Source organism: Ambystoma mexicanum, chromosome 8 (assembly GCF_040938575.1).
Source record: "Ambystoma mexicanum isolate Mex_15411 chromosome 8, UKY_AmexF1_1, whole genome shotgun sequence".
Taxonomy (NCBI): Eukaryota; Metazoa; Chordata; class Amphibia; order Caudata; family Ambystomatidae; genus Ambystoma; species Ambystoma mexicanum.
In genome coordinates, this window is record NC_090929.1 from 1,139,934,413 (window position 1) to 1,140,828,630 (window position 894,218).

General features: G+C 47.1%; 1 protein-coding gene across 4 annotated transcripts; it reads right to left on the bottom strand.

The window, feature by feature from the left end:
- Positions 1–120,770: 120,770 nt before the first annotated feature.
- Positions 120,771–684,097, bottom strand: ZNF365 (zinc finger protein 365). Of its 4 annotated transcripts, XM_069611198.1 has the most exons (6): positions 621,084–621,222; positions 590,232–590,378; positions 514,883–515,607; positions 335,569–335,752; positions 165,596–165,633; positions 120,771–123,651 (listed from the first exon to the last, which is right to left on the bottom strand). In XM_069611198.1, the coding sequence occupies exons 3-6, from the start codon at positions 515,587–515,589 to the stop codon at positions 123,429–123,431; spliced, it is 1,152 nt and encodes a 383-aa protein (XP_069467299.1). In that variant the 5' UTR covers positions 515,590–515,607; positions 590,232–590,378; positions 621,084–621,222; the 3' UTR covers positions 120,771–123,428. The 4 variants fall into 4 exon arrangements, with proteins under 4 accessions (XP_069467299.1, XP_069467300.1, XP_069467297.1 ...); XM_069611199.1 differs by lacking the exons at positions 590,232–590,378; positions 621,084–621,222 and adding an exon at positions 683,980–684,097; XM_069611196.1 differs by lacking the exon at positions 590,232–590,378.
- Positions 684,098–894,218: the final 210,121 nt, after the last annotated feature.

An 894,218-nucleotide genomic window follows, 5' to 3' on the forward strand; every position in this document is an offset into this window, starting at 1 on the left:
CCCCCAGAAGTGCAGGAGCAGCCTCCACCAGGCCCCCACTCATGTCCAACTCATGTCTCCCTGCACCCCCAACCCCAGCCACCAGGGGCAGCCTCCACCAGGCCCCCACTCATGTCCAACTCATGTCTCCCTGCACCCCCAACCCCAGCCACCAGGGGCAGCCTCCACCAGGCCACCACTCATGTCTACCACAACCCCCACCCCCCAGCAGTGCAGAGGCAACCTCCACCAGGCCCCCACTCATGTCCAACTCATGTCTCCCTGCAGCCCCACCCCCCAGCCACCAGGAGCAGCCTCCACCAGGCCCCCACTCATGTCTCCCATCATCCCCACCCCCCAGCAGTGCAGGGGCAGCCTCACCAGGCACCCACCCATGTCTACCACCACCCCCACCCCCCAGCAGTGCAGGGGCAGCCTCCACCAGGCCCCCACTCATGTCTGCCTGCACCCCCACCCCCCAGCCACCAGGGGCAGCCTCCACCAGGCCCCCACTCATGTCTCCCTGCACCCCCACCCCCCAGCAGTGCAGGGGCAGCCTCCACCAGGCCCCCACTCATGTCCAACTCACGTCTCCCTGCACCCCCACCCCCCAGCCACCAGGGGCAGCCTCCACCAGGCCCCCACTCATGTCTTCCATCAACCCCACCCCCCAGCCACCAGGGGCAGCCTCCACCAGGCTCCCACACATGTCCCCCTGCACCCCCACCCCCAGCCACCAGTGGCAGCCTCCACCAGGCCCCCACCCATGTCTACCATCACCCCCACCCCCCAGCAGTGCAGGGGCAGCCTCCACCAGGCCCCCACCCATGTCTACCACCACCCCCACCCCCAGCAGTGCAGGGGCAGCCTCCACCAGGCTCCCACACATGTCTCCCTGCACCCCCACCCCCCAGCCACCAGGGGCAGCCTCCACCATGCCCCCACCCATGTCTACCATCACCCCCACCCCCCAGCAGTGCAGGGGCAGCCTTCACCAGGCCCCAACTCATGCCCAACTCATGTCTCCCTGCACCCCCAGCCCCAGCCACCAGGGGCAGCCTCCACCAGGCCCCCACACATGTCTCCCATCACCCCCACCCCCCAGCAGTGCAGGGGCAGCCTCCACCAGGCCCCCACCCATGTCTACCACCACCCACACCCCCCAGCAGTGCAGGGGCAGCCTCCACCAGGCCCCCACCCATGTCTACCACCACCCCCACCCCCCAGCCACCAGGGGCAGCCTCCACCAGGCCCCCACTCATGTCTCCCATCACCCCCACCCCCCAGCAGTGCAGGGGCAGCCTCCACCAGGCCCCCACCCCCCAGCAGTGCAGGGGCAGCCTCCACCAGGCCCCCACTCATGCCCAACTCATGTCTCCCTGCACCCCCAGCCACCAGGGGCAGCCTCCACCAGGCCCCCACTCATGTCTCCCATCACCCCCACCCCCTAGCAGTGCAGGGGCAGCCTCCACCAGGCCCCCACTCATGTCTCCCATCACCCCCACGCCCCAGCAGTGCAGGGGCAGCCTTCACCAGGCTCCCACACATGTCCCCCTGCACCCCCACCCCCAGCCACCAGGGGCAGCCTCCACCAGGCCCCCACCCATGTCTACCATCACCCCCACCCCCCAGCAGTGCAGGGGCAGCCTCCACCAGGCCCCCACTCATGTCTCCCATCACCCCCACCCCCCAGCAGTACAGGGGCAGCCTCCACCAGGCACCCACCTATGTCTACCACCGCCCCCACCCCCCAGCAGTGCAGGGGAAGCCTCCACCAGGCCCCCACTCATGTCTCCCATCACTCCACCCCCCAGCAGTGCAGGGGCAGCCTCCACCAGGCCCCCACTCATGGCCAACTCATGTCTCCCTGCACCCCCACCCCCCAGCCACCAGGGGCAGCCTCCACCAGGCCCCCACCCATGTCTACCACCACCCCCACCCCCCAGCAGTGCAGGGGAAGCCTCCACCAGGCCCCCACTCATGTCTCCCTGCACCCCCACCCCCCAGCAGTGAAGGGGCAGCCTCCACCAGGCCCCCACTAATGTCCAACTCATGTCTCCCTGCACCCCCACCCCCCAGCCACCAGGGGCAGCCTCCACCAGGCCCCCACGCATGTCTCCCATCACCCCACCGCCCCAGCAGTGCAGGCGCAGCCTCCACTAGGCCCCCACCCATGTCTACCACCACCCCCACCCCCCAGCAGTGCAGGGGCAGCCTCCACCAGGCCCCCACTCATGTCTCCCTGCACCCCCACCCCCCAGCCACCAGGGGCAGCCTCCACCAGGCCCCAACTCATGTCTCCCTGCACCCCCACCCCCCAGCAGTGCAGGGGCAGCCTCCACCAGGCCCCTACTCATGTCCAACTCATGTCTCCCTGAACCCCCACCCCCCAGCCACCAGGGGCAGCCTCCACCAGGCCCCCACTCATATCTCCCATCACCCCCACCCCCCAGCAGTGCAGGGGCAGCCTCCACCAGGCTCCCACACATGTCCCCCTGCACCCTCACCCCCCAGCCACCAGGGGCAGCCTCCACCAGGCCCCCACCCATGTCTACCATCACGCCCACTCCCCAGCAGTGCAGGGGCTGCCTCCACCAGGCCCCACCCATGTCTACCACCACCCCCACCCCCCAGCAGTGCAGGGGCAGCCTCCACCAGGCTCCCACACATGTCCCCCTGCACCCCCACCCCCCAGCCACCAGGGGCAGCCTCCACCAGACCCCCACTCATGTCTCCCATCACCCCCACCCCCGGCAGTGCAGGGGCAGCCTCCACCAGGCCCCCACCCATGTCTACCACCACCCCCACCCCCCAGCAGTGCAGGGGCAGCCTCCACCAGGCCCCCACCCATGTCTACCACCACCCCACCCCCCAGCAGTGCAGGGGCAGCCTCCACCAGGCCCCCACTCATGCCCAACTCATGTCTCCCTGCACCCCCAGCCCCAGTCACCAGGGACAGCCTCCACCAGGCCCCCACTCATGTCTCCCATCACGCCCACCCCCCAGCAGTGCAGGGGCAGCCTCCACCAGGCCCCCACTCATGTCTCCCATCACCCCCACGCCCCAGCAGTGCAGGGGCAGCCTTCACCAGGCTCCCACACATGTCCCCCTGCACCCCCACCCCCAGCCACCAGGCGCAGCCTCCACCAGGCCCCCACCCATGTCTACCATCACCCCCACCCCCCAGCAGTGCAGGGGCAGCCTCCACCAGGCCCCCACTCATGCCCAACTCATGTCTCCCTGCACCCCCAGCCCCAGCCACCAGGGGCAGCCTCCACCAGGCCCCCACACATGTCTCCCATCACCCCCACCCCCCAGCAGTGCAGGGGCAGCCTCCACCAGGCCCCCACCCATGTCTACCACCACCCACACCCCCCAGCAGTGCAGGGGCAGCCTCCACCAGGCCCCCACCCATGTCTACCACCACCCCCAGCCACCAGGGGCAGCCTCCACCAGGCCCCCACTCATGTCTCCCATCACCCCCACCCCCCAGCAGTGCAGGGGCAGCCTCCACCAGGCCCCCACACCCAGCAGTGCAGGGGCAGCCTCCACCAGGCCCCCACTCATGCCCAACTCATGTCTCCCTGCACCCCCAGCCACCAGGGGCAGCCTCCACCAGGCCCCCACTCATGTCTCCCATCACCCCCACCCCCTAGCAGTGCAGGGGCAGCCTCCACCAGGCCCCCACTCATGTCTCCCATCACCCCCACGCCCCAGCAGTGCAGGGGCAGCCTTCACCAGGCTCCCACACATGTCCCCCTGCACCCCCACCCCCAGCCACCAGGGGCAGCCTCCACCAGGCCCCCACCCATGTCTACCATCACCCCCACCCCCCAGCAGTGCAGGGGCAGCCTCCACCAGGCCCCCACTCATGTCTCCCATCACCCCCACCCCCCAGCAGTACAGGGGCAGCCTTCACCAGGCACCCACCTATGTCTACCACCGCCCCCACCCCCCAGCAGTGCAGGGGAAGCCTCCACCAGGCCCCCACTCGTGTCTCCCATCACTCCACCCCCCAGCAGTGCAGGGGCAGCCTCCACCAGGCCCCCACTCATGTCCAACTCATGTCTCCCTGCACCCCCACCCCCCAGCCACCAGGGGCAGCCTCCACCAGGCCCCCACCCATGTCTACCACCACCCCCACCCCCCAGCAGTGCAGGGGAAGCCTCCACCAGGCCCCCACTCATGTCTCCCTGCACCCCCACCCCCCAGCAGTGAAGGGGCAGCGTCCACCAGGCCCCCACTAATGTCCAACTCATGTCTCCCTGCACCCCCACCCCCCAGCCACCAGGGGCAGCCTCCACCAGGCCCCCACGCATGTCTCCCATCACCCCACCGCCCCAGCAGTGCAGGCGCAGCCTCTACTAGGCCCCCACCCATGTCTACCACCACCCCCACCCCCCAGCAGTGCAGGGGCAGCCTCCACCAGGCCCCCACTCATGTCTCCCTGCACCCCCACCCCCCAGCCACCAGGGGCAGCCTCCACCAGGCCCCCACTCATGTCTCCCTGCACCCCCACCCCCCAGCAGTGCAGGGGCAGCCTCCACCAGGCCCCTACTCATGTCCAACTCATGTCTCCCTGAACCCCCACCCCCCAGCCACCAGGGGCAGCCTCCACCAGGCCCCCACTCATATATCCCATCACCCCCACCCCCCAGCAGTGCAGGGGCAGCCTCCACCAGGCTCCCACACATGTCCCCCTGCACCCTCACCCCCCAGCCACCAGGGGCAGCCTCCACCAGGCCCCCACCCATGTCTACCATCACCCCCACTCCCCAGCAGTGCAGGGGCTGCCTCCACCAGGCCCCACCCATGTCTACCACCACCCCCACCCCCCAGCAGTACAGGGGCAGCCTCCACCAGGCTCCCACACATGTCCCCCTGCACCCCCACCCCCCAGCCACCAGGGGCAGCCTCCACCAGACCCCCACTCATGCCCAACTCATGTCTCCCTGCACCCCCAGCCCCAGTCACCAGGGACAGCCTCCACCAGGCCCCCACTCATGTCTCCCATCACGCCCACCCCCCAGCAGTGCAGGGGCAGCCTCCACCAGGCCCCCACTCATGTCTCCCATCACCCCCACGCCCCAGCAGTGCAGGGGCAGCCTTCACCAGGCTCCCACACATGTCCCCCTGCACCCCCACCCCCAGCCACCAGGCGCAGCCTCCACCAGGCCCCCACCCATGTCTACCATCACCCCCACCCCCCAGCAGTGCAGGGGCAGCCTCCACCAGGCCCCCACTCATGTCTCCCATCACCCCCACCGCCCAGCAGTGCAGGGGCAGCCTCCACCAGGCCCCCACCTATGTCTACCCTCACCCCCACCCCCCAGCAGTGCAGGGGAAGCCTCCACCAGGCCCCCACTCATGTCTCCCATCACTCCACCCCCCAGCAGTGCAGGGGCAGCCTCCACCAGGCCCCCACTCATGTCCAACTCATGTCACCCTGCACCCCCACCCCCCAGCCACCAGGGGCAGCCTCCACCAGGCCCCCACCCATGTCTACCACCACCCCACCCCCAGCAGTGCAGGGGCAGCCTCCACCAGCCCCCCACTCATGTCTCCCTGCACCCCCACCCCCCAGCAGTGAAGGGGCAGCGTCCACCAGGCCCCCACTCATGTCCAACTCATGTCTCCCTGCACCCCCACCCCCCAGCCACCAGGGGCAGCCTCCATCAGGCCCCCACGCATGTCTCCCATCACCCCACCCCCCAGCAGTGCAGGCGCAGCCTCCACTAGGCCCCCACCCATGTCTACCACCACCCCCACTCCCCAGCAGTGCAGGGGCAGCCTCCACCAGGCCCCCACTCATGTCTCCCTGCACCCCCACCCCCCAGCCACCAGGGGCAGCCTCCACCAGGCCCCCACTCATGTCTCCCTGCACCCCCACCCCCCAGCAGTGCAGGGGCAGCCTCCACCAGGCCCCTACTCATGTCCAACTCATGTCTCCCTGAACCCCCACCCCCCCAGCCACCAGGGGCAGCCTCCACCAGGCCCCCACTCATATCTCCCATCACCCCCACCCCCCAGCAGTGCAGGGGCAGCCTCCACCAGGCTCCCACACATGTCCCCCTGCACCCTCACCGCCCAGCCACCAGGGGCAGCCTCCACCAGGCCCCCACCCATGTCTACCATCACCCCCACTCCCCAGCAGTGCAGGGGCAGCCTCCACCAGGCCCCCACTCATGTCTCCCATCACGCCCACCCCCCAGCAGTGCAGAGGCAGCCTCCACCAGGCCCCCACTCATGTCTCCCATCACTCCACCCCCCAGCAGTGCAGGGGCAGCCTCCACCAGGCCCCCACTCATGTCCAACTCATGTCTCCCTGCACCCCCACCCCCCAGCCACCAGGGGCAGCCTCCACCAGGCCCCCACCCATGTCTACCACCACCCCCACCCCCCAGCAGTGCAGGGGCAGCCTCCACCAGGCCCCCACTCATGTCTCCCTGCACCCCCTCCCCCCAGCAGTGAAGGGGCAGCGTCCACCAGGCCCCCACTCATGTCCAACTCATATCACCCTGCACCCCCACCCCCCAGCCACCAGGGGCAGCCTCCACCAGGCCCCCACGCATGTCTCCCATCACCCCACCCCCCAGCAGTGCAGGCGCAGACTCCACTAGGCCCCCACCCATGTCTACCACCACCCCACCCCCCAGCAGTGCAGGGGCAGCCTCCACCAGGCCCCCACTCATGTCTCCCTGCACCCCCACCCCCCAGCCACCAGGGGCAGCCTCCACCAGGCCCCCACTCATGTCTCCCTGCACCCCCACCCCCCAGCAGTGCAGGGGCAGCCTCCGCCAGGCCCCTACTCATGTCTCCCATCATGCCCACCCCCCAGCAGTGCAGGGGCAGCCTCCACCAGGCCCCCACTCATGTCTCCCATCACCCCCACGCCCCAGCAGTGCAGGGGCAGCCTTCACCAGGCTCCCACACATGTCCCCCTGCACCCCCACCCCCAGCCACCAGGGGCAGCCTCCAGCAGGCCCCTACCCATGTCTACCATCACCCCCACCCCCCAGCAGTGCAGGGGCAGCCTCCACCAGGCCCCCACTCATGTCTCCCATCACCCCCACCCCCCAGCAGTGCAGTGGCAGCCTCCACCAGGCCCCCACCTATGTCTACCACCACCCCCACCCCCCCAGCAGTGCAGGGGCAGCCTCCACCAGGCCCCCACTCATGTCCAACTCATGTCTCCCTGCACCCCCACCCCCCAGCCACCAGGGGCAGCCTCCACCAGGCCCCCACCCATGTCTACCACCACCCCCACCCCCCAGCAGTGAAGGGGCAGCGTCCACCAGGCCCCCACACATGTCCCCCTGCACCCTCACCCCCCAGCCAACAGGGGCAGCCTCCACCAGGCCCCCACACATGTCTACCATCACCCCCACTCCCCAGCAGTGCAGGGGCAGCCTCCACCAGGCCCCCACCCATGTCTACCACCACCCATACCCCCCAGCAGTGCAGGGGCAGCCTCCACCAGGCTCCCACACATGTCCCCCTGAACCCCCACCCCCCAGCCACCAGGGGCAGCCTCCACCAGACCCCCACTCATGTCTCCCATCACCCCCACCCCCGAGCAGTGCAGGGGCAGCCTCCACCAGGCCCCCACCCATGTCTACCACCACCCCCACCCCCCAGCAGTGCAGGGGCAGCCTCCACCAGGCCCCCACCCATGTCTACCACCACCCCACCCCCCAGCAGTGCAGGGGCAGCCTCCACCAGGCCCCCACTCATGCCCAACTCATGTCTCCCTGCACCCCCAGCCCCAGCCACCAGGGGCAGCCTCCACCAGGCCCCCACTCATGTCTCCCATCACCCCCACCCCCCAGCAGTGCAGGGGCAGCCTCCACCAGGCCCCCACCCATGTCTACCACCACCCACACCCCCTAGCAGTGCAGGGGCAGCCTCCACCAGGCCCCCACCCATGTCTACCACCACCCATACCCCCCAGCAGTGCAGGGGCAGCCTAAACCAGGCCCCCACCCATGTCTACCACCACCCCAACCCCCCAGCCACCAGGGGCAGCCTCCGCCAGGCCCCCACTCATGTCTCCCATCACCCCCACCCCCCAGCAGTGCAGGGGCAGCCTCCACCAGGCCTCCACCCATGTCTACCACCACCCCCACCCCCCAGCAGTGCAGGGGCAGCCTCCACCAGGCCCCCACTCATGTCTCCCATCACCCCCACGCCCCAGCAGTGCAGGGGCAGCCTTCACCAGGCTCCCACACATGTCCCCCTGCACCCCCAGCCCCTGCCACCAGGGGCAGCCTCCACCAGGCCCCCATCCATGTCTACCAACACCCCCACCCCCCAGCAGTGCAGGGGCAGCCTCCACCAGGCCCCCACTCATGTCTCCCATCACCCCCACCCCCCAGCAGTGCAGGGGCAGCCTCCACCAGGCCCCCACCCATGTCTACCACCACCCCCACCCCCCAGCAGTGCAGGGGAAGCCTCCACCAGGCCCCCACTCATGTCTCCCATCACCCCCACCCCCAGCAGTGCAGGGGCAGCCTCCACCAGGCCCCCACTCATGTCCAACTCATGTCTCCCTGCACCCCCACCCCCCAGCCACCAGGGGCAGCCTCCACCAGGCCCCCACTCATGTCTACCACCACCCCCACCCCCCAGCAGTGCAGGGACAGCCTCCACCAGGCTCCCACTCATGTCCAACTCATGTCTCCCTGCACCCCCACCCCGCAGCCACCAGGGGCAGCCTCCACCAGGCCCCCACTCATGTCTACCACCAGTCCCACCACCCAGCAGTGCAGGGGCAGCCTCCACCAGGCCCCCACTCATGTCCAACTCATGTCCCCCTGCACCCTCACCCCCCAGCCACCAGGGGCAGCCTCCACCAGGCCCCCACTCATGTCTACCACCACACCCACCCCCCAGCAGTGCAGGGGCAGCCTCCACCAGGCCCCCACTCATGTCTCCCTGCACCCCCAGCCCCCAGCAGTGCAGGGGCAGCCTCCACCAGGCCCCCACTCATGTCCAACTCATGTCTCCCTGCACCCCCACCCCCCAGCCACCAGGGGCAGCCTCCACCAGGCCCCCACTCATGTCTCCCATCACCCCTACCCCCCAGCAGTGCAGGGGCAGCCTCCACCAGGCTCCCACACATGTCCCCTGCACCCCCACCCCCCAGCCACCAGGGGCAGCCTCCACCAGGCCCTCACCCATATCTACCATCACCCCCACCCCCCAGCAGTGCAGGGGCAGCCTCCACCAGGCCCCCACTCATGTCTCCCATCACCCCCACCCCCCAGCAGTGCAGGGGCAGCCTCCACCAGGCCCCCACCCATGTCTACCACCACCCCCACCCCCCAGCAGTGCAGGGGCAGCCTCCACCAGCCCCCCACTCATGTCTACCACCACCCCCAACCCCCAGCAGTGCAGGGGCAGCCTCCACCAGGCCCCCACTCATGTCTCCCTGCACCCCCACCCCCCAGCCACCAGGGGCAGCCTCTACCAGGCCCCCACTCATGTCTACCACCACCCCCACCCCCCAGCAGAGCAGGGGCAGCCTCCACCAGGCTCCCACTCATGTCCAACTCATGTCTCCCTGCACCCCCACCCCCCAGCCACCAGGGGCAGCCTCCACCAGGCCCCCACTCATGTCTACCACCACCCCCACCCCCCAGCAGTGCAGGGGCAGCCTCCACCAGGCTCCCACTCATGTCCAACTCATGTCTCCCTGCACCCCCACCCCGCAGCCACCAGGGGCAGCCTCCACCAGGCCCCCACTCATGTCTACCACCACCCCCACCCCCCAGCAGTGCAGGGGCAGCCTCCACCAGGCCCCCACTCATGTCCAACTCATGTCTCCCTGCACCCTCACCCCCCAGCCACCAGGGGCAGCCTCCACCAGGCCCCCACTCATGTCTACCACCACCCCACCCCCCAGCAGTGCAGGGGCAGCCTCCACCAGGCCCCCACCCATGTCTACCACCACCCCCACCCCCCAGCAGTGCAGGGGCAGCCTCCACCAGGCCCCCACTCATGTCTCCCTGCACCCCCAGCCCCCAGCAGTGCAGGGGCAGCCTCCACCAGGCCCCCACTCATGTCCAACTCATGTCTCCCTGCACCCCCACCCCCCAGCCACCAGGGGCAGCCTCCACCAGGCCCCCACTCATGTCTCCCATCACCCCCACCCCCCAGCAGTGCAGGGGCAGCCTCCACCAGGCTCCCACACATGTCCCCCTGCACCCCCAACCCCCAGCCACCAGGGGCAGCCTCCACCAGGCCCTCACCCATGTCTACCATCACCCCCACCCCCCAGCAGTGCAGGGACAGCCTCCACCAGGCCCCCACTCATGTCTCCCATCACCCCCACCCCCCGGCAGTGCAGGGGCAGCCTCCACCAGGCCCCCACCCATGTCTACCACCACCCCCACCCCCCAGCAGTTCAGGGGCAGCCTCCACCAGGCCCCCACTCATGTCTACCACCACCCCCAACCCCCAGCAGTGCAGGGGCAGCCTCCACCAGGCCCCCACTCATGTCCAACTCATGTCTCCCTGCACCCCCACCCCCCAGCCACCAGGGGCAGCCTCTACCAGGCCCCCACTCATGTCTACCACCACCCCCACCCCCCAGCAGTGCAGGGGGAGCCTCCACCAGGCCCCCACCATGTCCAACTCATGTCTCCCTGCACCCCCACCCCCCAGCCACCAAGGGCAGCCTCCACCAGGCCCCCACTCATGTCTCCCATCACCCCCACCCCCCAGCAGTGCAGGGGCTGCCTCCACCAGGCCCCCACCCATGTCTACCACCACCCCCACCCCCCAGCAGTGCAGGGGCAGCCTCCACCAGGCCCCCACTCATGTCTCCCTGCACCCCCACCCCCCAGGGGCAGTCTCCACTAGGCCCCCACTCATGTCTCCCTGCACCCCCACCCCCCCAGCAGTGCAGGGGCAGCCTCCACCAGGCCCCCACTTATGTCCAACTCATGTCTCCCTGCACCCCCACCCCCCAGCCACCAGGGGAGCCTCCACCAGGCCCCCACTCATGTCTCCCATTACCCCCACCCCCCAGCAGTGCAGGCGCAGCCTCCACCAGGCTCCCACACATGTCCCTGTGCACCCCCATCCCCCATCAGTGCAGGCTGCCACAGGGGCAGCCTCCACCAGGCCCCCACCCATGTCTCCCATCACCCCCACCCCCCAGCAGTGCAGGGGCAGCCTCCACCAGGCCCCCACCCATGTCTACAACCACCCCACCCCCCAGCAGTGCTGGGGCAGCCTCCACCAGGCTCCCACACATGTCCCCCTGCACCCCCACCCCCCAGCCACCAGGGGCAGCCTCCACCAGGCCCCCACCCATGTCTACCATCACCCCCACCCCCCAGCAGTGCAGGGGCAGCTTCCACCAGGCCCCCACCCATGTCTACCACCACCCCCCAGCAGTGCAGGGGCAGCCTCCACCAGACCCCCACTCATGTCTCCCTGCACCCCCACCCCCAGCAGTGCAGGGGAAGCCTCCACCAGGCCCCCACTCATGTCCAACTCATGTCTCCCTGCACCCCCACCCCCCAGCCACCAGGGACAGCCTCCACCAGGCCCCCACTCATGTCTCCCATCACCCACACCCCCAGCAGTGCTGGGGCAGCCTCCACCAGGCCCCCACCCATGTCTACCACCACCCCCACCCGCCAGCAGTGCAGGGGCAGCCTCCACCAGGCCCCCACTCATGTCTCCCTGCACCCGAACCCCCCAGCAGTGCAGGTGCAGCCTCCACCAGGCCCCCACTCATGCCTCCCTGCACCTCCACCCCCCAGCAGTGCAGGGGCAGCCTCCACCAGGCCCCCACTCATGTCCAACTCATGTCTCCCTGCACCCCCACCCCCCAGCCACCAGGGGCAGCCTCCACCAGGCCCCCACTTATGTCTACCACCACCCCCACCCCACAGCAATGCAGGGGCAGCCTCCACCAGACCCCCACTCATGTCCAACTCATGTCTCCATGCACCCCCAGCCCCCAGCCACCAGGGGCAGCCTCCACCAGGCCCCCACTCATGTCTACCACCATCCCCACCCCCCTGCAGTGCAGGGGCAGCCTCCACCAGGCCCCCACCCATGTCTACAACCACCCCCACCCACCAGCAGTGCAGGGGCAGCCTCCACCAGGCCCCCACTCATGTCTCCCTGCACCCCCACCCCCCAGCAGTGCAGGGGCAGCCTCCACCAGGCCCCCACTCATGTCCAACTCGTGTTTCCCTGCACCCCCACCCTCCAGCCACCAGGGGCAGCCTCCACCAGGCCCCCACTCATGTCTCTCATCACCCCCACCCCCCAACAGTGCAGGGGCAGCCTCCACCAGGCCCCCACCCATGTCTACCACCACCCCCACCCCCCAGCAGTGCATGGGCAGCCTCCACCAGGCTCCCACACATGTCCCTGTGCACCCCCATCCCCCATCAGTGCAGGCTGCCACAGGGGCAGCCTCCACCAGGCCCCCACCCATGTCTCCCATCACCCCCACCCCCCAGCAGTGCAGGGGCAGCCTCCACCAGGCCCCCACCCATGTCTACAACCACCCCACCCCCCAGCAGTGCTGGGGCAGCCTCCACCAGGCTCCCACACATGTCCCCCTGCACCCCCACCCCCCAGCCACCAGGGGCAGCCTCCACCAGGCCCCCACCCATGTCTACCATCACCCCCACCCCCCAGCAGTGCAGGGGCAGCTTCCACCAGGCCCCCACCCATGTCTACCACCACCCCCCAGCAGTGCAGGGGCAGCCTCCACCAGACCCCCACTCATGTCTCCCTGCACCCCCACCCCCAGCAGTGCAGGGGAAGCCTCCACCAGGCCCCCACTCATGTCCAACTCATGTCTCCCTGCACCCCCACCCCCCAGCCACCAGGGACAGCCTCCACCAGGCCCCCACTCATGTCTCCCATCACCCACACCCCCAGCAGTGCTGGGGCAGCCTCCACCAGGCCCCCACCCATGTCTACCACCACCCCCACCCGCCAGCAGTGCAGGGGCAGCCTCCACCAGGCCCCCACTCATGTCTCCCTGCACCCGAACCCCCCAGCAGTGCAGGTGCAGCCTCCACCAGGCCCCCACTCATGCCTCCCTGCACCTCCACCCCCCAGCAGTGCAGGGGCAGCCTCCACCAGGCCCCCACTCATGTCCAACTCATGTCTCCCTGCACCCCCACCCCCCAGCCACCAGGGGCAGCCTCCACCAGGCCCCCACTTATGTCTACCACCACCCCCACCCCACAGCAATGCAGGGGCAGCCTCCACCAGACCCCCACTCATGTCCAACTCATGTCTCCATGCACCCCCAGCCCCCAGCCACCAGGGGCAGCCTCCACCAGGCCCCCACTCATGTCTACCACCATCCCCACCCCCCTGCAGTGCAGGGGCAGCCTCCACCAGGCCCCCACCCATGTCTACAACCACCCCCACCCACCAGCAGTGCAGGGGCAGCCTCCACCAGGCCCCCACTCATGTCTCCCTGCACCCCCACCCCCCAGCAGTGCAGGGGCAGCCTCCACCAGGCCCCCACTCATGTCCAACTCGTGTTTCCCTGCACCCCCACCCTCCAGCCACCAGGGGCAGCCTCCACCAGGCCCCCACTCATGTCTCTCATCACCCCCACCCCCCAACAGTGCAGGGGCAGCCTCCACCAGGCCCCCACCCATGTCTACCACCACCCCCACCCCCCAGCAGTGCATGGGCAGCCTCCACCAGGCCCCCACTCATGTCTCCCTGCACCCCCACCCCCCAGCCACCAGGGACAGCCTCCACCAGGCCCGCACTCATGTCTCCCTGCACCCCACCCCCCAGCAGTGCAGGGGCAGCCTCCACCAGGCCCCCACTTATGTCCAACTCATGTCTCCCTGCCTCCCCACCCCCCAGCCACCAGGGGCAGCCTCCACCAGGCCCCCACTCATGTCTCTCATCACCCCCACCCCCCAGCAGTGCAGGTGCAGCCTCCACCAGGCCCCCACTCATGCCTCCCTGCACCTCCACCCCCCAGCAGTGCAGGGGCAGCCTCCACCAGGCCCCCACTCATGTCCAACTCATGTCTCCCTGCACCCCCACCCCCCAGCCACCAGGGGCAGCCTCCACCAGGCCCCCACTTATGTCTACCACCACCCCCACCCCACAGCAATGCAGGGGCAGCCTCCACCAGACCCCCACTCATGTCCAACTCATGTCTCCATGCACCCCCAGCCCCCAGCCACCAGGGGCAGCCTCCACCAGGCCCCCACTCATGTCTACCACCATCCCCACCCCCCTGCAGTGCAGGGGCAGCCTCCACCAGGCCCCCACCCATGTCTACAACCACCCCCACCCACCAGCAGTGCAGGGGCAGCCTCCACCAGGCCCCCACTCATGTCTCCCTGCACCCCCACCCCCCAGCAGTGCAGGGGCAGCCTCCACCAGGCCCCCACTCATGTCCAACTCGTGTTTCCCTGCACCCCCACCCCCCAGCCACCAGGGGCAGCCTCCACCAGGCCCCCACTCATGTCTCTCATCACCCCCACCCCCCAACAGTGCAGGGGCAGCCTCCACCAGGCCCCCACCCATGTCTACCACCACCCCCACCCCCCAGCAGTGCATGGGCAGCCTCCACCAGGCCCCCACTCATGTCTCCCTGCACCCCCACCCCCCAGCCACCAGGGACAGCCTCCACCAGGCCCGCACTCATGTCTCCCTGCACCCCACCCCCCAGCAGTGCAGGGGCAGCCTCCACCAGGCCCCCACTTATGTCCAACTCATGTCTCCCTGCCTCCCCACCCCCCAGCCACCAGGGGCAGCCTCCACCAGGCCCCCACTCATGTCTCTCATCACCCCCACCCCCCAGCAGTGCAGGGGCAGCCTCCACCAGGCTCCCACACATGTCCCCCTGCACCCCCAGCCCCCAGCCACCAGGGGCAGCCTCCACCAGGCCCCCACCCATGTCTACCATCACCCCCACCCCCCAGCAGTGCAGGGGCAGCCTCCACCAGGCCCCCACCCATGTCTACTGTTAGGCGGAAACCTGTGCAGTTCCCTCTGGGACCACTGCAAAAGATTTAGGACTACAGGCGTTGGCGGTGAACCAACTTGGTAGCAGTCTGTACCACATAGATTCACTTGGTAGCTGTGGCTGAGCAGTCAGACTTCTCTCAAGAAAAGTTGAGCAGTATGTGGAGTATACAACATAGGGCAATTCTTCACAGCAAGACAAGCAAACACGCAACGAGGCTTAGTGTAAAGATAGTAAGGTATTTATTTATAACACAACATCTATGGAAAACACTAAAGCAAATCACGGCAAACAAATCAAACACAATTAATCTACGAAGTAGAAAACGATCAATCCCCCTAGCAAAATATCGACAACTCTAGGTTCTACCGGTACCACTTATTTCCAGACAGAGGTGTATACCTCAACCTAGATGACACTCGAATATTAGTTAGGACGGGAGAGAAAAAGATAGGCAGGTTATGAAATCAACACAGTTCAATCCTATGCGGATAAAATGCAAGGCAGGAAGGCAAGAATCACAATAGATCGTAAAGTTCGGAGGCCATGCCCACTCGGAGAGAGGCAAGGCGCGATGTCCCAAAAAGTCTCTAGTGGAGATGCATTCAAGTCTTTATAGCAAATTGTTATCGGCAGATTGAACCAGTTCAGAACAAAGAATGAGCAAAGCTTGGAGGCGACCCAGCGGAACGGAGAGGATTAAGACACCTCACTCGAACCGAACGAAAGGGAAGCCAGGCGGACACGGTACCTTGTTGTGGAGGGCAGCTCCGGCGGGGGCAGTTGTTCCTGGTGGTGGATGCACGTCGGGTCTTGGCCAAGAGTAGAGATGATCTCGTCGTCGAAGGAAAGTGAAGTCCGGTGCACCACCAGGGAAGAGACCAGCCGCGGAGTGCTCCATCACAAGGCACCACCTTTTGGTCACGGTACAGGGGTAGTGGCTATCCGGTTGCCGAGGTGCTCTGCACGGACAATTCGACCACTTCGTCCTGAGGCGAATAAAAAGCGAAGGGGACTGGTTGTTCCCACCAGTCAGGGGAAGAGACTCTCCGGCAGGGAGATCTCCTCTGTCGTCGGGAAGTGGTGAGTCGGCTCAGCAGGGCTCCACCGGAGGTGTCGTCATGCAGGTCGGCTCAGCGTTACCCTCGTCGGATTCTTAGGTTCTGTGGCGACTTCTGAAGATCCAGTCCCAAAAGCCCTGCTTTTATGCAGAAGACCCCCATTCATTCAGCCTAGCTGTCAATCAACACATGCTAAGTGGTGAGCGGGAAGGCTCACCACCTGGGCCAATCACTCCAGAGGGCGACGTGAGTTGGCAAGGCAACTCGGTCCAGGGTGCCTAAACCCCCTCCCACACCCCTGAGGTAACCCAGACAGAATGGCACCACTTTGGAGGGTCTCTGTACAGAGGCCCGCCAAAAGTGGAACAAAGGGCTCAACCTTTGGTTTAGGAGTCACAGAGACGAACACAGATGCCATTTTAAAACCGAGTTCTGGCAGAAAATACCACTCGATAAATTTATTTAAGATAAGTAGATCGGTGGTACGTCAGAGATTAATGAGAAAAAGTATCAATCTCCAACAATGGGACGAATCCCATAGGGTTATGTTCGGGATCGAACATAACAAGTAGTTTCCACTGCCACCAGCCAAAACTCGACGAGGGGGGACGGGACAGTGCCCCCTCGAGTAACAGATCCAGGAGTAATCGAATTACCCCTACTAGTACGTCCACAATAAGATGGTTGGTACTGGTTCTGTTAGTAAATTTAGGTCTAGTAAAGCCAATGGTGACTTTACATGCCCGGGGCGACAGTAGTCAGTCTCCGGGTATGGAGTCTATGGTGGGGGACCCGCTAGGGCGCCCCCGTGTTACGACACGTAGGGTGCGGTGTAACACACATAGAAAAACATATGAGACCCTAAGGAGTAAAAGACCCCATAGCCCATCGAACACATTGGCCCTCATTACGACCCTTGCGGAAAGGGGTTTACGCCGGCGTAATGCATGGCGTACCTTTCCGCCTTACTACGAGTTCCCGTAGCGCCATGGTGCTTTTTTCGCCTGCTTTTTCCGGGCGGAAAAATCCATGGCGCTACGGGACTTGTTGTTAATTACGCCACCGTAATTTACGGTGGCGTAATTAACGCCTTCCCCACTCCCATTATACCCTATGGGGCAAAAATGGGAATGGGGAAGGGTAAATGGGGATTGGGGACTTACCGCCCCGTCAAGGTCGGAATGGGGCGGTAAGTCCGCCAACCCCCATGGCGGAGTTGGCAGCTTTGCGCCATGGACCATGGTGCAAATTGCACCATGGTTCTCCGCCAGGGTCGTAATGAGGGCCATTGACATTTCAAAGGAATTACACACATACATGTCCAAGAGTGGGAGAAAAGAGTCTCACTCTTGGCAGGATGGAAAAAAACCAACTCCAGAAATCCAGCAAAGCTGCTGTGGGTCTCACTAGGTTAGGAAATTCAGCCTAAACAGAGAATTCTCCCTAACATCTACCACCACCCCCTCCCCCCCAGCAGTGCAGGGGCAGCCTCCACCAGGCTCCCACACATGTCCCCCTGCACCCCCACCCCCCAGCCACCAGGGGCAGCCTCCACCAGGCCCCCACTCATGTCTCCCATCACCCCCACCCCCCAGCAGTGCAGGGGCAGCCTCCACCAGGCCCCCACCCATGTCTACCACCACCCCCACCCCCCAGCAGTGCAGGGGCAGCCTCCACCAGGCCCCCACCCATGTCAACCACCACCCCCAGCAGTGCAGGGGCAGCCTCCATCAGGCCCCCACTCATGTCCAACTCATGTCTCCCTGCACCCCCACCCCCCAGACACCAGGGGCAGCCTCCACCAGGCCCCCACTCATGTCTCCCATCACCCCCACCCCCCAGCAGTGCAGGGGCAGCCTCCACCAGGCCCCCACCCATGTCTACCACCACCCACACCCCCCAGCAGTGCAGGGGCAGCCTCCACCAGGCCCCCACCCATGCCTACCACAACCCCCAGCCCCCAGCAGTGCAGGGGCAGCCTCCACCAGGCCCCCACTCATGTCTCCCATCACCCCCACCCCCAGCAGTGCAGGGGCAGCCTCCACCAGGCTCCCACACATGTCCCCCTGCACCCCCACCCCCCAGCCACCAGGGGCAGCCTCCACCAGGCCCCCACCCATGTCTACCATCACCCCCACCCCCCAGCAGTGCAGGGGCGCGGAGTCCGGTGCAGAGTCCAGTCTGCCTCCAGTCTTTGCTGTGTTGTGTACGATATCGAGGAGCTGCACGACGTGTTCAAGTCCTCTTTCTTTTTCCTACTGGGCTGGGCTAACTGCTTAAAAACCTCTCCAGCGCGCGGAGCGCGGCGCGGAGTCCGGCGCAGAGTCCAGTCTGCCTCCAGTCTTTGCTGTGTTGTGTACGATATCGAGGAGCTGCACGTCGTGTTCAAGTCCTCTTTCTTTTTCCTACTGGGCTGGGCTAACTGCTTAAAAACCTCTCCAGCGCGCGGAGCGCGGCGCGGAGTCCGGTGCAGAGTCCAGTCTGCCTCCAGTCTTTGCTGTGTTGTGTACGATATCGAGGAGCTGCACGACGTGTTCAAGTCCTCTTTCTTTTTCCTACTGGGCTGGGCTAACTGCTTAAAAACCTCTCCAGCGCGCGGAGCACGGCGCGGAGTCCGGTGCAGAGTCCAGTCTGCCCCCAGTCCGCTTACATCGCTCACATCGCTGAAGACGCTCTGAGCTGCAATTTTAAGATTGCCAATCCACCGGTAAGAAACACCATGGTAATTGACATCCGTCCGCAGACGCGGCAAGTAACTTTGAATGCACGAAATCGTGGAGAGTTTTTTTATTCAACTGAACCCGTGCTGCCAGCTGTCGGTGCAAATGTGACCGTTCCTTCTCCTTCTTTACCCACCCCGTCCTCTCCCCTCCCCCCACTCCCTTCCATGATAACCTGCGCTTCCCTTCCACTCCCCCCCCTTTCCCCTTACCCAGATCAAGCTGTGGTCGAAAGTCTTCCGCACAGTTTCACAAAATCTTACATTGACAGCTCTAGCGATCGCGCAGCTAATCCTGTAACAAGAACATCTCCTGTCTCTGTCAAGCAAACTGTAGTGTCTGCGGTCGACGTGAAAGTCGTACAGACTTATATAGTCGATTCTCAGTCTACCCTCACGTCTCATGACGAGACCTCAGTTCTTGATAGTGCCACCGCAAAAACGCAGATTGAAAATACTGCGGCACCTGTTGTCGTTTCCGACTTTGAAACTCATCTGCCGCCTGCTACATACGGTGATGAAATGAATAAAATCAAACAAGTCGTGCCGGCTGACAATCCGACACATGCACTTCACTCCAACGAGTTAATGAACGTGTGCCATAACTCCTTGCTACCGCACACAGTTCTGGTCGAATCCGACCTACTCGCGGAATCTAATATGGAAATTGTGCATCATCCTCCTGAGTCAAATGGTATGATTGAAATTGATACTGTTTCCTTGCCTTCGCCGTTCGATGTAACGGATTCCGAATTATTGGCCTTGAAGATCTCAAATGGGCATGAAACTTCAACAGACTTTTCCTTCATTCCGCCCTCAAATAATGATACCTTATGTGACTCAGTAGTCAGTCGAACTTTCACTGCGTCCACGGCTCCTGTACTCACATTGGACCTACAAGGACGCGAAACCACAGTACCTCAACCCCTTTTACCTCCCCTGCTTATGTCTACTCATAAAAAAAGTCACGGAGTGGACTTAGCGGGACGAGAAGCGCGGTTGACGGAGCGCCTGACGGCGGACTATCAAGCCGTCAAAAATAAATTAATCCATAGCGTTTCGATGGCTCCACAAACTAGATCAACATCTAAAGTAAAGCCGCCAAATAACAATGAGAAAGACGCAAAGAGCGCGCAAAAGTCAAATTTCATGCTCAAATCTTTCACAAGTACACCTCAGCAAAAAGATGCACTAAGCAGCCATAACATAGGCATCCCTATGACAAAAAAATCACAACCATGTTCCTTAAAGGACCCGATGGAAAATCTGCGTTTTCACCATAGTTCCAAAGCAGCCTCTCATTCTCCAAGAAATGAACGGAGCTCTAGTAAAAACGATGAACCATCAACTTCTGAATCTGAGTCAATTCCCTGCAATAAAGAAAATCTATCGGTTGCAGCTGGGATCCAGATACATAATAATGTTCTGGCGGCTTCATCTCTAGCCTTGATTCCATTTATCAAACTTTTTGAAACATTAAACGAGTCTGTAAAAGACCAAAACGCCTTATTGCATAACCTACTAGACAAAGTCTCATCATTGGAAGAAAATAACATTCATTTAATGTCCAGAGTGGAACGTGAAGCGGAAATTTCGTTTCAATGGCAAAACCGACTAGGAGATCTCGCTATGAAGGACCACACAGATAAAAATATCCAAATGAATGCGATGCTCGAAATAATGAAGTGGTGTCGGCACTCTCGCCCCCTGAACAACATGGAACCTGAAGGTCCATTAAAAGCGAGACTTCTTCATCCTGTAGAGAGACCAAACACTAACTTAAAAAAGAATGAAAAAAAGAAAAACGAAAAACAAGGCGGTCCAACTAATATTCCTAACTCCAGTACCGCCCTAGTCAAGAGTCCTGGCACTTCACAATATAACAACGCGAATACTGAAATTGTCGTGTCATTGGATTCACAAGTGGCACCTCTCTTGGCTAATCAGCCTGACTGTATTAACTTGAATAAAGTACAATCAAGTACAAATGCATTAATACCAAACTCCAACTTGTCTGTGGATGTTGTGGAAGAAGTTCAAACTATACAAAATCCTCCTGCGCCACCCCCAAAAGGACCTGTAAACACTTTTGACATCTTTACTGGAGCAGCTAAAATCATTGTTCCTTCAATACCACCTAAATTTTGTGTAAATTCCACAAAAACTGCTGCTAATAAACTAACAGTAAATAAGCGGCAAACTAAAACGAGCAATGGGCGAACTAAGACAAAACAGTTTGTGAGAAATCTGTCGACACCACAAAAGTTGGGACTCTTCTCTCGCAACTCTTCAAATGCTCAGCAAGGTGAGCGAGATGGTGTTCTTTCAAGAAATCTTGTGTCGAAAGAAATCTCTAAAATAAATGAAGTTGGATCACTGAATCCAAATAAAAGACGACGATGTGAATCTGACTCTGGTTCAAAGAAGTCTGATCTAAGTGTCACTGATCTATGTGATCTTTCGATCTATTCAGACGAATCTGCCGAATCGATGCAACCAGAACAGGCAGTTGAAATTTCTCGCCCAGCACTAATTTCTTCTCAAGGTTCGAGAAAAATTCCTCAAGCGCCGAAACCTAAAAATGGTGAAATAAGGCAGACCTCTACGCGTGCAATTGCCAACATCTCTGGTGCAGCCTTACAATTTCAAAATCAAGAACACGAAAAGGTTGTTGCACAACATCAAAAACAATTATCTACTACAAAGCTAAATCCCAGGATGACAACTGCACAATGGGAAAAGCAAAAGCAACTTCATCCAATAGTAACTGCATCTATGAAACCTGTACAGGATCAAAATCTCTGGAGACTAAGATTGGAGAATATTTTCTCAGACTCAAATGAGGTCAATTTAAACCGTAGTAATGTGATGCGACTACTACATAATTTTCCATCTTTAAGAACGATAACGTCCAATGATATAACCATTGTGGAATACATCAATGACGACTCGCTGGATATGGTCTACCTACATATCACTTCTCAGGCAGTTGAAAACGCCTTGCTTGCAGCTAAAGACGAGCTACTGTCGTATGGCTTTGATTTGACATTGGAAGCCAACTCACAAAGAAAAAGAAGAGGCAATGATGTGCCTCACGATCAAGAGCAAACTCACGAACAACGCCGTGAAGTTCTACGACAACAATTCAATGTCACACGGAGATCAGTCGGACATCAAAATGTCTCCCTCAATTGTGCCTCACAGAATCATTTGAACAGGACTTAGCTATTGCCGGACATCAAGGACGATGTGAATGTCCTTCTATCATGGAACACCAGAGGCTTTCGGCATTTGTTTGAAAACTTTGAACCATCCTTGGAAAAATGTTTTGCTATATGCCTCCAGGAAACATGGTTGAGGGAGTTGCCGCACAGAGATGGATATTCCATTGTTCTAAACCCAGCTGGGAAAAACCAGTTTGGTCGCCCATTCTCTGGGCTCCTGACCATGATAAATAACGCTTCTGGATGGGAGATCTTGCATTCCTTTTCTCCAAATCTGTTCGTCCAGGGAACAATTCTCCAAAACAGCTGTAGATCAAGCACAACATCTAAGCATCTTTTGCTCATTAACATCTATTGGAATACAGCAATGATCTCCTCACGTCATTTTATTCATACAATAACAAAACTGATTGATGATTCTATGGTATCACTGTCTGATCTACAAGTCCTAATATGTGGTGACCTGAACTTTTCGTGGTTTGATGATGCATTGAAAATGATCAAATTTAAGCAGCAATTGCAAACCTCATGTAGAGGTCATCAATTTCAGTCAGCATTGAATGCTAGGAATTGCTATATGCTTAATGGTCGTACAAAAGGAGACTGTCCCCCAAACATTACATGGCAGCGTGATGGAAATGGAACCATCATTGACTACGTTTGGGCATCAAACACCTTGTCTCATGACATCGTCCAGTTGAAGGTCTTGAAATCACAATCGAGCGATCACTATCCGCTCGAATTAACTCTAAAGGCGTTTTCACCACGCAATGAAAAGTTTTTCACTCAGCAAATTGAGGTAAATCAAAAAGGAAATCGACTAAAAATAAACACCAAGCAATTGAAAAATTTAAATGATATCATGTCTTCTGATGAAACAGCTTTACATGACAAATTAAATTACACTGCCTTGTTGATAGACTATCGAATAAAATCTAATCATTCAAATAGCTGTTCATATTCAAAAAAATATGAATTTAGTCCATTGGTATCTTTAAAAAAAAAACAGCTACAGCGTGATATGAGGAAATTAAAGAAAAACTTAGATCCCAATACTATGGTGCAAATGAAACATCTAAAGGCGAAGTACCGTAACTGGTTGAATGTTTCAAAACAATGAGAGATCAAGAACGAGGAGAACGAATTCTAAAGATCATCACTTGTCATCAGACAAAAGACCTATGGAACATCATAAACCACAAAGCAATATTCCACCAAGCAAAGATGCATCATGGTATTTCCAAGGCTAGTTGGGAAACATATTTTGCCAAGGTCTTCGGATCTGTGGTAAATCAGCCAATAGATGAAATGTGTGACGTGGTCCAGCGCTGGAATGTAATTGAAACAAAAGAAGACATATCATCTGCTATCAGAAGATTGAAAAACTCTCGAGCGGCTGGCCCGGATGGTCTTTCTAATGTCACTCTAAAAGCCAACAATGAGCATTGGACAACCTTTATTTACCATCTATTCCAGGCGATAGCTATTACAAAGCAAATCCCTGAAACTTGGAACTCGGCCATCATAGTTCCTATTTTTAAAAAGGGTTGTCGAGAAGATCCGGCGAACTATCGCCCAATTGCTCTCTTAGACATCTTGGGTAAGATTTTCGCGTCTTTCTTACAACAGAAACTGGCAAAGTGGGCTATCAGCTCAGGACACTCTGACATAAGACAGTCAGGTTTTACAAAAGGCGTGGGAACTGAGGTAAATCTAACCATACTGAACCTATTGAAATTAAAAGCACTTCAAGAAGGTAAAAACCTGTATATTGCATTCATTGACATGAAACAAGCGTTTGATTCTCTTGACCGCACGAAATTGTGGAAAAAACTGATCTCCTGGTCATGTCCGCTTGATTTATTGTACCCCATTATGGCACTCCATAATGAAACCTCAATTCGAGTGCGAATCAACGAGGCTGGTGAACTCACTGAGAGAATAAGTACGAATAAGGGAGTAAAACAGGGGTGCCCCCTAGCTGCCTTATTATTCAAACTATTTATAGCCGATATATCTGAAGCGTTCTCTCAGTTACGATGCTTCCCCCCAAATATCGACAGTAACAGTATCAGTTGGACAATTTACGCCGATGATATTGTCCTAATGGACGCAACCCCAATTGGTCTTCAGAGACTCCTATCAGCCCTAGAACAATACTTGAGTGACAACTCGCTACAAATTAATGTGGAGAAAACCAAGATCATGGCGATTGGAAATTCATCCAAAAGACTAATTAAGAACTTTAGATGGAAACTTGACGCAGTACAACTACAACTCGTACCATCTGTTCGTTATCTGGGCATCCTTTTTAACACCTCAATCAGAGAACATGATTGGATGTCTGATCTCAAACAACGTATGTTGACTTTTGCATTACAAGGGGCCAAGCTCCATGCTGAATATGGGAAATTTACTTTAAAACCAGTACTAACCTTCTATACTCAAAAGGTGATCCCTTCAATCACTTTTGGAGCTGAGGCCAGCTGGAATCTTGACTATCATCTGTGGCCAACTCTGGAAGGTCTATTTTGGAGACGCATTCTTAAGCTTCCAAAAAGTACCTCAATGATTTCCATAAGACATGAACTTGGAATAGAATCAATGTACAACATAGTTGTCTGGAAATCGTTGGCCTTGTTACGGAAAATGACAATGACAGATCAAGCTCCGGCTTATCAAATCTTTGCAAATGTAACCAAACAAAAATCTTGCAGTATTATGGTATCGTGGTACAGTGTTCTAAAAACGATTTTGGACTCTGCGGATATAAAATGGGAAACATTAATAGCAACTCCCCAACTCGCGAAACAGAAACTAAGAAAGTGGAATTGGATCCAAAACTTAGAACATAGAAATCTTATGTCTTCATCGATTGACCTAGGACCATCAACAAACCGTCTAGATCAATTACCCAAATATCTCCAAAAATTCCCTGCAAGAAAACATCGTAATCAATTTATGAGATTACGGTTGAATGTGATTGCAACCAAGGAGATCCTATGGCGCCGAAGAGGTACTACTACTACTACTACTACTAACATCAAGAATAACCTCTGTAGGTTCTGTGGAAAATCAGTTGAATCTGTAAAACATCTGATCATTGAGTGTTCCAATTTATCACAGCAACGAACTCGCTATCTTGGGTCTTTCGCTCCAGCCGATGAAGATATGGATAGATGGTGGTTTTGGATCCTATCTGGATCAAATGTTTCGCTGACATGTGCAGTGTGTGAGTTTGTGGAAAATATTTTGACTGAGGATTCGCTTTAATCGGAAACATGTTGGGAACACGTAGAAGTATTCATTTATTTATTTATTAAGTATTCAATTGTTCATCTACTTTATAGTCCTGCGAATTCATAGAATGTGCTGTTTCGTCTTGGTTGGTTGGTTGCCTGATTCTCTTGTCTTGTTGTATCTTTATGTGAAAATTGGATTCTTATTGTAATTGAAGTTTATTTATAAACTAATTGTTACAATTAAAATTAAAAAAAAAAAAAAAAAAAATATATATCTCCCATCACCCCAGCCCCCAGCAGTGCAGGGGCAGCCTCCACCAGGCCCCCACCCATGTCTACCACCACCCCCACCCCCCAGCAGTGCAGGGGCAGCCTCCACCAGGCCCCCACCCATGTCTACCACCACCCCCACCCCCCAGCAGTGCAGGGGCAGCCTCCACCAGGTCCCCACTCATGTCGAACTCATGTCTCCCTGCACCCCCACCCCCCAGCCACCAGGGGCAGCCTCCACCAGGCCCCCAACCATGTCTACCACCACCCCCATCCCCCAGAAGTGCAGGGGCAGCCTCCACCAGGCCCACACTCATGTCCAACTCATGTCTCCCTGCACCCCAACCCCAGCCACCAGAGGCAGCCTCCACCAGGCCCCCACTCATGTCTACCACCACCCCACCCCCCAGCAGTGCAGGGGCAGCCTCCACCAGGCCCCCACTCATGTCCAACTCATGTCTCCCTGCACCCCCACTCCCCAGCCACCAGGGGCAGCCTCCACCAGGCCCCCACTCATGTCTACCACCACCCCCATCCCCCAGAAGTGCAGGGGCAGCCTCCACCAGGCCCACACTCATGTCCAACTCATGTCTCCCTGCACCCCCAACCCCAGCCACCAGGGGCAGCCTCCACCAGGCCCCCACTCATGTCTCCCATCACCCCCACCCCCCAACAGTGCAGGGGCAGCCTCCACCAGGCCCCCACCCATGTCTACCACCACCCCCACCCCCCAGCAGTGCAGGGGCAGCCTCCACCAGGCCCCCACTCATGTCTCCCTGCACCCCCACCCCCCAGCCACCAGGGGCAGCCTCCACCAGACCCCCACCCATGTCTACCATCACCCCCACCCCCCAGCAGTGCAGGGGCAGCCTCCACCAGGCCCCCACTCATGTCTCCCATCACCCCCACCCCCCAGCAGTGCAGGGGCAGCCTCCACCAGGCTCCCACACATGTCCCCCTGCACCCCCACCCCCCAGCCACCAGGGGCAGCCTCCACCAGGCCCCCACCCATGTCTACCATCACCCCCACCCCCAGCAGTGCAGAGGGAGCCTCCACCAGGCCCCCACCCATGTCTACCACCACCCCTACCCCCCAGCAGTGCAGGGGCAGCCTCCACCAGGCTCCCACACATGTCCCCCTGCACCCCCACCCCCCAGCCACCAGGGGCAGCCTCCACCAGGCCCCCACTCATATCTCCCATCACCCCAGCCCCCAGCAGTGCAGGGGCAGCCTCCACCAGGCCCCCACCCATGTCTACCACCACCCCCACCCCCCAGCAGTGCAGGGGCAGCCTCCACCAGGCCCCCACCCATGTCTACCACCACCCCCACCCCCCAGCAGTGCAGGGGCAGCCTCCACCAGGCCCCCACTCATGTCCAACTCATGTCTCCCTGCACCCCCACCCCTCAGCCACCAGGGGCAGCCTCCACCAGGCCCCCACTCATGTCTCCCATCACCCCCACCCCCCAGCATTGCAGGGGCAGCCTCTACCAGGCCCCCACCCATGTCTACCACCACCCACACCCCCCAGCAGTGCAGGGGCAGCCTCCACCAGGCCCCCACCCATGTCTACCACCACCCCCACCCCCCATCAGTGCAGGGGCAGCCTCCACCAAGCCCCCACTCATGTCTCTCATCACCCCCACCCCCCAGCAGTGCAGGGGCAGCCTCCACCAGGCCCCCACTCATGTCCAACTCATGTCTCCCTGCACCCCCACCCCCCAGCCACCAGGGGCAGCCTCCACCAGGCCCCCACTCATGTCTACCACCACCCCCATCCCCCAGAAGTGCAGGGGCAGCCTCCACCAGGCCCACACTCATGTCCAACTCATGTCTCCCTGCACCCCCAACCCCAGCCACCAGGGGCAGCCTCCACCAGGCCCCCACTCATGTCTACCACCACCCCCACCCCCCAGCAGTGCAGGGGCAGCCTCCATCAGCCCCCACTCATGTCCAACTCATGTCTCCCTGCACCCCCACTCCCCAGCCACCAGGGGCAGCCTCCACCAGGCCCCCACTCATGTCTACCACCACCCCATCCCCCAGAAGTGCAGGGGCAGCCTCCACCAGGCCCACACTCATGTCCAACTCATGTCTCCCTGCACCCCCAACCCCAGCCACCAGGGGCAGCCTCTACCAGGCCCCCACTCATGTCTCCCATCACCCCCACCCCCCAACAGTGCAGGGGCAGCCTCCACCAGGCCCCCACCCATGTCTACCACCACCCCCACCCCCCAGCAGTGCAGGGGCAGCCTCCACCAGGCCCCCACTCATGTCTCCCTGCACCCCCACCCCCCAGCCACCAGGGGCAGCCTCCACCAGGCCCCCACTCATGCCTCCCTGCACCCCCACCCCCCAGCCACCAGGGGCAGCCTCCACCAGACCCCCACTCATGTCACCCTGCACCCCCACCCCCCAGCAGTGCAGGGGCAGCCTCCACCAGGCCCCCACTCATGTCCAACTCATGTCTCCCTGCACCCCACCCCCCAGCCACCAGGGGCAGCCTCCACCAGGCCCCCACTCATGTCTCCCATTACCCCCACCCCCAGCAGTGCAGGGGCAGCCTCCACCAGGCTCCCACCCATGTCTACCACCACCCCCATCCCCCAACAGTGCAGGGGCAGCCTCCACCAGGCTCCCACACATGTCCCCCTGCACTCCCACCCCCAGCCACCAGGGGCAGCCTCCACCAGGCCTCCACCCATGTCTACCACCACCCCCATCCCCCAGCAGTGCAGGGGCAGCATCCACCAGGCTCCCACACATGTCCCCCTGCACCCCCACCCACCAGGGGCAGCCTCCACCAGGCCCCCGCCCATGTCTACCATCACCCCCACCCCCCAGCAGTGCAGGGGCAGCCTCCACCAGGCCCCCACCCATGTCTACCACCACCCCCACCCCCCAGCAGTGCAGGGGCAGCCTCCACCAGGCCCCCACCCATGTCTACCACCACCCCCACCCCCCAGCAGTGCAGGGGCAGCCTCCACCAGGCCCCCACTCATGTCTCCCTGCACCCCCACCCCCCAGCAGTGCAGGGGCAGCCTCCACCAGGCCCCCACTCATGTCCAACTCATGTCTCCCTGCACTCCCACCCCCCAGCCACCAGGGGCAGCCTCCACCAGGCCCCCACTCATGTCTACCACCACTCCCACCCCCCAGCACTGCAGGGGAGCCTCCACCAGGCCCCCACTCATGTCCAACTCATGTCTCCCTGCACCCCCACCCCCCAGTCACCAGGGGCAGCCTCCACCAGGCCCCCACTCATGTCTACCACCACCCCCACCCCCCAGCAGTGCAGGGGCAGCCTCCACCAGGCCCCCACTAATGTACAACTCATGTCTCCCTGCACCCCTACCCCCAGCCACCAGGGGCAGCCTCCACCAGGCATCCACTCATGTCTACCACCACCCCACCCCCCAGCAGTGCAGGTGCAGCCTCCACCAGGCCCCTACCCATGTCTACCACCACCCCCACCCCCCAGCAGTGCAGGGGCAGCCTCCACCAGGCCCCCACCCATGTCTACCACCACCCCCACCCCCCAGCAGTGCAGGGGCAGCCTCCACCAGGCCCCCACCCATGTCTACCACCACCCCCACCCCCCAGCAGTGCAGGGGCAGCCTCCACCAGGCCCCCACTCATGTCTCCCTGCACCCCCACCCCCCAGCAGTGCAGGGGCAGCCTCCACCAGGCCCCCACTCATGTCCAACTCATGTCTCCCTGCACCCCCACCCCCCAGCCACCAGGGGCAGCCTCCACCAGGCCCCCACTCATGTCTACCACCACCCCCACCCCCCAGCACTGCAGGGGCAGCCTCCACCAGGCCCCCACTCATGTCTACCACCACCCCCACCCCCCAGCAGTGCAGGGACAGCCTCCACCAGGCCCCCACTAATGTACAACTCATGTCTCCCTGCACCCCTACCCCCAGCCACCAGGGGCAGCCTCCACCAGGCACCCACTCATGTCTACCACCACCCCACCCCCCAGCAGTGCAGGTGCAGCCTCCACCAGGCCCCCACCCATGTCTACCACCACCCTCACCCCCCAGCAGTGCAGGGGCAGCCTCCACCAGGCCCCCACACGTCTCCCATCACCCCACCCCCCAGCAGTGCAGGCGCAGCCTCCACTAGGCCCCCACCCATGTCTACCACCACCCCCAACCCCCAGCAGTGCAGGGGCAGCCTCCACCAGGCCCCCACTCATGTCTCCCTGCACCCCCACCCCCAGCCACCAGGGGCAGCCTCCACCAGGCCCCCACTCATGTCTCCCTGCACCCCCACCCCCCAGCAGTGCAGGGGCAGCCTCCACCAGGCCCCTACTCATGTCCAACTCATGTCTCCCTGAACCCCCACCCCCCAGCCACCAGGGGCAGCCTCCACCAGGCCCCCACTCATATCTCCCATCACCCCCACCCCCCAGCAGTGCAGGGGCAGCCTCCACCAGGCTCCCACACATGTCCCCCTGCACCCTCACCCCCCAGCCAACAGGGGCAGCCTCCACCAGGCCCCCACCCATGCTACCATCACCCCCACTCCCCAGCAGTGCAGGGGCAGCCTCCACCAGTCCCCCACCCATGTCTACCACCACCCCCACCCCCCAGCAGTGCAGGGGCAGCCTCCACCAGGCCCCCACTCATGTCTCCCATCACCCCCACCCCCCAGCAGTGCAGGGGCAGACTCCACTAGGCCCCCACTCATGTCCAACTCATGTCTCCCTGCACCACCACCCCCCAGCCACCAGGGGCAGTCTCCACCAGGCCCCCACTCATGTCTACCAAAACCCCCACCCCCCAGCAGTGCAGGGGCAGCCTCCACCAGGCCCCCACCCATGTCTACCACCACCCCAACCCCCCAGCAGTGCAGGGGCAGCCTCCACCAGGCCCCCAACCATGTCTACCACCACCCCCACCCCCCAGCAGTGCAGGGGCAGCCTCCACCAGGCCCCCACTCATGTCTCCCATCACCCCCACTACCCAGCAGTGCAGGGGCAGCCTCCACCAGGCTCCCACACATGCCCCCCTGCACCCCCACCCCCCAGCCACCAGGGGCGGCCTCCACCAGGCCCCCACCCATGTCTACCATCACCCCACCCCCCAGCAGTGCAGGGGCAGCCTCCACCAGGCCCCCACCCATGTCTACCACCACCCCCACCCCCCAGCAGTGCATGGGCAGCCTCCACCAGGCTCCCACACATGTCCCCCTGCACCCCCACCCCCCAGCCACCAGGGGCAGCCTCCACCAGGCCCCCACTCATGTCTCCCATCACCCCCACCCCCCAGCAGTGCAGGGGCAGCCTCCACCAGGCCCCCTCCCATGTCTACCACCACCCCCACCCCCCAGCAGTGCAGGGGCAGCCTCCACCAGGCCCCCACTCATGTCCAACTCATGTCTCCCTGCACCCCCACCCCCCAGCCACCAGGGGCAGCCTCCACCAGGCCCACACTCATGTCTCCCATCACCCCCACCCCCCAGCAGTGCAGGGGCAGCCTCACCAGGCACCCACCCATGTCTACCACCACCCCCACCCCCCAGCAGTGCAGGGGCAGCCTCCACCAGGCCCCCACTCATGTCTACCACAACCCCCACCCCCCAGCAGTGCAGAGGCAACCTCCACCAGGCCCCCACTCATTTCCAACTCATGTCTCCCTGCAGCCCCACCCCCCAGCCACCAGGAGCAGCCTCCACCAGGCCCCCACTCATGTCTCCCATCACCCCCACCCCCCAGCAGTGCAGGGGCAGCCTCACCAGGCACCCACCCATGTCTACCACCACCCCCACCCCCCAGCAGTGCAGGGGCAGCCTCCACCAGGCCCCCACTCATGTCTGCCTGCACCCCACCCCCCAGCCACCAGGGGCAGCCTCCACCAGGCCCCCACTCATGTCTCCCTGCACCCCCACCACCCAGCAGTGCAGGGGCAGCCTCCACCAGGCCCCCACTCATGTCCAACTCACGTCTCCCTGCACCCCCACCCCCCAGCCACCAGGGGCAGCCTCCACCAGGCCCCCACTCATGTCTTCCATCACCCCCACCCCCAGCCACCAGGGGCAGCCTCCACCAGGCTCCCACACATGTCCCCCTGCACCCCCACCCCCAGCCACCAGTGGCAGCCTCCACCAGGCCCCCACCCATGTCTACCATCACCCCCACCCCCCAGCAGTGCAGGGGCAGCCTCCACCAGGCCCCCACCCATGTCTACCACCACCCCCACCCCCCAGCAGTGCAGGGGCAGCCTCCACCAGGCTCCCACACATGTCTCCATGCACCCCCACCCCCCAGCCACCAGGGGCAGCCTCCACCATGCCCCCACCCATGTCTACCATCACCCCCACCCCCCAGCAGTGCAGGGGCAGCCTCCACCAGGCCCCCACTCATGCCCAACTCATGTCTCCCTGCACCCCCAGCCCCAGCCACCAGGGGCAGCCTCCACCCGGCCCCCACACATGTCTCCCATCACCCCCACCCCCCAGCAGTGCAGGGGCAGCCTCCACCAGGCCCCCACCCATGTCTACCACCACCCACACCCCCCAGCAGTGCAGGGGCAGCCTCCACCAGGCCCCCACCCATGTCTACCACCACCCCCACCCCCCAGCCACCAGGGGCAGCCTCCACCAGGCCCCCACTCATGTCTCCCATCACCCCCACCCCCCAGCAGTGCAGGGGCAGCCTCCACCAGGCCCCCACCCATGTCTACCACCACCCCCACCCCCCAGCAGTGCAGGGGCAGCCTCCACCAGGCCCCCACTCATGCCCAACTCATGTCCCCCTGCACCCCCAGCCCCAGCCACCAGGGGCAGCCTCCACCAGGCCCCCACCCATGTCTACCACCACCCCCACCCCCCAGCAGTGCAGGGGCAGCCTCCACCAGGCCCCCGCTCATGTCTCCCATCACCCCCACCCCCCAGCAGTGCAGGGGCAGCCTCCACCAGGCTCCCACACATGTCCCCCTGCACCCCCACCCCCCAGCCACCAGGGGCAGCCTCCACCAGGCCCCCAACCATGTCTACCATCACCCCCACCCCCAGCAGTGCAGGGGCAGCCTCCACCAGGCCCCCACTCATGTCTCCCATCACCCCCACCCCCAGCAGTGCAGGGGCAGCCTCCACCAGGCCCCCACCCATGTCTACCAACCCCCCACCCCCCAGCAGTGCAGGAGCAGCCTCCACCAGGCCCCCACTCATGTCCAACTCATGTCTCCCTGCGCCCCCAACCCCAGCCACCAGGGGCAGCCTCCACCAGGCCCCCACTCATGTCCAACTCATGTCTCCCTGCACCCCCAACCCCAGCCACCAGGGGCAGCCTCCACCAGGCCGCCACTCATGTCTACCACAACCCCCACCCCCCAGCAGTGCAGAGGCAACCTCCACCAGGCCCCCACTCATTTCCAACTCATGTCTCCCTGCAGCCCCACCCCCCAGCCACCAGGAGCAGCCTCCACCAGGCCCCCACTCATGTCTCCCATCACCCCCACCCCCCAGCAGTGCAGGGGCAGCCTCACCAGGCACCCACTCATGTCTGCCTGCACCCCACCCCCCAGCCACCAGGGGCAGCCTCCACCAGGCCCCCACTCATGTCTCCCTGCACCCCCACCACCCAGCAGTACAGGGGCAGCCTCCACCAGGCCCCCACTCATGTCCAACTCACGTCTCCCTGCACCCCCACCCCCCAGCCACCAGGGGCAGCCTCCACCAGGCCCCCACTCATGTCTTCCATCACCCCCACCCCCAGCCACCAGGGGCAGCCTCCACCAGGCTCCCACACATGTCCCCCTGCACCGCCACCCCCAGCCACCAGTGGCAGCCTCCACCAGGCCCCCACCCATGTCTACCATCACCCCCACCCCCCAGCAGTGCAGGGGCAGCCTCCACCAGGCCCCCACCCATGTCTACCACCACCCCCACCCCCCAGCAGTGCAGGGGCAGCCTCCACCAGGCTCCCACACATGTCTCCATGCACCCCCACCCCCCAGCCACCAGGGGCAGCCTCCACCATGCCCCCACCCATGTCTACCATCACCCCCACCCCCCAGCAGTGCAGGGGCAGCCTCCACCAGGCCCCCACTCATGCCCAACTCATGTCTCCCTGCACCCCCAGCCCCAGCCACCAGGGGCAGCCTCCACCCGGCCCCCACACATGTCTCCCATCACCCCCACCCCCCAGCAGTGCAGGGGCAGCCTCCACCAGGCCCCCACCCATGTCTACCACCACCCACACCCCCCAGCAGTGCAGGGGCAGCCTCCACCAGGCCCCCACCCATGTCTACCACCACCCCCACCCCCCAGCCACCAGGGGCAGCCTCCACCAGGCCCCCACTCATGTCTCCCATCACCCCCACCCCCCAGCAGTGCAGGGGCAGCCTCCACCAGGCCCCCACCCATGTCTACCACCACCCCCACCCCCCAGCAGTGCAGGGGCAGCCTCCACCAGGCCCCCACTCATGCCCAACTCATGTCCCCCTGCACCCCCAGCCCCAGCCACCAGGGGCAGCCTCCACCAGGCCCCCACTCATGTCTCCCATCACCCCCACCCCCTAGCAGTGCAGGGGCAGCCTCCACCAGGCCCCCACTCATGTCTCCCATCACCCCCACGCCCCAGCAGTGCAGGGGCAGCCTTCACCAGGCTCCCACACATGTCCCCCTGCACCCCCACCCCCAGCCACCAGGGGCAGCCTCCACCAGGCCCCCACCCATGTCTACCATCACCCCCACCCCCCAGCAGTGCAGGGGCAGCCTCCACCAGGCCCCCACTCATGTCTCCCATCACCCCCACCCCCCAGCAGTGCAGGGGCAGCCTCCACCAGGCACCCACCTATGTCTACCACCGCCCCCACCCCCCAGCAGTGCAGGGGAAGCCTCCACCAGGCCCCCACTCATGTCTCCCATCACTCCACCCCCCAGCAGTGCAGGGGCAGCCTCCACCAGGCCCCCACTCATGTCCAACTCATGTCTCCCTGCACCCCTACCCCCCAGCCACCAGGGGCAGCCTCCACCAGGCCCCCACCCATGTCTACCACCACCCCCACCCCCCAGCAGTGCAGGGGCAGCCTCCACCAGGCCCCCACTCATGTCTCCCTGCACCCCCACCCCCCAGCAGTGAAGGGGCAGTGTCCACCAGGCCCCCACTAATGTCCAACTCATGTCTCCCTGCACCCCCACCCCCCAGCCACCAGGGGCAGCCTCCACCAGGCCCCCACGCATGTCTCCCATCACCCCACCCCCCAGCAGTGCAGGGGCAGCCTCCACCAGGCTCCCACACATGTCCCCCTGCACCCTCACCCCCCAGCCACCAGGGGCAGCCTCCACCAGGCCCCCACCCATGTCTACCATCACCCCCACTCCCCAGCAGTGCAGGGGCTGCCTCCACCAGGCCCCCACCCATGTCTACCACCACCCCCACCCCCCAGCAGTGCAGGGGCAGCCTCCACCAGGCTCCCACACATGTCCCCCTGCACCCCCACCCCCCAGCCACCAGGGGCAGCCTCCACCAGACCCCCACTCATGTCTCCCATCACCCCCACCCCCGGCAGTGCAGGGGCAGCCTCCACCAGGCCCCCACCCATGTCTACCACCACCCCCACCCCCCAGCAGTGCAGGGGCAGCCTCCACCAGGCCCCCACCCATGTCTACCACCACCCCACCCCCCAGCAGTGCAGGGGCAGCCTCCACCAGGCCCCCACTCATGCCCAACTCATGTCTCCCTGCACCCCCAGCCCCAGCCACCAGGGGCAGCCTCCACCAGGCCCCCACTCATGTCTCCCATCACGCCCACCCCCCAGCAGTGCAGGGGCAGCCTCCACCAGGCCCCCACTCATGTCTCCCATCACCCCCACGCCCCAGCAGTGCAGGGGCAGCCTTCACCAGGCTCCCACACATGTCCCCCTGCACCCCCACCCCCAGCCACCAGGGGCAGCCTCCACCAGGCCCCCGCCCATGTCTACCATCACCCCCACCCCCCAGCAGTGCAGGGGCAGCCTCCACCAGGCCCCGACTCATGTCTCCCATCACCCCCACCGCCCAGCAGTGCAGGGGCAGCCTCCACCAGGCCCCCACCTATGTCTACCCTCACCCCCCAGCAGTGCAGGGGAAGCCTCCACCAGGCCCCCACTCATGTCTCCCATCACTCCACCCCCCAGCAGTGCAGGGGCAGCCTCCACCAGGCCCCCACTCATGTCCAACTCATGTCTCCCTGCACCCCCACCCCCCAGCCACCAGGGGCAGCCTCCACCAGGCCCCCACCCATGTCTACCACCACCCCACCCCCCAGCAGTGCAGGGGCAGCCTCCACCAGGCCCCCACTCATGTCTCCCTGCACCCCCACCCCCCAGCAGTGAAGGGGCAGCGTCCACCAGGCCCCCACTCATGTCCAACTCATGTCTCCCTGAACCCCCACCCCCCAGCCACCAGGGGCAGCCTCCACCAGGCCCCCACGCATGTCTCCCATCACCCCACCCCCCAGCAGTGCAGGCGCAGCCTCCACTAGGCCCCCACCCATGTCTACCACCACCCCCACCCCCCAGCAGTGCAGGGGCAGCCTCCACCAGGCCCCCAGTCATGTCTCCCTGCACCCCCACCCCCCAGCCACCAGGGGCAGCCTCCACCAGGCCCCCACTCAAGTCTCCCTGCACCCCCACCCCCCAGCAGTGCAGGGGCAGCCTCCACCAGGCCCCTACTCATGTCCAACTCATGTCTCCCTGAACCCCCACCCCCCAGCCACCAGGTGCAGCCTCCACCAGGCCCCCACTCATGTCTCCCTGCACCCCCACCCCCCAGCAGTGAAGGGGCAGCGTCCACCAGGCCCCCACTAATGTCCAACTCATGTCTCCCTGCACCCCCACCCCCCAGCCACCAGGGGCAGCCTCCACCAGGCCCCCACGCATGTCTCCCATCACCCCACCCCCCAGCAGTGCAGGGGCAGCCTCCACCAGGCTCCCACACATGTCCCCCTGCACCCTCACCCCCCAGCCACCAGGGGCAGCCTCCACCAGGCCCCCACCCATGTCTACCATCACCCCCACTCCCCAGCAGTGCAGGGGCTGCCTCCACCAGGCCCCCACCCATGTCTACCACCACCCCCACCCCCCAGCAGTGCAGGGGCAGCCTCCACCAGGCTCCCACACATGTCCCCCTGCACCCCCACCCCCCAGCCACCAGGGGCAGCCTCCACCAGACCCCCACTCATGTCTCCCATCACCCCCACCCCCGGCAGTGCAGGGGCAGCCTCCACCAGGCCCCCACCCATGTCTACCACCACCCCCACCCCCCAGCAGTGCAGGGGCAGCCTCCACCAGGCCCCCACCCATGTCTACCACCACCCCACCCCCCAGCAGTGCAGGGGCAGCCTCCACCAGGCCCCCACTCATGCCCAACTCATGTCTCCCTGCACCCCCAGCCCCAGCCACCAGGGGCAGCCTCCACCAGGCCCCCACTCATGTCTCCCATCACGCCCACCCCCCAGCAGTGCAGGGGCAGCCTCCACCAGGCCCCCACTCATGTCTCCCATCACCCCCACGCCCCAGCAGTGCAGGGGCAGCCTTCACCAGGCTCCCACACATGTCCCCCTGCACCCCCACCCCCAGCCACCAGGGGCAGCCTCCACCAGGCCCCCGCCCATGTCTACCATCACCCCCACCCCCCAGCAGTGCAGGGGCAGCCTCCACCAGGCCCCGACTCATGTCTCCCATCACCCCCACCGCCCAGCAGTGCAGGGGCAGCCTCCACCAGGCCCCCACCTATGTCTACCCTCACCCCCCAGCAGTGCAGGGGAAGCCTCCACCAGGCCCCCACTCATGTCTCCCATCACTCCACCCCCCAGCAGTGCAGGGGCAGCCTCCACCAGGCCCCCACTCATGTCCAACTCATGTCTCCCTGCACCCCCACCCCCCAGCCACCAGGGGCAGCCTCCACCAGGCCCCCACCCATGTCTACCACCACCCCACCCCCCAGCAGTGCAGGGGCAGCCTCCACCAGGCCCCCACTCATGTCTCCCTGCACCCCCACCCCCCAGCAGTGAAGGGGCAGCGTCCACCAGGCCCCCACTCATGTCCAACTCATGTCTCCCTGAACCCCCACCCCCCAGCCACCAGGGGCAGCCTCCACCAGGCCCCCACGCATGTCTCCCATCACCCCACCCCCCAGCAGTGCAGGCGCAGCCTCCACTAGGCCCCCACCCATGTCTACCACCACCCCCACCCCCCAGCAGTGCAGGGGCAGCCTCCACCAGGCCCCCAGTCATGTCTCCCTGCACCCCCACCCCCCAGCCACCAGGGGCAGCCTCCACCAGGCCCCCACTCAAGTCTCCCTGCACCCCCACCCCCCAGCAGTGCAGGGGCAGCCTCCACCAGGCCCCTACTCATGTCCAACTCATGTCTCCCTGAACCCCCACCCCCCAGCCACCAGGTGCAGCCTCCACCAGGCCCCCACTCATATCTCCCATCACCCCCACCCCCCAGCAGTGCAGGGGCAGCCTCCACCAGGCTCCCACACATGTCCCCCTGCACCCTCACCCCCCAGCCACCAGGGGCAGCCTCCACCAGGCCCCCACCCATGTCTACCATCACCCCCACTCCCCAGCAGTGCAGGGGCAGCCTCCACCAGGCCCCCACTCATGTCTCCCATCACGCCCACCCCCCAGCAGTGCAGGGGCAGCCTCCACCAGGCCCCCACCCATGTCTACCACCACCCCCACCACCCAGCAATGTAGGGGCAGCCTCCACCAGGCCCCCACTCATGTCTCCCTGCACCTCCACCCCCCAGCAGTGAAGGGGCAGCGTCCACCAGGCCCCCACTCATGTCCAACTCATGTCTCCCTGCACCCCCACCCCCCAGCCACCAGGGGCAGCCTCCACCAGGCCCCCACGCATGTCTCCCATCACCCCACCCCCCAGCAGTGCAGGCGCAGCCTCCACTAGGCCCCCACCCATGTCTACCACCACCCCCACCCCCCAGCAGTGCAGGGGCAGCCTCCACCAGGCCCCCACTCATGTCTCCCTGCACCCCCACCCCCCAGCCACCAGGGGCAGCCTCCACCAGGCCCCCACTCATGTCTCCCTGCACACCCACCCCCCAGCAGTGCAGGGGCAGCCTCCACCAGGCCCCTACTCATGTCCAACTCATGTCTCCCTGAACCCCCACCCCCCAGCCACCAGGGGCAGCCTCCACCAGGCCCCCACTCATATCTCCCATCACCCCCACCCCCCAGCAGTGCAGGGGCAGCCTCCACCAGGCTCCCACACATGTCCCCCTGCACCCTCACCCCCCAGCCACCAGGGGCAGCCTCCACCAGGCCCCCACCTATGTCTACCATCACCCCCACTCCCCAGCAGTGCAGGGGCTGCCTCCACCAGGCCCCCACCCATGTCTACCACCACCCCCACCCCCCAGCAGTGCAGGGGCAGCCTCCACCAGGCTCCCACACATGTCCCCCTGCACCCCCACCCCCCAGCCACCAGGGGCAGCCTCCACCAGACCCCCACTCATGTCTCCCATCACCCCCACCCCCGGCAGTGCAGGGGCAGCCTCCACCAGGCCCCCACCCATGTCTACCACCACCCCCACCCCCCAGCAGTGCAGGGGCAGCCTCCACCAGGCCCCCACCCATGTCTACCACCACCCCACACCCCAGCAGTGCAGGGGCAGCCTCCACCAGGCCCCCACTCATGTCTCCCATCACCCCCACGCCCCAGCCACCAGGGGCAGCCTCCACCAGGCCCCCACTCATGTCTCCCATCACGCCCACCCCCCAGCAGTGCAGGGGCAGCCTCCACCAGGCCCCCACTCATGTCTCCCATCACCCCCACGCCCCAGCAGTGCAGGGGCAGCCTTCACCAGGCTCCCACACATGTCCCCCTGCACCCCCACCCCCAGCCACCAGGGGCAGCCTCCACCAGGCCCCCACCCATGTCTACCATCACCCCCACCTCCCAGCAGTGCAGGGGCAGCCTCCACCAGGCCCCCACTCATGTCTCCCATCACCCCCACCGCCCAGCAGTGCAGGGGCAGCCTCCACCAGTCCCCCACCTATGTCTACTCTCACCCCCACCCCCCAGCAGTGCAGGGGAAGCCTCCACCAGGCCCCCACTCATGTCTCCCATCACTCCACCCCCCAGCAGTGCAGGGACAGCCTCCACCAGGCCCCCACTCATGTCCAACTCATGTCTCCCTGCACCCCCACCCCCCAGCCACCAGGGGCAGCCTCCACCAGGCCCCCACCCATGTCTACCACCACCCCCACCCCCCAGCAGTGCAGGGGCAGCCTCCACCAGGCCCCCACTCATGTCTCCCTGCACCCCCACCCCCCAGCAGTGAAGGGGCAGCGTCCACCAGGCCCCCACTCATGTCCAACTCATGTCTCCCTGCACCCCCACCCCCCAGCCACCAGGGGCAGCCTCCACCAGGCCCCCACGCATGTCTCCCATTACCCCACCCCCCAGCAGTGCAGGTGCAGCCTCCACTAGGCCCCCACCCATGTCTACCACCACCCCCACCCCCCAGCAGTGCAGGGGCAGCCTCCACCAGGCCCCCACTCATGTCTCCCTGCACCCCCACCCTCCAGCCACCAGGGGCAGCCTCCACCAGGCCCCCACTCATGTCTCCCTGCACCCCCACCCCCCAGCAGTGCAGGGGCAGCCTCCACCAGGCCCCTACTCATGTCCAACTCATGTCTCCCTGAACCCCCACACCCCAGCCACCAGGGGCAGCCTCCACCAGGCCCCCACTCATATCTCCCATCACCCCCACCCCCCAGCAGTGCAGGGGCAGCCTCCACCAGGCCCCTACTCATGTCTCCCATCATGCCCACCCCCCAGCAGTGCAGGGGCAGCCTCCACCAGGCCCCCACTCATGTCTCCCATCACCCCACGCCCCAGCAGTGCAGGGGCAGCCTTCACCAGGCTCCCACACATGTCCCCCTGCACCCCCACCCGCAGCCACCAGGGGCAGCCTCCACCAGGCCCCTACCCATGTCTACCATCACCCCCACCCCCCAGCAGTGCAGGGGCAGCCTCCACCAGGCCCCCACTCATGTCTCCCATCACCCCCACCACCCAGCAGTGCAGTGGCAGCCTCCACCAGGCCCCCACCTATGTCTACCACCACCCCCACCCCCCAGCAGTGCAGGGGCAGCCTCCACCAGGCCCCCACTCATGTCTCCCATCACCCCCACCCCCCAGCAGTGCAGGGGCAGCCTCCACCAGGCCCCCACTCATGTCCAACTCATGTCTCCCTGCACCCCCACCCCCCAGCCACCAGGGGCAGCCTCCACCAGGCCCCCACCCATGTCTACCACCACCCCCACCCCCCAGCAGTGCAGGGGCAGCCTCCACCAGGCCCCCACTCATGTCTCCCTGCACCCCCACCCCCCAGCAGTGAAGGGGCAGCGTCCACCAGGCCCCCACACATGTCCCCCTGCACCCTCACCCCCCAGCCAACAGGGGCAGCCTCCACCAGGCCCCCACCCATGTCTACCATCACCCCCACTCCCCAGCAGTGCAGGGGCAGCCTCCACCAGGCCCCCACCCATGTCTACCACCACCCCCACCCCCCAGCAGTGCAGGGGCAGCCTCCACCAGGCTCCCACACATGTCCCCCTGAACCCCCACCCCCCAGCCACCAGGGGCAGCCTCCACCAGACCCCCACTCATGTCTCCCATCACCCCCACCCCCGAGCAGTGCAGGGGCAGCCTCCACCAGGCCCCCACCCATGTCTACCACCACCCCCACCCCCCAGCAGTGCAGGGGCAGCCTCCACCAGGCCCCCACCCATGTCTACCACCACCCCACCCCCCAGCAGTGCAGGGGCAGCCTCCACCAGGCCCCCACTCATGCCCAACTCATGTCTCCCTGCACCCCCAGCCCCAGCCACCAGGGGCAGCCTCCACCAGGCCCCCACTCATGTCTCCCATCACCCCCACCCCCCAGCAGTGCAGGGGCAGCCTCCACCAGGCCCCCACCCATGTCTACCACCACCCACACCCCCCAGCAGTGCAGGGGCAGCCTCCACCAGGCCCCCACCCATGTCTACCACCACCCACACCCCCCAGCAGTGCAGGGGCAGCCTAAACCAGGCCGCCACCCATGTCTACCACCACCCCAACCCCCCAGCCACCAGGGGCAGCCTCCGCCAGGCCCCCACTCATGTCTCCCATCACCCCCACCCCCCAGCAGTGCAGGGGCAGCCTCCACCAGGCCTCCACCCATTTCTACCACCACCCCCACCCCCCAGCAGTGCAGGGGCAGCCTCCACCAGGCCCCCACTCATGTCTCCCTGCACCTCTACCCCCCAGCAGTGAAGGGGCAGCGTCCACCAGGCCCCCACTCATGTCCAACTCATGTCTCCCTGCACCCCCACCCCCCAGCCACCAGGGGCAGCCTCCACCAGGCCCCCACGCATGTCTCCCATCACCCCACCCCCCAGCAGTGCAGGCGCAGCCTCCACTAGGCCCCCACCCATGTCTACCACCACCCCCACCCCCCAGCAGTGCAGGGGCAGCCTCCACCAGGCCCCCACTCATGTCTCCCTGCACCCCCACCCCCCAGCCACCAGGGGCAGCCTCCACCAGGCCCCCACTCATGTCTCCCTGCACCCCCACCCCCCAGCAGTGCAGGGGCAGCCTCCACCAGGCCCCTACTCATGTCCAACTCATGTCTCCCTGAACCCCCACCCCCCAGCCACCAGGGGCAGCCTCCACCAGGCCCCCACTCATATCTCCCATCACCCCCACCCCCCAGCAGTGCAGGGGCAGCCTCCACCAGGCTCCCACACATGTCCCCCTGCACCCTCACCCCCCAGCCACCAGGGGCAGCCTCCACCAGGCCCCCACCCATGTCTACCATCACCCCGACTCCCCAGCAGTGCAGGGGCTGCCTCCACCAGGCCCCCACCCATGTCTACCACCACCCCCACCCCCCAGCAGTGCAGGGGCAGCCTCCACCAGGCTCCCACACATGTCCCCCTGCACCCCCACCCCCCAGCCACCAGGGGCAGCCTCCACCAGACCCCCACTCATGTCTCCCATCACCCCCACCCCCGGCAGTGCAGGGGCAGCCTCCACCAGGCCCCCACCCATGTCTACCACCACCCCCACCCCCCAGCAGTGCAGGGGCAGCCTCCACCAGGCCCCCACCCATGTCTACCACCACCCCACCCCCCAGCAGTGCAGGGGCAGCCTCCACCAGGCCCCCACTCATGCCCAACTCATGTCTCCCTGCACCCCCAGCCCCAGCCACCAGGGGCAGCCTCCACCAGGCCCCCACTCATGTCTCCCATCACGCCCACCCCCCAGCAGTGCAGGGGCAGCCTCCACCAGGCCCCCACTCATGTCTCCCATCACCCCCACGCCCCAGCAGTGCAGGGGCAGCCTTCACCAGGCTCCCACACATGTCCCCCTGCACCCCCACCCCCAGCCACCAGGGGCAGCCTCCACCAGGCCCCCACCCATGTCTACCATCACCCCCACCTCCCAGCAGTGCAGGGGCAGCCTCCACCAGGCCCCCACTCATGTCTCCCATCACCCCCACCGCCCAGCAGTGCAGGGGCAGCCTCCACCAGTCCCCCACCTATGTCTACTCTCACCCCCACCCCCCAGCAGTGCAGGGGAAGCCTCCACCAGGCCCCCACTCATGTCTCCCATCACTCCACCCCCCAGCAGTGCAGGGACAGCCTCCACCAGGCCCCCACTCATGTCCAACTCATGTCTCCCTGCACCCCCACCCCCCAGCCACCAGGGGCAGCCTCCACCAGGCCCCCACCCATGTCTACCACCACCCCCACCCCCCAGCAGTGCAGGGGCAGCCTCCACCAGGCCCCCACTCATGTCTCCCTGCACCCCCACCCCCCAGCAGTGAAGGGGCAGCGTCCACGAGGCCCCCACTCATGTCCAACTCATGTCTCCCAGCACCCCCACCCCCCAGCCACCAGGGGCAGCCTCCACCAGGCCCCCACGCATGTCTCCCATTACCCCACCCCCCAGCAGTGCCGGTGCAGCCTCCACTAGGCCCCCACCCACGTCTACCACCACCCCCACCCCCCAGCAGTGCAGGGGCAGCCTCCACCAGGCCCCCACTCATGTCTCCCTGCACCCCCACCCCCCAGCCACCAGGGGCAGCCTCCACCAGGCCCCCACTCATGTCTCCCTGCACCCCCACCCCCCAGCAGTGCAGGGGCAGCCTCCACCAGGCCCCTACTCATGTCCAACTCATGTCTCCCTGAACCCCCACACCCCAGCCACCAGGGGCAGCCTCCACCAGGCCCCCACTCATATCTCCCATCACCCCCACCCCCCAGCAGTGCAGGGGCAGCCTCCACCAGGCTCCCACACATGTCCCCCTGCACCCTCACCCCCCAGCCACCAGGGGCAGCCTCCACCAGGCCCCCACCCATGTCTACCATCACCCCCACTCCCCAGCAGTGCAGGGGCAGCCTCCACCAGGCCCCTACTCATGTCTCCCATCATGCCCACCCCCCAGCAGTGCAGGGGCAGCCTCCACCAGGCCCCCACTCATGTCTCCCATCACCCCACGCCCCAGCAGTGCAGGGGCAGCCTTCACCAGGCTCCCACACATGTCCCCCTGCACCCCCACCCGCAGCCACCAGGGGCAGCCTCCACCAGGCCCCTACCCATGTCTACCATCACCCCCACCCCCCAGCAGTGCAGGGGCAGCCTCCACCAGGCCCCCACTCATGTCTCCCATCACCCCCACCCCCAGCAGTGCAGTGGCAGCCTCCACCAGGCCCCCACCTATGTCTACCACCACCCCCACCCCCCAGCAGTGCAGGGGCAGCCTCCACCAGGCCCCCACTCATGTCTCCCATCACCCCCACCCCCCAGCAGTGCAGGGGCAGCCTCCACCAGGCCCCCACTCATGTCCAACTCATGTCTCCCTGCACCCCCACCCCCCAGCCACCAGGGGCAGCCTCCACCAGGCCCCCACCCATGTCTACCACCACCCCCACCCACCAGCAGTGCAGGGGCAGCCTCCACCAGGCCCCCACTCATGTCTCCCTGCACCCCCACCCCCCAGCAGTGAAGGGGCAGCGTCCACCAGGCCCCCACACATGTCCCCCTGCACCCTCACCCCCCAGCCAACAGGGGCAGCCTCCACCAGGCCCCCACCCATGTCTACCATCACCCCCACTCCCCAGCAGTGCAGGGGCAGCCTCCACCAGGCCCCCACCCATGTCTACCACCACCCCCACCCCCCAGCAGTGCAGGGGCAGCCTCCACCAGGCTCCCACACATGTCCCCCTGAACCCCCACCCCCCAGACACCAGGGGCAGCCTCCACCAGACCCCCACTCATGTCTCCCATCACCCCCACCCCCGAGCAGTGCAGGGGCAGCCTCCACCAGGCCCCCACCCATGTCTACCACCACCCCCACCCCCCAGCAGTGCAGGGGCAGCCTCCACCAGGCCCCACCCATGTCTACCACCACCCCACCCCCCAGCAGTGCAGGGGCAGCCTCCACCAGGCCCCCACTCATGCCCAACTCATGTCTCCCTGCACCCCCAGCCCCAGCCACCAGGGGCAGCCTCCACCAGGCCCCCACTCATGTCTCCCATCACCCCCACCCCCCAGCAGTGCAGGGGCAGCCTCCACCAGGCCCCCACCCATGTCTACCACCACCCACACCCCCCAGCAGTGCAGGGGCAGCCTCCACCAGGCCCCCACCCATGTCTACCACCACCCACACCCCCCAGCAGTGCAGGGGCAGCCTAAACCAGGCCGCCACCCATGTCTACCACCACCCTAACCCCCCAGCCACCAGGGGCAGCCTCCGCCAGGCCCCCACTCATGTCTCCCATCACCCCCACCCCCCAGCAGTGCAGGGGCAGCCTCCACCAGGCCTCCACCCATGTCTACCACCACCCCCACCCCCCAGCAGTGCAGGGGCAGCCTCCATCAGGCCCCCACTCATGTCTCCCATCACCCCACGCCCCAGCAGTGCAGGGGCAGCCTTCACCAGGCTCCCACACATGTCCCCCTGCACCCCCACCCCCAGCCACCAGGGGCAGCCTCCACCAGGCCCCCATCCATGTCTACCAACACCCCCACCCCCCAGCAGTGCAGGGGCAGCCTCCACCAGGCCCCCACTCATGTCTCCCATCACCCCCACCCCCAGCAGTGCAGGGGCAGCCTCCACCAGGCCCCCACCCATGTCTACCACCACCCCCCAGCAGTGCAGGGGAAGCCTCCACCAGGCCCCCACTCATGTCTCCCATCACCCCCACCCCCCAGCAGTGCAGGGGCAGCCTCCACCAGGCTCCCACTCATGTCCAACTCATGTCTCCCTGCACCCCCACCCCGCAGCCACCAGGGGCAGCCTCCACCAGGCCCCCACTCATGTCTACCACCACCCCCACCCCCCAGCAGTGCAGGGGCAGCCTCCACCAGGCCCCCACTCATGTCCAACTCATGTCCCCCTGCACCCTCACCCCCCAGCCACCAGGGGCAGCCTCCACCAGGCCCCCACTCATGTCTACCACCACACCCACCCCCCAGCAGTGCAGGGGCAGCCTCCACCAGGCCCCCACTCATGTCTCCCATCACCCCCACGCCCCAGCAGTGCAGGGGCAGCCTTCACCAGGCTCCCACACATGTCCCCCTGCACCCCCACCCCCAGCCACCAGGGGAGCCTCCACCAGGCCCCCATCCATGTCTACCAACACCCCCACCCCCCAGCAGTGCAGGGGCAGCCTCCACCAGGCCCCCACTCATGTCTCCCATCACCCCCACCCCCCAGCAGTGCAGGGGCAGCCTCCACCAGGCCCCCACCCATGTCTAGCACCACCCCGACCCCGCAGCAGTGCAGGGGAAGCCTCCACCAGGCCCCCACTCATGTCTCCCATCACCCCCACCCCCCAGCAGTGCAGGGGCAGCCTCCACCAGGCCCCCACTCATGTCCAACTCATGTCTCCCTGTACCCCCACCCCCCAGCCACCAGGGGCAGCCTCCACCAGGCCCCCACTCATGTCTACCACCACCCCCACCCCCCAGCAGTGCAGGGGCAGCCTCCACCAGGCTCCCACTCATGTCCAACTCATGTCTCCCTGCACCCCCACCCCGCAGCCACCAGGGGCAGCCTCCACCAGGCCCCCACTCATGTCTACCACCACCCCCACCCCCCAGCAGTGCAGGGGCAGCCTCCACCAGGCCCCCACTCATGTCCAACTCATGTCCCCCTGCACCCTCACCCCCCAGCCACCAGGGGCAGCCTCCACCAGGCCCCCACTCATGTCTACCACCACACCCACCCCCCAGCAGTGCAGGGGCAGCCTCCACCAGGCCCCCACTCATGTCTCCCTGCACCCCCAGCCCCCAGCAGTGCAGGAGCAGCCTCCACCAGGCCCCCACTCATGTCCAACTCATGTCTCCCTGCACCCCCACCCCCCAGCCACCAGGGGCAGCCTCCACCAGGCCCCCACTCCCCAGCAGTGCAGGGGCAGCCTCCACCAGGCTCCCACACATGTCCCCTGCACCCCCACCCCCCAGCCACCAGGAGCAGCCTCCACCAGGCCCTCACCCATATCTACCATCACCCCCACCCCCCAGCAGTGCAGGGGCAGCCTCCACCAGGCCCCCACTCATGTCTCCCATCACCCCCACACCCCAGCAGTGCAGGGGCAGCCTCCATCAGGCCCCCACCCATGTCTACCACCACCCCCACCCCCCAGCAGTGCAGGGGCAGCCTCCACCAGCCCCCCACTCATGTCTACCCCCACCCCCAACCCCCAGCAGTGCAGGGGCAGCCTCCACCAGGCCCCCACTCATGTCTCCCTGCACCCCCACCCCCCAGCCACCAGGGGCAGCCTCTACCAGGCCCCCACTCATGTCTACCACCACCCCCACCCCCCAGCAGAGCAGGGGCAGCATCCACCAGGCTCCCACTCATGTCCAACTCATGTCTCCCTGCACCCCCACCCCCCAGCCACCAGGGGCAGCCTCCACCAGGCCCCCACTCATGTCTACCACCACCCCCACCCCCCAGCAGTGCAGGGGCAGCCTCCACCAGGCTCCCACTCATGTCCAACTCATGTCTCCCTGCACCCCCACCCCGCAGCCACCAGGGGCAGCCTCCACCAGGCCCCCACTCATGTCTACCACCACCCCCACCCCCCAGCAGTGCAGGGGCAGCCTCCACCAGGCCCCCACTCATGTCCAACTCATGTCTCCCTGCACCCTCACCCCCCAGCCACCAGGGGCAGCCTCCACCAGGCCCCCACTCATGTCTACCACCACCCCACCCCCCAGCAGTGCAGGGGCAGCCTCCACCAGGCCCCCACCCATGTCTACCACCACCCCCACCCCCCAGCATTGCAGGGGCAGCCTCCACCAGGCCCCCACTCATGTCTCCCTGCACCCCCAGCCCCGAGCAGTGCAGGGGCAGCCTCCACCAGGCCCCCACTCATGTCCAACTCATGTCTCCCTGCACCCCCACCCCCAGGGGCAGCCTCCACCAGGCCCCCACTCATGTCTCCCATCACCCCCACCCCCCAGCAGTGCAGGGGCAGCCTCCACCAGGCTCCCACACATGTCCTCCTGCACCCCCACCCCCCAGCCACCAGGGGCAGCCTCCACCAGGCCCTCACCCATGTCTACCATCACCCCCACCCCCCAGCAGTGCAGGGGCAGCCTCCACCAGGCCCCCACTCATGTCTCCCATCACCCCCACCCCCCAGCAGTGCAGGGGCAGCCTCCACCAGGCCCCCACCCATGTCTACCACCACCCCCACCCCCCAGCAGTTCAGGGGCAGCCTCCACCAGGCCCCCACTCATGTCTACCACCACCCCCAACCCCCAGCAGTGCAGGGGCAGCCTCCACCAGGCCCCCACTCATGTCCAACTTATGTCTCCCTGCACCCCCACCCCCCAGCCACCAGGAGCAGCCTCTACCAGGCCCCCACTCATGTCTACCACCACCCCCACCCCCCAGCAGTGCAGGGGGAGCCTCCACCAGGCCCCCACCATGTCCAACTCATGTCTCCCTGCACCCCCACCCCCCAGCCACCAGGGGCAGCCTCCACCAGGCCCCCACTCATGTCTCCCATCACCCCCACCCCCCAGCAGTGCAGGGGCTGCCTCCACCAGGCCCCCACCCATGTCTACCACCACCCCCACCCCCCAGCAGTGCAGGAGCAGCCTCCACCAGGCCCCAACTCATGTCTCCCTGCACCCCCACCCCCTCAGCCACCAGAGGAGCCTCCACCAGGCCCCCACTCATGTCTCCCATTACCCCCACCCCCCAGCAGTGCAGGCGCAGCCTCCACCAGGCTCCCACACATGTCCCCGTGCACCCCCATCCCCCATCAGTGCAGGCTGCCACAGGGGCAGCCTCCACCAGGCCCCCACCCATGTCTCCCATCACCCCCACCCCCCAGCAGTGCTGGGGCAGCCTCCACCAGGCTCCCACACATGTCCCCCTGCACCCCCACCCCCCAGCCACCAGGGGCAGCCTCCACCAGGCCCCCACCCATGTCTACCATCACCCCCACCCCCCAGCAGTGCAGGGGCAGCTTCCACCAGGCCCCCACCCATGTCTACCACCACCCCACCCCCCAGCAGTGCAGGGGCAGCCTCCACCAGACCCCCACTCATGTCTCCCTGCACCCCCACCCCCAGCAGTGCAGGGGAAGCCTCCACCAGGCCCCCACTCATGTCCAACTCATGTCTCCCTGCACCCCCACCCCCCAGCCACCAGGGACAGCCTCCACCAGGCCCCCACTCATGTCTCCCATCACCCACACCCCCAGCAGTGCTGGGGCAGCCTCCACCAGGCCCCCACCCATGTCTACCACCACCCGAACCCCCCAGCAGTGCAGGTGCAGCCTCCACCAGGCCCCCACTCATGCCTCCCTGCACCTCCACCCCCCAGCAGTGCAGGGGCAGCCTCCACCAGGCCCCCACTCATGTCCAACTCATGTCTCCCTGCACCCCCACCCCCCAGCCACCAGGGGCAGCCTCCACCAGGCCCCCACCTATGTCTACCACCACCCCCACCCCACAGCAATGCAGGGGCAGCCTCCACCAGACCCCCACTCATGTCCAACTCATGTCTCCATGCACCCCCAGCCCCCAGCCACCAGGGGCAGCCTCCACCAGGCCCCCACTCATGTCTACCACCATCCCCACCCCCCTGCAGTGAAGGGGCAGCCTCCACCAGGCCCCCACCCATGTCTACAACCACCCCCACCCCCCAGCAGTGCAGGGGCAGCCTCCACCAGGCCCCCACTCATGTCCAACTCGTGTTTCCCTGCACCCCCACCCCCCAGCCACCAGGGGCAGCCTCCACCAGGCCCCCACTCATGTCTCCCATCACCCCCACCCCCCAGCAGTGCAGGGGCAGCCTCCACCAGGCCCCCACCCATGTCTACCACCACCCCCACCCCCCAGCAGTGCATGGGCAGCCTCCACCAGGCCCCCATTCATGTCTCCCTGCACCCCCACCCCCCAGCCACCAGGGACAGCCTCCACCAGGCCCGCACTCATGTCTCCCTGCACCCCACCCCCCAGCAGTGCAGGGGCAGCCTCCACCAGGCCCCCACTTATGTCCAACTCATGTCTCCCTGCCTCCCCACCCCCCAGCCACCAGGGGCAGCCTCCACTAGGCCCCCACTCATGTCTCTCATCACCCCCACCCACCAGCAGTGCAGGGGCAGCCTCCACCAGGCTCCCACACATGTCCCCCTGCACCCCCAGCCCCCAGCCACCAGGGGCAGCCTCCACCAGGCCCCCACCCATGTCTACCATCACCCCCACCCCCCAGCAGTGCAGGGGCAGCCTCCACCAGGCCCCCACCCATGTCTACTGTTAGGCGGAAACCTGTGCAGTTCCCTCTGGGACCACTGCAAAAGATTTAGGACTACAGGCGTTGGCGGTGAACTAACTTGGTAGCAGTCTGTACCACATAGATTCACTTGGTAGCTGTGGCTGAGCAGTCAGACTTCTCTCAAGAAAAGTTGAGCAGTATGTGGAGTATACAACATAGGGCAATTCTTCACAGCAAGACAAGCAAACACGCAACGAGGCTTAGTGTAAAGATAGTAAGGTATTTATTTATAACACAACATCTATGGAAAACACTAAAGCAAATCACGGCAAACAAATCAAACACAATTAATCTACGAAGTAGAAAACGATCAATCCCCATAGCAAAATATCGACAACTCTAGGTTCTACCGGTACCACTTATTTCCAGACAGAGGTGTATACCTCAACCTAGATGACACTCGAATATTAGTTAGGACGGGAGAGAAAAAGATAGGCAGGTTATGAAATCAACACAGTTCAATCCTATGCGGATAAAATGCAAGGCAGGAAGGCAAGAATCACAATAGATCGTAAAGTTCGGAGGCCATGCCCACTCGGAGAGAGGCAAGGCGCGATGTCCCAAAAAGTCTCTAGTGGAGATGCATTCAAGTCTTTATAGCAAATTGTTATCGGCAGATTGAACCAGTTCAGAACAAAGAATGAGCAAAGCTTGGAGGCGACCCAGCGGAACGGAGAGGATTAAGACACCTCACTCGAACCGAACGAAAGGGAAGCCAGGCGGACACGGTACCTTGTTGTGGAGGGCAGCTCCGGCGGGGGCAGTTGTTCCTGGTGGTGGATGCACGTCAGGTCTTGGCCAAGAGTAGAGATGATCTCGTCGTTGAAGGAAAGTGAAGTCCGGTGCACCACCAGGGAAGAGACCAGCCGCGGAGTGCTCCATCACAAGGCACCACCTTTTGGTCACGGTACAGGGGTAGTGGCTATCCGGTTGCCGAGGTGCTCTGCACGGACAATTCGACCACTTCGTCCTGAGGCGAATAAAAAGCGAAGGGGACTGGTTGTTCCCACCAGTCAGGGGAAGAGACTCTCCGGCAGGGAGATCTCCTCTGTCGTCGGGAAGTGGTGAGTCGGCTCAGCAGGGCTCCACCGGAGGTGTCGTCGTGCAGGTCGGCTCAGCGTTACCCTCGTCGGATTCTTAGGTTCTGTGGCGACTTCTGAAGATCCAGTCCCAAAAGCCCTGCTTTTATGCAGAAGACCCCCATTCATTCAGCCTAGCTGTCAATCAACACATGCTAAGTGGTGAGCGGGAAGGCTCACCACCTGGGCCAATCACTCCAGAGGGCGACCTGAGTTGGCAAGGCAACTCGGTCCAGGGTGCCTAAACCCCTTCCCACACCCCTGAGGTAACCCAGACAGAATGGCACCACTTTGGAGGGTCTCTGTACAGAGGCCCGCCAAAAGTGGAACAAAGGGCTCAACCTTTGGTTTAGGAGTCACAGAGACGAACACAGATGCCATTTTAAAACCGAGTTCTGGAAGAAAATACCACTCGATAAATTTATTTAAGATAAGTAGATCGGTGGTACATCAGAGATTAATGAGAAAAAGTATCAATCTCCAACAATGGGACGAATCCCATAGGGTTATGTTCGGGATCGAACATAAGTAGTTTCCACTGCCACCAGCCAAAACTCGACAAGGGGGGACGGGACAGTGCCCCCTCGAGTAACAGATCCAGGAGTAATCGAATTACCCCTACTAGTACGTCCACAATAAGATGGCTGGTACTAGTTCTGTTAGTAAATTTAGGTCTAGTAAAGCCAATGGTGACTTTACATGCCCGGGGCGACAGTAGTCAGTCTCCGGGTATGGAGTCTATGGTGGGGGACCCGCTAGGGCGCCCCCGTGTTACGACACATAGGGTGCGGTGTAACACACATAGAAAAACATATGAGACCCTAAGGAGTAAAAGACCCCATAGCCCATCGAACACATTGGCCCTCATTACGACCCTTGCGGAAAGGGGTTTACGCCGGCGTAATGCATGGCGTACCTTTCCGCCTTACTACGAGTTCCCGTAGCGCCATGGTGCTTTTTTCGCCTGCTTTTTCCGGGCGGAAAAATCCATGGCGCTACGGGACTTGTTGTTAATTACGCCACCGTAATTTACGGTGGCGTAATTAACGCCTTCCCCACTCCCATTATACCCTATGGGGCAAAAATTGGAATGGGGAAGGGTAAATGGGGATTGGGGACTTACCGCCCCTCCAAGGTCGGAATGGGGCGGTAAGACCGCCAACCCGCATGGCGGAGTTGACAGCTTTGCGCGATGGACCGTGGTGCAAATTGCACCATGGTACTCCGCCAGGGTCGAAATGAGGGCAATTGACGTTTCAAAGGAATTACACACATACATGTCCAAGAGTGGGAGAAAAGAGTCTCACTCTTGGCAGGATGGAAAAAAACCAACTCCAGAAATCCAGCAAAGCTGCTGTGGGACTCACTAGGTTAGGAAATTCAGCCTAAACAGAGAATTCTCCCTAACATCTACCACCACCCCCACCCCCCCAGCAGTGCAGGGGCAGCCTCCACCAGGCTCCCACACATGTCCCCCTGCACCCCCATCCCCCAGCCATCAGGGGCAGCCTCCACCAGGCCCCCACTCATGTCTCCCATCACCCCCACCCCCCAGCAGTGCAGGGGCAGCCTCCACCAGGCCCCCACCCATGTCTACCACCACCCCCACCCCCCAGCAGTGCAGGGGCAGCCTCCACCAGGCCCCCACCCATGTCAACCACCACCCCCAGCAGTGCAGGGGCAGCCTCCACCAGGCCCCCACTCATGTCCAACTCATGTCTCCCTGCACCCCCACCCCCCAGACACCAGGGGCAGCCTCCACCAGGCCCCCACTCATGTCTCCCATCACCCCCACCCCCCAGCAGTGCAGGGGCAGCCTCCACCAGGCCCCCACCCATGTCTACCACCACCCACACCCCCCAGCAGTGCAGGGGCAGCCTCCACCAGGCCCCCACCCATGCCTACCACAACCCCCAGCCCCCAGCAGTGCAGGGGCAGCCTCCACCAGGCCCCCACTCATGTCTCCCATCACCCCCACCCCCAGCAGTGCAGGGGCAGCCTCCACCAGGCTCCCACACATGTCCCCTGCACCCCCACCCCCCAACCACCAGGGGCAGCCTCCACCAGGCCCCCACCCATGTCTACCATCACCCCCACCCCCCAGCAGTGCAGGGGCAGCCTCCACCAGGCCCCCACTCATGTCTCCCATCACCCCCACCCCCCAGCAGTGCAGGGGCAGCCTCAACCAGGCTCCCACACATGTCACCCTGCACCCCCACCCCCCAGCCACCAGGGGCAGCCTCCACCAGGCCCCCACCCATGTCTACCATCACCCCCACCCCCAGCAGTGCAGAGGGAGCCTCCACCAGGCCCCCACCCATGTCTACCACCACCCCCACCCCCCAGCAGTGCAGGGGCAGCCTCCACCAGGCTCCCACACATGTCCCCCTGCGCCCCCACCCCCCAGCCACCAGGGGCAGCCTCCACCAGGCCCCCACTCATATCTCCCATCACCCCAGCCCCCAGCAGTGCAGGGGCAGCCTCCACCAGGCCCCCACCCATGTCTACCACCACCCCCACCCCCCAGCAGTGCAGGGGCAGCCTCCACCAGGCCCCCACCCATGTCTACCACCACCCCCACCCCCCAGCAGTGCAGGGGCAGCCTCCACCAGGCCCCCACTCATGTCCAACTCATGTCTCCCTGCAACCCCACCCCTCAGCCACCAGGGGCAGCCTCCACCAGGCCCCCACTCATGTCTCCCATCACCCCCACCCCCCAGCATTGCAGGGGCAGCCTCTACCAGGCCCCCACCCATGTCTACCACCACCCACACCCCCCAGCAGTGCAGGGGCAGCCTCCACCAGGCCCCCACCCATGTCTACCACCACCCCCACCCCCCAGCAGTGCAGGGGCAGCCTCCACCAGGCCCCCACTCATGTCCAACTCATGTCTCCCTGCACCCCCACCCCCCAGCCACCAGGGGCAGCCTCCACCAGGCCCCCAACCATGTCTACCACCACCCCCATCCCCCAGAAGTGCAGGGGCAGCCTCCACCAGGCCCACACTCATGTCCAACTCATGTCTCCCTGCACCCCCAACCCCAGCCACCAGGGGCAGCCTCCACCAGGCCCCCACTCATGTCTACCACCACCCCACCCCCCAGCAGTGCAGGGGCAGCCTCCACCAGGCCCCCACTCATGTCCAACTCATGTCTCCCTGCACCCCACTCCCCAGCCACCAGGGGCAGCCTCCACCAGGCCCCCACTCATGTCTACCACCACCCCATCCCCCAGAAGTGCAGGGGCAGCCTCCACCAGGCCCACACTCATGTCCAACTCATGTCTCCCTGCACCCCCAACCCCAGCCACCAGGGGCAGCCTCCACCAGGCCCCCACTCATGTCTCCCATCACCCCCACCCCCCAACAGTGCAGGGGCAGCCTCCACCAGGCCCCCACCCATGTCTACCACCACTCCCACCCCCCAGCAGTGCAGGGGCAGCCTCCACCAGGCCCCCACTCATGTCTCCCTGCACCCCCACCCCCCAGCCACCAGGGGCAGCCTCCACCAGACCCCCACCCATGTCTACCATCACCCCCACCCCCCAGCAGTGCAGGGGCAGCCTCCACCAGGCCCCCACTCATGTCTCCCATCACCCCCACCCCCCAGCAGTGCAGGGGCAGCCTCCACCAGGCTCCCACACATGTCCCCCAGCACCCCCACCCCCCAGCCACCAGGGGCAGCCTCCACCAGGCCCCCACCCATGTCTACCATCACCCCCACCCCCAGCAGTGCAGAGGGAGCCTCCACCAGGCCCCCACCCATGTCTACCACCACCCCTACCCCCCAGCAGTGCAGGGGCAGCCTCCACCAGGCTCCCACACATGTCCCCCTGCACCCCCACCCCCCAGCCACCAGGGGCAGCCTCCACCAGGCCCCCACTCATATCTCCCATCACCCCAGCCCCCAGCAGTGCAGGGGCAGCCTCCACCAGGCCCCCACCCATGTCTACCACCACCCCCACCCCCCAGCAGTGCAGGGGCAGCCTCCACCAGGCCCCCACCCATGTCTACCACCACCCCCACCCCCCAGCAGTGCAGGGGCAGCCTCCACCAGGCCCCCACTCATGTCCAACTCATGTCTCCCTGCACCCCCACCCCTCAGCCACCAGGGGCAGCCTCCACCAGGCCCCCACTCATGTCTCCCATCACCCCCACCCCCCAGCATTGCAGGGGCAGCCTCTACCAGGCCCCCACCCATGTCTACCACCACCCACACCCCCCAGCAGTGCAGGGGCAGCCTCCACCAGGCCCCCACCCATGTCTACCACCACCCCCACCCCCCAGCAGTGCAGGGGCAGTCTCCACCAGGCCCCCACTCATGTCTCTCATCACCCCCCACCCCCCAGCGGTGCAGGGGCAGCCTCCACCAGGCCCCCACTCATGTCCAACTCATGTCTCCCTGCACCCCCACCCCCCAGCCACCAGGGGTAGCCTCCGCCAGGCCCCCACTCATGTCTACCACCACCCCCATCCCCCAGAAGTGCAGGGGCAGCCTCCACCAGGCCCACACTCATGTCCAACTCATGTCTCCCTGCACCCCCACCCCCCAGCCACCAGGGGCAGCCTCCACCAGACCCCCACCCATGTCTACCATCACCCCCACCCCCCAGCAGTGCAGGGGCAGCCTCCACCAGGCCCCCACTCATGTCTCCCATCACCCCCACCCCCCAGCAGTGCAGGGGCAGCCTCCACCAGGTTCCCACACATGTCCCCCTGCACCCCCACCCCCCAGCCACCAGGGGCAGCCTCCACCAGGCCCCCACCCATGTCTACCATCACCCCCACCCCAGCAGTGCAGAGGGAGCCTCCACCAGGCCCCCACCCATGTCTACCACCACCCCTACCCCCCAGCAGTGCAGGGGCAGCCTCCACCAGGCTCCCACACATGTCCCCCTGCACCCCCACCCCCCAGCCACCAGGGGCAGCCTCCACCAGGCCCCCACTCATATCTCCCATCACCCCAACCCCCAGCAGTGCAGGGGCAGCCTCCACCAGGCCCCCACCCATGTCTACCACCACCCCCACCCCCCAGCAGTGCAGGGGCAGCCTCCACCAGGCCCCCACCCATGTCTACCACCACCCCCACCCCCCAGCAGTGCAGGGGCAGCCTCCACCAGGCCCCCACTCATTTCCAACTCATGTCTCCCTGCACCCCCACACCTCAGCCACCAGGGGCAGCCTCCACCAGGCCCCCACTCATGTCTCCCATCACCCCCACCCCCCAGCATTGCAGGGGCAGCCACTACCAGGCCCCCACCCATGTCTACCACCACCCACACCCCCCAGCAGTGCAGGGGCAGCCTCCACCAGGCCCCCACCCATGTCTACCACCACCCCCACCCCCCAGCAGTGCAGGGGCAGCCTCCACCAGGCCCCCACCCATGTCTACCACCAGCCCCACCCCCCAGCAGTGCAGGGGCAGCCTCCGCCAGGCCCCCACTCATGTCTACCACCACCCCCATCCCCCAGAAGTGCAGGGGCAGCCTCCACCAGGCCCACACTCATGTCCAACTCATGTCTCCCTGCACCCCCAACCCCAGCTCCCAGGGGCAGCCTCCACCAGGCCCCCACTCATGTCTACCACCACCCCCACCCCCCAGCAGTGCAGGGGCAGCCTCCACCAGGCCCCCACTCATGTCCAACTCATGTCTCCCTGCACCCCCACTCCCCAGCCACCAGGGGCAGCCTCCACCAGGCCCCCACTCATGTCTACCACCACCCCCATCCCCCAGAAGTGCAGGGGCAGCCTCCACCAGGCCCACACTCATGTCCAACTCATGTCTCCCTGCACCCCCAACCCCAGCCACCAGGGGCAGCCTCCACCAGGCCCCCACTCATGTCTCCCATCACCCCCACCCCCCAACAGTGCAGGGGCAGCCTCCACCAGGCCCCCACCCATGTCTACCACCACCCCCACCCCTCAGCAGTGCAGGGGCAGCCTCCACCAGGCCCCCACTCATGTCTCCCTGCACCCCCACCCCCCAGCCACCAGGGGCAGCCTCCACCAGACCCCCACTCATGTCTCCCTGCACCCCCACCCCCCAGCAGTGCAGGGGCAGCTTCCACCAGGCCCCCACTCATGTCCAACTCATGTCTCCCTGCACCCCACCCCCCAGCCACCAGGGGCAGCCTCCACCAGGCCCCCACCCATGTCTACCACCACCCCCACCCCTCAGCAGTGCAGGGGCAGCCTCCACCAGGCCCCCACTCATGTCTCCCTGCACCCCCACCCCCCAGCCACCAGGGGCAGCCTCCACCAGACCCCCACTCATGTCTCCCATTACCCCCACCCCCAGCAGTGCAGGGGCAGCCTCCACCAGGCTCCCACCCATGTCTACCACCACCCCCATCCCCCAGCAGTGCAGGGGCAGCCTCCACCAGGCTCCCACACATGTCCCCCTGCACTCCCACCCCCCAGCCACCAGGGGCAGCCTCCACCAGGCCCCCAACCATGTCTACCACCACCCCCATCCCCCAGCAGTGCAGGGGCAGCCTCCACCGGGCTCCCACACATGTCCCCCTGCACCCCCACCCCCAGCCACCAGGGGCAGCCTCCACCAGGCCCCCACCCATGTCTACCATCACCCCCACCCCCCAGCAGTGCAGGGGCAGCCTCCACCAGGCCCCCACCCATGTCTACCACCACCCCCACCCCCCAGCAGTGCAGGGGCAGCCTCCACCAGTCCCCCACCCATGTCTACCACCACCCCCACCCCCCAGCAGTGCAGGGGCAGCCTCCACCAGGCCCCCACTCATGTCTCCCTGCACCCCCACCCCCCAGCAGTGCAGGGGCAGCCTCCACCAGGCCCCCACTCATGTCCAACTCATGTCTCCCTGCACCCCCACCCCCCAGCCACCAGGGGCAGCCTCCACCAGGCCCCCACTCATGTCTACCACCACCCCACCCCCCAGCAGTGCAGGGGCAGCCTCCACCAGGCCCCCACTCATGTCCAACTCATGTCTCCCTGCACCCCCACCCCCCAGCCACCAGGGGCAGCCTCCACCAGGCCCCCACTCATGTCTACCACCACCCCCACCCCCCAGCAGTGCAGGGACAGCCTCCACCAGGCCCCCACTAATGTACAACTCATGTCTCCCTGCACCCCTACCCCCAGCCACCAGGGGCAGCCTCCACCAGGCACCCACTCATGTCTACCACCACCCCACCCCCCAGCAGTGCAGGTGCAGCCTCCACCAGGCCCCCACCCATGTCTACCACCACCCCCACCCCCCAGCAGTGCAGGGGCAGCCTCCACCAGGCCCCCACTCATGTCTCCCTGCACCCCCACCCCCACCCCCCAGCAGTGCAGGGGCAGCCTCCACCAGGCCCCCACTCATGTCCAACTCATGTCTCCCTGCACCCCCACCCTCCAGCCACCAGGGGCAGCCTCCACCAGGCCCCCACTCATGTCTCCCATCACCCCACCCCCCAGCAGTGCAGGGGCAGCCTCCACCAGGCCCCCACCCATGTCTACCACCACCCCCACCCCCCAGAAGTGCAGGGGCAGCCTCCACCAGGCCCCCACTCATGTCTCCCTGCACCCCACCCCCCAGCCACAAGGGGCAGCCTCCACCAGGCCCCCACTCATATCTCCCATCACCCCCACCCCCCAGCAGTGCAGGGGCAGTCTCCACCAGGCTCCCAGACATGTCCCCCTGCACCCCCACCCCCCAGCCACCAGGGGCAGCCTCCACCAGGCCCCCACCCATGTCTACCATCACCCCCACTCCCCAGCAGTGCAGGGGCAGCCTCCACCAGGCCCCCACCCATGTCTACCGCCACCCCCACCCCCCAGCAGTGCAGGGGCAGCCTCCACCAGGTTCCCACACATGTCCCCCTGCACCCCCACCCCCCAGCCACCAGGGGCAGCCTCCACCAGGCCCCCACTCAGGTCTCAAATCACCCCCACCCCCCAGCAGTGCAGGGGCAGCCTCCACCAGGCCCCCACCCATGTCTACCACCACCCCCACCCCCAGCAGTGCAGGGGCAGCCTCCACCAAGCCCCCACCCATGTCTACCACCACCCCCACCCCACCCCCACCCCCCAGCAGTGCACGGGCAGCCTCCACCAGGCCCCCACTCATGTCCAACTCATGTCTCCCTGCACCCCCACCCCCCAGCAACCAGGGCCAGCCTCCACCAGGCCCCCACTCATGTCTACCACAACCCCCACCCCCCAGCAGTGCAGGGGCAGCCTCCACAAGGCCCCCACTCATGTCTCCCATCACCCCCACCCCCCAGCAGTGCAGGGGCAGCCCCCACCAGGCTCCCACACATGTCCCCCTACACCCCCACCCCCCAGCCACCAGGGGCAGCATCCACCAGGCCCCCACCCATGTCTATCATCACCCCCACCCCCCAGCAGTGCAGGGGAAGCCTCCACCAGGCCCCCACTCATGTCTCCCATCACCCCCACCGCCCAGCAGTGCAGGGGCAGCCTCCACCAGGCCCCCACACATGTCTACCACCACCTCCACCCCCCAGCAGTGCAGGGGCATCCTCCACCAGGCCCCCACTCATGTCTCCCATCACCTCCACCCCGCAGCAGTGCAGGGGGAGCCTCTACCAGGCCCCCACTCATGTCCAACTCATGTCTCCCTGCACCCCCAACCCCCAGGCACCAGGGGCAGCCTCCACCGGGCCCCCACTCATGTCTACCACCACCCCCACCCCCCAGAGGTGCAGGGGCAGCCTCCTCCAGGCCCCCACCCATGTCTACCACCACCCCCACCCCCCATCAGTGCAGGGGCATCCTCCACCAGGTCCCCACTCATGTCTCCCTGCACCCCCACCCCCCAGCAGTGCAGGGGCAGCCTCCACCAGGCCCCCACCCATGTCTCCCTGCACCCCCACCCCCCAGCCACCAGGGGCAGCCTCCACCATGCCCCCACTCATATCCCCCATCACCCCCACCCCCAGCAGTGCAGGGGCAGCCTCCACCAGGCTCCCAGACATGTCCCCCTGCACCCCCACCCCCCAGCCACCAGGGGCAGCCTCCACCAGGCCCTCACTCATGTCTCCCATCACCCCACCCCCCAGCAGTGCAGGGGCAGCCTCCACAAGGCCCCCACCCATGTCTACCACCACCCCCACCCCCAGCAGTGCAGGGGCAGCCTCCACCAGGCTCCCAGACATGTCCCCCTGCACCCCCACCCCCCAGCCACCAGGGGCAGCCTCCACCAGGCCCCCACCCATGTCTACCATCACCCCCACTCCCCAGCAGTGCAGGGACAGCCTCCACCAGGCCCCCACCCATGTCTACCACCACCCCCACCCCCAGCAGTGCAGGGGAAGTCTCCATCAGGTTCCCACACATGTCCCCCTGCACCCCCACCCCCCAGCCACCAGGGGCAGCCTCCACCAGGCCCCCACTCAGGTCTCAAATCACCCCCACCCCCAGCAGTGCAGGGGCAGCCTCCACCAGGCCCCCACCCATGTCTACCACCACCCCCACCCCCCAGCAGTGCAGGGGCAGCCTCCACCAGGCCCCCACCCATGTCTACCACCACCCCCACCCCCCAGCAGTGCAGGGGCAGCCTCCACCAGGCCCCCACTCATGTCCAACTCATGTCTCCCTGCACCCCCGCCCCCCAGCCACCAGGGGCAGCCTCCACCAGTCCCCCACTCATGTCTCCCATCACCCCCACCCCCCAGCAGTGCAGGGGCAGCCTCCACCAGGCCCCCACCCATGTCTACCACCACCTACACCCCCCAGCAGTGCGGGGCAGCCTCCACCAGGCCCCCACCCATGTCTACCACCACCCCCACCCCCCAGCAGTGCAGGGGCAGCCTCCACCAGGCCCCCACTCATTTCTCCCATCACCCCCACCCCCCAGCAGTGCAGGGGCAGCCTCCATCAGGCTCCCACACATGTATCCCTACACCCCCACCCCCCAGCCACCAGGGCAGCCTCCACCAGGCCCCCACTCATGTCTCCCATCACCCCCACCCCCCAGCAGTGCAGGGGCAGCCTCCACCAGGCCCCCACACATGTCTACCACCACCTCCACCCCCCAGCAGTGCAGGGGCAGCCTCCACCAGGCCCCCACACATGTCTACCACCACCTCCACCCCCCAGCAGTGCAGGGGCAGCCTCCACTAGGCCCCCACTTATGTCGCCCATCACCCCCACCCCCAGCAGTGCAGGGGCAGCCTCCACCAGGCTCCCACACATGTCCCCCTGCACCCTCACCCCCCAGCCACAAGGGGCAGCCTCCACCAGGCCCCCACCCATGTCTACCATCACCCCCACCGCCCAGCAGTGCAGGGGCAGCCTCCACCAGGCCCCCACTCATGTCTACCACCACCCCACCCCCCAGCAGTGCAGGGGCAGCCTCCACCAGGCCCCCACTCATGTCCCCCATCACCCCCAAACCCCAGCAGTGCAGGGGCAGCCTCCACCAGGCCCCCACTCATGTCCAACTCATGTCTCCCTGCACCCCCACCCCCCAGCCACCAGGGGCAGCCTCCACCAGGCCCCCACTCATGTCTACCACCACCCCCACCCCCCAGCAGTGCAGGGGCAGCCTCCACCAGGCTCCCACTCATGTCCAAATCATGTCTCCCTGCACCCCCACCCCCCAGCCACCAGGGGCAGCCTCCACCAGGCCCCCACTCATGTCTACCACCACCCCCACCCCCCAGCAGTGCAGGGGCAACCTCCACCAGGCCCCCACTCATGTCTACCACCACCGCCACCCCCCAGCAGTGCAGGGGCAACCTCCACCAGGCCCCCACCCATGTCTACCACCACCCCCACCCCCCAGCAGTGCAGGGGCAGCCTCCAACAGGCCCCCACTCATGTCTCCCTGCACCCCCACCCCCAGCAGTGCAGGGGCAGCCTCCACCAGGCCCCCACTCATGTCCAACTCATGTCTCCCTGCACCCCCACCCCCCAGCCACCAGGGGCAGCCTCCACCAGGCCCACACTCATGTCTCCCATCACCCCCACCCCCCAGCAGTGCAGGGGCAGCCTCCACCAGGCCCCCACTCATGTCTACCACCACCCCCATCCCCCAGCAGTGCAGGGGCAGCCTCCACCAGGCCCCCACTCATGTCTCCCTGCACCCCCACCCCCCAGCCACCAGGGGCAGTCTCCACCAGGCCCCCACTCATGTCTCCCTGCACCCCCACCCCCAGCAGTGCAGGGGCAGCCTCCACCAGGCCCCCACTCATGTCCAACTCATGTCTCCCTGCACCCCCACCCCCCAGCCACCAGGAGCAGCCTCCACCAGGCCCCACTCATGTCTCCCATCACCCCCACCCCCCAGCAGTGCAGGGGCAGCCTCCACCAGGCTCCCACACATGTCCCCCTGAACCCCCAGCCCCCAGCCACCAGGGGCAGCCTCCACCAGGCCCCGCCCATGTCTACCATCACCCCCACCCCCCAGCAGTGCAGGGGCAGCCTCCACCAGGTCCCAACCCATGTCTACAACCACCCCCACCCCCCAGCAGTGCAGGGGCAGCCTCCACCAGGCTCCCACACATCTCTACCACCACCCCCACCCCCCAGCAGTGCAGGGGCAGCCTCCACCAGGCCCCCACCCATGTCTACCACCACCCCCAACCCCCAGCAGTGCAGGGGCAGCCTCCACCAGGCCCCCACTCATGTCTCCCTGCACCCCCAGCCACCAGGGGCAGCCTCCACCAGGCCCCCACTCATGTCTCCCTGCACCCCCACCCCCCAGCAGTGCTGGGGCAGCCTCCACCAGGCTCCCACTCATGTCCAACTCATGTCTCCCTGCACCCCCACCCCCCCAGCCACCAGGGGCAGCCTCCACCAGGCCCCCACTCATGTCTACCACCACCCCCACCCCCCAGCAGTGCAGGGGCAGCCTCCACCAGGCCCCCACTCATGTCCAACTCATGTCTCCCTGCACCCCCACCCCCCAGCCACCAGGGGCAGCCTCCACCAGGCCCCCACCCATGTCTACCACCACCCCTACCCCCCAGCAGTGCAGAGGCAGCCTCCACCAGGCCCCCACTCATGTCCAACTCATGTCTCCCTGCACCCCCACCCCCCAGCCACCAGGGGCAGCCTCCACCAGGCCCCCGCTCATGTCTACCACCACCCCCATCCCCCAGCAGTGCAGGGGCAGCCTCCATCAGGCCCCCACCCATGTCTACCACCACCCCCACCCCCCAGCAGTGCAGGGGCAGCCTCCAACAGGCCCCCACTCATGTCTCCCTGCACCCCCAACCCCCAACAGTGCAGGGGCAGCCTCCACCAGGCCCCCACTCATGTCCAACTCATGTCTCCCTGCACCCCCACCCCCAGCCACCAGGGGCAGCCTCCACCAGGCCCCCACCCATGTCTCCCTGCACCCCCAACCCCCAACAGTGCAGGGGCAGCCTCCACCAGGCCCCCACTCATGTCCAACTCATGTCTCCCTGCACCCCCACCCCCAGCCACCAGGGGCAGCCTCCACCAGGTACCCCACTCATGTGTTCCATCACACCCACCCCCTAGCAGTGCAGGGGCAGCCTCCACCAGGCCCCCACCCATGTCTACCACCACCCCCACCCCCCAGCAGTGCATGGGCAGCCTCCACCAGGCCCCCACTCATGTCTCCCTGCACCCCCACCCCCCAGGGGCAGCCTCCACCAGGCCCCCACTCATGTCTCCCTGCACCCCCACCCCCCAGCAGTGCTGGGGCAGCCTCCACCAGGCCCCCACTCATGTCCAACTCATGTCTCCCTGCACCCCCACCCCCCAGCCACCAGGGGCAGCCTCCACCAGGCTCCCACTCATGTCTCCCACCAACCCCACCCCCCAGCAGTGCAGGGGCAGCCTCCACCAGGCTCCCACACATGTCCCCCTAAACCCCCACCCCCCAGCCACCAGGGGCAGCCTCCACCAGGCCCCCACCCATGTCTACCATCACCCCAACCCCCCAGCAGTGCAGGGGCAGCCTCCACCAGGCCCCCACCCATGTCTACCACCACCCCCACCCCCCAGAAGTGCAGGGGCAGCCTCCACCAGGCTCCCACACATGTCCCCCTGCACCCCACCCCCCAGCCACCAGGGGCAGCCTCCACCAGGCCCCCACTCATGTCTCCCATCACCCCCACCCTCCAGCAGTGCAGGGGCAGCCTCCACCCGGCCCCCACCCATGTCTACCACCCTCCCACCCCCCAGCAGTGCAGGGGCAGCCTCCACCAGGCCCCCACTCATGTCCAACTCATGTCCCCCTGCACCCCCACACCCAGCCACCAGGGGCAGCCTTCACCAGGCCCCCACTCATGTCTCCCATCACCCCCACCCCCCAGCAGTGCAGGGGCAGTCTCCACCAGGCCCCCACCCATGTCTACCACCACCCACACCCCCCAGCAGTGCAGGGGCAGCCTCCACCAGGCCCCCACCCATGTCTACCACCACCCCCACCCCCCAGCAGTGCAGGGGCAGCCTCCACCAGGCCTCCACTCATGTCTCCCATCACCCCCACCCCCCAGCAGTGCAGGGGCAGCCTCCACCAGGCTCCCACACATGTCCCCCTGCATCCCCACCCCCCAACCACCAGGGGCAGCCTCCACCAGGCCCCCACCCATGTCTACCATCACCCCCACCCCCCAGCAGTGCAGTGGCAGCCTCCACCAGGCCCCCACTCATGTCTCCCATCACCCCCACCCCCCAGCAGTGCAGGGGCAGCCTCCACCAGGGGGCCCCCACCCATGTCTACCACCACCCCACCACCCAGAAGTGCAGGGGCAGCCTCCACCAGGCCCCAACTCATGTCTCCCATCACCTCACCCCCAGCAGTGCAGGGGCAGCCTCCACCAGGCCCCCACTCATGTCCAACTCATGTCTCCCTGCACCCCCACCCCCCAGCCACCAGGCGCAGCCTCCACCAGGCCCCCACCCATGTCTACCATCACCCCCACCCCCCAGCAGTGCAGGGGCAGCCTCCACCAGGCCCCCACCCATGTCTACCACCACCCCACCCCCCCCCGCAGTGCAGGGGCAGCCTCCACCAGGCTCCCACACATGTCCCCCTGCACCCCCACCCCCCAGCCACTAGGGGCAGCCTCCACCAGGCCCCCACTCATGTCCATCTCATGTCTCCCTGGACCCCCACCCCCCAGCCACCAGGGGCAGCCTCCACCAGGCCCCCACTCATGTCTACCACCACCCCTCAGCAGTGCAGGGGCAGCCTCCACCAGGCCCCCACTCATGTCCAACTCATGTCTCCCTGCACCCCAAGCCACCAGGGGCAGCCTCCACCAGGCCCCCACTCATGTCTACCACCACCCCCACCCCCCAGCAGTGCAGGGGCAGCCTCCACCAGGCCCCCACCCATGTCTACCACCCCCCCACCCCCCAGCAGTGCAGGGACAGCCTCCACCAGGCCCCCACTCATGTCTCCCTGCACCTCCACCCCCCAGCAGTGCAGGGGCAGCCTCCACAAGGCCCCCACTCATGTCCAACTCATGTCTCCCTGCACCCCCACCCCCCAGCCACCAGGGGCAGCCTCCACCAGGCCCCCACTCATGTCTCCCATCACCCCACCCCCCAGCAGTGCAGGGGCAGCCTCCACCAGGCCATCAACACATGTCTACCACCACCCCCACCCCCCAGCAGTACAGGGGCAGCCTCCACCAGGCCCCCACTCATGTCTCCCTGCACCCCCACCCCCCAGCCACCAGGGGCAGCCTCCACCAGGCCCCCACTCATGTCTCCCTGCACCCCACCCCCCAGCAGTGCAGGGGCAGCCTCCACCAGGCCCCCACTCATGTCCAACTCATGTCTCCCTGCACCCCCAGCCCCCAGCCACCAGGGGCAGCCTCCACCAGGCCCCCACTCATGTCTCCCATCACCCCACCCCCCAGCAGTGCAGGGGCAGCCTCCACCAGGCTCCCACACATGACCCCCTGCACCCCCACCCCCCAGCCACCAGGGGCAGCCTCCACCAGGCCCCCACCCATGTCTACCATCACCCCCACCCCCCAGCAGTGCAGGGGCAGCCTCCACCAGGCCCCCACCCATGTCTACCACCACCCGCACCCCCCAGCAGTGCAGGGGCAGCCTCCACTAGGCTCCCACACATGTCCCCCTGCACCCCCACCCCCCCCAGCCACCAGGGGCAGCCTCCACCAGGCCCCCACCCATGCCTACCATCACCCCCACCCCCCAGCAGTGCAGGGGCAGCCTCCACCAGGCCCCCACCCATGCCTACCACCACCCCCACCCCCCAGCAGTGCAGGGGCAGCCTCCACCAGGCCCCCACTCATGTCTCCCTGCACCCCACCCCCCAGCAGTGCAGGGGCAGCCTCCACCAGGCCCCCACTCATGTCCAACTCATGTCTCCCTGCACCCCCACCCCCCAGCCACCAGGGGCAGCCTCCACCAGGCCCCCACTCATGTCTCCCATCACCCCCACCCCCCAGCAGTGCAGGGGCAGTCTCCACCAGGCCCCCACCCATGTCTACCACCACCCCCACCCCCCAGCAGTGCAGGGGCAGCCTCCACCAGGCCCCCACTCATGTCTCCCTGCACCCCCACGCCCCCAGCCACCAGGGGCAGCCTCCACCAGGTCCCCACTCATGTCTCCCTGCACCCCCACCCCCAGCAGTGCTGGGGCAGCCTCCACCAGGTTCGCACACATGTCCCCCTGCACCCCCACATCCCAGCCACTAGGGGCAGCCTCCTCCAGGCCCCCACCCATGTCTACCATCACCCCCACCCCCCAGCTGTGCGGGGGCAGCCTCCACCAGGCCCCCACCCATGTCTACCACCACCCCCACCCCCCAGCAGTGCAGGGGCAGCCTCCACCAGGCTCCCACACATGTCCCCCTGCACCCCCACCCCCCAGCCACCAGGGGCAGCCTCCACCAGGCCCCCACTCATGTCTCCCACCACCCCCACCCCCCAGCAGTGCAGGGGCAGCCTCCACTAGGCTCCCACACATGTCCCCCTGCACCCCCACCCCTCAGCCACCAGGGGCAGCCTCCACCAGGCCCCCACCCATGTCTACCATCACCCCCAGCCATCAGCAGTGCAGGGGCAGCCTCCACCAGGCCCCCACCCATGTCTAACACCACCCCCACCCCCCAGCAGTGCAGGGGCAGCCTCCACTAGGCCTCCACCCATGTCTACCACCACCCCCACCCACCAGCAGTGCAGGGGCAGCCTCCACCAGGCCCCCACTCATGTCTCCCTGCACCCCACCCCCCAGCAATGCAGGGGCAGCCTCCACCAGGCCCCCACTCATGTCCAACTCATGTCTCCCTGCACCCCCACCCCCCAGCCACGAGGGGCAGCCTCCACCAGGCCCCCACTCATGTCTCCCATCACCCCCACCCCCCAGCAGATCAGGGGCAGTCTCCACAAGGCCCCCACCCATGTCTATCACCACCCCCACCCCCCAGCAGTGCAGGGGCAGCCTCCACCAGGCCCCCACTCATGTCTCCCTGCACCCCCACCCCCAGCCACCAGGGGCAACCTCCACCAGGCCCCCACTCATGTCTCCCTGCACCCCCACCCCCCAGCAGTGCAGGGGCAGCCTCCACCAGGCTCCCACTCATGTCCAACTCATGTCTCCCTGCACCCCCACCCCCCAGCCACCAGGGGCAGCCTCCACCAGGCCCCCACTCATGTCTCCCTGCACCCCACCCCCCAGCAGTGCAGGGGCAGCCTCCACCAGGCCCCCACTCATGTCCAACTCATGTCTCCCTGCACCCCCACCCCCCAGCCACCAGGGGCAGCCTCCACCAGGCCCCCACTCATGTCTCCCATCGCCCCCACCCCCCAGCAGTGCAGGGGCAGGCTCCACCAGGCTCCCACTCATGTCTACCACCACCCCCACCCCCCAGCTGTGCAGGGGCAGCCTCCACCAGGCCCCCACCCATGTCTACCACCACCCCACCCCCCAGCAGTGCAGGGGCAGCCTCCACCAGGCCCCCACTCATGTCTCTCTGCACCCCACCCCCCAGCAGTGCAGGGGCAGCCTCCACCAGGCCCCCACTCATGTCTCTCTGCACCCCGGCCCCCAGCAGTGCAGGGGCAGCCTCCACCAGGCCCCCACTCATGTCCAACTCATGTCTCCCTGCACCCCCACCCCCCAGTGTTAGGGAGAATTCTCTGTTTAGGCTGAATTTCCTAACCTAGTGAGTCCCCCCCCAGCAGCTTTGCTGGATTTCTGGAGTTGGTTTTTTTCCATCCTGCCAAGAGTGAGACTCTTTTCTCCCACTCTTGGACATGTATGTGTGTAATTCCTTTGAAATGTCAATGTGTTCGATGGGCTATGGGGTCTTTTACTCCATAGGGTCTCATATGTTTTTCTATGTGTGTTACACCGCACCCTATGTGTCGTAACACGGGGGCGCCCTAGCGGGTCCCCACCATACACTCCATACCCAGGGACTGACTACTGTCTCCCCGGGCATGTAAAGTCACCACTGGCTTTACTAGACCTAAATTTACTAACAGAACTAGTACCAACCATCTTATTGTGGACGTCCTAGTAGGGGTAATTCGATTACTCCTGGATCTGTTACTCGAGGATAAACTGTCCCGTCCCCCCTCGTCGAGTTTTGGCTGGTGGCAGTGGAAACTACTTGTTATGTTCGATCCCGAACATAACCCTATGGGATTCGTCCCATTGTTGGAGATTGATACTTTTTCTCATTAATCTCTGACGTACCACCGATCTACTTATCTTAAATAAGTTTATCGAGTGGTATTTTCTGCCAGAACTCGGTTTTAAAATGGCGTCTGTGTTCGTCTCTGTGACTCCTAAATCAAAGGTTGAGCCCTTTGTTCCACTTTTGGCGGGCCTCCGTACAGAGACCCTCCAAAGTGGTGCCATTCTGTCTGGGTTACCTCAGGGGTGAGGGAGGGGGTTTAGGCACCCTGGACCGAGTTGCCTTGCCAACTCAGGTCGCACTCTGGAGTGATTGGCCCAGGTGGTGAGCCTTCCTGCTCACCACTTAACATGTGTTGATTGACAGCTAGGCTGAATGAATGGGGGTCTTCTGCATAAACGCAGGGCTTTTGGGACTGGATCTTCAGAAGTCGCCACAGGACCTAAGAATCCGACGAGGGTAACGCTGAGCCGACCTGCAACGACGACACCTCCGGTGGAGCCCTGCTGAGGCCACTCACCACTTCCCGACGACAGAGGAGATCTCCCTGCCGGAGAGTCTCTTCCCCTGACTGGTAGGAACAACCAGTCCCCTTCGCTTTTTATTCGCCTCAGGACGCAGTGGTCGAAATGCCCGTGCAGAGCACCTCGGCAACCGGATAGCCACTACCCCTGTACCGCGACCAAAAGGTGGTGCCTTGTGATGGAGCACTCCGCGGCTGGTCTCTTCCCTGGTGGTGCACGGACTTCACTTTCCTTCGACGACGAGATCATCTCTACTCTTGGCCAAGACCCGACGTGCATCCACCACCAGGAACAACTGCCCCCGCCGGAGCTGCCCTCCACAACAAGGTACCGTGTCCGCCTGGCTTCCCTTTCGTTCGGTTCGAGTGAGGTGTCTTAATCCTCTCCGTTCCGCTGGGTCGCCTCCAAGCTCTGCTCATTCTTTTTTCTGAACTGGTTCAATCTGCCGATAACAATTTGCTATAAAGACTTGAATGTATCTCCACTAGAGACTTTTTGGGACATCGCGCCTTGCCTCTCTCCGAGTGGGCCTGGCCTCTGAACTTTACGATCTATTGTGATTCTTGCCTTCCTGTCTTGCATTTTATCCACATAGGATTGAACTGTGTTGATTTCATAACCTGCCTATCTTTTTCTCTACCGTCCTAACTAATATTCGAGTGTCATCTAGGTTGAGGTATACACCTCTGTCTGGAAATAAGTGGTACCGGTAGAACCTAGAGTTGTCGATATTTTGCTAGGGGGATTGATCGTTTTCTACTTCGTAGATTAATTGTGTTTGATTTGTTTGCCGTGATTTGCTTTAGTGTTTTCCATAGATGTTGTGTTATAAATAAATACCTTACTATCTTTACACTAAGCCTCGTTGCGTGTTTGCTTGTCTTACTGTGAAGAATTGCCCTATGTTGTATACTCCACATACTGCTCAACTTTTCTTGAGAGAAGTCTGACTGCTCAGCCACAGCTACCAAGTGAATCTGTGTGGTACAGACTGCTACCAAGTGGGTTCACCGCCAACGCCTGTAGTCCTAAATCTTTTGCAGTGGTCCCAGAGGGAACTGCACAGGTTTCCGCCTAACACCCAGCCACCAGGGGCAGCCTCCACCAGGCCCCCACTCATGTCTCCCATCACCCCCACCTCCCAGCAGTGCAGGGGCAGTCTCCACCAGGCCCCCACCCATGTCTACCACCACCCCCACCCCCCAGCAGTGCAGGGGCAGCCTCCACCAGGCCCCCACTCATGTCTCCCTGCACCCCCACCCCCCAGCCACCAGGGACAGCCTCCACCAGGCCCCCACTCATGTCTCCCTGCACCCCCACCCCCCAGCAGTGCAGGGGCAGCCTCCACCAGGCCCCCACTCATGTCCAACTCATGTCTCTCTGCACCCCCATCCCCCAGCCACCAGGGGCAGCCTCCACCAGGCCCCCGCTCATGTCTCCCATCACCCCCACCCCCCAGCAGTGCAGGGGCAGCCTCCACCAGGCTCCCACACATGTCCCCCTGCACCCCCACCCCCCAGCCACCAGGGGCAGCCTCCACCAGGCCCCCACCCATGTCTACCATCACCCCACCCCCCAGCTGTGCAGGGGCAGCCTCCACCAGGCCCCCACCCATGCCTACCACCACCCCCACCCCCCAGCAGTGCAGGGGCAGCCTCCACCAGGCTCCCACACATGTCCCCCTGCACCCCCACCCCCCAGCCACCAGGGGCAGCCTCCACCAGGCCCCCACCCATGTCTCCCACCACCCCCACCCCCCAGCAGTGCAGGGGCAGCCTCCACTAGGCTCCCACACATGTCCCCCTGCACCCCCACCCCCAGCCACCAGGGGCAGCCTCCACCAGGCCCCCACACATGTCTCCCATCACCCCCACCCCCCAGCAGTGCAGGGGCAGGCTCCACCAGGCTCCCACTCATGTCTACCACCACCCCCACCCCCCAGCAGTGCAGGGGCAGCCTCCACCAGGCCCCCACCCATGTCTACCACCACCCACACCCCCCAGCAGTGCAGGGGCAGCCTCCACCAGGCCCCCACTCATGTCTCTCTGCACCCCACCCCCCAGCAGTGCAGGGGCAGCCTCCACCAGGCCCCCACTCATGTCTCTCTGCACCCCACCCCCCAGCAGTGCAGGGGCAGCCTCCACCAGGCCCCCACTCATGTCCAACTCATGTCTCCCTGCACCCCCACCCCCCAGTGTTAGGGAGAATTCTCTGTTTAGGCTGAATTTCCTAACCTAGTGAGTCCCCCAGCAGCTTTGCTGGATTTCTGGAGTTGGTTTTTTCCATCCTGCCAAGAGTGAGACTCTTTTCTCCCACTCTTGGACATGTATGTGTGTAATTCCTTTGAAATGTCAATGTGTTCGATGGGCTATGGGGTCTTTTACTCCATAGGGTCTCATATGTTTTTCTATGTGTGTTACACCGCACCCTACGTGTCGTAACACGGGGGCGCCCTAGCGGGTCCCCCACCATACACTACATACCCGGGGACTGACTACTGTCTCCCCGGGCATGTAAAGTCACCATTGGCTTTACTAGACCTAAATTTACTAACAGAACTAGTACCAACCATCTTATTGTGGACGTCCTAGTAGGGGTAATTCGATTACTCCTGGATCTGTTACTCGAGGGGGAACTGTCCCGTCCCCCCTCGTCGAGTTTTGGCTGGTGGCAGTGGAAACTACTTGTTATGTTCGACCCCGAACATAACCCTATGGGATTTGTCCCATTGTTGGAGATTGATACTTTTTCTCATTAATCTCTGATGTACCACCGATCTACTTATCTTAAATAAGTTTATCGAGTGGTATTTTCTGCCAGAACTCGGTTTTAAAATGGCGTCTGTGTTCGTCTCTGTGACTCCTAAACCAAAGGTTGAGCCCTTTGTTCCACTTTTGGCGGGCCTCCGTACAGAGACCCTCCAAAGTGGTGCCATTCTGTCTGGGTTACCTCAGGGGTGTGGGAGGGGGTTTAGGCACCCTGGACCGAGTTGCCTTGCCAACTCAGGTCGCACTCTGGAGTGATTGGCCCAGGTGGTGAGCCTTCCCGCTCACCACTTAGCATGTGTTGATTGACAGCTAGGCTGAATGAATGGGGGTCTTCTGCATAAAAGCAGGGCTTTTGGGACTGGATCTTCAGAAGTCACCACAGTACCTAAGAATCCGACGAGGGTAACGCTGAGCCGACCTGCAACGACGACACCTCCGGTGGAGCCCTGCTGAGCCGACTCACCACTTCCCGACAACAGAGGAGATCTCCCTGCCGGAGAGTCTCTTCCCCTGACTGGTGGGAACAACCAGTCCCCTTCGCTTTTTATTCGCCTCAGGACGCAGTGGTCGAATTGCCCGTGCAGAGCACCTCGGCAACCGGATAGCCACTACCCCTGTACCGCAACCAAAAGGTGGTGCCTTGTGACGGAGCACTCCGCGGCTGGTCTCTTCCCTGGTGGTGCACTGGACTTCACTTTCCTTCGACGACGAGATCATCTCTACTCTTGGCCAAGACCCGACATGCATCCACCACCAGGAACAACTGCCCCCGCCGGAGCTGCCCTCCACAACAAGGTACCGTGTCCGCCTGGCTTCCCTTTCGTTCGGTTCGAGTGAGGTGTCTTAATCCTCTCCGTTCCGCTGGGTCGCCTCCAAGCTCTGCTCATTCTTTTTTCTGAACTGGTTCAATCTGCCAATAACAATTTGCTATAAAGAATTGAATGCATCTCCACTAGAGACTTTTTGGGACATCGCGCCTTGCATCTCTCCGAGTGGGCCTGGCCCCTGAACTTTACGATCTATTGTAATTCTTGCCTTCCTGTCTTGCATTTTATCCGCATAGGATTGAACTGTGTTGATTTCATAACCTGCCTATCTTTTTCTCTCCCGTCCTAACTAATATTCGAGTGTCATCTAGGTTGAGGTATACACCTCTGTCTGGAAATAAGTGCTACCGGTAGGACCTAGAGTTGTCGATATTTTGCTAGGAGGATTGATCGTTTTCTACTTCGTAGATTAATTGTGTTTGATTAGTTAGCCGTGATTTGCTTTAGTGTTTTCCATAGCTGTTGTGTTATAAATAAATACCTTACTATCTTTACACTAAGCCTCGTTGCGTGTTTGCTTGTCTTACTGTGAAGAATTGCCCTATGTTGTATACTCCACATACTGCTCAACTTTTCTTGAGAGAAGTCTGACTGCTCAGCCACAGCTACCAAATGAATCTGTGTGGTACAGACTTCTACCAAGTGGGTTCACCGCCAACGCCTGTAGTCCTAAATCTTTTGCAGTGGTCCCAGAGGGAACTCCACAGGTTTCCACCTAACACTGGTGTACAGCGGTGGGATTTGTATCGAGTATACAGGTTAGAGTGCTTTTCGACCCTGTAGGATAACTAACCAGAAAGCTTAGCACTAAAAAGCAACTTTCACAAACATGTCTACGATGGAAACTTACAGTCAAGAATCCTTGTCAGGTGAAAATACTGAGAGTTTGCGAGCTCTCTGTAGGCAAGAGAATCTTTCTGTAAGAGGCAAGAAGTTAGAACTAATAGAGAGATTGCTGGCGAACCAAAGTCTGGGTACTGGTTCAGAGGAACCACTCTCCCCAGCGAATGTAGACGACAGTAATGGTGTTGATCTGAATCGTAATTCTGATAATAGCGATGAAGAGGCTGACGAGGACAGAGAGGCTAACGAAACTGTCTCCCCCGCTCCTCTACCTGCCTTACCAGCTGTGCCTACGGGGCCCATACCAGGTCCCACAAGTAACCCTGCTTATTTTGAACTTGAAAAAATGAAGCTCGAATTAGAATATAAACGGTTCTTGGCTCAATCTGAACGAAACCAAGAGCTCGAGTTCAGACGGATGAATGCCCAGGCTGAGCAGAAGCAAGCTTAGTTAAGACTCAGAGAAATAGAACTTAATCACGAGTTAGAAATGAAAAAGTTGTCTATGGAAAATGCTTCTCTCTCCTCTGGTTCCTCTAGGAGCTCCAGTCCCAAAAGACCCCGGATGCCGAAGGAATTAGTGGGTATGTATGAACCGAGATTGGATGTGTTAGATTGGTTGAAACTGTTTGAATACAATCATGGGCTCCAGGACATCACCGGGAATGCGTTGCTTCCCTGGTTGTTCTCTAGGCTCCCTCCTGTTGCGACTGATGTGGTAATGGAGTTGGGGGAGGCGGATAAGACGGATTACGAAAGTGTGAAACTAGCTTTGATAGCTAGATTCGGGAAGACCCCTTCCCAGTATCTTAAGAGGTTTAGAACCCTCAAAAAGCATGATGGTACCCCTTGGGCTACCTGGGTGAGTGAAGGGTTGAAAAACTTAGAGGGATGGATTAAGGGTTACAAAGTGAACACTTATGAGGGTATGAGAAATCTTTTTATGTTGGAGTCTATTTATGATGCCTGTTCTCCTGAGTTCAGACAGCACTTGGCTGATTCGAAGGAATTGGATTCCAGGTCACTAGATAAGGCTGCTGACTTGTGGGTTGCCAACAGGGCTACTCATAAGGATTCTGGGGCAACTCAGAAAAAGGATGAGGGAAAACAGCCTAAAAAAGACTCAAAAGAGAATTTGAATAACTCACATTCCAAAGAGGGCCCCAAACAAAACCAGAAGGGTAAGCCACCGGGAAAACCACAGCAGAATAGTGTGTCTTCTGGTGCCAAACCGGAAAGAGGTCAGAACAAGCCACCATTCCAGAAAGCATTCGGTAAATGCTTTGTTTGTGGCTCGACTGACCACGTGAAAGGAGATCCCAGATGTAAGGGTAAACCTTCAGGGGTCCAGCTTGTCTCCTTAGCCTTCGCTCCAGAGGAGGAAGTCCAAATGGCAAGTGGAAACTTTCTACTGCTAGCTGACGAACCCATTGGAGTCTCAGCCAGCGTTTCTTTAGTATCTCTGGGGTTATGGGAGCAACAGAATTTAGATGTCTATAATTCTATCCCCGATAATACTAAAGAGTATTATAAGGACAGTGTCCAGGTGAATGGTCAGAAGACTCCTGCCATTAGGGACACTGGGGCCAGCATAACTGTGGTGGATAAATCGTTTTTTCCGGCTGAGGATGTTGCTAAGGCACCCAAACGCCTCACCAAGTTAGCTGTAGGGCCTGTGCAGATGCTTCCACAATTACCAGTTCTCATCCAAGTTAACGACATGCCTGTGAAGATACCTGTCAGCATACAGAGTGAGGTACCAGGACGCGTACTGTTGGGTAACGATTTGAAAACTCTCGGAGTTGTATCGCATACTCCCAGACCTCCTAGTAAACGGTTACAGGAGCTAACCAGACCCGCACGAGAGAGGACCATGCGCGGTACTCTCCCGGAGATGATGAAGAAAGAAATCACTCCTGCTCCACTGGAATTGTCGGCCGCTGTCTCCAAGAAATCAGAAGCGAAGGGGAAACCTAAGACTTCTATCCCAAAACCAGCCGCCAGCATTCCAGTGCAGCCGACACGGACTTCCCCGCGGTTGTCCAACATCACACCCGTAACTCCACCTCCAGCCGAGGCTGAGAGGGAGGTACAACCCTGCGTGGTAGAATTAGACTCTGAGGAAGAGCTAATGGAAGGCCAGGAACTCATTGGAGATCTGGATCCTGTAGACCATCCTGAGCTGCAGTCTTTACTGGCAGAAGGTGGACCCAGCAGGGCAGACTTCAGTAAGGGACAGAGAGAATGTCCAACTCCGGAAGGTCTTCGCCATCAGGCAGAAGCTCAGGCTGAAGGGCAAGAGCCTGGGAAATACAGGTTGCACTGGGAAGATGGCCTCTTCTACAGTGAACCGACCGAGTCTGCACCTGGAGACTACAAACGCCTTGTAGTACCCCAAGAGAACAGACCACAGTTCTTGCAGTTAGCCCACGAGATTCCTTTGGCTGGTCACTTGAGTTTCAAGAAGACTGAGGAAAGGCTCTCGCTCTACTTCTATTGGCCAAAGATGGGGGCCGAAGTAGAAAAACACTGCAGGAGCTGCCACACCTGCCAGATCTCTGGTAAGGTTGGATCCAAGAACGTGGCACCGTTAGTGCCTCTCCCGGTTGTGGGAGTCCCATTTGAGAGAGTAGGGATTGACATCGTTGGTCCCCTTGATCCTCCAACCTCCTCAGGCAACAGGTTTATACTTGTTGTAGTAGACCATGCTACTAGGTATCCTGAGGCAATTCCTATGAGGACTGTTACAGCTCCGGCTGTGGCTAAGGCCCTCCTTGGTATTTTTACCAGGGTCGGGTTTCCTAAGGAAGTAATCTCTGACAGGGGGTCAAACTTTATGTCCCACTACATGAAAGCCATGTGGAAAACCTGCGGAGTAACTTACAAGTTCTCAACGGCTTACCACCCACAAACCAATGGGTTGGTAGAACGGTTCAACCGAACCATGAAGAGCATGATAGGTGCTCTAGAGGAACCCCTTAAGCGTAAGTGGGACCTTCTATTGCCATGCCTTCTCTTTGCTTATAGAGAAGTCCCTCAGGAGGGAGTAGGTTACTCTCCCTTCAAACTACTCTATGGTCATCCCGTCAGAGGTCCATTGGCCCTGATTAAGGAGGGGTTGGAGAGTGCTCCTTCCCCCAAGCCAGTCAGAGTGACTGACTACGTGATAGGTCTCCGGAGGAGAATGTCGCACATGATGACGGAAGCAAGCGATAACTTGAAAGCTGGACAAGCATTGGTCAAGCACTGGCACGATCAAAAGGCTAACATGGTTGAGTTCGCTCAAGACCATCTCGTTCTCGTTATGATCCCAACAAGGCAGAGGGCCTTGCAAGGTAAGTGGATGGGACCCTACCGAGTAGTGGGTAAACTTGGAGAGGTTAACTATCTGGTGGACTTGGGCAATCCCAAGGAGGCTCCGACAGTCTTTCACACCAACCGACTTAAAGCGTATGTCTCACGACCTGATGTAGGAGCGTTGCTTCTAGCATCATCCGAGGAAGAAGAAGAGAGTGAAGCTCTTCCGGATCTCCTCAGAGGCTTACCTTTAGATGAAAAAATTGAAGGAGTGAATCTCTCCTCCAATCTGACACCCGAGCAACAAGAAGAGTGCAAATCTATGTTGAATCAGTTTGCCTCTCTGTTCTCGCTTTCACCAGGCTTGACCCCTTGGGGCCAGCACGACATACTCACTGGTGACTGTCTGCCGGTCAAAAGCAGAGGATACCGCATGTCAGAAAACGTACGAACCCACATCAAAGGTGAGGTCAGCAAGATGCTTGATCTCGGGGTAATAGAGCCCTCTACTAGTCCATGGTCTAGCCCAGTTGTGTTAGTACCAAAGGCCGGATCTAAAGAACTTAGATTCTGCGTGGATTATCGAGCTCTTAATGCAGTCACCACGACTGATGCCCACCCTTTGCCAAGAACAGATGAGTTGGTGGATAAACTTGGCGCCGCCAAGTTCCTCAGCACATTTGACTTGACGTCAGGCTATTGGCAAATAGCCCTGACCGACCGGGCCAAGGAGAAAACTGCATTTTCTACCCCCGTTGGCTTATACCAGTTTAAGGTAATGCCTTTCGGACTGAAGAATGCACCTGCTACGTTTCAACGGATGGTAAACCAGGTTCTGAATGGGATGGAGGACTTCTGCATGGCATACTTGGATGACATCGCAGTGTTCAGCAATTCCTGGGAACAACATGTAATCCACCTGAGAGATGTTTTGCAGGCTCTTGGACGAGCCAATCTGACCATAAAGGCAAGTAAATGCCAAATTGGACAGAGTAAGGTAGTCTATCTTGGGCATGAGGTAGGCCGTGGAGAAATAAGGGCTTTGCTCAGTAAGATTGAAGCTGTGCAAAATTGGACAACACCGACTACTCAAACCCAGGTGAGCGCCTTCCAAGGCCTCACTGGGTATTACAGGAATTTCATAGAGAACTATGGCACCATAGCATCTCCACTGAATGTCATCTCCTCGCCCAAATTTCCTAAAAAGGTTAAATGGAATGAGGAGTGCAATCAGGCTTTTGAAAACCTGAAACAGGCTCTTTGCCAAGCCCCAGTACTCAGAGCTCCTGATTACCGCCAACACTTCATTGTGCAGACAGACGCTTCCAATGTAGGGAAAGGTGCCGTACTCAGTCAACTGGATGGGAAAGGTAGGGAGCACCCCGTTTGCTTCATCAGCCGCAAGCTGAAGGATCCAGAAACAAGGTGGGCAACAATCGAAAGAGAGTGCTTTGCTATCGTGTGGGCTCTGAAGAAATTTAGGCCGTACTTGTATGGTTCTACTTTTGTTATTCAGACTGACCACCAACCCTTGAGATGGTTAATGCAAATGAAAGGGGAGAACCCAAAACTATTGAGATGGTCGATCTGCCTGCAAGGTTTTGATTTCACCATTGAGCACAGGTCAGGGTGTCACCACCAAAATGCTGATGGTCTCTCTAGGATGTATGTCATCGACTAGAGGTATGAGATTCATCCAGGAGTGGATTAAATCCTCCTGTCCCTTAGTCTGGGGGGGGGGGCGAGTGTTAGGGAGAATTCTCTGTTTAGGCTGAATTTCCTAACCTAGTGAGTCCCCCAGCAGCTTTGCTGGATTTCTGGAGTTGTTTTTTTTCCATCCTGCCAAGAGTGAGACTCTTTTCTCCCACTCTTGGACATGTATGTGTGTAATTCCTTTGAAATGTCAATGTGTTCGATGGGCTATGGGGTCTTTTACTCCATAGGGTCTCATATGTTTTTCTATGTGTGTTACACCGCACCCTACGTGTCGTAACACGGGGGCGCCCTAGCGGGTCCCCCACCATAGACTCCATACCCAGGGACTGACTACTGTCTCCCCGGGCATGTAAAGTTACTGGAGGATAAACTGTCCCGTCCCCCCTCGTCGAGTTTTGGCTGGTGGCAGTGGAAACTACTTGTTATGTTCGATCCCGAACATAACCCTATGGGATTCGTCCCATTGTTGGAGATTGATACTTTTTCTCATTAATCTCTGACGTACCACCGATCTACTTATCTTAAATAAGTTTATCGAGTGGTATTTTCTGCCAGAACTCGGTTTTAAAATGGCGTCTGTGTTCGTCTCTGTGACTCCTAAATCAAAGGTTGAGCCCTTTGTTCCACTTTTGGCGGGCCTCCGTACAGAGACCCTCCAAAGTGGTGCCATTCTGTCTGGGTTACCTCAGCGGTGTGGGAGGGGGTTTAGGCACCCTGGACCGAGTTGCCTTGCCAACTCAGGTCGCACTCTGGAGTGATTGGCCCAGGTGGTGAGCCTTCCTGCTCACCACTTAACATGTGTTGATTGACAGCTAGGCTGAATGAATGGGGGTCTTCTTCATAAAAGCAGGGCTTTTGGGACTGGATCTTCAGAAGTCGCCACAGGACCTAAGAATCCGACGAGGGTAACGCTGAGCCGACCTGCAACGACGACACCTCCGGTGGAGCCCTGCTGAGCCGACTCACCACTTCCCGACGACAGAGGAGATCTCCCTGCCGGAGAGTCTCTTCCCCTGACTGGTAGGAACAACCAGTCCCCTTCGCTTTTTATTCGCCTCAGGACGCAGTGTTCGAAATGCCCGTGCAGAGCACCTCGGCAACCGGATAGCCACTACCCCTGTACCGCGACCAAAAGGTGGTGCCTTGTGATGGAGCACTCCGCGGCTAGTCTCTTCCCTGGTGGTGCACGGACTTCACTTTCCTTCGACGACGAGATCATCTCTACTCTTGGCCAAGACCCGACGTGCATCCACCACCAGGAACAACTGCCCCCGCCGGAGCTGCCCTCCACAACCAGGCACCGTGTCCGCCTGGCTTCCCTTTCGTTCGGTTCGAGTGAGGTGTCTTAATCCTCTCCGTTCTGCTGGGTCGCCTCCAAGCTCTGCTCATTCTTTTTTCTGAACTGGTTCAATCTGCCGATAACAATTTGCTATAAAGACTTGAATGTATCTCCACTAGAGACTTTTTGGGACATCGCGCCTTGCCTCTCTCCGAGTGGGCCTGGCCTCTGAACTTTACGATCTATTGTGATTTTTGCCTTCCTGTCTTGCATTTTAACCACATAGTATTGAACTGTGTTGATTTCATAACCTGCCTATCTTTTTCTCTCCCGTCCTAACTAATATTCGAGTGTCATCTAGGTTGAGGTATACACCTCTGTCTGGAAATAAGTGGTACCGGTAGAACCTAGAGTTGTCGATATTTTGCTAGGGGGATTGATCGTTTTCTACTTCGTAGATTAATTGTGTTTGATTTGTTTGCCGTGATTTGCTTTAGTGTTTTCCATAGATGTTGTGTTATAAATAAATACCTTACTATCTTTACACTAAGCCTTGTTGCGTGTTTGCTTGTCTTACTGTGAAGAATTGCCCTATGTTGTATACTCCACATACTGCTCAACTTTTCTTGAGAGAAGTCTGACTGCTCAGCCACAGCTACCAAGTGAATCTGTGTGGTACAGACTGCTACCAAGTGGGTTCACCGCCAACGCCTGTAGTCCTAAATCTTTTGCAGTGGTCCCAGAGGGAACTGCACAGGTTTCCGCCTAACACCCAGCCACCAGGGGCAGCCTCCACCAGGCCCCCACTCATGTCTCCCATCACCCCCACCTCCCAGCAGTGCAGGGGCAGTCTCCACCAGGCCCCCACCCATGTCTACCACCACCCCCACCCCCCAGCAGTGCAGGGGCAGCCTCCACCAGGCCCCCACTCATGTCTCCCTGCACCGCCACCCCCCAGCCACCAGGGGCAGCCTCCACCAGCCCCCCACTCATGTCTCCCTGCACCCCCACCCCCCGGCAGTGCAGGGGCAGCCTCCACCAGGCCCCCACTCATGTCCAACTCATGTCTCCCTGCACCCCCATCCCCCAGCCACCAGGGGCAGCCTCCACCAGGCCCCCACTCATGTCTCCCATCACCCCCACCCCCCCAGCAGTGCAGGGGCAGCCTCCACCAGGCTCCCACACATGACCCCCTGCACCCCCACCCCCCAGCCACCAGGGGCAGCCTCAACCAGGCCCCTACCCATGTCTACCATCACCCCCACCCCCCAGCTGTGCAGGGGCAGCCTCCACCAGGCCCCAACCCATGCCTACCACCACCCCCACCCCCCAGCAGTGCAGGGGCAGCCTCCACCAGGCTCCCACACATGTCCCCCTGCACCCCCACCCCCCAGCCACCAGGAGCAGCCTTCACCAGGCCCCCACCCATGTCTCCCACCACCCCCACCCCCCAGCAGTGCAGTGGCAGCCTCCACTAGGCTCCCACACATGTCCCCCTGCACCCCCACCCCCCAGCTACCAGGGGCAGCCTCCACCAGGCCCCCACCCATGTCTACCATCACCCCCACCCCCCAGCAGTGCAGGGGCAGCCTCCGCCAGGCCCCCACCCATGTCTACCATCACCCCCACCCCCCAGCAGTGCAGGGGCAGCCTCCACCACCCCCACCCCCCAGCAGTGCAGGGGCAGCCTCCACCAGGCCCCCACTCATGTCTCCCTGCACCCCACCCCCCAGCAGTGCAGGGGCAGCCTCCATTCATGTCCAACTCATGTCTCCTTGCACCCCCACCCCCCAGCCACCAGGGGCAGCCTCCACCAGGCTCCCACTCATGTCTCCCATCACCCCCACCCCCCAGCAGTGCAGGGGCAGTCTCCACCAGGCCCCCACCCATGTCTACCACCCCCGACCCCCCAGCAGTGCAGGGGCAGCCTCCACCAGGCCCCCACTCATGTCTCCCTGCACCCCACCCCCCAGCAGTGCAGGGGCAGCCTCCATTCATGTCCAACTCATGTCTCCTTGCACCCCCACCCCCCAGCCACCAGGGGCAGCCTCCACCAGGCTCCCACTCATGTCTCCCATCACCCCCACCCCCCAGCAGTGCAGGGGCAGCCTCCACCAGGCCCCCACTCATGTCTCCCTGCACCCCCACCCCCCAGCCACCAGGGGCAGCCTCCACCAGGCCCCCACTCATGTCTCCCTGCACCCCCACCCCCAGCAGTGCAGGGGCAGCCTCCACCAGGCCCCCACTCATGTCCAAATCATGTCTCCCTGCACCCCACCCCCCAGCCACCAGGGGCAGCCTCCACCAGGCCCCCACTCATGTCTCCCATCACCCCCACCCCCACCCCCCAGCAGTGCAGGGGCAGCCTCCACCAGGCTCCCACACATGTCCCCCTGCACCCCCAGCCACCAGGGGCAGCCTCCACCAGGCCCCCACCCATGTCTACCATCACCCCCACCCCCCCAGCTGTGCAGGGGCAGCCTCCACCAGGCCCCCACCCATGTCTACCACCACCCCAACCCCCCAGCAGTGCAGGGGCAGCCTCCACCAGGCTCCCACACATGTCCCTCTGCACCCCCACCCCCCAGCCACCAGGGGCAGCCTCCACCAGGCCCCCACTCATGTCTCCCACCATCCCCGCCCCCCATCAGTGCAGGGGCAGCCTCCACCAGGCCCCCACTCATGTCTCCCTGCACCCCCACCCCCCATCCACCAGGGGCAGCCTCCACCAGGCCCCCACTCATGTCTCCCTGCACCCCCACCCCCCAGCAGTGCAGGCGCAGCCTCCACCAGGCCCCCACTTATGTCCAACTCATGTCTCCCTGCGCCCCCACCCCCAGCCACCAGGGGCAGCCTCCACCAGGCCCCCACTCATGTCTCCCATCACTCCCACCCCCCAGCAGTGCAGGGGCAGCCTCCACCAGGCTCCCACACATGTCCCCCTGCACCCCCACCCCCCAGCCACCAGGGGCAGCCTCCACCAGGACCCCACCCATGTCTACCATCACCCCCACCCCCCAGCAGTGCAGGGGCAGCCTCCACCAGGCCCCCACACATGTCTACCACCACCCCCATCCCCCAGCAGTGCAGGGGCAGCCTCCACCAGGCTCCCACACATGTCCCCCTGCACCCCCACCCCCCAGCCACCAGGGGCAGCCTCCACCAGGCCCCCACTCATGTCTCCCATCACCCCCACCCCCCAGCAGTGCGGGGGAAGCCTCCACCAGGCCCCCACTCATGTCTCCCTGCACCCCCACCCCCCATCCACCAGGGGCAGCCTCAACCAGGCCCCCACTCATGTCTCCCTGCACCCCCACCCCCAGCAGTGCAGGCGCAGCCTCCACCAGGCCCCCACTCATGTCCAACTCATGTCTCCCTGCACCCCCACCCCCCAGCAGTGCAGGGGCAGCCTCCACCAGGCTCCCACACATGTCCCCCTGCACCCCCTACCCCCAGCCACCAGGGGCAGCCTCCACCAGGCCCCCACTCATGTCTCCCATCACCCCCACCCCCCAGCAGTGCAGGGGCAGCCTCCACCAGGCTCCCACACATGTCCCCCTGCACCCCAACCCCCCAGCCACCAGGGGCAGCCTCCACCAGGCCCCCACTCATGTCTCCCTGCACCCCCACCCCCAGCAGTGCAGGCGCAGCCTCCACCAAGCCCCCACTCATGTCCAACTCATGTCTCCCTGCACCCCCAAACCCCAGCAGTGCAGGGGCAGCCTCCACCAGGCTCCCACACATGTCCCCCTGCACCCTCACTCCCCAGCAACCAGGGGCAGCCTCCATCAGGCCCCCACTCATGTCTCCCATCACCCCCACCCCCAGCAGTGCGGGGGAAGCCTCCACCAGGCCCCCACTCATGTCTCCCTGCACCCCCACCCCGCATCCACCAGGGGCAGCCTCAACCAGGCCCCCACTCATGTCTCCCTGCACCCCCACCCCCCAGCAGTGCAGGCGCAGCCTCCACCAGGCCCCCACTCATGTCCAACTCATGTCTCCCTGCACCCCCACCCCCCAGAAGTGCAGGGGCAGCCTCCACCAGGCCCCCACCCATGTCTACCACCACCCCCATCCCCCAGCAGTGCAGGGGCAGCCTCCACCAGGCTCCCACACATGTCCCCCTGCACCCCCACCCCCCAGCCACCAGGGGCAGCCTCCACCAGGCCCCCACCCATGTCTCCCATCACCCCCACTCCCCAGCAGTGCAGGGGCAGCCTCCACCAGGCTCCCACACATGTCCCCCTGCATCCCCACCCCCCAGCCACCAGGGGCAGCCTCCACCTGGCCCCCACTCCACCAGGCCCCCACTCATGTCTACCACCACCCCCACCCCCCAGCAGTGCAGGGGCAGCCTCCACCAGGCCCCCACCCATGTCTATCACCACCCCCACCCCCCAGCAGTGCAGGGGCAGCTTCCACCAGGCCCCCACCCATGTCTACCACCACCCACACCCCCCAGCAGTGCAGGGGCAGCCTCCACCAGGCCCCCACCCATGTCTACCACCACCCCCCCCCAGCAGTGCAGGGGCAGCCTCCACCAGGCTCCCACTCATGTCTCCCAGCCAACATTTGACCACAATGTAGATCCCTGGCCCTTATGGTCAGCCTCCAAATGGCAAACACCCACCCGAGTATTGCATCCACCCACTTAGAAATGGCAAAACCATGACAGAAGCCCAATTGCAAGTTTGGAAATGAACACTGTTAGGCGGAAACCTGTGCAGTTCCCTCTGGGACCACTGCAAAAGATTTAGGACTACAGGTGTTTGGCGGTGAACACACTTGGTAGCAGTCTGTACCACACAGATTGACTTGGTAGCTGTGGCTGAGCAGTCAGACTTCCCTCAAGAAGGGTTGAGCAGTATGTGGAGTATACAAGATAGGGCAATTCTTCTCAGCAAGACAAGCAAACACGCAACGAGGCTTAGTGTAAAGATATTAAGGTATTTATTTATAACGAAACATCTATGAAAAACACAATGGTACTTTCACGGCAAACAAATCAAACACAATTACTCTAGGAAGAAGAAACTATCAATCCCCCTAGCAATATCTCGACAAGTCTAGGTTCTACCGGCACCACTTATTTACAGACAGAGGTGTATACCTCAACCTAGATGGCACTCGAATATTAGTTAGGACGGGAGAGAAAAAGATAGGCAGGTTACGAAATCAACACAGTTCAATACTTCGCGGGCACAATGTACGGTAAGAAGGCAAGAACCACAATAGATCATAAAGTTCAGAGGCCAGGCCCACTCGGAGAGAGGCGAGGCGATATGTCCCAAAAAGTCTCTAGTGGAGATGCATTCAAGTCTTTGTAGCAAATTGTTATCGGCAGATTGAACCAGTTCAGAACAATAAATGAGAAAAGCTTGGAGGCGACCCAACGGAAAGGGGAGGATTAAGACACCTCACTCGAACCGATCGAAAGGGAAGCCAGGTGGACACGGTACCTTGTTGTGGAGGGCAGCTCCGGCGGGGGCAGTTGTTCCTGGTGGTGGATGCACGTCGGGTCTTTGACAACAGTAGGGAGGTTCTTGTCGTCGAAGAAAAGTGAAGTCCGGTGCACCACCAGGGAAGAGACCAGCCGCGGAGTGCTCCGTCACAAGGCACCACCTTTTGGTCACGGTACAGGGGTAGTGGCTATCCGGTTGCCGAGGTGCTCTGCACGGGCAATTCAACCACTGCGTCCTGGAGCGAAGAAAAAGCAAAGGGGACTGGTTGTTCCCACCAGTCAGGGGAAGAGACTCTCCGGCAGGGAGATCTCCTCTGTCGTCGGGAAGTGGTGAGTCGGTTCCGCAGGGCTCCACCGGAGGTGTCGTCGTGCAGGTCGGCTCAGCGGGCTCCACCGGAGGTGTCGTCGTGCAGGTCGGCTCAGCGTTACCCTCGTCGGATTCTTTGGTCCTGTGGCGACTTCTGAAGATCCAGTCCCAAAAGCCCTGCTTTTATGCAGAAAACCCCCATTCATTCAGCCTAGCTGTCAATCAACACACGCTAAGTGGTGAGTGGGGAGGCTCACCACTTTGGCCAATCACACCAGAGTGCGACCGGAGTTGGCAAGGCAACTCGGTCCAGGGTGCCTAAACCCCCTCCCACACCCCTGTGGTAACCCAGACAGAATGGCACCACTTTGGAGGGTCTCTGTACAGAGGCCCGCCAAAAGTGGAAGAAAGGGCTCAACCTTTGGTTTAGGAGTCACAGAGACGACCACAGACGCCATTTTAAAAACCGAGTTCTGGCAGAAAATACCATCCGATAAACTTATTTAAGATAAGTAAACTGATGGTATGTTAGAGATTAACGAGGAAAAGTATCAATCTCCAACAATGGGACGAATCCCATAGGGTTATGTTCGGGGTCGAACATAACAAGTAGTTTCCACTGCCACCAGCCAAAACTCGACGAGGGGGGACGGGACAGTGCCCCCTCGAACAACAGACCCAGGAGTAATCGAATTACTCCTACTAGTACGTCCACAATAAGATGGTTGGTACTAGTTCTGTTAGTAAATTTAGGTCTAGTAAAGCCAATGGTGACTTTACATGCCCGGGGAGACAGTAGTCAGTCCCCGGATATGGAGTCTATGATGGGGGTCCGCTAGGACGCCCCAGTGTTACGGCACGTAGGGTGCGGTGTAACACACATAGAAAAACATATGAGACCTTATGGAGTAAAAGACCCCATAGCCCATAGAACACATTGACATTCAAAGGAATTACACACATTCATGTCCAAGAGTGGGAGAAAAAGAGTCTCACTCTTGGCAGGATGGAAAAAAACAAACTCCAGAAATCCAGCAAAGCTGCTGGGGGACTCACTAGGTTAGGAAATTCAGCCTAAACAGAGAATTCTCCCTAACAGAAACCTGTACCTCCCATACACCTGGTCATCAGGCATCCCAAAAAGGCTGGCTCTGGGAGCGAAAATTCGGGCCCTCACTATCCTCCTCCTTTGGTAACCCACGGCCACTGCTGCTAGGAACGGTATATTCATCCTGGCGTATGAGCTTGTTTGTTGTTTGCACGCACTTTTATGCTGCGCGGGTCGACGTACGCCTGCTTCATGCTGGCATACGTGTTTCAGGATTGGACCATTTATTTTTCAGCACGTCGTAGGCGAACGTGTGAATCTTCCCGCCCACCCCAGGAATACACAAAGCACGCTCTCCCAGGCCCAGTCGCGGGTAAATATTCCCGCCCACCCCTGGAATACATGTACCCCACTCTCACAGGCCCAGTCACGTGTGGAACCTCCCGCGCACCCTGTATTACACGTACCCAGGCCAATCGCGTGTGGAACTTCCTATGCACACCGTAGTACACGTACCCAGGCCAATCGCGTGTGGAAGTTCACGCGCACCCCGAAGTACACGTACCCAGGCCAATCGCGTGTGGAACCTCCCGCGCACCCCGTAGTACACGTACCCAGGCCAATCGCGTCTGGAAGTTCACACGTACCCCGAAGTACACGTACCCAGGCCAATCGCGTGTGGAAGTTCACACGCACCCCGAAGTACACGTACCCAGGCAAATCGCACGGCTGGGGCGTGGGGGTGCAGGGGGACATGTGTGGGAGCCTGGTGGAGGCTGCCCCTGCACTGCTGGGGGGTGGGGGTGATGGGAGACATGAGTGGGGGCCTGGTGGAGGCTGCCCTTGCACTGCTGGGGGGTGAGGGTGGTGGTAGACATGGGTGGGGGCCTGGTGGAGGCTGCCCCTGCACTGCTGGGGGGTGGGGGTGATGGGAGACATGAGTGGGGGCCTGGTGGAGGCTGCCCCTGGTGGCTGGGGGGTGGGGGTGCAGGGTGACATGAGTTGGACATGAGTGGGGGCCTGGTGGAGGCTACCCCTGCACTGCTGAGGGGTGGGGGTGATGGGAGACATGAGTGGGGGCCTGGTGGAGGCTGCCCCTGGTGGCTGGGGGGTGGGGGTGGTAGGGGACATGAGTGGGGGCCTGGTGGAGGCTGCCCCTGCTGGCTGGGGGGTGGGGGTGATAGGGGACATGAGTGGGGACCTGGTGGAGGCTGCCCCTGCACTGCTGGGGGTGGGGGTGGTGGTAGACATGGGTGGGGCCTGGTGGAGGCAGCCCCTGCACTGCTGGGGGATGGGGGTGGTGGTAGACATGGGTGGGGGCCTGGTGGAGGCAGCCCCTGCACTGCTGGGGGGTGTGGGTGGTGGTAGACATGGGTGGGGGCCTGGTGGAGGCTGCCCCTGGTGGCTGGGGGATGGGGGTGATGGGAGACATGAGTGGGGGCCTGGTGGAGGCTGCCCCTGGTGGCTGGGGGTTGGGGGCGATGGGAGACATGAGTGGGGGCCTGGTGGAGGCTGCCCCTGCACTGCTGGGGGGTGGGGGTGATGGGAGACATGAGTGGGGGCCTGGTGGAGGCTGCCCCTGCTGGCTGGGGGGTGGGGGTGATAGGGGACATGAGTGGGGGCCTGGTGGAGGCTGCCCCTGGTGGCTGGGGGTGGGGGTGGTGGTAGACATGGGTGGGGGCCTGGTGGAGGCTGCCCCTGGTGGCTGGGGGGTGGGGGTGATGGGAGACATGGGTGGGGGCCTGGTGGAGGCTGCCCTTGGTGGCTGGGGGGTGGGGGTGATGGTAGACATGGGTGGGGGCCTGGTGGAGGCTGCCCCTGGTGGCTGGGGGGTGGGGGTGCAGGGGGACATGTGTGGGAGCCTGGTGGAGGCTGCCCCTGCACTGCTGGGGCGTGGGGGTGATGGGAGACATGAGTGGGGGCCTGGTGGAGGCTGCCCCTGGTGGCTGGGGGGTGGGGGTCATGGGAGACATGAGTGGGGGCCTGGTGGAGGCTGCCCCTGGTGGCTGGGGGTGGGGGTGATAGGGGACATGAGTGGGGGCCTGGTGGAGGCTGTCCCTGCACTGCTGGGGGGTGGGGGTGGTGGTAGACACGTGTGGGGGCATGGTGGAGGCTGCCCCTGCACTGCTGGGGGGGTGGGGGTGGTGGGAGACATGAGTGGGGGCCTGGTGGAGGCTACCCCTGCACTGCTGGGGGGTGGGGGTGATGGGAGACATGAGTGGGGGCCTGGTGGAGGCTGCCCCTGGTGGCTGGGGGGTGGGGGTGATAGGGGATATGAGTGGGGGCCTGGTGGAGGCTGCCCCCGGTGGCTGGGGGGTGGGGGTGGTGGTAGACATGGGTGGGGGCCTGGTGGAGGCTGCCCCTGGTGGCTGGGGGGTGGGGGTGATGGGAGACATGGGTGGGGGCCCGGTGGAGGCTGCCCCTGGTGGCTGGGGTGATGGTAGGCATGGGTGGGGGCCTGGTGGAGGCTGCCCCTCGTGGCTAGGGGGTGGGGGTGCAGGGGGACATGTGTGGGATCCTGGTGGAGGCTGCCCCTGCACTGCTGGGGGGGTGATGGGAGACATGAGTGGGGGCCTGGTGGAGGCTGCCCCTGGTGGCTGGGGGTGGGGGTGATGGGAGACATGAGTGGGGGCCTGGTGGAGGCTGCCCCTGATGGCTGGGGGGTGGGGGTGATAGGGGACATGAGTGGGGGCCTGGTGGAGGCTGCCCCTGCACTGCTGGGGGGTGGGGGTGGTGGTAGACACGGATGGGGGCCTGGTGGAGGCTGTCCCTGCACTGCTGGGGGGTGGGGGTGGTGGTAGATATGGGTGGGGGCCTGGTGGAGGCTGCCCCTGCACTGCTGGGGGGTGGGGGTGGTGGTAGACATGGGTGGGGGCCTGGTGGAGGCTGCACCTGGTGCCTGGGGGGTGGGGGTGGTGGTAGACATGGGTGGGGGCCTGGTGGAGGCTGCCCCTGCACTGCTGGGGGTGGGGGTGGTGGTAGACATGGGTGGGGGGCCTGGTGGAGGCTGCCCCTGGTGGCTGGGGGGTGGGGGTGATGGGAGACATGAGTGGGGGCCTGGTGGAGGCTGCCCCTGGTGGCTGGGGGGGGTGATGGGAGACATGAGTGGGGGCCGGGTGGAGGCTGCCCCTGCACTTCTGGGGTGTGGGGGTGATGGGAGACATGAGTGGGGGCCTGGTGGAGGCTGCCCCTGGTGGCTGGGGGGTGGGGGTGCAGGGGGACATGTGTGGGAGCCTGGTGGAGGCTGCCCCTGCACTGCTGGGGGGAGGGGGTGGTGGGAGACATGGGTGGGGGCCTGGTGGAGGCTGCCCCTGGTGGCTGGGGGGTGTGGGTGGTGGTAGACATGGGTGGGGGCCTGGTGGAGACTGCCCCTGGTGGCTGGGGGGTGGGGGTGAAAGGGGACATGAGTGGGGGCCTGGTGGAGGCTGCCCCTGCACTGCTGGGGGGTGGGGGTGGTGGGAGACTTGAGTGGGGGCCTGGTGGAGGCTGCCCCTGGTGGCTGGGGGGTGGGGGTGATGGGAGACATGTTTTGGTGATCAGTAGTGCAAGGTGACATGTGGGTTGGCTGGTGGGCATGGCCATGGTGGATGGGTTGCCTGTGGGACATGAGCAGGGGTGCAGGGTAGTACCCTGTGGTGTGGGCTGCCTGCAGGGGCCGTGGAGGGTGTAGAGGGAACACCTGAGAAGACCCACATGGCCAAATCACATGTAGCATTCCCCGGCACCACCGAAATACACGTACCCTGCTGAAATTGCGTGTGAATCTTCCCGCGCACCTCGGAATACACGTACCCAGGCCAATCGTGTGTGGAACTTCCCGCGCACCCCGAAGTACACGTACCCAGGCCAATCGCGTGTGGAACTTCCCGCGCACCCCTAAGTACACCTACCCAGGCCAATCGCGTGTGGAACTTCCCGCGCACCCCGTAGTACACGTACCCAGGCTAATCGCGTGTGTAACTTCCCGCGCACCCCGAAGTACACGTACCCAGGCTAATCGCGTGTGGAACTTCCCGCGCACCCCGAAGTACACGTACCCCGGCTAATCGCGTGTGGAACTTCCTGCGCACCCCGAAGTACATGTACCCAGGCCAATCGCGTGTGGAATTTTCAGCGCACATTATTTCCATGAATCGACCCCTCAGTTTCTTGAGAAAGGTCAGTAACCAAAACAGCCAACTGTCTCCAATCAGCCACACAGTTTTCAAACCAGCCATGATATCTACAGTCCTTCTCTGTTCAAAGGAAAATTATTCCTAATTTAAATTTCTAGTAATTTGTACGAGTATTGTATGTATGATGTTTGTGTTTTGGTATTTGTAATTGGTTGTTGATACTGTTGTAATTCTGTGTTTGTCTGTGACAGGTTACACTCAAAATGTGTCTGCCATTTTAGTATTTTGGTTGATAAATATAGACCTATTTTTGTGGTTTTGATTTTGGAAAGTTTAAAAGCTATCATTTTATACAGTTTGTCCTTCTGATTGTAGAATTCTTTATCCACTATGCCAGAGGTCTTCACACTGTGGGGCGTGCTCCCCCCAGGGGGGCGTGGCCGCATTCCAGTGGGGGGCGAAAGAGCCCAGCATGAAATGCTAAAAAAAAAGTTTCTTCTATTTAGATTGGAGGAAATGGGCGGGGGAAGCACCGGCTCATCCATAATGAGTGAGGGGGATGTCTACCCCGTGGCCCCCTCACCCATTAAGGAGGAGCCGAGGAGCCAGCCCAGTGAAACTTTTTTCTAGCTGAGGGAGTGCTCCTGGGCTGGCTGAACTGTCAAAGGGTAACATGGTTTCCCTTTAACAGACCCATGCAAGGTTAAGGGCATTTTGCTTCGCCAGCCTTGCATAGCTCATTAGAAATGCTAGCTGGGGCACTGCATGTATGTATGTGCGATGGGGAGCTTCTGCGCCTCCTCGCAATTACGGACAGAGCAACCTGGAGTGGGGCATTTCAGCACCCATGCAAAGGCCCCTGCAGAAGGTACGTTTATGTTCATTTATTTTTTTATTTAAATATGTTTATGGATGTGTGTATGCTTGTGTTATGAGTGAGTGTATGGTGATGGGTGCTCGTATGAATGATAGGGATTGCTGTGAGAATGTGTGTGTGTGTTTGTTTTGGTCCGTTGAGCAGATTTTGGTGAGTGGTGGTAGAGGGGGAAGGAGGGTTGTACAACAAGGCTTTTTAAAAATGCCTTTGTTGCGCAACCACCCTACCCACCTGCCAAAATCAGCTCTCCTTCAGAGGCGCTATGAAGCCCAGGGGACAGGGATGGTATTTTTTTTTTACTGGATATCTATCATAGATATCCAGTCAAAAATACCATGCTTCCCCTTTCGCCCCCAAGCACCAAATGCAAACAGTTTTGCTTTTCACCCATTTTTTTTAAAGTATGCTCTAAAATGCAATATTTTAACCCAAAAAAAATTCACTTTGGGAAACCCCCCCCAAAATCCCCTTGATTGGTTCGGCTCCCTCGCTGTGCTGTGGGGAGGGAGAGTCCAGGGACTGGGTACGAGTGGAATGAGGGAGCCCAGCGACTGTGATATAAGCAGGTGGGGTAGCCCAGGGACTATACTGGAAGTAGTGTGCGGTGATGGCGTGCAATAGTTCCGAGCCATTTGGACACACTGTCCATTTGGAATTTTTTTGGGGGCCCGGCCTGCTCAATATTTTGCTAAGGGGGGCCGAGGCCAAAAAGGTTTGGAGACCACTGCACTATACTCTCATTGTTTGTGTCCAGCCCATCCTTTACCTATTTTTGAATCTTATCCACCCTTCAGAATCCCAATCTTCTATATCCTAACTACTATGTATACTTTATCCTCATCCACTTTAAATAACTCTATGAGCAGTCATTTATTATTGTTGACACCGTTTAAGTACCATTGTATCACTACTGTCCCTTTTGTCATTTATATTCCATACTCAGATTTAAAAATAATAATAATTCTTATAGCCGCAGCTATACAAAAAGGGGGAGTGATTGGTGTATTGAGTTGACTGTTTTGTTTCCCATGTTCATCAAGTTTACTTAACCTACCACATCCTTTCTTGTTCTGCATGTTTACTTAACCTACCCCTTTCTCTCTTGTTTTCCAAGTTTACTTAACCTACCCATTCACTCTATTGTAATTCCTTAGTATAATGTCCCTTGTTTGTTCTCTCCCAGTTTATAAATGCATGCTCATTGAATATAGTAACAGTTTCTGTTTTATTGTACCTCTATTGTGTTAGTGAATTAGTGATGGCATTGTACATTCTGTTTGGAAAGTGTAATTTCTCAATGGGCTAGTATGGCATCTCCCGGAAGAAGCCAATTGTGGTATAGGCAACACACTACGCTCATAACTGAAACATTACGGGCAGTGAAATTGGAACAGGCGAAATTGACAATGCTGCAGAAGTTGAGGGTTTAATCACTGTCAGTAGCATCCCACTGAAACTGGAGGTTTGCCAACTTTGAAATTGAATATTTGATGATCCATGTCTTAGTGTCTTTTTGCACAAGGTGCATAGGATTTTCTCAATTTTTTTTTTAAACAGCGTTCTTTTATATTGAAATATTGCCAACTATCTGCAGGGGTCTTCTTGGAGGTTGTTTTTTCGTGCGGCAAAAAAGACTGCAAACAAAATGTGAGTACCAGTGTTTCTATCTGTGTGATTGCTTTATATCCCTTCTTCAGAAAGCTTACTCATCCCACCCTATTTTCTCTTGTTCTCCAAGTTTACTTAAACTTTCCCATCATCTGTCCTGCAGCCACCCAGTAGAACGTCCTTTGTTTATTCTCACCCAGTTTAGATATCCCTGTTTGTTTCTTGTAGTGGTAGTTTTTATACCTTTTATTATTAGTGTGTTGTGTGTTTTATTGTAATTGTATTTTATCCACCTATTTTACAGGTCTATGTAGTTTATCCATGTGGCCGCAAGTTTCAATTCCTGTAGCCCTTTTATGTGGTGGGGATGGATTGGGAACCTACACTATTTTGTAATGACTCCTGGCAGTTGGGTCACACATACCATCTCCTACTCTATTATTCCCTATGCATTGTACCCTTATCCTCTTTACCGCTGTGCACTATACTGTTATTCTTTGTGACCAACACGTCCTTTCCCTGTTTTTGAACTTCCTCCACCCTAGTCTAGTTTTGAATGCTGCACCCAGCATTGGCAATTGTCCTGGTGTTCTGAAACAGCCTTTTCCAAACCATCTAGGGTGGCATCCTCCACCTTGATCCAGCTGTGACAGGTTGTACATATTACCAAACAATTTGACAGTTCGGTAACAGGCAGGATGGGATGGGGTTGTGTGTTGGTTGGTGGAAAAATAGTGATAGTATTTGTACACTGTAGTGCTGATGATGAATACTGGTCTGCCGATTTTGTTCCATGCGCTTTGTCGGCGCCGTTAACCCTTAACTCCTGATTCACACTTTAACGCCTGCTTTTTGCAGGCGTTATAGTCCAAGGCGCTAAGCGACCTTGGTGCTAATTACGGCACCGAAATTTACGGTGCCGTAATTAGCGCCTTCCCCATCCCCATTATGCCCTATGGGGCAAAAATGGGAATGGGGAAGGGCAAATGGTGAATGGGGAATTACTGCCCCACTCACCTTGGAATGGGGCGGTAATTCCGCCATCCACCATGCCGGACTCCGGCATGGACCATGGTGCTAATAGCACCATGGTCCAGCGCCGGAGTCGTAATGAGGCCCTATGTTTCATATGAGCCTTCCTATATGATTTTTTCACTTCATTCCAATGTACAAAGACAAGATGTTGAATGAACGTTGAGGTTTCCAAACTGTGTGATGGCTTGTTTGAAGGACCCCTCTGTAAAAAATTTCCATGGAATTTGTACATCACTTTCTCAATCTCCATTTTGTTGTGTTGCTCCTTCACCCGGTAATATTGTTAACGGTCAGCAATTGTTTTTTGGGTTCCTTTTTTTTTTTTTTGAGGGAACGCTGAAGCCACGCACAGCAGCTCAGTCTCCAAGTTTCCTTATCCCACCCTACATTCTCTTGCTGTCTTAAGTTTACTTACCCTACCTCATCCGTTCTATTGCAACTACCTAGTATAATTTCCCCTGTGTATTCATACTGTTTATATATTGCTGTTAATTTATTGTAGTGACCGTTTTAATACTTTTTTTTATATTATTTTTTTAATCCAAGTTGTTTTTGCTTATAATGACCCAATTATTTGTATGTGCAAAGAGAACAACAGTGTTGTATGCACAAATGTTGTATCTTATATACTACATTTGGTGCACTGCGTACAAGATATGAGGGTCAGGAGGCAGCCCCAGTGCCATTCATGGTATTTCCACCCAACAGCCAGTCAGGAGGAAAGGGAACAACAGAGACATATATGGTGTTTCCAACCAGCAGCCATTCAGGAGGAAGGGCCAGAGACAGGGCTTCTGTGGACTTTCGGAAACAAGGTAAAAGGCAATAGAAGCCAAGAGGGGCCATCTTGCCTTCTATCAGGAATCCATTGATTCCTATGGCAGGCCCTGGGAGCCCCAAAAATGGAGGACACTCAGAGCCAGCGCCAAGTCAGCATGTAGCTGCCTCCATCCCATACTCTGCTATGTGGGCAACACACAGATGCTCATAAACACACATAAGGGGTACCCCCACCCATGGGTGCCATAAGGGTATCCCGTGGGTGTTGTTCACCAATCGATAAAATGAAGAGCTGCACTGCCAGGGGTCCAGCTGGACCTCAGTAGCAGAAAACATAAGGAAAAACACATAGAAGTGATAGGATAAGGACAGGAGGCCCTGTCCCCTCCATAAGGCATTTCCAGCATCTCAGATATATATAGAAAAATTGACCACTATCAAGTTTTTACAAATCTTTGGAGAAGTGGGAAACCAAAATCTAGATATGCCGTATAGCATTTTTTGCAAAAGAATAAAGTAGAAGTAATAATTAAAAAAGCTGTTCATATCAAAAGAACATTTTTCATTTTTGTGTTGAATAAACTTAAGAAATGACTTAAGGTGACTACACAATTCCATAGAAATATAGAAACAGTTCATGTAGCTTACACTTGACTGACAACTTTTGTGACGTGTGTAGGGGAGGACTGGCCGCGAGGCCCTCCTCACCTGCAGCCTTCTCCCCAGGTGAGGACCATGACTCGGTGGCCGTCCCCTCATGCCACCCGGGCCCAGGTGCAGGAGGGGTCACCCGCCGACGACATTGCCCACACATATCCGTTCCCTGCATATACCAAAATTCAGTTAGGCCTAGAAGCCATCTTGTTTAGCAAACATGGCGTGAGTTCAGCACACTGTAACGAAGCCCCCACCTTTGGAGGGCCTTTCATGCATCTCCGCCGCCGCAGTAGCCCTGGTAGATCCGCTGCGAGCGCGTTCCCATGAGAAAGACGGGTATGAGCTAACCCGAGATGCTAACACTGTAACATTTTATCGTTCACAATGTAATATTGCACCCCGCATGACCTGGTCCGCGAGGCCGGGGTGACGGGAAAAAAGCTGAAGCATCACTATCTGAAGAAAGTAGAAAATAATTCAAGTATTGGTATTAACGAACTACCTCTGTTTAAACAGATCCTGTAAACTGTGAATAAACCATAAAGATGTAACGCTACATGATACCACCCCAGGTCTGGACTAGTGCTGCTATAACCACAGAGAAAGATGTCGACCCAATGTATAGCCTTTATCTGTATAAGTGTTCTTACAATTTTATGTAGAAACCTGAACTCATATATGTTTTCTTAATCACCTAAAGCAGCGAGCATCAATTTCTGTAGGCCATAACCTAGAACTACCTCGTGTAACGTCTAATGTACATAAAATAATCACACCATGTAGTAAATATAATGTTAGGTAACGAAAAGGTACTCGGACTGACTGTATTAAAGAAATGTGTAACGAAATTGAAATATATATGTGTGTTTAAATAACATCAAAATAAGGCGGAACATTATAAAAGTTCTGCATTCAAAAGTTAGCAACGCACGAGGAAAAAACCTTTGTGAATATATGCAAGGCCATTCTCCCTCCCACCCTACCAAGCCTGCCAGATAAAGAAGCTAAGGCCTGTGCCGCGCTCCCTCACCTCCCCCAACCAAGCTGGAGCCGCTTCAGAGAGTCAGAGGCCCCGGTACCGCACCCAAGGCCACAGCCCGCCACCTGTGTTATTTACAGCACGGTAATAAACCCACGTTTGAATCCACTGATCTACCAGCACCCTCTCGTAAATTCCACAACCCTCCCCCTAGACCACCCCAAGAATCATGACCCCGTGCAAAGACGACCCCCATCACTGGGATAAGACACAGAGACCCATTTATATAATAACTTCTAACGCGGCAGACAGACATGTATCATTCGGCTCAGGCCCCAGAGCCCAGCCCCTCGACCTAAAATACCGGTCAATAGGACACAGGTAAATCTCACCCCAACCGACAACCACCGGACCTCTCACGAGGTGCATTCCTCATGTGTTGCGTTTATTTTATAAGACAAACTGCTGAGCGATTTATTGTTGAACTTAGATGTCGTTTCTTGAATAACTGCAGTGTGCATGGCCTAGGGCAAACGAGTCAGGAAAGGTATTCATCTTTGTCACAGGCTGCCCCAGCATACCAACACCGCTCGGATGACCTCAAGCTGGCCTGCCAGGCCCAACCCAACCCACGAGGCTGACCAGTGACGTCCTCACGCCAAGACCAACCACGCTGCAGCAACACCTATAGTTAGTCGACGCCACCCAATCCCAATTAACTTGTGCCCCCTATAGTGTGTAGGTTCTGATGACGTTTTTTGTATTAGAAATACGCCTGTCTTTGCTATTGTCAGACAGAGCGCTCTCGGAGGTTGCAGAGTTCTTTGCATGCCTTATTCTTTGGATAAACTCCCACTTACGCTCACCCGCACTCTGTCTTGGTCTTATTCCCACTACGGGAGAGTCCCTTATTGTCTCTCATTGCGGGGAGGATCGTGCTGAAATTGGGGGCGCTTCCTTTCAGTGGTGACCCCGATAGCGTGATATCTCCAAATTATTTTTCCTAACTCCTTTTTAACGACCCCCTTGTGGCACGAGAATCTCCGGTCGAGAAGGGATACGCACGGTGAGCCGGCTCCGGGAGGCTGCCCGCCAACGGCGACCGGCACAATAAGAAGTGCGCACTCAATGAGAAAGGGTACGGGATCCCGATTGGAAAAAAATCCCCTTTGAGTGCCGCTCGCCGGAGCCAGGGGCTGACCGTTGAGTTACCGGTGACACTGCCTGGACGGACCCAGTTTCGGAGACTATCGGTTCAAGACGGGCACGTGAGTACTGAGTGCGAGCGATCGTAAAGGGGAAGGGAGGGGAAATTGTGAACAGAAGAACGGGGACAGGTAGAGGAGAAGAATAACGGGGGTCTACTAAAGACGGGTCTTGAAACTTTCTTTATCTTTTCTTTGCATATGGCCATTAGGAGTAAGAAATAAGTGAAGTGGTAGAAGTGACGGAAACCTAGCTCCGAAAGGGGGTGGAAGGCGGCGCCGCATAGTGCTATCTAAACTAGTACTGGGAATATATGAAGAAGTAAGAAATAAGTTATTGGTGTCTGGCAAAAGGAGACACCGGGAATATTTTTTTAGTGATTGCTACTCTCTCTATTTCTTTTTTCCATTCCACGGGGCAGGGGGAGAAAGCGAAAAGGGTATAAGGTAAATATACTTGTAGAAGAACTACAAAATAGGGAACACATTTGTAGGAGTGGGGATTAAGTAGTGGCACGTACAGACGTGAACATAGTAATCGTAGCAGAAAAACAGGGACAGCTGGCCAGGGAGGAAAGGGAGGAAAAAAGACGAGGTGTGAGTGGAAAAGCATTGTGAAGGGTGCGCGCACCGTGTGAGTGTTGGAGACGAACGGTTGACCGCGAGGTGGCGCCAGAGAGTGTTGACCATAACTAGTACTTGATCAGTTGCAAGCGGAATCACATGAGAGTGTATGGGAATGGGAAGGAGATGAGCTATGGCGAGTGAGAAAGGATTTGCGCAGTGAATAAAATTGGGTGATAATCTTTGAGACGTCCGCTCTTGTCTGTGCCATAAAGGTATACATACACATATCTACACCTAACTAAAAGTAAAGGAGGTGGACACGGCTGTGTTAGTGATTTAGAGGATGGGGGCCGAAACTCCCTTGTCCCATATTTGTAAGAGTTTACCGGGATACGCTGAACGAATAAATAAATATCACGATCAATGGGTAACAGAATTGAAAGGGGAGGGTCTGCCCCAGATTTGGCCCGAGGGAGGGTCTTTTGACAAAAGCGTTCTTGATATGGTACGAGCATGCATTAGCCTCAAGTATAAGGGGAAACAATGGCAAAATAGGAAGGAGATATTAGACCTCTGGAGATTGTTTGAGGAAGTACCCCCACCCAAAGCTCCGGCACCAAATATTGATCTACCTTCCACCACAGATAATCCACTGATGATTCCAAGAGAGGAAAAGGAACAGCTACGTACAGAACAACCTGCGGAGGTGATTAGTTTGTACCCGATATTACCTAAACCAGCCCCCGCAGCAGGATATAGCGATCCTACTTATGTGCCCCCCCCCACAACTGGTACACCACAAAGACCAACAGCCCCCCCGCCATACGAAAGCACCAGAGAGCGCGCCCAGGGAGGCACACAGAGGGTGGATATAGAGAAGCTAACGAGTGACTTAGAGTCGAGGCTTACTGTGGCAAGGGATGAACTCTCAAGAATAAAAGACATATGTGAGCGCACGGCGTGCGCCCCTACACAATCAGGGCGCACGTCTAGAGCGTCGAGCGAAAGTAGACAAATTGAGGAAGGATGGAAAAAGGGGGAAATACTGTTCAGAATTGAAGAAGAGCCGACACGAATAATAGAGATAGGAGCAGTAGAAGGGAGCATTGGTGATGTATCACGAGAGAGAGGGATCAGAGAGGACTTGTTATGTGATGTCAGAGGAGGGTTGGATGAGAGTGATAGGTTGAGTATGGCAGTGGGAGGGGAAAGCGAGGAAGTGGACGGTGCATGTTCGCTAGGGACTATAGACGACGAATGGATGGGACGACTAAGAAATAGGGTGGGGAAGATGGCGTCATTGGAGTCAGCAGCGACTAAGGAAAGGGAGGGTGCAACCGCAAAAGGGAAGTTACAACTTCCATTGATACACAGAGGGGGGGGGAGACCAAACTATATACCATGGGCTCAGATGGATAAGGCTAATTTAATGAAATTATTGCCCCAACTGTCAGGAGGGGCGAGCAAGTGGATATATGCATTTGAGAAACATACCGCCGGCATACCGTTGGCAGTAGGCGATGTGAAAAGCCTACTAGTAACCGCAGTAGGAGATCAAGCGGACAGAGTATGGGCTAAGGCTGGTTTCCCGGCCGTGACGTTGGACTGTGATCGCCATGATGGGGCTTCCTTTAATACAGTACGAGCAAGGGTGTGGGACGCACTGCGGGAGACATTCCCAGATACCCCTGATTTACAGTCAGTAATGCAATGTACAATGAATGACGGGGAGGATGCTATGGATTACATTCTCCGGGTGCAGGAGATGTGGAGAGCGGAAACGGGCACGCCCTGGCACCAATCCACATCTCTATTTTATTTTATCATTAAGAGAGGGCTCCCAAAAGAGGTGCAAAAGGCACTCGATAAGATAGCGGGCGTTGAGGCAAAGGGGTGGCCAGAGATCCAAAGTATAATAGTGCACCATTGCAAAAGGATCAAAGAGAGAGAGAGGGAAGTAGCACAGAAAAGGTTGGCAGACGAGGCGAAGTTGGTACAATCAAAACTGGTGAAGGTTGCAGCAGCGGTAGCAGGGCTCCCACTCATGAGGGAGGGAGACGAAGGAGAGGAGGGGCAAATAGCAATACAAGGAAGAATAGCAGCAAATTGGGCAGGACAAGGACAACGACAGTGGACTGAACAGGAGCAGAACGGAGGTCCAACGTGGCAAGAGTGGGCCCCAAGAGGGGGAAGAGGTGGGTACAGGGGCCGAAGAGGAGGACAAGGGTATGGAGGAATGGGAGGAAATGGGTGGCAGGGTCCCAGAGGTCCACAGGGGAGCTGCTGGAATTGTGGGAGATGGGGGCACTACTCAAGAGAGTGCAGGAGCAGACAAAACAACGGGTTCCAGGAGACAGAACAGTACGGTCACCCCCACCCAGGAAGCCCCTACGGCCTCCCCATGGGACAATACCAACAACCAGAAAATGTAGGACAAAGAAGTAACGAACAACTACACGGACATCAGTACAGAACACAAAACCACCCACAGAATAATGGCAATATGCACTACACGCCAGGTAACACTTTCGCCACAGTAGCTAACGGAGCGCCTGCTCCCGCACCTTACAGCGGGGTGTCAGTAGTTTCGGGGAACATTTTTGATCAAGGGGGGGCAATGAGACACCCCGCATAGGACAGCCCACAGAGAGCACTTGCGTGTCCAGTACTATCTACGACCCACAATGCATCAGAGGAACCATTGATAGGAGCGCAGATAGGAGACAAGCAGTTCATATTCATGGTGGATTCGGGAGCGGAGAAATCATGCATTAGAGAGGGCCGGTTCCCGTTATCTAATAGAACGTTAGAGACGCGGGGGTTCTCTGGGGCTGTAATTGAAGTTCCTTACACAGAGGCATTGGATGTGACAGTGGGGGGTAAAACAGTGAAAGCACCCTTACTGTACTATGAACACTCTCCCATTAATTTGCTGGGGAGAGATCTCTTAAGCAAACTAAACATGACAATATCATTCACAGGGAGCGGTATCGTATGTTCGACGCCAGGCATATGCCCCCTCCGCATATTAGCAGTAATACACGGCCACACAATTATGCAAGAGATCAGAGGGTTACCAAGAAACGAGGAGATGTTTGTTGAGGGCATGAGAACATTGGCTCTCATAGTACCAGAACTAAAAAGGATGGATTGGAGGATTCCAGCCGAATTCCTCTTCCGCCCCATAGCAAGCCCCGACACTGCTCCCGGGTCAGTGCTATCGTTGGATTTACACGCAGTACACGTGTCAGCAAACAGAATATGTGTGATTGGCGTTGACATGGAAGGATGTGAGTGGCGGACAGTACTGTGTACAAATGCAAATATCCCACTGAGGGAGCTCTCGGACGAGGAGCTATTTTCTGACACTGAGACAGATGGCGAAATAGTGATGGAACTAGCAATGCCGTGTGACATTGTAGTTACAGCCAGAAAAACTCAAGTTGAATTAATGGCAGTAGTAGGAGCACCACATGCATTTTTTGATGACGACATGAGGTTAGTACCCACTAACATATGGACAAATGGCCCCCATGATGTGGGGTTATTACATGGGGTTCAGCCTGTGGTAATAAAACTGAAACCGGGAGCAATTCTACCCCGAGTAAAACAATATCCATTGTCACGCGAAGCAGAAGAAGGGATCAGAGAGACACTAGATGCACTGCTAGCACAAGGAATAATAGTGCCCTCAAACTCCCCATGCAACACATGCATTTACCCGATTAAAAAGGCGAAGGGAGGTTCATGGAGGATGATACAGGATTTACGCCCACTCAATGATGTGATTCAGAAGGAGTTCCCTTTAGTCCCGAACCCGGCGACAATACTGTGCAACATTCCGAAAACGGCATCCCACTTCACAGTTATTGACTTAAAAAATGCATTTTTCTCGATTCCCTTAGCAGAGGAGAGCAGGTACTTAACAGCGTTTACACTAGGGGGGAGGAGGTTCGAACACTGCAGACTACCACAAGGATATTGCGAGAGCCCAAGCATATTCAACAGGGTACTACATGAAGATCTGGGGAATTTGTCTGTAGAAAGCACAGTGATTCAGTACGTTGATGATTTATTGATTTGTGCACAAACTGAGGAAGAGTGCAGAAAGGACTCAATAACACTCCTGACATTATTGGCCAATAAAGGGTACAAGGTGGACAAGGGGAAGTTACAATACTGTCTGACAGAGGTCCTATACTTGGGACAGCTGATATCAAAGGATGGCAAGCGGATCATACCAGACAGGGCACAGGCGATTAGAGCAGTTGGGGAGCCCAAAACAGTAAAAGAGATGCAGAAATTTCTGGGTATGTGCAACTATTGCCGAGCATGGATATTGGATTATGCACCATACACAAGGCCCTTGTTACAGGCACTAAAAGAGGCACAGCAGGAAAACAAACACATAGAATGGACAGAAGAGATGAACGCAGCATTTAACTCACTAAAAGAGCTGATATTAAGCGCTCCAGTACTGGCAAATCCAGATTATGGGCGCGAATTCTTCTTATTTTCACACTGCAAAGGAACACTGATGACAGCAGTACTGACACAAAAGACATCGTTAGGGCACAAACCACTGGCTTACTATAGTGGCACCCTAGACGCAGTAATGCAAGGTCATTTCGCGTGCGAGCAATCCCTAGCTGCAGCCGCGTTCGCGATTGAGAAAAGTGCCACGATAGTGATGGGCTGTCCTGTGACACTGTTTGTGGAACACTCACTCTTTGCAATATTAGAGCGATCAAAGAGCACATTGACGACACAGCGCGCCACAGCATATGAAATAATACTGTCCAGCGCAAACATCCACATAGTAAGATGTAAAACAGTGAACCCGGCCACATTCATCACAGAGGCGTGCACCGTAGAGGACATGCAAAACCACAACTGCGCTACGTACACAGGTGACGAAGGTCAGGATCAAGTGATTTTTGAGAATGCCCTGAACGAGGGAGAGGTGTATTTCGTGGACGGGTCAGCATCAATAGACATGGAGACAGGAGAGAAACATGTGGGTATGGCAGTTGTACGATTAGAGGAAGATGAATACGAGACACTAGTGCAACACCGCCTCCCATCACACTATTCAGCCCAAGCAGCAGAACTAATAGCGCTAATAGAAGCATTGCATGCCGCCAAGGGGTGCGCAGTGACAATATATACCGACTCAGCATACATGACAACAACAGTACACGGCGGGTTGGCACGGTGGGGGCGGAGAGGGTTTCGACGAGCAGATGGAACACCAGTTCAGCATGCAGAATTATTGAAAGAACTGATTGAGGCTCTGCAAGACCCCACGGCAGTGGCCATCGTAAAATGCCAAGCCCACACCACAAATACAGATTTTATATCTTTGGGGAACGCGGCAGCAGACGCCGCTGCCAAAGAAGCTTCGTATTTACAGAAAGGTGTAGTAGGAGAGTACATGTTGCACCACACAGTAAGCCAAGAGGTTCCCACAGGATACAACATGATGCCCACACAGGAAATAATAGAGCTGCAAGAGGGAGCTAGTGCAGAAGAAAAATTGCTGTGGACTAAAAGGGGATGCAGCAAGTCGCCGACTGATTTATTGTGGCGACAAAAAAGTTCAGGAAAAGCGGTAATGCCAGTTACATTGTTAGAAATAGCATTTCAACAACTACACTTTCCCGCACATAACGCAAAGCAACACATAATGGCAGACATACAAGAAGATTGGTTTGCACCTTGCCTCCATGAACAGGCTGGCTTTAGAATGCACGACATGTCAGATTTACAACTCAGGTATGACATTGCGCACACTGAGAGGAACGATACCAAAACCAAATGGCCCATTCAGAGAGCTCCACATTGATTATGTAGACATGGGAGAAAGATGTAACGGGGCTCGCTACATGATTGTGGTTGTATGTCCATTTTCGAGGTGGGTGGAGGCAGGCCCCTGTGCGCGCCCTGATGCGAAGGGCGCCGCGAAGTTCCTAGTGCGGGAAGTGTTCCCGCGCTGGGGGATTTGCGAAGTTATTCGCTCAGACAACGGCACGCATTTTGTTAATGAACTATTCAAGGAAGTGACTACCCTATTGGAAATAAAGCACAAATTATGTTCGATTTATCATCCTCAAAGTAATGGCGTAGTGGAAAAGATGAACGGTCTGTTAAAAAGCAGATTGTCAAAACTGTGTTTTTCCCTCAAAAAGACCTGGATGTACTGCCTGCCTTTGGCCCTGTTTGAGTTACGAAATCAGCCAAGTAAAGACCACCATTTGTCCCCGCATGAGATCGTCACGGGAAGGAGAATGCACACAGCGCATTCGCCTCTCCGTGAACGTTCTGATGCACACAGAAGTGCAGCGATATTGGGAGAGGAGTTCACAGAGTACTTAAAAAAACTGACACGGGCAGCGCGCGTAATTGCGAAGCAACTAGCCCCCCCCTCTACAAGAGAGGAGGGGAACACAACAGAAGCAGAGACACTGCCTGAAAAACCATTACAACTAATGCCTGGTGACCTCATATATGTCAGAAGTTTTGTGCGAAGGTGGAATGCGCCACGTTTCCATGGCCCTTATGAGGTAGTGTTTTGCACACCCACAGCAGTAAAGGTGAAGGGCCTACGATACTGGGTACATTTGACAGACGTACGCAGAGCCTATAGCGCCGTGGAAGGTGAGGTGCAGGACGAGGCACAGGCAACTGCGGACAATGAAGTTGTGCAGAATGAATGATGGGAATTTTGTGTGCATGAAGTGATGAACCTTGAACGCGACTGGCGCACAACAAGTGTACTGAAATAAATATGTACATATATATATATAATTTTTTACAACTTTTGAAGGTTTTTGTGGTTTTTTTTTTGGTTTTGGAGAAGTTTTTTTTTTTTCCTCTCGACTTTCCTCTTTATATATGAAATAATGTACGGATAGTAATGATTGTAAAATTACCTTGTCTGTGGACACACCCCCTCCCTCACCCACTCCCATACTTTGCCGAAAAAATGTCACAACGTTATAAATGTTTACATGCTTGTACTTAATGCACTTTTATGTTTCAAACAGGATTTACTATGGCATCGAATGGGCAGCCTGCAACTAATAGATTTGTTAGATTTAGAGAAATGTTAGTAGATAGATTGACGTATTCATACGAATGTGGTTTATCAATGTGTGTTATTGCGTTCTTCATCTCAATATTTTGCCTAGTGACACATTGGGTAATAGCGTTCATCTCTACCGAGATGAACGAGGGGGGAGGGGGGAGTAACACCACCCTTGCCCCTGGCACGAATCCAATTACAAATATGAATATTAAAGAAGGTGATTTTTTGGTCTGGGATGGATCACACCTTGTATGGGGTTACTATACCGCACCACCCACTGCTGCCCCGTCCCAATCAAGAGATAAAGATATGAAAAATGACACAATGTCCCTACCTGAAATATATAACAGCGCCACTACCCTTCCCGCCCCGATACAAAACAGCAATTTGTTGTTTATTGAGGAAAATGGAAAAGTAATTACGATGACAAAACACAAGTTCCTATATGAGGAATTGGAAAAGGGGGGAGGGAATGAGAAAGGGGGGCCTATTTTTTCACCTATCGAAACTAAAAGGTATAGGAGGGGGGAGAGAAGTAGGCGAAGAAGAGAGACAAGCAGGAGGGGGTATGATGAGTATTATGGGTTAGGATTAGACAAGATGGAAGACCCACGACACCCCCACCAAGCAAATAAATGGTATGCAGATATGAGTACAACAGCTAAACAGACAACCAATGAAAGCTGCTATGTCTGTTCGCTCATCCCCCATGCATCAGGTACACCCAAAGTGTTGTTGCCAAGAGAATTGCCCATTGTGGATGCCCAATGTCTCCTTCATCTCACACTGTGTAGAATAAAGAACACCTTTCAAGCACACGATGTCTCTTTCAAAATGATACAGGACAACAAAACGTGCTATTCAAAAGCGTCTGGAGTGGTCTGTCTTAAAGAACCTTTCTTTGCAATACAAGGGACGCTGTTTTCCGAAAACAAATGGAAAGATGAAGAAGTACTGTGCAAAGCGGAAGCACTGAGAGGTGTCCAACCAGACAAGCTGCGGTGGATGGAAAAAACGTGCTTACCAATATGGAAAGAACACATCTCTAAACTAACATGGGTAACAGCGATGGAGAAACCCTTCAAGCTACAAAGTGAAATACAAAGCGAACTATGTTTCAAGGGAGAAGGAAAAGTGGCAATGGGTACGAATAAAAACTGTAACAAAACTCTCACCATCCCAGACATGAAAAAAGGAACAGCAGCACTAATGGACACATACTGGGTATGCGGGAATCAGGCTTACTTGCACCTTCCCCAGGCATGGAGTGGCAGCTGCTCAATGGCCACTCTGCATTCGGCCCTAATGGTGATTCCAGAAAGTCACGTCGACGAAAATAAAAGGACGCAAGGAAAAATGAACAAGGATGCGACGTCTCCCACTGCAGAAGCGCACCTCTATGTCCTGTCCTCCGGAGGGAAAGAAGAGGAGCTATCACGGAACAAGCGAGCATCAAACTACATATCACAAGCATCATCCGATTTATTGGCACAGATCCCAGACAGGTATCGCCTGTTCAGCTCCGTGGAAACATTTTTTGCCTCACTAGTTTCAAGTGTCCAAGCAAGAGCAAATGCAAAATGGCTCCAGATCACACGGTGGGAACTGATCCAGCTGGCCAATGACACTGAAGAAGGGTTCAACATAATAAAGGTGGAACTACGAGCTCTGCGACTAATGCCCATGCAGAACAGGTATGTTCTGGACCTGCTAACAGCGATCGATGGAGGTGTTTGCCGAAAAATAGGAAGTGCGTGCTGCACGTTCGTACCTTCTGAAGACGCAGAAAATGGGTCCCTGTCCCACGTCATTGAAGCAGTACATAACCTGGGAGAGAAGATGAAGCTGGAAGGTGGGGCTAAAGATAGCTCATGGTTCGACAATATCTTCTCCTGGGTTCCCTCATGGCTTGGAATGGCGATGAAGTTCTTGATACCAGTTGTGGTGGTCCTCCTCGTGGTGTTCTGCCTGTGCCAGGTAGGCCTCCGATGTTGTGCTAACGCAGTCCCTAACGGTGCAATGATGATGGTGACAATGGGCAACTCTGGTGGTACAATTAAGGCGACACAAGAAGTACATGTACAGACAGGAACAGATAACACTCCCAGATACCAGTTAGTGCCTATGTGCCGTGATAAGTACATAGTAGATAAACTATGGCACACCACTATCAAAGAACCCCGAGATGTGGAACTGGAATGGTATGAGGAGGTTTGGGTAGACTTGGAAGAAACTGGTGACTGTATATATTTAACATGTACCCCAGATGAGTATGCTAGAAGAGGTGAGAGCTTGAGGGGGGTATGCAGAGCCTGGATGCCTAGAAAAGGAACACCTGCATGGGATGACGCAGTGATAGAGGAGCAAGAATGTAGAAGATTAGAAGAGCTAAAGAATTCGTTACTTTAGTAACGAAAGGGGGGAAATGTAGGGGAGGACTGGCCGCGAGGCCCTCCTCACCTGCAGCCTTCTCCCCAGGTGAGGACCATGACTCGGTGGCCGTCCCCTCATGCCACCCGGGCCCAGGTGCAGGAGGGGTCACCCGCCGACGACATTGCCCACACATATCCGTTCCCTGCATATACCAAAATTCAGTTAGGCCTAGAAGCCATCTTGTTTAGCAAACATGGCGTGAGTTCAGCACACTGTAACGAAGCCCCCACCTTTGGAGGGCCTTTCATGCATCTCCGCCGCCGCAGTAGCCCTGGTAGATCCGCTGCGAGCGCGTTCCCATGAGAAAGACGGGTATGAGCTAACCCGAGATGCTAACACTGTAACATTTTATCGTTCACAATGTAATATTGCACCCCGCATGACCTGGTCCGCGAGGCCGGGGTGACGGGAAAAAAGCTGAAGCATCACTATCTGAAGAAAGTAGAAAATAATTCAAGTATTGGTATTAACGAACTACCTCTGTTTAAACAGATCCTGTAAACTGTGAATAAACCATAAAGATGTAACGCTACATGATACCACCCCAGGTCTGGACTAGTGCTGCTATAACCACAGAGAAAGATGTCGACCCAATGTATAGCCTTTATCTGTATAAGTGTTCTTACAATTTTATGTAGAAACCTGAACTCATATATGTTTTCTTAATCACCTAAAGCAGCGAGCATCAATTTCTGTAGGCCATAACCTAGAACTACCTCGTGTAACGTCTAATGTACATAAAATAATCACACCATGTAGTAAATATAATGTTAGGTAACGAAAAGGTACTCGGACTGACTGTATTAAAGAAATGTGTAACGAAATTGAAATATATATGTGTGTTTAAATAACATCAAAATAAGGCGGAACATTATAAAAGTTCTGCATTCAAAAGTTAGCAACGCACGAGGAAAAAACCTTTGTGAATATATGCAAGGCCATTCTCCCTCCCACCCTACCAAGCCTGCCAGATAAAGAAGCTAAGGCCTGTGCCGCGCTCCCTCACCTCCCCCAACCAAGCTGGAGCCGCTTCAGAGAGTCAGAGGCCCCGGTACCGCACCCAAGGCCACAGCCCGCCACCTGTGTTATTTACAGCACGGTAATAAACCCACGTTTGAATCCACTGATCTACCAGCACCCTCTCGTAAATTCCACAACCCTCCCCCTAGACCACCCCAAGAATCATGACCCCGTGCAAAGACGACCCCCATCACTGGGATAAGACACAGAGACCCATTTATATAATAACTTCTAACGCGGCAGACAGACATGTATCATTCGGCTCAGGCCCCAGAGCCCAGCCCCTCGACCTAAAATACCGGTCAATAGGACACAGGTAAATCTCACCCCAACCGACAACCACCGGACCTCTCACGAGGTGCATTCCTCATGTGTTGCGTTTATTTTATAAGACAAACTGCTGAGCGATTTATTGTTGAACTTAGATGTCGTTTCTTGAATAACTGCAGTGTGCATGGCCTAGGGCAAACGAGTCAGGAAAGGTATTCATCTTTGTCACAGGCTGCCCCAGCATACCAACACCGCTCGGATGACCTCAAGCTGGCCTGCCAGGCCCAACCCAACCCACGAGGCTGACCAGTGACGTCCTCACGCCAAGACCAACCACGCTGCAGCAACACCTATAGTTAGTCGACGCCACCCAATCCCAATTAACTTGTGCCCCCTATAGTGTGTAGGTTCTGATGACGTTTTTTGTATTAGAAATACGCCTGTCTTTGCTATTGTCAGACAGAGCGCTCTCGGAGGTTGCAGAGTTCTTTGCATGCCTTATTCTTTGGATAAACTCCCACTTACGCTCACCCGCACTCTGTCTTGGTCTTATTCCCACTACGGGAGAGTCCCTTATTGTCTCTCATTGCGGGGAGGATCGTGCTGAAATTGGGGGCGCTTCCTTTCACGTGTTTGGCCGAGAGTGGAAACACCCCTATCTTACAGAAATATGTTTTAATGAGGAGAGCTACACTCAAGAAAATAATGTGCCCTTGCTATTGATGAGAGTGGGCGTAAGTATGAAGTCCAAAACAGTGTAATTTCTAAAAAAGAAGAAATCCTAAGGTCTGCTAATTGACATTGAAAGTTTGGGTCAGTCTACAATAAAACCTAAAAAGCAAAAGTGAGGTATGGCCGTGCACATTTTTTGTGCAATATTGATACGTTTTCGTACACAAAAATAATAATGTTTACGCAAGTTTTTATTGTCCACCTATTATTTGAAATATTGGTATGTGTACAATTTAAAAAGATTTATACTCAAAATAATGTTATAGTGTTGGCATGTCTTCATAAATGTATTTGTAAAACTGAAGACATAGTTAGGTTATATGTCTTGGATTCCTTGCTAAGGTTGCATAAATTAATCTGCAAATTTGTCAGAATTGTATATTAAATACTGTTTGTACAGTATTGAATCATATCTTCATTGTACTGAAATGCCTTTATAGCTGCACAAACTATTGACATTGTGGGCAATTCTATTTAGAATTTGATGATGCAAAAGCAAGTTCGTAGTTACCTAAATGGTTAGTGTAGTTGAGGTATTCATACAGCATTCATTTTATCTATACTACACTCTAGATACCCCTTCTCTTTGAAAAGGTTAAAATTTGTATTTTACCTCTCATAGATATACTTGTAGAAAGTGTGAAAGTATATTATTTGAATATATATTTATTGTTAAATATTTTATAGAAGTTAATAGATTTTGTTCTCTCCAACAAGAAGTCTATTTCCTCTGTAGCATGATTAATAAATACATGCTTTGTTGGTTGTCCACTAGGAATACATTCAGTATTCACTTAGTACCATTATGGAAAAAAAAAACATCAATATTCTTCTTTTTATTTTATTATGAAATACATTTCATTCTGTTTCAGAATTACTATTATTCAACAAAGAAGATGATACGTTTAAAGGTATTAGGTAAAACATCTCATAAATATAATCTATATATGTACAATGCGTATATGTAAACACACAGTTTTGTATATTGCCATGTATTATTCTATTTAGACGCTGCTACAGCACCAGCCAATGCGATGCGGCTATATGCAAGCATGGCTAAGGTGAGCAATGATATGGCATTTATAACGCGCCTATACACAAGTGTTTACACAGTGTCTTTGCACTGGAGTGATTATATCCATGCGGCCCATCCGGCAACATTATAACCGCGGTTATAAGTAAAAGTTTGGGGGGGAAGTGTATAAAATAAACGACAATATATTTTGTACTATATGTTTGCAGTCTGTGTTCAATTTCATCTATTTTGTTAACTTAATTGTGTGGCGCTTAAAAGAGTCGGTTTGGGGGAAGGAAAGAGGAGGGTGGAACAGGGAAGAAAAACACATAAGGATGAAACATATAACAAAAGGAATTAAAAGAAGTAAGATATATTTTTTGGGGTATTTTGTTTTGTTTAATTTTTATTTTTTTCTCAAAAAAGGGGGAAAATTCCCACTTACAATATAAAACTAAGGATGACAGTTAATCCGGTGTTGAGACATTAACTTCTGCCAATCCTTAGTTGTGGCACCTACCACGGCCACCCATTTGTGGCATATGTTAGGCAGAATCATATGCAGTACTCTTTGGAAACACCACACACAATTAAGACTACAAGTGACAGTACACATTCACCTTTGGTACAAGCCTGTACTACACAGTAAAGTGGTAGCAATGGCTGATCAGCCAGACTTATCTCAAGAGTAAAGTGAGCAGTATCAATAGTTACACAAAGGACAGCAATTACTATGGTTCAAACAAACACTGACTCAATGTTTCTGAGTAAAAGAATATACATTTATTTACACATCAGTTATAAAACATTTCACTATTATCAAGCAGTTGACAAATCACAATCTTAATACACTACTCCACACACAATAGATTCTGGACAAGTTAAGCTCAAAATGAATTGTGAGCAAAATGGCACTGCAGTAATTTAAAAAGGGGCGGAAGGACAAAGTTCGACAAAAGTTGAGCAGCACCAACAAGTAAGTAAGCAGGGCAATCTAGAAAAAAGGAACTACAGTGAGGAAATCAAATCAAGAGGCCTTAGCCAAAGTCAATGGACCAAGTCTATGCAGAGGATCACACAATTCAGAGTAGTTTGCGGTTAAGTCTTTGCCAAGAGTTCAGAACGAAGTTGGACGGACGAAAAGTTACTTTAAAGAGTAGAGAAGGACAAGCCCTCGGATTGGCAAAAACTTTCAAGCACTTTTACCGCGGTCGGACGAAACAGGTGACCGGATTTGAACAGTACCTTAAATGAAGAAGGCTGTAGCTGAGGCAGACATTCCTAGCAGGTTCTGCAGACTCACGGCTGCTGAAGCGACTGTCGGACAGACACGTAGTAGGAAGACAGGAGGGTCCTGCACTGCCCACGGAAGAAACCAGCAGCAGAGCAAAGCAACGAATTAAAGGTACGCTCCTTAAAACCCAAGCAGGGTCCATTCCACCTGGCTATCCGGTTCACTGTAGCTGTGCACAGCAAATTCGACCAGAGGAGGGAAGCCTGGCTTGCAGTTTGGTGAACTGGTTGATCCCACCAGCTCAAGGGGAGAAGATTCCTTGCAGATCTTCCCTGTCGTCGAAGTTGGAAGATTCAGACCCGCAGCACGGCTTCACTGGGAGGTTCAGTCGTGGTAGAGGTCCTCTTCTCTCAGCTTCTCGTTGGTTCTCTCGATCCAGTGGCGACTCTGCCTTCTCAGTCCCAGAGACCTGCTTTTTATGCAGTTTTCCCCCATTCACACAGCCTGGCTGTCAATCACACAGCAGAGTGGCTGTCCCCGCGGGACAGTCACCTCAGCCAATCATACCAGACTGCGACATGGGTCTCCAAGGAGACCCTGTGCAGGGAGTCTCAAACCCCTCCCTCACATCCTGTCCCCCTCAGACATTCAGGTGCCTAAGGAGGGCTTCTGTGCAGAAGCCCACCAAAGGACGGCGAACAAAGGAACCAAACATGGTTTGGGGCGCAGAGCAAAAACACGAGAAAGACCTTTACAAAAGAAATGGCGAATAAACCCAGCCGGAACCATATAAACGTAAATAGCGGGTTTAAGTTCGAGGCTACTAAGATATCCTAAAACAATACCAAGGCTATTTAAAATAACTGCGGTAGAAAATATAGGATAGTTACCACTGCCACCAGCCAAATCTTAATGAAAATGGAACGAAACAATGTTCTATGAGAGACAGACAAAAAGGGATAACTATTAACCCTTTCCGGTACTCCATGTAAGATAGTTTGTACTGGGCCTGTGGTTTAAAAAGACTAATAAAGTCAATGGCAACTTTACATGTTTCTGGGAGACAGTAGTCAGTCCCAGAAACATGGAGTTTCAGTGGAAAGTCTGTAAAAGACAACCCTGTGTCACTGCACTGAAGGTGCTGTGTAACACACAGTAAAAAGATGATGCCTGTGGAGTAGATGAAGCTCCACAGTCTATGAACACATAAAATGTACAACACATAGCCAAAAACACATGTAAGAGTGGGAAGAAAAGCTCACACTCTTACCAGGTGAAAAAATAAATCCTAGAAATACAGCAGAGCTGCTGAGGGACTCAGTAGGTAAGGGAAATTAGCCATTCTGGAGAGTTCTCCCTAACAGCATATTTCACACATGACTCTCATAACTGAGACATTGGGAGCCAGTAAAATTGAAACATGTGAAGTTTACACTGTTGCAGAAGTTGAGGGTTCATTTAGTTTCGGTGCTTTCCCGCTGGTGGATGCAGGTGCTGTAGGTGGTGCTGATTTTAGTGCACATAATTAATGAGCCCCATGCATTTTAAGTTTGTGGTGTCGTGCGAGTTCAGATATGTGTTGTCTGCATCATCCCAATTCATCTCACCAGATGATTGATCATCACAGATGTTCCAAGCTTTGCGACAGCACACTTGATGGTCCAGGTCTAAGAGTGTTACTGCACATCCACTGCCTCCTTTTTAAAGCAGTGTTCTTTGACCTTGAAATATCTTCAACTGTCTGCAGGGGTTTATATTATTGTGGCTTTCTTCCTGGATGGTGATGTATAGGGACCCTGATGACATGGTCATCGCTGCTGCTTCTGTTGTCATGGTTAGACATGTTGAAATGTCAAACTGTGGAGTAAAATGTAAAATCACAAAAAAGAAGACAATGCCCCAAAAATAAAAAGATTTTTTTTTTAAAGAAGAAAAAATAGACAAACTGAACAAATGACAAGACAAGGGAAAGGATTATAAGGTTAAAAGTGAGTAAAAAGAAGGAGCGATTAAAGGGGGAAAGCTCCACAAGATCTTGTAGTTACTTAGTAAACCTTTCAGTAACAAGCACTAGTAGAAATTATCAATATAAACTTATTTTTTGTGGGTGTGGTGATTATTAGCAGCTACGCACTGCTGTGCACCCTGTTTGGTCACTTACGCACGTGCAGATTTCATCACACAGCATGGGCATAGCCGTGTCAATACATTACAATATGTCACTGGACCATTCATTGACACGGATAGGAATCATGTGTAGATGCACAGCCGCAGCGCATGATATGATTGGCTGGTGCATCAGGCACAAAGATGCATAGCCGTGTTGAAGAAGGTTGAAGACCCATTGGGTGATTTCCCACACGCAGAATTCATAACACAGCATGGGTCTAGCAGCTTCAAATTGACATAGGGGGTCCTGGGAGTCCCTCTGCCAGACATTAGTCCTGGTTACGAGGGTTTTACCTAGAGTCTTTAGCTCACTATCTTTCACAGAGAAAAAATATCCCAAACATATCAGTCTTTGTACTGCCCTGGGGCAGTCCAGCACCGAAATGCTAGGCAATTCTCCTCTGAACAAGAGTACCAACAGCATCTCCAGACACGTGTTTCAGTCTGGTTGGACCTCATCAGTAGGGAGGAGCTGTGCCTCTCTAAGACTAGTGATCAAGGGGTCCACGTCTGGATCCCCCTAGTAATTTAGGATGAGACCCAAAGTTACTTAAATATGCAAATTGACACAGGGGGTCCTGGGAGTCCCTCTGCCTGACATTAGTCCTGGTTACAAGGGATTTACCCAGAGTCTTCAATACAAAACGTGTGATTGGTCCGTATGTAGACACGGCCAGGAGTCATGTGCAGGCATGAAACGACAGTGCATTATAAGATTAGCTGGCGCAACAAGTGCAAAGAAAGCTAGCTGCGTTGAAGATGCTCGACATCCCATTGGATCATTTTGCATGAGTGGATTTCATCATACGGCATGGGTGTAGCCGTGTCAATATACCAGTGTGTGGTTGTGGGCCACGGTTAAAGTAACCTGCTCTACTCAGACAGATCCTCTTCATAAAGAAGTCGGTAATTCTGCTCACCTGACGAGGGCTTCACGTACTGGTGTCGGGGTTGACCTGTGCCCCCCTCGTAAAGACATATCCTCCCTCTCTCATTTAGTGAATAAATCACCACAGAATCCAAGAATGGCTCTGCCGGAACCCTCCACTGTACCTGTGCCAGCACGTTTAGCTGGCTATCAGGAGTCGCAGAAGCCTAAAAGGACAGACCTAAGGTCTGTGCGCCTTTGGAAATCTAACATGCCATCTCTGGAGAATGAAGACATTAAGGACCTTGTGTTGGACAATCAGAACTTTATTATTTCTAATGTCCCCAGACCAGCTAAGAACAAACCCAGAGACGCACTCCGTAATAAAGTCCTTGCCTGGCTACGTGCAAGGACGGGGCCTGGTGTAGTGCGTTCCTCTGATTTGAAACTCTTGCGCAGAATTGACTTGGCCAACTGGTGTTCCCAAGGGAATAGTGACTGTATTTTGGTGGGATGTGGAGCTGTTACCCTGCCCATGTATCTGAAACTTTGTAAATATTTGCCTATGGGCTCTACGAATCTGGAGCTTATTGTCTAATCTATTGTTTTTCTACCTCTTAGCAGTAACTTGATGTGCCTTGTTCTAATGTAGTGTGTTATTTTAAATTTCTCCCTAATGCTTCTTAACTTACATATCCCCCTGATGCTCTTTTTGTGGTTTGTTCTTATGTATTTATTCTGTTATTTATTCTTTTTATGTTGTTTGTAAGTTTTTGTGTTTGTGTAGTGCTCTGAGGCGTATGGGTTAGTAGCACTTTATAAGAATAAAATCAAATAAAATCAAATTGGGGCGTTTGTTGATGCAGCGAAGCAGGGGGAGCGCAGCCTGTGATCCGATTGGCTGTGGAAAACAAGCACAATGCTGCATAGCCGTGTGAACAATGCTTTCAAAGTGATTGGGCCATCTCTCGATGCGGCTATGGCCATGTGAAGGCTCATATCCTTGTTCACTCAGGTGATAGGCCAGTTATTTAGGCGCCAACACGTCATTGCGCTTGGTCGTACCCACGCATACGGAAAACACCTTCTTGTTTTTAGATCACGTAACCGTGTTTATACCCCTCTCCCAAGCAGCTCTTTCCTGGTTTCTGTCATTGCTTTCCGTCTCTTGGTGGGTGAACTTCTTTGTAAGCCTTCAGAAACTTTTATAAGCAGTACCTTGATTTATCCATTCCTTTTTTACCTTTCTTCTTCCTATACCACTGTTCTTTGGTTTGTAGTTTGTCATTTATTTCTTATTTCAGCTTGTTATTTTTAAATGTTTTAATTGTTTTGATATCAAATGGCAGAGTCCTTTTTGTGTTGTGTATTTGTACAGTATTTATTTTGCCTACACGGTCCTGCATTTCAAAATGACTATGACCAGCAGTGATGATGAGGTGGTGTCGGTGGCTTCAGCTTTACACCACAGAAAAAGCAATGTGCACAAAAAAAGATTTCTGACAGGTAGCAATATTTGCACATAAAGGACCAACACAGCAAAAAGGAGATTGAGGAGGTCATGTGCTATTTCTGTGGTAAGGTTTTGCAGAGGGGACCTTCACACAAGCTGTCGTAAAGCTTGGGAAAATCCACATTAATTCAAAATCTTGTCCGCGTTCATTGCGATGAAGTTGATAATTCATATAGGAAGGGTCATGTGAAACAAGGTCAGAGCACATGGAGCAAGATCAGCACAGCATTATTTATAATCTGCGCCACAGACTTCCAATAAAATTACTAGCTATTTTCCACCAACACCCAACCTCAGTCCATCCTGCATGCACCTGATCTTTCTAACTTTATTGTGATGTGCAAAACCTGTCACAGCTTGATCGAGGTGGGAGGTGGCATCCTAGATGCTTTGGGCATGGCTCTTTCAGAACATACAGGCAATTGCCAATGCTAGATATATTTTTACGTGTCCATTTTTTTACCCTATTCTTTAGGGAAAAAACACAAACAAATGTACTAAACATAAATACTTTTTGTTATATGTATGAATCCTAATGTTTTTCCTTTTCCAGTTCCTAACTCTTTTTTCCTTATCCACAACAAGGGTCCTTTTCAGGGCCAACTTTTCAGTTATAAAAATAGACAACAAAAACACATACTGCATACATGGATCAAAGACCTTTTATTGATCCTTTCAATATAGTGGGTGTTAAAGAAAACTACATATACTTACTTATGCATGTCATTATAGCTGCGGGTATCCCCTGTGGAGGCTGTGGGTAAACCTCCCCACACCGTGTTGTTGCCACCTTTAGCCACACCTGCATCCTTGGTAGCCACGGCTATAAAACTGTTTTTAAAGAAAGCATATGCACATGTATATGTGGGCAGTAGACAGTAAAGATTTATTTTAGGATACATTGAGCGTAATCTGTACACAGTTACTGTAACACTTTAATGACTTTCTATTCATCAACAGTACATATTAATGTAAATACTTAAAAAAGTTAAGTAAATATGTAAACAGTTTTTTTTAGAACAGGTTTATTTGGAGGAATGTGGTTGCACAATTTCTTTTTATTATACTTCCTACATATGATACATCATTTGTATTAGCCCAGTTGTCTGTATGGAATAACAAAACCCTTGAAATTCAAGGAAAACAACTTTAGTTGCATGGACGTTAAGGTGAGAACTTAACGCAACAAAAAACCTGAAATTCAGCTAAAGCCACCTTAACTTCACACCCCCTGTTGTGCAGCCTATGACCACAATAATGTCATCAATGATCACATCACTAATTACATGTTGTATGAGTACTAACGCAATATATTTTTATATCCCTCCAGAGGTTTTAGAAATTATTTTATTAGATTAGAAATGAATTTATTTTTAACAAATTAAATTATAGGTGCAAGAAATAACACTCCAAGACCATATAGACTATTTTAAAACTCATATTGAAACTTTAAAAAATGTACTTATTGTATGTTTTGTCATATATGCTCAGCGTAACCGATGGTTAATCAAATTCATACATAATGAAACAAGTCTACACACAGAACAGTTTTGGAATAGAATACACAGGGCTCAATAGATTTCAATGTCGGTAGCAGTTTTAGCTTTCAATTTTGTGTAACATTTAAATTAACTACACGTGAATGTCATGATTTGGAATTGTTGCTATTAATTGTATTTTAAATTGTAGTATGTAAATTGTGCTTTAGGTTTGTAACTGTGAACGGCTTTAGTATAAACCAAACCACAATAACAAATTTAAAAAATTTAAAAAAACAAACATTCGAAATATTATAATGGCAATTATTTTAATGATTATTTTAGTTGAATTACTATGATCCTGTGTCAATTCCGATTTGAACCAATAGTTGTCTATTGTTAGAACTTGTATCAAACAGTATGAAGCGCCAGCAAATCGCCTCTGGTATTTTAATTCTCTGTTTAAATTCAGCTGATTTAAAGCGGTTCAAACCATTTATTTTAATGATTCAAACCCTGATTTGAGTTAGCCACTTCGACCCACCCCTAATCAAAACTGCTACGGAGCAATAAAATGTCACTACAACCATTATGTATACTAAGGTTGTTACATATTTAAATGCCATTGTAGACCGCCAGGACACCAAAGAGAATGCTTGGATTGTGGTTGATAACCTATGGAATAGACTGCAATTGAGTATTCTAGCTCTTTACAGCCTCTGGTGCTGCGGCACCATGTCACACTGCTTCTACCCCCTACCTGCACCAATCACCCTTACCAGCCCTTCCACGCTTTCACTTACATCTACCATCATGCCAGCTCTCTACTTGACTCCTCTTAGCCTCCTCTCACATTATGAAGCAGTAGACACTGTTTCATGCCAGCCACCAAGAGGCACTTGCTCAGCAACCAATTTGGATTGGGCTACCATGCTGCTAACAGCCGTCAAGTTATTTTCCCAGCTACCATTTTAGATCGGGTAATTTTTTTTCTTTGGAGCCTCCTTTCTTTTCTTTGAGCCAGGTACCCGAGAAATTAAAATGATGGTTCAAATAGGGGTGCTAGTAGCCTTGAGAACTCAGGGGGGGTGTCATTACTGCTTGGAGTCATGACCCTTCCCTAACCTATAGCCCACAGTCTCACATCAGAAAATAACTTGAAGCTGGATCATTATCCTATGATAGCGGCCCCTCCCGAGGTGTAAAAGATCTAATTAATCAATTCTTAAAAGAAAATAGTAATCAGTGAATTGGACACTATATATATAGCGTATATGTATGTTTTGAATTTTGCATGGATTTCTATGAATAATAAGGACTTAGAATGTTGAAAAATGTGGATCTCTATGAAGATGATGGAATGGAAAAAGCCTAGATTTGCTGAGGAAAGCTCTCTGTTGCTGCATTCCAATGTTTCTCCTCTTTCTTTATCTCCTTTAAATGTAACAATATTGTCACATGGGAGGAATGTTCAAATGGAATTATACAATGAAATCTATTCCAACTTTTCTATTGACTTTTCTTCTGGGACAAGCTGTGCGCATCACACATATAAAGGCTGATACTGACCTCAACAGTATAATATCATATCATACATCTAAATTAAAATAAAATGGATTGGCAGTAAGTTATAATGGCAGGTACAAAGACAATGCAAGATTATACCCATGGTGCACACCTGTGTAGCTCCTCAGTTGCTGACTCCACTTCAGACGGAGAGACAGGGGCACATGAGCAGTACAGGGCATAGGGAAACGATTGTCTAATGACCAATGCTAGGATGACAGATGAGTCCAATAAAAAATAACGAAATAACGATGGGTTTTTTCCCGTGGATATTTCAACGAGAAAACTTGTTTTTTTTAAATTTATTTTTGGGGGTTCACCCTCAAACTTCCACCCCCTTTAATTATTTAACTTTTCGATGAGTTTTCTCGTTCAAATAACAACACAGAAAAACCCATGATGAAAGGACGTTGTACCCAATAAACTGGGTTAAAACAATAGAAACATTTGAGAATCTGGCATGTCCCTTCAAAACTGGAAAATCTATCACTGGACCAATAATTCTTTTGAAAAAAGAGCCATCATTTATGCTAGTAATCAAATTGATTCCTTCGTAGGACTTTATTGACATTTCCAATTTATGCTTATTATCAGATTATTAATTTGGTGCATGAGCAATGAGAAAACCACATCACATTAGAGCATTCCATTATTCTCTATTGCCTTCAAGAATCAATATATGTAGGAAATGTATTTTCAGCCATACAATATTTGCGTTATGATATTTTTAGGTCAATCACATTGTTGAACGTTCTATTTGGGTCTTGAATTTCACACACACAGGGCTTTAATAGCACAGATTTAAATACCTAATTATACATCAACATTCGAAAACTACACCCACTGCGATCCTAAACAGCAGGAAACACATAATTTCTTCCATCAGCTTCCAGGCCACCAACAGGTCATCTTCATACTGCCTTGAAAGTTTCATTAGGCCTTTAACACTCAAGGTGTACACTATTTCCCTTAACTATTTCACTATAATGTACCACCCAGAGACATTTTTTAGGCAGCTGTGCTCCAGCTCATACATGTTGTTCCAGGTACAGGATTTCTCGCTATCTGATGCAGATATATACAACAACCTTTGACTACCACTCCATGATATTAGAGATAATTTGTTCAAAATTACATTTGAGTTATGCGAACACTCTCAGAAGTATTGAGACACTCTAATGCCATTTTCACGTTGATTAGTGATAACTGCTTCTCCAGTTTCTCCTAGAACACTGTATCTAATTGTAGTAATGTTTTATTTTATTTCACCAGCTGTATTCACCAGCTGTAATGCCGACCTATCAATGTATACAGATCAGTCACTCTGACCTCAAGCGCCGATCAATTGTAGGTTCATTGATGTTTAAAACTGATCAGTGTTTATTTTTCATGAAATTCATAAAAGTCAATACAAGTACAGCATTGAATGCATTGCTAAATAATCATATATCAGGTTTCAAATAATATCAGTAACAACAATGGAATTAAAATCTATATACAAAAATATTAACCAGTACTATAGTATATTTATGATTTCAATGACAAATTTAAAAAAGGAAAGCAACATTTGTTCTTCAATTATTTTCTGAACTTCTTAGGTTTACAAATGGCCAGCCTCTTCAGTATTTATTATGAGCAAAGTAATGTGTGTTATATTGTGTCAATAACAATTAAAATAGAAGGCATTGGTATAAAATGTCATGTAGTGTATTCAAGTTATGATTGCCGGAGGTTGCCAGATTACCTTTGCAGATCACAAATGCGGCAAAACAGCCTGGAGAGACAGACAGCAAGATTTACTTTGTGGATCCTCAGACATCCCGACGCAGGCCCTGTTCTAAAGTCCATATACTCCTCTGTACTCAGGAAGAGTCTGTAGCGTTCCTTGAAATAAAAACCCCTTATTTGAATCTTTTTACAGCATATTGTTTTGTGCAGCTCACAGGCGGTACTTTAAAGTAGACTGCATCTGTTGAAGCAATCAACCACAATCGTAGTTCTTTACCCTAACAATAAACCTACAAGAGATATAGTTACACATACTAAAGAATGCCTCTAAAATTTAGTAAACTGCTTAAGAAGGCCTCAGTTTGTATAATGTTGTAGACCATAGGACACTCTTCATATACAATTCCATAACAAACACATTTATGGTAATGCAGAGCACCCACCGAGGAAAGTGTGGGAGTGAAAGTTTATTTTCCATTGATGGAGAGTCATTGCTTAAACTCAGTAGGACGCGTTCCTCATCGAAGTCCCATGTGAGTAAGTATGTAGAAATGAAGATGTGCTTTCCCCAATCTGGCTTTGGCCTGGCAGCCTTTAAAGCAGTTTTGTCTGTAATCAAAGTCTCTGGAGGTCCATTACAACCAAAGGAAAACATACTTTGCAAAATTTTGCAAATTGCACATTAAATATTTGTTAACGTTTACTGCACAGCCTTGTCCATGCACTGTATCAAAAGATATCTAGTTGTGCTGAATTTCAATATCATCACTTGCACAAGACTGTACTTAAGACACAAGAAGGCATGCGCATTATCTGGAAACAGAGCGATTTCTAGTGCTCTCATTGCAATTAGGTAGACGAAGCAAGTTCCCGAGCAGTGCCGCAGGATCACAAAGGAGTTTCAGTGGTGTTGACTTAAATCACCAATTCAAACACAACATTGCTAGCAGTAGTGGCCACACCACTGTTTGTCCTGTTTGTCCTGAGTGCAGGCAAATTATTAATGGAATTTGCCCCAAAGTTGAGTGCACCATCATTTGTTTTGGTTATGCTTTATTTATTGTTTGATATGTTCGGTGTTACAAATCTTGCTTCTATTAAACAGTTTCTCAGTATTTTGAAAAAACATGTTTCCACATTTGCAGCTGCACAATTGTTGTTTGCAAGTGCAGAAGATCCAATTATTTGCCAGTGATGCTGAAAACGAAAGCAACCTTCTAAAATCCTGCACAATGTACAAAATAAATACAGCGTTTTTCTAATCAACCTTAAAAGTAACATTTTAACCAATCAAGGTTTCGCACGTGTCTCCAATGACACCGTTTCGGGAAGTGTTCACAATGGATGCTATTTATGCAGAGCCTTGAGGATGTCCCATTCTTTTACTTTTGTGGGAAGTTTTATGTTTCATCCCTAGAAAAATCCTAGTTTTAAACACTGTATGCGATGACCATGATTTTACAGGCATCAGTTTGCTTTCTTTCCAACTTTGCATTTGTTATTACTCTTCTGTCCAGAAAGGAGAGAATCTCCTTTTTTCTTCAATTTGCACGAGTCGCGTGAACAGTCGGTAGGTTTGTAGTAGAATTTATTTTGAACTGTGCTGTCCTCTAGGCCTTTTTTCATAAGCATTCGTCCATTTTGAATTAAGTGAGGTTTGCCATCGGTAGCAGAGTGGTGTCCGTGACTCCTTCAACAGAAAAAAACGGTGATAAATACACTGAATTCTTCCAATGCACAACACAGTAAACATGGTCCCATTGCAAATCATTTACATTTGTAGTACCGCAAGCTGGCAGCACTATGTCAGTACAAAAGGCTACTTGAACCTGACAAGCCTTCCCGACTCACACCCTCCTCCCAAAATATAATGAAAAGATCAGCACATACATTAAAATGACGCCGTCATATTGGTTTAGAATAGGTCTGTGCACCCTTGGCTCTCCAGATGTTTTGGACTACACTTCCCACCAATCCCATCCTGCACAGTCAAAGATGAGGAATCATGGGAGTTATAGTCCAAAACATCTGGAGATCCACAGGTTGCAGAACCTCGATTTAGAATACCGGGTAATTGGTTTTCTATACTCTACTACTTCATGATGTAATATTCTCACACTGCTATGGAAGCAGCAGTCGGGTGGAAGCTGATAAGATACAATGGGCTCTGTATTTATAGAAGTGATGCAATGCTTCCAAATGCCTCATTTTAACATGTACCACAGTGGACTTGTATGAGTTGGTAGGAAAATAGAATCTATGGTTGTGCACCATGGGGTGGCTAGTTATCGGTAATCGATAGTTACAGCAATGCCATCCATAAAAAGGAATAGTTTAACCTTTTGCAGAAACGTATTATTTATTTAAATAAGAGCACCCTCAAGTAACCTGCACACTGCCAGGCCCGTGAGTACAATTTTGTTTGCAAAACTTTAGCCAAATCTGTCATACGTGTAAAACGTTATTAGCAATTCATTTTTCAGGTTTCCGAAGGAACTCAATACTCACCTTAACTATAATGTGACTAGTCCAGTTGTGAGTGCCACAGGAAATCCGAAAAATAAATTGCTAGTAACTTTTGACTCATATGATGGATTTGGCTGAAAATTGTACTCACAGGGCCCTGCAGGTGGGATATTTTGGGAAAGAGTTTAAAAAAATGATATAGTTATTAACAAAAAAATGCAGTTTCAGCTTAGTCCTCATTAAATTTCCCTGAGAGGAAAAAGCAAAAAACGCTGGACGTAATTGGACCAGGTACTAAACAACTTGGGCATGAAGCATTGACTCAATTTCTGGGGAAGGTCTGGGGTTATTGCATCCAGTAGTTTGTTAAATATTTGACGGAGAAGGAGGCTTCTCCCTTCTCCTAAAATGATAAGGATATCGCTTTGCAGCAGAGAACCTTTTCAGAAATGAAAAAGCTGCCATTGTTTTTTTGTCCGATGCGAGTGATAACTGCAGTTATATGCGTGGCTGCATAAAATGAAAAGGCCATGGCGAGTGGGCTGGAAGTGTTTTAAAATATACATTGGGCATGGGCGAAGGCCGTGGCCATCTAGTGAGATGAAAACAAACATCTGTACAGGGGCCATGGCCAAAGGCCATGGCTAGTGAGCCAGTAGTGTTTTAAAATACAGAATGGGCACGGCTAAAGGCCGTGCTAACTAGCAGGGCCGAAAAGACATGGATAGTGGCCATGGCCGAAGGCTGTGGCCACCTAGTGGTTGTAAATCAAACATATTGGGGGAACATATACAGTGGACATCAGTGCTGGAAATGGAAAACATTTATTGGGGAACCATCACTTCTTAGAAGGGGCAGGGCTTTGGGTGTGGCCCCCGGCCAGATAAAAGAAACAGTATTATGGGAATAACATGAAGTCCACAATTTTAAATGTTAAACATGTCTTATAGTGATTCATTAAGAAAACCTTTAAAGCAAATAATGAACTCTTCTGTTTTGATTGGTGACAATATTCACCCCAATAAAGAGATGTCTGTAAAATGCAGGACAGCTGCAAAACTGTATGTGAGGCTTTGGCAATTTATGTGTGTGTATTCTGAAATCGTGTTCTGAACGCTTGTAACGAGCAGACTGCTTTCAGAAGAAAGCAGTCTGCTTGATGAGGCACAGAATAAGATTGGGTTGTGCAGTGGGAGCAGCCTGTGCTACAAGAGCAGACTGCTTACTTGAGACTCGGCATGAATGCAGAGACTCCTGAATGCGGTCTGCTCCATCATGAGGCAGAGGATCTACGAGAGTCGTGTCTGGGTCCCCCTGGGTCTGGAGGACAGAGCGGGGCTCCGGCAAGATATGTTTTGCTGGAGAGCTGCGCCATCTTGTTCCGGCCCATTTCCTACACTGGTGGACATGGCCAAAGGCCATGGGAAGTGGCCAGGTAGTGTTTTAAAATATAGAATGGGCCGTGTCAGTAGACAGGGCTAAAGGCCCTGGCTAGTGGGCTCAAAATTCATGGATGGTGGCCCTGGCCGAAGGCCATGTAGTAGGTGTAAGGCAAACATATTGGGGGAACATATACAGTGGACATGGCCAAAGTCCATGGGTAGCGGCCTGGTAGTGTTTTAAAATATAGAATTGGTTGTGCCAAAATTCAGTGGATGTTGGAAGTAATGACTGGCTTAACTCAGCATGTACCAGTTGCAAAGCCCATGAGCATATACATATTATAATAGAAGGGATTCACAATAACATACAAAACGGCATTATGGGGGATGAATCACATTATGGGGGACATCAAAGGGAGCAGACCGAGTTAAGCTTGTCATTACTTTGCACTTCTGCTGAATTACAAGGGTTTTGTTGCGATACATCTAGTCAACTAAACTAAACTAGAGTTGTTTCAGTGAATACGGTAGTGGCCGTGTAGTTATGGTTAAGTTGCTGTTTCCATAGGAAGCACACTTTTTGGGTGGTCTATAACTCTGCTCCCCCTGGACAAATCCTCACCAAACTTTGGAAAGAAAGTATATGGGCCACTCTGAATTTTTTTGCAAAGTTTGGTGAGGATTCGTCCAGGGGGGGAAAAGCTATAGAGGGAGGTCCCAAAAATGTATTTTTTTCCCATAGACTGCATGGGGGAAAAGCTTTGCACAGCTACAGGCCAAACCGTTGGATGGATTTTCACCAAATTTGCGGCATGGGCTTGGTCCCGAAAGCATGCTTTTGTAAATTTGGTGACAATCCGTGCAGTACTTTTCTTTAAAACTACCAAAAAGTAGGTCTAAAAAAATTAGTGATATCTATGTCCGCTCCGCGGTCACACTTCCCTGTTCGCTCAGCGGACAAGATACCGATTGGCTAAGGGGCTGCCGTCATGGACGCGGACAAGCGACGCGTCTGCCGATTGGCTGTAGTGAGTCGTGTTCTGTGTCAGATTGTTTGGATGCGCCCGACTGGCAACGCAGCGGGGACCAGCGGGAACATGCTATTTCGAAAACTATTTTGATGTGTCATAGTGCTTGGGAGGTTCACAGACTAAGAGATGGGTGAAAAACTGTATTTGTTTAGGCGGTAGGTGTTAATCATGTATTTTATATGCTCGCCTTGTTCGAAATGTTTGCACCTACAGAAAATGAGGGGTTTAATAATGGTCGTATTTCACACAGTGCTGTGGAAAGGCACGTTGAAACTGTTATAAGGACATGTGTGATGTTAGCGAACATTGAAATTGAGTATATATCGTTATTACATTCTTTTTTCCTATGGGTGTGCTGTGGATTAGTACGCCGCCATGGGTGCAGTCAGTACTGTGCTAAGGCACCTTGAAACTCTTCTAAGGACACGCTTGGTGTTAGCGAACATTATAATTGAGTACATATCGCTATTACAAACACCGCCATGGGTGCAGTCAGTGCTGTGGAAAGGCACCTTGAAACTGTTCTAAGCGAACATTGCAATTGACTACATATCGCTAGTACATTACTTTTCCCAATGGGTGTGCTGTTTATTAGTACCCCACCTTGGGTGTGTTATTGCTTCGGCCTACGGCCTACGGCCATGCATCCAAGACTCTAGGCCCTGGCCTCAACCACTGCATCATGACACACCTAAGGGATACACCTGTTGTATTTTATTGATTAACAATTAGATGTTTATGGGGGGTGTGTACAGTCTGGGGTGCATGGCCAAAGGCCATGCAACCGAGAACAAACTTGTCAACTCTAAAGTTACAAGCCAACATGGATCTCACATAGTGCAGGGTTGTGGCCAGGACGTACAGTTTTGGGTGCATATTGCAGGCTGTAGGCCACACACCAAAGACTGTAGAACCTGCCCACAAGCAGTGCAGGATATCACATTCATACATCACACTCATACATTCTTTCACGTATCTGGTAGGTGTGGGCAGGGCCTTGAGTCCTGGGTACAAAATGAGTACATGCTACAGCTATAATGTTTCAATGTATGGGTGTGTTACTCATGTATAAGCAAGCATGGGTGTAATATGCTTTGGTGGTTGTAGCCAGGGCCTAGAGTCTTGGGTGCATGACCGTAGGCCATAGGCCAAAGGCCATACTTCCAAGACTGTAGGCCCTGGCCACAACCACCGCAGCATGTCACACCCATGGATACATTTGTGTATTGGTAATGGGTTAGATGGTTGTGGAGAGTGTGCACAAATTTGGGTGCATGGCAGAAGGCCATGCACCCAAGAACAAAGTTGTAAGCATGAGAGTAATAAGCTACTGCACACCCATACATTGCAATATCTATGGACATACAGGTAAGTGTCTATACTCTCGCCACATCCACTGCTGCATACACATGTATAGACACACCCGTACTTTTGTACATCACTCAGGTGGTTGTGAGGAGGCCCTGCATTCTTGGGTGCATGGCGAAAGGCCATGCACCCAACAAAACAAGTTATAACCTCTTAACTTATCAGGCAACATGGGTTTTACATACTACGGTGGTTGTGGGCGCATAGACTTTTCGATGTATGGCTCCAGGCTGTATGCCTTACACCCAAGTATGTACACTCTACCCACAACAACTGCAGCATAATATATTCATACATGACACCCATACAATCGACTATGTATGTGGTCGGTGTTAGGGAGAATTCTATGTTTAGGCTGAATTTCCTAACCTAGTGAGTCCCCCAGCAGCTTTGCTGGATTTCTGGAGTTTGTGTTTTTCCATCCTGCCAAGAGTGAGACTCTTTTCTCCCACTCTTGGACATGTATGTGTGTAATTCCTTTGAAATGTCAATGTGTTCGATGGGCTATGGGGTCTTTTACTCCATAGGGTCTCATATGTTTTTCTATGTGTGTTACACTGCACCCTACGTGTCGTAACACGGGGGCGCCCTAGCGGGTCCCCCACCATAGACTCCATACCCGTGGACTGACTACTGTCTCCCCGGGCATGTAAAGTCACCATTGGCTTTACTAGACCTAAATTTACTAACAGAACTAGTACCAACCATCTTATTGTGGACGTACTAGTAGCAGTAATTCGATTACTCCTGGATCTGTTACTCGAGGGGGCACTGTCCCGTCCCCCCTCGTCGAGTTTTGGCTGGTGGCAGTGGAAACTACTTGTTATGTTCGAACCCGAACATAACCCTATGGGATTCGTCCCATTGTTGGAGATTGATACTTTTTCTCATTTATCTCTGACGTGCCACCGATCTACTTATCTTAAATACGTTTATCGAGTGGTATTTTCTGCCAGAACTCGGTTTTAAAATGGTGTCTGTGTTCGTCTCTGTGACTCCTAAACCAAGGGTTGAGCCCTTTGTTCCACTTTTGGCGGGCCTCTGTACAGAGACCCTCCAAAGTGGTGCCATTCTGTCTGGGTTACCTCAGGGGTGTGGGAGGGGGTTTAGGCACACTGGACCGAGTTGCCTTGCCAACTTAGGTCGCACTCTGGAGTGATTGGCCCAGGTGGTGAGCCTTCCCGCTCACCACTTAGCATGTGTTGATTGACAACTAGGCTGAATGAATGGGGGTCTTCTGCATAAAAGCAGGGATTTTGGGACTGGATCTTCAGAAGTCGCCACAGGACCTAAGAATCCGACGAGGGTAACGCTGAGCCGACCTGCACGACGACACCTCCGGTGGAGCCCTGCGGAACCGACTCACCACTTCCCGACGACAGAGGAGATCTCCCTGCCGGAGAGTCTCTTCCCCTGACTGGTGGGAACAACCAGTCCCCTTTGCTTTTTATTCGCCTCAGGACGCAGTGGTCGAATTGCCCGTGCAGAGCACTCGGCAACCGGATAGCCACTACCCCTGTACCGCGACCAAAAGGTGGTGTCTTGTGACGGAGCACTCCGTGGCTGGTCTCTTCCCTGGTGGTGCACCGGACTTCACTTTCCTTCGACGGCGAGATCATCTCTACTCTTGGCCAAGACCCGACGTGCATCCACCACCAGGAACAACTGCCCCCGCCGGAGCTGCCCTCCACAACAAGGTACCGTGTCCGCCTGGCTTCCCTTTCGTTCGGTTCGAGTGAGGTGTCTTAATCCTCCACGTTCCGCTGGGTCGCCTCCAAGCTTTGCTCATTCGTTGTTCTAAACTGGTTCAATCTGCCGATAACAATTTGCTATAAAGACTTGAATGCATCTCCACTAGAGACTTTTTGGGACATCGCACCTTGCCTCTCTCCGAGTGGGCCTGGCCTCTGAACTTTACGATCTATTGTGATTCTTGCCTTCCTGCCGTGCATTTTATCCGCATAGGATTGAACTGTGTTGATTTCATAACCTGCCTATCTTTTTCTCTCCCGTCCTAACTAATATTCGAGTGTCATCTAGGTTGAGGTATACACCTCTCTCTGAAAATAAGTGGTACCGGTAGAACCTAGAGTTGTCGATATTTTGCTAGGGGGATTGATCGTTTTCTACTTCGTAGATTAATTGTGTTTGATTTGTTTGCCGTGATTTGCTTTAGTGTTTTCCATAGATGTTGTGTTATAAATAAATAACTTACTATCTTTACACTAAGCCTCGTTGCGTGTTTGCTTGTCTTGCTGGGAAGAATTGCCCTATGTTGTATACTCCACATACTGCCAACTTTTCTTGAGAGAAGTCTGACTGCTCAGCCACAGCTACCAAGTGAATCTGTGTGGTGCAGACTGCTACCAAGTGGGTTCACCGCCAACGCCTGTAGTCCTAAATCTTTTGCAGTGGTCCCAGAGGGAACTGCACAGGTTTCCGCCTAACACTGGCGTACAGCGGTGGGATCTGTATCGAGTATACAGTTTAGAGTGCTTTTCGACACTGTAGGATAACTACCCACAAAACTTTGCACAAAAAGCAACTTTCACAAACATGTCTACGATGGAAACTTACAGTCAAGAATCCTTGTCAGGTGAAAATACCGAGAGTTTGCGAGCTCTCTGTAGGCAAGAGAATCTTCCTGTAAGAGGCAAGAAGTTAGAACTAATAGAGAGATTGCTGGCGAACCAAAGTCTGGGTACTGGTTCAGAGCAACCAATCTCTCCAGCAAATGTAGATAACAGTGATGGTGTTGATCTGAATCGTAATTCTGATGATAGCGATGAAGGGGCTGACGAGGACGGAGAGGCTAACGAAACTGTCTCCCCCGCTCCTCTACCTGCCTTACCAGCTGTGCCTACGGGGCCCATACCAGGTCCCACAAGTAACCCTGCTTATTTTGAACTTGAAAAAATGAAGCTCGAATTAGAATATAAACATTTCTTGGCTCAATCTGAACGAAACCAAGAGCTCGAGTTCAGACGGATGAATGCCCAGGCTGAGCAGAAGCAAGCTGAGTTAAGACTCAGAGAAATAGAACTTAATCACGAGTTAGAAATGAAAAAGTTGTCTATGGAAAATGCTTCTCTCTCCTCTGGTTCCTCTAGGAGCTCCAGTCCCAAAAGACCCCGGATGCCAAAGGAATTAGTGGGTATGTATGAACCGAGATTAGATGTGTTGGATTGGTTTAAACTGTTTGAATACAATCATGGGCTCCAGGACATCACCGGGAATGCGTTGCTTCCCTGGTTGCTCTCTAGGCTCCCTCCTGTTGCGACTGATGTGGTAATGGAGTTGGGGGAGGCGGATAAGACGGATTACGAAAGTGTGAAACTAGCTTTGATAGCTAAATTCGGGAAGACCCCTTCCCAGTATCTTAAGAGGTTTAGAACCCTCAAAAAGCATGATGGTACCCCTTGGGCTACCCGGGTGAGTGAAGGGTTGAAAAACTTAGAGGGATGGATTAAGGGTTACAAAGTGAACACTTATGAGGGTATGAGAAATCTTTTTATGTTGGAGTCTATTTATGATGCCTGTTCTCCTGAGCTCAGACAGCACTTGGCTGATTCGAAGGAATTGGATTCCAGGGCACTAGCTAAGGCTGCTGACTTGTGGGTTGCCAACAGGGCTACTCATAAGGAATCTGGGGCAACTCAGAAAAAGGATGAGGGAAAACAGCCTAAAAAAGACTCAAAAGAGAATTCGAATAACTCACATTCCAAAGAGGGCCCCAAACAAAACCAGAAGGGTAAGCCACCGGGAAAACCACAGCAGAATAGTGTGTCTTCTGGTGCCAAACCGGAAGGAGGTCAGAACAAGCCACCATTCCAGAAAGCATTCGGTAAATGCTTTGTTTGTGACTCGACTGACCACGTGAAAGGAGATCCCAGATGTAAGGGTAAACCTTCAGGGGTCCAGCTTGTCTCCTTAGCCTTCGCTCCAGAGGAGGAAGTCCAAATGGCAAGTGGAAACTTTCTACTGCCAGCTGACGAACCCATTGGAGTCTCAGCCAGCGTTTCTTTAGTATCTCTGGGGTTGTGGGAACAACAGAATTTAGATGTCTATAATTCTATCCCCGATGATACTAAAGAGTATTATAAGGACAGTGTCCAGGTGAATGGTCAGGAGACTCCTGCCATTAGGGACACTGGGGCCAGCATAACTGTGGTGGATAAATCGTTTTTTCAGGCTGAAAATGGGTTGGTAGAACGGTTCAACCGAACCATGAAGAGCATGATAGGTGCTCTAGAGGAACCCCTTAAGCGTAAGTGGGACCTTCTATTGCCATGCCTTCTCTTTGCTTATAGAGAAGTCCCTCAGGAGGGAGTAGGTTACTCTCCCTTCGAACTACTCTATGGTCATCCCGTCAGAGGTCCATTGGCCCTGATTAAGGAGGGGTTGGAGAGTGCTCCTTCCCCCAAGCCAGTCAGAGTGACTGACTACGTGATAGGTCTCCAGAGGAGAATGTCGCACATGATGACGGAAGCAAGCAATAACTTGAAAGCTGGACAAGCATTGGTCAAGCACTGGCACGATCAAAAGGCTAACATGGTTGAGTTCGCTCAAGACCAGCTCGTTCTTGTTATGATCCCAACAAGGCAGAGGGCCTTGCAAGATAAGTGGATGGGACCCTACCGAGTAGCGGGTAAACTCAGAGAGGTTAACTATCTGGTGGACTTGGGCAATCCCAAGGAGGCTATGACAGTCTTTCACACCAACCGACTTAAAGCGTATGTCTCACGACCTGAGGTAGGAGCGTTGCTTCTAGCATCATCCGAGGAAGAAGAAGAGAGTGAAGCTCTTCCGGATCTCCTCAGAGGCTTACCTTTAGATGAAAAAATTGAAGGAGTGAATCTTTCCTCCAATCTGACACCCGAGCAACAAGAAGAGTGCAAATCTATGTTGATTCAGTTTGCCTCTCTGTTCTCGCTTTCACCAGGCTTGACCCCTTGGGGCCAGCACGACATACTCACTGGTGACTGTCTGCCGGTCAAAAGCAGAGGATACCGCATGTCAGAAAACGTACAAACCCCCATCAATGGTGAGGTCAGCAAGATGGTTGATCTCGGGGTAGTAGAGCCCTCTACTAGTCCATGGTCTAGCCCAGTTGTGTTAGTACCAAAGGCCGGATCTAAAGAACTTCGATTCTGCGTGGATTATCGAGCTCTTAATGCAGTCACCACGACTGATGCCCACCCTTTGCCAAGAACAGATGAGTTGGTGGATAAACTTGGCGCCGCCAAGTTCCTCAGCACATTTGACTTGACGTCAGGCTATTGGCAAATAGCCCTGACAGACCATGCCAAGGAGAAAACTGCATTTTCTACCCCCGTTGGCTTATACGAGTTTAAGGTAATGCCTTTCGGACTGAAGAATGCACCTGCTACGTTTCAACGGATGGTAAACCAGGTTCTGAATGGGATGGAGGACTTCTGCATGGCATACTTGGATGACATCGCAGTGTTCAGCAATTCCTGGGAACAACATGTAATCCACCTGAGAGATGTTTTGCAGGCTCTTGGACGAGCCAATCTGACCATAAAGGCAAGTAAATGCCAAATTGGACAGAGTAAGGTAGTCTACCTTGGGCATGAGGTAGGTGGTGGAGAAATAAGGCCTTTGCTCAGTAAGATTGAAGCTGTGCAAAATTGGACAACACCGACTACTCAAACCCAGGTGAGAGCCTTCCTAGGCCTCACTGGGTATTACAGGAATTTCATAGAGAACTATGGGACCATAGCTTCTCGACTGAATGTCATCTCCTCGCCCAAATTTCCTAAAAAGGTTAAATGGAACGAGGAGTGCAATCAGGCTTTTGAAAACCTGAAACAGGCTCTTTGCCAAGCCCCAGTACTCAGAGCTCCTGATTACCGCCAACACTTCATTGTGCAGACAGACGCTTCCAATGTAGGGATAGGTGGCGTACTCAGTCAACTGGATGGGAAAGGTAGGGAGCACCCCGTTTGCTTCATCAGCCGCAAGCTGAAGGATCCTGAAACAAGGTGGGCAACAACCGAGAGAGAGTGCTTTGCTATCGTGTGGGCTCTGAAGAAGTTTAGGCCGTACTTGTATGGTTCTACTTTTGTTATTCAGACTGACCACCAACCCTTGAGATGGTTAATGCAAATGAAAGGGGAGAACCCAAAACTATTGAGATGGTCGATCTGCCTGCAAGGGTTTGATTTCACCATTGAGCACAGGTCAGGGTGTCACCACCAAAATGCTGATGGTCTCTCTAGGATGTATGTCATCGACTAGAGGTATGAGATTCATCCAGGAGTGGATTAAATCCTCCTGTCCCTTAGTCTGGGGGGGGCGAGTGTTAGGGAGAGTTCTCTGTTTAGGCTGAATTTCCTAACCTAGTGAGTCCCCCAGCAGCTTTGCTGGATTTCTGGAGTTTATGTTTTTCCATCCTGCCAAGAGTGAGACTCTTTTCTCCCACTCTTGGACATGTATGTGTGCAATTCCTTTGAAATGTCAATGTGTTCGATGGGCTATGGGGTCTTTTACTCCATAGGGTCTCATATGTTTTTCTATGTGTGTTACACCGCACCCTACGTGTCGTAACACGGGGGCGCCCTAGCGGGTCCCCCACCATAGACTCCATACCCGGGGACTGACTACTGTCTCCCCGGACATGTAAAGTCACCATTGGCTTTACTAGACCTAAATTTACTAACAGAACTAGTACCAACCATCTTATTGTGGACGTACTAGTAGGGGTAAATCGATTACTCCTGGATCTGTTACTCGAGGGGGCACTGTCCCGTCCCCCCTCGTCGAGTTTTGGCTGGTGGCAGTGGAAACTACTTGTTATGTTCGATCCCGAACATAACCCTATGGGATTCGTCCCATTGTTGGAGATTGATACTTTTTCTCATTTATCTCTGACGTGCCACCGATCTACTTATCTTAAATAAGTTTATCGAGTGGTATTTTCTGCCAGAACTCAGTTTTAAAATGGCGTCTGTGTTCGTCTCTGACTCCTAAACCAAAGGTTGAGCCCTTTGTTCCACTTTTGGCGGGCCTCTGTACAGAGACCCTCCAAAGTGGTGCCATTCTGTCTGGGTTACCTAAGGGGTTTGGGAGGGGGTTTAGGCACCCTGGACCGAGTTGCCTTGCCAACTCAGGTCGCACTCTGGAGTGATTGGCCCAGGTGGTGAGCCTTACCGCTCACCACTTAGCATGTGTTGATTGACAGCTAGGCTGAATGAATGGGGGTCTTCTGCATAAAAGCAGGGCTTTTGGGACTGGATCTTCAGAAGTCGCCACAGGACCTAAGAATCCGACGAGGGTAACGCTGAGCCGACCTGCACGACGACACCTCCGGTGGAGCCCTGTGGAACCGACTCACCACTTCCCGACGACAGAGGAGATCTCCCTGCCGGAGAGTCTCTTCCCCTGACTGGTGGGAACAACCAGTCCCCTTTGCTTTTTATTCGCCTCAGGACGCAGTGGTCGAATTTCCCCTGCAGAGCACCTCGGCAACCGGATAGCCACTACCCCTGTACCGCGACCAAAAGGTGGTGTCTTGTGACGGAGCACTCCGTGGCTGGTCTCTTCCCTGGTGGTGCACCGGACTTCACTTTCCTTCGACGACGAGATCATCTCTACTCTTGGCCAAGACCCGACGTGCATCCACCACCAGGAACAACTGCCCCCGCCGGAGCTCCCCTCCACAACAAGGTACCGTGTCCGCCTGGCTTCCCTTTCATTCGGTTCGAGTGAGGTGTCTCAATCCTCTGCGTTCCGCTGGGTTGCCTCCAAGCTTTGCTCATTCTTTGTTCTGAACTGGTTCAATATGCCGATAACAATTTGCTATAAAGACTTGAATGCATCTCCACTAGAGACTTTTTGGGACATCGCGCCTTGCCTCTCTCCGAGTGGGCCTGGCCTCTGAACTTTACGATCTATTGTGATTCTTGCCTTCCTGCCGTGCATTTTATCCGCATAGGATTGAACTGTGTTGATTTCATAACCTGCCTATCTTTTTCTCTCCCATCCTAACTAATATTCGAGTGTCATCTAGGTTGAGGTATACACCTCTGTCTGAAAATAAGTGGTACCGGTAGAACCTAGAGTTGTCGATATTTTGCTAGGGGGATTGATCGTTTTCTACTTCGTAGATTAATTGTGTTTGATTTGTTTGCCGTGATTTGCTTTAGTGTTTTCCATAGATGTTGTGTTATAAATAAATAACTTACTATCTTTACACTAAGCCTCGTTGCGTGTTTGCTTGTCTTGCTGGGAAGAATTGCCCTATGTTGTATACTCCACATACTGACCAACTTTTCTTGAGAGAAGTCTGACTGCTCAGCCACAGCTACCAAGTGAATCTGTGTGGTGCAGACTGCTACCAAGTGGGTTCACCGCCAACGCCTGTAGTCCTAAATCTTTTGCAGTGGTCCCAGAGGGAACTGCACAGGTTTCCGCCTAACAGTCGGTGTGGGAGGCTGTAGACTTTTGGGTGCATGGCTGTAGGCTGTTGGTCGTAGGCCATGCTTCCAAAGCTTTAGGCCCTGCGCACAACCACTGCAGCATGTCACAGCAATGGGTACACCTGTACTATTCACTATCGCTCATATGGTTGTGGGGAGTGTGTAGAGTCTTGGCTGCATGGCCAAAGGCCATGCTCCCAAGAACAAAGTTGTAAACACTGGAGCTATAAACCACTTCATACCCACACATTGAAATATGTATGGATATACACCTATGACTTTAGGCCCTGGCCACAACCACTGCAGCATATCACAGGTATAAATACATCCGTAGTATTGACCATCAGTCAGGTGGCTGTCGGGAAGGCCTGCAGTCATGGGTGCATGGCCAAAGGCCATGCACCCAACAGCACATTCATATGTAGTGTTGTTACAAGCACTATGGGTATGCTACGGTGTGCTAATTGTGGCCTAGATGTGGAGTCTTTGGTGCACGGCCGAAGGTTATAAGCACTGCACATGTAACCCACTATGGATTTTATATGCTGCATACCCATATATTGAGAAAACTATGGACTTACAGCGAAGTCTGTAACCTCTGGTCAAATCTACTGCAGCATATCACAGGTATAGGTACACTCGTACTATGAAACATTACTCAGGTGGTTGTGGGGAGGGCGTATCGTTTTGGGAGCATGGCCAAAGGCCCTGCTCCCTAAACCAACTTTATACGTACTGAAATTATATGCCACAATGGTTGCGATATGCTTTGGTGGTTCTGGGCAGCACCCAGAGGCTTGGGTGCATGGCCAAAGGGCATGCACCCAACACTGAAGTCATAAGCAGTGAGGTTATAAGTGAACATGGGTGTGGTGTGGTGCGGTGGGTGTGTGCACGTTGTAGTGTCTTGGCTGCATGGCTGCAGAGCATGCACCGAAAAGTACACTTAGAAGTAGTGAAAATAGAAGCAGCATGGCTTTAATATGGATTGATGGTTCTGGGTAGGACCTATAGTCTTGCTTGATTGGCTGTAGGTGGTAGGTTGTTCATCAAAGATGCTAGGCCTGCCTGCAGGCTCTGCACCATATTATTGCCATAGAATAGCCATGTACATTTGCATATGTAAGAAATGACTGTTATTATACTTACTCTTTAATTTGTTCAGAATCCATACATGTTACATGATTGCAGTACTTGTCGAAAGTAGCCTTTTTTAATTTCTGTTATAAAAGAAAAAAGCATGTTAGTATTTGCATTTTATAAAGATTTTTTACAAAGTATAATAGACAGTTCATTTTTTTTTTACCCTCATATTTAGTTCACAAACCAGTGTACTGTGCATTGTGCTCAGTTTCTGTGTTTGTTTTTCTAATCCGTGGGTCTGGGGGAAAAAAATCCTTGTCGGATTAAAAAAACCCTTAATTTACTATGCTACAAACTATTTGTTTGTTTTCTTTGAGTGTTTCCTTGTTCTTTCTGCTTAATGATATGTTTGTTGCCTTGTTGCCAATTTTTAACAACAGCTAGATACCTGTTGGCGTATTCTAACTGTGCATTTATTCTTACGGTTCTGCGGTATTCATTTAACTGTGTCCTTGTTATACAGTGTTGGGCAGTTAGATACCTGATGGCGTATTCTAATTGTTTGTAGTTTTTCACTTCGTTTTTTGGTTATGTAGAAGTACTCATTAGTTATTAAACTTTGGCTTTAAGAAGATTAAATACGTATTTGTAAGATTAGCTGGTAATCTCTGCTTTAGAGTAAGGGTGGTATCATTACATTCCACCCATCCACATTTCTTTTTAATGTATGCAGTGTAGTGACCTGCATTGGCGCATTGGCTGTGGCTCCTGCATGGTAGATTATACCTACTGTTGTAAAGGTTTACTTTCCAAGTGACACTTGACCGTGTGTGAAACCAGTCAGCTTGCAGACGTTTTTTGTACTATCTGATTTATAACGTAGCAGCATAAGTATTATGTACTTGCTATATGTTTGTATTACTAAGGTGGACCGATTGTTTGAATTACACATAGTACATAATCTGCCTTGGTTTGCATTCTGTACAAGATGCTGAAATGGAATGGAATCACAATTAGGTATGGATATATACACATATCGGTCCTGTGGGGTTTGTTCCTGTACCACATTGCTACAGAGTGCATGTATGTTTCCACATGTATGAAATCTGGAAGATTTCATTAATAGGTGCGCTTTTGTTTTCCAGTACTTGTAGTAAGTACATTAGAAATTCTTGTGGATCTTCTTGTTAGTTTATAGTGAATTTCACTATTCCAGCACAGTAGTCCAATTCTTGTCTTATTCCGTGAACACTGTACGTGTTGTCAGGATTATTTGTTGCGTTGACAATTGGTCAACTGTGTAAGTAAATGTTGTTAACAATTGGTGGCAATTGCAATAGAATATTTATTGCTACATTTGCATAGCAACTTACACCACTTTCATTTGCAAATTTGAATGGACCAGCTATTTCTGTATATGAGTGGTTTTTTCGGAGTTTGTCTTCCTTCTTTGAAGAAGTACCGTGTTTACTTTCCCTAATAGGTTCTTCTTTCCTTGTGGTACTTGAGGAACCTTTACCTTCCTTTATTTTCTTTGAAGGATTTGCTGTGAGATTCTGTTGCATTTCTGTTTCAATTAGTTTTCTTTTACCACGTTTTACTTTTTCTGGAACAGGCTATTGTTTGAGATGGGGGCTGTACAGTGAACGTAGTCTATTGTATTCTAAAATGCAAGGAATACCAGCGTTCACTTTACTTGCATCAAAGTTGATTAGAAATAGACCGTCAAGTGTACGCAAGCGTGATAGTGCTACGTAGCTCATGCCTTCTTTAAAGACTGTGTTTCCTATATCTATCAATGCTTTGTCTAGCATAAGACCTTGGGATTTATGAATGGTGACTGCATATGCAAGAGTTAGAGAAACTTTTTCTCTACGTACATACATGTCTTTGAATAGCAGGAATCGAGCAGTTGAGTGCCCTATCCTTTTCACTTCTGAAAGTTTGTCAAAGCGAATATTGACAAACTGAATGTTGGTGTCACGTGGGTATGACTGAAAGCCATCAACTGTACCGAGTGCTCCATTCACTAGCCCTTGCTCTACGTCAAGGTTACGTTTAAGCATTACTCTACAATTTAAGGATCATTTTAATATTTTTTCCAACCCAGCTGTGTTGGAGATTGAATTTTCTAAGCTATTTAGTCTTGTTGTGGCTTGCTGTCATCCGCTGAGCCGAATGGCGGTTGCTTCCGCGTTGGTGGCTCTGACGTAAGCGATTATACCAGTAGTTCCAGTACGTCATTTTCATTACGTGCTGTGACGGTCTAGTGGTCGCCCAAGATGGCGGTCGCTGGAAGGTACTAATTCATTCGTCTCCCAACAATCGCTGCGTTGCAACCCCCAATTTTGGCTTGTGCTATCTTTTTGGGTGAAACGCTAGTTTTCCGCTTTAAGGTTTACACTGGGCCGCTCTGCTTCTGTTCGCACCTCTTGCAATCCACTTCTCTTTCGTTATACTCTGACTACCGCTCATTACCTTACTTTGGCTTTGGCTGCTATTCTGCTCACTCGGCTACTCGGAGGCGAGCCTCTCTCCCTGCTCTCTTCCGTCTTGGGTTTCCTTGCTGCCTCTCGGCACGGTATATGTTATCTCCGTGCCTCAGTCTTCCACTACGAAGAACCTGCTTCAAGACCTCTTTTCTCTTACCCGTGGAATTCCTCCTACCAGCATTGTCGGCGGTTTCCTGACACCTAATCTCCTGGAAATCTCCTGCTTGTCTAAGGTTTTATTTTGCCGTCGAGGCTTTTTCCGTTATCGCCTGATCACGGGAAAGGAGCCTCAGGACTGCTTGTATCTAAGCATTCACTGTGGCTTCCTCTCGTGACAGGAAAACTTCATCTAAGGAAAAGAAGGATTACTACACATGTCGCCAGCTCAGCCCCGAGGATTTGGAGAACTACGAGACAGGTGAGGAGAGTGGGGAGGAAGAAGGGCTAGGAGCCAAGGCTAAACAAGACACTTGCTCACACATGGGTAGTGTCATGCTATGTATGTCTAGATTGTCTGTGGCACAAATTTCCATTATTGGTTGCATTTCTTTATTTAATATTGTTTCATTGAATTTGAAACAGCTTGAAAGGGTTGCCATTATGGCCATACAATTGACATTTTTGTGCGCTAATTGTCCCATTACATCAGTAGCACATGCATTATCGCCATAAAGTGTATGAATGTGCCGGTTTCTCAATATTGCTTGTGCTTCCTGAGATAGCACACCAACTCTAATATTTTTTAGGATGTTACTAGTGGCTGTCCTAGTGGTTTTTGGCTTCCTGTTACAGAAGGTTGACTACTGGCGGAAGAGTCCTTATCTAGCTGGGCCTGAAGTTCTTCTTCGTGTTGCTGTTCATTGTGCAACATTGTTTTGTACTGCGTAAAGTTCACATCGGTGATAGCGCTTTCATTTGCTTTGAAAGCATCTTCATAGCAGTCATAGTTATCTAATATCTCTTCCTCTTTTCTCAATGGTTTAAAAAGTTGTAGCAGAGACATGTAATATAGTTCTTTCTGTTGAAGAGTTTTTAATGTCAATTTAACATGATTTATTAAGCTACATTTGGTAAGTTTAACTAAGCTACCTTCACAATCTTTGACTGTATATCTGCCTTTTTTTTCAGCTGGTTTTATATAATTTTTGTATGCAAAGTTTTGAGCTATGTGGTATAGACACATGTTTTCGAAAGTCCTACTCCTGTTCGCTGTTGGGATAATTTCTGGCAATTGTTTCTATGTCCTCATATGATTTCAGAACTCTTTTTCTACATTTAGCAGGACCAATACGTAGCCATACTATGTTGTCTGATTTTCCATACAAAGCAGTACCTGTTAAACGATCTGCCGCTTCAGCAGTACCTGTTAAACGATCTGCCGCTTCATAGGTGCCACATTCTCTATGAGAGAGCATTTTTATGCCTAGACTGTACAATTTTTGAGATAGTGTTTTGTCTGATGATAGGTCATCCCAGAGGTCTTGAAGCTCTTTTTTTTCTGCTTTTGTTAAGTAGGCTGTAACATATCGTGCAACAGCAGTGGAATTGTCTGCAATGTACTGCACATCTATGTTTGCATTCAATAAGAGGGCAGTGATTGCATTGTAATCATTGATGTATTTTGATTCTTCTTTTCTTTTTATGTAATACATGTTCTTAGGTGATTTACGTTTAACACTATGTCGCACTGAAGACATGAAGTTGTTCACTTCACCTGTTTCTGTAACTGGTCTAGGGAAACCAAAGCGGCATTTGGTGTAGAATTTCCCTTCATTTTTGTATTTGCAACGACAATATTTGCCACATTTGTGTCTTCGAAATTGTAAAATCTGCCCATGCACGTCACTGTGTGTCCGTTGTGAAGGGATTTCGCAAGTGACATATTTTTGGATGAACTGCAAAACAGTGGCATCAGTGTCGTGACCAAATTTAGGTGCACCTTTGATTCATATTAGCATGTGAATATGTGGTGCTCCTCTCGCTTGGTATTCTTTTCTCCAAAAGAAGTGTTCCACTTCTCCGAGGGGAGGAACAGTTTTATTGCAAATAAAGTGTACCATAGCAATGAAACGATGATGGAAATATCTTGGCACATTAACTGGATCTAGAGAACAATGTTCTCCAGGTGTTAATAAATGTATGTCGGTTTTGTTGTTGTTTGATATGCGTAGGAACTCATATAAATCTTCCCATGCATATTCTGCACAATTTAGTGTAACAAACCAAGTTGGTGGTCCAAGGTTTCTGATCATACAACGTACGTCTCTGTGCCGTCGGAACCAGTATTATTTTGTACCACGCATGTTTGCAAACAAATTTGTTATATTTGATTGTAAAACCTCATCTTTTTCTTGTACTTTTTATATTAATTGCGTAGCTGACATATTTTGAAAGTGGGTTCCAGATTTCAACATGTGTGCAGCTCTGTAACATAGGGTTGCTAGTTCACTTTCAAAGAGTAGGTGGAATATGTATTCTACATGTTGTCTAAACCTGGGATATTGTGAATACATTTGTAATGAGCGGTATTCTGATGCTGTAATTTGACTGGATCTATCATTGTATCTTCCACGTGCTTCCATACTTTTTTCCCATATGCTCATCAGTGAACCTTTGGTTTGTCGCATTTGGTGAGTTTCTAGTGCATCATCTATGCTTTCATTGGAATGCAATGGATGAATTGTCTACTGGTCCAAAAGAGTGGATACTGCAGCAGGATCCAGAAGTTTGAATTGTCCAGTTTCTGTTGCCTCTTCAATTATTTCAGTTGTTTCCCTTAAGCTTGCTTAAATATTTATTTACTTGTAGTATTCGTTATTGACTTTTAGATATTGCAAGGCTTCTCTAACTTTATGTAAGTCCACCAGTTGTTGCCAAATTTGTTTGTCTTTTGTTGGTACACCATTAACCAAGACAATTAAAGAATGCTCTATTGAACGTTCCACTCCTAGAGTGTGTACATTTTCTGTTAGATCTAATGGTAAACTACTTTGCCACGATTGCCTTTCACCAATTCAGAGGGAAGTACTTTTGCTGTTTTTGGATGAAGGCGTATAATTGCTTGAAATGGGTGAACTGTTTGAATTATGATGCTATCATACAAATTGAGTTGTTGCAGGGTTTTTGGTAGTGGGAACAATTCCAAATTATTTCTGATAGCACAGGAAGGAGTTTTGGTTGTTGTCTATTTTTGTAGTGCAGTAACTGCAACATATTAGTGGTTCATTTATTTGATATTTGTTTTCGGCTAAAAGGTAGAGAGCTAATTCAAACCATTTGGAATTTTCATTGTCTTCTATTTTGAATGCTAGGTCTATATTTTTTGTGTTCCTTTTGTAAAACTTTCTGCGGCAACACACACACACATGGTTTGGTATTTCAGCTGATGCACTTTTAAATTTTAGTATTTCTTTTTTGGATGTGTGTAATAGAAGGTTGCTATGTGCAGAATTGTTGGTACTCTGTTCTACAACTATTGCATTTTGTAAGTGGGTCTCACTTCCAAAATATTTTCTCTGAATACGGTACATTTCTTCTTGTAGATATTTGGGTGTACCATGCAGAAGATGTATTGCTATCCTTTTGATATCATGGAAGGTGCTTTTGCAAATAGGTCCAGAAATGCAGGCTAATGAATATCCTTGTAATCCTGTGTATTTGCGCACTGGACAGATATCTATATTTTGCATCACTTTAATTTTAATTTTGTCTGTACCTTTCACATACTGATTGAGGAACTGACGTAAAGATTTAAATAATTTGTTAGGAATGGCACACATTGATGTGCACGGCCATTTGTACACCGGACGGTCTGGTTCAGTCGAAGCGAGAGGTAATTCTGAGTTTTCAGGGGAAACTTTTGTAAGCAGTGTTTCTTGTTCCATGATGCTGTGGTTGATTTTTTCATACCCTTGTCCACTGCTATGGATGGCAATTGTGTTTGTTTGATTTTGTTTGTATGCTTCGTCATTAAAATATGGTTCTGTGGTTGTTGTGTGACTCCATTCACCTCCACAAATATGTAAGAAGTTATTTTTGTTCACATTCCGTTTATTGATACGTTTATTTTGCAGTTTGGTACTTAGTTTTGTTAGTGGTTTCATCCTATTTAATACTAATATAAACAGCTTCTTTTTCAGAAGGATTGCACTGTCTGCAAGAGCTTGTAAGATGAATTTTCTACGGTAGATTTTAAGGATTGAGGATGATTTTGGTACTCTTCTTATTAGATTCTGAAGGACTCTATGGCAAAACATTTTGTCTGAAATACTTTTTTTACTATAGTTTCTTGTCACTATATCATGATTAATGGTAGCATTGTTAGGAGTGCTGGTAGCCGATTTTTTGTGAGGAGTTTTGTCTTTCGTGTCACATTTTGTTGGAGGAGGTAAAGTTTTGGTAGTTGAAGCTTCCTTTGTTTTGCTTAATGACTGTGCTAGCTGTATTGTTCCAACGTTCTCTACAAACTCTGTTACAGATGGATGGTTAGGTTGGACACTTTTATTTTTATTGGCTCTATTTCTGCATTCCTTTCTACGGACTTGCTTTTTGGTAGGCATTCTTTGGGGTCTGTAGAAAAAAAGAAGGCATGGTTTGGTGTGTTGTGCAATGTATGTGTGCTGTGTGCATGTGTGCATGAGTTTAATGGGGAAGCTCTTTGTGGTGGTGTGTGAATGTGCATTGGTCTCTTACAATGATTTGGGAGGATATTTTTCAGTTTGTATACTACTAAAATGTGCTTCAGATGAGAATACAAAGAGGCCTAGTGGTGAGGAGATGCATTAATAGTAAACGTAATGGCATTAAATTGAAACAGCTATTTCTTTTCAGGTACTAACATTGTAAGGCATTTGCATGTTTTTTGGGTTCCAACAGACAGGGATTTGTGAGCCATTCTGCCTGTTAATCTGTGTTTAATAAATGGGAATTTGTGGGTAGAATGGTTCAGAAATCACTGTTTGGTTTGGTGCGCAAATTAAATACATAACCCACACACTCTGTTTCAGGAATAGTTAGAATATAAAGGTTGTCCTGTACTTACTTACAGGTTTCTTTGGATATGTCGCTTGCAATGTAGATGCTGTTGATTTTCAGGACGGTAGTCTTTACTGCGATTGTAAAAAGAAGAAGTTAGTAACTTTGTGTGTTTAAAGCAGTGATGTTACTGTACACGTTAATTTTGCATCTGTCGTCGGAGTACTCTCCTTTGATACTTAACACAGTGCATGTGTGCATTTCACTTCACTATGTGCTGCCTTTGTATGTTACTTGCAGTATGTTAGTTGCAAGTGCTTTAGAAATGAGTACAATTTTAAGATTATGAAAATGCCTTGTTTCTTTTAAGCTGTGTTATGTATAGCAGAGAGGTTTGTAAGCGATAGCTCATTATAGTTGCTGGGAAACATTTCGGTAGTTTCTTATTATAAGTCTGATTTCGAAAAATCAGGAGACCCTCAGAGGGCCATGTTACCACAGCAATTGGGAGTGTTTATTTTTCTCATACGATCGTATTGGAAGTAGCATTGATGTAGGCGGTATACAGTAAAAAATGGTGCCATTTTCTAATGGAAAATCGAGTTTCGCACTACATAGGGAAGGTTGTAAAATAGGATAGGTTATGTGGGAGACAGTAAGAAGTAGTGCGGTTTGTTAATGTACAATCAGACATCTTGCACTTAAAGGGGGAGGATTGGTATGTATTGGCTATGCAGAGTTAGTGGCATTAATTTGTTTAAATGAAATCACATGGGTTGTACATGTTCTCTGATTAAAATATGCATACCTGTACTTTATACGCATGCATGTGCGCATCAATGGAGCTGAATGTAGAAATCCGCGACACTTGTACAGTACTTTTCGAAGTAGGTGCTTTGCAATGATATATGACTTGTACTTAGAGTGATCAATAGTACATTTGAAGTGCGAAATTTTGATGACGGAGTTAGATGTACGGATGTTCAATCTGATTGGTGGATGGTTGTGTGACTGCTTAGCTGTGTCCAATGAGGGAATGGATTTGTGAGTGATGTGGAAAGGGGAGAAGGACTAGTTAAGAGTTACATGCTGAACATACACAACGCTTGTGCGCGGGTAGGGCGTGTCACATACGGGTTTCTACAGAAAATCTAGCATGGAAAGGGAACTGTAGCCATCAGCCAATCAGACGTTCCCATTGGTCTTTTGTGTCGAAAGATTGTGCGTATACTGAAGATGGCAGAGGTGCAGAGGGTGAAGGTTTTGGTCGTTGGAGATATTTTTGTGCATGGTTTCCAGCACTATGCAGAAAGTAGGAATGTGGCGCACCATTTAAATGTGAGAGGAGTAGATGTGGTGTGGAGCGCTGAGACTGATCGCAATGTTGCAGCAATTCTACGAGTTTGTACCGAGATGCGTGCGATGACCACTCCTCATGTGGTGATTTTGCACTACGGTGCTTGTCATTTAGGCTATGTCAGTGCATGTACTTTGTTGGACGATTTGGAGCAGTTGGTCCAAGCAGTCATGAACATATTTCCAACTGCGAAATTATTTTTTTCTGGGTAGAGGAAAATGGGACAACAGTTCTGTTTTCTCTCCTGATCAAGGAATTGGGAGCTGTATCATCAATGGCGGCATGCGTGCTTTTATGTCACGCACTGGTATGTTTTTCTGCAGCCACAAGAACAATGTTCCCAGTAATGCAGCTTATTTTGAAGCAGATGGTGTTGCGTTATCTTCTTTGGGAAATGCCATGTTCTTTCGGAATGTGAGGCTTGCTTTGGAGAAGGTTCTGTAATGGTTGTACGAGTATAGTAAGAAGAAAAAATATTTATAAAATACAAAATAACAGATGTCTGTAAGGCATCTGCCCAAAATTTTTTAAAAACCTGCTCTTTGCAGAGCCCACCTTAAAGGGGAAAAGGGGAATAATATTTAAATGTACAGTCCTCATGCTCTCATCCTGTACGTGTCCGCGAACATGACGGCAGTTTGCAAGCGGCGCCGATTGTGGGGCGGAGACGCATGCAAATGAGAATGTGCGATGCTAGGGATTGGTCAGTAAAGTTCAGTGGGTGTGTTTTGTACGGAGATATTTAGTGACAACGTGTTTTCCCTGACAGGAGACCTGACAGCCATGGCTCTGTGTGCTTGAAAACAGATGATCTGGATTTTGGGAGACTCATGGATACATTGGTTGAAGGTGCATGCTAAAAGTTGCGGTCTATGTGCAGATCTTGGATTTCCTAATGTAGAAGTGCACTGGCATGGCGTGTGTGGAATGAGGTGGCTGGACTGGGTACCTCTCTGTGCAACTTTACAGATAGAGCGTCATCCGGACATACTTATTCATTGCGGGGGAAACAGTTTAGGCCATGTGTCTGGAATTTCTTTGCAATTTGCAATGAAGGAAGGACTTGCGAAAGTCATGGACATGTTTACAAATTGCCAAATTGTTTTTTCCCGTATAGCACAAAGACTGCAGCGGGGGGCAATGTGAATAAGGCTGTTTGTGCCTTTCTAAGAGATGTTGGCATGTCCTCATTCCACAATGAAAACATTTTGTTTCGTAGTTCTTTACTTTTTCGTAGAGATGGAGACCATCTCACATATGCTGGCAATCAGATCTTTCTTCGCAATGTACAAAATGCTTTGTGATTTTTTTTGACATCATAGTCACCTATTTCACAATCTGTTTTTTCTAACCTACATTTCTTGAGGGATACACACCACCACCGAAAGGCTCTTTTCAGAGCCACCACTTACTCCCAGCAAAAAGTCCATTGGTTTTGTTATGCTTACCCTGTGTGTCCTACGACTGTCCGCAGACTTTTAAAAAAATGCGCGGGGGCCTACAACGGTCAACTGATAGTTCTATTCTTTAACTGCGAAAGGCGGCTGTGAAAAGAGCCTTTTTATTAATGTTTGTAATTTTCCAGTTTACTATTTTTGATGACACGAGACACTAGGAGAGGAAGGCAAAGGAAGGTAAGGAAGGGACACCAACCATGGGGATAAGAAGGGGCAGATGGAGAAAGATATAGGGTGGCCTTTACCTAGGTAGGGAGCAGTTCTTCTGGTGCTCATTGACCGTAGCCACAAAAGCACTTCGAACACTCTCCCCCCTGCAGAGTACTGCATCCCAATACACACACAATATTGTGACCCTTCAAAAGTAAGTGTCAGCAGCATTGCAAATGGCTTGTGAGGCAGCTGGAGGGATGTGCTCCCCCACAGGAGTGTCTCTTGTAGTGAGAGGATCGGACACAGAGGATGCTGTGGAGTAACTCAATCTACTACGTTCTTCGCATGGCACCACCTTGCGAATGTCTGCACTGTGGAACGAAATTAGGTGGTGCTTCATGGTTGTCGTACCAAAGCTGTACGCACCAGGTCTCCCGTGACTGAGCACCAACTGGCAGCGATTACACTTGACAAAGTTTGCACGTGCTTTCAGTACGTTCCCTAAAACGGAAAACAACCGCCACACCCACGATTCTCGCCGAGTGTTAGTAGTGAGGAGTTCCTCCACCTCATTCTCTTCTTCCTCTTCTTCCTCCATCTCTACATTCTCACCCGTATATCCCTCTGCAGGCCCTTGGAGAGGTGGTGGCGGTGGAGGGTTTGGGGGTGGTGCTGAGGCTAATGACGCAACAGTAGACATGGATGCCATAAGGATTAGTTACCTAATGGTCCCTACAGCAGTAAAGGCAGCACACTTCTAACAGCTATAGCTAGAAGCAATATGAAGATGAGCTGGGGGTGTGGCCATTTATATGGGTGAAGGGGTGTGCCTCATGACCATATTAATCACTCAAAAGTGCTGCAAAAATTCTAAACGACATGTTCTCAGGTACATCTACTGCATGCAACATGTTAAATAGTGCTTTTCTACTGTCAAATATTTTCTTATGTATGTATAACTTCTTTTGCAATGTCGCGGAAGCAGACAAACTGCAGAAATTAATCCACATGCTCAGCGTGGGTGCGGTCACATGACGATGTCCTGAACACATCTGCGCAGGAAATGCCTACCCACTGGACAGCAAATGCAGCTGAACAAACGTGCGCATACGGGCCAGTGTTCTATGGACAGTGTTCGAGTCCTGAAACTAATTAAAAGTGTGACAGAAGTGAGACGGACAGTTAGGGACAGGCGCAATGTTCACAATACTTATGGGTGTACTGTACATGTGCGTACATGATCTGATGACTGTACGGACAGGTCCAGGGTCCTTAGGACACCTCCATTTTGTTTGACTTCGAACATCCCCGCCACCACGCCTGTTCTACGGACGGTTCCATTTTGGCTGCGGACGATACGGATGGTTATAGTGTCCTTAGGACACTACCACTTTGCTCTTTTATAGACATTCCCGCCTCCTACTGTGTTCTAGGAACATGTTTTATCTCGTTTGTGAGTGGTAAGGAGAGGTACAAAGTCTTTAGGACATCCCATTCTGTTCATTTACACATAACTTGCACAGATGGTGCGTTCTAAGATCAGTTTCATCTTGGGTGGAATTGGTACATTTAGCTGTATTGGTGTTAGAACCTCCATATTATATTTCTTACGGCTAGCTCGAGCAGGTGCGCTGTTCGCGAACATTTTAAATTTTTTAAAAAGAAATTCCTCAAACAGTTCAACTACAGTACACATACAAAAACTTTTCTAAAAAGACATACACACTTCAATCAACAGAAATACTGGGGGAAGCAGAAACTGACACGAATATAGGGGAATTAGGGTTCAACGCGGGCTGATTGTCAGGAGATGATTTGTGAGGGGAAGAAGGAATGGATGTTTCATCAAAACGTCTATTTTCTACTTCAAGGTTTGCAGATGGTTCTTTTTAGGAAATAGAGAAGGGGCGCAGGTACAGGAGGGACAGTGATAACGTATTTTCCCTCTCACAAATTCCTCCACAAATTGCCTTAAACTATTAAAATTCTCATTCAGTGTGTCCATTTTCCATTCTATTCTTTTCAGGCTGTCTTCCTCTGTGTCGTTTGTTGGCCTTTCTTCTTTTTTTTCCTGGTCTGTTAAAAAAAATATATATATAGGTTAAATGACCATATAATACTCACCATTAATTTGCATATGCAGAGCAATGTGTACCATTATTATCTCTATCTTCAGACATTTCCCCATGCAGGAAATTCTCCTCGAGCCACTCCACAGTACTACACATTTCTGTGTCAAAATGAAGAAAACAATTTTATTTTTTCTGTCCCTCATAGCAAAAAAAGTACACACAAATATAAGAAGTTCACTTACTATTTTCTTGTAATTTGTGTTGGTTGTAGTGCGTGCGTCTACTGTCGGTCCTGGCTGCAGAGTTTCTGTGAGGTAATTACGTTGGAGGCATAATTTTTCTTTATGGTATAATCCATTTCATTGCACATGGTCATTAAATGCATGTTTTTCGTTTCAGACGTTTCGGTTTCTCTATTTATTTACTAGTATTTATAATGTCTTTGTGTGTCTTTTTATAAGTTGCGCATTTTTTGTGTAAGACATTAGTACAATTTCAGATACCCCCTGGCTGTTTGGGTACTGTTCGTCTTGTCCGCACCTGTCTCTAGACAGGCACTCAGTCCGTGCCTTTCAAATCTGAAGAGCAAGGGGGTTCTGTATGTTCTATGTTACATGTTTATAAAGTAAGCAGATTATACAATATATCTCCCATGATCACATGATGATAGTGTATACTGAGCAAAAAAACTTTATTAACGCAATGTTATGATTAAGTTCCCCTTCAAAAAACCTGTGAAATTCACTAAAAAAAAAAACTTGTTAAGGGGACGTTACGGTTAAGTTGCACTACTAAAAACCTGTGAAATTCCCTTAACAAAACTTTAAAAAATTCACATTATGGTTCCAAGTAAAATCGAAAAACCCCTGAAATTCGCCAGTTATGGTAGCCTAGGCAGGAACTAAAAAGTCACTAAAGTGTAGTACAAAGTACTATGGTGACAGCACAGAAGACTTGTTAAAGGCGCATTATTGGTGCAAGGTAAAATTGAAAAGCCAAAGAAATTTGCCAGTTATGCTAAGCTATGCAACCATAACTCGCGTGACCACCATGCACTGCTAAGACTAACACCCAGGACTTCAAAGATGACAGCACAAATGGCATCATTGACGACATCAATGATGACATCACATCTTAATTTAATTAGAGAAATTCATTCACTCAGCTTGTAAATACCATCTCCAGAATCTTGGCCGGTAGCGAGAAATAGAAATGTGTCAATGCCTAGCATGGGCATCTGCATCCAGTTTGATTTCTTGTAATAACGGTGTTACCCATGTGGTTGTAAGTCCTCTTCCATGGAATGGTTGACAAGACTTACTATAATAAGCAGGAGCTCCGCAATATGGTCCTTGACCACTAAGGTGGAACACAGGTCAGCAGGAAATAAAGTGAGGTGCACAGGTCTTACGGTCACTAATAGTTCATCACAAGTGATTTTTCTGAAGTTGAACACAGGGCCTGACGGAAATTGTTGAAGGTGTAGAACTGGCATTCATGGTCTCAATGTTCAGGAGCTTAGGAATTGTATTGCGTTAGGATGCCTACTTTAATATTTTTACAAATAAAGTGAGTCTTGTTATCAAACGATTCATGGAGAGTTTGTACTTCAACTTGTTCAAGCTTTATAACTAGAGCAACTGTAGCACAGAGGAGCATACCCGGACATTGGGGGCCCAGGGATCAGCATTGTAAGCTGGGTCAAAAATCTCATGGCCAATGCTCTACTATTTTAAGAAAAGAATAAAATGTGTGACCAAAATAGGTCTAGAATTGAAAAACAATGATTGAAATGCAACACAGGGAAGCAATTCCTGTCGTCTTGGGATGCAACATAAGTGCAAAGTGCTTCTGATAGCCATAATATTGGAGCTGTGCTCAAAGTTGGGCAATGCCTCTTGTGTGAGGGAGGCGGGGAGAGGAATTCATGATTAAATGTGCATTTTGCAGACATTTTGACGAGGAACTGATTATGCAAGATGCCTGTTGCCTTCGGTAACTCTGTGGGAATCTGTCTGTACATCAACATCCAGTTGGGCTGTAAATGTGTAAAATAAAGGAAAAGAGCATTCGCTGTCTGGGGGTTGAACATGGCTATTTCAACCAGTGGAAGGACTGCCACCAAAAACCTTTGCCAGTTTCTATACAAGCATGGGCTGCTATGAATAGAACAAACTAGATAAATGAACATGTGTAGCCTAATGCCATTATATTTCCTCTCCCCGTAGACTACTGATGTCCTTCATGTGAAGTTTAAAGTATGTACTGCATAGGGTTTATACATGTAAAAGGACTATTAACATACATCACTTCACTGTAATGGCGTGCTTATATTATAACTTTAAAAGAACACAACTGGAAACAATGTCTATGATTAACATTATTTTAACTCTCACTAGCTTTAGTTAAAAGGTTGAACAAGAAAAAGTTCTATCAACTGTTTTCAGTAATAAAGGCAGGGGTGCAGCTTAAAAACATGAATTCACAACTTCCAGGAGACCCTTTCCTGTCTACTTGGGAAGCAGTGTAAACGCAAAGTATCCTTAAGTATAATTTTGGGAGGAACAGCAGAGCAGCATGTGGACATGCTATTGCAGGGCAGCATTGGAGAGCAGAAGGCCTGATTGTCCATTGTAGGTCCAGGACTAACAGTGTCAGAATGGAAAAAAGAATGGTGCCAAACACTCCCCCAACAATAATTAAGACATACTGAAAAATCAAATGGCTATTTACATTATACAAGCATATTATAAAGAATAAATGTAATGCATCTGAGTATAATCAACAGAAGAACAACACAGCGGATGGGGATCAGACATGCACGTGTATTAGTGGTTTCTTTATTTATTTATGCAAGCAGGTCATCTTTAGAGAAAATACAACTTAACAAGAGGATTGTCTTTAAACGGCTCAGGTCCCTTCCCTGTAAAGACTTTTATGCATTCACAGTCCAGGTGGTTTAGGTGTCCCCAAACTTCTTGACTCTACTTCAGGACCATTGTCTTCCATCAGTACCAGGCTCAGGTGAGGGTTGTGATTTTATTGAGAAACTGGATGATTCTGGTTGTTGTATCTCTGCTGCTGCCAACCCCTAAACCCCACCAATAGACCCATGGATTTACGGACTGAGCCTTTATTAAGGTTCAATGTCATCATGAATCTGCATTCGTTTACAGTGTGAAGATATATCACTTCTTCAAATTTCGGTTTATCTTTGTAGTTGACAGCGCATTTCAGTGTGAATGCATGTGTATGTTCCCTAATGCGCAGTGAACCATGTCTGCTGCAGAAGTGCAGGCACAGGCTGTTCAATGAATCTCAGATGATTTTCTTAACAGTAACAGCATCTTCTTTTCAACTTGGAAGAACTGCATGCTCCTTCCGCAGTGTGGCCCTTATATTGCCTCCTCTATTTGGTTTTCGTATGTGTTGGAGAGTTCTATAAAGCACTAACACGAATCAAGGTGCTATTGCCAGATTTCAAAGAGACGATGGCTACCCGGCAACGATAAGGGTTCACAAGTGGACTCTCCTAGTATGTAGTGGCGCAGCAAAAGGTGAGTGAGATTACAGATTAGATGTTAAAAATAGACATACGCATTTTTATATGGTTTGGAGGTAATGCAACAATGAGTTTATGACAAAATAGATTACCTGGAAGCCATAGTTTGGAGAAGAGCCCTGAATATCCTGAATTCTGTGCTGATTTGCTAAGATATGAATTGGGTCTAATTTCCCTTCGAGCCAGACTACATTGTAAATATCTTTCATTAATGTGGAAGTTCTTTGATCCAATTGTAAATTCTCTACACAAAGATATGGGGTACCTGTTGGAGAAGGAGTCAAGTCGAACTTGACACAATTTATGAATTCTTGTATTAAAATTTTGCAGAAAGTGGGTTATACAGTGAAAGATATTCCCTTGAAATGAATACTGATTAAAAAAGCGTGCATGAGTTAAAGTGGAGTGAAACAATAGAGAATTAGCTTAATTACTCCACAATGGAACACCTGAAATATAAAAATAAAAAGGTTGGCATCCTTCCAAAATATCTAAGCTTATTCCCTAATGAGAAAGGATGTGGTGTGTTTTAAGGTTTTGGCTAAAAATCCTCTTACCAAGGGAAGTCTTGGTTAGAAGGAAAATGTTACCAAAGGAGCTGTTAAAGTGCAGCTTCTGCAATGAAGCTAATAGTGTGAAAACACTAAAACATTGTGTGGTAATTTGTCCAATGCTGCATTTTAAACGACTGCTACATTTTAGACATCGTATTTATAATTCTGATTTTATAGCTAGTGAGGTTTTATGGTCTTATTTATTTTGTGGTCACTCATATAATGGAATCTTTTTCGCTTCTGAATGTTCTATAACGTTATTAAATTAAGTGGGGATGGTCTTTGAATATGAGGGGTCAAGCAGGGCTGCGTCACAGCGCCTCTCATATATAACCTGTATGTACATGATATCCCTGCGACACTTGCTGAGGTAAATAATTGCCCTCCAAAAATAGGCGAGGTCTTATGTGTGGTCTTGGCGTATGCCGACGATTTGGTAGTCCTCGATAACACCATTGGTGGTCTCAGGCGTTCTGCCCATACTCTTTGGGAATACGCTAAGATCAACGGCCTGACCATTAATTTGGAGAAGACCAATGTGATGAGATTCACTAGGAAAAGAGTAACCCGTGTGAATTTAATAGTCCATAAACATTCTATTCTGTACGCCCCGTCCTATCGCTACCTAGGAGTGGAAATGGAGCCCCTAGGTGATTATGCTCTATGCAGACAGGGCCGTGTTACTAGGGCTCTTCAAGTGATCTCACTTATTGCATCTTTTACTAATAAACAAGGGGGTTTTACTTTGTGGGGGACCCGCCACCTTTACATGCACGTTTTTGCACTTATGGTCATATATGGCCTAGAGTCGCTGCTGACGGCAAATCTGGCGTGGCTACAAGTGTTGGAGGGAAAGTTCTGGCGACGCATGCTGGGGCTTCCCCCGGGTGTGCCGATGGCCCTGATAAGATTAGAGTTAGGCCTCCCTTCACTTAGGGCTATGGTTTTGAAAAGAAGATCTGGGTTCTACCTTAAGATGACTAGTGGATCATCCAATCCTCTATTAGTAGTTCTACATCAGGAATTAAGCAAAAAATATACCACCTCGTCTTTTTATAAAGTCATGGGTAAATTCCTTAAAGAAATTGGCTGGACTCACAGAGGGACAAGTGTTACTAAGGAAATGTTAAATGCACTTGGGAAAAAGGTGGACCTGTGGGACTGGCTGGAGAATTTTGCCCATTTAGACACCCTTAAATCATATCACTTTGTGAATTACAGAGTGTATAGGTTCATGAAACCGCAGGCCTACTTTTTTCTCTGTCCCACTAGAAGACTCCGCCGCTTCATCATTTTGTTCCGAATAGAACAATTACCGACCTTATCCATCACAGGAGCACGGGAAAACATTCCTGCAGCAGAACGAACATGCCGGATTTGTAAATCCCCCTTGTGCTCAGAGACAGCCAGGCATCTACTAACTCAATGCCCGGCACTAAAGAAGACAATTGTCCATTTCCTGGGTGAATGTGTGCATGATCCGCTCACTATACATGAATTTTCATTCTGGCAGTATTGTACTAACACTTGCAACATGCACTTATTCATAGCACTTTATAATATCTGGCAACAGATAGAATCAGGATTGGGGCTTTAAGCATGCCCAATTAACATTTCACATGGAAGAGACTAAGGATCCAGCTGGGCTCTCTTAAGTGTACAGGACGAGCGTAGTCACAGGTTTTGCTGTGACCTCTCAGGACTAACAGTAGTAAGATCCATCTAGTCATATTAAGATTGAGAGCTGAACTCAGGCTCGGGGTGGAATTGGATTGTTAAAGCAAACAGAAGTGGCTTGTATTTGGGAATGTTACGGGTCATGGTGGGACTGCAACATACTGTTTAAAGGGTCTCGGAGGATAACATGCAAGTTTGTAAAAGTATCTACAAACAATATTAGGAATGCATCTAATTATTGTTTTTCTCCAGCTTGGATCTCCTTTTTGTTTTTGTGATTTTTAATTTATGTACTATAAGTTATATGGAGTTTTTGATTTACGATTGATGATTTTATGAGTATGATCTTATGTGTATGATTTTATGCTTATGTTTATTAATATATGTGTAAAGTTTGAATTTATTTTCAACCTATAGCATATTAAAGAATTTGAATTTGAATATGTTATGTACAATGAATTTTGGGATGATAGGTATCTGGGTTGGTTCTTGATACACTGTATTTCAAATTATGTTTGCTTTTAGTTTTGAGTCTTTATATATAATATTCTAAAGGTAGGTTTGTACAATAAACAGTTAATTTTAAACAAATAGTTTTTTTCCAGAACAATAGGAGCTTTATTGTTAAGGCATGTGGGAGGTTATTCTAGATGTTGGCAGTCAGAACAGAAAAGGCATAAAATCCTACTTTTGTTTTAGTTAAAGGTGGCATATGAAAGAGGCATGATGACTGACATCTAAGTTGTCTTGCAGGGTGATAGCGTTTAAAACTTTTGGACAGTGGCGTCTTTTTCCACAAACAGATTTATCTGAAGCACATAGATGTAATAAGAACTCATTGTTTAATCGGAAGCCAGTGTACTAATCTCAATCCTGGTGAGATGTAGTCAAACCTGTTTAGTCTCATTACCGGTTTTGCTGCTGCATTCTGAATGAACCCTCTGCAGTGTGTTCAGCAAGCTGAATGGTAAGCCTAAATAAATGCTATTGCTGATCAAATAGGTCTTTGGAAAATTGTTCCTATTGCACTAACTGTTCTGAATCTACTTTGCCCTTCCTATTTATCTGCCTTCATTTCAATAAAATTGGACAACACTTTGCCTTTCCCCTTTTGTATACAGAGGTGTATGAACAGTAGGAGAAGCCTTGATATTGTGCACATTGATAGCCTATCGTGTTGTCTGTTTCAAATTATGTATCTTAGACCTGGGAAATGAAGGCAGTTTGTTAGTGGCATTTAACATGGCTGATTTCCTTTTTCTATCAAACCATCTCGTCTCTTTAGCATCTACAGTATTGGTATTATTTTAATAGTGGATTTGTGTCCTTTTATAAATTCACATATTAGAGGTCTTCTGCTTTTTACGACTTTATATGGATTTTTACCCATTGTGTGTTTATGGTTTTTGCACACTTGCTGTTCATTGTTTAATCTTTTTTTAGAGCTGGATTTGCTCATAGCTAGCTTTTAATTTTCAGCAATGGAAAAGAACGTTAGTTTCAAATGCTGGATTTTAAACTTTACTTCTTTATATAATGTGATGCTTAGATTGCGTTATGTTAATTGTACAGCAGTGTTATGGTCAATTATGCTTAGAAATACCATGCATGATGAAACCAAGGCATCAATGACTATGAATTCGAGAGAATGCAAGAAAGGAAGCAGATTTCAACTTTCTCAACAGAAACAAAAGGATGTATCAACAGATAACCTTGCTCATTTAGTGTCAGTTCTGAATCCAGAATAGTTCCCTCATTTCTTGATGTCATAGCTTCGGGGCAGGTCCAGCAAGTCGCAGACCAGATGGTTATGCCCCAGGGATTACATTTGGCATTTATAGCCAGAACGTCTGTCTTGCTGGAAATGATCTTCAGCCAAATATATAGTTATAAATGGTAACCTCCTATGTCATTGTGTTTCACAGGAGAAGGTGGGCTCATGATAATTCCGTGAGATGACTCTGAAAACAATGAAGCTACAGACCCTCATGGGGTGTACAAGCTTCAATAAGTTTGTGGATTTCCTAAAGGGGTTCTGAGCATGTGGCAAGTCCCTGTCAAACATCCAAGTTATGGTGGAGTGGTCTTCCCCATACACTCTCCTGTTCAACTTATCATAGTGAGGGATGGTACCCTGCCCCCTTTGCCACCCAACCTTCTACTGCTATGGCCAAGCAGGCGACTCTGTCACGTGACGTAGAGAGACAAATTAGTAAAATTAGGTAATTGGTGGGAAGGATTGACCACCAACACATAGGCAATGATACATTCTTGAGTATGCATGAAACCTATTTTTTAGCACAAGATGCCCACATGCACTGTGAACAAAGCAGGCATCTCCAGGAAAAAAAGACAGATGTGTTGGGGCAGAAATGCATACTCACAAGTAGTCATTGTTATTTAAATAATATGGGTGCGTAAAACGCCTCACTTTTTTAAATAAATAAATAAAATAAATAAAAATAAAATAAATAACCTAGTGAGAATTTCGCTTCCTATAAAACTAAGGCTAAAGGCAAGCACTCTAAAAAGGTGTCTGTCCCTCACACGTATACATATAACAAAATATAGGTATTAGATGGCAATTCAGACTGAACAATGATATGATATGATATGATATGGCATTTGTAACACGCCTATACACAACTGTTTCAAGGCGCGATGAGGCGGGGGGAAACAAGGGGAGACAGACAACGATCCTACTAGGCCAGGTGTCATTCAGATCGCGCAAGTGCAAGGGTAGAGGGGAAGGGAAAAGTGCATGGGGGAAAGGGAGAGGGGAAAGTGCAGTACAGGGTTTTTAGCATACATCATACAGGATAAATAACAAGGGCCAGCTGATGGCAAGTGCGAGGTAAGTGCAGACAAGTGCTGGAAGGGGGGCTGTAGGGATACAGACACAGTCCCGCAGTGCAGGGGTTGCTGGGGAGACAGTGCAGCGGAGAGTGGCTGGGCCAAGGACCAAGAACGGTGAGTGGCCCAGTTGCAGATTCAGTGGAGTTTCAGTAGTATTAGCAGGGGAGAGGGGGAGAGAAGGCAGAGGCAAAGAGGAAGGTTTTGAGGTGCTTCCGGAACCGGAGATGGTTCTCCTCAAGTTTCAGGGAGGCAGGAAAGCTGTTCCAGAGGGAGGCCCCTGCAGCAGAGAGAGATCTGCCCCCAACTCGTTGTTTGGAGAAGTGGCTGACCCTGAGGGAGTTGGAAGCGGATGAGCGAAGAGCTCGAGAAGGAAGATATTTAGGAAGAGAGAGTTGAAGGTATTTTGGCCCAAGGCCCCAAACAGCCTTGTGGACAATGCAGAGGGTTTTGAACTTGATCCTCGCAGTCACTGGGAGCCAGTGTAGTGATTTCAGTCCTGGAGAGATACGGTCCCTGGGCTTGAGGCCAAGGACAAGTCTCGCAGTCCTGTTCTGGATGAGTTGCAAAGGGCGGACAGTAGAGGCGGGCAGATTTAGAGTAGTCCAGCTTCGAGAGAACCAGGGCTCTAGAGACAGTGAGATTCTGAGGGAAGGAGAGGAAAGGAAGGATACCTCTGAGGAGGTGTAGCTGGTAGTGTGACTTCTTAGGGACTTCGGATATGTGAGGAGAGAAGGAGAGTGTGGAGTCGAAGATGACCCCAAGGTTTTTTGCATTGCAGGTAGAGGCAGGAAGAGGACCCAGAGAGGCCGGCCAGAGAGCAGCAGGGAAGGAGGGAGTGGGAGTGCCAATGAGTAGAATCTCAGTCTTACTGGCATTAAGGCAGAGGTCGTTGGCGGCACACCATTCCTGGATAGCAGAAAGACAGTCAGAGATGAGGGAAGGAGAAGAGGAGGCCGAGGGTAGCCTGAAAATGAGCTGGGTATCATCCGCATAGCACTGAATGTAGGGGCAGAGAGCGGCGATGCGGTGGGCGAGAAGTGCCAGATACTGGTTGAACAGCCAGGGAGAGAGGTTAGATCCCTGGGGGACACCCCAGGTAGAGAAAAAGATGTCAGAGAGGAAAGACCTCAGTTGGACCTGGGAGGGTCGATTTGAGAGGAAAGAGGTCAGCCACACCAGAGCCTGACCAGTGATACCCAGGTTATCATGGAGACGGTTGAGCAGGATGGTATGGTTCACAGTATCAAAGGCAGAAGAGAGATCAAGCAAAATGAGAACACATGGAATGTTAGAGTCAAGGTTCGAGAGCAGGTCCTCACGGATGTTCAGGAGAGCAGTTTCCGTGCTTCTGGCAGCTCTGAAGCCAGACTGATGGTCATGAAGACTACCAACATATTCAGCATGGAGATTAAGCTGGGAGATGGCCAGTTTCTCCAGGAGCTTGCCCAGGAAGGGAGTGATAGAGATTGGGCGATAGTTAAATGGGCAGGAAGGGTCGGAAGAGGGTTTCTTAAGGAGGGGGTGCACAAGGGAGTGCTTGAGAGGGGATGGGACGACTCCAGAGGCAAAGGAGTGATTGCAGAAGTCAGCAAGGGCAGGAGCCAAGGAGTCGATCTGGTCCTTGATAGTTTTGGAGGAACAGGGGTGGAACTGTTTTGACAAGACTTTCATAGATCGGACTTGTCTTGAAACCTCGTCAGCAGAAAAAAGGGGAAAGGCAGAGAAAGAGGGAGGAGGGGTGGCTACAGAGGGGCCAGAGGAAAAGCAGGGAATAGAGGGAGGGGGTGAGAGGAGGAGAGTGAGGACAGGATGTCCTGAGTTTTAGAGATGAAGTGAGAGGCCAGTGCCGTGCAGATGGCCTGGGAGGGGACAGGAGAGGTAGAGACTGCAGCAGGGTTGGCCAGCTCCTTGCAGATTTTAAAGAGTTCGGCCGAATTGTTAGATGCCGCAGAGATGCGGGCTTGGATAAGGGCTCTCTTCTTGGTGAGAAAGGAGAGCCGGTATTGCCTTTGGAGCAGGCGACAGGCCAGTGTGTCAGAGGATGAACATGAAGCATGCCATTTCCTCTCTGCCACCCTGCACTTGCGTTTAAGGGTGACGAGATCCGAGTCATACCAGGAGTTACATTTGGCTTTGGGCTTCAGGCGGATTCTCATGACAGGGGCAAGGATATCAAGGGTATCAGATATAGCAGAGTGGAGAGGGCTGTGTCAGGGTGGGAGTCAGCCGAAGGGGGAGGAGGGGGCGAGAAGGTGGCAGCGAAAGCCTCAACTGACACGCGCTTCATGGGTCGGATGACCGAGAAGGAAGGTGGCAGTGATGGGGGTGGCTTTGCCTGTGGGGTAGGGAGGGTGACGTGGGAGGAGAGGAGAAAGTGATCACTCCAGGAGAGAGGAGTGGAGAGAGGAACAGAGAGGGGAAGGTCAGAGGAGATCAGTGCATCAAGAGTGTGCCCTGCAGAATGAGTCGGCCCAGACGGGAGAATAGAGAGTGAGAGTCGCAGGGGTCGCAAAAGAGTCCAGAGGGGGGACAGGAGGCATCCAGGTGGATGTTAAAGTCTTTAAGAAAGAGGAGTTGAGTGGTTGAGGACAGGAGTGAGGAGGAGAGGTCCGCCCACTCGGAGAGGAAGGAGGAAATTTGACCAGGTGGCCGATAGATAGTAGCCACGGTAAGGGAATGGCTAGGAGAGAGAGAGAGAGAGTAGGCAGACAAGACATTCAAAAGAGGAGTAGGTCTGTGTGGGAGTAACAGTGGCAGGAATCCACTGAGGGAAGATAAGGGCCACACCCCCCCAGCACGGTTGGGCCTGGGCATGGAGAGGATCTTGTAACCGTCGGGTAGGAGTGTGTCAAAGCTGGTGACAGAGCTGGCTGTGAACCATGTCTCAGTGAGACCGAGTATGTCAAGGTCAAGTTCCTCAAGAAGGCGGCAGATATCAGAGGAATGTTTGACGGCAGAGCGAGAATTGAGAGTGGCAATGTGGAGAAGGTTGCCATCTTTGAAGGACTTCCGGGGAGGGGTACAGATCAGAGGTACGCCCTGCGGAGGTGAAGAAGGAGCACGAGAGGGGCTGGGGAGGGAGGGTAGAGGCAAGATAGTCTAGGACAGAGGAGGGGGCACAGCAGGAGAGGAAAGGAAGTTGATGAGGCGTGGGAAGCGTCTATCGAAGAGGTGAAGGTTGGCCTGAGGGCCTTGGACCAAGACGGTCCCATTAGCGTAGACATTAATGATGGCCTTAGAGGAGTGGAAGAAGGCCAAGAGGACATCCCAAGGGGTGCCACCATTAATGGGAGAAGAGGAGAAAGGAGAGAGCACAGAGACCATATGAAGGGTCCATAGGTCGGGTGAAGGCACAAAAAAGAGGATGTCAGTGAGGGTTTCCTTGGAGGAGGCACTAGTGTAGGTGTCAGCGATAGGGAGCCCTGGGTTGGAGACCAGGATGTCCTTTTTAAACTTTTTCCTACCAGATTTAGTGAGGAGAGCAGGATAGTCAATGGAGAAGCAGTTAGAAAAGATCGGTGAAATAGAGAGCACAATAGAATAGGAGGGAGTGGGGGGGACAGGACAAGCGCAAGCGGACAGGAAGAGAGCGGCAGGCGCTAGTTTACCACAAATTCGGAACACAGTAAGCGTATCAGGTATACAGTGGAGAGGCCACCTAAATTTGAAAATCCTAAATCTGGGGGCCTGCAGTCACCGGATCTGCCTGATGGAAGTGATATAATAATAATGTGCAAACACAACTTTATAACCAAAGTTCCTTGTACCCTGGGTCAGTCTCCCCTTCCTCAGGATTACAGCAGGATTCTTAGATCAAAATTCCAGTCAAGAAAGTTGAGGCCCAGACATTCTATCTCAGTGGGTGAAACGATGCGAAGATCTCTTACTAATCAATAACATCAGCTTGGAAACTCTCCACTCAAATCCTACGGCAGCTAAAGTGATGATGTAGCGCGCCGATTGGATCACTACATGTAGTGAGCGCCATTCTGCAAGCGCTATGAAAGACTCTCCTGCTGAAGCAAGAGGCTACAATGTACTTCAAAAATATCTGATTCGATTTCCAAATTCGAAAGCCAGTAGATTATTCATGTTATTCCGGCTAAATGCAATTAAAACCAAGGAGCGGACCAGCCATTGGGCTTGTAACGTAAGTTCAAATTTCCCTTGTCGCTTGTGCAACAAAGAGCTGGAATCCCTCAAGCATCTTGTGCTTTTCTGTCCGGAACTAAAGGACGTAAGATCAATTCATCTGGCCCAGTGGTATGATGGCCATCAGTCTGTGTGCGCGGATGAATGGTGGCAGAGAATGTGGAACGGATTGGACATTAAACTAATTATGACCCTGACTTCCTTCTTGGCCTTAATTGAAGAGAGATTAAAAAATGCAATTGAACGGCCGCCAGCATAAGATGTCAAGTAAACGTAAGGACGATTCAGTAACGCTAAAGACTTGGTTATGTGAAGTCTTCTGTAATAACTTGACATGGGACGTGAGAAGGGAGGAGGATAGTTGGGGCTAAATATTAATGTGTAACTTATTGTTTTGTCTTGTTTGTGTAACATTTTAAAGGTTTGAATTTAAACTAATACATTTTTTTTTCAAAAAAGTTATTTTCAGTATCCAAATTCTGTATGAAAAATGCCACCTGGATTAAATGCAACACAAAGTATTCTTCGAATGCGACTGTTGAAGGTTTTAACAATTTTCTGCTTCAACAAAAAACCAAAAGACTTTTATCTTCCAACTCTTTGATTGTTCAATATCTTTCTCTTATAAGAATTTGTCAGGATGAGTTCTTATCACAGTTCACATCACCACCTTCTAGTGGCCTTGACACTTTCCACCACAACCTTCAACCACAATGTAGTACTTCAATGTCTTCTTCCTGGTCTGCTAACCTGCCAGGACTAACCACTAAAAAGTGCCTTTCCTGGTATACTCGCTTCCCAGAATAACACTCCTACTACTACAACAACTACTACTACTACTACTACTAATACTGCTACTACTACTACTACTACTACTACTAGTACTCAGTGGTGAAGTTTACTTCAAATTTCATAAAAGGTCTTCAAACTTCAGCAACATTGAGAGCTATAGCTTCTTTCACAATTACATAATACCCATTGAAGTCCTTTGTTCCTCTGACTTCTTTGCCACATGAAATGCAGGTTAATGTCCTCTCCCGCTTGATAATGATTACAAGGAGGGCTGATAATATCTCTGATTTCGTTTTCTTTCTCTGGGAAAACATGTTTCCTTCACATTTATTATTGCATCTATGTGGCTTAGGCATTGCTGGTTCTCTTGTCCAAGTATTGCCCCTGCCTTTACTTTGACAATGGTAGTCATACTCATTTACAGGTCTTGCCCCATTCTTTTAGCTTAGGCAATATTGGTTCTTTTGATCACGTATTGCCTCCTCTTTACTTTGGCAACAATGAATATAGTCTTTCGTTTCCCCACTCCTCTTTAAATAAGAATTATTCCAAAAATACTTGATTTCATTAGTTTGGTATTAAAAGTGTCTGTTTCCAGACAGCGGTCATCCACAGAGCGCCCGGGTTCACCGGGTTTCTTCTGCCCTTCTTTCCGACTCACTGCTGGTTAGGTTTCTGCTTCCCACATTAGTACTCAAACATTTGACCGCTGCGGTCACACCTCTTGTGATCGTTCCTTCTGTGCTGGGAGTTTGCTTCACTCCTTAAGTACTCTGGTGCTGGCCAGCCATCAGGGAACCGCACAGAACTGGGAGAGCTCCTTTCTCCCACGGGATAGTCAGCCTCGACACCTCTTCCCACTGCAGAATCTCTGCACCTTGAGACAACTTCTACGACTTTCTCAGGACCTCAACGCTCGGCAAATGCAACGGCGGTCCTGGTGTATCCTCTATGCTTCTCACACAGCAGATTAATTATTTTGGCCTGCACCTGAGGGGGTCTTAAATAGTCACAAGTACCACTCAGGTGTTGGCCATTAGAGCTATTAGACGGTGCAGCATAGTTCTGCAACTCTGAACTCCTCTTCCTTGTCCCAGTACTGAAAGCAATATGGGACTTGAATTCCCGATTGTTCTTTTGCCTGATTCCACCACATACTAAGATTTTACAATCAGCCATTAAAATTGTGGGATCACTAGAGAAGGTATAGTTTCCTAATTTCCCTGACCCAAGTCCCCCCATATGATCCTGTCGCAGAACACCACCCCAAAGGTCAGGAAGCATCTGCCTTTCCCTGGCCACATTAGAAGGGTCTCTATCCAGTTGTTTTTGTGATGATCACTTCTGATTCATCACATAGATAACGCAGGTTCCCGGCTTATCGGTCACATTCTGGGGATTTTTGGGTTAAAAAAGGTGGCAATGTGTAACAATTTTGAGAGAGAAAATGTGTTAGTTTTGAAACTTATTAACGTCCGGTGAGTTATTCAAATATTACTCTGTTAATAAAAATAAAGCACATTAAAAAAGATATAATTATATACCTTAAATTTCAAATGCTATGCATTGTTTAAAAAAAATCAAAAACAAAGCACAGTTTTATCATGTCATGCGCAAACCATGCAATGTTGACACCGTGGCATAGGTTCCTCTAAAAATAATAAAATAAATAATAATAGTAATTATAGTAATAATGATATTAATGCATGCAAAGCAAAATTTTAATATTGCAGATACCAAAAAGCATTTGAACAAACATGCTTACTGGTGGTTCGGTTTTCTTCTTGTTATGGCATCTGTAGGCTGCAAAAGATAAACAGATATATATATGTGCTCAGTGATAATAACATGGTCACAGTTTAAATGCTTACTATATCTTTATGGAACACGGTGGTAGAAACACCGAGTCAAAAATATTGTAAGGAACCACATATTTTACTTCTCCAGCCAGATTATATCCATTAGTAGCAGTATCTTTGTAAATAACTGCACATCGTAGTTTTTCCTATAGAACCTTACTGGCCTACACATAACAATAGTCAGATTGAGGACATCTCTCTATATACCAGCGGAATATAGCCATACTGTGCTTCAAAGAAATAACTAAAGTTTTATTTTCTAGTTAATCAAAGAAACACTGTTATACAATATATATTAGAGTAATATGATTTAAATAGGGTCAAGTTCAGGAACAAATCCTGCTTTCTTGTACTTCTATTGACAGGGATCCTTAACTTTCCTGCACTTTTTGGGGGAATACTGTTAGACAGCTAAAGGCTATTATTACTTAAAGGGAGTTGTCATGAGGACCTTCCTCCAATGAGCATTACTTGTAAAGTAGCACATGGAAGGAAAAAAATATCATACCACAAGGCCCAGAATAAAAACTCTAGGTCTGCCTCTATAGCATCTGCAATCAAAACGAAACATAGGTTGAGACATCCCACAAGTAGCATACAAGAGCATACACCAGTTTACAGTTTTTCACCAAGTAGGTATGTCCCTGAAAATATCATGTGTGATATTTTACAGCTAGCATGGTTTTGAAATTGATTGTAAGGTGCTAAGTATGGACAGGAAAGTATTTCTGATTTCAGAATATAAGGCCAAGATGCCTGACTTTATCCATAAGATCCGACACCGAACTATTGCATTGCTCCTGATAACAGTTTTGTTGTTGATTTTGTGGTTTTGTAACTATGTGCAGGCAGCACACTACAAAGTGTACTGTATTTAGCTATTTCAATAATATGCGCAAAATGAGGATCCTCCACAGACAAAATAAATATCAAGATGGCTTTTCCTCAAAATAGAGTTGGGACACACTCTCTCGGAGGAACCTCACTTGCTCTAATGTGTCTTACTAGAAGGTATACAACTAGGCCTTCCTGGACTCTAAAGCAAATGATCCAATTCAAACAGTTCAAGAGGGGTTACCCCAACCATTCCAGGTGTTGAAGGATTGAGGGTGCCCTATAGTCTCCTCCTCCTTGGTCTGGCCTAGATGTGAGTTTTCCAGGATCCTGTAACCACGACTCACTATTTTATGAGTTCAGGTCGGCTGGCACATAAGTGGATGTACCTGACAGAGTATTTTTTATAATTTTGATTTTTATTGTTTAAAGCATGAACCTAGCTCGAGAGCAGTGGAGCGCTGTACAGAGTGTGGGTAGCCATCATTTCGGCTGTCATCTTTAACAATAGAGCAATACTGTGAGGTCTGTGTGTCGGTATGAGCATCCATTGGAATGAGTCCTTGGTCAGGTGATGTTGAAAGTCATGCTTTGAGAGATTTGCAAAATAGGAGAATTGTGGGGGTATTACGAGCCGATACCCGGTACAAGTTCGAGAGGGTGTGTGCATGACAAGAGAGGGATTGGTTGCAGGTCCTCTCTTTGCAGACAAGTTATGATTCAAGCAGGTTGGTCAATTTGCTGCGCGAGGAGCGTGTGCCACCAAATTTGTGGATCTTATCTGCCAGGTAAGCTGGTGTGCTACTCGTGATTGCTTTGCAGATGATACATGCAGTCTAGAATAGTATCCTCGCTTGGAGTGGAAGCAAATGTAGTTTGCGTAGGATGGGGGTAATTTAGTCAAATTTCCGTGCTCATGTAATAAGACGTGCTGCAGCATGGTGGATTGCTTTTAGGTGGTGCCAAGTGAGCAGCTGGGAGCCCTTTCAGTAGTGTATTTCCCCTATCGATGTGCAAGACCAGAAGGGCCAGCACTAAAGTATGGAAGTCCTGCGGTGGGATGAAGGGTTTGATTTTTCAAAGAGTATAGATTCGGAGTCAAGCTCGTTGGGCCTTCTTGGCTATGTGTGTCTGGAAGAACAGGCTGCTGTCAATGTTGAATCCTAAGGATTTTACAGAATTTGAGAGTTGTGGATCAAAACATTCTAGGCGCAAATAATTGAGCCATTGTTAGACAAGTTGTTTTTTTAGCAGGGGGACCGATTTAGGCTAGGCAATCACAGAGACAAATGATGTACTGTGTGATCTTTACTCTCATGTACAACTGTGTATTGTCCAAGTATTGGTAGATGGCTATATTGGGATCTTTGAGAAGAGTGCCCAAAGGATCCATGTAAAGGCTAAAGAGGATTGGTGAGAGGATGATGCAGCCTTGAGGGACTCTGCAGGAGACCTGCAGTTGGTTAGAAGGCAACACGTTCATTTGAACAGCCTGGTGTCTGCCTGAGAGGTATATGGTAAACCAATTCAGGACAGTGCCAGAGAATCCCATTGTGTCAGCAAGGAGGGGGCGAAGGATGCAGTGGTTGACGGTGGTTGACCATATCAAATGCAGCCGAGAGGTCAAGGAGGACGAGGAAGCATGAGTCTGCTTTATCTATGTAGTGGAGGGAATCATACACCACCTGGATGGTGGCTGTCTCGTTGCTACACTTGTTCAATTCAGCTGGATAGTTGTGTAGCAACTATATTTTTCAAGATTTTGTCAATAAACAGGACGTTTGTAATGGGCTGGTAGTTGGCTACGTCATCTGGATATAGGGTTGTTTTTTTTCAAAATAGGTCATATGTGACCGGTTTTAATGGTGTCTGGGAATAATCCTTCTGTATGGAGCCATTGATGATGCTGAGGTGTGCATAGAGTGCTGGGTCCGTCAATTGTTTAATGATGGAGGCCGTAATTATATAGCCAGAGCAAAAAGTAGGTTCGAGGGAGGCAATCATTTTTAGGCGATCCTGGGGAAAGAGAGGAGAGAATTCCATCCAGAGGGGCAGTGTGCATGCCAGGGTGCAGGGGATGCTAATGCTTTGAGAGGTTGATTCGATTGTGGTCAGCAGGGGATCTTAGGTTCCTACTGGACTTCCTCTGGTCTCTCTTCATCTGTCTAAACTCACAATAAATCCCCCTTCCACAATCTAGTCTTTCATAAGGTCAACTTGGCCTACCAGAACCTGCCACCTGCTGTCTCTGCCTCAGCCATTCCTTCTCCTCCAGATGTCATTCCATCAATCTCCTGTATACCAGATGTCTTACAACTGGCACCTCCTCCATGTGATGTTGTCTGGCCCTCACTCTGGTCTTACTTGCTCTGTGTCACTACCAATGTTAGGTGTCACTACAATCTCTTTCTCCTTGGTTCTGCCCATCTTTTCTTGCAGCTAGCCTCCTAGCTTTTCCTCTCAACTTCCATTATCTTCTAGTGATGTCATCAACTCCTCCTGGTCTCTTTCCTCCTCCATTGTTATTAACTCTTCCTTGCTTACCATCTCCTCATGTCCAATTTCACTGTCTGATGCTATCATCTCCACCTTCATCTTCTTAACTCCCACCACCTCTTTCTGTTCACTCACTCCCTCTAATATTATCACTTTCCCCTTCACCTTCTTAATTGCATCCACCTCCATCTCTTCTATCTTTCACTTTGATAGTATAATCTCCTCCTTCACTTGCCCAACTCCACCACCTCCTTCCCTTCACTCTCACCCTCTGATTTCACTGCCTCTTCCTTGACCCTCTTAGCTCTCACCACTTCTTCCTGCTCTCCATTGCTGCCACAAGAAGATGTAAACATACTGGGTAACCTTTTGGAGAACTTTTTCATTGAGCATATGGGGAAATAATAACTTTGTAACAACGACAGGAGAGTTTCTTGCTGGTAAATAAAGTCAATGAAGTGTTTCTTCTCCCTCTGAACTCTCAATATTCAGGAAGTAGCAAAATTGCAACATTGTGCCTGCAGTTCCACAGAGTTCATCACAGGTCCTGCAAACTCCCTAAGAAGAGTTTTTTGATATCTGAGAATTAAGGTAACTGTGTAACACAAAACCTGCTACTCTTGGGAAACGCAGAGAAACCTTCGCTCTCAAAGGGAAGGCTTCATTTTCTACTCATGTAAGTTTGGGACTGCTCAGACTGAGCTTCATGCTCACTAAGTTGGAGAGGGAAAAGGTTTGTATTGTTGCATAGGGTCTGACAAAGGGTTTTGGATGAGGACAGGGTTGTAAGGACTGGGCTCTCCTACCTGACTATTGGGGTGGGCTAGGTCTAGAGTTCCTAGTCTGGCCTTAGGTGTAGACCTGGGATTGTCCCCTCCCAGTGGCAGAGTCCAAGGTTCAGTGACTTGGGGCCCCTCCCATGCTGCCCCTATACCCAATATCCACTGGCTAAATGTGACAGCCAACCACCATAATACACACCCTGCCTATCTGCAGAGTGAGTGAGGCAGGAGACTTCATCAGAATGTAGATTGGGTATTTAAGCATGCATATTCTATACCAGAGTGATTAACTGGTGCTCTGAACGTGCTTCTTTTGCCAACTCCACAAAGACCTGGATTATTCTGTGCCACATATTTAAAACCCCTCACCTCATGTGTTACCCTTTATGACATGCACAGTCCTCCGTTGATTGCTAGCTTGGTCCCCTCATATAAATACAGACCCAGCCTTTTGTGTGACAGAACAGAAAAGGGTAGCAAAAGAGGGTAAAAGTGGGCAAATATTAAACTTCCATGTAAGATTTGCATTAGTAAGAAAGGGAATGGCTGGAAGGGATGGAGTTTGTGATTGTTTGTCACCGTTCACCCCTCCTGGAAAGTGTGGCAGGGGTGGTGTGTGCGATGCCATTAGCATTCCATCACGCTCTCTCTAGACGTCTTTCCTGGTCTAGTGTATTTTCCTAGAGGGCAGCGCTCACTTCATTTATTTGTTTCTTGGCATCGCATCCGCGTGTTGCAACCTCTTTTATCTGCTTTGGATAAGACACTTATTTCCTCTGCGTCCCTACGCCTCTCTCTACTCCTTGCCCGCTCCTGCTTCATTCTGGACCGCTTCTACCTCTCCTTTCGAGCGTCGGTCTGCGTGCTTGTTTACGTTGCACATTTTTCTCTGTGCTGTTTATTTATAGAGTTTCAGCTCAGCTTTAACTATCTACGAGAGCCTTGCTTCCTTTCTTTTCTGTCTACTCATGCTTACTGTACTGCTGTCCCACTCTTGAGATTTCCTTCTCCTCATCCTCACATACTGGACAGCCTCGGATACTACTTTGAAAACTCGAGTTCTGTGATTCTATTGATTAGTCTAGTAGGACTTCCTTGCTATGCTTCGACTTTACCATCCGGAATCCACCCTGGTCTGCTCCTTCGATTTCAACCGGACCAAGATATCAACAGGAGGGTTTTTTTTATGTCCAAAAGGCTTTTTCCCTTCTTTTGGTTTTCACAGGCAGGGGGTCTCTTGCCTTGGCAGGAACTCAGTGGGCCTAGTGGCTTCTTCCCATGATAGACCCTATCTCTACAAAGACCGGAAATCTGCAAGAAAGAAAAATACCACATCTCCTCCCACAAAGGCACTAGAGTCAACGTCCAGAGAGGATTCAGGTGAGAAGGAACCCACCGTTGTTGACAGTGTTGGCATGAATGTAAAATGACCAAAGAATATGACTGATCAGAAAAGGGCAAATGTTTTATGCTCCTGGAAACAAGCATATACCCAATGCAGGTAGTTTCTAGTACTTTCAGGGAAGTACATGGTAGTGTGATGGGCTTGAGGTGTGCTCCATCATGCCATTTTCTATTTTGCAGTTGCATTTTTGGATTTTTATCATGCGTACCTGCCTGAAGGACGACACAGGAAACCTGTAGCAGTGTTCAGATGATACTACAAAGAACTCAAAGAAAAATACTTTAAAAGAAAACGTTTTCAATTGTTTTCAAAATGTTATAAGCGAATTGATATGCGGGGTCCAATGAAAGCAAAGTCCACAACTTCAGCCTACAACTGCAAATCGTCTATCACCACGAGAGCGGAATAGAGAATGAGGCACCACAAAAATATTCTTGTACTCAGATCGAAGGGAACGGGTTGGACAGTGTCGGAAAATGTTCTTACATAGATGAGGAGGAGCCAGACCACGCATGCACTTGGACATAAGGCAGAGCAATTTAAATGTAATCCTCTGCTGGACAGGTAGCCAGTGGAAACCTTGGCCAATGTGGGAAGCTTACAAATTAAACACATAGCAATGTTGAGATTCTTAGTGATACCCATAATGAAAATTTAGTTTAGTCAAAGTTGGTCTTTATAAGCGCCCCCACCACTTGAGCATGTAAGACTGCAGGAACAAACTGGAGACTTTCATAGTAGCCGAAACCTATAAAAAAATATACTAACAACTTTGTTGATCTGCACAGTGAGAAACAGATCAGCGTCCCACAAAAACCCCAAGATCCATAACTTCATTGGCATAGGAAATGGGGACATTCAAAAGGATCGGGGGGCACGGAAATCTCTGACGATATTGATTTGCACGCTCAGTGGTATTGAGTACAATGGTCTATTTAATAGGAAGACCTCTCTGAGCAGTCTTTCTAAATCCACCTGTTGTGCCCCTGTGACACACAAGTGCGGGCAGGGGCTGACAGGCGCTGTGGGGACGGCAGGAAGTATACGGAGGTCGGCTGTGAGGTGTGTTTGCGTGACTGTGTGTATGTTGTGTGTTTTTGACAGTGTGCGTGTATCTGGCTGTGAGGGGGTGGGCAAGCATATTTATGGTGGTTAGGGGTGCTGGATAAAAAGGGAGTTCGGGGGGAAACACTGATATTAAACTGGAGATGGGGGGCTGCTATGCTCATTCAATTTGTTGTTCGCCTAAATGTCATCTTTTATTTACAAAAAATATACAATTGTTTCTGTTTTATTGTGATTGGAAAAGTAACCATTGCTTCCATGTCTTAGCTTCTGGGGGAGGGGGGTCATAGTAGGGGATGGCCCGCTATGTAACAGATGCTCAGCAGCTAGCATGACAGTGAGAAGGGCTGGGGAGGGGCCCATGGGAGAGACCCTGTTGCTTGAACATGATGTGCCTGTCTCATTCTTTGTTCCCTGGACTGATCCAAGGTCGCTTTGTGCTTTTCTTCTTGGCTTTTATTTTCAGTGTAGTACTGAGTAAGTTAGAAACAGAAAGAGATTGATACTATTTAGTTTAAGACTTTTCCAGAGCAGGCAATACAGTTCCCTCAGCGTTTACTGTGAGAAGCTTCAGCTCGTGTTGCTACTTTAATTTTCTCTTGGATTTAAATGGCGGAAATCTGTAGGATCTCTGCACCAAAATACCTAATAGAGCCCTCTGCATAGGCAACCCCTGCCAAAGCAAAGGCCACAGACACTGTTACAGACACCTGGGCATTAGAGTTGGGAGAGCCAGGGATCTCTTGGCTAGGGTGGAGTCAGGGGCTCTGGCCTGGCTCTTAGGGCCAACGCGAGCTGTGCCAGGGAAATGGTCATGCGAAACAGGGAGGGGGTGATGGGCTGGGGGTTAGGGAGCATTCTCAAAAATTTGCTAATTCCCTCTACCTTAGAGCCCTCCAGCTCTTTTGCTAGACTTTGGGGTTTTGAACTTTTTAATTCTGTTTGTTTTCTTTGTTTATTTCATTTCATTATGGAGTTTTAGATAACCCCATAGGCATCATCTTTTCATGTGTGGTACACGGCACCCTCAGTGCAGTGACACAGGGAAGCTTTTTAGGCTGTCTTCTCTGCAATAAACTACTGTTTCCCAGAGAATGTAAGGTTAAATTGACTTTACTAGTCTTATTAAATTCCTAGACCCAGCACACACTATTTTACAATAGAGTGCTGGAGGGGTTACCTAGTATCCCCTATGTCTAGGAACTCATTTAGCAGTGAAATGCTACCCTTTCCTATCGAAATGGCTGGTGGCAGTGGTTTTACAATGAACTATCATGATTTTTCCCGACCACGAACACTGGTAGCTAAAAATCGCAGGAGCCATGTTTTTCAAGATGGCGCCTAGGCCCCCTTTGTTTAAACAGGTCCCGGTCTTTTGGAAAGGTCCTTCTAGAGTTTGTCTCTGCGCGCCAATCCAGGTTTCATCCCTTTGTTCCTATCCCTTTGGCGGGCTTCAGGACTGAAGACCGTCTCTGGCGCCTGAGTGTCTGGGGTGGGCAGGAAGTGAGGAAGGTTCCTGAAACTCCCTGTGCTTAGTCTCCTAGGACACCCAAATGTACTCTGGCATGATTGGCTGGCTGACTGTCCGGCAAGGACAGCCACCCTTCTGGGTGAGTGGCAGCTATGCTGGAATGAATGGGAGAAGACTGTTTAAAAGGCAAGTCTCTTGGGCTGAAAGGCAGAGTCGACCACTGGAACGAAAGAACTGAAGACGAGCTGGAAGAAGACGGCTGCTGCAACTACTGGACGGTTGGTTTACCCGGTGGAGCCCTGCTGCAGGCCCGAATCGCCAAGTTCACCTCGACAGAGAAGGCCCTTCAAGGACGACTTCTCCCTTTGAGTTGGTGGGACCAATCAACTCGTAAGCCACCTGGATACCATTCTCAGAGCTGGTTATGATTAACCAGGGGGAAGGACACCAGCTTGAGTGTTTGAAGAACAGCAACCGTAATCAAAGATTTGCCAATTTGCCAGCTTTGCAATTAGTCCCCGTGCAGTGCAAGAGTCCCCCGATGTCCTCCCTCTTGTCCCCACGACTGAGGCTCTGGAACAGCGAGATCTGCAAGAACTGCCAGGAACAGAAGTCTTCAGCTGCTTCCTTTTCTTCAATATAAACTAAGGTACTGTGAAAACCCGAACGAGAGAACTTGCCTCTCACCGCAAAAGTTTGTGGAACTTTGGCAACTTGCAGGCCTAGTCAGCTTGTGACCCGACATACAAATCTTTCTTCCTTGGACTACCTTTAAGTACCGTGGCAAAAACTTTTCCATTTTAAATACCAGAACCGTTTTTACTTATACAAGTCACTAGCCCATTGACTTTGGCATACCTATTGCATTGAATCAACTCCTCTGGTGAACTCAAACTATTTGCGCTGTTTTAAAGTAATTGTAATATTTGTTTTATTTAACATGCCTTTTTGCTCCTACTTAAATGCTATTTGGCTCCTAATTCAAGGAAGCTCAACTGCTTAGTAATCAGTATTGTATTATAACTTGTGAGTGATATTGGTTGCCTCATTTAGTGAATGCTTTATAAATGATAGTGTAATCAATTAAGAAGTGTTTTACCAAGAAACCTTGAGTCTAAGTGTCTATCTGAATACTTGTTATTGTAGACCTTTGTGTAACACCCTTACCAGCTCACATTCCCTCTTGAGATAAGTCTGGCTGCTCAGCTAGCTACCAAACACTGTGTGATACAGATTTATGATTTTGCTTAAACCTGCAGTCATAGTTGTGTGTAGTCGTCCCAGAGGGTTCTGCATGCAAACTTTGCCTAACACTGGGGGGTGTAAAAAAGAGGCTGGTTCGTAGAAAACAGTTTAAAAGGGGCGGGTGTTGGGATGAGAAAAGGGGTGTGAGGGAGCAGGGGGCTGAGCAAAAGGATGTGAGGCGGCTGGTGGCTGAGCAAAGAGGTGTGAGCTGGGCAGGGGGCTGATCAAAGGGGACGCAGGGGGTTTAAGGGCTGAGATAAGAAGTGTGACCCAGCTAGGGGCTGTGGAAAGGGGTGTGATGGGGCTAGAAAAGACAAGGGGTGTGACGGTGCAGAGACAAGGGAGGTAAGGGTGCTAGCGACTGAGAACAGGAACTGGGGGCCAGAGAAAAGGCGTGACATGGGTCTCAGAGGTAGGAAACAGGGCTGGGGGCCCACAGAGTAGGGAACACTGATGATTTTGGAGAAGAAAGGTGGGGGATGGGCACTGGCAGCACTCAAGGCAGGGATCAGAATGTTGGTGCGGGTGAAGGAGGCTGGGGCAGGAAAAGTAGCATGATGTTGGGGGACTGCCCCATTATATTTTGATGGGTGAGGGGAAGGGGTCGGCACTTCCCTTTAAATCCGCTGCTGTGCTGCCACATAACACCAGCACACTCACCCGACTTCCTGTCCCGGCCACCTGACATCCCGTTCAGCCCAAGCCAATCAAATGAGTGGCTGGGGTGGGACAGAAATTCAGGCAGCCTGGTCAGGAAGTCAGACAAGCCTGCTCCTGTTTTGTTGGGGCACTTCAGGTCCGTGTTTTGTTTTTTAAAATGTTTTACAGGGCCGGGAAGCTGGGGGTGCTCATGGCCAGCCCCTGCTTTGGGCAGGCACTGGCCCAAGTTGAAGGTCATGCCAGAGGCCAAGTTTTGACCTGGGCTGGCCTGGACCGCTCTGGGCTAGCAATGCTCTACTGTGCATGCAAGGCCTGGTCGAAAGCCTCATTTAATGGCCGCTCTTGGAGTAGAGGCAGCTTTCATCGGTGGTTCTTCCTCTTTGTGTTGACTCCTACCATCTGGGTGGTCCAGACGTTTCCCCATCCAATTGGATGATTTATGCACATCCACATCATTCATGCAAGTCCATCCTCTATGTCCACTACTCCGATTCAACACACGATAGCCATAACATGGCATAATACCCTAGTATCAATGTGCAAATCAAACAATCCCCCTACACAAACCCTTCTTCAGAGTTTGAGAGAACAATTCATTAACTGTAACGGTTTATTGAGAAGCCACCCTCAACACGGGGTGTCCCTTCCTTCCCCACGCATGTGGTTGTTCAACAAACTGTTTAACAGATTCTTTTTTAGCCCTATCTAAGACACATATCATGCCCCTTGGGTCCCTCGCCCCTGAGCTGACAATGAGCCAAAAACAAGGCCGGTGTACAGGAAATGTAATGGTATTTATTTAAATTAAAAATAATAGAAATTAGCATGAAAATGTCATAGACACCACTTTATCCGTGGCACACACAATCAACTTCTCTCAGCACAAATAAATCACAAAAGTGAGTTAAAAAAACAGACATAATTATTTCTGTAAATTTCACTTCGCAAAATAATTACACTGATCTGTACAGAAGGCTCTTATGGAAGTTTGTGCGATTTTGATTTTCTGCAGGCTTAAAAGGCTAGCAGTAGGATTTAAAGATTGATAAAAATATATATGGCAATTATAATTTCACCCACACTTTTGGTTTAAAATAAACATAGGGTGATTTCTCGCTTTGTTTTTCAGCCCCCTCCACGCTCACCCCTTACTTTGGTCTAGGTTGGGAAGTCAGACAGAAAATGCTTTGGGGAATTTTGGAATTCAGACACCCCTACTTAAAGGCCTGTGTTGGGGAAGATGGATAAAAATAGTTGGACTGATTTAAGAACAAAGACACCCCTCTTCCTTAAAGAAGTCGGGGTCAGCTGGACAACAAGGATTACCTAATTAAATTATAGGCTATAGTTTTTATCGCGCACTTGCAAGTGAGCTTTGTTAATTGCGAATTTTAACAAAAATCACTCCATAGTTTTCTGCCAAATGAGGAATTAATCAAATTAATGTTTTTGGTTACAAAGGCTAAGGATCTAGACCGTTTTGTCCCCCACCCCACACCCACTATAAAGGGAAAGGTTCAAGGCAAGCACACTCCCCCACCTTTTGGTTTTCCAGGGCTTAGTTCTACTTACATAGCAAGCTTCTGCTTAAGGTTCAGGAAAGCCAGCAGCATCTCAGGACACTCTGGAAAGATAAGGCAGGGGTCTGGTCACTCCACTCTCAAAGATGGCCTCCCGCTCGCCACCACAGGACCCAATCAGCCTGGAGGCCTTCCTGGAAATAGACAGCTCCACCCAGATGCACTCTCAGCAATCTCCTCTGGTGTCTTCTTACAGCTGTCAGATGGTAAATTTCAGCAGCCTTCTCTCTGTCCTCCTGTCTTTCTCCTTTTTCGGTCTCCCTGATTTTTCTGTGTGTCCCCTGTCCTAGTGCAGTCCACCTTATATAGCAGAAATTACATCACCAATTTTACAATCTTGGGGAAGAACCCTACAATAATCCCTGCCCCTAGCATTGGACATTTACCCCCTCTCTATCTCCGCCCCCAGTCAGGATTGGGGGTTTGGAGCAACATCTGTCTATTCCCATGTGTCATCATCCTTTGTTCTCCCTTCAACTTTTTTGGCAAAACTAGTTATGTATCACAACTTCATTATTGTACTAGAAACTGCCATACTAAACATATTTTCTGTTTTAGCTGATCATTGAGAATTAGATAAGCCGACCGTCAAATTCGTATGATGTAGCATGGCCATCTGGCACATTTGTGTCATTTCCATAAAAAGAACAATAGTTATGAAGTTGTAAGTTATTAAGAATATCCCTAATTTCATTTTCCACCTTTTCACCAACCCTCACATTTGGAACATGTTCAGATCAAACAGAAACCTAGTCTAACTGGCCATTACAGTTCCCAGAGTCACAGGTAGATGCATTTTATATCCCCAAAACCGCCTGGAAATTACATAAGAAAATTGTATAAAAATGTAATCAATCCACAGTATGGTTGCTGTGAAAAATGCCCAAATTCAAATAGTCTTTTAAATAAATTTTGAGTGTTCCTGTTTAGCAAATGGGAGGTCTGCCTCACCCAGCACAGCCATCTGTTTCCCTGTGCAAGCCTTGGGCCAGCCTGGGACCAGAGGTTTTTTTATGAGTTTCTTTGAAGTTGGTGCCCCAAGTCTTCACACCTTTTAGTCATACTCCAGCCAAGGATGGCTTTCTTTGAAGTCCCTGCTTTCCTACCCAGCAGGTCTGCAGAATACTTTTGACGCCTTTACCAGCACCACATTTTATTGCGGAGTCATTAGATCTGAGATGAGACATCCAGGCTTAAAGTGGGGTTTTCCTTTGTGAAGTTTTTCCCCCAGCCAGAAACAGGTTTTTCCTGAAGACTAAGAGGCCGATTCATGGAATAATTAGCGCGGCGCAAGTGGGCAAAAACGTGCGATTCGCAGTGGAATAGCGAAAATCGCAGTGCAATTGCGAAAATCGCACGAAAAGCAGCGCACGTCGATTCATGGAAGGCCGTGCGCGAGAAAACCAGCGGATGTGCGATAAAAAAGTGCGCGGCGCACGTTGGCGCACAGGCCATCTAACAGCGTGCGCCAGGTCACAGCGAAAATCGCACAGGCCACAGGGAAATTCGCACATAGCGCGGCGCACGCAACAAAAGTAGGCGGAACACGGGCGTAACACTCGGAATGGGGAACAACTTGCCAAAACGTGGGCGTCACGGGGGAAGTACAGGGCACAAGTGCGCGGAACGCCCACACGCTCGCCTACAACACGTATTCATGGAATAGAATAGGGGAAAAAAGCGCACGCTCAAACCAGCGCACAGGCACAAACACGACCGCCACAAGAAAGCAGGCGGTAGCGTCTCTGCGGCTGTAAGAAATGTGCGCCAAAAGGTGCGCCAACAAATCGCACCTATATACTGCCATGATGAATGTCCCATACTGTGGCCCTCCAGGAAAAATGACGTGCAAAGGGGTACCCACAAACACGGACACCCGCTGACAAAAAATACGTGTGCGTGTATACCGGGGTGCGCGGGAAGTCTAACACGCGATTTCAGCAGGGTACGTGCATCACAGGGGTTCGCGTGAAGTTTCACACGCGATCGGGCCTGGGGGAGCGGGCTACGTGTATATCAGGGGTTCGCGTGAAGTTCCTCACGCGATCGGGCCTGGGGGAGCGGGCTACGTGTATTACAGGGGTTTGCGTGATGGGGGAGCGGGCTACGTGTATTACAGGGGTTCGCGTGAAGTTCCTCACCCGATCGGGCCTGGGGGAGCGGGCTACGTGTATTACAGGGGTTCGCGTGAAGTTCCTCACGCGATCGGGCCTGGGGGAGCGGGCTATGTGTATTACAGGGGTGCGCGGGAAGATCCAGGGGTGTGCGGGAAGTTCCACACGCAAATAGCCTGGGGGCGCGTGTATTCCAGGGGTGCGCGTGAAGTTGCACACGCGAATAGCCTGGGCGCGTGTATTACAGGGGTGCGCGGGAAGTTCCACACGCGAATAGCCTGTGCGCGTGTATTTCAGGGGTGCGCGGGAAGTTCCACACGCGAATAGCCTGGGCGCGTGTATTTCAGGGGTGCGCGGGAAGTTCCACACGCGAATAGCCTGTGCGCGTGTATTTCAGGGGTGCGCGGGAAGTTCCACACGCGAATAGCCTGGGCGCGTGTATTTCAGGGGTGCGCGGGAAGTTCCACACGCGAATAGCCTGGGCGCGTGTATTTCAGGGGTGCGCGGGAAGTTCCACACGCGAATAGCCTAGGCGCGTGTATTTCAGGGGTGCGGGGGAAGTTCCACACGCGAATAGGCTGGGGGCGCGTGTATTTCAGGGGTGCGCGGGAAGTTCCACACGCGAATAGCCTGGGCGCGTGTATTTCAGGGGTGCGCGGGAAGTTCCACACGCGAATAGCCTGGGCGCGTGTATTTCAGGGGTGCACGGGAAGTTCCACACGCGAATAGCCTGGGCGCGTGTATTCCAGGGGTGCGCGGGAAGTTCCACACGCGAATAGCCTGGGCGCGTGTATATCAGGGGTGCGCGGGAAGTTCCACATGTGATTTGACAGTGTGGGTCCTCCCAGGTGTACCCTGTACACCCTCCACGGCCCCTGCAGGCAGCCCACACCACAGGGGACTACCCTGCATCCCTGGTCATGTCCCGCAGGCAGCCCACCCACCATGGGCATGCCCCCCAGCAAAGGCACATGTCTCCTTGAACTAATGAACACCAACTCATGTCCCCTTGCACCCCCACCCCCCAGCACTGTGGGGCACCTGCCAGCAGGCCCCCACCCATGTCCAACTCATGTCCCCCACCACCCCCACCCCCCAGCAGTGCAGGGTCACCCTCCACCAGGCCCCCACTCATGTCACCCACCACCCCCACACCCCAGCAGTGCAGGGTCACCCTCCACCAGGCCCCCACTCATGTCTCCCACCACCCCCACCCCCCAGCCACCAGGGGCACCCTCCACCAGGCCCCCACTCATGTCACCCACCACCCCCACACCCCAGCAGTGCAGGGTCACCCTCCACCAGGCCCCCACTCATGTCTACCACCACCCCCAAACCCCAGCCACCAGGGGCACCCTCCACCAGGCCCCCACTCATGTCACCCACCACCCCCACACCCCAGCAGTGCAGGGGCACCCTCCACCAGGCCCCCACTCATGTCACCCACCACCCCCACACCCCAGCAGTGCAGGGTCACCCTCCACCAGGCCCCCACTCATGTCTACCACCACCCCCACCCCCCAGCACTGTGGGGCACCTGCCAGCAGGCCCCCACCCATGTCCAACTCATGTCCCCCACCACCCCCACCCCCCAGCACTGTGGGGCACCTGCCAGCAGGCCCCCACCCATGTCCAACTCATGTCTCCCACCACCCCCACCCCCCAGCCACCAGGGTCAGCCTCCACCAGGCCCCCACTCATGTCTCCCACCACCCCCACCCCCCAGCCACCAGGGGCACCCTCCACCAGGCCCCCACTCATGTCTACCACCACCCCCACCCCCCAGCCACCAGGGTCAGCCTCCACCAGGCCCCCACTCATGTCTCCCACCACCCCCACACCCCAGCAGTGCAGGGTCACCCTCCACCAGGCCCCCACTCATGTCTATCACCACCCCCACCCCCCAGCCACCAGGGTCAGCCTCCACCAGGCCCCCACTCATGTCTCCCACCACCCCCACCCCCCAGCCACCAGGGGCACCCTCCACCAGGCCCCCACTCATGTCTACCACCACCCCCACCCCCCAGCCACCAGGGGCACCCTCCACCAGGCCCCCACTCATGTCACCCACCACCCCCACACCCCAGCAGTGCAGGGTCACCCTCCACCAGGCCCCCACTCATGTCACCCACCACCCCCACACCCCAGCAGTGCAGGGTCACCCTCCACCAGGCCCCCACTCATGTCTACCACCACCCCCACCCCCCAGCCACCAGGGGCACCCTCCACCAGGCCCCCACTCATGTCACCCACCACCCCCACACCCCAGCAGTGCAGGGTCACCCTCCACCAGGCCCCCACTCATGTCACCCACCACCCCCACACCCCAGCAGTGCAGGGGCACCCTCCACCAGGCCCCCACTCATGTCTACCACCACCCCCACCCCCCAGCCACCAGGGTCAGCCTCCACCAGGCCCCCACTCATGTCTCCCACCACCCCCACCCCCCAGCCACCAGGGGCACCCTCCACCAGGCCCCCACTCATGTCTACCACCACCCCCACCCCCCAGCCACCAGGGTCAGCCTCCACCAGGCCCCCACTCATGTCACCCACCACCCCCACACCCCAGCAGTGCAGGGTCATCCTCCACCAGGCCCCCACTCATGTCTACCACCACCCCCACCCCCCAGCCACCAGGGTCAGCCTCCACCAGGCCCCCACTCATGTCTCCCACCACCCCCACCCCCCAGCCACCAGGGGCACCCTCCACCAGGCCCCCACTCATGTCACCCACCACCCCCACACCCCAGCAGTGCAGGGTCACCCTCCACCAGGCCCCCACTCATGTCACCCACCACCCCCACACCCCAGCAGTGCAGGGTCACCCTCCACCAGGCCCCCACTCATGTCACCCACCACCCCCACACCCCAGCAGTGCAGGGTCACCCTCCACCAGGCCCCCACTCATGTCACCCACCACCCCCACACCCCAGCAGTGCAGGGTCATCCTCCACCAGGCCCCCACTCATGTGTACCACCACCCCCACCCCCCCAGCACTGTGGGGCACCTGCCAGCAGGCCCCCACCCATGTCCAATCCATGCCCCCTGCACCTGGGTCCCAACATTCCCCAATCATGTCCGTAATGCCCATCCTCCCCTGCCAAAAGGCCCAACCAACTATCACACCCACCCACATATCAAAGGCAATTACATGTTACACCCCCAATTTAAATAATGCAATTTAACACATGTCTGTCACACACAATGGCTGCAAGTGAATGACAAAACACCCAACATGACATGCCTGAAAGCAATGAGATGATACGACACATTGAAGATTAAAAAAATAATATGTATTTAACAGCAAGTAGAATGGAAATGAAATAAGAAAAAACACAAAGCAAATCAAACAAAACAAGATGAATGTCCAAGAAAATAATCTGAAAAATTAAAATAAGCCAATGAAGAAGATCATCCTGGGTCCATGAGCCCTACCAAATTAAACCTAACTGACTACTAACTAAAAAGTGAACTATATACAAAAAAGTGGTGCATTGTCCAATCACAACCAAAAAAAAATCAAAAAAACAAAGGAAACCTAACCCTAACTATACAACTATATACAAAGGCAGCGGGCTATTCGGACGGCTCACTGGTTGTTGTCATGGGCCAGGGCATCATCGAACTCCTGGTCAATGGCTTGGAGGCGGGCATGTTCCCTGGCCCCGAGGTCCCGCAGGGATAACGCAGTGTCAAGCTCAAACTCCCTGCGAAGACCCTCGAGGCACTCAGCCCGCCTCAGCGCCCTCCGCATGGAGTCCTCCGCCCTGACCATCGTGAGCCGTTCCTCCTCTGCCCGCTGCCGCTCCGCACCTATCCGCTGGCACAACCTCTCCCACACGGAAGCCACTCCCATTCCAGGGTTCTCCTGCCCTCCGGCCGATGCCTGCACCCCTGATGTTGATGGCCCCGAGCCATGATGCCTCCCACGTTGAGCCTGCTGCTGCCTCCGACGCAACTGCCTGTGCCAGCACGACGGCATCCAGGCTGATGGAAACCACCGACGCCGTCGTGCACGTGCCCTGCCCGATGATGCCGTCACATCCTCCATCTGCTGGGGTCCAGTTGCTCTGGTGTCCACCCCTGCTGGATCTCTGACTCCCGACTGTGGCAGGGATGGGATCCCCACCGAGCTGGCTGCATTGGTCGGGGCAGGTCCACAGGGGGCCCTGGTGGCATCTGGGCTGGAAGACGGCAAGGAGAACGACTGGTGGATAGCCTGCACAGAGGAGGAGAGGGCCGCCACATTGGCCAACACATGCAGGAAACCCCCGAACATGGCCGATCCCAATTGGACCACGTCGGCACGGTGCACTTCGTGATGACGTGCGTGCTCCTCCCGGGAAGCACGCACGGCATCACGAATCACAGCCGTGCGCATCGCGACCCCAATCAGGACCTTCTCCACACGGCCAGGGGTTCCCACATCCGCAGGTGGAGGGGAGTCAGGTGACATGGACATCCCCTCTACCTGCGGACAGGCCTGGGACGGGGCATCCCTGCTGGTGCATGGTGGTGCACTCACAGGGTCAGGGACAGCGACATGCACAGGCCCCTCCACGGTGACCTGTGCTGCCTCCTGCCCCTGGCCCTGGACTGCACCACTTGCACCAGCAGGGATGCCCCCACCAGGCCCCATGTGTGCCCCAGTGGCGGCCTCCTCCTCCTCTGTGCAAACCACCAACCTGGATGGCTCCTCACCGTCTCCCACCGTAGCAGGCCCCTGTGGGGGCTCACCCACCCCTTCCGCTGCAGCCGTGGGGGCATCCCCGCCGCCTTGCTCCACAGCGCCGTCTCCGCCCTCTTCTTCACTAGCCGCTGCGTAGAGGGAGACAAAGAACACAAGCATCAGGGCACTGTACAATGGTCCCCTAGACAGGAAGCAATAGCAGATGAGCACCACTGTCAAAGTACACTTCCATCATGTCCCTCCACAACACATGGGTCAGTCCAGGCAAAACACACACAGTAACAGGCATGGTGCATGCCATGGACATTTCCATGCATGTCCAATGGACTCTTGAAACATTCAATGATATGTAACTCACATGCATCATGGCTCATGCCCATCACATGCACACACTTCACCTCAGTCACATCCATCTGGCCCCAAACACACCAAACACAGCGGATACAAGGGTAATTTGGCTGCTTTACTGAATCTCTGCATTGTCACACACATGTGTCATGCATCCATGGCATGCACAAGTCACAGACACGCAGGTCAGGCACACAGACATGGCTACCATATATGTACCTGGCATCAGCACCCATCCCTCACCCCCACCCATGTCCAGATACAGAGACTGGCATGCTCTCATGTTCAAAATCTGATTAGGGCTCCCCATGCGGCATTTCAACACATGCAACAACCATGTGCATCACACATCACTGGTCGCACATGCATTACCATGATGTCCCTGCACACATACATGCATACATGGCCTATGGCACACATACAGGCAAGTATCATAGAACCAGCACACCGCAACATGCCCTGTCTCACACAGTAATGCATGGACACTTAGCGCTCAACTCCAGACGGGCCTCCCTCTCAAGGATCTGGGCGTGGAGCGCTGGGCGTACGCGTTCCAGGACCCTCATCTGGATGGAACTCATGCGGCCCCGGCCCCCCTCCACGAGGCACCGGGCCTTCACAAGGGTCCTGGACCTCAAGTCCTCCCAGCGCTTCTTGATCTTCAGGACGTCGCGGGTTGCCACCCCCTCCGCGTTGATGGCAACCACACAGTCGGCCCAGATCCTCTGCCGTCCTTCCTTGCTGGCGCGGGACGATCCAAAGAGGGCATCATACTGCCCCAGGACATGCTCCACCAGGACACCAACTTCGGTGACAGTGAAGCTGGTGCCCCTCTGCCCCTCTGGCCTGGGGTTGCCACTGGTGCCAGATGTGGAAGTGCCCGACATGGCAACCCCAGAGGCAGGTGTGGGTGGGCAACTGGGTCCTGGGGCTGGGCTGTGGAGCGATGTAATCCCAGTCGGGAGTCTTCAGTTCCAGCAGGGGTGGACACAGCAACTGGACCCCTGCAGATGGCTGATGTGCAGGCACCAAATGGCAGGGCACGGTGGCAGCAGGCAGGCAGGCAGCAGCAGATGGCACGTGGGAGGCTGCTCGGGGCACTGGGGGGCAGTAACTCGGCCTTCTGGGCAGGAGCGTGGGCTTCCGTGTGTTTTCGCGTGGCCAGCTTGATACGGAGTGATTTGGCACGTGAATATCCTGCACGTCAGCGTGAAATCCGAGGAAAGGCCCTTAGCGCGTAAGCGCGTCAGCACGCATACGCGATTCTATTGGACCAGAGTCCCTCAGAGCGTAAGCGCGTCTGTGACGTGACCCGCACGGGTGTTCCCCACTCAGCACGTGATGACGGGGCACACGTGGAGATACTGCACGTCAGAGTGTCATCGCGTGTAATTGGACAAAAGTGCGCGTACACGCGATTGGCCTATGTACGTGTATTTAATGGGTGCGCGGCCACTTACACACGCAAGTACGTCAGCAAACCTGTATCCCGTGGTGCGTGTGAATTTCCACACGCTATTGGACTGGGAACTGGATTCCAGGGGTGCGCGGGTCACACGCTGTATCCCGTGGTGCGTGTGAATTTCCACACGCTATTGGACTGGGAACTGGATTCCAGGGGTGCGCGGGTCGCACGCTCGCCTAGAACACGCGCAAAGCATAAAATTGCGGACTTTAACAATAACAAGCTCAGACGCCAGGATGAACATACCGTTCCTAGCAGCAGTGGCAGTGGGCTACCAAAGGAGGAGGAGGAGGATAGTCAGGGCCAGAATATTCACACCCAGAACCAGCCTTTTCGGGATGCCTGATGACCAGGTGTATGGGAGGTACAGGTTTCCACCACACATCATACTGGACCTGGTGAGTGAGTGGGAGGATGACCTCACATCACCCACCCTGTGCTCCCAAGCACTCAGCCCCCTGGAGAAGGTCCTCAATGTACTGCACTTCTTAGCCACTGGATCATTTCAGCGGACAAGTGCCATAGTGGGTGGGGTGTCACAGGCCACCCAGTCACGCTGCCTACACCAGGTCTTGAACATCATGACTGCACGCCCATCAGTCCGCAGGCACATATACCTGCCCAGAACACCTGCAGAAAGGCATGCTGCCGCCCTGGATTTTTACGCAGTGGCACGATTCCCCAAAGTGCTAGGTGCCATCGACTGCACCCATGTGGCTCTACGTCCCCCCCAGGGCATCTGAGCACATCTATAGGAACCGCAAGCACTGGCATTCCATCAACGTGCAGGTAGCATGTAATGCCAAGGGAATCATCACCTCAGTATATGCCAACTATCCCGGCTCCACCCACGACAGCTTCATTTACCGAATATCCACCCTAAGCCGGGACCTAGAAGCTGGGCGGCATGGCGATACATGGCTGCTTGGTGAGTATGTATGCCACTGCACATGCATGCATGTTGGATACTGAGCAAGGTCACAACCTCACCAATGATACCAATCCCCACCTCCACAGGGGACAGTGCCTACCCTCTCAGCCCCCACATGATGACGCCAATTCGGAACCCCACCACGCCACCCCAGGTAAGATATAACACAGCCCACATTACAACCAGGGGCATAGTGGAGCGCACATTCGGAGTGCTAAAGTCACGCTTTCGCTCCCTTGACCGTTCTGGCGGGCAGCTGTTATACGCTCCCCCAGTAGTGTGCAGGATCATAGTGGCAGCATGTGTCCTGCACAACGTTGCAACACGCCGGGGCCTGGCCGTGGACATGGTGGTGGCCCCACATCCCCAACCACATGCACAGCCGCTGCGCATGGGAGGGGAAAGGGCACGGGGGGAGGCAGCCCGTACACAGCTAGTGGCTAATTACTTCACATAGAAATCACACCCCTGTGGAGTGCACACTGCCCTGGCACATTCCATCTGACAATCAATGATGACTCAACCTGACACTGATCCTGAATGTCTGGAGAATGAACCGGGAATACCATGTCAGCCTGAGATTGTTCACCTGGAAGTGTCACAATGTGTGCATCCCTACCCACACAGACACCACCAATGCAGTTTTGTGAAGTTACACATTGAAGCAGCTAAAATGAATACCCACTTGCAAAATGCAACAAGAGGACAGTGCCATGTCAGCCAACCCAACCCCAGCACTGCCACACGACACACCGTGCCATGTCATGCTAATTGCAGGTAAACAAAGTAATCCCCACAACATGACATCACTCTCACTATGTACAGTGGCACTATTAGAAACCTGCAACACCTGAAATGCTCACAGCAATGCCGGACCAACAACATACTTGAGCACGTAGTACCATTAACATGACATCACAAATGTTACATATTAGTAGTCTCACCACCTGGAAATGCCTGCACTCCCACCACTACCAACTGTGCAGTGTTGGCGCCATGTAGAGTTGTAGGTGCACTGCTGCCAACATGGTCCCCATCTCCAGACTAGAGGTCCTTGTGTGGACTTGAGGAAGGGACCTGCAAATTGGGAGGTAGACACAGAAGAAGAGTTACACATCAATGCAACATGCAGTGTACAACACAACAGCAATATGCACTATGAATGTATACACAGTATTGACTACAGACTGGCCACACAGCTCATGGGAGTCCAACGTCACTGTGTAATTCACTGTCACTTGGGCACACCCTTTGCAAGCCCATGGAAACGGGAAGCAGGAGGGGTGTGTGTGTAACCCAAGCATCTGAACCAAATACATTACAAGCCTGCATGTGCCCAGCCACAATGCAGCGTATGCCCACAGGAACCACGGAAGCCAACAGATCGAAGCCAACAGATCGAAGCCAACAGATCGTCCCAAAAAAATTGGGAATAAAAGAAATCAAAATAAAAATAAAAATAAGAAACAATCAAAAATGGCCATTGATTGGCCCGGGGGGGTTGGGGAGGCCACCCAGGAGGTCCGAGGACAGGATGCACACCAGAACCCACCTGCGTGGATCCTGGGAAGATAAAACACCTCCATGGGCTCATGGCCCACACGGCTACCCTATTGTGGGAGTATCACTGCTGTCGCTATTATCACCCTGTGCAGCTGCATCCGGAGGTGGTTGCACTATGGGAGGCAGCCCACGCAAGGCCCTAGTCTGCTCCTCCATGGCTGCAAGCATGCGGGTGTGGTAGGTCTGATTCTGGAGGATGAGTGTGCGGAGGTCCCCATGCAACAACTCACGGGATGCCCGGACCTCCGCCCTCGTTGCCTGCATCTCAGCTGAGAGCGTACGGGTGAGACGCTCCAGCTGCTGTTCTGTCCTTTGGTGTGTTGAAGCCTCAAGCTCAACAAGAGTCGTCCTGAGGTGTAGGAGCTCCTGCCTCAGGGCTTCCCTGTGGCCCTGGGACTCAATGGAGATGGCCTCCTGCAGAGTCGCCAGTGCCGCCCGCCTGTCCCTGTTGGACCCCAACATGTCCTCCCTGTGTGACTGGCAGATGGAGTCGGTTGCCTGCTCTAGTCGCTCCATCAGCCTTTCTGGGGGGACAATGGAAGTGGCCACCCTATCCATGGCTGAGCCATCATCTCGGATGATGCAGCCTGTTGGGTAGCCATACCGTAAATGGATTGCTCCCATGCGGTATTGCCGGGTGGCGTACGGCCACCACGTCGGCGGGCACCACACCTGTCTGGGGCAAGGCGAACTGCGCCTTGCTGTGCCGGCACTGCCTGAGGCTGCAGGACTGCATTCCCCCTCTGATCTGCTGGCCCAGGAACAGGATCAGATGTCGCGGAGTGTGACCCTGCATCCGTAACCACCGAAGGCGTAGCTGCCAACATGGACATCCCCATGGAGGGTACTGACCCTGGTGCAGGTGGGTGAGACAGAACAGAATCCCTCCCTGGAACACTCACCTGCGACGGCACGTAGGTCTCATCCGAATCAACACCTGAGTACAGCTCGGGGGAGGTGCAGCCAGAGACACCCCTTGAGAGCACGACCTGCAGCACTTGTGGGTTCTCCCCCACCACCACACCACGTCCCTCACTGGTGGTTGGTCGGCCCTGGGACACCTCCTGGGTCTGCGCCATCTCCACAACCCCAGCAGTATCAGGTGCGTCTTCCCCTGCAAAGACATGTAAACAAAGAAATGGAAACAGGCATTAGCACCATGGCACACATTGAGGGCTGAGAAGCAAGAGAACCAGTACTTGATTGACACATGTCCCACATGACTAAAACCCTCCCATGCATGCACCCTCACTGCGTATGAAGTGCAGGCAAATGGCACACACTGATGACACCAAGATGGAAGATGAACACATTTTCTGCATGCTGCCTGGCAGTGGCATCACACATTGGCCTGTGATTGGCAGGTGAAACACACATGCCATCACACAGATGGCATGTACCATTGCTATTGAGTGAAGATGGAGAGGAGGGCAGCACCTATTCATTCAGTCCAGTTCCCGCATGTAATAGCTTTTCTAATTCTAACAGGTCAGATTTTTCACCTGGAGCTGCCAGTCTGAAATGGTCAAATTGCACAGGGACATGTGTGTACAAATGATATCCAGGTAACAAAGTCACTCCACTTTACCATACCCATGTCAGACATGTGACTAGTGGACAGCGACATGCCTAGTGAAAGTGGTGGAATGCAAACAAACTGACTGAATGAACAGTGAAAAAGAAGCAAATATGTTGTGTCAAGGTGACACTTCAAGGGCAACTGGCGTGCAGTTGTGCTAGATGTCTACTGTTGGCAGAAGGGATACTGCTATGGCCAAATGCAGCTGCGCAGGAAGGATTGCATGAAGCACATGGCTGACCCATACGACTCAGGCGCACACACTCTCACCTGGCACCCGAACAGAAGCCCTCACACACACACCATGCACATGGATGACACACACATGCATGTGCACTCACCGGACAATGCCTCGTAATCAGCCAGATCTCCCACGCCTTGGATCTGTTCCTCCGTGACGTAGGTCCCAGCGACTGACTCATGTGGAGTGAGTTCCATGTCTACTACTGGAGACCCACCTCCAGTCACTAGAGTTGCGGCATGACTTGAGGCCAGCTTACTCTTTGCCCTGCGCTTTAGGTCATTCCAGCGCTTATAGCAATCATTGGCTGTGCGCCTCACGATTCCAAGGGCACTTACGATGTCCGCAACGGTCTGCCAGTGTGCCTGGCGTTGTGCAGGTGTGGTCTTGGATCCTGCAACAATGACCATCTCGTTGTCATGTCCGGACACATACTCGACAAGTGCATTCAGTTCGTCATCCGTGAAGCTGGGCTTCCTGGACGGGCCGGACTGTGTAGCCATGTCTGGGGCATCAGCCTGTGCCGGACGAGCACTCTTCCTCTTCCGCTTGGAAGGTGGTGGTGATCCTGAGTGTCCTGCGCCGCTCTGGACACTAGGAGCAGGAGCCCTGGTGGACTCTGTATCAGGAGTGTGGGATTGCACACTCAGCATGGGAGTTGGTGCAGGCATTGGCTCTAGTGTGATGGTGTCAGGGGGAATGTCAGCAGCATGGACTAGGACCGACACTGTCCTGGCTGGGTGTGTGAGGGCTGGGGTGGATGGAGCCACAGCTGCCCCTGCAGCCTCTCCGCCCTGCCTCCTTGGTGCAGCAGATGACCTTGCTGCCCCAGATCCACGTGGCATGATGGCATCAACGTGCACCAGCGCACGTGTCGTAGCCCTGCTGACCTGGAAGTCAGCCATGGAGTCAGCCAGGTCTGGTGCCACAATGGGCTGGTCCAACAAGGGCTGAGCATGGATGGTGTCAGCCACTTCAGCCTCAACGGGAGGGGGGCGGGGGGAGGGGGGGATGATGGGTGCCCTTGACTGGTCCTCCACACATGGGGGGACAGGCTCACCCTGCAAGTTACGACCACGTCCCCTACCGGATCCACCACGGCCACCACTTGTGGCTCTTCCACCTTTGCCACCCTTACGGAATCCTCGCCTCCCAGCCATGGCACTGATATTAATGTGCGTATGGGAGTGGCTGTAGACAATTGTCCTGGGCAATTGGGGGTCAAAGGGGTTGGGTACCAGATGGTAATTGTACCCTAGTTCTCTAGCACGGCTGATTGTAACCCCTGGGGAAAGATGACGGGTCACGCAACGCACAGGAGGCCCAAAAAAGGGAGATGACGTGCACGCAACCCCTCCTAGACCACGTGTGCAGAAAGAAAAACCTGCACTACGCTGTGGCACCCAGTAACACAAGAATGAACGTATGCGTGTCACACGCAGCCTAGAATGACCTCTGAAGGGGTAGGCTACACACGGGGCAAGCACAGAAGTTGGATACGTGCGTGACTCACCGTCTGCCAGGTAAAAGAGCGTGAAAAATGAGCGCGTTTGGCTGGCTAAACCCCCGCCAAAAGAAGATGTGTACGCTGTCTGAGAAGACAGGACAACAGTAGAAGGGGACACTGTTTGAGGGAACAGGCCCAGGTAAACCAGTAAAAGAGAAAAAAGAGAAAAAGCTGTCAGAGGTAACAGGGAATACGAACTGGAAACGCCGTGAAGTAAATCGCGTGTGAAACGACAAGAAGTACAGAATTCACCCACTCGCTCTCCACGAAAAGCACGTACAAGGAAATGGTGTTCTACATGTACCTTATATACTGGCCCACACGTACAGGGTCACTTACGCGGCGTGTACGTTCACCAATCACACGCTTTGTCACTCCTGCGTGTAGATCCATTTTCACCAATCACATGCTTTGTCACTTCTGCGTGTAGATCCATTTTCACCAATCACACGCTTTGTCACTTCTGCGTGTAGATCCATTTTCACCAATCACACGCTTTGTCACTTCTGCGTGTAGATCCATTTTCACCAATCACACGCTTTGACACTGGGACGTGTCACGCAACAATTTCCTGCACGTGCAGGTGACTATAGGCGCGCATATGCTGTTGACGGGTTTACGCGCTAAGGGCCTTTGCTGACGTGTGGGATTTCACTCCCTATCAGGCTGTCCACGCGTTCACACAGGAGAGACCACGCTCCTGGCCAGGAGGCCAAATTACTGCCCCCCAGAGCCCTGAGCACGCTCCCACCTGCTGCTGCCTGACTGCCTGCTGGCCACATGCCCCACAGTGCTGGTGGGTGGGGGTGTTGGGAGACATGGGTGGGGGCCTGGTGGAGGGTGCCCCTGCACTGGTGGGGGTGGTGGGAGACATGGGTGGGGGCCTGGTGGAGGCTGCCCCTGGTGGCGGGGGGGGGTAGGGGGTGGTGGGAGACATGGGTGGGGGCCTGGTGGAGGCTGCCCCTGCACTGCTGGGGGTTGGGGGTGGTGGGAGGCATGGGTGGGGGCCTGGTGGAGGCTGCCCCTGCACTGCTGGGGGTTGGGGGTGGTGGGAGGCATGGGTGGGGGCCTGGTGGAGGCTGCCCCTGGTGGCGGGAGGGTGGGGGTGGTGGGAGACATGGGTGGGGGCCTGGTGGAGGCTGCCCCTGCACTGCTGGGGGTTGGGGGTGGTGGGAGGCATGGGTGGGGGCCTGGTGGAGGCTGCCCCTGGATGGTGGGGGCTGGGGGTGGTGGGAGACATGAGTGGGGGCCTGGTGGAGGCTGCCCCTGGTGGCGGGGGGGTGGGGGTGGTGGGAGACATGGGTGGGGGCCTGGTGGAGGGTGCCCCTGGTGGCGGGGGGGTGGGGGTGGTGGGAGACATGGGTGGGGGCCTGGTGGAGGCTGCCCCTGCACTGCTGGGGGTTGGGGGTGGTGGGAGGCATGGGTGGGGGCCTGGTGGAGGCTGCCCCTGCACTGCTGGGGGTTGGGGGTGGTGGGAGGCATGGGTGGGGGCCTGGTGGAGGCTGCCCCTGCACTGCTGGGGGTTGGGGGTGGTGGGAGGCATGGGTGGGGGCCTGGTGGAGGCTGCCCCTGGTGGCGGGAGGGTGGGGGTGGTGGGAGACATGGGTGGGGGCCTGGTGGAGGCTGCCCCTGCACTGCTGGGGGTTGGGGGTGGTGGGAGGCATGGGTGGGGGCCTGGTGGAGGCTGCCCCTGGATGGTGGGGGCTGGGGGTGGTGGGAGACATGAGTGGGGGCCTGGTGGAGGCTGCCCCTGGTGGCGGGGGGGTGGGGGTGGTGGGAGACATGGGTGGGGGCCTGGTGGAGGGTGCCCCTGGTGGCGGGGGGGTGGGGGTGGTGGGAGACATGGGTGGGGGCCTGGTGGAGGCTGCCCCTGCACTGCTGGGGGTTGGGGGTGGTGGGAGGCATGGGTGGGGGCCTGGTGGAGGCTGCCCCTGCACTGCTGGGGGGTGGGGGTGCAGGGGGACATGAGCAGGTGTGCAGGGTAGTCCCCTGTTTTGTAGGCTGCCTGCAGGGGCCGTGGAGGGTGTACAGGGAACACCTGTGAGGACCCACCCAGCCTAATCGCGTGTGACTTCCCACGCACCCCTGTAATACACGTACCCAGCCAAATCGCGTGTGATGATTCCCACGCACCCCTGTAATACACGTACCCAGCCAAATCGCGTGTGATAATTCCTGCGCACCCCTGTAATACACGTACCTGGCCTAATCGCATCCCTGTAATACACGTACCCAGCCGAATCGCGTGTAAAACTTCCCGTGTACCCCTGTAATACACGTACACAGCCAAATCGCATGTGATGATTCCCGCGTACCCCTGTGATACACGTGCCCTGGCTAATCGCGTGTGAAACTTCCCGCCTACCCCTGTAATACACGTACCCTGGGCAATCTTGTGTTCAACTTCCCGCCTACCCCTGTAATACACGTACCCTGGCTAATCGCATGTAAAACTTCCCGCATACCCCTGTAATACACGTACCCTGGCCAATCGCATGTTAAACTTCCCGCGTACCCCTGTAATACACGTACCCTGGCTAATCGCGTGTTAAACTTCCCGCGTACCCCTGTAATACACGTACCCTGGCTAATCGCATGTTAAACTTCCCGCATACCCCTGTAATACACGTACCCTGGCCAATCGCGTGTTAAACTTCCCGCGTACCCCTGTTATACACGTACCCTGGCTAATCGCGTGTATAACTTCACGCGTACCCCTGATATGCACGTTACCCGCTTTGCGTTCCTTGTTTGCCAGCCCTGTAAACTGGTCCAGGGTTAGCGCAGCCCTTTGCGATGATTTAGCGATTTTGATGGCTTTTCCTTGCGCGAGGGCGTTCTTGGGGGCGTTACTGGCGCTGCTGCAGGGTCGCTGCGATACTCTGCGCCATGGCTGGTTTGGGAGCCTAAAATCCATGAATACGCTGTGCGCGGAAATCGGTTTTAGCGCACGTGCCTGGCGCAGTCAATCGCACGCGGACACTCTGCGCCAGCCGCTTGCGACACTTTTCTGCGAAATTCTATGAATTACCCTGTAAGTGTCTCTTCAAATGTCACTGGAGTTTTGCGGGCGAAACATAATATACACTGCTTTTGTCAACCCACACATGTTTTAGTTTCCTGACATGTTTATGTGAGCAGTGATATTTTTTCCCATTTTGGCTTTTTAAAGCCGTTTTTATTTGCACACACATGTGCAGGCCGTTTTTGCTTTTAATGTTTTAAAATCCTGCTTTCCCTGTCACATGGATCTTTGATTCCTTCTTCTTTTGTAAATGAATAATATTTTAAAATCCTGCTTTCCCTGTCACATGGATCTTTGATTCCTTCTTCTTTTGTAAATGAAACTGCTGCTTGTCCATTGGTAATGACAGGTAGGCCCCTTTCCACATGGCTCTTTAACTTTACGTGAAAAACAAAAGCAAAAGCCATGCTGTTTTTGTTGCAGTGTTTAAATGCCTGCCATTCATGTGACAGGGACTTCTGTTTTTTGGCCTTTAAATGCACCCCACAAAACTGAATTATGAGTACAATCTCTCTTTGCAGAGTACTAAAACAAGACAGCTATTTCACTGCAGAACAGGATTTTTGTTTTTCCAGGATGGAGGAGGAGGTGGTTGTTAGTTTTCGAGCGGTCTATGTCTGAGTGGCAAGATGCAAGGTCTGGGAGGGGTGAAGACGGAGAGTTCAGGATCTTGGTCTTGAAGATGATCTGAGTGTCATTGGCATAGTTCTAACAGGTGACGTTATGGGAGCGGATAGGCGTGGGGAGGGTCGAAAGGTAGAGGCTGAAGAGGAGAGGGGAGAGGGAGGATCCCTGAGGTAGTGCCTGGGGAACTGTGTGGGGCAGAAAAGAACAGAAGAAGGAAAATGATTTGGCAGTGGTCAGAGAGGAAAGAGGAGATCCATTTAAGGGTAGTGTCCCTGATGCCTAGGTCAAAGAGTCTGTTCATAAGAATGGAGAGGTTGATTGTGTCAAAAGCTACAGAGAGATCAAGGAGGATGAGTGCAGTGCTGCCTTCAGAGTCTGTGGCTCTTTTCACTTTGTCCCAGATTGCGACAAGGGAGGATTCTGTTCCATGGAGGGGTCTGAAGCCTGACTGGGAAGGGTCAAGAAGGCCATGGAATTCTGCAAATAGGCTGAGCTGGGAGAAGATTGTGCGATCAAGTAGTTTGGCTACGAAGCAATTGTTAGCGATAAGGTGGTAATTGGAGGTGAGGATGGGGGTCAAAGAGATGGCTTTTTTAGTAGAGATTTGATGTGAGAGGTTTTGGATGCTTCTAGGAAGATCCCAGCTGTCAGTGAGTGATTGATTATAGATCTGGCAAGGCTGATGCGGCAGGTGGAGAGAATGTTTTTTGAGGAGTGCCAAGGGGCAGGGTCTCCAGGGGTCCTGCTGGGCAGCTATTCGAGAGACTCCTTAAGAACTCAGAGGGGGGATTGCAGAGAAGGAGCAGAAGAGGAGACGTGTAGGAGAAAGGGAGAGGGAGGAGGGAAGCCTGGGGCGGCAGGTAAGGGCTTAGTTAAGAATTGATAGTGAGGGTCCCTTACATACCAATGTTGAAGTAGTGGTCAGACCGGGCGTTGCAGTGTTTGGGAGATGGGGAAGGAGAGGTTGAACCGAGTGGGGTCTTGAACTCAGTGATAATCTTGTGGAGTTCTTTGCAGGGGTTGATGGTGTTGGCGATACGGGAGCTGTAGAAGGAATTCTTGGCTTTTCTGATTTCTAATCTGTAGGCTCTTGTGTGTCTAGCAAGTGTGGCTTTGTTTTGGGGGGGAAGGATTGGTCGCCAAAGCCGTTCCAGGCGATGGTTGAGGTTTTTGAGGGATTTGAGGGAAGGGCTGATCCATCTTGGGGAAGGTCCTGTGTGGTGGGAGTGCATCGGAGAACCATTGGTTGAAATGAGCTGGGGAAGGAGTTCCTCCTTGGAGGGGAAGCGTGGGAAAGGAGGAGAGTAGGGATGAGCATAAATCTGGGGAGAAAATTGCCTTGTTCCAGAGCGGGATCCTGGAGGAGTCAGCGGAGGAGGTAGAGGGTTTGGGCATGAGAGAAAGCGGAGAAAAAAATATAGGAGTGATCAGTTCAGATGAGGTGGTGGGTGAGGGGGATGAGATTAGGTTGGAAAGGTGAACACTGTGTGGGGTCTGATATGATTTGGTGCATGTGGAGGGCTTCTAGGTTGTTAATGAGACGATGGGTCATGGGGGCGCAGGGGGCGTCGAACCAGATATTCAGATCACCTAGGAGGGTGAGCATGGGAAGAGAGATCCTGATGGCTGCTACTCAGTCACTCAGAGACTGCGAAAGTTCTGTTATAGCCAGGGTCTCTGTAAAGGAGGAATAAGATGAGGAAGAACGTGGGAGACAGTTGGAATTTGACTAGCAGAGATTCACAGTCGTCACATCAGGATTGTTTCTCGACACGTATGGGCGTGAGGTGATGCTTGTAGAGGATGGCAATATAAAGCCTTACAAGCCCTCATTCTCATTTCCACTCTGAATAGTTTCAGTTTATAGGTGTCGCACACCACACCTAATAACCCAAACTAATAAAAAGGAATACGGTCAGTGTGGATTATTTTTGAGTGAGACGTATCAGATAAAAATGTGCTCAAGACAGGTGGTGCTCAAGACAGGTGATAAGCATGCAAGAAAATACATTATTCTTCCATCAGGGATTTTTGCCAGGTAGAGGTGGGGCAGAGAATGTAACTTAGATTTCTGCCTGCCCCATAGGCTATTCCCGACCAAAAAATGCATTAACTCCTACATGACATTTTCATATCGGATACCCATTGAATCTAAATGGAGGAGGATTCCATTGGAATCCTTGTAAATAACTCCCTCGGTCGTTAATTGCAGAAGGCATTTGCACTTCTTTCCCCAACAAGCCATGGAAAGCAAAGATGTGATGGCGATTTATTCTGTTTTCATGCTTTCTTTTCTCTGTTTCTAAGAGGATCCGCGGTCCCCTCCATGCAATTAGCAATTTAAAGATGACGACCCATGACATGCTTTTGGGTACATCATTTTATCAACTGCCTAGTTCATGGATGCACATTGTACTCATGTTACCAGTGCTTGGTGGAATTATAAAATGTGAAACATGTTTGTCAGCTTTATGGTACATTATCAGAGTGCAACATACATATGACATTTTTAGCGTATACTTGTTTGCTGTCACTTCCCGTCTAATACCATCTGGGCGACCTCATATAACTAAACCACAATAAAGATTAGATGCCGTTTGAACCACAAAGACCAGAATGCAATTGGGTATGTGTTGGTACAAACGACGATGAAAGATTGTGCAACAATAATTTAAATCCATCGGTTTCACATTGGATGCTGGTGGTTCCAGACACCCTAGGTTTGCTTCTTTATTGTTTGATGAAATTGTATTGCATTTCAAATGGCGAATAAAGGCACCTGTCAAAATAAAAGGGCTAGATAAAAAGAATTTTAAATGAATGCATCACTGTAAAGGACAAACTGTTTATATATACCATATACATTCAACTGAAGGTACCCCAAAGCCTCAACTGATACAATAAACTATTAAAACTCCTTTGATGAGTATCCTTTGAAATAACCAAACAAATAGAGGTGACCATGGAACACAAACATAATTTCTTTGACCCTAAGAAAGCAAGCGTAAAGCCGCATTAAACCATAGGAGTATTATGTGCAAGTGCTCAAAGGATGCTTACACACGCGCAATCATATAACCGCCAGTGCAAATACGATTGCGCGTAGTTAAACAGAGTTGTGCCTGATTAAATTAAATGTATCGTAGACGTCCCCTACGAGGCCTGTTAGTATGGTTCTACTTTGCTGACGTGCAACGAGCAGCGCGAACACATTTGATGCTGACCCCTATTAGTGGAGAGGGGGCAAGGTATGAAGGATTTGGGTATGATGGAACAGTTTGATGTGGGAGCTGTAATCAGGTGTGGGAAACTCGAACGTTTCGCTAATTACTCCAGAAAAGCGGAAGAAGGTGAACTTGAACAGTGGTGAGTGTTAGAGCGTGCCACTGTTAGAGCGTGCCTAGTGGCAGATGTTTCAGAGGATGGTGAGGTGCTCAATGAATGAAAGCCAGCAGACAGACGCCTGTGGTATTAGTATGTTTCACGATTAGGACCAGCAAGCATTACCAGCAAATTCTGCATCATCCCAGTTGTGTACGCACCCCATGAACTCGTTTACCTTGGCACATGTTTACGTCTTGGCAAGAATAAACTCTGTGTTGTGTTGTGTTGCGAAGCCTGTCGCCCAGGAGCATGCGCTTCCGTACAGCTGTGCATTTTACCTCTCAATGGTTTCTAGAGTGGATGAAATTTAAAGACTATCTTCCATTTAGAAAACACAGAGCAGTACATTTCCGTTCGCATCATTTAGTCTGTGAGTCACGTCCTTTGAAAAGATGCGGGCTGTCTCATTTATCTAGCGAGGCTTTTAAACCTACATCTAGAATGGAATATACGAAAAATCCAGATCTTTGAGCTGCCCATTTATTCAAGTTTCATTAAAGCATACCAATGTACAATTAAGAAGATGGAGGCAGTTATGTTTAAGAGTGCATTTTCCATGCGGTAAACATACAAAGAAACATAGACTAGTCAGTTTTGCAGTAGACAGTCACAACTAAATTCTTCACGGAGAAAGTTTGCTGGATCACTGTAGATTTATAGAAGCAAGCTCGGACCGTGTAGGGGAAATCTGGCATTGGACTGGTGACATTTTGGTTTTGCAAAAGAATGTGAAAAACTGGTCCGCCTTGCGCTCAAGAGGTATGGGCTGATGCAAGTTGCTACTGTTATTAAATGACTGGCTATGGCTTCCACCCTGTTTGTCCTCCCACCCCAGGCTGACATACTAATTGTGAAAGGGCTGCAAGTGCGGCGACCGCCCAACACTGGCCCTGGCAACCACAACGGATGGCACCATAAAGAAGACACGGGACACTGGGTAGAGGACTGCTACGTCTTCTTTATTCTTTCCAACATAAAACATTAACCCCGGAACTGCCCTCGTCCCTCCGCCCCCTCCGTAGCCCAACGTCACTTCCCCTCAGCCGTGGCCTCAACCGCGGGCCACCCACGTAACGATGTGGTGGGTTTTGGGGTTGCTGCACCTCCAACATGACATATCCCCCTTTTTAGGACGAAAGATCGCTCACGTCTTTCAGTCCATTTCCTTGATCAGTCTCTGGGGCTTCATGCGGCACTGCCAAGGCCTCAGGGTCTGGCGAACCACTGGCGGGGGTGAGTCCTCTCTTTCCTCGCTGTCATCCTCTTCTGACGATTCTCCATCTCCAAGATACGACTCATCGGAGTGTCTCTCGTCAAGACTGTCATATGCACATTCATATCAGAAAGTCGGGGAGGCCCCCACTTTCCTGAAGTGGGACGAGTTTCTTGTCACTGACAATTGTCCATCCCACTCTGTGGTGATCATGGTACCTTTCTTTTGAGTCACCACCAAATGCTCATGGGCAAAAGTGGCATCCTCCTTTCGATCCTTGGGTTGGCGCACCAGCACATGGTCTCCCAGTTCAAACATGCAGTCCTGAGCCCGCCTGCGGGTATCTGCTCTGGACTTCATCTTGCTCTTCCTGATCTTTGTCCTTCACTTGCTGTTCGAGTGACGTCGGTGATTCCTGAGTGGGTCCTTCCGGCAGCCTAGTTTTGATGGGTTTCCGAAACACTAGATCGGTCGGGCACACTCCTGTCGTGCTGTACGGTGTGTGGCGATATTCCCTCAGCAGCTGATAAAGGGCTTGCTCGAACGGTTTGTTGATGATGGAAGCTATCTGCAGAGTCCTCTTGATGCTTGCCATAAACCTTTCGACAATGCTGTTGGCTTGTGGCCATCGTGGGGTTATTTTCCTATGCTGAAACCCCATGTATTTTGCAAAGTTTTGAAAATCTTGGCTAGTGAATGGCAGGCCGTTGTCCACCTTGATGACTCTTGGAATTCCATACGCAGATAGCATGCAATCCAGCGCCGGGATTGTGCATGTGGCCGACGTGCTCTCGATCAGCTGGGCCTCCGGGAAGCGGGAGTGTTCATTTATGAGCACAAGCGAATAGGTGCCATTTCAAAGGGGACCAAAGGAATCCACTGCCAGTTCGTCCCAGACCTTCTCATGGAGTGGAGACATCTGTAATGGCTTTAGGTGTCGTGGTGTGGCTACTTGTGCGAAGGTGGTACATCCACCTACTAGTTCCTCCACCATGGTATCCATCTTAGGAAACCACACCTTTTGCCGAAGAAGGCGCTTTGTTGACACCACCGCCCGGTGGCCTACATGTGCCAGCTCGATCAACTTCACCCGTAGCGCCTCGGGGATGACCACCTTGCAGCTTTTGAGGACAACATGGTCGTCCACGATGGACAACTCCTCCTTCACCAGGTCCAGGCACCTGATGTCATCTCTCACAGCTTCAGCCTCGTTTCTGGCATGGTGTTTCATGAAAGAGGGTTTTTCCGACTTGATGCAGTGGGTGACGATGCTGAGAAATTTGTCATGCTCAGACGCATCCACTAGGGCGGCCCAGTCCACTGGGAGTGGTTGGAGATGGTGCACCACGTAGTTGATGTAGGCATCCGAGATGGAGGGCGACGAGAGAGGTAGTCCGCCGGATTGCCCTCCTTGCCCGGGTGGTGTTGAATTTCAAACAGCAATCCTGCAGGCGCAGGCCCCATCTGGCAATTCTCAGAGGCATTCTGGCTTTGGGATCTCCATAGATTGTCTGGAGGGCTTGATGGTCAGTTATGACTGTGAATGCTTTCACGTACAGGAACAGGTGGAAATATTCACATGCCCACACCACCGCCAGACTCACTTTCTCTGCCTGAGAGTATGCTTGTACAGTTGCAGTGAGGCTCCTGCTGGCATAGGCAACGATGTACATGTTGGAGAGGTCGGCGGGGTCTCTCTGCGTCAAGATTGCACCCAGGCCCACCGGGCTGACATCCACAATTACTTCTGTCTTCCTTTGTGCGTCAAAATATGACATGTCTTCGGCCCGGGCAATGTTGTTGTGAATCGTCTCAAATGCTCTCTGGCAGTCTCTGGACCACTGGAATGGCTGGTCCTTGCGGGTGAGGAGTCGGAGTGGGTTTCTTACCGTGGCATAGTCCTTGAGATATCTGGAGCAAAAGCTTGGCCGTCCCAGAAACAACCATAGTTCAGATGTGTTTTTGGGAGGTTGTGCCGTGTTGAACGATGCAACCTTATCCGGGCCAGGCCGCATACCTTTTTCTGAAAAGATATGTCCAAAGAACCGAAGAAAACCTTTTCCAAATTCACATTTGGACTTGTTGAGGGTGAGGCCAGCAGACTTGAGTGCTGCACACACTCACTGTAGAGCTACATCATGCTCTTCCTTGGATTTTTTTCCGAAAACCAGCATGTCGTCTGAGTAGTTGAGCCAGTTGGGCACATGTCTTATGACCTTATGGATCTCTTCCTGAAATATTTCGGTGCCCAAGGAAATGCCAAAGCGGAGTGTTTTATATTGGAAAAGACCAAGATGTGTTGCAAAAGTCACGATGTGGCGGGATTCGATTTGGTGGTACCCCTTTGTGAGGTCCAGCTTGGAGAAAACCTTTGCCCCGTGGAGTAGACGGATCATATCAGTGATACTTGGTGCCTGATGGCATTCGCGCTCCATTGGCTCTCCGCATGGCCACACACAACCGTATGGATCCATCTGATGACTTCTTGGGCACTGAGGTAATGGGCGACACCCACGGGGTCAGACCAGTGACTGGCTCAATTACCTGCTGTTGTAGTAGTTTGTCTAGTTCCTCCTCCACTTGCCGCTGTATATTCACGGGTATGCCCTGGTAGTGTTGGGCAACCGGCCGGACTTCGGAATTTATGTGTAGGTGTATCTTCTTGTGTTTCAGTTTTCTCAGCCCTTTGAATAACTTCGGGAATGCTGCGTCCACATTTTCTGAGATGGCAAAGTACTTGTGTGCCATTAACTGATATAGAATGTGTACCAGCCCCATGTCAACTGTCGTCCTGAAGTTGAGCATGCAGCCGCTTTGAGCTTCAGATTTTAGAACGTGTAGTGGTATCTTCGCCACGTAGGTCTTGTGGGTGCACGTGGCCATCATCATGCCCTTGCAGAGCAGAGGCGTGGTTGACCCATATGGATAAATGTTAATCATTGGCCGTTTGAGTTTTGGAGGCTGGGCAAGGGCACTGTAGGCCTCTTCACTTTTGATGTTTACGGTCACCCCTGTATCGATGAGGAACTCCAGCGGGGTGTTGTTAATGTGCAACATGAATATGGGGCTGTGATGAGGATCTAATTTCTGTATATCGGATGAACTTTCTCCTGCCAGTGCGCCTCACCCCCTCGGGAGCCCAGCGGTCTTCTCGGGTGTATGTGGACCGTCGTTTGCGCTCCCCTCTCCTCTGGTTCCTGGGTTCACCATCTGGTTGATTGCCTGGGGGGCTCGCTCTGGAGCTTCTCCGTCGTTCTTGTAGTCTCTGTCTGCTGGGTGGGTTGACTGGTGCGTTCTTGCATACAGCCCACAAATCGTCGTCTCCCCCACAGGCGGGACACACCGTTTCCCCAAGACAGGGCATTCGCCTGTTTGGGGTTATTCGTAACCGCACTGGAAGCACGTGGCCTCCTACCTTCTACCTGGTTGACTCAGCGTTGTAGACAGTTTGTTGACTGTGTCTGCTTCCCCGGGTTTGTGTTGAATAGTGATCTTCCCTAGACTGTCCAGTTGCCTACATCCGAGCCATCTGAGCCATTGCTAAGATGTCTTCCAGAGAGCGCTGCTTTTGCAGTAGCTTCTTCCTGTATGCTTTTGACTCGCAGCCTGCGATTACCTGGGACCGCAGGGCCTCCTCGTTGGAATATCGGTGGAATTCGCAATATTTGAGCTTGATCCGTGGCCTCATGACGTAGTTGTTGAGTGACTCCCCCTTTTTCCTGACGAGTGGTGTGAAAGATCCAGAGACAATCATCCAACCGCCCAACAAGAAGGGCCAATTCCAACCTGCTTACAATACCTAGATTTAAATGTTCCAAGGGCTTCATTCCGAGTTGGGTGATAAGGGATACCGGGCACTGTTAAGGAGACCGGTGCCGGTAATCGCTTACCGCCCAATTCCGAGGTCCCTTAGCGGGAACCGTAAAGGACGTGTGGTCTGACCACACGTTCTTTACGGGACCCATTAAGGGACCTTGGACCTAATAACGGGCCCGCAATTAGCGGGCCCGTTATTAGCGCCTTCCCATTGAGCCCTATGGGGGCACAAATGGGAATGGGGAATGGCCTTTGGAATGCGGATTTACCGGGTCCGCCTAGGTCAGATTGTCCCGCTAAGTCCCCATTCCACCAGACCGGACCCGGACCCGGTATGGGAGGCAGCCATGGTGCTAATAGCGCCATGGCTGCCGCCCAACTCGGAATGAGGCCCCAAGACTGGAGGTTGCAGCTTCCCTGTCAAGGCTGCCCAGCTTTGGAACTCTTTACCACCGGCACTAAGAAATGACCAATCTTACCTACATTTCAGACTTAACATCACTAAATGGATCAAAGGAAACGACCAGTAAACCTTCTTCCCCCTTGTACATATTGTAGATTTTGTAGACTGACATTTCTGTTTTGTACCTTGCTTTGAACTTATACATACTTGCACAACACTGTAACCATGCTGAATCTGTATATTCTTGTACATGCTGTAGATCTTGTAACCATGCTGAATCTGTACATTCTTGTACATACTGTAGATCTTTAGTCGACTTCTAATTCATATGAACTCAGATGTTTCTGTACAGCACTGTAAACAAGCTGAAAATCTTTTTGTAGCTTTCTGCGCCCTGATACCTTTGGGTCTGGTGCGCATTATAAATAAATAAACAAACAATGTGCCGTTCATAGTCTACGTTGGTGTGGGGGGCGAAGTATTCCAACAGTTTGCCATGCAGGTCACGGTACGACGCTGTAGCACACCTGCGATGTCAATCACACCGGTCCCACTGCCTTGGCCATAGTGTTCTTTAGCCTGGTGTAGTCTGTGAGACCAATGGCCCCCAGGTAAAATGTGAAGTCCCTCAGCCATGTCGCCCATCGGGGCACCAGGTAACTGGTATCCCTCAGATCAAAAGCATGGGGCAGGTGCAGGACCTGTGCCGCTGCCCCCAGCCAAATTCCCATGCCCAGCCTCGGCCACCCACCACTCCGTCGCTCGATGTGGAGGAGGCTTCTTGATCTAACATGGTGAGCTGTGCAGGGGGTGAGGGGCTATAAGCCTATGCTGCGCAGTGTAGCTGTTCTTATTGGCTTGTATAGGTGCAGTCACGAGTTCTTTCAACCTTCAATCTGCCCAGGGCTTACCTTCTTGCCTGGGCCCTGTGCTGTTGCACCCTGCCTGCAGTCACGCTGCGGGTGTAATCCGCAGGCCAAACATGGCCTTCTACTGCAAATATGTGTCCCCTCTTACCTCTGGGCTGCCGGCCTCCTGGTGTCTGTGCACAGAGGAATGGTGGGTGCCTCACTGCCTTATTTATTTATTTATTTATTTGATTATTTAATTATTTGCATATTAATAGAGCACCAAAGCCCTGGGGCATCATGCTGCATAACAAAAAACATACAAACAATATCCAACAGACCAAAACAATAAACCAAAAAAGAACTGGCACTCGGGAATCAAACTTAGCAATATACAATCACTAGGAACAAGCCGTGAAGCATACAAAAACATACAAGGGCCTCATTCCGAGGCTGGAGGTAAGGGTTAACGGTCACCGTTAATGGCAACGGTGACCGTTAACACTTACCACCATATTCCGAGTTCCTTTTTGCGGGTTGGCATTTAACGCCTGCTTTTAGCAGGCGTTAAAAATCCAACCCGCAAAGGGACCTTGGAGTAAATTACGGCACCGTAATTTACGGTGCCGTAATTTACTCCTTCCCCATTCCCATTGAGCCCTATGGGGGCAGGAATGGGGATGGGGAACCGGTATGGTGAATGGGGACTTACCGGTCCCTCCAACCTTGGAATGGACCGGTAATTACTCCATTCACCATGCCGGATTTCCATGGAGTAAATAGCTCCATGGTTGCTTACCATGGTGCTCTTTACTCCATGGATAGCTCCAGCCTCGGAATGAGGCCCATACAATGCTAAGGAACTTAATTATGAACAATTCTTATTTTTGTGGGTGAGAACATGTCCTGAACATTTCTGAGTCTGTGTATAAACACAGGCAGACTGCTGGATACACATCCAACAATAATGCAATCAGTATTTTTTTTAAATTTATTTATTCATTTGTAAAGCACACATAGATAGCCCAGAGGCAACTAGGCACTGAGTACTACTTAAGGATATGGTTACAGCTTTGAAGTCTTAAGGCATTACATTACCAATTGCACAGTATTTTACAGATAAAGCAAAGACACTTAGAGCATAAAAAAGTTAACCATAAATTTACATTAGGTTCCAAGGCAAAAATCACACAGTTTACATTAGGTTCCAAGGCAGAAATCATACAATTTACATATTTATATATTGTTGCAGATCTCTTCTCTTCGGTACACCAATTGCCAATCTGGAGTCTACGAAAGACTTTCAAATCCTGTGATCTAATACACATTTGGCTCACTTTAGGATGAAGCCATGCTAAGATTTTATTTTTAAGTGACTCCCTTGACTCCTCTTTGCTGGGCTTCTCCACATTTGTTAATATGATATTTATTGAGTCTAGGGCGAAACTACTTACTTTGGTGTCCACAATTCTGGCCATGGATGATTTTCTATGGCGAATGTCATTTAAGCCAGAGCGGGCCGTATTAAGCGCAGGCTTGATACAGGTTGATACGGGAGGTAGAATGTCCCGTATAGAGTCTGTACTTCTTGGGCAAGACGTGAGAGGGATTGATTTTACCTGCAAAGGCGGATCTGTTTATAGTGGCTCACTGGGGTCTGTTTGACAGCCCATATGGGCCCAGTTCTGATAGGCAAATGTTTGGGAGGCCTTGTCCACTCTTATTGGCTCCGCATTTGTGGACTTCTGTGGGGAAAGTAAGTGTGGCAAGGACAGCTTCAAATCAACTGTACCAACCCACGATTGAAAGTCTTCGAAACTGGAGCAAGTCGTGAGGTCCTGCAACATGAGGTCCTTCAAACGCAACCAGTTATCTGGTGCTCTACAGACTTTCAGTCCTCTCTCCACGCTTGTTGCGATGGTTTCTTCAGACTGCTCCTTTATTTCCTTTTGCTGACCAAACAGAGTTTGAAAACTCCTTAATACCGGACTTTCTGATTCGTCAGGGACCTTGTCTTCATGTGACAAACCAGTTAACCTTCCATCAGCATTGTGAGGGTCCGGCACCTTAGCAAAAAGTTTCATAGACCTACTCGGAGGAAAACCAACAGTGCTATCAATGCACGCAGGGTCTTTGTTTCTGGACAAACAAATCTGTGAGCAGGAGATGTTCCTTATGCAAGTTTTGTCTCCTTTGAGTGCTCATGGCCAGAACTTCAGAAAAACGGCTTCCACTCCTACGTGGAGCACGTGGTGGTGACTGTGTGTGGGTGTCGCCCGTACACAAGACGGCAGGCTGGATATCAGCTGCACCCCCTTCCAAACTAGGGGCTGTGAGTGATTCAGAGGGGCAAACTTTATCCCTGCCCCTGTTGGGCATGGTTTGCAATGCTTGCAGCCTCTTAGTTGGCATGAAGGAAAGTAATTGGGTAGAAACCAGGAAAGAAGGCAGCGTTTGGAAAAGGAAATACGCCTGCCCACAAGCCACTGCCACTGACCCGCTAACCACTCAGCTGGACAACCACGCTGGGTGCGTAACCACTTCAAGATGCAGCACAGATCTCCATTGCCGGTACCAACCAAGTAAGCCAAGGTCTACAGCCTCAAAAAACACCAGACACAGTGAGTGACTAAGAAAGCCCAGGAAACAAGGTAATTGGAGCCGTTCCCCAGCCTGTGAAAGATGCAGCCGGGCTCCTCGCCCACGGTGGCCACGACAGCACGGCCATGGCACAAGCCTGGAAGCCGCCAAGAGGGGTAGATAATGGGGGCCGCGGCCGAAACCGTGGACCTTAAGCCATAGGCAGAGTGCTCAAGTGCCATAAATGCCTAAAAACAAATAAAAGGATCACATAGGGGATCTACATGCAGGGGATCTATCTTGTGACAGCCCCCAGAACAGTCCTCTGTCTCACATCGATGGGTTGTCAGCTTTGCTAGCAGCTCCGTGCAATTCTGTGCAGCTCCCAGCAGCTCTGAACCCGCTGTTCCAACCTCACGCAAAACTGAGGAAAGGACCCTACGCTCAATCACACATCGTCAGGCTGCACCGTCTAACATGGCCACCTCTGACACCGACCACTTTGGTCCCCGTGCCACTGGTGCTTCCTTCCCTTTTGTCTATAAGGGGTCTAGTGCTCTTCCACCACAGAGGATTGGTAGGTGCCTCACTGCCCTGGTCCCCGTGCCACTGGTGCTTCCTCCCCTTTTGTCTTTGAGGGGATCTGGTGCGGCCTCCGGAGGTGTCCGGTATGTTCCTTGGAGGAAGGGTACTCCCTTTATCTCCACTTTGTACAGGGGAGCCAGAGGCTTGTGTGTGCAGGCGTGCTGGGAAGGGTGCTCCCCTTGATTCTGCTTTGTGCGTGGGAGCCCAAGGCTTCCTTTGTGTGTGTAGGCCTGCTGGGAAGGCCGCTCATGGGGAGGCAGCCAATGAGCGTGGCTCATGCCCGACGGCATCCTCCCCTGGGCCGTGATCCGTTGCGCGGATTTCTGGCAGGACTTCTGCAGGCCTGCACCAACATCAGTCAGTTTGCGCACCTCCAATACTGCAGTCGTCACCAATGTGAAAGCGCTGCAAGTGTGGGGACTGCCCAACACTGGCCCTGGCAACCACAATGAAGACACGGGACACCGGGTAGCGGACTGCAACATCTTCTTTATTCTTTCCAACATAAAAAATTAACCCCGGAACTGCCGCCCCCCTCCCTAGTCCAACGTCACTTCCCCTCGGCCGTGGCCTCAACCACGGGCTACCCACATAACGATGTGGTGGGGCTTGGTGTTGCCGCACCTGCGACATGACACTAATATTACTGCAATAAGGAGCAAAGACACTGCCACGTTGTATTTGCCCATTATTTCAGTAATATTGTAAATATTGCTACAATAATGAGCAAAGAAAATGTGTCTTAGTCCATTACTCCAGTAATATTAATTCCAGTAAAACTGCTAATATACGTGGAATAATGGGCAAAGACAACATGAGTGTTCTAAAATACCCACCCCCAAGCCCTTGCGGATGACTGATGAGTGAAGAGAATATGTTAACTGTTTAGTCATCATCACACACACAACCACACGGCTCTCCCACACACAAACATACATCTACATACACACATTGCTCGGAAACACACAAGATCACACATGAATACATTCACACACCATTACAACATTCACAAACAACCATTCTCTGGCATGTTGTCTCTATCTTTCACACACACACACACACACACACACTAACGCACACACAGAAATTCAATATTTCACTTAACTTCGGTGCAGCAGCGATGAAACCTTCTCCAGAGGCACGAGCTCAGTAGCAGGTCAGCAGCCTTCACCCCTTCTTCTTCCAGCTGTTTCTCAGTCTGAGGATGGGGTCTGCAGCCCCACCCCATCCCTGGAGTGAGACAGACATGGAGAGGGAGGGGTGAAGAGATTTGTCACTGCAGGGCCTGGATTTTCTGTGCCCATGCAGGGAAATTGCTGTGACGTCACCCTAATGTCTTTCATAGTGCTGCGCATGAGACGGTGCAGGGCGCATCTGTGCTGGCCCATGTCAAGTCCTATGGAAAACAATAGGAAGTGGGGAAAACACCAATATTTGCATTTGCAAACAATCTAAACACTATTCCCAAAATGCAAAACACATTTTTGGGGGTTACATTATGGAATGGGGGAGGTGACACACTGGCCGCTCTACGGGGGTGGGGGGCACCCCTGTTGGAGATAGACATAAGAGGTATTTAACAAAGAGGTGGAAGACTGGAGAAAGGTGGTTAGGGGTAGGTAGAGACGAGGAGAGGGGAAGTGGAAGGCAGAGATGAGGGGCTGGAGAATGGTGGCTGCAGAGCGGTGAAGAGGAAGAGAGGAGGAGACTTGAGTGAGGTAGCTGGACAGAGAAGGAGGTGGAGAGAGGAAGAAGGATAATAATATGCCCGGCAATTACACAAGAAGAGAGGAGAAGGAGCAGAGTAAGAAGTTTGGAGGTAATATGAGCAGAAAGGAGGCAGAGGATATTAAGGAGGTTGGAGGCAGTAGGAGGGGAAAGGAGGGGCATTAAGGAGGTTGGAGATTATATATGGGTAGATAAAAAGGAGCACATTAAGCCGGAGGATAGTAATAATGAGTATGGAGGAGGCAACCATGAGCTAGTTGGAGAAACTGGTACACAAGATATAGGAGGGTAGAGGGGGAAATAAGGAGGGAGTTAAGAATCAGAGATGTGAGGGAGGTGAACATGTAAATCAAGATCCCTGGAAGAATGAGGAGCAGAGGTATGAGCAAGGGGTGAGGCTTCAAGGAGGCACAGGCCAAGGAGGCAAAGAGGCAGAGTGAGGGAACATATAAATTCCCCTGGGCATATTACTATCACAAATCATTGAGGAGGTTGATGAGGGTAGGGGGCTGGGGAGTTCAACACAAGAGTTGACCAAAGGAATCCTGCAATGCCGACCACTGGGGTGTGCCTGCCAGTCACATGGATGTTGTTCTGTAGATTCTTCTCACTACCATTCACCCCAAGACATCCTGCTCTGTTTTCTTTTTCTGTTTTTAGTTTTCTTAACCTTGTAAAAACACTATCCGCCAATGAAAACTGGTACAGTCCAATTATATCTGTTTGGCATCGATCCTTCTTGGCATCATGGCAAACACCACTGCTCAATTTTCTTGCTGAGTCACACGCAGTGAGGGCCATAAAATTCAGACATCTGCTATGCAAGACGACTTTTCATTACATTACATTACAGTACAGTACTGCCGTTGCTTAAATACAGGCTGTTGGATTGCAGTTCTAGTTACAGAAACGTACATGAAAAAGGAATGGATGGAGAAGTGACATATGTCAGGAAAGGAGTTACTGCACATGTACTATGTACACTGATGGTTTTGGAATAGTTGGTTTGACTGCTACACCAAGATTAATATACAGTTAATGAGATGCGACTAGCCAGAAGGGCTTCGATTTCGGGTAGCTCTTACCTTAACGTGACAGGCCTCAGAGAGATTAATCTTGGATTGCCCAGCTAAGTGTCTAAAGTGGACTGTGTACAAAGCAAATGAGGAAGACATTTGTAGGGGAAGAGAAATCAGTTGTGTGAGGGTGGACCTTGGAGTGGCGTACCTTGTGGCCAGATTTTAAGAGACAGGAAAAGTGAGAGGGAAAAGTGGAAAATCAATATATTTACACATATATATATATGTATTCAGTGAAAAAACGTTAGTGGAAGCACTGTTAAGGTCAAACAATCAGATGCAACGAAACCCTTGCAATTCAGTGACAAAACCTTTAGTAGAAGTGACACTAAGGTGCCAAAATTCAGCAAGTGTTGGAAGCTATGCCACGTTGATGCCCCCATTGTGGAGCCTGTGAGGTACATTTATCCGCCCAGCAGAACTCCCCTACATCACCAAACCACATCTCAGCAGTCCCCAGCAGAATGGCTGCGCTGGCTCTGTTGAGCACTATCGCCTTGCATTAAAACTGCGCTTTGCAGACACCAAAATAATGGCTGTGCTGTCTTACCAGCCACACATGGGGCAAGATGAAACACAGAACATCCCGAGAATTGCTGGCAGTATTTTCTTCATTTGCACCAAAGAAAAGAATCCAAAGGCAGCGGTGCTATGCTGCCAGCTCAAAACCTTTCACTTAAAAAGAAAAGATTCTGCCTTTTAAAATGACTGCACCCTGATGCTCTTTTTCATCTGTTCAACAGTACACAGCTCTGATCCCGTGAGACCTAGCTATGTCTATGCATATTCAGTTTGTGCTCCACCAAAAGGGGGCATTTCTCATTGAAGGACAGGCTGTATCAGGCAAGATCTCAGCCGCACGCAAAACGCTTTACTTTTGCAAAAACAAATCACAGATAAACTCTTTATAAAAAGCCCTCTCTCTCTCCTAGCTCATGTCAGTTTCAAAGGACCTTTTATCTGAACAGATGCCTGTGCATTAGAAACATGACTGGGAAAGGTTCAGAAAATGGATGAGAGGAAGGATGCATTGTAAAGTGACAGCCAAGGAAAAGTAACTACGTGTAAAATTGTGTTTCTTTTACAAACAAGAAAATATCTGTTTAAAAGTGAAATGTTGAATTAAGGCCCTGTTCTTGCATGGAAATGTGATGGGTGTTTAGTTTAAAACATATATAGGATATTTAATTCCGACAGGCTTGCTTTCTGGTTCAGGAAAAAAAAAATGATAAATACATTTGCGGTGAGGCCAGCAGAACAGGTTTTTTACAGGCCTGGGCTTCAAAGGACTGACTACAGGATCTACCTCCCCCCAAGTGGACCAGCATCTGGGGCATATGAATAGGCAAGGGTGAAGCATCTCGCACCTTTGTCAGACAATGTGGCAGTGCCTCAGCCTGGGTTAAAGGATTTCCAGGACACATAGGTGGGACTTTCTGGTAGCACCTCCCCTCCACTAAAACTGGAGAGCTTCAAAGGCAACTCCATGGCAACACTAGACTCAGTCTGGCCAGTGCCTGACATGTGGCTGTCGGTTGGGAAGAATGCCCTTATTTGGAAGACAAAGCCGGACCATCTGGGGCAAAAGACTGTTCTTATTGAATAAACTGTAAGGCTTTTATTTTTGCAACCGGACAACGCTGTAATGTGAAAGTTTAACAGTTTAAATGTAATTTTCATGTCATTAAAACAAGACATTGTAGCTTTCCCTAGCATTTAGGGGACTAAAACGGCAGGAAAATGTGATTTATGGGAAAAGTATACTTGGTGCAACTTTGAAATTGAATACAAAAATGCTCTATGATAATATGTATACATATATAAAATTGTACAATTTTATGTGAAATATTTCCCACCAAAAATTGTGAAAGATTGTTAGAACGACTAAAGAACATAGTATAAACTTGGGAATTGGAATGACAGAGTCAGTGTAAAATATAGAATCTGCCTATGTGATTTTCAAAAATGCCACAACTGTAAAAATGTACAATTTATATCATAACTGATTTTGGCAAAAAGAACTGTGGAAGGGCCATGGGATTTTAAGCATACTCCAGAAAATTGATGTCATGTCCCTGAAGTCCAACTGGCTGACAGGAAGGAGGTGACAGTCACCCCTGGCCAATCCAGTTGATAGAGGCATGTCAAGCCAAAGGTCTGCCCCCACAGTAAATGCTGTGATGTCATCTGCCTTATAAAAGGGGGAGGCTCAGAGAGACAAAGGACTGACTGACTATCCTGACGGACTCTCCTGACTTCTCGCTTCAACATATCCAGAGATCCAGACCTTTCATACTCACCCTGCAGAGACCAGACTCCACTGCCAGGAAAGGGATAGCTGATCCAGACCCTCCTATCTGGGAAGAACCACCTTTGAGAATTAAACCCCATAAAAAAATCCCACTAATTTAGGGAGAAAGGGGAAAGGTGGCTGAGTCCTCATTGGGATTATCCTACGCTACCTGCTCACCCTGCTATCCGCTTTATCCAGTGAATGCACCTTGCTATTTATTGAGACCAGATCCCGGTGGCCAGGTGTCCCCTTCTAGGAGAGCCCACCGCTGTGCCATGACCAGATCCTTGTCCCGCTGCCCAGAAACCTGATTGACCATCCTAAATCCCAAATTCAAGTGCTGATTGTAAGTATCACCCAACCTGTTGCAAAACATAGCATATCCCATTCTGATACTTTGCCTTTGTTCCACCCTATCATTAATCCTGAAAATACCCTGGTAACTTCTTAAAATAGTCAGAATCATCTGTGCATCCCGTTTTTGATTTCTAGGTGTTAGCGTCATTTTGCCCATCCTTATAACCCATTGCATAAATCCTTAGTCATATTTTGAATAACTTAATTAATTCTCAGATAGAGCTGAACGTGGCGTGATCAGGTTAACTTTGCAAATTAACCTTTGAGCGTACTGTGTCTTTCTTTAACAGTCGAGTCACTAAAATACAGTTTAAGTGAAACTTGTCATTTCCTTTTCAAACCAATTTTCCTTGTCCTCTGCTTTCATGTTAAAACCAAATTTCCTTTCCTATTAAGAATCTCATCCTGTCAGTCATTTAGAGTTACCTTTTCACTTTTCACTTTCACTTTATCCCTTTGATGTGCATTTGTTCATCATAAAAACCACATTCCGAATGTGTGTTTCACCCGTTTTTAAAGCTGTTTTGACATTTAAACCAGTGAAAATTAGCAAATGTAATTTTTACACGTGTGATTTTGCTGCACTGTGTGTTCCTTCCAAAGTGGATATTTTTGAACCGTATGCCGTACATTGCCTTGTAGTTTACAAGTGTTTAGACTTGCTTGATACAGCCATACTTATTTCTACCTTATTCATTCAACCGCACATGTAAAACAAATATTTGTTAATTCCGAGTGCTATTTTGTGCAATTGCAAAGGTTTTTAAATCCGAATTTTGCCTCCCATTTTAATTCTATTTGCTGCCTAGTATACCTGACTCCTTGCTACTCCTTTCTATCCACCCAAAATTCAGTTAATCAGTGTTTGAGGGAGAGTTGCAGGGGGAAATCTTAACTAGGGTGCTATCTACCCGAAAAGTAAAATTGCTCCCATTCATTTGTGCTTTGTGTCTGTTATATTAGAAGGTCAAACTAAGTGTATTCTATCACTTTTCAGTGTAAATAATCACCACACTGGTGATTGTTGCCCAATATTAAATTTGTGTGATTTTATTTAGATTTTAAGATAAATAAATATTGTATTACCACCCACCGACCTGGTTCATGGTCCATTGTGGCCCGGGGTATTTGTAAAAGGGGGTGTGAGATGGGTTGGGTGCCATCTCAATCTGAATCCTTAGAAAATAAAGTAAAAGTGTTTTAATTGTGCGCTGCAGCCAAGGCCTGTATCAAGAGCCCTGGTCAGGTGTGTGACGCCCCATTAGAATACTTAACACGCCCTATGCACACTTATGACATCACAGATAGCATCAATATTGACATCACTTAGGGCATGTCAGATGCCATCAACCATGACATCATATGAGAAATCAGGTTGCACACCACCTATGACCTCCTCAATAACCTTAATGGTAAGTACCAGTAATTGTGAGACATTATGGACTGCATTTGAAGATATAGCACAGATGAATATACCCCGTCTTTTATGAAGATCCGAAAACATTTGTCAAGCATTGTAAATAATGACTGAGGAACTACAGAAAGTTTGTCTTGCACATAGTAATCTACAATTTCATATGCCATACAGCGGGTGTCTGCAACCTTTGGATCTCCAGAGGTTTTACATTCTAACTTCCACTAGCCCTAGCCAGAATAGGCAATGGTGAGGGATCATGGGGGTCATAGTGCAAAATATCTACTGGAATCCCGGCTCCAAACTCCCCCACTAAAACTATTACAACCTTTCTCAATCCAATACTTTAGCATTAGTCCTGGTAACCATGTGTCCTCACAATATGGACACAATTTTTAACATTGTTGACCCTTGCAGGCCACCTACCCTATCCTTTGCCAATTGACTTGGTCAATCCCTACCTTTTGATTTGTTATACTGACAGCAAGTAGTCTGATATGTAAAGATACAATGATTTCATAAACAGTTTCCTCGCATGTATGTTGTAGTCTTTGGTTGCCTGGTGCAAAGTCATAAGTCTACTACACAAATGTCTTCTTTGCATGTGAGAATGTTTTTAGAACAGAGTGATAAAGATACTAGAGTATCTTATCATGGTAAATACTCATTCAATAGAGATTAACTCTGGTGTGTAAGAATACCATGGTCGTAAACATAGCTCTCAACCTTTTGTGTCGCAAAGGCGGGTGAAAACACCCGATTTTGTTTTTGGCGGGTGAGATGCCCGTTGGATTGAATGGGCGTGCAGGAGGCTTGGCGGGTGAGTCAGCCCTTTACAAGGCGGGTGCCACCCGCCAAAAGCGTGTGAGCTGAGAGCTATGCGTAAATGGACAGTAATTGTTATGCAAAATCCAATGAAGCTTTGCACTCAATCCACACTTATATGCAGAAACATGCTTTTTAAATGTTTCATCTATCTTACTTGCACGTGTGATCTGCTGTACCAGTGATATCATTGATGATGCCTTAAGTGATGTCATATGTGATGTCATCAGGTTGCTTAGGGGCTGTGTAATGGGATGCCCATATTTAAGATGCCATAGCTTCCAACCCCTGATGAATTTCAACTGTGTTATTGCATTAAAATGGAAATATAACGTCACTTCTATTCATGTTTTTTTCATTGAAGCACGGAGCTTTTGTTGCATCAGATTGTTTGCAAAAAAAAAAGGGGGGTCCCGGGAGTCCCTCTGCAGGACATTAGTGCCAGTTACGAGAGCCTTACCCAGATTCTTTAGCTCACTATCCTTCGCAGAGGAGAAATATCCAAAACATATCAGTCTTTGTCCTGCCCCGGGTCAGTCCAGCAATGAAATGCTAGGCAATTCTCCTCTGAACAAGAGTACCAACAGCAACCACCCAGAAATGTGTTTCGGTCTGGTTGGACCTCATCAGTAGGGTGGAGCTGTGCCTCTCTAAGAATAGTGAGCAAGGGGTTCATGTCTGGATTCTCCTAGTAACTTAGGATGAGTCCCAATATTACTTACATTATGCAAAAAAACAAGGAGTTCCTGGGAAATTGTTTGCACTTTAACAGTGTTTTACCTAAAGTTTTTTCACTGAATTTCAAGGATTTTGTTGCACTGAACATTTGTGACACTATACCTCACTCTACCTTACATAACCTGTCATTTTCTGATAACGTAACTGATGTCATATCATGTGTTAACAATATCTGTTCTTCAGCTTTGCAACATCAAATTTATCAAGTACTTCATATTTTTTTGTGTCCACTAGATAAGAAGGGATTACTAATGGTGTACTGTAACGATGAGGAATACTAAATTTGAGTAGTTGGCGACTGTGACAAGGAAGAGTGAGGTGGGATAGTTGGGAACTGTGACGAGGAAGAATGACGTGTGATAGTTTGGGACTGTGAGGAGGAAGAGTCAGGTGGGGTTGTGGAGGACTGTGATAAGGAAGAGGAGTGTGGGGTAATGGTAAGATAACCACTGGGTACCGGGAAGAGGATGAGTGAAGTGGGGTTAAAGGTAAGATTATCATTGGGTACTGAGACGAGGAAGAAGGATGTGGGGGTAAAGGTAGGATTACTAATTAAGTAGTGGGTTGAGAAGGAGAAATGTGGGGGTAATGCTAGTGATTATTATTGGGGTACTGTGACAAAGAAGAGTAAGGTGTGTGGGGGTCTGTGACAAGGAAGAGTGATATGGGGTAGTTGGTAACTGTGATGAGGAAGAGTGATTTGGTGGTAGTGGGGTACTGTAACATGGAAAAGTGACATGATAGTGGGAGACTGAAGAGTGAGATGATGTAGTTGGGGACTGTAAAGAGAAAGAGTGAGGTGTGTGGGATATATTTACCCACTCAGCAGTACTTCCCCACATCACCAAGCTGCATTTCAGCAGAAACAGCAAAATGGCAAAATGGCTGCGCTGGCTCCCTTGAGTACCACAGCAACAAAAAGGAGGGCTGCACTGTTTTGCCAAGCACCATTGGGCAAGAATGAACAGGGAGCACCCCGAGAAAGGTTACTAGGGTGTGTTCTTATTGGTATTAAAGAAATGGAGTGAAAAAGCAGCGCTGTTTTCCTGCAAGCCCAAAGTTCCCATTGAAAAAGGGACTATTTCACCTTTACAATGATGCCGCTCTGATGCTATTTTTCCCTGTTTTCATCAAACTGCTTCTATCAAAAAGACCCTGTCATGCCCAGCCATATTCACATTGTGCTCCATTAGAAAAGAGCCTTATTCCTGAATGACAGGCTGTGTCTGCCAAACCTGAGAAAATCAACAAAAGCTTTCCTTCAGCTACACGGGAAACGATTACATTTTGCTGCAAAATGTTAAAAAATCACTGCTTGAAAAGAAAATCATAGCTTTCTGTGCACATGTCAATTCCATGAAGACTTTTGCCTTGTACAGACTGTTGTGTAAAACAAGCTGACTACAGCTACACAACCATGTGGGAATCCAGATGGAAGAGCAAAACCATATTTGAAAGGAATATGGCAGCTTTCACATGTGTCAGAATGGACTTTTAAAAACTAGAGAAAAAAAATGCCTGTTTTTAAAAAGTACCATGTTGAATTAAAGATTCTCCATGACTAGCAATGTAAAGGGGTTTGTTGCTGGGGAAACATATATGGGCTGTTTTATTCAACAGGCTTGTTTTGATTCAGGACAAAATAAAATTAAAATAAAACTGTTAAACTGCATGGGCTGGCTTTTGCAAGCTCCTAAAGCAGGTTATTCCAGTTGGTCAGAGCTAAGGCTTCCCCAAAAGGGAACCACCATAAACTTCCAAGACACCTGGATGATAATCGCTAGGTTGGAAAGCTTTGATAGACAAAGAAACTTCACATACTAATCAGACTTGGGTCTGGGCTGAGCCATTTTACAATGGAACTTCTAGGACACGGATGTGCGAAATGAAAAATCACACTTCCTCGTGACTTTTACCTGAAGGAAATCTCTGTGACAACCCTGGGTTGAGGGGGTAGCCTTGGAAAGGCATGCCCATATATGGGGAACAATACTGACATTTGCCTCCAAGGACTATTTATTAATAAAAATGTTAAAGACTTTTATCTCTGCAGCAGGACTTTGCAAAAATGTGAAAAGTTAAACGTTTAAATGTGATTTATGGGCTTTAATTTAAGATGTCATAGTCTTCACTGACACATGGGAAATAGAAATGGCAGAGAATTGGGTATTATAAGGGAAGGATCCATGATGCCATTACAAATACTTACATGCCGGACGATAATACAGACACGTGTGTAAAGGTACAGAATTTTAGGCCAAATCTTTCATACTCAAAATGACTAAAAAGTATTAGAAGGGCGAAACAATGTCTTACAGATTGCAGAGTTAGACTGGGATGCTCTGCATAAAATATGTAACCTGCTTATGTGATTTTTTAAAGATACTTCAACTGTATAAATGTAGCATTTGTAGCAAAATTGGATTTTAGCTAAAGTAACTGTGGGAGGTTTTTGAACATTGTAAAACTCACCTCATAAATCTGACATCCTGCCCTTGAAATCCAACCAGCTGAGAGCGAGGCAGGGACTATCACCCCTGACTAATCCAGTGGTTTAGAGGCGTGCTTAGCTAAGCCTGCCCTCCCATATACTTCTATGATGTCACTATGCATTATAAATAAAAGTCCCTGACAGGAGCATAAAATCCGCTTCACTTGCAGAAACAAGCGACAAAGCGCTTTTCAAGCATTTTATTTGAACCTCCATTGGAACACACAAGGTGTTCCTAATTCAACATGGCTGGCGACCTCCTCACTGCCACCACAGCGACCACATGACCTGCACTAGTGCCCCCATTGGCCCATTTTACCTTTAGAAGGCCAATCAGGTGCCGGCAGGCGAACGCCGGCCCTCACCTAAAGGATCCTCACCATAAGGATCTTTCCTGTCTGGAGCCTGTACAGAGCCAGCCGAGGCCAGGGCCAGGGGCCCCGCCCATGCCCAACCGACCCCTGCCTACCAGCCTATATTACGGTAAGGCTGCAGCTCGCTCCCTCCACCCTAAGAAATCGCAAACCAATACGAACTTCCATCACTCGACTACATGCCTCCTATAACCCTGTGCAGCTGTTACACCACCTCTCTGCCTGTAATGTACACGTCTCCGGTATTATAAAATATCTGTTTGCTCCTCAATCATACCATATTACTACAATGGAATCACGCCCAAAATGCCTACATTGCCTTGACACACCCTCGAGTGTCTGTGAATCATTTGTTACTTACTGAGACAGCTATACTCTTGCGCATTGCTAACTGCGAGCGCATGTGATCTGAGCCAGCCTAAACCTATTATGCGTCAGATATTGTAATCATCTTTGGTTTTTCATATATGCCTAGAATCTTTGAATTAAATTGACTGTGCCACCTGTACTCTGTGTCCGCTTATTACTAGGAAAGTAACAGCTAACACTGACATATGCCTCCCAAACAGATATAATTGAGTAAGCCAAATGCATATTAATTGAAAGTCTGCCTGCCCATAGTCCATTTATAAGGCATAATTTAAGACCACGCTTGCTGCTAGCAACCCTGTATTCATGTTGAGGTACTTCTGTCACCATCAGGACATATTACTATTACTTGCCTAGCTATTGATTGTCTCACCTAACCCATGTGTGCCTAGCCATTGATTGTTTCACCTAGCCCATGTGTACCTAGCCATTAATAGTTTCACCTAGCCCATGTGTGCCTAGCCATTGATTGTTTCACCTAACCCATGTGTGCCTAGCCATTGGTTGTTTCACCTAGCCCATGTGTGCCTAGCCATTAATGGTTTCACCTAGGCCATGTGTGCCTAGCCATTGATTGTTTCACCTAACCCATGTGTGCCTAGCCATTGATTGTTTCACCTAGCCCATGTGTGCCTAGCCATTGATTGTTTCACCTAACCCATGTGTGCCTAGACACTGATTGTTTCACCTAGGCAATGTGTGCCTAGCCATTAATGGTTTCACCTAGCCCATGTGTGCCTAGCCATTGATTGTTTCACCTAACCCATGTGTGCCTAGCCATTGATTGTCCCACTGAGCCTATATATGCCTAGCTACCTGATAGTTTTACGTAGCACACATGTGCAGCTGAGCTCTATGCTAATATGGGAAATCACCCACGTTATATGTGACTTACTATGCCCCTGCCCTAAATTGACCCAGTCTGCTGTAATCAGACCAAACAATTAGGGTATACCCACTTTGTACTCACGTTTAGTGTTCTTAAGTACAAGTATATACTTCCAATAGCGATACACCACAAGCTTCATATCATTCTGCCTCTGGTCTATCACCTACCTACTGCTCTTAACCTGCCTACCTTCCGACCTCAGCTTTCACCTCAATATTAAGAATCTCCAACATAACCCACACTGTATAGCTACCTCCATCTGCACCGTCATGGAGCAAGGTAACCCTACTAGTGGACCCTGGTTTGGAACTTCTAGCGAACCCCCAAGCAGACCATGTGGCCCACCCACCAGAAACTACAGACTTAGAGCAAGACTTACGAGACTACATGAGCCATTGACTAGATCCCTCTCTGCCACCAATAACATAACTATTACTCAACAGTTTAGCACTACCAATAGCAATACTAAGACATCTGCACCCACCTCTATCAAAACCAAACCAACCAAAATTCCCACAGCCGCCACTCCGCTTAAAGGCAGATTAATAAATGCCAGATCCCTAATGGCGCATGCCACTGATATTTGTGAAATCATACTGTCCAACAAACTGACTTCCTCGCCCTCACAGAGACCTGGCTACACGAGGCAGCGGGACATTTACTATCTCTAGCAATCCCAAATGACTACACCATCCTGAGACAAGATAGAAATAATATGCAAGGCGGTGGCATTGCCATCATTGCCAAAATGCCTAACCATGATAATTACCCATACCCCAGACTCAAACTCCTGCGAAGTGTGTGCTATCAAACTCCCACTTCACAACTCCCAAACCCTGATCTACCTTATCTATAGGCCCCCAGGCCCAGTGGGTACATTCGAAGAAGTTATTAGCAGTCTACTAACCACTCACCTCAAAACCTCCACACAACTACTCATTCTTGGAGGCTTTAATCTAGGTTTTAATGACCCATCAGACAAACATGCCTCCAACGTGCATAATACCCTCGCTGAATTAGGATCAACCCAAAAAATTGTGGAACCTACCCACAACAGAGGGAGAACTCTCGATTGGTTAGCAGAATACAACTGCTCCGCCTCCATTACCTCCATCTCTCCACAACTATGGACGGACCACTATCTGGAAACCTACAACTTATCCACCAAAAGGCCACTCCTTCCGTAGCCAATATGGCCCCCTCATGCCCTACCAGGAACAAAAAAAGTATTACCAAAGATAAAGTAATTCCTGCTATTCTACCTATCCTAAACCAACTCGATGAGCATCTAGACCCAGAGATACTCATTGAAGAGTACAACAAAATTTTACTAACCACCCTTGACAACAAAGCCCCTCTAAAACTTAGACCTAGCAGACCTAAAGCCCATCTCAATAAATGGTTTACCCGGAACTGAAAGATCTCCGTCAACTCAAAAGAAGTTGTGAATCTGCTTGGAGACTTACCCCATCAGAAGACCATAAAAGAACAAGTTACTTACCAACTAGTAACTTTCTTTCGATTGGATGTTCCTCCAACGTATTCCTCATCTTAGATGTATTCCATCCAGCTTTGCTGCTCTTCGGAAATTTTTTCGGCAGAGGGTGCCGTGCGTCCATGTCGTCGAGTCGATGGTCCCTCGAAGGCCTCCGCCGAGGGTGACGTCATCGGGTATATAAGTAGCACGTGCGGCACCCGTTGGCCTCAGTTCTGTTTTTCCCTTTTCACCTTTGATTTTGTACTTTGTAGATTGTGACGGCAGACAGGTATCAGCCTTGCGTGAGTTGAGTTGGCAATAACCCGGAAAAATCTACAGAGGGGTAGGCTGGGAGGGCGATGAGTAATACGATGGAGGAACATCCAATCGAAAGAACGTTACCAGTTGGTAAGTAACTTGTTCTTCGAGTGGATTGTGTCCTCCAACGTATTCCTCATCTTAGATAGACTCCCAAAGCAGTATGGATAATTTCTCTGGAGGAGGGGTTAGATTTTTCAATGCCCTTAGATGGCTGAATATAGTACTGCTTTACCAAAATTCAGCTCCTTAGACTGGGAAGCATCCAGACTATAGAATTTTGAAAAGGTGTGCAGTGAAGACCAAGTTGCTGCTTTACAAATGGACCTTATTGGAACACCTCTTTGAAGGTCTGTCGAAGAGGCGATGCCTCTGGTGAAATGAGCCCTTAACCCTTCTGGTGGGTCTTTTTGTGCTAATCTGTAGCATTCTGAAATGCAAAGCACAATCCAGCGTGATATGGTCTGTTTTGTCACCGATTGACCCAATTTCCTTCCAGTGTAGCCGATAAACAGTTGGTTGTCCACTCTAAGCTTGGAAAGCCTAGAGATGTAAAAGCTTAAAGCTCTTCCTGGATCCAACCTGTGTAATCTTTCCTCCTCCTTAGTAGGATGATGTGGAGGATAGAATGCGGGTAAAACAATTTTCTGACTTAAATGAAAATCAGATACTACTTTAGGTAAACATGAGGGTTTAACCCTCAACACAACTCTGTCTTTATGGAACACAGTATAGGGTGGCCCAGAAGACAGTGCCTGCAATTCGCTCACTCTTCTTGCAGATGTTAAAGAAACTAGGAAAGCAGTTTTCCATGTCAGTAATCTTAATGGACAAGTTTTCAAAGGCTCAAAAGGAGCACACATTAAGAATTTTAGAACCAGATTGAGATCCCAAATTGGCACTTGGAATGGGTAAGGAGGAAACACATTGGTGAGTCACTTTAAGAATTGCACTACCAAAGGAATTTTGAAATAGGAACATTCTTCCGACGAGCGCTTGAAGATGGAAAGCGCTGCAAGATAACCTTTAATGGTACCAACATTTAGACCTCTATGCCATAGGGACAAGAAGAAGGACAGTACTTCCGGAATAGAACATAGAAAAGGATCGACATTCTTTTCTCTGCACCAGTTGCAAAACTTCCTCCAACGGCAACGGTATAGAGATTTTGTTGCTGGCCTTCTTGCCGAAAGCAACACCTCCATGACGTCATCTGGAAGGCCCCAATCCTTGTATCTCAGCCTTTCAGATACCAAGCGTGAAGGTTGAGAGTTTTGACCTCTGGATGGAGAACCTGACCCTCCATTTGTGAGAGAAGGTCCTCTCTCTGAGGAAGACGTACTGGGGACAGATGGACATGTCTAGAAGGTCCGAGTGCCACATTCTCCTGGCCCAATCTGGGGCAATTAGGATCATGTGGTTCCCGAACCGTCTCAGTCTCCTGATGACCTGAGGAATGACGTGAATCGGAGGGAACGCGTACAATAGTGGGAAATTCCACTCCACCACGAACGCGTCTCCCAGGGCTCCTCTCGGGGGAAATTCCCTTGAGCAATACATTTTGCACTTCCGGTTGATTCCGGTCACAAATAGGTCTACTTGAGGGGTTCCCCAAAGGGCGAAGATCTCTTGAATGACTTCCTGAGCCAGTTCCCATTTGTGGGACACCGTGCTCTGCCTGCTCAGAGCATCTGCCATCATATTCCACTCCCCGGCTAGATGAACTGCCGTTAAAGAGATTCCTTCCTGAATTGCCCAATACCAGAGCTGCATTGCCTCTCTGCACAGAGGTAGTGACCCTACACCTCCTCTTTTGTTTAGATAATGCATGGCCACTGTGTTGTCCATCATTATCAGGACATTTTTTCCCCTGACAGATGGCAGGAAAGCTTTCAGCGCTAGTCTGATTGCTCTCAGCTCTAAAAGGTTGATGTGTAGTTTGGACTCCGATGGAGACCAACGACCGCTGATTGTCAGATCGTTGGCATGAGCTCCCCACCCTATGAGTGAGGCGTCCGTCACTACTGTGATCTCTGGCCATGGTTGCCAAAAAAGTTCTCCTTTTAGGATGTTCTATATACAAGTCCACCATCGAAGATCTTGTAGAACCTTGTTCGGAATCTGGAGAAGATACGTCATTTGACCTGAGAACTGGGACCACTGAGTGTTTAGAGCCCATTGAAGGGATCTCATCATCAAACGTGCCTCTAGCACCAGGAAGATGCAGGATGTCATGAGGCCGAGCAACCTTAAGAAGTCGTAGGCCTGGAGATTTTGGGCATTTTGGAATTTGGAAACCATCTGAAGAATGTCTTGAGCCCTCGACTTGGGAGGCAGGCTCTTTCCGAAGGATGTGTCTAATACAGCTCCTATGTAATGGAGCTGTTGGGAAGGTGTCATTTGAGACTTCTTGAAATTTAGGGAGAAGCCCAGTCTGTGAAGGAAGTGGCAGGAGACTTTCAGATGATCCAGTGCTTGTTCGGCAGAACGTGTCCTGATCAACCAATCATCCAGGTAGGGGTAGAGGTGAATCCCCCCCTTTCCTGAGGTGCGCTGCCACCACTGCCATTAACTTGGTGAAGACCGTCGGGGCAGAGGTTAATCCGAATGGCAGGACTCGAAATTGATAGTGTGAGTCGCCAACTACGAACTTCAGGTATTTTCTGTGCTTGAGATGAATCGGCACATGAAAATAAGCATCCTGGAGGTCCAATGACACCAACCAGCCCTGAAGTTCAAGGGCCTGAAGGATCTGAGAAAGAGTAACCATCTTGAACTTGTCCTTGCTGAGGAACTTGTTCAAGTTTCTTAAGTCCAAGATGGGTCTCAGTCCTCTGTCCTTTTTGGGGATCAAAAAATATGGGGAGTACCATCCCTTGTTCTTCTCCGCTGCAGGTACTGGTTCTATAGCACCTTTCTCCAGCAGGGTTAGAACTGCCTGCTGTAGGAGCGGGTCTGAAAACTTCAAAGGGTGTCTCCCTGGTGGATTGCTTTGAGGTTGCATTAGAAAAGGAAGGCATTAAACATGGGCTATTATTTCTAGAGCCCAAACATCTGAAGTAATGGCTCGCCATTCTTGCAGATGCTGTGACAGCCTGCCTCCTACAGGTGTTTTGTGATGCAAGTCCTCAAAGAGGTTTTGTGGCGGTTGTTGCAGCCGCTGATGGCAAAGAGGCTGAGCTGGAGCTGGCTTTGCACGTTTTGCCCGTCCACCACGAGTGGCCTTTCTCTGGCCCCTTTGACTGGCCATTCCTCTCGCCTTTCCATATGAGGAGTAGTAACGATAGGATCGTCCCCTCCACGACTGTCCTGGCGCACAAAAAGGCTGAGGTTGCCTAATAGCAGCCCCTAAAGATTTGGCAGTTGCGTTTGAGGTCTGCACCCTCTCAAGGCTCTCATCAGCCTTGCTGCCAAAAAGGTGAGATCCTTCAAAGGGCATGTTCAGAAGGCGGTTCAGTATGTCCAGTGCAAAACCCGACTTCCTTAACCACGCAAATCTGAGCATTACTGTGCTAGTGCCCATGGACCTGCTTACACTATCCGCAGTGTCCAATCCAGATTGAAGGGATTCCTGCATGGCTTCCTTTCCATCTCTAACAATGGCTAGGAACCCTTCCCTTTCGTCCCCTTATGGTATGTGCTCCGCCGCCATTGCGATGCACTCCCACAGAGTGTACGAAAACTTTGCCAAGGCACATGTGGAGTTGGCAGATTTTAAAGCCATACTCCCAGCTGAAAATACCTTCTGTGCCCAGCCATCCACATGCTTATCGTCCCTGCCTGGAGGGATAGAAGGGTATGCAAGTTTGTTAGAATCTGTGGCTGCCTGTATGACCAGACTCTCGGGAGTGGGATGTTTGGACAGATAGCCGGGGTTGCTACTGGCAGGTCGCTATTTTGAGGTGAGGGATTTATTTACCGGAGGAATAGAATCTGGAGTTTCCCAATTCTTGCCAACCCTATTTTTCAGGGCTACTTGAAAAGGTAGTACTGGGTCTTCGGTGGGACCATGGTCCAATATATCTGTCAAATCATCCTGGATGAATTGGGCTGATGGTCTAGCCCATCCGAAGTAATCTACTACCTTCATCATTAACTGATGGTATGATGGACTGGCATGCTCTCCTGGTTCTGGTCTGCCAAAGTCATTTTCAGGAGATGTGTCAATGCCACTTGCATTGTGTAATGATTCCACCAAGTCCCTCATTCTGCTTTCTTCTGACATCAGGCATTCTGGGACATTTGGGGTGCCATATTCTAGCCCAAAAGGTACATTCTCCTCATCAGATATTTCCTGTTCCTGAAAAATTGAGGTCAGGGACTTGAAAAACTCCTTCCTAGGGTGAGGCTTGAAAACCTTCTCTGGAAGAAGAGGAGGAAGAGGTGTATTACAGGGCTCTGAGGGTATTACAGGTCTTGTAACCCTGTCTTTCCCTTTTTCTGGCTAGCCTGGCTTGGCTGGAGCCTTTGGCGCCGAGGGCTTCGGGGCCGGCGTCGACAAAGGCGTCAATGAAATAGTGGTCGTCGACGGAGCCTGCTTTGAGGGCGTCGAGGCGCTCTTCGAAGATTTGCCCTTCGAGGTGCGTTGGGTCTCGGACAGCGTCTGTGACCTCAAGCGGTCGACTTGACTCGCGTGGTCCTTTTCGCTCGGCGTCCTGGAAGGTTCTCTATCCTTCCTTTTTCGATCACCCGGGCTCGAGGGCGCGCAAGTCTCGGAGCGATGACGCTCCCGGACGGCTTCCGAAGAAGGCGCGGACCGTGGCTTCGCTTTCTCAAACACCTCCATCATTTTGACCCTGAATGCTTCCCACTCTTCGTGGGGCATTTCATCCTTTTTGGGGACTCGTCTGAGGATGAGGTGGAGGGGGACCTGTGGCGTCATTTCTTCAACTATTTAGTCGAAGACGACGAGTGATGGGAATCGCTTCGGAACCTGGACTGATGCCTTTCGTGTCGAGGAGGTTTCTCTTCACAGGACCTCCACTCGACGCTGGAGGCTTTACGTCGGGTTTGCTACCTATCTGTAGTTTTCCCCTCCTTTCTCGCAAGGCCTTCCCCGTCATCGCCTGACACTTCGTACAGGCCTCCATGTCGTGGCCTTCTACGAGGCACCACAAACACTCTTGGTGCGGGTCTGTGATCGACATTTTTGAACCACACGACTTGCACTTTTTGAAACCCGATCGTGGGGTTGTGGTCGGCGTCGATGACAAGGACACATTCGTTTATTTCCTTATCTTCACAGAACTCGAGGCACGCCGAATGTCCGAAGCAACGTATACTGCGGAAAAACGGAACTGAGGCCAACGGGCACCGCATGTGCTACTTATATACCTGATGACGTCACCCTCGACGGAGGCCTTCGAGGGACCATCGACTTGACGACATCGACGCATGGCACCCTCTGCTGAAAAAATGTCCAAAGAGCAGCAAAGCTGGATGGAATACATCTAAGATGAGGAATACGTTGGAGGACACAATCCACTTGAAACAAACTTACAAAAATCTCCACACAATACAAGAAGGACATTATCCTGGCCAAACGTAACTCGTATAATAAGCTCATCTCTACAGCCAACTCAAGTATGAGGGAGCTGTTCTCCATCCTAAAGGAATTAGAGTCACCTAGTCCCATTCCAGATATATGTACTAAAAGCAAAGCCTGGTGCACAGGGATACAACAAGCACTTGCCAACAAAGTCACTATGCTCCAAAAGAAAATAGCGGCTAAGAAAGCACTACTTACTCAACCGTCAATACCCAACGCCAACCCACCCGCTATGGAACAAAACACAACTAACCGATTCAGTTTTACAAAAAACATCTATCAGAGAGGTCGAGAAAGTCATCCTCTCTCTCAAACCCTCCAATTGCCAAGGAGACCTGTGCCCTGCACAACTTAGAAAAGATGCCACTAGAGAAATGTCCCCTTTCATAACTAAACTTGTAAATGCCTCATCCTCCTCAGGTACCGTGCCATCTAACCTGAAACAATCATGGGTATTGCCATTGCTAAAAAAAAAATCTCTAGACCCCCTCGCCCCTACCAATTACCGCCCCCATCACCACAGTCGCCTTCCTGCTAAAAATCCTGGACAAGATTGCATATACCCAAATACAAAAATTCCTTGAACACCATAAGCTCCTGGGAGCGAGGCAGTCTGGCTTCTGTCCACAGCATGGGACCAAGACCGCTCTCATTGATTTAAAAGTTCAAATTGACGAGCTAAGAGACCAAGGTCAAACAGCTCTCTTGGATCTCTCAGCCGCATTCGACCTTGTAGACCACAAAGACCTCTGTAACCACCTTAGCTCTGCTGCACACTTCTCCAAAGAAGCTGTAGAGGAGGTCCCAGATATGGCCTGCACCCCTGCCCCCCAGTGCGAGTTGCCAGTAAAATACTCGCCAAGGCATGTGACGTATGAGGAGCAACTGAACCAACAGAGAGCCGCATTGGGCCTCTGCCCTGTGTACATTAGAAGATCAGTACCTGTTGAAATGACAATAAGCAGACAGCCCTGGGCAGCATGGTACCCAATCAGACAACCATACCAGCCGCTGATACGAAACAATGAGTATTTACAGACTGTCCATGAGGAGACACAAAGAGCCCTGATGGAAGGTAAATAATGATGAAAAGAGGGCCTAGACAGACCAACGCATGAGAAAAGGCAACACGCAAACGTGTGTATCCACGAAAACAGGTGCAAGAGACACGAAGGACAACACAATGTTAAAACGTAAGAAATGTCATAGCGAAGGAACCAAGATGAAAGAATTGAACCCGTTAAACGAGTGTAAATGGGCTTGAAACACAAGATGCTAAGAAATCGATACTGCTTGCAATGCTTAGTAGAAGAGCAGCAAGCACCAACCATATATCTACCTCAAGAAGGCACAATGTACTCGTGCGACTCCATTTTGTAAAAGCAGAAGTACGCCCAGGCGGCCAAGGCCTAACTGGTCGGGTTTCATACCCAAGCCAGGGGAAAGAGCGGAATCGAAACTCAACAAAGGAGAGCTCAGGCCTGGGAAATCGAGGTCAACCCAAGAGAGGGAGGCGAGCGTCAGCTAAGGAGAATCGAAACTTCAGAGCATACCAGCCTGCCCTGTGAAGGTCAAGATAAGGAGGCCCGAGCAGGTGGTGGAGTTACATGGAGAATTAAATACACGAGAAGCTGGAAACTGAAGCAGATTCACAGTGAACCAACACATGACCAGCCAGGCGCGAAGATGTGCCACTGTCTGATGTCACCCAGATCCAAGGGGTGCCATAACTTTTCCTGATAAGAGATTACAGTTTCCAGGCCTTCCTTAGCCAACTAATTGACACATCGCCCTAAAACCACTGATTGATAGAAGGGAGGCAGGGTGAATCTTGGGACACTAGGCACCAGGGTGTCCAGCCTGCTTGCTGCTAATTAAAGCGGAGATTTATGGATAGGGGTGTAACTTGCCCAATCACAATGGACCATGTAATCTAGGGTCCTATAGACACTGTAACCAATAGGATGTTGTACTTATAGTGACGTCCATCGCGTGTGATGTAAAAGGATGGGCATAGACGCCCACCAGATAAGAGTTAACCAATCTGCATGCTCTACTGTCATATACAGATATAACACCTATACTTAAGTTACCTTTCCCAACCAATTATATTGCGTGATGATTTTTTATAGAATTAGACGCCAATGATGACGAGTTTAGCCTATAAAAAAGGCTGTTGGACTAAAGTTCGAGGAAGTCGGAGCGAGACAGGTGTATGCAATGCTGCCGATATCCATATGCTGATGTATGTATCATTAAATGGACTTCCCTTTGCCAACTTACTGAGGCCTGATTTTTTAGATGTGCTAGAGTATGTGAATCCTGCACCCTGTCCTCACATGGTGCAGCTATCCAGTATTCCAAGTTCTCGGGGGTTGAGTACTGACCAATGGGCCCATCAGTAATTTCCTCTCCTCGTGAACACTTGGTAGCAGAGGATGGTTTTGGCCATCGATTATTGATAATCGCTTAATATAGTTATAAGACACTCTTAGACCGACGGCACGAAGTAACTCCGGGCCTTCGGTTACATCACAAGTACTTTCGCCATTCCGGCTGAGTAGGCGGAGAAGCTCCCCGTGGACAATGATAGAGTAAAGAATGGAAAAAAATCTGCAGTGGGTCTGAAGGAACCCGCCTTTCCAAGCATAACCCTTCTCATTCCCACGGGCAGCGGATCGGACGAAAACGTTAAAAGCGGGAAGAGGAAGAGGCGCTGATCCTGAAGTTCCAGAGAGGAAAAGAGGCGATCGGTGAGTGAAACAACGAAACTCGTTACCTTGGCAAATGTCTTATAGGCATTAGAGTAAGTAGGGGAAAGGTAACAGAGGGTGGCGGAGAAAAATAAAGTAGCTAGAGGTAGAGTAGACGGTATTTAAAGGGTTAATGACTCGAGTATAAAAAGAAAAACATATATAAAGAGGAATACCAGGGGGGCACCTGAGCCAAAACGTAAAAGAATACCAGGGGGGCACCTGAGCTAAAACGTAAGAGAATACCAGGGGGGCACCTGAGCTAAAATGTAAAAGAATACCGGGGGGGGGGACACCCGAGAGAAAAACGAGATTTCGCCTTGTTCCTGCGCTTTAAAGAGTGGTCAGAAGGAATGTGAACCCAGAGCCCACAGAGGGGGGACAATTTAGGCTACGATTACGTTTAAAGACGGAATTAACGGGGTTCGTTCAAATCCCATGGTGGGGTATTAATTAAAAGGCAGGTACATGTATGACCAGCTGGTGTCTGTCTAGTCTGTCAAGTGACCGTCATATGTGTCTTACTGCATGTTAAATGTACAACAATTGTATTGGTGATTGATTGAAATGCATTTTGGCCTTACGCGATTCTGTAACTAAGAAGGAATCGCCAGTGAATTGATGGTTTCTTTTGAGTTAATTGATAATATAAATGTTCGCGGGAAGAAGTGGATTGGAGCTTGCGGTTGTGGTGCTCGCTCATACTAGTGGGAAGATTAAAAGATTGTGTAAATATTGTTGTTGTCGGAGTTAAAAAATGGAAGAGGCTACCCCACTTGCACACTTGTGCAAGCAACTGCCCAAGCATGCAATACAATTGAAGAAATATAGGCAGGAGTGGGTTAAGCATACTGCCAATAAGATGTTTATGCCTTGGCCCCAGAATGGGTCCTTGTCTAAGGCTGTTTTACAGCACATGACAACCTTCCTACATGCCACATATACTGGCAAGAAGCTTGAGAAACGCCTTGCTGTTCTCGAGCTTTGGAAGATGTTTGAGCAAACGAAGGAAGAAGAACCACCTGCAGACTGGATATTAAATGTATGTACGGAGGGGGGTGAGATGCCTACCGCACCACCAGCCCCGCCAGAAACAGTCATTGAGGGAAGCAAATCAGAGGGTCTTTACCCGTTACGAGAACTCAAAGCAGCTACAGGGTACAGTAACCCCGCATATGAGTCACCTACATGTAGTAGTGACGAAACTAAAGAACAGGAGCAGGAAATTGATTTGGCCTCCACAGTCCTGAGGGACAAGGAGAGGCGCACCGATAGTATTAAGGTTCGGGCACAGGCTAGTACACCTCTCGATAAAGAGAGAGAGGGAAAGAAGCGGAAAGGAAGTGATGAGACAGCATTCGCGAAAGACGAATGGATGGGAGGACAGATACTATTAAAGCTAGATGGAAACGGAAGTGATGATGTGCGGACGAGAGGAAGGCACGATGAAGAGCAAAGAAAGGAGAAAGAAGCAAGGGACAAAAGGACGAGAAAGAAGGATAGATTAAGGCGAGAACAAATATATCGCGAAGAGCAAGTAATACCGCTCAGTCGCACACAGTATGCAGCCTATGAAAAATACAGGCTGAACATGTAGAAGTTGGAGGAAGAAAGGAGAGTGCACGATAGGAAGGTGAAAAAGCGGGAAGACGAGGAGAGTAGAAGGGCAAAGGAACGTAGAAATGAACAAATGAGAGAAGTAGATAAGGCTAGAGAAGAAGCGAAAAAGCGAAAGGAGATAGATGAGGAATTGGAACAAAAACGCAGACAAAGGGCACGAGATCTTGAGTATTTGGAGCGGGTAGTCTTAAACCCAATCCTACAGTATAATTCTTTCCTGCAAGCGATGCGGTACCAGGTACAAGCGGGATAAATATTGACGATGACTTCGATCCCAGAAGCATCGGGGAAACGATTGACGAAATATATGATGAGATGGGACTAGAAGTAGCCTACCAAGGGGGAAGGGAAGATGAGTGCTTAGAGAGCACTCAGCTATATGACAATGAGGATATTACTCAAAGTAGTCGGAGTAGGGGACTGTCCCTAGATAGACTAGAAATTGGACAGAACGAAGATGATGCAAGAAGTTGTGTAAACTGGGAATATTCAGAGTCTGACTCCGGTGATACAGAGGACGAGGCACAGGAGGAAGGGAGGCGATGTGAAAAGCCGCTCCCTCGATTCCAAGGGGTACAATGGTCCGACGCCAGTGAATCTGAACCTAGGACATCAAAGCCTACCAAGGCACATGGAAAACATGAGGGAACACCCCGTGATCAGAGGGGGGAGCCAGCATCCACCTATACAGGCAGATTAAAGGCATTGCCGGGTAGACGGCAAGGTGGTAATACTGCCTCGCCAGTAGACGGGAGGAGTGGGGGAAAAGAAAAGGAAGATTGTGCCTTTCAATTCCCACTGGTAGAAAAAGGGGGAGTGAGGCCGCAATACATTCCATGGCCACACATGGACCCAGAAAACCTAAAAAATAAGCTTCCAATGCTGATATCGGGGGCTGGGAAATGGATACACGAGTTACAAAAGATGACCGGGGGAGTCACCTTAGCTATAGGGGACATCAAGGGCCTCCTGATCGCCATACTTGGTGAAAGGGCTGACAATGTGTGGAAACGGGCTGGGTATCCAAGGGTAACGATAACTAACACTACCCATGACGGAGCACCATTTAATAATTGTAGAGCAGCAGTGTGGAAAGCGCTGCGAACGCTGTACCCAGACACATCGGACATGGGAGCTATAATGACTCGGAAAATGAAAGAGTCAGAGGATCCGTTGATTTATATCCAAAATTTTCAAGACGAGTGGGTGCTCGAAACGCATGAGTCTTGGTCAAAGTCTATCCCTGTCTTTTACCACATACTGTGTCAAGGGTTGCCTGAACCGGTGCAAAAACAGCTCAAGAAATTGGTAGGGATCGAAGCCAAACCGTGGGACGAAATTCAACTGACAATTGCACACTACTGCAGATTGTTACAAGAAAAGAACCGAAAAAAGGAAGCAACCCATAAGGGGGAAGAAGCGAAGCTGGTACAAAAGAAGCTCTCGAAGTATACTCTCGAGGGAGCCATGTTGACCAGCCCAGCCGAGCCCAGCACGCAGCAAGCAAATTACCAAGCGAATACGAGATATTACCCGAGAGGTAGAGGATTTAGAGAAAGATGATGGCAAGGTGGCCAGGGAGGTTTCCATGGTAATCAGGGAGGTTTTCAAAATAACCAAGGCGGATTTCAGAATGAACACATGAGCGGTCAAGCCATGCCGGATGGGCAGATGGTCGGACCACCGCCAGTGTGCTGGCTGTGCAGAAACCAAGGCATGTGGCAAAATGGCCAAGGAATGGGAGCAGGTATGGTGAATCAGCCTGCCGCCCCGCAAAGGCAGTGCGCAGGGCCACATGGTGCAGCAGCAGGCAATAAGCTTGCAGCAAGGTGCACAACAAGGGTTTCAACCCTCAAACATGGGGAACTTGCAACAGGGGCAGCCCCAAAAGGCACCACCGCCGTTGCCACACGGAATGAACAATGAAGGAGGAACCAACCCCGGGAATGGGGGTATTCCACAAACTTACAGTGGGCCGAACATATAAATAAAATAGGACAGCTCACGGGAAACTCTGATGTGCTCTATCCTATCGGTGACACCAGACCCTAATAGGCAACCCAGGGTAAATGTCACTATAGGGGGTAAAGAATATTCCTTTTTAGCTGACACAGGTGTGACGTGTTCGTGCATACGAGAAGGCAAGTTTTCCTTGTCTGGCGAGGCTATACATACTCAGAGTTTCACTGGAGCTCATAGCAGAGTTCCCTTTACAGACACACTCCAAGTCTCAGTGGGAGAGCGTGAAATGAATGTGCCCTTATTGTACTCACGTCAGTCCCCAGTAAACATCATGGGTCGAGATTTGATGACAAAGTTGAATATGACAATCTCGTTTACTGAGGATGGTATAGTGTGCTCCACGCCAGGAATGCACTATTCTAACGTGTGCAAAATGATCAGAGTATACTCTGGACGTGCAGCCATGAGAGCTATACCGCTGGAGCCAGAATTTTTTGCATATGGCGTACGAGTGCTTATGGCGGGATTGCCAGACCTCGCGGACAAACCTATGAGAACCCCTGACGAATTTCTATTTAGACCAAGAATACCCATGCATGAGGAAGAGGGACAAATATTTCCCTTGGAAATACAATCTGCTGCAGTAAAGGGGAAGGTGGTCCTGGCAGAAGGATATGATGACAAAGGAAGGCAATGGTGCGCTATTATCGCCATTGAAGAAGGGTATCGAGTGACTGATGTCACAGATGACGATCTGTTCGAAGAACACCCTGACTTAGAAGAGACAAGAGAGGAAGTAAGTCTCATGTTCTGGGTCAAAATGATCAAAAACGAGAAGTGCCAAAGAGAATGATGCTGGCAATGGTACGTCCAGAATACTTTGAGGAGGACATGGTCCAGGTGCCAGTCGCAGTATGGACAACAGGGCCTTATGACGTACGAATCCTGAAGGGGGCGGGAGAAGTGAAAATCAAACTGAGGCCAGGAGCGATCCTACCAAGAGCGCGACAATATCCCATGTCCAGAGAAGCGGATGAGGGGATCGCGAAGACAATTTCCGCCATGATGGAACAGGGCATCCTAGTGATGTCAGAATCACCCTGTAACACGGTGATCTATCCTGTCAAGAAATCGAAGGGCGGGTCTTAGCGTTTAATCCAGGAATTAAGGGCATTAAACGACATTGTCGAAGCCGAGTTCCCTCTAGTCCCTAACCTGTCTACAATTTTGTGTAACATACCCACTGAGGCAAAATATTTCACGGTGATCGATTTGAAAAATGCATTTTTCTCAATTCCGTTGCAACGTGACTCGCAAGACTTGACATCGTTTACGTTTAGGCAAATGCGCCTGAAAAGCACGAGGCTGCCACAGGGGTATTGTGAGTCCCCATCCATTTTTAACAGAGTCCTGCAAATGGACCTAAGCAATATTGCGGTAGTCAGTGTTGTTTTGCAGTATGTAGATGACATTCTGATCTGCAGCACCACTGAGGAACAATGCAGGAGTGACTCTGTCCAGCTACTAACGATACTAGTAGAGAAGGGGTACAAAGTTGATAAAAAAAAGTTGCAATACTGTCAGCGGGAAGTGCTGTACATAGGGCAACTAATCTCTCATGAAGGGAAAAAGATAACCCCAGAAAGGGCTAAAGCCATCATGAACACGGCCAAGCCACGCACGATCAAGCAAATGCAAAGCTTTTAAGGCCTGTGCAATTATGTCCGAGCTTGGGTCTTTGACTACAGCTCGTACACCAAGCCCTTGCTTCAGGCCCTGAAGAAGGCCCAAGTGACCAAGGAAGAAATTGAGTGGACTGAGGCAATGGAAAAGGGTTTTACAGAACTCAAGGGGGCAATTTGTAAGGCCCCAGTTCTCAGGATCCCTAATTATGCAGAAGAATTCTATCTGTTCTCACATACCGATGGCAATTTTATGACGGCAGTACTAGCTCAACGAACATCGCTGGGGTGCAAATCTCTAGTGAATTACAGCGGGAGTCTGGACCCGGTTATGAGGGGCCACTTCCCATGCGAACAAAATCTGGCACCGCCGCGTTTGCCATCGAGAAGGCATCTTCCATTGTGATGGGGTGCTCCATGACATTGTATGTCGAGCACTCACTGTTCGCCATATTGGAGAAGCCAAAAGGCACATTGACATCACAGAGAGCATCCGCCTATGAGGTGATCTATAATCCATCGATCAAAATAGTTCAATGTAAAACGGTGAACCCTGCAACGTTCATAATAGAACCAGTAACCGAGGGTGAACCAGTCCATGACTGTGCAAACTATGAAGAATTCTAAGGATGAAATCCCAAGGGTAAAGGAAAACGCCCTGCCAAGTGGGGAGGTCGTCTTCATTGACGGGTCTTCTAGAATCGACCAAGAAGATGGACAAAGTTATACAGGCGTAGCCGTGGTGAAACACCTGGCGAATGGAGAGTTTCAGTTACTCGTCACTGCGCGAATACCCTCTCACTATTCAGCCCAAGCTGCAGAACTGGTGGCACTGATACTCGCCATCGAAAATCATGCAGATCAGGAAGTGACGATGTACAGTGATTCTGCCTATGTGACTTCCACCGTGCATGCAGGTTTAGCACGATGGAAAATGAGGGGCTACCTCCGAGCAGATGGCACGCCAGTGCAACATGCACCCTTACTGGATAGGCTGATAAAAGCACTACAGCTCCCAGTGTGCATAGCGGTCGTGAAATGTGCCGCTCAGACCAAGGGGACAGATTTCTTGTCACGTGGAAACCATGAAGCGGACACAGAAGCCAAGCGCATGGCATCCAAGAATGAAACAATCATGGACGTGGAGGTGGCACGTACCCATGAATGAATTATGGTACCGCAAGCCACACCAGAAGCCTATAGCAATATGGGACAGACTCAGTTAATGTAGCTCCAAGGGGAGGCACCTCAGGAGGAGAAAAATGTATGGAAGCGTCGAGGGTGTTCTTTAAACCCCTCTGACGGATTGTGGAGGCAAGACAGCACTGGTAAACCAGTAATGCCTGTCACCCTTCTAAAGGTAGCGTTAGAACAACTGCACTACCCCTTACACATGTCAAAAGAAAATCTTGCTGCAACACTCGCAGAAGACTGGTTCACGCCGAATTTAGCGGAGCATGTTGCATTTTTTATGGTCAACTGCATAATTTGTCAGCAATTCACCTCTGGGCACACATTAAAAGTAGTGAGAGGAATCATTCCCAGACCTAATGGACCGTTCCAGCACCTACATATCGATTATGTCGATATGATTCAGGTGTGTAATGGGTACAAGTATTTAATTGTGGTGGTGTGTCCTTTCTCAAGATGGATAGAAGCAGGTCCCTGTACACACCCCTATGCAGCCTGTGCCACAAAGTTTCTGGTGAGGGAAGTGTTCCCTAGGTGGGGGGTGTGTGAGGTAATGAGATCAGATAATGGGTCCCATTTTGTAAATATAGTGTTTGAGCAGATTAGCTTGTTGCTTGGTATAAAGCACAAGGTCTCGTCGGCGTATCACCCAGAGGGAAATGGCACATGTGAGCGGCTCAACGGCCTGTTAAAAGAGAGAATAGCCAAGTTGAAGCTCACAATAAAGAAGGGATGGTTGCACTGTCTACCACTGGCATTGTATGCTCTTCGGAGCCAACCAGGCTCCGACCATCACCTTACGCCACACAAAATTGTTACTGGTAGAAGGATGAGGACCCCTCTTACCCCCCGAGACAGGGCTAGATGTGATGCCCAGCCTGCTAGGGAGGTTCTGGGAGCAGAGATGAAGGATAACCTTGACTGTCTCACATCCAGCGCCACTGTCTTTTCAGACCAGCAGCAGCGACGGCGTAAAGAGAACAGCACAGCACAAGCCGCAACAGACATTGCTGATGCAGGCGCAGCTCACAGCCTTCGTGCGCCCCTTGTCTTCCCTGGCGACAGCGTCCTTGTGTGGAATTTTACAAGGAAAAAATGGGACGAGCCAAGGTTTAATGGCCCTTTCATCGTAGAGGACTGCACCCCGTCCGCTGTCAAACTCGAGGGCAGAAGAGCCTGGATCTTCCTAAACGACATCAAACCGTTTATAGGAGAGAACACTCCTACTGCATCCATCTCCAAGGAATCTACAGACAACAGGGAAGGACCTCAGCACGTGCAGACAAGATCTATGGCGAGGAAGAAGGACGCATGAGCAGAGAAGAAAGGAAAAGAGCCCGTTTGTGTAAATCGTGTCCACACTGAACTTTTCCTTTATGCACAGAAAGAGACAAAACCAACAAACGAACACTCTGTCCAGCCAAATGTGCAGGGTAAAAAGGAGAATCATATATTCCGAATCCACAGTGACACTGGTAACTCGAAAATGTTGAACCACACGAAGCATTGAACATGAACTCTAAGACTCTGATAAGTAGTAAAATAAGACATTTCTGAGAACCAAAAAACGTTATACCAAGACTTTGTGCACAGAACCTATGGTACATCCCGGCAGAAGTCTCAAGTGGGATGTACTCACCTATTTTCAGCTTGTGCTCCTGACATATCCGTCACTCATAGGGAGAGGAACAAGTATCGCAAAATACATTCAAGATCCAGAAAATAAGAAGGTAATCAGGCAACTACTGACTGTCATCACAGAGGTCTTCGCCGAGTTGCCCGAGCACAGTGAACAAGAGACTAATGCTCCCACCCTAAGTGATCATTGATGTAATAACGTATACATTATTCTTCCGAATCATAGAGGAGTACCCAGGACTTGTCAGGAGAACCACAGTTACACTGACTTTCATCAGAGATCCCCGAAACAATGACTATTTGAACCAAGTGTGGTATAAACTGAACCATGTGGTAGCAATCCATGCAGCAGGAAAGTGCAAAAACTGCTCACAACAAAAGAAAGACTTGTGATCGGGACCCAGCAAAACAAAGCAAATGTCCCTGTCCCCTGCAGACTCGCAGCTAGCCAACAATGTCCTGATTAGACTAGTCACAGACTATCCAGAAATGGTGGGAAGGTCTGCTGATGTTGATGTTGTCACTTTCCTCAGAGATCCAGTCAATTTCCTACACATGAAGACTCTTCTCCACAGGATCATGCTCCAAGTGGGACTGTCCAACTTCCAGCGAGAGTTCCTAAGGAGATTCCTGTGAGACTGTTCGCTGAGGGAAGTACAAAGACTGTTCATGGCACAAAAAAGGGCCTGTGATCTAGAGGCCAGAAAGTAAGAGCTAATGTCGTTGACACCAGAAGACAGCAGATACGCATTCCGAGTCTTCTTCCACCTCATTGAGAACTTTCCAGAACTAGTGGGTAGACCCATCACTATCGACGTGCCCACCTTCCTCAGTGACCCAGCAAAGAACGCGCAACTCAACAGGCTCCTGAGAGCTATCATCTCGCAGCTGAGAAGCAATTACGGACATCCATTGCTGAGGAGAGCCTTAGGGGGGGAGATCCACGATAAAACTCTTCATCATCCTTCCGACGAAGACAAAGTAAGAAAACAAGGACAAAGTTCTCCATTCTGCTAACATAGGACAAATTGAGAAGAGCGGAAACAAGGATAACCACATCGTGTTTGTATTTTATTTTTATTTTTATTTCTGTATTTTTCTTCTATTTTTCATAATCTTTCTGCCGTGGCGCAGATGGAGGAGAGAGACACTACTCTTCAACGTGTCAACGAATGACCAATTGGAAGGAACGAACACAAGAATTTCACCATCGGGTTTTCCATTTTCAACATCTTTCTTATTTCTTCCTACCTTCTCATATGTTCACTTTTATTTTTATTTTTATTTTTTCGATGTTTTATTTTTGCGTGATTTGTAGCGAATCCATCTCTTCATGGTGTAATTTTGAACAGATTCCTGCATGTCCTCAGGGCCATGGTGAATTGCAGGGGCGCCCTGGGACTGTGTTTATTATAGAAATGCAAAATGAAAATGATATGATAAAGACGGTAGTCTAACCTTTCTCCATAGTCTTGCTAAACGGTACTGTGCCGCATATCTCGAGACTACTGGTTACACCCATAAAGGGGACATTTCAATAATACTTGTCACTTTAGTATTTTCTGAACCTTTTTGAGCAACGAGATCAAAGTAAGAAAGTAAATAAACTATTGACTATGTACTTAATTGGCATGGGGGCCCAGAACAGTAACCTAGCTTTACCACCCGTGGAGGGGCGCCACCGCTTCCCTGCAAGGAGATGCTGCAAGCTATCGCTTAAAGCCATTATATGCATATGCATAGTGATTATTATTGTGTTTTTGTCTCTCACTATCAGAACTGCATTTTTTATTGGTGCACGGAGTGTCCCATTGTCCGTGCATCCACCAGATAACGAATATCTAGGTCCCACAAAAGCACCCAGACCATATATCGTCATCCCTGTTCCTACAAAAGCTGGTGGCAAAGCAAACAAACAAACTGAATGTAATAAATAGTGACAGCTACACGGTTGAGGTTATGAATGATGAGAAAAGCTGGAGACAGGGTCAGCTCGGAATGAATGATAACATAGCACTGTCCACGGCATGCACCCACACACTGAGTGCACACGAACAAGGGCAAGTGTCAATGGCTACGGGACCTCAGATAAAATCAACAGTAAAAGAAAAACTGCCTAAGGAACGACCGGCTCCAGAAAATAGTGGAAGTAAACAAGAGGAGCCAGGTGAGAACCCAAGTAGAGGGGGCATGACAGAATCCCTCAAATAAGCGGAAGAAGCTATGAAAGAACCTACTGAGAAAACACATGCGTTGGTTGAATATGTGTTCCCGCTCATACTTAGAGCAAAGAAGCTACATGAGGAGCTGAGCAAGAAAACCACAGAAACTGTAATAACGAGCACACCTGCTCCAACGCTAGAAATAAGCATCAGGCCTACAATGCCGCCACACATTGGGAAGATGACAAGCTAATGGTGGTGGGAGGAGGTCTACAAAAGAATGCATGAGGGAAGGAAAAGAAATGCAAAACATCCCCCTGTTACTGTCGGGCAGGAAATGAAACCTGCCCCACCAAGGATAGTACCCGAGAGCCTACCCGAATGGAAGAACAGTACGGATTTATTCAGAGACATAGTGATAGCCAATTACAGAAAAACGTTAAGAAACAAGAGAAGCCCATATGAAGCCGACAACGAACTAAACGATTACTTGGACAGCACAGCCCATCTAGGAAACAACATTTGGTACCAACACATGAAGGAAGTTGGAAGGAGTCAATCAGAAGGGGAATGTTTCGTCTGTGCACTCCTGCCATACAGCATGGGCAAGTCCAAAATCTTTCTGGCGATAGAAGTTGATGCCCCCACTGCACACTGCATGTCACAAGTAGCAAAGTGCAACACCAGAGAGCAGTTTATGGGGAGAGATGCCTCCCTGATATGGGCCAACGAAAAGGATTTCCCTGATGAAGACAGTTTTGTTCAGGACATCAAAACAAGAAACAGGGCTCACACCAAGAATCATGTGATTAGATATGAGAACCCTGACGTCAAAGGATCAGGAATGAGATGGAAAATAAACCCGAGACTGAATGTCCAAGGGAAAACAGCTGAAGAAGCTCAAATCTGGAAGAACCAAGGCCAAATGCAGATCTGGGGGTCAGTAGTGTCCCCAAACGGATGGGAAGAAGGGGTCGTGATATGCCGAGCCTGGATGGTCCTTGGAGCCTGCCAAGAAGCAATAGAAAATTCACAAAGACTATGCAAATCATTGTGGCCAAGAGTGGTAAAGTTGCTAACATGGGTGAAGACAGAGGAGGACCCCTGCAAAGAGTATCACTGGAAAACCCGTAACTGTGCTTCAGAAGTAATGGCACGAGAAAAATGGGAGAGAATTAAAACTGCGGACGAATATATGAAGCCCCAGGGATGTTGCAAGGAACCGCAGACCTGATGGACCATTACTGGGCATGTGGATCCAAGGCATACATAAGGCTACCAAGGAACTGGGGAGGCATATGCACACTGGTGAACGTCCACGTTCCGGCACTGGTGATTCCAAAAAATGAACTGAATTTGGACAGCTTCCCAAAAGCAGATGCTCACCTGAGGAAAAGGAGGTCTGTGAAGTTAATGTCGAGGATGAAGAGAGAAAATTACTTCTCCACCAAATCAGAGGACACATTTCATGCCATTCTGTACGAACACAGGCTCTTTAGCCTTACCTCATCCATATTCACAACAATACTCTTGCCGCATATCCAAGTTAGTGCAAATACTAAATTGTTGCAGATAACCAGATGGGAATTACTGCAGACCATGAATACCACCATAAAAGGATTCAATGCGGTTAAAGAAGAGTTAAGAGCAGTCCGCCTGGTGACTCTCCAGAACAGATATGTGCTTGACATGATTATAGCGATGGATGGAGGTCTTTGTGCAAAAATTGGAGAATCGTGTTGCACATTTTAACCATGGCACGATGAGGAAAATGGAACCCTCACCGAGGCCATAGGCATACTGACAAGCCTAAAGAACCAGATGACCGAGGAAAAAGATGAAGTGGACGATGACAGTTGGTTTGGGAACTTATTCTCCTCGATCCCGCAATGGATGGCTGACATATTCAAGTTTCTGGGAGCCTTACTAGCTATGATGCTGCTAGGATTCTGTGTTATCAGGATAATCGTCACACAGTGCCAGAAAACTGCAAAGAAGGCCATTGGGATGAAAATTATGGTCGAAATCGAGCCAGGTTGGAAGCCCAGAGACCTGACAGACAAAGAGATAAAGGACTTCATGAAGGCCAGTGAATTTGCACCATAGGGAACAAAATTCACTTTTCCCAAGAAACGAAGAAGGTCTGAAGGAAAATGGATTTATTGCAGTCCAAATGGACAATGCCAGCTGATGACCTTGAACAAAGATGAGCATGTGAAAACAGCAGGAAGTTTGAAAGGGGTGATAAAGGTATGGACAACAAAATTGCATACAATCACGCCATCTTGTGTAAACCCGGAAGACGATGAAGAAGACATTGAAGAAACAAAGAAACTAAATCTAAAGGAGGAAGCAGAAGTGGTTGATGAACCGATCAGAGGGGGGAGTGTAGAGGAGGTCCCAGATATGGCCTGCACCCCTGCCCCCCAGAGCGAGTTGCCAGTAAAATACTCGCCAAGGTATGTGACGTATGAGGAGCAACTGAACCAACAGAGAGCCGCATTGGGCCTCTGCCCTGTGTACATTAGAAGATCAGTACCTGTTGAAATGCCAATAAGCAGACAGCCCTGGGCAGCACGGTACCCAATCAGACAACCATACCAGCCGCTGATACGAAACAATGAGTATTTACAGACTGTCCATGAGGAGACACAAAGGGCCCTGATGGAAGGTAAACGATGATGAAAAGAGGGCCTAGACAGACTAACGCATGAGAAAAGGCAACACGCAAACACGTGTATCCACGAAAACAGGTGCAAGAGACACGAAGGACAGCACAATGTTAAAACGTAAGAAACGTCATAGCGAAGGAACCAAGATGAAAGAATCAAACCCGTTAAACGTGTTTAAATAGGCTTGAAACGCTAAGAAATCGATACTGCTTGTCTACCTCAAAAAGGCACAATGTACACTTGCGACTCCATTTTGTAAAAGCAGAAGTACGCCCAGGCGGCCAAGGCCTAACTGGTCGGGTTTCATACCCAAGCCCAAGCCAGGGGAAAGAGCGGAATCGAAACTCAACAAAGGACGGCTCAGGCCTGGGAAATCGAGGTCAACCCAAGAGAGGGAGGCGAGCGTCAGCTAAGGAGAATCGAAACTTCAGAGCATACCAGCCTGCCCTGTGAAGGTCAAGATAAGGAGGCCCGGGCAGGTGGTGGAGCTACATGGAGAATTAAATACACGAAAAGCTGGAAACAGAAGCAGATTCACGGTGAACCAACATGTGACCAACCAGGCACGAAGATGTATCACTGTCTGATGTCACCCAGATCCAAGGGGTGCCATAACTTTTCCTGATAAGAGATTACAGTTTTGAGGCCTTCCTTAGCCAACTAATTGACACATCGCTCTAAAACCACTGATTGATGGAAGGGAGGCAGGGTGAATCTTGGGACACTAGGCACCTGGGTGTCCAGCCTGCTTGCTGCTAATTAAAGTGGAGATTTATGGTTAGGGGTGTAACTTGCCCAATCACAATGGACCATGTAATCTAGAGTCCTATAGACACTGTAACCAATAGGATGTCGTACTTATAGTGACGTCCATCACGTGTGATGTAAAAGATGGTCGTAGACGCCCACCAGATAAGAGTTAACCAATCTGCATGCTCTATTGTCATATACAGATATAACACCTATACTTAAGTTACCTTTCCCAACCAATTATATTGCGTGATGATATTTTATAGAATTAGATGCCAATGATGACGAGATTAACCTATAAAAATGGCTGTTGGACTAAAGTTCGAGGAAGTCGGAGAGAGACAGGTGTATGCAATGCTGCTGATATCCATATGCTGATGTATGTATCATTAAACGGACTTCCCTTTGCCAACTTACTGAGTCCTGATTGTTGAGATGTGCTGGAGTATGTGAATCCTGCACCCTGTCCTCACATGGTGCAGCTATCCAGTATTACATGTTCTCGGGGGTTGAGTACTGACCAATGGGCCTGTTAGTAATTTCCTCTCCTCGTGAACAAAGCCATAACTTGGGTTGAATCCTTCCTCAGCGAAAGGACCATGAGAGTTCTCCCCTTCAGATGCTGCGGACCCAATCCCCATTTCATACAGCATTCCCCAGGGCTCCTGTGAGTCCCTGACACTATACAACATATTTACTAAGCCCCTTTTTGATGATCTGGACCCTCTTGGTATCACCTACACCTACTATGCAGATGATACTCAGATCCTCCTCCCACTTTCAGGGGATTACAATAAGGATTTGGCCTTGGTAAATAGGGTGTATCTCAACATCCAGGCATGGATGGCGACACACAGTCTATGCCTGAATGATGATAAAACAGAGCTAATCATCCTGGGAACACACTCCAACCTCACTAAACTAGGCCAGGACTATTCTGCCTTTGAGATTGATGATAATTCCATTAAGGTAGTCAAGGAAGTGAAGACTCTAGGTTTTCACCTAGATGCCACCCTCTCCCTTAACAAACAGGTAAACTCATTGGCCACAGCTACAGCTTACATCTTAGCGAGAGCCCTCATTTTATCGAGACTCGATTACTGCAATGCATTATATATCGGGGCCAACAAATACATCCTACATAGACTACAAACCTTACAAAATAATGCCTTGAGAGCAGCTCTTGGTATCTCCAGACGATCACATATTTCCAAGTTTAGGCGCAACAACAATTGGCTGTCAACCAAAGACAAAATCCTACTGCAAGTTGCCTCCCTCACACATAAATCCATGAACAATGCGGCTCCTCCCTATCTAATGGACAGATTTGTAGAAAGAAGATCCTCCAGACCCGCAAGAATCCCCAATGATAACACACTTATCATTCCTAGATTAAAATTGACCAATGCCAGAGGCGCAAGTTTCCCCAATCCGTGCGGGCCAAGTATGGAACTCACTGGCCCACACTATACGCGAGGAGAAATCTTACCTCAAATTCAGATCTAAATACATCAAGCACCTGAAGCAATTGAATAACTAGCCAGTGCACCCCCCGACCCCGATGATATCTTACCTGAAACCTGTATAATATCCTGTATATAAATCACTGTATGACTGTATATTTTACAATGTATATTTTATTAGCATTTTGTGTAATCATCTATGTACCCTCCCCACCCCACCATCCCCACCACCTTGATACATTACCTGCAACTTGTACAAAACCTTATATATACCCCACTGTACCATTGACATGACCTGCAGATTTCATTAGCATTATGTGTAATTATGTAACCTTGTATATCTTAATATCATTATATGTATTTATGCAACAATGTATCCTAAGCTTTGCATATCCTGTACTGCTGCGCCCTCTTACCCCCGGGTCTGGTGCCCATTATGAGTGAATAAAACAAAACAAACAAACAAACTCTCAGCTGAATTTCCTGTGGCTATGTTCCCGATCTGCTCCATTCATCTTGCTGATTCCAGATTTCACTAAAAGGTCAAAGCATTGCTAACCCTGTCCCAGCAAGGCCATTGATCCAGAAAACCCACTAAAATCCCATTAAAAAAGGGAAAAGCTGTGGTACCTTTTGCATCCTGAAATCAGACCAGCTTGCTGCCCACTATCTGCATGCACGCTGCATCCCTGCCATCAAGCTGTCCTAACCACCTGGTGACCAGAATTGCCCAGCTGTTTGCTGTAAGGCACGCCCGCCGTGTGGTGACCAGACCCAGTTGGCTGTTCCATTGTTCCAAACCTAAGCGTGGAATGTGAGTATCTCCCCATCACAGAGAAACACAGTCTCCCCATCTTGACCCTTTTGTCTGTATTACACTTTCTAAGCAATCCTATTTATAACTTGGTAACCTGTTAAAACTGTTAGAACTCTCAGTGCACCTTGTACTTGATTTCTAAGTGCTAGCGCCATCTCTCTTTTCATTTCTGTCTGGTGTAAATCCTAAGCCCTTAGTTATATTTTGAGTAATCAAACTGATTTCCAGTTAAAGTTGAGTACTGGGGTGATAAATCTGACCTCGCCAATCAACCTTGGCTTACTGTGTTCCTCTTTGACAATATAGTCTAGATAAGTTAGTTTAAGTAACATTTGCCTTCCTTTCAAAACCGATTTTTTTTCATTTTTAACTGCTCTATTTTCCTAAAATTGAACCCCAATCCACCCCGAAAATCTCATCCAAATCTTCAGCTACCAGCATTCTTTCACTTTGATATTGTCCCTGTGATATACATCTGTCCCCCAGACCAAAAACCGCATTGCAATTTTCAGTATTTCACCCGTTTTTATAAAAACGTTTGGGTCATTTTAAGCAGGAATTGAGAAAATTCAAACTTTCCAACGTGTCATTCGGCTGCCGCTTGTTCTAACTTTCCACTCATTTTCAAATTGTATGCTTCTTGTTGATCCATTGCATTGTGATTGCTAGTGTTTCTGCATTCCTGTTGGGAGAAATCATATTTGCCTCACACATTTAACCTCACATTCATTATTTATTTGTCAATTTCCGAGTGTAATTTCATGCCTTTGCAAAGGTTTTAGGGTCCGTTTTTGACACTCATTCTGTGAGGGAAGGTTGGATTTTGATTTTGTTTTCTGTCCCTTATTTCAGACTACCTTTCTTTCTTTCTTTCAAATTATCGAATGCGTGGGCGGACCTACGCAGGCGCTTCCCCCAATCTTACACACAGCCCTCACATTCTCATAACTCCTCCCAATGCCCCGTCTGCTCCACAAAATCTAGCAGCACACTGTGCTGCTTCTTTCTATCCACTCAGAATCTAATTCATTGGGGCTTGAGGGAACGTTGCAGAGGGAAACCTTACCTTGGGTGCTATCTATCCTAATTCAAAAAGTGTTCCTATTCAATTGTGCTTTGTATATGCTCTAGGAGAAGGTTAACCAAGTGCATTGCTTCTATTTTCATTGTAATTATCACCCCATTGGTGATTGCTGCCCCATATTAAAATTGTATGATTGTCTTTGAATCTTAAAGTAAATAAAATATTGGCTTTTCACCAACCAGCCTGGTTCATGGTCCATTGTGACCCGGGGTATTTTAAAAAGGGGGTGTGAGACGAGTTGTGAACTCAAATTGAATCCACATAAAATAAAGAGAAAGGCATCTCAGTTGTGCGCTACATACTAGGCTGAGACCAAGGTGTGTGTCGCCCGATTGAAATCCTTAAACGGTGGGTGGGGGACTGTGAGTGATAAGGAAGAGTGAGATGGTGTTAACGCAGGATGGTGACAAGGAGGAGCGAGTTGGGGCAATCGGTGGACTGATGAGAAAGAGTGAGGTGGTGATATTGTGGGACTGTGCCTAGGAAGAGTGAGGTTGTGGTAGTGGGGTAGTATGAAGAGGAACAGTGATATGGTGGCAATGGGGGGACAATGACTAGGAAGAGTGAGTTGGTGGTAGTGGGAGCTGTGATGAGGAAGAATAAGGTGGTGGTAGTGGGGGGACTTTGATGAGAAAGAGTGAGGTGGTGGTAGTGGGGTACTATGAGGAAGAATGAGCCAGGGGTGAACACCAGATATTTTTTCTGAGCACCGGCCCTTCTTGTCAGGCAGCCTCAGTTAGTTCAGTTTCAATTTTTATTTCTGTGGGTGTGTCTGTCAACAATAAACCATTTTATTTTCTAAAATAAAGTTGTTCTGCATTGTAAAAGAGAGGATGAAAAGGAAAACGCAAGGAGTAGTTGGTTGTGGACGTGCTGCTGCCATGGCAACATGCGCAGTCCCAACTCATTGCAGTTAGAGTTCTCAGAGGCAGATGAGCCAGCAAAGGAGAACTTCATTTTTAACAGTCCATTGACCTGCACTTATCAGTGGAGTTTGGCAGGTTTCTGCTCCGAGCGGGTGCGGGCAGACATCAGCTCATTGGATTGAGAAACTAAACTGATGCGCCGTGGGGTGGAGTCAGTTTCATAAATGAAGCTTGCAAGTGCCTAGCCGCCCAGAGGTCGGAGGACGATGGTCCCTCTCCATCCATTCATGTTGTGCGGGCAGTTGTTGGGTACTCACTACTGTTGCGTAGTTGCTTGTTTAATAAAGGAGGTCCCGGTCGCCAGTTGCAGCCAGGACCCCGTACCAGCAACACGCGTCCCATGTCTGTCTGTGAGACTGGCTGCGTGTGCTTGTGTGTACGGGGGCCTTGGGGTCACACGCTGCATCCAACATTGGCGACGAGGATACGCCACGGAGGGGAACGCGACATTGCTCCGGCTTATTCAGTAGGAGAAAGTGTTTCTCCCCACGAGGTCACAGACCTACGCAGTTGGCCGGCGGGCATCTTAAGAACACGCGGATCACGGCGGTTGCAGCCCACACGGGTGCTCGTGATCCAACATTCTAAAGTCAATTTTTGGACACTTCAGGGCCCTGAATCATTAGGGGCCATGGCTTCTCAACTTGGGGGAACCCAAAGGCGTCACCTACTGCAGCTGCAGGCCCATTCCATCATCAGCTTGGGGCCATCTGACACTGGGCACCTTTCCCTGTCCAGAGAAGGTTAGTGGGGAACACCCAAAACACCACCATGGGTGAAGAAGGTGGAGAAGAGGGGGCCCCCATGCCAGTCCCACGTAGGATGCACAGCACTTTGGCACCCATGCCTGAGTTTGACACTTCAGGGCCGCCATCTAAACTGGGGCCGAAGTGGCTGCTGTGGGTGAAGAAACTGGAGATGTTCTTCAGGGCCTCGGGTGAGACTGATGATGATGCGAAGGTGGCCGCGATGGTGTACTCGGCTAGCACAGAAGTCCATCGGATTTTCGACTCGCTAAACATTTAGGTGGTCACCTATGATGATGCAGTGAAACAGGCCCTCCAGGATCACTTCCTCCCCATGGCGAATGTCGACTTTGACAGATTTGTGATGTGTGCCGAGAAGCAGCAAGGGGAGGAGTCTTTGGACCAGTTCTGTGCACAGTTGAGGCGCCGCGCGAGCACCTGCAGGTGGGGGAATGAGGAGCAGATGGTGCAAAACCAGCTAATTCAGGGGTGTAGCTCTGGGAAATTGCAGAGACAAGTGCTTAGAGAACCAGGCCTGACACTGGCACAAATCCTGGTCACTGGGCGAGTGTACGAACTGACGGAGTTGTGAGGTGCGAAGATGGACGCGGCGGTGCATCCTGGGAAGAGTGAGGACGCCTTTGCCATTGGGCGCTCTGCCCCAGGGAGGTCGCGCTGGGGTCCTAAGAGAGCGGACAGTCCCTCTATGTCCAGTAATCCGTAGTCCAGCCCACTGTGGGTACGACCTGCCACATGCTGGGGAGTGCCCTGCAAAGACAAGGGTCTGCGGAAGGTGTAGCACACCAGGACACTACGCGATAGTTTGTAGGGCCACGACCCCGGTGGCTGCATCCCAGGGGCCAGCAAGATCAGGAGGGGATAACCCCAGACGCTTCAGAAGCATGTCTATGATCAAGCAAGGGGTGCAGGATTTGGACATTGCAGAGGAGGAGGAAGATGAAGAGGAGATCTTTTTCATCTCTAGCATTGCCACTGGGGCAAAGCAAAGTAGGCAACCAACATGCACTGTGAACACTGGCGATGTGCCCACTCCCGTCTTGATCGACACCGGAGCGTCGGTCTGCGTCCTAGCAGTGGAACACTATTAGGCTCTCCCAGGGCCCCCCAAGCTGGAGGAATCAAAAGCCCGGATATACTCCTTTGGTGGGGACACGCCCCTGCCAATTCAGGGTGTCTTTGTAGCCCCCGTGTCACATGGGCTGAATAAAATCAAGGCCAGGTTCTTTGTGACTCATGTAAGCCTGCACTCCCTGCTGAGCTGTGCTGCCTCCGAAGCCCTAGACATTGTGCATTTCACTCTGGCAGTATACCATACAGACATTGATCGCCTGCTGCACCGGTTTGAAAGCATCTTCCAGGGCGTAGGCAAGTTGAAAGGTGACCCCATCAGACTCCACATTGATGGATCAGTGAGGCCGACGGCCCTCAAGCACTGAAGAATTCCATTTCATTTGAGGGCGCAGGTGGAAAAGGAACTCCATTCGCTCATTGACCTGGACATCATTGAGAGGGCAGAGGGCCCAACTCCGTGGGTCTCCACTATAGTGGTGGCACCGAAGCCCAAGCAACCAAGGGCTGTTTACATCTGTGTGGATATGAGACTTCCGAATGCCGCCATTAAGAGGGAGCGTCACCTCACGCCTACGCTGGATGACATAGTAGGCAAGCTGCAGGGGGCGAAAGTCTTTTCCAAGCTCGATCTGAGGTCTGGGTACTACCAGCTGGAACTCCACCCAGAGTCATGGTACATTACTACGTTTACGACCCACGAAAGGCTATATCAGTTTAAAAGACTCAGCTTTGGTGTCTCGTCAGCGGCGGAAGTGTTCCAGAACGTCATAAGTGGAGCCCTGGCGGGACTAAAAGGCATCATTAACATGTCTGACGATATTCTGGTCTTTGTCCAGTCAGAGTCTGAACACCTGAAGAGGCTCGAACGGGCACTGGAAAGACTTAAAAAGTTTGGGGCTGACACTACACCGAAAGAAATATGAGTTTCTGAAGGACCGGATAGAGTTCTTCGGGTTTGTATTCCATGCAGGAGGCATCTCGCCCGACCCGGAGAAGGTGAGAGACATACAGGAGGTGGCCCCTCCGGCATCACAGGCCGAGATAAGAAGCTTTCTTGGCATGGTGAACTATTGCGGGTGGTTCATTCGCGACTTTGCATCACTGTCGGAGCCCTTGCGGACGCTGACTAGGAACTATGTCGCATGGGCATGGACACCCAAGGAGCAAAGAGCATTTGCAGAGATCAAGAATGCTCTGTCGGGGAAGGAAACCATGGGATATTTCAGCCCGGACAAGGAGTCGGAGATAGTCGTGGATGCCAGCCCGGTCGGGCTAGACGCAGTGCTGATGCAGGCTGACTCACAAGGACTCATGAGCCCGATAGCGTATGCCAGCAAGGCGCTCACAGAAATGGAGAAAAGGTACTGCCAGATTGAGCGGGAGGCCCTAGCAATTCTGTGGGGCTTTAAGCACTTTAGGATATACATCCTAGGAAAGCCTGCTGTGGTAATAACCGACCACAAGCCTCTCATTCTAATCATAGCGGGTGCATCCTCCAAGCCACCTCCACGCATCGAAGGGTGGATGCTGTCGCTAATGGAGTACGGTGTCAAACTGCAGTATAGCCCGGGCACCCATAACCCGGCAGACTATTTGTCTAGACATCCAGGGGCCGGGCGCCCCCGTGACACCGCTGAAGTAGTGGACTGCAGTGAGATGGTGCACAATGTAGTGGAGGTGGCCCTGGCATGCCAGGAAATTGTGGATGCTTCAAAAGAGGATGAAATCTTCCTGGTCATCATGGAAGCGAGGGACAGCGGCGAGTGGAGGGAAGTGCTCGCAAACAACACCAGATGAGAGGCCGCAGCTCAGAAGGACCTTCAGGCGCTGTGGAAGGTGCACAATGAGCTCTCGGTAACCGAGGAGGGCCTTCTGTTGCGAGGCCGCCAGATCGTCATCCTGCAAACCTTGGTGACCAAGGTGCTACATTTGGCGCACAAGGGACATCAAGCGCGGCCAAGACCAAGGCGTGCCTAAGACTGAAGGTGTGGTTCCCTGACCTGGATCAAAGAGTGGACGAATTTGTGTGCACGTGCATTCCGTGCCAGGCGGTCAGTCCTGCGGAGAGTGGTCCACCCATCGGAAGCATGGAAAGGAGTGAGCAGGCGTGGGGCACTGTGCATGCCGACTTTGGCTCCACAGGTCAAGGCATGTACTTTCTGGCTGTTGTGGACCAGTGGTCACGGTATCCAGAAGTCGAGCTGGTAGAGTCTACAGCCAGCGACCACACCATCTTGGCTCTGGAGAAGATGTTTGCCACCCACGGGTTCCCCACTGAGATATGCTCAGACAATGAATGGCCCGCAGTTCCAGGGGCAGCAGTTCACCAGGTACTGTGAGGAGAGAGGAATCAAACATCGGAAAGTCACGGAGGAGAGGAACTGCGTCAGAACCTCTTTGAGTTCCTCCGAGAGTATCGGACAACCCCCCACCAGTCCACCGGGGTTGCGCCGGCCAAAGCACTGTTTAACTGATGCTCCACAGGGCTGCAGCCTGAGGTAGAGGGGCGACAACCCGGGGTGATTGACAACGACTGCGTACGCCAAGAGCGCAGGGTCAGGAACGATAGAGAAAATGCCTGCCGGAACCTGCAGGAAAAGACAATTGAAGTAGGGGACACTGGTTCGAAACAGGTGTCCGGAGGGGAAACTGTCCCTCACATATGAGGCCCAGCCACTAGGAGTGACCCATGTCAAGGGGTCGATGGTCACGGCAACCAAAGAGAGGGGGACGATCACGAGGAACATATCCTACTTCAAGAGGAACGAGGCCAGCCCGCAGGTGGCCCCACCAGGAATGCCGCCAGAGACATTTTCCCCAAGGCCACGACCTGTGGCACCGCCGGTGGACGAAGGGCCTCCAGAGGTCCACGGGACATCAAGACCAACTCGCGAGGACAGCCGAAGGTACCCGAGCTGGGAAGGGAGCCAACGCCCGTTGAGGTTCCAAGACTTCATCATGGACCCGGTCTGCTAGGAGGTCGAGAACGGTTCCCGTGCACCAAGGTTTTGTTTGTTATGGTTATAGTTTAAACATGTTCATTGTTTGGGGAAAAAGGAGGGATGTTGCATAGTACGCGATGCATGTGCGCATGCGCGAGCCTTGTTCCGGCTCGCACATGCGCTTGTTTAATAAAGTAGGTCCTGTTCGCCAGTTGCAGCTGGGACCCCATACCAGCAACACGCGTCCTGTGTCTGTCTGTGAGACTGGCTGCGTGTGCGTGTGTGTACGGGGGCCTGGGGGTCACACGCCACATCCAACAACTACTGGCATCACAGAGTGCATTGGTGAAACTGGTAGGCAATGTGCAAAAAGAGCACTGAGCAGTGCTGATCGCTCTGCTACCGTTCTGCAAGCAACGGGTTCCCAGGATGTAAACGGCCTGGAGCAGTACCACAGTACCCTTTATAATGTTTGTGTGTCATAAGGCTCCAGCATTCTGCACCGCAGCCTGGGTCTCCTAATCGCCTCTGCCTCAGTGCCTCTCGGGACACACATTTCACAACAACACAATAAAAGAGGAGCACGTAGCAGATACACAGCACAATAACGAGGGAAATGACCATTGCCACATCCCTTCTGCCCACCTAGTACATTTATTTGCTGATAGGTGGAATTGGAACATGTTTTTACCACCCTGTAATAATCTGCATGGACATGTAAATTACTGGGGAGAAAATGTTGAGCTACATTAAATCTAGTGGTTTAAAAAAAAAATGCCCACTTTCCTCACCTAACATCAATCCTTCGTCATTCACACTTATTTAAAAAGAAAAATGCACAGCCTGCAAGTGATGTTCTGTGACTACTGGATATTAGCTCACATAATGTTTAATTCCCGTCATGTACTTGCAGTGTTATTTTCCCTTTATACAAATGATGGCCTGCAAGTGCCAGCATGCAAAGTGATATGACTTTAACAACCAAGACTGGCTGAGCTGTTAACACACTGATTTAAGACACCTTTAGCTGCCTGTAAGCCCTGCTACTACTTGGAAGACACACTACACAACAGCCTGCGATAAACACAGACATTCAGTTTGCTGTTATACATGATGAGGTTAAATCTGCAGTTCAAAAGACAACATACGTTTTCCCCACCGACCAAGCAGCCAATATGGAAACAAAGCAGACAGCTCTGGAAAGCATATTCTTTGTATTGAGTTTTTGTTTTCTTCGATGCCATTAAGTATTGAGTAAGCTACCTGAGGGCTCTGAGTGGGGTTTAGGCGTTGAAATACAGATATGCAGATAAATGCATCACAAAACAAGCAGTGACTGAATGCCAACAACTGTAACTTGTATTAGATCTTGCTGTGATGCTCAGCTCCAGAGACTCAACTTTAAATCTGATACTGTTTTTGTTCCTGCTTCACTTAGCTTGCGTGAGAATTACAAAGTGTCCTCCCGAAAAATAGTGGGTGGGGGGCACTAGCAACCTTTTGTACCCTTGACACTTGGCCCTTGGGTATTTAACCCTTACACAGTCATTGCCGAGTCTATAAAGTTCCAAATGAGTGAGAACAGAATGATATAAAAGTGTTAACATTCAAGGTCATTTCAATGGTGCAGTTTTAACCAATAAACTGAAAGTTTTGAAAACCATCACAAACCTCCTGGAACCCAAGTTTCAATTCCCTGCAATTACGGTTCTTAAAACATCCCCATTGCATCCCCTTTAGCAATTACAGTTGGGCTAATCTTCCCCAGGACTCAAGTAAAGGTCGACTTGGTCGTCTAATGTTCACATGCTATCACCCACTCAAAAACATATAAAGGCAGATGGAATAGTTTCTAATATTTTATCAAATGCATTATTACTTTCAGAGCAGCTTTCCGGCCTAGAAGTGTGTTCAAAAGCCCATATTTTGCTTCTTTTTCAGAAAAATATTTAGAGGGAGACCCCTACACCTACCATAACAATTGTTTATTTCAAGTGTAATTAAGTGTAATTAAGAATACCTTCTCAACACATGTCCCTTTGGCCTGTCGATCCATCTACCAGCAGGCGGAAAGGTCAGCTGCAGCCTCAAACATGGTAACATCGTGAACAATAGGAGTGTGCCAAGCTGAATGTGGGTGGGGCTAGAAGTGAGAGGTGACAGTCATGAGTGGGGCTGGAACCATTTTTTGAGCCCCTGCACTTCTTTTTTTTTTTTACAAATTAAGCACTGGTAGCATGGGACTGTGATAAAGTATAGATAGATGTTTTTAGTGGGGACTGAGATGAGGAAGAGTTAGGCGGTGGTAGTGCGGGACCGCAATGAGGAAGAGTGAGATGTTGGTAGTGGGGTAATGTGATGAGGAACAGTGAGTTGGTGGTAATGGGGTACTGTGATGAGGTAGAGTGGTGTGGTGGTATTGGGGAGGTAGCGGGGGCCATGAAGAGGGAGACTGAGTTGGTGGTAGTGAGATACTGTGATAAGGAAGAGTGATGTGGTTGTAGTGAGGGGCTGATGAGAAAGAGTGAGGTGGTGGTAGGTGGTAGTGTAGTACCATGATGAGGAAGCGTGAGTTGCTCATAGTGGTAGACTGAGATCAGGAAGAGTGAGGTGATGGTATTGGGGGACTGCAATGAGGAAGAGTGAGATGGTGGTAGTGGAGAACTGTGATGAGGAGGAATTAGTTGGTGTAGTGGGGTACAGTGATGAGAAAGAGTGGCATGGTAGTAGTGGAGTGGTATGCGGGGCAGTAAAGAGGGAGTTGGTGGTAGTGGGTTGTTGTGACGGGGAAGAGTGATGTGGTTGTAGTGGTCAACTGATGAGAAAGAGTGAGGTGGTGGTGGTTGGTGCTAGTCGAGTAGTTGGTGGTAGTGAGGTACTGTGACGAGGAAGAATGAGCTGTTGGTAGTAGTGTATGGTGACAAGGAAAAGGGATGTGCTGGTAGTGGGGGGCTGTGTCAAGGATGAATTAGGTGGGGCTAGTGGGGGTCTGTGATGTGGAAGAGTGAGGTTGGGTAGTGGGGGATTGAGACGAGGAACAGAGATATGGCGATAACGGTAAACCTACCATTGTATGATGAGACAAGGAACATGGATGTGGGGGTAAAGGTAAGATTACTATTGGGCACTGGGACAAGGAAGATGAATGTGGGGGCAGATAGGTAAAATTGCTATTCAGCACTGGGAGGAAGACGAGAGATGTAGGGGTTCTGGGGGGATTACCAATTAGGTACTGTGATGAACAAGAGGGAGATACAACAATGTAGATATTGTCAGGAGTGAATCGAGAACTACATTGTTAAGTCAAGTAAAAATCGTGTCCAATCACATCAAAGGACACTGTAAAAACGACACAGCTTTCATTGCTTCTCAGTGATGCACTTTCTTTACATTTGTTTCAGCAATTATAAGCTGTTTAAACTAATTTAACACGCCAAACACTAATAGCTCCTTAGTGCCTCCATCCCACACATTTGAAGCTAATTTAGAAAGCAATCACTGAAATTTATTTTATATTTAAAACACAGATTGTTTCTTAAATTAATTCAGAATACTCCTCTTCCCATAACTAGCAATCACACTGAGTGTCACATTGCAATATATTTTAGTTTTGTAGTATTTACACTTTTTCTTGCTGTTCGTGCAGATTCACGATCTCAGAAAAATGGTTAAAAAAACAAAACTATGCTACCCTATGCCCCAAACCTTCACAAATCATCCTTCCTTACCCTGACTACATGCCCTGTGGCCTCAAAACTGCCCTAATTACACCTCTTATATAATTTTAGGACATTTTTCAAAATCAGTTCTAGATGTTGAATATTGAATTGCGTAATGACGGCTTTTCAGAAATGAGAAACCTTGGCAACTGCAATGCATCATGGGAGATCAAACTAACGTTTTGGGTCCAAGGCCATCACGCACCACGCCCAAATAAAAAAAAACCTACTGGACAGATGAATGCCAAAGCAACAAAGGACTTCCCTCGAGCGCTTCATGACCGACTTGTTTCTTATTTGGCACAAATTCATCCTGTGGTTTGGGCTCTGCACTTGAGCAATGAAAAACACACACTTCTTTTGACCCTTTATACCTTTTGAACCATAACACTGATTTGCACAAAACTTTCCAGTTCTGGGGTGCCCGAGCCCCAAATTACAAATGTCAAATGTTGCGCTGATCTGTCCTCTGGCTCAAACGGTATTAGCCATAGAATTTTTGCATTTCCTATGGATGATAGGTGTCACCTTAACTATAAGGCGACTAGTGTTGCTCTATAATATATATTTATGTTTGCCAAATCAGGTCTGTGTATTGGCGACTGGGCATATGCATGGCCCAGACATCCTTACCTGGAGGCCAAACTTCCCCTCTCAGCCCCTCCTCTACTGAAATGTATTTATTTAGATGGGTATTCTAGGCTTTGATTCTGTGCTTTGCTTACTAACACAAGTGTAACACTTTAATATTGCTACAATATAAACTGGGGGTATTCATGAGAAATGAACATTGTAGATTTTTAAAGAGAGCCTGCTCGCAATTGTTAGTATAATTTTAAAAAATCTATTTCAATAGCTTAATTTGCAAAGAATACACTTTTTGGAAACGGACACCCTCAGAGTAAAACGAATGGGTATCCCACCATTCCATTGCAGTAGATTTAGTCGAATCCCATTTCAATTACATTTTAAAAACACATTAAACCCAAAAAATAGATGGGGGCGTTGTGTATGGGTATAAATTAAGGTGAGTGGGATATGGGGGGCTCCCTCCTCATTTATTTTCGGTGAAATGTGCTGAAAAACTAAACAAATTAGAAATGTGATTCAATTAAATATTTTCGATGGAATCACGTAGATCCAAACTAATCTGTTTAATCTGTGAATACTGCAGCAATGTTTATTTTTGTGTGCACAACAATATTTGGTTGGAAATGTTGATGAACAAACACATATTTTACAATGAGTGCATAATATCATAGTCCAGCGTTTGCCGCACTATAGTTGATGGTGCGAAGCTAGTTCCATAGGAAACACGAAAATTAAATTGCTAATAACTTTCGACTTGCATGATGTATCTGGCTGCTACTTTGTACCCCCTTCCCCAAAACTGGAATTTTTGGGAAACATTCGTAACAAACTGAACATTTATTGAGAAAGTAAACAATGCTGTTTTCGGCCTACTCCCAATCATTTTCCCATAGAGAAAAAGTCAACATTTCTGAGCAGCGCACAGCAAAAACGCTGGACGGAATTGTATCAGCTACGAAAAAACTTGGGCACAAATCATTGACTTGATTTCCAGGAGGGTTATGGGGCTATTCTGTCCAGTGGTTAGTAGTAGTTAAAATATTTGACAGGGATGGGTGGGCCCCCTTCTCCCAAAATTATAGCTATACATGTGTCCCACCATGCATCAGAGAGGCTTTTCAGATTCCCACTCAACAAGGGTGGCACCTCCCGTGGGAATCCTGTTGTTAAACGAGGAGCAATGCCATGCACTCGCTCAGGTTCACTGCCGGCCGGATGACATCAGGTTGGATCACAGGTGGTATGGCCGTTGCCCCGCTGGTGGAAGGTGCCTCATTTGTGGCCCCAGGTGTTGCTGAGGAGCTGATGGTGGTGTAGGCGAGAAGGTGGATGCAGCATTGCGGACCCGTCGTACTGCTTGGGGCAACATTTGTTATTCAGTAGCCGTGGAAATACCACGTACGGTCCTCGCATAGCAACGGTTATCTGGTCGGCCAATGGGACCGTGCAAATTATAACCGCAGTTATGGGCTGTGGAAACTGAAAAAAGCACAGAATATTATGGGAACATCTTCTTTTTAACCATTTAAATGAGTTGCCAATGTCTGATTGTGGCGTGGCCTTGGGTTGTTTGTTTGGCAGATGTTATTTCAAAGTTTGTTTCAGATCGGCAGAGTAGCCACGGTTATACCACGCCCAACATAGCCACGGTTATGGGTTAGCCAAAGGACATCATGTATTTTCGGCAGCTTCCATTCCCGCGGCTATAATGCTTCGGATGTAGCTGCGTTTATCTCGCCAGCCAATGGGGCTGTGCCTCTCAGTCGCGTTTATGGGCTGTGGAAATACATTTTTTAAAAAGCAGGTAAAATGGGAAATTCTTCTTTTTAACGATTTAAATGAGTTGGCAATTTTTGATTGTGGTGTGGCCTGGGGTTATTTGTTTGGAAAGTGTTATTTCAAAGTTTGTTTCAGATTGGCAGAGTAACCGCGGTTATATCATGCCCAGCATATCTGCGGTTATTGATATTTGTATTTATCTATAGTATAATACAGCCAACTACAGATTTTCATACATATCAAGCATACATCAACAAAAACAGACGTTAGAAAACTGCCACAACTTAGTATGTATTACAAACTTAATAATGGCCATTGAACATGGAGGAACTTCACGTGTTTAAGATAAAACCACAACAGCCTAGCCTAAACATACCAGTTCATAAATTACAAAGAGTAAAAAATGATTAATCATAAAAAGTCTCTTCTATTGCATTACCACATCTTTCCCCCAGTACAGTAATCTCCACTACTCAGCCTATTAATTGCAGTACTTCTTCGACCCCTCTCCACAGTTTAGTCTAGTCTAGTAGTACATTAGATTGATGTCATAACCATTAAAATAGTTATGTCATATTTCCTCTGGGGCAGTTTGACTAAAAATGCCTCCATGTGACAGGTTAAGGTTGTGTCGAATACTTGCCAATGCCTCACACTCAATTACTAAGTGCATTGTGTTTTCCAAAGACAATGGGGGGTCTTAACGAGATTGCAGGTGAGCGGCCAGTAGTACCAGCCGTTTTCCAGCAACCTCGGCTTACTGTTTCCACTGCCCGATATCCCTTATTACCGGGATATTACGGGCGGTGGCGGAACGTTTCGTTTTCATTACCATGGAGTCCCAAAGGACTCCATGGGATGGGAACCGGTGAAGCACTGGCACCGTTGCAAATGGTGCCGGTGCTTCAGTGAATCATCTGCCGGTAGGAGCCTGAACTACCGGCAGGTCAGGCCTGCTGGTAGTTCACTGCCCCTTCCAGCAGACTGGGAGTATGCCAGCCTGAAAAAGGTGCTGGTACATGTTATTACCGGCACCTTATTTCCGGACCGGCTTACTCCTAATGACCCCCAATGTCCCACAAAGTCTACAGAAGTGCAAAGTGATGTGGACCACCCACTGCTGCTAGTGTTCCAACCAAATTGAATTTTATACGAATATATGGCATGACTATCAGATTATATAGATATGCAACCAGATAACCGGTTTTCCCAGTGCCACTTAACCAATGCGAAACATAATCGCCAGTTAGGGCTTTGGCCGCCAAGTCGATGATTGATTGATCAAAATCAATCCAGTAGATTGCCTTTTTAATGAAAGTAACAATTTTTGGATGACGGTACATTTCAAGGGAATTTCTGAGTCTTTGCATCCAACCGGAAGCTTCAAGATACATCTCATAAACTGTCGTTTTCCTACATCCCAGGATATCTGACCTCACAAGTGGACCGTTACAACAGAGTAGGGAGTCTTGAGCATCTTGGAAATACTTTAAGAAAAATAGTGAGTTTGTTTATCCTCATGGCATTATGTACAGAATTCAATTGGATTTAAGCAACACATTCAACAGACGTCTTAGCAGGTAGTTTAACCTGCAATTCTAAACAGTGCCTTTCAATCAAAGCCAATTTTGCATTAAATGTACAGCCCCAGATGTCTGCCCCATACAATAACATCTTCCTAAATTAAATTTTAAATAATTTAACCAGACAGATCAAAAAGTGGCCAGTGTATCTTTTGGCAAACTCCTTGAGCACTTGTACTACCTGTTTGACCTTGCCTTCCAACCGATCCAGATGGATGTCCCAAGATAATGTTTTATCAAAGGTAAATCCTAAATAATCTTATGAGTTTACTTGTTCGATGTTTAAAGGCCCAAGTTTTAGATTAAGGTTTAACTTCGATCTTGCCTTATTGGGTCTAAATACCCAATAGTTTGTTTTTGTGATTCTAATTATCAACTGAATATCTGAAGAGTATCCATTTCGATGTTCCAGTGCATCCTGTTGTCCCGAAGAAGTTAGATCCAGTAAGATTAGGTCATCAGCGTAGCCGAGCATTGGAAACATTGTCATGCATAACCTGTAGGAACTGCATTACTAGCACTTTAGCCAAACGAAAGGTCGCTTAAGTACAAATTAAACAGCAAAGGTGCTAGGATGCAGCCCTGTTTTAGGACCACAAAGGTCTTGATCAGGTCAGTAGTGGCTCCAGTGCTGGTAAGTCTTACTTTAATCTGTGTATCAGGTAAAAGGCGATTGGCATCCTAAGAAGGCCTAACATGATCCCCCAGTTGGTAAGTTTTCTCCAAAGCTTTTCCCGGCACACAGTGTCAAATGCTGCACTTAGATCAACCAATACAGAATAGATATTTAAGGTTCGCACCTAGTAGGAATATTGCAATAAATTGGTTAGCGTCAGTATTTTTGTGAGTGTGCTGGCTCTCTTTACAAAGTCAGTTTGCAACTAAGTTATTATTTTTCCCTCCAAAGCCCAGCTAGATAGCTCCAACGTCAAGACTCTGCCCAAACTTTTGGCTGGCACATTGAGCATTGCCAGAAGTCTGCAATTCTTTGCCTTGCATCTGGACCCCTGATTATGTTCTCCCGCCATATACCCGGGTGAATGTTAGTAGCGGATGTGGTTCTAAACAGTTGATATAAGAGCCTGACCCACCTCTCAGGATTCAATGTTATCAGCGCATTACTGAGGCCATCTAGCCCAGGTGCACAAGAGTTCTTCAAGAAGGAGATGATCCTGCGTATGCCCTAAGTCATGGTATATTCCCAAACTACATCAGCAAGATACAAGTCAAACTGATCCTTAGTAGATTTACAAATGTTTGCTCCCAAATAGGATACTGTGATGCTGGAAATGCATTGGAGGGACAGGGCCTCTCTGTCCTTGTTCTGTAGTCCTTTTCCATGTGAGTTCTGTATTATTTTCTGCCCAGCAGCCCATGTGGGACTCCTGGCATGCAGCTCTTCATCTTTTTGGTTTCGTGTACAGACCCTTGTAATACCCTTATGGTGATCATGGGTGTGGGTACAACCCTGTACCCCTAGTGTATGTTTTTGGGCACCTGTCTGTGGCCCACAGAGCAGGGTATGGGCTGGTGGCAGCTCCATGCTGAATTTGACAGGTGCTCTGAATATCCTCCATTTTGGGATACCCAGGCCCTGCCATTGGAATCAGTTGATTCCTGATAGGAGACAAGATGGCCCCTGTGTCCTCCTGCTTTCTATTGCCAGACTGGCTGGAGCCTTCCCAGTGACTGTATGTTGTGGGTACACTCTTGGGGTGGGACCTGGGGGAATGGAGTGTGTGACCAATATGCACTTCTTGTTATGGGTGTCTGAATTCTGGTATGTGACACAAAGACTGAGACAGCCATGCCCGAAAGTAGTATGAATGCAGTGTGGAGTGCTGAATGGCCGGGTACCTGTCCCAATACCCATTTCTTGTTGTGAGTGTCTGGAGGAAGGAGAATGGCCTGAATGCACCGTGAGCCTGATTGGCTGCCTGCTTGCATGAATGCCCTTCTGAATAATTGGTTGCCTGAGTGTGACCCAGCAGAGTGAATGAGAGACCAAACAGTATATCTGGGGACCTCTCACTGATGGAAATCGTTCAGATGCTGAAGTTGATAATTGATGCTTATCGTTGAAGCTCACGGGAAGAAGAAGAATTGCTGCTGCTGTCCTTTGCCAATATGAAAGCTGCTGTGCCTTCAAGGAACTGATCCAAGAGAGGACCTGGCTAGGAGACCTCTCCCCGAGCTACAAGGGACCATCGTGCACCAGCTAACCTTCGCCAAAGCACCCTGGAAGTCAGTCCTCGAAAGGCTGGCGACCGGGGACGGGGACCACCGCGGAACCATGAAGCGAAGCGCCCGGACATTGAAGTCCATCACCGCCGCCGACGATCCAGAGCCGCAATTCTCCATTGATTAAGAATATTTTGAACAAAGGACTCCCTTGCTCATCACCAACGAGCGATTTGTCCCGCAGCAGAAATTGAAAGCCGCCGACATGCTGAGGAGAATTCGACAGTGGGTTTCCCGCCACCCGAGGACCACAAAGATGCAGACGACCTGACGCCCTTGCAGGGCCAAAGTTCTTCAGTAACTCTTTGCAGCAACAAACTATCATCGTCGAGTTGCACTGCACACCTCATCTTTGCAGGACGTCCATGACTGATCATCGACGAGTACCGCCAGGACCGAAGCTGTTGCCTTGACGCCTTTGTTCACCATTTCCTAGTGGGATCTCGACGATCCGTGGCTCCTGTCTTAAAGGCAGCTGCTCAAGAAGGATCTGTCGACAGCACAATGTCGAACTCTGCTATTCCAGGTACATTGGGGTGGTAGAACCTTATTAGAGGGAAATAAGACTCATATAAACAATATATGTACTGGGCCTGTATTATATCTTTATTTACAGGTTGCCCAGGTGGGGGGGATCCTCATACAGAACTGTACATAGTGGTAGGGGCCCTGTAGTCTGCCTATTGTTTTAACCAGCCTGCTTTCCTCCTATGTTTATTGTTGGTTCACTTTATTAACTGATTTGTATGACACTTGTACTGAGTACAGTTGATGCATTTTAATGGAATCAAGAGTAATTGTGGTACCACATTGAGACTGTATATATTTACCATTTTAGAAATTTTCAGAGCACAAAGTGTGCTATTGTATGTGTACATAATCAAAGCCTTATTTATATAAAGACTGTTTTCACTAACATAGTGTGTGGACATTCCTTTGTGGGTGCTTGGGGGCTACACTGTATTTAAGAAACAGCCCGCATCACCTCCTGAGAGCGTAAGCCTTGATTGCTCGACTATAGCTACCGAATAGAGAATCATGGCTGGGTTACCCTGTGCTTCGACTCTGCCATATAGAGAGCAGGAGTGCAGATACAGCCCTCCAGTTTTTACAGATACCCAATCTTCTTTGCTGACATTAGCTAAGCAAAGCAGGGATTGGCTCCTATTGCAGACAAATTGATGAATCTGTTTATGATTATTCTCAAGGACAGCAGATGTTAAGGTATTCCATCTATCTAATATCAATTTCTTCTTATTGGCTTTTAGCCACCTAGTATATCCTTTTCTGCGTTACTTAATTAAATTCACTATATTCAAGTTCCCAGAATGTATAGGGATTATTCTGCGTATATCCTTACATAGTGCCCCTTTGGCATCTCTGAGGTTTTTATCAAATGTTCCCCTTAGAGTCACCCTATGGGTGTGCGTGTAGTGCATGTGTACCTTCAGTGGTGCTAATATCTATGTCAAAATAGCCCTATACTCCACCCTAATAACATTACAGAACTCCATGTCTTGGCCCCCCTCTGTTTGATAGTTCGCAACAATGCTTGTTGGTGTATTTTCAGCGGGTTTCGATTCCTGGGGCTATAACGGTTCGGATGAAGCTTTGGCTGTCTCGAAAGCCAATGGGACTGCGCCACTCATAGCTGTGGTTATGGGGCATGAAAACCAAAAAAAAGCATTATGAAATGGTTCATTCTTCTTTTTAGCGACTTAAATGAGTTAGCAATGTTTGATTGTGGTGTGGTGTGGTCTGGGGTTGTTTGTTTGGCAAGTGTTATTTAAAAGTTTGTTTCAGAACGGCATGGTAGCTGCGGTTATACTGCACCCAAAATTGCCACATTTATGGGTTAGCCAATGGATGTCATGTATTTTCGGTGGGCTTCGATTGCCGCAGTTATAACGGTTCAGATGTTTCCGCGGTTATCTCATAGCCGTGGTTATGGGCCATGGAAACAAACAAAAAAAACCAAAAAAGGGAAAATCATCTTTTTAAAGATTTAAATGAGTTGGCAATGTTTGATGGTGGTGTGGCCTGGGGTTGTTTGTTCGGCAAGTGTCATTTTAAAGTGTGTTTCAGATCGGCAGAGTAGCCACTGCTATTCTGTGACTACAATAGCTGCGGTTATGAGTGGGCCAATAGGACGTAATGTATTTTGGCAGGCATCAATTCCTGCATCTATAACGGCTGCACTGGTAGCCGCGGCTATAATGTTATACCTGCATATATTGTCACTGCAATTATGCATGTAAAGTAGAAAAGTTTAGATTAGATTATGAGTTTGATAAGAATGGGTGATTGGTTGACATAAGGTGTATTTTGAAATAAGGTGGTGGTATTCAAAGGTGTTATTTACAGATGTGGAGTTGAAGACTGTGTGCATACTATGAGACCACATGTTTCTTACATTCGATCATCCTGTGGCCTTATCACCAATCAAATAAATTATATTTGCCTTTTTTTCTTTGCCAATAACTGTGCGCTGCTTGCTTCTGCACTAGTTAATTCCAGACTTGACTACTGCAATAGTCTCCAAGCGGGCCCTACACACCTTACCATACAAGCCCTGCGGTTTGCACAGAACAATGCAGTTTGGGCCATTCAGGGCCTGGTCAAATGTGCACACGTCTCAAATGCTAGGACGGCACTTCATTGGCTGCCTATACAACACAGGATCACCCACAAGATCCTGACATTGTCCTTCAAATGTCCCTCAAATACCTGCCCAACATATCTTATTGATCGGGTAAAGCCCCAAGTAGGCGGAAGGAAGCTTTGCTCCTCCGCCTATCCCACACTCATCGAGCCCAGATACAAGCTGGTGTGTTTCGGAGGGACCTACTTTGATTCTCAGGACCCGCTGCAGTGGAACCTACTTCTCGGGCATATACGCCTGGCTGAAAATCTGGTGCTTTTTAAGAAGGTAATAAAAACCTACCTGTTCAACCTCAATCCAGGCTGAACCTAGTCTGTTCTCTCGTCCTCCGTTGCCTGATCTCTGATCCTTTTCCCTGTTCTGTTTTTTGTGCGCCCTGAGGCCCACGAGCATGTGGCGTGTTATAAAAATTTGAATAAATAAATATTGGCAGACGTTTATGAAATAATTTTTAGAGGTGGAAAAATTGAGAATTTCAGAACCAGATTATTTTCTTACAACTCATTCACTGAGTTGACAAGTGATGAATATGGTTGTTAAGAAGATTGTGGAGGAATGTCTAATTTTGAGAATCGAACTAATAGTGATGTGGAGGATATAGGTCAACTTTATGAAAAGCATTGGTTAACTACATTTTTCTGGTTTAACAATATCACTTTAGACAGAGTATTTGAAGAAAGAGGTATGTGTTCAAGCTGTGGACAGATATTTTTAGACTCGGAGCACAGGATATTTTCTTTTTTTTTCTTTTTTTTAAAGTTGTTTTTAGTCTGTACAAAAAATTATTTTTCAAACTTTTACAACACAAATTATATTTTCTTTTTGGGAAAAGAACATTAATTAACGATCTAAGGGAAGAGCACAGACGAATGTTGCTATTTTTTTTAATTCTTTGAAGGAATGCAATAATGGAATTGGAGAAGGAGAGGGTTTCTCAGAACAAGATCCAATTGTTTGGGTAAAACTTTGATACAAAACACAACAGTTCGTTTAAGAGACACCTACAGAAGGTATTTAAATCATATTGAAAATGTAGTGTGAGTTTTGTGGGGTTTTTGAATAGCTGTGGAATAACCGTGGTTATGCAGTAATAGTAATAGTAATAGTACGTTTTCTTTGTACATTTTACGGATTTGGCTGATCTTTGGCAAACAAAACAAGTTTGTCACAGGCCCCTGCATCCCCCCCAAGACTGGACATTTTGAGAAAGATTCTTTAAAAATGAAAAAGTTATTAAGAAAGCCAAAAAATGCTGTTTTCGGCATACTCCCATTCATTTCCCCTTAGAGAAAAAGTCCACATTTCTGTGCAGTGTACAGAAATAACTACTGGATGGAATTGGACCAGGTACGAAACAACTTGGGCACAAAGCTGTGACTCCATTTCTGGTAGGAGTCTGGGGTTTTTCCATCCAGTAGTTTTATTTATATAAATTATAACTATATATGTGTCAGACAATGCATCAGTGAAGCTTTTCAGAAATAAAAAATTAGCCTATTTTTATTTTTTGCTGGATGCCAGAGATAACCGGGGTTATTACAAGAATATGCAGATTGGACAAAAACAAAAAGTGGAAAAAATACCATTTGGAGGAGGAAAGGATGAAATGGCTTCAGGCTAGAGGTGGGAAGGGGGAAAGAGGACACCATGTGAAATTGGGTGTTTGGGAGGCAGGAGGGCTCGGGACCATGTTCAGAGCTTGAATGTTTTCGCATAACTGGGTTATTTTCGCATGACTGAGTTTATATTAGAAAACAGGATTTGGAATAATAGTGCGACACACCAATAACCTGGGTTATTTTACAAATACTGGGGTTATTTGAAGTACATTGCTATTACCAGGGTTATGCTAACAGTGGTTATGGGATTTTTTTTTTTTAAAGAGACAGTTAAAAAATTAAATGAATGCAAAAAAAAGGGGAATGTTGCAGCTACAGTGAGGTGAAGGGTAATGGATGTGGCTGAAGACCATGGCTAGTGGGCCCCAAAGAAACCTATTGGGGCAACATGTCAAGGGACCAGAGAGCAATATGTAGAGTGGGCACGGCCAAAGGCCATGGCCACCTAGTGGGTGCAAAAGAAACATATTAGGGGAACATGTACAGTGGGCAGGGCCAAAGGCCATGGCCGACAGCTAGTGGCCTGTAAGAAAACAATGGCATAACAAGACCACTGAAAATACGTTAGTTAAGGTGCAGATTTAACGCAACAAAACCCTAGAAATTCAGAGGATGTGGGAAGTCATGATCAGCTTAACCCAGCGCATTCCCGTTGCAAAACCCACAAGTACAAACATATTATAAGAGAAGAGATTCACAATGACTTAGAAAATGGTATTATGGGGGACATGGCATTATGAGGGACATCAACGGGAACATGCTGAGTTAAGCTTTTCATGACTTCACACATCTGCTGAATTTCAAGGGTTTTGTTGCGTTACATCTGCACAACTTAACTGCACCTGAAGTAAAGTTTTTTTCAGTGCATTTACATGTGTGCAATAGGTATTCCTTAAAATGATTATTTTTGGGTATATAGATTGTTGTTTTTTTAACAAAGTTGGATTGTTTATTTCATGTTCTCAAGGAAGAGTGCATTTCCATTGACTTTTAGATGTACTCAATCATGTCTATAAAGATGAAACCGGATGTTATTGGATATTGTGAGAAACCTTGAGGTATTCCTCCATGTAGATCCCGAGAATCATCTATTCAGGTGGCCACTGGAGGGCCATTGCTTTTGTATCACAACCCTAGGGGTGGACGGGCGAGGAAGGATCACCTGGGTAGGGGAGTCTGGGGTGGGGCTCATGGGAATACCCCAGGTGAGACGCAGTATTCTAAGAGGATGGAAGGTAAGGAGGAAGAAGGCCAGGAAGCCTTCATAGGATATGCAGGCCCACTGTCCCTACTCCACGAGGGAGGTGGAAATATCATGCCACAAAAAAAAACAGGCAAGGAGGAGGCCAGATGAGACACAAACCTGGCTCTAACCTCAACATATTTTTATCTCCCCCTGTTTCAGACCATAGGGAGTATTATCATAGGGCGTGGCCAGCACGCATGCAGTGAGGACGAACACCCGTGGCGCTCCTGCCCGAGATCCTGAAACGAGTGGAATTACGCAGTAAAAACTTCACGGACAGCATTGGTAATCATACTTGCGGAAAGGGGAACCTCTCCCCCCTGACTCGGCCCCACTCCGAAACGAAATCGGACCTAATAAAGTCTTGAACGGATTGGAGGGAGAGGCGCCCCCCTGACATCCAAGAGGGCAGCGCCCGCGGCGCTCGCTGACGCTGATGAGACTTGGCGCTCGTGAACGGAGAGGTCCCGCCGAGAAGGAAAGGAAATACTCTCACCTACCTCCACCTTCTACATCCGCTGAGCGGTGCAACACTTCTGGGCCTGGGAGGTGTTGAGATCCAGAGGCCCCCTGCAGCGGAGGAAGAGGCGGACCCTCGGACAGAGGGATAGTGGACGGAGACTCTTGAACGCCGCCTGAAGCGGGAAAAACGAGAGGCCCTCGTCGGAGAAGGCGGGCAGCGGGAGGCGACCGAGTGAGGAGAACCGGGGCTCGGTGATACCGCCCAACGTGAACCACGAAGTGGAGGACACCCGACTGCGGAGGGAGAGGGGCTCGGGCCGGGACAAACAGTGAGTCACGGATCTAGAATCTTCTCACACATGCTGTTACTCCGCTAATAGACCTGGGGGCAGGCTGGGCTGATCAAGTGGAGCACAGGAAGGAATAGGACAGTACACTGGACTTAAAGGCAGAGATGCCCCCCCTAAAGCAAAGACAAAACTATCAACGACAATGGACTCCTACACGACGGTCAGGCCCAAGCAGCCGCTGCAACAGGAACCGGATCCCAATTCAGTGTCACCGCAGCTGGAAACAGAACCTAAAGACACCCTAGTCCTCCAAGCTATTGCAGCACTACGCACCTCTATTGAAACTAAAATAGAGGAAATGAGGGCGGACATGCAACTCATGCGCCAGGATGCCCGCAACCTAACGGAAAGAGTAAATACGAATGAAGCTACCCTGCGAGACAACGTCGCTAACACCTCAGACCTGAAGGCAAAGGTAACAGAATTGGAAATGAAAGTAGCGAGGCTGGAGGCGAGATCTGAGGATGCGGAGGGGTGCGATCGGCGGAATAATGTTAGGATCTTGGGGGTCCCGGAGGACATGGAGGGCTCGGACCCTACAGACTTTATAGAGACGTTGCTCTTACAAGAAATAGGAGCGGGAAAACTCTCCCAGGGGTTCTCAGTGGAGCGCACCCACAGATCTCTTCAAAAGCGTCCCCCGCAGGGGTCGCACCCACGCCCAATAATAGCGAAAATCCTCAATTTCCGCGACAGAGAAACAATACTACGACACTCCAGAGAAGGCGAAGAGATCAGAAGACAGAACTCCAGAATAGTCATATACCCTGACTATACCCCCACGGTACAGCAAGCTAGGAATTCTTTCATACCAGTGAACGCCAGGCTACGAACACTTAACATAAAATACATGTTGCTATACCCATCTCGCCTTAAGGTTTTATACAAAGGGAAGGCAATCTTCCTAAAGACCCCAGCGGCAGCAATCATGTGGATGGAGCACAACAATCTAGTGGAGAACGGAGAGGACCCATAGAAAAGCAGATAAAAGAGAAGTGAACGACAACGAAATGAACACCTATGGAAGGTCCCACGCTGGAGATGAGACGCTTAACCAGATATTACAAAGGACCGCACTGTGAATATAGCTATGTCGGGCAGGACCACAAAGAACCATGAGCAAATACACCACTGACACACCCCCTCACGGAAAGTGCAAATGCCTACACACGACCCGCACCGAAAGGTCTGGAGAGGCCCAGAAGGCTCGGGAGCCCCTGAGCGCTGCAAGTTAGAAGCAACTGCTGGGGCAGTTTGCAGTTAAACGTTTTTGGTTATTCATTCGTTTGGATGAAAGTTATAACAGTTGGTAAGCCTCCAGAAAACATCGACACGGAAGGGGGGAAAGGGCTGGGGAGGACGACACTATGCGGGTAACCTCTCTACAGGACAGCGTAACCAGCAACTCACAACCTAAAGTAACATGGCAGGGGAAGTAAAAATAATGACATGGAATGTGAGGGGCCTCGGCACCTACCTTCGAAGGATTAGAATCACGTCATACTTACACAGGTAAAAGGTGGGAATAGCGCTCTTACAAGAAACGCAGTGCACGGCGATATCTATGGGCAAACTTCAGGAACATTGGGGGGGACAGGGGTTTGGAACTGCTTAGTCGAAATATGCTAGAGGGGTATATACATGGATTCACCCCCAACTCCCTTTCCGACTAGCCAAATTTGTTAGCGATCCAGAGGTCAGATATGTGATTGTATGGGGCCACATCGAACAGCAAGAGCCATGCATAGTGAACACTTATCTACCTAACAACAGCATCCCCGCCTACTTGGCCTCGATGTACGACATAACCACTCCACACAGAGACTGCCTCTTCATCTGGGGTGGGGATTTCAATTGCGTGGGAGACCCCACGCTGGACAGGTCGTTACCTCCGCCTACCACCACTATGGCTGCCACGACAGCGCTAAACACGCTGATAGACAGGCTAGACTTGGCTGATATATGGAGGGAGCTTCATCCCCACACACGAAACTACTCGTACTTCTCATCCCCACATAGCCTCCATACGAGGCTGGATTACATCTTTGTTGGTAGGGAACACCTACCTCAGATGGAGGGAGCAGAATACCTAGGAAGGACAATCTCGGACCACTTCCCCCTAATAGTAAATTGGAACCACACTGGCCCCAGGCCCCCCATCCCTATGTGGCGCATGCCAACAATGGCCCTGTTGGACCAAGCATTCAGAGATGAGCTGCAGGACACGATAGACGACTACATAGTACTAAATAAGGGAAGCGTAGACTATGTAAGCACGGTATGGGAGGCTTTAAAGATAGTGACCAGGGGAGAGATCATGGCAAAAGCAGGTGGCATCAGAAGATCGCTACGCGAAGAATTAGAGCAGGGCGAGTCAGAGATTGAGAGGCTTAGTACGGACCTCACAGACCCACAACGACACGAAGACAGACTTAGAGCACTCCGCGAGGAGTGCTCGACCGCTTCGGGCAGGCTTGCTAAGTTTGATTTTGCCACCAGAACAAACAGGGCACACACAGAAGCAGACAGACCTAGTAGGCTCCTGGCCTGACTCTGCAGGAAGGAACATCCCAGACACACCATTACCCTGAACCAAGACGAACAGGGCAACACATACCAGACCCAACAGGAAATAAATGATACCTTTCAGAACCACTACAAGCACTTATACTCTAACGAAATAGAAATATCTGGGGACCAAATAGCGGATACCTTAGAAGAGATAGGGCTACCCAGGCTCTCTCCAACACAGGCCGAAGCACTAGAGGCAGATATTACCACAGAGGACATTGCCGAAGCGATTAAAACACAAGCTATGGCCAAGGCACCCGGGAGCGATGGGTTACCCTCGGAATTTTATAAAACTTATAGTTCCTCCCTGATACCACTCTTACATGAGGTCTTCCAGGAAATATACGAACGAGGCATCTTACCCGATAGCATGAGGGGAAACCCTAGTAATCCCAGTCCTTAAGCCACACAAGCCGGCGGAGCAATGCGACTCATATCGCCCACTGGCTATGCTCAATCATGATGTTAAATTGCTAACCACAATCCTAGCCCAGAGACTGTCCAGACAGATAGGGGATATTGTACACTCGGATCAATGTGGGTTTGTCCCAGGCCGGAACACGACCATGAACTTACGCAGACTTCAACACATCATTGCACAAACAGACGCGAGCACTGAACCCTACGCCCTGTTATCACTAGACGCCATCAAGGCATTTGATTCCATATTTTGGGAGTGGCTATTAGCGGTCCTGAAAGATTTCGAGTTTGGCCCACGATTTATCAGGTGGATCCGAATACTCTACACTGAACCAAGGGCACAGGTAAAAACTGGGAGACACGTGTCAGAAGTTTGAGAGATACGCAGAGGTACCCGGCAAGGCTGCCCGCTATCCCCCATGCTTTATATATTGGGGCTAGAACCCATAGCTATTTATTTTCGTAAACAATTTTTTGATGCCGGAATAAGGCTAGGGGAGATAGACCACATAATTTCACTTTACGCGGACGATGTGCTTCTGTACGTCAGAGACCCGTATCTCAATGTCCCAACTATGCTGGAGGTTCTTGACAAGTTTTCCAAAGTCTCAGGCATAAAATTCAACAAGGCAAAGTCCTGCCTATTCCCACTAGCAGGCCTTAAAGACAGATGCTCGGAGGAGCTCCCAACACTAGAGATACAGTGGCAGACCACCAAGTTCCGCTATTTGGGCATCCAGATTATGCACACTCCCCAACTGATGCACGAGCATAACACAAATGCAGCAATACCCGCACTGCGCAGATCAATGTCCTTCTGGGCAAAACTCCCACTGTCGGCAATGGGGAGAATTTCGATAACCAAAATGATTGTCCTCCCTAGGCTCCTGTATAGGTTCCAAAATGTGCAGTATTACATCAAGAGCCCGTTCTTCCGCCTATTGGGGTCAATAACTCGAGAATTCATTTGGGGGCAGGGCAGGTATAGAATAGCACACTCCACGCTAGTCGTACAATATGCTCAGGGTGGAATCCAACTCCCGCATTTCGAAAAATATTATCTAGCAGCCCAACTCAGCTTTGTGTCCAAATGGCTAGCCGACGAGAACACATCTGAAACTCCTCTGCTACAGTCCCTGATACCTCCACTGCAACTGAAAGAACTTATTTGGGTGCCACAACACCAAATGAGCGACACACCCTTTATAGCCACCCTGGGGAAACAAATTTGGCAAAGAACGAAATCACTAAGAAACCTAACACACCTGTAACTCCCCAGAAATACCAATGATTTGGGACCTGTGCAGGTCAGACACAGACTTGTTACACCTCAGGGTCTGGGAGATGAAGGGAGTTTACACGTGGGGAGATCTATACGAAGAAGGCTCCTTTATAGAGTTCAGCACACTACAGAACATGGACGGGATACCCACTAGTCAATACTTGTGGTATCGGAAGATATGCGAAATAGCAAGACATAAATGGGACACCTGGCCAGAAGAACCCGAACCTGATCCCCTCACAACTCTATTATATAACCTAGGCGAGGGACAGAAACTGGTCTCCAAAATATACGGACATCTCAACGATAACCCCAATCCAAACGGAGAGACCCTGAAAAGTAAATGGGAAACAGACACTGGTAGAGAACTCTCCGAGGGAGAATGGAGCAGGGTGCTAGCGTTTCCCAAGGCCGTATCAAGGAACCACAGATTCCGCTTTATACAACTAAACGTCCTGCACCGGACATACCTCACTCCACACAGGCTTGCGACATTTAACAAGAAGGCAAGCCCCAACTTCCCGTGGTGCAAAGCGGACAGGGCTGATCTCATACATATGTTCTGGGAGTGCAACACAGTGCAATCCCTATGGGCAAAAGTCAAGTTGACGTACGAGAAGGCAGACCCCTCCAATTACAGATGGACTCCCGAAGAATGCCTTTTAGGTACGTACCCCAGACCGGCCAAACTTAAACATCGGGTGAAATTAATGGACCTATTGTGCCTCCTGGCCAAAAGACATATCGCCATGTCCTGGAAAAAGTCAGCGGGGCCCAGACATGACGCCTGGCACAGCGAGCTTATCAGATGGATTAACGCAGAAACTAGGGTGTGGGAAGATAGCGTTGCCAGATCCACTGAAGAGTCCAGCTCCACCCTCGAAGCATGGAGGGAGATAGTTAGAACAATCTACCCCTCAGACGATAAACCCCCATGAGCAAACACTAACTGGACAATGCAGAACTGCAGAAACCTAGAAACCCACGAGGGAGGTCCCTAAACACCTAAGGAAATTGCTGCACCCAAGAATCCCCCCCTTCCCTATAGCACCCCCTACTGCATACTTGGTAAATGGATGATGAAGACTGGATAAGGAGACAGTTTATGTTAATGTTATCAGGTTAATGTTTACTGTTCAGAAGTTCTTTCTTCTCCTATCTCTTACCTCCTCTCTCTCCCCGTTTCCCCCCTTCTTACCTCCCCTTTTTCTTCTTTTCTTCCCCTTCTTTCCTCTTCCTTTCCCTCTTCCTCTTCTTTTTACTCCCCCCTCACCTTTGTTCATTAATATACTATTCCAAAGAGTTTGCATTGTATGGCATGATTGACCTGCCAAGTGTCACTGTTTTTATGATAAATGCCAATAAACAAACTTGAAATAGGGAGTATTATCAAAACCAGTTCTTCCATGGTAGGAGACCTAACAAAAGGGCAATCAACCCTGTTGTATAACACTAGGGCCAGGGGAATCCCTTCTCTCCCCTCTCTCCCCTGCCAATCAACTTATCATAATTCCACCAATAAATGTCCATTCCCGTCTTATCCTGTCTCCCCCTCCTCATTTCCAACATGTACTGGGATGAGGGAGAGGCGACCGTGTCCAGTGAAGATTACCCATTGACATAACAGTGAGAAGCAGAGAGAGGCCTACCACATTACACCACTATGCTATCCCACTAATAGAGTCAGGCAAGGTCAGGCTATTTACCTTAACCATTCACACCTGACTCCACTTGTCCGTCAGTTAGGGTATAAAAGGTTTAGTTGTGCCAGAGAAGATGAGCGAGCTGAGGTTGCTGGTTGGAACATGGAGGCTGCAGCACGAGAAGCCTGGAAGGAGGGCAGGAAGTTGAGACGCTCACCCTGTGTGGCTGGAAGGTTGCAGCGTGGCAAGAGAGCATTGTCTCCATGGAGCCGGAGTGAGGCAAGCTGCTAATTATTGGCTGTGTCCAGGCCAGTGCTCGTTCCCCTGGGACGTGTGCCGGTCCCAGGAGTATCTGAGGGACAGGTGGTTAGACCCTGACCTCAGCCCACAGAACCTGAAGAAGATGCTCACCAACGCTGCACTATCTTGGTGAGTTTCAGGAGAGAGAGAGAAAACCCTGTGCCGTGCTTGTGGCTGGTGCGGGAGCAGAGATTTGAAAGTGGAAAGCTGCATGGGAAAAGGAAATCAAGGAAAACAAGGTGCACGAGTGGTGCAAAGGCGCAAAGACGGCAAAAGACAGAAAAGAGGGTGCAAGCGACCCGAAAGCAGAAGCGAGGGTGTAAGCGACCCGAAAGACAGAAAGAGTGAATTTAAAAGTTGAAGGAAAGCAAAGAGAAGGCGTGAGTGACACAAAGCAGAAGATAGGGTGCAAGCGACCCGAAAAACAGAAAGAGTGCATTTGAAAGAACTGTAAAGTAAAGAGAGGGTGCAAGCGACCCGAAAGTAAGTAAAAGAAGGTGCAAGGGTGCATGTCAAAGTAAAAAGAGTGTGCCAGGGGCAGGACAAAGCAAGAGGAGTGTGCAAGAGGCACAGCAAGGAGAAAGAAGGAGCAGGAGTGCACTGCAAAGTGGAAAGAAAGGGGAAAGTGAAACAAGACAGAAGAATAAATACAAAGTGTGAGGATAAGGGTCAGAGTGGTCATGCAAAGGTGGAGCAAAAGCTCAGCATGTACGAAGGTCTCTGACACTGCCCCATGGAAGGAATTGTGTGAACTTTTGTTTGAGACCAGAGGGGCCTACGCTTGGAGAAGGGAACCCTGAGAGGCCCGCAGAGACATTTTCCCCCTTTGCAGGAGAGGCCTAAACTTGGGGAAGGGAACCCATAGAGGCCTGACCAGAAATGTTTTTCTGTATTTGGAACTGAAAGAAGTAAAGCTTGAGGAAGGGACGCCCAAGCTACCCCGAGACATTGTGAACTGTATTTGCTGTAAAACCCTTATGTGGAAGGTACCAAGGGTATTGAGATGCACACTTGAAGCACATTGAAGTAATTGTAAGCATTTATTACTTCCATCAAATTCTCATCAATTTACATAGTAAGCAGTCCCAACCTGCCATTTCATCAGTCTGCCTTCTTCCTTCAAATCATTACTTCCCACTCCAACAACAGTACTCGAATGTTCCATTCCAGAATGGAACGTGTTATACTGTACACTCCATGGGCTACAAACATTCAAGGTTAAAATGGAAGATTAACATATTTACACATGTTTGTAATGGGAGAACAATGTATTTACATATGTACACATTTACCTGATACAACACACCCCCTTCTCTTCATGGAATGATATGCATATGGCCCTTATAGACTCGGGGAGTAAACCGACTGCAGTACAGTCAGATTTAGTCCCCCTTGATGATCTTAACAAACAAAAAGCGGCCAAATACATATGTCCAGGGAGATCAGGAAATCTATCCTAAGGTACCCGTTTCCATTCGAATTAAAGATACTTAGAAAGTCATCCCATCAGCAGTAATACCGGGTCTTCCTGAAGAGGTTATCATTGGCCGAGACTTCCCCTGATTCTCTCAATGTCTAACAGCTTCAGCCGGTATTATCGGTGTCGTAGTTCAGAAGATATGAAAAACTGCAGGTTGCAGTGTCTTTAAGTTGTGTAACAAAGCGAATACATTTCAGCACACATGCCGGATCATGTCTGTGGCACAGAAGGGTGCAGTGTAAATGGAAGTAGTGTTTTATTTCTCTTCTTTGCCATTTAAATGCTTGCTACTGAGGTCTGACGTAAATGGAATGCCTGGAAGCATTAGTCACGGATTGTCTAGAGTGAATATTAGATTTAGAGTTCTGATATGTCAATAGTGAGTACTTGTTGCCACAGTTTTTGTAATTACACTGTGCGGGTTAAATGAACAATTCACACGTCAGCGTATATGCATGTGCACTATGGGTTAGTTCTCACATTTGTATTCTATAGTGTAAAGTGAGTAAATCGTAGCTGGCATGCTAATGCGATAGCCAGGCTATTTTTTTGCTTACATGGCAAACTGCACTCACAATACAAATGTAACCGTTACAGACATATTGGGAAAGATGTATTTGTAATTCTGAACAGTTGTTTGTATGTACGCATGGTAAGCTATGTTCCTACAGCAAATGAAACCCTGCACAACATGACAACCTGTCAGGGACGGTTTTATTATAATTGTGCACATTCCCTGTCATGCTTGCATGGCAGGGAGCATGTAGAATGGATCACAATGGGGTTGCCTGCTTTATGCTGCTGCATAAAGTAGGTGGATGCCATCTGGGTATCCAGCATTAAATGCAGTATATTGTAAAAAAAAAAACATTGACAAAGCTAATAGTTTTAAAAAAAAATGTATAAAACTAATGTATAACTATTAGAAATGTGCTAGCCATTGCTATTACATGCTCGGGTACTTGGACCATTCTGCAGGTGGTAACATCAATGGTGAAAGGGTGTCGAAGAAGGAAGCTGGCACAAGGGTGGCACGATTATTGCTATACACTTATTTATAGTAAAAAGAAACCCTCACTATCCCTATGTTCTAAGTGGGGTTTCCCTGTCTCAAATTAAAAATAAAAGATCTGTCAGAATGTTGGTCAAAATCAAACTCCACTGTCCTGTGTCACAACCTACACACCACAACAAAAGAATAACCCAACAGAAAGTTCCTTCTTCAGGAGAATGGCTCCCTTCTCCTGGAATTCAGGTGATGTCCCAATAGTGTTCTTTTGTAAAAGAATGCAATGGGGAATGACTCCCTTCCCTGGCTGGTGTTTCCAATACAACCTTTATTAAACTCAACTCTCTGGGCCAGGAGAATGACTCCCTTCTACTGGTGTTGGTCCGTACCTTCCAATATGGTTCACAACAAAGCCAGTAGGAATTATCCCCTACGCTGGAGTCTCCTGAGTATATTCAAAGACTTCAATTTCTTCTCCAGGAGAATGACTGTCTTCTCCTGGTTTTTGAAAGTTATTTTCCATATCTGTTAACTTGATCTGTGTTTTGCCATTCTTTCACAATATTAGCAAAGTCCCAAGTCCCAAATCCTCTTTGGGTTTCACTGGACCCATCTCTTCCACTGTGATGAGGACGATTTCCTCGGAGGTATGTTTCACTGGCGTTGGGGTCCCAGACCGTGGACTTATCCCTGCCACTGCAATGAGGATGTCTCTGATGCGCAATTATTCATTTGGAGACTTAGTGGTCTTGGGGCTACCACTGAAACGAGGAAACTCACCTCTCCTACACATCTTCACTATGAGGTTCTGTGGCCTTAGGCTTACCACTGAGACAAGGAAGCTCCCCTCAGAAGCACAACACTCCACTATGAGTTTCAGTGGCCCTGGGGTTACACCTGAGACAAGGAAGCTCTCCTCGGATGCACAAATCGTCACCATTCACAAAGCTTGTCTTATCACAGGTTGACCAGGGGCTAAGCAGAGACCCTCTTACTACCCCTGTGTCCCTACCGGACTGCCCAAGCCTCCCGTTACCTTCTCTGTGCTCTTGGCAAGTCTACAGTCCTTCCTGGGACTGGGGTCAGCGTCTCGTCTGCTTCATATGACTTTTCTGTGTCCTGGATATTCCACAGTGATTCAGCAGCTCCCATCTTCTTGTTGTCGAGCCCAAGGGTCTACTTCCCAGAGGTCACGCCTTTGCTTCTATCAGCTGTGCTGGGTCTTGAGTCAGCTCCTGCAAAACCCGACAAGGACTCCCTCATCAGCTCGCCAGCGTCCTGCTTCCCCGGTCTCTGTTCTGCTGACAGGATTTGAAACTTCTGCTCTGGAGTGTCTCTGCGCCTGTTACCTCTCCTGGCTGGGCTTCTCAATTTCCTTTGTCCATCACCTATTCTTATACAATGCTGCCAGCCACACCTTGGTGGATTGTCAACATCCTTTGTTGCTTTTGATGTTTTGATGTTCAGGCCTTCTCAGAGACACCTCGTACCAGCACTAACACAGTGAGTGATATTCCTGTTTTCTGTGCTCTTCTTCGTCTTAGTTCTTTCTGTGTCCCAATCACTACAATAATACATGGGTCTGTTTTCAAGGAAGTGGCTTTGAATGGAAGGGGAGGTTAGGGAAGGTTGGGGTGTGACGCTCTTCAATGGGCTGTACCCTAGGTGATCATCCATGTGCCCAGAGGGCGAGTACCACCATATGAGGTCCTTCCACATTAAACCACCCCTAGGGGGACTACTGGGTAGCGGCTGCACCTCCCTAGCCTCATGGGAAAGGGCTCTCCCATGGGGAGAAGGGACGAAACTTGCCGAATCGTCACAATATCCACTTCATATGACTACAGCAGTACCTGACTAATGCATTTTTCATGCATACCTAAAAGCTAAAAGTGTTGGCATTCCTATTTCCCATCCCGAGGCCTTCAAAACATAAGGCAAGGGTCACTCCAAGGGTACACAATAGTAATCGATTGCAAACATCCAATAAAGATATTTTGGACTGTTTTGCTGTACAATTTTCTTTAGCTGCTACAGTGAATGTTAGGGATGTAAGGGAGGCATGGTATCACAAGTATGACACTGACACGAAAGGTACAATTTTAAAAACCTTTATTGAAGTTTCAATGGGGTTGGAGAAACTCCTGCGTTGCCCTAGAGCTAAAATGGGAGTATTCTCGACCATCAAATAATAAACAAAACAGTCCTAGTTGAGTCCGTCAAATCAAAATGGTCTATACTAACAAAACCTAATGCCTGCCATATATCTCGTACAAAAAATGTGAAAAGGAGATTATGTATGTAAAGGAAAGTCAGTGTTCAAATATAAAGAATAAATGTGGCTGAGTCAGCTCTCCTCTCCACGTTGGGTCCCTGTAGGCAAGATGACAAACTCTGGCTCAGGCTCTTAACACAAAGTCAGTTCAATATGTGGATAGAGGCCTGTGTGGCCTTCCACGTTAAAGTCTTTCTTTGCAATTTTCAAACACAGTCCACATCGGTCTCCCTCAATTGGGCTCAGACATTTTCACAGCCAAAAGGTTGTCGGTTTCCCTCTGTAAGGCTCAGACCTTTCACAGCAAACCAAAGCACTTGCTGGGGTTCCCTTCCCCAAGCTTCATTCACTTCCTTTAGGGGTTCCCTGCCCTAACTCATTACACCATCGGTCTCCCTCTGTCGGGCCCGGACCGTTTCCTGATGTCAAAGAATTTTGAATGTGCTTGGCTTTTCTTCAGACGTCTGCAGGACCACTTCAACTTTCCAACTGGTAACTCACACTTCCATATCATTTGCCCCAGCGCTTCCTGGTCTGGGTAGTTGTCAGGATTAGTCCTGCGAATACTAAGGCAGCGAATATGGCAAGGGAAATGTGCACATAGGAACAACGACTCATGTATGCTAGAAGCCAGGAGTGCAAACAGAGTGTGATATTAAACCCAATATGTGAAAAGGGATGTGGGGTAAGCACCTGACCGCGAGGAAAGTCGGCAAGCGCCTTACCCCCAATTGCTGTTACAGGTACTGACAGCGCTAAACCCACGTAGAGGGCAAGCAATGACAGGATCTGTGAACTAACACTTTGATGGTATCAAATAAGGGAACTAAAGAACTGTACTCACAAGGACGAGAATAAACCTCTTGAACGTCAGCTAGCCCATGAATCCTGTTGATGAACTGGGACCCCGAGAGGCTAGAACAGCAATGGGAGAAGTAGGAAGGTCCAGAGGGCACGGGCTGTAGGTTGCCAGGGAGAGGTAGACTGTAGAACAGGGGGCCCAAGAGGACAAGGGCTGAAGGCAGCCGGAGCGAGGCAGGCTGCAGGGCAGGGAGCCCAGAGGACAAGGGCGGAGGCTGGAATGCAGCAGAGCGTGATCCGCTGTTATGTGGGGAGCCCGACAGGGCAAGGGTGAAGGCTGGAAGGCAGCCGAGAGTGATCCGCTGCAGAAAACTAAATACCTAAGTTGAAATAGTGATAACAAATAGTGAGGAAAACATAAGCATTCACACAGGAGTTAGCTAACAACCGCACACCACACCTAAAATCAAATGGGAATATAAATGCAGAAGTGCTAAGGAAAACCTGGAATGGATCCCAAAAGAAGTAAGGATCAGGAGCAGGGAAAAAGCTAAATAACCAATGCAAACTTCTCCCTATCCTTCCAAGGAAAAGACAGGAAGCTAAAGAGGAAGGCTAAGGCATACGGGTTAACAGCAGCAAAGGACAGAGTCAAAGAAATACCAACTGGGCTGCATTTGAAAAGGGAAAGCACTGAGAAATGCTGCCTGTAAACAGAGGAAGGAAAAAAGGGAAACAAGGGAGCAGAAATCAATTAGAGCATGAATCAGAGATTCAGGGCGGAGGGAACAAGAAAACAGGAACCAGGACCTAGGTAAAAGGGCAAGGAACAGTGAACAAGGGACTAGTCAAAAACAGGAACACTGCAAACGATGACCAGCGCTGGACTGAAGTGAGACTGTGGCTTTTAAAGCTGCTAAACGAGCACACGCCTCAGGTGTGCTGACTGCTGCACCTGCAGCCACAGGTGTTGCTTATCCTCCACCCAACCTAGTCCTGCAAGGGTGGAGGTGGAGCAGGGGCCCAGGCATTCTGGGAAACACAGTCATTTGGTTAAAGAAGCATGCTGGCTGCCAAAGACCTGGAATGGATCCGGAAGGGAAGTAGTTTGGAAAATAGGGATTTTGCGCTCCCAATTCATTACAGCACTGTGGCATTAGGTTCGGAGGAAATGTCCAGCAAGGAATAAGCCCCAAAACATGCCCCCAAGTGGCGGGAACGGGAGCGAAGGGAGCGAGTCGTGACAGTATACCCCCTCCTACGGCCCTCTTCGGGTGCCCGCCACCCGCACGAGACTTCTTCTTTCCATGATGGGAGTGCTTTTTCTTTGGAGGTGGCACTGATGGAAATGGTGGCTTGTGGGCAAAGGCAGATGGGCTTCCATGATAGGAGTGCTTTGTCTTTGGAAGTGATACTGCTGGAATCGATGGCTTCTGGTGAGGAAGAGACTCATGGTTTGAAGAAAGGCATGAAGGACTTGCAAGACCTGAAGCAAAGTTGAAAGGTCCAGGAAGCTCAGTCACTGGGAGTGGACCCTTGTAAGTCTTTGAGGAGGGAGGCAGGCTGGTGCAACTTGCCTTAGACAATGGTAGAAGTTCTGTTAGCCTTTCTGCCGAGAGCGCACATGCGGGAGGTAAGGAAGTTGCTGGCTTCAGGAAATGTTCATGTTCAGCCATTAGAGAAGGTGGCGGCTGAGGTAGAGGTTCAGATCTTTTTCTGTCATCCATCTGGGAAAAGGCTTGTGGTTGAAAATGATTAAGGTTTGATTGCACGTTGGATACAACAGCAGGGACGTTTGGCATACTGATAGGAGTGATAGACACAGTACTTGGTATTTCAGGCACACTTGCAGAAGGAGCAATAACAGACACATCTTGAACTGCAGCAGTCATTCCCTTCCTTTGGCTACTAGCACCCAACTGGTGCTTCTTGGCGGAATTCTGTTGCACAAGTTCTGTAGGTAATACGCCGGTCTGCACCACCCCCTGTGCACACCCAGGTGAGTGGTTCTGACTCACCACTTGGTCTAGCTTGATGACTCTGAAGCGGGAGCTGGCAAAAGTCTCAAAATCTGATGCTGCATCTTTTGGAGGCTCTGATGCTAAAGTGAAGCAGTTGGGAGAATCGTCTTGTGGAAAAGGCTGGCATTCTGATGCTCCTCCTGAAGCAAAAGAAAGGCATTCTAAACGTTCATCGACAGTAAATGTTTGGGATTCAGGAGGACTGTCTGGAGCAGTAGAAAATACAGCAGGATCTGATGGTGTAGACAGGTATACCTCTGATGTTGGAAGCGAAGCTAAGCAGGATACCGGTGTATCATGAACTGAAGGCAAACAAGCAATAGACTCTGGAACTGAAGACATGCACATATGATGGACTACCGGAGGCTCTCTGGCTGAAGGATGATCTTCTGGATGAGTCACTGTAGACAGGCAGGCCAGAGGAAACTTTGAAGCGGAAGGCATGCAAGTTGGAGCCATCTCGGTAGCTGAATCCAAACATGTCAGGGTCTTTGGGACTAACCCCGTGCATGGTGGAGGCTCTTGATGAAATGGCAGACATGGCAGTGGTTCATTGGTTGAAGACACTTGTACCAAAGATGACTGCAGGGCTGTGGATTGGATCATAGAAGAGTCAATGGTTGTAGGAGGACACACAGAAGTCTCAGAAGTTGATAGACACATTGGTGTCTCAGGAATGGAGGGCACCTTTAGGGCATTAGACTCCTTGGCTCCAGTAACCAAGGACTGAACTGTACCCTTGCGGTCCTTTTCTTTAGTGGGTGACACAGAGTCTCTTTCTTTGTGGAAGTCAAAATCAACCAGTGGAATCACCATAGTAAAGTCTCTGTTAATCAGGATTTCGTCAATTGTCCATTCCTCTGTCTTAGCTTCTGAAAGAGGCAGATTAACAATCAACAGTTCAGGATTCGCCTGCTGGTCTTTTGGTTCTGTATACTGTGGAATGAGTTCATCAGAACATGCAATCTGTACAGTCTCTGACTGTTTGTATTGATCAGAATTGGCAGAAGGAAGAGTGAACCCAGAGGTAAGATCGTCTTCCACATCAGCTTTAAACTCTACTTCAGTCTCAGCAGCTGTATCAAGAGCAGGACCTAAGCCTAGTGTAGTGACTGAATCTGTGTATGCCACCTTTGTGTATTGTGTTTGGAGATCAGAAGCTTGTATGTGTGCTAGCTCAGAATTATGACAGACTGCTACACAGGAAACTTTAGGTAAAGGAGTGGCTTGTAAATCTTCAGCTAACTGCAATCCCTGATAATCAGCAGAACAATTGTTAGAAACTGTGCCCAGGTTGAGCGCTGTGCTAGAAGAAAGACTTTCACTTCCAATAGATCTAACATATTGGCAATTATCATGATTTACCAAAGTCTCTGCACTCAGGGGCTGAACTGTGTTCACTTCATCAACATCAATGGATAAAGTCTGAGGTGTATTCAGGAATGCGTGCAAGATCTTATTCTCCTCTTGTAAAGAAATGAATTCTTGTGTTAACTCCTCAAGCTTGGCTCTTAGTATGCCCTGCATTAACTGTACATCACTATCAGTAGGCACAGGGGGAGGCATAGTAGCATCAGGGCTGGATCCTGCACTAGCAATCTGGATGTGCACCGATTGTGCACTGTCCTCTACTGCTTTCAGGTTCTGAGATTTATACTTTCTCATACTAACTTGGTCTGTGTTACCCTTAAGCAAACTATTGACCTTAGACCTCTTGACATTAGGGACTACCGTATGTACTTGTGCAAAGAAGTATTTGGACTGAGGGTAGAAAACAGAAGTTATGCAAGGAACCCCTCCATTCTTTATGTTTGTACCATGAAACTGTTCTATCTGAGGTGAAGCACAACTGGAATCATGGGTTTCAACAACCGAGGTACTCTTGTCTAATAAGTCTGACAGTGTGTTGTTTTCTACGGTTAAGGCTTGCGCTGACATAGAATCGGGATCAGAACAAAAGATCGAACTAGGATCAGGCAATGTAGGATGAGCCATCCTATGGGAAAAATACTCTGCTCGTAAATGCCCATTCGTGACAAGGAGTTCATTTAAACCAAGACTAGTGATTTGATTGTCACAGGTAAATGTAGGGGAAGCTTTCTGTACAAACTTGTTAGAGGCCTTGCTGCCTTTCTTTCTTAAACTTGCCATATTCAATGGGAATTTTGGGCTGGTCATTCTGTCAGGATTAGTCCTGCGAATACTAAGGCAGCGAATATGGCAAGGGAAATGTGCACATAGGAACAACGACTCATGTATGCTAGAAGCCAGGAGTGCAAACAGAGTGTGATATTAAACCCAATATGTGAAAAGGGATGTGGGGTAAGCACCTGACCGCGAGGAAAGTCGGCAAGCGCCTTACCCCCAATTGCTGTTACAGGTACTGACAGCGCTAAACCCACGTAGAGGGCAAGCAATGACAGGATCTGTGAACTAACACTCTGATGGTATCAAATAAGGGAACTAAAGAACTGTACTCACAAGGACGAGAATAAACCTCTTGAACGTCAGCTAGCCCATGAATCCTGTTGATGAACTGGGACCCCGAGAGGCTAGAACAGCAATGGGAGAAGTAGGAAGGTCCAGAGGGCACGGGCTGTAGGTTGCCAGGGAGAGGTAGACTGTAGAACAGGGGGCCCAAGAGGACAAGGGCTGAAGGCAGCCGGAGCGAGGCAGGCTGCAGGGCAGGGAGCCCAGAGGACAAGGGCGGAGGCTGGAATGCAGCAGAGCGTGATCCGCTGTTATGTGGGGAGCCCGACAGGGCAAGGGTGAAGGCTGGAAGGCAGCCGAGAGTGATCCGCTGCAGAAAACTAAATACCTAAGTTGAAATAGTGATAACAAATAGTGAGGAAAACATAAGCATTCACACAGGAGTTAGCTAACAACCGCACACCACACCTAAAATCAAATGGGAATATAAATGCAGAAGTGCTAAGGAAAACCTGGAATGGATCCCAAAAGAAGTAAGGATCAGGAGCAGGGAAAAAGCTAAATAACCAATGCAAACTTCTCCCTATCCTTCCAAGGAAAAGACAGGAAGCTAAAGAGGAAGGCTAAGGCATACGGGTTAACAGCAGCAAAGGACAGAGTCAAAGAAATACCAACTGGGCTGCATTTGAAAAGGGAAAGCACTGAGAAATGCTGCCTGTAAACAGAGGAAGGAAAAAAGGGAAACAAGGGAGCAGAAATCAATTAGAGCATGAATCAGAGATTCAGGGCGGAGGGAACAAGAAAACAGGAACCAGGACCTAGGTAAAAGGGCAAGGAACAGTGAACAAGGGACTAGTCAAAAACAGGAACACTGCAAACGATGACCAGCGCTGGACTGAAGTGAGACTGTGGCTTTTAAAGCTGCTAAACGAGCACACGCCTCAGGTGTGCTGACTGCTGCACCTGCAGCCACAGGTGTTGCTTATCCTCCACCCAACCTAGTCCTGCAAGGGTGGAGGTGGAGCAGGGGCCCAGGCATTCTGGGAAACACAGTCATTTGGTTAAAGAAGCATGCTGGCTGCCAAAGACCTGGAATGGATCCGGAAGGGAAGTAGTTTGGAAAATAGGGATTTTGCGCTCCCAATTCATTACAGCACTGTGGCATTAGGTTCGGAGGAAATGTCCAGCAAGGAATAAGCCCCAAAACATGCCCCCAAGTGGCGGGAACGGGAGCGAAGGGAGCGAGTCGTGACAGTAGTTCACTGTATTATGTACCAAAGTTCAACGTTCACCTTTTTACTCTCCCCTTTTCTCTGGGTTAATTTCAATCACTTCACTTTTACATTTAATTCACTTTATCGCTAAAAGATTTTCACCTTTCACAGAGACTTTCAAGTGGGCTACTTCCTTTTGCCGGACCACTCCATTAGTCAGTATCGCAGACTTTTTAGCTATCGTTATTTCAAAGTTCAATCGCAGGTCTACTTTTCTTTGCATCTCATCCACATGCATGCGGCCTTCAATTGTGCAATAATATGTTGCTACTTCAATCTTTCTTCAGCACACATCGGTCTCTCGCATCGCTTGCCAACTCACCGGCTGTGTGCGTTTCTTTTCTGTTCTGTGCTGCTTTGATTCTCGAGTCAAGGCTAGTACCACAGGCTTGACCTCACCTCCCCAACTCTGCCAAGGTTGCTGGCATCCTTGAAACACAATGCACATTTCTTATTTGGTATTTGGCCTTCTCCACCTGTCTTTCGTGGCCTGTTGGAAGCAATAACCTCCTGTTGGTAACTCCTATGGTCCTTTATCCTTCTCTCTTGTCCCTCGGTTGGTTGCTCTGTTCCAGTAGGTTTGCCTTCACCCCAGAATTTCTGCTTGTACTCGTGTTCCACCTTGCTAAGAGAGAGTTTCTACCTTCCGACTTTTATCCGTGTGAGTAGAGCTAATTGGTATCAGGTGTATGCACTTAGGGTTAGGTGCCTGACCCAATTACTGGTACATGTCCAATGCGATGTGTAAGAGTTAGCATTATTACTCTCAATCGCCCTCTTCCTCGGCCCAGTGTTTGTGTGGAAAGGGGCGGGAGATTGGGACATTGGAGAAAGGAGGTACGGGAAAGGGAGGAATACTGCGTCTTGCCACGGGCTGCCTCAACCCCACTCCCTGAAAACCCTAACCCAGGTAATCCTTCTGCAATGGGGTCCAGCCCCAGGAACTGGATCCAAAAGCGATGGCCAGTCCTGGCCACCTGGATGACGAGTCTGCGAGGACTAGCGAGTGAGACACCCTTTGGTTTCTCACAGGGATTATGGGAGCTGTAGGCAACAACATATTGAAAGCTAAAGGGTGCAGGGCCTTTATGCGGTCTGTAAGAATGCTGATCCATTTCAGCAGATATTCTGAATGCAAGTACAGTTTTAGCCATTCTCTCTTTCATACCAAAGGTTGAATCTGAGCTGCCGTGTAAATGGACTGCATTAAAGCATTGGTGAAGGAGACCTTTGATTGGATGTATCAGCACCTACTCACTTTGTTATATATTACTTACAAGACTATATATGGAATGAGAACAGTAAGCACACGATGTGTTTCTAATATAAGATGCATTGAGTGGAAAGACTTACCAGGAAGATGGATTTTGAACGGGTGGGGATCGTGGGTGTGAATGGGTACATTAGTATGGAGCATGAGGGTTTGGGTATATAAACAAACAGTACACCTCAGTTATGTGTCTCTTCCTTAAGAGATCTGCCTCATACCTGTGTTGCAGGAGATTATTTGTGTCCTACAGTTGGCATGAAATAATTACATAATAGCAGAAAGAAAGAAAACTAGGTATCATGCATTAAGTGTACCTTTCTTTCATAACTGTAGTATGTTGTGTTAACCATATCCAACAGCTAGTAGTTCCTAGACTTTGTCCGATTACCAGTACTTAGAATACTTTTACTGTGCAGGTTACAGTTTTTGACTGTATATATTACACCGATTGTACATTGGTCTTGAAGTTTAAGTACTATTTATTTTCTTTTTTCTGCAGTATATATTAAGAATGCCTTCAGAGAAATGGACTTTACGCATTAGAAGAAAGGAAAAATCTTTACAGGGAAGTAAAGTTTCTATATCTGAAAATGTTGAGGCTGACGTTCATTTTCTGTACAAAGATGTAATGAGAGTAATTTGATGATGTATGGCAAAGAGTAAGTATGGGAACATGTACAATTTGAAAGAGAAATCATGTAAACTACTAAACCCTGTGAGACCACTATGATTTGAAGTAAGACTGTAAATAGAACGACTGTAAATAGTGTGTCAACATCGTTACATTGCATGAAGAAATGGGAGATAGTCAAAAAAGGGATAACAAGTACTGCTTTACGTTTAAGAGACAGATTTAAGAATGTGTATAAAACATGTTTAACTGTCGAGTGTTCTGAGATCTTTGGAGAAAAGCAAAATCAGATTCTGTTAATGTGTTTAAGCGTTTCCCGCAGAAAAAGAAATTAAGAGGGAATCCTTACAAAGGCTTTTCACATGAAAAAGAAATTCTTCATTTTAGTAATGAACAATTTTAAAAAGTTGACCAAGGTCACAAAAACTTTTGTGATGTGTTTGGAGGAGAATGGATTAACACAATTCAGATACAGAAGATTTTTCAGTGAAGAGAAGTTCTCGAGTTCCAGAAGTGGCGCGGGCAGGAGCCCCCACCAGCAGCCACCCACGCGCTCCAACTCCTGGAGGCAGCGCAGCGACCGCAACCACGACCGCGACCGCAACGGGCCATCCCTCCCAGGCTCGGAGGTGTAACCACCAGCCCTGCCAGGGCCCCTCCATCTGCCCACACTGCCCCCACATCAAGGACAAGCACCGGTGACCCATCTGGGCACGCACCACACCGCGCCGACATTTCTTCCTGAAACAAAATGTCGGGCGCGATGCAGCATGAAGTCGAGGCTCGGCTTCCCCCGGTCGCCTAGCAACGAGTTCATTTAAACTCGAACTTCCGCCGGCAGGCGGAATAGCCGGCAGCCAGTCGAAGGCCAGTATAAGGCCCTGTTTTGCCCCTGTAGGGGCCACTCGAGTTCCAGAAGTGGCGCGGGCAGGAGCCCCCACCAGCAGCCACTCACGCGCTCCAACTCCTGGAGGCAGCGCAGCGACCGCAACCACGACCGCGACCGCAACGGGCCATCCCTCCCAGGCTCGGAGGTGTAACCACCAGCCCTGCCAGGGCCCCTCCATCTGCCCACACTGCCCCCACATCAAGGACAAGCACCGGTGACCCATCTGGGCACGCACCGCACCGCGCCGACATTTCTTCCTGAAACAAAATGTCGGGCGCGATGCGGCATGAAGTCGAGGCTCGGCTTCCCCCGGTCGCCTAGCAACGAGTTCATTTAAACTCGAACTTCCGCCGGCAGGCGGAATAGCCGGCGGCCAGTCGAAGGCCAGTATAAGGCCCTGTTTTGCCCCTGTAGGGGCACTCGAGTTCCAGAAGTGGCGCGGGCAGGAGCCCCCACAAGCAGCCACCCACGCGCTCCAACTCCTGGAGGTAGCGCAGCGACCGCAACCACGACCGCAACGGGCCATCCCTCCCAGGCTCGGAGGTGTAACCACCAGCCCTGCCAGGGCCCCTCCATCTGCCCACACTGCCCCCACATCAAGGACAAGCACCGGTGACCCATCTGGGCACGCACCGCACCGCGCTGACATTTCTTCCTGAAACAAAATGTCGGGCGCGATGCGGCATGAAGTCGAGGCTCGGCCTCCCCCGGTCGCCTAGCAACGAGTTCATTTAAACTCGAACTTCCACCGGCAGGCGGAGTAGCCGGCGGCCAGTCGAAGGCCAGTATAAGGCCCTGTTTTGCCCCTGTTTTAGCGCATGTGAGCGCAACACCCAATCTACATTCCTGACCAAAACATTCTGCTGTGTTGGAGCCCTCATACCCGGACGCATCTCCGACTGCACCAAGGAGGAGTAGGAGCTCTCCTCACTCACTACAGAAGCAGCAGGCGATAGGATCGTGACCGGGTTCCTTTCCGTATTCAAGGTAGGCCAGCTGACTCTCTCTGCTGCACTTTAGATCTCGGCAACACGTCTGTTCTCCCCACCTAGATAATTGAACCTTAGCATTCTAACCTGACAGCATGCACCGATAAATTTGCGCTCTGGCACACTATTACCGTCTTCACTCATGGCACTTTTAGCTCATCAGCCTCAGGCACGTCTCGGAACCCAACTGCTGCCCTATGGCTTTTTTGGCCTAAGTGTCCTACCCGAACCCAGGCGCTGCCCAACCTAGCCTATGTTCTATTCTGGACTCAGACGCTGCCTCATTGCATCACGTGATGCACCTTGGGTCTACAACATACCACACCTTATCTATGTTGTGCCTTATGGTCTCCAATAGACCACACCTGATTTGCGCTGTGCTGCTGATTTGTGTTGTGCCTTATGGTCGCCAATAGACCACACCTGATTTGCGCTGTGCTGCTGATTTGTGTTGTGCCTTATGGTCGTCAATAGACCACAATTGATTTGCGCTGTGCCTCTGATTTGTGTTGTGCCTTATGGTCGCCAATAGACCACACCTGATTTGCGCTGTGCCTCTGATTTGTGTTGTGCCTTATGGTCGCCAATAGACCACACCTGATTTGCGCTGTGGTGATGATTTGTGCTAGGCCTTACGGTCGTCAATAGGCGAAACCAGCTACCTCATGTATCCCAATGTGTTTTTGGGCTGCACTATGACTCTCGCATTTAGGTGATACACTGCCATAGCTAGATCATCCTTACCTGCCTAGTCTGCCTCTACCTGCACTTGCCTAGTTTGCCATTACCTATACCTGTACTAGCTATGATAACATGCTGCACTCTATGCTGCACTCAACCCGCCTATGATAGCTACATTTAGCCTGCCTACTGAAAGATATACTTATCAACTGTACTGCCGAATGTACTCTAGTCAACTGCCACCGTCCCAAACTTAGACCCCATCTACTATACCTGAGCTATCGGCCTTATCTGCACAGGCCCCAACCCTGATCAGGCCGGATTACATAACCTCACTCTAGTTCTATTTGCCACCCTCCACGGTGAAGTCACAAGATGCAAACCCTACAAGCCACACTAGCCCTTCTCACTCTAACTATACTCCTTGTCCACATACCTACACTCATTCCCACCACTGAACACCCCACCCTCCAACGCTCAGCTCACTCCCCGGCCATGACACAGACTCCACCTCAACCATCATTGAGTCGGAACTGCCTAACCGAAGAACCTCAACCACACAGAACCCTCGAATCTAAACCATGCAACACCATATCTAGAAATGCCAGACTCCGAGCCAGACTTGCAAAACTATACGAACCACGTGCTAGAACACTGACCACATCTAACCGTAGCAAACCCTTACCTAATAAGGGCATAGAAAAACCACACAGCCCACACCCAAAGACACAGAATGCATGTATGCACACTTCTGTCACAACCCATGAAAAGACATGCACTCCCCCATCCACCAGCCCAGCTCTAAAAGGTGCACTAGTTAATGCTAGGTCCTTGATTGCTCATGCCATTGAGATTGCTGATCTTATCCAGACCGAAAATTTTGACTTTCTGGCCATCACGGAATCCTGGCTACATGCCGCCGCAGGACCAGCCATTATGCTAGCAACCCCCAACGGCTACACCATCCTAAGGGCAGACAGAGGTGAAGCCCGCGGAGGGGGCATAGCCCTTATCATTAAATCCAACCTATCCATCAGGCTACTGCCCCCAAATGACACTAATTCATGTGAAAGCCTAACAGCTAAACTAGCCATTAACAACTCCCAAACCCTTACTATTCACCTGATTTATAGACCTCCAGGACCTATTGGAACCTTTCAGGAGGACATCTCTACCATCCTATCGTACAACCTAAAACAATCATCACAAGTCATCCTGCTAGGGGATCTTAACCTAGGCTTCAACGACCAAAATGACCCACAGGCAACTAGAGTAGCCAACCTACTCTCTGAACTAGGCTTCTCACAAAAAGTACTTCACCCTACCCACAACAAGGGTAGAATACTCGATTGGGTGGCAGACCACAACTGCAATGCCTCCATCCTATCGATCTCCCCACTAATTTGGACAGACCACTGCCTTATAACATTTGCTCTAGATACAATCAGACCTACGACCTCCCCAGTCCAGCCAGCACTATCCATCCCAACCAGAAACAAGAAAAACATCACCCCGGACAACCTACTCCCGCTCCTCCTCCCCACACTTAACTCACTACCTGACAATCTGGACCCTGAAACACTAGTGAACATGTACAACAAAGTCATGTCCTCCGCCTTGGACACTAGTGCACCACTCAAAGTGAGACGCTGCAAACCTAAAGCCCATCTCAACTCCTGGTACACCCCCCACCTAAAAACTCTTCGCTCCAAAAAAAGACAAAGCGAGGTCGCATGGAAATCACAACCATCTGAAGAAAATAAAAGCACCCTGAGAGATATATCCACCCTCTACAAACAGGAAATACTGGCGGCCAAACGGGAAACATACAACACTAGAATAGCCCAAGCTAACTCTAGCATGAAAGAACTCTTCATCATCCTAAAGGAAATAGAATCCCCCATCCCAGTGCCTGACAACTGTGTCAAAGATAAAACTTGGTGCACCAACATTCAACAAGCCCTAGCCAACAAAGTAACAACTCTCCAATCGAAAATTGCCACGAAAAAATCCTCGCTCAGTCTCGACACTAAGCCCAAAACAGCTATCACCCCTCCCAAAAATAACACCAACTACCCTCGCTTTAAGTTCTCTAAAGTATCGACTATTGAGACAGAAAAAATCATACTGTCACTCAAACCTTCCAATTGCCAGGGGGATCAATGTCCACCTCAACTGATAAAGGACGCAGCCAGAGATCTGGCTCCCTTTATCTAAAAACTTATTAACGCCTCTTTCTCTACAGGGACCATACCGAGCAACCTAAAAGAATCTTGGGTACTCCCATTGCTTACAAAACAGACACTAGACCCTGCCATACCCACGAACTACCGCCCAATCACCACCGTACCATTCCTCTTAAAAATCATAGATAAAGTGGCGTACTCACAAATACAGAAACACCTTGAAAACAACAATTTACTAGGAGTACGACAGTCTGGCTTCCGTCCCGAACATGGAACCAAAACTGCCCTCTTAGACCTAAAAGCGCAAATTGATGAGCTAAGGGATCAAGGCAAACTAGCCTTACTCCTCCTCCTGGACTTATCAGCCGCATCTGACCTTGTTGACCACAAGGTCCTTTGCAGACACCTAGATATAGCTGCGCACTTTACAGAAGAAGCCACAAATTGGATCCAATCCTTCCTCAATAACAGGACAATGAGAGTCTTCTCTACCACTGCGGCAGCAGACTCCATCCCCATCACATGTGGAGTGCCCCAGGGATCCTGTGTTTCGCCTACACTCTACAACATCTTCACTAAGCCCCTTTTCGATAATCTGGACCTTCTTGGCATCACCTACACTAACTATGCAGATGATACCCAGATTCTCCTATCACTTACAGGTGATTACGACAAGGATTTGGCCTTGGTGAACAGAGTGTATCTCATCATCCAGGCATGGATGGCCACACACGGTCTATGCCTGAATGATGACAAAACTGAAATCATCATCCTGGGCACACCCTCCACCCTCAAAAAACTGGGCCCCAACTACTCCTCCTTTAATATCGACAACAACCAAATCACAACCGCCCACGCGGTTAAAACCCTGGGTTTCTACCTGGATTCCACCCTTTCTTTCAACAAGCAGGTCAATGCGATGGCTTCAGCAACCGCCTACACCTGCAAATTGATAAGAGCAGGCAAACCCTTCCTATCAAACGATAGCTGCATCACACTTGCGAGAGCACTCGTGCTATCAAAACTGGACTACTGCAACTCACTCTACATTGGGGCTAACAAGGAAGTCATCAAAAGAATCCAAATCCTGCAGAACAACGCGCTCAGAGCAGCACTTTGCATTCCTAGGAGAGCCCACATCACTGCACTCAGACGAGCTAACAACTGGCTCTCTACGCAGGAGAAAATCCAACTAAAAGTTGCCTCTTTGGTCCACAAATGCCTTAACAATGCCGCACCGCAGTACCTATCTGCCAGATTCACCAAACTAAAACCAACAAGACTTACTAGATATGCTAACTCCAATAACCTTTCCATGCCTAGAGTCAAACTGACGAAAGTCGGTGGCTGCAGCTTTCAGGTTAAGGCAGCTCAACTCTGGAACGCCCTACCATCCACCTTAAAGTCTGACCAACCCTACCCCACCTTCAGACACAACCTTATAACGTGGATCAAAAACGCAGACACACCTTAGATCTCCTACTGCCTGGACCTACCCAAGCCTAGGAACTCCTGTTTAGGACTGTAAATACATGCTTTTACATTCTTTACATGTTGTATATTTTTGTATATTTTTGCGTATATTTCTGTATATTTTGCATATATTACTGCATTTTGTGTTGTATATTATTCTTGCTGCTCTATTTGACCATGTAATCCTGTAACAAAGTTTTGAGCTGTCTTATAAAATGCGCCCGGTTACCCGTGGGTCTGGTGCGCAATATAAATAATAAAAACAAACAAACAAACAAACAAGAGAGTTACATTCAAAAATGCCATGTGACTCTTGCTATTGCAGAAACTCAGTGAGGATATGAAGTGAAAGGTAATATGATTTCTGAAAGAGAAAAAATCCTAAAATCAAGAGGTAATTAATAAAGTGTATTGAACCCTGCACTAATGTAAGTAAGAAAAGGAAATGTAGTATAGAAATGTATCTATGAAAGTGTTTGCAACCTATTTGCAATCTTAAAAGCGAGCTCACTATTGTTAGCTTTTAAAGTTATAAGGTATCTGTGGCTGCACAGTAATATTGTCACTGGGGTTGCCCAATGATTGGGAAAAGTGAAAAGAGAAAGGTATATTACCCTATTTGCTGCGCCTACAGATTCCAAAAGAGAACATTTTGTTTAGGATTAACAAGCAGAAGCGCAAAGTGAATGAGAATGATGTTTATTGGCTATTGTTGATTCCACCGTAAAAGTCTTTGAAATGACTCAATTGTTTAGGGTCCTTAATATTGCTTCATAGTAAAGTCCTTCTTGCCTAATTGTTTTCTTGATTTTCTCAGGTTACAGTTGGTAGCTGGTTACTTCCCTTATTGTTAGGGGGTCTTTGTTAGTATTAAATTCAGACAGCCAGATGGTTCACTTTCTGTAATTTAACCAATAAATCTCATAGCTCTATTGCAAACACCTTGAGATACACAAATATACTTCACAATAATTCTGTAATGCAAACGAGACTCAGGGTAGCATTTACTCGCCCTTTACTTTCCAAACATGGACACCTACTTCTCTCATGTCAAATCTTCTCAAATTCACACGCTTTCCATTGGTCACATGATCAATCCTGCAGGTACCACATCAATGCAAACATCAACCCAATCTAAAATGGTGATTAGACTATCCACACTACCAATCGACACAACGTAACGGGATCACGATCCATAAATGCCACTTTTATGTTAAACCAGCCCTACATTAACATTTTCTGGCGCTCGTATAACTGTTTATAATTGTCTTCAAAATATTTAAATACCTTTTCATTAAAAAAAAAATTCAAATAAATCCCTTTGTCCATTTAACATAAATGTCCGGAACTCAGCACTATTTCGAGACACGTCACTGTAGAAATACAGTTCCCGCACCGATATATAACCACTTTTCACCAAATGAATCTTTAACCCAACCTAAAATGACGTTTGCTACGTTCTAGGCACCAACCAGCCGTCGCACTTCACATATCTTATGTCATCACGCTATTTAAATCAGCTCAGCGCGAATTAGTCATGGCATCTGCACACAACCTGGAGAAGGACTCAGCTAGCATACCGGCTCTCGTCCACGCTTCTCCTTTTGAAAACACAAGGTAAGCAGGGTTCCCCCAATGATACTCATAGGTATTATCTAAATGTAGAACACTTATTTAAATGAAGTAAAACTTATAATTTCATGTGATATGTCACCTTATAAATAGGTGCCCATAATCACAGTGAAAAGCAAGCGTAGCTGCGGGCAACCAAAACAAAACTTTGATGCGATTGAAGGGTCACCCCGGACGTTTGCCTTAATTAGCATTTAAGGTAAACCTTACCACCCATGTACTTAAAATAATTGAAGCGCAGTAGTATGCAACACCAAAATCGTATTGCCGCACAATTTGTTATTTCCTCATCGGGATGAATCGTTGCAACTAACCAGTGAGCCTTAATATCTAATCTCCACAAATTGATGTATACAAGGAAGCCACTACATAAGCAGTCGTGTGACACTTCTCTTCTTTGTTAAATAAGTCACTCTCCTGAACCTCGTGCTAATGCACCTCTGCAATTTTCAACTTGTCACCTATTTATCTGTATTAGTACCCTAAGCACTATATGAGATACCCAATGATCACTTTCTATTTAGCCAGCCATGAAAACAGTATTGTTCAGCCCTATCTCCCAACAGAGCACACCCACCTGTAATATCAATACAGCACAACAACTGATCACCCCACTATTTTTTCATTTTCCAATCAGCAATCAATTTTTCTGTATCCTATACAGTTGGAACAACAAAGAACATGTCCAACAGAATCAGAGAAATTACCAAACATATTACAAAAAGCATCACAATAATGGATCAAATAACTCTTTACACCCTCCTGAGGAACCAATACAAAGCCATTGGAGAAATACGTGTCAAGGGAATCAGTCACTTAGGACCTTAGTATGAAGCAATATTAAGGATCCTATTCAAGTAACTACAAGTTCTTGCTTTGTGGAAACAAAACTAAGGGAAGTAACCAGCCACTAACTGGACCTTGAACAAATCAAGAAAATCAGGCAATATGGACCTTACTATGGAGCAATATTAAGGACCTTCAAGACATTAATACTAATAAAGACCCCCTAACACTAAGGGAAGTAACCAGCTACCAACTGGACCCTGAGCGAATCAAGAAAACAATTAGGCAAGAAGGACCTTACTATGAAGCAATATTAAGGACCCTAAACAATTGAGTAATTTCAAAGACTTTTACGGTGGAATCAACAATAGCCAATAAACATCAATTCTCATTCACTTTGTGTGTCTGCTTTATATTCCTAAACAACATTTTCTCTTTTGAAATCTGTAGGCGCAACAAATAGGGTAATATAACTTTCTCTTTTTAGTATAGAAATGTACTTCCTTGTGTAATATTGACATGGACACTTGTAGAGTCTTAAAAAAATTCTTACAAATATTACACACAAATGAAAATGTACAACAACAAATTAGGATGCTGCAGAAAATTGATGACTGTGAAGTCCATGAAAACATTGGACTTCTGGGTCAATCTCTGGTTTGTCTTGCGAAAGGGAGATGTGGCAGTCACTTTCACCACATATGCATGCCAGCTGCACATCAAAGCAAAATGCAGTATCTTCTTTTTAAACTGTATGACAGCAAATGATCATGTATGTCATTTGCACTGTTAAATAAGGCGTTAACTACTGGAAGTGTAGTAAGTTTAGTTCTACCCTTGAGATGGTAAAAACCACTCATCTCACATATGATTTCCATGTAGAAATATCACTTGTAGGAAGTGGCCATGATGATGCTATCGTTTCAAAGGATCCATTGTTCATAAGTATGGCCAAGAATTGCGATTTGTGAGTCTTCTTCAAGTGAAAAACCTGAGTATGTTTGTGTGACTTGTTGTAATGCATTACAAAAAATGTAACCTTTGATTTAAATATGGAGTCTAAGTAAAATGCATTCTGTGAACACACATGAACATTTGACCTCAAGCCTAAAGAGAGGCCATTTTCTCTGAGCACACTGTGCACTTGCTAGAGCCATAGAAAGACAGCTTTTTTATGTGTTCAGACGAAGCTTGTTTTGCATTCTTTTAGCAGCCGAGAGCAAAGTCTGTTGGCTTCTCATGAGAATCCAGCGATTATTTACAAATTCAGTGGAGTCCAGAAAATGCAAAGACCGCACAGCTGTGCGATTCTACTGAAGGTAGACATCTCTGAAAAAAGACTGGATTATATTTGGAAGGAACAACATCACACAGACAGGGAAAGAGCAAGTCACTTCACTTCTTGACTTCCTACTTAGAACTCTGGCTGGGCTGACTGAAGAAGACATGTTCTGTTAGCCAGTTCTCGTTGGCGAAGGATTCTCTCTCCCACCCTGGTGATTTCCAGTGAAGGCTTGGCAGTGACGAAGAATGTTAGAGAAACGCTAATGGTTATGTAGTTCTGTTTCATTTATAGCTGTCTTTTACTGTGATAATCTTTGATTGTGATAATAAAGAGACCTGAGACAGGTCTATTTCAAACTTTACATGAAGTGTGAATGAATTCTTTGTGTTACAAGACAAAGCACAGTGCCTTCCAGCCTTTTTTTAAGTGCAGAGGGGAACCCCTTAAGTTTAAAAAGATATCTTTAAATTACTGAGAAAACAGGAAGGCAAAACAATTGGCGTAACATCACGATCTGTAGTTTTTATGCTTTGGAGTGGAAGACTTCATTTCCATGTACATTGAGTTACAATGGTTTAAAAGGTTTGACTTTTTTTTCTCTTGGCTTTGGTTTATAACTGAAAATGTTTGCTCTGTGTGCTGATCCCGGAAGTGAGCAACTGTTTATTTTGACTTTTTAAAGTGACCACAGTGATTTATTTTCTGTACTTGAATTAGTGCGTAGTTTTGTGTTAATATGCATTCCTTATTTAGACAAAGAGATAATACTTGTCCTGCTGACAGGGACTCTTATGAATTACTCATTCCTGGTTGCAATTACTCCCCATGCAATGCTGCAGCTGTAGAACTTGCATGAAGCTTTGGTTTGTCTGAGCAATGGGGAGAATATTTAACTAGTGCACAGCCTGATAATGTGATTGCTTGTTTGCAAAAAAGCCCAAGTGATTAAAGGGAGTGAGTCTGCTGCTGTGAGCAGAAGAGGTTGGATTGTACTTAAAGCTTATCGTAAGGTACATCAGAGGACTGTGCACTTGCAGGAGGAAGTAAAGCACCTAGAAAGAGAATTGGCAACAGAAAGGCATGCTTCTTTAATGCAGCAGTTGCAGTTAAAAATTTGAGTGACAAGGCTTCTAAATTTCAACACATTTTGCCGAAAAATTCTGCAATTAGAGTGGCCCACTTCCGATATAGATAGCACAGAGGTAGAATAAACGCAAAGTAGCAACTGTCATTTCAAATGCTGATATAAACTGGAACTTGAATGTTTGGGATACAAATATAGCATTCCGCTTTGAGTGGTACATCTTCTGACACTGAAATGAAGACAGAACCTACAGTTAAACAAGATGGGAAAAAAGGTGACTGTGAATCCAGTGACTAGGCGCAGAGTCAAGCCTCATCCGCATAATCCAGCGGGGGGCATAGGTGATTTAACCATACTTGAGGATTTCACTCAGCAAGGGTGAAATAATCAATAGATTGAGACAAAGGTCAGATGAGCAGTTATTGGCTTGGATGCTATGGTTATATAATGGGGGTAGGGCAGATTTTTTTGTGGATTCTGCGGAATCGCAGCACTTCCTACTTTTATAAAATTATACTAATGTTCAGGAAGTGTTGTGACCTAGACCAGGGCCTGATGCCAATGGGCAAAGCTCACAGGTGTCTTCATAGCACCTTGCAGCGCAGGGATGTAATAGAAAGTACCCCTATTACCACTTATTGGCTTTCTAAGGAGAAGTGATGTTATACTTTGAAAGGGGCAATTCAAAAGATTAGGGAACATGCAAGGAAGGAGGCAATCCATGTTGATGAGGCAGGATACATGGGTGTAGTGCCACTTTCAGTGTCAAATGGAAATATGGTTATCACAACTGCACCTCCACCATACAAGAATGTCATTATGACTTTGTTAGTAGGGATGCCTGGTAAACCCACTGTTGAAGGGGTGGATGCATACAGCAATTGTCAGATCTGGGAAATGGGAGAAAACTGAAGTCAAGCCTTGTGAGAGGGAGGGGCACAGTGAGAAAAGAACAGCGGGCAGAAGACAAGATAGTAAAGATGCCTGTGTGTCTAGAAAGGACATGCGTTTGGCACTATTGAAAGATGGTGTGCAAAGGAAGAAATAGATGGTATTGAGACCAGGGAAATGTATTGTCCACAAGGCCTTCTGAGGCCTTGGGCCAAAATACCTTCAACTTTCTCTTCCTAAATATCTTCCTTCTCAAGCTCTTCGCTCATCCACCTCCAACTTCCTCAGGGTCAGCCGCTACTCCAAGCAACGAGCTGGGGGTAGATCTCTCTCCGGAGCAGGGGCCTCCCTCTGGAACAGCCTTCCTGCCTCCCTGAAACTTGAGGAGAACCATCTCCGGTTCCGGAAGCACCTCAAAACCTTCCTCTTTGCCTCCACTTTCTCTCCCTCTCTCCCCTGCTAAAATCACTGAACCTGCACTGAATCTGCAACTGGGCCACTCACCGATCTCGGTCCTTGGCCCAGCCACTCTTCCCTGCACTGCCTACCTGCACTACGGGACTGTCTCTGTATCCTACAGCCCCTTCTCCCGGCACTTAACTTGCACTTGCCACCAGCTGGCCCTATTATTTATCTTGTATTCTACTAACCATGTACTGCACTTTCCCCTCTCCCCTTCCCCTTGCACTTTTCCCAGTCCCCCTACCCTTGCGCGATCTGAATGACAACTGGCCTAGTAGGATCGTTGTCTGTCTCCCCTTGTTCCCCCCCGCCTCGTCGCGCCTTGAAACACTTGTGTATAGGCGCATTACAAATGCCATATCATATCATATATCATATCATTAGTTGCACAAGAAGAGAGGGCTTGCTGGGAAAGAGAACTATAAGCAAGTCAATAGACAGATGGTGTCTAAGCAGAAGGGTTATACTTCACCTTCTGCGCTTCTTGAGGAGGAGCAGGATGAACGTTATATGGGAACTCCTTCAAAGTACCAGCCAACATATGCTGAGTTGAGAAAGGCTGTGGGTGCAATGCTGAAGGCTGAGTCTGAGTACACTCACTCAAAGTCTGAATAGGATTATGGCCAAGTCCCGGTAGTGTCAACTCGTATAAGAATTGACAAGCAACCTCATGTAGATCTAAAGACCTTTTGGAAGCCTGGAAAAACATAAGAGGTCAGAGCGTTTATTGACACCAGGGCAGTGGCCTCATTGATTCATGGTAATCCTTCCAAGTGTAAAGGCATACATTTTACAATTACTGGATTGGGTAGAAAAGAAACACCCACATTGCAGATAGGAGTAGAAATGAAAACTGGCAATTTGAAAAACATAAATATGGCATATTGATTGTCCTGATATCTGAATACACCATTGGATAGTACATTTTGGGAGGGTTGATTTCAGGGTTCGAAGGTAAAGCATATCAATTTGGACAAAAAGCATTGATTTGTACACCAGTGATTGTAGGCAAATTGAAAATCCCTCCGGTACACATGCCATTGGCCACAAAGCATGTGTCAATTAAACAATACTGCATTCCCGGGGGGGCACAAGGAAATTTCAGACACCATCAAAGAATATGTGGAGGCAGGTATGTTAAAGCCAGTCTACTGCTTGCAACAACCCCATCTGGCCTCTTAAAAGGGGGGATGGGAGCTGGAGGATGATTGTGGACTATCGAGAGTTAAATAAACACACTCCCCCTTTAATTCCTGCACTGTCAGATGCTTTTCCTTTTTTTTTTTCTTTTATTTGTATTTGGTTTATTCAAACCTTTACAAAACCATCAAGCTAATACTATGTAACTTTCAGAGTATATGATATAGAACACAAAAAGGGAAGATTATTTGCTCTATGTTACAGAGTTAGGCTTTTAATAAATCCAGATAAGGCTAAGCCCTTGTGAATAGTTTGAATACTTAGACATCATTTCCATGCCAGCTCTTCATCATATGTAATGGAATTAACATTGAGGGGCTCCAGGAATTTGAACCTAAGCGAGTGTAATAGGACACAATCCATAATCAAATGCTTTAAAGACTCCTCGTTTGACAAGCAGAACCTACATATGCCTTGATCTGCCGGAATCAACATTCTTGTAACCAGAATGTCTCTGGTGGGCAAGATATTCCATTTAGCCCTCAATACGATGCCTCGATATAGTCTATCTGGAAATTGTAAGATGACCTTGGTGGGCGAGCCTCTGGCTCTATGTTCATGATTCAGATGAGATAAGGAGGGGTAGGAGTGAAATTTGTCAACCGTTTGACAGCAGTTAAGATCGGATAGGGCACGTTTTACAGACATAGGGTTAGAAATCAAGCTTTCTATAGACATTCCAATCTCCTCAAGGATGGCCTCTGACCTATCCCTTAAAGAAATCAGCGTGTACGAGAAATCCAGATTTTTACCCATCAAATGTTACAGTGTATTTGGCACTCCAGTTTTAATTTTGGAGTACAAAGATATACAGGCCCATTGAACCCGTGCCCACATTGAGACAATACCCAATTCGAACCTGATTGCGGAGAAAGGGATCGCATTCGGCACACCCAGCAATCTTCTCCAAATGCGGCCCTCAATACGTTTCAATGTTACACTCACTTTCCCGGGTAGCAATTCCAGGCCATAGATTAATTTAGGCACTATTTTACTCACATAAAAGATCAGAGCAGGTTTCAGGGAAAACCTACGAAACTTTCGGTCAATCCTGACCACCTGTGCTTCAAGCAATTTTGCCTTATATGAAGTTGACTCAAATAATACCCTAGAGCCCGGGTATGCTGAAAAATTGAACCCCAAGTATCGCACTGTCTTAGCCAATTTCAGGGGGGTCTCGCCCAACTTGCCGATATAGCCAGAAGTTTTTACCCTCACTTTCCTGAAGGATAGAATCTGGGTTTTCAACAGATTAATTGTTAACCCATTGGTTTTAGCATATGCTTCAAGACTATTAAGAGACCATTGCAGACCCACCTTGGTGTTATCAAAAATCAATAGGTCATCGGCATATGCAAGCCAAATTATTTTATCCTTGTCGATCTTAGGGGCTATGGGTCCTTCTTTAATTAGTGAAATGGCTACATCGGAAAAGTATTGGTTAAATAGCCAGGGAGCCAATGTGCAACCCTGTCTGACCCCCCTGAATGATCTAATTCTCCTCGACAGATCACCTCCTTGATTCAAACGAACCCTGACCCCACAATTTTCATAAACCCCACTGATTAGCCTCAATAGCCCCAAGGGCAGGACCCAACTGGCTAGTTTTTGCCATAATCCTCCTCGATCAACCCGCTGGAATGCTCCTGTCAGGTCGATCGAGGCCATATACGTGCAACCCCCTGATGTCAACCACGCCGCCTCTTGAACGCACTTAAGGGCAAGCCCGTTAATGTTGGTCAAATGACCCCTTCTAAAACACGTCTGGAATTGATCCAGCGGGTGACACCTGCGTGCCCACTCCTCCAAGTGAGATAGCAGGAAAGATGAAAAGATCTTGCAGTCCGCATCAATTATGGAAATCGGCCGGTAATTCGCCGGATCAATCTTGCTACCACACTTGAAGAGCGGGACAACATGAGCTGTGTTCCAAGATATAGGGCACACACCCAAAGACAGTATATCACTGAACTCCAGGCACAAGAGCTGGGCCCATAGGTTTGGGTTGTCCTTGAAAGTATTATTTGTAAGGCTGTTTGGTCCAGGGGCCCTTGATCGCTTAGATCTTGAGATCAGTTTTAAGATGGTTTCTAGATCGACTTGGAGATTCCACCTGTCATCTCTAGTTAAACCCAAGACCAGTGGAGGGTCTACTGAGGCCTTCCCAAATCTTTCACCCAAGAACTCGATCCAGTCTTTTTCAGATATTGAATTGGACTGACAGGTGGAATAGTTTGGGTCCTGCCCATTCAACAAATACCAAAATTCATTTAGATCAGCTGCTATTAGGGTTCCAAGCATCTTTTCTGCATTGTTCTGAAACATTGCATATTTAACTGATTTGCAGTAGTTTTTATACGATTGCTTGATCTTCCCCACTAGCTGCCTACGGGTAACTTCGTCCTGAACAGTGCTCTGGATCTGTTTCACTGATCTCCGTAAGATCTTTTTTGCAGATGCCACATTGGCGTTGTAACAATGGGCATGTCTGACTTGGCCCAAAATAGTATCTCTCCTCCTTGGGGCGATCGTATCTATCATCTGACCCACAAATGACTGGAACCTAATTGCATTAAAGTTCTGGAGTTTCCAGTCATAGGTCGAGCAGTTCAATGTGTGGTATATGTTAGAATTCAAACAACGGATGTTCGGTTCAGTCCATTTAACAGCATTGAGCCCTACCTTAGCAGTTAGTTGTAATTTTTGCCTACATTTCCTGATGTTCAGAAAACAATTAAATTGTGCCGTAAGAATACAGTGGTCACTCCAATCGTTCTTAAAAATTTGAAATGACAGGCAAGAGTTCATTAGGAAAGTATCTACAAAAATATAGTCAATCAAGGATGAGCTATCCCCTCTGTGCCAAGTATGCCACTCACTGATGTTCTGTGGTACACTAGTTTTCCCCACCAGGGGGAACAGCCCCCTACCGCCAAGACCTATTCTCCACTTCTGTCCAACAAATTGCTTCTCTGAGTTATCCCCGCAAATCTCTTCCAATTCCCACAATTTATTGGAGTGAGCACAATCCGCATTCAAATCACCCATGATGGCCACCCTAGCCTCTGGATTAGTTGCCATCCACTCATCCACCACCGGACAGATCCAATCTACAAAAGGGTCAGCCAGTTCGATATCCCTATGCCAATAAATATTGAGCAATAGGAGATTATTCGATCCATCCTCTGACCTGCATTCAACCCCCAATGCACCGAAAGGCAGGCCTGCAATTGCCTCCCCGCTGAGACCCAGAGAAACATCTACTGCAGTCAGGAGACCACCCAAGGGTCTCCCCTCCCCCGTCCCATCCCTCACAGGCCGAGTAAAAACACTGTATCCATCCAGAGTAGGTGCTGAAATTAGCCATCTCTCCTGCAGGCAAATACAATTGGCCGTTCTCAACATTTTCATACAGATAGTGTTAGAAAAAAGGCATTGCCTCGGGCGTTCCAAGATTTCAGGCAAAATGAAATACTCTTCCAATGGTCACCCAAAGAGATGTCCTTTTTATGGGACCAGTTTTTGCCATAAGGAGGAGATGATAGATGCCCAATCTATGTCATTCAACACTCCACTCTGGGCCAGTTTATCAGGGATAACAGTAGCCTTAGGTAAATTTACACAGGGTTGAACTACCCCATTCTGATGGATTCCCAAAGTCGGTTCATATATCTGAGAGATTACAAAACCCAATTCTGCCAATGCTTCACTTTGGGTAAGAATAAGTTCTCTTACCAGCGGAGAGGATAGAGACATAATACTAGTACTCATATCCTCTCTAACTGGGAAGGAAACCCTCCTAATGTCGGCTGATGACACCAAAGCAAAACTTGGGATAGCCGCAAAAATGGCTAGGGTGTTTGGCCGGTTCATACAGATCTGATAATCTGAGCCCAAGGTACAGTGGATCTCAACATGGTGAATTTTACAACCCCCGCCCTTCTCGGTATGTATCACAACTTTCCCTTTGAGGGCATCAGAATAGGAATTTGTATTCAATTGGGCATTTATTGGGCCTTGCAGAGAATCACCACTCCTAACAGGTGCTTTCGTGAATTCTCTCACACCGGTGCTTCAGGGGTAGTGGAGACGCTGCTTCAGGGGTAGTCGAGACGCTGCAATAGATCCTTCATCCCAGCAGAGACTCTGGAGTAGTTGGATTCATGGGGGAGGTCAGCCATTCTTTAAGGAATGTTGATTTTCCCAATCCAGAGCCTGCCACCACACCGATCGAGGGTCAGAATAGGATTGAAAAACTGTGCTAACGATTGTGTGTTAGAAATGTCCTCTTTAGCCAATATTGGGAGGAGTAAATCATTTATGACTCTAGGGCCCTTGGTAATAGCCTCATTTAATTCAGCCAAAGGGTTTATTGTTGTACAGCTAGGCACACTTTTTCCTGCCACACTATTCCCTAGCGGTTGCATTGAGGTAGTTGCTCCCTCTGATGGGCCCCAAATAGACTGACATTGGTTGGTAAATGGGCCAAATCTATGGGTAGCCCCTCCCTGTTCACCCCACAACCCAGAAGGATAGGGAAAGGAGAAAGGAATAGCGGGGAAGCCTTTCGACTTCAAGCCAAGGCTCATATCGAGGGTCGCACTACCCTCTGAAAATTCCACGTTCTTTACAAATGGCTCAGTAGTTGAAATTGAAGAAATACATGCACCCTCCTGTCTATCAGGTACAATTGGTACATTCTCTGATATTATTGGAGCGTTTAACACAGGTTCTGAAATTGGAATCACTTGTTCCAGAACAGGAGACAATCTAGCGCGAAACAGTTTGCAGTGGGCCATTCTTAGAGATAAAATTCAATTTTTCCTGGCCCCCGCTCTCCACCTCGACACTTTGCCCTTCGGTGCTATTATAGATTTTTTTTTTTATCTGGGAACTGGCTAGCATTTTGGGTGAACCCCCTTCACCTTCCAAGGCCACTTTTACATCATCCCCCACAGTGGGTTGGTCATTAGTGATGTCAATAATACTAGCATCAATACCAGTAAAAACACGGGCTTGGTTAACAATTTGAGGATCAGTTTCATTTTGTTTGGGGCTCCCTATCAAGGGAGTCAGTTGGTCATTTGATCCTAGATCGTCTGAGATTTCAATGACAGACCCCGGGCCATTATCAAGATTTACCCTCAACTGCTGCCCATTCCTAGGTGCCACCTCCTCCCTTATCCCCAGGTTGGCAAATCGGACCTCAAACCCAAGCTCTTCGTCCAAGATGATGTTAGTAGATTTCAACTCCGCAGATGTTATCGTAGAGGGCAATAAAAGAACTTAGCACCATATTTAGGGCTGACAAAGTGGGATGAGACAGGCGAATACGCTCATCTGCCTCCCTCAAAGTATGATGTAACTCAAACCTTCATAAGCTCCTGCGACATCTCCTGTTTGGGAGGATGATTGTCACTCTTCTTGGAAGTGATGGGGAGAGTCTTTGTTTATTATATCAACCAAGGGAGTTGGAGAGTCAAACGTGGGGGCATCACATGGATTTGGAGGCTGAAGTTTAGAACGATCCATGTTTAGCGCCTCCAATTCGCCTTCCGCTTGGTCAACCAATTCAATGATGCTAATATCGGTCAAGTCTTTTAGCCCCCCAAAAGTGGGCTGAGACGCCATCATCGAGTGGTCAAGCATTGCTGTCTCCTTCAGTGCTGGCAGAGATTTAATCTCTGTACTCGTTGTGGCAGATTTGACAAAGTAATGGTCCATAATCCTATGGCCAGAAATTGGCCTTGAGGACAGAGTGAGGTTGGACGCCCTGGGTGCTAATAGATGAATAGATGCCCCCTGGCTCCCCTTCTTGTAAACTTGTGGTGTTTTGTTCAGGATAGAAAGACTTTCCACCCTAACCTCTACCTCCTTCTTCCCATTACAGATTGTCACCGATGGATCAAGGGGAAGGGGTGGGTTTCCTGGCACAAGTTTAATGACCGTTTCTTGTACTTCAAATGAGTTTGCTTCTTCATCAGCAGCAAATGTGAGCCCTGTTTCAGGTAGAAGGGATGCATTCACCAACATAGATGGGCTTCTCATAGTCAATGAAACTGTTGTATGGTCAACCCACTGGGGTCGTCTGACTTTGCTTGGTGCTACCATATGCTCCTGGGCAGGCGTCAGCAGGCCAGCCCCACTGCGTAAGCCTGATCTCATTGAGATTATACAAATACCAACACTCCCAATAGGCTCCGGGTCAAAGGGTGAGGCCAACAGACGCACCCCACAGTCCACCGGACCTAAAAGTGCTCAGTGGGATAGATTCAATAAGAAAAATTCAATCAGTGATTAAAGTTAATACCAATACCACTTTGGTAACAATACGTGAGTACTGGTCCTTCTTGGCCGCAAATACTGCTGCTTGGTTTGCTCTTATAAAATTGCTACAACTTGAGACACCTGTCCACCAAGCAGCACAAACAGTCTTCTCACCCTAAGCACCGTAGGGCTTATTAAAAGTACAATGCACTGTGTGCCACGTGGGCAGAAATGGCGTTTTAGTGCCACTCAAACGCCGAAATCTCTCAGACCAGGGGAACGTCCGACAGGTTAGGGAGCCGCCAGAGTCTGTCTCTCCCCCCCCGTCCTATAAGCGGTGGGAGACAAGGAGACTCCTTATTCAGCCAGGATTACTTGGCTATATCTTTGTATAACCTTACGTCGTAATAAGAGGCTGCAGGGGTACTCAGAGGGAGGTTGCACCGAAGTCAAAGTTCAATGTTCGCACTCGCCCACAAACCCCCACAGTCCGGCCTCAACTCACCTTCATTGGATAGAGTATACAAGAGTATAATGCCACTTACGTCCGTAAAATTACACGTAATACAGGAACACAGGTCACAGCCAAACAGCAAAACAGCGGCTCCAGCCCTTACATCCTCCAGGGTTATACGCCGCAAGGGCCGGCAATTTAATCTTCCTTCTAGAATCACGTGATCCATCACGTGATCGTGTGAAGCTCCGCCCCCTCCTGGGAACGTTACAGGCAGCAAGAGCAGCACTCGCAATGCTGCGTTATAGGTGCTGAGGCAAGGCGAGTTCAAGCAGTACCTATGTCAGCACAACTTCAAAAGATAAGAAACATACTATTACCTTGATTGAGAATATCCGGAAGTTTGAGGGAACCTGGTACGCTGTGCTAGATTTGGCAAATACATTTTTCACAGTGCCAATTGCCGAAGAGTGCCAGGAGCAGTTCTAATTTTCTTGGAGTGGGCGTCAGTGCACGTTCACAAGATTGCCTATGGGGCACTTGCATAGTCCCACTCTCTGTCACCAGCTGGATAGATACCATGTAAGCCTGAATTCCAACTCACACACTACATTGATGACATTTTGATTCAGGGAAAGGATGAGCGCAGTGTGCAAAATCAATTGGTAGCAATCATTGAGGGATTGAAAAAGGAAGGCTGGGAAATTAACCCTAACAAGATTCAAGGGCCAGCTGAGACAGTGATGTTTGGGGAATTTAATGCCATAATGGCCATCGAGAGAAAGTGCCAAATGCCAAGCAAAAGATACTTGAATTTGCTACGCCAATGAACAAGAAGCAAGCTCAGCAGTTCATAGGGCTGTTTGGGTTTTGGAGACAGCACATACCACATTTAGGGCAAATCATGGCCACACTGTACAAAGTGACACAAAAGAAATACGAATTTGAATGGGGAGAAGAGCACCAAAGAGTGTTTGAATTGGCAAAGGACACTATTTGTTTGTTTGTTTATTTATTTGGTAATGAGCACCAAACCCTTGGTTAGCTGGGTGCAACAGAGGTAAGTATACTTGAGGCTTGGTTACAAAATATACAACATACAACATATACAGTAATTACAATAAGGACAAAGACCTTAGTTACCACGTGAAGGTTACAATGATGCAGTGGTGCAATAGGTTACCTAGCACAGTAACATAGTACAATGGGACTTGATGAATTGGTTACAATAGATACAGTAAATACAGTAAAACCATAGGCCAAAGTTACCACATAACAGTTATACTGATACAGTGGTCCTATAGCTTAATTATCACGTTACAATGAGGCGAAGAAAGGGTGTCCATGGTCAGGGAAAGGTCATTTCCAGTATGGAGTCTGGTATCAGTGGTTGTTTATTCGTAGCCAGTTTAACATACTACGTCTGAATTTTAGGTAGGGTTGTTCAGTTCTCAGGGCTGGGGGGAGTGCATTCCGAGATATGGCCGCTTTGACCGGGAAGCTAGAACAGCCTGCTTTGGTTCATTTGAATCTAGGAATATCTAGAAGGTGGGCATTGGCAGATCTAGTTGGTCGTGTCGTGGTTCTCCTGGTTATTCTTTCTATAAAATAGGGGGCATGCTATGTTGTTCAGACATTTGGAGGTAAGTGACACTGTTTTGAGAAGAATCCTGTCGTTTATTTTTAGCCAGTGGTGATCTCTTCTGAGGTTGGAGATATGTTTTCTGTTGGTAATGTTCAGAGCTGCTCTTATCGTGTTATTTTGTAACCCTTTAATTTTATCTAGGAGGTATTTATTGGAATATAGGTACAGGGCGTTACAGTAGTCCGGCTTTGACATTATTAGTGTATTAGCGAGGTTGATGCAACTGGTTTCAGAGATAAATGGTCTACAGGCTGTGATAAGTTTATAGGTAGAGGCAGTCGAGGAAGCTAGGGAGTTGACTTGTTTCGTGAGTGTTAAAGTAGAGTCAAGGTAGAAACCTAATGTTTTTACTTCAGACATCACCTTAATTGTGTTGCCGTCAATGTTGAAAGGTGGTATAACTGGAGCTGAGTTTTTGCAGGTTCGCCTCTGAGCCCAGGATCAGTATCTTGGTTTTATCTTCATTCAGGCAGAGGCCATGTGATGCCATCCATGCCTGAATGAGGAGGTATATCTTGTTTACCAAGGCTGTATCCTCAGCAAAATTGCCCGAAAGGGGAATGAGGATCTGGGTATCATCTGCATAATTAGTGTAGGTGACACCTAGTCTGTCCAATTTGTCAAAGAGGGGCTTGGTATAGATGTTATACATGGTGGGTGAGACACAGGGCCCCAGTGGCACACCACAGGTAGTTTGGATTGAGTCTGCAGAAGCTGAGGGGGAGAAAACTCTCATCGTACAGTTTGCTAGGAAGGACTGGCCCAGGTTATAGCATCACTTGAGAAATGGGTAGCTGACTCGAGGTGTTTGCATAAGACTGCGTGATCCACCAAGTCAAAGGCTGCCGATAGGTCAAGGAGGAGTACCATAGCTGTTTTCCCATTGTCCTTCAACTCATCAATTTGGGTCTTCAGGTAAATTAATGCCGTTTCCGTTCCGTATTGAGGACGGAAGCCGGATTGGCGGGATCCTAGTAATTGGTTTACTTCAAGGTAGTCCTGAATTTGAAGATACGCTACTCTATCAATTATTTTGAGGAGAAAGGGGACTGTGGTGATCGGTCTGTAATTTGTCGGGATGGAGGGGTCCAAGGTCTGTTTTTTCAGCAGTTGGAGAACCCAATATTATTTGAGGTTATTTGGCACAGTGTTAGTCTTGAAGGAGGCGTTAATAAGCTTGCAGATGAATGGTGCCAGATCTCTAGCTGCGTCCTTTATAATTTGTGCCGGGAAATTGTCTCCCTGACAGTTCGAGGCTTCAAGGATAGTATCATTTTCTCAGTCTCTAGAATAGAGATTTTAGGAAATGTAAAAAGTGTGGTGGTTCTGTTGGTCGTGGAACATGTACTTGATTTGTTGCCTTTCTGAAGCCTGGAGAAGTAGAGTTAAATATCAGGAAAATGATGCTAACTGGAGTTTGAGGCAGAAGCAAGACAATAAGTGAGTCCCTTTGGTATTATGGAGTCGCAAATTACCTGAGGCAGGTGATAAGTACACTACATTTAAGAAGTAATTTCTGGCATGTTACTGGGCTCTTATTATACTGAACAATTGACTGTGTGTCATAATGTACTTATTAGACCTGAAATTCCAGTTAAGCAGTGGGTAGTGAGCTCTCCTAAAGGTCACAGACAAGGTCATGCCCAAGAGGCTAGCATAATCAAATGGAAATGGTACATACAAGAAAGAGCCAAACCAGGAAAAGGTTGAGTGCCAAAATTACATGAGCAGGTGGCGAATATACCAACTGTAGATTACATACCACAGGAAGTGACTGAAGTACAGGACTCTCCAGTGTAATGGTGAGTACCTTATGGAGATTTGGCAGTGGAACAGACAAAGCATGCTTGGTTTACTGATGGCTCTGCTCGCTATGTAGGGACTGAGCGCCACTGGAAAGTAGTGTCATATAATCCCAAAACAAAAAAGATCTTGACAACGTCAGGGAAAGGGAAGAGCAGTCAGTTTGCAGAACTTTATGCAGTCTTCAAGCTTTCAAACAAGAGACACCTGGCCATTGTCATTTGTATACAGATTCACAGTCAGTGGCCAATGGGCTAGCTATGTGGCTGTCAACATGGCAAAGGAATTCACAGAAAATACATTCATAAGAATGTGGGGAAAGGAACTGTGGCAGGACATATGAGAAATGCTATCATAAAGTGAAGTAACAGTGTATTATGTGGATGCACACTGTACTACTGACTCATTAGAACATTGGTTTAATTCTGTTGCAGATGAACACACCAAGATTTCATCTGTGGACGCAGAGGCTCAGGAGGAGGATTTGGAGGGTCTGACCAAGTGGGCTCATCAGAAATGTGGCCATTTTGGAGAAAAAGCTACTCGCAGGTGGGCACAAGCTTGAGGAATCAATATCACCTTAGAAGTAGTAGAAACAGTTATTTTGCAATGTCCAGTGTGCCAACATCAGCGGCATATAACCATCCCTGCTACTGTCCAGGTCACTTTGGAAATATGAAAGTTACCAGGTCAAATCTGGCAGATTTGATTATATTGGGCCTATGCCAATCAGTAAAGGATGCCAAAATGCATGTGCTATTGTGGATACTTTTCCAGGATATCAGATAGTGTTGCCATGAAATAAGGCTACACAGTTGAACACCATAAAGTTACTAGAACAGATTATATTGTATTATGGTGTGCCGGTGCAAATTCAGAGTGACAATGGCACACATTTCAAAGGCAAACTAATTCAGGAGTATTGTCAAGAGACACATATTGAATGGCTCTACCATGTCCCTTAAAATACGCAAGGGGCAGTTCATTGAGAGAATGAATGGACTGCTGAAGGAGCATTTATGCAAGTCAGGGAATGGGAGGCTAGTAGGCTGGCTTGAGTGCATTTTTGATGTAGTTAAGATTTTTAATAATCGCCCTGTGGCAGATTGTGAAACTCCTTTAACACGCCTTTTGGGCCCTACTGTAGACATGCAACCTCAGTTAGCTACAGGGACACTGATGTACTGGGAAATGACACCAGGTGCTTTAGCTCCTGATCAAGCTCCAGAATCTGCTGCAGTAGATTTGCATGCTCGGAAAGAAATCAGACTGGTACCCAGAGAGAGAGTAGTCATTTGAACAGGGATTGGAATACAAATTCCCTCAGACCATATGGGATTAATTGCTCCTAGATCTGGATTGGCATTGAAAGGCATTCAAGTGTTGGGAGTAGTGATGGATGCTGACTATCAAGGAGGGATTAAGGTTATTTTGATGAACAATGGAAATCATATTGTGCCTATCCATGTAAGAGATAGGATAGCCCAATCGATTGTCATACCTGTCAAACTGTCTAGGATCAAAAAGGTAGAGCCCTCCAGTTTATACACTATTCAGGGAGACAGTGGTTTTGGTTCACCAGACCACATGGTACTGGGTGCAAAAGTGTGGGTAGAGAAGCCTAGTGGCTGACCTGTACCCGCAGATATAATTGCTGTAGGCAGAGACCAAGGAGTTCTGGTCATGGAACCTGGCCAGAAAAAAATTGAAATATGTTCCTGCTGAAAAGTGTTATTTAAGAGAATAAATAGCAACGCTGATATGCCCGTTTCTGGTTTGTTTTACCGACTCTGCATTGGATGTGCCTGACTGGTGTGATTGCAGGTACCATTGGTCTCCATTTGGAATACTTACAGCAAAAAATTGAAAAAACAATCCAAAATGCCACAGTTGTACAAAAGATCAATGTGCAAGTGAGGAAATGGATAATGCGATTCATAAATCAAGTGATGACAACAACAAAACACCAGTCCCAGCAGGCATGGAGAAACGGATTTGAAAGGAAATAAGAATCACGCAAATGAAATTTACTTAAACACAGAATATTTGGAAATATTTTGCCAAAGAAGTCCTTAATACGTCTTACTTTTGCCTATTGGATGTTCATAGTGGAATGGACCTACTAACGACATGTTTGGTAGCAGTGCCAACTCCTGCTCCAATATTAAAACAAATCTTTCAAGGAATTCACAAATATTCTTCAGTTGAGGAAAAAGATGTTCGTAAAACTTTTTCAGTCTACAGTTACTTTCAATTTTGCCAGGAGACATAATGATAAATGGAAAAACATGACCAAACTCTATACTTACAACATTGCCAATGGAGACATTTGTTTAAACATGACTTGTCAGCCAAAGGAGGTTGGCAAGTGTCAACAATTTATGGTACAGCAAGAAATCAACCATACTGTGTTCGAAGAGAGCCTATGTGTGCGTGCCCCAAGCACATGCACCAGTGTCTACAATAACATGAAATGTAATCCTTCAAATGTAGCGGCCAGTCTTATTAGCTATGTTAAGCTGCCAATACGGTGGCTCTTTTCTTGTGGGAATATTACTTTTACATATATACCTGCTAACATTTCTGGAGGTCCATATGCCATTACACATTTAGCACTAACCATGTTTCCTTTGCAGCCAGCATTACCTAGAATATGTTATGTTATGTTAAAGGTACTTGTATAGCGCACCGTCCCCAGGCGTTCTGGCGGATCTGTAAACAGGAAGGACGGGTAGGGTTAGTCAGGAGGAGGGGAGAAGGAGAGTGGGAGAAGTGGTGTTCTGTTGGTAGCTTCAGCTTGGTATAAACCGAGTGCTGGGCTTTGGTGTTAGTGTCAGATCGGGCGAGGCCTCGAGTGCTGTGGGTGAAGTTTATGTGTTGTTGATGTGGTGTGGTAAAGTTTGTGCGGATTGCTGGGAGAGAGGTGGTTGTGTGGCTTTGTATAGGTTTAAGTATGCAGAGGATTGAGGGTTGGGTTAGTGGGGATCCTGATTCATGTACTTATGGTTCTGTTAGAGTTGTATACCTGCGGCTTAGGTTGTTGCTGGTTCCTCGTGGGCCGACTTGCTTCGGTGGTGCAGCGCTGATCCAGCTGTATCATAGTGAGTATTGTTTGGATTGGTAGGTGCGTCTCGTCCTAATCTTCAGGTGTGGGACTGGGTAGGTAATATATATTCTCAGGCTATCTAGTGTGAGACTGGTTGGTTGAGGCTTTGAACGGCTCAGGGTCGGAGTCGTGTTGGTGTGGTGTCCTAGTGCATCCGTCCTAGTGAGTCTGTGTATTCAATCGTTCGTTTCCTTTTGTTCTGACTGGTTCTTTGGTTTCCATGGGGTGAACATCCTTGGGGCTATTGTTTAGTTGTAGTTTTTTTGTGGTGGGGCATTGTGCTTCCTGCTGTGTGTTGGTGGACAGTGTGTAGTGATGAAACATTCTGTTTCTCACCCACTGGATTGGGGCTCGTGGTGCAGCACTTCCTTTCCCTCTCTATATTTTGTCCTTAGGGCTGTTGGTCATGATCCTCTTGATGATTTGTCCTATATTTTCTGTCTTTGTCTTGCTAGGTTTACAGTCTTAGGTCGTATTGTGGCTGTCTCCCGTTTGGTCGTTTAGTATGTCATGGGATATTTACCTTTGCTTTTCCCATAGATTAATCGGTGTGTATCAGGGTCTCTCTACGTTCATTGATGTTTTAGATGTGTGTGCGCCCCTGTGGCCGGTGTTTCTAGTTATGATGTGAAGAGCCAGGTTTTGAGTAATTTCCTGAATAATAGGTGGTTTCTTGTATTACGTATGTACTTTGGAAGGTTGTTCCAGGTTTTCGGGGCTTGGTGAGAGAAGGCGGATCCTCCAAGTTTTCTTTTGTTTTAGGGCTTCGGTTCCAGGTGGATGTCCCTGCTTGATCTGAGCATTCTTGTTGGTTGATGTAGGTGCAGTTTGTCTCTTAGAAACTCAGCGTCTTCATTGTGTACTGCTCTGTGCGTAATGCACATTGTATTGAATTTTATTTGTTGTTTTATTGGTAGCCAATGTAGTGTTTTCAACGCTGGTGCGGTGTGTTTTCTTCGGGGTAGTTTCAGAAGTAGTCTGGCTACCGCATTTTGAATGCGTTGTATTTTTTTTAAGAGTCGTTCAGGCATACCTAGGTATAGGCTATTGGCTTAGTCTACTTTGGACATGACGAGGGTGAGGATGGTGGTTGTTTTGTTGGTGAACGATAGGAATGGTAAGATCCTCTTGGCCGCTCACAGGAGGAAGAAGCATTTCTTGAGGAGAGCGTTTACTTGTGGCTCTAGCGTGAGATTATTGTCCATCAGACACCGCAGGTTTTTTACAATCGGCGAGGGTCCTGGGGTTGTCCCGAGTTCCCTTGGCGAAGGGATGAATTGGTTTTCTCCTCCATTTTTTGTGTTACGGTCATAATTTCAGTTTTGGCTGGGTTAATTTTGAGGGAGTTGGAGTTCATCCAGAAGAATACATTGGAGAGGCAGTTTTCTAGCGTTGAGTTTATTTCCGGGTTGTCTTGTATTTTGAAGATTATTTGTGTATCGTCAGCGTAGTTGTAGCAGGTGAAGCCATGGCTTTTGATGATTCTGATAAGTAGATACAGGTAGATGTTGAATAGTAGCGGGGAGAAGGATGATCTTTGCGGTACTCCACAGGTGGAATCTCTCAGGCTGGATTTGAATGGTTTCATCCATACGGTTTCCGTTCTGTTCGTTAGGAAAGATTTGATCCATAGTAAGGCGGTTTCTGTTATTCTTAGTCCTTCCAATCTCGTTATGAGGGTGTCATGGTCGACTGTGTCGAATGCTGCCGATAGGTCTATCAATCCGTGTTGATTTTTAGATCATCCCATATTGAGAGTAGAGCCGATTCCGTTCCTCTCATTGGTCTGAAGCTGACTGTGCCTGGTCTAGTAGGCCGTGCTCTTCTATAAACTCTTGGGTTCTTTTGTATATGTACATTTCGAGCAGCGTGGCTGTATACGGGATGTTGGAGATGGGTCTGTAGTTGGAGAGGTCCTCTACGTTTCCCGATGTATCTTTGAGTAGTGCCCTGATGTATGCAGTTTTGAAGGCTTGTGGCACTTTTCCAGTTGCAATGGAATGGTTGAGGAAGTTCCTGTGATATTCCATAGGCGTTCCTTGTTTAAGAATCGATTTGTATATGTCTGGTGGGCAAGGGTCTTCGGGGGACCCTGAGTTATTGCTTTCATTCACCAGTTTGACGAATGTCTCCACTGATATTTCTGGAAAGTTTCTTAGTTTGTTTGGGTGTTCCTCCTGGGTGTAGGTGGGGGTTGTGGTCTGATCAGACGGTCTGCTTTGTATGGTTTGTTGGATATTGGTGATTTTGTTATTGAAGTGGTCTGCAAGGTCGTTGCAAAGTTTCATGGATTGGTGTGTTGTTACATCCCACAGGGTTTTTAATTGAGTTTATGATTTTGAAGAGTTCTTTTTGGGTGTTTGGTGCTGCGAAGATTCGGTTGTCGTAGTGTTACTTCTTTGCTTTTCGTATTTCCTTTTTGTATACCTGGTTGTGTTGTAGGAATTTCAGTTTGTTTGCCGCGTCGTTTTGTTTTCTCCAATCGAGTTCTAATCTTTGGTTTTTCCTTTTCATGGTGCTAAGTAGTGGGGAGAACCATTTTGCCATTGCCCGTTTATCTGAAGAAGTGAAGGGTTTTTCTTTGGCAAAGTTTTCTATAGTAGTTACAATCCAGAGTGCAGCAGGGTTACTTTTTTGTCCAGGTCATCTTCCATGAATGTTGGGTGTGGTTTGCTTAGCTCCAGGAGTTCATTCAGGTTGGAATTTTTGATGGTTCTCCAATTTCTTTTCTTGGTGTTCATTGTTTTGTCCGGTTGACTGTTTGTTGGGGTGGACATTTTGATTATGAAGGGGATGATGAGGTGGTCGCTCCAGGGAATTTGAATTGGGGGTGCTGTGGTAAGGAGCAGTTTTTTCGCAAAGATTGCGTCTAGTGTATGCCCTGCTGAGTGGTTTGCTCCTTTGACTAGTTGTTGTAGGTTCATTACTGCCAGTTGGCTGCTTAGCGATTTTTGTATGATCGTGCTTTCTCCTTCAAACCAGATGTTTAAGTCTCTGAGGACTATCAGGTGATTGTGTTTGATAGCTAGGACGGTGATTGCTTCTGTGAATGCGTCTACGAAGGTTGCATCGCAGGTTGGCGGTCTATATATTAGTATGAATTTTAGGTTTGTTTTGGGGCTTACTGCTAGACGTATGATTAGGGATTTGCATTTATCGAGGTTTAGTGGGTCTTCCACTTTGATATCCAGGTGTTCCTTGTGGATGATTGCCAGTCCTCCCCCTCTTTTGGTTTTTCTGTTTGCTTGGACGCATTTGAAGTATTCAGACAGGCAGTTGCTGAGGGTGATCTTGTAGTTGTAGTCTAGGCAAGTTTCTTTTACAAACAGGATGTCGATCCCTCCGTCGCAGAGCAGATCGTATATATCTCGGTGGCATGTTTGGACATTGACCTTGCATTGATGATGTTGCAGTGGATCTTTTTGGTGTGGTTTTGCATTTTAGTAGTTCCTTGTTTTGGTTTGAGGTTGTTTGGTTGCTGTGCATTGTTATTGTCGTTGAGTGGGGTGGATGAGGATGAGCGAAGACTGCATCTTCATTGGAGGAGGGCGTATGAGGATCAGCGAAAGCTGCATCTTCATTGAAGCGGTCTGCTAGATTGAAAGCTTGGCTGTTCAGTGGTGTTGCTTCTCCATTTGTGCCGGTTAGGTGTAGCTACATGAAGGCTTCCTCTTCGTTGAATTGGTCAGTTAGGTTGATGTTTGAGTTGCTGGTTATAAGAACTTTGTCGTCGTTATGTCCGGTGTGGCGTGGGTGTTGAGGGTGTCCTTCTGTTCTTGTGATGTATGGGGTGATGGGGTTAGACTCTATCCACATTCTACTTGGGTGTTCTCGTCTTTTTCCTGGTTGTCTCGGGCTGTTCTTTGTGTGTCTGTGTCTCTGTAACGTTGGGGTATCCTGGTTCTAGGGTTGTTGCAAGGTATGGTGTGATATATAAGGATTTTTCCCTTTTTAAGTTTGTTCTGGTCGTTTTGGTTTTTGGTGTTGTGTTTCCTCTATTTGCGGCTGTTGCTTCGGCGGTAGGTTGGATTTGTGTGTCTGTGTCCAGTGCGGCTTTGTCTTGTGCCCTTTCTCGGCGTCCCTTCCTGGTCCGGGGCATTTTGATGTTCGGTGCGGAGGTGCCGGTTGGGTGGTTGGGTTCTGTGGCTTGTGATGATAATAGTGCTGATATTTCTTCATGTGTTCGTAGTCTTGGGTGCTTTTTTGTGCTGTCTGTTCTTCGGGTGGATTGGTTTGTGTATCCTCAGAGAGCTGTCCGGTGAGGTTGTGGTGTTAGGCATACAGTTGTCGGGGTGTAGTTTAAAGTTCAGTGCCATCTATGTAGGTCTCTCGGAAAAGTGAGGGTGGTAGAACTATACTATCACGGTCTGGTCCTCACTAGGAGTATATTGAGGTGGTTAAGCTAAGTTTGTGCTAGGGACTAAGTCTAACTATGTTCTAGAGTCTCATATGGTGGAAGGGACTCTAAGGAGTATTGATAGTAATCCTTACAATGCAAATTCGGGATTGGGACCCCTGCTAAATTTGGGGGACCTGTATAGTGGAGAGAGGCCTACCAGTGCAATCTGAGTATCATACAGTGCAATTTGGGATCAGGACCCTTGCTAAATTTGAGTGACCTGTGTAGTGGGAGAGAGGCTTATCAATGCAATCTGAATATCACATAGTGCAATTTGGGGACAGAGCCCCTGCTAAATTTGGGAGATCTGTATAGTCGGAGAGAGGCCTATCAATGCAGTCTGAATATCATACAGTGCAATTTGGGAACAGAACCCTTGATAAATTTGAGAGACCTGTGTAGTGGGAGAGAGGCCTATCAATGCAATCTGAATATCATACAATACAATTCGGGAATAGAATCCCTGCTAAATTTGGGAGACCCATATCGTGGGAGGCCTATCAATGTAGTCTGAATATCATATAATGCAATTTGGGGACAGACCCCCTGCTGAATTTGGGAGACCTGTATAGTGGGAGAGAGGCTTATCAAAGCAATCTGAATATCATGCATTCCAATTTGTGAACAGAACCCCTGCTAAGTTTGTGAGACCTGTATAGTGGGAGAGAGGCCTATCAATGCAGTCTGAATATCATACAGTGCAATTTGGGAACAGAACCCCTGCTAAATTTAAGAGACCAATGTAGTGGGAGAGAGGCCTATCAATGCTATCTAAATATCGCACAATGCAATTTGGGGACAGAACCCCTGCTTAATTTGGGAGACCTGTATAGTGGGAGACCTGTTTAGTGGGAGAGAGGCATTCAATGCAATCTGAATATCATACAATGCAATTTGGGGAAAGAACCCTTTCCAAGTTTAGGAGACCTGTATAGTGGGAGAGAGGCCTATCAATGCTATCTAAATATCATACAATTTCCGGATAGAACCCCTGCTTAATTTGAGAGACCTGTATAGTGGGAGAGAGGCCTATCAGTGCAATCTGAATATCATACGATGCCATTTGGGGACAGAACCCCTGCTAAATTTAGGAGACCTGTATAGTGGGAGAGAGGCCTATCAATGCTATCTAAATATCATACAATTTCCGGATTGAACCCCTGCTAAATATGAGTGACCTTTGTAGTGGGAGAGAGGCTCATCAATGCAATCTGAATATCACACTTGCAATTTGGGGACAGAACCCCTGCTAAATTTGGGAGACCTGTATAGTGGGAGACCTGTATAGTGGGACATAGGCCTATTAATGCAATCTGATTATCATACAGTACAATTTGGGAATAGAACCCCTGCTAGATTTGGGAGACCTGTATAGTGGGAGAGAGGCCTATCAGTGCAATCTGAATATCATACAATGCCATTTGGGGACAGAACCCCTGCTAAATTTAGGAGACCTGTATAGTGGGAGAGAGGCCTATCAATGTAACCTGAGTATCATACAATACAATTTGGGAATAGAACCCATGCTTAATTTGGGAGACCTGTATATTGGGAGAGATGCCTATCAATGCAATCTGAATATCATACAATGCCATTTGAGACTGGTCCACGGTCAGCAGGTCAGATGAGTACCGTATTTCTTCAGGGTGTGGGAGAGTGAGAGGCAATGGGAGCTAATAACACTGTTTTATATCTGTTTGTTAAGTGGCTAGGATTATAGGGTAGAGTGGTTGATCTACTCCTAACCCAGGCCACTCCTACCTTACTGGTCCTTGTAGTTGATAGTTGACAGCTGGTCACTGGCGATTCCTGCTGACACTTCCTGTAGCCGCCTCTGTTGGAGCCACCCTTGGCCTTGGGCCCTTTGCTGCAGGGCTGCACGGGCAGAGGTCTGCCCTGGGAAGTCCAGTGATGGAGGCTGAGAGGACCAATGAGAGTGGCGCGGGGTGGGTCTGGAGGCGGGAAGACAAACCAGGAAGCAGTGCCTGGGGGGAACGAAGGCTCACGGGGCCTGGGCAAGTTTGAAACACTATAGGGCACCAATTGGGTTGAGTACCCTGCTGCCCCTTATCTGCTGGCTCAGTTGAAAAGGAGGCAGGCGGCTGTGCCGAGGTCACTAGACCCGAGCAGCTGGCAGCAATAGCCGATCAGGGGGGTGAGAGGGTCGGTAATGGAGGAGGTTCCGGAGGTGGATGCGGAGAAGGTCTGTAGGGGTAGGGGGAGGCAAGAGGGCTCAGGTGGGGCTAGATTCGGCCCAGATGGAGGCGCAGGGCAGTGTACACAGGGGCACACTCACTTGCTTCGCTGTGACCAAAAGAGGCGAGCAGGAGCAGTGACCAAACGCTAGGCCTTACAGTGCAGCAAAAAGGACCAATCGAATAAACAATCTATTTTTGAATCTATAGGACTACACTCAGATTGCGATTCCAATGTGAAGTTATTATCAGAGTCTGAGGTCCTAGACCTTACTTACTCTTTAGTGGGAGTATGGGTATTAGCTGCTGGGGGATACAAAAGCCTAATCAAATTAGCATGTTTAGTAGTGAAATGATTAAATCATACTTCTATAGCATTAGACACATTGCTTTTAGATAGCAAAGTTATGTGAAAAAGTTTTGCAAAATAGAGCTGCTAATGATTAACTTTTATTAAAGCATAATTTAGGGTGCAAAGCGTTTGAAGGGATGTGTTGTTTCAATTTGACTGATCATTCCCCATCTGTGCAAAATTATATTAACAAATTGAAGGAATTGACTAAGGAGGAGGTTACTGTTTATCATTCAAATAATTGGTGGGATTGGCTATGTGCATGGATCCCAAATATTGGTGAGACCCTAAGTTATGCCCTTGCCTAAATTTTTGTTATTTTGATTATTTTGGTTTTTTTGTGTTGTTGTTTACAATGTGTTTCTAGCTCAGTTATAATTGTGCGTGGATTTCAAAAACGTATTTTAGTGCCATTGAGTTATAGAAGTCAAATGTCCAAGGGTGGATTTCATCCATTAAGAAAATGTAACCTTTGATTCTAAGATGGAGTCTAAGTGAAATGCATTCTGTGAACACACGTGAACACTTGACTTCAAGCTTAAATAGAGGCCCATTTCTCTGATCACACTATGTGTTTGCTAGAGCCATAGAAAGACAGCTTGTTTATGTGTTCAGATGAGGCTTGTTTTGCATTCTTTTAGCAGCTGAGAGCAAAGTATGCCGGCTTCTCATGAGAATCTGGAGATTATTTACAAATTCAATGCATTCCAGTAGCTGCAATGGCCATGCAGCTGTGAGATTCTACTGATGGTAGACATCTCTGGAAAAATACTGGATCATATTCGGAGGGAAAGACAGCAGACAGACAGATAAAGAGGAAGTCACTTCACTTCTTGACTTCTTACTTTGAACTCCGGCTGGGCTGACTGAAGCAGACGTGTTTCCGTTAGCCTGTTCTCGTTGGCGAAGGATTCTCTATCCTACCCGGGTGATTCCCATTGAAGGCTTGGCAGAGATGAAGAATGTTAGAGAAACGCTAATGGTGATGTATTTCTGTTTCTCTTCTATCTATCTTTTACTATGATAATCTTTGATTGTGATTTTAAATAGCCCTCAGACAGATCTATTTCAAACTTTCCATGAAGCGTGAATTTATTCTTTGTGTTCCAATACAAAGCACATTGCCTTCCAGACTTTTTTTGTGCAGAGGGGAACCCCTTAAGTTAAAAAGGATATCTTTAAATTACTGAGAAAACAGGACGGTAAAACACCTGTTGACGCACATTCTACAAAAAACAAGTCCTAAAATTGTACATAGAAGTGAAAGTAAGAGTATCTGTTTGTAGAACAGTAATTCAATACAAGTTATGCACTTTTTGTGAGCAGATACTGTTTCACCATTTTAAAAAGAGGAAAGATTCCTTCAATAAGTATATTAAACATGTATGTGTCTGAAATTCCTGTTGTGCTTCAAAATTTATGCATATGGTTGAGGTGATTAGCATTGCAAACTGTTCATCCATTTCAGATTATTTTTAGAGTACAAAGACATCCAAACTTCCTAAAAAGTCATTAGTGCAAGGCGAAATGGCAAAGTTGTGTATTAACCTCTAAATTTGGAAGAACATGTGAACACTCTGGGGTGAAATGGCACATTAATGATTCTTTGTTTGTTTTGGTGAATGGTGCTGCCACAAAGGATAAACAAGTATGGCAACAGCTTATTGATATCCGAAAGGTAAAGATAGTTTTAGACTTTCTAGTCCATTACAATTAACTGTATACCAGACTTGTCTATACTTGATGTTGGGTTAAAAGAGAAGAATAGTGAAGGCCGGTTTCAGCATCTTACTGTTACTGAATGTAACAGTTTGCATGAGCATTACACTATTCACTCAGGAGAAGTGATGGTTGATAGTCTTGAATTATATAAAATGAAGCAAACAAAAGGTGCGCCTGTCAGTGTCTCGGAATAAATGCTAGAAGCTTGTTGTTTCCTTTTGCTTTTTCCCACTGGAAAGGGTGGCACATTGGATGATCGGAAAGTCCTCATCTCTTCCTTGGAATACCGGTTTACACGTATGAATTCAGAGGATTTCAGATTCCACAAGAATATTGAAGGGGAAATTACTAATATCTTTGCCACTATGAAAGGAACCAAAGAATATTGGTATCGAAGACCTTCTGAGGTTCGATGCATGCTCTGAAACTTTAGTCCTCCAACTTGGTTTGTGACTTTAACTTGTGCTGAGTATGGCTTGGGTGATCTTGCAGACTGGAACTGAGAAAGTAATCCAACCAAAGAAGGTATATTAAACATGACTCCATCAGAATTGTGTGCCATGGACCCTCTTAGTGTGACCTAGGTGTGACCTCTTAGTGTGACCTAGCAGTTCGGGCTGGACTGCCCCTGTTGGGGTGGGGCCAAGCCTGATTTGCATATGGCCTTTCCCCTTCTGTAATGGCTTGGCAGGCGAAGAACGATGGTCTGGAGGGTTGCCCCGAGCAATGCCAGTGGTTAGGATTCAGTCTAAACCTTCCAGCCATCACCTCTTTGTTTTTGCTTTGTCACCCCGAGTGGGACGGGTATGCCCAGACGTGGCTCCCGTGCCTGCTGGGCCTAGAGACCCAAGCTACTCCTCACTGATGAGCCCCAACAAGGGCAAAACATGTTTGGGGATGCTTGTGGTCTCGTGCAGAAGGGATGTGACCTAACAGTTCGGGCTGGACTGCCCCTGTTGGGGTGGGGCCAAGCCTGATTTGCATATGGTCTTTCCCTTTCTGTAATGGCTTGGCAGACGAAGAACGATGGTCTGGAGGGTTGCCCCGAGCAATGCCAGTGGTTAGGATTCAGTCTAAACCTTCCAGCCATCACCTCTTTGTTTTTGCTTTGTCACCCCGAGTGGGACGGGTATGCCCAGACGTGGGTCCCGTGCCTGCTGGGCCTAGAGACCCAAGCTACTCCTCACTGATGAGCCCCAACAAGGGCGAAACATGTTTGGGGATGCTTGTGGTGTCGTGCAGAAGGGATGTGACCTAGCAGTTCGGGCTGGACTGCCCCTGTTGGGGTGGGGCCAAGCCTGATTTGCATATGGTCTTTCCCCTTCTGTAATGGCTTGGCAGGTGAAGAACGATGGTCTGGAGGGTTGCCCCGAGCAATGCCAGTGGTTAGGATTCAGTCTAAACCTTCCAGCCATCATCTCTTTGTTTTTGCTTTGTCACCCCAAGTGGGACGGGTATGCCCAGACGTGGGTCCCGTGCCTGCTGGGCCTAGGGACCCAAGCTACTCCTCACTGATGAGCCCCAACAAGGGCGAAACATGCTTGGGGATGCTTGTGGTCTCGTGCAGAAGGGATGTGACCTAGCAGTTCGGGCTGGACTGCCCCTGTTGGGGTGGGGCCAAGCCTGATTTGCATATGGTCTTTCCCCTTCTGTAACGGCTTGGCAGGCGAAGAACGATGGTCTGGAGGGTTGCCCCGAGCAATGCCAGTGGTTAGGATTCAGTCTAAACCTTCCAGCCATCACCTCTTTGTTTTTGCTTTGTCACTCCGAGTGGGACGGGTATGCCCAGACGTGGGTCCCGTGCCTGCTGGGCCTAGAGACTCAAGCTACTCCTCACTGATGAGCCCCAAAAAGGGCAAAACATGTTTGGGGATGCTTGTGGTCTCGTGCAGAAGGGATGTGACCTAGCAGTTCGGGCTGGACTGCCCCTGTTGGGGTGGGGCCAAGCCTGATTTGCATATGGTCTTTCCCCTTCTGTAACGGCTTGGCAGGCGAAGAACGATGGTCTGGAGGGTCGCCCCGAGCAATGCCAGTGGTTAGGATTCAGTCTAAAGCTTCCAGCCATCACCTCTTTGTTTTTGTTTTTTCCCTCTTAGTGTATCTACATTTTTCCATCAGCATTTTGTTAGCAATGTTACATTTGTATTCAATCAAGAAAATTGTCTGTGGAACATTTGGTGTAAAGAGTACAAAGAAAGTGGATCTCCAGATATACATATGCTTTTGTGGGTTAAAGATGCTCCACAGTTTGGCAAAGACAATGACAGCTGCGTGATGCAATTTATTGAAAAATATGTTACTTGTTCTATCCCTGCTCAGCATGTTAATGCTGATCTACAGAACAAGGTGGAAAGGTTTCAAATGCACATGTGTGCAAAGTACCGTCAAAGAAAATGTAAAGGCAAAGAAAGGTACTATACTAAGGGCAGGTTTGGAATTCCGAGGCCTATTTCCACAGTTGATCAGGCAAATAGTGTTTTTACATCTGTTTGACACCATGTACATGGCAAATTCCCTAAGAATATATATCAACTAAAAAGAGATAAGGAATGCCAATTTGTAAATGAGTTCAATCCTGTCACTGCTCAGCTTTGGAATGCCAATACTGATATACAGTGTATTGCTGATAACAACAGCTGTTGCTCGCTATGTCACGGCATACATGACAAAAGCAATGCAGTCTAGGTGTGGGCTGACATATCAGCAGACAAACGTTTTAAGTCAGAAATTACTAACCTTTGGGATCAAAATGCTCTCACTGGGAAAGTGTGGAAGCTACGAAGCTGCAGATCAGCTGACCAGTGTGCCTTTGTATGGACATAGAATCAACGTACTTTGTCCTGGTCATGCATTTAGCAGAACACAGGTACTAAAGCCGATGACGGAAATTGGACAGTTAGCTGAAAGAGTACCTGATAGTACAGACATTTTAAAAACTAATTTAACTGATGCCTATATCCAAATAGGACTTTACATTACATTTGGAAAACCTGTGCTTGTATGAAGCAGCAAAATGCCACTCAGACTGTAATGTGGAAGATAACAATGATAGAGGAAGTTTTAAAGTACTTGAGTGTACTAGTTGTCTGCTGATACATGAAAAGCTAACTCATCAACCACATAAAACTGTCTTACCAAACTGCAGAGAAAATGGAATTATTTTATTTTTGTCTTTTGAAGTTGTTCTTGCCATGGCATGCAGAGAGTGATCTGCTTGGAAGTTTTGAAACTTTTGAAGAGTAATTTCCTGCAAATAAAGTAAATATCACATATACAAAGTTTGAACAGTACTTAGAACTACTGAAAATATTTCAAAGCCATGAAGATCTTTGGCAGCTGAATTGGCAAAGGATACCCCTGAGGACAGTGAAGAATCTGTTGAAGGGAGCGAAAATGTGTTAGGAGATCCAAGTATTCTATCAGATACTGATCTTACCATTGAAGAAGTGGAGAGTGCAATGCAATAAATACATTCACATTAAAATGTGGAGACGTTAGTAAGCAAGCTATATGAAGAGCAGAAGGACATTCATGAGAAGATAAAATATAGGTTTCTGCATGGTCTTCAACATGACAAACCTGAATGTGCCTGTGTCCACTACAACCCTTTTTTGAGGTATGTTAGTGGATAGGATGGTACAGGAACATTATTTCTCATTCATGCACTGAGAGCAATGATACAACAGGGACTGGTTGCTCTGTGTCATGTATTGTGAGTGCGCCCATAGGTTTAGCAGCATTCAGTGTAGGTGGGGTTACCTTACATCGGTTGTAGGTCAGACAGTGTTTAAAGAATGAATGTCATATGTAGACCTGTTACTTGTGAAAAATAAAGATGGATTGTTTTTATTATGAATGAAAATAATCTGCATTTTACCCATTCATGTGGAGTGTTCACCAGTGGACCTGCTTGGGTTGTTCCATTTTGAATGTGCAGAGAGATCATTCGTATATGTCTAAAGTGTAAGGACAATCAATCGTTTAGACCACATTTCCTAGAATTCCTTTTGTCTGCGTTTGTCTATCTGCTTGTGAAGATTTCTTAAATGTGTAGATGGCTAAAACGCGTTTCTATCCTTACAAATGCTAAACTACAGGACACTGTTGTTACACTGAACAGCAGAGATTGAAGAATAAAGGATATATCTGCTTTACAAAAAAAGGGTAGCTTGCAGTACTTTTTTGCTAATTAACAATGCTAGGTTATTCTTAAAACTGAAATTTCTAAACACAGTTAAATGGGGTTATTCACCATATATCACAGTTAAATAGAGTTTACAAAATCCACGCAGCAACCCTCTCATGCCAGCAGTTCAATATTCAAACAAATAATTACTAGGCCACTTTGTAGAGTCATAAATAGATCTTTTTGCAAATACATTCTCTTTTAAATATAAAAAAAAGAATTCTAACAATGTAATACCCCCTCGCTTAAGCCTATTAAAATGACAACTTAATTTAACAATTTAAGTATGCTATCAACTACTCAGATTTACCCATGTGCATTCTCCCCCACCCCTCAAGTGCAAACTATTTAACAAATGTACTACTGCAATAGCTATTGAAGTAGGATAACCACTCAAGCACTTTGCCCAAAATAATTCCCATTCAATAGAATAAACTTTGTTTATAGACACCATCATTTACAGAGACCTCAATGGCAGTACTCCTGTTTACATCCATAGCGTTATTACTCTGCCATTCCTTATTACGAACTGTGGCATAAAAAAGTGTCATATAGAAACCAATTTGTCTCAATGTTGCCACCTCTTTCAAACCAAGCTCAAACACAACTCTACAATCAAAACTAAGTAACACCACATTTGTTCGCTCAGGATCTGTAATCTCTACCCTTTCTATATCTTTTGTTGATATTGCATGCAAATTAAAAATTTCTAAAAACAGAAGAAAACTAGGTCTATTTAACAAAGGTCGTCAATCATCTTCTCAATAAACCTTTTGATTGAGGGCTGAGAAACGTTGTCCACAAAAGTCGATTTTATATTAAATCCCTTATAAGGTGACTTCCTCGCCTTACACTCCCCCTTTGGCAAATAAGATAGTTCTGAACCACTTGCCCCTTTCAATACAGAAAAAGGATGTGTGGATCTCTTTTCTATATATATTCATCTCTTTTCCCTCGATTCAGCACTCCCTCAGCTGTAAAAAGAAGCTGAGGCAGCACTCAGTTTTTCACTGCGCTGGCACCCTGGCTCCTCCATAATGGGTGAGGGGGCCATTGGGTTGATGTGCCTTTGCCCATTATGCATTTTTTTACTACTTTTCTGACTGGGACCTTGTGCACCCCCTCCCTCCCGGAATGCAGCCACGCCCCACAGTTTGGAACCTCTGCACAGTTTCCCATACATATAGATCACCACATTTACATCTAAAGATGGCATGTTTACAAGGGTAGATTCACCTGACTCCAAATTCATACATGCCACAGTGTCCCATCTGACATTATTAGAAGTGTAAAATGTCTCCAGTGGATGAACATATGAGTCAGTGACCTGAGTGGACCTCGGAGCTCACTTAACTCTGCCCCACTCTAGCCTGTAAATTCCTCAGTTGATCCACATGATACTCTCCCACTGAGTCGCAGTAGACTTCACTTTCTCTGCTGGAAAGGAGAGTGTACCAGTCTGTGCTCTTTGAATGTTCACACCCAAAGGAGCCTATCGGGAAACTGCTTCCTCTCAGACAGGCTCATATTGAGTATGAATAGAATGTACTGTTGGTGGGAGAAGCTAACGAGTCAAGTCCCTGACGATCTGCTTAGCCACGAGACCCTCGCTATAAAGTCAAGATTGGGAGCCCTTTCCCATAACAAGGGCTTGTATTGAGTAGAGGCAGTATTAGTTTTAGGCAGAATACAAACACTGTTCAAAGTACAAAGCCCATATCTAGGCAAGGCTGAAGATCCACTCCTATATACATCTTCATCTTCTTCCGAAAGATTATCTTCCACCACAATCAAGGTTTTGATTCCTTTTCCCTACGTCTCCAGTGCCTTACTCTTCTTGTTATTTGCCAGTGACTCAGGTATTGTCAAATTCTATAGGAACTTGCGAGACAATCGTTTAGAGGTATTTTTCCTTTTCCTATTGTTGGTCTTTTTACTTTGCAGGCCGGTAACAGTTTTTTGTTTCTGGGAAGCCTTTTTACTGGAATATGGCAGCTTGTCTTCTTGGTCAGATCCTCACCGGGCCTAGTGAGGTGTTGTAACGACCCCACCTTTGTCGTACTCACCATATAGATTCAAAGGTACAATACAAACATACATATATGATAGCTAAGATTGTTCAAATCCAGTCAGAGACAACTAAGCACTTCATCCTTCTGAACCAAATTAAATGTGTGCTCTGAAAATAGCAGGCAGGGCGCTATACCAACCGTGCTTTACTGTAAACTTCATTTGCTTGTGGAGAATAAGGGGTTAACTTGTGCTATTAGCTGGTTGCTTTGCAAGCACTGAAATAGACACTTTTATGCCTAATAAATTCAAAAAGCCAGGATCCCCAGACAGCCTGGCTCCAAACTACTAGGGCATTCATGAAAGCAGTAAGGGCATGATTGGCCTTAAGCCTCAGAGATTTGAGTCCAATGTCAGGTTCCCCAGAGCATAGGTAAACCTTCTTATGGTCACTCATTTATATGGAATATTCTTCAACAAAAGTATAAAATGTCTGTTTTTTGATCAAATGCAGATTTATAAAAACGATGTAGAGTGTTTCAGGTATTTTGAGACATAATTAGGGAGAACTCTACTATACAAATGACTCACATATGTACTCTAATTTATAGCAACATGTTTTAACGCATGTTCCAAAACACCACATGAGTGCAGTATATGCTGAATTTAAATCCTGCAAGAACCAACCAGCTGCTCCTGGTGGTAAATGCATAAGAATTATTCATACTTGGTAATATTCGATTTTGTATTTAAAATGTAACTTGAGCTTTCTTCTGGAATAAAGCTATGCATGTATGGAAAAACAGAATATTTGCTCCCAAAATACATCATTTATGGCAAATGTCTGTGCTGGTTCATGTACTGCCACTGATGACCATTTATATTTAATTAATATATATATAGTGAAGGTACCGCAACATTATTATTTCTATGGTTCAAGCATGTGTACTGTAAGGCCCCTTGCTTGCTGAGACACAATAGCAATAATGACAACTAAAAAAGCACTTTGTGCCCCCAGGCCAACAGACCTTAAACCCTTTGCCCACTGCTGAATATGTACAGCAACATACTTCTGTGCTGGCAACCATTTCTCCTGTCGCCAAAACCAACATAAATTATACAGAGGCACTCACCACAAAGCAGCCCATTCTAGCTGGCTTAGAGTCAAACTATCAAGAAACTGGCAGGCAGTGCATTTCTATACAAACGTCTCCAGTATCTGAAGGCCCAGCTACTCCCCTGAACAACTTGTGGGAAGTGAAACTAGCAAGATAAGAACAAGCCGCCACCTATAGTGGGCAGGACTGTAAACCATGTGGCATTTTCAGTAGTTTGCGTATAAGAAAAAGAGTTCATGGGTAAGCAGTTTCACCATGCTATATGCAAGCTTCACACTACAGTCTTTAAAGATTCTTAATATGTTGTGTATATGTTTCAGAAATGTAGTATATACATTTCAGTGAATAGCATACCCATTTTACTAATCAATATATATGTTTTGACATTGAGTGTACAGGAAGTTTCAGGTTACAACTTGTCTGTATTTTTAGGTGTAGATTCATTACAATATAACATGTATGTCTCTTAGTATATAGTATAAGCAATTTCTTATGTCATGTATGCATGTCAGCATGTTGTGTATATCAGTTATTAGAATGTAGCATATACATCTCACTATATAATATACATAGGTTGCTATGCAATGTATGCATTTCAATTTGCACTATATGCATTTTAATATAAAATTGCTGCATCCCAATATACTGTGTATACATCTCAGTATATATTGTGTATACTACAGCATACCGTGTGTACATTTAAATATGTAATATATGTAGCTCAATATAAAGTATTACAGTATATGCATCTCAATGTACAATGAATTTCTCAGTGCAAAGTGTATATGTTTCAATATACAATATATTCATCTCAACATACTATATATATCTCAGTATACAATGTATGCACCGCAGTGTACAGTGCATACATACTTCAATATATCATATATATATTTTCACTATACAGTAAATATCTCTCAGTATACACTGGATGTATTTATGCATGCAGTGTATCTATTTCAAACTATAATGCATGTATCTCAATATACAGTATTAGTGGAAAATCCTGTTTACACTCTGAAAATGTCTTTCTTTACGCACATTAGCCCGTGTAGACTGGCTAATGTGCGTAAACGAAGACATTTTTACAGTGTAAATATATTATGCCGTGAATTTTATCCTACTTTATATTAATAGAAAAAAAAATTTGTATGGGATCTTGCACCTTTCAGGTGGAGGAGTAGTAACCTCAAACAAAATCTCACAGAATCTGTTGATAGTTCAACATAGTCCATACAGCCGATTGTTGTATCTGCTACTCATTGTCTTGGATTCCGCTTATGAGTTTTGGATTCAAGTATATAATGTCGAGGGATGTCGGAGTAATACCATTCACGTGCAGTATGATTAGAAGGAGACATGAGATTATGAACTAAAGTAAATTGAGTCAAATAAAGTTTAAAACATACATGAACAATATTATTGATCTAATAATACATACCAAGAAATATTACATTGAATAATTACATAATACAAAAGTACATTAAAAAAGTTATTTTTTTGTTAGAGAAATTGTGGTTAATCGAATTAATTTCTGTTTAGATGTTTTTTTTTAAATGTATATGTGTATGCAACTTGAAGTATGCCGCTAGAGTGGTATCCCTGTTTTTGGCATTTTCTGAAGCTAATTTCTGTTAACATTGTTGAAATACAGGTGTTATTCACCTGGAAGATGAACTTGAAGTCTTTTTGTTGTATATGTAAGGCAACAGCTCCATCTAGCGGTGATAACAGGTGAAGCGGGCAGGACAGCTTTGGACAAACATACATCTACCCTTTTATTATATAGTATGATGTACCTATCAGTATAGAATGTATGTATCTCAGTCTACAGTGTGTATATTTCAGTATCTAATGTATGCATCTCAATATATGATATATACATCTCAGTATGTAATGTATTAATGTCATGTTCAGTATATACATTCATGAATCTTGAATTATGTCCCAAATGGCTCCCCATATTGAAACACACATTCAGCAAGAACCAATGGTCAGGTCAATTTCTAAAACATCCTAAATTGCACAGATGAGAAGTACCTAAATGAAAACAGGCCCCAAAGAAATACACTACAAAGCAGTGATGGAGTAAGAACATGCACAATCGTAGCGCAAATTGTATAAAGGCTGCCTGCCATTTTTGCATGGCAAGCCATTTTTACAATGCATTTCTATGGAATCTGCCAACTTTTAACAGATGTAAAAAACTAGAATCTAATGCGGTGGAACCTAAGAAGCATGCATGCTATTTTTTCACATGCTGCTTACGCATGCATGTACAGTGGAACGTATGGCGGTGGCAGAAGTGGTAATTCAACTAAGTGCCCCTGCTCCACCATACAACTCAATACAAATATGCTGGAACCTAAGAAGCATGCATTCTATGTTTTCACATGCTGCTTACGCATGCTTTTTATGTTCAGCCATAATGAAAATGACTTCCTCTATCTTTCTGTCCACTTCAGAATATGATGTGTGCTCAGTCGCCCATTAAACCTGCAGAGCAGCAGAGCTTGATCAAAGGCCTGACCTTTCGAATATTTTACAGAAAACGTACCCCGTGGACCATATTTCGGCTTTTTGACCAATATCTTGTCAACAGCCAAAGCTTCCTCTCTGTCCAGGAAGTAACTTCTAAACCGGTCACTATCTTCAAGCCTGCCTTTCAGCCTGCAAATTGATTAGATCATGAATGACTGACCAGGACAAGGTAAACCAGGTTCAATCTCCATGTTATCAACTGCAATTCCTTTTTTGTTGCAGTGTGCAAACAATTATCTTGGTCCCATGCACACAACCTCTCAAATACCTATTGTGCTGTCAAATTCTCACTGGCCCAGTGTTCATTTTAAAGCCCACACGTAAACAACACTAGGAACATATTTAGCCTTTCACAGTACACTAGAAAGTCACTCTTAGCTTCTGTCTGTAACCTCTAGCTAAAATTACTGGACAGCTGTTGGACTGTCTTTTAAATGTTAAATTACTCTGTCATGGGATTGTATTGTATAATGAGTTTCAGACTACAGTGTATCAGAAACCTATTTAGGTAAATCAGTGCACTAGCGAATGGTTACTCAGCGATACAAGGCAAAAACTGTGGCAATTTAATATCACATAACATAGCTTTAGATCACCTGAAAGAATGAATTTGAGGAACACAGTATTAAAACAGGAATCTGTGAATTATGCACAAGGGAAAGGGGACCCAAATCCTTGTATATTCTAGTAATTTCAAGTATGTTTCAATGTTTTATTGAAGAGAATATTATGACGAGACGCCGGGCTTTTTCCCTACCATCCAGCACTATTTGAGAAGTTGTCTGGCCGCCCTTCTTTTACCATGCTAGCCTACATTGATCTGGTAAGCAGGGTGCAGTCAGATGTTTGAAGTCATGTTTCATTGTAGAGTTATCAGTTTGATTTGGTGTATGTCCTCTTTTAACTTTGATAATGAAATATCTAACACAAGACGTTCCTCTTTTCCTTTGGCCATGAGGCAGTATGCAACACTTAAGTAATAATGAGAGTGTGTTTGCTCCTACCATATGTTCCTTGACGTTGTGGTTTCTGCGTAGGATGTTCTTCTGAATTTGGTAATACTCCAATTGCTTCTCTGCCAGATCAACACGCTGGAGCAGATTCTCTATAAACTGGCATAACTTCACTTTCCCTTGAATTTCTTTTTCAGCCGCTGTTTCCAAGAAATTGTTGATGGCAAGAACTTCTCTGCAAAGGACAAAAGCGTGAGGTAAGATTCCAGAGTGAGCCTATTAAAATGGAAATGTGCTGATTCCAAAAGGTTTAAATGTACAGCATTAAATAAATCTGTTACAATATCAAACAATGTAAGCTATGCTTGCATAATGTCCAGTAAAAGTTGAGAATAGATTATTCTGTATAAAAAAACAACTCTGTTCTAGTAAAAGAATAAAAAGATAAAACATATATGCACCTCACAAATGTGACAATCTTGTACAAGATGGCTACATTTGTCACTGGTATATTTGATGCTATGCAGGTGTACAAAGTAGGTACATCATTTGGCAAATTATTATATTCATGTTGAGGTTTTGTTGGTGGGTATTTAATATTGCTAAGTGGCATTACAATTCTTCAAACAGGGTTGCCAAAATGAGAGCAGGTGTGTAGATTGACAAAGACAATCCCTCTTTTCTGATGACAAGATCATGACGTGTTTCACTGGGGATACATTGCAGTCTACCTAACTCTTCAGTGTCCAGAATTCTCAGGAACCAGGTTCTGCATCGATCAACAGCACAGGTTTCGCATCTGCCTTTCCCACTGCCCCACTAATGATGCCCCAGCCATGTTTTTCTAAAACAGCCAAGCGCAGTGAAGCCACCAAAAGCGGCGTAAAGATGCTGCACAGGCCACTTACATTACATTAAATTACAAAAAAACAAGCAATTACTGCCACTTGTGTCATGCAGCCGCATTACATGTTTGATGGGAAAATGACTGAAATACCACCACCTGCACTTGCTTCAAACCCCAAGGAAGTCCGAGGTGACTCTATAATGGGGAGTAAAACCACCTCGGAATCTAGAGGATTTACCTCCAGTTCCAAGGCGGTATTGTGGCAGAAATGGTAACTGATTATGGAGGAATTACCGTTGACAATTCTGCCATACCTGTAATGAGGCCTAATCTGTTGTCGTAGAGTGCTTTCAATAATCAAAAAAACATGGGTTTCCGAGCTCTTAGAGAGCATTGCTACGCTTGGAATTGGGACGCTCAGCTTCAAAGCCTGCTACCAAGTTGCTTATGCTTTATGCTTTCGAACAGCAAACTTCACTATGCTTCCCTCAAGTTTGAGCAAAACCAAGAGAATCAGAGAAATGCCGCAGTCTCCACCTCAAAGCGCAATGCACAAAGATCGCAGCATGTTGGCCGACACACAGTACGCCACGTTTTAGGGAAGTAGACTGGAGACCAGACAGAAGATGGAGCAGGGTCCTATGAGGTGAGTAGGGAGGGCGGGGATAGCAGGGAAAGAGTGGTAGAGGAGAGGGCTCTGGGGTTGCACAGTTTAGGGAGGCATATGGGTGGGACCCGCCAAATTGACAAGGGAAAATGAAGAAGTGAAAGAGAGACCTTGCTGAGGGCTACCTTTAATTGGCGGCCTTCCGCAATGTTGCTATTTGACAAGCATTGTTCAGACACAGATCCCGAAATGCATTATTCCTCTTCTGTGATGTTTTGGTTGTTCACTGCTTTGAGGTCACAGGATTACAGCATTTAGAAAGAAGGTAGGTCTCTACACAAATAGTGAATCAAGGTTGAACATTGGTACCTTGATTATTTCACTTATAGCTGGCTAGATGTGAGTCTTAGGCATTGCCTGGAAACACTCTTTTTTATTTTTTATTTTAACATTTTACACATTTTTTCAACAACAACAAACATCACTTGACAGATCCTATACACTCTTCACATATTGTTACATAGTGGCACACATTTATTGGATCCATGTCCTGCATTTTCATTAATCGATAAGATATGTATACAGTTTGTATCTCCGTTATACACAGGAGTCGATAGCAAGTCATTATTTATCTTAGTTCTCTTCCCATCTTTAACAAATTTTGTGGGCCTTCCCTGGGCAACCTCTTGCCGTATAGACACTATGCTCCGTCGCCATACATGCATCTACATCTGCTACCCATTGATCATATTGTGGCACGATATCCGATCCCCATAGCTGAGCTACATTTCTTTTAGCCAGGTCAGTGGTTGTTGAAAACATCAATTTCTCAAAGCGTGTCATTTCCCCCTCTTCTTCAACCCCCAATAATATCAATTTAGGATCTCTGGGTATGGTGCGGCCAATGACCGTAGAGAGCCTATCACAGCATTGCAGCCAGTACTGTTGGATTCTAGGACATTCCCATAGAATATGAAAGAAGGTGCCCTCTTCCTGATGACAGAGTAAGCAATTGGGATCTGTAGTTTTGCCCCAACGATAGAGTGCTACTCTCGGATAGTACACTCTATGTAACACCTTGAGCTGTATAAGTCGAATTCTGGCTGATATGGCAATTTCCAGGGGGTACATTCATATTATGGTCCAGTCTTCAGGCAATATTGGGCCAACATCTTTTTCCCACTAACATCCTTTTACAACTTAGATTTCAAACTGCAGAGTTCATGTGTGGTAAAGGAAGAGATTGGACTATACATGATTGAGGTGGTCTTGACATCCACACTTTCCAGAACTATGTTTCTTTCTAGAGGTGTACATTCAGGCATATTGGAGAGACTTGTCACATGAGTATGTATAGCATGTTCAACTGCATGTACCCGTAATGTTCAGTTAAACGGAGGTTAAAGCGGGTCGGCAAGTCCTCAAGGGGTATAAGGCTGCCCCCACTTACCACATCACTTATCTTCGATATCCTGGCTGATTCCCAGTTTGGCCATTTCGGGAGCTTGCTCAGCTCAGGAAGATACTTATTCTTCCATAAAGGTTGTATCGGGGTAATTTTCTCCTCCCATCCTATATGTTTATGTGTTTCGGCCACGATTAATGTTGTGTGAGTCATCATGGTGCGAGGGGGTGGGAGACGTATGGGTTGATAGAGGCTCTCCAGTGGGGGTACTCTCTGTCTTGCTATCCTTTCTGATCGAATATGCGGTAAATCTAAGTTTCCATGCAGTATATCATTTATAACTGCCATTTGGTTTACCCAGTAGTACGTTTGTAAGAGTGGAAGGCCGATACCTCCTTCCCATATGGAGCGTTGGAGGGTATGCAGTGCTATTCATGGGTGTCCACCTCCCTCTAGTAATTTTCTGAGCGTTCTATCAATTTGGTGAAACTCGGTTGGTGGAATGTGTAAAGGGGCATTCAGTAGGATATTTAAAAAGCAAGGGAGGGCCAGCATCTTGAATAGAGCTGCTCTTCCATTAGTGGCAGTGAAAGTTTTTTGGTACGTATTCTTCGAGATTGGTTGTGATTTGTATGCCTAAATATCGAAACTGCTTTGTTTCAATTCGATATGGACAGCTCTCCGGAGCTACATTCCCCGCCCCTTTGATTGGGAAAAGGATTGATTTGGCCCAGTTCACCTTTAATCAGCTGAACTTCTCGTATCTTTCCAATATTTGTGAAACTATGGGACAGTATTCAGCTGGATATCATAGATATATTAACAAATCATCAGCGTATAGGGAGACTCTATCCTCACAATCGTGGGTAAACGGAAGCCTGTCCATGACTGTGCATCCTGTAGCATCACCGTCAGGGGCTCAATTATTAATGCAAATAGCATTGTTGACAGGGGGCATCCTTGTCTTGTCCACTTACCTAACTTGATGCGCTCTGTGATGGCCATCCATTTACTCTGACCTCCGCCTCATGAGAGGTATATAGGAGTTGTACCCAGCCTATGAATTGTTCCCCAAAGTCCATACATCTCATTATTACCCATAGTGCTTCCCAATAGACCAAATCAAAGGCCTTTCAAAGTCAATTGCTAGCAGCACATGAGGTCTCCGACGTGTTGGTGCCCTCTCAAGTTCTAAGTGAAGCCTACTAATGTTCATCCATGTGGATCTCTTTGGCATGAAGCCACATTGGTCTGGGTGTATGAAGGGCGTTAACACTCTCTGTAGTGTATTGGCCAGTATCTTCGCTAAGATTTTTGTTTCACTGTTAATCAGAGAGATAGGTCTATAGGAGCTACATTTGTCTGGGTGCTTGCCCTCTGTAGGTATCACTATTATGCTGGCTTTCCGTAGGTCCGCCAGCAGAATTCCCTGCTGTTTAGAGTACAAGTACATGCTGAGTAGATGTGGGGCTATTTCGTTACTTTCTATTTTTTAGCATACCTCCACCGGGAAGCCGTTCGGCCCTGGGGTCTTTCCTGTTTGGAGTTGCGATATGGCTGCAATCAGTTCCTCCTCCGTGATGTCTTTTTCAAGAAGGGTTTTTTGATTGATGTCTAATGAGGGGAGAGTGATCCCCTTCAATACTGTGATATCTATGGGGGCAATATGGGCTTTGTACAACTCCGAATAGTAGGCTGCAAAGCATTCTGCAATATCGTTATCGGTTATCGCCGGGTCTGCTCTGTCTGTCGTGATACATCTGACCTGGTGATGCCTTTCATCCCTGAGTTCCAACCATGCCAACATCTTGCCAGCTTTATCACTTGTCTCATACAACCTTGCTCTCATTGCTCTGTGTGCTCTTTTAGCACAGTCCAGTGCTATATTTAGTAATCGTGTCTGCACTATGGTCAGTGCTCTGCTCGTCTCCGGTGACTTGGTGATCACGTATTGTGCTTCAGTACGCCGTACTTCTAGTTCAGAGTGTTCCACAGCTTTCCAATGTGTTCTTTTATGTGCTGCTGTCCAAGCAAGGGTCTCACCTCTAAGGACAGGTGTATATGCTTCCCAGAGCACGCCAGGGTTATCTACTGATCCCGTGTTCAGTTCAAAGTATGTGGATGTAGCAGTTTGTAATTGATCTACTAGGTGCGGGAACCCCAAGTAAGTTATTGACGTACCAGGATGGGCGCAGGGGGTGGGGTCCCTCCGTCTCAAGGTTCATCAGGAGGGGAGAGTGGTCGGAGATACCTTGGGGAAGCAGTGTTGCATCAATTGCTTTGTGGATGTCTGTTGCGGGTAGGAAGAAGTAGTCTAGTCTAGAGAGCGAGGCGTGCACTCCCGAGGGGTATGAGTATTCCCAAACACTTGGGTGTAGGTCTCGCATACATCTTTAAGTCCTAATGCAGACGTGGATGTGGCTAGTTTGGTATGGTTTTTAGGATTTCTTCCTCTTAGGTGTGTACGGTCTATTTCAACATCCATGACTTCATTGAAGTCTCCCCCTATTATCCATGTATCCGCCGTGTTAGTGGTCAATATGGGTGTGATATCTTCTATCAGGGCCAATATGAGTGTAGGTGGTGAGTAAACCGCCATTTTAGCAAGGGTTTGATTCTGTACCGTGCCTTTAACGTATAAAAATCATCCTCATGTGTCTTGTGTTACATTTGTGATTGTGAAGGGAAGTCTTTTATGTAGTCAAATTAGTACCCCCCTCAAACTCACGGAGAATCCAGTGTCTATTGCTTTGCAGTAATTGGTTCTTTTGAAGAGATTGCATGTTGGGCCAACCAGGGGGTTTCTGTAAGCAATACTATGTCGGTTGCGTGCCTATTTATAAATTGTGTCACCAATCATCTTTTAATACCATTCCCCAGACCATTACCATTCCATGTCAGGAGTTTCAGGTGTGTGGTATTGTCTCTAGATGAGGCCATATTTATCCATGTGGGAGTTGTGGCTCGTGGTGATGTGTCTCATACTTGACTTGCAATATATTGGTTGTGACATGGACCATTATCTTGTGTGATGTGTGCAGTGTGCTCACTAGAATTGAGTATAATAGACCTGAGAAACTTCCCTCTCCCCCCTCCCTATACTCCACCCCAACCTGAAGCATCTGTCGCCCAAACATAAACTGTCGAAGAAAAATCATACAAACACTTCGTAACCTCTCTCAAAACAGCATTTGGCTACCACTAATTAACACTTTCATAACTTTACCACTTTACAGTTCCTTGGGTAACCAAAAGGGGGGGTCTCCATACAGTGGGCCGTCAGCCTTCCATGAAGCAGCATAATGCTGTAGTGCATTGCCGACTTGATGGTTACCGCACAACAGTAACATTTCCCCATGTTGGTTATGGGTCTATGTCGGACGAGCTGTTCAAATCTAGTCGTTGTCTATATGAGGCATCTCATCTAGTTCTTGTTGCGGTATTAATGGTGGCAATCTGTCTGGGTGGGGCCTATTTCTGACATTTTCGTGCCTTCTTTGTGGTCTCCAGTCCCCTTCTAAGTGTTGTTCCGCCCAGTTCCAAGTCTCTTTGGGGTCTGTAAAGTGAACGGTCGTGCCATTATGGTATATCTTAAGCTGTGCACCAAACAGTCGATATTTAACGTTGAGGATCTGGAGGCATTTTTTGAGTGGATCAAAGGGCTGTCTCACCTTCTGTGCTTCCCTGGTAAAGTCTGGGAAAAGGGCTATTTTAGAACCATTGTATATTACAGATCCTTTGGTTCTGGCCATTTGGAGCAAGGCATCTCGATCCTTATAGTTTAAGAGTTTAGCGATCACTGTATGTGGAGGCGCTCCAGGAGTATGTCTGCCAGTCGGGACACGGTGGGCTTGTTCTATCGAGAAGAATTTTGAGAGGGTCTTGGGAGAAAATAAGTCTGCCAATCATTGTTCAAGAAACAGCTCCATGCTCAGACCTTCCGTCTTTACCGGCAGTCCGAGAATCCAGATGTTATTTCGTCTCGATCTCCCCTCTCGTTCCTCCACACGCTCCTCCAATGTTTTGAGGCGTTCCATTACTCCAGTCATTGTGGCTCATGGCATGTAGTCTGTCTTCTGTTTCTGATATACGTGTCTCAGCCTCCCCTGTGTGGGAGGTAAGTTTCTGTAGATCATGACAGAGGAGGGACACCTCCGTGCTTATGCCGTCCATCTTTTTTTCCATGCATGTTCGGTAGCCAGCAATGGTGTTCATCACATCTTTCAGGGAGATGTTGTCCTCTCCGCCTGTTATTTTGCCGGATTGAGCTTTTTCAAACGGGGGGGTTGAGGTAGACGTTGTGAATTGATCCATTGTGCTCTGTGTAGTGCCTTTTTTAACCTTGTCTTTGCCCATACCGGGATCTACAGTAGATGCTCTAGTCATCTTCTGCTCTGTACCCATGATTATTGTTTGCAAGGAACCGCCAGGGTACAGGTCCGTGCTCAGTGAGGCAGGTTCATATGCTTGCTCAGTCAGTATGACTCTTTTGTGTCTTCTGCGAGTGTAGTACTGTTACGTTAGATTGCAGACAAACAACTGGTACAAGACTGTTTATCGTAAGGATCGTCGTCTCAGCTAAATCTTGGCTGGCATATGGTTGGTCCTCCCCGGCTCTGTGTCTAACTTTAAGAGCTGGCTTACGTGACTCGAGCGAGTACTGTGGGTCAGCAAGAGCTGTTCTCGTTCTTATAGGCAGGAGGGTCTTGTCAGGGTAACAGGTTCAGAGACCTCTTCTCCCGTGTGTCTGAATTATTGGACTCGCTCGTGGGAATCTGCACCTTGAGCAATCGGGCGTCTTTCACTGGGTATTCCAATGTGATTTATGGAGGTTCACTTGCATTGCACTGCGAATCCTAGTCAGTTAAATGTCTTAGTTATCACCAATATCTGTTGGCGGTTGACGTCTGTTCATGCAGGCGTCCTTTACTTTGCCTTGGTTAGATCAGGTGCTCCACTTCCCCTGACGAGGCACAGTGCTAGTGCCATCAGTGACTAGTTTATTTGAGGGATATAGTGGGGGATATTGTTCTGGTAGCCTGTCAGCGCACCGCATGCAGTGTTATGGTTCCTCTTGTTGCATGGTATTATCACTGCGCCCTCTCAACCACTCATTGCTCCTCAGTTCCTGCACGGCCTTGCGATTATTACTCTGCTGGGTTGGCACTATCAAATGTACATGCTATGGTGCTGCATCGTGCATTCACTCATGCCCGTTTCTCACCTTTTGGTCTTCGTCGCCCGTTATTGCCTGCTTCTGGGGCGTTTCTGTCCGTTTTGCGTGTTTCTGCACATACGGTTGTGGCCACTTCCCTCTGAAACTCAGGCTGTGCTATCCTGGCTTTCTGGGGTCTCCACCACTCGGGCCGATTGCCCTTGTTGTCAGTGCTCTGTGTACCGGATGTCCCCTGGAATCCACCGACCTGACAAGGTATATTAGGATCTCCTACGACTGTGGGCTACAAGTGCGTGGCTCAGTTTCGCATACAGCGGGGCACGGGATCCTCGGTCCACGGCCGGGTATCGTCCTGCAGTATCTCCTGGCTTAACCTTGTATCCCACTTGTCCGGGTCTATCGCACACTGGTTGGAGCGTAGGGGGAGCAAGCGGGAAAGGATTTACTGTGTTTGATCTACGCTTTGTGACAAAGTTTTGTTTCCCACCTGTCCTGCTCGATCAGTGATATTGGGTAGTTCACTGCGTCGTAACTCCGGTCTTCGTACTTACATCAACAGTCCTTATGTACCCCAGCCACAGGGTGTTGGGATGGTCTCCTGCCATCCGTTTGGATCTAACTGCACAGTATGTTGGTTTATTGCTGTGTCAGAGTTGGCCCTGAATGCCGGGGTTGGTCCCAGATCGTTCGTTCCCCTCAGTCAGACCCAGCAAACGTGAACTCCCAGACCTGTCTCCAACGGCGTCTCGGTGTCGCAGTGTGCAAATCTTCGGGGGAGGGTGGATTCGGATCTTGTTCCCCAGTTTGTAGCTCCTCTGTCCTCAGAGGTCAGTGCTGCAGTTTTTTATCTTTCCTTCCGATTCTCCGACGTTGCCTCAATCGGTCTGCTCGTAGCACTGACCGTTTGAAGCCGTTCGTTCTGATCTGCATCACAGTGGCCCTCATTACGAGTTCAGCGATAACCATGCCGCTATTGGCATCATGACTGCTGCCTAAATCGCGTCGGGGTCCGGGTCCTCAGAATGAGGATTTACCGGGCCATTCCGAGTTCGGAAGGCCCGGTAATTCCTCCCTCCAAGAACCCGGACACGGTCCTTCCCCATTCCCATTTCAGCCCCCATAGGGCTGAATGGGAATGGGAGAGGGAGCAAACAACGGGCCATTACGAGATGGCCCGTAGTTTGCTCCCTCTTCCCCTCGCGGGACCCTGTAAGCACGCCTTTCCCAGGCGTGCTTACCGTGTCCCGCGAGGGGAACTCCTAATGCGGCGGTACGGAGTGAACGACGCCGGCACCTTTTACAGCGCCGTTTACTCCGTACCGCCAGGGTCGTAATGTGTCTTTCCCTGTGCGCCAAGTCCGTTGGCCATTTTAACTAGGCATTCTGCTGCACCATTTCTTTATCGCTGCTTCGGTTTGGTTCCAGCTTTTACTAGGTTGTCCCAGCGTAGTATCTGCATGTCAGCGCCTTTTCCAGATGATTTGATGGCACTTTCCCCAGGATATTAACAGGATCATGCTGACGGCCATGGGAGCTCACAGGATTCACACCCTCATCGTCTGCTCGCTGCCCACGCTCCCTGCCTGAAATCACTCTTGATCGTGAAGTGCAAGTGAAGAGTTAACATTCCTGTTAAGGGCAACTCCTGCTACATCTGGCCCCACTGCCCCAATGCAGATTGAAAGCACTCTACTGGAAGATTCCAGCAAGGACTTCCATCTACTGCTGACTGTTGAGGCTTTTCCTACTGTCCTGCAGTTGGAGAGGTGCATACAGCAGGAAGTGATGGTGAAGGCACCCAGCCAGGGGAGCAAGATTCACATTATCATCATCACCCTGTGCAATGGGTTAAAATGTACATGCTCTGAATGTTTACTGGTATTCTGTGACGTTAGCCCTATTGCACTGACTAGCATCAAGCTAGATGGGACCAGCCTATTTGTTCACACCACTTCAATTTGTTAACATTTACATGCTCTGAATGTTTCTTTCTAGAAAATTGTGACTATAGCCCTTCTGCCACTATTAATACTATGCCAATATGGGACTAGCCTATCCTTCTATACCACCACTTTGCTAATGTGTAACGCAGCTACCTGTTTGAATGCACACTCCCGCCCCAAACAGAATCAGGCCAATCCCAACTTAGCCCACTATATTTAAACATATGTTTGTCATTAGGGTACTTACTACCTGTTGCCAAGAGCCCGTAGCCCCACTGAGATACACCAGACTGCTCCTTTGAAGGACCAGCCCACCGCTACCTACAACATATCTCAACTACCCAAGGTACTATACCACTAAGGTGAGCCAGTACAATAGTTTAGCACCTGCCTCCAGCCCCACCCCTTCCTACGGATTTATACCTACGTAGTCTAACAGAACTATGCACACCACAAAGAGTCAACTGTCTAATATACGACTGACACTCCTCTGTGCCCTTACAATAATGGGCCTCACCAATATCCTACCATGTGCTTCGCAGGAGAGAAACCTGAGACTCCGAGCAAGACTGCCCCGGATCCACAAACCTAAAACCAATAGTATCAGGTCCCCTGACTCCCATCTCAGGCATACTACCCGCGCCACTGCCCATAGTCCTGCCATACTAACCATTGAAACTTCGCAAAAAACGCATCCCACATCTTCGCCCACTTTCATCGTAATCACACCAGAACCAACCACCCTAAACAAAGACTCCCGACAATAATTTCAGGAGCCCTTATCAACACTAGATCCCTTATGGTGCATACTACCGGAATTGCAGACATACTCTCTTGCGACGATTTAGACATTTTTGCTGTTACTGAATCCTGGCTACATGACGCAGCAGGCCCAGCCCTCATGTTAGCTATACCAGACAACTATCACATACTCAGGGTTGACAGGCCCAACTCCAGAGGTGGCGGCTTTGATATCATAGCCAAAACCAAATTGACATTAAGGCTAACCACACACCCTGAAATCAAATCTTGCTAACTGCTCGCAGTTAAACTCCCTATCTCCAATAATAGCACACTAACCATCCTTTTAGTATATAGACTCCCCGGTCCAATAGGAACTTTTGAGGAAGACCTCTCCAGCCTCCTCTCCAACAACATTAAGGACACCTCACAGCTCCTATTGTTAGGAGACTTCAATCTGGGCTTCAATGATCCTGAGGACAAACAGGCCCAATCCAATGATACCATCTTGACGGAACATGGCCTGATCCAAAAAGTGCTTGCTCCTACTCATACAAAAGGGCATATATTACACTGGGTAGCCAATTTGAACTGCCCTACCATTATCACCAAAATAACCCCTCAACACTGGACTGACCACTACCTTATTGGCTTCTCATCCTCAATAGAGCCCCAAAAGCTGAAATACATTGAGATAGCACCACCTCTGCCAACTAGAAGCGAAAACGACATCACAGCTGAAAAATTAATGCCTTTCCTCCTTCACACCCTCTCTTCAATTACCAATAACTCCGACCCAAGCACACTAGTAGAGACCTTTAATAACACCATGACTAAAGCCCTTGACATTATTGTGCCAGTCAAATTACGCAAAAGCAAACAAAACTCACACCTCAACACATGGTTTACACCCCAACTAAAAGAATTATGACTGCAAAAAAAGGAAACTCCAAGCTACTTGGCGACACTCCCCCACGGTCGAAAACAAAACCCTACTAATTGTGTAAACCTGTAGTACAAGAAAGAAATAATCCTGACTAAAACAAATACTTTCAATGAAAGAATCACCAAGGCTAACTCTAACACTAAGGAGCTTTTCGGCATTCTACGTGAAATGGAAAATCCTATTTCATCAACAGATAATATCCCTAAAGATAAACAATGGTGCACAAGCATCCTTAATGCTTTATCTAACAAAATAGCTACTCTGCAGACCAAAATAGCTAATAAAAAAGCATCCTTGTGCTCCACTGAGACGCATCCTACCCCACCCAGTGCAACCCCAAACAGTGATACACCTTTGAGATTTACCAATATCTCCATATTGGAAACTAAAAAGGTTATACTATCCCTGAAGCCCTCTAACTGCCAGGCCCAGCACAAATTATTAAGTATGCAGCTAGAGATTTAGCACCTTTTATCTCTAAGCTAATCAACGCCTCCTTCAATTCGTGCACTGTCCCAATCAACCTCAAACAATCCTGGGTGCTACCACTGCTTAAGAAACAGACCCTAGATCTGGCCATTCCCACTAACTACAGACCCATTACAACGGTCCCATTCCTCCTGAAAATCATTGATAGGGTAGCATACCTCCAAATCGAAAGCTACCTTGAGGCTAACCTACTAGGATCTCGCCAATCCGGCTTCAGACCACAACACGGGACTGAAACGGCCCGAATTGATCTAAAGACACAAATCGACGAGTTCAAGGACAAAGGTAAAACAGCTATGCTACTCTTCCTCGACCTATCGGCAGCTTTTGACCTGGTGGATCATGCAGTGTTATGCGAACACCTAGCGTCAGCTGCACATTTCTCGAGTGATGCTATAGCCTGGCTACAATCCGTCCTAGCTAACTTTACAATGAGAGTGTTTTCCCCTTCAGCCTCAGCAGACCCAATCCAAAATACCTGTGGTGTTCCACAAGGTTCATGCGTCTCACCAACAATGTATAACATATTTACCAAGCCCCTCTTAAACTTGACAAGCTGGGCGTCAAATATACTCATCATGCTGATGACACCCAGATCCTCATACCCTTGTCGGGCAACTTGGTTGAAGACACAGCTCTGGTAAATAGGATATACCTTCTCATTCAGGCATGGATGGCCTCACATGGTCTCTGCCTGAATGACGACAAAACTGAGATCCTGATTCTGGGCTCTGACTCCAACCTAATGAACTTAGCCCCGACTACGTTGCATACAATATTGATGGCAACGTAATCAATGTAGTAACTGAGGTAAAAACCCTAGGCTTTTACCTCGACTCTACACTAACACTCAAAAACATTTTTTGCTCCAAGGCCCCATCTACAGGTTATACCTGTAAATTGATTAGGGCCTGCAGACCCTTTTTATCCAAAGCCAGCTGCATTATGCTTGCCAATGCATTAATAATGCCTAAACCAGACTACTGTAATGCCCTCTACGTAGGCGCTAACAAAATATTCCTAAACAAAATGCAAATATTACAAAATAATGCCGAGAGCAGCTCTGAATGTATCCCGTAGAGAGCACATATCTAACTTCAGAAGAGACCAGCAATGGCTAAACATTAGTGACAGGATACTCCTCAAAACAGTATCCCTCGCTTTCAAATGCCTTAACAATGCTGCACCTCCCTATCTCTCTGCCAGACTGACCAAAAAAATCCCCTCTCACCATACTAGATCATCTGGCCACCTCAGCCTAGAAATTCCTAGTTTTAGACTCGCCAAAGCTGGTGGAGGCAGCTTCCCAGTCATAGCGGCTCTTTCCTGGAATGCACTCCCCACCACCCTTAGAGTAGAACAACCATACCCTAGATTAAGACGTAATTTATTGAACTGGCTTCGCACCAAGGACATCTAGAAATCGCTCATCCTCCCTATTCACTTGCACTCCTGACCCTAGGATACTCCGCGTGATCCCATGTGTAGCACACTTTTGACCCCATTTCTGCATTGTACCTGTACCATTCTTCCTGCATTATGCACACCTTTTGTATGCACTGTAATTTGTTTATGCTAGGTATGTACCATTTATGTTGTAACTAAGCTTCAAATATTCTTGTAACTGCTGTGTCCAGCTACCTAGGGTTTGGTGCGCATTATGAAATAAATAAACAAACAAACAAACCCTCGTTATCAGCAGTATGAGTTTTCACCCAGTACAGATGATATGGTGGTGATTAATTTCTAGCTACTTGGTCATAGACACCACTGGCAACAGTGGATAGGTGAAAGCATCAGAGAGTGTGCCATGCATTCGACCCAGCGTGCAAAGTTAAGGTATCAAAGGGATATGGCAAAAGAGGGCTGTAAAAGTGACGGTGGAAGGGCATGGGCCAGGACACATGCCTTGCAAGGTAAGATTAGCCAAAAACGTCAGGGTACATAAATAGGGATAGTTGGGATAAATAGAGGTTAACTAGGATTAGCCAGTAGGGCCACAGCATTTCGATTAGAGAGTTGGGCTAGGAATGGTTGCAGAGGGAGTTAGTATAGGGATATATGACCTATGTTCAACTTATACTCTGGTCTGTGGTCATTGCTGTGCATATATTCTATTTAGATATGCAATATATTGGTGTGAATCAGGGGAAATGGTATGTGTTGGTATGCGTTGACATTTGTTTTGATGACCTGTCACAAATCCCAGTAGGATCAACATGAGACCCACAGAGGCTGCATCATCGGGTGAGGTTTTATTAGCAGTGGTTACAAGCTTTGGGCTTTAGCAATTAAATGTTGACAAACAAAGTTACAAAACAACAGGATGGCTTCTTCTGTAGTTTTAACAGTTGAGCATTTAGATTGCAAAAACCCTTGTCTGGGTGCCTCGCCCTCATGGGTTGTTCATTGAAGTCATTCACAACCTTGTGGTTTTAATTGTACTTCTTTCTTAACCCTTCACTTTGCAGGTTCTGGCCATCTGCTTCTCATACCTGACACACTGGCAGGCCATTTCTGTTTGACTCCAGGGCCAAAAGGCTCACTGACCAGGGGAGATTGGATTAAGTAAGCATCTGGGAAAACCCAAGCCCACACGCTCCCTCTTCGCCTTTATCTATAGGCTTAGTGTCAGAATGTTCACCAACTCCCTGCATTTGGACGTTAGCTCTGTTCTCACAAACACTGTCCTCTCTTTCCTCCTCATTGATTTTCCCCAATCTCTTGCCTAAGGGTATATCTTCTGCTCAGCATTTTCTCAGTCTCTCCTCCTGTAACTACTTGACACTTTGTCACATGATTGCACCTCAACACTTCCTAAATCTCGATGAGTCAGGCTTTGGCTTTTCTCCTTTCCATATACTCTGTTCTCTCCTGACTTCACCTACGATCTTCTCTCTGCATCTCATTCCTCCTTGATGTTCTTCCCCTCCTCAGACATGTGTTCTTCTTCCCCTATTAACCTCCTTTCTCCTTCATTTTGCATGTTCCTCCCAATCTTCTGCCTGATGTTTTTCCTCGTTACTCTCTCCTCCGCCCACCATCAATCGCTCTCCAGACTTTTTCCCCATTGTTCCTTACTTCCTTCTGATCCTTGTTCCTTCCACACCTTCTCTCCACATGCTACACTATTGACACCTCCTCCACCTTTTCTATCTCCACCACCACTTGCCTCACTCCTTTCCCTTCCTCTTGCTTCACTTCCTCCACCTAATCACCTGCATTCTGCGTTCTCTAAAACTGTGACAAACACCCCGTGTCGAAATGACCATGAACCAGGCCGATGTGTAATCATGAAATATTTATTTATTTTTAAAATTCAAATGCAAAATCAAACAAATCAAATTTAGGGCAGCAATCAACAGTGTGGTGATACTATACAGCAAAATGTTATAATACAATTACTTTCACTTTCTAACATCAGTTACAGAAGTGGAGGTGGAAGTAAGATCACTCTTTGTCATACTTTTAGATTGCACTGAGGTTATGCACTCCCCCTGCAACACTCCCCCAAACACCTACTGACCAGGTTTTGTGTGGGTGGAAAGGAGGAGCAATGAGTCAGAAATAAGAGACAAAAATGTGAATTCCGACCTACCACTCCAGAATGGGAGGCCAGAACAAAATGAAAAACCCTTGAAAAATAAGCAAAATGGCACTCGGAATTCACTGGATAGTTAGAGATCAGTTTACATGTGCGATAGAATGAATAAGACAGGAATTTGCATGGCTGGGCTAAAGAGGCAAGAAAGCTTACCAGCTACAAGGCAAGGTACTAAACAACGTGAATACAGGTGAGGAAATCGACTTTGGGAAGGAAAGCAGTGCTGCAAAAATCACACATGTCAGAATTGCAATTTCTTATTTTTCACGGGTTTAAACAAGCACACAGCTAAGGAATTGGGCTAAACAGTCAAAATCGGAAATCAGTTTTTCGACGGGGTATAAAGGCACATCACAGATAGAATACTGAAGTGTATGGGTTACTCTTATGGGGTGACAGTATGAGTTTCTTTATAGGAAAGGAAAATCGCATTTTAGAATGGAAACAATTTCACGGGAAAACTCGGTTTTGTTAGCAAAATGATTCATTTTACTGAGACTATATTTTAGTGGCTAGATTATTAAAGAAAGACACAGCACGCAAGGAGGTTAATTTGCAATGTTTACCTACTCGTGTCGCGTTCATCCTTATGGGATAATTAATTAATTTAAAAATGGTACTACAGACTTACACAAACGACTCAATGATTTGAAAAGAATTACGCTAACACATGGAGACTAACACAGATTCTTCTAAGAACAGGATACACAAAGGATGCTAACAATATGGGAAGTTACTAGGGTACTTATAGGTTTTGTATAGGGTTTAGACAAAATGCAAGGCAACAGAGCGTGGTATGCAGTTTTTGTTACTGGGGAGGGTGATACTTACAAAATGCACTTGAGTTGGGTAGTTTGGGCGGCTAACTGGGTCTCTAGACAGCGGGACAAGGATCTGGTCACCTGGGCAGTGGAGGGCTCTCCTTTAAGGGAACAGTGGGGCAACAGGAGTCTGGTCACTGTGGACAGCAGGATGCATCAGCTGGGCAAAGACAGATCTGGTCACTGGATTCTCCCAAAGATATCAGCATCCTTTCCTCCTTTCTCCCTGAATTATTGGGATTTTTGTAGGGTTTAGTTCTGGATAGGTGGTTCTGCTTGGATAGGAGGTTCTGGATAGGTGGTTCTGCCTGGATCTGGTTTCTGGAGTCTTGCAGGGTGAATCTCTTGAATGTCTGGATTTTGAATGTCTGGATTTTGAATGTCCTCAATCTACCTATGTCTCCTCATTATATAAGCACGATGACATCAGAGAACTTTTATCTATGTGGGAGGAAGTAACCTGGACATACCTCTAGGATGGGATCGGTCAGGCTGTAGATGTCGCCACCTCCCTGCAAGCAGATTGGTTCCAGGGAAGTGACATCAGTTTTAGTGTGTGTTTTATGATGTGTTTTATTTCACCACAGTTACGTTTGCCAAAATCAGTTATGAAACAAAACTTTATATTTACAATTGTTATCCTCATGAAACTCAGATAGACAGATCCCATATTTTACAAGGAATATGCCATTTCAAACACCAAGTCTGTGCGAGGCTTCTTTGCCCTACAGGCACCATTTTGCAGTTTTTCACAGGAAATATTTTACCTAAAATTCTACAAATGGCTACACATAAGCCTAATCATGTCTGGCATATTCTCTTCAAAGTTTACATCTGTCATATGTACGCTTTCCCCAGAAATACCTCTTTAATGCCATTCGCGTCCACCACATGCCAGGGCGACCCACATAGTCTCATCTTGCTTATACAATAATTACATTAAAAACCGTCATAATTTCACATTACTGCTTATTCACATTACTGCAATAAATGTCTTAATGTAAAAAGTATTTTTATTTAAATGGGCTGGATTTGTTGCTAAATGTGTGTGGTATTTCCAACCCCCCAGCCACATGTCTTCCCTTAGTCAGCTGGCACAGGGGTTGCCATGACTCTCCCTTTTGAAGTCCTCCAGTTTAAATGCAGGGGAACTCACACTTCTGAGGCAAACACATGGGTTTGAATCTTCCTTTGTCCTTGGGGGCATCTCTGCCAGAGTCACGCTCACCTGGGTCTCTGCGGGAGCAATGGAGTCCTCCGGATCCTTCCTCTCGTAACCCCGGGACTGGGAAGCAGACCTGCCAAGAGAATAGGTGTTTAGAGGGGTTTTGTGAATAGGCTTTCTAAACCTCCCTCAGCCCTCCCTGTGTCCCTGTGGTGTGTCTTCCCTTACTGGGGTGTGGCTCACCTTTGGAATTCGAATGGCGCACTCTCCATCCTGCATCTGCAGGGGCACTGGAGTCTAGGATTCAGAGCTAATTGCTCACTAAGTTGAGGCAGGAGTGCGTACGAGGCACCCTTTCCAGAGTTCGCCCAGTTACTGCATTGGGTATGTCTGTGAGTTCAATGAATGAAGAGCCCACTGGTAAGTCCAACTTTGAGTGGCAAGTTCAACCAGTTGCTTCACTGGATTGCATGTGGCTTTTAAAAGTGGGCGGTTCATTGGGAAAAAGCTGAGCGCTGTAATAATGTTTATTGTCTTTTACAGGTTTCAAAGCAGGGTTGCCAGCCGGTTGCGGGCGTAGAGAGAAGAGTTCCGCTAGCCTCGCCTCAAAAGATAAGTTCTGTGGTCACGCGGGAGACTGAGGTTTATTTTGCATGTGTGCGCTTACTTGTTCTGACTAGTTTTCTTTTTTCTTCCGTAGGACTTGTCCAGAGCACGGAAGAACTGCAGAGCGGGTCCGGAACGCTGGAGAACTGAAGACTGGGTCCGGACAGCAGGAGAACTGAAGTACCGGTCTGGAAGCGCGGAAGAGCAGAGATTCACCTGATCACGAAGAAAACAGCTGACAGTGATCCCAGGATATCCGAGCGATGGGAAAGAGGAAACAGGTAGGTTCGCTCCAAGCTGCAGAGCGGCTGAAACAGGCAGGAATCCAGGCGGCGGTGAACATGTGCACAAGGCAACAGAAGGCACACGAAGCATGGACCAATTCTTGGGTGTGGCTTATATAGGCAGCCACACCCAAACACTAGAGCATGCCTTACAGTTTCTCACAGTTCCTGGATGTCCCCAGGCATCCATGTTGGGAGCACAGGAAGTGGCTGGCAAAACAAGGCCTGTAAGAAGGTGTTCATATTAACAGTTTCTCAGTGCATGTTCTGCTTACCAGGCTTTCACCCATTTAGCCCCTACTTGTGTCTCAGACTTTACCCCATGTGTTTGTGTTACCATGCTAGTACCCATGACAGTCCTCCCCCTCAAGGCCCCACCCAAAGGTGTTCTCCCTGGTCCAGATTTGGTGGGGTTATCCCGATGGAAGCTACGCAGTAACCGGGGGAATGAATGTTCTCACTTGGCTCCCATGATTTATCCTGTGGCCCATATCCTTTCCAGTCTATTAGATAGTATAGGGATCCCTTTGTTATCTTAGCGTCCAGAATACTTTTGACTTCATATTCTGGTTCGTCACCTTCTACTACTATTGGAGCTGGAGGTGTTGCTACTCGTGTATCCGGGTGCACAGGTTTTAGTAGTGAAACGTGAAACACCGGATGTATGTGCATGCTGGGTGGTAAGGTTAGTTTCACAGCGACTGGGGAGATTACAGCTTTGATTGGAAACGGGCCCATGAACTTAGGTTGAAATTTCCTAGGGCTTCTTAGCACTATATATTTTGATGCCAGCCACACCGAATCTCCAATCTGAAAGTTTGGGGCCTTTTCTCTGTGTTGGTCTGCATACCTTTTTTGTGTTTCTTTGGCAACTTGTAAATGTGTCACTGCCTCCTTGGCGGCCTGGGTGATATGTTCATGCAAGGTCTTCACCGCAGGCATTTCAATTGCTTCCGGTGGATCATATTTTGAAGTTCGTGGGTTCCGTCTGTATAAAGTATAGAATGGAGTCAGTTGAGTAGAGGCATGTGTTGAGTTGTTATATGCATATTCTTCCATCCATAAGATCTCCAACCAAGCATGGTTTCTTTGGTGCAGCAGACAGCGAAGGTATTGCTCCAGAGTTTGGATTGTGCGTTCTGTCTGCCCGTTGGTCTGTGGGTGGTGACTGGTGGATAGGCGGATTTCTACTCCTGCTACTGCTAACGCACAGCATTTCCTCCAGAATTGTGATATAAACTGACTCCCTCTGTCAGATATTACCACGGATGGAAACCCATGCAATTTCACTATGTGGTCTAGGAAGTTCTGTGCTAAAACTTGAGCCGAAGGTATTCCCTTTAAGGGTATAAAGAGGTCAACTACCACCAGGATGGTGGTGTACCCTGAACAGAAAGGTAGATCCGTCACAGAATCCATCGGCACTGTGTGCCAAGGAGTAGGAGGTATAGTCAGGGGTTGTAGCAGACCGGCTGGTCTTTGCCTTGATGCCTTTTTTTGAGCGCATATCGCGCATGAGTTCACAAAATTCAGTGTGTCGTTCTGCCAGGTCGGCCACCAATACTGTCTCTTTACTTAGGCCAGCGTCTTAGCCCCTCCCGGGTGACCTTCCAGGGGCGAACTGTGGTAACTGGTGAGGATCTCATCTTGAAGAGCACGTGTAGGTAGGTATAGGCGCCCCTGGAAATAGGGGAGTTTGTCCTGTATGGAAAAGTGAGTCCCCTTCTGGTCCCAAGTTCTTAGCTCTCCAGCGGGAATGCTATTCTTCACTTCTTTCTTGAGCGCATCAAGCGGTGAGAGAGTACTATCGCAAATGCCCAGGATCTTTTCACTGTGGATTATTTCCACTGGATCTGGATTGTTGTAGGCCTCTTCTCCTTTGCTGATGCAAGATAACGCGTCTGCCTTGACGTTCTTGGCTCCTGGCCGTTAAGTGATTACAAAGTCATATTCAGTTAGGAACAATGTCCAGTGAAGCTGTCGTGATGATTGGGCCTTAGCTGAGCGTAGGTATTGTAGATTCCGATGATCGGTTATGATTGTGATGGTATGCTTAGCGCCGAGTAAATAGTGCCTCCACTCTTTGAGAGCGTCCTTGATTGCTAAGAGCTCTTTGTCTGTAATGGCATAGTCTAGCTCCGCTGGAGATAATTTCCTTGACCAAAATGCCACAGGATGTAAGCGGACGGTTGCCGCATTCCACTGAGATAGGACGGCCCCCATGGCTACACTGGACACGTCGGTTTCTACGATGTAAGGGAGATCTGGTTGGGGGTGCTGTAACACAGGGGCTGAGGTGAACCTGTCTTTCAATGCACATAAGGCTTCTTCGGAAGCTGGCGTCCGAACCTTCAGTGTTTATGGAGAAGTGAGGTAATCGGATGCACCAGGTGTGAAAAGCCGGGTATGAAGCGTCGAGAGAAATTTGAAAAGCCTAAAAAGCTTTGAACCCCTCTTAGAGATGTGGGTGAAGAGGGGGCGCTGTTGGACGCTGACGGTAATGGCTGCCTAGTTGAGTAGCAACGCTGTTGATGACAAATCCGCACTAATATCCTGTGAATCCAGACAGGCAGAGAGCATTTGCAGTGTCGGACTGGTCAGCTAAACCTCCAGTGCGTCTGCTGACACACTCGTAACAACCCGACACCACCAGCTTGCGGAGAAATACCATGCAGAAGCACCTGCGGGTCCCCCAGAGAAGACCGCAAGGTTGGCACGCTCCCCTCCCCCTAACATGCGAAGCGGCTGCTTCCGTCCCGGAGCAGGGGAGCTGTGTGTGCTCTGTGTGATGGACACCGCGGAGTGAGGGGTGACACCTCCAACCCCCGACCATGACAGCTGAAGGGGAGAGCGAAAGAAGGAATCGCGGAGACGACCGAAACCTCCCGCCTACTTGTGGGCCATTATCCTGAAGCAGACAGCGGGCAGAGCTGCCTCCTCTCCCCGGCGGCCGCTGTATGCGCTGCAAGCGAGCAGCCGGCCAGCTGGGTTGAGGATGAGCCCTCACTCCGCCACTCTTCACACTCGGACGGCCAGGTAGGTGGAGGAACCTGGGGTCAGATAAAATACCCACCATAAACACAATATGAACTGAGATTTAGTGCGGGCACTTTGAACACTCGCTTCAAGGCAGCAGGGTGCCCGTGAGGCAAGAACCACAGAATCACCTACCAGGACCCTGTTGGGGGGTCAATCAATCACCTTGAGGGCCAATAGCAGCAAATTAAGGGGAGCAATATCCTAAGGTGGACGGCAGGCGGACAGGCTTCCCCTTCCCGGGCGGCCGCCGTGTGTGCTGCGTGCGAGCGGCTCGGCCTGCTGGGTAGAGGGAGAGGCCTCCCCCCGCCATTTCCAGCAACTGAACCACCAATTAACCATTTCCCGCAACCATCACCTAACTACTTTGGACATTTGCTCCAGGTCAGTGGGGTGTCCGTGAGGCAAGGACCACTGGATCACCTACTAGGACCCTCTTAAAGGGGTCTGTCAATCACCCTGAGGCCCAACAGCAGCTGCTTAAGGGGAGCACTACCCTAAGGAGGACTGCGGGCAGAACGGGCTTCACCTCCCCGAGGGAGAGTCCTCCCCCTCCGCCATATCCCGCAAATGAACCACCAATTAAAGTGTAATAATCCGAGAACAAGAGCACAGCCCTATATGCCATACAATCCAAGACCACTACACGAGCGACAGAGATCACTGGATCACCTGGGTGGAACCACTCCAAAGGGTTGCAGACCCACTAACGCAGACCCACTAACGCGTGCCCCAGGAGGGGGACTATTAGATACCCGTAACATCTCACCCTATGAATACCACCAAATCAAGTCTGTGACTACAGAGTCCTACACAGACCTGTCCCAGCGCAGCCCAATAAACTATACGGCAAATTCACGCGATGGTGCACCATTACCCACTAGGATTCCGACACCTCTGTTGACGCATAGCTACGGAGTCATGCCCAGAGGCAGTAAGGCAAATAAAAGAGGCCCCATGGATGCATACACGAACGCTGGTATGGAGCGCAGGAGTGAGGAACACCACAACCCGGCCAGTCGACACCCCTGCGTCCGACAAACGACCCGACAGACCCATATATGACAGCCCTCCAGGCAGGCTTCGCGGCAGTAAATTCTAAACTAGACGATATGGGAACTACAATGTCGTCCATACAAGCAGAGCTACACCAGGTGAACACACAAGTGGCTGAAGCAAAGGGCCGCATTAATACGGTGGAAGACGTTATAACAAACCACAGCAAGGACATAGAAACTATGAAAAAGAGCCTAACCCAGGTACAAATGAAGTATGATGACCTTGAGTCGAGATCGCGCCGCAATAATATAAGAGTAGTTGGGTTGGCGGAAAATCAGCTAAATGTTACAATGGAGGTGTACCTTGAAGGAGTGATCCGCGCCATCTTCCCGGAGGCACACACCAATTTTTGTTTGAAAGGGCCCATAGAGCTCTATTGGCTCCTCCGAAACCGGGGGCAGCCCCATACACAATTATTGCTCGCCTACTGAACTATCGCGATAGGGACATGATCCTGCGCCTCTCCAGGGAAAAGGGCACTTTATTATATGACTCCAACAGGATACACGTATACCCTGACTTCTCCAATGATGTGCAGGCTGCGCGCCGCACCTTCGACCAGGTCAAGAAAGTGTTCAGGGCACGCTCCATCCCATACGCAATGCTGTTCCCTGCCAAACTCCGCCTGCAGCACGGTGGGAAGACACAGTTCTTTGAATCCCCGGAAGAAGCCATGGGGTACATAGAACGCAATATCCCACAATCTCAGCAAGATAAGAACCCCCAACTCGGTTCGAACACTTGAAGGCAAGCCGTCTGGATTCATACAATAATGGCACGGTGGCCATCAGGTCAGTATGGTCGGCAGCGATTGTAGTACAGACTAACCAAACAGAGCCACCCAATTGCTTTCACAAATGTTGAAGTTCAAGGAGGGGAATACCCTGTCCAGTTGGGGGGATGGTGAGGGAGGAGGGAGGGGGAGAGGCAGGGCCTGTTGCCCAAAAGTTAAAAGGAACAATCCACTTCATAATGCAAGCAACACAGTGGAATACATGGATAAAGGAGACGAGTTGTACCATCGACAGCATGCAAGCAGTAAAAACGCTATCGGGCAGAGCACACAGAGGAAGATACCACTAACAACAAAACACAAACTATGGCAGACATACTATGCCAGACTTAATGTCACTGAGGGGACAGGGAATTAAGTCACTCACTTGGAACATAAGGGGTCTGGCAAATCCGATTAAGGCAAGAAAGATCATCACAAGGGTGACATTCTTCTCCTACAAGAGACACATGCCACGAAAAAGATCATAAACACATTCGCTCAAAACTGGGATCTTGTGTAAGTAGCCACAAACTACTCCTCAATGGTGAGAGGTGTACTCACACTTGTGCACAAGCGACTCAATTTCCAAATGTCCAAATCCTTAACAGACAAGGAAGGCCGATATGGGATCATATGGGGACAATTGCATCACAAAGATGTTATCCTAGTGAATACATATGGCCCTAACCTGGACAGCCCAGAATTCTACCTACGAATTATGGAACTAATGTCACCCGTAAGCACAGCGTCAGTGATTTGGGGGTGAGACCTTGATCTAATGCTGGACTTGGGCTTGGATCGTTCAACTGGGAGCTGTAGAGAACACACTAAGGCGGCGATGACATTGAGACAAGCAATGTCCACATTACCCCTGGTAGACACCTGGCATGAATTACATCCTCAAAAAAGGGAATACACATTCTACTCTGGGGCACATGTGTCCAGTTCGAGGATCGACTATTGGTTGTGTTCCCCTGATCTGGTCACAGAGGTTGAACAATGTACCATACTACCGCGGACATTGTCAGACCACTCCCCGGTCCTCCTACAGCAGGAATATGCTACACACCACCGAAACTGGCGCGTGCCGCCGGACCTGCTGCGGGACGAATCAGTGATAGAACCACTACGAACCGAAATAGAGGACTTCTTTGCTCAAAATATAGGGTTAGTACAGACCTGTAAGTCGGTATGGGAATCATTTAAAGTCTGGCTGAAAGGCCACCTGATGGGAATATCCTACGGCATCCTTAGGGATATAAGAAAGGATCTGTTCCAGGCTGAATGCGAGGGATCTCGAGACACAACAGCCCAACAGTGACGGGAAGGAACACCTGCGGAAAATACAGACTCAAATGGACAAATTCAAAAGCCTGGCAGATAGAGAATTACACTACATAACCCAACCCACGAGGGCTAGGAGATATAGAGGAGTGAACAAGGCCAGCAAATCAATGGCAACCCTTATCTGAACTGAGCAGGGAGCTAAACAAATTACCAGCATCTGCGACTCTCCGGGATCAATACAAACGTCCCCAGAATCAATCAATGACGTATTTAAACAGTTCTACTCCAAACTTTACACAAACGCAGACACAGTGAACCCTGAGGAACTCAAAGAATATATAGACTCCATCCTACTACCTAGTCTAGGAGAAGAGGAAAGGGCACTATTGGATCTCCCCCTAACGACTGAGGAAATCGAACAAGCCATCGCTGATCTACGAGCAGGCAAGACACCGGGGTCGGACGGCATCCCAGTCGATCTTTACAAGGTGTTCAAGTCTGAGATGGCCCCTAGATTGTTAGAAGTATGGGAGGAAGCACTTGAGAGGGGTGAACTGCCAAACACCATGAGAGAGGCGGTGATAACTGTCCTGCTCAAGCCACACAAACCCCCACAAGATCCCTCATCCTATCGCCCCTTTTCACTAATCAATACGGATGCAAAAATCTACGCCAAAGCCATAGCGAATCGCCTGATTCCTTACATGAACAAGTTAATTCACACAGACCAATGAGGATTTATCCCAACCCGATCAACTGCACTGAATCTACGGAGGTTCTTCGCCATCACATCACAACTGGATCCCAACGCCAAAGCGGCCGCAATCACCCTGGATGCTGAAAAAGCATTTGACTCAGTATCTTGGAATTATATGTTCTTGATCCTGGGGAAAATGGGGTTTGGCCCAACATTCACAGGTTACATCCGAGTGCTATACAAGAAACCAGCCGCAATGTTCAGGAGAAATAATACCATATCATCCTCCTTTACATTGGAGAGGGGCACTCGACAAGGTTGCCCACTATCCCCATTCATATTCGCCCTTACGATAGAGGGGATGGCGGCTAAGGTAAGACACAAACATACCTGGAGGGGAATCTGTATCAGGGGTGCCCCACAACTCCTCTCGCTATATGCGGATGACACAATGATCTATGTTAGACATCCTGAAACACACCTCCCCCCAATCATGAAGGAAATATCCACATTCTCAACCTACTCAGGCTACAAAATTAATCAGACCAAGTCTGAAATCATCCCATTGACGCCAAGCACGGGACAATCACAGGCTACAAGTGGTTTCAAATGGGCCCCAACTCTGCACACTACCTGGGCATACTAATGGCCACCGATAGGCAGACCCTCTACACAAATAATTATGAGCCATACTTGCAAAATCTGGAAAACAAACTCAAAGTATGGGGTTCACTGCCAATATCCCTATATGGGTGATAGCCCTACTCAAAATGGTTGTGGTCCCCAAACTATTGTACCTGTTCTTTGACATCCCTATATGGCAAGGCAGAGAATTCTTCCAGAAACTACAGAAACTATCCAAGGCATTCATCTGGGGCGGGAAATCAGTGAGGCTCAACTGGCAAAGAATGTACGAAAGATATGAAACTGGTGGGCTGGCAGCCCCAGATTACACATTATATTACCACGCAGCACAGGCACACTTCGCCAAATACTGGTCGAATACAGCTGACCCACACGCTCACGTGTGGGCTGAAAAGTTTGCAGTAGCTCCCACAAGCATACAGGAGATGCAATTTGCTAAAATCAGGGGAAACATTAAGGAGGTGGACCCAGTGGCCGCAACAGTATGAGTTTGGGCTAGCCTGTTCGCAAGAGTGGGCTGCGAGAACCCATATTAGCTGTTCGTTTCACTATGGCATTACCCAGATTTAGAACCCACTTATGACACCACGCTACAAAGAAAATGGAACCCTGATAAGGAAATGAGATTGGGGGACCAATACCCAGAGGAAAGGTTTGCCTCACTAGAAATTGTCCAGGGAAAAGTGGGATCTGGTCTCATTACTACTCTACCGGATGAAAGCAGCATGCAAAAGGAAATGTCCTCCGTTCCCCATGGCCCCTGAGACACACCAATTCTTAACGAAAACTATGTCCCATGATGGGTTCATAGGCACAATATCCAGTCTATATGGGGCAGCCCTAGAACATACTCCATCCAGAAACTGCATGAAACTAAAATGGGAACGGGATTTAGGCATCACCATTGATGACTCCAAATTGGCCAAATACTGTCAACATACCAAGTTCATCTCACTCAACTCGAATTTTAGACCAATCCAATTTAAGATCTTAAATAATCTGCATATATCACTGCACAAGGTCTCCAAGTTCGACCCTATCCAAAATGCAACCTGCCCAAAATGCAATGCTAACACGGCAAACTCGATTCATATGTATCGGGACTGCCCCCCTATCAAAGCCTTCGGGAAGTGGTGGCTGGAGCTGTAAGTGATATCACTGGGCTGGCTATCCCAGCTACCCCGCTGAAATACTTGTTGGGAGACATAGGTAAGGTCTCGGTCAAAATCTGTTGTTTTGTCGCTATTGCAGGGGCAGTAGCCAAGAGGAATATTTTACAGGTATGGAAATCTAAATCAGCCCCAAACCACAAAACGTGGGTGCGAGACTTACTATGTGTACAGGAGAATGAGGAACACTGAGAAGTATTGCAGCAGTGTGCAGACCAAAGGACATAAGGGCCCCACTACAGGCATACCTCAACTGTACTCAAGACAGTGATGATGAGAATATAGAATAAAAACTCTGTTATTGCATTGTACAAACTGGACTGAAAGTAAACACAGAAATGCTGTTTGATTGTTTAACCCTACTGCCCACTATGGAGGGGCAATAATGTATTCATGTGAAAAGTCTGTTAAAAGTTAAAATAAAGGTTTTAAAAAAAGAGATGTCGGTGAAGGCCAAGTAAGTATGGCCTCAACCTTTCTGTTGTCCATCCTGATGCCTTGCGGAGACAACACGAACCCCAAGAATTCCACCTCCGTGACATGGAACGAGCATTTTTCAAGCTTGCCGTAAAGACGGTTCTCACGCAGTTTACGGAGTACCGCTCGCACATGCATGATGTGTTCTTGCAGGTTGGACGAATAGATGAGAATATCGTCGATATACACTACAGCACACACGTCACGTAACTCCCGTAAAACATCATTCATGAAATGTTGAAATGTCACTGGAGCATTACATAGCCCGAACGGCATTACTTGGTATTCATATAAGCCGTACCTGGTGTGGAACACGGTCTTCCATTAATCAACTCTTTTAACGTGCACCAGGTGATAGGCTCCTCATAGGTCTAATTTCGTAAAGACTTGAGCTTGTCGTACCTGGTCTAACAGGACTGGTATTAATGGCAGCGGGCACCTATTTTTTACAGTGACTTGATTCAATGCCCTGAAGTCTATACATGTGCAGAGATCACCCTCCTTCTTGGGGATGAAGAATAATGGTGAAGCTGCAGGTGACTTTGACGGACGGATGAATCAGTGTGCTAGATATTGATCCAGATACTTCCTTAGATGGGTGTTCGCTTCTTCGGTCAAGGCATAGATTCGACTGCATGGTACTTGGGTCTCAGGTAGTAAATCAATTTGGCAGTCATACGAACAATGAGGTGGAAGAATATTAGCTTGTTCTTTAGCGAACATGTCTTGGAATTCCTGGTATTCGGGCGGTAGGACTCCAATTATCCCTAGCACCGGCACTGATTTAGGGGACGCGAGTAGCAGGTATTCTGAGGATTGGGATTTTTCATAACATCGTCTGCAGTCCTCTGAGAAGGCTAGTGTTCTTGCTCGCCAGTCTATACGGGGGTTGGGAGCCTCTAACCAAGGCATACCAAGAATCACCTGGAATTGTCGAGCCTTCATTAAATCAAAGGAGATTATTTCTCTGTGACCGTTTTGGCAGAGGAGCATGACAGCTGTAGTGCGATGAGTAACTGGGCCAGTCTCTAGGTCCATGTAATTGCCTGCGGCCCCACTGTCGATGAAGGCCTCGATGGCATGCATCTTGGGCGAGTGTGGTGGATTCAGGATAACTGGAATAGCAAAGTGGGAGGTCTGAGGGGTCTTTACCATGCTCGACAAACCAACCTCTATGACTGTCGGGCGTTGGAGTTTTCCGCCTCCTCTGTGTCTTTGTTTCCATCCATGGCACCTACTGTCTTCGAGGCGGTTTTGCTGGGCAATTGTGGAGGAAATGGCCTGATTGACCACAGCATAGCTGCTCTGGTCGCCTCCTGTCCCGCTCCAACTTAGTGAGAGGGCCCCGTACTACGCCTAATTGCATGGGTTCAGGATGCGCCTCTGCAGAGGCCCAGGCCGACTCCTTAGGTCGTACATAGAATGTTCCACTCTCGGAATGGGCATGGTCCGTTTTCCGGTTTTGTAGCCAATGATCAAACTGGAGAGCTAGATCTATGTATTCAGCGCAACCCTCCGGGGGGGGTTTACCACCTGTGCAAGTACATCTTTCAATTCCCCATGTAAGTCCCTGTAAAACAAGGTAGCTCATTTTTCTTCTGGACAATTTGTCTCGGCAACTAGCCGGTTGAACGTGGCCACATAAGCCAGAAGATCCTGAGTGCCCTGTCGGAGTGATAACAGCTCCTTGTCTAAGGCCTGACCTTGAGTGCGACAGGCAAAGAGCTTCTCCATCTTATGATGAAAACCGGCATAATCTCGTAATAAGGGATCGTCCTCACTTATTAATGGGACAGAACAGTCTGCTGCATGGCCCCCTAGATAAGGTAGCACAAAGGCCACCTTGGACTGGTCATTGGTGAACAACCCGGGTTTGCACAAGAAATGCAAACGGCACTGGTTCATAAAGGTTCAAAATTTCTTTGTGTCTCCCACAAATCTCTCTGGTGGTGCTAATGGGATATTACCCGTAAGTACCACCTGTACAGGGGTTACGGATTGAGTTTGTGGGATTGAGGAAGCAGCATCTCCTCCGGGTAGTGGCGACAGCCCTGCCTGGGTTTGGAACAGTTGCCGGGCTATCTCATCAGTCTTGTCTCTGTTGACTATCAACTCGCGCCTCAGGGTGTTTGTCTAAGCGCGGGCTGCATGCACTTCAGCTCGCAACTCCCCCAGAAGCTGGGACAACTGATCCTCTTCCGAGGTTTCCATTGCTAAGGCAGAGTGGTTTACGGTAGGCTTTGTGTTCTGTCACGCTCACCTGGGTCTCTGCGGGAGCAATGCAGTCCTCCGGATCCTTCCTCTCGTAACCCGGGACTGGGAAGCAGACCTGCCAAAAGAATAGGTGTTTAGAGGGGTTTTGTGAATAGGCTTTCTAAACCTACCTCTGCCCTCCCTGTGTCCCTGTGGTGTGTCTTCCCTTACTGGGGTGTGGCTCACCTTTGGAATTAGAATGGTGCGCTCTCCTTCCTGCATCTGCAGGAGCGCTGAAGTCTGGAATTCAGATCTAAATGCTCACTAAGTTCAGGCAGGGGTGCGTGCGAGGCGCCCTTTCTGGAGTTCGCCAAGTTACTGCACAGGGTATGTCCGTGAGTTCAATGAATGAAGAGCCCACTGGTAAGTCCAACTTTGAGTGGCAAGTTCAACCAGTTGCTTCACTGGATTGCATGTGGCTTTTTAAGGTGGGCGGTTGATTGGGAAAAAGCTGAGCGCTGTAATAATGTTTATTGTCTTTTACAGGTTTCAAAGCAGGTTGCCAACCGGTTGCGGGCGTAGAGAGAAGAGTTCCGCTAGCCTCGCCTCAAAAAGGTAAGTTCTGTGGTCGCACGGTAGACTGAGGTTTATTTTGCATACGCACGCTTACTTGTTCTGACTAGTTTTCTTCTTTCTTCCATAGGACTTGTCCGAAGCACGGAAGAACTCTACTGAAGAACTGCAGAGCTGGTCCGGAGCGCTGGAGAACTGAAGACCGGGTCTGGAGAGCAGGAGAACTGAAGATCGGGTCCGGAAGCGCAGAAGAGCGGAGATTCACCTAATCGCGAAGAAAACAGCTGACTGTGATCCCTAGATATCTGAGCGATGGAAAAGAGGAAACAGGTAGGTTTGTTCCAAGCTGCAGAGCGGCTGAAACAGGCAGGAATCCAGGCGGCGGTGAACGTGTGCAAAAGGCAACAGAAGGCAAATGAAGCATGGACCAATTCTTGGGTGTGGCTTATATAGGCAGCCACACCCAAACACTACAGTGTGCCTTACAGTTTCTCACAGTTCCTGGATGTTCCCAGGCATCCATGTTGGGAGCACAGGAAGTGGCTGGCAAAACAAGGCCTATAAGAAGGTGTTCGTATTAACAGTTTCTCAGTGCATGTTTTGCTTGCCAGGCTTTCACCCATCTAGCCCCTACTTGTGTCTCAGGCTTTACCCCATGTGTTTGTGTTCCCATGCTAGTACCCATGGCAACCAGGCAGTCTGAGGCAACCTGTAATTATCACACTTGTCAGTCCATAGAACAGGGCCCCTGGCCTGGTAGTGTCAGATCATGGGGAGGTGTGACATTGGCCTTTAAACCAAACTGGTCTAACAGGAATGCCTGAGCCTCCTCCAGGCTGTTGAAGTTCTTTTTGTGGGGAAAAGGAAAATACACTGAGTACAATATACCTATGTTTTTGCAGCCCCTCTTCCCAAAATGTACAGTTGTGTTTGTCTGCATTTTACAGTATTATTTCCCATTTAGCTTTCACAGTGTCATTTCGTTGCTTTGCAAAGCAAGTTCACACGGGTTCATTTTTTTTCATGTTCATTTTTACAAAATGAGGTTTTCCTTGCATTTACTTTCTGAGGCTTTCATAGCTCTGGTCAATTTCAATACAAAGAGATATGCTTGGAAAATGTATTCTTTGAAACTGACACCAGGCAAAGGAGAGAGAGAGAGAGCTTCTTTTCAAGTGCTTTGCGTGTGTTAATATGTTTCCAAAGTGAATGCTAGCTGTGTGGACTGAAATGAAGTTCCCTGCTTTTCACAGACTTTATTTGACAAAACAATGTTCAGGGAGGGATGGCCCTCATTTGATGGTGTTGAACCTGAAATAGATTGACATGGCTCTGCTTTACTAGAACCAAACTGTGGGTTGTTTAAAAATGAAAGTAGCACCAGTGCAAGGTCGTTTTAAACACAGGACATTTTCTTGTTCAGTTTTAAGATTTTGAGATGACAGCACAGCAGCGCTGAGCCATTCTGCCTTTGAATTCTTCTCTTTGGATTCACATGGAGAAAATAAAATGCAGCCATTCTCGGGAGGGTCTATGTTCCATCTAGCTCAAAATGTGCTCAGCAGACCAGGTTAGCTTGAAACCAAAAGCTACCAGAGCTGCTTTTGGCTCCTAGGGCCAAATGGTGCCGTCTAAATGTGGAAATGTAACATTACCTTTGAGTATTTGAGAATGTTAATAAAGAAGAATTAGAACACATCTAATTATAAATTTTAAACACAATGGTTCATGCAAATGGACAAAAAGTTAAAAGAGCATCTGTGTTAGCTCCTGGTTCCCCTGCAATAGCTCCTGCCTACAGGGTGATGCTCGACACCCAGGAGTTGCTTTTAGCACCTGCTCAAGAATTTCAAACCCTGCTGTAGTGTGTCGATGTAAGACTGATTGGGAGAACATGTCTTATTGCAAATAGAGGAAAGATGAGTCCCCAGCTGATTTTGTAGATTGTTTAAATTGTGTTTGTATGCATCATCTAGGTACAACTAAGCCAGTTGTATTGCACAAGGAGCAAATAGCAGGTGCATTTGTCTGGGAGCTGTTCCCTCATATTCAGCAATAACTCAAAATATTGTGTTGGATGGCAGACTAAGCCCCTCTCAGAGATAATTGTGACTGTGACTACTTGTGTATTGTGTCAGGAGCAAAGGAAGAAGGCTAATAGGGCTAAATTAATGGCTTTCCAGCCACAGAATTTACAACAGCAGTAATAAATGACAGGGTGGGGTGGGCAGCATTTGTGAATACTGGAGGTGGATGCTAGTACCAGGAAGAGACATCAGCCATTCCAAGGGAAGCGGAAGAGGCTGTGCAGGTGGTACTCCACTCCAAAAAGAAAATTCAGATAGATTTGTGACTTATTACATGGCTTGTCAATATTGTAATCAGGAAGGGCATCAGAAGTATTATGACACAAAATCAGCAACAGGGAGAAGGACTGAGCTACCTTCCGCTCCTCCTTTCCAAAACATAAGACCCAGAGCAATCTTGTGGAGGCAACATTATAATGGTTAGGATTGCCAAGTGGCATCTGACGTCATATTGAAAGCTCATATGTCAATTGTAAAATCAATGGACAAGGAATGCAATGTTGATAGATCATGGGGAAAATCACTCTGCAATACAGGCAAAAGGCTTTAAAGACATCACTATATCCTCTGAAACTGTGCGGGTGGTCAACATTTCTAATAAACCAGTAAATCACCCTCTGACCACAGTTTCCATTGGCTTCATTTTGGTCCAGTACACTTTACTGTTTAGCCCCTGTTCCCAGTAAATTTGATTGGCAGAGACCTACTCTGTGAATTGAAATGTACTATCTACTTTACCCCGGATGTAGGTATTTAGATATTCCCATTGACCATGAAAAGTAATTGCTGCACTGCGGGATAAAACAGAAAAAAATAAAATCATGAATCACATAGGGAAGATGAGGATGTGATTGAACTGATAACTCAAGTGCCCCAAGAGTTGTGGTACCAGCATGGCAATGATATATGATTAATGTGTAATTGTGATCCAGTACAAATCCAAGTATACCCAAGAAAACCCTGTCCCGAAAGTCACACTACCTGATGAAGCCAGAGGAGGAAGCAGGGATATCTAATGAGTTGAAATTCGCTATTGGAACAGGGAATATAGGTACCCACAACCAGCCCTTATATAATCCCAATTTCTCCCATTAAAGAATCAGAATAGGATGTGTAAAGATTTGTTGTGGATTTACGAGTAGAAAATGCTGTAGTGTTGCCATCATTCCCAGTTGTTCTGAAACATGTGACTACATTGTTGTGTTCACCTACTACCACATGATGTACAGGGATTCATCTGTGCTAAGACTTATTTCCATCCTCCTTCACCTCAACAGTCAATATTTGCTTGCATTTTCCCCAAAAAGCTCCACAAATGACACGGACCCACCACCTATGGGGTACACGGGAAACCCAAACCTTCTAAGCAAAGCCCTAAAGAAATATGTAGCCAACATGCAGACAATGCTATATTCCTGGCAGTGTCTATGTTAATGCATTATGATGACAATTGGTTAGTCACAGCTCCCATGTATCACGCAGGTAAGCAAAGCACACTAGTATTTTTAACAGACCTTGCCAAAAAGTGGTATTGAGGCAAAAAATACAAATGTGCAAAATACTTACATTATTTGGGCAATGGCATATCAGAACATTAGTGAGCAGAACATTAGACAACCATGCGAAGAAGCCATAATGACATTCTCCAAACCAGTAACAATAAGCCAATTGAGATCCACCACCTGGTCTATCAGCAGTGGGTAATGGGCTATGCAAATATACCGAAACTTCTACAAGGAATGACACATTTGAACATAACCAAATATCTCAAATGGACAGGGGAAGCTGACAGGTCATTAGTAGAAATAAGTCTCCAACAAGCGCCCCAGCCCTTCGCCAGCCTGTTTATGAACAGCCATATTATTATATTGTCATAAAAAAGAGGTGTGTGCAAAACCGATGCCAACTCATAAACACAGCAACAAACATCACCCAAATGCTTACTATATTACAGCGCTAGATCCAGGAGTGGGTCGGCTCGGTCAGATACAGCAGCTTTGCTGAATGTCCAAAGTTCTGAAAATATAGTGCTGAGGAGGCCCCTCATGCCTGTGGTCACACACTCCATGACCGCCTTATTTATAAAAAGTAAATTGCAACACCTGTCAACATTGCAGTTAACCGAATATGAACTAACATTATTGAATTCCACAAACGTCAACATTGTACATTGCCTCGGGTTAAATCGTGCATCCCTAATGCCCTACCCTGGCTCCAGATGGGGAGGCACATGATTGGCTTGAAACCACAAGTGTTGTCAACAAACCTATAGCAGATTTACAGGAAACCCAATTATAAAACCCAGATAAGGAATTATTGGTGTTGAGTGAGAAATGGAAATGAAAAGAAGGACTAGCCTCCAGAATTTGTATACCTCGTGAGGTAATCGAAAGCATGCAGTTAGAGGGGGTCAATTCTGCATAGATGCCAAAATTGGTTGCATTTCCTCATACATGCGACCTAGTGGCAAGCAAATATATAGTCAACATTTACATGACTCTTGCCATGTCTTTGGAATAGTCCAAACCTACTGCAATTTTCAGAAGGAACATAATTTAACTGTAGCAGGGACTCCCATTAAAAAAAATGAATCACGCAAACGCACTTCAAGGATCGATAAACCTCTCAAAACATTTAGCGGTTGTAAAATGTGCTACACACCAAATCCCAAAGGATGAAGTCAGCAACAGAATGCTCTTGCAGAACAGGCAGAGAGGGGAGGGTGCCCTTTTCCTTAACAACTTCAGAGAAAAAAATGCCTCACCAGCAAGTGCAGACATAAGACATTTGGTTGTTCCCAAAGCATTACAAACAAATTTCACACCAATGCTACCTTGCATAGCACAGGAGTAGTAAACAGAATGAAGAGGGAATGTTTTGCCCCAGATTTTTCACAGATTGCATAACATTTAATTCAGACATGATTGATATGTCAGCATGAGAAAACAGCAACTAATGTACAATAATGGGTGCATACTGGCCCATGGACCCCACTTGCACAATCCTAGTGCTACTTTATTATTATTATTATGATGATGATGGTATTTATTGAGTGCAGACCTAGCTCTGAGAAGCAATGGAGCACTTTAGAGGTATACAACAGTGCAGATGCATAACAGAGTGCTTTTCAGAGGTAACAACAGAACAGATATAGCGCGGGGGGTAGGATACAAAGGGGCACAGAGGAGGAGTACGGGGTGGTGGGTAGGAGAGGGGCAGAGGGTGTCTAGTGAGTCTGGTGGTGCGGAGGTGGGTTGATGTGATGACCTAGGTGTTGAGGACGAGAAACTCCTTGAAGAGGTGGGTCTTGAGTTATTTTCTGAATTGTAGGAGTGTGGGGGCGAGTCTATAGCCAAAAGTGCCAGGCCTAGAATATGTGCTGGTTAGTCGATGTATTCTCTAAATGGGTTGGAGGCGTATTTCCCTCATAAAACAGATACATATGCAGCTCTGAAAGCATTGATTTCACTGCCAGGTTTGAGGTGGCAGTGACAATGACCAGTGATAGAGCACCCCTTTCACAAGAAAAGTAATCCAGGAGCTATGTAAAATACTGAGGATAAACAACAAAAGTTCCACTGACATGCCACCCACAACCAGTGGGGTTAATGGAACACCAAAATGGGAAACTAAAAGGGAAATAGCCAAAATATGTGCTGGGACACACTTCCATTAGCTTTAATGAACATGAGGGCAACTTCCAGTAGAATAACGGGACTAAGTACCTAAGAGATACTGACTGGTAGACTCATGGCAGAAACTCCACCAGTGCCTATGAGTGGGGGCATGGTGCAGTTGTCAGATGGTGCGCTTGTTAGATAGTGCAGGGTTTAGTGAGGACAGGAAGTACAAGAAGCTTACCCAAGAGCTCAACTACTCCCTACGACACATTCCAGCCAGAACAGAGGGTGTTTATAAAGAAGCATAAGAGGAAGAACTGCAGAGACAAGTGCTGAACCATGCCCATTGAGAGTTTACTGATGTGGGAACCATCATCCCCTGCAGGAATTTACCCGCCTGAAACTATCTAGTGCATTGCTGTGCATCAGCACTGCAGGCTATCGCTGCAGACAGGGACACCTTTGCTGTCGTGCCTATCATTTAGTGTTATTATTCATCTCCTGCTTATTTGACACTCTGGGGAGTGTGAGAAAACTGAAGGTGTTTCCCTAGCTAGTCCCCGGGGATCTGTCATTCAGGTGGCCAGGACACAGCCATTGCTATTGGAACCAGTTCCTGAGGGAGGATCACCTGGATGGGGGGGTCCTTAGGGAGTGGGACACTGACGGGTGAGATGTGGTATCCCCTTTCTTTCAACACCTTTTACCCATTCTACCAAGTAAGATACTCCAAAACACTGCACCCCCCTTTTTCTGACACAAACACTTTCGCACAACACAAAAGATAACGGACTAACAGCAGAGCTGTTTACGTGACATGTCCCAATACAAGGGTCAGGTCAAGCAAAGTCAGGCAACTGACCAGAACCACACACACCTGACGGCCCTTTCCTTTCCCCACAGGGATAAAAGGTGGAGCATGAGAGCACAGGACGAGCAAGGCCGATGGCACAACGTGAGAGATAACTCAGCACAGCAGTTCAATAGGAGGAGAAAGACGGCGGATACCGAGGGGATGACAAGGAGAGAAGCGACCTTGCCCTTTCCAAACAAGGCCCGTGAATCCTCCACAGAAGGAATCATAACATCACAAACAATAGCCAGCGTGTGTTGCAGCAGATGTCTACAGTACACAAGACCCTCCTCTGCTGATAACGAAGCCGGGGAGAGACGCTGGTCTCCGTGGTACCAACCTTGAAAGCCAAGCGGTTCATCACAGCCGGTGAGTCAAGGGGAGAGTCAATATGAAACCCAACTGTGTTGAACGAAAAGTAGCAAGCAGCTAATTTGAACCTTGAAAGATTTAAAGGAACTATTGATGAAAGAGGGGGAAAACCAGCACCATGTTGTGCTCACGCAGGAAACTCTGGGTGATTAACCGATGGTAGAGACTACCACAACCAGAAGGCCTTGGGAAGAGGCGAAGAGAGGTCAAAGTGGCCATACAGGGGTCTTGTAAAATTCTCTTTACCGTTGAACGTTTTTGACCGGCATATGATTGTGAAGCTAAGGGAAAGGAATCCCGATTGGTGAATTGAGCACTTCAACTGTGTGTTGCAAAAGTTGGCAAGAGTTAACCCGGTGGAGGGATGCTAACGAGAAGGGGTGACGCATAACGTCCCATAGTGAACTGTTTGGTAAAAATTGGAAAGAGTGAACCCAGCAGAGGGAAGCTGACACAAAGGGGCGAAGCCTGAATAACTGTTTAAAAAGACATTAAGACTTGTGAAACTTAGAAGTATTGGAAGACCAGGGGAAGTGAATTGTCCCCCTTGTAAAGTGAGTCTGAGCCCAGTCGAGGGAGATCCAGGGGTGAAAAGGTCCTCACCCAGAGTCCATTTGGAAAGGAAGTGTTTGTTTGTTTGTTGTTGAATACATCAGGCCCTTAGAGGCAAGAGACTTTTTATTAAAAAGAGACTCAACCATCGAAGAACCTGATAGCTTGAACGGAACTGCCGACTCGTGTTGAGAAAGCTATATCATGTGCTGTGCTCCAAGGTCCCACCTTGTCCCGTGCTGAAAACATGGTGAAGGGAGACCCATGGCAATCACATCATGTCTTATTATTTGTGTACACTTCTTTCTTTATTGAAAACTCTATCCCACACTCCCTCTGTAATTAGTTGTAAGGATTTGGCAATAGATTGTTTTAGTATAGGCCTTTTTACTTTGACAAGATGCCACAAGGAATGTCTTATTTTTCATTTGATGGTCGAAGCTTGCGCACATTTTAGATTTAGGTTAGGCGTTCTTCCTCCCTGCATTTACAGTTTAATAAACACCCTTGAACTGTGATCACTTGTGACTGTCTTTATTGTTGACACCACAAGTTCTTTAAAGGGGGAACAGTATTTTAAGACTCTTGTGTCTAGAAAGTAACCTATAAAGATGGGAATGTGGGCAGTTGCTCAACAATAATTAAACTTGACACAGATTAAGACTTGGCCTTGGTGGGAGTGTAGGAACATCATAACCCGAAAGGTTGGGACTTGTGGGCCTCTTTCCTGGGAGTGTGCCATCAATTATTATATTGGTTTTATTCCGAGTACAAACAATATACTTTTGGACACGTTCCCTCTATATGTACTACCAGAGTGAATCTCTGAGGATTATGAGAGGGAGATATTGGCTAAGACAGAACCACATTTTCAATGGGCAACCGTAAAAACAACCCCAAATGCATTTCAGAAGCCCATAAATAAGCCTATGAAATCAGTGACAAAGATACAAAAAATTTGAGATACCAAGACCAACCAAGAAACCAAATCTAACGTATTATTGTGCTAAATACCTATATTTCCAGCACATATACATGGGCAAGTGCACAGCAGCATCTTGTAACGGATCGATAATGGAACGAACATGATCAGCAGAGAACAGATATGGTTCAATGAGCGATTTATCTGTGCTGTATTTTGATTGGGCATTGACTGAGTAGATACAGCCGTGGTGCCTGAAATGGGTTTGCTTGCTCATGGAAGGTGAACACTGTTTACAAGAAAGACTCAGACTGTCAGCATAGGATGCCTTTTAAGAAAATCCCAATATGTACGGTCGCACAGAAAATATTGTTCTGTGCTTATAAACCAACAGACTATATCAAGGCAACCGTAGAGCACCTGCAAATGCAATGGCATCAAAAGGTGCAAAATAAAACAAATCCGGAAAAGTAGACCCATTTAAATGCCATACATTTCATTTTACTGTTTCTAAAATTCCAAGTGACTTGTCATTTTCCCATTTGCTCAACAGGTTCAGTGATCAGACTAACCAGAGGTAGGAGAGTAAAAGAGACTGGGTCTGCACATTTTAGTAAAGGAGCAACCAGACTTGCTAGTCAAACAACAGCCAACCTGATCTGTGTGGTACATGAAAAGGTTTCAAAGGCTGACATTGTAATCTGCACATAGACATTATTTTTTCAGATTCAGCACGTCAAACACTTTGAAAAAGAGGCATTTTACAGCTCCCTGTGGGCATCCTTAACTAACTCTAGCCAAGGTCAGAGGTGCGGGGGGGGGGGGGGGGGCTGTGTGATTTGTGCCAACATTTTAATCTAAAAAACCTGCTAGTTGGAACCAGGTCCATAGCCTCAAACTGGGTTTAAGACTTATCCTGGAGCCATAGCCCAGTCTACAACCCACAAACTAGGTCCATGGGCTACTGGTGGTCAACAAACCTAACGTGGCCACAGGGGCCGTTGTCATTGACCAAAGCACATAACTTGGAGCAGTTCAAGAGATTGCCAAAGGCCATACCTAGGGCAAAATTGGCATTGCTGCATGCTATTCCCAGTGGCCCCTTCAGGTGGATTAGTGGTGCCTGGTGGTTCTAGGTCAAATATTCGAAAACATTTTTTTAGGGGGGGTTCCCCCCCCAAACCCCCGTTTTCTCTTTTAAAAAAACTTTTTTTACATACAAAACTAAAAAAAATGTATAAATAAATAAATAAAAAAGCATTCGACCCTTTTTTTCCCGATCCTTTTGGATTCGAAAAAAAGGTCATTCAATCCTTTTATTTCGATACTTTGACTGGACACCGTGCCTAGGCATGGCTATGCTCAAAGCACTCATGTGCCTGTGTTCTTACTATAACTGTGGTGGTTAAAATGCATATAACAGCACTAAACACACTGATACACACTAATGAAGCTGGATAGTTGAATACGGGGGTACAATTAGACCCAGGAGGAGTTATGAATGGGACCACAAAGGGTTGAATAACGTTGAATAACAGAAATGTTCACATATAGGGATGGAATATGAAGTGAAAATGAGATATGAAGTAAAATGGGAAATGTGTGCTTCAAAGAGCAAAATGGTGAATGTGAAAACTGGCAGCATTTTACATTAGGTCCGTGGACATACAAGAGCCTTAGATCATGAAGGCAGGTTTAGCTGCCTAACAACCGGAGTCTGCAGGTTTCGTGCCATTAAGTGTGTTTGAAAGCTCCCGAAGAGGGCGGTGAGGGTGATGAGGGTCTGTGGCACGTTGGAGGGCCAAATGGTATTACATCGAGCGTGGATGCTCTTGTAAAGCCATTTCCCCAGGATGTACTGTTAGGAACTCCATTGTTGATGTAACTAATGTGCCATACGGATTTTCTGTGTGAGGTTTATTATGTAAACCTGTATAAAACCCTAGAGGTTTCTGTGCTCAGGCGTCATAATTTGGGCATAGGGACACCATGCTATTTCTTGAACCCGTTTCTGTACAGTTGTATGGAAATAAACCCCTTCCCGCCCTTTGCTGCACGTTTCCTTCTTGGATTATTTGGTGATGAGCTGCCGGTTTCCGCAGACATGGAAAAAGCCTTTGATTGTGTTCATTGTTGGCATTTGTAGGCAGTTATGGGAAAATATTGGATTCTGCTAAATTTCATTTGCTATAAGCGACCTTTATAACAGCCTGCTGTATCAATGGAGATATAACTAAATTATTTAACATTGACAGAGGCACACTACCATGATGGCTATTTTCTCTAGCTCTTGTCACAATCAATTTAGAATCCTATCTACACCCTCTTCAGGGTTCAGCAGTAATTCATCCGTACAGCATTATAGGAGAGAGGTCAAAAATAGGCACCCTTTTCACACACACATCACACTGTTCAATGTTAATCCATCGAATGCTCTTGTGGCTATTGAAAAACTAGATGGGGATTTTAGGAGAAACTCACGACATCCTACCTCATGCTCCCTATACCTTTAGGACAACAGACCTCTGTATAAATAAGGACTATTTTAAATATCTGCACAGTGCCATTTTGTCTCTTATCTGAGCTGCAAAGGAAGCAAGACAGGCTTTCAAAGGGTTTAGAAAAACATGGACACGGAACAAAATGGAATTAATAGAGTTCAAATTCTGCTAAAATGCCTCAATGGGAGGAAACATTTATTTGATCTTGAATGCATTTAACTGTGTCTCCATGCAGTATGAGCAGGGTGTGTAAGGGTGCAGAAGTAGACTCAGGACACAACGGTGGGATGCTTATTGGGACCAACTTCTATTGAACGGAAAATAAGGAAGTACCCTACCTAACTTAGAGAGGTTCTACTTACTCCAACAAAACTAAGGATAATGTCAGAATGTCGATAAAAAGTATAAAGTCCATTGTCCTATGTCCTAAACCTATTCCTTTCCCTTACACTTCAACAGAAAACCTATAACTAAACCAAACCATGCTTAGAACAATATGATTCCCTTCTTCGGGATGCTTCAATCAGTTCAAATGCCAAGATCCAAAACAATATTAGGACGGCGTCTCCCTTCCCCAAGCGTTTCCCAGGCTTTCATTATCAGTAGTCTTATTTATCACAGTTCCATCTTCTGCCAAAAGATATCACTCCCTTCCTCTGGTCTTCTTGTGATTTGTGCCAAAAGGATCTTTATCACCACCTTGCGCTTCTCGTGATTTGTGCCAAAGGTTCTCTTCCCCTGGTCTTTTCGTAACTTATGCCAAAGGTTCTCTTCCCCTGGACTTCTCCTCTCGTTCTCTGGGTCCCTGACCCCTTGTTCAACTCTATAAAGTCTCTTTGCTAGGCCGGTTTTACTAGGTCTCTTTTTCAATCTCTTTGTGGTGCTCTTTTACCCCTTTCGGTTTCAACTAGTCTCTCTCGATGTTTGGGTCCTTGACCCCTCTTTCAGCTGTGAAATGTCTTTTAACTAGGCATGGTTCACTATCCTGCCAGGCCTCTCTTTCAGCCTCTTTGGGGTGTTCTTTCAGCCCTTCAGTTCTCAACTTGTCTCTCTCTTTGGTCCCACTGATACGAGGAAAATGGCTCTGCACCTCCTACCAACCACAGCCTCTGAGGTATCCATGTGCCTTCCTGGTCCCCCGCCATGTACCTTTGTACTTGGTCTGCGAGGGTTCTGGTCCTCTGCAACACCAACAATCTTCTGCGGCTTCCGCAGCGCTCTTGAGGTCTTCCTTCAGTTCTTGGTGGCTCAACCACACCGGTTTCTCTCCACACATCAGTCTCGCTTGCACCACTCGAGTGGCTTGGGTCCTGCCAATGGACACCGGTTTCTCCCACAACCAAGTAAGTCATGGTTCATCCCTGCTTTGTCGTTCTCCACCTCTCTGCTCCAGGTGTTCGGATCTGCCGCAGGACCTCTCCATGGCGGTTCACTCCCCGGTGTGAAGCTGCTCTGGGGCAGGACAGACTCAGAGGAGAGTCCCTTGTCAGTTTGTATGTCCTGGTTTCTTCCTAGCTTCCAATAGCTAGCATGTTTGTATGAGTTCCAAGTAGGGCTATGCATCGCCTTGCTCTTCCTCGTAGCAGTGCATTTGGTGTCATGCATATCCACTCTTCCCTTATTCTTCCTCTGCATAGTCTCATCTCCCCGATATAAATAATTAATATGTATGAGGAAATTAGTATAAGCAAGAGGAGAAAGGGAGGCTGGGTGTATCTGAGTCCTATATGTAGGGCTGGATGGCTCATGTCTGACAGCAAGATGGTGTGTATACAGCGTTCTCCCTCGACAGTCCTCACTTCTCCCATGTGATCCTCCCACTGAGTACCACCTGCTGGGGGACTATCAGGTAGCAGCCACACCTTCTTGGCCCCATGGGAAGGGTCCCCTTCCCAGACGAAGTGACAAAATTGAGGGATTCGTCACAGGGGAAAGGAATGGGCAAGTCCTTATCATTACTTCACTGACATTTGTATTCAGTGCTCCCGCCTGTCCTCCTAGATCCTCTCTGCAATCACAGAAACAGCAAAAGAAATGGACCGTTGTTCTCAGTGTCCTATCTTGAAGTACCTGGTTATATCCATGTTCTTCTTTGTAGCTCTTTTAGCACAGCAACTGCAACTGTTCCAGGATATGCTCTCCTGCAGTTTCTTTGATATGATATGGCATTTATAATGCACCTGTACACAAGTTTTTCTAGGAGTGACCAGACAAGGAGGGGGAAACAGAGGGAGAACAAAACAACTATCTTACTAGGCCTTGTGTCATTCAGATCGCACAAGTGCAGGGAAGGGGAGAAGTGCAAGAAGGGGAGGGGGGTGGAGAAGTGCGGGTAATCAAACGTGGAGCCAGTAGGTGGCTCAGTACAGGTAATCAGAAAGTGCAGCCAACGGGTGGCTCATAAGTGCAAAGAGAGGGGACTGTAGGGTTACAGATTCAGACCACAAGTGCTGGGGGAGCCAAGAGGCAGTGCTAGGTGCAACTGGACAGGCAGGGACCTGGGCCTAGGATCCGAGGGTGGCCCGGTGACTGGTGCATGGAACAGAGGCGTCATCAGCACGGGAGAGGAAGAGAAAAAGAGGAAGCGAAGAGGAAGGCTTTGAGTTGCTTCCAGAACCGAAGATGGTGCTGATCAAGTTTGAGAGAACCAGGGAGGCTGTTCCAGAGGGAGGCACCAGCCAAAGAAAGAGATCTGCCCCCAACTCTCTGCTTGGCAAAGCGGCTGACCCTCAGAGAATTGGAGGTGGATGAGCAGAGAGCTCGAGATGGGAGATATTTAGGAAAAGAGAGTTGGAGGTAGTGCAGTCCCAGGCCCCAGAAAGCATTGTGGACTGCGCGGAAGGTCTTGAACTTGTTCACTGCCGCCACTGGGAGCCAATGAAGAGATTTCACAGCTGCAGAGATACGATCCCTGGGCGTGTGGCCAAGGACAGATCTTGCAGTCCTTTTCTGGATAGGTTGTAGAGGACGAAGAGTAGTGGCAGGAAACTTTAGAAAGAAGCTGTTGCAGTAGTCCAGCCTTGAGAGAACCAGAGTTCTGGAGACAGTGAGCTTCAGCGGGAAGGTGAGGAAAGGAAGAATACCTCTGAGGAGGTGCATCTGATAGCTTGACTTCTTAGAGACATCGGAAATGTGAGGAGAGAATGAGAGGGTGGAGTCGAAGATGACCCCAAGGTTCTTAGCCTCACCGGTAGAAGCAGGTAGAGGACCAATAGTGGGTGACCTGAGAGAGAGAAAGAGAGAGAGAGAGGGGAAAAGAGGGAGCTGGTGTTCTGATGAGGAGAAGCTCTGTCTTACTGGCATTAAGGCAAAGATCATTGGCAGCACACCACTACTGAATTTCAGACAGTCAGGAATAAGAGAAAGAGTAGAGGTGGCCGAGGGGAGCCTGTAATAGAGCTGGGTGTCATCTGCATAACACTGAAAGTTGGAGCAGAGAGCAGCGATGCGTTCAGCAAGAGGTGCCAGGTATTGGTTAAACAGCCAGGGAGAGAGGTTAGACCCCTGGGGAACACCTTAGGTAGAGAGAGAGATAGAAGAGAAGAAGGACCCCAGTTGGACCTGAGAGGGTCGGTCAGTGACAAAGGAGGTCAGCCAGGCTAGGGCCTGATCAGTGATACCCAGGTTATCATGGAGGCGCTTGAGTAGGATGGCATGGTTGACCGTGTCAAAAGCAGAAGTAAGATCAAGGAGAATGAGAACAGAAGAAAGGTTAGAGTCAAGATTGGAGAGCAGGTCTTCACAGATGATCAGGAGAACAGTTTCCATGCTTCTGGACGCTCTGAAGCCAGACTGATGGTCATGTAGACAACCAACAGATTCAGTATGAAGGTCAAGCTGGGAGATGGCCAGCTTTTCCAAGAGTTTTCCCAGGAAAGGAGTGATAGAGATCCAGTGATAGTTAGCAGAGTGTAAGGATCAGCAGAGGTCTTTTTAAGAAGGGAGTGCAGATGGGAGTGCTTCGGGGGGGGGGGGGTTCCTTTACAATGTGTCCTTCAATATAGTCAGTTGTGTCTTCATAACAAGGGTTCCCTCATGGCATGCTTTCCTATCAGACGTACCCTGAAGTGCTTTTCCTATAAAGTGTTTGTTATGTCTTCACAACACAGAGAGTCTGCTCTCCTTCTTGAATTAGTCCAGCATCACCTTGAAGAATTAAGAAGTTCTTAAATTAGAGGTTCTAGGGTTTCTTGATTGTCCCCACAAATGTTCTCATAATGTCTTGATTATAATCACATAGTTATCCTGCTGTTTATTGTACTCAAATATTTTTTTGGTTTTCAACAACTCTCAGTCCTTAGCTCTAAATCATGGGCCCTGCATGATGATGTGCAGTCTTTAGGGATTCTCAGTTCTCAAATTGCCTTCATCAACATTTCTGCTCGCGCCAAGATCCTCATTGACAGTGTGTGGCTTTTATATAAGAGAGCCCCAAAATGGTTCTAGACTTCTCACAAGATTTTAATATTCCTGCTAGTTCTCGTAAGATTTGCAAAATCTCACTGGAGCTCTACGATATTACCAGACGAGTTACACAATCTCTCTGTATCCCATTGATCTTGCAGGCACCGCACTAGGAATCTGGCCGCTAACAATCCTGATCAAAAAGCCTAATCCTAGTTCACATTCTGCATATGCATTTCCCTAAGGCATTTTTGCTGCCACTTATATTCCTGAATACTCTGCCTGTCCAGCTGACTGCCTTTCCTCCATCGTGCCACCCATTAATGACAAGGCGTGTAACCTTACCTTGTCAAAGGTTGAGGGCAGTTTTAATTCCTAAAAGGTGGTGAAAGGAGGGAGGAATCCAGAGCCAGCCCTAGGCCTAAGGGCCGGGTCAATTACAAGATCCACAATTCCTGCATCCCTCCCCCTTTCTGCCTGCATGCTTCTTTGCAGACCCTTATCTCCAGTCTTGCCTAATGGTTCAGATACTGCACAGTGTTTCAGAAACCACCAGCCTGTTGTAGAACACCCACCAACAAAGACCAAGCAAGAGAATCAACATCATGACCCAGCAGAGATCCAACCGTCTCCACTCACTGGCAAGAAAAAGAGAGTGAACAGCTGCAGCCGTGCACAGACACAGTATGAAGAGCCACTCCACAGACCGTCTCCACCTGCCAGAAACTTAGTGCAAGCAGTTACAGTTCTTCGGGAAAGGAACTCACTCCCCAAACTTACCCGGATACCACACAAGAATAGAGCCTTGAACACAAAGGGGGACATTTAACTTTCTATGCTGCAAACTCTAATGTGCGGCAAACTCACGCTGAGAAAGTAGGATGAGCCTAGCCCTCTTTTAATAGATTTTCCACGCACATACATGCCCTGGGTGGGGAAGATAGGGCCAAATTAGCAAGAGAATGTTTTCAATCGACATCTCGGGAGGGTGATTTAAGCAGGGAACAGGAAGCAAAAAGTGTGTTTTTTGGGGGTATGGTCAGAATTGGGGGATGACGAAGAGACTAGCAGGAGGAAGGAGGGAGAGCTGGTTTGTGGAGGAGATTCATGGAGCAGGTGAGGTATTGGCTCAGGAGTGGAAGTGATTCTGTAGAGTGAGAAAGCATGTTTGTTTGGCAAGTGAGTTGAGAGAATGTAAAGTGAATGGTATGAAGTGTAAGGGTGCAGAAGTAAGAAACTTGACACAGGTTTGGTGGAAATGATTATTATAGACTTTCATTTATCTTAGAAAAAAGGAAAAGGGGTTGGGTAAAGGCATAACTGTCCCTTATTTCCATAATGGGTTGCCTTGCGTCAACAAAGGAATACTATGGACGCGGTCAGGATGTCCGTCAAACAAAAAATGTCCACTGTCCTGTGTCTCAAACCTATTTCCGTCCCTTACACTTTCATTCTTAACCAGTGAAAAATGGGTGTCTTCTTAATTCCAGAAGTAGACCTCTCCCGCTCTGGATATTGACACCGAAGTGCAGTTCTTCTACAAAATAATGTATACAGTTCGATGTTCACTGTTCATCCACCTTAAAGATAACCAAGTTCCCCGATCTCCTTGAAGGAACCTCTTCCTGGGTTTCTGGCTCCACTTTTTTTCACAATAACGTTCTTTACCAAATCTTATGGGGAATTCCTCTCCCCCAGTTCGTAGCACAAAAACAATGTTCTTTCAAAGTCTCTTTGTCAGGTCTGGTTGACTAACCTGCCAGACCTTACTGTAGATTTTTCCAACAGTATATCAAGTCTCAACTTCAGAGATCCTAGCGTTTTGGGCTTCAGTCTGCTGGTTATAATTTCATTTAATGTGTTTCAGTATAAACGTTACACATACATTACAATTGAACAACATATACAACAATACCATTCATAACAGTACTATTCCTTAATCATTAAAATCTAATCTATTTCATCATTTAAAACATTGTACTAAAACATTGGTCATTTAAATACCTTTCCTTCATTTCTTTGTTCCCTCGAGATTTTCAAGTGTTTCAATACCACCCACGAGATCCTAAACAGTGCCAAGTCCAGGGCTGTACTACCGGTACTCATACAGCACTGCCAAAAACAAAGACTTTAATTGTGTCTCGTTTAAGGACCTGATCGCCCAAGTGCTGCATATAAACGTCACCTAGAACTTTACATTGAGTATGTGCCTTGCAGACTCCTGCTGAGTAGGCGTCTCACAGATTCTACAGCAGGGGTCAAAATTGAGAGTTTATGAGCAGGAGCTAAAGGGAACTCCTGGGTATTTGACATTGTGCGGTAGGCAGGAGCTACCTTGGTACAAAGGGCACCACAAATCTAACTAAAGTTCTATCTGTGATGTATGTTGCCTTTTACTTTTAATGTCCCTGGGATATATCCCTTTATTCATATCAGCAAACAAACAGGTAATATCACATATGTATGTTTGTATAGTGCCAGTTGGCCTTGGTAGACAAAAGTAGCTCCTAGTAACTGATGGTGTGAAGCTATCCAGACTCTCCTACGGATATAGCAGGAGCTAAATAGCTCCCAGCGCCCAGCAATTTCAAACCCTGCTACAGTACTGTTCTGATTTAGGGATTTGGAGTGCAGACCCTCTTATTGATAATAGAGGTAATTGGTTAACACGAAGTAGAGTTATAAATCTTAGCAAATGGATGGGATTGAAGGACTTACTAACAGGTACGATTGTGGGCGCTTGAAGATGTAAACCATTTTTTTCAGTAAATGTATAACTGTTTAGAGTTGATAGGTGCACGAAATGCTCGCACCAATCCCACTGTTCATTCTTTTTAATAAGAGATCTTTTACTTTTGTGAAATTGTTTTGTGCCAATCGGGGGTCCAATCCATTTCTAAAAATAGCTTATGTACATTTTCCTCATATTTGCTCCTTTACCATTCAACAACTCCTCACCCAATCTCTGCAAAAGCTATCTGGGTCCTTCAAGCTTCTAATGTACATTAGTGCTTGATTCTTTTTTAACATAGTAGTCAAAGTATCAGTCCCAGTTCTAATCGTATAATACACATGGGTACAAACCAAGCATTTTTCGCCAGAAGTTGCCCTCCAGCACCTGTGCATAATTAGAAATGATAAATCCTTCTGAGTCATAAAACACAGCAAGGCACAAACACTGGCAGTACAATCGTCTTTCGCCATTTATAGAAAAGCCCACAGATCTTTTTACGAATTGCCATATCAGTCCTGTCAGTTTTACTGTTTTTATCTTACGTTGCTGTCTGCAGTCTATGTAGGCCATAGCTCTTTCAAATTGCACTCCTAGGTAATTATATTTTTCGACATAATGCACAATTTCATCCTCCAGGATTAACCTATGTCTGCTTATTCTCTTTCATTAAAGAGAATAACAATAGTTTTTTCCTTTTATTTATATATGATTTTCTCTGGCATAGTCCCATAGTCTGAGAACCGCTCTACTCACCCCTGAATACGTATGAACCAGAATCAATAAATCGCTGTGTATGCAAGAATGGTGCACTTATATTTTCCGACTTTTGGTGAGTATCCCTTATCCTCCGCCAAAACCTTGGTCAAGTCAGCCAGATACATATGAAATATAAAAGATGCTAAAGTACATACCTGTTTCACCGCTCTGGTGACAGCAGTAGGGTTTGTAACAGCGCCTCCTCCATTCAATTGGATCCGAACCTGGTTTTCCCTATACAGCATTTTTACAAAGTGGAAACTGAGACAAATGCAGCCTGCAAATCTATTAAAACCGCATATAGCCCAGAAACCTCAGAGCAGGATACTTTACCCAAAAGATGATCCATTAGTCTAAGATTCTGCACCGTGTCTCAGCCCACTCTAAAACCAGATTGAAATCTGTCTAATAGGTCCTTTTGTCTGGCCCATATCTGTAATCTGGTAAGTAGTGAAGCCGCAAAGATCTTAACCAAGGCATCTAACATAGATAGCATTCTGTAATTTCATGGATCTTGTGCATCTCCTTTTTTTTAGACCGGTACAGTGATTGCTGTTCTCCAAGAACGTGGCACCTGTCCCGTACCAATGACCTTGCCAAATTGTACCTCCATAATGCTTGCCCATACCTCAGGATCTGATCTAAGAACCACATTGGATAGACCATTTGGGCCTGGTGCTCAAGAGGATTTTAGGTGTCTTATTCGACTGTGAAACTATGTGTGCTCTCCATAGTAACTCCTCTATTGGATTTACAAGGGAGCTTTTCTTGTTTCCTTTAGCCTCTCGCAAAATGTGCCAGATAGATCTGGAATCCCGGTAACAAAGTGCCCCTACCATTCTTTGCCAACCTGCTTGCTTATCAGCTATCTTCCACCATCAGACCCATTCTGATATTTATTTTGGATGACTCTTATTTGTCCCCTATAATTAACCTTGTTCTGTCGCATGCACTTTAAAGAGCGGATCTGCAGACTCATAGCTCTTTTATTGTCCCTTATCGCCCTATCGTGTGTAGGAACTTTTTTCCCATTAGTGTTGAGAAAATCTTAGAAACAATTCCTCTATCTCCTCTATAATTAGATGTTCAAATTCTGTCACCAAGAGGGGGGACATATTAACCATAAGTGAAATGGGTAGTCTTAATGTTCATACTCAACACCAGAGGGAGAGACTTAAGATTTGTGAATATGTAATATACTGTAGCTTTCTTTTCTCTCAGCCTCCATTACCCGGTGAGTAATTTTTTTATCTGCCATTCAACATTACTAACTCCCAATTGGTTATAAAGTGAATACATTTTTAGCCTTTACAATTGGGCTTCACCTGCAGCATGGTACTTTTCTTAGCAACATTTGCACATTCCATGTGCTTGTCTGAGCATGTGCAATGGCAATTAAAGTCCCCCGCTACAAAAATTGCTTCTTTACTTCCACCAATAGCCCAATTAACCAGAAGCTCACCAAGTGAGTCTAATATATCATCTCCCATATTTTGTCCAGGAGAGTTATTAGACATTCACATAGAGGGCATGCTGCAGTTCCTCTGTGTGTATGGCCATAACTTCTACTGCCAACATAAATTCACGCATATCAGTGCAATCCGCTCTTTTAGAGCGTAGTTCCTTAGCAACCCCTAATATTAATATTAACCCACCATGTGGTCTCCTCCTTTCCCCTTTTTGGCCAACTGTTGGTAAACGGTATATCCATCTACCAGCATCATGGAATCTAGCCATGTTTCTTGGGATTAAAAATATGTAATTCCCTGTTAATACTCTTGATGACTCTTTAAATCCAGAAAAGTGTTGAAAACCATGCGTAGGGCATGATATATCTGCCATGGGTCAGTGTATACTTTTAGTTCCCCCTGTTAGCGAGTCAGCCAACCATTTCAACATTCGCTGGACCTCTTCTATATTTGCTGGCAGGCTTCCCTGTGCAATGTTGGTTATGGAAAATCCCTTCCATGTCCCTTTATTTTCTTTCCCTGCCAATGGAATTTCCGGGTCAGAGTGATTGGGATCTACATCTAAAGTCACTCCCATCAAATATAATATAGTCTGATAACTCCATATTAGAGCTATCGTAGCCTCAATTTTACAGTGTACTTTAGATTTTTTCGGATTTTCACACGTAATGTGAATCTCTTGTAATAGTGCCGAGCGATTTATCCACCTTCGAGTCCTCTTCTGATGTAGTCTATTTATGTTAAAAATCTTTTAATTTACCCCAAAGCCAGAGGGATCTTCCTTGCCTTATCCTCTTCGCTTATTTTCCCTGCAGTTGGTTGTACCAAAGATAATATTTCAAATAGATTTTGCTTTTCCGCAAAATCAGACTTAGCCACTTCTGTGTTTATTATGGAGTCTTCTTCATCCTCCAACAAGCACCTTGTAAGAGTCCCGAACTGTTTAGAAATCCGCTTCCTCGTACGAGCAGCTTTCTTTCTTGCCCTCTTGTCACTTTCACTTTTGGTTGCTGGTTCCTTTGTTTTCACTGTAGTCGTATGTTTCCTTGCTGCTTCTTCAGCCCTAATTTCCTGCCTAGGCTGTCTTTTAGATTGTTGTTGTACTGAGCACAGTGGAACATGAATAGTCTCCAGTCCCACCTCATTTGGGGCAACAGGAACATTATCTCCCCCCGATAAAGATTGCATAAATCCATGCTCAACTGCAAGCTTTTCTACACTTATTTCAGTCAATTGTGGTGTGTATCGTACTTGGGCAGGCACCTGGCCTTTTAGCTGCTCATGTTGGCTTGCACATATTTTTAGAAGTACTCTTAGCGCAAGCTGAGTTGTTGCCATAAACGATTGAAGTTCTGAGGTCAGGCTTTCATTATGGCCCCCTACAATAGTTTTGGATGCAGAGAATACGTTGGGTGTAGTTGATAATCGATTTTTCTTCTTCATTTCTATTGCTGTCATTTCTGTATTCTTTTCAGAGCATGCCGCTACGTTTTCTTTGCTCACTGCTGCTGCTTCTTCTTTCTCTGCAATACTTTGTTGGACCGAGTAGCACAGATCAAAATGCGATTTATTACGTATCTCTCCAAATATGCTGCGTTCATCTTCATTTTGTACCAGATTATTTTCTAAATCCCCCTTATTCGGGGCAGTCCCATAGGGAAAAAGTATGGAGCCTGTCTGTGACTTGGGCTTGCGATGTAACTGTTGAGTAAAACGCAGTGATTGGGATTCCAAGATGGCCACCGTCTAGGGGAGACGCGCTCCTCCGAGCTTCATCCGAGCGGGAAAACGAACTGTGTCAAAAGCGGCCCTAAGAAGCTGAAAGCGAGTCCCTCCACAACTGATATACTCGTAAGGAGTATTATATCCCACTGAGGTCAATCCCGACCGAAATCGGACAAGGAATAGGCAGCGGCATGCCCCGAAAAACAGAGCAAAAGGTGCGGCAGAGGCCCGCTGCTGGAGGAGGAGCCCGGGGGGTCTGGCTGGAGCCTGCTGGAGGTCCCGGGGGCGAGGTGAGATGCCCCCCCTCCTCACTGGCTCTGTGAGAACCATCCTGGCGCAATCGGGCCATGTGCACCCGGTGTCTCGGTCCCGGCGCCTCTGCGCCTGGGCTCGGGCTGGGGGTGCTAGAAGTGGCGGGGCTCTGCAGCGGCCCTGGAGTTCTCTGGAGGTGGCTGGGCCGAGGTGGGGACGGGGAGAGCGAGCCGACATCAGGTGTCCCGAGCTCGATCACAAGCGTTGCAGACCCGTCCTGGCCATCAAGCAGGAAGCTGGAAGGCAGCCCATAAAGAAAGGTGCAAACACCTGTAGGGGAGAGAGGCCCCAAGCACCGCGACGCGGCTGGAACAGAGCGAGACCGGGCTGGAGGTAACGAGAGGAGAAGACCCGGAACAGCAGTAAGTGCGCAGATAAGCAGCCGTGCGTGGGTCCCAGAGGGAGTCGGCCCAATCCGGAAAAGGGGAGCAGAGCTGTGCCCCACAGACACCCCCCCTTCAGCCACACAGAGGGTCGGAGGGGAGAGGTTGGGCTGAAATAGCAGTCAGCATTCAGGAAGCAACCCGGAGGTGACAACTGTGTTAGGAGTTCGAGCAGCAGGGACAGAAGAAGAGTGCAGACTGGGCCCAACAGAAGCCCAATATAATATACACCTAACCCACGTACAGTAAGCAGGAGAGAGGAGGGGTGCGGTGCAGAGGCAGACTACCTCGTGCCCCCTTAGAGATGCCCTGGGGCTCTCAGTCAGCCTCACACTGGAAATCATCAGCAGCACATACGCGATAGAGGGAACCTGACAGCTAAAAAGTGCCTGAGAGCACAGAAGACCAAACAATATAGCATCAATAGCAGGTCGGTAGGAGCCCTTAGGGGGAAATCGCTCAAGCCTGCTGGACAACCCCCTACTTTAGGCGAAACAGATCTAGAGGAAGTAAGCAGAAGACCTCCGGATCCGGCGCTGTCGCCGCTCAGCACAGGAACTCACATAAGAGCACAAGGGAAAGGAACTTGTCCCACAATAGGTGTCTCACCCAAAAGATAGGCACGCGCCACTCGTCACTAACAACTTCAGAGCGGCGAGTGCCCAGCAGGATCTACATAACCATAGCAGCGAACCTAGGGTGCCCATCCAGGGATTAGACAGCTAAGCCTTCTGAGAGGTGATGACACCCTGCACCTATATGCGTAGCAATTAACAAGAACGGAACACACTGCTCCCACCGGAACGGGACACCCACAATACAGGGCCCCCCACAACGCCCGGACCGATATAGTCTAATCGCCAGAACCCTCAATCCCAATAAAGCCTGTGCTGCCAAGGTCCCCCCTTGGGAAAGAAACAGATGCCAAGAACCAAGTCCAAAGATGTCCCGTACAGAGACCAAAATACACAGTTGGAACACTGTTGGAGACGGTATCGGATAAAGGAACCCTAGGGCAAGACACCAACAGGAGAGCACGACCCCCAGCAGTCTGTGGAAACATCTACAAAGATGGCACTGAATAAAGAGGACCTCAAAGAATGCCTCCAGGGAATGGAGAACTGTATGATGGAGTCCCTCCAGGACCAACTAAAGAAAATAAGGGAGGAACTACGCTCTTCAATACAGGAAGTTAAAAGTGACATTACAGACCTAGAGACAGAGTAGACACAGCAGAAGCGGGATTCTCAGAAATTGTAATAGACTCAAAACAGGCCAGCGTACTCCTGGAACAGATTGCTAGAGCTACGCATAACCTGGAACTTCAAGCAGAGGACCTGGAAAACAGATTCCGGAGATCCAACATACAAGTTAAGGGCCTGGCCGAATCAATTGGCAACAAAGATCTGAAAGAGACAATACAGACATGCTTCAGTAGCCTCCTACCGGGCACCCAACCAGAGGACAGCCTTATAGATAGAGTGCACAGAGTTGGTCCCCCCATAAAAAGAGTCGGGAGCCAGACCTAGGGATGTCCTACTGGCAATGACCTCCTACACGCTGAAGGAGGATATCCTCCAGGCAGCAAGAAACCTACAATAGGTTACCATCAATGGGGCCCAGGTCCAGCGGTTCCAGGATCTGGCCCTATCGCCCTTACATAAAAGAAGACTAATGGCGCCGGTCACAAAGGCACTAAGAACCAGGGGGATCACCTACAGATGGGCATATCCTTTTGGCCTGCAGTTCGCCTGGGAAGGCAAACAACAGTGTATTACCACTTGTGAGGTAGGAGTGACACTCCTACGCCTGGAGGAATAGGAACAGCACCCGGACTCAATTCCTACCCACAGCCTCAGAAGCGGAAACCCCAGACAGTGGGAATGGTCATCTACCCCCACCAAGAATTCTGGCGCAGAAGGGAAAGGGAGAAGCCACCAACCGAAATGACCACGGTCACCTGGAGGGACCAAGCCGTAAATAATTGAGAAAAGCGGAGTGCGATTCAGGGACAAATGAAGGACAAATACGTGAAACATGTCAGAAGACAGCACTACCCTCGGACAGAGCGAAGAGACGAACCATTTTGGAACCAATGCAGGACAGACACAGGTCCTGGCGGAGCACAAGATAGAGGAGAGGTGATACCCACCGCCCCAAAAGGGGCGCAGAGAAAGTTTCAAGGAACTTTGATCTGAAGTGTACCAGGAGGAAGGGGGAGGTAATTGGAGGGTGGGGTGTGGGGGGTTACAAAGTTATTCAAGTTTGGGGAACAGCATGGACCAGTATGGACAAGAAGGAAAGGGAGTATCGATGGGAAAAGGCATGCCGGAAGGCAAAAGACCACGGACACAACCTAGATGGCTGAATTGAACCTAGTCTCACTCAATGTGCAAGGCCTAAATTTGCCAGTTAAATGTCGATCTATCCTGACGAGGCTCATAGACTTGCAGGCTTCAATAGCCTTTCTGCAGGAACGCCATCTCCTCCTTGAGGATGAAGGAAGACTGAAACATAGTACGTTGCCCCGCCAGTACTTTGCCTTGGGGGGAGAAAGACCAAAAGGGTTGCCATACTGCTCAGGCCAAACTGATCTTTAGAAAACGGGTGATACACAGGGACCCGGAGGGGAGATACCTAATACTAAAGGGGATGATACAGGAACAACTATACACGCTAATCGCAATCTACGCCCCGAATGAGCGACAGGACTTATTCCTGAGGGATGTACTAAAATCTCTGGGGGGCTGGTGTGAAGGTCAGATAATAGTTGGAGCCGACTTTAATTGTGTCATGGATCCCGCATTGGATAAAACTCTTCCACCGACTGCAGCAGATGCAAGAAACAGGCAAGCGTTAGGCAAACTCTTTAGAGACCTGGGAGTGATAGAGACATGGAGGTTCTTTCACGGTCAACAGAGGGAATTCATCCATTACTCAGTGGTCCATAAGGGGTACTCAAGAATCGACATGGTGCTGGTGTCATCCACCCTGATCCCATGCATTAGTAAAGTGGAAATAGAGGTCCAATACGTGTCGGACCATGCTCCAGTCCTGGTACAAATGGAGATTGCCCGAACCATTCCGTAAAACCCGTAGGCCCTGGAGATTGAACAAGATGATCTTGAAGGACCTGGCCTTTAGAGCGCACATGGAGGAGACGATTCAGAATTACTTTCAGGAAAATGATAACGGGGAGACAAACTGGGGGGTAATTTGGGATACCGGGAAGGCAGTGATCCGGGGCGAATTTTTCTCACAAGCGACAGCGTACATGAGGGAAAGAGGTCTCATTAAAAAGAATCTGGAAACAGCACTAAATGCAGCAGAAACTCAACACAAGGCTAGGCAATCCCAAAAAACACTCAGAGCGGTCCGGAGAGCAAGAGCCCAGCTAGAAGCACACGTAGCTGAACGCACAGCACAAGCACTTATTAACACCAAACAAACATATTATGTCCAGGGTAGCAAAGCAAACAGAACTCCCGCAATTACATAGTTCAATTAAAAGACGAAAAGGGGGAGATATGTGCAACGGAGAAGGGGAAACTTGAGATAATGGAAAGATTCCACCAGGCACTGTTAGAAAGTGAACATCTTAACCACCAGACACAAAAAGAGTATATCTCGGGGATTTCCCTCCCCCAGTTTACAAAGGAGGATAACGACGCTCTGCAAGCCCCCATATCGGCACAAGAAATTAGTGATGCCATAACAGCAATGCCCCTCAACAAAGCCCCGGGCCCGGGTGGACTCGGAAGCAGATACTACAAAACATTCCGCAACCAACTGCTGGGCCCTCTAACAAAATTATTTAATAACATAAGAAACAGTGGCGCAGTCACACCCGATATGGGAGATTCCACTATTATCCTAATACTCAAACCGGGTAAAGACCCCGCAGATTGCACCAGTTATTGGCCGATCTTCCTACTTAATACCGACGCCAAGCTTTATGCTAAAGTCCTCACAACTAGAATTGCTGAGGTGCTGCCTAAAAAAAAATCACTCCGACCAAGTTGGGTTCATAAAAGGGAGACACACCCAAGACAATATTAGGCGGGCAGTGGATATATTAGATCTGGGAAGTAAGACAGGACAAAGGTTCTCCATAGCTGCCCTAGATGACAGAGTATTTGACAGCCTGGACTGGAAGTATCTGGAACTGGTGCTGCAGAAATTTGGATGGGACCCCAGTTTTAGCAGAATGGTCCTGGCAAACTTTCGCCTACCAAGCACGACATTTATGGTTAATGGGAACCCCACAGCAAAGATCAGAATAGGCAGAGGGACAAGACAAGGCTGTCCACTCTCGCCCTTAATTTTTGCCATGGCAATGGAGCCCATAGCTGAAATAATAAGGCAAGATCCCGTCATACAAGGGGTTAAATGTGGTGGGACCATACATAAAATAGCACTGTATGCAGACGATATAATGCTGTTCCTCGGGGATCCTAAGAATACACTACCAAGAGCACTCGATTGCCTACAAGAATTTGCTACGATATCAGGATTCATCATAAACTTTACTAAATCTAAGGCCCTGAACATCACAGAGAGGGAAGAGGTGGCCGAAGCCCTGGGGTATAGATACCCGAAAACATGGGAAAAAGAATCAATAGAATATCTAGGGATCCAACTAACAAAGGGTCATAAAAACCTCTACGGAGCAAACATAACTCCACTGCTGAAACAACTGAGGGAGGACCTACGTAGGTGGGACACCCAGTAACTATCCTGATTTGCACATATTGCGGCAATCAAAATGGCCCTATTACCACATCTGCTATATACGGTAAGCTCTACGGTAAGCTTGCGTCCAATAGAGGTCCCCCCCAAAATAAGCAAAGCGCTACAGGGTGACTCGACTTCCTTCATATGGCACAAAGGGAAAGCCAGAATACAACGAAGAATCCTAACAAGGCCACCATGCCTGGGAGAACTGGGGGTCTCTGATGTGGAGAGATATGCCCTGGCCGCACGAATAGCACCAATTTTGGCCTGGAAGAGAGAGAACATGTCAAAGGGATGGGTGGGAATCGAACAGGGGGTGACCACGATCCCACTGAGGGCTCTACACGGGTTGTGGGTGGACGATAGGGAAGCAGAGGTGCGTCTGCTTGAAGATCTCACTGAAAGGCTGGGACCGAGCACTGAAAAAACGGAACATCAACCCGGGGTTGGGTCCCTATACCCCAATGGCGCACAACCAAAAATTTACAATGGGTAAATGGCCCAGTTTCTGTAAGAACTGGGGACAGGAACAAACACTGTATTTGAATGACTTCTTTCAGGAGGGAAGCCCATTACAGTTCGAAGAGTGCAAAAGGAAATTTGGGGTAGGGGAAACAGACAGATACACCTACATTCAGATCTGGCACTGGATAACGCATAAGGAAATCAAGAAAGCAGCTACTAGGGTACCGGTGGGCCTGGAACTAACGTTACACAAAGGGGACGAGTCAGGAACTGTCTCCAAAATATATATAAGTTGCTGGACAAAGCACAAGAGAGTGACACCTTCCCATATATGGACAACAGGAGTGGACCCAAATCTGGAAAAGAGCACAGAAATCCTCCACATGTACAGCCATTAGGGAAACTGCACACAAGATTTGTTTTAGGTAGTACCTGACCCCCCCCACAGGTTGCACAAAATGAACCCCAATTATCCACCTACGTGCTGGAGAGACTGCGGAGGCAAAGGAGATCTAAACCACATGTGGTGGTCCTGCCCTAAGGCGGCCATGTACTCGAAGGAAGTCCTGGGCCACATAAAGGAAATCACAGGAAAACAACTGCCAGCAGCACCTAAAGTCATACTACTGGGTACAACGGTCGAAGACACATGTGCGGCATCTGGTAACAATACAACACTTATCACCCATCTGTTAATGGCAGCTGAGATGACCCTGGCACAAGCGTGGAAAAATCCAGAAGGCCCAATAACAGCATGTTGGTGGGTGAAAACCTGGAACGTTATAGCCATGGAGAAGGTAGGGGCCCTGAAGGATGGCAAGTATCTGAACTTCGGGGCAACCTGGGACCCCTTCTTCGACTATGTCAGAGACAGAGAAGCATACTTCTTCAGGCCGGTCAGCAGAAGGACTGGTCCATGCCATTGGGGAACCGGGAGGGGGTAGGGGAACGGTTGCAGTTAAAGTTAAGTTATTGCTCAAAGCTACACCTAAAAATTGTAATGCCAAAGGTTAATATGTGGCCTTAACAAATGACATGTGTTACTTTTAAATCTTTGGCCTATACAGTATCTGAATATGACGATGTGTGAATAAAGAAAGTTGGTTAAAAAAAAAAAAAGCAGTGATTTTGCCTTTCGGATTTCGATACACTTGTGCCTGCACCGTTATCTCATTGTTAGCATTTGGTACGTTAAGTGTAGAGTTGAGGACTTCCGTCTCTTTTGCACCATCCTGTCCCTTTCTGAAGTTATAATTGTGCTTGTCTTTCCTTTTTCCAACCATTTTAGTTGTTTATTGTGATGGCGGATACATTCTTTCACAGCAGTGATAGTTACTCAAACAGTTCAAACGTGTAAAGAACTCACTGCCAACTTATCACCCTGTCCCCCGTGGCACCGGGACAGGGGGACAGAAAGATAGCACTCATCCTCAGCACTCACTTCGAGTGTGCACGCGCCAATTGCACATGGCCTGCAGCATTTATATTGTTCCGGTTGCACCAAGGCGGGACTTACTGTTTATCCAACAGAAGAACAAGTTACTCTCTTACCTGGTAACGTTCTTTCGATGGGATGGTCTGACGACGTATTCCATATCTATGACAGTAATCACCACAGCTGTGCTGCTTCGGAAAATTTTCTGCGTCTGCGTCCTGCGTCGATGACGTCGATGCGCCGTCCTCGAGGACCTCCTCCAACGGCCGACGTCACCCGATGTGATAAGTAGGACGCACGACGCCCATAGCCTCAGTTGTAGTTTTTTACCAGAACGTGTGCCACCAGTCTTCTGCCAGTCTGACACATAAAGCCTTGCGGAAACGTAAGCTGCAATCGCATAAGAAATTCTGTAGCGGGGAAGGTAGGGAGGGAGCGATATGGAATACGCCGTCGGACCATCCCATCGAAAGAACGTTACCAGGTAAGAGAGTAACTTGTTCTTCGAGAGGATTGGGGCCTCCGACGTATTCCATATCTATGACAGACTCCTAAAGCAGTACCAATGCAAGGAGGTGGGAAAAGAATTCAGAAAACAGAAATTTAGCATGCCCAATCAAATTGCGGAGTAAAGGACCGCCTTGCCAAAGGCCCGATCCTGCCCCCGGATGGAATCGAGGGAATAGTGACGTACAAAAGTATGTACTAAAGCCCAGGTGGCTGCATCACAGATGTTTCGAATAGGAACACCCCTCTGCAGGGCAGTAGAGGCAGCCATACCCCTGGTAGAATGGGCCCGTAAGCCGACCGGTGGGTACTTACCCGCCAAGCCGTAACACTCAGAGATAGCCAAAATAATCCAGCGAGACAAAGTCTGTTTCGTCACAGCCTGTCCCAAACGCTTTCCAGCGTAACCAATAAAGAGCTGATCATCCACTCTGACCCGGGACATGCGTGAAATATAAAAGCTTAACGCTCTCCTAGGATCAAGCCTATGGAGCCTCTCCTCTTCCTTACCAGGATGTGGAGGAGGATAAAATGCCGGAAGAACAACCTTCTGGCCTAAATGAAATTCCGACACCACCTTCGGAAGAAGAAAAGGACGAACTCTAAGGACAACCCTGTCCTTATGAAACACAGTGATGGGTGGCTAAACTGAAAGTGCCTGTAACTCACTCACTCTGCGAGCGTAAGTGACCGCAACTAAAAATACCGTTTTCAGAGTTAACAGTCTCAAAGGGCATGAATGCAAAGGCTCAAACGGAGCACCCATCAGAAACTTGAGAACAAGGTTCAAATCCCAACCGGGCAGCTGGAAAGGTGACGGAGGGAACACATTAGTGAGCCCTTTCAGAAACTGAGAAATTAAAGGAATTTTAAAATAGGAACACTCTTCAGACAAGCGCTTAAATATGGACAGCTCCGCCAGGTAACCTTTAATGGTACCCACTTGAAGGCCCCTGTGGGCCAAAGAAAGCAAAAAAGGCAGAACCATGGGAATTTCACATGCAAAAGGATCCACATTCTTAACCCTGCACCAGTCGCAGAACTTCCTCCAACGGCAACGGTACAGGGACTTTGTTGCGGGCCTTCTGGCCGAAAGCAACACCTCCATCACGTCTTCAGGGTGGTCCCAATCCTTAAACCTCAACCTTTTAGAAACCAAGCGGGAAGGTTGAGGGACCTGACCTCTGGATGGAGAACCTGACCCCCCTCCCGTGAGAGCAGGTCGTCTCGGTAGGGAAGATGACGTGGAGGGCAGATGGACAAGTCGAGAAGGTCCGGGTACCATGTCCTCTGGGCCCACACCGGAGCAATGAGGATCATCCGGGAACCGAACCTCCGTACTTGCGGGATGACGGGGACTGAAGGAAACGCGTACAGCAGTGGGAATGACCACTCCACCACAAACGTGTCTCCTAAGGCTCCGTTTGGAGGAAATTCCCGCGAGCAGAACCTCTCGCACTTCAGGTTGACACTGGAGGCAAAGAGATCCACTTGAGGGGTCCCCCAAAGGGCAGAGATCTCTAAGAGAATCTCCTGAGCCAACTCCCACTCGGGTGAGATCGCGCTCTGCCTGCTCGGAGCGTCCGCCATCTTGTTTCCGTCTCCTGCCAGATGAACTGCCGAGATTGAAACTTCCTGCTGGATTGCCCAGAACCAGAGCTGCATCACCTCCCTGCACAGAGGAAGTGACCCTGCCCCCCCCCTATTTTTTGAGGTAGTGCATGGCCACCGTGTTGTCTGTCAGGATCAGGACATTCATTCCTCGCACAGTCAGCAGAAAAGCCTTCAGGGCTAGCCTGACGGCCATCAGCTCCAACAGATTGATATGGAGACTGGACTCCGATGGAGACCAACGACCGCTGACTGTCAACTCGTTGGCATGAGCTCCTCATCCCGTGAGGGATGCGTCCGACACGATCGTCACCTCCGGCCAGGGCAGCCAAAATGGAGCCCCCCTCATCAGATTGCCTTCATCGACCCACCACAGAGCGTCCCGGGCGATCGAAGACGGCACCTGAACAAGGTCCGACATCCTGCCGGAGGACTGAGACCACTGGAGCTTGAGTGCCAACTGCAAAGATCTCATCCGCAACCTGGCCTCTGGCACCAGAAGAATGCAGGATGCCATGAGGCCGAGCAGTCTCAAGAACTCGAACGCTGGGAGAGTCTGGGCAAGTTGAAACTTGTGCACCATCTGCTGAATGTGATGAGCCCTCACCTGGGGAGGAAAACACTGCCCCAGGGACGTGTCGAGCACTGCTCTGATGTACTGAAGCCTCTGAGTTGGTATCAAATGGGACTTCTTTAAGTTGAGGGAGAAGCCCAGCTTGTGGAGGGAGTGGCAGGTGACTGACAGATGATCCAGGACTTGCTCGTGAGAGCGCGCCCTGATCAACGAATCATCCAGGTAGCGGTAGACGTGAATCCCCCCTTTCCTGAGGTGTGCTGCCACCACTACCATGAGTTTGGTGAAGACCTTTGGGGCGGAGGTCAATCCGAACAGCAGGACCTGAAACTGAAAGTGCGAGTCGCCAACCACAAACCTCAGGTACTTCTTGTGCTTCAGATGGATCGGCACATGAAAATAAGTGTCCTTGAGGTCGAGAGACACCAACCAGTCCTGAAGTTGAAGGGCCTGGAGGACTTGAGAAAGAGTAACCATCTTGAACTTGTCCTTCCTGAGGAGTTTGTTCAAACCGCGCAAGTCCATGATGGGTCTCAATCCCCCGTCTTTCTTGGAAATAAAAAAATAAGGGGAATACCATCCCTTGTTCCTCTCCGCTACAGGCACCAGTTCTATGGCGCCTTTCTCCAGCAGGGATTGAATTTCCTGCGCAAGGAGCAGATCCAGACTCTTCAAAGAGAGATTCCCCGGTGGATTGTCTTGAGGCCTCTGCCGGAAAGGAAGACAGTAGCCGTGGGTTATGATCTCCAGAACCCACACATCCGAAGTAATGGTGCGCCACTCTGCAAGATGCTGCGCCAGCCTTCCCCCAACCGGCGAACCATGGGACATGGCCTCATGACTGAGCTGAAGCGGCTGCGGCGTTGCCTGAGGGTAAAGAGGCAACAGCCCGAGCGGCCTTGGCACCTCGAGTACATTGTTTTCCACCTTTGGCACTCCTACGGTGGCCCCTTTGACTGGCAGCTCCTCTCGCTTTACCAAAGGATGAGTAATAACGAAAGGATCCTCCCCTCCATTGCGGTCCCCTAGGACGAAAAGGAGGAGGTTGTCCAACTGCAGCACCCAACGACTTTGCTGCAGCTTTGGAGGTCTGCAACCTCTCAAGGCTCTCATCAGCCTTGCTGCCAAAAAGATGTTCCCCATCAAAGGGCATGTTGAGGAGCCGGGCCTGCACATCAGGAGCAAACCCCGACTTCCGCAACCACGCAAACCTGCGTATCATGGTGCTCGCCGCCATGGACCGGCTGACGCAATCTGCCATGTCCAAACCCGAATGAACGGCCTCACACATAGCATCCTTGCCATCCTGAACCATGGCAAGGAAACCATCCCTTTCATCCCCTTCGGTAATATGTTCAGCGACCAAGGAAACACAGTTCCACAGAGTGTGCGTGAAACGAGACAAGGCACAAATGGAGTGGGCCGTCTGAAGCGCCATACCCCCTGCAGAAAACACTTTCTTCGCCTAGCCGTCAAAATGCTTTTCGTCCCTATCAGGAGGGATGGTAGGGTACGACGCCTGCTTTGCTGGGGTCGTAGCCGCCTGCACCACCAAACTCTCTGGAGTAGGGTGCTTGGACAAGTAGCAGGGGTCACTACTGGCTGGGTGGTATTTTCGCGGTAAAGACTTGCTCACTGCCGGGAGACTCTCCAGAGCAGTCCAAGCCGCTGCCACCCTTCTTTGCAGAGCCATATGGAATGGCAGTACCGGGTCAGTTGGACCAATGTCGAGGATATCCATAAGGTCATCCTGAACAAACTCCGCTGGGGGAGCAGACCATCCTAAGTACTCGGTGACCCGTGACATAAGTCGCCGGTATGAAGAATCGGCATGAGTGCCAGGCTCAGGACTACAAAACTCCACCTCCGGAGAGGTGTCCAGCCCACTAGCATCATGCAGGGTCTGCCTCAGGTCCTCAAACTGGCTATGGCCCAAGAGAATCTCGTCAGGCACCGTGTCAGGCACCATGCCATCATCAGAGCCCTCATCCACCATTGAAATGAATTCCAGATGGCAGTAAGAAGGCACACACTGGAACCAAAGTCATGCTTGACCTTGGCCGGAGCCTTTCTAGGTGGGTCCCCCGAGCCACAGGGTACCCCAGTCGACACAGGCCTGAAAGGCATCGAGGGCATCGAGTGAATCGGCGCCGATGTCGAGAGAATCGGCGTCGACGACGAATGAGGCGCCGACAGCATCGACGGCATCGACACAGGCTCGAAGGCGGAGCCCCGAGCGTGGCCCTCGACATCCTGGGCGCCAAAGGCGTCAACGACTTCCTCAGAGGCGGAGCCTTGAGAGAGTCCGTCGATGACCTCGGTACCACAGGCGTCAATGTCTTCCTCGAAGACTTCACAGGTTCACGCGGTCTCGAGCGTGTCGAGGTCCGGGACCTGGACCGGGCATGCCGAGAACGATTCCCCTTGTCCGAGCGGGACCTTTCCCGTGAATCGTGACGACCACCCGAGCCCGAAGGCGTGCGAACGGCGTCTCTCGGCTGATCACGACCGACCCCACTCGGAGGCGCGGACGGACCAGTGCCCTGCGATTCGAGAATTGCCAACATTTTCTTCCCGAAGGAAGCCCATTCCTCCAGTGTCGCATGCTTGGTGGGGTAAGCGACCCGCCAACGGGCGGAGTCCTCGGATGAGGATGGGGAAGGCGACCGATGATGGCGCTTCTGCGAGTGCCTCGAAGAGGCAGAGGAGTGGCGAGACCAACTCCGGGACCGAGACCTACTGGACCGACGACGACACGGAGAGTCGCCCCTCGAGTCGTCCGTCGAAAACCCTGCAGACCTCGACTTCTGGGGCTTGGACACCTTACCTACCGATAACTTCTTCTTGCGCTCCCGCAAGGCTTTGGACGTGAGCGACTGGCAGTTGACACAGTCATCCGTGTCATGGGCCTCCCCGAGGCACCAGAGGCAGGCGTTGTGCGAGTCCGTGACCGACATCTGGGACCCACAGTCCCCGCACTTCTTAAAGCCTGGACACGATGTGGAAGACGAGGTAGACATCTTCACGAAGAATAACTTCACAAACGAACAGGTTCGAAGAACCGAGATGAACAACAGAAACCCCAAAGAGTCGAGTCGTACCGAGATTCCCGAAACGAACACGTTCGCGGAAAAAACGGAACTGAGGCTACGGGCGTTGTGCGTCCTACTTATCACATCGGGTGACGTCGGCCGTCGGAGGAGGTCCTCGAGGACGGCGCATCGACGTCATCGACGCAGGACGCAGACGCCGAAAATTTTCCGAAGCAGCACAGCGGTGGTGATTACTGTCATAGATATGGAATACGTCGGAGGACCGAATCCTCTCGTTAGCCCGCTGCAACGTTAGAAGCGAGATATATCAGCCAGGGAGGATTTCCAGATGGACAGCGAGATAGAACTTGTCCTCAGCCCTCACTCATAGTGCGCGCGCTGGTTATAATGCTTCCTGGTGAAGTGTTTTGCAAAGTGTTCCATTGTGTCCAGTTGTGTCCAGTTGAGCGGAATCCTTGCTGTTGAAAGCCTCGCTGCTGCACTGCTGTGGAAACTCAGGATACTGTCCCTTTAATATTTCAGCCTTAAAAACAATGAGAGAACGCAAAGTGTTCCAGAGCTGTTGGGAGCTGGATTGTGGCACCTGGAGTTTTTCTACTCTCCTATCCAGTAACTGTCTCTTGGTCTCGTCGAAGTCCTCCTGCGGATCTTGGATTCGCACAGCTTGAAAGGTCTGTTAACAGCATTCAGCAGTCTATCGTTGTTTGCTGCAGTGAATTTTAATATAGCAGGCGCTGCCCATGGTTAAGGCCTTCCGGGAATGTGTCTCCGGTCCGGGGGGCCTTGATTCATAGCCAAGTGAACTGCGCTGATGTCTGGTCGTGAATAAATATGTGCTATAGATAGTGTCTTGTGTTACTGGCATAGAGGTTTGTCTTCTCCTGTCCGCTCTCCTTGGGTGCGATTCTACAGCTTGCGCCTCAGTGTTGGAACTTTTGTCTAATCCAGGTGCAGTTGAAATTGGAAAATGAGAGTCAATAAGACCCAGCGAGCTACTCTACATAGTGACACCAGGGCCCCCAAAACAACAAGAGCTCTATGGGCATCGCCCCACTTAATAAAAATATTTCCAGACAAAATTCACCAAACTCTGCCCTGCTCAAACCCAAAATTAAGACCTGTTTTGGATCTACATCAGTCTGTGCTTCCCTGTGTAGCCATCACAACCAAGGCCAAAACACCCACTAAACAGGAGGATGAAGCCACTGACTGTAACATCTCTATGGACAATAAAAGATCTCGGCTGAAGTTGTGTCAGGGCACCAAAAGGAATTCAATGGACCCAGCTGACTTTGCCTACGACAATGTATTACCATCTAATCTCTCTGGTACCCCTGACCTAGACAAATTTATAACTACAGCGGAGTCCTCATCAAGGGAAAGTGAATATGAGGAGGACCCAGCGGTCCCAAACAGTCCATCATTGGCTGGCCCACACAACTTTAGCAGATTGAGGTGCTCTGACCCAGGTTGCTACGACATTCGTCTCTCTGGGGATTCATGGGACACCACCGTCGGGCATGAATTATTAACTCTTGCAAAGTTAATAATCCAGAAGTCAGTTCTAATCTTGAATCTGTTTTGGCAAATAGAACTCTGACTTTGGATCCCCCTGTCATAAGGGCTATGTCCTCTCTGATCTCTGACACACAATGCTATCCGGGAGTGGTGCTATATCTATGTTTCATTGACTATTCAGCTGCCTTTCACATCATAATTAGAACTAAACTTTGGGAAAAGCTGGAACCTTGGAGAATAGATGCATCACTCCTGTATTTCATCAAAGCACTGTACAGTGACACTAAGGTCAGGGTGAGATTGTCACAAGAAGGGCACTTGTCGGGTTTCATTATCACTGAGCGGGGGTAGAAACAGGGGTGCGCCTTGGCCCCCCTGCTTTTTTAATTTGTATACATCCGAGCTCCCGACGGTGCTTTGGGCGGTTGAGAATCATCCTCCACGTTATGGTAATGACATCATTCCATTCCTGTTATAGGCAGAGGATACAGTGATTCTAGACCGTACTCCCTTTTGGTCTACAGAAATTGCTTAATGCCTTTCATCTTTTTGCTGGAAACCATGGTCTTAGCCCAAATCCTCTGAAAACTAAAATGATGGTTAGTGGAAAGGGGCCTATGGTGCTCTGTCCTTTTTGTGGAAGTTAGGTGGTGTGAAGTTAGAACAGGTCACTGGGTTTACACATTTTGGAGTCTACATTAGGCCATCCTTATCTCCTGTAAGCCTGGTTAAGGTGACATGGCATGGTTAAAATGGCTGTCCCTTAAAAGAATTATTGAAGTGCAGGGGAGACGTTTCCATCATCCCGGGTATAGTGTACGCCCTGGAAGTATTCCCGTTAAGGGCAATTGATTGGCTCCCCAGGCTTGAAGCTAAAATCTTGCGGTCCTTGATTGGACTGCCAAGCCGGGTACCAGTGGAGGCAATTAGGTTGGTGCTGGGTCTCCCCCTGCTGCTAACACTATGGAAAATAGCTGTGAGTAAGCTCTGGGCTGAGATACATTACTGTTGCCTGGGGGACGACATGCCATTGAGTCCGGCGGTGGGGCATTCCGAAAGATTTTCCAGGGGTGTGTGGTTTAGGGATTTAGAAAGGATGGTGAAACTCCACTTTGTGGAGATTGGTTTAGAGAGTGTCTAGAAGTCATGGCTGGACTTTAATCTGGAAAGGATTGAAGAGAAGATTATCCGGCATGACGGGGGTGTTGCCATAGACCAACTTACTGGCCTACGTAAATATAAATCATATGCCCACCGGGCTTTCATACTTGATGCCCCCCCCCCCCCAAGTCCTATTTAGTAAAACTCTGTATACCAATGCTGCTGAGATTTATTTTGGTGGTCTGCTTACAAACCTTCCCCAATCTTGAATTTATGGGGGCATGGGAGGGCCTCCCTAGGGCCGAAAAACTCTGTAGATTGTGCTTTAAATAGGTGGAAACTGCACGCCACATTCTGACCCAACGTGGCTCCCTTAGCTTTGAGTATGAAAAGGCTTACAGCAAAGTTAGCTCCTTCACTTCGGAACAATTTCAGAGCGCACTTTTTTGTGCAGAGTCAATGGTGACCGCTGCAGCCGCCTTTCATGTTTGGCAAAGGGTGGCCGGTTGGTAAACTGTCACTGGTATCATACATTTTCTTGTTCTGTTTATTGTATGATTGGGGTAGCCACCTGACAGAATTGTATTTTATGAATAAAGGTGTTTTTAATGTGATATTTTATCTAATGAATTGTTTTATGTTGTAAAAATGTTTTACAATAATGGTTACAGTGTATGTTTTTATATTTTACCTTATTACTATCCAGTGTATATGTCACTAAATGTAACCAAATGCACTTAAAATAAAACAAATTGAGAAAATAATGCTTCACGTATTCAGGTGGTTCCTTCACCCTTATGTATTCCACTAGTGGGCTATTCCCGTTCCCATCTGGGTCCCAGACCCTGTTCCTTTGACTTGGCAGGATCTGTGTCCCTTCGTTACCTAGCGTCCAGTTGGACAAACCTGGTATTCTCCCCTGCCAGCTATTGTCCCGTCTAAGCGTACTCCCAATGTTCATGTCTGTCTGTTTGCCTCTTTTGGTAATTCTGCGTGTCCCTCGGGACGTGTATATTTGCTTCACACTGTTAAAATTATACTGTATAGGCTCTCCCTCACTCACTTGTGCTCTTCGGGATGTTCTTATTGGATTTAGAAAGTTTGTATTATATTGTATACCCCTTGGGCTTTTCAGTATGCTTTCATGAGACCCTTCAGCTCCCTCACTGCCTCTTTGACCGGCATGGCCCTTTGCCTACCTTTGGGTATTCTCTGGGCGGCCTCCGGTCTCTTCTGGGGTTGAACCGCTGCTTTTTCGCTCCCGCCATGCTCAGCATCCTTCTCCTTGCGGCTGTGCAGCTCTAGCGTCTCTCTCTCTCTCTCGCTGGTGGCTTACTGTGTCATTGTTCTTGGCCGGTCTTCGCTTAACTTACTTCCTGTGTCTCTGCCATTGATCAGGTCTGCCTCGTTCAGACCTCTCCGGTGCTTGTGGCAGTCCGTGTCCTAGCCTCCAATCTTTGGGTTTCTAGGAACGGGACTAGCGTCTCCTTCCCTGCTCCTCCAGAGCAGGTTGCTTGACAACCAAGTAAGTCCTTCTTCGCTTTTTATCTTTAGCTTTTCCTTTGGGCAGCTACACCGCATGTGTTGGTCCCCTAGTGGACTTTCGCCTCCTTGCTTCATCATCGTCATCACGGTGATGTTTTCCATCAGACTTGAGTGAATCTCCCTCTTCCTCGTCCAAGTGTTTTTAAGGATGTCATTTACTAAGCCAAAACAAATAGTGGTGTGGGGGGGCAAATGGAATTGAGTGGGGGTTAAGAAAGTTGGGACACCAAAGGGTTGGATGAATATTGCATTCTTCCACGGCCTTTGTTACCAATCCCATGAAGGATTTCCCCTCCCATGAAATCCACCGGCTGACCACCACCCACAGGGGTACTATCAGGTAGCAGCCTCACCACCCCGGCCTCATGGCAAGGTGCCTCCCCCATGGAAGATGTGACAATACCCTGGGATTCTTCACAGAAGGAAAAGAGGGAGGTTGTTTGTGTAGTTGCTGGGAGGAGAGTAGTAGTGGGAGGAGAGTAGTAGTGGGAGGAGGAAGTAGTATTGGTAGGAGTAGAGTAGTAGTAGTAGTGGAAGGAGGAGAGGAATATGAGGAGGAGGCAAGTAGTATTGTGGAGGAGGGGCAGTAGAAGTGTGGAGGAGTAGTAGTGTGGAGTAGAAGTATTAGTAAAGTGGAGTGGGAGAAGTAGCATCAAAGGGTGGGGGTATGAACTAGGTGGAGTTAAACATCAGAGGGACAATATAATGGCAGGAGGAGTAGGGTGGAGGGTAGGCCAGTAAGAGCAGAAGACAAGAAGTGAGATTGGCCATAAGTTAACCAGCCATTAGAACACCAAACCTAGATAGAGTAGGTACAGTTAGGGAGTCCTGCACTTGGGGAACTATCCGTAGTATAAGACAGTTATTGGACATTAGGAGTCAACATTCAGTAGCACTTACTGGGAGTTACGGAGACCTGGTTAGGCAAGAGATTCAATGCAAGATGAGCGAGAGAGGGACAGCCATAGGCCCCACAAAGACAAATAAAATCCTTGAACTGTCTAACACTTCGAAACTAGTTTCCATATTTGACATGTGGGGTTTTATCCAGACCCCAACACAGAGGTTGGCCTGTCCAAGGGAAGACGGATGAGTCATCCAAGGCAGGAGATTCCTGGGCAACTGCTAATATCAAGACATGGGAGAGAGATTGAGGGAGAGAGAGAGAGAGAGAGAGAGAGAGAGAGAGAGAGATTGAGGGAGAGAGAGAGAGAGAGAGAGATTCAGAGAGAGAGAGAGAGAGAGAGAGAGAGAGAGAGAGATCTGGGTAATAGGGGTAGAATTAGAATTCCTGAGCATGGACCCGGTACCCGAAGAGCCAGAGGATCCAGCAAGGAAGACTGAGGCAGATATCTAGCCAGTCGGATCACCCCCAGTGAGGAAAAGACACTCCTCGTGGAGACATCCACTATGACTCTATTGTAACAAATACAACAGGCCAGAGAGAAGATCAGCCAGTGGACAAAAACCCGAGCTAGTGGAAGAGGGCTACAAGATATTCACAGACACAGTACCTTTAGACAGTGACAGGATCCCACTAGCTCACTCTCACTCGCTGACCTTGCACACACACTCACCACTCACCAACCAATACATCACCTTTTCCACAAATCGCCTCCATGCTCCAATCTATTATCCTTCCTACTGCTGGTCACTTAGACTGCCACCTCCTACTCCTCCTCTGACCTCACCTGAACAATCCACAATGTTCTACTTCCTGTTGTTCCTCTCATACTCCCCCCTTCTCCTCCCACTGGATTACTTCCCCCGACCACTCAGGCCCGGTACCCACATAAGGGTTACAATCACAGGAAAATACAAATAGAGGGTTAATTGCCACCCCATTTCACAGTGCAGGGCCGCTGTGCTGTAAGAGTGGCGTTCTGCAATGCAAAGTGGCCGATTTTATGTTAGGGGGCCATGACGCTGTCTCCCCCAATCGCTGCTCCTTTTCTAGTCGCTGGTGGTCTAGGCAGGAAGTAGCAGTTTTGCTGCTATGCATGTCAGTGCTTTGGATCAGATAGCTGTATGCAGTATTCACGGGGCACTGTTGAGGTACTGGCCTGCGGGTGATTTGTCTGTAATATTGCTCCCTCACTAGTGGCTCTAGAAAAGAAAGAACACTTTGTCAACACTTTCTTCAGGATGCGTGGGGTGATGCAAGTTGGTGTTCCCACCCCACGCTGAGGGGGGTTGCTAACCCTCATGACAGGGTCAGTTTTAATCACCTTGTGACACTGAACAACCTCGCCTACCACTATGTGAGAAAATTAAAATCTTGCTGTGGACATCATTTGCCTAGATTGCTATGGAACTGTGATACCCCCAATGTATGACAAAATATATCTTTTTTAACAGTAGTCAATCAGAATAAACTACAAGGGCTCAAAGGCCAAAAGAAAAAAAGAATATCTATAACATTCGGCACACTTTAAAAAGCAAATGAGGCAAAACAGCCAGCTAGTAAACCTTTGCATCGAAAAGCTATCACTATGCTTCCAAAGGTTAGCATAAATGAAGACACCTTGGTGGAATAATTTTCTGAGCTTTGCTTTAAATTAATCCTCAAAGCAAATGAGGATTTTCTCAACGATTCAGATACAGACAAGCATGCACTTGGCATAAATACTTTTCTAGTTGTTACCTTAAATCACTAATAGGCTGGGGACACCGGACAACTATTTCGAAGATGCCTCTTGCAGACTCTTTTTGAGCATGATTTACTTTGGTTTTCCATGCGACCCCGCATACAGTAAATTATTGGACGGAAAATCAAGCACTTTTCCAGATACCCTGAACATGTGTAGTAGCCCCATTTTGTGATATTGGATATTCCAATTCCCGAGAAAATGAGCTAATTTTTCATTGATTGTGGCTGCCGTTAAGCCAAATAAAACGACGTGCAATCTGTAAAAATATGTAACGGGAATGGAAGATGAGGGCTTGTAATGGTGACCCGCATTGCTCATCTCCATCTATGTGTGAGTTGCACTTTGCATGCATGACTGGAGTCACTGCCCACGTGAAGTGAATGGCGGGATCCACACAATAGGCGCTCCTCCATGAATGTTGTGCTGTCTCCTAAATTCACCTCTGCTGAGTAAATAAAAGTGATGGCAATAGTCCAGGTTTACTCTGACTGCTGGCTGCAGTATTGGTCTATTCCCCATGGATATCTTCACCCGATATAATGGGTCTAACACTGGCAAAACTACTTTGGTCCATTGATTATTGCAGGTATTTTCAGGGTTTACAGTCAATTTTGTTTGTAAATGTTTTTATTTTTTGATCAGCCTCTTTGTGCTACCCCAATGATACACCTTGTTTGAGCCAACTGAAGTATTGGGTCTGTTGCTGTTTAGGCACTTGGTAACTCCTGGTGCTGTGTTTTAGCTTCTGTGTAGCTCAGTGAAGACATTTTGGAAGAGAACTGGAGAGTTGGGATTGAGGATAACCTGTCTGAGAGGATTCAGACCATTTATCTTTGGCTGCCTTGCCAACAATCCAAGAACAGCCCTGATTTATCAGTTGCCCTCCTTAAGGTTGTATTTATGTACTGCTCAACCTCTTAAGCCACAAGATTGATCATCCTTTGCTTTAATAGGTTTCAGCTGAGAACAGTAAGGTGTGGCTTGCTTCTTGGGCAGATGGATGAGGAATTAAAAATTGCCAGTTTGTGTGCTTTTTGGTTTAGACTGTGTCTTCAAAGCGCAGCCAATCACTTTGAGAAGAATCCCCATTCTGGTTCTGGAATGTTATTGGCTATATTGGATAATCTACCACTACCGCTGCTTTAAAGGAAAATCAGAAAGATAGTTTTCAAGCTCAGCACAAAAATTAATTACTATAATTAGATAACTCATCAGGTTTTTAGGTCCACTTAAATATTCTTATCTCCCAGTATAGCTTCAGTTACTATTCCTAAACAGTGCGAGCAGGGCACTCTAACAAAGCCTGATATTGTGCACTAAGCAATGCAGAGGTTTTTGAGATGCCCATGCTCTCAAAGGCTTGCTCCACCACATTGACTTTATTCAGCCTTATCACCATTTGGAGAATGTCGCTAAGCCAATCAGGAAGGTGAAATTCCAGGCACTTATCTCTGAAACTATCTAGGAATTCACCCTCCCAGAGCCTGGCCAGTGCCAACAATCACTCTGTTGCTGCTTTCCTGCGACTCACCTTTCTGTCCCTTGCCACTTCCACTTCTCTCTGCTCCTCAAAGCTGATTGTGCCTCTCTTATTACCACGCGGCCACTGTGATTAATTGACTTCTGCCCTGCAGGTATACAAGGATGAGAAGAGTCTAAAGCGCCTACTCAGCCCTCACACTTCTACAAACCAGGATCCAACCCAATCATGAAGGTAAAACAGGCACTGTTAAGAGCTATTCCTCCTTTTTCTTTTGTGGTAACGTGAGAAGGCTGTAGTCTCAAGAGAGGTGTGAATGTGACACAGTAGCAACCCAAACAGTGAAGTATAAAGAAATGTACAATCAAAGTTCTATAATAATATATTCACTTTAATTCAACACACCATATGCAACAATACCTAAATAGAAAACACTTTAAAAAACCACCCCTGCAGAAAGAAAACAGAATATGGAAGATAGCAAGATGCAACAATCTAGGTAATAAGACAGAGGGCGAAAAGGCAATAAAAAACACAATGTCCAAAAAGGATATGGTCTCCTATCCCAGTGGCACGCTAAACTGTAAATATAAGCAACACCTGAGTGAAGGTATGGTGGCTGGCTTCTCTCATAGTCATGCAAGCCACATTAAATTAATATCACTCATGTGTGAGTCCTGTGAGCCTAATTGTACTGTCAAAAGGTTATGTGCAATCCTCCCAGCAAGGCTGTCCTTGCTGCTGCCAGCAAGACTGTACCCCTGCCGATTGCCTTTCTTTGTGTCTTTGGCAACGCCCTCTCCAGAGGGACTGCCACTCCACAGGAAGCTGTCCAGGTAATGGGAATGAAAGGGCACACCCATTTAAAAAAGGTGTAGCCTCACACCAGGGTGCTGCATACCAAAAGGGCTTTGATGATTTTGACAAGGGAAGGGGTCAGAGAAGACAGAGGGAGCTCAGACCAAATGGAGGAAGATTTCACCATCTATGTCTCTCTATCTCTATCTTTCCGTCCTGTCCCCTCCACTTCCTTTAGCACAGAGCACTTTGGGTGTAATGTTAGAAGGCAAAGACCTCTTGCTTCAAGAACAGCGGTTGGATCCTTAAAGCAGATTTGCTGCTGTCCAATCATTTGTGGAATTTTGCCTTTAAAAGAAGGAATGTACCGCTCCTTTGGGACTTGACTTTGGAATAAACAACTAAGAAAGAATTCACTGGAACTCTGTTGGGAGCGTTGACTTTCCAAAGCCTCCTTCCTGAGGTGAAGACTTAGAGTCCAAAGCAGAGGCAAGCTCTTGCCTAACCACCACCAGGTCACATTGGGGGTAACCTGTTGTTGGAACAAGTCCACTCACTGAGTTGAAGGACCCCTACAGGTGTGTGCCAACCTATCCTGTGTTGGGAGCCCAAGAACAGCAACACATCTTATCCTTAAGTCCTTCAATTAGGAGTTAGAGAAACCCGAGAGTCAAGGCAGACAAAATCCCTCTGTTTTTGCAATTGAACTTCTATGAGCTGTAATTCAAGCCGTTTACACCAACAGGACCATCTGGATCGGCCTTTGGCACTTGATGATCTTTGAGCTGCTGTTCTGCACTCTCAAAACCAGTTTCCAGCTGCAAAACCCTACTGAGCGCATTGTTGCCTCAGCTCGAACTTAAAGCTCATTATTGCACCTACAACCTTCAAACCACTTTTTAAACCACCAACATCTACATTGACTATCTTCATTTACAGTCAACCAGACCCTCGGAGACCCATTGAACTGCGATCTTCGAACACCACACCGATGAGGGATGAGTAAGTGCTTTAACCACTACTCATCCTTGTACTCCTGTGGGGTAGAAGTCATTTTGCCACAAACAGTAAGCAGCTTTGGCCTTGTGATCAGAATCCTCTGATTGGCACAGAGAGATTTAAGTTGTGTCAGATCTCTGGGGTTATGATTTTTGTGCCACCGTTTATTTGGGGCTCTGATTTAGTGTTAGCTGGAGGTGAACTCGAGGGTGTACCAAAGGGCAGATGTTATGTTCTTAGTTTGGCTTGTTTTTAGGGCGTATGAGTATCCATCAGTTTTATAGCAAAGTTTTGGAACAACTCTAGAAGGGCTGAGGCATTCCCTGTGGCAGGTAAGTCTGCAAAGTTTTCTTCTAGCTCATTGACCAGGAAGGTTTTGAATGAGCAGTGCGGAGTGAGAGGGCGTTTAGCCTGACATTTGTGGGCCTTGGTTGATTGGGTGATCGACAGTGGGATGGCATCATGGTCAGACCATTTGAGTGGGATAGGGGCTGTGCAGATGACGAGTGGGGGGGATGTAAAGACTAGTTCTAGGGTGATGACTTTGATTTGCATGGGGAGAGCACACTTTGCTTAAGGTCCATGGATTAGGTCAGTGCGAAAAGCGTGCTTTGGGTATGGTTGTCGGTGTGAGACTCAGGGACATTACATTCTACAGGAAAGGCCTTATTAGTATGTGCTAATTTGACAGAGGAGAGTAAGTTGGAGATGTCAACAATGAAAGAGTCACTCCAGTGAGGTGGCCTGTAGATGAGGTGGAAGATGATGGATTCCTTGTGAGATAAATGGAATTGGCAGGCAAGTGCGGGGATGATGGAGCATGGCCAATTGCTCCTGTGGACAGTGTGACGAATTGAGGGTATTCGTCCCTTCTCCCTGAAGGGAAGCCCGCCCACCCCAGTGAGGCCATGGAGGTGAGCCCACTCTGCAAAACACTCCCTAGGGGTCGAGGCAAGAGCGACCTCACCGGAGAGAAACTCCCCCTTTGAAGACAGACATCTGTTCCTGTGAGGAACTCCCTGTTGCCATCCAAGTGATGGCTTATATGGATTTGTGGAATACATCAGAATCTTCTAAATTTCATGAAGATAAACTGATCCTACATTATTAACAACAAGACACTGAAGCTATCCCTTTAAATAAAAGTCTCCAATGGACTGTGCCAAGGATACTGAAAAGGGATGTCATGCCAAAAAACGAGAACGAAAGGATGGAGAGCCGAAAGAGAGCGAGGGGCAGAGAGAACCAGGGCAAGAACCCTGTACATAGCAGAACAGAAGGAGGTAGGGCTATCACAGAACTCGGAGCCCGCACAAACCAGAGCAGCTCAGATGCAGAGTGAGAAACGCAGGAGAACCAACGTTTGAAAGTGGAGGAAATCCAAACACAGTGGGAGAGAGTTTGGTGGTAGTGTGACCACAAAGCAATCGCTGGTGGTGCAGATACCACCAGCGAGAGGAAGGAACTCCCCATCCGAGTCCCAGTGCCAGTCCTATCCAGAAGATAAGAGTGGGATGCTGGGGAGAGAGAAGCAGTGGAAAGTAAGCCGTAGAGCTACAACGAAAGCAAGAGAGTCCAGCGCCTTACAGGTACCAGTGCCATTGCCCCTGAAACAAGAAGGTAATACAGGGAATGGGAATACCGAAAGGTCAAGAGGGACTCATTACAAGTTAAACAAATCTCGTACCAGTATTTATGTAAAAAGAAGCGGAAATAATCTGATAAACCAGAACTGTGTTAATGAGATCAGGGGAAACACGAGAACCACTAAGGGGGAGAGAAACAAAGTTGGAAACTTGTTACCCCGGGAAAGGGAAAGGTTAACCAATATCCTGACGAGAAGAAAGAGCATAATAACAAAAGACATTTGGGGAATAAAGACCTGTGAGCTCAGGAAGATAAACCTCATACATGAAACAGCAACCTTGGAAGAGGTGGATTATAATTGGAAGTTGAGCAACCAAAATATTCGAGAGGAGACAAAATAAAGGGGGTCTGGAGCCCTACCAGAAAAAGAGAAGAAACTTGAATAGAGAGGGGACAATACCAGTCCACTGAAAGAACTGCAGAACTTAATCCAAAGAATATCCAGAGGTAATTTACGAATGGTCTTCTAACTGGAACAACAAAATTAAGAAAAAACTATGAGAAAACACAACCAGGGAGTCATTCTCCTGGCCTTAGTTATCTTAGTGGTAGGATCACATAGGTTAAATTTGGACAGTGGACGGACTTGTTTTGGACATTCACATTGACTGACAAGCACCTTGGTTAATAAAATAGGTAGGGAACACCCCTTAGACATAGGGAAAAACAGGCCTTATTTTACTTTAAATAAACAAGATAGTGAAAATGCCTTTACAGTATCTGTCTCCTTCTTCTGATCCTCCACAGCGGCCAGTATGTTAGATGCAGTAGCCAGGGGTGGATGAGGGGATTGGAGGACCTCAAAAGACACGGGGGAGGGAGATGGGCTTAACCATTGGTCTGTGATAGAAGAACAAGTTACTTAACAAACTGGTAACGTTCTTTCGACTGGATGTTCCTCCAACGTATTCCTCATCTATGACATGTAATGTCCACAGCTGTGTTGCTTCGGAAATTGTTTCAGCAGCGGTCGCCCTTGCGTCAATGGCATCAGGTCGATGTCCCTCAAGGGCCTCCATCGAGGGTGACGTCATTGGATGATACAAGTAGGACGCACAGCGCCCCTAGCTTCAGTTCATGTTTTTTCCCTTCTCACAACGTGTGGCATACATGCAAAGAGTCCTAAGCCGACTGCACTTAGCCTTGCGGGACGTAAGCTGTAATGGCATGGGAAATTCCTGAGAGGGGTAGGCAGGGAGGGCGATGAAGAATACATTGGAGGAACATCCAGTCGAACGAACGTTACCAGTTTGTTAAGTAACTTGTTCTTCAAATGGATTGTGTCCTCCAACGTATTCCTCATCTATGACAGACTCCCAAAGCAGTAAAGATGAGCGGAGGAGGGAAACGTATTTAGACATACCCAATTCAAATGTCAGAGTACAGAACTGCCTTACCAGAGGCAACATCCTGAGGATGGGATGTATCCAGGGAATAATGCTTAACAAACATGTACATAGAAGACCACATTGCAGCCTCCAGATATTCTTAACCGGCACACCCCTCGAGTGCTGTCAAAGTGGAGATGCTCCTGGTGGAGTCAGCATGCAAACCCTCAGGAGGTTCCTTACCAGCCAAACGGTAGCATTCCAAAATAGTGAGGATAATCCACCTAGACAGTGTCTGCTTAGAAACTGCCTGTCCCAAACGGTGTCCACTATATCCCACAAAGAGCTGGTCGTCAACTCTGAGCTTGGCCATTCTGGAGAGATAAAAACTCAAAGCACTCCTAGGATCCAACCTATGGAGCCGGTCCTCATCCTTACTACAATGAGGAGGAGGATAGAAAGCGGGGAGTACCACCTTCTGGCTCAAATTAAATTCTGACACAACCTTAGGAAAAAAGGATGGACGAACTCTCAGTACGACCCTGTCCTTGTGAAATAAAGTAAAGGGTGGCTTAGAAGAAAGTGCCTGCAACTCGCTCACTCTTCTAGCAGAGGTAACTGCAACCAAGAAAATAGTTTTAAATGTCAAAAGCCTCAATGGGCAAGAGTACAAAGGCTCAAATGGAGCACCCATCAGAAATTTCAAAACCAAATTAAGGTCCCAGACTGGCACCTGAAATGGCGACAGAGGGAACACATTCGTGAGCCCTTTCAAAAAGTGAGTGATCAGTGGAATTTTAAAATAAGAGCATTCCTCTGAAGAGCGCTTAAATATAGACAGCGCTGCCAAGTAACCTTTAATTGTGCCCACCTGAAGGAAAAGCAGGAAAGAGAGAATCTCCAGAATCGAGCACTGAAAAGGATCCACATTCCGTCTTCTGCACCAGTCGCAAAACTTACGCCAATGACAACGGTACAGGGATTTCATTGCTGGCCGTCTAGCCGAAAGCACCACCTCCATTACATCATCCGGAAGGTCCCAATCTCTATATCTCAACCTCTCAGAAACCATGCGTGAAGGTTGAGAGCCTTACACCCAACCTTCCTCCCGCAAGAGAAGATCCTCTCTGAAGGGAAGATGTATTGGAGGACAGATGGACATGTCCAGAAGGTCTGGGTACCCCTCTCTCCGGGCCCAATTCGGGGCAATGAGGATCATGCGGGTCACGAATCTTCTCAACCTCCTGAGAACTTGAGGGATGACGGGTATTGGAGGAAACACATACAGTAGCAGAAAGAGCCACTCCACTATGAACGCATCTCCTAGAGTTCCTCTCGGGGGAAATTCCCTGGAGCAGAACCTTTCGCACTTCTGGTTGGCACCGGTTGCAAACAGGTCCCCCTGTGGGTCTCCCCAAAGAGTGAAGATCTCCTGAACGACTTCCTGAGCTAGCTCCCACTCGTGGGAGACTGCGCTCTGCCTGCTCAGAGAGTCCGCCGCCATATTCTCCTTGCCGGCTAGATGAACCGCCGTTAGGGACAGTCCCTCGTTGATCGCCCAGAACCAGAGCTGCATTGCCTTCCTGCACAGAGGCAGTGAGCCTACACCCCCTCTTTTGTTGAGGTAAGGCATGGCCACTGTGTTGTCCGTCATTATCAAGACATTCCTCCCCTGTACAGATGGCAGTTAAGCCATCAGTGCCAGTCTGATGGCTCTCAGATCCAAAAGATTGACGTAAAGTCTGGACTCCGATGGAGACCAGTGACCGCTGATGTACAGATCGCTGGCATGAGCTCCCAACCCTGTACGGGACGCATCCCTCACCACCGTGACCTACGGCCATGGCTGCCAAAAAGGCTCCCCTTTCATGAGATTCACCTCGTCGGCCCACCACAGAAGATCTGGTCTCGGGAGGATAGCTCAGCGGCAACGTGCTCGCCTTGGAAGCAGAACGACACAGAGCAACATGGGTTCGATCCCCGAGTCCGCGCTTAGAAACCTCTGAGTATTAAGCGTGTTATAAATAGCATATCATATTTCATATCATATCCTGCGAGACCGAGGGCGGAACATGAAAGAGATCCAAAATCCTGCCCGAGAACTGGGACCACTGAGTCCTTAGTGCCCACTGAAGGGATCTCATCCTCAAGCGGGCCTCTGGCACCAGATAAATGCAGGATGCCATGAGGCCAAGCAATCTTAAGAATGCGAAAGTCAGAAGACTCTGCGCTTGTTGAAACTGTGTGACCATCTGAAGAATGGTATGAACACTCACCGTGGCGAGCACATCCCCCAAGGACGTGTCCAAAACGGCCCCTATGTACGGGAGCCGTTGGGATGGTGTCATATGCGACTTCTTGAAGTTGAGGGATAAGCCCAGCTTGTGAAGGGAGTGGCAGGTGACACCTAGGTGATCCAATTGTCCAGGTAGGGGTAGACGTGAATCCCCCCTCTCCCGAGATGCGCCACCATGAGCTTGGTGAAAACCCTTGGGGCGGAGGTGAGCCCGAACGGCAGGACCCCAAACTGATAGTGGGATCCACCGACAGCGAACCTGAGGTATTTCCTGTGCTCGAGATGGATCGGCACATGAAAATGAGCATCCTGCAGGTCCAATGACACCAACCAATCCTGAAGTTGGAGGGCCTGAAGGATCTGAGAAAGAGTGACCATCTTGAAACTTGTCCTTCCTGAGGAACTTCAAGTAACGTAAGTTCAAGATGGGTCTCAGTCCTCCGTCCATCTTGGGTGTCAAAAAGTAAGGGGAATACCAAAGCTTGTTCCACTATGCCACAGGCACCGGTTCTATAGCGCCTTTCTCCAGCAGGGCCAAAATCTCCTGCACAAGGAGCGGTTCCAGAACCTTCAAAGAGTGTTTCCCCAGTGGATTGCTGGGAGCCTGTCGGGCAAAAAGGGAGACAAGGGAGGCAGTAACCGTGGGCTATTGTATCCAGAGCCCACGCATCTGAAGTAATGGCTCGCTATTCTTCAAGATGCTGCAACAGCCTGCCCCCCACTGGAGAACGATGAGTCATGGCCTCATAGCTGCTTAGAAGCGGCAGTGGCTGCGCCGGAAGGCAAAGAGGCAGCTGCCTGAGTGGCTTTGGCACCCCTACCTCGTCCACCTTGAGTGCCACTACGAAGGCCCCTTTGACTGGGCATCCCCTCTGCCTTTCCAAATGAGAATTAATAGCGAAAGGAACCACCCCTCCATTGTTGTCCCCTAGGATGAAAAGGCAGAGGATGATGGACAGCCGGGCCCAAAGATTTGGCAGCCGCCTTGGAGGTTGGCAACTTTTCAAGGCTCTCGTCAGCCTTGCTGCCAAAAAGATGCAACCAGTCAAAGGGCATGTTGAGAAGACGGTCCTGCACATCGGGTGCAGAACCTGACTTCCGCAATCACGCAAATCTGCGCATCATGGTGCTCGTAACCATGGACCGCGCAACACAATCCACAGTGGCCAACCCAGACTGAAGGGATTCACGCATGGCATCCTTGCCATCCTGCACAATAGCTAGAAAGCCATCCCTATCTTCCCCTTGTGGGATATGCTCAGCCACAAGTGAAATACAATTCCACAGAGTGTGCGAAAACTTCGACAAGGCACATGTGGAGTTGGCCGATTTCAGGGCCATACTCCCACCAGCAAATACGTTGCATCCCCATCCATCCATGTGTTTATTGTCCCTGTCCGGAGGGATGGAGGGGTACGCTGCTTGCTTTGAGGGGGCCGTATACGCCTGAACTACCAAACTCTCGCGAGTGGGGTAGGTGGATAAGTAGCCGGGGTCGCTACTTGATGGGCGGTAATTCTTCGTCAAAGACTTGTTAACCGCCGGAATAGATTCCAGGGAAGTCCAAGTAGCAGCCACCCTTTTCTGTAGGGCCACATGGAATGGCAACACCAGGTCAGTGGACGGACCCTGATCCAAGATGTCCTTAAGATCATCTTGATCATACTCAACCTGAGGCCTGGACCAAACCAGGTACTCAGCCACTCTCAACATTAGTCTCCTATAGGAGGAACCTGCATGCTCACCCGGATCGGGTTTCCAAAATTCCATCTGAGGGGAGGCATCAAGGCCACTGGCATCATGTAGGGACTGACACAAATAGTCAATCCCCATGCACTTGCGCGTTCTCAATATCACTGGGCCTAGTAAGATCGTTGTTTTGTTCTCCATGGTTCCCCTCCCTTGCCGCTCTCTGAAACACTTGTGTACGAGCGCGATAGAAATAAAATATCAATATCAATACTATCTTTGTCAATGAGACATTCGGTGTCCCATAAGGCAGACCAAAAGGCACCACGTCACCCTCAGACCTCTCCCCAACATCATCCTCCTCATATATGTTCTGGAGAGACTGGAAAAACTCCTTCCTAGGGAGAGGAGTTCACCTTTTATCTGAAACCGGCTTCACAGTCTTAGTAAGAGCCTTTCTAGGAGGTCCAAGTGCCACAGGGGCGTCCGACGGCAACTCCAGCCCAGCAGGCGCCGAAGGCATTGACGGCTCTGACTGTATCGGCGTCAACATCGACAAAGGCGCTGAAGATATCGAAGGCCTCGTAGGTCCGACCCCAGGGAGATACCCGACAGACCCCTCTGATGGGCATGGCGCCAAAGGCGTCGACACCTGCTTCGACCACTTCTCAGGCTTCAACGGTTTCGTGGGTGATGAAGACCGCAACCTGGACCTGGCACGTCTCTGGCGATCTCCCGATGCCTTGTCCGAATGGGACCTCGATGGTTCCGATGTTTATCGCGCCGCTTACCCAAGCCCGAGGGCTTGCGAGTATCAGACCGAGATCGATCCTCGCTGGCTTCAACTGAAGGCACGGACAGGGTTGTGCTGTGATTCTGGAAAATCTGTAACATCTGCTACTGAAAAGCCTCCCATTCCTCACGGGTAGAGGACTTATTGGGGCACAACACCCTTTTTGGGTATCTGTCATCCGACGAGGAGGGGGAAGGCGAATGGTGACGTCGCTTCCAAGACCGCATCGACGAAGCGGACGAGTGGCGCAAACCACTTTGGGACCTAGACCTGCCGGACAGCTTACGATAAGGAGACTCCCTCGACTCGTCGGTCGATCTCCCAACCGATTTGGATTTACAGGTTTTGGCAACACAGCCTACCTTCAACTTCCTCTTATGCTCTAACAAGGCCTTGGCAGTCAACGACTGGCACTTTGAGCAGTCATCCGTGGTCCTCGCCCAGGCCCCACAAGCAGACACGGTGCAGGTCAGCGATGGACATCTTGGACCCGCAGTCCTGACACTTCTTGAAACCAGACCGCGGGATTGTTGGGGTGAAAGAAGAAGACATAGTCGTACAATACGAAGTTGAAGACACAAGGCGCGCCGAGTTCTCGAAGCAAACATATTTGCGGAAAAATCAAACTGAGGCTACACGCGCTGTGCGTCCTAAATGTAACATCCGATGGCATCACACTCGACGTAGGCCCTCGAGGGACATCGACCCAACGCCATCGATGCACAGGCGCCCTCTGCCGAGAAAAATTCTGACGCAGCACAGCTTACATGTCATAGACAAGGAATACGTTGGAGGACCCAATCCATTCGAAATATGGTTTCAAGGTTGTTGTACGAGATGAAGTATGCGATCTCTACAGCATGAGCAACTGCACATGAAGGGGTGTGTGCTAGTGGTGTAAGTGGTTTCAACCCAGCACTCCACCTAAGTCAATGCTTAGCATGAGATGCCCAGCTGGAACCCTTATTTATATATTTTTATGTCAAAAGTATTTTTATTTCTGGACGATGAACCCTTATATAACGCCCCTCTCTTTGAATCCCCCCTGGTCTCACTGAACCAAGAAGTAGGTTTGTTTTGCAAAGTTAAAAGATTTATTTGAAGAATTGCACAATATATATATCACACTTTTATGAATATGAACAATATCTAAATATCACACTACTATGAATATGAACAATGATCAGCAATGGGTGATATTACAATAATCAACAATCTCTTTAATCAATAGGATTATAGGTGAGAAGAATAATGTAGCAGAGAATAAAACTTTGTGTGGGTTCAATGAAATGCAATGATATGAAATTAATGCAGCACAGAAATTAAACTTGATATGATTTCAATCAAAGACCATGTAATCACTCTTTCCGCCTGTTATTACTCAATCCCCCCTAATATGCAGTATGAAGAGATGGAATGAGGGAGCACAGGTTTCAGGAATATACAATCAACAATGCAGTTCAATCCCAATTCCCCCAGCAAGCTTAGAGAACAGGAATGATTTTAAACAGGTCAAATGCTTTTGAATGTAATATGAAGTGATGGGAAAAATGCTAAAATGACTTTAATCCGCTAAATTGATTCAGAACTAGTGAGAGTTGCTTTGGATTGGTTCAGGTAGACACTAGCAATGATTGTTGAATGCTTAGCAGATGGAAAACAAAATTCAGAAGTTGAAAGCAAGAAATAGCTATTTTTATATGGAGTGAAATTGAGTCAATTGCAAATCGCGGCAAACTTTTCAGCGTGCAAACTATGAGTCTTAGTTCCTTTGAAAGCTGAGGATGTTAGCTTCAAATTGACATTTACATTTCGTGCCTAGCACGCACGGTTCAGAAGTTACAGAGATTTTAGTAAAGGTCGATTTTCTCAAAAAGGTTCAAGATTTTACAAATGAGATTGCGCTTTTGAAGATTTACCAACAAAGATTTCTTAACACTAGGGAGTCTATGAACTACATAACAGCACAGCCACCTATCCAGGGGCGCCCCCGGATGGTTGCTATCTGCCGAGATGCTTGCCTTTTTCCAGCAAATATATATTAGCACAAAGATGATTATCACTACAATTATCACAGGATTATATGGATTAGAGAAGGATTCAGGATAGACAACAGAGATTCTACAATGCAGTTCTGGATATGTTGGAATGGGTTGGATAGGATTACTTAAAACTAAGAGATGGCTATGGGCAGTTCTATGCTAAATACTCACACTATAGGTTTGGAATGGAATAGGCCCGTCAAAGATCTGGTCAAAGATTTGGCTGGAATTTGCTCGCCACCGGACAGGTCTCAGGCGCTTGGTTCTGCTCTCAGCAAGGCACTCTGGTCTGCACGGCCCCTTGGACTGGATTGGACGGGTTGGTTCTGGGTACAGCTCTACTCTACTGATCTGGATCTCGGGGTTCTAGCAAGGGTTCTTAGCCAGAAGCAGCCAAAACAGCACAGCCAGGCTGTTGAATTGGTTAGGCCCCGTGGAAGTTTGGGGCTAAATAAAGTTGCAAGATTTCAAAGGCCAGCTGAGAAGGGTTCAGCTTTTTGGATTGGGCCTTTGCTTCTGGGTTCTTGCGTCTGGATAGTTCTGGATTCTTCCTGCAGGGTGCTTCACCAGTGGATCAGTTGATGAGTGAACGTGTGTATCCCTATCTGTCCTCAGCAGTCCCTATTTATGTATTTTCCAAGGGGGCAGGTAGACTGATCATGCTATGCCCAACCCTCTAAGACTCTGATAGGTCAGAGAATTCCCTCTCCCCTGATTTGAGAAGGAAACAGTGTGTCATGATGTGTCATGATGTGTCAGAGTAACACTGTGTTTATGGTCCAGAGAAACCCCTCGCCTTTGTTTTTACCCAGAAAATCTATTTTTCATAAAAAACATATTTCCAATATCCCCAACTTGTTAATAATACATATTTACATTACAGATTAACTAAGGTACGTTTCTGTCAAAGTCTCATCTTCCTACGAGTTTTGGTTCACAAATGACAGTTTTTCGCGCTTTTGGTTGGTTACACATTGTCGGATTTGTCCATTTTTTTTTACATATATGCACATAACATCCGGGCATATTCCTGTAAATGTACATATTCCTAACATTATCACAATTGCTACAATCTTAACATTTTCGTGGTTCAGTCTCTGAACAACGCACAGATTCCAGATTATTTTTAAACTGTGAGCGACCTTTTCATTTGAATAATCTCTAAATTCCATATTTTTACCAGTTCAGCACAATTTGCTATAAGTCTTTTTCTCAAACATACAGTTACTTCAGTTTCAAATCCACATTTTCAGTCTGGCCTGCCTCCAAGGCCTGGCTGAGCCAGAGAGTAACATGAGCTTGTTCCTGCCTGGGCTGGTTTCTGCTGACGCCCCAAATTAGCATTTCCTTTCAGTTCAATAAACCCATTGTCTCTTTACCAGAGCAGCAGAGCAAGTCTCCTCCTCTTCCCATTAGCATCCAAATGAGAGATCCTCTCCTTTTGGTGGGAAGGAAAAGGGTGGTGTGTTCTCAGTGGGGGAAAACCTCTTTGAAGTTTAGCTGAATCAGGTTACCTTACAGTAAATTGTGACATTGTTCCTTGTGAAATTTAAAGTTACAATTTTAAAATAACTAAACATATCTTCTATTCCAGTCTTTTTCAATATGAAAATTAAGTAGTGGCAACCTATATTGCCTTTGATAGGAAGTCTCTTCTTTCCCCACACTTAGATTTTGAGACACAAGTTTAACATGACAGGTTTAGAGATCGCCAGCTTCTGACACACGCGAGTAGCAGAATTGCGCCCATTTTCAACATATTTTCCAAGCAAGCATCTTTAAATGTGGATTTTCTTCTGATAGATATACTTCTGCTGACATTGTGTTTATGTGGATTCTTAAAGTAGAATGATGTTTAACACCCAACAAGGATGCTGGATCTTTTGTGTGGTTTGTGAACCATGATTTTTGCAAATTTGACAGCCAAGGAAAAACTGATTTTTAAACAGCTCTGTGTTTCACTTGCAATGCAGTACTGCTTTTTTTCAAATAGTTTCATTTTCCTCTGTGGGCAGCCAAAGGACAGGTTTTGGCAGTGGTCTCCTGTGTTGCCACTAACATAGGCAAAAGTGAATTGGCGGCCTATTTTTCAGGTTTTCCTGCACACTTTAGGGTGATTTTAGTGTGCATAATGCTTTCCAGGGGCCATTCTGAGGTTTCTGATGCAAGCAGCGCACAGTAATGTTGCAGGGCATGGACTAGTGGGTTAAAACATCCACAAGCCCCCCTCTTGCAATTTGGCATTGATCGTCCATCAATGGGAATTCGCAAGACTGGGATGTCAGTCTCATCTCTTTTGGTTCCAAAAATGGCAAAGTTCATCATCTTTTCCTCCATCAGGGGTGGATCGATCGGTTCTCCTCGCCCAGTCCTGATGTGAGTATTGAGCGATACTCCGGGCCCCTCAGATCTTTCCTCCCGGTCCCCGGGTAGTCCTCCTTGGTCTTAGTTTCCATGGTTTCCAATCCTAGGATGACAAAGCAAACACATATTTGTAGACATTTCCCCACCACTATTAATGTAGTGGGGCGGACCAATACATTTTGATCAATCAGGACACATTTTTTTTTATAAGTTATGGACTATATATGGTATATTTTATAGCTGGAGTTTTATGGAGCTGGAGTGACCCCCTCTGGGGTTCCAGAAGACTCCTCCAGTTGCTGCAGAGTGGTCCTAGGATGGCAACACTTTAGGTGGTTAATATGGACCTACTTATCTTCCCCCTCTGCCAAACTGCCTTTGGGGATGCGGATTTTGTAGGCGACTGGTGAGATTTTGTCTACAATTTCAAAAGGACCCCTCCAGGTAGGCACATTTTGCGCTGTTTGGCCTAGTTCCTTTGGAAATTGTATAAGTAGACCCAGTCTCCTACATTGTATTCTTTTCTAGTAGTCTTTAAGTCATATTGGGTCTTCATGCTGTCTGCAGATCTTTCTAGATTTTGCTGAGCATAGGCAAAAGCATGTTGAAGGTGTTGTCTTAGTTTTTCAACATACTCATGAGTTGTGGAGGCATTTATCAATATCTGCTCTTGGGTTCTGTAGAGCAGATGCTGGGATAGCACCATCCTGCGTCCAGTCATCAGCTCAAACAGTGACATTTTAGCTGCAGATGAAGGGGTAGATCTGATGGCCATTAGGACAAGAGGTAATCGAATATCCCAACTTGGCCCAGAATCTGCCACAAACTTTTTTAATATGCTCACAATTGTTTTGTTGTATCTCTCCACTGCACCACTAGAGGCTAGCCGGTAAGCAATGTGTAGCTTTCTTTTGACCCCAAGTATCTCCCACATCTTTGTCATTACTTCGCTGGTGAAATGGCTACCTCGGTCTGACTCGGCCCTTTGGGGTAGTCCAAAACGCGAAAAGATGTTGATCATCAGGGCAGCTGCAGTTTCTGCCTTGCAGTGTGGGGCCGGGAGACATTCCATCCATTTAGTAAACAAGCATGTCACGGTGAACATGTACTTGTTTCCCCTAGAGGAGCGAATCACGGGCCCAATGAAATTGACTTGTAAATCTGACCTTGGCAGTGTCATCCCCCTCTTTTGAAGAGGTGCACGGTGTGTGAGGGATGTTGGCTGAAATTGTGCACACACAAGACACCCCTTCAAGTATTGGTTGAGGTCCTGCCCCATGTGTGGCCAGTATGCAACCTCTAAGATTTCAAGTGTTGTATGAAACCCCATATGACTGGCTGTGGCCGCATCATGGGCGTGACTTATCAGGCTTCGGAATGAGGTAGGGACCAACCACTGATCATGGCCAGCTAGGGATTTCCTTACCAACAAACCGTCTTGGATTCGGAACATTTTATCAACACTCTGAGGTCCTCTTTCCCAATGTAATCGGTATCCGTCAGGGGAAAGTTCTCAGGGTCCTCAATGTGTTGATAAAACTTACCAATTATTCGATCCCCTTTTTGAGCCGTAATTAAATCAGCATCTTGGGTCTCCTTACTCCATTGTGCAGTTGAGAGTTAATTGTGAGCATTTGTCTGCGACCTAGTGATAGCAGTGACCTGGATTTCTCCCAACAGGGACTCTATCTCTAGTAGATCCTCTTGGATGGCTCTGGTTTTGGCCAGCTGATCAGCTAAGTCATTTCCAGTTTTGTCTGGTCCCTCTACTTTGGAATGACCTTTGATATTTTTCCGGTAGATGGTCATCCCATTCGGGGTGACCAGATCATCAATATTTTGAATTAATTTCCCATGTTTAAAGTGTTTATTATTAGCACATAACATGCCTCTGGTTTTCCAGTTAACCAGGTGCTCCACGAACCCGTCCGTACATAATCCGAATCAGTGATCATGACCAGTTCGTGGAGTTGATGTTGGACAGCAGTGAGGATGGCTTGATGGACAGCCATCAACTCTGCCACTTGACTACTTCGGAGACCAATCTTGTACCCAGCGGAGAGTTCTGGGGTCTCATTCACCCATGCATTCCCTACGCCAGCCACAAGTTATTTTTCCCCGTTGTTGTCAACATGGTAAGAGCATCCATCCACATAGACAGTGGGCATTCCCTCACACTTGTCTTCTTCAAAGACTTTGTGTGGGTAATTGGCATCTATATTGTACAACATTTTCATAGCTATAAATCAAGAGCAAGTGATCCCAAATAGCTGGACTCATGCCATAACTGTGCCCCTATTTAAAAAGGGAGATCGTCCACTGCCGACTAGTTATCGACCCATGTCACTACTTGATGTCCCTGGCAAAATCTATGGAAGACTTTTATTGAAAGAACTAAATAAATGGACCACAGCCCAGCATCTAAATGATCCATTTCAAGCAGTTTTTGTGTCGGGTTGGGCACAGTACCAAATATGTTATGCCTAAACTTGATAAAACAGCAATACGCAGAAAAGGGCCAACCATTATACCTGGCATTTATCGATTTTCAGGCAGCATTTGACTCGATTGACAGAACTATGCTATACAACAAATTGAAAAAACATAAGTGTTCTGTTTCCATATTAACCTTGGTTATGCTACTCCACACAAATACTACAATGCAAGTACGTCTAACATATGGGGGCCACTTATCAGCAATGATAGCTACGAAGAGAGGTCTGAAACAAGGATGTTCTCTTGCATCATTTTTGTTTAATTTTTTTCATCCTGGATATGGGTGACATATTCACTAGTATTATCTGTGACGCACCAAAGTTTGGCAAACAAAAAATAAAATATCTACTCTATGCCGACGATTTGGTAATTATGTCTCAAACCCCTAGTGGGCTGTAAAACATGCTACAAGCTCTAGATGCATACACCTAAAAGAATAACATGATCATAAACATCAATAAATCACAGTTGGTAGTATGCAAGCCGAGACCATCTAAAAAAAAAGAAAACAAGAAGGCCCTTGGAGAATTCAAAATACAAGTTTGACTGTGGTTGATCATTACAAATATCTAGGCATAGTGTTTTCGAATACAATTAACCAAATCCACCACAGATTTGAACTAGAGTTTAAACTACGAGCTTTAACATTACACGCTAAAATATTAGCATACAGGTTTGGGAAATTTTCACTTAAGCATGTTCTGTTATTTTATCAAATGAAAGTAACACCAATTTTAATATACGGCACGGACACATTTTGTTTTATAAAAAAAGAGGAGTGGAATAAACTGGAAGCCAGTTGTTGGACGAAAGTATTGAATTTATCCAACTGCACCCCTCTACCCCTGATCCGATACGAACTGGCGTCACTCTCTCTGTATACACAATTGTTATGGAAAATGTGTTCCTTGTTACGCAAATATATACTGAGCACCCAAATGCACAATGTGCTGAGCATAGCAGCCAAACGTCTACTATCAAACTGCAACACACTATCAAAAACCTGGTGTAAAATAACATACAATGCTATGACAGAAGCATCTATTGATTTGGAATTGTTAATGAACAACCCTGGGCGAGCAAAAATCAAACTCTTCCAATTTGATTGGATTCAGAATGTGGCGACCTGTGCTCAATATAAGGACTTTGATACATCATGTTTGGGACAAAAGGTATAGACAAATGGCTGAATATCTGATTAAATGTCCCTCACCACGCATTCGATGTCAGTACATGCGTTTTAGGCTTAATTTATGGCATACGCGCGATGTATTGGTGCGAAGGAGAATAATTTCTAAAAAGGTAATACATTGCCGGTACTGTTTAAATGAATGTGAACCCGAAACATTGAAACATTTATTGGTGCAATGCCCTGCTTTGATTGCGATTCGCAAACAATTTTTTCAAAGAGTGTTTGATTTTTCAGCATACCTAAATGTACAGGAAACTTGGCAAATGGTTTTCTCATGCCCAAGAGTATCGGTAAAAGTAGCAATTGTCCACTTTTTAGAAATCACAGTATCCGACCACAGTCAAAGTAGGAAGGCAGAATGTGAATAATGATGCTTTAAATTTGAACTTTAAGTGTCAATTTCATTGATAGTTTTATTGTAAATGAAATGATTTGTAATAAATGAATTTTATAATTATATATATTTGAAAAGTTGTTATGCAACTAAATAAATTAAAAAAAAAAAAAAAAAAGGAATTGAGGCATGCCTCCATGTTGTCCTTGATTTTTAGACTCTCGTCCTCTAGACAGTTTTCTCCGGCACAATCATGCAAGTCAGCCAGACCTTGCGCGAGGGGACTCTTCTTGTTTTGGCCATATCTGACCTCCACAGGAAAGCCTTGCATTGACAGAATCCAGGAAGTAATTCGGGAATTACTCTCATTTCCGGCCCAGATTCTGTCACTTTGGAGATATTGCAGAGGCTGGTGTGGAATCTCCACTATGATGTGTGCCCCCTGGATGAACAGGCGGTAATTCTTCAATGCCCACACCGTTGCCAGGAGTGCCTTCTCACAATCGTCGAATTTTTCCTCTAGAGGATAAAGTTTTGCTCGCATAGGAGATTACTTTATTGACCTTGTCATGCTTTTGGTATAATACTGCAGTCAAGCATGTATTAGAGAACCCGGTCTCCAAGAAGAACTCCTTGTTTCTGACAGGGTAAGCTAGGCAAGGCGCTTGTGAGAGGCTTCTTTTGAGTTGTCTTACTGCCTCGGCTTGTTCTGGACCCCATTCCCACTTGACCCCCCCCTTCAAAAGATGAATCAAGGGTCTTGTGATCTCTGCGTAACCCTCAATGAACTTTCTACTGTAATTAGTCAGTCCAAGGAGGCTCCTTAGTTTCCGCAGAGTTGTGGGGTCTTTCAATTTCTGGAGTGCTTCTACTTTATTTTCCTGGGGACAGAGACCCTGAGGAATAATCTCATGCACTAAGAAATTGACACGGGTTCTACACCACTGTGCCTTTTGAAAGGAGAGTTTTGCTCCGGCGGCCCTCAACTGTGTCAGAACTTAACGGATCTCTGCTAAGTGTTCCTCCACAGTTGATCTTCTGATGAGAACATCATCTACATAGGCCAGGTTACCCCTCTCACCCAGGTCGGGCATGGCCTTATGTAGAAAAATGTTGAATTCATTGCCGGAGTTGAGGTATCCGAAGGGAGTCCAGGTCCATGTGTACTGCTGCCCCCCAAAGGTAAAGGCCAGCTTGTATTGGTCCTCCCTACTGACAGGTACAGTCCAGAATCCATTGGTCAGGTCTATTGCAGTGAATACCTGTGACCCCTGGATCTGAGCCAGCCCTTGGTCAATGTAGGGAAGAGGCCATCGGGAAGTATGGACCCGTTTGTTGGGCTCCCAAAGGTCGGCACTGAGTCCCCACTGGCCGTTTGGCTTCAATATCCCCAGCAACGGATTATTGAAGGTGCTGTGGACTGGACGGATTATCTCACGGGACTCAAGGTTCTTAATTATTTCAGTAAGGGACTCCATTGAAGCGATATTGCTTCACAAACACTGGAGTCATGCCAGGGTCCATGGGGATTGTTGTTGTGTGGTTGTCGGTGCGACCACAGTCATATGAGTCCACCGCAAATAGATCTTGAAAATCCGAGAAAACTACTTTCAGCCTTTGCTTCTGCTCCAGAGTCCCACAGGCATCAGCTAGGTTGACTCTCTCTTCAACCATATGCCTGACGCCTGGAAAGACTTCTGGTTTTGCTATCTCAGTGGCCTCCTTCAGCCGGGTGGATAAGTCCCTGGTCGGAGTGCTGATTTGGACTGGTGGCTTCAGGTGGGAAAGGCAGCCCTCATGGACCTAGAAAATCACCTCATCCCTCCTAAAGTCACACATCACATCCTCCTTACCATAAGGGCAAGAAGGGTACCCCAGGAAGTTCCCCCCATGACGGGTAAAGATCCTGTCTGGTGTTGTGTTGTCATCACTATCACTGTCAAAACAGTCCTTGGGGATTGGTCCTAACAGTTAATTTCCCAAATCTATGGAAAAATGTCGGTCATCAACCGTCATTGCAATAACGGTGCCTGCGGCTAGAGGGATACTCTTTAAGTCGCTGTTATCCACCTCTATTGGAATGGTGTCATGTTCTATATTGACTAGTGGTGTTGGGTTTACCCCCAACCCTTGCTGTTGGAGAGAAGCATTCAGATGAATATAGGCATCAGGGTTTTCAATGTCTGTCCTCTTTTAACTTTCACTTCCAGGGAGAATTGTCAGGTCCTTCCTGGGATGGTGACTTCCTCTCCAATCTGAATTTCAACTGCATAAGGCAGCAGTTGAGCTGACCTAAATGCTTCCTCTGGATCATCAAAGCCCATTGGATTATCCGCTAATCGGGACCATGCTTTGAAGTTAATTAGGTCCAAACTAATGGCAAAGCGATTGAGAATGTCACTGCCTAAGTAAAAGGTGGCAGTGACGTCTCGCACGACCCAACAATTATGGACTATGCTCTTGTTAGATTGGAGATTTGAGCATACACCTGCTTGGCAGGAGATGTTTGGAATTGGGTGTTTCCAGATCCATTTCCCATGTGTCTATCAGTCTAAATGTGGGAATGGCTGGACCTTTTCGGAGTTGGCGAAACATGGATTCACTGATGAAGCTCTTACCGTTGTTCACACACACTTGGGTGAGAACAGAGTCCTTCCCTTCATTTAACTGAACAGGGATGAACAACTGCTCTCCAATTTGCTGAATATCAGCCAGGCTCTGAGCTGATTTCTCATCTTTCTGGACTATAGGAGTGGGAGTGTCTGATTATGGATTGGTAAAGAATTTCAGAGTGTTCCCTTCCAGTGTGCAATGCCACCTTAAACTGGAAGGAAGGTTGATTTTCAAAAATAGAGAGGACCCCCCATCACCAGTCTCTTGTCCTACTGCTATTACTGTCACGTCTGGAATTTGGTTGTTCTGGAAGTGAAATTCTACTTGGTCAGATTTTTGTTCAACCATGTGGCAGGTGCCATTTAAACTAACATGGCTGACACTCTGTTTTAGTTTGATTGGTCTGCTAGTCTGGGTCCGGAGGACCTTGTTTATGCAGTCTATTAGGGGTGACAACCTTCGCAGGAGGTCATTCCCCAGTAAACAAGGGGTGCCCTCTGGAGTCATAACTATGACTGGGTGCTTCACCTTGTGTCGCCCAATTTCAATGTCCAAATCCGCAGTCCCCTCGACGGGAATTTCCTTCCCGTCAAAGTTCTGTAGCTGTCCAGGAAGAAGGGTGAGAGGAATTTGGTATTTCTCCCCCCTTCCTGAATTCAGCTGATCAAAGGCCTTCTTGGACAGAAGGGTAGCTTGGGATCCAGTGTCCACCAGTGCCAAAATTGTACCCTGCCCCTGTACTTGAACTGGGGCATAGTATCTTCCCTCCTTCTCCGCAAGAGGGCACAGATAATGTACATTTGTGGACAACTGGTGGGTTAGTTTTCTGGTTTTGGACATTGAGAGAAGGGATTTGGGCAGAATTCTGTGGGGAGTCTTGGGAATCTGAATAGAAAAGTTGGCAACTACAGATGGGAGAAGGTTTAGGTTCCCCTGGTGCTGGTGCTGGGCTGCCCCCCTACACCCCCTTTTTGGAGGCAGTCACCAGGATGGGTTTGAACCAGGGGATTTTCCTGCTGTTGGCTCTGGGATTGGATGATGGGCGGCGCTAGCTCAGTCCCCACATCTGCCCAGTCTGGATTTGAATCCTTTGGGACCCATTTCTCTTTGGGAGGAGTTCTCCCATCTCTGAAGGAGAAGATCCTTTTCCCAGGATCCTCTGAGGATCCCTCTCCTTCAAATTGGAAGACTCGTACCTCCTCCTCAAAATGGGTCTTTTTGGGTTTTTTGTTTCTCCTATCCCCCCTCTGCTCCTTGGGTGGCAGACTTTCAGGGGCAGGAGATTTTGGTTCCGGTTCCTGGGTTTCCAGGGGCTTTTTACAAGTGGGTAAGGAAGCTTTCTCCAAGGCTTTACAACCTGTTCCCCTTGTGCCTCCTCCCTGGGAACCGGTGGGTTTTCGGGGTGCTGCCCCCGTCATTGTTCTGGAGCACCAGGTCCGGAGTTTGAAGTATTCTGTGCCGGCATACTCATCTGAGGGTTCTGCTGAGCCCTCAGCATGCGACCCAGATCCTGTGCCATGTGTTGAACCTTGCGCTCTAGCTGTGATACCCGATCAGGCTGATACAGGGTTCTCATTTCTCCCCTGGGCTGATCGCGGGAAGGGTAGCTATCCCTTCTCTGATAATACCCCAGGTTTGGAAGATTTGGGTACCCCTCTACCCTTGGCCTCCCCTCTCCCGGATTAGGTTGTCTGGGCTCAGGAAAGTGGGGAAAGAAGGATGGATTGTTCTGGGGTTGGACATTTTGTGGATACCTGGGGAAAAAGTTCTGCCCAGGATTTGGGGAATTCCTGCCCTCCTGGGGGAAGTGAGGAGGGAAGTTCCCTGGGTTAGGTGCTGTTTGGTTGGATCCCCCCCTTGGGCTGGAGGAGTCCACACATAACCCATGATGGGTCTGTTCCCCTTGCAGCGGGGGACTTATGTAGTCAGTGGAGTGAGGGATCCCATTTGTGGGACTACCTCCTTGGCTCCCTGTCTGTGACTGGCCCGAGGGCCTTCTGGGCTTGGGATTGCTCTGATTTTGTGCAGGTGGATTTTTAGCCCCCCCCCCCATCTCCAAATCTAAAATCGGGGCAACCTTCACCTCTGCCACCTTAGCAGCAGTAGGGGTGTTGTTTGGTTTGGGGTTTTTAGGATTATTCTTGTTTTCTATGGGCTTTTGCACCTCATAGATTCGTGTGGCCTGTTCAATGACCCAGTCTAGTGATCTTTTCTCATGAAAATCTCTCACTAGCTGGGTCATGATGTACTTTGGTAGAGCATGAAAAAAAGTATTGACAAATTCTTTGCTGTCCGTGCGCACCCTTCTGGTGGTCTGCGCAAAGGCACGCTTTAGTTCCTGCACAAATTCTTGTGGGGCCTGATCACTCCACATTGTAAGTTGTAGGCTACCTTGCGAGCCTCTTGGGGATTTCTGTGAACAGAAAAATGCTTCAAGATGGCCGCCCTATAGGTGGACCATCTGGAATGATTTTGGTCCTCCAGCCCCACAAAGAAACTGGAGTATTCTGGTGAGAAGGTCCATTTCACATAGTGAATGCAGCTACTGCTGTCTTTCAAATGGAAAGTTTCCATCATCTGCTCAAAGAGCTCGAAGTGCTCCCAAACAGAATATTTGGCGTTCTTATGATAAGGCATGATGACGCTCCTTATTGCCTTGATTTGTTTTAAGGGGTCCTTCAGCAAGGCCCTTTTTTGCCTTATAGGCCTTCTTGGTTCGGGTAACCCTGGTCCAATGCTCCTCTGACTCAGAGGCACTGCTCCCAGAGGTGCATGTCTGGTCTACTAGGTTCTCCTGGATTCTGCGAGCCTGGGAATAACTGGCAGAATGTGGGGACCTAGTCTCCTGTGCCCTGGGGTGCTCAGAGGAGTCTTCTGATTCCTCCTTGCTCTCAGGATTTGATGGGTACCCCCCACCCCACTGTCCTAGCTGGGCAGAGGTTTTCAAGATGCCCCTAGTGGGCCTACTCTCATGGGGTTCCCCACTAAATCTTACAGTACTTGGGAACCCATACCCAGATGCCCACCCATCCATTCCTGGGAGGTAATGGTCTATGAGCCCCATACTTCTGATTGGATTGAAATCTGCCATCCCCGTGGCCCTGGGCTCATGTGCGCCAGTGGGCATGCGGGTGGCAGAGTCCAGAGACTGGGAGATATGAAGGCCTCTGGTACTAGGGTTCCTGAGGTTATGCTCAGGTGTTTCCCTTTCCCAGCGAACCTCATCTCTATCAGCCCCTGCTCCCTGTTGCCATGCAAGAACCTGAGCTTTCTGTTCCTCAATCAAGGCCTTACTAGTCTCTATCAGTCTCTCTTGCATGGCTACCTGCCTGTGGAGCCTGTCCTGAGCCTCATTTTCTCTCTGTGCTTCCTGGGTTGTCCTGGAGTACTGGGCCAGTCTTTGCTGCAGGAGGGTTACCTCCTGAATCCTGTCCATACTGGCCTGGTCCTTTCTTGCTAGAGCCTCTTCCACCCTCCTGGTGTGCTCTAACAGTTTTTGATGGTCTTTTTGGAGGTCACCCAGTCCCTGGAGGGCAGTTGATTTTCTTCCAGTTTCTCTTTTAAAAAACAGACTTCCTGGCCTAAGGTGTCCCCTTCCTGAGCAAGAGCCTGCCTCTGTGCCGCCGGGTCGTCCCTCTGTCTTTGAAGCGTGCCAGCTTTCTGACGCTCTTCATCAAACTCTGCCTGGATACCCAGGTCTTTCAGGATTCATTTATTGCTTTCCTCTTTCTATCTGTCTAGTTGGATTTGCAGGGTGTCTACCTGCTCTGTGCATGCCCTATTGAAATTGATCTGTTGCTCCAGCTTTTTCTGGCTCTGCAGTAGGGAGTCCAAACTTTCTTGGTACTTCTCCAAGGCCAGAATTCTGGTATCCTGTTCTGCCTTTTCCTGCTGCAAGATACCCATGTCCTCTTTTATTTGAATTATGTACTGCCTGCTTTCATTTTCTGACTCCTGGCTCCTCTGCAGCCTCTGCTCAGAAGAGTCCAGATCAGTTTGTGCCTTTTCTAACGCCATCAGTTGCCTACTTGCCAGATCTTGGCCTTCAGCATATTTATCCTGTATGGCTCCAATAGATAAATATAGATATGCCGCTACCGTGGCAATCTTATTTTGCTCATCCTTGGCCTTAGGGGCCATATATAGTTCACTCAGGGCCACAAGTAAGGGACCCTAGTCTTTCCATATATCTAATCCTGTTGCAGCGATCTGTTGTGTGATTGCCTGCAACTACACCTTCTGGTCCTGCTCTGTCTGTTCACCTCTCACAAATAACTTATGCAAACGGTGTTCTCCAGCCATATTGATGTCTACCAATGACGCATCTGGAAATATTGATTTCCTTCCTGACTTACATACGTTATTATCTTATTTTTGCAAAACAGACCATTTCCTTAGAGCGTTCCCTTTTGAGGGGTGCTTTTACAGTGTAACACAGCGTGGTAGCCCAACAGGATTTATGTATCCTGTCAGTTAGCACACTGTATTAAGCTGCACAAGTGGTAGTTCTAATCCAGATATCCTGCTACGCGCCCCCAATCTGTAAGTGTTTTCAACCCAGCACTCCACCTAAGTCAATGCTTAGCGTGAGAGGCCCAGCTGGAACCCTTATTTATATATTTTTATGTCAAAAGTTCTTTTATTTCTGGACGATGTACCCTTATTTAACGCCCCTTTCTTTGAATCCCCCCGGTCTCACTGAACCAAGAAGTAGGTTTGTTTTGCAAAGTTAAAAGATTTATTTGAAGAATTGCACAATATATATATCACACTTTTATGAATATGAACAATATCTAAATATCACAATACTATGAATATGAACAATGATCAGCAATGGGTGATATTACAATAATCAACAATCTCTTTAATCAATAGGATTATGGGTGAGAAGAATAATGTAGCAGAGAATAAATATTTGTGTAGGTTCAATGAAATGCAATGATATGAAATTAATGCAGCACAGAAATGAAACTTGATATGAATTCAATCAAAGACAATGTAATCACTCTTTCCCCCTGTTATTACTCAATCCCCCCTAATATGCAGTATGAAGTGATGGAATGAGGGAGCACAGGTTTCAGGAATATACAATCAACAATGCAGTTCAATCCCAATTTCCCCAGCAAGCTTAGAGAACAGGAATGATTTTAAACAAGTCAAATGCTTTTGAATGTAATATGAAGTGATGGGAAAAATGCTAAAATGACTTTAATTCGCTAAATTGATTCACAACTAGTGAGAGTTTCTTTGGATTGGTTCAGGTAGACACTAGCAATGATTGTTGAATGATTAGCAGATGGAAAACGAAATTCAGAAGTTGAAAGCAAGAAATAGCTATTTTCATATGGAGTGAAATTGAGCCAAATGCAAATCACGGAAAACTTTCCAGCGCGCGAGAAATGCGATTACAGAAGAATCATAAGGAGTGCGGGTCTTAGTTCGTTCGAAAGCTGAGGATGTTAGCTTCAAAATGACATTTAAATTTCGTTCCTAGCATGCACGATTCAGAAGTTACAGAGGTTTTAGTAAAGGTCGATTTGCTCAAAAAGGTTCAAGATTTTACAAATGAGATTGCGCTTTTGAAGATATACAAACAAAGATTTCTTTACACTAGGGAGTCTATGGAGCCACAAACTACATGACAGCACAGCCGCCTATCCAAGGGCGCCCCCGGATGGTTTCTGTCTGCCGGGACACTTGCCTTTCTCCAGCAAATATATATTAGTGCAAAGATGATTATCACTACAATTATCACAGGATTATATGGATTAGAGAAGGATTCAGGATAAACAACAGAGATTCTACAATGCAGTTCTGGATATGTTGGAATGGGTTGGATAGGATTACTTAAAACTAAGAGATGGCTATGGGCAGTTCTATGCTAAATACTCACACTATGGGTTTGGAATGGAATAGGCCCGTCAAAGATCTGGTCAAAGGTTTGTCTGGAATTCGCTGGCCACCGGACAGGCCTCAGGCGCTTGGTTCTGCTCTCAGCAAGGCACTCTGGTCTGCACGGCCCCTTGGACTGGATCGGACAGGTTGGTTCTGGGTACAACTCTGCTCTACTGATCTGGATCTCGGCTTCTAGCAAGGGTTCTTAGCCAGAAGCAGCCAAAACAGCACAGCCAGGCTGTTGAATTGGTTAGGCCGTGTGGAAGTTTGGGGTTAAATCAAGTTGCAAGATTTCAAAGGCCAGCTGAGAAGGGTTCAGCTTTTTGGATTGGGCCTTTGCTTCTGGGTTCTGGAGTCTGGATAGTTCTGGAGTCTGGATAGTTCTGGAGCCTGGATAGCTCTGGATTCTTCCTTCAGGGTGCTTCACCAGTGGATAAGTTGATGAGTGAATGTGTGTGTCCTTTCTGTCCTCAGCAGTCCCTATTTATGTATTTTCCAAGGGGGCGGGTAGGCTGATTATACTATGCCCAACCCTCTAAGAATCTGATAGGTCAGAGAATTCCCTCTCCCCTGATTTGAGAAGGAAACAGTGTGTCATGATGTGTCAGAGTGAACTGTGTTTATGGTCCAGAGAAACCCCCTCCCCTTTGTTTTTTTACCCAGAAAATCTATTTTTCATAAACAAAACAGATTTCCAATATCCCCAACTTGTTAATAATACATATTTACATTACAGATTGACTAAGGTACGTTTCTGTCAAAGTCTCATCTTCCTATGAGTTTTGGTTCACAAATGACAGTTTTTCGTGCTTTTGGTTGGTTACACATTGTCGGATTTGTCCATTTTTTTTTACATATATGCACATAACATCCGGGCATATTCCTGTACATTTTCATATTCCTAACATTATCACAATTGCTACAATCTTAACATTTTCGTGGTTCAGTCTCTGAACATCGCACAGATTCCAGATTAGTTTTAAACTGTGAGCGACCTTTTCATTTTAATAACCTCTAAATTCCATATTTTTACCAGTTGAGCACAATTTGCTATAAGTCTTTTTCTCAAACATACAGTTACTTCAGTTTCAAAACCACATTTTCAGACTGGCCCGCCTCCAAGGCCTGGCTGAGCCAGAGAGTAACATGAGCTTGTTCCTGCCTGGGCTGGTTTCTGCTGACGCCCCAAATTAGCATTTCCTTTCAGTTTAAGAAACCCATTGTCTCTTTACCAGTGCAGCAGAGCAAGTCTCCTCCTCTTCTCATTAGCATCCAAATGAGAGATCCTCTCCTTTTGGTGGGAAGGAAAAGGGTGGTGTGTTCTCAGTGGGGGAAAACCTCTTTTAAGTTTAGCTGAATCAGGTTACCTTACAGTAAATTGTGACATTGTTCCTTGTGAAATTTAAAGTTACAATTTTAAAATAAGCAAACATATCTTCAATTCCAATCTTTTTCAATATGAAAATTAAGTAGTGCAACCTATATTGCCTTTGATAGGAAGTCTCTTATTTCCCCACACTTAGATTTTGAGACACAAGTTTAAGGTTTAGAGATCGCCAGCTTCTGACACAGGCGAATAGCGGTATTGCACCCATTTTCAACATAATTTCCAAGCAAGCATCTTTAAATGTGGATTTTCTTCTGATAAATGTACTTCTGCTGACATTGTATTTATGTGGATTCTTGAAGTAGAACGATGTTTAACACCCAACAAGGAGGTTCGATCTTTTGTGTGGTTTGTGAACCATGATGTTTGCAAATTTGACAGCCAAGAAAAACAGATTTTTAAACAGCTCTATGTTTCACTTGCAATGCAGGACTGCTTTTTTTCAAATAGTTTCATTTTCCTCTGTGGGCAGCCAAAGGATAGGTTTTGGCAGTGGTCTCCTGTGTTGCCACTGACATAGGCAAAAGTGGATTGGCGGCCTATTTTTCGGGTTTTCCTGCGCACTTCTGGGTGATTTTAGCGCATAATGCTTTCTAGCGGCCATTCTGAGGTTTCTGATGCAAGCAGCGCACAGTAATGTTGCAGGGCATGGACTAGTGGGTTAAAACATCCCACAGTGGTCTGTGGGTGTTGGATGGGGCAAGGCTGATGTTGATGAGGTTAGCCAGGGTAGCTTGCCAGGGCTGCCCACGGGGCTTAGCTGTTTGAACTTTATCCATGGTAGGGAGGCTGTAGATTGAGGAGCCATGTGGTGATGTCTTTTTGGCAAGTGATTGTGTAACGACTACTCAGTTGGTGAAATGCCGGATAGCGGGTCTGGCCCTTGGCTCTTTCAAGCCCTAATCGGCACAACTATGTGATTTCCTTGTCTTCGTCCATACCTTACAGAGGACAGCAGCGATAATGGCACCTAACAGAGACTGGTGAAATAGGTGTTGGGTGAAACAGCTGAGTGAAAGAGCCTGGTCATGTGATTAACAGCCTCCTCAATACTGACTGCCTGGAGCTGGCTTGGAGTGCTTAAGTAGGCACCTTCAAAGCAGGAAAACGAGTGGTGGGAGGAGCAGCTGAGCGGCAGGGCATGGCCACATGCCCACTTACCTGCCCAATGCTATTTACCTGGAGTTGGCTGGAGTCCTTAAGTAGCCACCTCACAGGCGGGAGAAATGGTGGGGGGGAGCAGCTTATTGGCAGGGCCTGGTTACGTGACCCTTAGCCTCCTTTTATAAACTGTAGGAGACTATAATACCATTTTATCTTGAAAAACGCACAGACACCACACAGTAATTTCTTACCTTTTCATCAAATATTCTAAAGTCACATCAGTTGACTTTTCCCATGCTTGTTTTCCATTTCAATGCAGTCGTTTTGTTTGAGATAGAAAATGTTTTGCTTGGAAAATAATTAAGTATATTTTAGATATGTATTTTGGGAGAAAGTCAAGTAGCCAGACTGGAAATTCAAGAATCCATCATTATTCAGGAGCAGAGCAACATTTGTTTGCTTTTAATATGATTGTTAGAAGACCCAGAGATGGAGCTAGATAGTGATTGGGTGAAACAGACCTCTGTACTGCTACAGCCTCCTTCCTTCCCCATACTTGGCTATGCAGCTACCTCTAAGTGGGATATATACCAAAAAACAGATGATTCATGCGGAAGCGGAGGGAACGTCCCTATTGTAGGCAATTTGGAGGTGGGCGTTGTGCCGGCTTTCCAGTTCTCCTCCACTTGCAGTGCTGCATGGAGAGTGTGGTATCATACGCAGAGCAGGCACATGCCCCAGAACCAGAAGCATGGTTTGCCACAGGGACAAAGGGTGCTCTGTAAAAATACAGGGTACTCCTTAGTTCAGCTGCCCTGGCCTGATGCATGCAGAACAACAGGGCTAAAAAGAGTTGCCCGACTCTACGATCGTGGCAGTGGTGCACACAGAAACCAAATCCCGAATAAAAGTCACCTGTAAAAGGAGCTCACAATATATTCTAAATCAATAAATAATGCCCCAGAGATTACATGGTAGCCTTATGATAATTTACAGATCCATTTGAGAAGGAGGGCTGCTATGTTGGAGTTGCACTCTATGCATCTGTACCCACAATGCCCTAGGGTCTCCCATGCAGGCAGATGTCATTCCCATGAGTGCACGGTGACGAGTAGCTCGAGAGAGCATGGATGACCAATGCTGAGCACTCACCGGCAGCTGCTATCGTGGAAGAATAGATAGCCTGCTTGAGATTTTGGATTTAGACCTGTGCTTGAAATAATTGATCAGACTTTAAGGAACAGGTGCTAGTCACTCAGTGATCTTTACATCACAAAGACCCTTGATCAGCTGCCTTGCCCATGGGCTATCTATAAGCAGAATTATACCAAAAAACCTTTATAAAGGGCATCACCTTGTGCATGCTACTCACTCAATTTCCCCTTCCTCCACGAATCATGGCCAAAAAAGGTGGTAAGGAGGAAATGTCACCTCCATTGAACTCTTTTACAAAATAGGACCTTGGGACTTGCATACAGGGATTTCAGGACACCCACAAATGAGCAAATGCAAGTTTGAAGTTGCCAGTCTCCAAGAGCACTATGGAACTGAAAACTGAAATTGCATCCCTAGGTGAAAGAGTGAACGCTATGGAACAAACAGATGATGAAATCGTGACAAATGTGTTGAAAGTCATAGAATGTCTACCTGTAAATGCCAACACACCATTAAGGAATATGCAGAAAAATATGAGGATTTAGAGAACAAACTTCTGTGGGGAGATATCCACCTGCTGTTCCTCAAGAAATCCAATGAATGTTATGACCTACCAGGAATGCTTTACTCTCTATTTAGAGAACTGCTACCCGAAGAGGCTCCAGATGTGAAGTCAACATGGGGAGCCACCAAGGGACCTTCTCTTCAAATCACACATTTTTCACAGCATTGATTTTGATCTAAAGAGCATGTTTTGCATTTCAAACAGGGCTGCATGTTTGCCAGGCTATCACATGAAGGAGAGGCATCGACAAACAAACTGAACAATCTTTGTCAGACCAAAGGCTATTGAGGACCAAATCAGGAAAATCAGAAGGTAACCCAACATTTTGTGAAATCAAAAGTCACATAAATAACACTGATATGGGGCCAGGCTTCCCTTTATTCCTCAGAATACAGACTGACTATATGGGGAAGAAGTGTACATTTAATAGAGGCATTTCAGTTGTTTCATATCAGGCTTCCGATTGGGAGCAAAGTTGACCGGGATCCTCTTGGGGGTGGCCACTAAGTTGATGACTATCTTTTAATAAGAGGGAAGTCAGATGGCTGAAGTCAAGGGATCCCCTTCATGAAGAAGGTGGTTAGGTGGACCTTTAGAATCAGCCAGGTGTTACGCTCACCTGGACTCCACAGGGGCGTCGAACGAAGCTGGACTGCTGCGGTCTCCACCAGTGTGACTCGTAGCGAAGTGATGATCGACTGCACTTGCCCACTCAGTTTCGTCTGCCTGGCCCACAAGAATAATTTCCTAAAAGCAGTAAAGGGGATTAGTCACCCGTGGTAAAGAAGTTACACTAACACTATTTTCCCTGAAAACTTCGAGTATTCCCCTTCATAAAGTCTCACCTTATTGTTTGGAAGGATGAACTCTCCATCCTGCGTGGAGTTCAGGGGCGCTTAGAAGTTCAGTTACTTCACTGATCCGAAGGTATTTGGCAGAGTTCCAGACAACAATGAGTGTGAGGTAAGTAGTGTGTAAACCGACTGTATAGTTCTTTTAGAGTTCAAATGTCTGTTAATTCACTCTTGCTCCTTTCATACCTTTTCCCTTGCAGCGTGATCCAAGGAGGGAGTTCGCCTCGATGGATGAAGGTAGCGCTTAGGTAAGAGTCAGTTTGTACCAAGCACTATCTAGCAAGTAATATTGTTCCAAATGTAATTAACCAATAGTTCTCTATCTTCTTTGCAGGTGCGGCGCCTTGCCGAAAATGTCTAACGTAGGATGGTGACCAGCGCTGCCTCGAGCGGTAAAATTTTGAGTAAGTATCTTGCGGTAAGTAAAAGAATGTCTTTGGCGGAACCCCGCTCACCTTTTGTTTGTTCTTGTCTTTTCAGATGCTGAAGTTTCGGGCGGCGATTCAACGGGTGTCGCGCCGGGTACTGGAGATGCTCCGAAGACAGGTGAGTATGGCGCAGCACTGCAGCTGGCAATGCGACACGGTTTATTTTAATGTCTTTTCCTTTATCCACAGGTGCGGCTGCTCCTGGAAAAGATGATGACCAAATGGAAATCTCCTTGTTCTAACCTTCTCTTCTTCTTTCCTTTTCTCTAGGATCGGCTCCGGACACAAGACTGGTGTGGCTGTAGACTGGATGCTGGACTGCAGACACGGTGAGTGTTACGCTGCTAAGATGCAGAATAACGCGAAGCGTGTGCTGCTCTTGGGCGTGGTTTAAATAGCATAAAAAAAGTAGTTCCCAGGTAAGAAGTTCCAGTACCACACCCAAGCAGCAAAATAGTTCCTAAAGGAAAGTAGTCCCTTCCTGGCCTCATGATGGCCTGTACATGAGTTCTTTGCAGGATGACCTGCATAGTTTAAAGTTGGCAATATGAGCCTGGCACTTATGGCGCCAGGCCTGAAACCATATAGCCCCTAGGCAGGGTTTTGGGAATTCCTGTGTCTTCTTGGGTGCCTGTTCCCTGGACAGAAGGACCTGTTCCGGATGTCTGGGGGCAGGCATCATGGCAGCACTCCCCCCCCCAAGGCCCCTCCTAAGGTTGTTCTCCTCACTGGTCCCGGTTTGTCTGGGAAATTCTGGTGGAACCTTTTCACCAATCGAGGTGCATGAATATTGTCACTTGGTTCCCATAACCTTTCTTGTGGACCATAACCTTTCCAGTCAACCAGATAAAAAAGTTTTGATTTGACTATTTTTGAGTTCAAAATATTCTTTACTTCAAATTCTGGTTCCCGTCTATTAGGATGGGGTTAGGTGGTTTAGTTAGCCTTGTCCCTGGTTGTACTGGCTTTAGAAGTGAAACATGAAAGACTGGGTGAATTCGCATATTTGACGGTAACTCCAATTTGACGGCCACAGGATTAATAATGGCTTTAACAGTGTAAGGTCCCAAATACTTGGGGTTAAAGGTTCGAGTCCCCTTTAAAGGTATGTGTCTTGAAGCCAGCCAAACTTGGTCTCCTATCTGATATTTCGGAGCTTCGCTTCTATGTTGATCTGCAGTTTTCTTGTATCTCTCTTTAGCCTGTTTCAAATGTTCAGTTGCCTTTTTAAAAGCTTGTGTAATAGTGGCGTGTAGATGGTTCACGGCGTGCATCTCTAAGTGTTGGGGCGAATCGAGTTCAGAGGGTCGAGGATATCGCCCATATATAGTATAAAATGGGCTTTGTCCTGTCCTGAGTGCAATGAGTTGTTGTATGCATATTCGGATATCCACAACATTTCTTTCCAATTACCTTCGGTTTGGTGTAACATGCACCGTAGGCATTGCTCTAGTGTCTGATTGGTCCTCTCAGTTTGACCATCGGTTTGAGGATGGTGGCTGGTTGATAGTCTAACGTCGATTTGGGCCAATTGACAGCATTTCCTCCAAAACCGAGAAATGAACTGACTTCCCCGGTCGGAAACCAATACGGAGGGGAATCCATGTATTCGGACGATACGTTCTAGAAATTCCTTGGCCAAGGTCGAGGCTGAAGGTAGACCCTTTCATGGAATGAAATGAGCCATTTTGGAAAAAAGATACACTATAACTAGGATGGTGTTGTACCCATTACATGGGGGAAGGTCAGTAATAAAGTCAAGAGATAAGGTATGCCAAGGCGTAGGCGGAATGTCCAAAGGTTGTAATAGGCCTGCTGGTTTCCTTTTCTGGGTCTTATTTTGGGGCGCAAATACCGTAAGACAGTACAAATGACTTAATGTCTTTCCGCCAAGTAGGCCACCAGAATTGTCTTTTGATCTTGGCCTCTGTTTTAGCGATCTCAGGATGCCCTTCTATCAAAGACTCATGGTAATTGGAGATAACATGTTCTTGTAATTCTTTATTTGGTAGGTAAAGACGTCCTTGATAGTATGGTAGGTGATCGGTGACTGAATAATCTTTGCCTTTGTTCCACCAGCTTTGTAAGGCTGCAGGGTCGAAAAGCTGTTGGATCTTTTTATGGATGTCGTCCAGAGTCTGTAGAGTGGTTATACCAAGAATTCTTCTCTCCGAAATTATGGGTACTGGTTCTGGATTTGAATATGCTTCTCCCATTCCAATACGAGATAAGGCATCTGCTTTGCCATTTCGACAACCTGGTCGGTAAGTAATCATGAAATCATATTCCGCAAAGAATAAGGCCCATCTAAGTTGCCGTGACGATTGAGCCTTGGCTGTCTTTAAATATTGTAAGTTCCTGTGATCCGTGATTATGGTGATGGTGTGTCGAGCTCCGAGAAGATAATGCCGCCAGGCTTTGAACGCCGACTTGATGGCCAGTAGTTCCTTGTCGGTAACTGCATAGTTTAACCCTGGTGCTGAAAATTTCCGTGACCGGAACGCCACCGGCTGAAGTTGACCAATCTCAGGATCCTTTTGGGAAAGGACAGATCCCATGGCTAAGCTGGATGCATCAGTTTCAACCACGTACGGAAGTTCTGGACGTGGGTGCTTTAAAACAGGAGCTGAGGTCAATTTCTGTTTTAGGTCTTGGAAGGCCTTTTCAGCTTCTTCTGTTCACTAGAAGCGTTTATTTTTCTGCAAAAGAGTCTTGATGGGGTGTACAAGATGTGAAAAATCAGGAATGAATCTGCGGTAAAAGTTTGCAAATCCAAGCATACTCTGTACCCCTTTAATCGAGGTAGGTGAGGGCCACTTGAGGATTGCATCCACCTTTCGTGAATCCATTCGAACTCCATTTGGGGTCAGGATAAATCCAAGGAATTCAACTTCCGAAGTATGAAAAACGCACTTTTCCAATTTCGCATACAATTTATGCTGGCGTAGTTTTTCTAGTACAGCACGTACGTGCTTCACATGGTCTGATTCAGATGAAGAGTATACTAAGATGTCGTCTGTGTATACAACAACACAGACGTCTATGAGTTCGCGAAGGATATCGTTCATAAAATAGTGGAAGGCTGCCGGTGCGTTGCAAAGCCCGAAAGGCATCACCTGGTATTCGAACAATCCGTATTTGGTACCGAAGGCAGTCTTCCATTTGTCACCTTTTTTCACTCGTACCAGATGATACGCCCCTCGGAGGGCGACTTAGTGTAGATACGAGCATCCTTTACTTGGTCCAGTAGTTCTGGGATCAGGGGCAACGGGTATCGGTTTTTTACGGTTATTTGGTTTAATGCACGATAGTCAATACAAGTCCTAAGGTCACCTTCCTTTTAAGGGACGAAGGATAAAGACGATGCTGCCAGAGACTTGGACGGGCGAATGAAGCCATTAGCGGGGTATTGATCCAAATATTGCCGTAAATGAAGATTTTCGGGTTCGGTGAGGGCGTAGATTCTGCTGCATGGAATTTGAGCGCCGGGTAGGAGGTCGATCTGGCAATCATATGATCTGTGGGGTGGTAACGTGTTTGCTTGGTCTTTCTGGAAAACATCCTGAAATTCCTGGTATTCCTGGGGTAACTGAGTTATCGGATCGTGACCGTAGCCAGTCTTTTGATCAAAGTTCTTTCAGGATAACAAGTGTGTGCAAAATCCGAGAAGGTCACTCTCTTTTCTCGCCAGTCAATACAAGGATTATGAGTTTCCAACCATGGCATTCCCAGAATTATTTGCAACTGTGGGTCCTTGATTAAGTCAAACACAATGCTCTCTCGATGCCCACTTGACCCAACAGTGTCATCTCCATAGTTGAATGATTTACTGGACCGGAAGCTATTTCAGTCCCATCGACGGTGGTGATTACATCAGTTGTGGGTTTTGTGTCCTTCTTCATGCTCGGCAAGCGGACCTCTAGGCTTGTCGGGCGTGGTCGTTTCCCGGCTCTGATTCCATATTGATTTTGTCGGCGACTCCTACCACCTTCTTAGGTGGTTTCACTGGGCAATCCCGTAAAAAATGCCCCGAGGTTCCACAATACAAACACAATTGTAACTGCCGCCTCTTGTCCCTTTCTTTTAAAGTCAAAGGTCCTTTAACCCCCCCCAATTTGCATGGGTTCAGATACATGAGTTCCTTTGGGGGTGACGTTATCCTTAGATCTTACCAATACTCGATTCTCGAATCTAGCCCGATCAGCCTTCCGATTCTGAAGTCTGTGATCCAACTGGACAACCAGGTCTATGTATTCAGCACAGTCTTGAGGTGGGTTCACTACTTGTGCCAAAACGTCTTTTAGTTCACCTCATAGCCCATGATGAAATAGCGTAATGCGCTTGACCTCTGGCCATCCGTTTCTACCACCAACCTATTGAAGGTTGCGATGTAGGTCAGCAGATCCTGGTTACCCTGACGCAAGGACAAAAGTTTGTTATCCAAAGCTTGGCCTTGGGCATGTCGGGCAAATAGTCTTTCCATGCTTAGTTGAAAACCCTGAAAATCCCGAAGAAGAGGGTCATCCTGGTTGACTAGTGGAATAGACCAATCGGCTGCACTGCCGCTGAGATACGATAGTACAAAGGCTACCTTTGCTTGATCATTCGGAAAGGCTCCAGGTCTACATAAAAAATGCAGGCGGCACTGGTTCATAAACACAGTGAACCTTTTTGGATCCCCCGCAAAGCGTTCAGGCGGTGCTAAAGGAACTGTCCCTGGTAAAATTACTTGCACTGGATTACTTGATTGAGCTTGGGCAGAAGCTCCCCCAAGTCCAGGTAAAGGTGTGTGCCCAGCTTGAGCTTGAAGTAATTGCCTGGCGAGATCATCCGTACGTTCTTTTGCCACAATCAGTTCTCTCCTGAGAGCATTAGTCTCTTGACGGGCGGAATGCACTTCAGCCCTTAGTTCTCCCAGTAGTTGGGCTAATTGGTCAGTCTCTGAGGTCTCCATAACGCCCGGGTGGAGATTTGTAGTAAGGCTTCGCGTTCTGTTACGCTCACCTGGACTCCACAGGGGCGTCGAACGAAGCTGGACTGCTGCGGTGTCCACCAGTGTGACTCGTAGGAAAGTGATGATCGACTGCACTTGCCCACTCAGTTTCGTCTGCCTGGCCCGCAAGAATATTTTCCTAAAAGCAGTAAAGGGGATTAGTCACCCGTGGTAGAGAGGTTACACTAACACTATTTTCCCTGAAACTTCCAGTATTCCCCTTCATAAAGTCTCACCTTATTGTTTGGAAGGATGAACTCTCCATCCTGCGTCGAGTGCAGGGGCGCGTAGAAGTTCAGTTACTTCACTGATCCGAAGGTATTTGGCAGAGTTCCAGACAACAATGACTCCGAGGTAAGTAGTGTGTAAACCGAATGTATAGTTCTTTTAGAGTTCAAATGTCTGTTAATTCACTCTTGCTCCTTTCATACCTTTTCCCTTGAAGCGTGATCCAAGGAGTGAGTTCACCTCGATGGATGAAGGTAGCGCTTAGGTAAGAGTCAGTTTGTACCAAGCATAATCTAGCAAGTAATATTGTTCCAAATGTAATTAACCAATAGTTCTCTATCTTCTTTGCAGGTGCAGCGCCTTGCCGAAAATGTCTAACGTAGGATGGTGACCAGCGCTGCCTCGAGCAGTAAAATTCCGAGTAAGTATCTTGCGGTAAGTAAAAGAATGTCTTTGGCAGAACCCCGCTCACCTTTTGTTTGTTCTTGTCTTTTCAGATGCTGATGTTTTGGGCGGCGATTCAACGGGTGTTGCGCCGGGTCGTGGCGAAGGTAAGAAGTTCCAGTACCACACCCAAGCAGCAAAATAGTTCCTAAAGGAAAGTAGTCCCTTCATGGCCTCATGATAGCCTGTACATGAGTTCTTTGCAGGATGACCTGCATAGTTTAAAGTAAGCAATATGGGGTTTTGGGAATTCCTGTGTCTTCTTGGGTGCCTGTTCCCTGGACAGATGGACCTGTTCCCGATGTCTGGGGGCAGGCATCGTGACACCAGGCATATGTTCTTTGCAGGTATGACTGTCCAGGCATGGAAATGCTTCAGGTTTAATGTTACAGGAGGTGGTTGGCTGGACTAGGCAGGGGTGATCTTCATGTTTGGCAGTTCAGTTTTGTTTTGATAGGGCATGGGAACATTATTGTTGTCGGTTTCTTGAGGGGTTATTTTGGATGGATTAACAGCCTGGTGGACTGGGGTGGTAGGGATGTGAGGCTTGAGGAGGCTTATTAACTTTGGGAGTATGACCTAACAAGAAATCAGTTGTGGATAACCTCTGTCATAGGGCATCCCCTTTTGTGGTACCTGATACAATGTCAGATACGAAGGGCAGATATATTTCAGACCTGGCTTCTACATATGCCTCATCACAGGTCAAAAGGAATTTCTGCATTCATTTTTTCAGATCCTCATAATTCATCATGAATCAACTGGTCATAGGTTGGTGATACTCAATTAGCAGACGAGTGTCTCACCCATGGTTTAAAAGCCAGAAATACTCCAGCACATATAAGAACACAGAAGGGTGAAGATAGGGAAAAAATACTTTTAAATGGTAGGCATGAACAGTTAGAGAAAATAACAAAAGGAATAGAAGCCATGAGTGAGGCTGGAGCAGCCTAGAGAGGGTTGAAGGAGGCCGTAGAAGGCCTAGGAAAGAAAAGTCTTCAGATGTTATGCCTAATAGGAGGCAAAGTGACAACCAAACTGGGACATGCAAAGAATGAACAATGGTGATTGCAGAGTGATAGCTAAGTAGGAAGAGATCATGAAGGACCAGACAGAGGAATGCTGGAGGAGTGATAGGAAAGTAAGAGGCCGAAGTGATAAGATCTTCTATGGTCAAGTAGGGAGAGGAGAGGTATAGGAATGTAATAATACTAAGAGTGAGCAGTGGCCATGCAAGGTGTAATGGAAAAAGAAAGCAGAGGCCAATATTGAAGGATTATGTGGAACAGAATGGGAGAACAGGGTTGAGAAGCAAGAGAAATGTGAGCAAAGTACAGAGAACTAGTTGTGCAAGAGGGAGGATGTACATAGATTAAACCATCTGTGTATAAGCAGAGGAAGGAAAGGAATGCCAGACAGACAGGTAAAAACATGGAAGGGGAAGGGGCGGTAGGAAGGAGATAAAGGGGAGGGGTATCAGTGCTAAGTGGGAAGTGCAGAAAAGGAAGCTCAGCATAAGGTCTTCCAGGAACTGTGAATGCAGGGGGAAAGGGTGCAAAGTTAACTAAAAGAGGAAAGGCAGGGGAGAGGAAAGTAGTAATGGAAGACGAACAAGGATCACAATGCTGAAGTTGAGTGCAGTGATGAGAGACTAGGAAGTTTAAGACTAGTCAAGGTGAGTGCAGTGAAAAAAGTGAATGGATAGGGAGGCATGAGGAGCAGATAGAGAGGCAAAGAAAGGGAGAGGGTCTTAAGAGTAATGGAATGAGGAACTAGTCGATAAGTGTGGATCACTAGACTAGCATGGCCACAGAGGGGCAAGAGACAGGGTGGACGCTAACTAAAGGGAGTAGTACACTTGGATGAAGCACCAGGAAGTGAGGGGAACAAGAGCGTTGGAATGACAGAAGTGTCAATCAACTACGAGGACTACACATCAACCTAATGTAGTCACATGGAGAGACAGATTGTAAATCCACCAAAGGGTGAGGTATGCCTAGTTAGAATGCCAGGGAATAAAGAAAACAAGGTATGCAGGAGAGGAAGTCACAATGTAGAGATGTTGATGAAGGCTAACACTGGAAACAGAGATGATAAAACCAGTGACATAGATGCTTGGGGCATGAAGTATGAGATGAGGACATAGAAGGACACTTGAGTAGATTCTTTGTTCATGCAACTATAATAGAGTGAAGTAGGATATGCAGATGGCAGAAACAAGAGTGTGGAAATGACGTAAAGAGTTGTGTACAAGAGTTCTACATACAGGTACACTAAGAATGGGGGTGAGATATGAAGAGCTGATTTTGGCAGAAACATGCCGTAGGAGCAGTGCAAATGGGATGCAGTGGAGAATTGGGGAGTATAAATCAGAGCATGCATAAGGATCTGCAGAAGACCAGAAAAAAAGAACAAAGGAACAGGAGGGCAAGGATAGAGGACAGGTGAGTGGTATAGAAAGAGAGGGTGGATTCAGAGGAGAGCAGTAGAAGCAGTGAATGGCCATTGAGATGGGTAGAGGTAAGGGGCACTAAGCAGAATAGCAAAAGACCCATTGGCATGGGGAAAGAGAAAGTTGACCAATGCTGATAGGAGGGGTGGGTAAAAATGGTGAGGCCACACATTAATCACTCGGTTGAAGACTGAGGTAATAGGTTGTGAGAGGAGAAAAGGGGGCAGAGGGACAAGGAAAGACAGCAGAGTGGCAGACCAAGACCAGAAGATGATAGAGCTCTGAGGGTCAGAGACACTATAACGGTAGAAGGAGTCTAAGCACCAAGCAGGCAACAGAGCAGCAAGGCAGGAATGCAGTGTGGCGAGCAGGTGTAAGAAAGCATATAGGTACAACACAAAGGCAGTGTAACAACATGGTTATTCACTTTTTTAGATAATGCACTCGGTTGACCAACAGAATGCCAAAGGGGAAGAGACAAACAAGAGAAGGCTTAGCGGAAGGTTAGAAAAAGGTGGATGGACTCAATTTGGTAACACAACGGTACAGAAACGTGCAACAGACTTGTGAATAATGGATCCTCACATTCTATGAACCTGCAAGAGGATGGACTGCAGAGAGGGTACACGGTCCTATGCACTTTGAGGGGAGGTTGGGGGCAGCAAAGAGACAAAGCAGCATTTCCCTTTGCCAAGCCTTGCTTTGCTGAGCTGTCTGGCCAGTCTGCCCTGGAATGAGGCATGAGCACCTGTGCTGCTGCCTGAATCAAATCCACACAAACTAGGTGAAAGAGGGAATGCAGGCCCCAGTGGGAGGCCAATTTTGAAGAGTGTGCCACAACAGCAGCCATGCGGAAAGAGAGTGCTGCCTCAGCACTCTGTCTGAAGAAGAGGATGCCACACTTGGGAGTTCTCCCCAGAGCTGATTACATCATGTAGGGGCAACAGAATGGGCACAACACGTTAATCTTCTAGACAAAGGTAGGCGTTTGGCTGGACCCACATGACGATGCATGGAGCCAATCAGCACACACCCCAGGTGAAAGGCAGCACAGCGCCCATTCCCAAAAGCACAATGCAGCAGTTGCAATATTGAAATAGGTCACCGCCTTCGCTCACAGTCTGAAGCAGATGATCGCGCACTGGGGAGCTTTCTCCCTGAGCTTGATACACATGAGTGTCAGCTCAATCAGATGTACAAGGGCAGCAGAATGGACACAGGAAAGGGTGGAACCTTTTGAAGAAAATCGAAAATTTGAGTTAATGGAAAAACTGTCCATGGGAATGAACTTGGAAAGGGAATTGAGATAGGGCTTCCTGCGATCCCCACATTATAAATATATAATTGGTTATTTATAATTATAATTGGTTATTTACACCGTGCTGAATACCCAGAGGTTTCTAAATGCAGACCAAGGGATCGTACCGGTGTTGCTCTGCGTCGTCTTGCTTCCAAGGCGAGCGCGTTGCCCGTGAGCTATCCTCTCGAGATTACCATTTGCAATTGTAATGGATCCTTTTGCCAGATTGGTTAGGTCTGATACAGGAATTTGTCGTATTGGGCTTGGAAGAAAATAGCAGAACATCATCTGCAAATAGTTAATTTAGGTTAACACTTCGAAAACATAAACATCCTTAAAAACCTTCTTAGCTAAATTGGTTAAATGTGAGGCACTTTCAGTGCTGAAAGTCCATCACTCAGACTGGAAAAAAAAATATATAATTATTTATCCTCATACATGAAAGACTCACTGGGGAGTCCTCTTTGGATGGGCAAAGATATGGGTTTGCAAGTTAGGGCTAAACATTATTCCAAATGCAAATGGCCTTTACATTGCCCTAAACCTCTTGAAACCCTGCAGAAGTAACTAGCGATCATGAGGAAACTTTCTTTCTCCTGGTTTGGCAGGATACAAGTGATTAAAATGATTGCACTACCTCCCTCGTTATATTTCTTTCAGACTTTGATGATGAACTCCCATGAAGCCACTTTTAATAGTATGCAAAAATGCATACTGCACTTCATATTGGAGACAGGAATCAAGAATTTCCAAGAAAATAATTCTGACCCTATAGCATAAAGGGGGCCTGCAATGCCCTAACCTAGTGAATTATGAAGCCTCCCATCTAAGGATACTCAGCGAATGTTATATTGTTGATTCTCTTAAATAGTGATGGTCCACAGCAGTTAGTGGTGGAAATGTGTGGAGCATTTTATGTCCCCCCAATCACCCCCATTAGCTCCATTTTGACACAGTGGCTGATTTAGTCTTGGAGGTATTGGATTTGGGCGATCAACTTGAAACTTACTACTTTTCCTTCGCCAGTGAACCAACTCAGTGAATCAGGATTTTTCCCCTGCAGGGGACCCTTCTTCGTTCCAGAAATGGTGTGACAACAGAGGCTAGTGTACTTATGTTTTGAAGGGAGAGGAAATGTAAACATTTTAGAGGCGCAAGCAAGTTTTTTAATTTCCCGAATATGAGTGCCTACATTACTGTCAAGTGAGGCACTGGTTGAGGCACCCAACAATCAAGTAGACTACCACTAGGTCCATAGTGCCTTTTGAGAAAATACTTGTCCGTAGATTCTCAGTGAGAGGAATGATATTTAGTATTTACAAGGTTCTGCTCATGTCCCAGTCAAGGGAAATTTGGGACTATGTAGAGAAATAAAAACAAATATGGAGCGGTCTCACTGACCGTTGAAGAAAGAATATATGGGCAAGGAATAAAACATCTTCTTTATGTGTTCAATATTTGGCGATGCGAGTAAATTAATCTATCAATGTTGTATGACACTACTTATCTATCTAATGAAGAAATCTTCACATGGACCAACAGGCCTTTTCCAATTCCTTAATAACTCTTACTCATTACTCTGCAGCACGTACCTGTAACTAATAGCAGTCCCATCCAAAGGATAAACTTTCCCATCCAAAGGAGACACTTAGCCATTACCTGTTCATATAATATGTGGATGCTTTGGCCCTGAAAAATGTTATTTCATCTGTACCTATGATTTATTGTAATATCTGCATTCCAAAAGACACCAGACAACTGGAAATCATGATACTGTTGTAGAAGTGTCACCCACATTTTTTAAAATTATTTATTATAGCTGTCTTAACAACTATTCAAATATTCTAACACATACATACATATACTTCTAATTTTACATCGTTTCTATTCAGTTTCTTTTAAAAAGAGAAAAACAAAAATTCTTTCAATTTATATACATATCACATCACCAATTCACATATAAAAAATACATACAATTCATTGTGACTTCTATAATTTAGCACAATAGGATATTTCAACCATTCTTTGCTTATTACAGCCAGTCTCTTACTCAATTACTCTCGACAATGCTTAATTTCATCTTTTAGGATCCCAGCCCTGGTAGCACAATTTGCAAATATTGTACTATGGCTAACTGGATCCTTGTGCGAGTACTCGAAAACAATAAGTGCCACCTTTCATTATTCTCCATGGCTCTCTGCATCACCATCACATCTTCAAAATATCTAGCCCGTACATTGAAGAGAGCTTCACATTCTACTATTAAGTGTTGCAAGGTCTCTCTTTGTTGCAACACAGCGCAGTATCTACAATAGTTTTGCTCCTTTGTCAACTTTTTCCTTTTATAAAGAACATCTCTAGTGTACCACAGGTTTAGTCTAAATATCAGGTACCCCATTCTCACTTTTGGTGATGGACTTTTTAGTAAATAGCTTGCCATGCATCCATATTTTTTAGCACCAAATAGAAGGATATTAAAATCTTTATATTGAGAGCATCTTGTCATGTTCTCGGACCAATCTGCTAGATATATTTTCATTTTTGCTCTGTCCGGATTTAATAATAATAGCTCCACTGTAACATCTGCTTTGGCCAATTATCAAATACATGGTTTCTCCATTCAGAAACAAAAGTGCTCGTAGATTTCAACATATAATAGGCTATCACCTTCAATATTGTATTACTTTTTCGCTCCAACAGGCACTTGCGAAGGAGTCCGCACTGTTTCCATGTTACCTGGGCATATATAGATCTAAGGCCAAATTCATAGCATAAAATCGCAACTGGGACAATATTAGGTAAATATAATATTCCAAATGGTCCCAGTAGCACTTATTTTTCGGGAGAGTTCCTTCACTACCATATAGCACAATCGGGAGTACCTTCATTTTGTAGAACAGAACTATGTGTTTCATGGAGAATTTCCCATATTTTTTAATTAGCAATCGAGATTGAGAAGTAAATTGTTGTATTTTATTCCTTATTACTTCTTCCTCTGATTGTCTATTTTTTGCATTGTTAATTAGAACCCCTAGATACTTATATTGGGACACATTTTGCACTAGTTCCTCATGGACTCTCCAAGAGTACTTTTTACTCACAGTACACTGCTTCTATTCACATCTTAGTATTTGGGGTTTTTCGATGTTAATTTCTAAATTATTTGCTTGCACATAGGATCCTAGTTTTGTCAAAATTTTCTGTAAGCCTTGGGGCATTTGGGACAATAAAACAAGATCATCCGCATAAAGCAAGAATGGGATCTTTTGGTCACCTAACTTGGGGGGTCTCCCATACACTTGTAAAATTCTTCTCCAAGATCCAAAATAAAGAGGTTAAATAGGAAGGCTGCCAAAGGGCACCCTTGTTTTAACCCTCTCTGCGTCTTAATTAGAGGGGATAGCTTACCATCTAGGGTGATCCTAACTCTCATTGACGTGTTTGAATGAAAAAGAATTATCAGCGAGAGAAGAGTATCAGGGCAGTCATAATTCTTTAACTTCTTGTATAGGATGTTTCTATCTATAGAATCGAACGCGGCTCAGAAATCTATGAAGCCTTAATACAAGGACTGGTTCCGCTCTGCCTGGTGGGCTTGTATCATATTCAGCAAGAAGATATTCGGAATAGTACCCAACCTCTTCATGAATCCCGATTGGAATGGGTCAATCAACCTTTTATTCTTCACCAATATCTGCAGCTGTTTGAGAATTACCTTACAAAATAATTTACCAGGGATATCTAGAAGACAAATGGGTCTATAGCTGGTCAGAGATGCTCTATCACCCTTTTTGTATATTGGTACTATGACTGCTTGGGTCCAGGTCTCTGGTAAGGACTGTGAGATGTTCACCATTGAAAAGATCTTACACAATATTGAGGCCCAAATCTCAGGGTGCTTTTTTAACTGATAATTAGACAACCCATCTGGCCCACTAGCTTTAGAATTGCTTGATAGTCTAATAAGATCCAGTATATCAGTCCATTCAAATTCAAGATGAAAAGCAGGAAGTGGATTCCACTGTTCTAGTAGTGAATCACTCTTTACAGTGGCATAGAGTTGTGTAATATGTATCGGGACAGCTGTTGATTGCATTACTAATTGCGGGGTTGGTACAGATTGGTTTATCGCAGTCCACATTCTAGAGATGATTTTAGCATGTTAGAGCCATCCTCCTGAAACATAATAGCTTGGTGGGACTTCAGCCAATTCCTATAGCGCATTCGAAGAGTGTTTGCTAGTTGATGTTAAAAGGGATTGGGCTCATTGCTTATTTGTCTCAAATCAGCTCTAAGTTGAACTTTTGGTTCCCTAATCGCTGGATCAAAAAGGTGGAGATGAACAAGACTAGCTTTTACTTTATAGCTTTGTTGTGATACACATGTTTCAACTTACCAGACTGAGTGTCCAGATTCGCATACATGAGACACAACTTATTGTCCAGTTGTGCTAGTTCAGGCTCTGACCATCAGAGAAGATTCCCCCCTGCATTCACCACGCTAAAACCTAAGATAGAGTTTAATTTGTTGGATTCAGAAGCACTCTTCATCCACCATTCAGTTGTCAGCATATTATGATCACTCACATTTGATTTTAGTACAGAGAACTTTGTCATCACCGGCATAGCACTCCGTTTACATATATATAGTCGATAATCGACTTACTATCACCCTTATGCCATGTCTCGGCTGGTGGAATATCTGGGGGTAAGGCTCCATTAAGCATAAACAAACCCCTTGCCTTAATTAGAGAATTCCAACTCCAGTATCTAGCCTTATTCCTGATGTCCGGATTCTCAAAGCACCTCAAATTTAGGTCACCTGCTAGAATCAGCGCGCTTATCTTTAGATCTTCCATGACAAGGTCTAGTAAGTAATTTAAATCTTGGAAGAACTTATCTTCTGACATGGCAATCGGGTTCCAGTACACATTTAATACCGCAACCCCCTCCTTTTCAAATATTACTTTTATCAGTAACATGTACTTATTTGGGGCAGCCCAGAATTGCAAGGTCATCCCTCTCTCCATTTTTACTGCTGTTAACAGGCCTGTTAACAGGCCAGAATTTGGGCGCCCACTAATCGGTTTAAGTGCAGCATTTATATGGATTTCGTGGTTCTCCCAAAGGGGAGTTTCTGAGAGCCACGTCTCCTGCAAAAGTACTATGTCCTATTTATTTAACTGGCACATTGTGAAATCCACCCTACCAATGCAGAACTTGCAGTGAAATCACAGTACTTAAGAGACAACTTATGCATGTAACAACACCCCATGCTAGGCACTTTGAAGTCGACCCTCTTGGGAGTTTGCAGCTTACAAAACACCAAATAAATAAATAAAATGATTTAAGTATGAAAGTGAGCCAGTTGAATGATTGCTAGAGGCAATGTGGGACACATGGTTCTCTGTTACATTTATGGTGGTGATGTCTCAAGTTGAGGCCTTTCGAGAAAGAGGTGATCAATAATACAAAACATGCTTTGGGGTGCATTTCTATTGGGATTGGGGGTTGTCTCTCCTGCGGCTCTCAATTAAGTGGATTTACCTGTTGCATTTGATCAGTGGCAACATCATAACCATTATACTTTTAGCAGCTACGTCTCTGTTCGCATTGGAGCAAAGTGGAAGCTCCACATACAAATGTATGGTGGCACAAATATGGTAACTGTTGGTCACAGAAACACTAATGTCTACTGGCATTTAATAACAACAAATTATAGAGAAATGTTGTTTGTAACCCATGTGCAGCTTCCCAAACTGTTTGGTTTTTACAATTGTTAAGTGCACAGAACAAACTGAGTTCCAGTTTGGAGCTAGTTTTGGGGGACAGATTTCGAGCCATGCCATGTGCACTGAAGCATGAATAATGGGCTTTTCTTTTAAACAGTCTTGTATACTGTTTCTAACCTACCTGATACCAGATATGTTAAATATTGTATTTTCTCATATTGTTTCGATGTTGTACTTTCTCCAATTATCATAGGCGATCTAGAGGGTGGTGGGAAGGACGGTACTTGAGACATGAAAACGCTCTAGTACTTCCTGTGTACTATTTTCTACCTCGCATTTCGACTTTACTAAATTAAATGCATCCTGATATTTATTGAAAATGTAATTCCAATCTTTTGAGAAAGAAATACAAAGGCAAAGGAAAATATATGTTTTGTCCCCACATCTGCAGCCCATTAACATGAAACTAATCAATTTAATGTGACATGGAAGGGATATAAAAGCAGGTTAACCCCTATCTCACAGCTGCCTTCAGATGCTTTCATTTGAACATTCTGATTAACAGCACCAATGGAAAAGTGGTGCTGCCAACATCCTGTTGTGACAAGGACGAACAATACAGGTGAAGCCTGAGTGTGAAGAGTGTGAGGTCATGGCCAAAGCACTGTTGCATACAAGCCTGGTGTGTAATCTCAGCCAAGACATAATGTCCCTTTTACTGCAATACATTCAGTTGGATATCACTACCAGCACAATCAATTACTGTGCTGTATTCCACTCTCATCTTCCAAAAACATAAGGAACAACTCATGGAACAGTGGCAGCCATCTTGAAATGGTGGTTTCTGTCACTGTTTTGTACAGCATATGTCAACGTAGCTACTATATCATTCATTACTCCATACCTCTATATGCAATAATAGATATTCTTATATAATGTGCATGTGCTGTTGAAATCATTTTAATTTATTTTTTTATTTTTTGTGGATGATCTAAAACCTCTCTGGGCTAAGTTTTTAAATGGATGTGGAAGTGTGTGGACATTCTGAACATTGTTTCCGGATTATGTATTTAATTTTTTCCTTTAACGATGCACCGATTTAGGATGGTTTTATCATTTTTGGAGTGTATGGTTTTACTGATCTTGTTTTTATTGTGATTAACTGATCTTTTAATCATGATGGATTGCATACTCTGGATTAAATGAACTCACTCCTTACCTGATGTTTAAAAAGCTGGGGAAATTGATGTTCCTTTTTTTTTCCTTTGTTTTGCGTACATGTATGTTTTCATATGTTGTATATACAAAGCCATGTGGCTGATGGTATATTAAATAAATAAATAATACATCTTTGTGATTTAGTTCACTCAAGAACTTTACACAAATGAATCAATTTACATACAATAGAATCAAACAAACAATCACTACTCACAATCTAAACGACATAAAATCTAAGTTGTAAATATATATGGGATACATTACTCACCGTAATCGTATTTCTGATGCTTGTATCTGCTTAGATTCACATGCTGTGCATAGGCCGACATCTAGTAGAAGCTGCAGAGTATTACAGTTTGTTTTTCGAAACTCGAAAATGGGCGTCGACATAGGGCGTGCCAGTAATACTATTCCTAGTGTGACGTCCGCTGTACCCATGATCCCTCACGCGTGTAGGACCCTCAGATTGTATTTTTTCTGACATGAGGTAGCATGAGGAGTAGCGTGAGTACAGAGTATCCAAGCAGATGAGATAGATAAGACTACAAGCATCCATGACTACAAGCATCCATGCGCCTTCTCTCAGAGGGGAGGAAGGGCAGGCGCATGTGAATCTAAGCAGATACAAGCATCAGAAATACGATTGCGGTAAGTAATGTATCCCTTCTGAGGCTTGTGCACTCTGCTTAGATCACATGCTGTGCATAGATTAGCGAGCAGTGTTAGAAGAAGGAGTTGGGATGTGAGAAGGGTCATGAGCAAATAAATGTCTCCATATGAGCTTGTCCCATATGAGTATCTGTCCTGGAATGAGTGTCAATGCAGTAGTGCTGAGTAAAGGTGTGAATCGAGCTCCATGTCGCTGCTTTGCAAATGGTGTCACGGGGTACATTTGCAATGAAAGCCAGAGTGGCCCCAGTGCCTCTTGTAGAGTGGTCCCTTGGCGTAGAAGGCAGAGTTGTATCTGAAAGTGAGTAACACAGCTGGATACATTTCACTATCCATTTGGAGATGGCACCCTTAGAGACGCGATCTCCTTCTCTGCCTTTAGCTACGGAGACAAACAGTTGATCTGTCTTCCTTAGCGGTCTGGTCTTGTCTACGTAGTAGAGGACCGCTCTTCGCACATCTAGTGTGTGTAGTTTCACCTCAGCAGAGCTCTTGGGTTCTTGGAAGAAGGTCGGTAGCTCAATGGACTGGTTAACATGGAATTTAGAAATGAACTTAGGTGAGAACCTTGGGTGAGTTCGTAGAACCAGTTTATCCTTATGAACAGTAAAGAAAGGATCCTGCACTGACAGAGCCTGAATTTCACTGACCCTTTTTCTGGATGTAATGGCTACTAAGAAGGCAGTTTTATAGGTCAGGTGTTTTAGACTAGCTTTATGCATGGGTTCAAAGGGGGGGGCATGAGTTTAGCAGGCAACACATTAAGATCCCATCCTGGTGGTGGGTTCGAAATTGGAGGGTGGAGTCTCTTTACCCCTTCCATAAAGGCTTTAACCAATGGTACTTTCCACCACAATACCTTGTTATGGGAGGTGGTGTAGGCTGACAGCGCTGCCAGGTGTACCTTGAGTGAATTAAATACCAACCCTGCGTCGAGCAGGTGGAGTATGTAGGTGACACTATTGGAAGGAGTGCAATCAACCGGGTTGATTTGTTTATTCTGGCACCAAATAACGAATCTCTTCAATTTATCAAAGTAACAGTGTCTTGTGTTTGGTTTCCTTGATTCTTTTAGGATATCCATACATCTCTGTGGTAGATTGAGATGTCCAAACTCTATGACTTCAGGAGCCATGCTGCCAAGTTCATTGAGCTGGGTTGTGGATGCACTGTTTGTCCTTCGTGCTGGGATAGTAGGCAGCACGGGAGTCTGATGGGTTCGCACACTGCCAGTTTGCGCAGGTGCGGGAACCACGGTTGTCTCGCCCACATGGGAGCAACTAGGATGAGCGTCATCGATTCCCTGTGCATCTTGTTGACCACCTTCCTAAACAGAGGGGTTGGTGGAAAAGCGTAGGCAAACATCCCCGACCAGTTCATACATAGAGCGTCCCCCATGGATTCTGGCTGGGGGAACCTGGATGCGAATCCTGGGCATTGTCTGTTTTTGCTTGTGGTGAATAGGTCTATAGTGGGGAAACCCCACTGTGAGAAGAGGTCTCCTACGACTTCTTCGTGTAGACACCATTTGTGCTCTACAGGGAGGGGGTCTCTGCTCAAAGCGTCTGCTAGTGAATCGAGATACCCTGGGACATGTTGCGATGACAGGTAAATGTTTCATCTGAGTGCCCATTTCCAAATTTTCTGGGCAAGCTTGGACAGATTTGGCGAACGTGTCCCTCCCTGTTTGTTTATGTAAAACATAGCTGTCGTGCTGTCTGTTAAGCTCTGCACTGACAGCTTCAACAGGTGGGGTTCGAACGCTCCAAGCGCTCTGAAGACTGCCAGAAGCTCCAGCAGATTTATGTGATTCTTAGCCACTGTGTGGGACCAGAGACCCTGAGCTGTGTTGTGAAGGAGGTATGCTCCCCACCCCGACAGGGACGTGTCTGTAGTGACTATGGCCTGTATCTCTAGGTCGTAAAAGGGTTTTCCCTTTGACAGGTTCTCTCTTGTCCACCAGTGAAGACTCTGTACTAGTGTTGGCGAAACGACCACTAGATCGTCCCACTGACCACTTGCCTGAGACCACCGTTTCGCCAACCATTAATGCACGGGTCGCGAGCGCAGGTGCGCGTTTTGAACCAGGTAAATACATGACGCCATCATGCCAAGCAAACACATCGCTTTACGCACCCTTATCTGGCGACCGGGCTGATATTGAGGAATTTGCAGTAGTATATTCCAAATTCTTTCCTCTGATGGAAAGGCCAACCCCTCTTGCATTTTTAGGACAGCTCCTAGGAACTGTTTGGAGGTGCTTGGCACCAGACGTTGATCGAGAACCCCAATTCGAAGAAGAAGTCGATCGTTGTTTGGATGTTGGAACTGCAAATTACTGGGGTTTCCCCCGTGATGAGCCAGTCGTCCAGGTAAGGGTACACTGGGATTGCTTCCCTGCGTAGGTGTGCCGCCACCACCACCAGTACCTTGGTGGATTCCTTTGGAGCCGAGGCTATACCGAAGGGCAGCACCTTGAACTGGTAGTGCTGACTGTCCACCTTGAAGCGCAAGAATCTTCTGTGCGCTGGGAACATGGAAATATGAAAATAGGCATCTTTCATGTCCAATGTTGCCATGTAATCTCCCTTTTTTACCTCTTGGAGAGTAGTCATGTGAAATTTTTGGGGCTTGACATACTTGTTTGCAGGGCGTTAGTCTAATACTGGGCGCATTGTCAAATCTTTTTTTGGCACAAGGAAGTAAGTTGAATAAATACCCTTGTTTATCTGGTTGCCCTGGACGAGTTCTATTGCGTCCTTTGCGAGAAGATTGACGATTTCTTCGAGGAGGATCTTTTGGTGGTCCAGGGAGTGTATTTTTTGTCATGGAGGGTGGTTGCGGGTGCGCTTCAGCAGTTAAATGCAGTATCCCGCGGACACTGTGGACAGCACCCATCTGTCCGAGGTGATCCCTTCCCATGCTTGGGTGAAGTTTGAAATGCGCCCACTTACTGGGGATGCATGGGAAGGGACCCTGAGCGGAGCGTCACTGTTTGCTGGGAGGCGTACCGCCTCTGCCTGGGCTGCCTCTACCACGGGCCCTCTTGTTACCGCTACCGTAGCTTTGGGTACCTTGTTGGTTGTTACCCCACGATGCACCCTGCCCCTGTGAGTAATTGAAACTCCTCTGGGAATTTTGTCCACGTGAGTGACGAAAATTATTATTATTCCCTCTTTGGTTCATGGGTTTGTTAGTCAATTGTCCCAGGGACTTTAGGGTATCGTATTCATCCTTGGCAGTTTTGAGTGCCTCCTCTACTGCTTTGCCAAACAAGACATTCGGTTCCACTGGCATGTCGATAATAGTAGCCTGGGTCTCGGGTTTAAACCCTGAGTGTCTGAGCCAAGCGTGTCTCTTGATGACAGTGCTCTCTGTGATGAGCCGGCCCGCATTATCTGCGGCGTCAAAGGTTGCCTTTAGAATGCAGCCGGACACCGATCTACCCTCCGACGCAATCTGGGCTAACTGGCCCTTTAGTGGTTCAGGTGCGGAGGCGATAAGGGCAGCTACCTGCTCCCACTGGGGGCAATTATAGCTTGCCAACAGAGTGGTGGTATTGGCGATTCTTTCCTGGTAAGCGGAAGTGGAGGCCACTTTTCTAGCTAGCCCATATATCCTCTTGCTCTCCTTGTCTGGGGCGGCTTCAGATGATGATAGAGGTGTACCCGCTCTTTTCCTGGTGGTAGTTACTACCAACGAGTCGGGCTTAAGTTGGCCCCTTATATAAAGTGGGTCTGACTGGGCGGCCCTGAACAATTTTTCAATTCTGTGGTTGACAGCCCTAGTGAGATTAGGGGTGAGGAGGGAAGGGTCAATTCTGCGTTGGATGGACTTCAGAATTGGTATGGCTTGGGCAATGGGTTTCATATCCTCCATGATCTCTTCTGCAAAGTCCCTCTCTTCTTGAGCCCCTTGAGTGTCTAGCTAAAACCTCATTCAGTAGAGGCTGATTATCCACAGGTGAGTCAGTGACCGGTGGTTCTTTGTTAACAGGTGAGTCTAGATTATAGACCTTTGCCTCGTCTTCCTCCTCCTGGTCCTCGTCGTCTCTGTAATAATCGACCCCCGCTTGGTCGTGCAGCATTTGTATGTCTGGGTCTTCAGCAAACTGGTGGTAAGGTTGAATAGAGAATGGGTCTGAAAAGAGGCCCTGAGCTGGAGTATCATTACGAGGTCCCTTACTAGGAGGCTGAGGGTCTTTGGATCCTGAAGGAGTAGAGTTGTTAGGGGTACTCTGATAGCTCAGAAAATAATCTGGATTTTTTTCATAGAAATTGGCTAAAGAAGACATTCTTCTCATCACCCTGTCGATGTCGTCAGAGTTCCATTCCCTGGAACTGGGGATGACCACCTCCTGCTGAGGTTCCTCTCAATGTAGAGTGGGAGGGATAACTGTAGGCTTAGAGACAGGTTCAGGGGTCTTAGATTTATCCTTATCTGAGGACCTATGTTTGTCTTTCTGGACCTGAGGTGCAGATGTCGTCTCTGAAGACTTTTTCTGCTGTTTGTCCCCTTTACTATGGGTAGAGGAGTGTTTACCTGATGGTTTCACTCTTTCAGAATCTTTCGACGCCTGGCGCCGAGATTCGGGGTGTGATGGCTAGGTGCCGTGTTTTTAGAGTGTGTGCCTCAAGACTTGGAGGCAGACATGGAAAGTGCTTCCGGAGCTGACTCTAAGTGTGCTGCTTGGGGGTGGAGGTCGGATTCGTCTTCTGACGACCATACCTCCGTGACTTTGGGGAGCGAGGCACCCTTGGCAATCGTGGACAGTTGCCATGTGTCGTGAGGCGATCTAGACCTGGAACGCCCAGAGAACACTGATTCTGTGGATCGCTCTCTGTGTGCCTCTTTCTTCCAGGCGCTCGACACACTTGTCGAGTCTAGGCTGGGGTTAGTGTGCTTAGGTGCAGTAGTGTGGGTAGCGCTCGTGTCGCCGGGTGTGGTCCCCATAACTGCCCCGCCGGACAATCCTCCAAGGACGGGGACTCACGCTTGGGTGTCTATCGATGCCCCTGTGCCCTTGCCGTCCGAAAAAAGGCGGCATTGCTGCCATCACTGAAGGAACCCATCGCCTCCATGGCCTCGAGCTGCCTGGGGTAATGGGCCCAACGTTTAGTTGAGCGGTCCTTTAGTGTTTTAGCCTTAATGAGCTTACACGCTCTGCAGTTAGCTTAGGGGTGATCCCTAGGCAAACAGAGATTACAGGTGTTATGCTTGTCAACCCAAGGAAACTTGCGGTTGCACTTGGGGCAGAATTTAAATGGAGTACTCTCCGTATGTCACCTTATGGTAGCGGTCAAGTGTATGTAGGAAATAAAAGGAGTGTGATTATGTCCACCCCCCACTCTCTCCCTTCTGAGGCCCGGGCCGAGGCCAGAGGCCTTCCGAGGCCCAAAGTCCGTCGTGCAGTCTCGACGGTTGTTCGTTCTTCGGACCGGCGTTGATCTTCGATCTCGCGAAGTGGGATTGGAAGAACAGGGATTTTTTTATGAATTATGACAAAATGGCTGAAAGCCAGGGGACTCTGCAAAAATGCTTCCGACAAGTATGGCGGAAAAAAACAATCTGAGGGTCCTACACGTGTGAGGGATCATGAGTACAGTGGACGTCACACTAGGGATAGTATTACTGGCACGCCCTATGTCGACGCCCATTTTCGAGTTTCGAAAAACAAACTGTAATACTCTGCAGCTTCCACTAGATGTCGGCCTATGCACAGCATGTGATCTAAGCAGATTCCACAAGCCTCAGAAATATATATATATATATATGCAAATTAGCATATGCGTTATTAAATCATATTTCATATTTCATATGTACAAAATAAAAAATAATTACATTTGGATCCAAGCACTAATTTCAATTTATCATCAATATTTGTCAAAGTATGTCGGCGAAGTGCTCGAATGACAGTGGCAATCAATATATTTAAAATACATAAAAAATTCACAATGTTCACATTATTTAGTTCTTTTCAAACTCACAAAAACAGAGCATCAGGTGAACCAAAAGGGCACAACTTTAAATTTCATAGTCATCTATTTGTAACATACCATCCGAGTGGCTACACAGCGGGCTCCTTAGAATTCTCCACACTCTCGTGTCTAACATATCAGTATCCACTCACTCTTTATGTCATACCTTAAATCTCAACCCAGTCATTAACTAGCATCATACTTCCCTTGCAGCTGCCTAACTAGGTGATCCACTGAGTGAGTCTCCTCAATCAACCAGTAGAGTTGGTACATGGCACCAGACACGATAGAGTGCAATTTGCATGGTAGTGTGATCTGCATTTAAGCAGTAATCCCAAAAGGAGACAGTAAGGATCGCCTCGTAACTATGCACCAAGCTCCCCAGGTTAGTCATTTATATGTGTCCTAGCTTGGCACACTGAGTGAGAACGTGCCTGGCAGTTTCCGGCTTATCTGTGGCAGCACAGACAAAGCAATATCTATTCTCAGGCAAAAGACCAGTTTGTGGTCCTGTTATCGATCGTACTGGCAGTTGGTTGGTGCGAAGTTTCAGCATAAATGTCCTTATAGCCTGGTCAGGGCAAAGGAGTAGATAAGGCTGGATTTTTCAATAACGGTGGACCACGCGCGATACTACTTCATATCTTTTAATGTAGCCATGTGGGTGTAATTGCAGCAGCAATCCGACTTATTGAATTTTTTTTCAAAAGCTTACTTTAAGTGGATAAATGGAGTGCCTTTAGCTAAGTTGGGACGCCAACCTATCTCTTCAAAAAGCTGCTCATTGAGTGTTCCAAAATTGGAACCCCTATATACTCTATCCTTTCCGCAGTTCTTGCCCACTGCTGCCAATAGCTCACAAACTTGGTTAGAAAGAGTCTTTAGATATAAACATCCTCTTGCCCGGCTCACCATGTCCCCCGGGAATGTAAGACCAAGTTCGAGGTGCAAATATTCCATTGAACGAGAGGAGCCCAGGCCCAGCATAGCCCGCCAAAACAGTCACTCCAGATTATTCAGCCAGGGGAAATCCTGCATAGCGAGCGCCTCAAGGCCATAGGGCAACGATGGATCAAAGCTTTGCTTATAGAGCAGGATAACCCCTGTAAGGGAGAAACCTGCAAATCCTCCAGCAAACTTGCGCGCGCAGAGTATAAAATGCTTCACTCTTCTGTTTTTGTTGGCATTTTTGAGCTCATAATCAGCACAAGCTTTCTGATGTTGCCAATCGTGGTGTCCATCCTGACCTTATTTACCGTATTTCTGGTGACCAGCATAATGCTGGTCTTTTCAAGATTGATAGTCAAGCCCAGTTTAAGGGCATACTTGGAGAACTCATTAAGCAAGATCTTCATGCCTTTAAAAGTGTGATCAAACAAAACCAGATCGTCCCCGTATAACATAGCCACCAAGGGAAGTTTTCCAATCCTAGGTGGGCAGTTTGCTATCCCAAGCAGACGTGGAAGAAGTTTAGCTATATACTATTTTCTGTTTTAAAGGTAGTTGGGGGTGTGTCCAGCAGAAGCCAATATGACAGCTTAATTTATTCCCCCGGATGACTAGGAGAAACAATAAATTATGGGCCTTTAACTAATCTTTCTTTTTAACTCAATGGATCAATAATTTGAAGACTGGAAGTGAACGACTTACAATAATCTCTGGAGAGTCCCGAGTCGTATATTGGCCTGGCGGTCGATGCCAAGCACTGAAGTGGCACTGGGAGTGTTTTATCATGCTCTGTTGAGCGGTGCTCAGTGGAACACGTGCTCAGTGGAACACTACAGTCAATCCGTTGACACAGTTGTAGAAGAGTAAACCCAAATAAAACAATAATTGCAAGAAGAGAGTGAATGCACGTTGTCAGGAAATAGAGTTTAATTACATGCAAATGGCGGAAAAGGGTTAGTCAGCTGTGTGAAGGTGAAAACTAACAATTCCTTCCCGTGCTCAAAAAAGGTGCAGCTTTTATACACAAAAATAAATAATTGACATACTTGCGCATACTGTAAGTGATTTCAATCCGGCCCTTCACCTAAGTCAACGCCTAGCATGTAATGCACAACTGAAACCCTTATTTATTTGTGTCTAAAAGTTCTTTAATTCTGAATGATGTACCACTTATATCACGCCCCTCCCTTGGAACCCCCCAGTCACACTGAACCAGGAATCAAGCTGGTTTGCAAAGTTAAAATATTTATTTATGTATTCACAATATAATCACACTATTTTTAATGGGTATACAATAATCACCAATGGGGTGATGTAACACTAAGCAATTTCTTTAATCACAAGGAGTAATAGTGAGCAAAACATTCAGCACAGAAATAATACTTTTGTGTGTGTTCAAATCAAATAGCAATGTGGTTACTAGTTTCCCCCTGCACACCCCTCAACCCCCCCAACAGGCAATGTAAAGAGATAGGAGGAGAGAGAACAGGTTTCAGGAATGCAGAATTCAAACAAAATGTCAATCCCAATTTCCCCCAAGCAAACACAAGAGAGAAACAAAATTGATTGGCAAACTGTCAAAAATGGGTTTAAGGTTATCTGGAGAATAGATTGGGTAAAACACTAAATGTGGCTTAAATCACTGAAATTGTTTAAATTCGATTGGGAGCTGCTTTATACGGTTACAGACAAACACTAGCAATGATTTGATAGTAAGAAGCAATTTGAAAACTTAAAACTGAGGTCGGGTGCAATTGAAAGCTGTTTTACACGTGACAGAATTTCACCTAAAACAAAATTTGCGGCAAACTTTTCCGTGCGCGGTCATCGCGATTGCGGGAAAACTATATCGATTTGATTGGTTCTATGGAAAGCTGTGGGTGTGAGCTACAAGCAGAAGTTGAAATATCGTTTTTAGCATGAAAATTGAGAAAGTTATGAACGTTATAGAGGAGGTCGTTTTTCTGAGATAGGCGCAAGAAAGGGAAAACAGGGAACCGCTTTTAAAAGACAAACAGGATTTCTTTATACTAGATTATCACTATAGAAAAAGAGAATGCCACACATGAATCTCCATCAGTCCTGGCCAGGGACCCGTCATGTGGTGGATAATCAATTTACTTATGGGATTCAATTTATTTATTCACAACCCTAATGATTTATGATTTTAGAAAATAATTGAGAGAAACTATGCGCAAGAAAAGCTCTGACAATTCAACAATACTAACACTACCGGTTCTGAATATAAGAGAGAATGGATTTAAGACATGGATTACTATGGACAGTAGAAAAAGCAATTAGAGCTAGAGGGTACTCTTTTTTTAGGGGGCTGTGTGGCTGAGGACCAGGTATAAACATGTATATAGAAAAATGCCACTGAGAACAGCTACCCGCCTACACACGTACCGGGTATGTCTAGTTGCAACAAGTGCTATCAGTCATGTAAGTCAATAGATCAAAACATGAAAAATAGAGATAAACATATTTTAATTTATAAGTATAAAAACACTTAAAATATTTCCAAAAAAAGAGACAAAAATGCATTTTGTTAACACAGAAACAACACAGAAAATGACAATTTGTGAAAGTCGATGTCTTCAACCAACTGAACCAAACAAAATCACTGGATGGGAACAATATTGTGAGGTAAGTAAAAAAGTGAGGTAGAAATGTTGCTATTACATATGTCCTCAATTAATCATTCATGTGTCCTTGACTCTGTCGACACAGAGAAATGTGTTTCTGGGTTCTAGCAGCAGTTTTTGAAAACACTCTATAGCGGACTTAAACTGCTGTGGGATGTGCGCTGGACCCGTCTTCAGGACGTTAGATAGTGGCATCAAAGGTTAGATGACAGAAGGAAGTTCATTGAATGCCCTTTCACATTATAGCAATCTAAAAAACCAAGACAGAAGAAATGTGTTGGTGGGGTAATTAAAAACCAAATGAGAGTGTCATGTCTCCATCGGTGTGCACATGCAACTATTGACACTAACCTTTTTATTGCTTCTTTGGCGTGTGTGGCATCAAATTGGGTCGGCATCTGAACCAAATTCAATTGTTGAAACTGTGTATTCTCTCAGTTTTTGAAACTGAGAGGGAAATATGGCATAAGTCTTAGTTGCTCATATCAAAAGAATTACTTATTTTGTTACTTTTTGGTGCAACTTAACAATTTACATTAGAAAGTTGCTTGTTTTTTGCTTTTCTGCGCAATTTTGTGCGTGTTTCTAATAGCACAAACAAAAACCGGAGCATTTTGTTCAATGTGAGGAAACAGAAGGTGGTCCAACATGGGCTATTACAATATTACAATATTACAATGACAAAAAACCTCAAATCTGTCAATTTAAATGGTCTCATTTGGCATCTAAAAAGCTTCACAAATTGCAACACACCATGGGCAATATATGCCATCACCTGCCCATGTGGGCTCATATATATTGGCAAAACTAAGAGATCCATTAAGCAGTGGATCTGTGAGCATCGCTCCTGCGTAAAAAACTCAGTGCCTGACAAACCACTAGTAGCTCACTTTGTAAAAGCTAAACATACTGTTAAAGATATAGAGTGGTTTATAATACAAACAGTTCCAGCCCACCCCAATGGAGGAGATAGAGACCGTAAACTGAGACAACTTGAGCAAAAATGGATCTACAACCTTAATACTGTTCAAGCTGGCCTAAAATTTGGAATTGAGTGGAGTTTGTTTTTGCACAAATTATCCATTCAATACCCTTTGAATGTCTAATAATTAAAAAAATACTTGTTGTCACTTTTGTGATTATCACACATCACATCCCGAGCAATTTAAGCTATATTCATGCAATATCTTCTGCATATCTGCTCCACTGGCCGAAACTGGTTTCACATTTTTTATCAACCCATGTTACATCTATATGTATTTCAATATGCTCCACATGTCTGTTCTACTGCTTTAAATATTTCTTTTTCGGTAGAAATAGTTTAATCCGTGCTTGTGCTGTGCTCTCCAGTGAAATGCGGGCATCAGCATTACACATGTGTCTCTCGTACGGGGGCCTCAGCTGAAATAATTACATCCAGTTAGGCCCGCACATTGTTTTAAACACAGAATTCATTTGCCTCATCCGCCATTTTCCTCTCCAAGATGGCATACAGATGGGACCGTATTGTTATTTTAACAACGGTCTAGCTGTTAGCTAGCTTGAGCAGTTACACCCGGCAAGTGTACTCAGCCTTTGCGAGCCATCCACAGTGCGGCAGAGAGAGTTGCCGATAGGGACACACCAACGAGGTAAGCGAACAAGTGTTCACGCCGCATTATTAACTTCTAAACATATTTCTGCCGCTTTGAATTACTTATTCCAAGCATTTACACTTGCAGACTGTATCTACGGCTAAAAATCCTCCAGAGTGCTGGATAAAATACATGAAAACTATGGCTATCAAGGCTCCACGCAGCCGTATTGTCCACTGCACTTGAATGTAAAATTTTGCCTTTGTTTATATGCAACTGAATAAACATAACTTGTATAAAAAACCACCCAGTTGGCTAAAAGCGCTTAGGTAGCTTTCTTTGCTACATGGAACTAGAAATTGTAATAGCCCATGTTGGACCACCTTCTGTTTCCTCACATTGAACAAAATGCTCCGGTTTTTGTTTGTGCTATTAGAAACACGCACACAATCGCGCAGAAAAGCAAAAAACAAGCAACTTTCTAATGGAAATTGTTAAGTTGCACCAAAAAGTAACAAAATAAGTAATTCTTTTGATATGAGCAACTAAGACTTATCCCATATTTCTCCTTCAGTTTCAAAAACTGTGAGAATACACAGTTTCAACAATTGAATTTGGTTCAGATGCCGACCCATTTCGATGCCACACACGCCAAAGAAGCAATAAAAAGGTTAGTGTCAATAGTTGCATGTGCACACCGATAGAGACATGACCCTCTCATTTGGTTTTTAATTACCCCACCAACACATTTCTTCTGTCTTGGTTTTTTAGATTGCTATAATGTGAAAGGGCAATCAATGAACTTCCTTCTGTCATCTAATCTTTGACGCCACTATCTAACGTCCTGAAGACGGGTCCAGCGCACATCCCATTGCAGTTTAAGTCAGCTATAGAGTGTTTTCAAAAACTGCTGCTAGAACCCAGAAACACATTTCTCTGTGTCGACAGAGTCAAGGACAAATGAATGATTAATTGAGGTCATATGTAATAGCAACACGTCTACCTCACTTTTTTACTAACCTCACAATATTGTTCCAATCCAGTGATTTTGTTTGGTTCAGTTGGTTGAAGATATCGACTTTCACAAATTGTCATTTTATGTGATGTTTCTGTGTTAAGAAAATGCATTTTTGTCTCTTTTTTAGAAATATTTTGAGTGTTTTTATACTTATAAATTAAAATATGTTTATCTCTATTTTTCATGTTTTGATCTATTGACTTACATGACTGATAGCACTTGTTGCAACTAGACACACCCAGTACGTGTGTAGGCGGGTAGCTGTTCTCAGTGGCATTTTTCTATATACATTACTATGGACAGTACATATGCTAGTGACACAGTCCTATCTATAGATACTCACTATCTGGGTTTCAAACGGAACCTCAGGGATTCTGGTCAGGGATTCTGGTTCTGGGACAGACCGCTGGGCACACCGGATTGGACTGGATCTGCAATGGTTCTCTGGTCACAGCTCGGCACAGGACTGGATCGGGTCTGCAATGGTTCTCTGGTCACAGCACAGCACGACTGGATTGTATCTTTTGGTTCTGTTAATGATTCTACTAGCAGGAAAGCAGTTCAAGTACAGCCCAGCTGTTTCTTTTGTTCCCCTTAGATTTTGGGGGATTATTTCTGGTTCTTGAAATTCAAGGCCCAGTTGAAAATGTTTCAACTAATGGAATGGGCCTTTTTGCTTGCCAAGTTTCTGGAGTCTGGAGCAAGGAATATGGATAGCTCTGCTTCAGGATGCTTCGCCAGGATCAGGATAGTGAGTGAATCTGTGTGTCTTTCTAAGTCCTCAGCTGTCTCTTTTTATGCATGTGATAAAGGTAGTGTGTGCTGGTTTATCCTAAGTGCGCCCCCTGGACAGGCAATTGGCTGGAGCCTCTTCTCTCCCTTGATTGGAGAAGAAAACAGGGTGTCACCATGATGATGAGGGTTTATGAGTCAGAGAATCCTCCCCTTGTTCCTTTGAACATGTAATCTACTTTTAGTATAATACATATTTATATGTGTGCAATCTTTATAACCATAACATATATAAATCACATATTGTGTGTAGCACATATTCCTCCAACCCTCGTCGCTGTTGGATCTTGTGTCTGCTTTTGACAGAATTTTGTCTTTTTGGCCGGAACACAATATCTAGTTTATCCAAAAATGTGTACAAATGTGTGGATTGCATATGGGCATAAGAGTATGAAGTTTCATGCTTTTGGCATAAATACATTTGGTTTAACACCATATTTTCTGCTACTACTTCCCAGAACATCTCACAGGGTTCTGGCATCTCTTAAACCGTGCATCCAGAAATCACATCCACAAATCTGTTGTTGACATATTTTTTACAATTATATACAGTAATTTATCAGTCCTTTTAAAAATGTACTTTTGCCTTTGTTAAACAGCAAATGGTGGTTTGTCCCCGCCTCCTTCTCCTTCTGGCAGCTCAGAAGCAATCTCCGCCCCCTTCCTTCTGCGAGAGGCCTTTTATGACTCTTCACACTCTGCATATCCTTTCAGCCAGAGGAAGTCCATTGTCCTCTTCCCCTGCAGCCCCAGTTCTCCTGTCCTGATCTAATCATCACAGAGGTGTGATTTCCTGGTGCAGTGAGCAGAAGGGAGGTGCCTGGCCTTTGTGGGGGGAAGCAACTGGTTTGATTGTTTTTAGGCAGGCTCGATTTAAATGTCATTCTGTTAAATTTTTTTCTTGGTTTAAAACAAACTTGCAATTTCAAAATAAGCAGCTAGAACACTTATTCCAGCTTCTAAACCATGGGATTTAAATAGTTACAACCTAGGTTACTCTTAATAACAGGTCACTTAGTTTTCAGACATTAGATTTCAATAGTATAAGTTTAAATCCTTATGATGCGATCTACTGACAGCTGTCACACAGGCGGCGCTGGTACTGCGCCTGGATTTTGACAGATTTCACAGGCAGGCACATTTCTGCTGTGAATGTTTTGATGACAAATCCAGCTTTTCTGGACCTTGTATGTTCATAATCATTTCTTGAATGAAGTGACTTGTAACTTGTGTATTTGTGGACGCTGAAGGTGTGCTTTGTGCAGCGAACGTTTTTTAAAGTGAATCCTTCGTTCCCTGAGGCCAGCAGCACTGCGAGCAGGAGCTCTTGCTGCTGCCTGCTTCCTGAAGGAGGCGGGGCTTATCCCGTACACGTGTCAGATCACGTGACCACAGCTGTGTATTAATTGCCGGCCCAACCGCCCGTGTGGCGTGTATTTGTGGACGCTGAAGGTGTGCTTTGTGCAGCGAACGTTTTTTAAAGTGAATCCTTCGTTCTCTGCGGCCAGCAGCACTGCGAGCAGGAGCTCTTGCTGTTCCCTGCTTCCTGGAGGAGGCGGGGCTTATCCCGTACAAGTGTCAGATCACGTGACCACAGCCGTGTATTAATTGCCGGCCCAACCACCCTCACGGCGTAAGCCCTGGTGGCAGAAGGGCTGGTGCTGTTTGGCTGTTTGGCGTGTGCGGCTGCCGGATGCCAGTAAACTCTCTCATCTTTGCGTGACTATTGATACCCTGAGAGGAGAAAAGGGCTGAGACGACTCGCTGTTTCCGCTGTTTGCGCTGATAAGCTGCAACGCTCCACGCTCTCCCTGGACTCGGACAACACGGTTACACATTTCTATATATACGCTGGTAAGTAGAAGCGGGAGCCGGTGTGTGTGACTTTGTCGTGGATGTGGTCTAATTCTCTACTGACAATCTTTAAATTATTCTTGCAACGGCTAACATTCACCTCCAAGGAACATTACGGTGAAAGCTTAAGCGGGCTCGCACAATGCGAGAAACTGGAGCCCAGCGTAAACTAGAATCTATGCCGACCATGGAGCCGGCGCAGTATATAAATGAACAGCAGAAGGTTGCTAGTGCAGCAGGCTTACATACAGAGCGGCTTGCTGAGTCAATAATCACTGTTATTCACCCATCTGACGTACCAGCACAAAACACTATAGTGCCACCGCCTACATTATCTAGAGGATCATTTCCAAGGGAACAAAGAAGTGGGAATTTGCACAGTGCGATGCTGAAACCACCTAATTGCCCTGCTCGAGTCATGGATTGGGAGAATTGTCCACTGACACTGCCCTCTACCGAGATATCAGTGGACGTACAGGAAGAGGAAATACGATTGTCTGAGGAGCGGCATTTAATGAATGATATGAGCGGCAGTGGTGGGGTTACCCTTGTTGGGGATGTAAATGGAGAGGGATTCGACCCTGGGTATTGTGTTGCCGGGGTAGCAGGGCCTACCGCCGTGGAAGTGGTGGGCGGAGGGCCCCGTGTAAGGCTTGTGGAGCAGACGGGATCCCCTGTTGAAGTAAATATGGTGACAACATTAGTTGCCCTGATGGATGATGTTGGCAAACTGCCATGTGAACTGCCATGCGAACACAGTGTACTTGATGGTGGCAAGGCCGAGCATCAGAGATCTATGGATGTAGTGACTTCGTACTTGAATTTGTCTACTAATCAATCGCCCAATTCCACTGGAAATCCGATGTCCCCACGGCCTAGGTTTTACAGTGCTGTAGATACAGCAGCCTTTATTGGCAACACCAACCATGTGGCAGATGATGCCAGCGATGAGGTATTCATGGGTAAGAATGGCTCAGAGTCAAGTGGGGAAGATGTTGTGTTAATGAAGAGTGTGACACCACTGTGAGTGGGAAGGGTGGCTGGCCAAGACCAAAATAATGAGCCACCTATCCAAGATTGCCCTGCCCCCTTTAACGACCTGAGACTTGGATCGGAAAGAAGGAACTCTTTGGAGGTAGCTAACAAACGTTTAAATGCCCTCACACGCCTTAATGCGGAAAGAGCCTCAAAAAATGTAGTGAATTGTGGAGAGTCCATGTCGGAGTGCGAAAATATTGCTCCGTGTGTTGACGAAGCACCAACGTTATCACAGCCTATAATTCAAACACGAGAGGCAAGCTCCCTATTGAAACGTAGGAGGCTAATTGGGAGCATGTCACCTAGCGTTAGTTGTTCACAGAATAAAAAACTGAAAATGTCAACTATTCCACTGGAACTTTCGTCACCGCTTTCAACAACGAACACACTTCGGTTAGAACCCACAAAACTCCTAGCCGCCACTACTGTTTCTTCAACAGATGAAGATTCCACTGATTCATCTATAATGGAACGCCCCTACCCGAAGATTAGAAGACCTGTGAATCGTGATAGGGTACATCCACGTGCTATCAGTAACGTGTTAGAAGAGCGGGGTACTGTTTACCATGTCAAAGATTTACAAGCAACCATAATCTCATCCATGACATTATCAATCGCTCCATTCATCAAAATGTATGAAAATCTTAATGAGAATGTAAAAGAGCTTTCATCAGTGGTTGCTATAATAAACAACAAGTTGCTTAGCATGGAAAACAAAAACTTCCACTGTAAAGAAGTGCTTCATGAAATTCATCGAAAGACCGACTGGGCCTTAGAAACCCTTGTTGACCATGCCAAAAATGCAAATTTGGACAAAAGACTGTTGGCTGAAGTTGCAAAAGAGGCACTGGGGATTTTCAACAACAGAAAAAGAAGCACGACCAACAAATGGATGTGACCCCTTGTCCAGCAACCTGCCTGTTACCTAAAACAGTGAAACCAGCAAATGTGGAACGGTTCACTGAGCAAGATTGTGCCAATGTTACACAGAATGTTCAAAAGCACCCTAGCAGCCCAGCACAATATGCTACTTTAAGCTCACCCTTGCAAATGAAAACTGTACCGAACCTTCAGAGCCCTGTCGGCAATGAGGCGTTTTCATTACAAACACTGAAGAATCCTGGCGGTGTATCACTGCCTGTGGTTGCTGTGAAGAGCACACTTGCAGTTGACTGCCAACCTGTGAACGTTCCTCTAAAAGAACTAAACAAGGTCAGTAGTGCATTCGCCAGCATTATTAAGGAGTCCCAAGTGGCCTCGAATTTGGCTCTTTTAAATCCACAAGTGCCATCGACTTCAACAATACCAGCTAACAGGGAAGTAACAAGCACCCAAACGCCAGCTACGCCCCTCAAGAGAGTGGCTGTTGCAACGCCCGAAATATATAACATCTTTAAAGGCCCATTGGACACCCAAAAGACCACTGCAAGTAGTGTACAGCCAAGGAACGGCTTGATCAAAAAAGTAAAAATCAGCCGCACAGGAAAGCTAAACGCGGTGCTGACTCAAGAAAATTCCTGCGTCATCTTAAAACAGTCAATGTAACGGTTAACGGACCCTTCCATGGAGCGGAAAACGCTGGAAGAAAGGAAGGCTTACATGCAGTACCAGCTGGCCCAATCGTTTTTAGAAGAATCTATAATTAGCAGCAGCGATGGCACTGATCTACTAATAAATCTTTCAACATAATAATGATGAAGAACTTGTAGAGAAGGAGCCAGCAGTGGTCCACCCTATGAGTTTGCCTGAAGCACCTACTATGGTGCAACCTGTAATTGCTCTAGAAGGACTCATTGTGCCGGCGGTCCAGGCAGACATAAAAGTATGTGACACGGTGACACAGGCTGTAACACAGGATCAAACCGCAGCGACGTCCTCGACTTTTCCATCCAGAAAGTGCCAACTAATCCAACCGTTATCCTCGTCACAAAATGTGAAGGATCGTTTGGAACCTATATTTACGACACTAGAGGCCAAACGAAGATTGATTGCTGCCAAGTCGCAAATCAAAGGCCTGTTGTCAAGCCCGCAAGTTGACCAGGAGGTGTTGCTTGATACTGACAACGCGCAAGCTCAAAACAGAGAGCCCTTCTCTGTGAATAATGGTCATCCGATACCACAAAGAAATAGACAAACTTCAATCCTTAACACAGGAATTGACCTAAAGATGCAAACAGTGAGGCAGAGTTACAAAAACGTGCATACTCCAAAAGTCAACAAAAAAGGGAGGAAGTTACAAGCACATTCAACACAAGTGCTACAACGACTCCTCTTGGAACGAATTGAAAACTCTGATGAACTAATTCTAAACCGACATAATGTGTTATGGCTGTGCCATTTAATTCCAAGTTTAAGAGCAATTGAATCTGCGGATCTAAAAATCGTAGAATTCTTCAATGAGAAGAAAAATGATGCTGTGATTTTACATTTACAGTCTAAACTCATTGTGGAAGCCGTGTTGGATGCTGGCCCCGTGCTAATATCACTGGGGTTTGACATAGCAAAAATTGAAGAAGGACGACAATTTGGCTCGTTTGAAGAGAAGACAGACCTGCCAATAGTTGCTGCCACAAGTTATGCTCCGATTGAAGAAATAGAAACAAATCAGGGTGAAATCAAAACTGGCGAGTCGGCGTTGGGTCTGCATCAAGCTTTACTCTCCACCGAGGCACCCCACACAAGGGATCCGATAAGAATAACGATTAATGGAACGACGAACCCTTTGCGCACAGGGGTTGACCCAAAGACTCAAGAATCTTCAGGCAACAGAGATGATGACTGGACATGGTTGGCTGCAACCATAAACAATCAACTGGAGTAGTAATGCCAGGAACCAGAGGGCCCTAAAGGGTGCACCATGGGTTCATGGAATACCCGTGGTTTTTTACACCTCTTTGAATCATCGTGGGCCTGTGGATTGGACATATTATGCTTACAAGAAACTTGGCTTTTGCAAACTCCGTTGTTGGAAGGCTTTGAAGTGGCATTTAATCCAGCCATAAAGCAGGCAAAAGGCAGACCGATGGCTGGCCTGCTTGTGGCTATAAAAAAAAGCGTCCGGCCTTCAGATTTTGAATTCATTCAATCCATCTTCTTTTATCCAGGTTGTCACTATCACTACCCACCAAAATGGGTGTAAGGCACCATGCCCGTATATCATTAATGTATCTTGGAATCACCTGGCCAAGGATGACTCGCTTTTTATTGATCAAATTACAGCATTGATCGATGATCTCTTAACAAAGGAGCTGCCATTGGACCTAATTGTGTGTGGGGATCTAAACATTGTTTGGGCCCAAAATGGAGACAGAACTGGGCTAAAGGATAAGAAGGCTCATAAACACGAAGAAGTAGCAGCTCAGTGGTGCTTAGAAATGGAGCTTTGCGGTCTAACAATGCTCAACGCCTTACTGTTGGGGACATTCCTGCATGTCCTACATGGAGAAGATTTGATCAGGCCTCAGTACTCCACTATATATTTGTTTCTGAAAACATCCAGAAACGGACAAAAAAAATGGAAGTTGTCAGAATGAAGCATAGTGACCACGATATGGTTCAATTTATATTTGAAAATTCTATTCCATGTATTAAGGAAGGTTGGCGCTTTGCTGTGACTACTGGTTCCAATAGGATTCGTCTAAATTTGTTGGACACAGAAGTTTCTGCCATTACACACAATTTCCAATACGGCTCAAAAGCACTTGAATATCGAGACCTTTTGTGCGACTACGAAGAACGAAAACATAACACAAATCATAAGGGGTTTCGAGCAAAACACAAATTTGATATGGCTGTCATGCAACGAAAAAGAGCCATGTGATAAGAATTAAGGGCCCTAAAAAATATAAGCAGCATAACCAGGAAGGAGTGCAAACGAATGATTAAACAAAGATACCGGAACTGGCATAAATCACATGCCGCAATTCTGATGCAAAATGACTCCGAACTTATGTTACAGAAAATGTCTGGTAAAAAATCGGCTGAGTACTGGAGCTTGATAAATAACAGCTTGGCTCCTCAACATGCATTACAAGCTAATGCAGTCTCGGAAGAAAAGTGGGCCGAATTTTACTCGAATCTATATGCTAAAGATCCATCTTCCACAGTCTGGGTATATACGGCGCTAAAGAAATGGGATTTGGTGTTTGAGCGTCTTGATATACTCAATGTAATTAAAAACGTGCACGACTCTAGAGCGCCCGGGCCAGATGGCTTAACCAACTTCACGCTCAAGAAAAATCCAGAATTATGGACAGACTTTTGTGTAACGTTGTTTGAAAGAGTCATTAAGAACTGCTCGACCCCAAAGTCTTGGAAAAGTGCAGTGGTAGTACCAATTTTTAAAAAAGGGGACCGAACTAATCCTCGAAATTATAGACCTATAGCGCTACTTGACGTCTTGGGGAAGATCTATGCCAGCCTCCTACAACAAAAACTCCTAAAATGGGCTACAGCTGCAAACCACGTAGATCCCAGACAAGCGGGTTTTGTAAAAGGAGTAGGATGTGGGTTGAACCTGTTACTGCTAAATCTGCTAAAAATGGATGCACTGAAGTCAAACACAAAGATCTACACGGCACTGATAGACTTGTCAAAGGCGTTTGACAGCATAAATAGGGAGCTGTTGTGGGAAAAACTCACGAGGTGGAACTGTCCCTCGAGTCTAGTGGATGCAATCCGCGAGTTACACACGGACACTTCTATTAAGATTCGTTTGGATGAGAAAGGTACGTTGTCTGCTGATATTGCCACATATAAGGGCGTGAAACAAGGCTGCCGTTGGCAGCAATTGTTTTCAATCTCTTTATCTCAGACATAAAGCAAGCGTTCAATGGTGTAGCTACCTTTCCTCCAAAACTTTATGGAACCTCAATAGAATACTTGGTCTATGCTGATGACCTCATTTTGGTGGACTTGACGCCGATTGGGCTCCAGCGAAAACTCAATTGTCTTGAGCATTACACAACAGAAAACGGCCTCAAAATCAACAAAGAAAAAAGTGAAATTCTGATTTTTGAAAAGTTACAGGGAAATAAAGGCAAAAAAGGAAAGTTTCGCTGGCGAATTGCAAATGAGTGCCTACAAATCGTAAAGAGCTCGACCTACTTGGGCATGAAAATCAGCGCCAGTAGAAGAGATGAGCCGTGGTCTACTGTTGCAAAAAGCAAGTGCCGGCAGCTGGCGTGTCAAGCGCAACTAATCAATAAGAAATTTGGCAAATTTTCGCTAAAACCTGTCATTTTATTTTTTGAGCAAAAAGCGGTACCTACATTAATAAATGGCGGAGAAAATGCATTTGGTTGTGCAGAGGTCTTGTGGAATTCCCTAGAAAACATTTTTTGGTCCCGTGTCTTGCAGCTTCCAAAGGGTACATCAACAACATGTCTACGGTACGAGCTAGGGATCATATCAATTAAAGCAAGAGTCACGTGGAACTTGCTAATTATATATAGAAAAACGATGGTTAAAACTCTGGTGCCGCAATTTGAATTATTACATAAGTCTGATAATGACAGAGTCGCTACTACATTGTTCAACTGGAATGTACTCTGTCAGGCTCTACTAGAGGAGTACGACATCAGTCTCTCACTGCTAATAGAGAACCCAGACATGGCTAAAATGAAAATCTGGAGATCTGATTGGATATCGACCTGTGACTCAAGAGCAAATTCAATTCTAATGTGTGAGGAACCGGGAGAAGCAAAAGCTTATGGTCAGAGACATACATATCTAACCTGCTTACCAGATCAATACTCAAGAGCTCTGTACATGCATTTCAGAATGAATTTGTTTCTAACAAAAGAACGTTTGGCTACATGGACGAAGTGTGATAACATCGATCCAGTGTGCAGATTTTGTAAAATGAGTAATGAATCCATCAAACATTTAGTCATGGTTTGTTTGGCTTTTGAGCAACAAAGAGAAAGACATTTTGGTAAATTGATCAATGAGCATCAATTCATGAATTCAGATGATTGGTGGAAGGCACTGTTTGAGGGGAACAACAGAGTAGTTCTATTTGCTCTAGTAAATTTCCTTCGATTGCTGAAAAGTAATTTAGATATTGAGAATGGGAAACTGGGTTTACGTAATTAAGAAAACTGTTATGGAGTAGGTACATGGGTTGTATGTGTGAAATTAAAATGACGATGTTTCAGATTGATGAAGGAAACTAAGAGTTGGAAGGAGAGACTGGGAGATTGTATTGCTATTTTAAAGGTTTGAATAAACCAAATAAAAATAAAAATAAAAAATGAATGAAGTGACTTGTAACACCCAGCAAGAATATTGGATGTCTGATGGTGTTTTGTACTGGCATTCTGCAGTTTCAGCAACCAAGAAAAAGGATTTACAAACAAGATTCTGGGTTTCTTTCAGCAAATCACTGCTTTTCATGCAGTCTCCATTTTTGCTTGTTGGGCAGCCAAGTGACATGTTTCAGGAGTGCGCTCTCTGTTCCACCACTGACAACATGCATGGCAGATTGGGCAGCCGTCTTTTTGTGTTGCAAAGTGCGATTTCCACAGGTTTTGGCGTGCATAAGGGTTTTGCGGCCATTTTGATAATTCTGGCACCATCAGAAAACAGTGATGCCGCAGTGCAGAGCATAAGTGGGTTAATACATCCCACAATACCAGTTACAAGTCATTCCACAATCCCCATTTGCTAACCCTATACAAAGAAATCTACTCATCCCCTACATTGTCTAATCCCATTGGATACATTTCCAGAATTCTCTTTCTATGTGGTCTCATTCTAATCGGTCATGGCATCCTGAAATATAATTAGTTTATTAACTCAAAACATTTCAACAGTTGACTTGCCCTATTTGTCAGAGGAACTTTAACCCAGTACGTGATGTGCATAGCCTCAATAAGATTTCCTAAATTAGAGTTAGGAGAGAAAACAGTGACTATTCTATTTGATCGCACAATAACCTATTCATCACGCCAGACAAGCTGGCGCCCCAAAACTGTCCCTTCAGCATTCCTTTATGTGATGAATCAGTAATGATGCCCCAGAAAACCTGGCCTAGGACCCTTCTCAGGTGGCCAGGGAAAGGTAGATGCTTTCCGATCCCAACCCTGGGGGTGGTGTTCTGCGGGAGGGTATTCATGTATAAAATTTCCATACATTATCAATAGGGTGGAGCCATAAACCCTGCATATGCTCTTGTTGTTAAATGAATGCTTTCCTTGGACACTTCTTTCAGTCATTTAATGTATGGATAGTCTAATTCATTTATTGTGGTTGATTGTTTGACAAAGTCGAATATTGTTGGGTGTAATTTGTGTGATTACATGTAAATAAATATTATATTTGTGACCCCTGCTTGGTCAGACATTATAAACAGCCTTTGTTTGTTACGAACTGCGGGAGGATAACATGGGGGGGCAGAGGGAGCAAGTGAGGTGGAATGGAAAACCCCCATGTTCAACTTTCTCCAAATCCCTACCCTGCTAATGGCTTATTGCAAAATAGAAGAAGTAAGAAAATCTAACTCTGCCATTAGGGAGTTAAAGTCCCATAATTCCCTAGGTACTGGGATGAAGAAGAGGGCTAAAAGGTACAATGCTGCATGAGTAGTCCGCTTGTTAATTCAGATGACCCACACCTGTGGGAGGCTGAGAGGCTTAAAAGGCCCCCTCAGGTGCAGGCCATTAGCAAGGGCCAGAGAAAAAGCAAGAGCAAGAAGCAGAAGGAGTGCGATGTGTGCAGACAGCCAAAGCAGAAGCTGGGAGAAGACGCTGGGACCACTGTTCAGAAGATATCACCTGTCGGTCCTGAGAGGGTCAGTGCCTCCAGAAGCCCGAAGTGCAGAAGCCACGCAGTGGGAAGCATGCAAGAGGAAAGCTTGCCCTCTGGGGACCTGTTCTGCAGAGGCTATACAAGGGAAGCATTCCTTCCCAGGAGGCTGTCTCCGGTGGCTGGCGTGCACTAGAGGGCCTCTAAAGCAAAAGAAGCTCCTGTTGCAGATGGTGCGGGTGATGGCGGACTAGGAGAAGCAGTTTGCCGGGTCTACTTTTTTAACTCCAGGTCTCTTTTCAATATTCTATCTCATGTTAAAAAAAATCTATAGACCCTATGATTCGTCTCACCTTAGATGTAGAAAAAGCCTTGGATTGCTTTTCTTGGACCTTTATGTTTGAATCTCTTAAGTGGCACGGTTTTAGCCCCACCTTTTCTAGATCTATTAAAATGTTATATTCTTCACCCTATACATGCCTTTGAATTAATGATTCTATTTCACCACCTTTGCCTCTTCAGAGAGGTACTCATCAAGGTTGTCCCATATCCCCTATGCTCATTATTTTAGCCTTTGAATCTCTTTTGCAAAGCATCAGAAGAAATGATATCATCTCAGTAATCATAATAGGGAATAATTCTGTCAAATTATTGGCCTATGCTGATGACATTTTATTATATTTATCTAATCCCTCTCATTCTATTCCCCATTTGATAATGATTAATTAATGATTTCTCTCTAGTCTCTTATTTTATACTGAATTAGGAGAAATCTCAGATTATTCCACTAACCAATGGTTGCTCCCTAGCTAATACACCCCTACATGGAATGACATGGTGTTCATCTTCAATCAAATATCTTTGCATTAGTGTTTCCAAAGATATTGCTACAACTATTATATCTAATGTTTACATAATCCTCGATAATGTTAAACATAGGATGTCAAGATGGACACCTATTTGTTTAACCAGGTCGGGCAGTATAGAATCTCTCAAAATAACTATTAGCACTATAGTTTTATATTTACTATTAATAATTCTAGCTGCTTTTCCCTTTTCCTTCTTTAACAAACTGAATTCACTTCTGTCCAAATTTATGTGGTACAACAAAACATCTATAATTGCATTAAACAAGCTTACATTATCTAAGATAGATGGAGACGGTACATTTCTGGATTTTCAATCCTATCAGAGGGCTTTTATTTTGAGACAAACTGAATGAATTTCTCCCCTTGCCTTGGAATAATTCCTTCAAACCTCATCTTGGCCTAAACTTAAAGTGTTTCCCTTTGTTGCACCTTTTTAAAATTACTTGGAACAAATTAATAAAATCCTCTCATAACTTTTCTGATATTGACAACATAAATATTTGGTACAATAAAGCTATCCCCGTCAAATTTCATGCAGCCCTTAAACATAGATGGTTTAGCAATGGCATTGTTCAAATAAATCACATATTCAAAAATCTAATTGCGATTCCCCTGTGTCACATTTAATCTTACTACTTCTGATCTCAACTACTATGACACTCTTATCTACACCATATCTAAAGCGCTACCCAATATTTTACAAACACTTCCGTCCAAAACTATGAATGCTTTTAATTAACAACTTTTCTTTCAAAGCAAGCCAAATTGTATTCTATTTTAAATAAGTCGAATGACAGAAACCTCATAAATACTAAAATAATTAGGGAGTGGGAAGAAAATTGGAGTTTACATATTTCCTCTGATACTTGGGAAAGAATTTTAAGACAATTTCACGCTACTTCAGTTGCAGCAAATCCTACTCAAACTAACTTTTTTATTTTGTGTTGCACCTATATATCAGCTAGTAGAATTTCTAAAATATCTCTCAACACTCCCAAACTCTATTGATCGCGTAATGCTCCTAATGCTGATTTTCTGCACTGTATTTTTAACTGTAAACTCGTTTTTGCCTTCTGGAATAAAGTGTGGGAATGCTTACAATGTATCTTTAATTTTCATGAACCACTTACACCAGGGAATCTAAGAATGTGTACCCTTGTTAATCCATATATCTCTGCAATTCCCTCTCCCTGTCTACTTAATCTCTCCTTTTATATCGGATTTCACCTTATATCTTCTAATTGGAAATGCTTTGATAATGTGTCCTTCATGCTGTGGTGGAATTACATTTGCTCTATTCATAGAAAAGAAAGGGGTCATGTTTAATAATATGTAAATATTTGTAAATGTACTAAAAAGTGGGAGATTTTCACTATATTCTTAAATAATAGGTAATCAAGTCATTATTACTCATGCTACTGTTCATTTCCTTCTAATTTTGAACCTTACACCTTTTCCCCGCTTGTTTCTCGTATTTGTTTTGTTTGTTCTACCTGTTAATCCTATAATATCTATTTGACTGGAATACTATTTTACCTTAATTAAACATTTATGAATATGAAATTGGTTTTGACTATCATAGTTGTTTAATATTATTGTCAAGTAAAAGGGCCTATACTAAGAGAAACCTATTGCCAATCCTTTACGCTAAATACAAACAAAGAGTGTGGGATAGGGTTGACAGGAAAGAAAGAAGTGTTCACAAATAATAAGTCAGGATGCAGTAGTGGGGGTCTCCCTTCCCCACGTTTTGAGCACAGCACAAGGTTGGACTCCGGAGAACAGCACACGCACAAGTTTTCCCAGCACAAGCTAACAGTTCCGCTCTCAACTATCAGGGCCTTCAGTGTTTAAGTCTCTTTTCTACAAAAAGTCTCTTGCCTCCCAGGGTCTGATGTGTTTCAAAATAATAAACAAAAGTTCCTTTCTGATTGCACATTGGGTGATGTCTTTTCACCCCTGGCTCTCCCTCTTCAGGGCTCAGATCCCTAGAAAGTTCCTAGCAATATTGGGACCTTCTGTGTTTCAATCTCTTGCTTATGAGTGCCTGATATATTCAAAACAACAAAACAAAAGTTATTTTCTACTTGTCTTTAGAGTGATGGTTCTTCAGCCCTGGGTCCCCCGACATTCCCCTCTCGAATGTCAGCCTCCCTCTGTCGGGTTCAATAAGGCTTTCAAGACAATCTCATCTGTGCCATATACGAATCCTAATGTCTTTGTAAACAGTTCACTGTGGACATCCCTCTGTCTGGTTCACTCTTGTCAATACACTGTAAATTAGGACTTTAGACTTTGCTCCCTGTTCATCGGCATCCCTCAGTTGGGTTCACTATTGCCAACTTTTACAATTAACACAGTTCTTTAAACATTTCTTACGATGCAGGATTCACTTCCCTTAGCTTTATTTTCATTTGTCGGTTAAAGACTTTCGACTGTACAGAGGATTTTACTAGTCGCCCGTATGACCACTTTGAGCCTCTTCTAATGCAGTTCCCAAAGCCTTCTGGTAACAGTAGTTTCAACCATTGGGTAATCCCCCAGAGTTCCGCAAGTGAACACCCACGTGGTGTCTGACTCCTCTGTAGCTGGCTCTCTCCTCTCGAATCAAACTAACAGTTCTTTGTACTGTCTTCAATTAGCCGTTTTGCTACTTTTGTTCAAACACAGTTTGGTTTCTTATTGGCTCTCCCCTCGACGCACCGGCTGTGATGAAACGCTTCGTGGTTTCTTGTCTCTGGAGTCAATGCTGGTACCACAGTGGCAAGCGTCTCCCCTCGGCTTGGTTATCAGCGGAGTCTTGTGTCCCCGGTGACATCTGCTGCAACACACGCTGGCTACTCTTCGCGGTCTTAGAATTCCTTCTTTGGAGGCTTCACAGGCCTTGCTCAGAAAGGGCAAAGTCGCTTCTCTCCTTATCACCCTCTCGATGTGCACTGTCTTTCTTCTCCTCTTGAATTACCGTGCTGAGTTAGCTCTCTCGTCAAGCGGTCTGCCTTGCTCGTATTGTGCTCTCATGCTCCACCTTTTATCCCTGTGGGGAAGGGAAAGGGCCTTCAGGTTTGTGTGATTCTGGTCAATTGCCTGACTATTTCTGACCCTGGCACTGGGACATGTCAGGTGAATGGCTTTGGTATTTGTCCGTCGTCTTTCGTGATGTGTGAAAGTGTTTGTGTTGGAAAAGGTGGCTGGGGTGGTCAAGTATTTGAGTATCCTACGGGGTAGGATGGGGAAAAGGTAGAAGAAGGGGGATACTGTGTCTCACTCGTCGGTGTCCCACTTCCACTCCCGAGGACCCCCCATCCAGGTGATCCTCCCTCACTGGTCCACCCCCAGGAACTGGATATAATAGTGATGGCCTTGTCCTGGCCACCTGGATGACAGATCCCCGGGGACTAGTAAGTGAGACACCTTCAGGTTTCTCACACATTGCATAACTGTGGTTCAATGCCTGGTCAATGTCACTATTTTATTCAGGATTTACCTTGCTCTTCTTTTAATTACACGCAGACGTTTCCATGTTCACCGGTTAGTTTACTTTAACAGCGGCAGCACCCGCGGTACACCTCACCATTTGGAGCCGGAGCATTTGCACTGGTACAGGAGATCTGAACACGCTACACTTAAAAGCGGTAAGCATTGCTTAACAATACCTAATGTTAAGCCATACTAATTCAGATTGACTATACCGTATCATAACATTACCTAAAACTACCTTGCTTATCATCAGAGAGTCTCTGCAGTACCCCATATGGCTCGTACGAGTTCCCGCAGGTCAGTCAGACTTATTCACACAGCGCGAGCATGCGGGCCATCGTGTGCACATCATTATGCATGAGAATATATACAGATCCCTTGAGGCTATGTAGAATCGCCAACACATGGGTGTTCACTAGAGATAGACTTATTATTCAATGTCCAAGTGCACTTTTAAGGCTAACCGACACGAATCCATAAAGAACAGTCATGAATCCAGGCTGTGATATAGATGACACACGATCATTAAAGAAGGAGGTAAATGGGACAGCTGTAGCTGAGAGTGAGACACCAGCACATATACTTCTATGTTTAAAAAGCAAGGGAACAACATGATTAAGCTGTGTTCTGAGCACGGTTCTCTTTATGTTTTCAATTCTAGAAGCATGATTAAGAGAATAGAACAATGATGCTTTGATCTAATTTAAGTTTCTTTATGTTTTCCAATTCCTCTATATGTTGTTATTGTTTAGTATGTCTTATGGCCCAACGTTTTCTTTTGTAAATAATTGGTGGATAACATGATTATTTTATGACATACATCATATGGCTTTGATGCACCTGAATGTGATGATTTCTTTCTGGCAATGTATAATATTGTGATGTCGATTTACATGATGCAATTGACTGACATGTATCAGATGAAGATCAAAGACCCCGATTAGTAATTTTTCAGTCCGAAATGCATTAGCATGATTAACATCTGCACAACATTTCTTGGGAAGAATTAAAACTCTAAATAGCACTGTGACAGACCACTCAGACTAGGTAGGTAAGTTGAACAAAATTCAGTCTTTATTGACTATTTTTAAGAGATGAAAAGAAAATATTAATTCAAGTATCAGTTCTCTTTCCAGCCGAGATGACTGATCGGGTTTCTGCAAGTGTAAGGCCGAAATCTCTGTTTAATCTTCGTAAGCCCACTGGTATGGACTTGTGGTCTCCTCGCTTCTAAACCGATTCTGAAAGAAGAAAGAGAACTCCCCCTCAGTCCTTTGTCTCTCTTTGCTATATATAGGGGCCGGCCACTCTTGACCCAATCAGGTCTCTCTTTATGTCCGAGGATATAAAAACCCTCCCAAGCCCCGCCCTCTTGCTTCCGTGCTCCCAGTCGCCATGATGTCTCTCCGCCATGTGCCACGAGGTGAAGATTGTGGTTTATACAGTCAGAGGTCCCTAGCTTTGGTAAGGATAAAGACCTTCTAATATCCTTCTTTTTGGTCTCTTTTCTCTATTTTACGAGTGTGAGGTTATACGGTTCTTTTGCTTCTCTTTGTTCCGTTCCCCGTTTGTGTCGTCTTGGCCCAACAACCTCCCCCCGTTGGTCGTTCGTACTGCGGTACAAGCTGCACACGCCGGCAGACCCTTGCTCGGTCTGGTCGCCTGTGTCGTGGTTTCCGCGTTCCTTGCCCGTAGGATCCACGCCATTTCTCAACCCCGCTACCGGCCGTGCGTTAGGGTTTCCACTATCCGCTTTCAGGCAACACAATTCGCGGATGGCACCCAGGTCTGCCCCTGACCACAAATGACTGCTTCCTTCAGTGTCTTCCTCCTCCTCCTTTCGGCTCGTACGTTCAGGTTTGAGTTTTTCTTCTCCAGTGTCCACCTCAACTGCTTCCCGCGGGCCCCTCCGTTGTTTCCGGGTAATTGGTGTTTGCATGGCGTCCCATGTCCTCTGATGTAGTCTGGCTGTTACACACACCACCCCAGGAATCAAGCCGCTCGGGCCGATCCATTGTCCGGGACAGATAGTCAGGAACCACCTGAAATGATGCCGGTTTATGTACCGTTTTGAAGGAGAATGCCTGCAGCGTGAGAAACCACCTAAGAACTCTTTGATTGGAGTCCTTGTTCATGGCCAACCGCTGTAGGGGACCATGGTCTGTGAAAACTGTAAAAGTTCTTCCAAACAGGTAATATCGCAAGGTCTCAATGGCCCATTTGATAGCCAAACACTCTTTTTCTAATGTAGAGTACCTTTTCTCATGAGGTAGGAGTTTCCTGCTGATAAAGGAGACTGGTGTTAAGTCCTCTTCCGTTCCCTGTGACAATACAGCCCCCAATCCTGTTCCGGAAGCATCAGTCTGCACAAAAAACATTTTCCGAAGTCTGGACATTTCAAGACTGGTCTAGTAGAAAGGATATTTTTAAGAGACTGAAACGCAGCTTTGGCTGCGTCATCTTGTAACACATTTCCCTTATAGGTGGATTTAAGGGCATCCGTCAATGGACCGGCAATGGTTGAGAACATGGGGATGAACCTTCTATAATAGCCTACGAATCCCAGGAACGCTCTTATTTGTTTCCGGTTACTAGGCATGGTCAGCTTTGTAATGGCATCGACTTTGTCCACCTGGGGTTTAATAACCCCTCCTCCCACCAGGTAACCTAAATACTTTGTTTCTCTGGCACCGAGGATGTTTTTTTTAGGATTGATGCGTAGTCCTGCCATTCCTAGGGAGCTTATTACCTTCACCAAATGTTCGAGATGGTCCTTCCATGTTTTGCTAAACACGATAATATCATCAAGATATGCTGAACTGTATGCTGTGTGTGGGGCCAAGACTTTATTCATTAAGGCCTGAAAAGTCGCTGGGGCACTGTGTAAACCAAAGGGTAATACGGTGAACTGATATAGCCCGGATGGAGTAGAGAATGCCGTCTTCAACTTGTCTTCTTTTCGTAGGGGAATCTGCCAATATCCTTTGGTTAAGTCAATCGTACTGATGTAATTAGCTGTACTCAGTTGCTCTATTAACTCATCGATTCTGGGCATGGGGTATGCTTGAAAGGTTGATATGGTGTTTAGTTTCCTGTAATCCATACAGAACCTGATGGTTCTATCGGGTTTGGGAACTAGCACTACTGGAGAGGACCAGTGGCTGGTGGATGGTTCTATTACTCCCAGGCGTAACATTTCTTCTACCTCAGCTTGTACTGCTGCTCTTTTTGATTCAGGCAATCTGTAAGGGCGGATTCTTACTGTTTGGGAGAGGTCAGTGTGAATCTCATGTTCTACAAGGGACGTCTTCCCAGGATAGAAAGAGAACACTTGTTCCAATGATTGCAAATGTCTTTCCAGTTCCTCTTTTGTCTCGTGCTCAAGCTGTGCCCCCCATTTCACTGCCTGGAAAGCTTTTTCCGTGTTCGTCACCTCTAGTTGGTTTACCCTTAGGGGTTCTCTTCCTGGTTCTCTCCAACTTTTTAGGAGATTGATGTGATAGTTCTGGTGTTTTTCCTCCTGTCGGGTTGTTCAACCAGGTAATTCACGGGGCCTAAAACGGCTGTAATCTTATATGGTCCACTGGGCCAGCATTTTATTGGAGGAGTTAGGTAACAATACCAAGACCTTATCCCCCACTTGAAATGTCCTCATCCTGGCATTCTGGTTGTAATAGGTAGCTTGTGACACTTGAGCTCTTCCCAGGTTTTCTTTGGCCAACTCTCTAAGTTTAGTCAGGTGTTCCTTCATATCTATGACATAGTCCGTAAGAGGATTTTCTTCCTCTTGTTCTTCCCATTCTTTCTTGGCTATGTCCAGGATTGTTTTTGGCTTATGTCCGAACAATAGCTCGAATGGTGAGAACCCCGTAGATGACTGTGGAGTGTCTCTAAGAATCATCAAGACCCAAGGCAACACTCTGTCCCAATCTTTTCCAGATGGTGCTGTTACTCTTTTGAGCATGGTCTTAATAGTTCTGTTGTACCTCTCGACTAGTCCATCCGTTTGAGGGTGATATACGGAAGTATGTAGCGGCTTGATACCTAGTTGCTTGCACACTTTTTCCATAACTCCCGACACAAAGTTGCGTCCTTGATCAGTTACTATTTCGTTAGGCAGTCCGACTCGCGAAAAGAATGGAACCAACTGTTGGCATACTTGTTGAGCACTAATACCCCTCATTGGGAAGGCTTCCGGGTATCTGGAGGCATAGTCCACCATGACTAATATGAACTTGTGTCCATGATTGTTAGGTTCCAAGGGACCTATCAGGTCCATTCCTATTCTTGTAAACGGTTCTTTTATAAGAGGCATTGGCTGTAGAGGGGCTTTGTGTGGTTTATGAGGTTGTGTGGTTTATGAGGACTGGTCTTCTGACAAATCGGGCACTCTTCACAGTATTTAGTCACTTCTCTGTATACCCCTGGCCAAAAGAACCTTTTTAACAATTTCTCTTGAGTTTTTTCCCTTCCCAGATGTCCGCCTACCACGTCATCGTGGGCTAGACTTAGCACAATTGACCTAAAACTTTTAGGCACCAGTAATTGTTCCAATTCCCCTCTACTTGAATCGTTAGTTATGCGATATATCAAGCCTTTCTTTGTTTTGAACCAGGGATATCCTGTTCCAATATCCTGGACAGGTACGGCTTGTTCTCTCGCATTCTTCAGAGAAGGATCCGTTAACAGTTCACTTCGAAATGACTTTACGCTGTCCTCTGGTAACCAGTCTATCATTCCAATGTATTTGTTCCCTTCTTCCCATTGCCGTTTAGCTTCTCTAACATTTTTCCGGGTTTTCTTTATATGTTTGGGAACGCCTGGTTCAATCTCGCTCTGTGCATATGGTGCTGACTTTAACCATTCGGCTTCGTTTACACACTCTCCAAAGGTCGGTAAGTCAGTACCCAATAACACCTGGGCTGGCAAGTGAGGCATTATGGCGACTCTCATTCTGGAATTTACCCCATTAACATCTAGGTCTACTTCCTTAGAAGGATACTCTTTAGTGTCCTCATGTACACATCTTATTTGAATTGGTTGTCTTCCCACCCCTTTAACACCACTTACTTCTGGCCTTATGGCTGTTTGTTCACTTCCGGAATCAAGAAGATCTTGTCTTGGAGCGCCATCCACTCGGACTTCCACTAGATAAGGCTCTCTTCTTCTCCGGAATTCTCTGGACTGAGCACATCCAATTTCCATCGGCTCGGGCTTAGGTCTTCTCGGGCAGAACCGGGCTATATGCCCCCATTCACCGCAGTCAAAGCACTGAGGTTGCTTGTTAGGGGGGGGCAGGCTGCCGTACAGGTTTCCGGGCGACTGTTCTTGACTTCCGGGACTGAAGTTCCTCGAGGTGCTGGTTTATGTACATCCAACGGAGCCAACCTGGTGGGGCCGGCCTTTTGGAAAGCCGTAGCAATGTCAATGGCTTCTGACAAAGTGGGCCGGTGGTGTTGACGTACCCACCGTTGCATAGCTGTGGGTAGAACATCCACAAACTGTTCTAGTTTAACTTTGTCCATGATTTCTTGAACAGTGCTAGCAGTAGGTTTTAACCATTTATCACTTAAGTCATGTATTCTATAATACAATTGCCTGGGGGTCTCTCTGTTGCGTAGACAGGTCTCTTAGCCTAGCCCTGTAGGCTTCCCCATCCACTCCCATCCTTTCCAGTATGGTTTTCTTAATCTCTGCATATGTGGCATCGCCTGCAGGATTAGCAGCCTAGTAGGCCCCTTGCATGGATTCAGTCAAGAGGGGAGCAATGAAGTGGCCCCATTTTTCCACTGGCCACTGGGAATTTCTTGCTACTCTTTCAAAATTGGTAAAGAAATACCCTGGGTCTTCTCCTGGCTGGAATATCTGTAGCACGTTGGTAGGGGCTATGGAAGCTCCTCTGGTAGCTGTCATCGTCTCGGCGATCTGCTTAATGACATCTTGATTAGCGGCTTGTATTTGTAGTGCTTGCTGTAGAGCCTGTCTGTCTGCCTGAGCCTGGTGGGTCTGCACCTGTAACGATTGCTGGAGTTGTTGCTGTCCGTCTGTGAGAGCTTTGATGAGGGCCTCCATGGCGTTTACGATCCCACCGCTGCCACCAAATTTTGTGACAGACCACTCAGACTAGGTAGGTAAGTTGAACAAAAGTCAGTCTTTATTGACTATTTTTAAGAGATGAAAAGAAAGTATTAATTCAAGTATCAGTTCTCTTTCCAGCCGAGATGACTGATCGGGTTTCTGCGAGTGTAAGGCCGAAATCTCTGTTTAATCTTCGTAAGCCCACTGGTATGGACTTGTGGTCTCCTCGCTTCCAAACCGATTCTGAAAGAAGAAAGAGAACTCCCCCCCAGTCCTTCGTCTCTCTTTGCTTTATATAGGGGCCGGCCACTCTTGACCCAATCAGGTCTCTCTTTATGTCCGAGGATATAAAAACCCTCCCAAGCCCCGCCCCCTTCCTTCCGTGCTCCCAGTCGCCATTATGTCTATCCGCCATGTGCCACGAGGTGAAGATTGGGGTTTATACAGTCAGAGGTCCCTAGCTTTGGTAAGGATAATGACCTTCTAATATCCTTCTTTTTGGTCTCTTTTCTCTGTTTTACGAGTGTGAGGTTATACGGTTCTTTTGCTTCTCTTTGTTCCGTTCCCCGTTTGTGTCGTCTTGGCCCACTAACCTCCCCTCGTTGGTCGTTCGTACTGCGGTACACGCGGCACACGCCGGCAGAACCTTGCTCCGTCTGGTCACCTGTGTCGTGGTTTCCGCGTTCCTTGCCTGTAGGATCCACGCCATTTCTCAACCCCGCTACCGGCCGTGCGTTAGGGTTTCCACTATCCGCTTTCAGGCAACACAATTCACGGATGGCACCCAGGTCTGCCCCTGACCACAAATGACTGCTTCCTTCAGTGTCTTCCTCCTCCTCCTTTCGGCTCGTACGTTCAGGTTCGAGTTTTGCTTCTCCAGTGTCCACCTCAGTGCTTCCCGCGGGCCCCTCCGTTGTTTCTGGGTAATTGGTGTTCGCGTGGCATCCCATGTCCTCTGATGTAGTCTGGCTGTTACAAGCACAAACTACAGTTTATTCTTATCAACAAAAGGATGATGAACAATTCTTTACTCATAGGAATGACTGAACTAAATACAACAACCACATAGTGGATAACAGGGTGTCCAACTCACACCGAAGGCTATATTGCCTAAGTTTCTCTATCTATTTTCCCTCTTTAAATGCCATCCTCCTCAGTCTATACTTCAAAGCATGTATTTTGGCAAGATATGTGGCACTACAGCACTGCAGTATGTTCCAACATTACAAGTAGCAACATTCCAATAGAGCACCATCACCATTGGTAATAAGATTAATTCCACCCAAACAAAATAACTCCCTTGTTTCTAACCATTAACCTATGATTTGCCCTAAAAACAGCATAGAAGGGGGCGCTGTTGTGCAGCTAGAAATATGGCCACCAGAGCTCTTTTGCATGCATCATATATCCTGTCAGAGGGCTCCTGCTAGAGCAGTGCTTTGGTGCCTTTTCTGAGGGTCTCATGTGCCGCTCAACCTGGGAAGCAGATTGGTTGGCTCTGGTGACCTGCACTCCTGTGGGTGGTGTGTTCTGCCTTCGGACACCAAGGCCTATCAACGTCACCATTGTGTGAGCGCCAGCTGAGACACCAGCACTGTGAGGCAGTGCATCGAGAAGCGGTGCAGACGTGTCACCTGGCCAGTAATAAGGGCTGGGCACACAGCAGCGATCTGATTCCATCAGACTGAGGCTCAGGGCTCATAGCCGCAAGTCAGGACATCGGAGCCCTGAGCCACTACAGGCACTCCGCAAGAAAATCCAGGTTGAGCGGTAGAGTGCAAAGAATCCCGTAATAGCATTACCATCGCAGACCCGGGCACCAGCGGAACCCCGGCAGTAGCCTGCTGCGGGGAAGCTCCCTGGTGAGGAAACAGTAGCGCACAACATTGCCAATCCTGTCTGATTAGCACCGACTGCCATGGGGGCGGGGACACAATTGTGGACTATGCGCCCCCTAGGGGAGGAGATCCTGTGGGGGAACCACACGATAGCACTGAGGAAGCCAAGTGGCCATCTCCCATCGTTTGGGCACCTTAGCGTGGTTAGTCCAATGCTCCGTATTTACGCAATTGTACTGGAAGTGCCCTGGGGACATTTTTGCTGCTATGAGATTAGAGCTGATAGGTGTGCCTAGGGAAACTAAAGAACGACCCAACGAAGTGTGCAATTGGGCTCGGCGGACCACAGCATGCAGTCAAATTGGGCTTTGACACTATGACAGACAATTTGCAAAAGTGTTGGTGACCATGGCAAGGACGTCTAATTTTTCCGAGAAACAGGCCAAACTAGATGGGTGTGCAAAAAAATGATACATGCAACATGCACTGGAGAGCAGAAGATACTTAATGGGGAAGACGATATCAGCAAGTGTGCTCAGGAGGACCCAATTGTGTCAGCTTTACGTAGCCTACAAGAGGGATTTGGAGCCATAGGCGACAAGATAGACACACCTGCTGTGAAAGTTGACACCTCCAATACAAACCTCGAAATGTGATGCACCAGGATGAGGGAGGACAAACAAAGAATCTCTAAGTTGGAAGACTTAATACTGGGACGAGAAGTGCCAGTGAAATCTTTACGCACTGAGCTTAATGCGACAAAAGCCAAAAATGATGATTTAGAAAGCCGATTGCAACGCAATAACATGCATTTTGGGCCTCCCTGAATCGTCAACTATTGGTGGTCCCCTGGAAGTGTTCCTGGAAAGAAATCTGCCTTCAATCCTGCCCGGTTTTCTCCTCTCGCTTCCAGAACGACCAGGCACATAGAACACTGAGCCCCGAGACCATCCACGGATCTCCCACCTTGATCGATAATTGCAATGGTTTTCATTTTATGGGACAGAGACCTGATCGCCAAAGCAGCCAGAGAAATTGGCCCATTGCAATTCCAGTCGGCCAGCCTTCATATCTTCCCGGACTTTAGTCCTACAAAACTGGCAACTAGGAAAACCTTCAATGAAGTGCAAAGGTATTTGCGGGACAGGCAAGTAGCATATACAATGCTTTTCCCTGCTAAACTCAAAATCATTCATGCAAACAAGTCTTGCTTCTTTACCTCTCCAACAGATGCCATGGACCTTTCTGTCACTACAATCAATGCAAACCGCCCACATTGCTGAGATCTTCTGACAGGCTACTCTGTTCTCTGGCCATACAACTTGCGTCACCAGTATGGCAGTGCTCATGAGAACTAAAGCAAAATGCTGGTGATTCGGACCGCCACCCTGTGGCCAAGTGGCGACTTTGGTTGCTATTTATATTTTGCTTCCTTATATGTATTGGTTGATGGTTGGGATGTCTGCTGGCAAGGGAAAGCTAAAATTGCCATTAGCACTCAACACAAGTGCCAGATTGCCTTAGTTTATTTTCTCATGTGTACTCTACTCATGTGGTATCTGTATAACTATTGTTCATCCTCTCTGTCTAACGGGCAGGACGATATTCCAAGTATTGTGATTGGATACGATGCTCTCACTTAGATATATTACTTAGAATGTACAAGGGTTAAATAACCCAATTAAGACCTGCAAGGAACTCTCCTATCTCCATCAGCATGGTGCAGACATTATACTATTGCAAGAAATGCATCTTATGAAACGCACACATATTACAGCTATATGGATTATGGGGAGCGTAGCTTGCATGCCAAATACTCTACTTACTCGAGAGGGGTGCTAACGCTGATGTATTAAAATGTAGACTTTAAACTAGACGAGGTTATAGCAGATACAGAAGGTAGATATGTTATGGTGGTGGGTTGTTTGTATGGGATAGATGCAGTAATATTAAATATCTATGCGCCCAATGTGGATGATTGTAGGAAATCACAGACTACCACCACAGTTCTTGCTTGCAGTTGGGTTATTTATTAGAGACTTAAACAAAAGGTCCCAGTTGTGATTTCATCGCCCTCGTGGGGTTTTATTAGTCTCTTAACGCCTGGTGGATTCCACTTGTCTGGATTCTCCTACTCTCTAACCCCAGGGTAGGCCCATCAGCCTTCTGCCTTCGGTTCTCGCCGTCTGCCTGTCTACAATGGAAACAACCAACAACCTGTCAGTGAGTATGTTCCCCCTTTTAACCTGTTCGGCAGAAGCTCGCCAATCATCCCCCTTCATGCTGGGACGTCCCTCAATTGGACTCATACGCTATGCCCTGCCCCCTGCCTGAGCCGCTGTTAGCATCCTAGCAATCTTGCAGACCCCGGTTGTGTGGGCCCTGGTCCCGACCCCGTTGTTGCAGTAGTGACATCTGGTCTTCTGCCAGAGTGGACCCCCGGATCCCAGACATGGATGTGTCCTTGTTCGTGCCATCTCCCGGCATGACAAAAGGCTCAGTTGGTGACCCGAGGTGTAAGCCCCAGCACAGGTCGTATGGTCAACGAACACCGGTAGCCTAGGAAGACAAGTAGCTGGGTTAGGACCCAGGGCATGTAGAGAGAGGAGTACATACAGGGTAGACGACACTGGCATCTTCCGTCATTACACCAGGGGGCTGCACCTCACAATGACCCAGACTTTTTTCGAGCCGTTTGATAAATGCACACTATATAGCGATCACGAGATAGTGATAGGAGGAGACTACAATGCTACCCTGCATGATCACTTGAACAGATCCTCTCTATTGGGGCAAGGACATCCTTGCACTATACGAGATGCATGTGTTACCCAACAACTGGTGGATATTTGCCTTACAATACATACATCAGTGAGAGGGTACACATTTTACTTTTCGGTCCACAATTCTTATTTCAAAATTGACATGTGGTTGGGGTCCACAGTCATGCTGAAAAGAACAAACTATTGCAAAATACTATCAAAGAATCTGTCTGACCGTGCGCAGATCCTCTTAGAGGCACAAATAAAAAACAAAGGCCCCTTAGGCAGCCACTTGGAGATTCAAAGCTGAAAAGCAATATGAGATTTTGAAATTGGTGTGAAGGGAACTGGCTAGCTGTGAAACACACTTGAGGATGCTTTATGACTCACATGCCACTAGCAATACATGTGAAGGCAACATGAAGTAAGACACAGACAACAGATCCACTTTTCTAAAATAAATCCTTTATTTCTCAAATGTCAGGATGGAGTGAAGTCTAACTTGCCCTATATTAAGGTGGGGTTTCCCTACCTAAAAAAAACTAAGGATAATCTGTGTCATAAAGTTCAACTCAAAGGTCTGTCTGTGTCCATAGCCTATGCTTGCCCTCACAACGAAATCGAGAGAATGTGCAGGGATGTCAGCAACCAAAGAAACTGTGTCCAAAATAAAGTTCTGAACTTCTTCTGGCTCCTGGCTTGATTTCAGCTTCCTCTTCCCAAGTTCACAACAGTTCCACAAAAAGACCTTGAGGTTCCCTTCCCCAAGTACAACACCGTTCCAAACAGCCTTGGGATTCCCTTCCCCCAAGTTCAACACAGTTCCAAACAGCCTTTGGATTCACTTCCACAAGTTCATCACAGTTCACAGTTAATTCAACTTTGTCAACTTCCAAAATGAATTCAAAATCCACTTTTTAACCTTTCAGGCTTTCCAACAATTCACATGGCTTGCTCTTCTCCTTAGTTACTTTAACATCTGTTAGGCACAACAACTTCAACCTCTTTATTTTCCTTGGCTTACTCCAAACAGAGATTACTCGGTCTAGGCGAAGTTGACGGACCACACGGTCCACTCATTACAGGTCACAAAACCGATAACCCTTCGCACTTTATAATATTCACCGATTCTCATTTTACTACTTTGCCACCTTAGGTTTCCTCTCTGCATTCTCCTGTTTCTCCTTAGCAGCCTCTTGACTCTGCCAATACGTATCTTTTTACACAATTTACTTTGTGGTGTTTTATTCCTTGTCACCACCTTGCTTTCACAATATCTAATAGTGCTTATCATTTGCCTCTCACGTTCTTCACAAACTATCATTACTGGTTTTCACTTGGCTTTGTACTTTCACATTGTTCATAAATGCTGTTTCCTTATTTTAATCTCATTTGTAAATACACATCACTTTCTCTCCACTCATGCAGTATTTTCATGTATTGTTCATAGCCCTTCTTTAGTTCGCTATTCATTAACTTATTAAGTACTTAGCAGTTTGTGCAGTATTCAATAATGTCCATTTGGTCTCCAGACCAGTTTATTATATACATTCACTTGTTCAGCAACTTCCTTGCCCATGTTAAGCCCCCGGAGCACAATGGCATGAGTGTTCTATCCCTATCACTCACCGGTGTTCGGGAGCTCCTCTGGGTGGGTGCACATTCCTCTTCTGCTTTTGCTCGCTCCGGTCTCTCTCACATCGAGAGCAACGGCGAGTCGCACTCGGCTATTCTGACCGGTCTTGCTGCCTCCTGCAGCACAGTGGAGATTACTGTGTCCCCCAGCTCCAGCAGGGGACACACGGCTCAGGGCTCTGCAGGGGTCCCGACTCTCTCGCGACTCTCTCCAGCCTCAGCGTCCTTCCTGCTCTCCTGCAGCAGTCAGCGTCCTTTTCACTGGCCCCTCTCCAGCCTCGTCCTGGCTCCCCAGCCGGTTCTCCTCCTCCATGTGGGTCTCTCCTTTTGATATGCACCTGAAGCCTCTCAAGTGGCTACAGGTGCAAGTCTTTTGCCTGACTACAATTAACTCTGTCAATGGGACATGCCTGAACTTTAGAGTTCTGTTCTACAGTCTTCTTCCTCGTCCCAGTACTAGAGTGGTGTGCACAGATGGAAGTGTGCATTACTCCTAGTCACCTCTTCCTCGTCCCAGTCTTAAAGGTACCTGAGTGTGATACAGTGGGAGTGTGTGACAGTGGGGAAGATTGGTAATAAGCTAGGAAGTTCAGGGGAGGGTAAGATGTATTTTGACACGGGAAAGGGGGATACCATGCCTCACCTAAAGACACTTTTCCTTCACTCCCTAAAGGTCCTCCACCCATGTGATCCTCCCTTGCATATCCACCCCCAGGGGTCCAAAAGCGATGGTCCTTCCCTGGCCACCTGAGAGGAAGATCCAAGGGAAGTAGATGAGAGGATGTCCTCAGGTTCCTCACATAAGCCTGATATCCTGCTCGATATTCATACGCGCCTTGCGGAATTCCATCAGCTGGCAGACAGAAAAGTTAAGATATGCAATTGTAGAACGATGGCAAGAAGATATGCAGAATCTCAGACAGGAAGCCTTCTGGCCGGTTTGGTTAAGTGGAAGAAAGGTTGCATGGATATTGCTTCTATTATGGACTCCACAGGCTTTTGCAACCGATGTTTGGGGATTTGAATGTAGAGGGCATTAATAAAATGTTCCTACTATATTGTGTTTTATACTCGTCTAAACTTGATAAGACCAGGACACAATTCGATGCATATCTAGAGGGGGCTGCTTTGATAAGGCTCAGTGATGAACAAAGAGCTGCACTGAATGTTCCAATGAAGGTAGAAGATATTAGGGCATCGATCCTGGCACTGCAGTCCGGCAAGGCACCCGGGCCTGACAGACTAACAGCCAGGTTTTATAGGAGTTTTAAGGACACACTTGCACCAGAGTTATTATCTGTGGATGACTGAGCGCTGGAACAGGGTGAACTTCCCCGTTCAACTAATGAAGACAGGGTAGTGGTGCTCCTGAAGCCCAATAAGGACCCACAGGACTGGAGATCCTATTGGCCTTTGTCGATGTTAAATTTAGATCATAAAATATTTGCCAAAGTGCAAGCACATAGATTCCTTCCTCTATTGCCAAACATGATCATTGATGATCAATCTGGTTTGTACCTGGCCGCCCCACATCACATAATCTTAGAAAACTGTTCAGTACTATGCGCTAATCAAACCTGCAGTCCCGGCTGTTGCGGCCTTCCTAAATTATCCTATTGCAGGAAACGCATCTTATAAAATTGATTCCATTATCATTAAAAAAAAGCCTTGCGAAATCACAGCCCTTACGGTGGTGGTCACTTTGCAATCATGATCATTTAAAAAACAGGCAAACAAGGTACATCACTGACAGAGAGATTTGACTCTAGCTTGCAGAGATGTTCCTTTTTAGCATCCCCTTTTAGTGGATGACGTATGTAATATATTTATTTTGCAGGCAGACAATCTATTTAAAAAACTGCTTTGTACATTTCAATCAAAGGGTGTGTTTACATTTTAGGCAATAATAGTTTATCTTTTTTTAAACAAAAAAATAGCACACAGGTGGTGAGGTGCAACCCAAGCTCACTGTGCTGCTCCCTTTTCCAAGTAAAGTGTTCAAACCACTACACTACCAACGCTCAAGCGTTGGTCTAATAGTGGGACCACATTTTGCCTCACTTAAATGGCTGTAAAGATTATACATAGTTCATGACCCTGTTGAAAGCTCCCACTCAACTTGATGGCATTACATTCGGAGGAGGGGCAGAAAAGCAATGTGTAGGCTAGACAAAGCAGCATCAGGGAGAGCTGTTGGCACAGCAACAAACTGATGCCATGAGTATTCTCCAATGTTCTTGCATAATACAGATTTTCCATACATTCGTTACAGTCATGATTCTATTAAAGACTCAGAGGCGAAAGATTATGCTCTAACTTCTCTTTACTCACTTGAGCAGCAACAATGAAAACAACAATCATGAAAAACAATAACAAAACTACAAATCCCAACAAAACCCAACATATTTGTAGTTCGTTTTTCATAGGTTGTTAAGAACACTTGACTTCATTCTCCAATCACGATCACTTCTCTTCTATAACATGCTGCAATTCTATAGTCCTTCCTCTTTCTTTCGCTCAACTAATCAAACTTGCGCTTCAACTGGTAGACGACTTAACTCTCCCTTATACTCTTCTCAAGGCGCCGTTTTCTGCTCCGACCCTGAAACAAATATAGACTATTACCAATCTCCTTATGAACGGGTGGGCAATCGCATAACAATAACATTATCGTACCAAATACAAGCTTGCATTATTTTACAAATATCACATCATCTACTTGCATAGCAGCGATTGAAATTGGGTGGAATAATCTTTCGCCTCCGAGTCTTTAATAGAATCATGACTTTCTGTAACGAATGTATGGAAAATCTGTATTCTATGTCAAGACTCGGAGGCTCAGATTATGCTTGTTTAAAGTTTACCTCCCACCAACGACGCTACTTGCTCCACTGGTATAAAATAAAAATTCTTGAATGTCTCTTCATTAGACCAGTCTGCTGCTTTTAGAATATCTTCCAGACGGGCTCCTGCCATAAAAGCAGATGATGCCATAGCGCCTCGTGTGGAATGTGCCCCAAACTGACTTACGTCTACGCCTGCTTAAGCCATGCACCACCTGACCCATCTAGACAAAGTGGCTGATGCTACTGCTCTAAAAGGTTTCCTAATAGCTACCAGCAATTGATACTCTCCCACAGGTCTCACCCTATTTTCTCTATCTTCGTACACTTTCAAACATCTAACTGGACACAATTTAGGTTTCCCCGGAAAAACCATGTACTCAACTGACTTAATGTTTGTCTTTGTTCTCTTCTCTATGGAAAATACTACCCCTGAAGGTGAAAAGGATTTCCCATTTACTTCCAAAGCTTTCACATTGGATACTCTCTTACAAGAAATCAGCCACAATAGGGTAGTTAACTTAACCCACAACGCTTTCCTAGACAAGAACTCATTATCCGGCCAAGCCTCAAACATTTTTAACACTATACTCACATCTCATAAACGAGAATATCTAGGTGCAGGTGGTCTCATGCATCTGATGCCTTACAAAAGCCTACATACCAGTGGATGTTCGCCTACCGGCTTATTCTCAATGTACACATGACCTGCCGAAATCACTGATCTATAATTATTAATGGTCCTGTAAGCCTTTGCTTGCGCTGCCAAGAAATTCACCATGTGCACTACGTCTGTACGTACGGGATCAACATGCCTCTCTAGACACCAATCACTCCATCTATTTCATGCCACTCTATAGGCCTTCCCTGTAGCCGGAACCCATGATTCCCTAATACATTCTTGATCTGTGCCTGAAAGTCCTGGCTTAGACCAATTTTCCCTGAAATCGCCCAAGCGATGAGACTCAAGTTCCCTGACCTGACCAATGGATGAACCTCTCCTGCTGGATTTAACAATATATCCTCTCTGTTTGGTAACCGAATTGGAGCTTCGTACGACAACTCCAGAAGATCCGGAAACCAAGCCTGACCTCTCCAGTCTGGTGTTATCAAAATCACTGTGGCTTGTTGTCGCCTGACTTGCGCTACTGTGCGCGCTATCATGGCGAGTGGAGGGAACACATTCTCTTGCTGGTCCCCAGGCCTGGATAAATGCATCTGTCACTGTCACTTCCGGATCCGGTCTCCAACTGCAAAACTTGGAGATCTTCCTGTTCAGCCTGGAGGCGAACAGATCTGTCTGACACTGACCCCTGTGACGCATTAACTCCTGAAATACTGAGTCATCCAGCTGCCAATTGCTGGAGTCCCTCAGATATCTCGAGTTCCAATCTGCTACCAGATTGAGATCTCACGCTTATTCCCTTCTGGAGGCATATCTGCCAAAACTCTTTGGCCATCTCCGTCAGCCTCTTCGATCTCGTTCCGCCCAGTTGATTTATATATCTGACCGGCCAAACGTTGTCTATCTTCAACAGAATGGCAGCTTTCACTCCTTCCCGGGTCCAACATCTGGACTGCAAAGGAGCCCACCAGAAGTTCCAGGCAATTGATGTGGAGACCCAACTCTTCGCCCGACCACCTCCCTCCTGTCGATTGGTCTCCACATCTGGCTCCCCATCCCCATCGGCTGGCGTCGGACTCTATCACCAGGTCCGGGGATGAGCCAAATATTGCCCTGCCATTTCATGCTTCCATGTGGTAGTACCACCATTCCAGTTCCAATCTTGCTTCCCGCGATACCCTCACTTTCTGTTCGTAAGATAGACCTCTCCTGAGATGATCTATCTTCAGCCTCTGCAAAGGCTCTGTAATGCAAAGGCCCTGGGAATATCGCCTGAATTGAAGATGACAGACGGCCTACTAGTCTCGCTATTTCCCTCAATGAAACCTCTTGTTTCGTCATCATACTCTTGATCTTTCTTCACCGAGTTCACTTTGTCCAACGGCAGCTTGAGAACACCCTGTGTCGTCTCTAAGCTGAACCCTAGAAATTCCATTTCCTGCGCTGGGTCTAGTTCCGACTTCTCCCAGTTTATCAGAAATCCCAGCTACTGCAGTAAACCCGTAGCTACCTGAACCTGTTGTACTAGAACTCCCTTGTCCTGACACATTAGACAGATATTTTCTAGGTAAATAATCAGCCTGATCCCCTGCTCTCTCAGGTATGCTACCACTGGTCTCAATAACTTGTTGAAACACCATGACGCTGAAGCCATTCCAAACGGAAGGCATTTGAACTCCCATCTCCGTCCTTTCCATAGAAACTGCAGAAGTTTTGTCTGCTCTGACTGGATTGGAATCGTTAAGTATGCATCTCTGAGATCTATCCTTGCCAACCAGTCTTTCTGCTGGAGAACATCTCTTAAAAGATGAATCCCTTCCATCTTGAAGTGCCTGTACACTAGGAAGTAATTTAAAGCCCTCAGGTTTATCACTGGCCTTACCTTGCTTTTCCTTTTCACTAAAAACAGATTGCTTACGAAACCTCCAGGACCTTCTGAGGCTGGACCTATTGTGTTCTTTACCCTGAGTAACTCTACCTCCTTGTCTAGAAGGTCCTCGTCTTCTCTGCTGAACTTTATCTTCCTCGGCAACACTTCCTGATATGGCTCTTGCCAAAATTCCAACTGAAAACCTTGCATGGTCTGTCTTATCCATGCCTCTGAGGACAACTCCTCCCATTTTCGTACATGCAATTGCACTCTCCCCCCTACTGGTGGAATACTCACATCCAGCCTTTTTATGAATTGCACATCTCTCACCTGAATTATTCTGGTGCTGTTGTCTGCCATTGTTCCTCCAACCTCTACCCCTGCCTCTTCCCCTGGAAGGGAAGAAGGGGTTGGATCTCTGGTCTTCCTGTTTCCAAGAAGCTCTGTCTCTGTAGGGGCCTCTATACTGGCCACGGCTGGACGAGCGGCCCTTTCCTCCTCCAGCCCTGTCGAAAACCTTCCGGCCGAATATTTTCTTCAGAGAATATTGGGCCCTATCCATTGAGACGTATGTACTGGCGAATTTTGCCATGTCCTTAATGAACAGGTCCCCAAACAGCTTGTCCTTTGCTGCCATAGCTTGCTCAGATGTCGCCATCTCCCCTAGCCTGGAATCCAGCTTCATTAGGATGGACCTTCTTCTTTCGGTGGCTAACGCCGTATTTGTGTTACCTAGCAGACAGAGGGTCCTCTGAGCCCAGCCATTAACAATGTCCGGGTCCATGGGCTCTTTCTTGGCCTTAGCCTCTTCCGCCAGCTGCCAGATTTTCATAATTGGCCCCAGCATGTCCAGCAACTTATCCTGGCAGGACCTCCAGGACCCATCGATGCCCCCCTTTACGTCCCTGCCATACCTGCCAAGGAACGTAAGGATTCTATCATCGATTTCGGGGGTCTCTGCCACCCCGTCCGGGACCCTTGGTCGTGGACACTCTGCTTTGAGTTTAGATCTTGCCTGCTTGGTCAGTGGCACCCTCAAGCGTCTTCTGATGTACTCCGCAATCTTTTCCGGAGGGTCCCACTCATTGGACTTTGGATGAACAAGTTTGTCCGGATCAAACTCATCTCTGAGAGGATCCACCTCTTCCCTCCTGCCTTTCTTACTCTTAGGCTGACCTTCATCCTCTTCTGGGGAGGTCTGAGATTCCAATGAGGTGGATCCCTCAGTTCTAGAAGTGGTCTTGCAATAGTCGTCATCCGACTCGCTTGAGCTTGTAGGTCGCCTCTCGCGAGATCTCGCCTTTCTTTTCCCCGCGCTGGACCTGCAGGGTGAACCCGGGGGGAGGGTCTGGACGCTACGGTCCCTGCGGGTTTTGGGTTTGCTTCCCCCTTTCTTCCTGTGTGCCTTGCGACAAAGCAGCCAGGCTTCGCAAATTGCCCCTCTCCCCGCGGGGCCTCTCGGCACTCTCCATTCTCTGGACTGCCTCACTCATACGCAGCCCGCTGATGTGAGGACCTTCAGAATCGTCTGAGTAATCACTCATATTAGTAATGGCTTAGTAGTGCCTTAGCAGTGCCTTATATGTACTTTACTTGGGCTGCCTCTGTCACAATGTATGTATTTTATATTGTAGCTAGGCGAGTCTCTGTATCAAATAGCAGTTTTTCCTGGGACTGAGCCCATCAATAAGATTTCACAATCTTTTAATGCCTCCTCCCCAGCAGGCAGAATAATGAGGGGACTATGTACTGCCAGAACGAAAAGTCCCGTTGCGTCTTTCCCCGCGGATATATTACGCCAATTAAACCCACGCGCTGTGTGCCTAAACGTTCCTGCGCGCGTGCTGCCTAAAGCGTTATTACCAATATAATTACAGTGCATATCATCAGTAAATACATAAAGTAAATATATGTCACTTATCTCGGCTGCTCGAGCAGCAAAGAAAGAGGAAGGACTATAGAATTGCAGCATGTTATAGAGGAGAAGTGATCGTGATTGGAGAATGAAGTCACGTGTTCTTAACAACCTATGAAAAACGAACTACAAATATGTTGGGTTTTGTTGGGATTTGTAGTTTTGTTATTGTTTCTCATGATTGTTGTTTTCATTGTTGCTGCTCGAGTGAGTAAAGAGAAATTAGACCATAATCTGAGCCTCCGCGTCTTGACATAGAATCACAGCCCCTAAGCAGGTGATCATATTGCATTCAAAAAGATAAAAGAACACAAAAGTAAAGCACTGATGGAGAGAGTTAAACCCTGCTCCAATAGCTACTGCCCTTTAGCACTCTCTTGTAATGGAATTCTTCTTTTAAATATTTTGTTTATTTTATAATCAGCCAATCTGTTTGAAAAACAATGCAGTGCATTTCAATGAGACAGTGGTTTTAATTTTAGGCCACCTTAGGTCATATCAGTTTATATATGTTTTTCTTTTTCACTAGAGCACTGGCAAAGAGGTTCAAAACCACCGTACAAGGCTGCTAATTATTTCAAAGGCCCTCTCCAACCCTCCTCACTGCCACTGCCAACCAACATATATAACTTAAACACATCATACTATGTCTCTATGCACCAGGGATGTTATTCAGTGCCTATGCAGCAGGACAGTAGGCAATGCATCACGATGGGTATAGTTAAACCTTGCACATAGGCTGTGCAGTTTGAATTTAGTTCTACAATGTGGAGGAAGTGAAGAAGTACAGTTAGTATACTTGTATGCATACTGACGATGGGGAAAAACAAATATGGCTGTGGGAGGTGGCTTGCTGAGATTCAGAATATTACATTGTGGCAAATTGAATGTGAGCCGAGATTGAAAATCACAGTGACAAGAACTGTATCCATTGAGTATAACGGGACAAACCAAGTGCAGTTTGAGGTGTTAAACCAAATTATGAAAGACATTTTACAGTTAAATCAAAGTGTAGACTCATTACACATCACAAGAATACATTTAAAGAAAATAATAAATGAGTTTCTTACAAAAAGCGATGCCACTTGCCTTCCCTTACCTCAGAGTATAGAAAACAGTGTTTGTAGCTTCAAGGCATTTGCTATTTGTCACAGATTTTGGCAATGTCATTATTGAAAATACACGTACTACTTCAAGATGGCCGCCGTGGAGAGAGGACGTGCCTGAGCGCGCTCCGGCTCTCCCCTCCCGGGCCTACACAGCAGCCAGCCCACTAGCGGATCTCTCGATGAGGTAGTCGGAGGAAACGGTCCCCGGAAATCCGCAGACGAAGCCCCATATATGAGGGCCCATCGGTGCCACACACAACGGCGGACGGCGGTCAACCCCAGCGCGGCCGGAACACATTGGCGGACCCGCGGCTCCCTATCGATCCACACTCCGGGAGCAGCGGATGCGGAGCGGGACCCGACATCGAGCCCGCCCACCAGTGTCACAGAACACGAGACTCGTCCCCCGCGCCCACGGATTGAATCGGCGGGGGAATCTCGGAGGAAGGGACTCCCCCCCCCCCCCCCCCCCCCGGCGCGGGCCTCGGACGGGAAAAATACCCGAGACCGGCCACGGAGGCGACCCCAGCGCGGCTCCGCTTGAAGGGCGAGAGGAAGAAGCAGCCCCAGAGTCGGAGGCGGGGAAGCGACACTAGCGGGCGGACAAAATAATAAGACACACGCCCAAGCAGACCGAGGGAAAGGAGGGAGGCCTCGGCACGAACAACAAAAGGCACGGCGCCTGGAGCCACCACACTGGCCTCGATCTCCCCGCTCTCCGGGCCCCACACACATTGGGAAGAACGCAGCCCGTAGCCTGGCACTGTCTTAAGGTACGCGAGCGAACAGATTGAGGGGAGAGAGCAAAAGGCCCGCAACAAGAGTCATGGACCCCCGAAGCCGGGCACTCTAACCGTAATCTCCCCCGCTCCGAGAGCCCCCTCACACATTGGCAAGGGCACGGCCCTTGGGTGGTCACCGGCCACAGGCAACGTACGGAGAGGAGAAAAAGGGATCCTCCAAAGCGGCAAGATACAGTCATAAAGTGGGGAAGCTCCCCACCTCCACAGGGACCAGCCTCAGGTGGGGAGCGGACTCATACAGTTGTGACTCCCCCCGCTCTTAGGGGTAATAACAGGCGAACCCCGGTCTGAGAACCAGACGGATCGGGGACAGACGACTACGGAAGATCAGCAGAGGCCGCAGACCAAGAAACACGCTGACAGGGCCGGCCCCCATCGAGTAGCTTCCACGTGGAGGCATAAATGTCAAAATCCAGAGGGAAGCACGGATCAACCAACCCCTCAAACCAACCGACCAAGCAAGACCACAACCTGGCTCAATTCTGGGGGGGGACAAAGCAACCACGGACAAGGCGAAAACGCCCAAACGATCAAATAACGACCCGGGAATGAACCCCCCCCATGAAGACATGGCCACAAAAGAGGATCTGAAGATGTGGTTCGGGGAACTCCAAGCACAACTAATGGACTCAATGAATGCGCATCTGGATGCTATGAAGTCCGATTTCAAATCAGCCATGCAGGAATTAAAAACTGAAGTGTCAGGCCTGGGAGAAAGAACAGACACCTTGGAGAAGATTGTGCAGAACATGGAGGAAGAGACACAACAAGTTGCAGAAACACAGGACCACTTAGCCCGCCTAACGCACAACTTGGAAATCCAATGTGAAGACTTGGAAAACAGGTCACGAAGATCGAACATTAGAATAAAGAACGTGCCAGAGACGGTGGAAGAAAAAGATCTTAAGTCAGCGGTCCAGCATGTTTTCTCAGACATCCTAGACCACGACGAGGGAGAAGAAGTCCTGATAGATCGAATACACAGGGTGGGACCAAAAAGATCGACTCCCCAAAATGATCGCCCGAGAGATGTGTTGGTGGCCCTCACCAGTTACACACAAAAAGAGCGAGTGTTAAGAAAGGCCAGAACAATGGACTTCATTCGAATGAACGGGGAGGAAATACAGCTGTATCAGGATCTGGCATTGACAACGCTCCAGAAGAGAAGAGAAATGTCCCAGATAACGAAGGAGCTGACAGCCCGCCAAATTAGATACAAGTGGACATTTCCATTTGGCCTGCTGTTTATGTGGGAGGGCAAACAAAAAAGGATAACTTCACGGGAAGAAGGGCAAAGACTTATGAACCTGCAGGACCAAGACGAAGACCCCCCGCAGGCAAGCGGCTCAGCCCCCCCCGTTAAGACGACACGTATGGGATGGAAAACAATGAACAGGAGAGAGAGACGACCAGGCAGGAGGAAGTAACGCACAGGGGAACGTCTAGAATATCGGAGCAGAAGCAGGACACAGCAGCCATCGGGGACAGGACAGAGACAGTAAGAATCTGAGAGATCAAGACACAGGTGCCGGGAGGGGAGGGGGGGGGAGAGACACGGGAGGCCACTGAAGTCATGACGAAGGGTTTAGGATCCCCTTCAAAGTTATCCCTGAGTACGGTAGAGGGCTTGAGGCACGAGGCAACAAGCCGAGGTGCTAGTAGTAAATCATGCCATCCTCAGGGCAGTTGGGGCAGGGGGGGGAGGGAAACACGCCAGTTGGAGTTTGCGTGACTCAACGGGGGGAGGTAGGGGGAGCCGGGGACAGGGGAAACCCGGGGATAACTCTGAATTTGCAAAAAAGACGAGAGGATTTGTGGCACACTACCTAAAACGGGAAGACACATGGGGATAAAGATCCTGACACAGAATGTAAGGGGCCTAAACTACCCAGTCAAGCGTAAAAAAGTAGCACATTCCATTAAGCAGGGGGCATTTGACATTGTAATGCTCCAGGAGACACATATAAGGGCCCAAGACAAACATAAATTCCGCCTTAGGGGGTTCAACCAAATCTTTCAGGCAAACGCGCCAGAGAAAAGGGCTGGAGTTCTCATAGCGGTCAGAGAGTCCCTGCACGCACAAGTCAAGTTCTCATGGGGAGATAAACAGGGGAGAAGCCTAATAGTAATTATAACGATAGATGGCCGACCCCTGACATTGGCAACGGTATACGCCCCCAACACAGGCCAGGATGGCTTCATAAGAGAGGTCCTAGACAAAATAGATCAACAAGCCGCTGGAGAGGTAATACTGGGGGGGGACTTTAACATGGCGTGGGACTCATCCTTAGACAGATCAGGGCCCAGGAAACATAGTCAAGATGCCCCATCGAAAAACCTAAAGCAAAAAATTACGCACCTTGGTCTGGATGATGCTTGGCGCAATGCCAACCCAGAACGAAAAAGCTATACTTATTACTCGCACGTACATAATACGGCCTCGAGAATAGATTACCTCTGGGTGTCACTGAGCCTCCTAGGTAAGATAAAACAGATAGAGATTGAACCTATCACACTCTCGGACCATGCCCCTTTGTGGATGACCGTCATCTGGCCCACACATTATCCCAGGCTTTGGAGTTGGCGCCTCCCGGAGGACATAATAAGGGACCCAGTGATGGCGCAGAAGCTCAGGGAACATATCACAGATTTCTTGGCGGATAATGACCTCCCAGACACAAACAAAGACACAGTATGGGACGCTCTAAAGGCGGTAATAAGGGGACATCTAATAGCACTTAATGCACAGAGAAAAAAAAATGAACCACCAATGGGAAAAGGAACTAGAAGCACAAATAGGGGCGATCCAGGCAGAACTGATCCAGACTCCCACTAGGAAAATCATGCGTACATTAAGACACGTGCAGGGGCAGCACGAAAAAAGCGGAAAAGGCACTTCTATAAACAAAACAATGGTACTATGTAAAGGCGAATAAAGCTGATAAACTCCTAGCAAAACAATTGAAAAGTACCCTGCAGACGTGTACAATAAAAGCTTTAAAAGATGAGTCAGGCCAACTAAGGACCCAAACCTCTGAGATAGGGCAGGTACTTGAAAGGTTCTACCAAAAACTGTACACTACGGATCTCCCTAACAGAAATCTCCAAAAAGACTTTCTCGCCGGGATTCAACTCCCCGAACTGGGGGAGGAAGAGAGGCAAAACTTAGAAAAAGAAATTACAATAGAAGAGGTCAATGCAGCAATACAGTCCCTCCCCATGAACAAAGCACCGGGCCCGGATGGATATACCGCCCTCTTTTATAAAACATACAAAGACATCCTCGCTCCTGTACTCACGTCCCTATATAATACTTTCGGGGGGAAGGGATCAGTGACCCAAACCATGAACGAGGCAAAAGTACTGGTGTTCCATAAAAAGGGGAAGGAAGAACAATGCCCCACCGCCTACCGCCCCATTGCCCTAATAAATCTAGACGCAAAACTGTATACTAAAATATTAGCTGCTAGATTGGCGCCACTTCTCCCCACACTGATAAACCAGGATCAATCAGGCTTCGTCCCTAATCGGCAGACACACGACAACCTTCGTAGGGTCCTCCATTTGAAAAAATAGGCATTAAACAGACCCCAGCGGCACTGGTAGCTCTGGACGCGGAGAAAGCGTTCGACCGGGTGGAGTGGACATTTCTATTCCGGGTCCTAAAAAAAATGGGAATGGGTGAAAGATATATCGACATGATCCGGGTCAACTACAACTCACCGTCCATAAGAATAGCTGTGAATGGCGGATTGTCGAACAAAGTATACCTAGAAAGAGGGACGAAACAAGGGTGCCCACTTTCCCCCCTTTTATACGCTATCTATTTGGAACCCTTACTGGCGAAAATCAGGGTTATACCGGAGGTAAAGGGCATAGAAATGGCGGAACAGGAACACAAAGCTGTGGCATACGCAGATGACATGCTAGTAGCTATAGGAGACCCGGGGCGGTCCCTACCGCACCTAATGGAAGTTATAGGCAAATTTGGGGAGATCTTGGGATTAAAAATAACCAGGCAAAAATTAGACATACTGATCCTGGCAGGTAACAAAGAAGAAATCCGCGCAAGTGCGACAGATTGCCAATTGAAGGTAGCGACCACGGGTATCAAATATTTGGGAATCACTCTCACCAGGAAAATTGATGAACTTTACGCTCACAATTATCCCTTACTCATGGAAACTATTAAAAAAGATTTATTAAAATGGAACCCATTGGCGATTTCCTGGTGGGGTAGAATCACGGCGGTCAAGATGACCATACTCCCTAAACTATTGTACCTATTTCAGGCCCTCCCGATCAGACCCACCAGGGAGTTCTTTAGAGCTCTTAGGAAGGAGGTGTCCAAATATGTTTGGCAAAACAAAACCCCTCAAATCTCAAATGCGAACCTGACTGCGAATAGAGGGGAAGGTGGGTGCGCTATGCCACATTTTAAGAACTACTATGATGCAGCCCAACTGTGGGTATTAAGGGAATGGATCCCAGAGCGAGGGGAAAAAATCTGGGAGAGGCAGGATAGAGCGGTGGCAAGGACACCCACCAGGCATTTGCTATGGATTAACAATCGATTTAGACACGACAATACGCATTTCAGTGAGATACTGAAGACTACGCTGGGGGTGTGGGATGCAGCTACCCAAAAAGAAACCCATCTAAAGATCCCGCTCCATTTATGCCAATGTTTAGCAACCCAGAGTTCCCACCGGGAATGGAAATAGGCGCCTACAGTAAATGGGTAGAGGCCGGGTGCAAAATGGTGGGGGACGTGCAAGAGGACCAACAGATAAGGTAATTTGCGGACTGCACAACGCTTTTGAATCTAACACCAAAGGATCGATTTAAATATGAACAGCTCTGCCACTGGTTACGTACCCCACAAATAAAAGAAGCAATGTTTAGAGACCTGACCCCTTTTGAAAAGTACATTATGACGCAAACAGGCACCCGCAAATTTGTCTCGAATACATATAAATATATTAATGCACAAACGGAACCAACCACATGGCAATATATGAAAAGGTGGGAGAAAACCCTGGGCTATACCCTCTCCAGGGATAGATGGGAGTATATCTGGCGTCAGATTCCAAAATTGACGAGAGCCATCCAAAATAGAGAAATGTGGGTGAAAATAATGTTACAATGGCACTACACCCCAGAGAGACTACACACAATGTTTGCCAACTCCCAGAACAGGTGCTGGAGGGAATATGGGGGACAAGGGGATTGGCGACACATCTGGTGGGATTGCCCTAAATTGAGCACCTATTGCGGGGAAATTAAGGCCCAAATGCATAAAATGTTCCCGGGGATAGACCACCTGGGGGTCGAGGTATGGCTGGGGGGCCTATGGGACCACAAGGATAAAACTCTCAACACCTCGCAGAAGAGGAACTTTATGGGTCTGCTGATAGAGGCATGGTTGGAGTTGGCACATAACTGGAAAAATAAAAATCCGCCGTCAGCAGTATACTGGACGCGTAGGGTGTGGACACATCTAGCTATGGAACGGCTAACATATAACATCCAAGGAGAACATGGGAAGTTTAGAAAGGATTGGGGACAAGCGATAGAATCCCTCCATGTGGACTACAAGGATCAATGGTGCCCGCACACAATAAGGATACTGGATCTATTCTCGTGAAGAGGAACCACAATTTAGCGAGAATTCTGCATGGACGGAGTTATCCCGGAAGGGGTGGGAGTTGGTTTTCATTATGTTCTGATTGCTACTTCATGTAAAATTAATAAAATATATTGTTTTAAAAAAAAGAAAATACACTTACTGTATTTAAAATGTGGTTTCACTTTTCAAATTCATACAGTATTTCTTGACTTTAGTTTCCTACTTGCCGGAGAAATCCTAATCCTCACATTTTTGCAAGCATTTCACAAAATATCACCTCAGCCCCTCGCAGGGTTCTTTTTCTCCTCATCCTTTCGCCCCCTCCAGTTAGCATCTTTTATCACAACTTTGAAACCTGCACATTTGGAAATATCCCACAGAAAGACTACCCAAACCTCATTGTAACTTCTCCAACTGATCTGGAGCTCTACATCAAGTTCATTAACTGGGAAGAAGCCCTCAGACAAGGTTCTATGTGAAAAGACCTCATTTTAAAAGGTCTCAAGAGAAAAAGACCGATTTATAATGCCCAATTTTCTTCTGATTGTAAAAACAGCACTGTAAATGTCTTTTTCTCTTGAGACCTTCAAAATGTGGGTTTAAAAAAACGAAATATTGGGGGGGGTTCAGCCCGAGCCCCCATTGTTCCTCCAAGCCCCCCACCATCTACCGCTGGATTACAGCCCCCTCCCCGCACCCCACACCTCCCACCCAAATCAAAACACATACATATACACACACACATCAACACACACACACACTTACCTGTTCTCTTCGCCCTCCGCTTCTAGGTCCCGCAGAGCCTGTCAGTCCCTGCGCACACTCGTGTGTGGCAGGGGCGTGACAGTTTGATTTAGAAATACCGCTCTGAGCGAACACAGAGCGGTCTTTCTAAATCGGTCTTTTAGTGAAAAGAACTTTATAAAAAGATCTTTTCACTTAGGACCCTCATACATATCAAAAATGAGATCACTGCACATCTCAGCATCTCTGTCACCTTTAACGCCATTAGGTTCACACACTAATGCATCTATGAAAAAGCACCAAATAGCTCAAAAACAAACTACAATGCTACATTCCTAGTCTGCCCTACAACTATATGACAAAAATATTTGATCCCAAGCAATTGCAGCAGTTTGAAAGGATGCAGGAAAGTCATGCTCTATGGACCTTGACTATGGAATGTGTCTGCTCTGCTCCTCCATTGAACGTCCTTAAAAAGGCAGCTATCTACCCTTCAGAAAACATCTGTACTGATCCAGCTCTTGCAATCAATTCCCCGGCTACAAAGTTCCTTCTTGTTGGTTCGGCTCAAGCCACACATAACAAATGTACTTATGTATTAATTCATACCAGCAGTTGTATATTGAATATCTAAAAGGACTATTGAACTTACTCCTCTTTCTTGAGAAGTTCATGTTCAGACTCGGTGAGACGCTGCTTCAGTCCAGCAATCAATTCAACAGCAACATCGACCTGCCTGTTCAATGCTCTCTCTCTTTGCTGAACTTCTTGTTTTCTCTGGGATAGTTGCAAAAATGCTGACTGAATATCCAGTAGCTCTGCAGTCTTTCTGGAAAGTTCCTTGGCAAGTTTGTCAATCCTCTTCTCTGTCTTTTCTGCAGAGTCAACTATTCCTTTTCCATGAGAATCAGTAGTTCTCGTACCATTAGTTTGAAACTGAGTCATGGAATTTTGACTCGTTAATGAGACTCCAGATTGCCTATGTAACAGGAAATGGGAATGATTTTTAGTTGCTATATCAAGTAATCGCTTATTTTTCAAATTTTCCGATGACTGTTCAAAAAGTTGAACTGATGAATATGTGTTAGCATTGTTGATGTTAGCAATGGTTTGCTGAACCAAAGCTTCTGAGCATGGTACCTTGTCATTTGCTTTAAGGGAGGAAAATAAAGGGACCCTTTCTGAGTGATTTCTATTTTCAAATCTATGATTGTAGTCCAGATGGGCTGATAAGCAAGACAGGTTTCTGAACCGGGCATGATCCCCACATTGTGGGCAACGGAAAGGTTTGTACTCAGCAGAATTTTCAAACATCTCCTGTCGGGCAGCTTTTTTGCCTTCTAATGATTTCTGTTGCATTGTGTAGTTTCCCAAAACCTAACAAAAAAAAGAAAAAGTTCAGAACCAAAGTGAATACAGTTCTTATTTATTAACAGAATATAATGCACTCCATTATGTCTCATAGTAACAATATTAAGCACCTTTTTCTATTATATTTAACTATAGTAACACAGAGAAGGCAGTGGCAAACATAGAGAATAGTATGAGATTCTGGGCTAAGCTCCCTTTGGCCTTGGTAGGGCATTGTTGAAGATGCTGGTATTGCTGAGGTTGTTACACTTTTTCGGGAACATACAGTATACGATACCCAAGAGATTCTTCGTTAAACTTCAAAGCATATGTAGAGGGTTCATGTGGCACAATACCAGGAATAGAATAGCCCTGTGGAAACTGCAGAACATGTATGATAAAGGGGGCATAAATAGCCCAACTTTGAGGTCTATTATTGGGCCAGTCAACTACAATATGTGGCTAGGTGGTTAACGGAAAACTCAACATCGGATTCCATATTGTTGACGTCTGAATGTGCTCTGTTCTTTTTGAAAGAATGGATATGGCTGTCAAAACCAGAACTAAAAGGGTGTACGAGGATGTTAGAACAGGGATGGAAGATGTGGCGTAAGGCTTGCGAGGTCATGGTGAACCCGACCCCATGTTCTATCTATTTGTCTATTTGGTTATTTCTTATGCGCACCAGGCAGAATGAACTGCATTTGGGCGCAGTTGTTAACTACAGATCGGCTTTTAACTGTGAGGCACTGTACTTGCCCTTACTACTTGGATTCACTTAAATACGAAGGTTTTAAGTTCTTTTCTGAAGCCTTCTGGTGAAGTGCATGATCGTATGGCAATTGGTAGCTGGTTCCATAGCTTTGGGCCAAACACAGAGAACCTCCTGTCCCCCTTCAAAGTGCGTTTGGACCGAGGAACGTCCGCCAAAAGTTTATCTCCTGACCAGAGGTCTCTGGTTGGCTGGTAGTGGTGGATTCTGGTGTTCAAATATCTAGGTGCGAGTTTATAAAAGCATTTATACATAAGACACGCAACCTTGAATTTAACTCGATCCTCCACCATAAGCCAATGGAGTACTCTCCGAGATGTTGAGACATGATCCCTTTTCTCCAGGTGTGCAATTAGTCTGACTGCCGCATTCTGAGCCCTCTGGAGTCTCAACATCTGTTTCACTGGAATACCTGTCATCAGACTATTACAGTAGTCGAGGTGGGAATTTACCAGTGCTCCTACGACCACAGAATGATCTTGGGGTGCTATGAAGGGGAGTACGTTCCTAAGCATACGCAAGGAATAGTACACAGCTTTTACTTTGGCCCCTACCTGGGCCTCACTGGCCAGATTCTCTTGCCATGTGCACCCAAGGTTTTTCACTGTCTTCGAGAACGGGATATCTTCACCCAGGATCTGTGGTATTATATTTTGTTCTTCACTTCCCTTTTTTGTCTCTGATCTAAATAGTATTACCTCTGTTTTAGCTGCATTAATCTGCAGCTGGTTACATGCCATCCATTTTTTTATATCTTGCATGCACCGGTCAATCCCTTCAAATGCCTCGGACAAATTGTCTGTCTCCACATAAATCTGCGTGTCATCGGCATATGAATGGAATCGTAAACCGTGTTTTCTCAAAATATCAAACAGTGGTTGGATATACAGGTTAAAGATCAGAGGTGAGAGCACTGAGCCTTGGGGTACTCCACATCTCAGCCGTATTAGCTCTGAGAGGAAGGCTCCTAGCATCACCTGCTGGGTTCTACTGGGTTCTATCCTGCAGGAAGGAGTCAAACCAGTCCACCACTACTTTAGCAGCTCTCCCTAATTTTTCGATCCATTGAAGGACGGTCTTATGGTTGATCGTGTCGAACGCCGCAGACAGGTCAAGCATCAATAATATTTTAGAGCTTCCCCTATCTGCAGCTTCCAGTAGTTCTCGGCAAGTGCCGCTAGTGGCATTGACCGGAGTGTACGAGCAAGTGAGGAAGACAATTCGTAAGCACTGGGAACTGGTAGGCATTGCAACACTGGGAGATGTATGGCAAGATGGGAAGGTAATGGAATTTTACGTACTGGTGGAAGCAACAGGTCTACACACAGGGCAGTATATTACTTACACCAGACTGGTACGGCGGGTGAAAGAGACATGGTCCAAAATAGCACTGGAAGACCAACCCGACACGGCCATAGAAACGATCTATGATATCTCAGAGGGTGGGCACGAGGTCTCTCGGATCTATGAACTGCTGATGTCCAGGGTGGACAAGGAGGTGACCCAGCTGAGACGGGACTGGGAAGAGGAAGCCGGGGAACCCATGAACGACGGGCTGTAGGTGAGGGTTCAGAGATACCACAAAAAAGTGTCCAGGAATGCAAGGCTCCAACAGATCCAGCTATATGTTACACACAGAGCGTACATGACCCCCCAGAGGATCGCTCGATTCAAGAACGCAGGAATACAAACATGTCCCAAATGTGGGGAAGTGAACGTAGGGATGATGCACATGTTCTGGGCATGCCTGCATATTGGAAAATTCTGGGGAGAAGTAGCCCACCACTTAACCGATAAAGCGATCACGCTAGATGTGGAATCTGTGTGGGCATGCATGGTAGGGGGGTTTCTAGACCACGCAAACTGAAACACGTGAGTAAACTCAAGGACTTGGCCTATATACTTGCCAAGCGCAGAATAGCCATGGGTTGGGAAGCAAACAATAGACCAACGGTAGAGGTTTGGTGGCATGATCTCCAGAAATGGGCAGAAGTGGAAACGGCAGTGTGGAATGTGGCGACCAATAGGGGGGGGGTGAGGAAGCGGCATCTCTGATGGCCTGGAGACACTTAGTGACCACACTGTCTGGGTCCTCCCAGGCCTGCCTAAGCGAACATGATTCCTCCAAGAATACAGAGGGGGAGGTACCCCTAAAGGAAACACCGCCGGATGGCAAAGTGGAGTAGGCTCGAGTTGGGGGGAGAGGGGGATTAATGGGGAGGCAGTGGACATTTCACGATGTTTTATATGATGCTTGAAGCTACACGTCATCCACTGTTGGGTTTGTTGTTTGTTGATTGGTTGTTGTAAAAGTTAATACAAAGTGTTTAAAAAAAAATTATATATATATATGTATATATCTGGGATACATTACTCACCGTAATCGTATTTCTGATGCTTGTAACTGCTTAGATTCACATGCTGTGCATAGGCCGACATCTAGTGGAAGCTGCGGAGTATTACAGTTTGTTTTTCGAAACTCGAAAATGGGTAGTAGTGGTGTGGGTAGCGCTCGTGTCGCCGGGTGTGTTCCCCATAATTGCCCTGCCAGACAATCTTCCGAGGTCGGGGACTTGCGCTTGGGCGTCTTTCAACACCTCTGTGCCCATGCCGTCTGAAAGTACGGCGTTGTTGCCATCACTGAAGGCACCCTCCGCTTCCATGGGCTCGGTGGGGCCAACGTTTCGTCGAGCAGCCCTTTAGTGTTTTCGCCTTGAACAGGCTACAGGCTCTGCAGTTCGCCTCAGGGTGATCCCTCGGTAAGCAGAGGTTACATGTGGCGTGTTTGTCAACCCAAGGATACCTGCGGTTGCACTTGGGGCAAAATTTAAATGGAGTGCTCTCCATATGCACCTATGGCAGTGGGCTAGTGTGTGTAGGAAATAATAAGAGTGTAGAGTATGTTTCCACCCCCACTCTCCCTACTTGCAGGGCCGAGGCCAGAGGCCTTCCGAGGCCCAAAGTCTGTCGTGCAGCTCTCGACGGTTGTTTGTTCATCGGACCGGCGTCGATCTTCGATGTCTCGACGTAGGAGTGAAAGAACGGGGAAATTAATATTGATTTTTTGCAAAATGGCTGAAAGCCAGGGAGCTCCGTGCAATGCTTCCGATGAGTATGGCGGAAAAAAAACAATCTGAGGGTCCTACACGCGTGAGGGATCATGGGTGCAGTGGACGTCACACTAGGGATTACTAGAGTATTACTGGCACGCCCTGTGTCGACGCCCATTTTCGAGTTTCGAAAAACAAACAGTAATACTCCACAGCTTCCACTAGATGTCGGTCTACGCACAGCATGTGATGTAAGCAGATTCTACAAGCCTCAGAAATATATATATATTTAATGATCGATTTCTTCTTTATGCATATTTGTACCATTTTGCCTAATTGCATTCTGACATATAGAATAAGTGCTTTTGAAATTGAGAGTAAGTACAGTAACCTACTGCAACATCCGCAGTGGGTATATTGAAACTATGGGCAAATTGATCTGAATCCAGCTTTAAAACAATGTAAACTGATTATATGTCTCTTTTAATCTGATCCACCACAGTAAGTGTGTATTAACACCATAACATGTTGATCCACCACTAATGCAATACGTTTCATCAATATATAAGAAATCAAGGCCTTATTTCAATATTGATACATGGTTCAATTATGTTTGTGCCCGCATCTTTGGAAAAATGCTCCTGATTGGATTATTTGTAAGGTAATGTGGGCTTGTTTGTCAATTTTACTTTATCACAACTTTCCAACACATCACACTTTTGAAACAATACTTGTTGCTGGAAAGCAAAAGTTTGCTTTTTTGCAATTCATTGAGCACCAAAAGCCTCTCCCATATTTCAACATTGAATTATATAGCTATTTAGGTATCATTTGAAGGTACTAGTGGCACTGATTGGCAACCCTTGTGACAGCAAATTAATCTACTGATCTACTAATAATTACTTCAGGGGCTGTTAAATGCAGGCCATATTTGCCAGTTATCAGTCAATGTTCCAGACATGTTGCACCTTTGATTTGTTAATAAACATTGTTTGCAGTGACCAATGACTTGCATAATGACATTCCATGTAATTTCAGGGATGGGAAAAAGGTCAGGAGATTACACTTCCATTCCTGTATCATTTTGAGAGAAATGATGGCATGGTTTAGCCTTGGTCACATATCTCTTATCTTACCTGAATCACTCATTGTATATCTGGCAAAACTTGATGCGGTTGACATCAGCATAACTATGTTTCTTCATAATGCAGCACCGACATGAAGATTAGTAACCCATGAAATGGGTGATGAATTAGACAAATGGCTTCACTATATGTCTGTTGATAGTATCAGATGAAATGGTACATTATTTTGTTTCAGTCATATTATGGGTTCTGTAAGGAACTCATGGGGCAACAGTAAAGATAGACACAAGTGATCCCAGTTCAAGAGTGTTTATTAAACTGTATAAATGGGTGAGAAAAATGCCTAATCTAAAACCTAAATCTAAAATAGGAGCAAGCCACACCCATCAAATAAGAATAAGTCAAATAAAAAGGTCCTATACTAAAGTAAACTATTGCCAATCCTTACCGCTAAATTACAAAATAGTGTGGGATAATGTTCACCAGAAAAGAAAGAAGTGTTCACAAAATTATAAGTCAGGATGGTATAACTGGGTCTCCCTTCCCCACGTTTTTAGCACAGGATACGGTGGGAGTCTTGAGCGCAGCACACTACTGGGCTTCTCCAGCACGAGCTTGCTTCCGTTTCCAAAATATCAGGGCCTTCTGGGGCCAAGTTTCTTTTACGCCAAGTCTCTAGCCTCAGACAGCCTGATGCACTATAAACAACAAACACAAAGTTACTTTCAGTAATCTTCCTGTCAGGTGATTTCCTCTCACACGTGGATTCTCCTCAACCAGGCTCCGATCCATTTTGTAACATTGCCATTTTCACACAGTTCACTTATTCATAATACCTTGCTAGATTCACTTCCCTTAGTTTCTAGCCCCCAGTCAGGCTTTCTCTTAAGCCCCCATTCAGACTTTCCGTATTTACTGTTCGTACGCCATTTCCCTCAGTCGGGCGCACAGAGCTGTTTCACAATATCAAAACATTGGTAATGGGTTAAGGACTTTCGATTGTAGAAGGGATTTTGGCTCAACCCTTGTATGACCACGTTAACTATTTATTCTGGCCTTTCCTACGGCCTCTTGTAACTATAATATTAACAAGAAAGGGGTTCCAGCCAGAGTCTTTCGAATGGACGCCCACATGGCGCTGGACCACTCTGCAGCTGGTCTTTCTCTGGGCTTTAAAAGTTCACTAGCACACACGTTCTTTGTACATAATAAATTGCCGTTTGCAATCTTTGCTCAACAGCGTCCGGTTTACTATTAGTTCTCCCTGCGACTCACCGATCGTGCTGCCCTCCTTGTCGTTTGTCTCTGGAGTCAAGGGCGGTACCAAGGTAGCAAGTGCACCTCCCTGCATTGGTTATCAGTGCAGCAGGGTTCAGTACACCATAGACTTCTGTTACGCCACACATCAGCTGTAGTTCCCGGTCTTATGATTCCTTTTACTGAGGCTTCATGGGTTTTGGTCGAAAAGGGCAAGGACACACCCCTCCTTGTTGCCCTTTCTGGTCTTGCCCTCTTTCTTCTCTATTTGAAATGCCATCCTGGAATAGCTGCTTCCTGGTGAGTTTGTCCTCGCTCAAAGGGTGCTCTCGTGCTCCGCCTTTTATCCTTGTGGGGAAGGGAAAGGGCCATCAAGGTGTGTGTGTAGTTATTGTCATTTGCCTGACTCTGCCTGACCCTTGTATTGGGACGTCAGATAAATGGCTCTGGTATTAGTCTGTTGTCTTTCACAGTTAAAGAAAGTGTTTGTGTTGGAAAAGGGGGTATAACTTCTAAATATCCTATGAGTTAGGATGGGGAAAAGGTGTTATAAGTAAGGGGGTACCGTGTCTCGCCCATCGGTGTCCCACTTCCAATCCCTGAAGACCCCCATCCAGGTGATCCTCCCCCACTGGTTCACCCCCAGGAACTGAATCCAATAGTGATGGCTGTGTCCTGGCCACCTGGATGACAGATCGCCAGGGACTAGCGGGTGAGACATTTCCAGGTTTGTCACAGTTCTGAGACACTTGCAACACTGGGGAGAAAATGTCTAAATGGAGTAGGACAACATCCATCCCTGATAAAAGCACACTTCACAAGACCGAGATGAATCCTGTCCTGGCAATCTTCAATGCTACAAAAGAACTCTACGTCACAAAGATATATTCAGGGTCTTACTCCAGTAATCATTTTTTTAAATAATAAAATTAATTTAAACTGCCCAAGCTGTAAGTCATGAATGGCTTGTCTTAACATACTGGCTTCAGAAGAGTATGTATGTCTACATCTATGGGATTATAAAGCGCAAACTCAGCTGTGAGGCAACAGAATGCTATGTTATATAGAGGGCACACCCATGAGGTTAAAGGTTTGGTGCATGGGAAGCAGAAGTAGCTGGAATTTGGGCTAAAAGCAGGGGGGACTCTGGAAGAGGAATAGTAAGATTGAATGGAGCATTCAATCACTAGTGAGATGTTTTGAAATATAGGGTGTTCTGGACATTCTGAAGTGTAGGATGTAGGGAGCTAGGCGTATGTGCATTTGTAACTAGTTACAGAGCGGGTATATCTTTTTTTGCTCCAGCAGTTCTTTTCTTTCCATTTTGCCGATGTCGTGGTTTCTGGTGGAGAGGTGGCCATTGGAGACTTTCTTAGACCAGCTGGAGAGGTAGAGTCAAAACTTCTAAACTCTATACATTTGTTACCACATATAGCCTGAATCGTCCCCCACAACTGCAAACAACATACTGTCACCATGCAAACATAACATTGCACGTATGACATCACCACAAAGTCAACCCCACAATTTAATCTGACTCGTACTGCTCAGAAATGGTTCACAGTTACAACATTCCATTAACCACCCCACCACTGCTCAGAAGATTCCAGATAACAAGGGATAATAATACAAACACATTTAACATTATGGCATTATGGCATTATTTATTATCTTATCCTTTGCTGAGGTGTCTCTACTGCTCACCATGTATTACACCACTATGAATAAAACCTTAATTAGAACACAGAAGCAGAATATCAAATTCAGATGGGAAATAATAACATTCTTGGTAACAGCATATCTGGTAGCAACAAACTGTTCACAAACCAAGGAAAGGTACTCCATTAATTAATTTAAGGTACCACAAAGTTCCTTTTATCGAGTGTCTTGACAGGAAAGCAATACTTTGTAAGAGAATTTCGTGCACCTCCTAATAGATTGGATGCATGTTTGTTTCCAGCTTGACCCCCCCATTCCGTAAGTAGGAGCCCAGAGTGTTGAGTCTTCATATGAGCTAGGCACCTGTAGGACACCAAGAATAGGGAACCACTTCATTTTTTCAGTTTTAGGGTATGGATGGCAGCAGTAACCTATGACACACACAAAACGATGGGCATGGACGTTCAAAAAGAGAAGGGGATAGTCTGAAGAGAAGTGGCTCATACACATAAGGAACATGTGCAGTTTATCAGATAAACCACCAAAAGCAGCCAATAGCCATAGTAATGATTGTGCGTTGCTCTGCCTTCTACCCTTCCATCCCTGTCCACACCACGCCGATCATTGACTCCTTTCAGCTGGCGGTAGGGAAAATAAAGTGCCACCTTGCATGACCAGATCAGCACTTGCCCATGTAAGACAGAGAAAAATACCTGCATAAGGGCAAGCCCACGCAAGGCCACAAATTACTATGGCCACTTTTCATGCTATCAGCCTGTTCCTGGCTATGTGGCTATGGCTATGTGGACTGTCACCTACATCAACCCTTGCCTCACTGAGTTTGCATATTATGGGAGTCCTTTGCATGCTAGCAAATAACGATCCTACCAGCCTTTTCCTGGCTGTGCTTACCATTGTGCTATTGCCTGGCCCTAGCACTATACACCAGTTATGTACAGCTGTAAATCTGCCAGACACCTACTATGCTGCCGATGGCACACACATCTGAAAGAAGGCTAATAACATGGAAGCTGGCCAAGACCATTCATTGGAGGCTGTTCTTGGCATCAGATGGCAAAACCTGGACATTTGGGGCTATAGCTTACATATGACTATAACAGGCATATTAAATCATTATTGGTGCCTTTGAAACATCACTTGGTATATGATGACAGTACTTCTGAGGGATGATATACCTTACCTTTGATGCCTCTACCAGTCACATGATGCATTATTGGGGCATTTGAGGCTACACTTGGCATATGATTGCAGCAGCTCCACATGTGGTGTTATATCTTAACAAATGGTGCTTGTACCAGGCCTATGATGGCATTGTTCGGCCATCTACCACACTTCCCATATTTTGGGAGCTCCTGGAAATGTGAGACTATAGATGTACTTGGCATATGATAACAGCCCCTGGGCATGCAGTGCTTGATACGATATGATGTGGCATTTATAACGCGCCCGTACACAAGTGTTTCTAGGCTTCACGACTTCACCTTAAATATGGTGACTAATCCGTGTATAGAATGGCATTACTGGGGCATCTGAGCCACTTGGTGTATGGCAAGATGTCACCACCTGCATATGTTATGTTATGTTCTGTTATTTGGCATTTATATAGCACTCTATATATCACTGGTATGATCTCAAAGTGCTGGTAGGTTGAATGCCTTTGGAGACCGCAGTCCAGGTCAGTAGAGAGAGAAAGTGTGGAAGGGTGCGTGGGTGCACCAGTTATGTGCGTACCTGATGTAATTGCCAGATAGTAGCTGCATCCTAGCGTTAGGTGGGGAAGATATCATTTGAATGTGTGCAGTCTGGTGGGTGGATACCAGACTGGGTTCTGGCTGCGTTAGGCCTGTAGGACGCTTATGTGAGCAGCTAGGCCGGAATGTCATGGGATAGCCGCGTTTTATTAGAGTGATGAGGTGTTCATGGGGTAATGTTCATATGTGAACAGCTAGGCTGAATTCATCGGAGGTATAGATGCATTCTAATTGTGTGATGGTGTAGAGTAGAGAGTAAGCGTAATGATATGGGATGGGAGTGTTTGCGTGGGATTATGAGCCAATGCAGCAGGAGCAATTTCTAGGTTGAAGTTACTGATAATATTAGTTCTTCTATCTAAGTGTGGCGCTTGTCGACATTTTACTATCATGTTTAGATGTGATGCAGGCTAATGTTTACAACTCTAGTGTGGCATTTGCTAACATTCACAATTCCATCTGGGTCCGGCGCAGGCTAATGTGCGTAGTTCTAACTAAATGTGGTATTGTTAATATTCGCAAAAATGAAACTAAGGGTAGCAATTGTTAATATTCATGTCGCACCTAGATCCTATCTGGCGCAGGCTAATGTTCACACTTCTAGGTAGGTGTGGCAATTGCTAGAATTCAAATTCCGTCGGGTCTGGCGCAGGCAAATGTTCACAATTTTAATTAGGTGTGGCATTGATAACATTCATAATTCTGTCCGGGTCTGGCGCTGGCTAATGTTCACAATTCTAACCAGGTGTGGCAATTGCTAGCATTCAATATGTAGAGCTTTACCTTACAAATAGTGATAACATGCCTAGGCACTCACACCTTAGCCAAGTAAAGTCTTCCATGTCCCCGTTACTCACACAATTTGTTGTATAGATATGCTGCAGCCTACACAAGTGCTCTGATAGACCGCACACAGCCATGCCTGGCAAACAGTGTTAGGACCTGATCATGCGATGGCAACAGCTGCGAAATATAATGAATACTTGGCCATATGATAGAAGTGCCTGGCAAATGTCAGGCACATGCATATTTACGGCCTATAAATGAGCCAAACTATTAGCTTTACCAATGCTGGCTCTTTTTGCTGATCAGATTTCTGAACTGTTTTGAATGTCTATACTTGTGTTGATGATGTTTAGCTCGCCCTTATGGTCTGGGAAGACTCGCCAGAGATGCAACCTCTCCAACCCGTGATTGGAGAGTAAAGGATGAACAATTCACTTTCTATGATGAAAGCCAACACCAAGGGTTGACTACCGTTCTCTTGTAAAACATACGAGTGCACTTTTTAAATTAATAACAACTCTTGCTTAATGTCTAAACCTAAAAGTGCTAAATCTTCCTAAAATAACAATAAATGTGGAATCACAAATGAACAAAGTTATCTGGTACTTTAGGTTCTACAATTTTTTGTCCAACTATTTGCAAGCGTTTTTCTTAGACTAACAACTCAACATTATTGTTTGTGAAGTAATGGGAAATGGAGAAAAATAAGGGTCGCAAGAGACCCAGCATACCAAACTACAATTTTAGTGTGAGATAACAGTTTTCCCCACAAGGTTTGTAGGGAATGCTAATCCTTTCTGCAGAGATGCCGATCAAGGCGGCATTTTAAAAACAACACATAAACTGCAGTCAGAGCACAGTTGTCACAAAACACATGTGAAATGTTTTGCAGTCACTCAAATAAAAACTAAAACTGACAAACCTGAGATGAACATTTCAACTACCAGAAAATAACCAGCAACTTTTGTTAAAATAGGGAACTGCTTAACCTGAGGAGAAAGAGAACTGCAGTTTCAAGAAAGGAAAAACAAATATAATGCTTCTGTTATTTTGGGGATAATGTAAAATCCGGGGGAACAGGAAAATGTACATGTTAAAAGCTGAAAGAGTAAATGGGACCCCATTAAGAGAAGTCAGAACTGAACTCTTGACATCTGTGTTCTACCCATGCCACCTCCCCGAAAATGAGATGTTAACACAGATAACATGCTTTCTCATGGAGATGAACTGGGGTACAGCCATAAAGATAGCAACTGGATCTGATTGTAAATCCCAAACCAGCATTTATGGGTTGCATCTGTGTTTGGTGGGTTTTAAGATAATGACCTAATGGGGGCTCTGCAGCTTTGTGGTGCCTAATCTGATCTTCCATCTCCAAGGGCCTTATGAAGGAAGAAAAGTAAATATCTTGAAAAGCAAAGGTTGATCTGAAGAATCTACAGACCCGGGAATTGGCGGCGACAAGAATCATAAAGCCCTGAAATTGCCAAACTCTTCAAAAGATGTGAAAGCCCTGAAATTGCCAAACTCTTCAAAAGATGTGCAAAAAAGTAGAGATTGTTCCATAGAAAATTATTACGTTCTGAAGTTGGTGTTGTAAGTGATTGAGCGACAGTGGTAAAATAGGAACAAGAAAAGTTTGCATTTCTGTTCAGTGAGATTTGGTCAAAGAATTTAAACTAAGAGAGGTCTGACATAGCCGTGCCTGTGACCAAGGCTCATGACCTTTCAAAGTTAGTTTTGAAATGGTATTGGACAGCCACAGATATTGATCTTTGGAAGACAGATGTTAGACAGAATTGCCTTAGTGAGAGTGGGCATTTGAGATGCACGTAGCCCTAATTAACTAAATAAATTCTAATATAGCGCAATACTAACCCAAGGGTCTCAGGACGCTCACATAACGAGATCAAACACAGAACAGAAAAGAGAACTTGTACAAACAGCTGTGTGTACTAAGTAAAGCAGTAATTCCAAAGTGTCAGTGGTTATGTTCGTTGTTCAGTTAGGCATCAAAAAGGAACGTTTTGAGCCGTTTCCTAAGCTGCTGAAGTGTAGCACATTGTTTTATTTGCAAGGGAACTGAGTTCCAGAAGTAAGGAGCCCATGCATTTAAGCTCGCCCCTCCCAGCTTCTTCAAAGCCGTGCATGGTTGGGTCAGTAGCATCTGGTCATTTGAGCGTAAAGTCATAGAATGAAAGATATTCAGGTGCATCCCCCCTAAAGCATTTGAATACAAGGACTTTGGCGACTAAGCCCACATACAGCTCGGACTGTGCCGTTTTGATTAACCTGAAGTCTCCTAATGTTACATTTGGGTGTTCCCAAAAGCAGGCTATTGCAATAGTTTAGTTTAGTATTGACTATTGCTGCTGCAATCAAGGCTCTATTAGGTTCTGACAGGTAGGGCCGAATTTGCCACGGAAGGTGTATGAATTATCAACATGATGATTTGAGATAGGATACATGATTTTGGAATGAAAGGTGCGCGTCAAAGAACACTCCCAATATCTTTACAGATGCTGAAACTGAATAGAGTTTCAATTTATGATAAAAGCCTTATATCGTACATCTAGATTCTTCAGCCTGTGAAGAGTACTGGCAATAAGCAGCTCAGTGTTTTTATCATTCAGTGCTTAAGAATTTAGGGCCATCCATTTCTGGATTGCCCCAAATATCTTATTTATATTGGCCAGATCCTCCTCATAGATCCCATTAAAGCAATCCCTTCAGAGGTTATATATGAATTCCACAGTCAAAGAAGATAACTTAAAACTGATCTGCCTCCCTGCAGACTTGCATTTTTACCTCCAATTGGTAGAAGCCAGGTTGGCAGACAGGGGGGCTCAGATTCGACAGTACCAAGAAGTGACGTAGAAAAATTCTGAAGTGCTGCTGAGCGCCAAGCAATTGTGTAGGGACCAAATGCAAGACGATGTAAAACCGGGAGGCTGCCGCTAAACTTGCGAAAATTACCGGCGCCCGCGAATGGGCAATAACTAGGTCATTACGGCTCTGCTGGACCCGGTACTTGCCCATTTGCGGGCGCCAGAATTAAATGCTCCCCATACCCATTTGAGCCCCAGAGGGCTCAATGGGAATGGGGAGTTCGGATGCACTGACACCATTCAGAATGGTGCTAGTGCATCGGAAATGCTCTACTTGCGGGTGCCGTTACGCCCTCCAGGCCTGACCTGGCGGGCAGGAAGGCACCGGCGAGCAGAACTCGTAGTTTGCCGGTCCGGTAACAATGGTACTGGCAAGTTTACCGGTACCGTTGTTACCGGACCGGCAAACTTATAACGAGGCCCAATGTCATGGATCAAATGCAAGCTGAAATTAAGACATCTTGTGATGAACTGCAGAATCACATGACGGCATTTTTGAGTCTCCAGGACACTTATAATCAGTGGATGGAGGCCAAAAATAAGCTACAAAGAAAATATAATTACCAATCTGTACATAGTAATGCCTTGTTAGACAACATTGTGGCACTATAACTCCATTTAGCAGAATTAAAATACGAAAATAATGCATTCATTTTCAAAGAAGTTGAGTCCCAAAACGAATTTGATCAAATTTACCATGATTTAAGTGTCACAAAAAGACAGAGGGCCTCATTATAAATTGGGCGGTGCGGTAAAATGCGTCAGTAATACTGTATATCGCAGCATTACTGCACTGCTCAACTAGGAGTTAAGGAGTATGTTGGAGGATTCAACTCCACCCATGAGCTGCAGGTAAATCTGCCATCTTTCCACCAAATTTCAGCAGAATTACCGCCGGGAGAAATACTGCTTTGGTAATTCTGCCGTAATTCCCCATGGAGTCCAATGGTCTCCAATTAAATGGTGACTAACACTGCCACCACAACTTGTAATCCAGCTGTAATACTGTCGGACCAAATGGCAGTGTGAACTGAACATGGAGAAATGCAGGGGAAAAGGCCCAACGGAGGGGATGTCAGAAATGCAACGCCGCGATATAGAAGGAAGACAATGTGAGACCCTACTCGGTGCAACCCAACAAGAGACAGTAAAACAACGATGTCTGTGGCATCCTGGGTTGTACAACCATGCGGCTGACAGCCGCGAGACCCCTGTAGTCGGGGTCACAGGAGACCCGACTGAAAGTGTCCCAGCCATACCCGCTCCCCTGCTTTCTACATACCCAGGGAATACTTTTTCCAATAAGCGGGACGACAAGACCCAGGATAACTGGGTCGGACACGTTCCCAGGCAACCGTCGGATACCTACCACGCGGTTTGGTTCCCAGTACAGCAGGAACACATAGCAGACAAACACGAAGCAGAAAACCTTCCCCGGGTACTCACCCATTGCTCACCTTCCGTATTGAGCAACAGCGTTCCCAGAACCTCGGCGGTGTCGGATCGCTTTGAAGCCGGGGTTCCCTGTAGTTGCCCGGCCCTGACGGCTGAGGCAATATGTCAGCCTTTGATCCAAGAGGAAGGGGGCGGGGCTTATGGGGATATTTATAGAGAACCAGTACAAGATCTCACTGATTGGTCTACCCAACTCCAGCCCCTATATAAGGGTGAAACAATCGACGGACTGTGTGTGTCTTTTCCAATCTCTTGCAGGACATCCAGAGAGAGAGAGCTGCACCCGAGACGCTCTGGGCATACGTGGATCAGCTGTCATTTTTTGAAGGCTCACCATTACTACAGAAAGAAGAAGAAATCTATCTTGGAACTCTGATATAGATATATTTATTTTTTTTAATCCTGAATAAAGGCTCTTTTGTTCCACACTCCTGGCTGCCTGCTTACTCCTTGACAATTTGGTGGCAGCGGTTGGATCCGGCAGCACGCCATGGAGAGTATTATCAAAACCCTAGCCGAAGCTCAACAGCAAATACAACAAATTATACAGGTCCAGTCTCACCAGGCACAGACAGACCGGCAAACTATCCAACAAGCCCTCCAGCTGCAGGCAGCCAATCAAGATGCGCTGAAAAAAATAACTGAGGCTGTGGTAACCAGTAAAGGCAATCCAATGGCTCCTACGGCAGTGTTACAAAAATTCCAGACTGGTGAGGATCTGTGTTATTTCTTCACTAATTTCGAATTAGTTGCTCGCAACGCCCAATGGCCCGTTGAAAAGTGGGGGCACTTCATAGCCCCCTTACTAACTGGAACCATGCAAGGCGCATACCGAGCTGCCAATCCAGCTGGGGACACCGCCTACGCGGAAATAAAGAGGACAATACTTGCACGTATGGGCATGGATGAAGAAGCATACCGGATGAGACTCAGGGAAACGAAGCTGAAGCCAGGGGAGACACCCTGACAATTGTACTATCAGATTCAAGATCTGACCGAAAAATGGCTAAAACCTTCCAGTAGCAGTATCCAAGATATGGTGGATAAAGTAAAACTGGAGAAGTTCACAGAGGCTCTACCCTCGCCGATGCAAAGGTGGGTGAGGCAACACCACCGACCCACGTTGGCGGAAGCCATCGACATCGCTTCCGCCTTTCAAAAAGCGGGGTCAGTCCGAGTGCCTACGACGGATCTTCCCTTCCCAAGAAGCTCAACCCTGAAAGCCCAGGGAACAGTAGAACAAAGGCCGCTACAAGTGGAATCCAAGCCCATGCCATGGCCAACAATAAGCAGACAGCCTCAATGTTTTGACTGTGGGGACTGGGGCCATATGGCAAGGTTTTGCCCCAAGAAACCTAAACCTGCCGAGCCAATGGAAATCGGATTCGTTCAAGGAAGAGAGTATCAGAGGAGCCGTGAGCCCTACTTCCTAGATGTCCGTGTGGATGGAACACCTCGACAGGCCCTCCTGGACAGCGGAAGTGAACAAACAGCAGTCAGACCAGAAGTAAGTGGGGAAGGGGTTGGGTTGGAAACCCCAATACCTATAAAGTGTGTGCATGGTGACACTAAGTCTTATCCATCTAAAGAAGTTACCACAGAGGTAAAAGGGGTAGAATCCAAAATGAAGGTTGCCATTATGCCTCATTTGCCAACACCGGTTCTTCTGGGGACCGATCTTCCCTCCTTTCAGGATTGTGCAAGGGATACAAAATGGTTGCAAACAGCTCCCTTCTCACGAATGGATCTAAAAACGCCCCTCCCAAGGTCTCCCAAGACAAGTAGAAGCGAAGTAAGAAGGGAGAAGATAAAATGGGCAGAAGGGAAAACATTCACGGGGGTCATAGACTGGTTACCAGATGATAAACAACCTACTTTTCGAAGTGAATTAGGCACAGACCCCACCCTGAGAACCACCTGGGATCAGGCCACTGCCCATCCAGAGAAGGGTAAAAACTATCTATGGTTCAAGTCTTCAAAAGGCCTGCTGTATCGGCTAACCAAAGACAGAGGTAACCTGAAGGTAGAAGAATTGTTGGTACCCCAAAGTTTCAGGTCGACTGTCGTGAAATTAGCCCATGATGAGACAACAGGTGGACATTTGGCAAGGGAAAAAACTCAAGAAAAAGTGTTGAAAAGATTTTATTGGCCAGGAGTCTTCCGGGATGTGACTAAGTACTATGAAGAATGTGTTGTCTGCCAGAAAACTAACCCCCAAATGCCTCCCGAAGCCCCTTTGCAACCTTTGCCCTTGATAAAGGAGCCATTTTCCCAAATTGGGATGGACATAGTGGGACAATTAGAACCTAATAGCCATGGTCACCAATATGTCTTAGTCATTATGGACTAAGCAACGCGATACCCTGAAGCCTTTCCCATGAGAGGAACAAGTGCAACACAGGTCTGTAACCTGTTGGTACCTTTTTATTGTCGAGTGGGACTACCCGCCGAAATAATTACTGACCAAGGAAGAAACTTTGTATCAGGGGTAATGCGGAAGGTGTGTCAACAACTAAACATAAGACAGATCCGCACAACAATCTACCATCCACAGAGAGATGGTCTGGTAGAACGGTATAATAAGACTATTAAGCAAATGTTAAAGAAGGTAACAGAACCCATGGGCACTAATTGGGACAGAGTACTACAATGGGTACTCATGGTATTAAGAGACACCCCACAGTCATCCACCGGGTTCTCCCCGTTTGAGTTGTTGTTCGGGCACAACCCTAAAACAGTGCTGGACATAGCCCGCAGTGACTGGGAAGACCAGGAGGAAGAAACCCAACTTACTATGTTATAAATCTTAGGGACAACCTAACAAAACTAAGAGAACTGGCCAGGGAAAATCTTGGACGATCGCAATTGACTCAAGAAAAGTATTGCAATCGTACTACCAGGGTACGATCTTTCCAGAAAGGGGATAAGGTACTGGTGTTATTACCCACATCGTACAATAATATGTTGGCCCAGTGGAGGTGCCCATTTACAGTGGTAGCAGTACTTGGACCTGTAAATTACTTAATAGAACAACCAGACAGGATGGAAAAAACCAAGAACTATCACGTCAACATCCTGAAAGAATGGAAAGAGCCAAGTACAATTCTGAGAGGAATACATTTGGGGAATCAAGATGTACAGAATAGCGAAACAGAACCCTCCGCACTACAGACTGTTCAATGGGGTCCTGACTTAACGGAAGAAAAAAAGAAAGAATTACTGGAGTTTCTTACCTGTTTAGGTGAAGTTTTTAATTTTTTTCCGGGCAGAACATCACTGGTAGAACATTGAATTGAGACACTACCAAACCAGTTTGTTAGAATAAGACCTTACAGACTTCCTGAAACCAAAAGGGCAGTAGTGCAGGCGGAAGTTGAAGAGATGTTGAAATTGGGAGTAATTGAAAAATCAACAAGTCACTGGTCCTCCCCGATAGTCTTGGTGCCCAAACCGGATGGCACGACTCGGTTTTGTATGGACTATCAAAAACTTAATGAGATTTCCACCTACCAGGCATATCCCATGCCTCGCATAGACGAATTATTGGAACGGCTTGGCGCAGCTCAATATCTGACCACTATAGATCTCACTAAGGGTTACTGGCAGATACCATTAAGGAAAGAAGACAAGATCAAAACTGCTTTCTCCACCCCATCAGGGTTGTACCAATTTACAGTCCTGCCTTTTGGTCTTCACGGCGCTCCAGCCACGTTCCAGGCATTGATGAACCAAGTCATGGCTTCTCATAGTGATTACTCTTCAGCCTACTTATAGTGTTCAGCAATAGTTGGAAAGAACATCTTGAACATCTAGAAAAAGTTCATAAAAGAATTGGACACAGCCGGCTTGAAAATCAATCCAAGAAAAACGACCATTGGAGCCCAACAAACACAGTATCTGGGATATCTAGTGGGAGGTGGGAAGATTCGACCCCAACTAGACAAGGAGGAAGCCATTCTGAAACTACCAATGCCCAGCAACCGGAAACCGATCCGGGCTTTTTTGGGGTTTGTGGGCTATTATAGGAGGTTTATACCTCTGTTTCCTTCAGTTGCAGCACCCTTGACAGAAGCACTGAAAAGTACCTACAAGAAAGACATCCATTCAGACAAGGATGTTCTTAGGGCGTTTAACCATTTAAAAAATTCGATCTCAGTCCTACCAGTCCTGTGTTGTCCAGACTTCAAGAAAGAATTCTACCTACAGACTGACGCCTCTGGTTCCGGATTCGGTGCAATACTCTCACAGGGTGTTGAAGAGGACCTATATCCCAACGCCTTTATTAGTCGAAAACTCCTACCCCATGAGGAATCCTACTCAACAGTGGAAAAGGAGTGTTTAGCCATCAAATGGGCCGTAGAAACTCTAAGATATTATCTATTAGGCCGGACGTTCACTGTATTCACGGACCATGCGCCGCTACAGTGGTTGGCTGTACAAAAAGATTTCAACCAGCAGGTTCTGAGGTGGTTCCTCACTTTACAAGCTTTTTGCTTCAAAACAGTGCATAAGCCCACATCTTTCCAGGTGGTCCCGGATTATCTTTCCAGGAGCATGGATCTACCCGAACGGCTCGAATCTTCGGGGGGGTTTGTGAACTGAACATGGAGGAATGCAGGGGAAAAGTACCCAACGGAGGGGATGTCAGAATTGGAATGCCGCGATATAGAAGGAAGACAATGTGAGAGCCCAGCCGGTGCAACCCAACGAGAGAGAGTAAAACAACGATGTCTGTGTCATCCTGGGTTCTACAACCATGCGGCTGACAGCCGCGAGACCCGTGCAGTTGGGGTCACAGGAGACCAGACTGAAAGTGTCCCGGCCGTATCCGCTCCCCTGCTTTCTACCTACCCTGGGAATACTTTTCCCGACAAGCGAGACGACAAGACCCAGAATAACTGGGTCGGACACGTTCCCAGGCAACCTTCGTATACCTACCAAGCGGTTCGGTTCCCAGTACAGCAGGAATACATAGAAGACAAACACGAAGCAGAAAACCTTCCCCGGGTACTCACCCATTGCTCACCTTCCGTATTGAGCAACAGCGTTCCAAGAACCTCGGCGGTGTCGGCTCGCTTGGAAGCCGGTGTTCCCCATAGTTTCCCGGCCCTGACGGCCGAGGCAATATGGCAGCCTTCGATCAAAGAGGAAGGGGGAGGGTTTATGGGGATATTTATAGAGAACCAGTACAAGACCTCACTGATGGGTCCACCCAACTCCAGCCCCTATTTAAGGGTGAAACAATTGACGTACTGTGTGTGTCTTTTCCAATCTCTTGCAGGACATCGAGAGAGAGAAAGCTGCACCCGAGACGCTCTGGGCATACGAGGACTAGCTGTCATTTTTTGAAGGCTCACCCTTACTACAGAAAGAAGAAGAAATCTATCTTTTTTATCCTAAATAAAGGCTCTTTTAAGTTCCACACTCCTGGCTGCCTGCTTCCTCCTTTACATGCAGTAACAGTATTTCAGTTTGGTGGTATCTCAGCAGATTTACCACTGACATACCACTGAACTCGTAATGAGCCCCAGAGAGATCCGCTTGCACAAGAGCGTGATGCTCTAATTCATGTGAAGCAGCAATTGATACAAAAACTAAACAGGCACATGAAAATGAAGGCATGAGTCAAGGTTCTTCCCAAGAATTAGCCAATGTGAAAGATGAAAATGTGCATCTGCAGGATAAATTGGAACAAATAGAGACTGGCCTGAAACAGGCAGTTCAACTAAAAGAGCACTTTGAACAGGAAATGCTGCACTGGCAAGAAAACAAAACAGGAAAGGTCCAGTGTAATTCAAAATTTCCAGCGCAAGAATTAATGTTTACAGCAAGAATTACAGAATAAGAAGTAGTTGTTAACTTCCAATAGCAAAATGCTGGAAGCTAATGCGATTTAAGAGAGCAATTAGCCCAGTATAAGCAGAAAGTGATTATAGAAATGGAAAAAGAAATGAAATATTATACCAAGAAGTAATGGATTATAAAATGGTCCTACCATTACCCATAAAACAACCATTAGAGGCAAGTACTTTGGACAGAAGAGATCAGTCCCTTTTGCCAAAGCCCTCCTTCTCCCCCACCCACAACTTCCTTTAGGCAGGCTGGGAGATGTCTAACATCCCCTCTCCCAAATATTTCTTATCAGGAAGGAGAGCATTCCTTATCTGACACAGATTACTTCCGGCCTTTATCAGCAAAGAGGCAGGTTGCCCCATTCAGCATGTTCGTGGGGCACAGGAGTGGAAATTAAGTTACATTCATATAATGAAGGATTGGGAGCACTAGAACTGCAGAAAATGATCCTGCAGAGAAATCATTTAGCTCACTTAGCTGACATTGAAAGACAAAGGCTTAAGCCAAGGAAGGGCTTTTTAAAAGTCTCTATAAGGTAGACTGGGAGGATCTGACTAGGCCATCCAGGAAAAGAGATAGTGTTCATTTTCAGCCCTTATGAGGAAGAAACCCAATATTATCCAACCTCTAAAAAGGGATCCAGGGAAAATAAACCTGATAAATCCCATAGAAAAAGAGCAAAGGGAGGAGCCTTTGTCCCATACATCTAGAAGGCTTTCCCAAAATCAGAATAGTAGGGAGGGCCCGGATGACAATAGGGAATGTGGCTCCAGCACAATAGCTCTGACTCGGAGGGAGAGTGGTCTCAGGTTCAGAGACACTGGAAGGGCAGATCCCAAAAGATTTTCATCAAAGACCCTATCAAACAAATCAAAGCAATCAAAAGTTATATAATCTTATCATAAAAATGCTAAATATCCTGTATGGCAACATCTAAATTTGTTTGAGCAAATGATGTCCTCATTTGAAACAAGGAGTGATTTTAACTATGTAGAGTATGCCAAATGGATATTTCTCCACTGAGTTTTCCTGCTTCTTTGTAGGGCTGGAGGACCAAAATCACCATAAATGTTCTTCTTATAAGGCAGCCATTTTAAAACATTTCTCCACACATAGAACCCAACTGAAGGCCCATAAAGCTGCATGCAATATGGTGTGTAGAGAGGAGCAATCTCAGAGAGAAATTGCCCAAGAGTTGAAGCGTACATTCGCACTGACTTATCGGCAGGTAAATACTAACATTAGGGAGTTTATCACAACATTTTGCAATGCACTCCCAAAATACAAAGTTACCCAATTAATGAGGGACTTCGACCATTCACGAAGTCTTGAATGGATGATTTCACAAGCCACTAGGATCTATAAAGTCCAAATGTCTGCAGAAAACAAAAACAACTCAAAAACTCCCAAATCATCTTCAACTCCTACCACCGTGAAACATGCCCCTCCTTTGGATATGGAGTCCAGGGGTTCAAAGAATGCTCCTCCTACCACCAAACAGAATGACTGACAGAGGAGGCCCTCTGTCCAGTCCCAATCAAGCGACACTCAACCAGTGTTTCAAAATACTGACACTTCTGACACTCGTACCTACATTAATCCATGGTACCTGGGCATTAGGCCTATCACAGGTTACAGTTACACTCCCTCACAACAGGGGGAATCCAAATCAAGGGGCTGTTCCCAAGGGAAATCCTACTGAGAATTTCTTGGGGGGAAGAAATCCAGCATCCCCTCCAAGTCAACATTTTCTAAATAATTGTTCTCCTCCTCCTGGATTCTAGGACAATAAAGGCCAGAATCAAGGAGAATGGAGACCCAGAAATGAAGACTACAGTACTAACTTTCAACCATGAGCGAGTTACTTTGCTAGGACGGATAGCTAGAGAGCATCAAAGGCATGACCCAAGACCTCCATATGGTTCTGAAGGAGGAGAAAAGATCTCTTAACTTGAGGGACAGGTCAAGCAATTCACCGAGAACATTGGACAAATGTTGAGAGCCCAACAGAACCATCATACTACCAGTGTTCCCCAAAGTACCCCAACATCTGGGTCAGGTGCACGAGGGACAATTAAAATAGTCAAACAATCCAAGTAATGGTATCCTAGTGGAAGAAGAAAAAGGGGATATGAATGAAAAGATATGCCATGCTATAGAGGAAGCTTCCTTTCTGACCCATACAACGTCCCCTGAATTAAATGAAGAAATACAAAAAATAGTAGTGATAACTTGTTTCTCTGGGAAATAGAACCAAAAGATTAGAGAAAGAGAGTGAAATTACAAGAAAAGAAAAATAGGATAGTTAACATTGAGACAGAGGACTACAGAGAAAACCCAGAAAAGGGTCTTCTCTTTGAGAGATGGAGTGACACCTCCCAAAGAAAAGTTGGTAAAAATAGAAGACCCTGAATCCGAGAATGTAGAAAAGGAGACTGAAAAGGGCAAAGAAACTCCTAGATACAAAAGCCAATCAGATAAAAACAGATATTATAAACCCAGAAAATAAATCCAGCAAGAGTAGAGGTACCCTCCCTCCTAAAGGATTCTGAAGATGGTCCTCTGAAAAGAGACGACAACAAAGAGTCTGTGGACAAGGGGGGGACACCCACTCCATATTGTATCTCCAAATGTGTGTTTATTCCAACAGATTCCCAAGCCAACTCGCATGAACTTGACCACAAGGTTGGAAAAACATACATGATGCTCATACAAGACAAAGTGCAAAATATTAGTGACCTCAAAATAATTCATGCAGAGCAGTATCGTAACTCACACATTCTTTGTAAACTAGAGTCTCAAGAAGGTAGATGCTATTCTCCTGTCCAGATACAAGGTCAGTGTGATTTACCAGCGTTGGTACGCGCAGGGTCACAGCGACCTTGAATTAAATACAAACCTTTGATAAACTCAACCTAGAAAGGGAGGAGAGTCATAGAATTCCTCTCAAACCTATTCTAGGAGAACGCCAAAGTTTTGACGGAAAGGATATTTCTCTCAGTGGGATTGCGGATCTGGATATCAAAATTGGGCAACACTTTCTGAAACATCCGCTGATCGTCGTGGCTCCAGAAGGCACACCTTGTTTACTGGGGAACAATTTTCTTAGCAGGCTGTCCCATCTAATGGATTGCATGAACCCGGTTCTCTGGGCCCAAACAAACCATCCCATCAAGCTGAATAGAAGTACCAATTATGTCAGCTTGAATGGTATTTGTCACTTGATTGAACAACATCCCAATCAAATTGAATTTCACTTTCAAAATAATCTGGTTCCCCAAATCACCATCATCTCAGTAGGAGAACAGAGTAGTAAGGGGGCCTCATCCCAACTCCTAAAAAGGAATCTGCCTCGTAACCACAAATTGATTGTTTTTTCACATTGGAAGGAGATACCTTGAAGTTCTATATTCAGGAAGACCCCAAAGAAATTCAAAGTGCTCCTAAAAACCATTCTGAAAAACATTGTTATAATTTGACCGACATCCAGGAAAAAAGGCAAACACACATTTTACCCCTTTCGGATAAATGGAGGGAAAGATCCTGTGCCTGCCAGATTCTGTCTAACAATGGGAAAAGCTACATAAGCGAAGCACTGTTTCAGTGACTCCAACAAGATCAGATAACTCCTTGCTTTAATTTGACAAATAAATGGGAAGTTGGTCTGGAAACCCAGAATTCAAAGCATGTACTACCTAGCAGGTGCATGTTAATAATTTCAATTGGCAATAAAACTATTGAACATAATTGTTGGATCGTTATAGATGTCACTTGGAAATGTTTTCTTGGTAGTGATATTCTCCATTGATTTGCAATTAATTTAGATTGTATTAATGGCAAAGTTTGGTCAAGACTGAGGGGCAACCCAATGAGCTATGACAATGTTTAGAAAACATTTCAGTCAGCGTAATTGTTCCCTTATGCTGTTGAAGTCCAAACAAAATAAGAGGTTACTATCCCAGGGCAGGTGAGAAAATTTACAGTACCAATCAAAATAAAAAGAGTACAAACCCTGAAAGTTTGGGAAGCGTTCATAAATTTGAGTCATACTCTCCAGCAACAAGGATTGTCCCTACATCCAACACCACTGGTCGATCTAAAAGACAACACCATTTGAATATTGGTGGATAACAGCGACCCTCTAAGTGTCACTTTGGGCACACAACCCACTATTGGAATGGCAGTCAATTACCAATACTATTCAAACAATTTGGAAAATGAAATCATAGGCCCCATTCCAGAACATTCCTACAATAAGACAGACAGTATCCCACCAGAAAAGATCAACACCCGACAGGGGGAGCATTTCCTGCTATATTCTTCATGCGCTTACTGGGTAAAAGATGTTACCTGTGATACCTTGGAAGATGGGGAAGTAATTAAAGTTCATAATAACCATCTCAAACCCATGGAAATCCCTGTCCAGGTAAACATTGAAAGAGCTCTTTCCATCCAACTGGAGGATACTTCATAAATATCAAAACCAGAGGTACTTCCATGTTTCCAGCAGTCGAACAAAGAACATATCAGTCTGGCCGATGCCTGTGAGACCGATGAACAGTGGCAACAACTAAGACAGGTATTTTTGGATTTCCAGAGTATCTTTTCAGTTGACTCCTATGATTGTGAGCACACAATTATCCATTGTACGACAATAACAACAAACACTGAAATGGCTCCCGTGTTTGTAAAACAATACCTGTTGCCTCTCGTGTCCATGGAATCATTCACAGAGATCATCAGAAATCTTGAATCCTGTGGCATAATTGATCCTATCCACTGTACCTTTAATAAACCTGTACTTGGGATCATAAAACCATATGGACAATGGAGACTTTGTGCTGAGCTGAGGGAGTCGAATAAACGGGTTCACATGTGAAGGTGGCCTCTTCCCTATATTGACCAAGGACTGGCACAGATCCAAGGATGAAAAGTGTACTTGTGAGGGGTCGGAAATGCAGGACGGACACAAAAGTATAGTTTTCTCAAAGTTTGCCATTTATTAAATGAAAAAGAAGTGAGATACATGCCTATCTTTCCCTATCCTAACGAGACTGCCCGTATCTAGCAAACTAAACTAAAGAAGGATGACCTAGTGTCCAAAATGTCTGACACAAACAACAAAATAACAAAAAGAATATTTGACTGTCTTCAATTCAACACCACGGTGTAAAAGTTTAAATTTATACATGTCAGAGAGTACTCCTTGTGCCCAGGGTTGTGTTCCCTTCCCCTGGTTCAATGCAGGAACACTAATGGAAATGTTCTGATTCAACAAAGTTTATTCAGCTCAACACAAAAGATATGTTCCTCCTAATATGACCGTCTCTTGGATAAAGTAAATCATCATCATCATATCAGCTTTATTTCGGTAAAATATACCATAAAAGCAAGTACACATAAATACAGATTAAAATCACAGTCTTCAAAAAATGAAAACATACTACACCATTCTATCAATAATACATTTCCTCACATACCAAGCCCTTCTCAGGAATACTAAAAAACATCAGACTGCAAAAACCGAATCCGGCCCGAAGTAACACAATGAGGGCCGGGCAACAATGGGTAATTTGTGCTAGTCTTAACAATGGAATAATTGTCTGTTTCATAATCTCAATGTAACCATGGCAAAATATAACAAAATGTAAAAGATACTCTACTAGAGTTTCATAACATGGACAGGTCAAATTCTTAGCATACCACTGCAAATTCCTTGTGGTATCTTGTAAAATCATTTGGTTAAAACGGACTCTTGTCATAATTCATTGATGAGATGGATTATTATTAAATGCAGGGGCGGACTGGCCTATCTGCCATTCTGCCACTGGCAGAATCAAAATGGACTTTGTATGGCCTGAGGGCCGATTTTATAAGCCACACTGGGGCTGGTTTTATGAGCCACATTAATATCCATGGAGCAGCTGGGCTGGATTTTTGTAACTGAAGTTGTACTTGTTACGATGCCTCACACAGCTTGCCGCCAGCTCACCGCACATCGGCAAATGGATGTATTTATGATTAGAATGCACACAGTGTCAGTCGGAGAACATCAATAGCATGAGTCGTGGGGCTGCCAGTGCCCCAGCCATCCACTGGCTTCGCGCCAGGCAGGTTGATTCACATTCTCTTCAAGAACACCAACAATTCCTGTCGTGGGGGTGGGCTCTACATCAAGTTTGCTTTTGCCTGCCTTGGGAGGGGGGCAGGGTGGGACTGACACAGGGATGACTCTTGAGCCTCGACCTCTCAGGGCAGGGTCAGGGGGCCTGTTGATATGTAGCAGACTGGCAGTGGCAGCCAATCATGCTCAAGACGCGTGGGGCATCATGCGCATTGGTGTGTTTCTGGGTGCCACACCCAGCACAATGCGCAGATATTCGAAAGGAAGTGTTGATGACAGAAGAGGGAGCAGGCCTCAAGCAAACCACACCCGACAAAGATGAGGGGCCTATTCGAGCTGCCTGGCCCAGCCGTAAACTGCAATGGAGAGTCTCTGGAGACAGAATTTGCACGTATGTCGGTTACACAAAGTAAGTAATAAAAACATAAAATTGAATGGGCAAGCAGGGCCTGGGAGTCAGAGAAGAGGCAGTCACTCTGAATGAGAACAGTCAAGTGAAGTGTTTGTAATTAATTGTTACTATCTCTTAGTCGAGAAAGAGCCAGAGCACTGCCACTCAGTCAGTGTGTGTCAGCATGACTAAAAACACATGCAACTCAAACAACAATGGGGATGTTTGAGCACAGACAAAAACAAATATAAAAAAATAAATCACATTTCCAATCAGACTAAATGAGTGTCTTTTGAATGAAGATCAGATTTTCTCAAACACCTGTTGCAGGCAGCAGCATCCCTCCCATCCATGGCATATGGTGGTGGGAGCATGAGAGGACCTTAACTCAAAGCTGTTCCTGGCGCTGTATCCGGAGCTGGTGTGGAAGGGAGCTGTGTCATGGTCTGCGTGGGTCATTGCGTCCAATACCTGGCTCAGTGTGGAGTAGACAGCAGTGGAGGGCCAGCCTTTGTAGTAGTCCTAGTCCTTACAAAAGTGCACCATGTGAGAGGGGAACACTGAATCCTAAAATGTCCTGTTTGTGTGTAGATAAATGTGCGTGTGCAGTATTGCCAATTTGAATGAATGCCAGAACAACATGCTTATAGTAGTGTGGACTCGGTCCACATGGAACAGCTACCCTGGACAGACTGGGTTCAGGGAAAGGTGAAAGGTCCTGTCCTGGTGGCGCATACAGGACCTAGGTATCCTGGTTGATGTGAGTTTTTCAGAAATAGTATCATTGTGCAGTCTTTCATTCTACTAATTGAAGTGACGAACTGCTCCAAATTCCCCTTCCCCTTTTACCTTTATCTTCCTGACTCCACCCTCCATACTCTATCAAGCCTGGCCCCAAGTATTCAATTGAATTCGACTTCTCATAATGTGGGCCCAGAAGGTGTAAGGGACCTGGCTGTCCATGTTGCTCGTCTGTGCATAAGGTGTTTATCGTGCAGCTCAGTTGGTTTGTTGGAGGCAGCCCCACTGAAGCTCACTAGTGGGCCCTGGGTTTCTGGTCGCAAGTCCAAGACAGTCTGAGCTTGTCTATCCATTGTAAGATACCCTGGCCCAGGCCTGGGCCCTCACTTCTTTGGTATTCGACTCAGTGTGAGGGCTCCACAAATGGAGGAGGTCCAACTACAGTTTATGCGAATCAGACAGGACTGGTTCTAAAGTGGTTATCTGCTGCGGCAAAGTCAGGTCAGAGTTACCAAATGTGCAGCCTAACATATAAAACATTAATACTGCTCTGTGATGCTACTCTGCGAAAGAGATGTTTATGCTGCTGTCAAAGGTTCTTCGCTCCTATCAGTGCTGCTTTGTGTTAAAGGCATGTGAATTTGATGGTGCTCTGTGGTGAAAACACTCAGTGCTGCCCAGTGGTAAACGCATTTGATGCTATTCAGTGTTTTAGTGTTAAAAAAGCATGGTGAAGGCGGTTAATTGTAAAGGTTTAAATTGGGTGGGCCTAGGAGGGAGTGGTGACGATACAGTATTTAGGTGTCTCCAGTGTCACATGTTTCGACCTGGGCTGCCCTGGGTCTATGTTATTGTATCTGCTGGCTCCTTCATGCAGTGAGATAGTATGTATGTATGTCACACTTATCAGGTCATGATCGAGCCTCTCTGGAAGCTCTCTAAGACTGAAAACGAACTGCATCCACGCCACGTGTCTCTTTTTAACCCATGAGCGAAAGCTCTTATCTTGTAAACATTTCTGAAATTCGGCATCGACAGACCGCTACAAGCCAGGACAAAGCTTCATAATTTTAGTTTACAGAAATGGATATTTTCCCTAAAACTATAGTAAATATTGCTGCATGTATGTATATTTTGTGCATGCCCATTGAGTAGGAGTGTCCAATGCCCAGTGCTTCTTGTAAGAGCTGATTTCCTAAGTTTCAGTGTATAATTATAGGACACAGACAGTCAATTGTTCTTCTGCATTAGGTATAAAGTGTGGAAAGCAGAAGTGTGCATTATATTTTTGTCATAATGTGGCCCTTTCGCTCTCAGTCCAAACTGTTGGTTTTGGAGCCTAGTGTTTGACCTTGCTTCCAAACTTTGCAGCATACGGCTGTCGCATTCTGTAAGCCCTAGGATTGTATTTCAGAATGTACTATACATCCAGAATATGGGGATTAAGACAATCAGCAAAACTAATTTTATTTAAAAAAAACAATTTCCTAGAATGCCTTGCACAGTGCTTCCTCCTTACCTTTGCAGCTCAAGGGCGTACAATCATTATTCTCTCTTAAAGGCTCAGTTTTGTTTATTCCAACTTTATTCAGGATCTCTGGCATCTACACGCTGGCCCTTATTCCAAACAGCCTGCTTTCATATATATTGGGTGTATGGTTGAATACACAGATCCTACCTTTTATTGTGCCTGTCCACTTGCACAGCTGAACCACAATACGCAAAATATGAAACAAGGTTTTCTCTGTGCTTCCCTGTGCATTGGGAGTTATGTTACAGGCCCATCATTAAGGGACCTCTCAGAGGCTGTGTATGGTTCAGATTCAGTGACTGAATTGAGGACCCTTTCTGAAGTTGCATCAAGGCCTATTTTCTTGGGCCATTTGTGTGCCTGGGAGGGAGCCCCAGGGACATAAGGTTTATTGCACGATGTTTCCTTTGAATACAGGTTTTCTGGTGGAGGGCATGTTTGCTCAAGGTTTTGAACAGAAAACAGGAAGTAGTGGAAAGTGAGAACTTCTCACTTCACTAAAGTCTAAATACAGTAATCTAAAGCCAGGTTTTCGCTAGTGCCAGTTCTGCAGCATGCTGTGTCATACTGGTATGAGCATCACGTGGTGCGCTGAGGACAGGGTTTCCTCATTTTCCAGCCAGCAATCGCACCTCAGAGTTTAGGTGCATTACCCTTATTTAACGAGGGATGGTTCTCACACTGTAGAATTGGGTAGAATTGGGGTGGTGGTAACCGTAGTATGGCATTGCTTTAGATTGGTGATTGTCTGAGCGACATGAGGTGTGCAGTGATACCATGGTTGTGGTGAATTGTGGCATTAAGTGGTAGCTGAAACTGCATGCTTGCGGACATCACCCTTTCCTGGCACCTTACCCGCAGGAGTAGACCGCTCATACAAGCATTATAAATCCTGACCCCTTATCCTGTGAGAGATCTATACCTAGACGGACCCAGATGTGGGGTTCATGGATGCTTAGATTAAATGCTTCTGTCTGAACATGGATTTATCACACTCTCATGCTGTCTCGACTAAGGGCTTGGTGATGCAGCTGCCCTTTGGTATCAGCTGAGATTCAAGAATGGAGCAGAGCCCATCCTTGCACTCGACTCGAGTGCCCCAAGCCTGTTGACCCATGCACAATAATTTACCTTTAACTGCTATTTTCCAATATAACAATGGCGTAGGAATTACTGAGTGTGAGGAAGGGCAGCATTAAGGAGGAATGGTAGAAGAGACAAAAACAAGGAGGGTAGAAGGATGGGGGAAAGTTAAGAGGAAAGATGGTAGGGAGACAGGAAGGAAACAATGTGAGGGAGGAAGGAAAGGAGGAGAGGAAAGATGCCCATGAAGGAAAGGGGAGAGAATGGAAGGGGAAGCAAGAAAAAAGGAAGGGACGAAAGAAAAAAGAAAGAAGAAAATCAAGAGGAAGAAAGGGAGGAAGGAATAAGGGGGTGATGGATGATGGGAGGGAAGAAGGAAGGAACTGCTTGCTCCTTCTAGCTTACTCCAGTAATATAGACTAGCAGGTTGAGCGTTCGCTGGCGCTGCTGCGATCTATGCATGATCTGCAGGTAGCAAGTTCAAACCCTGGCAAGACCATTAATTCATTAATCAGAGTTTGATAAATGAGTACCAACTCCTTTGGTTGGGAATGATTGTATGTAAATATGTGCTATGTACAGTGCTTTGGAAAACGCGCTATTTAAATAACAAATCATTATCAAATGCCGGGGCCATGCAAAAGGAATGTTATCACTCGTTTTCTCAAGTGTTTACACAAAACATGACATGCAACAAACACTATGAACCCTCCATAAGTAGCGTTTTCTGTAAAGTTGTGAATTGACATGATTCACGGACGAGGGTTTGAGGGCCACTTTTTTTAGGTGAGGGCCACTTTTTTTCAGTGTCTGGGCCCATTTCTTGTCCCAGTCCGACCCTGATTAAATGGAATAAGACTGTAAAACTTCACTTTTTTATATATTGGCATGTTTTCTATTAGAGTCCAGCTGCCAACCATTTGATTCCCGCTTAGTCTTAATGGCATTTAATATACACTTTGTATACAACTTCTTCGCCTCCATAGACAAGGTCATGGGGCACTGGAGGTCAACAAAACCAAATTGATTCAAACAATCATATATTGATTTCATCCACAGAGTCCTCCTCCAGAGGGTACAGTGCGATAGATGATTAATCAACACCTGGGTCACAGAGGCTCTCAGGTTCGACCAGATACTCAACCAGTGCATCAGTGGTGCCCCATACCAGTAACCCCCAATGTGGGGAACCCTAATGTCCACATGCACTGCATAATTTGGGGGCGAGCGAGACAGGCCCAAAAGTTTCTTTAACAAATTTACATTCTCTGGAGACTCTAGGAAAGGTACTTTTTCGAACCCCCACAATGAAGCACCATAATTAGTTGCTGCTTTGGTCTGTGCACGATATACTCAAAAGATTATTTTAAGCAGCTGCCCCTGACACATCCCCATAAAACATGTTACACCCCCTAATGCTTGTGTCTTTTTAATATGTTGCTTGTGTATATGTTCAATTCCATTCCAGTTCTCTGAAAATTGAATGCCCAAATAATCAAATTCACTAACATGCAGAATCACAGCACCATTGCTGAAGATACTACGCATCTTCACTTTGTTAGCTCTCCCTGCTGCAGCTACCATCACTGCAGATTTACTTGTGTTTATTTTCAGGTCTAAGTTCGACATAAGGTTTCTGCAAAGCATTAGGTGTACGAGCAAGGATAACTACATCATCCTCATATGCCAGAAGCGGAAATGGTTTATTGCCAATCTGCGGGCAGTCAGCCCCAGACTCAACCAATGCATTATACAGACCATTGATATTTAGTGTAAACAAGACTGGGGCAATACACACCCTTGACGGACACTGATATTACCTTAAAATACGTGGTACATTGTCCCTGTTTCCCAAAGCGCACACATGCACTACTATCCTGATTTAGCCTTGACAAACCCCTTAACAGGTCAACTGGACAATTCATGGACTCAAGCACCTGCCATAATTTACCTCTGTTAACTTTATCAAATGCAGTTCTTAAGTCCATGAATGCCAAGAAAATCGGTTCCCCATTAATAAGTATGGAGTGCGTCCCCACCAAGTAAAGGTTGAGTGCCTGTTCTTGTGTCCCCAAACCTGGCCTAAAGCCATATTGAATATCTGCAAGAATAGCATCATTAGATATCCATTCCTCATCATACTTCAGTATGACACAACCAAAAATGTTAAATGAATGGTCCAGTAAATAAATTGGTCTATATGCCAGAGGGCTCCTATGATCAAGTTCCTTGGGCACAGAATTGCCCTTCTCCAAGATTGAGGAAAAATCTGTGTTCGGAGAAACAAGTTAAAGCTGATAGTCAACACAGTTGCAAATACGTCAACTTCACCCTTATAGAGGTCCCCCGGAACAACATCCGGCCTGGGAGCCCTATTTGATGTCTGTTTGCAAATAGCATCTTAAACCTCTCCTAGCAATAAATACCTCTGTGGTCCGCAACCACCACTTACACATTCTCTTTTCTCTGATACAAGGACAACAAGTGGTCCAACCACACCTTGGCCTCCACCAAAACCTCCCTATCTGTCTGTGTTCTCCTATGTGCCGGGCCCTTTGCCACAAATTCACCAAAACATGTTGTGTTTTTGGTACTAACCGGGATTAAAAGAGCCTCTTAGGCCTGGTTATCTAACAGCTTTTGCCTGGTTTTTACAGCTGTTTTCTAGACATCACTTGCCCTCGTGACATCACCCTTTAGTCTAATGTTTTTTTTTTTTTTTAATACCTTCACTAGGTTTGTTTTTGCGCTCCTGCAGGACTCTCAAACCAACCTACCTGCCCATAACACTGTGGTCTAAAATCATAATGGAGAATATTAGTCAAGGACCCTGTCAGGTCCATAAACATCTGCACAATACATTCTAGCAGTGAGTTAGGCTCAAGAATTGATCGGACAAGATACAGATTTCGTGCCACCACATTTTGTTGCAAGTAAATGTCTCTTTCATAAACACTTGTTCCAAAAAGCAAAACTCTTGTCTTCCACAATATCCTTCGTGGCAAGGCAAATGTCTCTCACAAAACAGTTGTTCAAATTCAAAGCAATTGTTATCTTACAGGATATCCTTCTTGGTAAGGCCAAAGTCTTTCTCACAAAACAAATATTTATAAATCAAGGAAATAGTTCTCTTCAGGCTACACAGCAATTATCAGCATATAACAATTCCTCTTCAAACTGAATACTTTTGTCAGGATAGCATAACAATTTCTTATTGTAAAGCAGTAGTTTGTTAAAATGATAATAGTGGTAACACGTTCTTCCTGCCACACCTTTTGCCACAAACACATTTTCTTTGCTGGTACCAAACTACTATTAATCCCTTTCCTGGTTTACTCACCTGCAAGCATAAAAACTCCTGCAACTTCAATTGTACATAGTGGCAATATTTGGTCCTAGATTCTCCACACCAGTATCCCATGTGAGGAGGGTTGAACAATGGATGCCTCTTTCCATAGTCTATTCACTCTTGGCAATATGGGTTACAGGTTTCCCCCAATTAGTGTCCCACAAAAGAGGAATTGTGCCCTTGTTGCTTTTGTGCTAGTTCTTTACAGCCTCTTGGCTTTAGGCAATGCGGGTTATACGTTTCCCCCAATTGATGTCTCATAAAAGGAGAATTATGCCCTAGTTTCTTCTGTGCTGTGCTGTTGCTGTTGGCAATGTGGGTTATAGATCTCCGCCAAATGATATCTCATAACAGGAGAATTATGCCTTGGTTTCTTCTCTGTTTCTTTACAGCCTTTTGGCTGTTGGCAATGCAGGTTATAGGTTTCCCCCATTTAGTGAAAGGGGAATTATGCCCTGGTTGCCTCTGTATTACTTTCTTTATTCAGTATTCAAAATTGTTATTTGTTATCAAATGGCCTTCTAGGAGCACCCCAGAGTCACCTTTGGGTTTAGGCCATCTCATCGGTCTTGTTTGGTATCTACGGTTCTTTGTTAGCTTATGCGTCGGACCGCCTGTGCCCTACCCAATCTGCTAACAGCGTCCGCATAATTTCAGCAGACTGCTTCTTCCTTCTCTGGAGCTTTTGCAGCTACGTTGAGCCTCTGCTTCTTCTGGCACACTGCAGCATCGTTCACCTGAATGAGAGAACGACTCCCTTTCAGCTGGCCTTCCCTCTCTGATGCCACTTCTCGATGGGCGCACTCTGCACTGTCGCATGGCTTCACTTCTCACATCGGCATCAGCTGGGCTACCTGCTGCTTTCACAGTGACCTCAACACTTCGATCTGCTACAGCTACACCGTCCACACCTCCCTTCAGCTGCAAATCATTTCTGAATTGAAATGCCCCACTCGGGTCTTCCTTCACAACAGCTAGACTGCACATTCTGGTCAATAGCACTATGGATCCTTACTAACTCTGAGCCCCTCTTCCTCATCCCAGTACCACAGGCATTATGGATCTTGAAGTACATAGTGGTTTTGATACTTTGATATTTAGTTAGTTTAGATTGTTTTATAAAGTGAGAGTTGTCAGAGATAGGAAATGTTATACAAAAGGTTTGTGTTCTAACATTGGAGTTAGTGTTTCTCATGCTCCTTAATTACAGCTTCAAAAGCACTTTGAAATTGCTCCCCCCTGCAGAGTGGTGTGTTGCAGTATATTCAGAGTACTGTTGTCCTCGAAAGATATGGATCAACACCTCTTTTATCGCTTGCAAGGTGGCTCGTGGGATTTTGCGACCCACAGAAGTAGGCTGTGTGATTACAGTATTGGTTGAGGAAGGTGCAAAAGCAACTCAAGAAACTGGTGGGGATGGAGGCAAAACCTTGGTCAGAAATACAGCTCACGATAGTACACTAATGTAGGCTATTACAAAAGGAAAAAGTGCAAGGAAAGGAAGCACGAGGAAGCAAAGTTAGTACAGAGGAAACTTTCTAAATACGCCATGGAAGGGGCAGTACTGACGAGCACAGGAGGACAAGGGACACCACAGACGCAGTATGCACCACCGCCCGCGGGGAGAGGATTCATGGGGGAAGATTCATGGGGCAGGGAAATACACAGCATGGATTCTGAGGAAGAGGGGGCCACCTAGAAGGCGCGGGTACAGGCCACAGATACAGCACAATCCAGAGGGACTTACAAGAGGCTCCAGGGATATGGGCAGCAGATGCAGCAGGGCCCAAAGGGATTTTCTGGGGGTTCCAAGGGCAGGTAAGAGAGCCAGCCCAATGCAGTGTGTGTGGACAGATAGGACACATCTCAAGAATGTGCAAGAGCAGGGGAATGCCACAGAATGGGGCCAATGCGGGAATGCAATACCAGCCAGCATACCAAGAGGAACAGGATGAGTATTACACACAGGACCGACACCACAACAAGGACGGGCACCAAACGCATACCCGCAGATACACGAGCCCATGGCACAGGCACCAAAAATGCAAGCGCCTATGCATCAGTATTCGCAGGCATAACAGATGCCACAGATGCAGGGTAACAACCAGAACGCATACACAGCACAGCAGATACTGCAGCTACAGAACAGTGCACAACCAGATGACGGAACAATGGCATGCACTGACTCCATGACAATGACTCCCATTAAGAAACTGGGGGATCACTGTAGTGGGGGACAACCCATTCCTAGGGAACGGGATGTCCTTATACTGTCAAAAGGACAGCTCACAGACTGACTTTATGTGTGCCATCTTATCAATTACATCCAACCCTGTGGAGGAACCACGCATAGGGGTGACGATAGGTGACTAAACTTTCTCCTTTCTTGTAGACATAGGGGCAACTAAATTCTGCATCTGGGATGGGAAATATAGTTTGTCAAGCAAAGCCATGTATGCTGAAGGATTCTATGGGGCGGTGGAAGTGGTTCCTTTTACAGACGGTATTGCACTTTCTATAGGTGAGCATGATCTATCACTGCCCCAACTTTACTCCCAAAAGACACCTGTAAATATACTGGGGAGAGATATTATGAGCAGACTCAACCTGACCATTGCATTCACTGACAAGGGTATAGTGTGCTCTACTCCAGGAATACACCTCAGTGTGAGGGGAAATCATTCAAGCCTATTGTGGACAAAGGGTATGGAGGGGGGGTGCCAATGGATGAGAAGCTGTTCCAATATGGGACTGAGATTGTAATAGCATGGCTTCCAGGGATCCAGGGGAAGAGGTGGCACCTTCCAAATGAGTACTTATTCAGGCCAGAGATACCATTAGACGAAGAGGCAGGGACAATAGTGCCACTATAATTAGAGGTGGCAATCGTGGGTGATGATTGGATAGCGGTACATGGGACAGATGACACAGGGCAACCATGGTGAGCAGTGATTGCCATAGGTGAAGGATGCAGGCTGACCACGGTCACAGACGAAGAATTATCCAAAAACAACAGATCAGATCATGAGATGGTGTTTGAAATGAGCATCACGGATTGGGTGAAGATACATTACAGAGAGGTACCACAAAGAATGGCGATGGCGCTGCAAGCACCGCTGACTTTTCTCAAGGGGGATTTGGCAAAGGTACCCAGCATTTTATGGAATATACAGTCATATATTTGAAGAATGCTTTCTCTTCTATACCATTACACCCAGCCTCACAAGACCTGACTTCATTTCGATACAGAAATAGGAAGTGGAAGCATACAAGACTTCCTCAAGGGTGCTGTGAATCACCTTCCATATTCAATAGGGTCCTTCAGATGGACCTAGGCAACATACAGATGGAGAGCACGGTCATACAGTATGTAGATGACATATTGCTCTGTAGCAAGACAGAAGAACAGTGCATACATGACTCAGTACACACGCTGACAGTGTTAGCAGAAAAAGGATACAAGGTGAATAAGGCCAAACTACAGTATTGCCAGAAAGAATTGTTGTACATTGGACAGATGATCTCCCAAAATTGCCCAACGAGTGACACCAGAGAGGGCAGAGACAATATGTAAGGCAGCAAAACACACAACAGTTAGAGAAATGCAGCAGTTCTTGGGACTATGTAATTACTGCAGGGCATGGGTATTTGACTAAAGCACATACACTAGGCCCTTATTAAGTGCACTGAGGAAGCACAGAAGGGGGATAAAACAATATGATGGACAACGGAAATGACTGAAGCATTCAACGAGCGGAAGGAAGCTCTTTGCATAGATCCAGTATAGGGGTTCCCAGACTATCAAAAGGAATTCCTTCCGTTCTCGAACTCTGATTGAGTAGTGATGACAGCAGTACTGACACAGAAGACTAGCCTAGGGCACAAGCCACTAGCATATTACAGTGGGTAACTAGACCCAGTCATGAGAGGACACAATCCATGCGAACGAGCAATGGCTGCAGCCGCATTCACAGTGGACAAATCAGCGAGTATTATCATGGGATGCAGCACCACTTTACATGGAGCATTCTCTCTTTGCAATACTGGAAAGGCCAAAGAGCACACTGACAACACAGAGAACACAGAGAACATTGAGGTATGAGGTGTTACTATCTAATCCAGCTCTCAAGGTAGTGATATGCAGACTTGCCAACCCAGGCAAAGCACAGCAAACCTAGAAAAATTCAGTGACACTCGCAAAGTACAGGAGGATGCACTTGAGGGGGGAGATGTGCTTTATATTGACAGGTTCTCAACCATTAACCTGACAGATGAGGAAAGACATACTGGAACAGCAGTAGTGAGACAGACGAGACAGGACCAGTGAGGTAATGACAAATGCACGTCTGCCATCACATTAGAATTAGTGGCATTGGAGTGCAGCAGTGGAACGGAAGTGACGACTTATTCAGATTCAGCTTATGTGACATCCACAGTGCATTCTGGGCTGTCACGTTGGATGAGGAGATGTTTCTGACATGCTGATGAAACACCGGTGCAGCACACACTCTTATTGGGCAGATTGGTAGACTTCATATGTATCCCATAGCGACTAGCAATAGTGAAATGCCAAGCACACACAAAAGGGGAAGACCCTATCTTAAGAGGAAACAAAGCAGCAGATGCTGAGGCAAAATGCGCAGCATAATTAAGGGACCTTCTAGAAATGGAGGCTTTGTCACATGCAAGAACAATGATACTCAAGGAGGGGTACAACATATTACCAGCGACACAAGACCTGGAGCTGCAGGCACCTGCACCAAGGGAAGAAAAGGACCTCTGGCTTAGGAGGGGATGTACAGTATCCCCAACAGATGCCCTATGGCGGCAGAACAACACAGCGAAAGTGTTTATGCCACTGGCATTATTACACACAGCACTAACACAACTACATTATCCAACATATACAGGGAAGGAGGTGCTTGCTGCCCATATTGGAGCAACATGGTTCTGTCCTAACTTGGCGGAACACATGGTCAAATTCATGAGTGATTGTTTAATGTGCAAACAGTTTACTGGAAGGCATAGACCGAGGGTGGTGAGTGGAGCCAAAACTTGCCCATTTGGTCCATTCCAATATCTCCACTTCGACTATGTCGACATGATCCCAGTCAGCCAAGGGTACCGCTATATGATAGTGGTTGTGTGTCCATTTTCCCATTGGATCGTTAGAGCAATGAAATTCCTTGGATGGGAAGTATTCCCACGATGGGGGTATGTGAAGTCCTGTGGCCTGACAATGTCCCTCACTTCGTCAATGAGATGTTTTACCATATTACAATGTCGATAAGCATTCAACACACATTTTCCTCTGCTCATCCCCCACAAGAGAACGCGGTGTGTGAACGCCTCAATAGCCTCCTTAAAGAAGCCATAGCCAAAACCAAAAAGAGTCTCAATAAAAACTGGCTGCATTGCCTACCCTTAGCCCTGTTCGCATTGTGCAACATGCCTGGGTCCTACCACCATTTAATGCCACATAAGGTGGTAACAGGATGGCGCATGCCACTTCTCCTGGTTCCTCCGACTAGAGCAGTGAAAGACGCAGAAAATGCTGCCAATGCATTGGGTCAAGAAATGCATGACTGTGACTTCCTTGATTGCTAGTGCCTCTTTTATCTCTCATCAGATACAACCACACCAGGAGGGGCCTGAAGTCGTAGAGGAAAATGACAGCATCAACAGCCCAGAGGACTTACTTAAGAAGCCACCTGTCTACCCAAGAGACCAAGTTCTCCTCTGCAATTTCTCTAGATGTTGGGACGCACCAGGTTCACGGGCCCTATACAGTAAAAATGGTGACTGAGCAGGCAATGAAACTAGTTAGAAAGAGTTTTTGGAACTATCTGGGCGACATCAAGCCCTACAAAGCTGTGGCCTCACCTAGCAACAATATCGACAGGGCCAACGATCCTCAGCATGAAGAGCAAAGAGACAATTTGGAATCAGTCCTGCCGAGCAGAGGACACCCAATGGTTACTTGCTCATGGGCAGCAGAATTAGGGGAAGGACTCCCTAAACATCCAGAGTGAGGGTGCACTGTCTGTTATTTTTCTTTCTGCATGCATTCATTGTGAAAGTGAGATTGTTTTATGGCATTTCTTCCATGCAGCCCACTGATTCAAACCGCGATACCTCCCAAAGCCATTTGTCCAGTTTATCAGAAGGTTCAACAGATTCCGAGCACGTCCTTCTAATGTGTATTATTACATTTTCATCGCATTTTTGACCTAAGCTTACCTACAACTTGAACAAAGAATCCCATCTGTCCTGGCAGTCCTCACAGACCCTAGAATTAGGATGTGTGGGAGCTGCTATTCATGTTTGCCATGACAGATTATATGATGAATGGGTCTTGAACTACTACAATACTAACCCATTAACGCACAGTTTTTGTGCATTTCAGGTAGACAACTGATATCTTCAAGCTGCACAAGGATCCAAGCAGCACAGGTAAATGGAAGGGGTTATTCAAAGCATGCTCATCTTATTTCCAAGTGGTGTTGTTGCATTTCTCTTTTGGCGAATATCTCTTGTATCTAGTGAAACCGCTGTATTCTCTACTAACATTACCCCAACTCCAGCAGGTGCAATAACCATGTCACGTCGACAGAGGAGCACTAAGCACGGTAAGGAGAGGTAAGCGCAGTACTGACACAGATATGGGAGGGGTGGACCTGTATCTCATCGACACTGCTTGAGTGTCTAAAACTATGTGGTACAAACGCATGACCAAAGTAGGTAAAGAAATGTTGAGATGGATGACACTGGGCCTCTGCATGTTGTAATAGGCTTTATTAGCAAGTTCTAAGCATTTAGGACCCCCATCTCAGCCAATGGAGCCACAGGCCAGCCTGCAACTCTCCAACTGACTTACCCTGGAATCCTTACATACATAAACAACATAGAACACCAACAGAACATCAAGCTGCGAAGATACTGTGTGACATCACTGTGTTCCACACAAGCCGTCACTATAACACATCTCCCTCCGTTGTACATATCAGCACAACATATACCACCATCTACCCTGTGGGTCCTCACACAACACCCCTCTTCACCACCGCAACCATGTCTTTGTTCCACACCTGACCCCCCAGCTACACGCACAGCTCCCTTCAACACAGCTACCACACTTATAGGATCCGAATACAATGATTCCCCCTTGCTCTTGACAACTCCTTTCTTAATTCTCACCAAATCCCCACATTCAATTCTCAGCTCCTTTTTGACCCTCCTCAAGTTCTCCCACATCACCCACTCCTCATCCTTTTTCTTCAACATCTTCCTCACCCCGACCTGATCAGATTCTCTGCTCATACTCGGGGGACTCACTGAGGTGTTGGGTTTGCAACCCCTCATCAATTCAAACGGACAAATGCCAGTAGTAGAATGCGGAGACATGTCCAAAGCCCACAATCTCTCCTGAATGATCACCTTCTTATCATACCCGCACTCTTGGGCCATGCGTATGCTCTCCATCACACACCTATTCATCCTTTCCAACATGCCATTGGTCTCTGGATGATATAACGCTAATCTCTTATTCTTTACTCCACACTCCTGCATATACTTAGTGAAACGACCTCAGTGAATTGCGTACTGTTATCCGTAAGAACGCTCTCTGGCACCCTTTCCCTCACAAATACCTCCTGAAGCACACTAAGCATGCTTTCTCCAGAAATATCTCTTACAATCCTGAACTCACACCACCTAGAAAACAAATACATAAGACCAATAAACTTTCCCCTACCATAACCAAGATCCGCAGGGCCCAAGATATCCATGGCCAAATCTCTCCATACTGCCACGGGAACGCCCACTTCCACAAAAGGTTGCTTCCTCGCCTCCAATCCCTTGCCAGACTTGACACACAGCGAACAATTACTCAACCTCCTCTCAATGTCCTTATCGAATCCCGGCCACCAACAGTCGCATCTCAGGACTCCCTTTGTTTTTGTCACACCAATGTGACCACAATGAGCCAAATCAATCACCCTACCGCGAATACCCACAGGAACCACGGTACACTCCCACTTGAATAACACACCATCCACCACACAGAGCTCATTCTTCACCTCCCAAAATGGCCTCTCCCCCTCCAGCAAATCAGCTCTCCTGGGCCATACAGATGATACCACATATCCCATCACTCGTACCATTACCTCATCTCTATTACCCTCCTCTAACCACTTCTCCTTAGACACAATGCCTTCAGTATTGACAAATACCATCTCAATCTCCATGTACTCAGCCTCCGCACTCGTCGATACCTTCAACCTCGACAAACCATCTGTCAAAACATTTTCCCTTCCAGAGATGACTTACATTTTAAACCGATGACATTGAATCCTGGTGACACGTCCGGCTACCCTCCTCAAAACCTTGTCCAACCCTTTTTTCTCAAATATGACCTTAAGTGGCTTATGGTCCATTCGAATATTGAAATCTGTGCCCCACACAATGTTATTAAATCTCTCCACAGCCTAGTAACAGGCCAATGCCTCCTTCTCAAAAACAGAATATCTGGTTTCTGCCCCTCTCAACCCTCGAGAGGCATGGGCAATTATTGAATTACTCCCATCATCACAAACCTGTGACAGTACAGAGCCAATTCCTCCATCACAAGCATAAACCGTAATTACGTTGATTCGTCTTGTGTCAAAGCAACCCAAAGGCTGGGCTAAGTCAATCTCCTCTTTTATCCTCACAAATTCCTCTTCACACTCCTGACTCCATACAAACTCAACACCCTTTTTCAACATTCTCCTCAACCCAATAACCATGGCTGCATAATTTTTAACATATTTTTGATAAAATTCTGACATCCATAGAAAGGACCTCAGCTCCACCTTGTTGGCAGGGGACTTCACCTCCTTAATGGCATCCACCAAACCTTTCTTCGGTTTAACGCCACCTCTAGACACTTCATGCCCTAAATACTTGGTCACCATAAACCTACATTTCTCCTCCCTCAGGGTAATACCCCTCTTCTCAAATATATTCAACACAGTGTCCAAAGCTCTATCATGTTCCTCCACCGATTCACCACAAACAAGGACATCATCCTGAAAACAAAAAACGCCCTTCATACCTTTGAAAAGCCTATCTAAAAGCTTTTGAAACACTAATGATGCCGACGCCAAACCAAATGGCATCCTCTTAAACTGGAACACCCCTTCATGCGTGATTAACGCCATAAACTTGCAACCTCTTTCCTCTTACAATACCGGATGCTATGCCAAAGCATATCAAGTTTCGAAAATACCTTCCCACGCCCCACTCTGACTAACATCTCTCCCATATTCGGGAGCGGGTGCCGATCAACCAAGACACACGTATTGAGTTCACATAGGTCTACACACAGTCGTAACTCACCAGACCCCTTTTTCACGACAACCACAGGCAAAGTCCACCCCCCCTGCTTTCTCAATAATGTCCAGCTGCAGCAATTTATCTAACAATTTCTTAACTCCTTCCCTTAAAGATAACGGAACAGACCTTAATTTGGCAACCATGGGCATGCTTCCCTTCCTTAAAATTATTTGATGTTGGACTCCTTTTATTCTCCCAACACCTTTCTTAAAAACATCCGGGTGGCCCTCGACTGGCGTACATCCCACCTGCAACACCTGATCAACCTCATTTGGATCGAGCCTTATCTTCAGTTTCTTTTGCTCTTTCCCCCCCAACAACGTAAGGCCCTTCTTGGTTACATAAATGTTGCTTTTGCTGGTGCGGCCCTTAAACTGAAACCTACCAATACAGTACCCCAACAACTCAATTTTGTCCTGATTATAACCCCCAGGATTAATTTCAGGACTTAACAATGTCTGCACATCTCCATTCGCATCTCTTTCAAACACCTCCCTGGACATCAGAGAAATGTTAGACCCTGAATAAGCCATCATCAGGACCTCATTACTGTTAACCTTGACACACGCATACGGATGCTCACAAATGTCATCATCCTCTCCATTACACACAACATTTATTGTGTTGACAGTTATGTTTTCTACGGGAAAAGTTTCTTCTTCATCTGTAGACCTTCGTTAATCTTCGTCATTAACGTAGAGCACCATCCTCTGGCTGGACTGAGCAAATTGATAGTTCTTGCAACAGTTTGCAAAATGCCCTTTTCTCTTGCATTTCGCACATGTGGTTTTCCTTCCGGGGCATGCCAATGATGCTGCAAAGTGGGTACTGCTTGCGCACCGGAAGCATAATCATTTGTCTCTTCTTTCTCCCTTTTGTTTGCTCCGTTGCCCGGTTCTGACCTCTACTCCTCCTCGTACACTTTGTTTGTCCTTGCCTTTCTTCTTGCTCTTGATCTCACTCACACTTGACACCTCCGACTTCACTTCCTTCATTTTATTACCCTCTTTCCGTGCTAACTTTGCTACACAGACCAATGAATGTTCCACTCTCCTAGCTATGTCCAATACGTCATCCAGAGTGGGCTCATCCCTTAACCATAATTCCTCACAAATTTGATTCGAACTGCAATGAGTCATAAATTGGTCCCTTATGTGTTAATCAAAGGACCCATGGAATTTGCAGGACAGAGACAGGTGGCGCAAGGCTGTAACGTACTCTTCTACGGATTTGCTTGATTCTTGAACTCGCATGCGGAAATTGAATCGTTCCACAATCGTTTTGGTTTTGGGGTTAAAGTGTAGGTCCAGCCTGAGCAGAGCGTTCTTAAGTTCGATCCCAGTGTCGCCTTCACCATCACCTGACAGCTGAGTTAATGTCGTGAAAATTCTCTGCCCTACATAGCCCAGGAAATGCATCAACAGGGCGACCTTCCTATCGTTGGGATAGGAACCGCCACATGCCGCCTTAAAATAGTGCATGAAGCCTTTCCTCCATTGGGACCACAAGATGTTGGCTGAACCCGGCATGGGCATGAACATGGGTGGGCCCGCTATAACCAGCAGGGCCATCTTACAGCTCCTCATTGTACTTCAATTCTCTCAGCTCCTCCTTGACCTACAATTCTCTTCCTCCGTTTTACGTTCCAGGTTTCCATAGAAATGTCTTCCTCACTTTTAGGATATTCTCTGCTGCTCTTCACCTCTCTGCTCCTCTTCACCCCGCTGCATCCCTTTATCTCTGTTATACCCCTTTTTCACCAAGCTGTAGTTTACAGTACTCTCCTCAATAGTGCACTCCTTCCTTCATTTCTCTTTGATGTGCCCCTCTCCTTCCTTACACCTTGCCTGGATTGGTCACCCTCACTTGCCCTCCACACCAGTTTAATGTCAATGTTCTCCTCTCACACACATGGGAGACGTAATACTGGTTACCGTGGGCTTCTATAACATGCGGGTGGCCCTTTTTGCTTCTTCCAGCGCCTCTTTACCGTGTAATACGGTAGCTTCAGTGGCGCAACTGACAAAGCTGCAGCGAGCACTGCGGAGGGACATATCGGTGAGTCGAATTCCTCTTCCACATTTTTATTGCCGGCTGGGTGTCAGCCCGAACTGGGACGCGGGCTGGGAAGGGGGCTGCCACGGGCATAAGTGCAGCTGCTTTGTTTTGCTGGACGTCGATGGAGCACGTTGCGAGCTGCCTGCTCAGGGCCGACTTGCCCTTCCTAAGTGTTGGCGGCCAGGGTGGGGTAGCGGCTATGGGGACTGGCATTTGCGCATTCAGGGTGTGCTTGGGGTGACGTGGGGTATATGTCTGCAGCAGCACTTACTTGAGTTGCCTTGTCACTTTCACAACAGTATTGGCTTCTTCATGCTGCTGGGGGTCCTGTACTCTGGGTAATCCTCGTTGCCAATGTTGACATGGTTGACATGGTTGACACTGTGCATCTGTACGCTGTAATAGGCTTTATTCACAGGTTCTAAGCATTTAGGACCCCCAGCTCAGCCAGTGCAGCCACAGGTCAGCCTGCAACTCTCCAACTGACTTACCCTGGAATCCTTACAAACATAAACACCAAACATAGAACACCAACAGAACATCAAGCTGGCAACATGCTGTGAGACATCACTGTGTTCCACACAAGCCAACACTATAACAGGAAACCAATGGGGAGAGCTGCAACGTCTGCTCACTAATCCCATGTGCCATGAGTGCCTCCAGAACGTTTAAAGCAACTGAAATACCAGCAGCATGAGCACAATGCCTCATGTACCTATCCATGGTTACAACCCGAGGAAGATTCCAAGGGAAAACAGCAACATTGAGATGGATGTCTCAAACGACATTCCCCTATGAAGACAGTTATAGAAAAGACTCTTGACATGATGAACAGTTATTGGCAGTTAGACCAAGTTATACAATACATAACTGAGGGCCCACAGAAAGGAGAGACAAAAACAATAACACTGAAGAAACTACCATGCCCTAAAAGGGGGGTCAAGGAAATAGGAGGAGAATCAAGATGTTGGGAAAGACCACAGATGGTCATGAATGGCCAAGTTTACACAGCGGAAGGCTGGAGAGAAGGAGTAGTAGGAAGCAAAGCACACACCCTAGTACAAGCACCAGCAAAAACAGTGCAAGGAGAAAATGGCAAATGCCTGAAGGAATGGGATGTGAGCACTAAGTTGCTCACCTAGGTAGACAATGAAGCTGGACCGATGCCAACAATACCACAGAAAAAAAACAGCATTATGTTACCAGAATGAAAGTGCAGTAAAGGTTGGAGATGACAGAGAGTAGGTACACAGAAAAGAATCCAGCAATGAAGGTCAGCACAGCAGTATTAATGGACCACTACTGGGCGTGTGGATCCAAGGCATACGAGAAGCTGCCACCCAACTGGGGAGGAGTTTGCTCGTTGGTACACATCAATATGTCAGCACTGGTAGTGCCACAGAAATATGTGAAGATAGATGACTTTCCTAAAATTGATATTAACTAAAGAAAGAAGAGGTCTGTGGAAGGAGAAGAAAGGGAAAACACAAATGCCCTGTGGAAGTGAGTAAAGTGCAGAGAGACAATAATTTCTCATCAGAATCAGAAGCATCACTAGACAATGTACCACCTGAACATCGGTTATTCAAGAGGACAGAGATGTTTTTCGCGTCAGTTGTTCCAGCTGTCCAGATGTATACAAACGCGAAATGGTTGCAGATAACCAGACGGGAGCTGATGCAAACAATAAACTCTACAGTAAATGGCTTCAATATGATAAAAGAAGAGCTCCTAGCAATAACGTTAATAACGTTAATAGCACTCCAAAACAGATATGTCTTAGACCTTCTCATAGCAATGGAAGAAAGTGTTTGTGCCATGATCGGGAGTTTCTGTTGCACATTTATGTCTGCCAATGATGGAGAGAATGGCACACTGACGGAAACTGTGACAAGATTATCGAAGATGAATGCCAAGATGGAGGAAGAAGCCAAGGGGACAGGAAAAGACCAGAGCTGGTTGGCATACCTATGGTCATGGATGCCGCCATGGCTGGCAGACGGACTGAAGGTATTACTAGGAGCACTAATATTAGTACTAGTGGGACTGTGTGTGGTAAAGATCTGCATTACACAATGCAGCAAAAACTACTGAGAAGACAGGAAGGTGATGGTGGACATGAGTATGGCGAAAGAAAAAGACAAGATAGTGGAAGAACGAGATAACCTGAGGTCAAGAATAAGGGAGTGGCCAATGTTCCCAACTGAGATGATAAAATTCAACAATCCATTTGAAAAAACAACAGGTACTGGGGATGTGAGTATGGTACAACCCAGAAAGAGACTTCAGCTATAAGAGCTGGAGTTTCGATGATCTTGCAAATTACTGTGGACATCTTGGAGGAGGAAAAAAGATATGGCTACTGTAAGGAACTCATGGTGGCAACAATAAAGACAGAAAAATTATCACACTTCAAGGGTGTTTATTTAACTGTAAATGCAGGGTGGAAAAACGCCTAACCTAAATCTAAGATGGGAGCAAGCTTCGACCATCAAATGAAAAATAAGGCAGTCCTTGTTGCCTCTAGTCAAAGTAAAGGCCTATACTAAAAAACAAACTATTGCCAAAACCTTCCAACTAATTACAGAAAGAGTGCGGGATAGGGTTTCAAATAAAGAAAGAATTGATCACAAATAATAAGTCAGGATGTGATTGCCAGGGGTCTCCCTTCCCCAAGCTTTGAGCACAGGACAAAATGGATCTCCTGAGCACAGCACAAACTTCAGCTTTCCGAGCACGAGCCAACAGTTCTGTACCAGCTATCAGGTTCTTCGATGGTTAAGTCTCTTTTCAATAAAAAGTATTTAGCCTTCAAGGGCCTGATGTATTCAACCAAACAAACAACAAGTTCCTTTTCAAATTGGATTTGGGCGATTACTTTTTACTCCTGGGTCTCCCTCGGTCAGGATTGGATCCACATACCAAGGGGGACAATCTACTTCCCCTGGGTTTACAATACTTCTTGCACTCACAAATCAACGTCTTTTTAAACTGCTCCTCAGGCTTTGCCCCTTTTTGTCGGCTTCTCTCTGCCGGGTTCACTCTTGCCAACTTTTACTAAACAGTTCACTGTGGACAACCCTCGGTCGGGTTCACTCTTGTCAACATATTGTATTCTGAGACTTTAGACTTTGCCCCTTCTTGTTAGCATCCCTCTGCTGTGTTCATTCTTGCCTACCTTTGCAACACACTGTTCATGCCCTAGTTTCACCAAGCGGGATTCATTTCCTTTTGCGTACCATATTGAAATATCCTGCCTCTCTCGAATGACACATAGAGCACATTGAAGAATTCTCCTGGGAGAATAGATAAAGCCTGGCCAGTTTGTAATGATACCTATGAAGTACATTAAATTGTATCAACAGAAACCTAGAGTTAAATGACATTTTACAAGATTGTAAACCCATATCCTCCCAGACTTTGTCTGTAATGTCCATATTGAGGTCTCTTGCCCAGGCACTCTGTATCTTGGTCAAAGGCCCACTCCCACGACTCTGAAACATGTCATACAGTCCAGACACTCGGCCATGCGTATCACTTGCATTCATTATGAAGGTCAGTACAGGTTCATTTTGCGGACGTACCGGGAATCCCTCTCATGTTCCTCTGACGGCTCTGCGCAGGCCCTCAAACTGTAGCCAGCGTGAGGTTTGTCTCCATAAGAGACTAGGCACCTCCTGGGAGCGATAACATTTCCCATATTATATACATCTTTCACGGTCTCAAGGCCATCGCGGACCCATTGTCATGCGCATTCCCGGTCAACTTAGGTAGCGAGGGAACACAGTTCCACAAGGGGAGGTCACCATGAAATGGACGGGGGACACTCATCAGCCTCCATACTTTACTCCATGCAAGTGCAGTGACGCTAAGCCAGTCACATATACACGGGTCCATGAACTGTGAGGGTAATACTATTGAGCGAATATCGCGAGGGCCCCACTGCATATCGTCCGATCTCAACATGCAAGCAAACAATGCCCCCGCAAACCAATAAGACGCATATTGCGCCTGAGCCGCGATCCAATATTTCTCAGTTCGGGGCTGCGATTCCTCCCTGTGAGTATGATCTAGATAAGGTACTCTACTTGTGACAGACAGCTCCCGCATGCCACATATAGGCATCAACCTCTGCAACCAACTCTTTGATGTATTTGAAGTATCTTCTACCGAGCCACAACTGTATATTTAAAAAGTAATACAAGAGTTTTGGGAGGATAACCATTTTGAGTAGTGCCACTTTCCCTGCCATCGTAAGCGGCAGCCATACCCAATTTCCATAACTTTTTAGTGAGCTGTATGCAGTATTGTTTTGCTCCATTAATATCCAGGAGCTTCTGGCAACCACCACTCAAGTATTTCAGCTCAATGAATGACTAAGCAAACCCCAACAGGTCCAGAGGCGCAGTCGTAGCATCCATCAACACGACAGGTTCAGATTTAGCCCGGTTAACGCGAAGACCCGACATTTCACTAAAGGACTTCACAGCGTGCAAAATAGGGGACAAGTGTGTTTGGGAATTTTGTACATATATTATTGCAATGTCTGCATATAGTGATATAACCTCTGCTTCTCCCGATACTGTGATCCCTCTATGAATGTGTTTGTGGCGGATCAAGTCCCTATGGCGAATAGCAGGGGCGACAGCGTGCACCCCTGTCTAGTCCCTCTAGCAATAGTGACTAGGGGTGACTAGGGGTGAAAGTACCCTATTAATTCTATTTATTCTAACTCTAGCCAGCGGGGAGGAATATAGTATCTGAACCCATGCCAGAAACCTGGGTCTAAATTTGTATTTACAAAGTACCGCTCACATAAACCGCTATGACACTGAGTCAAAGGCCTTATGGATATCAAGAGCCACTGCTACCGCCTGGGCACTAGGGTCGATCTGAGCAAGGACATTAAAAAGGCACTGCAAATTAAGTGACGCAGATCTCCCGAGAACAAACCCTGATTGGTCCGGATGCATTATATACCCCATGTAGGGTGCTAGTCTGGTGGCGATGACCTTGGCAAGTATTATGACGTCTGAGTTTATCAGCAAGTGGGGCCTGTACGACCCACACTGCTCAGCCGATTTAGTTGGTTTCAGCAATAATATTATCACTGCTTCCCTCAGCCCGGAGGGAGTACCCCTGTAATGTATGCCTCTTCCCACAGCTTGAGGAGTCGGAGTACCAGATATGACTTCAACTGTTTATAAAACTGTTGATAAACCATCTGGCCCAGGGGCCTTCCCCGTAGGAATAACATCTATAGCATGGGAAATCTTGTCCGGCGTTATGGGTCGATCCAGAGCCTCCCTTGCCTCACACGACAATTCAGTTAAAGGGACACATTTAGGAATGTCTCTATGTGCAGAGGGAGGCCAACATAGTCATTTGCATGCAGCTTGGGGTAGAAGGCGAGAAACACCCGATTCACCACATGCGCTGCAGGGACATCAATTAGGGGTCGCAACTACGACCCCTGAGGTCTCCTTTGCAACCCCTAAAGCAAAATATTTTTTTTAAAAGTGTTATATATGTGTATATATATATATATATTATTATTTATTTATTATTTTTAAATGAAAGCTCCTGGGCTGTGGCCAGCTCCATCTGGCTCTTTGTTTCTGGAGTGACTGGCGTTCTTGTTCAGGCCTCTTAAAAAAAAAAAAGAAAAACAGGTGTTCCACAAGTCTAACACTTTCAGCGTCTTTTTCTGGACTTCTATACAATCATTGCTAGACCCATTAAAGGTTTATTTCAGGCACACTTCAGGGGGTGAATCACTGATTTAGTCTGTTCTTAAACATCTCAACTCAGCCTTTCATCCTTCTGATGTCGATACATGTGTACCAACACAGGCTGGGTGATATTGTATGTATATTTTTTCTATACAAAGCTCTTAAGCGTAAGTGCTATATAATAACATAGCATTATCATTTGGCCATGGACATCTGCTTGAATTCACAGTAATTTGGTAATATGGGACTATACACACTGATCTTAACAATACATATGGTGATCCATTCTTGTATGAAATGTATATCACATTATAGTGATATCGTAACCATATTTTTCGTAATGTACTTAGGAACAATGTTATGTGATGCCACTTTTTTGTCAAGGGGTGAAAGGTCGAGTTCCATTGCTTCCCGCAATATCACTTTGGGGTGGGGTCAAATGACATCACTTCCTGTGATGTCATCAGAGGTCAAGGGTCGTGTGATGCCATTTCCGCTACCCCTGGCATTTTGGTGAAGAGTTATCCAGCACGTAAGGTATATGATGACTATGTTCTTCCTGCCGGATAACCCTTGTCAAGAGTCTGCCCGGGCGTCCCCCTTCTCTGCATCTCTGCGCCGCTCTCAGGGTCTCTAACAATTTCAACTCCATATCAGCATGCACCTTAAAGTTCTCTAATTAGACTTTAATTTCGGCCAGGACCGAGGGTTGTAGAGAGGTGGCATACAGTTGTTTCAAATGTTGCAGTGCAGTATCGCTGTCCCTGATATCCCTTCGTATCACTTTAAGAATCCCCAGCTCCGTGGCCATAGAAATACCACAGATGTATGTTTAAAGGCTTTCCACAATACTGTGTAGGAGTTCACTGAGCCAGTATTCTCCTCGAAGTACAGCTGGACGTGCTTCTCTAAGTCAGACCTAAACACTAAATCCAGCAGCGCCTGAGGCTTAAACCTCAATGACGGTCTAGACCCAGAGGCATCACTCAATACAAAAGTCAGCGTAGTTGGGGAATGGTCAGAAAAAGATCTAGGCAATATGTCCATCCCGCGAATCGCCCCCAGCAATGAGTCAGTTATCAGTCACATATCTATCCGAGAGTGGGCGTCGTGTACCGATGAGTAAAAGAATTGTGCATGCAGTTTTGGATTGAATAATCTCCAGGCATCCATGACTTTAATTTCTGCCATACCCTCCTGTGCCCCCGGGCAGCCTTGGTAAATTGCCTAGGTTTGGATCCCGACCTAACAAAGTCTATGGAGGTCATTACGACCCAGGCGGTAAGTATCTGATATTACCGCCATGGCGTAATGAACGTTTACGCCGTGGATCGATGGCGGAAAGAGCATCACATTCCGACCCATCGCGCACGAGCATTACGCCATGGCGGTAATGTAAATTACGCCATGGCGGAAACGGCCCCTACCGGCATCGTACGCCGCGCAAGGTGCACTACGGCCACCCATCTTAGCGGCGACCGTAGTGAGCGGACACCGTAGCTAGCGGTCACCGTAATTAGCGGTCACCGTAATTAGCGGTCACCGTAAATAAGTGGAACCGGAAGTAGCGTCATCGCGGCGGAACAGCACGCCGGCCATCTTGAAAAACACAATCCATTGCCATCCTCCCCAACCATACCAGATCCAACCCTGAGACCTGTCCCAACCCATCACCCACCCAATTACCTACATAAAAATGCCCAAAGTTGTGAAGAAGGCATGTGATCGGCAGCGCCAGGACTGATTTTCTCGGGAGGAACTGACCATGCTCGCTGAGACTCTTCAGGACAATGCTTCCGTAGTATTTTCTACGCAAATGACCAGGCCGGCAATAGCCAAAAAGAAGGCCACATGGCCCCTGGTGGCAGAGCGTGTCAGTGCGGTGGGGACCGTACCCCGCAACCCACAGCAGTGCAGGAAGCGGTGGGATGCCTGAGGCTCCGCTTCAGAAGCATCATCTCTGCTAATCGCAACCTGGGCCTGGCTACTGGGGGAGGATCTGACTCCCCAATCAAACTCCAACCATGGGAGGAAATATGTGCCAGCACAATAGGCATGGAAGGCATGGAAGGCATGGAAGGTGTAGGAGGGATGGAAAGAGGAGCGCCGACATCAGGGGATGAAGGTAGGTGCCTCAAATCAAGACATGCTATAGTCACTGAAGTCCATTCATGTGTAGCACAATGTTGCCCTAGAGTGTAAATGCAACACATCAGCTGGACACTGCCCACAGCCACATGCGACCTCCACCCTGTATACATGTAGCATGCACACCCTAACTGCAGGCACCCACAGACCTCCATCCTTATTCCACACAGAAAGGAGACAACCTGCATGCCCCTGCCTCAAATGTGCCTCATCTAGTGACCAAAATCATGTCAATCATTGCCATTCCAATGTCTGCAGGCCCATCAATAATGCTCTCCCTCCTTTGCTCCACCACAGGTTCAGAATCCAACCCCGAGGATGAGGACACCCCTGCCACAAAAAAAGCCAAGAGGGCCAAGACCACCGTACACAGACCCTCCACCTCAGCTGCAGTGAGCCAGACCCCGCAGCAGGCAAAATCCTCTGCCAGCACACAGGACAGGCCACCGACAGGCACCCCAGAAGGCAGCAGGCCAGCAGCAGCAGCATCACACGTCCCCACATTGTCCAGCAGCACCATAGGGGAAACAGCTGCCATTGCAGCATGCTCTGACTCCGATACAGAGGAGCCCGATGTTGGACGCCCCACTGACCTGCCTCATTCCCCCTGTTTGTCCCATACTGCCCCCATGAGGATCCCACACAGGGGCACCCAGAGGAAGAGGACTGGCCATCCACCGCATGCCCCGCTGAAAGTCCACAGGAGGGGAGCAGCTCCTCCGTGACACCACCTGGAATGGGCATGGCCCAGCAGAGGCAACAGTCCCTTGAGGATGTCATTGCACGTCAGCAACAGCTGTCCACGCTCCTCAATGAGCATGCTGCGGAATGTGGGGGGGCTAGGGCAGCCATAGAACAATCTACAGAGACCCTAAGGTCCGAAATTGAGCGGAGCACGGAGACCCTGAGGGCTGCAATGCAGTCCACCTCAAGGGACATTTGTGGGGAACTTGCCGCTGTGCGCCGTGTGCTCTCGGAGCTGTCCCACACCCTTCAGAACATGTATGCACGTGAGCAGCCAGGGACATCCTCCGCTGCAAGTTCTGCCCAAAGCAGCCCCGTCCGACGATCAGGACGGAACCTGCGCTCCAAAGGCAGGGGTGCCCCGGGGGCCGGGAGAGGGGGCTTGCAATAGCGTGTGCCCACTGTTACAGGCATCTTTAGCCACTCACAGGGTGTGTGTTGGGTTGTTGAGGGGGGAGGGGGTGTGTTGGGTTGTTCAGGGGGGAGGGGGTGTGTTGGGGTGTTCAGGGGGGAGGGGGTGTGTTGGGGTGTTCAGGGGGGAGGGGGGAGGAGGTGTGTTGGGGTGTTCAGGGGGGATGGGTGTGTTGGGGTGTTCAGGGGGAGGGGGTGTGTTGGGGTGTTCAGGGGGGAGGGGGTGTGTCACAAGAATTTACAATTGAAATACACATTTTCCTTTTTCCCAAATCAAATGTGTGGACATTTTCATTGCGTATGTGTGCTTTATTGGTGTACAGTCCACAGTGTGCATGACCCAGAGACACACAGTGCCCCAAGTGCCGTCTCCATGTGATACACACCAGCCGTGTGTGCTAGAAGCATTGGTCGATGATATTTTGACGCATTTCACGCCCCTCCTGTGCATCGCCTCCTCCATGAGGTGCGGTCCCATCTGCACCCTCCTCATCCTCATCGTCAGGTGGTTGCAGTTCTGCGTCAGGGGGCAGGGGCACATTTCGTCTGACGCACATATTGTGTAGCATGACACATTCCATGACCATCTTTGCCACCTTCTCATGGCGGTACAGGAGTGCCCCGCCAGACCTGCTGAGGCAGCGAAACCGTGCCTTCAAGAGGCCGAATGCCTGCTCAATGACCACACGGGTACGTGTATGTGCACGGTTGAAGTCCTCCTCGTGCTGGTTCTGTGGGTTCCGGACTGGTGTAAGGAGCCACCTCTTCAGGGGATAGCCTGCATCACCTGTATATGGGCGAGAATGTATGTGTCAGTCATGACGTCTAATTCAGAACATGATGTGCCACCATGGCTTGCATCCAACTGTTACTTTGGACCACTTCTAAATGCACTAATTGATTCACACTATGCGACCGGTATATGCTCTTGGCTCTCATGGCCTGTTTTGCATGCCATCAACCAATGTATGCAGAGGGGTCGAGTGCCTTGTGAGTGCCCATCCACTGTGTTCGTTCATGCCGTTTGTTTTGGTGGCCTGGCACGTGTCCTGTGATGTCAATGCTCACATCATTGCAACATTGCTGTCGGCCTCATCATGACCCCAGTGAGCAATACTGATGTTGATAGAGACATTTTGGGGGCCCTGCTGTCTGTGTAATGGTGTGTTGATGTTTCTGTCCGTCATGTGCCTCCTTCGTGCGCAGTTATGGGGTACAGGCCTTTCGGTTGATGGTGTTTGGTGACGTGCATGTAGGTGCATTTCGTTGTAGACAATGCGGTCTGAATTGGTACAATGCACTTGCAGATGGTTGTGTCATGGTTGGGACACGACCTCATTCACATGGTAGGGCTGTATACATCATGTATTGGGTTTACTGGTGTTGGGTGAAGTTTGGGTTGCTTTAGGGTATGATCTGGCTCCGTTGTCTCTGCTACTCACAGCCAGGTGGAGTATGCATCATTCCCCCCCCCTTTCAGCCCGGTGGAGTATGCATCATCCCCCCCCCTTTCAGCCAGGTGGAGTATGCATCATCCCCCCCCCCTTTCAGCCCGGTGGAGTATGCATCATCCCCCCCCCTTTCAGCCAGGTGGGGTATGCATCATTCCCCCCCTTTCAGCCAGGTGGGGTATGCATCATTCCCCCCCCCCCCTTTCAGCCAGGTGGGGTATGCATCATTCCCCCCCCCCCTTTCAGCCAGGTGGAGTATGCATCATTCCCCCCCCCTTTCAGCCCGGTGGAGTATGCATCATTCCCCCCCCCCCCCCTTTCAGCCAGGTGGAGTATGCATTGGTACGTCGTTCACCTACCCACTTCACATTTCAATGGTCATGACATTAGACTCACCGAGTAGCCAGGATCTTGGGCCTCCATGTAGCGTTGTATTGTGGAGTTCCTCAGGACCATTGAATCATGGGTTGCTCCGGGGAATCGGGCACAACAATGTGTGATGATCCTGTTGGAGTCACAGACCATTTGCACGTTGATTGAGTGGAATTGTTTCCGGTTGCGGTACGGTACCTCCATGGCATGTGGAACCACCAATTCCACATGGGTGCAGTCAATAGCACCAATGCAACCAGGTATGCCGGCTAGTGCCACTTTGGTGTTTGCAATCTCCTGGGCAGTCCGTGGTAATGAGATGTGGTACGTGAGAATAATGGTTGTGAAATGCCATGGAAGTGCCCCACTGTGTGCTGGTAGGTGCCTGTGGCCAGGAAGTGAAGTACAGACACTACCTTCACTAGGGGTGGGATGGCGGTTGGTGTTTCTATCATGCTGACGATGTCGTTGTGTGTCATGTCTACGATGGTGGTGATGGTGTCCGGGTCCAAACGGTACAGGGTGTGGATCTGCTCAGCAGTGAGGTTGAATGTACTTGCTCTGATGCGTGGGATTGGGGGCTGCCTGCGTGGTGGCACTGGCTGTGCTTGTGGGGCTTGCTGGCCCTGCCTTGCCCTCCTTCTCCTCCTGCGTCTCCTCTGTGCTGGTTGTTGTTGTTGTTGTTGTTGTTGTTGTTGTTGTTGTTGTTGTTGTTGTTGTTGTTGTTGTTGTTGTTGTTGTTGTTGTTGTTGTTGTTGTTGTTGTTGTTGTTGTTGTTGTTGTTGTTGTTGTTGTTGTTGTTGTTGTTGTTGTTGTTGTTGTTGTTGTTGTTGTTGTAGCACTTGCATTGCTATCAGGTCCTCCAGCCCCAACATTGCTAGTCCTATTGGTATCATTGTGGAGTGTGACTGGGTGTGGGAAGAGGTGGGGTGTGCTCTTTTTGTACTTCCTGAGTCTGTATTGCCTCCACCTGTGCTGTTTCTGTGCACCTGTGGCAGCTGGATTCACTTTACATGGCCATTTACGGTTGGTTCGCGATGGCGTAATTAGCACCATGGCGGTAAGGTACTTAACGGGCTGGGTGATGGCGTTAGGTGCATGTCCGCTTGGGTCGGCATTCGCGTACCTTTCCGCTATGCCGGTAATTACGGTGTGGGAGGTCGCGTGCGCGCGTCCTTGGAGCAGTTAGCGGCAGCGTTAACTACGATGCCGCTAATGGCATCGTAGTTAATGGTCAAGGGTCATAATCGGACCTAGCGGAAAACGATGGCGGTAATCATTTACCGCCATCGTTTTTCACTTAGTGCCAGGGTCGTAATGAGGGCCACTGTATTTCCACTGGTTAAAGCCCTATCAATATTTCTTGTTCATTTTGTCTTGGCCTTGCCTCTCCAAGTAACCTACCTTTTGTTCCCTTGCAGTGCCTGGCCTTTCATTTGGTGTTCCCATCTTTCGACTAATTGACTCCTCTGTATTTAACTTAGTGTGTCCAGAGGGGTACACTGGTAGAAAGAACACACAGGAAATGGGAGGTCACTCTGGAACCAAAAGCTGCAGGAAGGATACCACCTGCTCCAAAGGGATGAGTGGTGAACCTGGATATTACCTGGAGAATTTAGCTCTAATCAGGAGGAGTATATTACATGGAGCAAACCTGCTTTCCAAGTGGGAGTTGGTATGACTGGGAGTTATTTGAAAACTCATGTGGGCCTCCTTCTGACTCAGGGCCTCATCACATGGTCGGGGGTAACCCGCTGCTGCTACCGACGGGTTGCTGATGACCTCATAACACTGCTCTGCCACCTGATATCCCGGTACTACCGGGACATGACAAGTCCTGGATGTCTGGGATGTCAGGTGGTGGAAACTGCAAGTAGCCATTCCCGTGGAGTCTCATAGGACTCCACAGGAATGAGGACATGCAAGCTCTGGCACCATTGCTAACAGGGATACTGCTTCTGTGAGGAACATGCTTGCAGGGGGCGGTGCTCCCAGCAGGTCGGCATTCTCATAGTCTAGCAGTCCGAAAAGGGTGCCGGTACGTTGCTACCGGCACCCTAATTTCCGGACCACCAGACTTGTATTGAGACCCTCAGTGCCTTAAAGAACATTTCAATCTGAGTATAAAAATTCCACCAAATACAATTAGAATTGTCCTCTAAAATGATTGCCCTGCTATGTCCCTGGAGTGGGAGGGAACTGGGGTGGTGTTGCAACAAGGGGGTGTTCATTCCAAATAGAATATTTTGTCATTTTTGCATGAAATGCAACAGTACTTTCTCATTATAATGGAAGCCAAAAGGGATTTTTAGAAAACACAGCAATTTTCTGCACACAGAGCGCAGGTGCCTACAAATTGATAAGTGAAAATGACAGTTGGGTATTATAGTTTGCTACTGTGAGTTATATCCAACTTTCACTGTACTAAAGCTGAGGGAGATCACATTCAAATAAGAACCACAAATGTGTTTTTCTTTTCTGTGCGCTGTGTAAAATAGGAAGCACTTCCCAGCACCAATTGAGCAGCATTTTTAAAAGTGTAGCTAATATTAACTGGGTCCTGTGATATTCAGACGTATAGTCTAAAACTTTGAGTTGTGAATCACTGGCCATGCTTCATAGCCTAAATAGAAAATTGTTTGATAATTTGCAACCTGTGAAAGCTATAGGTATGTAAAAGCTGAATGGGTAAATGAAAGGGAGCTTAGCCATCCTAATTCCATTCCCAAAGAAAGTCATACTAATATAAATGACATCCTCTCCTCTTTCTTGATGTTGCACAGTAGGGAAATGGCTTTGCACCGGTGGATCTGATTTGAAAAGTGAAGTGGGAGGGGTACTCATCCTTATATTAGAAAATCACAAAACCACGTTCCTATATTGGGTGGCTGGACCAAGAACATGTGCATTCCAAACCCAAACTTGCGAAATTTGATGAAAATCATTATAGTCTACATTCAAATTACATGCACATGCTAGAAACCGTGATGACTCCCCGGATGTTGTCACTTCTCGCCTAGGGGGAGCCCCTTCCCATGAGGTCAGGGAGGAGAGGCTGCTACCCGATAGTTCCCCTTGGGGCGGTACTGAGTGGGTGAATCTCATGGGGAGGGAAGCCCCCTATGGGATCAGTAATGACCTGGGGAGAACACGGTATCCCTATGGCCCACCTTACCTTAACCCACCTTCCTTACCAGCCCCCTACAACACAATCCCTAGTGTTCCAATCTGTTGCCTTAAACCAGTATGGTAGGAAGTACTGGGAAGAGGAAGAGTATGGACTCCTCAAGGGACCTATATCCCTTATGTACTGAGATAAGGAAGAGACCACCTGACTCACTAGGAGTCCTCAAGAGCAGTACTGGGATGAGGAAGCAGCGTGGAAGCATAGAGAGCACTAATGAAGACCTAAACAAATGGTCTAGTATTTTATGACCTCTGATTGGGCTGCACCCATTTAAAAGAGAGGAGGGAAAAGTTAGCAGAGAGAGAATCTACCTGGGGGAACCAGGAGTTGCAAAGCCAGTGGGCAGAAGCAGAATTAAGCAGTCAAGGACGGGACGCTTGCCATCGGCAGAGACGTCCCTGAGAGATCTGCCATGGTTGGGGCATGCCTAGAAGCAGGAAAAGGAATCACCAGCTAGTCAAGAGAGCTGGAGCGCGTGGTCCATCTGGAACATGCTGCCTGGAAGCAGGGAGCCTCTGCGGAGCCGCTGCAGAGCTTGAATGAAGAAGGAGGTATCCAAGCGGGGGCGAGAGACCCGGAAGCCACCAAGCAAAACTGGTGAGCACCCAGAGGAGGGTTGGGAGACCAGGAGGCTTGCTGGGAACCCCAAGGGATCATACCACTGTGCAATACGGGTCTGGGCACCCACACCCAATAAGGAGTGACATCAAGAGTCATCTTCTTTGTGGCAGTCCCTCACGGACTGAGAGACCAGGGCTGCCTAGACCACGAGGGAGAGTATTAAAGCCAGTTAAGTGTATCACAATCATTTGATAGCTTCCATATATTGAGTCTGCATCATTTTGCTTTTCCCTACCTCTCTAATTTGTTTTCCAATTAAAAGAATTGGCTTGCTCCGCTCATAAAAGAAATAAAGGTTGTTTAAGTATGTGATTCTTACCACAAAAAAATACTTTAAATTTGTTATTGTTAATATGTATTAGTACCTGGCAGGGGTGATTTTGGCCTCCCAGCCAGCGGGGAGGGTCAGAACCGAGGCTTTACCACATGGTAAAACCCCAGCTCTGAGCCTCCTCGGAACTGGAGTCCGCCATCTCCCCCCCCCACTGAATAATCAGGTAAGAGTTCCCCTGCATGCCGCATCTCCATATGCCCAAACCCCACTGTCTACATATTTAGCCCCCGCTTCAACTCTCATCCCACTTACCTTGGGCTGCTGTCCCTTGCCGGCAACGTCAACAATTGTGTTCCTGGGGCGTCACTAACACGCGACAAAATGCCATGGAAAGGGAGAAGGGACTACTCAGTTCCCTTCTCCCCGATCCATGGTGGCCATCTTATTTGGTCTTTTTTTAAAGTTGAAAAAGTGCTCTTCATCTCAAGCACTGTTCCACTATGCCAGCCCCTCTTTAAGATATTTTCAGCCAGCCAGAATGTCACCCGTTTCAATAAGAACTTCACGCAAATCTTTTCTACTGAATCAATTAAATATATCAAGTGAGAGACGTGTTGCCTAGTGACAAACCGTCTTTTTTTAATATATTGGTACAATTATCGCACCTAGCAATGAGCTAGATATTTCTCTACCCCTGGTTATAGAATTTGCAGCCAGTTGGATAACAGAACCCAAAATGTGTGGTTCTAACTAAAATAAATGTATATGGATTATATCTGCACATGCTGCCTTACATGTTTTTTTTTTTTCAAATTGTGTTTATTGATCTTTCGAACATAAACAACCAACAACACAAAACCCAGAGTTCGTGCCCCACGAAAGAAAATATAAGGGGTATCGGCCTTCCATCACAGTCTCAAATCTCAACACATCCTTTCATCACTCAGTAAGGTATCCAAGTTATCACTTCCTCCCCACGGCTCAGCTCTGAAGCCTACTGTTTGTAGGCTTCCATCCTCCAATGAGGCCATCCCCCACCCTATGTAACATACATTCAACATGCAATCCCTATACATCTGGAGGGCATGCATGATGAGGTAGTGTGCGAATATAAACCAGTTCAAAGTCATGACAGTACGCAATATCGTTCAACCACTGCGCCTTGGTCGGCACCAGTCCCTTCCACCAAGCTACGGCTATCCGTCTCTGAGCCAGGATCAGCAGAAGTCCCGCCAATCTCCTAGATGGTCTGGCTAACCCTATTGTCAAATCCAGCAGTGCCAATAAGGGGTCCAACGCCACTGTTTCCTTAAATATCAGAGATAAGGTCTCAAACACCTCCCCCAGATCTGTGCAATTGGCAGACATCTCCATGCAAGTGTACACAATCTGCCTCTGCAGCCTGACAGTACATGCAATCCCCAGACACTTCAGCATAGTATTTGTGCAGCCTGGATTGAGTATGGTAAGTTTAGTGGATGACGTTGAAGTGTATTTACCTATTGTAATGGAGGCATGGTATCAAAAGTATGACACTGACACAAAAGTTACAAGTTTCAAATCCTTTATTAGATTCTCAGGTTTTGGAAAAACTCCTATGTTGCATTATAGCTATGATGAGAGTAGTCTCTACCATCAAATAATAAAGAAAATACAGTCCTGGTCAGTCTATGTCAAATCAAAATAGCCTATACTAGCGAAACCTAATGCCTGCCCTATCTCTTATACAAAAAGTGTGTAAAGGGGAATGTGTATGCAAAGGAAAGTCAGTGTTATAACAAAGTATCAAGGTGGCAAAGTCAGCTCTCCTCCCCACGTTGGGCAGCTTGGCCTTCCACGTTAAAGTAACTTATTCCAGCTTTCCAAAAGTTCTTTCACAGTTAAACAACAGTTCACGTAGGTCTCCCTCTGTCGGGCTCGGACCTCTCAAAGCATCAATAGTTCACGTAGGTCTCCCTCAGTCGGACTCGGACCTTTCAAGTACAAAGTACCTGATTCAACGTAGATCTCCCTCAGCCGGGCTCGTACCTCGTAATCAAAGCACTTGCAGGGATTCCCTTGCCCAAACTTCATTCACATTCATTAGGGGTTTCCTTCCCCTATCTTTTTTCATGTTTCCGGTCTCCCTCAGTCAGGCTCAGACCTTTCACTGATGTTGAAGACTTTCAAATGTGCAAGGCTTTAACAGACCTCCACAGGACCACTTCGACTTTCACTTCAGCTCTCCCTTAATGTTATTTGCCCCCAGTGTCTCTTGGGTTCCATACCACAATCAGAAAAGCTCAAAGAAATTGTCCTCTTAAAGCAATCACCTTTTAACTTCCCATTTCGTCTGGGTTAACCTTGACCATTGCGCATTTCTAAGTTCATTCACTTTGCCGCTTTATAACAAGACATCAAACATTTCGCAGAGACTTTCAAATGGGCTATTTCCTTTAGCCGGACCACTGCACTACTCTGTATCACTGGCTTCAGTTTTCAGTAACTTAAAAATGCATTACTGGTTTGCATTCTTTCGTGCCTCATCAGCATGCGTACAACCTTCAATTGTTAGATACACTGTTGCATCTTCAATCTTTCCTTGGCACAAACCAGCCTTTCGTGTCTTTCGCTAACTCACAGGTTTTGTGCATTCCTTTCTTTTCTCTGCTGCTTTGCTTCACGAGTCAAGGTTGATACCACAGGCTTGGCCTCGCCTCCCCAACTCTGTCGTTCACCCAGGAGGGTCGCTTGCATCCTTGAATCACAATGCAGGCTTCTTCTTGTCTGGGATTTGACTTTCTCTACGTCTTCTTCATGGTTTCCTGGAGGCAACGACTTCCTGCAGGGAACTTCAGAGTTTCCTTACCCTTCACTCTGGTCCCTTATCGGTCATCCCGCTCCAGTGGGTTAGCCTTTGCCCCAGAAGATCTGCTCCTTCTCATGTCTCACCTTGCTCAGAGTGTGCCATTATGTTCCGTCTTTTATCCGTGTGTTGGGGGAGCTAATGGCTATTAGATGTATGTGATTAAGGTCAAGTGCCTGACTTTGCCTGATCTGATTAACGGGACATGTCCAATAAGCTATGTAAGTGTTAGCCTCTTTACTCTCAGTTACCCTCTTCCTCGGCCCAGTGTTTGTGTAGACAGGGGTGGGGGGAGTTGGGACGTCGGAGAATTCTATAAAAGAGGATGGGGTATGCGCACGGGAAAGGGGGGGATACCGCGTGTCACCATTGGTTGCCTCACCCCTACTTCCTGAAGATCCCCCACGCAGTCGATCCTTCTGCATTGGTCCACCCCCAGGGTCTGGATCCAAAGGTAATGGCAGTACCCTGGCCACCTGAGAGAGAGAGAGAGAGAGAGAGAGAGAGAGAGAGAGAGAGAGAGAGAGAGAGAGAGAGAGAGAGAGAGAGAGAGAGAGAGAGAGAGAGAGAGAGAGAGAGAGAGAGAGAGATCCCCAGGAACTAGCAAGTGAGATACCCTTTGGTTTCTCACACTATAACTGGCGTTAAGTAACACTCCTCTAGTCTGTATCATGATATAAGTCCACTCTTCTTCCCCAATCTACTCTCTTAACGTGCTCACCCACCGCTCTTTCTTCTTGACCCCCACATCTGGCATCCCAGCCCTAATCGTCCCGTAAATCTGGGAGACCAACCTCCCCCTCCCTGTGGTTCCATCATCTCATGCAGGAGCAGGAAGACTGGTGCCTGTTGTGGGAATGAGGGGAAGAAAGCCTTAAATTCATTCCAAATCCTAAAATAGAGAAATGCATCAAGGGAGGACCCCATACCCTCCTCCTGAACTCTTCCAGACTCAGGAATGTATTGTTCACATGGAAGTCTCCCATGCGCACAATTGCCACTTTATCCATCAGGGCCGTATACACCAATTCATTAGTAATCCCCAACCCACGGATAAGGTTAACTGGTAGGGCTGGAGAGTACATTTCTACCCCCATTTTCCCTGCCATTTTACTCCATGCCTCACATCTGCCGGTTAATATCCCGGTGCCTGTCTGCCCTGTTTACCACCCCGACCCCCAAGAATCTCTGCGCACAATAGGTATGGTGCAGCTATTTACCTCTCTATTTGCACATGAGGCCTACTGGGTCTCTGCTCATACCAACAGGATAAGAAGTGGGCATGCATCGCCCAGAAGTAGTGTTGAAAGTTTGGAAGCACCAGACCCCCACCCTGATATGGTTGCACAAGAAACTTTCAGTTCACCATTGGGACTCAGCTGCAGTCTCATAAAAAAAACAATGAGGAAGAATGAGCAGCAAATTCTGGAACAGGTAGAGAAATGTAGATAACACCACCATTTCAATAATCGCAAGTCTTTCCAATAAGGAGAGTGGAAGAACCCTCCATCTGTCAATTTGCTCCTGTAGCCTGTGGACCGCCCTACCATAGTTTTCCCTAAACATAACCTCTGGATATCGTGATATCTCTATGCCGAGGTACAGTGTGTGAACCATCTCCCACCGAAACCCATAGTCATCACCAAAGGGCTCTACTCTGGAGGTGAGTGGGAAGATCACTGATTTAGTTAATTTTTAAGCCGGATATCTCCCTAAAATTGATTATTTGCTGCATGACAGGGTTAAGCTTTTCTATGTTTTTTTAATGAATATGGCCATATCGTCTGCATACAGGGAGAGAATAACCCTGTGTGCATAGAACTGAATTCCCCTCTCAGGATGTCGTTCCCTCAGCCCTGCGGTCAAGAATTCCATAGCCAGTGCAAAGAGAAGCGGCAAGAGGGGGCAGCCCTGCCAAGTCCCCCTCGCCATCTATACAGGCGCAGACCGTTCCCCGTTGATAGCTATCCACGCAGAGGGGGGACATATAACAAGGCAACATACTCCAGGAACCTTCATCCCAAGCCCATCTGTCGCAATGTGCAGAACATAAACTCCCACTCTATAGAGTTGAGCGCCTTCTCCGCATCCAGGAGGGCTGCAATTGTTACAACCCATAGGTGGTATTTCTCGCAGGAATAATCCCTGACTGGTCTGCCAGGACTGGACTGTGCATAAGGGTAAGAAGCCGATTTGCCAACAACTTGCCCAGTATTTTATTGTCCAAATTAATTAAGGTTATATGCCTATATGAAGAGAAATTCTTTGCTCACTTCCCCTTCTTGTGCAGGATGGTTATTGTGGCTTCCCTCAATGTGGGTGGTAATATGCCCTTCTGCGCCGCCTCTTGGTACACCTGAAGAAATACGGACCTACTATATGACTGTAGGTCTTATAAAAGGCCACGTCATCTGGACCCCGCAATTTAGCCCCTGGCAGCCCATTGACCACCCCCAGAATTTTGTCTGTCGTGAAGTCCTTATCAAGGTTTTCCCACTGTTCTGGAGAGAACCAATTTAAGCCTACTTCCCCCTAAAATGTTTCTCGATACTTTCCGACGAGTGTGTTCTCTTTGACAAGTACATTGCACTAGAGAACTCCCGGAATGCCTCCCCAATAGCTTCCATCAGATACACATACCCCCCCCGGGAATTCTTAACGTAATCCACTTGGTGTGCCCTGCCTTCTGGCCCTCTCTGTATTGTCAGACCTGGGCTGATCTATGCGTATATCGAACCTCATGTAGCGCATTTGCATGAAACCCATTAAGTTCTTTGCTGAATCCTCAAACACCCCGTCCTCTCCCCTTTCCAAATACAGTCCCTCTAGGTTTTTCAATTTGCTTTTGTTAGCCTCCAATTTGGCCCTTATTTGCCCGAGTATCACTGCCTCTTTCCCCAGACACATGCCTCAGACAAAACACAAAGGCTCCCTAAAGGGCACCAGGGGATTCTACCATTCCCACATTCGTAGCAAAGAAGAATTGTATGTCTGCATGTTGCCTGTCATGGAAAACGGCATCCTTCAGCGCTTTTGACTTGAACCGGCAATTCCCTCCCCCCGCACCGTCACCCCGAAAGGAGGCAATCCAATGTTACTGGCGAGTGATCTGAGTGTGTCCTAGGTAGTATATTGCAAGCCCCCAATTGCATCCCTGATTGTGTGGACGCCACTATCAGGTCTATTTGGGACGCCGTATGATGCACACATGAGTGGAGTGTAAAGTCCTGCTGATTGGCGTGCTGCATGCGCCATACGTCTTTCAGCCCATATAACGTGCAAATGCTCATGATCTTCCGACTCGCTGTGGATTGGTGGTGAGCTCCACACGGGGACATGTCCGAGCCCTCCTCAAACACAGAGTTGAAGTTCCCCCCCAGAAGATCAGGGAGTCTGCCATCGGGGATAGATGGTACGCCACCCAGTCAAGGAAGCCTGGGTCATCCGTGTCGGGAGCATACGTATTTAGAAGAGAAACCCTCTGCCCTTCCACCTATCCGGAAAGCAGTAGTGCCCTGCCCTGAGAGTCTGTAGTTACTTCCGATAGGTGAAACCTAAGGGAACTATGAATCAGTATTATAGCAACCCCTCTTGCATAAGAGGGGTATGACAAAAAATAACTATGGTCCCCACCCCCTTTGCGCTACCCACCCGCTCTCCTTCTGGGCCATCAAGTGAGTCTCCTGAAGAAATGCCACCTTTATGTCATGGCGCCTTATACATAGGAGGACTTTCCTAACCTTATCTGGCACAGTGCTTCCCTGAATATTCCAGGTGGCCATCTTAAAGCTCGTCCCCTTATCTACTATCCCACCCCCAAGCTCAGAGCCATTTAGGGCATTGTAGTATCGGTCTCTGCCTCCAGGGGCAGCCTACCGTACACTGACCCTCCAATCTATGCTGTGATGTCTGACCGAAAGTTTCAAGCGGGCAGGCCCCCCAAAAATAACAAGGCCTGGCTAGGACTGTTGTGTGCACTGCAGCTCGGTTTGCCTAGAGCACTTCCTGACTCATTTCCTGTTCCACTACTGTCAATATCTCTATCTATCTCAGAAGGCATCTTCTCCAAATACCTGGACATAAACAATAACTTTTTCTACTGTCCGGTGCTCACACTTCCACTGCCTACACCTCTATATCACTGTGCTGCAACTCCTGTTTTCCTAAAAAATAATAGTTAAAAATGAGTTTAGGCGTGTGTGTACATCCTGCATTGTTTTTGGTGCTAGTTAAAAAAAAATCGTATTTAGGTGTGTGTACATCCTGCTTTCATGTGAATGCACCGACTGGTTATTCCCTTCCCTCTTTCTGAGCTGGTAATGCCCCCTCACCCTCTGCATTTCCCATTGTTTCTTCCCATTCCTGTTTGTATGTACCAGTGCGCCTGCTCCCTCCTTGTCTATTCCTCCCTTGTACCGCAGCTGCTCTGCCAGGTTAAGTGCACCACAGTCTGTGCCTCTCACCATGGCACTTTCTTTCTCCCCTATGTTCTCTAACTGCGTCTCCATTTCCTATCCTTCACCTCTCACTAAGTCTGGCAGGAAAAAACTCAAGAAGGACATCATGGGCTCCAACCCAGGCCTACCCATCGCTGACAACTACGTCAGTGCTTCCGCCAGAGAGACTCTCACCAACATCCTCTTTGTCGTTCTTTCTCACGACCTATGGACTCTCCATATGGTTGCTCTGCTCTCTCCTTGCTCTTCATCACACATAAATGGTGGGAGGTCCTTCTTAACTTCTTATCCACCTCCACGGTCATCCACGGTCATCATAAATGTCTATCAAAATGGTAACACCCTGGTACAAGGGCCTCAACCCAATCTCTTACTTTTTGGCAGGCTTCTTCCTTGCCTTATCAACTTTCCTCTTTCCTCTTCACGGGCTCCCTTGCCATCTGTTTCTATGGCCGCCCAGGCTCCCTTGCCTCCTACCAACCTCACCGCCACTCTCACAACTGCTCCATTGTCGTGCTCAACTACACAGGCTTCCTTGCCTACTCGCACTGCACCAACAACCTCGTCAGACTCCTCCACTCAGGTGCCCTGGCCACTGCTGCTGCATCTGCCTTGCCCCCTGCGGCCCCTCCCACACTGGCTCCCTTGACACCTACCACTGTCCTGGCACCCTTGCCTGCACTCTCCTCACTGACATCCTTGTCATCCTCGCCTCCTCTGCCTCTCCTACCTGCATCTCTCAGGCACTCTTGCCGCTTACAGGGGGGGGCCTCTGTTACTTGCACCCCCCCATAAGTCCTTCAAAAGCAGAAAACTGCTCCACGTTGCCACACAAAACTCTTGCTCTGTTGTCAAGCACTCCTCAGACATCTGCCACCTCCTTCAACTCCTGGACCTCGATGTTCTTGCTCTTACTGAGACATGGTTTAAGGACAGCTCTGTCACCAGTTTTGACACACTTTTACCTGAAGACTACAAGATCCTCTCTGAGCCCAGGCCCAACAGGCCAGGAGCTGGAGTAGTCCTGATCTTTACTGAGTGGATCCCCCCTTCCATCATTCACACTCAGGTCTACTCTTCCTTTAAATTCTTGGTCTGCAGGCTCTCTCTCTCTCTCTCGCCAGTCTCCACTCTCCCTCTGGCCACCTTCTATCTGCCACCAGGCCAGTCCACCCTCTTCCTCTTGGAATGGGCTGACCTTGCCTCTTCTCTCCCCCCTGCCTCTTCTCTCCCCTCCTCCTCTTCCCAACTCCTCCTGCTGGGGGATCTTGACATCCATCTTGGCTCTCCTGACTCTTCAGGACCTTTCCGCAACATGTGCAACTACCTTTCTCTTTCCATTTTACCCTCTGGTCTGACACACACAGATGACCACACCTTGGATGCGCTCACCTCCACAGACATCCCACTCTCTATTCCCCTCACTACCCCACTCTCCTGGACTGATCATACTCTTCTCTCATCTCACTTGAAGCTCTCTTCGCCTTTAGCACTGGCATACCCTACACCGCCTCCTGCCTTCATGGGCATTCTACCCATGAAAAGTGTGTCAGTGGCTGCCTTTGCCTCCATCTACTATCCTCTTACTCCTGCAGCTGACTCCCACATGACACAGCCCTCTCTAACCTTCACTGCTCCATCTCCAACACCCTTGCCCCTGCCATGAGGGTCCAACTGAAGCCTGCCAAAATGTGCAACTCTTGGTACAACTTCAATCTGGTTTCCCTTAAATGCAAGTGCAGAGCAGCAGAACGGAAATGGGGATCTTCAGGTGCACCCTCTGACAAACTGGCCTGCTGCCTTCTTCAAAGGCAATATAGACTCTGCATCCACACCAAGAAAAGGTCTATATTCAAGCCCACATCTCCGTGGCATCTAACAACACGGTTGAGCTTTTCAAGGTCTGCAAGGAACTGGCCAACCCTACAGCAGCCGCATTCTCTACTTAACCCTCCAGGCCTCTGCTGCACCCCCTCCTGCACCAACATCTCTTGGACCTCCCTCGGCAACCCCGACCCCTCCTCCTCTTCTCTCTTCCATTTCCCCTGTCATGCATGATGAGGTGTCTAGACAAGTCTGGTCTATAAAAACCTCCTCCAAACAGGTGGACCCTGCCCCTCCAAAACCATCAACGACAATATTGACACTTGCTCCAGCCTTGGCTGACCTCTGCAACCTCTCCATCGCCACTGGAGTTTTCCCCACTCTTCTGAAGCACTCTCTTGTGCACCCTGAGCTCAAAAAACCCTCTGCCGACCCGACTATTCCGGCAAACTATCACCCAATCTCGATCACTCCTTTCCTGGGCAAACTCTTGGAGAAGTTGGCTTTCACCCAGTTTACCCTCCACACTGAATCTGTTGGCTGTCTCCATGACCATCAGTCTGGCTTTAGAGCATCCAGAGGCACGGAAACTGCTCTTCTGAACACCTGTGAAGACCTGCCCTCAAATCTTGACTCTAACACTCCTTCTGCCGTCATTCTTCTGGACCTCTCTTCTACTTTCGATATGCTAAACCACAACATCCTGATCTCCCGTCTCTGTTATACCCTGGGCATCACAGATCAGGCCATGGCGTGGCTTGCCTCCTTTCTCTCTGACCATCCTTCCCAGGTGGAACTTCGGTCCTCCCTCTCCTCTATCACTCTCTCTACTTGTGGTGTCCCCCAGGGATCTAACCTATCCCCCTGGTTCTTCGATGTCTGCATGGCCCCATTGGCCAACAGGATCTCTACCTTTACCTCTAACTTTCAGTGTTATGCAGATGACACGCAGCTCTCTTTCAGGCTAGCCTCGGCCTCCTCCTCCCTTCGCTCATCCCTGACTGTACGCAGTTCAGTCTTGGTGTGCTGCTAATGATCTCTGCCTGAATGCAAGTAAAACAGAGATCGTCCTCATTGGGACCCCTGCTCCCACTTTTCCACTTTCACTCTGGCTGGCCTCCCTTGGTCCTGCACCCTCACCTTAAACTCCACTCTCTCGTTCTCTTCTCACATCTCAGCCATCTCTAAAAAAATATCACTATGAGCTGCACCTCCTCAGAGGTATTCTACCCTTTCTCACCTTCCCCCAGAGGCTCAACATCTCCAGAGCACTGGGTCGCTCTAAGCTGGACTACTGCAACAGCCTCTTTATCAATCTTCCTACTTCTACTCTCCGTCCTCTACAACTCATCCAGAACAGAACCACAAGACTTATCCTTGGCCTCAAGCCCAGGGACTGCATCTCTCCAGCGCTGAAATCCCTACACTGGCTCCCTATGGCTTCAAGGATCAAGTTTAAGACCCACTGCATAGTCCACAGGGCCTTCTGCGGTTGGGGCCAGCACTATCTCCAAAGCTCTCTTCCTAAATACTCTCCCTCTAGAGTCCTCCGCTCATCCCCCTCCAACTCTTTGCCGTTGAGCCGTTTTTCTAAACAGAGATTCAGGGGTAGATCCTTATTCTCTGCAGGTACCTCCCTCTGCAACAGCCTCCCTGCATCTCTCTGCCTTGAGCCGGAGCACCTTAAGTTCCAGAAACTCCTCAAGACCTTCCTCTTCGCTTCTTCCTTCTCTCTTCTCTTCTTCCTTCTCTCTCCCCTGGTAACCTCCTTTCTTTTCTCTCCTGCCTCCTTCCTCCTTCTCTCCCTAACTCTGTCAGTCTCTGCTGACTGGTTGCCTGGTTCACCTCCAGAGCCATACAGGTCCATTGCTCCCCTGCCAGTCTTCTGCACTTGCGTCCGGGCCTCTGCACTATATTCAGCATTACTGCACTTTCTGTTTAAGGTCCTTGAGTGGGGCAACCTCACTGCACTTAACCCAGGGCCCTTGTGGAGTGAACGCACTTGTCCCCCCCACACCCTCTCCTCGCACCTCTGTATGTACGCATGCATGACCTGAATGAACTAGAACTAGTGAGCTTGCTTGCCGTTTCCTCCCTCCCTTTTTTGTCTCCCTGCCTTAATATTGTCGCTACTGTAACACTCCATGCACTTTTGCTGGGAGAAATGCTGTTAGGCCTAGTACGCTAGTATTTCTGTTAGATCATTCGGAAACTGCAAGGCCTAAGAATGATTACTGTATTCCTTGTTCCCTTCTGGCCTTACAGCGCTTTGAAGCACTCCACTTGTGTATAAGCGCTATATCAATAAACAATTACAAGAACTTCCCTCCCGGAACTCTTCCCCCCACTCTCCCCTCCTCCAGCCACCCTGCCGAACAACCACCCCAACTCGTTTAGAGCCTCCTCATCCAACACCCGTCCCGCAGTCAACTTGGTGGAGCACACACAGGGGCGTCACGCCTCCACCCAACCATAATACTTATACACAACTGCTCCTGATGTTGACCTACCCTAGTACTTGGGCCTCTGCAAGCACCCCTCCCAAACTAACCCTGTCGTGCCAGGTGTCCCTCAGAATTATCCCCTCGCCAGACCTGACATCGCTCCCCCAGGCGGTATCCATCACCCATCACTCTGGACTACGCCTGTTCCCTTGAGGGGTCCAAGAGGATTGTACCAAACTCCATTCTCACAAATAGTACCCCTGCATGCAACCCAACACCAGGGCACCCCCCCAGTGTACATCATCGCACCGTCCTCACATACAGTCCTCGGCCAGCACCTCCTCCCCACTTAGTCTCCAGTCTGATTTTGGGAGGACATGGCCAGATCTTGATCAGAGTTGTGGGGTGACCAGCCCTCTCTCTGCCTTCTCTTTGTGAATCCATCAAAAAACCTACTGGCCTCCTCCAGGGTTATGAAAAAGTTGGGAAAATCATTGCGTATATGATATCGCAGTCCTGGAGCCTGAACTTCACTCCCACAAAGGTTCTCCTCGCTGCTTGCACTGAAGTTCAGAAATCCGGGAAAATCTTAATGCTGTTTCCATCGAAGGCGAGATCTCCCCATTCTCTAGACAGTCGCAGGATCATGTCCCAGTCCCTGTAATTGAGGAGTTTTGCAATTATGGGACGGGGAGGGGCCCCAGGCACAGGGCACTGTGCTGGGATTCTGTGGGAACACTCCACGATGAACACTGGTGAAAAGATCTTCTTTCCCGTAGAGTGAAACACACACAGCTTTTCCACAAAGTCCTCCATGCGGCCTGTCACCTGCTGCTCTCAGACCCCCACCAGGCTTATGTTTTTACATCTCGCTCGGCTCTCTAGATCCTCATTCTGAGCTGCAATAACCTTAACTGCTGCTTCCAGGGCTGCCAGCCTGGACAGGACTGTTGCTGCTGTGTTCTCAAGGCCTGAAATTCGATTCTATGATTCATAGAGCCTCGCCTCATGCTTATCAAGCCATAGCTGTATCTGCTCCACCTTTGTGTCGAGGGCATCCAGTATGGTGCCCAGTTTTCCTATACCCTACTTAAGGTGCAGTAGGATTTCTCTCATGTCCAGGTCTGCACCCCCCGCTGCCCCATCTACACCTTTGGACCCTCAGTGCGAGCTGGAAGGCTCCTCCAGTGTGTTTGCTTTGTTCCCAGTCTGTTGCCCAACAAAAGCCAGGATGCACTGGTTTTTATCCCCTTCACCATCCTGGTGCCCAGCCGGACAACTACAGCACCCCTTCTAGATGCCTTTGCTTGCCTGAACTGCACTTTTCCAGTGTGATGTATTGCGGTCCTTTGCCTAGGCTCCTCCAGGGTCTATTATGGTCTTTTTTTGTCGCTCAGTCCCAGTCCCTGGGTCCCCGGAGGGTCCTCCCTCCCTTCCTTCCTTCTCCTGCAGGCCCAATTTCCTCACAGTCGCTGCAGCCACTTGCCACCTGGAGCCGTGCTGTGGTCTGTTCCTATTTGTAATGCTCTGAGACAGCCCCTGACAGATACTGTGGGACCCCCCAACTCCCTGGGAATGCTGACCCAATAGGCTGTGCAATATATTGTGGCTGCCCGTAGTGGCCGTTACTTCGAGCTGTGGCCCGCTCGCGCCCAGCTCCTCTTTGCTGTGCAGGCAAACTTGCGCTGACCCAATAGGCTGTCCAATATGTGATGGCCGCTCACAGTGGCCCTAACTCCCAGTTCCTCTCTGCTGACCAAACAGACGTGCTCGCTCTCCTTCCCTGCCTGGTGTCTGGGGTCCGGCAGGGCCTCCTCAGGGGGTCTGCCTTAATACTGCATGGACATCACAGTCTGCACCTGTTGGCTTTACCAGTGTGCCGGTCTCAGCCCGGTAGCCACGAGCACTCCGACCTGCCTCCCACCTGCTTCTCCACACCACACACCGCAAGGCAGATTTCTGTCTCCACACTCCTAGGCTCTGGCAGCGACCGCTGCAAAGACTCCCCCTGGGATCCAGCTGTCACTTCAACAGCCCAGGCTCTATCCTCCTCCACTCTCCTCTGTTGGTGGCCGCACCGTTGGGGGTCAGTATATGCACTTCAGTACCCCCACTCACCGCATCGGGCTGCCCTACCCATATCTACTGGCATGCTGTCAGACCAGGAGGACAGGCGGTACAACCGGCCGCCTCCACCACAGCCGTAGCTCCAGATCTCGGCAACCAAACTGGCCAAAAGTCACCACAGGCGTTCTGTAGATATTACGGAGAGAATGCCCCAAATGTCTAGATTTATGCTCTCAAATGAGCGTCAGGATGTAAGGAGCCCTGTTGGAGCTCACTCAGGAGCCGCCATGCTGCTTGGGCTCTCAAGCGCCCTTGCCCCTTGCCGTACATGGTTTTTGAGCCTTCATGACGGAAAGAACTCTGATAAAGTAAATGGATTGATGCTCTCTTCTGTTCCAGACATAATTTCACTATTATTTTCTTCATAAAATCCTGCAGGTATTCTGTGATGGTCATCTGTATATAAATCTTAAAAAATTAGATATTTTCTCTTATATGACATTCATGGCCAACAGAAGGTGGCCCATATACAGATGCAATAATAGTGATAAAAACATTATTATCCTAAGTCCAATATAATAATCAATTTTGTTCTTTCTGTTAGAATTGTCCAGTAAATATGTTTCGCCATATTAATAATGATATTCTTAATATCACTACAATCATTATCGTACCATGTTTGGTGCTTAGTAATTAACTTTTGAATATAAACCCAACACCAAAACAATATAAGGCTTTTAGTATAGAAGTAACAAAAGGCAACACACTACGGCCAGCAACAATTATTCTCTTGGGCAGCAGAAGCACAACACACTTAGTTACAGACACTGAATGCTCTCTCTTACCTCTGATGAGTCTGAAGATATTTTTCTATGCAGGCAACAAGTATTGTGTGTGGCAAAAAAAAGATGGTGCACTGAGTCACAGATGCTGATTCTGATCTCCTCAAAATAATTATAAGATTGTTTCTATGCAAGCAACACACACATTCCCTGCAACAAAAAAGAGGATGCCTCAGTTAAATCCCCTGAATTCACTCTCCTGTCTGCAAAGAATGATAGGACTATTGGGATGAATTTACTTATTTATTTTTTGTATTTGTAAAGCGCACTACAGCTCACGGGCAGTGAGGCACTGGTAATGATTCCCACCAAAACCTCGACCTGGGAACTTCATGATGTGGTCAGAAGGCAGAGGCTTCCTGATCCCAACCTAGGGGCGGGGGGTGTTCTGCTGGGGTGATCAGATGGGGGAGGGAAGATGTCAGGAGGAAGGGGACACTCCCCTGTTTAGCTTTGCCAAAAACCCTAATCTGTTGATAGCTTGTTGTAAAGTAGAAAGAGTTTGAATAATATACTTTGTTGTCAGGGACTTCAAGTCCCATCCTTCCCACAGCACTGGGACGAGGAAGAGGGATGCAGAGGAACACTACTGTGGAAGTGAACTCCTAAATAGTGTAAATGACCTACACCTGAAGGGGACTGAGAGGCTTAAAAGGCCCCCACAGGTACAGGGATTAGAAAGAGAAGCAGCGTGGACTGAGGTTGAAGCCGAGAGGGAAGTCAGTGGCAAGAAAAGATGCCAGGCCCACGGAAACACCAGAAGCCATGGAGGGTCCTGAGAGAGTCTTTGCGATATGACTCTGTTGAAGAGGTTGCACGGTGGGAAGCAGCAGTAGTGAGGGAAGTGTTCCCTCTTTGGAGGTTTCAGGTGGCAGGGTTGCACATGGCCCTCTCAGGAGCAGAGGAGGCTCCAATCCTTAGTGGCATGATCAGAGGAGGACCAGAGGCAGCTTTCCATCCGACCATGAGGAGCCACAAGTACCGAAGACCTGCGAACACTGAGAGGAGCGTAATCGAGTGACTGACCCAGTAAATTCATAGCTTGCAAGTGACTCCCAGAGAACTCCAACGCTGTGCGTGTGTTTACGGCAGGCTGCTTCACTCGCGACTGAGCAAGTGGTGCTTTTTAAAATGAAATGACTGTATAATAAGCACATGAGAGTGTGGAAAACCCAAGAACCCCATGGGAGAGCTGTAAATGGTCCAAAAGCTTAGACGCAATAGCCAAGCCAAGAGTATATTACCAACCAACAATACCAATGTAACAAACATTACTCAAGGCAAGAAGGGAAGGTCGAGATGCTTAATGATTGTGAGACTTACTGCTCATGTGTTATGAAATACATATCTTCAGGTGATAGAAACCTACATTGCGAATGCAATGATAGAGGAAATGGGCAACTAGATATTGGTCATTATTTGGTTGTTGGTACAGAGAGGAAAGAAAGGTGGCACACAGGAGCCCTCTGGAGAAGGTTATCCATAGGGAAAGATGCATAGTTGCCAATAAGTCTTAAAAGAGCACTAATGTGGTTCCTTTTTTCCCCTGCAAATTGTTTAAAGTTTGATATTAAAGAGGCCTAATGAAGTTGTTGTTTTCTAAGTTGGAAGTTACCACTGAAGCACTTTTCTGTTCTTATTGTTGAAGAAGTAGACGGGTAGGCGTGTATACCTTTCGGGCAAAAATGTGTTGCCTAAAAGAGCGTGGCAAAGGAATGAGCCAGACAGAAGTTGACCAAGTGCTGAACTGTGGTTCTAACATCAACTCATGTTGACTTATAACATTTGAAGAATTGTGAAAGTTTGCTGAAGAACAATTACAATTCTTTTTTAAACCAAAATTGCAGTAAAGCATCCTGACAAAGACATGTGTTGTTACTACAAAGCTGCAACCTGTTCTTACTCTAAGAAGAGGCAGAATAGTTTATTTTATTTATTTCTGAAGCCAAAAGTTGTGACAACTATCCTTACAAAGACAAATGTTGTTGCTTACTTGGAGAAGACAAATGTTAGACAGTTCTTATTCCAGGAGGAGTGGGAACTTGTGATTATTTGAGACACTTTATTGAAGCAACAGAACTTTATGTATCAAAACTTAAGAACTATATTGGAACTTTGTGCTAAACCAGATGTCGTTGTTTCCTTTGAACTGTGGAGAAAACCCCTTGTTCAGATCTGGGTGAAGGGAAACTCATCCAGGTTATGAGAAGAGACATTGATCATATTGTGAATCAGATCTTACGTTATTTTGAATTGAATTCCCATTAATTTCCTTATTGCTTTATTTGTTGTAGAAGTATGAGTGTCAGATATCCTTTTGTTAGAGTGTTTCCTTTAGTTTATTTTAGGCAGGGAAATCCTTGTCAGAGTAAGGATAGTGAGGTTTTAATCCAACCGGTTTATTTTATAAAATGGCTAAAGTTGAAAACTCTTTACAAAGTTTTCCGCCTCGCATTTATGACCCCTCACATTATGGCAAGTATTTGCTATGGCTACAAAAAAACGGTGCTGTAATGTACATCCCTTAAATGTAATCACCTGCCTGCCCTAATCTCTAAATGATTATGCAATATTCTCATCAGTCTGACAAGCAATGGCACATCCATTTATGTAAAGAAAGGTAAGAAGTAGGGACAAATAAGCATTGGCAAAGAGTAGCAGCTTCAGCTTGTGGGAGGCCTGAGATAGGAGTATACACTGGAACAACTATTTGAATAAATGTAATGTGTTTCCGTACATAAGGTGCATTTTAAATGGCTTTATGTAGCTTTATATCACGTGACGTAATGTAAAAACAGCAGGAATAATTTCCTTTTAGAAAATGTAATTAACTAATGCAAAAGAGTTTATGTTTTATGCAGCCATCTTTCAAGAAGAACATGCAGACTTATACACATTATGCTTTAGAATTCTGTGAGGTTAATAGACCGAAAATGCATTATAAGTTATACTGATGGAGTTAAATTTGGTGATAGGCCTACACATTATTAAAATGCCATTACCAGTAACAATTATACAAACATGTTTTCCTTTTTACATGTAACCTCAAAATTGTGAATTTTGTTGAACCCTGGTTAAACCTAAGATGTTTGTATCCAGGGCACAGATTTTAACACAAGGAATACAAATATCAGCCTCCTGTAAAACAGACCTCATCATGAATCAATGACTATGCCATTAAAAGAGGTGAATAGGGACCAACTGTGTGTACTGTGAAGAATCAGGGCTATTCGTCCCTTCTCCCCAGATGAGAGCCACCCCCTTTGAGGCTAGAGATGTGAAGCCGCTAAGTAAGACTGTCCCTAGTGGTCTGGGCAAGTGTGAACTCACTGGGTGTGACTCCTCTCTTGTGGACAAGGACTCCCATCTCTACGAGGAAATCCCAGTCCAGACCGCCTACATGGGAATCAGAAAGACTAGTTAACTCTGGCTTTGACTCACTGAAAAGTGACCTTTGTTCAATCTCTTTAGCTTCAAGTAATGCTGGATCTCGCCTGAATGCCACATCCGTAGAAGGAAGCACCATTTTGTTTTTGATGACATACATCAAAACACAAGGAACTTTGAATCGGGCAAAAACTATTATGCAGGGAGGAGGAAGATACCTATGCAGAGGTGTGAGGGGTCCCAAATGTGAGGCGGACAACTTTGTGAAGGATTTCCAAAAAATGCCATTATATTAAATTAGAAGGTTGGATAAACGCCTCACTATCCCTACCCTGATGAGGATTTCCCTGCCTAAAATACACTAAAGGGAACATTCTAACAAAGGATATCTGTCCCTCAGACCTATACATACTATAAATAAATGAAGTAAAACATGGCCTTTCAAAGGCACCAAAATAGCTATAACTGAGTTTGTAATGGAATTGTCTCTCCTTGTTCTGGTGAATTCCCCTTCTCCAGATTTAAGCCGAATTATCTCCACAGTTCCAAAAAGAAATAACAAATTCCTAATTTGCAACAAAGTTCCAACACAGTTCTTTGCAACTTCAACTTGTCAACAGAACATTCCAATACTCCACTGATTCAACAAAGAAAACAGAAGTTCCTTTCTCTTCTTCTTTTCTCAGTTCATCAATAGCAACAATAATTGTCTTCGTCAGGATGATTTGCCACAACTGAAGAGTTCTAAAGAAATAAGACTCCTTTACAGCAGCTTGAAACAGTTCTTTCTTAAGCACCACAAGCAAAATAAACTGTCTATGTCAGGATCACTTTATAGCACTTCATCAACTTCTACCTGGTTTACTTCCACGCAAGACCTACTACCTCAATTCACACCTTGTTTACTCCCATGCCAGGCCTACGCCTCAAAATGTTTGCCATCCGGGAACACTCCCTTGGCCAAACAGCGTTTCACAACAGCAAATGCTTGTGTGGTTAAGATCAACTGACAAGAGGTTCACAACAGCTTCACAATATTCATCATTTTACAACTTCAAACTTTTAACAACTCTCCTTCTGAATAACCTCTTCCAGAAGGGCAGTCTTTTTGCCACTCTTGTTTCCACACTACACAAGTAACCAAATACTGACAAGGGTATGATCTTTTCCTGCTCCTCCCTTGGCTTTTGCAATGGGGGTTTATACCAGCTTTTGCTATATGTGTTACAAAGTATGGGCAACAGGTTTCACAACTTATGAACCTGTCCCTAGCCCCCTTTGTCCTTTGGCATTATTTGTTGGATTCGATTTGCCTTGATTTTAGTCTCTCTTGGTTTGGGCAATGGTTGCATGTATTAGTTCCTAATTGTACAAACACACACGCTTACAGTTACAGTCTTTTGGTTTTGTCAAATACAGCTTTCGCTGCTTTTGAATAGTTTGCTTTTCAAAATCACTTTTTTTAAAACTCTATTTATTAGCATTTTGCAGCAACAACAACGCCATACAGAAGTACATAAAACAAGAATAGCAAAAGAAAAAACCATGGCCAACACAGTGGCATTAGTGGGCTCTCCCCAATCTCTTTGTATGCTCATGCATCCCAACTCTAACACAACTCTAACACAATAGCTCTTGAGGTTAAGCATTTCGGCCAACTACCTTTTACTAGTAAGGTACACTTTCTCCACCTTTCGGCCTCGGCTTGATATGCTAAATAGAGTTTATATAGGTCCCAGGGGAGAATACCGGGCATACTCATTTCGTATCTGAGAAGAAGCAATGAGCTAATGTACATAAAGACCCCAGTTATCTCTGGGCTTAGCCTGTGGATATGTCACCCTGCCAAATTCCATCTCCATTTCCTTGAATTAAAAAATATCTGCACACCACTGTTCCATTTTCTGGGGTTGGGTCCCGCCCCAAACCATCGCCACCTGCCTCTTGGCCAGAACCAGTAGTAGCCCGACCAGTCTACTTACCCCTTTTGCGATCTGATCTGTATGTCCCAGCAGTGCAGTAAGCAGATTCAAGTCCACTCTGTCCCCCACTATCACACTCAGAGCTGCAAAAACCCTTTCCCAAAACAGCAGAATTGCTCGCCAGCTCCACTCCAGATGGAGAAAGTCAGCCGGGGCTGTGCCACACCTATGTAATGAAGTTGGTGTGTAGTAATATTGATGCAGATATTTAAAATGGATCAGTTTAAATTTGGAATTTAGGGCCACTCCCCTCGTTCCCCTGCAGCAGTAATACCATGTCTCATCTAATATTACACATCCCAGTGAGCTCTCCCATTTGCTCCGGGAGGGAGATGCACCCCCTCGCTTAGCAGCCATGCACATAACATACAAGGTAGATATCACCCTGCCCTTTTGAGCATTTTGTGTAGTATTGGGGCTATTTCCGGTTCTTGGGGGAAAACTTCAGGAAAAATTGTTTCAGTGAGTTTCTCAGCCAGACGTATAAGAACATATCGAGAGGTGTGAGATCCCCCCTACCTCGCATTGCTTCCTATGTTAGGAACTGCCCGTTTGGGAACAGGTCCTGAAAGCAGGTTATATTAGTCCGCTGAATGCATGTTACGTAGTGCCTTTCGTTGGTCAGTAGAATCCTTGAGTAACTGGAAGGTTCGGGGAGTAGATAACCTCCCCTTTGGCTTTTTTCTGTATGCAAACCGACGCTCTGCAGGTAAGCTCTACCATGTTGCACTCCCTCTCTGCGTCTGTACACCAATATAGCACTAGCTGGTTAAGATAGTTGTTCACCTCCTGTTGGGATACCTGTACCTGAGTGGTGTACAATCGACCATAATATATACAGAATTCCTGAACAATATCAACATCCCCAAATCGCTCAACCCCTTGCTCATTTTTAACCGATGTGACCCAACCGCTAGAAGTGTCTATTCTCTCAGCTCACGCCAATAATCTTCCTGGGCGCTGTCCTTCCCCATACTGCTGCACTTCGGCTTTCGCCTTCAGAAATATCACTTCCCTGACTGCTAACTCCCTAAACACTTGCAGCTGTTCCTTAATCTTGGCTTCTTCAGTGAATGTGGGTGTAGGTGCTGTTGACTGCAATTGTCGAATGTGAGCCTCAGACTCCACTAGTTGTCTATGGATTTGCTTTAGAACCACAGCTGCTTTCGAGATACAATCCCCTCTGATAATACATTTAAAGCTCTCCCATAGTATCGCATGGGACTCTACTGATCCCTCATTAAGCTAAATAAAATCCTTGGTCAAGTCATCGTGGAACACCCCATCCGACAGAACTGCACTCTTGAATACCCATGGCGGTCTCCCACCCTCTCGACCAGGAACGTCCAGAGTCAACAGCACCGGGGCATGATCTGACAGTGGGCATGCTAGGATGGACACCTAAGAGACCCTTCCCACAAATGAGTCAGAAACCAAGAAATAGTCCAGCCAGGAGGCTGAGTTATAGACGGATGAGTGAAACGTGTACCCTGCACTCCCAGAATGCCTAATCCTCTAAATGTCATCTACTTCCCATGCCAAGCACATATCCTGCGATTTACATGTCACCTTGGGTGATGAATTATAGGCTCCCGCTGTCCTATCCCAGTCAGGGTCCATGATTGAATTAAAGTCCCCTGCCCAAATTATCTCCCCAGGTACATCTTCCCCAGTTGGTGGCCCATCCACCCCAGGGTCTCTACCGTGTCTTGGTTGGGCCCATAGTAATTTATTATAGTGGCAAGTCGACCCTGTATAGTGCCGTACACCAAGAGGCCTCTCCCTTCCTGTTTGACCAGAGAGTTCAGGCAGAACCCTAATGAGGCGTGCAGAAGAATATATACTCCACTAGACTATGAGGAGTAGAAGTAGCGATGATATCCCCAGTTCTTCCCAAATTTCGATTCAAAAATCACTTTCATAACTACTTTCACTCATATGTGAGTGCTGCTTACTTTATGAACGCCTGCCTTGAACACGCAAGTGGGTAAGGAGCACTCCAGGGCCACTACAAGTCTGTGAACTTACTGGGTAAGACATGTCCATCCGATCCGCATGCTGCTCGCAGGACTTCTGCTTCTGTGGCTTCTTGCAACCCGGCAAACTGCTTCTCCTGGTGCACCGCCATCCATGTCACCTGCAACCGCAGCTTCTTTTGCTCCAGATGCCCTCTGGTGCATGCCAGCCGCCGAAGACAGAGCAGGTCCTCGGAGGACAAGATTCTCTCTGGCACGCTTCCTGCTGCAACCTCTGCACTTCAGTCTTCTATAGACATAGACCCTCTTCTCCCTCTTCCTCCGTCCTCCAGCTTATTTATCTGCTGCCTGCATGAATCAACAGCTTCCTACTCACTCTGCTTCTTTCTCATGGCCTGCACTGGAGGGGGTCCTTTTAAGCCTCTCTGTCTCCATCAGGTGTTGGTTGTTTCTATTACCGATCTGACCACTCCTGCAGCATTGTACCTTTTTAACCTTCTTCTTCGTCCCAGTACTTTTGGAATTATAGTACTTGAAGTGCCTAGTGGCAAAATTTGTTTTTCTTACGTCTTCTATTTTACAATAAGCCATCAGAAGGTTGGGATCTCTGGGAAAGTTCAACAAGGGGATTTCCCATTCCTGCTGACATGCTGCCCCCACGTGATCCTCCCACAGAACACCACTCTCAGGGTCGGTATTAGAAAGCATCTAGAGCGTGCCTGGTCATCCAATGGAAGTCCTCACACCTCCCAGTTAAAAAAGAATGGATTCATATTGCCAGAAATATCCACACAATGGAAAAAATCACGGCAGCCCTCCATGATAAGGCGACGCTACACGAAGAAATACGGTGCGACTTTGTCAATCAGTATATAGGAAATGAATAACAAACGAGCCGAAAAACAACGACCCGCGAAAGCAACATCCCCGAACGAGAACGGAACAACTCCGGACACGCTCCAAGAAACCTAGCCTGCCACGAAAACCTAAGCACAAATGAAGCACAGGAGAACAAAGTCCCACTCTATGTTAAGCATGAACTAAACTCTTGCCGACAAACTGGTAGAATCTGAAACGCCATCAGGGGGAGGGAGGGAATTCAACACCCAAACCCAGAAAGGCTGGGGAGGACAATAATAGTCGAATGTAAGTCAACCACCCAATCGAAGTGCCAAATTGATGCACCAATGTGAATTTAACTTGCATGTAACTGTTTGCACTTCCCATGTGATATAAAACCAATAAAACTTAAATAAAAAAAATTAAAAAAATAAGCATCTGCCTTTCCCTGGCCACATGAGAAGGGTCCCAGGCCAGGTTTTCTGGGGGAATCATTACTGATTCATTACAGAGGCGAGCCTCTGATGAGAAGACGTCCTGGAGGGGCAGAGTCACGCTAGACCGTGGAGCCAGTTGTAGCATGGAGAGCAAGCAATTCGCTAGCCAGGCGCCAGAAGTCTGGTGTCCTGACCAACTGAGAAGCCCAGGTCTTTATGGAAAAGCAAATGCCTCATCTGTTTCTGTGACCACAAGGAAGCCGTGGGTGGCCTGGGGCCCGGTAACCAACATTAAGACCAGAATGCAGAGGAGGGCCTGGATCCCCAAGCTCTGCATGAGAAGTGCATTAGCCGTCAAGACGAGCAGCGGAAGGTAAGGGAACGCCACTGAGAGGTAGGAATGGTGATAACCAAGGATTGGAAAGCTGACAAGGTTACACGATTATCAAGAGACAAATCAATGTGTCATTCATGGCATTGATCCGTCCCCCTCCTCTATACCATAGGAACTAAAGGAACGCTTAATTTATGGTATCTGTCCCCTCTCTGATGCCAAACCACAAGTACGAGAGACGGTATTCACGATCGAGGAAGAGATGAATCTGCAAGCTCTAGCAGACATGGACATGCTGTAACCAAAGATGACGAAAGCAAGTGACATCACTGCCAGAACTGACACACGTTGACGCATTAGACATGAAGAAGACATGCACTCAACACAAAAATACACAAACACTAGGTCGACTGCATTTAGATAAGAAGAATGTTACCTGCATTCTCTAGACACTAGAAAACATATAATTAATGTATACGCTGCAAAGCAGGATGCATAAGAATACACATACAGCGTGCTTAATGCTGAGATGCCACAGTAACAAGTGGCCATTTTGGATAAAATGGATGGTGCAGCCACGTTCTAATGAATGGGAAGCATCGAAGAAGCCTTGAAGCTGCAGGAAGAATAGACTTCCTGAATCAGCTGAAAGCACAGATCCAACCAGACCAGACAGTAGCTCCACAACCCCTCCCAAGTTTACAGTAGAAAAGGGAGGGTTGGACTAGCAAAGATGAGAACAGAAAATAACAATTGCCAAGCATAAGGCACATTTATATTAGAATAAGTAAAGAAACAAACGGCCCTTGAAGTTCAGGTGCTCATTAAGGCTTAATATTGGAAGAAAAGTAGCTCAAACAAGTCTTCAATGGACAGCAAGGGTAAAGGCACCCGCATTAAAACAGGCTAAAATCCTAGTAAGAGACAAGCAGAATAATTCAGAATGTGGTCTCCTCACATGTGACTTAAAGTTGGAGAACAGGGGCTGTTCATTAGGTCCAGACATAGATCGACTAAGGCCTTCACTCTCCTCAAATTCTCAGAACAACGATACAAAGACAAAGCCCAGTTCAAAGTTAAAAGTCCTGGCTCATAGTCTTGGAAATCAGAGATGGTGTGCTATAATTAGGAGAAGTAGCATCTTGATGCCGCTTCCCCTACCATTATTGTTGCTCATGTGCTGATGACATGCCAAGTAGCTAAGGTTGGCAAAGCCAATGCCAACAATCTCTGTCCTCAAACAATGCTGTTTTGCAACTGTTGCATTAACCAATCATGTTGCGAAGAGATGCCATGTATTCACCATGATCAATTTAGAGGTTGTCTCTGGTGGAGCCATTTGATAGCGCATGACCAATGAGAAGACTAACCCATATATATTAAATACACAGATGGTTGCCCTCAACAATTGCACCTTCCTGTAGATTTGTTTGACTAAGATCGTAGTGCAATGTCAGTTGCGACGTAACCTGTGTTTTTAAACTGCTGTCGAGCTCGAAGATGATGACAGCGTGGATATTTTCATGTTCGTTGCTGTCCCTATTTTATATGGTTGTTAATAAAAACAGGTCTTTGTCAATTATCTTGATTCTTCCACTTTTGTGCACAGGATTTCCCGGCCTGTCTGCTCTGCTAAGGGCTGCGACTTCCCCCAGACCATTACACAAGCCTGATAAACTAGAGCGGGCAGATGCCCTATTTAAATCAAGTTGCAACAAGGCTCTCAGAAGGCCAGAGGGCTTCGAAGAGCTATGAAAAACTGAAAGACAGAGAGAAAGTAAGCCTGTCAGAGGGCCAGTGGACTTTGGGAGATTAGAGAACCACAAAGTTTGATAAAGAGCAATATAGAGGAAGAAATCCGGAGGGTTTCCAGCATCTAGTCGAATTTGTGGAAATTATATGAAAAAAACCTTATTTGTCCTGAGGGAGAGGAAACCAAATGGAAGATATTAAAATTTGATAAACAGAACTTGCAGACAGGTTGTGAACTGTGGTATCAAACATTGACAAACGTTTAAATACAAGGAAAAGAGATCCAAGGAATTGGGCCGAAGAATTTCTCCAGCCTCCTTCTTTTTGTTTATTTTTTCCTAAGTGGTAGGGCAAGTTAGCTTACTAGGATTTAGACTTTGGACTATTTGTTTTTAGGAACTCCCCTCATAGCAGTAGGGTTAGTAGGCGTTTTCTTTATTTTGAATAAAACCCTTAACATGGCACATAGTAGTCTGAGTCCTTCCTCTGATTCACCACATATTGTGTCAGTAATCGGATGTCAGCCAGCTGATATAAGCTGGGGACCCCTAATATTTACAAAGTTAACTTTGAAGGCCAAAGCCCCATCTCAATCAACTCCCCAATCCATTGGGTGTGATGTGTATAGTGTACAAAATATTTTCATCCTGCCCCATGAAAGATGATTAACACCAGTATGTCTAAGACTTTCCCTTCCACCGGGAACCTACATCAGACAAGCAACTAAGGCTAGACTCACCTGGTGACATGCATTAGAGGTTGCAGCAGTCGTGGCAGATCCTGATTATCCGTCAGAGGTAAAAGTGATCGTATATAATCATGGACTACAACCGTCTGGTTAAGGAAGGGGGAGACCGTAGCACAAGGGATCGTCAAAAACGCCCTCACACCAGCACCCCGAGCGGTGTACACCTTAGTAGAAACAGAGAGAGGGTTGATGGGATTTGGAGATGCCGACCTTGTTAGAGAGGAGGCAGCTGTAAGGGAGTGTGAGGACGTGACCCCATTCCCCGATCTGGACTTCACCCAAAGGAATGATTCAGGCCTAATGGAGGCCTTTGGGTGGGTAACCTTGGAAGAAGTGCGGCATAGCCGAGCTGGTCATTCTTTTTTCTAAAGAAAGGGCTATTGTATTAAGACGTGGGAAGGATGGACTGCAGGGAACACACCTTGTGACTCCCCGTAGCCATCGATGAATCGTGTAGGAACTGGCCCATTCCCATCTAACGACCACCCATCAGGGGACAGGGAAAACACAGAGGCAGGTGATAGCCCGTTTCTACTGGTCCGGAATGTTCACAGATGTAAAAAATATGTCTCTATTTGAAGATTTGCCAAGGAACTACCCTTACTCCCATTCCCAGACCCTGCTACAACCCCTTCCCATCATCAAAGTCCCTTTTTCCTGTATAGTGATGGACATAGTTGGCCTGCTAGAAACATCGAAGCTGAGGAAAAAGTTCATATGCGTGATTGTTGGTTATGATACTCGATATCCCGAAGCATTTCCCCTCAGAGACAATATGAGCAAACAGATACTTAAACACCTATTTTCCTTCCTGTCACAAGTCGGATTCCCAAAGGAAATCCTTACAGATCAAGGTACAACTTTTTTGTCTAATATTATGCAGGACGTAGATGAAATATTACATATTTAGAACCTACTTACCTCTGTGTATAACCCAAAGACAGATGACCTTGTGGAAAGGTTTAACCAAAGCTTTAAAAGAATACTGCACAAGCTAGTAGAGCGTGATGGTAAAACTTGGGTTGTTATGATTCCCTGGGCTCTGTTAGCAGTTAGGAAAACCCTTCAGACATCTCTAGGGTATTCTCCTTTTGAATTATTATACGGGTAAGAACCTCCAGACGTACTGGTTATGTTAAAAGAGAGCTGGGAAGAGAAAGAGGAGACCATCCTCCCCATTTTCCAAACAGTCAAGAAGCTGAAATTTAATGTGGCTGCTGATATGGAAAACAGCACTTACGTAGTGCCCAACAACATTAAAAGATCCTACATGATAAACAAGCGGTAACCCGATCTTTTACTGTTGGGGAATCTGTCTTCATTCTCCTTCAAACATCTGAGAACAAACTGATCTCTAAATGGTACGGTCCCTATAATATTCTTGAGAGAAAGGGTCCTCTGACTTATGTAGTGGCCCAACCTGATAGACACCAGAAGATGCACATATATCATGTCAACTTGCGGGAAGGGAACTGCCGTCTGCAGCTGTCTCCCCCTCCACCCACCCCAAGCCAGAAACAAGCTTGTGTGCTGTGTAGGGGTGTCACGGTATTCGTTTTATGACGGTACGATAACCTTCTTGCCAAATGACGGTATATCATGGTTATCGCGGTATAGCAGGTGGAGTTAAGTGATCTTAACAAATATTTTCTAAAAGGTCATAAATTGAAAGATGTATCATCACAAACAAAACCAAGCACCCAGGGCCAGAATTGGGCTTTTCAACATACTTTCCACTGAAATGCCTTGCTTCCACCAAACACAAACACACACGTGGAGAGGAGGGGGTGGGGTGGAGGCCTGCTGCAACTGGCAAAGCAAACTGAATAGCTTTTCTTAAGTGGTCATTTAGGCTTTTTGCTTCCCCAGTGGCTACTGGTGAAGATGAACACATCAATGGAGGCTGATGGTAGTATACGCTTGTGCACACACACACACACACTCTTTATGTTACAGCCTTTAGTTTACTTGAGGGCCAAAAGGTTTTCAGTAATCACTGACATGTTACCCTTTGGTATGGCAGCAGGGAATACCCACAGAGATGAGTGAATTTCGCAGTGTGACTTATTATATGTAAATTCAATGTTAGAACCAGGGAAATCCCCCATTGTCATATGTTTAGAGAACATCATCCATTATAAATATATAAACCCCAAAGCCGCCACCCCAAAGTAAACCCTTTTCCTTCTTGGCACTGTATCTATTCTTCCTATTGCTAACATATTGATTTTGTGTAAGGCACGTGTGGTTTATGGAATGGCATTAAAAACTGCTCCAACTGAAACTACTTGGCAGACGGCACATCCAACAGTGCAAAACCAAGACTGCGCAGCAATTGCTTACTGCAGCCTTTCCAAATCAGATTGAAAAGCACACTTAACGGTATGAACGGTATAACGGTATAAACAATGTGACGGTTATTATTGTTCAATTAAGTGGTTCACGGTATCTTTAACGGTATACCGTTATACCGTTACATCCCTAGTGCTGTGTGGCCCCACCCCTGGATCATTGCAACAAGAGGAAGCAGAAGGGCGCTTTGAAACACAATTGCTTGATGCACAACAAATGAATAAATAAATAAAGGGGGGTATTTAATCTCCAGTCACTGACCCTTGTGGGAAAGCCTGCTGTGGGAAAGGGCACTGCTGTCTGTGGCTGTCCGCCCCCCTAATCTTGAAACAATGTGGTGTGCTGGTGCTGGTATGGCCACATGCCCCTGGATCATTGTAGCAAGAGGAAGGGGAGGTATTTAATCTCCAGCCACTGGCCTTGTGGCAAAGCCGTTGGGGGAAAGGGAGCTTTTGTCTGTGAGTGACTGGCTGGCGCAGGCGAGCATAAAGTAAGGGAAAGCAGTGTCTGGAGAGGCTGTCCCATACCTACAGTTATGTGAATGGACTCTTGTGTCCTGTCCATCTTGCCACTGAGTAGGAGTGTTTTCAGTTGAAGCTACTATATATTCTATTGTTTGCTGCATTGTGTGACATTTGATGTGTAAGTTTAATGCCCTTTTAAGTGTGCGGGAGAATTGTCATTTCTTATTGGATTTTCTGTATTTCGTGCCAGCTTCTTCTCCACCTCTCTGCTTTTGTACTGCCAACTGCTCCTCTTCCTGAGCGCAGGATTTGAGGCATAGCAGTTTAACGCTGGACTCATTCCAGACAGAAAGTGACTGCACTGTGACAATTAGGGTTGCACAGGTAAAGTGGCTGAGGTCAGAGGCATGACAGATTAGGGCAGCACCTTAAGCCAGTCGGTTGTGACTCCAGCCCTCCTCAGAGCCATTAAAGTTGTTTGTATTGCTTTGCTGAGAACCACTGTGAGGTTATTCATTATAACGCTGTTTGATTGATTGGGGTATCAGTTTTTTAATTTAGTAAATCATTGCCTAATTGTGATTTGCATTAATGTTTTTCATCACGTTTGTACAATGAGAGTCTTTTAATAGTTTTTAGTCATTGATTTTATTACTTGATCTTTGTAAGCCTTATGTTTAGCTTTTCATGTTTAAATCTGTTTAATCATTTTAATCTTTGTTTTAGCTGGTTCAATTTATATTTGTATGGTATAGCTTAGTTTACAACAGCCGTCATGGTCAAGCACAAGGCTAAAGAGGACCAGTCGGCTGTTCGACCAAAGCCTAACAACAATGCTGGAAAAAAGAAGGGCAGTAGTTCTCTATCCATATTGGACTCCTATTTACAACAGATGGCAAGGAAAACAAAAGAGTGCATCTTAGTCACTGAGAAGCCTATCGTGGCTGCATCACATAGCAGGGCCAATCAGGCAAATCGTGCCCTAGGAGTTCCATCTCTACTACCACAAGTTTTAGATGCAGATTTGTCATCTGCAGGGAATAAATAAAGGGGAATGAAAATTTGGGTAATTTGGGCAGCGAAGACAGTCTAGTCAAGGCTACTCCTCTGGCACAGCTCCCAGTGCCATTGGAGAAGGAGAACATGTCCATTTCCCAGAGCACAATTTCTGAGCATAGTGCTACCTCGGTGAGCAGCGAGGTTAAGTTCTTGGAGTTTTTAGAGGAAATGCTGGATAGAAAGTTTTGCCCATCTTTAGAGTCCATACAATCTTTTAAGCAAACATTTATGAATTCTGTAACTATAATGGACAAGACTGTGATGGATATTACGAAGGAGCTCTCATAGTTAAAACTCCATATATTAGGGCACTCCAATGTTTCTGCACGCATATCTTTGGTACGAAGAGGTAATAATCCCATTTTGGCTGATAAGAAACACCTCAGGGTTGAAGTTGATCTTAATCGTTCTAATAGGGTAGATTCAATAGAGAGGGGTGACCAAACTGCAGAGTTCGAAATTGAGATTGGATGAGCAGGAGCTAAAACGAGCTCCTGTGCGTCAGGCATCACACTGTAGGCAGGGGCTACTGCAGGGTAACCTGTAGCTACCAGAGATGCTCCTTTAACCTTTTGTCCCATCTTGTATAAACCATTGTGTTTGAATGTATATTTGATGTGTTCTAATTCTTCGTTATTATCATTCTCAAATACTCAAAGTTAATGTCACATTTACATGTTTGGAAGGCACAATTTGGCCTTAGGAGCCAAAAGTAGTTCCTGGTAGCTGTTGGTTTCAAGCTAACCAGACTCTAGTATGCTAGAAGAGGAGGTAAATAGCACCCAGCTCCCCTCAATTTCGAACCCTGCAACTGCAAGCAGCTAAAACCCTGAACTGCTGGGAGAGCAAGCTGTAATTGATCTTTCTCCAGCGGCAGCACCACTAGTGGGGGTCATAATTGATATACCAGCATTAAGGAGACAGCAAAGGGAAGCTACTGTGTCGTTGATCAATCAAGTAAGTCACGGATGACTAGGCATCTTCAGGGGCCCAAAATTAAACCGTACTCAATTTTCATGGCTAGAAGAATGAGTTGGGTGGGTCAGACAAACAAAACTGTGAAGGGAGATTGCGTGGTGGTATTGTTTGCCTTACCATCATAGTTACATTATTTATCTAACTTTAACCTTTCGAGAGGCTTTCTTGTAATGGTTAAGTTCACAATACTACGTCTCTGCCTTTGTATCCCCCAAAATAGGATAATGAGATGAGAAGTGCACCTACTGAGGCCCTCTCTTGTTATAAGGGAGAAGAGGCGAGTAAAGCCCTGAGTGAGAATCTTGCGAATAAATCCACTTAGTGGACAACTGCTGTAGGAAATGCTTGCCGAACTAATAAGGTTCCGGCAAGCTTGAATAGGCCTTAGGGGTCTGGGCAAGTGGGACCTCACTGTGAGTGACTCCCCTCTTGGGGACAAGGACTCCCATTCATACAAGGAACTCCCGGTCCAGAAAACATTATCTGTGTACATAGTCATCAGAAAGACTGCAGTTAACTCTGGCTTTGACTCACCGAATAGAGACATTTCTTCAATTTCTTTGGCTTCAGGTAATGCTGGGTCCGGCCTGAATGCCACAGTCAAAGAAGAACACACCCCTTTTGTTTGGATTTACGTGGATAAAACCACAAGAAACATTGAAACAAAGAGAAACTTCTACGCAGGGAAGAGGAATAGGCCTACGCAGAGGCGAGACTCTGACGAGAAGACGTCCTGGAGGGGCAGAGCCAGCTAGACCGTGGAGCCAGTGGTAGCGTGGAGCGTGGGGGAACTGCTAGCCAGATGCTGGAATGCTGACGTCCTGACCGACTGAGATGCCAAGGTCAGGAAAGAGACAGAGGTGGGAAAGCAACTGTAACATCTGGTTGCATGACCACAAGGAAGCCGCTGTGGGCCTGGTGCCTGGTAACTGACACTAAAACCAGAGTTCAGAGGAGAGACCAGATCCCTGAGCTCCGCATGAGAAGTGCATTAACTGTTGAGATGAGCAGCGGAAGGAAGGTGAGCGCTCCGAAGAGATAACACCATTGAGAGGTACGAACTGTGATAAGCAAGGCTGGGAAAGCTGGCAAGCTTACGGGAGCCTGATAACTCCAAGCAGGCAAATGCCCTATTTAAATCAAGTTGCAACAAGACTATCAGAAGGCCAGAGGGCTTCGTAGAGCCCTGAGAAACTGAAAGACTTGAATATTCGAGGCTGCAATAGCCACTAGGGTTCGAGGAGTTGGGAAAACCTGAACAGGCAGAGTCTCCACAGAGACCGAGAGAAAATAAGCCTGTCAGAGGACCAGTGGACTTTGGGAATCCAAGAACCGTGAAGTGTGATAAAGAGAACTATAGAGAAAGAGAACCTGAAGGGTTTCATGCATCTAGTCAAATTTGGGGAAAATAGAAGAAAATAAACTTGTTTTTTCTGAGAAAGAGGAAACCCCATGGAAGATATTAACATTTGACAGACACTACAGAAAGGTTGTGAACTGTGCTATAGAACATTGACAAACTTTTAAATACAAGGAAAAGAGATCTAAGTGATTAGGCCAGGCAGAAGCCGAAAACATTTCTCCGGCCTCCTTTTTGTTAAGTTTTTCCAAAGTGGTAGGGCCAGTTAGCTCACTAGGATTTGGATTCAGGGCTATTTATCATCGGACTTTGACGAGCACCCTTAGTTTTAATAGGCAGGGAATTTCCCTCATAGCAATAGAGCAAGATAGGCATTTTATAAAGACCCTTGACATGGCACATGTCTGAGTCTTTCTTCCGGTCCACAACAGTACCTAGAAAAAAGGCATTATTGGAAAATAAAATAAAAATAAACTATGTTAATTCCAAATTGTGGACTTCCATAGGCCTATTTGTTATGTATTAGAAAAAAAACTTTCCAGCCTTGAATAAAGAAGTGTTCCCTTGGCAACCGCTAGTTTTGGCTGTAAAACAAAGTAAACTAAATGTGCACTTCGAAGTGATTGTGCTAGGTTGTCAGCATGAGTTTATCCCAAAACTGTGTGGCTGCTACACAGATGCAATTTAAGTAAAAAAAGAGGTTTGGAAAAGTTACTCAAATGCGCCAACCTTATTCAAAAAATATGTTCAAAGGTGAGTCAGTTCAATTTTGTTTTTATTTTGCACAATAGATTAAAGAACATTCAAACAAAAATTGTTCCAATTTTGTGTTTCCTTCACAACATTTCAATCCTTAATGAAACTTGATATTAGGTGTTAGCTCCACACCTATAGTTAAGGAGGAAGTGTATTTGCTAAAAGAAAGAAAAAAACAAAATTTCATTTAGAATAATGCTAAATTACACATGTTAAATTTTGCAGTTAATTTTTCCATACACAAAAAAATGCATTTTTTTATTTTTTTATATAATGACTCGCCATTCTTGTGATTTTAGCATATGTCCAGCTAACTTTAACAGGCTCAAAATTGATGAACAAGTAAGCTTGATAGTTATTTATTTTTTCAGGGTTTGCCTCATCCCAATTTTTGGGTAAAGTTCAGTATTATAACTGGAGGGAGGAAGGTGAAAAGAAACAACAAGAAAGTATTTCTTGTTAGTGCACTTGGAGAAAGGGTCACAGTTTAAATACTAATTTTCTGACACTACTTTGTTCTACAGAAATAATACTTTTACCTTGTTTCTTGTTTTGCGATCCTTTGCCATGATAAGCATCCGAGTAAAAGGATGACTTACCTTGGCTAATTCCTGCTATTTATGCCACGATTGTGCCGTGATGACGTCATCACGCCACGTCCACGTGATTTAACGTGACGTGATGATGTCATCACACACGTTTTTAGGTGCTGGCGGCCATTTTAGATAGGTAAAACTACCTCTTAACTCGAACCTTCCTAAGAGTTGATAGTGTTTTAGGAATACTTATTTATTTTTGAATATTATTGTTTGTTGGTCATTCAACTAAGAATTATTCTGGTGTTATTCTGTTTTTAGTTCTACATAGATAGGTTATATATGAGCTCATTTTGTTTTTTTATTTTTTATTTGCTAATTATTTAAATTTTATGGTATGCTCATGCAAACATGATTTGTGGGCTGATTCCGAATTCTCATTTGATCATTGGGTAATACAATTTTTAGATCATGTGTATTAAGCAAATCAATTCTAATTGTAACATACATGTATGGAAAATAAACAGGTAATGAAAACCTTATAAACAAACAAAATATATAAATAGATATTTGAAAGCCAGTTATACATTTCCGTGTCACAATTTAAACCTGTGACACAGGTATCGATGATACAAATCCATTTTCATTCATTTTTTCGTAATACATCTTCCTTATTTCCTCCTCTCAGAGATAGAGTCTCTTTCTCCAGGCCAAAAATTCTCAAATTGAAGATGTCAAAATCTGGGTGATTCGTGATGATATGTACTGAGATGGGGGATCTTAGATCTTTATTTCTGATTGCACTTATATGTTCAAACATTCTTTTTAATTTTCGTATAGTACTCCCTATGTATAGCTTCCTGCAGGTGCATTCTATCCCGTAGATAACAAAAGTAGAGTTACAGTTAATTATTTGATTAATGTGTTTAGTTTTTCCATTCAGCAGTTCAATTTCCTTTTTGCCTTGTTTTATGAACGGACATAATTTGCAATGCCCACATTTGAAAGTTCCTTTATTTGCCATTTGAAAAAAGATTTTCCTCTCATTGGGTAATGGACTCAGAAAGCTTGGGCTGATCACATTCTTAATAGTCGGTGCTCTTCTGAAGCAAATATTTGGATGATTGTCCAGATGTTTTTGCAGACTTGAGTCTGTGAGAAGAATATTCCAGTGATTCTTGAGTATTTGTTTGATCCTACTGGCTTCGGTACTGTATGTGGTGAGGAAAGAAGTTTTTGGACTCATTTTGGTTTGTCTTTCAAAAGAGAGTCCCTTGATAAAAGTTCTGCCTTGATAGTTGCTTTTTTGATGATTTTTGTTCCATAGCCTCTCTGTATGAATTTTTGATGAGTTTGTCGAAGATTATCTTGAAAGGTAGAGACAGTGCTGCAATTTCATTTAATTCTGAGAATCTCCCCATATGGAATACTATGAACATTGTGTTTAGGATGATGAGATGTTGCATAGAGAAGACTATTTCCAGCTGTAGGTTTTGTGAATAACTTTGTTTGGATTTGTGCGTTTTCAACAAAAAGTTCAAGGTCCAAAAATTCTATATTTGTGGCACTGGCTGATTTCGTGAATGACAAATTAAAAGAGTTATTGTTGAGATGAGTTACATAGTTGTCTAGATCTTTTATGTTGCCTTCCCAAATTAATAAAATGTCATCTATGAAACTACCCGAATGTTTGATGTTTTTGTGAAAAAGTGGATGTTTCCAAGCATGTTGCAACTAAAAAAAAAACATAAAAAGGTTTGCGTAGGCAGGGGCAAATTTTGACCCCATTGCAGTTCGTTGGAGTTCTTTAAAGTAGGTATTGTCAAAGATGAATATATTATTGTGCAAACAAAAATGGAGCATTTCAATTATCATTTTGTTTTGCTCAAGAAATGAAACAGATCTTGTTTTGAGAAAAAACGTTGTGCTTTCCAGGCCTTTTTGGTGTTGTATACTTGTATATAGTTGTACTACATCCAATGTGACAAAGTGGTAATTGAGTTCCCATGGTATTAGATTTAACTGCTGAATGATGTGTTTTGAATCTTTGACCAATTAAGCTAAGTTTGCTGCCAACGGTTGTAGATGAGAGTCAATGTATTGTGAAGTTTTCTCTGTTATTGAGCCAATGCCATTTATGATAGATCGAAGTGGTGGAAAATCTTTATAAGTTTTATGAACTTTAGGCAAAACATATATTGTTGCCATGATAGAATTTTTGCAAATCAAACTCTGATATTCCTTATCACCTAATAGGTCTTGTTCATGCCAGGTTTTGATCTTATCATTCCAGAGAATTTCCAAGTCAGGAATAGGATCATTAGTTAGCTTCTCATAACATTCCATTACATTAAGTTGTTTAGATCCTTCTCTGAAATAGTCAATTCTGTTAAATAGGACAATTTTTCCTCCTTTGTCTGTTGCTTTGGTTATTATCGTTTTATCTTTAGACAAATCATTAATTGCCTGTTTTTCTTCTTTTGTTAGGTTATATGTTGTCTTCGTGTGTTTTTTATTTAGATAATTCTTCCGTATGTTATTGCTGACTGCCTTATGAAATACATCAATTACATTTTCTGAAGATAAGATTGGCACAAATGTCGATTTCGTTTTTAGGCTGGTTTCTTCCATTAGATCTGTTAAGATACCTTGTTCTTCTAGGAATCTTCCTTGGTGTAATATTGTTCCTCTTCAATATTCAATAAGTCCACAGTATCATCGACCATCTTTTTTGTGAGTTGTGACGGAGTAATTGTTTGACAGATAGTTTTTTTGAAAGTTGTTTCCTCAAAATGTTTTTTCAACTTTAATTTCCTGCAAAATGTATACAGGTCTAATTGTAGCTGAAAATAATCTCCTTTATACGTTGGACTAAAAGAGAGTCCTTTGCTTAAAGCTGTAGTTAGTGCTGGTGTAACTTCATATTTTGATAAATTTATAATGAGGTTCACCTTCTCTTCCCTTGTCTTTGTGCTCTTGTTTCTACTCCTTGATTTATTTCTCCTTGTTTTGCTTCCTCCTCCACTACCTCTATGGTGTTTTGGTGAGAGGTATTTTGAGATCTTTGTTGTTTTGGCGGTCCGCGATACATTGGGTTGCTTATTCGCGAATTGATCCTGTGTCTTTGTACTTCCTCCAATAAAGGACATATCTTAGTTTTAGGAACTTGATTATTCTCTGTTGTGATGTCAAACAAAATGAAAATTGAAATGCTACATTTTTGTTTGCACAGTAATATATTCATCTTTGACAATACCATCTTTAAACAACTCCAAGGAACTGCAATGAGGTCGAAATTTGCCCCTGCCTACGCAAAACTTTTTATGGGTTTTTTTGAGTTGCAACATGCTTGGATACATCCACTTTTTCACAAAAACATAACATTTTGGGGTCATCTCATAGATGACATTTTATCAATTTGGGAAGGCAACATGAAAGGTCTGGACAACTATGTAACTCATCTCAACAATAACTCTTTTAATTTGTCATTCACAAAATCAGCCAGTGCCACAAATATAGAATTTTTGGACCTTGAACTTTTTGTTGAAAACGCACAATCCAAACAAAGTTATTCACAAAACCTACAGCTGGAAATAGTCTTCTCTATGCAACATCTCATCATCCTAAACACACTGTTCATAGTATTCCATATGGAGAGATTCTCAGAATTAAAAGAAATTGCAGCACGGTCTCTACCTTTCAAGATAATCTTTGACAAACTCATCAAAAATGCATACAGACAGGCTATGGAACAAAAATCATCAAAAAAGCAACTATCAAGGCAGAACTTGTATCAAGGGACTCTCTTTTGAAAGACAAACCAAAATCAGCAAAAATGAGTCCAAAAACTTCTTTCCTCACCACATACAGTACGGAAGCCAGTAGGATCAAACAAATACTCAAGAATCACTGGAATATTCTTCTCACAGACTCAAGTCTGCAAAAACATCTGGACAATCATCCAAATATTTGCTTCAGAAGAGCACCGACTATTAAGAATTTGATCAGCCCAAGCTTTCTGAGTCCATTACCCAATGAGAGGAAAATCTTTTTTCAAATGGCAAATAAAGGAACTTTCAAATGTGGGCATTGCAAATGATGTCCGTTCATAAAACAAGGCAAAAAGGAAATTGAACTACCGAATGGAAAAACGAAACACATTAATCAAATGATTAACTGTAACTCTACTTGTGTTATCTATGGGATGCACCTGCAGGAAGCTATACATAGGGAGTACTATAAAAAAATTAAAAATAAGAATGTTTGAACATATAAGAGCAATCAGAAATAAAGATCTAAGATCCCCCATCTCAGTACATATCATCACGAATCACCCAGATTTTGACATCTCCAATTTGAGAATGTTTGGCCTGGAGAAAGTGACTCTATCTCCGAGAGTAGGAAATAAGGAAGATTTATTACGAAAAAATAAATGCAAATGGATTTGTAACATGGATACCTGTGTCACAGGTTTAAATTGTGACACGGAAATGTATAACTGGCTTTAAATATCTATTTATATTTTTTTGTTTGTTTATAAGGTTGTCATTACCTGTTTATTTTCTATACATGTATGTTACAATTAGAATTGATTTGCTTAATACACATGATCTAAAAATTGTATTACCCAATGATCAAATGAGAATTCGAAATCAGCCCACAAATCATGTTTGCATGAGCATACAATAAAATTTAAATAATTAGCTAATAAAAAATAAAAAACAAAATGAGCTCATATATAACCTATCTATGTAGAACTAAAAACAGAATAACACCAGAATAATTCTTAGTTGAATGACCAACAAACAATAACATTCAAAAATAAATAAGTATTCCTAAAACACGATCAACTCTTAGGAAGGTTCGAGGTAAGAGGTAGTTTTACCAATCTAAAATGGCCGCCGGCACGTAAAAATGTGCGCGATGACGTCATCATGTCACGTTAAATCACGTGGACGTGGCGTGATGACGTCATCACGGCACGATCGCGGCATAAATAGCAGGAATTAGCCAAGGTAAGTCATCCTTTTACTCGGATGCTTATCATGGCAAAGGATCGCAAAACAAGAAACAAGGTAAGAGTAGTATTTCTGTAGAACAAAGTAGTGTCCGAAAATTAGTATTTAAACTGTGACACTTTCTCCAAGTGCACTAACAAGAAATACTTTCTTGTTGTTTCTTTTCACCTTCCTCCCTCCAGTTATAATACTGAACTTTACCCAAAAATTGGGATAAGAGGCAAACTCTGAAAAAATAAATAACTATCAAGCTTACTTGTTCATCAATTTTGAGCCTGTTAAAGTTAGCTGGACATATGCTAAAATCACAAGAATGGTGAGTCATTATATAAAAAAATAAAAAATGCATTTTTTTGTGTATGTAAAAATTAACAGCAAAATTTAACATGTGTCATTTAGCATTATTCTAAATGAATTTTTGTTTTTTTCATCTTTTAGCAAATACACTTCCTCTCCTGATGAACCATTGTTAGCAACAATGGGGAAACACGTGTTGAGAGAGATATAGTTAGGCACAGATAATCAGTTAAACAAAAAGAAATCTTCTTGAAGAAGCTACTTAACTATAGGTGTGGAGCTAACACCTAATATCAAGTTGCATTAAGGATTGAAATGGTGTGAAGGAAACACAAAATTGGAACAATTTTTGTTTGAATGTTCTTTGATCTATTGTGCAAAATAAAAACAAAATTGAACTGACTCACCTTTGAACATATTTTTTGAATCAGGTTGGCGCATTTGAGTAACTTTTCCAAACCTCTATTTTTACTTCTATTTGTTATGTATAGTTGAATGGCCTTACTGTAATGACACTGATGGATGCATCGCATGCTAATAATGGCCATTTGAGAAGGACAGATATCAAGATAAACTCTAAATCTTGATCTGGCAGAGCAACAAGGCCACATACATTATGTGTCTCATTCATGAAAACACCCCAGTGAAATGGTTCCTTTGAATTCCCAAGGTATATATTTCAACAGATGTTTTCATTAATTGTATGACCCCACAAAATATGCAATGCACACCAAAGAAATGCATTTACATTGATAGATAATTAAATACATTATCAGTTATAGCTTTTGAAACCTTTGCTTTAGTCAAAAACTAAGACTATTTTTGAATTCAGCAAAGCAGCCCCAATCACATGCATATGAAAACGATATATATTATAATGTATGACTTATTAATAAATTAACATATTTTAATAACTCCATCATGCCTTCAGCTACAAAAACATGATGGATAGCTATGATTTCAGAATGTTCTTCTGATAACTGAATTTATGGGTCTCATTAATGGTGCAGGTCCATAGAAGACATTATAGAAGAAAGACATATTTCAGTCCAATATGATTATGATTGCTGAGGGGAGGACTAACTCAAGTTAAATAATCCTCTTCTGACATGGTCAAATACAGTGGACCAATTGCAGCGAAGCAGAGATTTCTATTGGGTGTGAGTAAGTGAAGGGAACCTATCACAGGCTAGGTTCAATACATAGTTACCACATCAAACGATTCTGCATGGCTGGATTTTGCTGGGTATTTAATATTAAATACAAAGGAAAAGAAATAGTTTTGGGGAAAGCAGCAGAGAAGGAGACCATATCAGGAGAAGAGCTGATTTGGGGTTGCACTTAGATGTAAATGATGTAAATTCTCCTTAAATGCCCTTTTCAGAGGGTGCTGAATGAAGAAGATTTTCCAAGGACAGAGCGGATATGGAAGAAGGGGGTAGACTGAAATGAAGAGCTGACCTAGCAGAGTTGCATTGAACTGCTGATGTCTCTACCTCTCCTAGACCTTTAATAGACAAACAAAAAGGGAGTACAATAACCGCATAGTATTTAGATAAATGTTACAAATTAAATCCCAGATAGCAATTGAAAGTATTTGGAGGGAATCATGTTTACAAGCTTGGTCTCTAAAAGGACACTAGGTTTATAAATGAAACTTTGTGGAAGTATATTTGAAATAGGTTGCCCTAGAATCCAGAATTGCACAGGGCACGTTCATTGCTGGCAGTAAACAATTAGTAGGGGTGTACCCAATAGTAGATTTGAGTATTCGGCCGAATACCAAATAGTTGGACAAGTATTTGGCCGGAGCTGAATACAAAACAGAATAGTGACCTTTTTCATAAAGTTATGCAGACAAGAAAAACACTTTTGTAAATAAAAAACACGTTTAAATATGTATGTCCATTCTTTATTGCATTTCTTTTCTTTGTTGTCTACAGAAGAATTTTTTTATAAACCCTGAAAGGAATACATTATCAGCAGATAAACTCCCCAATAATGGCACAGTTGGATTTTTGTGAATTCCTAGGTGTCGCCTGTTGGGCAGAGCCCAAGTAAGTAAGTCTAGCCCAAAAGTATATTATGCATGTATGCAATCACGGTGAGGGGAGACTGGCAAGTGTCTACTTTTACTTTCAAATGTTTATTTTGTGTTTGACCATTTTTAGACTTCTGGATCCAGCAAGGCACTGAAACACAAAACGAGTGATTACATAAATAAGTACCATGCTGACTGCTTAGGTGCTACTGAATACAAACATTTGGGAAACTAAAGCCATGCTTTATACCTGTGTTACTAAGTGAGGGTGAGGCATGTGAAAAATGTCTCTTCATTAATAGATAATATTTTTCTTTCTTTTTCAGGTGGGCTATGTTTGTGTTGTTTTGGGGCATGGTAAAAGACACCAGACAAAAATATATCGGGAATGCTGAGTCCTCCATGGTTCTCAGCTGACCCTATAGGGAAGAGGCAATGCTGATTTTCAGATCTTTAATTTGCATGTGCAGGTTTATTTTACTTATTTGTTTCAATGATTCTAACTTGTAAACCTGTATCTCCTTTTCTTTATTACACAAATATCCCTCTTTTTTAATTCTCTAATGTTGGGAGGAGTATTTCTGCTGCCACAGACCGGGGCAAAAAATATAGCCATGTTCTTTAATAACATCTGTCACTTTTACTCCATTCATTTCAACTGGACCTATGGTGGCAACATGAGAACATTGGAGTACAGGAATTGTAACCTATGTTTCAATATAATAAGCACATCTCTGCCACAGACACACTTCCCACTGAGCCATCTTACTTGCTTTTTTAAACTTGACTTGCAGGCTGAATACAGTTCTTTGCTGTAGGCACACTACCTCCTGGGCTATTTTACTGAGGGTTTGGAACTTGCTGAGATCTCTGCCACGGCTATTTTAATCCCCAACATTATATTTTGTGGATTGGAAATTGGTGGGATTGGAAAGTATAACCTTCAGATTTCTCACAGAGGTCATCAGCAAAACAAAAGGCAGCTAACGCAAATACCATTTTCAGTAGCAACCTCATGAACCACTGTTACAACTCAGTGGTTTTTAACTGTAAAATGCAGGAGAAACCAGAGATACATTCAAAATACTTCAGCTGACACTTCCCCAGCAAACCACCAGATGAAAGTCTGTCCAGCACATGAAGGGCAGCGACTTCCTTTGCACTTTCACACCTCTGTCTGAACTCAAACAAAAAAGTGACAGCAGCATTTGTTTAATGATCCTTTTAAAGGATAAACATGACATGTCTAAATGATTCCAGACACGCAGTAAAAGCAGCACTTATGTATTATGTAGGGGAAACTATTCCGCGTCGATGGATAGTTATAAAAATATTTTCTCAATGATGAATAACTCATTTTCAGTCGAAATTCGGCCGAATAATTACTTGAAGCTGAATTTCGGTACACCCCTACCAATTATTAGTTAATTCCCTGTGTTTTCACAGGCGCACAAACATAGCTGTCTTTGTGAGCATTGTCTACAGCATGAGTCACATAATTTCCGGATTGATAGACTTCTTGACCTGTGAAAACTATAGTTTACATAAAAGAAAAATCACGAATGTAGTTTTCTACCGCTCAAAGTGGAATATGAATAAGTCTAGTTTCTTCCCTCGATTACCAAGAAAATAATGTCAGTTTAAATAACCAACATAATTTTTCCAGATACAATTAAACAGAGCAGAAAGGATTGGAAAGGGTGACAGGGGAAAAAAGACAGATTGGACGAGGACTATGAATTTACATTCCACTGAAAAAAAGGTTTCAGAAGAGTTTGGAATATAAATGTATGGGCGTGCTTGCAGCAGACAACCATAATGCTATGGGAACAGAACCTCAATTTCCCATGAAATTTGATACAGTGGATTACCCCATGTAAAAGAAACGGGCCAAACTAAAATGATACAACAGTGTTATCTAGTGTACAGTGGAAAAGATGTATGGTATGTTTAAGACCGGGAACAACATAATGGCCGCTTGGAACCAGTCACAGTGCCAATTTCATATGAAATAGTGTTATTTCAAAACAAAAACAAGCCATTTTCAGATTGTTGATGACTGTCAAGTGAACCCATGACATGTGATACTTTGACGCAGTACAGGCGTGTTTGCAATAGTGATTTGCATGCTGCGAGCAGCTGGATACTTTATTATGAGGACAACTAATCTACAACTTCCAGAATACAAATGGATTTCAAATGAAAAGTAAAGGAATGGCTCAGGAATAGCCAATTTGCAGCTTTGATAGTCACTTGCAGAGTATTTCCTCACAACCAAATTTGGAGGTTTGGTGTTGTGGCAAAATAAGACACACCTACACATTTAGAATTCTGCAAAAACGTGGAAAAGAAACAGCAAAATACATACGTGTGTTACAGTTCCATTAAGCACACCATGTTAAAGTTGACATCTATGTGCATTCAACAATCACACAAACTTAGCCAGAATCTACAGGCACTAATAAAGTATGTGGATGGTGAACATTAGCAAGCAGTGATATACTTAAATTGATGCTGCATATATTTTTTTATAAACTTAAAAACACTATAACCTCAGGAAAATAGGCAGAAATTTTATAGACACATTTAACTTTTGCTAGGGATGTGAAACTTTAAGTTATGTAGAGAGATATGCCGAACAAATGGAACTGGCCGAAGAAAAATAAAATGGTTATGTACTAGGAGGTAATATCCACATGCTTTACACAGTTGCTAATGCATGAACAGTATTATAATGTTAAACATTAGCAAGCAGAGTGTGCATTTAAATTAATAGTAGAGGCTTTTGAAGTTTAAACTATTTGTAGGAAGACTTAAAAATCAAGTGGCTCAAGGCACATCTAGTTAAGACTTTTTATTAGAAAAGTAGCTGATTTAAAGCTGCCGGTAAACCATTACATTTAAGAAGACTGCTGAAATATAACAATGCCAGCCACTTGACAGCACATATTGTGAGGTTATGCATTAGCATGGTGCTGGACAGTAAATGAATGCGTAAAAATAGATGCAGTGCCCACCGTCACACGCATCCTCACAACCCACACACTCCTAGCTATACTCATATGCCAATAGTTTTGGCTTACATGTGGTTCACAAGTGTAACCTTACAAACAAAACTAAAACTGGCCCAGCCTATTTTAATTCAATCCATCTCCCTAAACTAACCCCTATTATTTCTATCCATCCCTCAACAGAAGCCTATTCTCTCAACTGCTCTGAAAACGTTTGCCTTCGCGTCTGACTACTCAAGATTGATTACCGAAATCAAACCACACATGCACCACCGGAAACGCCTGCCCATACCACACACACAACATTTGAGGACATTTTGAAAAACCACGTTTCCGCGAAAAAGCCAATGTTTGGATGATTCAGATAGTGTCCGAATGTGTTCGCCAAGGCTTGATTTTTATCCATGACTAACTTAGCTGAATATTGTATAATAGCACAGTTTCTATAGAAAGAACAATATGACTGCCTGCACATGCGTCACGAATAGAAACAGTCTCTGCTTTTTAGCATGTTATTTATTAGCTTAGAGAACGAATACAGGCCTAGGAGGTGAGTTGTCCACAACGAGCTGCCCCTTGAAATGTCGATGGTTTACCACTTCAGTGCAAATGTTAGCCCTGATCGGAAGGGCATGCATAACATTCTACTTAACAAACCAAAGGAAGTTATAGTAGTGAATGTCAATGATATTTCCTCATCAATAGACAATGGTGGTCTTCAACAAATAACAGACCTCCCCACACCACATAGCCATCAAAAGATATTTCTCGAGTTTATGAATGGCCACGTGAAGTAACATTACACGAACTATATGCAGTTAGTGTGTAGCGTTTGGAGAGCACATCATTTTGCAGTGATTTTAGCCAGGCCCTTACATTACCCATACTTCTAATTGCACATGCATTTTTTTAAACGGTTGCTGTGTCGTTTTGCCAAATGATTTTTTCACACAAGCCAACCTCTAAATGACATCGTACATCTGTTGTGAATACTTTAATAGAAAGAAATCACCTTCAAATTAGTTACATACGATGCGAAATTAAAAGAGGTCATTGGTTTCATATCTCTGGTGCTTCCCTTTGGCCTACTACACACTAGAGTCTGTTGGGGGAATACGATATCTATACAAATGTGTGTGATGCTTGTGGTATCATAGAAGCAGCATGTGACATATTGCACAATATATGTTTATGCTTCCTTGGTGGAATTTCCAACTGCAAACGTCGGCGTGTTTAGGTAAACGAGACACCTTTTTTTCACAGAAATAAATTCTCAGGTTAACATGGATTGAAACAGGCCGCTTAAAAGAAGTGTCCATTTTGTCGCAATGTAAATCTCCTTACCAGTTTATTCCGAGCTGTGCGTGCTCATCTCGATAATGCCCTCACGTGAATCGTACTGTAGAGTCTGTGTTTCCTCAGCCCGTTTCTTGAATTTATCCGTTTACATTTTATGATGCATCGCCCAGAAATTAAACTATGCGTATTGATCCCCTTGTCTGTAATGATGACGAGTCACCGGCTTACCTCACTTGTTGCTGGTGCTCAAGATGCTGGAAGAGCCTCTTTTATCGGAGCCGTAAATCATCTGGTGCCTTTGCAATCCGCCAGGCTGAGCATCGCTTCCGCGTAGGAGCGTTCAAGCACAGTGCCTCGGCACCTTGGCTTGAGATGCAAGCCAGCTCATCATTGGCCGCTGAGCATTACCTACTGATTGGCTGGTTTTATTCTCCGGCAAGTAGTGGTTTGCTTGCTACTACTTAACATAGAAGCAGCTGCAAAAACCGATTAGGTGTCACTGCTAAAAGGATCAGGATTAATGTAATGTTTCAGCTCAGACTGGAATTACTGTAACATATGGTTACATCAATATTATGGGCTTCTTAAATCACACTTGAAAATTCTAGGTGTGCAAAGTAATTGTTTATGCGCTTGTAAGTGCTGAACGAACATGTCTATGTTCATTTTAAATTGTATATATGGTGGTAGGCTGTGATACCGATTCAAAATAGTGTGCCATCACTTAAGTATTTTAGAAATGGCCGTTGTAAAAATAATGCTTTGATGATGCCCTGACCATCCAAACGATGAATCAGCTTCAACTGCTTACAAGCATAAAGTAAAATGTGATTGCATTCTTTGATCACAAACGAAACTTCCGCCCATTAGCACGTTTCATGTCACCTGCAGACACATCCAACATTTTCAACGCATTATCCTCCAGGAACCTTTCTTATTAAAAAGATGATTCAACCTGGGTGCTTTGAATGTGGATTTCAAACCATGTTTTTAGGCGCGCGGTATAAATCACCATAACATTTTCAACAAATATTGATTGAATATTGATATCACTTCTGGACGTGTCATATTCAGAAGTAGAACTGTAACAATAGAAGTAGTGCGACTGTGAGGCTTGCACAAGGGCAGGATTAAGGAGAAATACGTGTTTGGGGTTGGTGGGCAGCACTGATATATTGACAAGAGGGTGGGATGGGAAAAAAGGCACTCCAGTTTTACTATGTTTTATTTCGCTCGCTTTGGGGAAAACGAATTTCAGTTTAGATTATACTGCAATGAGGTTTTTCAAATCTGCCCCTCTTGATCTATACAGATTCCTGTACATGCGGTAGAAAATGACACTGACCTAGAGGGATCATTGGGTGGAGGCAGGTCATCTATAATAGGCAAAAAAAGGCTGTGCCCTGCCTCCAATTGTGGAGGAGCCCCGAAGGGTAAGCCCAGTGAAACCTGCGCACTACCTCAGCTGCACCGAGCATCGAGCAATTAAGACAAGCTCAGACTTACCTGTAGCGCATTTTTCATTTTCTTTAAAAAAAATGGTTTATGGCACAAAACATACCTTTACAATATTAAATATACAGAGTAAAAAAGGAGAAACACATCAACATTTAAAATACATGCAACACATTAAAGGGGTTAACAACCCTAATACCGATCCACTCAAAAAATCCTTATACATAGCATATTCAAAAACCATCCCTACTTAATTTAATAGCATTTACAAAATTCAAAAGAAAAACGATTCCACTATATGAATGACCACATAATAAATAAGACCATAAAACTTTAATGGTCTATAATTTCAGAATTATAAATAAGGTGTCTAAAATATAACAGTCGTTTAAAATGCAGCATTGGACATATTATCACTCAATGTCTTAGTGTTTCCCTACCATTAGCTTCATTGCAGAACCTGCACTTTAACAGATCCTTTAGTAACATGTTCCTTCTAACCAAGACTTCCATTGTTAAGTGCAGAGTTAGCCGGAAACTTAAGAACACAAAAAGTCCTTTACTAGGAAATAAGCTCAGGTATTTGTGAAGGATGCCGATCCTTTTAATCAAATTAATTTCAATGGAATATCTTTCGCTGTATAAAACAGTTTCTGCACAATTTGAATACAAGAATCATAAATTTTCCCAAAGTTCGATTTGACCCATTCTCCAACAGGAATCACATATTTAGTGTAGGGAATTTGCCATTGGATCAAGGAACTTCTGCATTAATCAAAGATATTTCCAATCCAGTCTGGCTCGAAGAGAAATTAGACCCAATTGATATCTTAGACAATGTATCAGCACACAATTCGAGATATTCAGGGCTCTTCTCCAAACAATGGATTTCAGGTAATCCATTTAGTCATACAGCCATTGTTGCATTAGTTCCAAACTTTTTAAAAGCGTTGGTATCACTTTGCCCACATAGAAGAGGACCAGACATTTGACAGAGAATTTCCCAAATTTCCTATTTATCAGACACATCTGTGAGACAAGATGGTCTGCCTTTTTTTTCAAGCAATCCAATATCCTGATCTTCCAGGGTTTACTAATAACCAGGAAACCTAGATGTATAAAATTGTCTGACACCTGTAATTTTTGTTTAAAAACAAGAATAGTTTACCAATGTTTTAAGACCACTAAAATCCAATATCCTAGTTTTCTCTGACTTGATGGCCAAATTTGTTTTTCATAATAGATGGCAAATGTGGCAATTAATTTCTGAAAACCCAGTTGGGTACAACTGAACAACATAACGTTGCCTGCATAAGCCTTCCAAAGAAACCAAATTGGGGCAATTCTCGTTGATGCAAAAGCCGCTGGGGAATTTATTTGTGTTTTGTTATTTGTGTAGCCAACACGCGTGTCAATCCTCAGGGTCTCCCTTGTCTGCACTGCATTCAGTCACTGAATGCAGTGCGCCCGCCAGGAGACTCCAACCAGAGCCCTACAAAGCCCCCAATTAACTCACCTTGTGGATTATCCAATGAACCATTCCACGGAGGCTCGCCACAGAACCCACTTAAGACTTGCATTTGCTAGCACAAGCAACAAATACATTTCCTTAAAAATGACAAGTGAGGGTCGAAAAACATGTCAGATACACAAATAAATACACTTGTTACACTAAAAAAAACAAGTTTCCGACTCATTAATTGAGATATTGTAGTGCCTTCCATTCTTACTACCTGTTAGGCTCACCAAGGACGTTGCCTAGCAGCACGTGGGAGAATCCGTCTGGAGACTAGTCGCTGCTGACTTCTTCCTACAAATGTACTCTTCTACTTGGTATGAAAAACAAGCAGAAGGTTCAATTAGTTGAAAGATGGAACACATGTACCCCCAACACTCTGGCTGCAGGAAAAAACAAAAAAAACACTTAGGACAAGAAACAATAGTCGATAAAACCAACTATAGTAAAGGCAGACTAAACCAACCTCCAGTAGTGGGGAGAAGAACCAAAAAAGGGAGTGCAGGGTAGATGACAGTGCGTGGTCCTGAGAACTCTCTGTTAAGCTGGAGGCTGCAATATGGAGGCAGGGTATGTAATGAATACGTGGAAAACAGAACACTGTTTTGAACATTAAGTGAAAACAAGATGATAGATCTGAGCTTACCAGCAGGAATGAGTCTCGTAGTCCAATAGAAGATATCGAAGTCCGATGTAGCAGTGCTGTCCCGATGGCATGAGGATGCCTAACAATGTCCTCCAATAGTTCCACAGTGACTACCGTGACGGCACGAGGACGCCTATCCAGATACAGTGTAATTGTCTCTAGTCCAGATAAGAGTGTTCCTTAGCGAGACGTAGCAGGTTTCTGAAAGCCTTTTGTTGTGCTTAGCATTGGCGTAGGGAATAGTCAATCCGTTGCTGCGTGGAGTGTGGCGTCAGTAAGAAAGCAGATTTGTAGTAACTGCGGGCAGTATCAGGAATAGCAGCACTCTTTGTGGGTAGTCTGTGTGGCAGTCCGAGTCAATGAGTGTGCGAACGGCAAACAGGGACAAAAGAGCTTTGCATATGCAGTCCATTTGGCAGGTCGATTCAATGAGAATGCAGCCGGTAACCAGGGACAAAATGGCTTTGCATTTGCAGTCCATTTGTCAGACCGATTCAATGAGGATGTGGGCGGTAACCAGGGACAAAAAGGCTTTGCGTGTGTAATCCATAAGACAGGCAGTGTTGATTTAGGGTGCAGGCAATAACTAAGATTGAAAGCGATTTCCAGAAGCAGTCCGTTAAACACTCTGGGTCAAAAAGGGCAAAAATACAGAGGAGCGAGCAAGAGCAAAACCTTTAACAAGACCAATGTCAGGAAAACCAAGAAACAGGACACTGGATCAAAGAACGTGACCGTGGTAACTTCAATAAGAAGCACCAAAACAAGAATGAAGCGTTCTTTTACATGTAATGCGTCCTGAGACATGTGTCACGTGAGCTGTTGTCAAACTCCTCCTTACTACACCGTAGCATGGGAGGCCGGGCTTCCACCATCTCGATGGCAACCGCCAACACGAGAGAAGCGGTGTACAGTGTATCCGCCAGAACAATGTCCGTTTTCTTCTTTTCTCCTGTGAGACCGAAATCAGGGGTGAAAGAGAAGTCCGCTCATGAGTGCCCCGAGGGGCACGGGCATGTGGATTCCTGACAGCATCCTCCCCTAAAGGGAGACTTTCCCCCGAGCGGCATGAAACCGAGACAATAAAACTGGGGCATGAACGTTTTTTACAGGTTTCCAGGTCCGGTCCTCAGTATCAAAACTTGGCCTGTTCTACCATACAATCCCCTCTTAGTCTGGAGCTAATTGCAACCAGACTTTCCTCAAAAGAGCGCAGTCTGCAGGAATATAGTATACCTGACAGACCAGGGGCTTGAGTGAAAAGGCAGGAGCAGCAACAGAGCTACAGGAAAAAGGCAACAACAGCAGTTCAGTACAGTAACCAAGGATACCACCCTTGACAGCCACCACCCTCTGCTTCCTACTTTTACCTGCCCCGGTTGCGGAAATGACCCGAAACCTACTTGGCCTCACAGGATACAGCAAGGTGAAACAAGGTAACAAATCCTCAGAAGAAATCCCGGAATCCCAATAGTAGAGTAGAGATTGCAGCACTGAACGTGGGCATGAACCACAAATATTTCCAAGGCAGTCCTTTAATTTTCTGCACAGCATCCCAGAGTTAAGTGGAGGAGTGACCAGCGAAGTAATCAGGAGAGCGTCCAGAGTGGTCACCCATATGTCCAGGAAAAAAAAGTTCCTCGAAAGTTCAGCAAAGCGTCCCAAAAAATATAATGAAAACGTGAAGGTAGATGGGTCTTTACAAGGGGTAGAAAGAGAAAACAAACGTAGGAATGGAAAGGAAAATAAAAGAAAACTGAAGAGGGGAAACACAGGTAGACCAAAATGGCCCAAACAGGAATCGGAAAGTACTTGACAAATTTCAGGAGTTTACACACCAAGGTACTGGAATCCAAGTATCGACGTAACCAAACACAGAGCATGAAGGCAATCCAGGTAAGCAATGCAGCGTCGGGGAAACCGGGGAATCAATCAGAAGGAGCCGGGCACCAAGAACCAAAGGGTAATCCAAAAGAATAGTCAGTGGAGACAGGCCAATAATTCAAAACAGGAATCAAGACGTAAGTATCAGAATGCAAAGCACTACAAAACTGGCAACAATAACACAGTTAAGGAGCACCCGAGCTGCATTTGAGTTAACAATAAATAGATTACTCGCTTGCGGACGGGGGAAGATGTTCCGTGCTCCTCACGTGATCATAGTGTCTGATTCAAATACTAACACGGAATGCTGGAAGTTGTAGTCTGAACAGGACCGCCGTACTTGCGGCATTGAGCAAGATGCCAGGGCACTTTCCAGGTGACATAAGGGGTGCCCAAACGTTGTCGTTGCCGCATAAGGGGTCGGGGCATGACAGTATCCCCCGCAAAGGGTACCGCCACCCGGAACCTGGCAGGCGCTCACGCCAGAAGGTGCGTAAACGCCGGAGAGCATGCAGATTGGAGGCTGGTTCCCAGGTCCTGTCCTCAGGACCGTATCCTTTCCAATCAATCAAATAGGAACATATCCCATTCCGAACTCGGGTGTCCAGGATAGCGTGTACTTCATATTCATCCTCCCCCTGCACCACCAGTGGAGCCGGAGTAATCGGGAGCCGGGTACCAGAAACAAAAGAGCAGAGCAAAGAAACATGAAATACAGGGTGAACATGCCAATGAGAAGGGCGATAAGTTACCGTGAAGTCAAACATTGTGAAGAAGAGGTGCCAATGTATTTGCTGGGCATTAGTGCATTTAGCTTGAGATAGGGCTTGTAGATTCCTATGATCGGTATACACCGTAACCGGGTGTCGTGCCCCCAGAAGGTGGTGTCTCCATTGTTTAAACGCAGCCCGTATGGCCAAAAACTCTCTGTCCATTATTGTATAATTGCGTTCAGCAGATGATAATTTTCGAGAGTAGAATGCAACTGGGTGCATTTGCTGCATAGAGGGACAGATTTGTGAGAGGACAGCCCCTACTGCAAAGGCGGAGGCATCAGCCTCTACAATAAATGGGAGAAACGGGTTGGGATGTTGCAAAACAGGAGCAGTCGTAAAAGCCTCCTTCAAGGCTTGAAAAGCCAATTGTGCATCAGAGTCCCACAAAAATGGAATATTAGGGCTGGTAAGGCGTTTAAGGGGGGCCACAATCTTCAAAAACGAGACAATAAACCTGCGATAAAAGTTCGCAAAGCCCAGGAAGGATTGCAAGGATTTCACAGAAGTTGGAACAGGCCAATCAAGCACTGCCTGAACTTTGGAAGCACACATATGCACCCCTTTCGCCGATATTTGGAATCCCAAGAATTTAACTGATGATGCATGAAAAACACAATTCTTCAGCTTTGCATATAAGGTGTGTTACCGAAGACGTTGTAAGACAGAGCAGACATGCTGGATGTGTTGGTGCAACGTGTCGGAAAAAAACGGATATCATCAAGATATATCACCACATAACAATCTAAAATGTTTCTGAATATCTCGTTGATGAAATGTTGGTAAGTGGCTGGGGCATTACAAAGCCCAAAGGGCATTACACAGTATTCATATAGACCGAATTTGGTTTTAAAGGTGGTCTTCCACTCGTCCCTGCTTCTCATCCTGACCAGATTGTATATGCCCTCTTAAATCTAGCCTGGTAAAAATGGTGGATGAGGTCAACTTGTCAAGCAGCTCAGATATCAGAGGTAACCGATACTGGTTTTTAACAGTAATTTTATTTAGGGCCCAGAGCCCTGTAGTCCACGCAAGGGCGTAAGTCCCCCTCTTTCTTGGATACAAAAAAGAATGGGGACGCCGCAGGGGACCGAGATGGCCGGATATGCCCCAGACGTAGATCTTTGTCTACGTACTCTCGCAGATGGACCTCTTCTTTTTGTGTTAAGGAGTAAATCTGACCATGTGGGATGACTGCTTCAGGAACCAAATCAATGGAGCAGTCATAACTCCGATGCGGAGGAAGGCTTTCAGAAAGTTTCTTGTCAAAAACATCGATATACTCTTGGTATATCACAGGTAGTTCCGAAGTGGAGTTTTGCAATATGGCACTAACTGAGGAAACATTAGCAACCATCGCTAAGCAAGGCGAGATCTCAAAGGCAACCGGAGAATCAAAACATCGTCCACTGCAAAACACCAAAGAAAAGCGCACAGTTTGCTGGGCCCACTCAATGACAGGATTATGAGTTTGTAACCAAGAGAGGCCGAGTATAAACCCGAACTGAGGAGCCGAAATGAGATCAAACGTAATGTACTCAGAATAACCTTCTGGAGTTGACATCCAAAGATGCCCAGTCTGTTCTGTTACTTGACCTGAAACCAGACGGGAACCATCAACGGCATGTACTTCCTCAGGGATCTCTTTGATGAAAATAGGCAACCCATGATGACTAGCCAATTGTACTCCCATATAATTTCCGCTAGCACCAGAATCAATCATGACAGGGCTAGAAAAGGACACAGAACCAGGGGCAGAACAACACATAGAAAGGAACATATGAGAGGCAAAATAGTTGTCTCCAGAGCCCTCTATCGGTTGACTCATCCTGCAGGCTCGGGTTAAGGACGAGTCTTGGCGTTTCCCACCATCATAGCCAGTCTTTTGGGGCAGACGCAAATGTAATGACCTTCCTGGCCACAATAGAAACAGAGGTTGTTGACCATGCGTCTTTCCCGTTCTGCCTTGGATAAGGGTCCCCTGTTAGCCCCTATATGCATGGGTTACACTTCCCCGGACGAGCTAGAAGTATCTGCATCTGACTTGGCTGAGATGCAGAGATCCTTAACCCGGCGTTCTCCATGTCTCTGCCGATGTCTGGCATCAACCTGTAAGACTAGGTCCACCAATTCCGAAAAAACGGACGGTACTGCTGGTACTACTGACAACGCGTCTTTAGGTTCATCTGAGAGACCCTTGTAGAAAACAGCAGCTTTCTATTGTTCTGGCCACATGGTTTCAACCGCTAATTGATTAAAGCGGGCGAGATAGGTTAAGAGGTCTGGTCTCCCCTGAGTGATGGCAAGAAACCCTAGATCAGAGGCCTGCACCTTATGTCTCATGTCAAATACAGAGTTCATGGCTTGGAACAGGGCCTCAAAATGATACAAAACCGTGTCATCTGCCTCCAACAGAGGATTGGCCCAAGCAGCTGCCATCCCATCCAAATGGGACAGAACAAAAGCAGCCTTAGTTGTGGCATCTGGAAATGCCAGAGGTCGACAAATGAAATGTAGACGTCACTGGTTCACAAAAGTGCGATAGGCTTTAGGATCTCCCGTAAAGCGTTCTGGCGGGGCCAAAGGAAAAGGCCCAGGCAACACAACGGGAGTCGGAGCGGGAGATGAAGCTTGGGGTACTGGAGGGTTTGCAACTGCTGCAGCCTCACCGAACTCCTCATCAGGAGGTAGTGGTTATATAAAGCTCTGTAACACATCCATACATTGATGTAAAGTCGTATGGACGGACGCCATATCAGTGCGCAAGGTTGATAAAGCTTGCATGAGTGCCTGCACTGGATCCAGTCCCAGATCCATTGTCACAGGCGTGTAATTAGGCTCCTTAATCTGTCAAAACCTAGCCAGTTCTACCATACAATCCCCTCGCGGTCTGGAGCTAATTGCAACCAGACTTTCCTCACAAGAGCGCAGTCTGCAGGAATATAGTATACCTGACAGACCAGGGGCTTGAGTGAAAAGGCAGGAGCAGCAGCAACAGAGCTAGAGGAAAAAGGCAACAACAGCAGTTCAGTACAGTAATCAAGGATACCAACCTTGACGGCCAAAACCATCTGCTTCCCACTCTTACCTGCTCCATGGAGGAAAATACCCAAAACCTACTTGGCCTCACAGGATACAGCAAGGTGAAACAAGGTAACAAATCCTCAGAAGAAGTCCCGGAATCCCAATAGTAGAGTAGAGATTGCAGCACTGAACGTGGGCATGAACCACAAATATTTCCAAGGTAGTCCTTTAATTTTCTGCAGAGTTAAGTGGAGGGGTGACCAGCGAAGTAATCAGGAAAGCGTCCAGAGTGGTCATCCGTATCTCCAGGAAAAAAAAGGTCCTCGAAAGTTCAGCAAAGCGTCCCAAAAATATAATGAAAACTTGAAGGTAGGTGGGTCTTTACAAGGGGTAGAAAGAGAAAGCAAGACAAATTTCAGGATTATAAACACCAAGGTACTGGAATCCAAGTATCAACATAACCAAACACGGAGCAAGAAGGCAATCCAGGTAAGCAATGCAGCGTCGGGGAAACCGGGGAATCAATCCGAAGGAGCCAGGCACCAAGAACCAAAGGGTAATCCAAAAGAATAGTACGTGGAGACAGGCCAAGAATTCGAAAACAGGAATCAAGACGTAAGTATCAGAATGCAAAGCACTACAAACTGGCAACAATAATAACACAGTTAAGGAGCACCCGAGCCGCATTTGAGTTAACTATAAATAGACTACTCGCGTGTAGACACGGGAAGACGTTCCGTGCTCCTCACGTGATCATAGTGTCTGATTCAACAACTAACACGGAATGCTGGAAGTTGTAGTCCAAACAGGACCGCCGTACTTGCGGTGTTGACCAAGACGCCAGGGCACTTTCCAGGCGACATAAGGGGTGCACAAATGCTGTCGTCGCCGCATAAGGGGTCTGGGCATGACACTCAGGGCCATCGCCTTTCCAGTCAATCAAATATAGCCTGACCCCATTCCTGATCTTAGTGTCCAACACAGCATTCACCTCGCATTCCTTTGAACCCAAGATGGTAATGGGAGGTGGACGAATAGGTAAGCGAGTGTCCAGACGACATGGCTTCACCAAGGACACATGAAAAACTGGATGGATATGCCACGTAGGGGGTAACTCTAGTTTCACAGGTAGGGGACCGATGAGCTTGGTTATGATATAAGGACCCACGAAATAAGGCCGTAGCACTCGACGACAAGGCAGATGTATGGGTAGACAGCCATACTTTCATTCCCACTTGATAATCTAGAGCCGGGGAACAATGGACATTCGCAAAAGCTTTGGCACTTTCCTGTGCCTCCTGTAAATGCCTCTGAACGTTCCCTGACACAATCGAGGGCAGCAGGATTGTCCTGGGGCAATGATGGATCCAAAGGCAAGGCACGTGTATGTTGGCCGTAAAGCGCATATAACAGTGAAGAGCCCGCAGAAGTGTGAACCGAATTGTTATGAGCAAATTCGACCGCCACCAACACTGACAACCAAGTCTCCTGATGTAGAAGGAGAAGGCAGCAAAGATACTGCTTAAGGGTGGCATTGAGCCTCTCGATCTGGACATCCGTTTTCGGGTGGTATGTGCTAGAATACCTGTCGTCAAAACCAAATGAAGCTGCGAGCGCTTTCAAAAAATGTGAGGCAAATTGCATGCTCCTGTCCGTTTTGATGATTGAGGGGAGGCCAAATAAGCAAAAAAACTTTTTCATGGACAGATCAGCAAGCCCAGGTGCTGTGGGGAGACCCCGACATGGAATAAACATAGCCATTTTGGTAAAATAATCGACCACAACCCATATGTTGTTATAGCCTTTTACGGCTGGCAATTCGACAATGAAGTCCATGGACAACATCGTCCAACGGCATCTTGGGACAGGTAGGGGTTGGAGTAGACCCATGGGTTTGGTAGGGGATGTCTTGCACTGGGCACAGATGGCACAAGAAGCGATGTATTCTGCAACATCCTTTTGCATGGAAGGCCACCAACACCAGAGGCGTAGCAGGTCCAGGGTTTTCCTTCTACCAGGATGCGCTGAAAACATGGAATCATGACTCCATAACATAGCGGTATGATGGGCACCTATGTCTGGCATGTAGATGCAACCTGGGACGTGCGGTAATTAGTTCATTACTTCCAAATTGAGGTCTGTGATCTCGTCTTTTTGACTCAAAACCCATTCCTGGAGTGATTGATGGAGTGACGAGCATGGGGTACAACCAATCACAACCAGGTGTGGCGGAAGAAGGGTGCTCTCTTGTTTGGCATCCGTGGAGGAACCATGCATGCGTGAAAGCACATTGGCTTTGGAGGGCAGGCGCCCTGGTCTATAGGTAATGGTGAAGTCAAACATTGAAAAGAATTCATGCCAGCGAGCATGCCTCGTAGAAGTGCATCTGTGTGGTCGGTAAACACCTGTACTGGGTGTGATGCACCCAACAAGTGATGCCTCCATTCCTTAAAAGCATCCCGTATCACCAGCAGCTCCCTTTCTGTGATGGTATAATTTCACTCATAGGGTGTGAGTTTGCATTAAAAGAAAGCAACCGGATGAACGACATCAGTGTCAATACATGGTTGTGACAAGATAGCCCTGATGGCAATGTCAGAGGTATCTGCCTCTAAATGGAACGACAGAGCTGGGTTGGAGTGTTGTAACAAAGGTGCAGTGGTGAAAGCGGTCTTAAGATTGTCAAAGGCCTCCTGTACTACAGGGGACCATATTAACTGTCGTTTATTACTGGTCAGAGCGGTCAGCAGCGCCACCACCCCCAAAAAGGACTGTACAAAATGCTGGTAAAAGTTTGCAAATCCTAGGAATGCAGGGCTTTCACTGTATTAGGAGTCAGCCAATCTAGGACGGCTCTAACCTTGGCTTGGTTTATCCTGACCACTGTGTTAGTGAGATCGTAACCGAGGAGCTCCACCTCCGTAGCGTGAAAAATACACTTCTCCCCCTTCACATAGAGGTGGTTTTCTCGCAGGCACTGGAGCACCGAAGACACATGCTGTACATGTTGTTTATATGAGGGGGAATAAATCAATATATCATCCAGATGCACCACCACATACCTATCCAGCATATCATGAAAGACATTGTTCATAAAACGTTGAAAAGTGGCCGGGGCATTGCAAAGGCCATAGGGCATGACTCTGTATTCAAACAGGTCATATCGTTTCTTGAAGGCCGTTTTCCATTCATCGCCTTTGAAGATTCTCACTAAGTTGTACGCTCCCCTCAGATCTAGTTTGGTAAACAGAACCGAGGAACCCAATTTGAACCAGTAAAACAGAAATCAATGGTAAAGGATATTGGTTCCTGACCATTACAGCGTTAACATCCCTGTAATCTATGCACAGCCTGAGATCTCCCTCTTTCTTTGGGACGAAGAATAAAGGGGAGGCAGCGGGAAATCGAGAGGGTCATATGAATCCTGTGTGAAGGGCTTTCTTAATGTAGTCCTTTAGAATGACATTTTCTTCCTGCGTAAGGGAGTAGACCCTTCTGTTGGGGATGCATGCTCCAGGTATCAGGTCAATCGGACAGTCGTACGGTCTCTGAGGGGCTAATTGTTCTGCACTGCCCTTATCGAAGAAGTCCATGTATGATTTATATTCATCAGGAATGGCCGTAGCTGTGACCAAACCCACCACCGGGGCATTGTCAAGAAGTAGTTGGCAAGGACTAGCAACAGGAAGCAAGGTTTCCCCCAAACAGCAGTATTTACAGTAGTCTGAGGTAAAGCGAATCCCCTGCTCTCCCCAATCGATTTCGGGATTGTGCAGAGAGAGCCATGGAAGGCCGAGTATCAGCCTAAACTGGGTAGCTGCAATCATGTTGAACGTAATACATTCAGTGTGTCCGTTCTCTGTGGTCATGATGAGGCCTATAGTGCTTTCAGTTACCAACCCAGAAATTAGAGTGGTACCATCCACTGTGTTGACGACCTCTGGTCTTGATTTTGGGATGATGGGTATCCCTGTTTCTCGGCATACTGAAAATCTTTATAATTGCCTGTAACCCCCGGAATCAACGATAGCCAAAACTGCCCAGGACTGACCAGAAGAGGACAGGGTCACCAGGATCATGAAAGGCGATGAACCATGAGATAAAACGGGGTCCTGTAATGAGGTACTCGATAAATGAACCCCATCTATTGCAGAGCCTTGGCGTTTACCGCCTTTTTGGCCGGTTTCTTAGGACATGAGCGGAGATAGTGCTAGGAAGAGCCGCAGTAGAAGCACAGGTTATTCTTTTACCTGTTTTCCCTTTTTGGTAGCAGACACTGGGTCCTGCATAGCCCCTATCTGCATAGGTTCGGCATCATTGCCCCCGATGTCTCCATGCGTGTGGACACCAGGGTCTGGGGTCTTTTCTCGCCTTTCCGTTGGGCCTCTCGTGCCTGTATTTGTAGCACCAAATCCAAGAGGTCGGGGAACACCTTTGGAACCACCGGAACAGTGGCCAGAGTATCTTTCAATGTGTTAAGGTACATATCTCGGGGATGCTGCGTACCTGTTTGTCTGGTCGAAGATCTTGGAATGGCTGCCAGACTGTCTGTTGAAACTCTGATGAAATGGCGACGTGGAGAACCAGCCCGACTCCAGCCCAGAATGGGCACTGGGCTGAAGTTGAACCAGCTCCCGACGTCACGATGCGCTCTCCCCTGATTTATGTGACGTCAGGACAGTGCAAGCACTGGCAGGGGTAAGCATAGTTAAATACAGTTCCAATTGAAGAGTTGGTGATTTCTGATGGCAGCTCCGACTGGAATCGTGGTACAGTAGGTACTTGAGACACAAGTCCGGTGGAATATACTGGCCGGGCTACCATAAGATTCGAAGTCTCTCAGGTAGGGAGATTGGCAGGTGAGATGAGGAGCCAGACAGAGACACGGAGGCAATGAAGCTCTAAGTGAACCCCAGGTAGGATACTAGAACTGGGAAAACCCAAGGCAGCAAGAGGACAGAAGGGGAAGGGAACTGAAGGGACCAACCCCAAAATGCAGGCCGGAAGGGACCCCATGGCAGGAGCACAAGGCAGGACCCACTGGACCAGGACCACAACCTAGGGCACCAGGCAGGGATCCACAGGACAGGAGGCAAGGGAAAAAAGGTCAAGGCAGGCAAAAGGCAAGGGGCGAAGACACGATCAGCAGGCTAACCGCGTTGAGACGCGACAAGATGACGACTCTAGCCCCTTATATAGGACTACCAGCACCTGGGAGGCTTGGAACGCAAGCCATGCCGTTCCCAGGTGCTGGCATCCCCAGAACGAGGTTTTGAGCACAAGCTTCCACAGCCCTCAGTGCCCAACGAACCGCGCATGCACAGAATGAGGAACACGGTCGCCCACGCATGCGCAAGGAAGCACGACCACGGAACCCCGAAGACAACTGGTGCACGGGACCCCAAGCGCGAAAGTGCGGGTAGACCCACCAGGATGAAACAAGTCGGGAGGGAACGGAAAACCCTGGTCTCAAGGTAAGTGGCGTGACACTATGACCCCTCCCAGAAAGACCAAGGGCCCCAGGTTTTCAGGGAAACCAAAGATAAAATTCACGGACAAGACGGGGAGCGTGCACATTACAGCAAGGTTCCCAAGTACGGACGCAAGCTGGGTACCCCTTCCAATCTACCACGAATTGGAGCACACCCCAATGTATGTGTGAATCACAAATCTCCTGAACCTCGAATTCAGGAATCCCTCGCACCTGAATAGAAGCTGGACGGGGGGCAAGTACGTCCAAACCTGTCAGGTACAAAAGGTTTAAGAAGGGAGACATGAAAGACTGGGTGTATTTGCTAGGAATGGGGCAACTGTAGACAGAAAGCCACAGCTGACAAACGTTTAATAATCTTAAATGGTCCAAAATAACGAGGAGCTAGTTTGACAGGGAGATTTCGCACTGGCAAATTCTTTGATGATAATCAAATCAGATCTCCTACCTGGAAATCAGGTTCCGGGGTCCGACCCTTGTCGGCCTGCTTCTTCATGTGCTCCGGTGCCTCTAACAAGGCCTCACGTGCCAACTCATGTTGTTTCTGTATAGAGGTGACCAACTGATCAGCAGACAGAACTGCACTAGGCAACACGGGACGAAAAGGCATCATTTTCGGATGTTGTTCAGAAGAGCAGTAGAACGGACTGACTCCGATGGAGGCATGAATGGTGTTGTTGTATGAAGCTTCTGCCAGATTCAAATGTTTTATCCAGGTGGATTGAGTGGCATTTGCATAACATTGCAGATAGTCCTCTAAGGTCTGATTTATCCTTTCGGTATGGCTGGTAACCAGAACTTAATGCTCTGTGAATGCCTAAATGACCGCATAGTTTGCTCCAAAAAGAGGAAAGGAACTGTGATCCACGATCATAAATGATCTTTTCTGGCAGCCCATGAAGCCGATAAACATTGTGCAAAAAGGGAGAGGCCATCTGGGTAGCGGTGGGTATCTTGATGACAATGCTTAAGACAAAATGCAAAGGTAAATACCAAGGTACGGGTTTCCCAATTGATTGATGAATTATGACACAAAAGCCAGGGTAGACCCAGAGCCACTTTGATATGTTGGAGATTTGATCACATCAAAAGCAATCCATTCCTTGTATTCCGCAACCTGAAGAAACAATCCCACTGTATGCAAATGAATGGGACCCGAAGACAGAGATGTCCCATTGATGACCTCTATGGGTAAAGCTGTTCTTCTGGAAAATAATGATATTTCATTTGGAACAGCAAAAACTTCATCAATGTAGTTTCCTGAGGCCCCGCAATCCAACCGAGCTTGAACTAACAAGGATCTGTCTTGCCATTTCAATTGGATCTTTAAAGTCATCAAGATGGCTGGTTGCATAGGATAGTGTACAGAGCAAGAAATGAAAGGATCGGAAAGCATGGTTGGACCTGTTGTTGCCCTTCCAGTACACGACAGGCCCTCTAGTTTCCCGCCTTCTTTGGAGGACGTAGGGGACAAGTACCCAGATAGTGGCCAGCGGCCCCACAGTATAGACACAACCATAGACTTCTTCTGCGTTTCTTCTCTTCTTCTGACAAAGGACCGCTTAGAGCACCTAACTGCATAGGTTCAGGGCCCGGATCCATGGATCCAAACATACTGACCGGAACACTTGGTATTCTGGGGTTCGATCTGTCTAACCGACGTCTGTCTGCTCTCTGTTCCGCCAATCTCTGATCAATCCACAGTACCTGTTCAATTAGATGTTGAAGAGTATCAGGCTCAGGAATGTGAAGCAACTCATACTTATACTCTTCTCTCAGACCACGACAAAAAAGAGTTTTCTGGGTTATTTCTGGCCATTGTGAATCAGTTGCAAACTGACGGAAAGGACGGATGTAAGTGATTATGTCAGTGTTTCCCCGTTTGATGTCCATTAATTGATTTTGAGCTGCAGAGGCCAAGTTGGGAGTTTGGAAAACTTCCAGAAATGCTTTTTCAAAGGCCACAAAGTCATTTAGAATGGGACTGTTTGTAGCTACCGGAGGTGTAGCCCAGGCTAGGGCATTTCCTGCTAAATTGCCCAGGATATATCCAATCTTGACCTTGTTGTTGTTGAAATAGGTAGATCTGAAAAGAAAGTGAATCCAGCAATGGTTACAGAACTCAGCATACTCGTTGCGGATCCCCATCGAACTTGATCGGAGCAGTATGTAACATTGAGCCTGCTGCTTGTGAAACTACCCCGGCTCCCTGCTTCACTAACTGTCATAGTGCCTGATTTTCCTGGTGTAACGCAGTCATTTCTGCTCTAACAGCCCGTAGCACATTCCAAAGATCTTGCTCTTCATCCATCAAGGAATCTGATGGCAGGCGTCTCAACTGTTAAGGTACGTATCTTGGGGATGCTGCATACCTGTTTGTCTGGTCAAAGATCTTGGATTGGCTGCCAGACTGTCTGTTGAAACTCTGACGAAATGGCGATGCAGAGAACCAGCCCGACTACAGCCCAGAATGGGCACCGGGCTGAAGGTGAACCAGCTCCCGACGCCACGATGCGCTCTCCCCTGATTTACGTGACATCAGGACAGTCCAAGCACTGGCAGGGGTAAGCGTGGTTAAATACAGTTCCAATTGAAGAGTTGGTGATTTCTGATGGCAGCTCCAACTGGAATAGTTCGGTGGAATATACTGGCCGGGGTATCAGAAGATTCAAAGTCTCTCAGGTAGGGAGATTGGCAGGTGAGATGAGGAGCCAGACAGAGACACGGAGGCAATGAAGCCCTAAGTGAACCCAAGGTAGGATACTAGAACTGGGAAAACCCAAGGCAGCAAGAGGACAGAGGGGAAGGGGACTGAAGGGACCAACCCCAAAATGCAGGTAGGAAGGGACCCCAAGGCAAGAGCACAAGGCAGGGCCTACTGGACCAGGACCCCAACCAAGGGCACCAGGCAGGGATCCACAGGACAGGAGGCAAGGGAAAAAGAGGTCAGGTGCAAGATTGAGGCAGGCAAAAGGCAAGGGGCGAAGGCACGATCAGCAGGCTAACCGCGTTGAGGCACGACAACAAGAGGACTCTAGCCCCCTATATAGGACAACCAGCACCTGGGAGGCTTGGAACGCAAGCCATGTCGTTCCGAGGTGCTGGCGTCCCCAGAACGAGGCTTGGAATGAACTAGGAACATGGTCGCCCGTGCAGTCACAAGGAAGCGTGACCACAGAATCCGGATGACAACTGGTGTGCGGAAGCCAAAGCGCAAAAGCGCGGGTAGACCCGCCAGGATGAAACAAGTCGGGAGGGGACGGAAAACCTCGGTCTCCAGGTAAGTGCCGTGACAAAATGTTTCTGAGAGGCCTCTATAAAACATGGATGACTTATTTTCCTCTGGCCATCCTGTTTCGGCCACCAGCTAATTGAACTTTGCCAAATAGGAAAGCAGGGAAGACTCCCCCTGAAGCAAATTTAGGAGTTCCAGGTCTGTGACCTGTGTTTTATAGCGGTTATCAAAAACCCATCCCATGGCATTGATAAGAGCGTCACAGTCGTACAGCATGTAACTGCTCTCTTCAAGGAGTGGGATATGCCCAAGCCGCAGCGTTTCCACTCAAATAAAAGAGTACGAAAGCTGATTTGGTGGTGGAAGTAGGTAATGCTGCCGGGCAACATAAAAAATGAAGTCTCCATTGGTTGATAAAGGTGCAGTATTGCTTTGGGTCACTGTTAAAAAGCTCTGGGGGAGCCAAGGGGAATTGCGTTGACATGATCAATGGTACCGGGTTCAGCTGTGGTGTTGGAAAAGCAGAGCCAGTAGCCCATGCTAGCAGGGCAGAGGCACATGCTCCATCTGATGATGAGGAGGCCTGTAATGCGTCGATACGACGATGTGTTTCCTCATTACCAACCGACATGTCAGCACAGAGTTCGGAGATCAAATAAACCAGCGTGTCTGGAGCATCAGCTGTGTCCATCTTATTTAAATGTGAGGCTTCTAATATTGTTAGGCTCACCAAGGACGTTGCCTAGTAGCACGGTGGGAGAATCCATCTGGAGACTATTCAATGACGAATTCTTCCTAAAAATGTACCCTTGTATTTGGTATGAAAAACAAGCAGACAGATCAATTGGTTGAAAGATGGAACACAGCTACCCCGACACTCTGGCTGCAGGAAAAACAAAAAAAACACTTAGTACAAGGAACAACAGTAGACAATACCGGCTATAGCAAAGACAGACTGAAGCAACCTACAGTAGTTGGGAGAAGAACCAAAAAAGGGAGTGCGCGGTAGATGACAGCACAAGTTCCTGAGCTGGAGGCTGCAATATGGAGGTCGGGTATGTAATGAATACGTGGAAAACAGAAGACTGTTTTGAACATTAAGTGAAAACAAGATAACAGATCTGCGCTTACCAGCAGCAATGAGTCTTGTAGTGCAAGAGAAGATATTGTAGTCCGATGTAGAAGTGCTGTCCCGACAGCACGAGGACGCCTAACAATGTCCTCCAATAGTTCCACAATGACTACCCCGACGGCATGCGGACACCTATCCAGATACGGTGTAATTGTCTCTAGTCCAGATAAGAGCGTTCCTTAGCGGGACGTAGCAGGTTTCTGAAAGCCTTTTGTTGTACTTAGCATTGGTGTAGGGAAGAGTCAATCCGTTGCTGTGGAGAGTGCAGCGTCAGTAAGAAAGCAGATTTGTAGTAGCTGCGGGCAGTATCAGGAATAGCAGCACTCTTTGTGGGTAGTCTGTGTGATAGTCCGAGTCAATGAGGGTGCAGACGGCAAACAGGGACAAAATGGCTTTGCGTACACAGTCCGTTTGGCAGGCTGATTCAATGAGGATGCGGGCGATAACCAGGGACAAATGGACTTTGCGTGTGTAATCCGTAAGACAGGCCTGGTTGATTAAGGGTGCAGGAAATAACCAAGGTTGAAGGCAATTTCCAGAAGCAGTCCGTTAAACACTCCAGGTCAAAAAGGGCAAGAACACAGAGGATCGAGCAAGAGCAAGAACGTTAACAAGACCAAGGTCAGGAAAACCAAGAAACAGGACACTGGATCAAAGAACATGACTGTGGTAACTTCAATAAGAAGCAACGAAACGAGAACAAAGTGTTCTTTTATGTGTAGCACATCCAGGGATACGCGTCACGTGAGGTGTTGTCAAACGCCTCCTTCCTACGCTGTAGCGAGGGAGGCCTGGCTTCCACTGTCTCCATGACAACCGCCAGCACAAGAGAAACGGTGTACAGTGTATCTGCAGGAACAGCGTCCATTTTCTTCTTTTCTTCTGTGAGACCGAAACCAGGGGTGAATGAGAAGTCCGAACATATAGAAGAGAGACTGCACACCCTATGTTCTTAAGCAAAAAAAGCAATTTTGTTAGATTTATGGAATTTAGAGCTATAATGGCTCACAGAACTTATCAATCTTAAAGGGTGCCGGGGAGAAAAAAGATGACTCTGGTATCAAGAAGTCACATGTATCATAGAAGAAAACGAAGTTCCTATTGTCAATAGAAACTCCCGTCCCCTGCACACCATTTGGTATTGGAAATAAAAATTCCAAACAATGTTTTAACAAATTGAGTAGTTCTATCAAAATATGTCTCAGGATGAACAATTTCTATTTTGACAAATATTTCAAAACATTCAAGGATATATTCAATCAAGAATATTTTTAATCTTGTAAATGAAACTGAAAATAAAAAATGGGAGTTCAATTCACTCAATAATATCAATTTATACTAATTATGAGCTCTACGCGTTTCGAGAGTGAACCTCTCTTCTTCAGGAGCAATCAACAATCTTTTAAATAAAGCATTTTCAAGAAAAATTCTCTACACACACATTTCTGCAATTCATCAAGTCAAAGGAATACTTTTTTCAAACTTTGTACAAACACAATAGCTTTTTTTCAAATAAATGGTCTTGTGTGTCTTCAAAAGATCATTCGATTGTGGGATTATGGAAACGTCATCTTGTTGCACAGTTCTCTGAGATTCTGTGGACAATATTAATATGAGATATTAGTGATTTGTAGGTCAATGGAGGTTCTGATATTAGTCAAGTAGAATGTTTAAATACCTCTGTGTTGTTGCAGCATATGGCAAAGGGTTTCAGGTGTCCAGACGCCTGGCCGTTTAAACAATCGTGCCCTATAAAGGTAAGTATATCTGCATTTTAGGTGTGTATATCTCGATTATTTTCTAATTAACAAACAATGTGTGTTTATAGTATGTCTACTTCAACTATTCAATGCACTCACCTAATCCGGAGTGTGCTATATTTGGCACAGCCAACATTCTACTTGTGCCAGCGTTTGTTCTTTCTTTAAATGTTACATCATGCGGTCCGAACTCAGGAGTTAGTTGTCCTTAGGTATACGATTTGCTAAAGAAATGATAATGTATGTCAAAATTTGATAGTTTCTCTGTGTTACGTGATAAATTAACTATGTGGTGTGAACGAGTGTTACCTCTGTTTCTCAGTGCACTGGCCGTCAGTACTTCTTTGTCTTTTCTAATGAGCGAGAAGCAGTTCACTCGCGCGTAGTTCTTTAAGTAGTCATGTGATATTAATCACATGACCACACGGGATTCCGGAAATCGTAGTACCTCTATGTGAATTCAAATAGAGTGTTCGCATTGGTAAACAAACTGTATGTCCGTGTCACAATGTGTATGAATCTCACCTACGCTTCTCAGTGTATTCGTTAGATATGCTTCTTTGCAATTCTATAAGACTCAAACCTGTTCACTAATACATATTATATTGAATTGAATGGTCATGTGATATTAATCGCATGACCGCACGGAATTCTCACTTAAGTTCGCCTATGCTTCTCAGTGAGTTCACCAGGTGTGCTTCTTTGCAATTTTATTAAGTTGGAATCAGTTTACTAATACGTGTTATCTTGATAAGTCGTGTGATGCTAATCACATGACCACACGGAATTCTGGGAATCGTAGTGCCTCTGTGTAAAAGACCATTTAATTATATTTAGATCCTCTTTCCGTTATCCCACAATCATGACAACATGTTTCTGTTTAACATGATTAAAATCTTATTGGTGTCACGATATATGTATCCACATTTTAACAATTTGACATTTTCTAAATATTCGTGTCCTAGCCACCATGTTATAGTCTATACATGTTGTTGTTTACATGTTATCATTTGTTTACAAAAACACATTCAAAGAATACTCTTCACTCATGCCCTGGGTTCCAGGGCATCCAATTTATGTACCCAAAACATCTCTCTGCGAGACAGTATTTGTTGTTAGTTGCTTCCTCTCGCTGGTCGTGTAATGGTTTCGAGGACCACGAATTTCAGTTGTGAAATTGTATGATGGTGATCTCGAAAGTGTCTTGTGACTGCTGATTTTATATTGCCAGTTTTAATATTCGACCTTTGTACCAACCAACCACACAAACCTGTTTCAGGAAGAAGTAAACCTATTCAAATTGATTAGAAAAATTAAACTAAAATTATTCGTTGACTCTATACCACCAATGCAAGAAAGATTAGCTACATTTGAATTTTTAGAAATGAAACCTAAGAGCACTTTTAATCCAAATGTAAAAAATACGACCTTGGATTTGTTCGAAATTAAAATGAAAAAAGACCTAAGATCAATTAAATTTACAGAGACTAAACAACAAAACCTTAGGAAACACCAACACAGAATTTTAAAAGAACTTTCTAATGATAGAACAATTGAGATCAAACCATCAGATAAGGGCGGTGCAATTGTGATAATGGACTCTAATTTATACAAACAAGGATGCTTACTACTATTGGAGGACGAGAACACCTACATGAGTCTTGACAATGATCCCACAAAAGAAACTCAACTAATGGTCCACGAAGTAGTGAACAGAGCGGCAGAAGAAGGGTGGATAACAGAAAACCAAAGAATTCCTTATCAACAAAAATCCGATCCTCCCAGTATTCTATGGACTACCTAAGGTTCATAAAAACCTGACAAATCCCCCATTCAGGCCAATTGTAGCAGCAACAGAAAGTGTCTTTGATCCGTTATCTAGGTACTTGGACAAACTGCTTCAACCAATTATACAAGCCACATCTACCTATTTAAGAGATACCACTCACTTACTGAACATTTTGAATACGGTTGATCAAATTGAAAAAAGTTGGATATTATTTACATTGGATGTACAATCACTATATACATCTATACCACACAAAGACGGAACGAAGAAGGACTGGAAGCCTTAGAATGGTTACTACTTCAACAGGAATACTTCCCATCCAATAAAACCTTTGCCATTGAACTTGCGAAAATGATTCTCTATAATAATTATTTCAGATTTCAAAGAAAATATTATTTACAGATATCCGGAACTTCAATGGGGTCAGCCATGGCCCCAGTATATGCAAACACTTTTATGTTTCATTTTGAGACTCAATACATTTTAGAGAATCCAAGATGGCCAGACCAACTGGTGATGTGGCGACGTTACATAGATGACGTCTTTGCAATATGGAAAGGTACGAAAGAAGAACTGGAAGATTTTCTGAACTATTTGAACACATGTAACAACCGTATCAAATTTACTCTTGACATTGGGACACCAGCAGTACATTTTTTGGACACAAAGATCTACCCAGAAAATGGTAAATTACAAACAACAATCTACAGAAAACCGACGGACGTTAATAACAGCTTATTCTTTACAAGCCATCACCCAGAACACCTGAAAAGAAATCTACCCTTGAGTCAATTACAGAGGATTAAACGCATTGTTTCCAACGAAGAAGGATATAAAGAAGCAGAAAGAGATCAACTCACACGGTATGAAGATAGAGGTTTTCCACAACCGATACTGACAGAATCCAAAGAAAGATGTCGATTAAAGAAAAGGTCTGAACTTCTAGTTCAACAGAACAAACAAGATAAGAACAATCCTCCATTGATTTATCTATTACAGTACTCCACAAGCAGTGCACAGATCAAAAGATCTCTACACAAGAATTGGAAAATCACCAGGTTAGACCCACAACTCAGCACTTTGTTCCCGAAATCACCTCCACTAATGGCTTACAATAGAAGGAGGAACTTACGGGATTCACTAGTCAAAGCGGAGAGAACGACCATGACACAACGGTTATTACTAAAATCTAAGAAAGGGACATTTCCCTGTTCAAACTGCAGTCAGTGCAACAATGTCCAGAAAGGTTCAACAATAAGATATCCTTATACAGGTCAAAAAATTAATTTACAATATTACGCGACTTGTGAAAACAAGTGTGTGATATATGGACTAATTTGGCCATGTGGCAAGTATTATGCTGGCCAGACATTGAGACGAGTGAAAGATCATATATCTGAACATAAGTCGAATATTAGAACTGGCAATATAAAATCACCAGTCACAAGACACTTTCGAAATCACCATCATACAATTTCACAACTGAAATTCGTGGTCCTCGAGACCATTACACGACCAGCGAGAGGAGGCAATTTACAACAAATACTGGTACGACAGAGGTTTCTTAACAGACGATGAGAAAGTTGTCCTGACTAATATCGAACCCACTATGCCGACCTTGTATTTTCTTCCGAAGGTACATAAGAGCTATAGAATTTTACCAGCAGTTAGACCAATTATGAATGGCATAGGGTGGGTCACAGAGGGAATGTCCCAATACTTAGATGAAGCACTGAAACCCCACGTTCTCAAAATGAAGTCCTATATTAGAGACAGTATGCATGTTTTGCAATTCTTTAAAACTTTGAAATGGGAGACAGATTACCTCTTGGCCACTTTGGACGTCTCAGCACTTTACACTAGTATAGACCATGACTTAGCAGTTCATATATTAGACTACACTTTCAGGGATTCATCTGCTTCCTATGCAACATATTTATATGCTTAAGACCTTCCTTAAATTCACTTTAGACAACAATGTATTCATTTTCAATGACAAGTACTATGCACAAGCTAAAGGGGTAGCCATAGATGATGTTCTAATTGTATGGAAAGGGTCGCCTGAATCATTTGAAAGCTTTGTGACACATGCTAATAACAACAGTTTTGGGATACGTTTTACTGGCTCAGCAAGCTCGCAGAGTGTGGATTTCCTTGATTTACATATCTTTGTAAAGAATGGGCAGATAGAAACCAAAACATATAGGAAACCAACGGAGGTCAACTCTGTACTTTATGCACGAAGCAGTCACCAGAGATCCACGATAGACAACATTCCAGCGGGAGAATTTTATCGTGCAAGAAGAAACTGCAGTCTAGATGAGGACTATCTCAGGGAGACCGACCTACTTAAAGATAGATTCATAGAGAGAGGTTATAATCAGAGATGTATAAAGAAAGCGTCAGAAAAGTATAAAGAACGTAGCCAAGTGGAACTCTTATCTGACCATGCCAAAGCAAGAACTGGGAAAGATCATATTTCTATAATAACTAAATTTTCACAGGACTCCTCTTTACTCTATAAAATGGTTTCTAAATATTGGCATATTCTTAGATTAGACAAAGATCTGTCTCCATTCTTGACTGAGAAACCAAAGTTTACTTTTACAAGGACTAATACTATCAAACAAAAATTGAGCCCATCTTTTCTGAATATTAAGGAAAACAACACCAAAGAAACTTGGCTAAAAGGAAAAAAGGGATTTTTCAAATGTGGAAATTGTAATCAGTGTAAATATGCCTACGCTAATTGTGATTCTTTTACTGATGCAAATGGAATGAAAATTGAGATTAAGGAGTTTATTAACTGCAAAACATGCTATGTAATATATGCGATTATTTGTAAATGTGGTAAGCTGTATATTGGTAGCACCATACGGCAACTAAGAATACGAATAAGAGAGCATTTAGCGTGTTTAAGAAATGCTGACCCGAAGTCACCATTGGCCATACACTGGCAACAATAACATCAGCTTGATAATCAAGAAGATTTAAGATTTATTGGACTCATGCAAGTCAAGCTGGGGAAACGAGGTGGCAATTTTAGGCTTAAACTCAGACAACAAGAATGCAAATTAATTTGTTATTTAAGGAGCACCATAGTGGGACTTAATCAGGACCATGAGATGCATATATTCTTATAGAATATTTGCAAACAATACCAATTGGCAAAGCTTTAAACAATCACAACTTGTGACTCCATTCCAGCTCTACCCGCAATGGAGTAAGACACAATATTTTTCTGTCTAATTCCACCCACAAACCTAGAATAAGGTTCAAATACTTGATTAGATTATCTATTTAGTAATGATCATATATTGAGTTATCGAATGGGAGATATATAAATAGACATGGAGATGCACCGGAGTGTAATGCATAATGCATATGGAGATACTTGAAATAAGGACATCAGACACGATATTAGTATATATCAGTAAATCAAAAAAGTCTTTATTCGGGATTCCCGAGTGACAAATAGTGTTCTTTTAACTTATAGCGCTTTGTTTACATTATATGCGCGTGTGGCGTCGCTGCGTTCGCGCCCGTGTGACGTCATCACGTTATATACGGGTGACGTCATTGCGTATGCGTACGCGGGACGTCATCGTGATGCGGTTCTCACTTCTGAATGCCTATGGTGTTTATAAAGACAGCATAGTCTCGTGTGACTCCCCTTTGGAGTACTTATTAAAGAATTTGATCTGGGATTGAGCCCGTGACGAGGTGAGTTCGTATCATTTTTGACTCTCTATGGGACAAAGCTAGCCTATTGTGATTCAATTTACTAACGGGAAACTGAGGAATATAAATTGACATGGGACAATGGAAACTTACATAACAAGATTCAAAGAAAGATGGGGATACTTAGTTAAGGAAAAATTTATTTTCTATTATCTTTAATGGATACAATTTTATATATAACTTTACTAAGATAAAATTATTACTTTATAGTTGGTCCAGGAACTTTGGAGTACTAAAAATAATTTACCGATACAATACTAGAACATAATCATCTGCCCAGGTTAGTGGAAAATCCTTTTTCAACTATACAAGAACCGACCTATGTAATTGTAGATGCTGCTTATAATGTTATATAATATATCATAGTTTTTCTATATAGGCTTGAGAAGAATTGCCAAATGAAATTGTCGGGTATTGATAACCAAAATCGAAAAAGATATAGGGAGAACACTTGGGGTAAGCATAAATCTTATAAAATCCCTAAATTCTGGATTTAACGTATCAATATGTTATTTGAATATATTTCTAGTTTATAATCAGGTACTCACAATGTGGGTCTGCTGGAATGGGTCACATGGAGTGTGGGACAAATTGACAAATAAAAATTGATCATATATAAGGCTTATATAATGCTGTATATCTGAACCTAAATCAAACACTAATTTAAGGTTTTATTTTGTTTTTCTTTGAAAATGGAAATTATTTACTTGAATATGATGTGATTTTCCCATCATCATGCCCTGGCATGTGACACTGTATGGTATGGATTATAATTTTACTTATCATCAATTTTTGTTTTTATATAAAATAACTTACATAAATGTATATACGTGATGAATATGTAACCTGGTACAGCCTTGAAAACGACCTGAGGTCGAAACACGTGTCGGCTGTGTGTTTGCTCGAAGAATAAAATCACTCATTTTGGAGAAATATTAGGCCAGCGGTTTTTTGGATTGATTTGGAAACAATCTATGGATAAAAGGGATGAACTTATAAAAATAATAATTTCTGAAACTAAAGTAAAAAAAACATATGGTCAGAGCGCAGGATATCCGCCCGAACTTTGTATCCTAATTTTACAACAAATACTGTCTCGCAGAGAGATGTTTTGGGTACATAAATTGGATGCCCTGGAACCCAAAGGCATGAATGAAGAGTATTCTTTGAATGTGTTTTTGTAAACAAATAACATGTAAACAACAACATGTATAGACTATAACATGGTGGCCAGGACACAAATATTTAGAAAATGGCAAATTGTTAAAATGTGGATACATATATCGTGACACCAATAAGATTTTAATCATGTTAACCAGAAACATGTTGTCATGATTGTGGGATAATGGAAAGAGGATCTAAATATAATTAAATGGCCTTTTACACAGAGGCACTACGATTCCCAGAATTATGTGTTGTCATGTGATTAGCATCACACGACTTATCAAGATAACACGTATTAGTAAACTGATTCCAACTTAATAAATTTGCAAAGAAGCACGCCTGGTGAACTCACTGAGAAGCATAGGCGAACTTAGGTGAGAATTCCGTGCGGTCATGCGATTAATATCACATGACCATTCAATTCAATATAATATGTATTAGTGAACAGGTTTGAGTCTTATAGAATTGCAAAGAAGCATATCTAACGAATACACTGAGAAGCGTAGGTGAGATTCATACACATTGTGACATGGACATACAGTTTGTTTACCAATGCGAACACTCTATTTGAATTCACATAGAGGTACTACGATTTCCGGAATCCCGTGTGGTCATGTGATTAATATCACATGACTACTTAAAGAACTACGCGCGAGTGAACTGCTTCTCGCTCATTAGAATTGGCAAAGAAGTATTGATGGCCAGTGTACTGAGAAACAGAGGTAAGACCCGTTCACACCACATAGTTAATTTAGCACGTAACACTGAGAAACTATCAAATTTTGACATACATTATCATTTCTTTAGAAAATAGTATACCTAAGGACAACTAACTCCTGAGTTCGGACCGCATGACGTAACATTTAAAGAAAGAACAAATGCTGGCACAAGTAGAACGTTGTCTGTGCCAAATATAGCACATTCCGTATTAGGTGAGTGTATTGAATAGTTGAAGTAGACATACTATAAACACACATTGTTTGTTAATTAGAAAATAATCGAGACATACACACCTAAAATGCAGATATACTTACCTTAATAGGGCACGATTGTTTAAACGGCCAGGCGTCTGGACACCTGAGACCCTTTGCCATATGCTGCAACACCACAGAGGTATTTAAACATTCTACTTGACTAATATCAGAACCTCCATTGACCTACAAATCACTAATATCTCATATTAATATTGTCCACAGAATCTCAGAGAACTGTTCAACAAGATGATGTTTCCATAATCCCACAATCGAATGATGTTTTGCTCAGAGAACTGTGCAACCTGATGACGTTTCCATAATCCCACAATCGAATGATCTTTTGAAGAGGCACAAGAAAATTTAGTTGAAAAAAAGCTATTGTGTTTGTACAAAGTTTGAAAAAAGTATTCATTTGAATTGATGAATTGCAGAATTTTGTGTGTAGAGAATTTCTGTTGAAAATGATTTATTTAAAAGATTGTTGATTGCTCCTGAAGAAGAGAGGTTCACTCTCGAAACGCGTAGAGCTCATAATTAGTATAAATTAATATTATTGAGTGAATTGAACTCCCATTTTTTATTTTCAGTTTCATTTACAAGATTAAAAATATTTTTGATTGAATATATCCTTGAATGTTTTGAAATAATTGTCAAAATAGAAATTGTTCATCCTGAGACATATTTTGATAGAACTACTCAATTTGTTAAAACATTGTTTGGAATTTTTATTTCCAATACCAAATGGTGGGCAGGGGACGGGAGTTTCTATTGACAATAGGAACTTTGTTTTCTTCTGTGAATGAGAAGTCCGCTCATGAGTGCCCCGAGGGGCACAGGCCTGTGGATTCCTGAAACTGCCTAACGTAACTGTGAAGGGTCTCCAAATCTTTGCACATTCTCAGAGCGGCCCCAGTTTATTGGTTGTGAAAGGTTTTTTTCCTTGCTTGTAGGGTCAGGCTCAAGGGTTCTTGATTCACATAGTTATTGTTAGAACAATCTTCCAAGGGGCCTAGACCCTAACTTACGTTCTCTCCCCCCTACCTCACATCTTTTGGGGCAGATACCGGACATCCAATCTGCCCTCTACAAGTTATCTCCTTTACACCATTCACCCTCCCCACTATCCTCAATGAATCCTCAATCATAGCTTTATGTTGTTTGTATTGACTTTGAAGAATCTGAGCCAATTCAGTCTAGAGCTTCTCCCCATAGACTGAATCATACCACCCATCTCCTTCCCCGGGATCCCATCCACTTGCTCCTCTGACATTTGTTCTGCCCTGCCCAGATCTTTAAAAATACTTCCTTATCCACGCCTCTGTTGTCCCTCGGAAGACTCACATTTCTAAGAAATGTTCTAGAGGGGCTATTATTACCCTTCTCCATTTCCAAGTGTTTGGTCTTCATTGGTTGTTTCCCCCCTTTTTAGGAGACCTGTGCTTGAGGTTTACTCAACTCACTGGAGTTCTTTTGAATATCCTCATTAACTATGTTCTCCAGCTGAATCCCAGACTGACTTCCCAGCTCTTTCATTGAGCGTACATGCTCTATAACTTGAGGGCCAGCGCCCCAGGTAATTCCATATTCCTCAATTCCTCACCTACTACCATCGAGCAGTTATACTACAGGGTAATTTATAAGGTGTGTGAGGCTGGGACTTGCTGAGGCCTCACAGAGAGGTACCTCGGAAGACCGAGGAATACCCTGCGCACTGCCTCAGCTGCACCGAGCAGTTAAGACAAGCTCTGGCATTTCCCTAATTTCAGGCCCAATAATGTGGGCCAGGTTTGTGGTCAAAGTGGGCAGTCTTTTGACCAGTGAGGGAGTTATTTACTTTTCTCGCATGCATTCAGTAAATAAGTCTAGGCATTCCCAATGGAACATTCAAAGAAAGGCAATTATGCATCTGAAGCATTGCATGGACCATTGGTATGCTGGATGGAGGAAGAGGAGGGTACACCATGTCCATTTTGCAAAGGGAGTGCACCTGCACAGGCCCACAATTGAGGACTGGCTAGGATGTGTGAAGGCATCAAGAAGCAGACACAGACAACAGAATCAAGTTTGATTTACAAACTTTTATTAACTCAAAATGTAGGATGGAGTAAGGCCTAACTTGCCCTATGCTAAGGTGGAATTTCCCTACCTGAAGAAAAGCTAGGGATAGTCTGTGCCAGGAAGTCCAAAGCAAATGTCTGTCTGTGTCCAAAACCTATACTTGCCCTCACAACTAACTGTTTACAATGTGTAGGGATGTCACCATCAAAATGAGTAGTGTTCAAAATAAAGTTCAGCGCTTCTTCCAGCTCTTGGCTTGTAATCAGCTTCCCTTCCCCAACTTCAAAAGAGTTCATAAAGTACCTGGGTTCCCTTCCCCAAGAGTTCAAATCTTGTAGCTTTTCAAAAGCAACACAATTCCTTGGGATATTTCCCAGCTCTTTTGGTATTGATACTGCTCACTAATTCACAGTTTTCCCACTTCAGAATCACATATGAGTTGTTGCATTTTAAACACAAGCTTCTTAATGTGTGCTTTCAGTGGCTTTTCCATACAGGGTGCACTCAGTCTAGGCGCAGTTGTTGGACCACACAGGAATGTTTTAATGGAAGAAGAGGGAAAGGGCTGGCAATAGGCTATAATGACTTAAGGGATCGATGGTTCATTATGAAAAGGAAATGGGGGATACCATGCCTCACCTAAGGACGTCCTCTCCCCAATCCCCAGGTCTCCTCCACCCAGGTGATCCTCCCTCGCAAATCCATCCCCAGGGTCAGGATCCAAGAGCGATGGCCTTTCCCTGGCCACCCGAAAGGAGGATACAGGGGGAAAAGATGTGAGGTCACCCTAAGGTTCCTCAAATACCCTTCTATGCCAGTTGGACCTAGGTTTTCACAGGGAAACCAGGAAAGGAAGTAGACATTTCTCTGATCTCGACCCTTCTGATGTTCCACTATGAAACAATAGGGGCGAAGGTTCAAGAACCATCGCATAATTCTCAGGTTCGTCTCTTTTCAATGGCTTATCCACTAGAGGAAAATGATCAGTAACTAGTCCGAATTTGAGTCCCAACAGGTAATATTTCAGATGGAGTGTGGCCCACTTGATTGCCAGGGTATCAAGTTCAATAAATTAATAATTATTTCTCTGGGAAATAACTTTCTACTAATGTACAGTATGGGGTGTTTCAGTCTGTCATGATCTTGAGAGAGGACAGTCCTAATCCCATTAAAGAGGCATCCGTTTGCAGGTTTAACTCTTTTGAGAAATCAGCTACTTTAAAATAAGGCTCTGACAAAGGGTGCCTTCAATGTGGTACACCAATTCTGATCTTCTTCATCCCACCTGATCTTTTGTGGCTCAACAGTTGTCCATTTATTTGTGAGTCTTTCTGTTTATTTGAAAAATTAGGAATACATCAGTAACAGTAGCTGATCAATCCTAAAAAGGCTATACAGTCTTTCTTGGCTCTTGGTACAGGGGTATCAAGGACAGCTATAATCTTTTCCTGCTGGGGATGTACGGTACCATACCCAAGAAAAATCCTAAATATTTTCCTGCCGACTGAGCCAATTTAAATTTTTGCTGATTAGCTGTTAAGCCTGCCTTTCTCAAGACTTGCATGATTGTATAAAGGTGATAGACATGCTCTTCCCAAGTTTTACTCTGCATTACAATATTTTCTATACAGTCCCCACAGAAATCAGAGTATGGTTGTAAGATCTTATTCATCAACCATTGGAATTTTGTGGGGGCCTCATGTAGTCTGAATGGGAGGACTTGAAAATGGAACAGACATATCGGGGTGGCAAAGGCAGTCTTTTCCATTTCAGGACCATATAATGGAACCTGCCAATAGTCATTTGTAAGGTTTATGGTAGAGAGATAGACAGCGTTATCCAGCCAGTCAACCAGGTCATCAATGCGTGGCATTGGGTATGGGTAAAAGGCTGATGAGGCATTTACCTTCTTGAAGTCAATTCAAAATCTCCAGCTCCTATCTGGTTTTGCCACCAACATGATGGGGGAGACCAGATGCTAGTAGATGGTTCAATAATTTTAGCCTCTGTACGGTTTTAAATGTACTACTTTGCCTTCCGGAGTGAGGATATGATGCTAGATATCCTTCACTCTCCCTGGTTCCTCTCTGAATACATCAGTAAATTGTAGTATGAAGTCATATAGATCTTGTTTCTGGTTATTACTAAGTTTGGTGGAATCAGAACTTTGTTATCAGAGTCTTCCGGCAACAAACATGATTGAATAGTGGCAGTTGACACTGTAGGATTTTCCATCCATTCCTTTAAATGGTTAATGTGGTATACCTGGGTCTTTAAGCAGTGGTCAGGTTGGGAACTTTGTAGTTACAAGGTCCTGTCTGTTCTAACACCTCATACGTTAAGTCGGTTTGCAGTTTGGGAGAGTGGTGCTTCTTCCCTTTCTTCCCAGCTTTCTCTCAACATATCCAGGATATCTTGAGGTTAGCGTCCACAAAGTAATTCAAACAGGGAGAATCCTGTAGAAGCCTGGGGGCCTTCCTAACAGCAAATAGATCCCAATGTATCATTTGATCCCAGTTTCTGCCATCCTGTTCCACTTTTCCGCAACATAATTTTCAAGGTCCTTCGACAAGGCCATCGGTTTGTGGGTGATATACTGAGGTAGTTAAAGTGGTAATATGCAACAGCTGTTTTACTTCCCACATACGCTAGCTCTTTAATATAGAGCCCTGATCTGTCAAGATTTCTCTGCGAAACCCTACTTGTGAAAAGAAAGGGTATAGGTGTTTCAAGATCTGCTGGGTGGTGTTAGCTCTAAGGGGAAAGGCTTCTGGATATCGGATGGCATAATTTACTATTACCAAGATATACTTGTTCCCTAATATTGATGTTTCCATGGGGCCTACAATGTCCATGCCAATTTGTGAGAATGGAACTTCAATAATTGGAAGTAGCTGGAAGGGGACTGGTGGTGGTATTTGGGTACTGGTCTTTTGTTTGATTGCACAGGACTGAACAAAAGCTTTAATGTTGGCATGAATTCCAGGCCAGTAAAATATATTAAGGATCTGAGCATGAGTGTTTGTCTGTCCTAGATGACCTCCTGTCAAATAGGAATTAGCTTTTTCCAGGACTATTCACTTATGACTTTTAGGGATGACTAGCTGGGTTCTTACTATGCCCTCTGAGGTTGTATCTCGGTGGTACATTAACCAATGAATCAGAAAGAAAAAAGGTCATCCTCTCTGACAGCCCTCTTGTTCATGTACAATTAGCAAGAAGCCTTCAGCCAACAATGGGTTGTTCCTTTGGTCAAAAGCTAAGTCAGGAAGAGTTTCTGTTTCCTCTTCCCTGGCCCTTCTGGGTTCAGGGTTTTGAGGGGTGTCAGGTGTATCATCAGCCTCCCCGAAATCTCAGGTACCTCAATCTGTTAATTCCTTCCGAGCCTTGTGCTTTGCCATAGGGAAAACTGCTCTCTCGAGCACCCCTTGTACAATTGTATCCCCCTGACGGATCTGGAAGGGGTCATTTCCATGATTCTGTAATAAGACTTTGATGCCACCCCTGAAGTCTGGATCTATAACCCCTGCTAGCATATGAAATTCCAACCTCCATGTTAGCCCTGATTTTGGAGCTAATCTGATGCAGGTATTACGGTGTGCAATCAGAATTAGATCAGCGGGTATTAGTCTTCTTTCGCCTGGGGAATGTGCTTTTCCCTACTACTGCAGATATCAAACCCAATAGAGCCATTCGTGGTTACCAAAGGTTCTGATGCTTTGAGACTTATCTTCTCAAACTTTAGGGTTCGACAACTTGTATAGGTTGTGCTGCATCCCACTTCTGATGCCATTTGTGAAGGCATCAAGAAGCAGAAATAGACAACAGAATTAAGTTTGATCTACAATATTTTGTTAACTCACAATTCAGGCTGGAGTAAAGCCTAACTTGCCATATGATAAGGTGGGATTTCCAGAAGAAAAGCCAAGGCTAGTCTGTGTCATAAAGTCGCAAGGAAATGTCTGTGTGTGTCCAAAACCTGAATTTACCCTCACAACTAAATGTATATAATGTGTAGGGATGTTAGCATCAAAATGAGTAGTGTTAAAAATAAAGATCACAGCTTCTTCTGAGGCTTCTAAGCACTATAATTCAAACAAAATAGAACATCTGAGACAGGATTTCAAGATTGCAGGTCAAATTTAATATGTACTATACATACAAATAAAAAACACTTGAGTGGACCTCAGTGCAACCACTATCAATTTTTGACAAGTGCAGAAGTAAAGTGCCTGAGTGGTTCACCAGGATGCTTTTAATACAAACCTGAGCTTGCATCAACATAGGTAATTTGCTATTCCTTTGCAAAAGATAATAACACAAATATGTTTAAACTGCATACACAATAATTCACCTAATCCCAAGAGCCCAGGACAAATTCCATATTCGACAGATGATCTTGCTATGTCAAGAGTCTTTACTTTGCTTTATGGCTCAATCACATACTTTAGCCCCCAGTTCACGGTCAGTGACTTTGTCTGAGGTCCTTAAACACAGAACCCACCTGTCCTTCATTCCAACAATATTCACCCTATGTGCCCAACGGTTTAAAGATACTGCTCGTAATTTCAACAAGAATGGAAGGGCTGAACATTATGATTCAGTGTGTAACTAACCTTTGCTTATTGTGGTCAGTCTTTACACACATTTAGCTGACAGAATGAAACCATATTGAAACAGCTTTTCTCACTTCGTGAATGGGAGGTTGTCATGTACAGGTGAACCGTCCTGAGTCTCCTGCTCACCTTGGTCTTTAGTTGACCTGTCGTGAGTCTTTGACCTCTTCTTCCATCGAGGATTCTTTGGTTCCTTGACCTTGTTTTCCTTCTTATCATGGAGCTAGGGACGTGCTCCACCGGAGGACACCTTGGCCTGAAGAGAAATGCAAGCCAAGGGGAACTCTGAGGAGCAAGCCCCCTATCATATATACTGGGAAAAGGCAGCGGCAAGATGGGTTAGGGCCTGGCAAACTAGACACACCTTGCAGGCATCCACTGCTCCCATTCCAACCTCTCACAATAGGGCTTACTTTACAACTGGCCCCGGCCCCCTTTGATGAGCCTGATTGGTTCAGCCACACTTCCTGTACATCCAACATGGGCCCTGGCAGCCCTTCATTGAACCTTGCCGCACGCTCTAGTCTTTGAGTGTGGTTGACTTTATAAGCCATGCCCAAAGGCATATCCGTGCTTCGTGTTGTATCTGTGGCTTCAAGCAACATGCTCACCGCGATCCTGCTCACTCCAGTCCTCGAGTGAGAAACCTTGAAGAACTTCAGGCATCTCGATCCGCTTTCTGCTTCGGAACAGCCGCACGCATGCATGCTCCTGGAACTATGCACCTAAGAGGAAAGGAAAGACAAAAAGAAAATAACTTTAAGTGCTCACACGTTGATCCTTCTCCTGGCTCGCCCTTGCAAGCACGCTCGCAAGCTGCAGCATAACTTACCCGAACTCCTTGGTGAACCGGAGCAGCACTGTGAGCCTTTGCGTATTTCCCTTCCTCAGCGAACTCTTCTTAGAAATCTGTGGAAAGAGGACAAGGGTTAGTCTTGCATCTGCAATGCATTTCTCTCACGCGCGCTTAGCATACAGAACTCCCCATAACCCAAGGCTACACTGCGGCCGCTCAGCGTTGCTTCAAACACTTACCTTCAGATACTCATGTACCTACTAACTAGGAAACAGCAGCGGATCCAGTGAAGCAACTGGATATCCGAACTTACCAGCAACAGCACGCCTGAAATCCCGCTGGATGAAGAAACTCAGTGAAGTTGAACAACAGTGATACCAGACCCAGGATCAGGACCAGAATTCACAGGTGAACTGGGTTCCCCGGTCCAACACTAGGGTCCTTGGAAGTCCATGTAGCCTAACAATGTCCTTCAAGAAGATGGTTGCCATCTCCGGTGCAAAAGGTGTACCTGTGAGTAGAGAGAAGTGAGCCATCTTTCTGTAGGTATCCACTGTGACCATGATGGCCGTACAACCTTTGGATGGAGGGAGGTCTACAATAAAATCGCTGGACATATGTTCACAGGGTCGGGATGGCAAAGTTTCCTGTGGAAGAAGGCCTATGGGTCTGCACATGGGAGTCTTGTTGAAAGCACAAATTGGGCAAGAGGACACATAGGTCTTAACATCCTTTCATAAAGAGGGCCACCAGAAGTTCCTCGACACAAGGTCAAGGGTACCCTTTTGTCCCTTATGACCAGCTTTTGGAAGGTCATGGCACCATGAGATGGCCTTGATCGGTAAGGCCTTAGAAGGTAGGAATAAAGCCTGTTCGTGGAAATATAGCCTGTTCTTCTGGTTGAGGATATGCATGGAGAGGCTGGGAACCCCCTTGTTATCGGTCTCCTTTAGGACCTTCTGGAGAAAGGTGTTGACCAGGGCAAGGAACTTCTTATCTTGAAGGAGCCTTTCATGTCCTTGGTATGCTCCTATATCTTCTCCTCGACTTCTTGATAAGGCATCACGCCAAGGCATTTTCTGAACCAGGCAGGTAGATATTGATGAAGCTATATTGTGAGAAAAAGTAGGCCCATCGGTCATGGCGGGAGTTCCTGCACTACATTTGCTGTAGAACACATAGATTCCGGTGGTCTGTGTGGACTAAGAACGGGTGAGCTGCCCCCTGGAGTAAGGGCCTCCATTCTTTACATGCTTGTCTGATGGCAAGCAGCTCCTTCTCAAGCACAGAATAGTTCCTTTCACTGGTAGTGAGGGTTATTGAGCAGTAGGCCACTGGGAGTTCTAGGCCTTCTGAGGTCTTTTGCAAGAGAACAGCCCCTAAAGCACCTCCAGAGGCTTCAGCCTCCACAAAGAACTGTTGAGTCTGGTCCGGTTGGATCATTACAGGAGCTGTGGTGAAGCGGGTCTTGAGTTTCTGAAAGGCATCCTTGGCATCCTGGTTCATTTCAAATTTCACCCCCTTCTTAAGCAAAGCAGTTAAGATGAAACGCCTATAAAAATTTGCCACACCCTAAAACCCCTGCACATCTTTAACGTTCTTGGGTTCCTGCCATTGCAGGATCGCCTTCACCTTTCCGGGGTCCATCTGAACTCCCTCCTTGGAAAGAATATACTGCAAATACGATACTGAGGAAGTTTTGAACAGACACTTCGCAGGCTTGGCGAACAACTGGTTTGCTTGTAGGCGTCGAAGCACCTCTCCGACATGTCTGCGGTGTTCCGACAACGTGGAGGAAAAGACGAGAATGTCGCCAAGATAGACAACTACTTAGACATACAGGGGATCAGAAAAAAATGTGTTGATGAAACGCTGGAACACAGCTGGGGCATTCACAAGTCCACATGGCATTACTTGGTATTCATAAAGTCCCAGTGAACTTTATTCCATTTCTCTCCCTTTCTGATTCTCAAAAGGTGATAGGCACCCTGAGATCCAGCTTTGTGAAAACTGTGGACCCCTGCACTGCCTCCAGTACATCCTTTATCACGGGCATCATATAACGGTCATGTACAGTAAGATGGTTGAGACCGCGGTAGTCGATGCAAGGACGAAGTTCATGTGAGTCCTTCTTGGGTATGAAGAAGAGCAAAGCCCCCCCTCCCCGAGAGACTTAGACTCTCTGATAAGTCCATTCTGTAGGTTGGCTTCTAGCTAGTTCTTAAGAGCTCTTCTCTCCAGTAGGGAAAGGGATACATCCGACCAAATGGTACCAGAGCACCTGGAATCAGATCTATAGAGCAATGAGCAATCCTCTGGTCTGTGCTGAGGTAACAGTCTAGGTAGTCTGTCTTCAAACACCTCAGAAAAGTCTTGGTAGTGGACGGGAATTGAGGAGACCGTAGACTTGGGCAGCAAGACTGACCTTCCCTTCTGTGTTCTGGAATCTGACAGACCTAGACAATGCTGATGGCAGCACAGGGAATCAAAACTCAAAGCGTTTGCCGTCTAATCGATTGAGGATTGTGTTGATGCAGCAAAAGAATTACCAATATAACCCGGATGTGGGCTGCCCGGATGACATTGAATACCAGAACCTCCTGATGGACTCCTAGTAGCACCTGTATGGGTCTGGTCTCCAGGACAATGTGTCTGGATGTAAGAGGGACCCTTCTACCCCTTTCAACTGGAATGGGCATTTGCTTCTCTTGAAACGGTATGTTGTTTTCCTTTGCCCACGTAATGTCCACAAAATTGCCAGCTGTGCCGCAGTCCAACATAGCCAGTACCTCGATTAAAGACTCAGGTGTGATTCCATAAGCATACCTGGAAGACCATTAGTCTGTTGTCTTCTCCTCCTTCTAATGCTTGAGTGTGGTTGCAGGGATTGAGCCGCTCCCCCCGAGATCTCCCCTGCATAAGAGCGGGGTGAAGAGTTTCCCTGACGTGTAGGCGGAACTTCAGGACAATTCCTCAATATGTGCTTGGAGGATCCGCAATACATGCAGAGGCCTAGTTCATGATGCCTCTTCCGTTCTTCCGGTGTCAAGGGCCATCGGGTTGTTATGATCTGCATAGGTTCCTCCGAAGGTCCTCTGTCCTTAGGAACAGGCAGAGGATTGCTCAATAAAGGGTAGGGTCTGCTTCTCCTTCTCTTCTTCTCTCCTCCTCCTTCTCTCCTGTCAGCGTTCAACCAGACAATACTCTATTTGCAGGGAAACCAATTCTGTAAAGGTGGCTGGACGGGCAATGCGTGCCAGTGCGTCTTTTATATCTTCATAGAGTCCTCTTCTGAATTTAGTCTGTTGAGCTGAGTCTGGCCATCCAGCATTCACTGCCAACTTCTGGAAGTTTGATACGTAGCACTGTATGTCAAGTGACCCTTGCCAGATGTCTAACATGGCCTCGTATGACGAGTAATGTATCTCAGGTCTGTCAAACCTGGCCTTGAACAGCTGGACAAACAAGGCAAAGTCGTTCAGTGCCAGGTCATTATTGGTAACCAAGGGTACTGCCCAGCCTAAGGCATTGCCAGCCAAGTTGGAGACCAGGAACCCAATCCTGGCTTGGTCAGTTTCGTAGGCACAGGGTCTGAAAGTGTAGTAGACTAGACAAGCATCGAAGAACTCCCTTAACTGCTTAGGGTTTCCATCATACTTTCTGAACGGAAAGGGTAGAGGTGGAAAGTCTACTGTGCCATCCTCATGAGCAGCAACCTGCTGACGTAGTGCGATGTTTTCTGAGCGGAGGCATTGTACTTCAACCGTCAAACCTTGCAAGGCAGCGGCCAACACTTGGTATTGATCCAAGGAGGCCATGGGGTCCGCTTGGCGTTGTATGCTGTCATGCACAGATGAACCCCCCGAGTCTCCTCCACACCTTGCTCTTCAGTTGAGCTGTCGTGAGTCTCTGACCTCTTCTTCCGTCAAGGCTTCTTGGGTTCCTTGCCCTTCTTTTCCTTCTTATCATGGAGGTAGGAACGAGCACCCCCGGAGACCACCTTGGCCTGATGAGAAATCCGAGCCAAGGGGAACTCCGAGGAGAAAGCCCCCTAAAACGGGAAAAAGCCTCCTGGCACAAAAAACTCTGTATAGGATGGTGCACTGGAACTCCCGTTGAGCAGACATTCCGAAGGGAATGTTACTTCAGTGAAAGCGGTCTTCCGGGATTTCAGGAGGTGTTCTAACAAAGTCTGAGTCCTTTGATATGCCCACGCACCACACTGGTGAAAAACACAGAAGAGTCTGAGTTTTTTATATGCCCATGCGGCACCCTGATTGAAAACACAGAAGAGTCTGCTCCTTCTCGGAGGGTGCTTCTTGATGGGGAATCGAAACAGAAAGTGAAGCGAGCTGCCATTTTGGAGGAGTCAGCAGGACTTGAATAAGAATGGTAAGTATGATGCTGAGGAAGGCTGGTCCGGCATGGAATGTTGTAAACAGAGATCTGCAGTCCAGAGAGAAGACTGCTGGAAAAGCAAAGGAAAGAAACCCCCGCAATCACTAATAATAGTAATTTTCATCCCCAATCTTTTAACATTTTCCCAAACCATTGGGACCAGCTCCTCTCCTGTCCGACCTCATAAAGTACTGCTTCTCCTAATATGCGTAACCAATTAATAGCATCGAAGATATCTATGAAGCTATCTGGTATATCTACAGCAAGAGGAGCCCATTATTTTACAGACCCCTCCCCTTGCAGCCGTGAGAATGTCCAACACCAGTCTATTTTGTAGTGCCATCAATCTAATAGCGTTCTGTTCACTTGTTAGATTCACAAATACAACATACTTTCTACCACTCTACTGAGCCTACAAATGCTTCTGGCGTTAAGGGCGACCCATAACAATGTTATCCCTTTCCCAAAATTTGCTACCACCTGGGCATGAGTATCAGTCTCGTCTAGTTCCCTTTTTCCTCTCTGTAATGTCACACGCTGGTACATATTTTCTGTTGAGGCCACATAAATTCCAGGGAATACATTAGCAAGATAACATATACCTGACCAACCCCTCTTTAACCAGTTATATGCTTTACAGTCCTCACAAACATAATAGCAATTTTCATAAGGAAGAATATCATTAGTATAATTGGTGTAGTGTCACGACCCGTGACCCAAAACCCCACTGGCATGTTAACATGCCAGGTATGGTCAGGCCTCAGGGTTCACTTGGGGCCCCAAGGGCTTTGCATTATCATCATGGACTCTCCTGGAGTCAGTCCTGGCGCCTGGCACCTTTGGCCTTTGGCGCCAGGTTCATGTTCAGGTTGGGACATTGTCTTGAAGGGACTACTTTTTCCTTGGAGGCATGCAGTTAACATGGAGGCACCCACACAGTCTGGTTCATAGAACCAGACTGTGCGGTACAGTGTTTTGGGTGTGGCAGCCCAGACTACTTTACCTGAAATACTTTACTAGGGGAGGTTATATAAACCACACCCAAGTTAAGAACGTGCTTCGCGTTATTCTGCAGCCAGCAGCGTGGCGCTCATCGTGTCCAGAGACCAGCACCCGGCGATCCTTGAACAGCGGACCTGCAGAGGAGACAAAAGAACATTATTAGAAGTCTCTGCTTACCTGCAACTTTCCAACCGTCGATTATCTGTCTTCCTGCTGCTCGCGGTCTTCCATCCAGTCGGCAGCATCATCGGGAGACCATGCACGCACCGGAACGAAGCACCTGAAGGGAGAGAGAAAAAAGGATGACGTTAAAACAGGTTACTCACTGCATTTATGGCAGTAATCACGAGAACCTCACCTGGCTGGGCATTTCTTGGCCGGTTCTGCCCCGGAAATCTTAACACGCCCAGAAAGACCATCGCGACCTGAAAAGGAATAAAGAATACAGGTTAGCAAGAGAAGACATTACCGCGCCGCACTTCGCGCTTAACCTACCATCCATCATACGCTCCTGCGTCCATCATCCTGGCAGGAGCCTGATCCAAGCAGCGCATCCACCGAACCTCTGTGCACCTAAGGGGGAATACATAAAGAAAAGACATTAATAGCAAGAAAGGAAAGCAAGGACATTTTAAGACTGCTATAACCAGACTTACCTCCTTAAAGACACTTGGTTAGCACCAGTGAAGTTAACTCGGTCGCTCTAACCCGCAGAAAACTACGCGCCCCTGCACAGAAGGCAGGACAGACAGCACGCCAGACATCACAACAAGGTGAGGAGTGGGCCATCAGATCGAGTCCAGGGGGCTGGTGGGAGGAAACAAAATCTGTTCCTAAATCCAGTCCTCCTGTGTTTTTAGGCCTGACCTCCATAGAAGGCACCGTCCGGAATCGGGAAAGGTCCAGGGTGAATCCGGCAACCAGGGCATAAGGGCGTCCCCGTGGATACCAGGTGAGCGTAACATGTAGTCAACAATTGTATCAAAGAACTGTTTATTATGATATTTTCTTCCTATAATGGGGGCTTTCCTATCCTGTGGGTTACTTTGAATAAAGGATAGGTTAATATTCATGTAAGAAGTGTATGATCGCCATTATACATGCTACTCAAACTTCAAAGGTTGCTATTAAGGGTAACAGTACATATTTCAGGATTTCTAGGGGTGGTGCTAATCACCATCCTTCCAGGCCGGGCACATGCTCCATCCCAATTATGTGTCAAACTTCTATGAGACAGAAAAAGTACAGCAAATAATTTTGATCGATTAACTGAAACTGTATAATAAGGTATTCGTATGACATCTCCACTCTGCGGGACATGTGAACAAAGCCAATAGTTTGCTCTATTAATAGTTTTTTAAACTTTGTCCAAAACCTGTACATATGAATTATTCCAGTAACCATATCGCTGAAATACATCCAAGGGGTGATGGCTATTGGTTACAACATGGGGGGTAAAAGGAAGCTTGGTAGTAGCTTCATCATCACCGGGAAGAAGTGTCTTTAAAAGATGCGCAGAATCATGCTCAAGATACCAAAAGATCACAGAAAGGCCCATCACCACGATTGTACATTATGTCAGTATCACAAATTGGTCCCCTTGTGTCCATAGTTTCTATGTTCAAGAAGGTAGAGTCACTTTATTGGCTTTCATTCGATTTTGATCACTGAATGGGTGCAACTCCATAATGCAAGTTTCTTCAGTCCTTGGATACCCTGTTACCTCCTGGTGTGCACAGGGATCAGGACGCATCGATTACTCGTAGGTGCAGGGCTGACCTCAATAGCAGACCCACACTTATAGGTTTCCAGTGGGCACAGACTGATATCAGTGCCAGATCTGCACTTGTAGATTTTTGATGAGCAGAGAACTGACATCAGTACCAGATCTGCATTTGTAGATTTCAGAAGCCCAATCTTATTCTTTCTTCTTCTTCTCAAATTGTATCTGGTCACTCCCAGAGTAGTATGATCTTCAAACAAGGTGGGGGTCTGTATTGAAGACTTTATATCAGAAAATTGACAGACTCACACGGGTGAAAACATCCTTCATTTCAGACAAAGAGGCGTGATCTCCATCGGAGGATGAGGTCGAAGGAACCATTTTGATATGAGCAGCGTGGATCCAGTGCCTTTTCCCTTCTACTCGAACTGCAGTTTGGGTGGTATGGTCCTAGGCAACGTGGTTCCAGTGCAGTGTAATAGAGTACTGAAAAATATTCTGCAGATGGTGGAATCATAGTCAAAATGTTGGTAATGTCTGGAATTATTGGAAATTGGAGGGACTACAATTTTGTTGACCGGTCTCAAATCAATTACAAGATGGTAAGGCAAATTTGTATCGCCCTTTTTATGAACTAGTAAAATGGGGCAATTACATACTCTCCCATTGATTTCTTCTACAATCCCATGACTTACTAGGTCAGAAACAATTGTTTTAAGTGCTGAATAACCTTCAGAAGATACTTTGTGCTGAGGAATATGCAGAAAAATTGCTCCCTGTCGAATTTGTATTTTTACTGGGGCTATATCCATAAGGCCAACATCATAAATGGGAACCACCCATAATACATCAGGAATATTGTCAAACTCTGGTGGTAGTGGATTTGCTAAAAAATGATCCATTTTTTAAGGGCATACTGTAATATGTACTCTACCAGGTGCACAAAAAATAGCATACAATTTCTTCAATAAATTCAAACCCAATGCATTATCTCTAAACTATGTAGTTAATAAAAATGGTATCTCACTAGCTGCTGGTCCAAAAAGAACTGATACTGCTGCTAACACCTTACTAGATACAGGTGTTCCAGCGAACACTACTGAAATATTGGTATGCCCACTCAAAGGAATGTCTGGAAATTTAGCATGATCTATAGAGCTCTTCTGTGCCTCTGTGTCTACTAGAAATCAATGTTCCTATCTCCCAACTCTCATGTGGACGTAGGGTACTGCTTGATTCACAGGACTAGGTTAAATTCCCCATCGGCCAAAATCTCGAATATATATATATATACACAGTATACCAATTCTAATAGACCAAGTAAGATAATGCTCGAGCAAGCCCCCGGTTCACAAGAGGATAACAATTCTCTTAGTTCTCTGTCCTGCACCTTGAAATTTATGCTGCTAAATATGAGGTCACTTCTCAAACACGCGACAGAAGTTTCACACATATTAAAGAACGCATTTTGGATATTTGCGCTCTAACAGAGGCCTGGAGTGATGAGCAGGGATGTCATTTCACCAAAATGCCAGGGGGAGCGGAAGTGACATCACACGACCCTTGACCCCCCAATGACATCACAGGAAGTGATGTCATTTGACCTCACCCCAAAGTGATATGGCGGGAAGCGATGGAACATGACCTTTCACATGTTGACAAAACAGGAAGTGGCATCGCATAGCATTGTACACTACAGAAAATATGGTTATGATATCACTATAATGTGATGTACATTTCATACCTGAATGGATCGCCATATGTATCGTTAAGATCAGTGTGTATAGGCCCATATTACCAAATTACTGTGATTGCAAGCAGACGTCCATGACCAAATGATAATGATGTGTTATTATATACCACTTAAGCTTAAGCGCTTTACATTGAAGAAATATACACCGAATATCACCCAACCTGTGTTGGGACCCATTTATCGACCTCAGAAGGCTGAAAGGCTGAGTTGAGGCGTTTGAGAACAGATTAAATCAGTGACTCACCCCCTGAAGTGCGCCTGAAATAAACCTTTAATGAGTCTAGCAATTATTGTATAGAATTCCAGAAAGACACATTTTTTGACATTCCTTTTCCTTCTTATTTAGGTTCAGTGTTGAAAGTGTTATACTTGTGGCCCTCATGTTCTTATTTCTCTTGTTTTTTAAGGGGCCTGAACTTAGAAACCTAGCCACATGGTGCTGGCCACAGCCCAGGAGCCTGCATTGCAACAAAAAAACCCTTTTTTTTTTGTTAGAGGTCGCAAGGGAGACCAAAGAGGTCGCAAGAGAGACCTCAGAAGTCGCACTTGCGACCTCTGGCGACCCCCAAATGACGTCCCTGGTCATGAGGCCGCGGGTCCAGCATTGGCAGTTCCCAAAGGGTACTGTATGATAAGGCAGGGTAGAGTGGATGGTGGGGTGGGGGGAGTAGCACTTATTATTAAATGAGAGTTAAAAACCTGGGAATATAAGATCTATGTTATATCAGGAGTTGACCTTTTATTGGTAAAAGTGGGCATTAGCGCCGAAACCACACTTAATATTTTATTACTTTACAGGGCCCGACCCAAGCACCCACCTTCCAGATACAACTCAGTAACTATCTTCTATCCTTCCTTAAACCCAACATCAAATTACTTCTATTGGGAGATTTTAATTTCTGGCCAGGCAGTGACATGGACACCAATGCAGGGGCTATGGAGAATGTGCTAGATTCCTTGGGTTTTGCCCATTTCATCAGAGAGCCTACACATATCAAGGGACACACCCGGGATAGGGTCTCTACCCATAACCTTAACCTTCTAGACACTGAAGTCAAACCCTGCCCATGGATGGATCATTTCTGCATATATTTCCAGACCCGTATCAACTACTTTACTAAAAGATTGACTGAGCCTAGGGTCTCTTTACCAGTCAGAAGCCGCATGAAACTGACTCTAGAGACCCTCAGCTCATGGGCCACAACCTTGAACGCCTAAATTGGCAACACAGGAAGCTTAGAAGAAATTACAAATACCTTTGTAAATTCATGAAGTACAGCCACGGAGAGGCTAGCGCCCGTTAAGTTTTAATACCAATCAAAATGCACAAGTAATGCATGGTTTAACAATAACCTCTCAGAGCTTAAGGCCATAAAAATTACATTGTTTTATGCTTGGCGACAATGTTGAGACCCACTTAGCTTGGCTGCGTACAAAAAAGCTGCTACCATGTACAAACTGGCTATGAATATAGACAAAAAGGAGCCATTGAATGTCAGAATAGTGAATACTAAGTCAGATAGCAAAGAACTCTTTAAAATATTAAAAGAGCAAGAACATCTTCAGGGCCCCGTGCAAGGCCCTATTCTGAAAAATTAACTGTGGTGCACAAACATCCAGGAAGCCATGTTCAATAAATTAGAGCGGATTGAAGATTCTATTGAAGAGAAAAAATGATCGCTCAGCAAAAATGATTTGGAAGTCAATGTCTATATTTTACCCAAGAAGGATACTTGGTTTAGACCCAAGCATGGGATGGAGACAGCCTTGCTTGCAGACGAGGATGATCTACTGGAGGCCGCGGATAGAGGCAAATCCACATTATTGCTGATGTTGGACCTATCCGGCCTTCGACACAGTGGACCATAAGATCATGCTGCAGTAAATTGAGAAGGTCGGGAGGGCATCAAAGTCGGTAGTGGACTGGTTTGGCTCTTTTCTGAAAGGTAGGAGCCAACAGGTCACTCTGGGTGTTTTCCTTTCCGAGATACTTTGGTTGAAGTGTGGAGTCCCCCAAGGCTTGGCTCTTTCACCTCTGATGTTTAACCTCTACATCCGCCCGGTGCTCAATATACTGAAAAAACCTGGGGTGTGGTTTCATTCAATGTCGATGATACCCAGGTCTATGTTGAGGTTGCTAACCTGGAAGAGACACTGGAAAGGATAAACCAATGTATGGAGAAATCCAACAATAGATGGCAGGGAATCAGTTGCAACTGAATGCAACAAAGACGGAGTTGATCCTATTTGGGTCAGAGGGCAGGGTGACCAAAGAAAGACAAAGATCGAAACCTCTTATCCTGGATGAGGAACTACAATATTCAAGGAAAGTGAAAAATCTTGGATGCCTCTGGAAGGAAAACCTAGGTAGCGAGGCCCAGGTGGGGGCCAAAGTGAAGGCAGTACACTACTCCCTACGAATGTTGAGAGATGTGCTGCCATACATTTGTAATGCAGACCAGGCAGTAGTGATAGGAACAATGACCAACTCCCACTTGGACTACTGCAATAGCCTGCTGGCAGGTATTCCTACACGCCAGATCAATAGGCTGCAGAAGGCTCAGAATGCAGCAGTCTGGCTGGTTGGTCACTTAAGGAAAAGGGATCATGTGTCTGACCTATTCAGTTCCTTACATTGGCTTAAAGTGGAAGACCGCATTAAGTTCAAGGTCGCCTGCCTGATGTTGTCATGATCACTGCTTCCAAGGAGCCAGGACCAGCCCAACGTCCTTGGAAGCAGGCCCCTAACCTTAATCCTAGGCACCAGCCGGTCCCCACTGGGACCTTTTGGACCTTGTCCTGGCGCCGGAGGCGCCAGGCTCATCAATGCCATCGGTCCCGGCACTGGAAGCGCCGGGCTCATAATCTATATGAAGATGCTTGGGTGGACTTACCTGCAGCAGACCATGCTGCTTACTTACCAGCTGCATAGGAATCCTCAGTAAGCCGGAACTACTTTCTTACCTGGGTGGGGCAAGCTCCACTCCCTGGATACAACACTGGAACTCTTCTGGAACAGGAACTCTTTTCTTACCTAGGCGGGGCCATGGAGGAAGACGCCTCAGCACTCCAAAGCTATTTAAACCACACCCGATTGATGAAACGTGCTTCGCGTTATTCTGCATCTGCAGCAGAACGCTCACCGAGTCTGTTCCAGCTTTTCTTCTATCCGGCCCCGAACCTGCAAGAACAATACTTACCATTCCTGCATCCAGTCTTCAGCAGAACCTGCAAGAACAATACTCACCATCCCCGCATCCAGTCTTCAGCAGCACCTGCAAAATAAGAAACTACAGGTTAGCACGGCAACCTTCATACGAAGCGCATTACTCACCTGATCCATCGGCAGCGTCCATATCATCACGCTGCATCTCTGCCTGTGAAAACAAAGGCATAGTTATTTCTTACCGGCATTCTGGGTCTCCCACGCTGCAATCCGGCACCTAAAAGACAAAAGGAGAGACATTAGACAGGTATTTACTTACGCCCATCGCGCTCGCCATAATAGGACGCCTGCAAATACTCTGGCGTTTTCCAGCATCTCTTCAGCACGAACCTGCAGCTGTAAGAGAAAAGAAACAGTTAGAGCGCTTGCATTTACTCACACATTTCCAAGCGCTTCATTCCCATTCCAAGGCTCTGGCTCCAGCTTCGGCTCCCTGCACACCTTCTTCTATCTCCAGAGCCCTGCAAAACAAATAGGAGAAAGCATTATACCAAACCCAGATCTACATAAAAGTGCCCTTGCACCTAAAGACTTTAAGGACAAAAGGTGTCCGGAAACTCACCGCTCGTGCAGTTAACGGCGGTAGCGATCCTCTGATGTTAAGAGGCCTACGTTTTACCCAGTGAAGGAACTGGCAACGGCACCCTGCACCAGACGCAGATGGAGAGCCCAGCATTCACCTATCTAAGGTGAGCACGTTGACCTGGGGGATTCTACGGGGAAGTTCGGAATAGAGAGAGAGAGAGAGACACTCAGCTGCCCAGATCATTAACCCCCATATTCTCTCACCTGCAGAAATCTCACCCTTCGAGTTCGACACACAGTGCGAAGAGGCTCAGCCCCAGAAGCCAACCGAGTCCTGCACATCACCTTTCAAGTCACAGACACCTTCCTGCCTAGACCAGCGCCTCCGTGGGAATCAGGTGAGCGTTACAGATGTATAGATGTGTGAATACATCGGCTCCTGAGTATGTCACTGCAAAAGTATGTTGGTATCATCCCAAAAGAGACCTGCGGTCAGGAGGGGAAATGCAGAGGCGTGTACCCCGGACAAGACGAGTCTACAATGGTGATAGGAGGTTTGGGGTATTTTGCCCCATACTATGGAACCAGTTACCAAGGGAGATCCGGCTTTGCCAGAGCAAAGTTAAAAACGTTCTTATTCAGTTAATCTAGATGGACCATAGATCATCCACAACCTGGCGCATTTCAGTTTTATAGTATATTGTAAACATCTGCGCCCGAATACAGTTAAGTCTATCGGCTGCGCACTTGAAATTCTTAAAATCAAAATCAATAATACGGAGCTTAAGACATTTAACTTCTCACCAGTATCAGAAGCTGAACTTGCTAAAATTATTGCCCAATTAAAAATTACTAGCTGTAGGGGAGACCTCGGTTCTGCAATCATGATTAAGGAGTGTTCACCCTTACTGATTCCTGCACTCACGAAATCCGTTAACGCCTCCCTTGGCCAGAATAGTGTTCCAGATAACATAAAAAATGCTTGGATCACTCCTCGTTTGAAAAGATCTAATTTCTACCCTTTGACGTCTTCGAATTATAGACCTATTACAAACACCATGTTTTTGTTGCAAATTCTGGATAGAGTATTGTATAATCAGATCTCGCTTTTCCTAAATAATAACCAGATTCTTCACAACTACCAATCAGGAGTTCGCAAACACCACGGAACAGAGACTGCCCTTCTAGCCTTAAAATCTCATTTGCATCAAGGCATGGACAACGGTCAAACAGCTCTGCTTATGATCCTGGATGTTCTGGCAGCCTTTGACCTGGTGGACCATTCCATCCTGTCCACCAGGTTAAGAGAAATTGCCAATTTTTCACCACAAGATATCCAATGGATCACATCATTCTTGAGCGGCAGGCAGGTGAGAGTGGCGAGTGATCTTGTAGAGGCAAATCCATTTCTGTTGTTCTGTGGGGTCCCGCAAGGAGCTTGCATATCCCTGTGCTTATACAATATTTTTACGATCCCGTTCTTCTTTATGTTAGAACAAGATGGGATTGTTTTTGCGAACTACGCCGATGATACGCAATGCGTCATTCCAATCTCAGGATCACATTGTGATGATGAAATATACATCAATAAAGTATATCAGAAGATCCAAAAGTGGATGGTGACAAATGATTTGGCACTACACAGTGCCAAAACAGAACTTATGATTGTTGGCTCGGACACCAAATTGGAGAAATTGGGTCCGATGTACAATTGTTTCAGCAGAAATAACTGCACCATTGAGGTAAAGACTAAGGTGAAGACGTTAGGTATTATATTGGATAAGAACCTGAACATGAAGGCTCAGATGAACAGTTTGGTTTCTTCCTCCTCTAATTTCATTAAGTTTTTTCACCATCTTCGCCCTTTGATCCCCGGGAAAAACTCAGAGACTCTAGCCAGAGCCATTATTGGCTCCAAATTGTATTATTGTGGCAGTTTTTTAGTCGGCATCACCCAGACAAATTTCTAATGCCTCCAGATTATCCAGAATGGGGCAGTGAGGGTCATTAAAGGACTTCACAGCAGAGACTATGTGTCGGAAGCAAGACGGAGCATCATTGGCTACCTATACAGGCCAGGGTGCATTTTAGATTGCTGCTTATAATGCACAAATGTATTGTGGGTCAGATGCCAAACTATCTAACGGAAGCCATTGTTAGGCAGAATCACCCGCAGTACCCTTTGGAAACACTACAGGCAATTAAGACTACAAGTGTAAGCACAATTTCACCTTTGGTACAAGCCTGTACTACACAGTAAAGTGGTAGTGATGGCTGAGCAGCCAGACTTATCTCAAGAGTTTAAATGAGCAGTAGAACAAGTTGCACAAAGTACCAACAAATACAGTGCTTCAAATATACACTTACTCAAGGTTTCTTGGTAAAATAATATACCTTTATTTAATCAGTCAGTTAGAAAATATTATACTAGCATAAGCAGCTCAATATAACACACTAATAAACCACAAAAATATAACCGGTAAGTAAATGAACAAGTTTAGCTCCAATGAAGTGGGAGCAAAATGGCACTTTAGATACTTATTAAAGGAGTAACAAGACATGGTTATAAGAATAGACAGCCCAAATATATTCATAGGCATGGCAAAGGGTTTCAGTTAACTACAACCATCAATTCTTCTCATAGGCCTGGGCCAAATTCAATGGTTCAGAGTCTTTGTATAGGATAGCACAGTTCTGGTAGATAACGGTTAAGTCTTTGCCACGGAGGTTAGAAGAATTTGGCGAGGTGAAAAGTTTGACGAATGTTTAGGGAAGGACAAACCTTCGTAGTTGAGGAAAGTTTCACGCACTTCCTCGATGGCCGAAAAGATTACCGGACCGCGATTGCACAGTACCTTGTTAATGAAGAAAGCTGTAGCTGAGGCAGTTGTTCCTGGCAGCTCGAGCAGATCTCGCTGTTCCTGATCTTCAGTCATGGGGACAAGAAGGAGGACGTCGGGAGGTTCCTGCACTGCCCAGGGATGAGGCCAAAAGCTGTAGCAATATATCGGCTTAAGGTGTGAGTGCCTTAAAGTCCACAAGCTGGTTTCCTTCCCTCTGGCTGTCCGGTTTTCAACAGCACTCTGATGAAAATTCGACCAGATGGGGACGGTGTCCAGGTGGCGTGCGAGTTGGTTGTTCCCACCAAACTCAAGGGAAGAAGTTAACCTTGAAGGGATTCTCTGTCGATGGAGTTTCAGGCAATTCGGACCTACAGCAGGGCTTCACCGGTCGTCCAGGAGTTGCAGCAGTCCTCTTCTTTCAGCTCGTCTTCGGTTCTGTCGTTCCAGTGGTCGACTCTGCTTTCCAAGTCCCATAGACCTGCTTTTAAACAGTTTTCCCCGATTCATTCCAGCCTGGCTGTCACTCACATAGCAGTGTGGCTGTCCTTACCGGACAGCCAGCTGACCAATCACGCCAGAGTGCATTCAGGTGTCTTAGCAGACTAAGCACAGGGAGTTTCAGCACCTCCCTCATATCCTGTCCACCCCAGACACTCAGGCACCAGGGGAGGGCTTCAGCACTGAAGACCGCCAAGGGCCAACCAGCAAAGGGACCAAACCTGGCACGCAGAGACAAACACAAGAAGGACTTTTCCTAAAAGAAATGGTGAAAAAAGATGACCGCAGTCTGTTTTTACTGACAGGTCTGGGGCGCCATATTGAAAAACATGGCTGACCCGATTTTTAGCTACCGTTGTTAGCGGTCGGGACAAATCACAGTAATTGATCTAAACAACTGCCACCAGCCATTTAAAGTAGGAAAAGGTAACCTTTTACTGTTACATGAGTGTTTTGACTCAGGGGAAGCTAAGCAACCCCTCCAGCACTCTATAGTAAGATAGTGTGTGCTAGGTCAGTAAATTTAAAGAGACTAGTAAAGTCAATTTAACTTTACATGCTCTTGGAGAAATTAGTCAGTCCCAGAGAAGGTATTTAAACCTTGGGAAGTCTGAAAGACATCCCCGTGCCACTGCACTGAAGGTGCTGTGTGACACACAGAAAAAGATGATGCCACTGGAGTTGTTTTAAAACTCCATAATCAAAGAACACAAAAGTAAAACACACACAAAATACATGGAAAAGTGGGAAAAAAGGCTCTCACTCTTCCCAGATAAAAAAATAAAATCCTAGAAATCCAACAAAGTTGCTGGGGGTCTCAAAAGGTAAAGGAAATTAGCACATTTTGAGAATTCTCCCTAACACTCGTCCCCCCCCAAACTAAGGGACAGGAGGATTTAATCCACTCCTGGATGAATCGCCTTACTCCAGTCGGTCAAACATCCTGGAGAGACCATCAGCATTTTGGTTGTGACACACTGACCTGTGTTCAATGGAAAAATCAAACACTTGCAGGCTGATTGATCATCTCAGTAGTTTTGGGTTTTCCCCTTTCATTTGCATCAACCATCTCAAGGGTTGGTGGTGAGTCTGAATCACAAAAGTAGATCCATACAAGTATGGCCGAAACATCTTCAGCGACCACACAATAGCAAAGCACTCACGCTCAATGGTTGCCCACCTTGTTTCTGGTTCCTTCGGCTTCCTGCTGATAAAGCAAATGGGGTGCTGCCTACCTTTCTCATCCTGTTGACTAAGGACTGCACCTATACCTGTATTTGAAGCATCTGTCTGCACAATGAAGGTTTGGTTATAGTCAGGAGCTCTTAGGACTGGAGCTTGACAAAGGGCTTTCTTTAGGCCTTCAAATGCTTGAGTGCACTCCTCATTCCACCTGACCTTTTTAGGGAATTTGGAAGAGGAGACCACATTTAAGGGAGAAGCGATGGTCCCATAGTTCTCTATGAGGTTCCTATAGTAACCAGTGAGGCCTATGAAGGCTCTCACTTGGGTTTGAGTAGTAGGGGTGGCCCAGTTTTGTACAGATTGTACCTTGCTAGGCAATGGCCAATTTCACCCCCACCTACCTCATGTCCAAGGTAGACCACTTTACGCTGACCAAGTTGACATTTACTAGCCTTTATGGTCAGATGGGCCTGCTCAAGAGCCTGCAAAACATATCCTAAGTGATCAACATGTTCTTTCCAAGTAGGATTGAACACTGCAATGTCATCCAAGTATGCCATGCAGAAGTCCTCCATCCCATTCAGAACCTGGATAACCATCCGTTGAAATGTTACAGCTGCATTCTTTAGCCCAATATTCATTACCTTAAACTGGTAGAGGCCTGCTGGGGTTGAGAATGCAGTTTTCTCCTTAGCATGGTCTGTCAGTGCTATTTGCCAATAGCCTGAAGTGAGATCAAAATGTACTGAGGTACTTGGCTGAACCAAGTTTATCCACCAGTACATCTGTACTTGGTAAAGGCTGGGCATCAGTCTTGGTGACTGCATTAAGAGCTCTATAGTCCACACAGAATCTCAACTCCTTGGATCCTGCCTTTGGTACTAGAACAACTGGACTAGACCATGAACTGAAGGCTCTATTACCCCGAGATCAAGTATCTTGTTGACCTTCTCCTTTATGTGGAATCTGACATGATCTGACATCCTTTACCTCTGCTTTTAACAGGTAAACAGTCACCAGTTTGAATATCATGCTGGCCCCAAGGGGTCAAGCTTGGTGATACTGAAAACAGGGAGGCAAACTGATTTAACAGAAACTTGCACTTCTCCTGTTGTTCAGGTGTCAGATTAGAAGAGAGATTAACTCCTTCTATTTTCTCATCTAAAGGCTGGCCTCTGAGTAGGTCAGGTAGAGGTTCACTCTCCTCCTCCTCTTGAACTGAAGCTAGAAGCAAAGCTCCCACTTCTGGTCTTGAGACATAAGCTTTTAGACGGTTGGTGTGAAAGACTTTGGGAGTCTCCTTAGGATTGCCTAAGTCCACCAGATAGTTGACCTCTCCAAGTTTACCCACAACCTTGAAGGGTCCTATCCATTTGTCCTTTAAGGCCCTCTGCCTTGTAGGTACCATAACTAGAACTAGCTGGTCTTGAGAAAACTCATCCATGTTGGCCTTCTGGTCATGCCAATGTTTTACCAGAGCCAGACCTGCTTTCAAGTTGTCTGATGCTTCTGCCATCATGTGTGACATTCTCCTCCGGAGACCTATCACATAGTCAGTGACTCTCGCTGGCTTGGAGGAAGGAACACTCTCCAACCCCTCCTTAATTAGGGCCAAGGGGCCTCTAATTGGATTGCCATAGGGAAGTTCAAACCTAAATCCAACTCCCTCCTGAGGGACTTCTCTATATGTAAAAAGAAGGCATGGCAGTAGAAGGTTCCACTTTCTTCTAAGGGGTTCTTCTAAAGCACCTATCATGCTCTTCATTGTACGGTTGAACCTCTCTACCAATCCATTTCTCTGAGGATGGTAGGCAGTTGAAAACATGTAAATTACTCCACAGTTTTTCCACATGGCCTGCATCTAGTGGGACATAAAATTGGATCCCCTGTCAGAAATAACTTCCTTAGGAAAACCTACCCTGGTAAAAATACCAAGTAGGGGCTTAGCAACAGCCTGAGCTGTAACAATCCTCATAGGTAGAGCTTCATGATACCTAGTGGCATGGTCTACTACAACCAGGATAAACCTGTTTCCTGAAGATGTTGGTGGGCTAAGGGACCAACAATGTTATTCCTACCCTCTCAAAAGGGACCCCCACCACTGGGAGAGGCACCATGAGTGCCACATTCGTGGCTCTACTCTTGCCAGAGGTTTGGCAAGTGTGACAGCTCCTACAATACTTGTCTACTTCAGACCCCAACTTAGGCCAGTAGAAGTATAGAGAGAGCCTTTCCTTGGTCTTCTTAAAACTTAAGTGACCAGCCAAAGGTATCTCATGGGCTAATTGTAGGAACTGGAGTGTGCTGTCAAGAGGCACTACAAGTCTTCCATAGTCCCCTCGGATAGACTCATCAGTCGGTTCACTGTAGAAGAGGCCATATTCCCAGTACAACCTATGCTTCCCTGGCTCTTGCCCGTCCAGCTGGGAAGCTGCCTGTTGGCTAAGACCTTCAAGAGTAGGACACTCTCTCTGACCTCTTCTGAAGTCTGTCCTACAGGGTCCACCTTCTTCCAGTAAAGACTGTAGCCCACGATGGTCTGCAGAATCCAAATCTCCAACAGGAGCAAGGTCCTCTTCCAGCTCTGATTCTTCAGCAGCTGATTCAACCACAGAAGGTTGTTCCACACACTCAGCCTCAGCTGGTGGAGGAGTCACAGGTATGAGTTTGGACAGTCCTCTCGGGAATGTCCTTGTTGGTAGCACAGGAGTGCTGGCTGGTTTCTTCCTAGAGGTTTTAGTTTTCCCTTTTTCCTCTTTCTTCTTAGAAATTGCAGTCAGTAAATCCTGTGGACTGGGAGTTATAGTTTCCTCTACAATCTCCTCTTGAGAGCCCCTTAAGGTAATCTCCCTGGCCTTCCTAGTCCGCTCCTGCATCCTTTTGCTGGGAGGCCTGGGGGTGCTAGATACAACTCTAAGGGTTTTAAGTCATTCCCCAACAGGGCTCTCCCATGTTCTTCACCCTGCACACTTACAGGTACCTTGACAGTCATGTCATTGCACTGGATGAGAGCTGGTAACTGTGGAAACATTTGGACAGGGCCACCAGCAACCTTAGTTAGGAATTTGGGTACCTTAGCAACATCCTCAACCTTGAAAAATGATTCATCAACTACAGTTATGCTGGCCCCAGTGTCTCTGATGGCAGGGGTCTCCTGACCATTAACAAGAACAATGTCTTTGTAATACTCTTTAGTATTATCTGGAATAGAGTTATGCACATCTAAATTCTGTTGATACCACAGACCCAGGGATACTAAAGAAACACTGGCTGAGACTTTCATGGGTTCTTCAGCCCAGTAATTGAAAGTTTCCACTTGCCATTGGTACTTCATCCTCTGGGGAGAAGGCTAAGGAGGCAGTGTGGATCCCTGAAGGTTTACCCTTACATCTGGGATCCCCTTTCACATGGTCAGTTGACCCACAACCATAACATTTACCAAATGTCTGTATGATTGGGGGTTTGGTCTGACCTTCTGGTTTGGCACCAGGAGGTACACTAGCCTGATTGGGTTTCCCTTGTGGCTTACCCTTGTTATGTTTGGGGCCTTCTTTTGGATTGAAAATATTAGAATTCTCTTTGGTATCTTTCTTGGGCTGCTTCCCCTCATCCTTCTTTTGAGTTACCCAAGAATCCTTGTGAGTAGCCCTGTTGTGGCAACCCACAAGTCAGCAGCCCTTGCTAACTTCTTGGGATCGATTTCCAAGTGCTGTCTCAGCTCAGGAGAGCAGTCATCATAAATATATTCCAACATAAACACATTTCTCATACCTTCATGAGTTTTCACTCTGTAACCCTAACCCATCCATGTACGTTTTTCAAACATTCAGTCACCCAGGTAGCCCAAGGGGTACCATCATGCTTTTTGAGGGTTCTAAACCTCTTAAGATACTGAGAAGGGGTCTTCCCAAATCTAGCTATCAACGCTAGATTCACAGTTTCATACTCTTTTCTGTCTATATCCCTGAACTCCATTACCACATCAGTTGCAACAGGGGGGAGCCTATAAAAAAGACAAGGAATCAATTGATGTCTTGAATCCCATGGTTATATTCAAAAGCAGCCAACCAATCCAAAATATCAAGCTTAACCTCATGCATACTTACTGCATCTTTGGGCATGCAAGGCCTCTTAGGACTGGAAGACCTAGAGGACTTTGGGAGAGAACTAGTTTCAAGAGACAACTTTTTCATTTCAAGGGCATGATTCAATTCCATTTCTCTGAGTCTAAGCTCTTGATGTTTGCTTTCAGTTTGAGCTTGGATTCTTTTAAATTCTAACTCAAGTCTCATATTTTCTAAAGAGACAAATTCAGGACATAGGTTTGTACCTGATGGGGTCCCTGTGGTCAGAGATTGAGGCCTATGAGCAGGTAGAGGTAAGACAGGGCCTACATTGTGAGACTCTTCTGCCTCATCTAACTCATCCTTAACATTTGAGTTACTTTCAGAAACATTATCATCCTCATCAACATTTTCCACATTTGCTGCAGGTGTGGGGGTCTCAGACCCACTCCTCAGACTTTGGTATTCTAACAGCTTTTCTATCAATTCAATCTTTTTGCCTTTTAGAGTGAGATTCCTAGATTTACACATATCTCTCAATTGATCAACAGTTAAAGTCACTGGGGTCTCCTGTCTGTAGCTTTCCATATCAGTCATGATAAAACAATTGCTTTACTATTGTTGCTTAGCCTTGGGAGGATTATTTGAACAAAGGTAAAAGTAGCACTCTAAATGTAACATGTATACTTTATCCTCACCGCTGTGCACCTGTGTTAGGCAGAATCACCTTCAGTACCCTTTGGGAACACTACAGGCAATTAAGACTACAAGTGTAAGCACAATTTCACCTTTGGTACAAGCCTATACTACACAGTAAAGTGGTAGCGGTGGCTGAGCAGCCAGACTTATCTCAAGAGTTTAAGTGAGCAGCAGAACAAGTTACACAAAGGAGCAAGGAATACAGTGCTTCAAATATACCCTTACTCAAGGTTTTTTGGTAAAAAAATATACATTTATTTACTCAATCAGTTAGAAAACATTACACTAGCATAAGCAGCTCAATATCACACACTAATAAACCACAAAAATACAATCGGTAAGTAAATGAACAAGTTTAGCTCCAAGAAGTGGGAGCAAAATGGTACTTCAGATACTTATTAAAGGAGTAAAAATACAAGTTTATAAGAATAGACAGCCCAAATACATTAATAGGCAGGACAAAGGGTTTCAGTTAACTACAACCAGCAATTCTTCTCATAGGCCTGGGCCAAAGTCAATGGTTCAGAGTCTTTGTATAGGATAGCACAGTTCTGGTAGATAACGGTTAAGTCTTTGCCACGGAGGTTAGAAGAATTTGGCGAGGTGAAAAGTTTGACGAATGTTTAGGGAAGGACAAACCTTCGTAGTTGAGGAAAGTTTCACGCACTTCCTCGATGGCCGAAAAGATTACCGGACCGCGATTGCACAGTACCTTGTTAATGAAGAAAGCTGTAGCTGAGGCAGTTGTTCCTGGCAGCTCGAGCAGATCTCGCTGTTCCTGATCTTCAGTCATGGGGACAAGAAGGAGGACGTCGGGAGGTTCCTGCACTGCCCAGGGATGAGGCCAAAAGCTGTAGCAAGACATTGGTTTAAAGTGTGAGTGCCTTAAAATCCACAAGCTGGTTTCCTTCCCTCTGGCTATCCGGTTTTCAACAGCACTCTGATGAAAATTCGACCAGATGGGGACGGTGTCCAGGTGGCTTGCGAGTTGGTTGTTCCCACCAAACCCAAGGGAAGAAGTTAACCTTGAAGGGCTTCTCTATCGATGGAGTTTCGGACCTGCAGCAGGGCTTCACCGGTCTTCCAGGAGTTGCAGCAGTCCTCTTCCCTCAGCTCGTCTTCGGTTCTTTCGTTCCAGTGGTCGGCTCTGCTTTCCAAGTCCCAGAGACCTGCTTTTAAAGAGTTTTCCCCAATTACTTCCAGCCTGGCTGTCCCTCACACAGCAGGGTGGCTGTCCTTGCCAGACAGCCAGCTGACCAATCACGCCAGAGTGCATTCAGGTGTCCTAGCAGACTAAGTACAGGTAGTTTCGAGCACCTCCCTCACATCCTGTCCATCCCAGACACTCAGGCGCCAGGGGAGGGCTTCAGCACTAAAGCCCGCCAAAGGCCAACAAACAAAGGGACCAAACCTGGTTTGGCACGAAGGTACAAACACAAGAAGGACTTTTCCTAAAAGAAATGGTGAAAAAAGATGACCGGAGTCTGTTTTTACAGACAGGTCTGGTGCGCCATATTGAAAAACATGGCTGACCCGATTTTTAGCTACCGTTGTTAGCGGTTGGGAAAAATCACAATAGCTGATATAAACCACTGCCACCAGCCATATAAAGTAGGACAAGGTAACATTTTACTGTTACATGAGTGTTTTGACTCGGGGGAAGCTAAGCAACCCCTCCTGCACTCTATAGTAAGATAGTGTGTGCTGGGTCAGTAAATTTAAAAAGACTAGTGAAGTCAATTTAACATTACATGCTCTGGGAGACAGTAGTCAGTCCCAGAGAAGGTATTTAAACCTTGGGAAGTCTGAAATACATCCCTGTGTCATTGCACTTAAGGTGCTGTGTGATACACAGAAAAAGATGATGCCACTGGAGTTGTTTTAAAACTCCATAATTAAAGAACACAAAAGTAAAACACACACAAAATACATGGAAGAGTGGGAAAAAAGGCTCTCACTCTTCCCAGGTAAAATAAATCAAATCCTAGAAATCCAGCAAAGTTGCTGGGGGTCTCAAAAGGTAAGGATAATTAGCACATTTTGAGAATTCTCCCTAACAGCCATTGTGAAAAAACCCAGCATTCGATCTTTGATATTTGATAACACAAATCTGCTAAAAACTAACCAATGTAACACAAACAAAGCACGTAATGGAGCATTCTGCACAGCAGCCCCATTTGCATGGAATGCCTTGACTCCTGCCCTTAGAAATAGTGCCTCTAGGGAAGATTTTAAGAGGAAATTGAAGACCTTTTTTTTCTCCTAGATTCCGGCAACTCAGTCGCCTGTTAGTACTACATAATAGATCCATTAGGCTTTGTGTTTTTGTGTCATGTGTTGTTTCTTGTCTGCACCCTTAGGCCCTTAGGTACCGGGAGCGCGTTACAAATCTATAAACATAAACAATGGGGATTGGTTCCAGTTTCATTTGAGGGCTGTGCTATTCTGAAGAATCCCAAGAAAAATCATCATTGTTGTATTGGTTAGTAAGAAAAGCATCATAAGGATTATCAAACATGTTGGAGCTAACTGGGGATGTAATAGTTGCAGCAGGGCCAGCCGCAGGCCCAGGTGGTACCCATCCGCCCCAACCTCCTACCTGTCCTCCCGTATGTCCTCTTCCACTTGTTTGATGCATTCTATTTCCCCTATTCAACAAGGCTGGGCACTGCGCCCTCCAATGGCCCTCCTGTTTGCGATATGCATTCTGATTGGGCTCTGGCGGTGAAAATGGTACAAATGGACCAACAACTCTTCCTCTTGTGCCAATAAATGGCCCTCCCCAATTTCCCTGTTGTACATTCTGTATTAACACTCTTGTCTTAAGATTCACTCTCTTCTTTTCTGCTTTCTCTTTTTCTTCATTCACTCTGTTTTCATAATAATAAGCCATATGTAAAATATCTGATGGTGTTTTAGTTTGCCAGGCACTTTCTGATTGCATTATAAGAACACTAATTTCTGGTAATAATTGCTGAACAAATGTATCTACAAATAACTGTTTCCCTGTTGTGGTTGTCATTTCCTATCCTGAAAAATCAATGAATACTTGCTCAAACATATTAAAATACTCTGTTACCCCTTCAGTTTTATTTTGGACACATGCGGCATGCTTGTCCAATTAATTTGTTTCTCGGGTACCACCCTTTTAAGTTGTGCAACTATCATAGTGGGAAGGATAAGCACTGTGGGAACAGGCCTTTCACCAGCTATCCTATTAGCGTCAAGCTGGAAAAGTATGTCGCATGTGCTCCCCAAAGTTGCAGGATCAGTGATATATCTGATTGCTGTCCAAATATCTGATGGCAAGATTACTGAAAATAGGGTTTCTAGATCTCTACTAGTGAAGATAGAAGTATTCAAAACGGCCTCTAATTCTTTATAAAACCCAGAAGGGTTTTTCTAATATCAGGGATTGTCTATTTTAATGCATTTCATTCTTGCCTGAAAAAGGGCACATGAACAAATTGGGTGTAATATTTAGCAGGCTGCATAATAAAGATTACCCCTGCTAACTGCGCAGGGAGTATTCATTCTATTAATTTGTAGTTTTACAGTGAAAGTTATATGGACATTTCTTTGTTGTTGATTGATATAGTTTTTTGAAACTGCTGAAGAGTAGTAATTAAAGAAGTTGAAGCATAATGCTCGCCTCCAGTCTTGTCATAGAATTGGTTTCCCTTGATTATCAAGGACAGGATCTCCTTGAGCATCAAGCATAGCATGCTTTGGTATGTAAGCAGGTGGCACCCCCTGCATAGGAAGCTGACAACTAGATGGTTTTTGGAATTTTAAAAGTGCCGTTAAGTGTATGCGTTGCTCTGGGATACTCATTATAGATGCATTATCTATTATCAGTTTCAAGTTTTGCGACTCTGCAGAATTTTCTATCTTGCCTTTCTCATTTTGCTGCATAATTGCATCCAACATTACTTTCATGGCATGCATCTGTATCTGGGGGGCATACTGACAAAAGGTACTGCAAATAACCGAAAGAGGGGTCAAAGTGATGGCCCATCTAAGAGCGGTATGTGTAATTAACTGTAATTCCTCATCCGACACACAAGATTCTTTACATGCTGTGATGATAGCGGGCTGATGGACATATTCAGAAGTATTAGTTGCAGCTCCTAATTCCAATCAAGCTTTCTCTAGTCCTTTCATTTCATCAAATATCTCCCAAAGTCCTTTAACATGTGAAAAGGCATCCTTCTCAATATGACAAGAGAAGGCAGCTAAATTTAAATCTTGCAATTCCCTAGGATCTGCCAAAGGCCATTTTTGCTCCCAGTGGATTTGAATCTCGTCACCCAATTTCTTTCATTGGATAGGCATTAAAACAGCTGGTGCATTCCTAATAAAGTGTTCCAGTTTCCTTGTCTTTACTTTAGTAAATGTGCCATGTATACATTCACTGGGAAGATCTATGCTTGCATCTGATATGTCATCTCCTTCTAGTGTTGTGGAGGATTTTGGGGATTGAGAAGAGTGGGAGGGAGTTTAGGGCCTGTGGCCGCAATACTAATGAGCTCTGTGGTTGACCACATGGAGGAGGAGGTGGAGAGGTAAGAAGATGTTGGCGAGGGTTATTGAGAATCTGTTCTATTACGGCATCTTGGGTAGTAGTAGGACTAACAGGGTCAATTCCGGGTCTTTGTAACTGTCAATCTCTGTCTATCTCTCTATTATTTTGGTGGCTTTTTTGCTGATCATGGATTAAAGCTTTATCAGCCTGTGACATATATCTTCGAGCAACATTCTGTTTGTGTTTGATCTTTTGCATGGCTTCCTTGCGCCAATCGTGGATAACATCAAAGGTGGAGGGCCTGAATTACAGATAGATCAAAAGGGCCATGTTCTGGCCGTCTAAAACTGGGTGTATTTTTAGTCTGTTTGTGCCAAAGACTGTTGAATACTGTAGTCCCTAACCCATATTTGACATACATTTTGTATGCCGGGTTACCTTCTGGTGGTGCTGGCTGACCAAACTCTAAATTGTTTGCTGGGCGAACACATCAAAGTCCGGACCAACAAATTGGAAGCTTACTGGGAACAGGCATCATAAAGCTCTATCCTGGCAAAGAAGATATCTGCTAAATACCTCCAATTTAATGCACCCAATCAAGTTTTACCTGCTAAGACAGCTATACTTACTGACAAAGTTCTGTCTCAGTTGTTCTGGGTGAAATAATGCATGTAGTTCGAAGGGCCCCAGCCAGCAGAGGGTGTCAATGGGGAGAAAACCGTCAGAGAGACCAGTGACAGCAGCAAGAAATGAAATCTTCATAATAGTAGGGATCCCTGAAACCAAACGATCAATTCTCTGATTCCTCTCCTTCACGTCTAGAAGTCGAAATGTACTCGTCCTCAGTGGGGCCCCACGTTTGGCACCATTTGAGACTTCTAAGCACTATAATTCAAACAAAATAGAACATCTGAGACCGGGTTTCAAGATTGTAGGTCAAATTTAATATACAATATACATAAAAATAAAAACACACGAGCGGACGTCAGTTCAAACCACTACCAATTCATGGCGAGTGCAGAAGTGAAGTGCTTTATGGCTCAATCGCATACTTTATCCCCAGTTCAAAGCCAGTGACTTATGTTTGAGGTCCTTAAACACAGAACCCTCCTGCCCTTCGTTCCAATAATAGTCACCATATTTGCACAGCCTTTTAAAGATAGATTTTGTGCTTTCAACAAGAATGGAAGGGCTGAACATTATGATTCAGTGTGTAACTAACCTTTGCTGAATGCGGTCAGTCTTTACATAGCATTTAGCTAAGAGAATGAAACCATATTGAAACAGATTTTCTTACCACGCTGAATGGGAGGTCCTGCTTTTAATCTTATTCCACCTCATTTTATCAGTGAAGGCCAGGTGGCTAAAACATGCCCTCTACATGGACCCAGTCTTCTTCTTTCATAACACATCCTTATAATGACTGACAGAAATCCGATCATTGCATGCAAATCCCGTGGTGGAGCAGGAGCTCACCTCCCTAGTACTTCAGTAGCAGACTAGCACATGGCCCAAACAACGCCCTTCTCCGAGGTAAGCCGGATGGCCCCTCTCCACTTCATATGCCAGTAGAAGTGTGTTTGCGCAAACAATCACAGAATCGCCGTGACTGCCACCCACATCCCAGCACCTAGATTCGATTTTGGTGCCTCAACCCACCAGCACCCATTTTGCTACTGCGGCTGCAGACCTCCATACCCGACAAGGAGGAAACCCCACTCAAAGATGGCCGCCCGTCGAGGATCGTAATCCTCCTCCGGCTTCCTGACTGCCCAACAGCAGCAACGTGGCACCCGATTGGCCGCTGCCCTCCTTTTCTTCACCCAATGAGAGCCGGCAGGCGAGAGCCGGCCCTCAACACGAAGGCCGAATCAAAAAAGGCAAGCTGCCCCTGTCTCGAGCCTGTCTGAGCCTGAAGGAGCCTTGGGCCAGAACTCTGATCCCCACACTGCCAGAAGGTAAGAGTCTACACACCTTAGGTGCGTTACTCTAAAAGGAACTGTATGACTCTCTCCTCCTCTGCACGGACGATCCATTTCATATAAGAACTTTCACGCAAAATGAGATAGTAGCCGCCTCCCAGCATCTTACTTACTGTGCACCCATTTTAGCGTATGTTTATGAACCCATATCACTGTTCACAATCTGTAAGTGTTCCTTCACTGCACCTGTACCCTTTAAGTTCTTAACCTCTCTGAATGATTATCTCACACAGGAATGCATGTTTGCCTAAACTTATATGTAAATGTATATATGCCATATGGGGAACTAGTCCTCCGTGCTTTGTGATAATACTCTGTACTATGTCGGTACCTTAGACTCATCTCCAGGGTTATAACTGTTCTATAGCTACCTAATTAATTCCTGTGAGTTCCTCGCCCTCGTACTGACACTATCTGACTCCAAGGTAGCCTCCCTACACTACCTAGCTCGTAGCAGACTACTCTGCGAGCTGCACCGCCAGGCACCTGCCTCACGCAACCCATATAGCATCCCTGCACCCGCAGTCTTATCTCAATATGTACACCACCCACACACAGCACATCCTCATAGGTTTAGTCTACATCATACTTACTAGTAGTATTGCTTACCTCATGCCCAAAGTGCAACCCAACAGCCACATTATGGAACTAGGGCACACCGCCACACATGCTGCTCCCCCCAAAATGCTCAAGAACAAACTTAGGCAGCATAGACTCAGAACACGCACATTCCTCTTAGCATTCATCTCCACACCCATGCAGGTAACACTTAGGAACTCACGCCTAGGATCTCGCACTCACGCTAAGACCTGCCGCCCTCCCTACACTATTGCCCACAAGCGCCTAAACAGTGCCAATACGCTCTACCTCACAGACATCACATGACCAATAAGCTTACTCATACTACCAAAAAGCTCATTCCAACCAACAACCTCAAGCCACCTCAATCTAAAAAGCTCCAACATCTCAAATGTGCTCTATTAAATGTTTACTCACTCAACGCCCACGCTTTAGAAGTCAATGACATTATTACCAGTCAAGACTTCGATATATTAGCCATAACAGAAACATGGTTGCATTCAGCCTCTGGCCCTACTATCAGCTTAGCTGTACCGTCAGGTTACTCGATCTTAAGACAGGACAGACTAGCTAAAACGGGAGGTGGGGTCGCACTAATTTTTAAAGACACCCTAGCCTTAAGACAGACTCCCACCACCGGGGAAGACACCACTGACATCCTCTCAGCCAAACTAGCCCTCTCCCCTAAAGATACAGTAAACATTCATGTTATATATAGACCCCCAGGTCCAGTCAATAACTTCACAGGCATAGTCAACCATCTCCTTGGAAACAACATAAAAAAAACCTCCAAAACACTGCTCCTAGGAGACCTAAACCTTGGATACAATGACAAACTAGACAAAGCAGCTACTATTCTCGCCAGAATCCTCACAGATCTAAGATTCACACAGATAGTTACTGCCCCGACCCATAATAAAGGTTGTATCTTAGATTGGGTGGCAGATCACAACTGTGGCTCCACCCACAACTCTAACACAGCCCTTCCATGGTCTGATCACAACTGCCTTCAATTCTGAATTCCCATTTCCATATACTCCAAACCGCCAATACCCACACCGGCCAAGCTAGCCAGAAGTGCCAAAAAACGTACAGCAGACAATATACGTCCCTTTCTCAACAATCCCTGCTTAGCACCTCCTTTCTCTTCTGACCCCAAGATTCTAGCAGAGATCTTCAAAGACACCCTCACCCATGCCATCAATGCCGCAGCTCCTCTTGAAAACAAAAAAGAAAAATAATCTTTTCACTCCAACTCATGGTTCTCGGAGAACTTATTAAATCTACGCCAATGCAAGCGCCAAGCCCTCAAAACATGACAGGCCAATCCCTGTGATGCCACCAAAGTAGACTTTCTTTGCATTTCTAAAAAATACAAAAGTGCCATATTTAAGGCTAAATCAGAAACCTACAATAAGCGTATCATAGAAGCCAACTCCCACTCAAAAGAGCTATTCACCATCTTTAAAGAGCTCACCGTTCCCCCAATCTGTACAGATGAGATTGTTAAGGATGAAGCCTGGTGCAATAGCATCCAAACAGCGATGTTAAAGAAAATAGACCTTCTTCAAAACAAAATAGCAGAACACTTCAAGGCTCTTCACCCCCAGCAGACCCACTCCGTAAATACCCCTAAAGATAAGCACTCCTCTAAATTTTTTCTCCAATCACCGAATCAGATGTTCTTCACATCCTCAAACAGCTCAAACCATCTCAATGCAAAGGCGATATATGCCCCCCAACATCATTCATTAAAGAGTGTGCTGCACCCCTCACACTGATCATCACAGCATTCATTAACGCCTCATTTAAGGAAGGCAAAGTCCCAGACAGCTTTAAAGAGGCGTGGGTGCGCCCGCTCTTAAAGAAACCAACTCTGGACCCTGCACAACCTAACAACTAATAGCCCATTACAACGGTTCCATTTCTTCTAAAAATCCTAGATAAAGCTGCACATATGCAGATACAGTGCTACCTGGAAAACAACTCTGTCCTAGGTAAAAGGCAGTCTGGATTCCGCAAAGGTCACGGCACTGAAACCGCTTTACTAGATTTGAAGAACCAAATTACCCAAATTCTAGATAAAGGCAAGCCGGCCCTTCTGCTCCTCCTAGACCTCTCTGCGGCATTTGACTTAGTCGATCATGCCATCCTCACTAACCATCTCACTCAGGCTGCACATTTCTCCAAACAGGCCACAAACTGGATCACCTCCTTCCTCGAAGGAAGAGTGATGAAAGTGTTTTCCAATATAGCAAACGCAGAGCCTATCACCATCAGGTTTGGGGTCCCTCAGGGCTCATGTACGGCTCCTATCCTCTATAATCTTTTTACCAAACCTCTCTTTGATAAACTGGATGCATTTGGGATCACATACACCAACTACGCTGAGGATACCCAAGTGCTCCTCCCGCTCACAGGACTCTACCATCAGGACGCAGCCACCCTCCAGAATATATACGCCACCATCCAAGCATGGATGGCCACGAACTGTCTATGTCTTAACGGAGATAAGACCAAAATTCTCATCCTTGGTCAAAAATCCACTCTCACGAACCTCGACCACCTCTACACCAACTTCTGCATAGACAATTATGTTATCCCAGCTCTACCTTCTGTCAGAACACTAGGAGTCCACATTGACGCCTCACTTTTTATGGACAAGCAAGTCAACTCAATTATTTCTGCCTCCGCCCTGAGCACTAAGCTCATTAATGCCATCAAACCTTTCCTAACCAAAGATAACTGCCTTTCTATTGCCAGAGCCACCATTGGAGTCAAACTAGATTATCGTAATGCGCTATTGGCCGGCACCTCCAACTCCAATCTTAATAAACTCCAAACAACACAGAACAATGCACTAAGAGCAGCTCTCAATATACCAAAAAGGGACCACATCTCGCAAGCCAGAAAGGCAGCACACTGGCTACCTGTCAAAGAGCGTATTACCTTCAAAATACTTACCACCGCACACAAATGTATCAGCCTGTCTGCCCCCTCATACTTATCTGATACGCCAGATCTCAATCCACCAGACTCACTAGACAATGCCACACCAACCAACTAAGGGTCCCACGCATCAAACGAGCTAGAGCAGGTGGAATAAGTTTCCCCTATATTGCCCCTAAGCTATGGAATGCACTACCCAGCACGCTCAGAGCAGAAACCTCTCTCTCTGCCTTCTGAAAAAAACTGAAAACCACTTTGTTTAACTAATTCCTCTTCCCTCGTGTCGTTTACTCTCTTCTCCTCCTCTCCTGTATCTACTACTCTTCTCTTGTAACTAAGTAATGACTTCACTGTATGTACAACAAGTCATTTTCAAATCTGTAACAAGCGCCACGATGCCCTCTGGGCTGCCTGTGCGCTAAACAAATGTGAATAATTAAATAATAAATAAAGAAATAGCTACAAACACATTTCCATTTTGTTTTACTCAGTGAAACTAACAAATGCAACCCCTTTTGAACATTGCTAAAAGAACGGGTTTTGATCGCAAAAAGGGATTAGCTTAGGGCTAAGAAAAATGCATATTATTATTTAATTCTAACACTTCCAGCTCTTGGTTTGTATTCAGCTTCCCTTTCCCAAGTTCAAAATAGTTCATAAAGTACCGGGGTTCACTTCCCAAAGAGTTCAAATATTCCAGCTTTTTAAAAACCAACACAATTCCTTGGGATACTTCCCAGCTCTTCTGGTATTGTTACTGTTCAATAGTTCACATAGGTAGTTCTGTTTCCTCACTTCAGAATCACATATGAGTTGTAGTTTAAACACAAGCTTCTTTATGGGTGCTTTCAGTGGCTTTTCCATACAGGGGTGCACTTGGTCTAGGTGCAGTTGTTGGACCACATGGTCCATCCATTACAGGTCACACAGCCGAAACCTCTTCTCTGCTGCTTTTCCATCACCACTAGGTCACTACTTCAACTTGGCAATGATGGTTGCTTTATTCACTTGTGTCATACTCTTCTGACACCTTACTTTGGCTGGATTTGGCTGGATTGGTCACTAGGTACGTGTTACACTTTCTTGTGTTCTCTTGGCTCTTGCCAATGCGTGTTTTCACATAACAAACAGTTCCTTGTACTCTCTTGGCTTTGGCCAACGATTGTTTTTTCATCTGTGGCAGTTCTTGGAATCAGCCAGATATTCAAGGGTGTGCAAAACGTGCTTTCACTTTCTTTCGGTATTCAAAAATTACTTATATTTGCTTTCACTCAAATTGGAATTCATATCAATGCTTGTTTCTGTTCAATTCAACGTTCATTTTCTGTTTTGCAAAGTCGCCTGCCAGTCCGGTGTTTCCCTTTCCTGGCACACTCACTGGTGGGAACTTACGGCTGTTCTATAAGGTCCTCTGCCGCCACGAGTTCTCTCCTTCCGTGCAATACCTCGCTTCTTCACCCAGCGGCTCTCCGTGGCTCCGCTCACCCAGCAATGCTCCTCCTGCAGCACGGTACTTACACGACTGCTTCTCTCGGTCACGCTGGTCTCCCTCCCGTGGTTTAATACCCTCCTCCAGTGCCTTTCAGCTTTGCTTCCCGCTGCATAAACTATGCATCCAGGAAAGGGTCTCCAGCGGTCCGGTTGCCATACCGCTGCTCCGGAGAGGTCTCCTTGGACCCTGCAGTCCATAGCTCTGCTTCCAAAGCCAACACCCTTTCGATGGGTATGCCAGCTTTTAAAGTTCCTGCCACCATGATTGTTTCAAAAAGGACTAGACTGCTCACTGTTGTAACTGCAGTCCTGTCTTACTCTTGCTGTTCTTCTCTTTGTCTCAGTACCCGGCTGAGGCCTGTATGTGTGTGTTAATAAAATGAGGATGTGTCTCTCGAGTTGGTCTCCTCCTCGTCCCAGTGCCAAATTAGTGTTTCTTGGAGAATGTTTTAAGGGCAGAAGAGGAAAAGGGCTGACAATAGCCAATAAAGGCTTGAGGGATAGAGGGTTCATTAAGAAAAGGAAATGGGGGATACCATGCCTCACCTAAGGACGTCCTCTCTCCACTGCCCATGTCTCCTCCACCCAGGTGATCCTCCCTGGCATATCCACCCATACGGTCAGGTTCCAAGAGTGATGGCCTTTCCCTGGCCACCCGAGAGGAGGATACAGGGGGAAAAGAAGTGAGAACGCCCTTAGGTTCCTCACAGATTCCACAATTCTGCCCCGGTGCATGTGAACGAAGACGGACTCAGGAAGAGGTGTTGACACCTCACTCTGCTTCCTGCCTGAAATTGTTCTACTGAGTGAGCTTATGGTGGTGATGCAGAATGGATTCCTGAGGCAGGATGGAGTAGGTAAGCAAAATAAAAAACAGTGTGTGTGTGTTATAGGGGAGTGTAAGTTTGTTTGTATGTGAGTGTGGATGGTTGTATATGTGCATGTGGATTCGAAGTGTGTGCAATTGAGGGGAGGGAAGCTGGTGCTTGTGTCTTAGAGCAAGCAAAGGGTGGGGAGAGGTGCTTTCCGGTATTGTAAAACAATCCTGCCATGGTTTGGATACTCACTGCAAAATATAGGTTATGGGGCAATGCCTTCAAATATTGACACAGTCAGCATGAAAATGTCTTCTCATACTGCCAATACCCTCATTAATAGGCACAACTACCCCGATTGTGTTCTTAAAATAGCAATACAAATCACTAACATATGTATGTGATCACAAAGTTGCAATGTTGTCATTATTAGGGACAATCAATTCTTAAAGTGGCCATGAATTGGATAAACTAGCACAGACAACACGAGTATGGAATGGCAATATTGGTATACGTATCCACATCCAGCATGAAATTGGCTTCTTACAGTTATAATACTTGCATTATTGGGTGCAAGCCACATGAGTGTGTTTTACATTGGGAATACAAAAATTATTTGGCGCAGCCAACATGAGTGTTGCACATTGGCAATACTGGCATATTTTGGCACAGCCAGCAATACAGTGTTTTCCTACACTATCAAAATATGGTAATGCATTAAGGGCACAAGCATCATAAAGTTTGTTTTACAGTGATAGTGCTAATATTGATGTAAATGAACCCTTCAACATATAAATGTAAACAAATTCTCTATGAGATAACAGTCCCATACCCACCCTTGCTTTGTTGGGGCTACATTGCTGTGCTAACTGAGTTTGGTTGGCAATATCTATGAGCCTCCAGTGACAGAATTCACCAGACACCATTATCGAGCCCTGATGCGCTTAGTTTTCCTATCTGATAAACCTGCATCCCAGCTGTGTTTGCTTTGTATGTGAGGCAGTCGTTTTTGAACAAAATCCTTATCGGGATGGGGAGCATCTGTAATTTGTACAAGGCGGGGGTTATGTGGCCAAAGTTCTTAGAGCCAGTGAACCACTTTGAGAGGAGACAGGTGAGCAGCTAGGAGCCCTGTTAGGTAGAGTAGTTGTGTTTATGAGAATCATAACACACAACTAAGAATTAGCAAAGAATGGAAAGAGGTGACACATTAATACCAAAAACATGACTATACTATAAAATAAGCTACTTGTTTTACCCGTCAAGATTTTGATTCGGCTTTGAATTAGAACAAAAAAGATGCAGAATGAGATGAATATGTGCAAACTACAAGTGTGGGTAAACTGGAATCCCAGTGCGCTAAACCCCAACCAAAGGTCAATCTGTGTAGCAGCTGCGCGTCTAGTATAGTGGTTATACACTTCACCACAGGAGATAAGCTAACACATGTGAATACTAGTAACATGCTCTTGGCAAAAAATGATTAGTCTTGTGTTTCTAGAACAGTCGGTTGGACATTACAGTCTTGAGTAGCCTACACGTGTTTCGACACATTGGGCCTCATTACGAGTCTGGCGGTAGCAGGCTGCCGCCGGACCAGTAATACCATTCCGCCTCCGTGATTGCCGGAATCACTGGGGCATTACAACCCCGGTGACCCGGTAATTCCGGAGACGGAATTCTGTAAATCCCCATTCCCATGGGTCCCATAGGACTCCTTGGGGATAGGGACCATGGAAACACTGGTTCCGTCTATGACAAAGCCGATGTTTCCATGTCCGCCTGCAGGCGAGTGGTGTTAATCCCACCAGGTCAGACCTGGCAGGAGTGACACCTCCTGCCTGCAGGACTCTGAATCAGCAGGTCCGGAAAGCACAGTGGCGGCGGTTTTGACGCCACCGTTCTTTCCGCACTGGCAGGGTCGTAATGAGGCCCATTGTCTTTATCAAGGCTGTCAGTTAATGCAATTTATACCACAAACCAAATGAATAATATAAGCATAAATTGGTCATTTAGTAATAAAGAAATGAAATCACACAAATTAAGTTACATTAAGAAATATATACATGTGCATTTCATCCAGTAAATAAACTGATGGCACATACCAGAGAGAAGATGGGTATGCAGGTGGGTTAACAGATGAAACATGAGAAATAAAATTACATATTATGGTAAATCATGTCCTATTCCCAGTAAAACATTATACAAATGATACAATCATTATCATTAAATTAGTGTGGTCATTGTAATGCATAGCTAGTAAGTAGCTCACTGTTGCTAGAGTGCAAATATGAGATGCCCAAATGCCAGAACATGCAAGGATTTCAATTGACCGTGCTGAATGTTATAGCCCTTAAGATTAAGTTGAACCCCTCCTGGAGTGTTTTGGGGGTAAAATTCCCATAACCTATGATGTTATGCGTGCAAAGAGGAGGAACTAAAATGATCCAAGTACCAGAAAAAACTCACCAGTAGTTGACACTGTATTAATTGGTAATACACGTTCGATCAATTCAAGATTATATTAAATAGATACCATAATTGATCAGAATATCCTATGAGAGCCAAAGACTTCAAATTAGTACCAAAGTATGTTACCACTTGCTGTCAGTGAAACCGATATGCCGCACTCTGATTTGAAATTAGAATGCTGTTGGGACAATTAATATTGGAGTATGTGTTAATACTGTTGGTTGTGTAAATCTAAATAACTTGCTAGTGGTTAAAGTAGCAAACACTTACCTGGCAAAGATATTTATTTATGTATTTATTTAATATACTTATAGCCGAATCGGCTGTGTATATACACAACATAAAAACATTACATTCACAACATCTAAAAGAGTCTAGTCATGAACATTTACACAAGATATGAACACAATTGTCTATTACAAAATACCAGTTACCAAAAACAGTTTAAAATGTCAACAATTCGCAGATAAAATGACACAATAAAAAATATAAGATTACTATCGTCACCTTTCATGAAATTATACCACAGGTTAAAGATGTTACTTGTATCAATCGAGTTGTCATAGGATTTTAAATACTTCGAACGCAATTCCACTAAGCTATCACAACATACCATCAGATGATGTAAGGACTCAATGACCTCACATCCACACAGACAACACATTCTCCAGGTATGACACAGACCCATCCGTGCCCCCTTTGTTTCCAGGGCTTCACTATTGTTAAATGTTATCATGAGATAATATCTAAAAGCCTTTGGGGCAAGGATACGCCATGATGTATTTAGGCCTGGTTTCACATGCCATCCTATATTGACAGTAAGGGCCAGTATTCGTTTTCATGGCCAACAATGTGACGTTCATAACTAGTTGTTGCCAGCATTTTATTTAGCCAACCCTTAAACTGCTGATGCACATTGTACTCTGATGAGTGGAAAAATCCTACAGCCCATTTGTCATGCATAGATTTGATCTTTCCCAGCGTACTCATCGATGAACAGTCATTTGTTCTCAGAAATGCCTGCACATGTGTTATCACAATTGTAGCATTATCTCATTAGATTATCATAATACATGACTGTTCTACTAATGAATGCTGACTCAATATATTTCGTATCAAATTCAAGATATAAGGTTTCGACTGCTATATTCTTCCGTAAACACATGCATTTACGAAATAACAAGGCTTCAGACTTTCTTAGACATGCTAAATATTTATGGCCCCATATTTCGATCACGTACAGAAGCATTGCTCGTATTTTTGTGGTGTATAACATCAGGACTGCGTAGACAGAATGAAGAGGCTAATTCCATTGGCTGACATAAGACATCCCTCTTTTATTGATGTCCATTGCCTATTCTATTGTAACTTATCATCCACTATGAAACCTAGATATTTATAATAATAGACCTGTTCAAGAGTCTCATTATTCATATGCCATACTCAATTTATTTTATTGGGGGGTTTTTTGACTGGAAAGATCATAACTTTACTTTTTCCAATGTTAACAGTGAGCCCATTTAAATTGGAATATACAGCCAATGCGTCCAGCATCTTCTGTAGGCCTGCAGGGGTATAATCTAAGAATAGCAAGTTGTCAGCGTAAGCCAACCACCCCACAGATGAAGTCCCCATCTTAATAGGGAACGCTGCTGAAATCATAAAGACCTGTTGCATGTCTGCCAGATATACATTGAACTGGGTTGCTGCCACTATGCAAGCCTGCTTAACACCACAACTTGTTGGTATCACAGCAGACAATGTACATTTAGCATCCAATCTAATGCATACCGAAGCATCAGTGTATAAAAGAATAAGCATTTTCAGAAGGCCCAAAGGAATATTCCAACTACATCACTTCTGCCATAAACGACTCCTAGGTATCGAGTCGAATATGGTTGAGAAATCAATAAACGCGCAACATACATTCAACTCCCTCCTTTTCCATGAGTAGTCAATGGCAGAGGTTAATACAATCAGATTATGGGTAGTATTGGATCTCTGTCTAAACCCAATCTGATTATCTGGTCGGATTCCACTAATTCAATCCAATAAGCAAGACCCATGCAAATATCTTTTAAGGAATGTCAAGCATAGCTAACATTCTAAAATTCCTAGTATCGTCCTATGCACCCTTTTTGTAAACTGTGAGAATATGGCTCACCCACCGTGACTTTGGTATAACACCTAAGACTCCAATTTCAGTGAAAATTATATGGGGGCGGTAGCCCAAAGTTCTGGGGCTAATTTTAACAGATTATTTCATACATCATCTGGCCGACGGCGCAGGAATCATTGAGATGTTCTATAATGACTGTGATAACCAAAACAGATGCTTTACAAATACAACTTACCTTTGGTAATGGAAATGCCTCGATGTTACATTCAGTGCGGGCCAAAGTGGATGTAATGTGGGCAGTCCATGCTTCTTCTGATATGCAGTTTATGGACAAATCTCTTTTCTTTGTGCTCCAAATAACTTCCCATATTCCAGTTGTATTGCTTGATTGGGAAAGATGGGCAATTTGCTGCCACCTCCTTATTTCACAGTACAGCCTATGTTGTCTTAACCAGCGTCTATAGCCATTCTTAATGGTTTTTATGTTGGCAGAGACAAGCTCAGGAGCAAGCCCGACTTGGGTGTAGGAGATCGCCACAGCAATCTCACTGAGCATGTTTTTTTTGTGCTTGGCTGATGATCTTTTCTTTATATTGTCTTCCAAGCATAGTCTTATTTGATATTTTGAGCGTGGATTTGTAGACCCGTCTCTCTTGGATATGATGACTAATGGCACCCATCATCACGCCAAACTGTGAAATCATCAGATTACTTGTGTTATTATTCCAATATAAACTTGGGTACAGTTCTTTTGACTTCCGTGTTTGCCAAATCCACATTTTTCTTATTCCACTGAATACGATTATGACCCTCGTTGATATGTATTTGACCATTCAGGTCATAATTAGGAAGGGAGTTGCTCTCATTTGGCAGGGCTATGAGAGTAAAAGAGGAAAATGGTCACTCTAGTCTCTGTATACAATGCCCATATCTAGTATTTAACGAAACCCTTTGGCATTCGCAAATACATAGTCAAGAGTGGAGGCATAACGCTCATTAACTCTCATGAACGCCATTTTGGTATCACTTGGAGTACTACCATTTAACTTGGTAAAACTATGCAATAGCAACATTTTAGACCACAATTATCCTTGTTTATTGGTATCCGGGTTGTTTGCAGGTCATGGAGAATGCATATGAGAATACAGACCATCACTTGCTACTACACCAATTTTCGCCTTAAAATCCCCAACTATCCATACTGTATAATATTGCCCATACAATTGAAGGATATTGTGTCAACCACTCTCACATTTTCTCTCGTGGTAGAGATATTGGGAGGATCATAGATGTTTAACAGTAGTATCACTGTCTTTTGGAATGAGAGTTTAGCTCCCAACACATTTGCAGTGGACTCCCTTAGCATAGTTGCGAACCAAGGGGATCTAACAGAAATAATTAGACCCCCCTCTGGTCGCCCTTTTAGTCCCTTTGTAGCTACTTGCTGTATGGTACAATGTCCATCAAATAGGACAATATTAGTGCACCAAGTTTCCTGAAGCGCAACGATTAGGAATGTATCCAAGACGGAGAAAAGGCCTTCTTCGTCAAACAGATGGGCATGTCCTCTAGTATTCCATGTGTATAGCAGATCAACATCATCAATGCTCAGCCATAATATGGGGCATAAAACCAAAGGTAGCCACTGCCAGTACCCATTCATTGATGCCTCCCTGGTGTCGTCACCCAAATCTCTACTCAGATTTGCCAGAGGAATCACATTCCTAACTGCTGAGTTCACCCTTACACCTCCACTCTGTGCACTAGCGAGTAAGCTCTTCCCACCATTGGCGCCTCTTGTCCGGTCCTTGTATTAAGATTCTGGGGGCGTATGGGGGGTGAATGCTGAGAATGCAATTTTATGGTTGGTATAGACACTACCTTACAGGTGTAGCCTAATCTTAGAATATCAACGCCATACTTAATTACATAGTTTAATGTTGTTTCAGAGAAAAAACAAACATTTGTGGTGTACGCCCCTGCCAATTCAGCCTGATCCACAATCTTTATATCTCATGTTGTAATAGTTCTAGGTGGAACTATAGAATGGAGAATACAAAATATAGCAGCTCTGTTTAGCGGTGGCTGGTTGATCTCTTGACAGACTTGATGAAGTTGCAAGGCTTTGACCTGAGATCCATTAACTGACACATCATTACTGTTACATACAGCTATTATTGCAGGATGAATTGTCTTAGTGTGCCAAATGTACTTTGTGTATGAGGGAGGGAATCAGACCTGACCAGATATCCAATGCCTTGACTCAGTGTACTAGGCGGCACAAGTGTACCTTCTACAATAGGCAATGATACAGAGGCCTGTGGAGCTACAATATCGTTGGTGTTAGGACCATTAGGCCTAACGGGAACTGACACAGACTCCACTAAAGGCTGGGCCAGATCTAAGTGAGGAACTTCTTCAGCGATCACTAGCATATTTACTACCTTCTTTGTATTCTTTGCATGTTTACGTAGCTTAATCTTATTGCTATACATGAATGCTTGCTTGACAGGCGTAGGCTTGCATTGCGCTAGGTAGGAGCACCTCCTTTTCTCTACTTTATGTATTTTCGGCTTATTCATTTTTTCACAAGCTTTCACAGAGTCTGTATCTGTATCTATATCTATTGTCACCGGAGCAACAGCTCTAAAGGAAGAGGTAAACATACCACGATTGTAGACTAATTTACCACCAAAATTAAGATTTTTATGTAACAATATAGTTTGGATATCCATTCGTTCACATTTGGCTATTACTGTAGTCAGCAAGTTCTTAAAAGCATTGAACATGTTACTCGATGTCATACTAATGTCATTGACACATTCACGCTAGCAATAGGATCGAATTCAGCCTTAATCTTTGCTTCATCATCATTATTGTCACAATTTTTCCCATGGCCAGAAGTCACCTTTGCGGACCACCTATCACACTGATCCGTGTATTGGTTGGGTTTACAAGCAGATACTGATTTTGAAATATCATCTAAGGAAGGCCCACCTAAATGAGGCAACATTTCAATGTTTACACGTGGAGTAGAATAGACCTCAGTAAATGACTTCCCCATGATATTACCTAGATATTCTACATCTGGTTCATCTATGTCACAGCTGGGAAGATCAAGATTGGCCATTGCAGGCTGGCTAGCACTCTCAGCATCATTGTGTACCATGGCCTGAACACTGTGAGTTTCCTTCAACTGCTGGAAATAACATGACGCTATCAGTGCTTTCTATAGACGTAATAAGACACCCATTTTTCATGGAAGGATCTGTCCTCAGGCCTGCACAAGGAAGACTATCACTGACACCACTTGCACTATCGTTAGTCATTTCACTTGTCATTGCTATAATGCCATTATTCTCTGGATTCCGACTGTGCGTCATTACACCAAACATTACATCATCTAACAACTTGGAACTTAGACAACCTAAATCCTTAGTCAAATCGACCACCAATTCCCTTGCGGCTATATTCTTTGTGCGGTCATTCGGGACTAACTTTTTTGGGAAGTACTCAGTTAATCGTTTGCATTGTAAGCCCAAGGTCTTTGTGGTAGTAATAACGTTGGGGAGGCATATTCGTCTACCAAGCAGTACCTTATGAGGACTTGGTTCACCTTGTAAATCACCCATGCTACAACGCAAAATGGCGGTCTCTTGTTCTATCTTTTATTCTTTCGTCACACTATTTCACTAATTCGGTATAACAGCACATTCATATGATTTCATAAGATTTTCCCAGTAGCACTCTGTCAGCAAAGACGGACAAACAACCACTGGGCAGCAACACACCAGTACACCAGTACACCCGTTCGCACCCATTGGCAACACTAGTGCAGCAACGCCAATTCGCTATTTTAATTTTAAATTACACTAACAACCCACCAAACTCGATTCAGCCCTTTATGACCCGATACACATGGCAGGCGCGATGATGCTCGTAATCGGTAAAAAAAAAAAAAAAGAGAAAAGAGCACTAAAAAAAGCACACGCCAACCAAACACTCACCAGAGGAAGGACACTCCTATTCGCTATATCGAGTGTGGAAGCATTAGCGATGGCTTTTTCTCATTCCACAATTACCGGCTCTGCGATTATGGCTTGTAACTATATAAATTAACATGAAACATGCAAAACAAATTCACGACGTAATAATAAATAAAGCTCGCTCACGCCCCTCCGCCCGAGCCACCGAATAGCCAAATAGCGACTTGAAAAGCGACTTACCCAAAGCGTGCACGCAAAAGCGCACAGTCGCTCTTAATGCATGCTTCCTGGTTAATGGGGCCGGGCTTCAGGTACATTATAGCGACTTGAAAAGCGACTTGCCCAAAGCTGGTAAAGCTACACCCTGCGGTATATTGGCAAATGAGCCTTCCTGAAATTATATTTACGCCGTGTTGGCCGAAACCAATATAAAGGGATGCGAGTAAATCTCCTGAATATAACATGATAAAAACGGTTTATGCATCATTGCGATCTCTCGAACGGATGGATAAGGATGCAACTTAGAAGTGTGAATAGTAATTCACCTACTCTGTGCCAATAGACAGAAGTCCGGTCAGGAATCATCTGATGGCGGATCGCGTTTCTTAACGCGCCTGCGCCGTGCTGCAACAGCATAATTATGTTTCCAGATTAACGGGCCATGTCACTGTCAGTCACTACTGCCAGTGGATTGGCTACCAGAATGATCTAGAAATGAGGGGCAAAAAATCCTGTAACAAAATTGAGAAACGGAAGAGGACAGATTTGTTACAATGTACACCCAAGCCTATTAAGGATACTAACCAGACAGTGAATATTGTTATACAATATTCAAAAGATGCACACAATCTTTATCAGATTGTTCAGAAACTTTGGCACCTCCTATTAATGGATTCAGAACTCAAATTGTGTATATCGGACAAACCCAAATGTATATACAGCAGAGGACGGACTATATAAAATGTGTTCTGCCCCTCATTTCTAGATCATTCGGTAGCCAATCCACTGGCGGTAGTGACTGGTTGCAGACACTTAAAGGGTTCCACAAATGTGGAACCTGCAATATGTGTCAATATGCACACCCGGACCCTGAACAATTCACTTACAAAGAAGGCCTACAATCAAGATTAAACTGTACAACCACACACATGGTTTATGCTATAATTAGTATTTGCAAAAAAAATATATGTTGCTAGCACTATAAGACCTTTAAGGATTCGGATTAGGGAACATCTACATAGCCTAAGAAGTCAAGATCAGAGACCAACCCTCTCACAACATTGGCAGACTTGTCATAAGTTGGATGACAAGAGTGATGTGAGATTCATAGGATTGTATCAGGTTTAACTGAGCAAACGTGGAGGGGATGTTGTACGTCTGTTGAGATGTTTAGAATCCAAATGCATTTGCTTACTATGCAGTACAACTGAAGGCCTTAACTCGGAACACCAAATGCATGTCTTTCTAGGTTGATGTTTGTATTCTCTCTTTTTCTTTTATATATATATTTTGCAACTGTATATCACTGCAACATGTTACATGTTCTGCTTGTTATTTGAGTGTGGTATATTGATCAATTGACTCATCTTTCATTCGGCTCCAATATTGAGAGGTCTGATGTTTCTGTGCATTTCTTGAAAATAGATGGTTAGACAGGGACTATAGGTCATTAGGACCCGTCAAATCAGCATACCTGGAGTTCCCTGAATGCAGGATCAAACATGCAAGGATAATTATGGGTAATGATTTTTAAGTTCTCATTACTCTAATTTATTTTCATTGGTTTACAGCACCTAACAGGTTCCACCAATTAATAACAATCTTTTGACTGATTGTGCTGTTAGAACGCTTCAGATGTGCACACAGGAGCTTCTGTGCACGGTTCTGCTTATCACATTTAACTGTCTAGTTGCCGACGCATGACAACACGCAAAGACGTCATGGCCACGTACATACGGAAACATAATTATACTGTTGCAGGGTTGCGGAAATAGGCTAACAAACACGTATTCCGCATCAGATGATTCCTGACCGGACATCTGTCTATTGGCACACAGTAGGTGAATTACTTTTCACACTTCGAAGTTACATCCTCATCAATCCATTTGAGAGACCGCAATGATGCATATACAGTTTTTATCATGTTATATTCAGGAGATTTACTCGCATCCCTTTATATTGGTGTCGGCCAACATAATGTAATTACAATTTCAGGAAGGCTCATTTACCAATACCGCAGGATATATCTTTACCAGGTAAGCATATGCTACTTTAACCACTGGCTAGTTAGTTACAGTTACACAACCAACATTATTAACACATGCGCGAATATTAATTGTCCCAACAGCATTCTAATTTCAATTCAGAATGTGGCATATCGGACTCTCCCACAGCAAGGGCTAAGATACTTGAATACTAACTTTAAGTCCTCGGCTACCATAGGATATTCTTATCAATTATCATGGTATCTATTTAATATAATCTTCAATTGATTGAACGTGTATTAAAGAATAATACAGTTTTGCCTACTGGTGAGTTTTTTCTGGTGCTGGATCATTTTAGTTCCTCCACTTTGCATGCATAAGATCATCGGTTATGGAAAATGTACCCACAAAACACTCTATGAGGGGGTCGACTTAGTCTTAAGGGCTACAACATTCACCACGGCTGTGATGCTGGAAATGCATCGGAGGGACAGGGCCTCTGTATCCTTGTCCTTTATTGCTTCATCAAGTATGTTCTGTCTTGTTTTTCACGCAGGAGTTCATGTGGGACTCCTGGCAATGCGGCTCTTCCTGTATTTGGCTTTGAGAACAGACCCTTGGGATACCCTTATGGCACACACGGGTGGGAGTACGGCCTTCTACGCCTAGTGCATGTTTTTGGGCACCTGTGTGTGGCCCACAGAGCAGGGTTCAGGCTGGTGGCAGCTCTGTGCTGAACTGACAGGTGCCCTGAGCTTCCTCCATTTTGGGATGCCCAGGCCCTGTCATTGGAATCAGTGGCTTCCTGATAGAAAACAAGATGGCCCCTGTGGCCTCTTGCTTTCTATCGCCTGTTACATTACTTTCCCCGAAGTCCCGGGAAGCCCTGACTCTGTCCCTTCCCCCTGACTGGCTGTTGGGTGGAAGTTCCATACATTGTGTTGTGGGGAAGTCCACGCCAGACTGACTGGAGCCTTCCCAATGACAGTATGTTCTGGGTACACCCCTGGGGTGGGACCTGGGTGAATGGAGTGTGTGACAAATACGTATTTCATGTAATGGGTGTCTAGTATCTGGTGTTTGACACAATGACTGAGACAGCCCTGCCCGAAACTGGTATGCATGCAGTGTGTAGTGCTGAATGGCAGAGTGCTTGTCTGAATCCACATTCTGTGTTGTGAGTTTCTGGATGGAGTGGAATGGCCTGAATGCACTTTGCGTGTGATTGGCTGCCTGACTGCCTGAATGCCCTTCTGTGTGATTGGTTGCCTGAGTGTGACCCGGCAGAGTGAATGGGAGATCAACAGTATATCTGGGGGGCTCTCACTGCTAGAAATCATTCAGAAGCTGAAGTTGAAACTGATGCTTAACTTTGAAGCCCACTGCAAGAAGAAGAACTGCTGCTGCTGTCCTTCGCTAATCTGAAAGCTGCTGTGCCTTCAAGGAACTGATCCAAGAGAGGACCTGGCTAGGAGACCTTTTCTCGAGCTATGAGGGACCATCGTGCACCAGCTAATCTTTTCCAAAGCTCCTTGGTGGACAGACCTACGAAAAGCTGCCGACCGGAGAAGGGGACCGCTGAGGAGAACGAAGAGAAGCACCGGACAGCCGTCCACGTCGCCGACTGCCGTCGCCGACCAGAGCCGAAGTGCTCCCTTTGCCTAAGACATTTGATCCATGGACTCCCTGGCTCATCCTCTTCGACCGCTTTTGTCCTGCTGGAGAAAGTCAAGGCTGCTGACGACCGAGGAGAATCCACCAGTGGGTTTCCCGCCACCCGAAACCTCAGAGACGCTGACGAAGTTACTGAAGCCAGCCGTGGTCCTATCCTGCTCGCCGACGCCATACCCCGATGACCGGACACCCTTGCCGGGCCAAAGATCTTCATTGACTCTTTGCAGCAACAAACAGTCGTCGTCAACATGCACCACACTCCTCAGCTTGTAGGACGTTTTTTTTTTTAGCAATCGGCAATGAGCACCGCAAGAACCGAAGCTGCTGTTGCAATGGCAGTGTTCACCTTTTTTCCTTGTGGGATCTCGACGATCCGTGGCTCCTGCCTTAAAAGGAGCCGCTCAAGAAGGATCCATCGACAACCCGGCATCAAACTCTGCTATTACAGGTACATTTGGGTTGTACAACTATTTAGAAGGAAAGAAGACTCTGTGAACAATATATGGACTGGCCGTGTACGATATATCTTTATTTACAGGTTGCCCAGGTGGGGGGATCCTCACACAGTATTGTGTCTAGGTAACGGGGCCAGTATTCTGCCTATTGTTCTAACCAACTGCTTTCCTCCTATGTCTATTGTTGGTTCAGTTTATTATTACATTTGTGTGACTTTTAAACTGATTCCAGTAGATGCACTTTAATTAAATCTGATAGTAATTGTGGTACCACATAGCAATGTGTATATATTTGCCATTGTAGATTAACTGAACACAAAGTGAGGTATTGTGATTCTGTATATAACCTTGAACCTTAATTATATAAAGACTGTGTTATCACTAACATAGTGTGTGGACATTCCTTTGTGGGTGCTTGGGGACTACACTGTACTTAAGAACCAGCCCACATCACCTCCTGAGAGCTAAGCCTTGATTGCTCGCCACAATACCAATAATAGAGAATCTAGGCTGGGGTCCTCGGTGCCTCTCCTCTGCCATATAGGGAGCAGGAGTGCAGACACCTCCCTCCAGTCTTTACAACGGCCAATCGAAATCCTTGTATGTTTTGACATTTGGGCATCTCATATGTGCACTCTGCAACAGTGACACCTTACTCGCTATGCAGTACAATGACCTCACTCATTTAATGATAATGATTGTATCATTTGTATAATGTTTTACTAGAATTAGGACATGATTTAACATAGTATGGAATTGTGTTTCTCCATATTTCGTCTGTTAACCCACCTTGATACCCATCCTCTCTCTGGTATGGCCATCAATGTATTTACTGGATGAAATGTACATGTATATATTTCTTAATGTAACTTAATTTGTGTGATTTGATTTCCGTATTACTCAATGACCAATTGATGCTTATATTATTAATTTGGTTTGTGGTATAAATTGCATTAACTGGCAGTCTTGATAAAGACGATGTGCTGAAACACGTGTACGCTGCTCAAGACTGATATGTCCAACGGACTGTTCTAGAAACACAAGACTAAAACAATAAAATCATTTTTAGCCAAGCGAATATTACTAGTATTCACATTTGTGAGATGAATATGTGTTTCAAAACTTGAGCAGTATAATTCCAAAACGTGTATCGCTCTTAATCATGTTGTTTTCCTAAACACATTCAAATCGTTTTTGATTCTTTCTGGTATCAGCTTTTCAATATTAAGACAATTTGACATTTACTTACCTTCTCTGCTACTAAATTTCTGCTTCACATATTGGTACTTTCTTGTCTTAACTACTGTTGTTCTTTATATGTTGGGCTTCCTAAATATGCATTATTTCCATTCCAATCTATATTACAATCTGCTTTTAATGTTCTGGTTAATCTTAATTATCCCTCTTCCATCTCTCTGTATATTGCTGAACTGACGGCTGCCTATTTGTTATCAAAACAAATTTCATATGTTATGTATTATTTTAAAATCTATTCATGCTTTAATGCTTTGGCCCCTTGATATCGTTCTGAACGTATTTCATTGCATGCTCCTTTCAGTCAGCCTCATTCTTCTTTGTAATTATTATTGATAGTGCGTCCTCCCGTTTTTATTAATTTCCTTCAATTGCCTCTAAATTAAGGAATGCTTTTCCATTAGGCTGCTGTGCATATTTATCTATTAATAAAACATGTTTAAATGGATATTTGCACCATCCACGTTGCCTTTGCATCTGCATTGTGATATCTCATGGTTACAGTGTCATTCTCATGTCAGCAAGTACATTTTTTTCATTATAAATATAATATTTACCAGGATAATAATCTTTGTATAGTGCGTTGTATAAAAGCACTATAAAAAGACAATAAAGAAATAAGTAAATGCCTCTAAACAGAGAAACGTTCCCTGTCATCCCCCCACACCCAGACATCAGCCAGTACTTAACAAGTTCTTACACATTTCTTTGCTGCCCAGCTGGGGCCCTCCTGAAGTTATCAGAAACACATGTTAACGCCTATATTGTACAATTAATAGGCAGGCTTTAACAATGAAAAGAAAAGTTCGGGAGCAGTAAAGTTGGATCAAAAAAGTAGTGCAACTGTTAACAGTAAATAATAAAAGTAGTGGGACTCTGTTCCGACTAGTCTCGTTCTCGCATCACACTTGCATAATCCCTGTTTTTTCACAAGTCCTCGCAATGATATTTCAAAGCACTGTGTATGTATGTCTCATTGCATAGGTGCATGTTAATCATCCAGTAAGCAAATACTGATTCCTTTGTCTTGTCTGCGATTCCCTTTACTCTGGCATAAATTGTAATTCTAAATTGATCCTGGTTTAACATAACCCTCACTTATTGTAAGAAACAATGATTGCAAAGTAGTTCGAGTCAATAGTACGGAGGGATGCTTTTCATCAAGCATTTCAGTTGACAAAAGTCCCACCCCTTTCCAAGACCCCTGAACTTCTATACATTTGATTGAGCCCCAATAATATGTATATACATTTCATTGGCCCCTTCAATATTGATATAAATTGATATAAAATGGATAAGACCCCCCAATAATTTTAATATAAAATGGATAAGAACGGCAATAGTTTTTATATACATTTCATAAGAACTCCGACATTTTTAATATAAATGTATATACATTTGATTTACATTTTATATGAACGACAATAAGAATTTTAATGGATGGGCTATAAATAGGTACATGCCTTGGGGCGGCTCTAAGCTATGATGCTGCTGGGGGCATGGTTTATAGCTGTGATGAATCAGAAGTGATTCCCCCCAAAGCGTCATGTGGTCAGGGGAAGACAGATGCTGATCCCGACCCTAGGGCTGGTGTTCTGCAGGAGGATCACATAGGGGAGGGAACAGGTCAGGAGGAAGGGGAAACCCCCTTGTTTAATTTCCCCCCAAAACCCAATCTCTTAATGACTTATTGCAAAGTAGAAAAGGTTAGGAAAACTACCTTTGTTGTCCCATAATTCCCTCAGTGCTGGGACAAGGACGAGGGATGCAGAGGACTACTGCTGTAGGAGCAGTCAGCTAATTAGTGTAGATGACCTACACATGAGGGAGACTGAGAGGCTTAAAAAGCCCCCTCAGGTGCAGGCATTATAGCAGCAGTAGGAGAAAGCAGCATGCGCCATGTATACAGCTGAAAGTGAATCTGAAGGCGAGAGAAGTAACTTTAACGCCAAAAGTGGTGGCAGTTCCTGAGAGGGTCTTTGCATGAGTTGTCCCTGTTGCAGAGGTTACGCAGCAGGAAGCGTGAGAAAAGGACGCTTTCCCATTGAAGGCTCGTTGTGCAGAGGTCATGCAGCGGGATGCAGAAGTACCGAGGAACATTTTCCCTCTTTAGAGGTTTCAGGTGCCTGGGTTGCACCTGAGCCTCTCCGGAGCGAGAAGCTACATTTTTGAGTGGTGCGAGCAGCGCTGGGCCAGAGGAGGCTGTTCGGCAGATCGCAAGGAGCCACAATGACAGAAGACCTGTGAACACCAAGCAGAGCATCAGTGAGCTTGCACCAGACTCTGGAGTGCTCCGATGATGCCTATGTGTTCACGGCAGGCAGTTTGTGTGAGTGAAAGAAGCAGTAATTACAATTTTGAAAACGGAACTATTCAAAAACAACTAAAGTTATACTTATTTAGCCAAAGTGACTATGCAAGCAAGCGTGTAAGATTATGGAAGGCCCAAAAACCCTGTGGTGAAGCTCTAGTAAAAATAAAAGCTTACAAGCAAAACCCAAGCCAAGAGTTTCCAAAAACTCAGCAATACCAGGACAACAAACATTGCTCAAGGTGAGAGGTGAATATTAGGAAACTCAAGAGTTGTAATACTTGCTGTTCATGTGTTGTGCAGTACGGCTCATCAGGTGAAATAAACACACATTGCCAAAGCCAAGACAGAAGCAGAGTAAGACCACATCCTGGTCACTACTTGGCTGTTGGTGCAGAAGCGAAAGCAAGGTGGCAAACAGCCTGCTCTTCTGGAGTAGATTATCCAGAGGGTGAGGAGCATAGTTGTAAAAGAGTCCTTAAGAACACTAATGTTTTTCCTTGTTTTCCGGAAAATTGGTTTAAAGTTTGATGCAAAAAGAAACCTTGTGAAGTTGCTGTTATTCTAAGTTGGAGGTTACCGCTAAAGTGCACTTTGTTCTTTTGTCAAGTGTTGAGCGGAAAAGGGAGTATACCCATATGGCAAACTGTTGATGTAGAAGGGCTGGCATGGGAGTAAACCAGGTAATAGTTGATAAAAGTCTTGAACTGTGGTTCTAACAAAGACAACTTATTTATTTATTTATTTATTTATATGTTTATTTATTTATCTATTTATATTTATATAGCACGCAAGCAGCCCAGGGGCATTGAGGCGTTGTTACTTGCAAGAACTTAGTTACACAGGTACAGGCATGGTAGCGGTCATTGACACATTGTGAATACTACAAAACATCATACTGTTGTTACAGATATTGCACATAGTCATTATATTACAACTTGTGCAACGAGTCATATGATAAGTATTCATGCTGATGTGGGGGCCTTATGTGAAGAGGATGGTTTTCAAGGCTTTGCGGAAGGTGGTGAGGGAGGCCTCACCTCGAGTAGTGGAAGGTAGGGCATTGCAGTGATTGGGTGCGAGATAAGGGAAGCTGGATCCACCCGCTCTGGCTCTTTTTACTAATGGCACATAGAGCATGTTGGTATACAGTGATCTGATTGGCCTTGTAGTGGAGACGGGGTGGATCCTTTGTGAGAGGTAGGCAGGAGCAGTGAGGTACATGAGCTTGTGGGTCAGTGTCAGGGCTTTGAAGACGATCCTTTCCTTTATTGGGAGCCAGTGGGCTAATTTTCTGGCCTCAGAGATGTGTTCTCTTTTAGCAATGCCTTGGGCTGCCCGGAGAGCATTGTTCTGTATGACTTGTAGTCTCTCTAGGTTTTTATTGGAGGTTCCTAGAAAGAGTATATTGCAATAGTCTAGCCTAGAGCCAGTGATGGCTCTGGCTATGTTTGTGCAATTCTCTTTGGAGAGAAAGGGTCTGACTGCGTTGATTAGTTTGGCATGATAGGCAGCTGCGGAGGCTATTGCGTTGACTTGTCTATCCATGGATAGGCTGGAATCCAGGTAGACTCCAAGAGATTTAACAGAATCTGAGACGGGAATTTTGATGGTGTCAATGGTGAAGTGACTGAATTGGGAGTCTAGATTTTTTAGTGTGTCGGGGGAACCTACCAGGAGGAGTTCAGTCTTGTCAGAGTTGAGGCATAGTCCATTGTCTGCCATCCAGGCTTGGATGGTGTTGTAGAGGTTGTTGAGGGTCAGGGAGTCAGTGTCATAGTTCCCAGTGAGGGTGAGGAGGATCTGAGTGTCATCGGCGTAGTTGGTGTAGGAGATGCCCATAGCGCCGAGGATGAGGAAGAGGGGTCGTGTGAAGATGTTGTAGAGGGTGGGGGAGAGGCAGGAGCCTTGGGGCACCGCACAGAGTATGATGGTTGGTGAGGCGGAGGCTAGGACAGAGAATACTTGCATGGTTCTGTCTTGTAAGAAGGAGGTGATCCATGCTGTGGCCTCTGGGGAGAATTTGGCAGTAGAGGAGAGGTGGTGGCATTGGACACCATGATCTATGAGGTTGAAGGCCGCGGATAGATCAAAGAGTAGGAGAAGTTCTGGGTTACCCATGTCTCTAGCATCATCCATCTGGTTTTTCAAGTCAAGTAGGGCAGTTTCGGTCCCCCTGTCTGGGACGGAAACCAGATTGGCGGAAGAAGAACTGTGTAGACCTGCTGTGGAGGAGTTACATTTCTTCAGAAACCAAAATTTGTTTCAAATCATCCTGACAAAGAAATTGTAGTTGTTTACTTGAAGAAGACAAATGTAAAAGTTGTTCTTACTCCAGGAGGTGCTGCAACATACTATTTCATTTGGTACATTGTTGATACAAACGTCAAGACATGTGTTGGAATTTTGTTTAAAACCTCAGGAACTATGTTGGCACTTTGTGGCAAACCAGGATTTCCTTATTTCTTTTGAACTGTATAGCAAATCCTTGCTCAGATCTGGGGAAGGGGAAATCACCTAGGTTACGAGAAGAGATGGTGATCATATTGTGAATTCGATTGTATGCTATATATGTCTGTTGAATTGAACTATCGTGCATTTCCTTGTTGCTTTGTTGAATGCACACATGTGAGGGACAGATAGCCTTTTGTTAGAGTGTTTTCTTTAGTTTATTTTGGCAAGGAAATCCTTGTCAGGGTAGGGATAGTGAGGTTTCCATTCAACCTTTTGATTTAACAAAACGGGTAATCTTGAAAACACTTAACAAAGTTGTCAGCCTCACATTTCTGACCCCTCAAATAACACAGATAGGTAGTTGGTATTGTAGGCATGGAAAACATGTGTGTTTTTTTCCGACTTCCCAGTGGTTATCAAGGAAACTGATATTATGAACCGGTACAGTTATGACGAGGGGAAAGCAGCCCCAGCAGCTCCAGTGATTCTAATGATAGTTATGCACTTTATTGTGTTATGGTAGGATGCAACAGTCCTGATGCAATGGAGGACTCTCAGGATTTGATGGCGCACCGGGAAGAACATAGCTAGACTTTCTATGAGTAGTGAGCCGCCGCGTATCACCAATGTTATGGGGTGGTCTGTTGGAGATTTTATTCAAAACATTAAGGAGGAAACACCTAAAGCCATGGCTAATTTGGAAATGGTTACCTGGGGTGACAAATTGGTTCTCGAGCAATCCATAACCATAGAGACCAATGTGATCATATGGAGGCGAATTGGAGTCTGAAGACAGCGGATACAAATCCATGGTCATGAAGAGTAATGCAGTTGTGGTGACTGAGAGTGACTCCGGCCCCTGGAACATTGGGAGATTACAGAATGCCATGGAGCCTGATATTGGGCGGCATGTCAACCGGTGGGTATATTTTTGAAGCATATGTATTCTTTAGGGGTGTGATAACTAGCATTAAAACCATGCATTTCTGTCTACAGACTCTAACTGATAAAAAGGATGGCAATGAAGAGAGCCAAGCTGTAGCAGAGACTGTCAATGTTTATTGTATTTGCTGTTCATACCAAATTGAATGCCCAGGGAATCCTGAAAATAGCCTGTGTATGGAATGTATTTCACAACAGGACGCTGATAGCGTTAACGACAATGCAGACACATCAGTTGTGACCTCGTTTGATACTCTAGCCATTCAGGGCTTCACGGCTACAGTGGTGAAAACGGGTTTAAAACAAAACCTTTACATATGTGCTCAAGGCATACAATTGACGATCTGCAAGAGGATGCTCATGAATGTTTGGAAATAGCCTCTAAAGATAAATCGTTACATAAAATGTGCTACATGCTGAGCCCTAAATGCCTTGTAATAATTATGCATCTTATCCAGCCATCAACCCAGTTAAGGGGTGGAAAAGGAGAGGATAAATGTGTGTATAATACATTGTGGGCCATACAAGTTTTAAATAACCCCCACTTGAAAATGAAGCAGTTTAGGTATTAATGGTAACGAGAAATCCCGAGACAAGGTCACGGAAGATTGTGTAGTGCACCTCATTTTGAGGTAATATTGATGAAGTTGGATTACTGAACCAGGTGTAGAGAAGACGGCCATATTATATTTGAAGTGTATTCATTTGTGTAGTGATTGCTGGCACCAGTCGTAGGTTATAAAATGATTAGGTTTTGTGAAAAGGGAATTCTTTGTATATATTGGTGTATATTGTGGAGGACGCAAAACTGTGGTTTAGACCAAAAGGTGTGGTCCAGAGCGATGGGTGGCGTTTGTGGTGCTTGCCCAGGTAGGTGTTGTGACATAGAAGGTGTGGTGTTGGGGGAAGATGTAGAAGCGTTGGGATTAAAGGGACATATGGGGGGAGAGTGTAAAGTAGGGGTGAATAGGGAGTACATTCAAATTCAAATTCAAATTGAGGCTTGTTAAGTATCGGTAGACTAAATTGTGACATGCCATTATGGATGACACTCCCCTTATCCATTTATGCAAGTCATTACCCTGGTACAAGGAGAACATTACCAGGTACCACACCCTGTTGGTGAAAGGTGCTGCGGGCAAGATGTTTATGCTTTGGTTGCAGGAAGGCACCCTTTCCACATCAGTACTGTGACACATGATAGCATATTTGCATGCTGCATACAATGGGAAGAAGTTAGAAAACGATTTGCCATTCTAGAACTGTGGAAAATGTACAGGGAAGAGACACAAGAGCGACCTGTGAAAAGGTGGATGTTTAATCAGCATGAAGGGGAGTGCACAGCGCTATCAGCTCCTCCTCCTCCACCCCAGATCATAATCTCTCTCCCGAAACAGAGGGACTATGCAGAGGCGTAGACAGAGTAGGGCCTGAGTGGCCATTTACAGATGTTAATGTCACTGTGTTGGACCCAACTACATTGTCTTCAGACCCACCTATTAAACTATCCTGGCTACACCTCTGGGACTATACCCATTACAAGAATTAAAAGCCGCAGCACGATACACTAATCCCGCATATGCACCCCAGCAGCAAAGATGCTATAAATGGAGTAAAAAAAAATAACCAAAATTCATTGTCTGCACGCAATGAATATGGTGGAAGTTGTGAGTTATAGGCAAAACAGACAGAGGCTAAGGAGGATATCCGGAGGCAGAGAGGCATGGAAGGCAATAGGGAAGAGACAGTGGTTGCCCCAAATGAATTGGTTAGAGGACAAATAATTCGTAAATTAGATGGAAAGAGTATGGATGACTTTAAAAAGAGAGAAAGTGAAGTTAGAGAAAGACACAGACAAGGAAGTGGAAGGGAAAAGAGAACAAGACAAAAGAGAACAAGAGAGAAGAGAACAGGAGAAGAGAGAAATAGAATTGGAAAGAAGATATGAAGGAGAGAAGGAAAAGGACAAGAAAGGGGAGGCAGACAGAGAGAAGGAGAGAAAACAAGAAGAGGAAAAGGAAAGAAAAAGGCAAAGAGTTGTGAAAATGGAAACAGAAAGGAAAAGAGAAGAAAAAAGAGGTGGGAGAGACAATTAGAAATGGAAAGGAGCAAGGAAAGGAGATGAAAAGAGATAGACAAGATAATTAGAGGGCGTACGGTCCTAAATAAGGAGAGAGACAAAACGCAGGAATTGAGAGAAAGACAAATAATTTGGGAAAGACTCAGCAAAGAGGTGGATGAGATACTCAAAAAGCATACTTGAAGGCAAAGTCATACGTAGAAGGAGGGGTAATTTGCACAGAAGCAGATGGGATGGGGCAAGTAACATAGCAAAGATGAGAAGAGGGTCTCTACAAGGTGGGGGAAGGAGTGTATTGAAAGAGGTAATGAGCCGGACATATGTAACGAGTCCCATTATGAGACTAGCTTTTGAGGACAGAGAGGACGATGAAGGAGATGAAAGTGATGAGACAATGTTTATAGATGAAGAGGAAGACAAATAGGAAATTGTGCACAAGCCTCCTCTACAAGCCTGAGAACAGGGAAAGAGACAGCGTGGTCACAGTTGGAAGACCCAGAAGGGAGAAAGCCAAAACCTGTAGAATCTTCCAGACGTCCAAAAGTGTGATCAAGCAATTTGGAAGAGAGAACCCCATATGTGAATAGGTTGAGACTTTTACTGGGGTGAAAGAAAAATAGCATGACAGACGCAGCTGCACTTGAACAGGGGGTAGAATTGACAGTGTTGCCATTGTTGGTGCGAAACGTGCTATCCGCACCCTCAACCCAACCACGCAAGCTGCATGTACACAACCCTCCCACCTTGGTTGACAAGAATTGCCTAATATGATTTACAGGCCATCTCAATACAACCAATGGGTGGAAGAGGGTTAGGGAGAGGTTGTGGATAGGTATTGGGGTTAGGATCACCAGAAAGAGGGTTAAGGAAGAGGTTGTGGATAGGTAGACGAAAGTAAGAGTAAATTGGCTTGCACAGATTACCTGATGTCCTACCTGTTCACCAAACATAAACTGTTTTCTGTACTAACACATAAACCTATGACTCACCAAATGGTCCATTATTCCTGCACCCCAAAGTCATGCCTCCTCCTATGTCTCTGTGCACTCTCCATGCACTTTAGCCCCACACATTTCCCCACCAATGGTAGCCTACTTTTCTAAGGCATGTTCACATTACATTAAACATCATGATAGCATTTCCAAACAAAAACCCAACTCCGTAATTGATGGTCTGTGCCATCAACCTTTATTCTTGCACCCAGCCCCAGCACGCTGTTTCACAACTGTTTCTGGCACATTCACAATTGTTTCATGCACAAGCCCTCTGTACATATGACTTGTTCCCACTCCAAATGTCTCTATTAGGCATAGTCCAATAATGTCTCTGTAATGGCCCTCCTTTAACCTTAAGGAGGAGAATTACATAGTCACGTAGTGTCCCTCTGAGTAAAAGACAGTCAAATGATGAGGGACAGTTCCTGTAAACCACAAACCAAAAGATAGCTGACTCAGGGATTCACACTGATCATAGTATTGACATTGAAACACCACCATATAAAATGAGAGTAGAGGCACTTTTCTGTGGCCTCTTAACCAGTGTGCAAGCTCAGAGACAGATGTTAGCGTGCCATTTCCACTCTGCAGCATTTCCACTCTGCAGGTTGCAAAGTGCCTATTAGGAAGCCTGAGAGCAATGCTGTCAGCCACACGTTGCTGCTGCTGCCCGGTGCACTCAGATATCACTGCCGCCACCTGTGGCTCACGATACTTGCTGCCGCCACCCGGGACTCATAGAATAATTGCAGTCACGGTCCGGGCTCAAATGTAGTCACCACTGCCACCCAGGCACTGCTCCAAGTCTCTGCTGCTGCCCAAGACTTTCTCCTCATGTAGTTCTAGTAAGTGTGCATGCCTTGCCAATGACTGTCTCCTCTCTCTCTGCTGTGCGTGCCTTCCAATGTGAACCACAAGCACCTGGGAAGGAACGCCGTCAACATTTATGTGCCACGACTGCCCCACCTTCTCCTTGGAAGTGTAGTCCTCCACCAGCATTTCACTCACCCGGCGTAGGCCACTCCCTTTCTCGGTCCCTCAATCCTCACAGTACCTCCCCTTGCAGTCAAAGGGCCTGGACGTTCTGGGCAACATCAAAGAAATAGTCTCACCTTCAAGGGAGCATATTCATTTGTTGCCGGTTCCCTAGACCGATCCTCTGGGCCATAGCCAAACCATTCAATTAAATACCACAACTTTCCACCTCTTCTTTCTGAATCTAGAATTTGACGCACCTCATATATATCTGGTTCCCCTTGATCACATAACAGAGGCTCTTGTGTGGTGGCCTCTATCACTGCCGGTTTCAACGTTGCTAAAGGAAACACTGAATGTATTTTCATACCTCACGTCAATTGCAAACACAGCACAGTCGGCTTTAATTATTCTATGACCTCGAAAAGCCCCACACTGCAGGTGCAATATACAAGCTCCTTTCAAACTCCGATATTTTGTTGAAAGCCATACTTTATTTCCCAACTTGTAGTCTGGGGAAGCCCTCCTCTTGGCATCTGCATGCCTCTTTTGCACCTCCTTGGCTTCAGTCAGGTTATGGCAAGACATTTGCCACCCCAATTGTATCTCTTCACTTCTGTCTTGTACAGCAGGTACAGTTGTACGGTTGCCTTACAGGCAATTTATCAGGTAACCAACGTGGAGGATATCCATAAACTCAAAGGAATGGTGACATCTGTAAAGATTTGTGGTCTGAATTATTGTGATACCACTCAGTTAACCATAACACTTCCAACCAATTACTTTCATGCAGGGCCACCAAACATCGTAAAGATTGTCCAGTGGATTGATTTACACTTTCCGTTTGCCCATCTGTTTGGGGATGTTAACCCGTAGATAATTTCATTTGGGTTCTCAATTGGCTACAACAAGCTCTCCAGAACCTAGATATAAATTTTGCTCCTCTATCAGAGACCACCGCAGAAGGCAAACCATGATATTTGACCACCTCTTTTCCAAACAACTCAGCCAACTGCCAAGCCATTGGCACTCCTATACAAGGTACAAAGTCGGTCATCTTCGTCAAATAATCCACTACTACCCAAATGGTATCATAACCCTTAGCTCTGGGAAAATCTGTTACAAAATCCATTGACACCTCTTTCAATGGCAAACATGGAGTAGGTCATGGCTACAGTAACCCCCTCTGTTTTTAATGAGACTCCTTGTTACAGACACACACCTTACACTTTTCTAACTATTGCTGTACGGCTCGTAATAGCTGAGGCCAAGAAAAATGCCTTTGTTTCTGCTGACTTGTCTTTCTTGTCCGTGAATGTTTTACTAACAGCCCTTCATCAAACCATTTCACAATTTGCATTTGCAGTTGGTCTGCAGGAACATATATCTGACCTCCTTCTTACAAATATCTCAGACCTCTTGCATGAAGAACTGAAAAGCTCCTGGTGCATTGCTTCACCCAAAGGGCATTACTAGATACTCAAACAAACCAAATATTGCTCTAAACTCTGTTTTCCATTCATCACCCTCTTTTACCCTCACCAAATGGTATGCTCCTCTCAGATATAACTTTGTATATACCTGTGCTGAATGAATATGATCCAAGAGTACTGAAAGTAATGGCAAAGGGAACCAGTTCTTCACTGTTACTTTGTTCTGCACTATAATCGAAATCAGTTTGCAATGTTCCTAAGGAATGAAAAATAAAGGAGATGAAACTGGTGATCAGAAAGGCCTGAGGAATCCAATTTTCAACATTCAATCTAAATACTCTCTGAGATGTACATTCTCTGCCTCTGTCAAAGCATAAATCTGGCTAAAAGGTAGTACTGCATTATTGCATCTAACTCTATTGCACAATCATAGGGCCTATGAGGAGGAGCGTCTCTGCTCTCTTCGTATCAAACACATATGCATACTCCTGACACCACTGAGATAATTCTGTACTAATAATGCACACTTGATAAGCTGAGCTAAAACTAGCCACTAACCCTGCCACTGGTTTCCTCACTTCATCAGAATGCTCCTCACTCTGCTTGTCTAAAAAAGATAGCGTCCACGTCTGCCAATCAATTACAAGGTTATGTTTAAGCAGCCACGGGATACCCAAAATGACCTTAAACTGAGGAGCGGCTATTCAATCAAATACAATATGCTCCTCATGATGAGGGAAACAACCCATGCCTACCTCCTTTGTTTGGGTGATTATAGGCCCTGATGTCAGCATGTCCCATCCACTGTCTTAACTAGTTCAATTATGGTTTCCTCTGCAAAGGAATCTTCAATTCCTGTGCATATTCCACATCCACGACATTTCCTGTGGCCCCTGATTCAATCATGGCTGCCGTAGTGACAGTCTAATCCTCAAAGGTCAATGTAATCAAAATGGAAATATGAGGTTCCACTCTTGCATCCTATGATGGTGTATATGTAGGGGCCTGCAATTTCCCTCCCAATCCCCCTTCTCCACTTCCATTAGTACCCCCTTTTTTCCTAAAGGTGCCCCGTTTTGGAGTATTGGGACAATCTCTCAAGAAATGCTGTGCTCTCCCACAGTGCAAACACTGGTTATTCTTCCTACATTTCTCTTTTTCCTCCACACTTAATGGCCCCCTGTCATAAAGCGCAGGCAAATGGTGGTTGCTGGCATTGTGGGGGCTCTTGCAGTCAGCAGATGCCACCTCTGCCCTTCTTGTAGGTGTGTGAAGTGTGGCAGGCTGGCATCTGCTGGTAAAAATCATGAGAGATCCAAGAAGAACAGAGCCAGGAGGAAAAACTACGTTTCCCAGCAAGCCCGGCTTCCGAACTACAGCCCCAGCAGCCCGGGACCTGCTATTAAACAAATCAGGCACACAGAGCCTGCAAACACAATGGGAGACGCTCAGGCCAACGCCCAAGCTGCCGCGCATGCATGAAGAAGCACACGCGCATGCGCAGGACCAGAGCGCTTGTTCGCGCTCGACTTTTCTGCCAAGCGGACGTGCTGCAGTGAGCTCCCGAGGAAAAGCCCATCATGGGGCCAGCCCTCGCCCGAAGCTGCACCGTCAGGATGCGCATGCCATTAAGATAAGTGCTTATTTTTATTAGCGCAAGGAGCTGCATGTTACTAACTTTCCTGCTTGATTTCACACAGGGAGGCTCTGGTTGCCACAGTGAAAGCCTGCGAGTTGCGTAAAACACATGGGGGAACATGAACACGCAGAGACATACTATAAGGAGTACTAATACTAACTGCATGCGGATGTCATCCCCGCTCATGTGAGAATCAGAACTAACCTAACAGAGTGATAGGACATAAGGGCGCACACTAATTGTCTTCCTTTTCGACAGGTGCATGTGCCGCCCCACGAGCCCAGGTGTCTATGGGCTACGGATCGGCAGCAGGACAACCCGCCAAATGCATATTATTGCACCAGGGAGCAGAATCTCCGAGCGTCAATGTATGTATGTGTTGAGAAGAGAATGCACAGGTGAATACATAGATTGGCTGGGCCTTAGTCAGGGGGCTTGCCAGCATTCCACCTGCAGTACAGGCTTACGGACCAAGAGCCAAAGAGCATGCTTTCCCTGGTGCCGGTGTTTCCATGATCCCCATTCCCATTGAGTCCCATAGGACTCTGTTCTCATAGGACTCAATGGGAATGGGGATTTACACCATTCCGCCTCCGGAATTCCCGGGGCAACGGGGTTGTAATGCACTGGTAATTCCGGGAATCAGAGAGGTGGAATGGTGATACAAGTCCGGCGGTAACCGAGGCAGTAAAACCGCCTGGTTACCGCCGGACTTGTAATGAGGCCCACAGTCTTTTCTCCAGGAAGATTTGGCACAAGTACTGAGCATATTGTGGACCAGTAGTCCATATGATGTTGGTCTATTAAAAGGAGTAGGGGCAGTCAGAATCAAATTGAAGCCAGGAGTTATTTCACCATGGGTGAGACAGCTCCTGATGTTGAAAGAAGCAGATGAATGTATTTATCATGCCATTGCTGCTCTAGTGCAATCAGGGATATTAGTGCCATCAGAATTCTCATGTAACACAGATGTGTACCCAGTAAAAAAGACAACAGGGGGCTGTGGAGATTTATTCAGGATAAATCTACAATATTATTGAAGCAGAGTTTCCATTGGTTCCAAACCCAGTCACCACATTGTGCAATATTCCATCCAAAGCTAAATATTTAACAGTGATTGATTAAAAAAATGCCTTCTTACGATCCCCCTTCATGAAGAGTCCAAAGACGTGACTTTGTTTTCCTATCACAGGTCCAAGTGGAAGCATACTCGTTTACCTCAGGGGTATTGTGATCCCCCTCATTCTTCAACGGAGTACTCCAGATGGACCTAGGAAATGTACACCTTGACAGCACAGTGATACCCAATATAGGTGATATTTTGGTTTTTCAGCGAGATAGAGGAACAGTACAGGAAACATTCAGAACATCTGCTGACAGTCTTGGCAGAGAAAGGGTACAAGGTAGACAAGGAAACATCGCAATATTGTCAGGAAGAAGTCTTGTATATAGGTCCACTAATATCTGAAGAAGGAAGAAAAGTGACCCCTGAGAGAGCAGAAGCGATCATGGAGCCAGATCAAAAACAGTGAGGGAAATGCAGCAATTTTTGGGCCCTTGCAATTACTGCAGGGCATGGGTCTTTGACTACAATACATATGTCAGGCCACTTTTAAAGGAACTCAAGAAAGCACAGAAGGACAGCAGTGACTTTGCATAGACAGGTGAAATGATAGAGGCCTTTGATGGATGAATATGGCAATAAACACAGCACCGGTGATAGGGATCCCCGATTACGGGGCAGAATTCTTTTCATTCTCCCATTTGAATGGAGTAGTAATGACAGCAGTCCTCACGCAAAAGTCTACCATGGGACACAATCCATTAGCATTCTACAGTGGGATCTTAGATCCATTTGAACAAGCATTGGAGGTGGCAACTTTTGCAATTGAAAAATCTGCTAGCATGACAATGGGCTTTGCAGTGACATTATATGTCGAGCATGCCCTGTTTACAATTCTTCAAAAGCCTAAAAGCACATTAACCACACAGAGAGCCTCTGGTTATGAGTTAATTATATCAAACCCAGCATTCAAAATTTTCAGCTGCAGAGTAGTGAATCCAGCAAGATTCATAGCAGACCCAGTAGAAGAAGAAGACAATGTGCATGACTGCACCAAGTACACTAAGGGGTCGATTCATGGAAATAATGTGTGCCGAAAATTCCCGCGCAGAAGTGCCAAAACGTGCAAATCGCAGTAAAAGTGCGAAAATCGCAGTGCAAGTGCGAAAATCGCAGGGAAACCAGCGCACATCGATTCATGGAAGTCCGTGCGCGAGAAAAACATTGGACGTGCGCTAAAAATGTGCGCCGCGCACGCCGGCGCACAGGTCATCCAACAGCGTGTGCCACGGCCACTGCGAAATCGCACAAAGCACGGCGCCCATCACAAAAGTAGGCGGAACACGGGGCGTAACACTCGGAATGGGGAACAACGCGTGAAAATATGGGCGTCACGGGGGAAGTAAAGGAGGCAAGTGCGCGGAACGCCCACACGCTCGCCTACAACCCGTATTCATGGAATCGAATAGGGCAAACCAGCGCACGGTCAAAGACGCGCACAGGGCCAAACAAGTACGCCACAAGAAAGCAGGCGGTAGCGCCCCTGCGACTGAAAAAAATGTGCGCCAAAATGTGCGCTAACAAAAAGCATCCATATACAGCCATGATGAATGGGCCATACAGTGGCCCTCTAGGACAAATGAGGTGCAATTGGGCACTGACAAACACGGACACCCGCTTTGTGAAAAATAGCGTGTGCGCGTGTTCCTGGGTGCGTGGGAAGTTCCACACGCGATTGGCCTGGGTACGTGTTCTTCGGGGTGCGCGGGAAGTTCCATGTGCGATTGGCCTGGGTACGTGTACTTCGGGGTGCGCGGGAAGTTCCACATGCGATTAGCCTGGGTACGTGTACTACGGGGTGCGCGGGAAGTTCCACACGCGATTGGCCTCGGTAGGTGTACTTCGGGCTGCGCGGGAAGTTCCACACGCGATTGGCCTGGGTACGTGTACTTCGGGGTGCGCGGGAAGTTCCACATGCGATTAGCCTGGGTACGTGTACTACGGGGTGCGCGGGAAGTTCCACACGCGAATGGCCTGGGTAGGTGTACTTCGGGGTGCACAGGAAGTTCCACGCGCGATTGGCCTGGGTATGTGTACTTCGGGGTGCGCAGGAAGTTCCACACGCGATTGGCCTGGGTACGTGTATTCCAAGGTGCGCGGGAAGATTCACACGCGATTTCAGCAGGGTACGTGTATTTTGGTGGTGCCGGGGAATGCTACACGTGATTTGGCCATGTGGGTCCTCCCAGGTGTTCCCTCTACACCCTCCACGGCCCCTGCAGGCAGCCCACACCACAGGGTACTACCCTGTACCCCTGCTCATGTCCCACAGGCAACCCATCCACCATGGCCATGCCCACCAGCCAACCCACATGTCACCTTGCACTACTGATCACCAACACATGTCTCCCATCACCCCCACCCACCAGCAGTGCAGAGGCAGCCTCAACCAGGCCCCCACTCATGTCTACCACCACCCCCACCCCCCAGCCACCAGGGGCAGCCTCCACCAGGCCCCCACTCATGTCTCCCATCACCCCCACACCCCAGCAGTGCAGGGGTAGCCTCCACCAGGCCCCCACCCATGTCTACCACCACCCCCAACCCCCAGCCACCAGGGGCAGCCTCCACCAGGCCCTCACCCATGTCTACCACCACCCCCACCCCCCAGCCACCAGGGGCAGCCTCCACCAGGCCCCCACCCATGTCTACCACCACCCCCACCCCCCAGCCACCAGGGGCAGCCTCCACCAGGCCCCCACTCATGTCTCCCATCACCCCCACCCCCCAGCAGTGCAGGGGCAGCCTCCAACAGGCTCCCACACATGTCCCCCTGCACCCCCACCCCCCAGCCACCAGGGGGAGCCTCCACCAGGACCCCACTCATGTCTCCCATCACCCCCACCCCCCAGCAGTGCAGGGGCAGCCTACACCAAGCTCCCACACATTTCCTCCTGCACTCCCACCCCCCAGCCACCAGGGGCAGCCTCCACCAGGCCCCCACTCATGTCTCCCATCATCCCCACGCCCCAGCAGTGCAGGGGCAGCCTCCACCAGGCCCCCACTCATGTCTCCCATCACCCCCATCCCCCAGCCACCAGGGGCAGCCTCCACCAGGCCCCCACCAATGTCTACCACCACCCCCACCCCCCGGCCACCAGGGGCAGCCTCCACCAGGCCCCCACTCATGTCTCCCATCACCCCCACCCCCCAGCAGTGCAGAGGCAGCCTCCACCAGGCTCCCACACATGTCCCCCTGCACCCCCACCCCCCAGCCACCAGGGGCAGCCTCCACCAGGCCCCCACTCATGTCTCCCATCACCCCCACCCCCCAGCAGTGCAGGGGCAGCCTACACCAGGCCCCCACCCATGTCTACCACCACCCCCACCCCCCAGCCACCAGGGGCAGCCTCCACCAGGCCCCCACTCATGTCTCCCATCACCCCCACCCCGCAGCAGTGCAGGGGCAGCCTCCACCAGGCCCCCACCCATGTCTACCACCACCCCCACCCCCCAGCCACCAGGGGCAGCCTCCACCAGGCCCCCACTCATGTCTCCCATCACCCCCACCCCCCAGCAGTGCAGGGGCAGCCTCCACCAGGCTCCCACACATGTCCCCCTGCACCCCCACCCCCCAGCCACCAGGGGGAGCCTCCACCAGGCCCCCACTCATGTCTCCCATCACCCCCACCCTCCAGCAGTGCAGGGGCAGCCTCCACCAGGCTCCCACACATGTCCCCCTGCACTCGCACCCCCCAGCCACCAGGGGCAGCCTCCACCAGGCCCCCACTCATGTCTCCCATCATCCCCACGCCCCAGCAGTGCAGGGGCAGCCTCCACCAGGCCCCCACTCATGTCTCCCATCACCCCCACCCCCCAGCAGTGCAGGGGCAGCCTCCACCAGGCTCCCACCCATGTCTACCACCACCCCCACCCCCAGCCACCAGGGGCAGCCTCCACCAGGCCCCCACCCATGTCTACCACCACCCCCACCCCCCAGCCACCAGGGGCAGCCTCCACCAGGCCCCTACCCATGTCTCCCATCACCCCCACCCCCCAGCCGTGCGATTTGCCTGGGTACGTGTACTTCGGGGTGCGCGGCCGGTTCCACACGCGATTGGCCTGGGTACCTGTACTTCGGGGTGCGCGGGAAGTTCCACACGCAATTGGCCTGGGTACGTGTACTTCGGGGTGCGCGGGAAGTTCCACACGCGATTGGCCTGGGTACGTGTACTACGGGGTGCGCGGGAAGTTCCACACACGATTGGCCTGGGTATGTGTACTTCGGGGTGCGTGGGAAGTTCCACACGCGATTGGCCTGGGTACGTGTACTTCGGGGTGCGCGTGAACTTCCACACGCGACTGGGCCTGTGAGAGTGGGGTACGTGTATTCCAGGGGTGGGCGGGAATATTTACTCGCGACTGGGCCTGGGAGAGCGTGCTACGTGTATTCCTGGGGTGGGTGGGAAGATTCACACATTCGCCTACGACGTGCCGAAAAATAAATGGTCCAATCCTGAAACACAATCCTGACCCGCGCAGCATAAAAGTGCGCGCAAACAACAAACAAGCTCATACGCCAGGATGAATATACCGTTCCTATCAGCAGTGGCCGTGGGTTACAAAAGGAGGAGGAGGAGGATAGTGAGGGCCAGAATTTTCACTCCCAGAACCAGCCTTTTTGGGATGCCTGATGACCAGGTGTATGGGAGGTACAGGTTTCCACCACACATAATACTGGACCTGGTCAGTGAGTGGGAGGATGACCTCACATCACCCACCCTGTGCTCCCAAGCACTCAGCCCCCTGGAGATGTACTGCACTTCTTGGCCACAGGATCATTTCAGCGGACAAGTGCCATAGTGGGTGGGGTGTCACAGGCCACGCAGTCAAGCTGCCTACACCACGTCTTGAACATCATCACTGCACGCCCATCAGTCCGTAGGCACATATACCTGCCCAGGACACCTGCAGAAAGGCAGGCTGCCACCCTCGATTTCTATGGTGTGGCACAATTCCCAAAAGTGCTAGGTGCCATTGACTGCACCCATGTGGCACTACGTCCCCCCAGGGCATCTCAGCACATCTATAGGAACCGCAAGCACTGGCATTCCATCAATGTGCAGGTAGTATGTAATGCTAAGGGAATCATCACCACAGTATATGCCAACTATCCAGGATCCACCCACGACAGCTTCATTTATTGAATGTCTACCCTAAGCCGGGACCTAGAAGCTGGACGGCATGGCGATACATGGCTGCTTGGTGAGTATGAATGCCACTGCACATGCATGCATGTCAGATGCAGAGTTATGTCACTACCCCACTAATGATACCCATCACCTCCTCACCAGGGGACAGTGCCTACCCTCTGAGCACCCACATGATGATGCCAATTCGGAACCCCATCACGCCTCCAGAGGTAAGATACAACACTGCCCATATTGCAACCCGGGGCATAGTGGAGCGCACATTCGGAGTGCTCAAGTCACGCTTTCGCTCCCTTGACCGTTCTGGCGGGCAGCTGTTATATGCGCCCCCAGTAGTGTGCAGGATCATAGTGGCAGCATGTGTCCTGCACAATCTTTGCCCTGCGCTTCAGGTCATTCCAGCGCTTGTAGCATTCATTAGCTGTGCGCCTCACGATTCCAAGGGCACTTATGATGTCCGCAATGGTCTGCCAGTGTGCCTGACGTTGTGCAGGTGTGGTCTTGGATCCTGCAACAATCACCATTTCGCGGTCATGTGCGGACACATACTCTACAAGTGCATTCAGTTCGGCCTCATTGAAGCTGGGCTTCCTTGACAGGCCGGACTGTGTACCCGTGTCTGGGGCATCAGCCTCTACTGGACGAGCACTCTTCCTCTTCCGCTTGGAAGGTGGTGGGGATCCTGAGTGTCCTACGCCACTCTGGACACTAGGGGCAGGAGCGTGGGATTGCACACTCAGCATGGGAGTTGGTGCAGGCATTAGCTCAAGTGTGATGGTGTCAGGGGGAATGTCAGCATGATGGACTTGGACTGACACTGTCCTGGCTAGGTGTGTGAGAGGTGGGGTGGATGGAGCCACAGCTGCCCCTGCAGCCTCCCCAGCCTGCCTACGCGGGGCAGCAGATGCCCTAGCTGCCCCTGATCCACGTGGCCTGATGACACCAACGTTCACCGGCGCACGTGGGCTAGACCTGCTGACCTGGAAGTCAGCCATGGAATCACCCTGTGCCAGGTCTGGTTCCACATTGGGCTGGTCCAACAAGGGCTGAGCATGGATGGTGTCAGCCACGTTAACCTCAACCGGGGGGGGGCATGGGTGTCCCTGACTGCTTTTCCACACATGGGGGGCCAGGGGCACCCTGCAAGTCACGGCCACGTCCCCTACCGGATCCACCACGGCCACCACTTGGGGCTCGGCCACCTTTGCCACCCTTACGGCTTGGTCGCCTCCCAGCCATGGTACTGATGTTATTGTGCGTATGGGAGTCGATGTGAACTATTGTCCTGGGCAATTGGGGGTCAAGGGGGTTGGGTACCAGATGGTAATCGTACCCTAGTGCTCTAGCAAGGCTGTATGTCACCCCTGGGGAAAGATGACGGGTCACGCAACGCACAGGCACCCCAAAAAAGGGAAGTAAGGTGCACGCAACCCCTCCTAGACCACGTGCGTGGAAAAATAAACCTGCACTACGCTGTGGTATCCAGAAACACAAGAATGAACGTATGCGTGTCACACGCAGCCTAGAATGACCTCTGAAGGGGTACGCGACACACGGGGCAAGCACAGATGTTCAATACGTGCACGACTCACCGTCTGCCAGGAACAAAAGCGTGAAAAATATGCACGTGTGCGCGTTGGCAACACCCCCGCCAAAAGAATAACTGTACGCTGTCTGAGGAGACAGGACAACAGTAGAAGGGAACGCTGTTTGAGGAAACAGGCCCAGGAAAAACAGGAAAAGAGAAAAAGCTGTCAGAGGTAACAGGGAGTACGAACTGGAAACGCCGTGAAGTAAATCACGTGTGAACCGACAAGAAGTACAGATTTCACCCACTCGCTCTCCACGAAAAGCTTGTACAAGGAATTGGCGTTCTACACGTACCTTTTATACACACGTCACAGACGTGCATACGCGATGAGGCCATTTCCACCAATTACGCGCTTTGACACTCGGACGTGTATCTCTTTTTTTTTTACATGCGCCATTCTCTACGGCTATGCGCGTGACGTCACAGCTGCGCATGGTGGCCTTTGGGCCAATGAAATCGCATATGCGAGCACACGTGGTAAAACTGCACGTCCGAGTGTCATCGCGTGTAATCGGAGGGAAGTGAGCGTACACGCGATTGGCCTGAGTACGTGTATTTCTGGGGTGCGCAGGAAGTTTCACACGCGATTGGTGGAAATCCACGTGTGCTCTGTCATCACGTGTAATGAGGGAAACCCCCGCGCGCGCCACGTCACAGACGCGCTTACGCGCTAAGGGCCTTTGGTCCAATGAAATCGCATATGCGTGCTGACGTGCATACGCGCTAAGGGCCTCTCCTCGATTTACACGCAGACGTGCAGGATTTTCACATGCCAAATCACTCCGTATCAAGCTGGCCACACGTAAGCACACGGAAGACCACGCTCCTGCCCACAAGGCCGAATTACTGCCCCCCAGAGCCCCGAGCACGCTCCCACCTGCCATCTGCTGCTGCCTGACTGCCTGCTGCCCACGTGCCCTGCCATTTGCTGCCTGCACATCAGCCAGGGGTGCTGTTGCTGTGACCACCCCTGCTGGAACCGAAGACTCCCGACTGGGATTCCATCGCTCCACAGTCCAGCCCCAGGACCCAGTTGCCCAAACACTCCTGCCTCTGGGGTTGTCATGTCGGGCACTGACATCTGGCACCACTGACAACCCCCGGTCAGAGAGGCAGAGGGGCACCAGCTTCAGTGCCAGAGAAGTTGGTGTCCTGGTGGAGCAAGTCCTGGGGCAGTATGATGCCCTCTACGTAAGTGTGCGCGCCGACAAGGAAGGACGGACTCGGATCTGGACGGACATCATGACTGCCATCAATGCGGAGGGGGTGGCAGTCCGCGACTTCCAACATGTCAAGAAGCGCTGGGAGGACTTCAGGTCCAGGACCCTGAACAAGGCCCGGCGCCTCTTGAAGGCAGCGGATGCTAAGGGGCGCCGGGGCCACTTGTCGGAAGATCAGATGAGGGTCCTGGAACGCATATCCCCAGCGCTCCACGTCCAGGTCCTTGAGAGGCAGACCCGTCTGGAGTCGAGCGGTAAGTGTACATGCATCATGATTGTAAGCTGTGCGTGTGGTGATGTGCCAGTAGTGTGCCGGTTGCACATCTGTTTGTATGGGGCCGAGTATGGGTGGGGGTGTACAGGACCGTGAGGCTAACACATGCGAGGGCTGTCATGTGTGAGACATGGATGGTGCTTGTGTGTGTAGGCTAGCATGCCATATGCAGTTGTGTGGGCACACATGTTTGGATGAATGTGTATGTAAGTGGGCATGTTCGTGATGTCACGCATGTATGTTGCTTTCAGCTGCATGTATCAGCACTGTGTACATGTGCATGTGTGTGTATTTGACAAGGGTGCAACAGTGATGCAACATGGATGCATGTTACAGCGGGATGTGGAAGCCTGATTGGCAGATGTGACATGGATGCCCATCGGAACACTGCGACAGTTAGCTGAGGTGTACACATGCATGCAAGTGTGGTGGTGTGCGTGCATGTGTAGTGCACTCCCTGTGTTGCATGTGATGTCTGGCTCACCTTTGCCTGCTCATGCTGTTGTATGTGTATGGATGGTGCTGGCAGTTGCGATATGGCTGTGGTATGGCTCATGTGTGCAAGTTGAAATGACATGTGTGTTGTCGATTGTGATGCCATGTCTGAGGTTTGCCAATGCAACTCATGTGCAACTGTCATGTGTGTATGTGTCCATTGTACAGTGCCCTGATGCCTGTGTTTTATTTCTCCCTGTCTGCAGCGTCAACTGATGAAGAGGGCGGAGAAGGTGCTGTGGAGCACAACGGCGGGGATCGCACCGCCAGCCGGAGACGCAAGGCCCAGCTCCCCTCCCAGGTTGTGATCTCGTCGGGGAGTGAGGAGTCCAGTGCCGCATCCCAGGCCGCAGCTGTCAGGGGGAGGTCCAAGAGGCAGAGGTCGGAGTTGGACTCCTCGGCAGCAGAAGGGGCAGCTGGGACCCCACAGGGCCCAACGGGGGAAGATGGCACAGAGTCATCCAGGTTGGTGGGGGGTTTGGTGGAGGAGGAGGCCGTGCAAGCAACAGAGACGGGGTCTGGAGGTGGGGATTCCACTGGTGCTAGTGGTGCAGTGCAGGACCAGGGACAGGAGGCAGCACAGGTCGCTGCAGAGGTGCCTGTGTGCAATCCTGTCCCTGATCCTGTCACTGCATCATCTTGCACCAGCAGGGATGCCTACGTCCAGACCCGTTTTCAGGCAGGGGATGAGCTCACGACAACTGGCCTTCCTCTGCCTGCGGACGTGGCTATCCGGGTCCGGATTGAGCCTGTCCTGACTGATGTGGCGTTGCGTCAACGGGCCATGCGAGGTGACCTGCAGTCTTTTCATGAGGAGACTGCACGTCATCTCGAATGGCTCGTTGACCGCGTCGGCCTACTGGGACAGGTCACCAAGGTCGGATTCCTCCGTTTGATGGGGCTTGCTACGACCCCCTCTTCAACTGAACCCCCTATGCGCCAGTCGTCCTCCGTGCCATCTTCCCACCCATCAGTCACCTGGGTGCCCTGTGGAGCTGCCTCTGACGGTGCGGCCAGGCTGGTGGAGAAGGCATCCCTGCCACAGTCGGGAGTCGGACGTCCAGCAGGGGTGGCCACATCAACGACTGCACCCCAGCCAGCGGAGGATGTGCAGGCAGCAGGAGGCAGTGCACAGGCAGAGGCGCAGCAGCAGCAACGTGGTGGGAGCCATGATGGCTCGGGGCCTTCCACATCGGAGGGGCAGGCATAGGCCGGAGGGCAGGAGGACCCAGGACGGGAAGTGTCTTCCGAGTGGCAGCGGTTGAGCCATACCATAGATGCGGAGCGGCAGCGGGCGGAAGAGGCACGGCTCACGATGGTCAGGGCGGAGAACTCCATGCGGAGGGCCATGAGGCGTGCCGAGTGCCTCGAGGCAATCCGCAGGGAGTTTGGGGGGAACATGTGGACGGCCCTGCGGACCCTCAGGGCCATGGAGGAGGAGCGCCTCCGGGACATTGAGCAGGAGTTCGATGATGCCCTGGCCCGGAACATCCCGAAGTGAGCCGTCGGACTAGCCCGCTGCCCTTGTAAATAGTTCTATAGTTAGTGTTAGGTTTGCTTTGGTTTAGCATTTTTTTTGGACCTTTTGGACAATGGGCCACATTTTTGTATATAGTTATTTCTTTTTAGGTAGTGTTATTAGATAGGTTTCATTTCTTCGTTTGGGATCATGGACCCTGGATTGTTTATCTGTACATAGTTGACTTTTGGATTTTCAATTTTTATTATGATTTCGCCATGGAGCAATGGTTTTCACTTTTGTGGCCTGTGACTTTGGACACCTTTCCTTTGCATTATGATTTGTGGTTTTGCATTATTTCACGGACCTGCTGTTTTTTTTTTTTTTAATTTCTATTATTGTTTGTTTATTTTTGATTCAATTTATGTTGCTTTTAATAGATATTTTTTATTCAAAGTTCAATGTGTAGTATCATCTCATTGGTTTCATGCATTTCATGATATGGGTTTTGACATTCACTGACACCCATTGGGTGTTTGTGAGGGACATGTGTTCATTTCCAAACTTGCAATTGGGCTTCTATCATGTTTTTGCCATTTCTAAGTGGGTGGATGCAATACTCGGGTGGGTGTTTGGCATTTGGTGGCTGACCATAAGGGCCAGGGATCTACATTGTGGTGACATGTTGGCTGGGGGACATGAGTGGGGGCCTGGTGGAGGCTGCCCCTGGTGGCTGGGGGGTGGGGGTGGTGGGAGATATGAGTGGGGGCCTGGCGGAGGCTGCCCCTGGTGGCTGGGGGGTGGGGGTGCAGGGAGACATGAGTGGGGGCCTGGTGGAGGCTGCCCCTGGTGGCTGGGGGGTGGCGGTGGTGGGAGACATGAGTGGAGGCCTGGTGGAGGCAGCCCCTGCACTGCTGGTGGGTGGGGGTGATGGAAGACATGAGTGGGTGCCTGGTGGAGGCTGCCCCTGGTGGCTGGGGGGTGGGGTGGTGGTAGACATGGGTGGGGGCCTGGTGGAGGCTGCCCCTGGTGGCTGGGGGGTGGGGGTGATGGGAGACATGAGTGGGGGCCTGGTGGAGGCTGCTCCTGGTGGCTGGGGGGTGGGGGTGGTGGTAGACATGGGTGGGGGCCTGGTGGAGGCTGCCCCTGCACTGCTGGGGGGTAGGGGTGATGGGAGACATGAGTGGGGGCCTGGTGGAGGCTGCCCCTGGTGGCTGGGGGGGTGGGGTGGTGGTAGACATGGGTGGGGGCCTGGTGGAGGCTGCCCCTGGTGGCTGGGGGGTGGGGGTGATGGGAGACATGAGTGGGGCCTGGTGGAGGCTGCCCCTGGTGGCTGGGGGGTAGGGGTGGTGGGAGATATGAGTGGGGGCCAGGTGGAGGCTGCCCCTGGTGGCAGGGGGGTGGGGGTGCAGGGAGACATGAGTGGGGGCCTGGTGGAGGCTGCCCCTGGTGGCTGGGGGGTGGGGGTGGTGGGAGACATGAGTGGGGGCCTGGTGGAGGCTGCCCCTGCACTGCTGGGGGGTGGGGGTGGTGGGAGACATGAGTGGGGGCCTGGTGGAGGCTGCCCCTTGTGGCTGGGGGGTGGGGGTGATAGGGGACATGAGTGGGGGCCTGGTGGAGGCTGCCCCTGGTGGCTGGGGGGTGGGGGTGGTGGTAGACATGGGTGGGGGCCTGGTGGAAGCTGCCCCTGGTGGCTGGGGGGTGGGGGTGCAGGGAGACATGAGTGGGGGCCTGGTGGAGGCTGCCACTTGTGGCTGGGGGGTGGGGGTTATAGGGGACATGAGTGGGGGCCTGGTGGAGGCTGCCCCTGGTGGCTGGGGGGAGGGGGTGGTGGGAGACATGAGTGGGGGCCTGGTGGAGGCTGCCCCTGGTGGCTGGGGGGTGGGGGTGGTGGGAGATATGAGTGGGGCCTGGTGGAGGCTGCCCTTGGTGGCTGGGGGGGTGGGGGTGGTGGTAGACATGGGTGGGGGCCTGGTGGAGGCTGCCCCTGGTGGCTGGGGGGTGGGGTGATGGGAGACATGAGTGGGGGCCTGGTGGAGGCTGCCCCTGGTGGCCGGGGGGTGGGGGTGATAGGGGACATGGTTGGGGGCCTGGTGGAGGCTGCCCCTGGTGGCTGGGGGGTGGGGGAGGTGGGAGACATGAGTGGGGGTCTGGTGTAGGCTGCCCCTGCACTGCGGGGGGGTGGGGGTGCAGGGAGACATGAGTGGGGGCCTGGTGGAGGCTGCCCCTGGTGGCTGGGGGGTGGGGGTGATAGGAGACATGGGTGGGGGCCTGGTGGAGGCTGCCCCTGGTGGTTGGGGGCTGGGGGTGCAGGGAGACATGAGTGGGGGCCTGGTGGAGACTGCCCCTGCACTGCTGGGGGGTGGGGGTGGTGGGAGACATGAGTGGGGCCTGGTGGAGGCTGCCCCGGCACTGCTGGGGGGTGGGGGTGGTGATAGACATGGGTGGGGGCCTGGTGGAGGCTGCCCCTGGTGGCTGGGCGGTGGGGGTGATAGGGGACATGAGTGGGGGCCTGGTGGAGGCTGCCCCTGGTGGCTGAGGGTGGGGGTGGTGGGAGACATGAGTGGGGGCCTGGTGGAGGCTGCCCCTGCACTGCTGGGGGTGGGGGTAGTGGTAGACATGGGTGGGGGCCTGGTGGAGGCTGCCCCTGGTGGCTGGGGGGTGGGGGTGCAGGGAGACATGAGTGGGGGCCTGGTGGAGGCTGCCCCTGCACTGCTGGGGGTTGGGGGTGATGGGAGACATGGGTGGGGGCCTGGTGGAGGCTGCCCCTGCTGGCTGGGGGTGCAGGGGGACATGCGTTGGTGGGCAGTAGTGCAAGGTGACATGTGGGTTGGCTGGGGGGCATGGCCATGGTGGATGGGGTGCCTGCAGGACATGTGCAGGGTAGGCCCCTGTGGTGTGGGCCACCTGCAGGGGCCGTGGAGGGTGTAGAGGGAACACCTGGGAGGACCCACACGTGCAATTCATGTGTGGTGCTCCCCGCGCACCCCTGTAATACACGTACCCTGATGGAATTGCGTGTGATACTTCCCGTGCACCCCTGGAATACATGTACCCTGCTGTTTTTGTGTGTGATACTTCCCGCGCACTCCTGGAATACACGTACCCTGATGGAATCGCGTGTGATACTTCCCGCGCACCCCTGAGATACACGTACCCTGCTGCTTTTGCGTGTGATACTTCCTGCGCACACCTGAAATACACGTACTCTGCTGTTTTTGCGTGTGATACTTCCCGCGCACCCCTGTAATACACGTACCCTGATGGAATCGCTTGTGATACTTCCCGCGCACCCCTGAGATACACGTACCCTGCTGCTTTTGCGTGTGATACTTCCCGCGCACCCCTGAAATACACGTACCCTACTGTTTTTGCGTGTGATACTTCTCCCGCACCCCTGGAATACACGTACCCTGATGGAATCGCGTGTGATAATTCCCACGCACCCCTGAGATACAGGTACCCTGCTGCTTTTGCGTGTGATACTTCCCGCGCACCCCTAAAATACACGTACCCTGCTGCTTTTGCGTGTGATATTTCCCGCGCACCCCTGAAATACACGTACCCTGCTGTTTTTGCGTGTGATACTTCCCGCGCACCCCTGTAATACACGTACCCTGATGGAATCGTGTGTGATACTTCCCGCGCACCCCTGAGATACACGTACCCTGCTGCTTTTGCGTGTGATACTTCCCGCGCACACCTGAAATACACGTACCCTGCTGCTTTTGCATGTGTTACTTCCCACGCACCCCTGATGCACACGTACACAGGACAATCGCGTGTGGAACTTCCCGCAGACCACTGAAATACACGTTGCCCGCTTGGCGTTTGCTGTTTGCCAGCCCTGTGAACTGGTCCAGGGTTAGTGCAGCCCTTTGCGATTATTTGGGGATTTTGAAGGCTTTTCCTTGCGCGAGGGCGTTCTTGGGGGCGTAACTGGCGCTGCTGCAGGGTCGCTGCACCACGCTGCGCCATGGCTGGTTTTGGATGCGAAAATCCATGAATACGCTGTGCGCGGAAATTGATTTTAGTGCACGCGGCTGGCGCAGACATTCGCACGGGCACGCTGTGCGCCAGCCGCGTGCGCCACTTTTGTGCGAATTTCTATGAATTACCCTGTAAATATCATGACGAGATACTACACTTTGAAGAAAATGCCCTAGGAGGTGAGACAATCCTCTTCACTGATGGGTCCTCATCAATTGATCAAAGCACGGGTGAAGGGCACATTGTGAGCACATTGGTAAAAGCAAGACTGAATGGTAACTTTGAGACAGTGGCAAGTGTGAGGTACCGACTACATATTTCAGCACAAGCAGCAAAATTGGTAGCACATATTTTTGCACCTGAAATGCATGTAGAGGAGGCGGTAACAGTGTATTCTGACTCCACTTATGGGACATCAACAGTACACGCAGGACTGTCATGATGGAAGAGGTGTGGCTTCTTACGCACAGACGGCATGCCAGTGCAACATGCGCCTCTATTGAACAGGCTCATAAACGCACTTCAACTCCCATTGGCCATCTCCATGGTGAAGTGCGCAGCCCACACTAAAGGTACACATTTAGTTTATCGTGGTAACGCAGCCGCCGATTTAGAAGCAATAAGGGCAGCATAGTTTCCTGAAATATCTGAATTTGGTACTGCAGCAAATAAATACACACATGCACGAAAATCATGGTAATGAAAGAAGGCTTCAATACACTACCCATAGCCCAAATTATGGAATTTTAGGGAAGAGCACCACCAGAAGAACAAGAATTGTGGAAATTAAGGGGGTGCTCATTGTACCCCACAGATGCTATGTGGCTGCAGGACAGCACCAGGAAACCAGTTATGCCCTTGGGATTACTTAAAGTAGCATTAGATCAACTACATCACCCAGCACACAAACCATGAGAGTGTCTTGAAGCATTGATCTTCGAAGACTGGTTTGTACCCAAACTGGCAGATCATGTTGACAAATTTATTGTGAACTGTCCAACTTGCCAGCAGTTTACTGCTGGGCACACACTGTGAACAGTGAGAGGAGCTACACCCTGTCCTACTGATTCCTTCAAGAATTTGCATATAGACTACGTAGAAATGCTCCAAGGTTGGAACGGCTAAAGATATATGCTAGTAGTCATATGCCGCTTTCCCTGATAGATTGAAGCAGGTTCATGCACACATCCTAATGCCACATGTGGTGCAAAGCTCCTCATACATGAGGTCTTCCCAAGATGTGGAGTGTGTGAAGTTCTCCGGTCTGAAAGTGGACCACATTTTATAAAGGAAGTCTTTGAGCACATTACAATTTTGTTGGGTATCAAGCACAAATTCTCTTCTGCTTACCACCCACAAGCAAACATCATTTGTGAGCACCTCAATGGCCTCCTGAAGGAACACATTGCCAAACGAAAAGTGACCCTGAATAAATGATGGCTTCATTGCCTACCATTAGTCCTATTTACATTATATACTCAGCCCGTACCAGACCATCACCTGACTCCTCACGAGCTGGTGACAGGATGCCCAATGTATGTACTTTTTGCTCTTCTCACTTGAGTGCAAACTGATGTCCATAGTGTTTCAATTGTATTGGGAACTGAATTGCATGATTATTTGACTGTCATGACGTTGAGTGTTAGTTTTATGTCTCGACAGCTTCATGCACGACAGGGGAGGTCGGTGTAGACTGATGAAGACAAAAAACAAATTGATGCTACAACAGTTATAAAACCACTGGCTCTGTGCCCAGGAGTTAACATACTCTGCAGGAGCTTTACCCAGCATTGGCATAATCCACGCTTTGAAGGACAGTTTGTTGTGGAAGAAGTGACACCAACAGCTGTAAAGGTGCAAGGAAGACGGGCATGGCTGCACCTCGGTGACATCAAACCCTACAAAGGAGAGACCCCCTCTGCCACAAAACCCTGAATCGGAAGATGAAGAAGAGATGATACGAATACAGATGAGATCAGTAACTAAAGCAAACCAGCAACCAGAACTATAAAGAAACAGTGTTCCTTTTGAATATACACAACAACATAGGAGACATAGTGGACACTTTTTCCAACCATACCTGCCTGAGACAAGGAGTAGCACTTTAACGAAAAGAGAAAATATATATTCTTAATGCTTCCTCTGACAATTATATTTCTTATGACTTTTTCTTACTTAGTGAATATGTATCCTGCTTTAGGAGTGAGAAATATAAGCCTTTCTTTTCTTCTAGTGAACCTCAAGACCTACTTTAATTTTGAAAAGATTTTTCTTGCTGTATTGACACAATTCTTCCTGTGAACACTGACATTTTGAAGAAACAGAAAAGGGCTTGTTGGGAGAGGAAATATTTGACTTTTCAATTTTGTCAGATATTCGCTTTTGGCTCGTAGACACAACAATGCACATGGTTATTTGCAAAGAGTTGATACATTGGCAATAATGCTTTTAGCAATTTTTTTTACATTTTGCAGCCTCTTTTTAACATTCTCATTGCAGTTGGTCCTTTATAATGTATCCAAACCCAGATACAGCAATATAATTCCTATAACCATGGCAGATATATTGGTTATCCAAGAATTTCTTGTAGTCACTAAGCAAATCAAAAGGCTTAAGCAGAGTGTGATGAATGACTTTGAGTACATGAGTTCGTATATGAGCAATTCTACTCAAGCCACTGATAATTTGTGGTACCGGCGCATGACCCAAGTGGAGAGAGAGATGTCTGATGAGAGCTGTTATATGTGCTCTCTTATCCCCCATGCCATGAGCACGGCCAGAGTTTTTATAGTAACAGAAGTACCCACAAACACAGTACATTGCCTAACGCACCTTGCACTTTGTCTGACTAGAGGACAATTCCAGTGTCAGACTGCTTCACTAGTATGGGTAAACAAAGCAAAATCTACATCGGAAGATAATTACATACAATAAATGAAAATTATGTTAAAGACTGAGACATGACACAAGGTGATATGATATATACCATCTAAAACAAATAGAGCAGGGTTTAGAATAGAAGAAAATAAGATGCTCCAGTGCAACAATAAGAATGGGAAGGAAATGCCTTGTATGTTGGGAGAGGGCCAGTCTATACATATAAAACAAAGTTGTGTTTGTTTGTGGGTTTGTGGGTTTGTATGTGGTATTCTTGGGGACGTAACTCCTCATGAACAGTGAGGTCTGGTGTCATGTCTTTTGTATGGCATATTCTTTATTTCATTTCTGGATTAATGCAACTATTTCTGACTCGATAGGGTACCCCGTTCCCAAGATAATTAATCTGTCTGGTTTTTCGGCATTACGTTTTGTGGTGTTACACCGCCATCTACAAGTCATTTGTAGAAAGTGCTCATCATCGCGCATCATAGCTGAAACATAACACCTGATTAATTTCTATCCCAAAATTTTGTAAAGGACAGGCACTTCACCCTCATGACATCAAATCGAATTCTTCTACAATTTGAAGATGACGTAGTTGAATCAGTTGATTTGAATCAAGTTCCATGTTTAACACAAATACTTCTTTCTGAGTTTACTCTCCTTTCATTAATGCTTTATTCCCACAAATATATTTTTACAGAAATTCCACGAGAAAAAAGAGCAGTATTTGATTCCACCCGAATCAAAACGAAACATCCAAAGCTGAAACATGATCAACATTCTCAAGAAGGTATATTTCAAGACCATGAAGCTGATAGAATTCAACATTCTTTCAGACAGAACAATGAATGTGCTCAAGAACCTGAAGCAAGACTTAGTAATCAGAGAATGTGTGCTGCTAACAAACAAAGCAATGAAACTGCTGGAGAAACTGAAACATGACTTGCTGTTAAGAGAATTAGTGCTGCTGAACAACGAAGGAATGAAACTGCTGAAGAACCTCAAGTGAGACTTTCTGATCTGAGAATTTGTGCTGCTAAAAAACAATGCAATGATACTGCTGAAGAAACTGAAGTGAGACTTAGAGATCAGTGATTAAAAAATCGGAAAATTGAAATCCCGGGCAAAGCTGGGTAGTTCAGCTAGTTACAAATAAAGGGAACTGTACTCCCACCTGAGAAGTGGACTGGAAAGCACTATCATCTTGGAGCAATGGGAGGATTTCATGGAAAATGCAGCATGCATCAACCTATGCCACATAATCACAAAGTTACTTACATGGGTCAATAATGAAGGGGGACCAGTACAGATACTACCCCTGAAAAGGCAACCCTATGCTTCTGAATTAATGGTACAATAAATTATGGAAAGAATACCAGATGCCAACACAGTTATGATGTACCATGCATGAAAACAGGAACAGCAGTGCTGATTGGTCACTATTGGGTGTGTGGTTTAAAAGCATACATGCAACTGCCCCCAAATTGGGGAAGACTATGTTCCATAGTACAATGAAGTACACCAGCAATGGTAATAACCCAGAGTGACACACAGATTGCCAATTTTCTTAAAACATACCTAAGAAGGAAAGGGTCCTTGCCCTCAAATGCAGTAAAAGGGAGAATGGCTACTCGAGAAAATAAATAAAAGCCTATAAGAACATACCAGATGAGCACAAATTATTCAGCAAGACAGCAATGATTTCCACATCCATCCTTATGCAGGCAGTTGTGAATGCAAAATGACTGCAAATAAGGTGGGAGTTGTTGCAAACAATTAATGCAACTGTGAAAGGCTTCAATTCCATAAGGGAAGAGCTACGAGCCATCAGACTTATGGCCCTTCAGAACAGGTATGTCCATCATTTAATAACGGCCATGGAGGGTGGCATGTGCACAAAGATCGGGCCGTTCTTGCTGCACATACAAATCTGCCCACAATGGGGAAAGTGGGACCCTCATAGAGGCCATAGCTACTTTAACCAAATTACATACAAACATGGATGAACCCAAAATTGATGACTGGTGGGATTATCTGTTCTCCTGGAAACCCTCCTGGCTGGAATGTTTCTGCCCCAGGCTGCTGGTGGTGTGTCGCCTATCTAGGGTGAGGGGACAGAGAGAGGCTAACCCTATTTCTCAACTACAATAAAAACACCAATGCAACACATAAGATGTGTCCATATGTGAAGTTCAAGCAGGAACCACAATTCCTTTAATGTTCCTGCAAGCAAGTATGGGAATGGCTGAAGAGAATGATCCCAGAAAGGAATCCACCAGAGTGAAATACCACTGTTCTAAGTTGGAACATGAGGGGATTCAATCATTGGCTTAATGAGGGATGTCCCTGTGAAGTGCTTGTCTCAAGTGAAGTCTTCATCCTCCAAGAGACTTGGGTCACATTTGACATTGAGTTTGATGGCTATGCTATATTTCAGAATGTGGCCACTAAGGGTGCGTGTGGTCGACTTGCCGGGGGCCTACTGATTGGTGCTAAGTCTTGCTTTAACCCCAGAATAGTACATCAGGGTAATCCGGGAGGTAATATATTGGCTGTAGAAATATTCCCCCCTGGTGGCTGGGGTGGTTATAAGGATATTTTGATAGTCAACGTTTATGATCCCCCTGGCACCATTCTCACTGAGACTATAAGTGACCAATTGGACTCCATTCTCTCTACATGGCACATAGGGGCAGAGGGTATCCCTGTGATCCTTTGAATGCCAAATGCATGGACCGGGCTGGGTGTGGGTCATATGGAAATGTCCTCGACCATTGTATCATGTCCATGGGTAAATCCAACAGAAAGTGAAGGCTGTGGTTGGACTTCTTGAAAGAATGGAATTTCTCTATAGTAAATGGGCGAACCACAGGTGACCAACCGGGGGGTGTCTTGGGCAGTGGGAGAAAAATTTGCAACATTGGACTACATAGCAGTATCTGAGTGCCTGTTAGATCAAGTTCTCCAACTGCAGGTCTCCCTGAATACCTATAGTGACCACGCCACCCTTACGCTGACGATTAGCTGGGTGTGTGGGTGATGGTCCTAGTGCCTGCAGAGAGGTGATACCTAATCACTCAGGGAACAGGGTCCGATGGACGCATAAAACATAGAAAGAATGATTTCTATCACCTTTCATGCGAACTTCAGGGCAGACCAGGCACTAAAAGGTAAAAACCCTGAGGCAAATGAAGGTTGCATGCAACATCTAACCCAGGCAGTTTTCAAGGGTAGACCTGCCCCCAGTATAAGGTGGAAGACGGAGGGAGGTAATACCTTCGATATCAATATCCGAGACCAAATATGCTCCATGCGACGCGCCATTAGAGCACAAAGGCTATAAAGCAGACATTTCACTCTTGGCTACGACATTACCGGCATTCTCAACAAAGAGCAACTTGGCAGAGGTTTGTAGAGGTAATGTTCAGTAAGAATAGCCGTAAAAATATGGTGCCTATTGTCCCAAGCTGGGGGTGAAAAGATGCTGAGAGTCCTAAACCCCATATCTGAGTAACAATGGGTCAAGCACATAATGGCTAAATTCTATACTGACATGCCTTGTCCGCCTCATTAATTTCAGCTAGAGGCCTGGCCCTTGCCATTGAGCCATAGAATCGTGAAACAAGCTATATTGAAGCTCAAGTCATCTAATGCTCTGGGCCCAAACGGTCTGGCAAACACAGTTCTAAAAAAGGACCCGAACAAGGTGCTGTTAACCCTCTTCTCTCGAGTCTGCAGGACTTGCTCTGTTCCATCAACATGGCAGCAGTTGGTACTTATACCAGTGCATAAAATGGCGGACCAGACCAACATGTCCAATTACTGACTGCTGTCCATGTTGGATGTTACAAGCAAGATATTTATGTCACTTGTACTCTGGGAATTGGAAACGTGGGCCACGACTAACCAAGTCCTTTGCTTTGCTCAGACAGGCTTTAGGCCCGGTTTGGGCACTATACACAACATCAGAGTGTTAGACCAGTCGATTAACACCACGCTCAGTAGAAAGGAGGCCACTCTATACATTGCCTTTATCGATTTCCATAGTGCCTTTGATCAGATGAATAGGGAGGCATTGTGGGCAAAGCTCAGTGCCTTGAACTACCCCAGCTGGCTCTTACATATCCTAAACTTATTGCATAGTGACAAATCAGCCAGTGTTAGATTAAATAACAATGAGGAAATGTCTGACCCTATACACATAAATCTAGGGGTCAAGCAGGGGTGTGTGGCGGCCCCTGTGCTGTACAATTTATACATTGCTAACCTCCTCCCGCAAATGGCTACAAAGTCAAACTGCCCACCCAAGATAGGAGATTCTCCTATTGTGGGTATGCTTTACGCTGATGACTTGATACTATTCGATAGGTCTATATCTGGGATAAAGAACATGCTTAACGAGCTGACCTGCTATGCATCCCAACTGGGTTTGACCATCGATCTGTAAAAAACTAAAATAATACTGCTTGCTAGAAATAAGGTCAGCCGGACTAGAATCGACACCACTATGGGCACAATAGATTATACTCAATCCTACCCTTATCTAGGTTTGGAGTTCAACGCTCAGTCTAATTATGAACTGATAATTGCCAATAAAAAGAAACAAGCTAACTTGTTATCTTATCTTACAAGCCTGCAAGTTCACCAGGGGTTCCGCATGCTATAGCATGGGCGGGATTGTTAGGCTTTACCAGCAATGCTTTGTCCTGGCCATTCTCTATGGCCTAGAGGCACTGGTTATGCAGGACCTAACCTGGCTAAATAAACTTGAGCGCCACTATTGGCGAACAACATTGGGACTAGGCCCCTCGTGCCCCATGGAATATCTTTGCTTAGAGTTAGGTCTAACATCATTAAGGGGCATGGCCCTTCCAGCCAGGGGGTCCTTCTATCTAAAATCTTGTGCTTACCCTAACTGCAAGTTATTTGCACTGGTTGGAGGTAACTATGATTCTGAGAGGGTCCTACGAGGGTCTAACTATAAAACTCTGAATGATACCCTCTTCTCAGAGATTGACTGGCCCTTTGATAAAAAGAGAGATACCCAGTATGGTTAGCTGAAAAAATCCTTTGAACATAAATTTAACAGATGGGACTGTTAACAGATGGTAATTACACACACTTGTCTAAGCTAAAAGGGAATGAGGCAGTGTCTCCCGTTGTACATCGATATCGAAAGATTCAACCTTATTTGCTGCTTTGTCCAGCCCCTGAAATAAGGCAGTTTTTCTTAAAACGTTGCATAAATCAACTGCTGTAATGGCCGTCCTGGGCCCCCGCCTAGGGGTATCCTTGGAACATAGGACATGTCATATTTGTGGTAAACCGGTCAACTGGAGTCAGCTAGACATGTCCTTACCCAATACGCTGACCTGGGCCCTTATACATGTGCATGCTAGGCAGATTGGTTCATTCTTATGAGACAATTACTGCAGACTCTTTCTGGGACTACTGCTTAAACTCTTACTCCATTTCAGTACAGCTTGCTTTATTTAGAGTATGGCAGCACATTAAAACCCTCTTACCTGATCAATGATATTGCGATCCCTGCCCTTTGGGTATCCTCCCTTTTGGTTTCTCTTGGTGCCGCGGCATCATAGAAACGATGGTGTTTGCCTTATCATTTAGATCCGCCTGTACTTCTTTAATGAATTGTGCTGTGAAACGTCTGATGAATTTGGGCCCTGAATTGAAGCTATATTGTACGGTATTCATTCATCTTATTTTATCTGGGTATTGCGAATTAAGCACATTTTATTGAACTACATTCTATTACATTGTATTACATTATATTACACTGTGTTGTATAACATATATTGTAATCATGTTTTGTATGTTGAGAATTTTATATGTTGTGTAAAGTCCAAATTATGGATTATATCACAACACAATTATTATATTATCATATTATTATATCAATGTTCCAGTTTAAGAGACTTTAAAGTTTAAAATAATTATTTTTTTTGTGTTTAAATTTGTTTTATTTTCTTCATAACAACAAAACAACTTAACATCACTGATGCATCAATTAGCATACACTCAAATTCCCCAACGTCCTCTAAAATGAGGACCACGAAGGTGCACATATGTTCAACAATGGGTGTTCCATTAGTACTGGGAAATCTCTTGGTGATATTGGCTGGCCGGTTTAAGAAGCTAACGTCGGTGTTGCCACTTTCTTCAGGACCTTAGGTGCTCCTTTTCATATAGAGGATAAGTCCATCTGCTTATGGGTTCTGTATTGGTGTCCTATGTATTAAATTGCTCATTTAGCATAGCAGTTTCCCTAAGTGCTTCTGCAACCTTTTGGGAGACAGGAGGGTGAGGGGTGACAAGATGTATGTAGTTAACTATTAGTAACTACACTCATTAGTAGCTTCCCTCACCTTTTCTCTGTGAGTGGTGTTTTGGTTGCAAAATCTATGCCACCCAATGTGCAAGCTTGGTAGTTTATCCAGGAGCAGGGGGATCTCTGAGTTCAAAGTGCCTTTAAACCATAGACATAATCATAAATGTATTGTGTTAGCTGTGATAAGAAGGTCACAGATTGCTTATTTCCCTTAAAGCGGTCTCTGCTGCATATTTACATTGAGTCCACAAAGAATGGTGCCACTGGTGAGCAGTGTTGCTGTCTGTCCACCAATAGTCATAGCCTGCTATTCTCTCTTACCGTAATATCATTGAATTCAGTGTCTTTATCCCTGTGGTGTAAGGTCTAACTCTGCGGGCTGCTAGCCAGTGCGTGCGCCCCCCCCCACCCATAAGTAAACCAGCATACCTGGCTTCATACCGCGTGCATGTGCGATCTTACCGGAAAGCTTGGTTTCCACCACGGGCGGCCATGTTGGAGTATGGTCACCGTGTGGTGATTGATTAAACAATTGTATGCAACCTGCTGAAATCTCGTGTTATGCTTGTCCTTGTTAACAAAAGCATGGGCTGTCGCAAATGTGATTCATGTTCCATACTACCTCTTTCAGGAAGAATGGGGCGCAGGCAGGTTGTAATATGAATGTGTCTTGGGTTGGCTCGTTGGCTAGCCACCCCGTGACATACTGCAATTGGCTAGCCACAAAGTATGCTTTGAAGTTGGGCACCCTTTTGCCTCCTTGCTCACAGGGCCTTTGTAATTTGCCCAATGCTAGTCTAAACCTTCTGTTCTGCCAGAGGAACCCTCTACATGTCGTGGCTAGCTCCTTGAAGAAGCTTTTGGGGATGTTCCATGGGACATTTGTAAAGTAATGAAGGAGTCTGGGGAGGACCACTATCTTCAGCAGTGCTGCCCTGCCCATTAGCGAAAGGGGAATTCTAGCCCAGAAATCCATTACTCCCTCAACCACCTTCAGTGTGTTGTGCACATGTTCCATCGTTGGGGTGTGGTATACATCTATCCCAAGGTACCTAAATGAGCTAACAGCCCACTTCACTGGAAGAGTAGGCAGTACGTTCAGAGACGCACGGCTGTATCCTGCTAGTGGGAACAAAATGGACTTCTGCTCGCTGACCGTAATGCCGTGAGTTCTGCATATCGTTTCAGTATTTCAAGGATATAATGTAAGTTGGTCTCTGGGTGTTGTATATACAGTAGCATGTCATCTTCGTACAGGGAAACTAAATGCCACCTGCCCTGTATATGTATACACCACCTGCCTCCTTGTATTCACTGTGAAGGTACACTGCAAGGGGTTCTAGGGCCAGGATGAACAGCATAGGGGACCGAGGACATCAGTGCCACACGCCTTTCTGCAAGACCCACTGTTCCGAATTTTTAGTAGCCTGTCTTGACTCGAGGTAACGGCTGACTGTTTAACAACTATACCGTTTTGATGTAATTAGGGCCCATGCCAAATCATTTCAATGTGGTTACCAACCATGGCCACCTGACGGAATCAATACGCCTTGACTGCATCCAATGAGGCCACAGCGTAGTGGTTAGTACTGTCCTTGGTGTGATCTGATATGTGGTGCAACCTCCGCAGATTCCTGGTTATGTTCCTGCCAGGCACATGTCCCGTCTGGTCTCGGTGTATCAATGTGGCAATTACTGTCTTGAGCCTATTTGCAAGTAGGGCTTTATTTTCCCATCTTGGTTAAGAAGCGAAGTGGCCTGTACGAATCACAATCAGTGTCTAGCTTATTTGGTTTATGTAGGGGTATGATGATGGACTCTCTTAGAGACAACGGGAGAACTTCCACATTGAATGCTTCATTTAGCATGGCTAATAATGGGGGTGTCACATCTGTAATGTATTAATTATAGAATTCACTAGGCAATTCGTCTGTGCCTGGCACCTTACCCGTAGGTAGACCTTTGATTGTGTCTACCAATTCCTCTAGTGTAATAAGAACCTCCAGTTGCTCAGTTGCGGTGGAGTCAAGCCTTGGGAGGTTATATGTGCTAAAGCCTCATCAATGTCTACGGTTTGTACCTCCGTCGTGTCTACATACAGGGCCTTATAGTACTCTAGGAACCTATCATTTATGTCTATTTGCATTACGTGCAGTTTTGCCATCGCTGCCCGTGATAGTGCAAATCATATCTCTTTGTGTGTCCCTCTTATACAGCCAGGCTAACATCCTACCTGGTTTTTCCCACTCACAGTGTTGGCTCTCCACATATTTTGCATAGTTTAACTTGCCCGCCCTGTCCCAGTGTCTTATACATTCATGTTTTAACCTGTTCGCTTCTGAGGTGTGGAGCCCTGCTTCCCCTTCAAGTTGTTCCATTTGTTCCAGAGCCATTTCTGCCTTGACTAAGTCCTCTGTTATTATAGATTGCATACCTCCTGCCCTGGCTATTGCCAACCCTCTTATCACCACCTTCAAGGCCTCCCAAGTACACCTGCTGATGTTACACTGCCCGTGTTGTGTTTGAAGTAATTTATGATACCTCTCTAAGGTGCTCCATAAACACCCCATCCTTCAACGATTCCCCTCTGAGTCTCCACGTGGAATGCGGGCTCTAGGGGGAGTTGCTTGCCGCACGACTAGTAGCGGCGCATGGTCTTATAGTACTTTAGCTCTGTAATCTGCAGTAGTGAATTTGCTTATCGTCTCCATGCTAGTGAACATATAGTTTAGCCTATAAATCTTGAGGGACTGTGTGGTGTTATTATACTCTAACCCACGGGTCGAGTCATCTCCATATGTCCACCAAATTAAAGTCTGTGGGCAGTGTGTTTAGCGCTTTCGCAGGAGGAGCAGGGTGTGTGTATTTGGATCAGACCTGTCTAATCTCGGGTTTAGTGTACAATTAAAATCCCCATCCCAAATTACAGTGCATTGTCTATATGGTCCGACCCTGGGGTAGTGAATGGAAGAAAGCCGCCGGGTCATGATTCGGGGCATAGGTGTTAATTATACATAACTCTTTCTTTTCTAGGAAGTCATGGATAAGGATCATCTTGCCTTCGTTATCTGTCACTGTCTGCAGTACTCGAAGGGGCACCAAGGGTGCAATCCATATGAATACTCCTCCAGCGTGCGCTGAATAAGGAGAACCTATCGTACTGCCACACCATTTTTTGGCTTGAACTTTCTGTTTCTCATGAGTCAGGTGTGTTTCCTGCAAGAGCGCTATGTCTACCTTATCTCGGCGTAAATATGACATCATCCTATTTCGTTTGATGTAATTGTTCAGGCCCCTGACATTCCATGTAGCTACCTTAAGGTCTCCAGCCATTTATAAAGTTTCCATTGCGTATTCTTCATCCAACTCCCGGTTTTGCTTGATTCGTGTGCTTGGGTCGGCGGGTTTCCAACTTCCTCCACTCCCCCTAACTTCACTCAAACCGCCAACAGTTGCCCAGCAATGTTCCTCATGCTCAGGCATCCCCGCCTCTCACCCTTACACCGACTAACCTGTCCTTCGGTGCCGGTTTTGCGGCAGGCAGATATGTAGCCGCTACGATCCGATAAAACCAGTAGTCTTGGGTGGAGGATGTTCCTCAGCAATGTTTACTCCTCATCCGGGAGCCTACGTTGTTTACATTCCCGCAATACACCATATCAATGCCAAAATTGTTCAGGGAGATAAATGTATGAATCCTGACACCGTTGCCTGGTCCCCACTCCTCAGTATTTCTGGTAGTAAGTCTATCCCATCCCTGTAACGTCGTTCATTTGTTACCTTAGCGTTCTATGGCAGATTCTGTGTGTCCATCCACCTGTGCACATCTTCTGGTGTTTAAAAAAAAAGCACTCTGCCTTCATATATGATCTTCAACTTCGCCGAACATAGCAACATGTATTTAATATTGAACTCCCAGAGTCTTTTCTTGGTGGAGGCAAAGTGCATTCCTAATTTCTGTACCTGGAGAATGTAGTCCGGGTACGCCGTGGTTTTTAATATGCCCTATATATCGTGCCTCCCACCCTGAAACACTCCAGGATCTTTTCTCTATCTTTATAATTCAGGATCCTCGCAATTATGGGTCACTGTGGTGCGCCATTGGCTGCTTTCTTGGTGAGGGATCTGTGCACGCGCTCCACTGTAAAACCTTGTGTGACATTCCCTGGACTGATCTCCTGCAACAGCAGATTTTCTATGGAGTTTGTGAGGTTCGTTCCTTCCTCCGCCTCAGGGAGGCCTATAATCCTGACGTTATTTCTTCTGGCTCACCCTTCTGCATCCTCCACTCTCATTTCCAGGTTTCTTATCTGCTGCTGCATTATCGCAAAGTCACTCATGGAGTCTTTAAGGTTTGTCATGTTCATCTCCACTTGTTTCTCTAGCATCCCAGTCCATTCGGATAATGCTTGCATATCTTGTCTCAGTAGGTTGACGTCGAGGCTAATGGCCTGCATCTTACTATCCAGGGAAGTTATGAGGTCAACTATCACTGCCAGCACTTTTTGGTCATTATTTGTTTTTTCCATCTTATCTGACTGTGCCAGCGCAACCGATGAGGCAGGCGCTGTCACATCCCTTGTCCTTGTGAATGAGTAAATTGTAGGTTCTTTTGATCTACTTTTGGGTGTTTTGGGTGGCATGTGCAGGGATCTTGTGGGTATAGGATAACCTAAGCAGAGTTAACACTGTTTCATCGCCTGTGTTGAGAATAAGCAGGTTTATTGCACTGTTGTGCCGCAGGTGCCAAGTAGCTTATTATGGCCTTCACCCTGTACCTCGTGTGCAGGATCCTATCCTGATGCCTAAAGTGCGTAGTAGCACGTGCGCTGCTCCTTGTGGGCTGTCTGCTACCGTGTTAATTTCAGTCCCCCATTCCGGGGAGCGCATATAGTGGTATTTGTGAAGCCTTTTACCCCCCCACTTGTCCACACTGTCTCTGTACCACTGGTTATAATTATGGGTGCCAGGTTGGTGGGGTAGTACTTTGTGCAGGTTCACTTACTAGCTATCTCTTTGCCTCTTTGATGTCCCGCTTATTTCTTGGGCTGCTGCTGTGTGTACTGCTGCAGTTGCTCCTCCTGGTGTCAGTTCCTGGCTTGCGTCCTCTCTGGCTAATCTTCCCCATTTGCTCCACTTCCTGGCTCCTTCCGCCAACCTCATTGGGCGTTGCTGGATTCACTGTATGTCGTAGGCTTATGGTCCATGACCCCACGCGTCCGCAGCAGTTGTACCGCCTGGGGCGAATATACAGGCGGCACCTGTGGCATGTTGCTGCTGTTTTCCTTTGGTCTGCTCTTTCTCTGAGATGTATATAAATATGCATAGCTCTCAATTCACATGCTTTTGGTGGGTGTCACCCGCCTTGTAAACAGCTGACTCACCCGCCAAGCCTCCTGCACGCCCATTCATTTCAATGGGCCTCTCAGCCGCCAATAATAAAATCGGGTGTTTTCACCCGCCTTTGCGACACAAATGGTTGAGAGCTATGCATATGCACTGATGGGCATCAGGATTCTTGTTTGGGTATTTTTCGGCATGTATTTAGTCGGATCATGCAGGAGCTTGAGAAAACACATCCTCACAGCATGGTAGTTAGCCATGCAGTTATTCTTTGTGTATGGTTATGCGTTTGGTGGTGGCCTCCTTCTTGAAAGTAATTTTCAATGGACCTTGCGGTCTTCTGGCGTGGTCCACTGTCACTCAGTCCAATTCCCTATTGGGGCATAAGTAGAAGGTGCAGTTGGATTTTCTATCGTTAGACGTGAGATGAACAATTCTTCTTGCCTCCATGGGAGGTTGTGAGATGATAGGCCAGGTCTCAAGCTTGAAGAGCTGACGAGTTTCTTTCTGTGAGAAGTCTCGACATTCGAACACCATATGCAGCAATATGTGGGCCATTTCCACTAAAGATGTGTTGAAACCCTTTGAACGCAAGTGAAGAATCACTCTGTCATTTCTGTGCTCTTTATGAAATTCTACTATCAAGATTTCATCCGAATGGGAAAAACGTAGTAGCAGCACTTTGTGAAGTTATCTTATGGTGTTAGAGCGATTCAAAATAAGTCTGACTTTGGTAGGAAGCAAGCTTTCCAAGGTTACCATGCAAGTTCCAGTATTGGTGTTTTCAGGATTGAGCAAATCGGATCTTTTGTTACGAGCGTTAGTAACATACCCTGTCTTGGGCGCGGTGCTCGTCCATTTCTTCTCTTTCCTGAACAATCAGGGAGAGCTTGCATGCTCTTCACGGGTGTCCTGTTGAGCATCAGGATAATTTGTTAGTGAAATGGTCTTACATCTTTCCGCTATTGTCAAAAATGGAATTGATTGGTTGGTTGGCCTGTGGGGAACAATTGAGTCTTTGATTGTCGCACACCATTTAGGTGTGGGCACTGTGTGGGCGCACTTGAGCGGGTGCTCCTGAGCGGGCTTTTTGATTTGGTTTGCATCTGGTTAAGGAGGATACCCCAGTATTCCCGGTTGGTCTTGTGATGAAAATTCCTTGTGTGTTGCTTCCTCGTCCTCAAATGTGTATGTGGAGCAGTTCATACAGTCTTCATTGATGTCATCATGAGAGACCTTCATAAACGCTCTCTCAACTCTGCTATCTTTTGAGGGAAGGCACAAAGGTTTTGCCTGGGTCTTGTTAGAGGTGCATTGCCTGGATTTGTCCACGTGCATGAAGATGTTGAATTGCGGAGTAGGGAGGTTCCTGATAAAAGCACAGGCAGTATTAGTTGTCTTGTTCTTAGGGAACAAAACGTACTTTGTTTTTTTTTTTCCCTGGGGTATCTCTTTATCCGTCCTTCTGTTGATTTTTCTTTTTTCCTTTGTCCAAAGATTGAGAAAGGATTAAGTTTAGTCTTCGTGGAATCAGGCAACACAGTATTAGCTAGAGGAAGACTCTCCTGAGTAGCTGCAACCATAGGTTCCTTCCCGGGTGGGACAACCACACTTCGGGTTTCGGACACTGAAGCCCTCCTCTCCAGGTTGTCCATTTGAGGAAGAGAGGTCCTAATACTAGGGTTATCCTCTTTCACACGCTCAAGCCCCTTGTCTTCGTCTACAGATTTAGCTGATTGTCCATGCTGGAGCTTGGAACCATCTCCAGGTTTCGTACGAGGCTGGGTCAAACTTAACGTCTGTGCAGACCCATCCTTCCTGTTGTGAACCAGTGATTTTAGTTGTAAAATTCCAAAACTGAGTTCAGTAGACATTTTCTGTTTGCTCTTTCCAGGTCCAGTGCATCTTGCAGTTTTCTTTGAATGCTGCTCGAACATTCGGCCTCTTGATTGACTCTAGATTGTAATGAAGTGATGAACAACCCAACATATACAATTATGGAGTGAGTCATTGCATGCAAGGTTACTTGGTCTTTGTTGTTTTCATTTAGAGTCTTGTACAACTTCAAGAATGGTGTCAAAGAGATGTATAGGGCTGCCATCATGTTACAGTAAAGATTGAAAGCTGAGGAGTTTATCTCCTGTCTAGAGTCCTCCAGAAATTTAGGGGAGACGACTGAGTCGTCTAGAGACACCATGGTGGACGATCGCCTTGGATTCTTACATGGAGGTTGGCGGACCCCTGGTTGTTCGAAAAAGGAGTCAGGTGCTGCTGATATTTGTTTCTCGAGCCTCTGTATTTTTAGAAGAAGGTCAGATGAGCGTTGATGGCTCCTCCATAGCAGAACTCATTATAGCCAAAGATCCTGTGTCCCTCAGCAACTCCTGGGAAGCCTCTTTCCAAAATTGGGGCAGTGAACCTTCCCACGTCGTCTGGTCAGAAAGTTGACCCCAGTCCAAAGGCGTTATAGTTTCGACATGCACAGCCTTAGCAGTGTCAGAATCCTTGGTAGTTCAGACTCCTATAGTGTTATACAATGGGGTCGCCGAGTGGCAGGGACCATCTGTCACCGGGTCCATGACATCATCCTTGGAATCCTTGGGACGCCTCTCTATGTCCCCTCACCCTAGATAGGCGGCACCTACGCGCAGAAACCTTCCAGAGGGTTCATTCAGTTTGGTTGGAAGGTCAAATAGAGTTTATAAAAAATAATTGACGAAAATGAAATAGTTGACCATGCCTGTACATCTTATGTGTGAAAGTACATTTGGGATTATGTACAGGGTGCATAAAACCCACCCCTAATCCCCTTGTTTGTTTATTAACCCTCCTGCCTGGTCAATGAATTTAAGATACTAATTACCAAACTAGTGTCCATACTACTGACTTTCTATGTTCTAAGAATAGCAATACATTTGTGCAAAAGGACTGACAAAGGAGCAGTTGGAATGGAAATAGTAATCCTGCACATGAGTATACCCAAACAGATGACCCACTCTGTTCCCAGTTAAGGGAAAGCCCTATTATACCTTGAGGATCAAAATGTACTTATCCCCCACACACATGCAATTACATTGGGCATGGGTATTTTGCTAGCCAGATGCAGAGTGCTGATATATGACCTGGAGTATAGACAAGCACATAAGGCGTGCAGGCAACCTGATGGGGGTGACTAAGATATGGACTCCCAAAATACCTTATGTGGTTGAGGGCATGAAAAGGAACATAATTGAGGAGTTGACCCGTGGAGGGAGGATGTTGACAGGCAGATTAGTAAGTAATTCATAGCTACTGCCCCTTCCCAGCCCAATATTGCATAAGTGGAAACATTACTCACTAAGGTGACCATACCAGCCTTATCTCAGCAGGAACAGGAAGAAATTGACCTAATGTAACAAAAAATGGCAAGAATAAGCTAACTCACTGTTAACTGACACACGCGCATGAAATGAACACAAAGCAAATATGCACTCACCATGAAGAAACATGGACAGTAGGTCAAATATGATTTTAAACACGATGAATATCGCTTGCAACCATAAAGACATGAAGAACAAAAAATAAGCAATGTATAAGCTGAAATACAACATGAACAATACACATATATTGCTCACCAACAAAAAAAATGACAGCACTGCGCAGCCAACTTTTTCAAAATGGAAGCAGCATCACGCGTTGAAATGAATGAAAGGACCTGAGGCTTCATTGGAACTTAAACTGCTGAAATCACTGAAAAAAAGACCTGTGCAGGGCACAGACAGTAGCTCTGCTGATCCATCAAAGGTTACTGTGAAATTCAGGAGAGTTTGGATAGCTTGGAGAGAACACAAGATAATAATTGCCGTGGCACAAGACATATTTTTCTAAGAAATTAAAGAACTGCCAGCCTTTGACCGCCAGGTGCAGAATAATTATAAGCTAAAAACGTAATAAGGAACGAATTGACTAAGTCCTTAGTGGTCAAGAAAGTCGGAACACTAGCACTTATATTAGCTAAAATCTCAGTAAATGCAGGGTAAACAATTTCAAATGACGGTCCTCTCACACGTGACCCATAATTCAAGAACACTGTCTATTAGTTAGCCCAGGACACAGATAGGCCCCTGCCTCGACTCTCCATACATACTCTCAATATTGAGGCACCTTGCAAGGTTAACTACAAAAAGGTCCCTCCGGTTTATGGCCTAGGAATAAGGGATAGTATTTTTTTTAATTGAAAGGAAAGCAGTTCCTAGGCCTCTCTCCCCCTACTCATGTCTGGCTCATGTGCTGGCGACCTGTCAGTTGTCCAAGGTTAGTCAGTAAGGTGCCAACCAACAATAAAACCCAATGGTAGGCAGCCCATTACGTATTAGTCTAACCAATAGCTTATTGTAGAGATGACATGTATTCACTATTATCAATTTAGAGTTTTTCTCAAGTAGAGCCATCAGATAGGTAACATCCAATTAGAAGACTAACCCCAATATAATATATACATAGTCAATTCCCTTAACCAATCCCTTCACTCGTAGTTTTTTGTAACCAGAATAGTAGTATGATGTCAGTAGTGACATCATTTTGATTTATAAACCATTGTTTTGTATGGGAATCTCTGAGAGCTGTTACTCTATTGCTTGTATGCTGTCCCTGCTTTATGTTGGATTGTTAATAAAGTGGGTTTTGCCTTTCACTTTGACTATTTCCATTATTTAGTGCCAGATCTCCCGAGCCTCCCATTTGTGCTTAAACTGGGGTTTTCCTGACCATCTTAACAGAATCTATGGGATAGGAAAAAGTCATAACGAGTAACGAGGTGCTAGGAAACAATGGCTAGTCACATGGTTGGGGAGGCCTGTGAAATTCAACAGTTTGGTGGATGCCGGGTCTCTACAGGCCACAGGTGTATAGTGGGAAAGTCATGGAGTCTACACCTTTTTACATTATGCTCCCCAGCAACTCCTCCACAGATACATTCCCTGAGAAGAAAACATCCAACTTCACTGTGAAGCTGGCCAAACGCATACATCTGGAAAGACAGTGTACTGTGGCACTAACAGAAGTTCAATACGTCAGTTAGTGGGATACTTTAGGCAGAGGGGAAGCCATTTTTATCATAAAATAAACAAAGCCTCTAAGGTTCTCTGCGGGATGGTTCACCGAGGGGTATTACTGAGATATACAGGATCTTGTCAGAGTCATCAACAAAAGCATATCAATTATGCCATAGTATGGTGATACGACGTTACATCTAGACTCGCACCAGCGGAAAGTCTTTCTTCAGGGACCGGGCAAGTCTGTCAGGTTTTCAACAATGGGGAGACTGCGTAACATTTTGGAAACTATGCAACACGCTGGAAGCACAGAGCCGCGGGACAATACCTGTGCCGCTATTAACAGATTGTGTGAGGATACGCTTCGGCTAGAGCCGCGGCGTGCATCAAGCATGCCTCGGCTAGAGCCGCGGCGTGCATCAAGCGCGCCTCGCCTAGAGCTGCGGCATGCATCAAACACACCTCGGCTAGAGCCGCGGTGAGGACCAAACACACCCGGTCCCAAGAACACTGGGGTCCTTAGTGACGGGACCTCCCGGCAGGTCCCATCCATTAACTTAGTTATGGAAGCGGGAAGGGGAGGCGCTGCCAACAGTCGCGGTGACACCGCACATCGCTTACCTGATTTTCGAGCCGGCCCGGATGGGGGTGTGCCGTGCTTGCCGGAGCTCCTGGATGCAGGGGAGAAGCAACCGACCATCTCCCCCGTGCTCCTCGTGGCGACCCCGGGGCTACCCGGAGCGGGAGGAAAACTCCCAGCATTCGGCCATGCCCATACTCGGCGCGGCCACGGACACGTGACCGACACAAGTGTCATACATTACAACAAGGACGGGAATGGCAGCACGCCGTGACGGCGTCCTTTAAGGGAGGCGGGATAAAGTCTCAAGAGCCAATAGGAAGGGGGCTGGGCTGGACGCTCAATGATTGGTGGGGGCCTGAACCCATCTGTTATGATAAAAGCACGCCAAGCCGTTCTGATGGGTTGTTCTCGGATACGGAGAAGAGAGAGGAGGGAGAATCAGAGTGGTGGGCCTATCCGGATACTAAGAGATAGAACCAAGTTGGGACTAAGGCCAACATACTCTGGGAAGCCAAGACACCGGTGAAGCAAACGGGAAGGACTTGTTTATTTTATTTTCCTTAAAGAAAACTACTGCCTTACTAAAGAAAATAAATATTCTTTCAGCATTCGCCTGTCTCCCGAGTGTAATTCCTCACAGAGTGGTTTACAGTTTACTGCTTTACATCGATATAGTGGAGTATCAAAGGGTAGGAGATAGCTACAAACCATTACTTAGAACCATGGATATGAGAGGAAACAACAACGATATTGTGAACATTCAATACTGCAAACCAGGCTACATCTCTGTGTGTAAAAAACATGTTGACTCCCTAATCATCCAGATAAGAGACGATCAAGGACAGTTTGTATTATTTAAATATGCGAAAATCTGGTTGCAGCTGCACTTCAGACTGCTGAAAGACTAATAAAACAACGTTACAATGGCCGTGGTGAAGAACTATGGGGAGCTCAGGGCCTATATGGAATATTACAGGACTTAGGCCAGCTATGGCGATCAGCCATAATTTAGCAGGAGGCCCGTAATGTATGGAGCAGGGTTCAGCGGTATCTTTAGAAGTCTCTTCATATGCGCAATGCCCTTTATGCACAGCGGCTTTGAATTGGCTAAACCGCATGTGAAAACGGCGGCCACCAATATTGCACAAGATGTCATGAGGGAGTGCGATAATGGCGGTTACCAATCAGCTCGCCAAACAAAAAAGGAAGGGCAGGACTGACACAAGAGCATTAAGAGGAAGATGTCTGCATCTCATCTACTTGGCACCCCAAAACCCACCAAGAAACAAAGCTTGAGGAGCCGACGCAGCCATCCTAGAAGAAGAAGAAGCACGTTCTTCCTAAAAGACAAAAAGGCAGTGCTATCTTCTAATGAAAAATGACCTTCCTACACATGTCCATTGGGGAGTGTGTGAAATCGGAGCTTGATCTCTTTAGCGTACCCCTAACCCGTGTATCTGAATTTGAATGAGAAGCTGTTGCAACTAACCTGTAAAATAACAAATGCCGATAGCATCAACATCACGGCTGCTACACGAGTGGCTACGATTGCAAACCACATAGCCACAATATTAAACAAGGTGGATGCAACACTGGGCGATCGAATGATAACACAGGGTGATAATATGTACGCCTACTAGAGCATATTAAATTACGATGCATTGGATGCATTGGATAAGCAGCTCACGGCCGGTCTCTTTCACTGAGACTCTGCGGGGTAGCTCGAATGTCATGGCTCTGGGTGGTGAAAATATGGGGTTCGTGAAGAGAGCCTGCCACGCCATCCAAAGTAGCACATTTGATTTAATATGCTAAATCTTGACCTTTTCTTCCAGAATAAACTATTGATCAACAGCGTTGACCTTAAAGTGAAACTATCCAGAAACAAGGATGAATTCTGTCTCAGCAGCAGAAATGCGTACCATACAAGTTAGTAATCTTATCAGTGAGTTTGTTCCTTAAACGTGTGAGCGTCTCAACAACCATTATACTAGTGCACACAGAGGCATTGCAAATGTCTAATGTGAAGTACCCGGTTGAGAAGTATGCTCTTGAAGTCTTCAGCATTCACACAGGTAGCTGGGGTACCAGCCATAACAACATTTCACCACCACAGTTATATTTACCACATCAATGCTCACCTTTCACCATATAGTATAACTTTATTGTTACATGTGTATGTCATATTAACTGCATCATCAATGCTACTTTTGTGTTTTATGAACTACACCATCACTTCATTGTATACTTTGCACTTGCCTAATGTGTTGACTTTATATGTACCTCTAGTTAACCGCTCTATGTTTTCTCTTCTGTAACCACTGCCTATTGTTCAAGCATAAGCGCCCAGATACCTAAGGGCTCGGTGCGCTCTATGAATAAATAAACTAAACTAAACTAAACTAAACTAAACTCTTCCTGGGGAAGCTAACCAAAATAATCATCATGGAGATTGTTGAAACAGTGTCGTTCACAGGCACATACTCTCGGAATACATTGAACTATAAAATTAACTATTCAGCGTTGCATAAGGATGGTGTTTTGATCCCTGCAAAAGCATACACTCCTAACTTTGGAGTTCAGACATATTCAGGGAGTACATGGAGCTGGTGTCTACTATGAGGAAGCACATGCGTGATGCACCGGTTGGACTCATACGCAACGACTATGCCCTCTGCTATCCGCTACTGACTTTCGATCTGAGACCTGACACTGCATCAGCAGGACATTTCAACCTATTGAAGAGTGGGAACCTATGCGCTGAACAAACAGGTATGCACTCGCTTATAAAGTGGAGCATTTTTTATAGCGTTCTCAAGATCAACGTGAAACAAAACATACTTTTTTTGATATTTAATGGATACCCTACAGATAAAATGATTTCTGTGTAACCATAGACATGCCTGGAAAACATTTCATGGTTTGTATGCCAGCGATAAATGCCCCATGCCCCCTATCCCACACACATCTGTTCAGCTTTTTGGTGAACACTGGCCTGAAGGCCTGGGGTGGAATGCATTGGATATCTCTGTGGCAGGAGGGGGATATGCTAACGGTGTTTGACAGCCTAGCACACTACCTGCAACAACCCATATATGCCCGGTTTTTAACAGATTATGTGCAAAGTATTTACGTAATACCACTGTGCCTGTCCAAGTCTCCAGAGCCATTACATGCAGACAACACTGTATATTTTTTATCAGTCAAATGTCGCAATGGAGATCGCTATCGACTGTTTTGAAAATGTATTTGAGCAATTGCAAACAAAATGATCAAATGGTGATGAGATTTGTTAATAATAAGACATTACGGGGAGTGGCCAGCAGGCACTGGATTAGGATCTAACTTTCCGAAGCTCCCGCCCACTTATATCCTAAAATTATCCAGTTACTAGGTCTTCAACCTTGAACTTGGACAATGCATAATGGATCCGAACATCCTGAGCACTTAAAAACTGCTCTGGTGAGTGACAGACGGACCTGGATTCCTATCTAACTCTGACAACCCTCAGGATGAAGGAGCACACAAGATGGCCGGCATTTACCCACCCGGACTGCTGGCTGCCATGAAGAGGGCTGGAAGATTCAGCTGGAGGTCCACACTTCGGACCATACAGGGAGAAGCCAAGCTCCACGGCCAACTAGGTGAATACCTTGCTGAGGCAAAGATTACCTGCCTGGATGCACGCATGATACCGAAGCAGAGGTGAGGGGTGGAGCAGCAGTGATTCTCATCCGTCCACGGAACACTGAGGTACAACCCAGGAGATACTTGGCAAAGAGTGGGAGATTGGCCGACTAGGGTAGGGTAAGCACTCTGCTACTGGGAACAATAATCACACGTACGCCCACTCAGATCCAACCCTGTTGCTCTGTTGGTGTGCCCCGGGGCAAATATATACAGCAACACAACCCCTGATTACCTTGTACAGTGGCCTGAATGTAATGGGGTCTACACATTCTCATCCTACATGGTGAGGCTTGCCAGAACTTTTTACAGGGCCAAGAACACATTCTGAGTTGGAGACCAACACTGTGAAAGAAGTTATATTGCAACATGGGACTGGCGCTCCTCAGTACTTCTCTGCATCAGCATAACAACCCATATACTTACAACTGCAGACTCTGCATCGACAATTTAAGGGTACACATCTAGGAGAAACAAAAAAGCCCAAGTGAAGTGAGCTGAAACACCATAACAAACTTAATAACCCCAGACCTCACACACTTGCATAGTAGAGTCCCCCCACAAGATGATCTAAATGCAGAACAGCAAACTAAGTGTGGTAATGAGAGCAGCTTCAACGTATCACTAGATTCACAGTCTCAAAACCCTCTCCAGGCCGACACAGTAGATCACAGAAAGGAGGCGCACCATGACAGGAGGCAAAACAAGACAACCAAAAATTGCCAAATATTCAACCCTGTTGATGCGCTCACAGACCTCCACAAATGCAGAATCTCCCACTTCGCAGGTGGATGCCACTACCAATTAGGAGGGAAAAATCACAGAAGTCCTGCTGGCAGTACAAAACTCTTTGGCAGCAATGGAGCAGCAATTGAGGTGAAAACTGGTAATATTGAAAAAGAAATGAATCTTATAAGGGCAGATATGCATAAGGCATCCAAAAGACAGAAAGGGACTGATCTCAGAGTCATAACCACCGAAAGTGAAAATCACACTTAAAAAACAGGTCTCCTCATTAATGAAAACACCCAAAACTCTGAAAATGCGATTGGAGGATGCAGAAGGCAGATCAAGAAGGAATAATCTATGCATAATCTGACTCACCGAAAGGGAAGACGGAGAATCAATGGAACTATTCTTGGAAACCTGACTACAAGACCAGCTGGGCTCTAATGGCCTTTCAATATAGTTTGCAATGGAACGTTCCCAGAGAGTTCATGCACGTAGATCACCCACATGGAGATTGGCCCAGACCAGTAGTGGCCAGGATCTTCAATCACTGAGATTGTGACGCACTCCTACAGATGGCCTTAAGGCATGGGCCAATACGAGTTGCCAAAGGATATGCCTTGATTTTTCCAGACTACACAAAACATGTACAACAGCAACGACAGAATTTCCAGGGAATTAAATGAACCTTACGGTAGAATGGCAAATATATCCGGTCAGGCTGAAGATCATTCATGATGATAAACATTGGTTTTGTACCTCCCCAGAGGAAGCATGGGAATGGTGGAAAAAAGAAGGGAGCTGCTCAAGTAAACTGCACATGAAACAACAGGAGTGAGGGGGTAAAACACCAAACCAATGGATACCCAGTGGCCAACCAGTCCCGAGAACAGGAGAATGAAAACGAATGGCCCGGAGAACATCAAACTCACTGTGGCAGAAGATGGAACTCTACTGATGACGGATGCTGGAAAAGAGGGGACATTCGAGATCAAACAGCCCATAGCAGATTTGATCCATGGAGACGAAACACCATGAACCTGAAAGCTGAAGAACATAACAATATACTGGGTCGTGCCCCTCAAGTCTAAGGCTGAGGAAGGGGGACAGACCTAAACTGTTGGACATAGGTGGCAGCTGAGAAAATGGAAGAGTTCTAAAAGGCTTACTCGCTGTTCATTTCACACTCCATTGGCGTGACACCTTCAGAGAGGGAAGGCAGAGACGCCGAGCCCCCTACTTGAGGCGGAAGTTGACACTCCCACTGACAGGGGAGTGGATACCCACCAACGACCTAGATTGTAGGTATTCTACTCGTGGTACCTCGCCGTTCAGGGGTATGCACCGAGTTGTTGGTTGGATTGTGTGGCAGTTGGGGGGAGTTGCAGGGAGAATTATTACAAAGGGGGCAATATCATGGCCCTGCCTTTATTATACTGTATGTACAAACAAAATCATGGGTCATCTCACAATATTAACAAGGAACCTACGGAGGATGGGTCGGTATAATAAACGAAGGAACATTTTGGGATATTTGAAAAGGTGGGGTCCACGTGGCATTCTTATAGGAAACACATTCAACCAAAATGGGTCCAGTTGTGGAGGTGAGGTAAAAGGTACAAACTACTCCACCTACTCCAGGGGGGGTTTAACATGGATAATAAAGGGGTTCCCTTACAGACTACCAAAATCGTCTGAGACGAAGAGGAAAGGACACTCGTCCTACTAGGAACTCCGGAAGGAAGGGAAATCGGTAAGTCAATACATATGCCCCTAATGTTGACAATGACAAATACTTTTCAGGGTGGTACAATTGCTAGGGGGACATAGATACAGGGAGGTGAAATGGGCTGGGGATTTTAACAGGGGGACATAGATACAGGGAGGTGAAATGGGCTGGGGATTTTAACTGCTTGCTCGACCCATGCCTGGATAGATCAGACTCCAAAATTTTATATAAACTGATAGCATTAAAATCACTGAACCAAAGCATGTCAGGCCTCGATCTAATCGACCTATGGCAGGAATAAAAGGATTGGGGCTGTTCGTTCGCGTGGTAGTTGGTCTTAGCAAACTGATGGAAAAAAATGTGTTCGCATTTTCAATTTATTTGTTAATTCACACATACAATGAGCAAAAGCTAGGGCAGTCTAAAATATGTTGTAGATCAAAGAAATTGAGTATGTGTAAATAAACAAACTCTACTGAGCTGGCACTAGTGATCGTCTTGACCTCCACGTCCCTGCACCCCTGCGGTGACGGATCCGTCCCTCTAACGCGAGCCTGACGCTGCAGGGTCCCTTTTTCTTTTTTCCATTTCAAAAATGGTTTTTTGCTCCCCCGCCAATATGGGGAGCAGAGGACACTGCTGCTGCAACCCCAGCTCCACATGTTCAGTACATTTTATAATCGATCGAATGGTACGGGCCGAATTTGGTCAAAAGTACCATTCGATCGATTATAAATGAACAATTTGGCTAATACCGGAATAAAATGGTGAAGAAAGGGAATGTTCATTCTACTCGCATCCACATAACACATATTCATGCATAGATTACATATTAGTGGGTAGAGACCTGTTCCTGAACTACAAGGAGGCTACATATTTAGGGAAGTCACTATCTGGTCATGACCCATTGAAGACCACAATGACTTGGGAGAGGAGACGAAGGACAATCCCTATCTGAGGGCAGAGTTGTTAAAAGAGTAGGTTTATAGACAGGAAATCCAACAAGCCATAATAGACTACTATGACAAATCTGAGGATGTCGTTCCTTCTCCCCTAGGGGAGACCTTTACCGTGGGGCCATGGCAGTGAGTCCACAGTACAATAATGCCCCTGGGGTGGCGTACAGAGGGAGGATCACAAGGGGAGGGAAGCCATCTATGGAATTAGGAACAATTATTTACAGGGACTGCTGTATTCATTCACCTTGATAACCCCAACCCCTTCTCCAATACTGAGTCTTTCTTCCCCTTGCAGGAAAACTAATATAATCAGTTGTAAGGTTTACAATCTTAATACTCTTGACAAACTTGAAATATACAAATACTTTAAGCATCCCGCTTCAGAGGGAAAAGGATCACTTCAAAGAAGCAAAGTGAGCAGTCTAGTTTATTCCGATATCTCAATTGCCAAATGGAGGCAGCTGGCCAGCGCAGCAGTTTAAATGAAACTTAGCTGTGAAACAGCTGAGCGAGAAGCCGGAGCGAAAATGAGTAACGAGAGAATAGGTCCCCAAGAAGGCACAGAGGGTCACCTGCACCAAGCAAGCAGAGGGAAACCGAACGGGAAGCCATGGAGCGAAGAAGAGGAAAGACTGACGAAGGTGCAAGCTCAAGGGGCAAGTGCGTTGGTGCCGATACTTACTTCAAGGCTACCCAAGCTCCGATGAACCACTTGCAGCACAGGACACGCAGCCGGGAGGGAAAACGAGCTCAGGTACGCAAGCTTACCAGAAGTTGTTAGAGGTCCAGGGAAGCTGAAAAGAGGGTCTGGAACCCAAAAACAAAATCAAGCTGTCAGAGTCTCATCAAACAACACAGTGACTGTGGAAATGCTGGTACTGTTTAAGAAGGAGAGAACAGATACGTGGGTTTACCAAAAGTTGTTAGAGGTCCAGGAAAACTTAGGAGAGTGTCCGGGACCTGAAAACAAAGCCAAAGACAGTTACCCACTTGGAAGGAGAGGGAACTGAGGGGAAGTAACACCAATGTGCGAGTCTGAGACCCGTAAGAAAACCAAAAGCCTGTTGCTCATTTGGCAGGAGAGTAAACCAAGAGGGAGTAACGCCACTGTGCAAGTCTATTGCCCTTGATGCAGAAAAGGCTTTTGATACGGTTGAGTGGAGCTTATTCTTTGAAGCTCTATGCTGGCACGGGTGTGGTGAAGGATACATCTCATTAATTACCTTGTGTACTGTGACCACAGAACATCAACTTTTATTAATAGACAACTCTCACCTCTGTTTTCACACAGTACTAGATGTGGTTGCCCGCTATCAACCATTCTATTTGTTCTTTCGCTAGAGCTTCTTCTGGAGCTGATTAGCAAGGAAATCGGTATCTCGGTGTGGCAAACTCAAAATTAAATTAGCAGCCTATACTAATGATGCTCTAATAGTTATGAAAACTCCTAATGTTCATCTACCAATGTTGTTTAACGTACTGAATTTCTTTTCTTATGTCTTGGGCAATATATTGAATGAAGATGAATCCAAGATCCTAACCCCTCAACTCCCTTTTTCTTAAACATGAACTGGACCCATTTGGCTTAAAATGGTGCATTATGTATTTGAGGATCCACGTTGCCTCCACATTCAAAGAAACAATTAAACTGAATAGACTAGCCTTACTACACATAATTAAAGATCTGGTAGCTCTGTGGTCTCCACTTTATTTGACATGGTGGGGGCGCGTAGAATGCATTAAAATTATGCTATACACAATCACAGTTTATTATCTGCAAATGTTACCTGTCCCTCTGCCTGCATCGATATTCAAGGCCATTTATTCGATCCTTTCAAATTTCTTATGGGGTATTAAAAAGAATAAAAGGATTGCTTTAAGTAAATTGAAAACTTCCCAGGAAAATGGGGTCGTCAGGTTCCTAGATTTCTGGGTTTACCACAAAGCCTTCGTATTAAAACAGGCACACAGTTGGTTCCAAGTTGACAACAATGCAAATCTTCTTTTTTGGACTGTTGTAGAACAGGAATGAGTGTACCCCTTCACCCTAAATAGCGTAATTTACATTTTTGGTCAGGCTTCTGCCAGACTCTCTAAACCAATTTAATTTACAGTCTCTTCTTTGAGGGATTCTCCATTTATCTATAGAAATATGCCTTGTAATCCACTCTCTGCCTACCTTTGGTGTAACAAAAATATTACTATTGCTAGCAGGTCCATTGTATGGAAAAAGTGGCTCTTTAAAGGCATTACATTTGTCAATAAACTATTTTCTGATGCAAACATACCGTTCTTTGATCAATCAAACATTCCAACTTCATCATTACAATATTAAAATTTCTCTTTTCATAAATATTTCCAAAATGTCATTAAACACTCTTTAACTAAGGAAACATTATATAAACTTAGATACCGTGGATCTAAAGAAAAGAATATGTTTACTTTGGTTACACCTTTCCTGTGTCCACGATATAATATTCCAAAACAATACTATATTTCATTCTGCACCACAACTGAATGTGTACATTTTCCACACGTTCATTTCCACATCAATTAGAGACAATGGGCCTCATTACGACCCTGACGGTCCAGAAACAACGGTAGCGGTAAATCCTCAGCCACCGTTGTTTCTGGAACGGCTGTTTCCTAGTTCTGCAGGCGGGAGGTCTCACTCCTGCCAGGTCAGACCTGGCGGGAGTAACGCCCGCCTGCAGGCGGAAATGGAAACACCGGCTCCGTCATAGACGTTACCAGTGTTTCCAATGTCCTCATCCCCATGGAGTCCTACAGGACTACATGGGAATGGGGATTTACGCAATTCCGCCGCCGGAATTACTGGGTTACCGGTGTCGTAATGCCCCAGTGATTCCAGCAATCACGGAGGCGGAATCGTATTTCGGGTCTGGCAGCAGCCTGCCGGTTTTTCTGGCACGGCTGCAGCCGGACTCGTAATGAGGCCCAATGTCAATTATATCACATTGTTTCCTCTCCTATCCTTTACTACTTTATTTTGCTAGATTGTCGATTGCCTTTGCATTTCCAATTGGTGACACGTGTTTCACTCTGTACGATCTATTCATTTAAAAATATCTCAAATGAGCTTCTTCAGGGGAGATACAGTATTATATATGGCAATTTCTATCTCAATTTCCCTTATATCATGTCTAAATTCATTTCATTGTGGGATCCTTTCAATCAGTTCTGATAATCCTTTCTACATTGTGTTGCCATTCTTTACAAGATTGCCATGCTATACGCAACAAACATGCTACGTAGATCTTTCTGAAAAAGGAGGTTTTGGACAATTAAAGAAATTGAAAGACTAAGGAACAAGAGGAATGGCAACACAAACAATGGTGAAAGGATTACTGAAACTGATTTAATTCTGGTGCCCTCCCCTTGGTAACAGGGGACGCACCACAGATCACTGCCCCATTTGCAGGCTGCTCTCTGATCTTCACCCAGGATGCCCAATGGAGCAGCCCTGGACTCCCTCTTCCTCTTCATCCGGGCTGCTCAGTGAGGCCAACCTGGGATTTCTGTTCACCGTTCCGCCTTTCTGGGTGGAGTGGACTTCTCCGCTCTTCACTTCCCAGGCCGCTTCTGACATACACAGCCTGGGTGGACTTTTATGAATGGCCTGCCTCATTGGCCAGTGAGGCAGGACAACAGGAGGTACAATCGTGCAGCCTGGTCTGGGCCACCCCCCCCTCATGCGGTCGGGCTGGGCAGTTCATCTCCGGCCCATGCAGCCCCACACATGCTACTCAGGACTTTTGTCAGGAACCAAGATTGGAAGCATTGGTATCTATGGCGGTTCAGACGGTGAACGGTCTAGTCCTCATCCAACATGGCGCCCAACAGGACAATGGAGCTTATATATATCCGGCTCCGCCCACTTTTCGGCGCGTTGTATCTGTTATTTCACGCTCTCATCGCTCCCACCTCGGATTATTGCCTTCCTGTGTATTTCTCCTACTCTCTGGTTCCCTCTCTTTACTTCTATTGCCCTACCTTCCCTTTATCCCGTGTTCGCTACGGTCTACTCTGCACTCACCTTTTCCCGCGGTTACTACAGCTGCGGTACCCTTCCGCTTCTCTGTTTCCTCCTAACCTTAAAACTTCACCCTCGCTCTCCGGCCACGTAGGTGCTCGCGCACTGTGTTCCGCGTCCGGAGGCAGGAGCTTTCTTACGTGACTTGCTGTTCCTTCAGCCCTTCTGACTGGTTATTTCTTCCGCTCTCACGGAAGCGCTGTGCCGGTTGTGGTACCGGTTGCCTCCGAAATTCCTAGAGCCTTTTATCTCTTCCCTACCTTTACGTTCCCTTCAGCGTATACCTGCCGGCGAAGGGTTCCCTTCGTCTCGCCGGATTCAGTGGGTTAACGCTATTCCTGACTACGCCTTCTCTCGGCAGTCCTTCTCTTTCCTTCTCTTGTCTTCTACTCACAGTATCCCGTTACTTTTCTATACCTACCTTCCCTCCGTGTCCTGGTTCCCGGCCTCTTGAGTTCCTGCCATCTCACACGTTGACTACTTCATCAACTCTGACATCATTGAAACATACCATCTAAGAACCCATCTGTGGACTAGGGTTTTTTCTGCCTTTGGGCTTTTTCCCTAGAACTGAGGCTGGCCCCCTGGGGTTCCCCGGTGATAGGTTCACTCTTCTGTCAAGGTGGCCTCCGGAGGGGCCAGACCTTATCTTCACGAAAAGAAGACCAGAACACCGAAAGTCAGGGTTCCAAGGACTATTAAGAAGCAAGGCAGAGTTGATACTGACCCTAGTGTACGTGCCTCGGAGGAAACAGGTGAGGAGAAGGGGGAGGTGGACTCGGAACCGGACAGTATACAACGCCCAAATCCTAACATGGCTTCCTTGGAACAATACCAGGAATTGGTAGCGGCAATGCAGAATCTCACAGTTGAAGTCCAAGCCCTGAGGACAGAGAACATAGCACTCCGACAGCAGGTAGTCCTGCATAGAGACGACCGTGGAGACCTACCTGCGATGCCCCTTTCCTTTGGCAAATATAACGGTTACCCGGGAGGAATGAAGGAATTCCTTGATGCCTGTGGTGTGTATTTTGCCTTCCGTACCCATGCCTATGAATCAGCAAGATCGAAGGTTGGATTCATCATCGCCAATCTCACAGGAAATGCTCTGGCTTGGGCAACTCCCTTGGTTGCCAGAAACGACCCTTCCTTGATTGATTATGATCGTTTTATAGAGGGCTTCAAGGAACGATTCGACAGACCAGAGGTACTATACTCCTCTTTAGAAGCTATCCTGGATGTCGACCAAAGACTAGCAGCTAAGGCAGACTGGCCTGATGCTGCCCAACAAACGATATTTCGGAGAGGACTCCACGACGAGCTTAAGGACGAGTTGGCTCGTGTTGCCCGGCCAGTATCTTGTCAGGAATTGATGACCTTAGCATTACAGATTGAATACCGAATAACAGAGAGACGGCAAGAAAGAAGACGATACAGGAGTAATTCTCATTCCCTCAGTCTACCGAACCCTTCTCCAACGAACCGGACCTACACTCCTCCGGAAGAACCCATGCAGGTCGGAACTACTAGGGGACCTCTTACTCCGGGAGAACGTAAACGAAGAAGAGAGACCGGGTTATGTATGTACTGTGGTTCCGCCAAACACTTATTGAGAAGCTGTCCGGAAGTGCCACCCCGGAGGAAGGAAAACTTCAACCCCCGATCTACAGCAAGGGAAGTCTCGGGGGAAGTGCCAAGTACCCTTGCAACCATTCAAGAACCATGAACAACCCGGAGGAAAACAACCTGATGGTGTTCCAGGTCAAGTTATGGTTGTCTCCTTCGAGTTCCATAGAGGTACTTGCTATGTTAGACTGTGGAGCTGCAGGTAACTTCATGGATGCGAACTGGGCGACAGAACATCACATAGCTACTATACGTAAGACAACTCCCATTCCGGTAGAGGGCGTAGACGGTGTACCACTGTCATCCGGTCCCATCACCACAGAAACGATACCACTAAAGATGGAGATGAGTCATCACTCGGAGTATCTGGTCTTTGATCAGATCAGAGCAGCCCATTTCCCTCTAGTCATCGGTATTCCATGGCTAAGGAAACACAATCCCCACATTGACTGGAAGGCAAATAGAGTGAGCTTCAACTCATTATTCTGTAAGTCAACTTGTATGAGCCACATGGATTCCTCCACTCATCCTGAAGCAGAACCACCTCCTACACCGAGTTCGATCATCATAGCCTCAGTTCCACCTCAATACCACGTCTTCTCTGAGGTATTCATAGACATCCAACCTCAGGATCTTCCCCCTCACCGACCAGAGGATTGCGGTATCGACCTGGTACCTGATGCAGTGATTCCTTTTGGGCGGATGTACCCTTTGTCACTTCCAGAAAGGAAGGTTCTACGAGAATATCTGGACTCTAATCTCCAAAACGGGCTCATCCAAGAGTCGAAATCAGCCTGTGGAGCCTCCTTGTTCTTTATACCAAAGAAGGACAGCTCCGAACTGCGTCCATGCATCGACTATAGAGGGCTTAATAAGGTGACCATTAGAGACCGGTATCCTATGCCATTAATCCGAGACATCTTGGAGGCGGTGCAAGGAGCCGTATATTTTACCAAACTGGATCTAAGAGGGGCCTACCATCTCCTAAGGATAAGAAAAGGTGACGAATGGAAGACCGCGTTTCGCACTCCTTTCGGATTGTTCGAATACCGGGTGATGCCATTCGGCCTGGTCAACGCCCCCGCTGTCTTTCAGAGGTATATGGATAAGGTGTTCGCAGACATGTTATTCATCTCGGTGGTAGTGTATCTGGATGATATCCTAGTATACTCTCAATCACTAAACGAACACAGGTCACTAGTGAGAAAGGTACTCCAACGTCTTCTTGAACACCAACTTTTGGTGAAACCGGAAAAATGCATATTCGAGTCCACTTCCGTATCCTACCTGGGATTCGTTTTGTCAGGAGAAGGCATAGAGATGGACCCAGCCAAGGTTAAGGCTATCATGGAGTGGAGAGAACCCAGCACTATCAAGGAACTACAAAGCTTCTTAGGGTTAGCCAACTTTTACAGAAGATTTATACCTACCTTCTCCAATCTAGTGCTTCCTCTCACGTCCCTGCTCAAGAAAGGAGTCAAGTTTACTTTGGGAGATGAACAAAGGAGAGCAATTCAGGCTCTTAAGGAATGTTTTTCCTCCGCTCCCATTTTGATCCAGCCGGATCAGACTATACCATACATCCTGGAGACAGATGCTTCGATAGGAGCTGTAGGTGCTATCCTGTTACAGAAGACAGCCGATGACATTGAACACCCGGTGGCGTATTTCTCGAAGACCCTCACCAGTAGTGAACGAAACTACTCCGTCTTAGAGAGAGAACTTTTAGCCATTAAGTTCGCCTGCCAGGAATGGCGACATCTCTTACAAGGCGCATCCCATCCCTTCGTGATCAGGACTGACCATCGCAATCTCCGAGTACTACAACAAATGGAGTGCACCAATGCCCGACATGCCCGGTGGGCATATTTCTTCCTACAGTTCGATTTCATACTAACTTATATCCCGGGCACAGAAAACAAGAAGGCAGATGCCTTATCCCGGAGTATCGGAGATGGCTCAGCAACCTACAATGAACACGACTACCTTTTCCCTAATCTCAAGATTGTAGCTTCCACTGTCTCATTTTTCCGAGATCTGATACCTCATTATCAGGGCGGTGCAAGACTACCCGCCTCAGTCATCCAAGGCAAGGATGGACTGTACTATCATGGTCACGCCCTGTTTATTCCCACCAAAGAGCTCCAGAAGCTCGTCCTTTCGTGGTGCCATGATACCCCCTTGTCGGGTCACCCAGGCATCAGAAAGACCTATGAACTCTTGCAAAGAGGCTTTTGGTGGCCAAGATTAAAGACTGATGTATATCAGTATGTTACCTCCTGTTCAATCTGTGCCTCTAACAAATACCGAACCGGTAAACCACTCGGACTCTTACAACAACATACCTTACCGTCACGACCATGGGAACATATCTCTACAGATTTCATCGTTGATCTTCCCCCGTCTGATGGCATGACGGTGATTATGGTCACAATCGATTCATTTAGCAAACTGGCCCATTTTTCGGCCTTTAAACAAATCCCTTCAGCTTCTGAGACAGCAGATATCTTCCTCCGAGATATAGTCCGTCTACACGGTCTGCTTCAGACCATTGTATCCGACCGAGGACCTCAGTTTACGTCCAAATTCTGGGCTTTGCTTTGTCAGGTCTTGGGTATCAACAGAGCCCTCTCTTTGGGATACCACCCCCAGAGCAACGGACAAACCGAAAGGTTAAACGCAAACCTCGAACAGTACCTAAGGTGTTTCTGCAGCAACCAACAAGAGAGATGGCATAGCTTCCTTTCTCAAGCAGAGTTTGCTTATAATAATACCCTGCATACCACTATCCAAATGAGCCCTTTTCTGTGCACGTACGGATTTCATCCCAAACACCTACCGGGGTTGGGCTCCCTAGCCACTAAGATTCCAGCTCTGGACGGAGTGATACAGGAACTGCAGGAGGTCCATGAACTCGCCAAGAAGGCACACCAACTCAGTCAACAATCACAGAAGAGATGGGCAGATAGGAGCAGAGCTCCCAACCCTACGTGGAAACCTGGACAACTAGTCTGGTTATCTACTAAGTTTCTTCCCAGATGGGTTCATGCTGGAAAATTCTCCCCCCGTTATCTTGGACCGTTTTCCATTCTCCAACAGGTCAACCCGGTTGCTTTTCGACTCAAACTTCCGGACTATCTCAAGAGGGTTCACCCGGTGTTTCACGTCTCTTTGCTCAAAGAGTACAAGGCAGACCCGTTCCTGAGACCCTTCCATAAGAGTCGAACCCAGGTACGTTCCAGTCCAGAAGAATACGAAGTAGCATACCTAGTGGACTCCAGATATCACAGAGGTCGACTCCAATACCTGGTTCACTGGAAGGGCTATCCCGTGGAAGAGAGGTCTTGGGAACCAGTAAGTCATATTCATGCCCCTCGGCTCTTGAGGAAGTTTCATCACCTTCACCCGGGCAAGCCGGGGGGTTCCCTGAGAGGAAGGGGGTATACTGTCAGGAACCAAGATTGGAAGCATTGGTATCTATGGCGGTTCAGACGGTGAACGGTCTAGTCCTCATCCAACATGGCGCCCAACAGGACAATGGAGCTTATATATATCCGGCTCCGCCCACTTTTCGGCGCGTTGTATCTGTTATTTCACGCTCTCATCGCTCCCACCTCGGATTATTGCCTTCCTGTGTATTTCTCCTACTCTCTGGTTCCCTCTCTTTACTTCTATTGCCCTACCTTCCCTTTATCCCGTGTTCGCTACGGTCTACTCTGCACTCACCTTTTCCCGCGGTTACTACAGCTGCGGTACCCTTCCGCTTCTCTGTTTCCTCCTAACCTTAAAACTTCACCCTCGCTCTCCGGCCACGTAGGTGCTCGCGCACTGTGTTCCGCGTCCGGAGGCAGGAGCTTTCTTACGTGACTTGCTGTTCCTTCAGCCCTTCTGACTGGTTATTTCTTCCGCTCTCACGGAAGCGCTGTGCCGGTTGTGGTACCGGTTGCCTCCGAAATTCCTAGAGCCTTTTATCTCTTCCCTACCTTTACGTTCCCTTCAGCGTATACCTGCCGGCGAAGGGTTCCCTTCGTCTCGCCGGATTCAGTGGGTTAACGCTATTCCTGACTACGCCTTCTCTCGGCAGTCCTTCTCTTTCCTTCTCTTGTCTTCTACTCACAGTATCCCGTTACTTTTCTATACCTACCTTCCCTCCGTGTCCTGGTTCCCGGCCTCTTGAGTTCCTGCCATCTCACACGTTGACTACTTCATCAACTCTGACATCATTGAAACATACCATCTAAGAACCCATCTGTGGACTAGGGTTTTTTCTGCCTTTGGGCTTTTTCCCTAGAACTGAGGCTGGCCCCCTGGGGTTCCCCGGTGATAGGTTCACTCTTCTGTCAAGGTGGCCTCCGGAGGGGCCAGACCTTATCTTCACGAAAAGAAGACCAGAACACCGAAAGTCAGGGTTCCAAGGACTATTAAGAAGCAAGGCAGAGTTGATACTGACCCTAGTGTACGTGCCTCGGAGGAAACAGGTGAGGAGAAGGGGGAGGTGGACTCGGAACCGGACAACTTTGGTGATTCCTCGGCCCGTCCGCTCTGGTCCCCGGGCGGGCCGCCACCTGTCATGGCCCTGGGGTGGCAGAGCTGCCCCTTGCATCAGCGGCTCGGCACCCAGGTGGCTCTCTGGGGGGGCTCCCAATGCGTCACCAAGTGCCATTTAGGCACTGGGCTATGGAGGGGACAATCAGAGCAACGGCCCCCCATGTTAGTCTTTTTCTCTATCTCTCTCTTCTAGTTCCCCCTTTCTCTGCTCCTTCCTCTAACTGTCCTTCTTAACTGTTGTTTTAAAAAAAAATCTAGTGGATTATCTTGTCACCTGCCCAGCCCATACCTGGGCAGGGGAGTTCTGTTCCATTGTTCTTTTCTTTTTTCTTCTCTTAACATTCCTTCCAGCCCCATGGTGGGCTGGGTGGTGAAGGCACTCCCCTGACCGATCACACCAAAGAAAATACAACCTGCCAGGGAAAAAGGTGTAAGAAACTCTTGCAAGGATAACTCTTTTTTATTCCCATACGAAATAGGTGTCAGCAAAGGACTCTGCTGCTACAGAATGTTCTGGGTTCTCAGATCACTGACAGCACATTATAACTTCGAATAGCGTCACTTGTGGTGTAATAGTAAGCAATACATTTCACCATCCCTACTGGATGGGCACTACACATATAGGGTTTGCTCCATATGGGATGCCAGATCATTGGTCCATCTTCATCTGTTCGTCTTCATCCAAGTGAGTGCTGCTGGGCTCATCATCTCCAGGGAACCGAGGTCAACCTACCAATTAATTCTAAATATGCAAAATTGTTATTTCTTTCATTACAATGTGCACCTGGGAGGCTCAGGGACCAGCACAAGGAAAGTCTTAAATCATGCTGACCCACACATCCTCCATTCCTTCCTTATCGCATCGACTGCACCCAAGGTTTCCACCCTCGTTTTGAACTATAATGCATTCCTCCCTGTACCCTGCATTACAAATCATGTTGTTGTACACAGACAACGGCAAAGCCCCATATTCTTTATATCTCTTGATGTCCATTTGGTTTATGGGTGTTGGAATGGGGTCATCTATCGTGGAATTCAGGGGGTCTCGAATTTAAGACAGTTATGAGGGCTGTAATTCATGGTAAGTGGGGTGTGGGTCGGAGGCTTGCTTTAGCCAGGTCACAATAAACATGCACGTTGAGGCACCTGGCACTGTCTCATGGCATTGCAGAGCACATTTCTTCTAAATAAAACACATTGGCAACATCTTGTAACGAAGGAGGGTTTCTTGGGGGTTGGACGTGCAGCCTATTTCACTGTGGTTTTGGGACTCAGGTTCCTTCATGTAATGTCAGACCTTCTGTTTTCGCTATGGCTAACAAAATGGTGCTTGTTCATAATAAAATGGTGAGCTTGTTTACATGTATATACTACGGCTAATAAGCATAACATGATGATCGTATGGGGATACTAAGATGCCCACTGTCCACCTTAATCTACAATTCTCCAAATGGTGCCTGTCTCACTCTGAACTGCCTATATACGTTGAGTTGGATCTGACTCTTTCCCAACAGTGGACTGTTCCAAACCTAACACATACACACAGCACATACATAAAGAAAACACATTAAACAAAATGCTTTTTATTACAGTGGTATCTGTATCTTTATTTTTAGGTGTTCACTTAGGGGACAAGCATCTAGCCCCTACTAGCAGTGCCCGTGGGACCATGAGCTACACTTATCTCATCTTTTATGCTCAGTAAATTGAAATAATGACACTTCTTGCTCTACTTCTCTACTCTTTTGCTCCCATCAGCATCTACATTTTGTGATACATGCACCCTTTTCGACATACTCAGATCCTGCCCCATCTCTACCCACCATCACCAAGCTGGATGGCTCTCCATGCAAAGTTGCTCTCTCTCCATGAATTCATGCATGGTCTTGCTCCTCACTATTACGCTGACTGCCTATCACTCAACTCTCCACCTCAAACTCTCTGTGTCTTGTCTCTCTACAACCTATGAGTCCGACGCGCCGCCTCATCTTCCCCCTGCAGCATGTGTTCCTTTTCCCTATTTGCCCCACTCCATTGAAATGCTTTCCTCCTGCCATCACAACCATCTCTTCAATAGACCTCTTCACAACAAGGGGGGAAACCCGTGAATTAGTGATACAAGGACACCTCTCAACTGTCTCACCTTTCTATCCAAGCTAACTGCCCAAACCACTTCCCTTGCATTTAACCCCGAGGCCTGTTATATTTAAATGGCAGATCTGTAACTACTAGCCTCAAGTTCAAATTAAAAAAAAATATTGTTCTAATGTCTTGGAGTACCTGTTCATGGTAGATGTTTCCACTCATACCCCTTCATCTCCCCGTTTATCCCAGCCAATCTAACAATGATTTTTGTAAAGGCACCTTACTAAAGAACTGAGTACGTCCTTTATTATTGCCTACTTTGGAAATCATTTCTAGTCAAAATAACACTCTTGTTCTTTTTTAAATACAAATAAATAGAACACATGTTCTTTCACTTTTGAATTGGTTTCAAGGATAGTTAACACAACTATACTTTTTTGACAAAAGTAGTGAGGATTTAAATTACAATCCGGCCGCGGAATATGAAAGTACGATTTCAAGTCACAAGCCAACGAATAATGGAATCATGTTTTTTTGCTGGGAGTGCTTGAGGTGGGGGCAACTGCAAATATGAGAAAGCGTTCAGCTAGTCAATCCATAGTTCGGCTTAATTTGCGAAAAAGAACAGAGTTGCCACTGATATCAACAATTAATGGCGTCCCCTGGTAGCAGGAGTCATCAAAGGCTTTTTACAAATCGTTACTTTAATGGATCACATGTTCACACAAGAGCTATTCGTTCTCATTGTTAAAGAATTAGGCTCCTTAAGTATCTGTAACGGTTTACATTCTTTCATATGTGTATGCAGGATAATTCTAGTTGAATATTAATAGCTCACCAGTTAATTAGTGTTTCTGTTCCTACCATAAATCACGTTTTTTACATTATATTTCTTATATGCTCACAATTTTCCTGTAATTATACAATATTAATGTGATAATACCTCAGTAATTTCATTAGTTCGGCCAGTAAAGGATTGGCAGAAAATATTAAACAAACAAATTATGCATTTTGGTAATTGCAGCATTAATCAGACGAACTATTTAGAATACATTTTGAATTGAGGTAACTCTTTTAAATGTATGTTTTTAATGATCTGTCTCTGTTCAGTATTAGAGCCAATCAGGTAACAATGAATTGAAATAAAAATAACAAACGATTCTACACCTTTATCTCTCACAACTCAGAAATATGTGTGGTATTCAACCTACGCTAAACTTAGTGTTGTTAGTGTGGAAGTGTGTAGGCACGTGTATGTTTGTGCTCGAGTGTCTGTGTGTGGAATGCATGGTAAGTGTGTGTCAATTGGTCAGGAATCTATGGTGCGCGAATGTTGAAGTGTGAATGTGGGTTCAGCAGGAAGGAGTGCCAATATACAGGGGTTGTATTACGCACCGCCACCTGTTAATAAAGGAGGTATTTGTAAACTTGAGTGCCGTGTTCGTTCTATCATATGACAATAATCAAGATTAGCAACATAGTACAGGTAATACCACAGCAGCCCTACACACATACAGTCACTGCCCAAGCACACAAACGTGACTGCTGCTTTGCTGTGGCACAAGTTGACAGTAGTGCAAGACATCAGTAAAATGGGCCTAGAGATTTCAGAGGGCTCTTCAAGCAAGTAGACTGGGAAACCTATGAGGAGTGTCAAGCGCCGTTGAGTGCACTCTGTCAAGAGTGACCCACTGTCACAATCGTACCCACCTGCCACCCACCACTGCTAGATGCGCACATTCAGAGGCTCTCTTTATGGCATAATTGCAAAGTTAAAACCTACAAACTGCCCCTGCATTAATTTAAGTGTTTTATCACTGCAATTTTGGACCAATCTAATTCCATGTTCCATTACTGGTTTTGGGTTAGTCCAGCAGATGTATTCTGGTACATGTGTACTGTCTAAGTGGCAGAGGTCTGGAGGAGGCATACAAAGTACCTTTGTTTGCAGCAAACTACTAAGAGGTGGAAATACCCTGATTGCATTTGTCTGTTCCAAGCTACTGCAGGCTAGGCTGCTGAGAGCTCAAGAGACTTTAATTACAATCCACTGCTGCAGGCTACTCAAGCTGGGGCTGGGCTCTGCCTGAGACTGCAATCAGCTCCACCCTGTTGGGCTGATGGCTGGGAGGGCCTTTATTAACTTGCTTTTAACAGAAGCAAGGGGTGGGAGTTTGTTCTCTGTACTTGTGACCAGTTATTGAACCTTTCCTGAATACAGTGATTTTGGCTTTTAAATCCTGTTTGTTGTTGCTGCTGTGCAGCACCCTTTGCAGTCTGCCTGTTTTGAACCTTTCCATGATTTTCCAGCTTTTGACTCCTTTTTTAAAATATTTTTTTTAATTGTGTTTTTAGTTCGAATAAACATTTACACAAATATTTAAAGTAATTCTCATTCATTCTATACAGTTATACAATAATAAACATTAAAAGATACAGAGAAGCAAAGAGGAGACAGGAGAAAAAACAAACAAAAGAGAAAGGAGTAAACACTATTAAAAAGCCAATGGAATCAGTGACTGAACCACCAACGTATAGTTGTTTTTCCTTCTTTCATACCTAACACTTCATAAAATCATAAATTCAATTAACATAAAATATTATTTACATCAATCACATATTCTTTTCTTAAAATAACAAGACAAAGGAGGAAGGTTATAACACTCAGTATCCAATAAATCCCAACGCACCAATTTACAGATACTTTTGACTGAGTTTAAAGATTGCGCAGCAGCTTCACCTCATCATCGAAAATGTGCAATAGGTTTCTCACACCTTTCCAAACTTGTGACTTCTGAAAGCCTGTCTGCCTTTGCTGCTGTGTTTCAGCACCTGTCCTGTTTTGCTATTAAAGCCATCCAGTTCTGTTCTGATATCTCTGCTGCCAGTCTAACTTTCTGCAAACACCCGGTTTTCTGTAAGCATTTCTGCTTCACAGACATGTCCTGTTTCTGCCTAGCTTTTCTCTCTTTCTCTCTGCAATCCCAGTCTCTTGAAATCTTCTGTTTGTTTCTTGTTTGCAATATCACCAGACTTCAGTCCATAGTTCTAGTGCCTATTCTTAAGTACTCTGAGTTTCCTGAACCCCTCGTATTCGCTGTGTTGGCAGTGACCTATCTTGTCTGAGTCCTTTGCCTGTGTGTTCTGATATTCCAGTCTCTGCTTTGCACTGGTATCAGGTAATATTATCCCCACCAAAAATATCGCTATATATATGGTCGCCGGGAACGGCCAAAGGTGATATTTTTAGTGGGGATAATATTTGTTTTTTTTGGGAGTGGGTGTTGCGGGGGTGTCCCCCGCTCCCTTTAAAATAATATTGGGGTTGCGGGGGTGTCCCCCACAGGTTCCATGCCTTAATATCGCAGCACAAATATGGCGATATTTTTGTATGGTAATAATTTTGCGAGGATATTAACACATGGAACCTTTTGTTATGTTCCGCCCTGCGTCCCGCTACGCGGTGACGCAGGGCGTCTCTAATAAAAGCCCCGCCCCCGCGTTCGGGAGGCAGTTCCGGGGCACACCAGCAACGAGCGTGGGTGTACTTCAATACAGCTCGCGCTGGCGCTGCGCCACAGGCCGCGCGGCCTAGCCCTGACACGCCAGCCCCCGGATGCGCACACCGCGGGCTGGAATCTAACAATGGCGACGAGGATGGGAACGAAATCCAACACGCGCTCGGCGTGTGAAAGCATACCGATGGCCCACATCCATCGCGTCGAAATTTTTGGACACCCGGTGGGGGGCGGATCGCACACGTGACCCGCCCACCCAAGGAAAAAAAAAAATTTTTTTTTGTTCATTTGCTTCCACATCTGCATTTCTCCTTTGCCCCACGACATTCAGCTGGGCATGGTGGAGCCAGTCGACATCTGGACACCCATATTTGAATGCAGTGACACGGACTGCCAACCAGGGCAACGCTGAAGCACCAGGTCCTGCGCTTCCACACTCAGCGGTAGGGGGCCGCGGCACATCCGGTGAAGGCCCGATTCCTCAGCGCTGGCAGTCACTTGAGCGTATCACGACAGCACCGACAAGGTACACGTCGACATGGCGGCCGGCACATCAACCCCTGGGCCCACCACGCCATCCAGAATTGCGGCAAACCTGTCGCTGTCATCCCCCCAGCCTCGCACGCAAGGAGGGTCGTCAACTCTAATCCAGCCATTTGACCCCTTCACGGACCCATCGTCAAGCGGACCCAGATGGCAGCTGTGGATCCAGACGTTCGAGATGGCGATGGAGTGCAAGGAGGTTACGGCGGCCAGGAAGATGAAAACACACCGACTGCTCAGTGTGGGTGACGAGGTACTGCGCATTTTCAAGTCCCTCAATGTTGATGATGGACACGATGCATACCAAAGCGCAAAAGATGCCCTCACAGCTCATTTTCTCCCTCAACTAAACCTGGACTACGAGACTTTTATATTCTGCACCACTATACAGGCAGCGGATGAAACCTTAGATGCGTACCACACCCGATTGAGAAAATTGGCCATGTCCTGCGAGTTCACAAACGTGGACAGGGAAATTAGGAGGCAAGTCATCAATGGCGTACACTCAGAAAATCTAAGACGCCTGATCCTCAGCAAGAGAGGCATTCCTTTACAGCGCATCTTTGAACTCGGACGCCAAAGGGAACTGGCTCACACCAGAGCGGCCAACATGGAGGCTACGCTACACAGACTGCAACCTACCATCAGCACTGCCATGGTCGCCCAGATCTCGAATAAACTATCCTCGAGAGAGGACCACAGCAGGGGATATGGCCAGAACAGGTGGCAACCGCGCATTCCCGGGCCCACAGAGTGCGGCTGGTGTGGTGGCCCACGACATGGCCATCGCAACTGTCCCGCACAAGGAACCACGTGTGGAGCATGCGGCAGGAAGGATCATTATGCTACCGTATGCAGATCAGTGGGCAGCTCCACTCAGCCCTCACCGAATCCTCCTGAGAAGAATGCGACCAAGAAAAAGAAGCAGGCCAACGCAAGGAGGGTCGCAGTGGCCAACTTCTCCACGGAGGGAGAAGGGGATGACGTCTCGACAGTGCAGCAAGACATCAGTAAAGACAACGACAGAAAAGGGAGGAAGGTGTATCTGGTGCATGCTTTGAGCCAAGGTCAGGGACCGCCAAGAAAATCTGCCCGAAGGCGCAAGTGCATGGTCACCGTCCAGAACCAGCGCATCCTCATGACCATTGACACAGGCGCCTCAGTGAATGTGATGCCCACAAGCATATTCCAGACTCTTAAACCCCTACCAGATCTGAAAAGCACAGACACGCTGTTATACGCATATGGCAGCCGGAAGCCCCTACCAGTGATTGGCAGGTTCCGCACGATGCTGGAACACGGTGAAAACAGACTATGGTCCAAAGTCTATGTCGTGAAGGCAGGAATCGAATGCCTCCTGAGTGGGGACGCAGCAGAAGATCTGGGAGTGGTCAAATTTGTCTGCCACGTCGATGAGGTCGAGGAGGTGGAGAACATATTAAGACAATACCCCAAGCTACAAGAGGGAATAGGCTGTCTTAAGGGCAAAACCATCAAACTGCACATCGATGAAACCGTACAGCCCAAGGCCGTAAGACATCGGAGAACACCGTTCCACATGAGAGACCAAGTGGAGCAGGAACTCAAGGCCTTGGAAGAAGCCGGCATCATAGAAGAGGTCACAGGACCCACACCATGGGTCTCGCCAATGGTGGTAACGCGAAAACCCAAACAGCCTGGAAAAGTGCGGATCTGCATAGATATGCGCCTCCCGAACACTGCCATCAAAAGAGAGCGCCACATCACACCAACAATAGATGAAATCGTGACTGACCTCACGGGGTCCTGTGTGTTCTCAAAGGTTGACCTGAAGGCGGGGTATCACCAACTCAAGCTACACACGGACTCTCGCTATATCACAACATTCTCGACGCACTTGGGGTTGCGGAGATACAAACACCTGAGTTTCGAGATATAGTCGGCGGCTGAGGTATTCCAGCAAACCATTCAAGAGGTCATCAGGGGCATCCCTGGTGTCCTCAATGTGAGCGACGACATCTTGATTCACGCCCCCGACAAAGAAGAGCACATCAAAAGGCTTCGAACCCTACTAGGCAGACTACAAGAAGCTGGGAGAAGTGTGAGTTCCTCCGGTCAGAAATCACTTTTTTTGGCTACAAGTTTGGCAGCACGAGCATCTCCCCTGACCCCCAGAAGGTCACAGACATTCAGGCCGCAAGCCCACCGATGACCCCCACGGAAGTACGCAGCTTCCTAGGCATGGCCACCTACTGCGGGAGGTTCATCCGAGACCTGGCAACCCTATCTGAGCCATTACGGGAACTGACGAAAGCCAACACCAAGTGGGACTGGGGGCAAAAATGCCAGGACGCGTTCGAAAGCATTAAAGATTCCCTGTCCGTCAACACCAAAATGGCATATTACAACACCAAACTACCCACAGAACTGTTCGTGGATGCAAGCCCGGTTGGGCTCGGTGCCATCCTGCTGCAGGTAACGAAGGAAGGGGAGAAAAGGCCGATAGCGTACGCCTCGAGAGCCCTCACGGAGACCGAACAGAGGTACTCTCACATCGAAAAGGAGGCTATCGCCGTGTTGTGGGGGTGCAGGCATTTTCACCTTTACGTATATGGGCGTCGGTTCACGAGATCACCGACCACAAACCCCTACTGCCCATCTTCATGGGGACATCGTCGCACCCTCCGGCACGAATCACCAAATGGCTCCTACACCTTCAGCAATACGACTTCAATCTCATCTACCGACCAGGCAGTGGAAACCCCACGGATTTTCTCTCGAGGCATCCGCGAGCGGCAACCCAACACGAGATCCAAGTAGCCGAAGAGACTGAGGAACATATATGCCAAGTGGTACGTGCAATGAGACCCAAGGCGGTAAGCATCGAAGAAATTGAGTCGGAAACCCACAAGGACCCTTGCTGCGACTTAGTGAGAGATGCCATCATCTCAGGTGACTGGAAGACTTTCATGAGCTACACCCACAACAGGACCGAGGAAGCGAAAGGGTTTCTGTCCGGCATGTTCGCTGTCAGGCAAGATCTGTCGATCACAGAAGGCGGAGTGATACTCAGAGGAAACCGCATCGTAATTCCTCTCAAACTACAAGCCAGGGTTGTGGCCCTAGCGCATGAAGGACACCAAGGACTGGCGAGAACAAAGGCCCGCATAAGGCACAGGGTATGGTTTCCCCAGATCGAAGAACGTGTCGAGACGCTAATCAACACGTGCCTATCCTGTCAGATAACGGGAGCCCTGCCAGAACCGGAACCTATTCTATCGGCTGAACGCGGCCGCTCTCGGTGGGAGGCAATTAGCATTGACTTCTGTAAGCTGCGCGAAGGCCTCTACCTCCTGGTGGCCATTGATGACCACTCACGATATCCTGAAGTAGAAATAGTTGAATCCACAGCAGCGGAAGTGGTCATTCCGGCCATCGAGAAGATGTTCGCAACTCACGGATTACCCACATCCATCAAAAGTGACAACGGGCCGCTGTTCACAGGGGAGGACTTCAAAAACTATTTGCAGGAACTCAATATACAGTACCACCACATCATGCCGGGATGGCCCCAGGCAAACGGGGACGTTGAACGATTCATGAGAACAATTAACAAAGTGCTCAGGGTATCCAAGGCAAACGCAAGCCCATGGAAAGTTGACCTGTACCGTTTCCTACGAAACTATCGAGTCACCCCCCACAGCACAACTGGCATACCACCGGCGGACCTCATGTTTGGCACCGTCATCAGATCCTCGATCCCGCATCATCCAAGCAGGACCCCGGACGCGATCAACAAGGAACGCACAGAAATGAGGAGACGGGATGCCAATGCCCACATGAGCGGCAAGAGGAGAGCGAGGCCGTCTAACCATCAAGTGGGGGATCAAGTCATCATGCTACGCAACCCCACCAAGGCAAAGCTCGACACCAGATAGGAGGAACTGCCATGGACCGTCAGTGATCGGCACGGATCCATGGTGACAGTGACACGAGGATGCCGTCAAGTGACGAGGAATTCGTCGTGGTTCAAGGCGGTACCCCGCACCGTGTGGACAGACAAAGAGTGTCACTGGGAAGAAGAAGACGCTCGGGCCCGCGAAGAGGAGCCTGGATCCATCCCAGATGAAACAGGAGCGGAGGACAGAACTTGGGAACCACCGGAGGCCCCTAGCCTCGAGGACACCACCAATGAAAGTGAACCCGATCGGGAACCAAGGGGGTGTAGTCCCCGAGAAGGGCGATACCGCCTGAGAACTGCCACGAGACCGCCAGCCAAGCTAAGTGACTATGTGTGGTAGCCAAGGCACACCAGTTGAGTGCATGTTGTATTGTGTTTTCGTTGTTTTACAATAAAGGAGGAATGTTATGTTCCGCCCTGCGTCCCGCTAAGCGGTGACGCAGGGCGTCTCTAATAAAAGCCCCGCCCCCGCGTTCGGGAGGCAGTTCCGGGGCACACCAGCAACGAGCGTGGGTGTACTTCAATACAGCTCGCGCTGGCGCTGCGCCACAGGCCGCGCGGCCTAGCCCTGACACGCCAGCCCCCGGATGCGCACACCGCGGGCTGGAATCTAACACCTTTGTACTTTGTTTCTCTACCTATCCTGTGCCTGGTTATTTCTTTCTAAGCTGCTTTCTACCTGTAATACGTCTTGGTCCACTGTTGTGCCTTCACTCTGTATCCATTTACATTTTGACCCCTTGGTTGGTCTCCACTCAGATCAGATAAGGGAAAGACTTTGATTGCCTTGGTCTAGTCAATTGGAGTTCTACCTGCCTCAGTATATGGTCTCAGTTTCACCCTTTCACTGAGTACAACAGTGTCTTTGGCATGCCATATTCATGACACTGCTATAAGACGGTTGTTAAGAGTAATCTGCTGGTACCGCACCCAAGGGCTTTCTCTAATCCCTGGAGGCCCCTTATCATATTCCAGTAAACCCTTTATTCTGACCCTTCTGTGTTGCCCAGTATATTTGCTTGCCTTTGCTTTCTCTTTGTCTCTTTGCTTACAGCCATCTCCTGCCCCTGTAGCTCCTGTGAATACCTGTTACAACTTAGGCTTGGTATGTACCCTATTTATGTTATATGCTAGCATTACCTAGTGCATCACTCCTAATCTACACTGCATACTTTGAGGTAAAGCCTTAGCTCTGTGCCCATCAGCCAGACTTCTGACACCCACATGGAGCAACGTCACGTGGCCCCACTGTGCTGTTACAGTCATATAACAAAAAGTGTCACAAGAAAAAACACATTAGAAACCCAGTGTGGCAAATGGCACACAGAAACAGCAATGCATTTCTAAATTATTTTAAAACTGACTAGGTGCACCACACCATAAGTGGAAACAATGGTTGACAAATTTCAGAAATGCCCTTCCAGCAATACAGGCATACAATAACCTACCAGGAGAAAATGTGTATTGCTCTTTAGTGTTTTAGGGGCAGATTAGCAACATGTTTTGATCTCTAGATGGTAGGGGAGACTAATGTTGAAGATGAGGAGAATATTGACCTGTTAGAAAAGCAGTGAGATGTCTTGAAGAAAGATTTGTGGAACAACCCAGTAGAGACACGTAGCAACAGCACTTTTCTTTGCACTCTGCACTCCGAGTCATGGATTGTATGTGTGAATTTGAAAAACTTATCAGAGCAACTGATTTGTGATCAACTCATCATGCATTGTTATATTTCTTTGGGGAAAGCATTGGCAGTTGGTGATTTTTTTTTATTGGAATAGCATACATGTTTCCCACGAATATGTGAGAGCAACCGAGCATACAGCACACATTCTGTGAACAATTGCTTTAAAAGCCACACAGTTTGCAATTGGTTTTGTAGAGTAACACATGAAATAATCCAACAGGTATGTCACCACCAATGCACAGGAGCATTTTTCAACATGTTTTCATTATGTGTTTTCTCAAAATATATGCCTGTATAAAAACATTTTCATGTGGACTGCATCAATATATGACAGTATTACCATATAAGAACATTACATTTGCCAGTAAGAAACAGCAAACAACAGTAAGACACATGTCTTCTTTACTGGAGTTTCCCTGCGTTTGCCTCATATTTCTATGCATTGTGGCTCTGCATATGTATTGTTTGTACTAACACAAGTGTGTTGTAAGTCTTGTGTTGCTAGCTATTAATTCCAAGTTTAACATTAGTCAACATTCTGATTTATTATTTAATATGTGTTATTAGGTTCCTGTATTAAGAACAGCACTCCAATATCATGTTTTGTTTAGATGAGTACAGTTTTTAATACATTAAGTAGTTCATGAAAGGTCAGCCAATCACCCCTGACATCCTGCTAGCAACATTGTAAACACAAAGCCTTGTGGAGATTTGTCATCAAAATTAATTTCAAATGTGATGTCATCAGTGATGTCATCAATGGCATTTGTGATATAATCTTTGATGTCCTGGGTGTTAGTCTTAGCAGTGCACAGTGGTGCTGCGAGTTATGGTTGCATAGCTTACTATAACTGACGAATTTCAAGGGTTTTTTGATTTTACTTGTAACCATAACGTCCCTTAAACAAAACAAAGTATTTTCACTGAATTTCATAGGTTTTTCTTAGAGCAACTTAACCATGTCTTCTTTACTATCCTTTAACAAAGATTTTTCACTGCATTTCATAGGTTTTTACCAGACCCTGTTAATATGCTACAAGTTCCTTATACCTATTTTTAATTATTATAACTAAAAATCACACTCACCCGCAATGTAGTTGCTCCAGAGTCCGCAGACAGTGCAAATGCCTGCAGACATCAGGTAGCATCAACAAAACCCAGAATCACAGGGGACAATAGAACATGTTGTACCCTTCAACCAACAAAAACATATACATAGAACAACATTACTTATATTTACTACACCAAAATATACCTTTGTGCACAATTCATCATTTCAAAATGGAATGAACCAAGCACAAACCATAACTGTACAACTCATATTGTCACTTCAGTACAACTCTTCATACAGACTCAGATACACCAGGAGCTCATTCCAAAACAACCTCTTATCAAATAGTAAGAACACTGTATTTATTTCTCTCTTATTACACTTCATTATATAAACATTTCTTATAAGCAAATATCACCATTTTTTTTATTTTAACAGAAATGGCCAACACACTTCAGTGGTTGGAAGAAAACTTTCCAAAAGAAGAAATGAGTGATGATGACATCTCTAATTGTAAACAATAATCTTTCAATATAAACAAATAATGTCATTTATACAGAGCTCATTGAAATAATGATGTCTTCTTTTCTCATAGTACATATTTTACATGAAGAAACAACACCCTAGGTTAATTATGGAGAATCCCAAGAATCACAAAGACAATCCCTATCCCCAACTGTACATAATGAAATCATGATCTTTCCTGCAAAATTGGATGAACTTAGTAATGACTTTAAGGGACTTTTAAATTATGTTAAAAATCATGTTTTTAGAAATGTTGATTATCACTGTCCTTCTTGTACATGTCTTCCTTACCCCCAGCAATCACCCCCATCAAATTCCCAAAATATAAATGAAAGACGCTTTGATGAAACTTCTCTCCCTCCCTTCCCTGATGATCATTGTATACAAATAGCAATTTCTCCCATTTGTGATTCCCCTTCCGATTCATGATCCCTTTCATAAATAAATACATTTTGTATACTATAAAAGACTGTTTGTGGTGTCTGTTTACGCACTAGGGTGACTGCAGACATTGTGCCGTGTCCGGACATGTCCGGTCTGGCATGATGCAATATCCTCACACATGTGCCCGGCGGTTCCCACCTGCCGATGTCTGCGGACTCCCAACAGCACCTTGAATGCTCCTCAGATGGTCCCCAGAGGACATCATGTGACCGCAGTCGTGCGGCGAGACTGCGTGTCCGTGGACAGTGTCCGTCACCACGGACAGTTTGAAACTGCTTTGTCGGCGAATCTAGTATGTTTCAAGTTGAAAGTTTACCGTTGCAGGCCTCCTAGACCCGTTCTTAGATAATCTGTCAACTTTTTACAACTTTCCAAGGCCTATTTTCGAATCGATAGTCCGTGGACAGTTGCGCAGTCCGCGGGCGGTTCTCTGAAGGGACCCACCCATACATTTTAGTCATTCCCAATCTGGCTATACAGGAGAGAACAGCTGACAGCACCTGCTTTGCAGAACAGCTTCATTTGCAGCAATGGCATCTTCTGTGGCCATCCCTCCTCCTTCCCAGGGGCCACTAGCACCACCTCCACCTGGAGGGCCTGGAGAGGGGAACAGACTACCTCTGTATATGCTCTGCCTATCCTTACTTGATTTGTGTTGTGGAGACTGCAGTGAGTGCTTCTCGCTCGCTGTGCACTGTCAGCTTCTTGCTACACGCTGTTACGCTGTAGTCAGAGTATGCAGCAGTGGTTGGGAACATCATTTCCCAGAACCCCACAGGTTATTTAAGATCCTCGGCGGCACGTCAGTGCCAGCGGATTGGGGTAGGCGCCGGTTTGTGCACTACTATTTATAGGACCCTGCCTTCCGCTCACATTACTTGGTACTTTGTTTGAATGAAGATTGTGTGTATGCTTATTTGCTAATAGTCACTGCATTATTGGAACTGTTCAATCTACGTACTTAGTCAATCATAGCTCAACATGCCTGTTTGCATCTGTCGTTGGGAACTTCATTTCTGTGATCTCCACAAGGTATTTAAGATCCTCTGTGGCGCGTCAGCACCGGCGCTTTGGGGTAGGTGCCGGTTTGTGCCAGTTCGTGTCCGGGAGCCTGGAGCTGGAGTTCTTTTACATTGGTGAGGCACAATTTATAGCTATCAGTATTGACATCATACTGTCATTTGCTCTGTTGTAACCTTATTACCTGCCGTCTCCACTAGTACCTTTGTATACTTTCTTTCAGCGGAAGCCAGAGGTCTAACAACTCTGCCATTTATCGGTGAAAGAACCTAGCACCTGATAAACATATGCATGTCTCTTCATTATGACTAAAGACACCATGTCACGCTTACTGACTATTGCCCTCCTCAACACACGCTCCCTTGTCAAACATGGAGCGGAGGTGGAGGATTATCTCACCACCTCAGATGTTGATGTGATGGGCATTACTGAAACATGGCTGAGTAATACAACTAATATGGCAGCTGCTACTGCCACTCCTCAGACATTTAACATTCCACAGGCTGACCGATTAAATCAAAGGGGGGCGGGGTGTTGCACTGCTTGTTAGGAAAACTCTAGCTGCACAGGTTGCCATTGAAGGCTGTGAAAGCCTTATCAAAAGAGCGACTAGCTCTAATACTACTGTCACTATTCGGATTATCTATAGGCCACCCAAGGGCCTGCTTCTTTTTGAAGAGCAGCTACTAGCTCTTATTAACAGCATTACTAAACCTAAGTCTACTACTATTATCCTTGGAGATTTTAACAATTGGGCCACAGATCAGAAGCAGAGGCCTGCTAAGTCTCTACTTAAAGCCTTAGATTCTATTAACTACACTCAGTGGGTAAAAGAACCCACTCATCAAGAAGGCCATACCTTTGATTGGGTTATCATACACTAATTGGAGATTCTTAAACTTAAATGTTCTCCCTGCCCATGGCCTTTACCGTCAGCTTACCAGACCTCCCTACTCGCTTGAATAACAACCCCAGGATTCTAAAAAAATCTTGAGCTTTCAGGAATGTTTCTGTTAAAACCCAAATTATCCAGCCCTGAGTTATTTGAGGATGTAAGTACTTTGGTCGCAAACCTTTCAACTGCAGTTAATGCAGTTACCGAGACACTGGCCCCCGAAAATCTCAAAGCCATCAAACTAGAAACATTAAAAAATGCTTGATTTAATGATACAGTACTTAAATCTAGACTGAAGAAAAGGACTTGCGAAAGAAATTGGTGTAAAAATCCTTCTCCAGAAAATTATTCTAAATATAAAGACTCAGTCAACAACTATAAAAAGTAATAATTTCCAAAAATCAAGATATTTTGATCAAAGAATATGTAATGCTAAATCAAGATCTCGAAAACTATTCAAAGTCCTAAAAGAGGTTGAAGGGAAAAATAATACTCCAATTACCATCTTGCAGGACTCTGGATGGTGTCAATCCATTCAAGATGAGTTTACAAATAAAATCCTAGGCCACCAAAAGACCATCCAAATGAAACAGCAACTTTCACCTGTAATGAATATTGTCACCTCTGACCCCCCATGAATAACTGTGCAGCATAGTTGAACTTTAAACAATGCACAGAAACATTGATATTAATAATTGTGACTGATCTGAAACCCACCCCTTGTAGCAGTGATATTTGTCCCACAACCATCATTAAGGAATCTATGTCATTCGTTACTCCATGGATCACAAAGATGGTCAACTTATAATTCCAGGAGGGAGTAGTTCCATCGAAACTCAAAGAAGTTTGGGTGTCGCCCCTCCTGAAGAAAAGCTAATTAGATCCAGCCCTAGCCAGGAATTACCAGCCTATCACAAACATCCCCTTTCTCCTCAAGATCCTGGACAGGGTGGCTTACCTTCAATTCCAGGATTTCATGGAGGATAATGACACCCTAGGATCATACCAGTCAGGCTTTAGGGCAAGCCATGGGACAGAAACTGCCTTGGTAGATTTAAAAACCACACTGGTAAGTATAGTGGATGGAGGCCATCCGGCCTTGTTGATGCTGTTGGACCTTTCGGCGGCCTTCGACCTTGTCGACAATTTTATTCTTGTCGGCAGGTTGACGGACATAGCTGGCTGCTCCCAACAGAATGTAGACAGAATTGCATCCTTTCTCAGCCCACAATTATCTAGAGTGGCAGTGGAGAAGGCTCCATCAGGCCCAGTTGTCATCAATGCAGGAGTACCTCAAGGCTCCTGCATTTCCCCGTCCTTGTTTAATGTCTATATATGACCTCTCTTGGACATGCTCGACCACCTGGGTGTCCGGTATACCAGCTATGCGGATGATACCCAGGTGGTCTTTGAGCTATCTGGGGACTTTGTACAGGACTCTGCAAGTATCAATGCAGTCTACCTTCTACCTGGCTATTCAGTCATGGATGATAGCCAATTTGTTGGCTCTCAATGATACTAAAACAGAGCTACTTATAGTGGCTACCTCCCAATGGCTGAATAAACTGGATTCCTCCTATGGTAGCTTTAAGATTGTTGAATCTTCAATATCAGTGTCTACCAGCGTCAAAACGCTAGGAGTCCATTTGGACTCAGAACTGAATATGAAAGCTCATGTGTCCCACACCCAATCAGTTTGTGGGTGGGTACATGGTCAAACATCTTAATCAGATCAAGCCATATATCTCACTTGCCAACAGATCCATTGTGGCGTCAGCCTTGATTAATTCAAGGCTTGATTAGCCTATTGTCAGGTACTGCTAAAACTAACATACAATCATTACAACATGTGCAGAACAGTGCTGTTCGTGCTGTCTTTGGTCTACGTAAATTTGATCATATTTCCAGTTCCAGGAAGGCACTTTGCTGGCTTCTCATGGAGCACCGTATCTCATATAAGAACCCGTCCCTCACCTATAAATGCTGGGCTTCCACTGCACCAGGCTACCTGAAGAAACAAGTTTCTGTTGATCTTCCAGCCCATCATCTATGCTCGGGTGACTCTCACAAATTCAAACAACCCTGCTTTAGGCTGACAACATTTGGGGTTTGCAGCTTCCTGGTGAGGGCACCTAAATGAAATGGAATTAAATGATATTTTATTTACATCGCGCTCATACACAAGTGTTTCAGAGCGCAACCAGGCGAAAAGGGAGGGAAACAAGGGAGAACAAACAACAACAAAAGAGAAAAACATTGATCTTACTAGGCCCAGTGACATATAAGAAAGTGCAAGTACATGGAAAAGGGGGAAAGTGCATGGGGGAGTAGGGGTGGAAAGTGCAGAGGAGAGAAAACAGAATAAATATAAAATAAAATAAATAAATATGGGTGATAAACCATGGTAGTGCAGCCAGCAAGTGGCAGGTGAAAGTTAGTCAGATATGGTATATCTGATAAGTGCAGAAGAGAAGTGGGAGGGGGACTGTATGGGTAGTGCGGGGGGTGGCCTGCGGCAGAGCAGGAGGGTGGCAGGGTGAGCTGGTACCTGGGCCTGATTGACAGAGGGTGGCCAGGCGCACGATGCCAAGAGAAGTAACAGGTCAACAGGGGAGAAGGGGGGCAAAGGCAGAGGCAAAGAGGAAGGTCTTGAGGTGCTTCCGGAACCGGAGATGGTTCTCCTCAAGTTTCAAGTTAGCCCCGAGGCTGTTCCAAAGTGAGGCGCCACCCAAAGACAGAGATCTACCCCCAACTCGTTTCTTTGCAAAACGACTGATCCTGAGGGAGTTAGAAGTAGAGGAGCGAAGAACTTGAGAGGGAAGATATTTACCTAGAGAATGGAACTCTCTCCCTCTTGCAATAGGGACCATTAATACTCTTTCAGGATTCAGAAAAGCTCTGAAAACGTACCTTTCCGGGCTTACTATGGGCTAGTGCTCGTTCCTTTGACCTTTACTGCTTCCCATCCACTCTCTATGACCTGACCTGTATTGTCTACTGACCATTTCTGCATCAGTTCTTGCCTTGTGTCTTGTTTTGTCTATCTTGTTCTTTGTTTCACTCTTGCTTGCGCCCTGAGGCCCATGGGCAAGTGGCGCCATACAATTAATAAAATAAATAAATAAAGAGGTGTGGAGATGCAGAAGAGGATGACGAGGAAGACCAAGATGAGGTAGAGGAAGTGCCTACCTCCAGCGTCCGGAATGAATCATTGGTGTGGCATTTTTGTACCACCATTGGGCATGTACCGAAGGCTAAGGCTGCCAAGTTGAGATGCACTGAGTGTACTCAGTCGCAGAAAACCTGGGCTTTGCTCCAACGGGACAACTTCCATGCGCTGTCCCTCCAGATCGAACCACCCGGGTACTCTGAGAAAGGCTGTTCCTTTCTCATGAAGAAGCAGGTTGACGACCTCGACCCCATATTCCTTGACCGCTCCTGCCACCACACAGGCTACTCCTTTGGGACAGATGATACCGTTGGATGCATCGCAAGCCATACAGGACACTTTCAAGTGTCACAGTACTCTGTTTGCACTGAGACACACTGATCTGCAGGGGGGAACAATTTCAAAGTGCTTTTGAGGCTGCGGTCAAGGAGCATGAGAAACACTGCGTCCTGCCTTAAATTTAAGGCCTGCCCAATATCTTCCCCTGTCCACCTGCCCCTTTGTATATGTCGTTGGTGCCCCTCTCTTCCCTCCCCACCTTACTTTGCATCTCCTGTAAAAAACTAAAAAAAAGTTAAAAATAAAAACCACGAAAAAAGGTTCCTTTAGGAGCCACCCTTCACAGTTAAAAAATAGAACTAAGAATAAAACTGATAGGACCTTTTGCAGTCTGTATAGTCTGCGGACGACACCCAGAAAATTCCATGCGTGGGTGGGGAAATTAAAATAAATGTACTTGTTTTCCGTTGAAAAACTGTGGTTCTTAAAAGAACCTTTTAAAAAATGTTGGGGGTTTATATACTGAACTAACAAATGTTCTATTGAGCGTAATAGTTTTTTCTAACTCATAAAAACTGCTTCACATTTTTTTCTGGTTTTGTTTTTTATTTACTACAACTACTAAAAAAAGACTTCACAACATATTTCACAAGTTCACAAAAATAGTTTCTTTGCATTTTGGATATTCAAAAGAAAAATCTGATTTCTGCCTTGCTTTCTCGATTTGTGGACAAAATAAATAAGAACGCATCCACATTTGTCTTTGAGCTATTTGAGACTAAACAATCTTGGAATGTGGGAACAGTTTAATTAACTTTGCAAATGCATCCTTCATGGCAAATTGTAAAGAGATTCCGGTGACATAGCCCAAACTGTTGCCTCCACAGTGAACAACAATGATGTCCGGATGCTTGAAAGTAACCATGTTCTCACAAAACGCGAGCAATTCCGCCCATGTCATTCCTCGAACTCCATACCATGAAACTTCAAATTCTCCTAATCCAAGATTCTCAGACAATCCACAGTTGACTATACCTTTAGTCAATGGACCCAAAAATCGCCCGCAATACAGACTCTGCTTCCTCAAAGCCATATCCATAGCCATAGCCATCTTCACTGCACACAACAAAAATAACTCTTGCTACCCCGTCTTCCTGTACACCACACCCACAAAACATGATTGGCTTATCCCCGATGTCCACGGACATCACAACTGTCCCCGGTCACTGCAGTCCCCTTTCCATGCCTGGCATCCTTGAAGGACCCAGATGGCATGTGCTGTGTCCGTGGATTACGGCGGTGTACACAGACAAAGTAGCACAGGGCAGTCCTTTTTCCTATTATGTTTGTAACACTTCCTTATTGGTTGCTTTCAATTAGTCACACATCCATCCACCAATCACATCCAGTAACTCTACATGCAACCCTGTCACCTAAGTGAAACACTCCAGATGTGCTCTTGAACTCGCAAAGTACATATCTCCTGCTACTCACAGCCACCTGCAGATTCAACAATGGCTGCACATAACAATACAGGTATTCTTATATTTTGAAAATATTTTTTTCAACACCTTCATAAATATATATACACGGTTGCTGCTACTTACCCTGTAATAAGCTTCTCAATAAGCATATTCTCTTTTTTAACCACTCTATCAAATGCCATGTATTGCAGCATTCAGCACCTGCTCACATCAAGTGGCAGTTACTTACAATGCTGTGAGTTTAAAATGGTCTCTTTTTAGAAGCATTTTGTTGAAAGTTAAAACATGCATATGTGCATTTATAGCAGCACTTAATGTAACTTTTTTCTAAAAGAAAGGAAAAGCAGATGGAAAAGATGCATCGAACATTTTTAAGTGTGGAAGTTTAATATGTTGGAAGTACATGCATACTTGCCAACATGACCCATTCCAATCTGTAGGCGCATTCACAGAATGAAACCACTAACTAAATTAATCAATACATTACAAAAAGTACTTCTAAACATGAGCAATGTCAATACAGATACCTTTTCAAACTTCTGTGAAGGTGAATGGATTCACACAAGCAGCACAGAACCATATTTCAATGAAGAGGCTTATAAACAAGAACAAAAAAAACAATTGCCATAGACAGTAATGGCAGAGGGTATGAAATGGTAGGAGACAACCTTTTAGAAAAAACCTCCCCAACAAACTGTCAACCAAATGTTCCATTCGCACAAACCATCCAGTGTACAAATGGACATGCAGCTCAATATGTTACGTATGCCAACAATCCTTCAAATCTTTACGACAATTCCTCAATCACTAAAAGACAAAAGTAGAATGAAAACTTTACAAAACATAGACTTCTGTCCAGTGCGCAGCCACACTGGACTGCAAGGACATTCATTAGCCTGCATTTCAGGAACTGCTTGCAAAAGCACCTTTCACCACATCAAAATGTTAGCAATAAACCATTCTGCTACACGAAACCCTGTGCATAAACTGTACTATGCAAAAAGTCCTGTTCTAGAACTCCAAATTTTAAATAACATTCTCCTACATGGAACAACCAAAGAACTCCTTTGAGAAATAGCACATCCATAGTAAATATTTCAGAACTTCAGAAAACATTAGCGAAAATCTCACAAACACCAACCTCCTAACAAACATATACAAAAAAGAAATAGCTAAGTTTAAAAAAACATCTGCTAAAATATCAAACAAAGAATGTGTCTGTTGTTGCAGAACCTTTTATAAAAAGAGCACAAAGATAGTAGATGCGGCCTACAAAATAGAGGACAATGAGAAATCCCAGTGTGGATAAAGCTTTATAACCAAATGTCATCACATGCTATCACTAATGACTTAGAAATATTCCCTCTTCTAAAGGCTCTCCAAGGACTTAATTTGTACGAGAGCATTATAATACAAACAGTACACCCATATCAAGCTATAACACGCTTTCAACCGAAAACAGCTAAATTGCCTCCATTTGAGTCACTAAAAGGCATTCATGGCAAAGAAGTATGTTTGCCATTAGATCTTAAATAAAATGTAGAAACTCTTGAAGTACAATGGTCAATAGATCCATCTTTGATTGTACTAGTTAATGCCAACAAAAGACATAAACATTTGGCAACAACTAGTCGACTTAAATAAAGTTGGACAAGCCCTACAATATCTCAAAGAAAACAATGAATACTTGTTACGCTCACCTGGCTCCCACAGGGGCGTCGATCTGAACTGGACAGCTGCGGTCTCCACCAATGTGACGCGTAGGGCCGAGATGACGGACTGGACTGGCCCAACTAGCTTCGTTTGCTTGGCCCGTAGGAATATTCTTCTGCAAATGGAGAAAGGGAATTAACCACCCGTGGAGTTGAGCGTTAACCCCCCCCACTCCCGCTGTTCTCCCCACTGATTACCTTTGATGTCCCCTCTTATAGTCTCACCTGATGGTTTGGAAAGATGAGCTCACCATCCTGCATTGAGCGCAGGGGCACGTAGATAACCAGTTGCTTCACTGGCTCGAAGGAATTGGTGAGTTCCAGAACAATATTGACTCTGAGATTTCTGGCAAGACGCCGTAAGTATGTAGTTCGTAAGAGTTCAAATGACTGACTTTCACTCTTGTCCGATTCCTTGCAGGTTGCAGCTTGACCCTAGCGAAGAGTTCCTCGTGGCAACCGGTAATATTCAGGTAAGGATTTGTATTATCCAACACAGTTCGATAAAATAATGTCAGTATGTAACCTGTTGCTTTCTCCCTTATTCAGGCGCTGGGAGAAAGTACGAAGTCTCGGGGAATAATGCCTCCGGCGGTAAAATCAGGTAAGTCTATTGTGGTCAGGAGGTTTCCCCTTGCTTGTCCCTTTGTTTCACCTTGCTGTCCTTTTGTTTCCCCTTAGGGGCCGGGGTTCGGCGAGGATGCAGTGGAAGCTGCGCCGACCCATGAAGAGAAATAGTACCCACGGTGGTAAAATCAGGTAAGTCTATGGGGGGTAACTAATATTGCCTCTGTTTATTCCCTTGGCTCACCTTGCTGTTCTTGTCTTCCCCTTAGGTGCTGGGGTGCGGCGGGAACATGCAGAAAGATGCGGTGTAATGTGAAGATGCTGCGAAGGCCAGTGAGTTCAGCGCGGCGCTGCAGCAGGTGAGGCGACGCGCATAAAATAACTTCTTTCTTCCAGCTCGAAGGCGCGGTGGATCGGGAATTCAGGTAAGGATCAAAGGTATTGCTCTTTTTCTAACCTTTTCTCCTTCTTTCTCCCTTTTTCTAGAAGCTCCAGACTCGAGGCGGGCGTGGCAGAAGACTGGATGCAGACTTGCAGGCACGGTGAGCGTTACGCTGCTGGATGCAGAATAACGCGAAGCGTGTGCTGCTCTTCGGACGTGGTTTAAATAGCCTCCAAAGTAGTCCCAGGTAAGTATTCCTCCCCAGCCCCACCCGAGTAAAAAATAGTCCCTAGATAAAGTAGTCCCTTCCAAGCCTCTTTTGGCTTGGAGCTCTTGCAGCATAGTCTGCATCAGGTAAGTTTGCAGCATGGTCTGCATCAGGTAAGATTAAATCTATGAGCCTGGCGCCAATGGCGCCAGGACTGACTCTCCATATGAGCCTGGCGCCATAGACGCCAGGACTGCACCCAAATAGCCCCTAGCAGCGGTTGTTGGGCTTGCTTGGAATAACTTGATGCCTGCCTCCGGGGTTGCTGGACTTGGTCTGGGTCCCTGGGGGTAGGCATCATGACAGCACTCCCCCCCAAGGCCCCTCCTACAGTCATTCTTCCCTGTGTTTTCGGTTTGTCTGGGAAATTTCGGTGGAATTATTTCGCCAATCGGGGTGCATGAACGTGGTCACTAGGTTCCCATGACCTTTCCTGTGGTCCGTAACCTTTCCAGTCGATTAAATAAAAATGTTTTGACTTTATCAGCTTGGAGTCCAGGATGTTCTTAACTTCAAATTCGGGTTCCCCGTCTACAAGGATGGGGTCTGGTGGCTTGGTTAGTCTTGTCCTGGTTGCACTGGCTTCAAAAGTGACACATGAAAGAAGGGGTGAATTTGCATATTAGCAGGTAAGTCCAACTTGACAGCCACCGGGTTGATAATGGCCTTAATAGAGTAAGCTCCAAAATATCTGGGGTTAAAGGTCCGTGTTCCCTTTAGAGGTATGTGTTTTGTGGCTGGTCCCCTATCTGCTATTGTGGAGTATCACTTCTATGCCGATCAGCATCTTTCTTGTATTTTTCTTTCACCTGTTTTAAATGTGCAGTTGCTTCCTTAAAGGCTTGTGTAATCGTAGCGTGCAGATGGTCCACTGCGGGCATTTCTAACTGTTGGGGTGAGTCAAGGTCTGAGGTTCGAGGATGGTGCCCATATAAGGTATAAAAGGGGCTTTGTCCAGTTCCAGAATGTACTGAATTATTGTATGCATATTCGGCGATCCAAAAAATGTTTTTCCAATTACTCTCAGTCTGATTTAACATACAACGCAGGTATTGTTTGAGAGTCTGGTTGGTCCTTTCCGTTTGACCATCGGTTTGGGGGTGGTGACTGGTCGATAACCTCACATCGATTTGCGCCAATTTACAACATTTTTTCCAAAAATGTGAAATGAATTGACTGCCCCGGTCAGAGACCAATACGGACGGAAATCCGTGTATGCGAACAATGTTTTCGAGGAACTCCTTGGCCAGGATTGAAGCTGAAGGTAATCCCTTTAAAGGAATTAAGTGGGCCATCTTGGAAAAAAGATCCACAATAACTAGAATGGTGTTAAATCCATTGCATGGGGGTAGATCAGTAATAAAGTCTAACGATAAGGTGTGCCATGGTGTAGGCGGAATGTCTAAAGGTTGTAAGAGTCCAGCTGTTTTTTTCTTCTGACTTTTGTTTTGGGCGCAAATGCCACAAGACATCACAAATTATTTAATATCCTTTCGCCAGGTGGGCCACCAGAATTGTCTCTTAATTTTAGCTTCAGTTTTTGCAATACCTGGGTGCCCTTCCATTAGGGTATCATGATAATGGGAAATGACTTGCTCTTGTAGTTCCTTGTGTGGCAGAAATAGCCGTCCTTACTAATAAGGCAGGTCATTGGTGACAGATTAGTCTGGGCCTTTCTTTACCCAGTCCTGCAGGGCAGTAGGATCAAAGAGTTGCTGGATCTTTACCTGAATGTCCTGTAGTGTCTGTAGAGTAGGCATGCCAAGAATCCTTTGTTCGGAAATTATTGGTACTGGTTCTGGGTTCACTTCTGCCTCTCCCATCCCTATTCGGGATAAGGCGTCTGCTTTACCATTCTTACAACCTGGTCGATAGGTTATCACGAAATCGAACTCGGCAAAGAACAATGCCCATCGGAGTTGGCGTGACGACTGGGCCTTGGCTGTCTTTAAATACTGTAAGTTCCGGTGATCACAGTGATGGTATGCCTGGCACTGAGAAGATAGTGCCGCCAAGCCTTGAAGGCAGATTTAATGGCTAATAACTCCTTGTCGGTAACAGCATAGTTTAACTCGGGTGCCGAGAACTTTCTGGACCAAAATGCTACTGGGTGAAGCTGGCCAGTTTCAGGGTCCTTTTGAGACAGGACAGCTCCCATGGCTAAACTGGATGCATCAGTTTCCACTATATATGGAAGTTCAGGGCGCGGGTGCTTTAATACAGGTGCAGACGTGAATTTCGTTTTCAGCTCTTGGAAGGCATTTTCAGCTTCTTCAGTCCACATAAAGCGTTTATTTTTTCGCAAGAGTGCTGTGATGGGATGTAGAACATGTGAAAAATCCGGGATGAATCTGCGGTAGAAATTGGCAAAGCCGAGCATGCTTTGTACTCCTTTAACTGAACTTGGTGATGGCCACTTAAGGATTGCGTCCACCTTTCCTGAGTCCTTTCGGACTCCTCTTGGGGTCAGGATAAACCCAAGGAATTCAACTTCTGTGGCGTAAAAAACGCATTTTTCCAGTTTTGCATGTAGTTTGTGCTGGCGCAATTTCTCAAGGACTGCTCGGACGTGCTTCACATGGTCAGATTCAGAAGAGGGGTATACTAGAATATCATCGATATATATGACAACACAAACGTCAATGAGTTCACGAAGGACATCGTTCATAAAGTATTGGAAGGCTGCTGGTGCATTGCACAACCCGAAAGGCATCACCTGGTATTCGAATAACCCATACTTAGTGCGAAAAGCAGTCTTCCATTCGTCGCCCTCTTTTACACGTACCAGATGCTATGCCCCCCGGAGATCTAACTTAGTGTATATGCAAGCGTCCTTCACTTAGTCTAGTAGTTCAGGGATCAGAGGCAATGGGTATCTGTTCTTAACAGTTATCTGGTTCAATGCGCGGTAATCTATGCACGTTCTGAGGTCATCTTCCTTTTTGGGCACGAAGAACAAAGTTGAAGATGCAGGGGACTTTGTATAGGCGAATGAAGCCATTAGCAAGGTACTGGTCTAAGTATTGTCGTAGGTGAAGGTTCTCAGGTTCTGTAAGGGTTTAGATCCTGCTACAAGGGGGTTGTGCACCGGGTATGAGATCGATTTGACAATCGTACGATCTGTGAGGTGGTAAGGTGTTTGCCTGTTCTTTTTGGAAAACATCCTGGAATTCTTGGTATTCTGGAGGTAGTTGCACGACTGCTGTGGTTACTGTGGCCAGGCCTGCATTCAGATTTTTCTTTGGGTAACAGGTTTGTGCACAATCCGGGAAGGTTATTCTCTTCTCTCGCCAATCAATACAAGGATTATGTGTTTCCAACCAAGGTATCCCCAGTATTATTTGGAACTGTGGGGCTTTGATTAGATCAAACACAATAGTCTCTCGATGCCCATCCTGACCCAATAGTGTCATCTCTGCGGTGGAATGAGTTACAGGCCCAGAGGCAATTTCAGTTCCATCGACTGTGGTGATGACATCTGAGGTGGTTTTTCGGCAGATAGGCAGATTCATCCTAGAAGCCAATTCGTAGTCCACATAGTTTCCTATGGCCCCGCTATCAATGTATGCCCTTACTGCGTGCATACACGATGGCTGCCTTGGATCTACGAGGACCATTGGTATGATGAAATGCGAGGTCTGATTATCCTTCTTCAAGCTCGGGTAGCGGACCTCTACGCTTGTCGGGCACGGTCGTTTCCTGAGTCTGACTCCATATGGCTTTTATCAGCAGCTCCTACCACCTTCTTGGGTGGATTTACAGGACAATCCCGTAGAAAATGCCCAGGAGTTCCACAATATAGACACAATTGCATTTGCCGTCTCCTTTCTCTTTCCTTCTGGGTTAAGGGTCCTTTAACCCCTCCGATTTGCATGGGTTCTGAAGCATCTGCTGCTTTGGGGTTAGCGTGGGTTTTGACCAACACCCGATTCTCAAACTTGGCTCGATCAGCCTTTCTGTTCTGAAGTCTGTGATCTAACTGGACTACTAAGTCTATATATTCAGCGCAGTCTTGAGGTGGGTTCACGACTTGAGCCAAGACATCCTTGAGTTCTCCTCGAAGCCCTCGATGAAATAACGTGATTCATTTTACCTCAGGCCATCCAGTTTCCACTATCAACCTATTAAAGGTCGCGATGTAGGATAGAAGGTCCTGGTTACCCTGTCATAGGGACAAAAGTTCGTTATCCAAGGCCCGTCCTTGGGAGTGCCGGGCAATTAGTCTTTCCATGCTCATTTGAAAGCCCTGAAAATCCCAAAGAATTAGATCATCCTGAGTAACTAGTGGAATTGACCAATCAGTTGCACTGCCGCTGAGATATGACAATACAAAGGCTACCTTAGCTTGATCGTTTGGGAAGGCTCCAGGTCTGCATAAAAAGTGCAAGCGGCATTGCTTCATAAACACGGCAAACTTTTTGGGATCTCCGGCAAAGCGTTCGGGCGGAGCTAATGGAATATTTCCTGGTAGGTTTATTTGCACAGGGTTACTCGATGACACAGGAGCTGGATTTCCCCCGGGACCTGGTAGGGGTGCTTGTCCAGCGTGGCTTTGCAGTAGTTGCCTAGCAAGGTCCTCAGTTCGCTCCTTTCACAAAATCAGTTCTCTCCTAAGAGCATTGGTTTCTTGACGGGCGGAATGCACTTCAGCCCTCAGTTCCCCTAGTAATTGGGCCAATTGGTCAGTTTCTGAGGTATCCATAACACCCGGGTTGGAATTTGTGGGGAGGCTTCGCGTTCTGTTACGGTCACCTGGCTCCCACAGGGGCGTCGATCTGAACTGGACAGCTGCGGTCTCCACCAATGTGACGCGTAGTGCCAAGATGACCGACTGGACTGGCCCACCTAGCTTCGTTTGCTTGGCCAGTAGGAATATTCTTCTGCAAATGGAGAAAGGGAATTAACCACCCGTCGAGTTGAGCGTTAACCCCCCCGCACTCCCGCTGTTCTCCCCACTGATCACATTTGATGTCTTCTCTTATAGTCTCACCTGATGGTTTGGAAAGAATGAGCTCTCCATCCTGCATGGAGCGCAGGGGCGCGTAGATAACCAGTTGCTTCATTGGCTCGAAGGAATTGGTGAATTCCAGAACAATATTGACTCTGTGATTTCCGGCAAGACGCCGTAAGTATGTAGTTCGTAAGAGTTCAAATGAATGTCTTTCCCTCTTGTCCGATTCCTTGCAGGTTGCATCTTAACCCTAGCGAAGAGTTCCTCATGGCAACCAGTAATATTCAGGATTTGTATTATCCAACACAGTTCGATAAAATAATGTCAGTATGTAACCTGTTGCTTTCTCCCTTATTCATGCGCTGAGAGAAAGTATGAAGTCTCGGGGAATAATGCCTCCGGCGGTAAAATCAGGTAAGTCTATTGTGGTGAGGAGGTTTCCCCTTGTTTGTCCCTTTGTTTCACCTTGCTGTCCTTTTGTTTCCCCTTAGGGTCCGGGGTTCGGCGAGGATGCAGTGGAAGCTGCGCCGACCCGTGAAGAGAAATAGTACCCACGGTGGTAAAATCAGGTAAGTCTATGGGGGGTAACTAATATTGCCTCTGTTTATTCCCTTGGCTCACCTTGCTGTTCTTGTCTTCCCCTTAGGTGCCGGAGTGCGGCGGGAACATGCAGAAGGATGCGGTGGAATGTGAAGATGCTGCGAAGGCCGGTGAGTTCAGCGCGGCGCTGCAGCAGGCGAGGCGACGCACATAAAATAACTTCTTTCTTCCAGCTCGAAGGCGTGGTGGATTGGGAATTCAGGTAAGGATCAAAGGTATTGCTCTTGTTCTAACCTTTTCTCCTTCTTTCTCCCTTTTTCTAGGAGCTCCAGACTCGAGGCGGCATGGCAGAAGACTGGATGCAGACTTGCAGGCACGGTGAGCGTTACGCTGCTGGATGCAGAATAACACGAAGCGTGTGCTGCTCTTCGGGCGTGGTTTAAATAGCCTCCAAAGTAGTCCCAGGTAAGTATTCCTCCCCAGCCCCACCCGAGTATAAAATAGTCCCTAGGTAAAGTAGTCCCTTCCAAGCCTCTTTTGGCTTGGAGCTCTTGCAGCATGGTCTGCATCAGGTAAGTTTGCAGCATGGTCTGCATCAGGTACGTTTTAATCTATGAGCCTGGCGCCTATGGCGCCAGGACTGACTCTCCATATGAGCCTGGCGCCATAGACGCCAGAACTTTACCCAAATAGCCCCTAGCCGGGGTTGTTGGGCTTGCTTGGAATAACTTGATGCCTGCTTCTGGGGTTGCTGGACTTGGTCTGGGTCCCCGTGGGTTGGCATCATGACAATACTACAAAGATATACACACAGAGGAAAACCTAAGAGAAAATACCCAAATAATTAAAGATTCAACACCAAATGGCCAATTTTAACGTGTAGATCCTGTTAATGCGGCCAACATTTTAGACCAGTATACAATTCACACACTGTATTCCAAAGGCACCATAGAAGATGCATTAGAAACAAATTAAATGCGTCAAACCAAAGGATCCCAAATGAGTTTATGGGAGAAAAATGTAGAAGCACGTTCTTTTCCTTTACTCTTTCCTAGAGGAAGAGGAGGAAGATATGATGAAAGATCCACACAAATTACTGCATCAGAATGTATTCTGAAGACCCGAGATTCAGATAAAATGTAGAATACATTTTCCACCTCCTGTTTGAAAGTGAACTAGCAACTCTATGTTATGGAGTTGCACACATTAAAAACAGGCTCTAATTTTTTAAACATGTCTGCTACCCAACTGCTTCAAAATATAATAGACAAACATGAAGTTTTGCAGTCAAATATCACAAATCTCTTTGTAAAACATGCTTGGTACAAAAAAATACTGGTTCCAACATCACGCTGATGTACGTTGTATGCTAAAACCTAAGCCCACCCACATGGTTTGTTACTTTAAATTGTGCAGAATACGCATGTGATGGCTTGCACGACTTCTTATGCACTGCAAACCAAAATAAAGAGGGAAAACACCAGGAGAACTCTGTTTTCTTGACCCTGTTAATGTATCAAGGTACTTTAACCATTGCTTCAATGCCATGCTGCACTTCATCTGTAATAAAACTATGCCTCCACTCGGAGAAGTGGAGCACTTCTTTTGGAGAAAAGAATATCAATCCAGAGGAGCACCACACATCCACTTGCTTTTATGGATAAAAGATGCTCCTAGATTTGATGATGCCAGTGATGCTAATGTTTTACAGTTTATTGAAAAATACAGAGCCGTGACATCCCTTCAGAAACCACACATAGTGACTTAGGTACACAAATCGTATGCTTCCAAAAACATAAGTGTGGCAAATATTGCTGACATAGATACAAAAACAAATGTAAATACTATAACAAATGTCGCTTTGTCTCCCCTAGACCAGTTTGCCCAAAAGCACAAGTAAATAGCTTGATGTCTTCTGCTAGACACAGTGTCAAATACAAATCCCCTAAAACACATACAACATTAAAAGGGATGGAGCATCCAAGTACATCAATGATTACAATGGAACCATTGCTCTATTGTGGAATGCAAATATAGACAACAATACATTTCAGACAATTCCACTGCAGTTGCAAGAATGGTACAGCCTATCCCACCAAAGCTGAGAAAACAGAGCCAAAGGACTTGTGGGATGACATATCATCTGACAAACCACTGTCACAAAAACTGTACTGCAAATATGAACACATTGTCTGGCAAAACGTTGGACCAGCTTCATCCGAAAAAAGAGTACTAAAATCCTACCAAGAGATAGAAACAATAGCCACAAATGATCCAAACAGCCAGGACATTTTAAAACACAATGTAATTGAAACATACTAACCAAACAGAAGTACTGCTTTGGAAAATATGTGCATGTACGACATAGCCCAAAACTACTCCTACAAAAACAATGTCACACCAGATGAAACAACTGGCAAATATTCAGTCTCAACTTGGGAAGGAAGCCTAGTAAAAATTAACAGGCCCAGCCTAATTAGCCCCCGCCTAATTAATCCCATAAAGTTATGATTGAAATCTCTGCAACATAAAGATTTTTTTTTTGCATGTCCCTACTACAACTTTTTAAACCTTGGAGAAAAGAAAAATAATTATTAGTGACCAGGGCTCATTTGAAGCTGCATTCAAAGCAAATGAAAGCAGTATAACAAACGTCAATTTCAAGCAATACAAACAACCATGGCAATGAACGCCAACAAGAGGAAGAAAATGAAGCTCTACAAGAGAAAGACACTCCTGAGGGCAGTCAACCTTCTGTAGTGAAAAGGGCATTTGCTCACAACGGGACCAGCTCAGATTGCAAAAAAACACCCTGTCACCCCTCCCCCCCCCATACAGGTCCACTGGAAAGATGACACCTTCAGCATAAAACTTATAATAATATGCAAGTTAGAGAAATCACAAATACTCAGAACACAGCCTCACGTTCCTTGTATCTATTAGCACTGGAGGACCCTGGTCATCTTAAACAAACTGCTGCCCATGAACCAGGTGGCTTCCCTCATATCCTTCAGCCAGCTCTTAGGTGGCAGCGCTACAAGGAGCCGCAGGGGCAACATCAAGTTGTTCGGGGCACTTGCTCAAAAGCAGTCCACAGATGAATCCCCCTTGGGTCCTGTGTGCATGCACGTTTGTACTCTTGTGCTGCCAGTCAGCTTGGTGCAATATTCTAGAACTTTCTCTGTGCAAAGCATATCTAATGATGGAAAAACCCAGCTTGCTAACTCTCCAAGATGCTCCCTCCTCCCCCGCCCCCTTTGGAGCCCATCTGCCAATTCAGGAATGTTTCTTATCAGCGTGGGCAAGTCTGTGCCATTTCTTCGCATGGCCTGTTTAGGGAGGCTGGCAGTACTACGGTTGCAAAGAAAGTGTATTCCAGTAGAAGCTGAAATAATAATAAGCTTTACTGGACCTGCACTCTGCTAGCTATTGTCTTGATACTACAAGACTGGCTATCTCAGCGCTATAATGCTTTAAGCACTCAAATACAGGTCTCTATTAGCTACTAAACTTGGGCCTTTGTCCTGTTTTAGCATGTTATGAATGTAACCTCCCCCCCTTTGATGCCTACACGTTCAATCTAGCTCACTATGCTGAATATGTAGGCGCTACTAAGCATTACTAATCCATCTATAAAGGTCTATTTCAGCATTTAGTACACACTTCAAATAAGCTGTTAGTCTTAGCTGTTAGCTGTCTTAGCTGTTAATACAGCCATCTAAGGATCTAATTTGTAATATGGTTAGTTCAGAAGGCTAATGCACCTGAGGAAAATGCAACTTCTTTCACACTACAGGTACTCAAGGCTTTGAGGAGGCGGATGATACACCTGATGCCCTTCAAGACCCCAAACCCAGAAAGATCAGAGAGGAAGAAACGGAAACTCTTCCTGGCCTAGCATTTGCCAAAATGAACAACCCATTGTTGGCTGAAGCCTTTTTGCAAATTCCACTTGAGTAACAGGGCTGTGAGAAGGGAGAGCCTTATTTCTTTTTGAGACATTTGTTGATTTACCGGGGAGACACTACTTCAGAGGGTCTAGTAAAAATCCAACGAGTCCCTAAAAGTCATAAGCAAGGGGTCCTGGAAATAACTCATTCTCATTTGATAGGAGGTCATCTAGGACAGACAAAATCACAGGCCCAAATCATCAACAAGTTCTATTGGCAAGGAATTCATGATGACATTAAAAACGTTGTCCCGTCTTGTGCAATTTGTCCAAAAAAACAGTACCAATATACCACCACCAGTCCCCTTACAGGCACTGCCAATCATTGAAATTCCATTCTCAATAATTTGCATGGACATTTTAAGCCCCCTGGAAACATCAAAATTAGGGAACAAGTACATCTTGGTAATAGTGCATTATGCCACTCGTTATCCAGAAGCCTTTCCCCTGAGGGCCAATACCACCCAACAGATCTTGAAACCCCTAATTAATCCTTATAATTGTTCTTTTATAATGTGCTTAATACCGGAGAACAGGTTCTAAGCGCGAGACCTGGATTCAAGCCTGTGTTGCAATGTGTTTGTTTTCTTGCTTTCAAGACAAACGCGTTGCCCCTGCGCTATCCTACTTACTCCCTTTCTTTTCACAAGTAGGGTTTCCAAACGAAATACTGACAGATCAAGGCTCTACATTTATGAGCAAACTCATGGGGGAAGTAAAAAAACTATTGCATATTACCACTTTAAGGACCACAGTATACCACCAACATGCAGATGGCCTTGTAGAAAGGTTTACTAAGACCTTAAACACCATATTGCAGAAGATGGTGGAACAGGATTGCAGAAACAGGGATTAAATAATTATATAGGCTTTATTTGCTGTTAGGAAGACTCCCCGGTCTTCTAGAGGATTCTCCCTGTTTGAATTACTCTATGGACGGGAGCCTCAAGATATCCTAGATATGATCAGATAAACCTGGGAAGAAAGGGAGGAAGCCCCAATCCCACTCTCCCAAACTGCAAACCAACTTAAAAAACATAGTTAGGTCTTTGGTACAAACCCATACGGCCAAGGCACAGAAACAACAGAAAGCCTTCTATGATAGAAAAGTTTCTTTAAGATCCTTTTCAGTAGGCCAAAAGGTATTAGTGTTGTTGCTCACTTCTGTAAGGGAGGCATGGTATCACAAGTATGAGAAACTCCCACTTTGCCATATAGGTAGGATGGAGTAGTCTCGACCATCAAATAATAAAAAAAACAGTCCTAGTTGAGTCTGTCAAATCAAAATGGCCTATACTAACAAACCCTAATGCCTACCATACCTCTTATACAAAATGTGTGTAAAGTAAAATATGTAGGGAAAGCAAAATCAGTGTTCACAATATAAATAATAAATGTGGACGAGTCAGCTCTCCTCCTCAAATTAGCGCAGAGTAAGGCGGTCCCCGTAGGCAGAATGACACACTCTGGCTCAGGTTCTTAACACAAAGGCAGTTCAAAAGGTGGATTGAGGCCCGCCTGGCCTTCCATGTTAAAGTCTCTCTTTTCAGCTTCCGAAACACAGTTCAACAAAAAGTTCGCACCGGGCACCCTGTGTCGGGCTCAGACCTCTTAAAGCAAAATGGTAACTTCTGTCCCCCTCGGTCGGGCTCTGACTTTTCAAAGTACACATTTCAGCAACACTTGAAGGGGTTCCCTTCCCCAAATGTAATTCACATCCTTTAGGGGTTCCCTTCCCCTCACTTATTACACTTCCGGTCTCCCTCAGTTGGTCTGAGACCATTTCCTGATGTCAAAGACTTTCGAATGTGCATTGCTTTCACTATAGACCTTTGCAGGACCACTTTGACTTTCTCGTCAAGCATTCACTCTTGTTTTAACTTACCCCACTGCTTCTTGGTCTGGGCAGTTCAATTTCATAAGCACTATCTTTCATCTTTCTTCTTACTGGCCCCTTCTCTCAGGGTTAATTTTGATCACTTCACTATTTACAGCTCATTCACTTTATTGCTACAAACATTTCACCTTTCACTGAGACTTTCGAGTGGGCTACTTCTTCTTGCCAGACCTCTCTGTTACTCAGTATCGCTGGTTCGACAGCTATCATTACTTCATCAAAGTTAATTCACAGGTCTGCCTTTCTTCGCATCTCATCCACTTGCATGCAGCCTTCAATTGTGCAATATAATGTTGCAACTTCAATCTTCCCTTAACACACACTGATCTTTCATATCGCTTGCCAAATCACAAGCTGTGCGCGTTTCATTCTTGTCTTTTCCAGTTTTCCAGTTCATGAGTCAAGGTTAGTACTGTCATGAATCGGTGATATCGACCCTTCTGGTCTGCCTGGTCCCTCATTCAATAGACATTACTCCGTTCACCTTCAACATGGCCGACGCTATGTTTCAGTGCGGTCTAGTCGTCTGTGCGGACCTCATGCTCCCTTGAAAACAGACACGCCCCGCGCCTCCGTGCATCTCAACGCTCTGCTTGCCTGCGTCTCGTCCGGCAAGTTGTGTTCTAGTGCCCAGCCCCCCTTTCCTTTGCAGATTCTGGTATCCATCTTCCATATTTCCTGGTCCCCCCTTTCCTATTCCTTTCTAGTGCTCAATTCGGAACCTAGTTACCCTGTCTCCTTATCCTGGTTCCGTCCTGGACTCTTTCTGGAACAATTGAACGTACCCAAGCCGCGGCGCCACCGCGACCGGGAGTCGCGGACCTGTGCGCTCTCCGAAGCCCAGCAGACTTACCTTTATAAGGCACGCTCATCCAGGAAAACGAAACCCCCAAACCCAAAGAAGAAATCCACAAGAAACAAACAGGTGAGTCACAAATCCGAGGACTCGGATTCTGACAGTTTGAGACGACAACAGACTACAACTGATTCCACCATGGAGGCAGCTGTTCAAGACCTAATGGGAGGCATGCAGGAACTCACTACTGAAGTGCAGAATATTAAGGCTGAAAATGCTGCCCTAAAACAGCTTGTCTTATCCAGGAACTCAGCATATCAGGAAAGTGCATCAGTAGGAGGCATTGTGGACAAGTATGATGGGAATCCAAAAATCTTGCGCTCCTTCCTGGACTCTTGTTTGGTTCATTTCACCTTTAAACTATACTACTTCTCTACCCCAAGAGCTAAGGTGGGGTTCATGATCTCTCATCTATCTGGCAACACACTGGCCTGGGCTACTACTTTGGTCTCCGCTGGGGATTTGGTACTTGATAATTATGATGAATTTGTTTCTGCCCTCAAGACCATGTTCAACCGCCCTGAACAGGTGTATTCTGCCCAGGAAAGATTGTTAGAGTTCCGGCAGGGAAATCAGGATATGTTGACATATGTTACCAGTTTCAAACAATTGGCTAAGGACGCTAACTGGACCCCAGAAGCCTGTTTTACCTTGTTCAGGCGCGGATTAAGCGAAGAAGTCAAGGATGAATTAGCCAGAGTAGCCTGCCCGGCCTCCTATCAGGCCCTCTTAGATCTGTCCTTACAGATAGATTTCAGGATACAAGAGAGAAAAGCAGAGAAGAAGAAGACACAGAGCCTGCCACCCAAACCTCTGCCTGAATACAATAGCCCTGGGGAACAGGAAACCTCACTCCAAAGTCAATCTGAACCTGAACCCATGCAGCTCGGGTCCTTGAGAGGCCCCATCTCTACCCAGGAAAGAACACAAAGGATCAATAACGGTCTTTGCATGTACTGTGCATCGGATAAACACTTAGTGCGTAATTGCCCGATTGACCCTCCTCGTCGCTCGGGAAACGCCAGCTCCCGATCCTGAAAGGAGCCCAGTTTTGGGAAAAGGAATCTTGCTCTGACTTTTCACCTTCACAAGACTGTCCTTTAAGCAATACCTTGGTGCTACTCCAGGTGAACCTTTCAACACACAACAAAAAAATACATTCTCTACTAGCCCTCGTGGCTTGCGGTGCCATGGGTCTTTTTTTGGATGACGAATGGGCACAGAGACATCATACTCCCCGAGAGGCCAAGGAGGTCTTCCAGACAGTGGAAGGAATCGACAGAAAACCCTTATCCTCCGGTCCCATTACTCAACAAACATCTGAGCTCATGCTCTCTATTCACAATCACCAAGAATTTTTGTGTTTTGACATAATCAGAGCAGCTCACTATCCTATAGTGCTTGGCATGCCATGGTTGCGGAAACAAAATCTGTATATCAACTGGGCAGCTGGATCCTTGTTCCTGGGTTCCGAATTCTGTCTCACTCATTGTCTATCTGGGGAACCCAAACAGTCCGCTGGAGTGAAGATTCCTCAACCACAACACCTCACTGTCTCTGTCATTACCCAGGTACCCGAGGTGTACCGTCAGTTTTCAGATGTATTTTCTTCTGCCATAGTTCAATCACTCCCTCCTCATCGTCCTGAAGATTGTGCAATTGGCACAGAAGAGAATGCAGTTATTCCATTTCGAAGGATGTTTATTCTATCAGAACCCGAGACAGCTACCTTACGATAGTATCTAGACACCAACCTTTCCAATGGAACTATTCGTCCATACAAGTCCCCAGCCGGAGCATCTCTATTTTCTGTACCTAAGAAGGATACTAAGGAACTCCGTCCATGCCTGGACTACCGGGGTTTGAATAAATGTACCTTGAAAGACAGATACCCCTTGCCTCTCATTTCGGACATCCTGGAGGCCCTACGAGGAGCCGTGATCTTCACTAAGATGGATTTAAGAGGGGCTTACCATCTGATTCGGATAAAAGAGGGCGACGAATGGAAAACGGCCTTTCGGACCCCCTTCAGTCACTATGAATATCTGGTGATGCCATTTGGCCTAGCAAATGCTCCTGCCGTGTTCCAGCGCTTCATGGACCGGGTCTTTTCTCACATGTTGTTTCTTTTCGTCATCGTCTAACTAGATGATATCTTGATTAATTCTCAAGACAAGCCTTGCATCAGAAACACATCTCTATGGTCCTACAAAGATTGCGCCAACGCCATCTGTTGGCCAAACCCGAGAAGTGTATTTTCCATGTGTCCACAGTCAAATACTTAGGGTTTGTTTTGAGTCCCCAAGGAGTAGCCATGGATCCATCTAAAATGGAAGCAATCCTTTTTTGACCTGCCTCAACTACAGTGAAACAGGTGCAGTCGTTCCTAGGACTTGCTAATTTCTAACGGAAATTCATTCCTTTTTTTTCAGCTATTGTTCAACCCATCGTCCGTCTGCTAAGGAAAGATACTCACTTCCAATGGACTGCCAGCCAAGAAATGGCCTTTCAGAAACTCAAACATCTGTTTACTAGCAAACCCATCCTGGCTCAACCTGACATTACCAAACCCTTCCTGGTAGAAACCGATGCTTCCGAACATGCTATTGGGGCAGTCCTTAAGTAAGCTAGCGAAGACGGATTGGAACACCCAATTGCTTATTTATCGCGAATGTTACAGCCTAGCAAAACTCATTAATCATTCCTGGAAAAAAAACTATTCGCCATCAGACAAGCCTTCACAGATTGGCGTCACCTCCTTTTGGGCGCAAGATATCCAGTCGTGGTAAGGACCGACCATCGAAATCTCCAGGTTTTACAGGCCATGGAATGCCGAAACAGTCGCCAGGCACGATGGGCCTACTTTTTTGCCCAATATCAATTCAGCATTCAACCAATTCCTGGTTCATCCAATGTAATAGCAGATGCTCTCTCCCGAAGATCGCATTACATAAAATAGGATGTACCACTCCTTCCCAAGATGTTTCCCGACAAAGTGTGCATAGCACAGGCTAACTCACTCTTAGAAATGATACGTGAAGAGACTGCAACATCAGACATTTGGAAGGAGTATTTTACAGACAAGCCCTGGACTCTCTCAATCACGGATGGATACCTCTTTAAGGACAAATGCTTAGTTGTTCCTACCCCGAATATTCAATCCAAGATTATGAGTCTCTGCCATGACACGTTTCATTCCGGGCATCGTGGTATAACAGCCACTTATCAGACAATTAGAAGAAACTTCTGGTGGCCTCAGATCCGCTCCGACGTACGCATACAAGCATGTTCAATCTGCAACCAGAATAAGATCGACAACAGGAAACCAGTAAGTTTGCTTCAACAACCAGAATTACCATCTAGACCCTGGGAAAACATTGCCACAGACTTTATCGTGGACCTTCCTCCATCCAGAGGATTTACCACCATAATGGTCACCATAGACCTTTTCTCCCACATGGCCCATTTTACCCCTTTAACCAAACTCCCTTCAGTGCCCGAGATGGCAGGGATCTTTGTCACTCACATATTCCGGTTACATGGGCTACCCTTCAAAATCATCTCTGATCGCGGACCACAATATATTTCTAGGTTCTGGAAGCATCTTTGTAGGCAATTGGGTATTCAACAAGCATTGTCATCTGGTTACCACCCACAAACAAATGGGATTACTGAGAGAGTAAACCAAACCCTGGAACAGTATCTACGTTATTTTGCATCTAAGGTACAAGATGACTGGTTGCCCCTCATTCCTGTAGCTCAATTTGCCTACAATAATTCAGATCATTCCATGACAAGGATCAGTCAATTTTTGTGTAACCAAGGGTTTCACCCTTCTGTGTTACCCACACTCCTGCCACCACCCATATTGACTCTTTCAGTAGACGCTTGGATTGCTCAACTAATCTCCATTCACAAGCAAGTTAAAGAACATCTAGAAAAGGCCAGGATGGACATAAAGAGGTTTGCGGATACCAAAAGGCATCCCAGGCCTTCTTACACTGTCGGAGATAAAGTTTGGCTCTCATCCAGTTATCTACCCAGACACCTAAGACCCAGCAAGTTGGATCCTCGCTTCTACGGACCCTTCACGGTGATGGAGATTATCAACCCAGTCACCTTTCAACTCCAATTACCAACCACCTGGAAGAAAATCTACCCTGTTTTTCATACATCACTGCTGAAACCCTTCCACCAGTCAACCAAGCCAAGTCTTCGACCTCCTCCACTCCTTGTTGACAATCAAACCGAGTTCGAAGAGGTCATCTCCAATATTTGGTGGAATGGAAGGACTATCTGCCTAGTGAACGAACTTGGGAACCAGTCTCCAAAATGAATGCACCACGCCTATTGCAACGTTTTCATCGGGCTCACCCAGGCAAGCCGGGTGGACTGGAGTTTAGGAATAGGCATGCTGTCATGAATCGGCGATATTCACCCTTCTGGTATGCCGGGTCCCTCAGTCAATAGACATTACTCCGTTAACCTTCAACATGGCCGACGCTATGTTTCAGTGCGGTCTAGTCATCTCTGCGGACCTCATGCTCCCTTGAAAACAGACACATCCCCGCGCCTCCGTGCATCTCAACGCTCTGCCTGCGTCTCGTCCGGCAAGTTGTGTTCTAGTGCCTAGCCCCCCTTTCCTTCGCAAATCCTGGTATCCATCTTCCATCCTTCCTGGTTCCCCCCTTTCCTATTCCTTTCTAGTGCTCAATTCGGAACCTAGTTATCCTGTCTCCTTATCCTGGTTCCGTCCTGGACTAGTCCTGGAACAAATGAACGTACCTGAGCAGCGGCACCACCGTGACCGAGAGTCCCGGACCTGCACGCTCTCCGAAGCCCAGCAGACTGGATTCAGAAGACTCTAGAGCTTACCTTTATAAAGCACGCTCATCCAGGAAAAAGAAACCCGCGAACCCAAAGAAGAAATCCACAAGAAGCAAACAGGTGAGTCACAAATCCGAGGACTCGGATTCTGACAAGTACCACAGACTTGGCCCCGCCTCCCCAACTCTGCCGTTCCCCCGGGAGGGTTCCTGGCGTCCTTGAAACACAATGCAGCTTTCTTCTTTGGTATTTGGCCTTCTCCATGTGCCTTTTGCGGCCTGTTGGAAGCAACAACCTCCTGCTGGGAACTCGTGGAGTCCTTTACCCTTCTCTCTCGTCCCTCGGTCCGTTGCTCTGCTCCAGTAGGTTTGCCTTCGCCCAGGAAGTTCTGCTCTTACTCATGTTCCACCTTGTTCAGAGTGTGTCTCTATGTTCTGCCTTTTATCCATGTGAGGAGAGCTAATTGGTATCAGGTGTATGCTCTTAAAGACAAGTGCCTGACTTTGCCTGACCCGATTAGTGGGACATGTCCAATGCAATTTGAAAGAGTTAGCCTCTTTACTCTCAGTCACCCTCTTCCTCGGCCCAGTGTTTGTTTAGGGGGGTGAGTTGGGCCATCAGAGAATCCCATGAAATAGGATGGGTCATTGGTACATGAAAGGGGACAATACAGCGTCTCAATATTGCACACCTCACCCTCACTCCCCGAAGACCCCTCACCCAGGTGATTCTCCCGCACTGGTCCACCTGCAGGTTCTGGACCCAAAGGTGATGGCCGTGCCCTGGCCACCTGAGAAAGAGATCCACGGGGATTAGTGGGTGAGACACCCTTTGGTTTCTCACATACCTTCCCCTAAGTGAGGTAGCCACATCTGTTTGACAGGGAAACCGGGAAAGGATATCAATGTTCCCCAGTTCTTTACCTTTTGGGTGTTCCACACTGAAACAAAAGGATTGCAGATCTAAGAACCATCGCACATGACTCGAGGGTTAGAGTCCTTTCATTGATTTATTGAACTAAATGTGAGTGGTCAGTGAGGAGTGTGAACTTTCTCCCTAGAAGGTAGTACCACAGATGGATAATTGCCCATTTGATGGCAAGGGCCTCTAATTCCAACACAGAGTTGTTTTTCTCACCTTGGAAGTATTTACGACTAGTGAATAGGATGCGGTGTTCTAATCCATTGTATATATTAGCCAAAATACTGCTCCTAACTCTGTGAGGGAGGCGTTGGTCTGTAATACGAATTCCTTTGAGAAGTCTACTATTTCAGTATTGGATTTTGGCATAAGGTTTGTTTCAGGTTACTGTGATATGCATTGTCCTTATCAGTCAAACACATTTTCTGGGGTTCCGCATTTCTTAGTTCGTCTGTCAGTCTGGCTGTTCAATCTTAAAAATGTGGGATAAACCTACGGTTATAAACAATCAATCCTAGGAATGCCCTGAGATCTCTCTTGGCCTTGCGTGTGGGGGCATCTAGGATGGCTTTCACTTTTTCTTTCTGGGGCTAGACACTGTCATTCCCTACAAAGAAGCCTAGATATTTCACGGCCGACTGAGCCAGCTTACATTTTGATGGATTGGCAGTTAAGACAGCCTCTCAGAGGGTTCTCATAATAATAGAACGATGGAAAAGACGGTCTTCCCAAGTTTGACTATAAATGAATATGTCGTTAATACAGGCTCCATAGAAATTGGAGTAAGGCTGTAATATCCTGTCCATGAGTCATTGGAAAGTGGCAGTGGCCCCAAGCAGTCCAAAAGGGAGGACTTTAAATTGTATTAGTCCCATTAGCATTCATAAATCTGTCTTTTCCTTATCAGGTCCATGTACAGGGACCTGCCAATATCCCTTTGTTAAATCTAGGATTGACTGGAATGTGGCATTTCCAGGTTTTTCTATTAACTCATCGCTGCATGGCATGGGATAGGCATCGAAGGCAGAGATGGCGTTGACCTGCCTGAAGTCTATGCAAAACCTCCAAGAATGGTCGGGTTTAGTTCCAAACACAATAGGGGAAGACCATGGATTCAAAGAGGGTTCGATGATGTTTGCCTTCAGCATTTTTCATCAATTACTATCTGCTTTTATGCTTCTGGGAGTCTATATGGCTTCTAATGGACCACTTTTCCCTTTGGAGTTCTGATATAATGATAAGTACCATGTATTCACCCTGGTTACTCACAGAATACATCAGGGAATGCAAAAATAAAGACGTTCAAATCTTCTTGTTTATGTTTAGATAGTTCTTGGGGAATAAGTTCAGAGTTGTCTATCTCCTCGGGTACCATGCAAGTCAATATAGAGGAGATAGTAGCGGAAAGATTTTCTTACCACTCTTTTAGGAGATTTACATGATAGAGGTGGGTCTTTTGCCTTCGATCGGGTTGGGCTATTTTATAAGTACAGGTTCCTGGTTGCTCTAGCACCTCCTAGGGCACATGCCACTTTGAGACAAGTTTATTTTCAGAGATAGGTAAGAGGACTAATACTTTCTGCCCCACTGAAAATGATCTTAAATTTACCTTCTTGTCATAGGTAGATTTTTGACGGGCTTAAGCTTTCGCCATCTTAGTGTGGACTAGACTCCGAACGAGATGCATGTGCTCTCGCAATCAGGTAGCTGTCTCTGAGAGGGGTAATGATGCCTGTTCTCTCTCTTCCAAGATCTAGCAGAGCATGTCTAAGACATCTCTTGGTTCTCTACTGTAGAGTAACTCAAAAGGGGAGAAACTAGTGGATGCCTGAGGGGTCTTTGTCACTGCAAATGGGGTCCCTGGGATCATGTGATCCCAGTCCTTCCCATCCTCTTCTACCTATTTTCTCAGAATCATTTTGAGGGTCTTGCTAAATCTCTCTACCAATCGGTCCATTTGGGGGTGGGAAACTGAGGTTCTTAAGGTATTAATGTGTAGTAATTCCTTAACTTCATCCATAAACTTACTCATGAAATTGGATACCTGATCCATTAGAATTTCCCTGGGGAAACCAACCCTAGAAAAGAATGGCAACAGGTGTTTTAAAATTTGCTGGGTTGTATCGTTCCACATGGGGAAGGTTTCTGGGTACCGGGTAGCATAATCAACGATTACAAGAACATATTTATTAACCAATCTAGAGGTTTTCAATGGTCCAATGATATCCATCCCGATTCGGGAGAAAGGGACTTCTATTATCGATAATGGGCTTAGAGGGGGCAGGTAAGGGAATATGTGAGCTGGTTTCTTGGCATATCTCATATGTCTGAATGAAATCTTTATTTCAACATGGATACCCGATCAATAGAATTTCCCACTGATGTGAGCTTGAGTTTTAGATTGTCCCAGGTGTCCCCCTGTCAAATGAGAGTGTGGAATCTCTCGCACGATCTTGCAATGGCTTTTGGGTATTACTAAGTTTTACTTAGGCCTTCCCTGGAGGTTTTTCTTCTATATAGTAATCCCTGTTTCAGGAAGAAAAATGGGCTCCAGTTTTCTTTTCCTTCTCCCTCAAGAATCACTAGTAAAAAATCCTCTGCAAGTACTGGATCATTTCGCTGGGCAAAGGCTAGATCGGAAAGGATGGTAGGTTTCTCTTCCCTTTTTGCTTCAGTGATACGTGTCTCATCGGCCTCTCCAAAGCCTAAGTTACCTCTCTGAGTTTCCTCTGGTTAATTTTCTTCCTCAAAACGGGGAAATAGAGCCTTCGCAAGAATTCCTTGTGCAATTTTGTCCCCAAGGCATATTTGTAACAGGGTCTCACCATGGTTCAGTAGGATAACCTTTATGTCTCCCCACAAGTCTGGATGTATAACGCCTTCTAGGATATCTAGACCAAACTTCCAGGCCAGATTTTTGGGGCCAATCTTATATAACAACCCGAAGGGGGTATTACAACAAAGTGTTTAGGAATCATCCCTCTTTTCCCGGGAGGGATAGTGGCTTCTCTGCTGCTACAAATGTCAAAGCCTATGGATTCTTCTGTGGCGGTGGAGGGGTCTGAGGTTCTGTGACTACGTTTCTGGAATTATAGGGTCCCCCAATTTGTCTCAATTGAGTTGTATCCCATACTGACACCATACGTAAGGGAGGCATGCTATCACAAGTATTAGACTGACACAAAAGGTACAATTTGTAAAAGCTTTATTGAAGTTTTCAATGGAGTTAGAGAAACTCCTACTTTGCCCTATAGCTAGGATGGAGTAGTCTCGACCATCAAATGATAAATAAAACAGTACTAGTTGAGTCCATCAAACCAAAATGGCCTATAATAACAAAATCTAATGCCTGCCCTACCTTGTGTATAAAAAGTGTGTAAAGCAGAATATTTATGCAAAGGAAAATCAGTGCTCAAAATATAAAGAATGTGGATGAGTCAGTTCTCCGCCTCATGTTAGACAGCACGGAGTAAGGCAGTCCCCGTAGGCAGGATGACACACTCTGGCTCAGTGTCTTAATACACAGGCACTTCAAAAAGTGGATTGAGGCCCGCCTGGCCTTTCACTGAAAGTCTCTCTTTTCAGTTTTCAAAACACAGCTCAACAAAAAGTTCACGCTTGTCCCCCTCTGTCAGGCTCAGACCTCTTAAAGCAAAATGTCAACTTCAGTCCCCCTCAGTCGGGCTCAGGCCTTTCAAAGGAAAAAGTTCAATGACACTTGAAGGGGTTCCCTTCCCCAAGTTTAATTCACATCCTTTAGGGGTTCCCTCCCCCTAACTTATTATACTTACGGTCTACCTCAGTTGGGCTCGGACCGTTTCCTGATGTCGAAGACTTTCAAATGTGCGTGGCTTTCACTATAGACCTTTGCAGGACCATTTCGACTTTCTCTTCAAGCATTCACTGTTGTTTTAATTTGCCCCAGTGCTGCTTCGTCTGGGCAGTTCAATTTCATAAGCACCAAAGTTCAACATTCATCTTTTTACCCGCCCCTTCTCTCAGGGTTAATTTTGATCACTTTCCTTTTACAGTTAATTCACTTTATCTCTACAAACATTTCACCTTTGACTGAGACTTTCAAATGGGCTACTTCCGCTCTCCGGACCACTCTATTACTCAGTATCGCTGGTTCCACAGCTATCGTTACTTTTTCTTAGCGTCTCCTCCGCATGCATGCAACATTCAATTGTGCAATATAATGTTGCAACTTCAATCTTTCCTTATTGATATTGATATTGATATTTTATTTGTATCGTGCTCATACACAAGTGTTTCAGAGCATGACAAGGCAAGGGAGTGGAACAAGGGAGAACAAAAACAACGATCTTACTAGACCCAGTGACATTGAGAACGCACAAATGCATGGGAGAGGAAGAAGGAGAAAGTGCATGGGAACATGTACACATTTATTAGGTTTTCCTTAACACACATCAGTCTGTCATGTCGCTTGCCAACTAACCGGCTGTGTGCGTTTCTTTCTTGTCTTTTACAGTTTTCCAAACCAGGAGTCAAGTTTAGTTCCGCAGGGTTGGCCTCGCCTCCCTAACACTGGTGTTCACCTGGGAGTGTTGCTGGCGTCCTTTAAAACAATGTAGCTTTCTTGTTTGGGATTTGCCTTCTCCCATGTCTTTCACAGCTTTTTAGAAGCAACAACTTCCTGCAGGGAACTCCTGGGGTCATTTACTCTTCTCTCTCGTTCCTCTGTCCGTTGCTCTGCTGCAGTAGTTTCGCCTTTGCCGCAGAGTTCCAGCTCTTATCCGTGTTCCAACTTTGTCCTTTGTTTGTCTCTATGTTCCAGCTTTTATCCATGTAAGGAAAGCTAATTGGTATCAGGTGTATGCAATTAAAGTCAAGTGCCAGACTTTGCCTGACCCAATTAGCTGTAAATGTCCAATGTGATATGTAAGAGGTAGCCTCTTTACTGTCAGTCGCTCTCTTCCTCGGGCCAGTGTTTGTGTAGAAAGGGGGGGGGTTGGGACATCAGAGAATCCTATGAAATAGGATGGGTCATGGGTATTGGAAAGGGGGGAATACTGTGTCTCACCATTGATTGCCTCACCCCCACTCCTCGAAGACCGCTCAACCAGGTGATCCTCCCGCACTGGTATACCCTCGGACTCTGGATCCAAAGGCGATGGCCATGCACTGGCCACCTGAGAGAGAGAGCCCTGGGAACTAGTGGGTGAGACACCCTTTGGTTTCTCACACTTCTGAGAACAAACGAATATCTAAGTGGCATGGACCATATGAGTTGTTAGAACAGACTGGAACCTGTAACTACAAAATTTCACAACCTGATTGTCGCCTAAAAACACAAGTTTATCACATTAACCTTTTAAATGAGTGGAGTGAAAATCCTTCAGAGTATAATGCCACCATTGTGTCCTATTTGATACCTGAGGATTCTGATAACCAAGTTCTGATTCCACCCAAACCTATTAATAACCAGAAGCAAGATTTATATGACCTAATAATGCAATTTACCAATGTATTTAGAGAGGAACCAGGAAGAGTGAAGGGTATCTATCATCATATCCGCACTCCAGAAGGCAAAGTGGTACCCTTAAAACCAAACAGATTACCTGAGTCCCGAAAAGAAAACATCATCCGGGAAGTCAAGCAGATGATTGAGGCTAATATTATTGAACCATCTACAAGCCCCTGGTCTTCCCCCATCGTGATGGTGGCAAAATCTATAGGAGCTGGAGATTTTGTATAGACTTTAGGAAAGATAATTCCATATCTGCTTTCAACGCTTACCCAATGCCATGTATTGATGACCTTATTGCCCGGCTGGGTAATGCTGTCTATCTCTCTACCATAGACCTCAAGAAAGGCTATTGGCAGGTTCTGTTATACAGTCTTGACAAAGAAAAAACTGCTTTTGCCACACTGATAGGTCTGTTCCACTTTAAAGTACTACCATGGGGTCACATGGGGCCCGCAACATTTCAGAGGCTAATGGATAAGATCTTAAAACCCTATTCTGACTTCTCTGGATCCTCTATAGACAACATTGTGAAACACAGTAAAACTTGGGAGGATCATTTACATCACCTTTACACAGTCATGCGAGTGTTAAGAAAGGGGGCCTTAACAGCTAACCCCAACCAATGTAAATTGGCACAATCTGCTGTCAAATATCTCAAATTATTTTGTAGGTAATGCCAATGTGTAGCCCCAGCAGGACACAGTTAAGGCTGTCCTTGATACACCCACACCAAAGACCAAGAAAGATCTTACAGGCTTTTTTGGGATTGATCGGCTACTATCGCCGATGCATCCCATACTTCTCACGTAAAACTGCAAGACTCACAGATACACTGAAAAACGCTGAGCCCCAAAAGATCAGATGGAATGAAGAAAATGAAATATGTTATACCACATTAAAGCAGACCCTTTGTCAGAGCCCCATTTTAAAGGTAGCTAACTTCTCTAAAGAATTCATTTTACAAACAGATGCCTATTTAATGGGACTGGGAGCAGTTCTATCTCAAGATCATAACAGACTAGAACACCCTTTACTTTACATCAGTAAGAAGTTATTTCCATGGGAGAAGAATTATTCAGTTATTGAGCTTGAGGTCCGGGAAATCGAGTGGGCCATACTCCATCTCAAATATTACTACTGGGTCCAAAGTTCAGGTTAGTTACTGATCATTCTCCTTTAGTGTGGATCAGCCAAGGAAAAGAGTCCAACCCAAGAGTCAGGCGATAGTTCTTGGACCTTCAGCCATACTGTTTCAAAGTGGAACACTGGAAGGTTCGACATCAGGTCAGCTCACTTATTCTCCCGGTTTCCCAGTGAAACATCTAGGTCCAACCCACATAGGGGAATGGTATGTGAGGCACCTGAGTGCGTCCTTACTTCTTTCTCCCATGGATCCTCCTCTGAGGTGGCCAGGGAAAGGCCACCGCTTTTGGATACTGACCCTGGGGGTGGATATACGAGGGAGGATCACCTGGGTGGAAGGAACTTGGGGAGTGGGGAGAGGCAGTACTTAGGTCAGGCATTGTATCCCCCATTCCCTTTGCAGAATAAACCTTCTATCCCTCAAGCCTTTGTGGGCTACTGTCAGCACTTTCCCTGTTCTACCCCTCAAAATGTCCCACAGAAACACTACCTCAACATTGGGACGAGGAGGAAACAATACAGAGTTATGCACACTTCATTTAGCAAACTTCCCCAAACACCATTTTCGTACTGGGACGAAGAAGAGGAGTCCAGAGTTAATGCAGACTACATGTGACTTGTTTCAAAGGTGAGCGGACTAGCTCTAATGAGCCTAAGTCTCAGCGCAGGATATCTAAAGAGCTTAATGGAGAACAGCTGGGTAGCAGCAGAGGAAGATAAGGAAGGCAAAGCAACTTCCTTGACCAGAGCGCAGAGAGAGCACTGTGGCACAAGAATCACTGAGAACCAAGACCGGGTATAGAGGGAAAGCAGCAGAAAGCGAGGCTGCTGGAAGGCAGAGGTCTGGGGTGAACTGCGAGGAAGGAGCAGTCACCAGCTGGAGGACTCATGCCGGGAAGATGAACCTGCTGACAGCATGCCGACTCTGGGAGCTGTAAGGAACTTGCGGTGGCAACTGTAAAGAAAGAAACAAGTCATCACAGTTCAAGGGTGTTTATTAAACTGTATAAATGGGTTGGAAAAATGCCTAATCTAAACCTAAATCTATAATGGGTGCAAGCTACAACCATCAAATAATAATAAGGCAGTCCTATTGGCATCTTGTCAAATAAAAGGGCCTATACTAAAATGATAAGTCAGGATGTTATAGCGGGGGGTCTCCCTTCCCCACATTTTAAGAACGGGACAAGGAGCACAGTACACTCCTGGGCCACACCAGCATGAGGTTACAGTTCCTTTCAACGATGCCAGGGCCTTCTGGGGCCAAGTCTATTTCCGACAAAGCCTCTTGCCTTAGAAGACCTGCTGAACAATAAACAAAACAAAAGTTCCTTTGGTAATCTTTCACTCTGGGCGAATGCTCTTTGCCCCTTGGATGCCCCTCCGCCAGGCTCTGATCCTTCTTGCAACGTTAGCCTCCCTCAATTGGGATCACTACAGCCTTTCATGCAAAGCGTAGCACTCAACAGTCTCACTGTCTTTTTCAACAACTATTAATTGCGGGCATCCCTCAGCCGGGTTCACACTTGTTGCCACAATGTTCATGGGTATATCACTGTATACTCCCAATTTGCAGGCCTCCCTCCATCAAGGTTTACATTTGCCAATTTCACAGTTCACTCAGTTTTATCACAATGCAGGATTTACTTCTGTTAGCTTTTCCCCTGGGCATCCCTCTATCGGGTTCACATAGCCATTCTAACACAGTTCATAATTCAATCATTTCATCAAAAGAATCAGGGGATTCCCTTCCCCTTCCTTTCTTTCGGCACAGATCTCAAGACCCCATAGGTTCTTCGCTTTACCTAAGTTCGGGTCTCAGCCCCCAGTCAGGCTTTCCTTGAAGCCTCCAGCCAGGCTTCACACGGTTTTCCTCTATGTGTCAAAGACTTTCGAGTGTACGAGGGGTTTTGCTCGACCCTCGTTGGACCACTTTGACACTTCACACCAGTCTCTCCTAAGGCCTCTTGGTTTTTGTAGTTCTCACCAAAACAACACAACCCAAAAGGGCTTCAGTCAGAGTCCTTCGAATGTGAGCCCTGCCGCACCTGACCACTCTGCTTCTAAACCTTTTACTAGGGTTTCTTTAAAGTTCAATTACACAAGTTCATTGTGCAACAAGGTTCCTGCCTGCAACCTGGGGCCCAGCACAGTTCGATTTTACTATCTGTCTTCTCTGATTCACCGGCTGTGCTAAACTGTTGGAGTGTCTTGTCTCGGGAGTCAAGGACGGCACCACGGCAGCAAGTGCTTCTCACCGCTTTGACTATTAGCACGTGAGTGCCCTGTGTGCCACTGACACCTGTCACACCACACGCCAGCTGGACTTCCCAGTTTTATGCTTTCCCTTTCGGAGGCTTTGCAGATCTGAGTTGCAAAGGGTAAGGGCAATTCCCTCTTCGTCATCCTTCCAGGTCTCTCCGCCTTTCTCTTCCACTTGAACTGGAAGTGAAAGGGCTGTCAGATGTGCAAAGTTATTGTTAATTGCCTGACTATGCCTGGCCCTTGTGTTGGGACATGTCAGGTAAACGGCCCTAGTGTTGGTCTGTTGTTTGTCTCAGAGTAGGAATGTGTTTGTGTTGGAAAGGGGGTGTAGAACTTCTGAGTATCATACAAAGTAGGATGTTGAAAAGATGTTATAAGAAAGGGGGTTCCGTGTCTCACCCGTCGGTGTCCTACTTCCACTCCCCGAGGACCCCTCATCCAGGTGATCCTGCCGCACTGGCCCACCCCCAGAAAATTGATCCAATAGCGATGCCCGTGTCCTGGCCATCTGGATGACAGATCCCTGGGGACTAGTCAGGGAGACACCTTCAAGTTTCTCACATTCCCCTTCCTCCATGCGATGTAGCCACATTTGTTTCACAGGAGAACCGGGAAAGAAAATCTACATATCTCTGGTCTTTTCCTTTCCGGTGTTCCACGGTGAAACAATAGGGTTGTAGGCCTAGAAACCATTCCATGACCTGAGGGTTGGAGTCTTTGCATTGGCTAATCCAAACTACGGGTGAGAGATCTGTTACGAATGTGAACTTTCGTCCTAATAGGTATTACCTAAAATGGATTATGACCCACTTGATGGCCAGGGCCTCTAGTTCCAACACAGAGTAATTGTTTTCACGTGGGAACAGCTTGCGACCAGCAAATAATATGGGGTATTCCAATTCGTCGCAAACCTGGGACAGCACTGCTCCTAACCCTGTAAGGGGGGCATCCGTCTGTAATATAAACTCTTTAGAGAAATCGACTACTTTCAGGATTGTGTTCTGGCACAGAGTCTGTTTCAAAGTGTTATAACATATATCATCTTTGTCATTCCAATGAAGTTTCTGGGGTTCAGCATTCTTGAGTTTATCTGTCAGCCGGGCTGTTTTGTCCAAAATGTTTGGGATAAACCTACAGCAATATCCTATTAACCTGAGAACAGCTCTACGATCTCTTTTGGTCTTGGGGGTTGGTGTATCTAAGACGGCTTTTACCTTCTCATGTTAAGGCTGTACATTCCCATTCTCTACAAAGAAGCTGAGGTACTTTACGACTGACTGGGTCAATCTGCACTTAGCTGGGACTGTCATGATGGTATAAATATGGATGAGATAGTCCTCCCAAGTCTTACTATAAATGACTATATCGCCAATATAAGCTCCACAGAAATCAGAAAGGTTTGTAGGATTTGATCCATGAGGCGTTGGAAAGTGGCGGGACTGCTGTGTAAGCCAAAGGAAGGACTTTGAATTGGAACAGTCCTAGCAGCGTTGAAAACGCAGTCTTTTCGTTATCTGGCCCATACACAGGAACTTGCCAGTACCCTTTGGTGAAATCTAGGGTAGATAGAAAGGTAGCTGCTCCGGGTTTATCAATTAGGTAATCGATGCGTGGAATGGGATAGGCATCGAAGTCCAAAATGGCATTAACTTGACAGAAATCTATGCAGAATCTCCAGGCACAGTCAGGTTTAGTGACCAATATGATAGGAGAGGACGATGGACATGAAGACGGCTCGATAATATTGTCTTTCAACATTTTGTTGACTTCCTCAATCACTATCTGTGCACAGGCTTCTGGGAGCCTATACAGTTTTAAATAGACCACTTTACCCTTAGGTGTTCTAATATAGTATTATATATTATATTATATTATATTATATATTGAGCCGGTCAAGTGGCACAGCGAGTAGAGCGCTCGCTTTGACATCCCTGCAGAGCCTGCCCACGATGCAGGTTCGAATCCCGGCAGGGCCAAACTCAGCCTTTCATCCTTCCGGTGGTCGATAAATGAGCACCACACACCATGGGTAATAATAAGCAGCGCTCAGATACCTGAGGGTTCGTAGCACTATATAAATGTGAAATTATTATTATTATCAGGTAACTACATCTTTAAGATCTTCTTTTTGTTGAATAGATATCTCGAGAGGAATTAAATCAAAATGATCTACCTCTGCTGGAACCAGACAGGCTAGTACTTTGGCATGGGTGGCTGATGGGTTCTGTTTGCACTCTTTTAAGAGATTCATGTGATAAAAATAGACCTTCTGTTTTCTGTCCGGTTGGGCTACTTTATAAGTACAGTTTCCTGTTCGCTCTACTATCTCATAGGGCCCGTGCCACTTGGAGACAAGTTTGTTTTCTGACGTGGGTAAGAGGACCAGTACTTTTTGTCCTATGGAGAATAATCTTAAACTCACCTTTTTGTCATAAGTGGATTTTTGTTGGCTCTCAGCCTTTTCTATATGAGTACAAACTAGATCTCGAACCAATTTCATATGTTCTCGCATTCCGGTGGGGGTTTGCGAGATGGGAATGGGTGCCTCTTCTCGTTCTCCCCAGGTTTCCCAGAGCATGTCCAGGACATCTCCAGGCTCTCTACCAGAGAGCAGTTAAAAAGGAGCTAAACCTGTGGAGGCCTGAGGGGTTTTCCTTACTGAAAATAGTGCCCACGAGATCATTCAGTCCCAGTCTTTCCCGTCCTCATCTACTCATTTTCGTAAAATTAGCTCCAGAGTTTTATTGAATCTTTCTACCAAGCCATCGGTTTGGTGATGGTATACAGAAGTTTGCAAGATGGTAATGTGGAGTAGCTCTTTGACTAATGTCATAAACTTACTCATAAAATTCGTACCCTGGTCTGTTAGTATTTCCTTGGGAAAGCCGACCCTGGAGAAATACGATAGAAGGTGTTTAAGGATCTTCTGTGTGGTATTATTTTGCATTGGGAATGCTTCGAGATATCGGGTAGCATAGTCCACAATCACAAGGACATATTTGTTGCCTAGTCTGGATGTCTCTAGAGGTCCAGATATGTGCATCCCTATTCTTGAAAAGGGGACTTCTATGATCAGCAGCAAGTTCAGAGGGGCAGGTAATTGGATGTGCGTGCTGGCCCTTTGACATATTTCGCATGCATGGATGAAGATCTTTATATTGGTGTGGCTACCTGGCCAATAAAACTTCCCACTAATATGTGCCTGGGTTTTAGATTGTCCTAAATGCCCCCCGGTGAGATGGGAATGCACAATCACCAGCACAACCTTTTCGTTGCTCTTGGGTATTACCAACTGTGTTTTTACTAAACCTTCTGAAGATGTCTCTCTTCTATAAAGCAATCCTTGTTTTAAGAAGAAAAACGGCTTCTCTTCTCTAAGCTTTCTGCTTCCAGAATTGCTTGTAAAAAAGCTTTGGTGAGAGTTGGATCATTTCGCTGGGTAAAGGCTAGGTCGGATAGATGGTAGGCTCTTCTCCCTTCCTTTCTTCGATGTTAAGAGATTTATCAGCTTCCCCAAAGCCTAAGTTATCTCTTTCTGTTTTATCTAGTTCAATTTCTTTAAACTGAGGAAATAGAGCTCTTTCCAAAATTCTTTGGGCAATTTGATCTCCACAATATACTTCAAAAGGGATCTCACCATGATCCTGTAAGCGAACCTTTACATCTCCCCGGAAGTCAGGATCGATAAAGCATGCTAAGACGTCTATCCCGAACTTCCATGCTAGGCCAGATTTTGGGGCCAATCTTATGTAGCAACCCAGCGGGTGTATCAAAACCAAGTCTTTAGGAACCATTTCTCTTTTCCCAGGGGGGATAATAGCTTCCCTACTGCTACAGATATCAAACCCTATTGATTCTTTGGTGGCAATGGAAGGGTTAGAAGCTCTCTGACTATGGTTTTGAAATTGTAGGTTTCCCCAATTAGTTTCAATTGAGTCACATCCCACTCTGACACCATATGTAAGGAACTCATGGTAGCAACAGTAAAGACAGACACAGGTGATGACAAATGTTGTTTATTAAACTGTATACATGGGTTGTAAAAATGCCTAATCTAAACCAAATCTAAGATGGGAGCAAGCTACGACCATCAAAACATAATAAGACAGTCCTAGTGGCATTGTTTCAAATCAAAGGGCCTATACTAAAACAAAAACTATTGCCAATCCTTACAGCTTATTTCACAAAGAGTATGGGATAAGGTTCACAAGAAAAGAAAGAAGTGTTCACAAATGATAAGTCAGGATGTTATAGCCCGGGGTCTCCCTTCACCACGTTTTTAGCACGGGAAAAGGCAGGACCTTTGAGCACAGCACACTTCTGGGCCTTGCCAGCACGTGGTTACAGTTCCTTTAAAAAATGGCAGGACCTTCTGGGGCCAAGTCTCTTGCCTTAGAAGGCCTGCCGGACCATAAACAATAAACAAAACAAAAGTTCCTTTGGCAATCTTTCACGCTGGGTGATTGCTCTTTGCCCCTTGGATCCCCCCTCAGCCAGGCTCTGATCCTTCTTGCAATGTTAGCCTCCCTCAATCGGGTTCACTACAGCCTTTCACTCAAAATGTATCACTTGACAGTCTCACTGTCTTTTTCAACAACTATTCAATGCAGGCATCCCTCAGCCAAGTTCACACTTGTCGCCACAATGTTCAAGTGTATATCACTGTATACTCCCAATTTGCAGGCATCCCTCTGTCGCGTTCACATTTGCCAATTTCACAATGCACTCAATTTTATCACAACGCAGGATTTACTTCTCTTAACTTTTACCTTGGCATCCATCTGTCGGGTTCACATGATTCAATCATTTCATCAGAAAAAGTTTTCTTTCGGCACACATTTACCTAAGTTTGGTTCTCAGCCCCCAGTCAGGCTTTCCTTAAAACCTCCAGTCAGGCTTCACAGAGTTTTCCTCTATGTGTCAAAGACTTTTGAGTGTACGAGGGGTTTTGCTTGACCCTCGTAGGACCACTTTAACACTTCACACCAGCCTCTCCTAAGGCCTCTTGGTTTTTGTAGTTTCCATCAAAATAACCCAACACAAAAGGGCTTCAGTCAGAGTCCTTCGAATAAGCACCCCACAACGCCTGACCACTCTGCTTCTAAACCTTTTACTAGGGTTTTACTAGGGGTTTTTTAAAGTTCAATTACACAAGTTCATTGTTCAACATGATTGCAGCCTGCAACCTTGGGCCCAGCACAGTTCGGTTTTACTGTGTTCTCTGACTCACCGGCTGTGCTCTTGTTTTGGGAGTCAAGTACGGCACCACTGTGGCAAGCGCTTCTCCCTACTCTGACTATCAGCCCGGGAGGGCCCCGTGTGCCACTGACACCTGTCACACCACATGTCAGCTGGACTTCCCGGTCTTATGCTTTCCCTTTTGGAGGCTTCGCAGATCTGAGTTGCAAAGGGAAAGAGCAATTCCCTCTTCATCGTTCCTCCAGGTCTCTCTGCCGTTCTCCTCCGCTTGTAGACCGGTCCTGAATAGCTGCCTCCTCGTGCGTTTGGACTTGCTCGAAGTGTGCTTTGATGCTCAACCTTTTATCCCTGCTGGGAAGTGAAAGGGCCATCAGGTGTGTATAGTTGTTGCTAATTGGCTAACTCTGCCTGAACCTTGTGTTGGGACATTTCAGGTAAATGGCCCTGATGTTTGTCCGTTGTCTTTCTCAGTGTAGAAAAGTGTTCGTATTGGAAAAGAGGGGTAGAACTTCTGAGTAGGATCCGGAAAAGATGTTATAAGAAAGTGGGTACAGCGTCTCACCCAGCAGTGTCCCACTTCCACTCCCCGAGGACCCCTGCTCCAGCCGATTCTCCTGCACTGGTCCACCCCCAGGAACTGGATCCAATAGCAATGGCGGTGTGCTGGCCACCTGGATGACAGATCCCCGAGGACTAGTCAGGGAGACACCTTCAGGTTTCTCACAGAGCAAAGCCACAGACCGCCGCTGCATTGCTACAGCGAGAGGGAAAGCAGCACTGTGGCTGCCTGGGACCTTGCAGAAGTGCAGCGAAACACATCCGGTGAGCCCACCAGGGAAAGGGGACCTAGACACGGAAAGAGGGCAGTTTTGTCCATATGTGCAATATATTCATGAAACCTACGAGCGGGCAGTGTGTGAAGGGCAATTGTGAATGCCGAAACAAGTACTTTCGAATAATGAACAAACTCAAAGACATTAAAAGCACTTTAGAATGTCACCCAGAGCAAACGCAAGTTGTGAGCACTCATGAGTGGATTGAAAGAAAGGTGGTACATGTGGCAGATACCACAGGATGTATTGTTTGAGACCCAAGCAGGGGGAAAAGTTAGGACAATACCAAGAATTGTATGAGATGCAAAACCAAGCATTGGGAAAAAAAGTTAAAAGACTTCAAGGAACTACAGGAAACCTGTATTGGCAAGAGCCAGAGGAATACAGACCAAGAGTAGCAAAGAGCATGGTGGCCCAGCAAGCCACGTAACAGTGCTAGAAGAGTGTGACACTGATGAAAGATCCAAGCTTCATTTTCAAAGGAAGTCAGTGGCCAATTGTTTATGGGAAGCAGTCAAGAAGGGGTATCGGTTTCTTGACCTGTAAGGGGTGGACCATGTGGTCCAACAACTGCGCCTAGACCGAGTGCCCCCCTGTATGGAGACGCCAAGGAAAGTATCCATAAAGAAGCTTGTGTTTTGCAACAGATGGTTATGTGATTTGAACATTAAGAAACTGAACAAGGCAAGTTAGGCATTACTCCACCCTGCCTTTTAAAGTTAATAAAAGAGTTTTGAGAATGAACTTGAACCTGTTCTTCTGTGTCTTACTCATGAGACCTTCACACTAGCCATTTATGTGGCATGACATTTTTTACTGGGCATCTATGAAAAGGCAAGCATGATTAATTTTATTATGTGGCTAGATTGGCATTTTAATACAGACTGTCTAGCTATTTCTTACTGTGGCATGTCATTTTATTCTGGGCATTGATGATAAAGTAAGCATGATAGTGCTTTTACGTGACTAGACTGGCATTTTGGTGCAGCCATTCTAGCTGTTTCCTACTATGGCATGGCATTTTTACTGGCCATCAAGGGTAGAGCAAACATGATGCCTGTTAATAGGTGTCTAGACTGGCCTACATTGTACATCATGTTTTCTTATTGTGACATGAAAGTTTTAAAGGCAAAGCCAACAGGAGTAGGTTCTTACGTGGGGACACTGCTATATATAGGCAGAGCCAGCGTGGACATGTTTGCTTATTGTATCATTACTGGCATTATGCGCAAAGGAAATATGAGTATGCTCTTATATGGGAATACTGGCATATATTAGTGCAGGCAGCATGAATATCTATGGGCACAAGCAGTGTGCAAATGTTTAATACTGGCATTTATTGTGAACAAAGGAATCATGAACATGGTTAGGAAATGCTCCTGTGCACTGTTGGTGACTTGCATATATTGGATTTGTTCTTTTTTAACTAACTATTTTGTTTATTTCCTACACGAAGAAGTATTAAAAAAACAAAATAGTCCTTTCCTCCCAAAACAGAAACAGCACAGTTCATGCACATTAGGTTCCCCAAAGCACTTGTCCCTTGTAATGACCCTTCTGACTTGTGTGGCCAGGAGGATTATTTCTTTGCCATGTCCCTTAACATCTCTTGTCTAGCCCTCTTCGTCCAGTTCCCAAACATCAGCTGTCCAATTGCATCTTGTTCAGCCTGACTCCCTTTGCTAAAATGGCCTATGTCCACCTTGTCTGCCCAGTTCCATGAAATCTGTGAATTGGTCCCAGACTGCGTTAAATGACTCTGTAGATCCAGCAATGAATGACGTTGGTTTCTCTAAAGCCCAGACCTCCCTTTCTTTGCACCACCATATTGTATTCTGGGGGCTTTCCGGACTCTTCCACTGTTTTGCGATGGTCAGCCTGCTCCCCATCAGCAACTGAGTAAGTAGTTTGGCCATGTTACCACACATTTGGTATTGCCCTCCCTCCCTTGTGTGCCCGAGTACTAGTATCAATGAGTCCAAGGGGAGTGCTAACCCTGTAATGTCCTTGATATTAGCTAGGATCTCCTTCCAAAAACATTGTATGCATGGGCAGGTCCACCATATGTGTCCAAGGATCCCAATATTACCATGTGGGTGCTAGCATAACAGGGAGTATTGAGGTCTGATATGATGTACCCGTTGTGGGAAAAGATACCAATACAGATAAATTGTGTGGGCACATTCCCTGGTCATCTTACATTGAGAGGCTTTCACGGGCTTAGACCATATACGAAGCCAGGTGCCCATCCCAATTTCTATATCTAAGTCTTCTTCCAATTTCTTCATATATGGGGATTTATCCTCTGTATTTGCTCCATTGGCCAGATCTATTTGGATATTCTGCCTCTCTTCAGCCCTTACATAAATGTTAATTCAGGTTGTATGTCCTGTCTAGTTCTTGCAGATGTAATGATTGGGTGTGATGCCCAGAAGTGCATCTGCATGTAGTGGTACATCTCTGTCTCCTCCAAGGCAAAATTATATTTGGCATTGTGGGGAATCCCCCACTGAAACCCTACCTAATGTCTCCTCCCAGACAGCCAGAAGAGGGCAGACGTTTCCTGATCCCAATCCTGGTGGGAGTGTACTTCGGGGGGGATCACCTGGGAGTGGACAAGTCGCAGGGTGGTGGGGTGATTTTACAGGGTGAGACATGGGGCCTCATTACGAGTCCGGCGGTAACCGAGGTGGTAAAACCGCCTGGTTACTGCCAGACTCGTATTACCATTCCCCTCTCCGTGATTCCCGGAATTACCGGGGCATTACAACCACGGTTTCCCGGGAATCACTGAGGCGGAATGGTGGTAATCCCCATTCCCATTGAGTCCTATGAGACTCAATGGGAATGGGGATCATGGAAACACCGGAAGCATCTCGTAATGCTGCCGGTGTTTCTTCGTCCGCCTGCAGGCGGGCTGTGTTAAACCCGCCAGGTCAGACCTGGCGGGAACATCACCTCCCGCCTGCAGGAGTCGGGATCAGGCAATCCAGACACAACGGTGGCGGCGGGTTTACCACCACCGTTATTTCCGGACCGCCTGATTTGTAATGAGGCCCATGGTATTTTTCCCTAGAGAGGGACACTTTTGTTACTGGGTTAAAGGAGGAATTGGCATATTGTCCATTTGAAATATCTCAACCTCCTACTAAAGATGGGGAGATAAACTCCCAAGGCACAACCCAACCAAATGATATATTAGAATAATTAGTCTTTTGTCTCCCTAAAAATACATATCCTCCCTGAGACCAACGGTATATCAAAAGAGATGATGGAAATGTGGCCATTCTTATTCCAACTATCTCTAAAACAACTAAGTCTTGCAGGTGCCCTTCTAAAAATATTGAGGAAAATTAAATTGTTACAAAAACCATCAAAGCGGTAGGAAAACCAAAATTCCTTGAAAGAGATGTCCTGGAATCCCTCAGGGACTGTGATGAGGAAGAGGGCTAAAAAGGCATAAAAAGGTAGAGAACAGGCAGGCAAGCCTAAAAGCCTATGGCAAGGTCAGGCAATTAAGACAGAGGGACTGCACCTAAAGCCAATTAACTCACCTGAGGGGCATAAAAGGCTGCTGCAGGAGGGTGTCACAGAAAGAAGCTGGAGCAGGAGCTGGAAGGTCGGCAGCAGCAGTAGGCTGCCAGTTCACGTGAATGTGCGACCACAGAAGGGACACTGGAGCAAAGAACGAGCAGATTTCACCTGCAGGCTTAGTTGGTCCTGTGCTCACAAATCCTGTCTGGCTGTGGCTACATTGGAAGAGACTGGAGAAAGCTGGCAGTCTTTCCAGGTGCGCCTAATTGTCGTTGTAAGAAAGGCATGGTATCAACAGCAGACACAGACACAATAGATGCAAGTTTCAAAAACCTTTATTTTGTATTTAATAAGGTTGGGAGAATTCCTAACTGGCCCTAACTCTAGAATGGGAGTATTCTCGACCATTAAACAAATAACAAAGAAGTCCAAGTCAGTCTCGTCAAAATAAAAAGGCCTATTCTAATAAAAACTAACCTTGCCCTCCTTCTCAAATGACAAATGTGTAAAGGGGATACAAAAGGAAAAATAGTGTCTTCAAAAGAAATGTCAGAATGGCTTAGGTAACAACTCCCTTCCCACGTTCAGAAGAATGGGGTCTCGAGAGTTTCTTAAAAGGATAGGTGAATTGCACAGTTCTATCAATCTGGCACACTTTGGCTTACTGGTACAATTCAATAGTTCAGGCTTGGGCTTCAAGCTTTTGACAGTTCAACAAGTTCTTTAGGCTTCGTTTGCCTTGCCAAAAATGAACAGTTCAAATCTTGACTTTTACTTTACCACAATTCGACACATGCTTCCCTCTGCCAGGCTCGAGCCTCTGTTTTTTTTCGCACTTGACCTTTGTAATTTCACTCCTCAAATACAGGCTTCCCTCTGCAGGGTTCGAGCCTGTCTTTCTTCTTTGTGTGGATCCCTTCCCCAAGTTTCGTTTCACACAACTTTCTTCCTTACTTTACTTTTAACTGTCGAAGACTTTTGAAACTGCAAGGATTTTACACACACCTCTGCATGACCACTTAGACTTCTCTTTAAACAATTTGACAATCTTCATCAACTCTTAACACCAATGCGTCTTGGTAATTGTAGTTTCTTGGAATTATCATTTCTTTACTTTTGCCCTCTTCGCGTGCTCAAAATTCATACTTTGCCCTCTCGGCATATTTTAAGTTCATATTCTTCAGTTTCACTCAATCAACTTTCATTCGGGATTGCAGTTACTGTCTTGCCTTCGTTTCCCGCTTTATCACAACTTCAAACATTTTACAGAGATTTTTGATTGTACGATTCCGCCTCGCAGGACCACTCTGTTACTTTGTATACTCTCATCACAGTTCAGCAATTGTTTTTTTCCATTGCGTGTTTATCGGCACACGCACAACCATCAACTCTTGTTACAGTTACTTTTGCTCTTAACACAAACCGGGCCTTTGTTGTCTTCGATAGCTCACCGGTCGTTTTAATTGGGTTTCTTTCTTCAACGCCTTTAATGTAGCAGTCAAGGCTGTTACCAATACCTCCTCAGCTCCTCCCTGACTTCGTTGATCACCCGGGAGGGGAGCGGGCCAACTCGAAGTACTTCGAAGGTGTATCCTTTACCCTCAATCGGTTTCAGTCTTGGAATGCATAAGGCTTTCCGAAAGTATGAAATTCTCGCCTGGCTCTCCCTCGTTCTCCGCAACTGCTGATCAGCCCCTTGGCCTTCCAACTTTGATAGCCTAGTTCGCATCATCACCGGAAGAGCTGCTCCTTCTCATACCCAGCCTCGCCCAGAATGTGTCTGTGCGCCCCACCTTTTATCATGACAGGGAGTGTTAACAAGTGACAGGTGTGTGTAGTTAGGATTACGCACCTGACTCTACCTCATTAAAGGGACAGAACCATTGCAAGTCACTAGAGGTAATGTTCCTCAGCTCAGTAGTGTTGTCAGTGTAAAGTAGAATTATGGGAGATGTAGTTTTCCTTACAATTGGTAGGGATAGGGGTTAGATGGGCTGTGGAAAAAGGGGGATACCATGTCTCACCACCAGGTGCTTCTACCCTACTCCCCGAGGACCCCCACTCAGGTGATTCTGGTGTCCAGTCATATTTTCGAATGCAATATTTTCGAAAGTCAAAATGTCGAAAATATTTATTCGAAAATAATAATGTCGAATTACAAAAAATTCAAATTTTTTTCGATTTCTTTTCGAATTAATGTTAATATAAGGAAAATGTTACAAAATATCAATATGTTATTATAGAGTAGAATTGGTATATAGTTATTTATAGCTCTAGAAACTTTTTTTTAAAAAATATGATATTTCTTTATGTACTATAAACATTTGATTAAAAGGTAGTGCAATAAATATTTAATTAAACATATATCCATAGGGGGTGGGAGGAATGGGGAGGAGGGGGGGGGTTGGGGTAGGGGTTTGGGATGGGGGTTGGGTGTACCCCCCCATAAAAAAACATTAGTATTTGTGACATTTTACATTGTTATTTAGGCATTGGTTTTTCGATTTTTTTTTCGACATTTTATTTTCGAATTAATGACTTTTTCTATTATATGTATGTGATTTCGACATTTTTGAATTGACATTATTTTTTCGAATTTATTTGCTATTCGAATTTTTTTTGGGACTTTTTGACGATAAACCGGTGATCCTCCCTCGCTTGTCCACACCCAGGCTTGGGTTCCAAAAGCAATGTCCCTCGCCTAGCCACCTGAGTCAGGATCCCTAGGCACTAGGTTGTGAAACACCCTCTGGTTTTTCACATTGTGAATGCAGAGCTGAAGTTCTGTGTTTTACCCGAGACCCGTGTGCAGAAGCAAGCCAAGGAAAGCTGGAGAAACGAAGATTCTCCATCAATGAGGCCAGATCCAAAACGCCCATGCTGAGGAAAGGTGTTGATCCATAGAGTGCCTGTGGTAGCAATACTACAGAAGAAGTCGAGAAGTCAAGGCAGACGCAGCCGCTGTAATACTGGAGCCAGTAAATGAAGGACCGTACTCCTGAGCAACAGAAACTCCTTGCCGGTAACTGTAACCAGCTGAACTTCACTCTCTTCGAATGTAAAGCGAGTGAAAGTCTTTGTAGTTGTGAAAAGTCTTGTCAAACAAAGGGAAATGTATCGAAAGCTTATCCAGCAATAATGGAAGTGCTTGAGTGTGAAGATAGTCTTTCTTTTTCCATTGTTACTTTAAAATCATTGACCGGAGAAGTTGCGTGTCTCCTATTAATAGGGAGAATGGTAGCTGTAATGATCGCATAAGCAGTAGCAGAATTTCCCCTGTTAGTCTACAAAAATACCCTACCATAGAATAGACGGTATATTATGTTGGCCGAAAACTAACCGCATCATATGCCCAGCACCACCAGTATAGAATCGTCAGCATAACCATAGAGCGTCCATTTTGTACCAACAGAATTCGCAATTTTGCTTTATCTAGCTTTTCTGTTCAAACGTTTTGCAAAAATGAATTCTATTTAGTTCTGCCCCTGCACAGAGCGAGGCCACAAGTTGCACGTTGAGAGACTAGCCCAGACAGAAATACATTGTTTTCCTCCCTCACAAGTCCTTGAATGCGAGCAGAGAGGCATTTAATCACCAAGCAGGTGCCAGCTTGTCTCGCTGAAACTGCAGAAATTGTAAAAATAGACAGCTAAAGATGTGAATTATACTCTCTTTCACGGCCCCCCTTACTGGGCCCCTGTAGATCAAGCTGACCCCCAGCACACAAATAGAAACTAGAAGATAGCATGCTTTGGAATGTGTCTCTCCTACGAACACAGCTCTCTCACAGAACAAGAGCATTACGTTCTCTGTAACAAAGAATAGTGTATGTGCCTTCGCAGATTGCAAACTGTTGCTGAATAAATGTCTTAGAAGGTGTCATGCACGTCATAATTGTCAATCACCGAACCCTTGCTGAAGAAGATACATTATGGGCGGTTTTGATGTGTCACTAACTGATAATATGATGATCTTTTTGTATATATGTGACTGTTGTAGAATGCTCACTCTCTTGCGTCTCACGAGGTCTGGGTGACACACGTTGCGAGACGTGAGATCCAGTCGGCCGACTGAGACTATATACTTTGCAATAAACCCTAGATTTTGGGGAACTGAACCTCGTGTCTGGTGTATCAGTTCATGTATGGTGATTGTGCCTTGTTTCCATGGGCGAGGGTCTTCAGGGCCCATCAAAAAAATTGCGCCCAAATAGGGACCCTCCCCAATTTGCTCCATCGTGTATGTAGAAGTTTAAAGAAGGCGAGAAAAACGAATCGAGGACGAGGCCGTCGAGCCGGGATCGAGAGGTGTCTGGGGCACCCCTGTGAAAGTGATGAGAGACTCCATTGCAGATCTGTACACAATCGGTCCCTGACCGACGAGTCCGCCCAGAGAGCAAGAAGGCGAGGGTCCCGAAACGAGGCAGATTGAGCCAGATACGCAGACACGACGATCCTTGGTTGCGTCTGTATACGTATGAATTGCGTCTTCAGAGACAAGTTGATTGATCAGGTGAGTCGTGCCCCGATTCTTAACAACCCTGATATTGGTTGAGAGTTGCTTTTGCAAGATCAAACGCCCAGGGTAAGGTACGAATAAGATCAAACATGCCTGGGAAATTGTCTTCCTGTCTAGTGGGATTTTCCCACTGCAGTAGACAATCTTTGGAAACTGGCCAGGCTGCACCACCCTTAGGGTCACCAGTGTTTGAGATGTATGTGAAGTATGGAGTAGGGTGATAATGTTTTGTGAAATTTGGCATAGGCAGACCAGACACGTAGAAGATTTGCAATGGCCAAAAAATTGTAGTTTTGAGATGCCACGAATATAGCATTTGGAATCAGTATTGCTGCGCAAGAAAGCACGCCCTGCAACATATGGCGTCATTAGAGACTGGAGGAAGGAAGCTAACCTCCGTTTAGGAAGTAGAGAGAAACATGCACGTAGGCACAAATCTAATGCAGATAGAGCGTTAGAGCAGGAAGAAAAACTGTGGGATGAGGATATCAGAAGGCCAGATAGGAGCCTTCAATTAGGTATAGAAAAAATATATCCTCAACAAGAGTTGCATACATCAGATGAACTAATCAATAAGATTTTAAATGAAAAAAGGCAAGAATGCCCCAAAAGTAAGATTGACACAATTGCATCAGTGCCCATTGCCCAACCAGAACCCAGGTTGCCACCCACCCTTCCAGTTGTTCCATCTGCACCAGCCCCTCCTGAACACGAGAGCCCACTCCCCCGCCACCTACCGAGCTTGAATCTGCAGCTATCAGAGAAGGCAGCATTGGAGAGGCGGGGCCTGCACAAAGCGTGTACGCTAGAATAACCCGTAGTGCGGTCAGCAGGGAGAGAAAGAGAGAGCTGAAAGAACAGGCAGAAATGTACATTGAAGGGAAAGATGAAGCATCAACGCTGGGGTTGATGTATGATTATAAGAAGCTCAGTGAAAAACAGGTATTGTTGGAATGCATGGGAGAATATCTTATGGACAGATGGAAGCAATTAACTGGTATGGTGCTGCCGCAGAATTGCGGGATTTGAATGCTTTTTGACGTATGAGAGACAGTGATTCAGAGATGAAGGAACATGTGGACAGGTTATTCGGGTTTAAGGATGAACTTTATGAATTATATTCAGACATGTTTTCTGCTCCTGGGTTTCGGTACAAAGAGGTAAAGAAAGGGAGACGAGGGTCGGCAACATATGTACAGTGGCGATGTTGCCTGCCATCAAAACCGGTTAGTGAAGAAATGAAAATATTTACGCGAGAAGAGCTTAGATGGATTATGGATGCTAGTATTCCTATAATAGAGGTGTATGATACGTTTGAACTGTACACTATAGAGATACAAAGGAAAGCATTACAAGTAATGGTTGAATATTTGCAAGATAAATATGTTGAGAGAAATGACTGCTGTCCCTCTGAGTTAATGACAGTATATATAAGAGAGCGAAACTAGAAAGACTGCTCTTTCTCTTGATCTAGCTATAGTACTTAATAGAAGAGAGAAAGGAGGGAAAGCTAGTGCGATATTTCTAATGAGAGAAGTCCCTCCCACTTTTGTGCCAAAAACAGAAACTCCTGGTGTAAACGGACAACCAGCGCAGGTACCAGGAGCACATTACACAGCACATTATGTACACGTCCCTTTCTCTAGACAAGAGGTGAATAATATAAAACAAACAATCCCTGATATGAGAAAGAATCTGGCGGGATTCTATAAAGAAATTGAATAATATTTGAAATCGACAATTTTTAATAGGAGCGATATTGACCTATTAATCCCTGTAATTCTCCCAGCAGATATATGGAAGCAAATTAGGAATGTAAATGATCATGAAAGTTTGGGTGCTACTTAGGAACATTTAATAAAAGAGGATGCGGACAGAAAAGCGGGTAAAAATCCATCGTCAAATATGACAGCGTTACCAGCACGAATAGTACAGAAATTGAAGGTTATAGTGCCTGAAAGAACAATTATATGGGACAAACTAACTGCATGCGTGTAAGGCAAAGATGAGTTGGCTACTGACTATTTCAATAGATTTGAAGAAGAGTTTACAGATTTTAGTGGCCAAGCCTTAAGCACTGAACCCGTGAAAAGACTATTTGTTGACAAATATGTGAGAGGGTTGTTACCTCAAATCCAAAATTTGATAATGACATCTGAAAGTGCGTGGCAAGCAAAATCACAGAGTGAGGTATTACACATGGCCCAGTACTATGAAAATAGAGTAAATACAGAAAAAGAAAAAGAGGTGAAAGATAGAGTGAATCTAAAAACAAGAGTGTTACTACAGCAGGTAGCGAATAATAATAGGGGTAGAGGAAATGCACAAGGAAGAGGGAATTACTTGAAAATGCATGGAGGTCCACTTGGACTAAATCAATGTGCATATTGTAAGGAAGAGGGTCATTGGCGAGCACAGTGTCCACATTTGCAGAATAGAAATGGGAATGGGCCGAGAAGACAGAATAGAGGTTGCCTGGGAACACAGGGGCAAAATAGAAACACTAGTACACAACAAAATCAGAATAATCAAGGAAATAGCAACCAGAATCAGAACCAAAATCAAAATCAGCAGAATGGAGCAGGAGATGGAAATGTTTTTGATACTCAATCAAATACATATTAGTCTGGTAACTTTACATCAGATGATGTATTGTTCCGCTAGGACAGCCCAAGACACGGGTCGGAACCAGTGTCTATTCACGTTGACCAGAAAGGACCCTACGTAGAAATGAAAGCTGGGAATAAGGAGCACACTTTTCTAGTGGACACAGGTGCACAGAAGTGCTGAATAGACCATCACTTGGTTCTGGAGATACCACTGTCATGGCAAAAGAATGTTTCATTAGGGTTCGCAGGCACCCCAGTAATTAGCTCTTTGTCACAATCAGGGCCTATAACGCTAGGACCATTCACTGAGTGTTGCCCGTTTATGTTGACACAAAATTGTGGAGAGATCTATTAGGTTTAAACTTGTTGAAAAAACGAAGTGCGGTTATTCATTGTTCTCCTGATGGAGTGTTTTTAACGATTTCACCACAGAAAATGCCAGTGTCCCAATTCTTGTCCAGACCCCTGCCAACAGAATTAAGTAAGGTACCGACTGTTAAGCGGCTTCACGTCAACACTACAGCTAAGTCAATGCCTAGTCTGGGATGCTGTGGGAAACCCTTATTGATATATTGTTAGGTCCAGTTCATGTACTCTGGATGACAACCCTTATATAACACCCCTCTCTTAGAATCCCCCTGACCCCAATGAGCCAAGGAGTAGGTCTGTTTTGCAAATTTAAAAGGTTTATTTGAGAAATATAACAATATATATCTATCACACTTTTATAATAAATTAATATTGGATATCACACTTAAAATATGACAGTGATCAACAATGGATAATGTTCTAGTGGTAAACTGATTTGGTTACTTAGAAGTAGTATAGAAGATGAGGTAGCTGAAATGCTTTATGGTTTCAAGGAAATGCAAGGTGGAATAAATGCAGTACAGAAAATAAACTGATATGGTTTCACAAGAGATAATATATTCACTTTTACCCTGGTGGCAATTCACCCCCCCCCTATATGCAAGGCAACGAGATGGAAGTAACACACACAGTCTTCAGGAATACAATCAAATACAATACGGAATTCGGTTCCCCCCCAGCAAGCTTAGACAACAGGTATGCTTTTTAAAACACGGGCAAGTGTGCTTTGTAATGTGGTGGCAAGGAAGTGAAAAATGCTAAAATTGCTTTTAATTCCCTATAGGAGGTTCAGGGTGAGTGGTAGACACTTTAAATCAGTTCAGGTCAGCCCTAACAATGGTTCAGGGATGGTTATTAGGTTGCAAACGAATTTTAGCAGTTCAGGCAAAAGCGGTTATCTTTTTACAGATGATGAAATCAGGCCAAATCGCAAATCGGGGTAAATGTTGCCCCACATCCACCCAGTCTATTGATTTAGTTTGTTCTGGGATAGAATAATGGGTGGTGCCAGCTCATCCCCACATCTACCCAGTCTAAGGATTCAACATGGGTCAAAACCCTTGACACGACTTGCATATGGGCCATGAATGATAACAATGTTGGTTGTTTGAAAATAGAGCCGGTGAGAGTTGTTTTGAAAGAGGGGGTAACATTGCCGTGTATCCCCCAGTATAACATTTCAGTGGAAGGAGAGAAAGCATTGAAATGCATTGTTTCTGATTTGGTTAAAAGAAACGTGATTGAAGAAATTACTAGTAGCACTTGTAACAGTCCCATTCTTCCAGTTTATAAGAAAGGAGGTAATGAAATACTGTTCCGTTTCATAACTGATTTACGCGCATTGAATAAAGTAGTTGATCCACAATTTCCGTTGGTCCCAGATGTCACTACCATTTTGACAATGATTCGAACATTCGGCTTAATATTTTAGTGTAGTCGATCTTAAGAATGCATTCTTTAGCATTCCTGTACACCCAGATAGCAGATACCTATTTGCTTTCACACTAGGAGGGCGCTCTTTCACATTCACATGAATTCCACAAGGTTACACTGAGAGCCCAAGTATTTATAGCAGGGCATTAAAAGAACAACTGGATATGCTAGAGCTACCAGTGGGTTGTGTATTATTGCAGTACATTGATGACTTGTTGATTGCTGCTGACTCAGAAGACATTTGCAAAGAGGGTACCGCCATGTTATTGACACATTTAGCATTGCATGGTCATAAAGCATCTTTAAAAAAATGCCAGTATTGTCGAAAAGAGGTGGCCTATTTGGGCTACCTACTTTTGAAAGAGGGGAGAAGACTGACACCAGAAAGAATAGAGAGTATCTCTGGTATGCCTATTCCAAAGACACAGAAAGGAGTCAGAGCCATAATAGGCATGGCCTCATATTGCCGGCAGTGGATACCAAGTTATGCTATGATTGTGAAGCCAATGGTGCCATTGACAAAAAAGGATGTTGCCTTGCCTTTGCCATGGAATAAGGAATGTCAAAATGCATTTGATCTGCTCAAAATTGCTTTGTGCTCAGCTCCAGTTTTGGGCACACCAAATTATGAAAAGGTATTTAAATTATTTGTGCATGAGAATGAGGGTTGTGCGCTGGCTGTATTGACAGAGGAACAAGGCGGAAGAATAGACCATGCGGTTATTTTTCTTCCGCGCTGGACCCTGTAGCATGCGCTTTGCCACGTTGTTTCCAAGCTGTGGCAACAGCTGCGTAGTAAAACAAACCGAGGTAATGGTTCTGGGGCACGCCTTCATTTTGATGGTGCTCCACACAATAGACGTTCTTTTAAACAGAACGCAGATGCAACATCTCACATCAGCTATATTGACTAGATATGAAATTGTCCTGTTTGCACAACATATTCAAATTCAGAGGTGTTGCGCTTTGAATCCTGCAGAATGAATGCCCCCTCCCAATGAAGAAGTGGGTGAGAGTTAATCACCTCCACATGATTGTTTAATGGTTACTGAGGAAGAAACGAAAGGGAGAATTGATCTAGCAGACACCCCACAGAAAGGGCCAGACGGAGAACTGTTTTGTGATGGTTCCTGTTTTAAATTACCTGATGGCACGTCAACTGCTGCCTACGCCATCACAACACTAAAGAGTTTTGTAAGAGCAAAAGAATTCCATACAATTCAGCGCAGGCAGCAGAGATAATAGCATTGACACGAGCATGTGAAATTCCTGAAAATTTTAATGTAAACATATATACTGACAGTCAGTATGCATTTGGGGTGGTGCACAATTTTGTCCGACTCTGGGCTCAGTGGGCTCAGAGGGGTTTCCTAACATCACATGGAACTACAATCCAACATGGCCCTTTGATAGCACGATTGTTGTCTGCAATTATGTGTCCAAAGTGACTGGCAATAATGAAATGCGAGGCGCATAGGAAAATAACATGTAAAGTGGGAAAAGGAAATGCATTCACAGACAAAATTGCAAAACAAACTGCCACTGATTTACACACGAAAATGTTGATAGTACAGTCAGAAGAAGTGCCCTGCATGATAGAAATTGGGATTGCAACAGTCAAAGAGATGCAGGCGGATGCAACTGCCGATGAAATAAAAGGGTGGGCTAAGGGCTCTGCAGAGCTAGATTTAGAGGGTTGCTGGGTGGACAAAGAAAGTAGGAAATGGATGCTGCCCAACTCCTACGTAACTGCAATGGTCACCATGGCCCACAGCCCCACTCACATACGCGCGAAAAAGATGATTCAGCATCTGGCCACAGTATGGCAGAACCCGCATATAAGATAAAATGCTGAGAGGCAAGTTCAGAATTGTATGACATTTTTGCAACACTTTTGAAGTTATCCATTTTGATTTTATAGAAATGGAAAGATGTCAGAATCTGAAATACATCTTGGTGGTAGTATGTGCGTTCAGTAAGTGGGTGGAAGCATACCCGCTAAAGGACTGCACAGCAATGAGTACGGCAAAAATTATGCTAAAAGAATATTTTTCCCGATTCGGCCTGCCACGGGTCATATGGTCATTTAACGGCCCGCATTATGTTGCCGCCGTAATATTACAGATTTGTGCAGGCCTTCAGATTGATAAACGATTCCATTGTGCCAGGCACCCAATGAGTGCTGGTCTTATTGAACGCCATAACGGCATATTGAAAAACAAAATAAGCTAGATATGTTCAGGGAGTCAATTAAAATGGATAGATGCATTACCTTTAGCTTTGTTGTGTATGCGCACATCTATGCTCTCCCTCTATGAGATCGTGATGGGGAGACCTGCTAATGTTTGGTGTGCGCCGCAGCCCAGGCACTTGAGTGAAGTCGAATACCCTGTGCTTAGTACATATTGTAACATTTTAACGCAGAAGCTTTGTTTGATTCATCAGCAGGTGCAGGAGGCTCTTCCGGTCAGATATACAGGCCCGGGGCATTGTCAGCAGCCGGGCGATTGGATCCTGGTAAAAAACTTTGAGAGGAAGTCATCACTTGCACCAAGGTGGCGTGGCCCTTACCAGGTACTCCTGGCAATGCAAACTGCAGTCTGTGTGGATGGTCGAAAGGCGTGGGTCCATGCCACCCACACGAATAGAATTCCATTGCCATTGAAATAACTGCCTGATCCAGAGGACCAGAAAGAAAGAGCTGCCTCCGACTCAAAAGACACCATTGCCAGTTATCCGCCACAAATTCTGCCTGAGCCTGAGAGAAAGCCTGAAAAGATTGCTTAAAAGGAGAAAGGGCTAGATGTGCCCCAACTTGGCCCAGCTGAACCTGCATATCACATATAACTTGTAACTGTAACCTGTAACTTATGCTCTAAGCTGTACATATTCTTACTTTCTGCGCCCTTATACCCCAGGGTCCGGTGCACACAATAAATTCTAAACAAACAAACAAACAAGCTGACATAAAGCCTGCCTCATCACTTTGGTGCCCACCATCACTTGCTGCGTCACAGGCTGACTCTGAGCCTGCATCTGGAAGTGCACCTGCACTATTCATTGATCACACAGTACCTGGAGCAATAACGTTCAACCTATGTTCTCAAAATCGAAAGTGATCTGATCTTCGTGTTTTATTTTGTTGCCTCTATTCCGATCACAGATGAATTGGGAATCAGAGGCCTAGGGAAGTGGAGTGTGGGGGCTGTACCAATCTGGGAGCTCTGGAACGCGGCTTCCCAGTGCTATCTTTGAAAATAAAAATCCATTTGTCGATCACCCCGTGCGAACGAGCGAGGCGCTTATGGTACAAAGGTAATTGATGTTTGCTCTGGAGTCTTTTGAGCAATGTGCAGGAGCATGATAATATTGCCTTACGTTTAGCAATCGAGGCCGCCGAGAACTGGCCTAAACACTTTGTTAACAGTTTTGAATGTGTTGGTGTTTCAACGAGTGGTGCTGTGAGAAGTGTTCGCGACGAACATTGTTGGAGAAGAAGAGTTGCACATGATGCCCATACATGTTTCTGCCCCCTCCTGCACCAACGCTGCTGATGTAATAAATATAGAGACTATAAAGAAAGATAGAAAGAATTGCTGCAAGAAAGTAATGTTAATGATTATGACACTTCTGGATATTCTATGTACCATTTTCCCAGTATCATGGTATTTGGAGAGCGTGCACCCATAGAGTTATTTTTTGCCTGCCACAAAAGCATCTGTAACAGACAGTCCAGTCCATGTACTCTCTTATACTCTCCCTCCAATAGAAGAAAGACATAGGGAAGGTTATGGTAACAACACATTGCTTTTGATTATGAATATGACTCACTCAATCTTGAACAAGACCAACTGCTGGGTCTGCACGCATTTACCCCAGCATGGCGGAAAAGGAATAGGTTGGTATATACAGCCATTACCCGTTAACACAGCATGCTACACACCACTAAGTGCACTCTTTTATGGTAAGTGGAATAGGAGTGACACAGGTCAATTAGATAAGACAAACATAGAAGAATTTTAAAAAATGGTAATGAAACCCGTAGGTTGTACCATATTTAGCAAAGCAAGATTAATAAAACCAGTAGTAACTCCGATAGACAGACTGTATGTGCCTTATAAGTCAACTGTAATCACGTTTCACATTAACCCAGTAGAAAACAAAGATGTAGTGCCCCCCCATATACAATAAATTACAATCCTCGCACTGTTCCATTTTGCTTATGGAAAAGAGGCTCGTATTCAGTAGGGACATTTGATAGATGCATGAATATTGCCGTACTTGAGAGAGAAGAAGAACAAATATATGTAGGTGACCCCGTTTATTTTATATGTGGAAAAAAGGCTTATCCCTGGCTACCTAGAAACTGGGAGGGGAACATGTTACTTAGGGATTCTCTTCCCTGGGGTATTCCTTTCCCGAACATCAGATATATCGAAATTATCTAGATCAAGGCCTCGGCGGGATGATGAAGCAGGATTTATTGCAGGGGACATAGGAAAATCATTTATACCATTTTGGGGCCAAGCAATAAACTCTTATAATATAAGAAGATTATCAAGAATTTTAGAAAAAAATAAATAAATGGAACGACTGATATACTGTATAATATGACTCTAGAAGAGAAGGCAATTAGATTAATGACACTTCAGAATATAATGGCTCTTGACATAGTTTTGGCTGACCATGGAGGTGTTTGCAAAATCGCGGGGTCAGCGTGCTGTGTATTTGTAAGGGATTCTTCCCCTATGTTTTTTGAAGCAATAAAGAGTTACACGTTCTGAGCTCTGACCTTCACCCTCCAACAGGTGGTTGGGAACTGAATATAAGTTCCTGGTTTTGGGAGTTACTACGCTCATGGGGATGGAAACTAATTGCAATTTTAGCAACAATACTCGGGATCTTTCTGACATGTTGTTGTTGCATACACTGCCTGCCAATTATTTGCTCTGAAATAAGCGATGAATGCATACACATGATAACAGAGAAAGGAACTCCCAAAGTGGATACGAATGCAAACAATGAAATGCAAATTATGAAAGAGTTTATGTCAATTGATATCGATGACAACGGTTACAGCACTATGCATAGTTCAGATTTACGGCCAAAAGGAGGGTTTGTTAGCCTAGAAAAATACTCTACCATAGAATAGACGATATATTATGTTGACCGAAAAAACCAACCGCATCATATGCCCAGCACCGCCAGTATAGAATCATCAGCATAACCATAGAGCATCCATTTTGTACCAACAGAATTCGTCATTTTGCTTTCTCTTACTTTTCTGTTCAAACGCCTTGCAAAAATTAATTGTATTTTGTTCTGCCGCTGCACAGAGCGAGGCCACAAGTTGCACGTTGAGAGACTAGCCCAGACAGAAATACTTTGTTTTCCTCCCTCACAAGTCCTTGAAGATGAGCAGAGAGGCATTTAATCACCAAGCAGGTGCCAGCTGGTCTCGCTGAAACTGCAGAAATTGCAGAAATAGACAGCTAAAGGCATGAATTATACTCTCTTTCACGGCCCCCCTTACTGGGCCTCTTTAGATCAAGCTGACCCCCAGCACACAAATAAAAACTAGAAGATAGCATGCTTTGGAATGTGTCTCTCCTACGAACACAGCTCGCTCACAGAACAAGAGTATTATGTTCTATGTAACAAAGAATAGTGTCTGTGCCTTCGCAGATTGCAAACTGTTGCTGAATAAATGTCTTAGAAGGTGTCATGCACGTCATAATTGTCAATCACCAAACCCTTGCTGAAGAAGATACATTATGGGTGGTTTTGATGTGTTACTAACTGATAATATGATGATCTTTTTGTATATATGTGACTGTTGTAGAATGTGCGCTCTCTTGCGTCTCACGAGGTCTGGGTGACACACGTTGCGAGACGTGAGATCCAGTCGGCCGACTGAGACTATTTACTTTGCAATAAACCCTAGATTTTGGGGAACTGAACTTTGTGTCTGGCGTATCAGTTCGTGTATGGTGATTGTACCTTGTTTCCATGTGGAGGGTCTTCAGGGCCCGTCACCCCTTCAATTTCAAGGAAACATCACTTCAGAGAGGCTGTGTATGAAATATTATGTTTCCCGATCATTGTTAAAGACAAAAGCTGTCTTTGTAAAAGGGAACGCAAGTAACAAGTTGAAGTTTACCCAAAAGAAGCAATTTCGTGTGCCTAAAGTTGCTTTTGAAGTGTACCTTAACTCTTGTAAGATCCTACATTCTTTTTTTTTTTTATTATTATTTCATTTAGTTTATACAAACTTTTTGAAAAGGTTACATTATCCCTCCTCCTATAATGTGTCGGAGGGCCTTGCAGAGGCACGTTTTAGCAGTATTACAGTGCATAATGACAGAGTTTTTACCGCGGCTAGGGTCTTAACTGTCTTATGATTCTCGTTAATTCCCTCTAGTTCAGTCAAATAGCTTTGTTTCCACCGCATCAGCATCAAAAAACTGCATTTGACGCAGGTTCACACTTCTTCATCTCTGACACATTGGTATTAGTTTCTGAATGATTTCCATTCCTTTCTTATTGAGATTTTAGCAGAACCTCCAGAGATTGTAGAAAGTTGGTCAGCCCATATATGTCTTTTTCACGCGGACTATAGAATTTTCGCCAGAGTTCGTTGCCACATAGAGTAGAGTATTGTCGCACCAGGTTTCCCAAATGCACAGATCTCATATCTTTCAAGCCTTCACAATATAGAGTTAAGTGTTTGAGAGTCTCTTGCTGTCTGTTACAGAAGCGACAGCTCAAAGTCGCTGTCATTTTTCGCGCCCTGATTGCTTGACTCACCCTGGTGTTAAAAAGATTTAGTCGGAATTTCATATAGATAGCTCGATGTTTTCCATTAGCTGACTTCATCAGGTATTGCAGCGGTTTCTTTCGATCTTTAACCTCAATTGCTGCGTCTTCCATGAGCTTGTGACGATTCCGATCATCAATCGTGGTGCACCAGTCGAGCTCCCATAACTTTTTTTTTACATAGTTTGGGTTATTTTTCAAAGTGTCTTAGTCTGTACCCAGAAGTGTTAATTGATTATCACATCCAGTAGCCCATTTACACAAAAGCGCTTCTTGATTACCTTGCAGTGCATCTTGTAAGATCTTAAACTGAGGAGTGCAGTTTGTTAAGATGATTTTCCTGTATATGGATAACATATTCCATAACACTCGGGCTTGCATAGATATTAGATTGAGTTCATATCGTACGCAAGCACTCGAGATTCCTTTTTGTAGGTGTAGTACTCGCCTCCAGTACTGATTTTCTAGTTCTGGCCACAACGTTGCTGACACTCCTAGGGCACTTTCAGCACCATAGATCAATGTTGGTGTCGCTTTTTGATTATAATGTGCTAGCACAGGTAACAGGGAAAATTTTCCAAATTTTTTGTTTATGATTACTCCTTGACATGCAAGTTGTTTACATTTTTGTTTAGCATTTTCGACCCATGGTGCATCCGTTATGTTACTGTTGATCCAAGTACCTAGGTACTTTGCCTTATTTACGCATTTCAGATTTTCGTTAGATGATCTCCATTTTGGTGTACATTTCATGTTTCTCTTGTTGGTTCGAGATAGATCTTGGAGTATTATTATTTCCGACTTTGCAGGGTTGATTTTTAGTTTGTTTTTTCTTACATACCCTTCAAGAGCAGATAGTTTTCGTGTTAGACCAATGGGGGTTAGATCCAACGCAGAAGGAACGAGAGAGAAGGCGACAAATGCAACTTTGTCTGTATTGCGGAACTTCCGGTCACTTTCTTCAAAGTTGTCCAGTTAAACCACCCAAGAAGGTGGTTGGAGCCACTGATAACGAGTTATTGACACCTGGTTCGGGAAACGACCTAGCCCGACAAGCGTAGGGGTCCGCTTGCCGAGCTTGAAAACAAACTCTTTGACCTCGCATTTTGTCATGCCAATGGTGCTTGTGAACCCAAAACAGCCTCAGCAGTTGCATGCTATAAAAGCATACATAGACAGTGGAGCTATTGGAAATTACATAGACCGTGAATTGGCTTCCAGGATTAAGCTTCCTCTCCGCCCGAAAGTAACCCAAGATGTAATTACTACAGTTGATGGAACCGAAATAGCCTCAGGGCCTGTAACGCATTCCACAGTTGAAATCACTCTGGTGGGTCAGGACGGACATCGGGAAGCAATCGTGTTTGATGTGATCAAGGCCCCACAATTTCAAGTACTTCTTGGTATCCCTTGGTTAGAAACACATAATCCGAGAATAGACTGGCGAGCAAAGAAGATAACTTTTCCTGATTGTGAACCAACCTGTTACACAAGGAATCCAGCTATGGGTCTAGCCTCTGTAACTTCCACCCCTGTACAGCTACCATCTGAATACCAAGAATTCCAAGACGTTTTTCAGAAAGAGCAGGCTAACACCTTACCTCCCCATCGATCTTACGATTGCCAAATCGACTTGGTACCCAATGCACAACTACCTTGTAGTAGGATTTATGCTCTTACTGAACCTGAGAACCTGCATTTGCGCCAGTATTTGGATCAATACCTGGCCAATGGCTTCATTCGCCCATCAAAGTCACCAGTCTCTTCCGCTTTGTTCTTCGTACCTAAAAAGGAAGGAGACCTTAGGGCCTGTGTTGACTACCGCACCCTAAATCAGATAACGATTAAGAATCGTTACCCTTTGCCCCTGATACCTGAGCTTATCGACCAAGTAAAAGATGCTCGTGTGTACACCAAGCTAGATCTCCGAGGAGCTTACCACCTGGTACGTATAAAAGAGGGCGACGAGTGGAAGACTGCATTCCGCACCAAATTTGGGCTCTTCAAATATCAAGTAATGCCCTTCGGTTTGTGCAACGCACCTGCCGCCTTTCAGTACTTCATGAATGATGTTCTTCGGGAACTTATCGATGTTTGTGTCATCGTTTATATTGACGACATCCTGGTGTATTCCTCCTCAGAATCTGATCACAGAAACCATGTTAGGGCAGTTCTTGAGAAATTGCGCCAGCACAAATTATTTGCCAAGCTCGAAAAATGCGTTTTTCATACCACAGAAGTGGAGTTTCTCGGATTCATCCTGACACCTCAAGGAATCCGAATGGACTCGCGGAAAGTGGACGCCATTCTCAAATGGCCATCTCCTAGCTCTGTGAAGGGAGTGCAAAGCATGCTTGGCTTTGCCAATTTCAATCGAAGGTTCATCCCGGAATTTTCTCGAACTGTTCAACCCATCACAGCTCTCCTAAAGAAAAATAAATGCTTTGAATGGACTCTTGAGGCTGAACAAGCCTTTCAGGACCTGAAAACCAAATTCACCTCTGCACCTGTATTGAAGCACCCGCGCCCAGATCTCCCTTACATCGTGGAAACCGATGCATCCAGTTCGGCCATGGGAGCTGTCCTGTCGCAAAGAGACCCAGAAACTAACCAACTACACCCTGTAGCCTTTTGGTCCAGAAAATTCTCTCCACCTGAACTCAATTACGCAATTACCGACAAAGAACTACTGGCTATTAAATCAGCTTTCAAGGCTTGGCGTCACTATCTTCTCGGTGCAAGACACACCATCACCGTAATTACGGACCACAGAAATTTGCAGTATTTAAAGACGGCCAAAGCTCAATCTTCGCGACAACTCCGATGGGCTTTATTCTTTGCGGAATTTGATTTTGTAATTACCTATCGCCCTGGCTGCAAGAATGGTAAGGCAGATGCCTTATCCCGGATAGGCATGGAAGAACCCAATTCGAGTTTAGAACCTGTGCCAATCATACCGGAACAAAGAATTCTGGGCTTGACTTCATTGCAAACCATTGAGGACATCCAAGCTCAAGTAAAACAGCTTTTTGACTCTTCTGCCTTACTGGAATGGAGTCAAAAGGGTCCTCACTACACCGTTAAGGATGATTTACCCTACTTCCAAGAGCGGTTATTTCTGCCAAGTAAAGAATTGCAGGAACTTGTCATTACCCGTCATCATGAATCATTAATGGAAGGACACCCCGGTATCGCGAAAACAGAAGAAAAGATCAAACGCCACTTCTGGTGGCCTTCTTGGAGAAAAGACATAAAGTCATTTGTGTTGTCTTGCGGAATCTGTGCCCAAAATAAGAGTCAAAAGAAAAGGCCAGCCGGCCTACTTCAACCTTTGGACATTCCACCAGCACCTTGGCACACCTTGTCAATGGACTTTATAACTGACCTGCCTCCTTGTGGTGGTTACAACACGATTCTCGTAATAGTGGATCTATTCTCCAAAATGGCCCATTTTATCCCTTTAAAAGGATTGCCGTCAGCTTCCACCTTGGCCAAGGAATTTATGGAAAATATAGTGCGGTTACATGGTTTCCCTTCCATATTAGTCTCAGACCGTGGAAGTCAATTTATCTCCCACTTTTGGAAGAAATGTTGCCAACTAGCACAAATAGACGTGCGGTTATCCACCAGCCACCACCCCCAGACCGACGGACAAACCGAGAGAACCAATCAGACTCTCGAGCAATATCTGCGCTGCATGTTACACCAATCCGAGTTAAATTGGAAAGACATCCTTTGGATTGCAGAATATGCATACAACAATTCAGTGCATTCTGGAACCGGACAGACTCCTTTTTATACCCTGTATGGTCACCATCCTCGGACCTCTGACCTAGATCCACCTCTGACCCTGGAGATGCCTGCAGTAAATCACCTACATTCCACAATAACCCAAGCCTTCAAAGAAGCTACAACCCACTTACAGCAAGCCAAGAAAAAGTATAAAGAAAACGCTGATTTGCACCGAAGTAAAACTCCTCCTTACCAAGTAGGAGATCAGGTATGGCTAGCAACTAAACATCTACCCCTCAAGGGTCAGCGAACTTTTAATCCCAGATTCATTGGGCCTTACCCCATCAAAGCTATTATCAACCCAGTGGCCTTTAAACTCGATTTACCATCCAACATGCGGATTCATCCCGTTTTTCACGCATCTCTTCTAAAACCAGTACAACCTGGAACCAGACTGTCTGAGCCCCCAGGCCCTGTCCAAATTGATGGAGAATTAGAATTCGAAGTGAAAGACATTTTAGATTCCAAGATAGTTAAGTCGAAACTCTTCTATCTTGTTGATTGGAAAGGATATGAACCTCTGGAAAGATCTTGGGAACCCAGTAACTATGTTCACGCACCACGATTAATTCAACGATTCCATCGAAGATTCCCGCACAAACCAAAACCCCCGGAGGAAAAGACCTTGGGAGGGGCCTTGAGGGGGGGTACTGTCATGATGCCTACCTCCAAGGAGCCAGGCCGGGCCCAGCAACCCCAGAGGCAGACATCATTTTCCCCAGGGAAGTCTCAGCGGGCCCAAGTCGGGCCCTTTGGACTCAGTCCTGGCGCCTTAGGCGCCTGGCTCATAGCGGACCCCAGTCCTGGCGCCTTAGGCGCCAGGCTCATAGAAGAGGATATGTGTTTAAGTGCTTGGGTGCACACTTACCTGATGCAGACCTTGCTGCTTCATCCAGGCCCTCTTGAGGCCTCAATGGGACTACTTTACCTGTAGGACTACTTCACCACCCGGGTGTGGTCGGGGAAGGATACATACCTGATTGGTGGAAGGATACATACCAGGAACTTCTTCCAAGGCTATTTAAACCCCACCCGAACAGCCACACGTGCTTCGCGTTGTTCTGCACCTAGCAGCTGGACGCTCACCGTGTCAGCTCCTGCATCCTGACTTCAGCCACGCCTGCCAGCACCCTGGAACACCTGCAAGGGGAGAAAGGAAGAGAATAGGAGAAGAAAAGCCCTTACCTGCTAAATCTGCATCCCGGAGTCATTTCTCCAACGGCCCTGAAAAGGAAGACATCATTTTAAAGGCATTTTGTTTCGATCGCTGCAGCGCTGCATTTTACTCACCTTTGCAAGGCGCTTCCATCTTCAGCAGCGATCTTCCGGATTCAGCTACGCCCCGGCGCCTAGAGGAAAAAAGACAAGAACAAAGGTGAGAGGGAGAAAAGGAATAAGGAAAGCTCAGTTTCCTTTTAAGTCTTACCTGTTGGATTATTCCCACTGCATTTCGGGTCCTGCCGCTTCCTGGCATCTCCGGACCCCGGCCCCTATGGGGAAAAAAGACAAAGACATTGAATGAGCGAATGCAAAGACATTACCTGAGCGCTCATCCAGAACTGTTTCACTTCGGGTCGGCGCCATATCTCCGGCACTCCGAACCCCGGCCCCTAAGGGGAAAAAGACATAAGCATTAGCGCTTGCTGCAATTAGACAACGAACATTATTATTAAGCTTGAACTTTTGAACAGAACTTTTACAGCGCCTTACCTGAACAGTCAAGCTTACCTGAACTCCCATCAATCCTCAATCCAGTGAAGTAACTGGGTTTCAACGCGCCCCTGCATCAGAAGCAGGATGGAGAGCTCATCCTTCCAAACCCTAAGGTGAGGCTTCACAGGGAATCGTGGAGGAGGTATCGTGGAGGGTTGGAAGGGAGTGGGAGGCTTGAGCATTGTTCCACAGTTGGTAATACTCCCTTTTCATGCACAGGAGGGTATCCAACGAGCCAGGGAAGCCAGAATAGAGGGGCCCTTCCTGTCCATCTTCAGAGTTCTGCGCCTTTGACGCCGCGCCTCCGTGGGAACCAGATGAGTGTTACAGTGCCCCTCTGCGCCAAGCCGAGTTGGGTTACCATAGGAAAAAATGGAAAATGGTGGAACGCATTTTAGGGGGGGGGGGGCAGTGGGGCACCCCAAAGGGACAGGGAATTTTCGAATGGGATGGGCGTTGACACCTCCACCCCCCACCCACAATGTAGTGGGTGCCATGTCATGCAGCCCTCCCTGGGACCAGATATCTGCTCCTAGGAAGGAACGCCTGAGGCCAGGGAGGAGTGCAGGACAACCCCCCCCTTATCTGCCCCCGGGGAGGGCTACATGAGATGCGCCGCCCCTCCAATTGGGGTGGGGGTGGAGAGGTACTCCCCCTTCACATTACAAAATTCCCCAGCTGTGTAGGGGGTCCCTCAGCCCCCGCTAAAGGGCAGGCTGCCATTTTGAAATATTTTCTTTGTTTACTAAACTTGCCTTGGCGCAGAGGGGCACATTGGTGTGCCAATCTGGCCCCGGGGTGCCCAAACCTTACTGCGCCACCCACTGGGGGGCCTGTCCCACAATTTATGGGGGCTCTCTCCCCCCACCACAAATGGAGGGGGGTGTACCTCACGCAGCCGTTTGTAGGAGGCCCAGGGAGGCCTGCATGAGGTGCCCCCGCCACCCATTTGGGGCGAAGGGAGAGAGGGCCCCCAAAAATTGTGGAACATGCCCCCCAGTGGCTGGGGCGGTAAGGTTTGGGCACCCCAGGGCAATGGAGTGGGTGCCATGTCATGCAGCCCTCCCTGGGACCTGATATCTGCTCCTAGGAAGGGACGCCTGAGGCCAGGGAGGAGTGCAGGACAGCCCCTCCCCTTATCTGCCTCCGGGGAGGGCTACATGAGATGTGCCACCCCTCCAATTGAGGTGGGGGTGGAGAGGTGCACCTCACTTCACATTAGAAAATTCCCCAGTGGTGTAGGGGGCCCCTCAGCCCCCGCTAAAGGGCAGCCTGCCATTTTGAATTATTTTCTTTGATTATTAAACTTGCCTTGGCGCAGAGGGGCACATTGGTGTGCCAATCTGGCCCTGGGGTGCCCAAACCTTACTGCCCCACCATTGTTGGGGGCCCTCTCCCCCACAACCCAAATGGAGGGGGGGTGTACCTCACACAGCCATTTGTAGGATGGGGTGCCCAAACCTTACTGCCCCACCCACTGGGGGGCCTGTCCCACAATTTTTGAGGGCTCTCTCCCCCCACCCCAAATGGAGGGGGGTTACCTCACGCAGCCGATTGTTGGAGGCCCAGGGAGGCCTGCATGAGGTGCCCCCGCCACCCATTTGGGGTGAGGGGGGAGAGGGCCACCAAATATTGTGAGACAGGCCCCCCAGTGGGTGGGGCGCTAAGGTTTGGGCACCCCGGGGCCAGACTGGAGCATTCCCCATTCCCATTTGAGCCCCCGGGGAGGGCGAAATGAGATGCGCCGCCCCTCCAATTGAGGTGGGGGTGGAGAGGTGCACCCCCCTTCACATTAGGAAATTCCCCAGTGGTGTAGGGGGCCCCTCAAAGCACACTTGCTGAGGAGTTCTTTTCCTCTGTCAGAATACTTACCCTGCCGAAGTGTAACAGTGCTGAATGTGCAAGTCACCGTACCACCGTGCAGTGCAATCGGTGGCCCACAGGAGCACAAACCTTCTGTGATGACAAATGCGCCAGCACAAATCTGTCATTGGCACAAGGTGACATACTGTGTTCTGCACCTCGTTCCCCCTAAGAAGAATGTGCCATTTATGTATCAACCTACTGTTATCTCACATGAGAGGTGCATGCCAGAATGGGGAAAGTGTGTGTCTGGGATTGTTACAAGGGCCATTTGTTGACGCAATAGTTGTGTTATTTGGTAAACTGTAGGTCTGGCCATATTCATGGGGGTTTACTTGTTTCCATTTCCTAGTGAGGATGAGGGCTGTGTAGATAATTGGATACTCTTCCTTCCAAAGAGCTGCACGATTTTTCCTAGGGCCAAACACATCTGGATCTCAAAGGGATGACCTCCCGGTGCATTAGTTTGGGGTCAAGGGGAAGCGCTTTCACCAGCTGAGAGGAGCCATCAGCGATGTCCAGGCAGAAGGAGATGCACCCCCCTGACCTTACAGTGGTGCACCTGGGAGGAAATGACTTGGCTTCTGTGGGAGGGGAAGGGATACAGGAGCTGCTCATGGAGGAACTGGAATGGATTGCACAGAGGTTTCCAAATACTGGTGGCTTGGTCCCAGATGATTTCCAGGAGGTTTTTTTGTGCTGGGGGATTCCATACGCCCACTGGTCTTATTTCCATTTCCAATCAGTGTGCAGTCCAGCCTTCCCTGGTGGTAGATGACTGAGAAGTACAAAGTATAGGTGGGCACCACGGTATTTTATACTGTAATCAGTTTCATCTGTTGTTTGTTATTATTTCAGAGTTACTTTGTCCTGGAGCTATCAGTCTGAAAAAGGTCCTTTGGCATCCCGACCTCACAAACAAGAAAAAAGGAAAAATAAGGTGCCTTCACCTTATTTAAGACTGATGTTCACAGTTGGCCCTTGTCAGGGCTGCACAGGTAAATATGATGCTTTTCAAAGTATTATTCTTTTTCAAAAATACACAAAATCAATAAAAAGTTTCACGAGATAAATGTTTAATTCACATTTCTAATTTTCCGTGTCTCGTATTGTACTCTCACTGACTGAGAAGTGTCATGTATCTGGTGGAAGGAACTGAAAAATGTACAGATAGCTGCTAGACAGTTTGGATGTGTTATTGGTAGGCAAATCACTGAATGTAATTTTTTTAATGTTTCCTTTGCAGTTGCGGCTACAGACAAGCTATTGCTGACTTATGTAAGTACTACATATATTACTCGGTAATGTGGGGGTGGAGAGCTACTGTGGTGGGAGGAACTGTGGCTGCAGTGTCAGTGGTATGGGTGGGAAAGGGTAGTGGGGAGGTTCGGGGCCAGTGATGGGTGTGCCTTGCATTGAGGAAGGTGGCTGATTTGCAGAAGGAAAGGGTTGGCTGACATAAGTAGCAGCAAACTTTTAAAAATGTTTCCGGTAGTTATACAGATGGTCATTTTTTCTTAGCATGCTATGCACATATGGTACAGAGAGCATTCCTTTTACTGCAATGGTCACCATTTATGTGGTCCAATTCGAGCAGTGGTCCCAGTGAGCCCCACCAGGGTCCGCATCCTTTTGCAGGGGGAAAACTGTAACGCAGGTTATCTAGAGGGGCAGGACGTTGGGGGGGTGATGTCATTGGCCCTAGGCGTCCGTCTCCCATGTGGATATTTTGTCCCCCAAATTCAGCAGTGGGTGCAAGGTGCCCCGGCAGGGTCCCCATCCCTTCCTGGAGGGGAAAGCTGTAGTGCTGGCCAGGCAGAGATGTAGGGTGGTGGTGGTTGATGTGTGTGACCTTGCCGCCTCTCTGCCTTGGTAGTCGAATGCCCCCATGTTCACCAGTGGTCCTGGAGCTGTGGCCGAAGCACTCACAATCAAAGTGTCTAAAGTTGCATCCATTTGTGGTAAATGGGGCACATTCTGTCTGGGTACCTATATTCAGAGAGCGTACAAAGCACACTTGCTGTGGACTTCCTCTGGCAGAGTTGTCACCCTGCCAAGGTATAGTGGTGTAGCATGTGCAAGTCACCTTACCACCGTTCAGTGCAGTTGGTGGCCCACAGGAGTAGAAACCGTCACTGATTACAATTGCGCCAGCACAACTGAGTTATTGGCACGAAGTAAGCTCTAAGTAAGCTGTTGGGCTGTACAAGCTACCAGAGACTACATTTGGACTGAATATGGGCTGTTATTACTCAGCGCCGTATCAACCTGTTTTCCCTGCTCCACTGGATGTCTGTAAGGAGAAGAGTAAGCGCGATCCTACTGTAGCGGCAAAACACCTGCTGGATTGGACTGTGTTTGGAGTACCTCTACCAGAGTAATTATTCTGAACCTAGGGAGCCTTTTTGTTACTTCTCTGGCGTGAATCACTTTTACGTCTGTGTGCTTGGCTTTGTTCTTGTGGGCTGGGTTTTGGGCTGGGCTTTACTCTAGTGGGCTGCGCTCTGTTCTTGTGGTTTTTCCACAAGTGTTATTGTAAGTAACATAGTTCCAGGGTGCTGATAGGATCTCTTGTTTGTTTCTATTCTTTGCAGAAGCTGTGCGACCTCTACACACGCCCCCAGCCCTCTCAGCCTTGCACGCTCTGCTCACGAAAGCAGGGGTCCTCGCGCACGGCGCACGCGCACGAAGTAAGCTCTAAGTAAGCTATTGGGATGTTCGGCTGTGAGGGTGAGTGGGTGAGTGGGGGTGGAGGAAGCGTGTTTTCTGATAAGATATAGGGTAAACAGATTCACAAGCAACAGTACTATCTTTTAGGCAAAATGGCAATCGTGTTGAGGAATGGGAAAGTATGTTTAGCAAAGACTCCAGGTGAGGTACTGATTATGGATAACATCTTTCCTACCCCATGCAGAGGGACTGAGGTGAAATCATTTAGGGAAGCATATGAATCTATCCAGATTGGGGAGGGGGCAGACGGACAAAAAGTAAAGGTCCACACTGTAAATATTATGACTGAAGAAGAAAGTACCTGGGATTTGAATATTGAGGAATATGAAAACAAAAAAAGGCTGAAATTAAACAAGAGGTGGAACTCTTGTATATGTACTCACAAATACACACAAAAATTGGGGGGACAATTTCTGTGGGAGGAAGATATATCTTTTGTGCCTGCTGGCCTGTCTTTTGAATCTCAGATCCCTATTCAGTCCAGTTTGCTGAGCATAAGAGAGCCACAAAACCAACAACTCAATGAGGAAGTGAATATTGAGACAAATGATACAAATTTAGATATTTCTATGATAGGTGAAACAGTGAAGATGGAGCTGGGGAAGAGTACTAGGCTTTCCCAGGGTCCATCTAAGCCTGTAGATGCAGCATGGAACGGAATTGACAACGTGCATCTTTTTAACACTCTGCCGCAAATGAGGCCCCTAACACCCCACAGAGTGTTCTCAGCAAATGTAAGATTCCCCCTACCATCGGCCTCAATCTTTACTGACACAAAGGAAACTTGGGGAGGCAAACATAAAACTGCTATGGGAGAACATAAAATTGTTATGGGAGAACAGGTGGGGCAGATAGTTCCCGAGAACTTGGCCAGTACTGCTTCACACGCTACCAATCCCCTAACATCAAGGGTCTCCCTCACGAGCACCCCTGTACCTGAAAATAATGATAAGTTTGAGGAATCACTCCCAGTGATTTCAAGGATATTGAATCTCCTTGACAAGGGGCACAAGCTTACCCATTGGGAGATGAGAGACCTAAAAAGTATTGTATTGGAATCTCAACTAAAACTTAGTAGAGTGGAAGGCTTCCTAATGGGTAAAGTTGACGGCATGGACCCCATGGCGAAGAAGGTCAGAGCACCAATAGACCCAATAACTATATCGCAAGGATGCCAAACTATGGTTATTGGAAATGAGGGACCTAGCTTTGCCAATGTGTTATCCTCCGGCAATGGGATGCATATGAGCAAGGATAAAAAAGGAAATAGTGCTTGAAATTAGAAGCAGAAGGAGAAAAGAGGATCATAGAGGCTGTCAATGAGCTCTCGTTGAAAATGACCAAACTGGAACAAGCTTTATTAACATTGATTGGGAACATCACCCCAAGAATAACTCTGGGGTTGGTGGTGCCGGCTAAGGAAAAGGAAATAAACATCAGTTGGAGCCGGGATAGCCCATCCGCCCTAACTGATATTATGAACTCTGGTAAAGGTGCAGGGGCGCGAGAAGATTTAACTAAAAAACAGGAGGATGGTGGAAGTGTAGGAGGGGAGGTCTACTTCCTCTCGAGGCGTCAAACACGCCTGGCTTTAAAGCAAAAAAGAGGATGATGAAGAAAGGATCGAAGCCTATTAAGATGGAAACTAAGATAAAAGAATCCAAGGTCCCATCAAATGAAGTGGCTTTATCGGATCTAATACAACTAAACGAAGAAAGCAGGATGGCCTTGCAACTGCATAATACTGATGCCACAAATCCCACTCTAGGAACAACCCTCGGAAATAATAAAACGAAACAAAAATTGAAAAAAGTGCAGGATGGTTGAATGAAACAGGGTACTGGAGATGTGGCAGAAGGAACTGAAAATGGGAAACCAACCATACAGCAAATGGGGTGGGGGGAGAATAAAGAAGTAAAACAACTCCAACTCTCTAACTTCTATAAGGTATTGGAGAAATCAACCTCTCGACAAATATTGCCACAGGAACTCTCAAGTCTGATGGCTGAATATCCTACGACTTCCTGCGAGTCTAATAGATTGGGCTTCTCCTCTGAACCCATGGATCTAAATCATGCCACTTTATCCATAGGGCTTCGCAATTCCAGAGTCCAGATGGAATGGAGGAGAAAATGCAATCTAAATTAGGAAAGTCTGCAAATGATGATGTGGTGACTGGGGAACCGATATCATTCTCAAATGGAGCACATCAGTCCCCCATTGAGAATAATATAAAAAACCCAGGTCTCCCGAATACCATTAAAAAATTATATTGGACCTAATACCAGATCTAGCACTGTTTGGAAACAAGGCCTTAGCGGGCAGTGACCGTGAAATAAATGGAAATTCCATCCGGGGCACCTTGATCATGTCCGTACTGTCCCGAATTCCCAAAAGATCTTTGATTTGATTATACAGGAGACAGAGAAATTTAACAGGATGGGATATGATATCCTGATCTTTAGTAATAGGTGGGAGAATGGAAAGGATCTGATGCACCAGAAGGGAAATTCTAACCAACCTAGGGAGGAAATATACAGATCTATACAGATCTAAGGAAACTAATATGCTTCCCAAAGCGGGAGAGGACCAGGAATGGAAATGGCTTGTCCTGTCTCTAAGAGAGTCTATCTCACAAATACAAAATATGCAACAAAAACTTTAGTCGCCCAAAGATAAAGCACCAATGGCGACTATTATCATGTAATTCTAGGGGACATTCGAACTTAATGAATTTGGAGGCACTATGTGACAAATTTAAATCATTTGACCTGATTTGCATACAGGAGACATGGCTCACGTTTCCTTTACAACTAGATGGTTTTGAATGTAGACACATGCATGCTTAAATGGGGCTCCCTGGTAGACCAGCAGGAGGTTTACTCATTGCGGTTAAAATAGCAGTTGGTGCAGAAATTTTGGAATCTGTGGAATTATTGATTCTGTCTTTGGGTGTTGTATTGGAATATGGAAGTACACTCCACTCATGTCTCATCTTTGTGCTGCTTGTCTACTGGAATCCTCTAGAACTGTTGGGCAATGTTATCCTGTTATTAAATAAATGCATATCGACCATGCTGCTCAAATACAGAGGATTAGACATCATAATTGAAGGGGATCTCAATTCTGAAATTAAATACAGGGAAGGAATTGGAAAAAGATGGGCTCTACTGTGATAAGATCTATGTCGAACTAGGGGAATATCGAGGGGGCTCCTTTTGCTTTGAAACATAGGTCAACCAATGGTCAGATTTGGAGAAACCTATTTGATTATTGGGGCTTTATCCACATTAATGCTCGCTTTCATTTCTCTGCAGATGAGCACACATGGTCGAATGGTGTTCATAAATCACATATTGACCATATTTTTATGTCGAATTCCCTTTCCGCTTTATGTGTGGAATTCCAGATAATTGAAACTAATATGAGTGATCATAGATTCCTTGAGGTTAAACTGGTATGGAATACTGTAACATCTAATCAAGGAGTTATCCAGATAAAAGCTACTGTTTCTTGTGGGGGTAACCGTATAATCTGGCATGAAGGTAATATAAACAAATTTAATACAGTTTTTGTACATGCATATCATAGCATGTGTAACGCTCACCTGATTCTCGCAGAGGCGCCGGTCTTGACTGGGCGACTACCGTATCTTCAAAGGTGATGTGTAGCACCCGGTTGGCTCTTTGGGCTGGACCTCTGTGCACTGTATGCCTGACGTGTAGAGTAAGATGTCTGCAGATAGAAAATATGGGGTTAATGAACTGGGGTTATTGGGGTGTCCCTATCTCTTTCCTCTTCTCCTCTCCTGTAGACCCCCAAAGGTTAACGCTCTCACCTTAGGTAAGTGAATGCCGAGCTCTCCATCTGCCTCGGGGCAGGGTGCTGTAACCAGTTTCTTCACTGGATAGGTAGCGCAGGCCTCTTGACTTCAGAGGACTGCTGTCCGTCGTTTACTGCACGAACGGTAAGTTTCGAGTCATTCAAATGTCTTTAAAGTCTTTAGTAATGATGTCTCTTGTTTTGCAGGGTTCCGGCGATGGCGGATGACGGGCTGAAGTGAGTTGAAGATGGAGCCCGTGTGATGAATAGAAGCGCCTGGAAGCACGTAAGTAAGCGCTTGTTGCCTGCTTCACTATGCGCTCTAACTGTCTTTTTATTTTGCAGGTACGAGTTCGGAGCGGCTGCAGGGTGCCGGAATACCCACTGGATTAGATGTGGAAAGGAGTAATGGCACGTGAGTATTAAAGTTCCCCAATGTCTTTAAACGCACCTTGTTTTGTCTTTCAGATGCGGGATGCAGCGCCGAAGGCTTCCGGAGCGTGCAAAGAGTTGGTAAACTTTTGTCTTTCAGATGCCGGAATGCAGTGTGAAGACCTCCGGAGCGCATGAAGAGTAGGTAAGCCTTTGCCTTTCAGATGCCGGAATGCTAACCTGTTCTTTCTTGTCTTTATAGGTGTTGCTGAAGACTAGATTCAGGATGGTAAGCCTTTGCCTTTCAGATGCCGGAATGCTAACCTGTTCTTTCTTGTCTTTATAGGTGTTGCTGAAGACTGGATTCAGGATGGTAAGCCTTTTTCCTTAGGCCCAGGACCGGATGCAGAAGACACGATGAGCGTTCTGCTGCAGAGGTTGCAGAATAACGCAAAGCAAGATTCATCCACCGGGTGTGGTTTAAATAGCCTCCTGTAGTGCTTAGATGTCTCCTTCCACAGCCACGCCTAAGTAAGAAAAGAGTTCCTGGTAAGAAAAGAGTTCCTGCCTTCCAGAAGAGTTCCAGTGTTCTGAATCTAGGGAGTGGCTCCAGCCCCACCCAACAGGAAAAGTAGTTCCAAACAGAAGAGGATCAGAGGCTCAACTGGCAGGCAAGTAAGCATCATGGTCTGCTGAAGGTAAGTCCACCCAAGCATTATGAGCCCGGCGCTTCCAGCGCTGGGACTGGGCATATTTATGAGCCTGGTGCCACTGGCGCCAGGACTGGGTCCAAAAGGTCCCAATTGGGACTGGTTGGCACTCGGAACCTGGGTTATGGATCTGCTTCCAAGGGAGTTGGGAAAACCCTGACCTTTTGGAAGCAGAGATCATGACAGTACCCCCCCCTCAAGGCCCCTCCCAAACCGGGCTTCTCCGGGGGTTTTGGCTTGTCAGGAAATGTTCGGTGAAATCTTTTGATTAGGCGAGGAGCGTGGACATATTCAGCAGGTTCCCAGGATCTCTCTTGGGGGCCGTAGCCTTTCCAGTCAATTAGGTAGAATAGTTTAGATTTGGAGATCTTGGAGTCCAGAATGCTTTTGACTTCAAACTCGAGTTCTCCATCCACTAGGATAGGTTTTGGAGATTTGGTTAGTCGGGTTTGAGGTTGCACAGGTTTTAATAGAGAGACGTGGAAGACCGGATGTATCTTCATGTGCGGGGGCAAGTCCAACTTGACCGCTACTGGGTTTACTATGGTAGTGATGGAATAGGGACCAAGGTATCTTGGGTTGAATGTGCGTGGCCCTTTTAGAGATAGATATTTGGTGGATAACCAGACTTGATCCCCTACTTGATAGTGAGGGGCTTCCTTCCGATGTTGATCTGCTCCTTTCTTGTATTGTTCTTTAGCCCTTTGAAGGTGAGAAACAGATTCCTTAAAGGCTTGGGTGATTGTAGAATGCAGGTAGTCTACTGCTGGTGTTTCAAGATCTTGGAGGGGATCCAACTCCGAGGTTCGAGGGTGACTGCCGTACAAAAGAAAAAACGGGGTTTTCCCAGTTCCCGAATGGACAGAGTTATTGTAGGCATACTCGGCTATCCAAAGGATATCTTTCCAAGTTTTTTCAGTTTGTTGCAGCATGCAGCGTAAATACTGTTCCAGAGTTTGATTGGTCCTCTCGGTTTGTCCGTCGGTCTGAGGGTGGTGACTGGTCGATAGTCTCACATCAATTTGAGCCGACCGACAGCAACTTCGCCAAAAATGAGAAATAAATTGACTACCTCGATCCGAAATTAGAACCGAAGGAAAACCGTGCAGTCGGACGATGTTTTCGAGAAATTCTCGGGCCAGAGTTGCTGCTGTTGGCAAGCCTTTGAGCAGAATGAAATGCGCCATCTTGGAGAATAAGTCCACGATTACTAGAATCGTATTGTATCCGGAGCATGGAGGTAGATCGGTGATGAAGTCCATAGAAAGCGTATGCCAAGGGCGAGGTGGGATGTCAATAGGGCGTAAGAGGCCTGCTGGTCTTTCCTTTTGACTCTTGTTTTGGGCGCATACTCCACAGGACATTATAAAGTCTCTGATATCTTTTTTCCAAGACGGCCACCAGAAGTAGCACTTGATCTTTTCTGAGGTCTTGGATATACCGGGATGACCTTCCATTAAAGAGTCGTGATAACAAGAGATTACTTTTTTCTGTAAATCTGTGCTGGGTAGGTATAATCGTTCTTGGAAATACAATAAGTTGTCCTTTATTGCAAAGTCCTTTCCCTGCAGATGCCAATTCTGTATGTCTGCTGGAGTTACAAGTTGCCTGGCTTTATCCTTAACTTCCTCTATGGATTCTGTGGCGATTACACCCAGAATTCTTTGTTCGGGAATGATTGGTACAGGTTTAGGGTTGACCAAGTGTTCTTCCACTCCCATCCGAGAAAGGGCATCGGCTTTACCGTTCTTTGTACCAGGTCGATAGGTAATTATGAAGTCAAACTCGGCAAAGAATAATGCCCAACGGAGTTGTCTAGAGGATTGGGCTTTTGCGGTCTTCAAATATTGCAGGTTTCGGTGATCCGTAATCACAGTAACGGTGTGTCGGGCCCCCAGCAGATAATGCCGCCAAGCCTTAAAGGCAGACTTGATAGCCAGAAGTTCCTTGTCAGTAATCGTGTAATTGATTTCAGGAGGCGAAAATTTGCGGGACCAAAATGCCACGGGATGCAACTGATTGGTTACCGGGTCCTTTTGTGATAGAACTGCCCCCATGGCAAGGCTTGAAGCATCAGTTTCCACGATGTAGGGGAGTTCGGGCGAGGGTGTTTTAAGATTGGTGCAGAGATAAATTTAGTCTTCAAATCCTGGAAAGCTTGTTCCGCCTCGGTAGACCATTCAAAACGTTTGTTTTTCTTTAACAAGGCAGTGATGGGCTGGACTATTCGAGAGAATTCGGGGATAAACCTGCGGTAAAAGTTAGCGAAGCCTAACATGCTTTGCACACCTTTTACGGAGGATGGTGATGGCCATTTGAGAACTGCATCGACCTTCTTTGAATCCATACGCACTCCGCCAGGTGATAATATGAATCCCAAGAATTCAACTTCAGTCACGTTGAAAACACATTTTTCCAACTTAGCGAAAAGTTTGTGTTGACGCAATCTTTCGAGGACCATTTTCACGTGTTTCCGATGTTCAGATTCCGATGAAAAATAAACGAGGATGTCGTCAATGTAAACAACAACACATACATCTATGAGCTCTCTGAGGACATCGTTCATAAAATATTGAAAGGCGGCCGGGGCATTGCAAAGTCCGAAGGGCATGACCTGATATTCAAATAGCCCATACTTGGTGCGGAAGGCCGTCTTCCATTCATCGCCCTCTTTTACTCGTACCAAGTGGTAAGCTCCTCTAAGATCCAGCTTTGTATATATGCATGTTTTTCTGACTTGGTCCAGGAGTTCAGGGATCAAAGGTAACGGATATCTATTCTTAACGGTGATCTGGTTGAGGGAGCGATAATCGATACAAGTTCTAAGGTCTCCTTCCTTTTTTGGAACGAAGAACAAAGCTGAAGAAGCAGGGGACTTGGAAGGACGAATAAACCCATTTGCCAGGTATTGATCCAGGTATTGTCGAAGGTGAAGGTTCTCAGGCTCGGTGAGGGCATAAATTCTACTACAAGGAGGAGTAGATCCAGGTATCAGGTCTATCTGGCAGTCATAAGACCTATGAGGAGGTAGAGAGTTAGCCTGATCCTTCCGGAAAACATCTTGGTATTCTAGGTATTCGGGAGGTAACTGGGGAGTCTCTGAAGAAATTGCGGCCAGTGCAACACCAGGTGGAGGGTGACAAGTAGAGACACATTCTGGAAACTGGACCGTTCTTGCTCGCCAATCGATCAGAGGATTGTGTTTCTCTAACCAAGGTATTCCTAGAATAATCTGAAACTGAGGGGCCTTGATCACATCGAACACGATCTTCTCATGGTGTCCATCTTGACTTACTAGCGTCACCTCTTGAGTGGTATGCGTTACTGGCCCGGAGGCTATCTCCGGACCATCCACCGTAGTAATGACGTCCTTTACAGCCTTGGGACAAAGAGTTAGATTCATCCTCAAAACCATTTCATGATCCACATAATTGCCGATGGCACCGCTGTCGACGTAAGCTTCAATTGCATGTAATCGATCCGGATTATCAGGGCTAATGAGGACCATAGGTATCACGAAATGCGAGGTCACGGAACTGGTTTTCACGCTCGGCAAGAGGACCTCTATTCTTGTCGGGCGAGGTCGTTTCCCTGCTCAGAGTTTGTAACTTTGGTAACTGCAGCTCCTACTGCCTTCTTGGCAGGTTTCACCGGACAGTCTCGAAGAAAGTGCCCTGAGTTTCCGCAATATAGGCATAATTGCAACTGTTTCCTCCTTTCCCGCTCCCTTTGTGTTAGAGGACCTTTCAGACCCCCTATTTGCATGGGTTCCCCAGAGTCTACTCCTTTGGAAGGAGTTGGCGGTTTGGAAAATACTCGAGCATCAAACTTGGAACGATCGGCCTTCCTGTTCTGCAGCCTGTGATCTATTTGAACGACCAAGTCTATATAATCCGAACAGTCTTGTGGGGGATTCACTACTTGGGCTAAAATGTCTTTGAGCTCTCCACGTAGACCTCTATAAAACAGCGTAATCCTTTTGTCCTCAGGCCATTGAGTTTCCACTATTAGTCTATTGAAAGATGCAATATAAGCCAAAAGGTCTTGATTACCCTGTCGCAACGAAAGAAGCTCATTGTCCAAGGCCTGCCCCTGTGAATGTCTTGCGAACAGTTTTTCCATACTAAGCTGAAAGGCTTGAAAATCATGGAGAACCGGATCATCTTGATTAACTAGAGGGATCAACCAGTCTGCCGCATTGCCACTAAGGTACGAAAGTACAAAAGCTACTTTTGCTTGATCAGTTGGAAAGGCTGCTGGCCGGCATAAGAAGTGCAACCGGCACTGATTGATAAATACTGCAAACCTCTTTGGGTCACCAGAAAATCGTTCGGGCAGAGCCAGAGGTACATTCCCAGGTAGGTTGATCTGCACTGGATTCATAGAGGATGTTGAAGGAAGATTTGCCCCTGATGCGGGTAACGGGGTCTGTCCGGCTTGTGACTGTAGCACTTGTCTAGCAAGATTGTCTGTTCTCTCCTTGGAAATAATTAGTTCACTTCTTAGAGCATTCGTTTCCTGACGAGCTGCATGCACTTCTGCCCTTAGTTCCCCAAGTAACCGGGCTAGGGGGTCAGTATCCGAGGTTTCCATAGCGCCTGGGCGAGAGTTTTGCGGTAGGCTTTGCGTTCTGTAACGCTCACCTGATTCTCGCAGAGGCGCTGGTCTTGACTGGGCGACTACCGTATCTTCAAAGGTGATGTGTAGCACCCGGTTGGCTCTTTGGGCTGGACCTCTGTGCACTGTATGCCTGACGTGTAGAGTAAGATGTCTGCAGATAGAAAATATGGGGTTAATGAACTGGGGTTATTGGGGTGTCCCTACCTCTTTCCTCTTCTCCTCTCCTGTAGACCCCCAAAGGTTAACGCTCTCACCTTAGGTAAGTGAATGCCGAGCTCTCCATCTGCCTCGGGGCAGGGTGCTGTAACCAGTTTCTTCACTGGATAGGTAGCGCAGGCCTCTTGACTTCAGAGGACTGCTGTCCGTCGTTTACTGCACGAACGGTAAGTTTCGAGTCATTCAAATGTCTTTAAAGTCTTTAGTAATGATGTCTCTTGTTTTGCAGGGTTCCGGCGATGGCGGATGACGGGCTGAAGTGAGTTGAATATGGAGCCCGTGTGATGAATAGAAGCGCCTGGAAGCACGTAAGTAAGCGCTTGTTGCTTGCTTCACTATGCGCTCTAACTGTCTTTTTATTTTGCAGGTACGAGTTCGGAGCGGCTGCAGGGTGCCGGAATACCCACTGGATTAGATGTGGAAAGGAGTAATGGCACGTGAGTATTAAAGTTCCCCAATGTCTTTAAACGCACCTTGTTTTGTCTTTCAGATGCGGGATGCAGCGCCGAAGGCCTCCGGAGCGTGCAAAGAGTTGGTAAACTTTTGTCTTTCAGATGCCGGAATGCAGTGTGAAGACCTCCGGAGCGCATGAAGAGTAGGTAAGCCTTTGCCTTTCAGATGCCGGAATGCTAACCTGTTCTTTCTTGTCTTTATAGGTGTTGCTGAAGACTAGATTCAGGATGGTAAGCCTTTGCCTTTCAGATGCCGGAATGCTAACCTGTTCTTTCTTGTCTTTATAGGTGTTGCTGAAGACTGGATTCAGGATGGTAAGCCTTTTTCCTTAGGCCCAGGACCGGATGCAGAAGACACGATGAGCGTTCTGCTGCAGAGGTTGCAGAATAACGCAAATCAAGATTCATCCACCGAGTGTGGTTTAAATAGCCTCCTGTAGTGCTTAGGTGTCTCCTTCCACAGCCACGCCTAAGTAAGAAAAGAGTTCCTGGTAAGAAAAGAGTTCCTGCCTTCCAGAAGAGTTCCAGTGTTCTGAATCTAGGGAGTGGCTCCAGCCCCACCCAACAGGAAAAGTAGTTCCAAACAGAAGAGGATCAGAGGCTGAACTGGCAGGCAAGTAAGCATCATGGTCTGCTGAAGGTAAGTCCACCCAAGCATTATGAGCCCGGCGCTTCCAGCGCTGGGACTGGGCATATTTATGAGCCTGGTGCCACTGGCGCCAGGACTGGGTCCAAAAGGTCCCAATTGGGACTGGTTGGCACTCGGAACCTGGGTTATGGATCTGCTTCCAAGGGAGTTGGGAAAACCCTGACCTTTTGGAAGCAGAGATCATGACAGCATGCCCCTGTCAGCTAGATTGCACCTTTTTTCTGTATCTTACTTTACGGAAATCGTCAAAGATATGATAGATAGGTCTGTGAAACAAAGCAAATATGGTATTATGAAATGTCATCATGCTCATGTTTATGACCCTTTGGTAAGGCAAAAAAGAAATGTGGCAAATCATAATATTCGAGCAATACTGAAATCTAACTTAGATCAGTCAGAAAAAAGGAGACAAATCCTTTGAAAAAAACAGGTAAAACAATTGGTTGAAGAACCATAATATGGTCTTGTTGGATAATGATAATACCAAAATGCTCAAAGCTCTAAGAGACTCCTCGGGACGAGAGTTCTGCTCTCTCATAAATACGATGGAAAATTCCCAGGTGACGATACAATCGGTCAATGTACAGGAAGATACTTGGGAAAAATATTTTTCAACACTATATAAAGGAAAATTGGAGATGACAAATGAATTGGTGGCTATTAAAAGGGGGCATTGGAAATGTGAGTTCACCATATTAGACATTGAAAATCAGATTAAGGGGGCGAATAACTCAAGGGCGGCCGGTCCTAATGGGCTGACAAATAATACACTAATGAGAAATCCTGAACATTGGGCTAGAGTGTTATATATTCTCTTTTATGACATTACAATGACTCGCTCAGTTCCACAGTCTTGGAGGATATCATATGTTTTCCCATTGTATAAAAAGGGGGATAGAACCTGCCCAACCAATTACCGCCCGATTTCCGTTATGGATGCGGACTCGAAGATATTTGCTGGGTTGGTGTTTGGATTGTGGATTGGGCCGATACACAATAAGATTCTACCTATCCAACAGTTTGGCTTTCGAAAAGGTATGGGTACGGAGATAGGAGCGCTGATTATCTGTCTACTCTTAGAGAAGGCCTGTAAAAAAACAGCAACTCCTATTTATATGGCGCCAATCGATCTCTGGACAGGGTGAGATTATGGACCAAGCTGTCATCTATGGGGCTTCCCTCTGGACTTTTGGCTATTCTCATTAATCTCCATGAGGACTCAGCCATTCAAGTAAGACTGAATATGTCTGGTGATCTTTCTAGACTTATTCAAACAAGTAATGGTCTCAGACAAGGGTGTTTGTTTGCTCCCACCCTGTTCAACCTTTATACCTCAGATGTGAATGCTCCCCTGACGACTTTCTCCTTGATCTCACCTAAGATAGAAGGTTTAAAAATATGTTGGAGCGCATATGCCGACGACCTTCTTTTGGTCGATAACACTTCCATTGGTTTGCAGCGAAAACTAATGGCCCTAACTGCATATGTAGAGGAAAATGCCCTGGTTATAAATGAAAAGAAATCGGTGGTAATCTCATTTACCAATAGGAACAAAATGATAAACTTTAAGTGGAAAATCAATGCATGTCTCTTGGTAAAAGTAAGATCTTTATGCTACTTGGGCTTTCCAGTCTTTGGGGGCGCTACTATCCCTATGTATTGGAGTTTCTATCTGGAGAATGTGGATAAACTCATTTTTCAAATGAGAAAGGTATCTAGCAAATATTGTAAATATTCGGTAACTCCACTGATTAGGTTTTATAACCTTAAAGTAGTACCAAAATTAATATATGGTTTAGAAATTTTACCCTTTGAAACCTCCCGATTGGTGGAGAAGTTGGAATCCAAAATATGGCGAAAACGTATATATTACTTACCAAAGAGTGTCCCCATATCGGCAAAACATTTTGAACTAGGTCTTCTCTATCTCAAAATGAGAGTCTGTTGGAAAAGAATGTCACTGTATCAAAATCTTATTGTGTTTAGGAAAACTTCACTTTATGCCCAATTGGGCAACAGATTGAGAAATGGTACCACCGAATCAAGGTGGTTGCTGAAATTACAGAGAGAATGTGTAAACCTCCTTGAAGTTATTAATCTCTCGCATGAAACTCTGATCTCTAACCCTATGGGTGTGAAAAAAAGGTTGCAATGGTTGGATTGGATGAAGACAATGGAAGTGGTGGGTGCATCTAAGATATATAAGCAACTATTCTATGAGGGGAAGAAACTAGTATGTTAGAATCTTATCTGATTAAATTTCCAGATCCAGTAAAGAGAGCTGTCTATCTACGATTTCAATTTAATGTTCTCCTCACGGGGGAAATATTAGAAATCAGATCTGGATCACGACAACAAATCCTCTGTCGTTTTTGCCATTGTAGAACGACTATCGAATCACTTAAACTTCTACTCCTGGAGTGTGAAGCAATAGCTCCACAGCGGCTAGCGGCTTTCGGTAGATTCGTCCACGATCCCTGTAGGGTTTCCATTGAGACTCTATGGTGGAACATGTTGCACAGTAAACTAAATGCACTTAAATTGGCCGTGGTGAACTTTCTAACAGAAGTGTGTGGTCTGGTAGCAACAGGTAAAAATACTGTTGAACTTGTACAAGATGAATGTTAAATACTAGCAAAAGGACAAATGTAATCAATGAGATAAACTGTATGATGGGAAAGTCCCAGAACAGTGGCTGACAAGGGACATTTTCTCTCGCATAATTACTGAATGTGAAATATATTATTTATTTTGTTGTTTTTTTTTTAGTATCCTATTGTCATTTTAAGTATTCCTGATTCTAGATGTTTCGGTATTTTAATGTAAAAATGTTTTAGTTTATTTTGTAAAGGTTTACTTTGAGTAAACCAGATACAATTTAAAAAAAAAAAACAAGGTGACATACTGTCTTCTTCACCTCTTTCCCCGGAAAATAATGTGCCAATTACGTATCGACCTACTGTTATCTCACATGAGAGGTGCATGTCCGATTGGGTGAAGTGTGTGTCTGGGATTGCTACAAGAGCCATGTGTTGACACAATCGTTGTGCTAATTGGTAAACTGTATGTCTGCCCATATTCATGGGGGTGTTCCTGTTTCCATTTCCTAGTGAGGATGAAGGTTGTTTGGATTTTCGGCCTCTCTTTTTTCAAAAGGGCCGTACGACTTGTCCGAGGGCCACCCACATCTGGGTCTGGAAGGGATGCCCTTGCAGTGCATTGGTTTGGGGACAGTGGGATGAGCCTTCATCAGCTCCGAGGAGCCATCAGCGATGTCGAGGCAAAAGGAGATGTCCCCCCCATACCTTATAGTGGTGCACCTGGGAGGAAATGATTTGGCATCTGTGGGACGAAAGGGGGTGCAGGAGCAGCTCATATCGGAACTGGAATGGATCGCACAGAGGTTTGCAAACACTGTGGTGGCCTGGTCCAAGATGATTTCCAGGAGGGATTGGAGAACTCCAGGGAATGCAAGGGCTATCAACTCCTCGGTGAGAAAACTCAATGGGGAGCTTGCCAGACTGACAAAGGGGAATTACAGAATTCGGACTATACACCATGGCTTCATCAAAGGGGAAGTGATGTTTCACAGAGATGGGGTCCACCTTTCAAAAAGAGGCATGGACCTTTTCATTGAAGACATTTTGACCTTTGCCCAGACGCTATTGTTTGTGGGGGAGGCCAGTAACTGATGGACTAAAAATGTCAGTAAGTATGATGACTGCGAGACTCCCACTTCCTTGCAATGGATTTCTGTGCATGGCATGTCAATGTATTTTGTATATGTCGATGCTGCTTATTTCTTTGCTACCCATCATCACTTTCATCAACCTAATTCCACTTGCTTGCCCTTGCATTAATTTCGTCCTTGTGACCTTCCCCTTTCCAACACAGAACCCTATGTGAATGTGCAGGTGTTTTTGTCAAAATTGTGCTAGCCATTGTCTGGAAGGGCCTGCCATGTAATTTTCTTATCTTCCCTGTCTGTGTCTTGATTACCACTGGCGTTTCAACTCACCCGAACACTTATATGTTGCATGGTTGCTTCTCACTTCCATTTCCCATCCACCAGCATCCCATGGAGGAGGGGATGGTGCAACGCACGTTGGCTGTTTGTGCATTGGTAGTGTGGGTGCAATCTTCGTCCCTACAATTGTATTTGTGTAATGTATGGTGCAAGAGTACATCGTCCGTAGATTTTTTGTTGTCTTTGTTTTAGGTGCAGGTGTGTTGTAGCTGTCTACCCACTTGTAGGAAAGCAGTCAGCTGGTCCCTAGCATTTCATGTGAGTGTTTGCAAAATAGTGCTTCATTTCTTGTAGCGTATTGAGAGTACTTCATATTGCAGATGGCTGCTACAGTTTCTGAGCAAAGTCTGGTCCTTTTGGCGTACTTGTGTGGTGTAGGTTTGTGGCACTGAACACCACTAACTGTACTACGTTCCATACGTTGAGAAGCACACATACTTATTGTTTCAGTCTTCATCTGGTATTTGGGCAGTGAAGGGTTCCAAAGCGACAGCACTCATGGCTTCTCGTTGATCAATGTCTGGTGAAGAGGCTTTTGCTGCAGTGATGGAGTCTGCCTCGAGCAAGGCACAAAGGTGGATATGCAATCTGAAACAGATAGTGCTTCTGAGGGTCAGCAGGAAAGTGATTGGGGAAGTAGGTTTTCAATGAATGAAGGATCCGGCGCCGCCTCCTCCTCCTCCTCATCATCATCATCATCATCTGATGACGAAGAGGATGACAGAGTACATGTACCTTTGCGCGCACTTCCCACACGCAGGGGACCTGGAAGGGGGAGGGGACGTGCAGGACGTCCACGCAATGTGCCAGTTCCTGACATGGCTGCAGAGTCGCAGTGGGTGCCTCCAGGAATGGCTCAGCCTGTTGTGCCCCCTTTTACTGGTATATCTGGGTGCACAGTGAATACAGATGGGTTTCAGCCTATTGATTTTTTCAACCTTTTTGTTGATGATGAGTTAATTGCAGATGTGGTCCAGCAAACCAATTTATACGCTGCACAGTTCTTGAAGTCAAGGGGTCCCACTCTGAAACCCCCGTCCAGAGCACATGCATGGGTTCCCACAACCGATGTTGAGTTGAGAAAATTTTGGGCTCTCATTCTGCTCATGGGAATATCGCAGAAGATGTCCGGGGCTGCACGCGCTACACTGAACGGATCAGCGTGTGTCTACCCTTCGCCGACAGGTGCGGGTAACCCTGCTGAACCCCGTTCGTGATAGGGATTGGGGATTGCAATTATTTCCCCTGAACGAGGAATTCCCAGTAAGTGCGGGTCATAAGCTTGCGTTGATTAAGTCCCTGCCCTTTGTACACACCGCCCGTCGCTACTACCGATTGGATGGTTTAGTTAGGTCCTCGGATCGGCCCCGCCGGGGTTGGCAACGGCCGAGTAGAAATCGGTTTCAAGCAATGCACCGTATGTTGCATTTCAGTGACAACTCGGCAGCATTACCCAGAACTGACCCAAACTTTGATAGGCTCTTCAAACTCGAGCCATTTCTGGAGCACTTCAGTCAGCGATTTGCAGAGGTGTATGTTCCTAGCCAGAACATATCCACTATGAATCGTTGGTGTTGTTCAAATGTCGCCTAGTGTTCAGGCAATACATTCCTAGCAAGAGAGCACGATACGGGATCAAAATGTACATGTTGTGTGAAAGTACCACTGGGTATGTCAGCAGCATGAGAGTCTACACTGGCAAAGACTCCACCCTAAACCCACTGGGCTGCCCAGCCCATTTAGGGACATGTGAGATGATAGTTTGGGATCTTCTCACACCATTGCTCAACAAGGGTCACCATTTGTATGTAGACAATTTCTACACTGGAATTCCATTGTTCAAGGATTTGTTGAATATGGGCACACTGGCATGCGGTACAATCCGCAGTAACCGGAAAGGCTTCCCCAGACAACTTGTGTGTAAGAAGTTGGCGAAGGCAGAATGTATGGCATTGTGGCGGGATGAACTGTTAGCAGTGAAATTCTGTGACAAAAGGGATGTGTACATGCTAAGTACTATTCATAATGAAAGTACTTCAGCATTCACTCCGCGCGGGCAGACCCGGCAAGTGTGGAAGCCCAACTGCATTCTGGACTACAACAAGTACATGGGTGCAGTAGATAAAACCGACCAAGTACTTGAGTCATACCGTGCTGAGCGCAAGTCGCGCTTCTGGTACAAAACGTTGGCCACACACATTGTGCATATTGCAACGTACAATGCGTATGTGGTGTACCGGGAAGCTATTCCACAAAAAAACTTTCTTTTCTGAATTTTGAAACAGAAGTTGTTAATTATCTGACTATGGGCCATGTAGAAATTCCCTCCTTTCAAGAGGTGGAAGATGTGGCCAGATTGCAAGAGCGACACTTTGGTGATTATGTTCCTCCCACAGCCACGAAGTCACAACCTTACAGAAAATGTAAGGTGTGTACAAAACAAGGAAAGAGGAAGGATACTTGGGTGTATTGTCCCCAATGCCCTTCCCACCCAGTCCTCTGCTTTCAGCCTTGTTTCCTTTTGTATCATACAAAGGAAAAATATTGGGAGATCGACTGATTTCCGAAAATGCCCATCGTTCCTTGAAGGGGGCCCTTAGGCTCTGAATTTGTGCATGTCTTATAAAGGAATGGCACTCCTGCTCCCTGGACTGGAGGTGTACCTTCAATAAAAATGGAACAGGATTTCAACTCACTTCACTAGATTTAGCATGCTTTCACGAGCATTGCTAGTCCTGCTCCCTCTACTTGAGGCCTGCCTTGGAAAGGCGCGCAACGGCCGTATCTTTCCCTTGAGCCGTGCCTACGAAATAAACGTCAGTCCAGCTCCCTCAGCTCAAGGCGTGACTTGCAAAGGAATGCAAATCAGGCTCCTTCCATTACAGGCCAGCCTCTCAAAGAACATTCATTACGGATCCCTCCATTTGAGGCGTGCCATGAACAAGAAAGGAACTCCATTGTGGCCTTTGGTATGCTTTGGCAAGCAATGCTAGTCCTGCTCCCTCCACTTGAGGCCTGCCTTGGAAAGGCATTCCATCCTGGTGCCTTTCACTTCAGGTCTGCCTCAGAAGGAAATGTCAGTCTAGCTCCCTCTGCGCAAGGTGTGACTTGCAAAGTAACGCCATTCAGGCTCCTTCCAATTCAGGCGCTTCTTGGAAAGGAATGGCACTTGGCTCCCTCCACTTGAGGGATGCCATGGAGAAGAAGGGAGCACTGCTCTGGTTCATTACCCTTTCGCGTGCTTTGGCAAGCAATGCTAGTCCTGCTCTCTCCACTTGAGGCCTGCCTTGGAAAGGCATTCCATCCTGGTGCCTTTCACTTCAGGTATGCCTCAGAAGGAAATGTCAGTCTAGCTCCCTCTGCGCGAGGTGTGACTTGCAAAGTAACGCCATTCAGGCTCCTTCCACTTCAGGCGCTTCTTGGAAAGGAATGGCACTTTAGCTCCCTCCACTTGAGGGATGCCATGGAGAAGAAGGGAGCACTGCTCTGGTTCAGTACCCTTTGGCGTGCTTTGGCAAGCAATGCTAGTCCTGCTCTCTCCACTTGAGGCCTGCCTTGCAAAGGCATTCCATCCCAGTGCCTTTCACTTCAGATCTGCCTCAGAAGGAAACGTCAGTCTAGCTCCCTCTGTGCGAGGTGTGACTTGCAAAGTAATGCCATTCAGGCTCCTTCCACTTCCCGCGCATCTTGGAAAGGAATGCCACTCCAGCTCCCTCCACTTGAGGTGGGCCTTGGAGAAGAAGGCAACAGCACTCTCGGTCTCTCCCCTTTGGGGTGTCTTGGCAAGGCACGATAGTGCAGCTTGCTGGACTTTGGGGTTACTGTAGAAAAAAACATGAGGGAAGCCCCCTTTGCTTCTTACGTACATTGGAAAGGAACCCGATTCCGGCTCCTTCCACCTAAGGTTTGGCATGCAAAGAAACACCAGTCCCGCTCCTTTTACTCGAGGGGTGCATTGGGGAAGACCAGAACACCATTCAGATTCCCTCCACTCAAGAGGTGTCTTTTGAAAATGGTACACGCCACTTTGGCTCCCTCCCTTGAGGTCTAAGTGTCATGAAAGTGGTAATTGGACACAAACTGTATGGCAGCAGTGTCTTGCATACCTTGTAACATCCTGCCTTGTTTATTGTTTTACTGTAAGTAATGTTATATGTGGTGTAAGTGACATGTCTTCTGTAGGAATGAATTGGATATGATTGGTGTGTGAACAAGGTAAAGCTAGGTAGAACATGCAGATGTCATTTCTGTGAATGCACTTTCCCAGCACTGCAGAAATGATTGCCATGTTTCAGGGTGTGTGTTTTGTGTGGGTACGGTTGAACATATGAATGTTTGAACAGAGTGGCTAAGGGCATACTTGTGTGGAATATGATAAAATGAGGAGCCTGGAATTGTATTCATTAGAGAATAAGAGAATCAGTACTATTAGGGTGTGGCCTTGTCTAATGGCTGTGCTCTGATATTCTACCCAGAAAATCTGCTTACTAAACAGACTTCGTGGCATGACACCTATTGCCATGGGAAGTGAAGATCGTGACTGGCTGTGCAGAGAGAAGGCACCTTGCAGCATTCTGTGCCAAGAGAAGTGAGAGAGAAAGAGCAGTGAAAGATTGTTCAGCAGCAGAAGAAAAGAGAAGAGAAATTCGAATTGCTTTGTGAGCAGCTTTTGTAATATGCAGCGAGAAGAGAATCCATTTGGAATGCCTTTCCTTGTGACCAGCACCAGACACGTTTGTGCCTGAGGAGAAAGAGAGAAATGCGGGAATGAGCAGGAAGACATACTCTGAAAGCATTTGAATTCCTGATCCACGTTTGAAAAGCAGTGAAGCTTTGTCTCTTGAGTGAAAGAGATTGAGCATTGCACTTGCATTCAATGCTGGCTGGTCCCTCATTTGAAGAGCATGGGACTGGCATGGCATGAGCTGGAATACTGGCAACAGCATAACCTGGCGAGGAAGGAGAGAATTTGAAGCTGGAGTTTGGCCTATGCCAGGGCCAATGTGCATAGAATTGCACTGGAGAGTAACCATCTGCATTGACATGCAAACACTCTGAATGAGTGCACCTGTGCTTGTTTGCATCACCTTTGTTCGACAAATTTGGGAATGAAGGCCTAGGGAAAAGGGAGCGTATGATCTGTGCAAATTGACAGTTTCTGTTTTCCCCGTGCTACCTTTGAAAAGTGAAGGGTATGTGTTGATCACCCCATGGGGACGAATGGGGCACATATGGTACCGACATTTCATGCTTGCTCCTGTCTTTTTGGAGCTCTGTGCGAAATCTCATTAGCTTGCTGTCATTTATTAAGCAGGCCAGCTTGGATTGGCTTGAACACTTTTCTGCTACCTTGAAAACTTTTGCTGAACACACTGATTTATTTTCAAATTTCTTTATTGGGATTTATATGATAAACAGTTGCATCATGGTATCAAGCAATCACATTGGTAATAATCAGAAATAATCAAAATAGGCCATTTAGAAATTAACGATTAAACAGAAACAACAAAACAAAAACAACTCTAACAAGTCTCCATATGGTCAATAATGTAAGCAACGTGGGGGGGTCAGGCAGCAAGTAAGTTTAGGTTAGGTGCTGCGCAAGTATTCAGTGACAGATAGCGTGTGTCAACAGGGGCGAGTTGCTCAAGGGGGTTTATCGTCATTGTAGGGGTTAAGTAAGGCCCAGGTGAGAGTCTTCCAGGCAGCAAGTGCCAAGCTCGTGTCTTCGGGGGATGTTGTAACACCGTCCTCCCAAGCAGAGGTTTCTGCCCCTATCCAGCGCTCCAGTTCGTTGCGCCATACCTGGTATCGTGGGCCTCCAGGTCGCTTCCAAGCCATAGCGATGGTCCTTTTGACCAGAATGCATACCAGATCCATGAGCTTGACTGAGTGTTTGAACTTGGCCAGTCTGGGATACGTTCCAAGAAGGCACTCTTTCGGGGTCCATTCATATCTGGTCATGCCTGCCTCGCTACAGAGGAGTTCCACTCTCGCCCAGAGTTGCCGGACCTGGACGCATCCCCAGAACATGTGTAGAAGATTTGCTTCATCCCTGCCACACCAAGGGCAGTTATGTTGGGGTAGCTCATATATTTTGGCTATTCTAAGTGGTGTCAGGTACGAGCGGTATAACATATTGAGCTGAATCAATTTGAATCTGGAATTTCTAGATACCACATTAGGGAACGCTAGTGCTCTACCCCATTCAGCTTCAGTCAGCTCATGACCCAGGTCTCTCTCCCATTTGGGTTTGAGATCCCGACTGCGGGGATTGGGCCTGTCGATTAGGTGACTGTATATACGGGACACAGGCCTCCATCCATCCCCCAAACTATATAGGTGTGTTATGAAGGGGTCAGTTTCAGGCTCCTCCGGCCACGTGTCCCATTTAGTCCGAGCCAATTTACGGATCTTTAAGTACCAAAGGAATTGGCCAGCCGGTACGCCATCGTCAGATTGCGTGCTGAACACACTGATATGCTCATAGTGAACACATTACCCGATTTATGAACACTTGCTTCGTTGACACTGCATCTTTGTTGACATTCCTTGGCTGAACCTTTTGCATTAGAACTCGATTTGTGTTGACATGGAATTGTGCGCAGATGTGAGGACACACATACCTCATGAGTGAGGACCTGGAAATACCTTGCACTGGAATATAGTAATAAGGAAATGGCCTACATGAACAATACACTAGATGTATACACTGATATGTATGCATTGAACTATGAAATGCTTGGCCTGTTTGGCTACTGACATCTGTACTGACCTTTGACACCTGTGAAAGTGACATTGTCATATTTTGTGCTTGACACATTGAACTGGAAACACCTGTATCCGCAGTTCTTATGCATTGATTCTATACATTGCATTTTCGTTTTCTGCTTGTAGAGACACTTTCACACTTTTGGCTTGTAGACACTTTTGGCTTGACTTTTGACCTTTGACCTTTGGATATGCTATTCTGATTTCTGACACGTTTGCAGCTATGCATTTAAATATATTTTAGCTTGCCACTGATAGAGTGAAATGCTTGCATTTTTAAAAGGTTTTTTTTTGGATCCTGAATGGAATATGCTTTTTCCCTTTCTGCATACCACATTGTTATGTTATGTTATGTTATGACATATAGTAGGGTATGCTTATCTAACGATAAGAGGAGAGAATTGTGGAATCTGATAAAATGAGGAGCCTGGAATTGTTATCATTAGAGAATCATAAGAGAATCAGTACTCTTTGTTACAGAACCACTACCCATTAGTACCCATTGTTAGAGAACCATTACTCATTGTTACCCAGTATTATCCCTTTCGGCATGATTGCATCATGTTTAGTTATACATTATTGCATCCTGTTTAGTAGTACATGAAGAAGTAGCATCATTATATTATCCACATATTAGACTGCCACTTTTGTATGCATTAGCCATTTGCCTTATGCATTTGAAGAGAGAAATAGGCCCTGTTGTATGAAGGGTTTGCTAGTTATGACATTGCCATATATGACAGAGAGAGATGCTTTTAGAATGATATGTTTGCATTATATTGCTTGCCATTAGTAGAGAAACATACTAGACACTAGAGTTTGCAATAGAATGACATTTGCACTGTCGTATTTGAAGTGCCATGTAGTGCTTTAGAGATACAGTATATTTGCATCATGACATGTAGAGATGATTTTATGTATTATGCATTAGAAATAGCGCTTAGGCTGAGAGAAACGTATTGTTTGCAGGAGAGAGAACGAAGTAGGCCTGAAATGACACACTGTCATATTTGAAAATTACATGAAGAGCCATTTAGTATGATGACACATTGTTATGCTTTGTAGAGACACATGGAGAGAGACTGTCATGTATGTATGTATGCATGTTGAATGTGCACTTAGAATGAGTTTGCATATAGCTAGCGCTTGTATTGCGAGAAGAAAGCGTAAACGTTAGAAAACATTTAGCTGGCATTTGAATCCATTTCTGATGGAGACACAGAAACGCCACTGGGCTCTGTGCAGAGAGATGTTATGGTACACTGTGATAGAAGGAATTTGTAAACAGTTGCTTGGCAGGCAGACAGATAGAGCGAAGGAGGCTTATCAGCCTCAGCTTGAGCTCTGTGCCGCAGAGACAAAGTGGGGGCAGCGACATGGGGAGATGGGAGAGTGTGCTTTTGCTTGAGAGAGAGATGGCCTGTTCTCTGGAGAGAGAGAGAATTTCGTGATGCCAAAAGTGGAGTGAATGGAGAAATAGATGGAATTAGATGGTGTTTTGCACCGTAGACACAGAAGGCCAAGGCAGAGATGATGTCCTATGTCAGATTGACACAGCACACGTAGTGACCAGAACACGAGACAGTAGCAAACAATGGTCAAGCGGTTGAGATCATGGTAATTAGATTTTCTCCCCCTTAGTCACTTGACATGTTTGACTTGATTAGTATGGGAACGGTTCCCTTGGGTTAACCAACAGATCACCTGTTTTTATGTACACAGACGACTTGTATTGTTTACATGTTTGTGTTTTTCTCTTCTTTTATTTCAGGTAGAACTACTATCTGTGATATTACCTTTAATTTAAAGGTTGTTTTTATCATTCACTAAATCTGTGTATTCGTCCTTTAAAACAAACTACAGACGAATTTTCAAGAATATGTGTATGGGAATGCCACGTCCTGATGAAGATGGACATCATCTGCAATCCAGTTAGATGTTTTTTCCATCGAAACTACTCTCCCCTTTTTTTTTTTGGTGTCATGCTTATTACATTGTCTATATGTATTTATGTGAATTTGTGCATGTTACTTTAGTAGTTGACGTATAGCATCCTATGTCAGATTTTTTAGTGCATGGTTTTAGGATTGTGAGGTTTTGCAGTGCTAATACACAATTGGACTGCCTTATTTGGGATCAAATTATTGTTCCTTCTTTCTTTGACTATGTGACAGGTTGAGCTAATCAAATTACTAATTTAACCAAATTGTTATATCCATCTATGTCCAGTTGACCTGGCTCCTGTTGTCTGAGAGATTATTTCTTTCCCCAATGGAGAATGTTGCTCGGGCAATTGAATATCTATTTGAGGGATTTTTGCCATTCTTCCCCTGTATGGCTATCTGGCATTGAATTGTTTGCAGTATCCGTTTGTGACCAGCACTTTTTATCACACATTGTATTTTACATTTTTGTATGTCCATTTCTAGTGTGAACTTTAAATGATTTAATATTTTCTTAATGAAATTTGATTAAAACAATAAAAATTTACCTTTTTATAATTCTTCTTGTGGTTTGTATGGGATGATCTGTGGGGTCAGCTGGAGGTTACTGCCCCTATGTTATTGATGGAACTATGTCTTTTTAAGTGAACTTAGCTTTATACCCGCTGGCTTGACCATTGTTTGCTATTGTGAATTGCTTACCCTTCTTGCCAGTGTAGTAGGGGACACCCATCTATTTAGTATTCAGAACACGAGACAGAACATAACACAGACTGGCAGGCATTGTTAAATGCTGAAGAGACATTCTTAGTAGAGAATGTTTCAAGTAACCTTGGGAATGAGTGCGTCATTGGAAAGTATAACCAGAAGCTGAAGGGGAGAGAGTTGCAGTAGTTCTTGGTAGTTCCTGGTAGTTGCGGTTGGAGAATGGGGTTAGATACAAATGGAGTTCGTTCAAGTTAATTGCTGATGGAGTTTTGGATGGATGCATTCCTGAGAATGAGGGAGAGATGTCTTGGTGCAGCAGAATCTGATGGCTTGGCAGAGTTTAGCAGAGCTTGGCAGAGCTTGGCAGAAGCAGTTCGTGTGGCCAGATCTTGAGGGGCCTGCCACCACTGACTGACTGATTGCAGAGAGTAGCGGGAAGAGGAGAGACCTGGCTTGACAAATACAGAGCTGGAGAGGAGAGAGATGCAAATGGGAAGTATGGTTCATGGCCCAGACAAACTGATTACAACCAGTGGGGTGGCTTTGCTGATGGGATTGGGAAGGACATGGCATCTGAAAGGGGAGTTGCCTGAGCCAAAATGAGTGGGGACAGAATGGTGTGCCATGGAGGTTGGGGGGACGGGCACCCCTGTCCATCCCCCTAGAATTACGCCCATGATTAGAATGTGACACCATCTAGTTGTTGGTCAGACACTCACACAAAGAGCTTTGAGTTTGGGAAAGGGGAGATCAGACAGGGATTGTCTGAGGGGGTGAGTGTGAAGCATAGTGTGGACAGGATTGGAGAGGTTCGATTCTGTATGAAGGAGAGGATTGCTGGATGTCTGACGCTTGCATTAGACTGCATTAGGATCACCGGCTTGCATCACAGGCGTGCATTAGGAACCTGTAAGGCTTATAGTTATTTCATGGTAGATTTGCACCAGAAGCATAAAAGGTGCAAATTCGATCTTGGCTAGAGTTTCAACATTGTCTGCATTATGATTTGATGTGCATAAATACATTTATTCCATTGTTATAATTGAATCGATTCATGTGTTTTCTTTGTGTCTTGTGTTTTATGTCCATAGTAGTATGATAGGTGTATGTTGTTAGAAGTATGTTAGGAGTAACACAGTGTACCTAGGGCCTGAGATACGAGATCAGGGGGGTGTAGGGGTACACACACCCCCCAGGGAGATTGTCTAAGATTGTCTAAGACAGGAGCATGGTTGCCCAGGGGGCAAGACCATGATAGGGCTTTATTTCCAGACTAACACTTGAAGTTGGTGTGGAAGACAACGCCTGTAGGGCAGGTAGCCAAGTGAGCCAATATGCACTTGCTATCAGTGTCCACATACCATTGCAGGCACATAGAGATTGAATGCAGACACAGTTGCTATGCAATTGCTGACAAATGGTGTACAAGGTAATGCTAGAGACACAGTTGCATTGTGAGTATATGTGCATGTGCTATAAGTGTGTAGATATGCTCAAGTGTAGATATGCTTGCTCTGGCGCAAGTGATTTGGTAGAAGTGCAACTGCTGAAATGGATGCCTACTGACTGCAGACACGAAAGGGGTACGAATGGCCAGTGATCCGGTGGGTGCCTTGTCGTGGCATCACTGCTCACAACGATGATCCTCCTTGTGCTACACAAGGAGGATCGTCCTTGTGCTAAATTCCACCTTGCCTGTGCAATAGCATTGTGACTGGCATGTATGAGAAGTGTGAGGAAAAGTACATGTGAAATGACTTACTGACAGTACTTTACTGTTTCCTGAACGCACTAAAGAGAACTTACTGTACAAAGGATGTTCCCATTGACACCCAGGAACGACACCCGCGCATGAGAGGTCTGCCTCTCATTGGGACACCTGTCGGAATGCAGGAAGGTAGGACATGTGTTTTTGGCAGCCCATTCCAATGGGTGACCAGAGTGAAATTTGTGGGAATTGTTTATTTCCAGCAAATTTCAGATACATTTCCCTCTGCCCACCCACCGAAACACATTACCGATAACAGATGTCATACCTTCCCATGTTCCCATAGGTGTCCCAATGAAAATGGTACCTAACATGTGTGGATGCACCAATCTAGCCGCAAAGGGAAAAGGCTAACCCACTGGAAACCACAAAAGGGTTTGGGGAGATAACCTAGATATTTGGGCCTAGGGTGTCCAAGCCACCAAGGAAAACTGGGAACCCCATGCATTTCTGAAAAGAGGGCACCAGTGGGAATCCACAGAGGCCCAACTTGCGTGAAGTGGACCAGAATGTTTTACCCAGAACCCCCCGACAGAGTGAAAAATGTGTTTTTTTTTGCCACATTTCAGACTTTGCCGGGGCTTCTGGGTAATACATTCTGGGCTGATTTGCACAAGTCAGCCCTCTGCGGATTCCCACGGGTGTCCTCTTTTCGGAAATTCATGGGGCTCCCTGTTTTCCTTGGTGGCTTGGACACGCGAGACCCATATCTGTATGGTGTGCCCGTCTGGACAAAGTGTGAAATTTAGCTGTCATAACAGACTTGGTGTTACCTGTGTTTTAGGCTTTCCCCTTGGCGCCCAGGTATGTGGACCCACACATGTGAGGTGCCTTTTTCATCGGGGCACCTGTGGAAACGCGGGACGGTAGGTCATGTGTTATTGGGGGTGTGTTTCGATGGGTGAGCCGAGTGAAATGTGCAGACAATTCGCTTTTTTCCCACATTTCGTACTTTGCGGGGGTGTCTGGTAATACATTCTGGGCCGATTTGCACAAATCATACCTATGCCGATTCCCACGGGGGTCCTCTTTTCGGAAATGCATGGGGTTCCCTGTTTTCCTTTGTGGCTTGGACACCCGAGGCCCATATCTGTATGGTGTGCCCATCTGGACAAAGTGTGAAATTCAACGGTTATAACAGACTTGGGGTTACCTGTGTTTTAGGCTTTCCCCTTGGCACTCAGGTAGGTGCACCCACACATGTGAGTTACCGTTTTCATCGGGACACCTGTGGGAAAGCGGGACGGTAGGCCATGTGTTGTTGGGGGCGTGTTTCAATGGGTGAGCCGCGTGAAATGTGCGGAAAATGCGTTTTTTTCCCCACATTTCGGACTTTGCGGGGGTGTCTGGGTAATAAATTCTGGGCCGATTTGCGCAAATCATACCTCTGCGGATTCCTACGGGTGTCCTGTTTTTGGAAATGCATGGGGTTTCCTGTTTTCCTTGGTGGCTTGGACACCCGAGGCCCATATCTGTATGGTGTGCCCGTCTGGACAAAGTGTGAAATACAGCTGTCATAACAGACTTGGGGTTACCTGTGTTTTAGGCTTTCCCCTTGGCCCCCGGGTAGGTGCATCCGCACATGTGAGGTACCGTTTTCATCGAAATAACTTTGGGAACGCGGGACGGTAGGCCATGTGTTGTTGGGGGCGTGTTTCGATGGGTGAGCCGAGTGAAATGTGAGGAAAATGCGTTTTTTTCCCCACATTTTGGACTTTACGTTAACATCCAGAAATGACAACAGCCTGTCGTTATCAGGGCATAGACGGTCGCCCGTCTTAAATACCGGGACCAGTATGGCCTCTTTCCAAGGGTCATGGATATTTTTACTCCTGCATACCTTAGAAGACCGTGGGTAGAGGGCTTCTGCCCAGATTAAGGGTTCATTCTTTAATATCGCAGTAGACAGGCCATTGGGTCCCGGTGCTCTAGAGCTTTTTAGAGCACTTAAATGCTGGCTGATTTTATAGCTAGTAAAATGCATGCACCAGAGGAATTCGATTGTTCAACAGGCAGATTTGCCTCCACCTCGATAAACATTTGACTTTTCACATCAGTAATCCAAGTCTCCTCGGGAATAGGTTTTAAAATCAATGATTTGGCAGTGGACCTGGCCCCTGACAATATCTCCAAATATCCCCCACCTTACAGGTCTTTAAAGTGTGGATCAACTGTTCCCAATTTCCACATCTCCCCTCCCACGATATTCTTTGTATCCAATTACGAAATATAGTCTGTAATCTAGTTCTTTCATGCTTTATCATGCTAAAGGGGACATTTACTGAGTTAAAAGTCCAGAGTTCTTTTCTCAATAACGTTTTGGCCCTATTTACCTCGGGATCATATCCATGTCTATGTACATCCCCAGTCAAAGTCAAACTTTTCCCCTTACATTTACCTGAGGAATTAGCTCTCCATTTTAACCAACCTTTGATGTTATTGGGTGATAAAGTGGATAGATTTAACCTACAATCACACAACTCCTTTTTTAACAGATCGCATGCTTTAACCACGTTTTTATCAGACCATAAAAGTCGGTGTCCTGATCGTGAAATTACCAAGTTCATAGGGCCTTTCTCTATAATGTGATTTAATTCCAACCCTCAATCTACAGACAATGTGGCGTGATCACTGGCCGTTTGAGGGCAAACTGACATCCTGTGTACTCGCCCAACCAAAGGAAGACTACAGGCACTATAGTCCATTGGCACTGCTGTTTCCCATTTGCCACGTTAGCTTCCCTAGTATATCACCACTAACTCTGCCATTTAAAACCACCAGATCCCAATCATTCAAATACTTAAGCCATTTTCTCCCTTTGGGGATTACTGTTTTAAGTACCATGGAGTTAACGTTCTGTCCACTGTCATCAAAGGGATGTTCACCAAGTTTGGCATTTAAACCCCCCCTCCACCCCTAAAATTATACTTTCATTCCCATTCCCGGTTACCCAAACAGTCAATACCTCATCAATATATGAGACAATGGCCTCCAAATGCAATATACCTGGGAGGGCGAGGGGGTCATATACGTTAACCAAAAGCACCTTATTTCTATCGGACTCTCCCTGCCAAGAGCCTTCAACAATCAGTACCTTCCCCTCTTTTTGAAACGGGGTAATTTGCCTAGATATTAATGCATTCTTGACCCCAATCATCAGGACCCCGAAGGGCACCCTACCGGGTCCTATCCCGCCTTCGTTTGATATATCTTATATAATATGTTTATGATATATAATTGTAAATGTCAGCATATGCCGCACTTAGTTGGAATCCTCAACGTAGCCTGCCTCGCATCTAGTTAGAATTGTGAATGCTAGTTTATGCACACATAGAGGGAACTCCTAAGCTTAGCGTGCACCATATCTAGACAGAATTGTAAATGTCAGCATATGCCGCACTTAGTTGGAATCCTCAACATTGCCTGCGTCGCATCTAGATAGAGATGTTATTCAATGATTGATATACAAACTCCTGCCAAGCCTAGACCAAGCATGCAATCATGAATCAATAACCAACCCACTAACAATTTCACTCCTCTGCATACACCTCTCAAACTCAAATCAAACACATCCACAAGCCTTAAACACAGCAAACTGCACAAACGTCACTACACTGCAACAACAACAAAAAAACCACACATAGACTTGCACAACAGCATACGACTACCAACTGAAAAACACCCCAAGCCCAGCCAACGGACCCACCGTGCTGAGGCTGCCAACAGCACAGCTCTGCTATCTTGCACTTCTCCAGCTCATTCCCACTAACTCACTCCCCCTCTCCCTTTTTCAGAGCCGCCAGAGCACCAGGGGACCACTCCGGTGGTGATAGTGTGCGGTACAAATATCCTTTAACATTAACAGTAACACTAACATATCTTAAACCCATCAAATAAAAATTGATCAACCAGCCAAGTTTCTTGGACCATAAATACCTCTTTATCCTCCAACATCTTTAAGGAGGGACCCGCTTGTTGAAAGTCGGAATGACCCCTAGTAGTCCACATCACCATAGCTAGGGATCATTTGGGCTGGTTTTCGCTCCCTGCAAACATGGCTTTCAACCATCTCCAGCCCTGTACATTGTCAAACTTTACACCCCCAGGTTCTTTTACATTTACCACAATTGACGGGAGTTGGAACTGATTCAATCAAACCCAGTTGGTAAACCCCTTCCTTCCCAACTTGAGTATTCGCTCTTCCATCACATATATGGATGGGAAGAAAGGGCAACTGATTAACAACCACATTCTCGTGTAAACCTTGAGTGGGAATTCATTGCGAAAGCAATTCCACTTCAGCCTGTTCTTTAGTGATCCAACTAGACAATGTTCCATCTCCCATCGAAGTCCGCTTATTGCGTGTTGCTGCACGTTTACGCTTGCGCTTAGTCAATTTGTGTAAGCTCTTGCTGGATATTATAGTAGAATTTGATAATAAATCTGCTTCGTGGGGTTGTTTGTCATTTCTTCCTTACTCATAGATTTTTTCATTTGATTTGTCAGTTTATTCTGAGCTCTTTGCTGTTTGTGTGTGGGATAATTCGCTGGAGATTGAGTAGAAATTTCCAAACTTTCTTTGTCTTGATCAAGACTTTTAGAGGCAATTGATATAGGACTGTCATTTATCAAAACCTCCTTAGTCCCTTCCCAAGGGACCGTTGGTCTTACTCCTTCTGTCTGTTTAATGGCCTCCAGACATTTCGCAACACCCTTGTGTAACATAGAAATTTGGTCCGCCTGTTTCACAATTTCATCATGACTACTTCCACATAATTTAAGCTACATTTTAACAGCAATGTTCAACACATCCCATGAAACCCAACTTCAAGTTGGGTTAACAGTGCACCAGGATTCTCACTCCTATTTCCAGTTGCTCTCTACTCCCTAGTGACTTCATCAATTCCTCTGACTATGTCATCGGATACAGGGGAATTAGAGTTGGAAATAGGAAACTATATTGGGGTAGTAGATTGCCTGTCGCTCCTGTCTTTGTGCAAATCTGCAACCTGCGTTGACAAGGGCAGGTTATTCCTCCTAATGTGGAGGTCAGGTTCCTTTAATAGAATAATAGGATTTAAAGACAAGGGTCAGGGGTAAAAGAAGCAGTACCAAACTGACCATCATCGGCCGTAGAATTTAGCACAGCCCTAGGTCTTGCTTCCGCCGAGGCTCAAAATCACTCCCCCAGAACACACCTGATAGCATAATCGTAATAAGGAGTTATTGTCCATATCAACAAAAAGTGGAGTCATTTGACACCCCAGGAAAGCCCACTCCAGCAGAATTATTTAATCCTGAAGGGGCTCTGTAGTAGTTTTAATAGATTTGACACTTTTGGAGGCTAAATATTTAACAATTGGGCCTTTAGTGGTTAAAGGAGTTTTCACCCCACTATCACGTGGTGGCCCATTTTCATTTTGACAATCCACCATAGATGGGGAACTCGAACTTGCAGATCTTTTACTCCAATATGGTTGATTCATTTGCTTATCCTCGGATTTGTGCAGACTGTAAATGCGCCGTTTGTAGCGGGCCTTTCCCGGCATCACCACTCTCCAAACAATGCATGTTTTGCCAAGGTTAACCTTGTACAAAGTCCAATAATTCTGTACATTTTCCCAAGACTACAGAAGGTATTTCTTCGCAAGAAGTCCCCACCACTGCATCCACGGTAGATTGAGAGGGATGAATAAATTCGACAAGATTAAATTAATTTTAATTAACTTAATCTGCCAAGTTTGTATATACTAATAAAATATTTTACACTGCGTGGGTATCAACTGGTAGCTCAAAGGCTTCCGATAGCCTGCAGTCGCCACCAGAGCCCCACTAATGATTCAGATAATACACAACCCCTCAATACACTGAATAACGTGGTATCTGTACCCCAACAGCCGGTTATCACAGTACTATTCTAATTACCCATAGAAGGGGGGATGCTATTTCAGTGTAGAAAAGGAGAGGGGAAGTTATTAGGCACTGCTGATGAACTACGTTTAGTTCACAGATATTTTCAATACCTTCTCCTGTGGCAGCTGAAGCACGCGTCTCCTTCTCCCCGCTCTTGCTCTCCACCAGTAACCACGTGGGGAGCCGGCGTGAGAGAGAAGAAACTACAGCCGTGGGTGAAAGAAATCACTGGAGGTCCTGAAAAAAGGAACCCAACTGGCCTCAAGGCAGCTCAGCTCGGCTCAGGATGCCACGGTCCCACGGTCCCGCAGTTTCACTCAGCACAACACGAATCAGTACCAGGTCTGCCCGATGTCACAATTCCGCTTTGATGGAAGCACCTTAAGCGATCGAACGTACGTTCTTTCACAGGATCGTCAAGCCGCTCTGTCATGTAACACACCAGCCGCTTCCCACAATCCGACCTGTCTGCAATTCTTTGTACATTGTGCACAAACCGGGCAAGTACAACAACCCTGCTGATTTTCTCTCCTGTTTTCCACTCCCTGCAGTCGTGGAGATGCAAACCTCTAAGGTGCACCAGTACGTCAACTACCTCATGGAACAGGTGCTCCCCGCAGCATTTACCATTGAAGAGATTTTACAGGAAATTGAGAGAGATTAACTATTTTTGTGGGTGAAAGGAAAGATCCAAGGAGGACAATGGCGAACCACAGTGTGTCGAGAGGCCATGCTCAATAATGACCAGCAGAAGAGAATGCACACTTTCATGCTCATGAGAGATGTGCTGTCCACATCAGCGCAAAGTCTCATTCTCAAAGAGAAGAGGATTGTTATTCCCCTCGCTTGACAGGACTGCATTATTCAAGTCGCACATACGAGTCACAGAGGAATTGTTTCCACCAAGTGCCAACTGAGGACCAAGATGTGGTTTCTCAATATGGATTCCAAGATACAGGCGGCCCAGGAAGATTGCCTAACATGCACGGCCGTGGCGCCCCACAAGTTCCCTCAACCGTTACAAATTACTCCTATGCCATTGAATGTATGGGATGAAGTGGCAGTTGATTTGTTTGGCCCGTTGGCAAATGGAAAATATGTACTTGTGGCCATTGATGAAATGTCGCGATAGTTATCATCCACGAGTCCATATGCCATCATCCCCGCCCTCGATAAGGCCTAATCGGACTATGGTGATCCCTCGGTAGTGAAGATGGACAATGGTCCCCCGTTTAGTGGCCAGGAATTCACTCAATTTGCTGAGCACCCACGTTTCCAACATAGGAGAAATTTACACCCCTGTGGCCCTAGGCAAATGGGACAGTAGAACGATGTATGGCCAATATTAAAAGTACGCTGCAAGTATGCACCGTCACCAACAGGTCTTTCATGCAAGCCATTTGTGCGCTACTGAGGGGATTATCGGAACACCCCACACAGCACCACTGGGGTTTGTCCCTCTGAGCTCATGTTCAACTGCAGGATCTGCACCCATCTGCCTCATGTACCCGGCGTGGCACTGGAAGAAGATAGGGCAAGATGTGCATGTGACTTGGCCTGCGCATACAAACAGAGGATGAAAATATATGCCGATAAAAGAGGAACACAAGAGCATGACATCCAGGTAGGAGACGCAGTGCTAGTGTGTCAGAGGCAGACTAGGAAAGACATGCCCGCGTTTCACCCTAAGACACTGCGAGTGACAGACATCAACGGATCCATGGTCTCGGCAGAGAATGATGTTTTCTCCATCACCCGAAATTCCTTGCTTTTCTGAACAGTTGGTCAGTCTTTCACCGAAGGAATATCATCCGAAGACAAACTCATTGATGAATACCTGTCAGATAGCTGTTCCGATTACATGGACGCTGATGTGGATACTGGTGACGACATTGACCATGAAGCAGCAGAGCCACTCGGTCGTCGAAGTCCATCCAAGATGGTTGTGCGACGACCCATGAGGTGGATTAATGAAATGGAATGAGTAACAGCAAGTTATGGTTTATGTGTGGGGGGGGGTGTAGTGTTCTAGTTGCTATGGGCTTCACGCCGCTTTTCATGTTCATTTATCTTCCGGGCAAGAAACACGTCATGTGCTGGACACAGGTAAGAGGCAAGCTAAGTATAACTAAAAGTAAGAAAAGGTGAAATGACACAGTGCATTGCTGTGCCTGCCTATATCCACCTCCCATCAAGTGTGTTAGGACCACTCCCTGTCCTGCTACACATGGTCACTGTGATGTGGGAGGCCTCAGTGGTGCGAGACCCCCGGGTGAAGGTCCAAGCCTGCGCAGGCCTTGGGATTGCAGCGCAGAGCGAAATAACACACGACCACTTGGTAGGATGCAAAAACCCAGACTGGCGCCAAACTGCCAGTTCCGGTGGTTCTCTTATTTCTGGCTCCCGCCCCCTACCAAGTGACCCAATCTCCCGTGACACGTGATATCACATTCCTCCCAAACTTAGAATGCTTTTCTTCCCAGTCATCAACAATAACATCAAACATGTGTAGTCCATTCTAGTCTCTTAGGAGCGCGGCCTGGCCGTGCTCGATCAGTGGTAGACACCTTGTATGACGTATCCTTCGAGGCGGCATGACGGTCGCAGTTTCTCCCTCAGATGGTAGTGGGGGTGAGTCCTCTGTGCCTCTTCCACTGGAGGGGTCTCCAATCGGGCCTTGCCTATGCATGGTGTTAGTTCTCGAGATTCTTGGGGTGTGTCGTGGTCTTCTGATAGTCCGGGGTTTCTGGTCTGTCAGGTGATCTAGGTTCCCCTCTTGGGCTCCTTGGCCCTTCTTCCCACAATGCCGCCGGGACTTTTCAGAAGTGGGATATGTTCCTGGCCACAGTTTCACTCCCTCTGGTGGCCGTGATCATGCTGTGGTTTGCGGCGCTGACTGTCCATGGTCTGAACTCAAAGTTTAGTGACATCTTCTTGTGCGGAGCCCAGTTCTTGACCAGCACTGTGTCTCCTGGCTGCAACTCTTGGTGGCTGGTGCGGCGAGTGTGGCTCTCTTGTTAATTCTGCTTTACTTGTCTTGCCTGTATGACAGGGATGTCCGGATCGGGTGCTACCCAGTTTGGGTGTACAGGGAGTTCAGCTTGGACCGGCATCCCGAACATAAGGGCTGCCGGACTGATCCCGGTTGAAGAGTGCGGGGTCTGGCGGTGAGTCCTCAGAAATCGGTACACAGCATTTATCCAGGAATGATCTAGTTCTTTTGCGGTGTGGATTCCTTTGTTGAGCATCCCATAAATCGTTCGGCGTCGCTGTTGGCTTGTGGCCAGCCTGGAGTGATCCTTTTGTGCCGTATGTTGAGGTCTTGGAAGAATTGCCGAAGTTCTTGGCTGGTGAAAGGGGGCCCGTTGTCGCTCTTGATTTAGGATGGGATGCTGTGTATCGCGAATATCTTCTCAAGTGCTAGGATTATTGTCTTTGCGTTGGTGGACGATACATGTTCGACCTCCGGGTATCGGCTGAATTCGTCCACTAGAACGAGTAAGTAGCCCTCTCCCGTGATGGTGCAGTAGTCTATACTGACGGACTCCCACCTTTTGTTGCTCCTTGGGGCACTGATGATGGGTTCTGGGGTTTCAGCTCTCCTGGTGGTCTGGCACGCTGCGCATGATTCTACGAGGTCTATCACTCGCTGTTGCATGGGGGGCATCCACATCCGGGATTTCAGGTATGAGGTTGTCTTTACAATTCCCTGGTGCCCACTGTGGGTCAGCTTGAGCACGCTCACTTCTAGTGCAGCTGGTAGCACAAATCAGTGCCCCTTACGTATCACCCCTTCAGGGGCTACGGTGAGTTTGTGGCGGATTCTGAAGATGGCTTGCAGCTTCTCCTGGGTCGACTTTGTACGCTGGGCCGTTGTGGTTAGAAAGTTCTTCCAGTTCCCTGATTGGATGGCTTGCGTGGTTTGGGTTAAGATGGTGTCCGCCTTGGTCTCTTGAGCTACTTCTTGCAAGGTGAGGGCCTGCGATTGGGCACATGCGACCACGTGACATACCTGTTAATCTGTTTCTATAGCGTGTTGGCTTTCTCGGTCTGTAGCGGGCGGTGGGTGGCGGGATAGATAGTCCGCCGGATTATCTGCTCCGGCCGGATATTCCACCTCGATATTGTAGGGCTGAAGATGTAGCATCCACTTCTCGATGCGTGCCGGGGGTGTGGTGCCGAGCCCTTGAAGATGGGGATGAGGGGGTTTGTGGTCAGAGAACACCCTTGCTTGCTTTCCTAGTAGATAAACTTTGAAATGTCTGCACCCCCAGAGGATTGCTAAGGCCTCTTTCTCAATATGTGCATAGTTTTGTTCAGTTTTGGTCAGTGTGCGGCTGGCAAACACGATGGGGTGTACGTTGCCTTCTTTGTCGATTTGGGTAAGCACCGCTCCTTAGCCCCCCAGGCATGCATCGACAAGAAGTTTTGTGTTTCTTTCAATGTCAAAGAACGCCATTGCCATGGATGCAGATAGCGATTCTTTGATCTGTTGGAAAGCCTGCTGGTGGATGGGAGACCATTCCCACTTATGGTCTTTCTTTCCGATTTCGCGGAGGGGGCTTGCTAGAGTAGCAAGGTCCAGGATAAATCTCTCGCAGTGCGTCACCATTCCCATAAAACTCCTTAATTACTTCAGTGGTGGATTGCGGGGCTCAGGTGCTTTTGATGTCATTCACCTTTGGTGGATCAGGTGATATTCCCTTGGAGTTGAAAATGTAGCCAAAGAAACACAGTTCTTCTTTGCCAAGTTTGCATTTCTCTGCGTTCAATGTTAGTCCTGCGTCTTCAAGCCATCGTAATACTGCTGCCAGGTGTTTGTGGTGTTCTTGGTTGTTTGTTCCATATACAATGATATTGTCACTGATGTTTGTCGTCCCTTCTAGGCCGTTCAGAACCTTTCAGATTTTATGCTGAAACACTTCAGCGGCCGACAATTTCCCGAAATTCAGGCGCTTGTATCTCCTCAGGCCAAGGTGGGAGGAGAAAGTGGTGATGTACCTCGACTCCTTTGCTAGTTTGAGTTGGTGATATGCTGACCTGAGGTCTAGCTTACTGAATATTGTCACACCTGGCAGGACGACGATGAGTTCATCTATGGTTGGCGTGTCGGGAGCCTCATGTCGATCAGAGTCATACTGCATTTGGTTGTTTGGCCTTCTGTGCCACTACCATAGGGGACACCCACGGGGTTGGCCCAGAGGTTTTCTCTATTATGCCTGCCCTTTCCAGCTTTTCGAGTTCTTTCTCTACAGCCTCCCTCATGTTAACGGTACTCGCCGATGTCGCACTGCCTTTGGTTCAATGGTGGGGTCAATGTGTAACTTGAAGGACCTGCCTTTCAGGCAGCCGATGCCTTGGAACACTTGGTAGTGTTTCTGGAGTAGGTTGTTTATCTCAGCGTGTTGGATGCTGAACGCAAAGTGGATTAGCCGCATTTTTTC

Excerpts from the sequence above, each read along its gene's own strand:
- ZNF365 (XM_069611199.1), bottom strand. The coding sequence starts at position 515,589 with ATGCAACAGAAATCATTAGAAGGCAAAAAAGCTGCCCGACAGGAGATG. Across the intron at positions 335,753-514,882 it reads GAACTTCTCAAGAAAGAGGA|AGAAGTTCTTGCCATCAACA; the intron begins GTAAGTTCAATA and ends TGTCCTTTGCAG. Across the intron at positions 123,652-165,595 it reads AGAAGAAAACCGAACCACCA|GAGTCACGGACACCACTCTG; the intron begins GTAAGCATGTTT and ends TTTCTGTTGAAG.